This window comes from Prionailurus viverrinus, chromosome A1, assembly GCF_022837055.1.
Source record: "Prionailurus viverrinus isolate Anna chromosome A1, UM_Priviv_1.0, whole genome shotgun sequence".
In the NCBI taxonomy this organism is placed as follows: Eukaryota; Metazoa; Chordata; class Mammalia; order Carnivora; family Felidae; genus Prionailurus; species Prionailurus viverrinus.
In genome coordinates, this window is record NC_062561.1 from 72,334,811 (window position 1) to 73,488,243 (window position 1,153,433).

Genomic DNA, 1,153,433 nt, shown 5'->3' on the forward strand with positions numbered 1-1,153,433 from the left:
ATAAGTGCACAGCAATGCGGCCCTTGCTTTCTCTGTGGCTCAAGGCCCGCTCGGGTCTGCGTGCTCCTCCTCGGTTACCTGTTTGGTCCCCTTTCACTAACTCCTCCACACGGCGGGGACAGGCAGGGTCACGGAGGGAAGAAACAGGAGAATGACAGGACCTCGCAGTGGCTGTGACTCGTGAAGTCCTGGCCGCCTGTCCCCGCAGCACAGCCGGTAGGGGGGTGGGGGAGGGTCTGGACCGGGGCTCCCTCGCGTCACGTGGTCACGCAGGTGGACCCAGAGGTCTCCTCCCGCTGCGCCACAAGGGCCGAGTGGAGCACCGCCCCTGAGGGCGCCCGGAAGCAGTAGGAGCCGCTGCCAGGCGCCCCCGTGAGGCAACTCGCCGCTGCTGGGAGGAAACTGAGGCCCTGAGCTCAGGTGGGGCATCCCAACTTGTAAGACCGGCACCTGAAGGAGGAGCCCCCAAACCTCTCGCTTTCAAACCCCAGCTCCCACCTCCAGACCCCAGCCCACGTGAGGACTCACCCTGCAGCGTTAGGCGGCCTCTGCGGGTGGAAGGGCAGCTGGGCTGACACACCCGTGTCTTGGCCTTGTCCCCGCTCCAGGGCGATTTTCCCCCACGCCTGGTTTGCATCTAGGCCAGGTTTTTACTCCCGAGGCCGTGGTTTTACCTCTGGACCACATGTGTGCCTGGGTCCCTGGCTTCACATCCGGGTCCTAGCTTTATAGCGCATGCGGTTTGCATCTGGGCCTCAGTTTTGGTGGGGGGGGGTCCTCTCCTCCCCATTTGCGTTGGAGTCCAGAGGCTGTGCGGTGGGCGCTGGCCATGGGTACCTGCAGGGCTGATCCTTGCAACCCCACAGGACTGTATGTTTTTGCACACTTTATTTTTTCTATTTTTTATTATTTTTAAAAATGAATTAACTCTTAAATTTACATCCAAGTTAGTTAGCATATAGTGCAACAGTGATTTCAGGAGTAGATTCTTTAACGCCCCTTACCAATTTAGCCCATCCCCCCTCCCATAGCCTCTCCAGCAACCCTCTGTTTGTTCTCTATATTTAAGAATCTCTTATGTTTTGTCCCCTTCCCTGTTTTTATATGATTTTTGTTTCCCTTCCCTTATGTTCGTCTGTTTTGTGTCTTAAATTCCAAATCTGAGTGAAGTCATGATATTTGTCATTCTCTGACTAATTTTGCTTAGCATAATATCCTCTGGTTCCGTCCACATAGTTGCAAATGACAAGATTTCATTCTTTTTGATTGCCAAGTAGTACTCCATTGTATGTGTGTATATATATATATATATATATATATATATATATATACACACACACACACATATAGTACATGTATTTACATATATACATATATACATATTGTATGTATATATATATACATATATACATTATATATGTATATGTGTATATATATATATATACACACACCACATCTCCTTTTCCATTCATCCATAGATGGACATTTGGGCTCTTACCATACTTTGGCTGTTGTCGATAGTGCTGCTATAAACATTGGGGTGCATGTGCCCCTTCGAAACAGCACATGTGTATCCTTGGATAAATACCTAGGGGTGCAGTTGCTGGGTCATAGGGTAGTTCTATATTTAATTTTTTGAGGAACCTCCATACTGTTTTCCAGAGTGGCTGTACCAGTTTGCATTCCCACCAGCAGTGTTTTGCACGCTTTAAAAGGTGCTGCCTGAGGGGCTGGCTTCTGGCCAGCCTGAATCCAGGTGCTGACTGAGAAGGAACCTCTGGTTCACTGACGGGTCTTGGCTTGGCCTCAAATATTGGGAGCCATGAAAAATAAAATAGGCTGTGTGGACACGCACAGATCTTTGAGGACAACCGGGAGCAGAGGGAGGGTTGACTGGCAATGTTTATCTCCTAGAAGGGACTGCTCCTTCCAAACTGGGAAAGTGATTGCTTCATCTGATGCATAGAAACCAGCACAGAGAGTCCAGCAGGACGAAGAAAACACAACTGCATTGCTGTGCGGGAAACCAGCAACCCTGCATGTCCTGTGGTAAGTGCCAGACCTCACAGCCCATGCTGTCTTCTCTGCCCAGTCGCACACACCTTCAGAATCTTGCAACTCTGGATGGGCTTAAAAGTAGAACCTCCTTTTGTGTTCCGCCCAGAGCCTTTGGCTTACTCAGTGCCTTTGGCAAAGTAGATCTGTACTCCAAGACAAGTCAAAGTTCGGCCCCCAGGACATTGACTGTCTAAATCCATTGTGCAAGGCAAGGCTTTTTTTTTCCCCTGAGGACTGCTTCCTTTAGTGCTAATTATCTTGTGCTTGTCATTGAGTGTCAATGCTTTAACATGTCTAAAAAAAAAATGAATTTGTCGCTTTTTGCTGCCACAGTGGTGGAAGCGGTTAACTCTCTTCCTCACCAGGCCTCCTCATGACTTTCATGACTCTGAATTCACGGTTTAGTATGAAAGGACATAACTCAGGAACAGCCAGATGGAAGAGGTGCACTGGGGGAGGCATGGGGAAAGGGTGTCTAGCTTCCGTGCCCTCTCAGGGCACCACTCTCCTTGAATCTCCATGTGTTTACCAACCTGGAAGCTCAGAGAGGTTTCTTATTATTGCTCAGTAAATATAAATGTGTCCACCCCTTGTCACTTCTGGGTGACATATAAGAGCCAATGGAGGTTTTTCCTACATAAGTAGTGAACACTCCATAAGTGAGGGGGATGGAAAAATGATTTATCTCTGCTTATAAAGGGAAACTTTTCTTAACCCTTTTGTTATGTAAATAAAATTCCTCCAGGAACCAGGTAGCCCTGTGTGACTTGATTTTATGTCCAGAATGATAATGCTCCAATCTCCCCAACACCTTTGGAACTTACTTGGGTGCCTCTTCCAGAATGTAATGGTTTGGCCTTTGGGGAGGTAAGACAAGATTTATTAGCTTTTCTGATCTGAGCAATTAAGTAGATAATATGGCTATAGGTCTAGCTCTCATGGTACATGGAGAATCTCTGGAGGTTGGGGCCTTTCCAGGACCCCTGGAATTGTTCCTTGTCTCTGTGATGCTTGCTTGTAGTAAAGGCATCAGAGGAGACGGGGGCTGCTTTCTCCAAGTGTAGCAGTGAACATGAAATCACTACTACCAGGATGAGCGAGAGATATCTGCTGGTTGCTAGTGGGGGTGGTGGTGGTGGAGGAGAGTCCCCCTCCCTCTATTATAGCAGAAAAGCACTGTTTTATGTGCCATTTACCAACTGTCAATGTGCCAAGAACAAATAGAGTCAATGGCCAACAAATGATTATATATACCTCTCTCCTATTACTCCCTTCACCTGATGTGTTTAGGCAAATTTGTTCAGTTTATCACTTGGAAATGTGAATGGCAACAACTGTATCTATAGCAGAGAGACTTTATTCTATGACACTAGTTCAGGGGCTGGCAAAATTTTTCCCTGAAGGGCCAGATATTTTAGGCTTTGCTATCTGTATGAAGCGTCTATGCCTCATCTTCTTTGTTTATCTTATAACTGGTTAAAAAGGTAGAAACCATTCTGTGCTTGCAGGCTCTACAAAAACAGACCGGTGGCAGGATTTGACGCTCCAGGTTTTACTTTGTCTAGAACCTCTTCTCACTATGGTTGGGTGATCATATTTAAAGGAAATGTTTCAATAAAATATTTTTTGGAGGATATGATTTCAATGCATATTTTGTGCCAGTGAGTGCTAATTTACAATGATGTAATTCTCAGAGGAGAGAACACAGATCCTCTATTCCTCCCTTGTTACTGGATCAGCAGAGTGATAATAGGATCTTTGTGAATATTTCTTTCCAAATTCCATCTGACTGATGGGAAATATTTAGTTTAGCTTTGGATGAAGCTGTGTCGAATAGGTAACTTGATACCAATAGTGCATCTTTTTTGGTCTGAACACTGAGGAATCAGGTAGTGTGATCATTATTTCAACTTCCTCAAGCTGGGAATGTGGAACATGGCAAATGGAGACAGACTGGGAAAGTGGATCTGGAGCAGGAACAGGAGCATTCCCCTCCTCCCCCCCCCCCCCCCCCCCCGCCCCGCCCCAGGAGGAGATAAACCTCAAAACAAACAATAACCTCACAATAATAATAACAACATGTGGCATTAAACACCATCTGATTAGGATGGGGCATGAAGGCAGGATACAAACTGGATGACTTCTGAGCTTTCCATTGCCATGACCCTGTGATAAGCCTGTTTTGTCCACACCATATCTATAGCTTCTTAACAATATGCAGCCCAATAACTGGGCTAACAAGGTTATCAACAGCAGGCTGGGTATTAAAGATAATATTCTATTCACATTACAGCTTTTGATTTCCACCATTGAATTATAGTCTCCATTCTTATTTGTTTTTAATTGGAAGGAGTTTTACTTATGTGACTTACTTGGTTAGCCAGTAATTTTGGGGAAAAGACGACCTCATTTTCCGGCTGGCTTAGATATACAAACTTTATATTAGGAAGGCTATGGCAGTGCTGTTGGCCCGTACAGGGTAAAGTCCTCTGACATGTGCACAGGGCATGGCCACTTAGAGGGAAAAAAATATTTCTGTTACTTAAAGAGACTGTTCCCCCAGTCTGTGGGACTTTGTTATGGCAACCCAGGGAGACTAATACAAAGATCACAGGCTGATACGCACCTGGCAGGAGAGGGGAGTAGGCAAGAGTGCTCTAAACTGTACCCTTTTGGGGATATCCTGGTGATAATTTACCCAGTAGGTGGGATAGGGAAGGATCTGAGATCTGGGGGAGACTAAATGTGATAGAACAAGAGACCTGTACTTGGTAAACTATGTGGGTCCCATGCCTCCTGAATTCTCTTTGACTGGCCCAGCCTGCCTCTGCTTGCAGAAAGTGGCCAAAGCAAGCTGAACCCTTGGTCAGGGAGCAGCCTGGCAGGGGAGCAGTGTGCTCCTGCTGGTGGTCAAGGCCATAGAGGAAGAGCACTCAGGGACTGGGATCAACCCTGTAGGTCAGTTATTCCTCCTCATGGTGAGTTTGATTTTTTTTTTTTCTGAGCACTAAGTTTGAAAGTTTGGCTTTTGTTTTAATAAGATAAGTACTTTCCTTAAAAAAGGAGAGAGGGAAAAATGCTGATTCTTTAGGAATCAGGACAAAAAGAAGGACTGAAAACCATCTTTCTCATGGGTTTGCGCCCTCTCTTCTGTCTTGTCTTGCTTCAAGTGCTGCTGATGCCACTTCAGATGAGTTCTCACTGTGCACACCTCCTTCTTATCCTTATTCTTTTAAAGTTTGTTTATTTATTTTGAGAGAGGGTTGGGGAGGGGCAGAGAGAAAGAATCCCAAGCAGGCTCTGCGCTGTTAACACAGAGCCCAGTGCAGAATTGCATCCCATGAACCATGAGATCATGACCTGAGCTGAAATCAGGAGTTGGTTGCTCAACTGACTGAACCACCCAGGGGCCCCATTGTCCTTATTCTTAATGATCATCTCTCTCAATATTTGCTCAGATCCAACGGTGGTCTCCTTTTTCTTTTCTTTTTTTTTTTTTTTTAATTTTTGTTTATTTTTGAGAAAGAGAAAGAGAGACAGAGTGCGAGGGGGGAGGGGCAGAGAGAGAGGGAGACACAGAATCCAAAGCAGGCTCTAGGCTCTGAGCTGTCAGGACAGAGACTGACACAGGGCGACTTGAACTCATGAACCATGAGATCATGATCTGAGCTGAAGTCAGATGCTTTCCCGACTGAGCCATCTAGGCGCCCCAGTGGTCTCCTTTTTCATTACACTTAGGGGCTGAAGCACCTCTCAGTCTTGATGCTAAACTAAGGATATGGACACCTCTGTACTGACCCAGAAGTGGGACATGTGACAAAGGGCCAGGCTTTTGTCGTGGAAAGTTCTAGAACAGTTCTCTAAGACTCATTGGAAGATCCACAAAGGTTTCTGCGTTGCCCTACCTGCCTTTAACTGAACTGTTTCCCCTCAAATACTAGTGGCCATGGCAATTCAAGGAGGGTTTCCCTTTCCATTTTGTTTACTTATGTGTTTTATGATTGAACTTGCCACATGGGCTTTTAATTTTTCTATTCCATAAATATAATAATTATATATTCCATAAATATCCATAAACATAATAATTATAAATATCCATAAACATAATTATTATATATTCCTTTTTATAAGGAATCTGAATGCTTAGCTTGCTGACTAGCGACCTGTTGTGTTGACAAGAAATCTATCACCTCTTAAAACAACTCATTCCCTGGGCAAAGAACTCTGAAGTTAGAAGATGCTTCTGTCCTCATAAACCTTCCATTTATAGGTTTATGTGAAATTGCTGTGAGGAATATCAAACAACTGATTCCCAAAGTTGGAGAACTCAATCTGTTTGACACTTCTACAAGTTGAAAATACCTACTGCTATCGTTTAAAAAAATATATGCTGGAAACCAAAAATTATTGTAATGAATGAAAAATACCTCTCACACAGTGTCTAGCAGAGAGGAATCTGCTTTTGCTCTGAATAGAGGCTGTCCTCGGGCTGTGACCTCAGTAAGACTGAGCTGCCAAGGAAGGAAGCTGGATGGTGTATTTGTTGGCACCCTGGCAGATGTCTAGGAATGGAGGAAAACGAATACCACATAACGCCCCCACGCCCAAGACCACAATAAACAACCCCTTTGATCTGGGAACAACCCCAGATCTGACTTCCTAGACCAGCTGGGGCAGGATGAATTGTGGAGAGGAAACAGTCTCCTTCCAGAAGGTACAGGAAGAGCAGTGAGCTTGCTCTTGAGTGTCTCTGGCTGTCTGCCAGCAGGCAGCCTCTGCTTCTTGGCTCCCAGGAGGTGGCTGCACGGTCCGTCCAGGGAGGAGAACATGAACACGATAATGTTGCATATTACATGTGAAGCATATGGGCCAGGAAAAGCCCCATGATAACATGAAAGAAGAAAAACCTAGGGAACACTCCCAGTACTGGGCATTTAGTGAGGAAAATCATTCTCTAGAGTTGCTTGCTTAGCACAGAATCAGTATGAGTTGAGATGGAGAATTCTGTTGGCTGCTTGAAGCTTGTTCTATGTTATAGAGTAACCTACCTAATGACCATCAGGCACGGTGTTTTCCTTCCTGGGACTGTGCAGCATAAATACTGAAAAAGTCTAAGCCCCAATATTCCCTTTTATGGTAACATTTCTTATGAGTTAGAGAAATTTGCCATTTCAGGGTCCTGTGCTTCCTATGTGTCGTAGTTCTTTTTTTTTTTTTTTTTCAACGTTTATTTATTTTTGGGACAGAGAGAGACAGAGCATGAACGGGGGAGGGGCAGAGAGAGAGGGAGACACAGAATCGGAAACAGGCTCCAGGCTCTGAGCCATCAGCCCAGAGCCCGACGCGGGGCTCGAACTCCCGGACCGCAAGATCGTGACCTGGCTGAAGTCGGAGGCTTAACCGACTGCGCCACCCAGGCGCCCCCTATGTGTCGTAGTTCTGATGACAGCTTAATTTATCTTAGTTGCATTTTATGATGGTTACTTCTGGACACTCCAAGCCATCGGTAAATTTTCTCCCCTTCACACCATAGGATGGCTTGTTTCTGGGAATGTCTTGGGAGATGGCTAATAGTAGCCGTCATTTGCTGCTCCTAGTAATTTCTCTCTCCATTCTGGAATAACAAGTTAGCTTCCCAGCTTGTAGCATCTAACAATGGCTTACAGACTTTCTCTTTTTGACTTGTGTGTGGGTGTGTTTGTGTATGTGTTTGTTCAGTGGAGAAGAAACATGGCAAGACTCTTGTTGGTAAGATCTGATTATTTTTTTTTCTCCGTACTGATTCTACAGATTGAAAATGCTTTTAATTTTGATGGTAATTCATTGCAAATGGTATTTATGGTATTTATGTCTTTAATATAAAGTGTGTTTATTATCATATACAAGTGACTTAAATAGTGAGCCTTTCAAAATAAGGAGTTTCTTTCATTTTTGTCATTTGAGAAAAATGTGCTTTCTGGGGAATAAATTCTACAATGAATATGGTTCATTTTAATTTTTGTAATAAACCATGCCTATAGTAGAGACCTCTGAGAGTAACAACAACAGCTAATTTATTTTTGTCTGTTATTTGCAGAGAAGTGACATTTACAAATTACATGTGATTTTAATTATTTGCAAAAACCTAATAAGGCAAGATACCTTCATTTCTGCATTCTTTTATTCATTCAACAAATCACATTAATTGCTAGCAGGTGCGAGGCACATTACAAGGCACTGTTGAAACAATGGTGAACCCAGTGGATCTACTCTCAACCTCTTGGAATTTATAGTCAAGTATGAGCAGATATAATTAACATTCCTCTTATCAGAGTTCAGGTAAATTTGTTTCAGGCTGTAACACAGAATCTCTGAAACCTCATTCATATCCAACTACCCCGTCTTGTAGAGGTGAGATGGCTGGACAGCCATAGGGCATTTGTACAAGGAGGAGCTCAGAAAGTGCTAGAAGGTATGTGCAGGCCATTGGAAAACACTCCCTTCTGAACATAGATTACTTTTGAAGGGGGTGCATAAGGGATAAGACTTTATAATTCGGATTTAGTGGCTTAAGAGTATCATCCCTCTCTGGGTGTGGGACTTTCAAGGACCAGAGTTGAGGTTTTGTATCTGTATAGACCTCCAACTGAGTTTCTTTGTAGCCAGCCTTGCTCAGAGGTTTGTATTCATTCCACTGAGACGAGTGGAGGTGCACTCAGTTCAATGTCATTAATCAAGGGGGTTTTAGACAGCTGAGAGACTGCTGGTATTTACTTGGGCAGATGCCAACCTCCACCAGGTCAGGGAAGGATGGGTGTGACTGTCTAAGGATCTCCCTGTGGTATTGGTGATGATGGGGGTGACTGGCCATGGGGACAGGTTCATGTGAATTTTTAAATGCCCATGTTACTGAAATTGTATGGTTGAGGCATCCACTGTCTGGGTGCATAATCCTTTAGACGGTGGACTTGGCAGGGAGTTCCTCTTTACCCCTCCCCCACTTCCCAGGACAGCTCTTGAGAAAGGTGTGTAGGTATGGTCCATTCCCTTAGCCCCATCTTCCCATGATGGTTCTGGGGTGTCCTGGTGGAGCTTAGTAGACAACCTGGGGAGAAAAAGCTCAGCCACAGCCTACTTAGTTTAAGATTTAAAAGAATAACAAAAGCATCAAGGGTTATGAAAAGACTCCATGAGATTAAGTGGGATGGATTTACAGACTATACCCCCTCTCTACCTTTAGCCATTATATTCACCCCCAAACATGTGTTGAACATTATCGGGGGAGTGAGGTTAAAGAAAATATCCAATTTCCCCATAGCGCCATTCACACCATATTTCTGATTATTTTCCTTTGGGTCACCAGAGTTTTAGAGATTTTACCAGCTGTGTGACTCTGGGAGAATTGCTTGAACTTTCAGAATCTGTTTTGCCTCTGCAAAACGGGGGAAATCAAAGCACTTTCTTCACATGGGATTTTAGCACAGAGCTCCCTACATGGTAAGCACCTACTAGATGCTCATGAGTCCACATTTCTTACTCTCTGCTTTGTCTTTGCCAAATTTTGGTCAGAGCTCTGTCTTTCCTACAGTCAGAGCAGGGGGACTCTGTCCCCCTTATTGGTTTCTCCTGAATCAGCTGGCCACAGCCAGACCCTTTCCAGTCAGACCCCACTGGTCAGTTCTCCTTGCATGCCCAGATTCCCCTCCAAAGATTTTGCTTACAGACCTTGTGCTCAGAGTGGTCCCCTCTTGCAGTGATTCCCCTTCCCCTATTTTGATAGCCCCTTTCCATCCCTCACAATAAGCCTTTGAACAGAAGTCTCACCTCACCGAGTCCTGATAAATTTTTCTTTTGATAGTGCTTAATAAACATTAGCCAGTAACTATGAATAGTCCTTTTTTATTTTTTATTTTAAAGTTTATTTATTTCGAGAGAGAGAAAACAAGTGGAGGAGGGGCAGAGAGGAGGACAGAGGATCTGAAGCTGGCTCCACACTGACAGCAGAGAGCCTGATGTGGGGCTCTAACTCACAAACTGTGAGATCATGACCTGAGCTGAAGTCAGACGCTTAACAGACTGAGCCACCCAGGCGCCCCTGGATAGTCCTTTTGATCAGTTTTCCGGTTTTACCCAGTATCAAGATTCAATGAGAGAAAGCCAGGCAGTCCAGGGCAGACCAGCTGCCATTTGATAGTATCCAATACACTCAGAAATGGCCAATGGTTAAGTCTTTAGGTCTGAGTACCTTTCCAAAATGCCTGGCCTTCAGTCACCGTATTTTGTTTTCCACACAATAGGAAAGGGATAATATGCACTGCTTCACTCTTTTGGTCTGAGCATTCAAGTATCTACCTTGTTCGGGAAGAAAGGAGTTTCTTTCCAGATTTAAGGGTGCATGTGGCACGTGCTGTCCAGGATGGATCCATCCACAGTTCCTGAAGGGTATTGATGGGGAGTCACTGCAGGTTGGAGGCCAGCACAGAGGAGGCAGGCGGGCACAAGTCACCTGGCATATCTATCCCTTGCCAGGGGGCAAGCAAGCTATTCATTTTTGTGCTGGCCAGCTGGCCATCAAGTCAATATAAGGTCAGGATGCAGTCTGTGGTTTGCCTTTCTGGCGTGTTCCTTCTCCCTGGAATTGTTTTGTTGAATTAGGAGAAGAAGGGGAATTCTGCTTGGTAAACTACCCCACAGGAGGTGGTCTTTGGAGTTTAAGGATCCCTTGAATTTGTTTTAATAGCAAAGAAGGTGAATGAGCAAGTGAGCACTGACAGACTCCCATCATCCCTCCTGACTGCTTAGCTCCCTGCCCCGTTTTCCCCTTTTCCTTTCTTTCTCTCCTGGTCTTGGCTCCCTCTTGGGTAAATAGCACCTTCTCTTGACTAAGTCTACCTGTTTACACCTGTCTACACTGCAGAACCAAAGGGAGGCACCATGAGTTACAGACTTCTTTATGGCCTTTCATGTTCAAAGCAGCAGAAGTTTCCAAGTCGGGGGAGATTTTGTTGTCAGGGTAACTTGTGTGTAGACTATATAGCCTTGAGGGGATCACCAGCATGCTCCTTGACAACTGACAGTCTCTCTCTGTCTCTCTTTTTTTAAAGTTTATTTATTTTTGAGAGAGACAGAGAGAGAGAGAGAGTGAGAGAGAGAATGTGAGTGGGAGTGGGGGAGGGGGAGGGGCAGAGAGAGAGGGGGAGAGAGAGAATCCCAAGCAGGACACTTAACCGACTGAGCCACCCAGGCACCCTGACAGTCTCTCATTGACCAAATTTTAGAAAGGCTTCTCTGAGCCCCTTTTCCACTCGACCTTGTCCTTGAGCCTTGTCCTGTAGAGCCCAGTTGTAGAAAGAATCTTGCTAAGGTCAGCCTAGCGTGAAATCCACCCCCCCTCCCCTGCCCCGCTCCATATATGATCCACCTGGATATCTGATCAAATTTCCTCACCCTCTACCATTCCCTGGTAATCTCTGATCACCCAGGTCTGCCTTCAGCAAGAGTCCTACCAGGTCTGTTTAACTAGATCCCTTCCAGTCCCTGATGTTTCTATCTAGTACTTTTCCCTTCACTGGCCCCACTCTGCCCCTTGGCTATAAATCCTGCTTGTCCATGCTCTATTTGGAACTGAGCCAGTTCTATACTGAGTTCTCTTTTCCCCTATTGGTAGTTCCTGAATAAAATCTATTTACCGCTTTACCAGCCCCCACACCTGGTTTTCTTTAATCACCACAATAAAGGCTCTACAAACCATGTTTGAGTTGCTGATCATGATGGTTGGGAAGTTACCTTTTAAAAATTGTTTTTACTACTGCCAACTCAATTTGTCATTGTTTCTTTTTGAAAAAAATCTATCTTCCCTCTCCCCACTTAAAAAAGAAATCCCATTCAATATTTGATCACTTGGCTGAGTTTTGCATGCAAGTAAGATTTCAGAGCAACTGGGCTCCCAGAATAAAGAGGGTAGGCTGTATTTATAGTTCAAATTATTATATAGCGGTTGACAGTTCTGTTTTGATTTAAAGTCCTGTCTCTGATAATAGGAAACAGGATCACAGCTTATCTCTGGCTGTAAGGCTTTAGAATGGCCCTGTAATTCAAGGCTTATCTCTGGGAATGCATGGCTTTTAAAAGTGTAAATCTTTTTTGAGCTGTGATAGTTGCCATCTTCCTGTATGAGACAGAGCTAAGCTAAGGATAAGAATGTCAGTTTTATTTTTTGAGGTCTTGTGAGCAAATTCTACTCTGATGGCATGAATTTGACAAAATATATCTAATCTAGATTTTATGATTTAGCATAATTAACTTGATGTTCTGTTCTATTTGGATGGTTTCATTAAAAAAAAATAGATACAAAAAGAAGTGATGATATTATGCAAACACCTGCTTGTCTTGAGCTTAGTCATAAGATGTTAGGGTTAAAGAGTGAACTTGTGTTTGTGACCCTCTTACAAAGCCCCAGAGATCATATTTTTGATCACCTTCATTATGCCAGATATGTTCTAGATTGTCATTATTTGTTCATCTATGTCCAGTCCAGGAACCAAGAATACTTACTGGGTTTCCTTTTGCAGTACCTGTAAAAGTTTTCTCCTTTCTCTAAGATTCCTCATTTGTTGTAGACTGTTCAGGCTGCCGTAGTAAATCTCATGGACTTGGTAGCTTATAAACAGCAGAAATTTCTCATGGTCTACAGGCTAAGAATTTCAAGATCACCATTCCTGAAGACTGTTTGGTGAGAGCTTGCTTCCTGGTTTATATACACCCACCTTCTTGCATGGTCCTCACGTGGTGGAAGGGACAAGAGAGCTCTCTGGGTCTCAGTCCCATTTGTGAGGGCTCCACCCCATGACCTATAACTCCTCAAAGACCCCCACCTCCTAATACTATCACATTGGAGTAAGGATTTCAGCATACGGACTTGGGAGGACACAAACAGCCCATTACAGCAGATTTTTGTGTCCTAGCCTGCCAGGAAGTTCAAATCTTGACCTTTTAAAAAATTATTAAGTTTATTTATTTATTTTGAGACAGTGAGAGAGAGAGAGTGTGTGTGCTTGTGTGCATGCAAGTGGGGGGAGGGGCAGAGAAAGAGAGGGAGAGAGAGAATCCCAAGAAGGCTCCACACTGTCAGTGCAGAGACCAATGTGGGGCTCAAACTCACAAACCAAGAGTTCATGACCTGAGCTGAAGTCAGACGTTTAAGCGACCGAGCCACCCAGGTGCCCTTAGTCTTGACCTCTTTTAAGGCTGGGACTCTGTAAGCTACAGATCAGGCATTAGGGCAGTTTCCCTGGAGGATTTTGTAGGCATCATTGTCATATAGGAAGTACAATCCTTGTTCCTTAATAATGGGATGCTCATCCTCAATTAAATGGGATTTAAATGAGACATTTCTGGAATGGTTACAAATTTCATTTATCCAATTATATCATTACAGATTCTTACTGAATCTATGCAGATAACCACATTGCCATGAGAAGTAAAGGCACTCAGTGGAAGGCACCTTGATAGTTTGGATTAGTCTTGCAGGCAAAGCCAATCAATATCCAGCATTTCTACAGACTCATGACCTTAAATTCCCTTGTCAATTCAGTAGCTTATAACTTATACTAAGATTTCTCATAAAGTATTCCCCCTGAGTTCTGAAGGGGGACTTGGAGCAAGACGCCATTCAATGGGTGTTTTCTTGCAGTTTGCACAAGATTAGCCTGCTAAATTCTAGAAAGAAAAGATAGATCAGAATGAAAGAAAAGATTTTGTTTTTTCTTCTATGACCAAAGGAAAAGGGCACTTACTACAATTAAATTACCCTTTTTGGTTCCATTTAGTCCTACGCAGTTGATTCCTGTTCTTCTGAATCTTGGGCCAGCAGGTGGCTTTCAAAAGTCACCTGCTTCTGGGTTATAGGAGTCCAGGGCATTCTATCTCAGTCCTCTGGGACAGTCTGACAGGACACGATGTTGTCTGACAGTGGCATCATGAGTAGCTGGAACAGAGCTCTCCTGAGGCTGTCATTCTTTTGACATTTCTCCCAGAAAGTTCAATTCCTACTCTAGAACTTATAGCAAGGACGTAAGGGAAAAAAGGAGCCACGTTTGGTGATAGGAGTTAATGATTGCTGTTAATGATTGCAGTTAATTTATTACAGTGATGTCAAAGAAGACATCAAGGACACTTGATAATGGCAGCAAGACAACTTTTATTCAGTTGACTGCAATAGGTGACAGAGATTTCCGAATCAGCTGAGCTCATCCAACTAAGACAAAGGTGACTGAGGTCTTTAAAGGGAGAACAGAGAGGGAATGAAAGGAGGTTCTGGGGAAGGGAGGAAGGGGGAATGAGAAAGGGTCTAGGAGAGGAATGGGGGAATGGAAAATTACAGGAGAGTAAAAAGAGAATTACCGAAAATGTTCTGGCAGTGCGGGTGAGGACAATGTACATTTTGCAGTTGGGCAGCATTGTATTTTCTTGAGCAAAAACTCAGCCTGGAGTGCTGGAGTCACCTTTAGAGACATGGTGAAGTACAAGTAGAAGCCGGGATAAACTTTGGTCAGCACAGTGTTTTTGATGAGCTCCATGTGTCACATGGGAGTTCACAGTAACCAGCAATGAAAGAATGGAGTGGAGTCTTCTATTGGAGTATTTCATAGGGATTGATTATCCTGAGAGTAACAACATTTATATCATCAAGGGCACTGACAATTCTCCAGGACTTTCTAGTCTAACAGGTAAAGAATATTTTAAATACAAGGACATTTTAAATTGGGGGGGGGGGGGATCTTAAAATTTAATTTGTGAATAGGCCATTTTTTACTTTTCAATATGTGATATCTCTGACTCATCCTGATAAGTCTACAGTGGTGAAAAAAATTCATGCTAATAACCTAGATATAATTTTACTTGTACCTAGTAATATGGTGAATTGAGTCTTTCTTTTTGACTTGATAGTATCCACACTGTTGACTTGGTAAACAAGCTACCTCTACAATAGTGCTGAGTTATTTGAAAATTTGGAGGATACCAACCCTGATTGTTTTGGCATCCTTCTTCATTCCTAAGAGTGTTGGGTTCTGGTCCTCCACAAGATTCCCTGCCCTGCTGGCACTCTGTTCCTCATCCACACGCTCTGGCTCTTCCTGGGCCCTGCAGCATTCTCAGGATAGGGCTGAAGCATCTAGTTTCCAAAGATTCCAGACTATTCCTCCTTTTCCAACTCAACTTTTCACCCTCACCTTTCCCCTCGCATCCTACCCTTCTGTTTTCAGGTCAGCCAACCAAACAGCTAATTCCTGGGGGCCTGTGAGGACAGGATTAGACATTTGTATTAATCATGTCTTTTTATTTTCTGTATTTTGATGCTTAGACATCTTGAGGACTTGCTGACCCTGGAGGGACTGCCTTTTCCAGGGTTGGTTAATTCCTAGAGATAGCAAATGACTCACCTGTGAATATGCCTTTCACGTGCAAACCAACCAATCCAGAGTCCAGAGCCACCTCTTTTACTGAGTGTTTATACTCCAGACCGCTATCTACCTGTCCCAGTCACCCCAGGGTCAGGTACCAGACAGTTAGGGACAACCTCTACACCACAGAGCCTGCTGAAATTATTCAAACTAGCCAGTCCTCAACCTGCTTACCTTACCTCATGCATTGCTTCTGAAGGCTTCTGTTGGATGTATGAGGGCTGGGATCTCCTGTTCTGCCATCTTGCTGAAGAATAATGTTGTAAGTGCACCGAGAGGCCATGCTGTTCTGTGTCCATCTGGTTCTGTGAACTCTAATGAAACCCAGCTCCTCAGGGCCTTACATTTTGCCTCCATTTATAAGAATTTTGGATTAAATTATCTAATTCTTCAGATTCTATTTTTGGGGGTTTTGAAAAATTTTATCAAAATCTCATGTTTTGAGGGACAATTAGAATGTTGCAATTGTAAACAGAAACCAAACAGATGCACTATGTATTTATCTTTGCTGATAGAAAGCAACTGGCCCTGGCTCTCCAGTTTGACTTCCAGAGCACTCTTAACTCAAGGGCTTACTCTGGCCAATTCCTATTTGAATATCTATTAAAGCAGAGGTAAAGACCTTGATGATTTAATGGGAGGAAATCCTCTTAGCAGATTATCTATTCTCACTGCCCACAATCACCTTGGCCCAGAGCTTGGTGTTTCCCATCTTATACAGGAACTGCCAAATACAAAAGCCTCCAAATAACGTTCTCGCTTCTGGCCTCGCTAAGTTACCCTGTGTATTAGTTTCCTAGAAATGCCCTAGCAAAATATCGCAAATTTGGTGACTTAAAACAACAAAAATTTGTTCTCTCATAGTTCTGGAGGCTAAGAGTCTGCAATCAGGGTATCAGCAGGGCCCCGTTCTCCCTGAAACCTATAGGGAGGTGTCCTTTTCCAGCTTCTGGTGGCTCCATGTGTCCCTCAGGTGGAGGCAGCATTACTCCAATCTCTGCCTCTGTCTTCTCATGATCACCTTGCCATGTGTCTCTGTCTCCACGTGGCATTCTCTTCTTCTTCTTCTTTTTTTTTTATAAGGACACCAGTCATATTGGATCCAGGGTGCACCCTAATCCTTAATGATTTCATCTGAACTAATTGTACCTGCAAGGACCCTATTTCCAAATATGATCACATTCACAGGTACCAGGGGTTAGGGTTTCAAAATATTTTTTGGAGGGGGATATATAATTCAATTACTAATTCCCTGTTTACCATAAGGACATTAATCTTTCTGTGATACTATTGGTTTTTTTTCAATATATGAAATTTATTGTCAAATTGGTTTCCATACAACACCCAGTGCTCATCCCAAAAGGTGCCCTCCCCAATACCCATCACCCACCCTCCCCTCCCTCCTACCCCCCATCAACCCTCAGCTACTATTGTTTTTTTTTTTTAAGTCACTATTATAGAGGACAATAAGGAACAATCCTGAGGAATTTCTAGCAAGAACATGAAGAAAAGGGGGGGAACATTGTCCTCTGATAGTTAAACTATACATAGTGGATTAGTGCAGGGAGAACGTCAACCTAAAGAAATAAATCAGATTCTAACTTAAGACCCAGCTGCAACCAGATCAACATTGTGTTACCGTGTGTGTGTATGTGTGTGTGTATTTGATGATGGACGGTGGATTAGTTAGCTATAGAAGCTGAGGCAAAGGAGAGTACATTACAAATGCAGGTAAAGGAATTTTGTAAATACAGTGAAACCTTGGATTGTGAGTAACTTGTTGTGTGAGTGTTCTGCAAGATGAGCAAACATTTCTAATACATTTTAACTTGATAAACAAGTGATGTCTTGCAATATAAGTAGTACGTGACACCAAACATCACATGATAACAACTGAGCCAATGGTTCTTGAAATTTGCTTTGATATACAAGTGCTTTGGGTTATAAGTATGCTTCCAGAACAAATTATGCTCACAAACCAAGATTTTACTATTAGAATGCAGACCCATGAAGGGGAGCGTCTTCTTTATACCCCCTAGGTGTAGGTCCTGAGCCCCATGTCCTGGGAAGTGGTAACAGGGTAATTAAGATCCAGAGAGTCCCAGGTTTATGTCCTTGCTCCCTTTCTTCATAGTTGGATGACTTTAGACAATTTATTTAACCTCTTGAAGCCTCAGATAGCCTGTCTTTACAGTGGGCATGGTCAGACTTCCCTTTGGTTGATGGCGTGGATAGAGCATGTGGAGTGGCAGGTGTGTAGTAAGTGCTAGGTTATCAGAGTGCTAGCAGTTACCACAGTAATGATCATATAGCAAGTATGTGTTAGGACTCTGGGTGCAAAAGGCAGAACCAACTTAGTCAGAAGCTGGCAAGTATTGGTGACTACAATAGGGAATCAGGGTCAGGAAAGTCACCAGGACTCTGTGCCTCTGTGGATTATTTGGGACAAACTTTTATAAAATTTTATTGCCTGGGTAAGTGAAACGAAATCTTTTTCCTCAGTCTTAGGCTGGGTCAGTGAGCTTTAATCCTTCTCTCTGCATCCAGCTACCTACCCCTCTAAGAAAAAAGGGTGAGGAAAATGAATATTGCTCTGTTCACAGAAGGTTTACAGCAAGGATAACTTTAATTATTGAGAAGTTAAGATGATCTCATGCAGCTCCAGTTTTCTCAGCACCACACAACCAAAGGATCTTTATTTATATACATGATTCTCATTCATTATTTGCCTAGGTTTTGCTCTCAGTGTCCCAATTTATCACTATGTTCTGAAGCTTTCAGTCATAGTGCTTTAGATGTTCCCCTGGGCTCTGAAAACGGAATCGAGCGGTCTTCTCCTTTTGTTTCTCTGTTTACTTTACCACCCAGGGCTTTGTTTTGGACTATTAAACAGTGTATGCAATAGAACATTTCCACAGGAAAGATGAGGAAAGATAAACTACACTGGGATTTATCTGTTTTCAATTTTGCTGTGACTTCTTTTGTCTTTGCTCAATAGCATTTCTTGCTTTTGGTGAGAAATGGAGCTGGTAATAAATATAGTCTCATGGGAAAACGATATCACATTATCTAGCCCAAACCAGCAGATGCAGCTAACTTCCAAGTTACTATATGAAAAGCATTCTTAGCTTTGGTTTTCACTCCATTTGGCTTTCACTTATGGCTATATCTGGAGGAGATGGAATACTGTTCTGGAATTAGTAGACTATGAAAATTATCTGATTAATATAGTTATTTTGTTTCCTGAGAATTCTTTTCTATATATTTGTGGGATATAAAAATATCATAAACACAAATGTGATTTATAGACATAGTCACAGATGCAGATGTGAATGCAGGTTTGGTAATCAGCACTTCAATAGGTGGACCTAAGAGCATAGTGAGATGATAGTGTTTGTAACCATCATTATTCTTATACCTGTTTGGAGGTTTGCCGTATTACTATACAAAACCCATTGTGCCTGCTTTCCCCTTCTAACCATTCCGGGTTGATTATGACCCTGACAGGAGCTGTGGAGAGAGAGACATATTCACTCTTTTCTAGTCCTTTGTCTAGACCCAGGCCATTGTGAGTGGAAACTGGCTTGGGTGTAATTAGTTGGCTGCTATGTTTGCAGGCCAACAGAACGATAAGTTTTTACTCTCAGTACCAAAAAAATCCTGTTGTCTGTAGTAATTTCTAGTAGCCTCAGTCCATTCTGGAATTTAGTACTCTTAATTCACATGGGATATAATGAGATATCTTAGCATAGATTTTGATAATGCTTAGAGCTTCTGCACTTAGACACCACTGGCCATTGATGGTATCAAATGAAAAAGCAAATCTATACTTAGCAAGGAGACACTTTCTTCTAAAGGTTTGCAAGAGTGGGAGAGAAAGCTATTAGCGTCGTTAAGTGTCTCAAGAGTCAGGCAAAAAAAAAAAAAAAAAAGATTTTTCTTTTATAGGGATGAATAAATGAGGCTAGGAGGACCGGGTAAGGGAAATGGTTGGATAACAGATCAGAGACTATTTGACCCTGAGGCCAGCCTGTTCTCAGAGGGGCTGTGTGCTGCTCAGGCAGAGGGTGGGCCAAAGTTCAGGGGCCTGGAGGAAGGACTTAACCAAAGTTTGGTTGAAAAGCATTTTGTTCCTGTTCATCATTGGGCGTAAGCAGTTCAGCTAATCTTTTATGAGGCCAACAGTGGGGATTGCAGGGTGTGGGTCTGGCCTTGTCATAGGTAAACAAAGGGAACATCCATGAGTCTTATCTAAATCACATGAGGAAGGGGAGGTTCTTTGTAGGAAGTCACAAAGAGTGAGGGCATTCCTTAACCTTCAGTTTTCCAGAATCACTGGGCTCAAGTAAAATCCAATATCATCAATGGTTGTACTTATAAGTGATCTGGTATCTTTGTAAGGCCGGTTGCCAGGTTATGCTCCAACTCAACCTGGGAGAAGGTAAATGCCCACCGGCCATGGCAGAAAGACATCATGAGGGAAGTGAAGCCCAGTAGTGTTTCAACTTGGGAGAGGCTTCTGTTTAGGGAGAAAGATCGCTTTGGAAACAGAGTTTGTTTTTCCTTTCCAAAGCAATCTTTTTCCTGAAACTCGAGGAAGGAGCAGACTAAGACCTTCTGTTCTTTGCAAAAGAAGAACAAAATCATGTTAATAAGGCAATTTTAATAGAGAATTACAAGTGAGGCTTAGATGGGGAGTGGGTGGTGATTCCAAAGCTGAAATTGGGTATCATGGAAGGCAGGTTTTATTTTTGTTTTAATTTGGTCTATGTTTGGTATTGCTCATTTATGATGTCCATTTCTGGTATGCATTTGCTTGCATTTACTCGATTTCTCGTATGTACAATAAATGTGGTGGTTCTGCATGTATTCTTAGTTGTTAAAACCTGCCCTGCCCTGGCTTTGATGTATTGTAGAAACCAGCAAGAATTCATCTCACAGCTAACAAAATCAGAGCATAGTCCAGAAGACAAAATCCCCTTCTTGGATTTGCCCCATCTCTCACCTGTGACAGGAATAGCAAACCAGGTTGAGGTCAGCTTCTATCATCTATCTTAGGATTTGTGCTTCCAACATCATAAACTTCAAGTGACACATACAAATTCTAAAGATGACCTGATACAGTCCTTTCAATATATGTGTATTTCATAGACTCTGTTTCATGCAATTAAATAAGAAAATTATTTTATAAGGAGGGCTTTTAAAGCTCCAGTGTATATGTTGATTACTAAGCAAAACTTGAAAGCAAACAATAAAATTGCAAACCATCTTTTATATTTACACGCGTTGTAAGAGATTTTTATGTGCAAGATTTTTGTAAAACTGGGTGGGACCTTTATTCTGGAGTCTCTCTGTATGTGACTATCAAAGGCATCATTTTATCCTTTTTCCCTTTCTTTTTGTGTTTTGTGTTTTTTGCCTAGTACGTTTAATCTTTCATATCACCTAGCTTCAGTATACATGAATTGATGATTGAATAAATTAAGGATAAGCATACTGTTCTGTTCTTCTAAAACCTGTATTTATTGCTGTGATTTATCTAACAATTTACATAAAGTGCTAGTTAGTACAGCTGAAATTATTAATTCTTCAGAGAATGAGATGTTCAACTATTTCCACAGCTCCAGGCAGTTTTTCCACATTGAAATGCAGGAATTACACAGACCACAACTTGGTTTTTGAATTAAAATGCATCATTGATGCTAATTTTAAGGAAGTCTCTATATTGTACTCCTATTTAACCAAACATCACATTTCCTCATTAAAATATCAGCATCCATAATGAAGTACTTTGCTTTATAATTTAAAATGCCCCACTATGTTGAAGGCACATTTGAACATTTAAATGTAATTCTGCTAATGTACTGATTAATTTATGTTATTCTCTGCCACTCACGTGGCAGATTTTAATTGCAATTAGTTAGCTGCTGTTGGGTCTCAGCATGCTGAAGGCTAGGGGAAAGCCTGATCGCCGTGCAACAATTACTGGGACTTTTGAGCAGGGCTGGCATTGGTGGGGGGTGGGAGGGTGGGGTGGGGTGGTGGCGGGACAAGAAGAACCATCAAAGTTGTGAATCCTTATTCTCCTGGTAATAGCTATGCTTGGGGGGTCATAGTTTGCTCTGAGGAAAAAGCCAAATAAATGGGAATTATCTGAGCACCATAATACAATTAAGCTGTCACAACTTTGGGGACTGATCTTTTGTACACTTTCCATGTCCCTCCGGCTGCTTGGGGGTTGCTGTAGCAGGGAACGTGCTCTCACTAGCCTCCTGAGCTTTTGATGTGTGTAATGTACAGCTGTAACAAGGCATGGGGTACAACACCCGTCTTTCACTCAGTGTTGTTGAGCTACAAATTCATGTAATTAATTTTAAAAAGCCATTACTTGATCTTCATAAATATGCCCAGGATTCACATGGAAAACCTCAAGGGGAATTTTCTCAGGAGGATGATGATAGGTCCAAAATGCAGTTTCATTAGGGTCTACTACTTGTCTATAAATGAGGCACCCCCCCCACAACTTCCTCCTTTATTTTAGTGGCTGCTATTATTACCAGCTGCACTGCCATATTATGCAGAATATCTGCTTGCTTACCCCACAAACAAACTGCCTTGGTTCAATGAGTTATTTGTAATGCTGTGCTAAGCTTTGCAATATATTGCTATAATTTAGTTTAAAGTACTTTTTGGTTCTTGTGCTGGTTATGTCTTAACTATAGGGCACTGATGTTTAGCAATAAGATGAAAACATAGGAGGGAGCTCTAGGCCCCTTGAACCTGGGTTCTAGTCCTGTATAGGACCCACGTTCAAGGTCTCTCTGGACTTCTGTGTGCTCAGCTTTTGGGTGGGGATAACAAGGAATGATTCCTAGCTCAAGGTTGTTTTGTGGGGCACATTACGCATACAAGGAAAGGAGTTTTGTAGAGATTAGATTGCAGTGTTTAAGGCTTGATGTTATTGTAGTGTTTTACTTTTGTGTGTGTTTTTTATTGTTGAAGTGATTTTAACTTATAACAAAAATGCTGTCAGAAAGAAATGAAATTAGAAACCCTTTCTTCTCATTCTTTAGTACATTGTTTCTAATAACTCTAATAAATGGGGTAAAGTTAAACAGGGAGAGTTTTAAGTGGTGAAATGGTAGGGTATTCAAAAGGGATTATGGAAACTGAATTTTCCCCTTGTTCAATAAAATGCAACAAGATTGCAAGCAATTCCCAAATTTCAGTGGCTTGACAAAATGGCTTCAGTGGCTTGACGGACCCAGGCTAACGGAGACCCTATTTTTGTCGTTGCTTAAAAAAAATTGTGGCAAAATACACATAGAATGAAATTTGTCATCTTAACCACTTTTAAGTGCACAGTTCAGTGGTATTAAGTCCATTCACATTGTTGTGTTGCTCAGGGACTGTATCTGGACGTGTTTCCAAGGACACCAAGACAGGAAAAAGGGATGTGGGGAAATGTGTGCAGGCCCTCTGGTGCTTCCCCCACAAAATGATGCAAGAAACCACTGCTCATATTTCATTGGCCCCATCAAGTAATGTGGTCATGCCTGACTTCAGAGGGGGCTGGAAAGTGCATCCTCGTGTCCCCTGAAAGAGAAGAGAATTAGAAATATTTGGTGAGCAGCACTAATGTCTACTACACTCTTTCTCTGTTGAATTTAGTAAAATAGGTCTTCGGCCCCTGGGAAGCTGACTAGCTCCTTACAGCCTGGAGAGGGGTGTTAGGGCACAGCGAGGGTGGTTTTGAAGACAGGCACTGTCTTCCTAATTAAAGAGGTATCTTCATCACCACATACCTCTGCTATGCGCTTTGGTTACTTCCATTTCTCCTGCATCCTTGGCTACTCAAATTGAGCCTGACCTTAAGGTCTATTCCAGACTTTGTGTGTGTGTGAGAGGAAGTGCAGGCAACTCACTCTTTGGCTCAGAGGCTCATTCACTCACTCTCTCAAGACTTAGTGACCAAGCTGTCTGGCACTGTGCTGGGTGTTATGGTATAAGAAGAATATCATATTAAGGGGCCTTTAACCCTTGGTTTCTTCCCTGAACATTGTATAGTCTTCCTTTACTTGCCTTTTGTTCATTATCCCAGGCCTTAGTTTGCCTTATTTTGTTGTAACTGCTTCCTCCTTCTGCTTCCCCTCCTTCAGGAGTGGAAAGGAAGTTTGTTATTTGGACCCCAGCTTGGCTTCATATTTTCACATCCCAAGTTAGCCCCACTTGGCTTTGGTCCCCAGGATGCTGGGGTCTTAATGATGGTCTCTGAGAAGGGACTATGGGTTTTAGTCTTTTTTGATCCTCACTCTATTTTTATAGGCTCTGATGTTCAGACTTGGTGGCAGAAAGGACTTTCCAAAAACAATAGTCCTCCATTCAGGGAGCATAGCTTAGGTGAAGGTCCAGAGGCAAGTGAACATGCTGTGTTTGTGATATGAAAGAAATTTAAATGGTTGGTGCTGGGTGGTGTGGGGCCATTGTATATGATTGGGTGGGTTGTGCACTGAACAATCATGGGGGTGACTTTTGCACCATAGTCTTTGTGATTGCCCCTTGTACCCTGGAGTTGGGCAGTGACAGCCTGTTCAGCCACACACTGGCCCCAGGAGCTTAGACAAAAAGAGAGAGAGAGAAACAGAGAGGGAGAGAGAAAAGGAGGTAAAAATGGTGGCTGAGAGAATCAGACTTGCCAGATAATGCAGAGACTTGCAGCCATGTTAAAGAGTTTGGAATTCCTCCAAAGGAAGGTCAAGCCAATGGGAGGATGGAACTGAAGCATGAACTGGGTGTATGAAGGCTGGATTGGAGAGGAGCCACCCTAGAAGTGGGGAAACTAGTTGGGAGAGATTATGTGGCCCACCAGTCTAGAGATTATGTGGATCAGGGTCCTAATGACAATGTGGCTGGAGAGAATGAAAGACTTGAAAGACATACAGAAAGTGGTATCACTAGGACACCATAAGCCTGGCCTTGCTTGGACACATTCTCCTTTCTACAGACATTTTATTTAGTTGCTTTACATGCATGTTCTGTTTCACTAATTCCATTTCGATCATTATATAGACTGGGATTGCATGTCTAGTTTCTTGGCATACTTGAATATTTGGACTTATAAAATATTCAATAAATGTTAACTGACTCATCATCAATTCACTTGTCACCTGATCTGAACTATCATGCCAGAAACCCAGTCTCCTGTGTTTGGTTGGAAGGGATGACCAAAGGGAGGTCCCAAGGGGCCAGGTGCTTCCCTGAGACACATTTCCAAGAGGACTGATACACTGGCAGCATTTCCCTAGGCTACCAGACAGACAGTATTAAAATGATGCTTCTAGAGATTTATAGATACTGTCACTGGGGTTATTTATCTTGATGCATTTTACTCACTCACCCAAAGGGTCAGTTAATCAAACTCTGAGGACTTCTCCAAGAGAAAGGTTGTAAGGGATATAGAAATGCAAGCCATAGTCTCTGCTCTGAACACTTTATATTCTGTCAAAGCAGATTTCCTAAGGAGCAAGACAGAAGCATATGGAAGAGATAACCACATAATACCCTTATTTCTCTCACATATTGGTTTCCTGTTGCTGATGTAGCAAATTGCCACAAACTTGGTGGCACAATACACATGTATTGTCTTCTGGTTCTATAGGTCAGAAGTCTGATATGACTTAAAATCAAAATGTCAGCAGGTCTGTGTTCCTTTCTGGAGACTCTTAGGCAGAATGGTTTCTTTTCCTTCTCCAGTTTCAAAGGCTGCATGCCTTCCTTTGCCTGTGGCTTTGTCCTCCATTCTAGTGCCGGCAACTTCACATCTGTCTCCAACCCCCATTTATCGTCACATCTTTCTCTCTTCTTCCTCCCTCTTCTGCTTTCAAGGATCCTTGTGATTACATCACTCTTATTTCGATAATCCAGGATAGTCTGGGTCCATGCCAAGGTCCCTAATTTTTTATTTTATTTTATTTTATTTTATTTTATTTTATTTTATTTTATTTTATTATTTTATTTTATTTTATTTTTTTAAATATGAAATTTATTGTCAAATTTGTTTCCATACAACACTCAGTGCTCATCCCAACAGGTGCCCTCCTCAATACCCATCACCCACCCTCCCCTCCGTCCCACCCCCCATCAACCCTCAGTTTGTTCTCAGTTTTTAAGAGTCTCTTATGTTTTGGCTTCCTCCCTCTCTAACCTCTTTTTTTTTTCCCTCCCCCCCCCCATGGTCTTCTGTTAAGTTTCTCAGGATCCACATAAGAGTGAAAACATATGGTAACTGTCTTTCTCTGTATGACTTATTTCACTTAGCATAACACTCTCCAGTTCCATCCACGTTGCTACAAAAGGCCATATTTCATTCTTTCTCATTGCCATGTAGTACTCCATTGTGTATATAAACCACAATTTCTTTATCCATTCATCAGATGATGAACATTTAGGTTATTTCCATAATTTGGCTATTGTTGAAAGTGCTGCTATAAACATTGGGGTACAAGTACCCCTATGCATCAGCACTCCTGTATCTCTTGGGTAAATTCCTGGGTCATAGGGTAGATCTATTTTTAATTTTTTGAGGAACCTCCACACTGTTTTCCAGAGTGGCTGCACCAGTTTGCATTCTCACCAACAGTGAAAGAGGGTTCCCATTTCTCCACATCCTCTCCAGCATCTATAGTCTCCTGATTTGTTCATTTTGGTCACTCTGACTGGCGTGAGGTGATATCTGAGTGTGGTTTTGATTTGTATTTCCCTGATGAGGAGCGACGTTGAGCATCTTTTCATGTGCCTGTTGGCCATCTGGATGTCTTCTTTAGAGAAGTGTCCATTCATGTTTTCTGCCCATTTCTTCACTGGATTATTTGTTTTTTGGGTGTGGAGTTTGGTGAGCTCTTTATAGATTTTGGATACTAGCCCTTTATCCGATATGTCATTTGCAAATATCTTTTCCCATTCCATTGGTTGCCTTTTAGTTTTGTTGATTGTTTCCTTTGCAGTGGAAAGCTTTTTATCTTCATGAGGTCCCAATAGTTCATTTTTGCTTTTAATTCCCTTGCCTTTGGGGATGTGTCAAGTAAGAAATTGCTACGGCTGAGGTCAGAGAGGTCTTTTCCTGCTTTCTCCTCTAGGGTTTTGATGCTTTCCTGTCTCACATTTATGTCCTTTATCCATTTTGAGTTTATTTTTGTGAATGGTGTAAGAAAGTGGTCTAGTTTCAATCTTCTGCATGTTGCTGTCCAGTTCTCCCAGCACGATTTGTTAAAGACACTGTCTTTTTTCCACTGGATATTCTTTCCTGCTTTGTCAAAGATGAGTTGGCCATACTTTTGTGGGTCTAATTCTAGGGTTTCTATTCTATTCCATTGGTCTATGTGTCTGTTTTTGTGCCAATACCATGCTGTCTTGATGATTACAGCTTTGTAGTGGAGGCTAAAGTCTGGGATTGTGATGCCTCCTGCTTTGGTCTTCTTCTTCAAAATTACTTTGGTTATTCGGGGCCTTTTGTGGTTCCATATGAATTTTAGGATTGCTTATTCTAGCTTCGAGAAGAATGCTGGTGCAATTTTGGTTAGGATTGCATTGAATGTGTAGATAGCTTTGGGTAGTATTGACATTTTAACAATATTTATTCTTCCAATCCATGAGCATGGAATGCTTTTCCATTTCTTTATATCTTCTTCAATTTCCTTCATAAGCTTTCTATAGTTTTCAGTATACAGATCTTCTACATCTTTGGTTAGGTTTATTCCTAGGTATTTTATGCTTCTTGGTGCAATTGTGAAAGGGATCAGTTTCTTTATTTGTCTTTCTGTTGCTTCATTATTAGTGTATAAGAATGCAACTGATTTCTGTACATTGATTTTGTATCCTGTGACTTTGCTGAATTTATGTACCAGTTCTAGCAGACTTTTGGTGGAGTCTGTCGGGTTTTCCATGTATAATATCATGTCATCTGCAAAAAGTGAAAGCTTGGCATCATCATTGCCAACTTTGATGCCTTTGATTTCCGTTTGTTGTCTGATTGCTGATGCTAGCACTTCCAACACTATGTTAAACAACAGCGGTGAGAGTGGACATCCCTGTCGTGTTCTTGATCTCAGGGGGAAAGCTCTCAGTTTTTCCCCATTGAGGATGATATTAGCTGTGGGCTTTTCATAAATGGCTTTTATGGTGTTTAAGTGTGTTCCTTCTATCCCAACTTTCTCGAGGTTTTTATTAAGAAAGGATGCTGAATTTTGTCACATGCTTTTTCTGCATCGATAGACAGGATCATATGGTTCTTATCTTTTCTTTTATTAATGTGATGTATCACATTGATTGATTTGCGAATGTTGAACCAGCCCTGCAGCCCAGGAATGAATCCCACTTGATCATGGTGAATAATTCTTTTTCTATGCTGTTGAATTCAATTTGCTAGTATCTTATTGAGAATTTTTGCATCCCTATTCATCAGGGATATTGGCCTGTAGTTCTCTTTTTTTGCTGGGTCTCTTTCTGGTTTAGGAATCAAAGTAATGCTGACTTCATAGAATGAGTCTGAAAGTTTTCCTTGCCTTTCTATTTTTTGGAATAGCTTGAGAAGGATAGGTATTATCTCTGCTTTAAATGTCTGGTAGAATTCCCCTGGGAAGCCATCTGATCCTTGACTCTTATTTGTTGGGAGATTTTTGATAACTGATTCAATTTCTTCGCTGGTTATGGGTCTGTTCAAGTTTTCTATTTCTTCCTGTTTGAGTTTTGGAAGTGTGTGGGTGCTTAGGAATTTGTCCCTTTCTTCCAGGTTGTCCAGTTTGTTGGCATATAATTTTTCATAGTATTCCGTGATAATTGCTTGTATTTCTGAGGGATTGGTTGTAATAATTCCATTTTCATTCATGATTTTATATATTTGGGTCATCTCTCTCTCTCTCTTTTTTTTTTTTTGAGAAGCCTGGCTAGAGGTTTATCAATTTTGTTTATTTTTTCAAAAAACCAACTGTTGGTTTCATTGATCTGCTCTACAGTTTTTTTAGATTCTATATTGTTTATTTCTGCTCTGATCTTTATTATTTCTCTTCTTCTGCTGGGTTTGGGGTGTCTTTGCTGTTCTGCTTCTATTTCCTTTAGGTATGCTGTTAGATATTGTATTTGGGATTTTTCTTGTTTCTTGAGATAGGCCTGGATTGCAATGTATTTCCCTCTCAGGACTGCCTTCACAGCATCCCAAAGCAACAATCCAGGGTCCTTAATTTAACCACATCTGCAAAGTCCCTTTTGTCATGTAATCTAACACAAGCACAGGTTCGGGGGACTGGGGCCTTTGGGAGCCACTATTCTGCCTCTTATGTGGACTGACAGTGGGTCAGAGCACTTGCTCTGGACCAGAGGCTGCTCTGTGTTCTTTGTGTCGCACTCTGCCTGTCCAGTGCTGCGAGGCGGGACTGTGGTGTCCTTGTAAGCAGGTGAGGAAATCAAGGCTAAGAAAATGACTAGCAAGAAACTGTGGCAGGCTTTAAACATACCTTTTGCAGTGGAAAGAACTTAGGTTTTGGAACAGAAAAGGCAAAGGTGTGAATTCAGGTTCACATCCTGCTTACCTGTGTGATACTTGGCTCTTCTGAACTTCAGTTTTCTTACACACACTATGTCTGCCACCGGGCATGTGGCTTTCATTAAGAGAACAGTGCCAATTAAACAAAATTGTGATATATTTCCAATTAAAAAAAAACTGGAAAAAAAAGCCAAACCCAAAACAAAAACCTGAATCTACCCTCCCCCCCCACCCCCCCTAGTTCACTGGATGCTGTGCTGGAAAGAACACAGGATTTGGAGCAAGACAGACTTGGGGTTGAATCCTGGCTCTTAGCATGCAGCTGGCTCACTGCTCCTAGACTGATATGGTTTCATTAGCTAATAAATATAAGGGACCTTTTTCTTCTGTTCATTCATTAAACATGTTTACAGCAGCAAGCTGAGCCCTGGAAGGTATAAAGATGGGCATGACTTTCATCCTCATTGTCTAAAGGAGTGGGCGCCTATATTTCCTGCCAAGTCTGCACCCCCTCACATTTTTAAAGGTTGGGACTATGGACCAGAAAAGGCCACATCCTAGTTAGCTTCCATCATTTCCTTCTCCTCTCTTCAGGAGTTTTCTCTGGTGCTTGCTGTGCATGCCCCCTTTATCCTAGTTTGCAAGACCATTACTCTCCCCCTGCTCCTAGCATCTGGCCTGTGTCATTATTCCCTGTGGAGTCTACCTCGTAAATGTTTCTCCTCCTTCCCCTCCATGCCCACTGTCTTAGTTCACCATCCTCTCTTAACTGGGTGTGAATCCTCCTATGGAGTTTCCTGCCTCTGGGCCTGTCCCCTGTAGTCCATGGTCATACTTTGAAGACTGCTGGGCTCTCTAAATGAAGTGACACCCCAGTCCACCTAGAAGATGATAACAGAGTTTCTTGGTGAGGGGGATGGTGAGGAGGGTTATTTGGGTCTTATGCTCCCCCTCTTGTGTCCTAGAGATTTAGCCTCTCCATGGGATTGCCGTCAATCATGGCTGCTACCTTTCCTGGCTTTTATAGCTCTAGTTTCTTATTGCCACTTTGGGACATGGACCCTTTGTTTAATTTTCTATCTCACAGCTGAGACCAGCATTGACATGGAAGCATTTAAAAAGCCTTTTCTGCCCGTGAGAGAAACAAGGAATGACAATACAAGGAGCCATTTTGTATTTGTTATTCGGGATACCTAGTAGCCTCTTTGAGACCTGTAGTTGCTCTCTGTTGGCTTCTGCACTCCTGAACTAGGGCAGAAACCACATTTTCCCTTCAGGCAGGGAGTCCCTCCAAGCTTCCAGAATCTTCTTTCCCTTCCATCCCACAGCAAACAAACCTTTCAGACCTCAGTTTTTGCTCTGGAATCTCAGTCTTCCCAAGAGAGCTGATACAGGGGCTCTACTCCGTCCAAGGCAACTGTACCCGTCGCCTAGAAGGGCATGGCCTGTCTCTGCAGTCTCAGCATGAAAACCACATCCAAAAACGATAGTCTAAGCCCATGACCAGAGCAACACGGAAAGTAGCAGGGACACTATTTTCTTAAATCCTCCTAAAATGCAAATCCAATCAAGTCAGTTACTATTAATGATCTGTCAGTATCTCTCCATTGCCTTCTGAATAAAGTCTCATCGCTTTGATGTGACTTTCATATATTGCTAAGAGGCTTTCCAGCATTTCGCACATTCTCTATCCATATTGAAATGCTTGATGCTTCCCGAGGACATTCTGCTCTCTCACGCCGCTGTGCTTTGCATCTGCTGTTCCTTCTGCCTGAAATTCTTTCCACCTGGCAAACTCCTATATTATCTTCAAGACATAGCATGGGCATCCCCTCACTCCTCCACGAGTCTGTCCCTGACCTTTCTCCCCTCTCCTTTCATAAAATAATCGCTTTCTTCTCTCTGTTCCTAATACCTATATACAGCTCTGTAGGGAAAAAAAACAACAACAAATTTGCTCTACTTTCTCAAGTTCAGTGACTGGGGACCTGTGAATTAAATTGAAAAAAGACAGATTAATAGGAGAAAAGGCATGTGTCTCTTTACTGATGTTAGTATTTTTACATGCATGGAGGCTTCACAGGAAAGAAGTGAAAACCTAAAGAAGTGGTTAGACTTGGAAGCTTTACATACCATTTTATGTAAAGGGTAGGGTAGTACATTGGGGGAAAGTGACTGTACAAAGGAAAGCAGGGTGTGGGATGCTAGGATGGTAAATTATGGGAAGGTAAATACATGGGGAGACTAATGAAAGATAAGGGGTATCTTATTAAGGCTCATGTTATGCAGACTTACCTTGGTGCCGACTTTCCATCTTCTTCATGGCCATAAAACTCCTCTGGGAGAGTTTTCTCAGAAGTTTCTGCTTTTAGTCAAGTAAGGAAAAGCTCTGAGAAAATTTGCATGTGTGGATTCTCAGGTAACTTCAGCTCAAAATAATCCATATGCCAAAGTGGCATATTTGGGGATGGCATTTTCCTTTTCAGCTTTCTAATATGGCCTAGGTCACACTGTTTGCTAGTCTGCTTATGTGTTTCCTCCTCTGGTTGGCCATCCAGAACTCATCCAGCACCAAGCCTGTGAATTATCTATTTTGCATCCAAATACCTACTGATGCTTGAGTCTCACAATCCCAGATTCTGATGTAATTGATCTGGGATTCTGCCTGGGCACTGGGATATTTAAAAGCTCCCCAAATGATTCTAATCTGCAGGCAGGGTTGGGAACAACTGCCGCTGACTGTATTTTAGATCCTGCCATTTTCCTAGCATTCTCCCAAGCTCTTGGGGAACTTGCTCTCAAGGGGTGTCAGTGATGGAGAGGTGGATGCTGAAACCAACCTCTGGCTTTGGTTTTGTTGTAAAATCAGAGTATATGTGGGGGAGAAGGTGGGGATGCTAAGTAGAGACCTAAAATCATATGGGTGTCATAGTAGAACTACCATTGCATTTGAGGCCTCATGATGGAATGGATTTTATGGTGTTGTCTACATCAGACTTCTGGCATTTTGGGTCTGAGATACTCAGGGGTGGGGGGAGACACTCCTACTGAAAAACGACTAGATTCTAAATAACCCCCTGCCCCCCCCTTTTTTTTTTATGAATTGCTTAGCTTGAAGCATGGAGGGGATTTTTCCACCTTGCTTTCTCCAAAGGAGGAAACTATGAGTGAGGCTGGGTAATAAGTGAGCAGGGGAAAAGGTTATCCTGGGAGCAAATGCCAACAGCAGCATCTTGATTGAATGACTGGGTACTCAACTGAGGACCAGAAGCTGGAGGGCAACTAGCTTGGAGACTTGGCGCTGACTCATTGGAGCAGTGTTTACTGGCTAAAATGCACAGATTAAAGGTAGCACAGAGCCAGACATCACAAAGGGGACCTTGACCATGGGCTGTGGAGCTGTAAGCTGCATGGTTCAGAAAGAAGCACAGTAGCAATATGATGTGGCAGAACTTTGGCTTCAGCGCTGTTCTGTCAACTCCGTGTTCATGGATGAGGAAGTGCAGACCATCCCGTGGTATGGTCAGAGGGCTACAGGCCAAGCTTTGAGGCTGACTAGGATTGATTACCATATGCATTGAGCCATGGCTGGTTTCCACATTGCTTTGTAGGAGGCCAAGTCCTCTTTGAGGAGGCCAACCTTCAGGGACTCTGTCTTGGACAAGTTAACTCTTGCCACTCAGAGAGAATGGAATCACAGAGATGAATGAGTAATAGGAGACAACAGGAATGACCACAAAGGTTCAGAAAAGAGCATAATAACACCTCTAAAATGAAAACTATAATTGTTGGAATAAAAAAAAGAAAAACTGGGGCATCTGCATGGCTCAGTTGGTTGAGTCTGACTTTATCTCAGGTCATGATCTCATAGTTCATAAGTTTGGGCCCCATATTGGGCTCTCTGTTGTCAGCACATATCCTCTGTGCTAGAACCTTTGTCCCCCTCTCTCTGCCCCTCCCCCACTTGCTCTTTCTCTCTCTTTCTAAAATAAATAAGCAGAGAATAAACATTAAAAAAACCTCAGTGGGGCTAAAGAAATAGTGAATTAGATACACTTAAAGAGTGAATTATTAAAATATGTATTTAAAATCATTACAGAGTACACAGAGACAAAGGAGATGGAAAGGAGATGGCAGAAAACTTAAGAGGAAGCATGAAATGAGAAGTTATATGAAAAATCTAAGAGATTCTAGAAAAAGAGAATGAAGTGAATCCAGTGAAGCAATGTTTAGAGAGACAATTGCTGAGAATTTTGCAGCATATTGAAAGAGATGAATATATAGATTCTATACCTAGACAAAGCATAGTGAAACTTCAGATACTAAGGACAAAGAGAAAAATTTAAAGTTGCCAGAGGAAAAAAAAGATCACAAATGAAGAAAGACAATTAGAGAATAGATTTCTTAATAGCCACAATAGAAGTTATAAGACAATAGAAAAATAGCTTCATGAGAGAAAAATAAATGTCTTAGAATTCAGTACATAGCAAAATTACCTTTTATTTATTTTATTTTGTTTTTAATTTTTTTAATTTTAGAGACAGAACATGGGCCAGAGGAGGAGGTGGGCAGAGGGGAGGAGAGAGAGAATCTTAAGCAGGTTCCATGTTCAGTGTGGAACCCAAAGCAGGGCACGATCCCACAACCCTGGGATCATGACCTGAGCTGAAATCAAGAGTTGGATGCTCAACTGACTGAGCCACCCACCTGTCCCCTAGCAAAAGTATCCTTTTAAAGTATGAGAGAAATAATGGTGTTTTCAGTTAAAAACGTGGATAGGATTTACCACTACCAAATTAGCATTAAACAATCCACCGACAAGTTCATTTCAGGAAGAAGAAAACTGATCAAGATGAAGGTATAAGAGGCAAAAAGGAATGATGAGCCAATAATATGGTAAACATATACATTTAAACAAAGAGTTTCTAGACAAGAGAATAATGGCTAATTTTTGTTCTTAGAAAGACACAAAATGAAAGCACTTTTAAAATATGAGCTTGTAGGGGTGTCTTGTGGCTCAGTTGGTTAAGTGTCCAACTTTGGCTTAGTTAATGATTTTGCGGTTCGTGAGTTCAAGCCCTGCATTTGTCTCTGCACTGACAGTGTGGAGCCTGGAGCCTGCTTCAGATTCTCTGTCTTGCTCTCTCTCTGCCCCTCCCCTCTTACTCTCTCTCTCTCTCTCTCTCTCTCTCTCTCTCTCAAAAATAAACCTAAAAAATTTTTTTTAATAAACGAAAAAATATGAGCTTTTCAACTATATTAGGGAAAGGGTAGTAGCTATGTAAAAGTGCCCAATGTTTTTGTATTTTTGGTAAGAAATTTAAGATATAATCTATTATTTGACTTTGTTAAGTTAAATGTGCAATAAAAAATTGCAAAGGAATTACTAAAAGAACAGGTTTAGGATGCTTTAATTTTCCATCCAGTAAAGAGAATAAATGGAAAAATAATATGAAAACAGACAAACAAAAATCCTGTCAATTCAAAAAGAAAACCAAGAAAGAAAAAAGAGGAATAGAAAAGGAGAGACAAATAAAAATTATTTGGTAGAAGCAAGTTTAAGTGTTTCATTAATCTCAATGACAATAAATAAACTGGATTTACAATTTTAAAGAGATTACCAGAAAAAAAAACAATGAGAATGGGAGGAAAATAACAAAACTAATGCAGTGCTATGATATTTCCAAGAAACATACTTATGAGAACAGAAAGCTTGAAAGAGGATGGAAAAATATATACTGTCAAATACAATTAAAAAGAATACTGGAACAGCCAAATTATTATCAGACAAAAGTAGACTTTAGGAGAAAAAGCATTACTAAGGAATGAGAAGGTCACTTCTTAATGACAAAGATTCAATTCACCAAGAAGATTTAATATTTTAAATGTGTATGTACATAATAAAATATCTTCAAAATATATAAAGCAAAAATTTTTAGAACTAAATCGAAGAACTAATTGACAAATGCACCAGCACAGTGGGAGATTTTAACACGTCTCTCTCAATTATTGATACGCAAGCAGACTAAAATACAGTAAAGATTTGCCTAACACAATCACCATGCTTGATTTATTGAACATATGTAGAATTCTGCTTCAAGGTGCATTCTTTACAAAAACAAATGGAACATTTACAAAAATTGACCATATAACAGGTTTTAGGCAAGTCTCAACCACCTTCAAAGAACTGGTTATATTCAGACCACAGTTTTCTTTTCATAGTGCAACTAAGTTAGACATGAATATTAAGATTAAATCATAATATATCCCCACACATTTAGAAATTAAACCACATGTCTGAATAGCCCAATGGATTAAAGAGATCATAATGCAAATAAAAAAAAAAGATGACCCATAGTTGGGAATCATCCAATCCAGTCTTTTATTTTTTTTGTTTTTAAAACTTGTTTATAATGCTTATTTATTTTTGAGAGCGAGCGAGAGAGAGACAGAGTGTGAGCTGGGGAGGGGCAGAGAGAGGGAGAGACAGAATCCGAAGCCGGGCTCCAGGCTCTGAGCTGTCAGCACAGAGCTTGATGCGGGGCTCAAACTCATGAACCATGAGATCATGACCTGAGCCAAAGTTGGACACTCAACCAACTGAGCCACCCAGGCACCCTTCATCCAATCCAGTCTTATATGCCCTTGACCCATAGAACAAAGTGGGAGGGATGACAATGGCTCTAGAGCAGGATAGATACTGAAGTAAGGCAAAAGCAACCAAATTTCTAACCCGTGGTGATTTAGTTCTCTTTATTGATTGGTCAAATGGTTAAAATTTCCTAGCTTGGGTTGCTTCTTCTCTAGTTGAGGAAAACAGTGTTTCTGTGTTGTATTGCATGATGCTGGGAAAATAGCCCATTGAGCAGACCATGCAGATGTTGGAAGGATGGTCTTACCTGGCTTTTGGGATGCCTGCTGGACTCTAAGCCCCAAGAAGGCATCCATTGTTTGGTACAAGGCTGCCAACATGTAGGCAGGGACTTCTGGGCACCACAGGAGAGGGCATTTGATGCTTGGAGGCAGCTGGCTATAATTTAATTATCAAAAAGATCATCCTCCACTCAAGTGTTCAGACTCACAGCTGAAATGCCTTTGGACTGGCAAGCTAAAGGAATTGACTGTACCCTAGGCTTTTCTTACTCTCCTTCCAAATTCCACTTTTAGTTCCTGCTTACGCTGGAGGAGGGCAGGGTAGAGAAGTCCACATTTGTTTTCCTGCCTTAACAGATCACAAGGAATGAGGGGCATGTCTGTGCCAAGCACTGTGCAAACTAGCAAGTTCAGAGAGCACCTGTCATTTCAACTGTAATCTTCATATGTTGACTAGAGAAACTCAGTGCTGTTTCTGTGTTCTAACACTGACCCATTAGTAGAATACTAGAGTAGTAGCCACCAATCTAAATTCTTTTTCAACTTGCTAATATTAGAATGCAAATCTGTAGATGATAGAGAATCTTTCATTTGCTCAGTTTTCTGACTCCGATTCCTTCATATTAATGAATTGACTAATCCTAAATGATTAATCCTAAAATTATAATGGAAATAAGGTCAAATCTCCCACTTCGCAAAGGCAGCAAACTGCCATATGAGCCAAAATGGTGAGTATTTCAATCATTTGTGGATGGTGCATAAATATGAACTCCTTAACCCAAAGTTTTGTGCAGATGGGATTGGATCTAGTAAAATATCACAACTAGAAAGCCTTTTCTTGGCTTTCTTACCTGAATTTTGAAGTACAACTAAATTTCCTAGAAATGTAAACTGTGTTGTCTGCCTTTTCCAGGTGGTTAGTAGCTGGCATTTACTGCTCAATATGTAATAAATTTATGAGCAAACAAATTACATCTCTAACCAAATCTTGCAACCAAATTAGTGCAAATATGCTCTTGCTGTACATTTCATTCGCAGTGCAAAAGAGGCAGAGAAAGAGGCATCTTCCTCTCCTAAAAGGCAATTTTAAAAAATGAATTGCTTTGAATAATAATGTCTGAATAATATCAATAAAAAGAATAGCCACAGGACACCCTATAAGTAAATGGAGACGTAAGATTACCATGTGTTGTTCAAGCAATAGCTGGGTCTAGAATGAGGGTGGGAAAACACACACGCATTTCTTGAGGCAAGAAAATGATGTGAACGGAGACTATTCTTTCCTACCCCTGACAAAATTGATATTATTTCCCTGTCTATTTTCCTGCTTGCTCCTGGCCAATACTATAATTAAAAGGCCTCCCTCCAAGGAGCTCAAAGTGCTTTGAAGACATGGTCTAATTAATCCTCCTGTAATGTCCACAAGCTCCAGACCCTACTCTGCTGGGAGAACCAGGCAGCCCCATCTAGGTTCATGCAGCAGCTCTTCTTGAGAGGCTTATGGAAAGTGACAGCAGCTGTCGAAACCAGCCTCTTTCCCAGATGCTGTGAACACAGCCCCTCTTCAGTGTGAGTGCCACTGTATCAGCTGAGGGGCTACAAAGCCTGCAGCCAGCCCCTATATGTGTAATCTGCACATTCATCCTTCCACGTAAATCTCCAGTTCCAGAATTCCTTCTACCTTATGCAGACCATCTGATCATAGCCCCAATCACATAGGACTGCATCAGTCCTTTAGATGTTGCCTCGATTGTGGCTGGAGCCAAACCTGTAAAAATGTAGTGGCGTGTTTTAGAGACTTTCAGCCAATTTGTCTTCCTAAATGATCCTTTTTTGACCCTAGATGTTGCTCTGCTCCTTATTATCACTTATCTGACTTTCTCTGCTTCTTTTCCAGTTTTATCTGTTGGGAGGTTGGAGACACCATTACTGCGTTGGCCGTGTTGATGATGATTAATGGTTCTGTTTTCTGTACAGTTCTAATCCTGATAGTGTTAAATATTCTCTTGGCCATTTCAACCCTAACAACATGTTGGGGTGATGTTTTCAGCAGCACTGTCAACTACAACTCTAGATTTGCTTTCTGTCCTGGGTTGGGTGACCATTGCAGAACCCTCAAAATGCGGTCTGTCTGGTAGTGAGTATGAATACTTAATAGGTGGATTTTTGATGAATCTCATCATTAGGTTGGTTAGTTTTCTCCTAAATACTTTTTATTTTCCCATCTTCCATTTTTTTCCCTCTCTTCCATATCTTTGTCTGAGGTCTGTAAGAGTGATAAAATATTGGGACAGGCTTCTAATGAAGAGTTTCAGAGACAGTGCTTTCTAGAATCCCAAAGAATGTTTTTCATTTTATTATTTATTCTATCACTTGATAGATAGCACTTTGATACACTCAAAATGATATTTTATTTTTTAAAGTTTTTTATCTGAGAGAGAGAGAGAGAGAGAGAGAGAGAGAGAGAGAGAGAATGTGAGTGGGGGAGGGGCAGAGAGAGAGGGAAAGGGAGAATCCCAAGCAGGCTCCACACTGTCAGTACAGAGCCAGACATGGGGCTTGAACTCACAAAACTGCGAGATCATGACCTGAATCCAAATCAAGAGTCAGATGCTTAACTGACTGAGCCACCCAGGTACCCCTCAGGACGATAAAGAACACTGTGAAGAAGTACAATGGTAAGAAGCATTGGTCTCATGTCCCATAGTGAAACAAAACTCAGAGAGGTTAAATAAACTATTTTTAAGATCACAGAAATCAGATTCAGATTTGCTTCTTACAATATCAATTTTCTTTCCACTCTCATCTGTCAATATTCACTCTCTCTCCATTACCACCCATTATTTATTCAATGATTGTTTACTTTATGTCATTTTTTGGTGGCAGACACTGTGCTAGAGCCTAGATATACCAAGATGGACAAGATATTGTTACCCTAAATAATCCCATCAAATGTGGGAGTCGTTTAGGGATTGATGCAGTCCTGTGTGACTGGGGCTGTGATCAGAGGGTCTGCACAAGGTAGAAGGAATTCTGGAACTGGAAATAGAGTAATAAGCATAAAAGGGAAGAGTATATGCAAAACAGAGATGTAAACCAAGATGCAGGGTCTGAGGAACTCTAAATAGTTCAGTTTCCAGGGCTGGGTTGGGAAGCAATGGAAGAGAAAGGTGGAGTGACCTTTAGGACCACATCATGGAAGGCCTTGTATGCCATTCTAAGGAATTTGGACTTTGGTCTTCAAGGCCATGAAAAGTCATTGAAATCTTGTATGCAGGAAAGTCACATGATCAAAAATGCTGATTTGATCAAACTGTGTTCTTCTTGGAGCCTCCCCACTGGCAAAGATGGAGGAAGTTGCCCATGTTTCATGTCAGCGATGGGGCATAGACATGGAATTTCTGACAAAATGTTAGTAGAAGCATCTAGTGATGCATGATTACTGGAAAGAACTTTGGCAATATGTGCTAAAAACCTTAAAAAATTCATTCTGTTTGACTCAGTAGTTCTGCTTCTGCAAATACATTTTAGAGAAATTATCTCAAAAAATGAATATTTCAGGGCAAAGTTGTTTGGGAGACTATGTTTTCATAGCAAGACACTAGAATAACATAAAATGTCTAACAATGGGGTAGTAACTAAGAATATAATATAGGCCTCTATACTGAATCTGATTAAAAGTTTTAAATATAATGATGTAGTGGACAGCTGCCTGATGTTTTTGTTGCCCAACACCCATTCAAGCTTATTTTTATTTAATTTTAGTTTATTACTTTTTAAGCTTTTATCTAACTTCCAGTTAGTTAACCTACAGTGTAATATTAGTTTCAGGTATACAATATACATGCTTATTTTTATAAAAGAGTTTTGCTTTCTATCTGGCTCTAGGGGTAGATTATCAGGTTAAACCAGTCAGCACTCAGCACTTCATTTATGAATTAAATGAGTGAGCAGACAAAAGATTTATATGGGGGAGATTCTCCTCCTACCTTAAAACATGACTTTCCCATGTAATATACAACATTGAGAAGCTGGAACAAAATATTAAACAAGTTCCCAAAGATTCAACATTAATCCCATTGTCACACTCCAGAGTAACCTTTGTTAATTGAAATGGAAAAAAAAGTCACTTTCCTTTGAGCCTGGCTAAGCTTCAGTAACCAAAGCTCCAGGATTGTGGAATATGAAATTTAGGCAGCAAAATGTGGTCTCAGAGTATGACTTTGCTGATTTCACTTGTGTGACCTCAAGCAAAGTCTCTTAAATTTACCTCTTACCAAAGCATAGGTTGATTTCCAAATCTTAGTCACTTCAGGCTTACCATATAATGAAGAACCAACATATGTGGCACAAAATTAAGGGAATAATGTAGAAAAAATGTATTTTCCTGGGTATGCATTTCAGCCTCTATTTGCTCAGGAATATTTCGTTTGGTCATTTGGGGATATTAAGGTTGAAGGTGACTGGCACTACTCAAGGTCAACGCTGTTCCTTGCAAAACACAATAAAAGCTTGCAGGAGGCTGAGGGCTGTGTGAGAAAATTAAGTATTGATTGAAGAGTAGATATGATGTTGTGCAATGTAGTTATTAGGCTCAATTCAGTGCTGTTAATTGGAGGTCTCTCACTTTCTCAGAAGATTACATCAGTTAACAATACATTATTGAAGTCTGGGGAGCTTTCGTTCTCTGATCATTGCATCCTCTTTTCTCAGCTGTGGAAGACTATTTTACCAATCGATATGCTTTTATTGAACATAGGTGCGTATAACCACTCAGCTCAAATATGATCACTTTCAGGAGTTTGTGACACTTGGCAAAGTCAACTTTTCTTTCAAGCACTCTCTTCCTATCAAGAAACCGAGAATTCTGAACTTAATTGTTCTCATTTACAGTTCCCATGAATTATAAAGGGACCCCAGAAAAGCAGAAGAAAGAAAATTCATGCTTTTAGTGAACCTCCCTGCCCTGAGTCTATTTAGGTCAGTACCATTTCCAACAAACCTGGACTGGACAAGGTCCCTGAACATGGGAGGGGGTTTGGAGTATCGGCTGCTCAGAACAGTGGATGGAAAAAATCCTCCATAAAAATCTTAGAACTGGAAAGAGCCTTAGAAACCACCTAGTCAAGTTCTTTCATTTTACAGATGAGTAGTCCATATCCTGAATGGCTGTGACATGCTTAAACTCTGTAGCTAGTTAGTGGCAAGCCTAGGAGAGTAACTCAAGTGTCTTGACTCTGCATCTGATTCTTTCCACTGTGTATTCTGTCTGCACAATTGTCTTGATTATGGACAGGGAGGGGATCAGAGTCAACAATCCCTTTATGAACATTTACATTTATGAAAATTTAGATTTACATTAGATAACTTTCCCCCAACCCTTAAATGCCATATGCAAGTGATATATAGACTTCTGATAGACTTGTGTATGGTTTTATTGCATTTTCTAATGATTCTGTTTAATAGTGAAGCTTAAACAAATTTTTTTAAATGTTTATTTTTTTGAGAGAGAGAGAGAGAGAGAGAGAGAGAGAGAGAGAGAGAGAGCGCACTAGTGGGGAAGGGTCAGAAAGAGAGGGACACAGAATCTGAAGCAGGATCCAGGCTCTGAGCTTTCAGCACAGAGCCTGATGTAGGGCTCGAACTCATGAACTGTGAGATTATGACCTGGGCCATCTAGTCACCCCAAGAGTGAAGTTTTTAATTGTCCTCCACTCCTCTGAAGACAAAACTGAGGCCCAGAAAAGCTAAGTGGCTTATCTCGCATGGCGTAGCCATTTAGGGTAGACAGGTAGATTCTTAAGCATGAATCTTTATACTCTGAATTCGGTGCTCCTTCTTCCATTCTAGGCTGCCTCCATTGCTTACTCTAAAAGGATGCAGGTACTTTACACTTCTGTGGTTATTCTTTCCCCAAGCTGTATGCTCTGGAAGAGGCTATGTGTGCTCAGTGTTTTAGCATATACTCTGACTTAATGCTCAAGGTTGGAATTGAGGAGAGAACTATAATATTATTTCTGGCTTCTCTGGGCATGGCATATATTGTGCTGATCACCTTACTAGGTATTTGCAATTGTTTTCATTATGCTTAATATGAGCATGACTTAACAGTATATGAGTCATTTCTTAACCTCTCTGAATTTACATTTGGTAATGTTCCTCGCAGCCTGTGCAGCGAATACATCCAACCTCAGTTGTGATAGGAACCACAGTCTCTTACAAACACTGTTCCTTCCTCTGCCGTCGTCTGTGACCAGCTCTTTCCTTTCCAAGGAAAATCACTCTGGTTGACAAGGGCTTCCAATGTGGAGCTTCCTTTTGAAGTGATTGCAATTTATCTTTTCTGATCAAATGGGAACAATTTGTTCTTTCTTACAACTCCAGAGCTGCCATAAATTGGGGTAATAGATTTTTCAGTGCCTAGTAAGATAATTGCACTGGGGAGAAGATTAACGTGGAGGCTGGGAGCTGTGTGAATGCAGTGCCCCTCCATCCTGTTACATGTGGCTTCCAGGACGACCTAGAAAACAAGGCTGGAGGAAGACAGCTTTACGTTCCTCATGGTAAATTAGTTCTGAGCTGCTTCTGGGCAAAGACTGCCAACTGAACTCTGTTTTGACATTGGAAGTATTTATAATGAAACATGACGAAGTAAAATTTAAGTCCCAAATTGCCCCAACACGGCGGCACCGAAATTACAATTCTGGTTACAGTGACACCTCCAATTACTGAAATGTGAAGTAATTCTCTTTGGAAAATGACTTCACTTTGAGGAAATGAATACTGAGTAAGGGTTATGACACACACATCAGGGGCTTCAAATCCTCTCTCTGGTGCTACTGCCGACCTCAGACAAGCAAATTGGACTCGCCCTGTCTGTTTCTCCCTCTAGAGGCAAGAAAATTACCAACAAGCAGTGTTCTGGGGCTCATGTGATGGCTGTGAAGCACCGTCAAACAACTCTAGAAATGAAAGCACTGGGTACAGATGGGAGTTTTTGCAGCAATCCTAACAATTGATAGGATGTAATTTTCAAACCCCAATGCTATCTCTTCCTTTTGTAGGCAGTGCTCATTTTTGACAAAGATCCTCAGAGCCGTTGCATTGAGACTGATAGTCAAGAGCAAAGAATATTTCTGATGCAAGCTGATGGTTGCTTTATTTATTAGTGTATGAATTCATTTATCCTGTTATTCAACAAATATTTACTGCACACTTACCGGTACCTTGAGACTGAGGATGTAACAGTGAATATGGCTGATGTGGCAATTTCCCAACCAGATATTAAAGAAATACATAGTTGATTTTTGATATTCAGGGTAGTTATGTTCTGTAAAGTTACACTGAATTAGTGGATACTGAACCATTGCTCCTAGGGGAAATACAGCATTAGGTTCCTGTGAGCCTCTGGTGTCAACATTTTTGTCAACTTATCAATACATAACCTTGTTTTATGTGTGTTTCTGTTGAAAGATTGTCACTCAGGTCTGAATGAAGCTCACAAGTATTTTTTCGTAAGGCTCATTGCAACTTTCTTTCTCTTGGGAGCACTGGAGAAAAATAGCTGAGCAGAACCAATCTGACCTCCGACAGATTTCTTTGGGAAACATAACTAACTCCCTGAGACTTGTAACATCTCAAGAAACTCCTTCCTGCCACTGCTCACAGAATGACTGAGACTTGATGTCTATCCACTGTAGCAGCTTAGAGCCAAGTCGCAGTCTAATTTCCCCACTAAAAGAAAGATATCATTTCCTATGCTTTAATGTTGTAAAGCAAAATCATACTGGCTCTCTAGTGAATTGAGCAAGAATCTTGGTTTTATATATTCAGGGTTTTGTTTTTTTTATGATTATAGAATGTGTCTGCTACAGTATTTATGACATTGTATTTACTTATTTATGCTGGCATAAATGATCAGCCTTCAACTTTTCTTACAAGCCTTCTGATTACCTTAAGAGGAAATTTCCAGTTTTCAGTGGTTTTATTTTATTATGGCAAAATACACATAATGTAAAACTTGTCATTTTAACCATTTTTAAAGTGTATGATTCAGTAGCATTAAGGACATCCACAATGGTGTGCAATCATTATCACTACCTATTTCCAAAACTTCTTCATCATCTTGAATGGAAACACCACACCCATTAAACAGCAACTCACCATTTCCCCCACCCCTCTACTTCTGTCTTTCTAAATTTGACTATTCTAATGGCCTCATATAGGTAGAGTCGTACACTATTTGCCCTTTTGTGTCTGGTTTATTTCACTTAGTGTAATGTTTTCAAGGTTCATTCATGTTGTAGTATACATCAGAACTTCATTCTTTTTAAGGCTAAATAAAATTTCGTTATATGGATATACCACATTTTCTTAAATGTTTATTTTCGAGAGAGAGAGAAAGAGCACAGGGGAAGGGCAGAGAAAGAGGGAGATAGACGATCCAAAGCTCGCTCTGTGCTGACAGCAGAGAGCTCAATCTGGGACTGGCTGAAACTCATGAACCACAAGATCGTGACCTGTGCCAAAGTCGGATGCTTAACTGACTGAGCCACCCAGGGAACCCAGATATACCACATTTTTAATCCATTCATATTATATTGTATTTTTGTTCTAATCCCCTACCATACTCTGAGTCTCTAGAGGTCAGAGAAAATACATAGTGTATCTTTGTACTCCTGGTACCTAACAGAGTTGAAAAAAAGGACAGATGGTCTTTAGTGATCATTCAATGGTAGGCAAGGAGTTATAGCTCCTTTATCACTTGGAGGCACTTGAACTTGTCAGTAGACCTAGATCTATAGTCCTGAAAGATGATGCTGTCAACTTCAGCCATGTCCTCATAAGATAGCCCTCTGGGGACCAAATGCTTATCCCACTTCAGTGTCTTGGAGGAAGAGGACAGAATACAATATATTTGTTTAGTCTGGGGCTTTGACTCACACAGAGGCAAACAGGAAGGAGTTGGGGGGGCAGACGGAATTCAGCTAGAGAAGCCTCTGACTCACTGCTTGACAGTGTTAGGCAAAATGTAAGTGCATACATAGCTTTTGAAGGAAAATTTAATTTTTTGCCTCATCTTGCATTTTGCAATACCTGTTTCAATCCAGGTAATCAAATGTGACCTTTGGAACTGATCCAGTATTGAATGGAATGAAATAAAAATTGATCCTGTCAACCTAGTCAAAGATGGCCTAGTCAATCATATGCCTCAGACTTTAAAAACAGCTTAGAGAATTTCTACAAATACAGAAATAGCTAAGCTGCTGTGCTGTATGACAGAAGATATTTGCTTCAGTGCTGTAGTTCACTTGTGCTTTTTATCCTTTCCTGCCTGGGACCTGCATGTACATTTATTTCAAGTTTGACAACAGTCACATATGGCTTTATTAATGCCCAAGAAAGAAAGTCCTGGTGAAGGGAATTGAATGTGCGGACAGCGAAATCAAGAAACTTGTGAGGGAGCAGAGGCCGTGGCCCCCAGTATCTGGAGGCAGACAGACCTAGATTGGATTTTCAGCCTTCATTTTAGTAGCTGGGTAACCACAGGCAAGTTACTTTCTAAGACTGAATTCTTTCCTTGCAGGACCGATTGGGGGATTTACATATAGGTAGGAATCACACATGAAAAGTGGTTGTCATACAGTAGCTTTTAACATAACTGGTAATAATTCTTAATATAGTTTTGGGTCTGTATGATGTGGTTCTCTATTATACCAGGGAATGATGGACCTTGGAAATATGTCTGCCCTTTGGAGAGGAGGAATATGGAGCTGCCAAGATACTATAATTTAAAGAGGTTCTACGTATAGTTGCAGACCGAGCTAATAAAAATGAAGGGTGCACAATTAAATATCAACTTTAGATAAGCAACAAATAATTTTTTTAGTTTAAGTATATTCCATTCAATATTTGGAACATACTTACACTAAAAACAATTGTAGTTTATCTGAGATTCAAACTTAACTGGACATCCTCTATTTTTATCTTGGAACCCTACAGGTAAGGCACCTTTTCTAAAATATCTATTTTAGATTCATTTCTGTGGTTCTTAGAGAGTTTTTAAATTTTTTTTCTAGAGCGTTCCTTTCTTTATTTTTTTAAAGTTTATTTATTTATTTTGAGAGCGACAGAGACAGCATGAGTGGGGGAGGGGCAGAGAGAGAGGGGAGAGAGAGAGAGGGAGAGAATCCCAAGCAGGCACCATGTTGCCAACACAGAGCCTGATGCGGGGCTTGAACCCATGAAACCATGAGATCATGACCTGAGCAGAAACCAAGAGTCAGTTGCTTAACCTACTGAGCCACCCAGGCGCCCCTAGGGTGTGTCTTTATTAACGTGCCAGTTTAAATTCAACAATAGTAATAGTTTGGTGACACCTAGTTGAGAGCAGGCATTGTGAGAATGAGGCCCTATCTTTAGAACCTGTTCTGTGGCAAAGAAGAATTAAGGTTGGTAGAATTGTTTGCTCATCAGCTGACCTTAGACTAGGGGGGTTATCCTAAATTGTCCAGGAGGCCTCCACAGAGCCACGAGGGTCCCTAAAAGGGAAAGAGAAAGGTAGCAGAGGATCAGAGAGATGACAGTGGGAGAAAAACTCAGCCTGCTGTTGCTGGCTTGGAGGAGCCAGGGAGGGTGAGCAGCTTATAGAAGCTGGAAAGGACAAGGAAATGCATCCTCTCTGAGAGCTTTCAGAAAGGAAGGCAGCTCTGTCAGTGTCTCAATTTCAACCCCGCGAGACCCACTTCAACTTCAGAACCACAGAACTGTGAGATAGGAAATGTGTGTTGTCTTAGAGTGCCATATGTGTGCCACAGAGTTTGTTACAGCAGCACTAGGGAACTAATACAGGGAGAAAAGTGAGAAAAGAAGTGGCCTATGAAGTGGCTCAAAGTGGCTCTAGAATTGGGAGCCGGGGGTGTGCACAGGTGTCTTAAAAGAAAACCCTACTGGGGCACCTGTGTGGCTCAGTTGGTTGAGCATCAGACTTTGGCTCAGGTTATGATCTCACAGTGTGTGAGCTTGAGCCCTGCACTGGTATCTCTGCTGTCAGCACAGAGCCTGCTTCAGATCCTCTTCCCTGCTCCCCCTCCCCTCACCCTTCCCCACTTGCTCTCTCTCTCAAAAATAAATAAACATTAAAAAAATATTAAAAGAAAAGAAAACCCTAGTTGAGTGAATTGTCTACACCCAGAGAGTAATGGATTGAATACATATCCTGCCCACACAGAACCATCAAATAGAAGCCAAAGAGAGGTAGAGCCTGAGGGAATCCTAGAAATCCTCTAGTCTGGCCTCTTCGTTTCTCTGATGACACATCCAAGGCTCAAAGAGATAAAATTGCTGGAGTTCACAGAGTTAAGTAGGGAATGAGCCAGAATGACAATTCTGTTTTCCCGACCCTTTGGCCAGCACTCCCTACATCACATCACACTCGCAACATTATTATTTTATAGATGAATGGGTTATCTATTTAAACTTCAAAGAAATCTTTGAGAATATTTTTGAACCCTCCAGTGCTAATTAGTGAATTGACTCAGAACAGGAGAGGGGTTCTGCCTCCTAGACTCCTTATGGCTGTGTCTCTGCCCATAGGGCACTCTCCCTACTTCTTTTTAAAAAATTTTTTTTAACGTTTATTTATTTGTTAAAAAAATTTTTTTTTTTCAACGTTTATTTATTTTTGGGACAGAGAGAGACAGAGCATGAACGAGGGAGGGGCAGAGAGAGAGGGAGACACAGAATCGGAAACAGGCTCCAGGCTCTGAGCCATCAGCTCAGAGCCTGACGTGGGGCTCGAACTCACGGACCGCGAGATCGTGACCTGGCTGAAGTCGGACGCTTAACCGACTGCGCCACCCAGGCGCCCCGAACATTTATTTATTTTTGAGACAGAGAGAGACAGAGCATGAACGGGGGAGGAGCTGAGAGAGAGGGAGACACAGAATCGGAAGCACGCTCCAGAGCTGATGGCCCAGAGCCCGACGTGGGGCTTGAACTCACAGACCGTGAGATCATGACCTGAGCTGAAGTCGGACACTCAACCGACTGAGCCACCCAGGCGCCCCCACTCTCTCTACTTCTTATTTGGACCCACAACTGCGTGTGCTCAGGACTCTGCTCACCCAACTGTCACCTGCTCAAGGAAATAGAATATGGCATTAAGAGAGCATGTGTGGGTATTGGATTCAGATAGGCCTGAGTTCTCGTCTTGGTTTTGCCCCTGACATGATATCGTGTATCTCTTAGAGTAATGTGGGTAATTTCTTGGAGACTCAGCATCCTTATCTATAAAATGCAGATAATGATTGAATTTAATAGCATTAAATAAGATAACTTCTTATTGAATGGTATCTCACAGACCTGTAACTTACTTGAATTCCTCCCTGTTCTAGACCTGTGAGCAACAGAGGATCTATATTCATGGTTTCCTGTGTTTATATTTCCCAGTACCATGTACATACAGTACCTGACTTAAAATTTGACCAAAAAAAGTGCTCACATGTATTTTGTACTTATCACGTGCCACTGTTCTACATACTCCACATGTAAGAATTCATTTTATCCTCATGGTACATCTGAAATGTAGGTACTGACATACCCATTTTTTGGAAGGGGGAACAGATCTATCAGTTTTCCAGCGTTTTCTTTTATTCCCTCCTTCTGCATTTGTCAAGTTGTCTTTCAGATCGATCACTTCATCTACAGTTTCTATAGAAAGAAGCATGGCGGGGAGTGGCTGCTAAGGTTGGAGAGGCCAGTTTGCCAATACAAACTCCAGGGGGCTTATGTGCAGGCACACAGAGGCTTGAAAAATGTCTGTTGTATGGATTAATAAATGAACAACATATACATTTGATGAAAACAAAACAAACCAATCAACTAAACAAACAAAAAACAAATAACCTGGGGCAGCTTCCTTTACTACTCTAAAAATAGCTCAGTCTTTAATGTGGCCTCATTTGAAAATAAAGTACCAGTGTGAAATCTCCTAGTGTTTCTGGTTGGTCTTTCAAGCATAGCAGACAGGTAATGACTACTAATTAGTTAGCTATTGATTTTTCGGATTTGCTTTCCCAGTATGGGTAAATGAAATTCTCAGCGTGGACAGGAAGGAGGTGATGCTTGCTTTGATTTCTATAAGTTCTCTTCCAATTCTAAGAGCTTGCATGGTTTGACATTTTTATATTATACTTGTGTTTAATTGGAAATTTGCTTTCTTGCTACTACTTATATTCTATGCAGGATTAGATATTTAGTGAGGAAATATTCCTACGAGTACATGACACTTGAGGCGGGTAACTGACAGTTCCCAGTAGACTCTGGAATGGTTATTGCTACTGAATTCCCTATCAGACACACACCATAGTCCTCCAAGTGGGATAGGTATTCACATACTGTAGTTTTATGGGGAAATTTGTTTTCAAATGAACTCTGAGACTTGGAGAATATACTGATCCTTCATGAGCTAGAGAGAGTGAGATCTTAATTTTTTTTTTTTCAACGTTTATTTTATTTTTGGGACAGAGAGAGACAGAGCATGAACGGGGGAGGGGCATAGAGAGAGGGAGATACAGAATTGGAAACAGGCTCCAGGCTCTGAGCCATCAGCCCAGAGCCCGACGCAGGGCTCGAACTCACGGACCGCGAGATCGTGACCTGGCTGAAGTCGGACGCTTAACCGACTGCGCCACCCAGGCGCCCCGAGAGAGTGAGATCTTTATAGTTTTGGGCATTGCAGAGAACTCTGAAAAGAAGCACCTTCACTTCCAAGTATAAAAATTAGCTGATACCAACTAAACTCCCTTGAGTTTTCTTTTGTCTAAGATTTCTAAGTCTGAGATATGAGGGGAATTTCATTCCATCCTCAAAGTGGGAGGCTTGGGATGATTAAGCCATTGGACTTGGTTTCAGATGGAAATACAGTGAAATAACCTTGCCCTGCTCTCACTGTGTGGTTCTGGACCTCTGGTTCCAGGAGCTGCCTGGAAGGGTTTACCATCAGCTAAAAATAACTAACATGAGGGCTGTTTTAAAAACATTTGTCTACAAACTTATGAGTAGCTGGAAAGGGGTCAGAGAAGAATTACAAAAGGATTAAAATCTTGGAAAAGGAGATTTATTAGTAAGGATCTCTAATTACTCATAAGACAAGACCAAAGAGTTGAAATAATACTCCTAACGTATACTAAGAATGGTTTGGCTCACCACAGTAGATAAGTGGGCAAAGGACAGGAGACGATTTTTCTCAAAAGAACTGATGGTTACTCTACTTTATTAAAAGATAGCATAATGAGCACTAGAAGATGAAAATTAAAGAGCAAATGTGGAATCGTTTTTTATGAATCGCACTGGCAAAGATTACAAAGATTTGCTCCCACCCAGGAGGCTAGGGTGAGGGAGGGGATTCCCTTATTTTCATACATTGTAGCAGTTCATGAGAGTTTGTCTTAGTCTTCTTGGGTTGCCATAACAAAATACCACATAGACCTAGTGACTTAAACAACAGAACGTTACTTCTTACAGTCCTGGAAGCTGGGAAGTCCAAGATCAAGGTGCTGGCCAATTCAGTTCTGAGTGAGAGCTCCCTTCCTGGCTTGCAGACAGCCACCTTCTCCCTGTGTCCACACAAGCCAGAGATTCTCTCTCTCATTCTTCCTTTCTCCCTTCTTTTTTTAATGTTTATGTTTATTTTGAGAGAGAGAGAGAGAGCGAGCAGGGGAGGAGCAGAGAGGGGAAGAGAGAGAATCCCAAGCAGGCTCTTTACTGTCAGTGCAGAGTTGGAGGTGGGGCTTGATCTCATGAACCGTGAGATCATCACCTGACTGAAACCAAGAATCAGATGCTTAACCAACTGAGCCACTCAGGTGCCCCGCTCCCTCTTCTTTTAAGGGCATCAGTCCCATCAGAGTAAGGCCATGTCTTATGATCTAATCACCTCCCAAAGGCTCCACATCCTTATACTATCACTCTGGGGCTTGGGGCTTAAACAGGGCAATATGTATCAAAAATGTTAAGAAAGAGACTACTTCGTTCCAGCAATTCCAGTAATAGGAATTTATCCTAAGGGGAATTTGGACCAGTGTTCAAAAATATATCTACAGGTTGTTCTCTGCAGTGGTGCTTATCTTAGATGTTGAAGATGCCACACATATCCATTAATCTGAGATGAACCATGTGATTTATGATATATTTATACCAGAGGTCAGCACTTTTCTTAAAGTGCCAGATAAAAGTTTTAGGCTTTGGGGTCAAGAGGCAAAATTGAAGATATTATATAGGCACTAATACAATAATTTGAAATGTAACCATTTAAAAATGTAAAAATTATCTTTAGCTTGCAGGCATATAAAACCAGACAGTGAACTAGATCTCTGGTCTATACACTGGAATACCTTTTACAGCTTTATAGTATTCCAATGTATAGACCAGAGCTGTTGAAAATAATGATGTAGATCTAAATTTATTACCATGGAAAGATATGTACAATAAATTAAGGGAAATTAAGGGAAAAAAGCCTGTATAGAATGACTATGTACTATAACATGTATGTATACATACAAAATGGCACATTATAACTCTATTTTTGTGAAAATCAATTTTTGTGTACAAGTATATATGCATACAAAGTCTAAAAGGCCACAAACGAAAACATTCCTCTGTGGTTAGCTCTGGGTTGTGGATTGGGGTGATCTTTATTTCCTTCTTTAAAAATTTCTGTATTTTCTTATTTGGGGTAACCAATGGGCATATCTTAATTCTAAAATTCTTTTTTTAATTTTTATTTATTTTTTTTATCTTAGAGCACACACAAGCAGGGTTGAGGGGCAGAAGGACAGAGGAAGAGAATCTTTTATTTGTTAAGTTTACATTTATTTTGAGAGAGAGAGAGAGCACATACAGGGGAGGGCCGAGAGAGAGGGAAGGAGAGAGAATCTCAAGCAGGCTCCATGCTGTCAGCATGGAGCCTGACGGAGGTCTTAAACCCACAAACCCTGAGATCATGACCTGAGCTGAAAAGAGTCAGATGCTCACCCAGTTGCCCCTAAAATTCTAAAATAACATAGAACTATTATTATTATTATTATTTTAATGTTAATTTTTTGAGAAAGAGAGACAGAGTGTGAGTGGGGGGGGGGGGCAGAGAGAGAGAGGGAGACACAGAATCCAAAGCAGGCTCCAGGCTCTGAGCTGTCAGCCCAGAGCCCGACATGGGGCTCGAACCCATGAACTGCGAGATCATGACCTGAGCCAAAGTCGGATGCCTAACCGACTGAGCCACTGAGGCGCCCCAACATAAAACTATTATTTATGAATAAAATTAAAAAATTCATAAGCACCTCCAAGAAACAAACATAAAGTAAGAAAACAAAATGCCATTATGCAGAATATTGCTAATTGCTAAGTATTTTGCCTGAATTTGGAGGCAGGAAATAAAAAGAACTCAATCTGTTTCTCAGATGATAGATTTAAGATAATGTTTGGACATTGAGAGGATTAGGACTTTCCCCCCTGCATTTCCTAGAAAGTTATAAGTGCAAATTTGAAGAAGGGAATGGTCTGATTAAATCCTCAATACTTTTCCAAACATCTAATCATTGCTCTTGCTTATGTTAAACACAAGTTTTACAATCTACACCAAAATAAAAGTCTTGTAAGACAATCTTGGTGGGAATGGAAGACATGTTGATATTTTCTACCATAATGAAATTGGGAAAATTTTAATTTAACCATAGCTTTCAGTTTTAACATGAGAACATTGCAAAGTCAGTAAAAATACAGTTTTCTAGCCAGAATGAGAATGTGGCTAGGGAACAGAAATTTCAGAAACATGACACTTAGCTATTTAGCTAAAACCAGTAAGTAACTTATTTTTCATCTTAAATGAATTAATTTCCCAGTGCTTGCAAAATATTTCTCTTGGATACACTCTTTAAAATTAGCTTTTCAAATTTTTCTTACCACCAGTGAAAGAAATTCCCTCTATGAGTGGATTCTTTGAATTGTCGATTATCCCTAATGATGGCAGCTCATCTTGTATGGGAAATGCAGGCGTGTATGTATGCCCAATAAAAATGTACTGAATGAGTGGTGGTCTGTAACTTTGATGAGCTTTTAGTTTGGCAAGGAAATAGATGTTTAAATGTTTTGAGCTAAATAGTTCTGATATATAGCAAAGCCAAATAATGATAACCATGATAATAGCAAAAGCTTTGATTTTTCAGATACTTAATAGGCCAGGCACAATATGAGATCACAAGTCTGCTGGGACACAGGTGTTATTCTATTCTTTTTAAGATGTGGGTTAATGTTCAGAGAGGCAAAATAACTCTTTGGAGGTCACACAGCTCGTAAGTGATAGGGATGTAATTCAAACACAAACCTGATTTAATTTTATCCACTTTCTGCTATGCCCATCTGCCCACCATATACTACAAATATAAACTGTAATTGTATTATTTATTAGTATGTTATTGTTATTCTTTAGCATACCTAATGCCTTAGTCAGTTTGGGCTACTATAAAACAATACCATAGACTGGGTATTATTTGACTCAAACAATAAACATTTGTTTCTCACACTCTGGAGTCTGGAAATCTGAGATTAATTGAGTTCTTAGTGAGGATCCTCTTCTTGCTTATGTCCTCACATGGCCTTTCTTTGGCGCATCCACTTTTTATAAGGGCATTAATTCCATCAAGGGGCTTCCATCCTTAAAACCTCATTTAAACCTAATTCCCTCCAAATACCATCATATTGGGAGTTAGGGATTCAACATCAGAATTTGAAAGAGACACAATCAGTCCATAGAACATAATAATGAGTTAGTTACTTGTTTAAAACCATATCTGAGAGGAATATTATGAATCTTCTGAAACCATTAAGAAACTGTTGAATGCAGAAGGGACCCAGTCTTGATTATTAAAAGACAGCAGCCACATGCATTGCCTCAGTGAACATGTGTAGTCATCAATCCCTTTTCCTTCTCACAGAAATATGCCCTTGCCATCCTGTAGTCCTTGCTAATGGATAGCTGCTCTCAGACCCTCAGTTCTCTTATAATATGTGCTGCAGACTCAGGTCTTAGGGAAGTCACATGCTTGTGTTTCACAGACTGTGGACTCTGCAGCAACCCCTACTGCTGCCTGATATATGGTTAATTGCTTCTTAGATAATCCTTTGTTCCAAAGATATAGCATTTACAAAAAATGGACTAAAAAGAAATAGACATTTGAACATGCAGTTTCTTTTTTTTTTTTAATTTTTAATTTGAGAGAGATTGGACATGGGAGTGGGGTAGAGGGGCAGAGGGAGAGACAGAATCCTAAGTAGGTTCCATCCATGCTCAGGGTGGGACCCAACATGGGGCCCAATCTCATGATGCTGGGATTACAACCTGAGCTGAAATCAAGAGTTGGATGCTCAGTTGCTGGGCCACCCAGGCACCCTGAACATGCATGGTCAGAGGGAGGAAGAAGCCCAACAAACAGACAAACAAACAGAACTCCTCTCCTTTACGCATAAACTCTAAAATACACCCCAAATTTTGCCCTTGAGTTTTTAAAACCATTCATCTCTCATATTTCCTTGATTACTTTTCTTAGCCAGGGGCAGCATTCATTCATTTATTTGTACATTCCCTTACTTCTCTCTCATTCATTCATTCCACCATTATTTACTGAATGGCTGTTCTGGGCTAGGCATTGTCCTGGATATAGGGACAAATGAAATGGAAGAAAGCCAAATGAAAGAGGGCCCTGCCCTCCAGGAACTTTTGTTTTGTGTTATACAGTCCTAACATTTATATTGTGACTAGAAGACACTGTAACATGGATGAAAAATGGAAATTTATATGATGGTTAGCTATTAATCATCACAGTGATGCTGGGTAATATCCCACTCCCAAGCTCAATGGCTCCAAGCAATAATCATTTACTGTCACTCATGGGAGAGTGTTGGGTAGTGTGTATTAGTTTCCTAGGGCTGCCATAACAAAATACCAGAGACTGAGTGGCTTAAACAACACAAGTTTATTTTCTCACAGTTCTGATGGTGATATAAGTCCAAGATCAAGGTGTTGGCAGGTTTGGTTTCTTCTGACACCTCTCTGCTTAACTCATAGATGGCCACCTGTGTTAACTTGGTCTTCCTTCTATGCATTCACATGTCTGTGGCCTAATCTCTGATTATAAGGATATTAGTCAGATTGGAATAGGGCCCACCCATGTGAACTCATTTGGCTTTACCTCTTTGAAGGTTCTATCTCAAGATGTAGTCACATTCTGAGGTACAAGGGGTTAGGAATTTAACAATAAATTTTGGGAGGACATAATCCAGCCTATGATCAGATGGGAGTTTTAGTTGATCTAAGCTGGGTTCCAGTGGTCTTGGCAGGTCTCATGTCCCTCAATCTCCTGGAGATGTGGGTTAGCTGGGGCACATTCTTCTAGTGGCACAAGATGGAAGCTTCTAGAAAGGTGAGCAGAAACTTGCAGTGTCTCTTGAGGCCTTGGCTCAGGACTTGCACACGATCACTTCCACCCATATTCCATTAGCTGAAACAAATCCATAGTGAAATCTAACTTTAATGGGGTTGGGATTACACTTTGCCTCCAGTAGGAGGAACTGCAGAGTCACAAGACAGAGTGTGAGGACACAGGGAGAGCTGAAGAATGGGGAACAATAATGAAGTCTACCCCCAAAATGGAATGTATTAATTAATTCTGGAGTTTTCTCTACCTGACAAGAACTGAATATTTATTTTGCTTCTGAGTATTCAGCACTGAGTAGTTTCATTGAGATTTTAAAATGTGTGACAGTATGCTTGTACTGTTTGGGTAATTTGAAAATTATTTTCTGAAACAACTACATTAGCCTTCATCTTAGTTGAGTAAAAATGATTACAATCTAGTATCCAGTTGTTTCCCTCAGTAGATAGAGCACCATCCATCCAGATACAGAGCAATGGGCTGATGTCCCAGGTCTGATACACACATAACTGCTGGTTTACAGCTATAGATTGTGCTAGAAGGTTCTCCATCTGATGTATGGTGTGAGGAGAGACCAGCAGATGTTTGCTGTCATGATTGAAAACATTTCAAATTGGAGTTTCCTGATGAGGGGTCAGTAATATTTAGACAACATGAATTAGGTCATAATGTGGTATAAGTCATTCAAATACCCTGTAAGCAACCTAAGTGGAAGGAACAGTATGAAAAAAGCAGGTATCATCAGGGCATTTTCTGAGGGAGAAAATTAGAATGGCTCCTCTTATAGTTACCTAGTGGGTAGCCTTGGCTTTTTACACTCCTCAGCTCAGCCTGAGCTCCACCAGAAATAAGCAGGGAGGGATGGATAGGTGGGAAATTAGTATCTGTGGGATTTGCTATTAGGTAAGAGAGAGGGGAGTAAAACAGACTAGGCTGCTTTACAGAAGGAAAGTAAATTTATGGGAACAAAATAATTTCAGCAGCTGATGTTGAGAAAAGAAGGTAGAGAAATGAAAAAAAAGCTAGATTAAAAATGTCCCAAATGTTTTTCTGGCCCCTGGGGCTTATGGTTACATTCTCCAGGGTCCATGAGTTTTGTAAAACTGTACAATCTTTTTACTTGCATATATTTTTGTTTAATAGCAAGCTAAAGAAAAATTAACTGAAGAATATCCTGAATGACCCTTATGATTATCTTTTAACTGAGTGCTGTTGGGAAGTTTCAGGCCAGCATTTTCTGTCTGTCACTACAGAGAACTGAATTATACTGTGAACTAGGTACAGTAGACAGGGAGGAGCCTAACAAGGCTTGTTTGATTAAAGTCCTCTATGTCCCATTGTTTCTTTTAAAAATTCAATAGGCGTACATATGGGGAATCCACAGACATGGAAATTCCAAAGACAGTCAGGCAAAATGAGGTATATATGTAAGAAAGGGGTAGGGATCTGGGATTTCAGAGGAAAGGAAAGCATTTTACAGGGTGATGACAAGAGCAGCTGTTTGGTAATTAAATGTTTGCCCTACTATGCCGATGGGTCGCTCAGATAAAATTCATCTCTACCCCTTATTCTGGGAAAGACCCCCAATTTCGATTCTTCTATGTAGTTAATGGAGGGGCAAAAGTTTGTCTTGAGCCCTTGGGGTCTCAAGGTGCCTTAAGTTCAAAATTACCCATATGCCAAAGTGGCATATTCTGGGAAGGGGGAAGAGGGACTGTCCTGAACCCCTTCATACTTTCATAGGGATAATTGCCTTCTTGGTTATTTTCACAAGGGAAAAATTTCACAACTTTACTTTTGGACATCTCCAACTACAAGAAAATTCTTATTCATTCTGAAATACAGAGAAGGCCTTGCACACAGGGATACTTATCATGGCATCATTTAAATATATGAAGTGTTTGAAACAGTCTCAATAGCTAAGGATTGTGGTGGTACATCTACCACACTGTTATATAGTTACATAAATTACATTTATGAAGATTTTAATAATGTAGAAAAATTTTTTTATAATGTAAGTTATAATACAAAATTATTTACTTAGACCATGTGAAAAGTGCAAAAGACTTGAAGGTTAATATGCTAAGATATTAATAGAGGTGATCTCAGGGTTAAGGGTAATTGTGTTTCTTCTTTGTGTTTTTCTGTGCTTACTGAATTTTCTACAATCACCGTAAATTATATTAATAATTTAAAAAGGTAGATGGAAAGTATGTCATGTTATCCAATAAATATTTATTGGACACCTACTATGTGCTAGCTACTGTTCTTGGCTCAGGTAGTGAATAAGACTGAGACCTTGCCCTCATTTAATTTGTATTGTAAAATTCTTATTTTAATAATTCTATTATATTTAATAATGTTATCATTACTTAGGCATCCATGCCAAGTCATAGACACTCTTGGATTTACAGGCAACCAAAACTTTAGTGTGTTTGTGTGTGTGTGTGTGTGTGTGTGTGTGTGTGTGTGTGTTCAATGAACTGTTAAGTCAATCGTGTTCTTAGAAAGTTTTTTCATCAAATAAGCTCAGTCTCTTGAGTTGTTTTTACTTCAGGGGTTTTGATTCTGACAAAGAGTGTATCCCTTCTAGGATTGAGACATTTATATATTTTTCAAGCACATTTTCTCTGACTTTTGTAGGGGAGGAAAATCTGTCCTCTACCAATCTTAGGTTCTCTATCTGGGGCCCTTAAATTAGACCAATATAAGACAGGTTATTATTAACTAGAGAAAAGCAAACAGGTTTATTATCATGCCCACCCCACCATGTAACACGTAGGAGCAGCCAGAGATGTGTAACTCAAAGGGTTAGTTAGAACTTGAGTTTATATAGCATCTTAGTAAGGGAACAGTAAGTTTTTAGAGAAGTGACAAGACAAAGAAAAAGGACCCAGTGTTGAAGGCAAACACATGGGAAACTAATGGATCAAGGCTAGTTGTAAAGTTTGCTGTGTGGATTCCTCTGGTGCCATCTCCAGGCTGATGAGGGTCCAAAGTTGTGTCTAGTGATTAACTTTTGTCTTTCCAGGTAGAGAGGGGAAGAGGGACACCTTTGTAAATTGATATCCTGCTTTTAGCAAATATGGGGAGGATGGGAAGCTTTTCTTGTATGTGCTGCTCCTTAATTGTCCTTAGCTCAGAACAATCCTTCTGTCAAAGATGCATATTTTGGGGGTGACATATTCTGGTTTCCTTCACTTTGTTCAGCACTAGAAATAATGAAGGGACAGTACCAAATATGGAGTCAGAGCTTCCCTAAAAGTCCCATCTTTGAGTCTCTGATAGTCCCATAAATTCTAGATGTGGCTATTCAAACAGCTGGCTCATCTGCTAAATATGTCTACTAGGAAGTCATGAAATATTTTTTCCAAAAATCTTTGAGATATATTTATGGAATGCTCCTGTTAAGCCAGTTTGGAATTCAAAGAAGGATATGACGGCAGTCGGGCATATTTCATTCTTAGAGAGCCCACACCACTTCTTAGGGTCTGTGGCCTGTGTGCAAGGTATTTTCTGAATACCTACAAACCATCTGTTAAGTAATTCGTTATAGAATTTCTCAGTGACTAATATTAAGTTCATCTGTCTACGGTTTGGGAATTTGCATTTTTGTAAATCAGAACAATATTTTCCCATAATAAAGTCCTTGATGGGCTGAATGGAGAATCACAAATACCTTGATAGGTGGTCCTTGAGATGGAAAATAGTCTCTAATCCTGATTAGCCAGAAGACCGTAGAGTATCTTGGCCTCCCTTCTGTGGTCCTGAAGGTCCTCTGAGAGAGGTGAGCTCTGTTAATTAAACACTCTTCATCTAAAACAAAGCTTGCCGGCACAGGGAGATTTCAGAAGAACCATAAATGTGAATTTCATTTTGCATTTAAAAAGCCACGCTTTATGCCATTGACATGTTGGAGAAAAGATTGATAGGGGAACTTCTTAAGAACACGAGAGGGCCTGGCAATTTGCATATTAATTTATGTACCCAAAATGAATGCAGACAGCCATAAAATGCACTTGTAATAATTATACTACCATTGAACTGTGGGCTTTTAATTAAATGGAATGTTTTTATCTTGTGTTTTTCACGTTAGCCACGTTGCTATGGGTGTCAAGCTGTTCTTGCAAATCAAAGCATTGGAGATGCCTGATCCTGGGCTTTCATCGCTCTGGGCCCGCAGTGGCCTGCATTCCAGGACTGTGGCAGCTGGGTCTGGTGCTCTGGGCAAGCTCTGGGCACCTCTGCTTTATGCACACTTTAAAGAAGGGCGCTGGAGACCTAGCTCAGTCACACTGGCACAGGACAGGCATGACAAACCCGGCTTTGGAAATGAGAAAGAAAGGAGGCTTGCAACCTGTGAGCCTTTTAAATAAATCAGAAAACGAAACCATGGGTGTTCTTCTTGAGACCCTTTTGCATTATTTGTTTGTCTGTGCTCGCTATTTTGATCTCCATCTACATTGTGGGCATATCAGCGTTCAAGGCAGAAGCTGTGTTATACAAATGATCATTTTCACACTTTTCAATGCCGCAACAAGAATGCTCTTTTCTCCTCTTTTTTTTTTTTTTTTTTTTTTTCCCTTCAAAAAGCCTGTTAAGTGGAGCCACTTGTGACTGATGTAAGTGATTACCATTGTGTTTTGATGTTCTGGGCTGGACTCTGCTGAGCCCCTTGGTGTGTTTTTTTTTTTTTTTTTAAATCTGAGTTGCACTGTCCCAATCCATTATCATAATGACAACAGAAGAGCCTGGGCCTATCCCAGCCAATGACAACCAGCCTTGTTTTCCAGGAGGGCCTCGAGGGCACTTGACTTGGGGCAGGAGAATGTCTGTTGATATACAATGAGTGGCACACAGGCATTGTTCGTATGTTACAAGGAAATTCACAGTGGGAGTGACATCGTATATATGCAAGACTTTAGTGTTTGTGTGACTTTTTGTTTAAAAAAGTTTGTTTAAAACTTTTTATTTATTTATTTTGAGAGGAGTAGAGGGAGAGAGAATCCCAAGCAGGCTCCGTGCTCATATGAGGCTTGAACTCTTGAACCTTGAGATCATGACCTGAGCTGAAATCAAGAGTTGGACCCTTAACCAACTGAGTCACCCAGGTGCCTGGTTCATGTGACTTTTTGCTACAACTTACACACCTAGGACTTTTTACAACAGTTCTGTACTGTACTGGTTTCTTGGTTTCAAGTAACAAAGCAACTTAACTTTAAAAGGGGGAATTAATCATAAGGGCACAGTGTTCAATTAATTAAATAGGGGGAGGGGCATTAGACTACAGTGACTCTAATGGCTTACTAGCTACTTAAGCAAACAGAATCTAAGCCTGAAGTGCCTAAATTGAAACTTAGGGACAACTGATGGCCAATGAGGCTTTAAGCTGTAGCCAATCAATCATTTCCTGGCTTTGCGGCTGCCTTTTCTCCACCGGCTCCTGTCAGTGGAAAGCTCCTAACCACTTCTGGTTTTCTGCTGCCTGATTCAAGATGATCTTTGCTTAAACAAACTTAAAAATTTTTAAATATGCCTCAGCTTATCTTTTAACAACCAGTAGATATGTTTAATAGAACTTAAGGGCAGGGATGGGGCTGAGATTCAGAAATGATCATTATAGGAGCCAGAAATTTGGCCAAAACCCAGGGAATGTTCTGCCCATCTCTTGTCTGTGTTTCTGTCTGTTGTTAGGTCTTCATTCTTTTCTCTTGCAAGACTGGGTCTTTCTGCTGCTCTGTCTACAGGGCAAGCCAAACCAGGGACCACTGAGACCACCCAAGTGATGATCCAGCCTCAAACATATTTCTATGTCATTCTTTGTCCAGAGGAGGGGCCCTGGCCCAACCTGCTTCTAGTCTAATCATTGGAGCCAGGGGTGGGGGAGGCATGAGCAAGTGTGAGTGTGTGTGCATGTCTGCACACAGAAGCAGGCCAGGCTGACCAATATGATTGTGACTGGTGGAGTCACCAGGTGCCCTTGTCTCTCTGCCTCTGCCTTCTTTTAGTGTGACGTGCTCATTGATTCCATCTAAGGGTTTTCCTAACATGGAGGATAATGAAAAGCAGGAACCATGATGCTGAGGTTTTGGCAACTCATATCTTTTCAAAGCTAAGGGAGCTGTAAATATGTGTCTTCAAATGAATCACTTAGGGGAGCATTAGTATAACCACAGGGTGGTACCCAGAGTTGACAAGCTTAGAGGGAGCAGAAAAGGATTGTGACCTCTCAGGCTGAGTCCAAGATGCTTTTGATAGTAGACCAATGCCAACACACCATTTCTCCTACATAAAAGAAGGATTTGGTCAGAGAGCTCTCTGAAATTATGTGCATCATATACTGAGTGGTCCATATCAAGACAGTCCTTATCACAGTAATGATGAAAAGTTTGAAAGTAAGGCCACAGATTTTATCTGTGACTCCTGCCATCTTCTAAAGTTTAGTTTCTGCTTTGTCCTATTAGTATTTCAAGCTTTCTTCTTCCTCTTTTTTAGCATCCAAATTTGTGGTGACAAAGTTGCATATTCTATGGCTTCTGCACCATATTTTTCTCAAAAATAATTTTCAAAAGCTGTACACATCCTTTTTAGGCTGTGAAATTAAAAACTGGAGAAGAAAAAAGCAGCAACTGTGAAGTTCTAATTATTGCTATTATGACATGAATTATCAGGGAATAATAAAAACATAAATTTCAGTCTAACTTAAGAAACAAGGTAAAATAAGAAACCACAATGGTGCCATGATTCATTAGGGAATTGGGAGTTATTTTGTCACCCCTGTCATTATAAATCCTGAGTGACATTGTCACAGAAGGTGCATAGACATTGTCAAGGAAGCACATACCAAAAGGGGACTGATCGTGTGGTTTGGTTTCTGTGTTGGTTACACATCTGACTTTCTGTCTCTGTCCCGTAACACTTTCTATCTCTATAGTACCACAGTCTGTTGTGTACTAAAATTATGTGTGCTTGTGTCCTATGTTACAATCTTAAAGATTGTAATGTCCTTGAAGGTAGGGAATGTGTCAAATTATATAGTTTGTGACTACATAATTAGGTGTTGGCTTACCTTTTTTTCTTCTGTCTCTTCCGTTAAGACTCTGTGGGCATCTTTGAGGGAACCTATGATCCTTTTGTATGAGTCTCATATACCATCTTTTCAAGTTCATTGAATTAAATTAATTAATTAGTTCATTGTTTTAAATTCAAACCTAGAATTTTGTGCAGGTACTGTGTTAGGTGGGTGGTGCCAACTGTTCTCCTGGCCATGAAAGAGTTGACTGGTTGAGGCAGGCCAATCACTCCTGAAATGGAGGCACTTCCTTTGCCCAGAAGAATCCCTCCAAAACTTGGGGTGTAGTTAACTTGTTTCCAGTCTCATCTTGGAATAACGAATAGAAAGGCATTAAATGCATCCCAGGCTCAGTTCAAGCTTACTGCAGTCTCAGAGGACGGTAAACAATTTTCCTATTTGCTTTTGGCACCTGCCATGTATGTGAGTCAGGAAAACTGAGGCCTGATGTGACTGTCCTATTTAGGGAAGCAGTTTTTCTCTCTTCCTCATTTTACTGAATATGTTTAAAATGAATTGTTGTGGGTTGAACTATGTCCCCCCAAAAGATATATTGAAGTCCTAATCTCAGAGGTGACAGAGGCAGAGATTGGAGTGATGTGGCTGTGAGCTGAGGAAAGTGAAGAATGGATGGCCTCCACCAGAAGCTGGAAGAAGCTAGGAAGGATACTACCCTTCAGAATTTCAGAGGGAACATGGCCTTGGCAACACCTTGATTCCGGATCTCTAGTCTCCAGAACTGTATGAGAATAAATTTCTGTTGTAAGCCACGAGTTTGTGGTACTTTGCTCGGGCAACTGTAGGAAATGAATCCATAAGTATTCATGCCTGTGAAGTGATTCCTATTGCTTGGTGCCTTGAGATTCTGAAGGTCTAAACCCTCCAGATCCTCTTAACAAATCCTACTTGCAAGTCAGGAAATTCGAGAGTCAGAGTCATTAGGTGTTCTTCTCCAGAAGGTTTGTCTGAGTGCAGAGCTTGTGTGCCATCCACTCTTCATGCCTGTGTGGCTTGACCATCTGTGCTCTAGGCTCTAGTTTGACACACTTGCGTGGTGGAGACAATCTGTGTAACTGCACTGGCTTCTCCTTTAATCATGTCTTTAGTGGGTGGTTGATGCCCACACACATGTGATGTCCTTCTTCTGAGTACCCCATAGGTGAGTTGTACCTTCAAGCTTGCTTTTGTAGCAGTAGTGATGTGTGATGTCAAGTTATTCACACCAGCCAGGAATGCCATGTGCCACTATCTGCAGTGGGACCACCAAGAGGTTGTAGGCAAACACCTCGGGCTCTAGGGCAACTAAGATTCTGCTTTTTGTTTCGTAACTAAATTTTCTTAGTAAAGGACATTCTGTTCTCCAGAAGAATCCAAGGAGTAAGCCAGGTAGTTATCCAGTGCTTCTGATTTCCACCCACAAAGATAAAGGGGAGGGTTTGGTGTGGTTAAGATAGCGAGCATTTCCTTGGAGACTTTGGATGTTACACAGGACCCTCTGGTGTCATGAGGATGGACCACAGGAGGGAGAAGGCATAGTTCCTTATTCAGGCCTTTACAAACCTAGTCAGAGTGGGAGTGGAAGTAAATCCTGGCTGTTTCTTGTATTAATGTTTTCCCTGCATGTATTTGTAATGGCTGTTGTCACAAGGTATCACAGACTAAGCATAAGTGGCTCAAACAACAGAAATTTCTTTTCTTACCGTCTTGGAGGCTAGAAGTTGAGATCAAGATGTCTTCAGGGTTAGTTTCCTGTGAGACCTCACCTGGTGTGTAGATGGTCCACTTCTCCTGTCTTCACGTGGTCTTCCTTCTATGCATTTCCTTCTATGCATGTCTTCTGTGTATGCATTTTCTCTTCTTATAAGGACACTCATCATAGTGGATTAGGGTCCACCCTGATGACCTCATTTTAACTTAATTACCTTTTTAAATAAATACCTTATGTCTGAAAACATTTTTTTTAATGTTTATTCATCTTTGTGTGTGTGTGTGTGTGAGAGAGAGAGAGAGAAAGAGAGAGAGAGAGAGAGAGAGCGAGAGAGAGAGAGAGAGAGAGGAGTGGGGAGGGGCAGAGAGAGAGAGGGCAACACAGAATCTGAAGCAGGGTCCAGGCTCCAAGTTGTCAGCACAGAGCCCAACTCAGAGTTCTAATTTAACTATGAGATCATGACCTGAGCTGAAGTTGGATGCTTAACTGACTGAGTCTCTCAGGCACCCCATGTCTGAAAACATTTTGAGGTACTGAGGGTTAGAATTTCAACATGTGAATCTTAGGAGGGCAAAATTTAGCTCCTCACAGTCTCCTTGACCAGGTAGGACCCCTTGAGAGCATGGACTGGTCTTGACACATTTTGATACCTCTGGATCCTCACATAGAACCTGGCCCCAAGTCACTGCTTAACTTTTTTGCTAAGTGAATGTGTTTTGATTCTTCAGGAAGAAACAAAAATGAAAACAAATCTGGTGTTTGCTTCTGTGCTTGCTATACGTAGCCCCCAGTCCCGAACTGAATTCCACATTACTTGTTGAACATGTACATACGGGAAGAGGAAAGCCAGGAGGAAAAAGAGACAGACATGGCAGATGGGCAAGGTATGCCAGCGCATAACAATAATAATAATGGCATATGGCTTGTTGTTCTCAGTACAATACTCTTAACTGGATGAGAGTTGCAAAATGAAAATATGCCCTTGGATAAATTATGAGCTTTGTTTCGTAATCAAGATCATGAGGCGATAGAAAACAAAGAGAGAAGACATAGTCCACACCTGGGAGTTGTTGTTTTTCTCCACTATGTCCAAGCAGTGCCAGCTGGGCCCAGTTGCTCAGGGTTTTAAAAGCATCTCTCTTTTCCACCCACTCACTTGCTGGTTGTTCTAGTCCAGCCAGCTCTACAGAGTTGGTGGGCCAATCTCTGGTTATCCTATTATTAGAATAGCAAACTGCTTACACATTTGATTTCTTCCCTCCACCAAAATAGATAGAAGTAGGTGCAGACATGTTTGATAACTTATGAAAATACGGGATACCTCCATGAAAGCAATGAATCCTTCATTCATTTGACTTCTTTCCTTCCTTCATTCATTCATGCACACATGCATTTGACATATCAAGAGCCTACATTATGTGCCAAGTACAGAGTTAGGCACTATACATCTAGAAGATTTTTCCTTCTTCTAATGTACCTACTCTTCCCTTTACTTGGTTTCCTTTCTGTCCAGAAGCAGGTTATTGTAAACTGTAAGCCAATGCTTCTTATACTTTTCTGTGAATGAGATTCTCCTGGAGAGCTTAATAAAAATGCAGAGATTCTGTACAGGTTTCCAGTTTTGGAATGAATAAGTCATGGGGATGAAAGGTACAGTGTAGGGAATATAGTCAGTGGTACTGTACTAGCATGTATGGTGACAGATGGCAGCTGCACTTGTGGTGAGTACAGCATAACGTATAGAGGTGTAGACTCACTATGGTGTGCACCTGAAACCGATATGACATTGTGGGTCAACTATACTTTAATTTTTTTTAAATACAGGGATTTCCCAAATATTCTGATTCGAGGGGTCTGGTGTGGAACCTAGGAATCTGAATTTTTAACAAATACTCTGGGAGATTCCCTTACAGGTGGTCCGTGGACAAAAGCCCTTTGAGAAACTCTGCTCCAGGACTGGAAGTATAGGTTGAGGGTGTGCAGGCCTGTAGCCACAGTAACTCCCTGCTGTCAGCACTGTAGGTGGCCCCCTATGGAAGAATGTGTGTTGGGATGACACCTGTGGGGTGTGTCCAGGGGGATGGAGCATGCGTCTGTGGGCTGGAAAGGGGGCTGGGCAGGGAGAAATGAAAGGGGCCTCCCCCAGCTGAGACCCACCTTCCCCTGTCTCTGTTTCCTCTGAGAAGTCTCAGGTTCCAATGGTCGGGCCACACATTTCTTTCTTGGCTGCACTTTAGTCCATGCAGCTCACCAGAGTCCAGCATCAAATTGTTTTCTTTAGTAATGGAATTTAATTTTCAGCTTGTGAAAATATAATCAAGTTGCATGGCCCTTTGACTTGGGCCTTATAGCAGCTTCTCATCGGTTTATACTAACTTGTCAGTGAGAAGATTCGAGCTGTCTCTGGAATTTCCATGGAGAGTTTTCCTTGGCGGCCCTGAGAAGCGATCGTTTTCACACCCATTATTTCCAGTGTAATTTAAAATGTTTGTTGTGGAGGGAAATAGCCTTCGCTTAGTATGCTGGGAGGTCTTTTGCTGAGATCTGAGGCGTCTGTGTTTATAGAACGAATATTCACTCTTGGATGAATAGTTATTTTTATCCCCTTCCTATGTTGAAAACTAATGGGAGATATACCCGTGAGAACTAATAGGGAACCGCACCACCTCTGGCAACTCATTTCAGCATATAAATTTGTTTTCTTTTAACTTCAACATAAAAATCCTTTGTAAGTCTCCCTTGGTAATATCCAAAATTGCATGTCTGATCTTTTATGCGCCAATCACTGCCGAAAATATCCCTGCAATTTCAATGCTATCTGGAGCAGTTACTGTCCATATTCTACGTAAAGGTCTAATGGAGGAAGAGGAATAAATATTATGGCAATTATTACTATGAGACTTTATTTTAAGAGGCAAAGCCCAAGATTTCTATGGAGATGCAAGTATATCAAACTATATTTTTTCATGGTCACATCTAAACTGGGCAATAATAGCATATCAATAAACTTCAATTACACTCAGGAAAATACCAAAAGTGAACCTTCAGTGATGCTCGATAAAGTGTACAGGCGCATTAGAGTTATATAGAGCAGTGACATCCATCTGGTATTTCCTGTGACTTCTAGTCAATTACTGCATTTCATCATGTGTAATCCTCTTTTATCTGCACTTCCTGCTGGTGCAGTAATTCTCACTCTGCTACATCTGTGGCTTTACTGTGAATTTTTATCGCCTACGAGGCAGTGCGTCCCTTCCCGCTCCTGGATGTTGTTGAACTGTATCTGTTGAAGATTTAATTGCAAGGTGGTATAAAATATGGATTTAGAGACACATAGGAAGGCTGGAAAGCAATTGGTAACATTAGAAAATGGGCATGCTTTGAAATACAAAAATGTATTACAGGCAGAGTATGGATTCCACTGGAACAATTGGACGTGGAGTTTGCAGTGTTGTTTTTAGAGGGTGAAAAGTAAGCACAAGAGAACAGAAATAAAGAAGCAAAATCAACCCTGCCCCATGGTGGTCTTCTGGAGAAGAGATTTTGTATACATGTTATACATATGTATGTAAAGTGTTCTGTGTGTATATGGACATGTACATGCGTGCACATGTTAAATGCATATATTCTTTTGTATAATTGTTTAAGGCATATTATTTATATTTTGGAAAGTTGACTGTGTGTGTGTGTTTAGTAAACTTTAGTTTTCAGAGCAGTTTTTGGTTCACAACAAAACCAAGAGCAGGATCCAGACAACTCTCACATACCCCCGACTTCATGCCCGTATCTTCCCTCACCGTCAATAGCTCCCCCCTGGGTGGTATGTTTGTTACAATAAATGAATTTACTTGCCAGAGTTATCACCCTAAGGGTATAGTTTATTTTATCATTCACCTCTGGTGTTTTGTATTTGAAGTGTTTTGACAAATGTATAATGATGTGTTTCCACTACTATAGTATCTTATATAGAGAGTTCTCAGGGCCCTAAAACTCCTCTGTCCTCCACCTGTTCATTACTCACTGCCCCAGTGGCAAAGTTTATTTTCCTCATCCTGTGATAGTTGCTGTATCATAACACATATCCATCTCTTCTTCCTTCCCTCTCCTCTTCTCCTTTTCCCCCCCATTTTCCTTTCTTCGCCACCCCTTCCAAAGCGATTCATTATGCATCACCTAGTGCCATGTTCTCTGCTGGGCATTGCAAATGCAAAGGAGAGCAAGCTAGACACGGTCTCCGTCCTCATGGAGCTTAGAGCATGGTCAAGGACACAGATTTGAAACGGTGCTTACCAAATAAGGGCGTAGTGACATAACTTCTGGGAATGAGGAAAGGGTGTGAAGAGAGGTAACAAAGAAAAGACCCAATTTGGGGATTAGGAATAGCTTGGAGGAAGTCCCATCTCAGCTGAGATCTGAAGGAAGAATTAAGAGCTCACTAGGAACATCTCAGCAGAGGGGTCCATTCCCTCTGGATTGGGACCCACAGCCCCAAGATTTCCTTTTGTTTGTTTGCTTTGAAATAAACTTTTCAATTTAGAAATAGTTTCAGATAGTACGGATAGTTTAAAGATAGTACGGAGATAGATTTGTAAAGATAGTACAGAGAATTCCCGTGTACCCCTCATCCAGTTTCAGTAGGATGATGTTATCGTGTGACATTACTATAGTTCATTCGTCACAGATAAGGAATCAACATTGGTACGTACTCTTAAGGAAACCTCAGACTCTATTTAGATTTCACAGCCTTCCCTTAATGTCTGTGTTCTGTTTTGGGTTCCAGTCTGGAGCACCACATTGCATTTAGTCATCCTGTCTCCTGAGCCTCCTCTGGTCTGTGACAGTTTGTGACTTCCCTTGCTTTTCAGGACGTTGGCAGTTTAAGGAGTGCTAGTCAGGTAGTTTGTCATATGTCGTTTGTAGAATGTAGGTAGTTTGTAGAATGTCCCTAATTTTGACTTTTATGTTTTTATCTTAGTTAGATTAGGGTTATTGGTTTGGGGGAGAAAGACAACAGAAATCAAGTGTCCTTCTCATCACATCCTACAAGAGGATGTGTGTCATGCTACCCACGTGACTTATCACTGATGACATCACCCTTCATCACCTGGCTCAGGTAGTTTTCATCAGGATTCTCCAATGTACTTTGCTCCCCTGCTTGCCATTTGCTGCTCACTGGAACCAAGTCCCTAAGTGCAGCCCACACTCAGCTTCCTTGAGGAGGGAGTATTTACATAAATTATTTGGAATTCTTCTGTATGGGAGATTTGTCTCTTCTTCCACATTTATTTATTTAGCCAATCATTTATATTAGTATGGATTCATGCATATTTATTTTATACATTGGGTTACAATCCAGTACTTCAGTATTTATTTTGTTGCTCAAATTCTTCCAGCTTTGGCCAGTGGGAGCTCTTTCAGGCTGGCTCCTGGATCCCTTTTACTTACTTCCAATAGTTTATTTTTTTGAGCACTTCCTGACTTTCTGGCACTACAGGATGCTTGTTCTGTGTAACCTGCCCCAGCCCTAGAATGAGACATTTCTCCAAGGAGCCCTGGTTCCTTTTATTGGAGAATGGTATTAGAAACTGATTTGTGACACACCTACTGGAGTGTCATTGCTTCTAGATCTGAGAGAGCAAGGAAATATATGTGGGTATGCTAACCTGTGTATATACATGTGTCTATAAATGTTTCCATATGTATCCACCTGTCTCTGTATTATGCTGAACACAAGTTCATATTCGAGTCTCCAATTCTCATCTATCGCTACATGGATCATTTTAGCCTTCCTTTGCTTGTTTGTAACCTCCTTTCCTACCATGGAAAACCTGCTCCCACCATCTGCTATCCATTTACTTACTTGTTCAATTCTAGGATATGGATCTTCTTTGACTTCGGATGGGGTTACATCCCCATAAGCCCATTGTAAGATAAATATCATAAGTCAAAAATGCATTTAATACACCTCATCTACTGAACACCATAGCTTAGCCTACCCTACCCTAAATGTGCTCAGAGCACTTACATTAGCCTCCAATTGGGCAAAATCATGTAATACAAAGTCTGTTTTATAAGAAAATGTTTATTATCATAGAATTTATTGAATACTGTACTGAAAGCAACACACAGAAAGGTTTTATTTTGGACAGAAGGGTTGTAAGTATATTAGTTGTTCACCCCTGTGATCATGTGGCTGCTGGGAGCTGCTTGCTGCTGATCAGCACCATGAGAGAGGGTCATACTGCATATCGCTAGTCCGGGAGAAGATCCCACTTCAGAATGCGACATGTGGTTTCCACTGAACATGCATTGCTTTCTCGTCAATGTAAAGTCAAAAAATTGTAAGCTGAAACATTGTAAATGGAGGACCATCTGCACACGTATCACGGTTTCAAAATTGTTAGCCTGTTTTCCTCTGGCAAAAGCTTTCCCAGCTGAAGCACCACGCCCATGTGCGGTTCCTTCCGCCTGTAGTCTTGCAGCCTCCCCTCATTTCCAAAGTTACAAGATCAGCACCTTTCCCTCTCCCACCCCTTCGATGAAATCATTTCATACATTTGTGATAACGTTAGATTCTTTGGTCTCCATTCCATCCCAGGAAATCCTGACCTCCTAAGTAATTTTTAAATTTGTTTACGCTGAGTTTCCCTCTTTGTGCTGTAAGGTTTATGGGTTTGACAAACGCATAGATACACGATGTATCTACCACTGCTGCTCCAGGCAGGTTAGTGACATGACTTTAAAAAGTGTCCCGTTCTCCCACCAGTCAAACATTGCTGTTCAGACTCCTGGCAACCACTGATCTGTTTTCTGTCCTTAGATGTTCCCTCCTCCCCCAGAATGTCATACATGTATATACATAGCTATTCAGAGTAGTTTTTTTCACTTCACAAAATGCATTTAAGATGCATTCATGTTGTGTGAATTAATAGCTTGTTCCTTATTATCACTGAATAATATTCCATTTTATGCATGTGCCACAGTTTGTTTATCCATATCGCATATTGACAGACATCTCGTCGCTTCCAGTTTTGGCAGTTATGAATATAAAGCTGCTACAAACAATCGTGTAAATCTTAGTTCAGGCTGCTATGTAACAAAGTACCATAGGTGAGATGGTCTACAGCGATTTATATCTCACAGTCTGGAGACCGGAAGTCTGAGATCAGAGAGCCAGTATAATCAGGTTCTTGGTGAGAGCTCTCTTCTGGGGTATAGACTGTGACTTCTGTTGTGTCCTCAAACGGCAGAGTGCAGAGAGGAAAGCAAGCTTTCTTGAGACTGCTGTAAGGGCACTAATCCCATCTTGAGGATTCTACCCACATGACCTCATCTAATCCTAATTACCTGCCAAAGCTCACACCTCCTAACAGTATCACACTGGAGAAGGGTTGTGTTTCAATGTATGGATTTTGAAGGGAAATGAAGAAACTGCCAAACTGTCTTCCAAAGTGGCTGCATCATTTTGAATTTCCACCAGGAATGAGTAAGAATTTCCGTTGCTCTGCATCTTTGTTAGCATTTAATTTTGTCAGGTTTGGGATGCTAGCCATTCTACTAGATGGTAATCATTTTTACAATCTCCGTGGCCCGCATAGGGCATGCATTGTTGGAATGAATCAACGAATAACTGAGCAGAACAAGAAAATGTGATTTTATAATTTCCATCCTAGAGATTCCTCTGTTATGAAAGGGGGTGCATTTGGATAGGGATTATATTTGGGAACAGACTGCAAGCTCAAATGCTTTACAAAGTGAAACAGAATGAGTGTAAGGATGATACGGAGCATAGGGACTGTGGCATTGTGGAGACTCTAGGAGAATCCATGGATCTGGGTTTGCCAGATTTTCCAAATTTTTAGGTTCAGACAAAAAATCAAATGTATGAGAAATCTCACCATTTTTATATGTTGGTAAACAAGTAAATATCAGATTTGAACAGTGAGCTATCAGTTTTAAACCTATGTGTGTGTGGTTTTTTTAGCCTATATAAAGGGATGTGTTTAGTCCCTTATCATCAAGATAAGTGTCCACAATGACCTAAGATTTCAGTCATTATCTGATCAGTCTTTATTATTTGCAAGTAATTTTATTTGAGATAATCAAAAGGAGCTTGGGAATGTGGGCAATAGAACTGAGGAGGAGAAGAAAATCAATGTGAAGATTTCACTGTTAGAAGGGGGGCTAGAAAATGTGACTTTATGCCCAGTTTACAATTACAAGCTTATATTGAGGAGCACGATTTAATAGTTAATTATTTGAATCTTTGTGAGTATGAGAATTCTGTGTCTGGAAGTCACCTGGATCAATCACTTTTATCTTGGAATGTGAATATTTCACTTAAGCTCCTGCCTTCCAGAATTTTGAGAATCTCTTTCTTTCTCCACAGTGAGGTTTTTGGTGGAGAAAAGAATCAGGCAGTCCCCGATGTGGGACAGTCATTTTAACTACCTGTTTTGTTCATTGTCTTCCTACACTTCCCCACCTAGTGATGTATAAAATGTGAAGATATTTTATAATTTATGGGGAGAGAGAAATTATATGTCACATGCAACAATCTGGTAAATATTTATGAATTTTCTGCTTCTTAATATAAGGATGTGAAAATAATTCCTGACTGCATATTAGCAGTTACCATAAGTCTGGAGAAGACAAGAAACTCACAGTCCTAAACAGGGTCTCTGTGTTTATAAAGAAATGTTCCTGTTGAATAGTCTCTCCTTTTTGACATGCCTGACTCCCTTCTGTTCCATTACTGTTCTTTCTAATAAACCCCGAAGCTGTGTTTCAATAGAACCAATACACTGTCTAATCAGAATGATGTTATACACAGTGAAATGGTTTCTACATTCTACATGGAATGGACAACAAGCAAGTAAAATACCCCCTCTCTAATTTTAATTAGAATTAGAAGGCTCCCCAGGCTGGTTAGCTGATTTAGTGAGAGCACCCTGCAGAGGCCACGTTCTGACCCTCCCATGGGCCAGTTAATTTTGCCTAGTTCAGTAGCCACAGCTTGTGGCTCTGACTATGCAGTCATCTGGAGAACACGTCCCTTTAATCATTTAGGAAACAGAGTGCGCATGGAAGCATTGCCATTTCTGGCAAAACCACTTAAAGTGCAAGCCCTACTAATGTCTGTGGTCAGTACCATTATCTCGATAGCCAAAGAGGAGAATATTATATGGAGAGAAACCCACTTATTATCTGTGTGGTAATAGCGTTTCTTCCTTGACCTTTCAGAGCCTCTTCTTTCTTATCAGGAGGTTGGCAGTTAGGATTTAATGATATCTTGTCTGTGAACACCCTCAAAGAGCTCAATCCAAAACAGGATTGTTAACTATGGTTGCTCTCTATGGAAAAAAATCTCCACTCATGGCAGTAGCTTTAAGTGGAAAATCTGCTATTTCAAGAAATAATATGTTGATCTCATCCCAGTTCAATGGTATGAACAAGTGGAGGTGTTTAAGAGCTCACTTTGAACAGAAATCCATGCTTATGTATTAATTCTCCACCCGAGAGTTGTTCAGACCCAAGGCCCCACAGTAATTGTGGTGCAGCACCCTGTTCTGGTAGGGTAGATAAGGGTCACATGTGGCATTTCCGGCTCTCCCACCCTGCTTCACTCCAATAGGAAAGCCACACCTTCCTGTGATTTATCCACAGTGAATATTACTCACATAGTATTTTCTTTAAAAAGAGAGTTTTGTTATATTAAAAAAATCATATTTAGAAACCACCAAAGAAATTCTAAGTTATACCACGGAAATGCAAAGAGCAACATCCAGACTGTGGGAAACTCTATGAGATGAGTGATCTGGTGTTTTCAATAAATATATCCCAAGGGGGAAAAAGGAGGGGTCCATATAGACTACCTTCTCTCCATCAGTTCTTTTCTCTCTTCTGCAAAAGTTGGTTTTGATCCATTTCCTCTCAAACAGATTGTTCCCATCAATATGCAGGCATGTTATTATTTTTCCCATCTTGAAAAAAAAATTTCTCCTGGCCTGATTGAGACCATCAGTGCAATTCCTTTCTTTGCTTCCCTTTGCAGCAAAACTCTGGATGTATTGCCCATAATTGCTTCCAATCTTTCTCCTCTCATTCTTTCTAGAAAACACTCCAAATAGGGTTTTTTCTTTCATTACAATTGCTCTTATCAATGTCACCAAAGTCCAGTTGACATTACTGATTCCAGTGATCAATATCTGGTCTCATTGCACTTGAACTATCAGCAGAATTTGACAGTCTTTCCTTCTGGAAACAGTTTTTTCACCTGGCTTCTGGGACATGCCCCCATGTGATTTCCCTCCTATCATTCTGTTTTCTCAATCTTTTAAGTATTTTTCCTGGGTTCTCTTTCTCTTCCTGACCCCTAAATGTTCCCTGTCTCAAGGCTTAGTTTTTGGACCTCTTTCTGTTCTGCACTACTTGCTTTGATGAGTTCTTGTCTTTAAATACTGTCTCTGTGCGGAGAACTCCTGAATGTTTATCTCTAGCCCTGATGCCTCCCATAGCTTGGATGCATAGCAGATATCTCAAATTTCATCACACTTGGATGTATAGTGGATATTTCAAATTTAACATGTTCTGGACTCAATTCCCAATATTTCTCAATAAGACTCGCAGTAACCAGTTTTTCCCACCATTAATGGTGATCCTTATCCTTTAGTCCTTCAGATGAACCGTCTCAGTGTTATCCTTGTTAAAGAAAAAAAAATTCTGGGGTGCCTGGGTGGCTCAGTTGGTTGAACAGCCGACTCTTGATTTCGTCTCAGGTCAGGGTCTCATGATTTGTGAGTTCAAGCCCCACATCAGGCTCTGTGCTGACAATGTGGAGCCTGCTTGGAGTCTCTCTCTCTCTCTCTCTCTCTCTCTCTCTCTCTCTCCATCTCTCTCTGCCCCTTCCTGCCCCTCTCTCTCCCTTTCAAATCATATGACTTCACTCATATGAGGACTTTAAGAGACAAAACAGATGAACATAAGGGAAGTGAAACAAAAATAATATAAAAACAGAGAGGGGGACAAAACATAAGAGACTCACAAATATGGAGAACAAACTGAGGGTTCCTGGAGGGGTTGTGGGAGGGGGGATGGGCTAGATGGGTAAGGGGCATTAAGGAATCTACTCCTAAAATCATTGTTGCACTATATGCTAACTAATTTGGATGTAAATTTTAAAAAATAAAAAATAAAAATAAATAAGTAAACTTAAAAAAATTTTTGGAAATAAAAAAATGAAAAATAAATTTAAAAATAGAAAAAAATTATTTAGACCCTTGTAAAGACAGTAAGGCTGACTTTATTCATGGGGCCTACTACAGCAGTGTTTGCAGTAGGGGAGAGAGGCCAGACCCAACTCTGAATACAACAAGGAAAGTGGGAATTTATATCTAAGGAGTAGGGTGGGAATCTGTGCGTGGAAATTGCTAAGAGGAAGCATCAAGGCTAAGAGGATTCGTATTCAAGCAGTTCAACAGGGATCTTGCTAAAGGAAAGCCAGGGTGATAAGATACTGTCTTAGCTCAGCTGCTATAACAAAGTGCCATAGACTGGGTGGCTCGTGGACAACAGAAACTCATTTCTCACAATTCTGGAAGATGGATGTCTGAGATTAAGGCACCAGGATGGTTGGATTCTCATGAGAGCTCTCTTCCGGGTTGCAGATTGCCAACTTCTTCATCTTCACATGGTGGAGAGAACAGAGAGAGAGAGAGAGAGAGAGAGAGAGAGAGAGAGAGAGAGAGGAAGTAAGCTCTCTCATGACTCTTATAAGGTCACAGACCCTCTTCCTGAGGGTTCCAGCCTCATGTGTTAAACATGTCCCACCACAATGGAGATTAGATTTCAACATATGAATGTTTGGTTGTGGGGGAGGGACACAAACATTCAGTCCATACAGATGCCCAGGATGAGGTAGTTTCACTAAACAAACCCAGCAGAATTCTTGCTGAAACTGGTCTAAATGGGCCAAGGGCAGAGTCCAAGGGTGGGGCTTTGGGGGCTGAGAGGAGCCTACTAGAGTCAGGTCAAGGAAAGCATCTTTGTCCTCCCGTCTCTTCTCTTTCACTGATGCCACAATTCTGGTTTGTCAGCAAACTTGATTTTTGGCCCTATCTTTAAAATATGTCCAGAATTTGACCACTTTTCGTCACCCCTGCTACTCCTCTGATCCAAGCCACCATTATATTTCACCTGATTTTTGCAAAAGCCTTCTGCTCTTCTGCCTTTGCTTTCCTTCCTTAGATTGTCAACTGCAGTCAGAATGACCCTGCTTAAACCCAAGTCAGAGTGCTTCTCTCCTCTGATCAGGACCTTCCAATGGCTCAGAATTGACTTGGTGCAAAAGCTGAGGTCTTCACTCTGACCCACCTGGCCCCCATCACCTCCCACTGCCTTCCTGTCTCTCAGCAGCCCCCTTGCTGGCATAATCACCCACTGTCTTTATTGTCACTGTTGCCTTTCTCCTCCCACCAGAATGCAAATTCCATGAGATTATTATTCATTCTCTGCAGAATCCCTACTCTCAGGACAGTGCCTCATCCAGGGTAGGCAGGCATCGAATGTTTGCTGAATAAACAAATTAATTTTTAGTTTTGGAAAATATATTTAAAGATGCGTATTAAAAATTTAAAGGTAGTTATTTAAAGAATAGCACTAATACAGGTGATTTCCAAGTAATTAGAAAAGAAAAAGAGCATTTTGCCAACAAGAGATCAGAAAAAAAAGAGGACTAAAAACTGGGCACACTAAACAGAAAACCGAAACAGGATAGCAGAAAGGAAAAACATGTCAGGAATCACAATCTTATTTTAATGACACAGACTCTCAGATTGAATTTAAAAATCCAGTTATGAACTGTTTACAAGAGGCAAATATAAAACCAAATGATGCAGAAAGTTTGAAAATAAAGGGAAAGAAAATTATATGCCAGGCAAACGTTAATAAAAAGAAAACAGGAGTAAAAAATGTTAAAATGACAAAATATAACTCAAGGGTGAAAGCACTGAGAAGGAAAAAGGAAAGATGCATTATATTAATAAATCACCTACCAAGAAAGAAGAATCATAAAACAATTTACAATTTTCATCATTGCTTTGAAATATAAATAAAGCCAAAGAATAAATTGCAAATCTACATTCATAGTGAGAGATTTTTAACATCCCTTTCTCAGAAACTGGCAGATCAAATAGACAAAAAATGAGGACATTTGTATAGTCCGTTACAGGTTTTCTTGAGAACTGGGTGAAAATTATGGCACAATATATATCTGGAGGATCATGGGGGTTTAAAAAACAAGGAGAGATATATGAGGATGATGAAAATAATCATATGTTGTATATACATTGTCTAAACATAAAGAGTCATTTGAGAATCCCAGTCCGTTTTCTTAATCTTTTGACACATCTGGATCCTCACATGGCATGGAAGAGTGATTCTCAAAGCAGGATCCCTGGATTATCAGCATCAGCATCATGTGGGAGTTAGCTAGAAAGGCAGATCCCTGGGTCCCAGCTCCAGACCTTCTGAGTCAGCAACTCTGAAGATGAGCCCAAGTGTAACGCACACTCTGGGGGGCTCCTGATGCCAGCTCGAGTGAGAACCTCACTCACAGATCTAACTTCACAGATCTAACCTCAGAAGCCTGCCTGCTTTCCTCGGTTTGGGTATGCTCAGGGCAATAGCAAAATAAATGCTTACACATCGTTTGCATTTCTATTCCATAATTTTACTGACGGTCTGTTTCATGGTAAAGCTCTGGTCTGGGACTTCAGGTCTTAGATCATCCTGACAGTTTCCTGGGTAATTATGGCTCAAATCTTTATATTTTATTTAAGTAAAAAGAGGCAAAAAAAATAATAATAAGGAACTCTCGTGCTGTGAATATTAGAAGTGTAAAGATTTTTAAAAAAAGAAATGGAGCAAAATCAACCTGTTATGATAATATGTCATGCCTGAATTTTGTGCATGGATTAGGGACATAGTTTTCACCCTTACCCATCACTGGCTTTCCAGTGGCTGTGTCTATACTCATGGAAATCTCTATGAGGGAGAACATCAAAAAAACAGGCAAAAGTGTGAATAGAGAGAAATTAATTCCCTTGGCCCCCTTCTCTTCTCCACCCCTGAGTGGCATCCCTTCTCTGCTACCCTTCAGGTACATGCTTTCCAATTAACATGGCTGAAACTGCTCACAGGGAGCATTTGTAGGAGTAAGAAGGGCATGTTCTTTGGGGAATGTTTTTTGCAAAAACAGAACAGTATAACATAGGCAAATTTAAATTTTGCACATGGCTATATACTAGTTGTGTCCACCCTAACTCATATGTTGAAGCCCTAAGTTCAGATGTGGTGGCATTTGGAGATGGGGCCTTTGAAAGGTCCTTAGGTTTAGATGACATCATGAGGGTGGTGCATTCATGGTAGGATTAATGTCCTTATAAATGGAGATACCAGAGAGCTTTCTCTTTCTTTCTGCCACATGAGGACATTTTGAGGTGGCTGTTTACAAGACAGTAAAAGAGCTCTCAACCGAAACTGACCATTCTGGCTCCTTGATCTTAGACTTCCAGCTTCCAGAACTGTGAGAAAACAAATTTCCATTGTTTAAGCCACCCAGTCTATGGCATTTTATTATAGCAACCTGAGCTAAGACAATTTTATCCAAGATACTACCCAAGATGCATATCAAACACATCACCCTGGGCATCCTTGGAGGAGGAGATAGGAATGAGGGTTGGGGATAACACAGAAAGAAAAAAGCCCAACAAAAACAAAAGAAAGCAAGAGAGGGTCCTTGAATGAAATCACTGTTAAAATATGCTCTGAATAAAGAGGTATGATTAATTCAAGTCTATGTATCTATGTACTTAAGATCATAAAAGAATTAATGAATGGCCTCAAACAAGTCCCTCATCTGGTCCTTCAGAGACCCCACCTGAGACTTGATTTCACTGATGAGCCATTACTGTGCCTCCCCCACAGGAAGCCTACCCAGTCTTCTCTCGCTAACTATGCCCACCCTCAGTTCTCCTTATTGTTTCTGTGCTTCTGCTGCAGAATGTTGTAAAAGGTGAGGCTTTTCACCAGAATGGTCTATTTTTGCTCTCAGATGATGCAAGCTAGTGTATGTTCACTGCTGGGATCACTGACCACTTATCTTTTAGATGCCACCCATATTATTTTTCCCACTGACCCTGCATTTTCAGACATGCAATGATTCCTGTTCTCTCTTCCTTTTATACCCACCTTTCATGATAAAGTGGACTTCCAGAATTGATTTATTCACCAATTTTGAGGTTGATTCCTGGTAAATTTAAAATTCTTATCAACCGTCACAGAAAGCTATTTAAGCACTCAAGTATGTAGGACATTTTTATGAGCTGGGGATTTGAAAGGTGTAATTGGTTTACTCCTTATTAAAAACTTAGCTTATTGAAAACAAGCTGAGAAAATGTGGGACAAGAAGTTTCTTTTAGAAATAACTTTAGCTTTTGAGAATGGAATGTATATAAACTTGGAGGCTAATTGTAAGTTGACTTAAGCTATGGCCTGATATGATTTTAGGATTAAAAACAAAGACATAGCTCAGGGTTTGAGGTAGGCAGCCATGAATTTGAGTCTTCACTAAGCCACTAACTAGCTGTATTAGCACAGACTTGGTACTTAATTATTTCAAATTCACTTTTCTTATCTGAAAAACTGGGATCACTCCATTTTACAGGTTTTTTTTTGCAAGAATTAAATAGGATACCATATATAAAGAAACTAGCAGTGTGTTAGGTACAGAAAAGGTGCTATTGAGAAAGTCTGTTTCTTTCCTCTTTGGTGGAGAGACTTTTATTAGACAATAAGCATGGGATCTACACACATTACCTAGTTTTTCAGAATGTGATAATATTATTTACAAAGGAAAGTGTGGCTAGAAATGATAAAAATCATTGTGGATTGATTCATTTGATTGGAAGCTAGCTCGCTCGGTTCTTTTCACATTGAAACTTTTTTCAATGTTTCTTAAAGCTGTGGAGCATTCTTCTTGTCTAGTACAGTTGTGCAGACATGAGAGAGACAAAGCACCCTCCTCCTTTCCTCCTCTCCACCCCACCCAGCCCCAGCCCCTCTCCACTCCCCTTCATCACAGTGCACACACTTGTCTTGCTTTGCATCAATTGGGATCTGTGTTTTTGAGGCTGTTAAAAGGACTACCACTACTCTGTAATGTGACTGTGGGTGAGTCCCCTAAACATTCTTTTTTCTTTCTTTATCTTTCTTTCTTTCTTTCTTTCTTTCTTTCTTTCTTTCTTTCTTTCTTTCAGAGAGAAAGAGAGGGGCTGGGGGAGAGAGGGGAGAGAGGGGAGAGAGAGAGAGAGACAATCTTAAGCAGGCTTGATGCTCGGTGCAGAGCCCAATGCAGGGCTTGATCCCACGATTCTGGGAATATGACTTGAGCTGAAATCAAGATTCAGATGCTTAACTGACCCTCCCTTAAACATTCTTTAAACATGAAGCTTATTCTATGGGGTATCTGGGTGGCTTAGTTAGTTAAGTGTCCGACTTTAGCTCAGGTCATGATCTCAAGGCTTGTGAGTTCAAGTCCTGCATAGGGCTCTGTGCTGACAGCTCAGAGCCTGGAGTTTGCTTCAGATTCTGTGTCTCCCTCTCTCTCTGCTCCTTCCCCACCCCACTTGTGTTCTGTCTCTCAAAAATAAATAAACATTGAAAAAAATTAAAAAAAAATTTTTTAATGTTTGATTATTTATTTTTGAGAGAGAGAGACAGAGACAGAGTGTGAGCAGGGGAGGGGCAGAGAGAGGGGAGACACAGAATCCAAAGCAGCTCCAGGCTCTGAGCCGTCAGCTCAGAGCCAGACATGGGGCTCGAACCCACAAGCCATGAGATCATGACCTGAGCGAAAGTTGGATGCTCAACCAACTGAGCAACCCAGGCGCCCTCCAAAAAAATTTTTTTTAAATGAAGCTTTTTCTAGATGATTTCTTAGGTCTCATCTCACTCTTACACTTTCCAATTCTGCATTTAACAAATATTATCCTCTATCAGTCTGAAGCCTAAAGATTATTCTTTGACTGTGGAGAATTAATGTGCTACTTAACTTTGCTACTGAAAAGGTGGTCCATAGATAGGCACCATCACCATCACGTGGGAGCTGGTTAGAAATGCAGAATCCCAGGCCTCATCCAGAGTCAAAATTTTAACAGGATCTCCAAGTGATGTGGTATCCCATTAAAGTTTGAGAAGCTCTGCTGTAGAGGGCCACAACTCACTTTTATTTGTTCACGTGAATTCACTGCTTTGATCTTCAAAGTATGTCTCCAGGAACCACATCAAATCCTATCCAATTCCCATGAGGAGGCTCACATTTTTGACCATTTTTATGAAGAGAAATGGAGTTGGAGAATAAAGGGGGCTTGCTGAGGGACTGGGGATGATGCATGTCATATAGAGTATGTGACTGCAATCACATTTAGACAGCTGTCATGGGCTCCCAGCTTGTTGGATGTAATATGGGGATTCCCGTTGGAGCCACATCAGCCTTTTGATACCTGAGTTAGTTAAACAAAATAGTGTGTGTCATTTGCACAACATGATCCCCTTTGGAAGTTACCGAAGTTCCTTTGAAATGAAAGAGATGAATTTGTACACTGGTATTTTTAATACTTGATTAATGTCATTGTATTTATTTTGGCCACCCCTGCTCTTTAATAATAAAATTACATGGTTTGTAATGAGACTGTTGGCTCTCCACCTGTGCCAAGTTTAACTGAACACGTTTCTTTCTGGTCTCTTGTTGTGGCGTGGGCTTCAAAGTCAAAAGCAAACTGTCTCACTCTCAGACTCTTGATTCTCTTTGGCAGTCTTGGTTTTTTTAGAGACAAACATTGATTGCTGCAGCTGTGGCCAGCTGCTTATGCAGACATTTCAAAAGGGCCGTGGAGGGAGACAAACTTCATTTGGCCACTAGGTGAGTAGATGAGCCTGAGCTTCTTCTGTCAGGCCATTGGTTCTGCACTTCCGTTTTCCTTGGAATGTGAATTCCCCCTCTGAAAAAGGAATTACCAGTGGGCCATAAGTAGTGTGTCCACCTAAACCACCAAGAAATGCACAGGGAAAATGGAAGCTTCTGCAAATCTGATGAAGAGGTGGGAAATGCTATCGTGCAATTTTCTCTTAAAGACCTTTGCCTTATTCTTCATGTCATGTGTACTTTCCCAAGCTGACTTGTCATCATCTGGAGACTCTTATGGCTCACAGTTTTAAAGGGGTTGCCCCTGTCCCATCTTGTGTCCATCTCTGATCCCTAAGGAAACCACAATGATTTTTTGAGGTAGAAGTAATGGGAAGTAATACTTGGACAAAGTCCTTTGAAATACTTCTGGAACCAGATGGTAGTTTTTAATGATACATTTCCTGACATGGTTATGTCAGATATCTTTCTGTCCTATTTGTCTCCACTGCCCCCCACTCATCATTCTTGGGTTTATTTGAAACCAGGCCAACCCCATAATCTTTATTGTATAGATAGTTTTGGTTTTCCATTCCTAAATCTTCTAAATAAAATTTCAACATGCTTTTCAACGTTTTGTCTCTGGTGAAAATTAAATGTTGCTTAAAATCACACCATGGCAGTTTTTTGCAGAATATGAAGCTTTCACACTACTTGATCCTATTATAAATCATTCATTTTGAGTAAATGTCAAAAATGACTAGGATTTAGTAGCTTGGGTAATAATATGCTTTTTTCTCCCCACTCTTATCCAAAGAATTCTAATATAGTTTGAAGATGTTGAGAGATTAAGTTTAACTATTGTATGATGATGGAGATATTCTCTGTTTGGGAGGTCCAATATGGCAACCACTGGCTGCATATGGTCATTGAGGACTTGAAATGTGGCTAGCGCAACTGAGGAACTGAATTTTAAATTTTGTTTCATTTTAATTAATTTAAATTTAAATAGCCTCATGTCACTAGTGGCTACAATATTGGTTTATATCTGAGGTTGAGCCAAATCCAGGCTGCTGCCTGTTTTTGTAAAGAAAGTTTTATTGAAACTTAACTACACCCATTCATTTACGTGTTGTTTTTGGCTGCTTTTGAACAACAGCAGAGTTGTGTAGTTACAACAGAGACTTCTCCACAAGGCCTAAAATACTTGTTATGGAGCCGTTTGCAGAAAAAGTTTGTCAACTCTGGTCAAGACCAATGTTGAATGGAGGAGAATCTGTAGGGCATTAAGAAAAGCAGTCGTGCCAATCCAGAGATCTCTAGATCTAGGCACCAACTGTAGTCTTGAAAATTTTGAGATTGGTGATTTCTTAATTAGTATTTTTTCTGTAAATGTAGTTCATGGTTATGGTAAAATTTTAGGAAAAGAATGAAAAGAGAAGGTAAAAGTCATTTTCCATGCATAGATAAGTACATGTGTGTGCTATAGAACATATAATATCATTTTGAAAGGTAGTATCTTACAAATTTCATGTAAACCCCTTTTGACACTTTATCTTGACAGTTTAAAGACTTCAGACATTAATCTGTCCACTGATATGGCAAAAACTCACTTCAATGATTATTTCCTTTTTTTACTTTTTTACTCTCTGAGTGGGTTTTGTAGTATTTGTGTGCAAATATGAGAAAGGGAGTTTCAACCTTTTGGCTATGTTTGAAGTCTCAAGTAAAGTTTTATACCTGGATGTTTGTGTATTCCAAATTTCAAAGGTAACCGTTTGATGATATTTCTTATTAGTAAAGGTTAAATGTGAGGAAAAATTTAAATTTACTATTCGCTCCTGCATCTAAGAACAATCAAAGTAAGAAAATTGACAAGTTTATGATGAGATTTTATTTGTACCTTTGGGAAAAAAATATGCAGTCTCATTTTTCACATAGTGGAAACTAGGCTCATTGTATAAGAAAGACACTGATTTCACCAAATTCTTTAAGCACCAACTCAGTGATGGCTAGTAGGGTTATAATATAAATGGAAGATATGGTAGGGTCTTGGTTTATGGTATCTCTGAAAATGCAATCATACAAGGGTAAAAAGCAAGACAATACATAATCAGAAGTCATTTGGGTAATATAGTAAATGTTAAGGAACATCTACTGTTGCTAATTTTAATCTGTGCTATGGCACATAAACCTGAACTGGGCACTTTTATGGGAAGTTCTAGAAGAAGAAATGAATCTTGCCTTCCAGGAGGTCAACATCGATTTGATGTATGGGAAAGATGTACAGTGGAGGATAATGTACAAGAGAAAAAAAAGCGTAAAAGACTGTATGGTAGAAATGCCAGGGGGAGGTTCAAATGATAACTCTAAACATACAGAGACCATATATTGATGGGAATACTTCAAAATTTTCATTTTTCTCCATAGTCCTTTTTTCATAGAACACACACTATTGAGTTAAACTATATTGGAAGAAGAACCTTCTGAGGTTGTCTGAAATGCAACCTATTTAGGAGAGGCTAAAGAATCTGATTATGTCCAGGATAGAGAGATGAGAAAATCTGGAGGAGGCAATTAGCAGCCTATATATACTTAATGGGCTGTTTTAAAGGGTACTGGTGACGATTAGCCTGGTACTTATACTGTGCCAGAAGGAAGTCATTTAAGTTAACACCAAAGTTGCTTTGTGCAGATTTGCTATAAATAATACTTTCCTTTGGCTGGAAATGACTCAGCAATGTCCTTCCCCAACCCCATTAAGAGGTTGTCATTAAGAGGTTGTGAAGGAAACTTATTCCAGGTTCCCTGGGGACAAGGTGAGCAGGTAATGAAGACAGAGAATGCCTTTACTTGGGGACGGAAGAGCCTCATGAGCAAGATATGGCTGGCAATGTGAAGACATCAGTGTTCTGTGTTCTTGGGTTGAGTACCCACTGTGTGTTTTGGGGAAAGAATCAGAGAGGCTTGCTGAAAGGCCTAGACCCTGCTCCTGTGGCCTTGAGCAAGCTAGGCAAACTTTGTTTAGATCAGTTTCCATTTCATTTCACTGCCCCACCTACCTCACAGTCAATAAGAGGAGATGATGATAAAGAATACATTGGAAAAGTAAACAACAACAACAAAAAACCTATACAGATAAGAAGTCATCGTTATTCTACAGAAAGGTCTAAAAGTGAAGGTCAGAATTGGGTATGACCTTAGGGGAAGAAGGAGAGGGAGGTGTCACTTAAAACATGGATCTATTGTATTCCATGGCTCTATTGTATTGACCTACAGAGTGTTGACCATGAGTCTATAGAAGGTCCGCTGGAAAAGGCCCACCCTGGGCTAACTTAAAAAAGAGTCATCATCTCAGTGTGTCAGTATGAAGGTATATGCAGTGCTCTGTGAAAGATAAACATGAGTTGCTAGTTGTGGAAACAGACAAAGACCAACCTAATGAGAAAAGCGAAGGCTATTTATTCAGAGTGCTGTGATGGCAAGAGAGTCAGCCATTGCCACTTGTGTTTTGCAGAGACTCGAGAGAGCTTCATAGAGGAAATAAGGGAGGGCTCCAGGTGTGCCCTGATTGGAGGCCCTTGGCCTGGGGAAGCTGTAGGTGGGCCAAGTACGAGTGGGGTCCTATGTGATAGGTTAGGGTGTATATCTGGCTTTCAGTGGTTGGCACTAAATTGGAAGCAAGGTCAAAAATTTGGAAAACTAAAAACAAGCAAATAAACCAAAAAACCAGTTAGGAAATTTGGCATTTATTAAGTCCTGGCCATTGGGGCCAATTTTTAGGGAAGTTACTGGTTAGCTTCCTGAACTGTCACTAAAGATAGCACTCTGGCTTCCTGCAAGTCTGGCTTACAGCAGGCTGGCTTCCTGGAATGTTTATTGCAGATAGGGGATTGGTTTCCTGGGCAGGCCGCTGCAGGTTTTGGGTCTAAGGTTCATTTCTCATATATGGTCTGGCCATTGTTTATTTTATATTCAGTCTCTCATAGTTAAGCCCAAACACTGAAGAAGGTCTCCCAGTTCATGTTTTGCTATGATTTGCATGACCTTGAGCAAGTCAATTAACTTCTCTTATATAAATGAGATCAGATTACCTGCCCCAGCATAGCTCACAGGTTTGCGTGGGGGTCAAATGTGATAAACTACGCAATATGGTAGCCTGTTTTCTAGGGTGCTGAATAAATTCTAATGATGACAATGATAGAGACCACTATGGGGTAATAGCTGTCCTCTTTCCCCTTCCCTGCTCTATGATACATGAAACATATTGTTATTGATTGGAAAAGGCTAATTCATATTAACTTAGCCTTTTTTTTAAGATTGAAGTTTGTATTTATTTATTTTTTTATACATTATTTATTTTGAGAGAGACAGAGACAGCATGAGCAGGGAAAGGGCAGAGAGAGAGGGAGAGAGAATCCCAAGCAGGCTTCATTCATGCTGGCAAAGCAGAGCCTGATGCAGGGCTCAAACTGACGAAGCTGTGAGATCATGACCTGAGCTGAAACCAAGAGTCAGATGCTTAACCTTAGCACTCCTGGCACTCATTAAATTTTGAACTACTTCGCCCATGAGTCTCCCAGTTACTAAATAAGTAAGATGAATGCATTCTTTTTTATTTTATTTGTATTTTTTTGAGAGAGAGTGCAAGTGAGGGAGAGGCAGAGAGAGGGACAGAATCCCAAGCAGGCTCCACACTCAGGGCAGAGCCAGACACAGAGCTCAACATGGGGGTTGATTTCATGACTGTGACATCATGACCTGAGTCAAAATTAAGAGTCAGATGCCTAACCGACTGAGCCACTCAGGTACTCCAAATGCATGGTCTCTTAACCTGGCCTATTATTAACCACTTTTAAGATAACAGATCTTTTTGAGAATTTGATGAAAGTTATGGGTCCTCTTCTAGGAAGATACCTATATGCACAGACACCCAATTTTACATAGAATTTCAGAGGGTCCATACATGAGGAATCCATTCATATAGATGTTTTGAGGCAGAGATTCTCAACTTGGGTTGCATATTAAAAACGTCTGGGTAATTTTTTAAAACCTTGGGAATTTTTAAGCAAACTACACTCCAAGCTAATTAAATCAGAATCATGGTGGGTGTGGGATGGTGGTGAGACCCAGACATCAGTCCTTTTGAAAACTCCTCAGGTTTAAACTCTTCATCAAAGTCATTGGTTCTCAAGCTCTAATGGACATTCTAATAACCTGGAGGGCTTTTAAACCTGGTTGCCAGCCCTCACCTGTGGAGTTTCAGATTCTGTAGGTCTGGGGTGGGAAGTGGACATTTGTGGGTTAAAAAAGCTCCCGCACGTGATTCTGATGCTAATCTCTGAGATTCACAGTCCTTGTGGAGGAAGTCCAGGTCCAACCTGGGACGTGGTATTAGAGTAGCTCAAAGGTCAAACTAATGCATCAACATACCATTCTTGGCCTCGAGGGGTCAAGGCGGCATCTTGACTTCATACTCTTGGAGGAACAACTAGATGCTTGTGTCTCTCCAGGGCTCACCAGCTCAGAGGGGAGACCAGAGGATGGAAGCCACCTCCAGAGCTCAGTTCTTTTTTTTTTTTTCAATATATGAAGTTTATTGTCAAATTGGTTTCCATACAACACCCAGTGCTCATCCCAAAAGGTGCCCTCCTCAATACCTATCACCCACCCCCCATCAACCCTCAGTTTGTTCTCAGTTTTTAAGAGTCTCTTATGCTTTGGCTCTCTCCCACTCTAACCTCCTTTTTTTTTTTTTTTTCAGAGCCCAGTTCTAATGGTGGTTTGCTAGGCCTGTTCCCTCCCCTGAGCCCTTCCATTCCATGTGGCCTGTTGTCTCTCAGGCTCTGGACAGGGTGTCCATATTGCACTCTGATGGGGAAATAGAATTTAGAACAAAATCTCCCAATCCAGAAGTCCTCTCCACAAAGGTAGTAGAGAGAGAACCTGCTTTTATTATTAAGCATTAAATCAGAATGTGATGTGCATCAACGTGAACCTTAAAAAAATTTTTTTTAATGTGTATTTATTTTTGAGAGAGAGAGAGGGAGAGAGCGAGCGCAAGTGGGGCAGGGGCAGAAAGAGAGGGAGACACAGAATCTGAAACAGGCTCCAGGCTCCAAGCTGTCAGCATAGAGCCTGATGTGGGTCTTGAGCTCATGGACCGTGAGATCATGACCTGAGCCGAAGTCAGACGCTTAACCACCTGAGCCGCCCAGACGTCCCCAAGGTGAACCTTTAATATTGTAAAGACAGAAAGCAATCTCACGCTTTTATAGCCAAGCAGATCCAACTTGTTACAGATTTGTTCTCAAGATAAACAGTAACTAGTTCTCAAGTAACAGTACTTTCACATCTTTAGGACTGGAGGTAGTTGTGTAGCTCAGAGCCAGGCACCCTCAGAAATTAGGTTCCCATTCCCACCTTCCCAGGAAATGGGAATAGGGGTGCTATCCATATATACATTTGCATTTCAAAGAGTTGACTCCCAGGTCTTTGAGAAAGACATTTCTAGGTTGTAAAACTGACAAAAGACCTATCTAGTTTTCAAGAGGATTTATCTACATTTTAAAGAGAGGAAAATTACTTATAGTTTTAGGTTTTTGAAAGTAAATGCTCTAAGAAAAAGGAAGGGAGGGGGATATTTTCTATTTTCAAAAGGGAGAGGGGCGCCTGGGTGGCTCAGTCGGTTGAGTGTCTGACTTTGTGGGCTCGAGCCCCGCGTCGGGCTCTGGGCTGATGGCTCAGAGTCTGGAGCCTGCTTCCGACTCTGTGTCTCCCTCTCTCTCTGTCCCTCCCCCGTTCATGCTCTGTCTCTCTCTGTCTCATAAATAAATACTCGTTAAAAAAAATTAAAAAAAAGGGAGAAATATGGCTCTTATTTTAAATTAAATTAAATTAAATTAAATTAAATTAAATTAAATTAAATTTTTACAAGCTGTCTAGTTGTGGGCTGTCATAACAAAATTCCATAGACTGGGTGGTTTAAACAACAAATATTTATTTCTCACAGTCCTGGAGGTTGGTGAGTCCAAGCTCAAGGTGCTGGCAAATTTGGTGATTGGTAAGAACCCACTTTCCAGCTTGTAGATGACCACCTTCTCCCTGTCCTCACAGGATGGCAGGGAAAGAGAGAAAGAGACAGACAGACAGCAGAAACTCTGGTGTGTCTTGTTGTAAGGACACTAATCCTATGATTCAGGGCTCCACCCATTTACATTAATTACCTCCATATAGGCCCTATCTCCAAATACGGTCATGTTGGGGAATAAGATTTCAACATATGAATTTTGGGAGGACGCAATTCAGTCCATAGCACATGCACAGTCCAAGGGCTGTGTCCACCCCATTGTGGGAAACTTTTCAACGTACCTTTCTGTGGCATTAACACCACTGTCAGTTGGGCGAGCATCTGCCAGGCCAGATCAATCCACTGGAATTGTTCTCTCTTGCCTGTCATGTCCCTCCCTCTTCTTCTTCCTCCTCCTCCTCTTCTTTTTCCTCCTCCTCCTTGGATAGCAGTCTTTTCTGCCTTTCCTTCTCTTCATCACTTAAGGATTTTAAGGGCTTTGAGGGGACCTCAGCCAGACTTTATTTAACATCCCAGATGAATTTTGAGAGTTCTTTTTGGTCCCCACTGGAGCATCCAGTAAGAATTCACGTATGGTGCATCATGCAGCAGATTTACTTCTACAAGCCCCGCTCTTTGACATGGTACCTGGTCTCTCTGGATTAAGGGAGAGGACAGATAGGCAGTTTCTTGGGTTCTAGAACCTCAGTGGAAATGTAAGAAGATTCAAAAACTGGTCTTTACTAGAACTTCCCTCAGGGCATTTAATACTTCCGTGGGAGTAAAATTGAGACCCCCTACAGTACATACTTTAGTTACAAAAATAGGCTATAAACTTTCCTTAAAAGATGTGCTTGGTTAGCTGTAGGGAGAGTTGTTTTGCTAGTGAAGAGAACCCATCAGAGCCCCTATTCTCCTGCCTCCGAAAGCTGGTGCCCATTCTCTCTTCTGAGTAAGTGATGAACAAATATTTAAATATTTGGAGGCTTCCACATTATGTGTCTTTCCACCCCCTACCCACCGCCCCCACCCCCACCCCTGCCAAGCTTACCCATATGTCTCAGTCTGGCCCTTTACCTCTCTCTCTCCCCCTCCAAGAAGTCATCTCTCTCTCCCCCCCAAGAAGTCATCTCTCTCTCCCCCTCCAAGAAGTCATCTTTCTCTCCCCCTTTCAAGAAGTCATCTTTTTCTTGAGTTGACTGAAATCCTGTACTTTTTTAATATAAACTTTTACTATGCTTATGTTAGTAATGTCTTTAAGACTACCAAAATCATGACATATGGCAACATTCTTCAAATTCTTATTCTTTGTGTTTCTTTAGCCAGAATCTCTCTATCTATACTTTTGTTAACCTCTTGGTCATGTAGCTCAGTCCACATTCCCATCCCAGTAGGACACCAGAACTTCCAAGGTCGGGCAAGACTGAGCCTTGCCCCATGTGTTCTTAACAATATTCCTCTTCCACACATTTAAAAATGTGTAAGATAGTTGTCTTGCTACTTGACAGGAGCAAGGCAGAACCACCAGAATAGTATAAAATGGGGAAAAGAAGGCTTTAGTATATTGTTTTTTCCAGAGGTAATAATAGAAACAGAAAAATGACTAAGAGACATGAGAGTTCACTATGGGACAGCACCATACTTCACTATTCAATCTCACTTAATCCTCACTGCAGCCCTGTGAGGGGCTTACCAATGAAGGAAGCACAGTTATGACCTAGGTTTTACAGACGAGGAAGAAGAGGATTAGAAAGGTGAAGTACCACGTAAAGGTTGGGGAATGTAGAACACCAGGTGGAGGCATTACCTTGTTGAAATCTCTTTACCCCAGAGCTTGGAGTAGAGGCTAAAACAGTGCCGTCTAATACAAATATAATGAGATCCACACATGTGATTAAAAATTTCCTAGTACCACATTTTTTATTTGAGAGAGAGAGAGGGTGTGCAAGTGAGTGAGAGGAAGGGACAGAAGGAGAGAGAGAGAGAGGAGAAAGAGAGAAGCTGGGCTTACCCAAAGTGGGGCTTGTGTTCACCTGAAGGAGGGCTTGAGCTCACCCAATGCGGGGCTCGAAATCATGAACCATGAGATCATGACCTGAGCCAAAGTCAGATGCTTAACCAACTGAGCCACCCAGGTGCCTAGTACCACATTAAAAAAGGAAAAAGAAACATGTGAAATTAATTTTAATAATGTATTGAACCCAATATATAAACAATGTTACTACTTTAAGATGTCATCAATATAAAATTATACGTGAGATGTTTTTCATTTTTTTCATACTAAATTTTTGAAATCTGGTATGTATTTTATATTCACAGTGCATCTCAATTTGGATCAGCCACAGGACAAAGCACCCAATAGCCATATGTGGCTAGTGGTTACCACCTTAGGTACCATATTACATACCATATTACAGTGCAGGTCTAGAATCCAGTAGGTGATTAGAGAAGAGACAATAGTGCTCAGCAAATATTCCATGTGCTCCACTGCATTTCCCTCTTGCACATAGGAGAGCACATCATTAGTTCTAGTCAATGGGCTGTGAGCAGTAGTTACATGTGCCATTTTTGGGTCAAAGCATTTAACTGTCCGTGACCCCTATCTCCTCTTAGGTTTTTCCTTTGGTGTAGCAACTGAGGAGGCCTGTATTATGTTGGTGAAGGCACAAGTTGAGGTAGCCTGGATCTCTAAGTTGCCACATGGCAGTGGTTGCCCTAGACACACTGGACTTTGCAAGGGGGAAAAATAAACTTCAGTTGTGTTAAGATACGAAGATGTTGGAATCATTTGTTTTGACATCAGAGCCTAGCCTTATCTGACTAATGAAATGATCACAGATTTTGGTGAATTAATGAGTGAAGGGACATAATGAGAAGAAGAACCGTATTCCTCCAGGGGCCAGAAGAACAGGGAGAGTTTGGACCAACCAGCTAAGGTGACCTTAACCCAGAAATACTGGTGTAATTATAGACTGTGCTAGACCTGGTGATGTCGTCTCTGCTGGATACAATGGAGCAATCCAGAAGAGGTCCAGAACACCAGGATCCTGGCAACTTAGCACTGATGATCTCACTTGAAGAAAGTTTGTGCCCTGACATTTCCTTTTCCTGTAGCAACATTTACTCCTTTCTTGAGTATCCTGTTTGCTCGAATGTACTGTGTAAAGTATAAAAAGACGAAAGCATCAAAAAAGCCATAATGTGAAGAAAAACTCTTAGACAAGAACTTCTCTTGTAGGTGAAAAAATTCTCCACTTTTGATAGAGGAAGCTGAAGAGAAATCTGATCTCATCCAGTAAACTATAAATAACAATCCAATAAGGTACAATGTCTAGGGTTCTAAGACCTAAATGGTTTTGCAATTAAAGGCTGCCCATCTCAGTTTTTAATATCTCTTGGAAAAGTTGTAAAAATTTATTGAGTCCATTGGATCAATTTATTCCTGAAAGTATCATATTTAACTTATGAGGCTGTCAGCAGAACCATTCATAATTTATCCAAGATACCTTCAACTCATGATCACTGGTGTTTCCTTGATGTTGAGCTGCTTATAGACTACAAAGATTGATGTTTTCAGCATCCAGAGAGATTATTTTATTAATGTCATTGCCGTTTGTAGTCATGTCCTATCAAGGTCAAAGACTTGTGAAGCCATCAATCCCGAGTCACTGTTACTGAGCACTTACCGTGTGCCCAGCATTTCATGTGCAGTATCTCCTTCAGTCCTCCGAATAGCTCCATGACATAGGCATTATTATTCACATTTTACAGACGAAGAAATTGGCCCCAGAAATATGAAGTACCTTGTCCAAGATCACCCAGTGAGGAAGAAGTGGTACAACAATTCCAACCAAGCTTTGTCTGATTCCCAACACATACTTCTACCCAGGGAACCATGCTCCTCCCTAGTGTGGAAATGGGCATTGCATTAGCTTGCTGGGGCTGCTGTTATAAAGTACCACAGAATGGGTGGTTTAAACGACAGAAATTGATTGTCTCACTGTTCTGGAGGCCAGAAATCTGAAACCTAAGTGTCAACAGGGTTGGTTGCTTCTGAGGTCTTTGAGGAAAGTATGTGTCCCTGGCCTCTCTCCTTGGCTTGTAGATGGCCATCTTCTCCCTGTGTCTTCACATTGTCTTTCCTCTATACGATGTCTGTGTTCCGATATTCTCTTCTCATAGGGATGACAGTCATATTGATTAGGGCCCACCTTAATGACCTCTACAAAGACCTTATCTCCAAACATAATCACATTCTGAGGTACAAGGGTTAGTATTTCAATATGCGGGTGCTAGAAGGGACATAATTCAGCCCATAAAGATATGCAGTCAATTTGTTTTTCTAAGAAGTTATACTACTCTCTACTTTAGGGATGTGACCTTCATTTGAATCCTTATGGCTGGAATTTCAGTAGCCAAGTCAATTTGAGTTGTGTCTGATTTGTATTCATCCTTCTTAAGGCTGAACTTGGAAGTGCCACCTAGCTGTGGCATGGAGGCATGACTGTCCTTTCTTCAGTGTGCAAAGGGATACATGGAAAAGATTGACTTAGGGTATTTTGGTTTATCAACTCTTTGAGTCACTGCTTCCTCCTGCTTCAAAGGACTATTTAGAGATTAATTGAATAAAAATTGCAACATGAGTGGGTAGCTGGGACTTGGAGGCAGTGACTCATATTCTTCACAGGACCTGGTATAAATTATAAGCGAAGGCTGTATGCTTACCCTTTTGTGTCACTATCTATGTGGAGGGCACATTTGATTTTGAGTGAGTTTGAATGGAAAGAATAAAGGATTTGGAACAGGTTTTGGGGTTTGTTTGTGAATGTGTGTGTATATACGTGTGTGTGTGTGTTTGTGTATGTGTGTTTGCATGAAAGTGTTTGAGATGGGCAAGTCAAGAACACAGAGATAATGAATGACCCAAGAGGAACAACAAGCCTGAGGTGGAGCAGGGGTGGGGAAGAGGACTCATTAAAGGAACACCAAAGACCATCTCTGTTGACCCTACTGACTTTTCCAGACACAGAGGTCTAAATCTAAGTCTCTGAGAGCAGTTTTAGGTTTCCAGAAGACAGAGGTCCCAAGTTGGCTTCTTTCCTCCTTTTCCTAAAGATGGAACTTTGGAACATTCTGAGGCCTGTATTCTCTTCCGTCACTGCTTCTTTCTAGTCTGAGATTTTGCAAAACTGTAACAAGGGGCTCATCTATCTGTTTCAGAAATGGACAAGCATCCTAATGGTGGCTGTCTCAGCTCTGTGCTGCTCACTGGATAGGAGTTCTAGAAAAGTCAAGCTGTGTTATGCAGCTTACTCAGTCACCTTTTGTGTCCTCAAAACATAAGCACGTTGTGTCTGAGAGAGGTCATATAATAATCAGAGTTCTTTTGGGAGGACAGAGTTTCCTGAGTTATCCCATGGGGATGCAGTGCAAAGGAAGGAGAATTCTGTTTTATATCATTTTCAGAGTAGCCATCTTCTTGCTCTTGTTGATGGCTCACAGTGGCTCTGTGTCTGAACCATGCTTGGGGTATGGAATATGACAGAGTATGTAGAATTGTTTATTATTGTTAGGTAAAAGACATTCATTTCTCAAAAGGAAACCTTACTCTGTCTCTGTGTGATTCTGCTCTTGCATGAGAGTATCAAAGCTGTAGTCCTGTGCTCTCGTGAAGAGAAATCTTTGTTTTCTGATCTCTGGCTGAGTAGGCTGAGTTTAGCTGAGAGGAGATTCCAGCTTTTTCTTTTGTCATAGTCAAGCTTTTCAGAATGAAGCGTTAATAGATGCAGAAACACTTTTACATGGTTGGAGAATTGTTCTCATAGGAGGATGCTATGTAATGATCCCCGTAGAAGTCAGACTAGTCTTCAGGATGAAACCTGTCAACACCAAAGCTCCACACAGTGTAAACACCTACACCTTCCTCACTTGCACTCTTCCTGAGGTGCTGTCTCTTTGCAGTTCACTGTTTTCTCCTTGTTATGTATGCATGGGGTTATTTCTTTTCTTTTCTTTTCTTTTCTTTTCTTTCTTTCTTTCTTTCTTTCTTTCTTTCTTTCTCTTCCTTCCTTTCTTTCTTTCTTTCTTTCTTTCTTTCTTTCTTTCAGAACATGAACTCAATGAGTGAAAACAATGGTATCTTTCTAACATACTTGGTTTTGTGTTTACCATAGCACCATAGAAATGTACAAGCATGTTGACTGTGTATTTACCTTCATGAAAAAGTATCAGAAAGCTTCAGGGAATAGAATTTGAAACTCTGTAGACTGATCTGGCAAAACAATTAGCCATCCATCTGCTATCTGCCTTAGAAATGCTAAAAAGAACAGAAGATGGGTTTAAAATCTAATTCTGTATGAGTAAAATAGGAAAGAGTAGGACCCTAAAAATTGACCCAGGCACTGGCCACATGGTTCCACTATCCCTGGAGGCTGGACTAGCCCTGGAGTCTGGGAAGTGGCACCAGAATCTTGGTTCTGCAAGAAACAAGGAAGGGCTATGGTCACTAGTCTGCTGTGCAATGGAAGTTTCCTTGGTCAACTCCAGTCTTTCTGAAGGACAGAATAGTACTGGGCTGCCTGTTGACTAGCCTATACTGACAGCTAGAATAAGGTCAGGGCTGGAACAGTGAGAAACCTGTGTTTTGGGTATAGAAAGAGACAAGGACCACATGTATTAGTCATCTATTGCTATGTAAAAAGTTACCCCAAAATGTAGTGTCTTAAAACAACAAAAGTTTACTATATCATAATTTATATGGATGAAGCCTAGTTGGGTGTGTCTTTCTCTAGGTCTCTCTAAAAGCTGCCATCTAGGTGTCCCTTGGGGCTGCCATCTCATGTGAAAGCTTGGCTGAAGGAGAATCTGCCTTCAGGATTGCTCTCACATGGGATTGCTGGCAGGATTTCAGAGTTTCTCATGGGCTGTTGAACCAAGGACCTAGGTTTCCTGCTGGCTGTTAGCCAAAGATCTCTCTCAGTTTCTTACCACATGGGCCTCTCCATGCAGCAGCTGGTTTCCTCAGAATGAAGAAATGAGAGAGCAGTAGAGGGTGCCCAAGATGGAAGCCAGTGTTTTTGTAAACTCATCTCACAAGTGGTATCTCATAACTTGTGCCATTTCTTTTCCTTATAAGTGAGTTGGTAAGTGTAGTCAGACTCAAGGGGAGGGGATTACACAAAGATTTGTGTACCAGGAGACAGCATCATCGGGGTCTATCTTAGAGGATTCCCACCATATCAAGGCAGAACAAGATAGGAATAGCAGAGTCACATGAGAAGAAATATGGAGAATTGAAAGCCTAATAATGAAAAAAAAAAAAAACAACCCAAAAACCTCACAGGAGTTTGGGCTTTGCACAAACAGCCAAAAAGGACAGACATGAAACAATGAGATCTTACAAGCTAGAATAAATTTTGCTAAACTCATAAAAAGGGCAAAGAACATAGTCTTACACATATTCAGATTTCGCATAAGGCTAAAAAGAAAGTACAATGCCTTATAAATATTTGTTGAATGGATGAAGCAGAGAATTTTATATTTTTCCTTATAGTGCTTGATCTTTTTTGTTTCTTATAACGATTTGAAGAATTTGAGTCTCTTATAGATTAAACACAGATAGAATTAGCAGTTCTCTCATTAGTACAATGGCAAAATAATATGTTGCCCAAATATTTTGCCTACATTCACTTCTGAGAGTAAAAGGGGGTGCTATTAATGACTTGGCAAGGTCTGCTGATGTACATGTATGGCTTCCTGGAAACTAGGATATATAGTCCGTTTAGATGTTATCTAAACTCCCTCAACAAAATATCCAAGGACTTGGGACAGCCTTGCAATGACTCAAGAATCCTCTGGTTTGGGGAAGATCAAGGAATACCGGGCCAAAGAAATTCTCAGGAGGACCCTCTTCCTCTGGTCTGGGCCATGGCCACCTTGTTTGTGGAATCAGAAAAGAGTGAGACACTGTCCCTTTTCCCTTGGGAGTTGACCCTATTATGTTCTCCCTTCCTCTGGAGATTAATACAACTTTGGGGATCTCCTGGGTAACTAGCATATCAATCAACTAATGAAAGTGTGGGTGAGCATCTGCCCAGTCCAAGATCAAGTTCTGACTTTGAGACCGCTTTACTCTGATGGCTCTTGCTTTTCCTTTCCCTGTAATATTTAAAGGAAATCTCCTTGTTTGGTAAATAAAAGTAAACAGCTTATATCCTATGGTGATGGAAATAAAGACCCTAATTGTTTTAAAATATTTTGTAAATAAAACATATGGTACAAATGACAATTTACCCTCACCATTTATCACAATATTTACAAAGAGACCTAGATTCTCATCTCAAAATCAATACCTTTTGATGATCAGTCATTAAAAGCTGTGGGGTTGCTTTTTCAGACTAAGGCTGTGTCTCGTGCTAGAACTGCCTCTGATAAGGCACCGGCATCATTTGAGTAAAGCCCAGAACTAACTGAGATATTGGCAATTATAATCTTGAATGTAACATTGAGGAGAAACTACTCTCAGATGACATAAGGCTGATGCTCTGAACCATTTGATTTTCATTGGCCAGTGGCTTCTTGAATTTTCTGGAGATCTCTGAAGTTGAATCTGAATGTGTATCTTGTAAAGCATTGATCTTTTCTCCCATGTGGAGCCAACCAACCTTAACAGGAGGGGAAACACGGTCATGTACCCACCTTAGTCTTTTTCCTTAGACAGAAGTATGAAATTATGAATTGTGCTACTACTGATCTAACTCCATTGATATTTATAGGAAGAAGTTCACCTTATTTATAAAGTTGGAAGGAGATGGAAACCATGGAGAAAGACAATAGATTTTTATGGTACAGCCATGGCAAAATGACAAATTTTACACTTAATTTTGTGTAATGGAAAGAGACTCTTGAACAGAGAATCTTGAATAGAGTAATTTCTTTTAGCCCAAATTACGCACAGATAGATAAATGGTGCTTCTCTAACAAGTACAAGTAAAGTAACCATTTAACCCATACCGTTATATTCAACACTGTTGATATGAAGGTGAGAACAATGGGCTGAAAAATGCAAAGCTTCCTTAGGAAGGAGCTCTGCTGGATTTGGCCAATTTCTTTTGACATGCATCAAGAGTCGTATTTCCATGGCAGGCTCAGAATTTCACAGCTTTTGTGGCTTGTGACATTCTGATTTATGTGGAGATTAAAGAGGAACAACACACCAGACCAGAAGAGCATGATCACAGAATGAATGTGGCACAATTGAAATCGAAGATGCTTCTTTCTTTCTGAGGCTCCACAGAAATCTCTGTGGCTTATACATCATATTTGTGTCTTACCCACACGATAGGGCTTTGTCAGTGTTTTCTTGATGGACCTCAAAAAAGTCCATCCCATCTTGGAGAGTAGGCTTGCAGTGGGTACAGAGCCTGGCCTCCATTTCTTTGGAAGAGAGATTCCTGAAGGTTGGAGGCAGTGCACTGTGGTGGAGAGGGGCAAGGCATAAGCTACAGAGTTTGGGAGAAATGGGATTTAGACCCAGCCTTGAACTTTCTGGTTGTGTGAACTTGGCCAAGTCAGTTATTTCTGGAGATGGGTTTTCTTCTCTGTAAACAGGGAACAATAATTAAACCTATCCCAGACATGTGATGGAAAGTGAAAAGATTGCTTATAAACTGTGGTAATTACATGAAAGAACACATAAAAGCACAAGCACCATGGAGTCGTCATTAGCTGCTGTTATCAAAGCATTCAGGGGGCATCTTCCAGATGGTTTTGAGTTGGTCTTTTGAAGGATGAATATTTACAACGTAATAATAGTTATATCCTTGTTTCCAGACCTAAAACTTGTATCACATGAAAATGAGGGAAATTATTTTCATCAATACCTCTGATTTGTGGGGGGGGGGCAGTCGTAGGTGGAGATGAGAAACATTGAGGGAGTCTCAATGTGGATTAAAATAATGCAGAGAGTTATTGCTTACTTTGGAATTGATGCAGTGTTCTCCCAATCTGTAGGCTTCTGGAGGCTGGGCTGGGGTTGGAGATCTTCATTACTTCCTGTACTTGGGAAGTGGGGAAGTTAGTGCTGCTTCCACTGCCTCTTATAATGCTTTCTTGGTGCACCATTTCAAAAACTTTCCTCCTCCAACATGTTAAGCAATAAAAGAATTGTCCCCTCCAAAGACTGATTACTGATCTTCCTCCCTCCTAGCTCAATTCTCAGATGTCCTTCATTTATCCCGTTAGTGCTGCCTACTTCCTGAGCTAGTTCTGACCAGCAGAATGGAGATGAAGCCTCAGTTCACCAACTTCAGCCCACTGAGAGCTTCTTCCTGGACAGATCCATTCATAACATTAGGCTCTTTCATTTTTCCTGCTCATTCTCCAGTTTCTTGTGGGTACCCCTGGAGGTTGGCACCCATGCTTCCTCTGCCCCTCAGCTGCTGGAGACCCCAAAGTTACCATCTGACGTACCATATTGCATGCTGCAGGTCTGGTGAGGGTAACTACACATAGTGGCTCCTTGAGACTTGACTTAGTGATGCCTGTCTGTTCCCACTTGAGTTGGGTCTTTCCTCTTCATCTTCTGTGCCAGGCACTGAGCACTGGACAAGAGTAAGTCTTCTGTGCACCTGGTAGTTTGTTCACCTCCATCCAGCATGATCCTGGTTTCCTCTCCATTCTCTTTAAATCATAATTCTGAAGCTCTTGCGTGCCTCATGCTTGAGAATGTCCTAATGACTGGTAAAAATTAAAAAAATGAAAATTGAGTCCTGTTTCTTTAGCCAGACAAAGGTTTAGTTACCAGCGATCAACTGGAACATCAATATAGAAGCCCGAGTATAATGGAATGTATGTAAACTTTGGGTCAGACAGACTTGGGTCCAAATCCCGACTCAGCTTTGTGCCCTTGAGCAAGATACCCATTCTCTGTCAGCCAAAATTTCCTCACTTTCAGGTGACGATAAGCATACTATATTTTCAGGATTGCCATAAGGGTTAAGTGAGACAGTGCAGGTATGTAAATTAGCTGGCACTTAGTAAATACACAGCAAATGTTAGATGTTATTGTCATTACCACATTAATAACTAATTACCATTGAAAAGAATTTAGATACATAACACCACTTTGTAATACAGTTTCTAAACTGGGTTTCTAAATAATCTCGGCCAGGGGGAAGGAACACATGGAAGGTTTTCATACAGAATCAAAACATTAAGACACTGAGTAAAATTTATTAATTCTTTCTTGAAGGAGAATAGCTCTTTATTTCATTGGGGGGGGCATTGGAAACCCTTGGAATTCTCTAGTTGCAACAGGTTAACAAATTCTGATGAAAAAATGTAAGATTACAGACTATACTATGGCATCAAATGATAAATTCTGAGTAAAAGTTAACAGATGTTCAACAAATCAGTGATTCATTTAAAAGATTGTTCTATTGCTTTGTCACTATCACTCATCAAAACTCACAGTAGTCACAGAAAAAAAATCTAATGTGTGTAATTTATCTTTGAGACACTTTTGTGTCTAATAAGTACACAATGTCTGGGTCCTCAATGGTGCAGTTTGTTTTTCTTCTTACAAAGTAGACAGGTTGGTGTAATGACTACTAAAGGAATATGAGACATAAGGAGGGATGTGCACCCTACCAATCTGGTAGAAACATCTGGAAATACATAATGGAATAGGTGGGGACCATTTCCATAGCCTTATCACCTATTTCCTGAGGAGAGAACCCACCTGTCTGAGGATATGAGTATCCTTACAGCTGAACTGAATGGTTCCATTTGGCCGCTCACAGTCAGACTGTGTCAGCAAAGGAAGAGGTATTGCTTTTTGGGAAAGTCAGACATTCCATGAACTGAGAACAAAATATGAGATCATTAGAAGTTTGTAATATGTCACATATATTTGAATACCTGCTTCAGAAATATGCTTATGCTAAACTTGACTTCGCTTCTTCTAGCAAATAAAGGTAACATAGTTTACTTACACATCAAATAAACATCAATGTAAATGTGATAAAAAATACATATGTACAGATTAAAAATAATAATAACATGAATACCTGTGTACCCGTACCTTAGAAGCTTCTCTGTGAGACCTGTAGTCTGACAAAATCAGGTTCATTGGCCCCCTCCAATGAGGGAAACTACACACCAAGAATCATTAGGTTTCTCACGAAACAAAGGAAAAGAGTCTCATGAGTAGAGTGTGGAAAATGAGCTGGAAGCTGGATGGAAGGGATGGGAAGTAGCTGGAGTAGTGTGGAGCCCATTGTGGTATATCAGCAGAGCGATAAAGATGACTTGGCCAAGAGTGATGCACTGTGCCAAATAAAACAAATTCAGATAATGGAAGGAGAGACTTGACTGGAAAGGATTGTTTCAACAGGGAGAAAAGGGACTGCTTGCAGTAGGGCAAACTCTTTGGCTATTAGAACTCCAAGCATTTCCAAGGTTAGGCAGAAAAGGCTTCTCATATACAAGACGGGGTGCATAAGGCTGGGACCTACGACTGAGGTGGAACATCTATCCAGAACCAGGTCTGGGCCATGGAGTGAATAAGGAGGATGGGCTGATAGGACAGTAATACAGAGAGTAATTCACCCTGAGGTTTGCCTATTTGGGGAAGGGGCCTGTACAGAAGGGCTATATGCTGACTCAGGCTGAGTCCAAGATCAGGGACCTGGAGGAAGGAGAGAAGCTTAACTAAAGTTTGATCAAATCATATCAGTGGGCATTTTATTCTGATTGATGAGTGGGGACAGACAGTTCATCTAATTGTTTATGAAGCAAAGAACGGGAACTTGGAGAGTTTGTGTCTGGTCTCGTCACAGGTGAACAAGGGGACATCCATGAGTCTTTTCTACATCATATGGAGAAAAGGGAGTTCTTTGCAATAAACTGTGTCCTAGAAGACAAGAGGATGGGGGAGGTTGTTAATCATCAATAATACACATGAGCACAGGGTTCAAATAAAATTCAAGACTGTCAAGTGGGTTGGAAGAAGTAAGCATATCTAAGAAATAATGAGCAGTTGATTTCTTAGGATTTGCTGATAGATTGAGTGTCAGTGTAAGGAAAAGAGAAGAATTAAGAATGTCTCCCAAATTTCTGGCTTGGGATTTGGAAGAGTTATAGTGTACGAATGCTGATAGTGACAGATAAAAGCAATTCAATGTGATGGCAAGATGGAGACATTGCCCATGGGATATTTTCAATTTCTTTTCTACACATACCCTCTTGGTCATCAATTTCTTTAATATTAAGTCTTAAATACATCTTAAAGCCAACTCCTCTGCTGCTGCCTTAATTCAGATTTCCATCATATGTTACCTGTACCATTAAATTAGCTTTCTAAACAGGCTCCTTGCACCTGGGTTTTCTTCCACACTCACAAAAATGTGTTCCACGTTCCACTGGGATAATATATCCAAATAAATTATAGCATGCTACTCATGCTTTCAGTTTCCCAGTTGCACATGTCTTTGGTCCTGGAATAAATGTTCTTTCTTAGTCAATGGCAAACTTTCATTTATCATGCAAAACACTTCTTACCCTTTTGTGAAGCCCTATCTCACCATACTCCCAACTCAAGTGAGTATCTCCCTGTTTAAAAATATATCTTCACATTCTATTCTCTTAAATTATTTGTCTAGAAAAGCCCACAGCTAACATCATCCTCAATGGGGAAAAACTGAGAGCTTTCCCCCTGAGATCAGGAACACGACAGGGATGTCCACTGTCACCGCTGTTGTTTAACATAGTGTTGGAAGTGCTAGCATCAGCAATCAGACAACAAAAGGAAATCAAAGGCATCAAAATTGGCAAAGATGAAGTCAAGCTTTCACTTTTTGCAAATGACATGATACTATACATGGAAAATCCGATAGACTCCACCAAAAGTCTGCTAGAACTGATACATGAATTTAGCAAAGTTGCAGGATACAAAATCAATGTACAGAAATCAGTTGCATTCTTATACACTAACAATGAAGCAACTGAAAGACAAATAAAGAAACTGATCCCATTCACAATTGCACCAAGAAGCATAAAATACCTAGGAATAAATCTAACCAAAGATGTAAAAGATCTGTATGCTGAAAACTATATAAGCTTATGAAGGTTATTGAAGAAGATATAAAGAAATGGAAAAGCATTCCATGCTCATGGATTGGAAGAATAAATATTGTCAAAATGTCAATACTACCCAAAGCTATCTACACATTCAATGCAATCCCAATCAAAATTGCACCAGTATTCTTCTCGAAACTAGAACAAGCAATCCTAAAATTCATATGGAACCACAAAAGACCCTGATTAGCCAAAGTAATTTTGAAGAAGACCAAAGTGGGAGGCTTCATAATCCCAGACTTTAGCCTCTACTATAAAGCTGTAATCATGAAGACAGCATGGTATTGGCACAAAAACAGACACATAGACCAATGGAATAGAATAGAAACCCCAGAACTAGACCCACAAATGTATGGCCAACTAATCTTTGACAAAGCAGGAAAGAACATCCAATGGAAAAAAGACAGTCTCTTTAACAAATGGTGCTCGGAGAACTGGACAGCAACATGCAGAAGGATGAAACTAGACCACTTTCTTACACCATTCACAAAAATAAACTCAAAATGGATGAAGGACCTGAATGTGAGACAGGAAAGCATCAAAACCCTAGAGGAGAAAGCAGGAAAAGACCTCTCTGACCTCAGCCGTAGCAATCTCTTACTCGACACATCCCCAAAGGCAAGGGAATTAAAAGCAAAAATGAATTACTGGGATCTTATGAAGATAAAAAGCTTCTGCACAGCAAAGGAAACAACCAACAAAAGTAAAAGGCAACCAACGGAATGGGAAAAGATATTTGCAAATGACGTATCAGACAAAGGGCTAGTATCCAAAATCTATAAAGAGCTCACCAAACTCCACACGCGAAAAACAAATAACCCAGGGAAGAAATGGGCAGAAAACATGAATAGACACTTCTCTAAAGAAGACATCCGGATGGCCGCAGGTACATGAAAAGATGCTCAACATCGCTCCTTATCAGGGAAATACAAATCAAAACCACACTCAGATATCACCTCACGCCAGTCAGAGTGGCTAAAATGAACAAATCAGGAGACTATAGATGCTGGAGAGGATGTGGAGAAATGGGAACCCTCTTGCACTGTTGGTGGGAATGCAAATTGGTGCAGCCACTCTGGAAAACAGTGTGGAGGTTCCTCAGAAAATTAAAAATAGACCTACCCTATGATCCAGCAATAGCACTGCTAGGAATTTACCCAAGGGATACAGGAGTACTGATGCATAGGGGCACTTGTACCCCAATGTTTATAGCAGCACTCTCAACAATAGCCAAATTATGGAAAGAGCCTAAATGTCCATCAACTGATGAATGGATAAAGAAATTGTGGTTTATATACACAATGGAATACTACGTGGCAATGAGAAAAAATGAAATATGGCCTTTTGTAGCAACGTGGATGGAACTGGAGAGTGTGATGCTAAGTGAAATAAGCCATACAGAGAAAGACAGATACCATATGGTTTCACTCTTATGTGGATCCTGAGAAACTTAACAGAAACCCATGGGGGAGGGGAAGGAAAAAAAAAAAAGAGGTTAGAGTGGGAGAGAGCCAAAGCATAAGAGACTGTTAAAAACTGAGAACAAACTGAGGGTTGATGGGGGGTGGGAGGGAGGGGAGGGTGGGTGATGGGTATTGAGGAGGGCACCTTTTGGGATGAGCACTGGGTGTTGTATGGAAACCAATTTGACAATAAATTTCATATATTAAAAAAAAAAGAAAGAAATTGTGGTTTATATACACAATGGAGTACTACATGGCAATGAGAAAGAACGAAATATGGCCCTTTGTAGCAACGTGGATGGAACTGGAGAGTGTGATGCTAAGTGAAATAAGCCATACAGAGAAAGACAGATACCATATGTTTTCACTCTTATGTGGATCCTGAGAAACTTAACAGAAACCCATGGGGGAGGGGAAGGAAAAAAAAAAGAGGTTAGAGTGGAAGAGAGCCAAAGCACAAGAGACTCTTAAAAACTGAGAACAAACTGAGGGTTGATGGGGGGTGGGAGGGAGGGGAGGGTGGGTGATGGGTATTGAGGAGGGCACCTTTTGGGATGAGCACTGGGTGTTGTATGGAAACCATTTTGACAATAAATTTCATATATTGAAAAAAAATTATTTGTCTATTTCATTGGATTTTTGTTTTATTTAAGGAAGAGGTCAGTATTCTTAATCTTTGTCTCCCCAATGCTGATAGAAGTGCTTGACATATTGTAGATCCTTAATAAATGTTTGCTGAACTAGTGATTAAACTAAGTACTTGAATGGAGTCTCCTTGAAGCTGTTTCATTTGAGCTTCTTTTTTTTAATGTTTATTTAATTTTGAAAGGGAGAGAGAGAAAGCAAGTGAGTGTGTGAGTGAGCAGGGGACCAGCAGAGAGGGGGGGCGCAGAGGATAGAAGATCTGAAGCAGGCTCTGTGCTAAGAGCACAGAGCCTGATGTGGGTCTCAAACTCATAAACTGTGAGATCATGACCTGAGCTGAAGTCAGATGCTCAACTGATTGAGCCACCCAGGCATTCCTCATACCAGCTTATTAAATTCTACTTATCCAGTAAGTGAAAGCAGTCTCTCCTGTAGATTGTGATTTGTGGAGAGTTGTGAATTTCCTCACTACTTGGTATCTCCAGTGTCTCATTAGATGCTTTACTTGCTTGTTTTCATGTTTACCCTTTTCCTCTGGTCTTTCTAGAACTATCATGAAGGGGGTGAGCCATGACTCTTCTGCACCTCAGTGTGAGTGGGTTCATCTGGTGCCCTTTCTCCTCAGCAGCAGACATTACTCTGTGTTTGGGGAGTGGGTAAAGGAGCAGAAGAAGAGGTGGAGAGTGCTGAAGGCTGGCTTGATTTGAGTCGTGGTCTCTCTTGGATAGCCCTGCTTAGAAGCGTTCTTTCTTACTAGTAATTTAGTGCACTAATTATTATTATGGGCATCAGTGTTGAAGGACCAGTGTCCAAATGTGTTCTGTGGAGCCTCAGCCTTCTGTAGAGGGGCTTCTGAGACTTCAACTCTTGTTGGGTGGGGACAGCACATGACCAGTGAGTAAGGTCGTAGGCCTCTTGCCCTCATTGAACCAGCACTCTGACCTGGATTCAAGCCTGGATTTGCACCTGTCCCATCTAAACCAGTTATCCATCCATAACTGTTTTATTGTTATTATTTTTTTAAATGTTCATCTCTTTCCTGGGAGAGACAGGTCCTCCTTTTCCCTTTAACTATTTTTGCCCATGGAGTTCACAACTTATTTCAGTTAAAATAAAATGGGAAATTTTCAGTCTTCATTCTCTTTGCTTAGTCTTCCCCATTAGGCTCCTGATTCTGAAGACACTGACAGGAAAGGCCTGATTCTGTTTCCCGAGATGTATAAGGAATCAAAAGAGGCTCAAGAAATCTCAGAAGCCAACTAGAGAAATACTTCTCAAACCAGGCTCTTTTGAGATCTAGGGTATCGCAAAGGCACTTAGGGCCTCCCTGGAGGGCTGAGAGAATCCTTTGCATCTGTGTTTTGGCTGAGCAGCACTACTTTTAATCTTTTTTAATTACTGGGACTTTGTGGAATATTTCACTTGAAAACAGGGTTCTGCTGCTTAAAGGGAGTTTGAACACCACTGGTCTACAAGATTAACAGAAGCCTGTTTCAGCTAAAATATGTGCATGTTCTTTCCTATGAGGCAATGATGGAGGGGAAGTCATATTCTTTTTGTCATGTAGACCATAAACTATGGCTCACGAAGCACAGAGGTTGAGCTCTGATGGCTTTGACCCTGAACGGCAGATCCAAGTGTCTCGTACAAGAAAGAGGAGAAAGAATCTTAGTTTCTGGGAATGCATGGTGTACTCTACCAGTGTGCATTTTAATGCCAGTGTCAGGGCAGACTTCCACCAGCTGTCTAAACATTTACTGAACCAAATAATAGCATGCAAGATATGTGGGTTTCAGATATTTGCCATCTTAAAACAGCACTTAGTCATTAACTTAATCACAGCTGCTATATGCCAGCCAATGTATTTTGTTGGTAAACAATGCATTTGCTCCAGACAGCCATTGGGAGCTTTGTTATGGTAGGTATAGCAGGCTGGTTAATGCAGAGGTGAGCATTCAAACACCTGTTGGGAACAAACAGTCCCGTCTCCCAGACTGAGACCGTTGGTTCCAGGAGGGAAACAAAAACTTGCGGTGTATTCCATGTCAGGTGCTGCTGTCACAGTTTTACTCTGAACAGAATTAGACGTTCAGTTTGGAGAAACACCCTGATGTCCATGATCATGTGTTCATTTGAAATGGGACATATCCCCTAAATAGTTCACTGTTTGCCCTTTGTTATGGATGGAACGTTTGCGTCCCCTGTCCAAATTCGTATGTTGAAGCCATAACCCCCAATGTGATTGTATCTGGAGACAGGGACCATGAGGAGGTGCTAAAGGTTAAATGAGGTCGTAAGGGTGAGGCCCTCATCTGACTGGGCTCGTGCCCTTATAAGAAGAGAAAGAGGGGTGCTTGAGTGGCTCAGTCGGTTAAGTATCCAACTTGGGCTCAGGTCATGAGCTCACTGTTCGTGAGTTTGAGCCCCGCGTCGGGCTCTGTGCTGACAGCTCAGAACCTGGAGCCCGCTTCAGATTCTGTGTCTCCCTCTCTGTGCCTCACCCCCACTCATAGTCTGTCTCTCTCTCTCTCCGTCTCTAAAAATAAATAAACATCAAAAAATTAAAAAAAAAAAAGAGGAAGAGACACCAGGGCTCCCTCTCTCTCTGCCATGTGAGGACACAGTGAGAAGGCAGCTGTCTACATGCCAGGAAGAGAGCCCTTACCAAGAATCCTGTTGGCTGGTACCTTAATTTTGGGCTCCCAGCCTCCAGAACTGTGACAAAAAATACCTGTTGTTCAAGCCATTCAGTCTGTGGTATTTTGTGATGGTGGCTTGAGCCGACTAATACACCTTTATGTTTCCTTCTTTAAATTCTTCATCTAACTTGTTTCTTAATGTCGATGCATAGCTCTGGGGCTTCCAACATCTTGACTCTTGCTTCTTACCACTCATTCTCTTCCTTTGGTACAGAATGAATTTCTCAGTGTCTGCCTGAGAGAAAATACCGTGACTTCTTGTGGGTCCTGCAACATGACTTAGGCCATTTGTTCTTGCTGTCTCTTCCCAGACTAGGCCCAAGGGAGTTAGATTAATTTGTTTCCACTTTGAAGTTGTATAGCTGACACTGCTAGTTGTCTGCGAGGTATCCATCCCTCCTGTCTGGCTTGCTGAAAGAGCTCTGATTTTGCTCTGGGTGGTAATACATCATCGCGCTAAGAGGAGAAATAAAAATTGGTCGAAATCAAGATTGATAATTCTCCTTTCTGGCTTTTATTGGGGTGGCTATGTGAACTGGTTCTGGCAAAGCATAAGAAAGCCAAAAAAGAGTTGTGAAGTGGAAGTCTGATGAGAAGTGGACAGATGGGACTGGTGTTGTCCTAACCCCTTTCTCTTGCCCTGGACATGAATGTGATGTCTGGAGTTGTAGCAGCCATCTTATGACCATAAGAATGAAACTCAGGATGGTAAGGTCAGGATGGAACAGAAAGAGGGAAAGAGCCTGGGTCCCAGAGGCACCACTGAACTATTGAACAATATCAGAAACTGCCTGCTCTGGACTCCTTCTTCTCGACATAATATTTTGGAGACTTATCTACGTTGTGGGAGGGTTGATTTCCTTTTATTGTGTATATTCTATTCTGTAGATATATCCCCACAATCCATTCTCCTGTTGATGAAAATTTGAGGGTTTTTTTCCCTCCAGTTTTGGTTATTATTAATAAAGTTACCATAAATATTGGTGTACAAATCTTTTCTAGTCATCAGTTTTCAGGTTTGGTGTTGGTGGTGGTGGGGTAAATGCCTAGGAGTAGAGTAGCTGTGTTGCAAAAGAAAGTGTATATTTAATTTTATAAGAGATGGCCAAACTGGCTCTTCCATTTTCTGTTCCTATCAGCAGTGTATGAGGATTCCAGCTGCTTCACAACATCTGTCTACATTTGGTATTGTCAGGCTTAGTCATTTTAGCCTTTGTGTGGGTGCTCATTGGCATCTCATCTTCCTGTTAATTTGCATTTCCCTCATGCCTCATAATGTTAACCACTTTTTTCCCATGATCACTGGCTTTTTGTATATATATTGTGTGATGTGCCTGTTCAAGGCTTTGCCCTTCAAACTATGTTGGCCTGTTAGTCTTTCTCTTATTGAGTTGTAGGAGTTCATGATGCATTTGAGATACGAACTGTTGTTCGATGTAGGTGTTGCAAATATTTCCTCCCACTCCCACTCTATGGCTTGCTTATTCCTCTGCTCAAAAACTTTCTGTCATGCTCTAACGTCTGTGGAAAATTTTTTTTGCCATTCTCCAACATCTCTTGCCCCCATCAAGTTGGTTTCCTCTTCAGCTTTCCAAAGTGCCATGCTCGTTCCATGACTTCACTTCTTTGGACGCCTGGCTACCCCCACACCCGAGGGTCTCTCTCTTCCCTGAATGGCATCTGTACTTGTTGCTTATAGCACTTGTCTTTGCCTGCCATCAGATACCTCATTTATATTCATGCTTTAAATGTGTATGTTTTATCTTACCACTTGGATGTTAGCTCCTTGAGGGCTGGACATGCTTCTTATTTTTTCCTTACTACATATAGAACAGTGCTGTGCAAATATCCTTGGAGTCCTCTATGTGCAAATATTTCAAGGTAGAAATCCTCTAAACAGGAGGCTTTGGAGAAGATCCTTGTTCAATTTCTTTGTTCAGTGCAGTTGGCTATTTGCCAATTTCTTCCTTCCATTTTAGATGAGATGTTGAGTCAGTTTTATACATCTGCAGAATTTTTCTACCAATTCATGATGCCTTTTTATTTTATTGCTCTAAATAGTTCATTAAGTATGTGCAAATTTGGAAGTACAGATTACCTTTTATGAGACATTATACCACTATATTCTGGCTTTAGGGAATTGAACAAATTGCATACTCTCAAAATCAGAGTTTCCAGAATATCACTATAATAAATTTTTAGGAAATAATGGGAAGGAAAAAAACCCCTTTACTCATCTTTTTATTGTTAATTTAAGGTGTCTAAGGGTGCTAGGTTAGGTACTTAGAGGCCATACTGACACCTTAATCAATTAACCAGGCAAGAACGTTTGGAGGAAATGTTACTGCTTTTTTTGGGAATGGAAAATTTAAGAGTAATGTAAGATGCTCTCGCCTTCTTGGGAAACTTATAATCTACTTACTAGTCCAGAATTTTTTTTCTCTCATCCACAAAACAACAGTAATAACCAAAACCCTCTTATAAAGTGATGTATTTCTTTGGTTCCTTGGGTTTCTTTTTTTATTTTTTTAATTTTTTTTAACGTTTATTTATTATTGAGAGATAGAGGGACAGAGAGCAAGCAGGGGAGGAGCAAAGAGAGGAGGAGGCACAGAATCCGAAGCAGGCTCCAGGCTCCGAGCTGTCAGCACAGAGCCTGACGCGGGGCTCAAACCTACAAACCATAGAGATCATGACCTGAACTGAAGTCGGACGCTCAACTGACTGAGCCACCCAGGTGCCCCTGGTTCCTTGGGTTTCTTATCCTACATAGCCACATTAAGAATTCTGGGCTATGAGTGATGATCCACTGGAAGAAAGAGTGAAAAAGTTGTCAAGAATTTTTCAACTATCTATCCATTAATTTATTCAGCAAAAGTTACTCGATCATATACCATGACTGAAAAGATGAAAGCCAAAGAGAGAGTTATAGATTCATGCTATGGATGATCAGGGAGCATAGCCCTAAATGTTGGAGATCATTTCACGAAGAGCAGCTATGCTGTCCTACGAAATGTCTAAACGTTTCTTGCTTTCTCAGAAACAACTTGCTGAGATTAGTGGAGAATTTGTCCAACTAAGCACAGCATTTCCTATGTTTTTTCAAAGTGGTAAGATATGAACTGGGTTTGTATGTGCTCAGGGATGCAGAATATAGATGTGACAATTTGCTTTTAATTTCCATGATTACAGGTTCATAGAAATCAGTAACCTCATTACAGGTTACTTTCCAAGTATACATTCTGGGAGCTTTATCTACTTCCAGGAGGTAAAATACCTACATGAGTGCATAATTTCTACCCGTTCCTCTAGATCTGTTCTCCACTTAGCACATGTTCTCTGCCTTGGACAGTTGACCCATGGAAATAATATCATGGGCTTCCTTATCATCGGGCTTCCACTTGAGTTTGACCAATGGAGATGCTAGCAGGTCATTGGAAGGAGCAGGATAAAGATGTCATTTAAGAAAAATTTTTTAAGTTTGTTTGTTTATTTATTTATTTATTTATTTATTTACTTAGAGAGAAGGAGAGGGGCAGAGAGAGAGGGAGACAGAATCTCAAGCAGACTCCTCACTATTAGCACAGAGCCTGATGTAGGGCTCAAACTCACAAACCATGAAATCATGACCTGGGTGCAAGTCAGACACTTAACCCACTGAACCACCCAGGTGCCCCTAGGTCATTTTTTAAACCCATGGCTTTCTCCCTCTGAGATCATTCTAGGCTGGCTGTATCCCTTGATTAAAGGTCATTGCTCAAATCAAAGTGGACTTGAGAATCAAAGTGGATTCTCAACACATCTCTCACCTTATGAGTGCAGGTGTCTTCTTTCTCCACTCATGCCTTTGGTCTAGGTGTGGTAATAGCTCTGGGTATTAACACCATGTTACTGTACTATTCCTATGTTCCTGGCCCAGACCTTTTTTTGTAAACAGACTCCTCCTAAATAAATCTCCTCAGATTATCTTGCTATGAGTGTGCCATCTTGTTAGTATCATGGTCGATATGTCACAGTATAAAACTACATTCTATTTATAATTATTTACTTTCTTTTTTTAAAAGTTTATTTATTTTGAGAGAGAGTGAGTGCATAACAGTGGGGGAGAGGCAGAGAGAGAGGGAGAGAGAGAGAGAATCCCAAGCAGATTTGGCACTGTTGGTGTGGATCCCTTCCTGAGGCTTGATCTCATGAACTGTGAGATCATGACCTGAGCTGAAATTAAGAGTCAGATGCTTAACCACCCCGGCACCCCAGTTACTTACTTTCTTAAACATGCAACTAAACTCATTGTGTTTAACTTCTGGCATCATTCATCCCCTTTGGCCCATCCTGTAGATCCTCTAAAATGGCTTTTCAGAGTCTCTGAGGGAAGTGAGAGGTAATTAGTCACTTAACCTATACTAGAGACCTTCACGTGAAGTGGTTTCTGTTATTTTAATTCAAGAGATAAATGGGACCTTGTGGCCAGTAGGGAGGTCTGGCATAAAATAAAGGCCCGTCTTCCAACAACATATAAAGATGCTGCATAAACTAGGGCAATGGTTAAAAATATGTCCAACCATTTCACACTCATGATGGCAATTATCAAAACATGGGAAATAGATGTTAACAAGGATTCAGAATCCTTGTGCATTGCTGGTGGGAATGTAAAATGCTGCAGCTGCTATGGAAAACAGCTTGACCATTCTGCAGTGAAATGTAGAATTCCCATATGACCCAGCAATTTCATTTCTAGGTATACACCTCGAAGAATTGAAAGTGGGCACTCAAACACATACTTGTACACCTGTGTTCATAGTGATATTACTCTTAATTGCCAATGATGGAAACAATCCAGTGTTCATCAACAAACAAATAAATACAATGTGGTATACACTAATAATGGAATATTATTCAGCCATAAAAAAGAAAGAAATTCTAATAAATACTATAGCATGGATGAACCTTGAAAGCATTATGCTTAGTGAAATAAGCCAGACATAATAGAACAAATATAATTCCACCTGTATAAAGTCATTAGAATAGGCACACTTGCAGAGATAGAAAGTGGAGTAGAAATTATCAGGGGCTAGGAGGAGAGGGCAATGAGAAATTTTTGTTTAATGGGTACAGAGTTTCTGTTTGGAATAATGAAAAAGTTATGAAAATGGATAGTGATAATGGTTATATATAGAATGAGAATATACTCACTGAATATAGCCACTGAACTGTATGTTTAAAAATGGTTAAAATGGCAAATTTTGTGTTACGTATATCTTAACACACACACACACACACACACACACACACACACACACACACACACATCTCTCCCACAATGTGTGCAGCCTGAAAACAAGAAAGAGAAATCTGCAGGTGCCAATTTTTCTTTAATGTTTATTTATTGTTTTGGAAAGGGAGAGAAGGGGGAGGGAGGGGAGAGGGGAACAGAGGATCTGAAGCAGGTTCTGTACTGACAGCAGAGAGCCTGATGTGGGGCTCGAACTCACAAACTGTGAGATCATGACTTGAGGTGAAGATGGACACTTAACTGACTGAGCCACCCAGGTGCCCCTGCAGGTGCTAAAATTGAAGACAGATTAAGGAGCAGGGAGCCGGGGCTGAGTGCAAATGCCTTACGAAGGTCCTGAAGGCAAGATATCAGCTGATATTCACTGTAAGCAGTGGTGTCAACCTTGGCTGCACAGTGAAATCACCTAGAGAGCTTAATAAAGTACTGATTCCTGGGCCCGGCCCCCAGAGACTCTGATTTAATTGTCTTGAGAGTAGCCTGGGCTGCCTCTCTAACCAGGTGCTGGGCATTTCCATGGAAATGAATCTTCTCTGAATATGAATTCACAGCCCAAATTATGAATCATATGAAGAAAGGAGGGAGGGTCAGCAGACATAAAACAAAGGGAGTATTTTCCCATCCAAACAAAAGATAAAAGAACAATATAAAAGAGATTTTAAAATAAATGTACTTTAAGGGACCAAATATTTAAAGAAAGGAATAGAAATCACAGAGTAGAAACTTGATATCGTAATGGAGAACAAGTTGATTTGAAAAAGGAAACAAACAAAAATTCTAGAAAGTCAATGAGAGAGACCAAGAGATTGAAAATTTGAAAGAGAACCTATGAGGCTTGAAAGGGAACTTCCAGGTAACAAGCTCCAACATAGACCTGATAGATATTCCTGAATGACAGGATAAGAAGAATGGAGGAGTGGAGAACATTATATATTGAGGACAGATACACATTCTCAAAGTGAAGAAATACACAGTGTTAAGAGAAGAAATTTGCACCCCAGATGCATCAAAATTAAACTGTTAAAAAAACCAAAGACAAAGAGAACATCTTATACTCTCCCTGAGAAGGAGGACTGATGACTTGGAATGGACAGACTCTAGACTGAAAGATGCTTCCCACGGCAGGGGGAGGTGCCGGGAGATGGTCTTCAAGACTGAGAGAGTACATGCATCATGCCAGTCATTCAAGGGTCAAGGCAAAATTCACATTCAGATTAGACAAATTCAGATCTACAAAGGAAAAGAAAATGTATTGCCTTCAAGCCTCGTCTGAAGGAGCTGCGAGGAAGGATTCGGCAGCAGGGACATCACATAATTTTTTCAGTTCAGTTAAAGCACTATCTATCAATGCTTGTGGGCAAGCTAAAGCATATACTTAGGGAGATATTTGTAGCTTTGTATGCGCAAATTAGAAAATAAGAAAAATAGAAAAACAAAGTGTCCAAATCAAGAAAATGACCAAAAAACCCCGGAGTAAACCAAAGTAGAAGGGAAAATATAATAAAGATAGAATCAGAAATTAATGAATTAGAAAACAAAGAAATAATAGACATGATTAACAAAGTTATCTGGTTTATATAGCAGTCAAATGATTGCAGAATATCTATCTCTATAATCTATGTATCTGTGTATGTATCTGTCTCCTCCAGAAATCAGTAAAAAAGCAAGAGATAATCTAAAAGCACGAAGGTTATGAGCAAGCATTAAAAACGTAAAGCAACATATAAAGTGGTGAATCAACATGGAAAACTGCTCACCCTCACTACTAATTAGGAAAATGCCAATTAAACATTTGATGTAACATTTCACACCCATCAGACTGTCAAAAATTAAATGAAAATCTGTCAGAGCAAGTAAGGGCGTGGGGAAGCAGGAACTTGGATCCACTGCTAGTAGCCATGTAAATCGGTTTAGTGATTTTAGAGGGCAATCTGGCAGCCGTCTGCTAAAGCCGAAGGTGCACACACCCAGCGTTTCCACTGCGAGGTGAATTCCCTGATACTCACTGCAACACTGCTTTTGTTGTAGCAAAAAAGTTCAAAATTTAAATTTCCATCTCTAGAAAGGGGTAAATTATTGTTTCTAATGAACTGGAATACCATACAGTATTTAAGATGACTGACCTTGATGTGTATATATTGATATGTGTTGATTTTGAAAACATAATGTTGATTTGCTAAGTGAAATAAGCTAGTCTGAAGGACATATACTGTTTGATTCCACTTACATGAGCTTTCATGGAGGATTCATGGAGACAGAAGGTACAATGGTGGCTGTCAGAGGCTAGTGTGAGGAAGTTAATGTTTAATGGGTGCAGAGTTTCCCTTTGGGATGATGAAATGGATACTACAATAATGAATTAAAAATCTGTAATGTTGAAGAAAATAGTCTATAGAAAAATAGGTACATGTACTATTTAAAGACTTGTAAAATTGTTTATGATAACATGCATATGTATTAAAAGTATAACAAATAGACAGTATTCGCACCAACTTCAAGATGAAGGTTTCACCTAGAGAGGGAAAGTGCCGAGTGGAGGGGGGGTGCTCAATTGTATCTATGATATTTCTTTAAAGAATAAAAATTCTGAAGGAAACAACAAATGTCGACCCTTAACTCTTAGTGGTGATACATGCACATTTGAAATATTTACATTTAAAAAATACCCAGAAATACAGTTTTGGGGGGCTATTCTGATCATTTAGTTGACTATTGCCAAAATTTACAAAACAGAATGATGTTGGGGTAGAGGGGGTTGGGGGAAGGAAAATGTCAGAGTCCAGGTCGTACATATCTTTCAAACATCTGCTCACATCTTTCTTACTCCAAAGAATTTAATTACTAGACATTTCCATGTTTTGTGGTAGACCAGGGATGACAAGCATGGTGCCTGTATTTCAATAAATGAAGGCGAGCCAGTCTTTTGTGGAAGACCTTCCACACGAGGTCCTCGAGTGACGGGAAATCATCTGGCGCCTTCTGGCTGGCTGAATTGTACATGGATTCTAGCTAACTGTAAATAACCATGAACAAAGAGTATCTCAGTAGCCAATATTTTTCTCTGCTGGTATCAAATGAAATTCATTTGGTATCAGCTGGAGTTTTTATAGTGCTAATGGAAGTTATTTTCAGTTATCACGTCAGTCCATAAGTATACAAAGGCAGCAATTTCACTGGTAATCTGGAGATCAGTTTGTATGTAGGGGGTATGCTTTAGACTGTTTCTGCAGTGTAAGCTTTTATCTTAAGAAATGTGGGGGAATCATAAATAAAAAGGGAATGATGAAACAGAACATCCAACAAGGGCTAAGGTGGGGCTTGGCAACATTTCATAGCGTGAACATCTGAACTCCAAGATGTGGTGATGTCCAGGAAGCCCTGGGCACAATGGGGAGCTTGCGCATCTGAGAACTCATTCCACCAAATGTTAGTTAGTTAGCTCCCTCCCCTCATTCCACTGATAGCTCTTTAAATAGTGACGGTTCTTCCTCTGTGCAGCCGCTATTTGATCTCATTCCATGGGGTAGAGGAAGGAAGCTGGAACCATCAATTTTTGTTTTTTAATAAACTCATGTAATTTTGCCATCCTCCCACCAGGTACAAGAATGACAATAGAGCCCTGTAAATAAAAATCTGCTCTCTGCAGGATTTTAATTATTTATATTTTTTCAGCAAACAGAACCCCCATCCTTTGTGATGATAGCATATATGGAGATTGGAGGATCAAAATGCAGTGCCAAGGTTGTTAGCCCAGAGAAGGGCAATTTAATTTTTTCCCTTCTGAAAATGGACAGGCTGAATGCCTGAGATATTTGTACCAAATATCATAACTGTTAGCGTTGCATGAAAATTTTTTTGTACTAGGGACTCTGGAGCCTAAGGGATTTTTTTTTTCCTTTAAAGATCAAAGGCAGGGTCATCTCATTCCCATTACCATGCTATGTATTCAACTTCTTAGAAGAACACTGCTTTTAGAAGGAGTAAGCAAGAATTGTACACCAAAAAATGGTCTAAATGGTAAATTTTATGTTATATATATTTTACCACTGTAAAAAGAAACAGGAAAAAATGAGTAAGCAAGTGAAAAAGGGTTAATAAATATTGGTTAGGCAAACACACTATGCCAGGAATTGTAGGGGAATGGTAAAGATTCCCTACAACAGGCATGCTGCCTTAATTCCCTTTTATACCTGCTTTCCCTTACAATTCTTTGTTAGCTGTGAGTAGAGTGCCTGGCTAACAATGGGCAAACACATATTTACTGAATGAAATAAAAGATGGGCTCTGTGTTCTCAAAGAGCAGGGCAGAAAGAGTACTGTGTTTTTGTTGTTGTTAAATCTAAGAGGAATTATTTATCTATATGTATGTATTCTTTGTTTGAATGCATCTAGAAGCACGGGCTGGGTCTTAAGTTTGCACCCTCAACCCTTAGTCCAGTGCATGGGTGTGCACTGGGTGCTACTGAGACCCCACCTAGACCTCTGTCCCAAGCTGGTGCACCTGTACCCCAGCTGCTGGGATGTTTGGCACTTACATCTCATAACTTCCCTTGGCCAACTGATAGCCACCTGTCCCCCATCTGATGGCTGCATTCTTGCTTAGTTTTGTTTTTCTATCTTACTCTTCTCATTCTCCTTTGACATCTCTCACCCAATAGTGGAGCTTCTTGGTAGATGGTTGAGGTGGGTTATGGAAGTGGTCTCAACTGGAATATGCTTTTTGAGGAGTATAAGAGCCTGGAAAATTTTCAGGGAATCCGTGTTTAGATCCTTAAATTCTATAGTTCCTCTTTCCCACAACTCATTTCTGGAGCAATTGTCTGAGTTTACCACAGTCCTTTGACTGATAAACCAAAAACAGATCCCTAATCTATCCCAAATCTTACCCATGGCTTGTAAGTGTAAAGACCTCTTGGGCTTCCAACAAAGGGAGGACTTTTTAAAATGTTAACAAAGGTTCAATAAACCCATAGGGATTCTTTATTTCTCTATCTTAGTCACTATTCTATTGAGGGTGAAATTTCGTGGTTTAGACCTGGATTGGAATGTTCTGATTCAGCTATAGAAATAATGGGAGTTATGACAATTTTTGTTTATTGACTTTGTCTTTTCCTTTTGCCAAAAAGTGTAAGATTCTGTGAGAGCAAAGTAAAGCGCACTTTAAGATCTACTGAGTGGGGCACCTGGGTGGCTCAGTCGGTTAAGTGTCCGACTTTGGCTCGGGTCATGATCTCACGGTCCGTGAGTTCGAGCCCCGCGTCAGGCTCTGTGCTGACCGCTCAGAGCCTGGAGCCTGTTTCAGATTCTGTGTCTCCCTCTCTCTCTGATCCTCCCCTGTTCATGCTCTGTCTCTCTCTGTCTCAAAAATAAATAAACGTTGAAAAAAAAGAAAAGATCTACTGAGTGCTAAAAATGACCTTTCTTGTGTACTTAAGTGTAAGCGATTCTTTGTGGATATTCTTAGGACTCATCCTTAGTCTGTTTTATTAGCTAAAAAGAAGAGACCTTTAAACAGCCCAACAGTATATTAATGTTGCGGAATCTTTTCAATATAAGTGAAATGTTTCTAGAACTACTAAAATTCTTAGGATACATTACATAGGAACTTTGGGTAAAACTTTTACACAGCCTCTTTTAGATTCAAGATATGTTTGATTAGATAATTAAAAATGATTTTATCGCATCATATTATAAAATATTTAGTCTAGGTATAGTCAGTCTTTTTTAGTTTAGTTTGAGAGAGAGAGAGAGAGACGGCAGGGGAGGGAAAGAGAGAGAGGGAGAGAGAATTCCAAGCAGGTTTTGCGCTGCCAGCATGGAGCCCAATGCAGGGCTTGAACCCACGAACCTGTGAGATCATGACCTGAGCTGAAACCAAGAGTCGGGCACTCATCTAACTGAGCCCCCCAGATGCCCTTAGGTATAATCAGTCTTAATCTTACTTCATGTTATAAAATGTTTAATATTTTCAACTTCTTGTTAACATCAATTATATATAGTATAATGTATTAATTTTTAGCAAAATTGCATTAACAGATGATTAATTTCCAATAACTTTTAACAATTATCCATTATTTTTTTCAAATGTGAAATACATTTACATTTTTGATCTGTTGTTCGATAATAGTAATTTTAATGATTATACAATGTGGAGGAATTTTATTTTATTATTTATTTATTTATTTTTGTGTGTGTGTGTCTCGATTTTCTTTTTTTTTCTTCAATATATGAAGTTTATTGTCAAATTGGTTTCCATACAACACCCAGTGCTCATCCCAAAAGGTGCCCTCCTCAATACCCATCACCCACCCTCCCCTCCCTCCCACCCCCCATCAACCCTCAGTTTGTTCTCAGTTTTTAAGAGTCTCTTGTGCTTTGGCTCTCTTCCACTCTAACCTCTTTTTTTTTTCCTTCCCCTCCCCCATGGGTTTCTGTTAAGTTTCTCAGGATCCACATAAGAGTGAAACTATATGGTATCTGTCTTTCTCTGTATGGCTTATTTCACTTAGCATCACACTCTCCAGTTCCATCCACGTTGCTACAAAGGGCCATATTTCATTCTTTCTCATTGTAATGTGGAGGAATTTTAAAGACTTAGAACATTATGATCGTAGGAAATGAATCATGTTTTAAAAACTTAATTTTTATAAATATATTTTTGTTGAATAAAGAGCAATGGTATGATCAGTAAAAGATTTCCAAGCATTAAGCTCTACTACATTAGGGTACCAATCTAAAGGAAGCGTAATGGAAGTAGAAATAAAAGAGAGAAAAAGAAATTTATACATTTCTGAAAGTTTAGAAGCCTCATTCGTGTATTGTTAAATTGATAATAGCAGTGTCAAGAGCTGTGAAGATGCTATCCTTACAAGCTAGCAAGTTAGCCTGCCACAGTTTTATGGATGCTGGTATAAAACATGAAACTCTCAGGTCAGAGACAAAAGACTTAATTATTCAAGATACAGCAGGCTGCATGTGCTTCACGTCTGGACTGGCACCCCATGACCGACAAGGGCTATGGCTTTGTAATGTGCCTACTTGCCTAAGCTGAACCATGTCTCCCAGAATTCTCTATCTTGTATGTTTCTGGTTAAAGTGGGAGATTGCAGAGCTGAAGGGAAGTAACAGCCATTTTGTGTTTCATGCACATTGTTCCTGATCTACTAATTCACCCTGATGGCAGGAAGCAGTAGCTATGCCTGCAGGTATCCCACCTTGCCCTGGATCCTCTTTGGCTTCTCTGATTCCTGGGCCAGGTTTCTGTGTTCATCTCTGTGATAAAAGGCCCTGGCTTCTGCGGGGTACTTTTATCACCAGGGTCAGTAGCAACAAGAAGAGGCCACTGTCTCCCAACAGGTGGCTTTCGAACCATTATGAAACTTAGATTTCATTGCATATATTTAAAAGGATGCCATAGCTTTCATTTTTAAACTTCAGCATTTACAATGTGCTAGAAATCACATTCTTTACAATTATTTAAGCTTATGAAAAAAGAAGTTTAAATGTCAACTTCAAAGTGTGCAAGAGGGCACCTAATTTTTGAAAATAATTTCAGAAGGTGTGTTATAATTCATAATATTTAGGGCAATCAAGTTTGAGACTTTTGGTTTATAGGATGTTTTGGCTTATAGGATGGCTTTTGGGACAGCCAGATTCAAGTATGTGGATCTCTGGTGTTTCTGGTGCCCCAGGTGGCATCTGGCATCATGGTAGGGTTGGGGTCATCCTGAACTGCAATTTCCCTTTCCTAGAAACACTTCTGTTAGATGATCCTTAGAACTTTACTTTGAGAAGAAAATAATTTAATATAACGCTTTCTCATGTAAGCAAGGAAAACCAGTTTGTTGGTGATGATGATGAAAAACATTCCCCACAAAGGACATGGTTAGGAGTGTTGTTACAGAGCTTCCAGGGTGGTGAACCCATGGCAGTGTGGGGAAAGTGGCGTCTTGGAGGGGACAACACCCCTTCCCACGCGCTTTGCCCTGGGCATCTCTTCTATCTGCCTGTTTCTAAGATTTATCCTTTTATAATAAACCTGTGGTGTAGTGAGAAAAAAAATAAGTGGTGTCATAGTAACAGGACCACATAATAATTTTAAGAAGAGCAGGTGAGATGGTGACAAGTGTGCCAGCCATTTGGTTTGTCCTAATCATGTTTGTGTCTGCAGAGTCTGCTCCAGGCAACTGGACCAGGGTGCACACTGGGTCAACTGGGACAATGAGAATCTTTTGTCTGGGGAATCTCTAGCAGGGGGTGTGGAGTTAGAAGACCTGATGTGAGTTATACTTCCTTTGTGCCCATGGGCAAGTCATTTAGCCTTACCTTTCTAGCTATCTACATCTCTAAAATAGTGAAACTAACAGAGCTACTCTGAGAATTAAACCAAGAATTTGTAAAACAAAAAGAGCTGCAGAATTTAATCTGTGATTCCTACCCAAGGTCTGTATTTGTCTGCATCCTTGCTTAGGGTTTGCTAGAATATGGACTTGTGCATTTGGCCCATCTGTGACCCACAGCACAACATTTATTTTATTTTTATTTTTTTTAAATTTTTTTTTTTTCAACGTTTATTTATTTTTGGGACAGAGAGAGACAGAGCACGAACTGGGGAGGGGCAGAGAGAGAGGGAGACACAGAATCGGAAACAGGCTCCAGGCTCTGAGCCATCAGCCCAGAGCCTGACGCGGGGCTCGAACTCACGGACCGCGAGATCGTGACCTGGCTGAAGTCGGACGCTTAACCGACTGCGCCACCCAGGCGCCCCAGCACAACATTTATTAACGAAGTACAGGTGCTGATGGCCAAGCCATTGGCATGTTGATCTGTGTATAGCAATCAACTATAAGGTGTGTGGTTCTTTTCGTTTTTGTGTCCAGATTATGTTCTTAGTATGCGTGTTTCCGCGTCAACACCTGTGAACAGGTACTTGTTTTAAAGGTCTTTTCCTTGTTCTCCTGACCAGTTCCTGAAATAATTTCCCTCAGACTTCCCTCAGACTTACCAGTTCCTGAAATAATTTCCCTCAGACTTCCCTCAGACTCCCGTATGTGAGCCTGAAAAGGCACGAAGACACTTAGGTTCATTACCCTGTCAAGTGGCTGTCCCTTATGGCCTCCAGCACGAGGATAAGGAAGCACAGGTCCCCCCGCTACCTCAAACACCAGGTCTTGCCTCCTGCACTTCAATCTAGAGAACTTAAAGCAGATACCATGAATGACTTTAGCCCTGGAGGATAAACTTTGCAGGGAGAACATTTTCCTTTCGCCTGTTTCTTTGAGAACAAAGGAAAAAGAGGTAGATTCTAAGGCTCCCAGAACCTAAGCCTCCTGCTTGAATTTATAAAACAGCAAATTATTGGTTAATGCAGCTTGTAGAATGTGGATACAGGTTGAAATTCTGGGAAGATAAGCTTCCATGTTTCAGACATCTGTATTCTAGGGCTGTCCTCACAAAGACTTAGAACAACAGAAATTAATTCTTTCAGTTGGCTCCTATTGGAGGCTCTGAGCTAGGATCTGTTTTGTGCTGCTCTCCTGGCTTCTGGAGGTGCCTGGGAATCCTTGGTGTTCCTCAGCTTGTGGATAAGTGACACAAATCTCTGCTTCCATCTTCATGTGGACTTCTCCCTGTAGGTCTCTGTGTCCAAATTTCCCCTCTTCTTTTTTTTTTAATTAATTTTTTAATGTTTATTTATTATTGAGAGACAGAGAAAGACAGAGCATGAGCAAGGCAGGGACAGAGAGGGGGAGATACAGAATCCGAAGCAGGTTCCAGGCTCTGAGCTGTCAGCACAGAGCCTAATGTGGGTCTCAAACTCACAAACCGCGAGATCATGACCTGAGCTGAAGTCAGACGCTTAACAGACTGAGCCACCCAGGCGTACCCCCTCTTCTTATAAAGGCACCAGTCATATTGGGTGAAGGGCCCACCTCACTCCAGTCTGACTTCATCTTAATTTAACTAATTATATTTTAATGACCGTGTTTCCAAATAAGATCACATTCTGAGATTGCAGGTGTTAGGACTTCCACATATCATTTTTGGAGGACACGATTCAACCCACAAGAATATCTAGGTGTTTTCTGTTTGCTCAGGGCAGGGGGTGGGGTTCCATCTGTAATATTCCCAAACAGCCGAGCTTTAGGTCCGAAGTCACATGTTACTATTTCTGCCACAAACTTTCGTATTCCACAAAGCCTTCATTTTTGTTATTCCTTTATTGGGAAAAGTTAAGAAAGAATTTTTCAGTGAAGATTTAATGATATTCATTCAATTTAGTCATGATTTTTAAACTCATAAGGGAAAGCACTGATCTCATAAAACAACAAATTTTATTTTAATAATGTTTTTTAATGGAAAGATTTGGGGGTTTAAAGCTCAGTGATTATAGTCTGAGGAGATATGATTGTCTCCTGTTAATTCCTTTAGGTGAGTGAGAGAGCTCCTCTAAGACCTTGTATGATGCATTTTATTTTATTTTTTCTTCTGTAAGATTATCTCTTAAAAGCAGTTTGAGTTTGCGCTTTTTGCAAGCATCAGGATTTTTGGATTCCACACTTTAAATCTGTGACTATTGATCTCAAAGATATTTTACTTTCAAGACACATGATCATTGAGCTTTAATGTCTGGAGATTGAATTGCTGGTAAGAAATAATTTACAGAAATGTTCTTCATGTTTTTTGTTGTTTTTCAGCATGGAATAGATGAACATTAACATAACCATTTGGCTATAATTATAAATACATCAGATGTGATGCAGTTTTAATTATACAAGGCCAACTGAAAATGCAAAACATGAATATGTGATTTTAATTAAGATACATGCATAATTACAAGGGGACTTCTTACAGGGAAGAGCACGGGAAAGTTCATTTTCGCTCCTCTCTCCCCCTCTTCCTTTAAATGCTATTCTTGTTCATTAAATCCCCTAATATCCTCGGAAATGTTCTGCTCTACTTTTCCTTTATTGCTTATAGACACTAGGAGTTAAAACCCAAATGCAACTGGAAGCCAATGTGAGAGGCTGAGAGCTTCACTGTTCTAAGGAGAATGGTAAAATAGCCTTACCTTTTTCATTTGTATTGTCACCAAGGAAAATCTTGACAGAAATGGATTTCTGGCCCATCAACAGTTTACTGAAGATATTTACAGGAACATATACATAGTAGGAACTATCTTACACTATAAATTCATAAGAGCTTTATACTTAGTTTAAAGATTGAAGGTAGCCCTTGTTGTGTATATGTCTTTATTAGTTTGTGTGAGTCTCAATGTTTACATCCTCAAATAAATGCATGAACTTTGCAGACAGTGAAGAATACTGAAGGCTCCCTAAGTACTCACATACCGATAACATTTCAGTTAGAGTTACCTTTATTCCCTTCAAATTGAGTGTGATTAAATATCTGTGTACTTTGTTATTAAGTAACACGAAGGGTGTGAGTTTCTCATTATCAGCTGTAACTATCAATAATACAATTAACCTTTAACAAATATATAAAAACTTACAAACCAATGGAAGGTGGTCTCCTTCAGTGTTCTCCTTGGAGACATAGGCCAATAATGATGCCACTTCTCAAGTCAAGGGCACCCAACAGCTGGTGCCTTGAACCATGAATCTCAGCGTTTCTGGAGATGGTTCAGATTTTCTTCCCATTCTTTCTTCTTCCAGGCTGATATCAGAGCTACTTTTACCTGCAATGTTAGCATAATGCCAAGTGCAATCATTGTCTTAGATCTGATTTCTAGGCATCGTAACAATAATTATTCATATCATTAAATATTAGTCAGTGTTGAGATAAGGTTTATTTATTGCCACACAAAATTCTATTCTCATATGATTGGTTCACATATTTTGCAGCTCAAGCAAAAACTGTGATTTTTGGTGAAAAAAACAAATCAAGGGGGAACACTTTCATCACCCTGGTAAAAACCTGATTTGGGATGATTCTTGGAATTGCTTAGCAACAAAACACTTTCATTTTATAACACTGGGTGCAATTTGTCTGCTCAAAACACAATGAGATGGAAATTTTCATTCGTCCACTTAAAGATTTTCCACTGTTATTGCAGATGTTTAAGTGGATTTCTCAGAAACATGCTGGAATTAAAAATAACAGCTTCCTTTTGAATTAGTGCCTTTTTATCTTTTGGAGGCATTTTGGGGGAGAAACTTTGTTATTCAACACCATTTTAACCAATAACACAATGATCATCATGAAGATCATTTACCAAAAGCATTTATTAAAAGCATTTTCCTGGACTGAAGAGGTCTGTTGCTATATGAAAGAAGTATTTCATTAAAGACTACCTTAACACTGCAGGAGCATCTACGCAGTCTTCTGTGTTATTTTTTCAGGAGTGTCAGGAGGCATTTCGATGAGCAGGCAGGGAGGCTAGTGAAAAGTGGTTTGTAGTTAAAATCCTGCCAAATTTGACTCCCCAACATTACCTCTCTCCTTAATTACAAACCACTAAGATGATTATCCTGTGTCAGTTTGGCATACAGAAGATTCTGGGTGTGTGACTGTGGGTGTGCATAGTTCAGAGAAGGATAAAGGGGAGAATTATTGCTGTGCCCAGAAAGTGCATGGGCTTCTTCTGGGTTGTGTGAGAAACCCCAGTTTGCCACTAACTGGTATGTCTCAGAGATGCACCTGGTCTGAGTACCAGCTGTGAGATCCTTAGAGATACAATTTTTTTTAGGTTTATTTATTTATTTTGAGAGAGAGGGAGGGAGTGAGAGAGAGAATGACACAGGGAGAGAGAGAGAGAGAAGGAGAATCCTTAGCAGGCTCCATGCTGTCAGCGCAGAGCTGACCACAGGGCTCTATCTCATGGACCCTGAGATCATGACCTGAGCCAAATTCAAGAGTTGGAGGCTTAACCATCTGAGCCACCCAGGTGCCCCACAACTTTCTAACCTACATGCAATACATGCTTGTTTAAGTGGAATAGATGGGAATTGAGCACTCTGTGTAATTGCCTTTTTTTAATTAATAGGAAATTACTAAAATACTAATCTTGCCTTACTAGTTTTCAATCACTAATTTTCAAACAATTAGAAAAATATATTTAGTATTAAAATGACAGTGGACATAATCTCAAGCATCACCCCTCTGGAAAAAGCCTTCCCTGACTTTCCCACCTGGTTACATCCTGCCCCCATTTTAACCAATTTCTAATCCCAGAGTGGGTTTTGTTTTGTTTTGTTTTGTTTTGTTTTGTTTTGTTTTGTTTTTCCCCAGAGCATTTAGCACCACCAGAAAGGATCAGAAGGGTGTTGGGTTACATGCCCACTGTATTTTCTCATCTAGAAAACAAGTTCTCTGAGGACCGAGGCACTGTGCCTGTCTCGTCCACCACAGCATTCCAGCATCTGGACAAGCTCCTGGCACATAGTGGGAGCTCAGTGTACTTGTTGACTGAAGGGATAGACTTCAAAGTATCTTGGAGTAAGGGTTTCCGAACTGTGTGTCAAGGAAAATGATTTCTGTGGAATTTTAGTAAATATTTCATGATAAAGGGGACCTGAGGTAAAATAAATTTGGGAAATGATGAGGTAAACAAAGCTAAACAGATGTAGTAAACATAGGATTTCTCAGAATCTTTGCAAATCCTCATTATCTCATCACAGAGCCCTCTTTTGTTGAGGAGCATCTTAACCAACATTCAGAGCACCAGACTTTGGGAAATGTTGCTGAATAGAAAATGAAGACAGCTCTGTTACTTGGGATTAGTGGTGACTTGGAATCCATATATACATAGGAATACAGTACAGGAGGTTAGATGTGCCCCTTTAAGTGAAGTAATCCACATCAAATGGCCAGTAACGTTGGGAAGAGTGTGGGGGAAAAAGGTGGAATTGTGGTATGGGAGCCTTGGGTATGGTTGAATCATACATCTGACCAACTTGTTCATTTCTTGAGCCTAATGATTCCCTGAGAATAGCTCAAGGTCATATGGCAAAGCACGAAGACAAGAGAAGCCAGAGCAATAGTTCTGTTTTTATGTCGTGAACTTCTGTGACCTTCATGTATCAGCAGTGTATCCATTCAATAAGATGCCTTTTACTTTTTTCTATGACAGTCCCTTTTACTTTGCTTTTTAATCACAATGCTTTCTATTTAAGAACCACCTTTTGACCTTGATCTTGGGTGTACATTTGTCTCCTGGACTTTCAATAAGTTTTTTAAAATGATCTTTTGACTTCTTATGGGATTTTTTTCTTTTTTACTTTTTTCAGCTATGCATTTGATATTATTTCCCTAACCAATGCTATTATTTTACAATGGCACCTCTTCCCAAAATTGAATAATCAAATGGTTTTTCTCCCCCTGGTCATGTCCCTCCTGATATTATTATGTTAAATTTGATCCTATGGTGGGAAAATACCACAGAGTTGTTCTACCTCATATGTTCTCTGCATCATTTTTTATTGCTCAAAGCCTAGTCTAATTTATTTCTTTCTCTTTGGTGTATCAAAATTACCTATTCTATGGAATGGTAACTTACCAAAAAAAAAAAAGCTCAAGTTTTGCATTTTGTTCCTGATGGGTTATTTGGCCACCATGTAGAAACCTAAGATGGTCCTTACCACTACATGGCCTAATTTTACCTCTTTCTCAGTTTGCATAAACATGTCCTTCTAGTCTTAATGGTGGTAGGTGGTCTATGTCTGAGGTTCCTCACGTGCAGACCATGAATTCAAGTGAGTCACTGAGTGAATTACTTCCCGAGTCTGAATAGCCACTAAACATGTCTGTAAGCTGAATAACGTCTTGGATGTGTTTGGATGAGTATTTTTCAAATGTAAGTGGCACTTAAAATTAATTAAGGTATTTAAAAGCATTAATACATTCATAGGGGTTTGTTTTTTGATGTATTTTCTTAGTAAATATTATGAAGTATAAATACTATCTTATAAGAGACTAGGAAATGTTTTGGTGTTAAAAGCATCCTCCATGTGTCTTCCCTCTTCCTGTAAGATGTTTACCCTGTTACAGTACATGTTGTTGTCCCTGCACATTATGCTTCACATAATTCTACATTCCCTCCTATTCCTCTCTTGCTTTTAGATTTTATACTCAGCAGTGTATCAAATGTTTGTAAGAGTGTGGTACCCCTTTACTTTAATAATACCTGTTCATTCATTTTTCATACATTGAAAAATATGCATAGGGCTCACACTGAGTGGTTCTCACCCCTGGCTGCCTATGAGAATCACCTGCAGGGCTTGAAACACTACAGAGGACCCCCATCCACTGGATGAGCATCTCCTGGGAGGAGAGGGTAGTTGGGCACCTCTGGTTTGGGAGGTCCCCAGGAGATTCAAATGCATAGCAAGTGGGGAGAAACAACTGCCAGCTGTGGGCCAAGTGTTGTGCTTGGTGCCCAGCTTCACAGGAGTGAAAAACGTTAGACGTGGGAATCATTTTGTTTGAGAGCCTGGCCTTGTGGGAAGTCTCCCAGCAACTTCTCTTTGAGTCCAGTCAGCTTGTCCACAATTGTATTGTATTGCAAGACCCTGCGATTATTGCACAGAAATGGTTTACTTAATTAGAAAATGCCAGATAGAAGCATTTGATTCTTGGCCTTAAAAGCTCAGATACCAGACTGCCTGGCTCTAAGCTGCATGCCTGGCAAAGTGCATGCACAATGCCTGGCACATAGGCATTAATAAATACTTGTGATGAATGAACAATCGACTAAAAGAGCAATGCTTGGTATAAAGGGCTTGTTGGCCAACTTCAGAGTTTCAGTTTTTCGTTGTGGGGGAAAAGTGCCCAGAAGAAAAATTCCTGACTCCTAGAAAGTGGTCACTTACATGGAAGGCTGTTTCTATTACATATCCCAAGCCTATTAAATTTCAAGCATATGAGAGTCCTTACTGCCAAAGATTACAAATTGTCCTTAATTCCCAGCAGAATAAACTAAATTGAGGCTTCTTTCCTCTTGAAGCATTTACCAATTTTTTTTTTTTTGGTTGCTGATATTGTTCTGTTTGGTTTCCTTCCCTCCCTCCCGCCTGCCTGTCTTCCTTCCTTCCTTCCTTCCTTCCTTCCTTCCTTCCTTCCTTCCTTCCTTCCTTCCTTCCTTTCCAGGCTAAGGAGACTTTAATTCTGCTACTTGCCCACTAGATGACTTTGGGCGATCTAAGGAAGCTTTGTCCCTTGTATTTCCTCATCTGTAAAGTAGAAATAACAACATCTACCACATCCTGTTTTAGGACACTAGATAACATATAAAAACACATTTAACATGATACATAGAAAGTGCTAAATAAATGTAAATCGTATTTATGCATACTCTAATCCCCTCATTTTACAGATGAGGAAAATGAGACCCAGAGAGTTTCACCAACATGTTCAAGGTCCCTCAGCTACTTAGGACTGGATACATGCTTAGAATGTGGTGGCAGAGGTAGATGCCTTGGGGAGGACTGTACCTTGATGATAGAAAGCATCTGTAATAACAGGAAAATGGCCTAGGTAGGACTCTGTAGGAAGTATGTGTAAATCTGTAACAAAATTCCCGAGAATAGAAGTGAGGGTGATGATGAAAATAATAGAAGAGGGTGACTACAGGTAAGAGGCACATAGGGACTTTGGCCACATGAAAGGTAAGTGGAACAAGCAGGAATGGTGTATCAGGTATTTATTTCAGAATCATACTGCACAAGAAACCACTCCAAAACTCAGTGGCTTAAAATAATAAGAATTTATTGCTCACATGTTGGAGTGGTTGACTAACTGCCAGCTGATCTGGGGCGAGTGCAGCCGGGATGACCAGGGCATCTCTGCTCCGCTCCATACATGTCTTGCATCAGGCTGACCCAGGCACACTCTTCTGATGACGGCAGAGGGCAGGAGTGAGCAAGCAGTGACGCACACGTGTTTTTCACAACTGTATTTGCATTATACCTGTTAATATCTACTGGTCACAAGGTAAGGCACAAGGCCAAACGTGCTTTGGGAGTGAGGCATGTGCTTGATAGGACCTAGATTCTGCTTTCTAAGAGTGGTTCCTCAGTCTGCTGTCCCCCATAGCTCTTGTCTCTGCCTGCTGAGTTGTCCTCGGTTTTGTTTTCCTTCTTGGCTGTTTCTGAAGAGGGATTGGAAGATCTACTTTTGAAGGACTTTCTCAGCCTGCTTCTTGTGTCTTGAATAATCTTGGTTTCTTCTAAGGCATTCTTTGTGTCAAATACCAAACTCACAAATTTTTGTTAACATTTTTTATCTTTATTTTTAAAAATTATCAATTATTTTTTTAGTTTATATCCAAGTTAGTTAGCATGTAGTGCAACAATGATTTCAGAAGATCCCTTAATGCCCCTTACCCATTTAGCCCATCCCCTCCTCCCACAACCCCTCCAGCAACCCTCTGTTCTCCATATTTATGAGTCTTTTATGTTTTGTCCCCCTCCCTGTTTTTATATTATTTTTGCTTCCCTTCCCTTATGTTCATCTGTTTTGTATCCTAAATTACTCATATGAGTGAAGTCATATGATATTTGTCTCTCTCTGACTAATTTCGCGTAGCATAATATCCTCAAGTCCCATCCATGCAGTTGCAAATGGCAAGATTTCATTCTTCTTGATTGCCAAGTAATACTCCATTGTATTTATATACCACATCTTCTATATCCATTCATCCATTCATGGACATTTGGGCTCTTTCCATACTTTGGCTATTGTAGATAGTGCTGCTATAAACATTGGGGTGCATGTGCCCCTTCGAAACAGCACACCTATATCCCTTGGATAAATACCTAGTAGTGCAATTGCTGGGTTGTAGGGTAGTTCTAGTTTTAATTTTTCAAGGAACCTCCATACTGTTTTCCAGAGTGGCTGCACCAGTTTACATTCTCACCAGCAGTGCAAAAGAGCAAACCCACAATGTTTTGGAGACATGCTTCTCTCTCTATGCAATTGTTGATGTTTTCTGCATTTTATATTGCTGCAGAACAGTGCCCTTAACAATTTTGAATGCCCATTTGTTGAGTTTAGTGAGTCTGCAAGGCACCACCTTATTTATCCAAGAGGTCTTTTTTTTAAAGTGTATTTCGTTTTGAGAGAGAGCCGAGAGAGAGTGCACGCACGAGTGGGGGAGGGGCAGAGAGAGAGGAGACAGAGAATCCCAAGCAGGCTCCATGCTGTCAGTGCAGAGCCCAATGCAGGGCTCAAACTCATGAACCGTGAGATCATGACCTGAGCCAAAATTAAAAGACACTTAACCGATTGAGCCACCTACATGCCCCAATTATCCAAGAAGTCTTAACAAAAGATCTCACAGACACACCTTGATTTGTCTTTACCCATGGCCATGTCTTAATTTGAGAATCTTTTCTGGCTTGAAAGGTTGAGGATGAAAACAGTCTTATTTTCCAAGTTAGCAGAGTATGGCACATCTATATTCCAAGTTCAACTTGCAAGTTGTTCAGTTATTTTCTGGGTTCATCTCTTTCTTGTAATACTTCATTATATACAGCTAGTTCGAAACAGCTGACACAGTATTCTGCCTTAAACTTTCTTTGCTGAAGTCTAAAATTTCATCAGCAACATTTCTAACTTACATTACATAGTTTGCCACTATGATAACATGAGTCCCCAACTTGCCATTCTCTTAAAACAGTTTTCTTACCACTTTTCTAGGTTTCTACAGCAGGTTTATTTCCATTTTTCTAGACTCTACCTACCACCTGGTCAGAAAGCCAATGCCATTTACCTTGGGTTTTTGTTATAGCAGTATCTGTGCACCTGCCTACCAATTTCTGAGTCAGTTATTTATTGCTACAGTAATGGGACACAACCACCAGCCCAAATTCCCTGGCTTAAAATAATGTGTTTATTAGTTATGCCTGTAGGTTCTTGGGTGGACTTGTATATCTGGAGGTTGGTTGACTGTCAGCTGCTCTAGCTGGGATCACTGGAGCAACTTAGTCCTGCTCCATATGTCTCTTGTCTTCCAGCAGGCTAGCCTGGTGATGTTCTCATGCTGGTAGCAGTGCTGGAGAGCACGCAAGCACCACATGCAAGTGCTTTTCAAGACTCTGTGCTACACTGGCTAACATCCCATTAACCAAAGTGAGTCACATACCAAGTCCAGGGTTGGGGAATTCTACCCTGCCCACTAAAAGGTAATGATATAGGGACAGGCAAAGAATTAAGGTCATTTGTGTAACTGATACAGATAGAAAGTGAGAAAGGACGTTACCTCTAATGCTGGCCCATGAAGGACACTTGGGGTCCAAGATCTGGTGTTCAACTGGGAATCAACAACGACTTTGCAAATCAGAAGAGACAATCGACTTTTTGTATCAGAGGAGAAAATGAGGGTCTAATTCAGCAGCAGGGCACCATGACCATGATGGAGACAGGACAGACAGCAAAATGAAAGTAAGGAGGGTGTTTGATATTACAACTTTGGTAATTTGTATATTTATTTTCACAGAAAAGATCTCATCCAGTAGGTAAGGGATGTTAGGAGCAGAATCTGGTGTTCTAGGAAAAGGATTAACAAGAACTAGTAGGGGCTGAAGGCTCTAGTCATGCTAGTTAAGAGTCAAGGTTATGTTTTGTCCTATGGCACGGGGGAGATTAGAGCACTTGGCAGGGAAAGAGTGGACTCTTGAAAATGGAGTCTCATTATCAAAGAAGGGGTTAAGGATGTGGAAATTATGGGAATCTGTGTAGAAAGCATTAAGTGTGAAACTTAGAGGAGTGTGAGATTTCACCCTTCTTTACAAGTTCACAGGTCAGCCTGCCACACTTATATATATACTGACAGGAAGCAAGCGTGAGGTCCCTGGATCAGAGACTGTTTATTACTCACAGAGCCTTGTACATGGATTTCGAAGCCCCAATTCCTACAGAACTGCAGGAGAGCTACCTAGAATGTTGTAGTTAAAGCACTACAGGCCAGAGGAAATTGTTCTTCTTTCCCAGTGTGGTCACGGTAGCCCGACTGACAGAGGAGTGTGTGTGGGATTAGGGGCTTGGAGGGCAGAGGGAGGTGAAGTGGGGAAAGCAAGGATAAACTGGGATCCACGGGTACTAGCTGGGATCCAGGAGGATGGACTGCAATCTGTGTTGGTCTCTCCCTGCCTTCTAACCTCCAACTTTGGTGATGGATATGTGGACCTGCAGCAGTGGGCAGCCTTGGCAGCAGGCCTCCTGGCCTCGGAGTCACAGAGGTTGAAGCAGGGGGTTCAGCAGGGGCTAGAGTTGCTGTAGGCCAGCAAGGTGAGCAGGCAGACCAACAGTGCTTCCAGCCGTGCTCTGACCTTCAAAGCCTTGAAAGCAATGTGGCTGCTACTTCACTGCCATCTTCCAAATCGCCCGCAAAATGTCTCTTGCCCTCCCTGCAGAATTACACACACACACACCCACGTGCATGCACACACATACACACACACGTACTCACGCAGGAATTCTGGGAAATGTAGTTTGAGCTTATCTAAATTGATAGTCCTTATCCCCATGCCCTGATCTGTGTTAATTAGACTCAGGAGACACCTCTGATTCCTCCTTTCACTCTGGTCTTACATACGGGCTTTCAGACTGTTTACAAATCTTTCAGCCTTCTCTGCACTGTGCCATCCTAAGCCTCCGTCTTTTCCTTGTATTTTTGCTACTCTTGAATCATCCTCTTTCTCTTATTTGTATTCTCCTAGACTCCCCATCACTCCGTAGATGATGTGGCTGTGTGCCAGGTAGTACCCTGGCAAAGCCCCAGTGAGTCTCGGCTTATAGGAGTGAGAACCTCATGGTTCCCATGCTTTGTTCTATTTCCTTATGATTTTGAAGCTGTGTTTATGCTGAGCTAGGTGTGCATTGTGTTTCTGCAGTCAAGTGTGCCTTGTTAGGAAGCCTGTCTTCCATACAGATTTACTGAACCTGCTGCCGACTGCATGCCCTGATTGCGAGTGGGTCAGAGTGTTTTTCCTAACAAAGAAGAGCAGTATGCTTTGGCACAGCTGCTTGGTATTTTTCCTAGAATGCTAGAAGGAAGCAGACATTCATTTGGTTTTGCCAGTCTCTCTTTGTCTAAATTGTCCCATTTGGCTTAGCCTGTTGGCTTTAGTCTATTAGAATAGCGATGTAGGAAACCATTCCTCTTGGTTTATGAGCTTGAACCCAAGTGCATCAACATGTGCCTTAGCAGGACAGAGATTTACATAAATATTTCTGGGCTATCAGATCTCTGTGAGGACCATTTCCACGTTCCAGATGTAGGGTATGAATGTGCAAATCCCACGTGGAGATCACAGTTCACTAACTTGTGGATGGCCCCGCAGAGTAAAGAAGTGATTCAGTATAATGACTCTGCACGCTGTAGATGAGAGACCCAGAAACCACCGTTCTTTTGGCGCTGTTTTAAAATTTGGGCAAGGAGCCACATTTCTGAGGGAAGGAAAACTGCATTTTCCTTTTTGTAGTCATAAAAAAAAATCTTGAGTATTTCGGAATAAGCAATATTCATCTCTCAATTAGTATTAACAGCTAATCAGGGTGCAGCAGGATAGTAGAGCTCTCGTCAAACAGCAGGCAGCTTGTTTTATTTTTTCAATGCCACTTAAAGATTATTTGAAAAATCTCCTTCAGAGACCAGTGTGTGGGGAGCCATGTACCTTCAGTCAGAATTTAAAGTGATCCAAAATACAATATTAATGATTGATGCACAAGCTCACAGTTTGGTGCTGGGGTTTAATTAGATAAGCATTGCAGCTGTTTTCGGGTGCAGGCAACTTGATGGGGAGCAAAGCTGTTATGTGACTTCCCATCTACAGGGTATCTACTGAAGCGGAAACAGAAGCAAGCTACTAGGAATTATGATGATGACATTCTTTTGCAGAGCTGAAACGAGCAGACATCCAATTGTGGGGGAGGGAGAAGCATTTTGTAATTAAAAAGGTGGTCTTGGATCTTCTATTCAATTTGTTGCTGAACTGAACAGTCATAAAAAGCAGCTCGTGTAGCCAAGCCATGATCTGGCGAGACACGTGCAAAGCTCTTGCATGTGTGGCCCCCTTGGTCCATATACCACTTTGCAGCGTACAAAATCCTCTTGTCTCAAATCCATCCTTCACCTTGTAGGCATCCCAGTTGCCATCAGGTCATCTAGTGTCTCATTCATGCAGACATATACCTGCAGTAGCTGCTTTGGAATCACTCGATCTCCCTGAAGACTTGAGAAGAACTTAAACTTGGTTCAATAGTGTTTCATTTCACTGAGTCAAAGAGATTGTCAACATCTAATTACTGTAAATTTGGAGTCGTCTGTGTCTCATACTAGAAATGACTAGAAGGTGCTGGATAGTGTCTGTCTGCAACTAAGCTTCAGCAGGTGTGTGTGACCTCTATCACGTGAGACAGCTAAAGAGTACAATTTGTTGAAGCTCATTGTAAATTAAATGTGCAAGACTTCAAGAATGTGTCCCACTGGACTGAGGCTCGGAACTCTCACACTGAAAGTAGTATTGTTAAATTGATCTTTAAAACCTCTCTTTCCAACAAAAAAGGAGCCTGTCTAGTCTAGGTGTTCTATGTTGTGAAATAATTATAATAGCCACCTATGAAATAAATTCTTGATGGCTCATTGTCAATATCTACAAAATGTGTGGTTACATATGACCGCTAAGTATTTTATTTTTATTGTGTAGTGAATTTTAATGAGCCTTCTCCTGATTGTTTTAAATCAATTTATGAAAATGTAGAATGAACCTCTTTCAATGTAAGTCAGGGAGAAATGAATCTTTTGGGAGGTACATTAACTCTCTTGGGTCATTAAGCTGTCATTCCTTGAACTGAGAAGGGATATGTGCACTGCTTTGTTCCTTCTTGTTAAAGGTGTCACAAGGGGAACAACCAGGAATTAGAAAAGTTGAAAGGTCCTAGTTTGGCTATTTCCTAGCTGAGTGATCTTGGTCTGTTTGCTAAGCCTTGAGCCTCTCTTTCCTCATTTGCAGATTAGGAAGAATGACCCCTTCCCTCCTTATATTCTGGGGCAATATTGAGTATCCAATTGGATGGAACGTGTCTTTAGGTTTAGACCTGAAGCTGAGTGTTTCTAATATTCTTCAGATGCACTTGTAATCAATTAATAGTGGCTTCTGTGAGGCAGGTCTCCACAGTCCACACCATAAAGCTACTGAGAACAGATGACTGTCTCCTAAACTTTCCACTGAGAAAGGACAATGGCTGTGCTTGGATTTCCAAAGCTTTTCCTAATGGTAATACTTATACCACCTGTTGTTGGAGGGAGTTTGGAAGGAGAGTGTAAGATCATTCACACAGACACAAAGATGAGGAAAATCAGATTTTGTGCACAATTGATTAAATTATAAGTTAAAACCTGGACCCATGCCTTCTGGTTCCAAGGTGAGTGTTGTCCTCTTTCTGGTGGATTGTCTCTGCAGACAGCCTGCAGATAAATGGAAATGGAGAGGTGGACTATAGAGGAAATGTGTGTTTGACTTTGGAATTGAAGAGTGCAGAGAACAACAAAACAGTAATTCATTAGAGAAGGTCAGTAAGCTTAGCAGCAAGCTTGTCAGAAGCACACTGAGGATAACTGCCTTGTGTATGCATGACAGTTGGCTGTATGGAGGATTTTTTAAAAAGTAGAACGTACTCCACGAATATTCTTGTTCTGATTTTGTAATAATCAGGGGAGGCTAAACATTCGCTGTATTAAGACCATGCATGTGTCCCGAGATCTAGTTCTTTCCCTAGGTCTGGTTTTATCAATGCTCATGATAAACCAAGTCTGATTTATATGATGCATCTTATGTGGGAAATGTCTGTGACTCCATCTATATGATCGTCCTTGGGAAATGACAGCACAGCTGGTGAAATAACTTTTGAAGATAAACATTGCTAATTTGATGATTACCAGTTACTATTAAATGAATTGTAAAACTATTGTATTTTATTTTTTGAAAAAAGAAAAGTAGAACGTACTCCTCTTAGTGCATGAAATAATGATTGTTGAACAGTTGCAAGTGATGCTTCTATACTTGTTCCCTTGATAAAATAATTGATAAAGCTATGGTTCATTTGTGTCTCTTCTTTTTTTAAAAAAAAATTTCTTTTGAAAGAGAGAGAGAGCAAGAGGGGCAGAGGGAGAGAGAGAGAGATTGAGAATCTTAAGCAGGCTCCACTCTCAGCGCAGAGCCTGATGCAGGGCTTGATTCCACAACCCTGAGATCATGACCTGAGCCAAAATCAAGACTCAGACACTCAACTGGCTGAGCCACCCAAACGCCCCCTTTGTGTCTTTTCTAATTGATGCTGATGGAAAGGTTGACAATAGTAAGTAGTAGGAATATTGCAGTACTCCATTATAGAGATGGATTATAGTGCTTTAAACATTACCATACATCGTAAAGGCAATCAGTAAAAATTACTGATGCTGGATTGAATTGATGGACCAAACAAAGCCTGGTGGTCTACTGAGTGAAAAGTAGTCATGAATATTCTGGGTGGAATGTAAGAAGTGCTATTAAAAAGTTAATGTGTAGGTAGTAAACACAGATATTGAAATATACAAACAAGCACTTACTTGTAGAATAATAGTAATGGTGATGAATGATAATAGCAATTGCTTTTACTTGGTGCTTATTCATCTTCCAATCCTGTGAATATTTTTTCCCAGAGTTCTAGTTTAGATTCTCTTTTCTCTCTATATAAATACTCTCCTTGGGCTTCATTATCTGCCCTAAGGCTGAATTTACCATCTGGGTAGCAATGACCCAAGGCAAGCAACCTCCCATGTGCCTCAGGCATGCACACCTCTGAACACTCTGGTAGCATTTTTCACATGTCTTCTATATCAGGCAATTGCAACCATGGATCTGAATAAAATGGCCTATAGACACAAGATAAAGTAAGAAGGGTAGAAGGCCTACAATCAAGGATTAAGGAAGCCCAACATTTTAAAGGCTAAGTAAATGAGGATTTTAGAGACAGAACAAATGGGTGGCCAGAGGAGTGTAGGAACACAAACAGGAGAGGGTGGTGTGACTGTGGAAATCCAAAGGAAGAAAGTGTTTCACGACAAAGGTTGGTCAGTAGGACTGAAATGTCAAATAATATAAAGGCTGAAAATGCCAATAGGATCCAGCAACATGGAAATCACTAGTGGACTGGGCCAGACCTATTTGAGTGAAGTGCAGTGGGTGGATATTAGTTGAGGAGTGGGAGTTGAATAAAGGGAAACAAAGTACAGGCAACTATCTCACCTAGAGTTATTTTAAAATCAATGATGCCATTTTCCATTTATTCCCTCAGAGTCACAGTTAAGACAAGCTGTAAAGGATTCCATCCAGAAAGGCCTCCCATCAATCTGGAGCTAATGCTATTTCCAGCACTCAGTGAGGCTCCTGGGAACCAAACAGTCTTGTTGCCAGCCCACCTGGTCTAGGATTTCCAGGAGCAGCTGGCTTGTTCCAGAGAGGTCCAAGTCCTTCAACCCATCAGAGACCTCAATCCATCAGAGACTTACTTCCAGGCTCAGTTCTGTGGAAATTTCTAGGCCAGTTATTTTCCCCATGACTCATCCGTGTTTTTCACCCAAACTGAAAAATGCTCCTCCATTCATCATCCTCTCCAAAGTCCCAGTCCCTGTGGCTCTGTTCCCTTCTCTCTGAACCAGATGTGATTGTTTCCCTCCTAACCTTTCCCACTATACTCTTTGTAACCTTTACTTAATTGCAAATAACTTCACATTCACTCTTAATCTAGTCACAGATGCTTCATCCATTTCCTCCTGGCTCTCAGTGAAAACTTCCCTCTCAAGTGACACTCTCATTTGGGTTGAAGTTTTCCTTGCTTCCTGAGTAACTTGCAGATTTTTACTCCTCCACAGTGCTTGCTGGTCACTGCCCTCTTTTGGAGAACGTCTGGTCTCACTGTCAATCTTTTCATCTTAGGTGTGTAGAATCCACCCTTCATCCTAGGCTCTTAGCTCCTTTTCTTCCTCAGCAGACCAGGAACTTGGTAGAACCTACCATCTGAATATATCCCGAAGCTGACCGCTCCTTCTTCTGCCTTGACTGCTTCCACCTAGTCCAGGCCACCACGGTCTTTTACCTGGGCTGCTACAGCCTCATAAATCAGCTTTTCGTTTCTCCTCTTGCCTCCATAGTCATGCAAAATTGGTACTTTACTCTGTGGAGCCTTGGGCAAGTAACTGAACCTCCTAGTGCCTCAATATTCCCACCTTTGGAAAGGTGATGATATCCAAACCAGAGGGGCTGTGTTGAGGATTAAGTGAAATGAAGAACATTAAGCTCTTTGCATATGCTCTGTAAGTGTACCCCTACCTGTTAGGCCCTAGAGTTAGATGTTTATCTCTCATTAGATGGAAAGCTTTGTGTGGACAGGGGTAGGATGATGTCCTATCAATGTCATCCCCCTGGAGGGCCTAGTACAACGTTTAGTAAGCGCTTAATAAATGTTTAACATATTAAGCCTGATTTTCCGTGTTACCTACCATATTTGTTCACCTCATGGTATTCGTAGAAAGCGATATTGGTATGGAACACTGGGGTCACCTGAAGTGCCTTTGGAGGCATCAATATGGGCTTGGTGCAAATATTACATACACTTCCTTTATCTTACATAACTATGATAAGGAAAATTAAACATTTAGAAATATATGAAATATTTTGTTTGCAAAACTTTAAAATTCTATCTCTTTAAGTTACTGGACTTGGGGGATTTATAGAGGATGCTGTCAAAATAGAATTAAAAAAGAAGTCTGAGTGATTTGAAAATATTGTCAGTAACTGTAAAATATTTATACACATTAATAACTGCCAGGACACTGGTAGTCTGTTCTGGGGATCACCCAAACAGAAGATCAGCTTTAGACAATGTTTTTCCAAAGTTCCAGACTCTTTAGTAAGTAAGGAAAGTAGCCACAAGTGGTGCCCTGGTAGAAGGCCTCCTGGAGCCAGTGCAGGGGCAGGAGTGAGACGGCATGACCTGTCTGTGCCCGGGCACTGAGCCGACAATCAACAAACAACATTGCCCATTTTGACTTTCATCTGAGCCCAAGTTCCTCTGCTTTACTCTAAAAAGGAACATTTGATCAACTAATATACTTTGTTAAAATGAAGGGATAACCTGTCAAGGTCACTGATGTGTTTTTTGGGCATGGCTCATGTCTGTAACTCTGGGCTTCTGATTCTGGGTAACGTGTAGGTTGGCCTCGATTACTGTAGCATTCTGGAATGACTTTGAAGGATTCTGTTGATTCCAAGGGACCCACTGCCTGCCAAAACCATGTTCCAGGAAAAGAGATGGAAGGGAAGCAAAGAGGTACAACCTCAGGGATTGGAAAATTAGACAGACATCGCCATCTGTTCGTGCTCCCATCTAGTGCATGGGCGGCTGTTATTACAGGGCTATTTTTATAGGTGCATATTTGTGTTCTGTTTGCCCTCCACTTGTCTTTCTGGGTTCATTTTCAAGCACTTGAGGCAATGCAGGGTGCAAGCAGCAGGATGGCTCAGAGCCCTGCCTGGTAGGGGAAGATCTGTCCTAACATTCTGGTGTACTTCCACATCCAAGGATGAGAAGGGCATTTGGTGGCAGAGGTGGGAGCAAAGGCTCAATGGGGGCACCAGTTTGGTCAGATGAAAGATACTGAGCAGACATCTTGGGTTTTCTGCAAGATAATTTCAACTCCCTTATATATATGCCAGAATTAAATACTTGAGGACCATGCTAAGTCCAGCAAGGCAGAGTATCTTAAGAATAAAATGAACTCACATATACACAGGCACGTAAATGTCTCTACCTTTATAATCTGACCCTACAAGTCATAATGGGCCAAATCACCTGGGCCTCAACAAAACTTCTTTCCCAGTTACCCAGTTATGGCTTCATTTTGCTTTTGGAAGTTTCCATTCAGAGGAATGCTCAGGTTATAAAATCTCAAGAGTTCCAAGTTTCTCTGTGTCTGGCACAGATTTTTAGCATTTGTTTATGTTCTTCTTGTATTAAATGCAACGCAATTATTAAACATCTACTTTGAACCTAGCATTCTGGTAGGTGTTGGGGACATAGGGCTGGATAAAATGGCTGAATGGGGGAAACAGACACTTAAGGCCAATCCATCCAGTATGATGTGTACTATAATAAAGGCAGTGGAGTACCAAGGAAAGAGAAAAGATGGTTATGAAATCAGCCTGAGCTGTCAGAGGAGCTTCATGTAAGAGGTCGTGCTTGTGCCTGAACTGCTGTCTCCAGGAAGGAGTAAGTAAATATTAGGTGGCTGAAGGACATGCAGAGAATAGAATTGAGGTCAAAGCAGATGGAATAGCACATGCAAAGGTCCTGAGATATGAAATAGTCTGGCCCAAATAGGCAGTTTGATATGGCTAGAGAATAAGTGATGTAGAAGGAGGAATGACAAGTGAGCCAGGGGGTGTAGGTAAGTACTAGACCACCAAGGGTCTCATGTAACAAACCAAGGACTTTTTCATGAAAACAATGAGGAGCTGGAAAATAGTGTGAGTAGATAGTATCATGGTTATGATTTGAGGCAAGATGACCAAGAGATAATGAGGGCCTGAATTACGAAGGTGGTAGCAGGGATGGAGAGGAGAGGATTTTGAGAAATATTTACAGAAGGCAGTATAGATAGGAGATAATGTCTGCTTAGATCAGGGACAAGGATATGTTAAGATGACTCCAAGTTTCTATGTAGGGAAACTGGTGGGTGGTGTTATTAAGGGCGATATGAATCAATGGAAGAGGATATGGAATGGGGAGGGAGAAGAGAATTCCAATGGGGCAACTTGGATTGAAATTGCCCAATGAATATTTCTTCAATTCTACTTCCTGCATGAAGAACCCCACTGTTCACAGAGTGGGCCTGGCATTTTGCATCTTTGGGAACTGACTCCTGACCTGCTCTTCTGTTCTCTGTCCCCCTGCTCCTCCACACGAACCCACTAATCTCCTAGGGCGATCCTCATTCTTCCACCTTGTCTGTGAGTACTTTAAGGCCTATTTGAAGGCCTCATCTCTATGACTTCCCTTGATAACCAACCTAAGGTTAATATCCCCTGAGCAGCTCCATGTGAAATTACATGTTATTCTATGTCTACGTCCTACCTTCTCTGATGGAGCTGGGGGTATCTGACATGAGAGGTGGCCGTGTGTAGCTGGGGTAAACATGGTTGGCTGAATGGAAAATGGTTCATGTCAGAGGACGTCGGAGGTTGCTGAATATCTGTTTGCAACATGAGATCAAAGTAGTGATGTGGGCTGGCCTGTGCAGGTGGGGAGACTCACTCTTTTCACACTTATCCTCTTGTTCTGGCAAAGGCACTCTCAGTGCTTTGGATCTTTGCTTTTATAAGGAGTCTGGATCTTTGCTTTTGGTTTGGTATATGGCTTATGCCTGCAAAGGGAAGACCAGCAGCTGTCCTTCCTCCCCTTCCTCCCAGCTGGCTGCCCGTGACCTCATCCAAGAACATACTTCTTCACCTTGCTTTTCCTTTGCTTTCCCTCTGTAGTAAGTAGTAAGGCTGAGCAATCTGGGAAGCCTATCTTGGCCTTGGAAAATTAAGACCTCTTGGTCATCAAGTCCTCCTTCCAGTAGGGGGCAGCTCTGCACTTCCACAGTCTGACTCACACCTTGGCCTGGGTGCTCTGGCCTGCTTTCAGGGTTCTCCCATCCTCCATCAACTGGGATTTTCACTTGTGCACTTGACCTTGTTAACAACATATGAGGCTTTGGAGAGTTAATATACAAATATGTCAGGTTACATCTAATTGTAGGGTAGAGATCTTGCCGTATCCTTTTAGTACCTAGCATTTGGCATATAATAGATGCTCAATAAATGTATGCTGTTGTAAGGGTATGTGCCTAAGTAGGCTTCCTTGAAACAATCACTAATAAGAATATTTTGTATAGATACATATAAATAATACAATCCTATTTTCATTTTATTGGTTTTTTTTCAGTACTTATTGTGTGTCAGGCATTATTCCAGGCACTTTCTCTGCACTATTTCTAATCCTCAGAACACTTTCATTAAGTATGTTCATACTGTTTTAGACGTGTATTTATTGAGACTCCATGAGGTTAAGTTATCTGTCCCAGAGTCAAACAAAGTTTCCTGACATGAGGTTTAAATATAAGTTTATTTTTAGCCTCGTTCATGATCTTTCATGAGCTCATTCTTACCAGCAAATAGCTTTGACAATAAAGTCTGTATGTAACTCAGCGCCATCACATTCTCTGTTTGGCTTTATCTATGTTTCCCACCATATGCACCCACCAGCTCTGAGCACCCGCACGTGTGTACGTGCATTATGCATGTACGTGGGCACGTGTGTGTGCACACGCGCGCGCGCGCACACACACACACATATCCTTCTCTCTGCCTCTCACTCACTCATACTCTACATTCCACTGGGGATGGGATCTTCACTCATCCATGAGATGTTCAGTGCTTTATTTCCTCTGTGCTTTTTCACTTGTGCACGCTCTTCTCTCTCATTAGGGTTCTTGGTTAGTCAACAGTCTTCAGAAGAAATGCTCATTAATGTGTGAAATGTTAATAAATTGCTTTTTGCTAGAGTTAAATATTTCAGCTATTCTTTTAAATATTTATTTTTGAGAGGGAGAGACAAAGTGAGAGCAGGGGAAGGACAGAGAAAGAGGGAGACACTGAATTGGAAGCAGGCTCCAGGCTCTGAGCTGTCAGCACAGAGCCTGATGTGGGGCTTGAACTCACAGACCATGAGATCATGACCCAAGCTGAAGTCGGACGCTTAACCGACTGAGCCACCCAGGCGCCCTTAGTCCAACTATTTTTTGAAGAAAAGAATGTTGATTGTTCTCTGATACAAATCAGTTGGGTTTGCAATTTCTTTCCCTGATATGTTAGTCTTTATATTTCTCCTTCATTTTTTTTTCTCTTTAAGGCTCCCTTTCCTCAATATTTTCCTTTTGCATCTGTTGGGATGTGAATACTTAAGTCTCCTTGGAGACTTCTTACTGTAAAATACTGAGCCATTTTATCACAGGACTGGGTAAATACTGTGACTTATTGTGGTAAGACCAGTTTAATGGCAAGGAAATGCTTATGTTCCAAGACCAATAATTACAACCCATTCCTCACTGGCTTCCCTGCTTCTAGCATGGCTCCCCTGCAGTCAACCCTTTGTGTAGCTGCCAAATTCATTTTTCTGACCTGCTGCTCCGACAGTGCCACCTCTCTTGTCAAATCCCCATGGTGGCTCACTATTACCCTTTGTGTCCATCCATACCCAAAACTGTGCCCTTAGCATCAAGACCCTAACTCTCTCAGGTCTCCCATATTCTAGACCTACCCAGTGTTCTGCTGTGCATGCATTCACATTAGTCCTAGTGCCAGCCCTCCATGTGTCCCTAAGCCACTGGGGGCATGCCAATGAACTCTGAATGGATTTCTGAATGCTGCTGCCTTTGCTTTGAAATCCCTTCCAAAGACTCCCAGCCCCCAACCCCACTCTTTGTCAAGGATTATCTCCTGAAATTTCACTTCCTTCTCAAGGCCTTTTTCATCTAATAAATATATTGTGCTCTGTGTATTTCATTGTTTTAATCGTGGTAAAATACATACAAAATCACCATCTTTGACCAGTTTTAAGCGTACAGTTCACTAGTGTCAAGTAGGTTCGTATTGTCATGAGTTGAATCTCCAGAACTCTTCATCTTGCAAAACTGAAACTCTGTGCCCATTATACAACAATTCCCCATTCTTTCTCTACCCTCAACCTCCGGCAACCTCTGTTCAACTTTCTGTCTCTATGATTTTGACAATTGAAGATAGTTCATGGAAGTAGAATCATAAAGTATTTTTCCTTTTGTGCCTGGCTTATTTTACTGAGCATAATGTCCTCAAGTTTCATCCATGGTATAGAATGTGTCAGAATTTCCTCCCTTTTTAAGGCTGGATATTAGCCTAGAGGTATATGGCTAGACCACATCTTGTTTATCCATCCATCTGCCAGTGGGTATTTGGGTTGCTTCCATCTCTTGGCTATTGTGAATAGGGCTGCTGTGAACACGGGTGGACAAATATTTCTTTGAGAACCTGCTTGCAACTCTGTTGGGTATATACCCACCTGTACATCTTTAAACTTAAAAAATAGTTTTCGATATTTGCTTAAAGTGGGTTTAAGTAGAACAAGACAAAAGCAACTACTTTTAACTGAAGGGATTTGCTAATATTAAGACAGATGTCTCTGCTCCAGAGCCCAAGGGGAATAAATGAATATTTTATAATGAACTATGAGTGGCACTTTTAGAAGCAGTGGGAGGGATGCTAATCTGAAAACCTGTGGAGTGTAGTAAACCACATAAGTGACGTAAAGTAACTATACTTTAGGCTTTAAGTATTTTAGTTCTTAGTCTTTATTTTTATGTCACTTATCGTAGTTTGGTGATGTCAAAATAATATGTGTGTGGTAAAAAATTGGGAAAGCATAGAAATCTGTGTGTATAGCCAGTTTGCTAGGTGAAAAGTACACATTGCTCTCCTTGCCAAGACAACCCCCTCCCTCACCCTAGAAGAGGTGTGACTGCCTCTCCTGCCCCTCAGGGGTTGCTCCAGGTATAGAGAAAGCCCTGGGGAGCAGGGCTGGAATACTGTGAGTTACATGGAATACTTAGAGGATCTCTGCTAATGTGGCTCCTGTCCTCTCTGTTTACACCAGATTTTACCTCTGACTGTTAGTCCTCTGAGGACAAAAAGAGACTGGAAAGAGGACTCCAAGGAAAACTGAACCAAGGGCAAAGATTCTTCTCTAAGACTCCTGGCAGGGCTGGCCAATGTGCCCTTTCTCTCTTCCAGGCAGGAGGCCACTTGAGGCCATGCGTCAGAGGCAGAGGCCTTTCCATGTAGAGACCAAGTTTCCAGCATCTCCTCTGGTTGCTGTTAAGCTTCAACACTTGCACCATAGCTCTTTGTCCTTGACCTTGACTCTATTGCATGACACTACTCCCCAGGTGTGCCTGCAGGTGCATGGCCTTGGGCTTTTATCTACTCTCAGCCTGTGCCATTGCATGGGTCACGTGAATGTCTTCCTAAGCCTACAGCATTGGCCCCATATTCCCCAGTGAGGTTTGCCTGGTGTAGCTCAGATTTAAGAAAACAAAAGCACTTCACATTCAACAAGTACACTGCAATTTTGTACTTCTCTTGTCTTTCTTTAGCTCTCCTTATACAGATGCTAATATAAACCTATTTTTTGAGATGATTTTGTTATGCAAGAGAAGACCAGTATAACACATTTGAAGAAAAGTCCTCCCCACCCCCTTGCTTATTATTTCTTATATCTTCTTCTGGCTCTGATGGCAAATTCAATTGAAAAGGAGCTGATCTACCCACTTTTACTTCTAAAAGTGCCATAGAATTTCTCACAGAGCCAATCTGAAAAACCCAATCGATATGTGCTTACACAGCAAATGAGAGGCACGGTTCTCATTTGAAAGTTAAGGTCCCTGTGAGATCATATTGGAAAGCCAAGCTTCCTTCCCTTTCAGCCTACCTCCCTTCTGTCTCCAGGGGTTAGTTCTGGTCATTTCCCCTTCCTGCTTAATCCCCAGCCTCCATATGCCATCCATTCTCCTGAACTTTTTATTTGGGATCAGGATTTGGAACTGGCCCTCATCCTTACGGTTATTCACAGCAGGTCGAAGAAAATGAAAATAATAAAGGGATTCCGATTCCTTACGAGTCAGCAGTTTTGCTGAACAGACCTCTTGCTCTCTTTAATATGAGGCCAGATGTATATTGATAGGAAATTGTTGAAAAAAATATCTTCTAGGTTCTTTACAAGAATCAAGATGTGTTTTTCACTCCTATATCTTACTTTCTAGCGTAATTATTTTGGTGGCTTTTAAGTGACAGGGCTACAGCTTTTGAGATAAGCTCAGTAAACTGAATGAGGAGACCACAGAAGAGGGTCTTGGTGTGGCTGATGTTATACTGTAGCCACATTATACTGATGTATACTGTAGAGGGGGGGATCTCTGCTGCATCCTGTTTATCCTTTCAAGTATCTGAGCTCTTTATTTTAAGTGTATTTATTTATTTTGAGAGAGAGAAAGTGCACGGTGCATGCAAGCAGGGAAGGGGCAGAGAGAGAGGGAGAGAGAATCTCAAGCAGGCTCCATGCTGTCAGTACAGAGCCTGATATGGGGCTTGATCTCACAAACCATGAAATCATGGCCTGAGTCGAAATCAAGAATCAGAGGCTTAACACACTGAGCCACCCAGGTGGCCCTTGAGTATCTGAGCCTGTGAATCAATCAAACCCTGTATGGCATCTTAGTAGAAGTGACCAGTGCTCTTTCTTTGATTATCTAAAGCATCTGTGTATCCTAATGAATAGTTCAGGTACCTTTCACGTCACATCCTCCCCTAATGCCCCATTTGTAATAAAGTTCGAGCTAAGCTGGGCTGTGTGTGTGTGTGTGTGTGTGTGTGTGTGTGTATGAATACAAATAAAATCAGTTCTCACAACTACCTAGAAACTATCTATTGTTGTCCTCCTTTTATAGATATAAAAACTGAAGGTCAGAGAAGTGACATCGTTAGTGTGACAGGTCTCACAGTAAGAGACAAAGCTGGGATCTGTGCTAGGGCTCTCCATTGCAAAGCCATTGCTGTCTCCATTCACTATCATTCTGTTGTTTTCGGTTGTAAAAACAATGATTATCAATCAATCTCTCGCCCCACCATTTTCTCTCGAATAATGTGTGGCTGATAGTAGTTGCCCAACAGTTGTTAATTCCATTTCATTCTTTTCCTCCCTTTCCTATCTTGCCAATTTTCTTTGTGGAAAGCATTCACAGGCTATCAAAATTCCCCAAACAGTTCAAACAAGTTCTGTGTATGAGCAGAATATAGTATCTGTCATAATGTTGGCCACCCCCAAAATTATGTTTCTATACACTATGCTTTTCAAATTGGGGCCAATCAACTTGTCATTCATTGAAATGTTTTCAGCTGAGCATATGCTGATGCACAGGGATGCATATGTCACATTTATAGGAAAAAAATTTTAAATATCATTCCACTGGCATCAATTCATTGTTAACCAAAGACGAGGTTATTTAGATGCATTGAGTGTGGCTTTTTTGGATCACTCAGCTACTTATGGTTTTCCCCAGACTTTAAAGAAATTCTCCTACAAGAATATATTGAAAAATGGATCCTTCTGGTGAAGTAGGGAAAAATGATGAAATATACTACAGATATTAGAGAAATGATGCCATATTCAAGAAATTACAAAGCCAAAGCCAGTTTTTTAAGTTTCATCTTACACAAAGTTGCATCTTTTGCCTGAAGTTCTGTAATGGGGTCTCTGCTATATGACATCAGGCAAGGAGGTCCTTGATTAAGAATCCCTGTAGGTAAAATGCAGGATTACTGGTTATGTTTCTTGGAAATAAGGACAGTACAGATTTTTAATTGTTTTTGTAATTCTTTTTTTAATATTAATTTATTTATTTTGAGAGAGAGAGAGAAAGAGAGAAGAGGGAGCATGGGCAAGGGAGGGGCAGAGATAGAGGGAGACAATCCCAAGCAGGCTCTGCACTCACAGCTTGAACTCATGAACCGTGAGGTCATCACCTGAGTGGAAATCGAGAGTCAGACACTTAACCGACTGAGCCACCCAGGCACCCCAGGCAAGTACTGATTTTGAGGGCAACAGGAAGGTACTGAAGATTTAACCTGACTACTGTGTTTCTCATCCTGGAGAAGTCCAAGCTGTGGAAGTGGGATGGACATGAAGCTGGGATGAGCACCCGGAGTTCATGTCCTAACCAAACAGTGTCTCCTGAAGTCCAGAGTTGTAGTCCTACAGAATTGTCGACATCTCCTCCTGGGGGACATCTTTCACTTAACTTGTCTAGACTGACCTCCTGTCTCTCCTCCCCAGACCCGTCTCCTTAGTATCATTTCCCTCAGTACTTGGCAATCCCATGCTTCCAGTTACTTAATGCTACCCCTGATTCCTCTCTTTCTCTTTCTCTTACACCACATACACAACCCCTCTTTTACACCACACATTTGACCCCTCAGCATATTCTGTTGGCTTTGTCTCCACAATACATCCAGATTCTTGTCCTTGTCACCATCTCTGCTGCCAACACCTTGGTCCAGGCCATCCTCATCTCAAGCCTGGATTACCACAATAACCTTCTGCTGGCTTTCCTATTCCATCCTTGTCCTGGATAGGTTATTATCAATCTAGCAGCTTTATTAAAACCCAAAGCAGATTATTCTCCTCCTCTTTTGAAGCTGTCTACTGGCTCCTCATCTTCCTTACAGTAAAAGCCATAGTGCTTCTCATGATCTACAAGGCTCCACAGTCTCACCTTTGTTCCCCTCTGGTCTCTGTGACTGCCACCTCACTCTGCTCCAGCCCAAGATGATTCTTTACTCTTTCTCTCAGCCATAAACCCAGTGTTGGTCTGAGTCTGGATTCATTGCTGATGTTCCATCAAGTGCCCTCAACTAGTGTCTTTTGAATCTGTTCCAAAAATCATCTCAACACCTTCTGGAGAAAATGTAAGTCATCCATCCAATTTATCAGTGAGATAAATCAACTCTACTTCCAAAATATGTGTTAATGGGTTATTTTTTCATCATCTTCGCCGCCTACCAACCCTCAGCCCCCCACCAGTATTATTTATTTCTGGACTAGTGCTTTCCAGCTCTGTCTTTTCTCTCTGACTGGACTCACGTCCTAGAGATATTTATACTGCTGATTCCCTCACCTCCTTTCAAGTATTTACTCAAATGTTTTCTTCTCAAGGAAGCCTATCTTGACTACTCTATTTAAAATTATAACCAGTACATTTTTCTATTAGAGTATAAACTCCATGGAAGTGGGCATCATTTCTTTTGTTTTTAAATTGATGTATCCTAGGAGTGTAGAACAGTGTCTGACAATAGTAAGCACTCATTGCATATTAGTTTAATGAATGATTAAGCTAGAAAGTCCTGGTTTTATATCTGGATTTGATATTGTGGGACATTGGGCAAGACACTTCAATCTCCTGAAATCTGGATTTTTCACTTATGGAGAAACTATGGTATGCAACTCCTACTTCATGATTTCATGGTGATGCTCAGATTTTCACAAAAACATTTAAAAATACAGTCATCACTGTGCAGTTGTGATGTGGCTAAAGATGCAGAGGTCATGGATGGCACATTGAGTTCATGGATGGCACGGTGAGGTTATGGATGGCACGTGGGCTTATGCCCAGCCCAAGAGCTGCCCTGGCTGTTGGCCCACATGGTTCATACTGATCCCTGCAATCTTGAAAGTCACATCCCAAGTTATCATGTGCTTTGTGACCAAATCTTGTGTGAATAATTGTGCTCTGGATTTCAAAAATACTGTTACCTGGGGTTTACAATTTTAATTTTAAGTAAGTTCTTTATTAAACATACTTGTGTCAGAAACATTTGTCATTTTCTGAAACTGATGATTTGTAATTAGAGCAGGTTCACTGGTGCCTAGAATTTTAAGAATCTTGGTTTAGAGAGTTCTTGATCATTTTTAATGAGTTTCCTACCTTTGGGCATTGTGTTACATGCCTTTATTCATCCTAAGATTTGTTAGCAGCTTAAAAATAAAATTTTTAATTTTTAATGACAAAAGTAGTAGAGATTCAGCCATAAATCTAAGGGTTTTCTAGAAAGGAGAGATGATTTTGCTCATTCATCTTGGGGACTCCTAGAATTGTTTAGGGATATGTTGTAGGGTGGCTGGAATTTCTGTAATTATTGGTAGAGATGGAGGCAAAATATTTTGTTCATATTGCTTCTCTAATTTTGTTCAGAATGTTGTACTTGGGAAACACATAGTATAACACAAACAACAGCATTAAAAGACACCAACATGAAGATAGCCAACAATTAAGTGTTTTATGACTAAGGAGACCATATCATTTCATAGGTGAATGACAACTTACCGTATAGCTGTTTATAGAATAACTAAGTATTATTTTTACTCTGATCAAAAATAGGAAGTTTGGGGGGTTTGGGTGGCTTAGCTCAGTCGGTTAAGTGTCCAACTCTTGATTTTGGCTCAGATCATAATCCTACGGTTTGTGGGAGCCCCCCGTTGGGCTCTGCGCTGACAGTGTGGAGTCTGCTTGGGATTCTCTCTCTCCCTTTCTCTGTCCCTCCTCTGCTCATGTGCATGTGTGTTCTCTCTCAAATAGAGAAACTTAATCAATAGAGAGCTCAGTACATTCCCACTTAAATGTTTTCTGTGTGATGAGACTGGTATTAAACTTTCTTCTCTCCTACCCATGAGGTTTTTAAAAAAATTATTTTATTGTGTACATAGCAGAAGATTTACCATTTTAACCATTTTTAAGTGCATAATTCAGTGACATTAAGTATATTCACAGTGTTGTGCAGTTATCACCACCATCTGTCTCCAAAACTGAAACTCTGTACCCATGAAACAGCTCCTCATTTCCTCTATCCCCAGTCCTTGGTAGCCGTTATTCTACTTTCTGTCTCTATGCATTTGACTATTCTAGCTACCTCACATAAATGGAATTGTACTCTACTTGTCCTTTTGTCTGGCTTATTTTATGTAGTTTAAATATTTTTAAGATTCATCCATATGGTAGCATAAATCAGAACTGTATTCTTCTTAATGGCTGACTAATATTTTATTGTATGGATATACCAAATCTTGTTTATATATTCATATGTTAGTGGACACTTGAGTTACTTCCACCTCTTGGCTATTGCGATTAAAGCTTCTATGAATATGGGTGTATAAATATCTGTCCCTGCTTTCAATGCTCTTGGGTATATACTGAGAAGTAGATTTGCTGGAACATGCGGAAATTCTATGCTTAATTTTGTTTTTGTATTTGTTTTGAGGGACTACCATACTCTCACCAGCTTTTAAATAAAATTTCATCCTCCTCAACCTCTAAAGAGTGCTTGAGCTCTGCCTTCCCAATTCCCAGACTGATTATGAAGTAGAAGTAGGATCATGGGTTGAGAGAATTAAATGGTAGGGAAAGGGTCCCTTCATGTCTGGTGAAGCTCTCCATGTCCTATTGTGGTGGAGAATGCAGATAATGAGCCAAGACAAGTAGAAATAAAGCCAAGAACTAAGATAATCACCATAATAAGAAAGCTGGGGTAGGAGAAAGGAGGTGAATGTCAGCAACTTGGCAAGGAAGAGGCATTGGCACAATTGCACGATTGACAGAAGACAAAGAGGAAGGAAGCTTCTAAGAAGTGTTCCTGCTGTGAGTTGTGAGTTGTAACTACTAATTGTTCTTAGATAAACCTAAAGTTTGGAATCCCTCTCAAATTTTCTCTTGGCTTCTCAGTTGGGTTCCTGACATTTGATTCTCTGCAGAGACTGAGTCATATGAAGCCCATAGATACATGAGACTTACACCTGAATTGGCCAAAGTGGCTAAACTTTATGCTATTATAATAGCCAAATCTTTAATACTTAGTAAATGAAAAAAAAAAAAAAAGAAAGAAAGAAAATCACTAGGAGCACCTGGGTGGCTCAGTCATTTAAGTGTCCATTTTGGCTCAGGTCATGATCTCACCGTTTGTGAGTTTGAGCCCCGTGTTGGGCTCTGTGCTGACAGCTCAGAGCCTGGAGCCTGCTTCAGATTCTGTGTCTCCCTTTCTCTCTGCTCCTCCCCTGCTCACGCTCCATCTCTCTCTCCTTCAAAAATAAATAAACATTCAAAAAAATTACTTTTTAAAAAAAGGAAAAATATCACTCCATTAGAAGCAAAGCAACAAGGTAATAATAAAATATTAATTCTTTTTTCTTTGGCCTTCAGGCTACAACTTTTTACTTAAAATAAATGTAGCTTTGAGAAGATTATTTTTGTTGCCTGCAGCACAGCTTTTCAGCTCTGACTTTAACCAGAATTGTGCACTTGAATATTCATAAGTACAAATTGCAAACTCAAATCAGAATTATTTTTATAGGATACCAACTAGAAACAATGTCACCATTTATTTGGAAAAAACAATATGGTGAGTGGGATGGAATGAAGTTCTGGTAACAAAATTTTCCTAACCCTAAATTGGGCTGTGTTCTGACACATGGTCTGATAAGGCAAAATATTTTAAATCAGTAGAGTCCTGGAAAACCCAGGACATATGGCAGCCTTAGTTTGGGTACTAAAATAAGATCCCTTACTCAGACATGATTTTTTTCAGTAAATGAAACAGCAGTACCCCACTACATTTATGGATTTCTTGACTTATTGATTCAGTCTCTTCTTAGCAGGGTGTAGACTCTCTTCAATGTATGTTTCCAGTTTTATCTTTTGATGCTACCCTCTCTCATGGTCTACCCTCCACCCATCTGAAATTACTTAGTTTCACTGTATATGCCATGCTGTCCACGCTTTGCATGTGTTCGTTCCTCTGTATGAAATACTTTTCCCTGCACTTTTTGCCCAGATAATCTCTGCTGATTTCTCTAGTTTAAGCATATCTCCTAGGGGAAGGTGTCTTATGCCACTTTGTACCCTTATCTTTTTTTTCCTGATGCTTTCTCTATGCCTTCAAGTATTCCTGGTAAACCTCTATCACAGTGTATTGCACATCGGATGAGAAATGTTGGTTTACTTTTTGTCGTCTCCCTAGGATAGTAAGCTGTTTGAGGGTACATTCGTTTGCTAGGGCTGTCATTACAAAATAACCCAGACTGGGTGGCTTAAACAACAGAAATGCATTTTCTTACAGCTCTGGAGTTTGGAAGCCCAAGATCAAAGTGCTAATAATGTTGGCATCTCCTATGGCCTCTCTCCTTGGCTTACAGATGGCTACCTTCTTTTTGTGTCCTCACATGGCCTTCTCTCTGTGCACAACAGCATTTCTGGTATCTTTTCCTCTACTTATAAGGATACTAGTCATGTTGAATTAAAGCCCCACACTTATGACTTTATTTAACCTGAATTCCCTCTTTATAGATCCTATCTCCAAATAGCACTTTGGGGAGTATGGCTCTAACATATGAATTTTGGGGAGACAGGCACACAATTGAGTCCAGCTAATGAGGACAAAGTCCATTTCTTATTTGAATTCGTATCTCTGCTTCCTACCAAACTGCTTGATACCCAGTAAGCAACCAATCAACAAATACGTACTGAAAGATCAGTAACAAGTGGATGAATAAATGAATAAAGCAACAGAAGACTGCCTTGTCAAGGTTTGAAGGAATCGGGACTTAAGAGGAGATATTCACAGAGGCGACAGCCAGAGTTGTAGTAAAGGACATGATTATAAAGAGAGAGAGAGTTTGCAGAGAAAAAAAGAGCAATGCTGCAAATAGGGAGGGGTAAACAAGAGAAGGACACAGCAGAAGAGACAAGGCGCAGCATAGATTGAACCTGGAAGAAAAGAGTTCGTGAGGTAAGGGAGGACATCCACAATGTTAAATATTGAAGGAAGATGAGGTTACGGGATCTCATAGATAAAAATCATTGGTGCACACCCCCCCAGGATGGCTAAAATAAAAGAGATTTAAAAAAAATACCGAGTTTTGGCAAGGATATGAAACAACCAGAAACTCACACACTGCTAGTGGGATGTAAATTGTTACAACTATGACAGGAGAAGATAGGATTCAGTAGGCAGAAAGGGAAAGATTAGCACCCGAGGTCCCTGGGTGGGGAAAATCACCTATTTTGGAACAATGCTGGGAGAGTGTGTGTGACAACAGCAAACCCCCTCAGGTGTAAGTTTCCTCTTAACAAGTAACAGACCCCACCTACTACCCCTCAGGTTTCCCTTCAGGAATTTGACAAAAGACCTAAGTATGGCCATAGACCACCCCTCGTGCAATGAAAACAAGCCAATCAGGAATGGACAACCCAGCACCTAGAGCTATCCAGCTAATAAGGGTAGAATTTGAGAAGGAACAAGGGGGAAAGGAAGGGGGAGGGCTGACCAGAGCCTTATAAAACAAGGACCCTCCCCTATAGTCCTCAGGCATTCACTTTCTAATGTCCCCTTTCTGTAAGGGGAGCTTTCCTACTAGTCTTCATTTCTAATCTTATATTGTAATAAACTTTTGCCTACTGCTCATTTTGTGTCCACCTCTTCATTCTTCGAAGTGGCGAGACAACGATTCCCAGGTATTGTGGTGAAAAAAAAAATCCTGCAACACAACTGCTCTGGAAACTGGCAGTATCTATAACATTACAACTGAAGATATGAATACTCTGTGCCCCCTGCCCCGCCATTTATTTCTAAATGTATACTCAGTAGAAATGTGTGCGTGTGTTTATTGAAAGATATATACTAGGATGTTCATAGCAGCACTATTCATAAAATCTCTCAGATTGGAAGCTACTCGAATGCCCATCAAAAGTGAAATAGATAACACCTTGTAACATATCCACACAATGATAAGTTACAGGAACGAGATGGATGAACTACAACTACGCTCAACGTTATGGATAAACATATAATTCCAATGTTGGACAAAAGAAGACACATGCAAAAGAATACATATGGTATTTTTCTTTTTATAGGAAGTTTACAAACAAGCAACAGGACTGTATGGCTTCAGAAGTCAGGATAGCAGTTAACTTGTTGAGGAAAGGGGCAGTAAGTGACAGGAAGACATGAGTAGGAAGTCTGGAATTCTGCTAATGTTCTGTTTCTTGGTCTGGGTGCTGGTATATAGGTGTGTTCAGTTTGTATACATTCAATGAGCTTTTCATTTATGATTTGTCCACTTTGTGTATATTGCTCTTCAAGAAACATTTAAAAAAGCAATTAAAATTCAGTAAGTAATGAAGTGATGTAATATTCTGATGATCTGACCTAAGCAAAAAGAAGTTTTAAAGTTTTGGTGTCTAAGAAAGCATTACTGAAGAGAGGATAACTATGAAATTTTGTTGGTGGAATGAAGGAACAGATTATGAGGGTTTTTGTCTGACTTAAGACATTTGGCAGCAGGAGAAGTAAACCCAAGCTATGTAAGCATAGCTGGAGCAGAGAAAGAGATTTTACTTCATTTCGGTTTTTTCCTTTTCATTTAAAGTAGGGAAGAACCCAAGAATAGAAAGGTATTGCAGGGGAAGAAAAAATATTTTCTCTTTTCTTCTAGGTTCTTGGCAGGGGCCCCTGTAACAAAAGACAGCTTAATAAAAGAAAAACAAACAATTTTATTAACATGTATATGTCATAGATATGAGAAATAAGTGTGGTTAAAGAGATGGTTTAGAATTCAGGCTTAAATAACTATCTTCAGCTAACTCAAAGAAAGAAGGGTGTGGGGAAGGCCACTTAAGAGGAGGTGACCAGGAAAACATAGTAAACAAGGGAAAGGTTGGTTATGATTTAAGTCTTCTCCATTGATAAAGAGTCTCTTGTGACTTGGACCTATTTTCCTCTTTCTAGTACTGAAAGGGAGATACCCTTACAGATGGAGATTTCCTTTATAAATGTAAATTTCCCTTACAAAGGATAACTTATACCATTTTCAGAGCTTCTCCTGTGCCTGTTTCTCAAAAGCAAATCTTAACCGGAGAGGCATATTTGGGGTGGCATACTCTGGATTCCTATAGTATCAAGGAGGGGGAAATTTGAGGTATCACTGAGGAGGCATGTTGAAAGTAAGTCTCAGAGAAGGCATTGATGAGGGAGCGTGGGGCAAGCTGAGGGCAAAGTACAGGCTAACAGCACCCCGCCCCCCCCCCCCCCCCCCACCAGGTAGGTTATGTGTGATATTCTTCAGACACTGGTGGCTGCCCAAGAACAGGGAAAAGGAAAGAAAGCAAATGGTTGGCTGATAGAGATCACAGTCCTACAGGACAGGAGTCTCCTGCAGTTTACAGATAATTTAGTAAACTGCAAGAAAAAGGCAATCTTATCCATAGTCTAAACTCCAGAAACCTATAGACTCTGTTTCGTAGAACCCTAATACCCTCATCAAGATGGAAAGGGGTTTAAGTGCCTGCCATTGTGATGTGGGGAACTAAGGCAAATGAAAAATTAAATTCCCTTACTGCCTATGGTCCATTGAGAAGTCCTTGAAACTGACAGAGTGACCTCCCTCTGGGAGCTCAGCTGCCCTGATGATGACACTTTGCTATGGGCAAAAGGGAATCTTGGCTTTATATTTTTCCAACCCCCAGGATCTTGTAAGTCTATTTTAACATACAAAAATTCCTTTGGAAACTTCCTTTATCTCAACTTTCCCAAGATACATGCTGACAATCATACTTCAAGCTTATGGCCTCCAATATACATCTGAAGGGTCTCATGACTGAGATTTTACTAAATGGTAACAAATGGTGTTTCTATAGCAAAGGCTAGCCCCTCAAGGTCCCGGGAACCTTGCTTCCAAAATTCCTCAAAGACTACTCTATCCCTGACCCCCTCCCAACCTGAGGGTATGTAAGGAGTTATCTGTCACGACCCCAGTGCAGCTCTTCCTGCCCATAGGTCCTATCACCAGACTTTAATAAAATCACCTTTTTGCACCAAGACATCTTCAAGAATTCTTTCTTGGCCGTTGGCTCTTACCACCCTACCATCATCCCCCAAAAACATCAGCGTGAAGATGGGATTAGGGACAAAGGTAGAAAGTGTGGGTCCTTGGAAAAGGATCAAGCCCTCTTCCTTAGGTATAGGATGGCCAGGCAGCAAGGAAATTGAGGCTCCTGGGCTCCTGTAGGTGTCTGAGTCCAGTCTAGAACATTAAATGTGGGAGGTGGGTGTGAAGATGGGTCTTAAAAGAGTGCAAGATTAGCAATCATGTCAGCAGGGAACATACTGGTGAGACAAGAGAAGAATGCCTGCTTTGCATGACTCTGGAGGGATCCCATGAGCCTCCTATGCATTTTGTGGTACAATGGTGTGGAGTTCAGGGTGAAATGGAGAGACAGCGGTCAGAAGTGTTGCCCACACAATGTTGGGCATAAGTAAAGTTCTAAAAAGGTGAGCGGTTCCAGAAGGATCTTTACCAAATAGCTCTGCATGGTCTTCAGAGTTGCTGTTTGGCAGGGGTCAGTTGGAGTGTCCTGGGAGAGAGGGTCAAAGGGACTAGGGGTTGGGGAATGCGTTCAGTCCCCAGAGGGAAGGGGGGAGACGGCAGGCCAGGCCTTTTCTGGCCTCAGGAGAGATTTCTTGTCCTTCCTAAATTTCAACTCTTTCACCCCACATGCACCTCAGAGTGAGCATTTTATTGTGGTCACAACCTCTTTATATAAAGCCCCTTAATAAATGGAAACTCAGGATAAACATTTTTTTACATAAAGAGATGAATCCCTCACATTCCGTGGCAGTGGTCTTCGTGGTTGTTTACAGATGGATTCACATCTGGAGATCCTATCAGCCCCAAGAGGCCCATGACATTGTGTCCGATATTTTTTTTTAATGTTTTTATTTATTTTTGAGAGAGAGAGACAGAGTGTGAGCAGGGGAGGGGCAGAGAGAGAGAGGAAGACACAGAATCCAAAGCAGGCTCCAGGCTCTCAGCTGTCAGCACAGAGCCCGACACGGAACTCAAACTCACAGACCGCAAGATCATGACTTGAGCTGAAGTCGGACGCTTAACCAATTGAGACACCCAAGACACCCAGGTCTAATATTCTAATGTAAGAAAAGGGTCCCTAAAATGTTGGTGACTCCAAGCGAAAGGTCCCTGTGCCACGGGAGAGCTGCAGATAGAATGGATTTCTTAACCCAGAAGCCAGGTCCCTCATTTATAAATAATACCATCAGTTATGTATGCTCTTTTTGTTTTCTAAAAAGTACACTTGAAAATATACTCTTTTTACTCACAGAGCCATTAAATAGAGGCTCATTTTACCACCTGGGTTATTAGCCCTGACTAGCCTTCGACACGGAGCTAGGTTTTTATCCACATGAAACCCTCTGTCACCACCATCATTATCTGCTGCTTCTACCCCAATTTCTCATATTACACACTATCTGCCTCATTACCCCAAATTGGAGAATTTTAGGCAGAATCATCTGAGAAAATATCGGAGGTAAAAAGAAGCCATTACAGGCTGTTGATGTCTTGTTTGCTACTTTTCTGCTCATTTTACTGCTCTTAACCCCCTAAAAAAGGAACTGAATTATAATCAACTGCAATTTATCAGTGCTAATGGAGGGGAGAAGAGACACTGGTAACACAAGATTGCAAGTAATGAGAGATAAATGTAGGGAAAAGACAACATATGAATATGTGCTTTTTAGGTATTATAAATATCTGCCCTGATAACTTTGGGATTCAACTAGAATGTCTGTGGCCTGGGATGGGGAAGGTGGTGGGATAAGACTAAGTAGGGCTAACGCAAACTTGATCATTGGCAGAGGCAGGGCGAGCCGTGTGGGAGAAAACAACAAACAGAAAATTGAGAGCTGATTTGCGGCCAACTACAATGGAAAACAGACGGTATATCTGAGCCAGGTTGGCATATGCCATTCATTTTCTCGTTTGAAAAAATTGCCACATTACTTTTATTCTATGATTGGTGTTGCTATGAACCACCTGAAAGTAGACCTTTCTTGTTGGTGAACCCCAGGGAAAATTCACGTGCAGTATGGCTCTCAACTTTTATTTCTGTAGAAATGGACATACAGCGTGGTGCATGTCAGTCTGATGAAGGGGCCCCAATCTGGACTGTCCTTTGAAGCATGCACATGTGAAATTGGAAGACCGGCTGTGGCTGTCTGTGGGTAGGACAATGTATTCTTACCACGCTGACATCTCATTTCTATAGGAAGGCAGGGATCATTTTGCTGGATTCTGCACATAAGTCAAAATAAATCAAGATCTGCATTAGAACTGAAATCTCGATTACTTTTTCCATTAGATTTGCATGGGCTGTCTATGCATTAGAAGGAGAGAAGGGGCAGACACAGAGTGGCAAAGAAACCTTTATTTATAATTTATTTTTTGCATTTTAATTCTAGCCAAAAGAATCAGCCATGTCAGAACTTAGGGTTTTAATGACTGAATGTGAGACAAATCTAAGCATTCCTACAATTGTTTCCCTTTCTAAAATGTTGTTTTCTGTCTTGTCCTTAACTGTCACCTATGGGGTCATGTCAATCCATGACACATGAGACACCCTTCATCCTTGAAAGCTCATACTCCAGAGTCACAGTTTCTTAATATTTGTTTGGTTAAGTGCCACCTTTCAAGACCCAGTTATTACTGTAGCCAATTAACTAGTTCACTGGCTCATGAAAGCTGTAATGCTTCTGGAAGCAATAAAATTAAAGCTCAGAGCTCCTTTAAAAAGGCAGAGAGAATTGGCAGGGCTTTCTGTTGTTGTTGTAGGCATTGTTAGCTGTCCTTCATGTCTGAGAAGGCTGAGCTATCAAGAGTTTTACTGTATCCTTTGATGTATGAAGAATCCAATTCAGAGCTTACCCTGTGTACATTTTGCTGAGACCAAGCCAGTATTCGGGTTAGAGAGTAGGTATTAGCAAGGTCTTCACAGCGAAGTTTTTTTGCCCTAATAAATGCCTGGTTAGCTCTTTATTTCTCTTTCCTCTGAGTCCAGAATTAGATCACATTGTCCAGCCTCCTCCCCCTTGAAGTAGGAGTGTCCCTGGGATCGAGATCTGTCTGATAGAATGTGCTAGAAAAGTAATGTTCATACCTGTAGGCCTGGCTCCATGGTCTTTCTGGCATTATACAGACAAACGTGGTAACTTAGAGAATCTGGTGTTGAAGGTGATGGAGCCATGTGGTAAAAGGAGCCTGCGTCCTTGAATCATTGCTCTGAGGACAACTGTCCACTGGTTTGGAGGAATCTTTATCGAGAAAAATAGACATCTGTTCTCTGAAGCCACTGAGACTTAGGTTTTATCTGTTAAATCTTTAGTTTCTCCTTAGCTGGAACTCTAGACCGGCATATGTCTAAATTTAATGCATGTTGACATTATTTTGGCCCCCTATGACAAGCGATTTTAGATTCACTCTTGTTACATGAAGGTCTGTGTATCTGCCAGAATTAACTATTCCAAATCCTTGTAAGACAGAAGTTTTTTAAAGATCAGTTAAAATTAGCGATCAGAAAGCCTCAGTATGCAAAGCACTCTGGAAGGTGTTGGGTAGGGACAATGGCTATGGAATCAATATGATACTGTCAGAGCACACGGAAACAAGGGTGACCTCATACGGTGCACACGCTCTGTAACTGAATGTTCAGAACTCAAAAACAGTGGTTACTAGAAGGGGTGGGGGGGTCTGAGGCTACACTGAGCTGACGAACCAGTGCTTGAACTCTTGGAGCTGAGTTGGTTCGGGTTTCCTTCTGAGGCTGCCTCAGGCCCAGGGACACAGATGGAGACAGTCATAGCAAGAGTGACAGTGCTTTTCACCCACGGTCCCACCCACGAGGTTTTCTTGCACTCTTGCCAGAGATCTTTGTATTAGGCTCCCCAGACATACCTTAGCCCTTTCAGGCTGTTTTTGTGGAAATAAACAAAGACGAACCACATGAGGAAAAACATGCTGTTTATTCTGGGCTTGTTAGAGCAAGAGAGGCAGTGATGGTTGCTTGCATTTGGCAGAGATTGAAAAGCAGGCAGAGGATGGGACAGCTTCACAGAGGAAAAGGGGAAGGCTCCAGGGGTGCCCTGACTGGAGGCTGCCGGCCTCAGGAAACTAGAGGTGTGTTAACTAGAACCAGAAGACCTATGCCATTGGGTTAGGGGTGCGTATGTGGCTTTCTCTGGTTGGTCTAAGTTGGAAGTGAGGTAAAACAGTACAGAAGCTGTCAGTTATGAACTAAGACCTGGCCATTTGGGGTAGGTTAGCTTCTTGCATTGTTTCTAGAGATAGCACTCTGGCTTCCTGCAAGGCTGAGTTGCAGCAGGCCGGTTTCCTGGGCTATTTACTGCAGATAGGGGGTTGGTTCCCTGTAGATGGGGGGTAGGAGGGCAGGTTGCCATGTGTTGTGGGTCAGAGTCTATTTTTTACATATGTTTGGCCGTTGCTTGTATGTATATTCAGTCTCTTATTTGTTTATTTATTTTAACAATTTATTTTAAAACAGACCTCTTTCTTCCTTGCAGAGGACAGCTGACTGTCCCCTTCCACTGTCATATTAAAAAGCTGCCCACCCTGCTGACCATAAACCTGTCCCTGAGGTTGAATCCCAGGAAATTCAATGCCCTCCCTGCCTGGGAGCAAGTCTCCTTGTCCTTCTTGGGAACCTCTCTCAGAAAGATTTGGCAGTAAAATTTATCTCATCAGTTTTAATCTCATTGGTCCTCAAAAACTTTTTTCTATTTCTGTTTCTCCTGGGGGCTGTGGCATCCTCATGCAAGCTGGTCTGTTGGTGGCTGCTCACTGTGGCCGCTCCTGGGTGGCCAGGCAGGGCAGGCCTCCCATTGTGTTGCATTTAAAAAAAAAAAAAGAAGAGAGGAATTAATGTAAAGAGCTGTGCTAACAAGTGGGTAGTACTATTGGGTGTGTATAAATTCATGCATATTTTTCTTTTTAAGCCTATTGGTTTATTCTGTTTTTAAATCAGAAATGGATCCAGTCAAAAAGAAAAAAATAAAATAGTTTGCATTTCCTTCTCATGCTCCCCTTTTAGCGGCTCAAGGCTAATGACAGAAAACCCCCCAACCCATTTAGCATTCTCTGTGTTTAAAAGACTCTCAAGTATTAGCTCTTGGGAAGCCCAGCATTTTAAAACTTGCAAAATAGGCAGGCAGGGCAAGATGCCATGTTTCCAACTCCCTGGGACTCATTTCAGGAGTTTGATTAACTCTTTGGTTCAAAGTATCTGCTTTGAAGAAGAGGTAGGGGGCATTCAAATGAGGGATGCTGTCTGCCAAGATCAAAGCGGCATTGCACATTTTAAAGAGTCTAATTCACAGACCCTTGGATAGTTGTAGCACCAACTTGAAGCCTATTTGGTCAGAAGTGGCCACTTGAGCAGTCTTGGGGGTGGGCGAGGGCTTCTTTGTTTTGGAAAGTGCTTCCCACCCAGAGGAAGGAATGTGAAGTGAGGGAGCCCTCTTTTGGACAAAAGCTAAGGAGGAAAGTCAGGGACAGTGGGAAAGACCCAGTCAAGGCTGGGGAAGAACACATAAGCTAAGGACTCTTGGTTTGCCTTATATTGGCAGGTAGCTCCTCAGGAGAAATAGTCTGAATTCAGATCATGGGAAAGCCAACGTGCATTTTTAAGACAGAAGGTAAAGGGTATACTGCCTACAGGGAAAAATCTTCCAAATATATCTAGACTATAGGTTACAGGGTTAGAATTTTTTTCTTCTTGTTTGTTTGGCTAAGATGAGGAACTTTAAAGGTGGGAATAGGGTTGGTGGAGGTGTGTGTGTGTGTGCGTGTGTGTGTGTGTGTGTGTGTGTGTGTGTGTGTGTGTGTGTGTGTATGTGTATGTGTTTTAGGGAGCTGGCATCAGGTACTGTCTTCTGTTGGGGCATGAACATAGGAATGCCATTCAAATGTATCCCATTGTGGTCCTGGATCCACTTTCTTTGCTTTCCTCAAGACCAACTGGCACAGGTGATCCAAGTGGAGATAACCATGACTGTTTTGAGTACTAACTTTGATGAGTGTGGTCAGTGGCTTCTGATAGGGCCACCAAGGATCCCACCTCCTGGAATTCATACCTTCACTTAATGCCCTCCCCTTGAAAGTGGGCTGCATGGAGTGACTCACTTGTAATGAAAAGAACACAGAAAAGGTGTCGGGAGGTCACTTCTGGATAGGTTTATAAGAGACTGTGACTTTTATCCTGCTCACACTTCTTTCTCTCTTGTCCTCTACCTTGCTTCCCTTGTGCCACGGGGAGGCCCACATAGCAAAGCAGCCTCTGGCTAATGGCCAGTAAGGAGCTGAGGCTCTCAGTCCAACAGCCTTTGAAGTGTTGAATCCTGACAGTAACCATGCAAGTGGATCCTTTTCCTGGAAAGCCTTGAGGTGAGTCCAGTCCACTGTTCCCTTGACTTCAGTCTGTGCCAGGCTGAGAAGGAGAGGGGACAGCTACACTGTGTCTGGGTTCCTGAGCTACAGGAAATGGGACACAGCAAATGTCATTTCCACAGCAAGAGATAATGAATACATCGGGGTATTTCGCTCCGTCAATCTGCTTCTCCCTGACCCTGTCCATCCACATAGCTGCCAACTTCTGAAAGGATTTATCTTTCTTTAAAGTTTTTACCTCTTCCCCTGTCTCTGGTTTTACAGCCACAGCCCATTCCAAGGAAAGATTTAAAGTTCTTGGGGGAATTATAGGAAAATAGATTAAGAGCCCTGACATTTGCAGAATGTCCTCCAGCCACTTGTCCTCATTACCCACCCTTGGTTCTTTCGGTTCATCAAGTCTCATGTAGCTGTGCACCAATGAGATTGCCTTCGGCTGCAAGAGACATAAAATCTGGAAAAAAATATAGTGGGTTGTATGAGTAAAGGGTTTATTTTTCTCACACAACACAAAGTTTGGACTTAGGTGGTCAAGGATGTTATTTGAGCAGGGGTTGGCAAGATTTGTAAAAGACCAGAGAGTGTTTAGGCTTTGCAGGTTGTATAAGCTCTGTTGTAGCCACTCAAGTCTGCCCTTGTAATGTGGAAACAGCCATAGACGATAGGCAAATAAATAAAAGGCAAATAGATGGCAGCCATAGACAGTGTAAACAAATGAGCATGGCTGTCTACCAATAAAACTTTATTTATGGACCATAACATTGAGTGTCATATAATTTTATGTTTCATGAAATATGCTTCTTCTTTTGATCTTGTCCCAACAATTTTTTGTAAATGTGCATTTATTTTTGAGGGGGGTGGGGAGAGCGAGCAGGGGAGGGGAGGCGCAGAGAGAGAAGAGGACAGAGGATCTGAAGCAGACTCAGTGCTGTCAGCACAGAGCCTGACATGGGGCTCAAACTCATGAACTGTGAGATTATGACCTGAGCCGAAGTCGGACACCCAACCAACTGAGCCCCCGGGTGCCCCAGATCTCTTGAAGCCTGATTATGTAAAATACTTCCTCCCCATTTTTTAGCAGTAATTCATGTTATGTTATGTCAGGGCACACTGATGAGCTTCAAAAATTGGGATAAGCAAGTATTTCACAAATTTGACTCATGATTTTTATTTTTGCCCACCACGATTGCAACACACAGGCGTATCCCCAGGATCTAGTTAATGTGGGCACCTTGCAAGTCCCAATGCCGCTTTAGCTAGTATGTCAGCACGGTTCTTGCCTTGGACAGCTTGTTATGGCTCATTTTATAAAAGCAGCAACTAAAATGCTTGCTGCAGTAGTTTCTAGTTCTTTCCTACTTTGAGTCCTTAACTTTAACAGGTTCCCTCGAAATGGATTGCCAGCGGGGAATTGAAATAATTCGTTGTTGTTGTTACGTTTTATGCTGGTTCCACAGAAGTATCTGTTTTGGGAAACCTCTGGAGAGACTGACTAACCCCACAAGACAGGGGGAAGTTAGCCCTTCACTGTATGGAGGGCTACAGAAATCTCAGGGTCTCTGCCTGTTGGCAATGTCTGCATGGGCACAGAACACCAGACTCTGGGGTCTACAGCTAGGACACTTTCTAGAAAGGGGAGATCTTATGTGGCATATTAAAAGAGATGGGCCTGGCACATTTACTGGGATTTGGACATTTAAAAATAAAACCTCTGAATAAAATAGCATGACAAATGTGATACTCACTGCAATACAACCACTACCTTCTGGCTCTCTGACTAGCTGTGGCCCTTAAAACAAGTCAGTCACTTCTTCACATCTCGCTCGGTTTCCACTTCTCACAACCTGCTCCCATCTCGCTTTAAAAGGATATAAAATAATGTGTAAGATCACAGGCTTTGGCCTCAGACAGACTTGGGTTCAAGTTTTGGCTCTGCCACTTTCAGTCTGGGTGAGCTTGGACAAGTTGCTTGATCACCAGGAGCCTGAAATCCTTCTGTAAAATGGGACTAACATGATCAATTTCCTACTTTGTTTTCAGGATAAAATGGGAAAATATATGTAATACTCTTAGTGTAGTCCTTGACAGCTAGTTTGCACTCAAAAATTTGCCACATACCAGGAGTCTTTTGGTAGAATCATGTGATCCTTTTACTTACTACTTACTAAGTCCCTTTGTGTGATACACTCTCAATTTAAAACTGTATTGAAGTCTTTGTTCTGAGAGTTTACTTCATTAGACAAGCCTAGTCAGCCTGTGTGATATTTTGGAATTCCTTTTCCAAAGAATAGCTAACATTTATTGAGTGCTTATGACAATCCAGGCACAGTTTTAAGCACTTTGCATGTATTATTTTATTAAAACTCACAATAACCACATAAAGACAGGAGTGTTGTTAATTCCCACATTAGGAAGGAGGGACTGAGGCATGCTCACCTTGTCTGAAGTTATTCAGCTGGTAAATGGTAGAATGGGTAATGCCACTAGGGTCAGTGGTTCCCAACTGGTGGGGGTCAGTGGTTCCCAACCTGATCCTCCCCACGGAACATTTAGCCACATTTTCACAATTGTCCTAACAGTCAGTTGGGTGCTACTGACCACCCCAAAAAGAATTTTCTGGCACAATTGTCAATAGGGCCAAAGTCGAGAAACCTTTCCTGGGCTGTCTGATTCCTGAGTTCATGTTCTCAGCTATTTCTTTATCCAGTTTCCATATATTTTCTACAGATCACATAAGGACAACTTGAATACAAAGTGACAACTCCTGGGTCTCCTCGGGTTTTATGTGCCCTTCTGAAAAAACTTTAGGAGTAATTAAGAATGGCTATGATTTGGTTTTGCAAAACAGTTAATTGTAGAATGAATAATGTTAAACATCCAGATGTAACAGAGTACCAGAAAAAAAAATTAAAAAAAAAACATCCCCCTCCTTCAATTCAGAAAGAGCAAGTTTCTGTGAGTAACACGCTGAAGTGATGCTTCAGTGGAATTGCAGAATACTCAGGAGGTGGCCCCTTGGGCGGTGACAGTGACTCCAAGCAGAGGCTTGCCCGCCAGCTTTCTACTGAAGCCTAAAGAACTAGGCAACAGGTAACAGAATTTGTGACAGCCCTGGAAAAAAGCCACAAATACTTTTGAGGTAGAGGCATGACCACCAAAGAACGCCAGGGAGAGAGGTAAGGTCCTGCCCTCATGAGGCTTGTACTTATAGATGAGGCAGAAAATAAACAAATGAACAAGTAAATATGTACTTTGATATCTGATGCTGACAAGTGCCAGGGAGAGAATTATGGCAGAATGGGAGGGCTGGTACTGTTTTAGGCAGGGTGTCTGGGAAACCCTTTCTGTAAAGATGGCGTTTGAGTAGAAACCCAAATGAAGTGAGGGAATGAGCCACACAAGGCATAGGGACAGGTGTTCCGGAAAGCGATGCAGTCTGGGGGCAGGAAAGGCTATCTTTTTTCGCTCCAGGAAGAGCAAGAAGCCCCTCATGGCAGAGAGAAGTTGGCAAGGAGAGGCTGAGAGAGGGGGAAGGTCAGAAGGGCCAGGCCAGCAGGGCCTGCAGGTGGTAGTGAGAGCTGAGGCCTCATTCTGTGTGAGGGAGAAGGGGTAGGTGGTGGTGGGCAGGGATTTGAACGCATGTTCAAAGTGCAGTTTTCCAAAAGAATCACCTTTGCTGCTCTGAGGAGAACCAGCAGGAGGGGCCAAGAGTGGAAGCATGGTGGTTAGTAAGGGGTATTGATTGGTTACAGTTATTGTGTTGGATCCCTCTTTTGTCATTAAACGAAAAAGCATGTCAAAGATGGACTTTGGTTGCCCTTCAGTCCTGGGCCCGGATCTTGGCTCTATCATGCCACTTTGACTTCCATCTGTGTCACAGAGATAGTTATCTCACATGACTATTGAGAGAATTGATGGAGAAGTGTTATATCGAGCACCTACCGTGGTTCCTGGCATTAAATGTCATTGGTGTTTATTAAATGTTCCTTTCATTCCTGCAATGGATTGAATGTTTGTGTCCCCTCCCAAATCCATGTGTTGAAGCCCTAACCCCCAATGAGATGGTATTTGGAGATGCGGCCTTTGGAGATGATTAGGTCATGAATGAGACTGGTGCCTTTATGAAACAGACTCTACAGAGTCCCCTCACACTCTCTACCTCATGAGGACACAGCCAGAAGACCACTGTCTGCAAACCAAGACATGGCTCCTCCCCAGACACTGAATCTTGTCTTCATCTTGGACTTCCAGCTTCTAGAACTGTGAGAATTAAGTGTATGTTGCTTAAGCCATCCAGTCCATGGTATTTTTGTAATAGCAGCCTGAAAATACTGAGATAGTCATTTTGACCAAGAGGACAGCTCTAATCGCTACATAAAATGGCAACATCCCCCCCTTCTTCCCCAACACCAGGCTCCCCAAATGTCCCACACCTAACTCTGTTTCTCTGTCAGCCCCATCAGGAATGGGAGTGCCATGAAGGCAAGGGCTCTTATTTCCTTGGTCACTGCTTTCCTACCACCCACAGTGGTATTTGACATCAGTACTTATGCCTCAACTGATATCTGATGAATGAAAAAAAATGAATTTGTTTGAATATTTATTAAAATGAGGACCTTGGGCTTGGATCCCTGGCAGCTCCATATGTGGACCACATCAAAAGCCCCAACTACCATCCAGTCAGTAGTCAGGGTTGATTGGGCTAATGTGCACGATTCAGACTTATTCATTACCTTAATTATATCCTTCCCAAATCTGAATGGTTTAGCTGGGTGGATGATCTTGCCTATAGATTGTTCTTCAAACTAGAATAGACAGTAACATTTACTCTCTTTTTAGTATCTCTGAAACTGTTTTGAAGAGATATTTTAGATGAGAAAAAAAAACCCTCTCCATCCTTTACTGTCTGGTATGTGAATTTGGGCTCAGAAATTGATAATCAGAAGCCATTTCTGCCAATCAGCTTGACAAGAGAAAAGAGATACAGGAAGATGCTGAAAGTGAGATTCTTAACAGGACTTGATGATGTCACACCTCCCAGGATACCCCTATCCTCTGACAGTGATAGAAAGCAATGTTTCTTGGAGTAATTGAAAATAAGGTGACATTGGCCTGCCTGAAAAATAGGGTATTAATAACCTTGAAGGACTGAGGTTATTACATGGTTAATGATATTCTTTCCCCCCATCCCCCCCCCCCCCCCACCCTTGATAGGTCATCTTTGCCATTAGTAACTGGAACAAGAGTTAAAATGCATGTGGCATTTCTAAAATGCCATTTCTTGTTGAAAGGTTAGCACCATAATGAAGTTTCAGGGAAACTATGAGGCCATCTCTCTTGTTTTCTTATAGTATGTATAGACAAAAGGCTCGTTATCAGCCAAGCCAAAGATTATATGATTGCAAAGTTAGTAAAAGCTTGGTTTCTAAACCTTCAGTGAATTGATATCATGAATGGTTGGGGTGTTAGAAGGATGAGTTATTCTTTTTGCATGTGCATTCCAACTGTAGGGAGCTCTTATACAAGATGTATGTGGGGGGCGGTTCATGGTGATTGACATAATTCTCTTGAAACTTCAAATATATGTCAAAATATCAGAAGTCCAACACTTGAGGCATATGATACAAGTAATCTGTTCAAGAAAAATTTTGCTTGGAATAAGGGTAGTCCTTCAAATTGTTTCCTTTGACTATAAAGAACTCATTATAGAAACTATGTTTGCCAGAAACTGGAAGAAGATGAAGTTGGATTCGAAGTGTCACAAAATGACCGATAGGACCCTGTCATACCCGAATCAAAGTTCAAGGCAAGTGCTGCTTTATTTTAACCACACACCTTCACCAACAGTTATGAAGAATTAAGAAGGAGTAAAACGTATAGAATTTATGGAGTGCAGAGCAATGCAGTGGCATATGAAACGTAGATGTTTAGCACCTTTTCCTTTACAAGGTCCTTCCTATCTTTTAGCTTATTGAACACTCAAAACAACTCTCAGAGTGGCTGTTTATCTTCTGCTCATTTTACAGGTGCTCAGGGGCATTTAAGAAAAAGTATTCCAAAATAGTACTCTTAGGTGGCTGAGCCTGGGATCCCTGTGTTTTTTAACTACCACGTCATGCTGCTTATCTAAGTCTGGTAAGATTTTGCTTTGCACGGACATCAGCTGCTCAACGCTGGGTGTTGCAGATGTGTAAATGAAGATGGCAGGAAATGCTCACGTTACTGCAAGGAGGTGATAAAATAAATGTTTAAAAGATTGTCAAAGCCACTATAGGGAATGAGTCCTGCCCCAAAGGCTGAAGAACAATTGGGTATAATCATGTGCCGTTTACTTGAGCTCCTTTCTAGGCTGAAGTGGGCATATTTTGCCTACATTTTAAAAATCACTTATTCTGAAGGCAACTAAAAAACCAGGAGAGTATAAAGGGCTTGTCAGGAAAAGTAGTGGTTCCTGATCACAGTTTTCTCTGTATTCTCCTCCTGCCATAACCTCCTGATTTTTGGAGCTCGGCATTTGCATGAGTATTGCCAGCTTGCTAACCTCCACAGTCTGGGTTTTAACAGTGGTTAAGTCTCCCGTGCTTTGGACACAAATGATTAAAAACAAGAAACTGCAGTAGCTTCCTAACTGGTCTCTCTGCTCCCACCTCTGCCCCTTCTAGTCTCTTCTTTTTTAAAAAAAAATTTTTTTTTTCAACGTTTATTTATTTTTTGGGACAGAGAGAGACAGAGCATGAACGGGGGAGGGGCAGAGAGAGAGGGAGACACAGAATCGGAAACAGGCTCCAGGCTCTGAGCCATCAGCCCAGAGCCTGACGCGGGGCTCGAACTCACGGACCCTGAGATCGTGACCTGGCTGAAGTCGGACGCTTAACCGACTGCGCCACCCAGGCGCCCCTTCTAGTCTCTTCTTGATGGCACAGTCTGAGTGATCTCATTAAAGATCATGTCACCCATCTGGTCCCATTCCCTGCAGTGGCCCCCCTGTCACTGGGGGTGAAAGCCAAAGTCCTTCTAAGGGCCTGGAAAGCCAGATACAACTGCCCACCTCCCTCTACCCCACTCCCTGCCCACCTTCCAGCACTTTCTCCTTCTCATTTGCTCAGGATCAGCCAGCCTGGCCTTTTTGCTGGGCAAGAAAGCCTTTCATCAGAGGTTTATTCTTCACCAGATTCAGATCTGTCTTCAAATGACTTCTTCTCACCCAGTCTTAATATGCAATTTATTTCACAGTCCACACCCTATCCCCCTTGGCCTGTTCTTTCATTTCCCCAGTGCACATACCCCTACATAATTTCCTCAGTGGTTACCTATGATATATTATCTGTTTCCTCAAGGATGTAAAACACATGAATGTAGCTTACAATGGGAAGGCTCATTTGTTTTGTTTTCTGTCCTTGTTTGTTGATCTAGCCCGTGTACCTAGATGATGCCTGGCATTTAGCAGATACTCAGAAAACATTTGTTGAATGAATAAGTAGAAATTTCTATTCTTAAAACAATTTTTTAAAATGTTTATTTATTTTTGAAGGAGAGAGAGACAGAGCGTGAGCAGGGGAAGGGCAGAGAGAGAGGGAGACACAGAATCCAAAGCAGGCTCCGAGCTGTCAGCACAGAGCCCGACACGGAGCTTGAACTCATGAACCACAAGATCATGACCTGAGCTGAAGTCGGTCACTTAATTGACTGAGCCACCCAGGTGCCCCTAGAAATTTCTATTCTTAATGATTATATAAACATTATTTATTGAGAATTAAGGAACTTCTGATTACATTTCCTTCTCTGCGGTTCCAATGTCATTACCTCCATGCAACTTAAGGACAAATGTTCAATTGATTTTGCTTTCTTGTTCTCTTCTGAAGCAAACGCATAAAATAGAAGTAGGCATGGTCCAGATGTAAGGCAAATTGAAGGTGACATTATTTTAAGCAATTGTTCTTTTTTCATAATATCTCTCCTCTGCTCTATTGTAAAATGTCTTTAATCCAAGCTATTTTCTGACCAAGCTTGTGTACATTCCTATAACCCTTGTGACTATAGAAGGCAAGAAGTAGATGGTAAGAATATTAGCTACCTGCTTTTGGGTACCTACTGTGTGCAAGATTCTATGCGTAAACCAGCGTTCCAGCCCCTTTCATTTACTATGTGGCAGTCAAGTGTGAGCTCCTGTCCCAAATGATTGGGAAGTCACTCTCTCTCTCTCTCTGTGGTCTCTGGAGGGTCCTTGGGACTGGCTTGCATTCCACCAGCTCCCAACACCTGACTAATCCAGTTCCTGGTTTCTCTCCAGTCACCAGCAGCTTTCTCACCACACCCAGTGGTGGTGTAAGGAGATTAGACATGGAAAAGAAAGGGAAGCTCTCAGCATCATATATCATTGCATCTTGAGTCTGTACACCGTATTCCCACATGCAGTTTCTTTCATTGACTGAACCTCTTGCTGGGGCCCATTCCTGCTAAACGGACCCCTCTTCCTCATTCTCCCCCCTAGGAATTCCTGGACACTCTACTTGTGATCCTCTCTGACTTTGTGAAGTGCTTATTTCAGGCTTTTGTCCAATTTTCCATTAGTTACCTGTCTTTTTCCTTATAAGAAAGACAGGGTGAGTTATAGGGCCCACCATAACTAGCTGTTGGGGCCCCTCCAATCTAAGACAATCAACATTTATCCTGCAACTAATAGAAGAAATTAGAGGAAATACAGCAGATATTCAAAGTCTGCATTACTTCAGGTCTGTATTACTCCTAATGTTAAGCTCTGGGGAGTTAAGGTATTATAGACGTTTAGAGTTAATTGCATCGCGTCGTATATCTTAAACTAATTTGATTCTTTTTCATAAGACTGACTAGTTTTCAGCTTCATAATACTGCTTAAAATGAAACTGTCTGGAGGAACATATACAAGGCCTATCAGATAATAGCTTCATTAATAGCATCCCATAATATAAAAGTAATTTCTATTTCTGTTTACTATTCCCCCCCACCCTGAAATCAATATAAATATCATTAGTCTGCAGGAATCTACCTTCTTTGTTTTAAATATCGAAACATAGTTGCCATGCATTCCTTTTCTAAAATAAATTTTTAAAATTGAAATACAGTGTACATGTAGAAAAGCATCCATGCTATAAGCACACGGTTTGATGTGATCCATAATTTATATAAATAAATAGAACATTAGCAACCAGAAGCTCTCCTCATACTCCCTTTTAATTATTATTTTCCCAAAGATAACCACTGTCCTGATGTCTAACACCAAAGATAATTTTGCTTGTTTTTGCACTTGATATAAATGGTATCCATAGTATGTGATTCTGTGTGTATGTCTACTCTTGTTTTTGAGATCCTCAGTGTAGTTAAACACAGCCGTGTTTTCATTGCTGCATACAACTCTACTGAATGGCCGACTGGACTACAATTAAAACATTCATTCTAATATGAATGGAGATGTTTTTTGTTGCACATGTGGATACATTTCTGTTGAGCATATGTATACTTTAAGCTTCAGTAGGTACCACCTAAGAGTTATCATAGATGCCCTGACCCCCAGAATGAAATGATAGTTCTAACTGCTCTATAGTCTTGCTAATAATGTTTACTATTCTTAGTCTTTTTTAAAAAAAATTTATGTTATTTGAGAGAGAGAGAGAGCATGCGTGTGTGTGTGAGTGGAGGGGAAAAGCAGGGTAGAAGAGAGAGAGAAAGAGAGAGAATCTTAAGCTGGCCACACCCTCAGCACAGAGCTTGACTTGAGGCACTATCTCACGACCCTGGGATCATGACCTGAGCCAAAACCAAGAGTTGGATGCTCAACTGACTAAGCCACCCAGACGCCCCTATTCTTGGTCTTTAAAAATTTTACTCATTCTATCAAATGTGTGGTGGTGCCTCATTGTAGTTTTAATTTTCATTTTTCTGATGACTAGTGAGGTTGAGGACCTTTCCCTGTTTATTGCCAATTTGGATGCCTCTTTTTGTGAAGTGCCTATTTAAGTCTTATGTGCATGTTTTATTATTTATCTGGCTATCTTTGTAAGAATATTTTAAATAGACAGGATATAAGTCTTTTGCCAGTTATATATATTGTAAAATCTTCTACCTTTGTATTTTGTCTTTTCATATACTTAATGTTGATTTTTTTTCATACAGGAGTTCCTAATTTTAATAAAGTCAAGTTTATCAATATTTTCCTTTGGAATTAGTGGTGTAAGCACCTGTTAAGAACTTCTGATTACTCCATCATCATAAATATATTCTCTTATGATATCTGTAACAACTTTGAAATTTTACTTTTCAAATTTTGATCTACAGTCTAATGGGAATTGATTTTTGCTTATGGTGTGAGTTAGGGGTGAAGATTAATGTTTTCTTCTATGTGGATATCCAGTTGATCCAGTACTTAGCATAATCTGCTTGACTAATAATAGTGGATTGATAACAGTTATGATAATGAAAGTCGAGAATTTGCAGGATGATACTCAGAAAGCCATATTGCAATAAAAACAAACTAAAATAAATAAAATCCAACAAACAGCAAATACTGGGTGGTTGTCTATGAATGTAGGCCGTATTGGGGCATATAATAACATACCTTCAAATTTATTCCTCCTGTGGCTGGGAAATGAATATAGAACTTGCTTTTGAAAAATGACCTGACTTAAAATTTTATTTTGCATTTATTTATTTTTGATAGAGTGCAACAGAGCATGAGCAGTGGAGGGGCAGAGAGAGAGGGAGACACAGAATCCAAGGCAGGCTCCAGGCTCTGAGCTGTTAACACAGACCCTAACATGGGGCTCGAACCCACGAACCATGAGATCATGACCTGAGCCAAAGTCGGACACTTAACCAACTGAGCCACCCAGGCGCCCCTAACCTGACTTTTTAATTTATCACACCTGGTACCTGTGAACATGACATCTACACAGGTATTCAGAATTCCTAACCATATATAGCCTCATTCCTTCCTTCCATTATATACTTTTACATTATATATCTTTCACATTCATGTAATATGAATTATTTATTTCCAAGACTCATGTAGAATCAGATAATTTATCCTTCTTTCTATCCTATTGTGGGAGGTGAAGAAAAAAAAAAAACCTCTCATACAAAAATGCACAAAGAAAAAACTTTAAATTCTACTTGTTGATTAGTTCAAGGGAGTGCATCTATTTTCTTTTTTAATGAATTTGGAATTGCTATTGTGTAACACAGTAGCCCCCCTTTTCCAGAGAGAATACTTCTCAAGATCCCTAGTGGATTCCTGAAACTGCAGATCGTACTGAACCCTATATATATACTAGGTTTTTCTTATACGTACATACCTATGATAAAATTTAATTTACAAATTAGGCGCAGTAAAAGGTTAACAACAATAACTTACAATAAAATAGAACAGGGGCGCCTGGGTGGCTCAGTCGGTTGAGCATCCGACTTCAACTCAGGTCACGATCTCACAGTCTGTGAGTTTGAGCCCTGTGTTGGGCTCTGTGCTGACAGCTCAGAACCTGGAGCCTACTTCGGATTCTGTGTCTCCCTCTCTCTCTGCCCCTCCCCTGCTCATTCTCTGTCTCTCTCTGTCTCAAAAATAAAATAAAAACATTTTAAAAAATTAAAAAAATAAAATAGAACAATTATAACAATATACTGTAATAGAAGTTGTGTGAATGTGGCTTTTCTCATATCTTATCGTACTGCACTCTCTTTTGTGATGTTGTAAGATGATAAAATGCCCCATGTGATGAGATGAAGTGGCATGAATGACATAGGCATTGTGACGTAGCGTTAGGTTACTACTGACCTTCTGATGATTCACCAAATGGAGGTTCATCTACTTCTGGGCCACGGTTGACGCCATGGGCAATTGAAACCTTGGTAAGCGAAACTACGAATAATAGGGGTGGGGGAGTACTGTGCATTTAAATCCCCCAGCATATTATTAGAACAGTCTATTAAATTGTGCTTCTATGAGATGTATCCATCCTTTTGCATATGAATATTATGTAAAACTATGGTCATGCATTTCATTTGCTCACCACACCATGACTTGTGGGGGTACAGTTTGTCTCCTGAGCACTTAAAAACTAGTTACAGGCTGGTGGATCAGATCAGAGAACAAAACATTTGATAACTTTTACTTTTTGTTAAGGATAATAAATGTAAATGCATGTTTCAGAAGTATTAAAGAGGAGTATCTTCTTGCTTCTGTTTATCAAGGGACTAGAGGAAGCTTACATAGAATTTAAAATGAGAACTATTGACTTTATAGGAAATGTCCTTCAGGAAGTGGTGTTGGTATGTGGGTGTATGGTGCTTTGCCATGGAGTCAATGGGGCTGGGGAACCCAAGGGTGAGGATGTGGAGTTTTAGCTCCACTGTAAGTGAAGCTGAGCTAGACATAATTTAAAAAAATGCAGTTTTTGCCATCCAGTGATTCTACAGTGACTTAGGAAACCTGCCCACCTGGACAGAATTCAGGCATTCATTAACAGAAAGACCAAAAAAGGAGCTTGTAAAGGAGGTGGGAGAGTTAAACAGGAGGGAGGATCTTGTTTCTCGAGAGATTTCAGGAGATGTGTCTCTGTTGAATGGCATGTTTTGAATTTAATTCAGTTTTTTCTGCTGTCTTTGCTGGAGCAGACATCAACACAGAGTGTAAAATTGGGGATGACATCGGTCTTGGACTCGGCTCATATACACATCAACCGTAAAGTCTACCACCTACCACAGACAGAGCTCCAACTAACTAAAAGCAAATAAAAAATTAACTCTGTTCAGGAAATCTTCTCTGTAATCCATGGCCTGTAGTTTTATCTGGCCAATGAAATATTCAAGTATTTGGTTCTTTTAAAGTCCTATTTTGTGTTTGAAGTTCCTTTTACCTTTTTAAAATTCTTGCCTTGATCCCACTTCTCTTTGCAGCTGTGACTCTTTCCTAAGTTGACTTTCCAGTTCATTAAAAAAATGAAACAAACAACTCCCCCAGCAAGAGTCATATATATTCCCCAAATGTGCCATTGCTTTCTTTTTGCTTAATTTTTTATATTAAATTTATTGTCAGATTGGTTTCCATACAACACCCAGTGCTCATCCCAACAGGTGCCCTCCTCAATGCTTAATTTTAATTTGTCCTGCTTTGTAGCAGGACATACAACTCTAGGTGTGGCTAGAGTTCTATTTTCATGTAGAATTGTGAGCTGACAGATGTTTATCATAGTATTAAATTTTGCAATTGCTTTTTCAACTGTTTCTTTGCTGAATAGTATCTTCATGTGAAGCCTTGAATTCTTCTGCTAGCATTTCACATATAATTATTTTAGTTGTCTCTGAAATACTATGCCTAGAGTGAGCATCCCTTAGACTCCTGGGAAATATATACAAATATTTTTTTGAGGTCCATGTCTAATATAACTGCAGCTGTCTCTCTCTTAGAAGAAGGAAGGGCGACAGCTCTTGAGTAAGAAATATTATTACTGAGGAATAAAAATATTAAAAAATATTTGTTATCTGCATTCAAAATATGGTTATTTAGACAGAACCTTTAGACAATGTTTTGGGGGTAAAGAGAAAAAAAATTGGGAGACAGGGCTTTCTACTGCTTTCTCCCTGAATGAGATCTATGAATACATGAAAATACTTTGCAAGGACACTAACTCTGCCTGTGAGTTTCACTGGAGAGCCACCAAATCAACTGCCAGTGGGGATGTATTTAGTGATATAAATCCAATAAGGTGCAATTTGATGATTGAATGATAACAGCAGTATTTCCCCCAGGGAAGATTCAAATCAGACAATTAAAACAGAGCTCTTTAAGTTTTTGTATGTTTTTCTTTCAAGGAAAAGGGATATTAAAATTGTATTGTGTCCTTTTTCACATTCTTTGTTGTTTATACCAAAACTGTGGTCCCAAATTGGTTGACCCCCTGCCTCTAACAATATATGGAGGGTCCAGCTGTAGTGGAAACACAATGCCATTTCCCAAATGGATTTTATATTGTCCATCCAGCAGCAACTAAGTGACAGAAAGCTAGCTTACTGATGGATATTTTGGAATATTCTAAGTCCTGTTTCTCAAGGAGGGGAAAGAGAATTAGTGAAACAACAACAAAAAGCTGTAGACCTTTGTCACCTCTTTGCCTCTAATTTCTTAAGCTCTGATGATGTCTCATTGATCTCCCATGTGAAATTAGGGTGAAGCTGCTGCCCTTGGGCTCACCTTCCCAGAGCCCCCTGTGCAGACTGCTGGCTATTAGCAAGAGGGGATTTGATGTCCCTCTCATCTTGGGATGCAGGTAAGAAATTTATGAAAACACCGGGTCCTGAAGCCTAAAAGAGGAAATGATAGGTAAAAAACAAAGTAGTCTAGCTGGCTAAGGACTCTGTTCTTTGTAGGTGAGGGCTAGAAATTGTTTTTGAGGGTGGAAATGGCCGTAATACCTCCAAGGGAGGTGCCCGTGTTCCAACATGGAACTGGACATGACTGGGATTGGCTTAGGGTGAAGGAGATAGAGGACACCAGCCTGCCCAAGGAAACTTTCTCCTTGTAGAAGTTGGAATAACACACCAAACACCAGAAGGAACAACCGTCGAGGGCTGTCTTGAGACAGGAATGAGTACTGGCTGCATCCTTTTAGATATCTTATCATTTCCTCTAGGACATTATGCTTTCTCTCCCCAGATCTTTCAGTTGTGTTTTATCTTCAAATAAAAAAGAGAAACTGCTTCCAGAGCCCAGAGGGACCACTGTAACCACAGGATCACCATGACCATCTCTTTGGCCCCAGGAAAGGGCCCACTCAGATAGCATCAGACTGGATGAGGGACTTCCAAATGGAACAACATGTTGCTACTGTGTCCTGGAAGGTCCAACTGTCTCCACTTACAAGGGTCTTATGTATCTCCATAAGGTTTGGTAAGATGCCCACAATGCCTGCATTATTCTCTTCTGGCTATGAGAATTAGGAAGTTTTGCTGCGTGAATGTAAGGGTTTGTTTACGCCTCAAGTCTTACAGAGGATTAGAAACCATCATTCCTTAAAACATTTTTAAGATGTTATTTATTTTTGGGAGAGAGAGGGAGAAAGAGAGAGAGAGAGAGAGCCGGGGAGAGGCAGAAGGAGAGAGAGAGGGAGACAAGAATCTGAAGCAGGCTCCAGGCTCTGAGCTGTCAGACACTTAACCGACTGAGGTACCCAGGTGCCCCTAGAAAGCATCATTCCTAAGCACTTTTGAGGAAACCTGCTGTCCCCACTGCTTACTATTGAAGGACAAGGCGAGATGGGGACATCCTGCTGACCAGTATGAAACACAGTGAAGTTCACTGGAAGAATGGGGAACGTTCAGAAATAGGATCAATAAGAAGTGGTCGCCAATGATACAAAAGAGGGAAGAATCAAAGGTGATGTGGAGATTTGTAGCTTGCTCAAGTGAGTAAATGATGGTTCTTCCTTCTCATCAGAGGAAGACAGAGTGTGGAGTACCTTTAGCTGCTCAGTTGTGTGGATCAAACAGGCTGATGTCCAGCTGGTTTGACTGGAATGGCCATAGAGGTTATGGAATACTGAAATATTTCCATAGCAAAAATTTCCATTAAATTCCCCCCTTTCCATTCAATGCCACTGAAGCCCCGCAACCACTGTCATCTCCTCTGGGGTCCCTTGATTTGCTTACCATTTATGAATAGGCAGCTAGTGATGGCCCCACTGCTATAATTGGAATCTGTTCTGGTTGGGCAGTGCCCATGCTACAACAGTTTTAAAATGTTTTGGATATCACCCATGGGCCCAAGGGTGGGGGCATTGTGGGGAGGGTATCCATGCTTGGTCTAGGAGAAGAAAAAAAAGATTAAAAAAATTGAAATTTACGTCTTAGAAGGCTGTCAAGATATATTAGTCTGCTTGGGCTGCCATAACAAAGTCCCACAGACTAAGTGGTTTAAACAGCAGAATTTTGTTTTCTCAGAGTTTGAGAGGCTAGAAGACCCAAATCAAGGCATCAGCAGTATGGACTTCATTCTGACGTCTCTCTCTTCGGCTTGGAGATGGCTGTCTTCTTTATCTCCACGTAGTCTTCCCTCTGTGTCTGTGTTCTAATCTTCCTATAAGGACATGTCATGTTGGATTAGGGTCCACTTTAATTACCTCATTTAATCTTTATTACCTTATTTAATCTTAATTACCTCTAAAATAAAGTCACATTCTGAGGTCGTAGGGGTTAGGACTTCAACATATAAATTTAGGGGGGACAGAATTTAGCCCATAACACAAGGCAAAAGACTAGAATGTAAATTCAAACCACATTGGCAAAAATGGGTTCAAAACCAAAATGCAGCATCAGGAAAGATAAGAAGGTGGGTAGGTGGCCAGGAGGAGTTTACCAGCTAGGGTGCCACCTGGAGAGTTTTGACAGACCCTAAGTAGTTTCCCTGATTGTAGAAAATCAAGAACCATTTGAACATAGAACAACTGAGGAGCCAGGCTTGATGGCTCTGGATTCCGTTAAGGGAAAGATATCTTTAGGATTTACAGTTGGAGATTTCCAGAAAGCCGTGGGAAGTCAGAGTTTGAGCTGAGAAGGTGATGTTCCCTAGAGTGTAGATTTAGAATTCAGCCACTAGGGTGGGGGTCTGTAGGGTGGGGGTCTGTCTCAGGGAAGTGGATCACTTCTGGCTTGCTCCATGGGCTCTTGTCAGCTGCCATAAATATTATGCTTATTGGGGGCTCGTTGTCAGTCAGTTGGTGTCACCCTGAAATAACCAGCTGGGCTTCCTATGAATCAGCCATAGCCACTCAACTCAGAGATGCTGCCTGAAAGGTCTAAATTCAGAACCATTAATTAATTCCTTCCCAGTGTCCGGGGCGTGGGGAGCTCAAGCCCTTCCATTTCCTCTTATTGCTGCTGGCTGGGTAATGTCATGCAGGTCTCTCTTTTAATTTAGCAATGTCTTATTTGACAAGCATCTAGATCACCCTGACTCACCCTTATTTTCTTGAGCAAAAGAGACAAAACAGGAGATCAAGGTACTAATGCATCAGCCCTGCAGAAAAATGGCAAAGATTACAATATGTTATATTTAGATCCACAATTTACCTAAGGAAGATGATTGGGAAATTAAGTTGCCTGATTGGAAAGTCAGCAGTCCTTCTGTTTTTGTCTGGCTGTGCAGTCTCGTAAATGTTCAGAGCTTCAATACCTTCAGGCACTTTTAATTAATTTTGAAAACTGGAAGATTGTGTGTATAAACTGCCTGATTTAATGAGATAAGTCAAAAGGGGGAAAGGGAGGCGGGAGTTTCTTACGGTAATTGGTTGTTACATTTTTCACATTGCTTTTCTAATCCATTCTGTTGGGAAAAGCTAGGTTTTCAGATTGTAGAAGTCCATGGAAATAGGTACTATTTAACTTAAAGAGACAGAAGTAACCACTGCACCCAGGGAGGTCCCTGGGAGGTCAGCAGCCTCTCAGCTGGCCCTATTTTGTGGGTGAGAGAGTTTGACTCCCAGAGAACAGTTCCTGATGGCAGACCTGAAGTTCTGGAGTCACAGACTAGGGAGGAAGTCTTAATTGGAAGTTTCCAGCATTAGATTTTTCTGGGGACTCCGTTCTGCCAGCCCTTCAGCAGGGAACCAATCCTTTCTATACACAAACTAAAAAAGAAATGTCCTCTCAAATAAGGTCATCTCTGACTTTGAGAACCCTTAAGATGAAGTGTTTTAACACTTTGCAAGGGCAGCCCTAACAGTGTACCACAGTCTGGGTGGCTGCACAGAAATTCATTTCCTCATAGTTTTAGAGGCTGGAAGTCTGAGATCAAGGTGTAGGCAGAGTTAGTTTCCCTATACCTTTACGTGGTCTTTCCTCCATGGGTGTCTGTCCTAATCTCCTTGTAAGGATTAGGGCCCATCCTTGCGACCTCATTTGACCTTACTGACCTCTTTAAAGACTGTGTCTCTAATACAGTCATGTTCTGCAGTACTGGGGGTCGGGCTTCAACATCTAAATTTTGGAGGACACCATTCAGTCCATAAGAGATGTGTATCTTATTTTCCAAAATAAAATTACAGAGGCTTTCCCTCTTATTCCTTATTTCCTTTTTCATCATCTCTGCATTTCCTGTGTCAGCTTAGATAATAATTCAGATTATTAGCTGTCTCTCTCCCTCCCAGTTTTACACACACACACAAACACACGCTCACACACACACAGACACAGTCTTTCCTACCTTCAAGCCATTTTCTGATTATTGAAAGAAAAAATGCGATCTTCTTTCACATACACCTTTCTACCATTTCTGCTTGGGTGCTGTGATCAAAGGTGGGCCAAACAACTCTATTAGGTCATGTCTGAATATAGCAAAATCCCTAAGTTCCATAAAAGATCTCTTTTGTTACCTCCCTTAGGATATTTCACGGAAGAGAGGCCCTGGGGAAGGTTGTGGCTCCCGCATCAATGACAGAGGTAGCCAGGTCCCAGGTTACTGCAAGAGCCAAGTGACCGTGCAATAAGATGCTTCTGTTTCTCCTGCTTTGGAGCTGTATTAAGTTGGGGACAACAATTACCAGCTGGTCAGGTGTTTCTGATGTCACCTCAAGCCTATTCTTGCAGATACACACAGTGAGGGCTTCATAAGTTTTGCTGATGTGGAAGTGGAGGTAGCGATCAGGTGCCTGGCGGTCTGTCTGATGTACATTTTAGAGTAGTCTGTCCGTAGGTGCTACTTAAAGCATAGACATACATAAAAATTTCTCCAGGGAGAACGTTTGGAGTGAGAGGAACATCATTTCAGATTCAGAAAAGGAGCTTGCAAAACAGCCAAGAAAGCAGAAGCCAGAGAACTGGGAGGTGCCATGGAGGTCCGGAGTGGAACAAGTTTTCAAGGTGTGAGTGGCCAAGGGTGGTTGGGGCTACTGAGAAGTCATGCCTATGCTTCCTGAGTAGCCAGGCCCATGCAAGGAACTCTAGAACACTTCTTCTACTTTTCTCTGGCCTCACTCCCCAGGGACATTCCTAGGGCCTCCCCTTGGGGAGGGGCATTTCCCTTGATGCTTTTGTCTAATTGTTGGCTCATGGGGAATGATGGGCCTCTTGGCCTCATCTTGTATTTTGGCCACTGTGGGGCAACCTGCTGTGCACCAGTTCCAGCCACCTTGAAGCCTGACTGTCCTCACCACAGGCCTCCATACATGGTCCTTGCTTTGTGCCTTGGGCCTCTCCGTTGTCCCAGCCTGTGGGGGAGCCACTAGGATCTAATCAGCTGAGTCAACTCAGTGTACTGAGTGATCACCTTGTGGGGAGCCTGTGATCAGAGGGGGCTGGATGGGCAGCAGCCGACGGATAAATGCTTCCTCCCTTCTTCCCCTGGGACAAGAGCCATACAAAATTAAGCCACCAGTTGCCTACAGTGATGGCCAACTTGAACTCTAAAAACACACTGGTATGTTGAATCACCCCTTCTGTGCATTGTTTACTCTTTTCTGGGTCCTTGGATCACCCTCCCCAGTAAAGTTCTAGCACTCAGCTTTGCAGGGAAGAGGGGGGGCGGAAACTGAGGCTAAAAGAGTCAATCTGGGAAGAGCAGGATTTCTCAAGACAGACAGAAATAAGGATAACAGGTGATAAGAAGAGGGGTGATAATCCTTGGTGGGCAATAGCTTCACATTACCAGGGCTCTCACCTTAGCCTTAGCGTGGTTGAATGAGATGTGTCACACATGAAGGTGAAGCACTGACTTAGGTCAGGGGTCGGCAAACTGTAACCTATGGCTTGTTTTCCTATGGCCTGTGAGCCAAGAATGATGTTCAGATTCTTAAAGGGTATGATAAATAAAGAATATGCAATGGAAACTATGCATGTCCCACGAAGCCTAAAATATTTACTATCTTGCCTTTGCAGGCAAAGCTTGCTGATCCCCGGCTTAGGTGCTAGGGTGCTGCTTAGACAGTGAGAAAAAACAGCCACGGCAGCTAGCACATGACGCTACCAGTGGGGATGAACAATGCTCACAGAATATAAACAATATTTAGACAAGGCCACTCCGTGCTGTAGTAGAACGAAACAGAGACAAGAACACTCCAGGATTGTACAAAAACGAGATAGAGGACAAGAACACTCTACAACTCACCCCAAACAAGTAAACCTTCCTCTCTGCTCTTCCAACTAACACAAAAGATTGTTACTTCTTACTGATTGTTACCTGGTCTCTGCTTCAACCCTCCTGCCTCCTAATTAAAAATTACCAAGGCACCCAGTCACTGAATTATGCACCTATCCTGGTAGCATTTGGTCTCAAACCACTTTTGCTTCCTCTTTTGAATCCTCCAGCAGTGGCCAAATCCTAAAAGAGGCCCCTCTCAATTTTCCATCACTAAGATACCCATGCATCTGTGGAAATAAACAAAGATCACCCAAATGAGGACAAGCAGAGACTATTTATTCAGAACCCCCTATAACAAAGGAGTCAGCTGCCATCACTTGCATTTGGCAGAGTTTACGGAAGGCACAGGAGTGGAAAGCTTTATAGAGAATAAAAAGAAAGCTTCACATGTGCCTGATTGGGTCTTGGGGAAGCTATAAGTAGGCTAATTAGAAGGCATCCTATGTGATTGTTTAGGGGAGAATATTTGGCTTTCTCTGGTTGTTCCTGAGTTGGCAGTGGGGGCAAAAATCAAGGAAGCTGCTAGCCATTCATCAAGTGTTGGGTGTTCTGGGCTGATTGCTACATGGGTTGTGGTTTGGCTTCCTGGGCTGGTTGCTGCAGAGGTGTGGGTCAGGTCTGTTGTGGGTAAAACAACACCCACTAAGTTTAAGTTGATTTGTTTGACCACAACAGATCCCTGGTGGTTGTTGGTTACTGGACTTGGACAACTGGATGAGTGCATCTGGGTTTTGTTAAATTCATTGAAGCCTTAATAGAAGAAAATGATATGCTGGTATCAATCAATTGTGGAAAGGCAGAGGCCTCGGAGGCGGGGGAGCTCAAGGGACCCATGACCTTCCTCAGCCAGGGCAGCGTGGAGATCTACGATCTCCTCAGGGTGATGCTTGTCCTCCTGGAGGCCTGCCACCTATTACCATCTCCAGATCAATGACCAGGATCAGGTCTCAGGGCCCTGCAAACACAAGGACAGAGCAGATCCTGGTCACCGTTCAGTTGAGTGTTCTGTACCCTTTAAGTATGCATCAGCTACTTCCAAACAGCTGGAATTTTGCCTTTTCTTTCACTAAAGGTGATTCTTTAAAAAAAAAATGTTTACTTTATTTTTGAGAGGGGGGAGGGGCAGAGAGCGAGGAAGACACAGAATCGGAAACAGGTTCCAGGCTCTGAGCTGTCAGCACAGAGCCTGAAGCAGGGCTCAAACCCACAAACCGTGAGATCATGACCTGAGCCAAAATCAGATGCTTAACTGACTGAGCCCCCCAGGTGCCCCTCACTAAAAGTGATTCTTACAGCAGGGGGAAGCAATTTTTTTCCATAAAGGACCAGGTAGTAAATAGCTTGATCTTGGCAGGATTTGAGCTCGGTTGCCCCTCCTCAACTCTGCCACTGAGGCAGCCACAGGCAACACATCAATGAATGGCTGTGGCTGTGTTCCAATAAAACTTCAAACAAGCAGTGTCCAGATTTGGCCCACAGGCTGTGGTGTGCCAATCTCTTAGATAATCATTCTGCCTCTGAGGTTTCATTTCTCCACTGAGAGAATGAGAGTGTTGATTTCACGCAATGCTTCTCACACTGAAGCAAGCATTAGAATCATCTGGAAAGCCAGTGAAAACACAGATTCTTGCACATGACTCCCAGAGATTCTAATGCAATGAGTCCGGGGGAGAGCTGGGGATTTGCATTTTGGACAGACTCGCAGATGAGGCTGATGCTGCTGGTCCCGGGACCATGCTTGTAGCACAGGTTGGAGACCATACTTGTCATCCCTGCTGCAGAGAGGATTTTCCGTAAGAACTGATGCCTGAGACCAATTGAGTTAGAAGTAGAATCAAGTTTCTGGGCGTTTTAGAAGTCCCCCCCAAAGATTCTAATGTGTAGTCAGGGTTGAGATCCACCGGTGGAATGGGTCTCCAAAGCTCTGCACTCCAATTGTGGCTCCCCAACCAGCAGCATCAGCATCACCTGGGATTTGTCAGAAATGCAGAATCTCAGGCCCCTCCTTGACTGAATGAGTCAGAGTTTGCATTTTCACAAGATTCCCAGCTGATTCATGTACACACTGACGTTTGAGATATGAAACTCTAAAGGAAGGGACCGGCTTACATTTACAGGTTTCTTTTTTCCTGCTATGTGCCAGGCACTGGGTGGCCTCTTTACCTCACTTTCTCCTAAACTTGCCTGTATTCATTTTCCACTGCTGCCCTAACAAATTACATGGACTTAATGGCTTAAGACCATACCCCTTTATTATCACACACTTCTGTAGATCAGAAGTATTTCAGAGGCAGTTGAGCTCTTTGCTTAGGGTCTCCCAGGCCCAAATTGGGGTGTTGGTGGGGTGGGGTTGGGGAAGAAGTCACTTCCAAGCTCATCCCAGCTGTAGGCAGAATCTAGTTCCTTGTGGATGTAGGATCGTGGTCCCTATTCCCTTCTGGACTGTTGGCCAGGAGTTGTTCTCAGCTTCTTGAGACCACTCTGAGTTCCTTTGTATGTTGTCCCCTTCCTCTTGCAAGAGAGCAGCTATGCATCAAAGTCCTTCTTATGCTTCTAGTTTCTCTGATTTCCCCTCTGTTACCAGCTAGAGAAGATTCCCTACTTAAATTTAACAAACTCACATGATCAAATTAAGCTTACCTGGATGATCTCCATTTTTAGTAACTCAAAGTCAACTGATTAGTAAACTAAATAACATTTCCCACATCCCTTTTGCCACAGGCATGATATCCTATCATGAGTCACAATCCGGGGTGTTAGGGCTTAAGATCCAGGGGGTCAGTAAACAATTCTGCCTTCTACCCTGCCCAGACCACATGGCTTACAAATAACTCTTAGAGCTAGGATTTGAATCTAGGTTTGTCTGACCCCCGAACTCATAGTAACACTGTTTTGTAACTTGTCTCTCAGTGGGGAAAACAAATGTGTTGCAGAGAACTTTATAGTTAACAATGAGCATTCTCATTTATCGTATTGTTTGGCCTCATAAGAAACTCCAAATGGGGCACTGTTATTCCTTTCTGTGAATGATGAGACTGGGGATTAAGAATGCCTATTTGTTCAAGACACTATAGCCAGAAAATAGCAAATTAAGGACTGAAGAATAGCTCTCTTGATGCCAAATCCCATACTTTTACCTTTAAATCATCACAATCCCTTAATTTCTTGTTCAGATCATTCTCATTATCTAATTGAGAAACAAATTTACTGGGGCAGAATAAAGACACTAGAAGAGCACTTCCAGATTGGATGCAATGTTTGAATGATACAGTGGTTCTTGTGCAGAAAAATGGGCCCACCTGTTAGGCTAATTGAAGATGAATTCTACCCAAATGCAGAGAAATGCTCCATTCAAGTCCTAAAACTTACCGTTCTTAAAGAAGATAGTCGATGAATTCTCAGACATAATGTAGAAAACAGTCAATTCATGAAACAAAAACCTTTTACTGAAATTGCAAGCCAATCAAGTGATTGTTTGTGAGAAACAACAGGATTTTGGATACATCTCCTTAGTGATTAGGGAGTGGGCCCCTCCACAGAAAAAGCTTAAGAAGAGATCATAGAAACATCCTACTGCCAGTGACTATCTTCATTTCATTCCCTTGTTTCTAATGCAGAGAAAACAATGTAGCTTGAAAGAATGGAGCCACAATTAGAAAGCTAGGACTCTTTTGGAGGTCAGAAGGATGGTACGTGTTAAGCTTTTCCTGGCAGGGTCAACTAGGACGCAAGCCTACAGAGTATCTCTTAGCTGAGCCCCCATACACTTTAATCATTTTTTCATCTCCTCTTGGGGCAAAATTTGTATCTAGTGAGAAACTATCCTTACACTGCCAGCTCAGAAGTTATTTTATGTTAAAGAATGGCCGATCATTTGTTCAAAAAAAAAAAAAAAAAAAAAAAGAGCTAGAAATTCAATTGTATCCTGGGCCGGTTTCCTTGTCATCATTTACAGATGCAAAGAGCTTTGTTATAATCTGGGATTCAGTCTATGATTTAAACAAATTATGAAAAGAATTAGGCCTCAGTCAGGTCAATTTTATTAAAAGCCTTCAGATCTTGGAGGATCAATGAATGTAAGAGATAGGTTAACCCCAAGGGCTTCTGGTTGGTGAATAAACACATCAAAGGGAAATCACATTGTTCCCTTGGCCAACTTCTGACATTGCTCTATTCAGTTGATTTCAAGAGATGTGGAATGATAAACATGAACAGGTTACAAACATGGAACTCTTTCATTATATCCATTTAGCTGGGAGTTTTATCCCTTTATTTTTCATGAGGTGGGTTATTTTAATAGTAAATGCTGATATCAACAGTCAATATTGAATCTGTAATCTCCAATACAGTCTTTCCTAAGAGGATATTTCTAACATATTTGATAGAAAGCACTATCTGTCCATGATTTACATAGACCACTGTGGTCTCATGGGAGAAAAGGTGGATATAAGGAAGAGTTGGTAAGTCATTTTGGGCTCTTATGTTGGTATGAGAGCATTTGGTCTTTTCCAACCTTTTTTTTTTTTTGGAGGGAGAATTGGTTGTGAGAACAATGTGGATACTGATGGAGAAAATACAAGGTGGGCCAGAGTGGTGAGTATCTATGTGACAAATGGTGGTGGAGATATCATTATTTGAGAATGTGCATATTCATGCTTAGTAGTGGATATGCAAAGATAATTGAGACGTGGTCCCCTCCATCAATAATACAATACTGATGAATTAACATTCTGGAATCAATATTCTAGATTTGGTCATTTAGGGAAGGCCATATGTACCTCCAGCGCAGTCATTTAAACAAACGCACAAAGTGGGCCCTCTCTCTAGGATACTTCTGATGAAATTGCTTCTGAAGGTTGCAAATTGGTGCTCAAGACCCTGCTTAAAAAACAGTTTCGGACATTCATTCAGGAAATCAAATGCAAAAACTGTCACATTTATTTGGGTTTTATTTATAGCAGGGAGAAGAACTAATAAACTGACATAGCATTTGTTCCAAATCTAAACCTGATGTCCCATTTGGGGAAGATCTGCGTCAACTCCACTCTGATAAATCAGCAAAAACAGAGACAAACAAAAAACCAGCCCAGATACCAGCAGTGGCCCGTGAACCAGTGGCCAGTCAATATAAGAATCAGCTGGCTCTTCCTCTTCCTGGATCAGCCTTCCCCTTTCCAACCAGGGGTTTTTTGGTTTCAGTCTCCTGAGTCAATTGCTTTGGGGGAGGGGAGGTCTTCAAATTGCATTCTATGTCACTCATTTCCCTTTCATATAGATTTTTCTCTTCTCTCCCTTCCAGGCCATTGATTTTCTTCCTTGGGTTTCTGAGAAAGCTTTGCTCCCTAGGCATCTTTATCCAGCTTGCTGACCGAAGCATTATTCACACTTCTCCTGTGGCCATGAGGGTGAGACACCTGCTGCTAGGGACTCCAGGCTCCTACCTCTGAAGGACAGTGGACTAAATTTCTGACAGGGGCCATGAGACACCTTTGAGGGAAAGAGATGTAAGAGCTCTGATCTCTGAGGACATAAAGGCTCTCACAGGTGCTTGCTTTAGTTATCACTGCCTTTTAGATGGCATTTTCCTTGAGGTTCTAAATTCTTCATCATTCTTCACAGACTGGGAATGGGCTCAGAGGGGAAGTCATGCCCCCTTGTGAAGTGTACTAAGGGGTCTTCAGAAGGTCCCACCATGGCCTCCCACACAGCAAATGCATTACCTCTGTCTGTGAAGAATGGAAATGTTATGAATATCATAACATGAGGGTGAGGGTGATCTCTGAAATCCATTGTGAACATAGAACTCAATGGCCATTATCAGAGATAACAATTGTTGGCATTATTCACATGTGCTTTACGGGCCATAAAACACACTTGGCAACACATCTCATTGGATTCTCACACTCTCGATGAGAGGTAGGGAAGGCATGTATCATTCTAATCTCATTTTACAGAAGGGAAAAAAGAGGCCCCAGGAGTGAAGCAATGAGGGGGACACCTTCATTGCTATGCTCCTGGAAAATAGGGGTGCTCTAGGAGCCTCACCCTCTTGTATTCTAACAGCTGACTGAAAAGAGCCATCTTTCCCCTGTGACTTACACATGACTCACAGGTCATGTGAGTTTCCTTGTTTCCTTGTTTCCCTGTGAAAGGGCCAGACACAGACCCTCCAGATCCCTGCCTCATAAGGGATTAGGTATTTGACCAGTTGAGACAAAATACCTGCTAACTTGACTTGGTCACACTCTTACAGATTTCTCTCCTTCCTGGTTTAACCTTTGAACTTTGATCTCCTGACCTTGAGTCAGCATCGGGGTGTGGACCAGCTGCTCTCTGAGAGAGGGCTGATTTCAGGGAAAGACATTTCCTGATTAGCTATCTGATCAAGCCATCCATTCATACCACTCCCCACTCCTGGTTCTTCTAGACCAGCTTACTCCCCCCAGGAAAGAAAATTCCTTTTTGCCCAACCTTTGAGAGGATCTTAGGTCAGAGTGTTGCAACAGTCTTTTCGAGTGAAGTCCCCCTTCATCTAAGTCTTTGTATGTGATGTGGCACAGGCTAAGGATCAGAGAAAGCTTCCTGCCACCCAGTCTTGGTCACCCTCATGGTCTGACTATTGCACCTGCCAGGGTGGGTGGTTGAATTGTGGCCCTGACTCTGGGCCCTGCCTACTCCAAACTTGGTTCCCATGGCTCACTTGGGAGTCTTGCAGCATGGTGCCTTGCAAAGGTCTCTGGAATACAGCTCTTTCATGAGAACCGAGGAGCAATCTCAAAGGACATGGGTCCTCCAGGGAAGACTTATGCTGCTGTGTTTATATGGGTGTCTTACGTGAACCTGAGAATAAGTTGTATGTGTCCCATTAAGAAGTGAGTTAAAGGGAGGAATGGACAGGAATTTGGGATGGAAAAATGAGACATCTTTCCAGTGGTTATGTTTTGTTTGAGATGAATACCAGGGATGTCAGGCATTCTTATTTGGAGATGGGTTTAAAAACAATCCAAAGCAACACTGTTCTGTTCAGCTCAAAGAGCAGTGCTGGAACCACATGTGCGTCAACATGCCGTTTAGAGATGCCAGAGGTACAGAGATGGACAGACCATCCTTGCCCTCAAAGGCTTTATGGTCTCGTGGAGGATTCATACATGGCCCGGACTGGAGAAGCAAATGCATAATTACCCGCAACCTGGGCTTTGGTACTTGGTACTTGGTACTTTTTGGTACTTGGCTAATGGTCTCATAACTGTGTAGCTTGTTGGCCTGCTTTTTTTTTTTCCATGACACCAGCTATAGTGGAAGGACTTCATGTAGAAATTCTGAATTTTATTATTGTATCACTTTATAATGAGGATAATCTGTGGGCTTTGCAGCCAGTAGTTCTTTAGCTTGTTGATTCATGTGTGTGGCTACAGGTCACCACCTGTCCTGTACTCTCAAGTTTGCTCTGGAGAAAGCTTCTCTATGAGCCACCTGCAACATTACCTGCTTTTGTGGCTGGATTCCTTAAAATTCAATATATTCTGAAGGATGTGATCAATAAGCAGATGGTTCAAGCCCATACACATGCCAAGAAATGAGGCATCTAATTAGCGGTTAGACCAGGGTGTGAGGCAGTTGCAGAAGGGGGGGGTGGAACCCCTGCCTGGGCTGGGAGACCCCTGGATAAGACAATCAGGGCTGGTGGTGTGACATGTCAACACAAGGTAGTTGTTGGAAGTGAGAACACAGCCTGGACCTTCAGGCTGTGCTCATTAGGGCTTCACAGAATTCCCAATTATCTTTTGACCTGGCCCTGAGCTAGGCCCCTTTTCATTGCCCTGAAAAAGGAGTCAATGGATCAAAAAGAACACCCAATTTGAAATTCTACATTGGTTTGGCTCTGAAGCTAAGTTGGTAGAACACAGAAAAGGGGCATTGTCTGCAGCCAGTGACGGTAGCAGGAGGAGGAGAAGCAAGATGGAGGCAGAGGCAGGTGTCCGCAGTGGGGCAGTTTGGGGCCCTGCACAAAGGTAGGGAAGAGACAGTTTGGGGGAAGAAGCCAACATACCCCCTGTGATGAATCCCTGAGGGATAGATATTTCAGTTAATCTATGAGTCCCACTGAACATGTCAAGAGAGTGATGACTCCTTTCCATTCCCATCCTGTTGTCTCTTGGCTGAGACAGTAACAGATAAGGACTTTTCTCTCCTCTGCACCTGGGAGAACCCACTGCTGAGTGTCGCCTGGCACCAGAGGAGAGAGCTGAGCTCACTGTGAGCCTCTTGTGACAGGTGGAATATACTACTCCCCTGTTGCCAGCCTGATGTTCCCTAGTTGACTTTTTTGTTGTGTTTCCAGTGTTTTCCCAGGTAGAGCCTACATGATGTTTCTAACATGAAATGCAGACTCTGAAAGAGAAGAAAGTATCTGGAGTCTGGTCTATCCTATGACAACTGTCCTAAGGCTCCAATTAAGACAGAGAAGGTTAAGACTGTACCTGTGAGAAGGGATGTATCTCTCAAGTCCATTGACACAGCCTTGTGAACTAGGGTGAGCACCTTGACAACAAATAAACATATTAAAAACAATGTCAGTGCAACTTTTCTCTTTTTCAATCTGCTTTCCTTTTTTCCTTGTCATGCAAGAAGCTGAGAGAATAAAATCAACATTCTTTGGTTCTTGGGCTGGGGAAAAAAGACAATTGGTTGGATTCTGGAGGCACACAAGTGACTATATCTAAGGTTGTACTAACCAACTACAGGTAATAAAATTATATTCGTTATGATGGTTAAATTTATGTGTGTTGACTTGGCAAGGCTATAGTGCCCAGTTGTTTGGTCAAACACTAGATATTGCCATGAAGGCATTTTTTTTAGATGTGATTCACACTTAAATCATCTTTGAGGAAAGCTGATTACCCTCTATAATGTGAGTGAGCCTCATCCAATCAATTGAAGGCAAGAGTGAAGACTCAGGTTTCCAGAAGAAGGAATTCTGCCTCAAGACTATAAACATAGAAATCTTGCCTGAGTTTCTAGTTTGTAGATTTTGGAATCAACATTATGACATCAACTCTTGCTTGAATTTCTAGTTGCTGGCCTGCCATTTGGATTTTGGACTTGTCATCAACCCCACATAATCCCATGAGCCAGTTCCTTAAACTAAATCCCCCCCCCCCCGCCCCTCTATGTATATCCTATTGTCTCTATTTCTCTGGCAAACTCTGACTAATACACTCATTCTGTCTATTCCAGATGAAGTGCTCTCGCTGGCCAGACCCATTGGCTAACATTCTACTCTAGTTGCCTGCAAACATGAGATAGTACGTTCTATTTCCAAGAATGGAGTAATAGAGACTACTTTTCCCCCTCCACCTCCCTGTTCCCCTATCTTCTGTCCTTATTTTAATCTTTCCAACCTCCTCTTATGCTCCAAGAATGTTACCTACATTATACTGTTATCCCTATAAAATTAAATAAAGAATGCCTAAGAATATGCAGATAGTTCAAATCAAAAAGCTACCTTTCTTGGCCGTAATTTATGGGTACAATTCCCTTCCTTGAGATCTTTACTAAAGACTTTTCTGGAAAATGTTACCCTACTATTCCTGACAGCTCTTGGCCAAGTTGCTGATTTATTATTCTAGGTGGTTTTGACATGGCTTAGAATGTAAAAGTACCATCTTTTAATATGTGCTTATTTGCAGAGGACCCACAGGTCTTAGCCCATTTCTATACCTACAGTTGGGTTTGCTCTCATTTAAATGCTAAACATCTCAGTGGCAGTCAGGCATTGGGAACACTGTAAGGGATGATGTATCAAAACAAGGGGTTCCACTTAGTGTGATTTTGGGGTCACTATCCACATCATAGAGGAAATGGAGTGACATACCCATTTGTGGAAGGAACACAATGAAGCTATATAATTCCTCTTATAGGTTGGTTGGTTCTGTAACCAAGCCTTAAAATTGACATTGACATTGAATCACTGCCCACGAAAGGAGAATGAAAAACCACTTAAAATCTCCCTCTAACAAACCATCCATGTCTTAATTCAATGGCCAGTGATGCCAGCCCTTTAAATGTTCAAATGGGATTCTGATAGTTACTAGGCATACTACAGGGAGATTTTTAAATTAAATGAGTGGCGTACAGCATTGGGGAAAAATATAAAATATTAAATGTAAACCAAGTATATGGATCAAATACAGAAAGCAAGCAGATATGAAAGAATAAGTGCAGCATTGGAATTGTTTTGCTATTTCAGTTTGGTCATTTAGCTTTTGGGATCAGATAACAGGATATATTAATTTTTTTTTACATTTTAATTTTTGATGGAATGCATATGACATGAAATTTTCTGTTTTAACCATTTTTAAGTGTATACTTTAATAGTGTTAGGTATATTCACATTGTTGTGTAAACAATCTCCAGAACTTTTGCATCTTGCAAAACTGACACTTTATACCCATTGCACTACAATTTCTCTCCCTCAGTCCCTGGCAACCACCATTCTACTTTCTGTTTCTTTGAGTTTTACTACTTTTGATACCTCATATAAGTGGAATCTTACAGTATTTGTCTTTTTGTGACTGGTTTATTTCACTTAGCATGGTGTCCTCAGGGTTCATCATATTGTCACCTATGTCAGAATTTCCTTCCTTTTTAACACTGAGTAATATTCAATTGTATGCATGTACATTTTTTCCATCCATCCATCCATTGATGGATATCTGGGCGCTTTCACTCTTGGCTATTGTGAATAATGCTGCCATAAACTTTCTCCATATCCTTTTTATTTTCTGTTTTGTTTGTTTGGATAGCAGCCATTCTAATGAGTGTGAACTCAAAACACACTTTTTAGAGGTAGTGGTATGGGAGTGATCTTACACTGAAGTGAGTTGCTGAGCTGGGATGATTGGAGACGTTTTCTAGCTGTGAGCTTCCAGGCTGCAAACTAGGATTTAAGGTGTCAGTGTTTTTTGTGCCTGTGTCCTTCCTTCCACAAACTGATTCATAAAAGTGGACCTTCCTGAAACTCTAGAAACAAATCTTGTGTGTTTCTGCACTTCTGGAAGGGAGAATACTCAGAGTTGAGTGTCCTGGTTAGGGTTCAGGTAGATTCAGGGCTCAACATTGCTGTTCCATGAAAGGCTCTTCTACTGTGCCCCAGTACCAGGGAGACAGACTCTGTTGTGGATTGGATTGTGTCCTTTTAAAATTCATATGCTGAAGTCCTAACTCCTGGTACCCAAAACAAGACTGTATTTGGAGGTAGGACCTTTAAATGGGGGATTAAGGTAAAATGTGGTCATATGGATGCACCCTGACCCAGTAAGACTGGTGTTCTTATAATAAGAGATTAGGACACAGGCACACAGAGTAGGAAGATATCGGGAAGACACAGGAAGAAGACTGCCATCTATAAGCCAAGGAGAGAGGCCAATATTTGCTGATGCCTTGACATTGGACTTCCAGCCTCCAGAACTCAGAGAACATAAATTTTGACTATTTAAGCCCCCAGCCTGTGGTATGTTATGGCAGCTCCAGCAGACTCACACAGACCCTCAGACTTCCTCTCTTTGCTCCTCTCTTTACCTCCTTAGGTTGTCTCATCCAGTTCAGGAATTTAAATACCATCTCTATGCTGATGCTTCTGGATGTGAATCCCTCTCTGTTGACCCTCAGGTTTTTCTATTCAACCACTGAATCTACGTGTTCCCCTTGGAAGCCTAAAAGACATCTTTTTTTTTTTTAAACATTTATTTATTTTTGAGAGAAAGAGAGAGAGAGACAGCATGAGTGGGGGAGGGGCAGAGAGAGAGAGAGGGAGAAAAAGAATCCAAAGCAGGCTCCAGACTCTGAGCTGTGAGCACAGAACCCGACACAGGACTCAAACTCACGAATGGTGAGATCATGACCTGAGCCGACGTCAGATACTCAATTGACTGAGCTACCCAGGCACCCCAAGACATGTAATTGGTATATCAAACAAGCCCAGTACAGGCCATAGTTAAAGCAGATGTCACTTTTAGTTTTCTACCATCCCTTTAAAATTTATTCAGCAACCTTCCCTTGGTCCTAAATATAAACTCCAGCACCTTGCAACTTTTCTGGTCATCCTTATGTATTAGAAATGTTCAGTGGTCACCTTACATAGCAGTACAGTCTTGAATCAGAAATTAGAATGGTCCAATTTGAGCTTGATCTAATATCAGATCTTTTCTCTTCCACAGACTCAGGCCTGCTTCAAGCTGGAAACCTGAAGTGGTAGACAGAAAAAAGGCTGGCCCGACAACTGGCCAACTGAGGATTCTGGTAGGGAGGTCAGACAGCTAGTTAATGATTTAGATTATGATGCACATGTGCTCAGAGTAAGCCCACATGGCAGATTTCATGAACCTGTTAGGTAAATTAAGTGAATAAATTCACATCTCCTGCCTTTTAAATTTTATTTACTTATTTTTATTAAGTAGGCCCCATGCCCAATGAGGGGCTTGAACTCACAACCCTGAGATCAAGACCTGAGCTGAGATCAAGAGTTGGATGCTTAACTGACTGAGCCACCCAGGCACCCTTCTTTTTTCCTACCTTTTGGAAAAGTGAGAAGCTAAATTTGGGCTCAGGCAGGGTATGAAACTCATCGGAGACTAAACAAGGAATAACCAGTAGATCCAGGACTTGACATGTATGTCAAACTACAAACTCAGAATCTTTGATCTGTACTAGTGTTTTTCCAATTAGGTTCTCCTTGGAGCACTGGGATGGTCGAGGGCACCTTTGGGACTGGATTGGGTTTGGGGGTGTATTAGTTTTCTAGGGCTACTGTAACAAAATACTACAAACTGGGTGGCTTACAATGACCAATATTTATCACCTCACAGTTCCGGTTTGGAGGCTAGAAGTCCAAAATCAAGGTGTTGGTGGGGCCATGCTCCCTCTAATGCCTCTAGGGGAGTATCCTTTCTTGCCTTTTGCAGTTTCTTGTAGCCCTAGATGTTCCTTGGCTTGTGGCCACATCACTCCAACCTCTGCCCCTGTCTTCACATGGCCATCTTCCCTCTGTGTTGTGTCTTCACATGGCATTCTCCTCCCTGTGTGACTCTCTCCTCTTATAAGGACACCAGTCATATTGGATTCCGGGTCTGCCCTCCTCTAGTATTACCTCTCCTTAACTAATTACATCTGCAAAGATTCTTCCCCCAAAGGGTCACATTCACAGGGGCCAGTTGTTGGGATTTCAGTGTATCTTTTTTTTGGGGGGGGGGCACAATTCAATCACTATCAGGGGATGAGAAGAGACCATGTGAGTGGGGTTCTCATCTTCACCCCAATTTCAACTAGGGATGTTTGGCTTTTGCCTGGTTAATATTTCAGGCATTTTTGAAGGACTCTGAGAAAGAGTGCCACTGCCAAGCAGTCTATTGAAAGCCACCTATCTATAGTATGCCACTTTCTACAAAGAAGCAGGCAAACATGTCAATCAACTGGCTTTGAAAATGCTTTTGCTTAAGGCTTTATAACTGGTTTTTCTTCTACATTCCCTTATCTTATTCAGCTTGGACAGGACACAAATGGCCAGTCGCTGAAGATGGGTGTTACTCTCAAGCTACCACTGAGAATAGAGTGAATAGCACTGGTCTGGCCATTCTCTCCCTCCCTGCTCCCTTTGAGTCCCCTTGAATTGCCATATGTGCAATGCATGTGTGGTCTGTTCCCCTTGGGGGCTCTGTGTCAACTATTCTGCCCCTTATGCTTTCTGGTGTGCTTGGAACCAACAGCGTCCTTTAATTAAAGGCAGTGGGTGGCATGATGACAGGATTAGTATCAGTGTCTGGCTCCCTAAGGACCAGGGAACATTGTGGCCGAAGTTTTCCCATCTGCATAACTGGACTGTTTATATGTTGATGAAAAATCTAAGAGGGGTAGCACTTACCTTCTCGGCTTGCTGTCTGCTCTACTGGCTTCAGGAAACAGTAGAGAGGAGTCCCACAGGAACTGCTTGGCTGTCTCACTTAATTGAAAATGTAGGGTGCTATGGCTTTAAATGCATTGCTATTTGGCCCTTTGCTTCACTGCAGAATGAACAACAATGATGTTCTGCTCAACACCAGTTAACAGACGTTGTAGGAAGGGCTCAGCAGTTTTGTGAGAATGAAGCTGTATTACTCAAGTGTAATGAGCCAAAAAATAAAATCTCGTTTTCATGCAGCATGAGTACAGGCCCATGCCCCAGCCATGTAAGATCCTTTTCTGTTTTATTGTTGGCTTGGAAGGTATTCACTCAGCCTTATGGACACAAACGTGAAAGGAACATTCTGGCTTAGGAACTGAACTGAAATGAATATCAGGGACAGAGCTTTTGCCAACTAATTATAGACAGAATATTCAAATACAGAGTCTGCAAAGTGCCTGCTTCCTAATGATCCCACCCCCAAACCCCCTTCCCTCCTTCCACACACGGGGAAGGGTTTGGAAATGATCATCAACTCAGAGTAAATTCTTTTACAAAGTCAGTATTTATTTGATTTTCTTTATGTACAAAAAGTAAACTCCAACTGAACGTAAAACCAAATAAAATCCTTTTGGCTTCACTGACTTTAATTACCCATTATCCTAGAGTCACAATTAATCATGTAAACAAGAGATGGCATCACAATGTTAAGTTTGTTATACAGACAGGATTTGGCTATTTTAAGGATGTTAAAAGAGAAAATAGATTATAAAGCAACCCGGGTGTCAAAGGACTCTGAGATAATTGCTGCATTAAAAGAAATCATCTAAACAGCAAATCTCGCCAAAAATAATGTAGGTAAGGGCCTGGATGTGCTTCTACTTGGCTGACCCAGTATAAGGCCCAGGTACTGTGTAATCACTTTGCATTTTACCTTTCTCAGAGCACATGGTGTGTGGAATAAATACAGCTGAGTTGTGGGGTCCCTCAACTGTGAGTTCTAAGCACAATTCTACAAAATTACCATTATTTCCATAGGAGAATCTGGTAGGAGGGAGTCATTTTGAATTGAACATGGCACTGATGTGTTGGAATCAACTCATAATGTCTTCGCCAATTTACGGCAAAATCAACATACCCTGTGTAAAAAATGAAGCCAATGATACATCACGCACGTGATTTTTTTTTTTAATAAGCTGAATCATGTAGTTTCACTCTTTTTGCTAAACTTAGTTATTAAAAGGCCTTCACAGAAACTCAACATCTTCAGGTAACCACGTGCCTAAAGCGATCTACGTGCACGTCTGTTTTAAACTTGTTGCTCCTTGGGGCAATTTCTTAGCCTGGTCCCTGCACACACAATTCTCTAGGAAGCAGGCAACAGTTTTTATTAGAGTGACTGAGTACAGAAACTGACTTGTTATCACTCGGAATATCTTTTGCCTATTTTTAAGAATACCATGAGAAAAGGATTATACTTTTAAAAATTCAGAATCTGTAGTTTGTAAAACTACTATCATTTTAGTATGAGCTCAGTGCTGACCTTTTCAGATCAATCATAAATAATAATTTTCCCAAGGGAAGTATTTCTAGTAGAAGTGGGAAAAACAGGAACTAAGACTATAGCTACCATACCATAAATATCAGCCACTTTGGGCTTAGCACTCTTTTAGGGGGTGATAATACTGAGTAAGAGCATTTATGAATATACACCTTAGTTTACAGACAGGATATATGGAATCTTTGAGTGATCTACATCTGGTATTGGGATAGTTCTCTAATATTACAAATACAACCATTAGGCAAATTTTCTCAAAACATGGTAACAACTCCCTGTATACACAACAGCCACTGACCAAGTTTTAGGCCTTCCTACGGCAGGACAAAAAGCAACTTAAAGACCTCTTGTGACGAGATAGAATTAAATGATTATCTTAAGTATAGACTGCTCGCCATGGTCCATGTTAGACCATAGGAGGAAAATGCTAGAAAACAGTGCTCCCCATTAAACCTTGCACTGCGCTAATTCCACCTAAACGTCCAGAAGGTCATCGCTGCTTTCATCGCTCTCCACCGTCAGCTGCCGGGTCCACCACTTCTTCACCTCGGAGCCACACGACGCCGTGTCGGTCATGGGGTTCATTTTGCACACTACGGATTTCATTGTTGTGCGCCCTGCAAATCGTAAGTTGACCGAAGACACTGAGTGGCTTATTGGTTTTGGTGCTGTGGAATTGACAAAAGTCCTATGAGCAACGTGGAGCTGTTCACCCCTTTGCAAGCCATTCCTGAAAAGCTGTGATAGTCCCAGCAGTAACAAGTAAACAAGTCCCCATAAACACGTCCTATCCATAGATGTTAAGTATGAAATCCTTCCAGCTCTCGGTTCTTTATATTCATCATAGACTTTAAAATTCTGTTCAGGGACAACTAGTGATACCATTTGAAAAACTGCTACTTGCCAGTTGCACTTTGAGATAACCACAAAAACTAAATAAGATAAGATACAATAAAATAAAACATTCCAGTCTGGGCAAATATAAGTGTCATAGGAATATGGGTGAGTAGGTGTTTGTTAGTATATACAAAGAAAGAAAAACTACAAAGGAAAAGGGCAGATAGTGTCAGCAATAGCGAAGGGAGTCTGTAAATCACTTTAGGGGTAGACTTGAATTTGAAATCTGAGACCCAAAGCCCACAGGGTGTAGACACCTCTAGGACCTGAATCAATGGAGAAAGGACTTGGGGCACACACCTGAGGGCAGCCGCCACTGCCCGAACTTCCTTTGGGGTTTTCCGGGGTCTGTGGAGTCCTGCCGACTGCCCCCTCTGTCCGACAGCGTGGGGCTCAGAAGCTGCTGCTGGCTGCTGGTCTGCATGGGGGAGAATAAAGCAGTTACTGGCTCTTTGTTAACGCTGTGCTCCCCTCCTGTCCTCTGCACCAGTCTGGACCCTTATTTTATTTTATTTTTTATTTATTTATTTTTTAGAGTTCAGAGTTTATTCATTTTTTTAAATATGAAATTTATTGTCAAATTGGTTTCCATACAACACCCAGTGCTCATCCCAACAGGTGCCCTCCTCAATACCCATCACCCGCCCTCCCCTCCCTCCCACCATGGACCCTTATTTTATTTTAAGAAAGAAAGAAAACACAATAGGAAAAACAGTACTGGAGCCCCAGAGTCCACAATGGGGAAAGGAAAAGAGAAAATGGGTTCAGAGAGTCCAGGAAAGTGAGATCCACCCCTGCACGCGGTGAAGGGAGGGGGCACAATTCTCCAGGTAGCACCTCCTCCAGGTATCCCTCCAGGACTCCTCCACTCCCACAGCTACCTCCCCTCTGCACCTGGGGTGTAGCTATGGACCAGGAAGGAAGCGGGAGGCAGCAAGGACTGCCCGGTTTCCTGAAAGTATATTCTTGCCAACCTATAGGTCAGTCCTAGCGCTCCAGAAAGAGAGCTCAGCAGACAACACTCTCCAACAGCCCCAAAGGAGAATGAAGCTTATACCAGCCAAGACTAATGTCAGAGAAGAGCTGAGACTCTCCACACATTTTACTCAGTCTCTGGTGCCCCTCCCTTTCCTATCAGTGCCTCGGACCTCACATCTCTTCAGTATCCCCTCTTGGTTTTTTGGTTACCTCATGGATTTTTTGTTGTTGCTGTTGTTTTGTTTTTGGCTTTGTTTTTTTACCTGAAAGTAGACAGCTCTGCAATCATCACTTTGCCAGCCTCATCAGCCCTGCCTGGCTGGCTGTCCTGATCTTACCTTGGCCCCACACATGAAGCCTCTATGTCTCTGCCCTTTGCTGACTGTCCCTGCACAAGTCCCTGTTGTCGGTGGCAGTTGATTCCCACATGTTGGGGAGCCGACAACATGAAACCCACGCCAAACTGGGCTGTGGAACAAGGAATTCCCTTGAAGCATCTCGCTGGGCCATGGAGCCACAGGCTTCGGTATTTACTGCCAGCCCCTGACTAGGCCGCTACACATCACAAAGCCTTACTGTGCCAGGGGCTCATCTCAGAGTGCTGGATCGACTCCAGCTCATCCACAACTGCACCCTCCTAATGGGGAGGCCCCCTGCCAGCTGCTGGTCACAGAGCAAGGTTCTCCAGGGTGTCCATGCTAGGCTTTTTTATGGACACGTACATTGAGTCTGGAAATGGAAATAAGCTTTGCCCTAGTGAAGAAGGTCCTCCTGAATTCCATATGCTCTTCCAATGACCAACTAAGGGAGGACAAAGCCTCAATGAGTCTGAGTGTTTAAGGAAGGTGGTGGTCAATTACAAACATTTTCACTGATTCTACTGCAAGTTCCTGTGACCTGGTAGAAGAAAGCATTTAGGGCAGCGCTTCGGGCAAACCATGTTCTCCTAAGTCAAGTAATATCACTGGACTCTGTTAAACCTGTAGAGATGCGATATGAACTCTTTAGACAAAAATCAATAGAATTAATGCGTTCAGAGCATTAACTTTTTTTTTAGTATTCATACAACTCAGAATCAGAATCTTTTGAAATAACCCCAAAGCATTCCAAGTTGTAAAGGTCCAAAGATAATCTAGATCAATATGTTCCTTTTTTTTTTTTTTTTTTTTTTTTTTTTTTACTTAAAAACTTCCAATTAGAGATACTGTCACCTTGGGGTGCCTGGGAGGCTCAGTCGGTTAACCGACTCTCCGACTAACCGTTAAGCATCTGACTCTCGATTGTGGCTCAGGTCATGATCTCACGGTTCATAAGTTCAAGCTCCCTGTCAGGCTCTGTGCTGACAGCATGGAGGCTGCTTGGGATTCTCTGTCTCCTCTTCTCTTTCTACCCCTTTCCTGCTTGCACTTTCCCTCTCTCTCTTAAAATAAATAAATAAACATTTGGAAAAAAAAGAAATACTGTCACTTGTTTGAAATGGCTATGTGAACAGCACTGTTTTATTTTTTATTTTAAAAATGCACATGGGGCGCCTGGGTGGCTCAGTCGGTTAAGCATACGACCACTCCACTCAGGTCATGATCTTGTGGTTCGTGAGTTTGAGCCCCGCGTGGGGCTCTGTGCTGACAGCTCAGAGCCTGGAGTCTGCTTCAGATTCTGTGTCTCCCTCTCTCTCTGCCCCTCCCCCACTCACGCTCTCTGTCTCAAAAATAAATAAACACTAAAAAAAATAAATAAATGAAAAATAAAAAATAAAAAATGCACATAATATCCTTGGAGGAAGGATGCCTCATACACATACCTCAGGTTGCATATTATTATCCTGACTGTTAGCATTCATGTCCTCACTGGGCTGGGTGGTCTCGATACTGGGGGGATTGAGGAACCGGCTCAGCTCCTGCTGTTGGCTCTCCCTCAGACTGTGGATGATGCTGCATGACTGCTGCTGTTTCTATGGAAATATGATCATTCTCTCGGTAACGGAGAAATCAACCCAACATCCCCCTGTCCCCCAGCACTCAAATTGTATTTCCTTCTCTCCTCTCCAAAGAACCTGTATGCTCAGTGACCTCTTAGGAACTTCCAAATGAGGATGTTTAACTACTTCCCCTAGTTAAGTATCAGACTGCTATAAAGGCAGGCTTAGAGACCTCCCAACCCACGCTTATTTGCATAACAATGGGAATAAATATGTTCATTGATGCTAGCTCCTGTTGTATTGAAAACAGAATTTTTAAATCACTAACTTGGGTGTTCTATATTTTCCCTTCTTATTTTGCTCTGTGCTCATTCAGCCAATATGGATCGCCCTTTCTTTCTGTGTTGTTAGAGGCAGAGAGCTTTGGATAGATGAGTGAAACCCTTGCTCTTGTCTTATTCTGGATAGAGGCAGGCCTGTCTGTCTTGACACACACTTGGGAACATGGTCTGGTGCTGAGCCAGCTCCCTGTGCCTTCTTGGGGTCTGTGGGGGGGGGGGGGGAGGTTGGGTCCCCAAAGTGAACAGGGCTATGATATAACTATTGTCTTGTTATAGGAGGTTGGAGTGTTTTGTTTCCCTGGGGACATTTTCTCCTCCAACAGATATGTTTCTGCTATTGATGTTGTTCTGAGAAACAGGATTTAAAAAGTGTATTATATATAAATGTTTAGTAATTAGTGTGATTCTTTCATCTGTGTGTGAAGTGTAAGTCAAAAGCATAATTATAAAAATAATTATCTAGTAGAAATGCCTAGTGTAAACACAGTGTATGCCAACACAGTATATGTTCATTGATTTATGAGTCAGAGAATCCTATAAGCTTATAAGTCTAAAGGCAACAGACAGATCATTAAACTCCCAGGAGACGTGGCCTTTGTTAAAGACCAAACAACATTATCAATGGAATGGTGGAATTTTTAGGAGCGATTTAAAAGTACTTTTGTAAACTCGGTTGCCAGTCATCGTATAGAGATTTGGGCATTTTGAACAGTTGAGTTTGATAAATGGAGATCACAAATATTTTAATAAATATTTGTTCAGTAAACTGCTTTTTAAACATCAATGTTCTGTTATAAAAATGTGATTCCATGGCAACGCCTTATGGACTCTGCTAACGAGGGCGCAGCTGGGTCTGGATGAGAGCTCAGGTGCGAACCAGGTGGCCATCACGAGGGGATGAAGCTGACACAGTTGAGGGGCTACGAGGCTAATCACAGAGCATCTCATTCCGCTGTTCCTGAAGCTCTTTTGTCCCTCCTCCTCCTTCTCCTTTGACAGGAGGAAAGAAAAACCCGGATGCTGCCAGTTGACTCACAGCTCTGATGCGCTTTAAACACTTTTTCAGCCACATGCGGATGGTCTGTTTGGCCACCTCCTCCTCGATGGTGTACTCCAGCTGCTCCCTGGCCAGCAGCTCCTCCAGCTGCAAGCTCTTCCGGATGTCAACCGACCTGTAGGACAGCATGCTGGGGGTGGGGTGGGGGGGACACACAAGAGCATTCCAGGTCGGACTCATTTGGGACTCTGGTGGAGGTCTCAACTTTCAGAGAGGACACCACTCAGTCCAACCAAGGTACTGTTCCTGTGCCACTGGACTAGTTATGTCATCTCCTCTGTAAGATGGGGACAGTCATGGTCCCCACCTTATTAAATGACTGAGTTAATACTTGGGAGGTGCTTACAGTAGTAAGTGACATGTAAGTGTTTGTAAAACCGAAGGCCTAGGCTGGTCCCTGATCTACATTACCAGCTGCTTAAGGCTCTGGAATGTTCCCTGTAGAAGGAAGACTGCTCTGTCTGTATACTTCCTTCACCTTCAGTTCCAGGTGGGGATGGTCAGTAAGGGTTGGCTAAGGTCAGGCTTCCTGCCCCCCGCCCCTGCCATTTCCCTCTCCATCGATCCCATTTGTGCCCCTGGATCTTCCTCATTAATTCTGGTGGGTGAAAGGTCAGGGTGGAATACTCGCTCCCATTCTGCCCTAGGCGCAACAGGTTCAGGTGGGGGCAAATGAAGCCAACACAACCAATGTGTCGCCTCAGGGCCCCTGGGCAGTAAGGCAACAACTCACACTGCATCCTGGCTGAGGGGTCTACAGCCAAAGAAGAACGCAGCCCCTTCTGCCCCTGGTGCTTGCCGGTGCTGCCACAGGACCCCTGGTTGGCCCTCAGCCCCTGCCTGCCCCTCCCGTGAACTCAGTGCTGCCTCCACCTCCCACATCACAGCACGGAGGTGCTCGGGAGTCCTCCCCATGCAGCACTGGCACCCCGACCTTCTCTTCTTTGCTAGCACTCTTCCCTCCTTGGAGGAGGGAAATGTGTCTGCCCTTCCTCTCTTCCCTGCCTCCTCCAGAATCTCATCAGTGCCAAACTGTTTTCATCACTTCCTGAGCTGTAGGGATAGGGAGGGGCAATCCAGACCCCCATTGGCTTTGCTGGGGTCCATCTTATCGGATGCCTCCCTGTGTTCCAGAGAGGCCGAATGAGAACTGCTAATGACAGCGGGTGTCTACGTGTCTCCCTTCGACCTAAAAATATTTGTCACCAGGAGGAAAGATTTGGTGACATTCTGAGATGGCGTCCTCTGCTAGTCATATGTATTTTCTGCCTCTTCTTTTTCTGCCCTTTGGCATGCTCCTGGAAGAAGGGAATAGCGGGAAGTAAACTGGGAAACTTGAGAGAACTTCTCCCGGGTCCTTCCTGTTCTTATTTTCAAATTTCAGTCCCAAGCATATTTCTGTATACCTGAGTGCTTCTGAATGTGTGACACCATACCCAGCCCTTCACCAAATATTTGCCACATGATGAAAATAGCCACTTCTAGAAGAGGGCCATGACTTTTCCTGCGGACAGACCTCTTTGAGAGTGGGGCCCATGGGACTTTTCATAGAATAACATTTTAAATGCATAAAACAAAATATCTCTTATTACCAAGGAAAGCAATTATATTCAAATACAGTGCTCATATTATTTTCTTTAAAAAGGTGATGATAGAACGGATAAAGAAGATACAGTATATATGCAATGGAATATTTCTCAGCCATAAAAAAGAATGAGATCTTGCCATTTGCGACAACATGGATGGAGCTAGGGGGTATCATGCTAAGTGAAATAAGTCAGACTGAGAAAGACAAATACCATATGATTTCAATTACATGTGGAATCTAAAAAATAAAACAAAGCAGAAACAGACCCATAAATACAGAAAACAAACTGCTGGTTGCCAGAAGGGTGGAGGGGAAGAGGGTGAAAGGGAGAGGGAGGGTACAGGCTTCCAGTTTTGTAATGAATAAGTCATGGGGATGAAAAGTGCAGCATAAAGAATATAGTCAATGACGCCGTAATAGTGTTGTATGGTGACTGATGGTGTCTACTCTCGTGGTGAGCACAGCATAACATACACAGTTGTGGAATCACTATGTTGTACACCTGAAACTAATATAACATTGTATGTCAACTCTATTTTAATAAAAAAAGAAATGAAATTAATTTTAGAAATTTTTAAAAAGATGGTGACAGAGTAACGTAAGTGCTTCTTTATTAATGCATTAAATAATATCTAGCTGAGGTCAAAGGACTACTGTAATTTAGAAGCAGTGGTGAGTATAGAGGATATTGAAGATTATCGGCCATGTCAGCGATGCCATCTGAAAATATCTATGATTTCTGCTGGTGGCAGAGATGCAGGTTATTATTAACACTGTGGGGCTTGCTGCCTGCATTCATCACTGAAGAAAATGCTGCATTTCAGTGACTGATTAATGACAATAGAGATGTGATTGTTTCCAAGCCCATTGACCTCTGGATTTGATCCATGGATTCCTGTTTAAAATTTTTTTTAACGTGTTCATTTTTTGAGAAACAGAGACAGAGAGAGACGGAGCACAAGTCGGGGGGGGGGGCACAGAGAGAAGGGAGACACAGAATCTGAAGCCAGCTCCAGGCTCTGAGCAGTCAGCACAGAGCCTGACATGGGGCTCGAACTCACGAACTGTGAAATCATGACCTGTGCTGAAGTTGGAGGCTTAATTGACTGAGCCACCAAGGTCCCCCTATAGATTCCTGTTTAAAAAGCTGTTATGGATTGAATTGTTTTCCCCCTAAAAAATCTTTGTTGGAGTGATGATCCCCAGTACCTCAAAATGTGATCTTATTTTGAAATAGGTTACTACAGATGTGATTAATTAAGAAGAGATAATACTGGACTGGGGTGGGTCCCTAATCCAATACGAATGGTGTCCTTATAAAAGGGAAGATTTGGACACACATGTGTAAGCACACACGCACATGCACGCACACATGCGGGAAGAACGACACGTGAAGGTGAGGGCAGAGATTGGGGTGATGTTTCTACAAGGAAGGCGGCCAACCCCTAGGAGCTGGCAAGAGGCTGGAAGAGTCCCTCTCACAGCCTCAGAAGGAACCAGCCTTGCCGACCCCTTGAATTTAAGCTTCTAGCCTCTAGGACTGTGAGACAATACACTTGTTTCAACCACCCAGTTTATGGAATTTTGTCCTCCTTGTCCTGTGTGGGGTCTCAGTGAATGTCTGGAACGTGTGGTTTGCCAGCCAGCTGGGGGCGGAATCATGGAGCAAATGAGAAGATCTGGATTGGACTCCAGCTGGACCACCTAGTCACTAAACTCCCCCAGACCAGCTCCTCCCTCACAGAACGAGGGGAAGCTGTGCTCCCCAAAGCCCCTCACCTCTCCCATCAGGATCTCCTCAGTCATATGGGGCACCTCTGGGGATGTCAGGCCACTGCATCTACCCCCTCCTGTGTGCGGCACTCAGACACGGCCCTTACAGGACAGCGACAAAGGCCATGTGGAGCCTGAGCAGTGTGGCCTCACCTTATAATCTCAATGAGTGTGGCATCTTGGGCTGTGAGCCCACTTGTTGGTTGTATTTCACAAGGTCACAGCTTTGGTTTCTGCACTCACTCCAGCTCTGTGACCCAGGGTTGTATAAACTCCCTCGTACCTTAGGACATCATGGAAAGTGACGTCCCCGCCATTATGCAGTCTCTCCATTTCATAGCACATGTGCTTAAACAGAAGTTTGTCTTTGTCGAGATCCACCTCCAGCCTCCCCCGCAGGAGCCTCAGCAGGAACTTCACACGGAAAGTCGGAATCACCCCCTGGGGGGCAGAGCACAATAACTGGTAAATGATCTTTAGGCCATAACGATTCACTTGGGGTTCTGTTTTCACAGAAAAAAAAAATCACAAAAAAGAAAAACTACACCAGATCTTTTTCTTAAAAGATAGCATAATTAGAACTGGGAAGTAAGGAAGTTGTCTGCCTCCCTGGAGGCTGGGTCAGGAGGGTGTTTACTAGAGAAGCACCACATTGAAAGGCGAGCACTTAGATTTTCCGCTGGTGCTTCTCTGGTTCTGTGGGATCTTGTAACCTGGCAGCATTGGGAGCCTAGGAGGCTCTCTGCCTCCCTGGCCCCAGCCCTTGCTTTACCAGGGTTTTCCTCTCCTGGTCTGTTTCACTGACTCAGCCTCTGCTCATCTATTTCTCTAAAACACACGCTGAGTGGGTTGCTAATGCATTATCGCAGAAAGTACAACATTCACATGTACATGATCCTCCTCTTAGCCTGGATGCTACAAACTTGTAAACATTTTTTATAAATGGTTCTTCTAGGGAATGATCACTCCTTTTCAGGTCTTCCCAATTATTAGCACAATTACATACAAGAGAATCTGGTCAGAGCAGCTCCAGATTCTGGAATATCAAACACGTGTCGCTCCCTTACGGGCAACACGATCTACCGTGCCAGCCTGGCTCTGTCTTTGAATTAAGGCATTGGGCTAAAGGCAGGGACATGGGTAACCATGTTTTCCTGTCAGTTAGAAACACCTTAACATGTGACTCATGGTGCCATCTTTGATGTGTGCATCCAAGGAAAGCAGGTTCCCACAGGCAGTGGTCTTGGAGAGGCAGGTGGATCAAGGGGAGATAGGAGAGCTAGGCCAGATGGCCACACGTGCAGGTCACTGTCTCAGAGAAAGCCCCCCTGAGACTGGTGACTGCGGAAGTGGGGGGTGTTAGGGAGAGGGGGACAAAGGCGGTGAGGAAAGCCAGGCATTACTGTGCAGGCCTAGCTCAAGATGCCCCCTTCCTTAGCTTGTTCTGGTTCTTTGGTCTTCACGCCCTCTGTGAACTCTTCCTGCAACTGTTTTTGAACCTACCCATGGTAGATTTTCCCATGATAGAACTTCCTTGTTTTTCGGATGTCGGGTTTAACAACACCTCCCCAGCCAGACCGTCATGGCCACTCGCTAAAGTAGCCTGCCCTCCAGTACGACTGGTGTCTACCATATTACCATCTGCAAAGTGCTTATAGCTTCTTGAGATAATAATGATTATTATTATTTCACGTTATATTGTTTGTCTCCCAATATTAGAATAGAAGCTCTGTAAGCATGGGTGACTTTCCGTTGCATTCACTGCTGTATCCCCAGCACCCAGAACTAGGCCTGAGTATTTGCTAGGGATGAAGGAAGGGGAAAAGAAAGAGCAGCAGCAGCAGCTAGAGAATGAGATATTGTTGCTTTGGCTAATTCCAGGAAATCTTGGGAAAGTTTTATGGTTAAAGCATTCAAAGAATAAGTCCAAAATAATTAAAAAAATAACCTTCAGAAACCACTAAGTAGTTCCTCTGCACTTCTAATCAGGATTGCTGTGTGTGGCTGTTGGTGGCTCTGTATTATACCATCGCTCTGGTGATTTGAACTTCACTACTTCTGCTGCTCTCATCCCAGGGCTGGTTTCCTCAGAGCTTCCTTGGTTTCCTTTCCTTGATGACTTTCTGAATGTCCAAGAAGAGGGCATCCTCGGTTGGACAGGGGACCATTCTGTTCCTCTCCCTTCCTAGCATATTTTGCTGAACGGTCAATGATGGCTTTCTATAATTCATAATGGCCATTCCAAATTCAATAGATGTCTACTGGTGACAGCAAGACTACTTAAATGTCTGCAGCAGGGCAGGGAATCTCTTTGGGGGTGGGCATGAAGTAATGGCCCCCTTTCCTACCTCTCGTTTATCATCCACCATATTCCATATGATTTGAAAGTGGCGAAGATCGTTGTAACTTAGAAGCTGGTCCTCCTCCGTGGAATAAAACAAAGAGAAGTTCTCCACAATGATGGCTAAGAAAAGAAAAAAGAAAAATGGAGAAGTTAGATAATTATGCTAATCTGTCATTTTTTAGAAAAAGTAAAACATCTATTATAAATAATGGATTTTATCACCTACATCACAAGCCAAATTTTTACAGTGTTTTTTAGTGTGTTTTCCAAGTTGGCATATCTTACTTACACTTGGATTAAGCTATTTATCCAGCTCCTGCCTTTCCAAAACATGAGGGTCATGAGCATAAACACACATTCTGTGTGTGGAGATATCCATGCCAGCTGGCTTTCACTCTTAGTTGACAGTTCCAGGGCAGTATTTAAAGGTCAGATTGGGTTCTGGGTGGCCCCACACCTGGGTGAACACCATGTATCTTTCAGAAACATAACTGTGATGTTTCAAGGCCATAAAGGTAGCCCTCTCTGAGATTTCTTCAACTCAATCCATGAGAAGAGCTCTTTTGAAATTAATGATCATAATTAATAGGACAACTCTTGAAACTGCAATCAACTGTCATTTACATGCTTTTCAAAGGTCTTTTCAGCTTCTGGATCGAGAGGCAACAATTTATAATTAATGCCATGAAATACCCACCCCAAGCAATCCGGGATAATTACTTGAAAATTGTACGTAATTATCTAAGTACCTGGGTTTAAAGATATTAAAACATATTCAGTGAACATCACTTACCTACAAGCAGATTTAGCATGATGTAGGCAATGATGACATAAAATGAACAGAAATACATAAGTGCCCCAGCGTAATTTCCGCAGTCTGTTGCCCAGTATGTGAATTCATCTGGAGTACAAAAGGGAGGCTGGACCTGTGGGCGATGGGGGAGAGGGAGGAGGGGTCAGAGTGAAGAATACGAATTTGTGCACATGCTATAGTTTGTGAACTATCCCTCACCATATAAAACATAATTAACTTCAAAGTTAATCTCCCAAAAGCCACGTACATTGAGTACATCATCCGTGGCAAAAATCAAAAAGAATCTTTCCTTTATTCTACACTTCTAGTCTCAGGGAATCTCAAGTTCAGTGCCATTTTAGAAGCACAATGAAAATGAACTCCTTTCTTCCAAGAGACATTCTTTCTGCCACCTGCACTAGTCCTGAATGGTAAGTAGTTCTTGTGATGGGAGCTGCAGAAAGTCAAAAAAAGCATTTAAAAAATTTCTTTGACCTAACGAATGGGTTAAGCTTTATGAAGATTTGTTATACATAGCAAATTCACATTCAAATTGTGTAAGAAGAAACCAGTAATCTTCATTCTTGGGGCACCATTATGGGACTTTACAGAAGAGCACTAGACTCAGGTTATCAAAAGTCCCCCCACCCCGTCTTTAGTGGCCCAATAAAATGCCGGCACCTCAGAGAAACCTGGCTTCTTTCAGCCAGAGAGACTAGCTCTTTCTTCTGCAGAAGAAGCAGTTGTAGCACTCTGCTTGTTGTATATTTAGAATCTATTTAATTCTGCTTCATATTATATTTGATTTGGTAAATTCTGTCCCCATTCATTCATGCATAGAGTTCTTTAGCTCCTACTATGTGCTGGATCTATACCCAATGTTGGAGACAGACAGGTAAAGCAAGACATAGAGTCTGTCCCTCCTTCATGTTGCTGACGGTCTAAAGCTATACATGGGAGCCACGGACTGCATGTGGCTATTAAAATGTAAATGTATGTTAATGAACATCAAATACAGTTTGATGAAATTTAAAATTCAGTTGCTCAGGAGCTCTAGTCCCATTTCAAGGGCTCAGTAACCACATATGGCTACTGCATTAGACAGAGCAGATTGCCATCATGGCAGAAATTTCTTTTGGACAGTGTTGTTCTGGAGGTTGAGAGAGAGGAAATAGAGATGGAATAATCAAGCCAGTAACTCACTATAGCTGTGATACATGCTACAAAGGAGAAACACAGAGTGCTGTAGGAACATGTCACTGCAGTCTTAGTGTGGGGCAGGATTCCTGATGGAGCCGATGCCTTAAGGGAGATGTGAACACAAGGAGGAAAAGGGAGGACCCAAAGGGAGGGTGTAGCTCAGGGCCTTGCCGTAAGCACCTTGAGCATGCCTTGGAATCAGGGAACACCGAGCTCCTAGCATATGGCCCAGTATAAACCAGGCGCTCAGTGAATATCTGTTGAATAAATTCAATTAAAGAAGAGGAACTCCCCTGTTTGTACTTGACTGCCAAAGTGTTAAAGGTGGGAGGGAAAGAACAATGCCAACAGAATGCGTATCTGCCAGATGGAACCACAATAGCTCAAGCTGGGTTCACTGGATATTCTTCCTGCACATGGCCATATACTGCAATGTAAAAGGATGCAACTTTATGGACTAAATAGCCAGGATAGGTGTTTTGTACACAAAGTCTTGATGCTAACGAGGATAAGGCTGGTGATATACTGCACTGCAAAGAGTTTCATTTGGTTCTAAGTTGATGTACTGTTAGTGATGAAGAGAAGTTTACCATACAGTCATGCATAATCTTATTCCAGTCTTCGCCTGTGACGATTCGGAACAGTACGGTGATGGCTTTGCCAGCTGAGGAAAAGTTTGCATGCCTAATCAAGGAGGAAAAACCAGAATGTGGGTAATATAGTTGGTCATGAAGTAGTAAGGTGTTACCACTAAAGCAGGTAGATTTTGGAGCAGATGTGGTTGTTAAGTCACCATGTCTGAAGGTTATATCTTCTTAATTTGTTATTCACACTTGCCCTCAAGCATAGCCGTCTAACCCAACCCTAGCATGGTGCCACCATTTTGTGGCCATGCATCTTGAGTGGCTAAGGGTTCCAATTTTGACAAGTAAAAGTGATTCCTTCTTTCACATGGATTTTGCTATAAAAAGTAGAGCTGCCATGTATCAAATAAGCAATCTCTGCAACAAGACACATCTGTATATAATGTGTTGTATAATTCCTTTTAAAAAAACTATGAAGTGCTTCCCAAAATTAAAGATAATCTCTGAAAAATGCTTTTCGTATATAGTAACCATTTTGGGAGTATAGTTTCCCATGTTCTGCTTTGTTAAAAAAAAAAAAAAGAAAACCCAAAATCAGTTCAAAGTGTAATTTAAAAAAGAATATGTAGTTTTTTGGCAGTAGGTGGATAGAAATTCATCGGGAAATTACAAGTGGTTATTCTTGTGTAGTGGTAGATTTGGAATTATGGGTTCCCGTTACATTTTGGTAATATTACGGAGACAAGGTTTCTAAAGTAAATGTGTAGACTGTTTTTAATTAGAAAAATGTCATTTAAAATTTGGACATTTTGTTTTAGTTTCCAACTCATTGTTTCCCCTTCCTTCTGTCTTTGATAGACAAAAGTCATTCAGGTTTTTATTCCTGATTTCATGACTATAAAAGTTTGCTTGATAAATGAATAGAGAGAGAAATCCACACCAACCTGTTAATGTTCTCTCCATACTTCACAGTACCAAATAAAACAACTCCAGCAAAAGCATAACACAATAGCAGTAGGAACATTCCCACTATGATAAAGAAGCTTTTGTACATGCTGACGACCACCGTCAGGAGAAGCATCTTTAGTGTTACCTATATGGAGATGTGGGGAGACAGCAATGAATATTTAATTCACTTAGCTATGGGGAGCCTGGGAAGTAAGTAACAGGTAAGCAGGTGGCACGAGAGTGACCCTCATTTTAAAATTGCTTTGAATTAGTTCTTAATAAAGGGTATTAATCTAAATATTATTCAAAAAACATTAGAGAGAAATTCGACTTGTATTTCCAACTGTTCAGCCTTTTCAGCCAAATTAATAAAAGCCTCTCCCTAAAATTCCTTGCTTCTATTTTCTCTTCTCTTGTTCCCCGAGTCTCTATGATAAGGGCTATATATTTTTGGCCTATTCCACCAAGTAGGCTCAGGATTCTCCCACAAACAGATGTTCACAAAAACAAACCTAACCAATGGCAAAATACTAAATACCATCAAATAGCACGTATTGAATACGTGAATATATGGAACGTATATGAAATAGTGTCAGTAGCGAAAAAGGAAATTACATTAAAAAATGAAAAATATATGCAATATATGCAATAACAAAGAATATAAAGAAATCTGGGGTCACAGAATCATGAATCTTCACTAAAGATGATTTTTCTTTCCAATAAAGTAAGCTTATTCAGATAGAAACAATAAAAATAAAGAAATATTAAGAAAGAGCATTGGTTTTCGCTTTCATGCCTGAGATGTTGTCTTTAGTTGATGACTGAGTTAATTTAGCCAATATGAAGAAGAAATAAAAGAACAGAAATGTCAGGAGATGTATCACAAGATAACTAAGCTGCCAATTCATTTTAATATTTAATATTTGCTCATTTGGACTTAGGATGACTACCAATTTGTTAACTTCCGCCCTGAAGACCCAGATGGACAGCTGAAGTCAATCAGGCATCGCTCCTTTCTTCTGTGCATATGCAACCGTTGATAGTATCCTTTACAACATACTCACATGCTTTCCACAGATAGAGAAAAACCGGAAGACAATCACGCAGGCGCCCATCATGTAGGTATACGCGTTCTGAAATTTAAACAGAAGACAGCCACTCGCCATGTGCACAGGAGATCTTGTTACAATTCCAGTTTTCATTTTAAGTCTTCTGTGAAGTCTACTGAGTAATTAGTTTAATAAAATGTGAAAATTCTTATAAGAAATTTATCTTTAAAAGGTGCTGAAAAGGTCACTGCCAAAACTCATGAATAAATATTAGCTATAAAATCAAATCTTAAATGAAACTTCAGTCTCTGTTTTGCTCAGCTGAATTCTGTATTTTAAAACTAAAATAAGTTTTACATAAAATAGTGACCGGCTCCTTTGAGGAGCAAGAAAAACTCAGGGTAACAGTGCAACATGAGGATGTCAAGTGAGACCAAAAATGCAGGAACCCTGGCAAAGAAGGTCTAGAGTTGGAAAAGATTGCAGGAGGTCCGCTTCCTCCTCTCAGAAGGTCTCCGGAGACTTTGGAGACCAGCCGGCCACATTCGTGTAAGCTGATTGCAGAGAATGTCTGTCCAGCCCAGAAACACATCCAGCTCATTCTTCAAGTGTGCAATGGGCAGCGAGAGATGACTGGGTGCACTTTATGACTAAGAAAGCTTCATCTCGGAAACAAAGATCCCACCAGCTAGAGCTGCAATAACAACTGTGGCATTAAACTGATGCCAAAGCGTGACTTTTCTCAAGGAGTCTCGCCTCGCCAAATGACAACTGTCACATATGGGCCCCCGGGAAGGGGGTCCGCTGAATATCCTTGAGGTACAAGGAAATGAATGTGTCTGCATAGAAATAGCTTAGATGGGAACAAATACTGCATCTCCCTTCACAATAGGCCATAGAGAGTGCAAAGTAGAGTGGAGGATGAGTATTTTTCCAGGATGGAAGCTTCTTGGGAAAGAACAAAAGCAGTCGGGCAGAATAGGCAAGTTAGTCTTTCCCATGTGAGATGTCCTCTCTGGGACATCTAGGATTAGGAAGCCTGCCCTACTCTTCTTTTGGACCAAGTAGTTTTTGGCTATATTTGTCTAGGGGAAGCTAAAAACATGGACCTTGCTTCCCCTTTCTATGTTAGTTCCAGATTTGCTATAGAGGCTTTCTCACTTTGCATTCTGGAAGTGACAGCACCCCCATCCTTCACCTGGTCCTGAGAGGTCCCGTCCAGACCTTGTGCCATGTGCCCCTTGCTCCTTCTACTCCAGGCACACTATTTCCCTCCCATAGCATTCCATCACAGGGACAGCCGCCAACATACTCTCATCCTACAGGCTGAACCCAATCGTCACTTCTGCAGGGACATTTTCCAGGACCTCTCTGACGCAGCCACCTCCCACTCGTTTGTGTCATTGCAGGAATATGTGTCTTTCCTCCATCTGCCTCACTATGGCTGCAACTCTCATTGACTTGGGAGCGTTCCATGAATGCCTACTTGTCCCAAACCACACCTGCCCTCCCAGCCTCTTGGATCATGATGAAACATTCTGGTGTAAAACTTTGAAATGAAACAAAACACAAACTTTCCAGGCTGTGATGTCCATGAGAGCAATGACTGCCTTTGTTTTGATCTGTGCATTCTTCTCAATCTCCAGCATGGTGACTTACACATCTTTGGTACTCAAAACCACTCATTATTCGAGGAAATGGATCAGGGTGACTGAGAGCCCACCTAGGCTTGGCACAGCCCCTGATGCTGACGGTGACAGTTGTTTTAAGAAGGACACTCAATACCTATCTGCCTGAGCACAGAAATTTCATACTAAAGCACACCCTTTGTGAGGTACAAATGGGTTCTCTGTTTGATGGAACTTTTCTGGCATGACTGTAACACTGGGGAGGATGGAAGAACAGATAGAAGAGAGCAGGAAAATCTGATAATATTAATTTTGGCTGGCGTTGAGGAAGACTAACAAAAAAGAGAAGGTATTGATAATGTGTTGGGGTGTTGTACTTTATACAGTTAGAAAAATTTCACATGTTACGGGTGCCTGGGTGGCTCAGTTGGTTAAGTGTCCGACTTCGGCTCAGGTCATGATCTCATGGTTTGGGAGTTCAAGCCCTGCATTGGGCTCTGTGCTGACAGCTCAGAGCTTGGAGTCTGCTTCAGGTTCTGTGTCTCCTTCTCTCTCCACCCTCCCCCCTTGCACTATGTCTCTCTCTCTTAAAAATAAACATTTAAAAAAAAGAAAAATTTCACATGCTTTATCTTTATAATGCCCATGTAGAATGGATAGATTATGAATTTATATCCCCAAGTTCAGAGCAGGGAGCAAAGGATCACTGAAGACAAATAACTTGATCAAGCCTGGAAAATGGTGGAGCCCAGAGTAGGGGCTTCTAGAACTCCACTGAAAACTCCATGTGGTTACTGAACACTTGAAATGTAGTGAGTCTAGATTAGGATGTGCTGTAAATATAAAATACACATTCAATCAAAGATTTAGTACCAAAAAAAAGGATGTAACTTGTTTTCTTAATAATTTTTATATTGCTGACATATTGAAATGATAGTACGTTAGATATGGTAGTTAAAATACATTATTAAATTCATGCCATCTGTTCCTTTAAAAAAAGTATTTATTTATTTTGAGAGAGAGAGAGAGAGCCCATGCAAGTGGTGGAGGGGCAGATAGAGAGGGAAAGAGAATCCTAAGCAGGCTCCCCACTCTCAGCACAGAGCCCAATGCAGGGCTTCATCCCATGAACTGTTGAGATCATGTCCTGAGCCAAAATCAAGGGTTGGGCGCTCAACTGACTGAACCACCCAGGCACCACAACATCTGTTCCTTTTTAATTTTTTTAATGTGGCTCCTAGGCAATTTGAAATTACATCTGTGGTCACATTGTATTCCTATTGGACAACACGGCTCTAGATCTCAATCAGGCATACCCACGGGTGTAGGTTTTGAGCTGGACCTCAGACTAAATGGAAGTTGGAGAGGCTCAAGGCATTTTAGGCAAGCTAGCGAGAACTCAGGTATAAACACAAAGAACGATATGCTTTAGAGAAAAGGCTGCTGGATGTTTAGTAGAAAATAAGGCTTCTAAAGTGCCTGAGAATCCCACTGTGAAATACTGATTATAATGTAGTCGCATTGATGCTACATTTCAATTCAAAAGACTGGGTTTGAGTTTTCTGATACCAGCTTGCATGTGAATTTAGGCAGGTCTCGTAATCTCTGTTTCCATTTTTTTTTCTCTCTCTCTCTTATTTTCATCCTTTGGGAAAATGAGAGTTAAACCAGACATTTTCAAGTTTCTCCTTCTGATTTGCACACTCTAGGACTCTGAGGGGCCAGATTTTGTTTGTGTGAAGAGTGTAGGGGAATGTACATGCAAGCATGTCTGAGGGCCTATCACGGTCAAAGCTGGATGTAGGGAGGTTAATCAGACACCTGAGGGTAGGCTGACACAGAGTGAAATGAGACTGGAAACAGGGTTACCTGAACTGAAGTTATTAGCTAAAATAAACTTTTATTACAAGCATACCAGGAGGGCAAAGTGAAGTACCACCCAGACCACACCAAGCGATGTCACCAGCAGGTCGTATCGGTTTCTTCTGCTTTGCCAGAAGCCGGCAGGCGACATTGCTATGATCTTCATTGTAACCTGGGGGAAAATAATGTAGACAGTAAATAGAGGCTGAGTGTTCAACATATATTGAAATGTGTTAACTTGAGGCACATAATTTTACATCATTTAAAATTAATGTAAAATTTTGTTTAATGTTTATTTTTGAGAAAGAGAAAGGGGGGGGGGAAGAGAGAGGGAACGAGAACAGGGGAGGGGCAGAGAGAGAGAGAGGGAGAGAGGGGAGAGCTGTCCGCGCAAAGCCTGACATGGGGCTTGAACTCATGAACCATGAGATCATGACCTGAGCTGAAATCAAGAGTCTGATGCTCAACTGACTAAGCCACCAAGGCACCCCATTGAGGCACACATTTTTAGAGGATGTAGAAACCAAAGAGAGAATTTATTACTAAGAGATGACAGATGATAGGATAGATAGATAGATAGATAGATACATAGAGATACAGATATAGATTGACCCACTATCTAAATTTTAAAGTAGGATAGGTTACAAATCTGTATCTCCATGCTCTTTTCTCCTTGTTTTATGACTAGTTCTGAGAGCAAGACATTTTTCTTTCTCAAGTAAAAGACCATAGATTTTGGGAAATATCAACCAGTACGGGGTGAAATAAGAATCTGCTTGTATTTCAAAGAAGATTGTGCTGGAAAGTGATATTATGTGGACTATATATTAAAATAATCTTGTCTGGGCCAATTCCCTTCACCACCACATTGCAATTTGAGTCCCTGAATTACAGTGGTTTGTGCAGTTCGCTACAAATATTTGAACTCACATAACCAGACAGGCCAACATTCAGATACAACAATCAACAGCAGTTAGCAATTCCTGTGGTTAGAAAAATCTGAAATATAAAGTGAAATCTTTGTTCAAGTTAAGCACAACAGCCTAAAAAGGAAAATATCCTAAGAGCACGCTACCCCTCTCCCCAAAAAAGACTTCAAAAGCAATGGAACACAGAGCTGAAAGTCAGTGCTATCAAAGGAGGGCACTGTTTTACTTTACAATGTGCACCACAGCCCCCAGAGCCAGCTGGCTCATTACCGTACCTCTAGAACAAAGATGAAGGTGAAAACAACTGACATTGTTGCCAAAGGAACGGTCACTGGGTCCTCCACATCCCACTGTAAGAGAAACAGCATCCAGGTCTTTGTCCATATCCATCAGACACATAAAGACCTTCCCCTCCTTTTCTCATTTGAACATGACTATGAATTTTAATTTTTTATACTAAAGAACGTAGACTGTGAATGGATATGGCCCCTTGCAATATTCTTGGATGCAGCAATGAACGAAAAAGTCCTTCTCAGAGCTTCACTGTGAAATAAAGTACCTTGACTGACAGCAGCACTGACTGGGCCAGGACAAGCAATGCAATTGTCCTCTTAAAGAATGGATGCTGGGTAATGTCATACATCTTAGCTCTAAAACCATCATTATCTGCAAAAGAAAGGTTGAGGCAAGGGCATTTCAGACATAGGTCACATTTACTTTCTTGTCTTTCATTTCCTTTAATGCTCATTTTAAAACTCATTACCTTTTTCCCCCTATAGTTCAATCTATTGTGTAGTGTTTTGCAGGAATGGCTGGTTCTGAATATTTAAGACGACGGTGCATGACGCCGTCTGTATTGGAAGGAGAACCGCATCATTCAATTTCTGTCAGTTTAATACATTTCACTCATATGTTTAAGAGCGAAGCACAAATATATTTTATTTAAAAATTCATTTTTTCATTAGGGCTTATCCTGAGAGCACTGAAGCACAGCCTTTGGGTGGTTGATTTTAATAGCCTATGGAGAGATCTGTAGTTTGGAGCCTGTTTCTATATTAACTTATGCACAACCGCCTAGTGGCCTCACGATTATTATTTTAATTGAAATCTTAGACTCCTGGGGAATCACGAACACTGGTGCCCAACATGAATAAAATCAGAGCATCTTTGATACCCGGGCGAGGTGGGAGATGAAGAGGCTGTGCTATCTTCAGTCGGCTCTTCAGATCTTCCCATCTTCTCTGATCTACAGTCAGCAGAGCTGTCCCCTTAATAAACAAAGGAAAGCAGAAAAAGGCCTTATGTCGTCTACTCCACACCAAGGTCATTGCAAATGGGGTGGTGGTGATACCAACAGGACTAATTTGGGAGTATATGATAAAGATACTCTTCAAATATCATGGTGGTTCGATAGACATGGTCACAATTCTCAAATTTGGTCTTTAGAGGGGTCCCAAAAAGGGTGGCCACAAGCCTCAGAGAAGATCCAGCAGCCTTCAGCTGGTATCTTCGAACATGTATAAATTTCAGGTTTGGGAACATCTAAAGAAGGTTCCCCACACAATCAAATTTTCAAAAAGGGATACCCACTCTAATAGTGGTTAGTTTCCCTTCATTTTGTGGGGAAGGCTGCAGTAAAATTGTAGCTTGTCAATCTGATTGTGTCTTTAAAAAAATCATTCTGCTATACACTGTCGCAAAAATTTTATTTATTTATTTTGAGAGAGACAGAAGGTGAGTGAGGGAGGGGAAGAGACAGAGTGGGAGAGAGACAATCCCAAGCAGGTGCCACGTTGTCAGCAGAGCCCAACACGGGGCTTAATCTCACAAATTGTGAGATCATGACCTGAGCCGAGATCAAGAACCAGACATTCAACCGACTAGGCCACCCAGGTGCCTCAATTGCAAAACTATTTTTAAACAGTATGAAATCACAGAATTTGAATCTTTAAGAATTAATGCTGTGACAAATGGCTGAGTGAGATCAGATATTCTTTACCATATATATATGAGTACTTTATTAAAATGCATATAAATATATTACATGACATTTCATGTATTTATACATGAAATTATTTGTATATGTATAATGTATACAAATTATACATTATTTATACACTAATTTATAAAGGCAGAAATTTATACATTATTTATACACTAATTTATAAAGGCAGAAATATAGTTTAAGAAACTGAACCCCCACCCCACTCCCATTCTTCCCTTCTTTCGACAGAGCTGAAGACTGTCCTTTAAGGATGTATCCTCCCCACTGCTTTCAGACTTTTGCTGTTTGTGTATATATCAATACATAAGAACATATTTATTTTGAATTTTAAAAAGTGATATAAATGGTATTCAATATGGGCTTCTTAATGCAGTTAGTTGTTATCTTCATTGAACACTATGTCTTGCATACCACTAGACACCAGATCTAATTGGTTTAACTGCTCATAGAGTATCCCACTGTACAAATATATCAGAAGTTATTTGCTTTAGGTTTATGTAGTATAAAAATGCTGCAATAAGTACATGTCTACAGTCTCATGGTGAATACCTACGAGATTTCCTTAATAGCAAATCTCTAGGAGAGGAATTGCTGGGGTTTAGGAATTTACACATCTTTATGTTTACCAGATATTGTGAAGTTGCTGTCCAAAGAGAAACAACCAAGAAAATTTGCTGCTAGCCATCTCCAAGTGTTCCAATGTCCTAATATTCTTGCCAGTACTTGATATTGTTAGATATTTTAATTTGGCCATGATGGGTGGGAAATGTGTCCACTTTAGTTTTAATATCAATGAGATGAAATGTTTTTTATATGAGTAAATAGGGGTGATGATTCTTGTATCTTCCTATGTGAATTGCCTGTTCATATTCTTTGCTCATTTTTGTATTTGGATATTCACTTTTAGAGGTTTTATAGAAATTCTTAATATATTCTGGATATTAATCTTCTGTCAGTTATGTGAATTGTAAATATTTTCTCTTAGTCTTAGCTTGCTTTCTAAAAAAATTTTTTTTTTGCCTTATCAAGTCTCTTATGTCTCAGAAACTTTTTATTTTAATGTAATCTAATCTGTAAATTTCTCTCTTTATGAATTCCACTTTATGGTTAAAGTCAAGAAATCCACAACTCCTCCAGGGTCAAAAATAAATTCTACAAGGTTGAAAATGGCTTTTCACAGCTAGGTCTTTCATCCTTCTGGAATTCATTTCTGAGTATGCTGTGAGGTAGAAATCTCTGTTTAATTTCTTATATCTAGACAATGACCCCAGCACCTCTTATTGATGGTCTCACCCCCTCCACTGATTTGTCATGCTACTTCTCCTTTATATATACCTGGTCCTCCTGGGGCTTTTAGCTCTGTTCTAAATCTAACTTTCTATCTCTGTAACATTACCCATCCTGTTTGACTCACCATAGCTTGTTTACTTTCCTTTTCCATACTTTTGTTCATGCTTAGCCTTGAGAGAGGTTTGTCAATTTAATTTTTTTTAAAGAATAAGCTTTTGTCATTCTTGAATCTTTTATAATATCTTTGTTTTCTATATCATTAATTTATGTCCTTATCTTTTTTACTTTCTTCCATTTTACTTTGTTGATCTTATTATAATTTATTGATTTGGACATCTGACATATTACTAATTAATCTTTGAATTTTCTTGAACATACACTTAAAGTTACAAATTTCTCTAATTGATTTATCTATATCTTGTGAGCTTTTATATGTGATTTTTATAAATGATTTATCTGAATGTCTTAAGAGTTTCTATTCTAATTTCTTCTGTTACTCATAAATTATTTAGAATGTCTTAATATTTCCAACATCTGAGGAATCTTTTGTTATCTTTTTTTATTATTGTAGAGAATATGTTCTGTACATTACCAATATTTTGGTAACTATTTTTTATGATCTCTGGGCAGTACATTTTATACTTGAAAATTGCTGGACTCTGGGTTATTCATATGTCCAGTAGATCAAATGTTTGTATTGTGCCAAATCTCATATTTTCTTTTTTTTCTGATTTATGAGTTTCTTAGGGATATATGTTAATATCTTTCACTATGATTTTGGACTTGCTGGCTTTTTAAAATAATTTGGTTAATCTTTGCTTCATATATTTTAGGGTTCAGGAGTTCTATACTTTGTTGGTAATTCATTTCTTCTGCAATTATCTAATTACACTGTTTATTCCTAATAATGATATTTGTTTTAAACTAATTTTTCTGATATTGATATTGCTAAGCCATTTTTCTTACTATCTGCAAACAAATATTTTGGGTTCTCTGGGTGCTAGAGATATTGATATTATTTCTTTATTCTACAAAACAAAATATTTTAGAAAGTTGAGCTCTGAAATGAGCCAAAAGAATAATAAGCGTGGTGGTATCATCTGATCATTAATATCAGAAAACCTCTGGAAGTTTATTATTGTGACATTAAGTTTATTAATCAAACTGTTATCTCATAATTGAGAAATTAAATATATATATATTACTAGTATAAACTTTGAACTTTTTTAAACAAGGTTCCATTTTTCAGGGAAGACATAAATTTGCATGATTCAGAATTGTGCAAATGTTGCCCCCAAAGCTTGCCTTATGTCCTGTATCTTTATATTTCCCTATTGCCTATATATTTGGAAATCTATTTACATACTTTTGGGTTTGACCATTAGAATGTGAGCTCCATGAGGGCAGAAATCTTTATGTGTTTAGTGTTTAGTTTGTGTGTTTAGTTTTTATGTTCCCAGGTCTGGCCCCAGTCAAGTTCTCAAAGAAATCTGTTGAATGACTAAATAATAAATCAATAAATGCTGTTATACAGCAGCTCATGTGCTACCATCTGAAAAGCTTACTGGGAAAAAAAATCCCTCCTAAATGGTTCATATAACTCATAAATTTGCATTATCAATTAAATAATCAAGTTTGTCATGTTTTCTTCTACTTTTCCTCTTTCTGTAAGCACCCAGCACCCACTTGAGCTTAAGTCCGTGTTCCCCTTCTCAAGGCCAAGATGCTTCTTTCTTCCCTCAGCACATTAATACAACCAGTACTGTGAGTAGACCTCCTGATACTCGTCTTACTTCAGCCAGGCCTCCAAACTCAAGAGCTGCAATTGATTATATATTTGTCTCTGGTTGATGAACATTTTATGTTGCTGCATTTATGTCGCTGATTTGTGAGCTGCTATAGGACCTGATTCTCCTGAAAACAGGTGTCTGCTCAGAGGACCTATCATGGTGTTTTGAGCAAGCAGGGCCTAAGCTCTCTACTTGGCTGACTGGCTTCTGCTCTTGTTCAGGAATCTCCGTTGTCTGCTCCAGTGCCAAGGCTCAATGGCATCTGAAGAGACCCATCTTCCTCCTTCTGCTTGGTATCAAATTGAACACACTTTAGGGCTTAGAGACACTCATTTATGAATCTGTTATAGTAAAATAGGGGGCTGGGCAATATGATCTCTCTCTATCCTTTCTTATTCTAAAATCCCATGTTTCTGTGGGTCGGAGTAGTGTTGGGGCCCAAAGTGGAGATTTTTAAGCCACACCCTTTGAAAGCCCGCACCAAATAACATCCTCATTAGGCACACATCAATGGTGGCCATCAACTGGGTAGCTGGAACCACACATGCAGAGCCCGGGGAGTGGGAGTGTGTGTGAATGATACAGTCCCATGTGCAGCTGCCCTAGCCAGTGGGTTCGGATATGCTTGCATGCGATCCTGTCCTGGTCATGAATCACAGGAGCGTCATATCTAGCTTTAATTCAGTGCAGAGTGACATTTTTATATTCTCGGAAGAATTTCAGACTCTGCAGAGTGGGCACCGCTTCTGAATTGTGACCCCATTTTCTACACCTTAAAAGCCCCAGACAAGTCATGTCACCTCCATAAGCTCTGTGTTTTCTTCCACTGTGCATTTCAGAGTTGTGAGAACTGAAAATGGCATATGTAAACCTTAGTATGTAGTAAGTGCTCAAAAGCTGTATCCACCAGGGTACCTGGGTTAAATGTCTGACTTTGGCTCAGGTCATGATCTCACAGTTCATGAGTTTGAGCCCACCACCAAGCTCTGTGCTGACAGTTCGGAGCCTGGAGCCTGCTTTGGATTCTGTGTCTCCCTCTCTCTCTGCCCCTTCCCCCACTTGCATTCTGTCTCTCTCTCTCAAAAATAAAAAAACATAAAAAATTTTTTAAAAAGCTGTATGCACTTCAATTATGATTCCAGAAGACAGATCCTTACATACTAGAGTGCACATCAGCCACGGACAGAAGAACGACATAGAATGTTCTCTCCCAAACTCACTCTTTGACAGGAAACCACACTTGCTGTTTTCCCATTCGGGAGCTCTTATAGTGATTGTTAGAGTTGCTCTGAACTCAGCATGCTTCCCGAGTTCATAAAGTATGTAAAGTTTTTATATGAAATTAGAAAATCTTCTTTATATTCAATGAATTAGGATTTAACATTTCTACTGCACCCCAGCCCCATCAAAATTCTGAGTTCACCTATAGCGTTACAAAGAAGCATCCAATTTACATTGTGTGAAAGTAATATTACCTGCAATCAGTGCACAGTTAGTTCAGCTATTGTATTTTAATAACTTGCTGCACATCCTTTCAATTTGAACAATAGGAGATGTGCCTTTCAGTTGTCAGCGAATTAATGACACCATCACCAAAAGGGGAAATTTCGTGAGAGAACTGTGCTCTTAAATAATGTGCCTGAAAGGCAGCGATGAGGTAGCTTGTAAAATAGTTATAGAGATTATTTACACCAGTCACATTATGGTTTAATGCGACTTCATGCCGTGTGAGAAAAAGAGAGCTCAAAGCAAGTGGCTAGAAAAGAATAAACCCTGTGGTATTCAAACCAAGAATTCTTACCTTGTTTTCATTGAAATTAGCAATAACTACTCCAACAAAAAGGGTCAGTCCAATCATGCAACCCAGGAATACAAACACATGAATGTAGATCCCGTGCATCTGTATAAATGAAAAATACGGTTATTCATCAAAGCAAATGAGAGCAGCTGTTGACACATTCAAAGGATTCCGTGTGCTTGCTTACCGGCCCCACACGATGAATAATAACATCCCTCACTTCCACCCAGCCTTTCAGGGACAGAACTTCAAACAATGCCAGCATGGCATTTCCCACATTGTCAAAATTAAAATTCCGAGGATTTGCCCTGCAAGTCAGAAAGAAGAATGTTCTGTGAAATTCCGATGAGAAGCACCCTAAGGCAAATATCTGTAGTTCTTTCCAATCTTGGGTGCGGGGTGTACTTAGCATTTGGAAGGCGGGCTAGCTGGCATTCATTTGCTAAATCAGAAAAGTGCATGAATATGTTATTATTTCTTAAAATTTAATTAATTATTAGGTAATCATAGGGTGTTCTTAACGAACAACAAAACACAACAGTTCAAGTTCTGGCTCTAGAGGTTCCTTAACGTTTCTGGCTCGTCCTGATTCTATGGAGGGCTGGAAGTATGCTTTCTGGTTATAAACTGCATAGCATATTCTCACAAAGGGGTGCTGGAGTTTGGATACAAATTTTGCAATAGTTTTAAAATTGAAAACTTCTCTAAAGGATAAATTACAATTCCTGATGTTAATATAGCAAGTATAAAAAGAGTAGAATCTAGCCACTTTCTTTAATTCTGTGACATCATGGGAACATCACTTTGTAAAGTAGTGATGCATTTGGAAGTCCCTGAGCGGCCAGAGGTGTTTGCTGGTAGCCTACATGTTTCCAGATCATTCTCTCCCAGTTGGATTTTTTTCTCTCTCACTAACTCTGGGTGTTCTTAACAGAGACTTCTTGTAGACCCCAACATTGCAGTATGCTGTCTACATCCACACTTGATTGCTGGTATTTAAAACACTTTGGCTCCACTATTATTTTTTGTTTGTTTGTTTTTGTTTTCGTTTTTTTTTTTGAGGGGGCATATTGCATTTTTTGTTTTTACTAACATGTTTTTACTTTTTTCTTCCCATGAAAGGAAGTGATTTTTTTTTTAATATATTACATCTCCCTTAGTCATTATGGGTCTTGTCTAACATTTTTCTTGTCCATAGAAGATTTCACTGTTTTCCTTTTTCCTCTTATTAGACTATTTAAAATAATTACAAGACCTAGACAACTACACACTGCAAAGTCATGACTATCACTGTATTTCCTGAGTTTGATGGAGAATTGGTCCCAGGACTACTAAAAAAAGTGGCCCTATAGAAGCATGGCCAAATTATATTTTGATCATTTTTTTTCCTATTAGCTCATTTATCAAAATTTAACCTTCACAGAAGGTGATACTCTGGAGAAAATCTGGGTTAGTATTTTTCTACACCTTTTTTTTTTTTAAAGTAGGCATCGTGTACAGCACAGAGCCCAATGCGGGACTTGAACTCATGACCCTGAGATGAAGACCTGAGCTGAGATCAAGAGTCGCCCACTTAACCAACTGAGCCACCCAGGTGCCCCTCTACCACCATATATATATATAATTTTAACATCATAGAAACAATCATGCAATACACCTTTATAAGTTTTCTTTTTTAAAGCATTAAATAGATGGGGATCTAATAAGAAACCATACAACTAAACTGACTTGCTCCTAAGGTTTAAGGATGATTGGTAGAAACGTTTTCCACATAGTGCAAAAGCCCCACTCAGAAATTCCTATTTTGGGATTCTGATTTATATTTTTTACATATGAAAGTATAAGCATATTCTCTTGGATTTTTCCACCATTTCTTCCTTTGGGGTTTCAATTAAATTTAATATATTTTACAGCAGACAGAAGCTGTAAGGATTCTGCAGATGCCACAGTTTTCTTGAATAAGGATTTTTTTTAAAGCTAAGCAGGCCAGCTCTCGGATCTGATGTTGAACTTTCTTACCCATCCATTTTCTTTATGTAAAAGTGCTTTTTTAGCTGAATATGCAGCATCCCAAAGTACTTTCATGTTCCACATCCTTTAGAAGTTAGAATATGTTAAAAATACACTTTTAGGCTAAACCAAGAAAAATAAAATGGAGAATCACAGACTTAAATAGTTGGAAGAGTACATCACATTAAAAAAATAAGTATCAGTTTTAATCATCTAAGATGTTCATGCTATGTTCATGCTACTAAAATTGGAAAGTTTTAAACTTTACCTATAACTACAGAGGACTTCAATAAATCCCAAGCCTAATCCATTGTTGTAATTTTCCTGTCACCCTTCCTTGATGTGGAAGCCTGTATATAATATATAATCATATACATATAGTATAATATATAATAATATATGTATATAATGTTGTATATAATCTTTTCCAGTTAATTAAAAAAATTTAAAAATATCATACTCTTGTCCATCCAATTGAGAAAACTAAGACATTGGTTCTAACCTTACAGTTTTGTTAATCTTCTACCTCCCCGTGAAAAGCCCCCAAGATCCCAAGATTGCGATAAAGAGGGTTGTTCCTTTGGGAAGAAGGAGCCCCCAGGAGGAGAGGAGCTCAGCCTGAGCCCTTGGATGTAGAAATACAGGGGGCAACACTATCCAAAATGGCTCTTCCAAGATGCTGGAAGTAGTCATGTTTCTGTTAAACTTACAAAAGTGAGATAGATTTATATTCTTCTCCTTAAAGAGCATACTCAAATTGTTTGAGCTGTAGACTCAACAAAAATCTGATCTTCTGCCTAGAATGTATCACACTATAATTTAAAATTACCTAGAAGTCAACTCCAGGTAAGCTTCCAGTGAGCTAATTTGATTTATGTAGCATCAAAGCCTTTAGAAAATCATATTACATTATTTGTAATATTATCTCCTGTTCTCTATTACATTTCAAGCTCCTAGGGGTTGGGGGCCATAGCTTGTCCCCAGTAATAGCGTAATGTCTGGAGAATAGTAAGCACTCAATGAATATATCTATTGAAACTGAATACTTTTTTTTGATATCTCTTATGCATCCCATTTTCCTATGTCCCAGACCTCTGCTTAAAACAAAACACACAATATTTGTAATATATATATTTTATACTTTTTACCAAGGTAATTTTTATCTCATCAAGTCTGAGTGATTCAGAAGAAGATGAATGTACTCATCTGAACAGAGAATATAGAAGCCTGACTATCTCCTGAATTAGGTAGCGCATATTTATAGCCTTCCTAATTATAATTATCAAAGCATTCCCTAATGCCAGTTCTCCAGATATGTTATTTTCTTAATCATAAATTTGCCAATATAAAACTATAACATCTTGGCTGCTAACTCTTGATGAGCTTACTAACAAAGGAAAATGTAAAAATTATCATAGTTATAGCTGGTGTTTATTTGACAAAAGATTTTTATTTTACCAAAACTAACCCAAGTCATGGTATTCTGGACAAATGGACAAGCATTATTGTTATGGTGTTCAAGTGATGCCCCTCTATCAGCTTATGCTTTTAAAGTGCCATTGAACTTGAAACACCAAATAATAACTTACATGAAACATTGCATTTCAGTTAATTTGGATTTTTATGGAATAAGCTGAATGTCAGAGGGTACAACTGGCAACAGGTTTACTTTTCTCCCAACACTGCCTTCCAGTGGGTTCTAGCTCCCTTCCTGACATCTTGGAGATCCCAAAGCTTTTTTGTCACTTTCAGTTATAGGAGTCTCATTCTGAAAAGTCCACTTTGTTCTACGTCAAACCCTTGTTCCCATAACCTATTTAAGGACCCTATCCTCAGCCTCTCAGCCTGACCCATGGTTTGAGGAGGGAAGAAGAGGGCTGACCACTCTGTTCCCTCTTCCTCTTCAGGCCACCATCTGATTCTTAACAAGATGGCAGTGGGATGCAGTTGGACGTAGATAAATGAGGTTAAATTCCACATAGCTCACACTCCTGGCCACTGGCCACTGTTGCTCTGGTCATAGCAACTATTCTTTCATGGAACCCACTGCCTGCCATGTTCCTAGTTTCTGTACACTTGATACTTTAATGTCTGTCCTCCATGCATGTGTTGGACACACTTTGCTCTGGACAACCTGATAAAATGCTTGAATCACCCTGCCTTGGCCTCTTGCCTCTCTCATCACCCTCCCATCTCCTTGGAAGAGTCCTTTCTAGGGCTTGCTTTTCTTTTTTTCAAAAAAAAAATTAATGTTTATTTACCTTTGGAGAGAGAGACCGAGAGCAATTGGGGGAGGGGCAGAGAGAGAGAGAGAGAGAGAGAGAAACACACAGAATCTAAAGCAGGGTCCAGGCTCTGAGCTGTCAGCACAGAGTTCAATGCCAGGCTTGAACTCATGAACCGCGAGATCATGACCTGAGCTGAAGTTGGACACTTACCCGACTGAGCCACCCAGGAGCCCCTAGGGCTTGCTTGTCAAATACAGACCAACCAACCCAGAGTCTACAGCCCCAACTACCTCCTTTATCAGGCTTCCACCCTTTGGGTCACTATCCACCTGCCCTGATCACCAGGTAGCAGAGCACTAGGGAGAGCCCTGTGTCTCAGAGCCCATTGAAGTTACTCAACTAGCTAATCCTAAGCCTGCTTGCCCTGACTCACCCATTCCAACTCAAGGAAACCACAATAAAGGCTCTGGTCCACAGTTCCCTTTTTCCCTCTGCCTCATGACTGACCCTGGGGCTTCCCTGTGTGGCCTCCTGTGGTGTGGTTTGCCCCATAGTGGGAACTATGAGTAACAAACCAGCTCTTCAATGACAATTGTCTTTCGATCTGTTGACTTTATTATACCTCAAATTTTCTATTAATACACTAGATTCTGAAACATCCTCCAGCACGAGGGTGCCCCATTGTGTCATTCCTGCTGAGAGTAGTCTTCAGGTGACTCTCAGTTCCCATTCCTGGAAACATCCCCACAGCCTCTCCAATAGGAGCACCCCCCTCCAGCACATAGCTCTTTGGAGCAGAGTTCCATCACGATGGCTCAGATCACTGGCCCGAGGCAGTGATGATTTGGAGCCTCCAACACTGATAACTCCCCTGTCAGATGGTGAAGAGCGCTTGCCTACATGAGTGTCTCTTCTTGCCTCATCAATCTCTGATATCACGCAGTCCCCATGGGGACTCACTCAGCTGGGGAGACAAGCACCCTTGACCTCTTCCCATAGTAAAGCAGGAGCGACCACAGCACCGTCTACTGAATTCACTCAATTTCACGATGCTGTCTCTGAGGATATAGTGTTTTCTTTTCCTGGAGCTGGGTGATGGAGGTGGATAATCTTTTAGGAAGTTCAGCTGGGACTGGCAATGTTGCTTTCTTTGGAATATAATGAAATTTTATCTCTTAGTGACCTCAGCTTTGAAGCTTTTGCCAAAATTCCAAAACAGCAGGAAAAAAAAAAAACCATTTGATGTCTTGATATAAATAAATTATTTATGGTATAATAATGCGTTTTCACCTCACAAAAAATAAACTTTTTATGTTTCTTTCATATTTTATTTTAATATAAATTAGACTTCTTTTATAGTTAGCACTGGGATAAGGATATCTTTGTGTGTTATGTACTTCCTGCTCCAGCTGAAGCCACACAGTCAAATTCATCTTTTTTTTTTTCATAATTTTTTGGTATTGAAAAAAATAAAAACCCAGTATAAGTTGTACTGAATTGTTTTTAAAAGTGAATTTCACAACAGTGAAATGCCAAAGCTGGTAGCAATGGGTCCTAAGGGTGCAACTGGGTGAAATGCAATTTCTTTTAAAGAGTTTTGACATTTCCTAGAAAACATCAATTGTGACAAAAGCAGAGTCTTTGCTGTGGTTCACTTGTTATTCTAAGAGGTAAAATGAAAAAAAAAAAAGAAAACAGATGACTATTTAAAAGGACAAATGAAGTTAATAGGACACTTAGTTCATCAATGAAGCCCACTGAGAGATTTCATTCATCGCCATTAGTAAAATGGATGAAAAAGAAGGTACTAGGCACTTCTAGCTTTGATGTAAGTGCTTTGAAAACTCATTTTCAGGAAAAATGAATTTTAAAGAGAAAGTTAGATATAATCATTTGTGTTACTGATTACTCCTTTCCGGCGTTTCAATAATGGAAATCCTTCCATGTAAATGCGTTTTAAAATTGAAACAGCTTTCTGATTTGGGCTTCTATACAACTGTTATGAGGATATCAGATTCTCCCTTAAAGATATAAACTCAGGACGAGTTTGGTTTTAATTTGATAGAAAATCTTTGTCTTTTAAGCCTCACTAATTTTTAATGCCATGCGAATCGAGTTACATACTTCAAAGTATTAGAAAAATAGAGGGGTGATAATCCATTAGTTACATGAAACAACATGGGACTCAGTGTACCACTTGCTCTCTCATTTACTGTATTTTTGCATCCTGTTGTAATTCAGGGCTTTGCCTTGTATTATTTAAAATCATTTTAGCACCTCTGGCAAAATTACTTTTCATGCCAAATTTTATTGATTTAAAACCTTATACTGATAAATATCGCATTCTTCAGGATCTTTTTCTGAAATGCTTACCAAACACGGGGCACCCAAAATCCAGGCTTTTTCTCTCCAGGTCTTAATTTTAAATTTAAGTTCTTGGACACGCTTACATTAATTCTGAATATGCCGTTACAATCCTCCTAAAATAGAAGAAAACAGGTCAGAGGGAGCCTGGTCAGAAAATGAACTCCAAAAAGATAAAAGATAAGAAAGCACATTTTAACCTAGAATAACAGGTTTTTAAAAAAATATTTATTTACTTATTTTTGAGAGAGAGAGAGCAAGACAGCGTTTGCACATGAGCAGGGAATGGGCAGAGAGAGGGGAGAGAGACAGAGTCCCAAGCAGGCTCCACGTTGTCAGCAAAGAGCCTGGTGAGTGGTCCCTCCCACAAACCATGAGATGATGACCTAAGCCAAAATCAAGAGTCAGAAGCTTAACCGACTGAGCCACCTAGGCACCCTGAATAACAGAGGTTTTTATGTGATAACAGTGATGTGGGCAGCTATCCAGCAAACAGGGACAAGGACTGCAGAGATGAGTGGTAAAAATTTACGCTAGAAACATTTGCAAGTAGGCAAAGGATCTGAACAGACATTCCTTCAAGGAAGACATACAAATGGCCAATGAGAACATGAAAAGATGCTCAGTGTCATTATTCAGCCAGAAAATGCAAGTCAAAACCATGATGGGATAACACGTGCCATCCACTAAGAAGGCTATCATCAAAAATCAAATAAACTTTGACGAGGTTGTGCAGAAATTGGAATCCTCCTACTAGAACCCTTACACACTGCTGGTGTGAGTGGAAAATGCTACAGCCACTTTGGAAAACAGGTCCTCAAACAATCAAACAAAGAATTACTTGAGAACCCAGAAATTCCACCCCTAGGTATTTATCCAAGAGAAATGAACACAGATATCTACATGAAACTTGTACGTGAATGTTTATGTCATTATTATTGTAAATAGCATTAATTATAATAGCCAAAAGGTGGAAATGATCCAAATGTTCATAGTGGATGAATAAGTTACATCAATAAAATATGGTGTATCCATGCAATGGAATATTTTTCAGTCCTACAAAGGAATGAAGCACTGACCTACGCTACAGCATGGATGAACCTCGAAAACATTATGCTAAATTAAAGAAGTCAGCCACTAATGATCACATGTTAGATGATTCCATTCATATAAGAGTCAAAAACAAGGAACTCTATAAGGCAGAAAGTAGTTTTGTGGTTGTTTTGTGATGGGGGTGTCAGGAGTATAAGGGTGAAACTTAAAAGATAATGTTTCTTTTTGAGGTGATAAAAATGCTCTAAGCCTGGGGCACCTGGATGGCTCAGTCAGTTGAGCATCCAACTCTTGATTTCAGCTCAGGTCATGATCTCACGTTTCATGGGATCAAGCCCCACATCAGGCTCCACACTAGAGTGTGGAGCCTGCTTGGGATTCTCTCTCCCTCTCTCCCTGCCCCTCCCCCGTTTGTGCTGTCTCTCTCTCTCTCAAAATAAATAAACATTTAGAAAAATGTTCTAAGCCTGACAATTGTACAACTCTGGATATGCTAAAAACTATTGAATTGTACACTCCGAGTGGGTGAATTGTGCAGTATGTGAATTATATCTCCAATAACATTGTTTTTAAAAGACTTTAAAACTAAAACATGAGTAAGAAGATTTTCACTCATTTTCTGTCTTTATTCTTCTTTTTGTTTTATCTTTCTTTCTTTGCCTGTGATTGTCATGTTTTGAACCTAAACCCCTTTCCTGGGTATAATGTGTATACACTTGGGATATTTCAATGGAACTTCAAAGTCTAACCTAGTTAAAGTCACCTTCAGCCTTCAGCCTTGCGTCCTCCCAGCTTCCCGGTTTCTGTCCGTGGGCCAGCACCTTGTCGGCCCCCAGCATCAAGATGCAGAATTGTCTATGGCTTTCCCCATCCCGCTTGGGCCTCATCTCCATTCTTATTTCCACTAGTTTAGTGAATACCAATATTACTTCTCTTTGGATTGCCAGTAAAATTCCTTAGAATAAAAAGCCTTCTTACACCAATGATATCTCTTTAACTTAAAAAGCGTGGATAAACTTACCTACAATAACCCAAAGATAAACACAGTTGACATTTTGGCATATAGACTTCCAGGTTTTTTTTCCTATGCATATATGTGATCGTACAGTTTTTACTCTTCCATAGCCCACTTTTTCAGTTAAAATATATTGCAGTTAAGTTCTCATAGTAACCCTACACATTCATCTACAACATTATTCCTGTTGGCTGTGCTGTGGTGTATCAAATAGAGGCCCCATGATATATTTGGCCTCTTGGGCCTCTTCCAGTTTGTCTTTCTGAGCCCATGGGAGCCCAGCTTTGAGTGGGTGAGGCTGTCTGGCATCCTGGTGAAAAGCAAGGAATTTGGGGCCATGCTGCCTTGACATGAATCTTAGCTTCCCCATTTATTTTAGGGTGACCTTGGACAAGTTCTTTATCCTCTTTGTACTTCTATCCTTAGCCAGGTCTGGGTATGAGCAGAGAGTGTAAAATCACAATGCTCTTAAGCCGTTATTAATATACTGAGTCCTGCAAAATTCCTCGTAGGTTTCATCTTGAAATGTTGTTGTCATCTTTTCGGCCTCTATTCAGTGGGAATCTAAACTAACCCTTCTTGGCTTACCTGAGCTTGTGGATTAACACATCAGTTCTCTATTACCTCCTTCGTTAGCTAATTTGATACATCATGACCTTTATACCATGTTCCTTGTTATGTCTTCTCAGGTTTATCGAAGTTCCTGGAATGTCTGGAGACACAGGTGGTGTCTCTTCTGCTCTGCCACTTACTGAAATCCTCACTATTAACATAATTGATAATGTACTTTGATTGGGCAAAGATGCATTTTATAACCATCAGAGAATGAATAATTTTTACAGTCAGTAGCTCTGAAAATGTAGAAATTTTCATACTGATGTAAAATCTGTATTAGATAGCCATATTTGTTGGAAACATAGAAATAGGTATTATAGTTCAGCTGTATTAGGCCTTTTGAGTATGTGCGTCTTAATGGACTTAAGGCATTATTTTACCTGGATGAAAGAGGAAATGCTTTCGCTGTTTGTACGTTAGCAGTACTTGGATCACTTCATGAATCCACTTGAATATAGGGCAGAATCCTAAGGGAAGGCACACCGGATAGTGTAGCAGTGATGGCTGATTGTAACCACACTCATCCTGTTTTTCTGCAGGACACATCACTGAGCCACCTGTTGCATTCTCCCACCTGCCTCAGGAGGCCAAGCTCTTGCTGGTGAAATGTGTGTTGAAGTGAGGTGTGCTGCTTTTGGCCCTGACCGAAACCCTCAGGCATGGAGGGAGTTCTATGCTCTTCTCTGCCAGCTGAACAGAGAAGACATTGAAGACAGCAAAGGGTGGACACACAAAGAAGGAAGACAAAAGGAACTTGAGGCTCTGACAGGTCATTCAGAGGAGAGCTGTCCACCTTATTCAAGATGCAATGTATTCACTCCATTATGTTCAGCAAATGAAACCCTGGGGTCACCCAGGAGCCGGCCTCCACTTACTAACACTGACTGAAGAAAGATAAGGCAAAGGGCAGTAGCGGAGGAAGCAAGCTTGGGTCTTTGTTAGCTGTCTTATTGGGGAAGATTCTGGACTTCCCAATGAAGAGAATGATGGAGTGAGAAGTAATGAACAGTGGTATGACAGTTAAACTTTGCCTCTTGTCCTTTCTGGGGGGCTGTTTGCTGATATGTGACAGGATTAAGTTAGGGAAGTCCAAAGGGAGAGTGTCCGAGCCTCACAGCTACAAGCATCTGGAATCGTAAGTGGCTATTCCAAAGGTGTCAACAGAGGTTCCACACTGAAACAACAGAAGACAATAGAATAATCTGGAATGTGCTTTTAATCCCACAAACCTGTGCTAGCCAGAAGAAACAGACTGCCTCCTTTAAGCAGAAGGGGTTGGTGGAGAGAGAATTCTGAGTCTTACGTGGGGGTTATCAACGTAGTGTCAGCACATGTGTACCAAGGGGTGGTGAACTACTCAATTTTTTCTCCCAAAAGAAGGAAAGCAGTAACTTACCCTTCTAATAATGTTAGGATCATTGCACTTTGCCAGTTTTCCCGCAAAAAGCTGAACTCCAAAGCTTGCAAAAACAAGCATTAATGTCAGCAAAAGAATGGAGACCTGAAAAAAAAATTGGTGAGACATCATATCTCTTGGTAAAAAATTAAACAGTAGGCTTGATTTGAACAGTGATAGGGACACAACTTTTTGGAGAACATGGTATGAAATTCTTGGTCTTTTCATGATATTATTTAACTTCTCCACCACAGGTCATTCAATTAGCCTTGCTGAAATGTTAAAAGGAGGGAATTAACAACAGGTTTTGGATTTTCAGAATAAAAACATATGACTTTCATGTAGGAAAATGGGCTAAGGTATTTTTGATATGGCTTAGGGTTTTCTGATTTTGAAATCTACATTAGTGGAACAAAAGAAAAATGTTTAAATAATTATATTTCCCCTATTTTCTCAAAATGAATTCCTCTCCTTATAAGCAGAGCATAAATTAGAGACAGAGAGGTTTTGCTTTCTTGTAAGCAATGAGGGCACACAAAAGTGCTATACACAGAGGATTGAGATCATGGAGTCCTAAGAAGTAAGTCTGTTAATTGGTGCTCCCTCTGCTGGATGGTGCCTTGGTCTCAGCACAGAAGAGTGGCAAAGAGTAAAACACTGAACGAACCATTGATCTGTGCTGGTTGAATAATCTAAACATATATCTTCAATATACTAAAATGCTACAAAAACATCATCAGGAGAAAGGCACAAATAAATTCTCTGCTAAATTCTATCAGGGCTCCACGATGCATATACATTAGCTGTCAGGTGATGACATCCTTTTTTCCTTCATTTCCAGCTGTGTGAAAAGCCACCATGTTATGGCTTTAGCACAAAGAAAATGTGAGATTTCAAATATGTCTTTTAAAAATATCAACAACTCTATGCCTATGGAAACATCGCAACCTGTCTTTAAAATACCTCAGAATCAACTGTAACTACAACTGTTCTCTCCCCATAGGTGTGTTTCTAGAAAGCATGATGTAAAATAAGCTTATGTAAATTAATTCAGGATTTCCATGCATGAGCAGAACTCATCAATAATAAAAAGAACCCTTTGATCACTCCTTTGTAAGGCACAGATCCTTCTGTAACAGATTGCGAGCAATGAGCCTCCTACTCATTGCTTTTCTGCAGCCCAGTTCTTCTAAGGCCCTAAGTCAGTGCTCAACTAACAAGGTTTTCTCCTTCGATCACATTTTTAGTATTATTACTGTATCCTGAGGTTACTTAAAGTGGGGTATACCTGTATGTTACTTTTTTTTTAAGTTGTTTTATGTTAACACTCCAAAGATTAGAGACAGAGTCTACACTGTAAGAAACTAGGGACATACAAAATGAAATAATAAGCCCAAATCTATTAACTGCTAATATTTGTACAGTAGGTGGTGTTGAATCTCACCTTTAATTTCTAGATAAGGAAACTGAAACTCAGAATAAAAATTAGGGTCACGAGTTAAGAATGGAAGTATTAGCAAATTCTACCTCTGGGATTCTTGCTTTCATTATACTTTACTAAAAACGTTCATTGAATAAGTTATATCAAGAAAATATACTGACCAGTCAGAGCATCCATGGGTAAAGTTTCTGACTGTGTGTTGTGTTTTGTTAGTGCCTTTCTTGTCCTCTGGCAATGAATAAGATTGTACTTACCCTTGGCAAGCGAGGGTGTCCCCTCATTCACTACATTACAGCGTGGGGCTGTGTGAGTGGGAGGCAAAAGGGTAAATGTAACACACCAAGAAAATTTCCTTGAAGCCGCTGAAAAGTTCTCGAACAACTTTCCTCATCTGGGGCACCAGTTTGAATATCCGCAGAGGTCTCAGGCACCGAAGAACCATTAAAAGTTGAGCTCCTGATTCAGCAGGCACATTTTGAGGCATCCAACAAAGAAATATCAAACTCACCTGGGAGGGGAAAATAATCCCTAGAATTAATCCCTAGAATTGATATCTTTCACTACCTACACTTTCTGAGAGCCAACTGCATACAACTTTCCTTGAGCAGAGATTCCACATAGCATGTAGGACAAGCTTTCACTACATATATATGCAATCTCTTAACTCTGATCTCTCAACCCAATATCGACCTGTTAGTGGCCCCACAGGAAAGTCATTAGCTGTACACAGAAATGAAAAGCGGGTGTCCACACTGTGGGTGCATGTACCCCAGTGCATTCTGCACCTTATTTTAACTTACACATGGGAGGCTCAGATTGAAATTCCTTTGATCAAGGATACTAAACTTCATGCTTGACCTGATTCTCACTATTTTACTGATGATCTAAAGATACTACATGTTAACGGTCACAATTCTCCTTGTTATGTTGGAAAAGACATTGATTTTATGCCTTCTTGGACATACAGAAAAAATGAAATTTCTTTGAGTTCCCTTCCTATGGTTTCCCAATTTAGTTTAGCTGAACAGTTGAATGGTCATCTTGTCTAGGCAGATATTTTGTGTATAGGAATTGAAAGAAATTGGAATTGAAAGTGTCCAATCATACTCACATTAGGTTGCTTTTAGCAATGAGGAGCTCATCAATCAATTATATGGTGTAGATTTTTTTTCCTTATGGGAGCCACAAGATTGCAGGGTGCGAACAAGATTTCTTAGACCTTATTAATGTATGTCTTACATGTGTATTAATGTGGTTGATGTATGTGAACCATATCCATGGACATTTTTAATGCTTTTTATTTAGACTTTACATGCATGCCCTTCATTTGCCTGCAATAGATGACCTAAGAACTCAGTAATGACATCTAAACCTCTGGGACTCACGTATCTTTCTCTGGTACTGAGAAATGCAGGAGAGTTCACAAAACCATGACATCTTACATTTAGGAAATAACTGGAGACTTACAAGATATATAAATATGTCCATGACTCCACCAAAGTCCCTGATGACAGCAGTTGGAGTGAAAAATAAGCCATCTGCCATAATCTTCAGATTAAGCTCGATACTCATGAATATCACAAACACGTACTCAGCAATCTGAAATGGGCAAGAGGCAGCTGGGTCACCAACAAGGGGAAAACTGGAGCCCAGTTGTCTGCTGAGCTGTGGGCTGAGATTTGGCAGCCGTACCTGCAAAGTCGGGGCATGCATGACTCTTCGAAAGGGGGACTCAAACATCATAGAAATGCAGGAACAGATGGTTACGATGATCATGACCCAGTCCAGGTAAGTCACCAATCCCAGCAAATCACTGCCAAAGACCAAACAAAACCGAGAAACAACTGTTCTAGGGAAGGCTGTGCGAGTCAGAGATGATCCTTCTGTGATTCTATAAGCAGGACTGGCGTTTTTTAAAAAGCAAATGTTTATGTATTTATTTTTGAGAGAGAGAGAGAGAGCGAGAGAGAGAGAGCATGCGCATGCGTGTGTGCATGAGCAGGGGAGGGGCAGAGAGAGAAAGAGGGAGAGAAAATCCCAAGCAGGCTCCACACTGTAAGCACAGAGCCCGACGTGGGGCTCAGTCCCATGAACTGTGTGAGATTATGACCTAAACTGAGATCAAGAGTCAGACACTCAACTGACTGAGCTACCCAGGTGCCCCATGACTGGCATTAAAAAAAAAATCCCTAATTATCTATTTCACAGCACGATATGGCAAGAAAATACAGGTAATCTTTATATTTTTATGCAGCATAAAATAGTACATTGAAATTTCAAATGTGCACAGAAAACAGACTTTGTAATGCTTACTAAAGTTGATGGTACTTTGTATTTTTCACAGCTCCTGTGACAGGATCTGTTTTAGATCTGCAAGAGAGAACAAACACAAAATTCTGCAGCATAGCAAGCATAATTTGGCAGCATGGTATTTATAAACATCGTATCTACCTAAAATTTCTTTTATATCCTCTATAAAATTACATTATACAGGAACTGTGCCTTTGGAAGGCAGAGAGCATTAGATGAAAGAAAAAGCAGGAGGGTTTGCAGCTGATGTTTGTGAAAGTAATTGAAAATTCTCAAAATATTTGATTTTAGAATTCATGACTCCATTCAACAATTTCTTTTTTTAATGTTTGTTTATTTTTTTTGAGAGAGAGAGAGAGTGAGCGAGCAGTGGAGGGGCAGAGAGAGGGAGACAGAGAATCCCAAGAAGGCAGCACACTCTCAGTGCAGAGCCTGACATGGGGGTCTATCTTGTGAACCTCGAGATCATGACCTGAGCCGAAATTAAGAGTCAGACACTTAACCGTCTGAGCCACCTACATGCCCCTCCTCTGTTCAACAACTTTTTTTAAAATGTCTATTTATTTTTGAGAGGGAGAGAGACAGAGTGTGGGGGTGGGGTAGAGAGAGAGAGAGGGAGACACAGAATCTGAAGCAGGCTCCAGGCTCTGAGCTGTCAGCACAAAGCCCATGAACTGTGAGATCACGACCTGAGCTGAAGTCGGATGCTCAATCAACTGAGCCACCCAGGAGTCCCTCAACAATTTTTGACATGGATATTACAAAGTAGAATTTTGACTTCCATTTAAAAACACTCAGTTAAAATCTCGGCCTTAGCAGTTCAAGGATTTTCCTCATGATTATTCAATTAAATCTCCAGAAATTAAATTGAGCTCTTCCTACTGTATTTAACTGTGATCTTGTTGAGTGATTTACATAGGATTTCTTGGTGTCTCCACTTTTAAGTTTTACTTTCTAGAAGCCCATAACCAACTTCAGTGAAGTCCCAGACAGTGTGTGTGTGTGTGTGTGTGTGTGTGTGCATGTGTGTGTGTGTGTGTGTGTATGTGTGTGTGTGTGTGTGTGTGTGTGAGCTCCCGATTAACAAGTCTTTCTCAGTCCTTATCAGCTGCTGTGCTGACAAAAGGAGAGTCAGTCCACACTAAATGAAGTGGAGAATTAGCAATTAGATGTTAGCATGGAGGCAGCCAACAGGATAATTCCAGATGAAACACTCACTTGGGGAACTGATCAAATCAACTCTAAACTACTGGCTTCTTTCTTTACTTTGTGAACACTCAGGGAAGTATTTAATCATTATCATTCAGGTGCTTTAAACTGTGAGGGTCTTTCTAGAACAGCAGAGAGAACACTAGATTGGTAGTCAGAAGAGAGCCTTGCACTAGCTCACGTTCCCAAGAAAAGCCCTTAACCTCTACTGCCCTAAGTGCTCTCCTCTGTTGGAGGGGGGTGGGTACAAATGACACCAAATGGTTCCCGAGGTGCCCTCCAGCTCTGAAATATTACCACACTGCATTAGTTTCCTAGGGCTGGTGTAACAAAGTACCAGACTGAGTGGCTTAAACAACAGAAACATTTTCTCTCAGTTCGGGAGGCAAGAAGCCTGAAATGAAGGTGTGGGCAGGGTTGGTTGATTCTGGGGGCCGTGAAGCAAGGACCTGTTCTAGGTGTCTCTCCTTCGATTGTGGATGGCTGTCTTTTCCCTGTGTCTTCACATTACTCTCCTCTATAGGTAGTCTGTGTCCAAATTTGCTCCTCTTTTTTAAAAAAAAATTTTATGTTTATTCATTTTTGAGAGAGACAGACAGAGCACGAGCCGGGAAGGGGCAGATAGAGAGGGAGACACAGAATCTGAAGCAGGCTCCAGGCTCTGAGTTGTCAGCACAGAACCTGATGCGGTGCTCAAACCCATGAACTGTGAGATCATGACCTGAGCCAAAGTCCAACTGAGACACCCAGGTGCCTCCAAATTTCCCCCTTATAAGGACAGCAGTCATATTGGATTAGGGCCCACCTTAATCATTTTATTTTAATTTAATTACCTCCTTAAAGAGGCTGTTTCTAAATAAAGTCACATTCTGAGGTACTAGGGGTTAAGGCTTCAATATACAACCTTTTTTTTTTTTGCAGGAGGATACACACAATTCAGCCCATAACACATAATGATTATCATATGTTACTAATAATGGCATCAGGGAAGTTACAACCACTTAGAGGGAAAGCCTTCACACTTCCTCTGGGACTCTTAAGGTCTTCAGGGTATTTACTAAAGTTACGCAGGACAAAAATTCCATTTTATCCACTAGGCTGTCTGCTAAAATTGGCTTGGGTCCTCACAAATGCAGTGTCCTCCGTGTTGACCACACCGACAGACTCTTACACATTTCTTCCATGTGAGTAGGGACAGAGACATCAGCCAGCGGGTTTTTATCTCATAAGAGTTGGTAATGGAAGTACTTGTCAACTTTATTTCTGTTTACATTATTCTAGAAGAAACTAATTAGGGTATTTTGACAACACAGAAACTATAAGTCTAAAGGTGTGGGCAATGACCTTCCCTGTATCATTCAGCCTACCCTTTGGTTCGGTATTTCCAAAACAATATATGGAGTTAGTAACGCTGATATAAACATGAACAAATAAAAATGGCTCTTCAGAGCTTTACAAACGTGAGTTTTATATAAATGTGAACTACTTGCAACCTTTGTTTGTTTTCCACCTGGTCGGCCGCTCAGCAAAGAGGAGCAGCATGATTAATTAGCCCACAGTTTATTTTGTGACCCCATTAGGATTACATGTTCCTTCTTCCTTGTATGACAACCCCCCCTGCTGTTTGTACGACTCAGGCCAACACCTGGCTGAAATGGAGTGTACTTACGCATTGAAGCGTGCCCGGACCACCACCCGGCAGAAGTTTCTGAACCTGTGCTCCCGTCCAACTATGAACAGTGGCTTGTCGAAGTATGGATGATTCTCTCTCAGCTCCTCTTCCTGCACTTTCCTTGAAGGGGAAATTGATGTACAGTAAGGCTAAGGGAAAGGTTGCCATCCAGAAACGAGAGATAAGAAACACCGTAGGACCCCGTACCTTTTCATTTCCGCTTGTTCCTTTTTTTCCTGGATCATCTTTATTTCACTGTCTTCTCTTTGTGCATTTCTGTATCTCACTGTATTGGAATGCTAGAAATATAATAAAAGGGGCATATAAAAATGGAAGATTTTTCTGAAGGCCTGAAAATATCACCTATAAGAAACTGAAAGAAATACCTTTATTTTAACATATACATTTTTAGTGGCCACAGTCATCTTAGCAAGGGTATTTTTTTTTCCTTCTAAAGGGTATTTTTTTAAAAATAGAAATATTTATTGAGAACCTATTATGTGCCAGGCCCTGTTGTAGTGCTGGGGGTATGGCAAAAGGCAAAAATAAAGGATAAAACCCAGCTCTGTGGGGCTAATGTTCTAGTCAGGTAAGACAGATAAAAATTCAAACACAATATGGGGAGAGTTAGAAAATGTTTGGTGTTATGGTAAAAAGCAAAGGGGACAGAGAGTGCTAGGAGGCTCCAAGTTTAAATCTTTTTTTTTTTTTTTTAAAGCTTGTCCATTTATTTAGAGAAAGAGTGTGTGGGAGGGGCAGAGAGAGAGGGAGAAAGGGAATCTTGAGCAGGCTCTGCCCTGTCAGCACAGGCTCGATCTCACAAACCATGAGATCATGACCTTGAGCTGAAACCAAAAGTCAGACACTCAACAGACTTAGCCACCCTGGCGCCTCTAGAAGGCTCCAACTTTAAACAGGTCAGAGCAGACCTCAATAAAAAGACGTTATTTGAGTGTAGGCTGGAAGGATATGCAGGTCGCTGTGTATCTGCAAAAATGTGCTCTTCCAGAGGAGAGGTGGGTCTGCCTGTGTGCGGCCCAGCCAGCGTGCCGTGTGGGTGAGCGTCCACATGGTAGGAGACAATGAGGCCAGAAGGGTGGGAGAGGGCCTGGGCATGTAGGACCCTGACTCTGATTTTCACTCCCTGGGAGATGGATGGCCATTGCTCAAATAACCTGATAGATATTATCACAACTATTCCTTAGATTTAATTATCTGTATCTTCTATCATTTGGAATAAGTGAGACAACTGAAGCTCTGTTTTAAATTGCTTCTGTTATGGAGGAAATGACATCAGGGGGGATTTCTTAGGAAATTAGCAGAACTTCATAACCTTGCTGTGGAGAAGATGGGAGATGGGTTTTCATTATATGCCTGTGTAGAAAAGAGCATAAAAAGTCTTTGAAGAAGAACTAAGCCTCTGGAATTGAGACTATTCAGGGCCTTTTGTTGTGTATATTTAAACACATATTTTCAAAGCTGTGCTCTAATTTGGTTCTTAAGTAGACTATATATTTCTACTGAATCACACTGAAGGGAAGTGCTTTGAACTAGTGTTGCCTCTCTGAATTCTCTCCTAGAAATCTTCTCCATGCAACATGCCTGGTCCTCAAATTAAATGTACACAGGCCATGTGTTGGATCCGATCACAATTCCATGCAGATAATATGGTAGATCATATCAGACAGAGCTCTGCCTTAAAAATCATGGCGCTAACAGATGTGTCTGCCAATTAGAACCTTGTAAATTGGGTAATGATGGTATCAGGGGTTCTCATCACCAACGTCTTCCATTGTCAATTGTGCCTGGAACACTTAAGAGAGTTTAAGGCAGAAGTTTCTACAGATTGAAAGCAGTTGGATTATGCTGGAAACTCCAGAAAATCTTAACAATAAGAGATAAAGTGGTAAAAAAAAAAAAAAAAGACAAGCAAAACCTCAAAACCCCTAAGGCTTGCTACCTTTCTCTTTCTAGACCTCCTTTCTCAAACACCATCCTTGGCTCTGAACATTCAGGACTCTGCCAATTTAGCCAGACTCAACTTAAGACCTGTATTTTAATGAGGACTCCAGTAATGATAATTACTTAATGTATACTTTTCAAGTCTCTTTTAGAAATCGGCATGATATAGCCACTTGCGAGTCTAACCCAGAGGTTAGAGTTCTGGTTGCGTGGGTTTCCCTGGGTTTTCATGTGGCTTGTTTTTTCCCTTCGTTCGGGTCTCTGGTCTGATACAGAGGCGCCAACACTGACCATCTTCTCTAGAATTTCCTGCCCCCAAATCTCCATCTTTGGTTTCTATACATTATTTGATTTTTCTTTATAGTACAGAGCAAAACTGTCACAGCAATGAAGACATAGTGGGCAATAAGTCAAAAACACCCCCAGAAATGATTATATATTTGTTTCCTTGTTTAGTTTTTGTCTCTTTTCCTGAAATGTAAGCTTCGGGAAGGCAGAAGTTTTGTCTTCTTTCCCCACTACTCCTCATCACTTAGAACAGGGCCTGGCACGTGATAAGCACTTGGTAAATATTTTTTGAGTCCATTAATAAATAAATGAGTGACATAGTGTCGAAGAACAAAGAAAATCTTGGGAAATATTATGCAGTCTTTGACAGAAAAATTCTTCTATAAATCACATTTTATTTCTTAGTATGTAAAGCCCTGAAATTAGACACTGGCTCTAGATTCTGGAATATTTGGAAATCAGTGAATGTTTAAAGTTTATGATGCAAATCAATTCTATAAAATGCTTTAAGTGTTTTTAATGTCTGTTAAATGCAACTGACATATCACTTTTGTATTGTCATCTTTATATTTATATTTTTGAATTTTTAAAATTTTTTAAAATTTATTTTAGGTGGGGAGAGAGAGAGAGAGGGAGAGCATGAGTGGGGGAGGGGCAGAGGGAGAGCGAGTGAGACAGAGAGAGAGAGAGAGAGAGAGAGAGAGAATCTCAAGCAGCCTCCACACTCAGCATGGAGCCTGATAGGGGGCTTGATCCCATGATCCTGGGATCATGACCTAAACTGAAATTGAGAGTCAGATGCTCAACCGACTGAGCCACCCAGCCTATCTTAATGAAGACATGTGTTTTGTGGGATGTCTAGATTTTTGTACAGTTAACGGTCACTCTTCTGTACTGTCCATTGAATTTGCTTCTTGAGTTTCCTGATTCCCTCTGGCATAAAGTCTTATGGAGACAGGACAATGTGACAGAAGGACACAGGTGCTGGAATTGTCTAAACAGTCATCGAAATGAATTTTCATGATCATGCTTCCCAAATCCAAAGCATTGCTTAGAACTTACATCTTGAGTCAGGGTTTCAAGAGATTTCCCCCTGCTGATCCTCTGGCTGTTGGATCCATGTCTTAGTGATCTAAAACAACCACAACCAACAGATTGATACATCTAAGACCAAATTTTGACTTTCAAGCAATGACCATTATGAGAACAAAATAAATCAACTTTTCTGTTAATAACACACATCACAATGACACACATCACAAATACTTATTATCTCTTTTCAGCAGAAGCTTTAGTTTATTCAAATGTTTTTGATCCCATCTAGAAAATTTCAGAATTTTTCCTTCTGATCTTAAAAGCAAGAATTTGGCCATCACCAAGGAAAAGGTTTTTGCGAGATTTTTTTGAATCTTTGAAACTGATTGTGAGTTTCATCATGGTTGCCATTGGCAAACAGAACAAAGTTCCTCACCCACGCTTGTCTGCTAACCTGGGCTGCGCACAGAGAACATTTCCTGTAAAACTCCTTTCCTTGGTTTCTCTGCAGCCTTGTCTCCCAGTATATTTACCTGCGCTCTTGGCGGATATGATGCTGCACACTGAGAATTGACCTTTCCTTTGCTGGCTGCCCCTCAAATGATCCGCTCAGCATGCGCTGTCGAGTGCAAGCTCTAGGAAAAAAAAAAAAGAAGGAGCCCGAGATAAATGCATGATCTGTACACTTGGGATGAATAATACATAACTGCTCATTATTCTTATTATTTTTAAGGAAACACCAATGATAAGGCAAAACACAGCAAATGACCCATAACCGTAAAGGAAAATGGGCTTGAGGCTCTGTGTCAAGAACACTTACAAAGCAGAACTGTCAGAGCTTCGCGGTGGTGCTAGAAAATAAACAGAAATCTCCTGCCCACCACGACCTGCCTCCCCCTACCCAAGGGGAGAGGTGCCATCAGGATTCTGCTAGTGGTAGGGCCAGCCTAACCATAGGTAGGCATGATGTTGGTTTTGCATTTAGACAAGGAGGTTTCTAATAACAGCCCTCTGGGGAAGGATTTGTCCACCCAGGCCTCTGGGATGATAGAATATATGTTCCAAGGAGATTTTGCAGAACTCCAGGACAATAGGAAAGCATAAAGTTAGAGGCAAAAGTTAGTGGTAAAGAGAAGCAATTACAGCTGTGATTAATACCTAAAGAAACCTCAGTCTAAAGTCTATGGCTTACAGGTAACCAGTTACTACTTTCTCTGGAATCATGAAACTCTGATGCTTTTTTAAGGCATTCCCTCTTTAAACCATACTTAGGCTGGTATAGTTTCAGATTTGCTAATGAGGGAAGACAATGGGGTGACTCGACACTTGGGGTGTGAATGATTTGAAGAGAAAACAAAATTTCTTTTCCAGAAAGTTCTCTCCAACTGGAAATTACAACGATTCCCTTGATGTAGCAGTCAAGTGGAAAGAAAATAATACAGGGGACTCGGAGGCCTGTGTTCCACAGGCAACACGGACTAGTTGAGTGACCTTTGGGCTTAGTTTTCTTATTGGTAAAGTGAGGACATGACCCTGATCTCAAAGAAAACTCACAGACCTCCAATGCAATGATTTTATGATATGCAAATCTTATGATGCTGTATTTATTCAACACTTGAACACATAACTTCTGTCATTGCTTTACATAAAACTTTCATATTTACGTTTCCTAAAATGTGTATCTAGATTGACTTTGAATTATATCATCACTGTCTCGGAGTTAAGATCTTCAAGAAAAATATCCATTTCTGTTTAGCATACTTCTAAGCATCTCTTATGATATCATGTGTATATTCAAGTAGCTAAAAATGCTTTTGATGCCAATGAAGGTAATTATGGTAAATACCCATGAAAATCATGCAAATCCGATGAATGGAAAGGAGTTACAGGAAGCAACTCCCACCCCCTCCCCCACCCCAAATCACTCTTCTTAGTTCAATAAGCACATGGACCATTTTGAGATAAAATCCAGAGTCAAAATCTTATAAAAAACCAAGGATTTATGGCAGTGATAGACCGTGCTTAGTTCCATGACTAGAATGGTGTCGCATAGGAAGGTGCATTTATAAGTTAGGCTGAATTCACAAAGGTTTAGCACGATCTCATATTATGTATACTAAGATTTATTTTTCGGACTAAGGACTGCAAATCATGAAGCATCCTGAGCACATCCATTTGGAGAAGAGTGTTATCCTGGTATAGATCTATAGATCCCTCCTATTTGTGTAAACGTCAAGGCTTAACCTATAGCCACTGTCTTAGTAACCTTTATTTTTTGTCACAAGACTCCCCGCTAAAGCAGTTGAGCCCTTAGGCCTTAAATACAAAACACATACAACTTGATTACAGTATACAAGTTTGAGCTGGCCGTCGTCCGTGCTACGTCTGAAGTGGAAGAACTTCTCTGGTCTTGAGCTGCCTGTGATAAGGGACTGCTGGTGTCTGCCCCACAGCCCAGTGTGAGCAGGCCCAGGCATTCTTGCCGGGAAAGAGTTGGGAATGCATCTACTGACTCCAGAACCTCATGGATGTCCCAGCACCCAAGTCATCTTAACACACCCACGCCCACTGGGGTGGCTCTGTGGATCCTACTGAGACTCCCTCCTCTGACTGAACAAGACAGGAAGGTCCCAACGGAGGGTGGAGGTGTGCTCACCATTGGAAAGACTCCGAATCCCATGGGGTCTCTTCCATCCCCTCCACCAACAGCAAGGCTGAAGTGTGGTGAGAAGGCAACCCCCCTTTCCTTTCTGGCTCAAGATCAGTCCTTTCTTTCCCACTGGGGTCTATCTAGAGAATTGAGAACCTAATCGTAAAATGGGCTGGAATTTCAACCATACATGTGACATGTGAATCTTTGTTCTCTGTATGAGTCACTCATTGAGTTCAGGGTGAGGGGGACTGGTTTTTAGCTCGACTCTGCAACCAGAAAACATGTGCTTCATCAGACTAAGATAGCCACTTCTATGCATAAAATATATAAAAGCATTGGCTTCCATTTCCTCTTCCTATCACTTTCTTCTGTGTATATAACAGTGTTTGTTAGTACAATTTCAAACCAGATAGTGATGAGAAAAAGAACACTGGGTTCACCAACTCTGAGCCAGTAAAATCGCGTAACGAGTGACTTCAGAGTTCTGCTCGAGCCAAGGCTACACCTTGGTGGTTTTCATTTCCTCACTCAGGGGACTCTGCCAGAGCCTTGTGTTCTCTGAACAGAGGAATTCTTACCCACTGCCTCTTTTCCTGGAACTCCAAATGTACCCTCGTGACCTGAGCAAAGTGAAATCAGGCAGACGCAGCGATCTTTCCATGGTGTGAAGAGGTCGCCTTTGGTGCCTCAGGCTTAGTGTGACTGTCTCTGACCCCTATGCCAGCCATGCACCCCAGCACCGCTGCCATGTCTGGTCCAAAATAAAGGTCAACAACCATCTCCATTTTCTTTTAGCAGCCCTCTTGTTGAGTCTCTTCTCAGACCAAATGTTCTGATAGCTCACTCTTGCCTTTGCATATCCAGTGGTTTTTGAAGTAGGAAACTCTAGGTAAATGCTAGAGTTTCTTAGCTGAAAACTAGGGGCCACATTCATCTAGCAAATGCCTATATAAACACTTGGGTTAAGGCAATTTGCAGGGATTGAGGTTGGGCACGTGAAAGGCAGTTCATCTGAAGGCTCTTGAAGGCTTTTATTCCTCTTCTAAGGATGGTGGTGGATGTTACTTACGTTAAAATTCAAAATCCTCTTGTTCACACTGTATCCATTATAGTTAATAACTAGCTATTTGTCTATGATAATTTTCCCATAAAAACAACAGGTAATAGTATAGAAGAAACAACTTTTCTACAGATACATAAATCTGTCTAAAGGAAAACAAGGGAAAAATCTAATTACATTATACAAAAAAGCTAGCTGCCCAAAATGGGTTTCCTACGGATGAAAGGAGGAATTCATATGGAAAGACATAAATCTGGGATAGGAGAGGAGATTTAGGGAGGAAGGAAAGAAGTTGCATAATAGCTCTGCCCTGAGGACATCTGGACATTGAAGCAGGTAGAGAAAGAAGGTCATATTATGATGTTTCTGCATAAAGAAAACAGCCTGATACATAAGCCATTATCACCTTCTTTAATAATGTACAATATTTTGTTATTTTGGAAAATAACAGCCTTGGTAGAAAATTATTCACTTCAATCTGGCATGATCGAATTCCATGAAGACGTTACACATTCTCTAATACAATGTGCCAAGGTTCACACGGAAGTATGGTAGGAGTTTGTTTTATTATTTTCAAAAGGAAATACAATTTTATTATACACAAGCATATATTGTAATCCAAACTACGAACTACCAAAAAGTATTTCTGACATGTGTAATATAGTCACAAACTCAGACATAAATGAGTCCTGATAAGTAACATAAAGTGAGAAATGAATATTCACCCACAAGAGAAATGTTATATGTTCCATGTTTCTGTAGCATGTTATTAACCACACTTGTTCAACACTTATGGCATTTGGTCATCATTGGTCACCTCCCTTATTAGGCAGTGAGTTCTTTAGGGGGCCGTTTGATCACTTGTCCTCGTGTTCTAGGAAATGCGGTTGCTGGCACACCCATGAGCAGAGCCAGGGGACAGAATGGGTAAATGCAAGGCGGGGAGGTGAAGGTATAAGGAGAGCACAGGACGCTGAGGGAGGTGTGGGACTGGTTCTCGAACTTGCTAGTCTCAAGGTTCAATTAGCACATCAGGTTAGTACTTTCCTACCCAGCATCAGGGCTTGAACAGAAAGTTTTGCCTTGGACTGAAGACTAATGGAGGAGTCGATTTGAGAACACCAAGGTTTAGGACTGCGCAGTTCCGACCTCAGCCTTTGCTGGCTGTGGGACCTCTGGCAGGTGATGGGCATTCTCTGAGCCTCCGTGTCCTATATGTAAAATGGGGAACAAGAACACCTCTTCCAGCAACTTCATAGGGAGTGAGTTGGGAGGACCAACTATGATTATGAATGTGCCAGTCTTTGGAAACACTGACACTCTGTTTACATTTTAGTTGCTATTATTTACTTTTCTGTCTCGCCCCATGCCATGGTTGGTATTAAAACGTTCAACAGAGGGTGGAGGACAGAAAAGCAAATGTGATAGAGGTTCACACTGGGGGGTAAGTCTCCTCTGTTCTGACTCTGCTCAACGGCGATATATGTTACGGACTAGAGCTGCAGCTTCTTAACCTGTCTCTATGCATCCACGCTCAATAAACATGTTGCATTATTATCCCCAGCCACATGACGTCTGAAATGAACACCTGCAATGTTACTGTGTAGGTGTTTCTCAGATGGCCCTTAGTGATACCTCCTCCCTGGTTTTCATGCCCTTGTGCAACCCAGAAATGTGGGCAACTTGCTCCTCATCGATGTAAGGCAAATGGGATGGGATAGGTCACAAAAGACCTGCCCAAGCAGGCTGCCATGTCGTGAGATGTTCTGTGGAGAGATTCCCTTCTTATGGAATGAGGGTGGTCTTCCATTAACAGAGCATGAGGAATCAAAGCATTTATTTAACTGCTAGTGAGGCACTAAATCTTATTAAGAACCATGAGAGGGGTGCCGGCGTGGCTCAGTCAGTTGAGCGTCAGACTCTTGGTTTTAGCTCAGGTCATGACCTCATGGTTTCATGGGTTCGAGCCCCACATCAGGCTCCGTGCTGAACAGTGTGGAGCCTGCTTGGGATTCTGTCTCCCAATCTCTCTCCTCAACTGCCCTCAACTCCTCAACTGCCCTCCTCAGGGCAGTTGCCCTCCTCAACTCCTCAATCTGCCCCTCCTCAACTCACCCCCTCTCTGTCTCTCTCAAAATAAATAAATAAACTTAAAAAAAAAAAAAGACCGGTGACAGTGAGCTAGTTAGGGGATTCCTCCCAGGCAAGTCAAAAGGCCTGCAACCTTATGAGAGACCCAGCTAAGCCACACCCATGTTCCTCACTGAGGCTGTGAGATTAATCTGTGTTATTTCAATCACCAACCTTTGGAGTCACTTGTTACACAGCAATTGGCAACTAAGACAGTTGTCATTGTTGTCTTAAAGTCTTCAACAACCCTATTGCTCTTCAGAGTAAGACTAAGACAAGAAGCTCAGCATGACTTCAAAGTCCCATAGGACCTGCCTCATCTTTTACCATCAGGGACCCCCCCGCTCCGGCCAACCTCTTTGGTCTTTCAGTTCCTTGTGTGGGCCTCACTCCAAAAAGCTCTAAGAGAGCAGAGGTTGACTTAGTTACTGCTCACTTGTTACTTCGCCTTGTACACAGTAGGTGCTTAATAAATATTTGTGAAATGAGTAAATCGTGAAATATTGCGAAGATCAAACATTTTAATTTCTTTTTGGATCATTTCACGCTTATGAGGCACGGAAATAATCACAAATAGCACACACCGCATGTGTTTGAAATATGCTTTTCAAAGGGGAAGGTGATTTTATCTCCAGTTAGAATACTGTGCTACTCAAGAAATGGGCTGCACACCTATAACAGATGAGGCCCTGAGATAGTAATAAAAAAAAAATCAGACATTGCTTCTTGCAGGTAGAAAATTTATAAATCTTTATCTATAGTCTCTGTGACTGTGAAGGGAGACCTTCAAGCCTACATGAGGCAGAGCTGAACTCATTTCAATTTCTTAAATGGGAGATCTGATCTGTCCCTGGGAACATGGTCCCCATACACGGTGTCTTATATGAATCTACTACCGAGCTGAAATAGTAAATAAGTAAGGATTTTGAGACTTTTACAACTTTACCAATAAGAATGCACACATCATTAAAATTCCTCAGTAATAGACCTAGTCAGAAGGAAAAGTATTTGAATATTCAATTAAGTTATATTTTGCCACTTTAAATTTTTCATTAGAATTTAGATGCCTTTTGGTCTCCCCTGAAGATAAAAGAAATACATTTTCAGGATGAAAACATTCACTTATTTGTTGCCTAGAGAAAAAGCAAAGCTAATAGTATTGAAAATACACACCACGAACTTGAGGGACAGTCTAGCTTTCCTTAGGGGAAAGACCACAGAGTTGTGGTATTAGGATCTCATCATCTTCCCCATATCTCTTCATGATGGCAAGTACTAGCAAGCCAGTTTCTTAGAAACTCCATCTAGTGGTCTGATACAAAACAAATTGGTCTGCCTGCTTGTCTTCTGGAACTGGGACGCACAAGGCTTCAAGTGTCTGGTGAAAAATAATGAAGTCTTTTGTCTTGTCTGAGTGAGGAAATTCTCCATTATGCAGGCATGTGTAATCCCTTTATTCCTGCTCCCTGGAGGAGAATTACAGTGAGGCATTTTCCTTTTCCCAGTTGGGGTTAATGTTATGCCCTCTCTACCTTTGAAAGTAAAACAAGACTAGGACCCCTGACGATGATTCAAATGTGGGAATATTCTTCAGCAAACACACATTCCCAGTTGCAAAAATATTACCCCTGGTTTCTTGCCAAGCCTTTGAAAAAAACATATGAAAGATTGATTCTTTTTTTCTTCCTCTCTCTGCATTGCCTTTGTGCTGTGGAATTTCAATTGCCTCTTATATGACAGCTATATATATATATATATATATAGTCTTTTATGGAGGTGGAGGGAAGAGAATCATGTCTTAAGAAATTGTCTCTATTTTTCTTGACATTTCTCCATCACAAATATTTTTAAATTGGCCCAAAGATTATGGTTATAAGAGAGATCTTTGGAGCTTTATTAGCCTTTAAACACCACTAGTTGTTTATAGAAATAGTAGCAGGGGGTCCTCGGTTTCTTTCTTCTCTCTCTCCATATCTTCTTTCTTAATGTTCCAGAACAAGGGTGTGGGAAAAGCCTGTACATTCTGTAATGAAAGAGAGAGGCCTATGAGTCTTCAAATTATTTTCATTCATTATAGAAAAGTTAGATTGCATGAAACCATCTGGTATTAAGCGTAATTACCATCTAAAGGAACTGCAGTGTAAATCTGCAGAGCATTACATTGGAGGGATTTTACTCCAACCTTGGGCTCCACAAGTTAACACACTGCAAAGTATTATCAGATGTTGGTCAATATAATGTAATCACATCGACAGAAAACAGGAAAACAGTCCTTCTGTGGTAATTACGGAAACCGTGGCTGTAGAATGGTGTAAGAGAATGGGGGATGAGTATTTCCTGGAAAGGGCTCTCACCTGCCTCCAGGAGAGTGACAATGAGATCCTCCAAAGTGAAGACAACAGCGGACATTAACAGGTGAGCTCCTCTGTAATGGCCTCTTGCTGAGGTGAGGAAAAAGCTGCATTTTTATGGAGTGACTACCCCACTCCTTTGTGAATGGGCCCAGTCCCGAGTAAATGGATATGGCTCTTTAATAGCAACAGCAGATTTGTTCTTTCCAGTCTTGTGCTATTCATAACAATGTTGTCATAAGCACACATGTAAACATGTGGGCAACCAGAACCTTGTTGTAGACTGAAACATAAAAGAAGCCTTAGTGTCTTATCGTATGCAGGTATGATAAATAAAAAAGACAATCAGCTCGTGGGCAATCCATGCCGTTAGTGCATCTATTAAAATTCAGCAAATAGAATGTCTGAAACCCCACACCACACTAGGGTTTAAATTTGGTAATGCTCCATCTGTCTCAGAAAAACGTAAATTACAATGTAAAGATTGAACTTTTTATTATAACAAAAATGAAATTTTGCAAATGTTGCAGAAACCATATGAACCAATTTTTCTACTGAGATGAATTTTCTTATAGTACTTATTGCCAATGATAAAAGAGTAAAAGAGAAACCCTGTTAAAATAGTTTGCTGCATCTGTTGGGTAAAATTTAATAGTAGCTCTCCTGATCCATAGCACAATTATAATCACTTTGTAATAATGTACAAATCATGTGCAATCTCAACGAAATATAACATATTTTGATTACCACAAATCAGGAAACAACTAGGAAAACGTCTTTGAAATATATTACTTTACTGTGTATGATAATGGATGTTAATTAGACTTCTCGTGATAATCATTTCATAATACATACAAATCTCCTCGAATTATTATGTTGTACCCCTGAAATTAATACAGTGTTATATGTCAATTATATCTCAATGAAACTAAGAAAAGTTCAAGGAAAGTTTGATTTAATTAAAAAAAATTTTTTTTTAGTGTTTATTTTTGAGAGAAAGAGAGAGCCAGAGCATGAGCAGGGGAAGGGCAGAGAGAGAGAGGGAGACACAGAATCCGAAGCAGGCTCCAGGCTCTGAGCTGTCAGCACAGAGCCCAGCGGCCGGGGGTGGGGGGGTGGGGCGGGGCTTGAACCCGCAAACCCTGAGATCATGACCCGAGGCAAAGTCAGATGCTCAACCAACCGAGCCACCCAGGCACTCCGGAAAGTTTGATTTTAAAAAAGCAAAAATATATATATTATTTTGCTTAAATGAAGTTCTATTTGGCCTCTTTGCCTCTTTATGTTTTATACAAATGCATATACCCACAGATCTTATCTTCTCATTGCTCTCTGAATACACTTAAGTTCCATATACTTAACTTAGTCTCTGTATCTCCAAATGGTCTTTTTTTTTTAAATTTTTTTTTCAACGTTTATTTATTTTTTTTGGGACAGAGCGAGACAGAGCATGAATGGGGGAGGGGCAGAGAGAGAGGGAGACACAGAATCGGAAACAGGCTCCAGGCTCTGAGCCATCAGCCCAGAACTCACAGATCGCGAGATCGTGACCTGGCTGAAGTCGGACGCTTAACCGACTGCGCCACTCAGGCGCCCCTCCAAATGGTCTTTCAACTAGTCTACAAGAGTTTTTAAATCTCATAAATAAGAAAAACCAACAATGAAGCAGCCTTAATAGAATCACAGATAAATAGTTATGAAAATATCTAATATTTAATTACATATTTGATTAATATTCAATGTTTTGATGGTAATATATTCAATATTAATAATTAGTATTCAATACGTTAATATCTACAAATACCTTACATATGTTAACAGAATCTTTAATAAATTAGATGTTAATAATTTAATATTTTATTAATATTGAGTATATTAATACCTGATACTCTGTTTCCCAAAAACTTTGGGTGATTCTTACCAAATGTTTGCCATAAAGAGTTATTGCTCTGTCAGGAGGCTGACCAAAACTCAGCTTCATGGGTACCTGTGCTTCTTCTCACCTGCAGGGTCCTTCTAGCATCCTCTCCTGTGCTGGATCGCATTCCACTGAGCGGTTGGCAAGTCTAACGGGAAGATCTGTGAGAGGCTACAAAGCACTCAGCCCCTGCAAGCGGTGCTAGTCGGGCCCAGAATGTGGGGCTGCAGGAAACTAACATGACCTCATCCAAAGCTGCTGAATTGCTAGGCTGAATGATGAAACAAGAATTTGAAAAGGAGAGCTTGTCAGATGGGAAGGAGCACTCGCGGGGTAAGATGCTAATGCTTTGCATTATTAAGCTCCCTTAGATTTCCATTTAATTGGGCCAGCTTCAGAGAGCTGGGAGCTCTGGGTCTAGACAGCGGAGGACAGAATAAGAATGAAGAGGGCCGTTTGTCCTTTCCTCAAATTTCCCTTGTCATATAGCTAATGATGTGCACAGGAACAGGTGGCCCCTTGGAGGGCTTCACAGGGGGTTAATTTGAACTCCTTCCTCTAGAAAACTCCACCATCTCCTCAGTCTCTGTAATATCAGGTTCATCTGTCTTCCAGAGGAATGTGACCTAGATGCTTCTGTTCTAGAGGAGAGCCCAGGTGTCAGTTCATCTGTCCTGAGCCCCAGGGAGGCAGCGGTGGGAGAACAGGACCCAAAAGGCCAGAGGACAAAAACACTCTCATTCAGCCTACAGCCTATGAAAGAGGAGCCCTAGCTAAGTCCTCACCGCCTAGAAGTTGCGGGGCTCCAAAGTGATGCACACACCTAAGTTCCAGGTAGGCACTTACAACCCATGCAGAAGACAATGTCACGCTTGTCTCCACCATGGCAGTATTGTTCTTCTGCTAATGGTGCCTCTGAGGGCAGGTCTATGTTCTCTTCCAGCCATTCCTCATGCCCGAATCACCAGCCTCTCTTATCCTGCAGAGATCTTGATTTAAATCCTACTCTCACTCTTCCACCTGCCAAGTCAATCAGGCTCACCTTTACCAACACCTGTGACCATGCCCTCAACGTCCCACTCTTCCTTTTCTTTGCAACATGCTTGTCTCTACCTGTTTGGCTAGGTCTCCCAATTCTGAGATAAGACCATTTTTTTCCTGGCCCATCCAAGCAGAGCAGAGAATGTCATAGTTGCACTTGAGACATTTCAAAGACCGTGGGTCTCCATTCCCAAGACTTTCAGTCAGTTACAGGTGATGCCAACTCTGGTTGATGAGTCTATGTTATTAGTTTGGGAGTATATCCACCAAATGATGTGAACAAATGAGCTGATGATGCTTTTAATGTTAGCAAGACTAGCACAAGGGTGGAGCCAGAATGCCAACCCAGACTGGCTACTGAGCCACTGAGTAAGTGATAGACACTGCTCATTTACTCCTATGAGGTTGCTTATACCTCCACTTGAAAGGCATAAGAAATTAAGACTTTCCAAGGACTTAACCATGACTCAGAGGATTCAAAGCCAAGCATGGCTAACTGCAAAGCCTGTCCTCTTTCCACTTCTACTATACTGCCACAGCATACTCTATGTGACTATTTGGATTTGAACAAGAATGAGGTGACCTTTGTAGCTCAGAGTCAAGAAGGCCACACAATTTCAGTCCAGATATGAGCTTTCCTGAGCTGACTTATCCATCAGGGCCTAAGGTTGGAGTTGCAACAGATACCCAGCAAAAGATCTTCCATGAAGACACCTCTATTAGCCCCAGATGGCTAAAGCTGGTTCCTCTCTACCACAGGAAGTTTTATGGAGAATATGGAGGGAGAGGAATGAGATTGGAGAGGGTTATGGTCCTAAATACTTAAGCTGCCCCAGACAGCAAGGATGCCTGTAGACCACATAGTACCTTTGCATAAATTGGGAAAAGAGGCCTGTTCCTCTGGAGAGATGTAGTCCTATGCCAGGGTCACTGCCTGGCAAGGAGGGTGTGCCTTAGCAGGTACAGTGGGGGCTAGATTTCAGCTTCTAATTTCCCCTTGACCTGGCAACTCTGTATGATGCATAACATGTTTGTACACCCTGAGAAGCATTCATGAGTATGGGAAAAACAAAGGCCTTAGGGGTTGTCCATAGAGTGGATGAAAACAAAGGATCCTCTATAATTTAAAAGCACAGAGTCATAGTTAATACATGGATTTTGGAGTTACACCGACCAGGGTTTGATTCCTGGTTCTCTGGCTCCCTGATTCATTAGACAAGGTGATTTAGGCAGGTTAGCTAAGCTTCCTGAGACTTAATTTTTCCTCTCTAAAACAGAGCTAATAGTCCTTCCTTGTCTTTCAGGGTTTGCTATGAGGACCTAATGAGACAGAGGTTGTAAAATAGTACAGTGTTTAGTGCACAGTCATCTTCCAGTAAACGGGAGAGATTAGTTTCATAAGTTTTTGAGGACACATAAATATGGCTGCCTAATTGGGAAATCAGATTGTAGTTGGTATCGATGTGATACCCAAGACCATTTCTATGGTTTGTGATCTTGGGAGAAAGTACTTACCTAGTCTAAGACTCAGTTTTGTCACGCATAACATAGGGGTAATGATAGTATTTTTCCTAAATAGGTGTATTGTACAGATTGACTGAGATAATACGTGTAAGATCTTAGCATCATATGTGGGTCTTAAAAAAATATTCATTATTCATTCTTTTCCCATTTCCCTTTTCCTACTCCTCTATCTTCATGTTGGGAAGGCATTTTCATGCCATAATGTAAACATAGTTTAGGGGACAAAACACTTTATTTTATGAGACATTTTAGATAAATGATTTCAATTATTAAAGTCACTCAGTAAGGGAACCATGACTATGCTCTGTATGAATTTTCTCGTCACAGTTGTGTTCACAGAACTAGAGATATTACTGAAGACTCTTCCATCTGACTAGTGTCATAATCATGTGCTCAGGGCAAATATGAACTCTTTGAGGGAATAATCTATGTGTCCAGTATCTCGGAAAATGCCTGGTGCATAGAAGATGCAGCAGAAGTATTTCTTGAATGAGCAAGTCCTTTCCTTCCGGAAGAAAATCCAGCTAATGTCATTTGAAAATCTGTTTCTTAACAAATGTGTTCTGATTTTATTTATATTTAAGTAGTATAGCAAATGTATTTGTACAATTTGTACATTTGTACATAAAAACGATTCTCTTAGAGAAAAAATAACCCCACATATGTCATTAAATAGACTTAAAATTTTTTTGTAGTAAGTAGCATTCAACTAAAGGCTATTCCTTAGACTTTAAAGAATTATTAATATGAGTGCACGGCAAGGAAGATTTGGTTGTAGATCCAAATATCAGAATTCAAATACTATGCTAGGCTGATAATTCAAAAAAGATTATAAAGACACTTCCTAACTAGTGAATTACTGATGGAAAACCACAAAGGGATGGAATATTCTAAAGTAATATAAAATGTTTAATTATTTTATTCTGACATTTCTCTATGCATTCAGCCTAGCAGGAATGATAATGCATTTTTGCTCAATTTCAGGGCTCTGAATTAGAGAAATCTCAGTAGAGGCAGCGACGCTTTTGAAAGCACACTGCTATTTGTTTTGATATCTTCTGATGTAGTGAAAAGGTCACTGCTTTTTGAAGGAAGCTTTCTTTAGTGGAGCTGAACAGTACAGGCGAAGTCAAAACAGAGTGAATTTAACAGCAACCCTGGATTTTACAGTTTAGGTGGTGGAACATCCTCTTTCTTGCAATCCTCTCCAGATAAGTCTTGAAAATAAAGAGAGTGAGAGAGAGAGAGAGAGAGAGAGAGAGAGAGAGAGAATACAGATGCCCATTTGCGCCCAGTGAATCCCCTGCAGGCAAGCAAGGGACCATATTCTCAAGTTCTGTAAAAATGGCCCACTTCTGTCTCTTTCACAGAGTTCCCATAAATATGGAGAAGTTCCTTTCTATTTCTTACAACATAGATTAATTTTCAAAAATACTACCTAGGAGAGCACAAATGAAAAAATTAGAGATGACTATGCGGAGACGGCACTGGTGACTCCAATGATTCAAATACCTCAGACTCTGGGCCCCTTTCTCTCTGACTTTTCCCTTTGTTGGCTTGAATTTCCTGTTCATAGTAAAGGTATAGAGCATACTTTTTCCTGGAATAACGTGGATCCTGTTTCAAACGGAAACACGGATCCCCTGAGAACTGAGACCCCGCAGCCCCGCAGCTTAATTATCAGTACTAAGAACTCAGGCCTCTCCATCAATATGACTTTACTATTCACTCCAGGAATTTCCTGTCTCAGAATGTAAGGCCGTTAACCAATAAGTAATTTCATTGTTAGCTTCAGGAACTTTCTGAAAATCCATTTGTCTGAGTTATGGGCTAATGGACCAGCCCCTGTCTCTAGATAATATGTCACTCAACTGGTCAAACCAATCACCTAAAAATAATAGGTACTCATCAACACTTAGGCCAAGACCCTGCCCAGCGGGGTCCATCAACCCTAAACATTGTTTTTTTAAATGCTGTTTCTAAAAATTAGTTGTATTGGGGCGCCTGGGTAGCTCAGTTGGTTGGGCGTCCGAATTCGGCTCAGGTCATGATCTCCCAGTCTGTGAGTTTGGGCGCCACGTTGGGCTCTGTGCTGACAGCTCAGAGCCTGGAGCCTGCTTCAGATTCTGTGTCTCCCTCTCTCTCTGCCCCTCCCCCGCTCATGCTCTGTCTCTGTCTCAAAAAATAAATAAAAACATTAAAAACATAAAAAAATAAAATAAATAAAAATTAGTTGTATTTATTTTTAAAGGTAATACATGTATATGGCTAAAAATCCAAGGGTAGAATAGAATTGATTTCTGGAGTGAAGAGGACAGCAGAAACTCACCACTGATTTCTTTCTTTTCAGAAATCACCCCACATCAGGAAGGAAAGTGAAAAACAGACATGCAAACTCCACTGAACAACTGACAAATGAAAGGTGGAGCCAGAGGGGGTGGAAAGAACACTGGGGCACAGAGTGGCAAAGGGATGCCCTCTCTACTGTGCCCTCACTCCCAGTGCCGCCCTCCCCAGAAAAGTAATGGTACCTATCCATAACACGTACTTGTTACTTGTGTATCCAGGAGAGTCCTACACTCTTTTTTTTTTTTTAATTGAGGTATATCAGGGCACCTGGGTGGTTCAGTCAGTTGAGTGACTCACTCTTGATTTCTGCTCAGGTCATGATCCCAGGGTTGTGGGATTGAACCCCGTGTCAGGCTCCACGCTGAGCACACAGCCTGCTTAAGATCCTTTCTCAGGGCGCCTGGGTAGCTCAGTCGGTTAAGCATCCAACTTCAGCTCAGGTCATGATCTTACGGTTCATGAGTTCGAGCCCCAAATAGGGCTACGCACTGACAGTGCAGAGCCTGCTTGGGATTCTCTCTCTCCCTCTCTTTCTGCCCCTCCCCTGCTCGCTCTCTCTCAAAAAATAAACTTTAAAAAAGAGAAAAAAGATTCTCTCTCTCTCCCTCTGCCCCTCTCTTCCACTTGCATTCTTTCTCTAAAATAAAAAAAATAAAAATAAACGAAGTATAATTGACATATAATGTTGTATTAGCTTATAGCACACATTACAGCATTACAAAATAATGATTCGATGTTTTGTATATATTGTGAAACTGTCTAAACTCTTACATCAAGAATTCTGCCCAATATCAATCACTAACAACACTTAAACCCAAACCCCAAACCCTACAAATATCCACTCCTGACCTATCTCTTGTGAGGTATTATTAAGAGTGCTGCAGTGGGAGTCTGCCTCACTGTGATGAGTATTAAATTTTGCTCTGATTGACCAACAGATTATTCAGGTGACCATTTGGGGCAGTCTATGCTGCAAAGGCAGCAGGTAAGTGAGTGGCTTAAGGTTATGGAGGAGCAGAGCCAGATGCTGGTCCAGGCCTTCTGACACCAAGTCTAGTAGCTTACGTTAGAATTAGGTGGACCCTGAGGATCACCTCCTGCAATCTTTAAATTCCTGGAAAATCAGGGATTTAAATAATTAACCTGTTTACACAGCCTGGTCTTGAGATACCTTAGATCAGGGATTTGTTTTGTATTATTTCCCCCAAATATTTGTTATTTTTAAAAGTTATTTCTAAGACACTAATATTTCATGGTATCTTCTTAAATCACACTGGATTTAAAGTTTATGTGACTTATCTCTCTGTGCACCCAAATGCCCACCTGTTGCCAAAATCATTTGGCTGAGGTCTTCTTTCTGTGTCTTCCTATAACCTTCTGCCTACCTCCCTGAAGAGGAACCTCTTAGATGAAACTAAGGACAATAAGGCTATGAAAATAGAAGACTAGGAAAATCGAGAGTGACAGAGCACTAAAACAAGTCTCTGCTGCACTTCTTTTCTGTTGTATCAAGGCAGACCCATCCATTAAGATACAGAATCTGTACCTCCTTGTCCTTTCCTTCTTTCAAAGCCTCCTTCCAAAATGCAAAGGGTCATGGGAGTGGCCATTTTTCCCCCCAGCTTTCCTGAGGGATACTTGACAAATAACGTTGTGTAAATATAAGGTATACAACATGATTCGACGTACGTATATATTGTGAAGTGATCGCCACCAATAAAGTTAGTTAGCACATTCATCTGCTCCCATAATATAGGGTAGGCCTATTTAATTGCTTACCCTGAAGTGACTGCAAATGTTTTCCTTTTCTTTCTTTTTAATTTCTCTTGTCCCTTCTTCTTTGTTTTTCTTTCCATTTGTTGTTGTTGTTCATTGAAAAATAGCATAGAAAAATGCCCATGGACCCATAGGTATTGACCCAATCAGTTCTTGACCTTCTTACATTATAATGCAGGTATGATATATTATTATTATCATCGTCATCATCATTACTACTACTATACAATTAATGAAAAAAGGTAAATACACCCCAAGAAACTGTCAGTTTGACATCTCGCCCTTAATTCTTGCAGAGACTAATGTAGCACCAACAAGGAAAACATTTTCACAGAAAAAGAGCTAAATGGCTTTTCTAAAGATCAAATTTGTATTCTTAAAAAAGTCTTCATTTTTTTCTAATTGTAGCCTCTTATTCCTGAGATTGACTAGGTAGCAGCTCTGGGAGCCTACAGTTGCCTCTCAGTTTGTAGTATGCTGGGCTGTAGTAAAATGCTACTGGATCTGGGTGTTCCTCAAATTACACAATTATTAGGCAAGACTGAAGGCATCCCTATTCCCTAATAGTCTTAAACATTTGGCTCAGGTAACTCCACAAATATTCTCTTTTTAAAACCACTTCTGCACATTTAAAAATCAACAGCTAAATCCCTCCCTGCAATGTTATTTAGCGGTAAAGGATGTGACGTCTAGCACAATTACATCTGTGCTTTAATATGACTTTGAGAAAACACCAGAGTTCTATCCATCCAATAAATTCACTTTTATGATATTGGGCACCATGATGTTAGCTTTCATTATCAAGCAGATGAGCCAAATCTGTCAGAAAAAGTCTGACTTTATTTTTCAACTCCTATAACATATTATTATTATTATTATCATTGCTACTATATTATGAGTGAAAAAAGGTAAGTGCACCCAATGAAACTATCAGTTTGACGTATTGACCTTAATTCTTGTAACGTCTGTGTTATTTCTAAGGCCCAACCCTAAGGTAGATGAATTCTTGGAAGGAGGTTTTCCAAAAACTTGTCACCTAGATAGACAATAAGCTGTTGCCCAATGGGATCCCCTTTCTGGAGAAACTTGCGTGGGAACAGTCACTGTGTTTGGCAACCCAGATCAATATGCACCATAGCTTCACCTTCCTTGTGCATGAATTACAGTCTCACTGTGTTTGTGTGTGTGTGTGTGTGTGTGTGTGTGTTTTGTAAACTGGGAGCAGGTGAATAAGGAAAAGGTAGTGGAAAAGAAAAACTGGAAGACCAAATTTAAGAAAATTCACAGAGAGGTGAGGCTCTGGAAGTGGATGCCTGTCTGTGCTCTGAAGTCTCTGGGAGCCCCAGGGTACATTCAGGAAGGTAGTTACTCTGGGTAGGTGAGTAATGTCATTTTGGTTCCTAATTTGGTAAGTAGACTCTGAATACAGGCTCAGAGTATTACAATCCCCTCATGGGTCCTTTGGATTGGAGGCTGAATTCTCTTCCCCGTCAGTGCATGGCATGGTCTGTCTTGTGTGAACAGAGGAGCATCTTCAAGACGCTAGGGATTGATCCTGCCAGGAATTCATCTAGTATAGTAGTTACAGCTTGATAAAGACCCTGGAGTACCATGCAGCATTCAAGGCCGGCCCCCCATGACGTTATCTGATGGCAATGCCAGGATTGAGCCAATTGGACTCAAACTGAAATTGGGACGCAGGTTGTTAGAGATTTGCTGAGAAAGCTTTCCTTTCTCTATTTCAACTAGACTTTTTATGATCATCTCATCATATTTTGTGGTGATAATGCATAATAAGCCCAGAAATGATTGTTCTCCTCTCATAAAAGGCACTGCAGCACATACTCATATCTGCGCACGAACTGTCAGCAGATAAAAGACTGAATACCAGAATACTGTCTTGACTAGTTACTAGGATTGTTTTTGGCACACAAATTTCAAGTACTGTTATAAACTCAAAATAGTGTCTCAAACCATATATATTAGCCTTATTTCCTCATTACAGTCATCCAAGTTGTGATATACACTCTGGCAAAAACTCTTTAATGACCATTCCTAGAACCAAGGTAGACTAGAAGACAGTCTAACTCCTTCTTCTCAGCATAAGTTGGGAAGGGTCTTCCCAGTATAAATTCATCCATTCACCTTGTCAGCCATTCTTCTTCTAGCCTCCAGTATTTAGTTGTATTGTTACATGCGTCTGTGTAATACGTGCACCATAAATAGCATTCTGAATGCTCGTGCATTGTTATAAAGATCATGCTCTTTCACGTTATGACACAGTCTTGTAAAATACTCTTAAGTAGCTAGCCTGATTTTCCTTTCCGATACTTCATCAAGGCAGGTTTAAGAAACCACTGTTGAAATTACACATTTTCATAAGCATTTTAAAATGGATATGCTTTTGATTCTTATAGGTTTTAAATACATTTACTCTTAATAGGTTAATAAATCATAATTACTTCTAAAAAGCTTACCATTTCCCCCTTAGATTGTGATTTGTCCCTTATATATTACAAAAGAAATAAAACATGGAAGAATAAAAGTAAGTTATAGTCATCTTTTTGTAAATGTTTATACTTAATGATTTATGTGTATGGGCATGAAAAGAAAAATGCATGACTGAGCTAATAAAATATTATTTTTCCAGGAAAGATATAAATGATGTATTTGACATTATTTGTAACTACATAGTTACCCAGACCTACTTTCTAGCAGAAGGTGCATATTGATACTCAGAAAATTAGTTCATTAAAGAGAAAAGAGTTTTTTTGCTGGATATAATCCCACTAGGGTTAAATATGTATCAGTGTTTAATGGTGTTACCTTAAGATTTTAGTGACGGCAGTCTCTTTTTCTAGAAGATTCCTTGCCCTGATGCTGAAGACAGACTTGCGAAGCTGAAAAATTGTAAGTGTGGGTTATTAGTTTTGGAATGTGAAGGGATAATATAATGACAAATCATTACATACATTATATAGAGAACAGTATTAAAACATCAAACATAATTTTTTTTTTACTGACGCATCTTTATATGAGTGATTCTATTCTTTAATTTTACCTTCTATTTTTACTTTTATTTGGGCAGAAATGCAAACAAGCTTGTGGGGCCACACGTCACAACTATGGTGGTGATACATTGGCTGTGCTTGTTAGTAATAATGTCTTACATCTGAATAGGCTTTTCAGTATCCAGAGAATGTAGCATTGAGACAAATATTGGACTGCTTCTTGCTATCGTCCAGCAAACTGTTCTCTAATCCACTTTACACCTGTTTCAGGTTCTTTTATTTTTTTTAATGTTTATTTATTTTGACACACACACACACACACACACACACACGCACAGAGTGTAAACAGGGGAGGTGCAGAGAGAGAGGGAGACACAGAATCCGAAGCAGGTTTCAGGCTCCAAGCTGTCAGCACAGAGCCTGACATGGGGCTCGAACCCATGAACTGTGAGATCAGGACCTGAACCAAAGTCAGATGGTTAACTGACTGAGCCACCCAGGCATCCCCTGTTTCAGGGTCTTAGCCTGTGACTTGGTACTAATCTGAATGATGAGTTCAGGAGTTGCTTTGCCCACTGACATGGAGACAAATGAGATGAGCTTTCAAGGTTGCTTCCTAGCTGGCAATGATGAGATTATTCCAGGGAAAAGCACTAAGATAAACAAAACCCTGGAGGTTGCCTATAAACCAGAAGATTCCTCAAACTCAGCTCTGTCCTGCCTGGTAGTTGCAGAAGTCAGAGGGGTGACAGGTGCGCAGGAAACTCAAGTGGGCAATCAGAGGGCAGAGAAAGAACAGGGAAGCATGCCAACCTAGGCAGATTCATAATAACAAATAACTAGGAAGGGTAACTCCAATAGTCAGACCAGAGATAACACTTGGACAACATCCTGCTCATCTTTTTTGTTTTTTTTTCATCTTTTTAAATATTTATTTATTTTCAAGAGACAGAGAGAGACAGAGTGTGAGTTGGGGAGGGGCAGAGAGAGAGGGAGACACAGAATCCGAAGCAGGCTCCAGGCTCTGAGCTGTCAGTGCAGAACCCGACACGGGGCTCAAACCCACCAACTGTGAGATCATGATCTGAGCTGAAGTCGGACAACCAACTGACTGAGCCACCCAGGTGCCCCACGACATACTCATCTTGATCAGTAGATCAGGTTAGATTTTCTAAGCACTTAGTATGATATTAGTGACTATTAGAGATACAGCTTACCCACAAATCAGAATTGTTTACCTGAATTGAAAAGCTTAGTTACAAAGGCAAGGCTATGATGCATGAGGTTACCAGTAAAAAGTAGACCGTAAGGTGCTGGCTGCTGTGTCCAGCAGAAAAGATGAGAAGGCTGCATGACTTCGGGTGGGCACAAATAGCTGTATCTGAAATAGCAAAGATGTCACTGAAGAAGTGGACACTGCACTAGGCCTTGAAGGATGGTTCAGATTTCCATAGCAAAGGAGGCTGTGAGCAAAGGACTGCAGTTGGAAATGCACGCGTGGGGCAAAGAGATCCAGTGCAGATGATATGCTTACGTGCTGAGCTCGGTGGAAGAAACACTGTAAGGCATACTGTGTTTCCAACAGATTTGAGGGAGGAAAAAAAAATGAGCAGGAGACAGAACAACTCTGTATCCAGTAAAAACAGACTGTCTAATTTCTTTTAAACAACATAGTGACTTCAGGTACAAAGTCACAGAGCTCCATTCTACAACAAACAAGCCTATAAATAAATACTGTACTGTCGACCGACATGTCCATATGGCCACAGCTGGAGAGGAAGTGACAGGCACAAACTGGTCTTTTCAGCCACACCTGACAACCTAGATAACAACATATCCAGCAATATAATTTTTGTATTTCACAGCAGATCTGCAATAAAGGGAAAGATCATTGAACACATTGGCAATTTCCCTCATATGAAGAAAGATGGAGCACTCATATATTTTCAATAATGAAAAACTGAATTGGTTTTTTTTACTCATCAGAACTCATGGAAGAATAAGTTAATGTACACACAAGGAAATAAGGGTGGATGCCATTTTTTTCAGAAGTTACATTTTTAGGGTAGTGCACGGAAGGCTGTTTACCATGATGGATCCTAAAACTTTCTTAAATCTCCTCCCCTCCCCTTGTGAGGTGACTTTGGGCATGGATTTAACCTCCTAGAGCTGACAGCCTATCTCCCAAGGAATGTTATTTAAAGTCATTTGCAGAGACAGAAGGGTCTCATCATGGTGGTGCTTTTGCCCTTTGGTTCCTAACCACACACATTGTCATGGGAAAGGCCCGGCTACGGAGGCCCCGAGACTGCAGGTTTGGGGAGAGGTCTGGACCCCACTGCCCTTATTTCATCTCTGAAGGACACTGACATGCCTTAGTCATCTTTCCCTTAGTGAAGGTGATGGTCTGAATTCAGTCACCTACCTACTGCCCTGTAATTGAGCAGCTGACACTTAACACAGAGTTCTTCATGTTAGAAAAAAACCTTTGCAGAAACTGGGGATAATATTTATTATATTGATTCCAAAATCATTTCTGTGCCATCTAAGATCGCTAAAGGGCTGCTGGATCTCCTTTGTCCTAAACCTGAACTAGTTAAAGTGAAATACACTATTAATCTGTATGAGGAACTTCCTGAGAACTGATTTTATAACAGCAGAGGTAGCAAAAGAATAAATACTCTAAATAGAATAAATACTCTAATAGAACTTCAGATTCAGCCTCAGGATCTACTGATTGATCGATTGGCTGATTTTTTAAGTAAGCCCTATGCCCAACATAGGGCTCAAACTCATGATCCCGAGATCAAGAGTCCCATGCTGCACCCACTGAGCCAGCCAGCCAGCCAACCAGCTACCTCTAGCTTCAGGATGTTTTAAAAGAAGAAACATTGACATCTACATCTATCTGTCATCTATCTATATCTAAATATATGTGATAGCCCAAATATGTATTTAGTTATATATTTTAACGGTTCTTTTTTTCTAGTAAATAAAGAAAGCCTATAGTGATTATCTAGTACCCCTCCCCTTTTCATTATTTCTGTAGTAGAGCTTTGCACATTTTTTTTTTTTTTTTTTTCTGCAAAGGACACTGTCTGCTAGTCCCAAGTACTCAGAGCTATGCTGCTCTGCAGTGCCCTCTTCTGGCTCCAGAAGATACTGACAGTCACCTGAAATGATCAAAACAAGGAATACAGAAATCAATCAATTTCAGGATAAGTAATTTTAGACCTGAAGTTTAAATTACAGGTAAGGCAGGTGCCAGTAAATGTTTCTTCTGGATGTAAACACATCAGACATGTAGGACTTAAAGGGAAGGGTATGGATGACATTACATGGAGTCTGCACTGAAGAAAATAAAAGATTAGTTGAAAAAGCCCTTTTTGGTGATTTTCTTTTGTTTGTAAATCTAATACATCCAACTCCAGAAGACAAACATTCTCTGACTGAATTACCAAAAATACATTTAAACATTCAAACAAGAGACCCCTGGGTGGCTCAGTCAGTTGAGCATCCAACTCTTGATTTCGGCTCAGGTCACGGTCTTAGGGTTTGTGAGTTCGAGCCCCACATTGGGCTCTGCACTGCACTGATGGTGTGGAGCCTGCTTGGGATTCTCTTTTTCTCCCTCTCTTTTTCTGCCCCTCTTGTGCATGTGCTCTTTCTTTCTCTCAAAATAAATAAACTTAACAAAAATTAAATGTTCAAGCAGCACAGAGATTTTTTTTGTCTTAAAAATTTTAATTTAAAAGGCATTTCCAGGACTATGCACTTTAACGTGAAATTCAGGAAGTTCAAATTTGCAGTTATTTGTGGTTGAATAATTCGGAGCTGAAGGACACAGCAATGGATGGATCTCGCTGATTTTCTGGCAATTTCTTTAACATCTTTTAATCTACAGGTACACCTCCTGCCTGCCGCCCCCCTCCCCCAACCATATTTGAAGGACCGGGGGCATGTCACCTGGAGCTTCCAGGAGTGTGGATTTTCCCAAGTGCACATTCATGCCATAGTTCACATGCTCCTCTGTCTTCTATACCTCTTGCAAATTGGTAGTTGAACCCAGAGTCTCATCTGGCTCATACGTGATGGTTTTGGCAAGACCACAGGTGGTGGTGTAGCTTTTCATCAGAAGGTGCACAATGATTGTTCCTCTTTTTGTGATGTTAGTAGTATTGATGTCTATTGCTTAGATCATTGATTCATTCAGTTTCTAAAATTGACACTTCTTTCTCATTTATTAGTTGGAACACCTTTATAATGAAGTACTTCCTCTCATGCACTATTTGGTTACTCATTAGTACAGTTCACATAGAAAAGGCAAAGTAAATGTTGATTCTTTACTTATTCATTTTTTATGTAATTAATTGGTTTTCTATCATCCTCTGAAGGTGACCAATTAGTAGTTTCAAAATGTCATTATTGGGGCACCTGGGTGGCTCCATCGGTTAAGTGTCCAACTTCGGCTCAGGTCATGATCTCGCAGTTTTTGAGTTCGAGCCCCACATCGGGCTCTGTGCTGACAGCTCAGAGCCTGGAGCCTGCCTCAGATTCTGTGTCTCCCTTTCCCTCTGCCCCTCACGCTCTGAATCTCTCTGACTTTCAATAATAAATAAACATTAAAATATTTTTTTAAAATAAAAAAATAAAAATGTCATTATTGACTTAAGGACTTAAATATATTTGGTTTCAATCCATTACAATCATTATCCTCATGTGAAGCCAAAGAGCATTGGGAGATTTTTCAAAATGGCTCATGGGTTCTTTTGGCCTGACTTTAGTAGTCTTTGTCTAAGCTTCCTTGTTATTAGTATGGCCAGATATCCCTAGCTCATCTTGTATATGCTTCCTATTCCAAATTACCATTTTTCTCCAAAAAGCCTTGGTTTATTTATTGAGAAATGGGTTTCAAGAACACAATTTAGTGATACTCTTCGCTACTGAGTGGGTCACTGTTTCGAGGGCTTGGCCTGATTTTATTCTGATATTTTCTATTTAAATTCAGGACTCTGCGCTTTTACCTAATCTCTTCCATACGACATCTGTATCTCTTCTGTTTCTGTATCCTCCCACCCCACATCAAAACTCTTGATTATCAAATATACAGAGATAACAGACATTAGACTATCTGCCAATTACTCATTATTTTTATTTCACATTTCATAGGCACTAGTCTTAGCATTATAATACCTATTCTAACACAATACAACTAATGGATATTTTAAAAATGCATACATTCTTCCCATTTTCCTCTCATTTGTACACTTGTACTATACTCATATTAGCAGAGCAAATAGATATTGCATATTTTTCTCTTTATTTTAATCCTCATGTGGTCCTAGTTAGTCATACACAGTTTAAGAATGTTCGGGGCGCCTGGATGCCTCAGTTGGTTGAGCTTCCGACTTCGGCTCAGGTCACGATCTCGCGGTCCGTGAGTTCAAGCCCCGTGTCGGGCTCTGTGCTGACAGCTCAGAGCCTGGAGCCTGCTTCCGATCCTGTGTCTCCCGCTCTCTCTGACCCTCCCCCGTTCATGCTCTGCCTCTCTCTGTCTCAAAAATAAACATTAAAAAAAAAATTAAAAAAAAAAAAGAATGTTTGCCACCTGTTCTTATGTTAATGTCTTAGAGTCATTTTTGGAATTCATTTTGGTTGTTTGAAGCATGTTTTTTAGTAATTTCCTCAGGAAAGACTCATAGGAACAACATTACTTACATTCTTACATCTTAATAGTTAGTTGTTTTCTTTTCTCCTTTAAACTTGAGAGGTGGTTTTCCTAGACATAAGAAAGCTGGATGACATATTCTTTTCCTGGGTATCCTATATATGTGATTCTAATTTCTTCTGACATAAAACATTCCTGCCAAAAAGTCTGATGGTAATCAAATGTTCTTCCCTTTATAAGTCACTTATTCATTTTGAGCTGATACCTATTTTTGTTTTATTTTATTATTATTATTATTATTGGTTTTAAGTTTTTATTTAAGTTCCAGTTAGTTAACATGTAGTGGAATATTGGTTTCAGAAGTAGAATTTAATAATCCATCACTTACATATAACACCCAGTGCTTATTACACCCTCCTTAATGCCCATCCCCTAACCACCTCCTCTCCAGTACCCCTTAGTTCTCTATAGTTAAGAGTGATATATTAAAGATATATGTTAAACATACATATGTATATATAATTTTAAGTTATTACATTATATTATTATATTATAATTATAATACTAATTATAATATAATGTTATAAAAATATAATATATATAAATATATAATACATAAAAATATATAATATAATAATTAATATAATATAATAAAATAATATATTAAATATATATGTATATATAATTTTTTAAGTCCTGTAATTTGTCTGCAATATGTCTTATTTTTGGTCATTTGTTATTGATGTTTTCAGTTCCAATATATAGCTTCAAATCTTTTTACATTTCAGAAAAGTTTAATGCTGTTCTGTGCTATGGCTTTTGTTTTCTTCTTTCAGGATCTTTATAATACAGATCTGGGACCTTCACTGAAATTCTTTGATTTGTCAGTTTCTTTCAAATAATTTTCATTTCTTTCTTCATTTCTTTTTGATGTCTTCAAATTTCCTCTTTTTTACTTTCTAGTTTTCTAAAGGCATCATCTGATGTATGTAATCACTTTATGTTCTGCCTAGTTTAGTCTTCATTGCTTTTACTAATATAGTTGACCCTTGACCAATGCAGGGGTTAGGGGCACTGACACTCCATTCAGTTGAAAACACACACATAGCCTTTGACTCCCCCCCCCCCCCCAAACTTAACTGCTAACAGCCTACTGTTGGCTGGACACCTTACCAATAACACAGTCAACTAACACATTATTTTGTATGCCATATGTATTATATACTGTATTATTACAATAAAGCAAGCTAGACAAAAGAAAATGTTATTAAAAGCATAAGGAAAATACATTTACAGATAGTACTGTGCTGCATTTATCAAAAAATCAGCACGTAAGTGGACGTGCACAGCTCAAATTCATATTGTTGAAGAGTCAACTGTACTTCTTTCCTGAATTCTAGCACCTTATGTATGAATTTCTTACTTTTGTTGCTATTCTAGTCTTATGTAATCTGTATGTCTTTTTAAATTTTATTTATTTATTTATTTATTTATTTATTTATTTATTTATAATTTACACCCAAGTTAGTTAGCATATAGTGCAATAATGATTTCAGGAGTATATTCCAGTGATTCATCCCCTTTGTATAACGCCCAGTGCTCATCCCAACAAGTGTCCTCCCTAATGCCCCTTACCCATTTAGCCCATCCCCCCGACAGCCCTTCCAACAACCCTAAGTTAGGTCTCTGTATTGAACAGTCTTTTATGTTTTGTCCCCCTCCCTGCTTTTATATTATTTTTGCTTCCCTTCCCTTTTGTTCATCTGTTCTGTATCTTAAATTCCACATATGAGTGAAGTCATATGATATCTGTCTTTCTCTGATTGACTTATCTCGCTTAGCATAATACCCTCCAGTTCTATCCCCATCTGTCTTTTAACTCATTTTCCCATATAATGCTACAGTTTGAGCCATTGGTAGGTAGGTCTTTAGGGTAAGTTTCACTCTATTGGGACAGTATTCTGCTCCTTATTCTTTGTCTCTTACAATTCTTGTAGGGAATTTGGCTGTGATAAATTTCCATTGCTCATGCTTACACACAGTTTTCCTGAACACCTTAGTATTTCCTTCTAGCTTCAGAGTGTCTTCTTCTGTGGTTTTAACATACTGAACCATATGGCAGCCTTCTTTCTGAGATTTCCTGGCTTTGTTATAGGGAGCAGACACCACCAATTTTATCTGGATCTACTTTTCCCCTCATCACTCTTGTCACTGGCCTGTCAAGTTTGTTTCCACTTCTGGATGTTTTTCTTTGTGTGGAGCTAGGCAGGTGTGGTCCAGTCTCAAAGACATTACATGCCCTGTAACTAACTTGGCTTCCTCCCCAACAGCACCAACACTATGTCTTATACCCCAGATTCATGTGTTGAAGCTCTAGCCCCCCAGTGTGAAGATATTAGGAGAAGGGGTCTCCGAGAAGTACCTATGTTTAGAGGAGGTCATGAGGATAGCGCCCCGTGATGGCATTTGTGCCCTCATAAGAAGAGGAAGAGACCAGAGCCCTCCCTCTTTCTGTCATATGAACACGCAGCCAGAAGGCAGTCATCTGTGAACCAGGAAGAAGAACCAGACACAAATCTGCTGACACCTCGATCTTAGTTAGGCTTTCCAGCCTCCAGAGCTCTGAGGGATAAACGCTTGTTGTTGAAGTCACCCAGTCTGTGGTATGTGTTGTAGCATTCCAAACAGACCAAGTCACCTTGCAAACCATGTGGCTATTGTTTTGTCTACAGCTGCTTTTACTTGTGGTTTGTGGATTACCTAATTTTGTTGTAAATATTGTCTATGGAGTTTGGTTGTTATCTAGGTATTCTATTTACTTTCATGTTATCTAGGTATTCTATTTACTTAATTCAAGGAGATTAAGAAAACTATGCCAATGCTTCTATCATTATGCTGGAAGACTCCTTACATATTTTTTTGTTGAATTTTAATGCAAATTTATCATTTTTATTTGTCTTTTCAAAGAACAAAATGTTAGTTTTACTAATATTACTTATTGCTTCTTTTTCCCCTATTTGATTAAAATATACTTATTTTCCCCTTCCACTGTCTTAATATTTTCTTGGTTGGTATTTTTATAAATTCTTGAGTTAAAAATTTGGATGATTAGTGCCAGCCTCTATTCTTTTGCTAAATATGCACTCAAGGGTATAACTTTCCCTCTAAAAATGCCTTTGGTTGCTTCTCATAGGTTCAATCTACATAGTGTTTATTAGTTTTCAGTTCTAGAAACTTTTTATTTCCATGTGGTTTCTTCTATGCTGTCTAAATTATTTAAAAGTGATTTTTAAATTTTGAAAAGTGTTGGTGTTTTCTGGTTGTTATTTAGTTTCTAATCTTACTACACTTCCGCCAAATAATGTCTTCTCTAGCATAGTGATTTGGTTCATGTTTAGAATTCCTTTGTGGTATGTAAGTGGTCATGTTTTGTAAATCATTTAGGTGTGCCTCAATCAAAATATGTGCTCTTGGAGGGCCTGGGTGGCTCAGTCAGTTAAGTGTCCAACTTCTGCTCAGGTCATGATCTGAGCTGGTGACTTCGAGCCCCATGTCGGACTCTGTGTGGACAGCTCAGAGCCTGGAGCCTGCTTTTGATTCTGTGTCTCCCTCTCTTCTGCCATCCCCCACTCATGCTCTCTCTCTCTCTCTCTCCAAAAAAAAAAAAAAAATAGAAAATTAAAAAAAAAAAAGAACGTGTGTTCTCAAGTCGCTAAATGAAGAATTGTATAAATGCCCACTACGTGAAGCTAGTCAACTGTGTATTTCAAATATTCTAAATCCTTACTAATTTTCTTGGCTCTTTGATCATGTGCTAATGTATCTTACACATATTTGTAATTTAATTTTCAAATTAATACTCATAGGTATGTGTTATTATCTCTTTTTCACAGGTGAGAAATCTGACAATCATAGAAATCATGTTGTTTAGGTCACTCAAATTATAAATTAAAATATTATAATTAAGTCTAGATTATATAGCTCAATGTTCAAATCTCATCATTAAACCATGTGTATCTAAAATGTCACAAGGCTTAACAGTATAAAAAAAGGATTTTCCAAACTATACTGTAATACAATGCTGTTTTTTCGACATGAAAGTTTTGGTTTATACACATAACTTGCTCTTATCCCAAATCTTATGCAAGATCTAAACTAGCATGTTTTTCCTTTGTTCCGCACGTATATGCATACCTGATTTTCAGAATAATGACCCTGAAGCACTAAAGGAGATCAATAACTTTTCTCACCTATTAATACCAGTATGATAAGAGTATTTATATTTTACATTTACTGATTGCTGAAATCTGGGATCCTTCACAACTTTCAATTAAGTAGAAAATTAATTCGTTTATTCAACCACCAGGGAGTAACCCTAGACTATAAGGGAATAGTAGCTTCCTTTGGAATGCTGCTGTGCTTAGTCTGAACACTTGTATTCTCTGGTAACCTCCTTCAAAATGAAGCCATTAGTATTTAGTATTAGACAGAAAACCATAGCTATTCTAAGTATTCAGCTCACTTTTTCTGATTTACGGAGTTGTTAACAATGTATTTCTGTTTGTAACTGAGAAAAAGTTTGAGGGTCATGTTTTTCCTTTTTTCATTTTGCAAATATTAACAGGCTGACAATAAATGGAAATGCATTTATAAAAACATATGACCATAAAGCACAAAACCATGGTCCAATGAACAGGGCTTGATGAATGTCATTTCTGCTGGAAAGGTGTAGTGTAATTATTGTAATTAGCTGCTTTATTGAATAAGTCTCCCACATAAAATGTCATAATTGGAAATAAGCAATTACTTAAAATTACATAGGTTGAAGGTGGTAGGTACATCATTCAGCCGTATTTTAATTTTTCATGCACCTGTGAACTGAAAACTAATCCCATGGCACATAGGACAGATCATGTGTATGGCAGGATGTTTCTATAAAATCAACTTTTTATAAAATTGACATTATGCTTGGAAAGGAAGAATTTAAAAAGGTGATTAGTGTAGGCAGCAACAAAATTAAAATAGTCACATTACAATGTATGCAAAGGTGAGTACTGTTATAATAGCATGTTATGAAGCTTTGAAATATGCCTTAGAATGTGGATTTTGTGAAAAGGGAGTTTTAGATGATGGGTCCAGAGTTTTGATCTTGTTATTTCAACATTATAAATTCTGAACCCTGAAAAAACACCAGACATAAAAATTTAAAAATATATAAATAGGTACACACACACACACACACACACACACACACACCCTTCATAGTCGTCCTTTGGGGCCAAGGGCACCCATACCCATTGATTTCTGCTCTGTGTGTGAAACACCTTTTTATCTTTCTGTGAATTCCACCAGATCATAGGCTCCATATGGTAAGGCTGGTGGATTCTTTGTCCACTACATTTCTCTCCACTGTCCAGTACTGCCTGTAATTTGTTCTTGAAATGTATTTACAGAATGAATACATTGCTTAATATTAGAGATGACTCTTTTCTGTACTACATTTTTTTTCTTATGAAGTGAATCCTTGAAACAACAAATGTGAATCAGGTAAAAATTACAAAGGAAGCCTATTTACTTTGAAATGCACCAATTCACTTGATAGGAAAATCTTGTGAAACTAGAAACCAGATGATTGGAAACTTAATTGGCTTGACTGTTTTTGCACTAGATTGCATGACAATGCTTTAGTCACTCGAGCTTGTGGTGTTGGAGATTTGGCTGAATCTCCAACAACTTACACATCAGCTAGACCAGTGTAAGGATGCCAATGACTCAGAAGATGAGGGAGAACCAGTATCGTCAAAAACAGGTATGCTCAAAGTACGCTACCTACTGGTGGGAAACCATAATATACACTATAATATATACCTAAGCATATCACTTCATGCTTAGAGCTCATATAGACAGAAAGACAAAAACCAAAAACCTGCAGAGATTAAAAAAAAAAGAGTGGATTTATGATTCTGGGAGAAAATGCCAGATGCTTTTAATCATGCAGGTGTTTGTGAATTTAAAATCCCAGGCACTCTGGGAGCAGTGCTTGCTCTCCAATTATGATTCAATTGTATTTGAACTTTAGATCCAAATATACCAGCCCCAGCAACAACTGTAACACATTAGGATCGGTATTACACTTAACGGAAAGTAAAACTTAAGAGTAAACTATACTCAAAAGAGAAGAACATTGAGACAGGGGAGTTAAATGTAACTTTCACAGATAGGCTTAGTTGCAAAGTCAGCTCTGATCATTGCTTTGGAGACAGCACCAAAAAATTGTGGTTAAAAGCCTTCTGTATTATCTACAGATGATGCTTGATCCTAGATGCATTTACTTTTGAACTTCAGTGGGTGTACACCTAAGGAATGCAAAGTACTTATAATCCCAGACCCAAAATGATTATACCACTAAATATTCTGCAAGAAGAATCACTGACCAGGAATTTCTCTTCTTGTGTTAGCTGACGGCAGGACGTGATTTTTACCTGGACCCCAGCTCACTGTGTGCATAGAAAGAGCCTCAAGAAATAACTGAAATGAAAAGATGTGCACTCAAACTCAGCTGTACTTTGATCTCAGCACGAAAACATACTGCAAAGGCCAATCAAAATGAAAGAAAAAGTTTTCATTTATATTTTGTATCTTTTTGTTTCCTCTCCATTATTGTGAATAAATGGACAATCAATCACCTACTAATGCATTTGTAAGCTAAACACGGAAGTCCGGAAGTCCAGAGAGTTTTCACATTCTGTCTGGTGGCTTCTTCCCTCCCCCCCGACCACATGGTTTGTAACTCTGCTATCCGGCCCCTGGTGAGGTGGTGATGCCATGTAATCTCTCACTGTCCTCCTAGAGATGCGTCTTGAATAGCACCTCGGAGATGCTAAGCTATTATTTTAGAAAATCCTTTCAGAAGAGTAAAAGCCCTAAAGATGAAAATAGGCTGTTCTTCTGCACCCCCCCCCTTTTTTTTGGTGAGTAAGTGTTCATCCTGAAAATTATAGATCAGTTAACTTGCTCTGTATGTAGTTACTGGAACAAATAATCAAACACTCTATAATCACACAGAAAAATACAAAATGCTGTCTGGCAATCAACAAGGCTTTGTGAAGAGTAAATCTTTCCAGAGCAATTTAATTTACTTCTTGAGAATCTGAGACACTATGTAGGCAATGAGGGTAGTAACTGAAATATCACAAAAAATCAGACTAAAAAAAATCATATTCATGAGCAATAAGGAAAATAAATCAATAATTAATATATTGTGCTTAACTAGACTGTTAGAATTGGAGGTTAATTTGTTTATGTAAAAGTCCTTTGTCTTGACTGATGAATGTAAGTCTATTTGCTTAGTCTGAATTCATGGTATGGTTTAGTATCGGTAATCTTTTTTATCTGGTGTTAGAGCACGTGACATAAGCTATTCCAGTGCAATGCTAGGCATTTAACATATTATAATCTATTATTTAATCCTCATGACAAACACTGAAAATAAGAATTATCTCTAGAGATGAGGATCGGAACCGACATCACTTATGACGGTGACTGGTCATAATCACCATTCTACTCGGCTTCTCATGAAGTTATGTCAAGCATCTTCGGCGTCCTGTGCTTTTCCACAGGCTTCCCTCTCTGCCTGGAGCACCTTCCTCCTACAATGCTCAAGCTTCCTGCTCCTGTAAGGGATCCTGTCTCAGGTTCCTGCAACAATTTTTACCCCCCTGCATTTACACGTTTGTCCCCACGAGACTAAAAGCCTCTAAAGGGCACTGTTCACATTTTGCTCAGTGTTGAATTTTCAGGGCCCCAAAAGAGTGCCAGAGGAACAACAGGTGTTCCATAAACGTTTGCTGAATGACTGAGTGAACCTGAAGACTTATGGAAATGAAAAGGGCCAAGAAAACATAGTAATTACTTGTATCACTTCCCTCACTTTGTACATGTGTTAGCTGATAATTGTGGAGGCTTACTGTGGAACTTGCTGTATATGCTTAGCAGAAAGGAGGCAGGTAAGCAGAGGCAGATGTTGCCCTATTGTCAGAGAAATACTCTCTATTTTTTTTAACTTTATTTATTTATTTTGAGAGAGACAGAGATAGCATGAGTGGGCCAGGGGCAGAGAGAGAGAAAGGGAGAAAGAGAGAGAGAGAGAGAGAGAGAGAGAGAGAATCCCAAAGAGGCTCCATGATGCCAGCACAGAGCCCGATACAGAGCTTGAATGCACGAAACTGTGAGATCATGACCTGAGCTGAAACCAAGCTCAGGCTGATGTGAATGTGTAGTTCCCTCATGTTCTCCACATGCTGTGAGGTTTTGACCCCAGAAAGGGCACAGCAGCCAAGACAGCAGGGCAGAAGGATTGGCGAGCTCAGCTAAAGGGCAGAGAGAGTCGCCAGTTCCAGCCACAGTGCAAACCTTGACATTATGGAGACGATTCACCTGTGAATGGGCTGCTTTTATTACCAGGGCTACTGAAAAAGCACGTTCACACCTCAGTTTACTAACAAACACTCTACTAAAGAATCCCAGGGTTTAGTTTCAATAATCTGGACAAAAAAATGGGTAGAAAACCATTGCCCGATTTCCTTCTGCTTGGAAAGTACAAACCTCCTCTCAAGAGATGCAGGTTTATCCTTTAACCAGGAGAGGGAACCCCTGGCCGACGCCCCAGGTGTGGGAGAGTAGGAGGAGAAAGGAATGAGGGAATTAGCCTTGGGAATGCCATTTTCTATGGAGTCTGGAAGGGCAGCCATTCACCACAAGGGAGAGGTTGGAAAGCACTGTTTCCTGTCTTTTTTTTTTTTTTAATTTATTTATTTATTTTGAGGGGGAGAGGGGCAGAAGGGGAGAGAGAGAGAGAGAGAGAGAGAAAGAGAGAGAATCCGAGCAGGGTCCACACTGTCAGCGCAGAGCCTGATGAAGGGCTTGATCCCACAAACCGTGAGATAATGACCTGAGCTGAAATCAAGAGTCGGACACTCAACCACCTGAGCCACCCAAGTGCCCCTCTGTCTTTTTCCTTTAGGATCTGCAACAACAACTTAAAGATTTTATGTTTTTGTTTGCTTATTGTTTATGGGGAGAAGGACAGGTATTTTAAACTACATGATAAAGGTGATCAGGTCCCTGCAGCATAAGATTGCCATGGAATTATTTATGGTTGTTCAAAGCCAAGGTCATAACTCGGACAGTACCCTGCCCAGCATGTGCCTTTGTGCCTTCATGTTCCTCCAGTTGCATAACCAAAACCACCCCCACTGTTCGTTGTCGTGTTTTCTTTTTTATCCCTTAACTTATGATCTTCATGTTCCTGGGGACTCAGTATTTTCCTTGACACGAGGTCAGCTTTGCGGGACTCAGAAGTTTCTCCTTACAGGTCAGCGTTAATGGAAAAGTTTTACTTTAGTGCTCCTTTTTTTCATGTCATGGGAATCACTGTTAGACCGGCCTCACATTTTCTTTTTATTTCTTACTACTCTTTGAGGAAAAACAGCCTCAATCTGTGCCGTACCACGCTGGAGAGTTTCTTCATATAGAGAGAAAGCCCTTGCCATCCACTGGACACTGCCAGGCATTTCCAAAGGCAGCTGGGGCTGTCACAGAAATTTCCAAGTGCTCGCCAAAAAATATTTTATCACAAGCTACGAGGGGTATGGTCTCTGTTCAGGATTTTTGTCATGTGCTTATGTAATTTTATGTGGCTTTAGGGTTTTTAAGTAAAAATTTTAAAAAGGCTTGGCATGTTTACAAATACGAATACTAGACTGCTTCCTCTTCAATTTCTGCTCCCCTGGGGCATCCTCATGCTGACATTCGTTAAGCAGGCTTCTCTGTGTCGGGTTTTCTGGGCTAATGGCACTCAACACAGACAACAAATCCCAGGTACTTCTGAGGATGGCCAGGAAGCGATGGCAGCTGAAGCTGCAAACACTGGAACATCAAAGGAGGGAAGTTGACTTTCCCTGCAGCCTAAATAAAGCCAAGGCTTTAAGAAGCAACAGTAGCGTGGGTAAACCTTCTTGCTGCTGCCATGCTAGGGTAGTGGCTACTGAGATGAAGAGAAAAATATGTTCTCTACACCCCACCTTCCCAACTGGAGCATGTCTCCAGAGAATGGAGCTCACGAGGAGGTAAATAATATTCTCCCAATTGTAGATTATCCAGATATGGGCCAACGAAGCTTGACTGGGGTGAAGGATAACCTAACCATCTCTATAATTTTCCTGGTACAAGATCAGATATTGTGTGTTTGAATCAACCAAACTTATAGATTGGGGAATGCCTGTTGTCATCAAAAAATTCTAGTATCTTCTATTAATTTTTAAAAAAATTTATTTATTTATTTTGTGAAAGACAGAGAGAGCTGGGGAGGGGCAGAGAGAGAGGAAGAGAGGGAGAATTCCAAGCAGGCTCCACATGGTCAACGTGCAGAGTCCAAATTGGGGCTCGAACTCATGGAAACCGTGAGATCATGACCTGAGCCGAAATCAAGAGTCAGATGCTTAACTGGGCCACCCAGGTGCTCTAGTTCTGGTCTCTTTTACAATGCTGAGTGATTTAGACACCACTGAGGAGCAGTGCCTGTGCTAGTTCATTATATTTTAGGATATTATGAGAAAGGCACAATTGTACGATAATGGAATAAAATTGTAATTGTTATCTTACTTTCAGTTAAAAATAATATGAAATGAGAAAGTAGACAGAAGCCACAAAAATATAAGGACATTGGAGAAGTCAGAAATGGCATCTGAAATTCTCAGACAGTGATCTAGCACAGGGATCGCTAGGGGAGGGAGATGGTGGGCACCCAGAAGGGTGATAGGGTGTGCCCCCCTTGGACCTCCACACACCTGCCAAAAATCTTTATTTTTTTCCTCACCAATTTCAAAATATTTTGTTCAGAAAGTGTGAGAAATGTCGTGTTTGCTTTCAGAGAGAAAATAAATGATCAGGGACTAATTTCAATTTTGTGTTTCCACTGGAATAATGTTATTAGTGACTTAAAAGAGCATGTTGTGGATTTATGCCCACTTGGGGCATAACGGCCACCAGCTCTCGGCATTCTTTGTGGAGATGGCTGGTCACGACAACCACAGCCCAGGCTGTGTTCATTCCATACCTCTGGCTTAAAGTCTGCATTTGAAATAAAATTTAAAAATAAACATTCTGTGTTCTAGTATGTAAAACGCGATTTCACACTGAGTGGCTGAAACCAGGCCACTATCCCTCCACTTGATTGTCCACTAACACATGCAGTTCCTCGTGTATGCCCTGGACACAGTATTGAATGAAATGTAACAACTGTGGACAAGAAATGTGACAAATTTAATATTTTTAAAAAAACAGTCAAAGTCTTTAATGAGGGTTAAGAATATTGCTTGTATGTGTACACATGCATGCAAACGCACATTTTGTGGTTTTTTTTTCCATTCAAAATTTAAAGGCAAAGAAAAATCTCAGTTGAGATCAATTCAGTGGCTTGGAAGATATAGTGGAAGAAATATTTCAAAGCACAGAAGAAAAGCAGACCGACGGCAATCATGAGGGAAAAAGTAAGAGGGAAATAAAGGGCCAGATGGAAAAGTAATAATTGAACAAATAGTAAATGAAAATTTCCCTGACAAATATCTCAGTCTGCAAACTGAAAAGACTCCCCATTTGGGGCGGTTCTGATGAGAAACGACATACAAAGTATATCCTGGTAAGGCTTCTGAGCCCCAGGGATACGTAGAAAGTCTTAAAAGCTCCCCCAAACCAGAAAGCCTACCTGCCAACCACCCAACCAACCAACCACCAAAGAAAAAACTAATTATATTCATATGAAAAAAAAATGACAGTGGCATCAGACTTGTCATCTACAACGTTGGAATCTAGAAGAGAGAGAAATAGCATCTGTAGGTGACTGAAAGAAAATAAACAGGAAGAGACATCGTACAAGGAGTTCATTATTGTAACTGAGAACAAAATCACCGGGCTGCAGCACATGATGAGTGCTGGGAGAGTTAGAGGGGAGAGGTGGGGAAGGGCAGGAGAAAAGCAGCAGAGGGGAAAGGCACTCTGTGGGGAAAGGCTAATCCTCGTGGGATGGGAGAGCAGGGGAAAGAGGATGAAGGGGCTGGTATTTTATTTTCACGTGATAATGAGAAATATGTATTTGATCCTAAGCAACAGAAAAAGGGTGGCCCCAATTTAATGGAATAAAAAGTGAGCCAGGACTTTCAAAGGAAAATGCCTGCAAGTGAACCCTAATGTTTAAGATCTGTTACAAACTCTGTAACTGGTCATTGACTTTCTAACTGTGGAATCCAAGGGAAAAAATTCCCTATCAACTATTGAATGACAGATAGATCACAACATGATTAAGACAACACATAGCGATAATTGCCACCACATACTAAGCACTTAATAAGCGGTAGTTATGTTGACTGATTTTTTTTTCTAATGTTTATTTATTTTTGAGAGAGAGAGACACAGAGTGCAAGTGGGGGAGGAACAGAGAGTAGGAGACACAGAATCTGAAACAGGCTCCAGGCCCTGAGCTGTCAGAGCCTGATGCATAGCTCGAACTCATGGACGGCAAGATCATGACCTGAAACTTAGACACTTAACTGACTGAGCCACCCAGGAGCCCCTTGACTGATTTTTATAGGAACCTCCTCTGGTTTTTCTCCCTTGTGTAATAACTGGAATAAACATGGTCTCTTGAAAAAGCAACACACAAGCCACCCTTAAACCGGGCTGACCGCTGCCAATCAGAACCCTTCTGCAAGTAAGAAAATGCAGGGTTGGGACGGTCTCTACCCACCAAAGTCACAGGGCTGCTACCTGGCACGGCTCAGAAGCTGACGTGTACAAATGCAAAACTGAAATTCATAAATAATACCAATGTCAGGTTTAACAATTTCTTCTACAAATAAAATAATTTTCTTCATTATTGTCCTGAGACCTTCGATTTCAGGACCCCATAGAGCCTTGCAATTATGTAAAACATATGTGCTTAAGAAAACTTTGGTAATTTGAAGCAGTGGATTCTTACTTTTTGGTCAATGTATTTGTTGTCTTCTATTGCGGACCGTTTGGAGTGATCACAGGACGAGGAAGAGGTGGAAGGGAGGCTCCGTAACAGGCAGCAGGTGTCCTGTTGCTGGCGATCGATGAACTGCTTCATGAAACTCTCCCTTTGCAAAGGAAGTACAGACACACACATGTCAAGCATTGTTAAATAAAATGGAGCACGTGGTGGCATTTTACACCTGTGCATTTGCTTGAGCTATGATAGGGTGACAGAAGTTCAGAGAAAAAAAGACCCAGGACATTCACTTTCTAATATCCCCTCTTTGTAAAGGGAGCTTTCCTACTGTTCTTCATTCCTCATCTTATATTCTAATAAACTTTTGCCTGCTAAAAAAGAAAGAAAGAAAGAAAGAAAGAAAGAAGACACATCATGCCAAGAACAGTGTTTAAATTTAATTAGCAAAATAATTAATTTAGAGAAAGCTTCCTGAATCTTCAGTAGTTTTGTTTAAAAAAGCAATGTCCCTGAAATAACTTTTAAGCAATAATATTCAGTCATTGACGGTAGTTTTTTGAATCTCATTGTGGTAATAAGATACTTCTTTTCCGCCTCTAAGACTTAGAAGAATTAGTTCATCTCTCTGAACTTCCACTCATCGTAAGAATTATTGAGAAATAATTTTACATTTAAAGATTAAAAATAACTCAAAGAAACTTGCTTTATCTCATCTCCAAAACATGGTGAGAATGCAAATAACACCTTTCATACAACCACAAATCTTGAATCTAATATGTGGCTCTTTTATACTTCCTATTTTCTTTTTCTTTAAAATTTTTTAATATTTATTTTTGAGAGAGAAAGCGAGAGACAGAGCACGAGTGGGGGGAGGAGGGGCTGAGAGAGAGGGAGACACAGAATCCAAAGCAGGCTCCAGGCTCCAGGCTTCTCAGCACAGAGCCTGACGGGGGACTTGAACTCATGAGCCTCAAGATCATGACCTGAGCGGAAGTTGGACGCTTAACCGACTGAGCCACCCAGGTGCCCCATACTTCCTATTTTCAAGTTAAAAAAATATTTTAATCAGAAATGCAAATATATTTCCATTTGAATTTTAAATATTATGGCACCATATCCAGTCTCACATTTTTATAACCCCCCCCCCCCACAGGATTGTTTTTAGAACTAGTTACATAAAAATGTCAAATTTCATACTATTCTGGTTCTATTTGTGATTTTTGAGCTACAACTGAAATAAAATCCTTTGATTATTAAAAATAAGGGTTTGAACACATCCTTTATGCAAATGCTTAACTGAAGGGCAAAGGGGTGGAAGATAAAATTAGTGTAAGTGGGAAATGCCACATTTCTTCTTTTAAAAGAGGAAGACAAGGACCCATTAGAGCCTAAGGTGAGTGTGCTGGGCAAGCCATGTCACCAGAATTTTCCTTCTAAGGTTGTGTCCATGCTACATTAAGGACAGTTTAAAGATTTGGAGGAACGACATACCATTCTCTCCCGCAATAGTTATGTTGGTTTATGATGCATAAAGAAACAATGGCAACACACTTTTGAGCAGGTCTTTGTAATGCACTACTTGTTCTCTAAGATGCATTAAAGAATTTTTAAACTTGACAAAAGCGTGAAAGACAAATTATACTGGAATCAGACATGACGTTCTAAACAAATGCTGTCACAGCAGGACAGAAACCTGGCTGGTGGCATTTCTCTACTTACTTGAAAATAAAAGGCTTCAAGAGGTAAGTTTATCCTTATATGGTTGAAAGTCAGGGGTTGGTGTCTACCTGCAGCTGTGAGCACCCGTGCCCGTTACCTGGGGAGTTGAATCCCTGAGGAGCATCTCGGGAAGAAGCAGGGGGAAGCAGCCTAATGCCACCATCAAATGACTGCTCCGAATATATCGCTTAAAGGGGTCAATGGCTTTTAAAACAGAGGTAGAGAGAGTAGAAACATAAATAACTTAAAAATAGAAAAAAATACCCTTCTTTTAAACATGAACTTGAAAGAAGGACTGATGCAGATTCAAGATAACTCTTTGACAGTGTATTTGGCACATACGCTGAAATAAGTATATTAATACCTGATTTTAGGAACTGTAAAATCTGAAGGAAGCTTTGAGATTTTCACCATTTGCGGTCTGTTTGGAAATTTTTCAAAGATTCGAAGTCGCAAAGGGAGCTTCTCTTTGGTGTCTGCATTGGCTTCACTTTGCTTTAACTAAAGAAAAAAATAGAAAGAAGACAAGGGGGAACTTGGCTTACTGCAAGTCACGGAGTACTTGAGTTTTCGAATCAAGGAAACGGTGAGTTGGTGCACGACGGACGGTAGATGGCAGCAGAGACCCATCAAGTGCGTTACTGTCTCCCGCCATCTACCGCTCTCTCCGTGCACAAACTTGAAAACAACCCGGAAAACAAACCCAAAACTAAACCAAAGCAAAAAACTAGCCCAGAAAAAAAAAAAAAAAAAAAAAAAAAAAACAATGAGAGGAAACACTTATTGTTATTTTATTCCCAAATATTCCCGTTAATACCAAACATCACTTTTTATTGTTTACTTCTTTATTATCACTAGCATATCCAATAACCTAACAATAAAATTTGTTTTATAAATATGTGTGCTACGGCAGAAAATCAAAAGAATACAAATAAATGAAACTCCTAAGTAGTAATAGTTGTAAAGAGGGAAAATGTCAAGAAAACGCATCATTTATTCTAGCAGATTAAAAAGAAAAGCTCAAACTGGAAACAACACATTTGGTACCTACAGGAAGTTCTCTAGTTAGTTGTAAGGATAGATGCTTGAGAATGATTATATTATATGCCATAAAATATCTTTGCAAGAAATGACAAGCAAATGGTATCTATCTATCTATCATCTCTCTATCTACAAGAGGGCTTTTATATTTCTTTTTTTTTTAATTTTTTTGTAACGTTTATTTATTTTTGAGACAGAGAGACACAGAGCATGAATGGGGGAGGGGCAGAGAGAGAGGGAGACACAGAATCAGAAGCAGGCTCCAGGCTCTGAGCCATCAGCCCAGAGCCCGACGCGGGGCTCGAACTCACGGCCCGCGAGATCGTGACCTGGGCCGAAGTCGGACGCTTAACCGACTGAGCCACCCAGGCGCCCCATGAGGGCTTTTATATTTCTACAAATTAGGTCTCAGGGAGACTGAGACTTGAGGTCACAAACTGGAACCAGTGCTGAGCTAAGGAGCCGTCCTAAGGATGGATTTGGCTAGGGGAACTCTGGCCTGAAAAATGAAGTAGTGTGCTTCCTCCCCTTCTCAGAACGCACTGTCTTCCCAATCCAAGGCTGACTTCTCTTGCCAACCTGCCTTACTTCTTCTTTTTTTTTTTTATGTTTTATTTATTTTTGAGAGCAAGAGAGACAGAGCATGAGTGGGGGAGGGGCAGAGAGAGAGGGAGACACAGAACGCGAAGCAGGCTCCAGGCTCCGAGCTGTCAACACAGAGCCCCACATGGGGTTTGAACTCAGGAAACGTGAGATCATGACCTGAGCCGAAGTCAGACGCTTAACCAACTGAACCACCCAGGTGCCCCCCCTTACTTCTTTTTACTACTGCCTCCTCTCAGACCTCTCTGTAGACTGGGATGAACCTCTCTATGTCCACCCGACTCGTCCCCCTCTCCAGCCTGCATCTCGGAACGCCGATCCTGTTCAGAGTCCATCAAATTCGGGCAGCTTCTCTGCTGGGCTTAGGGAAGCATGTTTCAAAAGCCATCAGCTTCTTCTCCCTTGCTGGGTGTGCTTTTACTTTATAATTACAACCTGTCTCCAGTCTGTGGAAAGATTAGCATGGGAGGCTGAGAACAGTTTTGTAAGTCAGAGAGGTGCCAACTCTTCCCTCCTCCCTGAGTGAGGGTATCCACACTGGCCAGAGAGAACATGGGTGCTGCATTTGGGGGAACATACAATTTCAATACAATACACGGTTGTCCAATCGGCTGTGAGCTCATCGTGAGGTTATATGTCTTATTTCTAGTTCAGAAAACGTGCCTCATTTCTCATAAACTTCAGAAACTATTCCTACATTTTTGTTGTATATAATATAAATATTTTGCCATAGCCATCTGTACATCTTAGTTAATTCTGGGGCCTGTCTGTGGTTTTTCTGACGGAGGTGGTGACCTCATTTAGAAAAGGGGCCACTGTTCATGGCTTTCCTCCCCTTCTACATGGAATGCAACACAGCATGCTCTCAACCATTTGATGGTTATGATGGTGACAGTGATGAAGAATTAGCTCTCAAAGGTGCAAAGCAAACATGGCTAGCATTTCCATGAGATGCAGGGAATTAGAAAAATGGCCCCACATGTAAACACAGAAATTCACGAGGAAGAGACTCGTTTTCCAAAAATTTATTGGGACAACTGGTATAAAAATATTTGTCAGTGGTAAGTAGAGCACACAGAGAAAGAAAAGGCAGTTAATATGTTAAGTCAGACCAGAGAGAAAGGCAATTATGTAGGGCCAAAGACAGGCCAAGAAGACAGAGCAGAAACAAGGTATTTAATGCATGTATTTGCTGACTCACTTATTTATATATCAATGCAGTCACTTATAAATCAAATCCCAGAGGCCAGGTTCCATGCAAAGTTCTAGGGATATAAAAATAACTAAGACACTGTATTTGCTCTCACGGAGCCCACATTATAACCGATAGATGGTTATATAAACAGATAATGACAAATATAATAGCTCTTCTAGCTGAGATCTAAACAAGGTGCCAAGAGCTCAAGGTGAGGAGCAAAGGGAGAAGCTTTAAAAAATGACGGTGCTACTTTTATTTCCAGAAACTTCTCCTAGTATTCTGGAGGCTGGGAGACCTAAATCAAGGTATCAGCAGCATCATGCTCTCTCTGAAAGCTCTAGGGAAGACTCCTTTCCTTGACTCAGCTTCTCAGCAATCCTGGTGTTCCTTGATCTGTAGCTACATTGCTCTGTTATCTTCCTGTGAAATTATAAGGCTTCTTCCCCATGTGTTTCTGTGTCTATCTGACTCTCCTTCTCTTTTCTTACAAAGACACCGGTCATTTAAATCAAGGCCCACCCTAACGCAGTATGATCTTAATTGATCATGTCTGTAAAAATCTAAGTTCCAAACAGGTCCCATTCTGAGGCTCCAGGTGGACATGAATTTTGGAGGGACACTATTAAACCCACTACATACAGTAGTTGAAATTCTCAACCACTGTTTCTCTTTCCGCTGAGCCTGTAAATTCTAGGATGACAAGGGTCCTCAGAGGACAAGGATGTTTGCAGGGGTTGGGTGTGTTTCCTTATTTCATGTTCCGGGGCTGCCACAATATTGACACAAAGTAACCGACACAAATATATGTTGAATGAATAATTATACAATCACCAGCAGAACTAATCTCTAGCAGATAACTTGGAAATAAAAAAAAGATTGTAGGTATATCCTTAAGGGTGGAGAGATAAGCAGAAAGTATCAATTTACTGATTGAAAAATTTGTTGGTGTAGAGTGTAAGTATCCCTAGATTCACAGAATAGAATAAAATTAGACTCTGTGGCATTCAACCTGAACTTACATCTACCATCGATGAGCCCATAGATGTTTAGAGTAAGTTTAGGTGTAAAATTAAAGAAAAAGTTTTAACATTTATTCGTTTTTGAGAGACAGAGAGAGACAGAGCACAAGTAGGGGAGGGGCAGAGAGAGAAGGAGACATGGAATCTGAAGCAGGCTCCAGGCTCTGAGCTGTCAGCACAGAGCCCAACTCGGGGCCAAAATTCATGGACCATGACATCATGACCTGAACCAAAGTCAGATGCCTAACCAACTGAGCCAACCAGGTGCCCCTAGACAAAAAATTGTATAATATTTAATTAAGTACCCTAGCCTATGATGTTTGGCAAATGTAGGGTACCAGTATTGAAAAATAGTCACCTTGCCTGCATGTTTTTAAAATGGAACACACCTCATTCTACTTAGTGTTAGAGTTATTTATACTTCCCCAAACTTGTAAACTCCTCAGGGGCAAGATTCTGTGTTTTTTTACTTAAAAAAATTTTTTTTAGAGAGTGAGAGATTGTGAGAGGGGAAGAGGGGGAGAGAGAGAGAGAGAGAGAGAGAGAGAGAGAGAGAGAGAGAGAAAGAGAGAGAAAGAGAAAGAGAGAAAGAGAATATCAAGCAGGATCTATGCTCATCATGGAGACCAGCTCGGTGCTCCATCCCACGACACGGGGATCATGGCCTGAGCCCAAATCCAGAGTCAGACACTCAACCAGCTGAGCCAACTAGGCACCCCAGATTCTGTTAAAAAATATTTTTAATGTTTATTTTCTTTTTGAAAGAGAGAGAGAGAGAGAGAGAGAGAGAGAGAGACAGAGCGTGAGTGGGGGAGAGGTAGGGAGAGAGGGAGACACAGAATTTGAAGCAGGCTCCAGGCTTAGCTGTCAGCACAGATCCCGATGTGGGGCTCAAACCCACAAACTGTGAGATCATGACCTGAGCCGAAGTTGGACGCTCACCCGACTGAGCCACCCAGGCACCTCATGTTTTTAATTTACTTCTATAGCACCTTGTAGAGAGTAGAAAAATAATAACTGCTTGTGAATAAATGAATTAGAATTTAGCATGAATTGATCGTGGAACCGTAAAACTACAAATGAGAAGCTCTTTCTGATGACTCAGAAGGTTCTTCAGGATCCTACCAATCCTCTTAAATGTCAGGCATCATGGCTCCACAGAAGGGCCAGTTAAGCCAGAGAAGGGTGGGTGGTTGCATGGGGGGCAGACATATCAGATCTCACCGCAGAGGCGCTGGACAGAATCTTCTACAAGCGGGGGAGGGGCCTCTTTCTGGACAGCACCTGCCACATGCTCTGTCTGCTGTTCACAGTTAAACAGCATCAACTACAGGTGAATATACACACATCCAGCAGCTCTGCACCTACCAGAAACATGTCCACATGCACACCACAGCCACGCTCACAAGCCCGCAGCCACGCTAAACCATAAGCTCCTCAAATGCCCATCAGCAGTTGAATGGAGAAGTAAATCGTGGTTTATTTATGCATTTGAGTCAATGAACTACTTCCAAGCACAAGGATTTGGGTGAATTTTACAAACTAACGTTGAATGAAGGAATCCCGACCAATGAAACAAGTACATCCTGAACGATCCCATTTATATAAAGTTAAAGAGCAGGTGACGCTACTCTATCTGGCTGAGCATCTGCTGAGTAGTTACCCCGGGATGGGGTGAAGCATCATGACTAAGAGGACATGTGGGGAGGGGCTTCTAAGGACAGCTGCTCTTGGTCTGGGTGCTGGGTGTGCTCGGTTTGGAAAAGTTCAGCAAAATCATCTAATCCTTACTCCACTGCTATTAATCTCCAAAACCTGGACCATTTCTCCTTCCTCAGTCCGTGATGTTGGTCAAGATACAAAATGAGGAAGAAATACAAGAGGACGATGGGACCAGCTTGCCTACCGAGGGGTGCAGGGTGGGATGAAGGTGAGGCAGCCAGAGCAAAGAGAAACACTGCATGGTACTTGGAAACCACAGTCAAGTTTCCTGACACACAATAAACCCTATTCTACCTTTTATCCAAATTCTTCCCCCTTCTTGCATTTAAGGACAGATTTCCCCAAGGTTAAACTTACTTTGATGCAAATGGGTGAGTAATATGGATTACACTGAAAATACGGGATGATAATAGAAGATCCTTATACTATACCACAAAAGCAGACCTTCTAACGTACAGTAATTGTAATTGTAAATGTTCGCTTGGAAATAATTTCAAAGATTATAACTCTTGGATGGAAGGAAGAGAATGCAGAATGCAGAGAACACAAGATTTCAGTCTTTATGTTGGAAAATCTAATGTAGGGGCACCTGGGTGGCTCAGTGGGTTAAGCGTCCGACTTTGGATCAGGTCATGTTCTCGTGGTTCGTGAGTTCGAGCCCCACGTCAGGCTCTGTGCTGACCGCTTGGAGCCTGGAGTCCGCTTCAGATTCTGTGTCTCCTTCACTCTCTGCCCCACCCCCACTTGCACTCTGTCTCTCTCTCTCTCAAAAAGAAATAAACATTAAAAAAAATTAAAGAAAAGAAAAATCTGATATAAAGAACAGTAACAAAGGAAAGAATTCATAATGGCTTCGACTGAGCATGACGTGTGGCTGTAACAAACAGATCAGATGATAGATTTGTAACAGACTCACATGGTTTTAAAAAAACACATTTGCAAAGAATAAATTAGAATAAAAGAGAAAGATTCAAACCTTGAGCTTTAAAGTATATAAATCATCGAAGCTCAGGGCTATTCTATGGCTCAGCATCTGTCTTGTGGAGATATCATTACACGTCGGGCGGCTGAAAGCCTTTTGCTTTCTGTGTGCTTCTCAAGAGACTTGGGTGTAATCGCTCTGCATGACACATACCCTGTTCTGCCTCATCGCTTACATCTTCTGTATTCCAGCCTGTGCTTTCTTCTGTTAAAATATTCAAACATTATTCAGTTTCGGTTCCTTTCTAAATGCTGTGACAAATAACTGAATTGAAGGATTATGTTAAATAAAAATTTTTGTAATTTTTGGTGTGATTTTTCTAAAAGAAAACAACTTAAAAAGTATTCAGACTTGGGAACGATTCTCATTTTAAAATCTAGTTCATGCTAGTTTGAAAAATGCGCACAGACCTGTAGGTCAGTGTAGCTGAGGAGTATTTTTCTGGCAGTTCAGTATGTGAAAAACGGCCACATTATGCTCAATCTGGAGAAGGAAGTTTGTCTACGTTATCTGAGTAAATTAAGGCCGAGTTCTCTTTTCTTCTTTAGACAATGGGTTTGGCTGGTTTTCCTAGATCTATACATGACGCAGCAATTCAGAAGTGAGACTCTTCCTAAAGCATAAACTGTTATTTTTCAAGCAAGTTTCTCTTGCTATTTTGCATCTGTGATTTTTACAACCCAAACTGCACGGCTTCTGGGTTAAAACAGATGGGATATCTGGAGTAATGATCAAACATGTTGGTCTCTGTTAATATCTCTGTGTCCCAGTGTTACTATAAAACCTTGATATAAAATATAAAGAATATCCTTCACTAGGCTGTTGAGTCCAATAAGGAGTTTCTTAGAAGGGAGAATATTTTCTTTCTTTCTTTCTTTTTTTTTTTTTTTTTTTGCCCTGGGCAATGGGCTTTCAGCCACATGATTGAATATAAAACAGCACTACCGTATGCTTTTAAAAATGCTTCCCTTAAAAAGTGTTTAAGTCACCTACTCTCCTCCGTTTTACAAAAAATCTGGAATACATCCAGAACTTCCAAGGTCAAATTGGGGTTTTATTGATACAAACCGGAGGGGCTCTATTTCTTGGCTTCTGGGCCATAAATGAGACATTTTAATATGACAGCTGGCACCTCCAAATGTTCAAAGTAGTTTTATAACATCAGTTGATTCATGGCACTTGGTGTTTCCTTTCCTACATCTCTCAACAGACTCTGAGGGGTTCCTTATTCCTCCTTACAGCATGGCCCTGAAGAAAATGGGGAGCCGAGGTGTGTTCTCGGAGGAGCTGGTGCACTGGGGAGTTAAGTGGCTTCTGCACTTCCTGGTTTGGGAGGCCCAGCAGAGCACTTCGGAAGCACTCTGACATTTATATCGTCTTGTGCCATCCCTTGGATGTACACAGCACTGAACCTAAGATCGTACCGGCTTTAAGTGTCCTTCAGAAGGTGACTTTGTGAAGCAGTGTGAAAAACAGTTGCAACAAGGCGAGGCTAGCAGAAAATGCTAACAAGTTAGTAAGATGAAAATAAAAAAAAAAACTATTCAAAACTAGAATGCTGAATTATGTCGAATGGGTAAGTTTTCCTCATATGATTGTCCCCTGAAATGCCATGAATGGAATTAATGATTTCTTTGAGACAGAAGTAACGAACAGTTTGCTTTCCCATGTTTTCTCTTCTAGGTCCCAAACACCTCTATTTTACATTCTATTTCTCTTGTGTTATTCAAGCGAGACGCAGTTGTTTCCATTAGGAAACTTACTGAGTCATAGAAACATGTTCATTATGATAAAAAATGCGTTTTTTTGCTCCACTTCAGATGAAATTATATTAGAATTCTATGTAAACTAGATAGTTGATTCTTGTTAAGAGATGAATATTCAGTAAGTAATAGGATAAAGCCCACAACAAAGGGAATTCAGAATATATATATATATATATATCTCCACACGTATATATATTACACTCACATAATTGTCCTCCCTGGTTTGATTTAGAAAACACAGGAGGGGGCGCCTGAGTGGCTCGGTCGGTTAAGCGCCCGAGTTCAGCTCAGGTCACGATCTCGCGGTCCGTGAGTTCGAGCCCCGCGTCGGGCTCTGGGCTGATGGCTCAGAGCCTGGAGCCTGTTTCTGATTCTGTGTCTCCTTCTCTCTCTGCCCCTCCCCCGTTCATGCTCTGTCTCTCTCTGTCCCAAAAATAAATAAAAAAAGTTGAAAAAAAAATTAAAAAAAAAAAAAAAGAAAACACAGGAGAAAACACAGTCTAAGTAAAAACAGTAAAAAAAAAAAGTAAGAAGATGTGGATTTAAAATTTTGTTCGGTTTTATAATCCCTTAAGCACTTTGGATTTCAATGTTCTCAAATGAAAAATGAGGATCTTCCCTCCTTTATATAAATGCCAGATATATAAGTGAGATAGCATATTGTCTGTAATTTGAATTACTCAAGGGAAATGTGCTATAAAAACCAAAGCTATCACTATGCCACAGTAACTGCTAGTTCTGCCTGAAAATGCTCTCATCTCAGCGAGTGGGGATAAATTCTGAGGACGCTCACATGCTGTGCTGTCCAAACCCTCCCCTCCATCCACGCTCCAACTTCTGCCCCTTTGATTGACTGATTTTCTCAAGACCCTTGATTTTAAAAATGAAAATGAAAAGAGTGGTGAACATTTCTCCTGATCCGATTCCTTTCCCTTTTCAAACTTCCTTCTCCAAAGTGTCGTCTATACTTGCTATACATGCGGCTTACCTGCACTAACTTCCTCGCATCTTCCACCCTCGCTGTCTCAGGTCTCTCCCCAGCACCTCAGGGCTGCTCTTAGCAGCCACCAACATTTCCCATGCTGCTGAAGCCAGCAGCCACTCAGGCATCCTGGTTTTACCTCACTGCCTCTACTAACCCACCTGCCCCCCAACTGGGTTTCCATCTTTGTCTTGCCCCTTGAAGCCCATTTTTATTTATAGAACACCTGAAAAAGAAACACCATTGTGTTCCTGGTCTTTAAAGTAATTCAAGGATGTTCATTTGTATATAGAAGAAATTAGAATCTTCTAAGATGGCATAAACGACCCTTCGGTGCCTTGCACCTTATATTCCAATGATAGTGGTTTGTGGGTCCTTCCCACAGTCTTACTTCATGTATTTGTGCCTCTGAACATACTCCCTACTGCCGCCCCCTCCCCCCCCCCCCATCGCTTGCAACACACTTTCCTTCTACACTCAGTTAACTCCCTCAAAAATCATCTCCTCTAGGAAGATTTCTTAGAATAACAATAATTGGTAAGTTGAAGTAGTAAACATGAGTGCTAGACTCTATGCTGAACACTTGGCATTGCTAATATTACTTAATCCGGTTTAGCCCATGAGGTAGCTCCATGCTCTAGCATGTTACAGATGAGGAAACTGAGGTCACAAGAGCTTAAGTCAGCCATCCAAGGTCACACGGCTGGAAGTCATAGTACTGGCATGTGAAATCTTTCTGATTCCACAGCTTGAGCTCCTAAACACTGTTTTATATTGCCTCATTGAAACAACATTTTCAAGCAGTAGATGGGTTTTTACTTCTGCAATTTTGTACCTGCTATTTCTTTAACATGGAACGTCTTCTCCTATTTTGCTAACAACATTCCGGGTCATCGTTTCTAGATACATCTTCCCCACCTGCCTGCAATCCGAGTTAGATATATGTTCTCCTATGTTCCTTCTTCAACCTTAGTGCTCAGGTCTTTATGCCATAACTTCCTAATTATGTGTATCTTCCCCCCACTAAGATGACACATTTTAAATTAAGTGTGGGACTCTTAGTGCCCCATGGCCTCATACCATACGTTTACATTCACAGGACAAAGATAACACAATGATGATGAGATGGAGAATAAAACAGGCAGACTCAATGTGGTCTCATAAACAGGTGAAGTGACCCCTTTGTGGTATTTGTCAGCATTTTGTTATCCTTTTCTTAGGTTTTTTACAATGTGGAAGCAGCTATATTAACCAGCACAAACAAGTCTCCCGGTTTCAGAATGAGTTATTTTACTGATTAAAGATGAAGAGAAATGACAAGTCTCATCAGATTTTCTATTAGAAACAAAACCATAAAAAGCATTTGGCTCCTGATGACATGTATGCTCTCAACTTCTTAAGATCAGAAAAGCATAATGAACTATAAATTCTATACAACGTATTCATGGTATAAAGCTTCGCAGATGTACGTGTCTTTGAACAAGGCCACATAGCAGCCAATTTATATGTTGTGTTATTGGACTTTACCATAGGAAATTCTTATCCCATTTTTAAAAAAACAACACTTTATTTTGAAATCATTTTAAACTTACATAAGAATTGCAAAGATAGTACAGAGAGTTCCTGTATGCCCTTGACCCAGCTTTTTCTTATGTTAGCATCTTACATAACCATAGAACATCTATCAAAACTAAGAAATTAACCTTGGTCGAAATACTTTTAACTAAAGCACAGACACTGTTTTTTTAAAAAAAAATTTTTTTTTAACGTTTATTTGTTTTTGAGACCGAGAGAGACAGAGCATGAACGGGGGAGGGTCAGAGAAAGAGAGCGACACAGAATCTGAAACAAGCTCCAGGCTCTGAGCTGTCAGCACAGAGCCCGACGCGGGGCTTGAACTCACTGACCGTGAGATCATGACCTGAGCCGAAGTCGGCCGCTTAACTGACTGAGCCACCCAGGCGCCCCAGACACTGGTTTTTGTATCAGTGTCTTTTTCTGTTTCAAGATCCAGTCCAGGTGCCACACTGTATTTCGTTATCATGTCTTTTTAGGCTCCTCTAGAGCGTGTGACAGTTTCTCGTACCTTCCTTGTTTTTAAAAGACCTTGGCAGTTTTAAGGCATACTGGGCAGGTAACTTGCAGAATGGCCCTCAGTATGGGGTTGTCCAATGCTTTCTCAGGATTTGGCTGACGTTGTGGATTTGGGGGGGAGAGTATTATGGAGACGCGAGGCTTATCTCATCATATCAGGGGGAACATGACACCAATGTGCCTTCATGTTGGTGACGGCGACTGTCATTACTGGGGTAAGGTGTCTTCCAGGTTTCTGTAACTGTAACGTTACAGTCTCTGTTTCCTTACACTACCAGGTATAAGTAAATCACCAATTCCTGCCCATAGTTAAGAAGAGAAGACTTAGGCTTCACCTCCAAGGAGGGGGAAGTATCAAAGAATTTGCAGACATATATTAAAAACCATCAGAATAATTAAAAAAAAAGTTTTGAAGGAAGAAACTTTGAGGTCACGTAAATATCTATTTCTCCTTAGAGCCTCATATTGATTTTAGCACGCAGCAGTAGGTCCTGCTTATAAATATAATGTTCTAATGGCGATTTTCTATTTCCCTCATTTATTATTCTATTATTTCTATTTCTCTATATTGCCTCTATATTCACTCGGGATTATTCTGTAAGGAACAGTTGTCACTTCTCCACTTTTAAATTCGATAATTTATGTGTAAGTATGGCTTTTTGGCTGTTTATTTTATTCTTTGGGTTATAATCTAAGACCCTTATTATTTATTTGATTGCTCAATTTGTCATCGGGGGCTCTTTCAGGTGGCTTCTTACTCTTCCAGTATACCCTTTTCTTTTTCTTTTCTTCTCCTTTCTTTTTAAAAAGTACTTCCTTACTTTCTGGGCTCCACAAAATACTTAAGTCTTATCTTCTATTTCCCCCGACTCAGCTTGAGAATCAGCCGTTCCTCCAAAGAGCGCTGATTTGCTTTACTGGAGAATGGTATTTAGAAATGAAAATCTTAGGGGCGCCTGGGTGGCTGGCTCAATCAGTTGAGCGTCTGACTTCAACTCAGGTCATGATCTCCCCATCCGCGAGTTCGAGCCCTACATCAGGCTCTGTGCTGACAGCTCAGAACCTGGAGCCTGCTTTGAATCCTGTGTCTCCCTCTCTCTCTGCCCCTCCCCTGTGCATGCTCTGTCTCTCTCACTCTAAAAAATAAATAAACACTAAAAAATTAAAAGAAATGAAAATCTTAGCACCAGGTTTGCTTGTTGTTATTGACAGGTCACTGCTTCTAGGCTCACTCAGAGGAAATAATGTATGTATATAAAACAATGTATATATGCGTACCTATATTTAACACCTGTGTATGGATGGATAAGTCTTATGTAACCTTAGATTATATATATGTATCCATCCATGTATCTGTGTATCTGTCTATGTATCTATCTTCTATCTTAAAATAAACTGAGCTTATACTAATACTCCTACTCCAATCTGGTGCCATAGGGTTAATTCTGGCATCTCCCCTTCGCGTATTTGTAACTTCTTTCTCTGACAGTGTGACATTATCTACAGTAAGTTTTCTTATCTGTTCCAGCTTAGTGTACATATAACTAGTATCAGTGAAGGTATTTACCGCAAAACAAACACCACACTTTAAACTGGAGGTATGGAAGACACATATTTCGCAGTCCCCACACTGGCCTTGAACCTCAGCCGTGTTCTGTCTCCTTAAGTAATTCCTTTTCAGGAAATAAGCATGCATTTTCCAAGTACCATTCCTGAGTATGCTTATGGTAGATTGTAGAGTTGTTCAATTTTGCAGACTTTGATAAAAACGGCTTATTAGATGCACTATGAAGATTCACATTAATCAACATATTTTATGCAAAGCAAAATGGAAATAGGAATAACATCAAAACGAAATAGCATGCATGTACATTTCTCGTTTCCTAGAAATAACCTCAGTCACTCTTTTGTTCATACCAGAGTAGGAACTATTCGCTAGTCATACGGCTGTGTGTGAGAATGTCAGTCTCACCCCATCTCCCACTATGCCTACTGTTGAGCAAGCACCCGGAGTAGAATATAAGGAAAGGCCAATGATGAACTCATTAACTCTCGAGTACAAGGAAGCAGAATTATTAATAAAGAGAAAGAAGACTGGTTATTTTGATAAAGTCCATAACTCTCTGGCCACCTTTTATTAAAAAATCATTTCAGTTCAATCCAGTCTCCTACGTGATTCAAACCTTCCCCAAGCCCCTACCTCATAGGGCTACAAGTGTGACTTCAGGTCTGGAACTGGGGAGGGGACATGCTCCCTTCCTTCACTGCTCCACATTTCCTTCTTTAGGGTCTAGCTTCTTGAGAGCAGAGGCCAAGGTGGAGGGTTAGGAGAAGAAAGGATTGTCTTAGGAAACCAGCCACATTTCAGGGTGGCCCCCTTTGTGTTTTGGTCTGGATCTAGACCTGTTGAAAGCTGATGACTTTCTGTAGGGATGACCAACATTGTAAGCAGTCATAGACATGAAATTCTGGCCTAAAAGGAGTGAGGTTGACTAGCTGGGCCAATCAGATCTTCTCTTGTTGGGAGTTTGAATTTGAGACAGAGTGTTGATTATTTGTAACAAAACCAAAAGTCAAAACTTACATGGAGAAAAATGAGATTATTTGTGTTGCCTTAAGGGTAAAGCACTTGGAGTTACTAAACATTTTTCTTCAACGTTCTAGTAGGTCTTTTCTTTCCATTCTGTATAATCTCATCCAGATTTACAACTTCCAGTATTATGTCCGTATAGAAAACCTCACTAGGACTGAAGAATCAAAGAGGGAGAGGAGTTTTGTCTGGTTTCTTCCCTGACTTACCCCATGTGCCTAGGACAGTGCCTGGCACATGGTAGGCACAGGCTAAGTGAAGATTACCTTGAACATCCATATTTGTATCTCTATCCAGCCAGCCAGCCCTCACCCCTGAACTCTAGATGTACACATGCAGCTGTTAGGGGTCTCCACTAAGTCCCAAACTCATCACAGTCACAACATGCCCAAGACTGAATTGTTGATCTTTTCCCTCCAATAGGTTCCATGCTAATGTTTCCTGGCTCAGTGGATGTTACCATCGTCTATTCAAGGAATTGAACCTGAAACCAAGAGTCATCCTTGAGACTCTTCCCTTTCTGCCCTTAAATCCAACCCCTCACCACGTCCCTGCTGATTTCACTTGCCAAACAGCTCTCCAATTTACCACTGCCTCCCATCTTCAAGTCTTCTGTGGCTTCCCATGTTCTTAGGTAAAACATAAAATTCTTGGCTTCTCGAAGTGCTGCGTGGTCTATGCCCAGCTTGCTTGTCTACACTCACTTTATACCACTTGGCCCTGGGCTTTCTGGTCACTGTTGCTCATCCTTCAGAACTTAGCTCCAGTGTTTCTTTCTCCTCCCTCACTGCCCTTATCTCCACGTGGGTCAGAGTCTTCTATGAACTTCTCACTCAGAAAAATGTTATTATTTAAAAAAAATTTTTTTTAACGTTTTTTAAAATTTATTTTTGAGACAGAGAGAGACAGAGCATGAACGGGGGAGGGGCAGAAAGAGAGGAAGACACAGAATCGGAAGCAGGCTCCAGGCTCTGAGCCATCAGCCCAGAGCCCGACGTGGGGCTCGAACTCACGGACCGCAAGATCGTGACCTGAGCTGAAGTCGGACGCTTAACCGACTGAGCCACCCAGGCGCCCCAGAAAAATGTTATTTTCTAAAGGAAGTTCATCTTGGTTTGTAAACATTTATTCATTGGTTTGGATATTTGATTTATGTCCAATTTTTCCACTAGACCATAAAGTCCATGGAACAGAGAATTTTATTGTTTATTCTTGTTTCTTTAGTGCCTGGCCCAGTGTCTTACACACAGTAGGGACTCAAAGATTTGAGAAACAAATGAACAATCAGATAGTAAAAATGCTTTGGGAAGAATGAAAAGATATATGGACTGAGACTCAGAACAAGCAACAGATGGGCTTTGTAAATGCATTGACGTTCGCGTTTAGGTACACACGGGGTAACACTGATTATAATCTTAACTCCTTATAGTCTTAACAGTTACGAAGGAGTCTTTTTGCAACGCAATGACTGTGAGACACTGAATAAAACTGAAAACCAGTTGTCATGCTTTTCCCTTAGAACCATAACAATCTACTTTCCCATTGCCTGTGAAAGGATCTAAAGGAAAAAAAATGCTGTTCACTTAAAAAAATTTTCTTCTCTTGATTTCAGAAAGCAAATGAGATAGAGTCCCCACAGCTCAGCAGTAGGCACAGGGCTGGGAATGTGGAGTTGAGGCAGAGCTGAAGGGAGAGCTTCTTCCCCAGTTAGGGCATGTTTTCCCTATGTACCTTCTCATTTTTTTAAAATTGAGGGGTTGCCTTACAAAGTGCTGTGGGAAAAAACGTAATGAAAGTAATTCTGAATTAGCACAATTGTAGAATGATACAACCAACAACTGATCAATGTAAACTTGAACAGTCTTAGGCAAGTCATTTTATGTTTGTTCAAAGGCAAGAGAGACTTCAGGTAATTTATAAAAAGTCCCAAGTGCCAGTGGAATGAGGCAAAGAACAAGGTTTCTGAAAACGAATCCTCTAAAAGTGATCTGGTTTGGGTCACTCATTCATGGAATGAAAATTTGAAAGGGCTTAGAGGAAACCCTTCTTCCAAGAGAGTCTCAAACTTATAAAACTCACTTTTTATGGGACTTATGAGATTAAGGGTGAAGGTAAATGATTCCACCTGCTGAGAAAGCTGCTCTTGGTCGATGACAGTTGGTCTGCATCCTGAGTTGCACCTGTTGTCCCCCACTGGACCACGATCTCAGTGCCAAAAGGGAAGCACTTCTTCTTGAGGCCAAAGAACATGACTCTGGAGGTTGTGTTCATTTGTGAGGGCACTGGGTAGCTTAAAACAACAGAAATTTATTGTCTTACAGTTCTGGAGGCTGGCAGTCCAAAATCAAGGTGTCTTTGGGCTTGGTGCCCTCTGGGGGCTCTGAGGGAAGGTCTGTTCCATGCCTCTCTCTTACCTTCTGGTGATGGTCGGCAATTCTTGGTGCTCCTAAGCTTGTAGACACCTCACAGTCTCTGCCTCTGTCATCAGATGGTGTTCTTGTATATCTGTCTGTCTGTCTCTTCTTTTCATATAAGGACACCAGCCTAAGCGGATTAAGGTTCACCCTAAAGATCTCATCTTAACTTGATTATATTTGCAAATACCTCATTTCCAAATAAGGTCACCTTCAGAAGTATTAGGGATCAGGGCTTCAATATATCTTTTGGGGGGACACAATTTAATGCACAACCAAAGGACATAAATTCCAAAAGGTACCTCCTCTGCTTGATGACTATCACCGGTTTAACTCCGAAATTCAGGTGGGCTGTTTCCCTTTTGGCACTGACTTCTAGATTTCTAGGCCATATCTAATGCTGATAATTGATATCCCCAAACTCTGAGTCTCTGTTGTAACCTATCGTCTTGAATCTTGATCTGAATTGTTTTCTGCCTCAGTCACTTCATCTCTTAGAACTGATCTTATTGCAGTCCGTGTCTTTATTGACATAAGCATGTATTAAGCAGAAGTCTAACAATGAAGCAATTTCAGAAATAGTAGAGCAAATCTTATATAAGATGACCTTCTGAGATTTAAATTATGGAAAATTATGGGTATTAATATGTGAATTGACAACTGAAGAGTCATTTCTGACTAAAAGATGGAGAGTGGCTTCAAGTGGAGTTGAGTAACATCAAAGGCTTCCAGTAAATACCACTTCCCAAACCCCAGTTGCTAATGATTTGTAGTTTCTTTAGGGTATTGAGGCTCTGGCCCCTGGGCAGCTCAGTGTTTCCTGGAGCAGCAGGAATCCTGGATCTCATGACTCCAACTGCCTGAGATTCCCAGCTGTTGATCCAATGTGTTGTGCAAACATCACTCTCTAACATGCCACAATGGGAAAAAAGGTTGGGTAGTCCTATAGTAAATAGTGGTGACATACTTAAAAACATTAAGAATCATCCAGTAACTAGTGGTCTGTCTGGAAGCTTAGAATATGATAAATCTAAGAAGAAAGGATCGGCAATTCATCCTCACTTCTTTAGCTGTCATTCACTGCTCATGTCTTAGAACCCAACTTCCACCCGAGTGCCTGAGCCCTACTGTCATCACCATCACTTACCACCTCCTTAATGCTAATATCATCACCATTTTTTTATTTTTAAAGTTTATTTATTTATTTTGAGAGAGAGAGAAACAGAACGCATGAGGGGGGAGGGATAGAGAGAGAGGAAGAGAGAATTCCAAGCAGGCTCCACACTGTCAATGGAGAGCCCAACACGGGGCTCGAGCTCATGAAACCATGAGATCATGACCTGAGCTTAACTGACTGAGCCACCCAGGTAATCCTACCATTTTTTCATTAAAAACTTTTTTTTTAAGTTGTGGTAAAAAATACATAACATAAAATGTACCATCTTACTCATTTTTAAGGTACAGTTCAGCAGTGTTAACTACATTCACTTGTTGTGCAAAAGATCTCTAGGACTTTTTCATCTTGCATAATTATAACTCTATAGCCATTGAATGACAACTACCCTCTGCCCCCTCCCCCTGGCTCCTTGCAACCACTAGTCTGCTTTCTGTTTCTATGAACAAGTCTACTCCAGGAACCTCACAGAAGTGGAATCATACAGTATTTCTCTTTTTGTCACTGGCTTAAGTCACTGAGCCTAATGTTTTCAACGTTCATCCATGTGTAACATGTGTCAGAATTTCCTTCCTTTTTTAAAGCTGAATAATATTCCACTGTATGTGGAATATACATTTTCATTATTCATTCATCTGCTAATGGGCATTTGAGTTGCTTCCACCTCTTGGCTATTGTGAATAACACTGCAGTAAACATGGACTTGCAAATATCTCTTCAAGACCCTGCTTTTGATTCTTTTGGATATATACCCAGAAGTGGTATTCCTGGATCATATCTATTTTAATTTTTTGAAGGACTTCATACTGTTTTCCACAGTGGGTACACATTCTCAGCAATAGGGTATATGTGTTCCAATTGCTCCATTTCCTTGCCAATGTTTTTTTTTATTTTCCAGCTTTTTAATAGGGCCATCTTAATGGGTGTGAGGTGGAATCTCATTGTGGTTTTGATGATTAGTGATGCTAAGAATCTTTTCATATGGTTTGTGGACATTCTTATATGTTCTTTGGAGAAATGTCTATCCAAATACTTTGCTACTTGTTTTGTTGTTGAGTTGTAGAATTCTTTATATATGTGGATATTAACCCCTTTTCAAATACATGATTTGCACATATTTTCTACCATTCCAGACAGTGCCTTTTCACTATGTTGATTATTTCCTTTGATTCACAATTGTTTTTAAGTTTGATGAAGCCCCGTTTGTCTATTTTTGCTTTTATTATGTGTACTTTTGATGTCATATCCAAGAAATCATTGCCAGTTTCAATGTCATGAAACTTTTTTGCAATGTTGTCTTCCAGGAGTTTTATAGTTGTAGGTCTTACATTAAGTTCTTTAATCAATTTTGAGTCAATTTTTGTATATAGTGGAAAGTAAGGATCCAGTTTGCATGTGGACATCCAGTTTTCCTCATTGTGTGGCTTTGACATCCTTGTTGAAGATCATTTGACCATAGATATGAAGGTTTATTTCTGGACTGTCTTTCTTCTGTTCCACTAATCTACGTGTCTGTCATTATGTTAGTACCAGGTTGTTTGATTACTGTAGCTTGGTCATATATTTTGAGATTAAGGAACATGAGGCCTCAATTTAGTTTGTCTTGTTTGGGGACCTTTGAGGTTCCACAGGAATTTTAGGATTTTGTTTTTCTGTTTCTGCAAAAAAGTACATTGGGATTTTGATAAGGATCGCACTGAATTTGTGGATAACTTTGGGTGGTATGAACATTTTAATAATATTCAATCTTCCAATCCATGAACACAGATGTTTTTCAATTATTTGTATTTTCTGTAATTTCTTTCAGCAATTGTTTTGTCATTTTCAGTGTAGAAATCTTTTACCTCCTTGGTTAAGTTTATTCCTCAGTATTTTATTCTTCCTGATGTTATTATAAGTAGGAGTGTTTTCTATAATGACAACTTTTGACCTCTCTGAAGTCTTTCACATTGTTAACCATGACCTCTTTCTTGAAACACTTTTACCTTTGGATTTGACAACAAATAGATTCTGGATTTTGCTCCTATGTTTTGGGCTGTGACTTCTTGTTCATATTTTAGGCTCTTCCTCCTTGGCTTATATGACTCATTTGTTGTTCCTCAGGAGACTTTCTTCCCCTGGTAAACTCAGAACTTCTAAAGGCTTAAATTACCACTTGCATGTTGACTCTTGCTCCTACCCAATACCTATTTCAGTCCCAATATTCTATCTAAGCTTTAAACCTTCTAGCTACTCATAGAAATTGTCTCATAAATATCTCCTAGGCATCTCATGGAAAATATGACCAGCCTCTGTCCTCCAAAATAAAACAAACAAAACCCCATTTCTTCCTTCTACTGTGATCTCTGTCTTGGCACACCTTGGACAATCTAGAAACCTGAGTGACACCCTGGTCTCCTGCCTTTGCTCTGCTCTTACTTCGACTGGTCACCAAATCCTACCCACTGTATTTTCTCCTCTGTATTCCACCACCTCTGTATGTTCCCTGGTCTCAGTTTCATTTAGTTGAGGCCACGATCACTGTCTGACTCAGCAATGGTGCTCTTATCATTAGGTCCCTTCAGTCTATTCCCCATGCTGATGCTGGAATGTAGGGAACATTATGTCACTCTTGGGCTTAAATGCCCTCAGGATAATACCTAAATGCTCAGCACCGCTCACAACTTTTCACCTGCAATTTCCTGCTTACTTTTCCAGCTTACCATTTCTCCCTTGATCAACACTTGAGTCAGTGAACACAGTGAACTTCAAGTGACTTCCAAAAAAACACTGTGCTTTTTCTTGCCAAAAGAAAAAGCCTGCTGTTCTTTTGGTCCTGAGTGCCCTTCCTCATGCCACTTTCTCCTAACCCCCTTCACCTGGATAGGCATTACTTGACCATCAGAGTTTAGTCTACACCATACTTGTGAGAAAATGTCTCTGATCTCATCATCAAAATTGGGCATGGCTCCTATGTGCTCCCCAATTCCCTCATAACATCTATTTACATGTCACTTTCTCCCACCACCTCACAAGTGACTTAAGGCAGGAACAGTATCTTGGTCATCATTATGTTCCTTGACCCTAACATAATGTTTGAAGCATAATAGGTGAGTACTCAGATCTCCAGATTACGAAGTAAGTAGATACAGTCTCTGAGCAGTAACATCCTATCTATAAAAGGGATACCTCATACAACCTTAGCCTGATGCCATTACATATTTGAATCACACAGCCCTCCTCCCTCACCACCCCCCCATACCGATTCCTGGCTTATTATGCTATGTTCTGATTATGATTTGACCTTCAGTGTATACACCCACAGTGAGAGAATATGCTAATCCATAGATGTAAGTACATCATCTAACCCACTTTCTAGACTCACATCTCATAATGAATGAATGAACTGCTTCTCTGAGCAGGCATCATGACGTCCTTTGGTGAGGACATTGGATTAGAGTGAGAGAGCCCAGGTCTTTTCCACTTACAAACTGTATGAAATTAGGCAAGAAATATACTCCTTTGAGTGTTAGTTTCTGTGTCTGTAATCTCCAGCATAAAATGCAATAATTTAACATGCAGTACCTTGCACGAGGTAGTTTTCAGTACGTGATATTTACCAGCACAGCAGTTATGTCTCTCTTTTATGTTACACTTGTTTAAACAAATTTACTCATGGACCCAAAACCAGGAAGACTGAAGGCCTGACCCAGATCAGGAGACAGCAACCAGTGCTGAGCCGAATCGCACACTCCCCAATACCCTGTCTCCATGCAACTGCCCTCCATCTGGAAGGACCTCAGTATGGACACAAGGCAGACATGAAAATGAAAGCGCCCAGGTACGGCTAACGAGAAACATGACCCCAGAGCTCACATTTAAAGAGAATAAGTTTTTTTTTTTTTAAATCACACTTATACGAGAGAAAAGCTCCTCTACACGTCCATCCCCACTATGCAGTGGACATCACCAAAGACCAAACAGCATCAAGTTTGAACCAGAATTCAAATGAGACTTGATACCACACTGGGGAAACAGTTTTGATTTCAGAGGATGGAATTTTATCTAAATAGACTATCTATACTTCCCCTTCCAATGATTCTTTCCCTGAGGCTTCTCTGTGGGTTTTTTCCCCCCCTCATAGTTGAATGAATTTTATACTGCTTGAAAGAAAGCCCTTTATATCTGTCTTGCACTGAATTTGCAAAAATCATTAAAGCTGTGAGGAGCCTCCCCATTTTCAAAGTTTGCAAAAACACCTACAACCTCTAGTGTCTTTGCTGCACCACCAAGGATCAAAGTCATCGTCTCCTGGAACTACTGTTCAGAGGACAGCATTGGGTCAAGGAGATTTTTAGTTTCTATGCAAACTGATTTGGCTTCTCAGCAGCCCAATTACACATTCATGGACAACCCCATTTCTAGTCAATTTTCTGGTCTTATATAGAAAACCATTACATGTCTATATCTTTATTTATATCTATACCTGTATCTGTATCTGTATCTGTATCTGCATCTATATCTATCTCCATCTCCAGGGTCTGGGCTGGGGTTCAGGGTGGTGATAAGAAAAGCATGGTCTCTATTTAATTAGGTATGGGAGCTATGAAAGGATCATTACTGCTATATTGCTTCCAGGAATCGGTTGAGTCTTATATGCAACACACAGGGAAAGCAAAAAATGAGTTTCATATGGAGCATCACTGTCATGACTTTTTAGAACATTATTTATTTTGAAGAGGGAAAAAATAAAGCTACCTTAGTGGCTATCAAGGCACAATGTTGGTGATACCGTGGAGAGGAGGTGTGGTGGGAATGGGTACTTACATTAGAGCCTGTCCAAATGTGTCCCCAAGGGGCCCTTTTAGTATATTGCTCTGAATTCTACTAAAAAAAAGACACTTTTCTGTTTCAAAATACCTTTATTAAGTAATAAATAATTCAATGCTTTCTCCTTTCCCTTAAAAGAAGGCATATAGGGGGGACACCTGGGTGGCTCAGTCAGTTGAGCATCCAACTCTTGATTTTGACTCAGGTCATGATCTCATGGCTCATAAGATCAAGTCCCAAGTCGGGTTCTGCACTGACAGTGTGGAGCCTGCTTGGGATTCTCTCTCTCCCTCTCTGTCCCTTCCCCTTCTCAAAATAAATAAATAAACTTAAAAAAAATGAAGGCATGTATGAAGAGACTTCAGAGCATTAGCATTAGGGAAGCTTCACTGCCACCTAGAATTTGATTTGCAGATTTCCAACTAAAAGTATTAAAGTTGGCATTTGAGTTAGCACATCTGGTCTTACATTGGGTGCACACACAACTCTCTCTCGGCTTCCTCAAGTGTTAAAAATGGTGGCTGGCTCCATACTTTCTCCTGAAGAGTTCTCCTCCTGAAGATGGTCCCTAAGTGGAAGCCACTGTCTCAAAGTCCAAGGAGGTGACCAGAAAGTCATGGGGAAAAGAGATCTAGGATGCTTGTACTTGAGAAGAATGTGATTCCAGGATTCCACCAACAGTTGGTTGTGTTGACTTGCCTTCCCTGAGCTTCTCCCCGAAGGGTTCTGGTGTCCTTTGCCATCTGGCAATTTGACTTTATCACTTTCCTAACTCAGGGTTTGGCCCCATTGCTCCCCCTTCATCCCTGTGTTATATTCATAATCTGTGTTCTTTCCTTTGATTTCATATCTTGAATGATTTTCTAGCACCTTACTTTACTTCTTCCTTCTTCTCTTCTGTTCTAGTTTCTTCACCGTACCTTTTAGCTTTCTCCTACCCTGTCCACCTTCAAGGTCATATTTCCTCTCCCAAGCATGAGAACAGATTTTCTCTTTCTAATAGCTTTGTCTAGTGTTTCATATTTAGCCTCTGTGTGTTAAAGGTGACTCACACTTGTTTCTATTACTCTTGAAAAATGTCTAGGAACCAGCATTTACATTTTAACACAATTGTTTTTTGACCACAATCAGAATAAAACACATTAAAAATCTCTAGAGGCATTGCTGAAATGTAATATGCTGCAAGCACACTGTGTCTGTGTCTAAAGAGGATCGCTACTCCAGAAGGTCACCGAGAGAAGAGGTGCCTTGGGCAGAGTCTGACGTCGCGTGTACCGAGTGGTAAGCCTCTGAGCTCTTACCTGCTGCAAAAGTCCTAACTCCTGTGGCTCTGATTAGATTGTCTGCTTTCCCAGGGAACACAAAGAATTATTTTGGATAGTTTTAATGACTGGGTTGCTTGATTCACTTCCGTTCCTCAGAAAACTGCCCCTCACACCAAGTTATTTCATGAATATATATTGATGTTTCTGCCATCTAAAACATGATTATTTATAGACGAGTAATTAACATTCCACAACAGGCATGACTCATGTTTGGCATTGATACAGCTTTCCTGTGACTCAGTCATGGAGCCTGGGCTTTAGGTCTGAATTGCCTGGGTTCAAATCCTAACTCTGCCATTTATTCGCTGTGTGACCTTAGGCAAGTTACTTAACTTCTCTGTGCCTTAGTTTCCCCATCTGTAAGATGGATATATTAATAATACCTACATCACATGGTTGCCATGAAACTTCAATAAATGAACATACACAGCACCTGGAACTGAAAGTGTCCGACAAATGTTACTATAGCTATAGGAACCTACAGATTAGTGGCAGAAAGGATAAATGATGAAAAAAGGTTTGTACTGAACAAAGGCAGATTATGGAGTATGTATGCTTTCTGGAACTTAAAACATTAAGAAAATCAAACATTTTTTACAGATTCCCCATTCTATTCTCTATCTGGGAATACTAAAAATAGAGTATAGGAATTTAAACCCTTGAAGGCTGAGGCTACACACAGAAAACGAAATCGGGATTTCAGGGAACATTTGTAATGGAGTTCTGTAAGAAGCTTGGAAAAACAGGCTACCATTTCAGGTATTCACATAATTACATGCACGTGTGTGTGAAAGTACATACAAGTGTGTGTACATTGGGGGGGGGTGTGTGGGTGTACGTGAGTGTATTCTTGAAACTATGTAAATAAGCCTCATCTCAAAGACCAAGATGACTGGAAATAAGGGGGGGGGGCGTATAAAAATGATGTAATTTGTAGAAAGTAATGAAACACAAATATTCTTATACAAAATGGAAGAAAACAGTAAACATTTTAGTTTAGTGCGATAATCTTTGGTCCACAGCAATTAGTGTACGAATTAATTGATAAATTTAATAGGTATGTAGTGTTAGTCCAGTCATGGCCAAAGAACAATGTGAAAAGTACTAATGAAAATGAGTTTGCCGTTTTGTTTATGGTTAGGATTTTCAATGCTCGAATATCTCTAAATATTCAAAGAAGATACTTCAAATTGTAGGCTGGTTCAATCCGATAATTAGCTCTGATGTATAGGATTTCCAGAAATACAGAGCATTACTAATATATAGCAAGTGATTAAACAAAAACCATTTTATAACTAATGATAGATCCTAAAGCAAAGCCCCGTGTAGTTTACTAAAACTGTATAAACTAAGAAGAAAGTCAGATGTCAGTTAAAATCCTGGTTTTTTTATTGTTGTTCACTTGGGGTCAGATAAAATGTGTGTGTATATATATATATTACACAAAAATATTAGTAGGTTTGAATTTTACTGCAAAAATATTAGTAGGATTGAATTCACAAACTTGAAAAGAAATTGCCTACAGATTTATTTTACTTCTTTCTAGTAAAAAATGTGGGCTGGAATTATATGGCATTTTAATTGGCCAATGGTTATTTAAAACCATATTGAACCTGGCTGTAGCACCAATTTGAAGAAAATAGAATAGTTTTCATTTTATCTATAGACTACACATATTTATGTCGTCAGAAAGAGGACATTAAAAATCTATGTATAGTAAGCAACGTACACAGGAAAATCCACATCTAAATACCAGATTTGTAAAGCAAGGACTGAGGTGGCTATCCAACAGCAGATTTTCACTGGTTATGTCTAATGATATGGGTCAGTTTTCACTTTTGAACTCACTAATTACATGTTTTTTCAATAACTAGAAGCTGCGTAAAGCATTTGCATCAGTGGCAGAAGAGAAGTTCCCAACTCTCATTTGAATAATCTGTCACTGTTGCTGCAAACTGAAAAGATCTGGAAGAAATCATTTCCACTATGCCCAGAGGGCCATTTTGCTTGTGTAGCTGAAGCACAGGAAAACACTTAAATCCTTCCTTGGTATGCTCACAGTGGGCATCCTTTCTATCAAATATATATATTTTTTTTCTTTTGTTGACTACCCTTGGTTAGAAGCACAGACTTTGGAGATAAACAAAAGTAAAAGGATGAAATGCCTAAAGTGATTTTAGGATATGCAAATGACAAGGAAACCTTTTAAATAGGTTCTGTCTTTGCTTTTGTTAAATAAAAAATAAAACCCAGGGCACCTGGGTGGCTCAGTCGACAAGTGTCTGACTTCGGCTCAGGTCATGATCTCGCGGTTTGTGGGTTTGAGCCCGGTGTCGGGCTCTGTGCTGACAGCTTGGAGCCTGGAGCCTGCTTCCGATTCTGTGTCTCCTTCTCTCCCTGCCCCTCCCCTGCTTGTGCTCTGTCTCTCTCTCTCTCTCAAAAATAAACATTAAAAATTAAAAAAAAAAGACAAGTCAGATGCAATTTGAAAATTCTGAATGTATAGGGCCTTCTTATAATTCCAGGTAAGACTTGTTTTCTAGCCTTAGTTTTTCATTAACATCTCAATTATTATTCTTGCAGTGCTGGGGAGTGTGATCCAAGAATATCTTACCTCCCTCCTCAGGCAAGGAAAAGAAGAGCAAAGATAAACTATTGGACTGCATCAAACTAAAAAGTTTCTGCATGGCAAAAGGAATCATCAACAAAATGAAAAGGCAACCTACTGAATGGGAGAAGATATTTGCAAATGATCCATCCAATAAGGGGTTAAACATAAAATATATAAAGAACTTCTACAACTCAACATCCCCTAAAACCGAACAATCTGGTTAAAAAATGGCCAGAGAAACTGAATAGACATTTTTCCAAAGAAGACATCTAGGTGGCCAGCTCATGAAAAGATGCTGCACATCACTCATCATCAAGGACATGCACAATGAGATACCACTTCACACCTGTCAGAATGGTTAACGTAAAAAAAAAAACACAAGAAGCAACAAAGTTGGAAAAAATGAACCCTTATGTACTGTTTTTGGGAATGCAAACTGGTGCGGCCACTCTGGAAAACAGTATGGAGGTTCCTCAAGAAACTGAAAATAGAATTACCATATGATCCAGTAATTCCACTACTGGGTATTTTCCCAAAGAAAACACAAACACTAATTTGAAAAGATGTACGTACCCCTATGGTTACTGCAGCACTATTTACAAGAGCTAAAATATGGGAACAATCCAACTGTTCATCGATACATGAATGGATACAGAAGAGGTGGTATATATATACAATGGAATATTACTCAGGTACAAAAATGGATGAGATCTTGCCATTTGTGACAATATGGATGCAGCTAGAGGGTATTATGCTAAGTGAAATAAGTCATACAGGGAAAGACAAATACCATATGATTTCACTTATACGCAGAAGCTAAAAAAGAAAACAAATGAACAAACAAAAAAACCCCAGAAATAGATTCATAAATACAGAGAACAAACTGGTGGTTGCTGGGGCGGGGGGGAGGAGAAGTTAATAAAGGAGATTTAGAGGTACAAACTTCCTGTTATAAAATAAATAAGCCATGAAGATAAAAGTAGAGCATAGGGAATATGTTCAATAATATTGTAATAACTTTGTATGGTGACAGATGGTAACTACACTTGTGGTGAGCATTGCATAATATATAGAATTGTTGAACCACTTTGTTGCACACCTGAAATGAATACAACATTGTATGCCAACTATATTGCAATAAAAAGAATATCTTATCCACTGACCTTCACTCACACCAACTCTACTTTTCAAAGGGTCTCTACTTTTTGATAGAACCATATATGTATGCCAAGCATCTTCCATGTAACAGAAACTATGAGAATGGTCCATCATGCCTGTCATCTTTCTGCCATCAGCCATATAACCTTCACACATTTTCATTTACGTTTTTGGGGTATGATTATCAATGCCATAACATCCAATCTGTTTTCATACATAACTGGGCACACAGTTGATCATTTATTCTATTCCATTTCTTATAATGACTATGGGCACCAAGACTAAATTCTCTTTTAGTGTCTAGAGGTCAGGCAAGTTGATGCTTAATATTTTTATGATGATGTTCAAGAGTATTACACACAATTATGCAAAATGGCAATCTGGCCCTGAAGCATTTCATTCTCAAACAACCTTTATGTAATGACAGAAGGGGGACAGTCACCAGTCCAATTTCCTATACTATGTGCATCTTAGTTTTACTCAAAAGAGTAATTTAAAAATATTCCTAGGATATTTCTAGAGCCAAGAAAACTTTTTTTTTGTGGATAATGGATAAAAGTCAAACACAAGAAAATTCTGCCAACATAGACTGCCTTAATTTATTAAACTATTTTTCTTACTTTGAAGCTAGCTCTATTGATAACATTATCTGTAAGCACATATTTTACCCTTATTTTTTTAAATTCAGAGTTAAAGAATTCCCCATACATTACTTACTTGTTTAAGCTTCTTAAGATCTTCATCAAGTTCTAAGTTGTCCAAAATAACGGCAACAAACAAACTCAGGAGGATCTATAAAATGGTTAAATAACAATGAAAAAACCCACATGCCGTAAGTATCAAAATACTATATATATATATATATATATATATGCTATAGAATTTCTGCCTAAAAAATACCCTATATAGAATGCATTAAATGAAAAATGAACATGTAGTTGTGAAGCACTGCATAAGAATTTTAAGGTATTTATCATGAATATGTTAAAGGCAATGCATATGCTAACTGAAATAATATAAAATATTATTTTGTTTTATGAAACCAATTTAAAATGGAAATTAAGAAATATTTTTTTATAACTCAACAGTCCCACTTCTGAGACTATATCCAAGGAAATAATTTGTAGTATTAATAAAAAGCTTTATATACAAAGGTGCTTGACAGACAGATAATACAATGATACAGGTCTCTATTACAAAAATCACACAACCATTAAAAATTCCCATTGTGGTAGCTGGTCTCTAAGAGGACCCCCTGGTGTTCACACTCTTGTGAGCCTCCTCCCAAGCTGAATATGGTTGGTCTATTGAATATGTTACGGAAATGATTGTGTGCGATTTATTAATAAGACCAGGTGATGAAAGACATTGTGGGTTTCAGTTTACTCTTTGTTGGATCACTCACTCTGGTGGAAGCCAGGTACCATGTTATGAGGACACACAAGCAGCCTAAAGAGAGGTTCATGTGGTGATAAACTGAAGCCTCCCACCATGTGAGTGATCCATCTTGGAAACTGGTCCTCCAGCTCTTGTCAAGTTGTTGTTCAACTGCAGCCCCATCAACATCTTGACTCCAAACTCATGAGACTTTCCGAGCTAGAATCACTCAGTTCAGCCTGTTCCAGATTCCTGACCCATAGAAAAAGTGAGAAATAAATGTTTGTTGCTGTAAGCTCTTAAATTGTTCATAACTTATTATACAGCAATAAATAACTAATGCACTCATAAATTTTAATAGTATTGAAAAAATGCTCACATTACAACACTAAATAACAGTATACATGGTAGAAGTGCAACAAGAAACAAAGAAGAAGAATAGAGAAAATGCTAGAAGGAGGCACTTTAGAGATGTTAATGATGCCTGCTTTTGTGAAAAACAGTCTTTCCCCTTTTCTTTGTATTTCACCACATTTCACAAACTTAAAAAAAAAAGCATATGCTTCTTTTTTGGAATGGGTAATTAAAGTAAAAGAAAGCAACAAAAAAGTAGAATTTTTAAAAATATTTAATATTTAGTCCCTTTTCAAGTTTGAATTCTCTAAAGTTCCACATTCATTTGATAATCTTTTTCATCCCTAATTTATGTTCCTCCTTTCAATTTCCCTCTTAAGAAATTATTCCCATCTGTTAATACTGGAGGGTTAAGCAAGAAGGTAAAAAAGTTAAGGCAATTCAGTCATGACTTTTAAGTACCAGAGAGATTTATTATGCAAAATTTAATAGCTAGCTCTTTTCCAAGTTCCATGGGTATATAACAAGGAGAAAAAAGGTTCCAAATATTATTAAATTTTGACAGTGTATGCTTGGCTTGGGAGAAGTGCCAATATATTTCTGTTTAAAAGCCATGTCCTTTGGGATCCTACCAGAACTTAAAGAAGATACAGAATCATCTAGATGACAGATTTTTACTGATGTCACCATGTCTGCCACACCATAGGCATCTGGGCACAGATATATTAGTCTTTCTCTAACCAGACATTATTCTCAACAGGACCATTCATAGTTCCCTTGAAGTGTAGTCCCCTTGCCTGACCTTGATATTCTCATCAACAGCAATATCAGAGGAGGAATCTACCTTCCCCTACAATCTCACTCCAAATTCAGAGATGTCCACCAGAGGGTCTCCTGACTCGAGGAAGTGCCATCCTTCACCATTTCTATTTCTCATCGGGCACTTAGGCAGGCGCTGCTGTGTCTAATTTAACCAGTTTTCCTATCTCCCCACTAAAGGACAAACGCGAATCTAAAAAGAAAAAAAATTTCCTCCATGATAAAAGTGACTGCTCTCCTTCCTTTTCTTAGAGCATTTCCTTTAGAAAACATGACTTTGTAGATTCTTCGCCTCCCCCTTTGATGTATACACAGCACTTATTTTACAACCCAAGAATGGTTTTCTTGGGAAGGGGGTGACCTCTTTGATATATAAACACTAGCCAAACAGCACCCTATCTATCATTCCCTTCTCCCTTCTTCTGGGGCAGGGCAGGGGGGTGGGGCGGGGAGCGATGGGAGTGTCACTTAGCAACCTGGCTCCACATTCCAAAAGTACCTACTTGTCTTGAAGAGATGAGAAGTTTTCTTTTTCTTCTAGATAAAGGTAATTAGCTACCACAGATGGCCACCCCAATTACCAGGTGAATTTAGGGGGAACTCTATTTAATAAATGATCCTGTCAAGTCTTCTTATGTGAGGCCTAGCTATTTTCGTCTTGAGAACACAGATGTAATATATATACAAGGTGAAATTGCTTTGTCTTTGTGGTCTCTTTAGTGGGTTGCCTGTGATGCCCACTGCTGTCTGGCATAGTGATTATTCAATAATAAAACTGTTTTCTTTCTCGTCTACCTTGATGGAGATGTTTTCTGGGTTGGCAGGATATTTTATTTTTAATGATTTTCCTAACACCAGACAGATGGCAGGCTACTTAAGGACAGTGAGGTTATGTTATTCGATTAAATTCGACAAGCAGTTGATTGGGCTCCATCGATGTGTCAGACACTGCCTGGTCAGGAATATAAATATGATATTGAGCTCACTGCTATGAGGTTCACAGTTCAACTGGGTTGCTGTAGGTGGGTGGCCTGGGAGAAAGAGCACTGTGGTGGGAGACCTCAGTTAGCGACCAGACACTGAGTTTCAGGGCCCTTGTCTGTGAAATATTATGGATAAAACAACAAAAGCTCAACGAATTGCAGCTATCGCTTTTCCTGTTTAATCTTCTCCCAACAATCCTGTGGTTTGGTGCAGCCTGTATGAAAATATACAGTCATAAACTTAGATATGCAAAAACTAAAATAATTTTCTTGATATTTCTACACATGAATTGAATTTAGTCCATAAACCCTCCATTTGTGCTGATGGCTGAAAGCTACATCTTGCTATATCAATTCAATTTAGTCTTTCAAAACTCAGTTACATTTGAATAAATATTCCTTTTGTTGGTCGAAGGTCAATGATGTGCTTCTCATCAGGTCTGGTCCACTGTGGCCATGTGGCCTGTCCTCTGTCCACCTTTGGGGACAGTGATAGTGCTTGTTTTGGGGGCCTCTGCTGAATTGGTCACCACCTCAGCTCCTGCAGCTCCTACTAAGATCTGATTCTCAGTGACACCCCTTGTGTTAGTTTCCTAGGGCTGCTGTAATGAGTTGTACAAGCTTAGTGGCTGGAAACAACATAAGTGTATTCTATGATTGTTCTGGAGGCCATTGTCCAAAATCAGGTTGTCAGCAGGAACACGCTCCCTCTAGAGACTCCAGGGGAGGGTGAACCTTGCCTTCCATCTTCCAGTGGTGCCAGGTGCTAGTTAGCTTGTGATGGCATCGCGCCAGCCTCCACCTCTGTCTTCATGTGGTCTTCTCTTTCTTCCTGTGTCTTGTCCTTATTTTGTTTCTCGTAGGGACACTTGTCATTGGATTTAGGACTCACCTGGATAATCTAGGATGTCTCATGTCAATAACCTTAATTTAATTACATCTGCAAAGGCCCTTTTTCCAAATAAGGCCAAACTCACAGGTCTGGGAGTCAGGATGTGGATGTATCTTTTTGGGGGTCTCCATTTATGCCCTTCTACTCTCCATCTAGTCTCCAGCTTGGGACATTGCTCTTATACTAATGCTGTTCCTATGCACTGGCTCTCAACTCTCAGGAAAGCTGAGAAGTTCTTCCATTCCAGGTGGGAACAGAGAGAGATTTGTTTCTGAGGTTCTCTCAGGCCTCCCCTCTCTTCCCAGAACTTCCCAGACCTCCAACTCTGTGCGGGCCACCCCCTGTCCATGCAGGGCCTCCAGCAAGGCTACCTCTTGCCAAGTTCTGGTGAGAAGTGGGGGCCAAGTCATGGATGCTGAACACGCCCAGGTTGGCACCACTACTGCTGCTGCCCCTGAGTGTGGCCGCCGCCCTCTGCTGCACCCCCCTGCTTCCCTCAAGCTCCATCCTGGAAAATGTCATTCCTTGTGAGAAAGGAGGAATGTGAAGCAAAGTTGGAGCAGGGGTTGAGAGTGAGGCTCATACCAATGTGAAGACTGACGACCAGAAACTAAGCCCAATCAGAGTATCACACATTTAGTTCTGTGCCATCTGAGCATTTAGATTTCTGAGAGCTGATCTGGGACAATAGGCCTCAGTGTGTCTTCTGAGTGCTACTTATTTAAGATTGTGAGGCACTGATAGGGTCCAATCCTGTGCTACTATCAAGATACTAAGGAGAAAAGATGATTTTCGCAGGAAGAGAATTATGAGAACGGATTTCCAGGTGGCATGAGCAAAGACAAGGCCTTGGGAACATGTGGCTTATTAGGGGCCAGGTGAGCAGTTAAGTATCACAGAGCACTGCCACCAGAGGCCAGAGAGGTAGGATGGAGGGGTGGCAGTTGGCCCAAATGCCACCAAGGGAGGCTGGGAGGTTGGCAGGTATGAGAGGGAGGTTGTAATAATCACTAAGCGATGACATTTGCTTCCTCTCTGTTAAATTTGTCCTCCCAAATGTAATTTTTAATGCATAATGTAGTTATTTTAAATTGGTTCACTGAAACAGTAACTACACAGCATGAAGTACAGTTTGACAAAGGGCTATTAAATATATAAGGTTTTGGAGCGCCTGGGTGGCTCAGTCGGTTGGGTGTCCGACTTTGGCTCAGGTCATGATCTCATGGTTTGTGGGTTCAAGCCCCGCATCGGGCTCTGTGCTGACAGCTCGGAGCCTAGAGCCTGCTTCGGATTCTGTGTCTCCCTCTCTCTCTGCCCCTCCCCCACTTGGGCTCTGTCTCTCTCTCGCTCTCTCAAAAATAAGTAAAATGTAAAAAAAAAAAAAAGTTAAATATATAAGGTTTCCCATGTAGCTGGGTGTTTGGCTTTCAAGGTAGAGAGAAGGCAAGACTCCAAAAGGAAAAGGTTTGGCTTTGCTAGCAAACTCGATGAAAGGGCTCTGAGGATTGAAAGGCCCACACCCACAGGACGAAGCAGCTGGGAGGGGTTTGGACAACAAATTCAAGAATAATGTAAAAGAAAGTTGAAAGCTTGCTTTCAACTGTCATTAAACCTAAATTCATTCAACAAATATCTCTGTTTAGGTGTTGCTGCTTAATTAACCTGACAACATGATGGCACATGCAGAATCTGTATTGAAAAATCTGTGTGGAGCTCTCATTTCCTCCCAAAACTCCATTTGGATACGGACTTTTAGCCTGGTCCTTGTTGCCAAGCACTGTGATAAGGTGGCACCTTGGCACTTAGAGTGAGAGGTGACCGACGACGTCTGGCTTTGATTGCCTGTTTGGAATGGAAACAGAAGGTGCAGGAGAGGCAGGGCTGAGCTGTGGCCGATTGCAAGGAGGTGAGAATTACTTTGTGGTTCTTTTCTCAGACTCGACTAAGGTGGCAATAACCACTGTGATAAAGAAATAGAAGTGAAGGGAGGGTGGCAGCTCGGCTCCTGTTTTATTTAATTCACGTTGTCAGTGAGACACTCTTCTCCTACAGACCCGGTGCTGTGCACAGGTGGGCTGAGTGGGACGCTGATCTGGTGTAGGCTATTCCAAAACCCCAACCCCTCCACCACCCTGACAAAGTCATAGGAATGGGGGACAAATCCTAGTTCTGAAAGCAAGAACAGTTCCCAGTTCTCCCAGTTTCCTTTTGCACTTTTTTGTTCTGTTTTTATAGAAAGCTGAGGTGATGCTTATCGGAATGTGAACCCATTACATTGACGTCTGAATCTTATTTTCAGTCAGTGTTTACCCACAGGCGCCACATGTGTGTGCCAAAGGGTTTTCCGTAGCCAATATGTGTGATTCACAGGTGTATATTAAAATGTTATTGCTAGAATAAATAGGTTTTTTACAGGGACTCACCACATTGATTCACAAGAGCTTCCTCATTTCCATGGAACGCTTTTACCTTTACACTTGGCCAGTTCTAAATTATGCAATTAACCTGCTCTGCTTTATTTACTTTTTTTTTTAATATTTGGATTTACATAATACTTGGATTTATAATGTGGCACAGAATACTACATCACAATTTTTCTGAATGATGTACTTTCAGGGGCAAAAGAGGCTAATGGTCTATCCTTTCATTTTCTCTTGAGCTTTGTTAGGGCACACATATACTTTCAACACAGTGGTATTTAATTTGTTCAATGCTTTAGAAAAAGAAGTTCATCTGTATATTTTTGGGCATTGGCTACTAGTCACTTTTTAAGAGAGCTATATAACTTTCCATTATATTAGTAAGCAACACAAGTATTTGTTCTACTATGTAATATACAACTGATGTAATACATGTACCTCCTTATTTTTGAGCAATACTGATACACTACAAATCACCAATTTCAATGAAAAAGTGTAGAATAACTATTAAAATATCACAGGTACCAAATTCTTCTAGTTTGCTCAAGATATTTTTAGCATTGACAATACATTTAGTGGGGAAAATGCCATATTAAATCTCTGGGGGGCCATCCAATCTCGTTCCTAGAATTTTTATGAATGACATACCAACATACTAGTGAGATTTTTGACCTTCTAGCTTAGTGGATTTCAAAGCATCCATTTCTGGGTTCAATATGGCTCCTGTCCCAGTGTCTTAACAGGTGTTCAGCTACCATTAAATCCTATGGCCTCTCTATCCTCCTCTAACTGCTGTTCTCACTCCTTACATTGTACTGAAAAAGCCAGATTCTCCTGAGCTAAGGGTTTGCTAGGTATTTGCTATGTTTTAAGTTTTGTACATTCAACCGTAGACAATCTGTTTTCCTTCCTTTTACCCAGAACACATTTTAGCACAATTTGACAAATTACGGAAGCAGGTGTGTTCCCCAGTATCATTATTGCCTCCAGTTTTCTTGTGACAAGACCATTTTGCCCAGCACAAGAAGGTTCTCCTCTACCGAAGACTCAACTTTTGGGGCAGCATGACTCAGACTACTGAAAGTCATGGTTTATCTTGAAAGAGGGTGGCCTTACCATTTTTTGAGTGGGTTTTCTTGGCTGAGAATGTCTACCTCTATTTTGCATTCTCTCTAACTCTGCATATAGTCTTGTCCTTGTCCTCCAAATCTTCCCCGTTCCCTTCCCACTTCTTCAAAGTGAACTTGTACTACTTTCTTTTCCCTCTGATGCAGCTTAACAATAGCCCATTAGCTGAAATGTCACCTTTAGTTTTATTTCTCTCTCTACAATGAGCTTTATTAATAATTCCTTTTTAAAAATTATTTTCAAGCATACAACAGGAGCACAGCAGGCACCTGGTCAACACCCCATAATCCCGTGTTTTTCTTTTTCCTTTTCACCATTTAGAATCACACTATCCTAAGTTGTCTCACAAGCTGTGTTGGAAACAATCTCGTTTTTTACACAGGTCAACAAAAAGTCAAATGCAATCAGAGCAATGTAAAATGGGGTATGTTCAACACAGATGCACTTTTAAATGAATTCTATAAAATCAAGTTATTTAATTTACACTTTGGAATGCCATTTTTGTCAGCAAAATATGACTATTCTCAGAAAACTGCCACTACAGAAGCAAAATCAAGAGATTGCTGTGTTAATTTAAGCACTTCAAAGGTAACAAAAAGACTATCCACAATGAACGCTTAATTACATTTTCTCTCTTTCAGTATTCACATCACAGGGCTTTCCTTTGAAACAATAATAAAGGGAAAAACACTGAGCAAAAAAAAAAAAATAGAGTCTTTCAACTGGGTAAGTCTTCAATAGCCCTTATCGCCTAATCATTGGCAAAAGTGGGGGGTGGGGGGGGGGAGACGAATTTCACAAGCACTGGGCAAACCGCAATCAGTCAGGACAGAAATACAGAATAAATACCTGGTGGATGAGAGAGACATTTTAAAGAGACAATAGATAATGGTTATGAATATGCATTTGCTATACACTTAAGCTTGATTTTCATTGTGGGCTGACAAATTGGTGCCCCCAGGGGGCGATGGAATAGCCTGCTGTTTTTTATTCCAGAACAAACTGCAGCCAAACATTTTTTTTTTTCTTATTTTGCTGCCTGGCATATGCCTGTCCTTGAAAAGACTAAATCAGGGACTCCCTGGCTTGTGCAGCACGACTTGGCCAGTGTGGATAAAAAACAAATCAGAGCTTGTATATTTATGTGGACTTTTTTTTTTTTCATTTGGATTAAAATGCTTTGTAGTATTTTGCAAAAAGAAGCATACAATTTAAGAAAAATGCTCATTTTAATTAAGTTCAAGCCTAAAGACAGGCTTATGGAATGGAGATTTTAACTTGTGTTCGGATTTTAAGGGGATGTGATGCATATTTAACACAGGCCTAGGGCCTCCATCCACATATTTTATCTGTCAATCCACAGACTGTCTCCAGCTGTTTTACTGCCAATATTTTAACTATTTCAGATCAGGTAGGGCTGGAATGAGCGGGAATCAGAAGTATTATGTGGGCCCTAATAGAAGGCAAGCTACAGCCTTTTATCACTTGCGTCAGTAGGTCTTAAATCACAGGTTTTATTTGTTTGTTGGTTGGCTGGTTGGTCTGTGTTTACTTGTCCTACTTCTGTACTAGGTACAGACTCAAAAAGGGGAGGGATTGAGCTCTTTGCCAAGCTGGCCAGGATGTAGGCTAGTACTTAGACATAGCAGTTGAGATTCAGGAAAACTGGGCTAAATCAGATTGGGCTAACATTGTAGAGCCTGTCATAGCGACTGTGGGTTGGAGGATGTCCAGAAAAGCAGAGCAACTGCTGATCACGTTTTAGGCAAAATCTCAAGTGAACTGGCAAAGTGACTTTGGTCCCAAGACTTTTTGGGTAGTATAGTATGAAAGGGACACTCAGATTTCATGTCTTGTGGAGTGCCTTCTTTCAGTGAATTAATTAGGTCTCATTAAAAAACAAATCATTTATAGGGGCGCCTGGGAGGCTTGGTCGGTTTTGGTTTTGGCCAGATCATGATCTTGTGGTTCATGGGTTCGAGCTCCACACTGGACTCCATGCTGGCAGTGCAGAGTCTGCTTGGGATTCTCTCTCTCTTTCTCTGTCTCTGTCTCTCTATCTTGCTCTGTCTCTCTCAAGATAAATAAATAAACTTAAAAAAATTAAAAACATTAAAAAATCATTTATAAATTTAAAAAATCTGAGTAGTTGTCCTTTTGGCTTTAGATTTCATAATCAGAGAACCCAACCAAATATCTCAAAGCTTAAAACACTTCACATAAGTCTGGTTAAGAAAAACCTTTGAGTTTTCTTGCAGCAGTGTATTTTATCTGGCTCACACTATATACAAGCAGTACGTTAAGATTCCTTAAAGACCAGAAATTTAAAACAATTAGAAGACAGAGGAGAATATTTTTCCCACATCAGGGTGGGAAAGAATTTCCTAAGCATGAATCCAGAATAAATATTGACCGTAAGTGAAAAACGGATGGTTTTGACCATGTCAAAATATAATGTCAAAAGCCATCAGAGGCAAATTGAAATAACAAAATGCTGCCTAACAGAGGAAATTTGCAACTCCTACAGCAGTCACGGGACTACTATCCCACAGGATATGTAGTACTCCGACAAATGCATTGTAAAAAGACCAACTAGCTTTTAGAAAAACAGGTAAAGCTTACAATATGGTTGGGTGGGTCACAAAGATGGCCAGTAAGCATATGAAGAAGTGCTCCCTTATCAACAACTACTGAAATGCAAAAATGCAAGCTAAAGGCCAAGTGATACTACCATCCAACTCATCAGACTGTCATAATCTTAAGCCTAACCACGTCAACTATACATGAGGAAGGAAGAACATGGGGTTCTCAACTGCGGCACTTGGGAGGGTGAGCTAGTATAGCTTGCCCATTGAACAGGGCTCAGCAAGTGTCAGGTCCCTACAGTGAATATTTTAGGTTTTGAGGGCCGAGAGGCAACACTGATGATGTTCTATGCGTACTTATATAGTAATTTTAAAATGCACAAACCACTCCTGTGCATTGCTCAAGGGCTGTATAAATAAGCCTGTGGACCAGATTTGATACATGGGCTTGCAGACCCATGCTATAGAGCCATCTGGGCAGGATCCAGGATCTGGAGTTCTACTTTCTGGCATATAACCTAGAGAAACACTCACACAAGTGGACACAATGTATACATGTATTAGTTGCAACATTGTGAGGGCAAAACATTGGAATACAACTTAAATATCCACCAGGAAGGACTGATAAACAAATATGACAGTCAGTCACATTCCATATATTCATGATTATATATACTAATGAACTTTATGTACATTAGGATAAAAAGATTTCAAAAACAGTATTTGGGGAATGTGTGTGGAGTTTGATCCCATTTACCCTGAAAATTGCTGCTACTAATGATCTTAAGGAGAGAAACAATGATCAAATATGACTTGGCCTCAGCATGCTGTGTGGCCATAGCAGTGAGAAAAGTGTACAGGGACATGCCTCCCAGGGACAGCCATCAGGGCACTGGAGCATAGCTTCTCAACTGGAAAATTAATATAAATCTTAAAAACTAATGGTATAAACTGTTTGTAGGTTATAACTTTAAATTTAAAACATTACATATTTTTGATGGATACATATATATGTGGGAAACTACTTCATTTCATGGATTTTTAGACACACGTTTATTTTTACATTTCAACAGTCTAAAACTGGCATGCAACTTATCTATGTGTGTTTGGTTTAATTGTTGTTTCTTGTTAATGTTAGCCAAAATAAGAGTCTTCCTATAGTTAATAGCATGTTAAATTCAGTAAAATATGATTTAAAACTGGACGATAGATTCATACCAAATACATCCCAGTCATTATCTGGGAGACATGGTACGGGCGGAAGAAGGAAACATTAAGGCAGAGAAGGACTCGGTCTAGGAATGGGCATCAATGATGCTTTAAATTGATCAGTACTACTTTACTTCTATAAATTAAAAGCATCTGAACATATTAAATGTTTAGCCTTTATTAATGTATAGCTTTAAATGCACACAACATCTTATTTAAACTCAGTGTTGGTGGTAGCTGTGATCACCCTCTTATCCCATGGCTAAAACATCCCCCAAAATACAGCTCCCATGTAGATGGCATCTTGGAAAGTAGGTATGTGGGGCATCGTTACCCTCATTTTCAGATACAACGCAACAGAGAGGTTGCGTTGGTTTGGTATAAACAGTTTACTAGGCCGAATCATTTTTCTTCTTGCTTTCGTATTGCGTGAGACTTTCACTAAAGGATCAAATTTGTGTGAAACATCTGCCATGAGGATAGCAAACAAATATATTGTTTTAATAGAAGAACAATTTGATTATTACTATACATAGATGATTTCAATCATATCTATCCTACCTTTAACTATGATCAATAGTCTCCAAGCTATTCCATAGTTATAAAGGAACTTAAACAGAGTAGGTACTTAATAAATATTAGTTGAATTGACAAATGGGTGTGTGGATGGATGAATGAATGGATGGATGGATGAATGAGATAGACTTAAAGGTCCCAGAAGACAGGATGCAAAGCCCTCAGGGCCAATGTCATGAGGCGCAGGTGGATTTGGCTCTGGAAACCAGGCCTCCATTCCTTCTGCAGAAGGTTCTCTCCTTTTGTGCATATTTTAAAAGTCACCCCACGTAAAAAATGCCAAAACTATTTCTATGTGGTTCTACGGTTTGAACCTAAAACGTTACACCATGTAACAATGTATCCCTATACACTTTTTGACCTATGTGCTCCCTTTCGAAAGAAAGGTTCTGCCTATAGCAAATGCAACCTTGAACACATCTAGTTTCTGAAGCACCTATTTAGTTCACATTTAGAATTGGAAGGAATCTTAGTGCCCATTTGTAATTTGTCTTATTTTAGTGACTCTTGGAGAGAGGTTTGATTCCAGGAAGACATTTTCAGTGATAATGCTAAACTTCACAATCTTAGGAAATAACAACGTAGCTGCCTGACCACAGGCTATGAGACCAGGAAGACATGGGAACGTCCTGGGTCTAGCATTTACACTGTACATGATGTTGGGTGTGTTTCATCATCTGTAAGCCTCAGTTTCATCATCTGTAAAGTGGGAACACTGCCTACCTTGGTTGTTCCAAATAATAGGAATGAAATTATGAAACGTTCTGCTTTTTAGCAACAGCAGGGCTTTTTGTTTTTTGTTTTTTTAATTTCATGTGTTTCTGATAAAGGATAACATTTTGGGTCCTTACACTAGAACTTTTAACATAATAGAGCTTAAGTTTGCTTCTTAAATATACACACATTTATTATAAGGGGATGTACTTTGGCCATTAGAAAGATCTGAGAATTACATCCCTTACTATGTCAAGGCCATATTTCACAACCTTTTTCTTTCTGTTTAATGCACATGCATTGAAAAGAAAATTCTCCTTGTGTGATAGAAGTCAATTTTTCCCGGGTTTTGGTATTTTGTTTTCATGATGCTTTTTGCAATATTTGTGACTCTGTGTTTTAATCTTTTCCCATGTGTTTCTTTCAGCCACACAGCCCAGAAACACAGAGCTGACTTCTAACTGCACCCTAGAGTCAAGGTCTTCAGTTTAATCTCAGCTTTGGAATGGAAGCAGTGAAACTGAAGAGTGTGTCCCCACCTTATAAATAACAATAATAGCAGCAGCAATAATAATGACATAGTTCTGGGAACACTTAGAGATGGTTAACCATGTACTTGAATATGGGATTTCATTATGTTTTATCTCGTGTTCCCTCAGGCAGACATTGGAGTATAGGATGGAGCCCTCCTCTTAGTCAAATTTGGAATCTAGTTCCTCAAGCAGTTGGAGTCATAGAAATTTAGACTGGAAGAAACCTCATGTGCCCGGACTACTCTACACTGGTTCTCTGACTCTCGTTTTGACATTGAAAAGAGGCCACAGAAACCGGTTGATGCTTACCCCACTACGGTACTAAGATATAATTGACAAGAAATGCTAAACTCACCAGAGTGGCAAAGAGGTGATAGAGAATGAAATAGATGGCTACCACAGGTGCCCACATGTGTCCCACAGCATTTAGGGTTTGGTCCATTACGTCTACCCATCCTTCCTGGGTGAGGATCTGGAACATGGACATAAACGCCTATGGAGGAAGAGAATGGAGGCATTAAACACCAGTTCAGACTTGCATGCAGTTTAAAACTAGTTTGTGGTGTTTGAGGACTTCGATCTCAATATTATTGATTTTTATCTGATTGATTGGGAGAACAGCCTTAATTCCACAGAGGGGAAAGAGCTGAGAATTAAAGATCCTTAAGGCTGATATCTAACTATTCAGTGTGGAAAACTAAAATAATCACCCTGAATTATTATTAATAATAATTACCCTGAATTAATATTAGCCTTGTTGGTGGTAAATACTGTTGAGAAAATAAAATAAAATAAAAAGACATCTTTTTATTTGACTTTCTTTTTTTTCCTCGAAGCAAGCTAATGAGTTGCTTAACATTTCCTACAAATAACTGTATTTTTTTTCTGTTGCTAAGTGCAACTTATTTTTATAGCGAATTGCATTTGATTGTCTACAGGCATATGAGAATAATAGCCTTGATTTTACTTTTATAGTACCCATCCATCAAATTATTTCAGTTATATTAAAAACACAAGACTCATTAAAAAAGAAACATTTCTAAATGGTATTACCATACCAAGAGACTTAATAAAGACAAACATATTTTCATGATTTTATTTATTATTTTCAGGGTGCATACTCAAGACCATGAAAGAGGCCAAGACCTAAATAAATAAATAAATAAATGAATAAATAAATAAAATAGAGCATTCCCACAAAATCTAGCCAAGCTAAAAGACTCATACTTTCTCTGCAAAGACTTTGGCTAGTTCTGTTCTTACAAGTTTTTCTTATTAAATATATGATTACATGTACATCTCTGACTCGTGTATCTTACATACATTAGTGAACAATAAATGCTTCTTAATGAGGATTTATTATGACGATGATGTCTGGAGAAAGTGACAATTGTAATCCAGTGACTCTTTAAAAATGTCTTTATAGGCTTTAGTACAATGAAGATGTAAATTGGATTCTCAGATTCCAAGAAATAAGGTCCAGGATAATACAGAGATGGACAGGCCCAAGATAAAAAGCCCTGTTACACTGATAGGATCTTAGAGACAAAATGAACCCTACAGAAAATCTACTCTGCCCTTTTTTTTTTAGAAGATAAGGAAAATGAGGCTTAAAGATGATTGGTGATTAGCTCAAAGTCACTCTATTAATGTGTGGCAGTAACAAGTACCACTGAGTCATTATGACTCCAAAGTAAGTTCTTTTCCAAGCACTGCAGTCCATGTTCAGTGAAGTCTTGAATCTACTAGTTTCCAGGCTGCACCCCACACAGTACACACTCTTAGCAGTTTCCTTTCCTAGGGACACTTAAATTTTAACTGTTTTAGAAGTACGACATTCAATCCCAGCACAAAGCGGACCCATTTGAACAAAGGAGCAATTAATTGGTAAGTGATTCTTTTACTAGGAGATAAGTTTTTCCACCTATCCTTTGTCTATGTGTGAAACACTTAACATCTCCTTGAGTTAATTTTTTATAACCTCATTACCTACAACGTGTTTTGTTCATGTAAGCATGAAGTAGGCTGTTATTGATGCTTGAACTCAGCATCGCCAAGGACAGACAATATAATACTTTCTTTGCCAGGGCGTCTAAGAGAATATTAGTCCTAACTCATCCGAAAAATGCTTCAGATTTTGCAATGCGTCATTTAACTTCTTAAGAATGCCAAAACTTATTGAGGACATTACTTTTTCCCTCTGTGTATGTTTCTGTCACATATTTATTACATCCAAAGACAAGGAACACAAATTTCAAAGACAATTCACATAAAAATATCAGACTGCTGTATTTTCTTCAATGAAGACGTCACCAATGTGAAAGTGTGTGTACATCCTCAAGACTCAACAGCACAAGGGGAAGAGTCAACACATCTACCAGTATAAACAGAATTTCACCCGACATGAATTCCTTTCCCCCAAAATGACAGGCCAGCTTGTGATTAAATCCAACATTTATTCTTGGTACCTAGAGACCAAAAAATGTAGGTGTACCTTTCAACTGCCTTGGGGACCAACCAAATTAATTTGTTTTCATCCACTGCATTAGCTTTCATGAATACTCAGCTATTATACATTCAGTAAATGTTAGGGAACATGGAGCAATGGGATTGTAACCTGTTGCTGGCAGATAAGCAATGTGGGCAAGAACACAGGGGTTATCTTCCACTCTTTTCAGAGTCTCAGAAGAAAAAAAAATCTCCTTTCTGCACAGCTCAGCCACCTGAAAGTGCATGTTGTAAGATGCTGTGAATTATATTTGAGAGCAATGCTTTGTTACAATGCGATTCATGTGTTTCCAGCTGCTTCCTTGAATAAACCAACAAAAAGTAGCGCCATGAAATATTTCAATCACGGGCTGAAAATTAATTTGTGCCTGGCATGAAGGCTGCTATGTCAGTTTTGTTGAAATCTTATCCAGAAATTAAATCCCAACGACTGGGAGATGTGACTCAAGTACACTTACTTATATTTATATTGTCAATGGAATCTGTGTCCCTTGAAGAGCCTGCTTAGTGTATTTATTTAAATGTGGGTTATTGGTGGTTACTGAAGGCTTGATGTGTTGGGGACTGAGATGAGGAAGACACAGTTTCTTCTACTGAGAAATTTATAATCAAGATTAGAGAAAAAGATGAAAATGACCAACTGTAAGAAAAGGCAAAAGGGAAAACATGGTATATAAGAGAATTGTGGTAAAGCTATCATGAGCCAGTTAGAAGTATCAACGTACTCCTCTTGGGTGAGGCAAGAACTGTTTGGGGAAAATGATGGCAAGTGATTGTCATGATGAAAATGAGAAGGACTTAAATGGGGAAGAAGGGGGCCAGGAACAAAGGGCTGGAGGAAGTTGTTTTCTCTGAGCTCCTTGTCTCTACTTAACGTCATTTTCCTATCCTGTTGACCTCTTGTCCCTCTTTAATGGCTTCTACCAGCTCTTTATAAATTAAGAAAATGGATCTTTTATCTGTTATATATGTTTAAAGTATTTTCCTCAATCCATTTGTGGTATTTTTGTGAACATAAATTTTACATTTCTATGTGGTCTAATTTGCTATTCTTTTATCTAAGGTAAAAAACTTCTCTCACTGGATGATTGGACGTAAATGTACCCATACTTTTATGAAGTAGTTTTAGTTTATTATGTTTAGCATGCTTAACCAGAAGTCACATTTAAATCAGTTTGTATCTGGAATTTATTTTGGTATAAGAAGTGAGATAAGAATTAATCTTATTTTTTCTTTTAATAGATGATCAGCTGACTCAGCACATATATTTGAAAAAAATTTATCTTTTCTTCACTAATCTGAAATACCTCTTACCATAAACGGAATACTCAGACAATTTCAGCTCTATTTCTAAATTTTTATTCTTTTCCATCAATCTATCTCACTCCAAATTGCCTAACAACTGTACATTCACTTTAATAATGATTAAAACGAATTAATAATTTGATTAATGAATTTAAAACATCGTAATGAATTTAAAAAGCTAGGGTTCCTAGCTGTTCCCCATAAACTTCTGTTTTCAGAATTCTTTTATTTACTTTTATGTATTAACTCCTCAAAACATTCTCTTGTTTTATTTGTTGAGATTACATTAATCTAAGAAAAACTAATATTCTCCAATCTCATAGAAATGTTTACCTTTCAATTTATTAACTTTTTATTCACGATTCTGAGAAAATATTTCTACTTATATAGTTTCCACACACTTCTTGTTAAGCTAATTAATATTACCTTTCAAAAGCTTAATCAAGGTGATGTCATGTCATTAAAATACTGTATAGTAAAGAAACCTGATGATGAGTTTCTTAATGGGTGATAAACTGCAGACTACAGCTATATGCCTAAGCACACTTCTTAGTCCTAACTGGTCTTTCATGCTTGCCAGTACATTTATAATCAACAGATTGATAAACTATAAGTTGACTATAAAAATATTGTTCACTGTTGAGTCGGGTAATGCTCTCAGATCTTACTTCCTTCTCCAGGGCTCCAGTATTATGAGGTATACGGTACCAGAAGGTCAATGCTCCAGGTAAATGCTCCCTTTCTCACTTTCCACTAATTGTTCAGAATCTGATTTAGTTTCATGCATTTTATTTGAATCTTGCTTTCTTACACAATTTTCAGTTAAGTTTAGTTTTGCTTGGTTGAGATTTTCTGATTGGTTTTGACAGATTTTGTTGGAAAAAGAAATACATACCTCCCCCCCCTTCTATTTCCTATACTTTCCAAATTCTCATGAATTTTATCTATTGTTTGGAATAAATTCCACTCTTATGCTGCTGTAGATGTTCTTCCCAAAACCTTCTGTTACTCCAAAACCATTGGATTCTTGCTCTCGGATATTTTTCTTGGAGTCTTCTTATCACCTGTTTTAATGTGGACTAATTGCTTTCTAGATTTGCTCCATGGTGGTCAGAATCTTTGCTTTGAACTTTCTTCTTATTCTTTTTAAAATATAATTTATTGTCAAAATGGCTAACATACACTGTGTAAAGTGTGTTCTTGGTTTTTGGGGGTCAGTTTCCATGGTTCATTGCTTACATACAACACCCAGTGCTCATCCCAACAAGTGCCCTCCTCAATGCCCATCACCCATTTTCCCCTCTCCCCTACCCCCCATCCACCCTGTTTGTTCTCTATATTTAAGAGTCTCTTACGGTTTGCCTTCCTCCCTCTCTGTTTGAAATTATTTCTCTTCCCTTCCTCCATGGTCTTCTGTTAAGTTTCTCAAGATCCACATATGAGTGAAAACATATGATATCTGTCCTTCTGAAATACAATTAACTTTGTCTAGATCTTTTGTTCTATTACGGTGTCAGAAAGTGACCCCAAATCTCAGGCCTGGTTGTGAGTCCTGTTTCACTGTCAGCTGGGTTTTCTTCTCTCTGCTTTGCTGTCTCAGTATGAGAAGAGGGGTTTGCAGGGACAGAAGTATTAGCTACGCTATGGGAAGTCATGCTCGAAAGATCAGGCTTCAGGTATTTCTTCAGTTCAGTTATTCAGAAATCCTTATTGCTGCCAGAGCCCGTCAGTCTCTGGTGTTCGCATCCTCAGATCATGGGCTCTTCCAGACCTCACTCTCCCAGCACTGGCTCCAGGGGAGGACAGACAGGCTGATTCTGCCATTTTGGGTTCTCTGTGAGGAGAAAGAATACAAGAGGGGCTCTTGCTCCCAGGGCCGCCTGTCCCCTTGTGGCTTCTGTTTTCTTCTTTTCTCCTCATACTCTCACTATGCTAAATTTTTGTGTATCATGGGAGACAATTCGTTTCTGGAAATCATGATTATTTTGCTTTCACTCTCAAGCTTTCTTTCTGTCTTGGAAAAATAAAATGGTGAGATCTAGCAGTTTCTTTTGCCTCTTGTAAAAGGGCTGGAACAAGTCACTTCTACACTGGGGGGTTTCTCGTCTTTTTTCAGGCTTGTGCATGCTTCCATGGTCAAGTCTCCTCAAACAGAAGGAGAGGAGGATGTGTTTTAAGATTTGCTTTTCCAATTTATTTTCTTCTCAATGTCTGGAAAACAGGCTTAACGCATGAGCTTCAAGAGTGAATCCTCCCTCTTTGACTCTCTCTCTCTTTCTCCCAGCTTTCCTCCCTCCTTAGTAGCTGCTATTCAAAGATAATGGTATGAAACTGTGGCTTTGCCTTTGTGTGGTTGTTGCTGTATAATTTTTTCAGGCTGATAATTAACTGTTTCATTTGTTTCCTTAGGTTTTAGGGACAGAGGGTCTGTGGTTTTGCGATTTTACTCCTCAAGTCCAAACCTACAGATGTAAATAGGGGTAAACAACTTTGTTTACAAGTCCTCTTACTTTTTTTTTTTTTTTAAATGACACAATCACATGTTAAACACCACTATACAGGTCAGGCCCTGTTCACACTGAAGGTGCCTGGAGGTACTAACTGGATCAGGGATGAGCAGTTAACTAAAGAATGGCCTTTGAGGTGATCAGGAACAAACAACTCTGCTCCATCAGGGAAGAACTAAACCAATCAAAAACATCTCTAATGAACCTCTAGCGGAAGGTACAGAGAAAAATCACAATACTGGCAGTAGCATCTGGAGGTGAACAACTGAAGACAAGCTGTGCAGGTCAGTAGGAACAAGAGGGATCGTTAAAAAGTCAGAGTTATGAGTATGTTGATAAAACAAGGAAGCAAACGTCTCCGAATGAACAGGAATTAAGAGGGAAAGAAAACACACTGAGTAGACATGGCAATGATATTCACCAAGTGGAGAAGGAAGGTCTTGAAAATCACCAGCTCAGTGACCACCTTTTTCTAATTGGAGTGCATCACATCCCTCAGGTGTGTGGGAATAAAACAAAGGGTGGGACCAGAGCAGGGGGAGAAAGCCACAAGGCAGGATTGTGATGAGGAGAGCTGTTCCAGGGGTGATGCAGGAGAAAACACGTCTAAGCATAGAGAACAGGGTCCTGGAGTCACTGAATGTCCTGAGCACTGCAGGAGAGAGACACAAAGTTCACCATCAGCCCTTCTCAGTCTCCTTTGTTGGCATCTTCTCACGTAATCTCTAAATGCTGCAGAGCCTCAGGGCTCAGTCCTCAGATCTCTTTTGTGCCTCTCAACACTTACTAACTAGTTCAACTCACTCATCCCAATGCTTTAAATACCATCTATATACTGATGGCTTCAGCCTCACATCCGGAATCGACTCTGCTTCTCCACTTGAATGTCTATCAGACAGGAGTCTCAAGCATTAGATGTTCCACATCAAACCCTTCATGCTCTATTCCCCAAATCTGTTCCCTCTGTCTCCTTCCCATCTCAGGAAATATCAGCTCATTCTCCAAGTTACTCAGGCCAATGACCTCACAGACATTTTCGGTTTCTGCATCCAACCTGTGAGGAAATCCCGCTAAATCTCACCGTGGTTCTTGGTCTCAGTTCCACATTTATTCTCAATATTCCCGGATATTACTACTAACACAGCTAATAGTTTCCCTGTAAGTAGCCCTACATTTTGGAGCTATACTTTCCTGTCATAAACTGAGACTGGGGAACTTGAATAAAAATAAGACCAAAGAGGGAGGAATAAGAAAGTATTTTTATAACTTCTCTTTTGTTCCAAATAATGCCCTTGAATGTCAATCACAGATGGGGTGAACAATGTCTCCTAGACCAGCTGCCACCAGGGCCACCAAAGGCCCATGCCACACTGTTGGTGGCAGAGATAGGTTTATCAATGACAAGACATCCTTTTCTCTCTCAAGGTCCCAGGGATCCCTTGATCTTTCTTTTTTTTTTTTAATTTTTTTTTTTAATGTTTATTTATTTTTGAGACAGAGAGAGACAGAGCATGAATGGGGGAGGGTCAGAGAGAGAAGGAGACACAGAATCCGAAGCAGGCTCCAGGCTCTGAGCTGTCAGCACAGAGCCCGACGCGGGGCTCGAACCCACGGAGTGCGAGATCATGACCTGAGCCGAAGTGGGACACTTAACCGACTGAGCCACCCAGTCGCCCCTCCCTTGATCTTTCTGACAGACCTACCTAGACTTAGGTGAGACAGCAAAGCAAGGATCACCCTATGCTGAAATAAACAGGCTACAAGTCTTTGTCCGGGCCTTGCAAAGCAGTTCATAACCCTTTCAAAAGCATATCGTGGATGCCCTTTGATAACTTGATGCCCCAGTGCATGTTTTGGGTTTTGAGTAGGTGTGAATATAAATTTAGGTCAAACAATATTTAAATATTTTTAAAAAGTAGGATGGGTAAACACCTCAGGTTTTAGTCAACACATATCGAGCAGAATATACAGTATGATCCCATTTGTAATATACAAACTAGATGTGTTCTTGTGGGCCTCAAAATGCTTGAAAGCCTATAAAATAAACTTGGTACTCTGAGGACTGGAATGTAGAGGACAGAATGCGGAGGAAGTGGGGGGGATAGATACTCAATTTGAACTTCTTAAAGTAATAGCTTTACTGAGATATATTATATTTTGTGTACCATAAAATTCATCTTTTAAAGTCTACAATTAAGTGTTTTTAGTTTATTCACAGAGTTGTATGACATTACCCCTAGTTTAAGAACAGTTCATTACCTCCCCCTCCCCTCAAAAACTATGTGCCCATGAGCAATCACTCCCCATTTCTCCCTCCTGCAGCCTTCAGAAACCACTATACTTTCTGTCTCTCTGGATTTGCCGGTTCTCAACATCTCCATCATACAATCCGTGGTCAGGGTTCATGCATGTTGTAGTATGCATCAGCACTGTATTCCCTTTATTGCCAATTGATATTTCATTATAAGGACATACCACAGTTTATCTATTCATTAGTTGATGTATATTTGGGTTGTTTCCACCTTTCTGGCCATTATGAATAATGCTGCTGTGAACATCCTCATACAGGTTTTTGTGTGGACAGAAAAATTGCTTTTCACTTAACATGCCTTTTATCTTTTGTATTCAAATACATGTAAAACAGATATTCATCTTTTTAAAAATAGACACTTAAAAAAATTTTAAATGTGGTGAAGAATACAACCCATATTGACATACAGCTTTCATTTTACAATATAATTTGCATCTACTTTCTCTAGCTCTAGCTGGTTTCGGGAACTCTTTCTCTACAATAGATGTGCTTTCAAAATGAAATCCACTTGACAACTTATATAGTGGCTCAACCTTCTTATTGAGAGTGTCCCTGCTGTGTCTTACTACCAGTCAGCCCTAAAATAGAAGACTTGGCTTGATGTATTCACTGAGTACAAAAGTGACACCTCCTTTGGTTTTAATTGCCTTAATTAGTCACCTACTCAATCTCCTTGTTTCTTTTTTCCCCACTCAAATAGCAGTAATAGGTAGAGGAGTTTTATCCTCTAAAAAATCTACTAGCATCATGATCCTTTAATACTTTGTGGTATAGTTCTTTTATTTAAAACTTAACTACTCAAAACTTTAATATTTAAAATGACTTCAATCAATAGCAAATGTTGGACTTATCTCATGTTGGCTGGCAAAATCATGACTGTCAAGATCGAGGTCTTATGGAGAGTTCGGTGGGGGGTGGAAAAAAACAATAAGATGACATTAAATGTACTTAAAAACCTAGAGTAAATTAAAGTTCTAAGAGCCACCACTTACTGTGGCTATACTAAGCTGTCCATAACTCCAAACTGTGGGTTTGAAATCTGGAGTAAAAACATAGCGCTGTGACGTTAAAGCCACTGGCGGCAGCCATTTCTTTACTTCCAATTCCTCTTTAATGGTTTAGATGGAATTCGATGGTCCATCAATTCAGTTACACTTTTTCCAGTTCTCCAAACTCCGATTGTCTTTTTTGGCAAACTCTCAGGAAAAATGCCTACTCCTAGGTGAATCTGACGTTTCATGGCTGCGCTTACCCCTCCATGTGCTCTGAAGACGGGGCTTATAGCAGAGGAAGACAGGCTCCCTTGTCCCAGGCCTCCAAAGGGGCCTCAACACTGTCTGGCAAGCCCCTTCCATGTTTTTGGTGAGTCCATTACCAGACACAAGCTTTCCCAAACTTTTTGTCATCTGTCACCTGACTAACGACATCCACTTCATCTCTGCCCTCACCCTCAAGAGATGACCTTCCTAGATGGGGGAGCTAAGAGTGCTTTTTAAATTGGAGTTGCATGAACTGAGTATAAAGACCTTGACCTTCTGTGAGCGGCAGAGCAGTGAGGCAAAGAACACCTAGCGGTCCTGATACCCATCTTCCCCAAATGCATGATAGCAGCACTCTGAAGACTGTTTTGAGAATCAAACTAAATTAAGTATGTGTGAGTACTTTATAAACATGAAAGCACCATACAAGAAATATTAATAAAAATGAAAAAATCTCTTTCAAGGAAAAACTTCAATTACCCTCATTTAAATTTCAGAGTTTCTATACGGTTTCTATGACTTAAAACTCTTTATGCCATACACAGTATGATTCCATTTTTATAAAGCTTAATATTATATTGGATAAACCATTCATATTTTTTTTAGAAGATATTTCCTTTTTGGGGTGCCTGGGTGGCTCAATTGGTTAAGCGACTGACTTCAGCTCAGGTCATGATCTCACAGTTTGTGAGTTCAAGCCCCGCATCAGGCTCTGTGCTGACAGCTCAGAGCCTGGAGCCTACTTCAGATTCTGTGTCTCCCCCTCTCTCTACCCCTCCCCTGCTCACGCTCTGTGTCTCTCTGTCTCTCAATAATAAATAAATGTGAAAGAAAAAAAAATTTAAATAAAGAAAAAGAAGATATTTCCTTTTAGATATATGATTTTGAAAGTGTGGTTATTTTTGATGGCATCATTTTGTTTCATCTTTGAACTAAATGATTCCCTAGAGAACCTCTATAGCTCTAAGTGTCTCTATTTTATGATCTATTAATTGGTACTAGCAGTCAATTGGAGAACTTTGTTTTCATACAGTAAATTTTCCAGCCCATTTTCCCAGACTATCTCTTACCTATAAATTACAGGAAAAGGCTGCAGTAAATGTTTTGTTCCTAATAGATCCGATAAATTACCTTCTGGTGCTGTCGATTCATCTGAGTATTTGTTGAATAAACAGTAAAAATCCTGGTGTTAGCAAATGGACTGATAATAGAGAGCTAAATAAAATAGGTGCTGTGCTCAATGTTATCACATACACTGGGATCTGAAAACAAAATGGAACAGTGGCTGGATTTTGTTGTAGGGCCCTGGTCTGGAGAGTTTAGTCGCTAGCGACCTTTAAATGGTAAAGGTTTTGAAGGCATGTCTCTCTCTCAATATATGAACTTTTTGGAATTTGAGATCTGTTGAAATCAATTCCCTTTGTTGTTAATACGAAACGAAACATTTAAAACATTAATCTCTCTGTAAAATGATTATGCCTTATACCTTGTCATTTAGAAAGAAATAAAGTTGAAACCAGGGGTTTCAATTCTGTGACTGCCTTTTATACTGTCCCAAAAGACCAAGCAGTTCTTTGTTTTTTTTTTTCCAAAATGAACCCACATTATTTATTTCATTTCTATAATTCCTAAAATGTGCTTGTTGCCAAGCATTCCATTTAAATGAATAAAAAGAGAGAGAGGGAAAAGCCTGTTTACTGGTCAAATTTTAGACCACTATGGAAGAGCCTTACTGAATCGAGACTAAAGTAATTGGGCTTAAATGTCAAAATGAGCTTGAATGTAATTAGAAGCAGAGCAGACATCAGAACCTGATGCCTACGCCAGCAGCAAATTACTTTCGGTAGAGCCTACACTTAAATATAATTTCAGGAGTAAAAGGAAAGATGGCAGAAACTCATTTGCAAAAGCCAATGAATCCTTTTCTAGTCCTGAAAGTGTCTGGAGGTGTATCCAAACATCTCTTTTCTTTCAAATGGCCATGCTTGGGTTCACTTTTACATATAACACCGTAAGTGACAATACAGACAAAAATCATGGATTTGTACAGTGTCCTAGGATTTCTTTCAGGGTAATTGTCCTTAAAATGACATAAGGAGAGATACTGAGTCATGACTAGCATTTTACATGGTGCTTTACAACCCCTGAAGCATTTAATTGTCCATTATGCAGAGGAACTTGAACAATAACCCCGCGAATTACTACTGTACATATTATACTCCGTACGGAAGTGCAGAGGCCTTACATGATTAATCAAGGCCTGCAGGAAAGCAAATGGTGGGGCCAGGTATCTAGGCTGGTCTTAAAATTCCTGCTGTCCTTTTGAATATTGCAGGTAGTATAAATCTGAAGAACTAGTAATTGCCGACTTCTTTTCACAATCTAAATTAGTAAAACAAACAGTATAATATTCAACTTTTATAAATTTTGAAAATTTTGTAGTATTTAAAATTTTTACCTTCTTTGTCTTACATAGTATCGGGTACGTATCAAGAACCGCAGGTTAAGCTCAACTGATTAATGGAAAATAGGTATCTGTAGTATTTTCTCCTCTTTGCTAAAATAAACTCCACTCATTAACATTTTTCCACATGGAAAGGACATAATGTTTTCATTTTCATGAGAATCTAAAATTACAGAATTTTAATAATAAAAATACGTTAATCATTTATGACTTAAATGTTAAAGTGCCCATGTTGGAAACATTTATCTTAAGGGAAAAAAAAAATCAACATGAACTGACTGAACTTAAATTTTTCCCCTAACAGTCTTTCTTGAGGAGCATGATATTTTTAGTTGAAAGGTATACTTCCCACCGATTATGTTAAAATAATTTTGAAATGCAGCCATCTCGCTGACAGAACAAACAGCTGTGAAAATGAGACCTGGAGGTTTATGCAAATAGGAAACTTCTGAATTAATTTTCTTCATAGAACAGACTGTCAAGTTTCTGGGAGTATTTATGCCCTATTTCTTAATTAGTGATTTTGCTAATGTCAGTCATATTAAATTTTCATGATGTAAATGATGCATTTCATTGGCAAATATGCGCTATAAAATTGCAGATGAAAGTTGACGTTCTACTTTTGGTGCAATAAAGATCTTGTAACATATACAGAAGAAACAGTGCTCCTGAAAACACAGCTGTGTGTCCTGTTGTTAAACAAGCAGAGGATTTATTAAGAAAACTTCTGTAACTAAAGTACCATGGAGTCTACCTAGGAAATTTCAGTGTTTCCTGACTATCGGTTTGTAAAACAATGCTTAAGAATGAGGTTTTTCAGGGCACCTAGGTGGCTCAGTTGGTTAAGCATCTGATGTCAGCTCAGGTCATGATCTCGCAGTTCATGAGTTCTAGCCCCATGTGAGCTTTGTGCTGACAGCTCAGTCTGGAGTCTGCTTTAGATTCTGTCTCTCTCTCTCTCTCTCTCTCTCTCTGCCCCTCCCCTGCTCACACTCTGTCTGTCTGTCTGTCTGTTTCTCTCTCTCTCTCTCAAGAATAAACAAACATTAAAAAAAATTATATATATAAAAGAACCAGATTTTTCTATTTGGTTTCAAACAGAAAGCAACTCTGGTCAGAAAAAGCTTAGAGGTTTGCATTAAAAAACCAACCAAACAAACAATAACCCTACATGTTAGAAATGGAGTGTGCCACTATTTGCTCTCTTCGAATGGGATTTGATGCTCATCTTTCTTCACTAAGTCCACAAAAAATGAGCTAGCTTTACCGCAAATTATATTGTCTACTCTTCTATCACACACATAAATTTCCAAGTTTTGCTTCTAATCTGATAGTGCTTATTTAGTTCTCTAATACCTTGAAAATAGATTTGATAGTTGTTTACAAATAAATATTTAATTGAAATGATTTGACGTTAATAAAGCTGATTTTACAAGTCATGAATTAAAATTAGTCTTATTATATGACTAAAATTAGTCCTGTAGAATTTTTTATTTCTCAGGTAAGAGTAGATATATAAAGGGAAGCATTATATTCTACCATTCTTTTCTGGGTGTATATATGTATTTGAAATAAAACTGAACTCAGTTACAAATATAGTTTCTATTATGCTTTTTTAATATTTTATCATCACAATTAGTGTCGCCCATGGCTTACCTCATAAGTTAGGCTGTAAAAATACAGTTTTGATGACTGTATGATATGCCACCACATTTAAAATTTATTTAGACTTTCCAGATGGTTGGACATTAAAGTTGTCTCAAAATTTTCACATTAAATAATGCCACAAAGAGCATTTTTTGAAGATCAGTCTTTGTATGCATCTCTGGTTATTTTCTTGGAGTAGATTTCTAGAAATGCAACCATTAGATCAAAGAGTAAAAATGCTTTTTAGTGTCTTCATATATAATGAAAAACGGATTTCCAGAAAAGTTACACAAATGTTCACCGCCACACGCAATGTGTGAGAGGGCTTTCTGCCAGCAGTGCACATGACCATTAGCCAAAAAATAAAAATAACAAATAAATCTTGTCCATTCAACACTTTCTTCCTGACATGCATTATAAATTAAGGTTGTATCTTCATGTTTTCCTTTGATCTGAAAAATTATTTATAGTGGTTATTTTCGACTTTTTTGAAAAGTCAAGCGTGTTCTGCTTTTAGGCCTAGAAATTTCTTGATCATCAAGAAAGATGAAAGATGATATTTTCTTTTTGTTTTCTACATTTTCACACTTCACATTTCCTTGCTCTAACTCATCAGGAAGATATTTCGATACATAGTATGAGGAAACTCTGGTATCGCCCATATTGCTTGTTTGAGAACAATTTGTCTTGTAATTGTGATGCTTTCTTTGCCAAATGTTTTTTAATGCATGTTTGTCTGTTCATCTATATGTTAACCCTAAATCACATTCTATTATTGTAGCCTTGTACATTTTCTTGTTAGTTCTTATCAATTTTTGGTGATGTTCCTTACTGCTTTTTTTTAAACAACATCTATAATGTGGGGAAAATACTTCCTTAATAGGTTGTTTTGGGAATTACATTAGATATATGTGGATATCTATGTGTGTATGTATATATCTCTCTTTTTCCCTATGAAAAGTTCTTGTTCTGAGGGCCTCACATGTAAAAAGTCTCATATATAGTAATTATTATTATTATTGATAAATGATCCCTGGGGAAACGTCTTTCTTGACTTAGTTAGGAATAATTATGCTTCTCTAGGAAAATAGTTCATTTTCATCTCATAATCATCTTTCATCTATCTAAGTCTACTTTTGCTAGAAAAACTGGAGTCACACTTGTGCCTGAACTCCAGCAGATATGGATGTCCTCATGATTCACTTTTGTGATTTGAATTTCGTTTTTGCATTCATTGTAATTTCAATTTTGTTTTCCCTTTAGATTAAATCTCTTAAATTTTGATTAAATTGGATAAGGATTATAGCCAGGTCAAATAAAAAGGTCTTCCTCAAAAGAGTGCCCTTCTGGGACTCAGGCTTGGACTCTAAGGATGTTTTACTCAAGGAATAGTTCTGGTAACTGCAGTTCAGTGGACCAGTGATGGTAATACACAACAGGAAAAGACAGCTGTCTGTGAGTGATTCATACTGCATTAAAACTGCCCTTTAAAAAGAAGCGCACCAGATATAATTTTATCATTATGCCAATGATGAATCGCCACACAAAGAAATTCAGCTAGAAGCAAAAACAAACAAAAAAATCCCAACAACAACAATAAAAACAAAGAAACTCAAAAACCAAAAAACAAGCCATCTGATTTTATAGCAGGAAGAAAATAAAATTAATTTTAAAACTTTTTTGGGGGGGAGATGGTGACATTAAGCTATGTCACTAAATTACTCTGGATTTTAAAACAAGGTGCTAGTTTCTATCACAGCGCCAGGTCCAGACATGGATGAAGGCCTTGGATGGCCTAAAGCCTTTGATGGGACCAACTTTAAGAGACTGTAGAAGATATGACACAGTAATGGCCACACAGAAAAAATGAAACTTACCTCCCTTCCTGCCCTGATGCTGCTGCAATTCCTCAATCATAAATTTTTGTCTTTGGTCAATAAAAATGAAATTTTGTTCAGTGAAAATACCTCCTCAGAGAAATAACATTTCTTCCAGTGTAACTAACCTCCCTTAAAATAGCTCATCTGCTCTTCTCCAGGAAGAAAATAAGAAAGAGTGAAATCTTCAACAGCTTCCCTCTGTCACGATCCCAACCTCTGAAAACACCCTGTTGTCTGGCTCCAGACCAACACTGCAGTTCCTTTTTCATCCATCCCTCCATGCCAGTGATTCTCCATGTCTCTGATTTACTCATTCTGTCTTCCTGAAATGGGATATTCTCATCTAATGCCGTTGCCCAAATTCTGATCTGTGGAAACCACATGCACCCCTGAAGACCACTCTTCAGAAAGCTTTGGAAGCAGACCCTTCCTCTTATTAAAACAAGTGATTTTTGGAAGCTCTGTGCTTAGCACATAGTAGGCTCCCAGAATTTTAAAATATTCTCCAGATAATCTTTGATGTCATATTTCACCTTTTGGCTTATTTGAGTTCTTTCTTATGTGTCTACTATGGGATAAATTGACTTCTTCCTTATGCTCTTGACTATGTTACAAGTTAAAGAGGGCAGTTGGTATGTTTGTTCATGTGTGTATGCCTCATGGTTCCATTATATAGAGAATGTGGGCTAAATTACAAACAGCAACAAAACACATACACAATTTAGTTAGTCTTCATTGTGAATGGATGTATCTGGTATTTTGTGGAAAATGGATTTCAATGGTGTAGCAGATTAGGGGGACACAAAATGAGATTGTGAGAATCAATAACTAAATTGCAACCGAATGCAAACAAATATGAGGCTTCAGATGGTGGCCTAGCCTCAGGGTGTATCTGTAGAAAAAAAAAAGAAACCTATCCATCTGAAAGATAGTCACTAGAGTGGGTTTTTTTAATTCTCAAAAATATATTAGTGAGCCTTAGTATCTGATCATATATGGAAAAAAAAACCTGATTAGCCCTCCCTCCCCAAATTCTGTATAAAATGCAACAAGCATCCTTTTAAAGGCCTACTTAAGATCCCAAGACAATAACTGAAGCCCTAGTACCAAAAACTAATATGCAGCTTGGGTCAAAAAAAGACAATCTTAGAGGATTTACAGTCTGTGGCAGACTTAGGTTTTTCATGTACTGTCAGGCATAAGGGGCAAAGTCACAGGCCCTGGAAAGATGGAGGTTGCTAACTGAGATCCTTGAGTAAGGCTGGATATTCACTGGACTTCACCAGAGATTGACAAAAAAAAAAAAAAAAAAAAAAAAAAAAAAAAATTCCATCACAAAAGGAGATGATGGAAAGGAGCTTGTGTGTCTTGAGCAGGGTACACACATGTGGAATCCTATTACGACACAGCCAGCACAGCAGAACCATGGGGAATGGATAGACTAGTCAATAAATGGTACTGTGACAATGGGTTATCCAATGGAAATAAAATAAGATTGCTCCCTATCTCACAGAAACCACAAAAATCAATTCAGGTTAAATGAAGAGCTAAATGTTGAAAGTAACACACAGCCTGACAAGACCAAGTATGGCTGAGTTGTGAAGCAGAGAACATTCCTATGTCCTGCTGATAGCATATACACTGGGGAAATTGCGTTGGAATGCAATGCAAGTTTATCAATACCTGCTGAAGTTGGAGGTATCTTTATTCTAAGACTCAGCAATTCTATTCCTAGCTACATACCCCCCCAAATGTTCACATGTGCACAAGCTAATTTGCAATGTTGAGATTAGCATTATTTGGAATTATAAAATATTAGAAACAAACATCCAAAACCTGCATGCATTCATTTTCTATTTCTGTGTTACAAATCATTACAAACTTAGCACCTTAAAACAATATTTATTTCTTATTTGTAGTTTCTGTAGGTTAGAGATGTGGGCACAGTATAACTGGGTTCTCTGCTCAGGATCTCAGAGGCTGAAATAAAAGTGTGGGCTGGGCCGTGGTCTCATTTGGAGCCTCATTCAGATTGTTACCAGAATTCAGTTCCTATGGCTGTAGGACTGAGGATCCTGTCTTCTTGAGGCACACAGTCCCTAAAGGCCACCCACAGGTCCTAACCACATGACCCTTTAACATGACAACTTATTTCTTCAAAGCCAACAAGAGACTCTTGCTTTAAATGCCTCTTCAGAAGAGCCCAGTCCCTCCGAATAGGTCAGGCACACCCAAGATAATCTCCTTTTTGATGGATTCCAAATTAACTGATTAGTAGCCTATTCACAGATGTGAAATTCCATCCTATTTGTGAGTCCTGCCCAAACCCATGAGGAATTCACTTACCATGCAGGAGAATGGGAAAACAAATTGTCAAGTGTTTATATAAATAGTGCATTATAAATATAATGCAATATATAGTTGCATATTATACTGCAAGGAAAATAAATTTTATTTTTTTTTTTAAATTTTTTTTTTCAACATTTATTTATTTTTGGGACAGAGAGAGACAGAGCATGAACGGGGGAGGGGCAGAGAGAGAGGGAGACACAGAATGGGAAACAGGCTCCAGGCTCTGAGCCATCAGCCCAGAGCCCGATGCGGGGCTCGAACTCACGGGCCGTGAGATCGTGACCTGGCTGAAGTCGGACGCTTAACCGACTGCGCCACCCAGGCGCCCCAAGGAAAATAAATTTTTAAAAATTACATGTACTCATCGATAAATCTCACAAACATAGCAAAAAAAGCAATTAGCAGAAGAAACAGTATAATGTGAGACCATATAAGGCAGGTTTAAATTATGCAAAAAGATATGTGATTTTCAGTTGATGCTTCTTTATGCATTAAAGCATAAAGGAATGCACTAAAAGCCTAAACACAAAATTCAGAAAAGTGTTTCTCTATGAGCAAGAAGGGAGTGATGAAGAAGAGGCATTCAAGGCCTTCAGATGTGCTCTAATGTGCTTGTCAAGCTGTGTATGGCTACAGAAGAATACATTTTATTATTCTTTGCATGTCTGAAGCATTTCATGAGAAAATAAAGTCTGAACTAATAATTCTACTTTTGAAGATAAAATGTACCTTGACTTGAGGCACCTGGGTGGTTCAGTCAGTTAAGTGTCCGACTCTTGGTTGCAGCTCAGGTCATGATTTCATGCTTGGTGAGATCAAACCCCATGTCAGACTCCACGCTGTCAATATGGAGCCTGCTTCAGATTCTCTCTCTCCCTGTCTCTCTTTGCCCCTCCTCTGCACACTTGTGCTCTCTCTTTCTCTCAGATAAATAAACTTTATATATATATATATATATATACACACACATATATATATACACACATACACACATATATACATATATATACACATAAACATATATATGTGTATATACATGTATATATGTGTGTATGTGTGTATATATATATACATATATACCTTGACTTTATTAGAAATGTTAATCAGACTCTCTTAACTACATCTGGCAAAAAATGCAAAAAAATTAAGGAGCAAGTTGTTTCTTTACATTTCTCAGTAATTCTTTCAGTACAGTTAAAAGCCATTTTGGTGGCGAGAGAGGGAAATTAATTTGTAATTAAGTGTTTTATCTCATTTACTGCTTATATTGTGTAACTGCATTGGATATGGTTTTATAAGTGAAAACTCAACAGAGCAAGTCATTTGCATTTAGAGAATGCAAATTAAGAAAACATACGAAATACATAATATTAAAATACAAGTACCTGCTCTCGTGGAGGGTAGTTTATTGCTTCTGAATAAAAACTCCCCATTGGAGGAACTGAGGAGCAAATGAGGCCCATGGATTATGACTTTAGTGAGAGTTTACAAGGAATAAAGATACTGAATTGGTGAAAGATGTACAGTGGATATTTACTGCATGTGTTTTAGTAACTTAGAGGCAATTTGTTTTGTACAATAAGTGGAGAGATAAACTGAACAAAGCCTTAGTGAAACTGCGCGCATAAGCTTTTGTCAGGCAGCTATGGGAAACACACAATTTGTTTTTGTTTTTGTTGAAGAAAGACTGGTGGCTCTTTCCTGTGCCAACCGGTGGTCCTTAGGACCTGCACAGGCTGTTCCATCATGAATCTAATTGTCCTCCTTCTAACGTAAGTTATTAGTCCCAACAATAGTCCAGAACTACAGGATCCTGCCTCACAGCAGGACTTGATCTTCCTTGGGAATTCTACTTAGCAGTGAAGTGTCTGTTTGGTCCAAATTAGAAGAGAAAGTTATTGGTTGAGATGACAAAATGGTTTTATTAAATTCTATCAATATATCTTCCTCCCCCCCCCCCCCCATTAACAAATGTCAAGCTTCTCTTCTCCATCTCATGGGACTGTATGCTGAGGCTCCACTGGTTGTTTCCGCCCTGACCCTCCCAATGACTTGGATCCCAAGGCATTGGCATCAGCATCGTGGTACATGCTTTGGGAGAAGAGAGCACGGTGCTGCTACCCTCAAGATACTTGAGGTCTAGCAGAGGCAACAGGAGCTTGCACAAATATTGATGGTGTGTCACAGAAAGTGACAACTGCCATAAACAGAGGGGGAGCAGGAATCCACTCTGTGCCAGGCCTTGTGCTGGCTTCTCTGCAGGTACTATTTGGACATCTTGGGAAGGAGCTGAAGCCCAGGTGCTTCAGGTGAGAGAAATTAAACACCAGTCCTCCTCCTACCACGTGTCTATTTACATGCCCACAGGGTATATCAAAGCTTTAGAGATGAGAGATGCGAGAGAGAAACCTTGTCCAAACTCTGGGTCTGACCGCTGTAGTATTGTGGTGTTTCTCCAATAGTCATCTCTTCCCACATGACTCATCTAAGCCAATCCTCTTGGCTCAGCCATCTTGTGAATGATTCGTTTAGGAACAACCAAGTTACCCAATCCTGCCAATGAACAGTGACAGCAAGTGTGCTGGGGGAAGTAGAAAATGGTACCAGGAAAAAGTGTCCTTGCTCCTTGAAGATGACCCTCTTCTTCCTCAAGATTTTATCACAAATTCTGGAAATATTGCATCCATTTTGCTAACACACTAAGACAACACATGGAGAAAATAACTGCAGTAGTTTTCTTGGGCTGCTGTAACAAAGTACCAAAAACTAAGTGTCTTAAAGCAAGGGAATTTATTATCTCACAGCTCAGCAGTCTGAAATCAATGTGTTGGCAGGACCATGCTCCCTCTTAAGGATTCTCCCAACGTTTTCTAGCTTCAGGTGTTTTCCAGCAATCCTTGGAGGTCCTTGGTTTGTAGTTGCCACTCCAGTCACAGGGCTGTCTTCTCCACATGTGTTTTCATATCATTTCCCCTCTGTGTGTGTCTGTGTCTGTGTCCAAATCTCTTCTTTTTATAGAATATCAGTCATATTGGATTAGGGCCCAATGTAATGACCTCATGTTAACTTAATCACCTCTATTTCCAAATAAGGTAATACTTTGGGTTACTTAGACATATATTTTTGGGGCACATAATTCAGCCCACAACAGAATTTCAGTGAAAGATTCAGAGTCTTGGCTTTCTGGTTTACCTAATCTCAAGTTTTGTGAGAAATTTCCTAATTGTTCAAGTTGATTGGGGTCAAGATTTCTGCTACTTCCTGCCAAAGCATTCTGATAGAATTATGCAGACATTTCAGATGGGATAAGGGTTAGGGAGATGGAGAGTAAAGGGGTTCCCAGAGGAAGGGGACAGCAGTGGAAGAAAGAATCTGGGATGTTGAGCCTGATACAGTGTGGAAGGATCACAGAAGTTTTCTTTGGTCTAGCATTGTTATTCATTCCTCAGTGAAAACCTATTCACTGGGAAGTGTTATGCGAAGCATGGAGGATTTAATGAGCAAGATAGATGCCCTCTCTGCCTTTGGAAGATGTGATGGGGGAAATCCAGAAATATGAGCCCAGAGAGGTAACTGGCGATAGAGAAGAGAAGATACTGAAAACTCTAGCAAAATGTGTGGTATCGTGAGGGAAAGGAAGACCTTGAAACATTTTAAACAGGAGAGTTCCAGGAAACAGTTTAAATTTTGCTACAAATGGAGATGGGTCGAGAAGTGGCCAACTGAGGCAGAGACCCATTAGGGAACTTGTGGAATAACACAAGTGAAAATCCTTTAGGACCTCTCTGCCTTCAAGTGTTTCAGGAAGTAGCTGGGGTCCTTCAGTGTGGCTGGAGCTCTGTCAGAGGGTCAATGCAGTGGGCAATCACTTTGTGTGCCCAGGCTGCTGTTTTAGGAATTCACATGTTCCTGTTAGGTCCTCTTAGAGGGTTTCACAGTGGGCTGCTGGGCCCAAGATACAAATCCAATCAAACAGTGTTTAATTTCATAATCAGTCCTATTTCCTTAGAGAGAATATGCCACCCAGATGTCTGGGTCAAAATCTGGTTCACGAAAGAGCCACAGAAAAACTCTTTGCCAGGCACAAAGACTGAGGCTGCTTTGCCAAGTCAGGCTGGCTCTGCCTCTGTTGGATTCCTTCAAGATGGGTGTTCTCCCAGCATCTCTCATGGGCGCACATAGTTTATTCTGCATTCCATAGCTCTAAGTACATATAAGAAAAATCACATGATGCATCCCAAAGTAAAACAGGAACTTGAAGACTCAGCACTTGTTTTTATTATCTTTACTTGACTCCCACCATCTCGGAGGCTGGTGCCCGCTAACCATATCTTGTGCACTTTGGCTAACACCATAATTAACCAACCTACCACAACACCCAACCCGTGGATAATGAGGGAGATGCTCTATAAGAAGGGAACGGAGTAAGACCCATGGATGAGTGTCTGAACAGAAATCTACCATCGACTATCATGTGTTTTTAACCATCTTTTCTGATGATTTCCTGTCAGGCAAGTGGCACCAATGGATGATGCTTTATGTGACTGGGAATGATAATGACTACTTTTTGTAGCTGCAATGTTTTCAACATTTCTTGCAAAATTTGATTATTTTTTCAGGGATTTAATGCATAATGCGTTCATGTGCAAGGAAAATTCTACTCCTAGTCATTTCACACATTTAGGCTGTCAACCCCGTCAGCTGCGGAATCACTGATTAGGGGGCCCCATAGCTGCCTGGCTGCTTTCATTAAGATGGTCAAAGTAATCAGGCAGAAAGGCACAATTGAGTAATTGGAGACCTGAAAACGTAATGCTACTTGATTACTATTATGGCTGGAAAATAGAGCAAATCCCAAGGGGCTAAGTCGGGTGGCTCTGAAGCAGCCTGATCTTTTATACAGAATCTAATATACCGACTTCAAATATATTGTATTATATAGAATAAAACATTTAAAAATGCTTCTAAGAGTTGGACTTTGTATATTTTGTATGTATGGTATATTATTAAATCCACATAATGGTATGAGGAAAATGCTATTGTTACCTACACTTTAGATGTGAGAAAATAAAAGCTTAATGACTAATTTGTCTAGTATCATATAGCTAAGAAGTGAGGGAGCAGTGATAAGGAATCAGATCTGTATGACAAGAAGTGCAAACTCTTATCTGTGATGCCTTCTTATTATATTCAAAAATTCTTGAAAATACCTAAAATTTCTCTTTCTTTTTTTTTTTTCTTCTTCTTCTTCTTCTTCTTTTTTTTTTTTTTTTTTTGGTAGCTCATTTAGTGGCAGAAAGTCAATCTGACCTAAGACTTATTTATTGTCCTTATTTATTCTTCTTTGCCCAAAGGCTGATGTTTTGCTAAAGAAACATTTGTGTATTGATTACAGAGTGCTGACTCAAACAAATTAAACCAAGAAGGGAGTGATATCACCCTTGTAATATCTAGAATATTCTGAACTCCAAAAGCCATCTGGCTCCAAGAGGCTTTGGCTAAGAAATATAAAATCGGTGATGTGAGATTAGAGGAGACAGTAAAAGATGAAGATAAGATTTGACGTTAAGAGAAGACTGTGTACATAAAGAAGGGGACGGGGGGCGGTTTTCTTTTTAGGATCCCCTGTTCCTAGAACAATGGCTGGCCCTAAGTGGGCCTTCAATACTGTGTGCTGAATTAACCTGGGCTCAGAGATGGACTGTGACAATGACAGTCTCAGTGTCATTCTGAACGATGGCGCTCTGCAATTTTCATTTCCCCAGTGACGGGGCACACAAAGAGAAGGTGGGCTTAGTGACATCACTGTCATCTTTGCTTGCATGCCCCCAACCCTGAAGAAGAGCTGAGCCTCTTGTTGAAGAGTCTGGCTCCAGGACAATAGCATCCTATGTGGCCTGACCCCAGGCACCGGAGAGGCTCTGCCCCACAAGCTCGCAGGGTGGGCTGCCATCCCCACACCACATTTGGTGCACAGTCTGTCTCTGGAGGGAGATTCAGGCAGAAACTCGGCACCCCCCACTTCAGGTGGCCATGCTCTTAGGAACAGCCACATTCCTAGCTTGGGTGCTTCTGTTCTGAGAGTCACATCAAGAGGCCTCAGCTGAGGCACTTTTCCCTATTCTTCCTGCCACAATACACTCACCCATCTGACACTCACCCAGTGCTGTTCAGTGTGGAAAATGGAATGTTGGGAGCCAGTGGCTTGTACTGTGGTAGTAGGAAAATAAAGACTGGCTGTGACTCTCAGTTTGGCTTGCTGTCCTACATCACCACCTCCACGCAGGACGTGTCAACACTTGTCTAAGAGCAATCCTTGTGCCTATGCTCTGGATACCCTCTTCAAGAACCCTTTGCTATTGTCCTCTGTGTCTCCTACATCTTCAACCTCACCTTCTACTTGCTTGTTCTCAATGAACATTTAAATACAACCACACTTTCATCCAACTTAACCCTTCCTTGGTCTTGTATCCTCCTCTTACCATTGGCCTTGCTTTCTCCTTTACCTTCTGGAACAAGAAAGGCTCACCGCAGACCTTTAGCATATTCTGACCCCAAACCCAGGACACTGTGTTCCTCCACTTTGATTGTCTATGTACAACTGCTCTTTAGTGACTGTTCCAAGAAGACTATTTGGACGTTTCCATTCCTGGTTACAGATCTTAGTTCTGGGTTCTCAGAGCACCTCGTGCCTGCCTCTATCATGCTTTGCATTTACTTACTTGGCACGCCCTTCAACTGAGAATTTCCTGAAGACTGGGGATATAGTTGTGTTTCTGCCCTAAGATCACCAAAATTGCCTGGCTCTTTATACACACTCAACAAATGCTTGGTGATGCATAACAAATTTAGCACGAGGTTAAAAAAAATAATAACCAGCCTATATAAGACTACCATTTTGAGTACAGACACTTTTGCCTTCAAAGCTTAGTTTTTTTAATATTTATTTCATTTTTGAGGGAATGAGCATGAGCAGAGGATGGGCAGAGAGACAGGGGGACAGAGGATCTGAAGTGGGTTCTGTGCTGACAGCAGCGAGCCCAATGCAGGCTCGAAATTGCAAACCATGAGATGGTGACCTGAGCTGAAGTCTGACACTCAACGGACTGAGCCATATAGGTGTCCCACAAAGCTTATCTTAAAAAAATGAATTAGGGGAGCCTGGGTGGCTCAGGTGGTTAAATGTCTGACTTTGGCTCAGGTCATGATCTCACCATGCGTGAGTTCGAGCCCTGCGTCGGGCTCTGTGCTGACAGCTCAGAGCCTGGAGCCTGCTTCGGATTCTGTGTCTCCCTCTCTCTCTGACCCTTCCTCGTTTATGCTCTGTCTCTCTCTGTCTCAAAAATAAATAAAACATTAAAAAATTAAAAAAAAATGAATTATATACTGTTGTTACCCCAAGATAATTCTTCCCATATAAATGGGTATTTCAGCTTATGGTGAAAAAATACATATTTTTTTGTCTTGGTCATTACATTTTTTCATGTTTTTAATTCCACATGGAGTTAAATTTCAGAATCCTTGGTTAGGGGTTGTATTTTCTATATGAATTCTGTTTATGATTGATTTTTGACTTCCTTTTTTAGCCTAAGTGAATTCCTGATGATAATGCAGAGGCATGAACTAGAGAATTTTCCAAAGACATTTCAAATCTGAAGAGTTTATAAATTTTCTTACATTGAAAATCAAAAACTTCCTTCTAGATTATGCTTGACATTAAAATCTATGAACTGTAGGGGCGCCTGGGTGGCTCAGTTGGTTAAGCGTCTGACTTTGGCTCAGGTCATGATCTCACAGTTCCTGGGTTTGAGCCATAAGGCTCTGTGCTGACAGACAGCTCAGAGGCTGGAGCCTGCTTCAGATTCTGTGTCTCCCTCTCTGTATGCCCCTCCCCCGTTATCATTCTGTGTGTGTGTGTGTGTGTGTGTGTGTGTGTGTGTGTGTGTCTGTGAGTGTCTGTGTGTGTCTGTGTGTGTCTGTGTGTCTCTCTCTCAAAAATAAATAATAAATATTAAAAAAAATTAAAAAATAATATATGAACTGTGAAACAGATTTTGAAATGTCAACTTTCACAGACACAAAAAACAAATTTTATTTTAAGATTCTGCTAGGGGCACCTGGGTGGCTCAGTCAGTTAAGTGTCTTGACTCTTGGTTTCAGCTCAGGTCATGATCTCACAATTTCATGAGTTTGAGCCCCATGTCAGGCTCTACACTGCCAGTGTGGAGCCTGCTCGGGATTCTCTCTTTCTCCTTCTCTCTCTGCCCCTCCCCACTTGTGCTCTCTGTCTCTCCCAAAATAAATTAATAAACTTAAAAAAAATACTCTGCTATAATTTCATCTATAGGTACTAAGAACTCTAGCTTTCAACTGGGCTGGTTTTAGCATCTCATTTTATCAGACTATTTCCAGAATTTTACAATTGAGGTATAATCTAACAGTGTTGAAAACGGGCTCAAGTGCCTACACCCTGCAAAAGAGACCATTTTAAATATTAAAACTGAATTATTCCAAGTTATCAAAAATATGCCAGTATTTTTGATCCACTGTTAAAGGGATATTATTTTGATGTTAACCATTATTGCTAAAATGGGAATGATGGATTAAATTGACTGCAGTTTTTATCCTTACCCTTGGAAACGTTGTAAACCTGTCCAGTTCTTCAACAAAGCAGAACATCTGAAGACTAATTGCTGACATAACAATCAAGAGGCTGGCAGTAAATACGACCAAACTCCCAAGCTTTTTTCCAGGACCAAATATCTTGTACACAAAGTCTTCTAATGCAGGTGAAATCTTAATAAGTCGAACTACCCGAAGAACCTGTTGTGGGAGAGGAAAACATATGTACTTGATCATTTACTCACACTGAATCTTAAACAAGTTCACACTAAAACCTCATTTTTCACAGTACTTCATAAAATCACACTTTTCCATGTGAGTAGCTACAGACAAAAAGTAACACTACAATAACTAAGATCTTGGTGTATCTCAGTGCCTGCCTTTCTGCCTTTTAGCCAGAGCTCAATAAATCCTGAATGAATGAAGGAAAATGGTGGTAACAAAAACTTTTTTACATATAATGTGATAATTCAAAGTGCTATTACATTTTCTTTCTTTCTTTCTTTCTTTCTTTCTTTCTTTCTTTCTTTTTAGAGAAAGAGAGAGGGCATGCGAGCTGGGGAGGGGCAGAGAGAGAGAATCCCAAGCAGGCTCCGTGCTGTCAGCACAGAGCCCAATATGGGGCTTGATCTTACAAACTGTGAAATCATAACCTGAGATGAGATTAAGAGTCACATGCTTAATCGACTGAGCCACCCAGGCACCCATCAAAGTGCTATTAACTAATACATATTGTTGAAATACAATTGATATTTTTCTTATGTTCAAATGTAGATGAAAGGCTTAATCCAAGATTAGCTATATGTCTCATAAAACAAAGCTTCCTATATAGTATTGTACATATAGACTTTTTTTTTAAAAAATCTACTATCAAAGAGTCCTTACTTATGCCTGAGAGTGATGCCATAATATCCATTCTATCCTCTCTTTAAATAATAGAACTATCAGAAGTTTAGCCTAACAAGTGGCTAGCAAGGACTATAGACTACATTTTCCAGCCCCACTTATAGCTAGGTGTGGCCAGTCGACTAAGTTCAGATGTAAGGAACATGAAAAGAAGTAATTTTTGCAACTTTTGGCACATTTAATTAAATAAACTTGCCCTGGATACTCTTTATGCTTTCCTCTGGCAGGGAAATTGAAATGAATGGAGTAGCCCCTTTGGACCAGAAATGGAAGCCTTGTATGGAAGCTAACAGATTCAATCCACCTCAACAGGCAGGCTTCCTGCATGACTGTGTGGAGCAGAGCCACCTACTTTCCCTGGACACCCACCAACTACTGGAGAGAAACAAACTTCTGTCTTATGTAAGACTTGCATTTTTAGATCTTTGTTATATCTAAATACACACACATATTTAGATGTTTTGCGTATATATAAAGGCAACTCTCCATAGCTTACTGATTAATAAATTCACTTGCTCTTCACTTTAACAAATACTGATTAATTATTATGTGCCAAACATTGTGTTGGAAAAATAAGATTCAATGTTTATAAATTACAGAGGGAGTATAATATAAAGGCAAAGCTCCTAAGGGCATATTTATAAGATTAAAAGTATAATTTAGTATGTAATTCAAGGTTGAAATATAAAACATGGAAAAGTAGCAATTTTTCATTAAGTCTGAGATGTCAACATTTTTATATGTGCCTCTGAAAAATAAAAAGTGCTCCCAATTAAAGAATGGCATACCACTGATTATAAGACAGATTCCAGGTTTAGAGATAGGAAATAGGAAAACAGGAAAACTATGGTCTTGGCACAAATAAACTATGGTAAGTGGAAAGGTTGTCCAAGATGGTTTGATGAGAGCTTAAGGTGACTGTGAATGCTTTTTAGTAGCAGAAAATAAATACTCTTCAACAGAGTAAGAGCAGGAAATGCTTTTAAAACCTAGTTTTTAGGGGTGCCTGGGTGGCTCAGTTGGTTGAGTGTCTGACTTCGGCTCGGGTCATGATCTCACAGTTAGTGGGTTCGAGCCCAGTGTCAGGCTCTGTGCTGACAGCTCAGAGCCCAGAACCCGCTTTGGATTCTGTATCTCATTCTCTCTTCACCTCCCCCGCTCATTCCCTCCTTCTCTCTCTCTCTCTCTCTCAAAAATAAACATTAAAAAATTTTTAACCTAGATTTAATTTTTACACATATAAAATAACATATGTTTGGATTTTTCCAGCATCCCTAGCTTCCTACTGTTCCTGATTTTCTTTTGGCAAATCATTTCTGCTCCACTCTTGGTCCATGAGGACCAGAAGAGACTCTGTGATGTCCACGATCCAGGCCGGGAGGGAGTATTCACAATGACCTGAGTCATCCTCAAAACTTTTGTTGGACCTGTAAGAGGTGTGCCATTTTTCATTCCCAATTCACATTACTGTGAGCACCACAGAAATCTTGAGCTCTGGGAGCCATCTTTGCCACTACATGGAGCAAAGCTAGCTTAGGAATAACTGACACAGAAGAAAAGTGAGTGAGGAAATAGACTGAGCCCCTGCGATACCATTTTAGCCTCTGCATCATGCCATACTTGAAGCCACTTTTACTTCCTTAGACTTTGAATTAACAGAATATATTGTGGTGAAATAATAGGAATGTCTACAGAATCCAAATGCAGCCACATGACTAGTAAACTAAATGGACACACATGTAAAGAAGTTGAGAAAATGTATATTTTCTTGTTGCTAATTTTAATTCCTCCCTGCAATACTGAAAAAAGAAAATTTATGTGAAAAATCATGTTGTTCCGAGTAAACATTATGCTATATACATGGTTAAGCTACCAGTTTTCTGTTTGAATTTATATATATTCCCAAATCAGAACATATTACACTCAGGTCATCTTTCCAAGTAATAAGCAAATAGCTTTATCATAAGAACTATTAAAATATTCGCATTCATATTAATATCCTGAATAATTATATGGAAGGATTTCACATTCTTATCAGATTTGTTATTCTCAGATATAAATGATTCAGTATCTAATTGTTAATAGCTAAAATGAGCAAGTTTACAGGAACAATTTAACTGGCTTATAGCTCAACTTTCAATACAGTGTGTTTTCTCCACTTGTACTAAAATCATATTTAAAAGATTGTCTAGGGGCGCCTGGGTGGCTCAGTTGGTTAAGTGTCTGATTTCAGCTCAGGTCATGATACCGCAGCTCGTGAGTTCAAGCCCCACGTCCGGCTCTGTGCTGACAGCTTGGAGCCTGGAGCCTGCTTCGGATTCTGTGTCTCCCTTCTCTCTCTGCCCCTCCCCTGCTCATGCTCTGTCTCTGTCAAAAATGAATAAACTTAAAAAAAAAAAAAAAAGAAGATTGCCTAAGTAATTTTGAGCCCTATCCCAAATTCTAATAAAACATCCTATGCACATCTGTGCAATTTTGATAAATTAAAATTTCATTAGTTGGAAGAAGCAGAACTTAACATGATTCCTACATGGCCGATTTGATCAGCATTTTCAAAGGGGAAAGGCTGCATCCTTGCAAAGGCAAAGTCCTTATCAGTGACTCTAGTTACGCCTTTTCATCTATTTGGGGATAAATATGCTTTTCACTCTGTTTACCCAATAAAGCCTTTTGATTTGGTGCTTCTGCAGACAGGAAATAAAGTAAACCATACTCTCAAAGATAAGCACTGCAGAACATTTTGTGGTTATTTCCAAAGGATATTTTCCTGGTCACATTTCTAAGTCTGTCTCTTCAAGATCACTCTGCTAATTACAAGTGAGATACTTCAGAAATTGTATGGCCAAGAATATGGACTATGAAATTAAATTTCTTAGTAATGCGTTTCCATCACTTGTTTGTTATGTGGTCTTGAGCAAGTTATCACGTGTCTTAGCACTTCAGCTTGCATGCATGCTCTCTGTCTCCCAGGATTGTGGTGCCTAACCAATAATAGCATGATGCTCTCAGCCCAGTGCCCAGCACATAGTAAATGCACAATAAATCCCAGCTGATATCATCATAATTATCCGGTACATCAGAGCTGTAGCATTTTGTAACACTTTATTTCTTCCTACAGGACAATGGTGCCCTATGCTCATTCCAGTCCAGCCATGCTGGCCTTTGTGCTATTCTTCGAACACAGCAAGCATGTTTCTACCTCAGGACAGTTGCCCTGTGGTTCTCTTGGCTTGCCATTTCATTTCACTCAGTCGCTGCTCAAAAGCAACTTCTTCAGAGAGGGCTGCCATGAGCAACCTATCTAAAATAGCTCCTCACCCTCAATCTCCATCCTTTTCACCCTTGTTTCTCCTTTACTGAATTTCCAGAACTTTATTCCACTTTCTTTTGTATCCTTGTTTGTGAACTATTTGCCCTCTAGAATGTAAGTTTACTGAGCTAGGGCTCTTCCCTGAATATTTACCTCTGTCCTCCATTTCTGGAACAGTGCCTGGCACATAGTAGGTGCTCAGTAAATACCATTTGAATAAATAGATGAAGAACACCAATGATTGCTCTCAGAGATAACTGATGTTATAAAGGGAGTCATTTTGTACTAAACTGTTGACTTCACTTAAATACGAAAATGTGAAATTCACTAATGGAAGCCAGGCCGCCAACACAATGAGGAAAGGCCATGTCAGATGAGAAATGTGAGGACCCACAAGGGAGATTAAAGTGGACCCACGAAGAGCCAATCTGCTCAAGACAGTCAGTTCTTATATGTGAATGAGCAAAAATCCTTGTGACACTTAAGCTTCTCCACAAAACAATCCAGGCAGTGTTTAATTATTTCATTAGGGAAATATAAACATGGTCAAACAGAGAGAGATACAAATGAAAATCACTTAACCATTAACATAAATTAAACTGTTATCGATTATAATCCAGAATCAAAGATAACATTAAAGTTGCAGACTGGGGGCACCTGGGTGGCTCAGTTGGTTAAGCATTCTGTCTCTTGATTTCAGCTCAGATCATGAAATCACAGTTTGTGAGTTCAAGGCCCACATCGGGCTCTGTGCTGACAGTGTGGAGCCTGCTTAGGATTCTCGCTTTCTCCCTCTCTCTCTGTCCCTCCCCTACTCTCTCTCTCTCTCAAAAAATAAACTAAAAGAAAGTTGCAAACTCACTGAGTTGCGTACTATGTCTATATATATATAAAACTATTAGAACCTTGCACACTAATTTTAGGTATTTTGGGAAAAATTGACTAATATAAAAAAACTAGACATAATGACTTAATAATCTGTAATAATTTGGTTTATTTCTTTCCTGTCATTTTTCCATTTATAGGTATTTTACATATAAATATATAGCTATAGATATACATACATATAACATATATATGTTATATAATTTTATACTGCTTTGTGTGTAAATAAAATATAATCATATTATTTTAATCATGTCTCTGAGTAATTACAAATTCATCATTGTCATTATTTTTGTGGTCAAATTCGCATATGACTTGCTAAGCTATTCCTCAAATGTTTACCATTTTAAAAGTTCTCATTTTTTTTAATCTCGTAAACAATTCTCAAATAAATATCTTTAGATTCAAAGATTACTCTATTTCTAACTTTTCACTAAAAAATTATCTGTGAGAAAGTATAGAAATTTTAAAACCATGAATGTATTTTGTATATGTATCCTTGCTGAAATAGGGACCAATATATTTTTTTAAATTTTTAAAATGTTTTTATTTATTTTTGAGACAGAGAGAGACAGAGCATGAATGGGGGAGGGTCAGAGAGAGAGGGAGACACAGAATCTGAAACAGGCTTCAGGCTCTGAGCTGTCAGCACAGAGCCCAACACGGGGCTTGAACTCACAGAGTGAGAGATCATGACCTGAGCCAAAGTCAGAAGCTCAACTGACTGAGCCACCCAGGTGCCCCGGGACCAATATTTTTCTTAATTTGGTTAACTTAATAGGTCTATAAAATATATTTTGTTGTTTTGATTATCAAGCATATTTCCTATAATTATCAAACATATATATTAAATACTCATGTTGATTTTGTGAATCTAGACAGCAATGCCCAAGAGCATACAAAGGCATGATTGGGAAGTACATTTTGTACCAAGAGTTTTAAACATGTATATATCTCTTGCCCTACTCATCTCACTTATTATAACCAAGCCTAAGGATATAACCCAACAAATGACAAAGGGCTTATGTCCAAAGATGTTGATGTACTGAAAGCTTGAACCATATATCCTTTGTGATTTCAGTATGTTTGGCAATGATTATTAGAGGCCTAGCTTTTAACCCATGTGTTTACAGGATATTTGTTATCATTTCTGTGAATTATATTTTCATGTCCTTTCCCTAGGTATCAGAGGTATAGAGTTTCAGGTTGCAGTCTGGCAGCTGAAGTTAAAACTGCTCTGAAAATAACAGCTTTGGAATCTCTAATAAATAAAGTCAGTGAAGTTGGAATGCATCTTTTTTCATCTTAGGAGAAAATTTCATCTAAAATATCTCCACTGTGAATTTTCAGAAGTTTTAAAAACAATGTTATAATTTATGAATGCACTATTTTTGGCACTGAAGATGTCGCCGGGCCTATCTCAAGTTTGTGTTTATTATATAATAATTGTATATAACCATTTAATATAATTATGTATAGTTATTATTACATAACTGGTATTTCCTCTGGAAAGAAACAAATTCTACTGACAAATAGACATTATTCATATTACCTGAAAGTATGTGAACTGAGAATGATAAAGATCTGGATATACATGAAGAGTAGTTCCAATTACTAGCAGTAGCTCAAATTTGTGGAGAGATGAGCTAATATATCCAGTAAATCCCAAACACCATATCTTCAGAAGTGCTTCCAAATCAAAAAGTACTGTAAAAGCCACCTGGAGGAACAAAGAGACAGGGAAATTGGAACGTAAAACTGTAATTTATTTCAAAATGCCTCATACATTTGTTAGTGTGTAAATCTCAGCTGCTGTTATATAAAATGAAAAGCCCACAACAATCTACAATGACATGTTATAAAAAAAATGGTTTTGAAAAACACCAACTAGAACACAGAAGACCAAAAACATCTAAAGCAATCAGTAAAACGTGTTAAAATGTTAAATGTTTCTAAGTGGTATTATTTCTTTATTATTCACTATCTGATATTATTTAAAAGTCATCGTCATTTATTAAATTCTGTATACACAGAAAGTCTGCATTTTCCATACTTTATATTTTCTAAAGATAGTTTCTATAATGCATATGGCATATTGTAAAATGACTTGCATCTTACTAAGCATCATCAAACTAAAATAAAAAAGTGTAGATCTAATTTATGTTTTGGGCCACATAAACAAGCAAAGAAATATGGATTCTATATCAAGCATTATGTGTGTGTATATGCACACATAAATTAATATATTAATATGATTTATGCCTAGAATATTAAGAAAATTAACAATGCATATTACTGTATTAATAAATTAGTATAACCATTTAATCTATCACATTAATTCTATGAATTTGCTATTACTAATACCAATATTATAAAAAGTACTCATAAACACAGCATGTTATTTTTCCTTTACTTGTCCAATGGGTAAAAAAACTCATTTTATAAAAAAGTTTGCAACTGGAATGAAAGTGTGTAATATAAAATTAACTTATAATTAAAGAGCACAAGAGTGGGTGTTGGAATTAGTCAAACATACCCTCTGAGAAGATACCAGAATATTTACTGGAAAATAGGAGTAGTGGAGAGCTCCCTTCTCTTATTCTTGGCCAACACAGAGTATCAGAAGGGATTTTTTTCTTACTCATATTACATAATAAAGCCATATGTGAAAAACCTACAGCTAACATCATATCCAAAGTTGAAAAGTGGAAAGTCTCCCCCTAAGATCAGGAACAAAACAAGGATGTCTGCTCTCACCACTTTTATTCAACATAGTACTGGAAGTCCAAGCCACAGCAATAAGGCAAGAAAAAGAAATAAAAGGCATCCAAATTGGTAAGGAAGAAGTATAAGAACTAGAACAAACAACCTTAAAATTTTTATGGAACCCAAAAAATCTTGAATAGCCAAAGCAATCTTGAAAAAGAAAAAAATAGGAGGCATCACAGTCCCAGATTATAAGATAGACTACAAAGAGGTAGTAATCAAGATAGCATCATACTGGCACAAAAATAAACACATAGATCAACAGAACAGAATAGAGAGCCCAGAAATAAACCCATGATTACATGGTCAACTAATCTATGACAAAAGAGGCAAGAATATGCAGTGGGAAAAATACAGTCTCTTTTCAACAGTCTCAATTGTGTCAGAAACTTGGATAGCTTCCATGTTGGATACATAAATATCTACGATTGTTATATCTTCTTGTTGGATTGTTCCCTTTATGATTCTATAGTGTCCTTCTTTGTCTTGTTATAGTCTTTGTTTTAAAGTCTATTTTGTCTGATATAAGTACTGCTACCCTAGCTTTCTTTTCACTTCTATTTTCATGATAAATGCTTTTCCATCCCTTTACTTTCAACGTCCATACGTCTTTAGGTCGGAAATGAGTCTCTTATAGGCAACATACAGATGGGTCTTGCTTTTTTATCCATTCTGTCACCCTGTGTCTTTTGATTGGAACATTTAGTCTATTTACATTCAGAGTAATTATTGATAGGTATGTACTTACTGCCATTTTGTGACTTGTCTTATGGTTGTTTTTGTAGTTATTCTCTGTTCCTTTCTTCTCTTGTATCTTCTCTCAGTTTGCTGGCTTTCTTTAGTGACATGTGTGGACTCCCTTCTCTTTATTTTTCACATAGCTATTACTGGTTTTTGGTTTTTGGTTATCATTATGTTTGTATCTAAAATCTTATGCACATAGCAGTCTATATTAAGTTGATGGTTGTTTAAGTTTGAACCCATTCTTTACTCTGCTCCCTTACACATTTTTATGTGTATGGTGTTGTACTTTACATCCTTTTATGAATCCCTTGACCAATTTGTATAGATATACTTAATTTTACTGCTTTTGTTCTCCCTAATTTTTTAAAAAAGTTTTTAACATTTATTTATTTTTGAGAGACAGAGAGAGGCAGATCATGAGCAGGGGAAGGGGAGAGAGAGAGAGAGAGAGAGAGAGAGAGAGAGAGAGAGAGAGAATCTGAAGCAGGCTCCAGGCTATGAGCTGTTTTGTTAACACAGAGCCTGACGTGGGGCTTGAACTCATGAACTGCGAGAGCATGACCTGAGCTGAAGTCAGACCTCAACGACTGAGCCACCCACCCAGGCACCCCTGTTCTCCCTACTTTTATTACTCCTACTTAGGGTCTTATTTTTCACTCAAAGAATCCTTTTTAACATATCTTGTAGAGCTGGTTTAGTGATCATTAATTCCTTTAATTTTTGTTTGTTTAGGAAACTCTATCTATCCTTCTACTCTGAATGATAGGTTTATTGGATATAGTATTCTTGGCTACAGGTTTTTTCTTTCAGCACTTTAAAGCTATTAGGACACTCCCTTCTGGCTGAAAAGTTTCTGCTGAAAAATCATCTGATATCCTTATGTGGTTTCCCTTCTTTGTAATGGTTTTCTTTCACTGATTTTATAGAGTTCTTTATTTGTCACTACTTTTTTGCCATTTTAATTATTATGTGTCTTAATGTGGACCTCCTTGGTTGATTTTATTTAGGGCTCTCTACCTCCTGGATCTGTATTTCTGTTTCCTCCTCCAAATTTTCAGCTATTTTTTTCTTCAAGTAAATTTTCTGCCCCCCTTTCTCTCTCTTCTTCTGGGATCCTTATAATGCAAATGTTATTACGTTTGATGGTGTCATTGAGTTCCCTAAGTCTATTTTAATTTATTATTATTTTTTCTCTCTCCTGTTCAGCTTGATTGCTTTACACTCCTGTCTTTCAGGTCGCTGATCCATTCTTCTGCTTCCTCTAGTCTACTTATTCCATTTAGTGTATTTTTAACTTTATTTATTGAGTTTGTTATCTCTGATTGGTTCTTTTTATGTTTTCTTTCTCTTTGTTAGGGATCTCCTCACTGAAGTCTTCCATGCTTTTCTTAATTCTAGTGAGTATCTTTATGACTATAAATTCTTTATTAGGCATATTCCTTATCTCCATTTCATTTAACTCTCTTGCTGTAATTTTGTCCTGTTCTTTCATTTGGAACATATTCCTCTGAATCCTCATTTTGTCTAACTCTCTGGGTCTGCTTCTATGTGTTAGGAAAGTCAGCTACATCTCTCTTGGAAGTAGTGGCCTCATGAAGAGTTCCTGTAGTGCCCTGCTGTGCAATGTCCCCTGCTCACCAGAACTTGGTGCTTCAAGGGTATCTCCTATTATGTTGTGTATGCCCTTGTGTTATGGCTGAGTCTTTTTTGCCTTCAGTCTAGTCATCTCCAATTGCTATTTTTGCCTGTTTTGGGCAGGGTTGGGTCCCTGTGTTGTTAGTGGGCTGGGCTGGGGCCGCCTTGGACTTGAGTTGAGTCAGACCAGGTTTTGACAGAAATGCAGTAGCACCAAACTGTAGGGTCCTTCCCCTGTCTTGTACCCCTTAAAGTTTTCATTGATGGGTAGGACCAGCAGTCAGAGAAGATGTCTGCCCCTAACCCAGTGCTGGTGCCACAGGCAGACTGGTGTGTGTAGTTATCTTCCCCTCTCCCCAGGGTAGGAGTCACCTTGGGGTGGTGCTGGCCCCTGTTGGGGCTGTTTACATACTGCCAGGCTTGTGGCACTGCTTTGGTTGGGCTCCAGTCAAGAGTGTATTGAAGGGGGTAGGTCTACAAAAGAAGCATGGGTGGGGCACACTGTTAACAAATTAGGTAGAGAGTGTTGTCCCACAGGTATACAAATGCCTAAACTAGGGGGTGGGGGAAGGAATTGGTGTCTGCCAGCTCTTTTGTTCTTGAAGTCTCCTAAAGACCCCTGCCCCTCTAGCACATGGTCTGAGATTAGTAAACAAATGTCCCTTCCATAAATCCCAGATGTTTTTCAAACTGCTGCTTCTATGCTGTATCTCCCTGGGGCTGTTTGTTGTGTTGTCCTTTTAAGGGTAGGGAGTCATTTTCCTATTGCCTTCCAGGCCCTCCCAGAGTGGGGCCTATTGACTTTTAAAGTTTCAATCCTTACACCCTACTGATTGTAAGAATTACTGAAATTAGGCCCCTCTGGTTCCCAAAGTCAAATTACAAAGATTCCTCTTCCTATGCAGGCTCCCTGTACCTGGGATGCCCGGTGTGAGGGTCTGTTACTCTTTGCTTTCCATGCCCAGGCATCCCTCCCTCCCATGGACAGTTCTCAAGGTCATTTAGCTCTTGACCATGTCTCTACCCTTCCTACTCTCTTCAATATGGCCTCTTTTTTACATTTAGTTGTGGGGACTCTGTTCTGCCAGTCCTCAGGTTGTTTTCTGGATTATTTACACTGATGTGTGTGTTATCTAGTTGTATCTGTGGGATCAGGTGAGCCTAGGGTCCTCCTACTGTGCCATCTTACCCAGAAATCTTCAGTGTTTACTTAATTCAACATTTTCCTTACTGATTTATTGAAGGGTGGTACTTCCTTGATAAGGAATCATCAGGAAAAATGGTTAAGCACTTTGCTATTTCTAAAACAAGACTGCACTAACTATCCTTATGCAATACCAGTATTTTATTGGGCTTTTATGTCTATGAATAGATTCTCAAAGCTGGCATTGCTGGGGCAAAGGACAGGTTTGCATATTTGATATTTTAGAAAATATTAAGGGATTATTTTTAAAATGCTATAGTAAGTCTTTTGCCTTCCAGCAAGGTAGGAAAGGGTTTCTTGTCCTAAATCTGAAGAATCACCAGATGTAATCAAACTTAATCAAACCTTTGCTTATCTGTTCATATATGTATTGATCATTTGGATTTTTCTTTTTAAAACAATTTTCCTGTTCATAACCTTGCCAATTTTCTATGGTGGTGTTTTGTCTTATCAGTTTTTGGAGTTGCCGATATTAAGGACATTAATCTTTGCCCACTATATGAACTGCAAATATTTTTTCTCTAGTCATTAGTTTGATTTTTAACTTTGGTGGCATTAGTTCTACAAGCACTTTAGATTGTATATGGTCACATATATCTATATTTATCTTTTTAAATTTTTTCTTTACCTTTTAAAACAAAAATGGACTTCAGAAGGATTACTATCGAGGCTTCATATCCAAGAACACACTGTTTTCTATTCATTTGGACTGTGTTCTTTGATAAATCTGTGTTCTTAATTTCCCCCACAAAGATGTTATTGTTTGCTTGTGAAATTTATTTCTATGAATTTAATATTCCAATAACTAATTCAAATGTGTTTTTTTTTTACCTTTTTTACTTTTTATTTTTTTTACCATTTCCACCTAGTTGTTCCAGTGGAGAAAAAAGATACTGATTTATCTATATTGATTTTCTATACCTGCCATACTAGATTCTTCTATTAATTCTAATATTTTAAATATTATCTCCTGGATTTTACAAAAATATGTACATTTTATCTGCAAATGAAGATAAGATTTGTTTTTCAAGACTTATTCTGGAGTTTGCATTAATTCATTAGCTATAATGGTACAGCTGTACAGTTATACACTACCCAATGAAGTGGCAAAAAGAATCTATAATGTGCTCCTATTTTCAAAGAAAGTTTTCCAGCATTCATATATAATGGTTGCAGTGGGTTTTGGTAATTAATTGCTACCATGTTTAAGGACTTCCATTCACTTCCTGTTCTACTTACAGGATTTTAGCTTTTAATTCATTGAGGCAATGGGATATATCACACAAGTCCTTGATGTTGACCATTTATGTATTCCTGGAATAAATCTTAGATGGTAATGCTAACCTGCTGGACTTTATTGAATAACACTTTATTTATAATATTTGTAGCTATTGTTATATATGAAATTCGTCTATAATTTTACCTGCCTTACCATTATCAGGATTTGGTTAAGCTTATGGTAGCTTTATCAGACTTAGTGTGGAGTTTTCCATCTTTTGCATGATTGATAATTTCTTAAATAAAATAAGAATGATCTCATCTTTGAAAGTAGGTACAACCCATGGGAACTCCAACTCCATGTGAGGGCAGGCTTGTGCTGACTCATTTACAGTGAAGCTTATTCTTTTTTCTATCCATCTGGAGTCAATGTCAAGATTGAAGTTTTCCTCATCACATCCTTCTGAGGATGGACTTCATCCTTTTTTCATTGAAGCACAGACTCCATGTGTCCTATGTTATGTGGGGGTCTCTGTTCTGGCACCTCATGTTCACAGCCTCTTCTTCTACACTGGTTATAGCTCTTAAAATGGCAAGTTTTAGGTGACAAGGATATGCAAATGCCTAGAGGGTAGCCACTGGCATTAGTGTCCATCTCATGTTCCACACTCAAATCACACATAAGTTTTTGGCCTTGAGAATATTCCTTAATCTTTTGCATGTTCTGCTAAGCATTTACAATGTTTTAATATTTTAGATGTCACTTTTACTTGTTTCATAGAGACATGATTCTCAGCCACCTTTTAGGGCCACCTTGTATGTGTTTCCTATTATCAATATACTATCTGAGTTTGTGTTTAAGCTTTATTGGATTTTCTATGTCTTTTGATAAGAAAATTCAACCTGTACACATTTAATGTATCAAAATTAAACTTGGTCTTCTTCCAGTTTTTTTGTAAGTCATTGCTATTTCATCTTTTAACTTTTTCTTGTCTTTTCTGACCTGGTCAAACTGTTGCTGATTTCTTTCTCCCCATTGTTAATTTGGACATTCTACACTGCTTTTCTAATCCCACGGTTCAATTCCCAACTGTCAGAAATCAATCTATCTTTTTTTATTATCGCATTAATATGAAATAATTATAAGCTCCTCTCTCTCCCACATAAATCTGCTTGCTCACCCATCCCTCACACCCCCACCCATCCACAAATTTCATAGCATGCTTCTATCACCCCACGCTCCATGGGTGTCATGCCCCTTCCTAAATCCTGCTTTTGCTGAGATTGTTTACACATTTACTTTTAGTTTCTTGAACCATCATTATTTCTTTTTTTTCCCTCAAAATTCTTATTTGGCATATTTTTAAAAATCATCTTTCATTTGGATCTAATACCTACCTCTTTTCTTTCCTTGTCAGCTTCTCTGATCTACCTTTCCTTTTCTATTTCTCTGATACACTTGGGATTAGCATACTTGGGAGTAGTTTGGTCAGATAAATATCACAGGTTGCATACTCTCTTAAACCTTCTCTATCCAAAATGCGTTTTTAACACGGACATGGCAATTCTGGCTGCATACAAATTCTTTCCTCTTAACGGTCTATACAAATATTGTTTCACTGCCTTCTATGTTCCAATATTATAGATGAATCATCTGATGCAGTGTATTTATCTTGTTTTCACATGTTACTTAAACTTGTTCAGAGGCTTAAAAAATTTTTTGTTTAATGTTTGCAACCAAGGAAGGTCACCAGCATATGTCTAGGAATGTTATCTTTTTTTTTTTTTTCATTTCATCACCCTGAGATTTAGTGACTCTTTTTGGTCTACTGATTTATGCTTTTCCTCAATTGAGGAACATTTTTCTATGTCATTTATTATTGCTTTTCTTCTATCCATTCTCTTTTTCCTCCAGGGGCTAGTATATTAGTCACATTGAAGTGTCTCGTCTCTTTTGCTTTTTCCCCCTCATGATTTTTGCCATTTCCTTGATTGTTCTCCCCCCACTTGATCTCCTGTATAACTCATTCTTTTTTGGGGCACCTGGGTGGCTCAATTGGTTGAGCATCAGGCTCTGGCTCAGGTTATGATCTCACGGTTCATGGGTTCAAGCCCCATGTCAGGCTCTGTGCTGAAAGGTCAGAGCCTGGAGACTGCTTTGGATTCTGTGTCTCCCTCTCTCTCTGCCCACCTCCTGCTCACATTCTGTCTCTCTCTCTCAAAAATAAATATTTAAAAAATTAAAAAAATAATTCTTTCTCAACATCAGCCACGCCCTTTTTCAGTTCATTTTTTGAAAATTTTAGCCAAAGTGTCAGAAAATTCGTTTTGTGCCTCAACTGCAAGTGCTTGAAACATTTAAAAAACAAAACAAAACAAAACCCTGCTATGTCTTCCATCAATTGTACTTGATTGGGAGACTCTTGTACTGATTCATCTTGGATTTCTGAGTTTCATCTTCAGTTTCTGGGTCCCTTTTATGAGAATAATTTTTCTTTGCTTGTTCATGACTACATGTTTGGCCTTTATGCTTTCTTGAGCAATGATAAATGAGGAGTAGTAGGGGGCACTGCGGTTTTTGTGGTAAGTGACTTAACAACCCATGGCCCCTCTGATGGGCATCAAGGAGGGAGCTGCCCCATGTCAGGACTCTCATGGGCTGGTGGAATCCATTTCAAACCCCCTCTACCTGGAAGTAATACAACTTCTAGCAAGGCTCCTTTTCTGGCTCATCAAAGTCAGTGGCATTCTTCTGGCTCTCTCTGGACAAGTGACTACAGTGGGCAGGTATAACTTCTTCACAGGGTCAGGCCCAGGCAACAGAGGACCCAAATCTCTGAAATAAGTCCTAATAAATGGACGAGTCTTTTCCAGCCCAGGCTTGTAACAATATGAAAAAGTCCTCCAGACACTCGGGGGATCCCTGGAGAAACTGAAACACAGCCAACGTGCAGCCTGACCTGGCTGTCGTATTAGCAGAGTGAGCTAAAGGTCCAACGTGCAGCCTGACCTGGCTGTCGTATTAGCAGAGTGAGCAGTGACAGGCACCCACACATCCATCTCTAAGCTTCACCTGCATTTTCAGAGTTTCATTCCAAAGGAAAGAATGAAATCCATATCAAAGTGTTTTTTTTTAAAGTAGGCAACTAGTAATAAATACCTGAAATATGTCCAAATAGATAATCAAATTATATATAAACACAATTAATCACTTTAGTAACTTTGCATTTGCTATCAAAAAGACAGATGATATGATCTCTTTAAAAGATCATAATTCATAATTAAATATACACCCGGATCCATTTGGATTATTATTTGCTTAGTGGGGAAACTTATATGCTTTTCAAACCTACTAAGAGCCACTAGAAAAAGATTTAGCAAATTGTTATGTGATTATATGTAAGTACTATATTCCCACTAATTTTCCTACTAGAGTTCCTGATTTCAATACTCACAGGATCAATACCTCATTTTTAACATAATTTGTTAATTATTATAATCTAACATTCTAGTTCTGAAAAACAGTAATCCCAAAGTGGTAAATTTTTGTGAAAAATATGATAAATGAAAATATATGTAACTTGTAACTATGGGTTATTCTGGTATAGGGAAGAACTACGTCAGGAACTAAAAGAGGGGTTTAGAAAAATTAAATTAGCTTACATGCTCATTGGCTATTTTAGCTAGAGGGTTTAGTGCCAAGATTTCACTTCAGAGGAATGTAACAGTTTAGTAGTATCAGAGGCAGGGGAAAGCTATAGCAACCCTTCTCAGTGGATGGCACAAGCTTGTGTTGGTGAACTGAGCCTTGACAATAGCCGGACAGGGGAGGAACTTGCCAGGGTCATGCTGTTGGCCATACAAAAGGGCTTTCTGCAGAACCCAACTACTTGGAAGAACTGCCCATAAGAATCATCTAGAAATGCGTCCAGTCTCGGACTTTCTATAAATCCCAGGCAGTCAGCACTGCAACCCATGGAAGGGTGGGCCCCCGCTTGCCATTCCTGGCCAGGGGATGCACTCACTGTTGCTGTGGCACCTCGCTCTGCAGCCCCCACATGGACAGGGCACCCTGGGACCCTTCCTCTGGCTCTCATCTTTGCAGTACATTACACAATGTGTGAGTGCTTACAAGTTGAAACTCACCTTCTTTTTTAAGAGGGAAGGTAAGACTTGTTAAGAGTGTGATAAACTCTCCATAAACATTCTTGTCAAATTACTTGAAACAACTTGGAAATAATGCATGAAGAAAACAAAATATTTCTTTCTCCTTATAATTTTTTTAAATCAGTGTTTTTCAATCTTTTTTTCTAATCACCCCCTACTCCCCAACCAGGAGTCATTTTAGATATTTTCTTCCCAATCACCACCCCATATGGAATTTTAATATCAAAGATATATATACATATATATGTATATATATATATGCATATACATATGCATATATATATATATATATATATACATATATATATACACACACACATGCCATGTACCTATATCTGCTCTATAAATAGAAAATTAAGAATTTTGGGCCTCTCTAAGAACCAATTTTTACCTCTTTAGAGGTGTTTTCACCCCTGTTGAAAATGCATACTCTATAGATATATCTGGTTTGATGTCACCATGGCAGAGTTTAACTAACATTTTCAGGAATGCAGGTTATATGAGTTCTTTAAGCATCACATTCCATCACTTCTCCAAATTTTCATTTTGTAATAATACTTATGGAATTTAATATGTACTGTAACAAACCCTCTTGTCCTAATGAATATTACCAATAATGGAGTTCAGATTTAAAAATTAAAAGAGTTGTTTTAAGAAACAGTATTACATTTGTTTCCAGGAAATATTTTTTTCGGGTGAAAAGTAGGAGAAATTAATTTAAAATGCTTGTTTTCTAAAAGAAGTTGTAATTGGATTTGTGAGACTAGCAGGTAAAACAGGAAGATGACTGCCAAATTTCTGAAGCTGAGGAGAAAAATAACCACGTGGAAAATGACATGCATAATATAAATGCAACAATAGAAATCGTTTTGCCCTTTTAATTCGATGAATAATGTATGACCATTTATAGGTGACAAATTATAAATGAGCTGATGGTACCGTACAGGTCTGAGAAGATAAAATGGTAGAGATACCACCCACATATAGGAAAGATATTTGAAATATATCATCCAAGATTTCTGTTGTGGTCTCTATTTCATACTTTCAAAGAAACATAACGGATATTATGAGAAAATGAAGGCAAATTTGTCACAAAAAAAGATTATAGGACAAAAATGAGAAATTCAATTCCGGTAACCTATTCTCCTAAATGAAATACAGATTAAATAACACCAAAATAAAGGATTATTTGCATCATTCTACAGGTGTCTGTAAATCACCTGCTCTTAGTCTACAGTGTTCTTTCAGTATTCTATATAATTAAAGAGCAAACTTTTGAAAAGTCACTGAATAGTAGAAAATGTCATTATTATATGATTTTTCACCTAAAAGTGTACTTACTGTCCATGTCCATTGGAAAAAAGGACCACAGAAGTTATTGCCAGCAGAAAGTTATTTAATGAAGTTTCCAAAAAGGAAATTAAACTTCACGATAATCTGAAATCATAACTGCTGTTATGGCAATGAGTTACTTTCTTAATTTGGTCATTTCTTGTGATTAATGAGCTGAAATATGAGTGTCAGATTTTGTTGGAACTAAAACAAATGGCTCTTTCATTTAATGTCATTTTAACAAATATCATAAAGCCAGATGTCCTCAGAGGGACACAGAATTACTTTTCTAGAAAGTGTGAGTCCACACTTTACAAAAGCCTTTCTGCTTCAAGCACACGGCTGTCATAGGAAAACAGAAAACCGAAGAGATATCCCGGAGTTCTAAACAAGGCAAACGTCTCTCCTGAACAGAAATGGCAACAGAGACTTCACTGCTCACTTCATTGTGCTTGCTCTCCCATCAGTTGGTGACTTTATTAAGAGAGGAATTTTGTTAAAATTGTTAATCTTCTATGCATAACATTGTGCTGATAAATTTCTATTAATGGTACAGCCTAATGGATATGCAGATATGTTTATGTATTTTTACATAACGAGGAAAGTATTGTTCAAGTTTTATTACTTGATGAGAATATCCAATTTAAAATATAATTACGTTTATTATAAAAATGTGATTTTACATATAATATGTATTGTGTTTGGTCAGAATTAAAAATGAAAACTCTTGGGGCGCCTGGGTGGCGCAGTCGGTTAAGCGTCCGACTTCAGCCAGGTCACGATCTCGCGGTCCGTGAGTTCGAGCCCCGCGTCAGGCTCTGGGCTGATGGCTCAGAGCCTGGAGCCTGTTTCCGATTCTGTGTCTCCCTCTCTCTCTGCCCCTCCCCCGTTCATGCTCTGTCTCTCTCTGTCCCAAAAATAAATAAAAACGTTAAAAAAAAAATGAAAACTCTTACAGAAGAGAGTAAATTTACCTTTTTATGTTATACATAGCCTAACAAAGAAAGAGACTTTTTTCCTATTTCTTAACTAATTTTAAATTTAGGCTAACTGGTCCAAAGTAGCAAAACTGGTATCCAGCTATAGAATGGAAGCTGAGGAGCTTAATGTATGCTTAAAAGATATTTTGTAGACTGAAAGTTGACTTTCATGGGTACAATGGTTTCTTTTTGGATTTTGGAAATTATCCTGGATTATATGGGAACTTGAGAAATTATTTCTCTGAAAGCTCAGGGCCTTTTCTGATCTATTTTAAAAACAAACTTTCCAACACATTACATAATGCTATTGCCTTAAGTACTGGATCACTATAAGTTCATAAACTTGAATTTCTGTTATTATAGCTATTTTAAGAATCAAATGGGATAATGAATTCCTTTAAAACAGCAACATAATAGAATCTCCCTGAAAATAGCGGCTATTATTGTTGTTAGTATATTTAAATTTAACACATAAAGATGTCAGTTGACATACTGTTTCTATAGCTTAAATGAAGACTGAGACCACTGATTATTTTTGTAAATACAGTTTTGTTTTGTTTTGTTTTTCTCAGAACACTACCATTCTGAGCCCACACTCACTTTTGTACAATAATGGTAGAGTTGAGTAGTTGAGACAATGTGTGGCCTGAAAAGCCTACAGTGGTTACTATCTGGCTCTTCAAGAAAAAGTTTGCTGACCCGGACTTAAAGCCCCAACGGTCCTTGTAAACTTTTTAAAAAAAGAGTATTTTATTAAAAAAGAAAGTAATTTTGATTAAAATAACTTATGAACACTCGTTTGAAACAAATGACTTTGATTCATGTAGAGGTTTCTGATATAAGAAGAGATACTACAATTTGAATAAAGGCCAAACATGCTTTGGGGAAGTTCAGATACCCAAAATCAGTCAGTAGAAGTGGAACAAATTCTGAATGCTTCAAGTTCAGGAATAAAGCAATGTCCACATGGTTTTAAAGTGAACTAAGTCACCACTACCTAGTTTACCAAAATCAAATTTATTTTCAGTGGTTTGGGAAGGGGGCAACAATTTGTAGACATATAACAAACAGATTCTGATGTAGAATCCTACCCAGCTGGGTTTTTTCTTAAATACTATATATTTTCTTAAATACTATATATTTTCTTTAATACTATATACAAAAAGCAAATGACAAGGATTTACCAACTAGACCTAGGCTCTCCCAATGCACTTAAATAGTATCAGTGAACTCTATATTAAATTATTTGAAATTTTGTTGGCATTTCATGATCATAAATTAGCTAACACACATAAATACATTAGGGAAGAGATCAAATTTATATGTGGAAAAATTAGGTAAAATTTACCAGAGGATTCTGTTCTATTCCTATGTTCCCAGGGGATGGCCTAGGTGTTTATCCTACGGGGCTGATTTAGTGACCAAGTTCCAACCCTGGGCTACACAAGAAATGTTAATGTAATCTCCAATATCCAGGACTTCTTCACCAGCAGATACAACTCACTCCAGAATGATTAGCATAGTCCCAATCACCAGTAGCCATTTCTGTTCGGATTTCCAGGCATTTTGTCATCAGCCTTTTAACCTCTGGTTCTAAGACTATTGTGTAGTTCTTCCACCTCACTTATCTTCCTACCTCTCTCCAGCCAGAGCCTTTAATTAACCTTTGGGTCTCATTCTATGTTAAGCAATTTCTTCTACATTCTCTTATCCCCTTTCACTGAATTCACTGAATCTGCTTCCTATGTCCTTGCCTCAGCTGGTTCTGTTACAAATGTATGGCTTTCTCCACAACCCTTTCCAGAAGAGGATGCTCATGCTCCAATATCCCATACAGCCCAGGTAAGATAGCATATGGATGATGAAGAGATGCCCAATCCATTACCCTTCAACACTCCTTTGAGGTGTATTCCAACAGGTTAAGATGTCCTCTCACCTGACTCTCCCTGTGGCTGCTGTCCATTAATTTCTCCATCAGTCCCTTCTACATGCCCCTGCCTACACTCCTTCCCCAAGAACTGGTCTCACACTGAATGACTTCAATGTCATTGTGAAGATTCAGCCGACACCTTAGTTTGATAGCTCCCTGCCATCTTGCCTTAACTCCATCATTATGTTTGAGTCACTCATACCCATATAACACTCCATATTTTGTATTTAGTTTTCCAGGATTATTCTGAAATCCTAAATCTTGGATCCCACTCTATGATCACAACCATACCTTCGGGCTCTCTCAGTTCCACCAGCCTGAAAAAATTCCAAAGCTGGCTCAGGCTGAGTGTTGCCTTTCTCCCCTCTATGCAAGACCTTAAAAAGGGACAAATCTGTCTATATTGGCATCATTATGAATTTGTAGCCTCAAAATTCAGCTGGGTCTTCAGCACTGCAATTGATGTATCTTTAATTTACTTTTCTTTTTTTTGTATTCTCCACAGTATCCACTTCCTCTTTTTTTCCTCCATGACCTTCCCATTTTATAGTCTTGTTATAAGGCTGGACACAGACCTTGCTTCCTACTTCAGACAGAAGTCACTTCGTTGGGATTCCTTCAATGTTCGATCCTTGTGTTACAAATTCACCTGCAAATATTATTATTGGTCCATGTTTCCCTGTGCTTTTAATGACAATCCAATCTTTGTGTGCTGGATATGCAGCAAAATTATACCAATTTTTCAGGTGTCAGGCTGGATATCATTTCTTCATGCACCTCTGTCATTGGTACTCCACAGCATAAAACAGTTACTGCTTATTGTCTATATTTCTTGCTAAACTGTAAGCTCCATATTCCACACAGCAATTAGGCAGCATCAAACCACAGTGAAAGTTTAATACAAATGATATTTTGTTACAGGCAACAAACCTCCATGAAGAGGGAAATTCATAAGTGACTCCTTAAATGTTTCTTGATACCCAAACAGATATTACCATTCAATAGGTATACGCCATCAATTTTTTCTGAAAAGTTTACGTGTGGGGGGGATTGAATTTGTATTAACAAAATCCATTTTTAAATGTTCTGGGAGAATTCTGGATATCTTAGAGAACTCAGCATATGGCAAATTGATTTTTTACATGGAAAATTCTTTTATAATAAAAATAATCAAATTACTATTTTTCTGCTTTTTAACTTTACTTTTTCATATACTGGATTTCTTGAAGTGTAGTTCAGGTGTATATAAATACCTCACTTAAAAAGACACATGGATTCTAAAGAGTTATACATCAATCAATTTTTCCAAAAATAGGTAATCATTCAACTCTGAGATGTATTTTAGAAATAATTTTTCATAATAAAAAAGTAGTCTGTGGACATCATTAAAATGTATTAAAATATTAACAAAGTTACTCAGTCAATAAGAAGTACTATTACAGGGGCAGCTGAGTGGCTCAGTCGGTTAAGTGGCCGGCTTCAGCTCAGGTCATGATCTTGCACTTTGGTGAGTTCGAGCCCCTCATTGGGCTTTGCGCTAACAGCTCAGAGCCTGGAGCCTGCTTTGAATTCTGTGTCTTCCTCTCTCTCTGTCCCTCTCCTGCCTGTGCTCTGTCTCTCTCTCAAAAATAAATAAGTATTAAAAAAAAAAGAAAAGAAGTACTATTCCAAAACTCTAGTGTATGTAGTATGTAGGGTGCTAGAAAATGCTTATTTAATCACTAAACCTACCTGCTCCTGGCTTGACATCATTAGTGCAAGTGGGGACTCCTCAGTTTCTACAAAAGTTATCTGTGTTATCAGAATTTCCCTCCTGCCCTCTCCTAGGTATTGTTGAGCTGACTTGCTTATTTACAGTCTTCTGAATCTGTGCTTGCTTACACTGAGTAGGGAACAGACTAACACAACTTGAGAAAGGGAGTGACAATGAGAGGTGGATATGAAAACAGCAAGTTCCAGAGAGTAAGACACAGGGCAAAGGGGTTACCTCGGCAATGTGAAACTGTGAGCAAGATTACTCGGTCTGAGGGCAACACAAAATGAGTCAGGCAGCATGGTGACCAAAGAAACACGAAGAACACAGTGAATCAGCTTTGGCCAAAGTCAAGTAATTCACAAATGGCTTTTCCTTTTCAGATTTATAAAAAGTGCTATCTGAGATTCACCTTTACCTTGAAAAGTCATCTGCGTCCAAGTGAGCCACTTACCTCTGCGAGATAGAACTCGTCGTACTGCCTCCTGAAGCTTTCCCCTTTGTGGTAGTTGCTGGCAGCAACTATCACATCCACCGTCACCATGCTCAGAATGAACATGTGGAAAACTGATGACCGCATCATTTGCTGAGGAGGCAAAACAGATAAACTCTTAACAAGGAAAGCAACCGCTCTAGGAAGTCGCCTCAGTTTTATAGATTAGAAAATCGAGGCTCAGTGAAGTTAAATAACTTTCCCACTGTCACACAGTATTGCAGGTGGTGCCGTGATGTGGACCCAAGTCTACTGCCTACACTGAGATGAAATAATTAGGCATTCAAAGCTAATGACTGTTATGATAATGACTGTCATGAATTGAACGCTTACTATGTTCCAGGCCATACTAGAAGCGTGTTATTTACTTTATCTCTTTTGATCTCCACCATAGCCCTACACAGCAGGATATATTACTTGCTTTTCCCAGTGATTTCAGACAGAAAAAGTCATTTGTCCAAGATCACACAGCAAGTACACAGTAGAAGTGGGCTCCCTATCCAATCAAGTCTATGTAAAGTCCATTCTGGGACCCACTGCCCCCAGTGGGGTAGATGATATATGAAAGGAGAGAGTACAGGCCGAAGGCCTTGGGCAACAAAAAAGGAGAGAGAAGCTGGCCTGTGGAAAGGACCTGAGTGCAAAACAACAAACCACTAAATCCCATTCCTTGGTGCCAAATGCCAGAGACGAGCACCACCATGTGTTAAGGCCTTGTTGCTTCCTGGCATGTTAGGGACACAGATTCTTACATTCGACCCGACTTGAAAAGTCTTCAATCTTTGCAACTAAAATAACCTAACCAGAGCAGAGCCTGGAGATGGGAAAGGAGAAACAGGACTCAGGACTGCTTCCTCTGAGTACTGTGAGTCCAGCTGCTGTCTTATGCATCCATATATGTGACCGTACACGGCCTTTGTCACCCTATGCTTGTCTATAAGGACATGGGCTCCCAGCCAAACTGCACACAGTGGAAATTCCACCACTTATAAGTTCTGTTGCCATTGGCAAGTTAGCTAAGCCTCTCTGTGCCTCAGTTTTCTTATTAGTCAAGTGGAGATAACAGTGGCCAGTCGAAAGGTTGTTACCGTTTTAAAGGAGTCAATGTTGGTAAAGTGCTTAGAGCAAGTGCTAGCATATTATAAGTGTTCCATAAAGACTTATAATAAAAATAAATGCAGTTCTGTGAATCAGGCATTTTTCTGTCCAGGAATGGGAAATTAATTGTCTAAAGTCAAAGAATTAACTATGTTGTGTATTTGACTGAGTCCAGAACCAAGAAAGATAAACAAGAGTGATAAGATCTATTAATTTGAGAGATGTCAGAGCCACGGGAAAAGCAGATATTTCGTAAGGTTTTGTGTCCCCATGACTTTGGAGGCATTCTTACATCCATGTGACTTTGACTTTATCTTATAGGCAATACAAAATCAAATTCCAGAACTGACAACCAACATATGTAAGTGCACATCAATTTGCTTGCAGGAACTCCTGACCTTCATAACACAGATAAGCAAATCACTTGGCAAGTTTCTATTCTCACCAGTATTTTTATTGTTATTTTGTCTTTCTTGAATTGTGAGACTTAAATTCCATAACTATTATTCCTTTTCTATATTCTTTTCAACATAATGTTCTATTAAAAACATTTCAACGGATTTCTATTTTATCCGCATGACAGAAAAGCCACAACTCTCTCTTTCTATTTTCCTTAGCTATGGATTTGTGTCTTAAGTAAACTGTTATTACTGAAAGATCCAAACAAAGCTTTTAGCCATGGCTGTCAAAAAACTTTTAAATTGGTTTTGTAACTGTCACAGCTTCACTTTGGTGCTGTCATTATAATTAGGTTGTTTTTTGTCTGAGTGTCTACGTGTCCCTGTTGGTACAGAGTCATTAAAATAATCACTTACAATGGATTTTGATACACTATAATCACCATTGCTTAGCTGACTTTCTCCAAAGTAATGACTTTCAAATATTAAATAAGAATTAAGGTGATCTGTATGTGCGGTAGCTAAATCTGAGTATTAGAACCAGCGGCTCTAGCTTTGAAGTGAGGGCTGGTGACACGGTCCACTTCAGCTCAATTCAATCCAACCAGCGTTTGAAACTGGCTGTCACTTTCCTTAATGCAGAGGACCGGAAACATCACATTTAGACTCAATACTTATATCTATAGGACACTCCAAATTTATGCTCTTCATTTTTTTTTCTTTTTTTAAAAAATATTTATTTTGGAGAGGGAGAGCACAAGTGGGGAAGAGGCAGAGAGAGAGGGGACAGAGGATCTGAAGCAGGCTCTGCACTGACAGCAGAGAGCCCAACACAGGGCTTGAACCCACAGACTGCAAGATCATGACCTGAGTCAAAGTCTGACACTTAACTACTGAGCCACCAAGGCACCCCAATTTTTTATTTTCTTATAAAAATTAACGTAAAGGGAAATGTTAAAGTTGAGTCAGAGCCACAACATATTATGTAACTTGAAAATTTTCAGAATTATTTAATATGGATGTGGGTATATATACATATATAAACACACATATACATGTGTGTATATGTTTCTATACATGTATGTATGTATTTTTATATATAATAAAAGACTCTTTGGATCATGCATACACATTCAATTTTTTAAAGTTCTCTTCAATTGCAATGTCACCTTGGTTTATATTTTTAAAAAATCATACAGGTTTTCCATATATTCTTAGCTTGGCTTTGATCCAAGAAATACAATTTCTGTATGCAACAATTGGAATTACCAAAATACAAGTAAGAGACTATAGTAAAACCGTCCCCAAGGCAGCAGTATCTGGCAGTAACACTCAGGAGTCTTACTACCCAGACTGTGGTCCCTGAACCAGGGGCTTCCTGGGAGCATATTAGAAATGCAGGTTCTCAGGCCCATCGCAGACCTGCTGAATCAGAATCTGCATTTTTAACAAGGTCGCCAATGATTAATGTGTGTATCGAAGTGTGAGAGGTTCTGTTGTAGAGGATCTCCTTGAGCAGCAGTTTAAACTGGGTGACCTATAATTTTTTTTTTTTTTTACAAATTTACAATTTCATGACTCTAAAAAGTCTATAATCACTGATTAGAATAGAACTCATACTGGCTGGAACATTATGGTAATATGTTAGGATACACCATCACATCCCCCCTCTCCAACCCCAAGATCAAAAACCAACTAAACCAGGTTCATGAAGACAAAAGTATGTGTTGACTTTTCAACGATTTGTGGGGAGTATTATGAAGACACCATCACAGACTCATAAAGTCTAGGAATGCAAGTGGTGTCTAGAGTCTGGAAAAGGCAAGAAAGTGCTTTCTTCCTTGTATCTCCAGAAGTAATGCAGCCTTCCTGACACCTTCATTTTAGCCAGCTGAAACGTACTTTGGAGTTCTGACCTATAGAACTGTAAATAATGTGTTGGTTTAAGTCAATAAATTTGTGGTTATTTGTTACAGCAGAATAGGAATCTAATGCAAATATTGTTCATGACTTTGACATACACCAGTTCAAATTGTCTCCTATGGCATCTGATTGTAGAGAACACCAGTGCTACAAAACTCTACTGCACCAAGGAGTTGCACCCAAGGAGATATGCCAGTAGGGGTCTCTGTAAAATTCATTACTACAGATTTAAACTCATCATGGCAATCAAAGTTTACGTTTTGTTTGTAACGCGTTTCAGAAACACGGAATGAGACAATGGGTCTGCAGCAATGATACTGAGTCACGCCTCAAGTGGAAGGACAAGAAAGGTCACTTTAAATTATTAGTTCTGAGTCCTACCGTGAAAGGAATGTTCTCAAGAGACTGAAGTCTACCTCGAATATGAATAGGGATCCGCACTCAACCAACAAGATGTATTAACAAGGGCTACCATTTGGGTGCTTGGTTAGTGGCAAGTTTTGGTGCAAGCATATTGCACACCTCAATGCACTGCATGTAAAAATTTCATTTAATCCACAACCCTGTGCAGTAGGTGTTTCGTTATCCCCTTTCACATACAGAGAAAGGATAAGGGAAAGATAAGTAGGCTTCCACATTTCTAGAGGTAGAAGGTAGTCTCAGATGTTTTGAGCCCAAAGTAGGTGCTCTCTTGCCTTCTAACAGGCAGTCACAATGCCTCCGACGCGGCTCTACATACTCCAGAAGAAAGAACAGCAGCTCTCCCGCTAAGTGTTTGTGATTAAATAGAGGGAACAAGTTTGTGAACCTTATATTTGAAAGCTGAAGATGATCTGTTCCTTACAGAAGGGTGTAAGATCGCCAGTGTGGGAAAAAATGTTGGTTTTGCAGACAGGCTGAGCTGAGTTTGCATCTGGGCTCTGTGCATGAGTAAACCTCTCTGTGACTCAGTTTTCTTACATGAGAAATAGATGTCAGAGCACCTACATCTCCAGGTTATAACATGACTCTAAGAGAGACTATTTAGTATAGAGTCTAGCCTGAAGCAGGCATCTTGCACTCAGGATTCTTGTTATTTGTAACTGTATTTGAAAACACTGGAAGGATCTAAAGGTAGAGATACAATTAATCGCTTGTGGTGAAAGTGAGAAGGTACAACATGAGAAATCAAGTGGGGGAGAGAACTAATCTTCAGAGGAAACATGGATGTGTATAGACTTTCGAAAAGGTCTTATGCTATCCCAGTTTTTGGCTTGACTACTTCATAGGAGCTATTTCTATTAATTTGTTCAGGAATTTTGCTTATAAAATAGTGCCATAAAGATTCTGAAGACTGTGCAGGCAAACATCCAACAAATCAAAACTGTGGCCTTTGAGGCCGCAATAAGGATAAATTAGGATAATGAATAGTACAGCTCAGAAATCAAATCTTTCTTTAAATTGCTGCTTGAGAGAATAAAATATACTACTTGGTAAACACATTTCAGGCACTGAACATTGCATCAGCCATGTACTAAAAACTGTGTTTTAATTAGATTTCAAAGTAAACATATTTGGAGAACAATGCAATTACCAGATGAAATTCTCAGAAACCATCCTGCATATGCAGCCATGAGCATATGAACAAGAACATAACGTAAAAGACCAAGTGCATAATACATCTCTCCTGTGCGTGCGGTACATTTTTTGCTTCCTGTATTTAGAAGACATCTGGATATATGTTACTTCTATCAACAATATACAAAATAATGCTGTCCGATATAAAGAATTTGTATTTAAAAAGCAAATATATTTATATCAAGACTGAAAACAGACCCAGCAGATGTCCTTAGAAACTCTGCCTTTCCCATCTGCCTGCCCCTGGCATGTCCCTGGAGAGCCAGATGATAGAAGGAAATCCACTAGTGACTTCTCTCAAAGGTACTAAACATCTGTGATACCTGTGAATACAGGTCAAGTCCTGACTGGGCTGCTTTCTTTCCTGGACAGTAAGCTGGGTAAGAGAAGCTCAAATACGGAAGCCAAATTGTGGAAAGAAGGAAGAGTTTAGTTTTCATCTCTTGGCCAGCATGAGTATAGCTTTCCCTCTACCCTGTAAGAGTAAGGTTAGATGTTAAATCACTAATTGCCACACAAATATCTATTACTGTTACTGACATTTTTCAAATGCCAACTCCAGGCTGTATAACCCAAACCAGATTTTGACGAGAACAAATACATGCCCACTAGAAAAGGAATGCCACTAAGAGGAACTATAATGCTAAGCCAGTGACTGAAATTTCTTTTAGCCTGTGTGGCAAAGCCTGAAGTTGAACCTACCTCCTGCATCCACAGCCTTGGTAGCGCCCTCCCACTCTGACTCTGGACTTAGGCATGTGACTTGGTTTGTTAGTAGGACAACAGCAAAGGTGACATGAACAGAGACTTAGAAAATAGCTGTGGGTTGAGACTTACTCTCGCAGCTCCTCACGCTCTCCAGGCAGGCCTGTTGCATGGTGGTCATGGGCCCTGTCTTCCCCTTTGCCCCAAAAGTCTGCTGCGCCCCAGAAGCAGAGATGCTAGCTCATGAGTTAGCTGGGGGTGCTGGCTGACTGCAGACACAAGATGAACCTGGCTTTGACCAGCCGAGAGCTCAGACTAGCAGCTGAGCCACAAATTTGTGAGCAAAAATTAGTGTCTGTTTTATAAGCCATTAAGTTTTAGGGGTGGCTTGTTGTTTAGCAAAAGCCAACTAATACACCCATCAAGCCTGTTGCCTCAGGCACAGAGCTAGTGACATTACTTAGTCTATTAGCATCGAAGTGGGGCCAATACGAGTGGTTCTCATTGCTGGAATAGAAATGTGTCATTTTGAAAAGGGCAATCAAGAAAGCGTGTGGCTTCTTCAAACTCTCTCTGTCTTCCCCCCTATAGTGACCTTGGAAACTAGGTGCTTCAGATGGGATTACCAAAAATTTTACCATATATATATGTATTTATATCACATATATATTATATATATATATAATATATATATATATATATATATATATATATATATATATATCAATGTCATGTTGTTAATTTGAAATTGGACATAGTGGGAACAGGTAACACCATGGAAACTAGCGAATGCTACCAATCCGGACTCTCCCACTTCAAGATGCCTGTTAAACATTTTAAACATTTGCAAGCACACCACTGCCCCTACGCCAAGCTGCCCGAGCCCTCTGGCACCTCCTCATTGCTCTAGGCTGGAAGGGATATATATTGTGTCATTTTGATACCTAGAGACCCAGCATGACCCATAATGCCAAGGGCACTCACATATACCCTCTCACTCTTGATCCTATTAAGATGTGTCAATGCAAGGTAAGTAAAACAAATTAGGACACTTAAGTTCAAGTAATATAATCTTGTTTCAAGTAATACAATTGTCTATTTGCATATTCCAAGGAGCTGCACCATTCTCTCCTGGGCACAACAGGACCCGGGGTAATGACCGGCTGGGGAGGTACCGCACATATTCCAGCAATAAGCCTCCATCAGTGATGGTCACCTGGGCCATTCCTTCCTCACAGTCCTCTGATTCTGACTCGCAGCCAATTGTAAGTGCAATGCCAGAGTGCAGAAACTAACATTTTCTAATTTCTCACGAGTGCTACACAGGCCATATAGTTACTACACAAGTCTCACCAGATGTGACAAAAGGTGCTTAGCCATCAGTAGGGTTGTGAATTTCTCTTTGTCTTCATGAGTACTCTAGTGAGAAGTTAGGAAGGTCCACAACAGGGCCGCTAGATAGGGGACACTTAAACTATGTCAATTTTAAGTTCTTTGGGCACTTTCATTGACATTCCCATAACTAATTAAAATGTCTATATGTAGAATCACTTGAAATTTACTTGTGTATGTTTACTTTTATTTTTAGTATTAAATGGTGGGTAAATGAACATAAAACTTTTGTTTTAAATTCAAAATGGAAACCACAAGGGGCTCCTGGGTGGCTCAGTTGGTTAAGCATCTGACTTTGGCTCAGGTCATGATCTCGCGGTCCGTGAGTTCGAACCCCGCGTCAGGCTCTGTGCTGACAGCTCAGAGCCTGGAGCCTGTTTCAGATTCTTTGTCTCCCTCTCTCTCTGACCCTCCCTCATTCAAGCTCTGTCTCTCTCTGTCTCAAAAATAAAAATAAACGTTAAAAAAAAATGGAAACCACAAATTCAACAATGAATTTAAATAGTGGTCATGTTAAATAAACTGCAGATTTAACACAGTGAAGGGCTTAGGTTGGTACATTTGATGAATGCAGAATTAAACAAATATTTTTGAGCTATATAGTATCTTGAAGTGGGAGATTCATTTTGAGATATCTAAATTATTTAGGGAAGAGAGCAAAACAAATTTGAGGGATTGAAAAAATACTAAAGAATTATACCAACTATGAAATGACAAGTTTTTTTTACTCTGTCCAAACCTGTCGCCAGCTGTAGGGTAAAGAAGGATCACAGGGCTCCTTCAAACCCTTCAACTGCACTCATTGTGCTGAACACTGAGAAAATGCATAGCAATTTAAAATCCCAACTGAAGACCTTATGGACAGGACTGGACGGTTGCTTATTTAACCCCAGAAATCAAGACTCAGAAGAAGAACAACGTATCCTTCATTTCTTCTAAAAGTGACAATGTAACAAATATATGATGGAAAATTGTCTCTAAAGACTGTATTATGAATGCCTGGCATAAGTTAGTAAAGGTCTCCCGATTAATATAAATGTAAATACCGAAGAATCATGGGACTTATTCAAACTGGAAGATGAAAATATACAACAATATAGGAATTTAGTTTGGAATAATCTGAAACACAAATAATTTTAAAGATGTTTTGAATATTTCTTTCTTCCAGTGAGGCTCAAAAATCAAAGAGGCAAAACCATTTGGTCAACAGAAGGTAAATAAGTAAAAATAGTATTAATGATTTTATCTTATTTTTTATTATGTCTGGTCTCTATTCTGGATATGATTATTATTTGAAGTACATCTATAGTCTATTTATGTATGTAAATATTAGGATATCTACTTAAATATATATAAAATATTTAGAATTGAAAATCTGCACAATTGCCTCCCCTCTTTAGTTAATTTGGCTATAACTGATTTCAAGACTATAATCAGACTCTCAATTAAATTCTTTAAATGTTTTATTTATTTTGAGAGAGAGAAGGAGAGGGAGCAAGCAGCAGAGGGGCAGAGAGAGTGGGAGGGGGAATCATAGGCAGGTCACACACTGTCAATGCAGAGCCTGATGCAGGGCTTGGTCCCACGAACCATGAGATCATGACCTGAGCCGAGATCAAGAGTCTCAACCCAATGGGCCACTCAGGCACCCCTCTCTCAATTAACTTCTGAGCTACCTTCTTTTACCTTTTGTTTGTGCTGTTTTGCCTTTAGCTATTTTATTCTCCCTATTTTAATTCTCATTCCAGGTTCTCAAAGAATAATTTTTTATTCCCTTCTTTCTCCCAAAACTTGCCTTCCAAGCCCGGTGTTTTATGTTCTCCTGTTAGAACTGAAGGTGATCCTGTGTGTGCACATGCCAGGATTTGGGAGAGATGCCACTGGCATCTGCCTAATGGGGGAGTAAGAATATGTAAGGCCGTGTAGCTCTGTGCATGAAAGCACCTCTATTTGTACACTCACATATAATCCCCCAAATATGTGCCTAACGCTTATCATGTGAGAGCTGTGCTGGAGGAAGCTGGAAGTCGAGAAGAAAGTGACCAAACTTTAATTGAGGAGTCAGAGATCACTGCATTGAGGAAGTCTTGTTTGACCTGATTTTGAAGGTAGGGGCATTCGATTGGGGTGGAGGGGATGATTCAAAGAAATTCAAAAGACGGAATCAATGATAGATTGAAGATAAGTTGGATTTGGGGAGGATGATGAGGGTGCATCACAAGTTCTGGAGATGCAAGAAAAGTCCCGCTTATAGGTGGGAATGGGTCAGGGCGTGGTGTGTTTGGTTTTTCAAAATGAGAGGGGTAATGTGCTCATGAGAATAAGCAGGGGCATGTCCATTGGGCTCTCAGAGTTCACTCCTAAGATGCAGACACCGGGCTGGAGCAAGGCTGTGAAGGCACTGGCTTGCAGGTGTGCATGAGAACAGGCTGCCCGGAAGTGCACAGAGCGTGCTCACAGCAATGACAGTCATTTCTACGACCTTGTGACCACTGCATCCCACACACTGGCTAGGCACTTTACGTACGACATTTGTAATTCTTATAAAACCCTCAGAGCTGGTATTAGCCCCATTTTTCAGGTCAGGGAGTGAAGGCTCCGGGAGATGCAGTAAACTGCCCCAGGTTCCCCCCGGGCCTGTCTCAGCAGGACACACTGTCTTGTCACCTTGGTCTATAAGTAGAGCAGAGGTTTGCTTGTGGATGAAAGCTACATTCTCCTGGGTTCAATCATTCTTGAGATTGTCTGCCAGTTTCCAGGAAGGTTCATTAAGAAGACAGACATCTGAGAAGTGCCTAGGATGTCACTTCATCACTTGAAATACACACATCACATGGTCTACCCTCTCCCCCCACACTCTCTGCCTTCAATGGAAATTTTCTCAAAAAGAATTAAAACACTAGAGTAATAATTTTGCCACCATTTGACCTACTTATGGTAAGACCTATTATCTCTGTTCTTTACGGATGGAGGCACACGATGCTACCAGAGAGAAAGTGAGCTTGAGCATGTCAGGTCTCATGCATACTTTCATGTTCTTGTCAGTGACTTCCTTCATGGGAATAGATCACTGGGTGTGTTTTGGAAGATGGCTCAACTGTGCAGCCACATCTGTCAAATTGTCAGGAGATGAAAAACCCTACCTGAGAGGCAGGGGAAAAATGGCTTGTCAGTGCAGAAGCTGAGGACTGAGGCTCCAATTTAACAGAACTTTTAATCATGCATTAGAGTGACCCCTTCATGCAGCTGTTGCCTATGCTAGAATGGAATTTAAACAGCTAAGCGACTGGCTGATGTTAAAAGGTCTATTAAAAGTTTTCACTTTTCTGAGATGCACCATTAAGGACACACTGAAGAAACTTTCTAAATGGTTTTAGTAATAACCACGTAATGAAACTGCACTATTGCCTGAAGAGGGTGAGAGGTGTGCATTCACAGGCAAGCCCTAATATTTTAGCTGTATCTTTCTAACATTTCAATGTCTTCTCAGAAGTGATGCAGAATTGCACAGAATTCCTGGGAATCACTTGAAAAAAAAAAAGCAACAAACAAATGGGCATATCTACCAGATGAATAAGAAATCAACACAAAATATTAGTAGCCTATGACTATATATAAAAAACGCTCTGGGCACCTGGGTGGCTCAGTTGGTTAGGCATCCGGCTTGTGTTCAGGTCATGATCTCGCAGTTCCTGGGCTCGAGCTCCACGTTGGGCTCTGTGCTGACAGCTCAGAGCCTGGAGTCTGCTTTGGATTCTGTGTCTCTTTCTCCCTCTCTGCCCCTCCCCCGCTCATGCTCTGTCCCTCTCTTTCTCAAAAATTAATACACATTAGGGGCGCCTGGGTGGCGCAGTCGGTTAAGCGTCCAACTTCAGCCAGGTCACGATCTCGCGGTCCGGGAGTTCGAGCCCCGCGTCAGGTTCTGGGCTGATGGCTCAGAGCCTGGAGGCTGTTTCCGATTCTGTGTCTCCCTCTCTCTCTGCCCCTCCCCCGTTCATGCTCTGTCTCTCTCTGTCCCAAAAAAAATAAACGTTGAAAAAAAAAATTAAAAAAAAATTAATACACATTAAAAAATTGTAAAAAATGCTCAACATTCACAGGCTGTAATTAGGGAGATCTAAATTTAATGTTCTATCTTCACACCATCAGGTGTAAAAGTCCAGTAACATCAATTGTAGACAAGGATGCAAAATGAGATTTCTGACAAGTTGCTGATAGGAGTAAAAAGTGGCACTAGAATCCAGGGGGCCATGAGGCAATATCTCATAAAGCCTAAGGTTCTTCCTTTACTCCAGCAACTGCTCTCCTAACTATGTACACTCAGATACTTCTTACCTATGTGCACAAAAAGTCATAGATAGGCAGTGAACTAGAATGTGTGCAAGAGAAAAACAGTGAAAAATGTCCATCAATAGGAGAATGAATGAATGGATGAATGAACAAATTGCAGTGTATTTTTATAGCAGGATAATTCCCCATGTGAAAATGAAGTGGTTAAAAATATGACATAGATTGTGCAGGACAAAGTCCCTGGTCAGCAACCAGCTATGTGGCTTGCACCAAATGACTTAAGCTTTCTGCACCTCGATGTCATTTGTTCAATAGATGTCATGATAGTACCTACCTCTGTGGCATTGTTTTGAGCATGAAATAATTTCACGCCTCAAACACACAGCATGGCTGACACATAGGGAGTGGTCCATAAACGAGAGTTGTTATTATTTCTAATGGTGGATACTTAACTATTCTTCCTATCTGTGTTTTTATATGACTTCATAATAATTTTTATGCAAGGAAGTGATTGAGTATGGTATTACGAAATGGTTCCAATTCACAAATTATTCACTTGCAAATACATGGAACCCAGGTGGTGTTTCTTCAAAGAAACTATCTTATACAGAGTGATTTGAACATCAGGTCAGACCGTTAACAATCTATTTAGCCCTTAAATTACTTCTCAAATCCTGTAAGGCTTAAACGTTTACTAGTGAAACTACCTCTGGTAATACTACCAGGTAGGTAAACTACCTCTGAGGTCAAGTCCTACTACTCACATGGCCAAAAAGACAGGTCCCTTCTCCACCAGCTCCATGAAGCTCACGGTGGTAATGAATAGTGGCTCTTGTAGGTGGAGGTGAGACAAGGTTTTCAGAGGGAATGAAGGAGGGAAAATTACTTTGGGTTCCTACTGTGGGAAAACTTGGCTTAAGTGGACTTGCTGCTTTCATTCCATTCCCATGACCTACTGCCTCTGGCCAATTGCCCATTTTGGGTGGCCAACTAGGAAACGAAGGTCTCCCTGCTTCATGTTCATCTTTGGATGTTTTCCAGTGAGTCTCTTCAGGGCTCTTGAGTGAGAAGTCACCAAACTCAGCTGTAAGCAGCCAAATTTTGGCACTGTGCAAGAAACAGAATAAAACCAGTCTTCGGGGAGAAAACAGGCAGGATGCACAGACAGAAGCAAAGATGCAAAACTGTGTGGCCTCCAACAGAGAGTGAGAGAAAGACAAAGAAAGCACAGCTGCCTGGGGGGCCTGATTATATGCAAATGCCCCCTGTGAGCATCACGTCTGTTCCTTGCAACTAAACAATTCTTGAGTAGGACATAAATAGTCACTTAATCCTCATGACTGAGGAAGGAGACACTATCCCTATTTTATAGAAATATGCCCCAGGTCATACTAATAAATAGCATAGCTGAAATAGGTCTGTCTCCAGAGCCTACTCTCTAAGAGGTATAACAGGGTGATTTGTTCTCCTTTAGGAACAAGGCTGTACTGGGTATTGCTTCATGGATTACCTGGGAAGGCAGGTGTGAGAGGGAAGGGAGTCAGGAGCCATGTGCTGGAGGCAGGTGTAGCACAAAAAGAAAAGGAAACCAGGTCTAAGTCTTGGCTCATCCTTATTCTCAGGCTTTTCTTTGTCATTTCCAGCCATCTTGTTCCCATCATAAGAACCAATAGCAGGAAGATGTGGGACCTCAGATGACTAGCAAGGCAGCAGTGCCCAGGGAAGTAGAGAAAGAAGCAGAAAGACATTCCAGGCAGCACCAGGGTGCAGAGAGGGAGTGTTTCAGGGGCTACAGGAGGTTCGCTTATTTGTCCTTCACTTAGGAAAGAATTTATAAGGAATTTCAGGTTTCCTATGGCTAAGTTCCTTATTAAACGTGGTATGAATTTCATTAATAAGTGGCTAAAAATGAAAAATGTCCTAGGAAAATTAAGTTAATTAAGTTAGCACTAAGTTAATCCATTGAAAATTTCAACAAGTGTTATCACAGAGCTCACCACACATAACCTAGCAGGTTTTGCTCTGAACTTGTGGTTTTGCAATTAAATTTAAGAGCATATATGCATTTTCGTTTATTATAAAAGCAGAAAAGACCACCCTAAGGGTGCCAAATTGAATCCTTTCCCTGTATGCCTGGATATGACTCTCATTATGGTTATAATTATAGCTACGATTACACTTAAAATTTGTGTCTCACAACATAGAGTGGAATTTCTAAGTTTCTAATTGCAGATCAAAGGTGCCTATTTTTTTCCTCTACAACTGGCTCTTTAAAGCCCATTATTCTTTAGAAGAGTAAGAAGAACTCTGAGTTTCCTAACTCATTTGAAAGCACCATAATCAATATATGGAAAGAGGAAGCAGGGATACCATAATGATTGCAATGAATATGAGGTAAAATATGTATGTGTGTACATAGTAATGTAGGAAAACAATAAAAAAAAACTCTGTTCCTATTGCTCAGATCCCATCACTGCTCAATGGAATATATAAAATCTTAATAGATTTATTTCTGCAATGTAAAAACAAATGTATGTATAGATATACAGATGCATATATTGTATGCATATATATGCATGCATGCAGGTATATACACATATTATGTTGTATGTATATACATATACATAAATACGCACATATTTTTTTACATTGCAGGAATACATATGCACATATACACACACATATATCTTTTAGATACATACATACATACATACATACAAAGAGACAAACTATTACACATCAAACACCCAGAATCACAGAAGGATCAGTCTACTATGTATTTAGTTGAACAGTAGTAGGGAAGATTAAGCCAAATCAATCAATCTTATTTTATTAAATTATTTAATTACTTATGGTTAGCAGTAAATACACATAGATGTTCATACCAATAAAGTAGACTAGCATATGGAAAACAGAATAGAAAATAAAAATATAGGGAATAATACCAATGAAGAAAGTAGGCAAACCCAAAGCTATGTCACAGGAAACAAGGACGGATATGGTTTTTATTTTATTTTATTTTATTTTAAATATATGAAATTTATTGTCAAATTGGTTTCCATACAACACCCAGTGCTCATCCCAAAAGGTGCCCTCCTCAATACCCATCACCCACCCTCCCCTCCCTCCCACCCCCCCTCAACCCTCAGTTTGTTCTCAGTTTTCAACAGTCTCTTATGCGGATATGGTTTTTAAATATCCTTCACTTATAAAGGCATTCAAGCCAGTCTCCATTTATGTGGTAGGTGGTTTTAAAATTTTGAATATTTGAAAACAGAATTTATGGAAAGGCTGTTTTGGAATAATTGAAATTTATGCATTACTTACTATTATGCCATCTATGTGAACTAAAATCCTATTACTATAACTTATTTCATTAGTTATCTATTTTATCAAAGCAGTAGGATATATGGGTTTCTGGGTAAAATATTTTGTGTTTTGAACTTGGAATCAGGGGCACCTGGGTGACTCAGTCGGTTAAGCACCTGACTCTTGATTTTGTCTCAGGTCATGATCTCGCGGTTCCTGAGTTTGAGCCCCACATCAGGCTTGGGCTGACAGTGCAGAGCCTGCCTGAGATTCAGTCTCTTTCTCTATCTGTGCCCCTTCCCTGCTCACTTGCTCTCTCTATCTCTCAAAATAAATAAACATTCCAAAAAAAAACCTGGAGTCAAAGTTTCAAACAAAGTTCCACCCGCAGGACAAAATCCATGGTTTCTTCAATACTCAAATAGGAACTCTGGGTGACCAGTCTGCCATCTCTCAAATACTTATCCACACCTAATTTTTCTGATTTATTTTAATGATGGCCAAATTACTAATTCAAATTAATTACAGCTGTTCATATTTTTTATTCCAATAAATTCTACTTTTTTGTTAAGATAGGAATGGTTTTGGTTTTTTACAACTATGTTATTCCTGAGTAAGAGTACATTTCTTTTTGTTTTTGTTTTTGGTTTTGGTTTTTTTGTTTGTTTGTTTTGACTTACATCCAAGTTAGTTAGCATGTAATGCTATAATGATTTCAGGAGTAGATTCCAGTGATTCATCTCCTACGTATAACACCCAGTGCTCATCCCAACAAGGAGACTACATTTCTAATCTTAGACCCATTTATTTCACATGCTGAAGAAGATAAAAACTCCTGGAAGCCATAGGAAATAATCAAAGTCATGGCTAGGTCCTGCTGACTGCCACCATGTTTGAGAAGAGACACACTGGCAAAAGCATCCAACATTATCCAACTTTGAAAGATGCCTTCAACCAACTCCCAAAGTATTGTTTGTTTTACACTTAAAAATAAATTATTGTATAGAAATAATGTTATTGGCATCATCCACTCAATTTCTGGTTCCTAGAAATAAGACCAAGAGAACAAATAGAGCTTCTTGTAGGTGAGAAGTCAAATGAATACTTGCACAAGCCAAGAAGGTTCTAGATCCTAGAAGGTTCTAGATCTAGATCTAGTTGATTGTTCTCTTGTTTGGTAAACACCAATTGAGCCTTTTCCCTGTATCAGGGAATCGCTCTGGCAGTGACCATGATCATTATGGTCCCCACTGCTATGGAGTTATCTCTGGTTGGAGAAACAGACTTTAAGTAATGAATGATACCATTTTAATTTATTTTACTAAAATCATGACAAACCCATAACATGTGGAAGTATACAACCAGGGCACCTATGTATTCTTTGAGGATGAGGAAGGCTTCCTTAAGGAAGTGACTTTTGAGGTGAATTCTAAGTGGGAGAGAAGAGTGTTCTAGAAAGAGGAAACAATGAAAATGACAGAGCCTCATGGAAGCAGAAATGCTATTTTATAAGAGATATAAAGTGTAAAGGCAGGAGTAGAAAAACTGGCTTTCTTGGTAACCTCTAGGCTACCTCTGGAAAGGGATGATGGAGGATAAGCTGGAAGGAATTAAAGCAAATACTTATTCTTCAATGTCATTCCTATAGTTTAAAATATGCTTTAGGAGAATGTAATGTCACATTTTGCCCATTTTAAAAATGAAAAGAAGTGATATATTCTACTGTTTGTCCTTGAGGGTGAGAGATCATTATGATTCCAGGCAGGAGTGAGTAGATGATTCCAATGAAAATTTTCTTGTTACCTAGTTTTTAGATGGCATTAGTCATTAATAAAAAGCCAATGAGTATTTCATGGCCATTTTATTTTAAATATTTTTTTCTTTACTTGATTCTTTTCTTTCTTTCTCTTTTAATTAAATGATGAATGGTTAATCTATTTTCCACTCAGACCCATCGATCCCTTGGCTATCCCACTTTTCATTTGTACTCTTTCAGGTACACTCTTCTGGAAAGCTTGATTTTGGACCAAACATGTAAAGCTGAGCTCAGTGGAACTTTCTTCATATTGAAATGTCAGAATTTATTCACCTTCACTTCAAACCATATGTGTCATTATTCATAAAACCTATCAAACATGCCACCATATTCACAAAGATGTCTAATATGCAGGTGTCTTGGATCCAACATCGACATACTTCTAGCCTAACATTTACCCACCCCTTCACTGACCTTTATTTTCCTATATCCATGCACAGTGCTGTTCTTTCATTACACTCTCCTGGCCATTTATCTCTTGCCATCTCAAATTTCTGTGATAAGGAGGCTAATAACTTGCTTTCTCAATCCAGACTGCAACCTTGACGCATCTACTCAACAAGCATTTAATACATTTTAAGCAGAGTATTCAGGGCCCCTGTAAGACTTTGATTTGGTACTCATGGCTGGCCTGATAGTTTATTTCTATTACAAACTTACATTTCCTTGGCATATTTTTCTCCACTGGATACAGCATGGAGCTAGGAGCCAGAAGACCCAGGAGCTAGGAGCCAGAAGACCCAGGTGTACCCAGGGCCTCTCCGTTTGGTAGAGGTGCAAGTTTAGGAGCTCACCCAGGCCCTCTGGGTCCTCACATCCTCATCTACAAAGGCTGAGGGAGCAAGGCAGTCTTTTTCCATCACTGGGCTATACCGAGTGAGGGCCTTCCTTGACCTCTCAGAGGAGGAGTGAGGACTCCAAAATGTAGATTGCCATAGCATCCTGCTTTACTTCTTTAAAATCCTCATTGCTTATGAGAAAGAATGAACTATGGCCCTTTGTAGCAACGTGGATGGAACTGGAGAGTGTGATGCTAAGTGAAATAAGCCATACAGAGAAAGACAGATACCATATGGTTTCACTCTTTTGTGGATACTGAGAAACTTAACAGAAGACCATGGGGGAGGGGAAGGGAAAAAAAAGAGGTTAGAGTGGGAGAGAGCCAAAGCATAAGAAACTCTTAAAAACTGAGAACAAACTGAGGGTTGATGGGGGGTGGGAGGGAGCCGGGAGGGTGGGTGGTGGGTATTGAGGAGGGCACCTTTTGGGATGAGCACTGGGTGTCGTATGGAAACCAATTTGACAATAAATTTCATATATTGAAAAATAAATAAATAAAATCCTCATTGTTCTTGTAATTGCTCTTTAGACGCTGGTTTTTCTCCACCCACCCGGAAGTAATCTCCAGGAAAGCAGGACTATCTTAGTGCCACTAATTATCAGCTGATGACTGATTACTGAGTAACTTTTTAGGCAAGAAGCTACCACTACCATGCTGTCATTGCCATTACTGTCAGTAGCAATGGCAGTACCAGACACAGTCGTAGGAGTTCAATTATTAGCACCATCCAATATACAACAGAAAGAAGCCACAAAATAATATTAGGTCTTATCAATACTCCTTACAAATGTTTCCTCTTTTCCTCTTCATTCTTTTAACTGATAGAAACAAATAACTATATGGTTAAACGCCACAGCAATGGTCCAAAGTACAATACTTTGCTTATGTTATGTATCAATCTTTGAAGTGTATCAATCCCTCACCCCCACCTAGAGTATGATCCAAAAGAAAGCAAAGCATGTTCTTATCCTGAAGAGATGAAAAACCCTTCCCCGATTTATGGGGACGGATGTAAAGAACTACAAAAGCAGCCCCTTGTAAGAAAAGGATTTGTAACTGAAAACAAAAGACAGTGAAGAGAATCAAATTCCACAGGAGGAAGAATCAATTCCCTCTCCCCGGGATGATGTGGCTTGACTCTTCACCCTTAAAGAGTAAGGAAATGGACTAAGTGAAAATGCAGTGGGGTGGTAAGGATGCCACTTTTGGAAAGGTGATATGTTTTGAACACGAATTACTGATATTTGGAGGGAGAGAGGGAGAACAAAGCAAGAGAAGATGCCAGGACAGTCCACCAAGGAAAAGGAGTTTATTGGGCTTTATGAAGAGATCAGCGTAGAGGATAAGTCCAAAACATCCACAGACCAGAAACCCGATGGGACGTCCCCTGATGGCTTCCCAAGGCCCTAGGATCCACCCGCCATCCTATAGCCTTGTCTGCAGCAGGTGCAGTTTGTTAAGGAAGCGCCTTTATTATGTCCCATTGCTCAGACAGCTTGCAGATGCAGAATAAGCCACCTATTAAAAATATTCCTTCCCAGTTCCTTGGGAAGGTACTCAGTTAAGTGGATTGTGATTGTGACCACCCTCATGTAAACAATTCAGGCCTTTGCAGAAGAATATTTTTACATCATTTAATATGATAACAGAATATTTCACTGATTTAATACTGTTGGAATGCTAGCACTACCTGTGTGCATTCATTTGCTTGAAATTTACCAAATCCTTGCTGTGTATCTTAGGAAAAAAATAGGTAGATCCTGGGAAAATACTGTCCAGGATGGAGCAAAATACTGTCCCTGACTCCAGGACCATAAATTTGGACAGACATAGAGTTCGGAGAGCCGGGGATTTCCTTGGATAAAAGTCAAAGAACTCTGCTGCATGAGTTTAAAAATGGTATTTACTGCACCTGGAGGCAGGCTGGGGCGCGTCCCTGGGGCTTGTTGACATCCACGGCTACCAGCTGCCATCCACCAGCAGCGTCTTCATGGAACATCTTCAAGACAAAGAAGGAGATGAGTCAGAGACACTTAATATGGAACATCGAGAACTCCTACTTTATGTCTCCAGCGCTTACATTTTTTATGTTATCAAAGATGTGTCTTTTTATGGATTTATATTTAGAACATGAGTCATTCCAATTATGTTCATTTGAACACTGAAAACTTAAGTGAATAATAATCATAATGAGAATGATGGTAATCGCTAGCCTGAATTTATTGAGCCCTTGCTATGCATCAGGTCCTTTCTGCTTTATACATCCTTGGCATATAATTGCCCAAATATTCTTCTTGACTAGACTTTAAAGTAGGCATTTTATCCCCATTATTGGTTATCGATTATTACATATTAGACCTGGAAGAAAATGAAAATGAGAATTCCCAAGCATTATGTCCGGTATGATTTTTACTAGGAGTTGTAAATTTTTATCTTTATTTAGTGGACATTTCTCACTGAGCCAACAGAAAAATATTCTCTGGATAAATAATATAAGAAGTATGCATGTGGCACAGGGAATAAGGCTGGTGTTATTTTAATGGTAGGAGACTGACATATCACTTAGACTCTGTGAAATTATTTTAACTAGGCCAAATTAATCTGCTCAGCAGAATTTTATGTACATATTTATGAAGGGAAAAGTAGTTTCTTTTGCCTTAAAATACATAAGTGATGAAATCCAGAATGGTACAGGATACTAAAATCTGATATTTATTGGATTTGATATCTGGATTGTTGGCTGCCTAGTTTATTATCTTACTGCACATTCTAGTACCTCAAAAATTAGTCATCCATCAATATTACAGCCAGTGGGAAGACACTGCCCACTATTTCCCCACTAGTATATTTTCTTTCCAATTCCTTATGGGTTTGTGTGTAGCGGGAGGGGTGTGGTTGGCAGTGAGGTAAGTTGGGATTAACGATTTTTATTTTTCTAAGACACTAACTATAAGCTAGTTTTTTTTTTCCTGCCCAAGGCCATAGTTTCACACATGTAAGTAGACATTTCCTTTGCCATACTTATTCATGTCCTTGTGTTAGTCTGTGTTCAAAAGGGTAATTATCGATGGAAATATTAGCCTATGCAAAGGTCCTATACCTAAGATTCCTGGGAGCAGATCATTTGCAGAAAGACAACTTTCCCTCTATAAAATAAGTGACATAGTCAGGGACAAGTGCCAAAATTCACAGACCATATATGTATTTACCAGAAAACAGTTTTTCTAGGGGTGCCTGGGTGGTTCAGTTGGTTAAGCGTCCAACTTGGGCTCAGGTCCTGATCTCACGGTACATGGGTTCAAGCCCCACATCAGGGTCTGTGCTGACAGCTTGGAGCCTGGAGCCTGTTTTGAATTCTGTGTCTCCTTCTTTCTCTGCCCCTTCCCCGCTCACACTCTGTCTCTCTCCCTCTCTCTTAAAAATAGATAAACATTACAAATATTTTTTAAAAAAAGAAAACTTTTTTTAATCGTTGAATTGACAATTCTCTACAATGCCAACCTGCAACTCAGGAAAACGGTGTATCAGTTGTTTATGTCCTAGAATCAATACTTTTCAAAGACTGCATGGGGGGCTTTTTGCCAAGTATGCTACTTATTTTGAACTTCAAAACATATACAGAGAGCACCTTTCGTAGGACATCCTACAAAATATTGTTCCACATATGCTCAATTTAATTATCCCTTGAAACAGTACCCTGATTTATTTTTACATTATGCTATGTTCACCCCAAGGATAGCTACCATCTGTCTATATGCCACATGTGTATTTTTAAGTGACAAGATGGGGGTGCACATTTACCCAAAGATTCTTTGATCAAAGATGGAAGTTACAAATTACTTTGCTCAGGTGTCCGTGTACAGGATTCTGATTCCCTTTAGAATGAATTTTGAAAGGTATTCTTAGTGGTAGAAGCAAGCACATCCCCATGAATAGGCTCATTCTGAGACTACATACATTGGTTGAAATGCAAACCTTTTACGGTGTCTTTTAAAGTTCCCGTCAAAATTCTGGGTGTCTCCTTTTAAGGAGAAAAGACAAAAGCAATCCTGTCAGTCACTAGCTAAAAATCTTCTGTATGTGCAGCCTACGGTCTCTTATCATGACACAAAGGATCCCTGGGGCATAGATTTGCTTTGATCAGTAGCAGACTAGTTTTCTCTGTTAAATTATTTTTTTTCCAGCTGACCAAAATCAAATGAATCAATTTAATTGTTAGTAAAAGTGTTCTCTCAAGGTCACCCCTTTGTATAAAATGAAGTGAAGGAAATTCAGACATGTCCAAGGTTCCATTTGTCTTTAGTCCCCTGAATTATAAAACAACATTTAGATTGGTTAATGTGACAGCTATGTGAGGTAGACAACAGGACATCCCAAGCCAGGAACCCTCAGGGCTCGAGTCCTGAGCTGCCAGTTGTCCCTCCATATCCCTCAGTATGACCCTAGGGAACTATAATTTGTACATAAAGGTTAGGTACACGTTAATTGCCAGAGCCTAGCTCGAGTGTTTTTTGAGCACACATAACACAAATGTAGCCTTGTGTGGCCTTCAAGCTTAACAGTTTCGTTCTCCTCCAGGCAAAGTGAAACAAGCTTATCTCCACCATGAATCAGCGTAATCGGAAGACCACATGACTGGTGACTGGTGACAGGTGCTGAGGTGAAGCAGCTAAGGCATGAGAACAGAGGCCTGGGATGGAGAGCGGCTAAGCTCAGGATGTTTCCTACTAGCACTCTGTGCATCCCAGCGTCCAGCTCTGGGACGATACACCCACACTACTGTGGACCTATGCACGTGCTGTTTTATCACAGACCTATGGGTTTCCTGACCTTTAACCCAACACACAGCTGAGCATGGGGCAACCGTGACCCACGGCTAATAATTGTGCAGGTATGAAAGCCATCATCTCCATCAGAGCTCAGACAAACTAATGATTACTCCTCTGAAATTTTCCACATCATTTTCTCTTTGTTTTCCTGTGACATGTTATATTATGGTCCCTCCACAAGTCCTTTGGCATTATTTTTTTCTGTAATTTGTTTCTATGCTGTGAGTCGAAAGCAGACTGCTTTGTTAATAAAAACAATAACAACAACAACAACAACAACAACACAAACCCATTCAGTTCTCATCACCTGGTTCTCTTTTGCCTCTGTACGGTCCACATCAGAGGCAAGTCCTCTTGAACTAAGATATCAGAAAGCCCCTTCCTCATCCCATTAATATGTATAATTTTCTTTCTCAACACCAATGCTCCTGAAAAGTCAAGGGACCCAAAGACACCAACAGGTGCACTAAGCCTGAGATCCTCTTAGCCCTTCTGTGAGGATAAGTTACACAGAACCACTGCTTATGTTCCACATACTAGAGAATGGCAGGAAGTGGCTCCAGTTCCGCAAAGCTGTGTGCTTTGCAAAACAATAGTCATCTTTGTTTTATTCTCTTAATGCCTGTCTGTTTTATTAGAATTATAAACTAATGATGTAGTTAAAAAAATTTTTTTTAATGTTTTATTTTTTTGATAGAGAGAGAGCCAGAGCATGAGTGGAGGAGCGGCAGAGAGAGAGAGACAGAGAGAGAGAAACACAGTCTGAAGCAGGCTCCAGGCCCTGAGCTGTCAGCACAGAGCCCGACGCGGGGGTCGAACGCACAGATCAGATATCATGACCTGAGCTGAGGTCGGACACTCAACCGACCGAGCCACGCAGGCGCCCCAGTGATTTAGTTTTTACAACTATTCCACGTGAAGTCCTTGTGCACAGAGTTCTGCCAGATTTTGCAAATGTAACAGAATCGCAGGAAATGATGTCCCTCCTCTCCTCAGACACAAAAGCATCTGAGCCACTTGCCTCCTGGCTGGTGAGGGGCTGGGCGGGGCCTGCAGCCTGTTGCCAGGCAGCCCAAGTGATGTTTCCTGAGGCTGCTGCAGGAGCTCTGGTTGCCTAGCAACCGGGTCCTCAGCCACAGCATTTCTCTTAATGAAGGTTTTTCAGGATTCTCTGTGTGATTACCTCTGCTGAATACCTAGACGCATTACCTCTGAATTACCAATTTATTCCTCCTGATTAGGTATAATTTTGCATCAAAACCATTTTGCACAACTTTGTTCAAAGTCCCTTCCCATTTCACTTTCTATTAGAACTGCTAGCTGATTTGGTGGAGCTTCCAAACACGACTTTTCCAGCTGTGGCTTTATAAATAAGAGTTACTTAATAAGCATAATGTGGTTTTAAAGTCATTTTATTTTAGGTCATCTCTTAGGAACACTGAATGTAAATTCTGCGCTGAGTTCTTAGCTTTATGCTCTATTTAGTTCTCAACGTCTTATAGCAGAAAACACACCTTCCAGACGTTGTCACCTGACTTAAAAGACAAGCCAGAGTGGACCTTGAACTTTATTATATTTCATAGTTCCCTAGAAGAGATGACAGAAGAAATAAAAACTAGATGTGCTTTTTTTTTTACATCTGTGATATAACCTATATAACGTTAAAAAAATCTTTCATAAAAGTTTGAATAGTTGTTTGCCAAAATTGAATAGTATTAATACTATTTCATCTATAATGAATTGGCTAGTCAGTTCAAACCTTAACAACACCGTAAAGATGTTGCTTAAGGCTTTTCCAAATAATAGCATGTTTAATAGCATTTTAGCATGTAATTCATAAAAGCTCAATTTGAAGCTTTTCAAAGCCAGATTTGTACCTTGGAGGTTTCACAAATACCTTTGTCCACAGACTTGTATAATGATTTACAACGTTACATTAAATTTATCTTACAATTTAATATTAAAATAGTAGTCATGAGCATCAAAATAATTTCATGCTTGATTCAGGAATTTTTATTTTCTTTCTCTTATATAAAGATTCAAACTAGACTAAGACATATAATCTTCCCTTCCTTTTTCTTTTTTTTAAGTTTATTTATTTATTTTGAGAGAGAGAAAGAGTGACAGAGAGTGTGTGAGTGAGTGGGTCAGAGGCAGAGAAAGAGGGAGAGAGAGAATCCCAAGCAGGCCCCGCACTGTCAGCACAGAGCCTGATGCAGAGCTCGGTCTCACAAATGTGAGCTCATGACGTGAGCTGAAATCAAGAGTTGGATGCTGAACCGACTGAGCCACCCAGGTATCCCATCCCTTCCTCTTTCTAAACACACAAAAAAGAACCCCCCCCCCTCCAAATCCACACACAAAACAAAGCCAAAATTAAAAACAAAGACATAGGATCTGGACTACCCTCCTAGTTAATAACTGCCCTGAAGCTTTTAACCAAATTCTAGGGCACTCCCAATTTCTTGGGAGCATAGGGCTCCCCTTCTGAATATGTAGTGATTCCTCAAAAATCAGATATGCATTATGAGGTCTTCTTCATAATTTACTGTACTGTGATTGGATCGGTCTGAATGAAACATATTTCCTGTTCCAAAAAAAATTCTAATCCCATATATAAAGGCCATCATATTGGTTTTCGATCACATGAATAAATATTTTTAAAAACAGGAAATTCTACCATTTCCACTTTTATCTGCAAGTTCTCTGAAGACTTGTAATGACTGAATGAAATCAAAGGTATATAGTAAATGTGGGTTTTGTGCCAAACCCACCCACGGAGCTGATGAAACCATAGGTACCCTCACCCTATCACCCAGAAAAGCTGATGTGGTTGCTCTGGGTTTGGGCCTGTGCACTGGCATTGCTGAATAGCTCCCTCGGTGGGTCTGACTGCAGAAGGCACTTATCCCAGGGCTTTCCCACGTTCCCTCAGGGCCCACTGAGGGTGTGCCTGCGTTCCAGCGGGGAAAGGACATCACCCCCCATGGGTACCTGTGTGGTGGCCGTTGAAGTGGTGCTGCTTCTCGATCCCCACATCTGCTGAAACTGTACCCTGATTTCTGCAAATGTTTCAATGATGACAGCAATGAACACGTTCTGAAAGAAAATCCCGACCCGGATGAGAAAGTGTAGGGCAACGAAAAGCAAACAAAACATCATCAGAGGCTGTGGGGGGCGGGGGGGCAGACAGATTCCACTGGGGCCAGTTTCTATGGTACCTTCACAAGCCAGGCCAGGAAGAATATGAGCGTGATGAAGTAGAAGTAGGACCGCCAGCGGGGGAAGCTGTCAATGGCTCTGTACATGAGGAATACCCAGCCCTCCTGGGATGCAGCCTCATAGACGGTGAATATGCTGGTGCCTGTGGGGACACAGGAGAGCGCACCGACTTACAACGGGCTTTGGAAATGGGGAAACGCTTTTGAGAAAAAACAATCGATATTTATCCACACTCATTTTCTCAATGACAAAAGCTCTTCTAAAGGGACTCAAATAGCATGCAGTTTATTTTATTGTTCTTATTCTTAGGATTTTGACAAAGTTGTTTTTGACTTCGGGCCAGGGCCCTTTCATTAGCAATAAAATAACTTTATGTTATATCTGTCCCTGTTAAATGCATCTAAGAGCGTGGAAAAGGAAAGGAACCCTCAAACCAAGTAAGCTATAATAAAAAATAATGTGTGCAGTACAAGCTTGCCATTTGGGGCTTAACACTTTCAGTGTGCTGAAAGCACTTGTTATGGTTTTAGCCAAAATGAAATAAATTTGAGAACTGGGTTTCATCTGAAGTCACTTTCCCACAGGGACACTAAAGTACCTTAGGCTCCAAAAATTAATGTGACGGAGCCTGTCTTTGGATTCCATTGTGTTTACTGAACACCGAAATGTAAGGCAATAAATCATCAAATAGCACTCTGTATCTCCACTTCTGGGAGAATTGTCTCATTGAAAATACTATTGATGATGGGAAGAAAGAGGAGCGAACAATATGCAGGCAGATTTTTGCTGTAGTGAAGAGAACCTAAAATGCCATTCAGGGGAAAGACAGTGTTTGCCTTTCATGACATTATGAGGGATGTGTTATTATTTCCCCACTTTATAGATGGGAAAACTAAGGCACAGAAAGAGTAAGTGATTTATCTAAGGGTGCACAAATAATAATAGGGGAACTTGAATTAATGCAGTCATTCTGGAAAGAGGCTCTGTGATGATACCAACTGTGATGGTATCTTGCCTGCTGACATCTTTTCTGTGGTTTGTTTTCCCCATCTGTAAAATGCATAAATAATAGCTCCTAGTGTGGTGAAGATAATTTCATTTCTGTAAAACACTGACACACAGTGGATATGTAATAAATTTTAGGTACTATTATTGTAAACATTGAAAATAGTTGCTTAATAGTATTTTGTGAGAAAACACATAAGTAAAAAGTACTGTACTGAGTTAAAGTTGTTTGTAAAACACACATGATGCATATTGTTACTCACAAAACTGGTGAACATTTGCACCCCAATAAATGCCATTGTTATAAATATTATGGGATATAAAACCAATCCACCCATCTATGTTCTAATCGCACAGAAATTTAAAACTAGACTCTTTATACAATCAGATGTCCAAACTAAGAAGGGGGTTACTAAAGTTGGCTGATGGCCAGCTGCCTCTCTGAGCCTGTGAATGAGGGAAGAATAATTAGAGCATCAATGGACCAAAGCATGCAGGACAACAGAAAGCCTTGTGGTAAATGGAGACAAATGGGACATATGCAGCCTTGAAAGAAAAGCTGAGAGAAAGAAGGAAAGCAAATACTCATTGAGAGAATGCCTATTATGCTAAGTACTGTATATAAAATATAACGTCATAGAATCATATTTTGTGCATTGGAAAGTTGTTGCCATAACAACTAGTATTTGTAAATCCTACTTCGTTTTAAGGTTCTTTTACCTATTTAAATGCTCAGGAAAACCTCTGTCTAATTAGGCAGGTAGATGGGTAGGTGTGTGTAAGAGCTGGTATTATCCATCACATCCTTTTACAGAAAAGGAAACTGAAGGTCACTGGATAATGAATTTGCCTGGGGTAGAAAATGACAGAACCAGAAACTGAGGCCACACCATCAGTTACCAAGCCTTTTAAACTCTTTTCATCTTTACTATCTTACTTATATTTTCTCTTGCTCAAGACTGGGACTTTCCAAAGAGCATATTTTCTCCTACCAACCTTAATTTGAATGAAGTCCATTTTTTTTCCTGAGGGACTATGGTGGCTAAGGTTGTAACATACTGAGAAAATCATACAGGCAGATGATTTTTAAGGGTAAGATTCAGGGAAGAAAAGCATGCACAAAAAAATAAAATGCCAATAGAAAAACAGAAATGATTCTTTTCATTAATGATTCATACATACTAAAAATGTCCAAAATATTTGCTTTTGTGGACTGCATACGAAAGACAATTTTCACATAAAACAAGTAATTTATGTTCCTTATTTTCTTCTAGTTATTTGAACTACAACAGAAATGTGGCTACAAGAAATCCATTATGAGTAACTAGTAAAGCCTAATAGTTTTACCAATTGAGATTTATAGGTAAAATATGAGGACTGTCAATGTAAGACTACATTTGAGAGGAACACTGAATTATCCTTCTTCTATTTGTCCAGGTCCTTCAATATTAAATCTACAGGGAAGATGCTATTTGAAAGTAAGTAAAAATAACAGTATGTTCTTATCTCAAAGAGTTTCCTTCATTTTTTCTAATTTGACACACGCACAAAGGGAAAGAAGTAGAAACCCACCATGCGGCTCAAAGAGCAGCATTTGTTGATACAAAGAGATCAGACATTTGTGAAAATGTAGCTAAAACACTTCCCAGAACAATGCTGACTGTTGAGGAAGTGAACTCCCCTGGGTCAAAGGCTGGGAGGATGCACCTATCAGTTGTAGAAGCGAAGGCATTTGGATAGGACCTTCCTCATCACTTTTCTGCTGCTGACTTTGCAAAGTGTACGAAAAGAAAATCCATTGGAAAGATTTTCCGATTGTTCAACATTTAAACGGACAAAAATGGAGTTTATGAACATCTTATTTTCTCTGGGAAGTGAACAATGCTGGGGAAGAAGCCAAAGGTACCTAGCTCACACATGCTGCTCTCTGGTGCCTCCTGGTGCTTGTCTCTGGTGTGCTTAGCGGAGTCCAGTGCAGCTCTTATCCAGCCCAGCTCACCTCCATTGCCTTCAGGCCACACTGGGTTCTCAGGTCTCCCAAGGAGTCCTCCGTGCACCTGTGTCTCCTATCACACTTACTCCTGCTGCCTAGTTTATCTCCCTCACTAGCATTGACTAGCTGACTAACTTGGCGAGCACTCTAAGTTAAAACTATCTTTCACTTCTGTACCTGGCATTGATGAGCACTCAATTGTTGATAAATGAAGCCATTATCATGGTATTAAGACACAAAGGCTTTTCTCAAATATTTGCTTTTTTAAAAAAATTAATTCTTCCTCACTGTGATTATTGCACAATTTGGAAGCAAAGGGGATAATTTTATGATTGACTTTATGTTTTGCTGACTTTCAAAATTCACTTAAAACACATACACGTATGCAAATTTCAAAGTCCACACTACATATAAACAAGAAAGTCTTCCTGTATTGTTTGTGCCACCATGGAAAATTTCTAGAAAATACTGTATTTTATATATACAAAATATTTTCTAGATATATTCCAGAATACATTAAGTCCATTTTAACTATAGAACTAAACTTGCTACCTGAAAAGACCACATTTTGTTAAATGAATAATGATTCTACAATAGCATGTGGGGATAGAATGCATTCTCTTACTGGAGAACATTGTGGCCTGCTCCAAAAATATCTCTGTGAAGCTATTGGAATTGTACCACTTTCTTAGACTCCAAATTCTCAAAGCATAAATTCAAGTTGTATAAGAAACAAGATCACAACGACACTCAGCTCATCAATCCTCCTAATTTCATGCACCTTTCCTGACCTCTTTCACTGATGGTTTGAATTTAGTGGATAAGAAGACCTATTAGTCTATATTTGGAAAATAAGTTCCTGGGAACTTGCTATAGGCTATATATATTGAGACATAGCAGTGGATTTTTTTTTCTAGTTCTGAACAAAATTATATTTCCTTTGTTTTGACTATCTTTAATATTACATTTATTGCTTGGCTGTCTTCTGCTGACTCTTTTTCCATTAAAAAAAAGTGATGAATTGACTGTCTCCTGGGAATATTGACTATTGTTTATTCTAGTCATAGGTTACAAAATACCATGGAGTCATTCAACTTTCAAAGAACAGGGCCACAAAACTGTGGTGACAACTAATAATAAGCTACTAACCTGGGGTCCCACCATTAGACTCCTCTTCAAACCCAAAATATATGTGATGCTATTCTAATGATGGTGATACCCAATCCATTGTGAAAATAAAAGGTGGGGGGGAGTTAGAGTTGGTGATGTAAGCTTGAGACAGTTGAATAAGTAAATACATCAGGCTTTAGTCTGGACAATAACCTTTACCTTCATACTCAAAATTCCCAATAGAACCCAGAAAGTTCCTTTTAGGACCATCCATTCCATCCTCTCTCTCACTGTTCAAGGATCCTTGGGGAAATGTTCCTGAATTTTAATCCCTCCAGTGATAGAGAACACAGAACCTCTTGAGGCAGCCCCATTCCAGGTCTGACAACCCATCCCATTGGATGTTGGCTCTGGCTCGTTCCCTCTGGAATGTGCTCTCGGTTTTGCAAACCATAGCAAGCTACAGGAGTCTGGAAGTGGTCCCTTCACTTCCAGAGTGAATCATCCCTCCTTCTACAATCCTGCTACAGATACTTATTTTCTTATCTGGTCCTTTAATGTTCTCGACCTGCTGTACTTTTGATAAAATTGACCTGATTGTCTGGCTTCATTTCCCACCAGGCTCAGACTCTCACTTTTGGAGGGCACAGTGATAGTATTTTTGTTATTCAAGAACATCAGTTTCCTTCAAACTTATTCTAAGTTGCTCTTTCTGTTCCTCTGGCTGCCTTTGATAGGATCTCACTCTTTGAACATCAGCTGATTGAGTTTTCCTCTACTATAATCCAATTTGAGCATCCCCTTCAGTTGGAAGGGAAAAGAAAGTTACATGCTTCTCTACCACTACATTTGAATGTTTGTGATCAAAAAGTGCCTCAATAATCTGCTCTTAACAAGTATATTTAACTGTGGAAAGGTAGAATCACCATCCTAGACCCCAAAATGATGCTTATTTGATCAACTACAGTTGCAATGACTAAATATACAGTCCTGGAATGTGGTCCAATAAGTAAACACACATAAAGAGCTTGATCTTTGCATGTTTCCATTACTAAAAATACAACTCGTTCAAGATGGATTGTGCTCATTGGTGCTCATTTGTTTTGTCGTGTTTGCATTCATATAACTTGCTCTCCAATTAAATTGTTTTTTTAAACTCTAGAATTGCTCCATAGTATGATATTCTTAATAAACCACAAAAGTAATAGAAAAGAAGGGCTTTGCATAGCTTAAGGGGGGAATTGACTGAAGTCACTCAAAGGTAAGTTGTCCTGTCAGTTTGAACTGAGGTAGAATTCACTGGGTTTTTGTTTGTTTGTTTGTTTGTTTTGTTTTTTTGTTTGTTTTAATTCCTGAAGTGTCACTCACTGGCTTAGTTGACACTCTCACCCAGGGTTCCTCAACTTTGGCACCAGTGACATTTGGGGCTAAATAATTTGGGGGCCTGTTCTGTGCACTATAGCATCCTGACCTCTACCCACTAGATTCCAAAAGCACTACCAACCCCCAAGTTGTGAAACCAGAAATGCTTTCAGACATTGCCCAGTAGCCCTCGGTGGGCTGAATCGCCCCTGGTTGAGAACAACTCTTCTAACTTGACAGTCTTTTTGATTCTGTAGCTTTGCCCTACAGTGTCTAGCTCTGGGCCTTGCATATGATTTGTATTTATTAAGTATTTTGAATTGAATTGAAGTTCTTCTCTTGACACAGGGAAAAATGGAACACTTGTGAGGTTTCTCAAATTTCTCCTTGGCTTATTATGAATGGTTTGGAGGTTAAACAATTTGAGGCCAAAGGAGAGACCTAAAAATGCATTTCTGGACTATATTTACAATAGTCTACATTTGAATTTGACATTTTCTTCATCTCTACAGATTTCTGAAGGCTAAAAGCCTAGATCCTAAGACATCATTTGTTTATATAAAGTATTTGCCACACGGTGGATAGCTCAATAGTACCAGTACATTAATATTTATGAGTTTTCTGTTGGAAGAAAATCTTTTTTTTTTTTTGATTTCCTGCAATTTTATAAGATGACTGTACACACATGTAACCTGGGGGGGGGATATTTTAGTTTGCAGAATGAGATATTACCAGTGCATATTAATTACATTTTATAAAGAAAAATCACATATTTTGAATGAAATAAATGGCACAAAATCTTCCTCGCCAAAGATTATAGTGGCCCTTCCTGAATTATTCCAAAACAAACCACAAACACACATGTTTTACACGTTTTTCAGATTTTACGTCTGAAGAAGGCATTCGTTATATTCACAGACACAGAAGAAAACGGACACATCTGTAGTCTATGTTCACGACTCTGGGCTGTGGGGACCATGAAGCAGGGTGTCAAACACAAGGCTGCTAACCAGCACGTGACATGTGTGGGTAGGTCTCAACAGTGGGATCTAAGCAGCCACGACCGAATTTCAAACCAAACGGTGGCTTCTCTAATTCAACTGCAACTTGTAGCTTGGGGTCACCTTTGACCACAGAATCTACTCTGAAATCCTTTATGAGATTTCCAAATTCTTTATGAGAGCTCCACATACATGACACGTGAATCAAGTCAGCAGACCAGCATTAGCAAGAAAGGTCCATCCTGAATTACAGATGTTTATTGCACAATAAACCAGCTAGAATTAAATTACCTGGAATGATGTCACTTTTCTGAAGAATAAAACCTTTATGAACAATGTTTTATATTCCTTGGGATCATGTTTAATTTTACTAAGATATATATGCAAAATAGTTAATTCAAGTGTTTTACCTGATAGAGAGTGATGTGACCTTATGATTATAACAATCTGCACAGAACTCATCCAATGCTCGTCTAAGGATCCATACACACATTCAGGCTGGGAATTGCCATGTGGCCATCAAAACAGCAAAACAAAACAACACTTCTTATTTGCTATTCCAGAACAGGGAGCAAACACAAAAAGGACTTCTTTTATTCTAAATGTTTTAAAATGTATTTATAAACCCTATTTGGGGGTAAATGTTAGCTTAGTTTTGTTTTGTTTTTATAGTTAAGCACTTCTTGGGAACTACATTGCCTCACTGCTGAAATCACTTTATCTATTACCTTAAAACCTCACTCAGAGCACTAAACTGCAATCAGATCAAAGGCCATATAGAAAAAAACATGTATATGTTTCTATACATTTTCTAACTTAAACCTTTTAAGTAAGTAATAAAGATTCTTACTTGAAATGTATTTCTTCAGATGTAGAGAATTTCTACACTTCCAAGTTCTAAATGTAAAACACTTCTAGAAAAGGAGAGGTGAAAGCTTTAATACTATGGTATTCACAAATGGAAAAAGAAGTGTTGACAAGGCCGGATGCTGACATTGGCAGGAAAGTTCGGGTATTAAAGTAGAACAGTTCCAAGAGCGCTTAGTCCATGTGCCAATGAAAACACTCCCTGCCTCTGGGGCTGGGCCATTTCCATGTAGGCTGGGAATGAAAGCAGCAGAGGAGAGGTCATGACAGGTACTGGTTACCTTCTGCCTTTGAGGAGATTTGACTTCAGATCGAAAGAACTTCTTTAAAGTTATTTCCTGTTAGTTAACTTAAAAATACTACACTTAGCCACAATTAGCTTTTAGTTATCTTCCATAACATTCAAATTGTCCACTACGTCTTATCTACTGACACAGTATCAGCCAGTTAACCATTCTGGGCCTCAGCTCCCTATAAATAGAATATAATAATGATGATACGTGTTGGTCACCACTAACGCACTAAATAAATGTCATTTAGTAACCTTTTAATTTTCTCAAAAAGGAAGCAATACATACATGCCAAAAATATGATTTCTTTTAGAGTGTTGTAGCTTCATCACCAATCTTTGAAAATTTATTGGAAATGACAGTCAAAAGAAATGAAGGCAAAAAGGCCAGAATTTCATGTAAGTTTTGGTGAGTTAATAGTTTTGACATTAGAATTTCATAATAATCCAAAATTAGAATCAAGTACAGTATTTGGAAAAAGGACCAAGACTTTCTTGTCTTCATATTCTGGGACACATATAGTTCACATCTCTGTATCACCATGCATAAGCAATGAAAAATAAGAATTAACTCTAAGGTAAACCTGGTCCATCTACCTCAGAATGGCCACAACAGCGAAAATTGGTTTCAATTTTAATAGGAAGGCTGACTGACTTATAAAGTAAGCATAAGATCAAAAGATCAGCCAAAATTAGAAATAAATAATTTGACATTTTTGCTCATAAAGGCATGTTAAAATTGAGTCAGGTCTACTGCAAAGGAAGTAAGATATCTGAGTGATATTAAACAAATATAATTTACAATAAATATGATATATGAAATACAAATAACATATGGCTTTAACTAAGAATAAAGTTTTTATCTGTGCTATGATAAATATAAAATTTCCCTGATTTATAATAAAAAAAAACTTAAAAAGTTATATGGTAATATAAAACTAAGTATAAGAAGATGTTGGCGAATTCTTACAAACATTTAAAGAATACCTATTCTTCTGAAACTATCCTGTTTTTTTTCTTCTGAAACCATTCTAAAAAATAGAAAAGAAAGGAGGCATCTGGTTGTCTCAGTCGGTTAAGTGTCTGAATTAGGCTTAGGTCATGATCTCCCAGCTCGTGAGGTCGAGCTCCGTGTCAGGCTCTGTGCTGACCTGCTTCAGATTCTGTGTCTCCCTCTGTCTCTGCCCCTCCCCTGCTCACTCTCTCTCTCTCTCTCTCTCTCAAAAATAAAGATTAAAAAATGTTTAAAAAAATAGAAAAGAAAGGAAAACTTCCAAATTTATTCTATGAGGCCGACATTACACTCACACCAAAATGATATAAGGACACCACCAAAAAAGAGAACTACAAGTCACTATCTCTGATGAACATAGATGCAAAAATCCTCAACAAAATACTAGCAAACTGAATTCAGCAATACTTTTAAAAAAATCATTCACCAAATCAAATGGGATTTATTCCTGGGATGCAAGGGTGATTCAATATTCACAAATCGATCAACGTGATACATCACAGCAATAAAAAAAAGGATAAGTACCATTTGATCATTTCAATAGAAGCAGAAAAAGCTTTTGACAAAGTACAACATCCATTCATGATAAAAACTCTCCACAAAGTAGGTCTAGAGGAAACATACCTCAACATAATAAAGGCCATATGTAAAAAACCCACAACTAACATCATCCTTAATGGGGAAAAACTGAGAGCTTTTCCCATAAGGTCAGGAACAAGACAAGGATATTCACTCTCACAACTTTTATTCAATATAGTACTGGAAATCCTAGCCACAGCAGTCAGACAACAAAAAGAAATAAAAGGCATCCAAGTTGATAAGGAAGAAGTAAAACTTCACTATCTGCAGATGACATGATACTATATATAGAAAACTCAAAAGACTCCATCAAAAAAAACTGCTAGAACCAATAACCAAATTCAGTAAAGTCATAGGATATAAAATCGATGTACAGAAATCTGTTGCATTTATGTACACTAGTAAGAAAACAGCAGAAAGAGAAATTAAGGAAACAATCTCATTTACAACTTCACAAATAATAAGATCCCTAGGAGTAAGCCTAACAAAAGAGGTGAAAGATCTGTGCTCTGAAAACTATAAAACACTGATGAAAACACTGAAGACAACAGAAAGAAATGGAAAGACATCCCATGCTCATAGATTGACAGAAAAATATTGTTAAAAATATCTATACTACCCAAAGCAATCTGCACATTCAATGCCACCCCTATCAAAATACCAAGAGCATTTTTCACAGAACTAGAACAAATAATCCTAAAATTTGGAACCACAAAAGATCCTGAAGAGCCAAACCAATATTGAAAAAGAAAAGCAAAGCTGGAGGCATCACAATTCCAGACTTCAAGTTAGATTACAAAGATGTAATAATCAAAACAGTATGATACTGGCACAGAAACAGACACACAGATCAATAGAGCAGAATAGAAAACCTGTAAATAAACCCAAAATTATAGGTCAATTAATCTTCAACAAAACAGGAAAGAATACCCAGTATGAGAAAGGCAGTCTCTTTAATGAATGGTGCTGGGAAAACTGGACAGCAACATGCAAAAGAATGAAACTAGACCACTTTCTTACACTGTACACAAAAATAAAATTGATCAGAGACCTAAATGTGAGACCTGAAACCCATAAAACTCCTAGAACAGAGCACAGGCAGTAACTTCTCTGACATTGGCTGTAGCAACTTTTTTTCTAAATAGTTCCCCTGAGGCAAGTGAAACAAAAGCAACAGTAAACTATAGGGACTACATCAAAATAAAAAGGTTCTGCACAGCAAAGGAAACAACCAACAAAACTAAAAGGCAACCAATGGAATGGGAAAAGACATCTTCAAATGACATAGTCAATAAAGGGTTAGTATCCAAAATATATAAAGAACTTATAAAACTCAACACCCAAAAAACAAATAATTCAATTAAAAATGGACAGAAGACGGGGCGCCTGGGTGGCGCAGTCGGTTAAGCCTCCGACTTCAGCCAGGTCACGATCTCGCGGTCCGTGAGTTCGAGCCCCGCGTCAGGCTCTGGGCTGATGGCTCAGAGCCTGGAGCCTGTTTCCGATTCTGTGTCTCCCTCTCTCTCTGCCCCTCCCCCGTTCATGCTCTCTCTCTGTCCCAAAAATAAATAAAAACGTTAAAAAAAAAATTAAAAAAAAATGGACAGAAGACATAAACAGACATTTCTCCAAAGAATACATACAGATGGCCTACACACATATAAAAAGATGCTCATCATCACTTATCATCAGGGAAATGCAATCAAAACCACAATGAGATATCACCGCACACTTGTCAGAATGGCTAAAATCAACAACAAGAAACAACAGGTGTTGGTGAGGATCTGGAGAGTGCACCCTTAGTGGAAATGAAAACTGGTACATCCACTCTGGAAAACAATAGGGAGGTTCCTCGAAAAGTTAAAAATAGAACTACCTTATGATCCAGAAGTTGCACTACTCGATATTTATCCAAAGAATATAAAAACACTAATTCAAAGGAATACATGCACTCCTGTGCTTATAACAGCGTTATTTACAATAGCCAATAGCCAATAGCCAAGACATGTAAACAGCCCAAGTGTCCATCAATTCATAAATGGATAAAGAAGTGGCATATATATATATACATATATATGTGTGTGTGTAATATATATATTACACACACACACACACACACACACACACACACACACACTGGAATATTCAGCCATAAAAAAGAATAAAATCCTGCCATTTGCAACAGCATGGATGGAGCTAGAGAGTACAATGTTAAGAGAGAGAGAGAGAGTGAGACAGAGAGGAAGAGAGGCGAAGACATAGATGTTAATTATAGAGAACAAACTGATGGTTACAAGAAGGGGAGGTGGGTGGGGGATAGATAAAATAAGTGATGGAGATTAAGGAGTGCATTTTCGTGATGAGCATGGGGGATGTACAAAAGTGTTGAATCATACACCTGAAACTAATATAACACTATATGCTAACTTTACTGGAATTAAAATAAAATGAAAAAAAACCAAGATGTTTTAACATCATCCATACTAATACTACAGCTGAATAGTTACAACTTTAATAGGAAATATTAACGAATTATGAAAAATTTAAAACTATACATGGAGAATTTTTTGCCATATATCTTCACATTTATAAACGTGTACAAAAATGTTCACAAAATTTTTCCTATATTTGCTGTCTACTTTCTTCCATAAACTTTTAAGCCCAAAAACATATTTATGGTTAAAAATGAAGTTTTCCAACTGGGTTAGGTTTATTATTTGGATGTGTCATAGATTCAATGATAGATTTATTAAGATTATACAAAGATGAGAAAAATGTTCATGCATTAAATGCTGTGTTACTAAAGAAGCAAGATACTGTTATTCCTACGTGGCCAGCATTTCCAATGTAAACCACAACTCTACTAAGTGAGATAAGGATGTGAAGAAATAGTAATAAATTAACTTAAAAATATAATAGACTTCACTTACTTATAGCAGTTTTAGATTTACTTAAAAATTGAGCAGATAACATAGAGAATTCCCATTTGCCCCCTCTCTCTCTCTGCACACTATCCCCTGTTATTAACATCTTGCATTAGTGGGGTACATTTGTTACAACTGACGAATTAATGTTAGTATATTATTATTAACTCAAGTCCATTCTTTGTGTTTTAAAGTTAGATGGATCTTGAAAACTACACAATATTATCTACCCACCATTACAGAATCATACAGGTTAGCCTCACCAATTTAAAAATCCATTAAGCTCTACCTATTTGACCCTCACTCCTCTCCTCTGAGCTCCTGGCAACCACTGATCTCTTTACTATCTCTACAGTTTTGTCTTTTCCAAAATGCAATATAGTTGGACTCATACAGCCTTTCAGAGTGGCTTCTTTCATTTAAAAATATGCATTTACTACTCCTCTGTGTCTCTTGGTGGTGTGATAACTCACTTATTTTTATTGCTGAATAATATTCCATTGTATGGATGGACCACAGTTTATCTCAAGCTGTGCCCCATGGAGGGGCATCTTGGTTGCTTCCAATTTTTATCAATTACATATAAATCTTGAATTTGAGTAGTGTCAGCCCTCTGACTGTGTCCTTCTTCAGTGCTGTGTTGACTATTCTATTCTGGGTCTTTTGCCTTTCCATATAAACTTCAGAAACAGTTTGTTGATATCCACACTACAACATGCTAGAAGTTTGACTGGGATTGTGTTTAATCTATCCCTCAAGTTGGGAAGAACTAATATCTTTAATGCTCTGTTGATAGGTACATACACGTTAAGGATCGTTTCCTTGGAAATCGACCCCTATATAATTATGTAATGCCCCTCTTTCTCCCTGATAGTCAGCTTTGTCTTAAATTGATATGGCTACTTCTTTTTTTTCCCTAGTGTTATCATGGTATATCTTTCCCCACCTCTTTACTTTTAATTCATCTGGGTCTTTACAGTCAATGTGGGTTTCTTGTAGATAGCATATGGTTGAGTATTTTTTCTTGACTATCTTAGTTTCTGTCTGTTAATTGGTATATTTATACCATTAACATTTAAAGTAATTATTGATATACATCAATTAATATATAACATATTTATAACTGTTTTCTTTCAATGGTACCTTTTCATTTCTTGTCTTCTCTCTTTTTGCCTTCTCTGGTTTTAATTAGGCACTCTATGTGAGTCCATTTTTACTCCTCTCTTACTAGATTAATTACATTTCTTTAAAAATATTAGTGGTTGCCTTATAGTTTACAATATACATTTACAACTAATCTAAGTCCACTTTCAAATAAAACTGTCTTACTTCACAGACAGTGTAGGTTCCCTCTTCCTTTCTCCTCTCCATTGTGGTTATTCACCTCACTTACCTATAATCCATATCCATCTAATAAATTGTAACTATTATTATTTTCAACAAACAAGTATCTATTGGGTCAGTTAAGAATAAAAAAATAAAATATTTTATTTACTTCCATTTACTCCTTTTCCAATATTCTTCTTTATGTAGATCTGAGTATTTGATCTGTACCATTTTCCTTCTCTAAAGAACTTTTATCATTTCTTGCAAAGCAGTTCTACTGACAGAAAATTCTCTGATTTTGTTTCACTGAGGAAGTTTTTTATCTGGATAATACCTCTGGATATAAAATTCTAGGTTTTTTTTTTTCTTTCAACACTTTAAATATTTCACTTTACTCCCCTCTCACTTGCATAGCTTCTGAAAAGAGGTCCAATATAATTCTTATTCTTATTCTTCTACAGGTAAGGTGTTTATTTTCCCTTTGGTTTCTTTCAATATTTTATCTTTTCTATTGGTTATTCACAGTTTGAATATGATATACCCAGGTGTAGATATTTTTGTGCTTACTCTGCTTGTGTTATCTGAGCTTCCTTGGTCTGTGATTTTGTGTCCAACATTAATTTTAGAAAATTCTCAGCCATTATTACTTCAAATATTTCTTCAGGCCCTTTTTCTCTTTCTTCTCCTTCTGGTATTCCCATTACATGTATGTGAGACCTTTTGTAATTGTCCTACAGTTCTCTGTCATTCTGTTTCATGATTTTCATTCTTTTTTCTCTTCCCATTTCACTTTGTGAGGTTCCTGTTGACATCGTTTATCTCATTGTTTCTTGACTCAGTTGTGTCTAGTCTACCAATGAGCCTATGAAAGGCATTCTTCATTTCTGCTACAGTGTTTTTTATCTTTAGCATTTCCTTTTGAATCTTTCTTAGGATGTCCATCTCTCTGCTTATATTTCCCATTTGTTCTTGCATGCTGTCCACTTTTTCTATCACAGCACTCAGCAAATTAATTAAAGTGTTTTAAATTCCAAATTATTTAGAAGCTACTAAGTCCCTGTCATACCTGAGTCTGGTTCTAATTTGTCTTGCTTGCTCTTGTCTCTTCAGATTGCATTTTTATTGCACTTTTATCATGCATTGTAATTTTTTTTGAAAGCTGGACATGATGTATTAGGTAACAGTAACTTAGAGAGATAGGCCTTTTGTGTGAAATTTTATGTTAATCTGGCTGAGGGCTAGGCCATGTTTAATGTATGCTGCATCTGTAGGTGTTAGAGGCTTCAATTTCCTCTAGTGTCCTGGTTTCTGTCTTTCTTGCTGTTTTTAGGTTTCCCTAGAAATACCTCCTAAATAGAATATGTGTCTTGCAGCTGAGTTGGAAGCCAGTTATTATTTTGCTGCCATTAATGTGATGATAAGGTATTGGGGAAGAAAAATATTCTATAACTGTATAATTAAATCTCAGTGTTCTTTTTTTTTAAGTTTATTTTTATTTATTTTGAGAGAGATAGAGAACAAGAGATAGAGAGATAGAGAGAGGGAGACAGAATCCCAAGCAGGCTCCACACAGCCAGTGCAGAGCCTGATATGGGGCTAGAACTCACAAACCATGAGATCATGACCTAAGCTGAAACCAAGAGTCGGATGCTTAACCGACTGTGCCACCTAGAGCCCCAAATCTCAGTTTTCTTAGACCAAGTCATAGGCTGTGGCCTTCAGAAAGTTTCTTCACCTATTTTTCTCAGCTTATGTGATACAGGAAGGCCAGAGAGGGGCTCCACTCATCTACCTGCACTCTCCTTAGTTCAGACGAGGCTCTGGGAAAGTCGATATCCTCAAGGGCATGGCTTTATTATAGAGAACAGAAGGCTCTGGGTTTACTTCAGAAGGATCACTGCCTCTCCCCTGTGGGAAGCATGCGGGAATTTTTCTCTGATCTTCACCATAAGAACTTGGCAGGGCTTCTGATGGTAAAAGTCATGAAAGTGTGCCCCCACCCCTAAGACTGGAGGGATTTTTAACTCAAGCTCGTCCATGCCCAGCCTTCAGCAATTACCCAATTACAGTGTAAGTGCCTCTGGCTCTAGTGGCTTCTGCTCCTGGGGAGATATGATTTTCTGTATTTGACATCCCAACAATTTTCAAGGCAGTGCTTTGCTCTGTGACCCCAATTCTCTGTTGGACCTGAGAAGCATTGTTGACTTTTTTCAGGATTGTTGATTTTTAGTTTGTTTAGTTTGTTTTCTTCAGAAAACAAGATTGACAAATTCCAAGTTATTTACATGTTGGAGCAGAAATCAGAAGCTGTTAACTAACTTCTTTTTGATTTAAGATATGGGCCAGAAATAACATGGGTAAATGAGCATGTTTGATTAAAAAGAATTCTAGGGGCACCTGGATGGCTCAGTCAGTTAAGTGTCTGACTTCAACTCAGGTCATGAACTCATGGTTCATGAGTTTGAGCCCCGTATCGGGCTTTATGCTGACAGCTTAGAGCTTGGAGCCTACTTTGGATTCTCTCTCTCTCTCTCTCTCTCTCTCTCTCTCTCTGTTCCTTTCCAACTTGTACTCTGTCTCTCTCCCTCAAAAATAAATAAAGGTTAAAATAAGAATTCTTAAATTAATGTGTGCAGAGGCATGATTCCGTGCTCCTATGTAAGTTAGTCTGCTTGGTCACAACTTGGCCCACATTCTAGTACAGCATAGGAATGACAGGCCATCATTAGTACAAAGTAAGACTAGGTTGTGATAGTGAAGCCTATCCTGGATGGCCCCAAGTCACTGTGTCAGAATCTTACTGGGCCACGTGTCATTTCCCCCACTAATAGCTGTTTCTCTTACACCTTAATATCTGCCTGTTTTTCTGCTTGATTTGAACAACAAACTCTAAGGCAACATTAAACACAGACAACATAGTAATAATAAGACTGTGGAGAAGGAGGAAGGAAAAAACACTCATTTGTGGGATATGGTTCAAGTATCCATTATATAATGGCACAACAAACTTAACCAAAGCCAAAAAGCTTTGGGCAGCTGTGATCTGGCCTGCTTATGCTTGGAATGAAGTCTTTCTATGCTCTCATGAGGCACACTGGCAAGACAGAGTTCCTATGGCCAGCAATCATTCCTTTCTAGCAAGTATCTGGGCTCAGGACATTAAAAGAGCAATCAGACATTTGCACTGTGGCTGATGAAGTGATCCTAACTTTTCATCCCTGGTAAGCAGAACTGCAGAAAAATCATCCCTGGAAATAGCACCTAGTATCCAATACCCAGAGAAATATGTCTGGAATATGAAGTGATTATTTAAAGCTTTAACAGTCTTTCAACTCATTACGTAGCAGGTATATAAGCACACTCTTCCATCAGTCATTTATTATTATTATTATTATTATTGTTTGTTGATGCAACCCACATTGTACAATTGATGGAGGGGTTTAATGAACATCCATCAAGGATTTATTCAACAACCCTGGATGTTTTATCTAAGTCTTTTATCTGACTCATACCGTGACTCATTCCATCAGTGGTGTTTATTTATGAATTGGGAATAAGCATCTACCTATGTGAGCTGTATTTTATACTTCTCTTAAACTTGAATAAATTTACTATTGTCTTCATGGACTAATATCACATTTCTAGCACAAATTACTAAAGCTTAAAGAAGTACAAGGACTTCTATCAATGGCATAGCTACTTTAGTGAAAAGGCTCTTTCATTTGGCCCATTTAATTTTTCTAGCCTTTTAACCCCTGTATTTTGACCTAGAATTCTTGAATATCTCTTACTTTAAAAAGAGGCAGCAGTCAAAAGATTGATCTTCAAGGTTAAATCATATTTGCATGAAAAATTCACACCCAACAATCTCTTGCTTTTTTCTTCCCCAAAGCTCTGCTTTTCAGGTATGCACTAATCAATCCTCTGTGATGTAGGACACACCACTATTTATCTTATTCTATGGGTAGAGTATAGTCTTTTTAAAAGTTTCTCCAAGTTTTAAGGTTTAACATTTACTTTCCCTCCCCCTGTGGACTGCAAGAACCACAAGAGTAATGACTTTGTCTTGCTCACCATCATGTTACTAGAGTGCGTGCCTGGCACATAAGGTAAACATGAGGGTAACAGAGCAGAGAGTGGGTTAGGTCAGGAAGAGGGGCTGGTGGAAACAAAGAGAAAATGGGCACAAGAGGGCAGGGTGTGTTGGACGGTGAGAAGAGTAGCAATTACAAAAGTCAGCAGACTTTGAGAGCTGACCAGGCTGCTCATCAGCCATCTTGGAGGGGATCCAGGTGTGGACTATCGGCATTAATTTCTATGAGGAGACGCTGCCTTGGGCCAACTGGTGACCCACACCAGCCACCAGGGCTCCCAAGGCTGGGATAGCAAACTTGTTCTGCCTCTTGAAGGATGCTCCATGGCCCTCATTTTACCATAGTTGCTGTCGATTCCCAACTCCCCACCCCCCAATCCCTCAAGCATCAGTCTAGCTTAGTGGCTTTACTTCTCCCCTGCAAGATCTTCATTCTATTGTCTCATTTGACCTTCCCCAATAAGAGTCCTCCCTGAGGTGCATGAATCCATTGTCCTTCTCTCCACGTTGGTAAATCCTTGAGTCCAGTAGTGCTGATGCTCACAGATCTGCATCCTCCACCTTGGATTCTGAACACTGTAATATGTCTCTATTCACTGATGTGGCTGAGCCCTGTGATGAGTTGGCAGAGACCAAGCTTCAGCTCATTTATTCCTCACAGCCTTTTCTAGTACTATTAATCCCGTTTTATAGATGAAGAAACTGGGGACAGAGAAGAATTAAGTTTTCTGTCCAAAGTTGTGTGGCAAGGACGTGACAGAGGTGGGATTTGTACATGTGATCTTTTGAATGTCCTTTTAACCACGTGGCGCCTGACTTGATCTACACAAATGCTGCCATCACATCCATTTTTTTGACCTTTAAGAACCCAGGCTGCACCTGCCTGCTTGGGATTCTCTCTCTCCCCCTCTCTCTGCCCCTACCCGACTTATTATGTCTCTGTCTCTCTCAAAATAAATAAATAAATGTTAGAAAAAAAAAAAAGAACCTAGGCTGCCCCCTGATATTTTTGAGGTAAAAGGTGGGCTTTTGAAGAGATATCTCCAGTTGCTGGAAGAGTTAAGTATGCAGACCATGAACAAAACTTGCATAAATATCAGTGTCAATAAGAAGAAGTGAGTAGCTTCTTCTGGGCCATCACTGCCACGAACTTCTCAGTCAGAACAGGGTCTCAGCTCCATTTTCTTGTGCCATCACAGAGATCTCTGGTTGCCCAGCTCCTCTTTGTCTCATGGGGAAAAACCCATTGGGTCAGGAAGGTTAGGTTCCCAGCAGAACGATGGTAGGGTGGACTGCATGGGACAGCTCCTGCCCAGGGAAATCATGGATGACGCCTGGCCACAAAGCCAGAGGGACAATAACCCTGAGCCTCCGGGAATTTCACAGACTTACACAGATGGAAAGAACCGTCCTGTTATATGCAAGGCTCTTTGTATGCAAGGCTCTATTCATATACTACCATGGTCATTCTTACTGTTCGCATTTTATAAATGGGGAGACTGCAACTCAGTGAGGCTAAGAAACTTGCCCAAGGTCCCCCAGAAGTGACTGCCTGAAGCTGTATTCCCATGCTTTCCTCCAACTGTGTTCTTTCCACTCTGCCACGCATGTCTGAACTTTCTGAAAGTTCTCTTGGCTTGGTTTTGAGGAATTTGAACAAATTCCTGTCTGGTATACTTTGCGAAAGCAAAATTCTGCTTTTAAAATTAAACAGACTAGCCCAAGGAAAGGGCAGGGAGGGAGGTGAAAATTCCTCCCTGTGTCTTTGGATTAGGAGTGGTTCTCTGTGTTTGTTCGGGGTGAGGAAAGAACGTTCATCTGCCATTTCTCCACCCCCACTAAGTTCCTCACATTATTGTCTGGCAAGAGTAAATGGAGATAGTTTCTAACTCCAGCTTAAACACCGAAAATACAACAAAGTTGTAATTACTTTCACTTATGGGGAGAATCTATTCGATAAATCAGGACACACACAAAATTTAAAAGCGACTCATGTAGTTTTGGGGTGTACCTGCTGGTCATTTAGCTGGACGACCTGAAATTCTGTAACTTTGTTCTGTGATGCAAATATAATCCTTTGAGAAGTAGAGCAGAAAACAGAGAAACGATTTACATAAAAAATAGATCTGTTTTTTACTTCCACTAAATGGGTAATTTTAGAAGATATTTATAATTGACTGGGCATTTTGTCCCTTGCGTAGTTAAGCCTGTGGCAGATCCTGTTGTCATTCCTCCAGACTCATTTTCCCCCCAGGCTGCTCAGCTGGAGAATATATTTCCTGGAATTTCCTGCAAGGAGGTGTGGCCCTGTGACAAAGTTCTCCCTGATGTGGGCAACTTCTAAGCCATCCACAAAGGCTTTCACTGGATTCATTTTTCCCTTCTCTCCCGCCAGCTAGAAATAGAGAAGCCACGGGAAAATGTGGAACGTGTGTGTTGAGGATGGCAAGGCTGCCCCACGTGCTGTCTTTTGGGATGACCTCGTGGGCCAGGGCTCACCCATCAGCCACCCAAGACTATGACTTCAGAAAGAAATAAACTTGTATTTTACTTGCACTATTGCAATTTTGGGTTCTTTCTCTCGTAAGTTTACTTTACCCCAACTATTACACAGCCTAAAATTCAAAGTAGCTTGTTCCATGACCACTGTTGTCAGAATGGCTGGTGTCCGGAAGAATGTCCATCTAGAAAAATATGGTATCTGAAACTTTACCTACAGACATTTTATGATCTCATACAAATATGTGAAACAGATTTGATAGTTCAGGAAAATAAAACAAGGCAAAGTTCAAAAAGGCTTTCCATAAAACAGCTCTATTTTCCCCCACAAAAACCACTCTATTAACCTTGCCCTGAGTTACTGGCATGCTGAACCACAGGAATCCATACTCTACACATACTCCTAGCCCAAGAATGAATTCTAACCACAGCTCTTAAATAAAAGGTAAAATTAACAATTTAACGTCACATAAAGACTTGCTTAAGATTCTTTGAAATGTTCAAAGGAGGTACTTTAAACATGAAATTGTTACTTTTTTAAATATAGGGTTTTGGTTTCATGGCTAAATGGTATGATTCAACAATATGAAGCGATCCATTATTTCTCAAGAATAAGAATTGTACTTTAATTTATCTCATTTCAATGCTCTAAAAACTTGCCAAACGAGTGTTATTTCTCGCTGAAAGATGTTAAGATATCGGCAAAGTCTGAAGAATAATACACATACACACACACACACACTGCAACATTTCTAAAGTCAGTCACACCCACAGAAACTCACTTACTTGAAAGGACTACTACCAGTCTGAACCTTGTTAATCTAGGCAAAGAAATATGACAAATTTTTAGTACTGGAGTACGATGTTTTTGGCAAACCATCAAATGTACTTTGAACTCATTGGGGAGTCTGGGTGGCTCAGGAGGTGCCTGGGTGGCTTAGTAGGTTAAGCGTCCGACTTCAGCTCAGGTCACAATCTCACAGGTTTTGAGTTCGAGCCCTGCATTGGGCTCTGGGCTGACAGCTCAGAGCCTGGAGCTTGCTTCCGATTCTGTGTCTCCCTCTCTGTCCCTCCCCTGCTGGCACTCTGTCTTCCTCTCTCTCAAAAATAAATAAAAACATTAAAAAATTTTTTTGAAAACAGTACTTTGAACTCACAAGTGATGAGAGTAATGATGGCCATATCAGTGAGATATAAATCTGACTGTATGTAGTTTGACAAAATGTAGGGATGCATTGCCTTAACTGTCAATCAAAACATACTCATTGGCTACTTCCGCACATCAACCAACCTACATTCATTTTATCATTAGCAAAAATTCCTAAGGCAGTGTGTTTGATGACTTTCAGCAAGACTTCAGAATAATGTCGCATAGAGTAAGTGGAATTTGAATCATGCAGCCAAACTTTTGCAAATCTGATCGTTTTATTTTATAGGGAATATGCTCATCTCAGCCACTGTTGACTTTGCTTATTTGACCAAAATTGAACAAGTCTCACTGACCCACTGTAGAGTCAAGGACTTGAGTTTTTACAATCTAATCAGGTGTACTTTTCACTATTCAGTCAAGGCTTCTGCTTCAAAACAAAAAAAGGTAAATGAAGAAATTCCACCAGCTACAGCATTACCTGCACAAATCCCTCACACTTAACATGTAAAAAAGCTGAAGTCCTCATCTTTCCCCACAAACACCGTTCTTCCAGAAGCCAACAGCAACTCTATGTAATCACTCAGGCCAAAAACCTTGGAGTGATCTTTCTCTTGTACTCAACCTGCACAGCATACCCAGAGTGCCCCCCCCATCCCCACTGCTACTATGCAAATCCAGATGACCACCTCTCCCTTGCATTATCACAACAGTCCCCCACTGTCCCTTCAACTCAGTAAGCAGGGCATTTCTGATCAGCTTCAGTTTCTCCTCTGTTCAAAATCACTCCCATGGCTCCCCATCTCACGTAAGAGTAAAAACCAAACACACTGCATTGACCTGTGCGGCTCTATACCATCTACCCTTGTTGATTTTCTGTTCCCCCTTTACTCTCAAGACATGAGCCTCCTCATATCAAGAGAGAATAGGAGCACACTCCCTTTTGGGGGCCTTTGCCCTGAATGCACCATCTGCTTTGTACAATCCTCCCCGCGAGAGCCACGTGGTGCGTCCCCTCCCATCTATCACATTTTTATTCGAAGGCAGCCTTTGTGGTCACCCTATCCAAAACTGCAACCCCGGAACACAGTATCCCCTCTCCCCCTCCTCATCCCCTCGCCCCCTCACCTCTGCTTTTCCTTTTCTTCCTGTCACCATTTAACGCACCACTTATTTTACTTGTTTGTCCTGATTATTTCCTGTTTCTTCATGTAGAATTTGTAGGCTCAACAAAGGCAAGGACTTCTTGTCTCTTTTGTTCCCTATATCATAGCAGGTCCCCAATAAAAACTGTTGAATGCTGAATAAATAAAAAGATTTTCTCAAATAATTGATTGGCCAGGAAGGGAACTCAGAAAAATAGTAAAAAACACATGCACATCTACTGGCAAGAAAATAAGATCAGGATTGAATCAAGTAATAGAATATGGAATGTGTAAAAATCTCGTTAGTTATTAGCTAGGGGCATGAATCAGAGAAATAGCAAAAACAAAAACAAAAACAAAGAAAAAAAGGAGAAAGAAAGAAAAGAAAAAAAAAAGCCCAACAAACCATGGGAGTACATGTGAAACTGTGAGGCAGGGGCCAGACTAATGTAGGAACAGGTGGCATTTTCCTAATGTGTTCCCTCTATGGCAGATGGTGTCTATAGTTTATAGCCCACATATTTCTATCACTGTGAGTTCTCTAGTCACTAGTAAAATACAACCACACCCAGGGGACAGCCACACTACAGCACATCTTTCTCCTCCATCACCCACATATGCCCAGGAATCATTCTGTTCTCTATTCTCTCCATTTGAACAAATGCACAGAAAAAAATTTTCAACGGAATACTAATCACAAATCATACTGATCAAAGTGAATTTCATACATCACAGATATACTAACGTGGTGGAGACCCATCAACTAAGTTCCATGAACACCTCAACAGGATCCCATACAAAGGCAGGTGAGCGGAACTTTGCATTCAGTGTGTCACTTGGATGCTCGTGAGATCTGGTGGGTTGTCTGTCCTTATGAGCTTATCCCAAGGCACACCTGTTAGTCACTCACACTTCTCACTGGTGGGCAGGGAACAACACAATGAAGGTCCAAAACCTATGCTTCCTAGAAATCATCTCAACTGAAAACCTAAGGAAGAGATTTTCAAATGGAGAGAAAAACTTTTCAAATGAAAAGGGCACAGGGAGAAAGACAGAGAGGGGCTTCAAGGAGTGACTCTTAGTCAATACAAAAACAAATGATCCCAGTAAAGAGGCTGAAGAAATTGCTAAAGAAACCCAGTTGACTACCGTGAGACTCTCTGAGGAGCTCATATTTCATGAACAAGAGGTACAAAAGGCATAAGGCTGGATATGTAACCAAAAAAAAAAGCATTAGGTTGGTAAATGAGGTTGAAATTCATAAAATGTCTAACAAATAATGATTGCTGGCAATGTGGAGCATGAGGATAAAAAAGGGAGTGACTGAACTATTGCATTGAGGAAGATAATCATTAACTAACCTGGACAGGACACAATCAAGAGGAAAAAGCTTAAAAAAAAAAAAAGGAACAGCTGATGAAGGGACATGATGGAAAGAAAAAGTGGGTAAGGTATCCTAACCACATGAATCTAAGAGCACCATGTAATGGTTATCAAGTAAATTAGCAGTAATTAAATAAGTTGTAATCCTTAACAAATTGATAAACCTGAGAAGTATTCTGAAATTAGCAAAAAGCCAATGAGGCCTTGACTTTGAGAAAGAAAAATGGTCAATAGTATAAAATAACCATTACTCCTAGGAAGTCTAGACACTGCAGAGCTTTCTAAAGAGAAAGGGGAACCTGCCAAGGGCCAACAAACTCACCAAGAGGCCATTGATTCCAATCTGGTTTACTTTCCTTTTTAAAGCTCTATTTAGCTGTATTTTTTAGTTGTATTTAAAGCTGTATTTGAAAGATTAATTGATTATTGATAGGATTATTAGAAGAATAGATCTGGTGGCACCTAATTTCAAAATGTCATTTCACAGTTTATCCTTCAGAAAATACCAAGAAATCATCTTGAATGATAATAGGGCTAGGTGAATTCACAGCTGACCAAACAATATTTTCTATACTAAATTTCTATGTAGAAATTAAATAAGAACTTTTATGTTAGGATATAACAGGATATATAGGATATAATTGTTTATATAACATAAACAATATGTTTCCTCATCAGAGGAAAACTGCCCTAATAAGAATTTACATAGCACCCCCTAAAAATACAACTTTTCAAAAAAGCTATTAAAATTAATTTACCCTTTTAAATTGATTTCTAGTGATAATGATTCATCAGGAATAATAATTAATACCAAGTAATCACTAATATCAATTAATCTAATGATAATGTTTTTCAAATATAATAAACACAGGGATTAGAAAGAATATAGTTAGAAATTGCAAAGCAGATTTTAAGAGGGGAAAAATTAAGAATCCTTGCTGAGGTGTGTGCTAAGAGTTGGCAAGACTTGACTCCTCCTTTTAAAGCTGCTTTCCTTCTTATCTCCTATGCTCCTGATATAACCTAAGTCCTAGCACCTACCCTGAAATAACTGATGGACACACAGGGTTTATTACCTTCTTCCTTCCTTCTTAGGGACATAACCTAAGCCACCCAATACTCATACTCAGCCATAGCTCTGACACTAAAGAAATGAATTAAACTTGTTGAGTCGATACAGTGAGGATATTTAGACTATGTGTGGGAAGGCACTCTGTAAAATGCAATTGCTACCCAATCATTTTCCTCTCATCAGAATGTACATATCCCATTCTGTTCCTCTCATACACAGCAGTAGATGACAATGGTCAAATTCATCATACCAATTAGCAAGTAGATCAAATTGTATACTATCCCTCTAAGTTCGAATGACCCCTAATCTAATTGAACTACATAAAGTCCCTCCAGGAGCTCCTAGGGAAATACCCTGTCATTTCATTTAAACATGTGAGAGAAACACTTTGATTAGAGAGTCTTCCAAGGACTCCAGATTTACTCCCCATCTACACATCTAATTGAACAGATACATCTTTGTGATTTCTCAAGATTACCTGTTTATGCCATGTTGTCAAGAACATCTTATTTCCACATTCATTTTTCCTGACTTTCAGTAGACACTGAAAATATTATGTGAAGTCCAGCAAAGAAATTTTCCATTTTCTGAAGTTCAAGCACTGAATTTTTCTTGGATGGAAGTTTAAGCCATCTGTCAGCATTATGGTTTCTTGTAAAGAATATACCCTTTTATACCTGTACCCTGGAAAATTCTTGTTTTAGTTTTTTGCAGGTATCACAAGAGAAAAAACAAATAACATTCAGTTTATATGTTCCCTTTCTAAAATTCTTAAGGGTTGGGACAAAATGACCACGATAGTCTCTAATAATATTTTTAAAATATGTCATTCTGTAGATTACCACAGAATACATTTATGATAAAAATTGCATCACTGACAGATGCAGATAATTAAGTAATCTTATGCTTGCTGCTAAATATGAAATATTTGATGTAATTTTAGTTATGCCTTTTCATTTTTAAAATGAATTATTACAACTACCTAGCATAATTAACCTAAATGTTTCTAGTTATTCTTAAACTCTTAATTAAAGTGCACAATATTCAATACACTTCCTCCTGGTATGCTCATTTGAAGGCTTTCTATTAATTCCCAAAGTGAAATGTAGTTTGGGTGAACTTAAGCGGCTTTCTATTACCTCCTGAAATTGTTTAGTCCAGTATTTAGAAAGTTCTTCTGGAACTGTTCAATTTGTGTCCACTTATTTTAATTTACAAAAGTCTTTTTTTTTTTTTTTTTTTTAATTTTTTTTTCAACGTTTATTTATTTTTGGGACAGAGAGAGACAGAGCATGAACGGGGGAGGGGCAGAGAGAGAGGGAGACACAGAATCGGAAACAGGCTCCAAGCTCTGAGCCATCAGCCCAGAGCCCGACACGGGGCTCAAACTCACGGACCGCGAGATCGTGACCTGGCTGAAGTCGGACGCTTAACCGACTGCGCCACCCAGGCGCCCCTACAAAAGTCTTTTTAAGAAAATGTAATTATTGATACAAATAATACTGTTTGGTATTTCTAAGTAAGGATGCACTAAGGACAATTTTATGAGATGAAGGCAAGAAATGTTAAGCATGAATTAAATAACCTCTGGAAATGCTACAGAATCAGTGAAGTTAAGAATTTTGACCTGATTCAGCCTGGTTAGGAACTGCCTTACTAATCTACATGTGAAAAATGAAGACCAGGGCCATTTTCCAGAAGACCTGACCTCTCCCATGGTAATGTCCTTGATTTAAACTCAGAGGAAATGGTCCAGTTAGCTTTGGTAACCAGTGGCTGCTTCCTGATTAATTTACTATTTCACTACTCAGCATGGGCCTCCATGTCTGCCTGGCTGGCCTGTCACATCCTCCTGTATCACTCGAGATTTCCTATGATAACACTGACCAAACCAATCACTTAGAGTGTCCCGCACTGTCATTTCTGTCGTGGTGTGATTCCCAACACATGGAAGGTGCTTAATTCCCTTTTGATCGTTCACTCTTTTTCCAGGAACAGTAACCTCTACAGGGGCCAGGGGCCACCCTAGGAACCTCAGGGTTTTAGGAAGGGTGTATTTTAAGTTGGTTGATGGGCTAACCAGTGAGTGTTTATTTTTAGTTATGCTTACATAACTCACATATATGTTACTTATGTTGACTGTTTTCATACATACATATGTATATACATATGTATATACACATATAACATATACATATACATACATGTATACATATATATACATATGCATGTATATATATACACACACAAATATATACATATATAATGAAAATGAATTATCCCATTATTTTTTTTTAAAAAGCTAAAAAAAATCTCTATTCCCTTTTTAGATACTAAAAAGTCAATTCTTCTGGGATGATGCTGTGATAGTGAAGGGGAAAAAATGCTACTTTCTTTGTGTTTTTGTAGCAGAAAGAAGTACATTATTTACAAAGCTATCAGCCCAAGTAGCTTGCAAATTCTTTCATCTGATCTATCCCATCCTCCACCCTTTCCCCATCCCTAGCCATGCATGCAGTGCTCAGTCTGTGTCTAATAAATGGAAGTGATGAAAAGATCGCATCTCCAGACAGACTATACCTCAAGAGCAAGATGAGATTACGTTGGTATCAATAGAAATCATCCTCTTGCTCCATTTAGTCTTTCTAAAGAAGTTAAGAACCCGTTAGTACTGTGTTAGAACACAGTGAAGCTGGTTCATCTGGCATTTTCTACTATCCCCAGAGAATAAGATTTCCGGTTAGGGAAATCTAATTATGTGATGAAGCATCTAGCATTCTCAGGGAGATCTATCTGACATCAATTTTTTTTTAACTTTTTAATTTATTTTTGAGAGACAGAGTGCAAGCAGGGGAGGGACAGAGAGAGAGGGACACAGAATCCGAAGCAGGCTCCAGGCTCTGTGCTGTCAGCACAAAGCCTGACATGGGGCTTGAACTCACAGACGGCGAGATCATGACCTGAGACGAAGTTGGAAGCTCAACCGACTGAGCCACTCAGGCGCCCCCCCCCCGACATCAATTTTTTAAAAATGACTTGACTCCTAAGCAGAAAAATATAATTAAATCCAGGATCTGTGTATTTGATGTCCCTATTACCCATAACGGGATAGAAACAAGAATTACATGGAACTAAGGAAATCCAGACCAGAGAACTCCTCAAGAAAACACTACACTTTTCAGTAACTTACCAATAAGAGATCCCTAAAATTCAAAACTAATGTTTAAAATTAAAACAAAAAAAGTTTTGTGGGTACAACTAAACATAACCCATTTGTAGAATAAGTAGGACACAGGACAAAATTGTTGTCACATTCTCAAAGCTGACAAAAGACCTACAAAACCAGAAATCCCCAACTACCCTTCCAACTCAATAAACCTGAACTGAAGTTAAGAACCCAATGAACGCCTGACTGTGGGTAAAGTGCGACCAAATGTGAGCATGAGTGGTAGACTGGGAATCATAACCTGGGCACAGGTAGAGGGAAGTCCCTGCAGACTGAGTGCACCTAAAGCTGGACATGAATGGGAAATCACAAAGCTGGGGGGGGGGGGTGTCTCTTAGCAGGCAGGTGGAGGCAGCCCCCAGGGTGCAGCCAGATACATCAAGTGTTCAGAAACTCTTTTCTCACTTGGCAATTGGGCTTTTTCACTCCTAACCTGCAATAGACAGCAAACCTCATCATAAGGATCTTCCAGGTCCTCTAACCTCTCCCGTGTTTTTCTTGGCCCCTGTGGTTGGACGCTGGCTTCACCCTGTGCCAGACCAGTGATATTAGGACTCATTTGACTCAATCATACAGTCCTGCCAGATGAGAGATACATGTTTGAAAGATGAAACATTCTGCTTTAAATGATGAAATGCTCAGAAAGTATATTACCCTCTGAATCAAGGAGATTTAATCGTGTTCAGAATGTTGGACTAAAATATATTTTATTTCATTTTCGGAAAATATATGAACCGTGCTTTCAAAGTGCCTTTTTCTGTTAATACACTTTTACATTTTCAAATATTCCTAGAATGCATTTGTTATAGCCTTGTAATGAGACAAATATTTTAATTCAAGAAGTCATGTGTATTTTCTGTACACACTAGGACTCATTTAATTAGAAAATACCCATGTATTGTGTAGAAGAAGGATTTTCTTGTATATGTAGGAAGCAAACAAGACTGAATTTATATGCCTTTTATTTTTTATTATTTTTTTAAATTTTTGTAATGTTTATTTATTTTTTGAGAGAGAGAGACAGAGCACGAGCAAGGGAGGGGCAGAGACAGAGGGAGACACACAATCCAAAGCAGGCTCCAGGCTCTGAGCTGTCAGCACAGAGCGTGATGCGAGGCTCTAACTTGTGAACCATGAGATCATGACCTGAGCCGAAGTCAGACACTTAACCAACTGAGCCACCCAGGTACCCCCAGATGCCTTTTAAAATGTGGACTCAATTAATATCAGGAAATGTATCTGGTTATAATTTTACTTTTATATGAAGTTGATAGTCCACTGCTATGAAAATTTATTAATATAGGGGGTGCTTGGGTGGCTCAGTTGATTAAGCCCCTGACTCTTGGTTTCAACTCAGGTGATGATCTCCCAGTTGATGAGTTTGAGCCCTGTGTTGGGGTTTGTGCTGACAGCTTGGAGCTTGCTTGGGATTCTCTCTCTCTCTCTCTCTCAGTACAAAATATACAATTTTTTAAGTTTATTTATTTATTTTGAGAGAGACAAAGACAGTGTGAGTGGGGGAGGGGCAGAGAGATGGAGACAGAGAATCCCAAGCAGGTTCTACACTGTCAGCACAAAGCCCACGTGGGGCTCCACCTCATAAAACTGCAAGATGGGGACCTGAGCTGAAACCAAGAGTCAGATGCTTAACCAACTGAGCCACTCAGGCACTCCCATAATATACAATTTCTTAAAAATAGTGATATATTCCCTAAGCATTTGTGGATTTGTAAACAAGCATTTTTCTTTTGCAAGCGATCTCAAATACATAATCTCTAAAATCAAATATTTTTTATATTTTCCATAATAATCATTGGTTCCTATTATTCCCGCCTATCTCATTTCTCACTCCTGGGTGATGAGAACTTTTATTGGCATCCTGTAAGCCCTATTTTCCATCGTTTTCAGCTTGTTTGTACTGCGTATACACTAGGTTATTCAGTGTACTCCAGCATTTAGTTTATAACATCAACAAAGCAAGTCTTGCATGTGTGTGGCAAATTCTAAACTATGAAGACCTTTACAAGACTTGCCCAGTTTCCTCAAATTAAAATTCACTGAAATTAATAGGAAGTGAGGAAATTATGAGTCCTCAACATTTTTAAATAAAATACATGTCAGAAAATGTCTGGCTGTCATTTTAGGTTCGGTTTCAGATTAAGGTTGGTTCTTTCCCCCTGCTGTATTTCTCTTTTAAAAGTAAAATCACAAAATCTGGGACATTTTCTGTGCTGAAGTCATTTGGTTTTTACCTTGTACCTTTTAGACACTTGAGATGCTCAATAATGCCACATAGCATAGTTCTTGCTGTGTGCTATTATTTCCTGCCACATAAAGTTGGCTTTTCATAGGAGAATATTAAGGTGGGGGAAGAAAAAAAAGGTTTTTTTATATCCCATTAGATAGTTTATTGCCTTTTAAGACATTGATGGTAAGGAATGGCCCATTACCAGTCTTTCAGGTTCTTGAATCTGTCTCAAAGACTTTTTGTTACTGATGGCAGTCAGCTTTCAGAGCTTCATCCTTGTTCCTGACAGACTCCCAAGATGAGCTTATCCATTATTATTTTTGTTTTCTATTCTATCAAATCTGCCTCTCTTACTACATCTATTTCTCCCCCCTTTTTTTTTAATTCTAACATCCTCCTAACACAATCCTTTGTCACATAACTTTTCCCACTCTGGTAATACTTTCCCGGGGTAGAAAAGTAATGAAGGGTAATGAGATCTGCCAACCTACCGAGCAGCCCTGTTAATTTCTCTATCACAATACAGGTGATAATATCATTCTATGGTGCCCATGTTGTGACAAAGTCATTCCTGATTCTGTGTTGCCCATTTGTGCTAAGTCCTTTATCTATGATACCCCACACTCTCTTCTCTCCTTTCTTCCCACAAGCCAAACCCTTATTTAGAACAAGACTTCTGCTTAGAATCCCTTAAACATTTCTGTGTTCCAGGCTTCTGGCGTTTTGTACTTTCATAACTGTAAAATACTGTAGCCTGAAAACAAATAATATATGAAAGTCAAGTGTCCAGAACATATATAAGAATAGAGCAAACAACCCAAGAGAAAAATGGGCAAAGAATATAAACTGGAAATTTATAGAAGAAAAAAAGTCTGAATGGCCCATAAAGATATGAGAAGATGCTTACTGATAAAAACCTCGCCAGTTACTAGAAAGGTACAGAAATACCTTTTCATGGCCATTTGATAGCTAAAATTTTAAAGTTTGATATCATCAATATCAAAAATTGACATGGAAAGCATACTCATAACACTAATGGGAATAGAGAGGAACAATTTAGGAATATCTATTAAAAATAAAAATGTGCATACTCAGCACTTCTATTTCCACATATCTTTTATAGAGAACCATTCACACTATGCACAAGGAAACTCATGCACAAATATTTAATTCGCCAATGTATTAATCACACACAAAAGAAAAAGTCATCTCTCAGTTATAGAATGACCAAACAAAATGTTTGATAGAATAAAAGATTACATAGGTGCTAAACTAAATGAAGAAAATACATATTTATTCATGAGAATAATATTGAAACAACACTATGTATATCATATGCAAACATACTTATGCATATACAGATGAGTTTAAAGTCTGAAAGGGTATATATAGTTTGAACTCATAATAATGTTATCTTGGAAATAAATGCTGGAGAGGTAACCAAAACTGGACACAGTCATCAAAAAAGACTGCTGTGGGTTTTTTTGTTTGTTTGTTTGTTTTAATTTTATTTTTTTAAATTTACATCCAAATTAGCATATAGTACAACAATGATTTCAGGAGTAGATACCTTAGTGCCCCTTACCCATTTAGCCCATCCCCCCTCCCACAACCCCTCCAGTAACTCTCAGTTTGTTCTCCATATTTATGAGTCTCTTCTGTTTTGTCCCCCTCCCTGTTTTTATATTATTTTTGTTTCCCTTCCCTTAATGTTCATCTGTTTTGTCTCTTAAAGTCCTCATATGAGTGAAGTCATATGATTTTTGTGTTTCTCTGACTAATTTCACTTAGCATAATATCCTCCAGTTCCATCCACATAGTTGCAAATGGCAAGATTTCATTCTTTTTGATTGCTGAGTAATACTCCATTGTATATATATACCACCTCTTCTTTATCCATTCAACCATCGATGGATATTTGGGCTCTTTCCATACTTTGGCTATTGTTGATAGTGCTGCTATAAACATGGGGGTGCATGTGTCCCTTTGAAACAGCACACCTGTATCCCTTGGATAAACACCTAGTAGTGCAACTGCTGGGTAGTTCTATTTTTAGTTTTTTGAGGAACCTCCATACTGTTTTCCAGAGTGGCTGCACCAGCTTGCATTCACACCAGCAATGCATAAGAGATCCTCTTTCTCCGCATCCTCGCCAACATCTGTTGTTGACTGAGTTGTTAATGTTAGCCATTCTGACAGGTGTAAGGTGGTATCTCATGGTGGTTTTGATATTTATTTCCCTGATTATGAGTGATGTTGAGCGTTTTTTCATGTGTCTGTTAGCCATCTGGATGTCTTCTTTGGAGAAGTGTCTATTCATGTCTTTTGCCCATTTCTTCCCTGGATTATTTGTTTTTTGGGTGTTGAACTTGATAAGTTCTTTATAGATTTTTGATACTAACCCTTTATCTGATGTGTCATTTGCAAATATCTTCTCCCATTCTGTCAGTTGCCTTTTAGTTTTGCTGATTGTTTCCTTCACTGTTCAGAAGCTTTTTATTTTGATGAGGTCCTAGTAGTTCATTTTTGCTTTTGTTTCCCTTGCCTCCAGAGATATGTTGAGTGAGAAGTTGCTATGGCCAAGATCAAAGAGGTTTTTGCCTGTTTTCTCCTTGAGGATTTTGATGGCTTCCTATCTTATAGGTCTTTCATCCATTTTGAGCTTATTTTTGTGTATGGTGTAAGAAAGTGGTCCAGGTTCATTCTTCTGCATGTCGCTGTCCAGTTTTCCCAGCACCACTTGCTGAAGAGACTGTCTTTATTCCATTGGATATTCTTTCCTGCTTTGCCAAAGATTAGTTGGCTATACGTTTGTGGGGCCATTTCTGATTCTCTATTCTGTTCCATTGATCAGACTGTCTGTTTTTATGACAGTACCATACTGTCTTGATGATTACAGCTTTGTAGTATAGCTTGAAGTCCAGGATTGTGATGCCTCCAGCTTAGGTTTTCTTTTTCAAGACTGCTTTGGCTATTGGGGTCTTTTCTGGTTTCATACAAATTTTAGGATTATTTGTTCTAGCTCTGTGAAGAATGCTGGTGTTATTTTGATAGGAATTGCATTGAATATGTAGACTGCTTTGGGGAATATCGACATTTTAACATTTGTTCTTCCTATCCAGGAGCATGGAATCTTTTTTCCATTTTTTTGTGTCTTCTTCAATTTTTTTCAGAGGCTTTCTATAGTTTTAAGTGTATAGGTTTTTCACCTCTTTGGTTAGATTTATTCCTAGGTATTTTATGGTTTTTGGTGCAACTGTAAATGGGATCGATTCCTTGATTTTTCTTTCTGTTGCTTCATTGTTGGTGTATAGGAATGCGACTGATCTCTGTGCATTGATTTTATATCCTGCAACTTTGCTGATTTCATGAATCAGTTCTAGCAGTTTTTGGTAGAAACCTTAGGGTTTTCCATACAGAATATCATGTCATCTGCGAAGAGTGAAAGTTTGACCTCCCCCTGGCCGATTAAGATGCCTTTTATTTCTTTGTGTTGTCTCATTGCAGAGGCTAAGACTTCCAATACTATGTTGATTAACAGTGGTGAGAGTGGACATCCTTGTCTTGTTCCTGTCCTTAGGGGGAAAGCTCTCAGTTTTTCCCCATTGAGGATATTAGCATTGGGTCATTCATATATGGCTTTTATGATCTCAAGGTATGCTCCTTCTATCCCTACTTTCTTGAGGGTTTTTATCAAGAAAGGATGCTGTATTTTATCAAATGCTTTCTCTGCATCTATTGAGAGGATCATATGGTTCTTGTCCTTTCTTTTATTGATGTGATGAATCATGTTAATTGTTTTGTGGATATTGAACCAGCCCTGCATCCCAGGTATAAATCCCAGTTGGTCGTGGTGAACAATTTTTTTAGTGTATTGTTGGAGCCAGTTGGCTAATATCTTGTTGAGGATTTTTGCACCCATGTTCATCAGGGAAATTGGTCTATAGTTCTCCTTTTTAGTGGGGTCTCTATCTGGTTTTGGAATCAAGGTAATGCTGGCTTCATAGAATAAGTTTGGAAGTTTTCCCCCCATTTCTACTTTTTGGAACAGCTTCAAGAGAATAGGTATTAACTCTTCTTTAAATGTTGGGTAGAATTCCCCTGGAAAGCCATCTGGCCCTGGACTCTTGTTTTTTGGCAGATTTTTAATTACTAATTCGATTTCCTTGCTGGTTATGGGTCTGTTAAAATTTTCTATTTCTTCCTGTTTCAGTTTTGGTGGTATATATGTTTCTAGGAATTTGTCCATTTCTTCCAGATTGCCCATTTTATTGGTATGTAATTGCTCATAACATTCTCTTATTATTGTTTTCATTTCTGCTGTGTTGGTTGTGATCTCGCCTCTTCCATTCTTGATTTTATTTATTTGAGTCCTTTCCTTTTTCTTTTTGATCAAACTGGCTATTGGTTTATCAATTTTGTTAATTCTTTCAAACAACCAGCTTCTGGTTTCACTGATCTGTTCTACTGTTTTTTTGGTTTCGATAGCATTAATTTCTGCTCTAGTCTTTATTATTTCCTGTCTTTTGTTGGTTTGGGGTTTTTTGCTGTTCTTTTTCCAGCTCTTTAAGGCATAAGGTTAGGTTGTGTATCTGAGATCTTTTTTCCTTCTTTAGGAAGGCCTGGATTGCTATATACTTTCCTCTTATGACCGCCTTTGCTGCATCCCAGAGGTTTTGAGTTGTGGTGTTATCATTTTCATTGGCTTCCATATACTTTTTAATTTCCTCTTTAACTGCTTGGTTAGCCCATTCATTCTTTAGTAGGATGTTCTTCAGTCTCCAAGTATTTGTTACCTTTCCAAATTTTTTCTTGTGGTTGATTTAGAGTTTCATAGCATTGTGGTCTGAAAATATGCATGGTATGATCTCAATCTTTTTGTACTTGCTAAGGCTGGTTTGTGTCCCAGTATGTGGTCTATTCCGGAGAATGTTCCATGTGCACTGGAGAAGAATGTATATTCTGCTGCTTTAGGATGAAATATTCTCAATATATGTTAAATCCATGTGGTCCAGTGTGTCATTCAAAGCCATTGTTTCCTTGTTGATTTTTTGATTAGATGATGTGTCCATTGCTGTGAGTGGGGTGTTGAAGTCTCCTACTATTATGGTATTACTATCGATGAGTTTCTTTATTTTTGTGATTAATTGATTTATATATTCGGGTGCTACCACATTTGGCACATGAATGCTTACAATCATTAGGTCTTCTTGGTAGAAAGACCCCTTGATTATGATATAATGCTCTTCTGCATCTCTTGATACAGTCTTTATTTTAAAGTCTAGATTGTCTGATGTAAGTATGGTGACTCCAGCTTTCTAAAAAAGACTGGTGTTTTAACTTTTCAACATAAGAATGAAATTATTTCTTAGGTAATTGAATTTTTTAATTAAAGAAACATACAGATTGTGAGTCAGACACTAAAATTTTACATAACCCCTGTACTTTACAAGTCAAACACACTGAAAAAATACAATATCTATTCATAGATTATAATTCACTATTAGGGAAAACTATATGCCTATAGGATTTTTTTCCAGTGAATTTATCTTTTAAGTGATACTGCTTTTGTATCTATTACTTGACTCAAGTTTCAGGGAGTGTGTATGTAACACATATGAATGTACGATTGCATGTGGGATATAGGGAATCCACACAAATGGATTTATAATTATATACTTTGATTCTCATTATTATGCAAATAAATTGATAATGCACAAATATATATTATACAAAGTAAAAGAGTGCAGATGATAAAAATGTGCAAATGATCGTGTGTAAATTATTTGACAAGGTACACAATACATTACAGCATGTAACATATACAAATGCAAGGCTCACAAGTATATAACTTCATCAGTATCAGCATAAAATTCTTTACTTTGATGTATGGTTTTGTACCATCCTCAAAGAACGATAATTTAAAAAATATTTTCAGCCCATTAATTCAGTATGTTTAAATGGACTATCAAAGAAAACATCTGTTCAATGTCTTATGTGCCTTTTACTTAAGTCTATGTCCTAGCAGAATATTAGAATTGATCTAAATATGATATAACATATATAGTTTCATCCCTCATGTGTATCATTTGTGATTTATGCTAAAATCATTTGTTTAAACTGCTATAAAATTATTGAACATAACTTAGTTAAACATCTCTGAGTGTACACATTTTAAAAGATACCTCTTTTTTGTTGAATGAGTCTTTAAAAATTCTAAAACTGCGTTCCAACAAAATAACAATCATGATTCACCATTTTTATTAACCATTCCTTATAACTTCATAACATTGTGATTTCATTTCATATATGCTTACTTAACATGAAACAGCTTACCGCTAATTGGATCAATGTAACAAACATGAGCCAACTAATAATTAATTCGTGTAGTAGGCAGTACATCAAGAATATAAATAATGAACTTGCCGACTTTCTTAGCAGAATGCAAGGCTTAAATAACTCGTATTTTTATGAGTCACTTGTCTCAGCCACTTAACTAGATTAAATCTCCCTGAGTTGCCAAGAGCTCATAAACAAATTACAAATTTAATGGTAGAATCTGTTGACATCACCAACTGATCTGTACTCAACGAATCTGGATGGGAACATCTAGTGCAACATTACTAATTCAGCAAAATTTCCTGGATTCTATTTCCACGGTCCCCCTGTTATTACCCCATCTTTCAAAATTTATTTTTAAGACTGTAAAGTCAACAATTTTTAAAATAAAATTTTTAAGTGTATTTATTTATTTTGAGAGAGACAGTGTGAGCTCTAGTCAGGGAGGGGGAGAGAAAGAATCCCAAGCAGGCTCCATGTTGTCAGTGTGGAGCCAGATGTGGGGCTTGAACCCACAAACTGTGAGATCTTGACCTGAGCAGAAATCAAGAGTTGGACACTTAACAGACTGAGCCACCCAGGCACCCCAATAATTTGTTTTTTAAATAGCACCTATAACTAACCTTATGTGGTAATCATTTGGCAATATATACATGTAACAAATCACGTTCACACACCTTAAACTTACACAATGTTATATGTCAATAAAGCTGGAGAAAAAACTAAAGACTAAAAAATACATCTAAAAGTATTAAGTTAAGGGGTGCCTGGGTGGCTCAGTTGGTTAAGCAGCCAACTTTGGCTCAGGCCATGATCTAACGGTTCATGAGTTTGAGCCCCATGTCAGGTTCCGTGCTGACAGCTCAGAGCCTGGACCCTGCCTCAGATTCTGTGTCTCCTTTTCTGTCTGCCTGTCCCCTGCTCTCTCTCTCTCACTCTCTCTCTCTCAAAAAGAAATAAACATTAACAAAATAATGAAAGTATTAGCTTAAACGGTAGAACATAAAGTCTCACATGTAAATCTTATTATCTGCCAATAGCCTCAACAAGATCAGTTCAATTATTGGTTAGAATGCATAACCTGTACAAACAGAGCTTTTATAATGGGGTCTAGATGGGAAGGAAAAATAGGTCCCATGACTTGCCATGAATTTGGGAGGGATACATGAGGGCGGTAGTTACATGTTCTGACATGCAACTCATATATCTGCTCTCTCATGTGATCCTTTTCCTCAGATGCTCACTTTGTGTATGGCCTCTCTATATACTGTCTGAAGACCTGTGTTTGGTAAAACATGGTATTTTCCCAAATCCTTAACTTTGTGTTCTGCCATTTTGCTGTAGGTGGCAAAGGAGGTGCTGAGACAGGGTCCTGTATCATACAAAGGCACGTGTCTTCACTGAATAAACAGCATAGCGCTGAGTTCATTGAAGTGCCCCATCACCCAGCAATCCAAGGGAAATGAAACTTAACCTGTTAATAACTTCATATGACACTAATATTGGGAAAATATACATTTTCAATATAACTGTATTTAGCTACACAACCAGAGGGTTAAGATGTTACCATCAGGGATAAAATGGCTTACATCCCTCATAATTCTCTAACTTCTGGTTACCATCAGTTCAGATATATCGAGTACTCATAGCACTTCTCAACCAGCTTGCAGAGGAGTAAATGATGATTACATAACTCATACTACTGCACAGCAAATATTCAGCTCAGTAAATTAAAAATAATAGCAATAAGTAACATTTCAGCAGCTTCCATTAAAACTTAGTAACACCAGAATTTAAACTATTTTATCAGGTTACGTGGTAAATACGTTTTCAATACATTTTCTTCTCCAGCAGCTTCTTTTTTTCCCCTGACAATCACCATACTTGCTATGCTTTTCCTCCAAGGATTAAACTCATGGTGCCTGGCATCTGTATCAGATTGACCGACCTGGAATACTATCAAAAGGCACACATCTTCCACTGGACAGACTACAGGTAAGAAATGGACGATCAGGTTGCTTTTATGAAATGTCTCGAACAAACATATAAACACAGATGGCCAAAGGCACTTAAACCTGCCAGGCTACACTTGACCCAAAGGAGCTAACACACCGATGGGCTGCTTTGCACACCAGGTTAGCTGACGAGATGGAAGTACCTCTCATAGTGCTTGGCACGGTGTAGGCACCGAAACAACGCTCACTTCTCTTCCCTTAGTAGCATAGATCATGGTCACTGTATGACACAACCCATAAGTCCTCTTGAATGTCGCCCCTCACACAAAACAGACAGCTGCTGCCCCTTGATCCCAGGCTGTCTGCCATCAAAACTTTCCTCCCAGGTTCCATTTCCGGGGGCCTAGGGCCTCTCAACCCCTCTGCAAAGGTCTCAGCCAAATGTGTGTTTCCCCACCAGCTGCTCCTTTTTCCTTTGTTCATCTTCCAGGCCAGTACTAGCGGCTTTCTTGTGGCTCATTTTCTTTTTAGTCTTTGCAGACTAATCGCAGACAGCTGCCAGCTAATGAGCCCCTCCAGGTGTCTGCCCCCAGGTTAAAACGTGGCACGGTCAGGACCTAAGCCGGTTAGAATTTGTACGACGTGTCATCCACTATTTTGACTCCATTTTGGTGCATTCTGGATTCATTTTAGACAGCTTTATAAAACTCAACTCACCGGCATCAACAAAAATGAACACAAGGCATTCCCTTTAAACTGATTAAAAGAAGAAAATAGTTTCATTTTTGAAATCTGCTTGAGACTTTGAGACTTTACCAAACTCTGCCAATGCCTAAATAATCTTATTTCATGAAATAACATAGTTTAGATGTTATTTATTTATTTTATATTATATATATTTATTTTATTAATAAAAAAATCATTTTGTTTGTTTAAATAGCTTCATGCCCAGCACATAGCCCAGCATGGGGCTCAAACTCACGACCCTGAGATCACAACCTGAGCTGAGGTCAAGAGTCGGATGCTTAACCAACTGAGACACTCAGACACCCTGATTTTATTTTATATTTTGTTTTGGCCTACATGTTTCTTTTTGAAAAAAAAATTAAATGGCAAATCCTGTTTGACAATTTATTTCTTGAAAGCTAGCACTATACTTAGGCTAGCCCAAAAAATTAAGTACACAATTAGAGTCCCAAAGTCTAATGAAAGAAATCATTTCTTAATAAGGAAATTAACTTATAAGCAAGAATGAATTTTTAATAAAATGAAAATATAATGCCATCCATCTGTGGTTCTGTATCAGCACTTACTTCGTGCCTTAAAGTACTAAACATAGTGCCTAACATGTAGCAGGTTCTTGATAAATATTTGCTGAGTGAATGAATAAGCGAATGCATGGCCCTTAGAAGACTATCTACAATCCTCACTTGAACCATTGCTCAGAGATGGTGACTGTTCCTGTCAAGTCTTGCAGAACATTCCTGATTTTTTTTCTTCCAAGATTTTACTTAATTCAAGTTAGTTAACATATAGTGCAGTATTGATTTCAGGAATAGAATTTAGTGATTGATAATTTACATATCATACCCTGTGCTCATCACAACAAGTGCCCAACACCCATCCAACCCAGCCCCTGCTCACCTCCTCTCTAGCAACCTGCAATTTGTTCTCATAGTTGAGAGTCTCTCATGGTTTGCTTCCCTCCCTGTTTTTATATTATTTTATTTTTCCTTCCCTTCCCCTACATTCATCTGTTTTGTTTCTTAAATTCCACACTGAGTGAAATCATATGGTATCTGTCTTTCTCTGACTGACTTACGCTGCCTAGCATAATACACTCTAGCTTCATCCATGTCATTGCAATGGCAAGATTCCATTCTTTTTGATGGAGGAATAATAGTCCATTTCACATATACTACATCTTCTTTATCCATTCATCAGTCAATAGACATTTGGCCTCTTTCCATAATTTGGCTATTACTGATAGTGCTGCTATAAACATTAGGGTGCATGTGCCCCTTCGAAACAGCACACCTGTATCCCTTGGATAAATACCTAGTAGTGCAATTGCTGGGTCATAGGGTAGCAGAACATTCCTGATTTTTAAAGTCCCAATAAGTGCAACATAGCAGCGAGCAAATTACATCTCCCAGACAAACTCTATCTTCATAAATGATTTTTTTTACTGATCTTTTGTAAATATAATCTTTTCCCCCTTTTGTACTCATTTTAAGTAATTTTTTCTGGCTAACATGAGGCACTCAGGGATAAGAGTATTTTGGTTCTGACTTTAAAAAAAATTTTTTTTTAATGTTTATTTCTGAGACAGAGAGAGACAAAGCATGAGTGGGGGAGGGGCAGAGAGAGAGGCAGACATAGAATCTGAAGCAGGCTCCAGGCTCTGAGCTGTCAGCACAAAGCCCGACACGGGCTCGAACTCACAGACCGCGAGATCATGACCTGAGCCAAAGCTGGATGCTCAACTGACTGAGCCACCCAGGTGCCCCCTGACTTTCTTTTTTAAAATGCTTATTTATTTATTTTGAAAAAGAGAGAGGGAGAGAGAGAGACAGAGCAGGAGGAGGGGCAGAGACATAGGAGAGAGAGAATCCCAAGCAGGCTCCACACTGTCAGTGCAGAGCCCAGAGTAGGGCTTGATCTCACAAATGGTGAGCTCATGACCTGAGCCAAAATCAAGAGTTGGCCATTTAACCAACTGAGCCACCCAGGCACCCCTGATTCTGATTTTCTAAGCAGGTTTTTTAACCATTGAGACTTATCCCCATACTAAAGAATACCCATTTAGTTAAACCTAATTAAGATTCACTGGAGTCTATGTCTAGCATATCACCCATTCTTCAAAAATTCCTTGCGTCACATCAATCACAGATTCAGTAGCCTTTGTATTTATGAGACACAGGAGGAGGAAACTTTCAGGGTTGTATATATCCAGGATACCCTTTCTTTGCAAATCTCATGTTTAGAGTTTAAGGAATTTTGACTCAGGGAAGGAGGGCCAGCATTGGACTCTCATGAACCTAGACAAAAATCACAGATGTGTTGTGGTCTCTGGCTTTCTAGGTCCAAGGGATGTAAGAAGAGGTGAGTGTAAAAATCATCAAGGAGGCTAGGTTCCTGTGAGGATGTAATAAAAAAGAAACACGGGATGAGCACTTTTTCCTACCTTGATTCTAATGGAACGATTGGCAAACTTTTCTCTGTAAAGGATCAGACGGTAAATATCGTACATTCTGCGGGCCATAGGATTTCTGTTGGAACTACAGAAATCTGCTGTAGCATCAGAAAGCAGCCATGAACCATAGATAAACAAATAGCCATGGAGTTGCAGCAAACTTTATTTACCAAGTCAGGCAGTAAGCAGGATTTAGCCCACCAGCCATGGTTTGCTGATTCCTGCTCTAGTCAATTGTAAACATACAACTTCAGCTTTGCTTTAACCCTTTAGAAGCCCAGCAAAGACAAAGCATCTTAGCCTAGAAATGGCTTTGCTGGCAGCATCTCAATGCAGGAGATAAGAAAATATTAACATTTTATTCCCAGTGCAAATGTATATGGACTAAAGGATATACCAGTAAATGCAGCATATACTAGCACAGTAAAATGTGAGTATATTGTTAAGTTATGTTGTATGATCCTGAGTGGTTTGCCAAGACTAAAAGAATGATGACTTGGAAAGAATATTGATATTGGAAGAGTTTACTTTCACATTCTAACTGTGTGACCTTAGAACACTGTGCTCTGTAATTCATTCATTCATTTACTTGATAATTATATACCTAATAAAATGATAATTAAAACCATAGTTAAATTTTACTGAGGATTATTTTTTTAAGTTTATTTTTATTTATTTTGAGAGAAACATAGAAAGCAAGTGGGGGCAGGCAGAGAGAGAGGGAGAGAGAGAATCCAAGTAGGGACATGGGGCTTGAACTCACGAACTGTGAGATCAGGACCTGAGCTGAGACAAGAGTCGAATGCTTAACCAACTGAGTCACCCAGGTGCCCCAAATTTTACTGAGGACTCTTAGACATAAGAGTGAGAATAGTCTAATCTTCCTACCAGTCTATGAGACATGTACAATTTTTACCCTGATTTTACAGGCAGAGAAACGTTAAGTAACTTGTTCTATGTCACTCACAACTGAGCTATGGAGTGCATGCCGAAACCAAGTCCTTCTCTTATCTGGACCTGAGCACTCACAACATGCCCACTTCTACACTGGAGACACTGGGAATACAATCACCACTAAGACCTGATGCTGTCCCCCAGAGCTTCTTTCCTTCTCTGAATCTTGGATGGTTAGGTGGGGTTAATGCCATGCACATGATGATATATGAGGAAATTACATTCCTTACCTAGATGCTTAGCTTCAAATAGTCTTTGTTTGAAAGTCTCCTTCAGTTCAACTTCGATGTGGTGACAAAGTCTGTAGTCACTAGCAGCTTATTTATTTATTTATTTATTTAACATTTATTTTTTTGAGAGACAGAGAGAGAAAGAGAGAGAGAGAGAGAGAGAGAGAGAGAGAGAATGAGCGGGGAGGGGCAGAGAGAGAGGGAGACACAGAAACCAAAGCAGGCTCCAGGCTCTGAGCTGTCAGCACAGAGCCTGATGCGGGGCTTGAACTCACGAACCACGAGATCCTGACCTGAGCCGAAGTCGGATGCTCAACCGACTGAGCCACCCAGGCGCCCCTGGTTTTAAAATACAGTAATATAGGGGCGTCTGGGTGGCTCAGTCGGTTAAGCATCCAACTTCAGCTCAGGTCATGATCTCAAGGTTTGTGGGTTCAAGCCTCGCGTTGGGCTCTGTGCTGACAACTCTTCGGATTCTGTATCTCCCTCTCTCTGTGCCCCTCCCCCCCCCTCAAAAATAAACAAACAGTAAAAAAATAAAAATAAAAAAATAAAGTAATATAACTCCCTGGTAAAATATAGTATATCTTTTATTAGACACATGAGAGTAAGAATTGGCTAAGAACCTTTACTTGCTTTATAGTTAGGTGATTCCTGATTAGACTTTTTATTTTCATTTTATGTTTTTGCTTACTTGCTAAAGCACTTATGTGGTGGAAGAAATCATGTGAATATTTGCTGCAATTAATATTAAGAAGATTAGGGACCCAAATCTCAATCCATCAGGATTTATTCTCTCGGTGCTGTCACTGCTATTGCCTGTCTGCAGCGCCCCCCGCCCCGCCCCCATAGGTTTTTGTCTTCAAGCAAAGTAACTGCTGAGGGATAGTTTTACCAGGCTGCACAGAGGTTGGTGTAATAATTCAGTAGCATAGTAATAAAGATGATACTGATATGGGATTTTGTAAAAATAAAACTTCCTGTAAATATATACTTACCAAATATTAAGAATTAATGCTAAAAATGCATAAAATATATTTTTGAATGTAAAATAAATGTGTGATCATATCAGAGGAAGAAAAACCACATCATTGTAATGAAATTATATATATATATATATATGTGCGTGTGTGTGTATATATATATATATATATATATATATATATATACACATATATATACACTGGTGCTCTTGGGGTGCATCTGAACACAGGAACAGAAGCAGACACTGAGCTGAGGTGTGTCTGCAGAGCTGGAAGTTCCACAAAGGTCACTCTGCATTTTAAATTTTTTTTTTTTTCAACGTTTATTTATTTTTGGGACAGAGAGAGACAGAGCATGAATGGGGGAGGGGCAGAGAGAGAGGGAGACACAGAATCGGAAACAGGCTCCAGGCTCTGAGCCATCAGCCCAGAGCCTGACGCGGGGCTCGAACTCCCGGACCGCGAGATCGTGACCTGGCTGAAGTCGGACACTTAACCGACTGCGCCACCCAGGCGCCCCTGGTCACTCTGCATTTTAAATGGAGACCGGAAGAATGCTGCCCTCTGGACCAGGCAAGCAGAAAGTTGCTTGACTTCCATCCAGATCCATGTGGGGGCCTAAGACTCTCCTATGAGAAACCAGAACCCCAAATGTGGGCCAACCAAAGTTCTTCGTCCAAATTTACACTGTCCTCTACAACTCCAATGGCTCAAGGTTCTCTCCTCCCACAAGCCACAAAGGTAACATAAGGATTAGTCCAGGATTAGTTACTATCCCTGGGATTCCAGCAACACTGACAGAAAGAAACCCTCACTGGAATTGAGCTCATAGCCGAACATTACAAACCATAGGAAAAAATGAACTATTATAACGGAGAATTAGAAGATATGGAAGAATCAGAAAGAGATTCTAAAATAAGCATGTTTAGAATGTTTAATGAGATAAAGAAAGGGTTAGAAAGAAAATGGTAAGAACAGGGCTATGACATAAAAAGAACAGACAGATTTGGAACAGTTAAATAGAAATTCTAGATAAGCAGATCGTAGATGCTGGGATAAAAAACTCCATGAATAAGATGGAGAGCAGACTGGACACACTGAGGGAGAAAATTATACAGAGTTCAGCAAAGAAGCTAAAGAAGAAAATACACAAACCACTTTACGAGACATGTAAATACTACAAGAAGATGCACCAGGCATCTAATGGCAGGGTCCAGAGGGCAAATGCAGCGAGCAGAGAGAAGTTAGAAAGCAAGATCTACCAGCATGGAAAATGGAAGAAGCAGTTTTAACAAAGCTTTAATCAGTATTCCAGAAAATAAATAATAGAGAATGGAGAACACATATGGATTTGTAAAGATAATATCTAAAACTCTCCCAGAAAAAGGCATGAGCCTCTTATGCAAAAACAAAAAAACAAAACAAAACAAAAATCCTACTAGATAAAAAAAAAAAATAGATCCATGCCTAGACATATTATAGTTAAGACTATAACATTGCAAAGACAAACAGCAAATCTTAAAAACCATCAATGAAAAACCAGATATGTTTAAAAAAAACAAGCAACATAAAAACAAAAACATAAAAGCACTACAATTAGACTCAAAGGAGGGGTGGTCATTGGCAAAAACAGATTCCAAAATACAGTGGAATGATTTTAAACCTTGAGGGGAATCTAAATACCAATTAAGAATTCTGTACTCAGTCCAAACATTACTCAAAAAAAAAAAAAAGAAAAAAAAGATAAAGAGATTCTCAGAAAAGTACCTAAGAAGCAGACATATTTGACCAGGGGAAAAAAAAAAAAAGGAAGGTGGCACTCTTAATCGATGTCATTCAATAACTTTTTAACAAAAGCTAAAGTAAAAATATAATTCTCAAGCCAGCATTTTCGATGATCAGACAGAACAAAAGCATTTGTCTCAGAGGTTAGACAGATTGTATAAATGTGAGAAATGCTGAATACAAGGCAAGTGGGAGGATATAGGACTTGTAGCAAATTGGAGTATTCATGGTCGGTTTGCTTGTACTCATACTCAAAAAAGTTTTAAAGGGATGTGTGGGCACACACACACTGGGGCATGAGCTCCTTCCTGTACCTGGCCCATAGCTGCAAAACTTACCCCAGTTAAGGATCAGCCCTTTTTTCTGACTTTACTTCACCTTCATTTATTTTATTTTAACATCTCCGTTTGGGGGAAGGAACTTGGTTACATTGACTTACCTCATTTTATTTCAGGCCCTGAATGCCTGGCATAGAGTAAACATATAACAAATATTTGTTGAGTACATTATTTATGAAAACATCTTTTTGCTATTTAAATAAGAACGTTACCCCTATTATCTAAAAATTCTCATACTTTCATGAAAATGGGAATTTTTTCATGAAAAAAAATTTTACTTTTCCTTATTATCTAGAAATAAATCTGATCAATAATAACCTTTGTAATACTAATTGTGGCAGTTATCTTTGTTTTAATACTGGCCACTGATATTTATTAGGCATTTGCAACTTATGTTAGTATATTTGTTTCATTCTCATTTGGTATCCTTTATCTTAGCATATTTACTATGTGTTAGTATCTTCAGTATAATCCCGGAATTGCAAGGCCTATGCGTGTGGGAGCTGAGGGGTCCAGGAGCATAAAGGGGAAGAGAGGGAAGAGACTCCTTGTCTCCACAGTCCAGTGCCCCCTTCAGGGTGGATGCCATCTTCTTTCTCACAGCCCTGTGTGGCTCAGGTTAGAAGTCCATTTTCGAGGGCCAGAGAGCTTTCTCCTCCTCCGAGGAGGCCATGCTCCTTGTCAGCACAGTTTTGCTAAGCAGGGCTCATGTATTAGAACATGCAACCTCAAGGGAGGTAGGAGTCGGCTTTCCTATGGCCTCATTGGCCTTGAGGGAAGAGCTGCATGGTGCTTCCCTACAAGACATTATTCCTTTTTGGTCCAACTGATTAGTTGGTGAGATTAATTTAATTTCACAGAATGTCAAGGGAATTATGTTCCACTGACTGCTGTTACCAGCAGAGAGAGTTTCCTTGACCGTCAACACAAGACTTCTGTGCTAGTCTGTTCACATTTGTTTCATGTGAATACCTGCCATAAGGCAGACACCATTTAATTTCAAACAGAGAATGAACTTAAAAGGCAAGAGTTGTATCTGAATTTTATTTAAATTTTCCCTCATGAAGTTTCCACGGAATAATGATTTAAAAAGGCAATGTATCTAATATAAAATTCTCCCACATGCGATCAACCAGTCTTCAAGTATATAAGGAGCTCACTGAGAGTTAGAAAACGCATCATGAGAAGCGCAGGAAGCTTTGTTCCTACTCGAGGCACCTGGGATCTAATGAGCTCATTGGGAAGAAGAGGATAAAACGCACGCAGACACACAGATACACACACACATACATGTACATCAGACAGTGGGAACCAAACAGAAAGAAGCATTAACTTTCACAGACCAGCTCTGTCACAGTTCAGACAGAAGGCGACAAGGGTGCTGTATGGGAAACCACATGAACTGAGGCCCTAGAGAGTGGGTCAGGTATTGGTAGGAGGAGGCATGCCAGGGAAAAGGGGAGGAAGGAATGCGAGGAAAAGGAAATGGGCTGCTGGTGTTCAGAAGAGCACAAAATACAATGTGGTCTCTGTTATATATTTTTTTTTACTTCAGTATCTTTGCATATCAAAAGAGAATACCTTATACTTTCTAAAATTCACTCTCACACAAAAAAAGCAGGACGATGAATTCTTAAAATCTTTTTGAGAAACACAACATTATTTATTTATTATGTTAAAAAATGTGCATACCCTTCAACCTAGAAATCGTCCTAGGAATCTATTTTAAAGAATACTGCACACACACACACAAGATATATGTGTGTATGTGTGCGTGAGCATTTATTCAACACAAAATTACTTACTGTAGTCAATGACTGAGAACAGCTTAAATGTCTGTTAGCAGGGAAACAGTTAAAAGAATTTTACTAAATACCACAAAACTGATAAAGATGAAAGAAGGCAGGAAGAAAGGAAAGAAGAAAGGAAGGGAGGGATTTACATATGGCAGAATTCATTACTTTCTTTAAACCTCGTATGCTATTTGAAGTATGATTTTTATAATCTAAAAATAGTTTTTATTTTTTAAATTTTTATTTATTGTTGAGACTGAGAGGGAGACAGAATCCAAAGCAGGCTCCAGACTCTTAGCTGTCAGCACAGAGCCCGATGCGGGCTTGAACCCACGGACCGTGAGATCATGATGGGAGCCGAAGTCAGATGCTTAACCAACTGAGCCACCCAGGTGTCCCTATAATCTATAAATATTTAAAATGTAACTATGAACATGCTAATTTCTTGGAAACCACTAGATATTGCCAAGGAGTATTGTCTTCTATTTATAATATGAAAAAAAATCATTTATGCCCTCAAAATCCACTTTTAAAATTCCTTCTTTCACTGTCAAATGGCAAGTCACTCCAGCAGCTGTTTTTTCTAATCCATTCAACAAGAACTCCCCAACACCTGCTAGACACCAGGAAGTGCATAATCTTCTTCCTTCCTTCCTTCCTTCCTTCCTTCCTTCCTTCCTTCCTTCCTTCCCCTCTTTCTTTTCTTTCTTTCTTTCTTTCTTTCTTTCTTTCTTTCTTTCTTTCTTTCTTTCTTTCTCCTTTCTTTCTTTCTTTCTTTCTTTCTTTCTTTCTTTCTTTCTTTCTTTCTTTCTTTTGAGGGAAATAGAGAAAGCAGGAGAGGGGCAGAGGAAGATAGAGCATCCCAAACAAGGTCTGCATTCAGCGTGGAACGGGATGCAGGGCTCAATCCCAGGACTCTGGGAACATAACCTGAGCTGAAATCAGGAGTCTGAAGCTCAACCGCCTGAGTCCCCCAGGCGCCCCTAGTGGATATCCTTTTTAAAAATCACTCTGCATTTGCTACCTTTAGACTCCCAGTTTTCCTAATATTCTGAATAATATCTGCGTATCTAATTTCAGTTTAAGTAAGTTTGTGACCCTGTTTGAGAATCTAATGAAGCCCAAAGACTTATTGCCTTTAGAAACCCTCAGGCACACACTTCTACGTGCAACCTGAGGGCGTTTGCTGATGCCTGGACCCAGGGATGAAGCCCCTGTATTTGACCAAAGGTTTTCACAACTATTCTCCTTGTTGAAGCCTCATGATCTTTTCCTCTATTTAACAAAAATACAGTCAGGACTTCCTTGTCCCATGACAAAGGAATTCCTTCAAAGAGCAAGTCTAGAATTGGCATAGACTCGGGTAAGCACTTGTGGTCGAATGCTGTTGCCCTAGTTCTCTCTTCTCTATGTGTTTTCATAAAAATCGATAAGTAATTCCGGGAGCAATGCTGAACACAAAGATTAATGCAGGGAAAATAAGCCTTCCGTGCTTTTCCACAAAGTATTATAAATCTCAATTACATATTTTACAAATTAGTCTTTATGGTGGCTTTTTTGCAACTGCAATAAAAATGTACATTCTGCAATAAATCACAGTTATAGATACATAATAACTTCCTATTTTCTACTCATTTGTAAAGTTTCCTTCTGACACCACATGCTGCAACATGAAATACAGTTTAACATCGTTTAAACCTATGAATCAATTTTTAATAACGTCATCAGCAAAGTTCAATTTACATCTACTGTGATTTGAGTGAAAGTAATTTTCTTTCATCTTATTTTATGGACATATTTAATATCAGATGCAATAGAAGACAAATTATAAAAGTAATAGAATGCCAATAGAAAAAAAACATAGGGGGAATTTTAAAGTAAAGCAAATCCTGTATTAGAACTGAAACATTAGACCTGTGTAGGTGGCTTTATGGGCAATTCCATTTCAGCAAGATATGGGGTAGTTTCGAGCACGGAACACTACCAGTGATGAAAATAACCACTGATGCTGTTTCTCATCAATACTAAATAAAACTGATATGACTCATGCAGGGTGCTGAGCCTGTATAGTATAGTCAATACCACCCAAAGTCAAATAAGGAAAATACCACATAGTGGGTAACGGCTAAAATGTATTTCCCATTGGAAAAAAAATACCAGTCTCCAATTCCAGTACCCATAATAGCCTTCTTTAGAAGTGACTCGGGAGTATATGAGAATCTGGCAGGTGATAGCCACCCTGCTTTAATTTTCTTCATTTTCTCTAAAGGTTCATTAATTTATTATCAAAAAATTTTTCAAAGATAATAAGTCATCACCTTAAATTTATATATGTATCCCAAATTTACATCTTAACTTCCGTGATGCTGATGACCTATAGTTTTCATACCTAATATTGTAAGGAAGGCATATAAGTTTTATGATTTTATTAACAGAAAGGTTTAATAAGGTAAATGCTTCTTATGTCATATATCTAATAAAGGAATTAATTAATATGCATCTACAAAATCACCTTAAAGAAACCTGTTGGTTAATTTGTAGTACGTAGAAAGCAAAATTAAATATCTGTATCTCAAAGGGAAAGAGAAAGTATATTCACATATGCAGAAGAAATTAATGCACGTAGCTATAAATTACATATACTACGCACATAAATCACAATGTGGTCAAATTTTGAATTTCCCTCAGATCAGTGTGAACCTCATGGCCATATACCAAATAACATATTTTTGCTTGGTTTCAGTGTTCTCTCCCACATCTCTAGCCTAAATGTCTACTATCTCTTTTTGTATCAAAAGCATATTTACTGATTTTTGCTGCCATTGCTTTGAATCCTTGCACAAATGTTGATAGCTCAATAAATTATCTTGTAAAACGGCACTGCCTCCCACGTATATTCTTTCATACTTTAATTCTTACATAAAACTCACACTTATCATGCACTGACCCTGTCATAAAGTATGCAGGAGGCTAGATGCAAAGTCAGAGACCAGCCCTGAGTGGCCCTGTTTCCAGTGGACATCACCGTCAGCCTCCTTCACCTTTGTCCCTCTGTCCCAAAGACATGGTGGTGGGAGGAGAAGGCAGAATGTCTGGTGGGTTGTTGCCCTGGAGGACATGTCCCCTCCTTTATCATCATGAGACCCTCTGATGAGCCAGCTGTCCTGACAAGCCACGGGGAATGGTGGTTACCCATGGCCAACTTCACAGCTAACTCAGAGTCTGAAGTTCCAGAACACAGGCTTTGACCTCAGCACATGGGCAGCAAGACTTGGCTCCCAACTGTGGCCTGCAGGTGACTTTGGGCGAATCAGTTCTTTCTCATCTCATTCTCCTCACTTATCAATTGGGCATAATGACACCTTATGGATTTATTGGGAGGATGAAAAACACAATGAATAGAAAATCTTTTACCTAGTGCTAGAGATACATAAGTAATTGATAAATGAGTACTTGTGATAAGTAATGACAGTAATTGCAATAATGAAGATTGTGGGCAGCTAGTCACATAAGACCACAGTGTGTGCTTTATTGTACAGAAGGCGTAGGGGAAGCAGTCACCTCATGCAGTCCAGGTAGCATTAAAAGCATGTATAATTCAAATGTTTTTTTCTATTATTTTCAGAACATTCGGTTTATAGCCTGATCTTGCTTATGGACTTCCTCTGTCTGATATAAACTGTCTCAATCAAGTTTAGTTTATCCTGGATTTTTACAAATTTGGGCTTTTGTGTTTTGTTCTTATGATTTTGAAGGCTAATGACAACAACAAAAAATGCCTGATATCTATTTACTACCTAAATGACTTGTCAAGGTGAATTTTATATGTCATTTACTGGGTTCTTCTATCATAGCTACCCAGGTTTTGGTCGCTTTGGTGCATATAAACATTGAATTATAAAGCTGGATCCCTTCAAATTTACATAATAAAAAATTAAAATAAATAAATAAGTTAAAGTGGACAACTTCTCTTCCCTTTTGGAAGCCAGACATCATGTAAATAGTCTGATCAGAACTTCATTCCAATTATGAGAAAACATCAGGTAGAACCAAACTGGGAAACATTCTACAAAATGACTGACCAGTGCTTCTGAAAAGTGTCAAGACTGTAAAGGCAAAGCTGACAAATTTACAGATTAGGAGAGATTAGAGAGTTAATGACTAAGTACGATGTGGCGTCCTGGGTAGGATTTTGAGATAGAAGAAGATCATCAGTGGATCAACTATGAAAGGTAATGGGATGTGCACCATAGTTAATAGCATTGTGTTATGCTAAAGTCTTAGCAGTGATAATGTAATACAGTTGTATAAGAAGTTACCATTCTGGGAACCTGGTGATGTGTCTATAGGAACTCTCTGTACTATTTTGTAACTTTTTTTTTTATGTGAGTCTAAAATTAGTTCAAAGAACATTAGTTCAAAAAATTAAAGTAATAAGTAAAAATATATTTAAAAAAACACAACAAAAAATTCTGAACATGTTTTGTTTTTACCTGACTGTACAATGAATGGAGAGTTCAAACCTGAATAGATCTGTACTCATCTGCTATACCCAATTTCTTACATCTTTTGAAAGATCATGACAAGTAAATTGCCAGTTTAATGGCATTTGCTGTGATTTCCTTCCCACGTGTGATAGATTTGCTGTTGCTTTTTTCCCAACTGGCATATCACATCTGTTTGAATAGTTACCTTCTGTACCAGCATCCTACCAAAGGTGAGTGATACTAAACTTCTACTATAATACTAAGAATATAACTAAGCTTTGCAAGGTTTTTTTTTTCAGTTTTATTCTTAATGAAATACTGATCTGCAATGTAAAAAGTTTGAGGGATAAAGTAAGTTTTAGTGGGAGTATGTGAGTCACAAGAAGTGAGACTCTCCCTGTTTCAACGGGGAATTCTCTAGAACTCTGACCTTATTCACTCTGAGGCTCAGTTGCCCTCTCTGTAAAACTGTGTGGGTGAACCAAATGACTACTATCTTTTCCAGCTCAAAATTCCTCTAGTTTCATTTTCAGTGCCATTACAGAAAACCACAGTGTCTCAGATTGAATCCCCACATGTTGACAAGCATGTGGTAACACAGAGGAACAGAGAGGCTGAAGGTGGGGCGAACACTCGGAACATGGAAGCAGGGCACATTTCCCAAACAGGGTAAGCTGATGTGGTGTTTTGGTTTCACCTCTACGGTAGAGTTTTTGGGTGTCACCTGTCCCCAAACCTTTTCACCGTGTGCTGGCTCCCGACTTCCCCACACTCACTGCAATCACAAAATGTGAATGTTTGCTAAACAGATTCTGTGACCTCTAACTATGTCCTTCCAGGGGCGCCTGCGTGGCTCAGTTGGTCAAGTGTTCGACTTTGGCTCAGGTCATGATCTCACAGTTTGTGGGTTTGAGCCCTGCACTGGGGCTCTGTGCTGACAGCTCGGAGCCTGGAGCCTGCTTCGGATTCTGGGTCTCCCTCTCTCTCTGCCCCTCTCCTGCTTGTGCTGTCTCTCTCTGTCTCTAAAAAATAAATAAACATTTAAAAAATAAATAAATATGTCCTTCCAATAATGTATATTCCTCAATAGGTCTGGAATGTGGGGAGTATGTGATGTCTCAAGTGCCTAGGTTAACATCCTACAGACGATGTACTAGTTGAGGGTTCTAAGAATGGGTTGTAAAAAAGGGACCCAGAAATAAAGATGGAAGGGTATTTGAATGAAAAAAAGGGACAGAAAAACCACCACCATTTCAGTCACCATTGGTACAGGGATTTATGGGAGGACAGAAAGTAAACCACTGAGTGCTGGGGACCATGCAGGAAATAGCATGGCTGTGGCTTCTGGCTCAGGGAGCCAAAGGATGCTTTTTTGAGGTCTATGGAAGGAGGGCCTGTTGGCACTCTGCTAAAGGACAGGGAGTGGCCCAGTCCAGGGTCACAAATTCAAATGCATAGGGATAAATAAAACTATAGGTGTAAGGCGTAATGAAACTATAGAAAATTCAAATGGCCTAGGCTAAATATGGATAAGTTCCTAAAGAGGAAGCACAAAGGAAGGATATTTCTGAGGATAACAAGAGAATAATTGATTAATGAAGACCAAACGCCATCAAAACTTGGCCCTCTGGAATTTTGTACATTGATTAGAGAGAGAGAAAATGCACGATATCAGTTAACAGGGACATAGTGCAAGGTGAACACTAGTCTCCCCACTTGCTCTAAAATCCTGAACAATCTGAATAGCAAACTACTACAGGCAGAAGGGAGTAATATAAACCACGGCTGTGTTAATCTGAAAGCATTGTGTTCTCCCCTCTCTTATTAAAGCTGCCTTTTTTGGGGTGCCTGGGTGGCTCAGTCGGTTAAGCAACCAACTCTTGATTTCGGCTCAGGTCATGATCTCATGGTTCATGAGACTGACCCCCATGTCAGGCTCTGCACTGAGAGTGTGGAGCCTGGTTGGGACTCTCTGTCTCTGTCTCTGTCTCTCTTTCTGCCCCTCCTCTGCTCACTCATTTTCTCTCAAAATAAATAAATAAACACGTTGCCTTTTTTTCTCAAATACCACAGAGGTGCATTCCTGTTTTGCCAATGCAGCTCTAATTTCTGGCTCACTCTGTGCTAAGTGTTCTAAGTGCTGTGTTTCAGTCCCTTCTCACATCAACGCTGTAAGGGAGGTCTATCCTTTATCCCACCTTACAGATGGGGATATTGAGGCACGAAGAGGTTAATTACTTCTCCAAGGTCACCATACTAGTATGTAGTAGAGCTGTGATCCAAACCCCAGGGCCATTATTTTGATTGTGAATTTTTTTCTAAAGTAGTTATTTTTTACTTTGTAATTCATTCTTGTTCAACTACACATATACCTCCATTACATAAGTCATATGTAGCATAAGACAATATATTTCTTATTGCTGAGTATGAGGACACTAACATCACTACACTGCCTCCCTGGATTTTCTTCTCATCTCTTCTACACAGCCATAATTTGTAATATTTATATATTCTGTAAATCCTGAAGTTGTATTAGCTTTGTTTTTACACTGAGTAGATACTAGAGACTAGGCTCACGACCTGTCATTCTTGATTGGCCGAATGTCTGCAAGAAGGACTAATGGAAAATGCAGTCTCTGAGTTCTTGTTTCTTCAATGGTAACCGAAACCAGTTTGACACGTTCTTTCTCTGAGGACTTTGTAAGCCCTGTGTCCTTGTATCCTGGACTTGAATCCTGACAAAGTTTCAGTTCTCAACGATGGCTTCCCTTAGAACTGACTGGAGGCCCTGGGTTCCTCCCAGAGCTACACTTGTTTGAGTATTGCTTGGGAAAAAAAGAAAAAGAACTGACTTGATCATTTTTTTCTGGATGCGCATGGGATGCTTTCTTTAGCTCTGAATTCCAGCAACTTTAGTAAGAAATGCCTCAGCGTTGATTGTTCTATGATCATTTACTGCGACAGCTGTACCCTTTAAATCCATATATTTAGGTCGCCTTTTTCTGCAATTTTTAAAAATTATATCTCTTGGATTTTTTTTTTTCAGTTTTACACACACCTAAATGTGCATTTTTATAGATATGGTCCTCATTCTTTTCGACCGTTCCTCATCTGTGAAATCACTTTCAGAGGATCAGGTATTTGTCAGGCAGGAGAGAAAGGAAGTTTTTTCCAAGACAGGTGTGTGTGGGTGTATCAGTGCTGCTTCAGTCCAAGTGTTCACAACGGTACATGAACATTTAGAACACACGCCGAGCTTCTAAAAACCATCTATGCCTTGGATCATCCCAAGGTTTTCATTTAACTGGGCTGAGAGTGGTGCTTGAGAAGTGTTATGTTTTAAAAGCCTCCCCATGTCATCTTAAGGGATAGCCAGATTGGGCCCTTGTCTTCATCGACACGGAGCAGCACCATCGGGCCCCTCCCCCAGACTGAGGATCTCGTCTTCTTTATTTCTCTACTAAATGCTTGCAGGAACGAGAGCCTCCACTTTGAGATGTCACATGGAGTCCCAGAAAGTTCCCATGGTCAGCCACACACTGATGTCCTGAATCAAACAGAGAACTACTCTGCTCCTCTGGGAATAGTCTTTATTTGAGAATGTCAGCATTCTGCTGGCTCTGCCTGAGATCCTCAGTTGCCAGAATCCTTTCAGGAAGTAATCTGTTAGACACCTGGTCTTCTGATGTGTGGTTTATTAGTGCCAGGTTTTCAGAGTCCTTAAATATGGAAACTGCATTTCTATTTCTCAGTCTTCTTGATATTTGATGACTTTAGAGATGCAAGGGTGTCTTTACAATTTTACAGTTGAAGCTCTTTATAAATTTTCTACTTTAATGACTGGCTTTTCATGTATTTTAAAAAGTGAGTTTTTCAACATCATCAATTTTAACGAGACATAAAGCTACTTATAAATGAAATGTTATAAATGAGTTGAAATTCAATGTATTATATGACAATTTGATTAGTAAGAAGAGGAAATGTGCTCCTTTTTAATTAATCATGCTTACTTACATATAAAGTACATTGACCAAATTTATATGCACAATAAATCACTAATTGTTTTAAATTCAACTGCATGCAAAAAGAGATGATCATGTGTGCCTAGTAAAATAATTTCTTTTCCTCATTTTGGAAGAAAATTTTATTTTGTTCCCGTAAAACCTTTGAGATGATCTAAAATATCACAATTTGTGTATCTACAAAGATGCATAATATCAGAAAGTTAGTTAGCAATTTCAGTCCAAGGTATAGCGACCATTTTAAACTTTTTGGGTTACAGTAAAAAGTCAACATTTCATTATGTAACCATTAGTCATACAGTGGTGTTGAACTCAAGCATCATTTGAGAAAAAGAAGCAAACAGACCAAATTAAGCTTGTATAGAAAAGCAAGTCATGAGGAATAATGAATACTGCCAACAAAAGCAGACAAAACCAGGGGAAAGAACAACAAGAAAACAATTTAATTCTCTATTATGGCTCTATATCCTAACACAAACATGACTGGTTACCATCAAATTCAAAAGGACATATACTTTGTTCAGTCCATTAGTAAATATTTATAGAGCTCGGCCTTGTGCCAGGCCCTGAAGGCATGGAGATGAAAAGATGTACTTCCTGTTTTCAAGGAGCTTAAATCCTTGGGAGATAAATGTGCAAATAAACAGTAAGATTATTGCCTTAGTGGAGGCCTGCTGCCCCCGGGGCAGTTCTCTCCTAGAATCAGGCTTCTGAAGCCAATACGCTCTGTGAGAAAACTTGCCTTCTCAAAGAGAGTACTGCACAGTGGTTGAAGTCATTGTAAGTCACAGCGAAAAAAGCTGAATCAGCTTGACTATAATTCAGTATTCTGAGTTTAGGCACAATTGCTGCATTCAAAATGGCCAGGAAGTGATTTGATTTAGCAATATGATTCTATAGGAATAGAGATTTTTGTGCAAGGAGAGTCTAACTACTGAATGCTGGCCACCCTCCATCAAGACACAGGCACACCCAGTTAGCCCTTTAAAGAGTTAGAGGCTCTGATGAGCCCATTCTAGCTGTGCCCAAGGGGTCAGGATTCCTGGAACTTGGTCCACGCGGCTTACCCAAAATATACGTCCCATCTCCCAAACCACACCTGTGATTTCCTGCTCATCCCTGAAAGTCATCAGCATAATCTGTAAAAGTCCTTATATCCAGGGGAAGGGTATAAGATTGATTCCAAAGCCAGATAAGTTGAAGAGAGTACAGCAAATCGAAATGCCTTCACAGCTGCTGGCTTCTAAATTTGGTGACGTAGGAAAGTGTACCATTGGCCAAAGGGGTGAACGATTACCCATCTAAACACAATGCTGGAAATACACTCTGAGGGCATATTAAAAACATAAGAATACAAATTTAGGAACGTTATTTGCAAAACTCACTGGGGTTTTTTTTGTTTTTTTTTTTTTAATTTTTTTTTCAACGTTTATTTATTTTTGGGACAGAGAGAGACAGAGCATGAACGGGGGAGGGGCAGAGAGAGAGGGAGACACAGAATCAGAAACAGGCTCCAGGCTCCGAGCCATCAGCCCAGAGCCCGACGCGGGGCTCGAACTCACTGACCGCGAGATCGTGACCTGGCTGAAGTCGGACGCTTAACCAACTGCGCCACCCAGGCGCCCCTAAAACTCACTGTTTTAAAACTACCAACTATTTGTGGCTTTCAGCCCAAGTTCACTATTATACTCTATCTAAAGGCTTTAGCCTTGTGGTTTTTAGTTCAGACAGCAGAAGAGTATTCCTCAATCAGTGCAAGATCTTCACATATTCTCTCTGAAATTCCAGCACCCAGCCCAGAGTTCATTACGCCATCCCGCATAACACCATCTGTGGGCTGCTGTGATGGAACACCAGGGTGAGAGGAAGATTTATCAGCTACTTTTCCTGATGTATAAAGACTGATTGGCTGTGTCTATAGCAGTGGCAATCCAGGGTTGACAGGAGCTCACGCTCTCTTGCCTGGCCATGACACCCCGCATTGTACAGCTGCTCGCGGAGTTATGAAACCGCACCAAAAGTCAGGAAGTAGATTTGGCTTCCAAAGAAGCACAACCACCACACTGTTAAACACTGAGATTCTCTTAGGTCCTGGGTAAAAGTGTCTAGAACTCTCTTAAATGCACCTGGGCCTTGAAACTTGAAGGGAAAATTGTTGTTGTTGTTGTTGTTGTTGTTGTTGTTGTTGTTGTTGTTATTGTTTCCAAATGATTCTGATAACCATTCCCTTACGGACTGAACGTTTGTGTTGCTTCCACCCCAAATTCATATGCTGAAGTCCTAACCCCCACTGCGATGGGATGGTGTTAGGAGATGGGGCCTTTGGAAAGTTAATTCAATTTAGATGAGATCATGAGGGTGGGGCTCTCATGATGGGATTTTTTCCCTTACAAGAAGAGGTCAGAGAGCTTTCTCCCTCTCCCTCTTCTTCCTTTCTTCCTACTCACTGTCTCTTTCTCTCTCTCTTTCCCTATCCTCACCACCAAATAAGAATACAGCGAGAAGACACCCATGTGTGAACCAAAGAGAGGGGCTTCACCAGAACTGACCATGCTGGCACCCTGACCTTGGACTTCCAGGCTCCAGACTAGAGGGAAATGGAGAAATGAAGTGATGTTATTTATGCTACCCAGTCTATGGTATTTTGTCATGGCAGCCTGAGCTAAGACAAGTTCTCAAAGCATAAAATAATTGTTTAGAATGCCTAGGTTTTTGTTTGTCTCAATAATGAAACATGCACCCCTTGCATGAAATGGTAATAAATGCAATGATATAAACTAAATGGCAGATGTTAAGTAATTTCATTACTCTATACAATGGCACATTTCAGGACTTAACAGCACAAGCCACAGATAAATGTATACATTTGAGCATATCATCATTTCCCATATGTCTGTTATATAGTTGATGCATATTCATTAAGTATTTCATTAGCTATCTTCCATTCCAGGATTACTTTCCAGTTTTCATGCACTCATCAATGACTACTACTTTAGTTATTTAAGACTTACCTTGCCTACTGGTTCACAGTTACAAGTGGAACAAAACCCAACCCTGCTTATCTTTCAGTCAACAAGCCCTGAACCTTGTTCAACAAACAGTTTTAAGTGCTGTAATTAGGAATCAAAATACTCTAAAATAAGGGATACTGAACCCTCTACAGACACTGATGAATATCCATATAAGCAGACTGTCTTTACAGACTGTAAGGCAGACTGTATCACAACCCAAGAAGAGCATTAAAATCTGTAGTTGTGTTTCTTAAATGCTATAGCCAGTCTCAACAGCAAACATCAGTTAAACAAGTATTCTCTCCATTTCATAAACATTTTAAAACAGAAACTGAAAATGTGTTTTAGTGGTAAGACAGACCTATCTCATTAAAGCCACTGTAGCCCAGCTCTTGCCTGCTAAGTCCCAGGTCTTCGAGGTCCATGCATTTAAATCCCGGGGGGCACTGGTAGCCTTCCTCCAGCTCTGGTGAGCAATGTGTATCTGGGATAGCTAAGCTATTCCAGGTTACATTTCTGTGAACAAATTATGAAAAGGTTAGCCAATTTGGACAATTGTAAATGTTGATTAAAATGAATAATGTAATCACCCTTCACTATTAGCTGTTATATAGGGACCCAGATGTAAGATTCATGATTCATGAAGGGTGTTCATAGCATTAATGACATAGTGAGACATTCTCAAATGATCCCTGATTTGTCCTCACAATAGCTCTATATAAGAATACTATTACTATTATTGTTTTGGTCATTAAGGACCAAGACCCAGATAAGCAAAGGAAAGAAATCTGCTGTGAATTTTCAAGGAATGTTAACCTGCTTGGGGCTTCCTTGTTGTTCACCAAATACTTACCCTACTGTGGGCATAAATTTTACTTGCCTACTTCTAACCAAACAGTAAATGATGACGATCATAGGATGTCATCCTATGAGTCGCATAAATGACACTCAGTCTTCTTCTGTGTTGGCAGATGTGCAGTTGAGAAAGGAATCCAGACAAATAACGTGGGATTGAAGGAACCAATGGAATGGTGTTGGGAAGAGAGAGATTATAGGGTGATTTGATGATAGCTCCAGGAACATGAAGGTCTTTTAGGTGGATGGTAATACATCCCTGTTTCATTGTTCTGGAGGGCAAGGTGGAGATTAAATTGATGTATGAGGATTTAGATAAGTAATAGCTTTCTTGGGAGCAAGTATGGGTCATCACTGGAATGGTGATTGTGGAGTCTCATTCTGGGCTGACCTTTAAAATAGGCCCTGGATAGCTGCTCTCTGAGACAATTCACATGGCTTGTGCCCTGGCCAAAGTTTAGGCTAGACGATTTCACAAGCCTTCTAAATCCATGATTTTATTACAAGTCATTTCCCACTACCTCGATGTTTGTAAGCATTTCCTAAGTGGGGATGGACCTCAGGACAGTCTTAGCCCTCAGCTTATAGCCAAATTGAGGCAGATGTTTTGGGTCATATTTCTTCTTTAATACCTTCTTATATTCAATTGGCTGGTTCCCTCCCTGTGTATAATGCGTTTTCTCTAGAGTCTGACACTCAACACTCTGCAATCCCTTCCCTGCTTGAGGTCACTGTGCACACACACAATTCACAGGTTTGCACATACATACCTGAGACCTGCTGACACCTCACCAGCTCTGTCTCAGTTGTAAACAAAGCTCTAAAATCCTCACCTGCATTTCAGACACCCCAAGTGCATTCCTTCAGGATTCTATTAGCTGCCAGGAGATAATCTGTCCACTGTCAGGGAATAAGTGTTGAAATAATTGTGCCCTCTGGTATATGGTATGGGCTCCTTTGAACCCCACACAGAAAACCCAAGGGAAAGTTCTCATTGTGGAAATTACTACTTGGTTATGTCTGAGAGATATGATTTTGGGTAGACATATCACTTACTTCACCCTATTTCATATTTTTATATGTAGACCAACTATTCATCCTTGCTTAAGTCTGACCTGACTATGTTTCTGATGTGGACACCACACATTAGAGCTAAGTGTTAAGGGGACTTAAGTTTCAGAGTAGGTTTTCTGGGTTTGATCCCAAGGTCTCCCAATTATTAGTTGTGTGACTTGAATAAAGTTCTAAATGTTTCTAAGCTCAGTTTGTTCATCTGTCAGCTAGGGAGAGTAGCCATAATTAAAAGCAAAGCCTGTGTGAAGGTTAAGTAAACCAAGGAATGCACTCAACTTAGCACCTAGCATGTCACAATAAATAAATGCTCAACAATAATAATAATGCTCAATAAATGCTTATTATAAATATTTAGTAATCATTACAATAATAAAATGTAGCAAACAAAACATATGTAAAAACATAATAAAGATTTGTTAAAAGAGGGGCATCTGGGTGGCTCAGTTGGCTAAGTGTCCGACTTCGGCTCAGGTCATGATCTCGCGGTTCGTGAGTTCGTGCCCCACGTCGGGCTCTGTGCTGACAGCTCAGAGCCTGGAGTCTGTTTCAGATTCTGTGTCTCCCTCTCTTTCTCTGACCCTCCCCCGTTCATGCTCTGTCTCTCTCTGTCTCAAAAGTAAATAAACGTTAAAAGACTTGTCAAAAGAACAGAAGGAATTCAGGCACGTGATACTGACAGCACTGGGCAGCTGAAACAAACTGCATAGATCACCTAATTCCTAACTTAAGGAAGGTTAAGGTGAGTTCAGAGAGGGAAGCCCATCGAAATTAATAATTTACCTATCTGTGCCTCAGTTTCTTCCTCAGGAGATGGCAGGGAGATGCCTATCTCACAGGGCTGTGGCAAAAATGTAATGACTTAGTCTGTAAGGTACTTAAAACAGGTACTTGGTAGACAGTAAGTGTTAGCTGTTCTCGATTGCTATTGATAGCCTGATTGGATTGGACAAGATTAGAGTGGAACCCTAGTCTTGTTGTGTGCTGCCTCAGTTTCCATATTTGTAAAACAGGGATAGCGTTCACACCAACTGGTGGGAGCGTCTTATGTTTCAACGAGCTAATATTCAACTCCCAGAATAGCACTGGGAATCAGTTACTCACCCAATAACTGTTAACTATTACTGATTTATAAGTATTAGAGCAGTTTTCTCCTTTTGTATTCCATTTATTTTTTTCTTTCATATTAACACTGATTCTCATTTCAAGCACAACCCTCACCAGCCCAGATATTATGTTGAAATCTTTTGGCTTCAGAGGCAGCAGATTTGAAACACATTATTTTTGCCAACATCAAGCTATTAGCAAATGCTTGTTAGAGACACATTTATTAGATGATTAATTGCCCTGGAACTCATGTATCTAAAACCACATGATAATTACTCTTTTTAAAAGTGGAAATAAACATTGGGAGTTTCAGAATGTATAGTTGTTTCATTGTCACCGTTAGCAAGAATCTTCTAAGTTTTATTTTTATTTGTTAACGTTAATTATTTCCTTGTTCATTTTCCATCAGATATTCACGATACAAAAAGAGGCTTTCTGGAATTAGGGAGGGTAGAATTCTTGCTACAACCAGCCAAACTCTAAATATAGACAATGAGTCTTCCAGTCCTAATAAATATTCACTCATGCTTAAGTGGGTTTCAAGACCTGCATTTCTTATTCACAGTTGGATTTCTTGAAAAAAAATTATCAATTTATAAGCCCCCTAATTTAATTTTTTAGCCTATTTTGCATGATCCTGAATCCACTAGACTTGCTCTTGTTTATTTCCATGTGTTACATCCAGCTGGACCATTTTCAGTTTCTCTCTCCTGCGGCTTCTGATAGCACTGCACATACTTGTTTTGATGGTGGGCAGAACAACGTCCCCCTCAAGGTGTGCACATTCTTATGTCCAGAACACGTGAATATGTTGGGTTACATGGCAAATGGAATTAAGGTTACAGATGTGAACAAGGCTAAAAAGCTTGAATTCGGTTGTTATCCTGGATTATCTGGGTGAGCCTGACCTAATCACATGAGTCCTTAAAAAGAGAAAAACTTTCCCAGTTGTGGTTAGTGGGGGGGGGGGGGGGGGGCGGGGAGAGAGAGAGATGCAACAGTTGCTGACTTGGACGATGTTACTTTTTTCCCTGTCTCTCAGGTCATTCTCCTCCTGGAACTGGCCCTCAGTTCTGAGTTGCTCTGAGCTCGGTCTTTGGCCTCCTCTCTTTTTTTATGATAGTCTCTCCCTGTGCAGACAAATCCATTCTCATAGTTGCAGTTCTCTCATCCTAGGTGTCTTGTAGACTCTCAGAGTTACATGTCCAACTACCTATTAGATGTCTCCACCTGGCTACGCCTCAAGTGCCTCCAACTCTACTCCCCTTACTGAGCCCAGACTCCTTTGCCAACATCCCTTCATGACAAGCAGCACCATGAGACCTTCATCCACAGTGCTGAGCAAGCTTGAGAGTGCGCAATCTCCTTGATGTCTACTTTTCCTCTAACTCCCATAACTAATCATCATGTGGCCCTAAATATCTGCCAAAATATCTTTTGAGCTCATTCAACTCTCACCATCTTCACCTCTACCTGCACCACCATCTAGTCCCCGAACTGGTCATCCTGCAGCACTCTTAACCCTTCCAATCCGTTAGCCACAGAACATACAGACAGGCTTTTCATAATCTTGGTCTTACCTGAAGCCTGTCCATGGCAAATCTCATCTAGAAGATCCAAGGGATCTGGCTTCTCCCCTTTCAAACGGCCCAGTACCCAACATGGTAGTCTTATCTCAGCTCTTGGTGTGCTCCTTCTACTTTAGGACTTTTTCCTCTGCTTGGAAACCTCTCCTCCCATCTCTGCTTGGTTAACCCATTTTTCACTTTTTAGGCCCCAGCCTGAATGTCACTTTCTCAGGGGAGCCTCTTCAAGTCCCTCAGGCTGGGTTAGGCTTCTCTGCTATAATTTCTCAAAGTACCCACACTTTTCATTTCTGGCACGTGGGAAGTGTGTAATTCATGTTTGAGTGGTCAGCTGTTCGTTGGGTGTCTCCCAAACTTGACTGTTCCCCAGTATAACCTCCAAGCCCACACAGTTCCTGACATGTAGTCTGATGGTTAAATTTATGAGTGAATTTGGCTACACTACGGTGCCCAGTTGTTTGGTCAAACACCGTCTAGAGGTTGCTGTGAAGGTATTTTTTAAGATGCAATTAACATTTAAATCAGTAGACTCTGAGTAGAGCAGATTATCCAACATAATATGGGTGGGTCTCATCTAATCAGTTAAAGGCCTTAAGGAAAAATACTGAGATCCTCTGAAAAGAATTCAGCCTCCAAACTACTTTTGGACTCAAGACCATAACAACAGCTCATTCTGAAATTTCCAGCTTGCTGGCTTGCTCTGAAATGTGGGTCTTGCTAGTCGCCATAATCACATATGCCAATTCTTTAAAATAAATCTCATTGCTTCCTATATAAACATCCTATTGGTTCTATTTCTCTGAAGAATCTTAACTAATGCATAGTAAATGTGTAATAATTATTTTTTTACTAAGTGAAGAAATGTGTCTTTCTACAATTATTTAAATTTATGACAAATCTACTAATGTGTTTGTTTATTTGTTTGCTTGTAAAGTAACCACAGAAGAAATTCTTCAGCAATTGGATCCTGTTGTTTTTATGCAATTTGTAAGTGTGATATCCAAAAATTGGCATGGATTTTCCATTTTTTTAAATTCTGGCTTCAGTAGTTTCCATGTTTCAAAATGAATACTAGAATTCCTTGGAGTAGTTAATTGTTTTTCAAAAGACATTAATTATCTGCCTGGCATATGCTTTTTAAAAAAATTCTTAACAAAATATCCTATTTACATATAACATTATGTAGGAGTTTGAAATCTAAGAAAATGTGTTCTGAACTTGTTGCTAAAACTGTTTACAACAGCCTCAAATAATACTTAAGTATTTAAGAGTTTTACGGTCTTTTAAAAAAATTTTTAATGTTTATTTATTTTTGAGAGAGAGAGAGAGACACAGAGTGTGAGCAGGGGAGGGGCAGAGAGAAAGGGAGACACAGAATCCGAAGCAGGCTCCAAGCTCTGAGCCATCAGTACAGATCCTGATGCGGGGCTCAAACCTACGAGATCATGACCTGAGCCGAAGTCGGACACCCAACTGACTGAGCCACCCAGGCACCCCAAGAGTTTTATGGTCTTAAGTTAATTATTACTCCTGATGGTACAGAGCACTGATAGAGCTATACATTGGAACACAAGGATATCATTCAGTTTAGTGATTAACCAACTTAATTACCATGGGCAATTCACTTTGACCATCTGAGCCTCAGTGTCCTCATCTGTAAGATGAGAAACTTTTCAGCTATTATTAAAAACAACTATTCCCAGAATGACCTCATCACATTTTCATTTAAAGAAAAAAAAAAAGGTAATAACTAGAGCAAATCACATGCCCATTGTGTTCTGTTCTCCTCTGTCCATAGGACTCAACAATGCCAAATGCAATCGCTCAAGATTTTGTGTTCAAATTCTCCTCGTTACTCACAATCTCATCTTTCTCTACCGATATCAAACTGCTGTCACTGCTGGTTGTAATGCATTTAGTGTTGGCATTTTGTGGTTACTCTCACTTAAGAACATAACTATTCTTATTATTATTTAGCCCCTTTTCAGAAATTGTTTTTCCCCTATTCTTAGTGAGGTCACTTTACTGCATTTGTCTATTCACTCATTCAAAATGATTATATTTGAATGGCCCATTCTGTGCCACACAACATGCTAGGAACAGAGATGACCAAGAAGGTATTTCCAAATCAGAGGCTTTACTACCTAGCAAAGTCATGACCACAGTAGAACATGGCAAATGCTTTGAGAGCCAGCTATATGTTGCTAGAGTTACAGGCTCACAAAGCAGAAACATCACATTTGACTGCAGGTAGTAGATGGTGAGCATTGGGAAGACCTTCCAATGGGGTTGTTGCTTGGAGTGACTACTTAAGGATCAACAAATGCTAGGTCTAAGGCAGATCTAGGGCATCCTGGAAAGAGAAAATGCCAGAGCCTCTGTGTGCACAGGAGAGAGAGAACAAGAAAGGTCAGGGAGAGAAAGAGAACAACGTTTCACCCTTTCATTGCTGGTGTGGCTATTCTCGGCTTTTTCTCAGGGATTATAAACAAGCACTTGTTACCATAGCAACCAATTTTTAAACTACATTCTCAGAGATTTTGCATATTGGGGAAAAAAGACAAAAATCTGTGCTTCCCCCAAACTGACACAGTGTGTCTGATACACTTTGAGCTTACTTACACCCTGTCCCTCATTTGTGAGAATGGCCAAAAGGTCAAAGACACTAATTGACAGAAGAAGTTATTACTTATTTGCAAGATTTTCATGAACTATACCTACAATGGGAATTTATAGATAGCTATTTTGTTTATATTTTTCTTACATTTTTTTCCCCTGAAGAACTGCACATAAGCAGAAAAACACTGAGTTCTTGTAGCCAAATTTGGTCCATTTGCTGTAAAAAAAAAAAACATTCACAGAGGCTTGGCTACAACGAACGTGTTTCTGAGGTTTGCATTCCACGATGAAATTGTCAGTGATGCAAAAAAGGAAGTACATGGCACAACAAATCCATATGCAACAGACAACACTATATACTTGAAAAGCATTTTGTTATTTATTGCATCCATAGGTTTCTCTTCTATTTATATTGTATGTTCTAGAGAGAAGTCAAAAATAAATAGGAGAATACATTTCTGGTTAAACCCATGGAGTGAACACACACACACACACACACACACACACACACACACACACACAGTCTTTGCACCTGGAAGGACAGTGAATGTGCCCTTTGATACATTAGGGCATTGCTTGCCTCACTCTTAATGGCAGGCAGACAACAAGGGTTTTTTTCTTGCTCAAAACTTAGACCTGCATTTACAGGTTGTCCCACTTAGACCTGCATTTACAGGTTGTCCCTTTCCTTTGCTGACAATGGACTCGCTCTGGCTGCTACCCGCATTTTGGGTTCATTCCAGAGAATCATCTGGCTTCGTTTTCATTCCTATTTGGCCTCCTCTTCCAGGGTTAATTAAAAACTCTTATGAATTGGCCTGGCTACTTCCAATGCTGGATGTTTTGGAACATTTACCCCACCCTGGAATTTGCAGAGAAGAGACTATTTATTGATTTTGAAAACTTTTAATTGCCCTACCTGGACTTTTAGAGGGACTACAAAATAAGACAAATAGTCTGAGGTAGGAAATAATATTGACATCACCCACATTTTATAAACAAGCAAAACTGGCACATTTTGTAAGTAATTAGGGAATAAATTTCCCCTCACTGTTTGGCTGAGAGTATTTTAATGATCTTCCATTCCTTAATCCATTCCTGAATGGGTAGATAGACAACGCCACAAAGTGCTAAATTCATCATGCATCAAAATGGCAAAATTAAATACTTTTTTCAAATAGTGAATGTAATTTAAATGACAAAACATTATTTTCTTTTGAAACAAGTATTTTAAATCACCATTGTACCTTGTTATATCTGAATAGTTCTTTTAATTATATATTTTCCCCAACTGTACTCCCTTAATTCTATCACTCACTACTTTGCTGATATAGATAAGTGACAACACAGGTGACAGGGACCAGGAAATGGGCATCTGAACAAGGATTAGACAATGAGAGGTATCTGAATGTATTCAAAGAGTATCAGTAAAGTATCAGGACACAGAGTTTGCATTGATCAGCTCCAAACTGGAAATGTGAAAACTGATTTGAGGTCATAAGACAAAGTACACTACCCTTGACACCTTTTTTTTTTTTTTGAGAGAGAGAGAGAGAGAAAGAGAGAGAGAGAGAGAATATGCAGGAGGGGCAAGCAGAGGGAGAGAGAGAATCCCAAACAAGCTCCGCACTATCAACACAAGAGTCCAATGTGGGGCTCAAACTCACGACAAACCGTGAGTTCATGACCTGATCTGAAACCAAGAGTGGGATGCTTAACTGACTGAGGCATCCATGTGCCCCTACCCTTGACATTTTGAATCTGGACCAAGGGCTCCTCAAGCAGTAACTCTTCTTCCTTTGCTTAAGAAGCTACAAGATCCCAGGGTGAGGAGTCAGCTGGCAAGGCGGAAAATGGCCACCAGAATTTGGGACAAAGATTATAGGTCTTCAATCGGTGATTCTATCAATTAATTAATGTGTGGCAAGGAGCTACTTCCTCTCCTCTCTCATGAGGATCCTAATGCCCAACATATGAGATCACCTTATGAATTAGCAATTAGGAATACAAAGTGCCTCATACCTATTAGAAGCTCCGAATATATTTATGTTTACCGGCTGTGGTTTGGCTGAATTGTACAGCTGGGGAACAGCCATACTCCCCACTCTGACAGGGTGCTATTGTTTGCGGTTAAATGATGTGAGAGTTCCACAGTGCTAAGAATGTGTAACTACCAACCACAAAGTATACCTGCCCCACTCAACTGCTAGATCTAAGACAGGTGAGTCACTAAATAAACAAAATTTATTTTATTTCTAGAGTTCCCAGAACACATGGGCAACCTGCTTCTTTGGAAGAATGACAAGAAGCTCTCATCACCTCTGGTGCTTCTTAAATATTTTTTTTAATTTAAAAAATAAAGAAAAAAAATATTTATTTTTTAGAGAGACAGAGACCGCATGAACAGGGGAGGGGTAGAGAGAGAGGGAGACAGAGACAATCCCAAGCAGACTCCCAACTGTCAGTGCAGAGTCCGACGCGGGGCTCCAACTGACGAAACTGCAAGATCATGGCTTGAGCCAAAGTGAAGGTCTTGTGCTTAACTGACTGAGCCACCCAGGCGCTGCTGACATTTCTAAGGACACAGTCTGAAGGGTCCAGGAAACTCAAGTTCCCCACAGGTGGAAGCATAGTAGCTAAAAGCTTAGCATTTCTTTGAAGATTCCAGATTTATCTTTGAAGAAGCCATGCAAAATTTGCCTTCTACTCTTAACACATCTTTGGGAGTTTTAATTGTAGAACCAAGGGTTTAAGTCACTGATTTCTAACCCAACCAATTCTGAGAGTCTTACCCCTGCCAACAGATAGGAATCCATGGATATGGCTCAGAGTTTGTATTTTTACAAAGTTGGCCAGGTGATTTTCTCTATCAAAGAGATCCCACCCTAGAGATGAATTCCCAACAGGTCCTCCTGGTGCTGCTATGGTCACTGCACGTGAGGGTGCTTTCTATCGGGAGGAATGCAAGCTGGTCTGATTGAACCTGAGATACCAAAATGATGCTCGGTAATGATTTCTACACAGACAACTACAGTGAATGCGATCTGTGAGGGGCTGAACTGTCAAGGCCCCTCATTTCCCATTCACACAGTAGGTTCAGGAGTGCATCATGACAGAATTTTGAGTCCTAATATAGGCGATCTCAACCAGGTACCCATCTGCCCATTCAGAGTTTGTCTCCTAAGCATGTGCTCCTTGCAACCAAAGGGAAACTAAACATTTTATTCAAACATGGACACACACACATGTTGAAGATCATCTCACTTACGGACCATGGTACAACATGAATCTTTAAAAGCCTAGAAATCAGTGTTGGGGAGAACTGGGTTTCAACTCTGCTTCTGCCAGTTACACACTGTTCCATCTTGGATATCTTATTTAACCTCACTAAGGTTCAATCTCCTTGGCTGTAATACAGAGTATAAAAATAGAACATGACGCACGTAGAAAGCTGTTACGGGTATTGAATGAGAAGATAACAGCTATCAATTGTTCAATAAATATTTACCACTAATAGCAAGAGTTTTATAACCTATGTCATGACATTCTCTTCTTTCTGGGAAGTAAGATCAAAAGAAGTGCTATATTATAATTGATGAAAAAAAAATCACTTGATTACTTTTAGACCCTTTTTCAAAGTGTAGGATTTTCTTTTTTTATATTGAAGACTCACGAATGTTTTTGCTGTTCTGGTGAAAATCACTTTGGTATTAATTTTCATATGGGAATTCAAGTTATTCTGAAATATTTACTCACATTTAATCTTTTAAAATTAGTAACAGATAAAAGGTGGATTTAACTGGTGGTTCGAATGGGCCACATCTTTGAGATGGATATGCACAATTTTAGAAGGAATCGATGGACTCATACAAATATATTGTGTGTCGCTATTTTATGGGCTTGGATGAACCAGAACCCCCGGAACACACCATCTCCGTGGTGGTAGAAAGAAACCAGAGGTCAGGTAGACTTTACTTTTCTCTATGCCATATAAAGAGTGTATCATACAGATGTGCGTCTGCATGTGTCTACAGGTTAACAAATATGGGATCCTAACAAGGTAGAAGTTGCTCAAATGGGAGAACAAGCAGGGGCTTGGAAGCCAGACTTGAGTTCAAATCCTGACGCTCTCACTTACCGGACCAACATATTATTTATGTTGGGACTGTGCCTTCATCTGCAAAATGGGGGAAATAATTCCTTTCAGGTTGTTCTAAAAATTAGTTATAGAAGCAGAATACATGAGGTAGAACAGGTGCTCCATAAATGTGGCTGTTAATTTAGTTAGAAATTTACATGCACCCATCAGAGTATTTTCATTTCTTCTTTAAATATTTTAAAGAAAAATCTCTCCAATATGCATTTATCCAAACTTGTTCTTATATCGCCCACCCAGCAGACGTCTCTGCGTGAGTCCTTCAAGTTAAACTGAACAGTGTGTCTTCATCCTTCAAAAGAAGTTTAAATATAAATCAAGAAGACTTCAAAGACCTTTGCATGAATTTGAGGCATTACGATTTTACATATTCTACAAAATTCCCTCTTGATAAAGTCCATAGAAATTAAAAATTAACATTTTAAGTTCCACCACGTTTCTATCTTTAATTCTTCTGACTTTTCCATTTAAAAAACTCATTATTTTGTGAACAGAATTTATAAGATAATAATTCATTTATTTTCCCAAGTACCCTAAAGGGTAAACTTAAATATTATTTGGGGCCAGTAATAAAAAACCCAAATCCAACTTTACCTTATCTCTAGGCTATGTGTCAGTGATATTTTATAAAATACCACCAAGTCCTACAAGCTACCTTGGGGTGGGGTGGCCATCCTGAGATTTCCCTGAGATGGAAAAGAAAGCTATTAGTAATTACTCTGCCACAGCAAGGATACTCTAGGAATGTCCTGGGCATCTGTGATGTGCGGTTCCCTACCTCTGGGTCTCAAAACTAATGGCTCAGCCATTATAAGTATTTACTTGAATTCCTGGTGGAATCAACTTTTATATACTTAATATTCACATTTGCTTTCTTTAGGGTTTTTCTAATTATCTCACTCTTGGGAAGAAGATTTCATTATTTGATACTCAGCTAGAAATAAATTTCTCTCCTTTCTCAGGAATGGTAATAAGGTGGCAGATAAGTCTTCATCTTTTCTATTTCACCTACCAGCTCATTTTTACGTGATCATCTTGTAGCTTCAGGGAGATTTCTGCCAACACATTTGGCATTTTGTAACACCTGTTTCTGCCACAGGCCATCGCTTTTCTCAAATTTCTGTAGGATATGAACTGCTTTGCTGAGTCAAATCCCATTACCTGTGCCATAACTGCCTTAGGTCGCCCTTCATTATCAGAGGAGAATAAAGCTTTACTAGTAATGCTACTGAGGACAAAGCTAAGATTCCCTTCTCTCTGCTTTAAAAGAAATCAGCTTCACCTAAAAGCAAAACTGGGTGTATTGAGTTGCTTCCTTATTTATCCTGTTTGCCTCACAGGCTACACATAATCAATTCCAGAGGTCAGCCTGGAAACGCAGGATATACAGGTTTCTGAACAGACACAGCTCTGCCTGAAGACTCTCCCATTATTAGGCTGTTGTGCATGCAAAACAATTAAGCAGAAATCGGAAGGATTGTTAAAGGACAATAAATAAGAGAAATGAGGTCATGCCAGTGACTGGCAACACTGATCGCTGGAAATACAACCATCAGGATGTAGCTTAATATCTGACTCAGATGTGTTGATGAGAAATTCCTAGTTCAGAAGAAAAGGAAACAAAAAGGTTGGAATTTTTTTAATTGGGATTTTTTATGTGTTTTATTTTGACTTTGGACAGTTTTTTGAGTCTCTAAAAATAAATTAATGTCTGGCTGGAACTAATGGTAAAATGGCATCAATAATTTTTCTGCTTATGAGTGAAACTAAAACCCAGTTAAAACTGAACTGAAAATTAAAACAAAAAATGGCATAAATGATCGGTCCTTCAAATGAATCATCAAACTTACGAAAGAAAGCTGTTATTGTAGCAATATTACTATCCTGCGGGTAGTTACATATTTTCTTCTCAGAGAGTAAACTGTCACATAAAAGGAAGGCAAGATATATGTGTATGGACATAAAGCTAATGGGCAGATTTTATAAATACTTGGAAGAGAGAAAATGCAGACATTCTTCCATAACTGCTGTGTCTAGAGTAACCAAAAACTCTGCCAAAATGTATGAAATTCTTCATAGGGAATTCCATTTTTAGGATTAAGTAATGAGCTGGAGCTAATATTAAGAATACAAGAGGTCCTTTAATGGCTTTTTTTGTTTGCTGTTTTGTTTTTTGTTTTGTTTTGTTTTGTTTTGTTTCTTTGCCATTCATGTCCTAGTACTGCATATGGTAAGGAGATGGTGAAGAGCACTTTCTGCAGTGATGCAAGGGCCCTGAGGTCAGAGGTGCTCCTATCCCTCTTCACCATTTGTATTGTACTTTATGTGTCAAAATTAGGTTTGCCAGCAGGATGTCTGATCTTCCAAGTAGTTTTACAATTCTAACATGCTTTAGAAGTCTCGCATTCTGACTTGATTTTTAATAAAATGGAAACTTTAAATCAGCTTCCTGTGCTCACTGCTATTAGAACACAGAGGCTTTCTTATCCGGAAGCTTTCTCTGTTCAACTCTATTCTATTGTTTCCCACCCACACAATATCTTTTTCCCACCTCCATATTCATTCATGGAACAATCTAGACATATTTTACAGCCTACATACACTTAAAAAAAACTACTTACAGGTTTTCTTCCACACATTTGTCTCTTCCCTCACCCACACAGACAGCCCCCTTACTCACTTCTTCCTTCAACTTCCTCACCATATTTGTGCTAGTTCACTGCCTGTCTCCACTTTCAACAGTGCTTTTCTACTTTTTAACTATTTCTCCTTTGTCCTATTTAGAAACTTGCTTTTATTCCTCTGTTTTAAATTTCCTCCTCTATATCAACTTGTCACAATGTTATTATTATCTGTGTAAATATAATGTATTGTGCACCATGCCTTCAATAGACAGTTACTAAGTACTTACTCTGCGCTAGACTACTAAGTACCAGACATAAGATGAATGTTCTCCACCCTTCTCCCTTTGTGTCCTCAAGGACTTCACAAGGTAATGAGAAAAATTGGGGGGAAAAATAGCTATGAGTGCCAGAGGGTAGTTCTGGCAAACTGAGCTGTATTAAATTCAACTCTTTCCATTACAAACAAGTAGACCTGTTGGATAAATGGTAACATTTAAAGATGCCTATCTGGGCTTTCAAGAAAGAAAAATACATTCCAAAAGGTCAAAAGGTAAGAGGGAACTAAAAACTAGAGAGAGGGAAATACATGCATTGAAAAATGGTATGAATGGGGCGTTAAGTGTCCAGGAGCCAAGAGCTTGGATTTTAATGCCCACAAGATGCAGATAATAGGGTTCTGAGCTTGTGTAAGGCTGGAAGCTGGAAACAGACCCCATGTATGTAACCATGTTAGAATTTAAACAAATTCTAGAGTGTAATATGGGTGAAGGGGTAGTTAAACAGGGGTAGTCAATCAAGCACAACAGAGTCCATAGGTACAAACCCAGTATAAACAGGGAATTAGTAAATGAGAAAAGACGTTAAATTCAGTGGGTAACAGCACAAAATAAAGAGTGCTGAATCAACTGTCTAACTGTATGAAGAAATTTAGATTTCTGCTTTACACTAAAACATTTCTATACCATTTTAGTAAAATATACCTGACATAGAATAAATTGCACATATTAAAATATACAGACGGGGGGGCTCGGTTGGTTGGGCATCCAATTCTTAATTTCGACTCAGGTCATGATCTCATGGTTGTAAGATCGAGCCCCACATGGGCTCCATGATGGGCACGGAGCCTGCTTAAGATTCTCTCTCTCCCTCTCTCTGCCCTTGCCTCAGTCTTTCTCTCTCTCAATAAATATTTTTAAAACATGTACAGCTTTGATAAATTTTAAGTGCACAGAACCATGATCAAGATAATGAACATGTCAATCAACCTCAAAGGTTTCCTAATGCCCCTTGGTAACCCCTACTTTTATCCCCATCCTTACTCCCAGGCCGTCACCGATTTCCTTTTTGTCATTACAGACAAGCTTGCATTTTTTAGAATTTTGAATTCATGGAATCACAGAATATGTAATTTTTTTCATCTGGCTTCATTCGCTCAGCATAATTATTTTGAGATTCATCCAAGATGTTGTATATATCAATTCCTCATACTTTTTTTTTATTGCTAAATACTATTCATCATATGGATATAACCAAAATTTGTTTATTCATCAACCTGTTGGTATAAATTTGGGTTCTTAGAAGTTTGGGCTATTATAAATACAGTCACTAGGTAGAAGTCTTTTTTTTTTTTAATTTTTTTTTCAACGTTTATTTATTTTTGGGACAGAGAGAGACAGAGCATGAACGGGGGAGGGGCAGAGAGAGAGGGAGACACAGAATCAGAATCAGGCTCCAGGCTCCGAGCCATCAGCCCAGAGCCTGGCGCGGGGCTCGAACTCACTGACCGCGAGAGCGTGACCTGGCTGAAGTCGGACGCTTAACCGACTGCGCCACCCAGGCGCCCCGGTAGAAGTCTTTTTTTATGGATATATGTTTTCATTGCCCCTGGTAAGATACCTAGAATGGAATAAATGGAATATATGGTACGTGTCTGTTTAACTTTCTAAGAAACTGCCCAACTGTTTTTCCAAGTAGTTACACCACTTCTCATTTCCATCTTATTTAAATAAGAGATGAAAATACTCAGATGGTATTATGGCAGCACGCTCCTCTTTCTGTCACTCCGAGGAAAACCTCCAAATGCACACTTGGAATCTGCTTAGTCTTCCTGCCCACAGGCTTACATTTTTCAGTCTGGCTTGTCTTGAATACTTATGTTAAAAAATCAGACAAAAAAATTTTGAGGAAGCAGAGAATATAGAACAGAGCCCATAAATACTGTTTTGTTCAGTTTAGACACAGATTTTTCTCATAAGAATTGCAGAAACTTTCTTGTTAATCACCTAGATTAAAATGCAGTTAGTAGATACACTTACCCTGGTTTCGTGTCATTTACTACACAGTGATAGGTAAATGTTCCAAACATCTGAACTCCTAAAATTCCATAAAGAAGTAGAAAGAAAAGTAGGAAAATCGAAACGCTCCATATTTGTTCTCCTGATCGCCTAGGAGGGGGGGGGGAAAGTAGGTAAAACTTACAAAAATGTCATAGACTTTCCTCCTTAACATCTATAAAAACAGTGCTTACTTTAAAATGTTTGTAATTCTGGTCCTTGGTAGTTCGAATCGGAAATAAATCCGGAATGCCCGAATCATAATTAGCGGCCGTGGGATCCGTAACATGCCCCAAGGTGACATCTGGTCAACTATATCAGCAATTTCAAATACCTGTAAATTAAGAGGTCAATAAACAAGCTCAGGGCTTCCCTTAGCATTGTCTGCAGTCACAGCAAACACAGATGGTATCAGGAGGTTCACCCAGCACTCTGGGCTTGGCCCTGCATTTTCTTCCACTGAAATGGATTTTCTTTTGAGTGCACCTGGAAGCTACAGCTACCTCTAGAGCAAATGAATACATAAACTAATGTAAATGCCACTGCTCTTAGTAATTTCCCATGTAATTCATCAAAGCACAGTTTTTATTACAAAAACAAATGCCAACTTAGGATACAGAGCAAGTACGCTAAGTCGTCTTCACTAATAATAATAAACGTTCTTTGGTGGAACTTTTAAAATATCTAGAACATGAAGTAGTGGAGAAAGGGTTAAAATTACTATAAAAAATAAAAAGGAATTGTACCATTTACTAAACAGAGGCAAAATGATAATTAGAGAACGTCTGTCAATCACAGAATAGCTATTACATGGAAAAGAACACATTAATATGCAGGATGAAATCAGACTGTTGGAGAGGTGAGCTTTACAAAAATAAGGAGAGATCTTCAATAAGCGTTATGATGACTTTGCGGGATGGATGTGAATTTGTGTTATTCTAAATTTTTTGATGAAGAATATGGTAACTTGCATTGAATTAAATGCAAAATCAAGCCTGAATGAATGCATGGAAATGAATTCTATTATCTGGCAAAGTCCCACCTTTAGGCCTTTTTAATATATGTTCCCCATTTCTCATAGTAAGGCATTTTCTATTTGGAATACAGTATTTTATGTTCATCCCAATGTATCTACACTTTTCAGCCATTTTTAGTGAGGATTCAGTCACATAAAAGACGGATTTTGAATTTTTAAATTCAATGTCCTTTATTTCAATAAATATATTTTTACACCTTTTTAGTAAGAAGTAATTTGCTGTCATATTGATGTTCATTACTGATTAAAGTCATTCACAGATGTGACAGACAATGATTAAAATGTTATGGTTTTTTTTCTCATAAACATTTAAAATAACATAATGTTGTAGTAAGTTACACTATGACATTTGACATATATTTGTTACTATTTTTGTTGAGAATTTCAATGCAAAACAATGCACATTTTGGAAAATACCCCCTTGTAATTTAAAAGTTTTAATTACCTGCAATACCAATGAAACCCAAAGGCAGAAGACCATAAATCCATCAAAAACACACCAGCGATCTTTCACATAGGAACTATCCCCCTAAAAATAAATTGCATGTGGAGTTATCACACAAAATTAATAACTTCAAAAAAAATCTGTGGAAAGAAGGGCCAAATGTTAATTTGGTATAAGCTATCCATAATTTTTGTTTCATAGCTGAACACACTTTCCAAAGGAATACCTTTAGCATTTTAAATGAAGCATTTTTATATAAAGAAAATAATTTATAAAACACAAGTTACTGCAGCGTGAGACATGGAAAATTTCAAGTTCACACAAATGGAAATCATCATCATTTTTTCTCTTAGCCACACAGATTCTACCATTTGAGAAACCAGAGGCCATCCTACTCAGTAGGCAGCTTAAGCCCCCAACCAGCTCTCTTCCTACAAGAACTAAGAGCCACAGGGATCAGCATGAAGGCCTTTCAGACTGTGGACCAACCACCATCAGTAGGAAATCAACCACGAATTCACCGTGAGCTACATTAAAAGTGAAGAATACACTTGCCTTCAGTAGTAAATATATCAAATACATATTGATTTCAACTGTAATTGGAATCATATGTGATAAAAAAGACACACTACTTTCATCTTTCAATAATCAATCTACTCTGACACTAGAATGCATATTTTTTAAAAAATAGGAATTAAAAAAAAATTTCCCTTTCAAATAACAAACCAGAGAACTCCATTAGTTGAGAATTGGAACCTTAAATAGAAAGGCCTTTTCTTTCTTAGAACTGTCCCATTAAGTCACTAGTTTCATCACAATATATGAGACTCAATTCTGAATTCAGTGACATCTATTATTACCAATTCTGACTGAACCTGCTTAGAAAATAAAAATAGGAACAGAATGCCAAGATTTTTTTTTTAATGATGAAATGTGTTATAGGATATTTGTACATAATTTCCAGAACCATCCACCCTTAGTAATAAATAAGTAATCAAAAAAGATTCCTTGAGAAGTTTCCAGGAATAATTTTTATTATTCACCAAACTAAGCCACTTAGTAAAAGTTATCTGACTCAGAGATGAAGTATAAATTCAGCTTAGTAACACGGAGGAATCATCTACTTTACACAGAGGATGTATAACACTGGGGTGCCTGGGTGGCTCAATTGATTAAGCATCTGACTTTGACTCAGGTCATGATCTTGCAGTTCATGAGTTCGAGCCCTGTGTCAGGTTCTGTGCTGACAGCTCAGAGCCTGGAGCCTGCTTCGGATTCTCTTTGAAATGTCTCCCTCTCTTTCTGCCCCATCCTTGCATGCACTCTGTCTCTGTCTCTGTCTGTCTCTCTCTCTCTCTCTCTCTCTCTCACAAAAATAAATAAACATTAAAAATTTTTTTAAAAAGAGGAGGTATAATGCCAACTAAAACACAAACACACATACACACAAAACAATCTTGCATAGAAAAGTGTATATGTACACACCCAGCTAATGCGTAAGATAGAATAACTTACAATAAACTTATAAACATAGTGGGGAAGACAGGAAAATTAATTCTATGGAGAGTTTAAAGAAAACAATGCTAGTTCCCAAACGCCTAAATAATTTTATCAGTGGTGAGAGAATCCACCAAATTTGGTAACTCATGTACTTGAGAAGATTCACAAAAGAGGTATGAAAGTAAACCCTGAGTCTTGGGGTCTGGGTCATGAGGAGGACAATGACCTGTTAAGTGTTATGATCATTATATGATGATTTAAACCTGAAGAAGAGAAAAATAGCACCTCAGAGAGCCACTGGTTCTGAGTATGTGCGTGCACACACGCTCACACACACACACACACATCACATACAGAAGAAATAATTTAAGAATATGAGGGGGCGCCTGGGTGGCGCAGTCGGTTAAGCGTCCGACTTCAGCCAGGTCACGATCTCGCGGTCCGTGAGTTCGAGCCCCGCGTCAGGCTCTGGGCTGATGGCTCAGAGCCTGGAGCCCGTTTCCGATTCTGTGTCTCCCTCTCTCTCTGCCCCTCCCCCGTTCATGCTCTGTCTCTCTCTGTCCCCAAAATAAATAAACTTTGATAAAATATTTGAAAAAAAAAAAAGAATATGATAGTTGCCCTCAAAACCTTACAAAACATCTTTCATTATAAGAGTCATGTTTGCCTGGTATATTGCATAGTTAGCTGAAAATATGAATTAATTATAATCTAAATGTAGACAATATAGCCAATATAAAATTGAATTTTCTCTGAGCCTAATTTCAGTTGACATCCAAAAGGATGACAAAATACAAATTACTTAAAGTTGCACTTTGAAGATTCCCTTGAGTTTCTTAATATACTAAGCAAATTTATTGTTCATTCATTCACTCAATGTATAGAATATCTTCATGATCTAGACAGTGTTTAAGGCTGTAATGAAAGGAGTGAAAAAAAAAACAAAACTCCTACCCTTATGTGATTTACATTCTCAGTTTTAAAAAATGTTGAATATACAGGGGTCCCTGGGTGGCTCAGTCGGTTAAGTGTCTGACTTCAGCTCAGGTCATGATCTCATAGTTCGTGAGTCCGAGCCCCACGTCAGGCTCTGTGCTGACAGCTCAGTCTGGAGCCTGCTTCAGATTCTGTGTCCCTCTCTCTCTGCCTCTCCCCTGTTCATGCTCTCTCTCAAAAAAAAATATTAAAAAATTTTTAGAAAAAAAGGTTAAATATACAATATATGTTGATATATCCTAAGAAGAAAAATAAAAGTGCACATTTTCAAATTGACTTTTATTAAACAAATGTACTTTTTACTGGAATGTTGGCAGAAAGAGACAAAAATATCACTTGATCTTTATTTTAAGAATGAGGCATAGTTGTGATTGTTTAAAAAAAAACACAAAAAATTCCAAAAATGAAAACTGAAATTTTATGGGATGCAACAGAGAACTATTTTAAGCTAGTTCTTAACTTTTAACTTAGGCTAGTTTTAACTTTATAAGGAACCTCCATACTATTTTCCACAGTGGCTTCACCAGTTTGCATTCCTACTAACAGTGTTAGAGGGCTCCACTTTCTCCACATCCTTCGATCTAGCAATTATACTACTAGGTATTTACCCAAAGAAGACAAAAATATGAATTTGCAGGGATACATGCACCCTGATGTTTATAGCAATATCTACAATAGCCAAATTATGGAAAGAGCCCAAATGTCCACTGACTGATGAATGGATACAGAAGATGTGGTATATTGGTATGGTGGTGAAATAGTCCACTAGGCATAAGTTTTATGTATTATTTTTTGGCTTAGGTTACCAAGAGGCATTTAATATATATAAAAACCTTTAATAGGCAGTACAGTGAGCTGGGATACTCAGACCTCAACACTCAGACCTCAACACTCAGACCTCACCCCCCACCTCATAAGTTTTGCTCTTTTCGTGTTCATTATTCATGCTGTCCTATCTTCCTGAAAAATCCTCCCAAGTCTGTGCCAACTTTTTCCTTCAGATTCTGATCTGACCACAGCCCACCCTGATCAATGCTTTAGCTCACACATAATGCAGCAAGCAGCGTTTCAGCCTATACGTGTAAAAAACGTTCATATTGTCTAACTTCCAGAATCGTCCTTTGTAATTCCCACCTGGTTGTTTAATGAATTACAATTTACTCCCTCCTGTTAATCAGTTCCTGTTTATCAGTTTTGAAGTTTGAGTTTTCCACTTAAATCTTTTCTAAACATATTCCCTGGTGTTGCATTAAAAAATAGTTTCTCCTCATTGCAAATGAGTCTTTTCTGAAGATTAGTAACACCTTGTGACTGGACAATTTCGGGCACCTTGCACAGAGTGTGACAACCAGAAGATATCAAATGAATTAGATAAGTGTATATATGATGTCTTGCAGAGTTTCTGCAGATTACAATGCATACAGTAAGAAGTCCATTCATATGCCTCATGAATGCATCCATTTAAGCATCTATTCACTGAAATTAGTATTGTTCCTTAACAGGAATGATTCTTTGACTTCTGGCAAAGAGAGAAAGATGTATTATTATCTTTCAAGTTAATATCTAAAAGTTACGACTTTTTTCCTATATGATCATGAAAGACCACAGATGAAATTATAAGATAGCTTTTGGGTATTTCCTGGATGCATACAGTTTGACTGAAGAGAGGCTACAGGCCATGCAAATGGGAATCGGGTCAATGTGCATATACTTTGTGCACTATAATGTAGTTGCAAATATGACTGAACAGAAATTGATATCATGTTAATCACTATTGATAATCACTAAGGCTTCATAAGCTTAAAACAACTTTTTAAAAATATTTATTTTTGAGAGAAAAAGAGGTAATGTGAGCTGGGAAGGGGTAGAGAAAGAGGGGGGGCGGGACACAGCATCCAAAGCAGGTTCTTTGCTGAGATAAGACAGCCCAACTTGGGGCTTGAACTCACAAAATGTGAGATCATGACCTGAGCTCAGGGTAGATGCTTAACTGACTGAGCCACCCAGGTGCCCTTAAAACAACTTTTAATACATAGACTTTGAACCTGATGCTTTGAAATGTAATCTCATAATACATTTTGTGTCTGACACATTTACCAAATTGTCTCTTTTTTCATTTGTATTGTCAAAGACCTTTAATCATAATTGGTTATGTCCATATCCTTTTAAAATCCTCTTGTATTTTTAAATTTTTTTTTTACATTTTACTTATTTTTGAGAGAGAGAGAGACAGAGAGAGAGAGAGAGAGAGAGAGAGAGAGAGACAGAGCACAAGTGGGGGAGGGGCAGAGATAGAGGGAGACACAGAACCCGAGGCAGGCTCCAGGCTCTGAGCTATCAGCACAGAGCTGGATGAGGGGCCCGAACCCATGAACCGCGAGATCATGACCTGAACCGAAGTCAGTTGCTTAACTGACTGAGCCACCCAGGCGCACCCCAAAAAATCCTCCTGTATTAACACCCAAGTTATAATATTCACAAGTTATAAGCTGTCCCTTTTCCCTACCTCCAGAATATGTAACCAGAGCTTAACATACAGTTACTCAAGAAATGTTAACACCTCAAATATGGCAGAAAGGTTTTAATTTGCCTGTTCCATCCACAAAAATGGACAGCAGACAATGCTGAGGCAGAAATCTGCATGCTGGTGGCTGAGGAGTTATTCAAGAGTTGTCTGTCAATTTTTACAAAGGTAAATACTAAGAGGCTGCCAATCAATTATACAGTATAAGAGAGGAACCTAAATTGCCATGCAAGTATTTAATAAGCAGAGAAACCAAACACATTTATCTGAAGACATTTCTAAGGATACAGTTTGCCTTTGCAAAAATGATAGGCACTGGTCTAGCTTCCTGAGCACATGATTTATTGTTCCCAGTTCCCAGGGCCCATCTGTCACTGTGTCTTAGCCTTATTATTTATCACTTCAACAGTGCTCAGAGCATGCATGTTACTTTTACCTATGTTTATTGCCACATGAAAAATAGACAAACGAGGATTGTCTGAAGAATTCGCAGTCTGCAATACATGGAATGTTCTGCAACAACACAAACATCTATCACCCAAATGGTTTATTTCTGCCTCCAGGGATTTGGTGAGCTAGACTGCTTCTCAGAATAGGGATTAGTGGTGAGGCAATTAGAAACAAATTATTGGGAAGTGGCAATGAATTGGCAGACCTTCAAGCATGATGAACATTATAAAAGCCGTGAAATCCTTAAAATAATACATACCTCAAACAAAAATTTTTGAAGACATTTCTTGCCAGAAGGATTTCCTGCCTCAGTTTCTCCTTCAGTGCACGGAGCATGTCACCTCTGGAGTGAACCACTCAAATCCAAAGCAGATCAGGTCACTCTCGGAGTTGAGTCCCCCGTGTACCTTTACTGACCCTTTACTTCCATCCCCCAACACCCCTGCCACAGACCACATTTACTCGGGACACTGGCTTCACGTTCCTCTTTCTTCAAGACTTCTCCAATATCCCCAAGAAAACTTTTTCACTATTTCTTGTGCCTTCTCTCCCCATATCTTTTACAAAATACCATTACAGCATTTTTGCAAAACTACAAAGGTGTGTCTCTCAATCTGAATTCTCACTATTTATATTTGCAAAAATATTTGTCCCCAGATCACTATGTTACTAGAAAATCTCTATAATGAATCAGCATGTGTGCCAGTGGAAACATTGAAGCTGCCCATAAATCCTTCAAGAAGGTCTTGGTACAATGTAGGTACAGCTCTGTTGCTCTTTTGGGCTAAATCTTGTCCTGGTATTGATCATCTACTTCACAAATAAGGGTCAAGTGCACCATAATCTTCCTCTGCCCATCTTCCCTCAGAGGGTTAGGTTTTCACAGGACCTGGGACTAAAGTCTACGAACTCAGGTCATTTGATCTTGCTTCATCAATTTTAAGACATCTTATCCCCCCACTCCATCCCAACATAGTTTAACATTTCTAAATTTAGGATGTATCTTGTAATCAATTGCATCAATTGATTGCATTCATTACAATCTTACATCTTACAATCAAAGTGTAATTAGAAGCACTTTTTCTTTCCTAGGGACTATAACGTGATGCCTCACCTTACAACGGATGACCTCACGGATTCAATCAAATGTGATAGATAGTCCTTTTGCATATTATTTCTTTGCTTATTTACATAAGAGCACATGACCCCACTCTTGTTTGGTGCATACAAAACATCCACTCCTGAATTCCTTAAGTACAAATAACTGAGCGATAGGTGTTTTAGATGTTGTTCATTATACAGAAATGTGTGGGGGAATTATACAGTGTTAGAGAACAATTTAGTGATATTTGGAGAAGTTGGTTGGGGTTTCTGTAATACATTATTAATTTTCCATTTAAACTTACGGAACACAAGCACCTGTTTTCTGCAAATATGCTGAAATATATTTGCAGGAATAGGTTAGATGCAGAAACTCAGAGGTGCTCAAAAGTGGTTTACAAGTCAGATCCACAAAGTGGAGTTCTGCTCTTTGTCTCTTCTCCTAGGGCAGTGGTGATATCATTACAAGTGGTCCAATCAACGTCTGCCAACTGATTAAATGGAAACTTGGAAACAGTACTTGGGATTAACAATATAACTCTCTCTTATATTTATATTATACTTCTATCTTAAGCACCTTAAAATTTTAGGATCTTGAATATATATTTATGCATAGTTTAACATATGAGGCAAAACATTAGGTCAATAAAACTAGTGACCAATACTAGGAAGCCACAGTGTCAGTACTTTTGTTTCAAAAACTAAAGTTTCTGGATTTGGCTTGCTGCAGGTGATTCTATAAACTAGGTGATTAGTGGATCACATTCTCTTAAGCATTAGGTGGGAATTTTAGGTGTACCATAACATTGCCAAAGCAGGCTAGGTATAATTTTAGAGCATTGTATATGATGATGAGCACAGCACACTGGTTTGCTTCTATAAATATTTTATATGGACGAATATAGTTCTACCCATGGAAAACACTCTTCCAAAAATAAAAGACCAGAATTCCCCAAATCCCTGACATATGTGTACACCAACTCACTCATACTCTTCCAACAGAAGACACATGACATATTGGTGTTAATCACTTAATAACTAAATCTGACTGCTCCTCAGAAATATCGTGGTGAAATCAGTGCATATGGTACAATTTCCAACCAAAATATTTGTACAGCTCTGTTACAAAAAATGTAAAATCTTATTAACAAAAGTATAACCTGATGCTTAAAATAGAATATGAGATGCACATATACATTCATAATGATCCTGTATACGTGCGGAAAAAACACAAGCGTTAAACCCTATAAGTGAACAAACACAGCACGTGTTTGCAAATTTTCTGGGTAAAGTCACTAAAAAATCGGGAGGTAACTGTAGTGCTATTGGCCAATGAATTAAGGTAGAGAGAGCACGGAAATATTTTATGAAAACACAAGTTTTTTAGCAGACAGGTGTTTAATAAAAGTTTAAAAAATATAGCAGGGTTAATTAATGAGAGCACAGTAATTCAAACTTGAGCTCCTCTGGAAAATGATCATACAGCCCCTATATGGGCTGATGTATTTTTTTATGGACTAATTTAAATACTTACATCTTTCTCCCTCAACTGTAAAACCAAAACAAATTTATAAATACAAAAATACAAGGCCAATAAAATTTAAATTGACAACATAAATTTACTGTAACCTGATATTTTGTTAAAATTAAGTGTTTTTTTTAAAGTTCATTTATTTATTTTGAGAGAGAGAGGCAGATCATGAGCAGGGAGGGGCAGAGAGAGAGGGAGACAGAGGATCCGAAGTGGGCTCTGTGTTGACAGCAGAGAGCTCCATGCAGGGCTTGAACCCACGAACATGGGATGCTAACCTGAGCTAAAATCAAGAGTCAGATGCTCAATCAACTGAGCCACCCAGGACCCCGCTAAAACTAAGTCTTATGAAAAGTCTGAGATTTGTTCCCAGCTTTAGCATATAATCCAAAAATTTCAAGTTGTATATACTTAAGGTGTACAACTTAGTTGTTGACATATGTTTATAACTCAATAGGAAAACAAATAACCTGATTTTAAAAGGGAAAAGGACAAGAATAGACGTTTCTCTAAAAAAGACATACACATGGCCAACAGGTATATGAAAAGGCACTCAACTTCACTAATAATCAGGAGAATTAAAATCAAAACATAATAAAATATTATTGCATATATGTTAGGATTTACCAAAAAGACAAGAGATAACGAGTGTTGGGAGGGCGTGGAGAAAAAAGAACCCTGTGTACTGTTGCAGGGAATGTCAATTGGTATAGCCATTATAAAAAAAATATGGAGATTCCTAAAAAAAATTAAAAACAGAAATACTTTATAATACAGCAATCCCACTTCTGAGTATATGTCCAAAGGAAGGTAAGTTAAGTTTCAAATACAAGAATGTAATCTCAAGTCCAATATACTCTTTGGTCTGTATCTGTCATAACATGCATGTTTGCAGAAATCCATGTTACAAAAATGATAATAAAGTCATGGCTTTCTGCAGTGGGGGGTACAAGGGTGAAAATTCAGTGAGATGATAAATTTAAAGCTTGGTTCAGGAACATCAAACTTCCTATTTAACTACATTTAACCAAAATGTCAGCTAGCACTTAAATACTGAACACCAGTTTTAATGAGATATGAAGCTGTAACGATTACTTCAAGATAATGTTAGCAATGCAGCATTACTAAAATCTGCATTATATTTGTGTTTAATCCATATATTCCTAAATGAAAAATAGAAATCTGTGTTTGATGTTAATTTTCAATTTTTAATTCTTACAGAATGAAAATTAAAAAAACATTTTTAGTTTTAGTCAATAGCTCATCATCCAAATATTGATGGAAGTCAGAAAACACTGGACATGACTCAATAACAGCATTTTGAAAACAAACTGGTCATAAAGCAAATATTTTATTTAACGACTGCTTTGACTTTTAATATTTGAACTATTAAAACCTCTGTTCATTCAGCGCTCTGTTCACTTGGCATGAATATATTAAGTCCACCTCTGTTCTTCTTGTCATTAGACTGTGACAGTGAAATGTCTGTCATTTTCATGATGTGAAATCCAAGGCTTAATTTATTAAATAACTTAAGAAACAAAACTTTTACTCTAGGAAATGTCATGCTTTTGTTTGTTCAAATTGGAATCTCAAATAAATCAACACATGGTGATTTTAATCCCAAAGTACTCCATCCAGAATATTCAGAGATTGTCATTGCCTGAATAGCCAACATACACAAGTGCCAGCATCATCTGAGGCCCTCTGGGGAATCACAGAATTAAAAACAGGGCTAGGCTGTGCTGGGCATGAAGTTACAGTGGCATAAAAAATTCCTCCACCCTCACAAGACCACTTTTCCTCCAAGTTGACCTCCTGGCTCAGCTACCAATTTTGAGTACCTTGACATATCTAAACCTAATGTTTAAAATAACTGGCCTAGCAAGTTTGTGAAAAACCTAGACAATCTTCAAATCATTCTGAAATCCACTGGTTGAGGTATGGCAGGTGCCCACTGCTCCCATGAACCAGCACTTTTCCCGGTGGGCTGTGGGTCACATATTAGAGCCTTGTTGCCTTTTCTGGGGGCCATGCTTACTATACTCACAATAGGCTCTTGGTGATTCTCTGAGTTTACTGGTTTCTTGGTAAATGCAGTGGTGGTAGATTGCGGTGGCTTTGAGGATTCCTTTCAAGTTCAATTCTTGAACTTAAAACTGAATTTCTCTTTTACATGTGTACCCCAATTTTCTGTGAGTTTCCACAGAACTCAGAAGTTTCCACAAACTCTGTGAAGTTTCCACAAACTTCAGGAAACTCTTTTCAAAGCTTCTTACAATATCTAACAATAGCAAGCAGCTGCCTGGTCAAGTGGCTAGCTGAAACTAATTCTGCAGTGAGTTGAACAGTGTGCCCCCCAAAGCCATACCCACTCAGAACCTCAGAATGTGACCTTATCTGGAAAGAACGTCTTTCAAAAATGTAATTAGTTAAGATGAGGTCATATGGAATTAGAGTGAGCCCTAAATCCAATGACTAGTGTCCTTAAAAGAAGAGGCGAGGACGCACAGAGACACGTGGAGGGAAGAAATCCACATGAAGACAGGAGCAGAGATTGGAGTAATGCAGCTAGCTACAAGCTGAGGAATCTCAAAAACTGCCGGAGCCACCCAAAGTGAGGAAGAGCAAGGTGGGGTTATTCCCTAGAACCTTCAGAAGGATCGTGGCCCTGCTGACATTCTGATTTTGGACTTGTGTCCTCACAGAACTGTGAGACAATAGATTTCTGTTGTTTTCAGCCATCAAATTTGTGTCATTAGTTATAGAAGAAGTAGGAAACTACTAAAAATTCCAAAGTACTTGTGAGCTCTTTGGAGTTTAATTCTTTGAAGGCCACTATGACTATGTAATCAAAGGTGGGAAGTCAGGCAATAACAAACGCTTTGAGAGCAGTGTTCAGGGAATTAATCAATGTATCTTTAGACAAGCTTCCAGCTTCACTCTTGTCCTTTTTGTCTCCACTATCAGGTGCATCAGACTGCATTTCCCCCGTGACTTCTCCTCCAAACCCTAATATAACCTGGCCAATCAGATATTCACTCTCACAATTGTGAACCTTGACTTCTGAGGACAAAGACAGAGAGAACCTGGGGCAATGTTCACAAAGTCAGCAGTGGTGGCATGTGGACCAGATTGCTGCGATGTGTGACCTGAGCTGAGCTCATTGCTGCCCTGAGTGCAGAGCTCCCTGGAGTGTACTGTGTAAGCTCGATATTCCAGTGCCAAATTCACTCAATATGCTCAAGAGACCTCCCACCACTTCCTTTAAAAAAAAAAAAAAGACAGCCAGAATTTGCTTCTTTGGTCATAGAGTAAGCAGCTGTGTCCAACACAAAGTATATGCTAAATAAACTGCTTTAAAGGTTAAGCAGTTGACTTCAATTGGGGTAAGATCATAATGGTAGTTCTTTGAATCTCCCAAATTTCCTAAGAAATGAAAGCAAGTAAGATAGCATAGAAAAAAATATTCATGGACATAATCTTGAATAAAGCTATGTGACAATGCATTCCAAAATAAAGACCAAAACTATTGACAGTATCAACACCTACTCAAGATCGCAGCTTGGGGAGGCTATAGAAGGAAAGCATGCAGGGAAGTTATGGCTGATCCAAGAATTTCATACTGAAACTACTAACAAATACTAGTGAAATATTCAGAGAAAGCCTCACTAAGTGAATCTGGGAATACATAGCAAAATTCCTAGAAATGTAAATAGAGCACTCTACAAATTGGAGGTGAATATAACATAAAAGAACAAAACAAAAATAAGTAATAAAAACAGAGTGCCCACCAAAGGGTTGCAGAAAGATCAGAGGTAACAGAATATCCTAATCTCCCAAATGTACCTAATAAAAACTCCTTACAGGGAGACCAGAGACCCAAGCTAAATAAAATCTCCTGGAGTAGAATCCAAAGTGGGTAGGGCAGGGACATGAGGGACAAAAGATAGAAAGGATTAGACAAGAGGACCAGCAGTTCAGAGGAGGTAGAGATATGACCTGGGATGGTCACCACACAGAGAAGCTATATATTTTCTACTTCATGGTAACAACGGGATAGGGAATCCTCAACCTGATAACGTATGGAAGCTACTCTACCCATCTCACAAGAGCAACAACAACAAAGATAATAGAACAAAAGGATTATGACCAAGTCCTTATGAATATATTATAATCATATATTAGATTATATAATACTACATATATGATCATAGTCCTTATAAATATGTAAAATGATGTATGTTTTACATATAAATATGTAAAATAATGTATAAAATATAAGAAACACAAAAAATAAACATATAAAACAGATAAAAACTCCAGTAGTATATAACACAATGATCAAAAGAAATTAAGAAAAATAAATGCTGCAAAAGCACCACAAAACTGGAAACAGGGAAGTACAGAAATGATGTCTAAATAATAGGACACTATGAAAAAAAAGACAGGAAAGTGTTCAGGAAATAATTAGAATTAGAAAGAAATGGAAAAAAAATTTTAGAAAGGGAAATAAACTTGAAGGAGCACAAGATGGGGAGTACAGTAAAGAAAACAGAATTTAAAAAAAGATAAAAATGAAATAAATGAAACAAAACACATGGAAAGAAAATGATGGAAATAAATGACCAAAACGTGATCCTGGAGTAATTAGAATACAAAAGAAATCCTGAAGAACAACAAGACAGGATGGAATAAAATAAATATCATGTGATATACCTATATCCATAATAGTCAACAAAAGATGTATTCTCATAGAGCTACTGGCTTTACTAAAAAAGGAAAGACTCTCAGTATTCAAAAGAAAAGATTACACAGAAGGAAAAAGCAGTCTCATAGTCACATTTATACCAGAGGCAATCAAGTACCATATTTAAAAATCTCAAGAAATGACAATGTAAAACATCTTCAAAAATCTAGGAATAGACCAAAAAAGTAAACCAAAAAAGCAAAAAATAAATAAATTAATTAATAAATAAAGGCAAAAGTAAAAATTGAGTTAGAATGATTAAGCTAATTCTAAGTAAAGCAATTGGCTAATCTAAAACAAAATGAAACAAAACAAAACAAATAATACTAGCCAATATAACCTAAAGAAACTCTAACAAAAGATTCAAAATTCAGAGAAAGTACTAGTCAAAGAGAGAAAATTAAAATTATTTAAACAATCTTATGTTAACAAATTAAACTAAATAGTGGATAATTTCCTAAAAGAGTAACTTCACCAAACAGACCCCAATAGACCACACAAGTCTAGACAGAACAATTTCCATAAAAGAAACAGAAATAGAAAGGAGCTCCACCAAAAAAAAAAAAAAAAAAAAAAAAAAAGCACTAGGACCAGATGGTTTCATAGATTTGTACCAAACTCATGAAGTTAAAACAATTTCAAGATAGAGCATAGGAGTGCATGTGCACCCCTCCCCCCACACACGGAAAATCTAATATCAAATCCTGACAAAGATCAGACAAAATTAAAAGAAGGAAAATAATAGCAAGTATAATAAATTGCACATTAAACCAGAATTAAACTGTGCCATGACCCCACTCAGGTTTTTCCAGAAATGTAAGGATGGCTCAATACTAGGAAATCTACCCTATTACAAGAGCTAAAGAGAAAAATAATCATTCAACAAAATTTAAAAACTATTCATGATACAACAGTCAAAAACTGTAATTGATGTTTATTCACCTAATCTGATAAGATATACATACTTCAAACTCCAATCCTTCCAATTATTTAATGAGGAAACATTAGAGATGTTCTAAAGAAGCCAGGGGTTAAGCAACTACGTTCACCACCTCTAATACTTTTTTTAAATTGGGCTGACTCAATTAAGTAAGCAAAAGCAATTAGAAGCATATGCATTGGAAATAAAAAGACAAAACTGTCTTTATTTTTATAGGATTTGATGATATGGAAATGCCAAAAGAAACAATGGAAAAGCAGAATTCAGTAAATTTAGTAAAGTAGCAGGAAATAATATTAACATATAAAATAACAGCCTTCATTTAAAAGAACAATAGCAAGTTGCAACAGCTAATAGAAGATAAGACCCCATACTGATAGGAAAAAGATGAAATAACACACCAAAGCATAAATATAACAAAAAATGTGCAAAACGTATATAAGGAGAAGTATAAAACACTCCTGTAAGACACAAGGGCAGACTTGGTAGAATGGAAAGACAGCACGTGATTTGGGATAGGAAGAAATGTGTGTGGCTTGAAAAACCATGAGCAAAGATAATGATAACTGGGGACAAGTAAATACAATTTACATCACAAAGGGCTAATATTCCTAACACAATGAGTACCAAAATTTGAATGAAAAATAATCACAACTTGAAAATGGCCTTTGCATATAATCAGACTCAACCTCACTCTCAAAACGGAAATGCAAATTAAAACTACACTGTGTTTCCATATCTCACCCATCAGATTGGCAAATATCCATAAGTTTTACAAAATACTTTGTGATGACCACTCGGGGAAAGAGGCGCCCATGTACATCGTTGTCTACAAAGTCAAAATGGTTCTGGGAATACGGAATATAGAGAAACTAATAATGGAACCACTAGGAAGCAATTCACCATTTATCTAGAATGTAGAACTTTCTACAGAAGACTCATTTTCCCAATGGATCCATGATATGAAAAAAAAATTTTTTTTGCAAGGTTTGTGGAGTTGAGAACTAATGGGCTTAAAGAGACTTAAATGAGATTTAAAACTATAACAAATATCCTTTGTGGAGCCTGTGTGAGACCTGATTCAAAGAAGCTATCTTATTATAAAAGGAAATATTTTAGACAATTGGGAAAAATATGAATGTGAATTGGTACTGGCCTACATTAATAAATTATTGTTAATTCTGCTAGATGCAATAATAGCACAATGGTAATGGTTTAAACATTTTATCAGCAATGCATATGGAGTTACATCTGAAATGACCTGATTTCTCAGATTTGCTTTAAAATGAATAGTCTGGCAAATATTGATAATTGTTGATATTGAGTTATAGGGATTCACTACAACTCTAATCTTCACTTTTGTGTAAACTTAAAATTTTCCATAAGAAAAAGATTTTCAAAAAGTTAAAAATGAAAAGAGTAATGCATTGACTGTGATCCCTCTCTTTTAGGACAACGCACAATGAATTATGTACAAAGAGAAGCAGTGACCCGTAACTTCATGTTATGCATCATCTCATTAGATTCTTAAAATCCTTGTACAAAATAAGGCCCTTTTCTACCAAAATTATGTAACTGGAGATGCTGGTACAGCCAGTAAAGGAAAGAGCTAAGGTTTGAGTCAAATCTGTCACTCACAGACCCTTACTTGTCCATTCTGCAATTTCATCACACCACTGTCTCCCTACATAGCACAATTTCAAATACTTTAGAGACGTCATCTACATAGTTTTATCCTCTGTGTGAAGGTCAGTGGTATAGAAGGGATATCTTCAGACAGAACTTTCCTTCCTTTGCTTTTTCTTTCTTTTTCTTTTTATTTATTTTTTGTCTCCCAATGGTGCCAATTGCATGCCACAACTTCCTTTTATTATACTCTTGCTTTCCATCTCATGTCCTTTCTCTTCACCGCTTTGTATCTTCAGGACACCTCGGACTAAAGACATTCTGAATACCATCACACTGTGACTTCATCATGTAACATTTATTCTGCATCCTGTAAATCCATAGGAACCACACGTGGGCTGGTCACTGCATCAGGCCACGGGTTTACCTGCATGTGGCAGAATCAACCCTACTCTGGCCATGAAGCCAGTAGTCAGACCATCTAGCTCCTTCCTGGATAACCCAAGGCTTTGCATCTTACACAATTTATTTCACTTTTTAAATATTCTTAGGCATCATATTTTCACTGACCCCTGGAGTTATGCCCAATTTTTAAAAACTTCAGTATGGATAAAGAGATGTTTTTATTTTACTGAGACGAAAAGGAAAATATTATTAAACTACTTCAGATTCTCCATGCATTTTGGTTAGAAAACACTCACCTTGACAATATCCCGGATATGCATTTTTGCTATCATCTCCGCGGAGATTCTCAGTGCATTTTGGTTAGAAAACACTCACCTTGACAATACCCCGGATGTGCATTTTTGCTATCATCTCCGCGGTGTAGAGAAACATCAACAAAGTATCCAGAGTGAAAGTCACATACTGAAGAGGGGGGTAGTGTTCGAATGTCATGGGCGTGTTCATACAGACAGAGATAACGCTGATGATGGCACAGATGCGTAGCAAGGAGTGAACCCACTGCAAAAATGGTCCAAAGTTACCACATGACACCATAAAACGCTATCTTCAACTTGTGCTCTAAGCCACACTATTTGGAAACCACGATACTGAGATTAAAATATTTCACCAGCATGGTGAAGACAAAGAAGGAAACTAATGTCTGTTAAGTACATACAATGTGCTAAATATTTTCACATACTTTACATCATTTAATGCTGAAAGCAGCCTCCGGTCCACATGAACACACTAGGACTGAAAGTTTAAGAGACTCTTCTGTGGTCATGTAGTTCAGCCTTTAACGAAGCAGGAGGATTTGACTCATCAGAGGCTGGGAAAGGCCTCGAGGCAGGGAAACCATGTGAACTGGCCGGATATCTCGGAGGAACAGGAAGACAATGATGAGGCTCAAGTGGACAGTGTGCACATCCAGGAAGGAACAGTTGCTGGGCTCTTAGAGCCAGAATATAAAGAGTCTTCAATGTAACACTAATGCGTTTTAATTTGCAATGCAGGTAATAGGGATGTTTCAATGACTGTAAGGCAAAAGGGCAATGTGAACAGAAATGGAAATGTAGGGAGAAATCTGAGCATGTCAGACACGTAGTCTGGAGGGCAGCTTAGACGAAGACGACCAGAAAGTGGGGGGAGACAGGGCAGATGATACCTACCCAGGTGGGGGGAAAGACAATCACTGCCAGTGTAACAGTTCATTCCCTTCCTTCTGCCTCTGCTGTGAGTTCACTAATACAGTGGAGCTTACTCTGGGTGGTAGAGATGAGCTTTGAAGACCCGGGAACATGCCACTCTACCTTCTGGCTGCTACACTATCTAGTCCAGTGACATTGTACCAAATGTTCCCCTCAAGTTTTCATCACCTTAATTAGGCAAAAAAGGTGACAAAATTCTTCAGAGGCACTATGCACTATCTCATTAACCTTTACTTCTACTCAAAACTTGTAACTCAGAAGACAACTTTTAATTCCAAACATTTGATTATCCCCTCACAGATTCATGCACACTGAGAACCATGAGTAAAGGGAGTCTGATAGAACAGATTACTCATCTGGGGCTCCGGCTTTGGATCGGACTGAGAAGTGGCGTTATCGCTACGCTGAGGACAGCATGATGGAGTGGGGAGAGGCGGGAGCAGGCTACCCAGAAGACTTTCCTATGTGAATAACTCGCAGCGGCACCTCTTTATTCCGTCTGAATTGTTCTCAACTTCCAGACTCTGAGACTCATCCATATTCTACTACAGCTCAAACAGTCATTTCAAAGCCAAAGGTACATGATTTTTGAATTATATGAATCAAATTTCCTTTTCAATCAGCATGTGCTTCTCCATTCTTCAAAAAAGAAACTTACTGGCTTGTTAATCCAGAGTATGTCAGCGTTGTCTGACAGAGATTCATCCGGACCAAAGTCAGCAACTGGCTGGGCCTCCACCCTGGAGCTCTGCTTCCTTTTGAGCATGCTGGAGTTAGCTCTCGTGAGCAAGTACAAAACTGCAGTCTGGAAGAAGAGAGACAGTTATGTTAGTCACCTAAACCATCTTGACCGCGATCACTTCCAAAGCAGAGTCCCCCGTGTAATCATATGCATACATTAATTATACACAGGATCGATTATATTGTGTATGATAAGCACATGCAAAAAGAAAAAGAGATTTTAAAAGCATGAGATAAAACATCAATCCAAGTTTGAATTTCTTCTTCTCTCTCAACACGACAGATCATCCTGTGCACTTCATAAACAATTTGCATGCCAGTTTAGAGAGCACTAGTCTAGGTGAACTGGGGTAGATTAGTTTTGCCCTTTAGGACACACGCATTACTAGGAACTTTTTTGAGGTCTATGTTCATATACCCAGAGCTGTCCCCACTTAAAGGCGGTCTGTGCTAGAGCACAGGTGACCAATCCAGATGAAATATTCAGATCTTTGGCAGGATTTCCCCCCAGGTTAATTGAATGTGACATTCACAAACATCTATCTCCAATGGTAGTTCCAAACTGAGTTCCCAGCTGTCCTTGACACAGAGGATGTGGGGCAGACAGACTTGGGCAGAACCTACTCTAATTTTTTCTGTCTTTTACGAAGACTGTGACTGCATCAATCCTTCCAGTTATCTTGAAGTAAATCCAAATCACACTGAAGACTGAGAGGAGATGTCCGCTTGCCTCTTCAGTCGCCACAGTTCCAAGGCATCCACATCTTGCTATATGTGTCACCTCCTTCTAGCCATTGGCTATCACTTTCTACAGTCCAGCAGCCATTGAAGGAGGGCCTATTCTATGCCAGGCCCTCAGGACACGAACAGCAAACAAGTACAATATAATCTGAGAAGAGACACAAAGGCAGGCGGTGCCTGGTTACCCTGAGTCCACAGACTTCTCATTTGATTAACACCTAGACTGAATCCTTTTTTTTTTTTAAGTTTGTTTCTGAGAGAGAGAGAGAGAGAGAGAGAGAGAGAGAGAGAGAGAAAGCTGGGGAGGGGCAGAGAGAGAGGAAGACCGAGGATCCGAAGCAGGCTCCGTACTGCCAGCAGAGAGCTCTCCATGGGGCTCAAACTCACCAACTGTGAGAGCATGACCTGAGCCGAAGTTGTATGCTTAACCCACTGAGCCACCCAGGCGTCCCAACACCTGGACTGAGTCTTAAAGGAAGAGGCAAAGCTAACATTTTTTGGATATATACTATGTTTTGCACACTTGGCAATAATCTTTTACTTCATCTTTACAACTGACAATAGAAAGGAAGTATTTGTCTTTTCATGCAAGCATGAGATATGCTAGCCTCAGGGCGGTTAATAACTTGACTGAGGCCCCATCCAAGCAAACTTGAAATGTAAAAGATGTTCGTCTGACTACAAAGCCTAAGTGCTTGCCGTGGTCTGAACTGATGCTGAGGACTGATCAGGATTTTGAAAGGCAGGTAAGAGAGGAAAAAGGTCCAGGCGGCGAACAGCCATGGAAATGTCGAGTCAGGAAAACACAGTAGTTTTAACACCAGGAAGGGGCACTGGCTCTCCTATCTGCTAGATGACGAACTCTAACTAAAGGGACAACGAGGGCCACTCAATTCTCGGGGGAGCATGAGAATAACAAGAAATGTGTCTGCAGTCTCTGTAAATATATGCCATGGCGATTTTCACTGGGAAAGAGAACAAACCACAGCAGCTCAGGACAAATCAGCTTTGACTTTGATTCTCTGTGTCTGGGTACCTCCTTCTATGCCCATGCTCTCCTGGATGCACCAGGTAGGTGTGTCTGCCCAGCCCTTGGATTCCCAGAAGAAATAAAGCTAATTGGCTTTAAGATGTGCTAGGTATTTCCAGGCTGTCTTGCCCTGAATATTGGATTTGAATATGGGCTTTGCAGTAGGCTGCACTAATTAATTTTATTTTACATAATTGGAGTTAGGGACTCTTGACATCGATATGTAAATATATGCAGAATATTCAAATTATGCTTGCTCTCTGATTTACTATGGAGGCAAACATCTGGTGGCCTCAATTTGGGATGCTTCTTGAATGACAGGCTCCTATGTACCCAAAAACAGGATACTGAATCTTTAAGAAATCCTTCAAGATTACACAACACAAAGGAAATAAAGAGTGGTTTTACAAAGTTGTTTGAAGACGATACAAGAACATTTTATAGACCTAGCCACTAATCATAATACCTTTTTCACTGAGTCAGTGGAGATTTATGAATGGCCATTTATTGCTCTTATGATCTGACCATAAGTTACAGTCTGAAAAACTTTTGATGTATAAATGTGATACCTTCGCATATGAATTTCATGCACCTTTTATTATAAATATACCATCTGAAGCAAAGCCGATTTTTTCATTATGGATTTCTTTTTCTAAAGAACTAGACATCCAAGATTATTTATTTTTTAATCTCTATGCTGGTTACATTTGGCCCATCAAAACCGTGCACCTATAATGAATGATATTAGTTGTCATACACTTTGTCCCAAACTTTACCTACTGCAAAAATGCCACCAAATTGAACAGGGCCCAAGAAAACCATCTGTTCAAACTCTCATAGAACCTGGTTAATCCACAAATACATTTAGAACTCAACAACTAGCTCCTGCATCACTGAGGTTTTGGCTAATTTAACAATATTAAATATTAGGTAAAGCACGCAAGTAGTAAAACGAATTAACGTTACAAACATATGAAGAGTCCAAAATTAATTTGAGGCGATTGATTATAAAAACTTTTGTTTCTGCACAGCAATTACGATTTTACACATTCATTCATGCTGAAACAATATAACCAAGTACAGCAAACCCATTACTCCACAATAAAGACCAGCAGGTATGTTTAAGTATCCAAGGTAAGCTGATTATTTTGATAGGAAATCGTTTCTGTGTATCTTAGCCTTATCACTATTATGTATTTATAATGCTTTTTTTTTTTCTGTTTAAAGAAGTGCCCTTCATAAGGCAGAGCACTAAATTTAAAAGAAGGATTCTGGTAGCTGTTCTGCCCTTATTAAAAGTGGTTGGTATTTAAATAGTTCAATAGCAGGAGAAGGCTGCACAGTTACAATATGTTCGTTGATAAATCTTTCATTCGGAAACAACTAATGGCAATTCAGGGAGAAAACCTATTTGGGTTCATTGCTCTCTTTTAAATGGTTAAAATCCAGTTTTGTATTCTGTAATATGAACATTATACTTTTATTGGCATACACTTTGCTTAGGACATTGCAGCTCTCTCTTGACCAAACTGCAATTGATACATCCAGTTTTCTTTTAACTGCAAAGTGCTTACAACACTATGGTTCAATTCTTCTCCTTGTAACTCTCTTGGGCTTGCATTAAACTCTTTTGAATCTTCCATATTCTAAATGACAGTTTACAGTATGTCCTTCACCTGTCGTCCCCTGTGTCTGTCCTCTGTACTTAACCCCTTAAATGAGCATCTGTTCTTAGAGTTTCCATCACCGTCTGTTGGTGTCTGGATCCTGAGTCCTGGATCTACTCTGCTGCTTTGCAGGCCAGACACAGGCCATACCAACACCGTCACCACTTAAAAATCACCGGGACAGGTCCATATCAGTCCCACATGCTCGTGCTTCACTCTTTCTTCTCAATTCCCAGATCTTCCTACTCCGAGCTCTTCGGGTCCTCGTATGTGCAGAAGGACTACACAGATTCTCCGTTCTGGTGCACATGGCCTCCTTCACATTTGCCCCATTACTAGAGTCCTTGCTTGGCCGTGGGCTTCAGGTCTGGACTACCACCGACATCAGCTTTTCAGCCTTTCTATTATGTCCTGTTCTTTATAATAGAAACCAACTTCCCAACACACTTAACGGTCTCTCCTGTAACCCAGAAAACCTCAGCCTATCCCCTTATTTCTCATTCATCCATCCATTCATTCACTCATTCACACAGAAAAGACTGCACATTCACCATGATATCAGGCACTGTGGCTCGTGCAGGGAACAGCAAAGGCGTTCAGAGCTTACGGACTGCCTGCCTTAATGAACTGTAGGTTGTAAGGACGCTTAGTTCCACTGAGCTTTACCTGCACTTCTGGTCATGCTCACATCCACAGGCTCCACTCGAATTGGCCAAGCGTCTCATCACTCCCATCCCCATCCTCCAACCTCCAATCTTTGTCAGTGATCTCAGCTCCTTTGTTCCAGCTGGGTTCTCTTAGTGATCTATTGTCAGTCCCACATCAATCCTTCGTATTCCCTAACTCAACTCATGCAGGGTTTTTAAAAGGAAATGAAGAAAATAAAATGTTCAATGATATCTCTCAGACTTCTTACCCCACGCTTTAGTGTTATGTCTTTGGAAAATCAGCCTTCATTGCTAGCAGAAGCTTCTCATTCGTTCATGCTTGCATATATTTAAAAAAAATTATCCAGGAGTGCCTGGGTGGCTCAGTCGGTTAAGTGTCCAACTTTGGCTCAGGTCATGATCTCCTGGTTCGTGAGTTCAAGCCCTGCATCGGGCTCTGTGCAGACAGCTCAGAGCCTAGAGCCTGCTTTGGATTCTGGGTCTCCCTCTCTCTCTGTCCCTCCCCTGCTCTCTCTCTCTCTGTCTCGAAAATAAACATTAAAAAATTTTTTATCCCAACCATTGTGTTAGGTGATGTGAATTTAGCACTAACAAAGCACACTTGGTCTCTTTCCTGCTAGAATCCCAATGCCCCGTGCTCCTGACACAGGCGACACGTTTAATTAAAGGAGAGCATGTCACCAGTGCATACTGACTCTTCAACCTCCACCTAATGATACTCTTATGTTTTCACTACCTTATTGCTGGCTCCACACTACATCCCTGGGCAAGGGATATTTGTTGAACAGTTGATTCCCAACATGCACCTGGATCTGTGCTAACGAGATTCAGTTGACAAGTCAGGACATCTGACTACTGGTCCCTGCCTAGACCTCACATACCTACATCTTAAGTTAAAGGAAAAGAAATGCATTTTATTTTTATTCTACTTTCATTACACAAACAATGCAGCCTTGTTGCAGGATAATTAGAAAAAAATACAAACAAAATGAGAGACAAAGTGAAAACCATCAGGAATTGCACTCAATTGTTTTTGCAAAGTAGCTGCTGAGTGGACGCATTGTGCCAGCCCCTGGGCAAAACAGAACAATAGTCAAATACACTCCCTCTCCTCATGACACTTCTTTTAGCTGGGACACTTACTCTCCAATGGCATATGGATTGTATCTCTACTGTTTTCTTTTCCATATATATTTTCCCATGCATGTATTTTTTTAAATGGCTGCTTAAACACTGCCTTGTAACCAGCTGTGTTTTTTTCATTTGCGGTATCTTGTGAACATCTTTCTCTGTCAATAAATATGCATGCACAGAAAATCCTAACTGTAAATAAACACCACCTTCAAACATCTGCCTTTCCATGTCTCTCTTGTCTCCTAACCTCATTTACATCCTCATATGTGCGAGCCCCTGCCAGGTAAACAGGTAAAAGCACATCTTTCTAGATTAAGTATCAATGTAGGTGAGAAAGGTATCAACACGTATTTTGGGAGACAACTTAAATTGGTGTTATCAATTTTTTTGAGCAATACAATCTTAATTCTTAATTCAAGTATTCCTATTTCTCCCTCTTTTTTTGGTGTTGTTATTTTTTTTAAATGGCCACAGAACCCAAAACAACCACTGATATCCGTATTTGAACAAGTTTGCTGCATCCTTCCATATGCACATTTAAATCTTCCATTGTACTTCAGCACATCACAATAACAGTTTGAAGACAAAGGTGATGTTTATTCCTGATGCTGGAACTGCCAAACGTCATTGTCTTTGTAAAGTCAGACTGCCCATTTTGGCTGGCCAGATTTCTTTCCCAATAGACGATATGTCCATTCAGAACAAATGAATATATTGGGGCGCCCGGTTCACGCAGTTAGTTAAGTGCCCGACTCGATCTCAGCTCAGGTCTCTGAGTTCGAGTCCTGAATGGGGCTCTGTGCTGATGGTGCAGAGCCTGCTTGGGATTCTGTCTCTCCTTCTCTCTGCCCCTCCCCTGCTTGTGGGCAGGCGCACACACTCGCTCTCTCAAATAATAAATAACTTCTGCCCCTCACCCGTTCATGCTCTGTCTCTCTCTGTCCCAAAAATAAATAAACATTGAAAAAAAAATTTAAAAAAAAATAAATAAACTTAAAAAAAACAACAAATGAATATAGCATCACATATTTTATGTCTTCCTTGTAAATTAGGGGGGAAACCCCACTATTTTTGTCTATTACCTGTGATCCAAAATCTTTCTGCCCTGCCTCATGCTCCCCTGCCCCCTCATCCTTCCTCCTATTTCCAGGATACGGCGGAGCCTCAGAGCTCTTGATAACTGCACCTCCTCTTCAGCTGACGGTCCTCTTACTCCATCCTGAGTGCCTGACACTCCTTCCTGGTTCTGCAAGCCCAGATCACCTCAGTTCTTTGCTACAGGCACCAGGGACTGGTGTCCTGTGCTGTCTCAGCAATGCACAGCTGCTTCCGTGAGCTCACTTCCTGCAGCCTCTACAGCCTGGCACACAGCACTTCCCCACCTGTACTCCACCACCCAGCAACTCCTTCTTAGTGGTGCTCAATAACTGTCTTTGATCTTAATAATCAAAACTGCTTAAGGAAAAGCATTACAGACAGAATTTGATACGGAGCTGAATATATATTCCCCAGTCTGAGTGCTTTATAAAAAGGGTAACAATCCTCAAACACACACACACACACACACACACACACACACACACACACACCCCTGTAGAAATTCATCAGGAAGCATGATGAATGCTTTGGAAGATAAGGAAGTTGCCAGGGTAAAACTGTGAGCTCATTAGTTGACTCCCTCTCAAGATCGGTCAACTGCCATGTAAAAACAGACTCCTTCCAACAACGTTTACTGAGGCCTTGTCATGTGTCAAGCTTTGTCCTAAGCATGTCATGTATCATGTCATTCCATTCTTATAAGGACCTTTTCACAGATGAGGGAGTTTAGGCACAGAGATGAGTCAGGATATGAACCAAGACAATATGGTTTACAGCACTATTAAAATTAACTATGGGGGAGCCTGGGTGGATCAGTTGATTGAGCATACGACATTGGTTCAGGTCATGATCTCATGGTTTGTGGGTTCGAGCCCCGCAACAGGCTCTGTGCTGATCGCTCAGAACCTGCAGACTGCTTCGGATTCTGTGTCTCCCTCTCTCTCTGCCCCTCCCCTGCTTGCACGCTGTCTCTCTCTCTCTCCCAAAAATAAACATTAAGAAAATTAAAATTAACTATGCTACGACTTAGAGTTAATTAAAAAAAAAACCCTACTTTTCAACATAGTCTAATCAGACAACCTGATTATAAACTCTTGGCATCGATTATTTTTTGTGAAAATAGTGCAGACATTTCTCATTTCTTAAAATTGAATTTATTTGTTTATATGATTCATTTTATGGTTATTCCTGCCACATGTTTTTAAAAATGTGTCTTTTTAAAAAAATTTTTTTTCTGGAAAGAAATCATCAAATGTCTCATAGAATCTATCTAAATGTCACTTTCCAGTTTCTGAAGTCGTCATTCATTATCTAGTCTTTTTCCTCGAGGGTGAATTCTAGAAATGTTCTATTATGTTTCTATTACCTTTTCTCTACAATTTTGAAAAAAAAAGGAAAGAAAAGCATTTACTAACTCTCACCTGATAATCTTAACATCGTATAGTGGAGACGGCCATCTCAATTTCCTACAGATGACAGATTTCTTATTTTCCCAGAGTCTGTTTTAGTTTCATAAATTCTTGACTGAATATGCAGAGAATGTGAACTTAGAAAATAGATCCCACTGATGACACCTGGGCAAAAGAAGGTATGCTTTCTGCAGAGAATATACCAGGGCAGGAAGAAAGGGTTTATTGAAAGAAGTCCTTCTGCCATTCTCAAAATCCACAGCTTGGTGGGGCGCCTGGGTGGCGCAGTCGGTTAAGCGTCCGACTTCAGCCAGGTCATGATCTCACGGTCCGTGAGTTCAAGCCCCGTGTCGGGCTCTGGGCTGATGGCTCAGAGCCTGGAGCCTGTTTCCGATTCTGTGTCTCCTTCTCTCTCTGCCCCTCCCCTGTTCATGCTCTGTCTCTCTCTGTCCCAAAAATAAATAAATGTTGAAAAAAAAATTAAAAAAAAAAAATCCACAGCTTGGAACATGGTCAAGGTTGTGATTTTATTTTGGAATGGCTGTTCTTCAGTCAAGGAAAATCCGAACTAAATGGAAGCTATCAATCAGAGGTTAGCAAGCGGTAGCTGTTTAATCTAAAATATCCCAATAATAAATAATGCACTGGGCCATGCTGAGAGGTGGGCCGGCTACCTTCTGAACATTCTAAGAGAATGACTACACATTGTGGAGTTTGCAGACAGGACTTCTCCATCTACATTTTGCAATCCATTACATCCCAAGAAACTTCCAATGATAAAAAATCTATTATCACACTCTTGAAGCTGCTCTTTTTTTTTTTTTTTGCATTTTATCAATTCTTATGGTAGGGTGATGGTCCATAAACTACTATACATAATTTTAGAAAAGAATAAAGCTTAAGCATTATGTATTCTTTCTCCCCCAACACACACTTGAAAGAGGAAAGCAAACATGTATGGAAAGTTGGCTCTGTGCCAGGCTCTATGCCAAGGCCTTTACATGTCTCTGAAGTTGTTTTTAGTATTATCCCCATTTTACAGATTACAAGTCTCTTGCCCAAATCCACAAGAGTTGGAAACAACTGTAGAATCCAGGAAGTCTGAACTTCAAGAACTTTTGCAAACTTCAAATGTTTTGCAACAGTGATAAAATTCATTTGTGAAAATGTCTTTAAAACAAATAAAATATGAAAATAATTAGTTGTGAAGCTTACACAAATGACACCTAACATTTGCTGAGAGTTTATGATGTGTGAAGCTAAGAGCTTTGCACGGATGACCTCACATCCTTCTTGCCATGCCCCAGTTTGGCAGGTGTTGTTACTCCTATTTTATAGGTGAAACTGACATTGAGAGATGGTAAGTGCCCTGCCCAAGGTCACTTCCTGATCTTTGCCCCCATGATATTCAGTTGTCTATGTCTTTCAGTCTAACCATTCCGAAGCTTGGTGACTAGAATCTTCTTTCCCAGGTATCAGGGACAGAGATTCTCCAAATCTTGCCTCTCCCATGTCTAAGGAGTAAAACCCAATTCGTGCATGACTGCCCCTAGTGCTGCATTGCGAGTCCTTCCTAGCCACTCTCAAGCAAGCCTGTCATCAGTCCCCTTTGCTCATGAATTTTTATGGGCCAGATGCCTCTTTCCCTCTAATTGCTTGCAGAAAACGCAGGTGGCTGTGTTGTTTTCTCTCTCAAAGCAGCCTGGAACTTAATAAACTTTAAAGAAAGGGGGTGCCCAGTGGGTTCAGTCAGTTAAGCATCCGTCTCTTGATTTTGCCTCAGGTCATGATCTCACGGTCGTGAGACTGAGCCCCAATCCCTGGGATTCTCTCTCTCCTTCTCCTTCTGACCCTACCATGCTCAAGCTCTCTAAATAAATAAGTAAATAAATAAATAAATGTTTAAAAAAAAAAAAGAAGCAGCCTGAGTCTTATGTCTGCCTCAGCGATCAGCAGAACACATCATTTTAGCAGGAAAACTAAGACATCATTGAAATGTTGACCCCTGGGATCACAGCAGCAAGATCTGACTCTCTCTCCAAACGCACTTTTCTTTTGGGTGCTTAGTCATCTACATCTTGGCCCTTGCCGAATCAGGATGCAATGATGCAAAAACAGACTGTTACACGTATGGTCCAGTCTCAGCTGACTACGGGGGCCACCCAAGGCGGGCCACCAAGCAGAGGAAGCCAGACATCTCAAAGGGCCACCCCCTAGGCCAGCTCCTCCTTTCTCTGCCCCTTTTGTCAGCAACACTGATCAAAAACAGAAAATGGTCCCCGCTCTTTAGACTGATTCTACTTCCCAAATCCCGAAGGAAAACCACATATTATTTTTTTCTGGTTCCTTCTACAAATGCCTCAAAACTGTCCTCACTTCACTAAGAATTCTGTTTTGTTTCAGTTTTAATTGTGAAAATTGAATTTTCTCTCATTTGAAAAATCACTGGATTTGGAAAGGAATCCAGGATAGACTAGGATGGCTTTAACACTCCTTTGTTGTTATACCCTGCTTCCCAAACCAAACTGGCCCATCAACAGGAGAGGGCACCGGGCTGTATTTGTGCCACTTAATCATTGTATCGATTACAAATTGGGGCAATCAGCCTCTCTCTATCCCCTAGTCCGAAAATCCAATCGATCCTTTGAACAAGCCCCTGCCATTCACTCTGAGTTTGGGAAGGATATACATTTATAATTTTGTGACTTATTCCGGGTACGGTGCAGGTGTAAGAACATTTTAAGAAAAGAATGTCAGAGATAAAAATCACCAGAAGGTTACATTTCTTAATCTTAATAGCCTGAAAAGGTCCTCCCTCTCTCCACACACAGCAGAGCCTCCAGGGGTGTTCATCTCCCAAGAGTTCAGTGACAGGCATTTTATCTTGATAAACTGCTACTCTCATTTAAACATTACGAAAAATCAGAAAAGAAGATTATCTATTTTTATTGTGGTTGCTTAATCTTGTAATGAATCTGCAAAGGACAAAGAAGATGGATGGTTTAAAATAGTGGTTGGCAAAACTTTAGCATACGGTCCTTAAATGGGATGGAAATTCAAAAGGAGTTACTTATTTCTTTTTCTGTGATCGTTTAATTTTGTAATAGGGATCCATAAAGTTGGGACAAAGAAGGTGAAAAGTTTCCAAATGGTAGTTTCTAATGACTACTGAATCTTTGCATCATCCAGGGAGATATTTTTTTAAAAAATTTTAAATGTTTTATTTATTTTTGAGATAGAGAGAGAGAAAGACAGAATGTGAGCAGAGGGGCAGAGAGAGGGGAGACACAGCATCTGAAGCAGGCTCCAGGCTCTGAGCTGACCTCACAGAGCCAGACATCGGGCTAGAACCCACAAACTGTGAGATCATGACCTGTGCCAAAGTCAGATCTTAACTAGCTGAGCCACGCAGGCGTCCCCACCCAGGGAGATTCTTAAACATTCTCAACCCCAGGCATCCTTCAAGTCAAACATACTAAGTCAGAACCTTCTGGGATGGAGTATTGGAAGCTGTATTTAAAAAAACCCTCACCAGGCAATTCTAACACACTCTCCCAGAAGTGGTCCCAATTAGTGATGAGGTCACTGATATAGATGCTCAGAAGAGCATTTTAACAACTCCAGAGTTTATACTTCAGAGTCAAGACTGGTTTTTGGAGGGGTGGGGGGAATACGAGAGACTAGTTATAAACAACTGAGACAAAACAGAATCTGAGACAAAATAGAAATCTGATTTATAAGTGTATGTACATGCAGTATATTCTATTCTTAAGTCTTCCTCAGAGAACTTCAGAATTTACTAAAAAAAAAAAAAAAGAACTAAATGGAATATACTTTATATACAAGAATAAGATTTTGGTTTTTGTCTTATGAAAAAGTAAGAAATCTTTTACTTGGGTTTTCTACTATAACTTTTCAGTCTAGAATATACCTTGAAAATGGCTATTCATTTCTTGAAGTGAATAAAGCAAAAACAAATCGTGTAGTTCCACTAATTATTTTTTAATATTGCTTTAATTTTTACTTAATAAAAAGGAGAAAATTGTTTTGAGGTTCCCCAGAGTTTAATATTTTTTTCTCCATAAAGTATTGATATATCAAACTGAGGGAAATGGAAATAATAATTCAAGGAAAGGGGTTTCCAAACCCAACAAGCTCTATTTCTAAAAATTTAAAGCCCTTATTCACAATATTCACTTTAATCTCTGTGTTTTAGCTCCTGGGAGGAATAGTTAAGGAAGTTTCCATACTTGAGAGATTCTCACTCCAGTTTTACATCATCCAGGATTTTTAAAATCTCCACTTTTATAATATATATTTATTGGTTTCTTAAGCTATCACCGACTTGTATCTTGCCTGATAACATATATGTATCTTGTCTCATATAGGCTTCCATAATATGTCCTTTTTAGAAATAGTAAGTAACTTTTAAAATTCCTTCCTCTACTCCAGAAATGATCTGTGAAACCTATGGATTTCATAATGACAACAGAGAACAGAGAGAGAAAATAATGAAGCAAATGGCAAATGGTTTCATCTATAGATACCGTTGCCTGAAAGATGAAGAAATCATTAGTCGTTTTGTCTAGGCATAGCAAATATGAACAAAAACACCCACCATCACCCGAGCTTGAAGTCCTGGATTTATTTTCCACTATGCCCTCTCTTTCCTTCTGCTGGTTTGAACACCAGGATCTGTTAGCCTTTGTTCTGTTGATAAATCAACTACCCACTTCTCTGCTTCCATGATGAAAATCTGATTCCAGTTACTCATTCTCAAGACTGCACACCCAATTTCTCCAACATCTTCCTTCACTGACCCCCATTTTTATTTTTTTCCTTCTTCTTGACCTCATTCCTCAGCTCTTGGCATCACGTGTGGATGGCTATTATTAATATGCCTTAAACACTGAAATGTGATGGCTCTTAGCTTTTTTCTATCATGTCTAAAGCTTTCCCATTTTATAATGAATTCATGCATGATTTTAAATATCATGCTCTTTCTTGCCCTCTCTGGTTCTGTTGTGTTGTTTCCTTTACTTCCTAGACATGCAATGCTATCTCACTGTAGTTTGCGGAATCCTTTGAGAAATTACTGCATCTGTGGACCATATCTCCTAAAATAGACACACAAAACTACTTTTGGCTAAAAATATTATATTGCTGTGATAGCTGGCATTGCTAGAAGGCTCGTAATGATAACTTTATTAAAGATAGTAACTTTCATTTCTTTAAGGTCCATTTTTTTCTCAATCATGTTTCAAACAGCTGTTCTATTATTTACATACTTCACCTTTTCTTTGACTTGCCTAATATGGATTTCCTTATCTTTTTTTCTATTTCATTTTGTTTCCAACATCAGTATCATGCAAGAATTGCCTTCTGGTATTTTGCAGAATTACACATTTTCAGAATAGTATTTTACTGCTTGCTGATATTTAATTTTGTATATGAAGGCAGTTAAAGGCAGTCAAAATGTTCCCTTTGTAGACATATAAACATTTTTTTCTCTTTTCCTTTCTTTTCTTTTCTTTTCTTTTCTTTTCTTTTCTTTTCTTTTCTTTTCTTTTCTTTACGAACACCACCATAAGTCTGGTTAATATCCATCACCATAGCTCTTCACGATGTTTGTCCTGTGATGAGAACTTTTAAGATCTACTTTCTTAGCAACTTTCAAATATACAACACAGTATAATTAACAGGCATCATCATGCCATGCATTATTACATCCATGACTTGTTTGTTTTATAACTGCAAGTTTACACTTTTGACCCCCTTTACCCACCTTGCCCACCCAGAAACATTTTTTAACTTGATCATGATACTGATGGGATACTTTTCCCTTTCCAGTTTTTCAGATGCAAAGTGTTCACTGGGCTATAAGACATTAGCTACTTTCTGTTAATATTTCCTGGTCCATTATAAGCCACCTCCCTCTGCATATTTGGATTATATGTTTTCATCTAAAAGAAAACAGGGATCACATTTCACTTCGAAGGAGGCTTCTGCTCCCTTGCTCTGATCTCCCCGTCAGGAAGAGCACTCCTTTGTGTGTGTGTGTTGGCTGCCTTCCAGACATATCACCCTGCTCCAAACAAAGTCTCTCCTCTCTTTCCTTTGCATAATTGGAGAGAAGTCCCACTCTCAGTCTCTGCAGACACTCTCCCTTTGGCCATGGTGTGCCGATCTTTGGTCTTCTCACCTCCTGACTCCCTCCACGGAAGCCCCAGTCCTATGCCCCTCTCTGCACCCAGGGGTAAGTCCCTGTCCTTGGAGCACATTCCAGCTGGTATGGCTGTGCCTGCCCCGGGGTCTCATGGAGAAACTGCTTCAGAAGTCAACTTTAGACTTCACCCCTTCCAACGAAGGAGTTCTTCCTGGAGGTCTGTTCCTGGTTTTTTTGTACAAGTTGCAAGGGAACTGTGGCCTGAACCTTAGTTTTGCCCATCCGTTCCATCTGTCCAATTCCGTCTGTGCCAAAACTACCAGAAATGCCTCGGAGTCCACACCCCACTGCCTTCCCCTCCCTGTGCCTGTGGGGTACAGGTTTCTCACTGTATAAAGTCCTTTGATCATTCTTTTCAAGTTTGAATAGGAAGTAGAAACCAGAATTAGACTCCTGAGCTCAAACATCATCATTCATAAAAGACCTTGCATTTACTTACTATTTCCCACCCCACCCCAACTTACCACTACTGTAACATTATTATTTTGGTTTTACACTAACAAGTGTATTTTATTATCTTGATTTTAGATGAATTTGTTAAAGGGGTGCCTGGGTAGCTTAGTCAGTTAAGCATCTGACTTTGGCTCAGGTCATGATCTCATGGTTTGTGGGTTTGAGTCCTGCGTCGGGCTCTGTGCTAACAGCTCAGAGCCTGGAGTCTGCTTCAGATTGTGTGTCTCCCTCTCTCTCTGCCCCTCCCCCGCTTGAATTCTGCCTCTCTCTCTTAAAATAAATAAACATAATAAAAAAATAGATGAATGTTAAAGATCAACTCTACATAGTGAAAAGGTCATATATCCAAGATATTGTCTTATCTTCTTTAATTCCTGTAAAAAGAGGGTAGATGATCCACAAATACTAAAAACAAGGCAGACTTACTGCAGATAGCATATTAAACATCTTATCCAAATTTATATCTCTAGGAAAACAACTTGAAGATACATATACAGTATATCCATAATATATATTATGTATCTCCATAATAAATTTGATAATCCATTTAATTTTGATTATCAAATACCTTTGATAATCCAGGAATATCATTGTTTGGAACTTATTATGAATAAAAGACATCAATAAAAATAAATCCCTACACCCTACCTACCAGGACACTATAATGATGAAAACTGGAAATAACAAACTTCCAATGACAGAGGTATGGCCATAGAAGTGAGGCTATATTCATGGGGCATAGTCTTATACAGCTAGTTAGAATTTTTTTAGTAAGAAACTGTATAGAGTGAAAAAAATGCTTGTGCTGAATATTAAGTGGAAAAGCCAGTATAAAAATTATACAATGCCCTTATTCCACTACACAAAGTCATGTAGTTTTAAAAAGGCATAGATAATAGATAAAATAGATAAAAAGACATAAGAAGTACATAGATATTATAATCACTTGTGTTCATTTGTTAGACTGTGGATGCTTATTCTCTTTTGTCTCCCATGTCTGTCATTTCCATCATGTCTGATTACCTTAAAATTCAAAGGATAAATTTAAAAATGTTTAATGACACAAAGACTGTTGAAGGTATAAAGGCTTCTTGCATTGGTCTTTGAAGAAGATAAAATCATATAACATGTATAGTTAACCTTTAAAGTGTCGTTGGGGCGTTGGGGTCCCTGGGGGGGCTGAGTCGGTTAAGCTTCTCACCCTTAATTTCAGCTTGGGTCATGACCTCCCAGCTCCTGAGTTTGAGCCCTGCATTGAGCTCTGCCCTGACAGTGCAGAGCCTGCTTGGGATTCTCTCTCTCTCCCTCTGACCGCCCCCCTCCCCCACCTCTCTCTCTCTCTCTCTCTCAAAATAAATAAAGCTTAAAAAAAAATGTTGTTACCAATTTTGGGAGACAATTCATCATTTTTTTAAGCTCTGGCTCATAGTTTCCAAACCCAAACTAGCAAATAGGACATCTCCCTATCTGTCCACTTGATTACATGGTTGCCTTTCCTGACAGATTTTAGGGTTCCTCACTGAACTCCCTGCTCCTGGCTGACCGCTCGGCTTATAAGTAGGATATAATGTTGTGGGGAAATGTGTTTTTTTTTTCTTCACAAACTGGAAATCCACTTGTGACTCTTCCCCTGAGATAATTTATATAGCATGAAAATTCTGAAATTATCCCAGCATCACTGATAAAGGATAAAAACAAATATGTACATGCATGCCCAGGTATGTGTACACACACACACACACACACACACACACACACACACACACACAAAATGTATGCTGGAAAGAGACACAAATGGAACACATTTCAAAGAAAGGCCATAAGCAAATAAGAAAATGCCACTCAAACTTTTGTCTCTAAACTGCAAAGAAATTATACAATTTTGAGTATTTCTTTTTTCTTTTAAAAGTATTTTTCGTCTCTTGAATACCTTGCAAGCCATATCTAAAGTTATAACTGCACTACCACCACTTCACATGACCTGACTCATCTTCGTTTTTTTTTAATGTTTATTTATTCTTGAGAGAGAGAGAGAGAGAGAGACAGAGAGAGAGACAGAGAGAGAGGAAGCGGGGGAGGGGCAGAGAGAGAGAGGGAGACACAGAATCCGAAGCAGGTTCTAGGTTCTGAGCTGTCAGTGCAGACCCCAATGCTGCGGGGCTGGAACCCATAAGCCGTGAGATCATGACCCGAAGCAAAGTTGAATACTTAACCGACTGAGCCACCCATGAGCCCCTCATCTTCAGTTTTTATACAGGTTCTAGCACTGTCCTTATTAGGGACCCCACATCTCTTCTGCCAAGATGTCACATCTTCTATGAACAGAAAAGGGGTCCAATGAGCCTGTTCACTTTTTAATTTTCCTCTCAAGCCTGATTTTTCCTTCACTTTATCTGGCCTTAGCAATAGTTGGGTGAAAATATACCACAGAAGAATAAAAATCCAACCTAGAAAGGCCCACAGAATAAAACCCAATCAATTAGGAAGTCGATTTTTGTTGGAGAGGTTTGAGAAGCCATGATTCTTATTTAGAACAGTTGAAACTTAATCTTTTTAAAAAATTTTCTTTTTAATGTTTATTCACTTTTGAGAAAGAGAGAGACAGAGTATGAGCGGGGGAGGGGCAGAGAGAGAGGAGACACAGAATCCCAAGCAGGCTCCAGGCTCTGAGCTGTCAGCACAGAGCCCCATTCAGGGCTGGAACTCTGAGATCATGACCTGAGCAGAAGTTGGACGCTTAACCCGCTGAGCCACCCAGGTGCCCTGAAACTTAATCTTTGAATGTAAAAAGCCACTGTTGCCATATACCAGCCTGGGGAATAACTGTCATAGAGCACCCTGTCCTTTCCTACTTAATATCGAATCAAATCATAGTCGTAGCTATAAAAATGTGAAGCATAAACTGTAAAAGAATAGCCTCCTGTTAATTTCCTATCCCTATTAAAGGTCTTCTCCTCCGACCTTGGCCTCCATATACAGCACAGTCAATCACTGGTACCCACCAGCAGGGAAATCTGGCCTATCTGATGGATACACAAACACGAGATTAAGACTACAACCTTAGGAGGCCTGAACCTGCACGTGTACGAATACAAGTCCTTGATAATTTATCCTATGATGCTTCAAGAATGTATAAAGACCTGAATTCAGAGTTATCAACCATCCTTAAAGAGGAAAATTCCGAGTCAGAGGGGCAGCCCCTTCCTTGTTCAGTATTCTGGGGGCCCTCTTAAGATTCCAGCCAGTCTCTTAAGGACTAAGGGACAAAACGCTGTTGCTTAGGCAGGACCCTGTGGCCACCCTAAGGACAGCTGCTCAACAGGACCAATTAATAAAATGAGGACTCTGAAGCTCCCAGCAAGCCGCAGGAGCAGGGAGCAGGGTGGGGTGGGCAAGGCCCCGGCCCCTTTCGTTAACCTGCTGGAGCTGGGTTGTCCCCTTCACCCCACAGCGCGCTCGCCCTCAGGTGCCGAGGGGTCGCCGTGGGCCGCGACCGCCGCGGCCCGCGCCACCTGCCCCTGGGGCGCCTGGCGGGGCAGGCCTGGATCTGGCGGCCCTGGCTCCCCGCGCCCACCGGAGCTCAGGCGGGGCGGGGAAGGCGCATCCCCCCGCAGGGGCAGGGAGGCGCCTCACGGCTGCCCGCACCCCCTCCCCGAAGAGGCTGGGGCGCCTTTTCTCCCCTTCCCCCCCAGCTCCGGGCCTTCGCCCCCCGCCCACCCGGCCCCGCCCGGCGAGGGCCACCGGCGCGCGCCCGGGGTCTCGGGCGGCCGTGACCAACCTGTAACCCCAGTGCTCGCAGCGGTCATGGTGCCGCGGGCGCGGCGGCGGCGGCGGCGGCGGCGGCGGCGGCGGCGGCGGCGGGCCAGGCGCGGCGCCCACCCCGCGGGGACGCGGTCCCTCACCTCCCGCGCTCCGTCGGCGCGCGCCACCCGGCCGGGGCCGCGGCTCGGCGCTCGGCGTGCAGGCGCGCGCTGCTGCCACCCGAGCCCCGGGCCTGCGGGCAAGGGGGTGGGGGTGGGGGGGTCCGGGCTTTTTGCTCTCGGCCTTTTTTTCTTTTCTTTTCTTTTCTTTTCTTTTCTTTTTTTTTTTTTTTTTTTTTTTTTTTATCAGAGTTGTCTTTGCCGCAGGGGCTGCGACGACGCCACGGGCTGGAGGGAGGAAGCGGGAGAGAAGTCTGCACTGCAGTTGGTGGGGAGCAGGAGTGTCGGTGCTAGCAGGTTCCTTCTCGCTGGCTGCCACAGGCAGTCAGTCTCACAGCAATAGCGGGGTTCTCCTCTACCGGCTCCTCTCATGCAATCGGCCCGTGCATGGCCGCATGGCCTTGTGCACCGGAGAGGGGCACACGCGGCGCACATGCAAGGACATTGCACAGAGCCGAGCAGGGCCCGCGTGCGTGCGTGTGTGAGCGTGTGTGTGACTCTGAGTGATCTGGTCGTTCAGGACACAGTTTCTGAGGACGTGGACTAGTTTCACCCTTGAGGAAATTGCTAAAGGAATGCCTGGGTGACACAGTCTTCTAAACATGTGAACATTTCCCCTTAAAATTAAAATACTTTGCTATCTGGATGAGGTGGGATGACCAGTCAAGTATTGACGGTTACCTCCATGTACTTTAAATTAGGAGGACAAGAGGCAGCATCTGATACCCTGCGGCTTCTAGTTGACCAGGTTTAGGGAAATCTTGGAATCTTGAACACCATACTCAGGCCCAGAGGACATCTTCTCTCGGCTGCACTCTTTAAAAGCTCAATCAGAGACTGGCATCTTGCCTTGTAGTCAGATATTAAACCCACCAAGGAACCCTGGAGAAGTGATTGACATCATACACACAGGCACATAAATAACAGAGAGAAAACTGAATGAAGCTTCCTCTAAAAGAGAAATCGGAACTCCAACAGAGAACAATCAATCCCCTGTCAGAAAATATTATAGACCAAGAGATGGAAGTAAAGTCAGAAGTCATATTTTTAAAATGTATTTTCTGTTTATGTATATTTAATTAGGTTACATCTACAAAAGAAACCTGTGCACAATCCATTCACTTTAAGACAATATTAGCACTTTTTTATTTTTTTAAGGCAATTTACAAATAATGGGCATTTCATGAAATTCAAATCCATGTGGGATATTTATTTTCAAATATCTGAAAATTTCAGAAGACCAACTCTATAAAAAGCTAAGTTTCAGACAAAGCAGGAAACCATGTGGAAACATTCTTCACAGCACAACATGGAAAGTAATTTAAACAATAATAAATCTATAAACCATTTGTTTAGAAAAACTATTTACCAATTTGTTTAATCATCTTAAAACACTGCTCTCAATGGTTTGATTTAAATGATAGTTTATTTCCATTTGTATCTCTAAAACATATAGCTGTGCATATTTTTTTTAGAATTTGACAAGTCAGAATAATCAGTTATAAGATCTTATTAATGAAATAATTAAAGACCAAGATGTACAAATTTTGTCAATGAGGTGATAAAGGCAGCAAGTGTACTAAATCTCAGCACCACTCCCCACCAATCAGGCATTTCAGACCCTTCTCCAGTCCTGATTGAATTATGGCTGTGTAAGTATCTATAATTCACGTTTAGGAGCCAAACAGTTCCATGAATTATGGAATAAGTCTTGAGAAACCCATCGATGTTAATGAAGCAGTCATGGAAAGGATCAAAGCATGCATTCTGGAATCTGTAGGAACTCAGCATATATGGGAGTAGACAATCATCATAAAAGGCAGATACCTATGCGCCAAATATCACTCTATCCCTTCTATCTGCTCCTCATCCCTGGTGCTTTCTTAGCAGTAAAATTAGGGAGGTCCAACAGGCTCTGAGGCTATATTTATTGCTATAATTCAATGACAGTGCATTGCTATTCTATGGGTTCAATATAATTCACAGGTGTGTGTTTGACTTGCAAACATTTTTGACAAATTAAAATCAATTACCAAGATTGAAAAACATGAGATTTTTAGTGTATTGCAGAAAACAGAAGATCCAGCCAGGTCAGATGTGCATTTCCACATGGCAAAGAGCAGCTGGAGGTGCATATTCTTCCCATTTGCTCCTACCCCCAAGCCTGCTTCCATGCCTGGCCCCAGGGAGGCATTTAAGTGTGAGAGCCTGTACAGTTAAATCTGTATTCAACAGGGGCGCCTGAGTGGCTCCGTAGGTTGAGCGTCCGACTTCAGCTCAGGTCATGATCTCGCAGTTTGTGAGTTCGAGCCCGGCGTTGGGCTCTGTGCTGACAGCTCAGAGCCTGGAGCCTGCTTCGGATCCTGTTTCTCCCTCTCTCTCTGACCCTCCCCCACTCACACTGTCTCTGTCTCTGTCTCTCTCTCCTTCAAAAATAAATAAACATTAAAAAAATTAAATAAATAAATTAATTAATTAATTAATAAATAAATAAATCTGTATTCAACAGTATGTGATCAGGAAGGGGCCCTGTCAAACAGAGAGGAGACTGTCAAATACAGGGAACTTTATAATAGGATGAACCCAGGGCAATGTACGACTAAGACAGTAGACTATGAATTGGAGAAAATTTCGTTCATGGTCTGGCAAGCACTTTGGAAGGGAAGTAGCTATGAAACTCTCAAGATAGTAAGAATTTAATGAAAATGAGATATTTCTTCTCACTAACTCATCTGTCCTTACTGCTTACTTCCACCTAAAATTAGTATCCTACTTGACACCATAGTGAGTAGCTGAGAAAACACTAACAATTGCTGGAAGAGAAATTTAAATATCCATGGGGGGAACGCCATGTGCTTTACGGGAACATTGGAACCTATTCAACTCCAAAATTCTGTTACATTAGATTTATGGGGAGATGACACTAAGGTTAAGATTGGTTTTAATGTGCACAAAAACGTTTCTATTGTGTGTTTTGAGGGCTCACATATGGCTCACTTGCCACTCAATATTGGTATGGTTGAATTTTCTCTGATGGAGATACTTTGGGCAGGGAAACCAGAGGTCCAGAAGACCCACTTTGAAAATAGAAATAGGTGGTGCGCCTGGGTAGCTCAGTCTGTTAAACCTCCGACTTTGGCTCAGGTCATGATCTCAAAGTTGGTGGGGTTCGAGCCCTGCATGGGACTCTGTGCTGTCAGCGCAGAACCTGCTTCGGATCCTCTGTCTCCCTCTCTGTCTACCACTCCTGAGCTCTCTCTCGTCTCTCTCTCTCAAAAATAAATAACAGTAAAAAATATTTCATGAAAAAAAAATAAAATAAATATAGAAACAGGCTCACCAGGGGGCATCTACTCACAGATTCGCACGTTCAGAATTGAGTCTATGCAGAATAGATGCATTTTGATGATGGGGAGCCCAGGGGAGGCTTACCACAGTTTGTTTCCTAGATATCCCAGCAGGAAGCATGATATTGGGTGTCTCTGGAGTGTTCTTATCTTCTCATAAATCAGCTTTCCAGACAACCAGGAAACATTCATTCACCACTTAAATATTACAAGGTTTTGGAAGGCACCTCACATGTTACCTTTTCCTTAAGGCAACGATTCCTAAACTTTCTTCATCATAAGGATCATGGGGGTGATCTTAAACATTTCCATGGAGATTCTGATTAAGTATCTCTGGATACTTAACTATGCAACTATGGAGACTCTGTCTTAGTAAAACAAGTATTCCTGTGAGCATGGTTGTTCCAGAAATTGGCACTAGTCATGATTATTTCTTTCCTAATAGACCAGAGTGGACTTGCCCACTGTCTTCTGTCTCCTGTAAGTCCCGTGCACCTCCAACATCGTATGAACACTGATCCAGTTCTGGAATCCCAACAGACCCTGAACTTATGTTGTAGTTGTGTTATCTGAAGCACTGAAAACATATGAGTGCAACTAGGTGGTCAAAGACCCTCTGCTGAGTCATATCTGAGGTCTTCCCAAGGTCATATGACCAGTTAATGTTTCAAGAAGTTTTTACATTCAAATCAGTCTTAGATAGATAGGCTTATCGCACCTTTCAAAAGCAAATAAAAGAAAGGGAGATCGTATTAAACCTCAGACAGAAGCTATGACTCTTAAAATAGGCAGAAATATGTTGGAGCAATCGATTTCTCTTACAGAAAAATAAACTGTGTAATGATGGAGGTGGGATTCCAGAGGACAACCTGGACTGACATCAAAGTGAGTGTGGTCCTCACACTGTGCTTACTTTACAGGTTAATTTAAAAATAATTCATAGATCACCATTTTATTCTGCTTTAGATTAAGTTTTCAGAGGAAAGACTGGGAAATCAGGAATAAATAATAATATCAGTGAAACACTTGCACTGGGAGCAGACCACAGGTCTCATCGTATCAAGCCAGAGCTGAGCTAGTGGCCCAGAGAAACTTGTGGACTTCTGAAAACAAAGGTCATGTTTCAAGAGAATCACTCAGTAATAAAATGATGTATGTTTGGACTATTTAATAATAAAAGCTGCTACCAGATAGAAGTAAATGTGTCAGTTCTGAAAATAACCCTGAAAATCTCATTTATTGTAGAATATACCTTGTAAGCTCCTCATAACCAAGGTCTCAGACCCCTCAAGGCTGATGGGCTAGGGCACTTCACAAGGCAAGCACCCAAAGGTGCTAGTGCAGAGATGACAGATCTGGAAGAGGTGATGGAGAAGAGAGCTGACAGGCATCACTTATGAACTTGGGGTCAGCTAGAGCATTAGGGGCTGCCCATCTCTCTAATTCTCCTCTTGTAAATTGTCCAGGAATTGGGACCAATCACAATCCCGGAGAAACTGCGCCTGGATGGAATAAACAATGCACAATGTGAGAAGCAAATAGATCTGAATAGCACTGAGAAGGCGAGGGTGGAAGGCATTGGAAACTGTTGATGCCACACTCAAGCCTCTCTAACAGGCCAGGGTACCCATCCCCAGATGCCGTTAGGGTTAGTGTTAACTGCTCATAACTGTCTCCTTCTTCAGAGAATGTATAATGTCTTATATTATATACTTGTTTGGGCTATTGTAAAAACATATAATTTAAGAAGATAAAGTCAGATTTATGCTACTTTCTGAAACCAATGAATCTTGGGCTAACAGATTTCTTGATATTCTGTAGCCCTTCTTTTCATGGAAGATATCTACAGAGAGAAAGATAAATGAGAATATGTATCATCAGCAGGGGGCAGGGAATGACAAAGCCATTTGGAACCATATCAAATAAATAAGATTCTTTAAGAAATGTGCATTATGGTTTATCTACAAAGCTATTCAACCTCACTAACCCCAATGGTGACCTGCAAAGTTGGTTTTGAGATGTTTCCAGATGGAATCTATCAAAATAACAAGCATTTCTTAAAGAGTACAAGCAGTTGGGGAAAATTTCTGAAAGACAGAGGAAATATACTCACCTTATATTATTATACATTAATGTTTTCCAATGAATAAAATTGACCCTATTCTTCTTTCCATACAGTGTTTCCATACTGTGTGTGTGCAAAGCCTTCAGTGGCCATTGGATTCAGCATCCACATCTAGGCAGGATGATAACTAAATTATACCAAAAATACTGTTGCTTTCTTATATAAGACTCTTTTTGGAAAAAAAAACTGTAAACTTTTATCTGTAAGTTTTCCCTATGGTATACAGAAAAATAAAAATTATGGACATGATCTGTTTGTTGTGTTCATATTACACCAAGCCATGGGTGTAATGGGTCTTTGTAACTAAATTTGTAAATGATAATAATTTATGAACACATATCTTCTAATTTAGATTTTTAAAGCCCTTAAAGAAAGTAATCTAAGCTTATAAGCCTTTGCATTCTATTTCCCCTTGTCTAGTACTTTTTTTTTTTTTTTACCTAGTATGGTACCTCATCAGTATTTGTTTAATGAATTAACAAAATGCCAGTTAGTCCACAAATTCAATTGTTTAAGATTTAAATGCTTTATGTGAATAATTTCACTTTGATGCAGTAGGTATTTTTAGTGAGGCAGTCAAATATTTTATATTAGGAACTGAAAATTTTCCATTCCCTGACCAGAAACCAATCTCAAAACACAGCCATGATAATGTCTAATTACTAAACCACCAGGGAACTGAAGCTTCCTATTTTAGAGTGAAAATAAAATAGAGAATGATGTTGAATAAGTATGTCCTCATTAGTCTTCAAAGCATTCTCACATTGTGAGACTGGAGAAAGCCTTCAGTGGCCATTGGATTCAGCATCCATATCTAGGCAGGATGATAACTAAATTATACCAAAAATACTGTTGCTTTCTTATATAAGAATTGTCTTGGAAAAAAAAAACTATATACTTTTATCTGTAAGTTTTCCCTATGGTATACAGCAAAATAAAAATTATGGACATGATCTGTTTGTTGTGTTCATATTTTGGGGGGGCGGTGAGAATCCACTGTATTCTGTATTAGACCACATCTAAGTGACGTGTTCACTTTTAAAGGGATGTAATAAACAGCAACCAACCAAGATGGTGAGGAGACTTGAACCCCTGGGTAATGAGGAAAAGTTGAAGAATTCATGAGTGGTAGAAGAACCATGTTGAAATACCTGAAAGGCTACTGAATGAAAAGGAAATTAAACTCATCCTGGGGCTGCCCCAAGACTAGAACTGATGATTAGGAGCTTTAGAAACACATGTTTTAGTTCGGAATATGGAAGAAGTCTTGTAATAGATTGTCTTAGAATGTAGCAATCTCCATCCACATCCATCACTAGAAGCATACAAAATGCACATGGTGGCTGGACTATATAATGTTCAAGGTGCCTCTCATTCTTGCTTTGACATTCACTTAGACACCATAAAAAGAGGAAAAACAATATAACGCACCTCATTAGTTGATTGAGAAGCACTTAGCACACAGTTATAAGTAATAGCACTCACTAAAAGTCAGCTGCTAATAACATCGATGAAGTTCTAAGATTTAGTCTTTATAAATTTATCAGTGGGAGATTATTTAAGTCTTGTGTTTATAGATCACTTTTTTTGGCATTATCATTATTATCCTGAATGGTGGTTTGGGTATCACTTAAGCAACTTTAGGATATCCCGATGCAACTAAAACTTATTTAGTAGCATCTGGGGAGCAATCTTGTGAATTCTACACTGTCAGGATCTTACAAGTTGAATTGTAGCACTATGCTGCGATTCCAGAGGCAAACGATATGATAAGATAATGTGGGGTGACTGTAGGAAGGGTGAAGAAAATAAACTTAATAAAATCTGGCAGACCGAGAGAACGCCAGCAGCACAGCTTTGTGTTAATTGTTGAAAAGCAACAGCAGCTGAGGTCAGCCTTACGTTTCACATACAAGACACAGAGGAAATGGCTCATCTTGAGCAAAAGGTGTCACGAAGTCCACCTGAGAGAGCTGGGTACAGAGACAAAGACAAGCCAACCAGTGATCTGATTACCTGCTTACCCTGGGAAGGTAGTTCTGTAAAAACGTTGCTATGTCATGGAGAATAAGGCTGGCCTCAGCAGCATCTTCAACAAAAAGAAAACATGTGTGACTGCTAAGAAGGACAATGAAGTTGTCTTAGCATCACACTTATTTAATTCCTCTTCGTTCCTCCAACCCCAAAGGGAAAATGGAAAGGAGGCAGTACATCTGTAGAGCAGGACAAAGCTGGGACTAGATGAGTGACTAGAGCCAATGGCTTTACCTCTCCAGGCCTCAGTTTTCCCATCTGTGGAATGGAAATAATCTGTTGTGTTCATATTTACCAAGCCATGGGTGTAATGGATCTTTGTAACTAAATTTGTGGACTCAAGCAATGGTTATCAAAAGACTTCCCAAAATCCAGTGATCCAAGAGTGTATCCATTTTTCCAAATAAGTCATCAGAAATCATCTTCTTTGATTCAAACCTGTTTCTTCTCGTAGTGGATATAAAATGGTTGCTCAACATGAATTCTGCCATGCATTTGTGTATATGCCTATATATTATTATTATTGTGTGTATATGATTTTTTTTAATGTACAGAGGTATTTGCTGAAGTTAGCCTAATCTACTTTTTCTCCAAATTAAGTAATTCATTTCTTCTTGATCAATCATTCAATATGGAACCACAATTCTTAAATCACTGGAAATGACTATCCTTATTGGTCATAAACAATTGAATAACAGTAACGGTTTATGGTTTAAACTAATATATTCCACATAAAGTTAGGCGCTACATATAGTGCACAGAAAATATATATGTTATTTTAGTTTGAATTTCTCAGAAGCAGACACAGGAATGAATATTTATGTGCCATTAATTTTAAAACAAGTGCTCCCAGAGGAAATTAACTTGGAAGTAGAGGAAGCAGGACAGGGAGAGGAAGAAGATACAGGCAACTGTGTAATTTTAGACACAAGACCCACAGAGAATAAGGTTTATCATGATTATGCAGAGGAATGCGGGATTTTAACTTTTGCCTCACTGTTGCCTAAATCTAGGCAAATTTGCTGGGCTTTCACCCAACAGTCAATCAACAGATTGTTTAATGGTTTCAGGAAGGTAAGCAAGGTTGTGGCAAGGGACATGCTCAGGGAATAAAACTAAACATCCACTCCCTTCTGACTGTCTGCACCTGTTGACAAGGTGGCTCCAACAGTCTGACAAGGTGGCCAGAAGAAGATATGCAAGTGCTGGTCTTTGAAAGTACACTAAATGGGCTCCATCCACCCAAAGAGAAATTTTGAATCTGAGGGGACCTAGGCAGGGAAGGTCTGCTACCTATGGTAGCCACCTTTAAGATGTTGAGAAAATACAACGAACGTATATAAGACAGTTAAAGTATAATGTAAAAATTAGTTCAATAACTGTCACTATTTTTTACATGGGCTGAAGGAGACTGAACAGACTTGTTTATAGAAGGCATTGAACGCAAGTGTAGGTTTCCTAAAAGGGAGAAGATTTAAATGAATGGAGGAGAAGAGAGGGCCTTTTCAAGTGGATGTAAAAGCAAAATTTTGCAGATTAGAAAGCACATGGTGAGAAGGCAGGTGAAGTACAGAAGTTTTGGGGGGGAGTAACACCTGGGAAAAGGGAAGGCAGGAAGCCATCAGACTACTCTGTTGACCTGGCATTGCTCCGTGCTCGTCCATGGGAAGCTCTTGTGTAGTGATTGCCCCCCGGAGCAGACTGTGAGGGGCAGAAATAGCTGGACTTCATAATCTGGCCTTATCCAGTCAGTGATGGGATATTCCAACAAAAGCATGACCTTCGCTAGAAAGCTGAGGTCATCTCTGAAGAGGCCAACAGCTGGTGGCTTTCAGCTGACCATGCTCCTCCCAGTGGGTTAACTAGTCCTTCCTTGAAGAGAGTTCTAAGCAACATTTCTGCATTTCTGCACTCATGACTAAATGCAAAGTGTGAGAAATTATGGAGGTCTGTGACACAATGTCCTTGACTGTAGGAATGGAATAGGAACCGCTTTCGTAATCATGCAAAATATTAGAAATTGTGAGAAATATTCCTTGGGTCTGTCCTCCTTGTGGATACATGTTCTTGTATCTCAACCCTGGTTTCATTCTTGTTGGCACTTATTAGATGCACACTTTATGTTTTTTGAATGAACAACTGAATGATTGCAAGCAGTAAATGTTGCTAAAGCAAGGGTATGGAATGATCTAATGTTCAAGGTGATCAAAGAATACTGAGTTACCTATGGACAAGTGGCAGGGAAAGAGGAGTAGCTGAAATGGAGAATGGAGGACTATGGGACAAATGTCACCTTCTTCATCATTTGACCTAAGACCAATTCTGTTCCAAAAGAAGCAACTGACTTTATGCACATATTCCTTATCCATCATTTACTAACATTATCATCTTGGTTTATTTGCCTGACTTTTGTGAGCAACATGTTTCTACCTCATGAAGTTGTTGTAAGAATCAAGTAAGATAAAATATCAATCTTGTCGATTCTCAGAGGCAAATGTTTTTTTCACATTAAAAAGAAAATCTGAAACCAGATCAATGGTAACTGATGGAACCTTGCAATTGATGTTGGCCAAGACAATCATGATGATGCATGCATGTTCAAAGCTCTAATCTCAAAGTTTGCAAATGTGGTGTCAGCCTCTTGGAATAAAATCCCAGAGATAGTAGCAGAGCAATCTTGGAAACCAGATGGGTGTGGTGACCAGGTGTAGACCATGAGGATTCAGATGAGCTTAGCAAGATTCTAGACGTTGCAACCAAAATTTGGCTAGCTGTACAAATATGCTAATAACTCAGCACCAAAAGGGTTTGATTTCTTTTATAGATTGTTTTAAGTAGAACTGCATAGTCAACACTTAATGACACAGAGGATGATATGGTATGAAAAATAGTCATAAAATTCTAAGTTGAATAGTGAATAGTTAGATTTTGCAGAGAAGTTTTAGGAATAAATATCTCAACCAATTTGTTTCACTTGTGTTTTCCCTTTTATTTATAGAATACAGAGATATGATAAAAATAAATGCACTTCTACATAATCCTAAAAGATCTCTTTCAATAAGTATAAAATAAAACAGCTAACTGATAAGAACACATGTCACAGTTCAGTTGGCCATGTTTTTTTCTTTCTGAATTGCACATGAAACAATGATGAATCCTAAACGGATGGCATAAAACGTGATTGATATATCATAGGCTCTCAGTGCAAGTGAGCGGACTTGAGATTTCAATTATTTGTTACGTCGCCAATCTTAAAGAACTTAGTTATTTAAGCCATTGCAATAAAGCTTTGGAAGAACCAACACAATGAAAAATACACAAGCCAAATCATTTAATTAAGACTTTCTTGCTCCATTTTATAGTTTTATCATTAACTGAAAGAAGTCTAAGCTACCTCTCTTTCTATCCACAGTTATACCCAATCAATAGTAAATAGTCTTAGGAAGAGAGTTAATTAATAATATGATAATTATAAAACCATGAACTCAATTTTCCCATTGTGTTTAATATTCTTTCAGTACACCAGAAACTATTAAAGACATCTAGGTTTTCAGTTGTTGAATATCAAGCTTCATTTGACTGTACAATGCCAAAGCAACTGATGTAGGGGCAGAATTAACTAAAGGAATAAGTTGCTTGACCATTTCAGCCAGAGCTTGAAAGGCAAGTGTAATTGATAGTGTTGCTGTAGACAAGGGGAAAGCAGAAAGTGGGAGGAAAAATGGTAACTGAGTTACTCAGACAAGATAATGAGCTGCTCTCTTCACAAACTGCCTTTATCGTTCTAGTTCTTACTCAGCTACTCAGTTTTTCTTCTTTTTAGTTACTGGCCTCATTTACCCCCTCTCCTTTTTCCTGAAGCAATTTAATTGGTATTTACAGGAATTTATCTGCATTGATTACCAGGCTTATACCAAATGAAATGTATAATATTGAAATTCTTCATTGTTCATGAGACTACAAAGTTTTGCTGACAATTGTCTTCACAATGAGAAAATGTTTGCAAGTTTCTTAGTCAAACAAATTACATCCGAGTCCACATAGTGCTTTTTTGACCCCTATAATTTCAGTTTATAAGTTGCATGTTATTGGGGGAAATACTCAGCTCTGGTATGGGATCTTGTATCGCTGTTATAATTGCCACAGTGCTTATCACTCTCTCAGATGATACACTCAGGACAAGACTTTCTACCCAGGCTCCAGCATGCAACCAGCCAGGCATCTCTCTCCACCTAGATAATCTCCTAGATGATGTCCCTTCAGTCTGTTTATTTTTTCCGGATTTATGTAGAATGGGTCCTACTGATGTTGGAATGATAGTGCAAATAATGGAAGCAGTAGTATAATAAAATTAAAAAAAATTTTTTTACCATTTATTTATTTTTGAGAGACAGAGGAAGACAGAGCAGGAGCAGGGGAGGGGCAGAGAGAGAGGGAGGCACAAAATCCAAAACAGGTTCCAGGCTCAGAGCTGTCAGCACAGAGCCCGACACAGGGCTTGAACTCACAAACCAAGAGATCATGACCTGAGCCAAAGTAGGACTGTTAACTGACTGAGCCACCCATGCGTCCCTGGATAAAAATTTTAAAACGGGGTCACCTGTGGTATACACTGCAGAAAACCCCTGAGTAGTGCTGCAGCGAGGAGGAAACCAGGTGGTTCTCGCTACTGAGCAGCTTTGTAAACCAGTCCACGGAGTGCAAAAAGTCTCTGGTACAGAGCGCAAATAAAACTACACATAAATGAACTACTTTTAACTTCTGGAAACTTACGCTGTATAAACCAGCTCTATATAAAACCCCATTTACCAGAAAACTAAGTACTAATTTCCATCATTTCCATCTCTAAGATATGTATATATGTAAGCAGATATATAAATATAATGTATAAATATTCATATAATACTATGCAGAATTTGTATTATTTATATTTTATTTATAGAATATATTATTATATTATGTAAATATAAAATTTATATAATAACATATATTTGCTTATATGTATACATACATACATACATATTCCTAGTCCTCTTTATACCTGGAAGGTTTTGGACAAATATAGAAAGAAAATACAGTCACAGAAATTTAGAATTGAAGAAAACCAACATTCCCTTCAACCATGACATTTTGGAAACTGAAATTCACCTGGCTAAGGAAACCAGCCAAGATCAGGAACTTTTGGATGAAAATGTCAGCATCACAAACCCTTCTCTGAACAAAATAGTCCAGTGTTCTACTTGTCCACTCCCGATTATAACCTTCTAGTTATTATTAATTGATTAACAGCTAAGCATGGCTTGAAGAATTAAGAGTTTATTCATTGGGATTAAATACTATTGAAGAGAGAAATCCCTTTTCCCCTGAAGTCAATGAAAACAACTTTCTAGATGTTTTTCTTTCCCCTAAAATTTCCCTTCAGCATCAACTAGAACTGCAAAAATACTCAGAAGACTGAAAGATTATTTCTTATCCCAAAGGTTCCTAATATTTCCAGGTGTTTTTACTACGTGGGAGGAAAAAAAAATGCCTCTGGTTCTGCACTAATGTCTGGAAAAGATGTTAACTAAACACCTTTTTGTTCCACAGCTCTGCCCTGGCTGAAAAGTTCTTTTTTTCTTGGAAATTTAAACTTATTTTTATTGCTGCCCGGGAATACTTAGCCTTCCTGAAAGCTTTGGTGTGCCTTTTACCATTCGAAAACCTGGAAGCCTCCTTTTGGCTGAAAACACTATCCAAGTGGGTTTTGAGTAAAAATAATTATTTTTCACTTCAAATTTGACTCTAAGGGATTGAACTATTAGCTTGCCACACATGTATGGAGAGCTCAGTAGGAGCTGTTCATTTTCTGACTCTAGATTAGCATTCTTGATTTTTTTCAGGACACATATAATTTTCTTGCTGATTTTTATATTTTAGTTGCCTAAACTCATCTCTTAACATATTAATTCTTTCCTTTCGTTAAACTTGAAATTCTCTCCTTTAGTTCAAATTGTTTAATTTAATCAAGGTGTATTAAACTTTTAAAACTCACTAATTCATGGGGTGACTGGGTGGCTCAGTTAGGCGTCCAGTTCTTGATTTCAGCTCAGATCATGATCTCATGGTTCATGAGTTCAAGCCCCACATGGAGCTCTGCACAGACATTGTGGAGCCTTCTTGGGATTCTCTCTCTCCCTCTCTCTCTGCCCCTCCCCAGTTTGTGCTCTTTCTCTCTCTCTCAAAATAAATAAATAACTCTAAAATAATAAAATAAAATAAAATAAAATAAAATAAAATAAAATAAAACAAAACATTTATTCATTCAATCATTTTCTAAGCAAATATTTGTTAAGATTCTACTCTGTACCAGGAACTGGAGTTATAGCAAAGGACAAGAGAGCAAAGATCCTCATTCTTATGGAAATTGCATTTAAACAGGGAGCAGTAGGGGTGCCTGGGTGGCTCAGTTGGTTAAGCATCTGACTTTGGATCAGGTCAGGATCTCACAGTTCATGGTTTCAAGCCCCACATGGGACTCTTTGCTGACAGCTCAGAGCCTGGAGCTTGCTTCAGATTATATATATATATCTCTCTCTGCCCCTCCCCTGCTCACACACACTCTCTCTCTCATAAAAATAAATAAACATTAAAAAAAGTTTTAATGGGGGTGTAGTAGCTTTTACATGGTGGCTAAATAAATGGAAAAGCGTAATGTTAGACTCCGCCAAGAAAATAAAACAGAACAGAGTGCTTGGTCAGGGAGAGCAGGTGTAAGGGTATCAAGATTGTTGCAAGTGGGAATTAGGAGACTGTCTTGTATCTGAGTGATCAGCCTGAGTGAAGGCTGTTCCGGAAGCATCCGGCAACTCCCAGTGAGGGGGCAGCTGTGAACTATCAGCTGAGGATACTGAATCAGCGAGGGATGGGTGCATGGATCCTGGAGAGGGCATCTGGGTTGAGCATCCACTATGGAGATAGTCAGAGTCCAAACATAAAGTGTCTTGTGTGAAATTATTGAGTGCTTAAGCTTTGTGCTGTAAACAATGGAGAACCATTAAAATATTTTTCAATAAGAAATAGAGGTGATAAAATTTGTATGTTAGAAGAATCTCCTAAGGGCATTGGCTAAGGGTAGACACAAAAGGATGAGACTGGAGAGGCCAGCTGGGAGGCTATGGCCACGTTATACAAGATAAAAGCAAAAATAAAGGTAAAGATGTTGAAGGAGGAGGTTAGATTACTAAGAAGCAGAATCAACACGATTCAGCGGCTTACTGGATAATCCACATGAATTGTAGAGAGGAATCAAAGTAACTCTCTGAACTATGGCTATAGGAATTAGGTAAAAACTGGTATAATTAATAAACCTAGGCACATATGAAAAGGACCTGGTGTTATTCAGATTCATGTTGTACCTGTCTGATGGCAGGAGTTCACAAATGTCATCTGACAGCTGATCCAGAGTCCACTATATCCCCAGCATCATTGCTGACTCATAGATCTAGTTCACATGTTTTGCGTCTTTTAATTTGTGTATACCTCCCATAGGTATTGAGTGTATAACATGTCTTGGGCACAGTTTTTGGTGCTGGCAGAAAAGGTATGGAAAACCCCAGTTTTCCCTAGTAAACTAACTGATGGGATCTGTCATAATATTTTTGTGAACAAAACAAAGACATGGGCTGATTCCAGACAACTCAGTACACTAACAAGAGGTTAGATTGCCTGTCCAAATATATTTCAGTTAGGGCACTGCCATCGTCTTGAAGAAAGGTCTCACCTACGTTTGGTCCTTCACCCATTTTTTTCAACTACGTTAGTAATTATGTGGATGAAGATGGGGGAAGTATGCTCATCATACTTACTTTTAAAAAGGTGAGAGAAATATGAAAACATCAGCCATAATGACTTTGGATAAAATCTCCATGAAAGAGCTATGCCCAGGTAAAATTTAATAAAGTAAACATCAACTTATATTTGGAAGAAAATACACTTGTACAAGCACATGATTGGAATGATGAGATAGTGAAGAAGTTAATCTTCAGTTCATTAGTAGAAATATAGCATATGAAGTAAGGATGTTGAAAGCACCAATCTGTTCCTGTTGGAAAAGGTCATGGAGAGGACATGACTGCCGGTAGACCCACAAGCCGGGTGCATAAAATCAAATGCTTGTCACCCCCTCTCCTGTCCTTGGAATGTACATTTTGTCCACTGTTCCCACAGTAGGAATCGTTTTCAAGGACACAGACTCGAGAGAGCAATGTGTTGGTGAGACCATCTGGATGGCATACGTGACTGAACACAGTTAAGGCCTCTGTATAAACACTTAAGATTGTGGCAGGTGGGTGTGGAGTTCTACTTGTCCCATGGCTCCCCAAGATAAGCCTTGTAAGTAAGTTCTTTTGCTTATCACACCTGCCACCTGCCAACGTGGAGTGGCCTTCTTCTTTCTCTGTCTCTCCTTGCTCTCTGTGTTTGGGGGCCGTTTTATGAAACAGAAGTTCCGCACACGTCAGACTACACCTACCTTATGGTCACACTTTACAGAAGCATCCACACCAGATACAGTAAAAGCACTCAGGAAATCAGGCTATGGAGGGCTTGAAGTTGTAACATGGGAGGAAGAGGTGATGGAAGCGAGAATGTTGATCTTGAGAAGCGTAGAATTATTTGGGGTGTATGTAGACAGGTGGTGGGACTTCAGAACACACACATTAGATCTTAAACTGTTTTGTAGCAAGGCTTATGGCCAGGATGTTATTTTGTAAAAAATTTTTAATGTTTGTGTATTTTTGAAGGAGACAGAGCATGAGCAGGGGTGGGGGGAGCTGGCAGAGAGATAGAGGGAGACACAGAATCTGAAACAGGCTCCAGGCTCTGAGCTGTCAGCACAGAGCCCAACTCGGGGCTCGAACCCACAAACCGTGAGCTCATGACCCGAGCCAAAGTCAGACTCTTAACAGACCGAGCCATATAGGCACCCCCCAGGATATTATTTTAAATGACCTCTTGGAGTAGATTTGAAAGCAAAGGTTGAGAACGTCAGAGCTGAAATCAGAGGGAGATGCGTTCCCTTTAACTTTTGTTTTCTTCTGAGTCTATCCGATCATTTGCCACGTGTTGTACATCATCAAAAAATTAATTTTGAACCATCCTGTCTTTAAAAAAAATGCTTGAACCCTGAGATTCTATGATTTTGTGACCTGAGGACTCAAGGACTCTGTTCAAGGACTAATACATTTTCAGTCCCTTTGAACTGGGTTCCAGGTGCAAGGAGTTCTCCCAGCATCCAACTCAGGCACCCTCCACTGTGCATCCAAACCACCACTTTTCCCCTAGCACTGCCCCAAGGTCTGCAAGGTCAGCGAGAAACTCAAGGCCCTGCAGGCAGGAATTGGGCAATACAGCTGCCCCCATTAGGATGAATGTTGTTGAGGTTTCTGCAAACAGGGAGAAGGGAAAAGTAGACATTTCCAAGGCATTTATAACTTCAGCAGAAAAAAACACAAGTTTACTAGAGGGAGAAATTTTTAAGTTATTCTTTTTATTTTGCCAGAGTTTCTGTGGGCCCAAGGTTTTCTACTGAGTCACTAAGGCAGCCACGATGTAACTATTTCAACTTGTTGGGAGTATTATTTCTGAGTCACAGTAATATAATGATCTGAACATTTAAATGCTTTCTGTCACCTAGCACCTCCGATCTTCATGGCTGCACACTCTTAACGATGATATTCCTCACTGCACACCACACTGTATGAAAATACCACAGGGTAAAAGAATTGCCCTAATTCATGAACGAAATGTTCAAACATCAGGTCCATATTTCACAGTGATTCTTCTTTTCCCTCTCAGAAAAGACGCAGAAAGTAACACATGACTCATTTGTTACAAGTTCCATGTTTTCACTGCAAATTCCTAGTCAGGCTTTGGAATTGATGCTTCTCTTCTACTCTTCCCATATTCTCTGAGTCACCAAGGTTTTTAGATGTTGGCAGGAGAGCCTGTTCCTACATCCTCATAGTGTTCCACGTGGCTGAGAGGGGATACAATTCTGGAAGTGGAACCAGGAGTGAGTGTAAATCCACCCTTAGATCTAGGCATCCATGGCCCCAGCCCTGGGCCCTGAGCTTTGCAAGCCTTCTCAGATAAATTTATCAGAATATTTTTAAAGGCACCCTGTGATTCAGTAGGTCTGGGGTTGGGCCTGAGAACTTGCATTTCTAACAAGTTCCCAGGTGCTGCCGATGCTGCTGGTTCACAGATCATACTTTGAGAATGGCTTGTTTAGTGACTCCTTCCAAAGGAAGGATTTTAGTGTCTCTTGTTTAGTGTCTCTCCTCCAAATGCAACCCTTCACCCCCCACCCCCAGGATAAGTAGTTCATGTGACCCAGGGAACTTACCAACCTATAGCCTATGTCACTCCCTCTTAACCACACTCTTAGTACCCAGGACTCCAGAATTCCCTGTCTAGACCACTTTCTGACCCATGTACACCCTACCCCAGTGCGTCCTCCTGATGGCAGATCCCCTCACCAGTGTGCACGTGCCTGGGCTTAAGGGTTGACAAAGGGTCAGCCATTTGGAGAAGGCTTAGCTGTGTGGGTTACGGTTGTGGCCCAGACCCCTCCTGGTGAGAGAGAGATTGGGGAGACAGGAGAAAAGGGGTAAGCTCTCAACGGAGGAACTTCTTTGCCTTCTTGCCTCAGAAAGCAAATGCTGGGGGTAGTCTTATGTCTGTTCATGTAAATAACAGGAAGATATCCCATCCTGTTACAGCTTATCTGGATGTTGAGGCCACACAACAGTAGCTTGGATGGTTCTAGTTGGTGAGGAGCCACTGCCTCTGAAGTGCTCTGCTTGGACCTAAGAAAGAACATTTTCTACCCTTTCATGCCACCCTCCACTACATTCCCCAGGTGACCACACAGTGTAGAGGACAGTGTATGGGCTTTGAGTTCCCAGATTTCAGCTGGAGCCCCCACTATAACTTCCTGTAGGAATCTGAGCAAGTCAGTCACTTTTGAGCAAGAGGTCATTTTTTGCTCTTGGTTTCTTGAGCTTGATTATGGTGATAAGAACGCTTCTCCCCCTCTTCCACCCCTTCCCCATTCCCACCCAATTTTCTTCTCTTCAGCCCTCATCCTTTAGCTCAAATTCCACCATCTTGATTAGGTCAGGCACCTCCAGCTACTCTGGAAGGAACTGCACTCTTTTTTCATTGCACTTTGTCTTTTATATTTGCTTTTGTTTGATTAATGTCCACTGGCCCACTGGATTCCAAGCACAGGGATCATGCTTCTTTAATTCTCTAGTTGTGTCCGTTCCATCTGGCACGGAGCCTGGTACCTGATACATGCTGAACCTGGGCTTGCCAAATGAGTATACGAATGAGTGGTTATTGTTGACATTGGAGATAAAATATACTAAGGGACTGGCGCATAGTAGGTGCTTCATAAGTGACACTGATGATATTTCAATGCAGTTGATGCCAGAATCTCACATTTTATTTTGTTTCTTCCTACTTGGTGCAGGGGGAGAGGGGGAGAAATGGGGTGAATTTGGGACGACTAAGATCTGAACCGTCCAAGACAAGAAAAAATGTGGTGTGATAAGCTACTGGCCCAAACACCCAGAATCATGACATACTTGTTAAAGGCTTAAGAAATGAAAAACCCATCACTTAAAACAAAGAGTAAAAAGTACAAGAAAAAGTTATATTCATCCATTGCGCTGGCCCCCTAGAACTCATACCCCAAATAACACACCTTCTGAAAAAGCCCTTGGGGGAAATAATTCCCTACTAAGTGCTCACGCTGACGTCACTAGCCCTCCCCTTCCCCCCTTTCACATCCAAGGAACTATTTTATCTGTGCCTTGAATACCAACCAGCCCAAATACTCCGCATCTCTGGGGCCTGCACTGAAGAAAGAAATGATTTTCCTAAATCTGTGACAGGACAGTTTTTTTTTTTTTTAATGTCAAAATAAACCATCTGCTTGTACAACTGTTTCTAATTACTCCTCTGCCTAGACTCCGCACTTGAGGGGTTTGGTACCAGCACCCCGCCCAGAGCGGTGCCGCTGCCCAAATCCTCACAGGCAGGCAGCTCATCAAGGCACTCGCCCCTCCTGGTAGAGGCCCGACCCGCCCGTCCCGGTGTCTGGTGTCTGTGTGTCCGTCTGCGGGACGGTCTGCGCCGGTGGCACCTCTCCCCACCCCCCGCCCCCCGCCCCGAGAGCCCCCCCCCCAGCCCCCCACACACCGGGAGCCCCACCCTGCAGGAGCGCAGCTCGCCTGCACAGCCCCGGAGCTCAGCATGCGTCCTGCAGCCATCAGGAACTTCTTGCTGCTGGCCTCCTCCCTTCTCTTCGCGGGGCTGTCAGCTGTTCCTCAGAGCTTCTCGCCATCTCTGAGGTAAGTTTGGTTTGTTGTTCTTTGAGACCGACCTGCCTTGCTTTGTGTGGCAGGGCTTCGAGTTTGCAGGATGGCTGCCCAAAGCCAAGAGCAGTTAGAAAGTTGGCCACGGGGTAAACTCTTTCCAACCTGTTCTTATTCCTTATATGTCTGCACTGTGTGTTGCTTCGCGTCTGTCCTTTTACTTTTCCTTCGGAAAAATACAGTGAATAAATATAGATATATAATCTCCTCCTAGTTTAGTACATAGCAGGAGGAACTTCTGCCATGAGATTGAGGAAATCCTGTGTACCTACCTGTGTGTGCTCATAGCCTATAAGGCAGAATTATTTCACAGGGTCTGCATTACATTATTGTATTGCCTTTTGAAAGGATCTTTGAGGCACATGATAATAACTAAACTTTTTTAAAGTTTATAAGCACTGCTTAATGCAACTAGGAAAATATGTCCTACACTATCATAACATTTATAGCTCTTCCTACATATCCCTCTCTTCTTTTTCATAAAAGGCTGCTCCTGGCCATCAGATAGCAATGGGACTTTTTCTTTTATTTATTTATTACAATTTCTTTTAATGTTTATGTATTTTTGAGAGAGAGAGAGAGAGAGAGAGAGAGAGCAAGTGGGGAGGGGCAGAGAGAGCCAGAGACACAGAATCTGAAGCCGGCTCCAGGCTCTGAACTGTCAGCACAGAGCCGGGCGAGGGTTCCAACCCACAAGCGGTGAGATCATGACCTGAGCTGAAGTCTGACACTTAACCCACTGCGCCACCCAGGTGTCCCAGCAATGGGACTTTTTAAAGTGTACTGAAAAGTCAGCCAAATGTCATGCTTTGCATTCATTTGCATTTAATCAAAATGTGCATATAAGATTCTGTGCCAAGCCATCAAGAGGCAGGGCTGGACCACCTCTCTCCACTTGGAAGGCGGTCCTATTCCTAGGTGTGCAGGTTACCCCTCAACGTTTGGCTCATTCTCTTGTGATGGCCCATGGCTGGTGTTCGCTTGGCCCCGGAGAAATGTGGAACCTCAGACTTCCTTTCTGTGAAGTTGAACGTCGCCAAAAGGGTGGTTGGGGGGAACGTGGGCTCAGAGCAGAAGGGGCTGTGTCTGCTCTTGACCATGGCCCTGCTGTGGTTTGTCGCCCTTGCAGAATTGGGCCGGCTGCCGCGTGCAGGCTGTCCCGGGCCGAATCGGAGCGCCGGTGCCGCGCGCCCGGGCAGCCCCCAGGGGGCGCTCTGTGCCATGGCCGCGGCCGGTGCGACTGTGGGGTCTGCATCTGTCACGTGAGCGAGCCCGGCGTGTTCTTCGGGCCCCTGTGCGAGTGCCACGAGTGGGTGTGCGAGACGTACGACGGGAGCACTTGCGCAGGTAAGGGGGGGGGCGGCTTACCGCGGGCGCCGGGGGCGCACTCCCCGCAGGGGTTTCTGCCACTTTTCGGGGAGAGCCGGCGGGAGGGGGCCCCTAAGACAGCTTTCCAGGAGGTGACTGACTTCGCGCGCGCGGGTCCTCCTAACGCTCCTCCACTCTGGAATCACGTGTCTCAATACTTTCCTCCGCCTCAGGGTCCAAACTTAAGTAGAACTAATATTGGTAAGATTCACTCGCTTGATTATAACTCTAGCTTGCCTCTATTTTAGTTCCTTATTACACACTTAAATCTCCAAACTTCCTCACCAACGGAGTTAAGCTGGTGGGTTCCTCTACCCCAATCCCGTTTGTTAATCATATTTGCAGAACATAAACCGGTATTTTATTTTTACCAAGGAAACGCAGGGGGAATATTACCTTCCTAAAATCCAGCCGCGGTAGGTTGTGTCTTTGAACTCTGATTTGCCTTCTTCCTCTTAGGGTATAGTTCCCAGAGGGAAGTGCATATCAGAAGACTGTAACAAGGGAAAAAATAAGCAGACCCAAATCTACTTAGAAGCGATTGCTTTTGTGTTGTTTTAGCCGCTTGGGTTTTTCAGCTGCAGTGAAGCTTGGTATTTTGGAAGGAGTGGAGTCAAAATAAATTCATTGCTCTTGTACATTTTTAAGGAGTGATTCAGGTTGTGATATTGGAATGGGTCAAGCTATCTCTTCATAGAGAACCCCCCCCACCCCCCCCAGCCTATACCACTTTCACATTTACTTAGGGCCATTCATTGACTTAGGACCAGAACTTCTGTTGGGTGGCTGTGAATGATACAGATGCTCCTCTGTTAGTAAAAGGACAACACAATGGGTTCTAACCAGGGTTTGGCAAGTTTGTGGGGGAAAAAAATCACAACGTATTTTACCCACAATGTAGTGAAGAGTCCAACACTAACAGTGATGAAGAGTGAGTTTATAGCAAAATGGTTTTTTGCTTGGCACCTGGGCCCAGAAGTGCATAGTGAGAATACTTAAGATGCACAATGGAAAAGTAGTCATGTAAGTCATTTGGAGGGGAACAGGTGCTTCTATGTGGCTTTGTTTACCCTGTGAAGGCTGTGGCTCAGCCCTTCAAAGGTACTGAATGCCACAGGTTGTTACTCTAACTTTGTCAGTTCCACAAGCTGCTGTATTATTGAGGACAGCCCTTTGGAATGAAAGCTAAGTATTGTCTAATATTTCGTTCCAAATTCCACTGTTACCTGACTTCTCTGGCTTGTATTGCCTCTGGCAAGGCCTCTTCAATATCATGGGTTCTGAACACATTTTTTCGTTGGAAATGTAAGAAGAAAGATGCAGTCTTGAACGGGTGAAACTAGTTACAGGTGTCGTCAGATAAAAGTTCCCTATTGAAGAAGCTTATCTGGGTCCTTTCTGCAAAACTATGCAGAGGGAATGCTATGGTATGTAGTGTTCTTGTTGATCTCCCGTGGAAAGTGATGTGTTGTTTCCTTATAACATCTCACTGCATTCTTTCCTCCCTGATACGAACAGCACTGAATCATGCATGGTTTTGTTTGCATACGTGTGTGTTCCCCTGGAGGCAAAATGCTTCTCTTTATTTCAAGGCTGAATGAGATAACTGTGTTCATTTGCAGTTCTCACCTTTGTGACTGATGCCCATCGAGGCCTGCTCTCCTGGGCCTGGTGAGAATCTGTGCCCGCAAATGCTCTGAATACATCTCCCAGGCGAATGAGATTTTTACACACAACACCTTCGAGGTGCTCACCAGCTTGCGTCCCTTGTTCTGTGCTTCAAATTGAGCTTTTCAATTCCGTCTTCAAGAACAAGTTCCTATATTATAGCGAGTAAGATAGAAACATAGCAAGTTGCCTTTTATGTTTTTATGTGCACCTGGGCCTTTACCTCTATGGTGCTTTCCAGAAATAGAGTAGCCCCAACCCCTTTGAAGAAAAGAAAATCCTGCTCCTGGTAGTATATCACTGAGTCATTAATACTCTGGGCTCTGGGGGAAAGAGTTCAGGAGGCCTATCCCAGCCCCACCACTTAATAGCTGTGTGAACTTTGGCAATTCCTTACACTTTCTGAGCTTTGATTTCTTCATCTGCGAAATGAGAATGATAACATTACCTATTTTACAGGATTGTTGTGAGCATTAACACATGTAAAATACTTAGAATAGTGTTTTGCACAAAGTGCTCAGTACATATAAATGTGTGTGGATGTCTATAACGTAATATTATTATAGTGACGCACAAAATGTGAACTCGTATGGATAGATAGATGCATAGGTAGATGGGTAGCTAGATAGCCTGGCTTTGTCTTTGTTGGACATTTGATGCAGTGAGAGCAGTTTGGTTTTTGTCATGTAGCCTGGGCCTGTTATTGATCCAAAGCTCAAAAGGTCGAGCAAGGATAGCTATTTTGGCCAAGCCTCAGAGCAGCTGTATTAGATACACCATGCCCTTTGAAAGTTAAGTCCTTTGGGATTTTTATACTGTGAATCATAAGAAAGATACTTATTTTAGTTTGAGCCTGCTTGAAAGTGATTATGTGTATACTGTCATAAGTGGTTTATTTCTTCCAGTTTCCACTTGTTCGTGGCCCATGAATCTTCCTTGGACTTCTGTAGTGTAAAGGTCTGGCTCAGAAGTTGTTCCTGTGTGTGTCACAGTCAAATGAGAAGTAAACTAATTTGGGTGGGCTATTTCTTTGAGAAGAGTAAAATGTTTGATTTTATAAAAACAAACTTTCAGCTAGTATTTGAGAGCATCTCTGAACAATCCCCTGAACAAGTATGATTACACTTAAATAAAATATTGGTTTTTTTAAGTTTATTTATTTATTTTGAGAGAGAGAGAGAGAGAGAGAGAGAGAGAGAGAGAGAGAGCAAGCAGGGGAGGGGCAGAGAGAGAGGGAAAGGGAGAATCCCAAGCAGGCTCTGTGCTGTCTGTATGGAGCTCAGTCTCAGGAACTATGAGATCATGACCTGTGCCCAAATCAGGAGTTGGAAGCTTAACCAACTGAGCCACCCAGACAGACCTAAAATATTGTTGTTGTTTTTTTTTTAATCTATTCAAATCATTTTTGAAATGTATCACTTAAATGAGTTTCAGTTTTAGTAACTGGGAAGAACTAATTGAATTGAATTTAGCAAATACTTATGGAGTGCTGTATATTTACTAGATCCTCTGCTGTTGAAGGGGGTATAAAGATGTGGAAAAGAGGGGCTCGGTTGGTTAAGCGTCTGACTTTGGCTCAAGTCATGATCTCGCAGTCTGTGAGTTGGAGCCCCGCATTGGGCTCTGTGCTGACAGCTCAGAGCTGGAGCTGCTTCAGATTCTGTGTTTCCCTCTCTCTCTCTGCCCCTCCCCCACTCACACTGTGTCTGTCTCTTAAAAATAAATAAACATTAAAAAAAAAGTTGACACAAATGCTTAGAACAGCGTTATTCATCATAGCAAAAAAAAAAAAAGATGTGGAAAATATGACAACTTCCCATTGAATATGGAGATGAAAAGAAATACCAAATACCTGTAATGCAATGCAGAATATACTTTCTATAAATTTCTGTGAGAGTTCTATTGAGACAGGAATTAAATATTGTGGTTAAAACACTTGAGAAACAGGTAGCTTTTGACATAAATCTTTGTGTACAGGGAGGTTTTTAGTCCAAAAGGTGGACTATTGGAATTCTCAGGGAAGAAAAATTCAAGCAGTGGTTTGGAGGCATAAAAGCATGTGGGTGTGCTTGGGAACTAGTGAGGTATCCAGGTTTGGCTTTGGCTGGATCTTAGGGCTGTGGGGGAACTACTGGAAGATATTTTGAGTTACAGTAGGACATACCGTTTGAGAGCTCTGAACCTGAATGTGAAGTCTGTGCTTAATTAAGCTGCATATAGGAGCCATGATGTGGTTTGAACATGGGAGCAATGGTTAGTACTCTGACCCATGAAAATTAACAGGCTGTCTGAGGGCATGGCAAGTTGGGGTAGACACTTGATGGGGAGAAACTCCATTTAGATACTATTTAAACTGTAGCCCGGGGGGGGGGGGGGGATAAGAACTATGATGATTTTTAAAAAATTTTTCTTATTAAATTAAAAAAAATTTTTTTAACCTTTATTTATTATTGAAAGACAGAGAGAGACAGAGAGTGAGCAGGGGAGGGGCAAAGAGAGAGGGAGACACAGAATCTGAAGCAGGCTCCAGACTCTGAGCTGTCAGCACAGAGCCCGACGCGGGGCTTGAACTCACAAACCGCGAGATCGTGATCTAAGCCGAAGTCGAATGCTTCACTGACTGAGCCACCCAGACGCCCCCAAACTATGATGAATTTTAAAGACTATTGAAGGTACAGTCAACATGCTTTAGTACCCACGGATGAGTAAAATGATAAATCAGTGACTGGAAGTGTGATAGAACTGGTGGAATGAGGGTCAGGAAAAAGAACCAGATGACTCCTAATCAATGGCTAAAAATCTTTATTAGAGAAAAAACACTTCTTTGAAATCTGAAATTGCTGTAAAAATGAAGAATTATAGCTACCCGAATGAATTTGGACTTTATTGGTGGTGGAGCTAGGACTAGATGGATCATGTCTGAACTGTTAACTTGGGTTAAATTGTTTGTATCCTTAACCTTGAGCCAGCCATCTGATTTCTCTGAAATTTAGATTCTTTTTTTGGAACATCTTTATGGATATAAAGAACCTTGCATCCTGAATTGTATTATTCAGAATAATTTTTATATTTATGTATAAATGTATTTAATACCCACATAATTATGCATTTATACACTAATTCATACTATGTATAAAACATTCTTATAAACATTGATTCATGTATATAAACTGAATATAAAAGTAATTAAAATACATGGAAATACCCCTATTATATAAATAGTAGCATTTTTTTCTCGCAGATATTTCTTTTACATTGCTAAATAAATAGTATGAGATTTTTTTTAGTTGATTTATTTATTTTGGGAGAGAGACAGAAAGAGAGAACAAGCATCTCAAGCAGGCTTTGCACTGTCTGGGGCTCGAACTCATGAGCTGTGAGATCATGACCTGAGCCGAAATCAAGAGTCAGACACTCAACCAACTGAGCCACCCGAGTGCCCCAAATAGTGTGAGAATTGTATATGATTACTCATGAGAACTGGACTTCCTGGCTCTTTCAAGTCAGTCTTAGGACTCTTTGATCTGCTTTTCCTCACAGTTGTGTTTTTCTTGGATAGTTGTGTAATTCCCTCCAAGCCTATTTTGTGGAATAGGCTCTTTGGTTTTTCCTTTCTTAGTCATTTTCCATTTTCCACCTTCTCTTCCTTTCTTCAAACCACATTCTGTCTTCCTTGCCCACTCCTTTGACTGTGTCTGCCTCTCCACCTTGGTATTTGCCATCATGGTTGCTTCTTTATATTCCCTCTGTGCCCCCGCATGGGGCACCAAGCGCGTAAGACCATTGCCTCTTCTTTACCACCCCATTGAGTAAACGATTGTGTTGAACAGACAGACCCCACTTTCCGCATCACCTCCTTTCTTGTGTTTTCATCATGGTCTTAACATGTCCTTAGTTTTGGAGAACACATTCAGGAGTTTCCCACCACTAGCTCACTCACTTCATGCAAGCCTCTTGGTTTTTTTAGTTCTCCTCTCTTAGGTTCATCCATGTTGGATAAGTACATCCTGTCTTGCCTCAAGGGACACATAAAAATGAAAGATTTTCATCTTCACTTTCTCCCATCTGTACTGCTTTATTTGTAGAGTACTCTGCAATTCAATGATAGAGACTGAAATACCTTGTCGTGGGACCAGGTCATCCCCACACCTTGATAATCTAGAAGAGTGTATTTATGACATGATGGTGTTTAGATCAAGTAGTGTCAATGTGAGAAGTTCCATGGTTATTTTTCAAGTAGAATTTCCCCAGAAAGAGAAGGGGACATACGGGAGTGAGTTTATTTATATTACAAAATTTAAATTTTCAAAGTAAAAACCTCCTTCATAGGGCTCTCAGAAGCCTCCCATATACTTTGAGACATGATGCTAAAATGGACAGCCCATGTCTCTTAATATCTTAATCCCCAAAGCTTCTCAGCTCTCTGGGACTCAGACATAGATTGTCGAATCTGACCTTGTGATTCCTGATGCTCAAGGTTTGGAGGCACGTGATTAATTCCATAGCAGCAGAGATTTTGGATAGTGTTCTCTGTCCAAAGAATTTTGAGGAGTTATGAAGTAAGACATTTTCCTCAATTCCATCTCCTGTCATTGTATTCATTTTCTGTTGCCCTTATAACAAATTACCACAAACCTTGTGGCTTAAACGACACACACGTATTTTCTTATAGTTTTGTATGTCAGAAGTCCCACAGGGTCTCCAGGGCTAAGCTGGTGGCAAGTCTGTTACCCTCTGGAGACTCTTAGAAAGAATCCATTTCTTGGTCATTCAGCATTGAAAGAGTTTAGTTTTATGTGGTTGTAGGACTGAGGTCACGTTTCTTTGCTGGCTGTCAGCTGGGGGTCTTCCTGAGCTCCTAGAGGCCTCTCTTGGGTCTTTGCATGTACACTTCTACATCTCAGAACCAGCAACGAGGTGTCAGATCCTTCTCGTGATGTCGTCTTTCTGAGTTTCTTCCATTGTCACATCCTCAAGATCCATAATTTTAATCACATTGGCATGATCCCTTTTGCCATGTAAGCTATTGATGGGTTCCAGGAACAAGGATGTGAGCACCTTTGGGGGTCCTGGGATGTGCACAAGGAGGAATGCTGTAATGTGTGGATGGCAAGAGAGAGAAGTTCCAACTCCATTAGTACCTGGCTGTTCTTGTGCTGCATCTAGGATGCCAGTGCTGCATCTTTTCCTTCCTTTCAGTGCTTATCTTCATGATTTAATTTCCCTGGCCCCAGTCTTTCCCACACCACTGCTGATAAGAAACACCACGCTTCTGGTCCAGATCATAAAAAGTGACTTATAGCCCAGCAATTACCTACATTCGATGCCTGACACTATCACTTGCCAACTGTGGGCAAGTTACTCAAACGTTTGCAACTTCTGTTTCCTTATCTAGAAACAGCGACAATAATATTATCAATGGGGGATAATAATATTATTTGCCTAGCTAAATGCAGGAGTGATTAGTGAGTCAATGGAGTTAGGATGCTTACTTATGTCAGATGTCCCTCTTCTACCCTCGCTTGATACTCAGTCAAACGATATTGACTCCCAAAGAAGTGATTTTCCTCCCATGTTGTATCTTCTTCCGGATTTAAGTCTATGTTCACCTTTCCTCCTTTGACTGTCAGTGAGTTTTTGGAACTATCTCAGCTCAGTCAGCATGCCTTCTCCATCGTGTCCAGGCTAGGTTGAGCACTCAGCCCTGGCCATCTCCAGCCTGAGACTTACTGGGTAACATTCCAGCTCACTGGATGTCTAAGTTTTTGACCCTGGTTTCTATCTTTGTCCCAGGAGGTTGACTTTTGTGTTCCTGTCCCTGCAAACTTCACCCTGATTTATGGTTCTGGAACTTTCCTGTCCCTGCAGTCTTCACCCTGATTTATGGTTCTAGAGCCATGCCCTAAATAGTGTGTGGTTAGTCTTTGAATCTGGAATTTTTTTTTTTTGTCATTTTCTTTACTGGAAACCCTAAGATTTCTGCAAATTTGCAGAGTTTACACTCAGTGCATTGCTGCTTCTGACCCTCACCTCCACTGAGATTTCTGAGTTTCTGGCCGTTCCTTCATCTCCTCTGAAGCATTGATCTCAGGTGGGTTGAACCCAGAACCCATTCCTTTATCTTACAAAAATGGGAGAAGCAACACAATACAAAACAAAGTCAAAACAACTTACTTTCACAGAGTTTTTGAGTATTTAGTGAACATCGCTGAATGTTCTGGAGACACTGGAGATGGGCTTGTTGAATCTGAGGAACATAAATAACTTAAGATTGAATAGTAATCACTCTGGTTCTTAAAACTCCCACTTTTTCAATGAGTCCCCTTTCTGAAAGCTAAGTGTGGACGTGTGATGGAATTCTGGTGGAAGAGATGTAAACAGAGACATTGTGGGGGCTCCCAAAGGGAGCCGACTTGCAGGGAGGTGTTTGTTTTGCCCATATACCCTCCTTCCTGCCTTGAGTGCACCTAGTCGCAGCGGCCCCTTGCATCGAGAGATGAATATGGCGGCCACCTATGAGGATGGCTCACCTCCAAGACAGGAGTCCTGACTTCTGGAGACAATGTGGAGCTGCCACACTAGTCCTGAACTGCCTGCCTCTGCACTGTGTTTTACACATAAAAATAATTAATTTTGTTTCAGCCCCTGTCATTTTGGGGTTTTCTGGCAGCTAAAAAATATAATCCTATCAGAAGCAGTGGTTTTATTCAAAAAGCTCAAGTCTGTTAAAACAGGGCCATGGGGGCATTTGTATAGTGGTTGAGAACTTGTACTGGTGACAATGGTAGGGCTGGGTTCCACCCCAGTTTACCTGCTGTGTGGATTCCAGAAGTTTGGGTGAATTCTGTAAGACTCAGTTTGCTCATCTCTGAAATGGGATATTGTTAATACTCTGAGGAGAGTTATTGCAAAATTTAAGTGAGAAAATACACATGAAGCATCTAATAAAACAGCCGATGTAATTGTCATTCTAAATGGGAGCTATTATTATCATTATTAAACCTAGAATCTCTAAGGAGATTATGCTAAGGCAAAAGGGAGTATGTCTTCGCTTTAAGTGTATTTACTAGTAATCGAGTGGCCAGTTATGAATGTATATTCCCTGTACCTGTTTATATATTCAACATATACTGCTTTTTTTGCCTAGCTATTTTTATGGGGTTATTATTTCTATGCAAAGATGTAATTTTTCAAAATCTGGTTGCCAGAAATTAAATTACCAGAGAGAATACAAGCATTGTTTATGTATTTAAATGTTTTTTAAGTTTCCCATCTATTTAGTTATCTCTGTATTTAAAATTGATTAAAACACAACACATGTCTGCTACAAAAAGTCAAACAATACATAAATGCATGGATAAAACTCAGTGCAGTGGGGTTGAATTTTATTCAGGAAACAGATTCTACATCAGCACAAAATCAGACAGTTGAAGTTTAAACATTCCCCTGACAAATCTCCAAGGAAGGCCCTGTGTTTGAGTTGATTACACCGTCTCTCAGTCTAGCACAGTAAACACTAGTAAATGAGTGTTTACTCCATGGCTGTTTCTGTGTTTACTCCATTTTTGGTTTTTGGCTGGATATCAGAGGAGTATTAGCTGGATTGTTCATTTGGGGACCCTTAGCTGGGTGGGATGCTCACAGTAGAGACATATACCAAGGACATCAGCCCAGGGAAACACCATCTCTTTCACACTCCCCTCTTGTCCCCACTTGGGACCTCCACTCACTGGATGGAATAACAGAATCTCTATACTATTTAAGTTATGATTTCACTTTCCTTTACTGCCAAGTATTTACCTCAACACTGAAACACATACAATCGATGTCAGGTAAGCTAAATATGTGTGTGCTGTGACTCCTCTTTAGTCTGTTCTTCAGCATAACCTCTGGCATTAATCAATATTAAATTTAGGGCATATACTTCCCTGTTTTCCCATGCTTGTATACACGCCCATGTTATAAATGTGCATACACACTCACAGCCCTGTTTCTCTCCCTCTCTCTTGTTTTTTTCTCCTTAAGAATATATCACAGCTCTGATTCTAGCTTAATAATATATGTGGTGGAGAATTGGAGTGCCTGGCGTGCCTGGGTGGCTCCGTGGGTTAAGCGTCTGACTCTTAATTTCAGCATAGGTCATAATCTCATGGTTTGTGGGATTAAGTCCCATGTTGGACTCTGTGCTGAGCATGGAGCTTGCTTGGGATTCTCTCTCTCTCCCTCTCTCTCTGCCCCTCTTCCCCCTGCCTCTCTCTCAAATTAAAAAAAAAAGAATTTTAATAGGTGTATAATATCCTATGGTAGGGATATATTGCTTTATTAATAAACAATTTGCCTATTAGTGAAAATTCTGGTTGCTTCTGGTTTTTGTTATTGTTTTATTCGTTGATGTAGGAGGATGTTTTATTTGTTGATGTTTTATTTGTTGATGTATGTACACATACGTGCGCACAGCTCCCTAGCTCCCTTATTCTTGCATGTACACACAGACATTTCCACCAGGATGACTGAGTCCCAAGACACATGTGAGGGAGTGGTCAGCCAAGAGAACTATTAATGGAAGTGTCTTCACACATTGCTGATCTTGGCGGAGGAGAACTTCAAATCAGGTGGAACTAGGAGATCCGAAACCTTTGTCCTGAGGGAAATTTAAATTCCAAGCCTGGTGTGGGATTCAAGGTCAAGAGACATATCTGAAGGGGAGAAATATCATACAGCAGCGACCGAGAGTACCAGGGGGATTTACCAGGGCATTTTTAGGCCCCCTGCATGGGTACATTCTCAAGCTATTTTCCATTAACTCTTAAATTGGTAAAGACAGAGAGCTGCAAGATGGTTGCAAATCTCATTTTCTTTGGAAAGGAGTGCTTTGTCTTTTCAAGGATCACATTTCCTGGCAAATAAGAAACTATATTTTGTAATAAAACTCATTCTTCTGTCTACTCTAAATCATCTTACTTAAGGCTGGGTGGAAAAATGATAGCTTTATAAAGGGAAAAGAAAAATAAGACCTTTAGAAGGATGCTCATTGGCTTGACCTTGAGTCACCTCGCTGCTGACTTATGCCGGAAGACAAGTTTCTCTGCCAAGAGCCCTAGCCTCCTAATTGTATATAGTCACTAGTTCAAGCATCAAATTATTCCAAGTGAATAGTAACCCACTCTAGTTTTCTGTTTTACTATTTTATCTGGATACTTTCTGAGGAAGGCAGGCCAAAAAAAGTTGTTGTTGTTGTTGTTTTTTAAAGAGGTCGATGAGTTTTGGTATTGCTTAGAAACTTCTCCTGTGGCAGGGCCTTAACGGCAAATTCATGATTTAGTCAATGGGAGAGAGTAAGGAGGCAAAATCAGAAAATCAAAACATGGTAAATGTATTTCCTAATTGGCCATTACTGCTCTTTGAAAGCTATCATTTTCTGCTGTGCAAAATACTTAGACGAAACTAGTTATTTTTCTAAACAAAATGACTTGGCCACTTAAGCCTTTTCCTCTCCAAAATACAAAAGGCAAGTTATGGACTTTTTTTTTCTTTCTTGGTCAACATCATTAGTTATATAAGCTCCAAGAGTCGTCCTGACATGAAATAATTCATTTGTTTTAAGAAGAAAAACATTTGATTTCTAGCTGTGTCCTGGATAGACTTCAATTGCCTGCTTGGATGGATTTGAGCCTTAAAATTAATGCTGTGTTAGTAATACAAAGGAGTAATGGGAAAATATCTATTTCTATTTGAGTATGCTTTGCTGGAAAATATTTTCATACATTTGAACTCTCATTCAATTCTCATATAACTTTTAAGTGGTAGTCAAAATTGTTGTTTTCCTGCTATCATATTAAGGAATCCTAAGAAAAATTTGCCCCCCAAATCCATAGGTGGCTTCTTCTTGAACATACTACAGTTGTTCTGAAACCACATATTTAGGGTAAATATTTTCATGAACTTGGAGTCCTGAAATAACATAATTTTGAAGTACCTCATTTTTGTATTTAAAAAATATATCTTCTGTTGATTTTTTTTTTCTTGGAAGAGCAGATTTTCATTCTCATTTCTGCCTTATGCCAGAGGTAGCAGGTGTAAAAGTTCCAATACTGGGCAGAAGAATACCTTATTCATTTAGTATCAAAAGAAGTCTGGATAGCAGAAAGCATTGGGACTAAATGTCATACCAACAAAGAGCATTTCTCTCAGCTGTAATTGATATTCTCAGAGAGATTGCGTTTAGCACCGACTCTTATCAAAATAAAGGTTCTCCAGAATCAGCAATGAGAGAAACTTTTCTATAACCTTTGATTTTCAGGGTCTATAAGAGTGAAAGAACATAGGAGAGTTGAATATATATTTGTTACTTTCATGGACATTAACTAGTTTTATTTTGACTAAGAAGAATAAATCACATTCGAGAGAATCTTTTGCTCTTATAAAATTATTCATAATGTGAAATCCAGAAATTAAAATACATGCCATTTTTAATATATGTATAGCCTTTTTGAGAACAAAGCAATGGGAATCAGCAGAAATGCACAGTGAGAGAAGATAAGTGTCTATAGAAAAGTGAACAATTTTGACTGGGTCATCATGAGGGTGTACTCTTTGGAGGTGGGTATGTCACTCCTCAAGCTGCCTAGGATTCTTGAAATTCTAATCCTTCTATATTTCATCCCTGCTAATATGCCAGGTATAGAATTTTAAGAGTTAGGAGTGGCAGTGCACTAATCTGTTGTTAATATAGTCTCTCGTGACGTTAGTAATCTTTCCTTTGGGAAAGCTAAGGGAGCAGGTTTGGATAGGATGGAAATGTAGAGGCACACTGCTCTGGAAAGTGCCTGCGAATTGGAATTAAAAAGCAAAACAAACAGTTCGTTTTCCACTCTTGTTACTTTCTGTGTGACCTTGCTTGAGTCACTTGCTTTCTCTCAGCTTCAGTTAGGTTAAATTCAACAAGCATTTATTAAACACCTACAAAGAGGTAACTAGCAGAGGACAGAACATGGGTGGGTGGGAGATTGGAGCCATCAGAAAGCAGCAGGTGCTGAAATCCAGTGACCGCTGGTTCAGGAAAGGGGTGGAAAGATTTTCATGTCGGATAGTTGACCACTGCAGAGAGAAGGCCTATTGCCTTCAGCTTGCCTTGAAAGCTTTACTTTCTGAGAATTTTTAGAATTCTCATAACTTAATAGTTAATGAGTGCCCAATGGCATACCTGCATGGCATTCTACTACAGACATTAACATTCTATAAAGTAGACTTGGCATTTGTTAAATTCCCAACTGTCGGCACACAGCCTATGAGAATACAATAAAAGAATATCTGTGCACATCTTGAAATTTGCCCACAAAATAGATATCAAAAGCCATATCAGAATCATAATAGTCATATCAAAAACCACAACAGCCTCTGCTGCCCTCTACATGGAAGAGAACTAGTCAACCTGGGGAGAATGCCTAGCATGAGTTAGAAGAACATGCAGTGAGTGATGTGTGCAGGATTATTTGCAGGAAATAGTGACAGTATAGAAAACAATTCCTTTCAAAAAGGGCAACGTTTTATGGGATACACTCTAGAGAGGGAGAGACAGGGAGGGAAGGAGAGTCCCAAGCAGGCTCCATGCTATCAGCACAGAGCCGGATGCAGGGCTTGATCTCATGAGCCCGTGAGGTCATGCATGACCTGAGCTGAAATCAAGAGTCAGATGCTCAACCGATCAAGCCACCCAGCCACCTCTGTATGGGATATACTTTAAAAAACATCTGTTTAATTATAATAACATATCTTACAGTGTTATTATGGAATTGAAATAAGGTAATGATGATAGTTAATATTTATTTAGGATTTGCTCTATGCCTCTTGTGTTAAATTCTCACAGTAAACCTACTGGGTGGGTCATCTTGCCATTCTAAAGAGAAAGAGCTGGGCCTGAGAAAGATTAAATGGTATGTTCAAGATCATATTTCATCTGACACCAAAAGCTGTGCAGTCACTCTTGTGTTGACTTACCCTGTTTTGCATAATGCCACCAGGTAACAGATGCCCAAGAATGTTTAAATTCCTTTTCTGCAATTTCCAGGGCAGGAGTAAATGTTCTCTAACATTCTCTCTTAGGACTTTATTGCTATTGCTTCAAGAATTGCTGCAGGGGTGCCTGGGTGGCTCAGTTGGTTAAGCATCTGGCTCTTGACTTTGGCTCAGGTCATGATCTCACGGTTTGTGAGTTCGGGCCCTGCATTGGGCTCTGCACTGACAGCATGGAGCCTGCTTGGGATTCTCTCTCTCTCTCCCTCTCTCTCTGCCCTTCCCCTGCTCCTGCTGTCTCTCTCTCTCTCTCTCTCTCAAAATAAGTAAATAAACATTAAAAACAAAAGAATTGCTGCATTACAAACTACCCCAAAATTCAGTGGCTTACCAAAAACCACCAAAAACAAATCTATTTCCCACTCTTGGGTGGGTAGTTCAGCCACGATTCAGCTGGGCCGGACTGGATTCCAGAGAGCGGGCTGAGCTCCCTGTCGGGGTGTGCTTTTGTCATGGTGGGTCACAGGAGGGCTAGAGGGTAAGAGGAAATGCTCAGTGGTCCTTAACGCTTTGAGTCACCTGCCCATCGTGTCCATGTACTGTTGGGCAAAGGGAGTCACATGGTCAAGCCCCATATCTGTGCTCTGCCTTCTCCTCCACATGGCAATGTGACATGGCAGGAAAGAGCTGAGCTGTTGACAGCAATTATTCTATCAGCCACAAGATTTAACATAGGTATTCCAATATCGTGGCTCCTCAGTGAAATTAGTTGATTGATGTGATTATAAATATCTGATATTTAAATTTAATTTGGAGGTAAATATGTTTCAGCTTTAAATGTAACCATATTAATTATACAGTAAATTATATTGATTTTTATGAAGGGGTAAGAAAATTAAAAAGAGAAGAGCAAAAATATATACAGAAGCTAGTATTTGATGAGGGAATTCATCCCAATCTCATAAAAATGAGTTCTGTAAATATAGACTTAATGTCCTGTGAGTCAAAGGGGAAGTGTTTCTTTCCACTGTACTTAAATATACCCAGTCTGTCATTTTTCTGACATCTTTCAATGGGTCTTTGCAGAAATGCGTGTTCCAAATGCTATAAAATACGGTGGTTTGATGAAAACCAGAATACTGACATATGTCATGAGGCAGATTCAATGGTTGTCTGTTTTCATGTGCACATTTAGTAAGCCATTGATCTACTTTTTGCTAAATTACACGTTTTAATTTTCACACATTTTCCACCTCAAAAGAATATTTTATGTAGGATAATGTGTTAGGTGACTTGAATTAGCTATTTTTGGAATTTTTTTTTTATCTTCTGAGAACTTCAAAAAGGCAATGGAATCAGTCAACATATTTGGTAGTATTCAGATTTCTCATTTTCAGATTTTAAACAACAGCAGAATTCAATTTATTTAAGACTCAAGAACTGGGGTACCTGGGTGGCTCCGTCAGTTGGGCGTCTGGCTTCGGCTCAGGTCATGATCTCCCAGTTTGTGAGTTCGGGCCCTGCGTTGGCCTCTGTGCTGCAGCTTAGAGCCTGGAGCCTGCTTCCGATTCTGTGTCTCCCTCTCTCTCTGTCTGCCCTTCCCCCGCTCATGCTCTGTCTCTTTCTCAAAAATAAATGAACATTAAAGAAAAAAAAAGACTCAAGAACCTAAGCAGTTTTAAATTGTGTGAGCTGTCCCACAACCATTGATTGGTCAGGCAGACGTTGTAAACTGCAACACTGTTAGGTAGGTCATTAACTTAATAGAGAACGTATTTCTTATTTCTAATGAGGAGCCGTAGGTCCCTTAGGGACTAATTTTCCATAAACCTTGATTTTGAAACTCAAAGTACTTACAGTTTTATTCGAAGTCCATATGAGTACAAATGTTTTTGAGAAAAATATGTGTGTAATTATGAAAAACTGTGCCCGTATAAGTTAATCACTATCTTTAAGAGTTGAAACTCTGAAAATGGACTGCTTTATCATATATAAAGATCCAAGAATTTATATAAAGATAGATATAAAACAGAAGAAATACATATTGGTGTTGTATGTATATAATTACCAGATATTTTTTAAGCAACTACCATGAATTAAACTCTACATTGGTAGCTGTATGGGGCTATAAAGATTAAAAGATATGAGTCTTGGGGCAACCTCAATGGCTCAGTTGGTTGAGTGTCTGACTCCTGACTTTGGCTCCGGTCGTGATCCCAGGATCCTGAGATCCAGCCCAGTCTCAGGCTCTGTGCTGAGTGTGGAGCCTGCTTAAGAGTCTCTCTCTCTCTCCCCTTGCCCCTCCCCCACTCACATGCTTGCTCTCTCTCTCTCTCTCTCTCTCTCAAAAATAAATAAAAAAGATACGATTCTTTTTTCTTAGGAAATGTAGTGGTAGGTTTGAAATATAGGGCAATGTAGTATTAATTGCAAAGTGCGTTGCATAGGAGGAGTTTGAGCTGTTTTGAAAATAAGTAAGAGATTAACTAGTGGGTTTGTAAGGAACTGGGTTCTAGCCGGAGGGAGAAAATAAGCAAAATCTGGAGATGGGACATCATGTTCACTAGTCCTGCTCTCTGAGGTCAGTGGGTGCTTTCCGAGGGGTTATCAGGGAAAAGTCTGCAGAGAACTGCGAGCAGCTCATAGGCAGCCTTTCAATACCAAAAAGAAAGGAAAAAGGACTGTGGACAGCCCTTGGCAGGCAATGGTGAGCAGAGAATTGGCTTTTCCAGATAGAAATTTCGGGACATAGATCTTGGGATAAATGGAAAGAGAAAAGCCTTTAAATGGACAGAACAATGAGAAAGCTATTTTAACAGCCAATAGTGAAAACTAAGACTATTCTGAGTGTGGTGGTGGCCGTAGAAAGAAAAGGGAAAGGAGGATGCTGGGTACATTGTTATATGCATGATGGAATTGGCAGGAATCAAGGATGGGGCTGGGGAGGTAGGGGCCAGACTTATTTGCTAAATATAAATTGTTGTGGTCACACTGGTTTTTAGATACTTCAAGTCCTGGAACCTCCAGGGACACCTGGCTTCTTCATAATTGGAAATTAAAGGGCTAAGTCTCTGCCAACTAGGGAACGACTGCCTGGCTTTGGTGCTAAGCAGTGGTACTTCTTCCTCCTTGCTGGTTAGATACCTTACCTATATGCCACCTGGGAGGGTAGAAGGGGCAACTTTGGGGCCGTAAACAGGAAGTTGAGAAGATAATGGTTTTGAGGGCAAAGGGAGCAGGATCCATTGTTCCTAAAACAGCCATCTGAGGGTGGTGAGTGGTGACCAAGGGACACATTGGCTCCCAAAGACTGCAGTTCATCCCATAATGAATGGGTACCAGAACCGAGAAGACAAAAAATTCAGTGACTCCTGCACAAAATGTCACATCCAGATAAGTTTCTAAAAAATTTTTTTAACGTTTATTCATTTTTGAGAGATGGAGATAGTGCACAAGCAGGGGAGGGGCAGGGAGAGAGGGAGACACAGATCCAAAGCAGACTCCAGGCTCTGAGCTGTCAGCACAGAGCCCAATGCTGGGCTCGAACTCACGAACTGCAAGATCATGACCTGAGCCAAAGTTGGATGCTTAACTGGACTGAGCCACCCAGGCGCCCCTATAAGTTTCTAGTTACTTAAACACGTATTTTTATTTTGGGTGTCTGGGGCACTTTGACTCTTTAGATATAGATAACTATTTCTCATTAGAATTGCCAAAGATGAAGGAGAAATGAAACTATAGGTTGTATGTTAAACACTAGTTGCGACTCTTAAGTATAGTGTTTTTTACTATATCCAAAGTAAAACAAGACCTGTGTTGGTAATTACATTCATTATGTAAAAATAGCTTCAATTTCATTCCATCGAAATAAAATTCCATGTGAAAATATCAGAAACTTTCTGTTATACAGAAAAGAAGTCTAAGTATTAATTTTTTGTGTGTGTACCTCTAGTATTTGATTACAAGATGCTGAAATTTAACTGAAGTAGGTAAAACCCTTAAATATACTATGAAATGTATGTTATTCTGTGTAATAATTGCCTCGTGAGTTTCCTTCATATGCTTTTCATGTATGAACTCCAACATGGAATAATTCAGGCTTATTTGGGGGCCAGCTTCCATATACTCATAGGTATTTCAGGTAGGACATCTTTTTGGGGTCCAAGTAATTGAAAACCCAACCCAAACATGCATAAGAAAAAAATTACAGGGGTATCTAGGTGGCTCAGGTGGTTAAGCGTCCGATTCTTGGTTTCAGCTCAGGTCGTGATCTCACGGTTTTGTGAGTTCAAGTCCTGCATTAGGCTCCCTGCTGACAGTGCAGAGCCTTCTTGGAATTCTTGGTCTCTATCTCTCTTTCTGCCCCTCTCCTGCTTGTGCTGTCTCTTCTCTTTCAAAATAAATAAATAAACTTAATTTTTAAAATTACAATTTATCAGCCCACTTAAATGAAATACTTAGGACAGTGTTTCTCAAGGTGTGTTCTTGAGAACAGCATCAACTAGGTACTTTTTAGAAATGTGAATTCTGAGTCCCCCTCCCCTACAGTTTACTGAATCAGAAACTCTCGAAGGATACCACCAGGATCTACCTGTGGGCTTTGCCTCCCCTGGGACCCATTTCCAGACTCCACATTGTGGCCAGTGACAGCTTTAACTACCCATCATCACAACACCTTGTCCAGTAGACAAGAGAAATGGTTTCACCTCGAACTGAGCCTTTAATACCAGATAGAAATCTGGATAGTAACTACATGTATCAATATATATGGTATATTTTTATTTTATTCAGATCTCTTTAAAAGAGATAGTCAGAGGGGTAAGCATTTGACTACAGAGAATACCAGACAAAAAGGGACGAGACATTAGAGAAAAGCAGGAGATTAGGTGACTGGGATGATAAAGACTATGTGAGAAATGAGAGAAAATGGTAAATAGTATATAGATCGGCAACATGGGTTTTAATATTTTAAAAATCTAGACCTCTTGCAGCTTTAAAACTACATAAGCTATTTAAATATCATGTTTAATATCATAATCGTAATCATTCACGCTAATTGCTGTTCTCTATGGCTATATTACTGTTCATTTATTTAATCAGTGCATGTGTAACACTGTAAGGGACATACACACACAGCCATTATTCACATCTTATTTTGGTGAATTTTACACAAAAAATGGTCAGCTTTTTAGTTTTTTTTAATGCTTTCTAAATTGCATCAACCAAAAGGGGAAGACTATATAAAAATACATAAAGAACTACCAAAATGCATTCTTAAGGTCAATATTTTACAAGAAAATACTCTTTATAATATCTTTTCATAATATTTCTTGCTTCAAGGTACTCCCACTGATTTTGGTAACCCATCTTATTTTTTGTGACTGTATCGACTATATCTTTAATAGATAAAAATGTGCAGGTTTACCTGAACACATTAAATTTCAAAAGAGAAATGTGTAGTTATAGCTCGAGGGCAGGTGTTGTGATCCTGTCAGATTGCTCAAGCTAATTTTGAGCCATGTCAGGTCAGTTGCTGGGATACGTTTGAGCAGCACAGGAAATTATATGGAGCCTGTTGATAACAGCTTTTCCTTATACTGTGACCTAAAATAATACCAAACCTGCCACATTACCAACACTTTTGTTAAAATAGAAGTCCCGTATTGGTGGTTTGCACCAACCTCACTAAAAAGAGGAAACTAGAAGGATTTAAAAATACGGTTGCAATTGTTGACATGTTGACAGGGAAAATAAAGTTGGCAATTATCATTATGTTGGCAAGAAATTCCTTTAAAAATGTACTTGATGTATAGTTAAATGATTTCAGTTGTGTTTTCCAAGCTTGGGTGACCCTAAGTATTCACTGTGGTGTTTTTCTGTTGTCGGTTCCTAAATCCTTCTTCTGGAGAAGTGCATTTCGTAAATGTGTCTGTCTAGCCAGTGTTCCAAGTAATGGTCATGCTCAGATGTAGCGGCAAAGCACTGGCCTGAAGTATGGGATTTGTATAGTTTTCAAGGAAGTGAATGTGGGGAACTTCTAGAAATATTTCCAACCTCAGCTTATACGTTTTATTTCCTTACAGTTCATTCCGTTTGGAAAGAAGGGTTAACCTCCCTAACTCAAATGGTGCCTGGGAAGAAAGAGGAGTGGTCAGCTCGGTTTATGGTCTGTGTGCAGTTGACGTAGGAGGGGCTGCATACAGCCACGCAGAAAGCTGGAGGCCAAGGAGGTGGTGACAATAGACCTCTTGGGTTTGGCTGGGATAGGAGAGTGTTTACCGAGGAGGAAATTGGTGGGGGTCCCCAGTAAATGGAGATACTGATATTTTCCAAAGGATGTTTGGGTGACACAAGCCAGGTCTGTCAGACCTGGGAGCCAGCCTTGCGTTTGGCACTCAGGGGAGTGTGTAATTCCAAATGAGGCTGAAGTCAAATGAGCAATAGCTTTCTGTATTAGAAGGCATGGTCTTTTCAGAGCAATCTGCTCTCTCTCTCTCTCTCTCTCTCTCTCTCTCTCTCTTTTTTTTTTGGTAATTTTAAAAGGAGTATAGGTTTTAGTCTGATATATACTCAACAGACTCTATATCTTAATTTAAAAGAGCAGATGGCATTTCAGAGTTCATCCCTTTACTTTAAGTGGGTTAAGGACATATACCTGCTTAATTTTCCCATGTCCGTTGTAAAATTGAGATGCCTTCAGGAACTGACACTGAAGATTCCAGGTTATAGGCTTTGTAACCAGGAAGACTTAAGTTGACTCTTACCTCTATCTTGTAAGAGCTGTGTCAGGATGTAAAAGTTTCTGAACCTGCCCCATGGCTGTCCTTGTCTTTAGAAGAGTAGGCAATTTTTTTAAATGTTTATTTATTTTTGAGAGAGAGAGAGAGAGAGAGAGAGAGAGAGAGAGAGAGAGAGTGCAAGTGAGCATGTGTGGGGGAGGGGCAGAAGAGAGGGAGACAGAATCTGCAGCAGGGTCCAGGCTCTGAGCCGTTAGCCCAGAGCCTGACACGGGCCTCGAACTCACGAATTGCGAGATCATGACCTGAGCTGAAGTCAGACACTTAACCAACTGAGCCACCCAGACACGCTGAGTAGGACTTTTTTTTTACTAAAATTTTTAAAATTTATTTATTTATTCTGAGAGAGACAGAGACAGCATGAGTGGGGCAAGGGGCAGAGAGAGGAAGAAAGAGAGAATTCCAGTCAGGCTCAGCCACAAAGTCTAGTGTGGGGCTCGAACCCACAAACCATGAGATCATGATCTGAGCCAAAAGCAGGAGTCAACACTTAACCAACTGAGCCACCCAGGCGCCATAAGGCATTTTTGAAAAAAAAATTTTTTTTTTTTTTTGAGAGAGGAGTATGAGCAGGGGAGGGGCAGAGAGAGAGGGGGGTACAAAGGATTGGAAGCGGGCTCCTGACTGATAGCAGCGAGCCCAGAGGGGGCTGGAACTCATAAACTATGAGATCCTGACCTGAGCTGAAGTTGAATGCTCAACCAACTGAGCCACCCAGGCGCCTCAAGAGTAGGACATTTTAATTGAAAGTGCTATTCACTGAGCATATACCGTGTGCCCAGACATCATGCTGGGCATCCTATATACTGTTCATGAAACTCCCAGTCAACCTTGTGAGAGAAGCATTCTTGTGTCCTGACAACAGCAATAACAGTACTCCTTACAGGATTTTTGGCAATCATTAATGTCACTAACGCAAACAAACAAAAATCGTGTTCCAAAAAAGGGATCAAATTCTACTTCTTTTTGACATAAACTGTGTACAGCTTTGAAATGACAGGGTTTCTCCTGCCCCAACTTCCACCCATTAAATTTTTATGGAACTGTTCCTCATCGATTAACACATGGCATATAAGAGGTGCTTAGTATATTTCAGTCCCCTTTCGATGTTTTGGTGTGTGACTTGGAAAACCCAGATGGTGTTGTTGAATATCTATGGGCTTCAGGGTTAGAAGAATACTGGGTACATAGAATCTTATCGATCTTGGATTGGCTGGGCGACACTGAGGGGTTCTTTTACCTCTTGTAAGCCTATTTCTCTTGGGAAGAATGGAAATCATCTCACAGTGTTCTTAGGAAGATTCAGTGAAATAATGTAAGCTCACCTATCACAGGGATTGACAAATATTGGATAATATTTTAAATGTAATACACTTGAATGACAACGTGCAGAATAATTGTTTATAAATGCAAGTCTACATCCTGTAGCAGGAAGATTAGTTTTCTGAAAGGTGTGAATGTAAATAATGTTAGAGGACTATGCTTTTGAGTGATGTTTGGTAAGATCCATTTTTTTAAATGTTTATTTATTTGTTTTTGAGAGTGCAAGAGAAAGAGATCGTGAGGGAGGGAGGGGCAGAGAGAGAAGGAGACAGAGAATCACATGCATGTTCTGCATTGTCAGCACAGAGTCCGATGCGGGGCTCGACCTCATGACCTCGAGATCATGACCTGAGCTGAAATCAAGGGTCAAACACTCAACCGATTGAGCCACCCAGGTGCCCCTGGTAAGATCCAATTTGAACCGAGGGAGCTGGTGAAGTTTTGTTTTATTTTTTCACACTAAAGGAAGAAAGCCTGACTGTACTGCTGGGACTGAGGTCAGTGGCATGAAAGAACACTGAAATACTGATGCACACTGCTAAAATAACATTCAGTTTGTCTGACTCTGGTGAAGAAAGAGAAACCAGTGAGAGGTAGACTAAAGATCTTGGTGTATGGATTGCTAGCTTTTAGAACAGGTGAAAAACCAATGTTTTCATTTTTGATTTTTGTCTCAAGCCCTTATTTAAGGTGATACCAGCATTTAATGAGGTAACTGTGTCTCATTCAATTTAGTTAGCTTTCTGTTATGGCTTGAAAGTTTGAAATTCATGTTGAAACCCCAACCCCCTGTATGATGGTATTAGGAGGTGAGGCCTTTGGAAGGTGAGTAGGTGATGAGGGGGGGGGGTCCCCCATGACGGCATTGGTGTTCTTGTAAGAAGGGGAAGAGATGCCAGAGCTCTCTTTCTCTACCATCTGGGGATATGGTGAGAAGTGAGTTATTTCCAAGCCAGGAAGAGGCCCTTCCCTAAAAGCCAAAGCTGCCAAATCCTTGATCTTGGACTTGCCAGCCTCTGAACTGTGGGAAATAAATTTCTTTTGTTTAAGCTGCCCAGGCTATCATATTTTGGTATACCAGCCCAAGCTGACTAAGACACACTTAAGGAGCTGCTGTTAGGCACAGAGTCCTCTTAAGCAAGAGGCAACAGTCCAACCTTAAAGCCGGTGAAACCAAGATGGATTAAAATGATGCTGTAAATAGAGGTGTGAGGAATTTGCTGTTCATGTATTGATTCTGCCTGGGATTATCGTGCAAGAGTACCATTTGGGTAGATCTTGAAGAATGAGAGGGATTTGTATCTCTGGGGTGTGATAGCTTCAGAGGGGTAGGAACTTGCAAATGAGTGCAGAGAAGAGGCTCCCCTACAAACAAATGCATTGACAAAACACGACGAACCTAGAACTGTAGGGCAAGTCAAATGCCGTAGCTCTGGCTCTGTATTATCTTCTTGCTTCAGCTTTTAGTCTGACAGATTTACAGAGAAAGGGAGCAGCGTTTCTTGGTCATCAGAGAAATCATCATCGAATAACATGTTTTTGTGTTGATAAGCCGGAATCTCCTAGTGTTCCCAGCATCAGCATTGCCCAAAAGCCAAAGACATTTATTGACATTTAGTAAAGACCTTTCTAGTTTCTTTTCATACTGACTCCATTGTTCGTGTGTGGTATAGTAGCATATTGCACGTGTAGGATCTTTCTCGGTTTGGGGCTGAAAAGTCTGTAGGAATGATTTTTTCTAAAGTTCTAATGACTTTTCTTGCTCATTTGTATGCGCTCATATATCTTCAACTTCCAACTATGTAAATCGCTATGAGTTAAATGTGTTTGCATTTTGTCGTTAATAAATCTCTGTCTGATTCTCTGTCTCTAATGAAACAATGTAAATAAAACGCATTGGGCTCCTTCACAGCCTTCTCCTCTTCCAGGAGAGCAGGATGGTGGAGGTCTTTGGGGCCAAGTTGAGCATCATCTCTCGTCTTCTTAGACCATTTTACTTTCCCTGTCACAGCAACTACTTACCTTATAAAGCTGAGAGCATCCAATTGACTCACTCTTTGTTTTGTTTTTGCTTTTTCATCATGAGGAGTTTTATATAAGCAGATTATAAGCTGTGAAGTTTTGTTCAGATCGTTGCATTTGAAGGGATCTTAACCTTAGACAAACTAGTAGGGGGTCCTGTCTGGACACTCATTCTAACTTCCCCCCATTGTCCATTGCCATTTTCTTAGGCCACATGTGCCTTTGATGCTTTTCAGTATTTCACTTTGTTTTACACTGATTTATAAGATGACAAATTCTGAGTCACCTGAATGAATGGTTTTCTTATAGAAGAATCTGGAATGTATACAGTGCCTTCTTTTTGAAGCTCAGCTGCTTCAAGTGCATGACTGTATTTGTGGTCATGCCTAGCAGTTATTCATTTAGGAGATGATTTTGCTATTTTTGGAGCAAAGGGAAATGGAATAAATGGAGTTGCTTGGGAAGTCTAGAAATCCACTTGACTTGATGGAGCTGACACACTTTACTGCGGTTTTTAGGGCCTCTTTGTAATTTACAGTGGATACTAATTTTCTTGCTCAGGTTTCCTTCGGCAGTGTCTGCTGAGTCTGAGAGGAGACTGGCAGGTTTATGTGGAACAACATCCTGAGAAGGGTGCTCAGGATTTGCTCTGTGGTTCTACTTCCTCTACCTTCCCTTCTCTGGTCTCCCTTTTCTGTGCCTTTCTTTTCCCAGAATTCCTCAGAGCTTGAAAGGATGAGATTGTCTTTTACTTCCCCTTCCTATGCTTCTGGGAAATCCGTTATCTGAAACACTAGGATTAAATCACCAGCCTTAGCCGTTGATAGGTTAAAAAGTGACCACCAAGAGAATGTAGAAAATTCTTCAGAGCTCGGCTCTCAAGCATGTTATCTAACCATGTAGTTTTCTTTTGAATTTCGGAAGCTAAATATTAATTCCTTCTTTTCTCTTCTCTAATAATCCTAAAATTCCTTACTTTCACCCTCCAAATTCAAATGTAGAAGCCTTAGGCTGCCTAATGATAAATGCAATGATGAAGAAAACAATAATGGCTCTCTACACAGGCCTTCGCTGGGAGTAAATCCCAGGGTTTCTGGGAGTAAATCCTTTGTTAAGCACATAGTAGGTGACCTATAAAGTTTATTGCACAAATAAGTGGATAAATAAATATGTGAATGAACGAGTGGTGGGAGAGGTGGAAATGATGGATTTTGTGGAATGAACAGGTTTTAAACCGTCCTTGGAATTTTCAAAATTTGGCTCACAGGAGTTGATATTGTGAGCTAAGAAAACAACTAGCGGTTTATAAATAAAGGGCCATTTGAATTCTCTTCCTTACTGGGTAAAAATGGAGCTCCTGCCATTTGATATTTTTCCCACTGTCCAATGATTTGATAAAGGGTGGTGAACCTAATGAAGGCTGGGAAACTTTAAGAAGATGCCGAGTTTCACCTTCTTTTTGGGAAAAACAACAACAAAAAAACACAAAACTTTAAGCTATATCTCATTAAATCATTTGACTACGCCTTGTGTCATGTGCTCTGTCATGATTCCTGACGCTGCAGTCAGTTGTGTTTGGTGAGTGACTAAAACTTCCATTTAGCGTTCGCTTATGTAGTGTGGAGTGATTCTGACGTGGGTGGGGATGTGACGTCAGCCGCCCTCCTCTGTCCAGGATAGGCTTCAACTGCACAGCACTCTTGCTGAGTGATATGTGAGCTGGGCCTTCATCACCTACTTCTCCTGCCAATATATTTTCCACTTCTGTCCTCTTAGTCACTTGAAGATTTATACTACATGCCTGATGGCAAAATGTCCTTGCACCTGGGGGACAGAAACCCGTAGAACATCGATCTCATCTTCTTCCTTTGACACAAGTCCATTAGCGTCATCTGTCTTGAGGACAATCCCGGCTCAGAGCCTATCTGATTTTACTTCTTTGGGGACCTTTCAAAATTTCAAGGTTATAGAGAAATTGGCTTTGTGTGAAGCATGTTACCATCTGTTGCTGGTTTCTAATCTCAGATCCATTTAAGAGATTTGCCAGGCTCGATTTATATAGATGTTTTAACTAATTATGTTTCTTTCTGTTTAACCCAAGAGCACATATTTAGATTTGTCTTTTCAGTATCATTTACCTAGATATCTCACCATTCAGCTCTTTTGGGAGGGGGGATGCAGTGTTTATGTGCCATTTGTGGTGAGAAGATGTAACATACAACCTGTGTGTATTTGGTAGTTATAAAATAAGAATGCACATGAATAGAGAGCCAGAAAGAAAACAGGGGATTTAGAGATTCCTCTTTCGTTTTGTTTGGCTTGTTCTGTTTCAAATGAGAAAATTGAAACCCAGAGATCTTATGTGGCTTCCCATCAAAGTCTCACATGAAGTTTGCCTTCAATTTCTAAATCAGCTATAGCACTGAAGTGTTGGTGACCGTTCATTTATTCCTCAAATTTTGCCTTATTCCTTGATGTATAAGTGATTATTTAAAAAGTTATGAACATTATTTTTTAGTAAAGATATGAGAGGGGCCAAAATATAATGCTATAGTCAGAATGTATAACTATGTAATTATGTAACTGTATAACCATATAACTATATAACTATAACTCTCCATATTCACATCTCTATATAGATATACACATGCCTCTATACAAATAAATATATTTACATGTTTGTATTTTGCTTTGTGTTATTATATTACATATGCTTCATATATACTGTCCCACATACAAAGTTCTAACCTTAGAGCCAAACAAAACAAAACAAAACAAAACACAACAAAAAACCACCTCTCTTCTGGGAATTTATCCTAAGGAAATAATCCAGAGGAGGGAAAATGCTGATACATGAAGACACTTAATGAATCAATGCCTATAATAGTGAAAGTTGTGGGCAAATTGTTTATCCAATAATATAAAATAAATTATAGCACATTACCTTAGTGTGATAATTTATAGTCATTAAAATGATATGTGTAAGGTTTTGTATGTGTACATATGAAATCAAGTTTAAAAAACTCAAACCACTATTGTAAATCCACTCTGCTCTCAACTATGGGAAAGGTATGTATGCATACATACAAACGTAGAAAGTTCTGTGAAATACTAACCGGATGGGGTTGGTCAAATTATAAGTGGCTTCTTGCTACTTTTAAATTTTTCTGCAACTTAATATTGGTTTATAATGAAGCACGATTACAACAGTATGATGCGTACCCTCAAGAAATGGGAACATGTTCATTGGAGAGGGATAACAATGACAGAAGACAAGTGCTGTACTTCTCTAGCATCCATGACAACATTCCTAGCTGGTCAGGGAGGGTTTTGAACCCTCAGTTGAGGCTTTGGGTCCATAAATTGATCAAGGAAGCATGGAAGGTTCTGACTATTTTAAATTCTCAACTATATATTTCAAATATATTAAGTTTTTAGGAAGATTGTTGACTTTAAAGGGACTCCAAAATATATAAGTAGCAGGAATTATGGCTGAGATAAAACCCCCTGCTGGTGTCCATTCCCTAGAAGTGTGTGATATTGAAGTGATGGGCCTGGTGGGGACTGAGTAAACTATCAGCATCACCGTGGAATAGCCCACATTTGTTTCTAGTCCCCACACAGGTAATGCCCTATGTCTATGCTCAGAGAGGTGAGTACCAGAGGGAAGATCTTTTTCAAGCAAATGACTTTTAGTACTTCTCACATCAGGGAGGTGGAAGAGGCTTAGAAGGGTCTTTACTTGGAGTTACCAGAGATTGTGGGATTTCATGGTCTCTTTTGGGACATGATTGGGAAGAAGATTTCCTATTGGGGTAGTGAAACTTATATAGTTTCCATAACTGGCATAATTTTCCTTTATCCTTAGACAGTGACTCTAGGTAAAACGAATTCATTGAGCTAACGGTTAATATACTTTATCTTACAGTGTGTATTTTGTAACAGAGGAGGACATTTTCAAAAGCTTTATTTTTTTATGGTGTTTTTCTTAATGCTCTTTAATTTTCCCACCAGACTGTTTCCAGAATTTACCTACATGCATATACCCTTGCCCTAAATCTATTATTTCCCAGTCTGTATTACTCCAGAGTTACTATTTCTCCCAGAACATTTCTACTGGAATGATTTACTAATATCTGAAAATTAACGTGTTGGAGTCAGGGGTCAAAACCTATTTCTGTTGTGAAATAACAGTACTCATTATGAAATTACACACTCTCAACAAATCCCATTTGCTTCAAAGGTAGGGTGGTGGCCAACATGGGATGGATTTTAGGCTGGGGTTCCTTCTGCCTGAGCACTGCTATAGGAGCCAGCAAATCATTTAACTTTTCACACTTCAAATTCCCTGTCTGGGAAAGGAGTGGCTTGACCTATGTGATGTCAAAAGCTTCTTCACGCTTAAAAATCGTGTTTCTATGATTTTAATATTGAACAATACACATAATTGTGCTTATGCTGCATGATAATTAGCCATGAATGATAATCACCATGAATGGCGATGATTAGTTATAACCTACGGAGTGGAAATGTACTTTTACGTCTCTCCTTTTCTTATTTTATTGGGTTTTCCAATGTCAATAATCAGTGTCAGTGTCAATTTCCCTTGACATCTTACATCCTCAACTTCTTTCCCTCCATCGTTTTCTGAGTCTATGTTAGGCGGTCCTCTCCTATGCCCTTACTCCCCTCCCATGAAGATACTTTAGTGGAAGCTTCCTGCCCAGTCCTGAACAAAGGTTTCCTTAAAAAACTGGAGAGGAACATGGAGGAATTAAGGAAACAGGATCTATGCAATGAGAGTGGACACTCTCGGGAAGTTGGAGCCTTGAGCATGTGGGTCACATGGCCACAGGGGTCCAGAAAGCCGAGGCAGCCTCCAGCAGCATGACAGAAGGTAACGACCACAGTAGGAAAGAGTCTGGAACCTGCCTTCCCAATGGGAGTTCTGATGCAGTGGGAAAAAAGAGGAAAACAGCCTTATAGGATAGAAGAATCTAGGAATGAGGCCATCAACAGTAAATTTACCTGACAAGATCATATTCATTATTATAACTAACATTAATTGGCCACCACAAAGATGCAGGGGACTAAGGTAAGTACGTTAAAGGATTATTTTATTTCTCACAGTATTTCTTTTAGGTAAAGTCTTTTTAAAATTTTTTTTTGATGTTTATTTATTTGAGGGAGAGAGAGAGTGCAAGCAGGTGAGGTGCAGAGAGAGATAGGGAGACACAGAATCTGAAGCAGGATCCAGGCTCTGAGCTGTCAGCACAGAGATTGACTTGGGGTTCAAACCCACAAACCACGAGATCATGATCTGAGCCAAAGTTGGATGCCCAACCAACTGAGCCACCCAGGTGTCCCTTAGGTAAAGTCTTTTTTAACTCCTAAATCATAGGTCAAGAATCTAGGGACTAGAGTGTTTAGGAAACTAAGTTATGGGCTCCTAGGTAGCAGGTGACAGAGCCAACTTTAGGAAATGCATGTTTTTGGCACAAGGAGAAGACAGTTTCTTTCCCCTTCTGCTTTCCTCACATTACCTACTCCATCCCCAAAGGGTATAACTGCCATGTCAATTTTTCCTAATGAGGTGGGCCAGAACCTTAAACCAGGAAGGCACTGAGACTCTGAAAGTTCTGTGTAGTTGAGAAAACTAGTCCTAGAGCGAAGCTGGAAATGAAAGAAAAGCTTTGATTCTGCTTGGTGCATTTTCAGTGAAATTGGCCACATGGAAGTCCTGTGCAAAGGTACTCTGTGTGCCACATGGCCGTGCCTTTGTCTTCCTGAGCTGGGAGCACGCGATGTCCCTGTTTACCCTTGTGACCATGTAGCTCCCCTTAAGGGCAGTCCCTCGGATGATGACTGAGTGGTCTCTAGAGAAATTATCTGGAAATTGATTCTGATGTTAAGGAGTCCTTGAGAGAAATAGCGTTCCTCTCTTTTTTCAAAGTAATTCAGCTGAGATGGATTTTCCTTTCAGACTGCTGCAAAATTCCACGCCATTGGCCCCAGAGATGAGGGTTCCTGATGTAGGGTTTAATACTTGGACAGTTTCAGTAGAGATGGGGGCGATTTTGATGCCAGCCTCGGATTGGAATGTTTTTCCAACAGTAGCATCTGGTTCTGATGTAGGATTTCTCATCCGTAAGGTTTTCCGTTTAGTCATACGATCTGGTACTGCTGATATTCACATCCTAATTTAATTTATCGGACCCATCGCTTAAAATTTTTGTTGTACTTCTTGTCATTTAGTACCAAAAGAAAAACGTCCTCTACCTGAGACCTCATATGACTTCTATTGGGAACGGTCTCCACTTTCAACTTAAATTTCCTTTGAAATTCCACTGGCTGGCCTTAGTTTCCACATGTGCTGATGAGAATTCTCTTGTATAAAGGTGGCATTATATTTGCTTTGCAGATGTAAGCGTGCTTTTTTTAAACGTCTCAAATAGGATGCATAGCCAAAACTGTTAAAATATGATGTAAAGTGTGTCTTAGGGTGGAAATATAGGGTATATCTTTATATAAAGATAAACATTACAGCTATTCTTTTGCATATCATGTAAGACTTGTGAAATGCTTTACTACATTGGTTTGCTTCCCCAGGACATTTGGGATGTGGTACTATTTGTGTTGGTTTATGTCTAGAGATCTGCAGTGAAGTATTCAGTGAGATACATTTAGGATTCAAGTAATTTGGTTCACTAAGAATTTAGGATTTTACAAAACTAAAGGAATTAATTAAGAAGAGGTGAAACATCATCCTCTTTAGAAATATACAGGTGATCTAAAATATTCATATGTGTACATGTCTGCATGGCTATGATATAGGAGTCAGCTTTCTGAACTACCAATCCTACCTCCTTGAGCCCCAGATGGGGGTTCGCCTAGGTTCCCAAATGTCCATTGCTGGCTATGGCACCTTTGGTTCCTACTGTTTTCTTAACCCTCTCCCATGTCTTTACATCAGCAATTACACAGAGGCACCTGATGTAAAATTTATTGTACCGACAGCATAGATGGGGCCATAATAAGTGCTTTACAGTGGAAGGCTGCCCAGTGTTTTTGTTTTGTTTTGTTTTTTGTTTTATCTGGGGAAAGAAAGAAGACTGTTTACTAGCACTGAAATATTCTTCTCTTTATGTTCTTTATGTTCCTATTTTCCCCTTTGCTTTCATTATAGAATGCTTTGACCAAATTTTGGAATTAAATCAGAGAGAACAAGGGCAATCATCTAGAGTTGCCACTCCTGGCTTGGACAGGAGATTTCTCGTGTTGTCCCCATCCCCTTAATGTGAATCATACATAAATGAACAGTCTTTGGTAGTTGATTTTTCTGCTTGTAATCAGATGCTCCCATAGGGATCATTAATGGATGATCCTAAAAAAAAAACTCTGTGTGCTTGGAATTTTTCATAAGAGTGATTGGGGAAAAGAGAGGTGGATCAGGGTTTGGGTGTCTGTATTTTAATTTGCTTCTCAGATGGAGCTTTGTGCCTGGTACACACTCCCACTTTCTGCTGTTTCAGCCATTGTCTCTGAGACCTCCTTCCCCTCACTTTGGCTATCCCAGTGACCTCCTTGTCACTACTCTCTACCCCTGATGCCATCTCTGGGCTACAGCAGCACCCAATTTCACTCAGCAGAAGTGACCCACTAGGCACTCAAATTCTCTGTGGTCTCTCAGGATATAACCAGTAGGATAAAGACAGTAGTAAATTCAAAATAGCCTTTATTTGTTTTGTCATGGTTAGCATAATTTTTCACCATTGCCTGCAGGCTTGCACTAACTAGCATAAAGTTCAATAAAATGTATCATGAAGTATCTCTTTATAAATTGTTTCCTTGAATAGTTATGAACAGAGCTCTTTGGATTCTTATTTATAACAGTGTGTTTAATGTAGCGAATTTCCTGCTGACCAATATTGGAAATGAAAGTTTCACTTATAAGGATGCAATTAAATAAAACATTGCCAAGTTAAAAATGTCACGTTGCTCTTTGTCAATCAGATTCATTATGCTGTATTATTATATTTGTATGAATCTTTTCTTCTAGGGACCTTAATGTTCCCTGAATATTAATTGCCACGAAATTCTTGTGAGGTTATTATTATTCCAGATTCCATAAAATTTACAAATCATTTACTAATTAATCCTTCGGCATCTCTCACAAGTAGAGAGAACTCAAGCAGATTTACCCACTGGAAAAGGAGGTCCCCTTTCCAATGTTGAGTTAGACAGAACCTCCCCCACACTTACCTTTCATTTCAATCAGTTGTAGATGCAGAAGAGGCGTCCTGATGGGGAATAGCATTTTACAGTCTTAAACAGCTTTTTCCAAACAAATAATAATCAGAACTACTTGGGCACATGTATATAGGTTGTCTAAGAGAGGGATTTGAATAGACTCCAATATCTTGCCTGGAAATGCCTTAGAATTGTTTAAGATAAAAGCAAATAAAGCTTGGAATCCTACCCCAGGTCATTACCCAGTTGAAATCCCTCACAATTTAACTTAATTGCTCTTCCTGCTTCCTTTTGACAGTAAGTTATTTTTAAACACCAAAGTGGTATATATCTCAGTGGTTATACTGTGATTATTACCAGGTGCCTCTGGTTCTGTTTCATGGAAGAGATGGAGTTTGGTTTGACTTGAGTTCACCTCTTGGCTCCTGCCATTTGGCTTGATGTCTTCAGCCTGTCCTGCCTCGCTTACATGGTAAGTCCTGGAATCTGTTCCAGGCAGGATTCAAGTAGCCTGGATCCGATTACTCTTCTGGAGGGAAAGTGGGTGAAACAGGGAGATGGTAGGAAGTCCTTCCAGAATGCCTGGTCTTTTGTGGCAGCCCAGCCTTCTGTAAACTCCTTCATGCATTTCTTTACTGAGCACTCACAGCAGGGGTTGACCATGGTGTAGTGAGTGGTCAGGCTGTCCCTGCCATCTACTGTTAGCCCTGCCAACCATACTTGGCCACCTCACCCTCTGGGTCTCAGGGTCCTGATGGATGTGACTCTGTGGCATGCAGTGCCCTTCCATTCTTCTAGTGACTTAGTTTCTAGGCAGAACCAAGGAAGAGCTTTCCCATTGGGAGTCCAGCTGTCTGACAGTGAAATCTCACTTGAAATACATTGATCTTAGGAGACTAAAATGGAATCTTGTGCAAAGACAAATGACAGATACTACCCAGCAATAAAACCACATTGGTACGGAGAATCGTAACACCCCACAATGGCCCCTAAAGTCATTCCCCACTTAGTTTCTGGTTGAAAGATCTGTAAGTGCTGTATGTCCTTAGGCCCTACCTTCCAGTGGGATCAGTTCCATTCATAAAATATGTTGTACTGTTCACTGTTGGGCCTCCATGAGGTCAAGATTTGTCCAGGGTCTGTCCCATGGACAAGTTTTTGGGCCAGTGGTTAGCAGACTGCAGCTCAAGGAGACGTATATTGCCTAATCAGCTTCCCCAAGTGGGTCATGATCTAATTTTTGGAAATCCTTTATCATAAAGATGAAAAAACTGAGGACCTAGGATCACATATAAACCAGTTACATTCTGCTTACTCTGCATATATCCCTTTTCTCAAGAGCTCCAGTGATCTGCCTGAACAGAAAGGACTACTTGGATTAGTCCCATTAGTGGAATCAAGTAGATGAGGGCAAAATAAAGTGACATTGTGGATTGGGCCCCAAAAGGACACCTTAATGTAAGGATTGATTGGATTTCATAAGTACACACTTAAAAAAAATCGCTGCTCTTTGACAGATGGCCTTATGTAAAGTAAGTACTTAAAACTTTTAACAGTCTTTAATTTTTATGTAAATTAGTATTTTTATTCTCCAATTTAAAACATTGTGTTGTTAAATAAAACAAAGATTAAGAAAATCTCACAAAACCATGTATGACATAATGCGATATCAGAAGGTTCAACTCTTGGAGCATCCAGGTGGCTCAGGTGGTTAAGTGTCTGACTCTTGGTTTCAGCTTCGGTCATGATCTCACAGTTTGTGAGTTCAAGCCCTGTGTCAGACTCTGTGCTGACAGCATGGAGCTTGCTTGGGACTCTGGCTCTCTCTCACTCTTGCTCTCTCTCTCTGGCCCTCCCCCATTCACTCTCTCTCTCTCTCTTTCTCAAAATAAGTAAACTTGCATTTTTAAAAAAATAGTATAAAGTTAAAAAGAAGGTTCAACTCTTAGGCTAAAAAATTGAAGTCTGAAGCCACACCAGAATCTATGTGCCCCATCCCAAATTTGATCTCATGCTCTTGCTTCAAAAGTAATCAATGTCTTGGTAGCCCATTCCTTCATTCATTTATTCATGATCTGGCAAGCATTTGTAGGGTACCTGGCATTCATCAGCTTTTTATCTTCCATTTGAAACATTTGGAATGGCATTTTAGGTTTCCAAGACGTAGTTGTAAATATATTTGATTCTCCTGACCTAGAAACTCCTTCTTAAGAACTGCTACTTATTATTCTGGCATAGATAGGCTAGTTAATATATTTACTAATTAAATATATTTTTGTTGGTAACTTTTAATATTCAATGCCTTGTGTTGGCATTTATGAGAGACAAATATGAATAAATCAAATTTTTTTTCCCACAGTACTTATACTGTAAGGCCAGAAGACATAATGCAAAGGGAATGTTACTAGTAAAAATGTCACAGGCTCTTTTCCCCCTAAATTCTCATATGCATGGTTATAGCATTTGAGACAGAAGGAAAAACAAAAATGATTTGGGATGTTTCTTTTCTCCGCCAGCCATTCCCTGGGAGAGAAGAGAGAATGAGGTAAAATGAATTGGATTGTTCCTCAGTCTTTTTCCATTATACCTCTCCATCTACAGATTATATTCTTTAACAATTTCCTTCCTCTGATTTAAATGCAGTGCTCCTGGGAACTTATTTTATGTGTACCCAATAAAACAGCATTAATCTGATAGTAGTTTGTTCAAACTGGCACAAAATTTGCAGCAAGTGTTATTTTCCATGTGCCAGATGTCATATTTGGTCAAAGAAATATGGGAGAGTCAATTTTAAAGTCTCTAGGGTTTGACTATATTGTAAAATTTAGGGAAGTAAAAATCAGGATACCGGCAGAAGGATCCAGAACACCAGAGGAAATAAAGTAGTGTTCTTAATGGAGCTAAGAGCACTTTTCCCCCCTAAATACGTGAACCCACTATTTTTAGGACTTTGTAGTGAGGGTTGGGGGGTAGGCTTTCATCTGTATGACCACTTCAGACACTGGGATATAATAGCGATTCACCAGCTACCTGCTTCCCAGAAGGGCCTCTTGGACCTGTGAGAAAATGGTGACAGGAATTTGAGCTGAGAGTCTACCCTCAAGGGATGGGAAGTAATATTCTGAAATAATGAAGGGAAGTAAACCATGTTCCTACCATGGGGTCTGGGACCAAGAAAAAACTCAAAGTGAGTTGGGAACCCACCCTTTACCTGGATGGAGGCACCATGTCTATTCATGATGAGCAGAGAGCATGTCTTTGAATGTGACACAGTTGGGCAGCTCTGAAATGACTTCTAACATGGCCCCAGGGGGATGCACCTCAAATTTACCAAAATTTGAGGAACCACTAGGAACAGAGAACTGGTATCTTTTGGGGTGCTTAGTTCCTGGTGGGCAAAAGTCTTCCCTTAGCTTCTATAGCTAAAACCATGGGAAGGTGACCAATGACAGTGCTGAGACTTTTGCTGTTAAAGGTGACAGAATAGAGTCTTTGGGTATCGGAACAACCAGTAATTAAACAGCAGCACGTGGTGGATGGTCACTGGGAAGAGGGAGAAGTATTCAAGTCTGGCTCTCTGTAAATCTTGAACTTATTGTTCTAACCTTGATGGCCATCTTAGCCTCATGTGACATGGAAAAGCAAGGATTTTGTGAAGAAACTTTGTAGTTAAAATATGGGCATGGCTTCAATCTTTAAAAGATACAGCCAATTAACAAAATTTATTGTAAAAGAAAACATTTTTTGATGAATGTTGGAATAATCCTTAAAAATATTTTGCTTTATAAATATGTATTCCCAGGACAGCTGTCAAAAGCACTATGGTTAGGATAGATCCATTAAAAAAATGAAAAGATCTATTTTTGTTATAAAACTTTTCATCCCTTCAGTACTTGACATGAGCTGCTGGAGACATAAAGCAGATGGAAAGGAATCATCGCTTCTCATAGAGTAAGTCAAATCTCAGTGAGGGGTTTGAACGTGACAGTCTGACTCCCAAGCCCAGTCTCTTAACTACTATTTTTGTATTAAGTCTCAGGGTTGTTTCAAGATTAAATAAGGTAACAAGAGTGCATTGTAATGTCATACGCAAGTAAAATACCATGAACTAATAAAGTGAATGTTTTGTGCATTTCCTTGAAAAGTATATTAAAGTATTCATCCAGAACATCAGACTGCTAATCACTAGTGTTTACAAATCAACATTTTCACAAATTTGTTTTAGAAATGCAAATCTCAGCATGTCCTGCATATACATTTTACGTGAGAGGAGAGTATTAACAAAACACTGAAATCACAAATGGTGCTTGATCATTCCACCTTTGCCAGAAGCCTCTTCTACCTATTTTGCAGGAAGAGAATTTGAAGAAGCCCAAGTGGTATATGGCAAATAAGAACTGGCTGGCTGACTCATTGCTTTAACTTGTTTGGTACGTGCTGCTCCTATCTTGTCTGTGTTTAAGGGGAAAATATACCCAGCACATTGCTCTAATGTGCACTTTGCTATACTTGTAGAAAATCACATATTCACAAAATGTCAAAGAAAAAACAGCATCACGCAGCATTTTTGTACAATTAGGGATAATTCCACGTAAGTGGAAGAAGGTGAGGGCAAAACAGAACGTTCAGCGGGGCACCTCTCCATGCAGTGTTTAATACTGAGACATTCTGGGTTTCCATGCTGTGCCTTACGCTGTTACCAACTCGCAAGCCTGCCTACTTATTTATTATAAACATTCAGAGCTGAGACCTTCACAAAAGGCCACAATTAACAGTGAGTGCATTCACACAAAGAAAATGTATTTGAATGAGATGTCTCTACTGTTAGATAGACTGTCGGTAGAATTGTCTAAAAGCGTATTTATACTTCCTTCCCCAGTCATTTGTCTTTGACAGTCAAGAACATGAAGATTCCTGTGGTGGATCCATGCACATAAATGGCATTTTTATCAGTTTAGTGAATAATTTTTGAGTGCCTACTATGTACTAGGTGTGTATGTCTTTGAAGAGCTCATAGTCTAGCAGAAGATATAAACAAGAGAACAGATGTTTAGGGTACAATGTGATGAAACATTTGAGAGAAAGAAATACTCTTTGGGCCTTGGGGACCTTATGTGAGTTGTAGCTAACTCTGCCTGGAGGATTTAGAAGAATAATAATGATTAAAATAATGCATATTAAAAATATTCTAATATCATTATTTTATTCAGTCTTTACTGAATGCTTTACTATATGTCAGGCACTGTATTTGGTGCTGGAAACACACTGGTGACAAATGTAACAGTGTCAAGAATGGAAAGGACCTGAGGTTTTTGCTTCCTTGAAAGTTAACAAGTTAGCCTGGCAGTGTCATGGGTGCTGACAGAAGATAGGAGTTTCCTGGGTCTGAGACAAAGGATTTTTTTTTAATAAGAAATTTATTGTCAAATTGGTTTCCATACAACACCCAGTGCTCATCCCCAAAGGTGCCCTCCTCAATACCCATCATCCACCCTCCCCTCCCTCCCATCCCCCATCAAACCTCAGTCTGTTCTCAGTTTTTAAGAGTCTCTTATGCTTGAGACAAAGGATTTTTATTATTACTCATGTCAAAGCAGGGAGGCATAAATTCCATGTTGATATAAGTTCCTCTTGCTCCCCAGATCTTATGGGGAATTGCAGTGTGGGTCCAGGTTGATACTGAGCACGCTCAAGTATGAATTCAGTATTTTCTGCTTCCTAAGTAAATCCTATGAATTTATACTTTATCTCAAAATTACTTGTTACATTGAAATATTCAAATTGTGTTACCACTGAATTACTGTATAGCTCTTTATTACCGGTAAAAATGTTTTGATCTGCATTTACTTTTTTCTTTTCAACAATAATTTTATTTCATATGATCTTAGTTGTTTTTTCATCATAAATATCTGAGTTTTACTTTTCCTTTGGTTAGATTTTAAATAACATGTTATTGAACGTATTGATAAATTTTACTAACTTTAACCAACTTATTTTCTTTCTATTTATATTTTCTTCTGCTTTTATTAAGCCTTTGTGTTATCTTTTTATTTTTAAATTTAGAGCTTAGTTGTTTCTATTCTTTTAATTCATAATTGTTTAACACCACGGATCTCATTGTATACTGATTTGTTAGCATGTATATTAGGCCACAAGGTTTATATAAAACATCTTGCAGACCTTTATGTACTCAAATAGAGACATATAAACCTCTGAGTGCTTGGAATGGCATTTCTATCCTGCCTTTTGCCCTGATGAGTAGGCTTTTGTGATCAGGGAAATGGCCTGTTTCTTTGGATGTAATAAATTGAAAAATATGTACCGAATGAAATAAATTTATTTTTGTACAGATCTTCCTCAACTTATGATGGAGTTACGTCCTGATAAATCCATCATAAGTTGAAAATTCATTTAATACCAAACATCATAGCTGAACCTGGCCTACCTCACAGCACACAGGCATAAATTTCAGTTTCTCTTGCTCCCCAGATCTTATGGGGAATTGCAGTGTAAGTCCAGGTTGGTGCTGAGCACACACAAGTATGAATTCAATGTTACATATTAAATGCATTTAATACCAAACATCATAGCTGAGCCTACCTCAGAAGGTCTGAAGAACTGTCCTAGCTAGCTTTACCATCCTCTCCCTGCTTGCTGACACTCGAAGAAGCCAGGATACCACTGTTCTGTTCCACCGCGGAGCATGTGGACAAGGGCACTTTCAGGAGGCAGCAGTTCAGTTCTTCAGAAATGATTAAATTGATGGCAGAAGAAACTGGGCTTGCTGAGACTCGGTCTGCTGATTTCAAAGTTGTTTCTGTGGGCCAGTGTCTGAATTCCCTTCCCTGGCTGCTGCCAGCCCCAGGATGACAGTACAACAGGGACATGAGAGAGATCTGTTGCCAAAAGGCTCAGTGACTTCTGAAGAGGTGGGTTTTCCTACCAAGTGAATATTCTTTTGATGATGGGCCTACTGCAATGTGCTCGATGTGGAACTAACCGAAGGACATCTGAGAATACTTCAGATGTCCTGAAATGTGATAATGCACTGCTGAGCTAAACAAGACATTCCTGATGTGTTGCATTCTACTCCTCAGTTTGGTTCAGGACAAAATAACAGGAGGCACGTCTTTCTACTTTTGTATAACGTCTGTGACATTGAAGATAGAAAAAAAAAGTTGATTGTTAAAGACAAACTAAAAAAGGTCAACTACAATGCCCTATTTTCTTCATTTTGCTTATTTTGGGATAAATTTCTGGAGTCATATGTGTCCGAATAGCAATGAGATTTTCATGGTAGGCCTTTTTTACCATAGCAACTGTGAAGGACCACAGGCAGCAGGGTATTGCTATACTTGGAAGATGTGCCAAATATTCAGAGTGAAGTAGCAGGTGCGTAAGCAGGCAAACAGGGCACATTCACATAGGCAGTGCTGATGTGTCCCTGTTCCGTCTCCACTGTCTGTCTCAGGCTTCACAGAACATCTCCAAACCAGAAAACACAAGACACTCTTTTACTATGACACAGTTTGCCTTGGGTTCAAGGTCTCCTTTTTTTTGGCCTATGACTTGCTTTTGGTTTCTGATTCCCTTTGACTTGTGTGATATGTAGGATTCTTGTCTCCTGAGACCTCTCATGACTCTGAACTGATCACCCGTGTGACTTGAAAAAACGATCGGCTTTCCATTTCCAAGGACTGTGGATTTTAAAGAGAGTCGTTGGTTTGCTCGGTAGACATCATGGGTTTGAACGTGTAACTGGGAGAACGAAGCTTTTCTTTATGAGGAAAGGAAGTATAAAAACCCTGGAGGAGGTCTGGGAGAGGAAAGGACTGCCTGGTTTGGAGAAGAGGGAGTGAAGGAAGCCCGGTGGCTAAAGAAGACGTTTGAAGTCTGTGCCCTCTTTGTGCCCTGGTTGGCTTTCCACATAGTGGACAGAGTAAACCCTTCTCCTCCTGATTTCATGAAATCTTTAGGAAGACACTGGTTTCTCATCAATCTGATATGAAGTCAGGGCTATTTGTTTTCTGCTGGCCCCACCAGAAGTTCAACGAAGGGAGGCCAGTTTATTCTGGTCTCTGCTTCAACCCCAACACCAAGCACTGTGCTTGGCACAGAATGGACACCCAGAAAATACTTGTTGAACAAATAAATGCCTTATTTATATGGAACAGATAAACTATTTTTTTCTTGATTTATCATCCCACTTCAAGTAATATGTTTCTAGTACATGCACTTTTCAAGCCTTTGCTTAGGATAAAAAATATAAAAATCCTTTAATATTTTTAAAATACAGACAAAAATGTGAGGCAGGGAAAGCACAATTTACATCTACCTTGGGAAACCACTAGTTCTTTGGCCTATGTCTTTCTAGTCATCTTTGTGTATGTTTTTATACAGATGATGTTAACTATAGCATCATTCTCACACTTAACTCCAGTGCTTTAAGGAGATATGGATATAGAAAGCTCACAGAAGCATTGACACAACTAAGCTTTCAGAAGAAAGCTTCCTGTTGATCCTATTGTTTTTCTTTTTTTTTTCTTTTTTTTTTAATTTTTTTCAACGTTTTTATTTATTTTTGGGACAGAGAGAGACAGAGCATGAACGGGGAAGGGGCAGAGAGAGAGGGAGACACAGAATCGGAAACAGGCTCCAGGCTCTGAGCCATCAGCCCAGAGCCTGACGCGGGGCTCGAACTCACGGACCGCGAGATCGTGACCTGGCCGAAGTCGGGCGCTCAACCGACTGCGCCACCCAGGCACCCCGATCCTATTGTTTTTCTAATCTGCTTCATAACAGGCTCATGTGTGAGGCATTGCTTGCAAGGGAGTCTGGGAAGTGTAGTTTTTAACACACCAAACTCTTACCTGTCTATTGGTCTTTGTAATTCTATTTCATTTGTCTAAAACCCTCTTCCTACTACTATTCACAAAACTGACCCATATTGACATATTTCAAGTCTTAATTCAAAATCACCCTCACAGAGAGACCTCATCTGCCCAGTGAATCAATCACACGGGATCCCACCACCCAGTTCATTTTCTTTCTAGCATTTCTGACAATCTAATTATTCACTTGTGTCTCTTGGCTTTCTCCTCCAACAGAATGTAATCTCTGTGAGGGCAGGGACTTTGTTTCATTCACTATTGTATCCACAGTACCTAGCACTCTGTCAGGGCTTTAACACATTAAAAAAAATTTTTTGGGGCGGGGGGGGGGCGCCTGGGTGGCTCAGTCGGTTAAGCGTCTGACTTCGGCTCAGGTCATGATCTCGCGGTCCGTGGGTTCAAGCCCTGCGTCGGGCTCTGTGCTGACAGCTCAGAGCCTGGAGCCTGTTTCAGATTCTGTGTCTCCCTCTTTCTCTGACCCTCCCCTGTTCATGCTCTCTCTCTCTCTCTGTCTCAAAAATAAATGTTAAAAAAAATGTTTTTTTAATAAAAAAAATTTTAATAAAAAATTTTTTCTTAATGTTTATTTTTGAGACAAAGAGAGAGAGGGAGAGGGAGAGAGGAGTGGGGAAGGTGCGGGGCAGGGCACAAAATCCGAAGCAGGCTCCAGGCTCTGAGATGTCAGTGCAGAGTCCGATGTGGGGCTCAAACCCACAAACTGTGAGATCATGACCTGAGCCGAAGTCAGATGCTTAACTGACTGAGCCCTCCGGGTGCCCCAGGGCTTTAACATATTTTATATGTCTATTATATTATATAACATATAATATATATATACTATAAATTATATAATATACATTATACATTATATAATAAAACAATATATAATATATAACTTAAATATATATAATATATATATTATTATGTTAACATTTTATATGTCTATTACATAACACTTGTTATGTAATAGATTCACCCAAAGTTGTACCTTTAGTTTCTTTCCAGTTTACTACCATATGAACTGCAATGATACATGTCTTTGCACAAAACCTTTGTCTAGCTTTCTGACAATTTCCTTGGGTCAGTTAATAAAAAGGAGAGATAGGATGGTCAAGTCTGGAACATTGTACATTTGCCAAACTACTTTATAGGAATACTATTTCAGTTCACTTTCCGGTCAACGATGTGTAAGAGCTTTCATTTTATCACTTCACCACTGGAGCTAGGTATTTTCATGCTTAAACCTTTTCTAGTCTTTTACCACTGAATTTTAGAGTTTTTTTCCTTATAACTATTTATCAAGTCTTAGTATATTTTGGATATTCATTATTGGTCATATTTTTTGTAATAAAATTTACATTGTTGTATTCTATGCTAGAGGTTTTTAATGTCTGTGTAGTTGAACTGATTGATTCTTTAGTGATTTCTTCCATTATTACAGTTTTTGTCTAGAGACAATATGAACATTCTATTTTTAATTCATTGATGTCTTCAGTATTTCAATTCTTTCCGATACTTCCTTTTTTTTTTTTTTTTTTTTTTTTTTTTTTTTACAAACTACATTTTGGGGGCTTTTAAAATTATCTTCTTTATCAAATTTGAAAGTGACTTATATTAGTAGGTAAGAGAAAACATTACAGGCAAAAAGAAAGACCATTAAATATGGTTTTTATCTTATGTATTTATCTATTTTTGTACCTGTAGAAAACAAGTACGAAAATCACATTCAAGTACCCATCCCTTGTTTTAACTTTGTTCACATATATAATTGTGCTCTTGTTTTAAATGGAATGATGCCATCAAACCTAGTTTGTTTAGCACGATGTTGTGATTTTTTTCAATATTAATTATTATTAAATAATAATATTATTATCAGTTGGTAAAGTTTGTACATGGACCTGATTGTAGGTTTGAAACTGATCATTTGACTTCCCATAGGCTAGGAGGGATGGAGGGGAATTTGATTTTCATGATGCAGGAAGCCAGTCGTCCTTAGTGTTTGACACCAGAGTGGATAGAAGTAACATGCAGTTCTGTATTTCCTTCAAAATACAAACATATCCCTTAGCTGAAGCCCTTAGACTAATCTCTTTGAAAAGTACTCTTCTCAAATTTCCTGTTCAGGTGACAATTAAATGACCAATGTTTTGTAACTGTGATTTGTTACTATAATAATTGAATTTAACAATATGCCTGCCTAGACATAGATGATGCAGTGACCTGGAAAGAACAAAGAATATTAGAGAAATCGAATCTGCCCTATTCTGATTTCTTAGTCTTCCTCATTTTTTGCCCCTTCCTTTTTTTTTTAATAGTCATTCTCTTCTACTTTAATTTGAAAAACAACAACAACAACAACAACAAACAAAAAACAAAACAAAACTCCAGGAATGGAATGAATGGGAGATTATTTTAATTTTCAGAAACTATGGGTTTACATCTTTGGGTATTACAAATGAGAACTCTGGAGGAAAGTGTAAAGGAAGAGTGAGTGAGTGTAAAGTAGTGTGGCAGACAAACCCTGAGGGAATCCTGATGATTCACACCTTTGCACAATCCATTTCCCTTGAATGGAGCCTGGGAGTTGCCTTTAACTGGTAGAATATTGCAAAGGTGATGTCACTTTAATGATTATGTTAATGTATGTGGCAAAGATTCTGTTGATGTATTTGTTCCCATTCTGTTGTCTTTGAGATTGTACTAAGGAAGATTGTACTAAATAGAACTGAATTAATCAAGTTAGTCCTTTAAAAGAAGGTCCAGGCCTTCTAGGAAGTTAGAGTTTTGAAGCAGCAAAACTTCCCTCCTCCTTTGCTGGCTTTGAAGAAGCAGCTGTTATAAATCCAACAGCCACAGTAGAATAAATTTCACCAACAACCTGAGGGAGCTTGAGGGTGGACTCTTCCCTATCTGAGCCACCAGATGAGAACACAGCCTTCATGCCAGCCTTCTGAAATTGGAATAGGAGAATTCAGCATAGTTGCCTCCACTCTGATCTATAGAAACTGGAGAAATGGGTGTTGTGGGTTTTTTTAAATGTTTATTTATTTTGAGAGAGAGAGCAGGGGAGGGGCAAGGAGTGGGGGAGAGAAAGAGAATCCCAAGCAGGCCCTGCGCTGGCAGCACAGAGCCTGATACAGGGGTTGAACTCATAAACTGTGAGATCATCACCTGAGCTGACATCAAGAGTCAGATGCTTAACTGTTGGAGCCACCCAGGCTCCCTGAAATGGGTGTTGTTTTAAGTCTTTCTGTGCAAATTTGTTATGCTGTAACAGAAAATTAAGGCAAAGAGACTCCTTGATGGCATTAGCCAAAGGAAGGAGAATTCCTTCTCTCAGACACAAAAATGGGCAATTCCTGTCTCAGTTTTCAGGTTAATTTGAAATTTTGTCCATGCCTGAAGAACTGGTCTGGTACTACTTCTTTCTTTGTAGACTCTTTTTTATTAAGGGATGCTGATGAAAACAGCAAAGAGTATTCTTGACTTAATCCCCCTCTGATTAATGCCAGCACTTATTCCTCTGAGTTTTGAGTTTCCCTACAGTTTAATTTAATTTAATTTTGAACTAGATGACTTTTAAGCCCTTGAGCCCTGAGGTTCTATGGTTTTGTGACCTCAGATTCAAGGACCTACATTTAAGGATGAAGATGTTTTCAGTTTTGTGCTCAACGAGTGATTCTGCATCTCCCCACTTCACTTCTACCTGGTCAGCATGGTCATTTCAGCCACCCTGTGTTCCTCTTTCCATTCCCGTTCTGGATCCACTCCAGATCTCTGTGTCTTCCCTATGCCACTCAACATCCAAGACATTTTTATCTCTTTTTCTCCTTAAGATTTACCTCCATTTAAGAATTTCTATTTTCTGCTTGACAGGTTTCAAATTTAAAAATGTGGAGCTAGGCCCATTCCTTTGTGAAATTCATGGTTTCCTGTTTATTTTCCTTGAGAGGAGGTGAACAAATGCGCACGCAGCTTTGAGTGACTGTGAAGTTTGCCTCCTGATTGGATGTGGATCTTGGAAACATCCTGCCTGAGCTCTAGAACTGTGGGACAATTATTCAAAGGCTGTGAGTGAGTGGGAAGACCATTCCTAGTGGATGTGCCATCTTTTAAGAGCCACCAGCATTGCAGGGAGAGGTGGTTATTCTTTGACCAGAGGACATCTGCTATAGACTGAATGTCTGTGTCCCCCCAGATTCACACGTTGAAAGCCTAAACCCCAACATGATAGTATTTGGAGGGAGGGCCCTTGGGAGGTTATTATGTCATGAGGGTAGAACCCCCATGATGGGGTTAGTGCCCCTAAAAGAGATCCTGGAGGGGCTCCTGGGTGGCTCAGTTGGTTAAGCATCTGACTTCGGCTCAATCATGATCTCATGTTCTGTGAGTTTGAGCCCCATGTTGGGCTCCGTGCTGACAGCTCAGAGCCTGGAGCCTGCTTTGGATTCTGTGTCTCCCTCTCTCTCTGCCTCTCCCCAGTTTGTGCTCTCTCTCTCTCAAAAAGTAAATAAACATTAAAAATTAAAAAATGAAAGTGATCCCAGAAGGCAAGCTTGCTCTGTCTACCACATGAGGACACAACAAAATGACAGGCATGTATGAACCAGGAAGTGGGCCCTTACTAGATACCAAATATGCTGGCACATTGATCTCAGACTTTCCAACCTCTAGAACTAAAAAAAATTAAAAAAAATTAATTTTTGTTATTTATAAGCTACTCAGTCTGTAGCTACTTAGTGGTGTTCTGTTATAGCAGCCTAAATAGACTAAGACAACCTCTTTTCTGCTACGAATGCTCTGGATATGTGGCTTCTCATCTATGATGACCTTCCCTTAAGTTGATCTGCATGCCAAGGTCTCTCCTAGTCCCCGCATCTGTGCCTCATTGTCTGAAGCTAAGATTCAGAATATATTATAACTGAATATATTATAAGAATTGCTTGGGTGTTTCCTGCACCAGGATATAGCAGTGGCTTGGTGCTCTGCCCATTGGTGTGGCAGGAAATACTTTCATTTGTGCTGGTGAATTTATTTTGTCTGGGATTTCTTCCTTCACTAAAAATCTTGCATTCTTTGACTTAACAAACAAGTAGTGAGTAATTACAGTATTCCGGGGAGTGTTCAGAGGGCTATGGAAGGTATAAAGATTAAAAAGAGCTGCCTTTCTCCTGCCAGCTGTAACAAATGTGAAATACATTGGGAAGGTGACACTGATGTCTGGTGGGTATACATCTGCTGCGGCAGAAGGCTGGTGCATTGTAAGACTCGCTAAATGAGAGCTTCTGGGTATGGAGTCTGGAGACCCCAAAAGCCTCCAGTGTGATTCTTGTGTATACTAAATTGTAAGACCCTTATTACCTGGTATCCAAATAATGTCATTGTTGATGATGATAAGATAAAATACCAAAAAGTCCCCCAAGTTTTTATTATGTCTTTAAGAAAATATTATCATTTCAATTAAAGGGACATCATATACTCCTTAAAATTATTTTTATTAACCAAAATTAACATTTGGTTGAGGGCTAGAATTCCTGTGTCTTTCTAATTCTCTTGTACTTGTAAGCCTAAGGCTTTTAAAATGGTCTTTCACAATTATACTTCAGCTTAATGGAGAACCATTGACCCTGTGAAATCAAGTTCTGAAATTGACCTACAAGTAATGAATTTTTAATCAGGATATATTATTCACATCTGCAGTAATTATTTTGGACTAATAATATTCTAGATTAAAATGATCTTGGAAAATGTCTCACATGCGATACTTCCTGATCTCAAAGCACAACTTTCTAATGAATAATGTACAGTTACCTTTATTTTCCTGCAGTGCCTGGGGATGAGGTACTGCTCTGAGCATATGTAGAAGTACATTTTCAACATTCATTTGTTTGTTTGAATTGAATCAAATGAAATTAATACCCTAAACTGTAATACTGTCTGCATCATTAATTATTGCTCTGTATCATGAGATTTTAAACATTTCTAATGCTTAATAGATGTCCTGTGTTTTCATGTGCTGGTATATAAAAGGGGACCCTTCTAAAATTAGAAGCAAAATAGCCTGTATCTAAATTTTCCTTCCTACATACCTCCATCTTTCTGCATTATATACAGCAACGTGCTGATTGCTTTATGTAAGTTTAATAATTAAGTATACATTTATTTCTGGATTGAAGATAAAGGGAAATATGTGCATCTGAAGGTGGCCAAAACATTGTTGACATCTCTTAAAAACTTGCTAAGTTTCATCATTGAAATGACTTAATATGCTCCAGTGTATAAACGTCTCCTCTGGAAAAAAGTAATCACTTTTGGAAGTGCATTAATTCTTCCAGGTCACCAAGGTGCTCCTTAATGAATCACCTCTAATCATTAGTATTATCTTTTTAGTTATGAGCCATTTTTAAGAGTTAATTTCCTAAAGACTCTCATTTCTTCTTTTGGTGTCATTTGTGCAGTGAGAGATAAATATTTACAAGTTATGATAAATATAAATTAATTATAACTATTAATATTATGATATCCTCAATTTTTTCTTTGTAGCTGTCATCGAAATCACCTGCATTCAATATTTGAAGTTCAGTTTTTCCGATATCCTTTTCATATGAAAGTCTAACTCTGAGTCTGAAACAACCACTGAAAATACTGTCTTCAAAACATGAAGATGTGAGCACACTCTTACTTACCTGAACTTGGGTGACTTCAAACTTTGCTCAAATGCCCCAGGCTAGAGGAATCTGGGTTGTACTAAGGAGCCCATTAATATTGGCCACCAGAGGGCTCCCATATTCCTTCCAAGTATAAAAATACAAAATGCAACTAACATAAAGTTCATCATCAAATAAAAAGTCTTGCAGGAATTTATGATATAGTATCTATAGAGGAGAAATGTCCCCAAACCACTGTGTACTTATGCAAAATTATGCTAATGAACAAACTTGAGAAACTAAGCACTTTCTGTAGAACAAAGTGATTAAATTGTGTGGTTGATATTGGTTTTGTTTCTGGAGACTGTGGTGCAGACTTAAAATACTTAATATTGACAATAGGAAAATTGGGTACAAACCTATTATGTGTTTATGAATGATGTAAAGTGTAGCTGATTCTAGTTACCGGAGTACAGTTTTTGATCACACACTAGCTATATAGATTATCCTGTTTTTTGTTAGCCCAGTTTTTGACATTACACAAAACTTTATTGAACCAATGGTTGGGTTTTTTTGGGTGGGCATTGGTGGTAAGAGGAATAATGTCATGAACTATGGACATTTCCACTGGGGAGGGAGAAAAGGATTGCTTCTCCTGAGGGCTCTTCCACTAGTTCTTGTTGAGTTGTTTCAGCTGAGAACCAGTCCCGGGAGCTGAAGCTCCACAGGATAAGTCTCTGGGTTTCTGGAAGCAGCAGAAGCATTTGTCATGTGTCTCTTTTGCTATGGTCGTTTCTGGCTCTGACAACCCAGGTGTTGTCCATAGAGTCTATGCAGGCAGGCGCATCGCTGCATTAAATACAGAGTAGAGTGAGCAGTTAATGGCAATGTTATAATCCACAGCAGAACAAACTTTGAAAACAGCATCTTTAGGAACTCTTTGAATGCCGGTGAAGCACTTCAAATGAGTCATCAGATTGGTCTTCTCTGTGATGTTTTTAAACCACAATTCATTTATCATCAGTAGCTGAAGATGCTGTTTAGCCATATTCTACCTCTTTCAATTCCTTTTTTTTCTAGAATACATTAGTTATTGCTGCACTTAAATGTGCATCAAAGAGAATAGCAACGTGGAAGGCCTGATTAGCTCAATTATACACCCACACCTAGATGCTGTCTTTTTGACTGTAAGACTGAAATATTGTTGCAGAAGAAAATAAAACAGTCTGTTCCCCCCTTTATTTTCCATTATGTTCTTCTGGTCTAAGAATTATTTTGTGTTTTCTTTAGAGAAAGAGAATTAAAAAATAGAGCTAATTTTGGTTTATCTTGTACTTCTTGAAATAGTTTAGACCAGTTTTATGAATTCTGTTTCAATCTGGGATTTTTGATGCTATTTCTCCAAGCAAGCTTTCGCTGAATCCCCCTCTCTTATCCGTTGCCTTCCCTCCATAAGACCATGGTGATTAAAAAAAACACTCTACTCCTCAGGCTTAGATTACCATGTCTAAATGAGACATAGATATGAAATTATCAGAGTGTAGAGTCTATTTTAGAAATTCAAGTGGAGTTGGTGTTATTTACAACCACGTAGTAACCAATCTAGTCCAGCACTTCTCTGTGATTCACCGGATTTGGATTTGACTCCATTTATGTTCCAGGAAACCCACAATATTGCAGCTGGTAATTAACTTCGTTTTAAGACCATTGCTAATCTTGAAGATCAGTTGCTAAGTTCAGACTATGCATGAGCAAAAGAAAAGATGAAATTTTTTTTGATAGTGACTGGGTATCACAATAACCCATGAGCTAATTATACTGTATTTCATGTTTGTCATAGAAGTCTTTGAATTAAAAATCAAGGACATTTTTCTGGGTCAGATACATAGATTTTGTTCAGTAAGGTCTTTGCTAATTGCCATACTAGTTCTAAGTTTCTATTTTTTAGGAATAAAAATATCTGGAAACATTTTAATTAAAATGTCCAAACTATTTCACATACACCAACTGGTTCCTAGGTTTCTTGAATAACCACTTAAATTATGAAATTCAGCATGTATAGATACTACTCCAATTATAGGTATTTACCTTTTAGAAAGAAAGTTTGTTCCTATCTAGACTTTGTGAAGTCGAATTGGCATAAAATGAACTTTGGCTCAAAAGCTTCTCCTGACATTTATTTGCAAAAGTTTCTATGGCCAGTATTCCTGTAGCTGAGGTGACATTAAGCTTTGTTGGTCACCAGGGAGGAATGTGGCTTTTCTCTTCACTCATTCTGGGTGTGAGAAGAAAGGAACTACTAGTGGATATGCCAATCTCGATATGCCTCTTTCTGCCCCTAGCAATACTTGATATTTACATTTCAGGCAAAAGATGAGAAAACTGAATTCCCAGCATAGGGACACAGTGATCAGAGAGAGAACCTGCCTTGCCCAGCTCTTAAAACCTGCATAAGCAGCTCTTTTTAAAGCCACTAATGATACCTAGAGGGCTTCTAATCTCAAGATGTTGATATATGTACTTATTTTCCCAAGATTTGGTGATGTCTTTAACAAAAAAAATATATATATATAAACATTACCTTAAGACACTGGTGCTCAGTCTTGTCTGCTCATGACAGTCATCTGGGAGTGCTTCTAATTCCTAAGGCTCAGGCTGCATCACAGACCAGCTAAATGATAATGTCTGTGGTTAGAACGAGGCATCAGGTTTGTAAACCTTCCCCAGGTGACTACAGTATGGAGCCAAGTTCGAAAATCACTGCCTTACAAACCAGTATCCCTAAATGATATTGTAATCATACATCTGAACATGTGTAGTGGACAAGGATCTCAGTCTCCAAGCTCAGATGTTCCAGAAACACTCGTTATTTTCTTACAGCCTAATTGAATTTTGATTATGAGTTGCATGCCAACTTCTATAATTCAACCAGTGTGGTGGAGGATTGATATCGGCCCATTTAGGATTCTTTCTTTCCCTGGGATTGCAAGTGGCTTACATGGTACTGAAATGTTTGTGGGCAGGACTGGAGAGGGCTGTGTTCTGCATTGCTACTGAAACGCACACCAGCACTGTCCCACAGTGGATCGGTGGTCCACCGAGTTTCCACAGGATGGCCCCTCCACCCTGTTCCAACCCTTTCCTTCTCCCGTGTCACATCCTGGTGTGAGGCACTGAGGTGAGCTGCCTTAAAACACCATCAACACTTTCTCCTTCCCCATCTCCCCACCCTTGGGGAAAAGGCTAAGCATTTGCTGTTTCTAAGAGACTGAGTGTGATGTTGAGGGAAGATGTTAAGAAAGGAACCAGTATTAAACTGCAGCTTCTGGTCGGCAAAACCAGTGTCTCCCCTTCTTTAGGCAAAAGCCTATACATTTCTTTTTAGTTTATCAAGAACCATGAAATGATGCTTCTTGTCTTGAAGCAACTTTTTAAACATGGATTTTTTGGTTAAAAATTATCATTAACAAGTATATTCACATAAACATTCAACTCCAAGTTATTTTGCCAGATAAATCTAATTTGTCTCTGTCTTCCTCAGGTAATTTTGTCATCTGTCTACACAGTATGAATCACCTTTAAAATTGTATCAACTGGTGCCACCGCCCTAGCACAGGGCAAACTTGTCTTAATCCTATCAGTGCTACCTCTCTTGTCATTCAGAACCTCTCCTTAATTATTGGTTTATATTAATTACTTCAATGTACTGAACACTTGAAGCCAATTCAAGGGGAGAAGGACAGGTTATTGATGGGTACATGACTGAGTACATATTCTCAGTTTGTCTGATTTAGGAAACCTCCAGATGTGTATCACCTTGGTCCTAAGAAAATATGATTCTTGGAGTGCCTGGGTGGCTCAATGGGTTAAGTATCTGACTCTTGTTTTTGGCTCAGGTTATGATCTTGCAGTTCCTGAGATAGAGTCCCACATCGGGCTCTGTGCTGACAGAATCCCCCTTCTTGGGATTCTGTCTTCATCTCTCTTGGTCTCTCCCCTTCCTCAAAATAAATAAATAAACTTAAAAAAAAAAAAAAGAAAATATGATTGTCTCTTACAAAGTCCAAGTCAAATACTCATAGATAGAATTTGTATTACCATCACTGTAACAACAACATCCATACCATGTTTATACCTAATAGAAATTGTCTTGTCTAATTTGACAGTCTTCATTTTACAGATTAGGAAACTGCTCAACCCACTTGTTCAGGTTCACTCAGCTAGTTAATTGTAGTTATGACTTGCTTCATCCACCCTCTTAACCAGTATACTTAGACATACAAATTGAAGACAATTCTTTTTTTTTAGCTTTTAAGTATTAATCCCAGTATAGTCAACATAGAGTGTTATAGTAGTTTCAGTTGTACAATATAGTGATTCAGCAATTCTATACATTATGAAGACAGTTCTTGATGTCCAGAACTGACTATTATAGTCTCCTCTCTCATGCACACATGATAAAACACTCCTTTTCCTAGAACGTAATAAACTTAGAAAATAAAATTAGTGACATCCACTAAAAATAAATATGTTCAAATTCATGATGGAATATCAGGCAGGAGAAGCTTGGAAATATTTTGGGAGGAAACCTTTCAAAGGGAATATGATAGATGCTATCCAGGCCACCACAAAAGTATCTTGATACCCGCATGTCAGATAGAGGGTACTGTCCTCAGGGGACCATGGCCTAACCCAGTGCTGCCTGATAAAAAATATATGCAATGATGGTTATTTATTAGCACTGTCCAATATGGTGTGCAGTTAACCTCTCTCTCTTTCTTTCACGCTTTTCTTTCTTTTTATTTCCTTTCTTCTCTTCTCTTCTTTTCTTTTCTTTTTTTCCTTCCTTCCTTCCTTTTTTCAAATAAAGGGAATAAATACAAGCTTTGGAGTAGACACATGAAAGTTTAATTTCTAGTAAGAATATGAGCAAATAACTGATTCTTTCCTTCCTAAGTGTGCACAGTAAGTAATAGCATTTACTAATATGGTTATTTTATGATTGATGGGACGATCCATGTAAAGTTTCTAATGGTGATCCTGTTGTAAATCATCTCTTGATGATTTGGTTATGATGATGGTCGTACTGATGCTAATAGTGTGTCCATTTAGCAAAAGAGATGAAAGTGTCATCTGTGTCTCATGTGCTACGCTGTATATTTCCTCATTGATATAGGAATATCTCACGTGCTGTTAATAATGTCATGTGTGTAAACAGTGGCTTGTGAACATGGAGGAGTTTGTCATCCATCAACATGTACATGTGCATTTTGAGGTAAGAGTTGAAATATTAGGCATATTAGCAAGAGAAGGATTTGCTGCAGATCACATGGGACCTGCACTCAAATTTCCATCTTCTGTTTTCATCTGCTTTCCTCTCTGCACTATCATATTGCCTCTTAACACATAATATGGAAGAGTCTAATGCTCACTGAAAAATAGAAATGTTTATGGGACTTCACTAAAACTCTCTGATATGAAAGAAGGACAATAATTTGTTAGAATCAGTGCTTCAGTGTGATCAAAAATTTCAGACAAAATGATTTTTCAGAAACATCTTCTGTTTTTTGAACAGACCATTAGCAGTGTTTTTCAGAGGGAAGCTTTATTTTGTTTTGATCTTACAATTGGAAAGTTTCAGGCCAAGCCCTTAAAATAAGCAAAATAGTGGCAAATGGTAGACAAAATCCAGTGTTCTTCAGGGATAAAACTTAAAGACGCAGTCTTTGGGCCAGGAAACACGCCAAGTCACGGGTCCACTTCCATCTTGCACCATTGTCATAGCTCCGTGGAGGAGACAGCGTCTAATCGTGTTCTTAAAGGGTAATCACTGTCCTGTTCAGGATGTCCTGCTGACTCCACGGGGATGCTAGCAGGATGTGAGAGACATCACAAGGCTGACTCACTGAAACCGAGGGATTTAGCAAATGCAGGAAAGGAAAGCAAGTTTAAGCTGAGAATGTAAGTGATTTGCTGAGAAGCCAGAGCAACAGAGAAAACCTTTCTTCACAAGGGTGCCCGGCGCATTTAAAACAGCTCTAGCTATTAGAATTTTTCTTTCTTTTATTAAGCTGAAATATGTTCATGTGGTGGGGCTCTTAGGTGGTTCACTGATGGGGGTTTATTCAGTCAGCAAACATTGAGTGTCTACTCTGTGCTAGTATCTACTGTATCCTGTCTGCACAGTTCTGGGTCTCAGGAGCAAGTCGGGGGTCTTTGCGCTCATGATAGTTACATTTAGTGAAAATAACAAAAAAAGTCAGATTTGAGAAGCTTTAAATGCAGACACAGGAAGACATTGTTTGATCTAGGCAGACAGGTGGCAAAGAACAGAAGCAAAGAGGAGCAGGAACATAAGGTCTTAGGAAAATGAAGCAACATCTTCAAAGGAAAAGAAAGCATTTGGTTGTCCAGCTGCAGGCAAAATAATGCTAATGGACAGACATCTCGATACACGTTCATTTCTCATCCAAAGATTTCATGCAGAGCTTCCCCCCCCCCTTTTGTGTAAACTAAATGGAAATAATGCTGCTTTATGAAAATCGACTCTTTAACTACCTTTCCCAGAGCATAACTGTTCTGTGAAACAAAAGCAATTGCTCACCCTAGATCCTTTGTCCTTGAAATAAATATTTGGTCCTACATCCAAGATTTTTTAGGAAATTGATTTAAGTGCTGGAACTGTTTCAGTAATCTGTGAATGACCCTAAATTACCTATTCATAGGAAGAGAAGGCCAGGGCTGGATGGCAAACAAAGTAGCCTTTTCATTCCTCCCATGACTTCCTCTCCTTGGCAAACCATCCCGTTCTCTTCGCAGGAGCCCGGCTCCCTGCCTCTCTGGCCCACGACGCTGGTTCAGAAGATGGCCTGGAGCGCATGGCATGCCACCCACTATATTGGAAGCTGAAAGTGTTTTTGCTAGCTGAATGTCAAATCAATGAGGTTTTACTATCTAGATAGCATGTATTGACAAAAATACCATGTACCTTTACTGACAGTGAACCTCCTGTTCTGGATTAATGCTAATCCAAGGTTGCTTGTTTTTCATATTAGAAAACCATGGCCTGTCATTAGCGCAGGTGACTTCTCAAATGTCAGAAATGAAACGCTTTGTTTATTCACGGAAGGAGTGTGTGTTGTTCATGTTCAAGGTCACTTATTTTTATTTTCTTAACGGCACTTTGAACTTAAAACAGATGTGCACCGGGCAGCTCTTAGAGCATCTGTGGCTGTAAAAGAAAATAATGCCATGTGCTCCTGGGTAGCTCCATTATAGAGATCCTCAGTTTTGTCCCTGCACCCGTCTGCGTCACTCGCAGTGATTCAGGACCAACTTGTGGGAGGGACAGCCATTCCGCACTGCCGTGAGCAATTGCTGCAGACTATGATGGCTTTCCCCAGAGCTTTCCTCACTGCTTCTCAGACTGGTCTGCGTGGTGGAGGCAAAACTCGAGGGCTGAGAATTACAGACTGTGGCCAAATGAGTTGTCACTCCCTGGTCCAATGTGGGCGAGAGCGGGGAGAAGGTGACAGAACCATTTTTACTGCAGTTAAGTGTGATTAATCGATGCCTTTCTAATGAGATTAAGGGGGGAAAATCTTTTTTTCTTTCTTTTTTTTTTTTTTTTTTTTTTTTTTTGCCAGCTCTCCTCTACTCTGGGAGTTAATTTAATGCATTCAGCAGAAGCTATATGGCAGGGAACAATTGCTCCCTTGCTGGAAATTCTCCCAATTAAGCATAGACTATCTTAAACAACAACAACAACAATACTATTGATGATATGCTTTAAATCATATATAAATATGATCATTTCACATTGCCTCATCATGATTTACTTTTTTAAAGAGGAAATAATTCCATTTTTTTATTGGTGAGAGATTGAGATAGATTGTAAGAGTCAGTGTTTTCTCACTCATTCTTTTTGTAATTATTGTTCAATCAAAACTTAAAATATGACACTAGAGCTTGATACCCAGAGTAGGGAATGTCAAAAAAATGAAGCCATCTCATGTCTGGGAAAGATATTGATGGTCATTAGACAAACTGATTATTTGTATAGTTATCACCATTGATGTAATTTTACATGTGTTTGTGTAATTACTTGATTGCTAACTGTCTTCTCTACCAAAGTATGAGGTCTATGAAGACAGGACTCATAGATGTATGGGCTCATCACCTCTTTCAGAGCATCGAACACAGCCCTTGGTATAGAGTTGGCACTCTGCTTTAATGTCTGTTGAATTAAAAGAATGAATGAATGAACCTAATACCTATGATTAGAGCTTTACAGAGTTTCTTTTAAAAATGCTTGTCTAAACTTTTTTGAACACCTCTAGCAACAGAGAAGACCTTTGTTCACAAGGGGACCCAATGCATTTTAAACAGTTTTGGCCGTTAGAAAGTTTTTTTCTTTGGTTAAACTGAAATATATTCACGTATAGACTTTACTATTCAAAAATAGAATCTGATATTGTGTAGAGTAGCATGAGTAGTCATCAGAGACCATCTTCTTTATGTCATTTATGTCCAGATCCATTTGCTTTTATTGTTTGTTATTCCTTCACGTCATTTAAGCACTGTTCACAAAGCTCGTTTAGTTATTAATTACAATTAGCTAAAACTGTTTTTTAAATTTTTTTTTACATTTTATTTATTTTTGATAGAGAGACAGAGGACAGGTGGGGGAGGGGCAGAGAGAGACAGAGACAAAGAATCCGAAGCAGGCTCCAGGCCTGAGCTGTCAGCACAGAGCCCAACGCAGGACTTGAACTCACAAACCGTGAAATCATGACCCGAGCCGAAGTCGGATGCTCAACCGACTGAGCCATCCAGACGACCCAGCTAAAACTGTTTTAAGAAAGGATTTTGTTGGGGAAAAAATATGGGTACTATATAAAAGTCATTCGTAATTAAAATGAAATTGGCTCAAAGCTACGTTTTCTTAAGCTCTTTTTCCTGCCTGTTTTCCTGGCCACCTTATTTTGTCCATAGGCTACTCTGCCAATACAGTGGTTCCTATTTTAATATCTGGGAAAAAATTAGGTCTCTTACTCTTCCATCATTCCAAGTGTATTTAAGTTCTGTTTTATTTTCAAAGCATTAAGTATTCTGAAGAATATATGTCAGTTCTTTAGAAGGCAGAAATGGCTTCAATTATATTATTTCTGTTTGCTGTTTATTAAGACAGGTGATATGTGCACATATGAAAACATTCTCACTATCTGACATTAAAACTTTACAGATAAAGCTAAAGACCTCTTTAAACAGTAATACCTCATTCTGTTTTCCATCCCAGAAATAAACTAGCATCAATTTCATGTTTAGTCTTCCAGTTATTTATATATAATTTAAGTATGTAATTTATAGAAATTAAAGATGTTATATATACATTATAAATGATATATAAATTATATAAATATAGTATGTAAAATATATATACTATATAATTGATTTATGGATTATTTTATATTATGTATATATTTCACATGCATACATGCCCACACATATACATATGTACATATATACACACAAACACACGCACACCTACTTGTAAGCAATAGAAACCAACTCTTGTTTTCTTTTAATTTTTTAAAAATCTTTGTATTTTTGAGAGATGGAGAGGGAGAGACAGAGTATGAGCGGGGGAGGAATAGAGAGAGAGGGAGACACAGAATCTGAAGCAGGCTTCAGGCTGTCATCACAGAGCCTGATGCGGGGCTCAAACTCATGAACTGTGAGATCATGACCTGAGCCAAAGTTGGACACTTAACTGACTGAGCCACTCAGGTGCCCCAGAAACCAACTCTTTCTAATGAAATTCACTAATCAACTAAATTTATTGAGGCATATCATGTACTAGGCACTGTTGTAGGGACAAGAATATGGCAATGAATCAAGTGCCTGCTCTCATCAAGCTTATATTTTAGATTAGGAGGGCAAAGACATAAGCAAATAAAGTAATTTCAGAGAATGACTCTTCAGAGAGTGATACCTATGAGAAATTTCACGACAGAGATGTGACCGTGGCAAGAAGAGCTACTTCTGAGTGGATGATCAGGGCAGGTTTCTCTGAAGTGACACTATTTTTATTGGGAAGTAAATTGTGACAATGAGCTGGGCCTGCTAATGTCTGTGGAAGGAGTAGTTCAGGCAAAAAGAACAGCAAAATAGGAGACCCTGATGCACGCATAACTTGGAATGTTGAAGGCATAGAAAGGACAGTAGGGCAGGAGCAAAGGAGAGTTAGGATAGGAAATCAGAGAACCCATCAGAGTCTGTTTGCCTCCATCTAGACAGGAAATTTTTGTCACAAGAGTAATGGGAGGCTATTAAAGGATTTTAAGCAAGAGTGTGTTGTTACAGGATCTGATTTGCTTTAAATTTATCACTCTGGCTTTAGTGTAGAGATAAGAATGAATTTTTCTTGCTTATTTGTCAGAAATCAATTGACCATGTATTTGTGGGTTTATTTCAGGACTTTATTCTCTTCCAGTGATCTGTGTTTCTTTCTTTTTGCCAACCCCACACTGTTTTGGTTAAGGTAACTTTATAGTAAACACTGAAATTATATTATGTAATTTCTCCTGGTGGTATTTTGCAATTTTTACTGTACATGCATTTAGCATTTGGATACTATTCTAAATGGATTGTATTATTGATTTCATTTTTCAGTACATTGTTGGTAGTATATGGAAATGTATTCAATTTCTGTGCATTGGCCATTATCCTGCATATGTGCTACATTCACTGAGTTTTAGGAGCTTTTTTTTTTTTTTTTTGAATTGAAGATTCCTTAGGCTGTGACAACCTGAACAATCACGTTGTTTGCAGAAAGACAGTTTTCATTTTTACTTTCTTATCTGGATGCTTTTTAATCCTTTTTCTTGCCTCATTACATTGGCTAGGACCCCAGCATAATGTTGAACTGAAGTGGTGAATAGATATCCTTGCCTTGTTCTCTATCTTAGGAACTCTTCACCATGATGCATAATGTTAGCTTCAGGTTTTTGTAGGTGATCTTTATCAGGTTTAGGAAGTTCCCTTCTGTTACTGTGATCTTGAGAGTTTTTGTCATGATTAAGTGTTGAATTTTTGTCAAATGATCTTTCTGCATGTTTTGTGTTGGTATGTGGCTTCTTTATTCTGACAACTTGGTAAATTATCTAGTTTTATTTTTGAATTTTAAGGCCAGTTGAATTCCTGGGATAAACCTCAGTTTATCATGATATATTATTCTTTAAAAATATGTATGGATTCAATCTGGTAATCTTTTTTCATGAAAAATCAGTCTGCAGTTTTTTGTTCTTGTATCTTTGGTATTTTTTTATCAGTGTTGCTGGCCTCATGAAATCAGTTGGTAAGTATGTCTTCCTTCTCTATAAATCAGAGAGTTTACACGGGAGTCATATTTCTTAAATTTTTGATAGAATTCACCAGTGAAGCCATTTGGTCTGGTGTTTTCTTCATGCAAAATACTTCATTATAAATTTCTGTTTTTACCAGGGCTATTAAGATTTTTCCTCTTTTGTCAGATTTTGTTGTTTCTATCTTTCAATGAACTTATCCATTTCATCTGCTTTTTAATTTATTGACATCAAGCTGTTCATAATATTGTCTTATTTTCCTTTTCGGCATTCAAAGAATCTCTAATTGTGCCCACTCTAATTCCTGAGATTCTAATTTGGGTATTCTTTGTGGTTTTTTTCTTAATGTTTATTTATTTGAGAGAGAGAGAGAGAGAGAAAGAAAGAGAAAGTGAGTGGGGAGGGGCAGAGAGAGAGAGGATGACAGAGGATCTGAAGCAGTGTCCAGGCTCTGAGCTGTCGGCCCCGAAGTGGGGCTCGAACCCATGAACTGTGAGATCATGACCGAAGCTGAAACCAAAACCATGACCAAGCTTAACCATCTGAGACACCAGGTACCTCTTCTTCAAGTTTTTAACAGTGTACATTGTTACTTAACTTCATTGATCTTTCCAAAAAACTCGCTTTTGGTTTCATTAATTTTCCTTATAGTTTTTTATTTCATTTATTTTAGCTCTTATATTTATTAATTTCTCTGTGCTACTTTGCACTCTTCCTAGCTTCCTAAGGGAAACATCTATTATATCATTGATTTTAGAATTTTCTTATTCTGTTTTGTTATTATTTTACTTCATATATTTCTAATTTGGTTTCTTTAGAATGCTTATTTTCTAGATATTAAATTTATATCATGAACATTTTCTGATATCATTAAGTAGTTTTTAAAATGAAAACCACAGAAGAGGGATCTCTGTGAAGGTAGCAAAGATATTCTGAACTTAAAAGTTATGTAAAGAGTAATTTTATATTAAAATTGAGACCAAATTTCCTCATAAGATATTGTAGGACAAAGGAGAATAAAGAGAAAAATAACATCCTTAGATGTTATTAAGAACAGGTCAGTTGGACCAGACAAAAATTGTAACTTTGTATTTCAAGGTTAAGACATTAAGAAAATAATGCAAGACATGGAATGACATCATAAAACAATTAGGAAACCAAGAAATTAGGTACTAGGACATGGAAAAATAGAAATGAAAAAATATATTTCAGAAATGAAGACTAAGTTAGTAGTACCACAGGAGCAAATAAAAACTTAGACAATGCCTTAAGAGAAACTGAAGGTGAAAATTAGGAAAATTTTGAAAATGAGAAATAAATGGAGAGATAGAAGAATTTGAGAGAAAGTAATATGTACTGAAGAAAGGTAAATAAGTTCTGAAATATGGGTGACAGGAATCCCTAAAGAAGAAAATGAAAGCAAGGGACAGAACAGATTGTAAAAAGTATAATTTGAGGAGAAGTTCCTGCATTGAAAAAAAGAAAGAAAAGATTTAAAATACATATTGAAAGAACATACCAAGTATCTGAGATTATTGATCCAAATGAACCAAGACCAAGATATGTTTTAATATAATTACTGAACTGCTGAAGAAAAAGAAACTTCTTTGGGCGTCTAGGAAAAACAGTGACATAAGGAAATGAAAATATGATTATCATCAGAATTTTGACAGCTGTGTCTTATTCTAGAAGAGAATAAGGTAATATATTAAGATAATCAAAAAGAAAACATGTCAACCAAGAATTTTATACTTAGCAAAACTGACTTTCAAATATCAAAGGCACAAATTGTTCTGTATATGCGAGAACACAGAGAATAATGTTCTCATGAATACTTCTTGAGTAATCTAATAAAGAATGAATCTCAGACAACCAAAATGACAAGAAAGAAAATTGATAGGTGGAAAACTTTAAATTTATTGTTACCTATGTTGAATAAGTCTTATTGCCATACTAAGACTAGATTAGAATGAGCCCTAGTATAGAAGTATGAATAAATGAGGTTCGAAGGAAAAGGGTATGGTGTGTAATGGCTATATATTTATACAATGCATTACTAGAGAATCAAATGACATTTGTAATTCCTTTTGTGTATGTGTGTGTGTGTGTGTGTGTGTGTGTGTGTGTGTGTGTTTAATATTATATAGTAATGACTACAAGTAGATCTTATACTTCTTAAAGAGCAATTTCAATGATACTGGTAATTATATTCTTGCTTTTGCTTTTTGGAATTACCTTCCAAGCATAAAGGAATTCCAGGTATCAGGGTGATCTTTCTTTCCACACCCCTATTTCTGCACAGGTTTTCATTTAGATAGTTTCTCCCCTAAGATTGTTTTTGCCATTATTTCCTAGCTCCCAGAACCTTCCCTTTTGATGGTGGACCTCCAAAACCAGGCTGAAAGTAAAATTTGTTTATACTAGTGTGTATTCCTAGGGCCTTTTCGTTGTAATAGAAATTAATATTATTTTTGTTTCACATGCTGATATTTTTAATATTTAACATTGTTTGTATATGTTTGGTAATTTCATATATAGCTCTCAGTTTCCAAAAAGTTAACACAAGAATGGAATCTAATTTACTTTCTAAATTTCATATAATCTGTAACTCAGCATATATGATGGATATTCATGACAATCTGAATGATTTCACTAATGCTGTTGAGCAGTTCTTCAGAAAGTTAGGCATGGATCTGTGGAATATACTGATGAGATTTTGACCCATTATGGTGGTTATTGATCTAAAAACACATTTCTGGGACATGTTGTATGTGAGTAACAATAGTTTCCAGTGAGCTGGTCTTGGGCTGACCATCTGTTCCAAGTTCTTATAGGGCAAACCACACATATGGTGGTGTTTAGTTGGGCCTGGGCTCATGTCAAAATAATGACTAAGAAAAGTCAAATCGCATGTTTGAAAGCATCCTGAAGATTGTTTTTTCCCTTCCCTCTCTCTCACTCTTTCTTTGTCTCATTTTTTTTCAGTATTGAAACTGCTAGAGGAGTTCCAATTCATTCTATAAAGATATATTATAGGAAAATTATGTTGATTTTCAAAACTTTTGGATGTATATGAGATAAAATATAAATGATAGCCAAGTTCATGAAATTCAACTGAAATATCTAAATTATATACTTAGCTTCAATTGTTAGTTAAAAAAAATCTTATAGTAGTTTGTTTAAATCAGAGCTCTTCAATATTACTTCATATCATTAAAAATTGACTAAAAACCTCAGTATCACTTCATGAAATTAAAAAGTGACTAAAAGAGTTTAGAAAACAAATAATTGTTTACATGGTAAGACTTCAGGGCTTGCTATTTCTACTAGGCCACTACTGGACTGAAATTCCTTCTTGTATCTTACTTTCAGTGTTAGCTTTCCACAGTCATTACTGTTCATTCACTTATTCAGTTGCCAAGTATGTATCCAGGTCTTCCTATTTTTTTGGGGGTAGATACCATGTTTCTTTTTTCATTTTATTGAGCTATAATTGACATATAATGTGATTATCAGTTTCAGGTGTGAAACGTGATTCAGTATATGTATATATTGAAAAATGATGTCCATAATCAGTTTAGTTAACAGATACTGTGCTGTTTTAAAGTATACTGAAAGGGATACACATTAACCATCAACATTATCTTGGGAAGGCAAGCTCCTCGGGTGGGTTTTCACGGAATTGGAAGGGTGATGTGTACTGAAAACAGGGATTGTTGGTGTCTGCAATTTACTTCATAGTTTTGTTGAGAATGTACCTTAATCTATTAAGTAATTTAGGCACTTCATTAGTGATTTGGACTTTTCTTGAAAGTTTTATACTTTTTAATTTGCTCTCAAAGATTCAAGACATGTAAAGTGTACATCTGAAAATAAGGTATACACCTCTATTTAAAGAACTAATCTTTTCAAATTATCCCCTGGAAGTAAGCTGTTTATTTGAAGAGATGTTAATTTTTAAAAAAGGATTTGAGTACCATTAAGTACAGTTTTAAAAACCAAAGGTAAATAAGTACAAAAAAATCACTTGCAATAATTCTCTACTTATCTAAGAAGCTAATTTCTATTTTAAGAACATACAGAGTAAATATTCCATGTGTTATTTGACAAGTGGTGTGTTTATTCATGGCAAATTAAAAATCATCAAGTTCACAATTGTTCTGCTTAATAGATACTTAAGTATATTTTAACAGATTCCAAATATAGGTTAATGTACATTTTTGGAATTCTGTGTCAGTATATTTTATGCTAATTGCATATTAACCTTCCTTTCTTTCTAAATTGTCAGCTCCATAGATTACAGACAGCATTCCTGTTGCAGATTTTCTAACTAGTGTTCTCCTTAGAAAGTCCTCTTCACTCCCTGGCACTTAAGATTGGAAAGAGGAAACGAAAGTTGTTGAATGTATGAAATTCTTCCCTGAATATGAAGTTATAAAGTGAGAATGTATTGATGCAGAACAATTTTAAACTGTTACCTTGCAAAATGCTTTGTTTTCTATCACACTGTTTTAATAAGGTGGAAAGATTGATCAAAGTAATGAATCTAAATAATAGTGTTATCATAAAGATGATTATAGTTATTGGTGGGAATCTAGAAATATTAGGTCCTAACTCTTAGCATTAGGTCCAATTTTTATTGCATGGTTATTTGAAGACATATAATTAAAGTAACCTACAATAATTTGGAACAGAAAATAATAAAAAAACCTCCTCTTAAAAGCAGTATTAACAATACAAAATTGAGGTACCATATTCAATGGATATGTGTTACTGTCAACATTCAGCTGAGTTTAACCCAAAGTTGAATACCGTCATCACTGAACAAGCTTCTAGAATGACAAGAATCAATCTGAAAATTGACTAATTAAAATCAAAATGACACCAATTTTAATTATTAAAAGTTTTAGTGGTCAAATTTGAAAAGACATCCTGTTCACATTAGTTTAGTTTGAACTTTTAGCCCCTTTCCAAACATCCTTGAAGCCCTATGAAAATCATGACTGGAGAAAGTTTTCTCTACTTCTTTGACTGCCAGAATCTAGGCTAACTCAGTGTGTGTCTCTGTGGAAACCATTTACACTCTGTCTGGGTCTAGACTCATTCCTTAAGGATATGACAGTTCTCCTGAGTACATGACATCTATTCAGAACTAAAACAAGTTGACACACATTGCCATAATCTTCACAAACAACAGCAACTACAACAACAATAAAAACAAAATATGTCTCAGGATGTCCTTAATCTCTTTGGAGACAATTTGGTTTCTCAAAACTTAAGTAGAGAGAATTACAAAAACATTTTCCTTGCAACATTTCTCAATTCAAAGCCCTTCTTCACAATCATGCTACTAAAAGTTCAAGCTGAATCGTTTTATATGAGTCTTAGGAGCTATAAATCAAATATCAACAGTAGGCATAATTTGTGTTGGGACAGAGTTTCTGGAGTATGTTTTTCCTGGTGAGTTCTGTGTTTTAGCTTCTTGACATTGATTTTGCATTTGGCCTTCAGTTTATTCCCTTGTAGTTAAATGTGGATACCTGGGGAAGGTTGGTGATCCTAAATTTATAAAGATTCTGCCTTAGCAAATAATTGGAAGATAAAGCTATAATTTTTTCCTCTAAGTTCAATGTTAACTGCCCTTCTTTTCCCAAAGTCAGGATTACTACTAGAACAAGGTTGCATTTTTTTAAAATATCTAGAACCATGCAGTTTCCAGAAAAAGAAATACATAAAATGATGTCCATTTTCTCTAACAAAGCAATCAAGGTAAGATTAAATAAAACAATTTCTCAACAGACATAATTTTAAGTACCCACCCATGGCAGTGTGTGCATTCCTGAAAGTTATGTTGGAAAGAGGCAAAATTGATAGTGATCGTTGAAGGAAGTGTGGTAGGAAAGACAAGATAATGGATATTGGGTTTGAATCAAATTTTATGACTTGAGACAAGCCATTTGCTCTCCCTGAGCCTGCATGTTGGCGTTCTCTTTCTCAACTCATAAGGTTGTAAATAATTCATTGTGCTGACCAATGGGTAGGATCTACTATAGCCCCTGGCATATAATAGGTACTCAGTGAAAGTTAGCTTCCTCCTTTCTTCCTTTCTTACCCTTGTTTTTTTTTTTACCTTATCTACCTCATGAAAATTTCTAAATAAATTGATGGAAGCCCTGTATTATTTTCCTATATGGTCATTCACTAGCTAATATCATCTTAAACACAGAGGGTGATTTCTGGTCAAATTAACTTATTTTAATCTCTTGTTAATCATTGTTCCCTGAAAAACGTTTAGGACAGATGATATTTGTGCATATTCAAGAAACGAATGACACTTAATAAACTTGTAATATATAAGCCTTTCTTTATTTATTGCTACCACCTATGAACATAATTGGATATTGTTATCTATGATTCACATAATCTGCATTTTCAATAAATTATTTCCTAAACCTATTCTAGTATCCAGTGTTTCTCTCCCTAACTGTGATCATACATATTACTAGGGTGGTGTGTATATAGAGGTGACAATGTTAAAGTGGTACCTCCTTGTTGCATTCCATGATCAGTTTCCTGAAACATGTGACATTCATAATATTCTAATAAACTTGACTACAAACAGCCCTGACTATAGAAAAATTGTATCAGCTCTGACCATTGGAAAGCACATTTTGGAAGTCAAAGACTTGCTATCTGGGATATTCTATTTGAAAACAATAAGAATTAAAATTTTGACAAAGTAACTTAGCTAATATTTAAAATATTTAAAATATTTAAAACCAGGAATAGAACTATATTAGATTAAAATAATTTTGTATACAACTTAGTCTTTGGAGATCTATAACATTTCAAAGAAAAGCTTTGAGTTCAACCATTAGGACTAACAATATATGGCAGTTTGGGGTGTTGTTGCCCATGGTGTGACTTTGGCAAAAATTATGTTGAAATGGAAGTATAAATTTTGACAACTGGGCAGTTTACTTCATTCAACATGCAGTAATATGATAATCTCACTGAATTTCCTGGATTCAAGGTTGATTCAATGATACTAATTAGACAGTAAAATTAAATTTTACTCATATTTATCTATAGTTGCCTAGTTGGCTAGATAAAACTATTGATTTTAAAACACACATATCTTTTCTTTTTTTTTTTTTTTTTTTTTAATTTTTTTTTTTTTTCAACGTTTATTTATTTTTGGGACAGAGAGAGACAGAGCATGAACGGGGGAGGGGCAGAGAGAGAGGGAGACACAGAATCGGAAACTGGCTCCAGGCTCTGAGCCATCAGCCCAGAGCCTGACGCGGGGCTCGAACTCCCGGACCGCGAGATCGTGACCTGGCTGAAGTCGGACGCTTAACCGACTGCGCCACCCAGGCGCCCCCACACATATCTTTTCATATAAAGCAGTAATATTCCTCTGCTTTCTGAGAGAATTAAAGTTGTCATATGGATCACCAACTATTAACTTAGTATAACCAATCCCAGGCATTTTATCATAGAATTGACTCTAAATGTAGTCTGTATCTTCATTTGAAGAAGAAATAAGAGGTTCTATAAGATTGTTTGCATGAGGAGCAATTGAATTTTACTCAAAATTATCTAGAGTTGGCTAGTTGCAGCTTAATCAAAAAAGAATTATGCAGTACTTTCTCGAGGGTTTATTAATTCCATGTCAAACTTTGGTTACACAGGTAGAAACTATATTTGAACCAAGCTGTAAAATCTCATAAATTAAAGCTTATTATTAATATCTATGCAAACCATATACCATAATTTTATCAGTGTTTGGATGAATAAGGGTCATTTATAAGAGTCATGTGAAAGATAATTATGCTTTCAAGTATGTAAAACAGATTTTGACCTAGACTCGCGTCCTTTAATTTCTATTGATATAACGTAGGAAAGTTATAGTGAAAAAGAACATGATTTGTATGGGAAAAACTGGATTCAGATTCTACTTTTACTGTTTACAAGCGGTGTGAACCTGGACAGTAATTTTATGCAACCTTTGCCATTCATGTATTTATCAAGTATTTTGTAGGGGCAATTACTATATTCCAGAAAATTGGGTGGGAACCAAGGATATAAAATTAAGATGACAGAGTCCCAGTTCTAAAGAAGATAATAGTTTAGCGGGGAGAGAGCCACGTAAAGAGATAATTATGGGTTAGTGAAGTAATAGATATGTAGTTGGTATAATGGGAGCCTGGAACAGGTTCCTCTCCCACTTGAGATTCACAGATCTTTTCCAGCAGAAGGAAACCATGCACAATGCAGGGCAAGAAGAAACACTGAGTTAGAACTGTTGGCAGAAACAAAAGTCACGTACACCATTTTAGAAAACATTATGGCCATATCTATTCAACTTACATATTCATGTAACATCTAGTTCATCAAATTTACCTTTAGAAATTAATAATCAAATATTTACACACAAGTGCAAAGAAATATTCATAGAAAAAGTTCACTTATCCAGTTCCTTTCCACATTATCCTTCCAAAAATGAATGTTCCAGAAAAAATCTCTCTCAGTGATGAATAATAATTGAGAAATGAGCATGAGAATTGTGAAAAGGATAATGCAAGAAATAAATACAGAACATGAATATAACAAACTAAACAGATAGTCAATACCTGAAAGATGATCATACTATGGAGCTGATAAAAAGATATGAACAATTTTCATGTTATGAAATTAAAAAGAAAGAGTTCTGTATAAAAGTAGCTAATGTCTATATTGCTTCTAGGCAACAGGAGCTCAGAGGGAAGATGCAAGTATTCAAGGATAAAATTACAATAAAACAGAGAATTGTAAGGATTTAACAAATACTCTTATAGTGTTTTATTATGTGACAGGCACTGTCTTTAGCACTTTACAATTGTCTACCGAGTTATTCTGTATAATAACCCTATGTGGCAATTATTGTTATTGTTCCCATTTTACAGCTGAATATTCTGAGATACATAGATTTAGTAACTGGTTCAAGTTCACACAGTAGTTACTTGTACACCAGCAATACAGTTACAGAGTTTGTGACTTTAAGTTTTCTGCCCTGCTGCCTCTGAAAAAGTAAAAGGAGCTGATGGTGTGTGTATGTGGGAGGATACAGGAAGAAGAAACAACACAGGAAGGAATACAGAGAAAAAAAGAAGAGACGCTTCTCAGGCCAATCAGGAACAAAGAAAATTAAGAAAAAAATGAAAAATAACCAGTATTATACCAATGATCAGAGAGGAAATAGCATATTAAAAGGGCAAAAGGGGATCCAGCATAATTGATGTACCTATAGAAGAGAAAAAACATGAAATTGAATGATTTTCAATAATATAATTCAGGATTACTTTGTTGAGACTATGGGTGTGCACGTTAATCTGAGGTAAGAGAACAACATATCCTAGAAAGAAATACAGATCATCCAGCAGCAAAATATAATATTGGTGAAGTTGTTGAGTTGAAAGATAAAGAATCCTGGGGGGAAACCAGGCTAAATACAAATAAGCAAACAAAAATCAACTTGTTCAGGGACATTTATGTAATCAAAATTGTTCAGATATGTATACAAAAGACAGATATTTTCAAACACGTAAGAAATGAGAGAATATATGCTCATAGCATTTTTTGAAGAAACCATCAGAGGGAAAAATTCTGTCAAGGAGTAGACAAGAATCTTTAAGAAACATCTTTCCTCAGCACTGTAGATACAGCAGTGAACAAGATAAAACTTTCTTGGTTTTCATTGAGCCACCATTTTAGTATATGATGGTATAGAGAAAAATAATCCAAGAAGAGGAATTCTACAGTATATTCAAGAATGTTTGTAGTCAGGGCGATATTCAACTAATCCGTGCTGATGAGATTATAACAATTGTTAATATTGAAATACTTCTCTAGCAGTTGATAAAAAGATGTGGCCCCGAGTTTCCTAAAATCCTCTGCCTTTTTGTCCACTGCAGGCCTTCCCCTGGAATTTCTCTATGATCTCAGATCTGTCTGTGCTCCAACAACTGAGGTGTTAAGGCAGAAGCTAGCAGGGAGCTTTTGGGTTGGCCTGTGTTCTGATGGGTTATTCTAGTGGTTAAAAATTTCAAATATTTCACCTGTTTTAGTGACATTATTGGGATTGACAACCACTGGAAACAAACCCAAAGTCCAAAAGCATATGAAAGCATAATTTAAAAAATAATCATGTAATGAAGTATATAAAATGAAAAGAGTGAAACACAGTCACATATGACAACATGGATGACTCTCACAAACATAATATTGAGTAAAAAGTATGTTATAAAATTAAATATAACATTAAGTGACAAAATTGATACAGTATTCATTTATAAAAATCAGAAAATATTTGAAGTTAAACCATTGTTTATGCATGTATACAATGCAATAAAATTACAAAGAAAAGCAATCATAAACAAAATTCAAAGTAGTTGGTGCAATTGTAGTAGGGCATAAGAGGTTCAGTACTCACTATCATCTTATTCTTCTTTATCTGGGTGGTGGGTACAAAACTTTTATTTCATTGATAGATGTTAAACCCTATGTAAGTCTTATACCCTTTTTTGTTTATGAGATTGCTTAACAAAACAATTCACATAGCAAAAAATGAAACCAACAGAAACAAGCTGAGAACATTTTAAGTGCCCAAAGTTAAAGTAAGAAATACAACAAAAGAATAAAATAAAAAAAGCAAAAGAAAAAGGTAATGAAATAGAAAACAAAAATAGAATAAGGGTGCCTGGGTAGCTCAGTTGGTTAAGCATCCAACTCTTGATACCTGGTCAGGTCACTATCCCGCAGGTTCGTGGGTTTAAGCCCTGCATTAGGCTCTACACTGACAGTATAGAGCCTGCTTGGGATTCTCTCTCTCCCTGTCTCTTTGCCCCTCCCCTCTTGCCTGCATGCCCATGTGTGCTCTCTCTCCCTCTCAAAATAAATAAATAAACTTAAGAAATTAAAAAAAATAGTAGAATAAAGAAAGCCCAATATTAAGTTTTTGAAACTAGACAGTCCTTTTTTTAAAAGTTTATTTATTTATTTTGAGAGACAGATCATGAATAGGGTAGGGGCAGAGAGAGAGGGAGAGAGAATTTCAAGCAGGCTCTGTGCTGTCAGTGCAGAGCCTGATGCAGGGCCTGAACTCAGGAACCGTGTGATCATGACCTGAGCTGGTATCAACAGTTGGACACTTAACAGACTGAGCCATCCAGGTGCCCTGAAAACTAGACAGTCTTACTTATTGCACACCTGATCAGGGAAAAAAAAAAAGCCGAACTAGTAACAAAACAAACAAAATGAAAAACAACAAAAAAACAAAACACAAAAAAGAAAAATATGTTATGGATGAAAATGCATACATTAAGTATAGAATTAACATAGTTTTAAAAACATAGTGAACAATGTTTTTCCAGTAAGATTGCAAATTTAGATGAATCTATCAATTTCTAGAAATAAAGTTTATCAATCTGATTTAAAAAAAATAGGAAATTGATCTCTATCAGGAATGAGAGGAGGATGTTCACAACATAACTCTAATCAGTATTTTAAGGTGCCAGCAAGTGATATAAAAAAAATAGTATTAAAATTTGAAACAGGGGCACCTGGGCGGCTCAGTCAATTAAACGTTCTACACTTGATTTCAACTCAGGTCATTATCTCATGGTTGTGAGATTGAGCCCTGCTTTAGACTCTGTACTAGTGTGGAGCCTGCTTGGGATTTTCTCTCTCCCTGTCTGCCCCTCACCCGCTCGTGCTCCCTCTCTCAAAATAAATAAATAAACTTAAAAAATTTTTGAAAGAAAAATAATTCAGAAATATTATAGTCAGTTCTCTATAATTTTAAAAATAAAAATCAATCTAAAGCAAATAAAACACAAAGCAAGACCTTACTGACTATAAGTGTTAAAAATATCTCTTGAAAATTTTTCAAAAAAGGAAAATAAACCCAAACTTTAGACTACCAAGACTAATAATCAAAATACTCAATATTAGAATTTTGCGTATATATAACCTATCTATGTATCTTTTATGTACTAATTCAGTTATTTATTTACTTTTCTCAGAATTTGTTGCTAATTTTTCCTTTTTCCTTATGTATTTTGTGAGCATCTATCTTGCATATTTTTGTATTTATCATGATGGCTAATGGCTTTGCCTTTTTACCAGCTATTAATTAGCTCACTTGTTTGTGTGACTATTTTCTAATTTATTAATTCTGCTTTCATCTTAATGGTCCCTTCCTTATTCTTTCCTAAGGATTGTTATTTTATGACTTACTTTTTAAAGTAAAAGCTTGATTTATTTGTGTTTTTTTGTTGCTTAGTATTAAAGATATTCAAGGAGTTAAGTTTTCCCCTTATCATTTCTTTACATATATACAAAAGGATCTGATAATGTAAAACAAAATAATATCTGTCCATATAAATTTTAAAGCCTAGATGAACAAAATAACTAAATACATGAAAAATAGTTATTTTTATTTAATTTAATTCAAATCTTATATATCTAAAACCAAACAAGACAAAATAACCATCTGAAAAAAATAATTCTTGTAAGTAATGAGTAATAAGTAATCAATTACCTGAAATTGGCATTCCTTTTTTATATTATATATTAGTGTATATCTGTGAATTTATCCTAAGTTGACCTTAAGTGTAATTAGCTCCTCTCTCCAAAAAAAATAATTTTCTTTATAAAAAAAAATAATTTATAAACCAACAAAAAGGTTGAACTTCATCCACAGTTAACACATACCAACAAAAATGTCCATTATAATTTTTAATGCTCAGATTGATACAGGTTATTTGATAATATTCTGTGTTATGTGTTGGCAAGTGTATCCTCACACATTGTTAGTGATAATGTATTTAATATAGTTTGGAAACAAATCTTTCCATATCTATTAAAATTTTAATGGTATGCAATACTATTTCATCTATAAACTCCACCTATAATGATTTATCCTATGATATATTCATACTTCTGCACAAAGATACATGCATAAGTAAAAATGCTTATGATGACTTTGTTTATAGTGCCAAATGATCAAAACTAGCTGAATGCACACCAATAAAGGATAGCTAAATTATTGTGGCTACATACAATCGAACATTATGCAAAGAGTAAAGAGTTAGAAAGAGTAAAGTAGATTTATATGGGCTAAGATACTAATATCAATAGCTGTTGGGAGATAATTCTCCATGGATCTCTTCTATTTCTGTACTTTTTAGCAACAGAGGCACGGATTATTTTTATTATAAAGTGTCTTTTCATGGATATTTGTACAGAGAGCAGGCTTGGAAGATAGACTTAGTGTCTCCCTCTGGAGCAAAGAAAACTTTGTAGCTTAGTATAATAAAATAATGTCTCCTTCTGGGGCAAGTTCAGGTGTACTTATGGCCCATTATAAAAGAGTCATGGTCCCTGTCTCTTCCATTGTTCGCCTCCTGTAACAGAACCCACTGAATGTGCAAGCATCATATGACCCTCACTGTGTTGTCCTGTGGGAACTGGCATTTGATAAGTGACTCAAACTGATATTTAAGTTACTGCTATTGATGTGAGTAATAAAGTCCTTTGACTCTGACCCAAGAGTCTCATGTCTTCTGCCAGAAACTGTGAAACTCTAGCAGGTTAATTTGTTAGTTTCAAATAGGGTAAAATTGAATCTAGCCCCACTTCAAATTTCTTGACAGAAATTCTCCAAGATGTGTTTTAGACTTAAAAAGAATTAAGACTTAGAACAATGTAAATGTTTTATTGCTAATTTTAAGAAAACTGATAAGTGTGTATATGTGGCAGATTTAACTTTACATTATTTATCTTGCACCTTGGGTATATGGATATGCAAAAGAAATATTGCTTGTAATTCCTTTTTAATTTTCTCTGTTATTCCTTATGAGCCTTCCTCCTATTTTCCAACTGCTCCCTGAATGACAGGGGAAAAAAAATAAAACATAGTTCAAGCTTGCTTAAAACCTAGTATGATTCAGAAATGTAAAGACTATCAGGTTTAATGAAGTCTCTTCAGAATAAATGTGCCAGAGTTTTTTATTCCTCTTATTTACCTTACCTTTTCTCAGATGCATTGGGGAATATGGATTTTACTGATGCTATATCTTTAGGCATGATGGAGGGGGACAAGGAGGCAGAGAAGGACATGGCAAAGAATACATCAAAGAATAGAGAAGGAACAGATAAGATAAAGACTTAAATGTCAATTGATTTAAGGAATAAAAAGCTTAGTAGTCATCTTAGACAAATGTCAGTATGATGGTGGGATTGAAATCTGATTATGGAGAAAAAGTGAGACTAGGAGAGAAAACTACCTTTTTGGAGATTGGAATCAGAAAGGAAAAATGAACAGGAATAGAGATTAAAATTAGAGACACACGTTTAATAGAGGCAGTCTTGATTACATTTTGTAAAGAAAGAACAGGACACACTTGCTCAGTTTTATGGTATAAAGGGAAGGCGCTAATTAATGAAGCTGAGGCTGAAATAAAGGAGAGAGAGGGACTATGCCTCCAAAGAACCAGAAGGCAAAGCAGTCAAGGCTTCTTGAAAGGAATGGACAGACCTTAATGTGGCCTCCGGGGCTGGAGAGAAGGAGACAAGTGGATGAGGCAGGTGGGAGGAGGGAGGACAGGAAGTCTGGGGATTTCACTCTTGCTCCTGAGTCTCAGGGTACATGAGCTGAGTGGGAGACTTGAATGCTCATTAAAAATTTGGAGGAATCATTTACAGACATGAACCAAAGATTTCCCCTTCTGTAAGTGAGGTTGGTAATACTTGTTTTCTATTTTTTCATGCCATTTTGATAATAAAATAAAATAATATGAAGTAAAGTGATATGTCATTCAGGAGTTTAGTATATATTTGTTATTTTATGTGTCATAGTATACCTTGGTAAAGCTATTTTCCAAAGTAAATAAATATCTGTTTGCCAGTCCCAAAAGGAAGACGAGACACATTATCTAGAATGATTAAAAAGGGACACTTTGTAAATTTAATGATAGGTGAAGCTTATCTACCATACATTATGATAGCTGTAGACTTTCAGAATGGGGAATGACATAGCTCATGAGTCAAGAACAGGGAGGGCATTCTGGACTGGAGTGGGTCAGTTTTGAACTGATCATATTTTCACATGAAGATATTCCCTTTGTTTGGAGCCATGGCCACCACTGTTGTCACACTGTTTTTGTACTTCTCCAGATGGTTTGGCTTTAAAGGTTTCAAAATAAACGGAGTGAACTGGCTGTTATAGCTACCTTGCCTTTCCTTTTGATCACCAAAATGCACACCTCAGTACAATCTGCCTTTCCTCCTCCAGCATACATGATTTTTAGAAGAGTTCTACTTGCCAGAAGAGCTGTGTCTAGTTTTTACTCCTAAGGAAATGAGGTAGGGGTATCCTAACAGAGCAACAGAGTATTATATCCTAAAAAAAAAAAATTCTTACCCAATGGCTTTATTCACAATTTAATTTTTTTGTCTACTGATCTAGATTTTTAAAAAAAATTTTTAAAGGAAATGTAAAATGACAACTCATTTTTAAGTATTCGTACCTTGTCCATCAATTGCTTTTTAAATTTTATAAAATACTTCTTGAGTTACTGAAGAGTTTTAAAAATGAATAGTAATGAGCTCAATTTAGTCTCCATGCCAGCTACTGATAAATATTTTTCTGATGACTGATCTTTATATTGTACAAAATGCATGATTTAATGTCCTTTACCTGCTTGAAGAGAAAGTTTTCGTTTTTTTTCCCAATCAAGTCAACCAAATTGTCAACAACTTTTATTAACTACCTACTTTATAAAAGCTTAGAGCAGAAGTATTGTACCCTAGGGAGTTACTGAGTTAATAGAAAAGGAAATCATTGCAATTAGCAGATTTATAATAAAGTTAACTGAACATACAATGTTTGTTAATTTTTGAACTGAGAAGGAAATAAAAAAATAAATTGTTGCCATCTGCTCCTTTTTAGTTGTATGAGGAAAAAATAACATTCCAGAGAATTGCTTGATCATAACATTTGAGGATTATGAGGTGATCATAGATAATCTGTGATTTTAGCCCTGGCACTGACTTATTTAAGGAGCAATAAAAGAGTTCTTTATTAAAAAATAGATTTTATAAAAAGTAGACTTTACAAACACTCTTTATAAAAGTTCAGACTTTTTATAAAAAGTCTACTTCTTGGGCATAGCTTGGAACCTTTATATGGGGGACAATTTGCACAACCCACAGGAATTTAGTAATGCAGTTGGGCCAGAAGGAGAGGTGTGGTATTCTTTTCACGTGAAGGAAGTGGTTTTATTTTCTAGGAAACATGATTTGGGGAATGGAGGAATTTTAAGTAGAATGAACAGAGATATACACCATAAAGAATCATTTGGCCTGTTTCTCGTGATTGCCTAGGGAGTGTGTTTCATTAGAGGGGGGATTTCTACTAAATTGTTTTCCTATCTCCTTTGGACACAAGTTAATGGAGAGCAATATATACTGTTGTTCAGAGATGGCCTTGGCCTCAGCCATTATTTATGGAGTCATCTCTGAAGCATATGGATTAAAATTACTTTTCCAAGCCACAAACTCAGACGTGTAAAATGATAAGCCTTTATTTTTCTGTAATTCTTTGAAATCATTCCTTGAGCTCTCCTATATTACTCTGTTAGGACTGCTATAACCAAGTACCAAAACCAGATGGTTTAAATTACAGACATTTTTGTCCCTCATTTCTGGGGGCTAAAAGTCTCAGATCAAGGTATCAGCAGGGTTATGTTATGAAGGAAATTTTGTTTTATGTCTCTCTCCTGGGCTTCTGGTGGTTTGCGGTGAGCACTGAGGTCTAGAGAAGTTAGGTGACTAGGGCCTGAATTCTTTTATCTACCAACTTTAGCATTATCTAATTTTAAAGAGTAAAGTCTGATAACCTTACTGTTAGGAGTTCTTTCACCAAGGATTATCAATAATCCAGTTCGGGGCCTGTGAGTTCCAAAAGGAAACGGCAATAAGTAGACCAGTGCTGTCAAGCCACCAATCCATGGCTTTTACGGACACCACCTTTGCTAGAACAAAAAGGGTCCTTTCAAGTCTGTTGCGGTGAAACTAAACAGATAATGTTGGCTGTAATGGAAAAAACACAGCTTTTCAGCTTGTAAACTATGTGACCTTCAGCAAGCTAATTATACTTTAGTCCTCTTCTTTGTAAAACTGGGAAACAAAATCTCACTGGCTCCTTATGAAAATAAAGCAGACTAGCCTGTATAAAGTACTTATGGTACCTGGAAGCTAATAATTACTGTTGTTCTTTTCCTCTCTTCTAATTTCCTGATCAGGGTCACGTGTCTGATTAATGTCAAGGCAGGACTAGAGCTCAGACCTTTTATTTTCTAGGGCAAAGCTCTCTGTTACACAGAATTTTTCCATTGTTCTCTGGAATGGGAAGCAGAAGTATCTAAGAAGTCATGTTTTGTTGGCCTGAGAAGCAAGTCAGAGACTGGTGCCCCTGTCCTGAAAAGGGTCAAGATTCTATCGCAAACCATGAAATAATTATAATATTCAATAAGGGATCCTTTCACAATCTTTTGTTAAATTCTAGGTGTGGCATAGTAAGTTCTTTTGTTTCTTATACCTAGAGAAGGCTGGGGAACGTATAGTGGCTCCGAAAGAATAGAAGAAAATTTGAGCCTATTAAGTGAGCTTGTTTGAATATTCTGGAAAGTAGGACGCAGGTCATGGGAATTTGCCTATTTGACCAACACAAATAGATTTGCAGGGCCAACTGAGTGCCTAAATTAAGATAATCTCTTTTGAGGTTACCATGAGGTTCTAGAGTGGTATACCTAGCTTATTTAACCCCCAGAGAGAGTCAGTTTTTAACATCTAAATGTTAAAATCTAAATGATAAAGTTTTTGCTAGTAGTATTCATGAGATAATAATTAATAATCAGGATTTCCCCAGTTTTGTTGCAATGTAATTGATAGGTGACACTGTGCAAGTTTCAGGTGCATGATGACATGACTTACGCGGGTTGGGAAATGATGACCACAGCAAGTGTAATTAACATCCATCGTCTCATACAGGTACACAGACAATGCTTCCTTGTATCCTAGTCCTCATGTTGTACATTGTATACCGAGTACTCCTTCTAACTAAATTTGTACCTTTTGACCACCTTCCTCCAACTTTCCTCCCTGACCCTCTGCCTCTGGAAGCCACAAACCAGATCTCTTTTTTCCATGTGCTTGGGTTTTCTTGCTTGTTGGTTGGTTGGTTGGGTTTTTGTTTTTTGTTTTTTTGCTTTTTTTAGATTTCTCCATATAAGTGAGATCATACAGTGATTGTCTTTCTCTTTTGGATTTAACATAATGCCCTCAAGAACCATGCTTGTTGTTCTAAACAATAGGATGTCCTTCTTTCCCATGACTGAGTAACATTTCATGTATGTATTTTTATCCATTCATCTTATACCTATACCTACCTATATGTACATCTATGTATGTAGGTATCATCTATCTATCTATCTATCTATCTATCATCTATCTATCTATTTTTCTCCTTTTGAGACTTGAAACCACAGATATATGGCTAATCTGATAGGCAAATTAGTTTCAGCAGTTTATTTTTACCCAAAATATCAGTAGACTTGGAAGAGAGTTCATTGCTATCTTCTTTGTCTCTATTATTATTTTTTAATTTGGAAAAGGTGGGTACAATTCTTTTTCATTGGTATATACAAATGGCTAATAGATTTTTTTTAAGTTCTTCAATCCTGGCAAAGTCTTTATTTCCATTTGCAGTTTGTTTTAATTTAAACATCAAAAGCAACCACTTCTGCATTGCTCACTAATGTAACCAATTCGTCACCACTGCCCCTGGCATAAGTTAGGCTTCCCAAGGTAAAAGTGATCCAGAAGTAATGGTGGAGCTGCTGATGCGTGTTAGAGAATCACAAAAGCAACTTTATTCTGTCTTTGCTGGGGTGGTTTCCTTTATCAGTGGAGATTGAGGCAAGGCTTAGCTCACCTCAGGGAAGCACTAGAGAAAACAGGCCAGGCCTCCACATTCTTACCTGAATACGATGCTAAACTACTGGATTTTACCCTCCACTATGGCTTGTCTGTCCTTTCCAGCAACTGGCTACTCAACTGCCAACCTGGAAACAGCAAGAATGGCCTTTTACTTTTTCTTCCTTGTTACTTTGGCAGGAGCTGTTTTGGCGTTTCTGTGACATACTTGTTTTGTGTGTGTGTTTTCTCCTGACTCCTTGGGAACTTATTTGAAGGGCAACAGACATATTGCCAAGCATCTTGGATTGTTCATTTTAAGACCACATTTTCTAAGGGTTCTCTGGAGAAGAAACAGACCTCGAGAGGCCTACACAGCCAGAACGGTGAATGCTCTGGTGGTTAGGATTTCAGATGGCTGGCAAAGACCACTCTTCAACCTTGGACAATAAGAGCCCTCTTCTGGGCCTTAAGATACAGGGGTTTTGCTTTGATTTTCCTGGGCCATCATTCCCAGCGGATAAATTATTTTGAAAAATGGAATGTTTTTGAATCCATATTGTTGATGCTGTAATGGAGATGACCTATAATATAAGTACAATAAGATAGCAACCCTATTCCCTGGGGTCTGCTCAAGAAATTATTAACCAGAGAGAAAGAGTAAAAATGGTCTGAAGATTTTCTGTCTTAAAGAAATTATATATTTACCTCCAAATTAGGTCATGCAGGGTATTACTTGATAATTCTCGACAGTGAAAAAAATTGATTTCTACTCACTTTCCTAAAAGGGAAAAAGTGAATCAAGGACACCTTTACTGGGTATAAAGTTTAGAAACAATATAAAGGCATATGACCCTGTCCTACATTGACTATCTTCTTCACCTCTTATCAGATGCTAAATGAAAAGTTGAAAGCACATTATCTAATAGAGTGTTGCTATAAGTGTGGTCTAGGAAATTTATGTGCTTCATGAGAAAAAGAGGCATCTTAGTAAAAAAATATTATGTATTCTGAGTGAAAGTTAAATAGCTTTTTTATGACAGGACATTAAGAAGCTTCAGTGTGCTGATTTATATCATGACATACTAAATATATAGTGGGACTCTTTCCCATGTTTATTTTATCACAGAACCTTTTATGGAAGAAATTTCTGAACCTGGGCCTCCATGAGCTAACTTTGGGGTGTAAACACCCTAGAATATTGCTCCCCCTAATGCTTCTTTGGGTCAGTTTGAGATGGAGGGTCCTTTCCTATCATCTGTACATTTTCCTTAGTTTCCCTATATTTTTACAATCTCCCACCTTTAAAAAATCTGTAACCTTTGGCCTACCCAACCACCACCCATCTCTGTTATATATACCGTTGGTTAGGATCCGAAATGTCCCATCCCAAAGAAACATTGAGTATTCTTTTATTCCAGATTCAGCAAATCATTGCTACTGCATTTCATTATCTTCTAAATCATTTCTATTTTCTTTGCTGTTTAGATAAAGCCGTTTTATTGAGATGAACCATTAGAAATAGCTGGTATTAAACTAATAATCGTGGTGATCTCATGTGGTTCAACCTAATACGCTAATATTATAAAAGAGTAATTACAGTTACCGAGATACTTCTTTGCAAAAAGAGACTTAGCCACTTCAAGAATTTGGCTTAATACTTTTATAAATAGACTGGATGGTTGGCAGGAGAGATCACTTATGCTTGTAAATGATACCAAGTTGGCCGAGATTGACAATATCGTGTAGGGCCAGACAGGAATGCAAAATGATACAATCAATTTGACAGTAATGTGCACTGGATAAAATGAATTACAATTAGGGTGCATGCAAGGTTTTGTTTGCAAAATAGAATAATTAATTTGAAAAATGCAACAGGAATAGAAACATTTACATGGACTGGGCAACATTCAGAGGAGTTTTAAAGTCACAACCAATCATAGATTCAGGCTCTGCTGAACATGCCCAAATGGGACACCTCCGAGTCATTCATTCTGACTGGCCATCTGGACCTCATCATGTGGATTTTGGCTGCCACACTGAATGACTGCTGGCACTAGATCAATGATTCCATTCCACTCTGGTCTATGAATTTCAGGCTTTGGGACATAGCATTATTATTTTGAGTAATGTAAGAATATTCTCCCTGCAGCCCATTCAAACTCTGCTCACCTTTCAAGGCTCATTTAAAGGTCAAGGAAGTTCACAGAATCTCTCTCCTGTTATTTCTATAGGAGACTATATTGCTCAACTTAACACAAGGTCTGACAAATATTTCTGGCTGAAGATAACCCCATCTTTGTTTTTTTTTTTAAGTTACTTTTTAAGTTACTTGAGGACAAGAGCCATGTATTGTACATGTATTACACTTGGATCTGACTAGTGTGTAGTCAATATAAACATTGGTAGGATTCATTAACCAAGACTTAATAAAGTTAATTATCATAAGAATAAAAATAGCACAATGTTGACTCAAGAACATGAAAAGTTGAGAAACTTCTGTGGAGGTAGATGACTATGGCTCTTAACCCTTTTGATTCTTGAACCATATTTTCTTATTAAGAAACAAAGTATGTGCTTCTTTTTCATGTCAATCTTATCCCAAGGTGGTATTTAATATGTCCATTAAACTTTATTACATGCTAAATGCCAATAAATCAAAGGCCAGTGTTTAGTTTAGCGGAGTTTCATGTAAGACTTGTTACTCAGAGTGGTGGCTTTAAGTGTTATAAAATGCAGTTAAATGGAAATAATTTTTATTGGGCTTTTTTGTCTTAAATGTGGAGGTACTAGATGTATCTTTGTTTTTTAGTGTTAAATTTTCTGACAGAAATTATACACTAGAAGTGTATAATTAAACTTCTAGTTTATGATCTAGTGTCTCTACAAATTAATTAATGGTTTAAGAGTGATTTATCAACTTTGGTTATAGAAATAAAATCCACATATTCCATTATACTGTATGCATTAGCATTACCCCTCGGCCTCCATAATGTACATGTTTTTGAATTCATTGTAACTCAGTCCTGAACCAACATCACCCTTAAGACTTTCAGTTACAATAATGGGTTTCTCTGAAAAACAATTTGAGTCTGACTGGATGTTGTTAAATCCTCAGGCCATGGTAAGTGTGACTGTGGCAAGTGCAAATGTGACGAAGGATGGTTTGGGGATGCCTGCCAATACCCAGCTCACTGTGACCTGACAAAGAAAAAGAGTAACCAAATGTGCAAGAATTCTCAAGATGTCATCTGCTCTAATGCAGGTAAGAAATCTATGAAAATCCTTAAATAATCAAATTTGGGTTTTAATGGAAATATGTAGGCGTCAAGAAATGTGGAACCTCTGAGAGAGAATGCTTTTGAGTATATATTTTTGAAATGAAATTCAGATAAATCAATAGGGAAAAAATGTCATCTTGCTGAGACTGGCAAGTTTGATGCTCTCCAGCTGTTCCAAATGCCTTCTTCAAGCAGGATATTCACAGGAAACAACACCCCAACAACATTTTATGTAAATTGTGAGCTATGATTTTGAATGCTGGATTAAATCTTTTTAAAAGGATTTATATAAACTGATTTAATTATTTTCTATTACAGGTCAAGGGTGCTTTGAATTTATACCTTAGTATCAAATAGAAGCAAATCTTTTTAATTTGATAGAAGCTTTAGATGCACATAGAAGAATAGAGTGACATCATGATTTTACATTTGGCTAAAATATTTTTGCATCTCACAGAAGTCATTTAAAAACATTTTTTAGAAAGTAATAGTGAAGCTGTTAAAATTAATTACCAAAACCATATAAAACAAAACAACTGGGGGCGCCTGGGTGGCGCAGTCAGTTAAGCGTCCGACTTCAGCCAGGTCACCATCTCGCGGTCCATGAGTTCGAGCCCCGCGTCAGGCTCTGGGCTGATGGCTCGGAGCCTGGAGCCTGTTTCTGATTCTGTGTCTCCCTCTCTCTCTGCCCCGCCCCTGTTCATGCTCTGTCTCTCTCTGTCCCAAAAATAAATAAACGTTGAAAAAACAAAACAAAACAAAACAACTGGTTTTGGTTTCAAGAATACTAGGATGGTATTACTATAATTTAATACTCTTTTCATACTTGGGCGCATGGAGCCTCAAAAGTCAGCTTTTCTCAAAGCTGGCTGAACTTGAGAATGCTCCCTTAACAATGCTAGAGGCTTTATTTCAGTTGTTTTGGTGGGTATGGTCTGGCCTGAGGTGGGTTTTTAAAGCTCTCCAGGTAATTCTTATGGAGATCAATGGGCATGAGCCATTGTTTTGTGTGCTAAAGACAAGTATTTGACTAGAGAATCTTCCCTCCTGAAGTTCCTCCCCTTCTTGGTAGAGTCCTTCTATATTCAGAGCTAGAATCTTTCTACAGTCTTAGATTGCAGTGAATTGCTCTGTGTAGATTAAATGCAGTAAGAGGGTTTTGCTAGTAGAAATCAAGGCCATACCCAAAGCAAGGTGTGAGTGGATCAGTCAAGGACCATGATAAATGTCCTTAACAGTCAGGTCACTTTTTGTGTTCACTGATATTCTCCTTCTCTCCAGCACATCAGTCTTTTCTGTCTAATCAGGAGGATTTTTCTACCTCCGGTTCCTAACATCCACCCCTCCCAACACCCACACACACTTACCACGGAACCTCTTCATTTTGAAAACGTCCAGCTTTCCAAACTTCTTTCAGTAGTAAGACTTGAATTCTGTTTTGTTTGTTTGTCCTTTATTTTTGGATTTATTTAGTTTTTATTGTTTATTTTTCAAATAAAATCTAGGTTTTTTTCTTTGTAATAATACATTATAACTGAATAGGGGTTAGACTAGGAATCCCAGTGTTTCAACATTATGGGAAAAAACATGTGATTTGCTACATTAGCATACCTTACAGGAGAAAATTTACAGAATTGTTTCAGTAGATGATAAAACATATTTGGTAAGATATAGAATGCAGTTTTAAGATATCTGAGTCTCTTTCTTTTTTTTGTAAAAGTGATGAAATTCTTTTATGTAATCTACCGTCCATATTCCAGTTTCGTTTATTGGCCCAACAATGTCCTTTATAGCATTTCCCTGCCTCTGTAGGATCCAGTCTAGGGCAGAGTTATCTTTAGCTGTTATCTCTTGTTAGCCTCCTTTAATCTGGACCATTTCCACAGACGATGGTATTATAGCATTGAAAATTTTGAAGAAAATTGTCTCCATCCTTTTTTTTTTTTAAAAAAAGAATGTTACTCATTTTGGCTTTGTCTGATGTGTCCTCATGATTAGATTCATGTCATACATTCTTAGCTGAATTGAAAGATAGATTATTTTGTGTCTCAGGATGTGTCATCTGGAAATCTATGTTACCCATCTGCTCTCAGTGGTGAGGTTAATTTTGATCACCCGGTCAAGGTGTTGTCTGATGTCTCAGCTCTGTAATTACTGATTTTGCCTTTGTAACAAATGAGCAGTCTGTGGGGAAACACTTAGAAATTATAAGATATCACATCCTTGTCAAAATTACCCCTGATTTACCATCCATTGATGACTTTCACCTAACCCAGTATTTACACTGCTGATTGAAATATGATGATTGCCAAACTCCAACATTCCTTCCATATTTACCAGTTGGTACTGAACATTCTACCACAATTAAGAGTCTTCTCTCATCAACCAGTTATTTGGTATTTCATTTACTTAGTGATTTATTATCACTCCAGTATCATAATTCCCAGTATTTCAATGGTTTATTATTCATTATTGCACTCAATTATTCTGGTGCTCAGATTGTCTCAGATTAGGCAATTGGAACCCCTTCAAGATAGCTTCTCAGTCTTTGTGATGTGCCTCCGTTGTTGTGTTTTATTTTGTTTCAGCAAATCTTTCCTTTCTGACATAACAAGATATTCCAGAATCATATTGTATCTGGCTTGCCACAGCTTTGGAATCAACCATTTCTCTAAAGAACCTTGGTTTCTTTAGGTTAAGAATGGTATTAGAATAAAAATTGTGAGCACTAGGGATGTTTATTTCTACTGGGGTGAATTTGCTTGTTGGCCCTTTCTGCAAACAGGCTAGTAAACATGCATGAATATATATATATATATGTATATATATATGTATATATATATGTACACATTCATATGTACATGCACATGTATATGCATATACGTACACATACATATTTTAGAAATCATGAATTCACACCAATACATCCAACTTTAGTCCACCCCCCAACAGGGTTACTTCCTATTTTTTCCCCTTCCATATTTGCATGTCTCATTTTTCATGGTGAGAGGACTCTGGCTTCCAACATCATGGCTATATTTGGTCATTTGTTCAGTCTTATGCTACACCTAAAATTGTTTTTAAAATTGCTTCATGCATACCACTGTACAAAGCAAATCTACCAAAAACTTTTAGGATTTGTTGGCAATTGATCTCCTCTCCCACCTCCACCCCATGCCAGTCATGCTCCAGATTGGGATACTTAGTTAATTGCTGTGTTCATAAGTTACTTGGATTTCTTTCTTTTTCTCTCCCTTTAGTGTAGTGATTGTACTGGTTTGAAATACATTGAGATTGTTTACTTCAGATGGCTTTCAGTTTTAGAGTTTTTCCCCTCCCTTCCATCCTCACTGATTTTGTTTTGCAATATGTAGAACATGAACATGCTTCCAAAAGTCAAAACTATATTAAAAAAGCCTTCTTAATTAATCATCACTCTCTTTCTAAACCTTCCCTCCTGCTTCTTTTCGTACCTGATAGGTAACCAGCTTTACTGCATTCTGCTTTATCTGTGTATGTGTTTATTTTTTCTAAAGATAAATAGATGTATTTGTTATTATATTTTTAGTTTCTCATTCATTCCCTACACAAAAAAATAGCATGCCATATATGTTCTTTTGCACTCTGGCTTTGCCACTCAGCATCTCCTAGAATTCACTCCACATCAGTACACAGAAATCTTCCTCATTCTTTTTTTGGATGTATAGGACTCAGCTCTATACAGGTGACATAATTTATTCACTCAATCTCCTATGTTTGGGCATTTAGACACTTTCCAATATATTGAAATTACAAATATTAATGCAGAGAATAAATTGGTGTGTGTGTTTTCATATTTTTAGAGGCATACCTTCAGGATAAACAACTAGATGTGAGATTCTACACCAAAAGGTTATTCATATTCAGTGTTACATTTAATCTTTTCTCTCTTACTGTCTATTCAGTATAGAAGCCTTTCAAGTTGACTTTAGCAGGCTGTGTCGTACATGGCTTCTTTTTTTTTTTTTCTTTTTTAAAAAAAAATTTTTTTTTTCAATGTTTATTTATTTTTGGGACAGAGAGAGACAGAGCATGAACGGGGGAGGGGCAGAGAGAGAGGGAGACACAGAATCGGAAACAGGCTCCAGGCTCTGAGCCATCAGCCCAGAGCCCAACGCGAGGCTCAAACTCACGGACGGCGAGATCGTGACCTGGTTGAAGTCGGACGTTTAACCGACTGCGCCACCCAGGCGCCCCTTGGCTTCTTTTTTTAATGTCTATTTCTACCAGCCTAGTTCTGGACCACTCCCCTACAACTGCATTAGGCTCTGAGTTCTCTCTACTAATATTTCCCCTTATATTATGATGTGGTTTCTGGAAGCAGCTTGGAGCAGAAAGGGAAGAGGAGGTACCTGACTGGCTGGAAGACCACAGGGCAGGATGAGATGGAACTGGGTCTAACGGCATTCCAGAAGCTGACTCTATAAGGGTGCGGAAGGCAAGGCACAGTCTGCAAAGTGGGGCTCCAGCACCATCACACAGGAGTATGGATGGTGGTCAAGAGAGGGAAGTCCTCCTAGAGAGAGTTCAGCTGTATTAGTCAGAATGAAAAGTCAGAGCAAAAATAATCTAGCATAAATCAGAAGACCAATCCCAGAGCCCGAGCTCACTGGCAACCAAGAAAAAGAAGCAGTATGACATAACATGAACACAGGAGTCTGTCACTTTTGCCTGGGCTTCCATATGCCATATCTTGGAGCCTCAGTTGTGAATTCTACTTGGTGGGTGAGAGAGGAAGTCTCTGAGCTGTTGTAAATGTCCCACATTAGCCAGGAATGGTTCAGATGTGTGGATGGGAGGGAGCCTGCCTGTTGGGGTGTCAGTGAGATATAGAATTCAGAGGTAGAGGCTGTTCCTTCCTGTCTTTCCTGAAAACAGCTTACTGTGTACGCTGTTCTGACAAGGTCACACCTTGCTCCCAAACCATGAGAGGCTCCTGGTATTCCGACAGAGAAATTCTAAAATCCTTAGCCAATATTCTTGATCCTCTACTCTCTGCCTTAAACTGACCCTCTTCTCCAAACTCAAGCCAGACTCTGCCCTGTTCTTAAATTCCACATCCTTTTTCCTTAGCCGAGCCTCCTTCCTCAATATCACAAGCCTTTTCTCCATCTCCACGTGTTGAAATTCTATCCATACATCAAGTGTCAACTCAAGAACTTGCTCCTTTACTGTGCCTTTCCTCCTTTGCAGAGCCAGACTGAGGTTTATACTTTCTATATAGCATCTGTCACAAATCTGTTGCAAAGGCCCTTGTGTCATCTGGTCCCATATGTATGTGTAAAAATTATTGGTCTTCTAACTCTATCTTCCTGCTCTATGATTTACTTAGTTTCAACTTTATGCATCTTAATATCTCCTATAGCACCTGGTACTTTGTTAACAATATAATCGGCAGCAAGAAAATTTAATGAAAGGATATGTGGATGGTTGAAAGATAGCATGAATAAACGTGAAAATGAAAAGGAAGGGTGATAATTAGAGAGAAAATGCGATGAGACAATATCATGCATTACAGAATTTGATTTGAAATGAACTTTTATAAATTAGTTTTCAGGGAAAAAAACAAAGAAAGTGAAATTTAATAAATGTAAAATTCATATGAGTATTCTCAGGGAAGAAAAATAATTAGCTCAAATTCTGCAAAATCACTGTTTCTATGTAGCTGTGAGAGAAAAATCTCTTAAATATAATATCTAATTGCAAGGGACCCAGGTGACAGAATCACATGGAGCATATGGAGACAGGACGTTGTGGGGCCCATCAATATAAAGTGAGTCTGGAGGAAATGTTTGGAAACACGACTCTTATACTCAGTATCTTCATGGAAGAAGATGAAGATCTCAATGTTTTCTGGAAGCTTATGGCATAACTGGACACAATATTGTTTTCAGAAAGATGGCTGGGTGATACACTTACCACTGGGTTCTCATAACTGCTCTATGGAGCAGATGTTATTTGCAGATAAGGAATTTGAGAGTTAGAGATGAACATAACAGCCTCAGAAATGTGTAGCTATTGATTATTAAAACCTGGATTTGGATACAAATCCCCTTTATCCATGTGTTTTGGGGCACACCACATACAGACTTGCGAATACCCAGTAGCTCAGTTCAAATATCAGTATCATCTTTGGTTCCTCCTGATTCTTCACCACATACACTCAATCACTGAGTCATCTGTTCTTTCCCCTGAAGGTACCCCCAAGAGTATTTGCCTCTTTCTAACTCACTGCTGTCACCCTCTTCTGCCTCTGTCTTCTTTCCTGCAGACAAATGTAATAACATGTCCTCATGTCCACTGTGCCTCATTTCAGTTCATTCCTCATGTATTAACTAGAGTAATCTGGTAAAAATGCATGTCTGATCACATGACCCCCTGGTAGAGAATATTTCTGTGGCTTCTCATTCTTCCTGTATTAAGGTTGGAAATCTTTAACATGACCTTATAATAAGACTTCCATAAATGGCACCTTTAGTCACCTTATTCATTTTATGCCTCTTTCCACATCATTTTCTATGTTCCAGCCATCTTTGACTTTTTCTTCTTATTTCCTCTTTTATCACAGAGCCTTTGCTATAGTCTCTTGTGGGAAGTGGGCCTCTCCACCATCTCACTTCTCTTGCCTATTATTTTTACTTTGCTCTCAGTTCCTTATTTAGGAGCTACTTCCCCAGGGACTCTGTCTGACCACCATGTCACAGTCAAATCCCCTGCTAAGCTCTTCTGCAACATTTTGCACTTTTCCATTTATTTTATCATATTGGTTTACTCATATAAAACTCTGAGAGGAGGATTATGGCTGACTTGGTCTCCCATTGCATTTCCAAAGTCTAGGAGGCTATCTGGTGAGTGGTCAGGTCTCAATGCATGTATGTTGATGGCTATGATTATAAATTACAGATGGAAAAATAAGTATTAAAAAGGGAGTTCCTTAAATGGAAATTCTATTTTTCAATATCATTTTAATGCTGTTTTACTGTCAGTGAAATCACTCTCGAGGGTTGTAGTCAAATCCACATACACACCACACACACACACACACACACACACACACACACATATATATATGGCATATATATATATATATCTATATATAGATATATATAGATATATATAGATATGATAAGTGCTAGACCAGATGATTCCAGAGCCTCTGTGTCATCCTGAGCTGCCCTGAGGTTTTGGTGAGGTTCCAGAACTCTATACCTATGAAAACTTGCCCTGGTCCTATTGTCATAAGGATGTATGTATCAGTTTTAACACTGTGCAAGTGAAATTACTAGGAGATTCTAAGTTTTTAATTTATGCATTTGTTAATGAATTCCACAAATATTTATTAATAAATGTTATGCTCAAATATTGTGCAAAGCATTGAATAAATACTGGTGAGGAAGATAAGCGATGCTACTTCCCTTACAATGCTTAGAATTTTCTGCTTTAGTTCACTTCAGACCCAGGTGTAATCAGAAGATAGTCATTCATGCATTGATTGGATGGCCATGTATAAAGTAGCTCTGCACTTGGGAAGGTCATATTTACATTAATGAATAAATACATCATACATTAATGAAACTATTAGAGGTCAATCATAATAGTTATGTGTCATAAAATATAATTTCTGTACTATAATCACCAAGAAAGAACTTTGTTATCTATCTCATCATACCCACAGTAATACACAATTGAAAATTAAATTGATTTGAATTGTCTCTGTCTTTGAAAGAGATAGATTAAAAAAAAAAACCGTTGGTTTTTTCAGTTTTTTCAGTTTGTGTAATAGTACATGCTAATGAGTAAAAAAAAATAGTACATGCTAATGAGTAAAAAAATATAGTACATGCTAATGAGTAAAAAAAAAACCGTTGGTTTTTTCAGTTTTTTCAGTTTGTGTAATAGTACATGCTAATGAGTAAAACAGGCATTTTATTAATAAAACCTTGGTTCTTTTATACAAACTATATATCATTATCTTCATTCTATAAAGCCACTGTTAACTACTTCTCTCAAATTGCACTTTCTGGTGAAAAGTTAAAATTTTTAAGGAAAAAAATGATACAAATTTCAGTGGTCAAAGTTTTATCATTGTGTTCATAGAGCAATTTTTTTCAGTGTATTTTGCAGGAAAATCTTTGAATAAGACTTTAACCACAACCAAAAGGAATAACCTTCTCCTCCCTCCCCCCAACTACAAAAATGTTTGGCAACTTTGTGTTTACATTTAAAGATCATTTGCACCTTTACAAGGAAAAGAACTAAGTATTTGGTAAACAGTTGTTTACATGTATCATTTATGCTTTTTTCTAGCATGTATAACTTTTTTAAATAAAGGTAGTATTTACCATAAAACAAAACAAAAAAAAAAAAATACGACTCCTGATCTCAGCTCAGGTCTTGATCCCAGGATCATGAGTTCAAGCCCCGTGTTGGGCTCGGCACTGGGCGTGAAGCTTACTTAAAAAAATTCATTATCATTTATATGAACCTAACAAATAATTTTTGTTTTGTTTTCATGGTTTAGGTACATGTCACTGTGGCAGGTGTAAGTGTGATAATCCAGATGGAAATGGCCTTGTTTATGGTAAATTTTGTGAGTGTGATGATAGAGAATGCATAGATGATGAAACGGAAGAAATATGTGGAGGTAGGTACACTATGCAGAAATTAGTAAAAGTAACTTGATTTTTGATCTGTTTTCTTATACTTTTATCTCTCTATAAAGGTTCTGCACTAAGTTTACTCATTTAATCTGAATTTGTGTTTATTTGGAAAACACTTCATATGAGGCATTTAGGGTAGACTAGTACTTCGTAAATGCAAAATCAGACTGCTTCCAGGGGAGAGCCAGATCATTATGACAATAGGCAACTGTGTGGTCCTGAAGTGGTCCTACTGGTACTTTATCTTCTCTGCTTACCACGGCCACTTTTATTCTGTCTCTGCTCTCCCAGTCTCTCAATTGCGTGTTTTAACTTCATTCCATTTCCCTTTCTAAATCATCAGCCTTTGAGTAGTCTCATGTCCTATTGGAGACATTGGAGGCCAATAGAATTATTAGCCTAGAATCTCTCCCTCCCCACCACATACCTAGATAACATTTTTCATGATCTTTTCTATGTTCCTATGGCATTTCTACGAACAGCACTCAATCCAGTTTTCTGTTGTACCAGTTATTATATGTGCCACGCTTGCTAGTGCCCAGCACTGTAATAAGTTCTTCCCATTCACTAGGTAATGTACCCAGGGTCATTCCAGCAATTGTATAGTGTCTGATACCGAAGACTGTGCTCTTGACCCCTCCCCATGGAGAATTGCATCAGGGCCCTGGAGTTTGGAGCTCCATGAGAAGAGCCCCTCCTTATCACCCAAAGTGTCTTCTTCTGCTTACCTGTCTGCCAGCCTGTTCCCAGAGTTTACATTTGCAACTATGGGTAGCACAGGAGAGGAGAGGAGAGAGCAATGAGCATCCCTTCAGTTTACATAAACTCATCTCTGCTGTTTGTTAAGAGTTTTAGCCTGGTTACCCCTGGCCTCATCTCTTCATTAATAAGCAATTACTTATTTCATTTATCTCTGGCAAGATTCCAATCCATGGAATCCTATTCTGCCTGCAGAATGAGTGATTTCAGAAGAGCATTTTCTGTGGAAGGATCAGGGGCCAGTGGGCCAGGGGGAATGAGAGAGCCATAGGGAAAGTGTCACTGACTTAGGACAAGCAGTCCCTCTGTGTGTAAAAAAAAATGCAGCTTCAATTCTTGTGATCATTCAGATACTCTTATTTTAGGTCTGTTTGGCTCTCTCTGGCTTCCTTGCTGTACAACCCACCAAAATAAAATAGACAAACACAAAAATTTACATTTTTCAAGGCAGTGACCTAAGCTAGATGCTGCTCAGACAATTCTGCTAATGGACTCAATCCAAAATAATTAGAACAATTAGGTAAATCCACCCACAAATATTATGCATTTATCCTCCTCCTGATGTTTCATTTCCAATTATTATGGACCAGAAACAAAGAGGAAGGGAACATGCTTGGGGCCATTGTGTTCTGATACACATCACCAGAGCAAAGTCTATTTGCATGTGTAAATATAAACATTTAACATGAAGTCACCCAACAGGAAATGTTTAACTCCCAACCTTGCCATTTACTATTTCCATTTGTTTGAGGCTTAAGCAATTTCATGGCGCAAAGTTTCAGAACATAGACACCAGCACTTCGGTAAATATCCTCTGGGAGTGACTTTGACTGGGATTGTAGATCTTTCCACATGTCATTCATTCGCATGAAACCAATCTGTTAAGAGGTGATTCTACAGCCCATCGGTAAAACAATTTAAAAGGAGATTTTCTTGCTCCATCAGTTTACAGAAAGCAAGAATGATATTTATTGTCAGGAATGTGTGTTGCCCAAAGCTTGTATTTTATCTCCATTATCCAAATGTGTCCTGTTAACAGTATTTTCATTTGGGTTGTGAGGATATCTGCTTAATTTTTCTGATCTACATCCAAGTGTAATTTCACATGATTCTTCTTTCCTTATTCACCTATATCTCAATGATTTTTTAGTAAGACCCTGATTCAATTATGAATTTTATAAATATACAAATAATTTCGATGTAAAGAACATAGATTTGGGATTATTTGTTAATGTCATGGTAATCCTTACATATGTGGCACCTTATATAAATTTCCTGAAATTACAGAGGAAATAAATTCTAGTTTAAAAGTTAATCAAGTCTTGAAAAAACCAACTTCTAGAAAAGCTTTTAGCACACAGTTGTCTTGCTATTTTCGAGTGTAATCCTCAAGTTTCTGAGGACATAGCACTGGGATGTGATATTTTGTATGGGTACCTGAGAGATAGATACTGTTGAGTTCATAAATAAAAGGTATAGCTTTTATATTTTATCACTGATGAAATAATTTAATATCCTTTACATTTGCTTAAGTGAACAAATTAAAATTTGTTGTAGAAATGATCATTGACTATTCAGTTAATAAGAGGTTTTCCATGGACATCCAAATTACAGCTCACTTAGGTAGAAAACATGGCATCGTGAGCTTGGTTCCCCGTGTCTTTCTTATATCTCACTGTAGCACTGTTTCTCTCGCTCTGTCCCTTTGTCTCTCTCATGTGTGTCTGCTTTTTTTCATCAACAAGAATAGGGTAAGAGACAAGAATATTCTATTGTACATTCCCCTTTCTTATGTGAGTTCTGCAGGCCCTACTGACACTTTTGCCATGAGCCAGAAATGCCATAGTGTTTAGGAAGAAAAAATAGCCTCACATTCAGTTGCCCATGGGCCCTGTGAAATTATGGCTGCAGGAGAAGAGAGAGGGAAGAACAACGACTTTAGCTACAGACTCTGATAAAACATAATTCTATGAAATGGAAAGAATAGACTAAGCAAAATCCAGCATGACCCTCGTTTTCATCATATTTACAAGAACAAACACACATTCATGGTTGGGTGAATACATAACTATACTCCTAGGAATTTACATAACCACAAAAAGGGAGGATCTAAGAAGTAACTTGAGGTAAATAGAATTACCATCTTTTGGGAACTTGTAGGATTGCTAGATATGGATGCAGAAAGCGATGATGTGACAGTTCAATAGGGGTTGCTTGAATGTAAGTACAAACAAGCCGGGTAAAATTTAAAACGAGGCAGGAGTTGAAGGGGTGTGGTGGCATCAGAACACAAAATGATGGGTCATCCTGTTCCCTTGACGAATAGGAGGGGCTTTGATTGTGAGGCCAGGGGTCCATGCTATTTTATTGGCCTAAAGGAGTAATAAACACTGGTTTAACTGAAAACCTCTTTTCTACGTGGTGGAACACAACAGCTTGTGGGACACAGTTGAACGAAAAGGTGAAATATCTCCTCTGGTTTAGGAAGCATTCAGTCATTAATGATGTGCTTCCAAGTAAATATGTACCACTGGTTTCTCAATGGTTGATTTCAAATGAAATCCTTGGATGACTAATTCAAGAAATGCCTTTAGCATGAATGCTTACATACATTTGACTCTGATGCGTGCATTTGAGATTGGAGGGTAGTAGACCAGCCTGTCTCGTTCTTTCATGTCATTTCTTCAAATTTCTTTCATTTTCACCAGCTACCTGGCTAGGACAAGTTACAAGACACTTGCTCTTGATTTTTGTGTACGATTATGGAGGTATATGCGCAACCATGGTGTGCAGGGGACAGATCTATAACTTGATTGTTTTAAGGCAAGGATTGTAGAGCTGGTATATTATTTCAAAAGGCAAAAATGATCACAAAGAGGTAGAAAGTTAATTTTGCTTTTAAAAGTTGCTTCCCCGCCCCCCCTCACTCTATAAAATTCATTTTGGGTAAAGGCCATGGAAAGTGTTACTGTGGAAACTGTTACTGCGAGGCTGGTTGGCATGGCGATAAATGTGAATTCCAGTGTGATATCACCCCCTGGGAGAGCAAGCGAAGATGCACATCTCCAGATGGCCAAATCTGCAGTAACAGAGGTGGGTCATTCATCCACGTTACTATGAATTGGGAGGAAAACAAAGCTCTTCATCATTAACCCTCCTTTTCCTTGTATTTCCTTGGGTGTGGGGGGAAGTCGTCTTTTATAGTGTTTGACTTCGATGTAAGTCAACATTTACAATGCCAACAGTCTTCTCTTTCTTATTTTTTATTGAGTAACAAAGCAGAAAGATAAGAAAGTTGCTGTAGTTATTTAAGCTTCACTGAACAAATAGTTAACATAGGGACTGTAATTTCTTTGGCGGCCATCCAGAAATAGCATAGTACAGCTAAAAGGCAATTCTTGTAGATACTTCTGTTAAATGTCTCTTGACTAACAGAACCATCTACAGCATGAGCATCTAATTATCTAGAGAACATTCAAGAAACCCTTTTGTCTTAATTATGAGTAAATCGAAGGCTTGGTTGTAATACTGAATTGATCTGGAGTCACTTTTATCTGCAATAATAAAAATGATATAGAACAGGTATAGAAACTATGTGTCAGACAACCAGATAAAATTTAGATTGACTTTTGATATGAATTTTAAGAATATGTTGGTATTGCTAAAATGTCCTTTAAAGTGAGTTAACTAACTGTTGATATCAAATCAAATTAGTTTTATTTAAATGGTTTTTAAAACTCCTTGAAAACACATGGGATCTGGGTGACTCAGTTAGTTAAGCATCTGACTCTTGATTTTGGCTCAGGTCATGAGCTCACAGTTCATGGGTTTGAGCCCCACGTCGGGATTTGCACTGACAGCATGAAGCCTTCTTGGGAGTCTTTCTCTCCCTGTCTCTCTCTGCCCCTCCCCTGCTCTCTCTTTCAAAAATAAATAAATAAACATTTTTTTTTTTTTAGAAATCCTTGAAATTACTTGCCATTTTCCCCTTATTAGCTGTACTGGCAGATAAAAGAGAACTATGCTGGACCATTTGTTGCCTGCCTGAAGGTATATATGAGTGGCCATATTTCCTTCTTTTTTTTTTAAATTTTTTTTAGTGTTTTTATTTATTTTTGAAGGAGAGAGAGAGAGAGAGACAGAGCATGAGCAGGGGAGGAGCAGAGACAGGGAGACACAGAATTGGAAGCAGGCTCCAGGCTCTGAGCTGTCAGCACAGAGCCTGACACGGGGCTCGAACTCACAAACTATAAGATCATGACCTGAGCCGAAGCCGGATGCTCAACCGAGCCACCCAGGCGCCCCCATATTTCCTTCTTTTAATATTATAAAAGTCTGGAAAGTTGGAAAATTATATTTTTTAATTTCTGTAAATGAATGGTGCTTTTTATCAGGTAATGCTTATGTGGGAAACCTTAACATACAACCAATTTTCTCTTTTCAAAAAATGGTGTAAGAAATTAATGCAGAAGAGTAAAATGGGCCAAATTTCTATACATAGGGAAAGGAAAGCAAAAGGCCTGAAGTTGGAAGAAAAATTATAAAGAAAAGTCCTCTTTTTAATGTATGCATAATAGGTCTGACTATATATCCCACTAATTCATGTTATGTTTTCCTTTTCTATATAAGGACGTGTTTCTGTCTGCGTCCTTCTTATTCAGTAGGTCCAGTCATCACTGTCATGATGTCAGTATAGGAATCTTGGGCTGTGCTCCCGTGAGATGTTGAAAGGAAAGAGGAGAAAAATGGCAATGGTTGGGCTGTGGATCAGGGCCGGTTCTGCAGCAGGGATATGTGGGCTCTGAGAGAGACACACACTACTCGCCAACCCCTGAGGTCTCACCTTCTGCCTGTCCTTTCCTGCACTTGGAGCTGTCTGATTTGGAGATCTGGCAGAGCAGACTGGGAGGCAGCATGCTCAAATGAGGCTGGGTAGCAGTGAGATTTCGGGGGTTCCTGAAGGCAAGTCGGGAGGAGGCACAGCAATATGTTTTTTTTTCTCAGAAGGAACCATCCGCATCTCCCCTGGCACTCTTCCTCATTATTGCTTCCGGGGCAGGGGGTAGGTGGGGGGCGGGAGAGAGACACCAATCCCTGCACAGGCTTACCTCCTTTTCCTTGTTAGTCCATCTCCAAGGACCAGAAAACCTTTGTTGTAGACACAGCTAATCAGGGATAGAACAAGTGTCCTGTATTGCCTAAATCGTTTATTCAGTGTCAGGTTGGACTCACCTTAGCATATACCTATCCTTATCCCCTGCACCCACATCAGTTATACTATTATGAAAGCCAAGGGTATTCGTTTTTTAAAATATAGATACAGATATTTATTTATTTTTATTTTTTTAAATGTTTATTTTATTTTTGAGAGAAAGAGAGAGTATTTGAGCATGGGAGGAGCAGAGAGAGGGAGACAAAGGGTCTGAAGCAGGCTTTGCACTGACAGCAGAGAGCCCGATGCAGGGCTCAAGCTCATGAACTGTGAGATTGCGACCTGAGCCAAAGTCGGACGTTCCACCGACTGAGCCACCCAGGTGCCCCCAGATACAGATACTTTAAAAAATCCAGGCACAACCACCTTTTACATTTTGGTACATGACCCTACAGTCATCCAGTAGCTTTCTTTTGTCAGATAGGTTGCAGATTTCTTGAGGGCTAGGATTCTAACTCGTATTCATTGTTTTGATGCTGTTTTGGAAAGAAACCACTACTGTGCTAAGGGCACATCCCACAACCCACACAATAATAGACACAGAAAATAACTTTTGTCTATTAAAGAATCTCTGCTGTCCACATTAGATGGTGTTTTTCCTTTGTAGAATGTTTTTATCCAATATATGTATTTTCCAAATACACAGTAAGCAAAAGATTTTAAAAAGCAACACGTAAGATGCTTTCTTTCATGGTGTTTCTTCGCTAAAACCATATACAATTGTTTTCTCATCTAGGGACTTGTGTGTGTGGTGAATGTTCTTGCCACGATGTTGACCCAACTGGAGACTGGGGAGATATTCACGGGGACACCTGTGAGTGTGATGAAAGGGACTGTAGGGCCGTCTATGACAGATACTCTGATGACTTCTGTTCAGGTATGTGCTCTCCTCGCTCACTTTTTTAAATTAAAAAAAATTCATTTCCCTATTTTCAAGCTTCTTTCTGATTCTCACAAAAACTGTAAGAGAACTGAATCTGTGCATGGAAAACGTTTGATATTCACAGTGCTCCTATTGGTGCCTTGGAAAGTCTTCAGAGAATTTACACATTGGGCCAAGACAAGGGATGAAAGGGCTCACTTTCCTAAAATTAGTCTAACTCCTCCCCCCAAGGAGAGCCATCTGCTATTGATATGGGTTGCTCATCTCTAGGCCTACGAAACCAGCAGTCCAGGTGACAGTGTCCAGGATGGAGACCGTGAGAACAGCTGCAGTCATATATTACAAAACTTCAGATAATATGGTTCTCATGGGTATTTTATTTTTTAATGTTTATTTATTTTTGAGAGAGAGACAGAGTGTGAGTGTGGGAGGGCAGAGAGAGAGGGAGACACAAAATCTGAAGCAGGCTCCAGGCTCTGAGCTGTCAGCAAAGAGCCCGATGCAGGGCTTGAACCCATGAACCATGAGATCATGACCTGAGCCGAAGTCGGACGCTCCACTGATGGAGTCACCTTGGAGGTGCCCCTCTCAAGGATATTTTAATGAATTAATTCCTTAGTATAATTTATATATTAAAATTATTCCGCAGATTAGGGTAGGATTAAATATCAATAATTGGATTCCAGAATTTTATTCTATAAACATTTATAGAGCGGACACCGTTTACCAGGGTCTGAACTGCATCTGGGCTCCTGGCTCTGGCAGTGAAGGAGACAAACATGACCTCTGACTTTACAGAGCTTGCAGCCTGAGTGCAAAGGCCAAAACACACTCTGCCAGAACTTCTAACGGTGCAAAGGAAAAAAAGAAAGTGGTTGGGTTTGTTTGAAAAAGTGTCACTGAGCAAAAATGGAGTTATGGATTTTCAGTCCAGTCATATTTGACAATCCAGAAGACAGAGACATATATACATACATCTTTTTAAGCCTGACTGCTTGATTGGTGTGTAAGTAGATAGGAAACTCCACTGTCTCCTGGAAGTTTGCCAGCAAAAGGGAAATGAAAGAGCTGCCCTATTTAATCACGTTTCCACAGCCGCAGAGGCTTGTCTGGCCTGGCTGAGGGGAGCCTGCTGCTAACACTGTGCTCCCAGAAGGGTTTCCCTGTTCTGATGATCCCTGATGCTCGGGAGAGTCTCCTGAACATTTTGTCAACACTATTCTTTGGGGGAAATGCCCTTTTCAGATTTTTCTCTGTTATTCATTATATACGAGTGTTCTTTATTATCCCCATCATCTGCACGATGGAAATGAGACAGCTGGCATCTCTTGGGTAGGTCTCTATGCCAGACACTGTGCTAAGCACTTTCCAGGTCGTTGCACTTATTTTTCTTAAAAGTCGATGAGGTAGGGATATTTTCTCATTTTACTATTGGGGTTATGGAGGTTCGAGGAAGTTCCATAACTTGCGGAAGGCCTCACAGTTAAGAGACAGAATCAAAATGTTAAAGAGGTCTGTGAATCTGAAGAAATGTAAAGGTTCTTTCCTTACTGAGAAAAGTCTTCGTTTAAACTTGAATTTAATATGACAAACATTTATGGAGAGCCAACTATGCTGGAGGCACTATGTGAGATATTATGGTACAAAAATGCAAACACAAAAAATCGTAGCTTCTACCTGCAAGAAATTTACTGTTTAGCAAAATACGAAACAAAAAAAAAAACCAATAATGACATGGGGTGTCTGGGTGGTTCAGTCGGCTAAGCATCCAACTTCGGCTCAGGTCATGATCTCATGGTTCATGGGTTTGAGCCCTGCATCAGGCTCTGTGCCGACAGCTCGGAGCCTGGAGCCTGCTTTGGATTCTGTGTCTCCCTCTCTCTCTGTCTCTCCCCCACTCACACTCTGTCTCTGTCTCTCTCAAAAATAAACATTAAATTTTTTTTAAAAAACAATAATGACAAAACTGCCACATAAACATGTAATTTTAATACACGGTGCTATGGGAGATTTGCTTGGTCATGCATTTGTTACTCATTTGGCCATAATGCTGGGGATATAGCAACAAACACAACAGATAAAATCCCCCCTGTCATGGAATTTACATCCCAGTGGGCTGGAGATGCAACAAATAAACTGAATAAGTGAGATATGTAGAGAAAGTTGGGCGTGGGCTTATTTGACACTTTACTTAGGGTGATGAGGCTCTTCGCAGAGGTGGTGACATATGACTCATGCGTTGCTGACATTTTTGTATCCCCATGCACATGTCTACCCCTACCCTACCTCAAAGGTAGGCTTGCAAGTAAAAAGAAATGAGAGAAACATGTCCTAGGCAAAGAGAGTAGAGGTGTGTGATCTGTGCAGGGGGCTAGAATCATTTTATTTACTCCCAGAATGCCCAAGTGACAGAAGGGAAGGCTGGCGAGACACAGAACTGGTCGTCTTTTTACCTTGCTGTGGAACTGGACCCTATTCCAAAGGCAATGGGGAGCTAATGATGGGTTTAGGCAGCAAAGTGCTACAGTCACAGGTGCCTAGTCTGGTTGTCTGGATAAGTGTTGTTGCCATTTACTGAAATGGGGAACATAGCAGGAAGTTGTCAAGTTCATTTCTAGATATATTGAGCATAAGGGACCAATGGTGACCCAAAGTTGATATATTTTTTTTTCAGCCTGTTGAGTGTGTGAGCCTGAAGGGTCAGGGCTAAATGTGAGGTTGGAGTCATACACATGGAGTGGGTAATTAAAACTAGACTGGGGTTCAGGAAGTGCCATGTAAGAATGCTGCCTTGAGATTGTCTGTGAGATAAAACATGAATTCATACAATTTTATTTTTTTTTTATTTTAAAAAAAAAATTTTTTTTTCAATGTTTATTTATTTTTGGGACAGAGAGAGACAGAGCATGAACGGGGGAGGGGCAGAGAGAGAGGGAGACACAGAATCAGAAACAGGCTCCAGGCTCTGAGCCATCAGCCCAGAGCCCAACGCGGGGCTTGAACTCACGGACTGCGAGATCGTGACCTGGCTGAAGTCGGACGCTTAACCGACTGCGCCACCTAGGCGCCCCGAATTCATACAATTTTAAATGGGGAAATGAAGGAGATAATCAGGCTATCTATAGAAAGTTATAAAGTTTGGGACTTTCTGATAGAATGTTTTTGTTTTTGTTTTTGCATAGGGGATGTTCATCCTTGATCAACCCATGACCTTGCTTTTGGAGTAGGGTTGAAAAATTCAGAATTGCTACATTATAGTGACTGCTCAGGGTCCCATGTGCTGTTCTGTTTCACTATGAGGGAGGGGGCTCACAGGGTGAAGATGGACAATGACACTTCAGTGGACACTTTAGTCCTTTTATAAGAGCACAATTCCCTACTGAGTGTCATTTGGGCTCAGTTACCCCAGTAGGTTGGGCAGGTGAAGGTCATCAGGAGGCCTCCTTGGAACCTGAAATTTTCCCCTTCGTTTCTTCCTTCCCTCCTTATTCTGCCCGATTTTCCTCTTTCTCACATTTTCCAATCCTCCCTATCCGTGGAGATTTCAGGGACAGTGAAGCAGTTGGGCAGTGATGGCTGTGGTTGGTCAGGTTTGTCATGGGAGGAGCTGAGGAGGAGTGCTTAGCCCTTTACACGGGGTCTCCATGCTGCAAGGGTAGACCCATGGGTGTGGGAAGGGGGGCTGGTTCAGACATCAGTCTGCAATCATGACTTTATCATTCTTTTGTTGAAGTGAACTGAGCATGGCCAATGCCCACAGCCAGCCTCCCACATTTAAAAGGAGGAATTTCGATGGGGTGCCTGGGTGGCTCAGTCGGTTGGGTGTCTGAAGTCGGTTGACTTCGAGCTCTGCATTGGGCTCTGTGCTGACAGCTCAGAGCCTGGAGCCTGCTTCACATTCTGTCTCCATCTCTTTGCCCTTCCCCTGCTCGCGCTCTGTCTCTCTCTCTCTCAAAAACAAACAAACAAACAAACAAACAAACAAACAAAAAAAAACTTTAAAAAATTTTAAAAAACAAAGGAGGAATTTGGGGCTCCTGGATGACTCAGTGGGTTGAGCATCTGGCTCTTGCTCTCGGTTGGTGAGGTAGAGCCCCGAGTCTGGCTCAGCGCTGATAGCGTGGAGTCTTCTTGGGATTCTCTCTCTCCACACCTCCCCCTGGCCCTCCCCCATTCTTGCTCACTCTCCCTCTCTCTCAAAATAAATAAATAAACGTTTTTGTAAAAAAGGAATTTAGGGAAGAAGAAATTTGCTTTGAGACTCCACACTTTTAGTCCGTTTCACACACCTTATTCCATTTTACCTTCACCCTAATTCAGAGGGGGAGACATTGTTATCTGCATTTTAACAGGAGAGGAAACAGGTTCAGAAAGATTAACTTGACAGAGTTCACGTGGCCATTAAGTGTCATCGGGAAACACATTCAGAGCCTAAGTATTCGTGTAATTTAATCTCCAAGTGATGCAAACAAAATTCTTCAATTTTACTCCGGATGCTCAAATTCTTATAAAACCAAGCTTCTCTGCATGTCATTATGATGTGAGGCAGGTATCCACCCCCAGTATTTTTTCATTCTCATTAAATCTGTTGAATTCTGTACATTCTGTTTAGCGAATTATTAGTCTCCACAATTTTCCTAATTGCCCGTCTGAGTTGCACCACAGAAAGGGTGCCACGTTGGTGCCTCTGTGTTAGGAGACAGAAGTAACCCAACTATGTCAATGTTCTCTAGTGATTTATGTTAGGCTGGAAGGTAATAAGGCTCAGCTGAAATGCAGCTTTATTTTTAGCTCCCATTGTTACCATCCTGACAGTGTTCGTCTTATTTAAGTCCCAGGGATTCTCCTGGTGGGTTGCTCTTTTAATTGACATTCTCATTGTATTCATTCATTTCCACCTGTCCATTCATCTATTCAGTAATACAATGAAATGTGAATATTTTGTGCCTACTACATCTGCTACATCATGGATACAGAAGATAGTATTTTAAAACCTGCTCCCTGCTCCAAATAAATCAGTTTTATTTATTTCTTCTTTCTTTCTTTCTTTTTTAATGCGTATTTATTCTTGATGGTTATGCGGTGGGACAGACAGAATCCAAGGCAGGCTCCAGGCTCTGAGCTGTCAGCACAGAGCCTGATGCAGGGCTCAAACCCATGAACTGCAAGATCATGACCTGAGCCGAAGTTGGACCCTTAACCCACTGAGCCACCCAGGCGCCCCTCTTCTTTCATTTCTATTTGTTGCTTATCATCCACATAGTGTGTGTGTGTGTGTGTGTGTGTGTGTACGTGTGTGTGTGTGTACCAATTCCTTCATACACAGATATAATTCATGCACACACTCGTGTACACACACATCCACAACAACTCAGAGATGTTACTGTTAACAGGATTTGAATGTCACTAAAATGACCAGGGCATGACCAGCCATCCTGAAGTGTGCCAACTGTTTGTTTTGTTAGTTATATAAGCTGCTGCCCCCCAGAATTTACTTCCTGATTCTGAAATAACTTTTATTCCCGATAGCTGTTTACACTCTGGTCTATTTCCCCAAATCCCATAATTGTTAAAATATGTTGCTGTGTGACCTTAAACTTGATCTTTCAACTTGTCTCCTCTACCCGAAAAAGTGCTGGCTTACAGTTCCATTAATTTGGAAAGTGGAATCATTTGAAAGAACTGTATTATGTGAGGAAATTTATCATTGTGGATTACCAAAGCATTATGGAAAGAAACTGAAGGAAATGATTAAATATATTCAGTTTGCATTATCTTGAAAGAAAAATCAAATATATCAAATGTAGCAAGTACTAGTTACATCTAATTTATTCCCCCAAACTTTTCCTATTGATGATCCTCATATTGCTTTGTAAGAAGCTACCTGAAAAAGTCAGATTCCAGTTCATGAGCAGTCTTGATCATTATAAAAGAAAGAAATGTCCTGTACAGCAAAAGAACATTTGTCTGGAATGGATGCAACTACATTTGCCGTGGATTGATATTTCTGAAATGGCTTCACTCAAAAGAGCACAGTGATTACAAAGGAAAAAACAAGTTTCAGTGTCAACACCCTCTCCTGTAATGGCCCGAGAGCCTTTCCAGCTCCTACACGCTCAATGTGGCCATGGTGCCACGTAGCGTCTAGCCATGCTGCCCACTGCCTGACCATGTGGTACAGATGGGGCCACCATCCCACTTACCAATGCTAGGCACTGTGTTGTTCTTCCATTGCTGTGTGTGTGTGTGTGTGTGTGTGTGTGTGTGTGTGTGTATTTAATGCAGGTCATAGGTCTTCTGAGAGCTATTCCCTAATGTGAATTCTTCACATGTTTTGTATCAAGGATAAACAACAACATTCTGTATTTGTTGATCCTCTGTTTACCGAGTTTCAGAGTTTAGAGGAATACTGTTTAGAAGCCATGAAATTAACTCCTGGAAGCCATATGTATCTACCTATCGATCGATCAATCAACCTATATATTTAAAAAACTAACACAGAAGTATGAAATTTCAGTTTGGTAAAATTCACTTCTAATTTTTTCATTTGAAAGATAAAAGGAGATAAGGGCCAGGAGGTGGACTAGTGACATATTTAGATTAAAAACACAGATATAATTTTTTCTTTTATGCATCTTCCACTATTTAGAAAAGATTTGTTGTAGTATATTATGGCAGTCTAAAGGGTTTTCATGCTAAACAAATAATCATTTCTAAACTCTTTTTTATATGTCAAAACCAAGCATTTTCATCTTTTTCATTTTATCCCATAAAATAATTCATTCTCTCCATCTTTGGCATAAGTTTTATGCTGCACTTGAGAAACTAGTAACTCCAGGAGAGAAATTACTATTTCATTTTACGATTTCCTGTCTCCTCTGAAAGGCTCAATACCGGCTTCAGAATCTGATATCAATACCATGCATTTTTAAGTGATTTCCTAATTCTACTGATGAAATATCATAAAGGATTTTATAGAAAAGGTACAATTTCATTTAAAGTGAGATCCATAATATTCTGAAATATATTTGGACAGCACATGATTTGGAATTGTTGAAAGATGTAGGACATAATCTTCATTACTGTGAAAGTAAAAGTTAGGTTGATGCTTTAACTTAATCACTAATAAACATTTAGATTCACAATACTGCTGTCAGTACTATTTTTCATCATATTAGACTAGAATTATTTAAACCTTGCTTTAGTACTTCCACATTTGCTTCTCTGTGATCCTCACTGGGATATTTGATTTAGGTGTTTCTACTTTCCCCAAACAATGGAACCTTTAAGAAACGGTCTATATCCCTGCTATCACCATTTAGAGCCATTGCCGTACATTTTCTGACTCTCAGTAATTTCATTCATTATGGATGGTTGAAATATGAAAAATATTTAAATATGAAATATGATTCATATTTTAATAACTCTTATTTCCTCAGCCCAAACTTGTTCAATTGATATTGACTTCAGATGGCATAGTGTAGAGAAGACTCATAAGTGGGTGATTTGGGGAGGAGCTATGGCCATCCTGAACTGGATAATATTCCCCACTGTGATACTTTCCTATTTAAAGGCAAAAGCTTTCCATCTGCAACCAATCACAGTAGTGATACTGTCTCATTAATTCATTCCAGTGCATAAGCAATAGACTACAGTGGCGTTCCTGAGGGTCAATAACCCTCAATAACACTCGATGACTGGGTGAAGGCTGAGGCTGGGGAAGCCTCCAGAAGTTAGATAGGGCTCATCACACAAGTGGCAAAAGTGAGGACACATTGTATGTGTTCTTCCCAGTTTTGCTTGGAGTTGGTGATGCCTGGGGGTGATGCATAAATTTATAGGACTCATTCTTGAGAAAGTTCATGATGCTGCTTTAAATGCACAGGAAATAGAGATATAGGACCACATAGGCTGCTCACCCACCCACTCCCACCCCCAGTGATTGTATTAGAGCACAGATATAGCAAAGGGATAGAAAAATCGCATAACATTAGGGAGGAAAGTGTAGAGATTAAACACTGAGTGAGGAAAACAATAAGAGAACACAAGTGAATTTGGAGCATAAAGGTGAAAGAGTTTCAGAGATTTCATCTTCTAGGTCTAGAGCAGCCGCGTTGTTTTTTTTTTTTTCAAACTGTGTCACTGCATTCATAGTTCATCTGACTTCTTTTGATCTTCATTGGACCAGATCTTAACTCTAAAAACCTCTTATTCATAACTTCTGACCATCTTCATGAATTTTTTATTCCGCCACCAATTTTGTTTGAAATGTTGACATGTGAACAAACCTGAGATAGAAAACAGTGGCTGCTCTGAAGGCTGTATTCCAGCTACAGAACTTGAGAAGGGTCTGTCCTCGGTCACTGCTTTCCCTCCACACAGGCTCCTGCTTCGTTCCACGCCTGGGGACCAGGCCTGCCCACCAGGTGTGTGAGGGCATTCTCCTGGGTAGTTAGGGATTGCCTGGCATCCTTGCCTACTGGGTGTTTTTTTCTAACATTCCCAGCTACTTCAGACTTTTAAGAGTAAAGCTTTTTTCCTCTTTCACCATAACCCTGTTGTTCACTGTTATTGTTAAAGTGTCAGCTCGTCTCTCACAAATGGCAGTGTGTTCTGTTCTTTGTTCAATATCCTCATGACAGATCTGACTGTCCTCAAAATGAGACCTCTTGTCTCCAAGAATTTGGCTTCTATAAAAAGCAGGATTCGTTGTACTTCAAATGTTAAAATCTGTTTTAGCATTGTTATTTATCTATGTTTTTGCAATGTGGCTCTGTTTAGAAATTTGGCTTTAAATTACATGAGGGTTGAGAAGAAGGGTAAGGACTTCTAGGATAATAACAAAGAGCCACAAAGTCCAACAATCTCTAGAATATAACTGCCAATAAGTTAAACTAGTACAATAGAAACTCTGATATTTGAAGGTTTAAGTGATCCCATTGACATGTGATACATATTTATTAGCAATCTTAATTTTCGTTTCCTATAAAATGATGATCTCAAAGGCAGAGTACTAAGGACAACAGCAATTTGTTGTTTAGAGTCTGTTACATAGTGAGTGATCAATAAATGTATGTTGAATTGGATGTAGCATTGAATGCAAAATTTGGATTCAGTGATCCCTAAGATCTCATTCCACTTTGACCTATGATTTTATGATTCGTTCCATGACGAACCAGGTTAATAGGTGGTGAAAAGCTTCCAGATATGTGGATTGTCCAATTCTTCCAACTCAAATGATAGATATCTGCCCACACACCTCACAGACTATTGAGAAAACACACTAGTCTTCACTGAAGGACAATTTCCTTATTGTATGGTTTATATTAATATCAGATGCCAAAAACGAAAGAGCATGGAATTTCATTCATTAGTATTATCTTTGATTTACTTAAAAAAAAGTACAATTCCACTTCCTTTAAAATCTTTCATGAATTTTTTGCAGCAATTATAGAAATCCACAGTGTTCTGCATCTGTAATAATGAATATCTGAATGCTGATTAGGAGTTAAGGAAAGCTCAACTCTGTTGCTTTCCTTTCTATTCCTACTTGTTTACATATGTGGACTCAAATGAATAAAAATAACAATAGCTCATTTTTATGTAGCATTTTAAGATATACTATGTACTTCCTGATAAATGTGGATAATGTATTATTATCTTCTTTTAAAATGAAGAAACTAGGGTCGCCTCGGCACCTCCTTTGGTTAAGAGTCCAGTTTCGGCTCAGGTTATGATCTCACACACGGTTCATGAGTTTGAGCCCTGCAATGCAGAGCCTGCCTAGAATTCTCTCTTTGCCTTTCCTCTGCTCATGCGCAGTCTCTCAACATAAATAAGTAAACTTCAAAAAAACATGAAGAAGCTAAATCTCAGAGAAGTTGACATTTGACCAGCCCTACTCTATAGATAGCAGGACCAGGATTTAGATCCACTTATTTGATTGATAACGTAGGCCATTTTTTGTTTGTTTGTTTTTTTGCTTTACCACGCCACTGCTCATCACAATTCTTTACAGGCTCTGTGACCATGTGTAAAGAACTTTAATATCTTTCCTGACCTCTTTTGTGTATACTACATTGATCTTCAGGGAATGTGAACTCCACAGACGTTACTTGTTTTAGACTAAGCGTCTCTAGGCTAAGCATGTCGTGTGTAGAAAAATGCTAATGAAAATAAAGTGTGGGGGCCTCTACAAGATAAGACCTGTTTCAAAAGCAAATTGTTTTCAATTTCCTATGGCTCTCCTCCACATGAATTAATTACCAAATCCATCACATACTCCATTTAGGCCCCAGCAGACCAATGCAATCGCAAGCACCTGGATTTTGTGGATTCAAGTTTATAGCCCTACAAACCCATCTATCTTATAGGGAATTGTTGCTTTTCTTTACTCCTCATGATCAATCAATGTAAACCAGGTATTAAAGAACTTGAGAAAAATGTGCCTTTGCTTTAATGTTTAATATGATGTTAACGAAGATCCTGGCTATTTGTGATATTTACTGTTGAAAAGAAAACATTCATTTCTGACTTCTGACTTCATTGTCTATTTTTTCGTATTTTTTATACTCTCATTGTGAAGGTCACGGACAGTGTAATTGTGGAAGATGTGACTGCAAAGTAGGCTGGTACGGGAAAAAGTGTGAGCACCCACGTTCCTGCCCACTGTCAGCAGAGGAGAGCATCAGAAGGTGCCAAGGAAGCTCGGATCTACCTTGCTCTGGAAGGGGTAAGTGAGGGCTCTCAGGCCTGTTACCACCTCCTATGAGTCAAATGCACTCCATTCATATATATCTTATTTAACAGATAGCTGAGATCCCTGAATATGGAAAGGTTAGTCTTTTCAGAACTAATAATACATCCAGTTTGCATGACTGAAAGTACACGGAGAAATATAATCTCTCTCTTTTTCCCTCTCTGTTGTATGCGTGCAGGTGCAAACACATGCCCACACCTACGTGCTCTTACACGATCAGTTTAGCTTTGAGGTCTGTTCAATTTCAGTTCAGTTTAGTTCAGTGCTACATTAAAAACAACAACAGCAACAACAATAACAAAAAAACAGTTTTTCCCAGGAAACAAAACAAGCAAAACAGAAAAGTAACCTACTGAAAGGAAGAGGAAGAAGATATTTGCAAATGATCTATCCATGAGGGGTTAGTATCCAAAGTACATAAAGAACTTGCACTCTCAACACCAAAAAAACCCCAAACAAATAATTTGACTTGAAAAAGGCCAGAGTATCTGAACAGACATTTTTCCAAAAAGACATACAGATGGCCAACAGACACATGAAAAGATGTTCAACATCCCTCGTCATCAGGGGAATACAAATCAAAACCACAATGAGATATTATCTCACACCTAGCTGAATGGCTACAATAAAAAAGACAAGAAATAACAAGTGTAGGTGAGGATGTGGGAAAAAAAGGGAACCTTTGTGCACTGTTGATGGGAATGCAGATTGGTACAGCCACTGTGGAAAATAGAAATTTAATTAAAAATGTAAAAAATTAAAAATGAAATTATCATATGATACAGTATTTCCACTACTGTATATTTACCCAAAGGAAATGAAAACACTAATTCAAAAAGATATATGCACCACTGTTTATTGTGGCATTATTTACAATAGCCAAGATATGGAAGCAACCTATCAATGGATGAATGGATAAAGAAATGGTATGTATGTATGTATGTATGTCTGTATGTATGTATATAATGGAATTTTACTCAGCCATAAAAAAGAATGAGATCTTGCCATTTGCAACAACAGGGATGGACCTGTAGGGTATTATACTAAATGAAATAAGGCAGACAGATAAAGACAAATAGCATATGATTTCACTCATGTGGAATTTAAGAAACAAAACAAATGAGCAAATTAAAAAAGAGAGAGAGAGAGAGAGAGAAATACTAACTCTTACAGAGAATAAACTGATGATTGCCAGAGGGGTGGGGTCAGGGATGAGCAAAATAGATAAACGAGATTAAGAGTACACTTCCTAAAAAAAAAAGTTTGGATATTTGCTCAAAACTTTCTGAATGAGACATTTAATTGTCCACTGACATTTCTGAAACTCATTAACATTACACTGAGGAAGTTGTTGGCTTTTGAGAAAGCATTGTGTAAATAGATGGCTGAATACTCTGATGCTGTTTTAGAAGGCACATAGCCTCAGGTGTGGTCTTGGTTCCAGATCGGGGCACACTGGAAGAGGAGAAAAGCAGCTAGAGGAAAGCTGGTTCCATTATTTTCATTTATCAAAATAAGAAATAACAATTTCACCTCTCACATGAACATGGCAAAGTTAATATGCAATATGCCTTTGGAAGAACTAGTCATTGAGATTATTACAGATTTTGTTCATGAAAGAGGAAAATGAGAAATACTTTCTTTTACCTGAACGCTAGAAATTTCATTTTGTTTTGCAGTTTTGTTTTTGGAGAAATGAATTTTTTTATTGAGATATAATTCAAATACCATAAAATCCACTCTTTTAAAGCATACAACTTAGTGGGTTTTAGTATATTTGTTTATTTTAAGTTTGTTTATTTTGAGAGAGAGAGAGAGAGAGAGAGAGAGAGAGAGTGAGAGAGAGCCAGTAATCCTGAGCAGAAACCAAGGGTTGGCTGCTTAACCAACTGAGCCCCCCAGGTACCCCTGTTTTCAGTATATTTATAAAATTATGCAATCGTCACCACTACCTCATTCCAGAGCATTTTCATCACCACTAAAAGAAATCCCGTCCTGTGCCTCCTCACCAGTCACTCCCCATTCTCCTTTCTGTTCAATCCCTAGAAACCACGGATCTACTTCCTGTCCCGAGGGATTTGCCTAATCTGGGTATTTCAAAATATGTGATCTGTTTGTCTTTGGTTTTCTTTGACTTAGCATAATGTTGTCAGGGTTTATCCATGTACGTCATTTCTTTTGCTGGCTGGATAATATTCACTTGTGTGGATTTCCACGTTTATTTATCCATCCATCTCTTAGTGGACATTTGGGTCATTTCTACTTTTTGACCATCATGAATACTGTTCTATGAACATTCACAAATAAATTTTTGTGCGGGTATGTGTTTAAATTTCTCTTGGACATACAGGTCAAAGTGGAATTGCTGAGTCATATGGTAGCTCTGTTTAACTTTTTGAGGTACAGCTAAACTGTCTTTCAAGTGGTGACACCATTTTACATTTCCACCAGCAGTGCCTGAGGGTTGCAGTTTCCTTACATCCTTCCCATTCTTTATAATCATTTGTCTTTTTGACTACTTAGAGTTTTCTTTATGTAGAAGACAAAGTCCTTAAGATTATTTGCTCTGTAGGTATTTTCCCATACTCTGATATGTATCCCTAATGGTTATAAGTCGAAGGTTAGGGCATGGGTAGAAGGAAATTTTCATTTCAGAGATTTTATTTCTGACTTGCCCCATTTTCACCAGTAACCCCAGAGGGGAACTACTGTTCTGTCTGCATTAATAAAATATCATCAGGGTGCCTGAGTGACTCAGTTGATTGAGCATCCAGACTCTTGATGTCAGCTTGGGTCATGATCTAACGGTTCATGGGTTCAAGCCCTACACTGGGCTCTGTGCTGACAGTGCAGAGCCTGCTTGGGATTCTCTTTCCCTCTCTCTCTGCCCTCCCCCACACTCTCTCTCTTTCTCACAAAACAACAACAACAACAACAACAAAACACTTTAAAATATTGTCATTAGAAAGCTTGAGTAAGCCTGTCATGCTTTTAAAGGAACAACGATTAAAAATTAATGTCCCTCACACTACTGTCATCCATTCATTCATTGTTAAAAGTAACAAATTATATGATAGAAAAATAAGAAAAGCATATAAGGTATCTCTCACACATAGAACATCACTTGTTTTTCATTTGTCTCTAAATTTTTTAATGCAGTGTTAGTGCAAGAAAAGTCCTGTGGATTTTAATTATTGTGAATGTCAGTCTTCGATAACTCTGACAAACACGTATTTGTCTCTTACCTTCCTAGACAGTCACTAATGTATCAGTTACATATTTATAGCACATATTTAAAGTTTATTTTATTAAAAAGGAGTTGAATAAATGTATAGAATTATGATACTTTTTATTTCATTTAAGCTTTTTAGAGTACTTTAGAGATCAATAATAAGCTTCCCTAGTGTCCTTGCAGGGAAAGGAAGGTATTGATGAGTGGAGTGATTTCCCAGGGAACCATCACAAAATATGAGGATTCTGAGAATGAAGACCAAGGATTTAGGAGAGCCAGTCCAATGCTCAGACCAGTGATCAGAGACCCTTCTTTTCTCACAGCTGCATCTGCAAACTCATTGGCATTGGATGCTGTAAAGCAAATGCCCAATCTGAAAACTTTTAAAGGATTAGTTTTGCCATTTATGAATGACAACTGCAGCTGTGGTTACATGAGTGAAGAAAGCAATTACAGGGCCCAGCAGTTCTCAAGACGGAGAGCCTCAGCAGCTTGCTTGCTGGGGCCAAGGAAAAAAAAAATTCTCCCAGCAGAATGTATTGATGCTCCTCAGTGTAGTCCACCTGAGGGGCTAGGTGAAGGCATTTGTGCACCAGAAATTAAATTAGATCACTTGCTTCTGCTGGGGATGACTAAGTGTGATCATTACATCTTGAAAATAGGGGAATAATTTAGATAATCTCTTAAACTCTCTATTAATCCTGTTACTCCTTGATTTCTTTTTTTTTAAGTGTATTTATTTTTGAGAGAGACAGAGTGCAAGCGGGGGAGGGGCAGAGAGGGAGGGAAAGAGACCATCCCAAGCAGACTCCGCAGAGCCAGACGTGAGATCATGACCTGAGCTGAAATGAACAGACACTCAACTGACTGAGCCACCCAGGCACCCTTATTACTCCTTGATTTCGATTCCTTATTGCCTATATATATCTTTGTTTAGAGGACTCTCGTCTAGTCGATTTGGATACACAGTTACTCATCCTAATTTCTGCTCCCAGGGACTGGAGCTAGGAGATAACTTTCTCTAGTCTTCTACCAGCGTTCTGCTCAAAAACTTGAAATGGCTTCTGATAGACTACACATTACTTTTAAATTCTCCTTGACCTAAGAATAAATTTTTATTTTTATTGAGGTTCTCCTTCTGAGTAGGTGTCTGGCTTTGGCCAAAACGTGTGAGCAAAATTGATGTGTGTCACTCCAGAGCAGAAGTTTGAGAGGCAGTGAGAGATTTGCCATCCCTCCTGTCCCCGTGTGGGGACTTGCAGTGTTTGAGATGGTCGCTGATCGGGAGGCGGGGTCTCTGAATGAGGATTGAAGAGACCTCTGCTGACCCCTGAAGAACTGTACCACAAATGCTGTCTTAAGCAGCTGAGATATTACAGTTTTTTGTTACTGCAACAGAACTCCTGACTCATACTCTTGCACATCCAAAATTTAGCGAATGAAGTTAAAACAAACAAGCAAACACAAAAAATCATGCTTAAACTCCAAGAGATCAGGAGAAAAAACAGTTGAGGTTTATAACCATATGCATATCTTATCACTATCAATAAGCATGTGTATATTTTACAAATGATGTATTTATGCCATTCTGTGAACAGCATTCATGTGTACTTCTTCAACAGGGAAAATGGTAAGAACATTGAATATATTGTCATTTGTTAATATCCCCCAAACACAATGAAGTAGGATGTATAATTATTCTTCTTTTTACAGAAAAAGAAACTGGAAATTTGAATAGTTTGCCATCTTACATAGTAAGTGCCAGAGTTGCAAGTTTTTATACAGACTTTTATTACAAGCCGTCCAACTTCAGAACTGTTGTTTTAGATCGTGTATTCGTTCTTTTAACATGCCAATTGGTTGAGCAATATGTAATGACTACATTTCCTTGTTGAAAACATTTTTATGCAAAATCGTTGATGTTGCTGCATCGTATTCCCTAGCATAGTTGTAGTATAGTATCTATAGCATAGTATAAGATAGGATAGTATATAGTAGTAATATAGTATAGCATTTATACTATAGATTTATACTATAGATTCCCTAATATAGTTTAGTGTAGTATCTGTAGTATAGTATCTACAGTATAGATATCTTAGTATAGTTGTAGTATAATATCTATAATATAGTATCGTATAGTATAATCAATTCCCTAGTATAGTTGCAGTATAGTAGCTATAGTATATTATACTATGGTATCTACAGTATAGTATAGTATCGTATGCTATCTATAGATTCCCTAGTATAGTACAAGTATATCTACAGCATAGTAAAATATAATATAGTATAGTATAGATTCCCTTGTATAGTTGTAGTATAGTATCTATAGCATAGTAAGATATAGTATAGTACAGTATAGCATAGCATAGTATAGTATAGTATACTATCTATAGTATAGATTCCCTAGTATAGTTGTAGTATAGTACCTATAGCATAGTATGGTATAGAATAGTATAGCAGTATAATATAGTATAGTGTAGTCTTTATAGTATAGATTACTTAGTATAGTTCCCTAGTATAGTTGTAGTATAGTATCTATGGCATAGTAAGGTATGGTCTGGTATGGTATGGTCTGGTATGGTATGGTATGGTATAGTATCTATAGTATAGATTGCCTAGTAATAGTTGTAGCAAACAAATCTAATCATTCCTCCTCTATTAGATAATCTAAATCATCTCTTACTTTGTTCAAGTTCTAAATGCTGTAATTTACATTCTTGTAGCAGAAAATTTGCACAATTTTTTCTTAGATGTAGAATGTACATCTAAATGTATACCAATATAATAAATATTTTCAATAAAAAAATTACCCAAACAAATCATTTTCTCTAGAAAAAGTGGACTAGTATACCCTCCTACCAGGAACATAGCAAAGGTTCCCTTCACTCACCAATGGTGACAACTGCAATACTAAGCTGTTCTTAATACATTTTGCTCTTAGTTTTATGGGCTCACCATTTATCAAACTCCTTTCATTGACTTCTGTAATCATCAAACAAATGATGTATCTACAGACATTATTATTCAGAAGCTTGTGTTTGCTGTATTTGCCTTTTTGGATCATCATTTGTCCTTGTGTCTAAGTCATCTTTTTGTTTGGTCTGTTCTCACATGTTTTTACTTGTCCTCTCTGCCCTTTGGTTTTCTTTCATCAGACTTGTTCTAAGAGGTTTTGCGTATGTTTTAGTCCTTAAACACACATAAGCATTTATTCCCACAAGGGAAAGTGGGAAGTAGAGGAAGAATGATAAATTAAAGCTAATTATTTAATATTGTAGCTTTTAGAAAATAGAAACTATGTCCTCATTTTTATCAATTAGTACATTTTAATTAATGAATTAAGCAAGTTGGTTCAATTCCCTTAGCTAGAAACATACTTTCAAAGAATAATAGCATGCCAAATTCCCACCATCTGGAGATTTTTCAATTTGAGAGATAATTTATCTCTTTTACTGGCAAAAGACATCTTTAAATTTTCTTTTTATTTTATCAGAGAAGTTTCCCTTTAGGCATGTATTTTTTTTAACCTATGTGATTTTTACTCTGATTTTTTGACAACTGAATCATAATTTTTCTCATTCATGTGCGCAGAGATGTTTTTTGGAACAGACAAGGAAAGTCCTCCAATGAACGTATTTTAAAGACTTTGTTTGGCAGGGTGGATCTTTGTATATTTTTACTAAATTATTTTGTAGTTTTATTGAAGTATAAATGATAAACCGAAAGATAGCACATATTTAATGTAAACAATTTATTGAGTTTGGACGTATGTATACACCCATGATGTCATCACCACAATCAAGGTCATAAATATATCTATGCCTCCAAATACAGTAAAACCTTGGTTTGTGAGCTAATTCGTTCTGGAAACATGCTTTTAATCCAAAACACTCATATATCAAAGTGAATTCCAAGAACTATTGGCTCAGTTGTGATCATGTGATGTTGGGCATCACATACTACTGGTATTTGCAAGTCATCGCTCGTTGGTCAAGTTAAAATTTATGAGAAATGTTTGCTCATCTTGTGGAATACTCACAGATTAAATTGCTCACAATCCAAGATTATGTCCTTGTGTCCCTTTGTATTTGTGTATTTGTATTGTGTGTACATGCATGTGTGTATGTGTGTGTGTGTGCGTGCATTCGGGATACTTAACATGAGAGAGATGTCTACAATAATCAAACTTATAGGAGCAGAAAATAGAGTGGTTGTTGCCAGAGGGGGAAATGGGGACTTGTTTAATGGGTATAAAATTACAGCAACACAAGACGAGTAAGTTCTAGAGATTTGCTGTACTGCATAGTGCCTATAGCAAACAATACAGTATTATGGATGTACAAATTTGTTAAGAGAGTAGACCTCCAAACATTTAAATTAAGCACCACACCACCTATTGTGATTTTTGATTCTATTTTAAAAATTCTCAGTGGCGTAATTAAGTATCTTATTATAAGTTAGCTGCAGTGAGAAATGCCCAGTTTTCAAGAGACAAGGGAACCCAGTGTGTTCTTCCCGCAGTATTTCAAGACAGCATGCAGGATTCAGATTTACTCTGTTCTAAGTGTTTAGATGGATTGATCACTACATCATCTGGTGCTCGAGGAATAGTCATGGTAAATTATAGCATTTCAAGCATAGTTGTTAAGGACCGCAGCCAAAGGAGAAGAAGAAATAACCCTGTAACATTAACGTCTTACTCTTCCTTATCCAGAAGGAAAGGAGCTGCTTTTAGAGATGTACCAAATGGGGAAAATATCAGTGAATTGGTAAATCATGCCAGAAACAAGGCTGTATTTTGTCATATTAAATGATGACAAATCAGTCTGTGGATCCTCAGGCAGTCTTCCGTGGATCTCTGAGCACATTGTGCTATCTACTATGGCTTTTAGTTCTATTGTCATGGAATGACCCATAATAGTAGGATGGTACCTAGGAGGAGAAAAGCATGTTCATTATTTCCTTTTTTTGTACTTAGGCACACTTACTGGAATGTCTGAAATTGTATATGCATCCTATATTTCACAAAACCTCAGGAATGTAAATGTTATTTATATGACTTTTTATAAGATAGTGCAGAGACAGAAAGTTTGGGATACAGAGAGAAGTAAAAATGATGCTTCCAGCATTCTTTCTCTGTGTTCCCATGAGGTGCCGGGACTTCTGTGTGTTGGGTCATTTTCTATCCTCAAGGAGGCCAAAGACGCAGGTGCCCAGAACTGGTGGCTTCCTGGAAGGCCCTGATTAAATCCAGTGTTAAATCTCTCATTTATATGAAAAAGCAGCTTTCACTAAAGGCGTAATTTGCATATATTGAAGTGAATTGCTAAAAAGAATTTAAAAGAACCAAATTTCATAGAAATGACAATCTCATACAAGGTGATTGTTTAAGGACTCCTTTTTCCAGTGGGTAAATAATTATCCTTGTTCCTTATTCCCCCTTCTTTATTTTATCTTGCCTTTCTTCTTGCTATTTTTATATTCAACAGAACCTAGAGGAGAGGAAGAAATTCAGAAGTTGAAGTTAATAATTTTGAGTTTTTAAAAGATGGTAGAAGATATTTCAATGGAAAATTACATAGTATTTTTTTAATTACCTGAGATTTTTCTAATCTGTAGTCCAGAATACTGTATCACTTCCAAGATAGAGTGAATATTTTTTGTGTGTTCCAGTCAACGATCTTGTTTAAATGTTTTATCTATGGCAACAGAGCATATTGTGTCAAAGATAGGAATAGATCCAAATAAATAGACAATTTTTATTACATTTTGCATAATTTTTATGTGATAAATTGAAAACCAGTGAAATTCTTTGGCAAAGAAAACTTCCTCATAAGGCCTGCAACAAATATTGTCAAAATCTATTTGAAATGAAAATAGAAAATTGAACACGAATTCAATCCCAATTTCTTTAAGTGAGCTTAAAATGAGATGTGTGACAACTATGACTATTTTGTTACTACAGTTATTTATTTGTTTCTATTAAAACACTAAACACATAGTGAAAGAGGTAGTGTGGTGCTCTAGCAATTATTTACTTAATTTTATTCAATATAAAAATGCAAACCAGATGTTTTAATAAGAAACAATCTGGTCTGGCTATCAGCCATAATCTTCACGGAACCATATACTCTACAGATTTTCTTTTTAAATTTTTTTTTAATGTTTATTTTTGAGAGAGAGAGAGAGAGAGAGAGAGAGAGAGAGAGAGAGAGAGAGACAGAGCATGAGCGGGGGAGGGGCAGAGAGTGAGAGAGACACAGAATCTGAAACAGGCTCAAGGCTCTAAGCTGTCAGCACAGAGCCCGATGCAGGGCTCGAACTTACGAACTGCGGTATCATGACCTGAGCCAAAGTCGGATGCTTAGCCAAGTGAGCCACCCAGGTGCCCCTAGATTTTCTTTTTAATAGAAAGTCAATGAGCCAGAATTTCATCATTTTGTCTAGGCTTTAAGATCATACAGCTGATCAGAACCCTACGATTTTCCTCTTGGACACATAAGATATTATTAAAAATTGATAGGACTGGCCCTTGTGCAATATTTGCATAATGGATATATTCAATATATAATCATATGATAGCACATAGCTAACCCATGCATCCTATTTTCATTAGTGATGTTGTTTATAAGATTTAATCAACCTGATTTTTACTGACCACCCTACATTGTATTTCTATGCTAACCCAGAGGCCAGGAAACTAGGACCAGGAGGCCTGCATTCTGTGTTTACAGATAAAGTTTTATTAGAACATAGACAAGCTCATTTGTATGCATATGGCTGCTTTCTTGTTATAATGGCAGAGTTAAATAGCTGCCACAGAGAATGTATGGCACACATAGCCTAAAATGTTCACTATTTAGCCCTTTGTAGGAAAAGTTTGCTGCTCCCTACACCAAGTATTTGTGGTAAATGTGACAAAATGTGGTGGGAAAGGGATTGAGTATCTTGAGAGTAAGAGGAGGAAGATACTCTTTTCCAAATAAATTTGGGTGCAGATATGGTTCATGCAGTGAGTGAAGCTGGAATTGAGTCTGTAGGGATGAGTAGCCTCAGACAGATAATGATTTTGAAAAAAGTGTGTCCCAGGTAGAGGGAACCACATGAAGAGAAACACTGAAACACTGAGATAACAAGAGAGTAAATTTTGCAGGGAACAAGAAGAAAATTCACTTTTGATGATAAATAAAGAAAAAGAAAATAGTGGGTGACAGCCTAGGGGCAAATGTCATCCTCCCTCCCCCTCTTCTCCCCATGTTGTGATAGGTTTGAGACAGAAAAATCAACTTCTTTGCAGAGCTCTTGTTCTCATAATTTTCTTAGGAGGTTAATTGTTAGTAAGAAAGACACACATTGTAAACACAGATTGTAAATATGCTAAAATGATGTCATAGAAATGCCAGGTTAACCTTGCTTAGTGCCCACTCCACCATGTCATTGCTGAAATGCCAAGTTTAACATAACTACAGTTACCAAGATTCGGATCTTTCCGTGAATGAGACAAATATGTTAGTGTCTCTCCGTGAATGAGACAAATATGTTAGTGTCTCTCATGTATCTTTCTCTCTCCTTCCTGCCGCTCAAATCAGGTTTACTTATTTACTGACAGAATAGGAAAACACAAGCACAAATCAAAAGTGGATGTTTTATTAAAAGTCATTCATGATAGCAAAGTAGTAACATGACAGGATTTTAGCAACCAGATTAGTATCTTGAGGGACACATTACCTGTACTGGATATTTATACACATACCCATGTGTTTTATTTTTAAAATATTTTTTTCTTGAGTTTTTATTTAAATTCCAGTTAGTTAACATACAGTGTAATATTAGTTTCAGGTGTAGAGCTTAGTGATTCCACACTTGCATGCAACACCCAGTGCTCATCAGGACAAGTTCACTCCTTAATCCCCATCACATATTCCACCCAGCTTCCCTTCCTCTCCCCTCTGATAACCATCAGTGTGTTCTCTACAGTTCTCTCTGAGTCTGTTGTCTCTCGGTGTCTTTGTTTTTTCCCCCATGCTTGTTTATTTTGTTTCTTAAATTCCACGTATGAGTGAAATCATATGGTATTTGTCTTTCTCTGACTGACTTATTTTGCTTAGCATAATACCTTCTAGTTCCATCCACGTTGTTGCAAATGGTGATATATCATTCTTTTTTATGGTTAAGTAATATTCCATTGGAGATAGCTATATATAGGAGATATCTATCTATCTATCTATCTATCATCTATCTAGATATATCACATCTTCTTTATCCATTCGTCACACCCATGTGTTTTAAATGGCAAAGGGTCATCATGTCATGAAGCAAGATAGTAGGTTATTGGTATGGAGGTAGGTGACTCTAAGTGTGGGCCCTGCTACCAGCTAGGTATCTGAGCTAGCAAGTCACAGGCTAAAGTGGCAGCAAAACCCTGATGGTGACTGTGGACTTAACTTCTTTAGGCTACTTTTCTGACTCATTTGGATGCTTACATTTTCTGTCTGTTCTCATGGGCTCCATGCCTTTATTTTCTGAATCACCTTCACAACAGACTCTCTGGTTTTGCATAGCTAACTGGATAGACAGAGCTGACTATTCCTCACGAGAATCAGGTGACTAGCCAAGTATTCTTCTAGGCTCTGCTTTCTGCAGAGTAACTGTTTGGGGTACGAAGTAATGTATTCTTCACTTATGGCATCCTTTCATTTGGAATATAACAGTTAAGATGGATGAGATATTGGTTCTCCATAAATATTTTTTTCTCATGTGATGCCTTTTATTTGGATAAAGGAGGAAAGGCGGGATTCTTTGGCTTCTTATTTAAGTTTCTAAATAATTCTGGCCTCTATGCTGCTGAAAATATCCATGCCATGTGGATGCTTGTAAATAGTACCAAATGGTCTGGCATAGTACAGTTGTGAGCCATTTAAGGTTTGAATGGTCTCAAGGATGAAATAGCAAATATTTGAGGTCATATGTAAAGTGCTTTATAAGGACATTAAATTCTTTGCTAGGATGTCTTTCTCTGGATTTCTTCCTAAGGCCCTATATTGTACAATAGTTAACCGAAGGAGTTTAAAATAAATATGAGTTATATATATACATATATATATGTATGAGTCATATATATATGAGTCATATATATACATATTACATATATTTATATGTAATATGTATATATAACAGACTCTTAGCTTAAAAATGCAAGCAGATATGAAGTATATGGTGACTGGAAAGTCTCTTATACTGCTTCATTTGATTAATTTGCCAGAAGTCTGGGTATGATTAATGTTACTATTCAATTATAGTCACAGTGGTGAGACAGACTTGCATAACTTTATGCTCTTGAGTGTAGTTTAATTATGAAAGAGTCAGTAGCAAAACCCAAGTAGCATAATTCATGTTTGAGTCTAGATGCACTCTTCTGGATGCTCCTACTACATAAAGAGAAAAATCCAGAGGGATCACTGGTAAATGAGATCTTAGTTTTGCTGGGAAGCCTGAGGTCTTGTGACTACACAAGGGTGGGAAGAGGGTTGCTACAAGCTGACATTGTTCCACCCGGTTCCCAAACGTTACTAGGAACAGGCATCGGTTTCTACTTGTTTGGGTAGAGAGGCTCACACACACTGCCACCGTTGTGCTTCCTCTCTGTATCTATAGCCTTTCGCAGCCGGCTACCTTCCTTGTGAGGACATGTGCCTCTGTAGGGGCAACAATTAGGGAGATGGCCTTATGGCTCATGACACCTTCACAGTGAAGATGTGTTCGTGCCATTTGTTGTTTGTGTGCCCCTGGAACATTTTTTTATAGCTTTATGGACGCTCAGTTATGTTAGCTATAAAATTAGTGTTATAACTTCTCTGTTTCCTCTAAAATGTTGTTGTGAGGAGCAATTAAGATAGTGCATATGAGATTGTTTTGTTAACTTTAATATGCCATTGTAAGGGATTACAAGGGTTTAACTAGACATAGTAGATGAACTCAAGGACACAGAATTTAATAGAGAAAACAAGATCAATATTTACTCACTCATTCATTCATTAATTCATTCACGCATTCAACATTTACTTATTGGCATCCTGTTATGTGCCTAGAACCAGTCTAGGTGCTGAGGAAAGAATAATAAATAAGACAATTAATGTCAGGGCCCTCAGCATTTCCAGTGAGTTTGGCTGGAGAAGTTAAATAAGAAAACAATTTCCATTAGAGCCGGAAGAAGGAAGTCAAGATAATACATTGAGTATCTGATGTAGAGTTTGGGATAAGGTGGTCAGGGACCTTCTCTGAGGGGGTCCTGTGTGGCCAGACCTGAGTATTGAAAGGGAGCCAAATGAGAACAGAGGGAAGGTGGCCAGAAAACAGGAAAACAATGGTTTATACAACATTTCAGACGCAGATGATGGTCTCCTGGAAGAGATCCAAGTCAGGTGGGCTTTGTCCTTAAAGAATCCACATAAGAGACTGAGAGCTTGTTGAAGAAGAATTTTTAAAATGCCACTGCGAGCTCCTACCTAATTTAATTTGTTCGTGATGTACCCCGGACATCAGGGATTTTAAAAGCTCCCTGGTGATTCTACTATGCAGTCACATTAAGAATCGCAGTTCTGCAGAGTGTATAATGGACAGTCCTGCAGCAAAGGATGGGCTCTTTTGCTTTTGCCCTACTTCCCACAGAGCAAATAGGACTTCAGGGAGTGCTAGGAATTGCAGAAAAATTACTGTCATGTGGGGTCTTCTCCTGATTTCTGTTGAATAGGTGGGAAGGCAATGAGGCAGAGGTAGAGGGGCTCTCGGAGAAGGGGGGAAAATACTGGAAATCACCTCAGGAGACACAGAAAGATGAAAGAATATGGTATGTTTGTTCAAGGACTTGCTCCATCCCAGATTTTGTATATCTGCATTTTTAAATAGATCTCCAGTGTAATTTTGAAGCACTTGGGTATGAATGCTGGGTTATATCTTTTTCACAAAAAATGTCCTTCCGTGGTCCTCAATTACTCAGAACCCTTAGAGCTGCTTTCAAACTTCATAGATTGTTTTCTGAGAACTAATCTGTGGTGCTTCCCTGACCTGAATAATTTGTATTGTGATGAAGGATTTTTGCAATTCTCTATCAAGGGATTCTTAAGCTGGGATTCATGCAACTCTGAAGGTTTATGGCTGAGTATCAGGGCAATACGAACCTCTTAAAATAACACAAATATGTTGTGTGTACCTTTTTATATTTTTATGAAGAGAGGGTCCACAGTTTCTTTTACCAGATTCTAGACGGACTGCCTATTGTCAGTAAGGGTGGCAGTGATTTAGAAACCACTGGGTACAACCAAACAAACCCTTTTAGAGAGAGATCACAGATTATTGAGGAACATATTTTGAGCTGGCTGTGCCTTAGCTATACACTTATAGCTTAATAATTAAATCAGTAAATTATATTTCTAGCAATCAAATATAGAAATGCTTTGTGGTATCTAGTTGTATATGGAACTTATGATTTGGCTTATTTAAAAAAATGTGTTCATAAGATTTAAATTTGGAATAAAAAGTGGACCAAACCCAAAACCATTTTATTCTACGTCATGAGAATTTATCCACTGAAGCTTCTCATTAGGATAACTGGGAACACAGCCAGAAGTTCAAGCAGAGAAAAAAAACTTCCATTGCTGTTTTTCTCTCAGAACAGAATGTCATTGCTTCGATAATGCTTTAGATTTTAATCTCTACCCATGAGAGATGCCCATTCTGATTAGTAAATGTTTTAAGTATTGGATGCTTATAAGAGTACAACCTGGCATTCTAGGAATAACAGGAGTATGTGAATAAGAACAGAAGGAAATTTAATTTATATGCTAATCAGTTTCATTAGGAATTGTTTTATGGAGACCCATCTCATTATGTAAAAATAAAGTCTTTTATTAACAAATATAAAAATTTAATAAAGAAATATAATTGGTGTTTTCCTACATGACTCCAAAGGAAGACTTAATGAGTCTATAAACTTATTTCCAGTTAACATTCAGCCATATTATTATTGCTTTAACTTCGGCTAGTTAATGTGTATGAATGTCTGTGAATCTTGGGAACGTGCGGGATAGAGCTAAATTATCAGAGAAAATTCCAAGCAGTGTGACAGAGCATATAACCTGAGGAAAGAGTGGAGCAGACAGATGGATAGGTCATAAAACAGCAAAAACCATTGGTTGTTAATATTGAATGATCCAGGGCTTACTTCCTGGGCTTATAACTATTCATCTTATATCCATTCATATATTCATTTATTCATTCAATGCGCTTACTTACAGTGGCAATATAAAATGACAAGGAAGGTTTCCCTAATATTTACCTTGATGACGTAATTTGGGTAGCTGTCATTTTACTTCTGATGTTGCTTTTAGCTTCTGGTTGAATCCAAAGGCTTTATTTTTATGTTATAAACTGGCTACACTAGGGAAAAGATGTTTAATGAGAATATTTGCTTTTGTTTAATGTAAGCGATAAATGTGGAAGGTGTTCAAGAAACTGTAGCTGATACCGTAGATCAAAGATTGCCAGTAACAAAAAGGTGTGTAGCATTGTTGCCTCCAGATCAAGTGCCAGTTTTAAATATCTTAAGAGTTGTTTGGGTTTTGCATCCTAAAAGAAGTCTAGATTTCCTGATTATGTTTTTAATTCCTTTGTCATTAATTACAGCACTGAAGATACAACAAAATTACACAGCACCTATTTTGATTAAGAGTCTTTTGCGTACAAAGGACAGAATCTTAATTCCGTCAGCAACAAACAAATGAGTTATGTGCTCACATAACCAAGAAGGACAGGGATAAAGATGACCCTCAGGATGGATGGAAATGGGACTCAGACAACCTCTCATTGGCCTCTCTTTCTCTCTCTTTCTGCCCCCTCACCCACCAGTCCACACATTTCTGCTTCTGCCAGGTGTTTGTTTTAATCTTGCCTACTGCAGATAGATGATATATAGCATGTTTTCAGATTTCAAAGGACAGCACCACATTATGAGGCAATTCATTAATGGTTGTGGTACACCGAAGAAGGGTCCACAGAGACATTCATGTCCTGGTCTGTGGGACCTGTGAATATGTTATATTACATGGCTGAGGAAGAAAGCTGCATTTGGAACTAAGATTGCTAATCTGGAGATTGTAGTGGATTATCTGGGTGGGCCCAGGATAATAACAAGGGTCCTTACACGTGGCAAAGCAGACAGAAAAAGACTCAGAGGCAGAGTGATTCAACCTGAGAAGGACCTAACCTTCTATTGCTGACTTGGAAGATAGGAGAATGGGGCCAAGAGCCAGGGACTGTGGTCAGCCTCTAGGAGTGAAAACACAGGGGAATATTTGCCCCTAGAGCCTGCAGAAGGAATGCAATTCCTTGATTTCAGCTTAGTGAAATCCATTTAGACTTCCAATCTCCAGAGCTATCAGATAACAACTTGGTGTCATTTTGAGCCACAAAGTTTGTGGTAATTTGTTATAGCAGCTGTGGAAATAATACAGTGATCTGTGGAAATATTCTTTGCTATAGTTAATAGAGTATACATCAGAATCTTTTCTGAGTGAAGTATTCCTGCGAATTGTTTTAAACTTTTTAGAGACAATCCGAGAAAGAATAATATTAAAAATATTATTTCTTTTACTGCTAGTACTTCATCTGTCAGCATAAACATAAAAAGATTAGCTAAGATATAATTTCCTTGTTGAATTTTCTCTTGCATTATTTTAAAATAATGGAAATTAGTTTTAAAGTAATGGAAATTAGTTTTAAAATAATGGAAATTAAATACAACTTTTCTGCACTTGATGAGAGCTTACAGATTACTCCTTGTTGTAATATAATGTGGATACATTGTTCTAATTGCTGTATACTGTGTTAAGGTATTTTGAGCAAGCATAATATACATCTTTATTCCCTTATTTAATCCATTATTCTACTTAAATGGCCCATGAACACAATTACAAGATTTTAATATTATGGCCTGAAATTTTTTTCTATTTCTGCATTGTAATTCAACGTTGTAATTCTGGATGTACATCATTATCCAAAATAAATAAGTAGATCCAAGTTTTGCAGGACCTAAATTTTGGGAGCCTTTCATAATAAAATGAATGCAAACTTACAAGTAAAAAATTAGTTAAGGTGAGTATTTATTTAGGATGAAAAGGAAATCAATATACACTTTTTTTTTAAGAGAGAGAGAGAGAGAGAGAGAGAGAGTCTGTTCGCTCATGCAGGAGAGTAAGGGGGGGTGGAGGGAGAGGGAGAGGGAGAATCTTAAACAGTGTCCACACCCAGTACAGAGACCATCGCAGGGCTCGATCTCACAATAGTGAGATCATGTGTCCAATGCTTAACCTACTGAGCCACCCAGGTGCCCTCAACATACACTTTTAAAAGCAGATAAATACCACAAACATTATGAAATCCAGAATATTATGTAATTAGAATTTTATGTGTCTGTTGTAAATGGCTCTGTGTATTTCAAAACCTGTTTCTTTTCAACTTCCCAAGTGTGGGTTGGGCTTCATAGAAAACATTCAATATTATGACTTGGTTTCCGGTCTCACATTGTCATGAGCCAGTATTTACTTCAGGAGTATTCTAGAAGCCATTCCTATACAGCCAAAAAGCCATAAAAGTGGCTATACCCCACTAATCCAAAAGTAAACGTATCCTCAATTCAACTTCTGTCTGGCCAGATCCCCAAGATGCCCAGAGCTATTCCATTGTCACTTGACATGAGCAGAAGTATGGCTAAGTGGAGGCTGGAACAGAGGGTGTAGTCTTCATTAAGTTAAAATTTCTTATTTTGGGAAATTTTCCAAAATATCTATCACCTATTGCCAGGGTGCTCCCTAGAACTGTGGAAGGGACCCCCACAAATAAAAAAATTTGTGGATTAATTGCCACTCAACTCCATGGCCAACGTGCCTCTGACTCTTGATGGTCAACACTGAAGAACTATACTTGGGGTTGTAGCCAAAGTAGAAAACAGTGAGTTTCTACATCCTCTCATTCATTTTGTGTGCTTTCCTCTCCAAAAGAATGATAAGCAGATCATTTGCTAAGGTGGCACACTGGCTGTGGCTTCAGCCTTTCTCCAGATCACTATCAAGGCAAAATCTGTTGTAACTATTTATGATGCTTCCCCCAAGGATGCTTGGCACTTTGTGGCCTGGCAGCTGTCTGATTCATGATGTTGATACGAACATTCTTCTGAACTATCAGCAGGGAAGTATCTGCTTAGATAGACAGTTCTGTGTATGTGAGTGCCTCCCGCCCAGGCATCTTTCCATTCTCTGGGCATGTGTGGAATTAGAAGTATTTGTCACATTATCAGCTTCCAAATACATTAAAAAAAAACCAACAAAAAAACAAAAAACAAAAACCTGGAAGTGGATAGCCTGGGGCCTCAGTGTTTCTATTTCTGTTTGTCATCCAGAATACGTCACTTCTCACCTGAACCCCTTGCATACATCAAATGCAAAATGTAATAATTTAATCATGACCTTGAGCCCTAGTTTCATACTCCATAAAGAGCTAGATTTTGTGTGATAGAAATTGAGAGTCAGAGCCCTCCTGACTATTTTTTCCTCACTTAAAAAGAGATAAGGAAGCCAATCCACCCCAGATTGATGCTAAGCCTAAAATGAGCTTTGCATACTCATTGAAAAGTGTTCCCACACTGTACAGTCTTTATTCCATCCTTTTAAATGTGCTTGTCCATCTCTTCACAAGACTTTGGAGACGGGGGATTTTCAGAGTCTTAATGATGATATGAAGATGAACAAAAAGAAAGCTTTCTCAGAACTTTTTTTACCCTCTGCGACATCTCTCCGGGAAAAAGCAGACCTTTAGTTTAGTCAAAAGGGAATAAGACTGTTGGCAATGACAAATTAAGGTTTCAGGAGATAATTGAAACAAGGAAGTGGGAAAGTTGGGTGGACTATCCCTAAAGCTAGAATCAGACAAGGAAATAAAGCAGAGACAGCACAGATTTAAGTGAAGATGTGCGCTCTCAGGTCAAGCGCCTACGCCGGTTGGGAGCAAAGAGATAGAATAAAAAGAAATGAGGGGAAATTCTTTAATAGATTGAAGACAGTGGTGTGTATATATATGCAGGGCTTTTGCAAGCTGAGGATATGCTTTTTATTTCTTTTGCCGGCACAGAGCCCAGGAATGTACTAGAGGCTTATGTGTTGAGTGAATTAACCTTTCCCCATATGAGAAAATCTGTATGATTAAGCTTTGGTTCTTATGCAGTGCTTCTAACACTAGATTGGAGATTTAGTGGGCGACAGTAGTTAACATTTAATAAATATTTTATATGTGTGAGGTACTGTGCTAAGTAATATATCTCATTTAATATTCTCATGACCTCGTGTGTAACGGTGGTATCACGATTATCTCTACACCGCTAAACAGCATCTGTCTCTCTTTCTCTGTCTATATAAATTCTCTTGTTTCTGTTCTCATGGATATTATTCTAGTCCAAGTTCTTGGGTGTGTCCTCTCTGCCGAGGACATCCACCGACACATTGTAAGCTAGGGTAAATCAAACCTCACATGTAGATGTAGTTACATTTTTTGTGTCACATCTACACCTGTGTACACATTCATTTCTGCATTTACACTACCGTAATATAATTTTTTGTTTATGTTCTCTTCTGTTGTTGGCTCCAGGAGTAGTGGTGTTTTTCTTTGTATTTCTAGAATCTAGCATCAATCAAGTACCTGACTGAGCATAAAGAGCAGTGATTAACTGTGCAGTACATGACTAAATGAGTGCCCCAGATGAATCCACTGTTTCTTCTTCTAAGTAAATGATCATGTGCAACCAATTAAAGAACTGATTCTTAGCATGGTTCCTAGGTACCTATAGACCTAGGAGGGGAAAACCTTTATTTCAGTGGATAGAGAACCTCCTTCCCGTGGGTCTAGTTTTGAATTCTGTCACAGTGATCTGGAAGGGAAAAGGAAAACTGAGTCCAGAATGAGGTTGGGGTGTGTGTATATGTGTGTGTATTTTCCTGTACTGGTGATCAGTTGGTGATCATATGGGAATCAGTGATAATATGGGAATTTTCTACTATTTATGCTTTTTATTCTCTAATTGGGAGATTATATTTTTACAGAGAGATGAACAAAATTTTAATCCATTAATAATATGTAATTTCCATAAATCACTGACATTTGATAACATTAATGAAGATGGGATTTTATTCTCCATTTAAATTGTGCGTTTTAATCTTTTCTGTTAAAAATAATTCACCACAAATTTGAAGAAAACTTTAAATATGAAAACAGTAATGCAACCTATTATTTATTACCTTAGCTTGATCCTGTGATAGAGTGATCCAATATTTAGTATATGATCAGCAACCTGTAAGAAATTTTTAGAGGTTACATCTTCTGTTTTTCTAGGGAGATAACTTTTCTCTATAAGGCAAAAAGTTTGTTAAATGAATCAAGTCTCATATTTTCTTATTCTGAAATGATTTTCTTATTTCAATGCAAATCCCTAATATGTAATTCTTTTTTATTTCTCATTCCACATAGAGAAACACTATGTCATTATCTTAAGAAGAGGCATATAAATACATTTAGTTACTCCTACGTGTATGGTTCTGTATAAATTCCTGACAAAATTATAAAACCCAGGTCTCCAGCTGACTTTCATCTGAGGACAGATAATGAAGTTCATCCATGAGTCACCGTAGTTCCAAAGATGTAAAGAAATCTCTTGCAATCACATGTAACCTTCATATAGTATGGACTTAAGGGGAAATGCAAGATTTAAAAATGGACAGTTAACAGAAGAACCTTCTCTTTCACCTTGGATGAGATCATCAGGGCAGTCTGGCTAATAGTCTTTTGATAGAGCATTTTAAAAGAATGAAATAGTGTTTTCTGAATATACACTTTAGCCTTTTGAGCCTGCTTTAAATCTCATTTCAAAATACCCCATAAAATAAAGGAACAAATTTATAACTATTCTATTAGACTGGTTAAACATGCCCCTCTGCAGTCTGGTTAGAAGAGCAATGTATACAGGCCCTTGCTTTCGTTCAGAGTAGTGATTTGTGCAGGGTGTTCTGGGACCCCGGGGTTCTTAGGTCACTTTGGAGAGAGAAAAATCCGGGTCTGTTGCACTTTGCTCACCGCTACCCCTTGCTTTTGCCAGACAGATTTCACTTTTTAAAAAAAATTTTTAACGTTTATTTATTATTGAGAGACTGAGACACACAGAGTGTGAGCAGGGGAGGGTAGAGAGAGATGGGGAGACACAGAATCTGAAGCAGGCTCCAGGCTCTGAGCTGTCAGCACAGAGCCTGACGCGGTGCTCGAACTCACAGACCACGAGATCATGACCTGAGGCAAAGTCGGACGCTCAACCGACTGAGCCACCCAGGCACCCCCACGTTTCACTTATTTATGTTTTATTTAGCAAGGATCTTTTCATGATTTCATTTGGAATACAATGTTTCTGCTGGTTGCTTGTTGTTATTGTGGTTCAAATGTGAAAACCTTTGCTTTCGTGAAAAGCAAGCACCATTGCTTCCAGAGTCACATCTTCCCTCTGAGCAAACATTTATATTCTATGCTCCAATAACTACAACACTTTTAATTTTCCCTGCTCTGAGACTTTAAGTGTCCACCTGAAAGCATTTAAAAATAGCCTGTCACTCCAAAAGGAAGTAAGTGTCCGAGGCAGGGAGGTGGGTTCAGGCAGGGTTCAGGATCCCAGGTTTACCTGTGGTTGGTCATAGATGGAGAACAACAGAAAAGCCGAGGTAGAATAACACCAAAGGGAGAAGAATCAGCAGTTATACCTTCTCTTTGTCCAGTGCTGACACCTGGCTCACAGACACTCTGCATTTTATTCCTGTTACATCATTGACTTCACTGAGAACTAGGCGGGAGAGCTGAGCATCAAGGATTTCCTCTCGCCTCAGATCCTGGTTGCTACTAAGAGCTGGAACCACCCACAGATTCCCTTTGTTGATAAGTGGTTCAGGAAGGTAAGGGAAACCCTCCCCATCAGTAGGCTGCAAATGAACGGAACTGCAGCCCCGTTTACAATGTGTCTAACATTTACCCTCGCTTTTGCAGGGGGTGGAAAAGGTATTTTTTCTAGTAATAAAGTGCAATCTGTGAATCCTGCCATGTACCAAATTAAAAGAGCTTCTGCGGGTACAGCAGTCCGGGGAGAGAAGAAGCAGGTAATTATTCAGAGATAACGCTTCTGCAACAGAATATTGTCACCGCATAATGGTCCCCTGCTGATAGATAAATGTAGAGGCAAAGGCAGTGTACTTATTTTTTAAAGCAAGAGACATTTTTTCGGTGACACAATTGCAGCCCTTGTGATTACCTTTCCTGTTTTACCAAATGAATAGTTGTAGGGTTTAATCATCATGCTTCACGGAGGGCTGGTGTCACAAAGTGACAGTGGTGAGCCCAGTGACAATAACCTGCTGTGTGCAGATTGACTTGGTAAACACTCTTGGCACAGACTTTAGCTGCCGAAGAGCTACTTTGTTATAAATGGGTAGATTCCTGATTATTAGTTATATTCCTGCCAGTTAAGACTTAATATGTCTTTCCTTTGTCAATGAAATGTCAGCTAGCCTGTAACATACAAGATGATAGTTTTAATTTGATTTCGGGGAATGACTTTGTTTCACCTGTAGGTTGAAGGTTCCATGTAGTGGCTAGATAGTTCTAAAACTGCCCCGTAACGTTCATCTGGTTCAACTGTGTATTTTATATCCAGTGATAGTAATAGCCAGTTTTTATTGAGCAGTTAAAATATGTTAAACACTATCCTAGGAATTTCACATAATTTTTACATTACTCCTGTAACATTTACAAATCTGTGAAGTATTTTTTTTAAGTTTGTTTATTTTGAGAGAGAGAGAGCGCCTGCGTGAGCACATGAGCAGAGGGGGTGGAAAGAGGGAGAAAGAGAGAATCCCAAGCAGGCTCTGTGTTGTCAGCTCAGAGCTGACATGGGGCTCGAGCCCACAAACCATGAGATCATGACCTGAGCCCAAACCAACAGTCAGACATTTAACCAGCCAAGCCACCCAAGCACCCCCAAATCTGTGTTGTATTTTATTCAGGTCAGACATAGGAGAGGGTTGGTGATGTGGTCAGAGATGGGATAGGAAGTAGGTGCTGCTAGGTCTTGTTAAGGATTTTTCGCTTTTACTTTGAGTTACCTGAGAAGTCATTTAAAGGTTGAGAGCGTAAGTGCTCTGAATAATTAGTTCTAGCAGACCCTTCTGGCAATTGTGTAGACAAAACACAAAAGTGGTCAAGGGAGGAGAAAGTTGTAAATCAGGAATCATGCAGTATTCCAGGCCACAGATGACTGTGGCTTGAACTAAGTTTGTGGCATTTTGGGTGAAGAGAGTGTGTCGGGTTCTAGATTTTTCTTCTGAAAATAATAGGATTTCCTGACAGAACATATAGGGAATATGAAATAAAGAAAGAGATCACAAATGGATCAATATTTCAATCTAAGGCCTTAAGCAAATGGAAAATGGAGTTGTAATTAACTGAAAAAACAAGAAACCCCCAAAACATGCAGTAATTATTCTCGTTTTACCCAGGAAGAAATTAGAACTCAGGGGAATCCGTTTTCCATTGCGGGGATAGTATTTCAACTCATCCTTTTGAACAGACCTTGAAGAAACATAATATTGCATGGTTTCAGATATCATACACTGAAAGCAGCGAGTGTTAAGCCTGTAAAATAAGCCTAATTATTTTTGTATTTCTTAATATTACTTTTATTGTTAACTTTAATTATTTGAACACTCGGTAGAAATGAAACTGATCTATCAGGCTCTATGACGCTTGTCAACTTTAATATCACTATCCTAACAAAGTAAATCTGAGCTGGAGTATTCAGTGAAATAACCACAAACTGAAACTTTGAAAACAGGTAGAAATGAATGGATATCAATTTCTGATGACAGTTGTCTAGAAAGGGAGTGTGGAGGTCATAGCGTGCCCACATGCCTGGCATAAGCAGTTTCCTAGAATTGAGACATTCAGTGATGATTGGCAGTAGTTGGATAACAGGTTCCAGGTAAAAACACTATATAAAATGTCCACATTAAAAAAAATTCAAAATAGCAAATATCTATCAATTTATTATATGCAAAAAAATAAATTTCATCTAAACCTTCTTCATAAACAGTGTCCACAAATTGTTCAGAAACTTTTTTTTTGCTGTTTTTAAATATGCGTCACTATGACCCATACAATTTTATGACCTTTCCCATAATCCTTAATCTCTTAAGCATTTGGAAAATGGCACTATAATTTCATGGCCCAGGAAAAGATTAGCAGAGTTCTGGGGGCATTTCAATTAAAAAAAATGTAATTATAAATGAATAACAATTTTCTCCAAAATAAGCAGCTTACCATAAAAGTTAATTCACATTGATTGGTGTTAGTACCTGCTTCACAGTTCTTTTGAAGAATCAGTCACATCTCTCACCCAGCTTAAAAAGTACCATCTACTCCAGGAAACTTGCAACTTTTCTCCTGACTTTGACTGCATTGATTTTTGCTTCGCCTGATAGTCTTTTGCAGGTACCATAACTTTCTTGTGTTTCATTGCTTCGTAAAGACATTTTAAACACAAATGAAGGATTTGAATTTAAATTAAAATCCAACTGCACACATTCTTAATGAAGTTACTAATCCAGTTAGGAAGATCTTAATCAGTAGGCATTTTCCATTGATGTCCACTTGCCGATTCTCCAGCAATGAAAATACATCATTTTTCTTTTAAGAAACCATTTTAAGACTCATCCTACATGCTAATTTCAGAAACCTTAAAATATGAAAAAAAATTTTTTAGAATCAAGTAGGGCTTGGCTACTTAAATGCTTTCCAATTATCATCTCAGTTATTCGATAGAAAGCACATGGAGTATCTTGAAAATCATCCTGGAATAGGAGACAAGATCTGGGTTGAGGCCCTGCTTTGGCCATGTTTAGGCTGTGTGACTTTGCAGAGGTCACTGATCCTTTCTGAATCTCCTTTATCTTGTCTCCAAATAAGGATAAAAGTCTTACTAGGATTAAATGAGGCTGAAGTGGTGGAGTTTTCTCTTCTGTTTCACTAATCTCTCTGACAGGTTGTATGTTTTACTTTCTCGAGCTTCTCAAAGTCTAGTCTGAATTGTAGGAATTCTCTTTCATTTCCGTTTGGCTTTGTTCATTTCTTCTAGCTTTATGGTATTATGATCACAGAATAGAGCTTATAGAAACCCTGTTTGGGAATATTCCACTGATTTTTATGTGATGTAGTATAATGAGATATATATAACCAGTTTGGGTAAACATTCTATGGATGGTTTAAATTCTATTTAATGTTTATTTATTTTTGAGAGAGAGACAGAGACAGAGCACAAGCAGGGGAGGGGCAGAGAGAGAGGGAGGACCAGAATCTGAAACAGACTCCAGGCTCTGAGCTGTCAGCACAGAGCCTGACGAGGGGGTCAAACCCATGGATCATGAGATCATGACCTGAGCCTAAGTCAGACACTCAGGTGGTTGAGCCACCCAGGCACCCCCTATGGATACTTTAAAGAAAAGTAAGATATTTAATAAATTAGCCCTATTGATTATTTTGTCCAGATCTTATTTGATCCTATTTAATCTACCCAACATGGAAATAAAAATACTAAAAGTTCCCATACCAATAATCAATTTCTCATTTTGTTTCTAGCAGCTTTTATGTCACATGTATTGGTAATGAATGACATGGACCAAAAATTCATGGCTTTACAGTAATCATGAACGTTGAAACGTTAAAAGAAGAAAATCATGATCTTCTTGTTTAGTTGTTTTGTATTAAATTCTACTGGGTCTGAATTATATTTTACCATCTGCCATTTTTCCTATGTACTTGGTAAATGTTTGCCAATGCTTTTCCTTGTATTCTTCATTCTTTTGAGTCAGATTTGCCCCTTGCGAGCATCACACTCTTGGATTAATTATTTTGTTTTTTTAAATCTAATATGTAAGTCTCCTCAATAGGAGGGTGGAATTAAGCTATCTGAGTTAATTATCCTCACTGGTACATTTGATTTGAATCCTGTCAACTTGTTTTATCTTTTCTTCATGTCAGTTTTTAGTTTCTGTGTTTTGTTTCCATTCCTGTATGAAACACACTTTATAGGTTTCAGTTTCAATGCTTTGCAAGTAACTAGACTTGTTTTTATTTCTCCTAATGGTTATTTTCTATTAATTTAGAAACATTGTCAGTGTTAATTCTGATAAGGGTCTCAAATTAAATGGCATCATTTGTCCATCTATTCAAAATGGAAAATTTAGAATCTTTTTATTTTCCTCTTGTCTTTACTCTCTAGAAATTATTAATGTACCTTTGGATTTTAGAACTAGGTAAATAAAATTAAATTATTAGCGTATAGAAATGCAACTGATGTCTCTATACTGATTTTGTACCCTATGACTACTGAGTTCATTTAGCAGTTCTAGTAGTTTTTCGGTAGAGTCTTTAGGGTTTTCTATATATAGTATCAGGTCATCTGCAAATAGTGAAAGTTTTACTTCTTCCTTACCAATTTGGATACCCTTCCTTCCTTCCTTCCTTCCTTCCTTCCTTCCTTCCTTCCTTCCTTTGTCTGATTGCTGTGGCTAGGATTTCCAGTACGATGTTGAATAAAAGTGATGAGAAAGGACAACCTTGTCTTGTTCTGATCTTAGGGGGAAAGCTTTCAATTTTTCACGACTGAGTATGATGTCACCTATGGGTTTTTCATATATGGCCTTTATTATATTCAGTTATGTTCCCTCTAAACCTACTTTGTTGAGGATTTTTATCATGAATGGATGTTGTACTTTGTTAAATGCTTTCTCTGCATCTATTGAAATGACCACATGGTTTTTATCCTTTCTCTTGTTGATGTGATGTATCATGTTGATTAATTTGCGAATGTTGAACCACCTTTGCATCCCAGGAATAAATCCCACTTGATTTGGTTTGCTAATATTTTGTTGAGGATTTTTGCATCTGTGTTCATCAGATATTGGCCTGTAGTTCCTTCTTCTTCTTCTTCTTCTTCTTTTTTTTTTTGTATTTGTCTCTATCTGGTTTTTGATATCAGGGTAATGCTGGCCTCTTGGAATGAATTAGGTTTCCTTCCTCATCTATTTTTGGGAATAGTTTGATGAGAATAGGTACTAAAAATTCTTTAAATGTAGAATTCACCTGTGAAGCCATCTGGTCCTGGACTTTTGTTTGTTGGGCGTTTTTTTGATTACTGATTCAATTTCATTGCCAATCTAAGATTATTTTTTCTGTTGCTCCAAACCTGGAGATTAGTTTACCTTTGTTAATCAATATCTTGAATGATAATATTTCATCTCTAAATATATTATTTTATTTTCATGTATTAGTTGTAAAATACCTGATCCTTTGTAGGTGATCTTCATTTATTTCCCATCTATATATTTAAATTCTTCCATTATGTGAATCTCTTTTAAGTGGTCTTTCCATGGATCATGGTAAATGGGTCTTAGCTTCATCTTGAGACCCAGTTTTAAATTCAGTCTGTGTTTTTCAGTGATTTCTTCAATTGCACTTCTGGTACTGCTGTGCCTGACTATTCCTGGGGAAGACCCATGCTTGTTGGACGGGTACTTCTACATTTAGCAGAATTTAGTATCACAAAGATGTTTTACCTTCTTTCCTTCACTGCCTTTCTCAACCTGTTGCCTGCCTCTTAATCTCATTTGGCTTTCCTGTGTGGCTTTTCTTTTTGTAATTGAAGCTGTATCTTTTTTTTGCCATCAATGAAGACAAAACATCTCCTTTTAGGGCTAAAACGCTATTTAGAAGCATGTGTTTTCTTGATTTGATTTGTCACTTTGCTTGTTTTGTGGTTATTCTTCCCTCCCTACATTGATTACTCTGTCTTCTTCTTAGAAATACCCAATGCCCAGGGCTCCAGGGTGGCTCAGCGGGTTAAGCATCTGACTTCAGTTCAGGACAGCTCAGAGCCTGGAGCTTGCTTCAGATTCTGTGTCTCCCTCTTTCTCTCCCCCTTCCTCTCTCTCTCTCTCTCTCTCTCTCTCTCTCTCTCTCTCTCAAAAATGAATTAGAAAACGTTAAAAAAACTTAAAAGAAAAAGAAATACCCAATGCTCATCAGGTTGTTAAAGTCACTAATGCAATTCCATAGTAGGAAAACTCTTTCACTCTGCCTAACCCAACATCTCCTAAAATTAACTGATCCTGGAACTTTCTTTCATGAAACAGTTCACAGAGTTAGTGTTTCATGAAATTATAGTTGACCACAAACAGCTACAGATATGCCATTTTATAATTTGCAAATATTATGAGAAATCCTGTGGCCACTATAATTACCCACCACTACTCATTTCCCTGCAAGGACAATTCATTATAATTTTATATTTAGTTATGATTTCTTTACAAATGAAAATAAACGGTGATGCGCAGCTTCTCATTGTTTTTTTCTTATTGTGTGAAAATAATATGTAGATGTTAAGTATGTATCTTAGAATTCATTTAATGAGGTTTTTACAGACACATTTCAGACACCCACATAGAGAAACCGCTAAAGAAAATTGCAAGCATTTATCACGCGTGTTGTATTATCATAAGTCACATTGAAATATTGCAAGGGAGTGCTAAAAGGTGTCAAAATTAACTGATTTCAGGCTGTGAACTCATGGTTGTGCCTATATTTGTCAGTCAAACAACTCTGTATGTGGAGAGGGAGTGTTGCAAAGTGTCAGTTGACTTAATTTGTGTGTATCAAAAAACACGCTGTATTATTTTGTAACTACATACACTATGAAAGAGGTTTACGCAAAAACAAATAAAAAATAAGAGTGAAGAGAGTCTCCACAACTGCAGCTAGTCATCATGGCAAGCTAATGAGGACAGGACGCCTTTTCAACAAATGATACTAGAACAATGGAATAAATGTGCGAAAAAGAATGAATGGACCCCTGCTATGCAGTGTACATAACCAAATGTAAAACAACAGAGTTTCTAGATAAAAACTGTAGAAAATATTCTTGTGACCTTGGGTGAAATGGAGATTTTTACAGGAGACACAGGAAGCACAAACCATAAAATAAATGTTGATAAAATGAGCTGCTTCATAATAAAAGCAATGAATTCTAATTATCAAAAGACACTATTAATAAAATGAAAAGAAAGTCACACATAAAATATTCTCAATACATATATATATCTGACAATAACTTACTTATACTTAAAATATATAAGCAACTTTTATTACTCAGTAATAAAAACAAAAAGAACCCAATTACCTAGGAAGAAGACTTGCCTTGACCTCAAAAGAAGACACATGCTTGGCATAACCATATGGAAAGGTGCTCGGTGACATAACCAGGGAAATATAAATGAAAACCCCAGTGAGTTACTCCTGCACAACCAATAGAATGGATAAAATGAAAGATACTAAAACACCAGGTGTTGAAGGTATGAAGCCTGGGACTCTCATACATTGCTGTTGGGAGTATTAAAATAGAACCCGTCCATTGGAAAAGGGATGCTCTATTCTATGACCCAGCAATGACACTCAGGTGTTATCTCAAGAGAAATGTCTGCAAAAAAATACTAATAGGTACATAAATGATGGTAATGTATAAAATGAAATGTAACTAAGCAGTAAAGGGGAATACACAATACACCCCAAAATATGGATCCTGTGGAAGATGAACACAAGTAATATGCATCCATATACACAGCTTTTATTTCATCTCTCCTCATCAAAAATAATTTTGGGAGGAAGAGATATTTTTTTTCTTTATCTGAGATTTTCTTAATAGACACTATCAGGCTTTCAAGTTTGGAGGTAAGAATGCTGCTGTTGGAAAATCATCGATTCAGAAGAGGGGAATTCCTGAATCACAAAGTTCAGCCTTTAGTTTAATTTTACCTGGTAGTGTAATGTTTTTATCTGATAATTGCTGTTAATGACAAACCAGTGGTTCTCAAATTATACTGTACCTCAGAATCACCTGGAGTTTCAGATTTAGCAGGTCTGAGGAGGGGCCTGAGAATTTTTTCTTTTTTTAAGTTTATTTATTTATTTTAAGAGAGAGAGCCTGAATTGGGGAGGGGTGGAGAGACAGAGACAAAGAGAATCCCAAGCAGGCTCTGTGCTCTCAGCACAGAGCATGACACGAGGCTCGATCTCACAAACCATGAGATCATGACCTAGGCAGAAACCAAGAGCCGGTCACAACCAACTGAGCCACCCATGTGCCCCAAGAATTTTAATTTCTAACAAGTTCCCAGATGAGGCTGAGACTGCTGGTCTCAGAACTGCTGGATAACGGGCTCTGGGGATAATGGGTGAAGAATTCAGAATCATTAACTTTCAACTTTGTATTTCAAAGAAGACACAAATACCAGAGTATGGTGGGGGCATCTGCTGAGTCCTGGCCTTTAAGATGTATCACTGATCTGACTACTGAGTCAGTTCTTATAAACTGCTTAAGGCACACTCATAATGAATGTATCTGCTTTTGGTCAAATTTTACTTTTTTCATCTCTACTTGATCTGAGAAGAAGCAATTGTGAAATGTTATTAAGCCATGTCATTGATTTATTGAAGGGGGTGGGATGGTGTGGTAGATTTCATTACTGTATCCAATTCTTCCTTCCATGCTTGCTGCTGTGTGACTTACACATTGCTGGATGAGGGTGAGGTACCTGGGAAAGGAAATGTTCTCACCTGACAAGCTTAGTCATGTGAGTTGTCTTGGCCAACGAAAAGCGAGTGGAATGTCCAGTTCTGAGTATGTTTGAGAATCCTCCTGTGATCTTTCAACTGTCCCCCCACACCTGCCAAAAGAATGGCATATCATCACAGATAGTGTCTGCTCCTTTGGCCAGAGTGAGAAAAATACACGCAGGAGAGTTGCAGCCAACATGGAACCTGAGCAAGAAATAGATATGAGCAAGAGATAAATATCTGTTAGTGTATGTAAGTGAGATTTGGGAGCTATTATTATAGCGAAATCTAGAGAAAATCATTGAATACTCCATACCTCATACTTGATGTCAGGTGTTGTCATCAAGTATGTTATTTTAGTTTTAGTTACCACAATAATCCTATTAGTTAGATGTTCTTCCTCAAATTGTAGGGAAGAAATTAAAGTTTACAAAGACTATTCTAATTCTGGTAAGAGATTTCTTTCAGTTATACCATGGTGTGGTAATGCGTAAAATGGTGAAATAGAAGTAAATAAGATGATGTACAAAGACAGTAAAGTTTAGAGAGTATTAAGAAATATTATTTAACCTTTCTCATCCCAATATCTTAGTCAATGGGCAGCATTAATGCAGCTACAGAAAATAACAGAACTGGGGCGCCTGCGTGGCTCAGTTGGTTAACCGTCCGACTTCGGCTCAGGTCATGATCTCGCGGTCCGTGAGTTCAAGCCCCGCGTCAGGCTCTGTGCTGACAGCTCAGAGCCTGGAGCCTGTTTTGGATTCTGTGTCGCCCTCTCTCTGACCCTCCCCTGTTCATGCTCTGTCTCTCCCTGTCTCAAAAATAAATAAAACGTTAAAAAAATTTAAAAAAAAGAAAATAACAGAACCTCATCCATTGGAATTGGTTTTTCCATTCAAAGTTGTTGAAATATGTTTTTAAACCCTCAAATCGAAACCTCCAGTTAAAAACATTCACTCTTCAAAACTCTGACTATAATTTAATTGTTTTTTGGGGGGAAAGTAGAGCAGTCAAGATTTTGATGTTTGAAAATGGAAGGTAGACCCCAAAAAGGTGAATGAATGGAGAGACATTAGCCTATTAAAGACACATTTATTTGAATAAATAAACGTAACTTGATAGACCATTGAAAGATTGATTGTTAGTGAGGTAATAAATGAGAAATGAAAAGGAGAGATGATAAAGACCCTGGAGAAATCTGAGTTTGTGCTTAGTAGGTCTGTGTAAACAAAGAGTCTAAGCTTAAAGATATACAAGGCAATGTATTTACCCCTAAGATGGGAAAGACTGCGATAAAGATATTTTATGAGGAAAGATTAAAGAATCGACTGGATAGTCATATGGGACTAGCTTTTTCAAATGTTTCATTTATTCATTCTTTAAATAGTGTTTATGCTGCACCTGCTTTTTACCAAATGTGCTAGGTGTGGATTGTACACAGTAAACAGGAAATAAACCTGCTCTCACAGATCTCTTACATTCCAGTAAGGGAAACAAAGAAACAGAAGGACTAATCTTTTGGAAATCATAAATTCAGTGGGGAAAATGATAAAGGAAGAGAAGACTGAGTGCGAATATTTGCAGGAGGAAGAGAGGCAGTTGGGGCGAGGAGAAAACGACTTTGATGAGAACCTGATGCTTGAAGTTCCACTAGACAAAGGTCTAGGGGAAGAGTGATCCTGGGCGGTACCAGAAGGGACATGCCTAAAGGCAGCAACCAGGTCCTCAGTTTCTATAGCACGAAGGCAATGTTTTCTACATTGAAAAGCATATATAGATGTAGTATCTATATATATAGATATAGAATCTCTATATAGATATAGATTGGTTTTTTTTTATTTTTTAACGTTTTTATTTTATTTTTGAGACAGAGAGAGACAGAGCACGAACGGGGGAGGGTCAGAGAGAGGAAGACACAGAATCTGAAACAGGCTCCAGGCTCTGAGCTGTCAGCACACAGCCTGACACGGGGCTCGAACTCGCAGACCGCGAAATCATGACCCAAGCCGAAGTCGGCTGCCCAACCGACTGAGCCACCCAGGCGCCCCATAGATTGTTTTGAATACAAGGATGTGTGTGTATCTGTTGTTGGGCTTCTTTAAAATAACTAGTTTTATAAGCAAGTATGCTCAATTTCTATTTTAATTTCCTTTTTTTCTTTTTCTTTTTTAGCTTCATGGGCATGTCTTCACTCTTACAGCTATATTGGGAACATGTTAAATTGTATATTATATAGTCAAAAAGAAAATGAGAATGTACAATTATCTGGGAAGTTTCATATCACTCATATAAACTTTTGAAAAATAATTTTAGTTGCCTAAATTATCTGTGCTGCCTCTGCAAATAAGAGTTTCTCAAGCTTTTATGGCACAAAATATTCTATGGAGCAAAAGATTTAGTCACTGGGCTATTTCTACCCCTGATCCCCTTAAAAAAAACTCAAACTTCCCCAAAAAACAAAACAAAAAACCTCCCTCAAACCAAAGAAAATAAAACACATGTTAAGTATCTATATAAATAAGCCAATAAAAGAACCAAAATTAATGTCTGTTTCAATAGACTGAATATGAATATTGTCTCTTTGAAATAAAGTCCAATTTAGTCCTAAGCAAATTATATTAGTCACAACAATATTATTCCATGTCATATAGTTGTATGCAGAAAAAACATCTGTCTCAAAGCTTATTAAAGGAAGTGTAATTGTGTTATATGTTTAAAGGGTTAGAAATACATAAAACCTGGCCCCATTTCAATTAGTGCCATTGTATAAATACTTTGCTAGTGCCTGTGGTATGGACAGAAGACGCATTCCTTAATCGAAATGCACTCAGGTAGAGAAAATTAAATGTGCAGCCCTTTGTGTATTTTGATTAGCTCCAATAACTAATGTAAACCTGAACTATATAGAATATAGTGATTGTATATGAATGAAGATGAGCATATTCAGCTTTTCCAAATACTTTAAATAGTCCCTGGGTTAATTTTCCATTTTGATATGAGGATATGAACTGAAGACAATCCAGACTATAAAATGCTTCACTATTTTTATTTATCATAGCTTAATTTTGGCGTAATTCTGTCAGTATCAAAAAAAAATGAGGAAATAATTATTGTTGATCTAACCGCCAACACCAAAAAGAAAAAACCATGAAGATATTAAGTGACATATTTTCCAAAGAACTATTAGAAAATATAGAGTATATAGAACTCTAAAAATTTATTTACTCAATGATGAGATTGAACATTTTTTTCCAATGGTTAAGAGAGTGCATTTTTGATGCTTTTCCTTCCATTTTATTCTTTTCTGTAATACATTTAAAACTTTCAAACTGTGTTTCCTTTTCAGTTTGCCCCCAGTGTTAGCCAAGAGATTCTCAATAGCAATTCAAAACAGAAGAACATTTAAATCTAGACATAGTTTGGGCATCAGAACCTTTTGCAGATGCTTTTTGGGAAGAAAGGCTATTTTCTAATTAGCCAGTGGCAAGTTCACCTGCTCTTCTATCATCTGACATATATCTGTTTAGTGGGAAAGTTATCTTGGGTTTATTATCATCTGATCTTATGACTCATTTTCAAGCTGAATGCGTCAGAAACTTGTGTGACCTGTTGTTTAATGAAGGACTAACCAGAGAAACTATAGTACCCTCCATAAATAGATTTTCTGTATTTGATTAGAAGCCTCTTCAAACATTTATAGAGCACAGGCTTGTAAATATATTACTTATATCTCCTCAGTATTTTTTATAACAAGAAACTCTTTAAAAATTAATTGGAACCTTTTCATTGACTTTCTTTGGAGACACTGAGTTCTAATCCTAGATTAGCAGAGTATTTTTAAGTGCATTGAGCTACTTAAAAATAACTTCAGCTTGTGCTCTGCAGAGGTGGGAAGGAGAGGCTATAGCAGATCATTATTCCTCCCTTTCAGTGTGTAATAAATGGTCATGATGGTTTTTAATACCTCAGAGTGCTCTAGGACTTCAGAAGGTACTGGAAATATCATGCCATAGTATTTGTTTGGATGCCAAAGGTTCAGTCTACTGCTTTGCTAAATTTTGTCCTAGCTCATTACATCAAATATGTTTTATGAGGGAATTTAATTGGAGTAATTTTATATGTGATGTGATTAAATAATCATATCCAACTTAATTCTGAAATTAACTCCTTACTGAGGCTAAGGTTTGAATCTGCTAAATTTAGACAATTCCATGGGCACTAATGAGAAGATTTCCTTTTCACAGTCGTAAAGAGTTTTTTTCTATTGATTACCAAAAATAACAACACGAGAAAATGTACCAGAAGTGGTTCAGAGCAGCCTTTACTAAACCTGGCTTCTCAGTACACGCTGGCATTATCAGTGACTTACCAATGATGTTTTCAAGTAAAATCAATTTAGACCTTCAATTCAATATGTATTGTATGCATACATAAATATATGTATATATGTATATATATGTGTGGGGGCATACATTTGGCTTTGAAGTCAACTCAATGATGGGGGAAGCAAAGTCAAAATGACTGGGACAGTTTTAAGACCATCAATTATTGTTATAGGGGCTGCATCACGCAAACAGAAATACTCCCAGTAGTATATGCTAAGTACTTCTCTTATCCTTAATTTACACGGAAATCCCATATCTAAGTATGCAGAAATACATTTCCTAGGAACTGGTAGTACACTTTCCCATTGTCCAACACCACTAGCACTTAAATTAATCTGATACCATTTAGCAGCTTGTGGCTGAGCTGAGTTGATTTTGTTCAGTAAAGCTTAGTTCCATAACAACAACAAATCTTCGATTACTTGTCCCATTTAATTATTATTGAATGAAAACTTATTTAAGTTGCTATTTAAATAATTTATTTAAATAAATCCCATTAAAAGGAATATTTCTTGGGTGCCTGGGTGGCTCAGTTGGTTAAGTTTCCGACTCTTAATTGCGGCCCCGGTCATTATCTCACAGTTTGTGAGATTGAGCCCTGCATCAGGCTCTGCTGACAGTGTGGAGCCTGCTTGGGATGCACGCGCCTGCTCTCTCTCTCTTTCAAAATAAATATTTATAAATAAATAAATAAATAAATAAATAGGATATTCCCAGTATAATTATTTATATTTTTATATAAATATATTACCAAATATATATAAATATATTATATTACCAAAAAGATATAAATATATTATAATTACCAAAATATATTACCAAATACTAATGTAGATTTAGAAGAAAGGAAAGATCTATAATGAAACAATATATCAGAAAAGGTTTTCACCTGTCATTGTACACAATTTCAGGGTGTTTTGAGAGGTTCTGATGAAAGTGTATTGCTCATCTTTGGAAGCTCAACTCCCTCTCTTCAAAGAAAGTCAGTGGCATTATTTTATAGGTTATTTGATAGGAATGAAATGTAATTTAAAGCCACATAAAAGCAAAAGCATAATATTTGCAATTACTCCATAGTGTGTACATTACAGCTGCTGCAGCCCTTAAAGGAAAGCATTTGAATTACAAAGGGAAGAGAACACTGTGTTACATCTTAGTGTGATGTGAGGATTCAGTGAACTAGCACACAGCTTGGGTGCATTTAGTTTTCAATATCTGCAATTGCAAAATAATATTTTCTCTAAAAAGTCCGCCATGGTTTGGAATAATTATCATGAAATGCAAAATGAGCCAAACTGAAAATCTTTCACAATAATTTCTTTTGGAGTAAAAAAATAATTTTGTTTTTTAATAATGAACAGTCCTCGTATGGCGTGTTTTACTTAATTGTTTGCACACATTAACAGTTTTTGAAGCATTACGAAGACTAACCGACTAGGAAAAGAGAGAAGGGAAGTGAACGCAGTGCTATATGCAACTAGATGATTCGGTTCACAGCGTATGGCTCTCACTCTGAGGGTCCAGCCTGTATCCCATCTGGGAGACCCACCACTGGGAGCCCACATCTCAAGATCAAGCCCTCCTTCCCTAAGTCAATACCTAAAATAGCTGTTTACACTTGGAAGATAGTCTTCTAAGTATCTGTTACACCTGATCCTGAAATGAAAAAAAAGAAACTTTTTTTTAAGTTCAGACATCTCATAAATTTTTATACCATGTTTTCCACTGATGGCCAGTGTCCCCCTAAGACAAAATTTTCTTTTGTTCTGCGATTCATGGGGTAAAACTGCTTGAACAAGTGCTAATTTGAAGGTACTGATTAATGTTTCACAAGAAGCAAAAATGCACGTATTTCATTGTCACTGGGAGTTGGATGAGTCATCTTCACATTATTTAATATGAAATATGATCAAGTCAGTTACTTCAACTACAGCCTACAGACGTTCCTAAAATTTCTATCCTATGTTTTAACAGGAATTAAATCTTTACTTTTAATATTTATTCTAAAACAAAATTTTATTACATTGAAGACATGCAAGATTTCAATTTGGATTTTTAGGTATGAGGAGGGTTTTTTCTCCCTGGATTTTTAAGTTCTATATAGTATATCTTAGAATATTTGTCTGCATTTCATGCACAGTCTTTGTGCATTTCTGATTATGAGACATCGTTTTGTTGGATTCTTTCAGTCTTTTACAGCATTTTGTTTTTGTTTTTGTGTTTGAAATATGTTGTGGTTGCCTCTCCTCTAAAATGCATTAATGCAATTTCACTTAAACTTCAGATCATCCAATTATCAGAATAGCACTATGTAGACAACACATGAAGAAATGAGTCATTCACCCATTTCCCGTCTTTTGTTTCCTTTCCTGATTGAGGGGCTCAATAAAGTGCTTCGGCTCATAATGACTATGAAAGTTACATACTATTTTTATCCATTCAGCTGGATTTTAAATGCAGCATTTGGACCCATCATTCTGTCATGGGCAGAAGCTCTAGAAATTCTTGACAGCTTATAATCTTCCTTGTTCATATTCACAAGTGAAAATGATTATACTTAAAAGCAGGAACTTTACACACTAATTTCTGAATCAACTTTCAGAAAAGCAACCGCCCTATAAAGATCAGTGCTCTCTACTGCTTTGGGGAAAGTTCTTAATCGTGGAGAACAAAGCATTCAGGATTTAGGAATTAAGTTTATTACTTGTTTGTTATAATTTAAAGAACAAAATATATGAAATCTAATTATCTCTGATAATGCTTGCTTAACTTATGTGTAAATGTTCTAAGATTAAAGCTGAGTCAAACATTTGGGAGTCTATTTGGTAGCAGACATTATTTCCACGTTAGGAGAAGAATAAAAAATCCCAGCCCACTCAACCTAACTTGCACCAGGCCCTCTCACTGTTTATTCTCTACCCTGGTGTGTGTGTGTGTGTGTGTGTGTGTGTGTGTGTGTGTGTGTATAATTTTTTTAATGTTTATTTATTTTAGAGAGAGACAGACAGAACATGACCAGGGGAGGGGCAGAGAAAGAGGGAGACACAGAATCCTAAGCAGGCTCCAGGCTCTGAGCTGTCAGCACAGAGCCCAATGTGGGGCTTGAACCCACGAACCTTGAGATCATGACCTGAAGTAGGACACTTAACTCACTGAGCCACCCACGTTCCCCGCTGTCTTGAAATTCTTATACTTTTTGAAGTATTTCCTTGGGCTTCATATTTCCATTTTGCACCAGGGCCTGCAAATTATGCAGTCTGTCCTTTGGCAGGGTGTTTTAAAGATTAATTTTAATGAACTTTAATAATATTATATTACAAAGTATTTAGAATAATATTTCATTAACAATGAATTCTCTTTTCACTTATTTCCCTCTTCATTTCCTAAAATGTATAGATTTGTGTATTTCTATAGAATATTCAATAATTCAATGACCAATAGTTGTGGACTATATATAATACTTTCCTCAATGATTTGGAAAGCTTTCAATGTGGGAAGACAGCAGTCTTCTACAATTCAGTTAGGCACTTAGAGTTTTGCAAAGGGCTGATTATTTCCTATTGTTTATTATTGAAGGAATTGCAGAGAAACAGTATTCAAATTTCCTTTCTTAGGATGATGGCTAGTCTTAACCTTTCTCATTGAACCATTTCTTTCTGTTTTCTATTTCTGTATTCATATCCTGTATTAAACAAAGTTATATAATTATATATTATATATTTAAAAATGCATATAAAATAAATGGCTGATGTAATATGATACTACAAAAACAACCAATAATACCCAAGTGTCTCTTTTTCATGTTAAAATAACATAAAATGGAAATAAATATAAATAATATAGTTTAAATTAAGCAAACCTAGACAAAGTCTTAAAAGAGCATAATTACAAACTAAGTGATAAGTATAAAGAAATAAAACCAAAACTTTCAACTCTATACTAGTGTGTAATGAATAAAATAGAACAAACAAATATAATAAAAATAAATCCAAACTAAGGAATATGAAGTGTCAATAACATAAGTAAGTAATCTGAAATCTGTTAAAATCCCGGAGAGCTTTGCTCTTGTAGTGTAGTGAACAACAACTTCTGTCGGAGCCGAGCAAATTCCAAGGCTTCACACAGTCTGTTCAGGACATCTGAGCCCAGGGCTTCAGTTGTCTTGTGGACTTTGGACTTGATCGGCTGCTCCTGCCTTCAGAGTTTGGCCAATGGTTCCTAAGAGCCGCACTCTTCCCTGTGTGTGGCTCAGGGTGTGGGATGTTAGTGGCCCTTGCGTTCTCCCTCAGGAATCAGTGAAAAGTGTGGCAGTGAAGGGGTGTAATTTCTTGGTAAACACCAACTTTTTTTTTCTCCTCTTCCTGAGGTTGTAACCCAGTGATCATCCAGATAGGCCCATGCAATGTAAGCTTGATTTCAAAATTGGGATCATCATCTAGAGTTCTGGGAACTCTCGAAAAAGCAGATCTGGCACAGTTGGCTCAGATCCCTGACTGGCCACATCACTTCAGCCAAGAATGGCTGTATGGAAGGTTACGTGCCTTCCCCTCTGGCCCTGATCGTCCATGCTGCTTCCTCACCTGAACCTTGATAGCAGCTGCCCTTTGTCTTCATACTTGCTTACAGTCGAGAGGATGAGGAGCTCCCGGGCGGCTCAGTCGGCTAAGCATCTGACTTCAGTTCAGGTCACGGTCTCACATGTCGGTGAGTTCAAGCCCCACTTTGGGCTCTCTGCTCTCAGAATAAAACACACACACATTTAATAAGTTAAAAAATAAGAGTAAAATATTTACTGTGCACATTCACTTAATTCATAGGCTTGGTCATTGTACATATCTGAGTTTGTCCTTTCCCCACCACAGTGCAAAATAGTGGAATTTTATGTGTAAACTACAGGGAGATGGTTAGGTTTAATTCTATTCATTTTGTAGCATTTGGAGGCTGAATGATGTTCATGGAGAGAACAAGGAGATTAAATAATAGAAGTAGTGTCTAATAATTACTACAGACAATAGTAATAGCAAACACTTGTGATATATATAGATACTGATGTAGCATTAAAGTATTAAGTAAAATATTCTCAGATTTCTAACTACCCTATACTATAATGAGATTACATCTGAAAAATAAAATTTACCAGCTTGCACTGAAAAGACCATTTTAACCTCAAATCTGACATAAAAAAGATTCAAATTTGTCTTTTAGGGATTCAGCAGTCACTTAGAAATCAAAGTCATGTTTGTATGTAAATCAGTCATAGTGGGCATAGTGGGGAAATACAACCTTATAGTTTATGAAGGACTCAGTTACTATTATATCTTCTGGATATCTTCCCAATTATAACACCAATTTATTCTCCATGTTTTTCCCCATTCCTGAAATAACCATGCCTCAGATTTTCTGTTTAATAAAAATCCAGTAACCATTTTCAGATGAGTAGTCAGTATTTACTCATTTATGTAAATAAGCAATTGACAATAAAGGAACAAATTAGATGAAATAAAGTACCTGATGAAAATATTAGACAGCACAAGTAAGAAGGATTTCTGAATTATGTGATACCTTAAGCACTAGATTCTAGGAGAGAATATTTGAATATTAAATAGAACAAAAAACATAATCAAGATGGAGAGGATGCAGAGAAAAACAGAGATGAGGTTGTTAAGTGAGTATTTGGAAAATTGCATCGGTCAGGAATAATGTTTGGCTGTGATTAACAGATGTCCTTCCTCCCAATCAAGTGGTAGTTTAACCAGATGTGGGGGAGGTCTCATTTTAAAGAAGTCTGGGAAGACCTGGATGGTTCAGTTGGTTAAGTGTCCGTCTTGGGCTCAGGTCACGATCTTGCCGTTCGTGAGCTGGAGCCCCATGTTGGGCTCTGTGCTGACAGCTCAGAGCCTGGAGCCTGCTTTGAATTCTGTGTCTCCCTATGTTTCTGCCCCTCCCCCACCTGTGTTCTGTTTCTCTCTCTCAAAAATATAAAAATATTAAAAAATAAATTAAAAAAAATGAAGGAGTCCGAAGGTAGGCAGTTGGGATAGTATGACAACTCTACAATGTCATCAGAGGCCCCAGGCTTGCTTTGGTTCTGAGATTCTTAGGGTAGGACCACCCTTGCCCTCGTGCTCTTAGGGTATCTATTGAAACTCTGGAAATCATGTCTGTGTCTCAGGATGGAGTCTAAATGCCAAGGGAAACAAAGTTGCTTGCCAGCTTAACTTCTTTAAAGGAGCTATCTCAGGAGCCTACCCAGCTTGTTTTGCTTGTGTATCATTCTGTTATATCTCATTGGCTTGTATCTCTTTAGAAAGGATGTTAGCCTTGCCTAACCATGGGTGAGCCTTGGAATAGAGCTTTTTATTTAGACGTCTTGCAAACATGAATAAAATAGGAGTTTTGTCAATAAGAAATGTTTAGGGCATCATGTCACATTTCTCTCAGGGTGATTATATAGTACCTTGATGCATAGGTCGAGTCTTCAGGCTCTTTGCAAGAACTTTATCCTGAGCCTGGTGGGAGCCGTGGGAATGACTCAGAACATTGAGACACAGGCCCTTTAAAGAGAAAGCTCAGGAATGGGCTGTAGCATGGCCACCACATGATACAGACCCTGGGACTGCCTCACACAGGAGGGACACATGATCTTTTCTGACACTTGTATAAGGATGTTGAATTTTGAAAAGTGAGTTTTGCTAGTGGATCTTTCATTTTTTATTTTTTTTTTTGAAATTTACATGGGAGAAAAGTTTATTATGTAGCTTTTGATGGTAAGGTTTTCTCTTTTCCTCCGACTGAACCTCTCTTCCACCTGACTCCAGGGGCAGAATCTCATTTTGCTGTAGGAGCAACATAATGCTGTTCTCTCCTAATGAAAGCAGGTAATCATGATTAATGCCTGTGAGTGTGTGCTCAGTGGGAAGAACAGAACTGCTGGATACTGTCCTCAGCTGTCCATTAGATTGATGTGTTTCCATTGGCTTTAACCCTCCACTTCCTTACGTCCACAGCAGTGTGAACTTTAAACACTGTATTGACAATAACTTGCCTTTTGTTGGAAGGCACCAAGTAACATGTATTCTACCACTCCACTGAGTTTTTCGATGAACAAAACACTCTTAGGGTAATTGGTATAATTACTTTCCTGGTGGGAGTTGAGTAGAAAAAAATGTTATTCTTAATATGAAAAAAAACCTAAATTTTGTGTGAAAAATACAAATTACATGAAAAAGTGTGGTCAAAGAGCTTAAACAACTTACCTAAAGGAAAACGTAAACTTAATTAAAAGTGTATGAGTCAAAGTTCTTTTGAATTGGTAATTTGAACTTTTTGACATGTAAATTAGGAGTGTTTTTTCATGATATCCAGTGTTGCTAAGGCTTCACTATGAGAACATGCCTTGGCTTAAAGGCTCTTAGGGTAATTTGCCAATGTGCATTAAAGAGCCTTAAAAATCTATACCTAGTTTTATTCAAACTATTTACCTTTGACCGTAGTTTTATTTCAAAGTATTTACCTACGCAAATACCCCCAAATGCAAAGATGCATATATGTGAAAATACTCTTTAGAGTTTTATTTCAATGGTGGAAAAAAGAAAACCTAAATATCGAATAATAGAATTAAATGGTCAAGTGCAGTAGAATTCAGAGCCACAGTAAAAAATTAGTTTTCAAAGAATACTTGAAAGACATGAACAATGGTCATGGTATAAATAAAATAAGCAAGATTTAAAATACATTCTTAAGTTTTATAATATATATCAAATATAATCTGTTTAAAAGAATAGAAACAAATAAAGAATAGAAACAAATAGACCAAAAATTTCAAAGGGATCCATTCTGAGTGGTAGACTTATAAGTTATTATTTTTGGTGGGGGAGAGAGGGAGAGAGAGAGAGAGAGAGAGAGAGAAAGAATATTAAGCAAGTTCTGTGTTTAGCGCACAGTCTGATTTGGGGCTCTATCTCACGACCCTGGGATTATGACCTGACCCAAAATCAAGAGACAGACGCTTAACAGACTGAGCCACGCAGGCACCCCAGTTATTACTATTTTTATTTTTCAAATTTATATTCATTTAGTAATTACAATATGATGAAATATCTTGGTTAGCATGTTTTTTATTCATTGAAATATTACAAGGCAATTTCTAGAACAAGTGATAGCAAAAATATCACACGATTATGAGAACTAGGAGGGGTTTTAAACCTCTATTTGCCAAAGTTATGGAAATCAATGAATGCCAAGCTTGTGTTTCAGTAGCAATAGAAATTGTTACCTCTTTTAATATTTTCCATTTTCAAAATCTTCTGTGATGAAACAAAGTCATGTTTGCCTACAATTAACTTGTAATGAAGTATAAGATTTCATGCGGCAAAAATTCACTGTAAATATTTTAAAAATTAATAGTTTTATTTCTCACTGTGATGGAATCATTTTAATAGACCAATGCCATGGCCAAAGATAACAGGAAAAGCTGGATAAATCTGTCTGCAGGAATTGGGATGCTATTGAGACAACCAGGGTTCAAAGAGTCGAGATCTCAAAGAGAAGAGAAGAAAAGCTAATTTAGATGTGAACCTGGTATTCTTTTTTGCTGATTTTTGCCTTGTACAGGGAAGGAGGGTGAGAAGCCAGCAGACTGTATAAAAATACAGAACTTCCTGGAATCTTAAAAGCGTGGATACACAATACTTAATGTTGAAGCTGCTGAGACCACCAGGACCTGAGGGGTCAAATCTTGGAGATAAGGGAGGTGCAGAGAAGTAACCCAAGTACTCCACCCTAGTTTTCTTTCCAAGGCACTTGCCAGTTTATGGGCAGTAAAAGATTATAGACTAAGAAGCCAAGAAGAAAGTGACTAACAAGCTGACTAACAGCTTTAGGGAATCATGGTGCTTAGGAGACAAACATTGAAATTTCAGGACCCACTGGGAACATGGATCCCACATCCTCATAGAACCTGGAGAAGGGGAGCACCTGGGTGGCTCAGTTGGTTAAGCATCTGACTTTGGCTCGGGTCATGATCTTGCAGTTCGTGGGTTTGAGCCCCACATCAGGCTCTGTGCTGACAGTGTAGAGCTTGCTTGGTATTCTGTCTCTCTCTCCTTCTCTCTCTGGTCCTCCCTGACTTGTGCTTTCTCTCTCTCTTTCTCTCAAAATAAATAAGTAGAAAGAAAGAAAGAAAGAAAGAAAGAAAGACCTAGAGAACTGTTTGCGAATCAGAGACAGATCAACAAATCGAACTTGCGAAGATTACAATTAATTGGACTCAGCTCAGTTGGTGAATTGGGTAGGATCTATCTCTAACATTGAAACCTGCTAGAGAATAAGATAATTTATCTCAGGAGAAATATTACACTGTTCAGAGCCTCTTTAGCATCCTGCACACTCAGTAAAAATGTGTCCACACAAACAACACAGACAAACAACAACCAGCTGGGAACATTTGGGAACATAGACAGTAGAAACAGACCCATAGGGGACACTGGAATATAAGGTATATGTGATCTGTGTTTGCAAAAAGAAAGGACAAGATGTAGAATTTCAACATATATTTAGAATCAGTATGGGAATATAGTCACTGACAGCAAGAGCTCAAATGGACTTAACAGCAAATTGAGCATAACCGAAGAGAGAATTGGTCAAAAAGAATGAAAAACATGTATTTAATGGTGAAATGTTGAAGACTTACCCCCCAACATTAGGAACAAGACAAAGATGCCTGATCGTACTACTGCTATTCATCATTGCTGTTTTTTTTTATAAAAAAGCATAAGGGATGGAAAAGAAAAAATAAAGCCATCATTGTTCACCATGAAATGAATATGAATGTATGTGGCTGTATCTGTATCTATCCAAAGGAATTTCAGGCAAACCATTAAAACTATTAAATTTGGAAAGTTCTGAGAAAACAAGAATATTAGAAAAAACATCAAGTGTATAAGTTTATTCCAGCCACAGTGCTAGACACAAAAGAATATATCCCATATGATCCATTTACACAAATCTCAAAAAAATTGATCAATAGTAATGGACGCTAGATTAGTGGATGTGTTTGGGGGCCGATGAGGGAGGCAGAAGAGGGATGTTTGGAAGTGTAGGTGATGTTTTATTGCTTCATTTGGGTATGACATGGATATGTTCACCTCATTTATTGGGTCACACATTGATGATTTGTGCACCTCCCTGTATGTGTATTATAATGATTCTGGGATTAATATGCCACAAATATGAGACACCTACATGAAATCTTGAAGTTTGAAAAGAAGAGCCATAATTAAAATTATGCTTAACACATTTTCCCCTCTTAATAAAAAGGAGTATCCATTAGAATCAAAAAAAGGATAATTTTAGTTTTAGAATCTTATTGGCTTTTGAACATCTGCTCACTTTTGTCATTCACAGGTTTTTAATGTTTATTGAAATTCAAATGTGAAAACACATCTGTTTCTCTGATTCATATTTTATGGTGAATTCTGAAATGAGGCAATTGTTGTGAACCAAGAAACCATTCAAAACACAAGTACATGTCTTCATATTATTTATGGGAAAGAAGTGTACAATAAAGTCCTGAAATCAGCAACTTGTATGTTGGCTTGTTTACATGAGAATTTATATTAAATATGTACTTTTCTACTCACATATTTATTTTTCATTTAGAGTATAAGACCAATGTAAGTAGGGTCCCTAAATAAAAGTGAAAAAAAAAGGAAGCATCAAGAGCTGGGTTATCTTTTGAATTAGAAGTAGATTTTTTAATAGTGTAATATATTGGCCTTGTGGATGATAATATTGCTTGTGGGAATTTTATACTTCTTTGTACATTCTCCTTTCGAGTCAAATGAAGAAATGTCTGATCCCCTGCACGCTGCTGTCATAACCTTAACGTGGACCTTAACATAACCTTAACATCATCTCTCAGTGTGTTGCTCTAAGAACCTGTCACCCCGCGGGGCACCTGGGTGGCTCAGTGGGTTAAGTGCCGTCCAACTTCGGCTCAGGTCGTGATCTCACAGTTCATGAGTTCGAGCCCCACGTTGGGCTCTGTGCTGACAGCTCAGAGCCTGGATCCTGCTTCAGATTCTGTCTCTGTCTCTGTCTCTGTGTCTCTGTCTGTGTCTGTCTCTGTTTCCTTCCCGTCCCCCACTCATACTCTGTTTGTTTCTCCAAAACTAAATAAACATTAAAAACAAATAAGAAAAAGAAAAAGAACCTGTCACCTGGTTCCTCTGTTACTTGTCTTGTGCACTTTGATTTATGTGTTCTCCATACTGCTGTCAAGGCATTCTTCCCAGAATCCAAGTTTAATTTTCGAATTTTCCAGCTTAAAGTGCATTAAGCCTTCAGGAAAAGTCTAGACTCCTTTCCTCTCCCACACCCACTTAGGTGGGCTCCAGGACTCACTACAGGTGCCACCTTTTCCAAGAAACTGGCCAGATCCCTGTTCCCCCAGCTGCTTTTGCCACATTCTTACCATATTTTGCTGTAACAAGTAGGCTTCTTTGTCTGCTTAGCCCAATAAAGTGGGAGGTGCCTGAGGAGTCGAGAGAGGAGAATGGGAAAGAGAGAGACTGGGAGACACAGTTGGAAGTTTTCCGAAAAATGCATGACTCTCTTGGGTTCACAGTGCTAGTGGGCCTCAGTTTTGTCATCAAATCCTCAAATGCCCAGGAGATTTGTGACTAAGATAAATACAATTGATACCCCATGCCATGGTTTTATATTTTGTCAGATATATACTCATAACATTAGAGGTGTGCCTTATTTTCTTTCCTTTAAGAAGAAGCAATAGTGTTGGTAGAAGGATGGGTGAAATAGGTAAAGGGAATTAAGAGGCACAAACTTCCGGTTATAAAATAAATAAGTCTTGGAGATAAATACAGTGTAGGGAATATAGTCATGAATAATGTAATAACATTGTGTAGTGACAGATGGTGACTGCACTTAATGTGCTGAGCAGTAAATAGTGCAAAGAATTGTCGAGTCAGTGTGTTGTATACCTGAAACTAATACCACATCTCATGCTCTTAGACTTCAATAATAATAATAATAATAATAATAATAATAAAAGTGTAGGGTCAATAGGTTAGTTTGTGTGTAAAATGAGCAAACTGGTTTGTGAATATGTTTGTAAGGACAATGGAATAAAGTTTATTTCTCCTATACTTGATAGTAGATACTTGGATGTTTCATTAGATATTTCCCCAGTGCCTCTCTTTGCATTGAGAGTGACTTTTATAGCATGACCCTTATTTCATTTTGAAAAGCAAGAAATACATTTTATGCTGTTACTATTAATTACTTATTTGGTGGATGAAGGACTTAATGTGAGACAGGAAACCATCAAAACCCTAGAGGAGAAAGCAGGAAAAAACCTCTCTGACCTCAGCCGCAGCAATTTCATACTCGACACATCTCCAAAGACAAGGGAATTAAAAGCAAAAATGAACTATTGGGACCTCATCAAGATAAAAAGCTTCTGCACTGCAAAGGAAACAATCAACAAAACTAAAAGGCAACCGACAGAATGGGAAAAGATATTTACAAATGACATATCAGATAAGGGGCTAGTATCCAAAATCTATAAATATCTCACCAAACTCCACACCTGAAAAACAAATAATCCAGTGAAGAAATGGGCAGAAGACATGAATAGACACTTCTCTAAAGAAGACATCCAGATGGCCAACAGACACATGAAATGATGCTCAACATCACTCATCATCAGGGAAATACAAATCAAAACCACACTGAGATACCACCTCACGCCAGTCAGAGTGGCTAAAATGAACAAATCAGGAGACTGTAGATGCTGGCGAGGATGTGGAGAAATGGGAACCCTCTTGCACTGTTGGTGGGAATGCAAACCGGTGTAGCCGCTCTGGAAAACAGTGTGGAGATTCCTCAAAAAATTAAAAATAGATCTACCCTATGACCCAGCAATAGCACTGCCAGGAATTTACCCAAGGGATACAGGAGTGTTGATGCATAGGGGCACTTGTACCCCAATGTTTACAGCAGCACTTTCAAAAATAGCCAAATTATGGAAAGAGCCTAAATGTCCATCAACTGATGAATGGATAAAGAAATTGTGGTTTATATACACAATGGAATACTACTTGGCAATAAGAAAGAATGAAATATGGCCTTTGTAGCAACGTGGATGGAACTGGAGAGTGTTATGCTAAGTGAAATAAGTCATACAGAGAAAGACAGATACCATATGTTTTCACTCATATGTGGATCCTGAGAAACTTAACAGAAGACCATGGGGGAGGGAAAAGGGGAAAAAAAGTTACAAAGAAGGAGGGAGGCAAACCATAAGAGACTCTTAAATACTGAGAACAAACTGAGGGTTGATGGGGGGTGGGGAGAGAGGAAAGTGGGTGATGGGCATTGAGGAGGGCACCTGTTGGGATGAGCACTGGGTGTTGTATGGAAACCAATTTGACAATAAATTATATTTAATATAAAAAATATACTTAAAAAATTACTTATTTGGGGCATTTGTCCAAAATAAAGAATAGGTATAATCTAGTTCTTTAAAATATACATTTTAAAATATACATATATAAAATGTACATTAAGCCAGATAGTTGATTGAATCCTGGCTCCACTATTTACTGACTGAGTGACTGAGTAAATTACCTAAACTTTATAAGTCATGTGTCTCATCTGCAAAAAAGGGACAAAATCAAGGCCTTATTCCATGAGGTCTTGGTCGAAGAGAAACAGCGGCATAGAGTATTTAGTTCAACGCCAGGAAACTGGTCAAATGGGCATAGTCACATCACTCCCTCAGTGTAGAACTATTTTCTTGCAGACAGTTAACTTCAGGACATGTTCAGCAATTTCAGTCCCAGCCACTGATATGTGGAAAACATGTGGAAAAAAATAAACCATTTGTTTAACATCAGTGAAGGTCTCAGTGAATGTCCACTCCCTTACAAGTGCTTTGTTATAGTTATTTAAACATATCGGCTTCTAGAATGGAAAAAAAGTGAGAGAAGGTTCAGGAAGTGTTCCTTCGGAAACACAAAACTTATAAGAAGGAAATGGGCTTTCCAAAATTGCCACTTTGATAACATAGATAGGTGTTTGGTTTATCTAATCTGTTTTCTTATGTGGGAGGAATGGACATATTGCAAAAAGCAGTTGTTAGACATGCATATTTAAATGTAATAAAAAGCGAGGTGGTAGACGAGATAAATTTAGTCAAATTAATGCACTAATAATTTATCCTCAGAAAATGCAAATCCTCTTTATAGTTCTCCTCCTGCTCTACAAATGTGATTAAAGCATTGATAAAACAGAAAAGTCACAGAACTGGAATTGAGAGAAATCTGGTGTATAAGAGAAAGAAGCATTGACAATTTTAAGTTCCTCTCTTCTCTGTTTCTTAATTAATATCTCTTTATCTGTAGACCCAATTTTCACTTTCCCTTTCTGTGAAATGAATCAGTAGATCTTATCTCTGTCCCTACATTTAAAACATCCAGTATTACTTCTAAATTCATTTGCTTCTCCTTTGTCAAATCAGATGGTCACATCTTACAACTGATGGGCCACAATGTAATGCATGAGCTGACTGGTTTAGTGGCAGTTTTGTTACCATGGCCACGCCTTTCCCCATTGAGTGCCACAAGTGGTAATTGGTAATGCCCTTAAAATAAGCAATTGGAAACCTTATTATCCAGAAAATGTGACGCATCTTCATAGGGGAGCTTAAGGATCACCTTACTTAAAAAAAATGTTTATTTATTTTGAGGGGGTGGGGAAGGGCAGAGAGAGACTTCCAAGCAGGCTCCACACTGTCAGTACAGAACCCAATGCAGGGCTCAATCTCACAAACCATTAGATCATGACCTGAGCTGAAATCAAGAGTAGGACGCTTAACCGACTGAGCCAACTAGTTGTCCCAATACTCTACTTTTTAAAAGGTACTCATATTCTAATTTGTCTGCAATAGTTGACATTATTTCCCTCTCCTTTATGGAGAACTAGCCCTCGACCTTACTGAATATGCTCTTTGAGTAGTATAATATTTTTATTGCAGTTCCAAGTCTATGTAATATATTTTCACATCCTCCTCTTTTACTCCCCCCTTTTTGTCACTAAAATACATCTTAAACATATATTCGAGCTACTTTTTAGCTCAAATAGTGTTATGTTTATTAAAATATGTTTCTAGTACCACCACTGATAGAAAACCACCCCAAATGCAGAAAGAAAAGCACCTTGTCCTGGCCGTACACATAACGAAGCTGATATAGTGACCATTGAATTTGAACTTTGCATATGAATATAATTGCTGTATTTTTATTGTTTGAAACCAGTGAACTTTTAAAATTATGGGGGCGCCTGGGTGGCTCAGTCGGTTGGGCGTCCGACTTTGGCTCAGGTCGTGATCTCGCAGTCTGTGAGTTCGAGCCCCGCATCGGGCTCTGTGCTGATAGCTCAGAGCCTGGAGCCTGCTTTCGATTCTGTGTCTCCCTTTCTCTGTGCCCCTCCCCCGCTCATGCTCTGTCTCTCTCACTCTCAAAAATGAATAAATGTTAAAAATTTTTTAAAATTATGCTTAGTCTGGTTTGTCTTCAGTTTTTAATTCAAATTGCATGAAAATTTATCATTTTGTCTCTTAATAAAATTATTATTAACATTTCATTTAATTCATTGTTTTAGGCCATTATCAAGTGTGACCCCTGTCTGCTGATCTGATGATATACTGACCCTGGGTAAACAGTCTAGTTGAACACATATACCAAGTCTACAAACAAAGTCTAACACATACACCAAGAGTATGATTCTACCTTTGTTCTGAACTGCTCTTCACACAAAAAATAAACATTGTAAAAAAGCATCTTATGATACATTCTTATCCCCATTCTGCATGTTACTATGGGTCCCTTTCTTTGACTTTGATGTATTTTATCATATGGAACTCCCCTTACACATTAGCTAAGCTTACCCAAACTATAGTAGTGGTTTCCTTTACAGTTAATAATATTTTCAGGTCCATTTAGTTTCTGCAAAAATTGGAATTCATACTGGAGTGTCTCTTTCGCCTCCTTGAGGCCATCAGTCTTTGTAGACTTGTTGGTTTGATTTAGAATTTGGACATTTTCTCCCCATGTTCTGTATGGTACCTAGAATGCTTTCCACATGTTTGAATATTAATGATTGCCTTTACAGATAATAAAGCAGAGTTCTCTATTAACTAATCTACATTAGAACAGTCCTGAGTGAAGGGAGTGTAAAGTTCCTCCAGATCCCCACATCTCTTCTTATCCCTTGGGTAGCACCAAGACAAACCTCATTTATGAGAGTCCATGGGCAATTTTAAAAAAGTAATGTAGAAAGATGATTTTCTTTTTTCTTAGAGATGGCCTACTTACTGATTTAAGTGACTAAATCAGCGGTATCTCTCCACTGGGAGTAAATGGCCAATTAGTTAAGCTTTAAGTAAATTAATCTACACTTGAAATTCTGTCAGGGGGAATTCAAATGTGTGCAGCAGAAGCTTTGGCTGGTACTAGGTATATCTGCGCCTTTAAAAAAAATAAAACCATATTTTGGGATTAAGTCCAAGCACAGCTTAGGTTGTGAAACGGCTCCTGGAAGAATGAGCTTAATTAAAATGAATAACTTTCAAAGTGTTCCTAACTAAAATATTTATGTTATAATTTAAGATAAAATTATGTTGCATTGTTTACTCACATATGTAAAAAGAGGTGTAGATGAAAGACTGGAAGGAAATTCATTGCAGCATTAACTGTAATCACCCCCGAGTTGAAAGGGAATTTTACTGCCTTCTATGTAGGTATTTTCTCTTCATTTACATTGACCTTGTATTGACTTATGATTATGTATTGTTTTGATAATAATATGTTTTATATCATTTGAATTCTAACTTATAAAATAAAAGGCACTCAGTATTCTAGTGCATTTATATGTGTGTATATATAATATTTTCAAAATATTTCAAATATTTTCTTGATTTGAAACTAGGGAAGAGATTTTTTTTAATAGATGGATAAGGGGAGTATACATTAAATAACATAATGAATGGGAGTCTTATTAGGGGCATAGAAGTGATAATGACTTGCAAAAGCCCTGCATTCAAGATGCAAATAAGCAGCTGAGATTAAAAATTATAAAACAGACTTTAACACCATGCAGCACATTTTAGAACCATATCTGTTAGACTAGAGCCTTGCCAAAGTTCTATTTTAAACATTTTAGTGATACCTAAGTCAAGCCTAAAGTAGTGATCAAATGCAGTGTTGAGGGAATGGCAGGCAGTGCTTCTTAGAGGAGGTAAAAACCATTGGTCATAAAGGATAAGTGTAGACTTGGGTGAAGTAATTTTCAGGTGAGATATGACATATCTGTCATATGTATGTGTGTGCATGATGCCAGTGTGTTTGCACTTCTTGGAGGGGAGCAGTAAACAAGGGATAATGAACCCAGCCTTAGGTGAGCTCTGTTGCTAACTAAATTAAGGAGATGTGTCCTCACTTTTTTTAGCAGCCCAGCAAACATTTTGAACTGGACAGTTCTTTGTTATGGGGGCTGTCCTGTGCTTTGTAGGATGTTTAACAGCATCCCTGGCCTCTACCCACTAAGATGCCAGTGGCACCTCCAACCCGTTGTCATACCCAAAAATGTCTCCAGACACTTGTTGCCTGGGATGAGAGGCTGTGCTCTGTCTGGTTATCAGAGGTTAACTATTTCTAGGAAAAGACTATCACCCAGAAGCTCTGTAATCTTTTCATATATAGTTTATGACATTCAACCGAAGAAATAGGAAACAGGACTAAGGAAATGAACAACAGGCAACAGAAATGGATGCATAAATGTCTCCTAGTTATTGGGATTATCAGATACAGATATTGGAATAACTATAACAAATATATTTACAAAGAATATGTCAAGATGAGTAGTTGACAATATCCAGTTTGTAGCAGAGAGCTAAAAAAGGTTAGTTTTTATTTACTTTCACTCATGGTGGTTTGTTTCCTTGTGCATGCTTGTATTTCAGTCATGTATTTATACATACTTAATCTTAGTTTCTGGAAAATCTTGAAGCCTATTTTCAGGACACTTTTCTTCTGCAAAGATTTGTGTTTGTTTCTCACAGGATACAACTGATCTTGGGTCTCTTTATTCCTCTTTATCCCTCTTTTCATGGTCCCTAGATAACTTGAGGAATCTCAGGTTCAACTTCTCTACTTTTACTGCTTAAAGTGCTCATACCTGCCTTGGGGTTTCTTAGAGAATTATGTATCTTGTGTACTTCATTGTAATGTATCCTTTGTAATACTATTTCAAAAAGTGAAAATTAATTTTAAAAAATCACATTTAAAATCACGTGTCCCCACCAAAACAATAAATAAAGTTGAAAATAAGTGGAGCAAAAAGAAGAAACTAGATTTGGAAAAATTTTAGTTTAGAATGTTTTGTTTTTAAAGTTTATTTATTTGGGGGGGGGCGCAGAGAGAGTTTATTTATTTATTTTGAGAGAAAGTGGGAGAGAGAAATTCCCAAGCAGGCTACACACTGTCAGCACAGAGCCAACATGGGCTTACAAACCATGAGAGCAGGACCTGAGCTGAAATCAAGAGTTGAATGCTTAACAGACTGCGCCACCCAGGCACCCCAAGTTTTAGTTTAGAATGTTTATTAACTATACTTCCCACAAAGCAGTTGTCATTTTCTTGCCGAAAAAAAAAAGGGAATGTGCAAATTAAAATTGCCAGTGGAATTAATGCAATATCTCTTTACATAACACATCATGAGCAAGCAATCAATCCCTTGGACTCTCAGTCAATCAGATATATTTAAGCCAAAGATGATTCAAGATAAAAGTAATCAGGGTTCCTCCAACACTGCTTTTTGTGTGATGTATTATTGTTTAAAACATCTAATCGCTTAGCCTTTATTTGTTTTCTTTTATTACCTCATTTCATTCCCTGAATAGCTTTAGCAGTAGTGATGTTAACTATTATTGCTGGGACTGATTGAATAGTCTCTTTCTTTTGATACATCAGGTGAAAGCAAAAGTCATTTCACTGTGGAGCTGATACTGCAATTTCCTGTTACTTCAAAGAAGACGTTGCTTTCAAACAATGGCATGAATGTTTTTGACAATTAGCAATTACATGTGATTTTGTTTTGTTTTGTTTTTATTATCCCGTATTCACTTCTTTGATTTTATTGAAGATTTGGATGAGAGACACTTATAAGCACAGTTTAACTCATAATATAAAGGGACTCAAAGTAAGCTTAGTTTCTATTTCAAACAAATGATATTTATCCTACATTTTCTATAGTCAGGGAGATGTGAAGGCTTGCATGAAGGACCAGCATTGCAAATGCCTTTATTTCCTGACATTTTTTCCATTGCCAATATAGAGTGTTCTTTTTTTTCCCCAACACTCTCCTTCTCTTCCTGTTCTCTTAATTGAAAGAATATTTCCCTCTCTCCCTCCACTCCTATCTGTAAAGTACCCTTTTGATATTCTTATCAAAATTGAATGTTTCCACTTATTTGGTAGAATCCTAGGAATGTAGAACACCCTGATTTATCTGGTCATCATGCAGGTTTTCTAGGCAGCCAAGTTTAGCCGTGGACGTCTTTGTGGTCTCTCCTCTAAGTATTTAATTATCTTGAAAGTGAAAAAGATGCCAAGCAGTTTTGTTCTCATGTTTTCCCACAGTCTCTGAACTGTTTCCATGAGTTTTAGCCACGGTTTTTTTTTTTTTGCCTTTACTGGCAATAATCATTAGGACATAATTTGAGAATTTATATATTTCCATAAATGTGGATCACTTATGGCCCCAGTAAGTTCCATCGTTTGGAATTGTATTTCTGTTTAACTACTTTTACTTCATAGCCAATGGCAGGAAGTCTTTCTCTATCTTAGTTTATCTAGAAAAGAAATTGGGAATCACAAGCAGTTGGCTTTCTATTCGTGATGAAAGGCAACAATTTTAATATCTAAATATAGGTTGAATAAATTCATATGATTTTTATATGTGCATTGCATAGTAATATTCTTAGAGGAGAATATTGCAAGTAATACCATAGTAGCTGCCATTAGAGTCTAACAAATTATCCAACCTGGTCAGACATATTTGGAACATTTAACTAGAAAACAGAACTGGTAGCTATAACTGATGCATGTTTGTGAATGAAATGCTATAGCTACACGAGACACTTTAGAGATCATTTAGTCTAATGACTAAAGATCATTAGTCATTAGACTAATGACTAAATTAGACTAGACTAAAGATCATTTAGTCTTTGCATAGAGAACAGGAAACTGAATCTGTGAAAAGTGAAAGTGACTAGTCCAGGCTAGATAAAACCATTTATTGAAAAATAAACCTTTCTCAACTGTAATGTGATGTCACCTCTGTCATAAGTCAACTGGCCTTATACTGTATAGGTCTTCTTCCAGTGTTTTCATTTTGTTCCATTTGTCTATTTGTCTGGTATTTTATCAGTAATATATTCTTAAATACTGTAGCTTTATAGGAAGTCTAGTATTGTAATCTCTTCACCCATTTGTCTTCCATAACAATACTCTGGCTATTTTCATCCCTTTGCATTTACATACTATTAATAACTGAATACTTAGGGATGCATTAAATCTATACAACAATTGTTGGAGAATTAACACTATTAAGGTCCTAATTAATTAACATAGCATACCCTTGCTCCTACTTATATGTTCTTTAATTTCACTTAGTAGTTTATAGCTTTCTACATAGGAGACTTAACATCTTTCACAAGTATTCCCATTTTATGTTTTTTATGCTATTAAAAATTAAACTTTTAAAGAAATTTCATGTTTATGCTATGTTAAAATGCAACTAAATTTTAAAATATTAACCACTTGTGTCTTATGACCTTGCGAAATTTACTTCTTAATTTTAATGGTTTATATGTAGTGTTTTTTTCCTACTAGTATAGTCACTCCATAGGTGAATAATGACAGTATTATTTTGTCCTTTTTTATGCTTTTTAGTTCTTTTTCTTGCCTTAGAATACTCTATAAGACATCTGTATGATATTGATTAGAAATAGAGATAGTGGACATTCTTGTCTTGCTCCCAATCTTTGGTAAAATGTTTTCAGTATTTTGCTTCTAACTATGATGTTTGCTATAGATTTATTTTAGACCATAATCAAAATAAGGAAGATAATAAAGTTATCTTTTATTCTTTAATTTTTTTGCATGAAGGAGCTTTGAATATTGTCAAATATATAATATGCACCTATTTAGATGATGATATTTTTTTCTGTTAATGTGATGAAATATTTTGATTGATTTTTAAATGCTAAACCAGCTCTTTAATCCTGGACTAAACCCATTTGGATATGAATCTTTTTAAAAATGGCTGGATTCCATTCTTCACAGAGCTAGAATGAACAATCCTAAAATTTGTATGGAACTGAAAAAGACCCCGAACAGCCAAAGCAATCTTGAAAAAGGAAACCAAAGCTGGAGACATCACAATCCTAGACCTCAAACTATACTACAAAGCTGTAATCATTAAGGCAGTATGGTACTGGCACAAAAATAGACATTCAGATCAACGGAACAGAATAGAGAAACCAGAAATGGACCCACAGATATATGGCCAACTAATCTTTGACAAAGCAGGAAGGAATATCCAATGGAATAAAGACAGTCTCTTTAGCAAATGGTGCTGGGAAAACTGGACAGCGACATGCAGAAGAATGAACCTGGACCACTTGCTTACACCATACACAAAAATAAACTCAAAATGGATGAAAGACCTAAACGTACAACAAAAAGTCACCAAAATCCTGGAGGAGAAAACAAGCAACAACCTCTTTGACCTCAGCCACAGCAACTTCTTAATTGACATGTCTCCAGAGGCAAGGGAAACAAAAGCAAAAATGAACTGTTGGGACCTCATCAAGATAAAAATCTTCTGCACAATGAAGAAACAATCAGCCAAACTAAAAGGCAACTGACAGAATAGGAGAAAATATTTGCAAATGACATATCAGATAAAGAGTTAGTATACAAAATCTATAAAGAACTTATCAAACTCAACACCCCAAGACAAATAATCCAATGAAGAAATGAGCAAAAGACATGAATAGACACTTTTCCAAAGAAGACATCCAGATGGCTAACAGGCACATGAAAAAAATGTTCAACATCACTCATGATCAGGGAAATATAAATCAAAACCACAGTGAGATACCAGCTCACACCTGTCAGAATGGCTGAAATTAACAACTCAGGAAACAATAGATGTTGGTGAGGATGCAGAGAAAGAGGAACCCTTCTGCACTGCTGGTAGGGATGCAAACTAGTGCAGCCACTCTGGAAAACAGTATGGAGATCCCTCAAAAAATTAAAAATAGAGCTATCCTAAGACCCAGCAATTGCAATACTAGGTATGTATCCAAAGGATACGGAGTGCTGATTCAAAGGGGCACATGCACCCCAATGTTAATAGTCACACTATCAACAATAGTCAAAGTATGAAAGAGCCCAATGTCCATTGACTGATGAAAGGATAAAGAAGATGTGGTAGATTTACACACACACACACACACACACACACACACACACACACACACACACAATGGAATATTACACAGTGATCAAAAATAATGAAATCTTGCCATTTGCCACAATGTGGATGGAGTTAGAGTGTATTATGCTAAGCAAAATAAGTCAGAGAAAGACAAATTTCATATGATTTCACTCATATGTGGAATTTAAGATACAAAACAGATAAACATAAGGGAAGGGAAGCAAAAATAATATAAAAACAGACAGAGAGAGAGAGAGGGAAACCATAAGAGACTCTTAAATACAGAGAACAAACTGAAGGTTGCTAGAGGGGTGTTTGGTGGGGGGATGGGCTAAATGGACAAGGGGCATTAAGGAGGACACTTGTTGGCATGAGTAAGTGATGAATCACTGGGTTCTACTCGTGAAATCATTATTACACCATATATTAACTAACTTGGATTCATTTTTAAAAATAAATAAATAAGTAAAAGAAAATGGCTGGATTCAAAGTTTGTGAGAGATTGACTTGGAACATCTGTTTTCTATGATGTCCTTGTGTGATTTTGTTGTCAAGGTTATTATACCATCATGAAATTTAAATTCTAGCCTTTGACTTTTATAAGAAATTATTTTGATTCTATAGACATTTTTCATTTATATTTTCCCCTATATTTTGGGCTTTATTTTTCATTATTTTAGTGTTTATATTTTGGATCATTTTCATAGTGTGTGAGAAACTTTTCTTTAGTATTTTTTCTGATAAGGCTCTTCTGGTCATCGCTTCTTTTAGTTTTTGTTTGTCTGGGGGTGTTTTCATTTTGTAATCAAATTGGAAGGATATTTTTGTTAGGTATAGAACTGTAATTTGACAGTTTCTTTCAGAATTTTAAATGTCATTCCATTGCTGTCTGGCATAAGCATTTTTTTGATTATTCAGTTGTCAGTGTTCTTGATTTTTTTTCTTTGAAGGTAATGCATCTTTTTATCTCTGACTACTTTTAAGACTTTCTCTTTGTCTTTCACCAATTGACTATGCTGTGTCTCACCTAAGATTTGTGGTTTTCTATATATTTATTCTCCTTAAGCTTCATGAAGCTTCTCGAATCTATAGTTCAAATTTTTTGGCACTTGTTTTAGTTTACTAGGGCTGCCATACTAAACTACTACCAAGTGCGTGGCTTAAATAATAGAAATTTATTTCCTCACAGTCCTAGAAGCTGTAAGTCCAAGATCAAATGTGATCAAGGTTGATTTTTTCTGAGGGTCTCTCTCCTTGGCTTGTACATGACCATATTCTCTCTGTGTCTTCACATGATCTTCCCTTGATGTGTCTATGTTTTAATCTTCTCTTTTATAAAATCACCAGGTTTGAGTCTCCCTTGAATGGCCTATTTTAACCTTAATTACCTCTTTAGAGATCCTATCTCCAGATATAGTCACATTCTGAGGTACTGGGGATTAGGAATTCAACAGATGATTTTTTTGGGGGGGAGGGCACAATTCAGCCCATATTAGAAATGTTTTCTCCATTATCTCTTAAAATATTACTTCTGCCTCATTCTATCTTTTATTTCTCGGAACAATGCATGACATATTGTTTCATGTCCAGTAGGTCTTTTATGCTCTCTTCCCCTCATTCTTTTTGTTTTCTATGCTCCAGTCTAGGTATTTTCTACCAACCTACTTACACTTTACTGATCGTCTCTTCTGTGTCTAATCTACCATTGTATCTCTTATTCAGTTTTAATTTCATTTACTGTATTTTTTAACTCAGAATTTCCATTTAATTTTTTTACATATAATTCTCTGGTGAATTTCTCCATTTAGTAACATAGTTTCTTGAATATATTAATCATAGTTATTCTAAAATCCATTACTGATAATTCCAGTTTAGTCATCTGTATCATTTTTGCATCTCTTTTTATTGCCTATTTTTTCTTTTTCATTTTTGGTCACTCTATCCTATCTTTTGACATATGTGGGGGTTTTTTTTATTAAGCATAAACACAGTTTAATAAAATTGGTAGAATTTTGTAAGTTATGCTATCTTTCTTGAAGAGATTTTTTTTTCTAGAAGACATGTGTGAAAGAAGATAGATAATATTAATCCAATTAGGATTTGGAATGATTTCTAAAGTGAAAACCTGGGATGTTTATATGATGTCTGTCAATGCCCTCTTTTTCAAAGTTTCCTGAATTCCAATTGCTATTTTTCTAGTTAGATGAAGTCAAAGCTCTGTTTAGTTTATTCACCTGTTAGATGTTGCTTTTTCCTTGCCCTAAAAAGTTTCAGATTTCACAATACAGGAAGAGGATTATTTGCAGAGAAGGTGGAACTTACATCCCTCTGGTTTCTTTTTCTTTAGGTTGTTGGCCACTTAAATCCAGGCTGCCTTGGGAGCCTTTGACTTAATCTTATAGCTGGATTTTTGCTAGTCAAAAATGATTATTGAAGCTAGAGACAAAATGGAGACAGGAATTTCAGGTGCAATAGGATTTTGTTGAAAAATAATGCCATTATAAAATCCCTTTTAAAGAAATAGCATTATTTAATATAGAGACCATGAGTTATCTGAAAGATATTGTTGGCAGAGGAAAAAAAAAGAAATTGGAAGTTCATACAGAGGTAGAAGCATATTAGGCTCTGAAAAATGGAATACTACTTCCAATTATATAAGAAATATAAAAAATTATTATATATGTGGATCTATTTAGGGAAGCTTTTTACTCTTTAAGTTACATGTTTATTTAATTTTGAAATGTTAAATACTGTGCCACAAACCAACATCATAGTGGTACTTAAGAAACCCAAATGAATACTTAAAAATAGATTTTTATTTCGGTATTTTTAGAGGTACTTATTAAGTAGGTATTCCCAATTTTGAAAATTTTTAAATTGATAGATTAAGTTATTCCCTAGGTTATTAAGCATATAAGTAGTCAGTATTAAATTCTGTCTTGGGTCTTCCTGAGTTAAGAACACAAACTCTTAACTCTTATCAAAGATTCCCTTCTTAGGGAGCTAACCCCTGTCATGGCAGTGCCTTCCATTAGGGAATACTCTGACAAGTAGGATGTTATTTATTACAGTATACTAAGCTCTGCTTCCTTATTACTCTAACCTATTAATTCTGAATATGGTAACTGTGCTGTAAAATACTGAAGTTCAATAAGTTTTCTATATTTATAAATTTTAAGTTTATTGAATTTCTAACATTTTTGGCTGTGCAATTCCCAGGCTCTGCATATGTTTGACACTGCATTATTGAAAAAATTGGCTTAAATCCTGAATATGATGTTAAAGAATATTTCCCAAAACTGAATGTAAAATGCGTGGGTCAGTATATGCATAATTATTGATAAGACTTTATTTTTTAAGAAAATTTAGCTACTTAGATACATTATGTCTAGAGTTTTACTTACATATGTTTAAATTTTAAAATATTTTTATTTTTAAACAATTTCAAACTTAGAAGACCTAAGAATAGTGTAAAGAGCTTTTTTACATGAACCATTTGAGGATAAATTGCTCACATGGAGTTCTGTCACCTTCAAATTTAAATGTACTTGTATATATACATTCTCATATTATGTATACACTTATATATATACACAATGTTTTTTCTAATGTTTTATGATTTGGTGAAATCAGTATTAGGAACCAAAAATAGTACAAAAAAGGCTATCATTAGGAAATATTGCTTTTTGGTTAATTTTTTCTAATTTTAAAAGCCTACCTTGTCATTCATGGAAAATGTATTATTTATTGTGACATAGATTTCATTGTTCAATTTGTTAAATAAATTTCCTAATTATCTCTGATGTGGGGAGAAAGTTCACAATTATTTCAAATCAATTTAATTACCACTGAAATGTGTATTGAGGAAGTGATATATTCACTCACACTTTGGAATTTTTTTTTAAGTGACAAAACCCAAGGATTTAATAGTGACTAGGGCCTGATTCCACACTACCCTTCCATTGCCCAAATAAAGTTTATTTTCAAGAAACTTTCTGTAAAAACATTTCTTTGATTCTATCAAACACAGCACTCTCACTGGTGAATGGCAGTTGTTGCCTATGACTACCCTATGGCATTTGTCCCATAGAGTCTTTCATGGTGAATTACAGTTGTATGTGTTTATTTATGACCTAGAATGGGATAATTAAAGTCAATACCAAGAAAAGGCCCAGATATGATAGGATTTATGTTTGCAGAATCTCCAGATCTTGTTTCTGAAACAAGGTACTATTCATTGTCCAGCTAATGGGTTCACCCACTCGGAAGAAGGAGATTCTTATTTTAACTGATACTGGGCACTCCATGATGGGCCACACTCATCAATTACTTAAGCTCCATATTTTTTAACCTCAGTCATTCACTGACTTTTCAAACCTTCGACCTGCTGCAGAAGGTTTCTGACTTACGTTGACAAATGAGTGTGATATTTCTCCCTAATTTATAAATGTCTTTGTTAGAAAAAAAATGAATCTCGAGTAATTGTTATTTTAGAAACTATCTTAAGGTTGAAATAGTGCCATAATCTAATTTAGAAGCCTAATGGATGTCCTCAGTGATGCTTTGTTTGATACATTGGAAAATATTTAGGGAAAAGTGAGACCTGGTACACCAATTTCCCATTTTCAGTTTTAGGCACTTTAGGGCAGGCAACAGAAAATTGTATTAGTTCTACGTTTGCTTAAATGTCTCATTTCCTCACATATTTCATGATTGATTACTCTAATCCTCGTGTACTAAGACAGTACAAACAGAAGAATTGACATTTATCCATATTTTTAAAAGTCATGAGCAACTCTTCCTTGGCTGATAATTGTGATGTCAATGTGGCTTGAATTATGAGAACTCTCACCTCCCATTTTGGGAGGTGAAATGTTCTTCTTCCCTTTCAAATGTCTGATGGGAGATTACTTCATTCTCACACACAAAATATTTGTACTCAGATGAAATGGTACAGAATATTATAGTTCTCAAGTGTTTAATTCCATCTCATAGAAATTTCAGGAGAACTTAGGATGCATTTGGCAGGAGTTTTTCTAGTGCAATCAGGTTGCTATGGTAAACCTATTATTTTAGGCAAAGGAGGACTGTGTTAGTAAAGTGCTAATCTCTTTTCTGTTTTATGTGAGCCTCTAATTACTATCTAGCTATTGAGCGTGTACTGCAAGTGTGGTTTTTACCATTTTAAAAAGTGAAAGAAAATAAGGTCATAGAGAGTGTGCCTGCTGTTACTGCACTAACAGGTGCATTTGAGAATATAGTGCTCTTCCTAGTTAATCTCATTCTGGATCAGGAAATACAGGTGTTTGTTTGTTTGTTTGTTTGTTTGTTTAGAGAAATGGAATAGGAAAGGAATGGATTTTATGTGAGTAATTGAGATGCAAGCCTCCCAACATGTTTTCTATTGTAAAAATGTAAGTAACATCTATTGTTTATTGAGCATTTACCTTGTGTCAGGCCTTGTCTTATGTACTTTATATGCACTACAACGTTTAGCATTTACAATAACATTGTTACCAGTTTTATTATTATTCCCATCACACGACCACAATAAATTAGGTTTAACTGATTCTTCCAAGGAATTACATTTAATGGTGGACATGCCAAGATAAGAATCTAAATTTATTTAATGTCGGATCCCATGCTTTTAGTTGTATATGGGCCACAAAATGTATCTCCCTTTCTCTTTACCTTACTGACATTTAACAAACACTTTGAGACTTATTGCCACATCCAGGTCACCTTTATCAGAAACTTTTTCTAACCTTGTCAGGTGTGTGTGTGTGCTTGTATATTTCACCTTTAGTCCCTCCACTAATGAAAGTTTTTAAATGTTCTCCTTTATTTTGTATCTTCCGTATCTAGCATAATACTTAACCCATAGTTGATATTCAAAATGTGTTTGTTGGATGAATGAATGAGGGAGTGATCAAATTGGTACAGACATTCAAGGTTGATGAGCCCAGTTGAATCTATTCTTGAGCACGAACATGTTTTCTATGCGGTATAGTTTGAAGGAAGTGAGAATCATTCTCCACCTAAACACCTCAAATGTCAGCATATAAGGTAGAAATAATTTGTGTGTTTGGTTGTGTGTTGTGTTTTCAGTTATGGTCTCTGCAGATGTTTTCAGTCTTTGTTATTCAGGTCCATATATCTAACATGCGGTGTCTGAAAATTCCAGATTATAATCCTGCACAAATGCACAAGCATATTATTGGCAGTAATGGAGAAGATTCAGTTGGTCATTAGCATCTAATGCAGTATGGGTTTACCCAATTAGTTTATGAAGGGACTCTTTCTTAACTGTTAATACATGAGATGAGGGATTAGTGTCTATCTTGCTTATCTTTGTATCTCCTCATCTAGCATATAGTAACTAGTCACTGATGGTTTGAAAGCTGTGCCCTGTGGAGATGAGGCCTTAAAAAGAGAAGTTTGAAAAGAGTGAAGGTTAGGAGAAGGCAGAGTCTAAAGATTTAGAGATTTGTCATGGTTAAGATTGTATAAGAAGAGGAATCCAAGAAGAAAAGAAGTTCCTGGAGGAAAGAGGGAGGGAACAAACATGTGTGTGTGTGTGTGTGTGTGTGTGTGTGTGTGTGTGTGTAGAGAGAGAGAGAGAGAGAGAGAGAGAGAGATATGGAAGAGGTTCGTTGGGGGACAAAGAAGGGAGTAGAGGATGAAGAGGAGGAATAGGAGGTAAAGGAAGAAGAGATATATAGTCTAAAAAATAAATGTCACCTTCACAGTTTCACATTGTTAGCTTTCTATCAGTTTTGGGAAATCAGCTTCTAGCAGAGATAAACACCTTTTCTTCAGACAATGCTTGTAGATCTCTCTCCATTCTCATTTGGAAAGAGTCACCCAAACATCCCTAACTATTAAAAAGGACAACCAACAATAGTTCTATAAACAATTGAGGAATAAGTGTTGACCTTTCCATCCTTCACACACTCTGTGACCTTGAGAGATAACCTTTTCACCCTGTGTCCTTGAGAAAGTAACATATTATCTCATTCTCAGAGACTCATTTTCCTTATCTGTAAATTGTAGGGCTAGTTGGACTTGATCATCCTCCATGATTTTCTATCTCTAACAATCTCCAATTTTATGAAATAATTAAACGAATATTTCTACCATAGCTGTGCTCTGGTAGTTAATAAGGATGAAAACTAGTGAGATTAATAAATAAGGAGTATTTTTTAGTTTTAAATTTTTATTTAAATTCTTGTTAACATATAGTATAATATTAGTTTCAGGTATAGAATTTAGGGATTCATCACTTACATACAACACCCAGTGCTCATCACAACAAGTGCCCTCCTTAATACCCATCACCCATTTAGCCCATCTCCCGCCCACCTCCTCCCTGGTAACCATCAGTTTGTTCTCTATAGATAAGAGTCTATTTCTTGACTTGTCTCTTTTTTCCCCATGTTCATTTGTTTTGTTTCTTAAATTCTCCACAGGAGTGAAATCATAAGGTATCTGTCTTTCTCTGACTGACTTATTTCGTTTAGCATAATACACTCTAGCTCCATGCACATCATCACATATGGCAAGATTTCATTCTTTTTGATGGCTGAGTAACATCCATTGTGTGTGTGTGTGTGTGTGTGTGTGTGTGTGTGTACTCACACCAATTCTTCTTTATCCATTCTTCAGTAGATGGACACTTGGACTCTTTCCATAATTTGGCTATAATTGATAATGCTGCTATAAACATATTTATAAATAAATAAAGTTTTAATCTTTTAATTTCTAAAAATGTAAATGAGGCAATCTACCTTTTATAAAGGTATCAAGCTGCTCTTTTATTTCATCTTATAATGTAATGGTACGTAGTTATCCTATAGGTAGAAAGAAAGTCTTATTTTCTCTTTCTACTTCGGTATTAAAATAAAGGTATTTTATTTGTCTATTCCTTGAAGCATCTTGTGGGTAAAATCTAAAACACCGTAAATTAGGGTTTCTCCGGGCTATATCAGGTAAAATCTTATTAACTTGAAACTTTCGGAGCTTTCAAATATTTTAATGAACCAGGTGACTTCCCTTCAAAGTATAATTATTTTAAATTTGCAGCTTATTTCCATGAGATTTACTAAGAGATATAAATAATTTATGTTCATACTGATCATCATGTAGTATTTCTATTTTGAATGATCCATTTTGTCCTTAGTCTGTTTTTCTCATGGGTGTGCATTATTGGTAATTTATATATGAGCTCATATGTATGGTCATTTTTTTTGAGAGAGATAGAGAGAGCATGCGCTTGGGGGAGGAGCAGAGAGAGAAAGGTAGAAAGAGAAATCCCAAGCAGGCTCCACACTGACACCACAGAGCCCAACACAGGACTCAAACCCACAAACCATGAGATCATGACCTGAACTGAAACCAAGAGTCAGACGCTTAACCAACTGAGCCACCCAGGTGCCCCATATAGTTATTTTTTATTATGTTTTATTTGTGCAAATATTTTGTCTCCGTTTATTGTTTATGTGTCAGTCTTATGTTATTGTTGTTTTAAATATTGTTTATGGTAAAACTTGTCAGTTTTTTAGTGTTTCTGGTTTGTTGTCATGTTTTGGATAGTCTTTCCCACCCGAGGGTTATGAAAACTCCCCCCTATATTCCTGTCCAGGATTTTATGTGTTAAACTTCTACATTTAAATGTTGAATACGTTGGGAATTTATTTAGTTGCAGTGAATGAGTTAAGTAAAGGGTCTGATCTTTTTGCAACATAGCTCACTGGTTGTAGGAGACTTGTTTGGTAAATAATCCATGATGCCCAAGAAAATATATAGCATATTAACTTATAACATTATGAATCGTTACAAAGTAGTAACATACAAAACCTTGACCTGGGTGCAAAAATAGAATAATTCCAGGATCCCAAGAGCTCCCACCCACCCCTCCTCAATTACTACCAACACCCTCCTCTGCAAAGATGACCATTATTCTCACTTTTAAGGTGTTCTATGCCTTTCTTTAAAAAAAATTATTTTAGAGAGAGTTGGGGAGAGGGGCAGAGGGAGAGAGAGAGAAACAGAAAGACAGAGAGACAGAGAATCTTAAGCAAGCTCCACGTGGAGCCTGACATGGGGCTTGATCCCAGGACCCTGGGATCATGACTTGAGCTGAAATCAAGAATCAGACACTCAACTGACTGAGCCCCCCAGGAGACCCTCTATGCCTCTCTTTAAAGTTTGCCTCCTAAATATATATCCCCAAACACTATGAAGTTTAGACTTGCTTGTTGTGTTGTGAAATATTTCAAACAATATATGTCATTTCGCGGCTGACTTCTTGCACTCTACATTATGTGTTGAAGATTCAAGCATGAGGTGGCAAGTAGCAGTGTCTCCTTCACTCCAATTGTTGTACAGTGATCCCCTTAAGAATATAACTGACACTTATATATTCTGTCACTGATGGATATTTGAGTCTCCTTTGAGACTATTAGGAATAGTGTTGCTATGATTGTTCTGGAACATCTCCTGGTACAAATGAGTATAATTTTCTCCAGTGAATATGACCAAGAATTGAGTTGCTGGTTCATAGGTTATGCATATTGACTTTACTAGATAATGCTTAGCAGTATTCCAGAATATTCTGCCAATTTATAACTGTACCAGCTGTAAAAATATGCCCTGTGTTTCCACGCCATTTTCAAAACTTGTCACAGTCAGTTCTTAAATGTTTGCTCATGTGGTTGGTTTGGGATAGAATTTCAATATGGTTTTACTTTGCATTTCCCATATGATTTAGAAGGGAGTATCTTTTCAAATGTCTACAGACCGTATGAATTTTCTATTAAAACAAATATTAAAAATGTTGCCCATTCAGTTTTGTAATTATAATAGTAAATTTTGTCAATAATACTCAAACCAAGTGTGTAACATTTGGAAATATCATTCTCCAACACTGTTATTTGGAGTTAATACCTTGTGAAATGAAATAGGATATAGAAGGATAGCAGAAATTACAGACTTACATATCCCTTGTTTAGAATTATACTCCCATATCTGATTAGGTGCTTCACACAAAACAGATCCTTCATATTTGCTGAATTTCAGATGTGAAACAGTTTGGAATCTGTCAGTTTGGAATAAGTGCATGAGGGTTTTAAATTTTAACATAGTACTTACAGAAAAGTATACTCCAAGGCCAACATATGCACGTGTTTAGTTCTTTTAGTGAGTGTAAGAAAACTTAAAGATGATATTAAAGTGAGGTGTATTTTAGTTGTTAAAATGACTAGTTGTGCATAGCAGTATGAATTGCGTTTTGTCAGTCTTGGAGTGTTTCTTTGTTGCATGGAAGTGTCAAATTAGAAATGTTTAAGTAAAATCTTTTTAAATCAGAACTTCTAGATACCTGCATTAGGTCATTACTCTTTTCTAATGTATGAGCCTTAAAATACAGTACATAAGGATTGCCATACCATGTATCATTGGACTGACTTTTTGTGTGCTCGTAAAGGTTATCTGCTTTTTTAAAATGTAATAGGAATGGACAGACTCAGTGTAAAGTTCACGTAAGTTTTGGTTGGATGATATTGATGATGTTGGCTGAATTAGTTTCTTCTCAGATGGTTATTTCTGTCCTTTCCATCTGTTCTTGAATTATCTTTTCAAAAATTACTCGGCTTATTTGTATTTCTTTGAGTGTATCTTTCTTTAGATTCTCATCCCAATTTGTTATACAAAATGGCACTTATTAGTGCTAGACGTACAAACTTCCACTATCCTTCATTCTTACTTATGTGAATACTGATAGTCATTTGAGAAGCTACATTTATATCTCCACAACACTAAAACAGCCATTGAAATAATATCATTTAGCAAATAAAGGAAGGAGATTGGATTCAGTCTCTTATTGAAAAAGTGAAAGACAATAAATCTGTCAGTGTTTCCTACTCCATCAACAGAGAACTTTGGTGGCTGCCAATAGGTTATTAATCTCACTGTCAGCCTGGACCACAGAGAGTTCAGTATTTGTGGTCGATTCAAGCATGTGCTTATCTAGTATAAAGTTTACATTCAGTGATCTGCTAGGGGTGTGTACAGATTACTGTGGGATCAGAGAGAAAGAACAACTCATTGAGGTAACCCAACAGGGATGGCGAGGAAAGTTTCATAGAGGAGAGGAGATCTGAGTTGGCTGTTCAACATTGGATTGGAAGGTATAGAGAAAGTGGTAGAGTGCACAACAGGGAGAATAAGTGGAGCAAAAATCAGTCTCTGAACATGAGTGTACTGTGAACACTGGATGTGTACTGGGAAAGGTGAGTTGGACCAGGGGTGGAGAGCTCTGTTGAGGAATTTGATCTCTGCCTTGAAGGTCCCGTGGGACCATTAATTGAAAAAGGGTTACATAATCATAGACATGTTTTAAGAAAGTGGATCTGGGGCGCTTGGGTGGCTCAGTAGGTTGATCCTTGATTTGGGCTCAGGTCATGATCTCATGATCCATGAGATCAAGTCCCACATCGGGCTCCACACTGACAGCATGGAGCCTACTTGGGAATCTCTCTCTCCTTCTCTCTTTGCCCCTTCCCTGCTCATATATATATGTATATCAAATATATAAGATTTGGTGACAGATCAAATGATGGTGACCTTCTCCTGATAACAGGATACAGGAAGAGAAGTAGGTTTGTGAATAAAGGTGATGGGCTTGCTGTGGGACATATTTCATTGATGTAACTGTGGGAAGCACAAATGAAGTTTTTCTGGCCAATTGGAAAGGCATATTTATTCTGGAGAAGACATTCTAAATTTAAGTTCTATCATTAAAGCTCATGTGTTGTGGGAATATTACTAAACTGTTTACATGCAGTGATTGTTTAGTGCATCTGTTCAGTAAGTATCGATTCAAACATCATAAGGACACACAAGAAGGCAGTTGATTCTGCTGTATTTGTGAAGGTACATGAGTAGCAGGGTGCAAGTATCGTGGATTTGGTGACATTGGATATTGAAAGATGAGCAGAAATTTAACTGGCAAGTATATGCCTTGGTTGGGACTGGACTGAAGCTGTGAACTAAGACAGCAAAATAAGGCACTTTAATATGTGGACTGTATGAACAACTGACTCTTCATTAATTTTCTGTAATAAATTAGCCTGTCTTGATTTATGATATTTTGCCTTTCCATATGAAGTTTCTATAGCCTATGAACTGTATTACAGCTGTAGCTATAAAGTAAGTCAGCTAACAGTTGGCTTAATATAGCTTTTTAAAACCCCAACAGATTCATGACCAAAAAAAAAACCCAAAAAACAAAAAAACACACCAAGAAATGCAGAGTGGCTAATTATTCTCCAATATTTGAAAAAGGATACCTGAATTATAATCTGCTGGGGAAAAAAATGAACCTAGGGCTGAGTATGAACACTTTTCAGTGTAACTTTATAGAAGAAATACAAGACAGAAACTGTCCATAATGAAATAAATGAAACGTTGATATCCGAATCCATATGCCAGCATTTCTATCATCCTTTCCAGAGAGGCACAGAAGCCAATAATGCATATCCGGGAAACTTCCCGAATGCCTTAAAATGTTAATAAATTATCACCACAAATACATATGCCCTCAAACTTAAAAATTGATGTTGATGTGATAACTGGACTGCATTCCCTCTCAGGAATAATGTGGTGGAAGGTTCCCATATCTGTCCATGCAGGACTAGTTAACAGTATGTGGTTGTGCTGCTGATGGTTCTGTGGTTAGTCTCTTTGTCCCCACAGTCAAAAAAATGGCATTTTTTTGTCATTCGCACACACACACACACACACACACACACACACACACCCATGATGAGGGCGGATGTGTTTATGTACACCAGAAGGTAACTGGGGCTCAGGAAATCTGGGTTCCGGCACCAACCTTGCTAATGTCTACTTTGCTGGCCTTGGATAAATCATTTAGCCTCTGCTTGCATGGGCTTCCTCATCTATTAAGTACACTGCAGAAAGTCATGGATCCTCTTGACATTTTATAAAAAAAAAATGAGTGCTGGTGTATTTTTCCAAGGAGAAATCTGGGGTCTACCAGTTAGAGTTCTTGTCTGTGGACAACAGGAACCAACCTCATTAACTGGGATGGAAAAGGATTTTATTAGAAGGGTTTAGGTGCAGAGTGCAAGCTTGGACAACCAGTTCATGCAACAGCCCAGGGAAGCAAGGCCCTGCCGAGAACTAGCCCCTGCTGCCATCACTTTGGAACTGGGTGCCGAGTTCCTCCACTCGTGGACACTCATTTCTGTGCTGTTGCTCTTGCAACCTCTGCCACAGACCCTGTGCCTTTTCTTCCACCCTCAAGAACCAAAGCCCTGGCCAAGACTGTCTGGTGTGTCCCTCTTCTGTCCACCAGTGCGTAGGAAGAGGGAGTATCCCTGGGGAAGGGGAAGAGCTCTGCCTCCTGCTGAACCTGGACCCATCTCTAAGTAGGAAGAGAGACAGGTTGAAGGGCAGCCAGAACAACACTATCTCTTGCAATATCTTCCACCAGATTCTCAAAGGGACAGTGACCCCCACCTCTGCTGCCAGAAAAGATTATGAATAACTGCATTAGATTATCTTTAATTACAGCTCTGAAATTATATGATTCGAAATACTAATTTTCCTTTCTTCCATCATCTACCAACTCAGAATTTCTTTAACAAGATACAAACGCAGCAACAGAATGACTAACAACATTGCAGGGTCAGCCCCGAAGCATCTTATGATCATTTCAGTGGGTGTGTAATTATGATGGTTGGGCTAATGACAGAGAGGAACAGATGTCTTGGAGTAGTCACCCAGCTGAATTTCTGCCAAACCAGCACCGATTCCTCAGACAAAGGGAAATTTTCTTTCTCGTATAGCCTCCCGGTGCTGCGTTGAGTATATTAAAATGCAGTCTGGCTTCATGGCTAAGTGTGCAAATTTTAAGGTTAATAAGAATGGATATAAATTTTGAATCTCTTCCTTATGAGCTGGTTCACCGGGGAAGGGAACTTGGCGTCAGTACGTGTCTGTTTCCTGTTTAGTAAAATGATAGTAATAATGCTGGTCAGTGTGTGGTATGGTGAAAACAAAATGATGGAATTCAAAGAATTGCAGTATTTGACACATAGTTACAGCTCAAGAAATAATGATGAAAGCCATAACGATAGTAGTTAAGGAATTCCCAAACTTTGAATCCAACTCATTGCAAAGACCGCTTATACTTTAACATTTCAAGTCAAGAATAATACTGGTATTAAGGTCGTGCACTTTGATACGTGGTCCCTGTTAAAATGAGTTCTATGAATTACAAAATTGATGCCCAATTGTCAAAAAACATCACCTCGAAATGTACCTATGAACATCATTTGCTTATGTGGCCGATAGAGCCCCAGTAACAATGCATACAATATTTTTTTTTAATGACAACGTTATCCTAAGTTATGTCAAAATATGTATGATTTGGTATCATCAGACTAAGTGGAAGATGAAACGCCCAGAGGGTTTAATAAGAGAATTCGTCTTGAAAACCGAACAAAACAAAAGCGTCACTCCAGCTCCCGGCCTCCTCGGCACTTGGTCTTGGTCTTGCCGGAGGCGGGTAAGAAAATTATCTGTGGAACTATTTCCAGGCGCAGCAGGAACAGGCTTCATGGTGTGTTAGTTGTTTGTATCCTTTGGAAGCCTGGCTGATTCCGTGACCCTCCTAACAAGTGTGCCCTCCCTGTGCGTTTTGCAGGTAAATGCGAATGTGGCAAGTGCACCTGCTACCCTCCGGGAGACCCCAGGGTGTACGGCAAGACGTGTGAATGCGACGGCCGCCGCTGTGAAGGCCTGGACGGCACGGTCTGTGGGGGTAAGCGCTTCTCACAGCTTCGCGGCCAGCTTTGCCTCCCTTTCTTACCCTACTTCTTCTTCTTCTTCTTTTTTTTTAACAAAAGGAAACTCTGTTAAAAAAGAAGATAAGATAACCTGAAGGCAATATACAAGTAGACCTAAAAGCATTACACAATTCGGTTTGTAATGATCTTTATTTTCTTGGACTCTTGACTTAGGGATATATGAAAATACGCAGCCCGCTGGTCACAAAAGGTTGTTGAGATTATGCTAAATCTTGTGAAGATAGTGACAGGTTTTGCTGCACCTGCTCAGTTAGAAATGACGTTTCTTGCTCTGCTAATAAAAACTGGTAGGGGAAGCATGTATTACCTGCAAACGTGGGGGTAAAATCACACTCTACTTACAAAAGCACAGAAGATAGACATTCCATTTCCATGATGGCTGGGAGACCCAACAGGAGCTCACCGAAGGTAATAATCTTCAGAGCAAGGGGGACCCAGGGAGAGGCCAGGCAGCAGAGGGAGTGCAGCACAAATGAGGTCCTTGAGGGCGAACGTGACAGTGTCTACCCAAGCTTCATGCAGCCAAGGGGATGGGGCCAACCCTCATTGTCCTGTTTCAGTCTTGCAAAACTTCATGTTGTAGAGATGATGCCTGCAGACTGCAGCTCCGTGCAGGTGTCCAGAACCAGCAGATAATGATTGTAATGTGATTGGGTGCTATTATCACGGAAAAACCAAAATGCACGGACAGCTCACTGAAGGCGGGGACGCCATCTACCTGGCATCCCTGTGTGTCTGTCTCTCTGTTCTCTCGCTGACCAACTATAACACACTGGCGATTTGAACAAACATCCTTTGTTCTTTCCTTTCTCTGTGAGCCAAGGGAAGAGGCCCTTGCACAGCCCCAAGAGATCGCTCCTACTTTCTGCAGTTCACAGATGCGACAGGGAGTGAGGTTGGAGGTGTCAGTGTCCCAAAACTAAAAAGTGGCAGAACCCAGGATGTGGGCTCTGACGTTCAGTTCACAGATCTTTCTCGATACCACAGTTTTCCCCAGGGTGACATCAGACTGTTTGGACTTTTTGGCAATATTATTTTTAGTTTAGATTTTTTTTTTCTTCATTGGTAACAGTTACCAGAAATATCTAAATCGATTATAGTCTTTTTATTTTTCTGATAAGTGCTCTATGTTTACTAACTCATTTAATAATTTTTTTAAGAATCTTTATTTATTTTTGAGAGAGAGAGGGAGACAGGATCCCAACCAGGCTCTGAGCTGTCAGAGAAGGGCCCGACATGGGGCCTGATCATGAACTGTGAGATCATGACCTGAACCGAAATCAGGAGTTGGACACTTAACCGATTGAGCCACCCAAGGGCTCCCTAACTCATGTAGATCTTACAATGGTATCTAAAGCCCCTACAAAGAACCACATACACATCTTTGCTCGTATTATTAGCACTGTCATATCTCTGACATGGAGCGTCTATCTCACATGGGTCTCCCTGCCCATCTGCCTCAGTAACTTGGTTGAAATGGTTGATATTGTAGAAACCTATTACACCTACATACCCATAAATTATAGACACCCCTCCCCCCAGTGCATCTCTTCTACAACTTTGGGGAGGAAATCAAAGATGGCAACAAATCTATATAACTCCCTGCTAGATGAAATCAAACATGTGTTAGGTAAGTGAGAGAACATCTCACGAAGTAATTTTTTACACTAATCCTTGACTCTGCTTGTCTATACTCTCTGTATTTTGTCCATCTACCCAGAGTTATCTGTGCCCCCGGGAAAACTGATTTTCACTAGCTAAACTAGTAAAACACCAATGTATAAACCAGGATACCAGTTACTTGACATCCAACGAGAAATATAATTGTGCTGGAGACTAGAACACTTTGTAGGGGAACTCTGTGGGAAGTAAGATTCAGAGATAAGGATTTGAATGCAAGGGATGTATTGAAAAGGTGAAGGGTACATTGTAGGAGAGTGGGTAAGGGAAGGCAGTCAGTTACGATGGTGTTATCAATCCAGTTACCACGACGGTCAACTGTAGCTTCATCCAAGGACAGGAGATGAACCTCTGGGAGCCCAAGTGAAGCACACAGCTCTGATTTTTCCATCAGTCATTGGTCGAGGACTGCTTCTAGGAGCCATGAGCTCGCCTGCCACATCCAGCATGCCTCAAAGGTACACGCATGATCTCAGAGCAGTCTTCTCTGGCTAGAGACACCCTTGGGGCCTAGAACCCCAGGTGGCACCGGGTGGAAGTCCCCAGAACAGTAAGGATGATATTGGTGGGCCCAGCTGCGGCTGCCAAAATACATCTGCCAAAGGAACAGACCACTCATGCCGGGTGGCCTGAGTGTCTTCTCTGGATAGTGCAGCAGACAAACCAGCACAGTCTTATTCTTCAATACTGGTTAGATTCTGCCAACCATCCCATCCAGCCTTTCTTGATACAGGATGTAACGCAGTAGATTAGACAATAGCTGTAGACATGCTAACACCCCTTATCTTCCTGCTATAGCCTTGATTACAACTTGGAAGATCCTTACTCACACAGTGAGAAATTAATTCTTAGGTGGTTGATCTCACCGAATAGAGATGGTATCATGGAACTTAATTATCAGAGGACAAAGGCATTTTTGAGTTTGGACAGAACTTTGCTGCTGCTCCCTTGTGCTCAAAAGAAGAGCACAGCCCAGCCAGCAGCAGGCACGTAGCAGCCAGATATGCATAGTATCTCTGATCACTATAATCTATAATTGGATGCATCATCTCAGTGCTTTTTTCTTAAATTGTAAAAACCAGATCTAAAAAAAATCACCTATGCATTTAATTTCATGTTTTAAATCTTATTAAAGACACTTTATCGACCAAAGATTTCCGAATACCTTTCAAGTATGTAAAGGAAAACAATTCTTGGACATTTTCCTTGAAAATATTGTATGTTATTCATAATTTCACTTTCATATGTGAATAATGTCCTTGAGAGATTTAGGGTTGGGTAATACTGGTATTTTAAAAGATTGTCTTTAGGTAACAATGACTTGTTTTTCCTTCCTTCTTCTGCTTCATCAAAGCTCCTTGAGCTGACCAGCCTAGGTGACAGTGTGGGACATTAAATTTTGCCACCATTTCTTCCCTAGGACTTATGCATGCATCTTTATACATACAAGTCAGTGTGTTTTCTGCTTTTCTTGTCATTTACTTGAGTCTTTACTCTGGATGGTCAATCCTATTGTTCGGAGAGGGATAGTTCCAGGACGGAGAGGGAGAGATTTCCCCATCAATGGCCTACTCATGTTTATCCTAAGTAACATACAGCTAGAAAAGCTACATATAACTCACAGCCCACACACACACTCTGTTTAGTATTCCCCAACAAGGCACTGTCTGGTCTTCTCATTCATGGTAGCTATAGTCTATCAAGTTTCCGTGAACACTGAATTAGCAAATACTGAATCATTGCTCCTAAGAAAAATACGGGGCCAACTGTATTGACCAGGCCAACCTGCGTCTGGTCAGAGGCTTTTTCATCAACAGATCAATACATACCATTGTATTATGTTTATTTCTGTTTAAAGACCTTGTATAATGCATACTTGATTCATTAATATGGAACTCATGGCCAACAGCCTTATGACTCACGTCTGAGCGGAGATTATGTGACAGGTGTTTTCTCCGTAAGGCGCATTACAGCCTTTTTGCCCTTAGGTACACGAGGCATTTCAGCACTATACTTAGGGGCCATCTCAAACATCAAAATTATCAACAAAAAGCATGAAAATGTGAAAAGCATAGCCCTAAATACACTGCAGAAAGGACACTTCTTTACAGTGTAAGAGTTAACACAAGAGGCAGAGCGTGATCTTCTTTGGCCTTAGCTGAGAATGTGAACCATTCTGCCTGTGTGCTTAAATGACCTGGAAAACTTTAATGAGTATTGATTTCAGGGATACAAATACATTTCAGTGAGTAAGCAAATTCTCAAATACAGAATTTTCAAATAATGAGAATCAGCTGTAATTCATGTTCTCACTGGGAATATTACCTCCCACCGCAGCTTTGCGCGTGGGCTCAAAGTGGGATTTCTTTAGGACAGCTAATAAAGGTACTGTGATTTTAATTCTTTTATTTTCAGAGCACTGCTTTAGGGGAGGAATTACTTGAGCCTTGGTTATCATAGTCTTGAATTTCATCTCTGTCTCCGCTCTTCTCTGGAAAGAAAATACAAGAGACAAGACATTAATTGACATGTTTGAACCTATGGTAACTTTGGTACTAAAGTATACAGCATACTAAACCAGTTGATGAGGTGATCACAAGTTCCTGTGTTTTTCATGCAAATGCAAATGTACTTGAATATTAAGAAATATAAATGGCAATACGGTGAAGCAGTCAAGACTACAGATGGGAGCATTTTTCCCCAGCCCTGGCTCTGCCACTTACAAACAATATTACTTGAGACGGTTTACATAACCTCTACTTCTCACCTATAAAGTGATCATCATAATATACCTCTTTTGTAGAGTTACCATAAGATTAGTAGAGTTAATGCAGATAAAGTAGCCAGCATATAAGTGTATATATGTATGGCATACACTTACATATGCACACATCATGTATTATTATTACTGGTATTAGATACATATAAAGAGAATGGCACACATAACAAACTCAGGCAGAAGTTTCTGCAGTGGACTACGGTTAACCCTAAGGGATGTGTAACAGGGCTCCACGTTTGCTTATTAATGCCTTTTGTAAGAACAGTTTATTATTCAGAACTGTGACTTTCTGGTGTTCCATTTTAGACAGAATGAATGTTTTCTCCTGTCTACTTTTTGCATAAAGCCGTCTTTCTCCTCACACTTGACACTGAGCTACCAAATCAAAGTGGCCGCCATATTTCTAGTGGCTCTCACTCAGCAGTGCAGCTTCTGTGGGGGAGCTTCTCATAGATTTTCCCAAGCATGGAAGAGCATAATTAACAAGACACTGGCCATTGGGGTTCCTCGGGTCACAGTATGCATTACCAAAGTTTCTGTATTTCTCAGTCTATCTAAAAATATCCATTATCCTAGTGAAACCCCTCTTATCATGTATATAGCACATCACAGTAATTGAGTCAGCAGATACTCATTGCATGCTTATTCCCTGTAAAGCCCTGCTCTGCCCTTCAAACCCACACATGCCCTTAAATAATTTTATCTCCTTGATACCATTCCCTCTGGCCTCTAAACTTATAGCATTCCTCTTGGTTCAGTGTTAAACCCATGTAAACTTGGTCTATCCTCAACGATTCCACATAACTGACTCTCCCTAAGGTTATGATAAGTCCTAGTCACGCACATCCTTGGTGATTTTCAGTTCTCCAGCATGTGACCAAGTTTAAACACAGAGTTGTGGGTACTCTAAAGCCCCTATGAAATGGTCTCCCCTCTGAGCCTCGGAGACCCCTGTCCTACCCATTTCTTCTCCCACTTCTCTTATAACCACTTTATTTCTTTCTCTTGTTCTTCTCCCAGAGCCTACCAATAAATCTTATATTTCCCTTGAAATGGCTCCTGGATGTCTTTCTACTTGCTGTGTGTTGCCCTTGAGCGATCTCAGCATCTCCCACGTTCATGTTCAGGACAGTCTCTCCAGGTGATTTCTTAGCTCCATTCTCCTCAGCTTCAGACTCTTCTTTTCAAATTCTAATTAAATGTTTTCATATGGAAATTCTTCCAACCTCTGCCTGGTTGAAGCTGAAGTTATCATTTATTTCTTCATTAATTCATCAAATATTTATTGAGCCTCCACTATTTGCCAGCACTGGAGATTCGGTGGTGAGTCTGCTGGGGCTTACAATTAAATTTGAAGGGCAGACATTGACAAAGGAATGACAATGAATTGGGTCCTGCTGAAAGGAGAACCATGGGTTCAGTGGGAATATACGTAATCGGGGGGTGTAACATAGACTCTAATGCCTCCATATCTGGGTAACACTATATGGTGCACAGTATGTGCTTCACATGTATTAATCAGCTGAATGTGACAACCACCATACTTATGATAGGCTGCATACAACTTAGCCAGGTGCTGGCGGCAGGTGTGACACAGTCACAGAGAACAGCACGTGTGGGGCATCTGTGGATAAAGCGAGAGTGACGTATTCCAGGAACATTTGAGAACCAGAGAGAAACCCTGGCTGGTTGGAGATTGGAATGCAAAGGGGGGAAGGGTGCAACACGTTTTGAAAACCATATTAATGATTTGAGGCTTCCATCAAAGGATGATAGGAAGCCATCGAAGAGGTTTAAACAAGGCAGTAACATGACTCCTGCAGTGAAAAAGTACCTCTAGCTGCGGGGTGAAGTGTGGATCGCTGGGAGGAGTTTGTTCGCAAAAGCTGGTGGGTGGAGATGTTTCCGAGAAGAGACCTGGAGAGAGGTGAAGGCGGTTCAGCCAGACAGGGGACAGTACAGATGGAAAAACTTGCTATTACTGGCGACAGTATTAGATGTGGACAGCAGGCTGCCGAAACCCTTACTTTGCTACAAGAGACGCTGACCCTCAAGCTCCTGGCTTGGGTTCCCTGGAAACAGATGAAGATGGTGTGTGCCAGGGTTACCAGAAAACACTTCTCACGGCAATAGTGACCTACAATTAATAAATTTCAACCAATTTGGGAGGGATTATGACTCAACTATGAATGTCTGATGGGGATGCCGTGCCTTCGTGGGATTTCTGGGAGCTTATGCCCAAGGAATCATTAGGAGAGGTTTTGGCTCCTCTGGGACATAAGGCTTCCTCTAAGTCAGGGAAGCCTCAGCACCTGTGCAGTATGGATCTCGTCTCTGGGCATCTGGGCTGTGTTATCCGAAGAGAAGGAAATCCCCACACCACTATATTGAGCTGTCACCCTCATGAATTGCTCAAGGACTGGCATGGAGAGGAAAGCCTGGTACCGTCCTGCTGCCAGGATGGGGTTCCTGACCCATTTCCTTCCTGGGAGATTGGTGCTGAGTGTCAGCCAAATGCTTAGACAGACCTCCACTGCCCAAGGAGTCCGAGCAGCATTTACAGAAACCCATGATTAAAGGATGTGAGTGAGAGCGGGGTAGGTTCAAGGATGAATCCCAAGTATGAATCCCAAGTTTCTGATTCGAGTAATTGGATGGGGGGGAGGAGACAACGCTTTTGTGGCACCAATTGTCTCCATCTTGTTTTAAAACAATGATTTCTTCATGGAGGTCCATGGAGATGGAGAAATTTGGATGTGTTATGACTTTGTCCCTTTTACCTGACATCATATTCCTTATCTTTGCTTCTTCTGGAACAACTCCTCGCCATTTTTCTATTCTTCCATCAGTCTTCCAAATTATCTCCTTTAGAGAACCTTTCTGAAATTATTCTAGACTTCCTCCATACTGCAATACCTTCATTATTATAACATCATGACATGTCATTGTAAGTGTGCTTATGTGTCTTTTCTTCAAATGTGTACACTTCCCATGGGTGTAATGAAAGTCTCTCTCTCTCTGTCTCTCTCTCTCTCTCTCTCTCTCTCTGTCTGTCTCTAATTATTGTATCCTCAAGCTTAGGATTAAGATCTCAAAAAGTTTTTTTTTCTTTGAATAAATTAGAAATTAAGAGAACCACAAATAAGGGAGGGAGTGGGGGGCAGGGAGAGAGAGAGAGAGAAAGACAGAGAGAGAGACAGAGAGATCTCAGTTTGAAATCAGAGAATTCTTCAAGTTGGAATGAACATATGACTGGGGCCTTGAACAGCAGATATTTAGATGTATGAAGCTTGGGTGTGAAGAACATTTTGGGTCTGGGAAAGCTAAGTGAAGGCACAGAGATGAAAAAATATTTGACATGTGGAAGAAATATACTGTTTCATTTTCTTACATCAGAACTCTTCTCCACTGCTCTTTAATCCATCCTTGGGAAGGATTTTTTCAAACTACTCATTTATCATTTATGGTATAAATTACTTCACTTTGTTTATTTTATTTTGCTCATCTTTAGATGTTAAGACATTATTAAATATTTCACTTTGCTTTTTTTATTTTTCAACCTTTAAAAAAGACTAAAATATAAAGGACAAAATAAAAATCACTCATAAATCCATCCTTCGAAAATGATATCTGGGAATCTTTTGTTGTATTTCTACATTTTTTTTGGAGGGAAAGAACTTTTTAAAAAATCTTGGTTTATGAATCTTCTGTGGGTATTTTGATATTTTGTCTGGAGAAAGTCCACAATCTATGGTGTGTGTGCGTGCACTCTGCTGCATTTTTTCAAGGAAAATTTAAGTGAAAGAGGTCACCATTTTCTTGGAAGCTAAGTGAGCAGTGCCACACAGCAAGCTGAATGTGAACTTCATACTCGACCGACCAGGAATTGGATTCTGGCTCCATTTCCTACTAGTTGTAGTAACTTGGACAGGTTATTTGGTCTCTCTGCCTTGGTACACTCATGTGTATGGTAAGGATTATAATGCCCACCTATTAGTTTTATGATGAGAAGGGGACATAAAGAATGAAACGTGACTGGTATTACATGCCAAGAAGGCATCAATGCACGCCCTGGGTACTAGGTGGAGAGTGAAAGATTGAAACGTCCGTCTTCAGAACAGGAGAAAACAATATGTCTGTCTTGGCTATCGTAAAGCATTAGCTACGGAGGTTTTGGAAGGAAGTTGGCATCATTTGAATCAGCAGTCCTGTGCCTCCGAGGAGTGAAGGCTATGTGTTCAAAGCTACGGAGGTTTTGGAAGGAAGTTGGCATCATTTGAATCAGCAGTCCTGTGCCTCCGAGGAGTGAAGGCTATGTGTTCAAAGCTTTAACTTCCCCATGCTGTGGCAGCCAGTGGTTGACAAATATTACTACCATGAGTACGTGAAACTCCTTAACATCATCCTTCTGGTGTGGCTTCAGAGGAGAATGAAGCAGAATCACTAATTCAGGTCATTTTCTCAGTGCACTACCAGACACAGACACGGTCTTTCACGGGGAAGAATGAACTAGAACCCTGTGCAGCCATTGTGTCGCCAGAGAGCAAAGCAGGGACTGCCTGAGTATTTTAGCAAACAAGGAATAAGTAAAATCAAACACATCCGTAAACCTACCTCATCAGCATGCACCTGAGAAATAATAACTAACACTGTTTATCCCCTCCTAACAATAACGCTGGAGATGATTAAACCAGTTCTGGTAGGCTGCGGTAAATTAGCAATTGTACCTGAAGGTGAATGTAAGTAATTACATAATTTTAAGCGGTTCCGTTTTGATTACACCAAAATCACGACCTGAAAATGACTGGCAAGCAGAAAATCAGTATGAAGTAAGACCATTCTTCATTTAACTAAATTATTGGTTAGTCATGTTCAATGATCATAGACCACATGTGGACCTTCTCAAAACATCTTTATTAACAATAAAAATTGTGTGTGATCTGTAAATGCATGGATTTTTTTTAATCAAATAAGTCACTGCTGAAAACAAAAACAAAAATGCTGAGTCCAGGGTGATAGTCCCTAAGTATTGCTCACTTTTTAGTGGATTATGATTTTAGGATTTCATAAACAAAATATATCCACGCGTTGACTCAGGTGTGTCTAATTGTCTTAGCCGAGCATAAGCTTAATCAGAGACCTCCCTCCTATCCTCCATTTACCCAGGATGAGAATAAGAAATGGACTGCTTATTGCTTTCCTTCTTTGCTCTGTGCTCCTGGAATAAATGCTGCCCATGAGTCCAGTTGAAGAACAAGAAGGGGTAATGAAGAGCCACCTCTTAATTACACAATCAGTTCACATTTCTCCTGGGAGTTGTTTAGTTCAGAGCTGCAAATTAGAGAGCATACCGCCGAGAATATGAACGTGGCGACCCCCAGGCGCTGCTGGGTTGCTCACATTGGCAAAGGCCTCCACCCACTGACTCAAGCCAAGCCTTTCATAGCTAGGGTCGCAGTGCGATTGCCTCCAGTTTGCATCTTAAGTTACTGCAGAGATAGATAAGGAGGTGACTACCCGAAAGCCATCAATGTCCCACACACCTTCTGTATTCACTTCTGCCCTTCCAGTGTGACTTTTATTGTCATGCTCAGAGAAAGCCTCCGGTGTGTCTATCAACTAGGGAAAGAAAAAAGGGAGAGAGAAAAGGGCAAAGAGCAAAGGACACATACATGCTGGCTGTGTCCCATCTGGTTTTCTTTGGAGGATAGCAGCTATCCTAGAAACTAGGAAGAGATTTTCTCTTGTATCTCACTTATTAGAGGTAGGTCCTAGGTCAAAAGGAGCCTGGGTAATCAAACATTTTCAGATGGGCATATTATCACCTCCCTGAAAAAAAATGAGTGTCCTCCTAATATTAACAAGGGGAAAAGCATGTGAGGCAGGCAATATGTAGTATTTGATGCAAAGAGATCCACTCCTGGGTCCGCTTCCTAATTGAGAAACATCATTGCCGTGGTTTAAGGAAATGTATCTCAGAGCCAATGGATTTCACTGGGAAAGGTCGTTGTCTAGAGCAGCACTGTCCGATAGAATTTTCAAAGCTAATGGGAATGTTCTGTATCTGTGTCATTCAACACAGGAGCCACTGGCCACATGTGGCTACCAAGCACTTGAAATGTGACTTATGTACCTGTGAAACTGAATTTTAAATTTTACTTTAATAAACTCAGTCATGTGTGACTAGTGACTACTATACTGGGCGACACAGGTCTAGAGCATCCTTGGTGAGAGAAGGGAAGAGAATAGGAAGAAGAAGCAAGGATGAGGATACCAGATGCAAGGAGGTAAGCATCTGGGAGAGGTGAATGGCTCTCAAAGTGAAAGTCCAATGGAAAATTACTCACCTATGTGAAGACTTGAGAAGTCAAGTGGAGGCCAATTTAGTGTACTTCATATGGTTTATTAGGCTGGATCTTTCTAAGGTTCATTCTAGAATGACCCACTATACATTTATTATACGAAGATAACTTACCACTATGGATTCTGCCACCCGGCAGGCATGTTCTTACTGAAAGGTATGCACGATACTCCAGTACATCTGCCACCGCTAGGTGTTGCATTCACAGGCCTAAGCGACAGCGTGGTACAGTTGGTCTGGCAAAATCTGACTGAAACTACTATTACGGTCTTTTTTTTTTAGCTCTCAGTTTTCAGGAACATTGCACTCAGTAGGCCTCCTTTATGGAATACTTTCCTTTGTCATTTTATAAAATCATCTCGTTTTCCTCCTTCTTTCCTAGATGTTCCTACTTGTCTGACTTCACCTCCTCTACCCTAGCCCTAAATATGGGAGTTTCCCAAGATTTATTTCTTCCTAGATGGGTTCATGAACTTTCAGAGCGTTAAGTGCCATCTACATTTGGCAGGTCCAGAATGTATAAGCTTAGCCCTAACCTGTCCTCTGAGTACCAGATTTGCGTCATCTGATTACTTGACCTCTCTACATGGTTGTCTTCAGAGTATCTCAGACACACAAGATTCAAAACAGAACGGATTTTCTGCTCCCAACCTCTCCGTCCTGCAGTTTCCATTTCTAATAGCATCATTGTTTATAATATTTCTCTAGCTAGAAAACTAGTTCTTTCTTTCTCACCCGCCACGTCCAATCCAATAGGCACCTGCCACCAAAGTGGATCTCTGTCTACCTCTCTCCATTAGTACTGACACCACCTCTGTCACCTTTCACTTGGACCACTTCAACATCCTCTCGCTTTCCCCACACTCCGTGCCTCCCAACACACCTTAATCTCTCCCACACAGCTGCCAAATTGAATTTGCAGATTGTGAGTTATATCATATCACTCTCTCGCATAGCACCCTTCTATGATTTCTCATCCCTCTTAGAATTGAAACTTTTTACCAAGAACAAATAATTTCCTATGCTCTCATTCCTGAACATTTCTCCAGCTTTGCTATTTATTCCATTTTTTCTTACTCAATTTTCTTTGAACACGTTGACCTTTTTTTCACTGCCTATAACATGCCAAGCTCTTTCTTATTCCAAGAACTTTCCATTAGCTTTCCTAGAACATTAGCTTTCCTCTCTGGCTTTGTGTCATCCCTTGGGTGTCACAGAGCTCTTCTCTGACTACTCCAGTTAACAGTGTTCTCACTGTTGAATACAGTAGTGTCCTTTTTAGTTGTCCCATAGCTCCAATGCATTTGTTTGTTGGTCCTTGTTTTCTACCCTTGTGGACTATAGGAACCATGAGAGTGGAGCTAGTATGATGCCTGGTACCCAGTAGTTTCTTGAATGGATGCCTATGTTATTAAAGCTTATTAAAAATTTTTTTATTGAAAGATTTTTAAAATTTTTAAGTAAAGAGAAGCCATGTAAATGGCAAAGCAAAACATGTGAATACCAGTGCATTCTGACCATTGTCTGGGCTAGATGCCAACTTAATTTTGCAGAAGGATGTGATGAATGGGCTAATAAATGAAAAACAAGCTTCTATTTCCTTGAATATAAATTTTACATTAAATTACTTGCTGTGAGGAGCCATTTAGTTATTCTCAGTGATATCCTAAGTTAAAGGGAAAATGGCTTTCTCTGCAATAGAGATTAAATGATTCCAATTATGTCCAATTGATGGTAATTCCTACTAGCCCAGGATCAGTAAGAAACAAGAGCATTTGGAAAGTCCATAGCTTGATGTCCCTGGTCCACAGAAGCTCTTTCTCAATTTTTTGTATCCCAGGTTATCTGCCTCCAAAGATGGACAATTTTTTTTAACATCTTAAATAGATGTCACTTTAAGCAGACTTTTGTTTTATTGGTGAAGTCAAGATATAATCAATTTAGTAACTATTTTTTGTGTATGTAGCTCCTAGGGGGCACCAATTCTCTAACTTCACTCCACCCTACTGAACACAAGAGTAGAACAGCCAGCCATCCAAAAACTGTCCATTGTCCTTCAGTGGCCTATAATCATGTCCTGGATTCAGTTTATAGTTCTAAATTGGGATTTGGGGGTGGAGGTGAGGGAATGAGAAGGAGATTTAAAAAAAAAACATTATTTCAATCTAGAAGGTCTTTTTGTTTGTTTGTTTGTTTGTTTGTTTTTTGAGGATCCACTATGTCTAAGGCAGCGTGCTTGGACTCTGAAGGATTGCAGTGATGAATCAGAAGTGATTCCTATTCTCAAGGAATTCACAGTCAAGTAATGGGTTTATTTGATACATAACTGGGTATTGCAAAGTGGAAGACACTGTTCCACAATAGAAGCGAAAAATAAAGTAGTATAGAAATTCAGAGGAGAAGATGAACTTTACTTGGTGACCTTAGAAAAATCTTCACAATGGTGTAGTCACCTTCCCTGAGCTTTGAAATTTATCAGGAGCAGGCTGTGTCAGGTTGGAAGAATGGATTCCCATCTCGACAAATGCAAGAAGTCAGAAAAGCCCAGGAAATGTACAAGGACGATAAGCAGATCAGTTCAAATGGTGAAGTGCATGAAAGGGGAGAAGAGGAGAGAGAGAGTGAGGTTGGAAAAGTTGGGTGTGTTTCAGGAACCTCAAACATAAGCAAGACTAAAGTAGGTGACCTTCATCCCACAAGCATTAGGAAGCTGCATGGGGCTGGTTCTCAAGGCTGTATGTGAGTAGAGTCGTGCTGTGGGGAGCGGGGAGCACAAATGTTGGAGAGTGACCTGATAGAAGGTACTCTCAAAGGTTGATGATGGTGACATGGTGGACATTTTGGAAGGTAGTTTCAACAGGTTCTGGCAACTCTTTAGAAGAGGGGAGTAAGAGAGATTCAAATGTGATTCAAAACGTTTCGAACTGGGTAACTGGAAGCAGGGTTGTGCCACTGAAAGAAATACGCAAAACAGAAGAGCAGGTGTGGGAAAGAAAATTCCATATGCAAGTCTAGAAGTATCAGTTTGGATACTAGTGGAATACAGAGTAAGAATCACGGGAGTGGCCTTTAGGAGGAATTTAGAGGCTGGAGATATAGCCCAGTAATTATCGCAGTTATCTGACAGCCTGTGATTTATAACTTTTTCAAAAGAGAGATCAGAGAGGGAGAAAAGAAGGTTAAGAATAGACAGTCGGGGTGCCTGGGTGGCTCGGTTAAGCATCCGACTCTTGGTTTTGGCTCCATTCGTGATCTCACAATTTGTCAGTTCAAGCCCCATGTTGGGCTCTACACTGGTAGCGTGGAGCCTGCTTGGGATACTCTGTCTCCCTCTCTCTCTGCCCTCCTCCACTCACTTTGTTTCTGTGTCTCAAAAAGTAAATAAATGAAAATAAAAATTTAATTTAATTTAATTTAATTTAATAAAATTAAAATAAATAGAAGAGACAATCAGGGAACACCCACATCAGCGGGATTAGGGGGAAAATGTGGAAAAATTGGCAAAAGAGAAGTGTTGGAAGGAGAAGGGGGCGTCTAATGTCATGAAAACCACTCTAGGAGAGACTTTTTAAGAAGAAAGTGCCCATGAATGCCAAGCGTATACCTTAAACTGTGTAGCAGTTCAAACTACCTGTCATCACTGCCATGCTTGGTTTGGTATGCCCTGGTACCTAGCAAAATGCTCCGTTCATAATCAGTAAAATTTTGCCAGATAGTTTTTTGGTGGTTCTGTTTGGAGATCTGGCTGTAAGGTGCTGTGCATATCGGTAAAAGAATAAAGCATTGGTTGGAAATAAGAAATTAAAAGGGGACGATGTGACAGTGTAATGGGGGTGTTGGCGGCCATTAGACAGACTTCTATGCCGGTGTATGACTGTCATAAATACGGTGTTGTATACACAGCCAAAGACAAACATCCCCAGAACTGGGACCCAATGACAAAAACAAGTGGAAAAAATTCCCAGACAGGAGTCAAAGCCTCAGGCTGTTTTTAACATCTGTACCATAAATCTACTTACACTAACATCTGTTCTTCTTAGTAAGGGGAGAGGTACACAGAGTAATATGATGGCCGTAAGCCATTCCCCTGGAAGTTAACCTTTTGTTTTTTATTAGTAAACAATAGGAAAGCAGTCAATAAATGCAGCAAGCGATGGTGACGTGACCAGCCTTGCAAGCTGGTCTGGACATCCCTGGTGTGTACAATTAGGAAACACACTGAGACGTCGTACTGACAAAAATGCAAATGAGGAAGCATTTGGTACCAAGAAAGGTTGATGAAACTCCATTTTAAATTGTCTCAAGGTTTCTTTCTTTCTCGGTCCATCTCCTATGCTGCATTCAAATGTAGTACGTTAATCCGGAACTCCGTTGTGGAGTTCTTTTCAACAATGACATGCCAAATTGAGTCTGTATAAAGGAAAGCACGTTCGCTTGACAGGAAATGAGGTCCTATGGTTTGCCTATTTCTTTCTTAAAAACTGTGATTCAGCTGGATATTTACCCACCTCCCCCTCTCACCACCCCTCCCCCACCCCGCGATTGCTTCGCAGGCCACGGCACGTGTTCCTGTGGTCGCTGCGTGTGTGACAGAGGCTGGTTCGGGACGCTCTGCCAGCACCCGCGGAAGTGTAACATGACGGACGAACAAAGCAAGAGTTTGTGTGAATCAGCAGATGGCATATTGTGCTCGGGGAAGGGTGAGTATCTCCTGCCGGAGCTTGGACTGGGTCCCTGTTCTGACACATGGTCTGTACAGCGGCACGTACAACCTTTTACACGCCTGCGGTTTGCAGGAATGAAAACCACTCTTGCTTGTACCAGACTTCAGACTTGAAAGGTAACCGCAGGAAGTTTGGGATCTAAGAAAATGAAACGCGTGGGAAGGTTTTCCTGCAAAAAGGGCCTCAGGCGCTTGTATATATCCTCATTGCTGAGTGACACAGAACTAATAATTGCATAAAGAAGAAAAGGCAACAAGATACAATGAACAATGAATGGAGTGAAAAAAAGGCAAAAGGGTAATTGTTGAGTTCACCTGCGACGTAGCACAGCCCAGAACTCGGAAAAGCCATCACAAGTACCTGAAATGCCAACAAGCACGACTTTGGGAACTTCAGAAGCTAGATTAGGTTAGATGGGTGTGTGGAGGAGGGGAGGCTTGAGGGTGGGAGAAAGACACAAAGAGAAATAAATATTTTGTTTCATGAAAAAAAGGAAAAGAAGTGTATATGTATCCCCAAATTCTAGTGTCATTTTCTTTGGCCTAAAAATCATTAATATTCCAACCAAACATGTATATATGTGTGTGTGTGTGTATACATATATATGTATATATATGTATAGTATATATATATGTATAGTATATTTATATGTATAGTATATATAATATATATGTGTATATATATACACATGTATATATGTATATATGTATAGTATGTATATATATATATTTATATATGTGTGTGTGTATATATGTATAGTATGTATATATATATTTATATATGTGTGTGTGTATATATGTATAGTATATATCAAATTAAGCTTGCATGGAAGTTGTAATTTGCAAGTCAATTGAAAAGGAGCCACCAGCTCAAACATTTATCAGAGAAACAAATTCGAGAAGTCTCACCCATTGCCCCCACCCCACCCACCCCACTGCCCGAGAAAAGCAGAACAGATTTTTTTTCTGAGACAGAATATGAATAAATTCCATTTCAGATACCTTGATGTTGATGTTTCTGTATAAATTCTGGAAAGGACTTTAAAAATCCTCCTCTCATAGTGCATATGGGCCTGTCTAGGAGGCTGTCACGTTCCTCCCTGCCAGTGCCTAGAAAAACACCAGGAAGGCTCTGGAAGCTTGCCTGATTCTCAGTAATGTTCCAGAGCTGCCCTCCGTGGAACTAGATGGCATGGAGCGGACCAGCTTCTTCAATGCAGCGGCCTCCTCGCAGAACAGACAGCCCCCTCCCTCTCCTTTTCTGACAAGGCGCTATTGGACATGAAACGCCTACCCTGGGTCTGGATTAGCACGTAAATATCTTTCTGAAGGAGACAGAGTCAAGCAAAGAGAATGGCTGAATAGGAGGTAGGGGTTTCTGAAGCAGGAGGTGCTGTGGGGCTATGCCCGTGGACAGTGTTCCTTTACCCATCACCAAAGGCCAACACTATCAGGTGCAAAGAGGCTTTTTGGCATAACTCCAGAGATAAAATCAGATGGAATGCTGTGACCACATGTGGTTCCTGGAGGAAGGCTGAAAATTGGAACAGGCTCAATTTTAATAGACAGCCATGCTTGCCCTTGGTTCCCAGGAACGCTGTGTTTGAGACCTTGTGCTTGCTGTGGTCTGCCAAGGAGGCCATGCCTTCAACCTAATGCAGTGACAGCCATCAGGTGACAACCCAATGGGTTTAAAGCAACCTCTTTCTTCCCCGGTTATTCTCTTAACAAATTCATTCTCATTCCAACTCCCTGAGGAATCTAGCACCAGTTTGGCTCTCGGGGGAGGAGGGGTTTTCAGCTCCTGGAAACACTTGCTTTAGGTTCGAGCTCTGTTGGGAAAAGCAAAAGTGAGGGAAGGAATGGTGGAGAAGGAGATTGACAAATAAAACAGGAAAGGAGGTGGGATGGAATTAGCCTTCGAGGTTGGAAGCAGGAGGGAAGAAAAGAAATGTTACCAGATCAGAAGGTAGTGTCCTGCATATAACAAAGCAGTGAGAATGATCAACCTGAGTGAGATTTCTTCTTTCTTTTTTTTTTTTAATGTTTATTCATTTTTTTTGAGAGAGAGAAACACACACAGAGTGTGAGTGGGGGAGGGGCAGGGAGAGAAGAAGACAGAGACTCTGAAGCAAGCTCTAGGCTCCAAGCTCTGAGCTGTCAGCACACAGCCGGACATGGGGCTCAAATTCACAGAAGCGTGAGATCAGGACCTGAGCCGAAATCGGATGCTTAACCAACTGAGCCATCCAGGCTCCCCTAAATTTTTTCTTTCTGAGTACAGCTCCAAACACAGAGCCCTAAAGCTTAGAATTTTTTAGTTGGTCTTCCATAATGGCATTATCATTGGAATTCAGATATTAATTTTTTATAGAAATTGTACAGAATGAGGATGCCCATCTGCATTGAAACATTCATATGCTTGGGGCACCTGGGGGGCTCAGTCAGTTCAGTGTCTGACTTCAGCTCAGGTCATAATCTCACGGTTTGTGAATTTGAGCCCCGCGTCAGGCTGTGTGCTGACGGCTCAGAGCCTGGAGCCTGCTTCAGATTCTGTGTCTCCCTGTCTCTCTGCCCCTCCCCCGCACACGCTCTGTCTCTCTTGCAAAAATAAACATTAAAAAAATTTAAAAAGAAAACATTAGTATGCTTGTTTATATTTGTTGACTTCAAAAATCAGCGACTTTGTGTGTGTCTGTGTGTGTTTTACTAGATACGCTATTGAATCATCAATATTGTCCACGAGCAGGCCTTGGCTAAGTCATATCTAGCTACAGGTACAGGAAGAAAACACAAAGCCAAACATCAGTAGCAGTCTGTCATTCCTAAACTGCATTTCATACAAAGAGGAGTAGTTTCTTTTGAAGAAATGAACATCCTTTTTAAAGCCATTACTTTCTGAGCAGGGTCTTACTTTCCAATATCATAAATGTAGAAAGTGCAAAACAAACAAACAAACAAACAAACAAAAAACGTTGACTATATATTGACCCAAAGGCATCTCCTCAAAACAAAACACAACAAAACAATACAAGGAAATCTCTCTGTGCTTGATGCCTTTTCAAATTGTTTGCTTTGGGTGATGGAAATATATCCAGAGATCAATGAAGGGTTGAAAGTATATTTGTCTAAACTGTTTATCCTTCAGTGAGTGGAGAGGTTTAGAGTCATTAAACTAGAAGGGGAATGTACAAGCTGCCTGGAGGGTGTACTTTTTGAGGCTGGTGTTAGTGTTGATGGCGGACGTGTGTACTGTAGGCAGCAGCTGACTGTGGGCATCTTTCTCTCCTCCTGTTCTGGAACCATCAGATTATAGAGGAAGGGTTATGGAGGAAGAGGGGTCAAAACCAAGATCATGAAACCGTAGGCACAGAGGAGAGTGGGGCTACAGGAGTTTTTCCTGTCCCACGAAGGATGCCATCCCATCTCCACCCCAACAACCACAGGAGAATTAGTGCAGGAGATAGACTAACATAACAGCCTTCTAACATGGTGGCAAAAATGAGAAGGCTGTTCCAAGGTACTTGACTGGGGCCATGTATTTCTCAATCTCATGGACTTACCAGAAGTGTATGTACTTTTTCTCAAATTTGTAAATGAAACCCCCTCACCCTGATTATCACAGAGGAAATTGGAGCCCTTCTTTACGTCCGCTTATGATGGGACAGAGGCACGGGGTAAGCCTGAGGTCACAAGGCTGCCAGCTCACAGCTCAGAGCCAGCCGGGTGTGTCCACCAGAAAGACAAGTCCAGAACGTGTGCTTCCCGTGAGCTGTGAATAAAGTTGTCACCCCCGGAGACGATGAAGAAATAGCGTTTATTTCTTTACAAATTGATAGCCAAGACAATAAATCACTCCATAGAAAAATTTAAAACAAGATACATTGTTGTGACCTTCATAACAGATGGAGTAGTTAGTACAATAGTGAAAACTGCCTGCGGGGATGTCTGGTTGCAGCATTTTGTCAGGCTTGATGAACGGAAAAGAAAATCCAACTTTATTAATGGGGCAGCTAACAAAGGTGCCTTGCCCTTAGACTCAAGTTGTTTCTGTGAATGACCGAGGGATGAGCTTAGAGCCAGGTCTCCCCTGAGTTTAGCCACCTTTGCAGAATATGTGACATAATTCATAGGCTCTTTGGGGATTTATTTATTTGGATCCAGGAGTACACAGTAACCTTTTTATGTTCATAACTTCAAGCTAGATACAGGCTGTAGCCTGTAGTACCCTTAAAGATGCTGTTGTGTGACAATGAGTGTAATTGCAGATCATCGACTGTCTCCCCCAGCTCTCCAGAGGTACATGCTGAGTCCCACATCAGCCCTGGAAGTCCACGGTGCTCACGCCCACCCACCTGTCCCACCATCTACCCCACCCCTGCTCATCCTCTACCACCAGGAAAGGGAAAGGGTACCATGGCGCTTCAAAACCCACCTTGGGCTGGTTGCCTCACCCAATGTGGCTGTCTCGTCAGAGCCGAGAACACACAACTCGTTTTCATGAAATGACATGAAAGTTTTTCCTGTGAGAGGCATTACGGATAGATAGGTAGATGGGTACAAAAAAGACCGAATCAGATTGAAATCTTGGGATAACTATTGTTTCTGGGCCATGTGGTCATGAGAAATCCTCTTCTCCTTCCTGTACTTCCATTTTCTCATCTTTGAAGAAGGCAGAAGAATTTGATTTCCTTCTCCTTCTTAAGTCCTAAGGATGTTATGAAGACAAATGAGAAAATGTGGCTGGTTACCCAGGAATGGAAGCCAGTAAGAAGCACAGAAGGGAGATTGGAGCTTTCTTGGGGGCCTTACACAGAGAAGGAAAATAAATGGGTTAGTGATGTTGTGGTCCTGAGGTAACTACCTGAGAGTCCTACCAAAATGGGCTGGCTGCACCCTGTGGCTGGACTGGTCTGATGGGTGTGAGTGGGTGCTGGCCAGCTGAGCTCAACACTTGATCACCTCTTGGCAGTCAGGTGGCCTATGTCCGTCTGACAGAATCTTCTCCCTAAGTTTTTCCCTTTGCAAAGACAGGCAATTTGACCTCTAGCTATTGGTGAAACCAGCCAGAGCACTCCACAGCAAAGGCTATAAGAGGTTCTGATAACTATCCCACTGCGTATTTATTATTACATGCTAGGTTATGCCTAGTCTCACCAGCCGTAGAAGAATTTCCAGCCTCTAAGTCGCACTGAGAATTGATAAACGGGAAGGAACAGCACAGCTGGGGATGATGCTGACTGAGAAAAGCTAGTTTTCAGAGAACACACAGAAATCAATGCCCATTTTTCATTCTAAGTATTTCAGTAACTAGTAGACGTTGGGAACTGAAATTTACTTGTCAAACAATCTATCAATGTCTACTATATTGACTTTAGCTGAGCTTTCCAGTTAGGAAAATACTTTGATATGGCTGGAAGCTAAGTATTTCAGCAGCTATAGCAGTAATTAGAAGAGTTCCAGAATCAAGGGAAAAGTTTGAAAATGAAATGTGAGATCTTCTCATGAATTGTGACCAAAAAAAAAAAAAAAAAAGATATACTAGGTGTGATACATGAATATCATGGACATACAAAGTCATTTGCTTCTGCTGCTTTGTAGAAATAATTTTGCAATGTAAAGGAGGTACTATTTTAGAAACAACTAAAAACAGTAAAATTCTTCAAATAATTGAGCTTCCTCTACTCGTGGAAGTAAGGCACTAAATATGGTGCCTTCTGAAGAAATTGCAATGAAAAGTCAATGGCATGCCCCAAGTTTTCTTTGTTGCAGATAGATCGCTAACCATGTGCTAAATGAGCAGTTGAATGTTGAACATTTCCGTGCCTAAGAAAATTGAAAAAAAGTCTTTAAAATGAAGATAGATTTCTAAAGTAAGGAAACACTGTACCTTGACATGACCAGGAAGGAGCCACCCTCCCTCACAGACGGACCAGCAGGCTCAGTGACTGGCAGCAGCCTGCCAGTCACTCATCAGAAATGACAGTTGTCTGGATTGTACTGAAGACTGTGTAGATCAACCCAGACCCTCAGGAAAACAGTCTAGACTAAATGAAATCATGCTGTGGTTAGGCAAGAAGTTAATCAGTGTAAACACAGTTGTCAGCGTATCACTAATTCTGACTACTCCCTTACCTTGAGAAGTGTGACAGGGAATGTCACACATTTAATTTGGCCATTGGGGATTCTTGTAGCTAAATGCATATGCCAGTTTCCACGTGAAATATCACAAAGTGCCTAAGGCCTGGGACACGTTTATACAAATCCTTTGATGATATCTGTGACAAATGCAAATTCTTTTCTGTAACCGCTTTATCCTCCAGCTTGCTAACTCATTTTGCAATCACTAATGTTTCACGGAGGCACTAATTCGTGATTGGTCCCAGTACATTTTGAACTGAGCAATATGGAATTTTGTTAAATATATCAAAATACTTCTTCTCCTTCACATTTTCCTAAGTGATTTTTGATCTGAAAAATTTAGTGACACCCTTCATTTAGTAAAAGGAAATCACACTGGGAAAGAAAAACCAATCCAAGGAAACAGAAGAAAAGGGGAGGTCCTTTTTATATGTGCTTCTGTTTTAATTTTAAAGTTCTTTACTGCTGCTATGGAAGTAATTTTGCCGTGTGAGGGTTTTTTAGCCTGTCGTGTAAAGACGTGCAGACCAAGAGAGCTTTCTTCTCTTTGTGACATCATTTAATTCATGTATATTCTTTTCTTTTAAATAACCATTCATAAAATTGTTTTCCAGTAGGTCAAAATAGTTTTAATAACAGAAGAGGATGTTTTTCATTAGGGAGGAAGGACAAAGGGGAAATGGGTGAAGTAATGAGAAAGTTGGTTAGACCCAGAACCTCGGAGGAGATGAACATTCTGGGAGGATCATATGTCTCCTCGATCATGGCGGGAGGCCCCGAGGGTGAGATCCGATAAGTCACATGAACACAAGTGAGCGTGTGTACGTTTTGAGCACTTTTCTGAGCAACCCTGTGCAGCACTTTTACGAGCCACCCTAAGAAAAGCATGCAGGCAAAAATCCAAAAGGAGCAGCACAATAATTTAGTGGTACTTTTAATTATAAAATGCATCCTTATTTAATGGACCTTAGCATTCAGTTCCTTTGAAGAGCAGACACTTTTAAAACATGATTCAATTAAGGAGGGAAAAAAAGAAGAAAAGAGGGAAAAAATCATCTATTTTTGAACACCTTTTCGGAAGGCCATCTCTAAGAATCAGCACATTCTGCTCTTATTGACATTTCAACCAGCCCGGGCCATGGAACATTTGCTCAAGGCTAATTGCAACTGTCTAGATCCATAATGAAGCCTTTCCCGGATGACCTTTATGAATGACGGTAAGTAAAGCTCCCCTCTGAGCAACAGGCTCTTCGATAAACTTTTACCTTTGGAAGGTGGGTTATTAGAAGCCCGTTGTCTGTGTGTTGCCGATGTTCTATTCTAGTCAGAAACCCTTAGTGATGATGCCCTTTGTGATTTCAGGTTCTTGCCACTGTGGGAAGTGCATCTGCTCTGCTGAAGAGTGGTACATTTCTGGAGAGCTCTGTGACTGTGACGACAGGGACTGTGACAAGCACGACGGCCTCATTTGCACAGGTGCAGTGTGACCTGCTTGGTTTGCTCCACACTCCCGGTTTGTGAGAAAGACAAACCGCCTCCCACCCCACGGTGCTGCCCGTGGCTGTGTGTGTGGTAGATACTGCTGTCCTAATTACCAAGTCCTGATAGATGGTTAGATACGTGTGCTAGATAAGTTAAAGGCGAAGTGGGGACGTAGAGAAAGTTCAGCCGGAGTGATACAAGATGGTCACTGCTGAATGGATACTGCATAGTTGGTGCTACCAAGTAGGTGCTATTAATCGTTTGAAGGATCAGAGGTCCCATAGCTATTTAATAAGTTAATAGCAACATGGCCGTGCAGTAAAATCTGCAGAGGATGAATGAAATGGTTTTGGTTAGGAACGGTTATGGTTTATAGTAACATACATGAACTTGGTGCGTGGTTTATAGTAACACACTCGAACTTGGTGCCTTTCGGTCATGATGATGACCCCCCCCCCCCTGTATTTTATTGCAGGGAATGGAATATGTAGCTGTGGAAATTGTGAATGCTGGCGCGGATGGAATGGAAATGCGTGTGAGATCTGGCTCGGCACAGACTATCCTTAACGACCCCGTGGGACAGGACTGCATTCTTATGTTTGTAGACCATTAGGACACATAAACGCAAAGGAAACCATGTATAATCACCACTAGGACAGGTCAAATAGACTATTGCATGTTTTTCTATTTCTGAATGCCTGAGTGAAGGCTGGGCACCCATTAAAAAACAAGTTAGGCAAAAATCTGATGTAAATAAGGCCAGAAAGAATTTTTCCTCCAGAATTTATACCTGTGGTTCTCAACAAGGGTGACTTTGCCACCCCAGAAAACATTTGGTGACATCTGCAGATAATTTCGATTGTCACACTGGGTGGGCAGGCAGGGCATGCTACCAGCCTCTAGTGCGTGGAGGACACAGATGCTTCTACGAACATCCCACGGGGCACAGGACAGCCCCATGACAAAAAGTTCTCTGACTCCAAATGTCAATAGTGCCGGAGTTGAGAAACACTGAATTACATGGTTGTTAGGCCACAAAAAAAGTGGTCACAAAAAAACCCCACATTTGAATCTAAGGAAAAGATATATCCTCACATAAATCCATCCATCATATTTTTTCAGATTCCTTACCACTCAGCATTTCCATTTGGAGTCAGTAAAGACAAACGGGCACAAGGGCTAGTGTCAGGGGTGCTAAAGGCTGGATCACCAGTGCTTTTTAAAGAAAAAGACTGATCAGGTTGAGCCAGTAAGTCATGCATCTGGTCTCACTTTAAATTCACAAAAGAAGATTCCCTTATGAAAGAAGTATGAAAAGTGTACAATTTAACATTTTTAATAAATAGTGACGTTAAGTTGCTTACAATCTGTGTCAATATATATTTACCTACTGATGATTAACAACAACAAAAAAAATGAATTGGTATTCAGGGGCACCTTCTGTTACTAGATCATTTTGTAAACTGGGCAGGGAGGGGTTAGGTGTAAAAGGAATTTGATTTCTCACTATTTTAAATTGCGCCATGGTAACTTGCCTTTTAGAAAGAATATTTAATTGGACATAGGATGGGCCTGAAATATGCATTCATTTCCCTTAAAATATTCTTATTTCTAAGCATACATTATTTACTGAAAAAGCATCATGCAAAGAAGTCAAGAAGAGATACTGTGATCAAATGGCACCAGTCTCAAAGCTCAGAGGATAAAAAAAAAATCTAGAAATGTCTTAAGTAGAAATTACAAATATTCACTCAGCGATAGGAACAAAATGTTTATTTTCTTAATGGTGAAATTTTGCTCTGTATGAAATTCACATTGAATTATGAAAATGTACAATAATTAGGACTTCCCTTACATATTTACAGTTAAATCTACTTACACACATTAGTTTAGGCAACCTTTAATTATTTGGAGCTAAAAAAACCCACTTTTTTTCTAAATGTGAATTATATTTTGTAAAATCCTAGAGTAATGTAACAAAATCATTTCCGCATTGTTTAAGATGAAAATTTTTACTTGGAAATTTTACTTGATGATGTAAATATCCTAGAGTCATGGCTTGGACTTTATTAAGTCAAATCACCAAAAAATAAGGAAAATATGCATTTGCCGAGTTACTTAAAAATTTAATATTGAAAGTTATTTAAGAGAAAATTTATCTGATGCTGACTTTGATAGTACTAATAGTGTTCTCATACTTTAATAGATTTATAAAATTGTTATCTCTATCCTGAGATGATGGAAGTGCAACCATATTAGTTGTATCTCTATTATTGAGTATGTCCGTTGATATATCAGTTTTGTAAAACGAGGGAAATATAAGCAGTTCAGAAAGCATATAGATGATATTCTTTCCTCCTCTCTATCTAATCATTTTTAGCCTCAAACAAACATATTGTAATTATTCAGTAGCAGTTTTGATGACCGGACGATGTGCAATCATCAGAATTCACTACATCATGCAGCTTCCCACACTGCAGAACTCTGCTTTCCATAAAGGACCAGTTAGTCAATACTTTAGATTCTGTGGGCCACTGACCTCTCTGTTGCGTGTTCTTCTCTGTTTGTTTTTAACACTTTAGAACTATAAAAGGAAAAACAGAACACTCATTCTGAGCTCCTGGGCCATACAAAAACAGACCGCATGCTGGATGTGGCTCCCAGCTGAGCAGTAAGTAGTTTGCCAGCCATGTTCTACTGGAGATGCCCTTAATTCATTCCCTTTGTCTTATCCTGTATTCCTGGGTGCGTCTTAGTTTTCTCCTAACTCCCTCTGTTTGTTATCCCTTTGTATTAACTAAAATGAAAGGGCTTCAATTTTTATGTTTTCATATAAGGAAAATGTCCTCATCATGTATGGGTTTTTTTTTTTTTTTGAGAAAAGGTTTCAATATGGAGAAATTATTATACTATGAAGATTGAAATGTGATTTGTCCAAATTTTTTGACAAGGCTGAAAATACAGTCAGCTATATTCCGGGTTCATTTAGCTACAAATTATTGAACCAAAACTGAGTGATAGCCTAAGTCACATGGTACCTAATCTCTAAGGAATATTTTTCTTTTAAAACAGAAATATTTTCTTTTTACTTCTTTCTGTCTGCTATATTTCATATGTGTGTATGTGATTTTGACTCTAGCAATGCAAACATCAATAGATATATTAAGAAGTTATTTAATTTACATGTTTAAATTGGAAAAAATAAAATATAGTTACATGTAAAGACGTAAATCCTACCCTTCTTCAATGTGATTTTGTATTTTGACTTTCAATCCCGTTACTAAGATAAAAACTCCCTCTTTCAAACAAAGGCAGGGCAGGAACCAACTTGTAACAGGTGAAAGGGGAAATGTGCGAATCTCTTCGGCTTGTTCGAGTTCCTGTGACAGGGAGATTAACATCAGTTGGGAAGGGATGTGACAGGACACGTTTGCTGCTGCTGTTGGCACGCGCCATGCTTGTTGGCAAACCATCACCGAGGAATTCTTCCCCAAGGACTTTTCAATATAATTCGAATTGGGTCCTAAGACCCAAGAGGACATTTTACCCCATTTTCTCCCTGCACCCTTCAGCTAATCCAAATGCCTGCAGCACCTTGAAAGGAATGGCCTCCACCACGTCAAATACAAACACAATCTCTGCCAGCAAACATTGGGATTAGACCGAATGATACAGAAAACTGAGAACAAATCAAAACAAATCACAACTCAGCCTTTGTTTGCAGACTCCCTGTCAAAACTTTGAAGCCCTACTCAGTATCCAAGGGTCCACGGGCCCTGTGTAACCCCCTTGTAAGCTAAGAAACTTAAGCTGGGAATTGTATTTTTCTCCAAAGCGATACAGTTCTCATCTGGATGTTGGTATATCGGCATTGAGCCAATTGCTTTCCCTGGAAATAGTCTTGTTCTGAAATAAAATTGGAAATAGTTTTCAATTATTTTCTTTCTTTCGAAAACGGAACTCTTAGTCAATCTGGTCTCTCCCTGAAGCATTAGTTCTCTCTGTAATATTAGGACTAAAACCTTAAGTGAAGCGATACGCACGTTCTAACTTAAGGAACAGGAAGTTTTCGTTGTTTGTTTTGGTTTGGTTTGTAAAATAAAACCAAATCTAACATTGGTCATCTCGAAAACATCTGACTGTTTTAATGCTTTAGGCATTAATTGAGCAACTGGGCAGGTGTGCTAAAACTACTCTGCTCACTCTCCAGGAGGTAAATAATGAGAAGGATTCACCAGGAGGTAAATAATGAGAAGGACTGCAGGAGTCTTGCAGGCCCCGTGTGGAGCTCCTAATGCCACCTCCTACCCCAAAACCCTCCGGGCGAGCACACGTTTAGAGCAAGGATCTCTAACGTCTGCAGGATTTTAAGGACATGGTGCTCGGTACCATTTTACTCTTTACATAGGGTGCACCACCTGCATCGCTTCTGCAGTTTTTCCAAGTAAGGTTGTAGCAAAACATTGTAGAAAGCAAACTTAAAACCGGTGTCGCCTGGAATATCAAAACAATTAACATTCCCGAGCATTGCTGAGGGATGGGTGAAGCCATCAGCTACCATAACAGATCAGTAGAAATAACCCTCCCCTACCAGATATGCATGCAAAAGGAATGTGACATTAGAGAGACTCGATGCAATTGACATATGTACATGGAGGTACAAAACACACAGTCTGTAGATACAAATAAATTCCATCGGATTTACTATACAGAACATTGATAATGACAGACTGCACTTAATAACAGCAAACTTAATTTTTGAGGGGAAAACTGGTGGAGTCTTATCCCAGAAAAATAGCAAGAGAGGTATCATCAAAGAGCTAAAATTTTCTTTGGCATGGTAAAGGGGGAAATTGAGTGTACCAACTTATTTACATGATATTTCTCTATACTTGTGGGTGAAGCGATGCCATTTTGTTACATAAAGTTGTTTGATGTTTTGTAATATGCCTTCATATCAATATTTTATTCAGTATGTTGTATGTGTGAATACAACAAATGGTATTAAACACAGAAACTGTACAATGCAGACAAACTCTTTGTATGTAAATTGAATAATACATACCACAGTTCTTGATACGTAGGTCCTACTACATGCAGTTCACCAGTGCTGTCCTTGTCCCATGCAACAGGTGAGACCAGACACAGAGGAAACGGTCTAATTTACAAATAACAAGGACCCGTCTGCAATATGTCTAAACATATATTAGAAGAAAGTATTTGACATCCATTCATAGGGATAAATGCCCTTAGAGACAACTCATATAAAAAACAAAACAGAGATGCACATTTACATAAGTCTCAGTCATTTACAAAAATAAATCTTGTCTTAATTTTAACCAATTAACAGGCTTGCAGTGGGAAAAAACCAGCAAGTAGGGCTGATTACCAAAAACAAATAGGTGGGGTTGTTTGGTGTGTGTGTGTGTGTGTGTGTGTGTGTGAGTTGGGGCGAGCGGTGTGTATAAGCCCATCTAATTGGAATGTCAAGTTAAATAATTCATAGTTTGCCACATATTATAGAATATATGTCTTCCCTAAATAGTTGGTTAATGAAACTCATCTAACATATTTTAACTCATCCTGTTGAAAACGATAGGCCTTAAGATGGTGTAACAGGAAATCAAGAATAGTCAAAGGAATGATTTTGTTATGTTCGTACTTTAGCATTATTGGCAATAAATCTACCCAAACGTTATGCTAACTTTTTATTTATTAAAATGAAATCCAATATGAAAATGAAGTAAGCATAAACAGTTAAATTTATACTAAATCTTTAATCAGCTAAGCAGGCCAAAATTTTTAAATGCCGGGCAAGGGCTGTCATGGAGACTTAGGAAAGCAGTGACAAAATAATTTCCAAGAAAATACAGTGCAGATGGGGGGAAATGGCGACTGGGTCAGCCTTCCACGTGGAAATAATAACAAGAGGCCAGTACATAATCCCACATAGAGTTTTCTATAAATGAGGTTCAGTTTGGTCTCAGTTAACTCTTCGGAGGAGAAAACATTGAATTTTATTAAGTATACACAGAGCTAACAAATATATTTCCAAACAGTTTCGTATCAGACATTTTGAAACTCTTTATATCCAATACCGAACGTTTTGCTTGGTTTCTTCCTTGTGCCGTCAACTATATTCATGGCCTTTCTTAGCAGTTGTCTTCCCTAAGCTCAGAATTATGCAAAAGGAAATTAAGAAAGCAAGATAAAACAAATGCAAATCAACTGAATGGACGGAAAACTGATGTGTGAACGTGTTGGTTTGCCTTGAATTTTATCCAGAATAGTTCAACAGACTGCATTCTGAGATCATGGCAAGGCACCTCTACCCCAGCCACTGGGCAACTGGGGCCCCAAGAAGCTGAGTTACAGGTTTGGAGTGGCGAAATACACAGTACCTGACTCAGCATGCTGAGCTAAAAAAAATATTTTTTCCTAATAATATGTCCAGTTTTAAAAACTTGTCATTAAACACCAAAAATATTAAAGTCTAATTTATAACTAACGTTTGCATTGCTGCTGCAGAAAAAGAACACAACAGCCGCCTTGCCCATGCTCTGCTGAGTATGAGTGGAACGCAGCCAAAACTGGGGATGGCATTCAGTTCGGTTCATTAAAAACAGGTAGGATTATATCTGAAATGGATTTAGGTAGCGCAATTCTTGTAGGTTGTAATTATTGAATTTTCTTTTTCTTTTTTTTTTCCCAAATAATGAGGATTAGTAGATGAAAAAATGAACCTTAATCAGGCCTACAAGGCCTACAGAGTTCTTTGGACCCACTTTCTCAAAAACCAGTGGGTCTTGCTCGCTGGGCAAGGCAAATGTTACCATTAACCAGTAAGCTTGTGATATGTATAAAACACACACACACACAAAGGAACTATAGGGGGATGTCAAACACATATCTTTAGAGAGCTTCCCCTGGACTGTGTTTGACCCGTTTCTCACCCCGGCCACGCCGACCAGAGGAGCACAGTATCTGCTACTGGACAGAGCATATATGTGTGTTTAATTGAGAGTGGGAGCCGGAGACAACACTCTTAATCTTTATAGATGCAATTTGTACTAATAGGTTGAGAAGGCTTCCTGATTCCCTGATCGCTCTCCGAACTAAGCCAACTGCAACATTTAAGATTTAGAGGAATACAATCCCCGCAAAAGGTCACGGACAGTGGAGCGGGCAGCCCTGTAAAAACGGGGGGAAGAGAAATCCATAATAGCACAGGTTTACAGCGTCTAACTAGAAATTACTCAATAGTATTTGTGTGCTACAAAATTGAACTTAAACACATGGATTTCGCTGAAACAGGACTCAAAAAGGATTATGGGTAGCTGTCAGCAGGCAAGGTATCGAGTGTACTTGTGAAGTATGTCATTCACATGAAGTGTCACAGTCACAGAAAAGATATTAAAAAGGCATTCCATATCTGGTAGGGCATTCCATGGTCTGAGTTGAGCTGGTTGTCCAGGTGTCTTCTTGTTCTGGGGGTGCAACAGGTTGAAGATTTATCCACTTGCAATCAAGAAGTTCGAGACAGCAAAGAGCAAGCATTGGCTTACTTCCGGCCGCTCCTCAGCCGCGGGAGCAGGAATGTCTGGCAAGGATAAATCACTCAACTGTGCTCAGGACGAATAAGTCACAACACCTGTGAGGATCTGGCTATGTTGTCTTACTTTTGTTGACTGGTTTGCCTCCATTCATTATTGCCGACGCACTTGTGCTTTTACTTGGCGTCACCCCGGCCTTCGGGACCGTTTCTCCCACGTCGTGCAAAGATGGTTCTCGGTACATGGCAACTGGGGATGGGCGGCGGGTCGTGAAGAAGGGAGGAAAGGAGACATTAGGGCGGTTAGGTTCAAGAGTGGCCAGGCCTGACACACCGGAAGTAATGCAACCCCTCGTAGAGGGGACTTCCTGTGTTAAAGCAGTAATTTCCTGCCCCAGAACGGAAGACAGTACTTCCTCCACATTCTCCAGCTTGTGTAACTAATATGTGCACTTGAGTGAGTGTGGGTTTTTGTCTAGGAGAGAGGGTTTAAATAGGAGCAGTGGCCTCTTTGTGGGGCTCAGATATAAAGTACACACACACACACACACACACACACCAATGGCAAGCACTTAGATAACATATCTGCATATCTCCTTTAGGGAGGGCACAAACCTGGTTCTCTTTGTCCAGTCAGGAAGACTCACACTTCCCTTCCACTGCACCCTGATGTCAACACTGAAACCCCTCACTCCCATTCATCTTTTCGAGTCCTGGTATTTACCCTCTAGATCATCACATTATTTTCCACTCAAGTGGTTCAAAAGCAACATAATCATACTCACGTCAACTTCAAAAGCTATCCAAAGCAATAATAACTCACTTTCCTTACACCAGGGACTGTGGGAGATCATTCTTTAGATTTCCTCTCCCACCATCATGGAAAGAGACCCTTAAAAATCTGAAGGCATGTGTGGGGCATTTTGTATTTTTATGTCTCATTCTGATATGTTATTAAAAACCTAATAATTGATGTCATATAAGGCAGAAGCACAGAATGGCAAGAGTGCATGTGGGATGGATGCCCGAGTAAGTTCTGAGCAATTGCTTGAATAGTGTCCAGTGGCTCAGTTAATCACAGCAGTTCATGTGGGTTTTTGGAAAATAGTTCTAGGGAATCCTGCAGAAGGACATTTCAGGGGGACTGATGCTTGGGGGAAATTAGCTGAGTTAAAATCATCTGCCATCAGAAATACTCAGGAATTAGAGCTGTCTAACCTGCTTTTTAGGCTTTGGAAAGGGTCTGATATTTTATGAAGAGACTCTATGTTTGGTCAGGATGGACCACCATATGCGTTCTCCATGCTCAAGGTGGTACAACCTCTTTTGCATCAATGCAGCATGTGGATTTTCAGCAGCACACACATTTCAGACCTGCCTGAAATGACTTGGCAAGGTAGTAAAAGGGATTAATCCATATCCTTGAAGCACTGTCCGATTTCTCCTCTCTCACTACTAATTCAATTAGGAGACAATAACGGCAGAGCATTAACCTTGATTGTCTATGTGGTGAAGTTGTGTAAGAGATAGGAATGCCCCAGAGCATCAATAATTAATCAAGTACCTAATTTGCCATAAACATTTCCAATCATATAATTTACATCCTGTAGGGGTTTTGAAATTAATTCTCCTCTATAACTTACACTACGTGATAACCTCTGTCATTATAATTAATACCCCCTTAATTGTTCTTAGAGTACCTCTGTCTGCTAATTATTTGAAAATACTGTTCCTCTTTGCGTGAAAAATACATAAATGCACAACACACACACACGCACACACACACACACACACACACACACACTCAACTCTTCAGTGTATGATTCAAATACCAAGTGATATTATTACACCTCATCTCAGTCTCCGATATTTCCTGCTAGATATACAAAAATAGCAGGTCTCCAGATTTTGCTTCAGTTAAGAGACATAAAGTCCCTTTTGATTTTCATTACATTTATGTAGCTAAAAGATAAGATTTTAGAAATTTGGTTAATTCTCATCTGTTCATATTCAACACGAAAGTTAATATAAAGAGACAAAGCGAGGTGGCAAATAAACCAAGATTTTTCTAGAACGGCTACAGACTTAGTTTTTTAATTTTTCACTTGCATTTGAATATTGGTGAGTCTGATGGTCTCAAAATTCATCAACAAACATAAGGCCAAATCATAGAGGTGTTACTCTGGAAGAATAGCCAAACTCTCTCATTTCTTATTTCTACTCTAATTGCCTTATGATCTATCATATAATGAGAATAATTCACTCATATTTCAGATTCTGGCATAATTCTTCCTTTCCTAGATGGGCCATGGTGGCTAACCAGTTAGGTTTCAATGGCTTGTTCTGTAGGCAAATTGAGTTAAGGGGACAGTAAGCCATTATTTATGAAATCTTACAGATGGTATTAACCAGTAAGAGTGGTTTTCCAAACTTAGGTGAACTGAAAGCTGAATTATGCATTCACAGATAATTAATAATTAACCTTTAATATTCCAAATTATCTCATTCCTACATAAGGAATATGGATTATAAAAAACCAGTGTACATTTTCTCTTGATGGCTAAACCTTTCTTCTGGGAACAAAAAAACAAAAGGAAAATCAAACTAAATTAGATGAAAGTGTTTATTTAGTTACTGTAGATCTTCTTTTTTGTCAAAGGTAAGCAAAAGTATTTGAATAGACAACACTTTTGAAATGCCTCCATGTCAATTTTTTTTGTAGTTCTCAAAAATTATGTAGATAAGGTAAATGGAACTTTTGGCAGAATCCTTAATAAGAAAGGCACAGATGCTTCTGATTAATTATCAACACTTCGTGGTCTGCTCTCTGTGAATCTGATCAAAGTAAATGCCAAGGCTTCATTGTTTTCAAGTGAATATATAAGAAGGTGGTACCAAAGTTTACTAAACAATTTCATAGTTGGAAGGGAGATCTGTGATATCGACACTCTCTCAAGGCCAAGTGATTAACCCTTCATTTTCTGTAATTACAATAATTCACAAGTATGTGATTACTTTCAGCTAAATACCATCAAAATGGGCAAATACTTGTATTCCATAATTTTCAAAACTGTGTATGTATATATGTACATATATATGCATATATTTTTATAAACCCCATAAATATTTATATCTATGTTTATGATCTATGTGTATGTGTATATATATACATCATACACGCACATATGTACAGTAAAGTGTACAAACCTTAGATTCATGGCTAAAGTAGATATCTGTGTGATTACCACCCAGATCCAGGTACAGAAAATCTCCAGCATTCCATGAAGTTCCTTGCGGCCAATGTAGAGTTAGCAATGGGGAAAATAAATGTGTGGTAAACTGAGAAGGATAATGTACACAAAACACTCACCTTCCAATGGCTTGGGTAGAAAATGAGCTGCTGGTTTGGTTTTCTTTACTCTGTTTCCTTTCATGACTTGCCCTTCCTTATTCAATCCCAAAAACCAGGCTCTACCAGATTCCTGTTGTCTATACAGCATAGATGAGTAGATGACATAATAGTTTTCAAAAACAGATTCTTTAAACTTGCATTCAGGGGTAAACAGTTCCTGTTGAGACAAGAGGAAGAAAAGACCATTAGAGGAAGGAATGGAAGCCTCCCCAAAATTTGTCTTTATTCCTCCAGAAATTTGTGTGCCCGGGATGAATGAGCCAACCCTTGGGCAGAGATGACCAGCCTCACCTCGTCCTCACGTACTATTTGCACACTTTTTAAATATGCAGTGAATAGAGAAGAATCTGCTACTATTGGGAACATATGCAGAGGCAAGAGTATGGATGTCCTTTTGCGAGAAAATAGGAGACACGCACAAACTCAGAACAGTCTCAGTGAAACAGTGTACAATTCAGCCAGAGTACAACCAGAAAAAGCACAATACTCACAATATGCTAAACAAAAATAAGATTTATACTTATGGAATTTGTTCATCTATTTTCACTATTTCCATAGGAATAATTATATGCTCCCCTAGTAGCTGCTAGCCATGCATTAGATCACTGATATGATAGGGTGTTATGTTTTACCTACAAAGAGACCCAAAACTCAAAGGAAAACCATGACAATCAGCTGGCACACAAGCCAGCCACGGGAGTTGAGGATGGGTGTTGTGTCAGCTGCTCATAGAGATGGGAGCTGGAAATAATGACCTAATTCCATGCTTTGGAGCCCCACTGGATTTATTATTTTTTTTTAAAAATTTTTAAATGTTTATTTATTTTTGAGAGAAAGAGACAGGGCACGAGTCAGGGAGGGGCAGAGAGAGAGGGAGACACAGAATCCGAAGCAGGCTCCAGGCTCTGAGCTGTCAGCACACAGCCCGATGCGGGGCTCAAACTTGTGAACTGTAAGATCACAACCTGAGCCAAAGTCAGATGCTCAACCAAATGAGCTGACCAGGCGCTGCACACCAGCTAGAATTTTTGAAGAGAAACATTAAAAGCTGCCCTGACTGCAATCCACCTGGCTTTTCTGGAAGGGGTAAAGAGACTCAAGTGCCCTGAGTCTCACTGCCATGATCTCCACCAATGACCAGCCCAAAGCTCCCTACTATATGATTATCATTAATGACATAAATATTCATAGATGACTTTTACACATTTCTTTTTTTTTAATTTTTAAAAAAAGTTTATTTATTTTTGAGAGAGAGAGAGAGAGTGTGTGTGTGAGCTGAAGAGGGGCAGAGAGAGAGGGAGACACAGAATCCAAAACAGGCTCCAGGCTCTGAGCTGTCAGCACAGAGCCCAAAGCAGGGCTTGAACCCAAGGACTCTGAGATCATGACCTGAGCCGAAGTCGGATGTTTAACCAACTGAGCCACCCAGGAGCCCCATACACACTTCTAAACTTTAATCAAGAAAGGCATTTCTGACAGACTTCTATTAAAAGTAATTTAAAACTTCAAGCTTCCTAGTTATACACACAGAAATGACTTAACTAGTCTTTGTGGCTATTTTAAATAGTTCAACACTGTGCTATTATATATATATATATATATATATATATATGAAATATAGATGCAAAATAGAGGTTTCTTGTCATTGACCTTTTAAAAAATATCACTGTACTTGAAAAAATTTTCACCTGAATAGATTTTTATGACTGCAGAAAATAACTTGTTTCTTTTTTTATACATTGTTTTCTTTATGCATTCTGAAAAACACGTCCTTTAGGGACCAAAAATTAAACCTGTAAGAGTTAAAGTTATGCCAGCTATAATAAGGAATGTGACATTACTGCCTGTGGAAAGGTTCTTTCAATATTTCCCACGAGAGTGTGAATTATCAAATGGTGTCCCTTGCAGGATACAATTAATTCAGAGTGCCCCATAACTTTAATTCGCTGAAAGCTAATAGTTTTCCAAGGGGAACAGGTTTTGTTAATGGCAGACGTTTTTCATGACAAAGATAACAGATCCAAAAGGTGATTAATTTGAGGAGATGAAAGTAGCCAAAAGGTGGGCTTAGCCCCTCCCAAAGGAATTTCGGTAGGTCTTCATTTCTTCTATATGATGCCAGCTCAGGTTTGAATGAGATCCCACCCAAATAAATATTCTGGCCTTCTACAATATCTTATTTTTCCAAATATCCTCCCATTAGTTCTCTTGCTAATAAATGACAGTCTCTGAGTTAATCAGGCCATGCTGTAGAGGGAGGACTGACTAAAGGATGCATGCTCACACATTTGTGGTGGGGAAAAATAAAGTGGAATGCTGTAAATCTGGCTTGCCCTCAAAAGACTAATGAATACAACAAACTATTTGAATGTGCACCTTCTATGACAAACAAATTAGACTCTGTGTGTCGCTGGCCTTTTATTGAGACATCCGGTTTTACCTGTTAAAACCTGTCTCAAAACCAGCTGGGAGGAGGGTGGAGAAGAGCTGACCTGGGAGGCCACTCCGGGGTCACAGGAACTGGCACCTGCCATCTGGGATAGCCAGTCTCTGCCCAGAGCCTGGCTCACCTTATTGACAGGATTACTGACTGGCCTTTCCCTAGAGACACCGGGGCCTCCAGTGTTGGAAAAGCAGTTACACAGAGTAGTCAACCCCTATCCCCATCTGATCCCCATTGCTCAGAGGACATTACCAATAGCAAATTAGGAACGTGTCACATGGTCTCTACCCTAAATTATATATGAAAGAGAATGAAGATCCTAGATGTGGAAGAAATCATTTGTTCTTAGAGTATACTTCAGGACCTCGGACACTAGGTCTTTCTCTTTTTTTACTTTAAAAAAATTAATTAATTAATTATTTTTAACATTTATTCATTTTGAGAGAGAGAGAACAAGTGGGGGAGGGCAGAGAGAGGGAGACAGAGGATCCAAATCAGGCTCTGCTCTGTAATCACAGAGCCCAGTGTGGGACTTGAACCCAGGACCATGAGATCATAACCTGAGCTGAAATCAAGAGTCGGCTGCTTAACCAACTGAGCCACCCGGGTGCCCCTGACACTAAGTCTTTTTAGATAAAATGTTTGCCTCTGGCAACTCTGAGGAAGTCATTCCGCATCCCCCTTCTGTGAGGTGGGCCAGTGACTTCACAGATATGTGGATAGGAAGGTAGATTAGGGAAATGTGAAGGGTTTTGGACACTTTGATAATTACTTAGATTCCTTATGAGCAAGAGGTAGATATGCAGACAGCCCTTCCTGAATAAGCAAGGGAATAATGATTTAGTCCGGTATTTTGCAGACACATATCTGTTGTCAGTGTGGAGGATGGTTCTGAGACACTTATACTCTGATGTGTTGAAGCCCAGTCTCTTGCAAAATGGACTTGAAGATTGTACATGCATATATGTGCGTTCACCTTAGTAATCAGTGTTGATATCATGATCAGAGACACACAAAGTAAGAAGAGAAATAGCACCGGAATTGTGACACATTGTTAAATTGAGTTATGAACTTCCTTGCAGCCCAGACGAACAGAGAAAGGCTCTATGTTCTAAAAATTATTGAAGACAGAAACCCTTTTCTTTTTCTTGGTCCTACCTTCTAAAAGGTATTTCCTTGCAAGGGAAAACTGGCATTGACCAAATGAATAAAACATAACCCATAAACATACCTGCTGTTGATAACAACTATGCAATTAACATGGCCACAGTGTTGTGTCTGAGTCCCACAACATGCTTTAGGAGGACAGATGGAGTGAATAGTCCCACAGGTGGACATTGTTGCTGATGAGATCCCTAGGGGACATGTAGCCAGCAGGGGTCACAAACTTGGTGCCTCTACTGACCAGGTAGACACAAGAGTGAAGCTGGCTGTTGGAACCCTGGCACCATTATGAGGCTAAATGCCCCCCAACTCAGGCTCAGTGTTGAAGAGACAGAGTGGTGGAAAGAATGATAAAAAAGAACAGCTGTTCCTCACACGGTTCTCATGTGAAAATAGAAACCTTAGAGCTTTAGTAAGCCCGGTTTTCCAAAGGAAATAAGACATCAGGTTTCTAGATACAATTTCCTTTTAATAGTAGCAACTATTTCTTAATTCTTGTTTTTGTTTTTCAGTATCAGATAGACCCAGGGTCAGAGATGGGCCCATGAGCCTGTAGTTTGAGACCTCCAATGTAGAGGAGCAGTAACACTAAATGAAGAAGGGAGCCCAGGTGGCTTAGCAGCACAGCCCTAACCTATCGTATGGTTTTTATACGTTTGAGTAATACGATGATTGTGCCAGTGAACTGCTCTAAAACCGGCAGTGATAAAATGAGAATGCTTATTTAGATGTAAGCTTAAATAGAAACTCTCCGAAACTGCCAAAATGAAACAGATAAGGAGTTTGATGTGTCTTTTTCTCATCTTGCCTGCCTATATTTAGAACCACCGATACCAAAACATCAACAACAATGGTTGAGTTCCAGCAGAGGCTTAAATATTAATTTGTATCATTGCCAAACTAAATCGTCAACTCATAGAATAGAAAAACAGAACAATTAGACAAAAACTTCCTATCTCCTTTTATGCTGTGGTTGTTCTGAATTGAAAGCACCATCTGTGGTGCACTTATTATCTTAACAGTAGGGGCAGAATCCCTCTTCTCAGGGAAATGCCTTTGTTTAGGAAAATACCCCGATAAGCCATTTGCATATACTAAGGGAGGCTTCTGGGTTCTGGATGAAAGAAGAGGGTGGAGGGAAAGGAAGGCCCATGTTCTGTATTTCATAACTAATGAAGAGCTACGAACCCAGATAATTAAGGAAAACCATAACCAAAGTGCTGAAAGTGACCGTGAGGCTCTAAGTCAGTGGTCCAGCAAGCTATAGCCCAAGGGACAAATGCAGCTACCATCTCTTCTTGTAGCCCACATTCCGAAGTTCAGGAGTGAATTGTTGAGACAGATTGTATGGACCGCGAAGCCTACAATGTTTACTGTATGGTGATTTGCCAAAAAGCTTTACCAACTCTGATCTGAGGACTTCCCAACCTAGATAAATGTGGAGGGGTTGTTCATTAAAATTCAAATTACTAAGGAGCTAAGTATTGCCAAATTGAACTTGGATTCTACCTATTTTCACATATACAAGTGTAAACAATTTCAATCAGTTTCATGAGTTTGTCCCTGGAAAAGCCCATACGGTGTGTTGTGAGCTTGGGTTTCTGGCTAGGAGACACAAGTAGTTAGCTCACAAATTCCTTCAGTCGCTGCATCAACTAGGAGAAACGCAAATTTGCATTTGGTTAATATCTACAAGTTTGCCTACCACCAGCATCACCATCACCTCCGCTGTTTCAAAGGAAAATATATAAACAGGCATTCCAGATAAATGTACAGCATCTATTACAAGATAAGGCAAATCTAAAATAGATTAAAAAGAGAGGGTAGAGAAATGATATTAGATAGACACTAGCAAATAGCACATGATAAATGCACAATAAATAATACCTGTTAATATTATGTTAACTTCTATATTTTCAGAGTCATCAAAAAGCCCAGTCTTCTCTCATCAATATCTCAGTAATGACCCTGACCCTGAACTTTGGAGTGTTTCTCCCCAGACTTAAACAGAGAAGGAGGGAGCCAGACTCCAAGTTCTTCCTCGGAGAACAGTAACAAATCATAAAGGTTTCTTGCAAACCTCAAATAAGATAATAGAAGTGCAAAATAATTGGTAAAGTGTACACTGCGTTGTAAACTATAGGCATATTTATATTTATATTGGTAATTATATAATATATAGAACTCCAATGTTCACTGTTACTATGGCCAGGGAAGTAGTGACTTAATTATTCTTCGCAGCTTTCAGTACAATAGACATTTCTACATACAGGAATCCCAAAGATCCACATGACCTGAATTCTCAGGGGTTTTTTTCTTCCTTTTCTACTCCTCAGAGATATCACATACTAGAATTTATCCTGAGATCAGTAGAGATCTACCTGTTCTCCTTCACCTTCTATGGTTTCAAAATCCATGGTTTGCATTAATGATACTGTTCTGATGCTACTCAGCTCTTTAAAAAGAAATTGTGGGTACCCTGAAGACTACATTTAAGGAAAGAATATTCTGACCTTTTAGAAGAGTTTACAGTTGTGAATCTGGGGACAAGACAGAACTTGTAGTTAACACTCAAAAACAGACAACTGAGGTGACTAATGTAGTTATCTGAAACTCTACATAATCAAATATTCATAATATTAGACCATGACTAATACCCACAGGAAGAAAAAAAATAGGCAATTGTTTGTGCATGTACTTCAGAATAAAGCATAATTACATTTGTGTTTAGGAGACAGCTTTTATTTGATTGTAAGACCCAGTGGTTTGAAGTATATTGTTCCCAACAAAGCAGGCTCTCCAGTACTCATATTTATACATCCAAAAGCTCTTCCTGAAGTAGTTTCTAGAGAAAAAAAATTGCAAATGAAGACCCTTTCTTTCTTTCTGTCTTTCTTCTTTCTTTTGCCAGGAAAGACACTATTTGACATTTAGAGATGTTATTATATAAACACAGATTTATCTTTAGACATATTGATTTATTCATTAAATATATTTTTAACTTATTATATTGAATAAATATTTTCTTTTTATGACTTATTGACATATTTGTTTGGAACTGTGGCAAGAATGTAATTTGTTTATTATACTAAATAATTGAGTTAGTTAATTTATTTATTTATACACCTATGTACTTTTATGTATGTTCACGCATGTTATATATACACATATATAAAATCTTTAACTATCCATAGGAGAATATATATATCTGCTTGCTATTCAGGGACAAAATAGCAACTTTTTCACCTGGGAACTTGTCAGAGATGCCAAATCCTGGGCTCCACTGCAGATCTACCAAGTCAGAATTTGCATTTTAACAAGACTCCAGATGATCTGTATGACTATTAGAGCTTGGTAAATATTGGAATATGTTCCTATTACCATTAGTAAATTAATAAATGATCAGAAAATTTTAGGAAATATCAATTAAACTGGTATTATTCATAAGCTTACTACTATTTCTTAACATTAGTATAACATTTATTGAAGCAAGAAAATGGAAACAAATAAGAAAGTAAAGTTTAAGATTAAATAAAAATATATGCCAACTGGTTCTAGAATGTTAAATCTGTTTTCTCTAGAATATAAACATGGCTAAATCCCTAAAATAATAATGCTTGTAACATGAACAGATGGTATCAGTGCTATAAATATTAGCAAAAAAATTACAAAATAAATATGCTTAAGAAACTGCGGATCCAACTGTACACCATCCTCACACATTTTTCAGTGCTCAACAGTGAAATCTTTACCACAATAATGATGATAATAATACTAATGTTAACAACTTTTACTCTTACTTAAATTATGTATACTCTGCATCAGGCACTGTGTTAAGCACTTTACATAATCAATGATTTTAATCTTCACTATCATTCTACAGGATTGGTGCTATTATCTTCATTTTAGAATGGAAGATATTGATCATGGAGAGTTTAGTAACTTGCCCAAATACATTTATTTTCATCAAGATAAATACATCTAACTATTCCTACTCATTTATCATAGCATTTAGCTGAAAATATCTCTTCTTTTAGGTATGCAATCAATTGCCAAAATGGCCCAAATGCTTCACCCTCCCCTGAACAATGCTCTTAGCACGTAATTTGACACGTCCTCCCACCATGAGTCAAGGTGAAGAAAGTAGAGGTCTGATGACCTCCTGCACAGTCTCTCCTCCTCCTGCACAGTCATGATAGCATGCCTGGCTAGCCTGCTTGAGGAGAGACATCGGTGGAGTAGAGCCAGCTGTTCCAACCTAGGCTGGCCCATTCCCAGACACACAGTCAAGTCCTGCCCGAGATCTACAGAGTTGCTTAGCCAAGCTCCACCTGGCCCCCACGTGTACAAGCTGTATGCACTTAACAGTTACGTGCCACATCAGCTCTTGTGGTTGTACACGGTGTCATAAAGGCATTTGATAACTGATACAGATAATTACTTTATCCTTCAGCTAAAACACAGAAAATATGTATCTTATCTGCTGATCTTTATATCTATACCTGCATGCAAAAGAAAATATAGATGGAAAACAGTAATGAGTGATACATGCTATTATATTGACAGAGGTGACTCATCTCTCTATGTTATTGTACAGAGGGAAAGAAAGCAAATTCTTAAGAGAGTGTAAAAAAAAAGAAACAAGAAAACATACGGGTACTCAAAATGAATCCCTTCTCCCCTTCGCCCAACCTGTATACAACATTTCTCCCCATTGATCAGTTAAAGAAACATTGAACAAAACAGAAATTGGGTTGGCTGCCATCTGTTGCCAACCATCCCCCCAGAAAAACACAGTCCATGGCTGTCATAAATTCCCGAGGAAAGGGCTGGAATCGGATGAGGGTGTCATAGTGGATGATGTTGTGAGTAAAAACTGAGCTCTCAGATCAAATGTGTTCTGGTGTTTTATCACACATCAGCTTCCCAACGGTATACTTCTCCAACATATGTAGGGTCATATGCTAACTGTACTGAACTTTGCTAAAAGAGAAATGTAAAACCGACAGTGCATTATGTGAAGGGAATCACACTGAATATATGTAAGCAAATCCAGAAAAAGTGCTGCTACGAGTTTTAAAATCTTTTCTGGACGATCTAAGTGAATGATGTCAACAGATAACATATGCACACAGTGATATGCAAGCTTCTTGGTCTGACAAATACAGGCTTCATCAAAGCAGAGATTCGTGGCGTCTCAATGTCAGATTATTAGCATTGCCTCATCCTCCATTTTAAGGATTTTACAGATTCAGTTAGTGATTGGTACTTTTGTTACAGCAGAAATATCAAGTGAAGTAGAAGTTGTAGATAAACCAATCATGACAGCGTCAGGGAATATTTTAGAACATTTTAGAAATAGGGTCATTTCATTCAAAAGGTAAATGACAGAATATATTACATAGTCTCCATCATAGGACTACTTAAAGTTTGGTTCAGGGACCTGTGCCCGGCTACAAATTATTTATTCCCTGTCTGCAATGAAACAAGTACAGAAATTGAGCAAAAGCATTTATAAACTTCTGTAGCAATTTAAGAGTATTTGTTGAATGTAAAATTAAAAATGCTGCCCTTTTATTTGTATTTTTAAAAATAATTTTTTAGTGATTTAAAGTTCTTATATTTTATGGAAGTACCTCTGCAAAAGATTAAAAATTAAAAAGATAAATACTGCTGTCTACCACAGATGTCTAGGGAACACTGATCTATTATAGACTGGGTCAAATGTGAGTGTAAATAATTAAAGGAGAACCAAAAACCATCTTAGTAATAATTAACATGTTTTCATTTATCAGTATAAGTTGGTCACAAAGCTAAATGCTTTACATGTATGATCTCATTTTATTCCTTTTAGCAAACTTTGGCATTAAAGTTAAGCCTCTGGGTAAGAGTTTGTGCAGAGCAGGGTTTGATCCTCAGCTGTCTGACTCTATGGCCTGGGCTCTAAATCACTAGTTATATCATTGGTCAACCCAGTGTAGTTCTAAAAGGGAATCTAAGAGAGGAATGTGACTTGATAACAACTAGGGCGACCACAAACCCAAGTTAAGAGAGTTCCAGAACAAATGTTCTCCTTCAATTGAATGACCCTCAGGAAAGGACTGGAAAAGATTATTAAGTAAATTTGGATAAAGTATTTAAAAATTATCGGCCTTGGGGTACCTGGGTGGCTCAGTCAGTTAAGCATCAGACTCTTGATTTCGGCTCAGGTCATGATCTCATGGTTTGTGGGATTGAACCCCACTTGGGGCTTTGCGCTGAGTGTGAAGCCTGCTTGGCATTCTGTCTCTCTCTCTCTCTCTCTCTCTCTCTCTTTCTCCCTCTGCTCCTCCCAAGATTGTGAACACATGCACTCTCTTTCTCTCTCTCAAAAATACATAAATAAATAAATAAATAAATTAATTAATTAATTAAAAAAATTATCAGCCTTAGCACTTGTTTTATTCTTAATTTATTACTCGTCCCTAATGTCTCAGGAGTGTTGGGTTTGGAAAGGAACTTGTATCTGCTCTGGTCCTGTCAGGTGTCATATTTACCTGAGAGAGAATAAAGAAATACAGGGAGTTAGCATTTAAGAAATAAGATGACACAATTAAGGGCTTCCAAAATAACTGGAGGGGAAAACAACAACAAAAGCCTGTGTTCCCAGAGTCTGGTGCCTCTGGCCATGGTGAGGGTGTGGGTGGGGGAGGGGTACAGCAGAGACATTCCTGAATGGGACAAAGGCCGCTGCGGAAGATATTCATCTCTTTTACACCCAACAAGACAAAGGCATTACCACTGACGGTAGCAAACATTTTTGGTAGCAAACATTTTCAAATCATTGCACTAGAATTTTTGTTAGCCCAAACAAGCAAAATTTGCTTTGCAAAAATAATAATAATAATAATAATGATTAATTTTTAAGTTAACATAGTTAGAATAGAGGTATTCAGTATCTCGTCATGCCCTAGCAAACCCAGTCCAGTTGCTTATTCTTTCTTTATTGTGTTCTTTCAAAAGGTACTTTTGAATGTACTTGCTAGCCCATTCTGTCTTGACTGAGTATAAAATGTCAAATACTTAGCTGTGACTGTTATTCTGCCGAATTCTATGAGTGAGTATGTCCTTGTTTTCTTCCACTTACCTCCTTGAACTGCATTTTAATACTATTTCTATGACTGTTCATGTTTCTTTCTTTAGACTAATTTCAACACTCACCTGCAAGCTTTTTCTTTTTCCTTTTTTTCTTTTTCTACTTTCCTTTCTTTAAACCCCATTTAAACATTTTTATTAATTTTTAAAAATGTTTATTTATTTTTGAGAGAGAGAGACAGAGTGCTAGCAGGGGAGGGTGAGAGAGAGACAGAGAGAGAGAGAGAGAGAGAGAGAGAGAGAGAGAGAGAGAGAATCCAAAACAGGCTCCAGGCTCTGAGCTGTCAGCAGAGAGCCCCATGCGGGGCTTGAACTCATGAACCATGAGATCATGACCAGAGCTGAAGTCAGATGCTTAACCCACTAAGCCACCCAGGTGCCCCTAAACTCTAAATTAGACCTTTCCATTAAACTTCTATTTGGTATTAAGTGCATGTGTTGTCGATGTTTCCTAATAATACATACCTAGTCAGAACCACTTACCTATATAAATAAAAAGCAAACGAAAGCAAACAATCAAAAGTACCAGTTTATCCAACCTTTAAAATGCAAGCTTCCATAGAAAAATGAATGAACTATAAGCAGGTTCTACAATACTTCTAAAATGCTGTATTTACTGAATAACATTAATTTATATTGAGCCCTAGGATTTTCAAAGATTATTCACACATATTTTGTTTGAACCAAACAAATGGAAAAGATGTTCTTATTTCTATCCATTTGACATTTTACATATATCATACTGCTACTTAGCAAATATTTGTTCGTAATAACAATGTTAAAAGTATGGAGTAATTTGAAGGGGCTTAATTTTTTCCCAGAGTATCCAATAAATCACCTTGCTGGACTAAGAAGTCAGGGTCTGATAAGAATGACCAACAGTGAATGTGTGAAATACAGAGGAAGCCCACATCACACTAAGATGAAAACCTGAGGATTATCTTCTCTTGATTTTGCTTTATTAGCTAATAAGACATTGGGCATGATTTCCCAGATTCTGAAACAACTTGTTTGATGATTCCAAAGGTTAACACACAAGGACAGAGTCCAGACAAGTATGAAGAGAGACAATACCTTCCAGGGAAGCAGAACAACCAAGGAGAGAAAAATGTCAACCTATGGCTAACTCTTAACTAGGTGAAGCCAAGGCCACTGAAGCTGGCCTCCTATGGATTCGATTCTGTCTAAATTTGCACTGAATTATTTTCATATAATATCATGAAATTTTATAGGCATTAATGAGTTGCATTATCTTACTTTCCAGGTTGTTGGTTGAGAATATGACACTATGAAATGGAAAGAATTATATATGGAAAGAAAGAAAGAAAGAAAGAAAGAAAGAAAGAAAGAAAGAAGTCTACCATGACAAATACTAAGTTTCCTGTTTCAGATATGATATAATACATTTGAAAATCTGAGTACTTTGACCACATGGAAACAAATTTGCAAAATTCTATACTTAATGATATGTAAAAGTCATGCATTCATTGATCCATAAAAAAAAAATCAGTGAGTTTCTAGTACCTGCCAATCACCTTTCTAGCTCTTGAGACATTACAATGAGCAAAAATTGATACAGGCTGTCCTCTTTTGGAGTATACAGTCTAGTGGACAACAGATATTTACACTAATGATTATATCATCATAAAATAAGTTCTTACAAGAAAAGGAATGATTTGTCTGAGAATATACAACAAACAAATCTGATCTAGCCTGGGTTGGTAAGGAAAAACATTAAACTCTGAGCTGAAATCTGAAACATCATCAGGAGTTAACTAGGTTTAGAGCGAGGTGAAGAATATTCCTGGGAAGGGCAATATCATGTGCACAGCCCTGGGGCAGGAGCAGAGACAGATCATTTGAGGGATAAAATGAAAACAGTGAAGGAGGCAGCAGGGAAAGTTATGATGTGGAGGCTAGACATGAGCCGAAGCAGGTGGTCATGTTCAAGGTTTTAGTCTTTCCCCCAAACAAGGGGAAGATTTTCCCCCAAACGAGTTTAATGCAAGAGCATGTTGCAGTCGGTTAGGCATTTGAAAAGACCACTCTGGCTGAAGTGTGAAGACTGGGAAAGAAGTGAGTCGCTTTGGATACAAGAATGCTGATTTGTCTACTGCAGTGCCAGAACAGACTATTGGCAGTGGCTGGACAGAAAAGGTCAGGCTTGAGAAGTTTTTAGGAGGTCAAATAGCCCGTACTCTGTGATCCTACGTGGTAATGAAGGGTGAGGAAGTGTCAAACACAATGTGCATGCTTCTTGCTTGTGGAAATGGCTGACATTTGGCGTGTGTTCCTTGCTGTTTCTGAAAGGTCAGACATCCCAGTTTTGTATTCTTGAGCAAAATTAAGTTTACGTGTGTAACAGAAGTTTACATAGTACTTTCTGTCCTTTTATAGACTATTAATTCTAATATCTATAGAGTACATTTCCACAATGTTGTGTTTTTTCATTTTTTTCTTAAGTTGTGTGTGTGTGTGTGTGTGTGTGTGTGTGTTTTCAATTCCCAATTACTTGATAAAACTGAATGCATTCCTAAAACAAAGACAAATCGCAGTTGAGGAACTATTAATAGTTGCAGAGCAAATGGAATTGGAAGAGAAAGGACTGGAATTTAGTGGGGGGCGGTTCCTTTAATTTCTTATAGTTGTACTTCTTTTAAAAGAAGTCTCAGTCAACAAGCAAAATGACTCCCAAATCACCACTAAAACATAAAAGCATGACGGCCATTATAGACTTCTGGGTTGAGGGCAGAAACGTTTGCGAAAGGTTTGCCTCATAAGTTTACTATGGCAGGAAACTATTCTATTCCCAGTCTGTGAATTAGTTAAAAACATAAGAATGACCCTGAAATTGCCAAAGGAAGTTACATTTGTGACTTTTTCAGAATACTACAAAACACAATTATTCTTACTAATGTCAGGGCAAGAGGTTAGCAGTAGGCTCCAAGATACTTGTTTCTTTAATAGTTGTTATTTATCATTACTCATGAACTCACCTAACTCTTTTAAAAATGATTTTCATTTTTATGTGGTAATACAGTAAAACAACAACACAAATTCCATCAGTACATCCCTCTGCCTCCATTAATCTATACACTTGACCCTACACTTGCCACGTTTATCTTTCCAGATTGAACTGCGTAAGCTTTTAGGTCTCGTTTCATAGATCAGCTCTTCCATTCACTCTTTCAGTCCAATTTGCTGTCACAACTAAAAAGGCCGAGCAAACAGTAGGCCCTCTGAGGAGGCAAATTGAAAATAAATTAACAAGTATCACCACACCTTGTTACAAAGCTCTCATGAGCCTGCCCCTGAGGGACAGTGTGCTCTCAGAGTCACTACACTTTTAAGGACAATATAAACATGCAAAGAAAGACAACTCAATCAGTTGAGAGGTCGAGAAGTGGTTCGAAACAGATCAATAAATTTGAATGAGACGCATTGAAGTCATCAGGAGAGAAAAGTACAGATGACAGTCCAGTGATCATTGTGTATCTCCCCATCCCCAAGCACAGTGCAGGGGTTAAGTTTGAATATTTGGAAACTAAATAGATCTTTGTACTTACTCTGGCCTCTTAATTAAGAATGATCTTGGAGAAGTCACTGAACCTGCAAAACAAAATACCTCTCTAGAGGCCAATGTTTCAGTGCAGGTGGCTGGAGACACCGAGGCGAACCACATATGTGCGCCTCCCCTGCCTCATGGTAGCCATGTGTCAAAGAAGCTTGGCTTCTTGTTGCCAAGCATTCTAACAGAGTTCTGTCCAGAGGGTATCCTTTCTTGTTGCCCTCTAATTATTAGCGTTTTTAATGCTTTGGAGCCACATAGAGTACACCTTTAATAAAGATTAAAATTAAGTTGCCTTAAAAAAAAATCTGACATTGCCCATGATTTCCACTTTATAAATGGAGAAACTGACAATCCCAAATGCCACTAATAATGATAAAGGGGAAGATGATAGCTCTTGCACCTGGTGAAAAATCAGTAACTAGTTCTCCTCATTGAACTATAAAGTAGACTTAAGATATGCAGTGGGATGCACTTGCCCAGACAAATGGACGTGAAGGTAAAGTATATAGACAGGAAGATGGATACGCCACATCAGCACTGTTGGAAGAAAACCTGGAAAAATGAATGTCTAAGTATATACATATAAACCTATACAAATACCACAGAAACATAACTACTTACAGAAATCATAAAAATGCCTGGAAGCAGAAGTGGTTGAAATTATTTCTGAGTTTTGTCCATAAAGAATGCAGAGGAGGGGTGCCTGGGTGGCTCAGTCGGTTAAAAGTCCGACTCTTGGTTTCCGCTCAGGTCGTGATCTCACGGTGTGTGAGTTTGAGCCCCGCAGCGGGCTCTGTGTTGACAGCGCAGAGCCTGCTTGGGATTCTCTCTCTCTCCCTCTCTCTCTGCCCCTCCCCCACTCACTCTCTCTGTCTCTCTCTCAAAAATAAATAAATAAAACTTAAAAAAATTTTTTTTTAAAAAGAATGCAGAGGAGACATTTCAGTAAATATTTGGAAAAGCTGTCATTTCTGGGACGCCTGGGTGGCTCAGTCGGTTGGGCAGCCGACTTCAGCTCAGGTCATGGTCTCGCGGTCCCTGAGTTGGAGCCCCGAGTTGGGATCTGTGCTGACAGCTCGGAGCCTGGAGCCTGCTTCTGTTTCTGTGTCTCCCTCTCTCTCTGCCCCTCCCCCATTCACGCTCTGTCTCTCTCTGCCTTTCAAAAATGAATAAATGTTAAAAATTAAAAAAAAAAGAAAAGCTGTAATTTCTACGTTTTCTCACAATGATGAATGAGGCAAAAACTAAACGAGATAATCACCCACACTATCCATCCACCCTGCTTACCCTCACAGTCTCTTCCAGTAGCTTTCTGTATGCCTGCCAGCCCCTTAAACTTCACCTTAAAAAGGAAGAGTCCAAACAGTTGGCTGAAAATAAATAAATGAAGCCCTAAACTTTCAAGGAGTTCAGAAAAAGTTGGGGCAATCTCATCTTCAAGTGGGGAGAGAATTGAAGACCCTCTCTGATTGGTTGCTCTCCGTGTGCACAGGAAACGTCAGATCTTAGCAGGGGACAACAGACAGGGGTGTGTGTTAGTCATACAGTTCAGCCACGGTTCACCATTGGAAGGAATGTTTGAGGCAACCATCATGAAGTGATTCAATGACATGTTCCTTTTCCAATTCTAATTCGCAAAGAAGAGTTTAACTCCCCATCATCCGCAAGCTGGCGCAGTTGCAAGACTGCACACTTATGCATAACCCCACAAAGCTGTCAGGAGGGTTTTCTATTGTTTGAAAATGGAAGTTGTTTAATTAATGGAAAAATACCTGATCTTAGACATAGCAGTAAATGTTCACAGGTTAAAAAATGCATTAACTGGAGAGAATTGTAAAAGTTATTGGAATAGTTCACACCCATTCTGTATGAAAACACACGCAATTGTACATGGATACTATTTTAGTATGAAAGGACAGCAGGCTTATTTTTCTGGAATAAAGTTTTCAGTTCAGGCTGTGATCTGTTCCCTGAAGAATATAATAATGATAAAACCACCCATCCTTCAAAGAAAGACTACCTTCTTTCCAAAGGCAATCTCTCCTTGTGACCTTAGATGAAAGTTAAGAATTAATTGAGACTAACTCATGCCACAGAAAAACTTTCTTCGTATTTTAGTAGTTATGCATTCCATACGACAGTGTTTTTCTGGTTTATGGAGGTGGATAAAAATGAAAACCATTTGTATCTAAAAGCCCTGGCTAATTACTGTGGTCTTCTTTTACATGAGGTTAATTGATTTTCTTGTTGGTAAAACAGCTATCCAGTGTTCTAGAAACATTCTTTACAATAATCTGAAAAAAGAGGAAAAGAGTACAACCGACGTGTTTTAATTCAGTTGGCACTATCCCATGCCAAGCTTTTTTTTCCTGTTAAAATTATTAAAAATCAAGGTAGAAAAAAATCATGTTAGTAAATCAAGCATCCAGAATACATAAATATCATTTGAATTCACAGTGTTGAAAGTTTTGAGTTAATTTTACATGCTACAAAGAGATATTTATTAAGATGGTTTTTAAAATCACATTGAACTCTGGTGTCTAATTGAGAGATTTTTTAGCAGAGTTACTAGTATAACATTTGCAAATATATTACTTCCTAAATCTAAACTGTGGAAGGGAACCTAAATCTGGTGTTCAATATTAACCTCTTAGGGTTGGATCTGAACTGCACTCCTTGATCATGGCCTGAACATTCTGATTGTGCCTTTCCTTGTTCTTTGGTATCTAGAGAAAATACTGGTCTCATTTTTAAATTGCTACATGGAACTTAACAAAATCCTCCGGCCTCTTTTGTTCTATTTTGTTTCTAAAAAACAAAGACATGGTTGTCTTTTCTCATATGTTCATTTATGTTTTTGTTTTTGTTTTTTTCTGAGGGTGGGGAAGAGAGGGTATTTGAGAAGCAGAATTAAAACAGATAAGAATTTTAAAATTGAGGCATGCATTTATGAGTAAAGAATTTGCCCTGCGATCCAAACCGAATGTAAGCAATGGCTCAGTTCTAAATGTTCCCAGCAAACTACTGGGTTGTTTAGAAATGGGCAGCTATTCAGGTCTGAGTCAGCCTGAAGTGGTGCCTTGGGCCTCTCTCTCACTTTGAATAAACAGCAGCACAAATCTAATGCTGAGGAAGCTGCTGAGGACACCCTGCGTTTATCTGCGCCCTGCCTTAGATAAAGGTCACCCTCTAGTGGGGTTGACACGTATTTCAATCTCAATCCTCACTGTTGGAAATGTCACTTGCCATGAATTTGAGTCACAAAATGAGGCATTTTGAAAATCGAATGCAAGTCCAGAATCAGGGATTTTTATCTGGGTGAAATAGATAAAGAGGTAGAGATTATGGTATTTAGCCCTAAGAAACCCTGGGATTAAGAAATTGAAAGACCCACTAAGCCTTGTCAATGCCATGTTGAAGTCATCTGTGAAGAAGTCTTGAAATGGCTTTAAATGACAGTAGAAAAATGGACAGGCTGGTCCTCATTTTAAAAATGGGAAATAAAAAAAACCTCATTTTTCTTGTCAAGTGCTACAGCTTTACAACATCCAGATCCCTTCATAACCTTTACATGTGACTTCTAACGTGACTGCTTATATAGGCCACCTATGGATTCACTGGAAATCAAGCGATTAGAACCTTGGAGCAACATCAAAAAATTAAATATAGACTCTTGGATACTTTTCCTGTGTATCAAATCCTTTCTTTAGGCAAAGTGATTTTTTGCACATTAGCTTAGTTTTACAACAATAGAAAATAATGTAGGATATTATTATTAAAGGATAACAATGACATATAAATTATTATTTTTATAGCATGGATAAGGAAGCTTAGAGGAGCCACTCTCAAACTTTGGTGTGCATCAGAATCACTTAGAAAGCTAGCTGAAACAGAAGTCTGGGGAGAATTTACATCACATCAGGGGATGCTGCTGATGCTTGCCTGGGGACCATACTTTGCAAATCTAAAGTCGTGACAGCTAAATAACATAATAAACTCTTAAGAGCCAAGTTGGCATGCACGTGTGACTTTTGGCATAGAAATTTCTTCTGCACAGATGTATGATGAGTGCATAGTGAGAACTTAATATACTTTATATTTTAAGTTTTTCTGTCCTTGCAAAGCAGAAAGACATAGTTGCTATAAGAAGATAGTAATTACAAAGACAGTAACTAATCACAGGGACTTGGCACCCAGGAATCCAAAGCTAAAACTTTCCCCCATTTCTGGAACTAGTTACAGAACTTTCTAGTTCTCTATGTGATTGACAAGTCAGAGGAGTTAGTGAAAGGATGTAACACCTTACCAACACATAGATATTGGGCCCTGAGTAAATGAATGGTTCTCAAAATTCAGTATTTAGACCCCACAGATTTTTATTCTACAGTTCTAGGTTGGGATAAGGTATTCGCTTTAATAAGTATGCAGATGATTCTTATGCAGGCAGTATCTTCTAACACGCTTTGAGAAACTCTAGCTTATAGGCTTAACAGGTGTCTGGTTGCTTCTGAATGAGAAAAACAATAACAGTGACAGTAGTCACGAAAGCACCGTTCCTGTCAGGGCTGCACTTCTGAGCCAGTCTTGGTTCAGGCTGCCCGGGCACGCCCTTCCCACGCCCCGTGACTACTTTCCATGTCTAGTGCAAAACAGAGGTACTTGCAGAAGTCTACAGAGCTTCACTGTGTCCTTGTTGTTGTAACTACTCCAAATTTGAAGAGAATCTCAAGATAGGCGAAGGGAAGGGACTCACCTTCTCACCACTCCACCCACCTCCCTGTCCCCTTCTCCCTGCCCTCGCCACTAAGTCATCACATATGAGCTATGGTGGCCAGTTGGATACCCTCACATAGAATTCTGAATACGGAGGGAATGAAGCACAGGCCCAGTGTACTGGGAGGCAGGGTGGAGTAGAGACCGTGGTGGTGAGTCAGAGAGTGATCGCGGTGGCTAAGGACCATCATGGCATCAGTGCACAGTCAATGGTCAGTGGAAATGGCATCAATGGCACATCCTTATATGCAGACTGCTCCTGGTTGGATTCAGGGCTTGGTTATCTCAAGGTGTTCGACACCCTGCCAAACCTCTGATCCCTAGGCTGTGAGGCAGGTGTTTTTCATTTAGTGAACAATTTGTCTGACTTATTTTAATTTTACAAGAGACCTTTCTACGTGCGTTACTTTCAGGGAAATAATTTAATCTTTTACTCGGCTGTAAACTTGAGAGGAAGGACTTGATGATGTCTAAGACACTTCCCAATCCTCAAGATCCCATCCTATTTGGTCTTAGAATAAATTCCCTTGGGTGGGAGCTATCACCGTGGAGGAGAGAGGATCAGATTTATTACCTAGCTCTTTTCTGTAGAAGCAGAAATGGAATTTAGATAAGTGGAAGGATCAGCCTAGAACTTTCAGAGGCTGCTTCCACCTCTTCTTTTGGGCTAAACTTAGTGGCTGCTAAATAACCTAATAAAATCCTAATGGGGAAAAGGATTTCCCAACTGCCAGGGAAATCTCATGTCTCTTCATCTAATACCAAAATAGGGGTGATGTGAATGGTTTTTTTTGCACAGACTATGGCACCAGCAGCTCAGGGGAAAATCTACTTCTTTAGTCAAGGTAGGGTGACAAAGTGTCCTTGGATGAAACTATTTTTGACAGAGATAAATCTGAGTGAAATATGAACCAGTACCTAGAATGAAAGGCAAGACTATGCCAATTAAATTCTTTGGAACCATTTCAGTCCCTGGAGTCTGGAAAATAAAATACATCTCTTTGGGGCTTATTCTATGTTCACTGCTCGTCTCTCTTTTACCTTTGCTTAAAAAGGCTTTTGTCTAAGACTTCGGATTGTCTGATGACTTAATATTCTCTCTATCAACACCTATTGTCAAAGGTTGCCTATTCACATGACAATTTTCATAAACAGTATCACAGGAATATTTAAAGTGCTAAGAAAATCTATGAGAAGTAAGCATAAAGTGTATCTTTAAAATGGCTTTCCAATGCTTTGGGTGCTCAAAGCACTGTTCCTGCTGTTCCCTTGATCAAAAGCCATCAGTGGCTCCCGCACCTTCAAGCACAAACTCTAAATTTCTTTTGACATACAATACACAGAAACTGCCTTAACCAACCATCTCATCCATCCGTGTAGTCATTAAAACGCTAACAGGTACTTATGGAGCATCTATTGTATGCTAATTGCCTGCTAAGATTATTTTTCTTTGATTTCTTCTACCTCACCCCTGCCAGGACATGGCACTTTCTCATTACCATGTTTCCTTCCACCAGAAAGTTCTTACCTTCAACAACCACAATGTTTCAAGCCTCACATCATGCCACCTGCTCCACAAATCCCTCTACAATGTCTCAACTATATTGAAAAATTCTCTGAGTTTTCCTGATAATGGTCTTATAATTGTATTATAATAATAATGGCCATGTTCTGAGTTCTGTCATATTTATTATTACATATGTTTTATCTCTAAACCTGAATTACACACTCTTGGTTTACAAAAAGAATATCTAGTACCTGTAAATGGTAGTTTGCACAATCAATTTCACTGCTGGGTATCTTGAAAAATCATTTTATTGAGGCTAAGGTAGGAATTACGTAAATTGTAGCCCTATAACTAATTTTATAATATTTCTCTATCTTAATTTCCTCGATGTATACAATAAAGCCTTATCTTCTGATTTTTCATCTTCTATTAAAATGAAGGGATGGAGCCTCTGGGTGACTAAGTCAGTTAAGCATCCAACTCTTGGTTTCAGCTCAGGTCATGATCTCAGGGTTCGTGGTTTTGAGCCCCACATTGGACTCTGCACTGACAGCATGGAGCTCGCTTGGGATTCTCTCTCTCCCTCTTTCTGCCCCTCCCCTGCTCACTCACTCTCTCTCTCTCAAAATAAATAAATAATCATTAAAAAATAATAAAGAGGGTGTTGGAATTATAGTCCCAATTCCAAAAAATTTATGTTAAAAAGTTATGACTGCCCTCTAGAAAATGACCAATCACACTCACTGTTCAAAAAGAAGTCTAAAAAAATCAGGGCCATAGAAAGCCAAGGCCCTACTACTTTAATTTTTTCTTAAAACAATTGCTTGAACAAACTCTAGGACTTCCCTGAAAAATTCTAATACCGTTAAATGGCAAGTGACAATATTATGTTACATTTCATTTACTATTTTAATGACAAGATTTCTAGTTTCCTATTGTTAAATTTTGAAGGTCACCTGGGGAACAAAATGAATTCCAACAAATACTAGTGTTTAACTATTAATAGTTTTCTGTTTTATCGGAAAAACAACTCACACACCATCCCTGGTCTTTGTAGATCTGTGGAAATCAATAGTAACACTGGAAAATCAAGACAGTTCTACATTTCAAAATAAGAAAAAATGGATCCTTTAACTATATGCTAGTTATGTCATTGTATGGTCTGAGCAAAAAATCTAGAATTGATTATCGAAAGGTATGGTTTGTGAATAAATGAAAACTGTCAATATCCATAAAACCTAGAAATGTACAACAGAAGAAATTACTTCAGACGCTCCTAATTTCTTTCAAGAGGATTGCCAGACTGTGGCATATGAAGGCATCCATGAGGTATATGAAGTACAGCACATGAGACCTGTGACTAGGGAATTTACCTGCTGGAAGTGAACAATATCTTGCATGATCTCATCTAAAGATCTTGAATCTGTATCAACGTGAGCAGGGCTGATAGTAGCCAGACATAAAGTTCCATCTTGTATCCAATCCACTTTAACACTTTTCCTAGTGAACATGAGATATTAAGCAAATTGAAGATATCATGAGGCTAAGAGTCTTGGTAAATATATCGAATGATAGAATCTAGATCTAAAAAGATTCTAAGAAGTTGGAGTGATAGGTTAGATATAATGAGATTCACAGAGAATAAAAATGAAGTCCTGGCCCTGGGTCCAAGTTCACTCTTCACAAGTCCCTGATGGGATACTCATAGAGAAGAGAATCTGAAACACATCAGAGGTGTGTAGCTGATGGTAGGCTCAGTGACTCAACAGAGGGATATACAACTGCCCAGCCTAGAATATACAACCTTAGTTAGGCTCTACTTGTAACAACTACTGTTAAGACAGCACTTCTCTGAGCACTCACTAACTAGATGGCCTACTTGGAAAGTAGATTGGCAGTTGTAATGTTTGCTGAGCCTGCCTATCTGAGAAATTTCTTCTAAATAACACCTAAAGTTGTTTTTAACTCAACTCATGACTTCATAAGGATATGACACAGGTCAATGACAAGAATGAAACATGTATTTGTAATTAAGACTCTTTGTGTCCTAATGGATAATTTAATCTCTATGTATCTTACCTGCCTTTCAGCCTATGTGAAAAGGATAACTCCATTTATTCTTCACAAATCAATCCAGTCTACATCTATCCTTAAACCTTCAGGTCTTGGTTCCTCACTCTGAGATGTTAGATGATGCGAAAATAACACAGGTATTAGAGAGAAGATAACATTCTCAGTTTATATAGTTCCATACAGCTTCAACAGCAAGGGCCAGCAAATAAAACTTACATAAGAAAGTATTTTCTGTCAGCTGTCTGAGATGTAACATAGAAGTTCATGATCAGAAGGGAGAAAACCATGTGTCATTAATGTGGTAGGAAAGAGAGGTCAAGCATTTGATGAATGGTCATTGTAGGTGGTATATGGACTGGATGTTCATGCCTCCTCCAGTTAATATGTTGAAGCCCTAATTTCCAGTGTGATGTGACTTGGAGATGAAGCCGTTGGAAGGTAATGGGGTTTAGGTGAGCACATCCCCTCAGGATGGGATTGGTGTCCTTCAAAGAGGAGGAAGAGACCTGAGAGCATGCTCCATGCACTCGTACTGAGGAAAGGTCATGGGAGAACACCATGAAAAGGGAGCCATCTGCCAGCCAGGAAGAGAGGTCTCACCAGAAACTGACCATGCTGGCACCCTGGTTTTGGAATTCCAGCCTCAAGAACTCTGAGAAATAAATATCTGTAGTTTAAACCACATAGTCTGTGATGTTTTATTATAGTAGCCTGAGCTAAGATGGGTGGCTCTCTTCTGACTATTGTATCATTTTAATACTTCTCTATGGGCCTTTGTATTTGCTATTTCCTTTATATATAGCATTACTCTGAATGCTCTTCCACTCATACCCACAAGACCCACCCTACTCCATGTTCTTCATGTCTCTGCTCAAATATCTCCTGCTTAGTCTTTCAGAATCACCCTTTATAAAATATACCCCTCCTGTCATCCCTCACATGACCTATCTTGTTTACATTGCTTTCTTTTTCTCTTGTCAATCCTCACTGTGTGTGTTTCTTTCAACTTGTTTGTTGTTTGCCTCTTTTCACTAGAATTTCAACTTTAGGATAGCAGTGATTTTATTTATTCACTGGTATCCTAAGCATCTACAATGGTCTTTAACTAGTATTTGAAGAGCATTTGTTGAATAAATTAAAAGGCGTTACAAAAAATTCAAAGTCAGCACATTTGGTACTTTGTAGAATTAATTATTGTCTTGAAAGAGAAAAAAAATTGCATTACTTCACTCAACCCTCTATTGAGAATTTATGCCTTACAATTCTAATATAGTAATCTTACCTCTCAGACCAAAATATAAATTAGGTACATTCCTTTTCTAATATTATTTATTAACAAAGACTTTTAAAGCCGGAGGCCTTAAATCAGTGACGTTTGTTATATAAAAACAACAAAATAATGCTGTATATTTGTGTGTTTAATTTGTACTAAAAATAAATTAATTTTTTTTGTAATGTTTTATTTGTTTTTCAGAGAGAGAGACAGAATATGAATGGGGGAGGGGCAGACAGAGGGAGACACAGAATCTGAGGCAGGCTCCAGGCTCTGAGCTGTCAGCACAGAGCCCAAGGTGGGGCTCAAACTCACAAACCGTAAGATCATGACCTGAGCCAAAGTCAGATGCCCAACTGACTGAGCCACTCAGGCACTATCAAAAATAACGTTTAACTGAAATAAATACATTTTGTGAATCTCCAAATAAATCACAGAACTTGTAGGGGGAAAACATAAACCAAACTCTCCATTCTAGTTTATATAATGTTTAAAAATGAGGGGGAAAAAACAACACAAGATAATGACATATACAGAAATTTTCTAGCTAGTTGAAAAAAGATAAAGAGATATTCATACCACAATCTCTGTTGTACTTTGGCATATTTTAAAGACCCAAGTGACTACTGTCTGTCACTTGGCCAGCCAAGGAAAAGATCAAGGTTTGGAACCTACCTAACCATGGGTTCCTTCTATCAAGAGCCATTCAGTGTTCTGAGCGCTACAGGAAAGCCAATGGCAGACACATGCTTATTTAGGTTTCTTGGTCAAGTACACAGCAATGAAGAGCCTTTCTATTCTAATAGAATAGAATTCTATTTCTATGCATTTCTCTGCAAATATTTAATTCACAACCCAATGGCTTGAAATCACAGTTAAAATCTCCCATCTCTGGGGAAATACCCCAACAGAAGAGTCACTGAGACAAACTGACAAAGAGTTAGCATTGGGGAGAAATCTACTAACTCTTGTCATTTTGACTCTGCTGATTGCAGGTGACAATGAGCACAAAATGGTATGTATTCTTGATCTGTGTAGGAAGCAATATGACGTACCGTATCGTACTGTAGATAAAGCATTCTAGGTTGTTCCATAGCTACGAGATTTGAATAAACTCAAGGAAGCTGAAACCCAAATGGTAGGGTCATTTTGTCTGATTCCTAATAGCACTCTTAAAAAGGTTTTGAAAAAGCTTAGAGATGTGTGTTTACCTTGAGAGGGTCAAGTTTCAGAGTACTGCATTAAATCTCACCCAGTAATAAAAATGTTTTGAAATAGCATGCCTTAAATAGGAAATTAGTGATATTTGCCTTCAGCTGGGTAAAATCTTCAATGAACTCTTCAAATCCCATTGTGTAAAGTCTAGACTTTCTGAGTGAGTTTGAGATTGCAAACAATAAATTCACTAATTTGTCATAACAAAATAGCTTTTGGTAGAAGCATTATACTCAAGTATAGTATAAGGCAGGCATCATTGTGCTTTTCACTCCACACGTTTTAATCTAACCATTCAAAGACTAACAAGAAATATAACTTTAGGTAACACGTATAAATAGAATGCCAACTGAGTCAGCTGGTGTTCATCTGTGTGGTTACGGGTAACATGGCTGAAGCCATTTTATTCATGTTTGTTTGTTTGTTTGTTTTGAGTGAGGGGGGAGAAAGGGAGGGTCGGGGAGGCACATACATACACACACACACACACACACACACACAGGTCCAGAGAAAGAGAGAAAATCCCAAGCAGGCTCTAGGCTGTCAGCACAGAGCCCGACAAATCCCGATCCCATGAACTGTGAGATCATAACCTGAGCCGTGTTCAAGAGTCAACTTGTGCTTGAACAACTGAGTTCAGTGCTTAACCAACTGAGCCACCCAGGTGCCCCTGAAGACATTCTGGAAATGGCAAGATCTAAACAACTTGACCCATAAGACACTGTTGTAAATGCTCTCCTAGTTAGATGGAGTTAATCATAGTGTAATCAACACAACTGAACGCTTTTTTTACACTTCAATACCTGTTGGGAGTCTGCAATGTGCCAGTTTCCATTGAACTGCACAGCATTAGCAATTGTCACATTTCATTTTCCCAAATCTGTATCACATCAAATCCTACCTCCTGCCTTGTCATATTTTTCCTCTTTCCCTGAGGAATATTTTCATGCTAGTCAACGAGTTGTACTTTGGCAGGCTGCTGACACAGCCATGGGGAATATCTCTTAGAGCTGCACCAAACGCACAGCCTGAATCCAGCCGCTAGCCTTCTGTCCCTTCGTGAAAAGGTCAGAGGTTGTCTCTCAGACTACCAACTGCCATTTCTCCTTCTCATCACAAGGGGAGTCAACATAGGACAATGGGGTCTGGTGGAAGTTTGTAAAATGCACAGAAGTGAGAACACTTGGCCTAGAGAGCTTGGTGGAGCTGGAATGTGAAAAAGCAATGATCGGGGACATGAAAGGCACAGCACAGGGACCTGTGATCATAGTTATAACACACTATTTTACCTGTGACAAAACAGAAGACCTGTAATGTTTCCCAGCCAGTCGTCCCCAGCTGTGGCAAAGCCAACAGAAAGTCAGGAAGAGATTTCGGTATCACTGATTGGAGTAAAAAAGATTGGTTGACTCAACTGGACCCGATGTACCACTATTAATATGTAATCTGCCCAACCTATTGGATTTTAAGGACCTACTTCTTTCCATAAAATAGCATAATACTTCAGTTATAAGCTTTAGACTGGAATAGTGCAGGAGCTTGTGTGTAGAGACTTGAGATGTGAGATTTGGTCCTACATCAATGCATTCCTAATGCCTCTCCAGTTTCATTTAGGGTTGACATACTTACCCTCCTAAAGTAGTGATGGACCAAGGTAGGAGGGCTGGTAAGAGGTCTGTCTCATTGGAAAAAGTGTTTCCTCCCTGACATTGTTTAGATGTTGCTGTTGCCAGAGCCCAGGGACTACTTCCACTGACCTGCTTCCTCCCTTTAGCGGGTCTCAAAGCTGTTCCAAGCTTCAGTGTTCCAATTTGCATGTGGCAATTTTAGTACCTGTCCCCACAACCTCCCAGAATCGTGAAGATGAATGTATAATGGCGAGAAAGTGTTTGTTAATTGTCAAGCAAATTGGAGCAGTTAAGCTCTTGATTATCTCGAGGTGTGGAGCAGAGTGAAAGAGAAGGAAAATGGTAGCTCACCAGTGAGGTCCCAACCCTATCTTTGCCCCTGGTTTAGAAGAGTCCCCCAAACCGTGAGTAACAATGCATGAGATTGACAAGCCTGGGGGCCAGCTTCCTCATTCTCTGTGCTTATTCTAAAGCAGAGGATCTCAGCTTTGGCACCACTGACATTTTGGACCAGATAGTTCTTTGCTGTGGGGCTTGTCCTCTGCACTGAAAGATGTTTAGCAGCATTCCTGGCCTCTACCCATGAGATGCCATCTGTATCTCTGTCCTGAGTTGTGTTAATCAAAGGTGTCTCCAAGTATTGCCTAACGTCCCCCCAGGGCCGTGCCAGAAGCCTAGCTATCCAACCAGCCTGATGGCAGGGCCCAGGTGGTGGACGGATCGGGACTACAGGGCGGCCAACCAACAGTGAAGCTTCTTGTACTCCCGCTTTTATGTAATTTGGCCTTAATAAAAGTACCTGGGGAGTTGCCTGTTGAGGAATTGCCCTCAACAAGCCCCCTGGGAAAAGAACTATTGGGGAAAGAAAATAAGGTTCTGCAAGGAAATTGTGCGGCCCTATATTTAGCCCTTGCCACCCCCTATAAAGACTCCTCTACCTAAAGGAAGGATAGCCTCATACATTTGCCAGCAAAGGAGGAATAAATGGATTTAAAAGCCCCACTCCGGCAACAAAGGAGTGTATCTATGGGCACAAGTTACTCCAACCCCTAGGCCCACGTGGCCCCCAGGAGGCATTCCAGATGATGATTGAACCTAGTTGGTTAAAGTACAGAACAGTTCATTAGTTCCTAGGTGCATTGTCTCTCTGAGAATGTATAAGGCGTGGGCTCCTAAAGCCCTCTTGGCCCCCTTCTAGCACCTCGGACCGAGGCGAACACTTTTGTTCCTCAAGCCACAAGTGGTTCAGGGAAACAACTAAGAGGTCATGTCCCTGTAACTGTTCCACTTGAGGTGTTGAGGGATAGGTGACCTTTCATGAAAACAGCAAAGCAAATGCTTTATAGATTATAGATAAATGTAGATACATAATGAAAATAATGAAAATAATATGAAGAAATTAATCAATAAGCAAAAGGCAGGGGGGAACGTTATGAGAAAATAACCATGTTATTCCTTAAAGGGTGTTTACACATAGGAACATTTTTAGAATTAGGTAATGCCAGAAAACATAGATGACGTACATTTCAAGGAAATTGCTAACAAATATAATGCCACGTTTGCCACAATAAAGCGGCCAGTTCAACACACTGCTGTTGTCTGTATCCATTTTTATTTATTTATTTATTTATTTATTTTTCCACTTTTTCGCTGACACCGTTCATCCTTCGGGAACCCCTGGACCTGCCAGAGCTGGACTCCGGCAGGGCGGGGGTTGCAAAATCATCCCAGGTTAATAACTGCTCTAAAGTAATGTCACTGTTTAGAAACAAGATGGACAAAATTGAACTAAGAGAATCTGGAAAATTTTCAAAGTATTTATTTCCAAATAACCTCAAATGTACTTTTTTTAGGTGAATAATTCCAAATTTTTAAACTGCTTATGTGGAGTTTAATTTGACCTTGAGTGAGAATTAGCATTTTAATATGCCAAAGTGATAGCCATACCTCAGGGTTCAATATAAGCACTCCTAGACAGTAATTTCCCCCATCTAGATTCTCCCTGTATCTGCCATAAAGTGATGCTTCGTCCATACAATATATAATTGGCATTTTGTGAGTCAACAGCTCTCATTGTTCCATTTTGGTTTGGTTCATACATTTTACAATATATATGAAAGCAGTGGCTACCAGAAAACTCAGACAAAAGAAAAAACCCAGAAAAATAGCTTGAAAACCTCCTGTATATGACAATTTTGTGCAAAATCCTACTTGGCCAAAGGCTGTAAATCCATGAAGCCTCTAAATGGCATGATCCAACAACTGAAGATGTTAGTCACTTATACCATTGCCATAGATTAGGATAATAGTAGTAAAATGATGCTTTGCTCTCAACCCTCAAAATGTTTTAGAAGATAAGGGAAGCTTCTATTACCTGCTATATGTTCCCACTCTTTCCCTGATAGAATCTCTATCTGCCAAGTCAATGTTTTACCCTACAGATTCCTAAGTTATGGAATGGACAATCACATAGATGGATCAGCATATAAAACAAAGCTTACTGAACACACATAGAAGCCTTTTACTTCTTAAATAAATCTATGGAGAATATGTTTCCAAAAGTCATGAGGTTCAGGAATTTGAAAAACAGGTCTCACTAGCCATTGACTTGAATCTACATTTGTATAACTAGACACTGTACTAGATAGCACACTATATTTCAAGTATAAGATATTTGACATGGGTAACGAATACCAATATCAAAAAAAATATTTGCAAGAGGCTCACCAAGGGAAGGTACGCTGATGTTTCCTGATGATGTTCCCTGTGGGGCAGGCTTATACCTTGTGCTGTATGCAAGTGAGTGACCACACATTCTTCTCTCTCTCTCTTTCTCTCTCCCTCTCCCTTTCTTCCAGTGCTTACCAAAAACTTGCATGAACCAGCACAGGTGCTAGATGTTCACAGACAAACCTGAATAAGCCATTCCCACCTGCTCTCAAGGATTTCACAAACCATGGGAGAAAAAGGTATATAACGGACTTTTGCAGTGTGTTGTTAGCGGCATTATGACAGAAGAAAGCAAAAGATGCAAAATATACACAGAAGACATGTGTGGGAGAATTAGGAAAAGTGTTGAACAACATCAAAAGCTACAGAGAAGGCAAGTAATATGAGGGCTCAACAGCGTCCTCCCAAAATTCATGTCCACTTGGAATTTCACAATGGGACGTGATTTGGATGCAGGGTCTTTGCAGATGTAATTAATTAAGTTGAATTCAGGTCACACTGGATTAGGGTGGGCCCCCAATACAACTGACATCCTTATAAGGGAAGGACACATGAAGACATAGACACACACAGAGGGGAAGCCATGTGAAGATGGAGACAGAGATTGGGAAGCTGGATCCACAAGCCAACGAATGCCCAGGATGGCCAGCAACCACTAGAAGCCAGGAGAAAGGCATGAGGCCGATTCTTCCTAAAGCCTCCAGAAAGAACCAAGCACACAGACACCTGGATTTCAGATATCTGGCCTCCAGAACTGTGAGGAAATAAATTCCAGGTGCTTTAAGCTCTTCCATGTGTGTGGTATTATTTTATAGCAGCCTAAGGAAACCAACACCAGGACTGAGGGGAGCATGCTCTCTAGTAGCCTATGTTAGGCATATCCTCAATAAAAAAGGAGAATTTTCCTATCTCCAACATGACAGTCCTTACTTTACTGAGCTAGAAATGCAATTTATCACTCTGCTGGAATTTTTGTCTGTTTATCCTCTCCATTTACATCGACAAGGGATAAAACGAGAGCTCTTCCCAAGTGCCCTAATTCATTGCAGGCTTTACATCTCTCTCCTGTTGTTCTAAATTTTTTTCTGGACACCTATGTGATGATGAATTAATAGAGACTATGATTAATACTTGTAAGGAAGCCGCCTGTTCTATTGTATGGTGCCACGGTTGGCCACCATCACTGCATTTGAGAATCACCCGGAGAACTGTTTTAAATACTGAGACCAGAATGCTGGCACCTGGAGATTCCGATTTAATTGGTCTGGTGTGATACTAGGTCATACTTTTTTTCTTTTTTTTTTTTAAGGCTCCCCAGGGTTTCTGAAGTGCAGCCCCCAGTTAAGAACTACGAATATAAAGCAAGGCTTTCTATACTAGAAGCAGATAGGCTGAAGCAAAGAATGTTAAATGATTGTCTGAAGGCACTAAATTGAAAATACAAATCATATCCAAGAATAAGCTCTAAATTCACTGAATCTCTGTTACACACTCATGCAGTATGATTGCATTGTTTTACCCCAATATGACTTCAATCCAAATGGGGGGAAATAGAAGATCATGGAATGAGATCTGGATCAAAGTTAGCAATATCATTGATTTGGGGCCACAGTTGGGGGTAGAGAGACTTTGTCCTTCCAGACTAGTGGAAATAAGGGGGTGAGGGTTTAAAGACAATAATAAAATCACTATCATCATGCTGCCCTTTGGAGACCCTTTGAGGACAAGCCTCTCCAGATTAACCAACCAAACAGAAAAGGAAAATAGTCACTTTCGTTACCAAATGCGTTCTTCTAGAAAAGAAGAACTTTTTTTACATTTTTTACATTTTTACATTTTTACATTTTTACATTTTTACATTTTTAAGTGTGGATTTAAATTTAAGTATCTTGTTATACAAATGAGGTACTTTTACATACAAAATTGAGAATATATCCTCATGGTCTAAAATATCTTTTTCATTTCCTCTTTGATGCCCACATTTATATTTTATTGCTTTTGCAATTTAGAAGAAAAACACTGTTGTTTCTAAAATGAACATAAAAGGAAACCATAAAAGTCAACAATATGTAGACATTTTGGTGTGAGCAGGGAGGTCTCTAACTGCACATAAGATAAAATATCTGTTATTTTTAGAACCATGCATCCTTAAAAAACATTTTACTCCAAATAGGGTGCATCGAGCATTTAAAAATGTGACAAATATCCACATAGAAAGAAAATGTTTTTATAAAGTACATTTTTATTTTTATTATTTTTTTTAAATTTTTTTTTTCAACATTTATTTATTTTTGGGACAGAGAGAGACAGAGCATGAACGGCGGAGGGGCAGAGAGAGAGGGAGACACAGAATCGGAAACAGGCTCCAGGCTCTGAGCCATCAGCCCAGAGCCCGACGCGGGGCTCGAACTCGCGGACTGTGAGATCGTGACCCGGCTGAAGTCGGACGCTTAACCGACTGCGCCACCCAGGCGCCCCTAAAGTACATTTTTAAAGATTATTTATTTATTGAGAGAGAGAGAGGGTGGGGGGACAGAGAGAGAGAATGTGAGTGAGGGAAGGTCAGAGAGGGAGACACAGAATCCCAAATAGGCTTTGCGCCCAACTGAGGGCCCAAACCCGTGAACCATGAGAACATGACCTGAGCTGAAATCAAGAGCTGGATGCTTAACCAACTGAGTCACTCAGGCGCCCCTAAGAGTACATTTGTATTGAGGTTTTTATTCCTGTGAATTTTCCTACATTCAAGATGGTAGAATCCTTTATGAATGGTTGAATCTGACCAGAACTTTTGTCCAAACTATTCACTAGTTGGCCTATGTGTGTTGATATATTCAGAATACATGATATCAGTAATTTTGTCATCTTTGCCATTTATTTGTTTAATTTCTTCTTTTTTAATGTTTATTTTTGAGAGAAAGAGAGAGAGAGAGAGCAGAGCAAAGAGAGAGAGGGACAGGACCGAAGCAGGCTCTGAGCTGACAGCAGCAAGCCCGATGTGGGGCTCGAACTCACAACCATGAGGTCATGACCTTAGCTGAAGTTGGATGCTCAACCGACGGAGCCATCCAGGTGCCCCAGCCATATGTTTGCATATCCATCTCATCACAGTGCATATTAGTAAAACTTAAAGGTATTCAAGTATTTTAACTGGAATATTAAGTATTATCTTATAAGTGGGTCTTATTGAAACAAACATTTGAATAGTATGTGACAAGTTAAATTGTATTCGATCATTAAAAAGTTAAATACTACACTGTAAAAAGAAATAGCCTGAAATATTTGTGTTAGTCCTATTGTCTAACCTCAGAGTTGAGAAGAGTTAAATTATTAATTAGACAAAACATTCCCCTCTAATTATTTTCTTGTATGAAGTTTCCGTAACTACAAGAAACCATGTATATTCTATACTGGTAAGTAATTACTATTAAATTGCATAGTCTAAAATACCAAGTAAGAAGCTTAAAAAACCTACAATGACTTAATGTGATGATTAGATATCAACCATGATACTTTAAAATCTTTTCTGTTGATTTGAAAAACGTGGATAGAATACACTGCATTTCTAAACAACCCATTTGATAGTACTCAAATATTGCACTGTGCCAGGAACATTATTTGAAATCAGATAGTGACATAGAACTGACTATCAAGGAACTTACTGGGGAAATACACAACAAACAATAAGAAATAGAAACAGATCTGAAACGAAATGAAAATAAAAGCAATGCACCAAAAGCATTTTTAAACTGCCAATATACAGGTTTCCCCTAGTATCTGAAAGCAGAGCGTTTTTATGAAAACTTTTGTATGTTGAAATGGTGTAAAGTGAAGAAACAATTACCATTAACGTATACGGAAAATTTTTTGAGCATTCCCAGACCCAAAATGTCACCTCTCTTAGGTTTTCTGATACCTTAGAATACATCTTGCTAACAGATGCACAAAATAAATCGACATAAAGCCCAGATGCTCACAGACACAGTAAAAGCTCTGGTGGTCTGATCTTGAGATGCGGAGTGTGGTTCTTGGGGAAGAAACTTGGCGGGGTTACTCTCGCTGCTTGGGATGCCCGCTGCCTCTACAATGGCTTGCTGCGAAACCAACGCTGAATGCTATTTCCATTTTTTGCTGTTTTTTCATGAAAGTGAAAATTCTCCTCATATTTGTTTCAGTTAGAAAAAACATGTACTAAGTTAAGTCTTCCATAAAAGTGAAGCTGTGTAACAAGAACTTTTGAAAAGTGGGGGATATTGCAATACATGTTGGGTCTAAGGAATTTTAGAGAATGCTTAGAAGTGCATAAACATCTTAACATGGCTGTAGTGCTGAAAGATGTTTTGGTGCAATCGTTGTGGATCTACATATTTCCCCAACAGGTTGAAAGAGTTTTCACAATAGGCTCATCTTTAGTTGGTATGTCATTAGTATCATGTTAGCATTCTATTGCCACATGCACATTTCACAAAGAGGGTTTAAGGAAGCCTCAGTAAATACATTGAGTGTAGTAAGACACACGATGAAAGGTTAATGCCATGTGCTGCAAAGTTTTAATTATTTAATATGATAAATAGCCCTTTATTTTTTTCAAGTATTGACCGGAGAGAAAAGATTTCTTCTCGTTATGGCTAGGCTAAAAATCAACACAAGAGCATTAGTAGATAATTACTGTTTATGTAGAGCAATGTTACTAAACAAGAAGTCCGTTCACGGGAGCCAAATGAAAACTTTGAACACGACATAGAGAACTTCAGTGAAATTATATTCACTCTGAATTGTGGACATTAGACACACATCTTTTTACTCAATCAGGGATGTTGCAATACTGAGTATTTACTTGGTACCCCATATATAACATATAGTCATGTTCTCTGATCTATGAAGTTAAGGCATGGCTTGACAAACTTTTTCAGATAAAACTGTCAAGTTTTCATCTTGAGTTTTGTAAACTCTAGGTTTTGCACATATTTGGTCTTTACTTCTTTTTTTAAAACATATTGTTATGACTTTCAAAATAAAAATATAAAAAATTAGGGTGCTGGGTGGCTCAGTTGGTTAAGCGTCTGAGTCTTGGTTTTGGCTCAGGTCATGATCTCATGGATTGTGAGTTTGGGCCCTACATCGGGCTCCATGCTGGCAGCGGGCTCCAAGCTAACAGCTTGGGATTCTCTCTACTCTCCTCTGTTCCTCCCCTGCTCTCTCTCTCTCTCTCTCTCAAAACAAACAAATAAATAATTTAAAAATATATACAAAATAACTTAAAGGTAACCAACTTTTAAGAAATTCTTAAATTGTTAAGTATTTGTACCATTTTGATTTGCATATACATTAAAAAATAATGCTATCAAAAAGATGTTATTTGATGCCTGCCTTTGATAGATTTCAATAAAATAAATAAAGAGATAATATATTAAAATATGGCAGCATCTACATTCACAGGAAAAGAGGTGTTGTTGAAAGAGGGAAGGATTATTGTGTCGATGAAGACATGGGTCGCTCCCCAGACCAGACAGTTGACTGCATCATGGGAAACCTTCATAGAACTAAGAACTGTAGAGTGACAGAAGAAGGTTTTAACCGCAAAATCTAAAAGCTGATTCACTGTTATTTGTTAATTAATCCACCACAGTTTCATATAATTAACACGAACTCATCTTTGAATGGAGATATAAAAGTTTTCCAATACTGTTCTCACAGATGTGCTTTCTGAACAGGCTGTCTTTAAACCACTGTATCAGGACAGAACTTTCCATGCAGAGAAGAGTGGGGTGAGTGTTTTCTTTTCTCTTCTCTCAGGATAGAAAGGCTTTGGTTGCTATAATTACTTCCCATTTATCCTTAGTTGAAAGTGGGTGAAATTGCCTATTAATTAAATTTGAATTCTCTCAAATTGGCAAGTTTAAGACAATGACAGGAATAAATTGTACCACATATTGCAATCAAAACAAGGTTGATGTAGAACAGATACATTATGTGACTTAATGAAGCAATATTAAGAAAAGAGAATCCACAAATTACTCAAGTTAAAAGCATAAATAAATTGTAGCATTAGATAAGTTAGAAAACAAGAATTCCCTTTTATTGGGCACATTTTTGAAAGGAGCCTGGCAAGGGTGCTGCTTGTAGAATCAAAGATAATTTTCTTGTATAGAAGAAGAAAAGGAGACTCACTAAAGACCCAAGTGACAGACTATTCCTAAATAAAGAATTTGGCTTAGTTCTTTATAACCAGTCTAGTCATTGTTGGTGTCTAAACATTAAAAAAAATACATAGCAGAAGGGTCTACTGGCGCATCATGAAGTCCTTGTCTTAGATTAAGGCACATTCTGACTGGGGCGCCTGGGTGGCGCAGTCGGTTAAGCGTCCGACTTCAACCAGGTCACGATCTCGTGGTCTGTGAGTTCGAGCCCCGCGTCAGGCTCTGGGCTGATGGCTTGGAGCCTGGAGCCTGTTTCCGATTCTGTGTCTCCCTCTCTCTCTGCCCCTCCCCCGTTCATGCTCTGTCTCTCTCTGTCCCAAAAAAAAATAAATAAATAAATAAACGTTGAAAAAAAAAGGCACATTCTGACAACTGTTCCACTTTAACTGGCCAGATTAAGGCACATTCTGACAACTGTTCCACTTTAACTGGCCATTTTGTATGGCTTTTGGACCAGTATTTATTGATTCGCTTCTTTCCATTAGTGTAGGGGGAGGTGATGCCCATTGGTTTATACCAGTGTATGTCCTGCATTTCATTCTCTCCACATTCCAGAGAAAAGGATTTTCAAACTCAGCATAATCCTTTAAAACATATTGGATCATAAAACTTTCAATGTATGGAAATCCCTTTGAAATTCTCTAGCCCTGTTTCTTCATTTCACAGATATGCAGTCAGATGCCCTGGAAGAGGATGATATCTGCCCATGGTCACTTAGCTAAGATATTGGAAAACAAATTCACAACCAGTGACAAACGTATGCTCTTCTGTTCACGCCAAACACTTGTGGACATCCTTTGCCAGTGATATAGGTGAACAAATTTCATAAAACTTGCAGATGAATGAGAGGAAGAACAAATATGTTAGAGATGATCAAATAAGAGTTTGAGGGAATGTTGGCAGGTTGGAGCAACGGGAGAAAATGGTAAAAAAAAAAAATTGAGGAACTCGGATGTGCCATTTTCCTCTAAGTTGACCGTACAGATGTGGACTATGCACCGTTCTACAGCTGCAGAATGGAGAAGGTCAAGCTTAAGAAAAGCTCATGCCAGAACAACTGATTTCCAGAAAGACTAGTTTAATTGGACATAAATACAAGTGAATGTCTACTTGGTGACAGGAGTGGTTCCTAACACATTTGTTTTGAAGGCAGAAGACTTGTGCTAAAGTTCTAACTCTGTCACACTTATGACTATTATCTGAGCATCATCTCTAATGATTTTTTAATCATTTGCTATCTCCACTAGATTATAAGAGCCACAGGGGCAACATCGTATTTGTTTTATTCCCTCCAGCATTCCAGAATTTTGCACTGTGCTTGGCACATAGTAGACACTCAATCAGTCTCTGCTGAGTCAATTAGTAAGGTATGTGACTTACCCACTCTGTGCCTGGGCTTCTCATGTAAATTTAAGAACCTATAGTTGCTTGTGTGAGTGTAAAATAAGAAAGTATGTGGAAGGGCTTTGGAAACTCCAAAGAAATGACTACTATTGTCAATAAATACTACCAGTGAGGCATAAGTAAACAAACAATTTTAAAAACCTGAGATTAGTGAAATATTATAGTTGTCTCTAATAATTTGCAGAAGTATTGTACTAACCAGAGATTGGACCCACTTTGTGTACTGCTCCAGAGGGGCAGGTCAGGGGTCAACTGGCCAGGCAGATATGTCTTAATGTAAGGGCAAACTGTAATTAGAATGCAGTCTATAATTCTGTGTCAGCAAAAATCAGTTGAGAGGGGCGCCTGGGTGGCGCAGTCGGTTAAGTGTCCGACTTCAGCCAGGTCACGATCTCGCGGTCCGTGAGTTCGAGCCCCGTGTCGGGCTCTGGTCTGATGGCTCAGAGCCTGGAGCCTGTTTCCGATTCTGTGTCTCCCTTTCTCTCTGCCCCTCCCCCATTCACTCTGTCTCTCTCTGTCCCAAAAATAAATAAACGTTGAAAAGAAAAAAAAATTAAAAAAAAAAAATCAGTTGAGACTCCAGAGTTTCTCAATATAGGGACTTAAAGGTAGAGCAACCTGGTGGTAGGGTGGAGTAGGGGGTGAGAGATCCATCTGGAAGCAAGCCCAGTACATCATGTCATAAGTACAATCTTTTACTTAGCTTTGTATGCATTTATCATGGCCAGAGGGGCTGAAGGAAATTATGTTGGTTCTGAAGTCCTGCCTACCCACTGCTTCCACTCCTGTCTCTGGCCTCACTTTGACATCATTATGGGTGAAAATGTTTAAACAGAGGCCAATATGGATGACAGAGTGAATCTTGCATGGGACAAGCATAGACCTTTGAACTTCAAGCTCAAGTCCAACTGTAAGTCTCTGGATACAAGCCAGAGAACCTAAAAAATTTGTATTTGGTAGGAATAAAAGAGTCTTAAAAGAACTGGAAAATAAGGGATATAAACTCCTTTTTTTTTGCTTCCTTGTAATAGAGAAAACAGAGTTTAAGCAACAATTTATATTGGTTACACCTCCCACCTTCCTGCAAAAAATCACTGTATAAAATTCTATATAAGAAATAATGTAATTTTGTATTAATATATAAACATGATTCTTTGTACATATAATACATAAACATGTAAAACCAAACACATATAACTCAATAACATAGACGGTTCTCTAATTCACATATTTACTTTTGGCATTTATGTGAATCTTTGTACATATAATACATATAACCAAACACATATAACACAATAACATAGACGGTTCTCTAATTCACATATTTACTTTTGGCATTTATGTGAACTTAGCTGTCAAGTATATTAACACACAGAAAACTCTTGAGCAATTTGATGAACCTTGAATCCACTGAGAATCTGTCTTCTCAAAAAAAAAAGTAAAAAAAAAGAGTGTATGTTTTTAGAAAACCATTTGGCCCAAAGATAATATAAGGGGAAGCTTTTTCCCATTTAAATAGCTGCTATTTTTATAAATGGAACCAAATCAACTTCTCCATAAGGAAAAAAACACATTCTTATGAAGAGCTGAGAAATTCTGAGATGTGGGGAGAGGGGGTGTTAGAGTTGCCAAGGAGTTTTCTCTTACGTTTCAGCAACGTATCTTAGGGGAAAAGAGAGGCACTTAGACTTATTTCCTTGCCTCTGTGTAGATTAGTGTAGCAAAGAGTGAAGTCTTAAGGGAGGAAGGGGATACTGGGGCAAGTGCCTGAAGGGTCTCACCAAAGTTGGCCAGTAATGTGAAATGAAATTGGAAAGGTCGTTCCCCTCGATGCCAGCATACGCTTTCCTTTGATATTAATAGTCACTGAGCCAGGGAGGAAAAGCATCTTTATCCTTTACAATTATTAATTGCTACCAATGGTAGGCACTGGCTAGAATGCTCAAGCCACATACACACACATCTCCATTGGAAACACTGCTATTTCCTTTAAATTTTTTTTTTAACGTTGTATTTATTTTTGAGAGAGAGACAGAGAGAGAGAGAGAGAGGGAGAACACAAGTGGGGGAGGGGCAGAGAGAGAGGGAGACACAGAATCTGAAGCAGGCTCCAGGCTCTGAGCTGTCAGCACAGAGCCTGATGCGACGCTGAACCCATGAACCATGAGATCATGACCAGTGCTGAAGTCGGACACTCAGCCGACTGAGCCACCCAGGTGCCCCTGAAACACTGCTATTTCTAAGAGTAATTCTAGAATATGTCACATGACAACATTTTTCCAGGACAAAGAAATTCATGAAAGCATTATACAACTCTCCCAGTTTAAAAAACCAGCCCAGTCAACAGGGACTGCTTGCTGAAGTTCCATTCTCATATTCACACGACACATTCAGTAGGCACATTAACATAGATGGAAATTACACACAGGTATCGGAGGAAAAGATGTCTCAGCCCTCAGCGCTTCCCGTGATTATCAGTGGGAGTGTCGAGGGCAGTTTTCCCTCTGCATTATTTCTCTTTCTGAGTGAAAGCTTGTTATTTAACTGTATCTGTCAGTCAGTCAGTCAGTCAGAACGTGAAGATATTAACATTCAGGCCTGGGCTCCAGAAAGGTAGCTGTTCCGTGAAACACCAAAATGAAATTTGCCTGGTGTAATTACGGCCATCTTAACTTGAAACCATAATTATCAGGACGCGTTTCTCAAGGGCAGTGTCCAGAGAGCGCACAGATAATAATGAGAGTTGATTTTCTCCTGAAACTTGCCGTTCAGGGACTCCGATTTCAGTTCAGGGATATTACACTAAATCCCCTCCCAATTTCTACAGATCAGTGTCAGATCTCAACTGGCAAAAGGCGGCTTTCAAGCTGACCTCTTCAAAATGCAGAAGGCCACCGCTCCAGACACAGTCACTGAAAGCTGAGAAGCGCTGAAGGAAATCCTAGCCACGGAACAAAACGCACACTTCAAAGCACAAGCCCATGCTGAGTTCTGCTCACCCTCGACGTGTTCTAAAGTGATGCTTCTGGGTCCCCCCAATACTTCCTGTGCTATAGAAAGCCTTGAAACCTGCAACACTCCTCCTATTAAAACTTCTGTAATTAGAGGCCAAAGAACAAGGGCTACTGTCTACCGACAAAACAGCAGGCTCCAATTTCTTTCCCGGCCAGCTCAATGTCCAGGCCATTGCAGACTTTAAACAACATTTCCATGAGTCCAACTGATGCCCAGAGGAGGTGTGAGAGCAAACACAGCTTTTCCTATCTACAGACGGGCATGGGAGGTTAGCTACACATGGAAAAAAAGTGACGGAAAGAATGAGAAAAGCATGCTTTGGTTCATGAGTTCCTATACTCCACAGTTTATTTAAAACAAGCAGGGGGCACCTGGGTGGCTCAGTTGGCTAAGCTTCTGATTTTGGCTCAGGTCACGATCTCACCATTCTCGGGTTTGAGCCCTTGGGCTCACAGTGTTGGGCTCTGTGCTGACGGCTCACAGCGTTGGGCTCTGTGCTGACAGCTCAGAGCCTGGAGCCTGCTTCGGATTCTGTGTCTCCCTCTCTCTCTGCCCCTTCCCCCCTCACACTGTGTCTCTCTGTCTCTCTCAAAAATTAAGTAACATTAACAAAATTAAAAAAAAATAAAACAACAAGTTAGAAAGGTGATTCTGATGATCTACAGCAGAATAAAGCAAACAGCTTTATTTCTGAAAGGAGAGTCCTGATGTGGTGAGCTCTTTGGATGTCACACTTACACCACAAACTCTCTTTTTCCTGGTATTTGTCTTATCTCCTCATCTAATGTCTAACTTCCTGGAGCCGAGCCTCCCTGTCCTGTGGCCCCTCTTCCACTGAGATGTCTCTAAATGAGAGTCAGTGGAAACCTGCTTTGTTACCAAAAGGATTTGTTCTGTCCTCGTGAACCAAGGAGGAATGGTCGTGAAGGCTGGTCATTTGTTAAGCTGCTGGTCTTTGTTACGCGTTCTTTGTAGTATCGTAATTGGCAAAACTCAGAAATTGATGTGAGACCTAGCGTAACCATGTTACACTCCAGGGCTGTCACCCAAGAACCAGGTTGACATCTGAATTTAACTGACACCGTTTGCTGGCTCTGAGGCTGCCTTCCCATTGTGTCTGTGGCTGCAGATGACAACGGCTCCCTGGGAGAAACCTTTGGGATCACAAATGCATAAACATCTGGGATTCAAATCTCTTTCAATTACATTAATGATCTACTATGTGCAGGAGAAAGTTTTGAGTCTAAAATAACATTAATTCAATCTCAAGGTTAGAGGGAGAGATTTCAAACTTCTTCTAAGCCCCAAATGCCCTTTGAAGCCCCAGAGGGGAAACATCTACATGCACTCCTGTAATGAAACAGTGATTAGGCCCTGTGAAGGGAAGCGTATCCTCGAGCTTCTCGGTGACAGTAGCTGATAAATCAAATGGCTGCGATCCATAAATCAGTCAAAGGACAGTCTAGGCTGCCAAATTATTTACTTAAGAGGCGGTCATAATATGTCATTCAACCCTATAACAATTGTTTTTCTACCCTGGCCTTGTGCTCCAATACAGTTCAATTCTGATGCCTTTTCTTTGAAATTTTTTTGAGCAAACGATGTCCATTGCCATCAGCCAAGCCAACCTCTTGCCCACCTTTTGCCAATACCTCCCACACCATGTGACTGTCATGGTACCACTTCCAGCAGTCCCTTCTTAAGTAAACGGTCCACCTATCAGAGCAAGCTTAGACCTTACTCAACCAGCCTCATCCTGCAGCCAACGCTCCTTCACACCACCGTGCAGGCAGCCAGCCCTCCTTGCTGACCCCTTGACGCTGACATGCAATAAACCCATTGACTCGTGTTTCTGCACCTACCTACGCCCCAGCTCACCGACCACCATGCCCTTCTTGTTCTCCCCGGGTCCCCATTATCCGATGCTCGTCCTTCTCAAAGCCTCCTTCATGCTCTACTCCATCGATGATCCCAGGCTTTTTTGATTCACACAAACTCTCCCCTTCTCTGTAAAGTGTTTACAGACTTAACGTAGGGTTTAAGTGTGGTTGTACATGTTTGTGAACATGTGTAAACATATGCATATTTATAGAGAGACACAGATTGTCATTTCTGAAAGGACGCAACTTCTTTTGTTTCTTCCTGAATATCTAGAACCAATGTGTGCACTCCTCTGTCTTCATAAAATAAGCCTGACAACCATGGGTTATATTCTACTACGAATTAGCAGAAATAAATGACTACAAACGTCATAGAAGAAGTCAAAGCACCATCCCTTCTTCCCCTGGCCTCCTATTCCTGCCGCCTGCCTTAGTTTCCTCACCCCTTTATATGATAGTAAAGGATCCTTTCAAAAATCCAGTGATGGAAGCTGGGGCCAAAATGTCAGGTAGACAACAGCATCATTTGTACAGAGCTTCCTTCCCAATTTAGAAGCCAGAACATGGGCTCACTACAATAAAAAAAAAATAACAAAACTAACTGAAAAAAAGTTTCAAGCTGTCAGTGTTTTAATCTGTTTCAGGGACTAATACAACTTTCAAAGAAATAACAATCGAGGGGAAACTGTGCCTTGCAGTATCCTTAGACAGCAAACTGTGCTTAAATTAATATTAATACCATTTTTAAATATTCTCCAAGTGTTTCTTATATATGTAAAAAACCCTGAACATAAAAGGCATGCAAATCAGAGAATTTGCATGTGTCTAATACAAAGTTATTAAATATTTGGGTTTAAACTTTGATCTGAATATTCTATGGAAAAAACTCCTGTCATTATTAGTTTAATATGCTAATTTAATATTTATTTTAATATGGTGTTCGGCTTATTTAATATGCTTTAATGGTAGTTTGATTTGACTATTATATTTACAGTAAGAAAAACTAGCACCTTCTTCTCTAGGAAATAATAATGCTATGGAGGAGAAATGAGATAAACTATATGGGCCATGTGCTTCTCCAATAAAATATTTGGAGGGGGGAATTTAAAGTAACATCTCTTTATTTTCAATAAGTATATTACCCTGGATGGGGTGCCTGGTTGGCTCAGATGGTTGAGCATCCAACTCTTAATTTCTGCTCAGGTCATGATCCCACGGTTGTGGGATTGAGCCCCGTGTCAGGCTCCAACCTGAGCATGGAGCCTGCTTGAGACTGTCTCTCTCTTTCCCTCTGCCCCTCTCCTTTACTTGCTCTCTCTCTCTCTCTCTCTCTCTCTCTAAAAGATAAATAAATAAATAAGTATAATCCCCTGGAAAACCTCCCCACCTACTATTCTGTGTGAAATATCAAGGAAACGGACTCTGGATGAGCTTGAATTCAAGTTTTGGTTCAGCTCCTTACTAACTGATTGGCATTGGACAATTCACTTAATATCCCAGAGCATCTGTTTTCATATCTGGAATAAATAAGGTGGCAGTGTTTCCAGACTTACTATTTAAAGTTAAGATAAACCTAAGATAAGTGATCACTAAGAAGTTGTCCTAGTCAATTGATGTATAGAATTACCATTAGTAGCTAAAGGGATACCACCGCCAAATTCCCCAACTGTGTGCAGCTATAAAGGCATCCTCGTTTCCTTTGTTATCCTGTATCTTTTAAAAGTTGTTGTCACAGTATCTCAGCAGCCAGAAATATTGCTGCTGATTTTGTGGTTTTCCAGCAGGCACTTGTGAAGCAACATATGCTCTAATTTTTTCTAAGAATTTCCTGCAACATTAAAAAAAAATAGATTTGTTATGTGAACACCAATCTACAACTTAAAGTCTTTGCTACTTTTGTTCTTAAACATGAAGCCAAATTCTTTTTATTCATCATTAAATTAATTCTAATGACTGGTGTCTTCGTCTAAATAGTAAAGCTGTGTGTAGTGATGTAGAGTGGGCTTTTTTTTTCTGTTATAATTGTATATTTGAAGTAGGGTAAGGAAAAGGTGTGGCACCCTGGAAATTTGTTTGTTTGTTTGTTTTTTATAGAAAAAAACAAGCCTTCCTAAAGCCTTTAAAATAGCATTTTTTCCCCCTCCCTTCAGACTTGGAAGGATCTTGGCTGCAGTTCAGCAAGAACAGAACTCACAGCATAGCACTGATACACAGGCTCCAGGGTAGGGAAAGAAATAAGAGGTTTAGAGAAGCACATCATAGAGGTTTATTAAGTATTTCTTTAACTGAATTTAGAAACTCTAACTTCCCTCCAAGGCAGATGGTGTTATTCCCTTGCCCTAAAATCCCTAATGGCTTCCTATCACTCTTAGCAAAAATGCAAACTCCTTCGGGCTCAGACAGCCTACGTGATCTTCCCCTGATGACAGGTCTGACCTCCACCCCTTGGCCATGCCATCCCAGCCACAAGGACCTGCACTCTCGCTATTTCTCACACCTGCCACCCAGCACAACCTCATGGACCATGCTTCTCTCCCCAGTCATCTTGCCATAGATGGTGTTCTCTCTCATTTCAATCTTGTGTCCCTTAAGCATCGCATCAAAAATACAGACACCCCACGCAAATCTCATCATTCTCTTAGGCTGTCTCATTTTACTTCAGAGAGTTTATCACTGCCTGAAGTTACAGTATACATTTTTTTTTTCAGTTTACTTGTTTATTTTTTCTTTCTTCCACTAGTCTATGAACCTCAAGAAGACTACACTCTGTTTCTTTCTCTGATGGATCCTCCACATCTGGACCATGCCTGATCAAGATAAGAACTCAAAGACTAACTGAATAAATGCATGGATGGGTGTTATATACAAATATCAATCACTGGCCTTGTAATGCTGCATTTCCTAAGAAAGTAGTAAAGAATCAGAAAGTAACACTGCATTACCACATTTAATTTCTTGTATTAAAAAGAAAACATTGTGGAGTATCTTTTGTCCTCATTTTATAGCTGAAGCCTCATATTTTAGAATTTACAAAACTTGCCCAAGTACATATACTTAGCAAATGACTGTCATGATTTGAATCTTAGTTTATAGATTCCAAACAATTTTGGAATTATTCCAGATAATTTGGTCTATATGTGACACAGATGTAAAAATAAGTTCTAAAGATGCTTAAAGAGCTTGATAGAATTCATTAATTTTTAGTTTAATGGTTAGTATTACAAGGAAACTTTGATTTGGAAGCTGGGATGAGAAAGAAAGAAGTAAATGAATGTTTATACAAGCAAAAAAAACAAGCAGCAAGGGAATTAATAAAACCTAGTATTTTTCATTCTTCTCTAGGTCTCCTTTCCAATTTCCCTTGAATATCTGTATCTTTTAAAATTTAACATGTGTTCTTTTACATCTATAGTCTTCCCTTAGAGAACTCATCCTTTTTATGGCTTCATAACCTTAATTCTGCATTTCTAAGACTGACCTTCCATTTAAACTCCAGTTCTGTCTCCTAATATCTAGTGAACATTCTCACTTGTGGTTCTACCATCATGTCCCCAAAGCCAGTATTTCTACATGTCCCCAGCTGGCTCAATGCTCTGAATTTTATCTACCAATGGTATCATAGTCTAGTCACTAAGGATTAGCCTTATTTAACTATGTAACCAAAAAGTGGTCATACTTTATCAATTCTTATTTAAATCATGTCTATGCCTTGTGTTCATCTCATCTTTACTATTCTCACTGATGATATCATATTTCAAAGTCACGTGTATTCACTGGGATTATTAGTTTCTTAATTGATCTCTGTTTCCTGTGTCTCCTTATTAGAGTTTATCCTGTACATCACTGCCAAATTATATCCCTTAAAGTTTTCTCAAAAAGTCATTGCTTTCAGTTCAAAGTCTGTATTGTGTGCCTTAGAAGTAGCCATCAACTATGTGGTCTGTGGGGGATAAGCTTAGGAATCCCCCAGGTTTACACCAATGGGTTAACAAGGCATAAAGAAATACAGAGACATAAAATGCTCACATTCGAGTTTGGGTACACCAGATTGGCACCCTAAGAATAGGGGGGTGCAAAGGCACCCAGAGAATAGGGAGGCACAATGGTGCCAGGAATAGGGAGGTGCAAAGGCACCCCAAAATAGAGAGGGGGTGCAGAGCTCCCAGAATAGAGAGGGAGAGGCAAAGGCCTAAAATAGGAATAGCGCAAAGATGCCCAATACATAGATATATGAAATAAACAAGATTAGATATTCAGGGTGGAAGCACCTCCAATTTAGTACTATAGCAGAAAAGCTGCTTTCACAGGAGGATAGGGCCAGGTTAGGTAAATTGGTGAATTGGACTTTGGACCACTACGCTGCAGGCAAAGCAGCCCAGAGTGGAGATGGTCAACAAAAGAAAAGGTGCCTTGTTAACTGTGAGATTATTTCCTCTATCTGCCTTATCCCCTAGGTAAGATAAACAGAGGTGCTGCCTCATGTCTGCCTTTAACAACCATCTACCCATCTGCCCGGGGCCAGGATTTTGTTTTATATTGACCCAAACCCCAAACACTCTATATCTTCAAAAACCCCTTTCTCACTCATGTCCCCAAGTTAATGTTCACAGTTTCTTTGTCTCTTTATACATGCCTATCACGTTTGTAAGCCTTCTGATCTGAATAAATATGGGGCAAGGACCCTTATTTGGGACTCTTGCATTTTCCTGGACATTAGCCATCTCTCACTTTAATCCTGTGTCTACTCTTTTGCTGGCCAAAAAAGAACTTTAGACTTAGAGTCTATGACAGTGGTCCCAATTTGCCTTTTCTCCCTATTTCTTACTATTTCTTAATATCTTCCCAGTTAAAAAGGTCTTACAAATATTGTCTGTTCATATTTGTTGTCCAGAATTTTCCCACACTCTGGCCACTTCTAGGAGTAGAGTCCCTTCTTCTCTCCATTTATTCAGATCCCTCAGGAGCACCTATGACCCATCATCATGAAGACTTTTCTGATTGGGTTGCCATATGACTTGACTCCAGGAGATACATTAACATATATGTGTCCTAGGATGCTCATTTCTTTTTCACTGTTGGATATTAGCACCTCTTCCTTTTAGCCTTTAATCTTATGGAATGCTTCACTGATGTCATTCTGACAATTCTTAAATCATTTCAGTGTTTTTATTATACCACATCCTGAACAGATCTCCCCAGTCCCCATCTCTTTGTTCAGTCTATCCAATCTTTCTCTTCTTCTATTTGTCAATTCCTGCCCTCACTTTTGGGATGGGTACATATTTATTAAACACCTGCTGCTTACCTTGGATTGTTTAAGGCAATGGAGATACAGCATTGAACAAATCAGACTGATCTTTGCTTTGAAGTGAAAAAAAAAGCATCACTCATATCATTATTCATTAGTACACTATTCATTAGCAGTCTACAGGACCAGGTGCTGAGAGGGAGAAGTACCCAAAGCTAGAGAAGCTGAGCAGTAAGCTGACATGGCCATGAAAGCTTTAGGCTGGGTTTTAGCCATCTATTTCAGGAATAGCTCTCAGGATCACCTCTGGCTTTCTTCATACTGTTCCCTCTAAAGAGGGAACAGTAAACTACACATTTGCAAAACATATCCATTTTCCCTAATTGCCCCCTAGATTCTCTTTCTATTTGAGCAGATAAGAAGTACAATCATTACACCCTCCACATAAAATTACACCTCTCTCCAATATACAAATGGAATGTGCACATGGATGTAACCTTGACATATCCTTAATTTTCAATTTTTTGAATTATATATAGATCTGTAAACTACTGAAAGGCAAGGAGAATAACTTCTTTCTGCTTTGGAAGACACATTTGCAAGGGGGGTCAGCAACCCCAGCTGATGGGGACAGCCTCTGTTTAAATATCCAAAGTTTCAAAGGCCAGCTTCCCTTGCAGGCTAAAAGAGAGAAAACTAAGTCAGTAAAAAATGTAAAGTAAAACAATACTATTTCTGAGTGGTGAGCAACTTGACTTATAAGTTTTTGTGGCTTTAAATGTCATTTTAAGCCATTCTTAGCATTAGCTTAGTAATTAGGCACTGTGATTAGACACATCTATCTTTAAACTAAAATGTATTGTATACTACAACCTTATCCCATTACCAAGGCACCCGGCTTGATAGCAATATATGTGTAGAATTCCTTCTCCTTTTTTTTCTTAAATTGTTTCTGGGTCTTTTCTGGTGGTAGAAACAATCAAGTATAAGTGGTATTAAAGATTAAGTTAATTTATAGTGTTTTGGGGGGGTTTTTTGGCTATCAACATATTCCTAATGTTCTAAACAGTAACACCATGAGAATTCTACTGCCCATGCTTGAGAATATAGACCATTCACAACGCTTTGCTGAAGGTTCACTATTATCGACCATAGAACTCTAATGGACATAAAATTAATCAGTGCTTCCAAAGACCCTGGCTGTTTCTTCCATCTGGCAGACTCCATGAGCCAGTTTCCAGGAGCCTAGCTGATATAACCAGCTGCTGGATTACACCCACTAGACAGGACTGGCTGATGTTACCTGCCCATCACTGTCCTGATATTCCAGTACCAAGGCCTTGGCTCCTGGCCCAAATATGCATTTTACCCCAATTCACACAATTATGAAAGCACTATTATTCACTAAGTCTCATGAACTGTCTATCCATGTTTGGTTTATCCATTTATCTACAAGAATAGGGATTTTACTTAGTCATTGACTATTTGAATATGAAGGGTTCCATTGATTCTAACTATGAAGAGAAAATACTTCCTGTATTAGTTTGGTAGAGCTACCTTAACACAGTACCACAGAGTAGGTGGCTTAACCAACAGAAATTTATTTACCCACAGTCCTGGAAGCTTGAAGTGTAGATGAGGTTGATTTTGTTTGAAACTTCTGTCCTTGGCTCTCTTCTCCCTATGTCTTCCTATAATCTTCCCTCTTGTGTTCCTATGTCTTAATCTTCTCTTTTTATAAAGATACCTATTGTATTGGATTAGGGCTTTTCTCAGTGACCTCATTTTAACTTAAATACTTCTTTAAAGGCCATGTCTTGAGATATAGTCACATTCTGAGGTAGTGGGGGTTAGGGTTTCAACAAATGAATTTAAGTGAAGACAAAATTCAGCATAACATTTTTCTTTTTCCAGTTTATCTGATTCTTGGGTTTCCTACTATGGTTGCTAACTATTAAGCCAAATAGCATTTATATATGTTGTTAGAAGGTTAATGGTATGCCTTTTAAGAAACTTAAAAAACATCAACTGTCTCCATCATGGATTTTATGACATACCTGCCAGGGAGGACAACACTGATAAGTCACGTTGCCATTTAATCCTGACCCACTGACTGCCAATGTGCAATCTGTTTTATCTTTCCAATTATACTATGTTATGTGCTATCTAAAAGCCAGAATCCAAGACTAATTCTGGATTTTATCCTCTAAGTGGATATTCCAAACATAGAATAAACACTGAACTATAATTCAGAAAATGTGACATCATCCACATTACTAATTAATGGTGTATCCTTCAACATATTGTTCAAGAGTATACTGCAGGGGTGCCTTAGTAGCTCAGTCAGCTGAGGGTCTGTTGACTCTTTGTTTCCACTCAGGTCATGATTCCAGGATTGTGGAATCAAGTCCCATGTTGGGGGCTCAATGGGGAGCCTACTTAAGATTCTCTCTCCTCCCATGCATCCCCCGTCAGATTCTCTCTCTCCCTCTGTTCCTTTCCTAAACCAGCTCTCTCTGTGTCAAAAAATTAATTAATTTTTAAAAAGAGTATATTGCAAAACTAAGCCAATAGTACTTTCCTTAGCTTTCTAATACAGTTTTAAAAAAGAAAATTAGAATCTATAGGAAAGTCTCTTAAAAGCCATAACATATTGGATAGCTATTATTATCCCTTTTTGTGATTCTTACTGTGAGTGAATGGATGACCCACTATTTTTATGCATCAAACTCAGTCATTTCACGCCCCCCCCATGTATTTCCATAACACTCTCCCTTAACTTTATTATAATTTTCATTATCCTATGGGTTTTTTGTTTTGTTTTGTTTTAAGTAGGCTGCATGCCCAGTATGGAACCAAATGTGGGGCTTGAACTCATGACCCCAAGATCAAGACTTGAACTGAGATCAAGAATCTGATGCTCAACCGATTGAGACATCCAGAAGCCCCTCATTATATTATGTTTTAATTGTGAATTCACTCATCTTTTTTCCCACTGGATTATAAGCCCTTGAGGAAAAGGATCATGTGTATGTTAAGTTCTGCTTCCTCAATGCATAACCCTACATGGTTTCCAGTAGAAACTCGCTGTGTTTTCTGGTTACTGACTGCATCTCCTCAGAGCACGTCAGCTGGATTTTCATTCTGGGTGGCAAACATCCTGTCCTCTTTCCATCCTCCTCCCCAGACAGCTCACAGCCTCCATCCATGAGCAGTGGCTGTCTAGGCACACTTCCAACCCTCTTATACTGTCACCTCAAAGTGTGTAGGATTGTAATTGGGCTTGGTGTTTGTTTTCACCCCGTGCTCACCTCTGCCCACTGAGAAGATTAAATCACACATAAATGTCTGGCTGTTCCCAATTACCTTTGTTTTTCTTTTTTCTAAAATCACCAGGGTAGTTCTGCTGGTATGCAGAACATGCAGAATGCAGGCACACTAGCGTTGGGTGCCTCAATGATTTGGGAAAACCACACAGCTAATTTGAGGTTGCTGAGATGTCTGCCTTCTGATTTCCCTATCCAGGCTGCCACTGTCAATTTAGAGCAATTAACTGGTAATTACGATTCTGAACAGGAAAATTAATTTGGGGGACTGTAATCACCGTCCTCCCTCCAGGAAATCTACACGTGTGTGTACGCACTGAAAAAAATTCTGAAATATTTGTCAGTGTAATGAAAAGCAGTAGCCTTGAGACAGAATACTTGGTTAATGAATTTATCATGAATCCAAAGCCTGTAATTATCAGAGAGACCTAATCGATTCTTTTAATGTGACTTGGACATTACATGCTTGCCTTCTTTGCTCACTTTGAATGTGATCAAGTTCAAAACCAAATGCAAGAAGGAGAAGATGCCGACATTTAATTGGATTTTTCAGAGTGTGTTTTCCAAGTAATTCCCCATTTTGGGGTTAGTAATATCAACCAGAAGGATTTGCTTTTCAGTTCTATAAGTATCAATAGCCTCACCTGTCTAAGGTTTTGGATATTTCTTCACCTTTTTTTGACCTCCAGGATGCTCCCTATTTAAGGGAAATCCTACCCTTTCATTATTCTTTGTGTCTTTTTGTCTGAACATTTTTAATGAAAAAAAATAATGTTTGTTTGCTTTTGAGAGAGAGAGAGAGAGAGAGAGAGAGAGAGACATAGAGTGACCAGGGGAGGGGCAAAGAGAGAGGGAGACATGGAATTCAAAGCAGGCTCCAGGCTCTGAGTTGTCAGCACAGAACCCGACACGGGGCTCAACTCACAAACCGTAAGATCATGACCTGAGCTGAGCTTGGACCCTTAACCAACTGAGCCACCCAAGGCCCCTGTCTATACATTTTTAAAATCTACATATTCATTGTAGGATCTTCTTTCCCCCATAGAAGGACCCATGATTTGGTTTGCTCTCTCCACTATACATACACTGCTTTAGGGGTTTATTCACTAGCACCTTTCCAGTCACATGACTCACAAATTATGTCTGATTTCAGACCTTCCTACCTCTCCTTCCCTGTGCTGAACATATCCAGAACTTTTTCCATTTCAGTGTTTCAATGGCCAGGATTGTGTCTGGAGTGGAATTCTCTCCTTTAAGATATCACTTCTCCTATTTTTTATGCTTCCCATCCCTCACATTGTTCTTTTATGTCCCCAAGCTTAGACTTCTGGAATCCACTGGGAATTCTTTCTCCCTGGCTTACTCTTGACCCTCAACAGGCACCAACTACCAAATATTATTTTCTTTCAATTTCCAACATTATAAGCTTTTTAGAGTTTTGCAAGTGCCTTCATGCCCCAGTTTCTGATCTCTGTGTTGGTTTTGTAAAGACTGTCTTCACTTCCCACCTCAAATTGTAATTTGTGACCCACTTAGAACATCACATTCTTTACTCTCCATCCAATTGGATCTGTTCTTCAAATCTTCCACAGATTTCCTGGACATCATGAAATCTCTTCATATATGTATTCTGAACTCTTCTCTAGTCATTTGGATAACTACAAAATTTAAGCATCGATTCCTATTCATTTGAGATTCTTGTGTTCTCCAATTTTAGAAGATTCCAGTAAAATTCTGAGGATCATAGGAGCCCAAGATACTATGGAAAACTGGAGTGAAAAGAATACTTTTTCGGAATAAACATATAAAAGCCCTTTTAGATATTATTAGTTTCATAGGATGGAACAATAAAGAGTACATTAAATTAAAATAATATGTGACATTTTATACACTTCAAATTAACAATGCAATTGCTCTGTATTAAAAGGCACTTACCATTCTTTGACTCCTGTCTTTAATGTTTCAATGATTTTTTTTTTGCTCTATTGCAAATAACACACTTCTAGGGGCTCACCTTCCCTGCTTTTAGCCTTCAAGCAGATGTTAAATGTCATTCTGATGCCATGACCCTTACATTTTGCCTCCTGGCCCCATTTCTTCATCTAAAGTATTTCAGCTTCCATGGATGAAGGTCTAATTCTAACATTTTCCCAATCATTTCCCTTTTTAGGTTTACCTCTCATTTTTACAGAGCTTTGTTTTATTTTTCACAATAACCTCTTTTCACAATAAACTCTGCTGTCTGCTCTACCTCTCTTGTTTTCTTTGTAATTCAGGAGTCCCCTCCTTTTTCTCATTATATCCTGCAGAAGTTCCAGCAATAAATGTGTAAGCACTAATCTCCTCATGTCTAGATAGGACAGTCAATTGGGTGAGGTGGACCAGAACATGGGTAGTGTTATCGGTTGACTTTATTTGTTCTCTTGTAAATATCTACATTTGTTCCAGAATTTATTCCAGTACAAATTCCTCCTAACACATGAAACACCTAAACGCCAGAAGCTAGCTGTATTTCTCAGGCCTCAGTGTGCTTCACTGTACCTTTTGGATAATTGGACCCACCACAGGGATGGTGGTTAAATAGTTTTGGGCTTATGCTCGTGAATAAATATATTAAATAAGGATCCAAAGTGATTTTGACGCAACTTGACTTTGGATCATATTACGATGAACACCAATGGAGGACAGAAAAGAACAACTAGTTGTACATCTTAAGAGTATTGGCAACCTGTCATACTTGTATCATTATATTTATATATCATTTCATTTCACATCTATATTGTGGATTTTGGTATGGATGTTTTGTACCCCAAATTCCCAAGTTCTTTGCATCTGAGAGCACTCGCTCAGTCAATAAGCCAAATGAAGTGAGGGTTAGTCGTGTTGATGGAAAATATTTTCTGTGACTAACACACAGGTTAGCTATTCCAGATGGTGGCTGTGAAGGAACCTCAGGTAGCAAAGAAATCCTGTCCTCTTTCCTGGCCTTCTTCCCAGTTGGGTGACCTTTGATAAACATAGAATCTTTCAAAACTTGCTTCCCCTATGAGTGTAATATGGGAATGTCACCATTTACTTCAAAGTGTTGTTTTAAGGATTAAATGAGAATGTGCTATGAGGTGCTGTGAACAGAAAACAAGCCTTAGGGAGCATTAATATGTCAGGTGTGAAGCATCGGAAGATGCAATATAGTATGAGATGCTCTGGCTTTCTGAAACTGACAATTTTACCCTCGTCTTCATACAATTCCTCTTCCCCTTTAAATTATATATTTTTTGTAAGTTCAGAAAACTCATCTTACTCCTCAGGAGCTCTCTGAAAAATAGAAGTCTGTAGAGAATAAATGTTTCAAGTGAGTAATTTTACAAGCATACCTACTCTTCAGTAAATATCATTTGCTAATGGTAATGCTATATTCAACTCCTTTATCCAATATCTCCTTACCAGAAAGGGGATTCTTTTTAATGAGTCTATCACAAACTCTTGCAATAGCTCAGACACAATAAGATGGCAGATTTCTAGAAGCCTAGGCTCCAGTCAAAAGCCTTGATGTTGCTATCCTACATTATACCCATTTATGTAAAATTTTAACATTTTTATGGCCAGTTTCATGTGAAAGTTAATAAATGTGCACTGAAACCCACAGCGTAAAAAGGTGTCCAAAATTTAGGATTTGCTTGCTTTAAGGAAATATTCAACTGAATATAACTCAGCCATTTGGAAAGTAAAGTTCTCTGGATGTCCAAGAACAAGCTGGATATGTTTATAAATTGGCATTTAAAAATAAAATTAACACAATATTAACTCTTTCTGAGGAATGAGTGTAATTCATTACAGCACCCAATAAAGGTAAATAGAAAATATTTTTTAAGCTTTGCTTGGTTTTTTCTTATCTGGCCTTTATGATAAATGAGAAAATAAACAGTCAATTGAAATGGTTACTGAAAAAGATCTGGAATTGTCACAGGGAATAATAGTATTGAAACCAAAAGCCATCTTACTAACAATGCAGAGTTTAAGAAGAATTCAGGTAGAATAAGTAAAAAGAAAGAAAAACAGAAAAGAGAATCGGCAAGGGTTATCTAAAGATGAACAATTAGAGTGAACGTAAGCTACTTTCCCGTTGTCAGAGGAAATCTTTACGTCAGATGTAAAGAGCCCTGATTCACACATAGATACCACCATCACTTTGGATCTCTGAAACAACAGGAAATAAAGGAAAGAGGTTTCTGCTAAAAAATGACAGCTTTTCATTTTAGTGTCATCTGGGTTGACAATTGTTACACAGGACACATGTCAAAACTCATCATTGCTTATCTTGCAGATATGGGCCTTGGAAGTTTCCAGCAAAAAATGAAAACTCTGAACAACACAGTGAAATCCTATTTCATGAGATGAGCTCAGACCAAGGTGATTTTAGTGAAGGAAAAAAAATTATAGAAAATAGTTATTGATTTATGGCTCAGACTGCCATCATAAGAGGGCCATCAAAATTCAGGCTTGTTGTTAGTTGTAAATCCAACATCCTAAAACAAAGCTCATGCACAAATATTTTCTTTGCCCCATATTGTTTTTTTAACCAATAGACTCATGTTTGAAAAGCAGAACTCACATAAAATTGAGTTTTCTAACTTTGAAAAATCTGATTTAGCAACACAAGCCCTATACATATGCACCTTTGACACACAATCAGAAGAAGCTGAACAGGAAGCTGTGTCTCTCTCTTGCCACCAATGCCTATTGCTTCCTCCTCCAAGACTGATTTTCTCATTTGCCTGCCTGAGCTCTTAGACACTTGAGTGTGAGATCCTTTGCTAAACCCTAAATAGGGATGTTTTGTGATTAATGGCCTCTACATTTTATTATGAAAATGATCAATTAGCTATACTTATTAGTGGAACTCTAATGTTAGCAGCTCTGTTGATTTCAGGTAATCAAGCTTATTGCAAGGACACATGGAGATACAGGATAGGTAAACACACTGAGAACCATATGACTCCCTCTGTCACACACACACCCACACACACACACACACACACACACACACACCCCTCCAGTGTTGTATCAGCAATTGGAAATGTGTGTAGTCTGCCTCTGACCACCTTTACCATCATTCTTGTGACTTAACCTCTTTCTTTGCTTTACTGTTTCTACTTTATTTGCTCTTCCTTCCCATCCTTTATCTAGCTCTCCCCCCCCCCCCCCAGTATTTCCCTTTTCTGCTAACAACACCCAGGACTCTCTATAAGTCTCTGGTCATTCCTGACATTTTGTAGTCTGTCCTTTTTCCCTCTAGCTTTCAACTCTCCAGGGGAAGTACTGCTTTGGCCAGCAGTCATATGGGATGCAGTGTAGAATGCTCCCATGGGCAGAGTTCTCATAGATTCTGCTGGGGAGCCTGAGATGCTATTAAGTAGCTCAGCTACCAATTCCTGGTCCCAATCAGAAGTGACTAAGATAGATGGCCACACAGTGCAAAGCATGCAAATTTAGGCACAAGGAACTGCCTGTGGCTCCTTTCTCCTTATTCCAAGTAGCAAGCATTTTGACACATGTCCATTTAATATATGGATAATGTTTCTCTGTTTTATCAGCAGCTCAAAGCTTCAAATTTCTTTTATTGTTACCATGTTTGAGACCCTGGGAACTTCCTAGCAGCAGGAAAGTAAAAAGTAAAACAAAACTATGATTCATTTAACTGGATATTCTGTTTTTTTTTTTAATTTCAGCTTTACTGAGGTATAATGGACAAATAAAATTGTACGATAATTTAAAGTGCACATTGGTGATGTGATATACGTATACACTAAAAGGATTCTTTCCCATCTGGTTAATTCACAATCCATTACCCCTCTTATCTATTTATTTAGTTAGTTAGTTAGTTAGTTACTTGGTGAGGACATTTTATTTCTATTCTCATAAATTTCAGTGATATAATACAACATCATCAACTATAGTCACCAAGTTTTGCATTAGATCCTCAGACCTTATTCATCTTATTTATGAAAATTTGTACCCTTTTACCAACCTTTCCATATTTTCTGCACCCCCCAAGCCCCTGGCAACCACTTTTCTACTCTGTTAATTTTTTCAAGATATCACATATAAGTGATACCATAAAGTGTTTTTGCCTTTTCTCTCTCTGCCTTATCTCACTCAGCATAATGCCCTCAAGGTCCATCATGTTGTCACAAATGGCAGGATTTCCTTCTTTTTCATGGCTGAATAAAGTTCCATTGTATGTATATACCACATATTCTTTATCCATTCCTTCATCCACGGACATTTAGGTTGTTTCCACCTCTTGATTAATGTTTGTTATTTCACTCCTCAGCAAATGGTGTGGAAGTGTTTCCTGGGAATTGGAATAACAAACATAAACAAAGGGCAGGTTTCTAGTACAATCTCTACAAAATATACTGTGAGGCTGGGGAGTGGGAAATGGATGCAACAAAAGCTGATTGCACAAATATTTATTGATCGATGACTCATGAAGATGGAGCCCATCACATCTGCAGGCTGACCAAGCTTGCATTTCAGCCTTTGCTTTTTAACGTTGTGCACCTGCTTTGAGAATAAATTACACTCCACTTCTTCACTGTAAAACTTTGTTATCTGACCAAACACAATGATGATTATCAACCTCAGGGATAAGCTGAAGTAATTGTTACTAATTGGGGTGTGTGTGTGTGTGTGTGTGTGTGTGTTCACACTCAGTAGAAATACAGATGTTTAAAGTCAGTAAGGAAAAAATATCTTGGAAATGATAAGTCTCAAAAAAAAAACCACAAAGTAATCTTTTCATTGTCTTGAAGTTGTTTCAAAAAGTAGTCTTTTCTTCAAAGACAAAATAACTATAAGGAAAGGCTGAATTAAGAAAATTCATAATGGTTATCAGTAGATGGTAAGATTTTCTAAAACTATGAAAGTGTGTGCTAACAGCATTTCCTATCCTTAGATAATCTCTGGTGTGAAATTTCTTCACTTTTATTTCCTCTCAGTGCTTTGGAAAGTCTTCCTTCCTTCCTCCCTCCCTTCTTTCTTTTCTTTTTTTCTTTCTTTTTTTTTTCTTTCTTTCTTTCTTTCTTTGGTTAGTTACTTGGTGAGGACGATTTGGTTATTAAGGATCTCTAGATTGTCATGAAAAGGAAGCCTTGACTTGAATAGCTATTTTTTTCCTAGAGCAACAATTAAAAAAAAATACTAAGAAAATGAAGCACACAGTTTAATTCCACACAGATGTTTTGTTGTGTTGTAAAATCAACAAATAGGGGAATAGGGAATAAGATTAGTTTAATGATGTATGCTCTAGAACAGCTCTGGTAAATTTTTTGGTTTTTATCTGAAAAAAATATCCCATGATAAAATCATTTGACATAAAAAGAACTCAATTGGGGCACCTAGCCGGCTGTTAGTAGAGTGTGCAAATCTTGATCTTGGGGTCATGAGTTTGAGCCCCCGAGCTGGTTGTAGAGATTACTTAATAAAACTCTTTTTTAAAAAGAACACAATTATGTTGATTCGTAAACGACTGATTTTATTGACATTGTAAGTCATATGACAACTTGTTCAGAAAATAATAGATGATAAAAAATCTAAGCTGAAGTTTGAATAACACTATTCCACATCTCAGGTGTCTAACTGGTCTCTGGGGAGGAAATGGTGGTCAAAATTGAAAATGCCGATGCAGGGCATATGGGTGGCTCAGTCGGTTAAACGTTCAGCTTTTGGTTTCGGCTCAGGTCATGATCTTGTGGTCCGTGAGTTCGAGCCCCCCATTGAGCCCCGCATCAAGCCCCACATCATGCTCTATACCGGCAGTGCAGAGCCTGCTTGGGTTTCTCTGTCTGCCTCTCACTCTCTCTGCCCCTCCCCTGCTTGTGCGTACCCTCTCTCTCAAAACAAATACAAATTTTTAAAAATTTAATATGCCTATAGACCAATGAACAATATTGCTATGAATAGGCTAATACAAATTTTAAGTCATACACATCCTGCAAGTTGTCATTTTAAGTGCTGTGTGGGAACATAGGTTCTGGTCCTCTGTATCTAAGGGAAGGCAGTTCAGCTATGTATCTAATATAAATAACTAAAATATGGGATTAGATAGAGGTGTGTGTGTGTGCATTACATTTATGATTGTGTGGTTTGGAGTGGATGGAGAGAAAGTCAGCATAAGCAATGACACTGGCATGACATTTGTAAAATTTTGAGTTAACTTCAGTTTTAAAGTATTGTTTCCTAAAACTAGTTACAGTATTCTGCTATTAGATAGAGGTATGGTTAATTAGAACATTAATCACTTGGCAATGAGTTGATCTGAGGTAAAGATCATCTTGTACAGATAGGGTAAACACAAAATAACTATTTTCTGCATATGAAAGACACCAGTCAATTTTAAATGCTATGTGAGTGTGCAGAATTGGTACGCATCTACTCAAATCTCAATGTTATTTGGCTTTTTACTGAACTCAAGTCCATTTGGGGATGGAAAGTTGGAGACATTTTTTTCCCTGTCTGATCCTTCTCATTTCACATTCAAGCTGTTCCCTCTGATATCCCTTTTGTCTTTCAAATCTGAAGTTTCTTAGAATATATAAGCCCAAAGGATAGAGAAGTCACGTCAATGCCTTGGTGTGACATTGACGTGATGTCTTATAAGCCTTTCTTCTCTCCTTTCCAGACTCAGCTATTCTCTTGATAAGCAAGGGAGTGCCTGCAAGCAGTGAAGGAAAATGCACTGCTGAGGCAATTTGCTATAGCAAAGATCTCTTTTCATAGTTAGTGCTGGGGAAAAAAAAGATTTAGAGCAGAGAAACATGGCTTAAGGTCAATCTGAATAATATGTGGCACTGCCAGACACACTAAGCAGTCAAATGTTTGTGGGGGGAATTAATACATATATGGTGTGTATGTATTATTTTGTAATTGTCATTACTTTTTCTCACCATGTTTATTTCAGAATTTTGATTCTGTTCTACCTGGGAGACACTCATTTCCCACTCCCTTCCCAAAGTGAGCTATTTTTTTTTAAGTTTATTTATTTATTTTGGGAGAGGGAAAGAGAGAGAGAGAGAGAGAGAGAGAGAGAGAGAGAGTGAGCAGGGGGAGGGCCAGAGAGAGAAGAGAGAGAGAATCACAAGCAGGCTCTGCATTGTCACAGCTCAGCCTGACATGGGGCTTGAGCGCACAAATGGTGAGATCATGACCTGAGCCGAAATCAAGAGTCAGATGCTTAACCAATTGAGCCACCCAGGTACCCCATATTCTTAAGCTAATAGAAAGACTATGTAAGAACAGTGAGAGAACAGTAGTATAATAAAGCATTAAAAATAAGGCCTTTATGAAAATGCTTAAAGACAATAATTCAAGGAGAAGACAACTAAACATTGTTTTCAGAATTGTCAACAGTAATCATTTCATAGAAGCTACATGGGGATTATAAGATAGCATATATAGGAAGCATGCATATGGGCACCATCAGCCTTAGCAGCTAGTGGGGGCAAGGAAATTGCCTTTAGGTAAACTTTAAATAGAATTTCTATTTTTTAGGACATTCTCTGCCTAGTCCTCCACAAAGACTTTGAAACAGTGCCATGACATAATAAGCTTTTACTTTAATGAGGTAGTACTTTAGAATTTTCAGACACGAAGGGTGTCTTGAATAAAAATTGAGTATCTCAAAAATCACCATTAGCTGCATGTCAGCTACAAATGTCTTTTACTTTCCTACAAGATGGCCTTCTCTTTTACTATTACATGGTTTTCAAAATGATTTATAACTCAAAGATTATTTCAACTCCCCAAAAGTGATTCAGAAGTATGAAATGTAAACACTAATGACAATTGCTACCTATTCTTCAAATTTAACTGCTTAATATAATAATCATAAATTTATATATATAATATACATCAGCATATATTATAATAAAGTATATCCAAACCTAAAGACACTTATTCAACTGTTGGTTAAAACAGTGTAAATACTAGTGTAAAAATCTGGTCCTCAGTTGTCCCTGAAAATATAAAAAATGTTTCCATCTATAAAATAGATGCCTGCTTCACCAAAATGAAATAAAATTTATTGGCAATTTTAATATTCTGTGTGCCTGTGCACTTCCAACTGGCATATTTTGGTGAAGTAGCTGGCAAGATAATTTGACAAAGTACAGCTTAGCTGTATCATGTGTAAGCTTCTACCTCCTTCTAGAGAGCTTTATTCGGAATTAGCATCTTAGTAGAACATCTCTTACAACTTTAATCAAAAGATAGAACATGTTGGATCTTTACAAATATTTACTTAATGACAAAACTGCCTGGAGGATGGTCCATTAAACTGCTTTAGAAAATCTGACATAATACCCTGGCTTAATTCCCTTAAAAGGAACATCAAAACTGGGTGTCAATGCACTTCTGAGTGAGGGACAGTGTCTCAGTCCTTTAGGGTTGCTATAACAGAATCCCATAGCCTGGGTGGCTTATTAACAACAGACATTTATTTCTCTCACTTTTGGAGGCTGGGAAGTCCAAGGTGAAGGCACTGGCATATTTGGTCTCTACTGAGTGCCTGCTCCCTGGTTCACAGATGGACACCTTCTTGCTGTGTCCTCACATAGCAGAGGGGTGAGGGGACTCTCTGGTGTCTTTTCTATAAGGGCACTGATCTTTATTCATGAGCTCTCCACCTAATGACCTAATCACCTCCCAAAGACCATAACTCTAAATATCATCACATTGTGCATTAGGATGTAACATGAATTTCTTTTGTGGGGGTTGGGGGAATGTAAACATTCAGTCTACAGCAAACAGAAGTTGTCCCCAAAAGAGCACACATCTGAAAGCTACTTCAAATAACTCTTTTGGGGGCTCTGTTATCACTGATGCTAAATGCATAATAGTTTTCCTTGCATGATTGAGTTTTGAACAGTACACAAAGTCTGAACTGAACACGAGGTCTTTGTCTAAGAAAAATTATAAAGACCATGTAGAGTCCAGGCAGCAGGGAGGCCTATGTTGTCTTCAGAGCACAGAACACACAATAATTCATTAAATATTTATTGTATATTTAATATTTACTGAATGTAGAGGTCAGCAAACTATTTTTTTACTAAAGAGATGGTAAATATTTTAGGCTTTGCAGGACATACAGTCTCTTTTACAACTGCTCAATTCTGATGCTGTAACATGAAAGCAGCCATGGATAATACATAAACAAATGAGTGAGGTTGTTTTCTATTATTTCTTTATTTATAAAACCTGGGGACTTTCTAAATTTGGCCCAAGGGTCGTATCTTACAGACCTTGCTCTAATGTATCAAAGAAATAGGAAGGACAATATTATGAGATTTGGATGTCTTGCAAGCTTGCTCTGACTAACCTGTTTAGAGCACCTGAGAAAACAGTTAAGGACTAATTTGCAGTAGAGACTCCATCAAGGGCAGAGGCTGATTTGGACAGGCTACCTTGCTGATGGTGGAAATGGAGAAGAGTTGATAGATTTAAGAGCTATGTAGGTGGTAAAATATACAGAACTTGGTTACCAGTAGACTATATGATCTGGGAGAGGTGTTCTGGATGGCACCCAGGCTTCTGGCACGAGGAATTGGGCAGATGTTGCTGCATTTACTGAGCCAGGAAACACTGGAAGAAGCCAGGTTTGGGGCAGAAGAACATGAATTCGGTCTAAAGCATACTGCATTTCAGATGCAGATGAGGCATTGGTGTGGAACTTTAGAGTAGGCAGTTGAATTAATATACAAGTTTGGAGCTCAGAAGAGAGGTCTAAACTATAAATGTAAGTATAGAAGCCAATGACATTGAGATGGAAATTTCAACTATGGAGGTAGATGAATAATATTGGAAGGAGCCTAAGAGTAAGCCCTAAGGAACCACAATAGCTGAAGTTTAACTGGAAGACGAGCCAGCAAAAAAGTCAGAAATGAGGGAGATGCATAGAGAGGCATGATGCTGTGGGGGTCATCAAAGTGGCTCAGGTGGAGAATGAATGATCTTGTGTCTCAGGCAGTTGAAAAGTCAAAGATGATGAACACTCAGCAACTTGCAGTCTGCAGGAAGCTTTGTGAGAATAGTTTCCAAACTGCTCTTTACATTCAAGCTGGGTAGGCGAGTAGACAGTGGAAGTCAGATTCAAGTGGGTGGTGGAGTAGATAGAAGGTGATAAAATTAAGTAGAGGAAGAAACATTCATGACAGCGGTAATTCAGGAGGAGTGCAATGCGTCCCAGAGGCATTTTGGAAATTTATTGGTGCACAGAGGTTAAGTGCTACTTGCATTTAGCGTGTAGGAGTCACGAATGCTGTGCCCCACAGTGGGTGAGGTGGTTCCACACGACAAGAGGGATTACTCTGCATCCTACACAACTGTTCAATGTCTTACAGGACATCCGTGCAGATGAAAACCTATTTATAAATATCTGTCTATAAATCACAGCTCCATTTCACACACACATACTCACACATATTCACCTCTTCAGAGTGATTTATTTTCCTTTTTCTAGAATAAAATACCAGTTATAGCTTCCATGAGAGCTTCTATCCAGCCTAACATAGCCTCCTAAATTCAGAAGGAGCAAGAGGCAGAGAAGATTACAAAGAAAAGAATAATAGGAGGAATGGCACAAGGAAAAGAGTTGAGGAAGGGCCTTACTCTAAGTTCACTCCAGACAGCACATCACTTTTAGTGGAGTGGCCTCTAATGCTGAACATACAATTATATTTTTCATCAGTCCCTGGGACATAACCACTACTCATTCCCATTGCAATTATTGAGGAAACTAGCAATGCATTTTACCTTATTTCTTGAGCAAACCCATAAACTGATAAATGCCCCCCAGCTGTAAACCCTGCTGAGCAGAATCACTTTCTATGTTAGTAAAGAAAGTTAGTAGGCTCCACGGCTTCATAACATTCTGATTTTTCTTAGAATTAGATGACGATTACTTGCTTTAAATGTTCTCTCTGAAAGCTAACAGGTATCAAAGCAATAGAATTCACATACTCACGTACTACCTTCTAATAAGCAGGCTTCTTTTTTTTTCTTTTTGGTTCTAGCATTTTTCTGTGTGGGCTTTGAACTAAAGCATCGTGTATTTCCTCTAGTATTTTATAATTTGGAACAAAATACAAGAAGAAGAATGTGCTGTGAGTAGGCACATAAGACTAATGGGCTAGAGAAAATAATTGCTGAATACCCATAATCTTTGAAACTGGAAAAGTATACTTATTTTACATCACCTGCAAACAAAAGAGTGGAAAGGTAGTAGTTGGGATCACAGATTTAAATGTGTGTGTGTGTGGGGGGGGGGACTTGGAGAGATTGTTACTTGTTGCCAAGTAAAGGGGATATTTCAATTATTTTGAGCTCACCATTTTGTCTTTTGTAACTTTCACAGTAATATATCATGGAAGTAAGAAAAATGGTAGACTCCTAGGCCCTGAGCTGGGTGTTATCTGGTACAGTAATAATATTATTCTGCACAATGCTGGTAGAGCCCAGGAAAAATATATGTCTGGTAATCTATTATTAGTGGGGAATATAATGGTTTAAAGGTTGGAGCAATTAAAAAGCTGCAAATAGTCCCTTATGCTTAAAAACTGAGAACAAACAGGGTTGATGGAGGGTGGGGGTGGGTGGGTGATGGGTATTGAGGAGGGCACCTTTTGGGATTAGCACTGGGTGTTGTATGGAAACCAATTTGACAATAAATTTCATATTTAAAAATAAATAAATAAAATACTATTTGAAATTTCTCAAAAAAATAAACGTTAAAAAAATAATAAAAAGCTGCAAATAATGGATAATGAGCAAGAAATATGCTTTGTATTGTTCTCCACAGAGTTTACTGCTGTGCTTTCCATCTAGCAGGTACAATATATATTAATGGAATAAGTGAAATAAATTAATGAATAAGGTTTTCAAAATAGCAACTCATAGCTCAAATGATTTGCGATGTATTATAAGTAATTAAATAAGAGAACACCATTTATTGTAACTTGCAGGTATGTGTGAATCTCTAAATATATTTCTATCTTTCTTTACCTCTCATCTCTAGTCCTTCCATTGTTCTCTTTTCCTTTTCTTCCGTATTTTTCTTTTTTATGTGCTTCTTTACTTATAACACTTCTACTTTAATTAATCATTATTTGGAAACAAGGTGGTTCATTAACTATTTTTAATCTAATAAAAACTTTGCAAACTCACACTTAATTTTACAAAACTATTAATTTAATGTTTCCTATATCTTTAAAATTACAGTGAAAATTCATTTGAGATTCCTTAGTATATTATAAAAAGTATTATCTTCACTACTGTCCCACATGAGCAGGGGAGAGAGGCAGAGGGAGGGAGAGAGAGAATCTGAAGCAAGCTCCATGCTCTGTGCAGAGTCCCACACAGGACTCAATCCCATGACCCTGGAATCATGATCTGAGCCAAAATCAAGAGCTGGATGCTCAACAGAACGAGCCTCCCAGGGGCCCCTTATTACTCCATTATTAATATGGGGAAACCACACTGATAAGATAGAGTAATTTAGTCTATGATATAATTCACAATTTCTTCTTTTCCGATATCATGTGAAAATTACATTTTGGGTCCTTGCATACAATCTTGGATAGTCTGCTATCAATTCATCTTACTCTCTTCTACTCTTAGTAATTACGAGAATGGACACAACATTTGAGTGCAAGTTTTACAACCCTCTGGCAAATTGGGGAACTGGTCCAGTGCTATTTCACTTGTGTACTTGTCCTATATTAAAAGTATGACAGTGACACCTATATTTTCACAATTTAGGTAAAAATTTTCACCCATTTCATGTTATAGTGAAATTATATGTTAAGATGAATTGATGATAGTATACACAATTAGAAAAACACTTCATGTAGAAAATAGAGCTTAGTGTAGATTTCAGGATTTTATTTTTATTTTCAGAAAATATGATTAAAAATCCTTAACCATGTACTTTTTGACTGATGGCCAATAACCATCACAGCAGTCAATGGCCATGTCACACAGACACCTAGCTGTCCCAGGTCCAGGCTCTGAAGGGCTTATCATAAAATCTAAGCACAATAAAACCCACAACAGTGAAACAGGATTTCATTTGCCTTCTCTAATTCACAGTTATATTATCTTACAAATGAACACAGAAGGCTGTCCTCAGTTGGAATGACCCAAACTGGTAAAATTAAACAGGTTAAAGGGACTTATAGCAAAGCAGCAACAACACATGACAATTTCACACTCTGGATCTAGGGTAAAAGATTCATCTAAGGTGCATGATAGACTAAGGGATTTTAATACAAGAGCGTGAAAAGTTCATTCAGCGTTCTAGGACTCTAAGCTTTGCAGTTCCTTAAATGCAGACTAACTCTTGGCTAAATGGGTCATGGTGTCCATCAAGAGCTGCAATCCAACAAATGGGGCTTGCTGTCCAATAACTCATGTCGGCCTTATCAAAGCCTTATACGCTGTTTCCATTATAATCCATATTTTGTAGAGGAAGAAACTTCCTAGGGCCACACACTAGTTTATCATTTAGTGAATTGGCAGAGTCTGTATTTGAATCAAGAGTTTGACCTCTTAACTAGTTTAGATCGTAAGTTTCTTGAAAACAGAATCCATATGCGATTCATTTTTTTATTTCCATAGTATTTACAAATTATTTGGCCCCTGGTCATTGTATATACATTGGCAATTGTAATAAGATACAACTTCAAAAATACCACTTTGTCACTGCCTCCCAAATGTCCATATTATAACAGTCACAGCTTCATCCTTCCCCAAATTTATTTCAGGTGCACGACACCGTCATTCGCATTACATGCTGAGCAATCTAAGGACACAGAGGTGCGCACTGTTCCTCCCCTACCCTGTGGCTTAGGAACCTCTGCTCTGCCAGGCAGGGTCACTCTCTTCTTACCAGGTGTCCACACCACTGCAGCTCTCTCATCCTGACTTGATTCAGGCTCTGCCTTACAGATTCCTCCCTCCCATTCCAAACCTGCTCAGACTTCTTGTACATCACTAACCAACCCTCAAGGGGCTCTTTCTTTAGGTTAGTTCACAATCTGCTCCTACAGACATTGGGCTTATTTTATAGTTGCCAAGCTATCCTGTTCTCAAATATTTCTGTTTATAGAGACATCTCTGAATCTTGTCCTTTCTGTGACAAGACGATGATGGACAAAATCAGAAGAGCCTGGGCCATCTTCTAACTATGTAACCTTGGGCATGACACTTTATAAACCTCACTTTTTCAGCCACAAAATGAAAGGCGTGGCCTAAATATTTCTGCTTATCTTTCGGGTCTACAGTTTGAAGGTCTCTAACAAGTATTTTTTTTTAATATTTGAATAATACAGAGAAAGATAACAAATTCCAGTTATTTAATTTCCTAAATTGAAAAATGATATAAAAAAGAGTTCCAGAGATGTTCAGGTCTAGTTCCAAAGGATTTATCACTAACCAGCTATAGGACTTCTGCTACACTGCTTCAGGTTTATCTAAATTCCCTCATCTACAGTAAAAGAGATGAAAAGACATTCTATTTTCCCGGTAGGCTTGTTCTCTGGAAAATATGTGAAAGCATTCTAAATTATTTAACCATGTTACATGGTTGGAAACTCTTTAAATTATTACTCAAATCATCATCAGTCAATTGCTACATTTTAGATGCTGGAGAGCTTCCAGGGAAAATGTTCTTAATCCAGGACCACAGACTCCCAAGCAGTGAGCAAGCAGAATTCAGAGGGTTCACAAACCAAAGTGCAAAATAATGCATCTTTGTTTCCATTAGCTTTTTACTGAGTTTTAGCATTTTCTTCCACTGTAAACACAAGCAGTAAACCACAGTGGTATTGTCAATACCTAACATTTTGTTATTAATAGAAATTACAGGTATTTTATTTTTATATTTAGTTGCAGAGATTTCAAAGTATGTATGTTCATCACTACTTAGGCTTCCTAATAGATCTTATTTAATATGTTATTTTGAAAAATCACACATATTGCTACATCATTTTTTTATACTTTGAAAACTGTATTTCAATTTAATTGTTTTCCTTACCAATCCTATTGACTTTTATTTTGTGCATTTAAAAATGCTTTTCTTAGGAGGGGCTTAAAGACTTCGGCAGAGTGCCAAAGGGGAGAGGTCCAGGGCAGAAACATTTCTAGTGTACAGGTAAAGAGAGATGTGATGCCATCCTCACCGAAAACAGCATAACCTCTACCTGCACCCAGATCTCCTGAATCAGAGTGGTGCTCTTTGTGCCATGCCAAGCCTTTCCTCTAAGTCCCCATTACAATGCCCTGGGTCTATGAACCCTAAATGCTATTTGGTCAAGAAAAAAAGAATTTCAAATTGACTCTGTATAAAGTTCCTAGAAGCAGATGTGTTTAAAGTTAAAATCAAGGTTTCAGGTATTTGAATTATATTACCTCTAATGGAAACGTGTAATAGGTGAACTTCTCCTTCAGAACTGTGTTCTCAGAGACACTTGTTCCTAAAAGTCTTAACAACGGGTTTTTGATGAGGAATCGGAGGAACTAAAATGATCTTCAGTTTAATTTCAATGGCCAAGGAAAGCAGTACAAGGCTGCAACAAATATTTTAAAGGTCAAAGGACCTAGTACTAATATAGCTAAAGAACTTAGTCATCAGATAGGTTCTTCCCATCTGGTAAGTTGTCATTCTGCTATCATGGAAATCGAGTAACCCCTACAGGCCAAGCAAGTGGAGAAACAACTAAACGCTCCCTCTAAAAATGTGGTCCCCAGACCACAAGCATGGCCATCTCCTGGGAGCTTGTAGAAAGGCAGAATCTCAGCTTCCACCCCAGAACCCTGAACCAGATTTGCATTTTAGCAAGATCCTCAGGTGAGTTGTGTGCACATGAAAGTTCAGGAAAGATTGTCCAAGGAACACTGGACTGAGGGGGGAAGAAAAGGTGGGGGGTGATATTTAAGTGAAAAAAATACAAAATGCAACTATGCAGAAGCATAGTTTTGAAGGACTTCAAAGAGATACAATTTTAACTGCTTTATTGAAGCAGAATTGATAGGATAGAGTTTACCCTTTAAGAGTGCAATTCAATGAATGTTAGTAAATTTAAACAATCATGCAATGATAACCACAATTTAGTTTTAGAATACCTTCCATCATCCCCATAAGTTCCTCATACCTCTTTGCAATTAATCCTCTCTGCCTCTGGATAACTTCTGATATGCTTTCAGTGGCTATCAATTTGTCTTTTGTAGAAATTTCATATAAGTGGAATCATATATTACTTAGAAGTTTTTTGTCTGACTTCTTTCACCTAGCATGATATTGTCACGGTTCACCTAGGAATCAGTAATATGTTCCTTTTTATTGTATATCCTTGCATGAATATACCACATCCATTCACCAGTTGATGGTTGTTTTCAGTTCAGGGCTTGCTATGAATAATAATAATGCAATGAACATTTGCACATGAGTCTTTACGTCTCCACAGTGTTTTTTTATAACTATCAGTGAGCAATCCAATATACAAGTGATGAGCAAGTAAAAAAGATGATAGATAGATAGATAGATAGATAGATAGATAGATAGATATCCAGACTTGTTAGTCTCTTTGACAGTTATTCTTACAATACCCATTTGGGCAGCAAAGTGGACATCTCCTAATCCAGACAGAGTCGATGATGTCAAGTGAAGAAAAGAATAATGTCATGTTGTGTAATTCTAGAAAAGGATTAGAGAAAGGTTGCCTTTACTACCAGATATGGAAACTAATATTTGGGCTGGTGTAAAGGAGGCAAAAAATAGTCTATATTAAGAAGCCATATTTGTGGGAAAGTCCATAATTGGATTGATGTGTTAAGGAGGTGAAAGGGTGAAGTGATCACAAGTCTGGGAAACAAATGACAGATATTTGTGAAAGGCAGCAAAAGAAAGGTTTCAGGAGGTCATTGTGAGATGAAAGGTAGGTTTACTAAGAGTGTCCAAGCCCTGTGTCTTTAAAGAATGCTCATTGAGTGAACAATATGGCACCCCCAAGAAGCTAATCATGGAGAACCTCCATTGGCTCACTGATGCTCACCTGGGATTCTTTTGGGACACTGCAGCTACCAGGGATGTGACTCAAGGTACTCGAGGCTTCCATTAATATTTTCAGAAGCACTGGACACAGGGGAAGAACCAATTGGAGATAATGGCAGGAGCAGATGATGAAGCCAATGAAGGACATCACATTGTTAGTTCCCTCCCCTACTGATTTAAAAAGGATGTGTCTGTTAGGCAGCTCACCCAAGATGCTAACCAGTTGCAGCTTGAAGAAGAGGATAATGGAGTCATTGGGGTAGTGCTCCTTTATATAGCTTTCCCCTAAGCACTTTTCCAAGAAAAACTAGGTGTTAGCTGGGATGAGAAGGTTGCTGGTGCCTGCGTGTTAAAGTCAAGGAAGACATGAGAAACTATGCAGTGTAGTGCTAACAGGCGGGTGGTGGGTTATCAGCAGAAGGGATAAACTCTCTCAGCCACAAACAAAAACAATTGCTTCAAATTTTACACAGGTGAATTCAAATCCTGATTATTCTGTCACAAATGTGAAGACTATTAAAAAGTTGGCTTACCTGAAACATAATAGGAGGTTTAGAGTTTACAAGTTTTGTTTGACATTTGCCTCTTTGACTTTTAGAACTTCTTGCTCTCCCTTCCCTTCCTGACGTGGTGAAAGAGAGGCATTAAAAATCCACATAAGAGAGAAATAACATAATTGACCAGCAAATAACATAATATCAATTTGTTCCCTGAGATATAATTACCTGGGTCACCGTTTTGATCTAAGCCATGTACTAAAACAAAATTATGTAAAAGCCCTACAGCTACAGAGATCTGCAAAAAATTACAGAGCATACACAGTACTTTAGTTTGACTGGATTGAAAAAATCAGTTTATCTCAGCATGATTTTTGCATATTTTAATAAGGAAAAATATGCAATTTTTGTTCTTCATTAACCTTCTTATACCCTCATGCATAAGTGTCATTCTATTGTATAGATGTCTCATTACAAAACTCTGGGTTAGAACATAGGGGAAACCAACATGGTGTTAGAAAATAAGTCATACCTATTCAAACACACACACACACACACACATATAAATTTTTTAATGTTTATTTTTTATTTTTTTTTAATTTTTTTTCAACGTTTTTTATTTTATTTTTGGGACAGAGAGAGACAGAGCATGAACGGGGGAGGGGCAGAGAGAGAGGGAGACACAGAATCGGAAACAGGCTCCAGGCTCTGAGCCATCAGCCCAGAGCCTGACGCGGGGCTCGAACTCCCGGACCGCGAGATCGTGACCTGGCTGAAGTCGGACACTTAACCGACTGCACCACCCAGGCGCCCCAATGTTTATTTTTTGAGAGAGAGAGAGAGAGAGAGAGAGAGAGAGAGAGAGAGAGAGCAGGGGAGGGGCAGAGAGAAGGAGACACAGAATCCGAAGCAGGCTCCAGCTCTGAGCTGTCAGTACAGAGCTCAAACCCAAGCAGAGCTCAAACCCATGAACCGCGAGATCATGACCTGAGCTGAAGTCAGACTCTCAACCGACTGAGCCATCCAGGCACCCCTAGAAAGCATATTTTTAAATGATACTTATTCCTACAACATAAAGATAACCACTTTTAACAAGTGGTAAAATTCCTCCACTGTGATGTTAAGCATAATTGTTACTTTGCTAAACTTAACTTCTTTATCAATTTTGACTAAATGGGCCAGTTTTAGAAACAATGTAAGGTCATTTTATCTTCTTTCAAAAGAAACATGTTTAAGGCCACATCTCACCTGCCTCTACCTCTCATCTCTAAAGAATTTTGTAAGAGGATGAACAGAACTTTCTTGTTAGATTTTTTGGAGAACTTAAATAAATGGCTATTTCCAAAAATGTACGTGGGTTAGCCTGTGGTAGTAATCTTCTGTCAGGATCACAGGGCCTGGATTCTGTGAACATCTGGAATACCAACAACATTCAGGCCACATTCACTTCATGTAATGATGAAGTTCCTCTGCCTCCACCAGCCTATCTTTCTAGTTTCTTACCTTTAATAAATGGATGTGAAGTTTGTCAGCCAATTAATTAATTAACAAAAGAATAAAGTGCTTGAAACATAAAGAAGGAAAAAACACTAAATAAACTTTAAATACAAAATGTTCTCTGAAATATAAGCCTTGGCTATTTATTTTGGTTTCCTCGAAACATAAAAAGACAAATGACATGTTATCAGAAGAGCAAGTCACAGTCAGTCAGTCTGTGCTCACACCTTCTGTCCATTGTATCTTTTGGGTACACAATTTCATCATTACAAATGCTACTACTTGGTTTGGCAGTATCTTCTTTGAAGAGGCCCTGAAATTAATATTTTATTTTTCATTTTAATTCATTTTTTCCCCTTTTACTGGCAGGGAATTGGAGAAATAAGTGGTTCAGTCCAACCTCTGAAGTTCTGGGTAAGGGTATTCTATGAAGTTCCACTGCCTGCCTTTCTTCCTGGAAACATCACCAGAATCCTGGATGCTATCAGGATCCAGCTGCTACGTGAGCAGGAGTTTATATAAAATAGAGAAAATGAGTAAAATTTGCCTCGCAAACCTAATAGTCTGAGAAACATCTTTTCTCTCTGATCTAATAGAGTACTGTCAGCTATGGTTTTGGTGATGAAAGCAACAAGACAGAGAACCAGACATTGTAAAGATATTAGTCCCCACACACAAGCGTACAAAACGTAGATGACCTAAATGTAGTCATCCTCCTCACTCTTCACTCACTTGCTCATTCATTCACCCAGTCAAGATGCATTTACTAAGTGCTTGTTATACATTAGGAACCACATGCAAAGCTCTTGGAAAGTCAAGGTTACCAAGACATGAACCATGAATTGAAGATGCTCTTGCTTTTAGCTTCAAGCAAAAGCCTTTTGTCTTGGGGAACATACTTGCTGACACATGAAACCTTCAAAAACTCAATGAAGCCTGAATCCACTAAGAATACTGTCAGTCTATCAGGAGTGAAATCTTAGTTTTTTTCTTCTTTTGTTATTTAAAAAAAAAAACTTCTTTAGATTTAAAGATTCTTGGACCAAACCCAAACTCAGCAATTCTGATAAAGAAATCATTCTCAACCAAACTATTCATTTCTCCATCAGCTTTGGTTCCTTCAAAGGACTTGAGCTTAGAAGCCTGCCAAGGCAGATCCTCCCTCTGTTTTACAGGATATTTTGGATAATGCACTACATTCTAGATTCTATTAATCCTCCAGCTTTCTTATAATGGTGAGTTCATTGAAAAAAATGTATGTGTGTGTGCTACTGTCAACTCAAGTAAAAAGGAAACCAATGTGGAATCCCTGCTACAACCATAACATAAATTTAGAATACTCTTGGATGTTTGGGGGGTATTATAACTATACTCTTGAATGCTTGGTTTGGAGAATTTAATCAATACTTACTAATGAGTGTCTTAGGCAGAATTATAATCCACCAATAACATTTCCCAATAAATTATATTGCTAACCATTCCAGAACAGTTTATAAACTTTGAGAGAATAACACAACTTAATCAACTTAAGAAAAACAAAGGTCTATTTTAGCAGAGGCAGCACAACATGAACCTTTAAAATATAAGGATGCCTATGAAGAGCTAAGCCTACCAATTTGTTCTTATTTAATAGGATTTCCAATCTACCTATCTTTCCTAGCCCTGGCTTGTCTGGGCACTACCCTTCTATTACTCCAAAAATAACTTCTTTATTCATTTCTCCAGCTCCCTTCCTGTGAGGCTTACCCCAAGTCATCTTGAGCAGCTATCAATTAAAAAAAATATGATATAGTCATTTATTGAGCACTTACCTCACGCCAAGTATTTTGTACCCATTTATTCCTCCTAATAAGCCTATAAGGTTGAAAGTATTTATCCCAAATTGAGAGGAGAGAAAACCAAAGCTCAGCTAGCTTAAGAAACTCTTCTAGTACTACAGAGCCCTTACATTAATTGAGGTCTTAAATTAATGGGAGACAAATTAAAATTTAGAGAAGAACAAGAAAAAGGTGGAGGGAAATAATGGAGAGAGAGACAGCCAAGACCCTTCATTTATAGTCAGTTAGTTTTCTTATGAAAAATAAAATAAACTTAATCAAAAGACCCTGGGGCGCCTGGGTGGTGCAGTCGGTTAAGCGTCCGACTTCAGCCAGGTCACGATCTCGCGGTCCGTGAGTTGGAGCCCCGCGTCAGGCTCTGGGCTGATGGCTCAGAGCCTGGAGCCTGTTTCCGATTCTGTGTCTCCCTCTCTCTCTGCCCCTCCCCCGTTCATGCTCTGTCTCTCTCTGTCCCAAAAATAAATAAATGTTGAAAAAAAATTAAAAAAAAAAGACCCAGAAGTGGCATAAATTAATGCAGAAGTCTGCTATGAAAGCCATGTACAGCAGTGGGAAGGCTCACATCAAAACTGGGTTCAAAGATTATAGGTGAAGAGGAGAGAAATCCATGTTTTGTAAGGAAATAACTATCTTCCTATCATTATATTCTACCTATCAATAACTTGAAAAGTGATCTAAATTGCAGGTAAATAGGAAAAGAATATTATGGTGTAATTCTGATGCTCAAAATAAGAATGCGAAATTGAATCTTTCAAGTAATAACTGCACCACCCATGATCAGCTGAATTTAAATTCTAGCACCAAAAACGATGCTGGCATCTGTATCTTTTCTAGTATTGCCCCCCACTCATTCCCCCAAATCATCATAATAATGAATTTTTAGAATTTTCATGAAGATACATGATAGATCAACCACAGGTCTTATGACTAGACAGAAAACATGCTGGGGCACCTGGGTGGCTCTGTGGGTTGAGCGACGGACTTTAACTCAGGTCATGATGTCGCGGTCTGTGAGTTTGAGCCCCGCGTCGGGCTCTGCGCTGACAGATCAGGGCCTGGAGCCTGCTTTGGATTCTGTGTCTCCCTCTCTCTCTGCCCCTCCCCCACTCATGCTCTATCTCTCTCTGTCAAAAATAAATAAGCATTAAAAAAATTTTAAAGAAAACATGCCTTTACGTCTTCTATTTTGGGACATGAACCCCTCACTTTGGTAACATTCCCCTCTCCCTCTGATGCGGAGGCCCTCATTGATGTGGGTGACTGACAGTGATGCTGGGCAGGGCACGGGCTGTATAATTAGAAAAAAAGGACACTACTTGAGTCTCAAGTGTACACTCATCATTTTTGTCATCAAAGAGCCGCAAGCTTTGGAGAAATCAGCTTTTCCTAGCTAGTTCTTGGCTGACAGCAGGTGAAAAGATTTACGATGAGAATTAATTACACTGATACAAAGCTACCGAGGGACATGCCAATGAGAGATGCTCATTGGCCCCAAAGGATATCAATGTCAGAGAAACAGCAGTGGCAATATATCAGCAAACGGATGTTTCTGATGCTTGACAAAACACATTATATCAATAAAAGATGTGTGTTCTGTAATGAGATTGTGTAAGAAAAGAAACCAGCACCACTTTTTTAACAGATATACTATTTAAGACAAAAAGGTTTCTTCATGGATAGGACAATGGTGAATAGATGAGTCCTATATAATTTTAATATTTTTGCTATTAGAAATGAGGGAAAATAGATTAAAATTTAAAAAGCATTGAATAATAACAAAGTTAAGATTATAAAACATAAGCAAAATTAATATGTCCAAGGGGAAGGTTAAGACTTCAGGTTTAGTTGGTGCTTCTGAGTTGGCCTATTACAACAAAGTCCCAGTTAACACATAAGAAGAAAGCTTAAAGCTGAATTTTGAAAAAATAAACTGTATCTCCCATACCAAAAGCTTATCAAAATACAGTCATGACATTTTTTCCATGTAACTGGAAAACGAATTTATGGCAATGCAAGAATGATTGTGAAAAGAAGCACTGAAGGTGATTTGGAAGCCACACTTATGCTCTCTTTTCTCTGTTCTATTGAGGTATGCCTGCATGTATTAGAGCATCCAAATATGAAATCTGCATCTACAGCTATGTTATACACATACACACATGCAACACACACACACACACACACACACACACACAGGTGTCCGATCAAGATATAAGGCACTTATAGCACCTCACTTGTACTCCTCCTAATTAATAATCTCTCCTCAAAGGTAACCACCATGCTGACCTCTATCATGAGACTGGATTTGCCTGTTTTTGAATTTCATATATATTAAATCATTCAGCATGTACCCTTGAGTACCCAGCTTCTTTTTCTCCTTTTATATCTATAAAATCACACATATTTTAGTGTGTTGAGTTTCATTGCTGTGTGGTATTCTATGACATAAATATATGGCACTTTATCCATTCTACTATCAATGGATGTTTTGGTTGTACCAGATTGAGGCTATTATTAATAATGCTATTAACATTCTCATACATGATTTTTTTTACTAGAAATAAACATACATTTTTCTTGCTATATAGCCAGAAGTGTCAATGCTATTCTTTAAGATATATTTATACATATTTATTTAACATGAGTAGACCTTCTCAAAAAGTTTTCCTAAATGGTTGTACCAATTGGCACACCAGAAGCAATATATGAAAGTTTGTTTTGTTCTGTTCTACATAATTGCCAACACTGGATATTCTCAATAATGTTCACTTTATCCATTCTGATCAGAACCTAGAGGCTCCTCTTTGTCATTTTAATTTACATTGTTCTGATGAGCAATGATGCTGAGAGCCTATTCATAAACTTTTTGGCTATTTCGATACCCTCTTTCATGAAATGCTCTTCATTTCATTTGCCCATTTTTAAGTAAAAGATGGCATCTTTTAAAGAGAGGTTTTGTATAGCACTAGAAAATGTCCTTCTTTACATTTAAAATGCACATGGTTTGGTATTGATGACAAAACAGTCACCAGAGGTAATACGAACAACAAAAATTCAACTCTTAATTAATGAAGAATAATAAAAAGTTATATCAACCTCCAACTGTGCCAGTAATTTGGCATTCCAACTTAAACATTTTTACATTTTAAAATATATTGTATAATTCTTATTAATAGCCATCTAAGACCTGCTTTCTATAAAGTCTCTTACAAGCGCTTTCTATACTTTTATTCATCTCCAGAAAGAGTAAAGATCTTTATAAGACATATTTATATATATATGAAACCCATGATTCCAATTATGTTTGTGTAGTTTATTTATAAAAACAGGTTGGACACTGAAAACAGTATAATTTAGCCCAGGCTATTTTATGATCCAGATTGTCTATCAGTTTAAGACTATTCATGGTAACCATAATTATGAAATACAAAAAACGATCACTGCTCACTTACTGGTAATAAAACCAAGGTACAATGTTTCACTTTATTTTCATTGCCTGAATCAAGCCAATATAGATCTTTACTACTATAAGCACCTTCAACTGCTTAGAGACATGAACTTGAAGCATTGTAGGTAAACTTAAGTCATTCTCCTGCTAGTCAGGGTAATTACGAAAAACAAAGAAAGAAACAAACAAACACGTGGCACTGTGGCATGTTGACTCTAGGAATGTCGAGTTACATATTTTAGTGTCATGTCTGAATTATTATGCAGTCAACTCCTTTATTTTCCTATCCCAAGTATAGCTCATTCAAATAAATTATTTATACATTACAAATTAAAGCCATACACAGATATACATCAGCATGTGCACGTAGATCCCATATGTGTATATTATCCTGACTACGTTTACAAGGATAAAAGCTGCGATGAGATGATATGTGGTTGTTTTCATGCAGTAGATGCATTCCCTACTACATGCCCATTTGCAAACCTCAATGTGTCCAAAATGCCAATAGTTTCGCTTCTATGTGGCTGACTCCCACACAGCACAGTAAATACTGTCCATCAGACTGACTTGGAAGTGGTTCACTGAGAATGCAATATCCTCACTGGACCCTCCAAGCCGCTTAACACGAACATACTCATTGCTGATAGCTGCTTCTGTCACCACACGCTCATTAACTGTGGAACAATTCCTAGAGCTAATTCAAAGATTTTTAAAAATAAAACAGACGGTTTTGGGAGCGGCGAGGATCTGAGGGAAAGCACTCTTCGTAATAACCATTCCTGAGTTCACCTGGTGATCAGTGTTATCATGAAGTTTCCACATGGAGGGCTAAGAGGATGGCTCATATCTTTAGTATTCAGCACAGCACGCTGAGTTCCACATGGCCAACACTGATGTTTAGATTGGATCCATAATAACCGGGCTATCCCAAATGGATGGGTTTAATCCACGGATTAATTCAATTCCTTACATGCTCTAATTTTATTCCAATTATGCTTGCTGGGTTGAAATAAAAATATCTCTGATTTCAAAAAAGGAGGAACACATTTTAAAGAAATTGCTACTGATTGGCTTTTGATGTGTTTATTTTTCTATACACACTCAGAAAGGGAAAGCAGTGTGGGATCTCACGCTGGTTCTCTCACACCTTTCCTGCCCTCCCATTAGAAACCAGTGTCACACTGGCCAGTAGAAACTCCTGATGACAAACTAAGTCAAGGGGAAGGAAACCCGTTGGTGGTCTCTGCCCATCAGGGTCTACAATGCTGTGTTCCTGGTGTTTCCACATTCAAACCTTTGCTATTTATCCCTGGGCTGAGACAGATCTAATCGCAGGTGAGCATTGACAACCAGGGAAAAGAAGGAGAATCAAGGAATAATATTATTCCCATACAAAGTCTTCACAGAAAGTTCAAATGAAGTAAGTTGCAAAACAAACAAACCAACAAACAAACAACAACGACAACAACAACAAAAACAGCTAGCTCGTAGCCAGCCTGGTCTTTAAACATCCCTGTGAGGGAAGCACGTGTAAAATGCAGGTGAGGTATTACAGAGCAGAGAGATATCAACTTTGACTGAATCTGTGTGAAATCACTTCTACACAATGCTGTAAGCTGTCATCACACGGTTCTCCTGTGTTCAATTTATAATGAAATGTCAGCCACAATAAAGGAAAGAATAGAAATTATATAATTACAAATAACAAAAGCCTGAAAACAAAGGTTTATATATACTGGTTTAAGAGGTAGTGAATCACATTCCTTGGACCAATTCAGAGGACATTAACCAGTCAGCATTGCCAAACAGTTGTCAAACTGTTCTATTCTTCAATTGTTCTGGAGGTATTAGGACCAAATGAACATCTGTCTTATTTAAACCCATTTCCAGCATCATTAAAAAAAAAATCCATGGTTCATTACAGGAACGGATGACACAAGGCTGAAGCAAACACCAGGATTGCTTTTGGTTGGGAGAATTTCATAAATAACTGAACGACCCCATCACTAACCCACAGTAGACTCATCCTCTAGAGGATAAGATTTCAAAAGTTATTAACATCCAGTTAACTTCTAATATGAGGCAAGATTTTTTATCACATTATCCTATATAATTCTTATAACAAACATGTGAGGTGGGATCTTTATTTCCAGTCTGTCTTTAAATGAGGCTTTAAAAAGATGATGTGATGTTTCCATGATCTTTTGCTAATAAGTACTAAGACTTAGAATCAAACCAGCCTACAGACTTCAAAACCTTTGTCATTTTTATTGTATCCCAAGGCGCTGGATGAGGAAAACAGGTGTCCCTGTGACCACCTCACACCCCTGGAGGATCTGAGGCAAGCTACTGAGTCTCCCTGAGCCTCAGTTCTCTCCCATGTAGTCTATAAATTAAGGACCATCTCTGCCTACTGCATAGAGTCATGGTGCCTGAAATAAAATACTGGCTATAGTTGAAACGTGAGAAAGCAAAAATGAGCTTCTAAGAAATATAGTCTTACCATTTAATTTTTCTTCCACATCATTACAATAATTTTGGAAGAGGCTCTTATAGGTATTTAGGGAGTAGGGAGAAGCAAGCAGTAAGAATGAAACCACCATGGTGAAGGATAGAAGGGGAAGAGGAGCAGAGATTTTATGTCAGAATCACCAGCTAGAGGTAGATGCCCTATCATTTGCCAGGTTCCCTGGGAGGTCAAGGTCTGTGGTGTGCCTCAATCTTTCCTGGCTCACAGCTTCTAAAACTCTTGGGATTTCCTAAGTGCTGAGAGTGATAACGGGTCTTTTGCTGTATTAATGAAGGTGATTATCAGGTTCCACACAAGGGTGGGTGCCAGTGGCCAGAAAACCCAACTGTACTTGTAGAGGTTTAGAATGTTTAGTCCCACCTCCTCCCAACACCCAACTCCAGGGAGAAGAGAGGGCTGGAGGCTGAATCACCTGGTGATTTAATCATAACTGTGTCAATAAGCCTCCATAAAAATCCAAAAGGATTGAGTTCAGAGAACTCATGGGTTGGTGAACACGTGGAGGTGCCATGACAGCAGTGGCCCAGAGAAGTCCTGGAAGCCTGGGCCCTTTCCTCATGCTTTACCGTATGTTATTCTTCATTTGGTTGTTGATTTGGATCCTTTACCATCTCCCTTAGTAAACTAGCAAGTGTTCCCCTGAGTTCTGTGAGCCGCTCTAGCAAATTAAAGGAACCTAAGGAGGAGGTCATTGAAATCTGTAGCTGGTGAGTCAGAAGCACAGGTAACAGTCTGGGACATGTGTCTGGGGTCTGAATTGGAGGGTGGAGGGGCAGTCTTGAAGGATTGGGCCCTTAACCTAAGGAATCTAACGCCATCTCCAGGTGCCTAGTATCAGAATTGCTTGGTCTTGTGGTGGGTGTGTGGGGGGAACCCTCACAAGAGTGGAATTTAGGTTGCAAGAACCCTAAAGAGTTGGTATCAGTAGAGAGCCACAATCGTTCCCGAGGGAAGATTGTAAAAGTAGTGGGATGAGTTTATATCACAAAAATTAAGATGAGGAAAGGCTGTGACCATGAAAGGGTTTGGAATTTATGTGAAAACTTCTCAATGTTGCTGTTATCCTGAGGTTTTCTCACAAATTCTGGTCAGTTATATGTAAGTAAAAGAATTATCACTTTGCCTGATCTCATTGCCACCACTGCCAGAAAGCACCAGAAAAGCAGTCGTTCACTGTCCTGGAAGTCGAGGTTTAGCCTGGAAACCTGGGTTCACTCTCCTGGGAATAGGGGTCTAGCCCGGTAACCTGGTCTCACTGTCCTGGTAGTAGGGGTCTAGCTTGGTAACCCAGATCTGAGGTTGTTTTCCAATCCTTGCTATCGCTGAGGATGGCTGTGTCAGGCCAGTTTGGGGAAGAGGTAGAACGCTTACACGTAGTATACAAACCCCTTTTACATCTTTCCAAAGAGGCATGGCATTAAAAGCTTATTTGCTTTTAAAGTATAAAGGCAATCATGATTCTAAACTACTTTTATATGAAAATACTTTTCAGAACTGCAAGCTTTTGTGTGGTAAGTGGCTATAAAAGACAGATATTTAGTAAGTACATTGCTCTTTTATATCCAGTTTTCCTTTTAACTTGTGAGGGAAATGAAGCAGGATTCCCACTTAAGAAACATTTTCAACTGTATTGACTGAATAGTTACTATGGGCATAAACTACCCAATGCTTGGGGGATAAAGAAATGAGGAGGTTAGGCTTCTTACTCTCCTGAAAGAAAAAAAAATTACAGAAATGTAAATTTAATTAATTTATAACTTGAAGACTGGAAGACAGTCTCTTGCAAGTTGCTCAAGTTGCAAGTTGTTGCATTTTTAAAAGTACTTGCATTTTTAGAAGGACTATATAGAAATTATAGCTATGTATCTATACAGGGAGAGATATCTCAGTAGAGAAAACCATAGACTATTTGCTTTATGTTGGTTAGTCCGCACACAATTTAACTCTGTAAGTAATTCATCAACTCCGCTGGTTTAATTACAATTCAGCATCCTGCCAATTGCCATTAAAATTCAAAGCCTGTTGTTGTGTCTTGTTGCTTAATTGTAGACCTCGGCTAACTAAACTTAATGCTGAAGGCAGAAGTTAGCAAACCTCCTAAGCTGATAAATGCACTTTGTTATAGTCTGACATATATCCAAGAAATCAAAGGATTGTTCTACCCAAACAAGATCATAGTCCTAATTCATACATAGTGCTATTCAAAAGAGAACACCATAGCTACTTTATTTCTTAAACCAATAATATATTCCCCTAGTGATCAAACAATTGCCTCCAAGTGAGAGTATGGAATAGGTAGAAAGATGTAAAACATCAGAACTTGAGCTGAAACGCTAGAGTGTCCCTAGAAAATTTTGATCTGTGGGTAGCATATCTTTACTTGATACCCAATCTCTCTGATTTTACAAAATTCATTCATCCTATTTAGCAATGGTCTGTTAACATATCATAGAGTTTAATCTCCAGGTACTTGCCACATTCTCATGAAAGCATTGTTATAGTCTAGGCATTTGGGAATGTGGGTACCCAGAAGATGTCTCCTTTCACAGAAAGTGAGACATTCCAAATCAGTAAGCAAAGAAATGGCAAATATGTGGTGGTCCATGGCTATACATAGGCACTACCTGAAAAAAGATCCACGCTTTTCATTGATTCAGGATTGCTTCATTAAATGAAGTCAAAAGTTTTCCAAACACCCATTTATATGTACTAAGTGGCAAGTAGCATGCATTGTTATTTTCAGCACTCACATAATAATACTGACTATCCTTCATGTTAAAGTAGGACTTCAAAGAAAGATCCAAGAAAAGAACTGAGTACTTTTCATTCTCTATTCTCAACAGAACACATGGGATATAGTTCTTTCTTTTCATTACAGACAATTCAAGACAAAACAGGAAACATTGTAGAAGGCAGTCAGTCACTGACAACATCCTAGAGGTCAATGATGGTAAGCCCCAAAATGATTATATATTTTTACAAAGCACAAGAGTCATATATGAAGACTGCGTTAGGCACCTAAATATATTGGTTAAGATATCATGGCACCATAACTTTCTTGCTAATCTTGATCAAGCCCAAGTAAATATGTAACATTTCCATAACTAGTTCTCATATTTATAAGCCATACATGGACTATAGAGAAAAAAATATTTGTTGCTGCTTCCACAGGGAGATTCAAAGTTGAACTACAATGCATATAGACATTTGAATAGAGAAAGAATAGGCATAGAGAAAGCATTTCGTTAATTGTGACAAAGAATTACACTTGAAATCATGATAAATCTACATTCAGTTTCTCTTACTTATTTCAAAATAAGAAAGCCTCAATCTGTTTTTCAAGTGGATGCACAGGGATGAGCAATAAACTTTTCTGAAGATAAATGGAGAACATTGAATCTACTCAGCTTTCCTAGGGGTGTGTGTGTGCGTGCGCGTGCGCGGGCGCGTGCGCGGGCGAGTGCGCGCGTGATTTGCTTTTTTCTTTTTCAATATCCTCAGTGTTTAAACAAACTACTTCTAAATTAACCCAGTCAGATCAGTTTAGATAACAAAGTTTTTGGCCAAGAGAATCATAAAGCATTGTGAAACCAAATATGACTTCATAGAGACCATATAAAGTTTTCCAAATTTGTTTAAAAAATATAGAATTAAACTATAAAAGGACTAAAAAATGTAGAACATTATTCCAGCATGTCATAAATCAGCTGCATTGATGATAAACTGTACAGCTTCAATTCCAACCTTCCTTTGGATTGGTATCTCTCCCCCTCCCTGTATGCACACACAACACTACACATATCTATGGGGTCATGAGGATAATGATGTATCCCTATTCTGGTCACCACTGTACCCTCAAAACTAGGAAAAGTGTCTGACACATAGTAATTATATAAGTATATAAAATATAAGTAAGTATTTGGTGAATAAATGAGGGAATACATTTCTCTGTATAAAGTCATAAATTTGAACATGCAAATTACACATGTTAGAGATAAAGGTTTCATTTGTGTTGACTCCATAAAAGAGGCAATAACTTATCTGGACTTGTTTAACTCCCTGTGACATAGGCGAATCCTGAAAGTTTTTATATTTTTCTTTTTTTTCCCTTTGGTATACAATTAATGGTATACGTTTGACTTTTTAAAAACTATATTCAAGTGAATGTTGACTGTCTAAATAGTCATTTATGAACATAATGGATTAATCCTAATCATGCATCCATTAGGCAAAATATTTAAAATCTATTTCTCCCTCTTCTCTTTCTGTCCTTCTCTCCCTCTCTCCCTCCCTCCGTTCCTCTTTCTCCCTCTCTGGCTGTCTCTGTCTGTCATCTTAATGCAGGCAATTCTGAAGATACTCACCCAGTCCTGTCCTCTGTCTGAACTTCCATTCCACATTCTCACTGCTTATGGGAGAAAGTAGTGCTAAGCTACTGCGTTCTAAATATAAGCATTACCAAAATAAAATGTATTGTGGAAATCCTATGAATACTTATGGTTAGTCAAATACAGGTTATTCACAAACTGAACTCAGTCTTAATTATCAACTAAGTTAAAATTTCTACAGCAGGTAACCAAGTTCTTACTCTATTTATTCTATGTCTATATATCTATATGTTTGTTCTGATTGAATAGATCAAGTATATCAGATAGGTCTTATGTAAAATACTGAAAGATTGCACTCATGGGCACTATATGAACTTTTATATGTTTCATAACAGAGGAATCTTCTTGAACATGAAGACCCCGTAAAGCTCCAACAAACCTTCTATTGTTGGTTCATCAATTTCTTTAAGCTAAGATAAAACATCTGAGCTTACATTCTTTATCAATAAAAAAATCACACCACATATGAAAAAAACATGCAGTGAAAGTCAATCCAGGCTTCGATGAGCATACTATAAACCACCACAGTAATTAGTGATCTAAGGAATATTCCCCAGTTATTGCCAGCTGGGACCAAAAACATCTTTTAGGTTCCAAACATGTAACAGCCTTACATTTAGGAAAAAATTGCAGCAAAATGTTAAGCTATAGTCTGCCAGAATTCTTTGTGAAAATAAAGCACTTTTGCTCTTTACCATATCTTAAAAAGAGATTATTTCATCATTACATGATTCAAAACAAACAGTAAAACTATATAAAACCTAACACAAACTATTGCACTTAACCATCCTTCCTCCCCCTCCCAGTAATATGTATTTTAATAGGAATTGTTTTAAAACACCAGGTGCTTCCAAAATATTCTTCTAACTGTTTTCTCAACTATAACAATAACCAATTGCAGAAAGGTAGATGAAGAAGGAATAAAAAAAAAATTTCCTCTTACTCAAAGAACCACACACACACACACACACACACACACACACTACTTTAAAAAAAAAAAAGGAAACATGGAAAGAAATGCAAAATTCCTAATGCTGGATCAAGGATTCATACTAAATTCTCTCAACTGCCAAATTTCTTCATTTTCCTGAATTATTTAATTACTGTAAACTAGAGAATCAAGGAACACACTTTGGGTGCCTTCTACATATAAATTCTGTGTTGGGACACAAATAACGTGTTGGACATACCTAAGTGAAAAACCACAGATTCTGAAATGGAAATGACCTTGTAAATGAAAGTTCTTAATTTTGTAAGCATACAACCATACCTAAACTTTGCATAGTACTTTACAAAGTACACAGTACTAGCATGTATTTATTGCCTTACTCAAATCACAACTCTAAGAGACAGATATTAAAAACCACCATTTCACATATGAAGAAAGCTCAGGTGAGAAGCCTACCCAAGGCTAGACAGTAGTTGTTTGACTTGGACTTTCTGAGATCGTTTAAGGAGACTACCTCTACATCACAGAAGTTGATTAAATACTGCCAAGCTATTTAGTGGCATATGTAAAATTTCAAAACACGTATGCTCTATCATATTACCCTAAGCCAAATTGAAAGGTAAGCAGCAAAAATAATGCCTGCTATATGCCTGAACCTACACATACTGAATAAACACAGATGGTGGTTAAATAAGAAAAAAAATAGCACCATAAGTATTTATACCCAAAATATAGGAATCATGGAAGCAAGGACAAAATAGTCTAAAACCAGAGTCAAATTTTTCACAGGAAAACCAGTGGTTACCAACTTTTTGTGTGTATTTGTATCTGACATGCTTCCTAAAATGCAAAATACAGGGGCGCCTGGGTGGCTCAGTTGGTTGAGCCCCCAACTTCGGCTCAGGTCATGATGTCACGGTTAGTGGGTTCAAGCCCTGCATCAGGCTCTCTGCTGTCAGGGCAACAGCCTGGTTTGGATTCTCTGTTTCACTCTGTTTGCACTTCCCCCACTCATGCTCTCATCACTCTCTCAAAAATAAACATTAAAAAAAATACAATCTACAGGATTACACACTCATCTCGGAAATCTGATTTAATAAATTGGGTAAGACATAACTCAGTGGTCCCCAAGTTTTGTTGTATGTGAGAATTACTTGGTTGCTTTCTTTTTAAAAAAAAATTTTAATGTGTATTTATTTTTGAGAGAGAGACAGAGCGTGAGTCGGGGAGGGTCAGAGAGAGAAGGAGACACAGAATCGGAAGCAGGCTCCAGGCTCTGAGCTGTCAGCACAGAGCCTGACACGGGGCTCGAACTCACAAACTGCAAGATCATGACCTGAGCCGAAGTCAGATGCTTAACTGACTGAACCACCCAGGCACCCCAAGAAGTACCTGGTTGCTTTTAAAGATCCAATGCCCAGACTGTACTCCAGGGTGACTAAATCAGAATGTCAAGGGGTAGGAACCACACATCGGTATTTTGAAAGTATTTTTCTCAGGGGTTAACTGAGTGTTAGTATTTAAATGTTTCAATTTGAACAAAAATGGGAAAACTTTATTCCAAAATATATTCTAATTGTCCTCAACGGGAATTTCACCCTAACCCTGTTGTTCACATTCCCCCGCATGAGGCATCTTTGTGACATAACAGCTTTTCTCAATGCGCGGGAGTTTTGTTCGATTATGTTCTACTTCTCTGAAGAGACCTGGAGCCGGAGGGCTCCCCAGTGATTCCTGTCACTCCTCTCATTGCTCTGTTCCATCCTTGACAAAGATTCTGCTCCAGGCACAGTGATTCATCCTGAAGCCTGAAGCCAAAATGTGCATGGAAATCATTTTCCGAAGATTAAAATTCATATTTGAAAGAGAAATGGCGGTAGAAATGACGAGGGCTTATGCAAAGAATTTTGGTTGCTTGGCAATCACAGCACCTTCAAAAGAACCCTTCAGAGGTCAAAGAACTTTTTACCCTTTGCTCTTGTGAGGATCTAAAGTAAACAAACAAAAGGTTGTGGTGCTATGCAAAGCAGACCCCAAATAAAGTCCTGTCATAAATACACTTTGGTACAACATGTGCTTTCTTTTTTTTTTAAATATAATTTATTGTCAAATTGGCTTACATACAGCATCCAGTGCTCATCCCAACAAGTGCCATCCTCAATGCCCATCACCCATTTTTGCCTCTCCCCCACGCCCCCATCCACCCTCAGTTTGCTCTCTGTATTTAAGAGTCTCTTGGGGTTTGCCGCCCTCTCTCTCTGTTTGTATCTATTTTTCCCCCTCCCTTCCCCCATGGTCTTCTGTTAAGTTTCTCAAGATCCACATATGAGTGAAAACATATGATATCTGTCCTTCTCTGACTGACTTATTTCACTCAGCCTAATACCTTCCAGTTCCATCCACGTTGCTGCAAATGGCATGATTTCATTCTTTCTCATCGCCGAGTAGTATTCCATTGTATATATAAACCCAGCAATAGCACCACTAGGAATTTACCCAAGGGATACAGGAGTGCTAATGCATAGGGGCACATGTACTCCAATGTGTATAGCAGCACTTTCAACATGAGCTTTAACGAAGCAAGCAACTCAGGGACAACACAGTTACTCAGAAGGAGAAGTAGCAGCAGGTTGCAAATGATTTCTGCCTTGTTAGCACCCCCACAGCATTCCCCCCCAAAATGAAGAAGTTGATAAAGAATGCCCAGGAAGAAGTTCCAACGGACATGTATGATTGATGGGTCACAAACTTCTGTTTTCCAACTGTTCTCAAAGAAGTGTTTTGGGTTTTGTTTTGTGTTTTAACTTGTCTACTCTTAGAGCCAGAGGCAGACACTATTAGGATACCTATGGAGCTTTTGAAATGATCAGCACAGATGTTCATACCCCTTCTCAGACCAGTTATATCATATTCTCAGGTGATGCAACCAGACAATGATATATTTTTAAAGTTACCCGAGAGACACCAAGGCTGAAATTCAGTTTTAGATTAACCTGAAAGATATAATACTAATAATGGTATATATCCAGAAGATGTTAACACTTATCTGTTTATCTGTCCTGTGCATTGTCTGAGGAAATATACAATTTTAAAACAGTATTTCAAAAGCTTTTTACGAACTTTAAATTGAATGCAAAGTTAGGTTCTCTTTGGTTCATTCTAGCAATAATGGCCTTTGAAATACTACGTGAAATTTAATTTGTAGCCCATATACAAATGTGATCCTGAGAAAAGCTTAGGTTTTTCAATTTAAAGGAAAAATTTCAGGGGCACCTGGGTGGCTTAGTCACTTAAGCACCCAACTCTTGATCTCTGCTCAGGTCATGATTTCACAGTTCATGGGTACGAGCTCCACATCAGGGTCTGTGCTGATGGTGCAGAACCTGCTTGGGATTCTGTCTCTCCTTCTCTCAGCTGCTCCCCTGCTTGCTCTCTCTCTCTCTCTCTCTCTCTCAAAATATATGAATAAACTTAAAAAAAAAATAAAAAGCTTCAGTATATGGAGAGGATATTTAGAAACAAAGAGAAAGATCAAATGAAGACTCTCATAAAAAGGTAAGATTAAAGTAAAATGCAACTATCAGTGCTAGCTACCAGCTGGATAAAGGCCACCGCAAACTGAAAGGTGAGTTCAGGATAGTCTCGAGAAAGAAAATTTGAATTCAAAGCTTCATCATAGGTTTTGTCTACTGTGTCTTCCCATTGGCTCTCTTCTTGTTTAAACTGAATTCTAGATCCTGCAGTATTAAAGAAAGCCCTAAGTAAATGGCACATCATTTAGAATATCACTCCCTGTGTACAAACTCAAAATGAAGAAATGTATATATTCACTGTAGGGATGCGTTTACATAGAGGAGTAAGACAAGAACCCGTTTTCCTGGACAGGGCCGGGAGAAGTCAGTTCTACTCAGGAACAACGGCTGATAATGCTTTTCTATCCCCTTAACACTAGTAGTTTAATACGTACTTGTGAGTCAGTAAAGACATTTTTGAGCGAAGCCCACACCTCAGTCTCTCTGGCTAATGAGAAATAAATGTTTGGAAATGTAAATACCAGCTGAATTAACACCCGTGTAAAGTGGGTACCTGCTATTGCAAATCTGCTTTTATAGAAGAAATAATTACTATATCTGTTTTTAAAAGATGCTAAATTTATTTTAAATTGTGGAATAATTTACAGTTCCTCTAGCTTATTCTTCAATTCATAAAACTTAATGTGGTCATTTTATATATGTCTTTTAAAAGACATATGGAAGGTATTATGCTGAGTGAAAGAAGTCAGAGAAGGACAGATATCATATGTTTTCACTCACATGTGGATCTTGAGAAACTTAACAGAAGACCATGGGGGAAGGAAGGGGAGGAAATAGATACAAACAGAGAGGGAGGGAGGCAAACCATAAGAGACTCTTAAATACAGAGAGCAAACTGAGGGTGGACAGGGCAGGGGTGGGGGAGAGCGGAAAATGGGTGATGGGCATTGAGGATGGAATTTGTTGGGATGAGCACTGGGTGTTGTATGTAAGCGATGAACCACAGGAATCTACCCCAAAAACCAAGAGCACACTTTCTACACTGTATGTTACCGATTTGACAATAAATTATATTTTAAAAAAATTTAAAAAAATACATATGGAGAAGCAATTCCTAATTTCTGATATCTCATTTTTGTACTTGAAGGCAACTTTTCCTTATTTCTTAGTTACTTAAAAGAGGTATCCTAAGTGTCAATTATTTAATTTCTGTCACAATGTACAAGTATTTGTGAGTGTCTGTTCAGTGATGTGCAATAACCCCTATCCACTGATACAATGACGTACCTCCTAGTAAGGTGACCAGATCCCTGATGTAAATAAAGATGTACATTCATAAATTTGTAGTTAAAAGATGCACAGAAGGATATTACTGAAGTAATACTGAAAGAAATTACGGGTTTAAGTCAAAGAATTTGACACTTATATTTAAATATTTCATGCAAAGTAGCAAACTCAGTGTTTTACACATGTGTAGCAACCAAATAGATAAAACACACAGGTAATAACATACATACAACAGATAATTTTTTTCTTTTTTTAAAAAATGTTTATTTATTTATTTTGAGAGAGAGAAATAGATAACGAGCGGGGAAGGAGCAGAGAGAGAGGAAAACAGAGAATCCCCAAGCAGGCTCTGAGCTGTCAGTGCAAGGGCCCAATGTGGGGCTTGAACTCACAAAACGTGAGACCATGACCTGAGTGAAACCAAGAGTCAGACACTTAACTGACTAAGCAACCCAGGTGCCCCAATAGAGCATTTCTTTTTCTTTTTTTTTTTTTTTTAATTTTTTTTTTCAACGTTTATTTATTTTTGGGACAGAGAGAGACAGAGCATGAACGGGGGAGGGGCAGAGAGAGAGGGAGACACAGAATCGGAAACAGGCTCCAGGCTCTGAGCCATCAGCCCAGAGCCCCACGCGGGGCTCGAACTCACGGACCGCGAGATCGTGACCTGGCTGAAGTCGGACGCTTAGCCGACTGCGCCACCCAGGCGCCCCGAGCATTTCTTTTTCTAAAGTGTCTTCTACATTTTTGTTGTTGTTGTTGTAACCTTAACTATTCAAACCTATCTATATACAGAAACAATCAAGAATGTGTGCTTTTATGCTTTAATACACATTCTAACCATAGTTTAGTAGTTTAAAGTTTTTTATCTCTAGATAAAAGATGGACTGACACAAAGATATCATTAACAGGGCAACTGTCACCTGGATCTCCTTGTAATAAGGAGTTTATGCTTGCAAGTGTGGAACTGTTTACAATTTCAAGTGTGGGGCTCAAACAGAAAAGTCCTCCTGGGTAAATATAATGAATTAACTACATTTTCCAGTATGGACACAATGCATCCCATTGGTGTTTGCTATTTCTGCCATTAGTAATAGTTATCCTTTGATTTAAAACAAAACAGAACAGGGGCACCTGGGTGGCTCAGTTGGTTAAGTGTCTGACTCTTGATTTTGGCTCAGGTCATGCCCTGAATTGGGTTCCACGCTCACAGTGTGGAGCCTGCTTAGGATACTCTCTCTCTCCCTCTCTCTCTCTCTCTCTCTCTCTCTCTGCCCCTCCTCTGCTCTTGCATGCATGCATGTGCACTCTCTCTCTCTCTCTCAAAATAAATAAGTAAACATTAAAACAAAACAAAAGTCTTATATGGCATATACAATAAGCACTGTTAACAAAATAACCTTTATGTTATTTTATTTTATTTTTGTCCCTTTGCATGATGTCATTCACTCAAAATACAATGGGAGCATGGGCCACGGGGATAGTGGTTTACCAGGAAATACCCCAACAGGCTATTGATTGAACTGAATAAGATAATCTCATATATTCTTATACTACTTTCAAATAATCAAAGCTCTGTGTGGATTTTGTTTTCAGAATCTAAGGTGCTTCCCAACTCAAAGAGATTATAAGTAAGCCCACGTTAAGTTACATTTTTAGCTGGTAGATTTGTTTTCCAATGTGACTTACTATTAAATGTACATACTATTTACTTTTAAGCATACACAATGCAAAATCCCATCACGTTAAACCCAAACAAATAAGAGTGTTTTCCCACGAAGTCATGAAACCTAGGACTAGTAGCAGATGGGTATTCAGAGAGGGAAAGCTGGGTCCAGTGTTCATTGAGCCTTGGAATGGTAAACTATGTTCCTAGAATTAGTAGGTGGAAAATCAATAGTGACCCTGTAGAAACCGCAGGGGGGCCAGCTTCTCAGGACTCCTGCTCCTGTAGGACACACAGACTGCCATTTCTGCCAATTCTCTGAATCATGCCTCATACCTTCTCTTGGACCAGTGAATATTTTGATCATCTGAGGGCCCCTGAATCACAAATGCAAGAATTCCTGCTCCAGAACAACTCTGCCTCTCCTACAACAGACTCCAGAAATGTACTTTTTTGCAGGGGGAAAGAATATTCACTGTAGCCATTTATGTGAACCACCTGATTACTAGCTAGGATATACCCAAGTGTGCATATAACTAAATATATACCAATTTTTAAATATTTCAAGTTTTCTTTCATGACGTTAGGATGTGTCTGTGGCAACACAGCTACAGTTTATTGCTTATTTGGTGTAGTTTAGGTTTATATCTAAACTTCCCTAGGAACCTCAGATGCAAAGGGGAAAAAAGCAAGCAAGCTCTGTAGGGCGCCAAATTTCCCCTGCCCTCCCGTCCCATATTCCTCTCTGCCCTCAGCAAACAGGCCTCCGTGATTATCCCACCATTCCCCTCTCATCTTTGTGTATCCTCTTTCTACTCTCCATCTTAATAACATATCCGGGACTTCGTCTCCCTTCTTGCTTATCAGTGCATTATTACCTATTCTTTTATAAGGGATCCTTTTACAAGGTTAAGCTTCACTTGCCAATGTTATTACCTGTGAAATATTAGTTTTACAAATGGCAAATGGAGCTATAAAGATGCTTCTGGACACAGAACCCCGCAGGGAAGGAATACCGATAGCCCCAGTAGGTCATGCAGGCCCAGAATTGACGGTGGGCGAATAAATGTCAGAACACATCCAGGAAGCCCCAGGGTAAGTGCTACTGGATGACTGGGTAGATGTCCAAAGCGCTTAAAGTGGAAAGAAAAGTGCTGTAAAGGAGTGTTATCTCAGCATGAACAGTAATGGTGCTCATCTCTACACCACGTAAGGAAAAGGAGGGAGCTGACAAGAGGGAGAGGATGGCAGGCAAGTGGGCACGTCTTGACCAATGTGGCTTGAAGTGCAATGAGCTTCACTAGGCAGGTCCTACCACATCTTTTGACCAAAGTTTTACTTATCCCTATTGCATCATGTGTGCCAATACTCAAGTTAATTACAGAAACAATTTGAAATATAATCATACTGAGGGTGACTGCATAATATCCTCTAAACTGGGACACCTTTAAGAATGAAAGTGGCGCTATTCATGTTTACACCAAAACCACTTGTGTGAACCAGAGCTGTCCCACTCAGACTAAGACAAATGGCTCTCCTAATTACTATTCTTCACTATGGATGCGTACAATTGAGGCTTTTAGTAACACATCTGTATTCCATACCTCTCATATGCTGGATGTGCAACAGACTTGAATCTAAAATGAGAAGTGTTCAGGTTTTAAAATTAGCAAGTAAGGCAGAACTTAAATTTAATCAAAATTATTCTTAAGCACTTTTTAGGGCTATACCAATTTTGGAGATTAATATAGCATTTCTATATATTCAACAGAGGCAGTTTTCCTCCAGCATTAGAACCAGTCACTCTAGGGCACCTGGGTGGCTCAGTCGGTTAAGAGGCCAACTCTTGATTTCGGCTCAGTTCATGATCACACAGTTCATGATATTGAGCCCTGCATCGGGCTCTGCGCTGACAGCATGGAGCCTGCTTGGGATTCTCTCCTCCCTCTCTCTTTGCCCCTCCCCTGCTCATTTTCAATCTCTCTCTCTCTGTCTCTGAAATAAATAAACATTAAAAAAATAAAATAAAGCCGGTCACTCTGGTTTTACCTCCTCATTGGGCCTCAGGAGGCTTGCATTTAGGGGCCAAAGTATATTAAAGTTTCCCATTGTTACATATATTGTACAGGGAATTAGAGTCACTGGACAGATACTCACAATATGAGTGCTCACAGAGCTGAATCTGACAAAAGGAAAGCAGACAAACGTCTCCCATCTACATTCAGTCTGAGCACATGCTCAAATGTCCCCATGCCACTTGTTAGGATTCCAAGTCCACACGTATGGTGGCCTTTGCTTCAGTTATGTCTACCGTGGTACTACTCACAAAGTTGAATAACATACACTTGAGTAGTGCAGCTCTAGTTTTAGGAGGAGATAGCACGGTTAAACAAATCTTCATGATAAAATATAATAAGGAACAAAAGGATTATGTGTCTCGATATAGGGAAAAACTAATTACTTGCTTCTGCAAGTTCAGGGAAGAGGCCCTTTGTCCTAGTCCATGACCAACGAATGGAAGTCTTCCTGACAGAGAGAATGAATGGCAGCTTGGGGAGGGGAAGGGGTGATACTGAAAGAGTAAATTTATATAAAAAGGAGATCTCTCAAACTCTGTGAGACTTAAAATAAAAGCATGGGACATAAAAATGAAACAAATAATGTCAGTTGTCAACATAATTTTAAAATTATGAGAAAGAAAGAGCCTTCACATGAGACTTAAAAAATTAACGTATAGTGTCCTATTGTAAAAGCCTGTAATGGATGAGATAGGAAAATAATTTAAAATAAATGAGTGTATAGGAACAGTGAATTTCAGAGGTATAGCCATTTCAATTATGAAAAACACTCTGTATGTCCCTTTAAGTCTATCCACTACCATTGGTAGTGGACTTTAAGTCTATCCACTACCATTGGTAGTGGACTTTAAGTCTATCCACTACAAATTGAAGCCATTAAAATAAAACACTTTTTTTTCTTTTTCTTTCTTTCTTTCTTTCTTTCTTTCTTTCTTTCTTTCTTTCTTAGAGAGAGAGAGAAGTTGGCACATGTGCAGAGGAGAGGCAGAGGAAGAGAAAGAATCTTAAGCAGGCTTTATGCTCAGGGTGGAGCCCGACACAGGGCTCGATCTCACAACTGTGAGGTCACAACCTCAGCCAAAATCAAGAGTCAGAAGTCCTACCAACTGAGCCACCCAGGCGCCCCTAAAATAAAACATTCTTAAAATCATGACAAATAAGCGATAGAAAGAAGATTCTTGCATGGCTGATGATTATAGATATTTGCTAAAACCAGCAAGACCAGATACATAGAAAGACTGATGTCATCAGTGATTTTGACGTTACATCTACATAGACTCACTGTCTCCAAAATAGTGTCCTCTGCATTCTCATTCTCACTAAAAGACATCATTCCTTGAAACTGGCTTGAAGAATATGCATGAGAACACTGTCTTCTCTAAGAACCTTTTTTGCTTTAGAAGCCTAGTGAATAAAGGACATATATTTAAAGCCCATTTTATCATTGTAGCCACATATTCACAGGCTCTAAGCCTTTTGTTCAACACATTTCACAGTTCTCTTACCATATGGTTAAGTTACTTTTGTTTTTGAATCTTTGCCTTTGACAGAACAGAATTGCCCATTTAAAAATGTATGGTACTCTAGACTTAGCATAGGTAGCGCCATTAGGAGTCTCCTCTTTTATAATTTCCAAACATTCAGTGATAAAATGCAATCGCTGCATACATTCTCAATGTACATTCTCATTGACTTTTGCTCTAGGAAGAATGTAGTTTCCCTAAATCGCATGCAGCTATTTGCTTGGGAGATATTTCCACGGAGTTGTACAAATGTACTTGAACACACCTTGGCAAGTCCAACAATGAACTCCGAGCATGGAGTTATGATGTTGGAAATCTGCGAGATTGTGCTGTAAGTGCCAGGAGACCAATTTTCCAACTCCACTGACATTGCAGAAATTAACGGGAATGGATTTAGATCCAGAAGATCTTTCATTTGGGTTGGTTCTCTCTGCATTTGGTACAATAATGGCAAATCCCCATGATCTACTTAAAATGCGAACTTCTAGCCTGGAAGGACTTGTCAGATGAGGTACTTATCACCATACATCATCTAGTACTTTGTAAATGCCATGTAAGGACAGCAATGCAGAAAACAGTCAGCAAATGAAGAAGTGCATTTACAAAGAAAATCCTTATGCAATAACAAATATGATATTTTAGAGTTTAGTGATATTTTTAAATATCTGTGATATGAAAATTCACTATGGCACTTGGAACTAACACAACCTTAACTGGTGAAAGCAAAGTATCTTTAAAAATGTAATGTTGGTCAAAACTTAGACGTTTGTGAGATTTTTCAATAATCATCTTTCAACAGCTTTTCTGGCTTTTTGCATGTAGGAAGCATTTTTAATCCAAGACCTTAAATGTTTGCTGAATAAATAGTTATGCGCATACAACTTGCAAAACAACAAATAATGGCTCTAATGTGATATAAAAACTTGGGGAGCCAGGGGCACCTGGTTGGCTCAGTTGGATAAGCATCCAGTTTGGCCCAGGTCATGATCTCATGGTTCATGAGTTCGAGCCTCACATCAGGCTCTCTGCTGTCAGCACAGAGCCTCCTTCGGATCCTCTCTCTTTCACTCTCTCTGCTTTTCCCCTGCTCACTCTCACAAAAATAATAAATAATTTTTTTTAAACTTGGGGAGCCATTCCTCAAATTATAATAGCTGGGTAGGGTGAATTGTTCCTGGTGTGGAAGAGAATAGACTTCTAATGTGACCATTTATAAAGATACATGTAAAGGGGAATGGTTAACTTGAAAATATCCAGTGGCAGAAACTAATTATAACTTGAAGGTAGTGGTGAAGGTCACACTGTAGAGACAGGGAGACAGGAACTACAGTGCAGGCATCCTGAGAAAGACAGGGACAAATCAAGGATGAGAAAGAAAGAGGTGATTATGGAAAAGGGTAACAAGGAAGAATCTGAGGCTTATAAACAAATGTCTACAAGCAAAGGAAGAATGGCATCAGAACTATTAATGAGGTATGAGTCACATACCTCTGGGATGCTTCCTCTGTGATGTGGTAGGGATAAGGGCAATAGATCAGGGAAGACTTCACAGGGTATGTTGGCAGAAAGCTTTGTGTTCTTGGGAAGGAATCCTGAGTGTGGCAGAGATCTGAGTATAATTATAATAGTATGACTAGTGAATATATCTGGTCAATGTGCCAACAATCTGGTCAGCATGCAACTATGTGCATAATTCCGACATTTCCTCCTACTGCTCTGTGCCGCTCCTTTGAAATCCTGTGGACAGTAGCTTTACCTAATAGGACTTGTGTCTAACTTATTTGCCGAGTGTACACAATTCATTAGCAATGCTATCATGATATCTATACAAGCTTAGACGTACAAGCTTCGACGTACAAGCTTAAAAAAAGAATACTAGAAACAAACTAGGTGGTCCAAGAAGAATGATATAAAACTATACAATCTGAAGTAGTGCCTCATTTCTCCTGTGAATACCATATTATGTTGACCATGTATCATCAAGTGAAAAATCACTAATAGAAGATTATAAGTAAAAATCTGCACAAAGATTAAGTGCATAACAAGTACTAACCTCATGAAGGGTCTTGGAAGGAAGGAAAATGGAAATGGATTAAAATGTTATTATCTGGGTTCCATCCCCTTTTAACTTGTAGGAAGTTTAGCTGAACTAACTAGGAAATTTTCCCCTTAATATTTTTCCATGTCTTTTACACACACAAAAAAACTAACACTTCATTGATTCCGACAATCTGAATATCCAGAAAATTTCCTGATTATTTCATATGCTGAATAGGCTGAAAGTAATTATACACTCCTTCATTATGACAGAATTACAAGCTTTAAATGGGAAATATACTGAAACCCTGAGCGCAGCTAAATATGGATAAAGTACTTTTCTCATAATACATATACATCAGTGACTTGAATACTAGTATATTCTTCACAACATCATTATTTCTTTTATGCAAATATAAATAGAAATGTGGTAAACTTTTTAGTAGATGATCACTGTCAGGGAGACCCAGAGATGTATCATAATTAAGAATCATATTTTCAAAATCATCAATGTCATAAAAATACATTTATCTCTCTAAGATAAATTGGTTGTTTCCAAATGACATAAGATACCTATCGCCACAAGTTGAAATAAAAGTTTTACTGAAATTACCATCAAAATGAAGTCAAAGTCTACCTTTAAAATATTAAAAGCCACAGAATAAATGGATTTAATTGGTTTTAAAGTCAATAAACTTAAAAAGCAATAACAAGTTCCCTTTAGAATCATGAACACGCTTTTTAGCTTTTTCATGTATTTATTTCTACTATCTTGACATTTTATCTGGCTTCAGGACATAAATTCATGGCAAGGAATGTTATTTTATGGGATCTACTTTCACAGGAATTTTTCTAGGTCACTTCAGTGACAGAGGGAAAGCCATCTGACATTCACAGAAAGGTATTATAACAGTTGCAGGCACGAGATAAAGAAACCCTGAGGTCTACTAGTGAAGGGAACTGAGTTGTAAATCTTGCCAAAAAAAAGAAAAAAAAAATAAAGATTTTGACCCCAAAGCTCCAGAATTTCTTTCTTATGGGCTAATTGCTTTAACAATGGGAATACTACACAAGCAAGGCTATTTCATTTCTCTTGAAAACTCATTAGACTTTTATGAAACTTAGAAAATGTAGAAAACCATTACATCTGCAGCTCTCTTACAAGTATTCAAACCTATGTGATCATTCATGTGAAGGACCACGTATTTGAACGTAATCTTTACTCTGTTGGAGACTATAACAAGTATGTATATATGCTCACAGATAAATATAAATACCCTTTGCAATTATAATTTTAGTCTTCCTAAATTCTGAGGAGGGATCTTAGGATAGACAAATAGTGGACAAATAGAATCCTCTCATTTCCTGCTGCCCTGCCCCAGTGTTTCAACTCTGTGGCAGAAGAAGTGTCAGAGAGATTACCACCACTGGCACTGTGCCCACCAGGCCAACTGCACAGCTGGGAAAATTCTGACTTGTTCTTAATGTGTATATGATAGGCATGGCGATGTTTGCTGACCTAATGTAATTAATTGCCATCATTCTGCCAGAACATAATCATAATATCAGAAGATTAAAGAAAACATAATTGAGTGTTTCATCTATTCCTTGGAAAGCATTTCAAATGTCATCATCACGTTATAAAAAGTCATTCAGAATCCTCAAGGTCACTCCAAGTGTCCAAATGCTTAAATTAGTGCTGGTGGCATTGCCAGACTTCATCTAGTCTTCTGAGCTGGCTATTTTCCCCTCGCACTGTACTTGTCCACTTCTCAATCCCACTCTGTTGTCCATCTACGAAACAGACTGTATAAAGCATTTTCCTTTGGAGAATTAAAAATAACAGGAGCTGGGAATTATAGATCTTATACAATGTCCCTAAAGGTGGATTTTATTTTCATAGTACTTCACAAATGAATAGGCAGAAAAAAAATGCCTAGGCGATAATGAAGAGAAAAACAGGTGCATGTACATATCAGGATACTAGTTTCTATCTGTGTGCCATTTTCATTGGGTGGGAAAGAGTACATCATAGTAGTTATGATTATAGAATAATCATACATGAATACACACACCACACAGAGCACCTAGTAAAATAAATATTTTTCCCCAGTGGTAACATAATTCAGATTACTCAATTACCCTCAACAAACTCACTTGGAAGTGGGAATGCCCAAGAATAACTCATTAGTACCTTAAAATGACTCAGCTTTGCACACCCTACATTCACAAACTTCGGCATTATGTTTCTTCGCCATTGTATTGCTATTATCACCACTGTCTCTTAAATGTAAAATCACAAGTAGCCGATTTCACAATTTACCACTTTTTCCACAGTAAAAAGTTATCTTCAAGCACCAATTGCTTCTTGGTAGAACACTGACATCAATAGAAAATGCAATTAGGTATTGAACAGAATGGTTAAGGTAATTTTAGCATGCTACTATTGGATCAATTAGTAGCCAGTAATTTCCAAAATATGCAGAGCTTTAGCAGACCCTTAGGCAAGTCTCTTGTTAAGAAAATGATTGGTATATTAGATAATTGAAATTAACTACTGCAACGTGCCACATTTCATAGTGAAATTAACTACAGCAACGTGCCACATTTCATAGTTTTCCCCAGTCATATTAGAGACACAATGTATAATGAAGTTGTTATTCATAAAAAATTTAAATAAATGATAGTTAGGTCCTGCTAGTTAATGGTGTAATGAGTCTGAGGAATTTCCAACTGGTCCCAAAGACTGCCCATCAGGAATAAAATAAAGTTGAGGCTGGATTTTGTGACTCAGAAAATGAAAGTATTATTGAACATCCTGTGCTTCTTAAACAATGAGCTATTGCTGACACGGTTTCTTTCTTTCCTTCTTTTTTTAGTTATTGTTTTTCCATGAATGATGCATAAAAATTAATAAGAATTTTGTCTGCATTCAAATTCCTACAAGGTGTTATTTGATTTTTTTTACATAAACACAAGGGAACTATTGCCCAAGGCCATTCTTCCCATTTCAATGTGCGAGCCTTCTCATGTAATGTAATTTTAAATTAAATAAAGGTTCACTGCTATTTCTCCTGGGTATATATTTGGCTTTGCTTCGTCTATAAAACAGTCTTTCAAAAGCCTCCCACTGCATTAGGAAAATAGCTAACCCATTGATGGTACCTGTGGACCAATTTCTTCCTACTTTCCTCCTTTATTTTAATATGATATTGCACATTAGAGTTTATTTCTCCATGGACATTAAGAGAATGCCTCTTACCTTGTCTCTAAGTAAAAGTTGTCTAGAGAACTTCTGAACAGTTTAAAAGTTGAGTCTTCTGTTACTGATATTGCTAGTAATATAGAATTCTAACTGATATTGGAATAAAAACAATGTAGGAGTTAGGTATACTGGCCACCATTCAATGGTATGTAAAGTTATCCAAGTTGCAAATTCTTGATAAAAAAATAATTTCCTATTGTTTCTGTTGATAACCTTAACTGATGGTTAGAGGATAGAAAGCAAAATGTTACATGAAAATATTTAAAAAATAATGCAGTAGATGCTCTGATTTCTTCCAAAGTTACTTAACTTTTAAATCATCATTTTACCATTTAACACAATAGCAAAAATGAGTAATAAGTCTTGATTATAGAGGAGGTGCTTGTAAATTAATTTGCATCATTGCCTTGTGGGCATTTAATGTCATTTTTAAGAAAAAACAATGTTTCCCATACCTCAATAAATAGGCAACTCTCAAGGTAACATATCTTCATGTCATAATTTTACTCTTTATTACCTACGAGTAAGAAAGAAAATTGTTTTTTTTCAAAGCTGTGTCTGCGTACAGCCCAGGAAACCAAAACTCTTGAACCATAGCAGAGGATTGCTCACCATAGAAAATAAGTGGCCGTGACAAGGATCTCGGGTACTGAGTCTAAGGTTTATATAGTAGAAAGAAAGCTTTAAAGGGCTCATGACTGAGAGACAGATGAGTTAATTGGAGAAGTTTACGTTAATGGAGAGTCATTGAGAATCAACCCCTTTTCCTTATCACCTGGTGAAGGGCATTCAGAGTTAATTTATTAAATAGCATGAGTAAACGCTTCTCTCATGACATAAATCAATACTCATCATTTGTCTGATTAGTACCGTTATGTATTATTTGTACCAGCTTAAAAGTAGAATGTTTCCTGCTTACCCACATAACCATTTCTGCTAAACAGTGGCCTAGATCTAGGATTAATAACCAAATAAAATATTTCCACCTTGTTAAACATGCAACACTTCCAAAAATATCTTGTTCCCATTCAGTCTCTACCTCTATAGGGACAGCGAACAGCACCCAATCATGATGCTTTTGCATGGCTAGGACATGTCAATAAAAGTGACTTATGTCTCTTCATTTCATAAAGTCATTAGACCTTAAAAGCAATAAATATCTAACTCCAAGCGAAACTCTTTTTTTTTTTTTTTTAATTTTTTTTTTTTCAACATTTATTTATTTTTGGGACAGAGAGAGACAGAGCATGAACGGGGGAGGGGCAGAGAGAGAGGGAGACACAGAATCGGAAGCAGGCTCCAGGCTCCGAGCCATCAGCCCAGAGCCTGACGCGGGGCTCGAACTCACGGACCGCGAGATCGTGACCTGGCCGAAGTCGGACGCTTAACCGACTGCACCACCCAGGCGCCCCCAAGCGAAACTCTTAAGATCTACTAAGTCCTTGCTCAAGAAGTGCATCATGTACCTTTCCATAAACTTGCATTCCAAACTGAATACATTACTTTAGGACAAACAGACAATGTTCAGTGAAACCCTAAGTAGCTCAGAGCACGTAACACACTTCCAGAATCTAAACAAATCATTCAAAGTGAAAATGCACTGTGTATGGACCTTACATTTATAGAGACTGTAAGTTCCATGAGGCCAGGGGTTGTGTCTGCCTTTTTCATTAGGTTCAGGAATGTGTTGCATCAATATTGGTCAACAAGTAATATCAGAATGGAAATATGGCCCATATTTTCAGTCAAATAACTGGTCATCAATCTTTCAATAAAACTATAAGTCTAAAACCAGTGGAAACAAAAGACATAAAGAAGAGGTAACAAGGAAAATTATCACCAAAGGAGTGATTCTTATCAGTTGTTTGCATATAACATGTGGGGAGGAACAGCCAGTTAGGCTTTTCAAAAAAAAAGTTGCTTTAGTTCTTTCTCAATAGAAAAGAAAAAGAGAGTAGTTTTCATATTGTTGTGAATTATTTCATAAATTATTTTTCATTTTTATTCCCAAGTGAATAAAAACTTGGATGTAAATGATTGGAGCTGCATTGAGGAAACTGAAAGAAACACCCAACTCATGGTCATGAATTCTCAGAGTCCCCAGCAGGTAGCTCACACGCAAGAAGTAGGAAGAGTAAGAATCCTCCAAAGGTAAAAAAATCAGAAAGAAAACTCATCCACTCAACTTGGATGGGTGATGTGTATCAATTTCAATCACGAGTCTCCCACATATGCAAACAATTTTTTTTTGCAAACAATTTTTAAGGAAGCAGAATTTGGCCCCAAATTTTAATAGCTATTAACTATTGCTTTACTATTAGAGCTGGTTTGCCATTCACTGTATGGTATATTGGCCTTGGTGTGTATATAGTTTTTGTATAATTTTTTTTCATGATGTGGAAAATGAAAGCAAAGAGATAGTTCATTCTCAAATATTGTTTATCTATCATTTTAGGTAGGTATTGTTTATCTATCATTTTGAGGTAGTCTTTAAAACTCCTTACATGCAAATATTTCTTTCATTATCTCCCACCTATCATCTACCCTCTACAAATACAAATTTTGAAAAAGTAAAACATTTCAATCAAACATAAATTTTGTTACTCTTTAGAGTATTTCATTTTGCTCTAGAGAAGAATCAAGATAAAATGGCAAACTTCAATGGTATTTTTTTTCTTTGACACTAAAAGGAAATAAAAAACCAAAGTATTTGATGTCATTTCATGGACATCTGTAAATAATAAAATCCTTTCTCTAATTATGATTATCCATGTGCGTGTTTTAGAATTTTTTTAATGTTTGTTTATTTTTGAAGGAGAGAGAGGCAGAATGTGAGCAGGGGAGTAGCAGAGAGCAAGGGAGACATAGAATCCAAAGCAGGCTCCAGGCTCTGAGCTGTCAGCACAGAGCCTGACGTGGGGCTCGAACTCACAAACTGTCAGATCATGACCTGAGCTGAAGTCAGACACTTAACCGATTGAGCCACCTAGGTGCCCCCCATGTGCTTGCTTTAAAATGTTCAAGTTCAAGTGCTAGCAAGATTTACCAGGAGTTGGGGCGCCTGGGTGGCGCAGTCGGTTAAGCGTCCGACTTCAGCCAGGTCACGATCTCGCGGTCCGGGAGTTGGAGCCCCGCGTCAGGCTCTGGGCTGATGGCTCAGAGCCTGGAGCCTGTTTCCGATTCTGTGTCTCCCTCTCTCTCTGCCCCTCCCCCGTTCATGCTCTGTCTCTCTCTGTCCCAAAAATAAATAAACGTTGAAAAAAAAAATTAAAAAAAAGATTTACCAGGAGTCAGGTTTTATTTTCTTGCTCCAAGATTCTCTCATAAGGTGAAGACATTACCACTCACTGTATTAATGCAAATATAACCATGTTGGAGTGCAGACATAGCATATCCAGTTCTGTCTCGGTGGGTTTGTCATGCTCTTTCAGGAAAAGAATGGGTAAATAGTGCTTTTCTGCAATTCTAGCTTGAGAAATAAACAGGCTCCTATATTCTTTGCTGATGCTTAATGTTTTCCAGTGGGGAAAAAGATAAATGACATTCATAATAAATATCATGAACAGGAGGGCACTTGAGGAATAAATTAATAAAATCTACCGGTGACATTTATTCCACCTTAGCAATAATCAATCAAAAGCTACAAATTAAAGACCTCCTACATATCCATCACTATTGAAAGAGTGATAAGAAATGTATAGATACAATCATGGAATCATAGAGTCTGAAAAAAGATAGGAGCCTTAAAATTCACCTCATCAAGATGTACATCCTATCCATTGGATGCTCAGGGGGTTTTTGTTGTTTCTAATTCAGCCCCATCTGATTATCTCTGAAGCTCCAGCACATACAGCGCATTAGCTGTCAGTGGAAAGCATCCGAAAGTGTTTCTTGAATGAGTGAATAAATAAATTCATGATTATAGGCATCCCCACCAAGTGCTTGATTCTTCAGCCCATATTTAAGTGCTAAGTAATTATATTGAGTAGAAGTAGTTTTCCCTATATTTCTTGAAGACCCTTTTGTAATTAGACATAGGTGTTTAATTTTTGTGAGGTAGGTATTATGGGATTTGTGTAGTTAAGAAATCTGTATAATGATGGGTCCACACGGGATTAACTCGCTCTCTGTACTGGACCTGGAAAAGGAGTTCAAAGGTAGATCAAGCACAGGGACCTGCCGCTCACCTAAGAGGGAGGAGGAAGTCTCTTTAGTCCAGAAATGAGACTTGTGTGGAAAGACCCTGCTTAGAGGAAAAAAAAATGTCTCGGAGGAAATAGGGGTTTAGGAAAAATAAACAATTTATTAAATAAAAATATTTACTTCATTAGTAAATTTTTTTAATCTTAAAAGAGTTCATTTCTGAAGGAACCTAGGTTTGTTGTCTCTAGCAGCCTGCTCTGACAGGATGCCCTTGGCCTGAATTGGCCCTCCAATTCAACAGGTGCCCTGTGGCCCCCAGCTGACTGTCTCAGGCTGATTTCTCCCCTGAGCTTTCGGTGATGGAGACCACTTCTCCTTTTCAGGACTATAAACCAGCTGCCATTGGTTTGAAATTCAGTGTCTTTGTTTCTATTTTCTCAAGTCTCAGCAAAATAACACCTGTCCTTCCACATATTATCTTGATGCTCAAGGACACATTTCTTGTCCTATTCTTCCCCAGACTGAGTGGAGCAATCACAGACAAGGCTTTTCTCTTTGTGTATCCTCACAGGCCAGCTTACCTGGTCAACAGGAAAGGTGAGCACTACTTATGACCATGTCTTTCTGCTTACTGCAGGGGCCTGAACCAGGCCATGAACTTGTAAACATCAACATCATCATCATCATCATCATCATCATCATCAATGGTAAATATAAAATCATTTCATCTCAATGCCCTCGTTCCTGAGACACTGATGTAGACCCATGTTTATCAAAGTGTGCTCCTTCAGACATCTGCACTAGAAATGCCTGGGATACATATTCAAAATTCTGATTCTGGAGACGCACTGGATTCACTGAATTGGAATCTTTCAGGCTAATGTTCTGGGATCTGGTTATCTGCACTGCTCTCTGAGTAAGTCTTATGTATCTTATGTTGAGGGTTGTGAACCACTGTGAGAATATCTGAAGGCCTGATATTTCCCTCCCATATCTTTAGCATCATTTTTATACAGGTTAGGAATTTAACTCAGTTAGTCCTCTGCTTTACTATCCACCGTCCAAAATTGCCTGTACAGATGCTGTATACTTGGGAATTAATTAAAATACATTAGTAAGCTTTCTCAAGAAGTGTGTTATTTTATAAAGTTCTTTCTAACATCTAACTTCACTTATGCTGATGTCATTCACCTCATCTCTTCATTCTCTGTCTCACATTTGGGAGGAAAAGGAAAATTATCACCATCCATCATAGAACATTCTTTCTCTATCTGCACGTCATTCTTAAAGACAGCCCTGAGACATGATTATTCCAGAATAAAGAAGCTTTGTCATCATCCAGTAGTCAACCAATAGGATTATAACCCACCTGCATATTCCGGGGACAAACCGAACACATCCCGAACTGAATGCAGCAGGTTCGCCACCGAAGTATCCCCCTCCTTCTGGTTTTGTCCTCAGTGAGGAGTACCACCGAGCACCAGGTTCTGAGCCAGTCCTCCCAGAGCGAGCCCACCCTGATACCCAGACCACCACAGACTTCTTTCCATATCTCCTCAGACAACGCTCAAAATATCTCTCATCCGTTCCAATCCCTTAATCCAGAGGTTGCCAACACCACCATCTCCAGGTCCAGAAACAAAGTCAACATGTGCAGCATCTTCCTTTATGAAATTAAGGAGAAGTTGTCACTGTGGCTAAATAGTAGACTGAAGAGTGCATTCCCCGCCCCAGATCGTGTGTGCACTTAATGCTGTCCAAACAGAACAAACATTTGTAGTTTGCAAGCTCTATTTGGTTTCTATCTTTTTTTTATCTCTCCCCACCTGCTCCCCCACCTCCCTGACCCTGGTAACCACTGCTCAAGTCTTACGTCTATGTGTTTGATTTGTTTAGATTCCACAAGTAACGTCATGCAAGTGTTTTCTTTATGTGTCTGGCGTATTTTACTTCTCCGTGTTGTTGCAAATGACAGGATCTCCCTTCTTAAGGCCGAATATTATCCCTCTGTATGTCCTCAGCATCCCTCACCTGGCCTGTTGCAGTGCTTGTCACACCATCACTAGCCTCTTTCCACTAATCCTCACCATCACAGGCATAATCCTGTGGAAACCAAGTATGGCCACACTGTTTCCTTGCCTAGAGAATAATCAAGCACAGCCAGCATTCTGGAAAGGGGGCTAAGGGAAGGGAAATAGGTAAAAGTGGTCATGGGGCTGAAGCAGACAAGGTATTTTGGGTGTGGTCTGAAAGCCTAGACTAGGCTTCACCAGGGAGGGTCTTGTTTTCTCCACCCCAGAATGGTGGGAGTCAGGGAGTCCCAGAAAGGTGATGGAGTGAGCACAAGACATGGTCCTCCCTCTCTCCTTTCCTGGTAACATAACTTCCCTGCTTCCTTCCCTTTGCTATCTGCTCCTCTTTCTTTTCTCCACTCTTTCCCTAACGCTGCCTAGTGTATCTCCCCACTGCTGGTTTGTGATCTCCTTTCCATTTTCCTTTTCCCCCTCTTCTTCCTCTTAAGCTTCAGTGTCTTCTCTTCCTCAACCCCAGCTCCTGCCTTCACACTCCTTAAAATGGCACTGGAACTTGGATAGCTTAAAAATACATTTAATTCTTTGTATAGCCTACTATCAACCTAACATAGGGTGTTTCGTATCTTTCTTTTGCCCAAAAGGCTGCTTAAAATTAGTTACATGTAGTTACCATTTGCATTTGTTCCTCAATTGCTTTTTCCTTCTGGCAAGTGACCCTAAGTAGAATGACAGCATCCTTGCCTTTGTCATTATCAATTACTCTGTGCATCAGTGTTCAGTGTCGTGGGAATTACATGAGCACTGGAGTGAAATTAACTAATGTGCCATACTTGATTCCTTGTTACTATAAATTATCTTAGCCAAAATACCAAGAAAGGATAATAGCCATTTTCAAATTGGGCAATATATCCAACTGAGTCATAATGCAACAGGAACCATAGGGAAACTTAATGAAAAAAGAAATATTTTTTAAGCATAGCAAGTAAAGCTTTAAAATATGTGCAAATTTGAAAACTATTATTTAACATTTCATAAAAAGAAATAAAAACACTCTGACCAAAAGTATAATCATGTGAATAAATGTGTGCATAATTTAAGCACAATACCTAATTCCAATGAAACACACAAATATATATGTATATATATACATTTATATATATATATATATATTTATGTATAGTCTCAAAAGGTGTTAGATATTTTTTGTGCAGAAGACCATTCATATCAAGTCAGATTGTTTGAAAATCAGAGATATTAATAATCATTTCAAATTTAATACACTTTTTAAAATAAAGAAACTGACCCATTCAGAGAGATCAACACTGAAGGATGAAAGGTGAAAACACTTCCATTCTGAAAAGGGCATCTCTGTGTATCCTGATGAACTTAGACTCCTGCTTGGTTTAGTTTTGCCTCCCTACTCCCAGGGGGCAGAGTATGAAAGGCTGATCTCCAAGGTGAGCAGTTTTCAGATGCTACTGAGGCCCTTGGTTTAGGGACAAAGGATATTGATGGCCATTGATGGTAGATGTAGCTCAGATTACTTGATTAACCCCTGCCTAGAGCCTAAATTAAAAAAAAAAAAAGCCAGGAGGCAGGGACAAAGTACCTTAGCAACACTGGGATACGTAGTGAGCCATTTTCTGAGAACGAATGTCCATAGATGCTAGAGACAGGATGGGTATCAAGGATGGCCAAAAAACTCACACAACACCCCAAAGCATAGAAATATGGGTGAATGATTGTGTGTACCGTATATGAGTAACTCTCAGGAAAGAATAGAGAAGCTGGAGGGAAACTGGGCACCACACTGTGAAAAAACAAGTCAGTTCCATTTCTAAACCCCAAACCTGAGTGATGAACAGAAGAACAATGTCAAGAGGAAAATAACGTTGTTCCATCCAATTTTATGAGAGCGATGCACTCTGCAAGAAGATGTATGATTGATGGGAAATGAGGCAGAGATTCTGAGGCTTTCCTGTCTGGGATGCTTTGGGACATTGAAGCAACACAAATCACCATATGTAAGAGACGCCTGCTGGCACAGAGGTAGGGAAGCAAAACCACCTTCTCAGAAGAGGCTCATGAAAATATTTCTGAAGGATGGGAGTACAATATTAGAAAACTACCTCATGTATAATAGATAAGATTTTGAGGTCCTTAAACATGTTTTTGCAGAATATATGGCGTTTACCTTATTTTCCTGAATTAAAGACCATTTCATACCCCCTCCTTCCACATTCATTGTCTATCGATAGTTGGGTTGCTAATTTAGTGAAGAAGAGGACAGAACTGCTTCACATTTCTGCAAACTTCAAATTAGAGGCAAAGGAAGTCAGGAAAACCAAATATTTTATTCTACTCAGTGTCGGGCTCTGCACCTAGGTACCTGCCTACCAACTCTACTCTTACTACCTTAACCCAAAGCCACCATCATTTCCCCCACCAGCCATTTCAAAAATAATTGCTATATGGTTGTTGATGGTTGAGCTACCAGCTTTTGACTCACCCACTAGTGGGTGGACGGGGGATCCTTATTAATATAGACTCCTGGGACTCCTACTAAACCCACTGAATTGAAACATTGGGAGTCTGACCCAAAGAATCTACCTTTTCTCCCTCTTTCCAGGTGATTCTTATGAGCCCAAATATTTACAAATCACAGTAGCAGTGTTACTTTTTTTGATTCATTTAACAAATCTACATGAAAAAGGATTGTCTTCCTCTCCAGTTGTATCACTTGGTTAAGAAACTGAGAGCAAATATTAATCTCAGGAGAGCCCCAGGGCTTACTGCCTCCCCAGATGCCTGCATTTGGGTAACAGAAATATTTATATTACCCTTTGGAATATGATATTCTCATAAATGTCAGCCTGTGATAAGATAGCAATAATGAGTCTTTATACATTTTATGTATGTTGCTTATGTCATCATTCAGAAAAATCAAACAGACTAAAACCAGAATTTTAAAACCCCCAAATTAACTTAAGTATCCAGGGAAACATTTTAATTGTATAGATGAGAAGCTTGAGAGGCAAAGACTGGGGCATGAATGACAACATGGGCCTCGGCTGGATCCGGGGTCCAGGTGTCCTGAGAAAGCCCATGGTTCTACTCACCATCAGTGTGTTTTCCTTCCTCCCCCCTCCCCCTTTTCCTCTTCTCATATCAGAAACACATTCTGACTTCCACTCTTCTCTATCTGTGCCCCAGTGATGAACAATCCTTTCCTTCATTCTGAGTTCTTCAGTATTCAGAATTTACCTTCAAACCATGTCTCTCTACAGAGGATTTTCTTAGTCTTTCAAAGCTACAGATTGCTTGAAAAAAAATTGTTCCTCATGGTGCTATAGACAGTTTATAGTTGTTCAAAATACATGTATTTCCCAAAGTCATATTAAACTAATTCTTTAATGTAAATATTCCCTTGTCAGTTTCTGTTCTACCATCTTGCAGCTTGTCTTCTACCTTTGAGAAAATTGTTCATATCTGACATTAAATCTCTTGATATACATCTCTGAGGAACATATTATAATCATCATGACCACAAAAGAGATGACTATTGTCATATAAAAGGAAAGATTCCACAGGGAACATGTGCCTTCAGCATCAGAAATGTGTTTATTTTCATTTAGTACTTTTTTTTTGTCCCACCTCCCCCACCGGAGGTGAAATTATCTGACAAATTGAATATCTTTATTTGGATGGCGGGGGCTCATGAGAGTTACTTCCTGAAATGCAAATAGAGAAATATGCATCTCAAATCAAAACTCTAATGTGATTTTCATTCAACAGAATTTATTTTGAATGATCTGTGTGTTTTATTGCCTAGCTTCTAAATCTATGGATCCTCAGTAAAATTGGTCCCATATTGGGCACTAGTTTTCACTGTGCAAACATTAAGTTGATCTTTTTAAAGTGGGCACAAGCTTAAAACAGATTCCTTCATTTCCAAGACTTTAATCTTTATTACTTTTTTCTTTAAACCTGAGGTTGACTGGAGTTTTCCTTTTAAAGCATTTACTCAACTTAACTTCAAAACCTCTTAGCTGAGTTAGCCATGTGTGGCATGGCTTTTTAAAAAACTTTTTTTAATGTTTATTTTTGAAAGAGAGACAGACAGATTGTGAGTGGGGGAGGGTCAGAGAGAGAGGGAGACACAGAATCTGAAGCAGGCTCCAGACTCCAAGCTGTCAGCACAGAACCGGATTCGGGGCTCCAACCCATGGACCATGAGATCATGATCAACTGGGGCTGAAGTCGGAGGCTTACCTGACTGAGCCAACCAGGCGCCCCTGGTATAGTTTTTTTAAATTTAAATTTCAAAAGTTACATGTAATAAATTTTAAGAATATTAAATGCTTAGTACATAATATCAACTTTTTCCCAGAGAGATGCAATTTTCTATGATTTCTTTTTTAAGTTTGAGAATCTCCAAAGGAAAAGGATCATGTTTCAAATTACACTTCTTAATAATTGAAATGAAATCTGTTCCCTAGGTAGCAAATCCCTAAAGGTTTTCCTTACATCATCATGTGTTTATAACTTCTTGTTAGATAGAATAGGTGCCAGACCATATGATGAAAAATGTCTAGCACATAGAAGCATTATAGTGAAACAGTTAAAATGTAAGCTAATGAGTCAGACTATTAATGCTCAAATCCTGTCTTCTCTATTTACTACCTGGGTGACTGCACAGATTCTTAAACTCTCTGTGCATCAGTATCACCATTTTAAAAGTATTTGCTCAATACTGGCCAGTGCTTAGAACAGTGTTGGGCAGAGTTTACTATATAAATACTAGCTTTACTATATTATTATTACTATAGAAGTAGATCTATTGTTATTATATAGTATAGCAATTGTTATATTGTGTTGTGCTATATTATTAACCTAGTGAGTACTCACTACTTATGAAATAGAGGACTATGGAAATATATTCTTTTAATATTTATGAATGTTTATTTATTTTTGAGAAAGAGAGAGACAGAGTACGAGCAGGGGAGGGACAGAAAGAGAGGGAGATACAGAATCCAAAGCAGGCTCCAGGCTCCGAGCTGTCAGCACAGGGCCCGACGCAGGGCTCGAATTCACAAACCATGAGATAACGACCTGAGTCAAAGCCAGCCGCCCAACTGACTGAGCCACCCATGTGCCCTGGAAATATATTCTTTTTACTGAAATATTTTAAGTTCACATTTCATTACATTGAAAAAAATAGCACTTTAGCTATGGAGTAATAGTAAAGATTGGAAGTTGCATTTGATTTGCATTGGAGTCCTTTTCCTGAAAGACGGCTGAGGATTATAAGGGCCTGGCCTATGCAGTGGAGATCTCACAGGGTGGGGGATGGACAGATAGAATATCTTTTACCAGCTCCTGGATTCAAAGCAAAGAGTCAAGATAGGAAGAGAAGAAAGGCAACATCTGTAAGTCAAGAATCAAGGCACCAAAAGGAAGGCACAGATGCCAAGGAACTGGAGAACCAGGGACATTGAGAACAGAAAATAATGGGTAAACAATAAACCTGAAGTTGTCACTGAAACAGATTGGGGCAGATGCTGTCACCCATAGCTAGCCTTATGAGACCTGATTCCTGGGCAGGAGGCCGTATGGACCAGCCATTAGTCCCTTCATCACTTCTATTACTGCTGCACTGCTTTCCACCAAACACAACCTGAACTTGCATTTTCGGCAAAGACACACACTCAAGATGATATTCATTACCTTAAAAAATGGTATTCGTGTTCAACTTCATCACAAAAGAAATAGAAAGCACCTCCCTCAGTAGCAAAAAGATAAAATAAACATTCACGTGTCCCTCTGACATCAACACATGTATCAGAGCACAACAAACAACATGATAAAATCATCAACAGAAACAGAGACCTATAAGTTATGGCAGATACTGCAACTAATAATTTTTAGGTATGTCAAAGATTACCTGGGGGGAAAGAAAGAAACAAAAATAACAGAACAAATGTCAAATTCATAAAATTGACTTGTATCTGAAAGAAGGCATCTCCAGAAAGTGATCTTTATCTGAATCATACTTCTCTGAAAGGGGAGGATAGGGAATTCTAGCTTGATCTTGCTCTCAGTCTGTTGAATATTCATTTTGGGCAACAGAACGCAATTTACATCATGTGAGGCCCAGGTCTGTGTGCAGGAACACCCTTTAGGGAACTCAGATGAAGCTTCTAAAATAACAAGAACATTTTCCAGTTCACCGCAGAGGGAATCCGCAGCTCGAATTTCATTTTCTTTGACAGGTTTTTCCAGATTTGCTCAAGAAAATGCCCCAGAGAATGATTCTGCTTAAGTTTTACGTGCGTGTGTGTGTGTGTGTGCGTGCGGGCGTGTGCGTGGGTAATGTCTGTATACATGTTTACATGTAGTTTTTTGATGATAATATTTAGCAATAACAGAGTTTTAAAGAATTTAAATGAACATGACATGCAAACCCAAATAAGAGCATTTTTGTTTGAGGTACCATGAATTTAACCTGTCAACTTTTGCTCAAAGGAGAAAAGAAATACTTTCATCTAAGTCTCTATTGTTTGGTCCTATGGCAGAAATTAATTCTGACTCCACTATAATGTATGGATGCAGCACATCTGAATGAGACTTATGTGTAAATAATAATATGCAGAAGAAGTCATATGGCTAAAAAGGTGCTCAACTTCTAGGATACGTTAACACAAAACAGAAATACCTGCTTAGATTTAAATTCGATACACGTTTTATAAGTATTTTTGCCTGCAAAACATTGACACAATTTGAATTCCTGGTTTCAAAAGAACTACTCTTTTTAAATTTTATTTTTTAGAATTCATAATAATTCTGTTTCTCTTTATAAAATAATCTTTTACAGGAAACTCTTTAAGACAAGTACATTTCTAAATAGAAATAAAATATTATATTAACCTCAACCCTTTCAAAATTATTCAATTTTCTACAAACTAGCTCATTTTTTAAAATACGCAAATGCACAATTTTAAGAGGTAATATTACTCTTCCACTTGACATATATACTGATATTATCAGACAGTGATGAATAATAAAGAAACAGCCCTTACAGCACTGTAGTAAAGATCAAATATTAAAGCAAAGATGGCAGAGTCAATAGACACAGATCCTTCTCATTTTTGTTGTTGCTACTACCGTTTTGGTTTTTTTTTTTTTTTTTGCAAACATTGAATGAATGGCCAACACCTTTGGCATGTTACTTACTGATGGGTAGAGGTAACCTTCTCCATTCATGGCTATATACAATCCTGTCTTCACTCCCTGGATGGCAACAACGCGCAGTCCCACTGGTATGAGGTTGAACAGTGCTGTAAAGATAAACATGGCCTGTCACAAATGGGCAGGGGAAGCAAAGCTTTGCCATCACTTTTCTGTCTTTCATTTCTTTTATTGAAAAAAAAATCATCTATGTTACATACAACCTTCTGAGAAGTTCCAATTAATTAAATTTTATTTCTCTTTCTAATGAAGACGTATCTTCAATGGGTAAAATCAGCCCTTGAGCTTCAACGGATAGATATCAGCAGTCCACCTATAGCATTGCAAAGAATTGGTGGACCAATCCACAGACTCAAGCCTGTAATCATGATTCCAGTATCACAGTCTCTGACATCGTTTGATGCCAAAAGAAATCAGCTGTGAAGATTCTCAAAGAGTGGAATCAAAAAAGTCCAAGTTGAATGCTTAGTCTGGTCTTTCAAACAGAAAGCATGTTTTATCACTGCAGTGTAGGACAGGCTAGAAGTTTAAAAGGTAATTTCAAAACTAAATTAGTCTTGCTGAACCAACATGAGATGCCAGCAGAGCCCAGAAAAGGTGTGTACCTGCCAATGTGCTCAATTTAGAAAGAACGAATCATACTGAACGGCATGCACATTTTAAAGAGAGACATTTTTTTTTACTAATATCTTATAAAACTGTGAGTGATAACTAAAATAAAAGAGGGGAAAGTGTTCAATTTTACCCATCTGTGAGATAAAAACTCATTTATGTTTCCATGTATCATTTCTTCCCTTATTGACCAGAAAAGTATTTTTCTATTATTTTACATAGTACAGATAGCAATGTTATCACTGAGTTTTAAAAAAAAGTCTTAACATTCCTTTAACACATTGTCATCCTGGGGTTACATGTTGACTCTTTTGTGGTTATTCCAGCACCATCCTCAGTATTAACTGCTTCATGATTTGGGGGACCTTAACGTAAATACATTTTTAAGAGAGCTATTAATTATCCACAGTGCTGTTATCTGCTCCCACTCAAGGTCTTAATTCAAGAGTAGTTCCAACTAACTGGATCAGGCCAGAACAGGCAATGACAACCCTGAAATGTTGAAGTAAACATGTAAACAAAATACCTGAGGTTTAGGTTTGCAAATATATTCCACAAAAGACAAATAATTTGAAAAGTGTGGGTAATTTTGGCTTCAATCTATGGGTCTACTCAGTATATAATTAAAAATGTACTTTATAAATTAATTTCTATTTAATTCTGAGGCATCACATTTTTTCTCTGAAGGGTGGGGGAAATTTATACCTTCTTTTCCAAGTATTACATATTACTGATCCCAAGATGTAAAGATGCCTGTGATGAAAGGAACATGGCAGGCCATGGTCATAGATAATCATCCCTAAAGGAATACTCAGGGGCAAAATGATTAAGTGGATACTAGCTTTCATGATTCAAGCTATCTTTGGACTCTTTTCCATAGGATTCTAGAGGCTTATGTTATAAAAGAATGAGGCTTATGCTTGCTCACTTCTATTACTTAATAGTAAACATGAGTGGGAGTCATTGAACAGTACATGGTACTTGTGTCATTGTAACTCAGTATTTCTTCTTTGTGGGACAGGACCATTGGCTAATTTCACTCTTAGCTAGAACACCTAAACTCTCCTATCTCCCTTATATTTTGAAAGGATGGGTACCATAGAACAATTCCTGATTTAGGTGTAAAAGTTCTGGAGAAAAAAAACATAGTTGGATGCCTGTCCTTGAAAACTATTCTAACTTAACCCATTCAAACTTAATCATTCTAATCTTTATACACTCCTAATGGTATTTGTAGGTGCCATATATTTGATAGAGTCCAGATGGTATAATTCTAGAAAGTAAGTACATCATGAACTCATCAAAATAATATGGTATAGGAAAGAGAAAAATTATAGATGATAGCCTAAAATGACCTTACCAAAAAATAGGTTTTTTCCCTAGGATTTTGGTTGGGACCTGAATTCCAAAATGTCAGTTATTATCATTTACAGAAAGACAAATCAAAGTTAATCCATGTAACCACTGTCATGTGGAAGCCCATTCAGAGCTGATCATGATGAATCCATGGTGCTAATTAAAACTACAGATACCCATGTTAATTGAGACATCATTATATTTTCCATTCCTTTTGTATTTTATATAATTATAAAGCAATGTCAGAAAGCCTAGGGGAGTTCAGAATAATAAGATGTTCATGCTACCCTATTTATTCTGTGGAACATTCTAGTTTTCCGTACAGTAGTGATTTTCAACCCTGGCTATACTTTAAAATTAGCTGTATTCATAAAGCAGGATATCCATGCCCAACCACAGACTAATTAAATTAAATAAGAATCTCTGGAAGTGGGTTTAGGGTTTAGGGCATAAGGAAATTTTTTAAAAAGCTCCTCAAATGACGCTAAAGTACAGCCAAGATGGGAACAGCCATCCCAAGGCCTGTAGCATGGTGGTAGCTGTGAGTGATGGGCAATTTTTACACATCAAATTATCAGGTTGGGAATTTCTAAGATGAGAGGGGTGCTTGTAGCATTTATTAAATCTGGTGATGGGAGCAATTACGTTTAAGAGCACAGGAAAACCTCAGGACATCCCCAAAAGCAAACTAGGGGAAAAGAAAACTACACCCTAATCAAATGCCATAGTTCATGGTAAGGCTAATGTTTAGTAGATAGATGGGCAGCTCTAAGAATTTTAAATGAATATACCCTGAAAATGAGTGTGTGATGAAGTAACCTGTGTACTCATTTCTTTCTGTGAAAGATCTCTCCAGGGCACATAGATGCCAATAGTAAGCAGTCAAGTTGCTACAGTATCTTCTCTATTAGGACCAATCACCCATCATCAGTCACTGTCATGCCACTTTCCTTCCTGGAGATTTCTAGATCTCGGGCTGGAAAACCCAGGGAGGATGTTAGGATCAGGCTCACTGTCTGCTGGCCTTTCTCTCTCTTCTCAACTCACCTAAAAATCTCGACAAAGGCAGCTTAGTAGGGTCGTTCTGACTGTACCTAGTTCTAAATAAGCTCATGTTCAGTTGTGGGGATATGTGTCCAACTCAAATCATGAAGATTTGAAGGCTCAAGCCTCAGTTTTGTCATATAGTAACTTTCAAGGTGGCAGCATGGTGACCTTTAGATTATTTCTCCTTATTTTTCCTACTTACAGATTACTAGTCTTTGGTTTGGATTCAGAGGATTATCAAAAATCTGGAATGCATTTGTGAATTCTTACATCACACCCTTCATCAAACCAAAAGGGCAGTGCTGCCAGGACCCGCCTGCCAGCATCTCTAGTGCTCACCCTCATGTTTATAGAATACTTTTCATGGCTTATGATTTTCTGAAGATTAATAAGACTACTGTAATGAACCAGAGAAAAGAAAATAATCTTAAAATTCCATCTAAAAAAATGTGCTTTTCAACTACAAAAGTGATGACACACAAAAGTAGAGTGAATCAGTAATTCCCACAGCTTTTATAAAACTACCGCAGTCCTGCCATGTTTTATTAAGTTTTATGGTCGTATAATTTTTAATGGTCTTTTGAGGAGAGAACCTGTATCTCACCCTGTTTCTCTCTATTCTGCTATGTTTTGGAAAATGTTGAAATGGTAACAAAACTAACCCAACTGGCCAAAAGGGCACATAAAATGGAACAGAAGGTGTGGGACAGCTCTTTGCACAGGAATTCAAGCCCCTTGAGTGTGGGCACTAGAACTTGGTTCTGTGGCTTCTCTACAGGAGATCCTGTCCCTTCTTTATTGTTTAAATTGTTCCTCGACAGTATTAGGGGGGTTAGAGAGGACTGTAAGTGCTGCCAGACTCTTGTTCCTTCAAGTGTGGTTACACAGTAGGAGAAAACAAGCCCCACACATTTAGAGAACAGAAGGTTGTGTGTCTTTTGGTGTCTAGTCTCAGATTTCCAGTTTGGTGTTTAATACTGTTTGCGTAACCAGATACAATTATGTGTGTGTGTGTGTGTGTGTGTGTGTGTGTGTGTGTGCAGATAATGTATAAATCTGCACTTTCACAGTTTAGAAAATATTGTGCTCCTTATTCAATTCTGAAGCAATACGCTTTTAAAAGATAGTGTCTACCTAACACACCTTAATTTGATATTGATTCCCATCGTTAAAAATAACCAACTTGTTTGGCATTACAAAAACCAAAGAAGAAGGTAGGGGAAAAATACATAAAACCTGTGAAGAGAATTATTTTTCTGAGAAACTAAGCAGCATTTTCATATAGCTATGGTTTGTTTCCTTTCTTAAAAACTTTGGCATAAGGGATGGCCTCAAACTCTAAGTCAGAATGTCATAGTTTTTGTAGTAATCAGAGTTATGGAAAACTATTCCTCATGCTCCACTGGATTTTGGTCAAAGGAAATCAGAAAACATTGAAGACATCAGAACTTAACAAATCTTGAGAGTCCATGACTCCCACAAGTATAAGACATAAGAAAAAAAGAATGCCTTTTGTCAAAGAATGGGTAAGGAGATAAAGATAGGGAGAAGAAAATGAACAGACACACATGTATTAGTTTGAACCAGAAGAAACTGGCATCTTTCATAGGTCAAAGATGGTCAAGTCCTTACAATTTTAAAAAGTTCAATCCAATATCAAAATCCCAACAAGTAAACAATGGTTGACATCAGTCTTAAGAATAAAAATGTTTTCTCTTTCTTCCTTGTGTTTGAATTGCTTTACCTTCTCTTTTCTCTAAATCAAAGAAGGAAATAAACCACTTGACAAAAAAAATCAATGAACAAATACAATAGGGAAAAGTTTAAAAGGACAAAAGGACAACATAATAGACACAAAGAGAGAAAAAGATTAGAGATTGAAAAGGAAGAAAATGCAGGTAAACAGAACATTTTTAGGTTGAAAAAAAATTTAAATGATGCAAGGTCCAAATTATAAAAGGTAAACACAATGGCTAGAAAAATATTGACACTTCACATAGTGACATCAAATTCAAAAACAATCTGCTTTATATTATTAGATGATCTTAGGGCTACTAAAAATTGGATTACTAGAACTTAAAACAGAAAGTGCCTATAATTTGGTTATATGTATTCAAATCCTCCCTTCTTCTCATGGAATGATGTTCTATAAATGAAGGGCTAATGTTAAATGGAGGTAAAGATTCATATGCACTCCTGATCCACTGTTAATATGTGAATAAATATTTCCAATAAAATCAGTTTTTGCTTTTCATTCATTTTTCCGAGCATTGGAAAGGGTCTATTTTAAAACTGCTGTGCCAAATTAAAAGGACTTCTATGCCAGAATAAACAGAAAATGGGAAGGGAAAACACAGACAATTGAGTAAGAAGAGACACCAGAATGAAAACACAAATAAGAATTATATATTAAAAAATAGTAAAGTGAAGGCAGACACTAATACAATGGAGGGTCAATGGCTTTTCAACTAAAGAAAAATCATCACAGACCCAAATATATAATGTAAACATTTTGTACAATGTATTTAAAGGTACAGAACTTTCGCATCCTCTCTACAAAAAAGATACTATCTTTTCTGGTTGAATGCAAAGAATTTGAAAAATTCCATTTCCATTATTTGAAACAACTAATCCTTACAGCTCTTGAATTTCCACAATTATCATTAAAAAGCTACAAGCCTGATAAAAACAGTATTTCCAAAGTAAACATGGATTCAACTTTTATCTGGATGCACTGGTGTCCTTATTTCACTTTTAGGATAATGAAGATTAAAAGTAACAATAATGCTGGATGTAACAATCATTTTGAAAAAAAGAGAAAGAGAGAAAATAACCTCTAATTATCTTAAAATGATAGCTTTCTTTTGTTGCTGTTAATGTTTTCATCCATGTGGTCCAAGCACAATGGTAAATGGCATTCTAGTGTGTAACATTTGTAAAAATGAACCAACACAACAAGTATTTGTAAATGTATTTTAAGAAGTCATTTAAGCAGCAGCGTAGCTTCTACCAACTGTGTTAACGGGTGGCCTGAGGTTGTCACTTACTAGAATTAGTGCTGTCATCCTTGGTTCCATCGAGAGCTCCATCGGGATGCATTTGCAAGTAGTAGCCTTGCCTGCAATATAACCTGGTCACTATACCCTTGAGCTGGGGATCTGAAAGGCAAACATAGTTATCATAAGCCTCACAATGTGTCAGAATAGAGTTTCTTTTTTTCTTTTTCTGATTCTTTTCTTTCTTTTTCAGAAGAGGGCATTGGATAGAAGTAGCACCTTTCACTCTCTATCTCCCAGATTCCTCTGTCTGAATCAAACTTAGAGCATATTGATCAGTAAAGGTGAGGAAAAAGCAGTCATACGTTGCATGTGTCAGCAGCAGAAAATAGGTCCTTTTATGAAACTAATGTGTGGATTTAAATTATTAATTAACACAGTTGAGCTACTTAATAATCTATTCGTTTAATTATTAGCTAAGTCCTAAACTAATTAGTCTAATAGTCTAATATCATTCAGGATGGTAGTACAAGAGTTGTGCAAACTTCTGCTTCTAAGAAGCCTTATTAAAGGCTTTTTAATGGATTTTTCTTTTTACTTAATTTGACAAGTAATCCCAAAAGGTGAAAAGCCTATAATAAAAAAAATCATACTAACATTTTGATATGCATTCTTAGAAAAAGCCCCATTATGGAGAATGCCTCTTTGATGTCTAAAGGGTCAGCCTGACTGGCATGGAAGCATCTAGTACTCATGCATGACCCATAGAAAAATGGGAGAGTCGATTTCTGAGCTCAGGGTGAGGCACCATAACAAACCTATGCTGTCAGGTCAGCTCTGTGGCCATAATCTGGACGAATTAGACAGTTTACACACATTTATAACTCAAAAATAGAGTGAAATTATATAACGTGGATTTTGATTCTTAGCCAAAAGAGCCAAGGATAGAGGACAGTGGAAGTTTATTAAAGCAAAACGGGAAATCATATGGTAACAGACTTCTCATTTGATGATTCATTGAAAAGAAAACCATTCAAGTGACCCAGGCTTCACAAAGAGCCAGCTGTACCTTTGAAAATAAATATTTACATGTGGCTTTTCAAAGGCCATCCTTGTTTTATGACTAGATATGATGTTGGACATCATATTCATCACCATGGCAACTGGCAACTCTCCACAATCGCTGAATGGGACATGCAAATACGATCATGCTATCAAACAGTAGAATGGCACAGAACGATGAAGGCTGCCATCTTGCAATTGACAGAAAATTTGTGGATTTGTCAACAGGTGAAGACAAACAAAAAAACACACATGTCAAAAAAAAAAGGCTCTTCCAAACCAGAATACCCTTAGTCTTTTGTTTAGTCCTCAAGAAACTAAAGACAATGTCAATATATATTATTATGGACACATAATATAACTAACAATTTGAGAAATGACTTTTTGGTACTTAGATTTTCTTCAAAGATCATATGATAGTGAAGAAAATCTGGGGGGAATACTGCATGAACACCACAGCATCACATCAGTGTAACTAAATATAATAGATGCTTCTAGAAGACTAGGATTAAAAAACAATCTAAGTGATTATTGGGATTGTGTGACATATATTCCTTATTCTGTAGTATATACCTTTAAAAATCACACAATTCTAAGAAGTGCATTAGTGGGAAAAATTACTCTTGCACCTTAGTCTGCCATTCGCTCAGTAAAATTTGACTGGGTTATTGACCCTCTACGTATTGAGGACTTCTTTTCTTATTTATGCTGCATTGTATTTATGCTCATCACTGCAAATAAATGGCATGGAAAAGAAGAGAACAAAGGTAAAAAGTCAGGTTTTTAATTGCCATGAGGACATACAAGGAATTTCAGAGATTGATAATCCTCTGTAAAAGCTTTATGTTTTGAATCACTTAGTGTTAATAATTCTACATTTTAGCTACTACTTGAATTAAGTAGGTCAGGCAAGGCAGTAAAAGACACATAACCCCCACAAGCTCCCTCACACTTAAAGAGAACACTTCTTCCTCTTCTTTTTTTGTTGCTTTTCCTATTATCAAAAAGACAAGAGATAACAAGTATTGGTGAGAATGTGGAGAAAGTGGAATCCTTGTGTACTGTCGGTGGGAATACAAATTGATGCAGCCACTGTGGAATACAGTATGGAGGTTCCTTAAAAAATTAAAAATTAAACAACCAATCCGCTTGTTACCGCAATCCCACTTCTGGGTACACAGCCACAGGAAATGAAATCGGGGTCTCAAAGAGATCTACAGCTCCATGTCCACTACAGCATTATTCACAATAGCCAAGATATGGAAACAACCTAAGTGTGCATCAGCAAGTGAATGGATAAAGAAAATATGGTATAAGTGCACAACAGAATATTTTTCAGCCTTTAAAAAGAAGGAAATTGTGCCATTTGTGACAACATGGATGGGACTGGAGGACATAAGTCTGAGCAAAGTGTGAGCAAAGAACAAAACCATAGTTTTGAGTTCTCACTCAATATCAAAGAAACGAAACCAAATTGATTTCTATGCATCTAGTTTCACATTATTTGATGTTCTCTTTTTGAGGAACCATAATAACACTGACTGTGCTCTTCCCAGGCGCCAGGCACTGTGGTAAGTACGTTACAGGATTAACTCATTGAACAAACCACAACTTACTTATTAGAAAGCCCACTTTGAAGATGAGAAGGTGGAGTCAGAATGATGGAGTAATTGACAAAGAACACAAAACTGACAAGTGCTCCACTGGGGTTTGAACATGATCTACATTTTAACCACTAAACTGTGTGGCCTCTGGAAGTTGAACAATTGGCCCGAACCATCTTAAGAATCTAAACTAAAATGCAAACCAATCTTGTTTTCTTTTTTTTAAACTAGATTTTAAAGATTAACCACAGCTGTATATAAACCCAAACCCTGCATACTTAGGGCCAAATCAGTGATTAGAACAATCACATGAAGTTAGAAAGAATCAAAGTGCTTGAAAATCTCTTCTATGATCCACCCCACTTTCCCATTGGCCACATTCCCAATAAATTTCCACTCATGAAACCCTCACCAAAGTTGCAGATTTAACACTGTAGGTTTAAACTCATCTGTGTCATTCTCCCTCCTCCACCAACTCCAGTTGGAAGGTACTTGTATCGCTGACTCATCAACTCATGTGAAAGGTCTCAACACTGTGCCTGCCTTTGTCATTCCGGCTAAAGAATTGCTCGGTTTTTGCAGATGCTGTCTTCAAGATCTCCCTCACTTGCTCCTTGTTCTATTTGCACTGCCAGCAGTTCTTCAGACCCCTCATTGCCTCTCCTGGGAGTTCGTTGCACCTGCAGTGGGCCCATTCCATCCAGCAGATCAGTAAACATGCAGGGACTCTGGCCACTCACTGAACTACTCACATGCCCTGCATTGTCTTCTACTACTCCACTCCATCCCCTGTATAGCCCAGCCCAGGTCACTGTGGGCTGCCTACAAATATCCCATAATTTTCCACATTTTTCCTGTCCCCTTAACCTTCCCTGTCTCTACATAAAGATGCCCCCTTGCACATCTGTGTGCACATACCCACATGCACACATCTTTGAGTATTTAACTTCTTTTTCTCCTTCTGAAGTTCAGCTCCATCAATTCTTCTTCTGGGGCACTTTCCTGATACCTCAAGTGAGTTCATATTCCTTCTTTAAACACTTCCATGGCAGCATTCTTCATGGGCATTACTTATTTTTAAAAAACTACAGCATTATTCACATTAGCCAAACATCAAAACTACTTCATTTTGAAATGTTTTTAATATATTAAAAGGTACAGGAAATAATACAACCTAAATCTGTGTTAACCATGGAGGTTAATAAATGTTACTATTTTGCTTTATAATTCGTTATTTGAATTTCACATTTATTTGTGCAATTATGTGATTGATGTCTATCTCCAAACTGTACTCTAAGTTTCACAAAGAAAACTGAGATGTATGATATGCTTGCTCACTGTTACATTTCCAGGGTCTAGACAAATAGGAACTGGGCAACATAGATTTCTTAAATGAATGCTGACTGGGTAATTATCTAGTCATTTCATATATTGCTAATAAGAGTGAAAATTGTAATAACATGAACTCCAGGATGGCAGTAAAGCCTAAAAAATGACCAAAAGTTTTGACCAGGCAATTGTATTTTCCAGACTTCTAACTTAAAACTAAATCCCCAGTATTATAAACTTTTGTGTAATGACATATGTGTATATAATATGAGCATGACCACATAAGAAATACTATCCATAGGGAAAATGCATGGGAAACAACACACAAAAATGTGAAATATAAATATATTTTGCTGGTTCCTATATGTTTTTCAACACTTTATTATTTAAAAAATCTCCTATAATTTTATAATGAAAATGGAGATTTTTTAATAAAACATATTAATGTCTTTTGACAAAGGATGTGTAACGATAACATTTCATACATGCTTGCAAATAATACTGAAATACATGCATGCAAATAACCTAAATGCATATTACTGTTGTAGATTAACTGGTTGCCCCAAATTTTCTGGAGTCCACTTATTAGTTTCTCTTTGTGCTTAGCCACATGTCCATAAAACACTCACTATGATCCTCACTAATAAAACTAGCCATAGTGCAATATCACCGTTTATAGCATGAGGTCACTCTTTCAAATAATTAAAACAGAAGGAAACAAGCTTTTTCCTCAAAGGCCAAAAGTATGAAGCCAAATATCTGTGACAAACACAAAAGAAAACAAAACAACTTTCCTGAGAAAGCAAATCACAGCAGCTATATGTGGTCTGGCAACGGCATGACTAAATTTCTCGATCTACCATGTAGAGGACAACATAACCCTCCATATGAGTCTCTATAGCAAGACTATAGCAGTTGAGTCTCTCTATAGCAAGACTCAACTTCAGCCTAATACGTGCTGGACAGCTCACTTATACGTATTATTTCATGATTCTGTGAGGGAAACATTGACAGGAAAGACCAAAAGTATCTCACATGACTTCCAGAATGGCCAAGAACCAGTCTGGGCAGCTGCAACAGGAGTACAAGTCTCTAAAAAAGAGCATCCATCACAGGCTGCCTCCCTCCCAAAAAGAAAGGAAAGGCAATGCAATGTAGCCTGTGAAGACCCAGTATTAGAACTTCCTGTTTGATTGTCATCCCCAAAACTGAGAAAGAAATTAAGCTTTGCTAATAGTTTACATGGATTGACTTTGGAGTCTTCAGGTTCACATGTCATATGAGGTCCTTGAAGTACCTGAGGCAGGTTCAGGGCATTCTCTAGTTCTGAGGGACTGGCACAGTGTCCTGGCTGTCAGTCATTGTTCCCAATAAGTGCTCTGCAAAATGCAGAAGTTTATGTCTTCTTGGTTAGGTAGACTTATAAGTTCTGTTATCTAGTTTAATTAAAGTTAAGATATTTTAGGGAAAAAATCTGACAGAGATAATATGGATTAATAGTGATACTCAAAGAAAAAAAATCTAATGCCAAGAAAACAGCAAAGATGACAATTTCTTCACAAGGATTATGTGGTTGAAAACAAGTCCACAAATGAGTAACGGAGCAATGACGACCTACCTATTCATATCTAACATGAAGTCAGTCAAAAGTACTTGAAAACGTTAAGAATACATCTACTATGATAAAAACAGAACATCACCCCAAATTAATAGTATGCTTGAATATAAAACAGTGAAAATATTACATGTGTTAAACAAGCTCATATTGATGAACATTCTCATTTGTTTTTCATAAAAATAATAGGATAAGAAGGTTTGGTGACATTCTTCTAGTGAATGTTAAAAATAAGCCCTACAAGAATGAGGATTTTGTTTTCAGTACTGATATATCTGAAACCCCTACAAACTCGACTCTCAATTAATAATTGAAGGAAAATAAATATCTGAAATCCCACACTTACATTTTAGCTAGCCATGTAAAAAATGCAAAAACAGTTTTCAATTCATAAGACTGTTAGAGTTCTTTATTGTCTTCTAAGATACACATTCAGAATATTTACTCTGCTTAGGAAAATATGAAAACTTTGTTTTAATTATCCTTTTTCCTTCTGTTTTCTTTTTTAAATACTGACTGTGCTTGCACATCTTACTAAAAATGTTTTGAGGATACTCCTTGTTTGAAACTCTGTACTAACTATGCTCTCTGACATTAATTAAAGTAGAAATAATGAAAGCTAATGTGCATATATTTCAAAAAAATGTTTCATAATATATTAGCCTCAATACTCAGAACTGAGAGAAATGCAAAGCAGTTCAAGTGCCTTCAGATACAGGAAAAAAAAAATACCCAACATTTTAAATGAAAACAATCACTCTCTCAGAAGTGAGTTCATTTAAATCAATCACTGTCACAAAAATTGTTTTCACGCAATGTGCAGACTGACAAAAGAGAAATCAGGATAATCCTTAGAATGATGGATATATTTGTAATCATTATTTAAATTGAAAAATGCACAATATGGCATGTGTTTTTACATAGAAAATATAAAAATGTATATACATCACACATACCATGTTTGTTTACACATAAATTTTGGTACTAGTTGGTTTTCAGTGCAGGTTCTTAAATGTCACTTCTCTATTAGCTATGGAAAAATCACATGTTTTTTATAGGGTAAAAAGCAACTTTTGGAATAGACATTTTTGTGGCAGATCTAATTAGATTTTGGCACTCTTAGTAGCAGAAAATAGCATTGTGAATAATTTACCCAAAGCCATAAATTATCATATAATTCAGCCATAAAAATAAACCATGTTCAAGAGCTCTTCCAAAGGGCTGAGGGAAAAAGGTGCGGTAGGGACATTAGGAAAGTGATAAATAAACTAAAGGTATGTGAAAACCTGCTATGTTTTTGATAATTCCTTAGATTGGCATTCAATCAATTTCCTCTGGAAATTGCCCCCATGCTACCCCCGGGGCCCAGCCTCTAAGAATCCTGTGTCAGCTACTTCCGAATGGTTGCCTGATCACCACCCCAATTCAATGCATTACTATGTCTGTTCAATTTTAACTGCTGATTCTACAGCCTATAACAGGCTCTCCACCTCTGCCTACCAGAATCTTATGCCTGCAGGCACTAGAGATAGAACCTTGCATAAAAAAAAAATAGTTCTTGCCCTCAAAGAGCTTGCTGTCTACTGAGGGGGGTAAGGGAAATGTATAATATGGTTCCATGCCAATTAGTCATGTGTGAAATTATTGGGTTTATATGTCTTCCTGTCCTGCAAGTACATTATAAACACCTTGATAATTTGTATCATCTGTTATTCAAAGTAGCCTATCACTATTCTTTGCACAGAGTAGCTGTTCAACAAATATTTAATGACTGAATTTATTTCATTCGTCTTTAAAAAGAATCTATATATAAACCCTAAATGGCATTCGAGGCAAGATGCATTTTTTATATCTTAGTTAAGAATTGAAGGAGCAGAGCATGCTTGAGATAAATGTGGGTTTTGAAATGGAAATTCTAATAATTAAAAAAAAAATTCCAAAACAATTTGAGCCAAAAAAAAAAAATCCCTCTTAGTAGTGTACATTAAGGAAACAACAGTGGGTAGAGCATCTTCTTGGGGAAGACACTTGAGAAGATGACTAAAGGGAAGGCAGGCCATAATATCTTGCTTAATATGTGACCCTCAACTCCAAGGAGCATACAGAAATAAGAATAATTCTTGGGATTCCTAATGCAGGGTTGAACTATCACTAGCTTTGTGAATATCCAGTGTCTACAAGCTCCAAAAGGGAACACATCTCTGGATCTCAGTTAAAAGTATCCTCTTCCAATACTATTTTCCATTGAAGTTCTCTAATTGCAAGATTCTAACATATTAGAAACACACTGGAGGTCCTATGACCCCAACATAATTCGGAATTGAACAATAAAATGGCCAAACATTGAATCTACTGTTTCCCTTTATTTATTCATCACTTACAAAGGTAAATAATGATAAAATACGTGTGTTTTGGTTTGCTAACATATTCCTTATAAATTTTAATTATATATTTAAAAATAAATTATGTAATTGCAAAAGTTAATATAATAGAGTTAATTATGTAATTGCAAAAGATAATATAAAAAATTCTTGTACATATTTAAGAACGAAAAACGTGTGTCCTTCAGTGACAACAAGTAGGGTTCAAGTCAATCATTATTATTGTTACATCTAAAGAAAGCTTTGCTGATAATATATTCTGTCAAGGATTCCTAATTTATCAATTATTTCATTTCCTCCTGGCCAGAAAACATACACGCAAATGCAAAGAAGTGTTATGCTCTGTCTCGTTCAGTGTTGATGTGTCACTCTGTGTGGAGTCTGAAACACTTACAAATATGAACACATCATTCATGTTCAGATTCTTCATCAATGACATCAAATACTAAAAGAAACTTAACAATATTTTGACGATATTTTATAGCAACTTCCTTACATTAGCCTAGGTATCAGAAATGACCATGCTGCTGGCTTACTGAGGACATAATATTTCCTAGATTGCCAAGCAAATAACTAAGCATTTTACTTAAAATTTCAAATGCTATTGTCATAGGAAGAGTGGAATCTGAGATATTTAAGGTTAGTTGCTACCTAAATAATATTTATTTTTTTAACTCTATACATTTTGGTATTTGTGTTCTTTCTGCTGCTTTCAGACAAGTATCTCAAAGGAGTGTTCAAAATCTTAGCAATATATTTTCAATAAGCACACAATACTATGTATTTCTAGTTAAATTACTAGAATATTTCATGCTTATTCAACCAGACTCTAAATGTTCAATGATAACTCTTCTTTCCATTTCTTCATTACAGGATTTTTTAAATTAAGAAAACCACTATTGGCAATAACTACTACAAACCTCTTTGGAATTCTGAAAGGAAGCTGTGCCATCTTGAAATACTCACAATTTGGAAATTAAACTTGTGATACTTTTTTTTCACAGTGTGGCATGCACACACACACACACACACACACACAAATAGCAAAGTGTGGGACCACTTTGCCACTTAAAAGTGATCAAAATGACATTCTTTGACTTTGATAATCTTTTCACTTCTTGCAGCTCATCCAAAAAGCCTTTTTATACTTATTATAAGATAAAATATAATCGCATATTATAAATATTAATCATGCCTCTCTTTATGTCCTTCATAAAGTTTGAGGTTAATCAAATATAACTGAATGGCTTGAGTAACAAGAGTAGTATTAACACTTGCTAATATTTTATATTCAAATACTATTACAATAAACAAATTTTGGTGCTGGAAATATGAGTGAAAAAGAATGTGAATGTTACATGAACTATATGGCATAATCTGAGAGAGTTTCATAATTATGCAGACTTTCTTTAAAAAGTGATTTCTACATCTAACCAAGATACAGTAACAGGGACCAGGAGTACTCTTTCACAGGAAACAATAAAAAGTCACAAATTGAATTTTGCAAGACACTGGACATCAGGAAATGAAAAACAGTAGTCCCTGAGTGATGGTAAAGAAACAAGGTGAGTCCTACTATTTCCTGAGAGAGATTCCAGGGCATAGAGAAGGGCAGGGAGCCCAGTGGGCTTCCTAAATTGAGGAAATTGAACTTAAAGTCCAGAGAGACCAAAGTAGATGGCATACAGTAGATTGGGAAAGAGAGAGCTGCTGAAAGAGAGAACATCTGAGATCTGCAGAGGGTTCCTGTGAGTATTCAGCTTTGCACTGATCTACAGTTTATGTGGGGAAACCATCCCTAATTGGGGAAAACCATCTGAGAGGATTAGAGGTAAAACTGCCTCAAAAACACACAGGACTGTAAACACTACCTGTTCCCACTAGTCAGACCGGAAAAATTCATAATTCATGGGGATTGAGCAGAGTATAAATAGGGTCTTACTTCAATAGGGAGAAAAATTAACCGTAGTCTGAGTCCTGCATTAGTCTCACCTAAAAAATCCTAAAAACAAGTACGAAAGAGTATACCATTTCAAAGGAAATTAACTGCATCCCAGAATAAGCTCAAGAATATTTATAGGAATATAAAAATTTTGAGCAGTCAATAAATTAAAATTAAAAATATTTGGAATCCAATAAAAAATTACCAAGCATGAAAAGAAACACAGAGATTTCACCTGTAACAAGGGGAAAAATCAATATATCAAACTGAACTAGAACATCCTCAGATGTTAGAATATTAGAAAAGGACATGAGGTCATTATAACTGTATTGCATAATTCAAAAATTAAGTAGAGACACAGAAGACACAAAAAGGGCCCCAAATGAACTTCTATAGATGAAAGGCACAAGTTGTGAAATGAAAAACAAAAACAGAAACATTGGTTGTGTTTAATTGTGGATTCGGAATTGCAGAAATAAAAGGGTAAACTTGAAGACATAGAAATAAAAATGGTTCCAAATGAAACCCACAGAGAAAAAATAATTAAACAAATAAACAGAGCCTTAGTTGTGTGATAACTTGAAGCGACAAGAGGCATGTTTAACTGAAGTCTCTAGAAGAGATTATCAACAGGACAAGAAGGAAAAAGATTTGAAGAAATAATGGCTGAAAAACTTCCAAATTGGTAAAATGTATCCAATATCCAAATAGCTTAACAAATTCTAAAGACAGGAAATATGACAAAAACTACATCAAGACACATCTTACTGGCAGTACTGAAAACCAGTGATAGAGAAACAATCTCTCCCCGCCCCCCCCCCCCCCCCGTAAGGAAAAACACATCACATAGAGAAATAAAGACAAGAAAGACAGCGGATATTTTGTTTGTAACAATTCAAGCAAGAAAACAATGTAGCAACATCTTTAATGCACTGAGAGAAATACTTTAAAACTCTAAAATAGTGAACATATCTTTAAAAGAAAGGTAAAATAAAGAAATTTTTAGACACACGGAAAAGAAAGAGTATACCATCAGAAGGATTCCATTACAAGAAATGTTGAGGGAAGGTACTCAGAGACAATGAAAATGATATCAGAGAGCAATATGTATCTAATCTAAGATAATGAGCACTGGTGATAGTAAATACACAGGTCAAGACATACATTTTTTGTTATTTATATCTCTTTAAATGATAATTGACCATTTAGGCAAAAATCATAATGCAATGTGGGGTTTATAATGTGTAAAAGTGAAACATAAGATGGCAATAGTATAAATACCAGGAAAGGAGAAATGGAAATATGCTACACACACTTAAATATATACCATATATGCTATTAGAAAGGCCCCACATTTGGTTTAATGTTCTGATGATACCATCTTGAAATTATTAATAGTTTTTTTTTTTTTTAACAATAGGCCTTGCATTTTCATTTCGCCCTGAGCTCCTTGAATGATATACCCTGTCCTGGCCTTAGAGACAACACCAAAAGCATGATCCACTGAAGAAAACATTGATAAGCTGAACTGTATAAAAATTCAAAAACTTCCACTCCAAAATAAACTGCTAAAAGACTTTAGGACAAGTCGCAGACTGGGTGAAAATATTTACATGGTTTGTACCTCAATAAAGGCTTGTATCCACTAATACATAAAGACTTAAAACTCAATAATAAGAAAACAAGATTCCAATAAATCAAATGCACAAAACTATAGAGAATTTTATCAGAATATTTGTAGATGAAAACAAAGTTCATGAAAAGATGCACAACATCAGTAGTCATTGGGGAAATGAAAATTAAAGCCATAGCGGGTTACAGTTGCACATATTACAAGATTAAAATTAAAAAGAGTACCAGACAAATTGTTGGCAAGGATGTGGATAAACTGGAACTCACCTACACTAATGGGAGGAATAGAAATTACTCCACTGACTTTAGAAAGCTGTTTGCAGATTCTTAAAATGTTCAACATAAACCTGCCTACATAATTCAGTCATTGCACTTGTAGATATTCACTCAATAGAAATAAAAGCTTATGTCCATTCAAACCATGTATGTGAATAGTTATTTGTAATTAATTGTAATAGCCCCAAACTGGAAACAACCCAAATGTCTGTTTAACAGATGAATGGATTAAAAAAAAACAACACCAAAAAAAACAAACAAAAAAACCCCCTGTGGAATAGCCATACAATGGAATACCACTCAGCAAAAAAAAAAAAAAAAAAAAAAAAAAAGGAATGAGCGATTGATAAATGCAACAAAATGGATGGATGCCAAAATAATTGTGTTGACTAAAAGTCATATAATAATAATAAAAAAAATGGGGGCGCCTGGGTGGCTCAGTTGGTTGAGTGCCCAACTGTTGATTTTGGCTCAGGTTATGATTCCAGACTCATGGGGTCACCACGGCGAGCCAGGCATGGAGCCTGCTTAAGATTCTCAGTCTCTCTCCCTCTGCCCCTCTCCCGCCTGTGCTATCTCTCTCTGGAAAAAAAAATTAGGAGCACAAAGAGGCATAAGGAAATTTTGGGGTGATGGACATATTCATAATGTTGAGTGTGATTGTGGTTTCTTTTTTTTCTTTTAAGTTTATTTATTTATTTTGAGAGAGACAGAGCATGAGCAGGGGAGGGGCAGAGAGACAGAGGGAGAGAGGAAGAGAGGGAATCTCAAGCAGGTTCAGCACTGTCAGTTCAAAGCCTGACCTGGGACTCGAACTCACAAACGGTGAGGTCATAGCCTGAGCCAAAACTAAGAGTCAGACACTCAACTGACTGAGCCACCCAGGTGCCCCATGATTATAGTTTCTTATGTCAAACTCATAGAATTGTACACTTTAAATACGGAGAGATTATTTTACAACAATTACACCTTAGTAGAGCGATTAAAACAAAAAAACAAAAAGATAAAAATATATATTAATAAGGATGAAAGAGATCTCAAGGTAAAGAATCTTACAGTGGATAAAGAGGGATTATTTCATAATGATTAAGGAGTCAGTTAATTAAGAATACATTGGGGCGCCTGGGTGGCGCAGTCGGTTAAGCGTCCGACTTCAGCCAGGTCACGATCTCGCGCCTGTGAGTTCGAGCCCCGCGTCGGCTCTGGGCTGATGGCTCAGAGCCTGGAGCCTGTTTCTGATTCTGTGTCTCCCTCTCTCTCTGGCCCTCCCCCGTTCATGCTCTGTCTCTCTCTGTCCCCAAAAAAATAAACGTTTAAAAAAAAAATAAGAATACATTAAAAATCCTGAATGTTTATGCACGTACTGACAGTTTCAACTACATGAAGCAAAAATCAATGTAACTTCAAGGAGAAACAAAAAAGTATAAAATTACAGTCAGAAATTTCAACTCTGTTCTCAAAAAATTATGCAACAAATACACAGAAAATCAGTAAGGATATAGAGGAAAAAAGCCTAAGGCTTAGAGTGTTATCTGTGAAATTTAATATACTCTGTTAAATCACTACAAGGTATGATCCACTTCTCTGAGAAACTAGAAATGGGATTTCCTAAACGTAAGAAACGTGAAAACTAGTATTTGATTCATTCATAGAATTTTCACAGCCAGTCAGACCTATAGCAGGTTGTATGAATTTGCTTCCCAGCTGTGATCACATTATCTAAAATTGAGGATTAGCAGGACAAAAAGTATGATGTTTAAGAATCAAGAGCATGGGGCGCCTGGGTGGCTCAGTCGGTTGAGCGTCCGACTTCAGCTTAGGTCATGATCTCGCCGTCCGTGAGTTCGAGCCCCACGTCGGGCTCTGTGCTGACAGCTCGGAGTCCGGAGCCTGTTTCAGATTCTGTGTCTCCCTCTCTCTCTGCCCCTCCCCTGCTCATGCTCTGTCTCTCTCTGTCTCAAAAATAAATAAAAACATTTTAAAAAATTAAAAAAAAATCAAGAGCATCTGTCAAAATTAAAGTATCTAAAGGCTTCCAGTGAAAGTTATGTTGCAAACAATATAAAGTGTTGCATTAACCATGTAAACAACATTCACGTTAGATGCATAGTTTTCTTAGCTTTCTTAAGAGAAATTGTAGAGGAAGAAACTGGGAACTTTACATGAAAAAAAGTGTTTTTGTCTTTTGAGCACACATTTGCTTCAGGGTCTGGACGCACTTTCCTAAGTGTACTATGCCAAGAAAATAATCAGGACCATAGGTGAATTTAAGAAAATCACCACATAACAAGGGCTGATCAATGCCTTCGCCAGAGCTGAGGCTCACACATTTGAGAAATAGTATTTCAAAGCAGGTATAATCTCATTTTGCCTGTTCACTTCTAGGGCTACAGAGAGATCTCCACCCAATGGTCAGAGCTGGCTGTAATGAACTTGTGGAAAGTGGTACTGATAATCCCATAAGGCTGCTTCTGTTTAGGGGAGGTACAGACATCTGAGCTCTCTTCCCTTCAAAGTTTCTGCTTCAGGAGCCTCTGGGTGGCTCAATCAGTTGAGCGTCCAACTTTGGCTCAGGTCCTGATCTCATGGTTTGTGGGGTGAGCCCCGTGTCAGGCTCTGTGCTGACAGCTCAGAGCCTGGAGCCTGCTTCAGAATCTGTGTCTCTCTCTTTCTTCCCTTCTGCTCATGCTCTCTCTCTCTCTCTCTCTCTCTGTCTCAAAAATAAATAAACATAAAATTTTTTTTAAAAGTGTGTGCTTCAGACATTTGTCTTCCAGCTGCTTCTAGGAGGAGATGAGAGTCATAAACTCTTTTGTGAACCAAGGCTACTCCCTCCAGAACCTCTAAAGCAGCAGGGGAGGGAGGAGGAAGGAGAAGGTATTGAAAGGTACCTATTCATCACAATTGACAGGGACACTTCCAACTAGAGAGGTAAAACATTTAAACCAAAGGTCATGAAAGCAAAACAAAACAAAACAAAACTGGAAATCAATGTGGAAGTTCCATAAAGGATGATGCAGAATTTAGTCTTGGTTTTAGAGTTCAATTGTGATGAGGTATATGTATGTTGAAAGCCGAAAACTTCTGCATAATTTATCAGGAAGTGGTGCCTCTTATCATTTTTATTTATTACACTTAAATGACATTTCATAACAATTTCTTCAAAGAATCCTTAATGGTGCATCCATCACTGAAACTCCATATAGTATAGCTCCAGGAATAGATCGATTCATCTTGGAAAACAAGAGAAGAAATCCTCACCATGTTCTGTTTAAGTGCATTGCAAAAAGCCAAGATATTTAACTGGCTCACTCAAACAACTACTCTGTTCCAGGCTCTCTGTTAGGAGCTGAGAGGAATTTACAGTCAAAGCAGATTGCTGTCCATTATTCCCAGCATCAGCAAGCCAACATATGAAGTGGGTCCTGAAATAATGAGGCTGGGCAAACAGAAAGTTTCAACGCTAAATGTAACAGTAGAAAGAATGACAGCTGTCATCTCCTGAGCCCATACTCTGGGCTGGAAACTACGCTAAGTGCTTCTTCCATATTGAGTCATGAATCCTACAGCAAACTTTTGAAGTAGGTGGCATTATTATCCTCACATTACACATAAGCAGACTGAGGCTAAGAGGGGTATGTGCCTTGCCCAAGATAACACAAGAAGGGAATGATGGAGCTGGCATCAGAGCCTCTGGGGTCTGGCCTCCTGCCTATCCGCATTCCATTGAGCCGGGCTTTGGCTGAGGACACTAGTGTATTCGGAGCACCCAGAGGTCACAGTGATTCACTGAAAGCACACAATGAGAGCACTGACAGATTAGAGGACAATGACTGACATGGCGGGCCCTGGCAAAACTGTATTAGAGAACGTTTAATCTGAAGAAGTGGAATTTCATTGTTTTCCAAAATTTATGGGGTTGTCACGAAGACAGATAGTGGATTATTTAGTCTTGCCCTGGATGACAGAAATAAGACATAAGTAGAGTGACGTCAAGATTGAACTTATGTGAAGGTGGTGGTGTTATCTCTGTGATAATTACTATGTTCCAGGGACCTAGAAGGGTGTCTGTCATATACTAGGTGCTCAATAAATAATGACTAGCTGAATAAATGAATTAATAAGGGGGGAGAAATGCAGCTGTCCAGTGAAAGAAAGAGTGAACTCTCCCACGAGGTCACGGCTTCCCCTGCACTGAAGCTTTCAAGAAGTGATTAGATGGTTATCTATCCAGGGAACTGGGGAAAGCATTGCTACTTCGCATGCCCTAATTTCAGGCCTGCTTTAAAAACAAAACATTTATCTGAAGATACAAGACAAATATGAGAAAAGGACAACTTTATTTTAAAAAGTGGAAGCCATCATCATGGGCAAAGGACCACTTTAGGACCATGGTCCCTCCCCTCGCACACAGGCACAAGAATGGCAAGCTTCACCCCTTTCCTCTCCTAGGGGGTTGGACTGCTCACAATTAGGAAGTGAGGCAGAGTGGACACCAGTGAGGAGACTGGAGTGAGGGGGGCTGGGGGGCAATTTCTTACTAAGCTGTTAAAGGAAAACAGACAGATCTTGCTTATTAGAGCAAAGTTTAGAAGATGGAAATCTATAGCAGGTGAAAGATTGAGAGTATGTTGATCTGTCATAAGGTGAACCATGGGGTGCTGAGCTGTAGGCGAGCCAGGCATATTTCTACAGGCGTGAGACCTTCTCAAGTCTGGGAGGAAATGTGCAGGAGATTTTGTATTCAATTTAACTTTTTTTTTTTTTTTTAGTATTTCAAGTTTCTTTAACTTTTACTTTAGTTCACAAATATAGTTGCATGGTTACAGCATGTTTACTCAATAACCAGTCCCATGATTTGGATACATTTTCAGGGTGCAGTGTAGGCAGGAGGAAGAGAAGTGGCAGCTGGGTGAGGGTCTGATCCTCCTGCCCTCCCTACCCCTCCCCTCCTGAATGTACACTGAAGTCCTAAGCCTCAATTTTAAGTCCTTTGCTTAAATTGGATTTATGGTTTGTAGCTTTGGCATCAGATCCATATGTTTAACATCTAAAAGAGAAAAACAATGCTGAGAAAGGCACCACTCAGGGAGCCCTGCTCCTTTCAGTGTGTGAAGTTCCTCTTTGCCCAAAAGCCTTTCTGACCTGTAACTGAGCCGGAATGGGCCCCTGAAAAAAGTCACAGTGTCCTAGAGAAGAGCCAGAGAGGCTGGCGTAGCTGAAACCTCAAAGGAGAATGAGATCTGGAAGGTTTGCAGTTACGCCTCAGTGAGGCTAGTTGCAGATGACAAATAGCACGAGCAAAAAAAAAAAGGAAAAGCAAAACTTTAAAACACTACAGTCAGAAACACCACTTAACCACGTCCATGCTCATGTCTGTTATTTGCTCTTTTCTTTGACAATATAACTTCTTAGGGAACACAAATCCCAACATTTTTACTAATTTTTAAATCCTGGTTCAGTCCTTGAACACAGATGTATGGAAGCAGATTTAAAACTCCTCCTTCAATTCTAACTCCATACAAAAGCCTGAAATCCTAGTGGATTTTGGTTTGAAGGTGTTTTATTTTTTAAGGAATTTACAACTTTATGTGGTCTTCAAGTTGGATAGGATAAAAAACAGATCAACAATAATAAAAGACTTAAGCGTTCATTCAGAGAATACCACCAACCAAAGAAGAGGGACATCTTTTGTAATGAACTGAAACGTGTGGTATAGACATAACTACTAAGGGCTGGTTATTCTAGCCTAGGTGGTTAGTGGAAAGCCTTGGAGAGAGTGTGAGGTGTGAACAGAGTCACAGATGGCCAGGATGTGGAAGGTGGATTGAGAGAAGGGTTTTCCAGGTAATGGGAATATCCTCTTGGGGAAAATTATTTCTGAAGACATGTTGTTGGACAGGATGGGGTTAGAGGACTTTGGGATAATGGCACACCAGGGTGACCACAGTCTTCAGGCAGCTCTGGGACATATGAAACACAACCTGAACAGTTGGCACATTAAACAGTGCAGAGATAAGAAGGTGTTGTGTCTGGTTTTGCTTAATTGAGAAATGATCTATGTTGTGACATTTTAGAGAACATATTCAACTACAGACTACTACTCTACACACAATGAATCCTCAGTAAAATAAATTTTAAAAATGTAATGTGAGAAGTGCATTTGGTTTGGTTCTAAATTTCCAAATTCAAAATTCTAAGCTTTGCTGTAGAGAATGTTAGTAATGTGTGTGTGTGTGTGTGTGTGTGTGTGTGTGTGCACGCGTGTGTGTGTGCGCACATGTAATAAAATTTAAAGACTGGTTTTGTTAAATGCTATGACTTTGGGTCTTTAAGTCATTCAAGATTGTTCCCACTGACATTTCTGCAGGGGATTAATTTAAATAATACTTTAAGCAAGAATGCTCTTGCTTCATGAAGACAGGCTATGTAATAAGATCATTAATAGAAAAGCAACAACAAAAAAGCCTTAAATTCTTATCAGTATTTCTCTGAAATACTTGTAGCTAACCAAATTGCTGTAGTATCTCCCTAATCAACTCAAAAGCAGACAACTTTAAAAGGCCACATATTCTTTTTGAGATAACCTTCTGATGAAAGACAACAACAAAATACTTCTAAAAAGATATATTTCTACTTATGTACAACCGTGAGAAAGATTCAAAGGGAATATCAATTAAAAACAAAGTTTAAGTATCATGATAATTGATTTAGTGTAAATACAGATGAGAAAAATCTGAGCTGCAATTTTCACCTCCCTGGATAGCTGTTGTCTTTATTCATGTACTAAAATATTTGAAGAAATGAATTTGCTGTAAATTTTGTGCCACAACATCAGGACTGTAATATATCTTCTAGAGCTTAATATTTAAAGAAATTTTAAAATTATTCTATGTGACCAAATCTAATCATGGGATGCAGAAATAAAGAGACAAGACACAAAACTGAATACGTTTACAAAACCACACTTGGAGAAATTCCTCCATTTCCTTGCTGGGAAACAAACCATAAACACTGATCAAAAGCAAAATGTCAAAATGATGTTTCATCAGATAAAAGGGTAATAGAGCTTTACTATATGCTTATCTGACCTAGAAATTTGAATGCACATTATCTATTTCAATCTTTAGCCCATAGTTTTTGGGGTACAGTGTATAACATGTATTACCCATGTTATATATGAAGAAAACTTGGATCTAAGAACATACATCATTTGCCTATTATTGTTCAGTTAGTAAGAGATGGCATTGGTTCGTTTTTTTAAGTTTTATTTACTTATTTTCAGAGAGAGAGAGAGAGAGAGAGAGAGAGAGAGAGAGAGAGAATTCCAAGCAGGCTCCATGCTCAGCACAGAGCCCAAGATGGGGTTTGATCCCATGACCCTGGAAAATGACCTGAACCAAATCAAAACTCAGATGCTCAACTGACTGAGCCACCCAGGTGCCCCAAGATGGCATTGGTTCTAAATCTGACATGTGTTGGGCTTTGAAAGTGCCTTTGCTTTGTGGGGCTGTTATGCTTACACATCCAAATGTTCATTATACACATATATGTATTCAAACTAGCTCCAGTGCCTCTGCACCTGTCAAAATACTGCCCTGTATTAAGGCCTTGTCTGGACATCCCATTATGAAATGGTCTCTTTTCCTCCAAGGGGAGAAACAGTCTTTCTTTCCTTGGTTTGGATATTTTATGAAACCATCCTTGTTGAGTCTTAAAACTCAATTTATTTATACAAAACAAGACAAAACATAGTTTCTCTATAGTGAAAGTGTTACAGTTAAGTTCTTTTTTTTATTATTTACTTATTTTCCCAGTTAACTTCTGATATAAATCTTGACTTATGCCAAAGCCTGAACAAGGTAAGAAGTGTTTATGTGCAGATCCAAGCCTTTCTTGGGAGGAAGTTTTGGTGTTCTCGTTTCTGTCCTCACCAGCTCACATCTGTAGAATACCAAGAAGTTCCATTTGCAAAGATCACTTCCTGGCTCACCTGAGAAAACATTGATCTTGTGAAACAGGCTAATTCCAACTTCTCCGGACTCCTTTATGAAAGCTTTATGTCTGCTTTGCTCTGCAGTGTACCAGGGAGAGCCATTTGGTGACTGCTGTTCATTTAAATCCCTCCATTAAAATGAGATCTGTAGTTCATAAGGTCATCCCAGAAAGACAAAGCTTTAAATAAAATTGGAACTAAAAAAAGAACCCTCAAATCTCAGAGAGGACAGAATAAAATAGGTTTATAACAATATGGGTTGTAACAATGCTCTACTCCCACACAGCCTACGTGCTGGAACAAAATGTTTCCCAGGCGGAGAAGAGGATTTATGCCTCTGTACATTCATGAAAGCAGACAAGATCAATGGGAACCCTGTAACCACCCTGGTGATGCCACACACAGCAAAACATCCAGCCAGAAAGGCGCATGTGCTGCCGACAGCCCTCTGCTCAGACGTCTGCAGGACTGACTCCAGATAGTATGGGATTTGGGGTGAAGGGTAAAGCCTGGATTTGTGGCAAAGGTGGAGCCAGTTACCCTCTCTCCAGATTGGTGAGTTGGATAAGTGCCTAACCTTTCAAAGCCCATTTTCTCACCTGCATGGACATGAGTGAGATCACGTCTACCCATCACAGTAGGACCACTAATGAGATCAGGTGTATATAGATTTGAGAACTATAGCTGGCATTTAGGAGAGATTAAATGGGGTTACATTTCCCCCATCTTCTACCATTTATTGTCACTGCTCCTGTTACAGGAATTTAAATTGGAATACCTAATATCCAAGTCTTTGGTGAAATTGGAAACAATAATACAGCAAGATAGGTAGTTCGTAGAGAGACCATCTACCATATCCTCTGCTCCTTTTCCCCCCACAGGACTCCTACCCCCCAGTCACCATACTCTTGATGCATGGACCCTCACAATACCCTTGTCCATCCCTCTGCTCCACGTATGAAAAGTCACCTGACTCTAGATGCTCCCCAAATGGTGCCCTGTCTCTGCATTCAGATAAGATCATCCCAGAAGAACTTTTCAGAGCTGCCTCTTTCCAGAAAGCTCCCTCCTGCTTAGAGATACCAGGATGCACCCTTGTCCCTCTCCACTCTCTGTGTTTCCACACAGAGGGCAAGTCTCATGTTCTGCTCCGTATCTGCCGACAGGGAATAGTAGTGGTGATGGTAATGGTAGTAACTATAATAATGATAACCATCATTTACTTATTACTCAGTATGTGCCAAGCACAATACTCAGAATTGGATAAACATGACTTAACTACTTAACATGATCCTTAGAAAACCATACAAATCAATTATTATCACTCAAATTTTATTTACTTAAATACATATGTATAATGTGAGACTTAAGCAGATAAGGAATTTGACAATGTTCAGATAGTACTTTGTAAATCTAGGTTTTGATCCCTGTTTGCAAAGCTATTGGATGTAGTAGTAAATAATTATAGAGTTTTCATGTATTCCATGCCAGTCACAGAGCAATCTTATGATCTAGACTTCCGGTGGAGGCAAAGGAGAGATGAGGGAGAAGATTCAGATGAGAGCTTTACATGTAAGCAAAGAGCACGAGAATGTGTATGTCATAGGTAGAGACTGAGCCATAGACAAAGAAAAGTCATCCAGTCATTTGATAGAAGTTATAGTGTCATTGTTAATTGTATCAATGGCTAAGGTTTAAGATATCTAGAGTTTACAGAGCAGGCCAAAGAAAAGAAGGAAATGGACATCTCAACTGTCAATACAAAGATGCAAAAGAAACAGCTTCTGTTTTAGATTTATTTGCTTTTTAAAAAAATGTATCCTTATTCAAACTCATCACTTACCCCTAAGGAAAAGCACCATGTATTACAGAAATACTTTTGATATGAAGATTTCCATATCAGTTCTCTTCGTATATTCTTTAAAACGTGTTTTAGAAACAAAGGAAAGTGGTCCTCACCCTAATTGTTTACCATTTACCCACATATATTATTTGGGCATCAGAATAGGCTTAGTAAAAGCTAATTAAGATCAAGACATTCTTAACTTGATAATTCTCTTAACAGCAGAGAGGAAGTGCTATGCTTTGCAATTACGTGGGCCATTGAACACATGAAGTAAAAGGGATTAAACTTGTTATGACTCATGAACATGCCCCCAAATTACCCCAATCCCAGTGTTATCTGGTTTAAGGGAAAATGAATTTGCAGAAAACAAAGAGGTACTTTGTCCTCGAATCCCTGAGATCTTCAACAACAAAATCTGCAGTTTGACAGTGCACTGGCCTGACCACAGTGCAGTGGGAAGAACTCTGGGGGCTCAGCCATTTGTTGCCTGTATGGTGAAGTCATAAGTCATAGGCTCCCAAATCTCTCTGTGAAGTGGACATAAAAGTACTTGGCCAACCAACGTCACAGAATGCTATATGAATCTCACACATTATTTTAAAGAAGTAAGAAGCAAAATCACGAACTGAGGCTGAAATGGTGGGTAAGTGTCCAAATCCTGAGAGGTGTAGCTAATTATGCCAAAAATGCGTTTTGTTCTGAGAATATGTAGTTCAATAAATTAAAGCAGGCAAGTGACAAGATACTATGGAGATGCTTAAAGTGTTGCCCTGGTCACTAGACTGTCGGATGTGAGGCATGCAGTTGAAATACCATCCCTGTGGACCATGCCATAGGTGGCAGGGCCTTTTTCTGAAATGGCAGCAGCAGGACGGTGACCAATGCACAGATGTGAGAACTGTGGAGGAGGAAGAAATGATAGGATGAATTCTAATAGTGGCTTACTTTCTGCACTGGCTGCCTGCAGCTTAAAGCTGGCCTCTGCATCTTTTCCATTGTCTGTTTCCTGTTCACCGTCATCACCTCTCCATCCAGAACGTCCTTTCACAGGTGTTTCCTGGCCCCTGCACCCAGAGCCACATGAAGTCAGCTCGCCTTATGCTCTCACAACACCTTTTCGCCAAGTGCTGCATTGGCCAGTGTTACATTACATTGTTGCATTAACAGTGTTGCATTGACAGTGTTGCATTTTGCCTACCTGTCCGTGGGATTGTCTTGCTCTGACTGACAGCGTAACGGTTCCCCAAAGATGTCCACATTCTATTCCCTGAAACTTGTGAACATGTTACCTTATATGGCAAAAGGCCCTTTGCATGAAGGGTTATGTTAAAAACCTTACCATAGTGAGATTACCCTGGATAATATAGGTGGGTCCAGTGTAATTACAAGGGTGTTTGTAAGAAAAGTAAAAGGGCGATATGACTATGGAATAATCATCAGACAGATGTAGTGTTGAGGACTTTGAGGCTGGAGGAATGGCCATATGCCAAGGAACCCAGATAGCCTCTAGATGTTGGAAAAGGCAAAGAAATGGATCCTTCTCTAGAACATCCAGAAAGGAATGTAGCTCTACCAACACCTGGATGTTAGCCCTATGAGACCCAGGTCAGAATTCTAACCTACAGAATCATCATGTAATACATTTGTGTTGTTTTAAGCCACAGAATTTGTGCTAATTTGTTATGGTAGTAATACTAAGTGATGATACTTGCACCAGACCGTTAGCATCTCAAGGGGAAGGACTACATCTTTGATCTCCTGAAGCATTCCATACATAGGCCCTTTGTGTTTGTGATATCACTTTCATTGAATACCACAGCCTCCCCCTACCTTTCCTGCCCTTTTAAAAATCATTTTCTCCCTTGTAGAGATATGGAAAAATAATTAAAGAAGTGTGTTGATAAACACAGTCTTTGGTTTCCTTTGCATTTGGAATGGCCTTGCAGCATTTTAAAGGTGATTTCACCTTTAAATCCTCAATGGAAGATTAATTAATTAATTAAATCCTCAATGGAGATTTACTATCTCCAGCTAAGAGTGGACTTTATCCACATTATGATTAAAATAATGTACAAATAGGGGCACCTGGGTGACTCAGCATCTGATTTCGGCTCAGGTCATTCTCTCCTGATTCTTGAGTTTGGGCTTGCTGCTGTCAGTCTGTCAGCACAGAGCCTGCTTCAGATCCTCTGTCCCCCTCTTTCTGCTCCTCCCCTGCTTGTGCTCTCCCAAAAATAAATAAATAAAAAAAAATAATAATGTACAAATAGGGCAGAGAATGTAAAAAATGGAAACAGTTGTGTTGCATGAGAAAGTAAAGCTTTAAATTTGTTTTTGTGTGGGGGCCACCTGGGTGGCTCATTGGTTGAGCATCCAACTCCTGATTTCCGCTCAGGTCATGGTACCACTGGTCGTGAGACTGAGCCCTGAGTAGGGCTCTGTGCTGACTGTGTGGAGCCTGCTTAGGATTCTTTCTCTCCCTCTCTCTCAAAATAAATAAATAAACATTAAAAAAAATAAATTTGCTTTTGTGTGGTTACTGTAACAATACTTTGTCTTGTAGCCAGTACTGCTGCTGAAGGAACACCTTCATGGGCCCTTGGTTTATAAAACACTTGCAGTGGACAGTATCTTAGGGGTTATCTACTACTGCAGTGAACCCCCCAACTTTAAAAGGAACTGAGACCCATCTTTGTCTGCAGTAAAAGAAAGCAGGATCAGAAAGTCCTGCCTCACACCCAAGGCTAGTGGTCTGAAGCTACAAGTAGGAAATGTCAACTCTCATTTACTGCCTGTGCCAAGATGCTCTTTATAACTTTATACGGCCTGCCATATACCTGTTGACAGATGCTGCCATTAGTTAACTTAGAGTGGGTATTGGTTGGGAAATTGAGCTTCTCAAACTTCCTATAATGGTTTTGGATATTTAGATATTAATGGTATTTGGATATTTAGATATTAATAGTATTTGGATATTAATGGTTTTGGATAAGTTCTCCCTTCACTTTAAGATAAAAAAAAAAAAAAGAAGACGAGGAGGGATTCTACTCAGTAACAATGGCGGCAGTCACAAAGACTCAAATACATTTGCATATTTAATCTTGCCTTTTGGCACTATTCACATTTGCGTCATTGAGACCCTCTTCTGGAAAAAGAAAAAACATATAATTTCTAATGTAACCTAAGACAACAAAGTAAAAGAGATGACAAAACATTTTTTTCCCATTTAAGGGCCTCATAAAGGATATTCATTTATCCACCATATAATTTTTTTCCAAATCACTAAATCTGAGACTTTTAAAATGAATTATATTTTAAAATACACTTTTGATATTTCGACGTTAGAGACTCAGTTAATATTAATATCCATCTCTGGATTTCCTTAGATTAAGGTCTATGCATACTTCCTTTTGTCAGAGATTTGATGTGGGTATATACTTCAGAGATTTTACACACCATTAATCTTCTAATGACTGCTTTTGAAGGATAATTTTATTTTTTCCAGTGTATACTAAGTCATATTTTTAAAGAAGCCATTGGATTTTCAATGATTTTTGAGGTCTGATAATTTCCTTTCCTTTCCAATGCCTTGAATCCTTTATAAATACAAAGTGAAGGTCATCAATTTCAGTACATAATTCCATCAGGTGAAGGGCTTCATACACTTCTCTACTTCCCCCTTTATTTTCTCCCCCTGTTTATTCATTCAAAGTTGGTTTTTCATAGTACAAATGCTTGTTCTTATCCTGGATATGAATATCATGCATTCTTTCACATTAGGCAAAGAACCATTCAAATATATGAAACCTTTTAAAGGCAGATGAAAAATAATTATGCTCATTTGAAGGGGCACTGAGGTACAAACACAGTTGTCCAAGAGAAGTAACTTCAGCAAATTAAAATGTAGAAGGTAAGAATGTATCAATATGCAAAGAAGCAACTTTCTATACTTTTTATTGGGAATTAGAAAGGGCAACATCTGATGTTTGATAGTCAAAAGGCCAAAAAGTAAAGGGAGGGATTTGTGAGAATTATCTAAGGTGCCTAGGCATATTTTACACCACAAATTCTCCAGTGATTCTCAAATATTAAGTACTTTCAGTGGTAGAGAAAAGTAAGTAATCATGTTTACTGGTGAGTCTGTGGGATATCGTCTCAAATAGCACCTCATTAGTAGGAGTTCCTTTGGAATCTTGATTCTACTCAAATTCGTTAAAATTTGAATTTTGAAATTTTTATTCTAAATTTTAATGTGATATAAAATATTTTAAAATACTTACCACAGCTAAAATTGATATTGCACAAAGATATACTTATGGTTTCTCATACCCCCATATACTGCTCTGTTTCCAAGGGTATCCATACACATTTGCAAAAAATGCTTGCCTCCAGAAAACACTTGTCTGCTATTGAGGCAGAAAAATAATGTCCTCTGAACATTTTTATCATTTTGAGTTCACGTCACCAGGTCAGTCTCATCTACATATTTTGCCTTCTATTTTCTAAATCAATCCTCCCTCCACACCCAATGCAAAATTTAAACCTATCACTCACACTAAGGTGTTGTATCTTTTCTTTTCATACTTGCCTACATTGTAGAGTTCCCTTTTCATTTTCAATGTCCTATGCATTTTGCCTCTGATTATCTAGCATCACTCTCCAGGCATTACATCATTCCTTAAATCTGTACAGACCCTATTCACAAACTTTGGGTTCTGTCAGATTTTTCTCATAATGTGACTCCACCATGGAGAAAAATAGGTTAGCTGAGAGGCAACAAAAAATTCCAACAAGAAGATACTAATGCCTCACCAGAGAGACATATGAATGCAAAAGAAATCCACATTGAAGTAGAGAAAGGGATGAGAAATGAAGTCAGATCTTTTAACACAGCTTGAGGAAAGTTATTTTTTTTTCATGTGTGTATGTGGGTGCACACAGGCAGACATATGTGTGAATCTCTGCATGTTTTATCCAAAATGGTACGATGTTGTGCCATATTCATAGCACATCAACACTATGAATTAGGAGAATCCTTTCTCATATGACTCTGGCCATGACGAACCCTGAGACCATAATAGGAGAATTCATATGCTGAGGTATTTGTGGTTTAGCTATAAAATAAGATGACTGAACTGGATGACTTTTAAAATTTCTTCTAGGCAAGACAGAAAAATACACTAAAGCACAAATAAAGATAAGAAATAATGAAGTAAATAGCCAAAAACCTTTCTTTACCTTTTCCTCCCACTCTAGATGTTCAAACTGACTTCTGTTGATATTCCTAAGAATAAAATTAGAAACATGGTATGCTGGGAGATGCGTTGTTATGTGTGTAGAAGAGAAGGGCTCTAATCAAATAGATATGCTGAACGTTTTTACCCAGGTCCAGGGTTTGCCCCTCATTGTGTGCATGGAGTGTGGTAATTTACAAAGCACTGTCATATGTATTATCTCATTTGAGGCCAGCAAAATAGACATAGTGACATTAATTTATATGACCAATAAGGACTAAAGATTAGAATGACCAAGTCATTGATTCAGAAGTACACAACTCTAAGCCAAAGGAGCTCTGCAAAGTTTAGGCAGTTTGGATGGGGCCTCTGTTAATGCTGGCATCAAAATGTGCCATAGAATTCATTAGGAGTACTCTGATTTCTTGTCAAGACTATCCTAGCCTCTCCAGAGTATTTGTTAATAAGAATAAACCTTGGGGCGCCTGGGTGGCGCAGTCGGCTAAGCGTCCGACTTCAGCCAGGTCACAATCTCGCGGTCCGTGAGTTCGAGCCCCGCGTCGGGCTCTGGGCTGATGGCTCGGAGCCTGGAGCCTGTTTCTGACTCTGTGTCTCCCTCTCTCTCTGCCCCTCCCCCATTCATGCTCTGTCTCTCTCTGTCCCAAAAATAAATAAACGTTGAAAAAAAAGAATAAACCTGTTGCAGAGTAATCATAGCAGCATGGAGCATGGGCTTCTCCATTTCATCTTTCTCATAGACTTTTAGAGCTAAGCCAAAAATAGGACACATACAAATCTTTATTACTCTTTGTGAGGTAAACCTTCGTGTTTTTAATATTATAGCAGGTGTTTTGATAATCTACAATTTGTTGCTGTTAGCAACTGTCAGGGAATGAATATGGAGAATGAAAGAATAACCCAATTTTTACAATAGAATACAAAAGGCTTAAAATAATCCCAGCTGGCAGTATTAGCAGTATAATACCATGGCACATATAATATACAAAGATGTATATCTAGAAACAACTATTGACAAAAATATCCATCTTTGTCCCAGATTTTATTAGAAATTGGAACTTAAAATGAGTTTTAGTCAGTAATGTTTCAAAAAATCAAATCAGATCAAATCAAATCAAATCAAAACTGGTCAAGAATTTTCTCTTAACAGGGGTACCGGGGTGGTTCCAGGGGCACCTGAGTTAAGCATCTGGCTCTTGATTTGGTCCCAGGTCATGATCTCAGGGTTCATGAAATCAAGCCCTGCATCGGGCTCCATGTGTTGACAATGCAGAGCCTGCTTGGGATTCTCTCTCTCCTTCTCTCTCTGCCCCTCCACTGCTCCTGTTGCCTTCTCTCTCATAATAAATACATAAAATTTAAAAATTTTAAAAAAAGAATTTTTTTCAAATAATTTCTTCCAAAAGGCAAAAAAGTTGCGAAAAAATGGTTGGAACTGATGATTTGATCATACTTATAAATCATAAGAGTTCTCTCAAATTTGGTCAAGATACTGATTTATTTTTCTATATTCAGGATATGTTGATTTAAAAAGAATATAATATTTTCTAATTGCCAGTTTCTCTGACAGCTAGGATTTAAAATTTGGAAAGCAATTTCACTGCTAGTTATGACCAACTAACCAGTATAAAATCAACTCTCTTACCAAATATGAAAGCTAGGTACTTTAAAAAAGAAAAGAAATGAATTTGATTAAAAGTACTATAAAGCTTCCTACACAATTAGGACTTGAGGGGTCAACATCTCAAAGAAAAGGAAAACACATGGAGGTGAGCACATTATTATATATCATTCATCCTCTTAAGAATTTGCTGTTTCAGAAGTAGAGAAAGGCAAAAGGCTGAAAATCAGAGCAAAGCTTTTGGCAGTCCACAATGCTGAAGACAAAAATTGGAGACAAAATTGGAGATTAAATTGGAACTCTAGTGTGCCAATGAGTAGTGCCCTTGGTAAACATCCAGGATTTCAATTGGAACCCCTAGAAAGCTATCCCTTAGCCAAAAAGCAAGCTAGAAATAGACACGCTAACACACACACACACACACACACAACCACACACACACACACATATACAGGAAAAACAACTTCAAATATATTTCATGCTAGGATAAATTGGGATTTTGTCTCTACTGTAATTACCTACACACACACACACACACACACACACACACACACAAAAATCTCCTTTCCAAGGAAGATACAATCATAGACAATCTCTATGGATTTCTACCTAAAATGTTCAATACTCAAAAGTTGCCAAAATTTTTTTACATGCCAAAATTACAAAAAGAAATACAAAAATATCCAAGAGAAAAACAGAAAATAGAAACAGATGCTTAAGTCATCCAGATAGACATTAAAAAGCATTAATATGTTTAAGAAAATAGAAGACATGATGGAGATCTAAACAGGGAACTAAAATAATCAAATGTAACTTTCAAGATTAAAAAAATATATAATAAAAAGGAAAAAAATCTGCAGATGAGTTAACAGCAAAAGGAGAGAGGACTAAATAACTGGAAAACATCTCATTTGAAAATATCTAGACTAAAGCACAAATACATAAAATCTAGAAAATAGAGTAAGAATATGGGAGACATAATGAAAATTACTGACATAAATGTAATTGAAGTCCCAGAAAGACAAATGATAATGGTGAGGAAATATTTTAAATATGTTAATATAATAAAAAGATTCTGAAGCTTCCATAAAATCCCACATCCCAGACTCAGAACATGCTGCAAACCTCTTGAAAGATAAATACAAACAAAGCAACACCTTGGCAAATCATGATAAAATTACTGATATAAAAAACAAGAGAAAAATCTTAGAAGCAGCCAGAGGGAAATGAGTACATATGCCTTTCAAATGAGAAATGATAAGATTACCATGGAATTTTCAATAGGAAATAATGGAAGCCAAGAGACAATAGAATGATGGGGGGGGAAAAACCCTCCAATCTAGAATTCCACACCCAGTAAGTATGCCACTCAAAGATGAACTACGAAATGTTCACTCAAACAACACTGACAGAATTCATAAATAGTGGACTGCACTAAAATAATAACCATTATAATAATAAAAGAGATGTTTAGGTTGCAAAGAAAAGTGTTTCCCAGGTAGAACCCTAAAAATGTAGAAAAGAATAAAGAGCAAGGACTAATACTTTAATACATATTGAGTCTATTACATAATAAAAATAATTTTATTATGTTTTATATACACATGGAAATAAAAGCATGACAATAAGAAATAAATAAATAACAAAAACTACAGAGACTAAGTGATAAACCATTGTATTAAATGTGATAGGTATTCAAATGTGTATCATACTCTATTAAGTCAACATTAAATGTGGTAATATCCAAGGTAATCACTAAAATATATTGTAATGGATTTATAAGCCTCAGACTAATAATGGTGGAAAATTCAACAATAAATAATATTCCTGACATATTAAAAGAATGTAAGAAAATGAAGAAACAGGTAAATAGAATAGACTGGATGCTAGAGAAGATGTGGAGAAACGGGAACCTTCTTGCACTGTTGGTGTGAATGCAAACTGGTGCAGCTGCTCTGGAAAACAGTGTGGAGGTTCCTCAAAAAGTTAAAAATAGACCTACCCTATGACCCAGCATAGCACTGCTAGGAATTTACCCAAGGGATAGAGGAGTGCGGATGCATAGGGGCACTTGTACCCCAATGTTTACAGCAGCACTTTCAACAATAGCCAAATTATGGAAAGAGCCTAAATGTCCATCGACTGATGAATGGATAAAGAAATTGTGGTTTATATACACAATGGAATACTATGTGGCAATGAGAAAGAATGAAATATGGCCTTTTGTAGCAACGTGGATGGAACTGGAGAGTGTTATGCTAAGTGAAATAAGTCATACAGAGAAAGACAGATACCAGATACCATATGTTTTCACTCTTATGTGGATCCTGAGAAACTTAACAGAAGACCATGGGGGAGGGGAAGGAAAAGAAAATGTTAGAGAGGGAGGGAGGCAAACCACAAGAGATTCTTAAAAACTGAGAACAAACTGAGGGTTGATGGGTGGTGGGAGGGAGGGGAAAGTGGGTGATGGGCATTGAGGAGGGCACCTGTTGGGAAGAGGACTGGGTGTTGTATGGAAACCAATTTGACAATAAATTTCATATTAAAAAAATTAAAATAAAAAATAAAAATAAAAAAATAAAAAATAGAATATATCAAATAGAAAACAAATGGTAAAACTGGTATACCATTAATTTCATTAAATGTAAATAGACTGGATATTCTAATTAAAAGGCAGAGATTGTCAGAGTGTAACTAAAGCAAAAATTAAATCAAAATAAAAATAAAGTCATGCTTACAAGATGCCCACCTTAATTATAAGGATATAGACAAGTTAAAGGTATGAAAAATAGCCCCTACACAAACACTAAACTAGATAAAGCTGATGTAGTTATACTAATAGCAAACGAAGTAAATATTAGAGCAAAAAGCAAGATGTTATGATAAAAGGGAATGTCCACCAGTGAGATATAATCATTTCCTATTATCCTATAAAGAAGGCAAAAACTGACATATCTAAAGTAGATACAGAAAAATTCATATTCATAATGGGAGATTTTTAACATAGCTGTCTCAGTAACTGACAAAAGTGGAGACATACATGAAAATCAATTTTTAAAAGAAAATTTGAACTACACTTAACAAATTTAATATAGTTGGGTGTGCATAAATTGTTTCATCTGGCTACTGAAAAAAAATGTATTTTCAATCTTCATATGTCATTTGTTCTCAGATTATGGTGGGTTTAGCCTACAGATCTAGTAATTTATTTTTATGAAAAAAGATAACTAGACAATTCCTAAGTATTTGAAAATTAAGTGAGAGCTTCTAAATAATCATGAGTAAAAGAATAAGTCACAATGGGGATTAGAAAATATTTATCAAATGCAAATTAAAACATAACCCAACACAATTCATGCAATGCAGCTAAAGGGAAATGCTTGGGGTGTCATGATTACAGATAAATTTACAGCATAAAATCAAATGTATGCTTAATGGTCTACAATTAATAAGCTTGCAATTTGTACACTCAAGAAGTTAAAACAAACCAGTAAATTTAATCTAAATAAAATAGAATGAAATAATAGTTAAGAACAGAATTAATAATGTGGTGTATCACATTGATTGATTTGTGAATATTGAACCAGTTCTGCAGCCCAGGAATGAACTCCACTTGAACATGGTGAATAATTCTTTTAATGTACTGTTGAATTTGATTTTCTAGCATCTTGTTGAGAATTCTTGCATGCAAATTCAGGGATACTGGCCTGTAATTCTCCTTTTTAGTGGCTTCTTGGATAGAGAAGATGTGAAATACTCAGTGATGAAAAAGAATGAAATCTTGCCATTTACAACAATGTGAATGGAACTAGAGGGTATTATGCTAAGTGAAATAAGTCAGAGAAAGACAGATTTCATATGATTTCACTCATGTGGAATTTGAGAAACTCAACAGATGAACATAGGGAAGGGAAGGAAAAATAAGATAAAAACAGAGAGGGAGGCAAACCATAAGAGACTCTTAAATACAGAGAACAAACTGAGGTTTTCTAGGTGGCGGGGACAGGGGGTTAAAAGGGGATGGCCATCAAGGATGGCATTTTCAGGATGAGCACTGGGTGTTTTATGTAAGTGATGAATCACTGGGTTCTACTCCTGAAGTCAAGACTATACTGTATGTTAACTAACTTGAATTTAAATTAAAAAAAAAAGGAATAGAATTAATAAAACACAAAAACAGAAAATAGAAAAAAAACTGAGCCAAAAGCGGCTTCTTAAAGAAAGGTGAATAAAATTTAATACATGTTAACAAAACTGTTTGAGAAAAAAAGGAAAAAGGAAAAAATTATCAATATCAGGAAAAAGGGAGGATATCACTATAGATGTGATGAAAAATTCCCAGAGATAACAGTCATGAATCTCCAAACACTGTTAAGTTAAAGAAGCCGGACTCAAAAAGCACATGCTAAATGGTATCATATATGAAGTTCTGAAACGAACAAAACTAATATATTGTGTTAGTAGTCAAAACAGCAGCCACCTGTAAGGTTCATTGTTTGGAAAGCCCTGGGAGTGGGATTTCCGGGGCACTGTTCTGCTCCTGTTCCAGGTAGTCTCTATGTCAGTGTATTCTGCTTGTGAAAATTCATTAAGTTGTATGTGATGTGTGCACTTTTCAATGTGTGTGTTATAGTTCAATGAAGTACCTATTTTAAAATAGAGATTGTGTTGTGAACTTAATAAAACTAATATAAAGTTTATGAAATAGACACACGTCATCTTCAAGATATGGGTCACTGATAAACCTGCTGAGTGTTCGTGCCAGAAATGTTTTACTCCTTCAGCTGTAGTCTTGCATGAGAAACACTAGATGATTTTCTGATCAACAGAAAAACAGTGTCTTAAAAAAGGAAAGCTAGGGACGGACAAAAAGAAGAATGATAACATTTCCCAAAAGCTGGGGAAGAACACTTAATCTGTTAGATTGTCTCCTGGATTTTACAGTCTTGCAAATTTTATGAACAATAAACATGAACAAAGTCCTTTTTAAAAAATGGAGTGAAATTGTTTGTAATTAAATTGAAGCATGTATAGGAAAGAGGACGTGGGACCAGATAAACTAGAACTGTAATTCTTAGCATCTCCCTCCCACTTCCCAGGGTGACTTCCAACCCTGATTGGAAAGAATGTTCTCAAAACTTGCAGCTTGTTCCCTACCTGGAAAGAGTGTTCTCTACACATTTTTCCTATTCATTATCAAGAAGACTTCAAGGAAGATGGTAGTTGTATCATAAAGGAACAGCCCTCATGCTAGATATCCAAAAATATAGGGTTGTAATCTTATTACATACCCTGATCATACAGACTATAAGACCCAGGAAAAATTACTACTATCTGTAAGTTTCCATTCTTTTATTTATAAAATAGGCATAATGTTGCCTATGTTAAAGAGTTTTTGTGAAGCTCAATGTGGATGACGACGGTCAAGTTTGATGAGCTAAGAAATGTGTTGCCTTATATTTACTCGCAACAGTAGGAATATCTCAGGTTTATCAGTTTAGCAACCCCTTTAGATTATTCAAGGTAACAGATACTTAAACAGAAGCAGATACATACAACCACTTTGCCAGGGGAATACCTACAAAGTCTCAGCATTAAGACTTCTGCTTGTTGGGCACCTGCATGGCTCAGTCAGTTAAATGTCCGGCTTTGGCTCAGGTCATGATCTCATGATTCATGGGTTCAAGCTCCACATCAGGCTCTGTGCTGACAGCTCAGAGCCTGGAGCCTGCTTCAGATTCTGTGTCTCCCTCTCCCTCTGCCCCATCCCCTACTTGCACTCTGTCTTGCTCTGTCTCTTTCTCTCTCACTCACTCTCTCAAAAATAAAACATTTAAAAAAAAGAATAAACCCAACATACAAGTATCAAAAATTCCTTTTTGTGTTATATAGTTTCTCAACTGCAGTTTGAAATCCCATATCAGGATACGCAGTATATGGTTCATCCACATTTTCCCTCATGAAACAAGATGCTTGCCGCCAATATTGATACCACAGCCATGAAACCAGGATGTTTAATCAAATCACTTGTGTGTAATGCACTCTTTAAATGGAATCACCTTGGATACAGTACCAATAACCACAGAATAACCAACTCCCTGAAGCATAAAGGAATCCTCTTAGCTTATAATTATTTTCTTCACTAGGAAAATTACTATTTGCTGAGATTTTAACAAACGAATGTTTTTCCTGTTCCAAACTTTGTCATAGTTTTTGAGGCTCTGAAGTTTCATTAGCTCGTCACTAATTAGAAGCACCTCAGCCTGGCCTACTTTCAAAACCAGCACTTTTGATACAAATCCGATTGCTTTATTCCTATGTTTGATAAACTCAACTTCTTAAAATTGAGAACCTCATTTCTTTGGTGCTTTTCTTTCTCTTCCAAAGCAAACTTGCTGTTGCTGTCAATTCTAATTGGTTAATATCCAACGGTTTTATTTTTCTTGTCCATCCAATGCTGCCACCTAGATTACTTCTTATTTTTTTTGTTTGATTTCCTTTCCTTTATTGCTCTCTTTAAATACATGCTGGTTGCTATTTAAGGGCATGAGATGCTGTTCTTTAAGAATATGTTCAATATTACTTAACAGAACTTAAAATGGAAGATTGAAATTCCTATGCACACCTTAACATTTATTTGTGTCACAGATCATGCTTGTGGAGATGATGATTGTGGCAGGTATGTGTGTGTGTGTGTGTGTGTGTGTGTGTGTGTGTGTTCATTTTGTTATACCTTTCTTTCTAGACTTGTCACTGTTTCTATATTTCCTCATTGAAGCTTTAATTCCTTTCAAATGGGTTTTAGCTTACTTGTTAGTACGACTGGGTCTTATGTGTTAAACCTGTAAAAAAAAAAATTCTGTGCAGATGCCAACTCCAGAAAAGTTAATGAGGTTTGTTAAGATAAAACAAATCAAGTTATCTGAAAGAACTGAGTTCTAGATGTACTGGGAGGCATTAAACTGACATTTACTAGAGACCTGAGCAGTCTTCTTTTTTTTTTTTTATTTCCTGTGTTAGTATTCACACCAGTGCATCTAGGAGAATAGTAGCTTTTATCTGCCAAAGGACAGAGTGAAATAATTACAGGGGTGGGGATGGGAAGCTGAGCCACCAATTTTTAAAAATATATATATTTGGAATTAAACATGCTTAGTTCTTTGTTTTTATGCTTCAGGTTGTGTCTGTATCACACAGCATTTTTCACACTAATTTTCTTATTTACACACATGTACAACATACTTTTTCACTCGCAAACACACACACACAGTGAGAGAGGATTCTTAAATGCAATTGTTTCAAACTTAACAACAGACAAGATTGTTGGATTGTAAATCTTAAGAGGCAGAATAAATATAGTATACAGAAATAATTAGCCAACTGTTTTCAGGCTGTAATTAGTAAACAGCCAAGAGGAAGCATGGAACCAAAGTAAATCAGAAGGCACAGGGCTGAGGAAGAACTGAGGAGATGGGATTCTGGGGCAGGGGAATCGGGCAACAGACACTGAGAACAGACCATTGAGAGGATTGGTTCTGTTCCATAGATGGCGTTTTAATGTAAGCACAAACCCGTGAAAAGGAACCTGTCTCTGCCTTGATTTTTTAAGGCTCAGCCCATGTGGGCTTCTAAACAAGTGAGAAAAAGAATTTAAAGCTAAATGATATCTCCCAAATCATCTTGTCTGAGCTGCTGGTTGCATAGAAGTCCCTGTACATTCACAGACTCCTCTGAGTTGCTCAGCCAGTAGAAGGCAGAGGGAGGCCTTCTGTCTGGTGCCAGAGTCCACCCTCTTCCCATTAAGACCAGGGCATCACAGAGCCACTGTGCGTAGGGAGGGCTGGGCTGTACAGGGATCGTGGGAAATAATAGTGGCTAGAGGCAGTGCAGATGAGATTGGGGTATATTTCGTTGCATTCACTTTTTAAGAAAAAAATCAACGAGCCTACCTCAGAAGACAATGACAGGCATCGTGTAGGGGGGGAAACAAGGAAGAACAAACAGGATGAAGCCAGACAAGAACGATAACATTTCAGTTCATGTTAAACGGCTGTGATGTCACAAAGTGCTGTGTTTCCTTTTTCAAAAAGTGAACAAATAGGAATATTTATGCTCTAAACTAATGAATGTAGGGACATGGTGCTAAAGTAATCTCTTGCTACTGTCATGGGGCAAAAGAAAAACCCACACAGATATGAAAATTTTACCTTTAGGCTGATTTAGTGGCATAGACCTTGCAAAAAAGTGCTTAATATTGTACCATGAGTCTGTTTCACTTGACCACACGACAATAAAGCATCCGGAAAGTAAAATGAAAACAGTCATGGGAGCATTTGGATACCAGGGACATTTCTAATGATTAAAAATTGTGTTAGCTCAGCAGCAGTAGCAGAGGAAGAGGAAAACTTTGCTTATTAATTCCATATTCTCGAAACTTCAGCAGCTTTTATTACTTTCACAATTTTCCAAAATGCAAAGGCCTGGGGATGAAGAATGTCAAAATTGATAAACATAAAATATTCCAAACCTTATAGGAAAACTTCAGCATTGCCACGCAGTCTGTGGTGGCTCAACTCCAAAAAGAAAATCTAAGAGACTACAGACTACGGAATGAATGTGTCTGAGCTCTGCTGTTCTCTACAATGTGTTGACCTGGTGTCCCAAGCATCATATGGAAATGGAAAGTAGAGGCAGAGCCAAAGACACACTTCTGTGGGAGGTGGTTATCATGGGTGTGACAACACTGGCCCTGGCAGCCACTGGAGCACCCATGTTCCCCCATCTGTAACCTGTAAGAATGAACAGAGGAAAACCTTGTGGTTGACATTCTAGCCCATCCAGGGGATAAATCTAGGAAGACACTGGGATATAATGCTGAAAACTATTATCATCTAAGATCTGCTGGGTCAATTCTAAAAATATACACCCTATATCAGTTAGACCTGAACTGCATTCAAATACTACTTCTGCCAAATACAAGTCTCTGGAAAAATTACTTCATTTCCTCTCATCCATGAAAATGAAAATAATACCACCTATTTCCTATCACTGGGAGAAGTAAGAGATGTGGGATATAATGCTTCTAATCCTAGCAGATGCAGGAAAGATGTTTGATTACTTTCCCTGCTTTTTCCTTTAATTGGTCAGGCATGAAGCCAAGACAAATACTTCTGTCTTGTGTAGACTTGTCCAATTTCCTCATCCCTCCATTCAAGGCAGAACCCGGCCCCAGAGAGAAGGGAAATGGAAGATGCCATCTTCTCCGCACCAAGGCTGGCCTCAGCATGAAATTCTCTTCATGAAAACAGCTTCCATGTCATTTGCTGGCATAAGGATGAGGTAATTATTGAACAGTGTAAGCCACAGAAATGATTAAGGTGCTCGTGGCATTTACTTATGCAGAGAGATTAATAGAGTTAAACAATTGTAAGTTGGCCAAATGGTAAGGAGGATAAAAAGCCATGAACAAATATTTAAAGGGCATAATGTAGCTAGGGCTAGGCAGAAATTATTTACATAAATTTAAAGAGATAAAATGAGGCATGTGAAGGAATAAAAAGACATCAAGCGATGAAATTCTGACTATTTTAAAGATGTTTTCAAAAAGGAGAAAATCATTAGATTCTGAAGAAAATGAACAATTGCCCATCAGATATTCAAGAGTTTCCTGAGAAAAGACACTGTATTCACGTCGTAGTTACTGAACTCGGTGGTACATCTTGCCTTGGATAATCTAACAAGAGGAAATAATAGAACTCTATGAATTTACTCCCTGATTCTAATTGCCAGCACTTTGCACTTCTCCTATCTCAAAAGCTGTTTGTCATTCCAACAGGGGATTTTTTTAATCAAAAATGCAAATGTAACAAAGTAACCTTAACTTTGTCACCAGATCACATAACTGTGTATCTACATACAATAGGTAGATACGTAAGAGAACCCATTAACATTACTTAAAACTGAATATGTCAGTGAAAGCATTTCATATACAGGAAATGAACTGTTAAATGGCTCTTCTTACATTTATAACTATTTCTTTCTGTATAATGCTTGAATATGAGTGATATTTATCATTAAGCAAATTAACCAAATATTTTAATTTTCCAATCACTACTGGCTATGCTAGTAATTCAAGATTTTGTAAAACAGTGGTTACTTAATCACAAATCTATTATATTTGAATGCAAAGACAAAAAAGGAAAGACTAACTCTTAGATGATTCAAATTCTCTGTTTTATGAAGACAGGTCGCTCGGGCCCAATACAAATATATGTGACGAAAATAATGTTCTTCCCAAGTAAGGAAACATTAAGCATTGCCTTCTAATGAATGTACCTGAGTGTCAACTGAGTACTAATAGGGTTTGGCAGGGTGTCATGTTGTATGATCGCAATAGTTAACATGTTATCATAATTGTAAATACAGACCTATCATAACTGGGAAGAGATGATCAGCACAAATGGTTTTCATGGGGTAAATGATATGTTAAAAGTATTTTGATGCTGACTTTACCTAATTGTAGTAAAAACTACAAGTTTATTATGAAAAGTTGACTTTCAAGTGCTGTACAAATAGGATTAAGGGCTAAAAGATTAAACCCTTGGGTCTGACCACTTGTAGGTTGTTGGAGACCTTAAGAAGAACAGCTTATCGGTGGGAGCAAAAACCTGATTTAGAAAGGGCTCAAGAGAGAACAGAAGAAGACAAATTGGAGATCTATTTTTCAAGAAGTTTTGCTGACAAAAGACAATTGGTTTAATAGCTAGAGAAGAATGAATAATCATGAGGAGATTACTTTTTAAGATGGGATATGTCACAGCATATTTATATTTTGATGAGAATTATATTGTAAGATATGAAGATTATATGATGCAGAAGAGAGAGGGGCACTATTGCACTGGTGTCCCTGAGAAGGAGAAAGGATCTATCCCTCAATTTGACGAGGTCTTAATTTTAAATAGGAGTATTAAGAGTTCATCTCCAAGTTCAGGAAGAAAAAGGAGTAAATGGTTAGATACGCAGATCAGCAGTAGTGAAGTGTGTGAAAATTTATTTTTCATTATTTCTATTTTCTCAGAGAAATATAGAAGTAAGAGCATAGTTGAGAGGGGTATGGGGGAGGAAGTACAAGAGACAGGGAAGAGAGAAGGTATGAAAATCATCTGGTTAAGTAGAAAGTGATTTTTTGTTAAATGTACCAAGGGCCCACTTGATGTAATTGACTCCGAACTTAAAGTAGGAACAACCCATGTGTATGCATGTTTTCTCTTCAGCCGAAACCATCTGTGTATGTGCAGACACAAAGTAGGTTCACAGTTGGATTAACCAATTCGTTTCACCATGTAAGTAAGGTAAACAAGAAAATAAAAGCCATATAAGTCAATAAAATATCCAAATAACATATGACTAGATTTGTAAGTTTGTTTCAGAGATAAATATTCACCCATGTGCAATTTTTATAAAGCGAATAATACAATTTACACACAAATTAGACTTGACTACCTTATGTTCTTCTGGCATCAGTATTAAGAACAAGATCTGAGAACTCATTAGAAAATACATATGAACCATTGTGTTAATTCAAAAGCAGCATACAACACACAGTATCTAGGTTTCTAACAGTCTGAAATTTTCATGATTAATTTGTGACTCTGTAACCTTAGTGGTTTGCTTTAGTTTATCATGTACAATGAGACCAATAAGGAATGTAACCAATAAACATCTCATTAGAAATGAGAAATGTCTAAAATATATAATCTAGGAAAATTAATGAAAAATTAATGAAAGACTTAACATGAAATTCATTATATGCTAATGAAAGCACTCCAAATTAATCCTTTTCAGAGGTTCAGGTCAATGTTATAATTCACCAAGGAGACAACATCAACGAGTGTCTCATCCAAACACTTGTTGGGAAATCAAAGCTACATCCCTATGTTAAAAACATCATGGCAAAATTGCCAAAACCCACAAATGTCTCCACTTCCAGGCAAGCTTTCTTACACCCTCAATTTTAAAAAGTTAATAATATACTATTCCTTGAATCCAATCAACAGATATATACATTGAATGTCTACTACATGCCTTAAAGTTAGGTGTCTTTCATTAATTATGAGTTCACAACATTATGAAGAATGGGAAGGGTAAAGTAGGGGGAGAATAGAGGATTTAGGGACAGGCAGATTTGTTTTTGAAATCTGTTTGTGTTCTTTGCTCGGTGTTAAGTCTTTTGGCAAAATGCAAATTCCTTGAGCCTCAGTTTCCTTTGTGCTGCAAAATGGTGAAGTATCTCACCTAATTGAGATAAGAAATAAAATATGTGACAATTGAGAACTGGGATTTGTTAGGAGCAGGGACTCTGGTGTCAGCCTGGCAACCTGGGTTTCAATCTTAGCTCCACTCTTTGAAGATATATGAACTTGGGCAATTTACTCAAACATTTTTTGTTTGTTTCAGATTCCTCATTTATAAAATGGATGGGTAGATAGTATTAGTGTATCATCCATTAATAGGTAATTTAGGGTATCAATGGATAGATAATGTAATGTACCTACCACATAGATTTGTTGTAAGGATGAGATAGTACTCAGTGTGAGAGTGCCTGACACAGAGTGCCATACAGGCAGGTGATAAATGTATTAATAAATGTCCAGTCAATGATAACCATTGCTATGTGGGCAGTGATTTCAACAGTCACTCTATGTTACATGTATATCCTGAGAAATAATACAATTTTTCATTCATTCAATGAATTCTTGTGCAATGTTATTTATATGCCAGGCACTGGTAAGACACTGACTTTTAAGTGGCTATACCCCATCCTACATATGATCCTGTCATACCATAAGGGTCCCCATTAAACCTGATAGCCAGGAACCATGAGAGTGAAGGTTGAAACACACACAAAAATATTTCACACAATACAGCTTTATGAAAAGAGTCTTTTATCTGAATGACAAAGTAATAACTATCATAAAATGTTTTGATAAGGTGTCTAGATTCCTACTACCACTCCCTACTGCTATCCTTCCAGTAAACACTAAATAGTAACATAGCCACATAATCTGAGTTTCTTAAAATGAACATTGGAATCTTTATAGGTAAAATTTCTAAATTAGTTGTTTCTAGTCATGCTAACACACTGTGATTGACTTTAAATTGCATCAATCTTGCTAAAATTACCTTTTATATGTTTGAGTTTACCATTATGCTTTTGTTTTTGTGTTTTTCCACTTGAATGCTAGTGACAACATTTAAAACATCATATACAAATTTTTGTTATTGAAATATCATAGTCTGTTTTGGCTAAAGTTTCTCACTATTGGGGGAGAAATTAATACAAAATATACCTAGAAAGAAACCTAGATTCACAAAACTAAATAGATTAATCAGACTGAAAAATGTCATCTACCTTTTCCTTTGAATTCCTGCCATTATTTTGAAGCTAAGCAAATAAAATCTAAAAGACATCATTTTACACTGAAGAGAGGGGAGGAGAGGTTCATGTCTACCTGAAAACAATTTTCTTATGGTAACATTATATAGACTAAAATTATTATGAAAATAATAAAATTTGTGGGCTAAACGTAGAACTACACTAATAATTCTAGTAATTTGAAATGTAAAGTGAAACCGGTAATTAATAATGGTAACCTGGTGGGGAATTTAGGGGGACTGGTGCTCCTGAAATCTTTTATTACAAAATGTCAAAGCGTTTCTTCACTACTAAACAGTGTTATTTTCTCAATACACGTAAACTCAATCTATGAATCTAACTCAACCCAAAGCAAATCATCTTACCTAAACTTACTCACATCTTACCTAAGCTACTATGCTATCTTACACTTCACTCACTGCATCATTTCTTAATTTATTGCACCACTATGGTATTGACCATTTTCAGACACCTAGTGAAAATGTGCAAGGTTGAAATTACAACAATTAAGAGAAATGCATAAGCAAGCAAGGTCAACTTTTTAAAAATTCTCAAACATTGTTTTGTTTATCAATTCAGCAATATTCCCATAAGATCTCTCATTTAGGAAATGTAGAGAAAACTCTACATTTGACAAAATATCCTTGTTAAAAAATTAGACGTCTCAATTTAGAAAAAAAACTATGATTTTGTCTTACCTTAATGCAGCTAACAAATAATAAAATTCTGATTGTCAACACGTTAGCAACAGGTATTATCAAAAGACAAGTAGGAAGATTCCCATGTACATGGCCTTAGGAAACTAAAAAAATACACTTCCCAAAGAAAAGAAGGATGATACGTAGGGGGGGAAATATTCTTTTGTTTTATTTTGACCTAAACAGCCGACGTAAGCAGGTGGTCTGTACTTTCACGGGGTAATGGCTCTGAAGCAGTAGCACAAAGAACAATGGTCTTTTGATTGATTACTCTTTGCTATTGATTATTTCCTGAGAAGGTGGTCACACCTTCCCTTACATAACATTTGGTAAGAAGACCACTTTTATAACTGATGGGTTTCACTATCCCACTAGAGCAAAGCAGGTTTGTTGATGTAGGTGTACAAATATTTCTGCTTTTTACATTACAGAATAACTTGAAAACAAATTTTAAGTAGCTCCTTTTCACTTCTTGTTGCTTAAGACATACTGTAATTTATTTTAGGTAAAATGTGTTAGTAAGAAACCCACACAACTACTGATTAAACTATACATGACACATGATACCATGGCTCCTATGACGGTAGCCAAAAAAAAAGTAGATTTCAAGAAACAATTGTATTAGCCACACTAAAAAAATTTGAAAGCGTATTGCCTTACAAGAATAAAGTTTCTTGTTTTGGTTTAAAAATTAAAAACAAAAATATAGAACTTTTAGGATAAAGTGTTCATTATATATCATTGCTTGTAGTTTCTATTTGAATTTTCACTTTCAATTAAAAAAAAGTTAAGATTCTAAACAAAACTATTTATAAATTATTGGTTTCCTTGTGTCCTCTTCTTTCTTTAGCTAAATTAATAGATATCATAAATGTCTATTTTCATAAATTAGTTAAGCCTTAAAGTGAGGTTGGTCATATTCTTGGATTTTTGAGAATAACTCACAAATATGTAATCACCCTAGTCCCTTAAAAAAGGAGATAAGTTGTGTGTGTGTGTGTGTGTGTGTGTGTGTATACGTGTATATACATATATACATGTGTATATATATATATAATATATATGTATATATATATATATATATATAGAGAGAGAGAGAGAGAGAGAGAGAAGAGAGGGAGAGAGAATGTGAAATATATACTTGAAAATATATACTTTTAAAATGGTCTATTTAGAGCACTGTGGTTCAGTGACATTCTTTTATCTTTGGATCTGGTACCTTCCTTATTTCACTTCAATTCAAGGGCAATGCCAAGTACCTAGGACATGGCAGACACTCAATCAAGATTTGAGAGTCTATGAAAGTGCAGAAAACACAGACTTTGCTCTGAATGACAATCAATCACATCTTGGGATGTGGCACAATTAATTATTTTCAGGCATAAACAATGGCAGTGAGGTATAAAATGCCACAAGAGGAGTATTCTTACTTCACCACAATGAGGGAAGACTTCTTAGAGGTGATGGCATTTTCTCTAAGCTTTAAGAAATGGAGACAATTTCAACAGGTGAAAATAGAAGACAGACGATTCTATACACAGAGTAAAGCACAAACAAAAGAACAGGGATTCGAAAGCATGTGGCTAATTTTGGGAACTTTGAAAGGTGTTTGGAGTCTATGGAGGTAAGGAAGGTAGAGAGATAGATTTGGAAAGGTGGGGTACTCAGGGTTCCCACACAATCACCAAAGCCATCTTGTAAATTCCTGTCCTTTACAAGAGGACAAAATGGTACAACAGGTACTCAATTGGTACAAAAATGACCCTTCCATGGTGGGGGGGCGGGCGGGGGGGGGGGAGATGATCAGAGTGGGGGATAGAGCTAAAATAAAAACACATAAGTAAATATAAGCCATATCATTATATTAAATAAATTCCTAATTTAAAAAGCATGAAAAGGGAAAAAAGGCCCTACATTTAAGATATATATGTCTATTACTCTTCTCAAAACACAAAATGTGGAGCAATTTTTTATTCTGTTTGCCAACATGTCAAACGTATTTGAATTTACCTGTCGAAATGTAAACTTCAGCCAAAATGGCCTACAATACAAGATGACAGTGTACTTAGTGTCTATACCTCCTCTGCTTCTCTCGAAGCCTCAACTCAGTGGCTTCCATTGTTCTTCTCAGATGTCAGCTCTCAACCTGGAGTTCTCAGTGTGGCCCACCCTGCATACTTGATCTAATCAAGTTTCTCTCCACCTCCCTTGCCCCTGAAGCCTCCACCTCAGCCCTCTTTGTTCTTTATAGGACATTCAGTTTCCTAATTTCTTATTAATTTGTTCCTTTCCATATGCAATGACTTTCTACCCCATATTTGTAACCTCCATGATGGAAGGGACTTCATTTGTTCTACTCATTGCTCTATACAGAACACCTAGAACAGAACCTGACATATTAAGAAGATTCAATAACTCTTTGTCAGATCAATGACATTTCAGTATGAAGATATATGAAATTGTTGTACCTAAAAGTGGTATCTTTAAATGAACAAATCAGATTTTTAAAATTTCCTGAGGGCAATTCTTACTCAAAGAGTGAGTTTGGAGGTAAAGGTAACTTTGCTTAAAAATATTTTCTTAAAGATCATTTAATTAAATAATGAAACAAATATATATATATGTATATACATATATATACATATATATATACACACACACACACATACACATATATAGTTATGGTTATATGTAATATAAAATCATATAATTATATATCAATATATAATTTATATAATATAAAGTTTTAATATTGATTTTGCTTAAATTAGTAATAACAAATTAATGTTTGATGTTCCAGGAATATATCTATATTTTTCTTCACAAGAGAATATATTTCTTTATATATGAGAAATATAAAGAGAATAAAAGGAAAGGTCTTGATCACATTTCTTTTTAGCCTATCTCCTGTTCCATTTTCCCATGGAAAATAAGAGAGCAAAAGTGACCTCAAATATGTTTTTCTTACAGATCATTGATGCACGCATATCATTTTGAACTCATGAATACCAAGAGAGCAGTCAGGGTTGAAATGGTATAACAGACCATTAGGAAACTCAGATATCTTCCCATACCTGGAAAAAAAGTATATCCCCATCTTATAACACAGAAGCGTAAAGCACACCCTCCTTCATTACTATGACAAAACATGTATTGTCCATATTTATAAAATTGTCTGCTGGTTGTATATTTAAAGAAGACACAGTAAGTTTTAATCATTGTTTATATCAGAGCAATCTTATTTAGAAGAGAATAGGTTTATTTACTTCAAGTAGATGGCATATTTGGAGCTCTACCTGGTGAAAACTGTTCTAAAACATAATCTGATTTAAAAAGGGGGGGAAAGCAAACACTCTAAGTCATGATAATGTGACCCTTCATGGATCAACAATGTTTAGAACAACTGAGTTGCTCTTATAATACAAAGGTTTGCTGGATAAGGCTCTAGGCTAAAGTGGAAAATTAAAACCCATTTTTCTTAATAGCTTTTACACTCATTTGAAAATATGGTCCCCAAATACTTCATTAAGTCATATTATATTTATGCAATTAGGTATTATATCTGTATAATTTTATCTCCCTTAGAACTGCCATTCTAATTTTCCTCCAATGTTTGCCTTTTAAGTTTGATTCTAAGAGCAAATAATCTCCAATTTCCAATGTCATGATAAGCTCTTGTCCTTTAAAACCATATAGCTATGGCCTTAAAAAAAAAAAAAAAAGAAAGAAAAACAAACAAGCATTAAAACTTTTGGTCATAAATTTGCAAATGTGTAGAACACACACACTCACATGGATACACATGTAAAACATATGCTTCTGTCCCCTGTGTTTGGAACAACAGGGTATTTAAAACAAATACAGCTGGGCACCAAGAATATAACGTGCTGGGCAAACATATACTCCTATTAATGTAAATATATTCTTCGATGTTTCCTGCCAAGCCCCCTTAGTTATGAAAAGCAAGCAAGCCCCATTTCTCCCACAGAACACCCCACATAGTCTCAAAACAATCGCCCTTAGCAACTGGATGTGGAAGCAAGCAGAGATGAACAAAAGCCGCGGGGCTCCGGCTCCTAAGTTGCCTTCTCAGACCCTGACATTTTACAGCAGCAAAAGCAGGTCATGCTGGGCACTAGTTGTTTCTCGAAAAAAAAAAAAAAAAAAAAAAAAAAGATGTATAGTAAGGCAACTATTCTAGTCATCTGTATGTAGTAACTGCTTGTTTTGCCTCATGTAATTCGTGAGTCCTTGAATTTAAACTGAAACATGTTAGGGATGTGTGTACCTCGCCAACCCCCCTCCCCAATTCGGGCTCATTCTTCCTCACGCTGCGCCCCTCTCCGCATCCCAAGATGTGACCTCAGGCTTCAGCGCGCTCAGTGCTGCCCGCTTAGCAGCGTTTGGGTAAATCTCAATTGAACCAGCCCTTAGTTCACACACACCCTCTACTCACTTCTCAGACACCGGCCCCTGCGGAGGGCGCGGTGGAGATCGCCACATTTCGCCAAGGTCTGGGACCCTAGGATGTTTCCAGGAGAGCTGGGAGGCCAAGTGAGGCCAGACACACAAATTCATGACCCCTCGGATCAGACTGGAAGCAGCCAGCGAGACCCCGAGATGCTGCGGAGATCTTTCCCTAGCATTCTAGACTCAGACGCTATATCTCCGGGGGAAGCCAAGCCCCCCAGAGTAGAAAGATTTTCCCTGGAAGCCAGCCCACATGAGACTCGGGGAGCAAGAGGCAGCCGGCGAAGAGCGGGCCAACTTGCCGGCTCCTGGCGGGGTTTTCAGTGGCTACAGGTTGCCTGAGAGCAGGTTCCCAGCTCCCACGGGCAGGCGGAAGGCGCTCGGAGCGCTCGGAAGGGGACTTAGGGGGTGTGGGGCACTGAGAGACGGAGGGAGGGAAGGGGGAGCCCGAAGAGGCCCCAGGCAGGTGGGGAGATGGGAGAGATCCGGGGGCGCACCTCCCAACAGTGACCCACACAGACCTTGGCGCCGCAACCTGCGCTTCTTGAGGCCGAAGATGCGCACTTTGGAGAAGATATCCACCAGGTTGCCGTTGCAGAGCCCGCGGTTCTTGCTGGGGCTGCTCCGCCTCCTGCTGGCAGACGGCCGGTCCCAGTGCTGCTCCCGCGCCTGCCGCTTCTGGCGGATCAAGCCGCTGGCGATGGCCGCGGCCATGGTGGCCCCGGGAATGGGTCCGGGGAGGGAGGGGACCGAGGGAAGGGGAGCTGGGGACACGGGAGAGGGAAAGGGCGGCGCAGACGGCGGCTCGCCCTGGACGAGGCGGGGGGAAGAGGCCCGAGGGGCTGGGGAGAGGGGTAGGGGCGCTCAGTCCCGACTCGGACCCATCGCCCTCTCCGCGGAGCGCCGGGCCGGGCGCGCAGGTGCTCCCGGGACGCGGCGGGGCGAGCCCCGGGAGCCGAGGTCGTGTCGGCCGCCTCCCGGCCGCGTCGGAGCCGGGAGTGGGGCCGGGGCTGCGGGCACCGCCTCTCACCGCGCGCCGCCGGAGCCCTCTCGGGGGCCGCCACTGCCACTCGCACTGCCTTCTTGCCTCGCCCCCCTCCCGGGCTGGAGGTAGAGCCCGCTGCCTTCTTCCAGGGCACGGGATGGAGGGCAGGTCCCGGCCGGGTCTCGGCGCGTGCGTCCGTCTAGGGCAGGCTAGGCAGGACTCAGCGCCGGGCTTGCGCTGCCCCCCGGCCGGTGCCGCCGGTGCCGCCGCCGCCGCCCGCTCTCGGGCTCTGCCGGTGATTGTCAAGTGCTTTGGAAATCAGCATCTGGGGAGAGCAATCTTCTCCCCGGAGATCTCTAATCAAAGCGCTTCGTTCCCACCCCACTACACCTCCCTCCCGTTCCCCTCCTATGTCTTTCTTCAGAAAGAAAAATATATATAGTAATGATTTAAAATAATAATAATAATAATAATAATAATAATAATAATAATAGAAAGCTAAAATGGATTCCAGGGAGTGGGGTGCTAAGAGGCTGAGCCAGAGCAGGTGGGGTTGAAGGAATATCGGTGCGCTTTTTCTTAGATGAAACTCGCAGGTTTCCGACGCTTCCGCGGCTTGGCCAGGGCTTCTGAATCTTAACGTGTCTCCTGGTCCCCAGAAACTCTGGGCTGCGGTTGGAGGGCGAGGTGGTTTCCGCCCTCCCTGCTAATCCCTTCAGCACCGAAACCCCTCCACCCCAGGAAGGAGGGGGAGGAAGCAGGGAGGAGAGTGTGTCCCGAGGAGGGAGGCGCCTCCACTCCTTATCCAGTCTACCCAAACTTGCTGGACTCTCCCTCTTGCTGTCATTTTGAGACCATAACACCGAGCAAAAAGGAGGGGGGTGGGGAAGGTGAGAAGCTATGCTAAGGTTGTACGTATGGAAAGACCCCTTTCCCAAATTTGCTCTCTAGCACTCAGATATGCCAGCCAGCCGCTGTAGCTGCTACAAAGCAGCAGCTGGAGAGGATAATTGCCCGATAGCACACTGAAGAAGTCACCGCAGAAATATTAAGGGTGGGGGACGGTGCCACAGTATTCCAGGGACAACAAAAAGCAGCCAGACTGAGGAACACTCCAATTTGAGCTGTTGTCTTTGGCGTCCCCGGGTAGAGAAGCTCTGTCAGGGAGCGAAGCCATATGAACTGTGTCTGAAATTCAAATACAACAGCTGCTGCCTCCTCCCCTTGACTTCCTGTCTGTGTCCTGGCGGTGTTCTGTCTTGGATAACTGAAAATATAAAGGTCCAAGAGGAAGGGAGCAAGTGGAGGGCACCCTAGGAAGGAAGGTTGAGAGAGAAACACTTCATGCTTGGATGAATACAGATCTGTGGTTTCTAGGATACACTCGGAGTGACAGAGCCAAGTGTAGAATTTGCTCCTGTGGTTTAGTACCTTTCCTCTTCCCTTTAAGCTGTTTGGCTTTGTCATTACAGGAAGGTAAAGAAAAGAAATGCAAAAACTAGACTTCTCACAATCCAGTGTTAGGAAGGATGGAAGAAAGAAGATTCATCTGGTAATCAAGAGACTTTTAACATATCACTTCGGTGGTGACTGTTTAGAGCTGGAGAGAGGAGAGGCACACTCTGGAAGCAGTCCTAGGAACAGTTCTGGACCAACACACACGTTCTCTTTGTCTCAGGAATAGGCAGTTAAGTCCCACAAAGACTTGCAACCAGGCAAGTGGGAGAAGCTCATCCGAGGGTTGATTACAGACTAGACACCTTCTGCTCTATAGAACTTATCCACAACCTCTCCATGTAAGCAATTAGTTCTCATCTGTTACTCATTGCATTTACTCCACATTAACTAGTAAGTTTCTTTGGTGGAAGAAAATTTAAAGGAAGTGTGTAGATTTGGGTCCAATGCAATTATCATTGGCTTTAGGATGATGTATATTATATTTAACATTTAAGAACGTACTCTGTAAGCTCATTTTCAAAACCTTGCTGTGTTATATCTACAAAACAACCACAATTATTAAAAGGAATAAGCAGAAGTAATTTTGCCAGAAATTTGTAAACCGTAATAACCCATGAGATAGTAAAAGTAAAGAGGTGTTTTAACTATTTTGCTCTGTCTCTACCACTTCGTTTTCCGTTTTAGTGTCTGCATTCTTATATTTTCACTAAGTGTGTATTTATGTTGTTTTGCCATGTTCCTGCTAAAAAAGGAAGGGTCATTCTGCAAAGAATGGCTATTTAAGTGTGTCTTCTTAAAAATTCACTGAAATAAATACCAATGAACATAAAGAGTAGGTACTCCTGCCTTACATTATTGAAGAAAGGTCATTTGGACATTTCAGACCTTATAGATTGGACTTTCCAAATGACTTTACAATTAAAATAAACATATTTAAGTGGTGAGTTTTTCAAAGAAGCAAAACGTTAAGTACAGTGACCTCTTACATCTAGTACAACATAATCTAGTTTGCCTTGAAAGGTTTTTTTACCCTATGACATATGTGTCTGCTATATTAATTTGGACAGATTAAGATTAAGCTTCTTCTTATTATATCTGTGTTAATGATTTCCTTTCCAGGCATTTTCTTATAATGCAGTCTTTTCCCCAGCTCTTTGGATTGGGTAATTAATTGGGAGGTCGGTTTTTTGGCTCCTTCAGACCCCTCCTTTCACTGTTCAGTACCCTCCGGATAAAGCTGCGATTCAGCACCGCGGACAGAGATCCTGACCCGGCCCTGGGGTAGCTCTCTTAGCAAAAGCAAGTTCCTTTGAGTGAGGAGCGCTGGCTGGCTAGGAGAATCTCTGATACTCTCCTCTCTTAAAAGCAGCTTTCCACCTTTTTTTTTTTTTTTCAAGGTGGAAAGGAAATTAATCCTCACAGCTTCCACTAACATTAATAACACCCCTCGTACCATCAAGCCTTTCAGCTCTTTGATAACGAGAAATACTCTTTCTTTCCTGATGCTTTCCGCCCTGGCACAGCGTGGGGGACCGCAGGGTCCTCAGACTCAGGGCGTCTATGCAGACTGTGAATTTCACAAGCCTTGTGTGTGTGTGTGTGTGTGTGTGTGTGTGTGTGTGTGTGTGGTCTCCTGTTTTAAGGGAGCTTGGGGTGGAGGCAACATTGGGATAATCAAGGTCCTTTAGCTTAATCCCTGTGTTTTTCTTTTACCTCCCCAAAACGCTGTTTAGTTGTTTACAGATCTAGGAGGTAAGGGAAAGAAAACGCAAGAGAGCCATCTGCTGTTTTAAGCTGTGATAAAAGTGTGTGCAAAGCTAGGGTGAAAACCCTTTCTGGGAGGGTGAATACAAATTCATATCTTGCTCTAATTCAGGAAATGATTTCTCATTCATGAGAACCACCCTCCCCCCCACCCCCGAGTTATTAATTTCACCTTTGACTTTGTAAAAACAAACAAAAGTACCTTCTAGGTAGAGTGGCTTCTGACCAGGCTGTCAGGAGTCTAAAGTCTGATTTCACAGTCTTGGTTCATTTCCTAACTCTGCTACTTCCCGGCTGTATAATGACCTCTAGTATGTTGCCTTAGTCTCTCTCAGCCTCAGTTTCTTCATCTCAAAAATTGAAATGATAATAGAATCTCCTTTTAAACTCTTGTGAGATCAAAGTTAGTAAATGAATGTAAAGATCCTAGTACAGTGTCTGACACTGTTAAGGTGCTCAAAAATGATAACTCTTTTTATCATTATTATTTTCCAGATCACTCATTCCTATCTTGTAAATTATTTTCCAATTTCCATGCTTTTTTCAATATAAAATTATATGTATTTTCGATTGTATTTCTTCATGTCCTAAATGGGTTCATAATAAGATTTAAAGTATTCAGTGTATATATGTGTGTGTGTGTGTGTGTGTGTGTGTATATATATATATATATATATATATACTGTATGTGTGTATATATATATATATATATATATATATATATATATATATATATTTTGGAGAGAGAAGTGTGAGTTCAAATCTTAGTGTGTAATTGACCAAATTTGTGAACTTGGCCCTATAAAGCTATTTCCCCACCCAATGAATACTGATAATAAAATCATTTCCCGTCCTCATAGAGATTAATGTGTGGCTATGAGAACACAATTCCAAAGCTGGAAAGAATTATGAAGCAGTCATTCATGAGAAGGTAATTATTCAAATATCTTCCCTGTGATTGGAGGTCTCCTGAAGATCTCATGCTCCCTTTGACCTCTCTACATTGCATACATTGTTCCCTCTACCTAGAATATAATATGAAACAGTTGCTAAAATCACAGTTGGAATAAGGCAATCATAGGCTTGACTGTGTGTCCTTGAGCAACTCATTTAAGCCTCTCTAAGTGTCACTTCCCTCTTCTGTCATAATAACACAATAAGGTTATTATGAGAATTCAATGGCAACATTATGTAAGACACTTAGAGTGTGCCTGTCACACAGGAAAGTCAACATATAGTAGCTATTGGTAATAACTCTTCATCACTCCCTTCTTCACTTTTTCCATCTTTAATAAGAGGTCTCACAGGCATCTCATGCTTAATGAGGCCAAGATTAAACTCTTAGTCTTCCTTCTCAAACGTGTTCTTCTCCAATCTTCCCTATCTGTGGAATGACAACTCCATTCTTCTTGTTCCACAAGTCAAAAATGTTGGCATCATACCAATATAATTTCTTTCTTTCATATGCCATATGTAATTGCTCAGAAAAATCTACTCAGTCTATTTTCAAAATACATTCAAAATATCGTCACTTCTCCTTTCCTACCACTGTCTCCACTACTACCTACCACCATCATCTTTTGGATTATTATAAAAGCAACCTAACTGGTCTCCTAGGATCCACTTTTGCTCTTCTTTGATATGCCCTCAACACTGTGGCCAAAGTGTTGAAAATATAAGTAAGATTTTATCACATCGTTGTTCAAAATCTTACACCTCAACAGAAACCAAAGACCTCATGGTGCCTACAATATCCCATATGATTTGTTTCCACATCTGCCTTCACTTGTTCTCTGACATAATTTCTTCTTCACTTTCTTCATTCACCAGTTCCTGTTCCTCACACCACCTGGCATGCTCCTATCCTATAGCAGGACTTTTATACTTTTTCTTCCATCTGACTTTTTCAACCCCCTCAATTCTTTGCTCACATAGTATCTTTTCACATGAGCTCTTCTCTTACAAATCTATGTAAAATAACACAGTCCATCTCTTCCTTTCTCCGTTTTATGGCCTACACAGCATTTATACCTTTTTAAAATTCTATATATTTCCTTGTTAATTTGGACTGTCTTGTTACTTTGAAATATATGAAGGAACATATTTTGTTTCTTTTGTCTACTGTCACATTATCTAGCGCTTAAGATGGTACCAGAGTAGGCACTCAGTAAATATTTGTTTATTGAAAGAATTAAGGAGTTGGATACATAGATAGGTATTACCAAATAAGAGGAATAGGAATCATGCTTATCCTAGGCTGTCAGGGATGAATTACTCTGTGGTACTTGATCTCTTTAAGCACCAAGGTATCTAAAATTCTATCTGGATTACACATAATCTCAACACCATAAAAAGGATACACAGTGAGTACTTTAGCTTTTGCTTGATGACTTAGACTCAATCTATGATGACATGTAGTTTGAATTCTGAATTCTAACAGGGATACCCTTGTGCTTTACTGAAAGATATGAGACTGATTCTACTTGAACTGGAGAGAACTGTTCTAGTGATCTTTTTTTTAATCCAGTATTATTAACATAGAGTGTTATCTTTCAGGTGTACAATATAGTGATTTAACAATTCTGTAAATCACAGTAAGTATACTCTTCATCCCCTTCATCGATTTCACTTATCCTTCCACCCACCTCCTTTCTGGCAGCCACCATTTTGTTCCCTATGTTTAAGAGTCTGTTTTTTTGTGTGTCTTTCTTTTTTCTTTGTTTTTTTTTCTTAAATTCCACATATGAGTGAAATCATATGGTATTTTTCTTTCTCTGACTGACTTATTTCAGTTGGCATATTACCCTCTAGATCCAGCTATGTTACCCCAAATGACAAACACACTAATTTGAAAAAATATATGCACTCCTGTTTTTATTTCAGCATTATTTACAATAGCTAATATATGGAAGCAACCCAAGTGCCCATCCAGAGAGGAATAGATAAAGACAATGTGGTATATATACACAATGGAATATTACTCAGCCTTAAATAAGAATGTGCTACTGATCTTTGTGACTCATCCTCCCATACCCAATTTCCTTCCTCACTTTCACATTTCCAGTTGACAATATGCACCTTTTCAAACTTGATACATGTAATCCATTGTAAATTAGAAACATTTATGGATGTATTTATCAGAAGTATCTGTAAATATAAAAGTAAATGAATTTTAATGGAGGAAAGTATATAAACAAGAAAATAAACAAGAAAATTAGTCTTATTAATATTAATTTCATTAGCAATGGTGCTTTTTCCTCCTGACTTCCGAGTTTTTGCTAAGCTCTAGGTGACTTTGTTGCATAGGCTGCTTATGTTCCAATGGTTTACTTAAAAAACGGTACATAATTTTCGAGTTTGTTTCAACTTTAAATAAACAGAAAAGGCCAAAGAATATATTTTGTGACCTTGATATCTATATTAGATGCTATTTTTCATGAAGTAAATTTTTTGTTTTACTTTTGTTTCTGCCATTGCTACAGCCACTGTTCCAACTTAACCAAATCCATCAAATCTGCAAAACCATTGATTTTAGGATGCATTATTATTTTAAATATGACAATAAAAGACAGAGCTTTACTGAAATATACCATGCCATACATGATAAGATGTATACCAGTTTCAGAGATGTTTATACATATAGTGTATTTGCATTTTATAATCAGTGACGTATGGTATAATGGCACCATATAACTCTATAAATGAGAATTGTACTCTTATAACCCTGTTGTATTCCATATTTTGCTTAGACATCACGCATCTTCTGTTTAAAACAGACTGTGCTTCAGAGCACCTGTAGTCTAAAACATCTTTGGTTTTATTGTTGTTGTTCTTCTTGTAATTTCTTTTTTTCTCAGTGTGTCTGAATTGGAGGGATAGGTAGGGTGGAAAAATATTCTCCAAATATTTCCTGTTTACTTATTTGATCATCTGTATACAGTGAGTGACACATTCCATTTTGTCATATGGTTTCCCTTGTGAGTCAATCACTTGTGGACATTTTAAATATCTCCTAAATTAAGGATTAAAATATGAGGACCCAACATTTTTTCACAAATAAATTATTGCAAAATAATTTGAGATGAGCTAAAGTGGAGTTAAAAAGGATATATTGGCATCTATGTTTTTATCCTTTTTTTCTGGATAAATGGGTTCTATTTGAAAATGTATAAGATAATTCTGATAATATAGTCAATACTGATGTCCCTCTTCCTTTTTTACTCATTTGGAAGAACATCAAAAAGTAATGTTAAGATGCACTTGGGACACATTTCCAGCTAGTTAATTAAGATTGAATACCTACCCACTAATTAAAGTTCAAATTCAAAATCATATTTTTTTCTGTGACAGTATTATTGACTTTTATTTTAGATTCAAAGAATAATCTAAGTGGTTATTAAAGTATCTTAAATTAATTTTCAAGAAATAACTGATTGCATTAATGTTAGAACAATCTTACTGATGCATTTTGCTGGATACATTTATCTCTAGTAAGCAACAGATTTTCATCTTCTAAAAAAACCTGGAAGGAATTTTATTGTCACTTAATATTTTGATTCAATAAAGAAAAAGTGAAAACTATTGGTACCAAAAACTTGTGAACATTCTTTCCTATAGAAGCAATACCAGATTGATACTAGCAGATGGTTTAACTTTACAAATCTAGCGTATTTTTTTAAATCTGACTAATACATTGGAAAAATGTTCTCAGTGGCTTCCAGCCTTCTACATTAAATTAAACCCAAAATGTGCATAGCATTCATTTCAGAGTTGTAAATATGGACATATTTTTCCTTACTCTAAATAAGTAGTGGGAGATGATAATAACACTAATTTTAGTAATGTATCGGTTAGTTTTTTTAAAAGACAAATATCTTAAAAGAAAAAAATATGTCCAAAAAATTGAGAAATAAACATGAATTTATAATCTCAGTGCAAAGATTCTGTGTGCACATATATATAATCTTACCTATAGTTGACATGGTAAACAATATCTGTGCAATGATTCTTAGAATGGCCACTTTGACAGCAATTAATTGCTCTAGACTGATTTTGTTCTTTGTATTTAGTATATGCAGGCTAAACACATACATAAGCATGTGTGTCTGCACACACATGTATACATGTACACACACATGCACACAAGCATGTGTTCAAAAACACATAACTCGATTCCTCACTCTGGCAAAAAGAATTATGAAGCAATTATTTTCCAAAGGAAAATGACTTGCAAACTCTAAGAATCAACTTCAAGACTCTTAGAAAACTAGTTTCATTACCACGTTAAGAGTGGGCAATATCTGGGGCACCTGGGTGGTGCAGTCGGTTAAGCGTCCGACTTCAGCCAGGTCACGATCTCGCGGTCGTGAGTTCGAGCCCCGCGTCGGGCTCTGGACTGATGGCTCAGAGCCTGGAGCCTGTTTCCGATTCTGTGTCTCCCTCTCTCTCTGCCCCTCCCCCGTTCATGCTCTGTCTCTCTCTGTCCCAAAAATAAATAAAAAACGTGGAAAAAAAAAATTAAAAAAAAAAAAAAGAGTGGGCAATATCTCTCTAAATTTACTTTTGAATTATTTTTGATAATGGTTGAGTGGAAATTAAGGATATATTTATAGATTTTAGTCATAATCCTTTAAATGTAAATTAAGACTACATCTCTCTCAATTCTTAAAACACCGAAATAATATTTGCAGTATAGTCTGTGAAGAGCTTTACTATGTATTGAAGTAGGTATCCCGATCTCCATTTAGTAGAAGAGGAAGGTAAGCCCCTGACGTGTTAAATGAGTCCTGTGTTTAAGCCGGTAGGAAGTGGAGGAGTCAGATCTTAAGCTCCTGCTTTTTCTACCACACTATGTCCACCCAGCACTCAGCTATTGACAGCGTAAGTCTCTGTCACAGCACCAAGTCTAGTAATGGGGACTCATATGGGATCTGAGGACTTTCAGCAGTTTCATGCATGGATTTTGTATTATCTGTGATTCCCCTGAATTTATACTAAAAGGAAAATGATGGTATGCAAGTGGACTTTGTGCCCACTGGCTCACAGTGTTCATCCAATTCTTTTTTAAAAATATTTTTAATGTTTATTTATTTTTGAGAGAAAGAGAGGGGGGCGGGTAGGGGCAGAGATAGAGGGAGACACAGAATCCGAAGCAGGCTCCAGGCTCTGAGCTGTCAGCACAGAACCTGATGCAGGGCTCGAATTCACGAATGGCGAGATCATGACCCGAGCTGAAGTTGGACACTTAACCGACTGAGCCACCCAGGAGCCCCAGTGTTCATCCAGTTCTTAAGGAGACCTCGTCTAAAGCAAGAATAAGAACCACAAGTGTAGAAGGAGGCAATAATAATAGTAATAATAATATAACAGAATGGGCACATAATACCCATTAATAGGTTTTCTGACTATAAAAGTTATACATGCTCATTGAGAAATAATTGCAACATAAAAACAAATGGTAAATAAAAACCAACTCTGATCCCAACATGAAAACTTTTAAGTGTATTTTTTTCTGTTTTTTTTTTTTTTAAATCATTACATGAAAATTTGCTACCCTATTTTTGGCACAGGTTAGTGACTGAGAAGACATAATTGAGTAAAAGCCAGTGTATCAAAGCATACATTTTAACTTTTTAAAAAAATGTTTTTATTTTATTTTTGAGAGAGAGAGAGACAGAGCACAAGCAGGGGAGGGGCAGAGAGAGAGGAAGACACAGAATTCAAAGAAGGCTCCAGGCTCTGAGCTTTCAGCACAGAGCCTGAAGGGGCCCAAACATGAACTGTGAGATCATGACCTGAGCTGAAGTCGGCCACTTAATCGACTGAGCCACCCAGGCGCCCCTCAAAGCATACACTTTAATCATATGAACTGTAAGTCCATCAGAAACTACCATACTCTAAACACCGGCAAAAACCTCTTACAACTCAGAAATCACTTTCTTCTAAGTTTTGCTGTACATGTTCTGAACTCTGGGACCAGTTCTCATCTTAGTGTTCAGAGTTTTAGAAAGTCTAGCTAAACATCTTAAGCCTTAGGTTTCTAGAAAAGTTTACATGAATCCTCTTCTGATCTTATAATCTACCTCCTAAGATGACACATGTGAAAATAATTTCCAAAGTACAATGCACCTACAAAATGTTACAAATCGATGCCATATTCTTGAGCCTCGTCCTATTTAGTATGTAAGAACTAAAAATTTAGATCCTTAAATTATTCCCTTGAATCTTCCTCAATAACCTATACGTTTCCTATTGTTTCCGTAACAAATTACCATAAAGTCAGTTACTCAAAACAACACACATTTATTCTCTCCCAGGTCTAGAGTTAGGAAGTCTTTAATCAGTCTCATTGGGTTTAAGATGTCTACAGAACTGGTTCCTTATGGAAGCTCTGAGAAAAGAGTCTGACTGCTGGCTTTTTTTTTTGTTTTGTTTTCTAGAGGTGAACTTCATTCCACTGTTCACAGTCCTTCCTTGTTTCTGCTGTCACGTCTCCTACTATTGATTCTGATTCCCCTGCCTCCCTCTCACGAAGATGACATTGGGCCCACCCAGGTGATTTGGGATAATCTGTCTCAAAATCTTTAGTTTAACAACATTGCAAAGTCCCTTTTACTATATAAATTAGCATAACCACCAGTTACATAAATTAGGACTTAGACACATTTGGGGGCTATTATTCAGTCTACAAAACCTACCCTGTGTCTAAAGCACATGGAAATAGAGCCCTGCCTACCACTTGACAATCACCCACCCAGCCCCAGTACCACAGACAGGATAACTGCTCCAGAATGACAGATTTTAAATTACAGTCCTGTAAAGACATATATATATATATATATATATATATATATATATACACATATATACATATATATATACATATATACATATATATTTCATATATATACATATATTTATATATATTTCATATATATTCATATATATTTCATATATATATGAATATATATGTAATATATATATACACTTAATATCAACTGTTTGCTTGATTGAATCTCTGACTACCGTCTGCTTCTGTATCTCAGTTGCTTTATTCCCTGCTCAGGATGATGTCTTGTCATTGGCCATGCCTCTCTGATACCACCTGCTTACCTGAATTTCTTATGACTTTAATTATTGCATCTCTCAGGGAAAAAAAAAATGTTGTTGAAACAGAGCCACTGTGCTCCCCTGTGGGTTATGAGGATGCATTTTCTGAGTCCCACATAAATCCATGAAAAATTTAATTTCTTGAGTTTAAGTCAAGACTTTCATGAGATTTAGGGCCATGGAATTGAGCTGAATAAAACTAAGGCCAGACATGTGATGCTCTGCAGGATGAGGTTTGGAGCCTAAGGCTATCACCAAATGAAGGAAATAGATTCTGAAAGCCTTTTTTTTCCCTATTCCATTTTCATTTGTATGTGGCTGTAGGGGTAATAGATAATTGCTGTTTCCTTGTAGAAATTTAGACTGGCTCCTTAGGTAAGAATTTGCTTTAACTGTATATTTGACACTAACTACAAACGAAAGGTAACCTTCAAGTCAAAGATTTTTAAAGGAATCAAATATTTCCCTGAGCTTGATGTGGACAGGGAAAAAGGAATCTCAGAAAAAGAACTCAGGCAGAACACAATGGAGAATTTTGCATAAGCAAAGTTTTGGGCCCTGGTCTCTAAATTTCTCTCTGCCTGCTCCTTCATCCCTGTTGCCCTTTCTGTGAGTCTCTCTGAGCTTTGAAACTGGTTTCCAGAGATGAGGTGTGCAATGGTTGCAAGAAGTTTTTGGCTGTGCGTCAAAACCAGTAGATACACTGCTTTGCAGGTTTCATATTTTTATGCCTAATTGGCAACACCAAGACATATCAGCAAATGGATCTCTCCCCGATGGGCAGGGATGAACCGTTCAAACAATTATTTTTTCCCTGGATGCAGTCAGCTGGGCTAAGGAGAAGACAGCTCAGGCCACACTCACAGGCCAGTGCTCATTCCTCCATAAAATAGGCTTAGAGATCCTCTCAAGAGATTTCGTTGTAGCAGGAAAAGTCACAGCTTAGTTCGTGCCAGACATCTTGGACTATAGACAGGAGACAGCAATTTAACAATGTTTATACTACAAAATTTCCATTTTAGCCCTTGGTGCCTTACTGAAAGAGTCAGACAGATATTCAAATGCTGCTTTCTGCTTTTTAGGTATGCTTTGGCAGAAATAAACCAGGTATCCTCATTCTCTGACATTTGTTGTAGCTTTTGTTTCATGACTGTAAAGTGCCCCTTGACATGCCCCTTTGAAAGGGGCATTTGACCTTCCCTCAGTGAATTCATGCCCCCTGGTCATGGGGATAAAAGGTAGAGAATCTAGTGAAGGGTACTGTGATAGCGTTGTCTGGAGACAGATGGTGGCTACACTTGTGGGCACAGCATAGCGTTTAAACTTGTCAAATTACTGTGCTCTGCACTTGAAACTACCATAACACTGTGTGTCAAATATACTTCAATAGGAAAAACAAAAGTTTCTGCCCACCGACTCCAAGCTTTTCAACCTCCAGGGATGATCTCTTGGATCCTTAGCACTCCCAGCCATCCCAATGCAGAGTTCCTGACTTCAGAGCCTCGAACATGCCCACACAACACAGGTGCTGGATCAGTGTTAGTCAAAGGGAGGAAGAGAATAAGAAAGGAATAGCCTTGGGTTCCAGGCTTTTGCTCTCATTTCCCCACTCCCACCATCTCATGGCAGATGACATGGAAACTTTCTAAAAACAATATCTTCTCTAAAGGAAGCTACTCTTACTCTTGGAGCACGAAAAGAAGAATGAGGCATGGAGACGTCCTCAGATCTCTGAATTTTTGCTAATCTCAACAGACATGGAAAATCACTATATGTGCATCAGAATTACATCCTGTTTCTCAGTGCTGATTATTTATGGATTTGAACTAAAATCTTAACTTGTTAGGTTATATCCCTCTTTTCCATCTTTAAAAGTTAGAATAAGGAGTAACACTAGAGATGATTGAATTTAATAACCCCATTTTACTAATCAATAAACTCAGGCCAAAGGAAATTAATTAATTTAGTAAGTTAAATAAGAGTTAATTAGGAAGCTAACTGGCCTGGACGCCATGGCTCCTGATGTCTTGTGCAAGGGCCTTTCTTTGCACCCTGCTACTTCTTCCAAGAGCTTGGCTTCACTGGAGAAAAGTACCCACCACACTGTCTCCCTTGCACTTCTGGAACACAACTAGCCTCTCTCCCTTCTTGCTAAGAAACAGACCATTACTTTTTTCTGTCTAGATCCTCACGTGATTCTTAAATAACCTGAGTTGTCTATGGATTACAGTTGATCCTTGCACAGCATGGGGGTTATGGCTGTTAACTCCGCACACAGACAAAAATCTGTGTTTAACTTTTGACTCTCCCCAAACTTTACTAATAGCCTATTATTGATGGGAAGCCTTACCGATAACACAGTCAATTAACACACACTTTGTATGTCATATGTATTATATGCTGTATTCTTATAATAGCATAAGCTGGAGGAAAGAAAATGTTATTAGTAACACCATAAAGAAGAAATACATTTACAGTTCTGTATTGTATGTATCAAAAAAAATCTACTTATAGGTGGACCCATGTACTTTGAACTCATGTCGTTCAAGGGTCAATGCACTGTTATTTGACATTTGCACATAAGCTCCTGTAGGTCAATATATTCTTAAAAGAGATAATTTTTATAAAAATATATATTTGTTTACACGATCAATCTACATTTGTGCATCCATTCATTAATTCACTCAATTAACAAATCTATTGAGTACTAATTTTCCACCACTATGCTTGACCCTGTATTCTAGATATTAGTAAAAAGTGCATCTACACTCGAGCAGCTCAGAATATAGGGGAAGATGGCTGCATATGTGTGTGAGACCAAGTGTTACAGATGCTGTGTGTAAGGTCTTTGCAAGAAGAGTGGAGAGAAAAGTCAATTCTACCTGTGTGGGCCAGGAAGGGTCTCCTGAAAACAGTAACACTTCAAGCTGAGTTTTAAAGTATGGGAGGGGCTCCTGGGTGGTTCAGTGGGTTGAGTGGCTTCAGCTCAGGTCATGATCTCGCAGGTGATGAGTTCAAGCCCTATGTTGGGATCTGTGCTGACAGCTCAGAGCCTGGAGCCTGCTTCAGATTCTGTGTCTCCATATCTCTCTGTCTTTCTCTGTCTGTCTCTGTCTCTCTCAATCTCAAAAGTAAACAAACATTAAAATATGGGAGTTATTCACCAGATGGATGAAGGGGACATAGGGATTCCAGAGAAAAGATGTCAAATGAAGGAAATGTCAAGTTAAGACACCTTAATGTGTGAAGGCAGGTGAAAAAGCTCTGTGCACCCTAACCATCTAGTCTGTGTTGGGAGAGGGATACAAAGAACCTCAGCTGGTGGCCAAATTGGGAGTCATCCATCATTTGGAGAAATTTCCACCAGCTGTAGAACCAGCTGAACAAATAAATATTATAGACTGAGTCACAGAGAAATGCTCTTCCGTATAGATTTGTAACATGACCCATGAATTTACTGTGTATTTTCATGTCCTCTTGCTATATTCACCCTGTGCTTTCCCCATACTTTCCTGTTAATCTGAGCGGCAGGGTCGTTGGAGTTAAAATGTGCACAACATAGGATATATGTGTGATATGTGTCGCTCAACACATATATAAACACACATAAAAATAGACTGAAATGTTTATCAATGTGTGGTGGGTTAGCACTATTTATTGATTTTTATTCTTTGTACTTCCTCCCCAGCTTTTCACAAGGAGCCTGTGCTACCTTCATAATCATAAAAGGCTAACATTTTTAACAGAGATGTTTGTTTAGAATAAATAGGAGGACAACACATACATAAAGAAGAAAACCTTTACGTTGAGCTGAGGAACAAGCTGTGGACAGCCATCATATGATTAGATTATTCTTCTAAATTTCATACAAACTTATAAATCCTTTCAATGTGAGAGCATCTTCTATTTTTGTGGTATCTAAAGCCTTGCATTTAGAATTCTTAAACGTCAACATTCTTCCCTTTCCTTTCCTGCTTTCAAAGATGTAAAATATTATCGTTCCAATAAGATTTTTTGAAACAAATAAAAAGCCAAGAAAAACAATAACATATTTTTCCTTGAAAAATCAAGATTGCAATCTGTAAGACAGCCTTCAATATGGCTTTTTAGAATCTGAGTAACATTATTTATGGGTTGCGAGTATTTACAAGGTCTGGTGTCATAAACAGCAAATTTAATTTCCTGTAATAAAGTATTGCTCTCTTTAGGGCCACACCTTGGCTCCTTGATACACAGACCTGATTTTATTTATAGCACACTCATGTCCCCGTATTCCAGTATTAACATATACTGATAAACACAAATATAATCTCTGTCACTGGGACACTCGGGTCTCATGATGCCTTCTGTGTGGTTATACAATCACACAGGTTCTTTTTATTTTACGTAAGAGGGATGTAGTCACTTGCAAACGTTTCTCTGCCAACTTTCCTGGTTAGTTGGTATCAACAGTTCAATTTTATTTTCTTTACAGAAGTAAATTATTCTATACTGTGACAGTCCTTGCACATTCAGTTTAGATTCACGTGCGTGCGCGCGCACACACACACACACACACACACACACACACACGTAAATAAATATTGTTAAACACTCTGGGTCTGTCAAGAAAAATAAAAATAACTGCTTCCACATAGAGTTCCAGAGACTTGATTGTTAAATTCATATTTACTCTTCTGCTCAGAATTTCCTAGGAAGAAACCTTATCATCATCTAGTCCTATTTTGTTCTCACAATCCTTTTAAGAGGTCATCTGATTTCCATTTGAACTCTCCAATGACTTAGGATCCAACAGTTCAAGAATTCTCTCCTTTTTCACATGCCTTGAATTTTAGAAAGCTCCTCTCAGGATTGAGCCCAAAGCCTGATTTTGTATTGCCCACTGGAATGAAATACGATTCCTTCTTCCACATGACCGTCTTTAAGCATTTTATCACAACACAAACCGTCTGTATTTCTGTCCCTCTAGTTTTAGTGCATACATTGAAATAACACTGACCCACCCATGAGAGCTATCGCCAAGGTCACACAAACCTACAGATGTTTTTCTGCTGGTCTCTAGAGTTCAAACAAACCCTTTCACTCTTGTCTTCTCTTCTTCCTTGTGTTTGGCTTCCTAAGTCCTTATACCTCCCCCCACATTGTCTCAGTTTCAAGACTTAACACGCATTTTTTTCTCTAGGCCTTTCAGGGACATTTTAGTTAGTAGTATACACTCACTTTCCTTGGCACTTCAGAATATACATTTGGATATTCTCTTTAGTTGCAAACACTGAGACCTCAAAATGAAGCTGCATACATCTTAATTTTCTTAAAAACACTGAACTGGCTGTTCACCTCTCTCCTCCTCCATTATGTTTGAAAGATGAGGGAGATTCTTAGCTTCCCTCAGTCTTGTCTGTTTTGTTCACTGCTCATACAATGTGCCCCCAGAGCCTGGCATCATGCTTGGCTCACAATGACTCAGTGACTGGTTGTTGCATAATTTTGGAATATTTATTTCCTCTGGGTGAGCTGGACAGGGTGCTGATGGCCACAGTAAACCCTCAGGTCAGAGACAAGTGGGGTAAAGACTGCAGCGGGTATGCACCCATCACTGTGTCCAGTGGCTGAAGGAAATGGTTGATCCACCCTGAACCTTCCCCATGCATCCATAGTCTTTTTCATATCACTTGTTGTTATACATTTATTATTTTAGTCCAGTAGAGCTTACAGCTGCTGTTTGTGAGAATAACATAAGAAACACATCAAACTAACCTCTGGGGATGGGTGGTCCCCAAGCATAAAAACCTTCTCTAAAAGCTCTCTGAGATCAATATTAAATTCTATGATATTATGTAAATGATCAGAATATTTCATTCAAATTAAGGGCACATTTTTTTCAAAGGTTTTGTGAAAACATATTTCTTTCATGTGCTGACCTGTAACCTTGCTCTGTAATTTTTCTCTTAGCATATGGAAAACAAAGTTCTTTAATGGAAGACAGTCTGACACTTATTTTGAACCCACTGGAAATGTGCACGCTGTTCTTTTCATCATTTTTTATATAGGAAATCATAATGTAAAATAAAAAAATATCAAACACAATTTCATCAGAATAGTTCTGGGGAAATTTTGATTCTTGGGTCTCACGTAATGAGTGGCTGAGTTGAATTAATTCAAGCTATGGGCAAACTTCCTAGAATAAAGCATTTTTTTTAAATAATAAAGTTTTTGTCAGTCAGTTGTCCTTGCCCACTTTTGCTAAGTCTCTCCATTTTTTTTTATTTACAGGAAGTTAAATTTAAAAAAATAAAGCACTTAGGAAAATTTCTAAGGGCAAGAAGCATGTTCTAAAATTCTAGGCCAAGACATTTTTGTCTCAGTTTTTAACACAAGGGACAAATTTAGAGGGAAGATAAGACTCCAAAAAGATGATTTTTGTGGTCAAATTTGGTGAAGTGGATGTTAGAATCCAAGGGTGAAACAGGACCAGCTAGCCAGCTATAAGTGACAACCTGAAGTACTGTTTTCTGTCATGTGTTTATTTTTCCTTTCTTAAAACAATGTTTTTTTTAACCTTAATTTTTCAGTCCATCCATCTCTGTCTCTCCTAATTGCTTCTTCAAAACACAACAGAAGGAAACAACACAAATGTCCATCAATAGGAAAATGGAAAAGAAACTGTGATATATTCATAGAATATAGTACATTAAAAAAAATACCAAATCACTGCAGTACACAATAACAGAATAAGTCTCAAAAAAAACCCACATTATTTTGAGAAGTTAAAGAAGGTAGACAGAAACAAGTAAAATTGTGACTCCATTGAAAAAGTGCACCTGCTATCTGTAGACATTAAGAGTCTCTGAGGTAGGGGGGCCCCTAGGGGGCTCAGTCAGTTGAGCGTCCCACTTCAGCTCAGGTCATGATCGCACAGCTTGTGGGTTCGAGCCCCACATCGGGCTCTGTGCTGATAGCTCAGAGCCTGGAGCCTGCTTCAGATTCTGTGTCTGCCTCTCTCTCTGCCCCTAACCCACTTGCATTCTGTCTCTGTCTCTCTCAAAAATAAATAAAACATTAAAAAAAAAAATTAAGAGTCTTTGAGGTAGGGATTGGCTGGAAAGGGGTAGGGGGCTTTCTGGGCCACTAGAAATACTCTCTCTTAATTTGGGTAATGGTTATAGGGATGCATACATTTGCCAAAATTCATTAAGCTGTATACCTAAAATATTAGCATTTTTATTTGTGTATGTTATACTTCTATAAAGTCTTATTAGAACAAAATTAAAAAAAAACAGCAAAAGCAACCACTCAGAGGAACTGGTAGCTCTGAGCACAATTACAGCATATGGAGTCTCTCTGAAAGTCCACATTGCCTCACTCTACACCATTATCTCCATTCAAGATCCTCTGACTGTGGGCAGAGATGGGGGACGGGGAAGGTGCAATGCCCCCCTGCCACAGACAGACCCCAGGTGGTTGGGTAATTCCATAGTCCAAAAAGTTACAGAGGAAGCCCAAATCTAGCTTTTGTATTAGACTCATGAAGCTACAAAAGCACATTATAGAACTGTAGATCCAGTACATTGAAATCAAAGAGAAGGAAAGAAAAGGCAATTATTCCCAAGAATACATTTTAATAAAACATTTCCTGCTGAAGTTGAAAGCAGGAAGCTCATCACTTTCTATAAGTGGGTTTAGGCAAATTGTGACTGAGTTGACATAAGACAATTATGCTCCTTCCAACCCCTTCAGGGCTGCCTCCAGCAGCTCCTTGGTCTCCCGACATCCACTTTTGAGTGCCTACTGTCCAGGCAAAGTTGACCCCTCACATCCCACTAAGGGACTGGCCAGGTGCTTTCTGGTCTTCATGCCCGAACTGCCTCCAATCACAACCCCAGCATGCACACATTTACACAAAACCCAAAACGCACACCGATGTCGGTCCAGCAAATTGTTCCTTTCCCCCAAAGGGCTTCTTAGTTATCATCTAGTTATTGTGGTCGGTTCATCTGAGAATGCATGAAATGCATTCCCTTTTCCTGCTCAGGTAACGTGTTTTAATTTTTAAAAAAAGATCTTTAAATGGTGCATAAAATCTCAAAAGAGTAACATATTGGTAGTCAATGAAGGAAAAGATTTTGAAGGCTGGAGGGTGATGATTGAAAGAGTCCTGCCATGATCCCAAGTATCCTGCACAAACTAATATTTATTGAGTGCCAGGCACCAACAGGAGCGGACCCTTAACATATATCATCTCTTTTAATCCTTGAGACAACCTTAAAAGGAATGATCCTCCCTTCCATTCCCTAGATGGGGAAGCAAGGATACTGCAAGGTCACAGCATCTGTACTTTCTTGAGGCCAGAACAAAACTGCTTTGTAATGCCCAAACCATGAAGGTTATGGGCATTTATGTGGCAAAGGAATAAAAAGAACTTCACAGTATATTTGTTTGGAAGGATACTTCTAGTAGGGATTATTGAAAAGAACTGAGTTTTGAGGGATGCACTAATTTGCCACTTGCCCCCAGGGGTTCCTAAAGTCATGTTTGAGGCCATATCTGTTCCCAGACACAGCTGTCACCCAGGTCAGGGACACAAATCATCCATTTCATCCTTCTAAATATAAGGGGCAGATCATTGTGGATAGCCAAACATTGGCATCTCAGGGGCATGTTAACTGTTTGTGGAAACCATGGGGTAGATTATTTTAGTGTCTGACACAAAAGATCTAGAATCTAGGGCCACATGCCCAGAAATCAGCATCAGAAATCTATCCTCAGGAGCTTAGCTGCTCTCTTCCTATAGTTCCATTTCTCCTGTTTTTCAGAGCAGAATGAGTCATGTTGTCTGCCACTGTCTCCCCAATGCCCAGTACATACAGAGTGTCCATAGTATTTGTTGGAAGAATAAATGAAAGATTGAATGAATGAGAGAACACACCCATAACCCTGATTTAATTAGTTGTTCCAAAGCCTTAATCTACGCTCCATGAGATGTTTGCAAATGCATGTTCTTTCTCTAGACATGACAATTAGTGAGTATACAGGGGTAAATCAGCTCAGCAAAGTCAGATAAAAGGGGTTGGATAAGGGTTACTGGAACCAGCAGAATGAACTGTTTTTATACAACTCATATCTCTGTGAAACACACATAAACACAGCACCTCCAAGCCTGCCTCAGCCCTGAATAATGTGGTTTGAGACTATTTTAAATCCACTGTCACTGTGGATAAGATTCTGTCTCTGCATCTATCTCCTTGTATGGGTTAATGGAACTAATTAGAGATTATGAATATATTAGAATAACTTCCCATTTATACGACATTAACATGCAAGCTGTTTGTTACAGCTGGAATTTATATGTTGAAGTCCTCACCCCCACTACTCCCAAATGAGGCTATATTTGGAGCTAGGACTTTTAAAGAGGTGATTAAGTTAAAATAAGGCCCTTAGTGTGGACTTCAGTCCAATTTGACTGGATATTTAGACACAAAGAGAGACACCAAAAGCACACACGGAAGTAAGGCCACTTGAGGACACAGGGAGAAGGTGGCCATCTGCAAGCTGAGGGGAGAAAGCTCCAAAGAAATCAACCTGGCAGACATCTTGGCATTGGACTCCCCACCTCCAGAACTGTAAGAAAACTACTTTCTGTGATTGCAGCCACCCAGTCTGTGGTGCTGTGTTAAGGAAGCCCTAGCAAACTAATAATATACTATGTGAAAACAAACTCACTCTTGGCAAAGGAAAAACTCTGAAGTCAGGAAGGCCAGCCTTCACTGCTTAGATCCGTGATTGCTTTTTACAGGCTCTCCTCCAAGGTGCCCCTGAGGCTGGGCCCCGCACGGGGCCTAGCAATGCACTGCTGTGCCAACATCCATGGCTGCAAGAACATGCAACTAACTCATCAAGTTTTCATTTGTGACATCACAGTTCAGTCTTGGAATATAAATCTGTTTGTGGCTATAAAGCACCACCCCCATGCATCCAGAGACCACTTTCAGCTATTTGCTGAATGCGCAATAATGAATTTCATTGGCATACAGTGTATTTACCAGAAATGATTTTTCTTAATCAAGCACTGCGACAACTAATTATGATGAACATCTGATGAAGAATGTCTTTATGAAATTAATGTTTACCATGATTCCTTCTGCTCTTATCTCTTGGGTTGATACTAGATATAAACAGAGGAAGAACATTTATTTAGTCCCTAATAAAAATTGCTACTAAAAATGACACCATGGCATGTTTATCCTGATTTAACCCAGGCAGAAAAGAAAACCTCACCAAAATAAAACTAGCATAGTTTTCTCTGCTATCAGTCAATACGAATTACATAACTTGTTTCCCTTCTAAATGTGTGTCCTTGGAATATCAAAGTTAAATTTATTCTTTGACTATACTTGCTACCTTCAGCCTTACACATCTAGGATGGAGTGCAGAAGACTAGTTGAAAAGAATGGTTGGGAGGTGAGACGAGGTCACCTGTCCCTCTGGCAGTAAGGAGGGAAGCCATGTTTAAGGAGAGAGGAAGGGAGGCACAGGCATTTAGGGAAGCCATGATTCTCCACTGGGAAATAAATGAGAACAGTGCTCCCTGCACTCACCTGTCCCTTCAAGGTGAAAAGGAAAACAGTACAGGGAGATAGAGTGGCCTACTTTCTATTCTTTCAACACACAAAGCTTGAGGCTTTGGCACAAATTGCTCTTTTCTTTCTGAAATACTTGGTAGAACCCATCTTTTCCTGTCATTTAGGCTTCCACTCTGGTATCGCCTCCTCACAGAGATCTTCCCTGCCCAGCCAATCTAAGTAACTGTCTGCCCTCTTTAGATGTCATCTTACTTTCCTTGTCTGCAGAGATCTTTTCTCAGAGTGATAGCTTGTCTCGAATTTTTGTCTTTATGCACTCGTGATTTTTCTCCCTCCATGAGAACAGAGGCCTCGTAGGTCTTGTTTGTTGCTCTGTTCCCAGGCCCTGGCACAGAAGAAATTTCAATAAATATTTGTTGAATGAATAAATGCTTCAGAGATGCTGCAAATAAAGTGTGCTTGTGGGAAGATCTGGAAGATAGAAAAGGGAAACAGAATATGGTAAGTTCCTAGGGAGATAATACTCCCAGTGGGTGATGCCTGTAAGATGTAGAAAGGGGATGAAGTTTGATTTTGCTGGTCAAGTGACACCTGAAGAGTCAAGAAAGAAGAGCCTCATGAATTGAAAGCAGCAAAATCGTGCAGAGATTGATATTATTAGCCTGCTCAGTTCTGGTGCCTACAGGCCAACAGCTTCAAATCTCAAAAACTGAGATTTACCACAAAGCAAGAACAGAGGAACAGGGACTGAGTTGCAACATTTCCATATAATTTAACAATCTTCATCAATGTGCATCGTCTTCACCTAAGGCTTTATGGTCCCTTTTATAGCTGTAGCTACCCAATCTTGAAGCTGATAAATACTGAAATTCTATAGTAGCTGTTAACTAGCTAAATGAGATTTCTTTCACTAGAATAAACGGCTATTTGTTGATTTCCATAAACTATACCAGCATAAGACGGTTTATCCATGCATCCCAATGCTTTTTCTTCCTACAGCAAAATCAAAGCAAAACAAAAACAAAACAAAAACAAAAACCCACCTCTAGCTTTCACTATATACAAGTACACATTTTAAGAAGAAATTTAAAAGAAGAGCAAATGTCTGTCCTCGGTTTCAGCAAGTCTCCTGATAGGTAAAATTTGCTGGGCCCTCTGCTGCCTGTTTTTGGCATTGAAACCCATGAAGCCTCTCTAAAACTAGAAATCTTGGAAGAGAAGCCATCTCTAGTTAGGCTTTTATCCAACTGCCCAGTTAAATAGATTATATTCTTAGATTACAAAATGTGCTTCAGAGATTTAACAAGATAAATTGTCCTTTAATATTTTGAACAAATTAATGGGAAAAAATCTCATTTCAGTAGTCTTCTCCTCCTCCTCTTCCAAATCTACGATGAATGTACTAAAAAGGATAAATCCAGGTACATTTTTGGTGAATTATTGTTTGAAATGATCAAAAAAAATCCACCATAAAATTTTAGTTGACTCTGCTTATTGAACAACACTATGTGTAATCTTTCTTGGATAAAATTATATTTTCTACTTTCTTAATACATTAAACTTCAATTATCTTAAAATAATGGTTACTCTGTCGTATTCTTAGATTTATAGAGTCAAGTCATCAATCGATTATTGAAGTAATATAATGCTAATCAAAAAAACCCACAGAGGTATCCTTTCAGAATATATGCCTTGAAGCTCTTATGTGAAATTGCATCCTGGTAAAGGTAAAATATTCCTTACATATAGGAACTGTACAAAGTGCAGTGTACAAAGTGTGGTGCAATTATATGATTCGCCAGTAGTGGGCAGTGTTACTCTAGTTATCACCACAGAGTGACTAGGGAAAACCCTGCTAAAATCTCAGAAAGTGCCTACTCTATTTCTTTAAATAGATCAGAGTCTGTAACATCGGTGACTATTCTGAAAAAATAATAAAATAAATTTGAGAAAAAGATGTCAGTGTTGTTCTTGGACACCTGAAGACTATTAAGAAATAAATGTTTACATTTAAAAATAAAGTTCTCATTTGATTTTGTCTTTTAATTTATAGGATATATCTATTAGCTGCCGATAACCCAGTAATTATCATTCCCAAGTATGCCTCATGCATCTAGAAAAGATTTCCATCCAAGAAAATGTTGACGATAGGGAAGAAACACACTTAACTGGCCCCAGCCAAAGCTTCAGTTCTGGGCTCCCGCAAACTAGTTTTGAAACCCTAAACAGATCGTCAGGCTCTCTGATCCTCGTCATCTCCTGTCTATAAAGGAAGTGCCTAAACTAGGAAATCACCAAAAACTCCTACCTCAACGTCTGTGTTTCTGTGAGTCTCAGGACAGACTCGAGCAAAAAGCTTTTGCTACAATTGTGCAATCAGGTAAGGTGTTATGTATTTAATTCCCATCCCCCCCCCCCCTACAATATTCTTATAGAGCAGCTATTCCTTCTGCAGTGAGCCTAGAAACATAAACTCCAGCCCTCAGGGCAAGTATAATGAAAATCAAACTGCAGAGCTAATGAAAATCAAGCAATGGGCTCAAAATAGAAGCCACTTTCTACCTTGCACGGCAGAAAAGTATAATTTGCCATGATCAGGGAATTTACCTTGTGCCAAACAGGTATTATTAGTATGCCCATTTTATAGATGAGGAAACTGAGGCACAGAAAATTAATATCTAGTCCATGGAGAATAGCTAATAAGTGCTGGCTCTGAATTTTGAATCTAGACAATCTAGTTGTAAAACCTATGCTTCTAAAACCACTGCGTTGTGCTCTTTTTAAGTTCCATACTGACTTTTGGCACAATACTCTACATATGTCTTCTGCCGCGTACCAGATTGGGAATCGCTTGAGGATAGGAAAGAGAGCAGCACGGTGGAAAGACACAGACCAGGGGTTCTCAACTCTGTGTGACATCACCCTCCCCTCAAGGGACATTGGTGATATCTGGAGACATTTTTGGTTGTTGCAATGCAGGGAGAAGTGTTACTGGCATCCAGTGGGTAGGAGTTAGGGATGCTGCTACACATTGTATAATGTTCAGGACAGCCCCCGCAACAAGAATTGCCCAGTCAAATTGTCAAGGATACTGAGGTTGGGAAACACTGCTTTGTAAGAGAAGCTGGGTTTGAATTCTGGCTCTGTCACTTACCAGTTGAGTGAACTTGTGCTCTTTATGAACTTGATCCCTGAACCTCTCAGTCTCTTCCCTTAAAAATGGATATAAAACAAAACAAAATAAAATAAACAATAAAATAAATCTATATCTATATTATCTGTCTGACAACTATTGTTGTGGGAAGGACTGATCGCTTTTTTTAAAATGTTTATTTATTTTGAGAGAGAGCGTGGGTAAGGGGCAGAGGGAGAGGGAGAGAGAGAGAGAGAGAGAGAGAGAGAATCCTAAGCAGGCCCCGCACTGTTAGCACAGAGCCCCCGATGAGGGGCTCAGTCTCACAAACTGTGAGATCATGACCTGAGCCAAAATCAAGAGTCTGGACGCTTACCCAACTGAGCCACTCAGGTGCCCTGGACTGAGTGCTTCTTAACTATGAAGTTATTTATATGATTTTTTCAAAGATAGTGCCACAGAGTCTGAAGAGCAGAGGTTTTGGGGTCAAAGAGGCATGAGTTCCCAAACCTTCCAAGCCAGTTTCCTTCATCTGCTAAAAAAATAAAATAAAATAAAAAGGTGGATTTCTCCTGACAGTTTTCTCAGCATTAAATGAGCTGATGCAAAGAGCCTTCATAGTTTAACTCTACTCTCCACAGACCGCAGGCCTTCCTTCCCAAACCCAATCCAGTTTTGTTTAGGTATCAACCTTAGCTCAGGCAACCAAGTGCCTCAGGAAAAAAAAACCACCCCTAAAATTCAGAAATCAACCTCCATTGAACTGATGCAATATCAATCCAGTGCAGTTCTTAAGTGACAGAATCAGTGAACTCAGGGGACTAGAGAAAGTGGTTTTCATTCCTAGGAAGTAGGCCCAGAAAGAGACAACCTCACTTTCCCCCTAGATGTTACTTCTGTTTACGGTGCCAAGAACTGCTGTAGTCACTCTGCTACCAGGCTGAGGAGGAAACCAAGCCCACCGATGGCAGGAAAGGGAAATGGGCAGATCTGCCCGATGCACTTTGAGAGTAGAGTTGAAGTACGTGCCAGCCACATAAACTGGGTTCCCTTTGGACTTGCTGCAATGTTTAAGAATAAATGTCCTTGTCGTTGAAGCCAATTTGATTCAGAGTTTTTGTTAGCCGAAGTCAAAAACATCCAAACTGGTACAGGGGGAGCCTAGGACCTCGCCTCTGTCCAAGTCACCGGCACTACTCTTGGGGAATAGGTTCCCTCCATTTCCTGCGACAAATGTGTACACCCAACTAGCCTAACAGTCATAAAACAGAATTGGAATAGAGCAGTAGTGAGGGGCCTTTGGCCCTTTTATTCAATATTTTAAAAATTATGGTAAAATATACATATGATAAAATTTACCACTTAACCATCTTTAAGTGTACAGTTCAAGGGCATTCAGTACATTCACACAGTCCAAACATCACTACAATCCATCTCTAGAATTTTTTCTACTAGCAAGACTGAAACTCTGTGCCTATTAAGCATTACATCCATATTCCTCCTCCCCCAGCCCCTGGCAACCACCTGTCTGCTTTTGGTCTCTGTGAATCTGACCACCCTTGGCACCTCGTTTAAGTGGAATTATACAGTATTTGTCCTTTCCAAATACTTTTCCAAATGCTTTGGAATTTGGAATTCCAAATGCTTTTCTCACTTAGCATAGTGTTGTCAAGGTTCATTCATGGTGTAGGATGTCACAGTCTCCTTCCTTTTTAAGACTGAATAATATTCCATCGTATGTCTACACTACTTTTGTGCATCCACTGATGGACACTTGAGTTGTTTCCACTCTTTGGTTATTGTGAGTACCGCTGCTATACCCGTAGCTACAAACAGCAAGTTTTGATATGGCAATCAATTTTTAATCTTTAATGCATAGTTAACAGTCTAAATCTGGGGTTGTCAAACCATGGCCCTTAAATGAAATCTGGCCGGCCTGATAATTGTTTTTATAAATAAAGTTTTATTGGAACACAATCAAGCCCATTTGTTTACATATCATCTAAGGTAGCTTTCCCCCTTTCAGCACAAAATGGAATAGTTATGACAGAGACCGTACGGACCATGAAGTCTAACATATTTACTATGAGCACTTTTACACAAAACTTTGCTGACCCCTGGTCTAAATGGTATTTGATGAACCAGACTGCTAGCTGATCCTCTGCCTCCCGTATTGCTCACCTATCCCTCCTACCCCCAGTTCACCACCTGTAAGACTATCAGAGTAAGTTTTCTAAAATGCAAATTCTACTCTATTAATCTGCTTTAAGAACTTCACTCGGGTCCAGCCATTGGCAAAGCTGGAGCCACAGCTCCTTGGGACACCATCTGTAACGCCCATGAGCCCACCCTAGCCACTTCTCTCTGCGTCAGTGCGACTTGACTCCATCTCGAGTGTATCATTCCCTCTAAAAAAGATTTTCCTTAATCCTCAAGAACCTTGCCTTGCACAAAGTATTTGCGCAGCCAAGGTTTATTGGAATAAACGAGTGGATTCATAATTTTTACCATAAGATAGCTGATTCTTGGAGAGGCTGGTGTTTTGTTTTTACCTTTTTATTACTTTGGTATTTTTTAAGTTTATTTATTCTGACAGAGAGAGAGAGAGAGAGAGAGAGAGAGAGAGAAAGCGAGTGCATGCAAGTTGGGGAAGGGCAGAGAGAGGGAGAGAGACAATCCCAGGCAGGCTCCATGCTGTCAGCACAGAGTCCATTGCAGGGCTCAAACTCACAAGCCATGACTGACCAGAGGTCGGACGCTTACCCGACTGAGCCACCCAGGCTCCCCTTACTTTGGGGTTTGAATGATTGTCCAAGCCTGCTGAACATGCCAAACAGAAAGTGCACAAAAAAGACCAGGGGCACTGCTAATGGGCTTCATCATCCTTAAGGTCCTTAAAAATCAGAGTGGTCACTTAGAATGAATCTTTCAGAGATGGTTGGATGATATATGTTTGATAATTACCTTACATTTAAATGTTTGTGTTTTAGGGGCGCCTGGGTGGCTCAGTCGGTTAAGCATCCGATTTTGGCTCAGGCCATTTTCTCATGGTTCGTGAGTTCGAGCCCCACATCTGCCTCTGTGCTGACAACCCAGAGCCTGGAGCCTGCTTCATATTTCCCTCTCTCTGACCCTCCCCCACTCACGCTCTGTGTCTCTCTTTCTCTCAAGAATAAATGAACATTAAAAAAATTTTTTAAATAAATGTTTGTGTTTTAAAATTATATTTTCTCAATACAAGTAATAAGTATTACTCAAGTGTTTGTTCTACTTTGAATTCCATTCTTTGCCCTGAAAAGCAAACTGCTGCATAATATTAGGATTTAATACCATATCATGTCAACATAGCTGCACACCCATGAAATGCACCTGATAAAAATCTATGTTGTGCATCACTTCAAACTATAACATATTGTTTGTTATTTATGGCTGTTAAAATACTATTATATTATCCAGAGAGTTAACTTAAAAAAAATTTTTTTTAATGTTTCTATTTTTGAGAGAGAGAGAGAGAGCACAAGCAGGGGAGGGGCAGAGAGAGAGGGAGACACAGAATCTGAAGCAGGCTCCAGGCTCTGAGCTGTCAGCCCAGAGCCCAATGCATGGCTCAAACTCATGAACCGTGAGATCATGCCCTGAGCCAAAGTCAGAAGCTTAACTGAATGAGCCACCCAGGTGCCCCCAGAGAGTTAACTTTTACAAGTTTTTAACATTTATTTATTATTTTTGAAAGAGAACACGGGGAAGGGATGAGAGAGAGGGAGGGACAGAGGATCTGAAGCAAACTCTGTGCTGACAGCAGAGAGCCCAATGTGGGGGTTGAACTCAGACCATGACCTGAGCCAAAGTCCAATGCTTAACTGACTAAGCCACCCCGGTGCCTGACAAATATTTTTTATGTTGAACCTAGTAATGTTATTATCTGTTATTTCTAGAGTAAGAACTCTTTAGTTCCCAGAATTTTTAATCACTTAATGCTGAGATTTTTTTTAAGAAAGTAGGTTTTCTTTAGCATGAGTTGCCTCCAAATACATAAAAGGAATAATCCAAGGGTGCTGGGTGGCTCAGTCAGTTGAGTGTCCAACTCTTGATTTCAACTCAGGTCATGATCCCAGGGTTGTGGGATCAAGTCCCACATTGGGCTTTACACTGAGCATGGAGCCTGCTTGGAATTCTCTTCCTCCCTCTGCCTCTTGCCCCTTCTCTCTCTCTCTCTTTCTAAATTAAAAAAAAAAAAAAAAAGCAATAATCCAACAATTTAATGGTGGGAAAAAAAGACAGTTTAAAATAGGACAGTTCTTTCAGGGCAATTAAAGAGTATTAATTCAAATAAAACTTTAAAACTTTTGGAGTGTCTGGGGAGCTCAATTGGTTAAGCATCTGACTCTTGATTTTGGCTCAGGTCATGATCTCACAGTTTGTGGGTTCAAGCCCTGTGTCAGGCTCTGCACTGACTGTGTGGAGTCTGCTTGGAATTCTCTCTCTCCCTCTCTTTCTGCCCCTCTCCTGCTCTTGTGTGCTATCAATCAATCAATCAATCATCAATCTTCACTTTTAAGGAAAGGAAAAGTTTGTTGAGAAGCATTTATGTCCAAGTAGGCCATTTGCATGCATTTCCAATACAATTTTGTCTTTTGTCAACTCTGAGAGTTGTATTCAAGAGTTCCTTCCAACTTTGCTAAAATTGAGCAATGACTTATAGTAAAAGTCAAGATGAAGCAAAGACATATGGTCATATATGGAGAAGGCATATTATGAAACAGTGTTGGAGTAGTTATTAGTCATCAAAATGACTACATTGCCCAAGGTATAGCATAACAAATGCACATTGAGAATTAGTGTTGTCAAACAAGTATATAGGGATGATTGAGAGAGAAAAAAAGGAGAGAGAGAGAAAGCTGCACTGTCAAAGGGGCAGATTCTAGATTCTTCTAATGATGTCAGCTTAATTACAAACACTGATATTAAAATGACTTCTTTAGCAATGATATTAACTAAGTCCCCAACAAACAAGCCTTGTTAATGACAAAGAAGCAAGAGTTACAGAGATTTTCTTTTTTAAAAAAAGAAGAAATTAAAGGAATTTGACACACAGATTTCACATTTGCATAAGTTTTTATAATTAATACAATCACGAAACATTCATAGAATAGGACACATACCAGCTCTAATTTTCCCTGAAATTTTAAGATACAAACATCATCTTTCTCCAACTTTGCAACAGGTTTTTTGTTTTTTGACTCAGTGTTCCATGCATTAAATCCAATTCAAGTGACTATGATGATCTCATTTGCAAGAATTTGAAGACATGTAAAAAAGATTAAAATTGATTTCCTTTCTCTTTTCATTGTGTGTGGGGGAGGGTAGTGGGGGGGGAAGTTACAAGAATTATGTGATGGACTAGAATATAAGAACACTGTTCCTACCTCATCAGTGATTTTATTAGCTTACATTTAAATTAAGATTTCAGTGCCTCAGTTTCTCTTCTTTGAAATGATCCATGGACTTTCTGTGGAGGAGATTGAATTTTGGCCATCAATTGAGAACACAGGCCAACATTTCTCTCTGCCAGGAAACTTCTGTCCTAATCCTGAATGCAATCACTCCACAGTGTGTATGTCCATGATGTTATGGTCTGATGAGTTGGCAATCTTACGTATCTACAGTTTCTTTAATATTCTTCCCCAGTGCTCAACTGTAGGCCAGCAGAAACCTGAGGGACCTTGCTCATAGCTCTATGGGGCCCCTGGGGTACTATTTAGCAAATGAATGCCATTTACAGATACTATTAATTTGGTAAAGTGCTGAAAAGTAAACAGAAAACAAATCCAATAAAGTCACATTGGTGCTTAGAAATGCATGCCTTTTTGTTATTGTACCATGGGGATTTAATTCATGCACTTCCCCAAACACCTCAATTTTCCCCCAGAAAGATGTTAATTTCAAAAGGTTTTGAATTGCTTGGTGTGGGAGACACAAAGTTTTCACCTAAGAGTATCCCACCCATTTTTGTTAAAAGAATCCTGATTTTATTCACTGTACAATATGCTCAGCCCCAAAGAATGAAACAGAGTGGCTCTAAGCCAGCTATGGCCAGCCCACTTCTTTCTTTGGAGAAGTGAGCAGCTATGGGACCCAATTCATTTTTAGATGCATGTTGTAGAACATAGTTACACTAGTAAAGAGGTATTGTTACCAATATGGAGCACAAGTTAAGAGGCTTTACCAGTTTGAGGAGAGACAATGAAAGTCCAAGCATAGACCATAGCAGTGGATATAGAAAGAGAGAAAATTTAAGCTCCTTTGCTCAGTTTTCTCAGTACCTAATTGTAATCTATAAATTGAACAATTTCAGAAATCATTTTAATAAACAAATCATTGTTTGTGTGTTAAATGGAGTCTCAGAGCTTGGAAACATTAAGGAATCAAATAGCAGAATTAGACCCAACATATATTTTCCCAAGAAAATGAATATCTTGTTTCTTTAAAAGAGATGAATTTCAACATTTAAAGATGCTCTTAAGAATGCTCACACTTGGTGGTTTTCAAACCATTCCCTGGTGAACACTAATCTCTGGGTGAGCCGGGAAGGCTTACTGTTTAGTCACACTACTCCAGGCTTGGCGGCTGAGAGGGAATATACACATCAGATTTCACCAATATACAATTTGACATCATCCTCAAAAAAATCAGGATTTTAATAAGAACTTTCTGATTTGGGATTTAGCTGATAACTATGTGACCTTGTTCTCACAGCAGTTTGGTGAGTCATCATCATTATTCATTTATCATTATTGTTGTTACTAATAACATTAATAACCCAGACTATTTTAATGCTTTCAATTATTCTTAAAGTCTTTAATATCTGAAGGAGAATAATGTATCGTATTAAATTTGTTAAATCATCTATTTAATATTTGACAATGGCCAATATATCAGATCTACTATGAGTTTTCCGATTATATCAATAAAACTGCTCTAACTTTGTTTGATATAACTTGTGTTTCATAAAGTTGGTACAACTTATTTATTTAAATCCAGCCAACATTTATGAGATGCCTACAATGTTAAACAATGGATGATATTTTGTGTATATTTTTTCTTTTCCTTAAAATAAGCATACAAACTCTGTATTATTACTCTACTTCATAGATAAGAAAATTACAATAACTTATCCATAATCTTATAATAATCAAGAGCTGGCTTCCTAGTCATTTCACTGCAAATTCAATGTTGGTTTATTTGCCATACTACATGGTCATCAAATATTTCCCTTTGTGTTACCCCATGAAGCCAGCTTTGAATGACAGGGCTTCTCTACATCCATCTATAATGCATTTTTCCCCCTGTCCTCATAACTTCTCCTTTATCCCTTTTATCATTTTCCATTCTTTTCTGCCTCCATTGTCTGAAAAGAAAAAGTCCCAAGCAAAAAATAAACTACATTCTAGATTCATTTAATCTATGGTATGAGAACAATAAATTTGAAGGATGAAGTGACATAATTGCCAAAAATAATTCCCATGGTTCTTTCTACAGATAGTTAAGGGCGTTATACTGAGAACCTGCCTCCACATAGCTCTGGCTGTCTTTTATTTTCTGACATGTGATAGAACACTCCAGTTCCTGGGAGCAGTCAGAAGTACACAGCCTCCCCTAGATTTTTAGTCCCTGTACTTCGTATAATATAAGGAGTAGGTAGAATAACTTAATTAACACATGCAGGAAAGTCATGTAAAGGAAAGTCATTGTAAAGGTATTTGATCATGGTTTAGAATTCAACAAAACAGCCACCATTTTTATTTACCTCATTATTTGTATATTCTATAACATTGACCCTATAACATGTCCATATTTAAAAATCTATGCTTTTCAAAAAGAAAAAAGCATAGTTCTATATACATCACCCATGACTGTGTATGGAGTGTGTATATTCCCTCTCAGCCGCCAAGCCTGGAGTAGTGTGACTAAACAGTAAGCTTTCCTGGCTCACCCAGAGATTAGTGTTCACCAGGGAATGGCCCTCTGCATCACTGTCATCAAAGGGAATAAGCACCTCTCCATAAATCCAATCTTATTAAATGATGGCAAATGACTACCACCAAGGAAACCTGGCACTGAAATAAACTGTACCTAGACTATTCATGAACCGATTTCTGATGAATGGGGCAAAATAAAATTTTAAAAAATATCTTGGAAACTTGTGCAGATAATCCATTTGTAATCTTCTGGTATGACTTGGCCAGTGTCAATAGCCTTCTATATCATTTTGAGAAGTTTGTCATCATCTCAGACTTCCTTTTCTTATCTTTATCTGTTATGTTTCTGTAGATGGAAAATTATCATTCTTCAGATTCATATGTGCACAGTTTTATATTCTCTTGACTTTTTACTTTTTGATTCATTCCACTACTTACACATCTCTCTATTCAAGCAGGATGGTGAACTCAGCATTCTGAGTGTCTCCAGGGTTGTCCTGATCCAGCAGAGATGAATGAACTTGATAGCAAAGTGACAGATGACCCCACTCTTGAATTTCAACTAGGTAATGTCACATTCACTTCTGGATCCCCCCTTGTCTAAAGGCTCCACTCACTACTCTAGATGCCATGAGATGTTGCTTGGCCAACTGCTATCTTGATAGATTTCATCTATATGTTACTATGCATTTCAGTTCACGACATCCATCATCCTCCATCTGTGTCTCAACCAGAAAAGACTAATTGAATTTGGGTGAATAACTAAAGATTGCTCTGATAGTTTTTACTTGTTAGAAGACAGACATCCTCTAACTTCTTGAATAAGCAGGTAAAAGCAAGACTGGATTAGGTTTTACTGCTAAGTATTTAGAGTGGAGAGCCTTCCTATAGAACTGAATGTGTCATCTAATCATTAGAAAAGCAGATAGTGTCAGATACAATCTACTCATATCAAGGAAAACCTGACCTGGCTTGACCTTGAGTTGTTCAGCTCAGTAAAATTAGTTGCTCTATAAATATTTATTGGAAGTAGGAACAATTTCAAGTTATAATTTATGCTTTCAAGAAATTGTAAATGAGGATATGAAACACGTTAATGGTGTCGATACTTATCTATAGACCACTTTCTTCAATAAAAGGTTAGGGGAGCTCCCAATATATAAACAGAGATAAACTGAGCTATGTTCCCATGGCCCCTATAGGGGACTAAGCAGAACAGTTTAGAATTCACTGCAAGTGTGCATGTACATATGCACGGGTATATTTGTACATGCATAGTCCATAAGATAAGCACATATTACATGTAACAAAACAGTGGTACAAATGCTAATGGCTGTAGAAGCTCAGAGGATAAAGAAAAATTATTGTATTGAAAGCAACTAGGGGCACCCAGGTGACTCAATTGGTTAAGCATTGGACTTTGCCTCAGGTTAGGATCTCATGGCTCATGAATTTAAGCCCTGCATAGGGCTCTGTGCTGACAGCTCAGAGCCTGGAGTCTACTTCAGATTCTGTGTTTCCCTCTTTCTCTCTGTCCTTTCCCCACTCGTACTCTCTGTCTGTCTGTCCGTCTCTCTCTCTCTCAAAAATAAATGAAACATTAAAAAAAATAAAAGAAAAGAAAGTGACTATCAGGCTTCTCAGCTTCATGACATTTGGCCTGAGTCTGGAAATTCATTCAGGATTTGAATAGATTTAGCTTTGGAGGAGAGTGTTTTAGGTAGGAGGAACAGAGTTAGATACTTTGGTCTCTATTGACTAATCACCCAACTCCCCAAATTAAATGTGAAATGAGGACTGTTTCCAAAATAAACATATTACAGACAATCTTGCTGTGGCTTTTACCAACTGTTGGCTAACATTCCTCATTTCCTTCCTTTGAACAAAACTGAGCTCTTGAATAGTGTTGGTTGAGGCAACCCCAGTGGGAAGCCAGAATTAGCAATCTCAGATATGATGGAGTCCTATCACTCTTGTTTTAGATATCTGAAATTGCAGCAACACTCTAAAGTTGTTCTCCTCATGGAACTCACTTTTTGGGGGAAATTCTTGAGCCAGTAAGAAACCGCCAAGAAATTAGTCTACACTGCAGATGGTTTGGCTTCTAAAAGGAGAACCTAACATGGCTTCAGTAATCCTCATAGCCAGTGGGTCCACAGCCTTCAAGGCTGTGGCTAGGCTCGATGGCTTGCTGTCTCAGCCATAGATAGCTGGCTCTTTGTGAAACTACAAAGGGATACAAATCTCGAGGCAAGGAAACAAATCCATTCAGACATAGGAATTAGCTTTCAAAAGGATTCATTCTACTGCTTCAGGTCAATAAAATGGGAAAGGACTTAAAATAGCATAAAATGCATATGTATTTAGATGTCAAAGTTGTATGGGCTTTAATGATGGACAGTGTTGAAAGTGCATTACACACCACCCTCAAATTCAAGACCCTTGAAAAGAAGGATGAGACATAGTGGCCAATATTGAGCAGAAATTATGTGGACAACCCATTTTATGGTATTTTCTATAGTAAAAATTCTTACAACGGCATAGGCATTTCTGATATGATTTCTTCAAAATCAAGATTTTTTTTTTGCTCCAAAATAATAGGAAGCCACATTTGATTTATAAACACTTGTATGGATATTTGATAGAGCTATTTGCCATCAAAGTTAACTTCTATCCAAAAACTGAATTTTTACACAAAATTAAACCTCACATTAACACATTTAAACCAAAGCTAGCTACTGCCTAGCATGACTCATACAAAGCATAAAGTAAAGAAGCAACTCTCATATTTTTATTTTTATTTTTCATTCAGATACCTGGCAAATAGATTCATTGGTGAAGATACAGGGAAAATATATGGAAGAAATTAAGTATAGCCTGTAATAATATTATAACTTCATCATCTCAAACCACCTCATCTGTCCTTTGTAACCCCTGCAACTCCCTAAGAAAACAAGTCAATTTTACTAGTCTCCCACACAAAAAAGAACTATGGCATGAAAAGTCTCTACCCAGGTAAAGCAAGTGGTCCATTGGTTCACAAATTCACATGATATATTATATTGTTAACATGGATATTGAATCTCCGATAGATACAGATCTTATTATCTCTTAACATCTCTTTATACACACACACACACACACACACACACACACACACCACACACACACACACATTTCTATGGCATTTCATAATATTGTGTAACTCCTGGGGCACCTGGGGGGTTCAGCTGGTTAAGCATCCAACTCTTGATTTCAGCTGAGATCATGATCTCACCATCATGAAATTGAGCCCTACATCTGGCTTTGCATTGACAGCATGGAGCCTGCTTGGGATTGTCTCTCTCCCTCTCTTTCTTCCCCTTCCTTGCTCATGCTATCTCTCTCTCAATAAATGAATAAACATTTAAAAAATATTATGTAGCTCCTCTCCAAGTTTAGATTATAAAATTATATTATAGTAGTAATGTTGTTTTAGAGTAGTGAATACTTTTTAAAGCAAATAGAGGAAATTTGAATTTGTCCAATAGTTTTATTAGCAAGCAATCACGCCATGCGGCAGAATGTATGAGGCTTGAGATTTATTGGGAGACTAGCAGTTTATTGCTGGTTTCCCCACTCACCAGCTAGATTATCTCAAGGAATTTACCTTAGTTTTGAGCTTCAGTTCTCTATAAAACATAAACAACAATGAGGTCCAACCTATATATCTCCTAGAGTTGATGAGATAAAAAACATAACAACCACATGCTACTGAAATAGTGAAATCTCCTGTAGTGAAATCTCTACTCCTGTAGAGTAACAATTGTGACTATTATTTGATTTGCAAATGGAGCGACAGTGGGTGGTCTTTAAATGAAAAGATCCCTGATACACTTCACTAATTATTCAGTTTGTAGGAATGAGAGAGAGAGAGAGAGAGAGAGAGAGAGAGAGAGAGAGAGAGAGAAAGGAAAGGCCAAGTATTTTTAACGCCAATCTTCAAGACTATAAAGAAATAGGCGGCTAAGAGGCTCTCACAAAAGAAGAAAAAGAGATAAAATATTCTTCCTCTGTTCTTATTCTTTCTCTCTCTGTGTTATAGATTTCATTATTTCATTTTAGACATAGAAAAATTAAAGTCTTGCTACAATGGCATACTTGATTGTGAGACTAATGAGACCATAGCTAAATGTAATCAATATTCAAGAGAAGCAAGATAATATGTAGGAATATAATAAACAATCTGCTTCATGAATGCAGATGGGTTCCAAGCTACAAAGAAGATATGAACCCCAAGAAGCACCTATATGCCCAGTGTTTCTTTCCAGGTATTCAAATTTGCATTTAGATGTGAGAATTGGAATACAAAACAAAATATAAAGAAAAGAGATATGAATCGATATACCTTGAATGCTGTATTTGTCTTGTCTAATTTTAAAACTTAGGTCTGCTTTTTAGATGAAATACACAAGTCACTGGGTTCACTAAGGTTATCCTTTGTGAGCAAAGAAAGCAGAGTTGAGAGTGGAAGAAGGGAGAAAAGAGAGACCATATGTGTCACACAAGCAGGGGAAATGAAAAACAAAATATAGAACCTTAGGAAAAACTGAATGAGAGCTAATAAGGTATTTGACAGTCAACAAATTAAGTAAGTGCAAAGACAAACTGAGCCTTGCCACTCTTAGTGTGGTCTCCAGACTGGCAGTGTCCCATCACTAACAAGTTAGAAACACAGCAGCTCACCTTATAAAATGTATCTAATCAGAATTCACATTTTGAGATCTCCAGAGGACTCATATGCAGGTTCACATTCGAGAAGCTCTAGATCAGAGCATCTTTTTTGCCTGTTATGATTTAGAACCCAACCTTTCCCTCTTTCCCATTGTTTCATAACCAGATAATCATTCCCCATAGGCAATCTTTATGCATTTACACAGGCCTATGATTGTTTATATGCAAGTGCATATGAGGCTCCCTTCTAAAGTAGGATGTGTGGCATGGCTTAAGGAAATTATTTTCACTCCTTGATCCATATCATCTATGAGTACTTTTATGTTCACAGAGGGTCATTTCCTCCACCCATCTGACCATGACAAGAAAAAAAAATTGTCAAGAACATAGACTGGACATAGACTAGAAGTTCCAACTTCTCCAAAATCCAATGGCCCAATGAGTTAAAACATAATAAATAAAACCATGCCTGTGGCAAACCTGTTAACATCCCCAAACAACTCTCACCTGACTACGTATTAATTGGGAGCATTGCCTTCTTCCTACCAGTTTTAGGGAAATTAAAACTTCTCTAAAACATGTTCTTCATCTGTGAAGCTTGGCAGTCTTTTAAATAAGGTGTTTCTATCGCTTCAGAATCAATGTTCAGAATGAACTTCGAAGAGAGGGGTTAACCAAAAGTGAGTCAGGATCAGCAGCTCCTAGTGTTTGTGGGGATTTTAGGATGTCAAGTGTGTAGGAGTGCTGCAAGTCACTGGCCCAATTGTGAATTATTCCATCACACTCTTTGCCTCTCCTTCTTCCTGTCCTGCTTCAGAGTCCAAGGTCCTGTGGATCTTCCTAGACTCCAATGGGCTTGTACATTTGGTCTGACTTGGTCTTATTTCCTAGGTGGACTATTGCTACATTCTCTCCATACCTCACTGGGAGATCTCCAAGGCAAAATGCAGTCAGGAGGTACTAATCCTTAGCTCTCAAGTTTTCCATCATCCTCTCTACCTGCAGAATGTTGTTTTAAGTATGGACAAAGGAAAAAAGAGGATCACCAACACTTAGAAGCTAGCCTGGCACTTAGAGCAAGGCCATGGTAGTCCCTTGTGCATAAGGAATCTTACAGAAAAACCACCTCAGATAAAGGTTACTCTGGGACCATAATACAGTGAGACAAAGCAAGTGTACTTCATAGTTTTGTCTAAGAACTGACAAAAACAAGGCCACTGTTCTGCCCAAAAAAATACCAAACAGCACCTGTTGTGGTCAAAATGAGCACCTGCTGCTGCTTTCCCAGTTGCATTCCCATCTCCATTCAAGATTCCCCTCCCTAATTGATAAGACTTAGTGAGCAGCCAGCCATAGACCTGCCCCCACTTCCTGACAGCATCCAACCCACATCACATCCTCAATGGCTTACACTTTGCCTCATGTCACCCAACCAAAGCCCAAATCCTATAATGGTTTCCTTCCTATGGAGATGCTCCCATAGTCCCGCATGGAGTATGTCCTTCCTCAATGCCACATGCAATAATACAACTTTTTCATCTATAGGTGTGTTTCTGGGCATCTTTGGCTGAAGGACATCGATGATGAATGATTCCCTGGCTTAGTTTTACAGTGCTCTTCGGTCTCACATCCATCTTATTAGACTACTTGTGTTTCCCTCAACATGCGCTATATTTTTGCATCTCTCTTTGTGCTGAGCTCTTATTTCAACTTGGAGTTTCCTTTCCCTAACTCCTAACTATCAAAACCTTGTTTAGTTGTCAAAGCTCAGGTTAAACTCTACAAGCACGTTTCTCTACGTTTCCAGTCAAAACCTATCACTTTCTCCTCAGTGTTTCGTGCATATTTCATTTTTGACATTTACTCTATCTTGCACTTTAGTTATTTATCTACTTTTTTTCTCCTTCACTAGGTTTGGAAGCTCCTGGAGAATTCCAATCATGCCTTATCCATCTCTCTTTTCCCTAGGGATTTCCCATCTCTCCACCTGGTGTATAATACAATCATAATAAGTATTTGCTGAACTGGATTTGTAATTGAAGTTTTAGATATCTGAGTTAAAGTTGAGAATTCTGAAAGATAGATATGAATTCATGTAAGATTCTCAGCTGCTATCCTTATAAGAAAGGGAAATTGGAGCACAGAGACAGATGTGCACTCAAGCAGAACATTATATGTAGATGAAGGCAGAGATTGGGTGGTGATTTACAAGACAAGGGATGCCAAAGGTTTCCAGGGATCAACTGTTACCTCCAGAAACTACCTCCCAAAGAGGAAGGGGTTCTTCCATTCAGGAAGGAGAATAGACCTACAAATGCCTTGATTTGGGATTTCTGGCCTCTTGAACTGTGAGAGAATAAGTTTTTGTTGTTTAAACCACCAATCTGTGATACTTTGTTAGGGAAGCCCTAGAAAATGCATACACAAAGATTATGAGACAGTTGGTTATTATTTGCAAATTGCATCAGGAATCCTGGTCAGATAAGGGACTTAAGAACTCAAAGAAATAAAGAGAAGAATGGTGGTTGCCAGGGGCTCAGGGGTAGGAGAAATGGGGAGATACTGGGTACAAACTTCTAGCTATAAGGTGAATAAGTTCTGCGGATCTAATGCATATCTTGGTGACTATAATAAATAATATTGTATTTTATACTGAGGTTGTGTAGAGACTAGATCTCTTCTTTCCTCCAGCTTTACTGAGGTATGATTGACAAAGTTGTAAGATATGCAAAGTGTACAACATGGATGCACATATACATTGTGAAAGGATTCTCTCCATGGAGTTAATTAGACATTCATCACCTCACATATTTACCTTTTTATGTGTGTTTTTGGTGAGAACATTTAAGCTTTATTCTCTTAGCAAATTTCAATTACACAATACAGTTTTTATCAACTATAATCACCATGTTTTACATTAGATCCTCAGACCTTATTTTTCGTATAATTGAAAATTTATACCCTTTTACCAACCTCTTTATATCCCCCCCTTCTAAACCCTGACAGTCACTTGTTTACTCTGTTTCTATGAGTTTGATTTTTTTTTTTTTAGATTCTCTATACAAGTGATATCACGCAGTATTTGTATTTCTGTGTCTGGCTTATTTCACTTAGCATAGTGCCCTCCAGATCCATCTGTGCTATTGCAAATGGCAGGATTTCTTTCTTTTTAAAAGGCTGAATACTATTCCATTATATATATATCACATTTATCAGTGGGCACTTAGGCTGTTACTATATGTTGGCTATTGTGAATAATACTTCAATGAACGTAAGAATACAGATAATCTCTTTGAGACAATGGTTTCATTTTCTTTGGATGTACACCCAGAAGTGGAATTGATTATTCAAGAGATTATATCACCACCTCTCCCCACAATGGTAATTATATGAAGGGCTGGAGGTGTTAACTAACCTTACTGTGGTAATCACTTAGCAACACATACATGTACCCAATCATCATACTGTACACCTTAAGCTTACATATGTTATATGCCAATAATGAAGTCAGAAAAAAGAACACAATAAAATTTTAAAAAGGAAAAGAGACTCGAAGGGATGCTTAAGAAAATTATTCTAGGGGCTCCTCGGTGGCTTGGTCGGTTAAGCGTCCGACTTTGGCTCAGGGCATGATCTCACGGTCCGTGAGTTCGAGCCCCGCGTTGGGGTCTGTGCTGACAGCTCAGAGCCTGGAGCCTGTTTCAGATTCTGTGTCTCCCTTACTCTCTGACCCTCCCCCATTCATGCTCTGTCTCTCTCTGTCTCAAAAATAAATAAACGTTAAAAAAATTTTAAAAAAAGAAAATTATTCTAGAAATGTAAGTTTGCCCAATCAGTTTAAACTCACATCAATAGTTCATTAACCCAGTCATAATAAGAACCAAGCATCAACAAAATACTATAATGTTTAGTTATTCAAAAAATAGCACCAAGCTAGCATTTCCATGACATTCATTAGGTTTTTCTATAGCAGAACATCTCTGCCTGTGGCCAGTTGGCTTCCTGCATCAAAGTCACATGGAATGAAGCTTAACATTCATATTTCCAAAGTGATTCCAAGACCTACTGAATCATAAAGAAAACCTGAGAGTGGGGTGTCCTCTTCTATTGAATAAAAATTTATGGGGTGGGGTATTCTATTGAATCAGAACATCTGAAGATATGTTTAATTACTCTTAGGTAATCATTGTGCACGTTAAGTTTGAGAACCACTTTTCTATATTTTTCTTGACTGTTTCTATGTTTCCCTTCTTACGACACTAAAGCTTAATTGTGTGCCAGTATCAGTTTCTGAAGAACAGGCAAAGCATGATCATTTCAAGGTCATAAGATGGGAAATTTTATGTTGTGTGGGAGGAACCTCCTATTCTTTCTCACAAATAACTCAAACTGCAAGAAAAACAATGGAAACACTAGAAATTATAAGCAAGCAAATACATTCTTTAAATACATTCTTCTTTCATAGCTTCTTCTAAATCGTAGCTTTTCTTCTTCAAAGACTCTGCACATGCACCTGTGTTTTCCCTTCTCTAGGATACTGTCTTCATGAGCAGGGACCATGTCTTAGCTTGTGATGCCTTCACATCACTTTTGAATCCTTCACAAAATCTATCACATGCCTTAGACACACACATTAAGAGCCCAATAAATACCTACTGCCTAACTGGCAGGAGGAAATCTGATAAACTAATACTATTGGAGCAAAGTGGGGTGATGGTTCAGACACACTGGTAACAGAAGATGACACTATTGTTTTCCGAATTTAAAGCTCACCTATGACTGTAGTGAAGATGAGTCACTGGGTCAATGGTTATATTGTGAATTTTTAGCTCTCTGCCAACATTTCCAGATGATTTGTACAACAATCTTCTGCATTTTATTAGCTCAGATTGATGACTTAGAAGGGAAACTATAATTGATGACATACCACAGCCAACCTCTGTTACTCAATCAAGTGAAAGTGCAGCAATAAGTAGATAAATATTATCTCAGAAATGAAGATAAGTGAATAGAAATGAATGAAGGTGAAATTGTGATGTAACGGTGATGCCTCATTTATTAAGAGAATTGTCATAAATCCAACAAGAAGTCTGAAAAATATTACCAAAAGGTAACATATCATTCCGACTGTTGGCTGTAGAAAATCCTGTTTTCTTATAACAGCTATTGGACACATTTTATTTTTAAGATTAAAAAAAAATAAAGAAAACATTTATCAAGATTGGAAGACCCCACTTCTCAAGATTTCTAATATTTACTATTTCAGAATACCCCATTGGCAGAAGAGTCAGAGCACATAGCTGTTAACCTAAGTTTTCCTTACTGCTCCTTTGCTTCTCTCTTCATTCATTCTTGAACCATTCATTCATTCCATCAACAGACTTTTTTTTTAATCTGGGCATTTCTTGAGTTGAACAGAGCTGGGAGTTTGAAAGTCAAGAGGGTACTTTCAGTGAAATGGATTTCTATAACTAGGTTGCTTTCCATCCAAAATTTCAACTTAGGAGCCCCTAAGAAGAGAAGGACATGCCTGGAGTGAAGCTATCAAAGAACTCATCAGTTGACAGATACAAAAACTGCTCAGGGAAGAAAGGGTGGGCAACATTTGGCTCATGGGCTACATGTTTGGAGACATTCATGGAGCTTCCTTTGCAAAGGGATAGACTTCCCAGGTCTTCTTAGCTACCTTTCCAAATACCTAGTGTATAGCTGACACTTATACTATGTTGGTAAGTTGCTAAATTAAGCTGGATGACATACAAAAATTCATCTGGTCTCATGACTCTGGCTGAAGGGGAAGACATAGAATAGCCTACTGCTTCTGGCTGCCCTCATTGGGACAGTCCTAGGTAAATATCCTGCCATTGAAGTTCCCTGGTTCCTTGTACACATTCTGTTTCAAGGCAGCCAAAGGATGAGAGTTCAAATCAATTATGTGTGGAATGCAACAGGCTTCGGTTAGCCCCCTTTATTCCTTACATCACTATCTGCACAAAGCCCACATGACTGTTTTATTATGATTTTTCACTCCAGATTAAACTCAAAACTGGCATATTTCCACCTATTTAAAATTTTGGCTTATGTTAATTTTTATATGAAAGATTTGCTGCCTAAAGTAGAAAAGCAGTATCCAATTTGGCACACAGGAAAAAAAAAAGGATTCCTTACTTGATAGGGCACTGGGTGTGATGACTGGCAATGAGTAGGAGTTGGGCAGAGGTTGTTCTTTGTTCTAGTGCACAAAACATACTATATCCCAACAAAGCCTCACCTCAAAGGGCCACAATGGAGTGTTCTTTTTTTCCCATTATTCATGCATGCAACAAACATTTATTGTTTATGGGTCAGGACATTTGGATGCTTTTTGTCTGGTTTTATCATTAGTTTGCTTCATAACAATCTCTTACTCGCTCTTGACTCTCTTTTATTCTACTCAAAATGAATACCATAGAGCTTTCTAATTGGCTGCATTGGCTGTCAGTTATGGGGGACCACATTTGGGTCTCATATGTTGAAGATGAGGGCACTGAGGTTCACAGAAGATACTTATTTGTCAATGCTTATGAAGACAATATATGGGATACCTAGACCTTGAAATCACATCCTTTCTTTCTTGTTTCTATGTTCAGTACAGCCAGGAAACATTTCTTGAACTCAATTTATTCTCAGTATGTGTTTGAAAGTACATCTCCCTACACACCATATACTTTACTCTTTGCATATGGCCCCTTGTACAAAAACACTTTTATATTCTCTTGTAATTTGCCTGCTTAGAGGATCTGAGTGACATTTAAGGACTTCAGAGTAATCAAATATGCAGATACTGGAATCCTGGATGAGAGAATTGCAAAACATTGATTTTATAGCTTTCTGTGGCAATGTCTCCACTTATCCAATGGGCCACACAGAAATTGTCTATGCAAAATTAAAGTTTAGTTCAGTTAAGTGTTTTTTTTTAACTGTATAGCACTTTTAGGCTGGGAGGAAATGTTTTATCAAGTAATTCTAACACAAAATCATAGTTCAATTATAGTGGCTTCTCTAGTGAAAGCATGTAAGTGATAATATGTTGCAGCAAATACATAGCCTTTGAAATTTTATAGTGCAAGCAAATAGATAAACATGTGTATTCTATACAGCAGGGGCAAGGGCCACATTTCCTACCTTTGCATTTTCCGTGGAGATGGGGATCCTATGTGGGAGTTTGAGCTGAGGAACCTAAGGGGTTGGGAAGCGAGTGCCATTCTCCCAGCAACGTTAATCGGCAAATTCCCTGATGAATCAATCAGACTCAATACGTAACAGGTGAGTATGATTATTCACTTCAAATATAAGCAAGTGTGTTTCAGTAGTGCTCTGTTCTTTCATGGGTGCGGTGCATAGATTTCCTCCATTTGGTCTCACTCACACTCCAAACATCAAGGCAAGTTGGTGGCACAGTAGCAGCTATGCATGGGGCCCCATGAACACCTACCTGACTCAGGCTGTTTCAAAGCCACCAACTGGAAACATTAAAGCAAACTCAAAGGTCTCGTTATCTAGTTATGTGAGGATTGGCAACAAATTTCATGCCATTGTTTTTGCCTGGGGCTGAAATATTTTGACATAAAGAAGGCAGAACTTGGAAGCCAGGATGTGACTGCCTCACCTCTAGGATTGACTCCCTTCAAAATTCTAATTTCAGGATGTTTCAGAGTGAAAATGCCCTGAGAGGTCACAAAATCCAGCTTTCCCTTTTCACAATCCCAAAAGAAAAAGAAAAGAGATTCTTCTTTCACCCTTATCACTCATTGCAATCTTCTTGACAGAGTCTTTCTTTCAAGGTATTTTGGGGTTGTTTTTTGGAGGGAGGGGTAAGCCAAGCCCAAGAATAATGGCGTAAGAATTCCTTTGCTGGAGGAGAGGTTCAGTTGTGATTAGAAAGAGTAGATGTGTCGGATAAGCTTTGGCAAAGAAAATAACAAAGAAGAAATCTGGGATTTATATTCAGAAATACCGGTGATGTGCTCGGTGGGTGGGACAAATAACCCTTTAGCATTGCAGTTTTTCTCCCTGTAAAAAGGGAAAACTTTCTCCACCTTCCTCATACACACTTTTCCTAGCTGATAGAACACTTCAGAAAGCACACTTCATTTTACTTTATTTCTGTTTTGAAAGTTCTTGAGAAAGCATTTAACCAGCTGGTTTGGTACATAATGTGAACTGAATGATACACATGCATGTTTAAAAAAAGTTATACCCGTCCTCCGGAGGTCATTGTCATAGAAACCTTGTAATACCTTTAAATAAAATACAGCCGTTCTTTGAAAGGAAAACTTTAACATCATTTACAAAGATAAATACTTTTTGAAATAATGCAGGTTGGCTTGAAGATATTCTTTGTCACAGTAACTATTTTGCCTTCCATTGTAAACTTGGTAAAGGAGTCTCATTTTGGTGGTGGTCGTTGTTCAGTTTGGCTAATTACTCTTCTAGTTGCTTCCTTAGATATTCCTTTCAAGGTCTGAATTTTTATTATCAGCATAAAAAATCGCATTCAATATCATTCATTATAACCACTGAATGCTGTACTCTAGATGACCCTGAAGTATAGTTTATAAATGATATGTGTCTTATTTGCCCATTTTGATATGTTATAGCATCCGTGGTCTAGTTGGGAGAGAATGTGTCTATCCCAGGACTCTATAGGAATACTCTCAGGACTCAGATATGGTTCCTAATCTTCATAAGAACTTTCAGAATTATGTATTACTTTCTCCATTTTTCAGAAGAGGATGTTGAGGCTCAGAAAGGTTAAGTAACTTGTTCAAGGTCACCCAGCTAGCAAGTGGCAGAGCAGAACTACCCAGGACTGACTCCAAGGTTTACTATGCAGCATGTTTCTCATAGTAGATTGCAATCAAATACACCAAGCATTTAACGTGTATTAGTATAAACTAGCTTCAGTGACTGGGGAATTCACATAAGAAAATACAATGCTGGGGTGCCTGGGTGGCTCAGTCAGTTAAGTGACTGACTATTGATTTCAGCTCAGGTCATGATCTCATGGTTTGTGAGTTTGAGTCCGCATCAGGCTCTGCCCTGACAATGCAGAACCTGCTTGGGATTTTCTCTCTCCCTCTCTCTCTCTACCCCTCTCCTGCTCACACTCTGTCTCTCTCAAAACAAATACATAAACATTAAAAAAAAGAGAGAGAGAAAAGAAGAAAATGCAATGCTGCATACAATATTTGTAAATACCAATTACCCTAAAACAATATAGCTCAGGTATCTGAAATAGAGCTGCCACACTGCACAATTCTGGGGCATCATTTACATCATATTCCATAGGAATGACCCCTCTTGGAGTCATGGACTCCAGACCCTGCATAATGCCCATGACAATCCTGATGATAAAGTCTTCCTGACTAACTGGTTAAAAAATAGTCCCATGAGCATCAGGGGAAAAAAGAGAATAACAAATAGTACCACACAAATCATTTATTTTTGATAATTCTTAAGTCAAAGACCCAAACAATTTATTTTACAGATGTTCAATAAATTCCTGTTGAATGAATGTGTATGTCCATGCTCTGACCAGAAATAAGAGATTTCTCACTGAAGGTGATGGATAAATAGGCCAAATTTCTTGCAGTAAAAGCAGTGAAATGTAAGAGAAGGTGTCAGGGACACAAGCCCAGGTGCAGAAAAAGCGAGAGCAAGAGCAGGCAGGAAAGGAAATGGGCATAATGAAAAGCATAAAGTTTGAGAGAGGACAAAGTGACGAGTTCTTTAATATGTCCCCGGTTTCCTGTATGCCTTTTCTGGGTATTCCCTCCACAAGACTGAAACCTCCCCAGCTCTGTTGTAAATCCTCAACTACAAAATTAAACCCAACCTCCAGAAAATAATAATTAACATCTACCCCATCTGGCTCTGGTCGTATTAACAGCCCCAGGTCAAGTTGCTCTGTTCCGCCTTCCCACCGCCTTCCCACCACCTTCCAGCATCAATGATGCACATCTGGGCTGCTTCCTCCATGTGGGCCTGGCTTGCCTGTCATATCTGCCCTTCCTCAGCTGTGAGCCCTTGCTAAGTCTCTTCCCTTCCCCTCAAGAGGCTTCAACTCCACCTTTGCCTGGTGAGGTCCACTTCCACCTCAAACCCCACCATGAGCACCATCTATCCCAAGGAGGGTTCTCTGTTGGGATCAGTCATCCTTTTTCTTCTCTGTTCTCATCACACTTAAAATCTGCATACAACCACCCTCCACTTACAGCCTTAATTATTTAACGAGGCCCAGATCCCTTTATTGCATCTTTTTAGCATCTTAAAGACAGATTCAAACCATTTGAATCATGGTTTTAGCTTCCAGAGGATTGAGCATAGATCAGACACAGGGTAGCTATATTATAAATACTTGCACTGACAGTTTCTTAAGTGTCTGTCCCATGCCAGTCTTCTTGCAAAGTCACATTGAAACATGGGCCTTCTTGGCCTCCTTCTACCATAACGATACTGAGTTTCAGAGAGGTAACTTAGTAAAACCAAAAGGTGAGTGCTAGAACTGGAATCCTAGTATAAGCCTATCAAAAGCCCATGACCCTCCCATTCCTTTATCCTGTTTTTCTGACAAAGGGAAACAAAAGCTTAATATCAGCCTAAAATATATACATGTCAACAGCCCCCCAAAGCCATTTTGGGGTCCTTTGAGCTACAATGTCTAGCCTGGTTCCATGGTGAAGCATCTGCAACTTGTGCTAAAGTCAGAAGTAAGGTTTGGTATTCGAATGATGAACCTGGGTTAGTATAAAAAATATTTCATCTGTTAAATATGCTCTACTTTACAAGGCTGGGAATTTTATATCACAGATCTTAGTTCATTAATTTCTTGACCAGATTGGACAGCAGTCAAACAATGGAAGCCAGTCTCCCAATCCAAAAATAGCATAATCCAGTGATTCCCAAACTCCCAAATGTCTTAGGTAGGTATCTTGGTAGCCTTTTCACTATCCTCTAGGCCTAAAGAGAAACCTAACAGTCACGTTTATTAACAGCACATAATTAGGTCCAAATATCTTAATTAGCATTGATGTCCTAACAATTTCATATCAAAGTAAAAAATAATAATACAATCATATTTTTATTTTATTCTTTGATAGTCATAACTACTAACAGGATATGTGTCTCCTATTAGGCACTGCACGACTTCATAAACCTTGGAATCAGACTGTACACCATGTCCCCTCCATTTCCTATATCTCATTGATTTTTTCATGCAGTGTTTGATTTTTATCAAAGCAACTTTCAACAAACCAGACTTTCAAAGACAGCATATCATCACAATGAAGATAGCATGTTCTACTGCAAAAGTTCTAGACTACTCCAAGTTGGTAGTTTACAGTGTTCAGTAGATGTGGCATTTTCTGGGTATCATTCAAAATTTTAAAATTGCCCATGGCAGCAAACAAACAAACAAACAAAACAAAATAAAATAGTCCATGGCATCAGTATGGATTTTCTGTGGCATACTGGGGTGTCTCAGTGCATTTAGAACCTTGGTATAGTCATTGTATTTTATGTAAGTTATTTTATATAAGTAACTTTACAATCTGTTCTATTCCAAGTTAATGTTTCTATTTAATCTATTTACAAAAACCTAGTTAATACAGCAAGGTATAAAAATCATAAACATACAGCTAAATGAATTTTCAAAAATGAGTATATCCATGTAACCTCTACCCAGAGGAAGGGATAGGATTAACAACACTCCATGAGAGTCCCTCATGCCCATATCCTGCCCCTTCTCCCTAAAGGTTATCACTATCCTGACTTGTAACAATGTAACTGAGATTTGCCTATTTATGAATACAAAGTACTTTTTTGAAATATAGCCATTTTTGAATCTCAGCCAAGAATACGGTTACTTCTCAATAGTTTTCCCCACCCTTTCCCCATGGCAAAGCAGCTATGAAGATTAATCCCAAATTGGTCTAATGGCTCAGGAATAGACTTTTTATCTAAACCAAAACCAATGACCTAATCTCACTGGGTGGCTGACCAAGGTGAGCAAGTGATCTAAGATGACCCAATCAAAGAAAGGTCCCAGAATTTCCCTCCCTTCTTCTTCCTTCCTTTCCTTTTCTTTCTTTTTTTTCTTTAATATGACACTTTCTCTGTTAAGCTGAACAAGAAAGTAGGTGACCTCAGGAAATTTTAACAGAAATCTTACGATTGGAAACCAAGCTTGCCTTTAAACAGAGTCAAAATCACAGAAGGCAGATTGGAGAAAAAAACAAACAAACAAATCCACAAAAACAAAACACCTTCCCTGGTATGATTTTAGAGTCAGTGGGTCACAACTGGACTTTACATGTATGTGAGCCAATAGATTCTTATGTTGTATAAGTCCATTTGAGTTTGCGTTTTCTTTAACTTACATGCTTAACAAATCATAACATCAGCTAGATATCAGCTAATTGGAAATTTCACTAATGTTAAAACAACCCAGTTCCCAATGTAGACAACTTAGAATATAATTTTTTTCAACAGGAAAAAAAATGCTAGTGAACTAAAATTCTCATTTGAGACAAAAATCAGCTTAGGAGGTTTTTGCTATAATTACTTTATCTTTCTAGGGCTCAGTGATTAACCCTCATCCCTCTTGCAAAGGAGGGAGATTTAAAATGATCCACAAAAATTAGGGTACTTTTTGATGGGTTTAATTATTCTATTTAGGACAACCTTCTGGCTGCAATAAACAAATCTTCTCTTTTACCAAAGTTACATTTTCAGAGCAAAAACCCCTCGCTGTATTTATCTTGCTAATGAAGTTTTCCATTTACCTATAATCTGTATAGAATGGGGATATTTGATGTGGCATTTTCTTGACATTCCTATCCTATTGCAATCACACTCTTTAATTGTGTCTGCCTTGTCTGCATAGTAGAAATGACACCTCATCCTAGTTTCTGATTTTAATCATAATTCCATGGAGCCAGAACTGTCACCAATAACATTCAGAAACCACTGTTATCAAGGACATTTTCCCAGTGCTTTACAAGGTCAAAGCAAACTATAATTTTCTAAAAAAAAAAAAATATGCCATTTGCATGTGTGGCAAAAGAATAATGGCTCTTAAATTAAATACCATATAGGCTTGCTAAGCATTAAAATAGGTACCTGTCAAAACAGGCTAGGATGCATCTCTTAAATTATGGGGCTGGTAACATCATCTGAATTCATTAGGTATTTGTGACAACAATGATAATTCTAGTAAATGCCAGATCTACTTTAAGAATATCTCTGTTGAATAGATAGCTTCTGTCAGGCCACTAAGAAATACTATGATCCTAAGCAAAATGATACCTCTAATGGATGAGCCCTCCCTTGCGGAGGACAATTCATTTCCTTTCACTCTCCAAAGGCCAGCTGTTGCTAGACTTTACAGCACACCTGCCACAAAATGATGCAAAGACTTCCTAGGATAAATGGTCAATATGTGATAGAATTCTAAATGGAAGAAACAGAGCCAAATGATGCAGGACAGGACTACTGGTCAAGTAAGTGGCCATGGGAAGAAATACATACAAGAAAACATGTCACCTTAAACCCAGTTCTCTTGAGCAGGGAATAAAGAAAAGGCATGAGCCTCAGGGAGGGGGTCATGATGTGATTGGGACTATGACCTTGGAGGCCAGGATCTTCTACCCCAAATCCCACTTGGGGCCATCACTAGCTTCAACATGATGTTTAACTGCTGTGTGGTTCAGTTTTCTCAAGCATAAAAATAGGAAAATTGACAGAACCTATTTCTTAAAGGAGCTATAAGAATTGAATAAGCTAATATTTAGAAAGTACTTCTAACACAATTAAGTTTTATATATGTGTTTGGTAAATACATAAATTGGGAAGTAGGACTAACATTTCTGTGGCTTTTTTTTAACGTTTATTTATTTTTGAGACAGGGAGAGACAGAGCATGAACAGGGGAGGGTCAGAGAGAGGGAGACACAGAATCTGAAACATGCTCCAGGCTCTGAGGTGTCAGCACAAAGCCGGATGAGGGGCTGGAACTCACGGACTGTGAGATCATGACCTGAGCCGAAGTCAGCAGCTCAACCGACTGAGCCACCCCGGCGCCCCTCTGTGGCTTTTTATGGCAGCTTTACCCTTTTAATTGCCCCCACAAAGGGGAAAGAATGAATATGTGTTGAATTTATTCAGTAAGACATATTTTACTTCCTCTGTCTGATTAAATTCCTCTTAACACATTTCAAAATAGGTATTATTATTCTTATTTTACAGAAGAGAAAAATGAGGAATAGAGAGTTTAAACAACTCTCTCCAGCACAGTATGATTTTCATCCAAGACTCCATGGCTCTAAAACCTGACGTGTTGTTTTCCGCTGCAGAACCTTAATTCTGGAAGCTAGGGTAGCATGGGGAAGGCCTGAAACTGAAATACAAAAAAAGGATAAACAAAGTGAAGCAGATTAAGACAAATACTAAATAGGCTGAAGACAAAAGAGGATGGTCTGTCGATTCTATTGCCACGATCCACACTAGCATGCCCCATGGAAGAACGAAGAAAACACCTTTTTGTAGAATGGCTTAATGATGAAAAGAAGATGCCAAAAAGAAATTGAGGCAAGAACAATATGGGAATTCACGTTAAAGACAGTGCAGAACCATGTGCTACAAGCAAAAGGCAAAGTAGAACCAGTGAAACATCAGAAGTACAGAGACCTTCAGATTCTCATCTAAACTGTCTGTCAACATTGAATTGTTGACTGAAGAGAAAGCAGCTGACCACCATCAATAGTAAGTCAATGCCATTTTAAAGGACTTCACACTACAGAGAAGTGCCAAGACTCATGGTGTTATTGCTACTATTTATAAAGAATAAAAGGATTAATTATCTACGAGTAATGCCAGCTTATTACTTCTGGCATCCTGTAGGGGGAAAAAACACCTTGATGTTTCATAAACAGATAAATGTGCAATAAAGTCTGATTTAATTAAGGAAAATTGCAAAAGGGCAGATAGCTATTTCCAATAATTTCAGTTACCTAAACAAAAAGTATAGATAAAATAAAAGGTAGGATATTCATTCTGACTTATGGGGGTTTAGGAGTTAGTTTTATAATATTACTCGTTAGAACAAAAATGACAAAGAGAAGCAAGATATTTTAAGGTTTTCTACTATGGGAATGATTTGAAAGTCTCTGCATATATGAGAATGTAAAGTCTACCAAAAGTGGGAAATGATAATATTGAAACTAGAGCATCCTAATGATTTTTGATAAACTCTGCCATTAGAAAGCGTTGGTAAGGGAATAACTTCCAAGTGTGGATCTATATTTGATTTGTTTAAAAAAATTCAGGGTCTTAGGAGAAAAGGCTATCTTCTCAAATATATCTCTCTTCCAGACTTTAAAATATTCAAATACATTTGTGGCAGTGGATCATGTCAGTATCTACAAAAAACATCCCTCCCCTATCAAATGCCACCATACCACCAGGGAGCATTACCACACTCATGTGTAAGCCCTAATGTCACACCTAAGTTCCACAGCACCAGGCAGGACTCAGAATGAATGGGAATCAAGACAAAGATGCTTTGGGAACAAACTTATTCAGGACATGGGACAGATACAGAAAATTCAGGTGAAGTCTAACCAACAGCCTAGTAAAGCAAACACTGCAAGGACTTTAGGTTTATAAAAGATGAGAGGATAAAAGCCACAGGAAAGAAAGTAATGAAAAAGATAAACTCAAAATTCTGTTAGGGTGGGGAGAGGAAACATAAACCACTGATTCTCAAGTTTAATTCAAGTTAAGGTCTTCAGGGGTCCACTGAAGATTAGGAAGACTCCTCAAAAAGAAACACAGACTCCTCAGACCCTCGGCCAAATGGATAAGAGATGGAACAAATCAGCCCCTCCACCTGCCATAGTAGGGAGAGGGATGCTGGTGAAATGCATCAGGCCAAGTTAGCAAGGTCAACCTTTGCGGGAGCCCATCTTGAGTTCCACAGACTTAGTGACCATGGTTAAGTCCTATTTGTGGGATCTCAGGGAAGAAAAATGGTCAGGAAGGAGGCAGAGGGGCTTCAGAAATGGACAAGCCTCCTCATTGCCCGATGTAGTCATTGGATAACATATGGGTGGCAACCAGTGAATTCCTCTAATTTTACCAGTTAGTAGGATGATCATCAAACTTGACATTCAGGGAGAACCCTTTTGAGAAGTGTTGCTGATACACTTATGGTGGGAATCAGGGGTATTAAACAAACTGGACTCACTTCTAATTTCAAAGCTTATTTGATCCAGTTTGCTCCATTGTAGTTACAGAACACATAAATACATATTTCTAATTGACAAGTAGTTTTCAATTATGTCTTTCCCTTTTACACAGCAGGTTTTGATGTAAAAGTATTTGTTCTCAAAATTAAATTCATCCTAAAAATATTAAGATTTGGCACCATGATCTCTTTAAAAATGTGCTATAAGCTAAGACACAATCACAAAAGATATCTCCAACGAGGCTTTGAATACTAGAATACTCTGGAATAATGGTGTATGCATACTGCTATTGCAAAGTGATGGGTTAAGAGACAATATCTTTTATATGGATGTCTACCTTGTAGAATACTCTCTAAAAAAGTGGATCACAACAATTCATATATTATCTAAAGTGCAAATTTTCATTTTAAATTTGGGAGCTAGACATGCTGAATCTCACAGAAACGTAAGGAATATGTTATAGAGACAAAACACCCTATTATTCATGTTATTTGAGATACTCTGTGAATATAGGTGACCTTCCCTGTCCTGGAAAACAGAAAGAAAAATGACAAAATGAAACCTATTTATTGTCTGATCTAATTTCCTATCTTTGTAAGTCTGAAGACATTTCTCTTAAGTTATTTTACCCAAGCCAATCCCCGGTAAGCAGATGGAAAAGCTGGAAAGAATATTTTCCTGTATAAACCCATGTTACTTAAGAGACATGATATACCTGAGCTGTTCAGATGCAGTAATACTGTGGAGTAGCCCCTCTATGAACGTTCTACCTAAAAGTTATGGGCATAATCAAGCCAGATGCCCACCCAAAATCATACCAACTGATTACCATCAACTAGTGATAGTTATTGTTTGTATTACAGTGTCTCTTCAGAGTTATAAATAAATGAATTGATAAAAAGCCTTTCAGATCTAACTTGTTAGGATGCAAATAAACTTTGTACAGATGCTTATTACACAGAATCATTCATAGTCCCATTTCCCCCAAAACCAGCACTATTATTCCAGTATTCTTGACAAAGGAATTAACATATATAGGATAATTCCTTTTCTGTAATTCCTTCTACATTTCCTACTTCTATATCTCTATACCAGAATTATAAAAGATTCCACTAAATATTGAACTATCTGTGTGATTCATTACATTCTTTTACCATTAAAATATTTCCCAAGCTGTGCCATTATAATTCAAGACTCGGGCTAGTTTTCAAAAACTAGTTGAAAGCTAATATTAATAAAAAGTAAATATGGTATCCTTATTAAAAATAGGATAAAATAATCAGTAATAAATTCAAACCAAAAAAAAAAAAAGAAAAATATTTTCATGTCTTTGACTATTAGCCCTGGATCCACTCAATAAGGTAGAAATTCGGACCCCATTAACTGCATTTTCTGTGGGCAATTTATAGTTTTCCTGGCCTTAGATTCCTCATTGGTTAGAACACATTATTTCTGTGACCCCAGGAGTTAACCCCCATATTTTCCCCAAGTGTCCATGAGGAAGCATTGACAGAAGAAATATTTCAAAAAACTTGAACCCAGAGGGGTACTAAGCCATTTCTGGGTAGACATCAATTACGGGCTTGGATAAGGATTGGGCCCTCCATTGTCCACCTGTCACACACTCTTGTGAAGCAACTCACAGGCTGAGTTGTCCATAAGAGGAGAGTTTAACAGCAAGTGGCCATACAGGTGATGGTGTTTCCCCATGATCTGGGTCCACTGCTTGGTCATGATTGTCCGTCTATACTTTGGAGTCAGTGGCATCTGAATTCATTTATTATTATCACGTCTTATTCTTGCGAACTCAGATAAATTACTTAGCTTCTCTTTTAGTCTATTTATCCACCCAAATAATGGAGATAATATCTTCCTCCTGAAGGCATTGTGTGGGAATCAAACAAGATAATGCATGTAAAGTAACAGGCCCTCAAAAATATGACGGTCTTTTATACTGATTTCATAAAAGTCCTAGTAAATAAATCCCAAGATTGGCATTGTGATGCTTTTCAGTTTTGTATTTTTCCCGTAAGCATTTCACACCCAAAGCGTGGGGGAAAATATTGCATCTAAAAGCCATTTTTGCAGTCATACATTTTCTAAGAACCGAGCTGAATACAATCTATCATCTGTCACCATGAACTTGAAAAACTATAGATAAATCAAGTTAAAAAACTCCTTCTCTTTATCTATCTAGTACCTGCTTTATACAGTCTCCTCAATCAGATAGGGGTAAGCTCATGGAATTATATTCTTTGAAATACATATAAACATATATATTCAAAATATATATTCAAATGTAAATGAATAAAATGGATTCAGTTGAACTCATTTTCAACTGTAAGGTTTAAGAATACTTGAAAAAGAGATTCATTCAAATCTACATTATTCAACTAATGCTAACCAAAGTTATATTTTTAGGCTATCAAAAATCACCAACTCCTCTAAAATGTAGTACTGTCATAGGCGGGAGCTCCACTTTAGGGACAATCAGAATCTCTATTCCCCAAAGACACACAGAAATTGAAAAACAGCTCATGACAACTACATTATATTAAAAACATATGTTCATAAAAATTTAAGAAAAGTAGCATTTTGGGGAAACAGGCCTGAGTTGTTATAATTAAATATTATAATTAAATTAAATTAAATTAAAATTAAATATTATAATTAAACATATGCAGACAGCATCATAGACTCTGGAAAATCTATAATAAAAGCATAAAAATATTTTTAAAAATATGAAGTTTTATAAAAATCATTTGAGCTATGGATCAGACTCTGTCACTTTACTATTAGGAAAGATAAACATTTAAAATGTTTATAAAAAATAAATGTTATAAAATATAACTATATCAATCAGCCTTTTCAATAGTTCTGTGTGTCTAAGAACTAATCATGAATTCAAGATTTTCAGCACAACAAAATTATCTCAGAAATATGTTTTAGTAAACAGTTTTCCTAGTTTCTATATAAGCAGACATCACTTCTAAAAGGACTTACCCATGAATGGATGCCTAGCCTATGGAGGGAGTTCCCAATATACTAGCAATTTTTAAGTTAGCTTAAGTAAAATGGTTGAATTCCCATATGTGTGTGTGGTTTCTGTTTAGAAAAAGAGGAGTTAAATTTCTTTGTGTTTTATTATTTTAATAGAATTCATTCTCATGTTAAATAACTTCTAGATAATTACAGCTTTGTAGTAGAGGCTAAAGTCTGGGATTGTGATGCCTCCTGCTTTGGTCTTCTTCTTCAAAATTACTTTGGCTATTTGGGGCCTTTTGTGGTTCCATATGAATTTTAGGATTGCTTGTTCTAGTTTCGAGAAGAATGCTGGCGCAATTTTGATTGGGATTGCATTGAATGTGTAGATAGCTTTGGGTAGTATTGACATCTTGACAATATTTATTCTTCCAATCCATGAGCAGGGAATGTCTTTCCATTTCTTTAAATCTTCTTCAATTTCCTTCATAAGCTTTCTATAGTTTTCAGCATATAGATCCTTTACATCTTTGGTTAGATTTATTCCTAGGTATTTTATGCTTCTTGGTGCAATTGTGAATGGGATCAGTTTCTTTATTTGTCTTTCTGTTGCTTCATTGTTAGTGTATAAGAATGCAACTGATTTCTGTACATTGATTTTGTATCCTGCAACTTTGCTGAATTCATGTATCAGTTCTAGCAGACTTTTGGTGGAGTCTATCGGATTTTCCATGTATAATATCATGTCATCTGCAAAAAGCGAAAGCTTGACTTCATCTTTGCCAATTTTGATGCCTTTGATTTCCTTTTGTTGTCTGATTGCTGATGCTAGAACTTCCAGCACTATGTTAAACAACAGTAGTGAGAGTGGGCATCCCTGTCGTGTTCCTGATCTCAGGGAAAAAGCTGTCAGTTTTTCCCCATTGAGGATGATGTTAGCTGTGGGCTTTTCATAAATGGCTTTTATGATCTTTAAGTATGTTCCTTCTATCCTGACTTTCTCAAGGGTTTTTATTAAGAAAGGGTGCTGGATTTTGTCAAAGGCCTTTTCTGCATCGATTGACAGGATCATATGGTTCTTCTCTTTTTTTTTTGTTAATGTGATGTATCACGTTGATTGATTTGCGAATGTTGAACCAGCCCTGCATCCCAGGAATGAATCCCACTTGATCATGGTGAATAATTCTTTTTATATGCCGTTGAATTCGATTTGCTAGTATCTTATTGAGAATTTTTGCATCCATATTCATCAGGGATATTGGCCTGTAGTTCTCTTTTTTTACTGGGTCTCTGTCTGGTTTAGGAATCAAAGTAATACTGGCTTCATAGAATGAGTCTGGAAGTTTTCCTTCCCTTTCTATTTCTGGTATTGGCACAAAAACAGACACATAGACCAATAGAATAGAATAGAAACCCCAGAACTAGACCCACAAACGTATGGCCAACTCATCTTTGACAAAGCAGGAAAGAACATCCAATGGAAAAAAGACAGTCTCTTTAACAAATGGTGCTGGGAAAACTGGACAGCAACATGCAGAAGGTTGAAACTAGACCACTTTCTCACACCATTCACAAAAATAAACTCAAAATGGATAAAGGACCTGAATATGAGACAGGAAACCATCAAAACCTTAGAGGAGAAAGCAGGAAAAGACCTCTCTGACCTCAGCCATAGCAATCTCTTACTCGACACATCCCCAAAGGCAAGGGAATTAAAAGCAAAAGTGAATTACTGGGACCTTATGAAGATAAAAAGCTTCTGCACAGCAAAGGAAACAACCAACAAAACTAAAAGGCAACCAACGGAATGGGAAAAGATATTCGCAAATGACATATCAGACAAAGGGCTAGTATCCAAAATCTATAAAGAGCTCACCAAACTCCACACCCGAAAAACAAATAACCCAGTGAAGAAATGGGCAGAAAACATGAATAGACACTTCTCTAAAGAAGACATCCGGATGGCCAACAGGCACATGAAAAGATGTTCAGCGTCGCTCCTTATCAGGGAAATACAAATCAAAACCACACTCATGTATCACCTCACGCCAGTCAGAGTGGCCAAAATGAACAAATCAGGAGACTATAGATGCTGGAGAGGATGTGGAGAAACGGGAACCCTCTTGCACTGTTGGTGGGAATGCAAACTGGTGCAGCCACTCTGGAAAGCAGTGTGGAGGTTCCTCAGAAAATTAAAAATAGACCTACCCTATGACCCAGCAATAGCACTGCTAGGAATTTATCCAAGGGATACAGGAGTACTGATGCATAGGGGCACTTGTACCCCAATGTTCATAGCAGCACTCTCAACAATAGCCAAGTTATGGAAAGAGCCTAAATGTCCATCAACTGATGAATGGATAAAGAAATTGTGGTTTATATACACAATGGAATACTACGTGGCAATGAGAAAAAATGAAATATGGCCTTTTGTAGCAACGTGGATGGAACTGGAGAGTGTGATGCTAAGTGAAATAAGCCATACAGAGAAAGACAGATACCATATGGTTTCACTCTTATGTGGACCCTGAGAAACTTAACAGGAACCCATGGGGGAGGGGAAGGAAAAATAAAAGAGGTTAGAGTGGGAGAGAGCCAAAGCATAAGAGACTGTTAAAAACTGAGAACAAACTGAGGGTTGATGGGGGGTGGGAGGGAGGAGAGGGTGGGTGATGGGTATTGAGGAGGGCACCTTTTGGGATGAGCACTGGGTGTTGTATGGAAACCAATTTGACAATAAATTTCATATAAAAAATAACTTCTAGAAATAAAAAAAAATTAACACACCCATAAAAATATCCCATGGACCATGTGTTAAGATGATTGCATTTCTAAAATGCAGAAAAATCCCATTATTTCAGTATCTTGCTGTGTTTCCTGAATCATCAGCATTAATCATAGATGACACATTCCTAATGCATTAGTGCTGTCCTTCATGGTGTGAGAACATCTTCCATGGAAATAGCTTTTTCTTTTTGAAAAAAAAAATCTATGGTTCAAATGAAGGAACCTGAAAATATGTGTTTTTCATCTTTATCTCTGGCTCTTTTTGTAGCTCCAAATGGCATTCTGTAAAATGCTATGCTTAGATTTTTGAGGTTATTACTATTCAGTTCACAATAAAAATTACTCAAAGTATAAGCTGAATAAGCACAGAGACTTTGATGCAGCTTAAATATTTTAAATTAGAATAAAATGGTATGCCAAGTTCCCATTTCCTCCCAAATTTTGTCCAAATAGCTAGTTCTTAAGATCTGTAATGTTCAACATTCCTGCCACATCTGCAAGGTTTCAGAAGACCTTCAACTTCCACCCAAGCCTGGGGTTACATCCATGATTCTTATGCACACAGAAGACTGATGAAGCAGAGAAAATCCAATTTCAAGGTTAAGAAATTAATTTTGCATCCCCCTCCCTTCCCTGACTCCAATCTGTCAGGAAATTCTGTGAGCTCTACCTTCGTAATATATCTAGGATTTAAGAATTGCCCATTACTTCAACTGCTACCACCGTACTCCAAGACCTTACCACGTCTGGTTTGGATGATTGTGAAAGACCCCTAACTGGTGACCCTAATTCCACTCTTGTCACCTACAGGCTGCAACCTGATCTCCACATACTATCTTTAAGAACATAATTCAGATGGCACACTCCTCTATGAAAGATCCTTTCATATTCACCCATTCCACTCAGGGTAAAATCCCACATTCTTGCCCTGAGTACCATTTTGACCCTGTCTCCTACCTGCCTTCTAGTTACAGCTTGTCACCTCTTGCCCTTCAACTCCCCGGAGGATCCGACTCAAACGTCACCTTGTCAGAGACAGTATAGCTGACCACTATATATTTTATTTCTTCTTATTTTTAAAGTGTATGTATGTATGTATGTATGTATTTAGAGAGTGTGTGCACACGTGAGGGAGAGGCAGAGAAAGAGAGACAGAGACAGAGAGAGAATCCCAAGCAGGCTCCGCACTGTCAGCACAGAGCCTGTCATGGGACTCGATTTCACAAACCGCGAGATCATCACCTGAGCCAAAATCAAGAGCCATATATTTTAAAAGTCTTTATCTCTTCACTCTCTTCCTCCTTCCCTGCTTTAATTTTCATTCACGGCAACATTTAGCCCTTAATTTTACAGATTTATCTTTTTATTAGTTATTATTTTCATTTTTCCTCTATAAAAACGTTAGATCCATGAAAGCATGATTTCATCTCCTTTTTCTTTTTCAGTTATCCTCAGTACGTAGAACAACACTTAGCATGTGGGTGCTGAATTACCCACTGTGAACGCAATATTTAATATATTTTTGTAAAGAAGTATCTAGGGAGTCTTTTAAATCTGTTTCATTAGGATTTTTAAAGGCAAAGTCACAGTAAACGTTACCTGAGTCACTGATTAAATGATCATCTCTCTCCATTAGAGTACAAGATCCAAAAGGACGGGAATAGATTTTATCCTGCTTGTTGATATATCACCAGTGACTACAACTGATTGTGGCACATTTGTTAAATGTTGAGTGAATAGCTGTGATTTATTTTCATTCTTATCCTAGAGTCATCAATGAAATGCTTACAAAACAATATTTTTTTTGCACAAAAAGTCATAAGTAAATCTCTCAGAGATGCTTCCATTTAAATGGGAAATGACAATAATTCAGATTTGGGAAGATGAGACAAATCCTGAGTCATTAGCAAAGAAAGAGGATGAATCAGGGTCTTAGACGGTTGTAGCAGAAATGGAAACAAATGGTGATCGGATCAGCAAAAGTTAGCCTGGTGTTGAATAACAAAACAAGAGGACAGTTTAACTGCAGAGATGGTGACCACAGCCCAGGAGACTTGCGTAGAAGCTGGCCAGTGGGAACACAAGCTAGAGGCTGGGCAGTAAAAATAGCCCAGAAAGAAGAAATGAAGACAGGGTAACTAACTAATGTCATGGATAGTGCTAAACAAACCGAACTTATCCAATATGTTCAATCCCACACAAATAAATGCTTTTTATCAGCAGAGAGACAGCGTGTACCTGAAGACTATCCCCTGAGATAAAGTTTCATTGCTTTCAAAGCATCTGAGTGTATCACATCGAGTCTGACTCCCCAATGTCAGGAAAAGCCTGAATTTCACTGATTGCTTGAGAAATGCCTTGTAGATCACACTTACCAGTCTTCCTCAGTCCTACAAGTCTTCTGATGCTACAGTGATTTAAAAAGAATCTTTTGATAATCGCTTACTTCACTTCAAATGTACTTTTTCCAAAACAGCTATATATGCTTACAGAGTTAACAGGCTTTACAGTAATCAGGAAATTTAGTATTATCTCTGGTTGTTTGTAAATTTCACTGTGTTAAATGTATGCGAAGTTGAAAATTTTAGTTTATAATTATTAAAAGCTCCAACTCACAAATAAAATCTGTCAGGTGGATTTTTGTGCCTTTCATCTTCACCTCCTACCTACAAAACAATTACCCATGAGTTTTTGCTTTTCTGAAAGACTATAGGAAATTCCCTACAGATTTTAAAGAAGGGTGTTGTACTTTTGGCTTCCTACATCACAACATGTTTCCTTCTACTTCATCAATACTGGATGATTCTTAGTCAATTTCATAATGGCTATTTTCTAAAGCCACTAGACAGGAATAATTAACTGATTGGTGATCTTCTACAGCTAATCCTTCAATAAATGAAGCTTGCATAGACCATGCAATATATGCATGTGTATGTATTTTTGTGTATGTAAATATATAATTATTGGTTTGACTTACAGACACGTCACTTTGGATCATTTTTCATAGGTTCAGTGATATTTTTTAATTAATAGATATGTTTTAGTCTTAAACTGTTTGGTAAACAAGTAAGCATAAAAATTTCCCCCTACAACCATTTATGAGTTTTAAATGGGTTTTCTAGCATGGAGCTTCCTGTAAAAGGTAATCAGATATCTCACTGCACCTATTGTTTTTCATCCTTTTGGACATCATCCAGAAGTTCTTTCACTAAGAAATTCTAACTATAATCTCTTGCCAACTTCTCCCTATTATTCATTCTAAACATAAGCCAGATTTATCAGAAGATTAATAAATTAGCTCTAAGAAAGCTCTGTCTCAGTTTCTTCCAAGTATTTTTTGTCGATTTTTTTATTTGAGAGTAACTTTTCAAAATCACATGAGCTGTAGTGCCCATAAAATATTATGAGCCCAAGCTCAGAACACAAACAAGAAACACTCCAGTTGAATCTATGTCTACATTTCACAATTGGTGGCCTCGCTCAGAGTTAGGGCTGGCGCATATAGGGTTTGAGTGCTGCCTCTTCCTAATCAGCAGACATGGTCCATGAATGGTAAACCCGTTCTGGCCTCACATTCCTTCTTCACACAGAACCACCGGCAGCTGTTAGAGATTGATTGGATGGATTTGCACATGAGGTGACTCCTTCTCGCTCTCCCTGAGCTAGCACCTTGATTCAGAGCTTAGTGATATTACCCTATGTGGTTAAGAGAAGACATGATTTTCAACAATAATTTAGGATAGGTGGGTATCAAAACTCTTTTATATGTGTACTCTAGATTTTGTTCTAATTAAATGTCTGTTCAGATTTATGCCAAATTCTGTACTTATGTCTCAGTTTATTGCCCACCTCAAAGCCATTTTGTACCTAGGAGTGATTGTAGTTCAGGTATGACATGATTATGAGTCCAAAAGGCGCCAGTCCTTGGCACTGCCTTAGTGTGGGGCTGTGGGTGCCCCTACTGGACTGGCTGTGCATAGGTCTCAGGGAATGCTGACTTAGACAAGTAGGATTGCAGCAGTGGGAGAGAGACAGCACCATAAATTAACAACAAATAACATTATAATCTGAGAAAATGGTTAAAATCAATCCCAGCTCATCAGGAGACACACGATCTTAATTATACTATTTTTAGCCTCTCAGTTTTTCACATGTAGCATTAAGATAATAAAACACTTCACAAAGTAGTTATAATAATCAAGAAAGATAGCTTAAGTAAAATCAGCAGAGATCCTAGCACAAGTGAATCTAAATTTGAGGGAAAAGAAGTGATAGTAATGCACGTATATTAATGCTAATGCACTTCTTTAACTATGCAATCACAATACTTTGTTTTGTATCTTTCATAGAAGGTTAATTAATCAAGATTAATCACATACCATCAATACATACCTTTCTAAAAAATTATTTATGTTTATTTTTCAGAGAGAGAGAGAGAGAGAGAGACAGAGTATGAGTGGGGGAGGGGCAGACAGAGCGGGAGACACAGAATCTGAGGCAGGCTCCAGGCTCTGAGCTCTCAGCACAGAGCCCGATGCAGGGCTCAAACTCACAAACTGTGAGATCATGGCCTGAGCTTATATCGGACACTCAACCAACTGAGCCACCCAGGCAGCCCTCCAATACATACTTTATGAAAGAACTTTATTGAGACACAATCTACTCACCATAAAATTCACCCAAAGTGTACAAATCAATGGCTATTAGCAAGTCACAGACTTGTATAACCATCGCTACCCAAAATGCAATATATTCTTGAATTTCCTTTGCAATATCACTAAAGGATGTCCTTACCATGAGGAAACAATCTGAGAAAATCATAATGTAAAACTTGTACAATGCAATTGGCGATGACATTTTTAAAGAACTTTGAGTTCAATTGAATAGTTTCTAGATTAAGGTGGCTACATGGGCATAATAACACTGATTGGTTCCTTGGTCACACATAGAAAAGTTTCTAATCTGACATACAATATACTTAAAAAAATGTCATTCCCACCCTCACAATAAGAAAAAGTTGAAGAAACTGATAATCAACAACCCTTCATAGATTCATCCAAGAATTGAGATCACAAGGCAAACTGCTTCCCTGAGAACTGGAAAAAACAGGTGTGTACAGAGAATCATATATTTTGAGAAGCAGAAGCCCAGGACCAGAAGTCCATAGATGGGGCCAGTATGGATAGGAACACTTAAACTGTAGTTGATGAATTGCTGGAGGCTCTGTGTGGACTAGTGTAAGACTTAAACACTCTAGGAAGTAGGGGACATAATTTCCTGAGTTTTACCTCCAGAAGTTGCACCTGGTTCTCAGAGAAAAAAAATTCACTTGGACTTTAAGGGGGGAAGTAACAATTCTGAAATATATCCAGAACTCTCTGTGCTCCTTTACAATGTCTGCCCTCAAAGTAAATTATTTTACCAGAGGCTAACCAATTTTGGTTTTACCAAATAACCCGAGTGGAGAAAGGGAAATACCCAACTCCTGTCCCTTCAACCCTTCCCGTGTCACCTATGTGGGAAGGGGAGTTGAAAAGTACTTATAAATATGATAAGCCAGGGGAACAGTTTCACTAAACACAAAGTTCTAACCATAAGACTGTATAGAATGCTTCTCCTCCCTCTATACCTTACCACCACATTAATAGGGCTCCTATATAGAAAGAAGGGATTAAAGCTGAAAGAACCGCAACCTACATAAGAAGAAGTCTCTAGGGAAGTGCAATGACATCAGGGGAGAGAGGACAGTAGAAGAAAAGTTAATCCCTGACACCATAGCTATAGCAAAAAGGACACACAGCCTAAATTCTAGGCCGATAAATAGAAAAACCCACACCAAAGGGCCCTCTAATTCAGTTCCTTCCACTTGATGCATCATGTCTGGTTTCAACAAAAAATTACAAAGCATGCTAAAAGGCAGTCTGAAGAGACAAAGCATCAGAATAAGACTCAGATGTGGCAGAGAATTTTAAATGACCAGATGGCACACCTGGGTGGCTCAGTTGGTTGAACATCTGACCCTTGATTTTGGTTTTTTTTTTAACTTTTTTTAACGTTTATTTATTTTTGAGACAGAGAGAGACAGAGCATGAATGGGGAGGGTCAGAGAGAGGGAGACACAGAATCTGAAACAGACTCCAGGCTTTGAGCTGTCAGCACAGAGCCCGACGCGGGGCTCGAACTCACGGACCACGAGATCATGACCTGAGCCAAAGTTGGCCGCTTCACTGACTGAGCCACCCAGGCGCCCCCTAACCCTTGATTTTGGCTGAGGTCACGTCCCAGGGTGGTAGGATTGAGCCCTGTATTGAGCTGCAGACTCACCATGGAACCTGCTGAAGACTCTCTCTCTCCCTCAGCCCCTATCCCCACTCATGCTCTCTCTTTCTCTCTCAAAATAAATAAATACATAAAATAGAATGACCAGAAGTGAAATTTAAAGTATCTTATTAATATGCAGGGCATCTGGGTGGCTCAGTCAGTTAAGCACCTGATTCTTGATCTCAGCTCAGGTCACTGTCTAACGATTTGTGAGTTCAAGCCCCATATTGGGCTCTGTGATGATGACATGAAGCCTGCTTGAGATTCTGTCTCTCCTTCTCTCTGCCTCTGTCTTCCTTGTGCACTCTCTCTCTCTCTCTCAAAATAAATAAATAAACATCAAAAAATTTTAAAAAATGCATTAACTATAAATGTATATTACAAACTGTGGGCAACCACAAACATTTGTAAAACAAAAGTCTAATTGATAATCAAAGAGAAGAGAGAAGCTGGGATCACATACAATGCTCAGTTAAAACCTGAGAAGGCAGTAAGAGTCAAAGAAGAAAAAAGATAAAGAAAAGAAAATCTCTGAAAGAAATGTTTGGAACAGTTGGGAAATATGAGTATAGGCTGGGTATTGTTTTATGCCATTTCTTACATGTGATATGGTATTGTGGTTACATGGGAATGAGGTCTTATTCTGATAAGATGCACAGTGATGTATTTAGAAATGAAATGCCATAATGATGTCTGAAACTCACTCTCAAATGACTCACAAGTATGTGTGTGTGTTTATACACAAAGAAAGAGATAAAGAAAAAGAGAAAATTCTGATAATTATTGAATATAGGTAATGGTTAGGTAGTAGTTCCTTCAACTTTCCTTTGTATTCAAAATGACTAAAAATCATTTAATAAATTAAAAAATGAATGAAGGAAATAATAGCAATATATACCTCTTGTTTTTGTTCTAGGGTTGGCTGTACAGCAAAGATGTTGATAAAAATCTACATTTTTAACTTTTATGATATCCTTGAAGAATCTAAGGCAGAGAGAATTTATTGTTAGTGAGCTTGATGAATTCTGTTCTTTAAATTTACAAATATCAAGATCTTTTGTGTGTGATGCTGTGGCTCATTTTTACTCTTAATTTCCAGAGAAATTGGTTTGGGCCACAAGAGATTATCAAATCATTAGCTACAGGTCACTTAAACCCATAAATCACAAGTTGTGCAATTTTCATTTTACTTCCTAAGTAATATAATATAATTGTATAATGAGAAGTAATCTGAGGTTTATAGGAACTGTAGGAAATAAAATTAGTAGCATGTGAAATTAAAAATGAGCTAATAAACATATTTTGCTAAATTTACAATTATATCATGCTACTCCTCATGGAAAAACTTAGTGCCTCCTGAGTCAATTGCCTAGTTATTTGAAAGATGCTTTGCAATTCTATAGTACATTCTCACCATGATTAAAAGACCAGTAACAGCACCATCATGAATTGTTATGTAATTAGGCATGACACATTAATATATGGCTAATACAACTACAAGACCATCATAAACACCTATCTTTCTCCTTTAAATTCTTTGTACTAGTATCTTAACCACAAGATGAAAAATAATCATAGCAATTTGAAGAGAACATCTGCTAGTTAAAGGAACATAATATCTGTTATCAACTGTCATGTATAAGTGGTCAAAAAATCTGAAGGGCAGTAATTTTCTAAAAAATGCATTGAAAGCTTCATTTAGTTTTTTGCTTTTCCATCATTTTTGAAAGAAATTCATTGCATGCATGTTTTGTGTATATGCTATTCAATATAAAATGGATATGGGAGGAATTTCTCTAAGCAGCATGACCCTAAACCAAGAAGAATCATATTTTAAGAGAAAGAAAAAAGTTCTTGGTAAATAGAACTTCAGAAATATGAACGTAATGTTCAGGAAAAAGAAAATTGTTTTCCAGCCTCAGTGGAATAAAAGTGTGGCAGTACATCAAATATTCTGCTACAGGAAGAGCTAAATCATGTTTTTATTTTATAACATATAGCACACCAACTTCTAATACTTAATTAAATTCAAGTTAACAAGTACTTACATGTGTAACACTGTGCTAAGATTTGGAGTGATAGAAAAATGACTAAAACTAGTTGTTCACTCTAAAATAAGTCATAATGTAATTAGGATAACATATAAATCAACACCGAACTGTACTACAAAACTAAATACTAAATAGAAGAAAAACCAACTTGCCTCAGTAGAACAGAGAATACCCTCTTTTAGTTGGGAAATCAGGGAATCCTGCATGGAGGAGCTGGCATTTGAAACATACCCTGAATTTAAAAAGGAATTTTGAAAACTGGGTGAGAAAAGGATGGCTTATTTGGGTTTTGAACTGGTATAAGTTGTAGAACAGATGGGAAATGAGAGTGAAAATTAGTTTGAGGCCAATTATAGAAGGTCTTGACTTTGGGAGTGAAAAGATTGGACCTGAGCATTGTGTCAATGTAGAAACTTTCTGAAGAGGATTGTGACTAACACCCATGTTTTTGGACTCCAATTGTAGTGGGTGATGAGCTGGAGTGGACAGAGACTGGAGGCAGGGACATGAGTTAGGGGGCTATTAGAACAACACAGGTGAAAATGATGAGAGAAAAAAGAGAGGACATAGTCACAGAAACATCCAGGGGATATAGCTGATGAACTTGCGTGTCAGACTGGAGGGGAAAAGAGAAAGAAAAGAAACAAGATCAAAGATAACTCAGGGTGCTGGTGTGATGGAACTCTTGCCCTGAAATGGAGCACAGAGATCTGAGAATAGAGAACTGGGCTTTATGAATTCATGCTACAGCCAGCAGCCACCCCCCAAATCCAGTTTGCAAATAGCTTAGGGATCAGCTGCTAGTAAATAAAAGGCACTCCTGATGCTCTACACTGTCTCTTCCTGGGTTTCTTTTGTTCTTATTTCCAAAATTATGAGTGTCCCCCCCCCAAAAAAAGCTGTTTTTACAAAATAACTGTTGCATGGGTCTATCTTTTCCACCTTGCAAACACAGACCTACTTACAGAACCCACCAGCATCTAATTGCAAAACAATGCAGGAAGAGCCTGATGCCTCCAGGCCTTTGTATCTGCAGTGCCCTCTGCCAGGGACACCAGCAGGACTGAAGGGTTGACATGGGGCATCTGTAAGCCAGCTGAATCAGCAGTCATCCCCCACCCCAGCCACTCTGCATCCTGTGACCCAGCTTCACAGAGCCTGATAGGACCTCACAGCACTGGTCTTGACACTATATGCTACTAAACATGGATGTATTTGATCTGCGTTTGTTGCCTGTTTTCCCCCAATAGGAAAAAAAATAAGAAGAAAAAAACACCCCTGCTCTATGAGTGTAGGGCCTTTGGTTTGGCCCAAAACTGTATCATCTTCTAGAATGGGGCCCGCTATGCAGTAGGTCCCAAATAGAAATTAATTGAAGGAATGTTGCTTTTATTATGGTCTTGGAGCTATCAGACCTCCTAGTGTCAAGAGTCCTCAAGATGATTAATTACCACTTGTGCAAGTCTCAATCACCTGCACATATCATAAGGCAGCTATGTTCTTTTTTATTTACTCAATTTAAATACAATTATGTTGCATGCATAATACTATTTTTCTCCTAGAGACTGCCAATTTGACAGTTTCTTGGCATTACAGCAGTGGCTTTCAGACCTGAGCGTGCTTCATGGTCCCAGTCCTAGAGATTGTGATTAAGTGGGTCTGGGATGGGTCCAACAAGCTCCCAAGGGATGTTGATGTTGCTGGCTGGGGGACCACTCTTTAACAACCACTGCCATTACCAACTGTAACATAATTTCAGCCGAAGCAAAGTCTGGGAGTTGAGATGTTTCAATATTTTGGGAATGGAAGAGTGGGTCACAAAGGGGAAGAGATCACTGCTCCCCTGTTTGCAAGGCTTGCAGCTTTCTAACCTACTTTAAAAATACCTCGAAAGCCTTTTGGTTTTCCTAACTGGATTAAAATGTTACACTCCATTTCATTCAATTGCATTACACTGCTCAAAAGAACTAAATTCACATTAAAAAGCATTGAGGGTGTAGCAGAAACTAATGAAAGTCATTGTTAGAAGGAGAATGCCCCATATGACTTCTAGTTACTATCAAGACAAGAAGGACAACATCAAAGACTGTCAGATGTCCTGATGCAATTATGCCTTGGGATTTAATGTCATCTCTTGGGCCCTTGTTGATTTCTGACCTAGGACCATACAGATTTTCATAATTGATGACCAGTATAAATAGAAAAATCACATTATTTATCACAGAAACCAGGGCACTTTGGAGAAAATAGTGAGCTATTAATTTCACTGGGTTCATAGCTATCAAACAGGACTATGGCAGGGGATACAATCATCCTAAATACAAAAGGAAATTATACTAGAGGAAAATTGGATCATAAAAATTCATTTGTTGTTTACTGGTTGGTTTTTGTTTTATCATTCTGAAGGATTTTTGAAATTCATTTACAACTGCTATGACTTTCAGAACCTCTTCTCCTCCACCCTCACACACTGCAAATCTTCAGACATGCATAAAAGTTGGACCATCCCATTGCCATATGCATATGATCATGGTGCAACAGAAAGAACTTTGGAGTAAAGTAAAACATAGTTTACATCCCAGCTCTGCCGTATGGCCTTGAACCTCTCTCCACCAGGGTTTAAGTGATGGACAATGATACCTACCCCACAGAATTACTTATGTCAACAAGCATGAATCACCTAGATTCGTGGCTGTTTATACATCATGCTTAGCAAACTTCATTTATTTTTTTCCCCAAGATGTACATAAGGCAAAATTTAATCTTACTATCCTAAGAGATGCATATAATTTCTTAACTCCAGGGTGACATTTCAACTGTGCATCTGAGGATATCTGAGCACAAGGGATAGGATGGGGTGAGGTAGATAGAGGCATAATTTAGAAAGTAGCAAATGAGAAAACCTCAACTTTGTTATTTAATCATCTGCAGTGTTTATTTTCTAATTTGAGATTTTATTAATGGAGAATATAAGTTTTTAAAAATCAAAACCCATTTTTATTGAAGTATAATTAGCATACAATATTATATTAGTTTCATGTATGCAAAAACTGAGTTTCTGGATATGTTTCATAAAATATGAAGAGAATCTACAAATATGTATAGAGTCATTTAGAGGCCAAGGAGCCACAGTGTGATAAGCAGGTCACCTACAGTATCATGTAACATAAGCTGGTTCTGATTTTTATATCTTCTCTATTCCATTATCATCTCGCCATTCTCTAAAATCACCAAACTAATGTTCAAAGTGGATTCTTTTGGTAGAAACACCTGCCTGACAAAGATGGGGGTTGGGAGGACAGCAGAATTCATTAATGGGTGGGGTTTTGTAAGCGGGACAATTTTTATCCTCATTCCAGGACCTTCGCCTCAAGTTTCATATCTCTGGGCTTCCATAAGAATTCCAAATATTCTTTATGCATTATCCTCAGTCACATAGAATTTTAAAAGGCCAGAGCTGAAGGCATCTAACAGGTAAACTAACCCAAGATTCTAATTTTATAGATAAAGAAAACCAGTCCAGAGATGTACAGTCCCTTATCCAAAGTCAGATAGATGATGAGTAAAGTGCCAGGCTTGGAAGCCCGTATCTGGTTCTTTTCAGTGGCTCACACTCCCTCTCTACCTTAGCCATTAAAGACCAACTCAAAAGGGCTCTCTCCGTGGGTCACTCAAATGGGTCCTTGGATTTCATGAAAGTCTCTCTTAAATGACCTAGACTTCCAACAATAAGAAATGTGCTAACTAAATCATGTAAACCTATATGCTGAACCAGTTTACACACAAAAAATTATATTCTACACTATTTCATAGCATATGAAGACATTTATGATATATTGTTTAAGAACGTTACAAAAAGCAGTTAGTTATGTTATGATTCAAATGTTTGTAAACATAAAAGAGGAAGTATGATAGGTTACACACAAAAATACTAACAACCATTAATTCTAGATGTTCATATTGTAGGTAAATTTGTAGTTTGCTATGATTTCCATATGTTTTTCAAAAGTATGTATTATTTTTGTAACTATAAGGGAGGAAATAACAACTGGATGGCAAGTAAATACATCTTCAAGTAAATATTCTGAGGCTTTATTGATCCTTTGTTATTGGCTTTCTCCCTTTTTCCTTGACCCTGATCTCTCCCCAGATTTTCATCCCTGAGACCTCTTATAACTGCTTTCCATATTTCTGAATACAAATGCTTATACCAATCTTCAGTTTAGCTATATACTACACTTGTAATCTCAGAGGAGCACAGCGCTCCATTATGTATTCTTATAATCTGACTATGCTAGGACATTCCAATGGAAATGTCCCGGAATAAAGTGAAACTATGAGTGAGAAGCTAGGGCTGAAGATGAAGACTGGAAGGTCACCTATGTGCAGAGAAGGAGAAGTCAAGAGAGAAAAGCCAAGGAATTCCTTAGAAGGCTAAGAGACTAGAACAGATATTCAAGGCTAGACTTTAGGGAGAGAGACACCATTGGGGTTGAGATGAAGAATTAAATCAGGAAACAAAGAGAAAAACAGCAAAAAGTGTTCTTATGGAAACCAAGAAGAAAGATGAACAGTACTGAAAACTGTTTATTTACATATAGTGGCAGAATAGGGACAATTAAAAATTAATTTGAAAACATTTAAAAGGAATGATGGCCCAAACATTGTTTTGATCATTTAAGAACATAGAAAAAAAAAAAACTCCAAAGAAAATAAAACACTGAAAAAATTCTTTATGTTGTCTTTTATGATTAGAAATGAGGAACATTACCCTAAACATAATACCTGATTCCAGAAACCAGAAAAAGGATAAAATCCAGGACAGAAATTCTGTCTGTCATGGGTGCTCATCAAGGAAGCCTTATGACAGGAAAACCAGCAAGCATTAGGCTTGGAGATTCTACTGACAAACATTTCATTGTAAAGAAGAGTCTTAAGGGTAATAGGAGACTATGGAAATACAATGCTAAGCTAAGAACATTCATATTTTGAGATCATGGACCACAATGACATCAAAGATGTCATAACCAAGTGGCTGCTTTCGGTGCAAAAAAAGTTGGCTTGTTGTTGTTGTTGTTGTTAATGTGGGCATGGGAACAATTGGAAGCATGGTTACTATTAGAACCTGGAAAACACTCTAGCACTAAGAAACACCTGAAGGAGAAATGCATGACCTTTCCTGTGCCAGCTCTCTTTCTTCTGATTTCAAAAATGGTAACCTCTAGCTGAGACCAATGGATTTGTCAAACGTTTCTAATGCCCACTTGTAGGGGCAAAATAGACATTAAACTCAACAAAGAAACTGAAGTCACCATCCTGTTAATGATCATAGTGGAGTACAGAGCTCAGCCCTTCAATTCACTGTCTGGTGTTTTTGTTGTCCCCTCTGCTTCACTGTTCCTCTCCCTAGAGAGGTAAACTGTGTGTTACCCCACTGACAGAAAACCACCAAGTTGAATCAAGCAGCGTGAGTCTCAGATCTCATCAGGGGATTTGGAGCCCATACTTCTGCATTGACTGGCATTATTCGAGCAAAGGTGTATATGTAACATATTTGCTCATCAGGTTGGGAGGTAAGGCATCCAGTGCCTTCAGCAGGGGGAAAAGGAATTCTGTATAGGCTTATACTTGAAAAGGAACTACATCTATTCCAGACATTTCCTATGAGTCTGGTTATGTTTGGGGAAAGAAAAGAGATGAGTCACTTTAGAATGTTATGTTTATGTGATTCAACACAGGAGTAAAAAAAAGTTGCTTCATCAGGTCAGATGTGAATACATCAAGTTTGCTAATGTATAGACTAAGTCCGGGCATAAACAGATGTTTGACCTGGAACCTCCTTTTGGAAGCAGTGAGCCTTTGGTCAAAGCACACCCTAATCTCCATCTGAAGGCCTGTCAACTACAGCAGTGTTCTCCCTCCTTGACAAAGTATCTATCTGTGTTCACGGCCCTTCCAGGCATTGATCTGCCTTTGGAGAAACAAGCATTTATGTAGAAGCATCAATTCCTTTCCAGAGAAGATACTGCATTAGAACGTCAGGCAATGAATGATGTTTTGGTATTTTGGACATTTGATTTCATTTATTCCTGGGATTTATTCTAAGGAAGCAATCCAAAATTAAATGCAAATGGTGCTCGTTTTGCTTTACAATCTATTTTCCACGGAGAGGACTTCTTTTTAGTTCTTATATCCATTTAGGGACTCTGTTATAAAAATCTCCACATAGATACATAATCAAATGCAAATAAGCCTAAGAAATGATGATTTTGCTTTTGAATTACAGCGTTCTCTATGCAAATAGTAGCATTTAAACTCACACAGAGCTTTCTCTGTTCAATGCTGACACCATACAAAATACCTTAATGTGGCCTCGGCTTCAAGATTTCTTTCTTTTCATCTTTTTCTTTACACACAACAGGAACAATATCAGCCTGCTGATCTTTCCAATATGCTATGTGTGTTTTTTCTGATTGGTTTTTGAAGGGCAGTGCACATCAGCATATGCTCTATCCTGGTGACGTGGCTAATGACAATATTTACAAAGATGACTCCTAAATAAGAGTTCTAAAGCCCGCTGAAAAAAGACATTAGGTGGCACACATTCAATGGCTTCTCATTACTAACCAAACTTGAAAAAATTTTATGATGTGAATTAATCTTAAAAACTAACTTGTAAAATGTGTTATGCAGATACCACATACGAGATAAATGTCAATCTTTCCTGACAGATTATTCCTGCTATAACTTGTATGTAATCAATTTGGAGAAATGAACAAACTTCTAGCTCTCTCAACGTTTTAGGTAAAACCTTTGCATACTAAAGCCACCATTATAATCACCTAGAAAATAAGTGATAGAGTGTCCCTGGACTTGCCATTCTATTAGGTAGGTGCTGTGTTGTATTTGTAATAATTACAACAACCACTCTTGTTTATTTATAAAATACGAATCAGCTAAAATGTGCTTCTCCGATTGTCCATCTACCCTCCATTACTGAAATCCAATGAGTAAGTAAAAGGTACAAGTACTTAGTGCTAAGAGGGGTTTGAGAAATTAATGAGGCATATTCTATCGACAGAACTGGGGACAATGCAATGAGAAACGCTAAAGAACGGGCACACATGAGCTCTCTGCACGGTCTCTGCAACTTTTGGGTAAAACTGAACTTTTTCTTAAATAAGAAGTTTATTAAAAAACATCTTACTGGGGAGGGGCACCTGGGTGGCTCAGTTGGTTGAGCGTCTGACTTTTGGTTTTGGCTCAGGTCATGATCTCACGTTTCATGGGTTCGAGTCCCACATCAGGCTTCACACTGATAGTGTGGAGCCTGCTTGGGAGTCTCTCTCTCGCTCTTTCTCTCTCTCTCTCTCTCTCTCTCTCTCTCTCTTTCTCTCTCTCTCTACCTCTCCCCTGCTTTCCCTCTCTTTCAAAATAAGTAAATAAACTTAAAAAAAAAACTAATTGGGCAAATAAAATACTGATTTTACCACTCCCTGAAAGTAGAGCATTCCTATGAAACCTTTTGTAAGCCAAAGTCGTGTGAAGTGAAGAAGCAATTACCATTTTGGAAAAGCAAAAATCCTCTTTGGATTTCTTCTGGTTAACCAAGACCAGTACCAATGTAGGTCTTTCATAAAAGCAAAGTGGCCTAATGTGAACTTTTGAAAAGAAAATTGTTACATGCAGTTATAATGAGTTAGGATATAAAGACCGATGAGGAAGGTAAATAGAAGGTGGCTGTATTTCACTGATTAATCAAGAACATCAGCAGTGAGTGATTTGTATTGTTAGATTAGATTATTTTATTACTAGATTTTAATGATAACTTTTTATTTAACAATAAGTTCAGGTTTACAGAAAAGCTTCAAAACTTCACCACGTGAGGGCATCTATTTTTAATCCATTATAATTACGCTGTGAAACTCTGATAGAAAAACGATTTTATAAATACCACAAGTTGTTATAAAAATCTGATAGGAAATTCTCCACCTTTTATAAAAGGTAGTTCCCCCTTATCCTACCTAAGTGCAGAAACAAACCAACCAAAAGTAACCAAGCTGAATTTTGCAGTTTATAGGCCTTTTGATATCTGATATCAGGCCAAATAAACAACCAAAAACCTTGGAAAATACCAAGGTCTGAAATATAAGTCACAAAATCGTACTTCTGAGAGGTGGACAAATACCATTAGGTTAAATAGAAATTAATTTCCTAAAAAACTGAGGATATGACACTTAAAGAGTGTTTAACTGATATCCCCAGTGCAGTTATTTCAGCTAGCAAAACTGTGTGAATTTGTTTTAGAGGAAATAAAAAACAGAAAAGGAAGAAGGGCTCTCATGAATAATGATGAACTCAGGTTTCACTCTTTCTGAATCCCAAAATGGCCAAAACTGGTTAAAATGCACAGGGTCCAGTGTATGTGTTCAAGTACCTCTGAGGCAAATGTTCCCACTGATCCAAGAGTCATGAATGTGTTTATAACACAATATAGATGTAAGAAATGGGATGAAGATAAGGGCGGGCCAACTGCAAAACTGTGAGCATGTTTCTGAACTGGTAGTGAGTGAACAATAAGGCACCTATCACAGCTGGATGGGGAGAGGTGAGTCCCATCACTACTCTAAAGCTATCCAACAGATAGGGACATTCAATGACTCAGTGAATCTATTTCTTTATCTGTCAAACAGGGTTGATCAAACTCTTCCCATCAATCAAGCTGTGCAGCAGTGAAATGCCAAAGAGTTCACCTCTGTGAGGGTGTGGGGGGCACACTACAGAGATAGGACGTTGGAAAATGCCTATGATTTTATGATTCTTTTCATAATAACAACAGGTGGTTATTGATCTTTTTACTCTGTATTGTTATTTTCCAAGGACGTGATCCTCCTGGTGATGTACCTAAGTTAATGTAATACTGAGAGAGCTATAATGAGATCCTATTGTACTTCTAAGACAACTTGTTATCTGTTAGAATAAACTGGGGCAGAAGAAGAAAGAAGAAGTGAGAGAAGCAGGATATAAAGTGATGATTAGCCTTGGATCCCACTGAGGGTCAAGTTAGAGAGGAGACCAGACTATAGACTACAAGTGAGTCATCCGATCTCACTGCAATTGTGCTTGTAATTTATGTGAAAATTACCACAAAAATAAAGAAATCAATTGTATAGAAGTTTAGACATCCTCTAATTCCATCTTATGAGACAATATTTTCATGATCACCAATAGAAAATTACAAGAAAATAGTATTACCAATTATCATCTAATTGGTAGTAATTGGTATGTGCTGGGTATACACCAGCTCCTGGGGACTCTAGTGAAAATCAGTTAAAGCTATGGAATGGTCTTCTGATCTATTTCTCTTGAAAACATGTTGATCCATTCTTCACTGCCCACAGTTACTGAACTTCTTCTTATTTCTCAAGTTAGGGTAGGGCTCTCTAAATCATTCTATCGTTATTAAAATCATTTCTGTGAATGTCCATTTAATGAACAGACTTCAGTACTTAATGGTGCTATTTATGCACTTCCTAAGGTATTTTTTCATTTTATTTTGCCATTAAAGAAGTCTTACCATTAATCAATACATATTTTAGGAAAGGGGTAATGGAAAGACCTGCCATATTACACTGGGAAAATACAACAATGCTAACGCTTAATCATGTAAATGTCCTATTGCCTTTAGGTCACATACTAGGACAACAGACTGCCTTTAAATAGCAAGACGGATGGTATATTTCTCAGTCCTTTCCATATGACGGATGATTCAATTGCTCTGTTGACCAAAGAAAGTATGTATCTGGATACATAGTAAGTATGTATCTGGATGTAAATGTTAGTGTTTGGTAGAATGTGGAAAAATGTTCTCTTGAACTTGTTATGGGAACTCACCTATATAACATAATTTAAACACGTGTTCAGTAGGGAGATTTGAGACCAGTGAAACTGATATGCAATATCACAACCTAATTCATTTATGGAATTAGGTGGAAAAGATTGAGAGTCATTTGTCAGTTATCTCTGGTCTAGGGCTTAATTTTATAAATTCTAGATCTATATTATATCATCAATGAGTATCAGATATATCCACCCTGATTTACAGAAAAGTAATTGAAAATTTAGACAAATTTGAATATTTATTGGTTCTGAGGGTAAAACTACCAAAAAAAAGTCCTCCCTTAATAAAAAAAACCCTCCCTTAATACAAATGCCATCTGTGTTCTTTGAAATAAAAATGGAAAGGAAAGTTTAATGAGAAAGAAACCATAGTTCCATATATATTACATTTTTAACACCTGATATATTATTTCATACCTTTACCACATATAGTTGTGTTTGTATAAATAAGATCATATTGAATATTATATGCTAACTCCCCTTTAATAATATATTTTAAGTATCTTTCCATGTAAAAGACTCAGCTAGCTAGCTAGTTAGCTAGCTAAATAGATAGACAGATGATAGATAGATAGATAGATAGATAGATAGATAGATAGATAGATAGATGATAGATAGATACAACATCATTTTTTTTTGGCTAAATAGCATACTATTCTATTGGTTAATTTTCTAACCAATTTCCTTTTGTCAATTGAAGTTTATTCTTTGAGTTTAATGTTCATGAGTTTGTGGTTTCGTTGGGCATTGCAGTAAACATTTGTACTTATAACTGTATACATGTTTCAAGTTATTTCTTTAGGATATGATTTAGAAACATATTTTGGTCAAAATAGATGTTCTTTTAAATATTTTTATAGAGACCTTCAAAATTTTCCACCAATTTTACACATCTATTATTAGTATAAGAGCTTTAAAAATGAGTTATATCTTGCTTTAACATTCTGATGCATTAATAATTTTAATAAAAGATTCAACTTATTTATAATTATGTGTACTGTAGACTGATAATCAGATTCCTAAGGGGAGTGATCTAAACAAATAAGTACCTTGTCTTCTCTTTTCCTCTCCTTCCCTAAACACATACACTACAGTAAGATAAAGCTTATAAGTTTTCCAAAGCTAGACAGAGAAGATACAAAGAACATGGTCCTTTCCAATTCTGTATAGAAATGCTGCCAAAGTTGAGCACAAAATTTCATAATCTAAAAGCTCTCAAATTTTGAGTGATTAAAAAATATACCTGGATTGAAGTGGAGGAAAGAGTCAAGTCATTCTAAAATTAAGCGGTATTAGAGTAGAGAAAAAGAAAACGGTGTGGCTGCTACCTCAGGGCCCTATTTAGTTACTTTCACACTTTAAACGAACCATCTCTCTTTACTAAATACATTGTTGAAATAGCATAACTCCTCACTTCATTTTAGAAACAGAACATTCTCTCACAGTGGGTTTATATTATATAACAGGTTTGAAACAAAATAAAATTGATGTGAAGCCATTAAACCAAACAGTGAAAATGGCAGCAGATGGCACCAGGCATGAAGGCAGGGGCCATTTCTCCAAAGAGAGAAGGAGTTTCAAAGACAACTTCAGCCTGGTAAGGTCTACATTTCAGCACACACAGATGTACCTATTGCCGCAGAGAGAACACAGCTGGGTCTAATCAACAAGTGTTCTGTCCAGAATTTACTTCTTCTCAGGTGTAAATTCAGAGAAGAAAAGAAGCTTGTGCTTATCTTTTACAAAAAAAAGGGGGGGGGGTTAATTCATTTATTTATGTATGCAATAAGCATTTACTAAACACTTTTTAATGTTTGCAGTGAAGAAGGAGATCCTGAGGAAGCAACACATCTCAGTATGTGGAAGAAGCTGGGTTTTAAAATTAAGAGACTTAAGTCCCAAACTTGGTTCTACCACTTACCAACCAGTGCTTGCATATGTTAACTTCTCTCAATTTCAGCTTTCTCTTTTGCAAAATAAAGGTGATAATAACATTGCTTTCCTTGCAGAGTCACTGTATTAAAAATAATGCATCCAACACAGGGTACAATAGTGAAAGGAAATAATGAGATGGCGTATCAGAGTGACAACCATTTGCTGAATTTCCATCATCTGTGGGCAGGGAGGAAGGATAAGAAAATGTGGAGAAAAGCACACTTAAGAAAATCAAAGTGGGTTTTTGTTCTCTTAACATTGCATATATAAATCAGAATATGCTAAATTTAAGAAATGAATATACTTAGACTAGGTTTTCTATTTTAATAATGTCATTCTTCATTTTCGTGTATTATTTTGGTGATGTGCCCTTTACAAGAAGCTGAAAGTCCCATCTCCATGGGAACACAGTTTAAAAACTTGAAGACATCATCTTAATTACAGTGCATTCTTTTGGAAATCACTTAGAATGGCATTATTATAAAAACTTTTTATTAATTGCTTAATTGTTCATTATATTCTCTAAATACTATATGGCTATACTATATTAGCTTAGACACAGAACTTAAGGAACAGCCCAAACACGGGCAAGAATTCTGCAGAATGCTTAAAAGATGTTTCGCTCTCCAGATAGTGGGAATCATAAAACAATGTTTCTGGAAAGACCATAGGAGTGCAAAGTCTTCAATTTCCCAGCTTACAGAGCATTTTCTGAGGTGATATGGTGGGGCACACTGATCCTATAAGTAATCACCTCCAGTCCACCATCTGCTAAGGAAGTATATTTCCTGCACCTGAGTTAAATGGAGAACAGCCTCCCTAAAAAATGGATGGAGCAAATCATCTATCTTCAGCTGTCACTCACAACTTTGTTCCAATGAATGGTAATTCATGGCAATGTATTTACTTCTTTTTTGCCACCAAAAATAAATATTGTTTGTTGAGATTTTTCTGGGTTTAACTTGGAGATGAAATCAGGAACAGAGGTAAAATAGTAATGATAGCTTATGCTGCTGTAGGGGAGCAAAATTTGTCACCCCGTAACATGTCTTTTTGGCATGTGGATTATTTTAAGCTAATTATTTTTAATCAAGAACTTTTTCTTTTTGACTCCCCCACAACTGCCTAAAAGAATTTAGATTTAGACCTGTTTCAGGAAGGGAGCTATAACCATAGATAACTATAGCATAAAATGAATGAGGTGTGGTAGACAGGGAGGAATTTAGCAAAGTCTCTGTGTTAAAATTCCTGTCTATGTCCTGTTGGTTTTGGATGGCCCAGAAAACATTCGTTTACCAAACATTTACTTTTCCCATTCTTCCTATAAATTGCCTTCCTTCCCATTGTAGCCCCAGACCCCTCCCCCTTCTCCTTAGTCCAGAAGGGCATATATACCTTATTCTGCCTGTCTTTGGAATCTCTCTTCTTTATCTGGACTCCTTACACATATGTAATTAAATGTGATTTTCTGTTGTTAATCTATCTCATGTCAGTTAAATTCTTCAATGAGCCACAAGAACCTTAAAGGGAAAACAAAAAATTCTCCTCCACAACACTGCCACTATAAGAAATATTACATTAAGCCTTGAACAATTTCTAACCATTTAATGTAAATCAAACTCATCAGTTTGCCTATCTAGTGATCTGACAATGCCCTATGGAACTAGATAAAAGACAGGGATGGAAAGATAAAGAAAAGACCATGGCCTCAGCTACACAGTGCCATGAATATTATCAAAATTAAAATGTTACTATAATCATATTATTTCTCACTCTTTGTATTTGAGTGTAGAAAGAGAAACTGAGGTCTTTGATGTTAATGAGACAAGTAGCTACTCTCATAATAATTTAGATCTCTTTGTAGGGCATTGCTATTTCTGGGATGCTGGGAAACTTTTTTCTAGATTATTTTATCTGCACGTGGAAGGTTCATACACACCCTTCTGCCAAAGCTAGTGATCCAGAGAAGCAGCTGTGGTCATCAGGATATAATAAGACAAATAGGAAATAGTTGATTAAAGACAGACAAGACATAATATCACATTGTTTCACAGTATATCGTTATTCGCAGTGAAATAAAATTGTCTTAAGAGCAAAGTAAATAAAACAAGTTAAATAGATTAAAAACAAAGTCATGTGGTAACATAATAGCCTGGGTTTGCAGAACTGAACAAAGTTAAGATGGTAAGAGAAAAAAGAGGAAGGGGTTTGTGAAGACGAAGAGAAGCTTATCTGTGCCACCATCTCCCTTTCAATTTCCAGCCTCTCCATCCAGGGCCCCTGTTCTGTCTCCTGCATGAAACCTGCCTCTTCTGGGTGCCCCATCCCACGCAGTAACCCCTCTCTGCTTATTCTCTCAGGGTGATGCCAAGTAATTAACTACTGATGTCATAGAAGTTGACGTGCCAATGGTGTGATGAATCACTCTTTCAAAGTATCTTATCATCCCCTTCAGAGGAAGAATACAGATATTAAAACAGAATCACTTGAAAACACATCCACCCCAAAACCTGCATGTGGATCTGTAGCAACTTTATTCATAACTGCCATAACCTGGAAGCAACTAAGATGTCCTTCAGTAGGCAAATGGAAAAACTATGGTACATTCAGACAATGGGATATTATTCAATGTTAAGATTAAGTGAGCTATTGTGGAAGGAACTTTAAATGCAGATTACTAAGTGAAAGAAGCCAATTATAAAAGCCTACATACTATACAATTCCAACTATACCAAAATGTGAAAGACAAAATTATGGATATAGTAAAAAGATCAGTGGTTTCCAGGGATTCCCAGGGAGGGAAGAAGAATCGATGGAGCATAGGATTTTTACGGCAGTGAAAATACTCCATACGATACCATAATGATGAACACATGTCATTAAACATTCATTCAAATTCACAGGATATGCAACACCAAGAGTGAACCCTAATGCAAATTATGGACTTTGGATGATTATATGTGTCAATGTGGGCTCATCAATTGTAACAAATGTACTATTGCAGTGAGTGATGCTGATAATGAAGGAAGCGATACATATATGGGGGCAGAGGATGTATGAGAAATCTTTGTACGTTCTGCTCAATTTTGCTGTGAACCTAAAACTGCTCCAAAAAAAGAAAAAATCTTAATAAAAACTTAAAAATAAAAACAGAATCATAAGCATGGAGAAGAAGGAGGAGGAGGACAAGGAAAGAAAAGCAAGAAGAAGAAAAAAATATTGAAAGTTTTATTAGCCCTACATTCCTAGAATTTCCAACTTAGCTGTGCTAAACTTTAATCTTTACAGATTGGCTAATCATAAGCTTTTCTGAGAAAACTATTGGAAAAAATGTCAAAAATACAGATACTTCAATAACGATTGCTAATTGGACCTATTGATGTTTTTCTAAGGATCATCTTCTTGGAAAGAAATGCTCTCAAATGGTACTTTAAGTTTCTATCATAAATTTTGACTTGCTCACAAATTCTCTGCTATTCTGCTATGGAGCTGTTTGAAATTTTCCATTGAAACACGAATTTATAAATAAACAGATTCTTAAACCCAAAGGAATTGTGCAATTCTTGAATTACAGATTCCACCAACTACATAATTTGACAACTTAAATGCAATGAGCTTAGATTTAGCCATCTTCCCTCTTAATCCTACAGGAGAAATGCAAATTTGCTTGGAAGGATTTATTTTTGACATTTTTTTGTTTCATACATTTCTTCACCTTTTGTTCCCTACTACACACCAAGCACTGTTGTATATTCCATTTTATTTTGTCCTTAAAACAATTGTATCTGGTCAAAATGTGACAAGACTTGCTTAGAGTCTAATAGCTTAATCAGGTTTACAGAAAATGTCTCCCAACAAAAAGAACAAAAAGGAAGATCAATAGCTAACATTTATTGAGTGTCTTCTATATATCAAGTACTTTTAATGTAATAATAATTTTAATCTTCACAACAATTTTATTAAGCTCTATAAAAGTTCCATTGTAGGGGCGCCTGGGTGGCTCAGTCGGTTGAGTGTCCAACTTCAGCTCAGGTCATAATCTCGCGGTTTGTGGATTTGAGCCCCACATTGGGCTCTGTGCTGACAGCTCAGAGCCTGGAGCTTGCTTCAGATTCAGTGTCTCTCCATCTCTCGGCCCCTCCCCTGCTCATGCTCTGTGTCTCTCTGTCTCTTAATAATAAATAAATATGAAAAAAAGTTTTTAAAGTTCCATTGTAAATGTGAATAAATGTGGCACAGAGTAGTTAAGAATGTATCTAAGGTCAAAGAGCTAGATGGTGGAGCCTGGATTTGAACTGTGGCAGTGTGACTCCAGAATCACCACACATACTACACATGCTGTCCGAACACATGAATGGAGAAAAAAAAACACAAGTCAATAGCAAACATTTAAATAAACTGTGCTGATTTCAAAGCTTTCTCATTATCTTTTCTTCTCTAACTTTTTTGGGGGGTGGGGGGTGTTGTTGACTGACATAAGTAGAATGCAAAAGGCAACTTTTAATTTTTCACGAGTTTAACAACTTTATAAACTGTACTGTAATCTTAGGTATACATTGATAATCCCAATAATGCATGTAAAAAATTTGAAACTCCTAGGAAAGAGTCCTTTCTAGCACTGCAAGGAATCAAGAGGAGAGGAGTTGTCCAATTCAGTGGCAAGACATGCTCTTCGTAAATATGTCTTGTGAGGTGGAAAGTGCTGTGTTCCAGTACAAGGGCTTGTAAGCTGGATGCCCTTATAAACCCTATGTTCTTCTCTAAGCATGAATGTTACAGTCTACAAAGTGGGAATAATAATTTCATAAGACTGTTCAGAGAACAAAATGAGAACATATACTCAAATGCACTTCAAAAACTGTTGTATACAACAAAAATATGAAGCGTTGCTATACACATTAAGGTGTTCTCCTAAAATATCTTCAGTATTCTCACCAGCCCTAACAGAGAAGCTCATAACTATTCTCTCCATCAAAGTTGTTGTGTTAGACCAGAAATTCAGGTTAGACGTTGTAAATATGGTTACATTGTCTATTCCAGGTATTAAACTCTAAATAAATAACGGATTAAGGAGAAAATGTATAAACAGAAAAATCTATAATTTATACAAAAATATGTAACACTTAATCACTGAAAATGTGATCAGATAATGCTTTAAACAAAAATAGGTCAACCTCTATAAATTACAAGAGTTTTCAAACTCTTTAGTATGTGAATATGCATTGTGAATCAGAATGGAGTGAGAAGAGAAAGAAGGAATGAGAGGAGGAGGAGAAGAGAAAAGGAGTGGGGTGGCAAGATAAGAGAAACTGATAAGGTGTACAGATTTCCCCAAACTTTAACATCATGGTCCCTCAAAAAAACACGTCCCTTCATTAGCAATGAACATTCTGAAGGAGCATTATATCTAAGTGGCTAAGTATAAAAAGTAACCAAAAATTCATGAAGAATGTGTCTATATATCTATATCTATATCTATATCTATATCTATATCTATATCTATATCTATATCTGTATCTATAATCTATCTACACACACTTACAGAGAGAGAGAGAGAGAGAGAGAGAGAGAGAGAGAGAGAGAGAGAGAGCGAGCTTGACAGATAGATATCATGGCAAATGCATTGACCTGAATCCCAGGTCAACTAAACCAAACAAAAATAATGAACAATTCAGAGGGGCTGGTCATCAAAAAGTAATTTGTATATAGTTAAACCAAAACTACATTCTTAATCTCTTTGCTCAGTCCATAAATTAGTAATTTGAATTTTAAAAATACATACAATGCCTATTGATGATTCAAAAATGTAAGCCTTCATTTTCTCTTGTATGATAATTCATTTTACAAGGTTATGATTATATCATAATAAAGAACAGGCAAAGAACACAATAAATAAAATATCACAATCTTGGGGTTTTTATTGCAATTGCCATGATTCTTTGTAGCAAAATATGGAAACAAGTCACAATTAAGAAAAGCCATCATGTGTAAAATATGGTTGAAGTGTAGATCCACTAAAAAAAATAATAACTACTTTTTTCATACTAAACTTCACAGTGAGGAACACCAGCAAAATTTGGTCTTTGTTTACATTTCAAACCACTTTTATTCATCAAATATTTATTCATTCCCTACATTGTGCTAAACAGTAAGGATTTCTTCCTTGGTATTATTATAAGAATTTTTGTAACGCATAAATTTACATCAATCATCACAGGCCCCATAATTACAAACACTTGGATTCTAGAAGACTCACAGTGGAATAGGAATAAGTTTAAAAAATTATCTTTAAGCCTAGCAATAAAAATATGTTCTATCAATTATATATGAATAGGTCTTCTTTGTCATGGTTCTCATGCAGAGAAAGTCTTCAAAATACATTATTTTGAAGGGGACTTGTGATAGGCTGTTTTTAAGTGTTTTGTCCCTGGATATGGCATATAGGCCGGTTATCACAAATTTCTTCATGCACATCAAACATGGAAGCAATCTACGTCCAGACTGTAAACATCCTGTGATGTCAGGGCATGGAGGATGATGTGATAGGAATACCACCACCTACTTCTGTGCTATTTTCCAAAGAATGTGAAGCAGCATTCTTAATAAAATTAAAGCTCACTGCATGCTGTTATCCGAATGAAAACAAATTTGGCTAAGAAACACAATTTGCATTTCTCCCCACAAAGACTCTGAAAATAGTCTTAGTTCAAGTTTATTTTTTTCAGCTTCAATAGAAATCTCAGCAAGAAATGTACTATATTTTCAAAAAATCCACCAAAACAAATAGAAATATTCTTTCAAATTTGATACTTCATTAGTGCTCAACACTGAGCTGTTAGCATATAGCCCATCATTCCAAAGCTCCCTCTGGAAGACAGGTATAAGGATTTTGGCATAAATAATATCTTTTATCAATAAAAAAAATGAAATCCATTACTGTCATGAATAACAACTAGCATTTGAGTGGCCTAGATAGTCAAGGCAGCATTTTAAGTATTTAAATGGGTGAGCTCATTTAATCATAAAAATGACACTATGAGGTAGTTCAGTTTTAATCTCCATGGTTCCCAGTTTACAGGTGACAAAAGTGAGGTATAGGGAGGATAAGAAAAACTCTGTATTTTTTTCTCCCACATTGTAATGTGTATGACAACACCTACTCAGAAATTTTAACTAACCTACTCTTAGGATAATTTGAAAAGGCTTTGAAATTTTGAACATAATGCAGAATAAACACTTTAAAACTGATAAATTGAACAAGGCCACAAAAAAACAGAGAACCATGTCAGAGAACTGAGATTAGTTATTGCCACAGCTGGTTTTCCTAGGAGTTTCATTGTTCCCAACATCTATACAAATACATAGGCCTAAATAACAGCATGATCTGTAGTGCACAGGTTCTAGAACCAGATAAAATATGGCAAATATGGCAGCTCTTTGTAAAGGTGGTACATCTGAATCAGTTGTAGAATACACAGAATTACAGACTCCCAAGTTCCTATTCTAGATGTGCTGAATCAGAACTGCCAAGTATGGGACTTAAGCATGTACATTTTACAAATATCCAAAATGACCTTTATCTTCAAAGCAGAGAACATGTATCATTATAATTGCCACATTCCAGTGCTTCCTTATGTACCAATCCTCTATAAATGCAAGATGCTAAGAGAATAGCACTAGGTTCTGGCTCAATGAAGACATTTTGCAGGGCATTGTAACAATATGCTTAGCTCTGGGGTGAGCCAACCTGACACAGCCATGACTTCAAGAATATAATTAGTGGGGTCAAGCTCTCTCCTCATATTCTAACCCCTCCCAGGTCTTCATCTTGAGCTTCAAGTGAATTAGAGGCAACCCAACCTTCCTCAGGAGAGAACATCAGTAATTCTTGCCCTTACCACCCAGGAGGGTTTATGAATCACTTCTGTTGCTCCATGAACTTTAAAAATATGGTTCTGCCCATACTACTTCCAGGCATGACCACTGCATTCCATGTGCCTAACCATCTGCCTTCTTCTGATGTTCAAGGCTTTCAGGATCCTGGGTTCCTTTTCATAGAGTCTTTCATGCCAGCCTTGTGCCCGTCTCCCTGATTCCCATGAGAGATAAGCTTTCCATCTTTCCCTGATGGCCCTGCCGCTCAACTGGAGAAGTTCTAACTTGCTTAAAGTCTTGTAAGGAATAAATTATAGAGCAGGTATGCAAACTCAGGTCTCTGATTCTCAAGGTCGTACTCTTTTAACTTTTATACCATTCTGATTAGATATTTATCTCAAAAATGAGATGTTTTAATAAAGTCTTTGACAGGTGGTGAATCTCAGGACATTTATAATTAAATTTTCTCTGTGTTGTGCTTCTATTTCAGGTATGCTTTTTTGTTTGTTTATGTAAGAACTGCACACTTTAAATGCCAGAGCTGGGAGAGGCAGATTGTCCTGTTATAAGAGGATAAGACCTGGATTTGTATTCTTCCCCAGAATAAGGGTCATCTCATTTTAGCACAGGTCTTGATATTGCAGATATCTTCAGTTAAAGATGATATTTATTTTAAAAAAAAAAATATTTTTAACGTTTATTTATTTTTGGGACAGAGAGAGACAGAGCATGAACGGGGGAGGGGCAGAGAGAGAGGGAGACACAGAATTGGAAACAGGCTCCAGGCTCTGAGCCATCAGCCCAGAGCCCGATGCGGGGCTCGAACTCACGGACCGCGAGATCGTGACCTGGCTGAAGTCGGACGCTTAACCGACTGCGCCACCCAGGCGCCCCTAAAGATGATATTTAGCTTAAAAAGGAAGAATAATTTTATTTTTGCCAGGTACTTGCTTACAGCAAAACAAATAAAAGCATGAAAGACTATACTATGTAAAAAATATTTAGAGAAGACATATATTTTAATCTTATTAATTTATAGAAAGTACCTCTGATGATCATAATGCTAGTGATTATGAACAATATAAAATACACAGTAGTGTAAGTTTTTTGAGAAAAGGATGGAATTTGGAGGATGTATAGAGGGAATGGCCTTGTTGGAGGGAATATGTTCAGTGGTAAAAAGTTGAGAGCACTTATTTTTTGAGTTTTCTCTAGGAACCAGGAGAGTTTAACAGAGAATAGTGGAAATGTCAGACATTTAAATAGTAGAAAAGTATAATAACTAGATAAATGAAGCAGGATTTTGGGTATTGATGAAGGTGCAGTCAAGGTTGGTCATAATGAATTTATATTTTCCAATGTTCATGACTTTCTCTACTAGCATTTGGCATTTAGTTCCTGGAATGCAGCAACACTGAAAATGGACCATTGGGGTGTTCCACTGTTGCGAGTGTTGCCTGACAAGGACAACAAGTATTCAGTAGCAAGTGTGTTTAGGGCATTGCACCAGAATAATTGAAATGGTATATAGGAGAAGTATAAGAAGATGAGGTGTCAATGAACATGGAAATTCTAATAAGGTGAAAGAATGGTCTCAGGGGAGAATATAAACAAAAACTGGAGGGAGAGTATTGTGGTCAACCCATGATATTTGAAGTAGTGGTTTTGAAAGTGGGTAGTCTTAATGATCATAATGCTTGGTTATGACCACTGGGTGTGTGTAGTTTAAGTGGAATGAAAAAGATACTAGGAATGAGGGATTTGAAGAACTAAAGACCAAGAGTATGATATATTATTTACCATTAAAGATGAAGAAGAACTTTGAATTAAGAAGACCATGAGTCTGATGCCAAAGTATTGGGTAATTGAAAAGCAGAAAATGGATAGTCTGTAGGTCTGGGGAAAGAAGAGGAGAATAATGACATGTTTATACTGCAACGATCTTGAAGGAGAAGAGGGTTTTAAAAGAGAATGAAGTGGTAACGGTCTCGTGATGGGACGTTCAAAGTGGATATCAATTCACCTCCTGATCTGGAAAGAATGTGATGGGGAGAGAAAGAGCCCTTGAGAGATCTGCAGAGGAACTCAGCTTTTCTAAATCTCATCCCTCTGTGATTCAGTCCTTTTGTGAATAGCTCTACACTGTGTTTCACTCAACAGCAACCCTGAGTCACAGAACACAGACAGCGGACACCCTGGCATAATTGAAGCCAAGGGAGGGACAATCCATAGAAAAGGTAGAAAACTGGTGTGCTCTAGACCAAGCAGGGGAAACTGTTGATCAATCAAATTCAACAGATATTTACCAAAAAATTACCCTGGCAAAGAATCTGCAGATGGGACAATTCATATCCACTTCCCAAAATGCTGAAGTGTTTCCCTGAGTCTACCGTCCTCAGAGTCCAATGCAATCATCTGATATACAAGGCAGTGTGTTTTCTTAGATTCTACAGAGGGAGGGACCAGGAGCTGTGACTCCCATCATTGGTTCTTCTACTAATAGATCTTGAGCACTTAGATTTCCTGAACCCCTGGCTCCTCACCTACAAAATGAGTGATAATTGACTAGATAATCACTAATTACCTTTCGAGTTCTCAGAACCAATGACGCCATTCATGATTCACTGGGAATCCCAAGATTGAGCAGCCACATGTACTTGACTTCCACTTTGGCAACTACCCTGGCTGACTTCTACCCCAGTCCACAGTTCCCTTCCCACAAACATTCAGAGTCCCATTGGCTGGGGCCGTCCTCATGTAGTGGTCTTTCTGCACAGTCCAGTAGAGCCTGCCTTTGTGTTATGGGCTAGGGAAACCCCTCTATTATTTAGAGGACAAAGCAGGCTACTGCTCATGGCACTCTAAAAATTGACAAACGTGCAACACACATTTCTAGTGTCAGAAATAATCTCCTCAAATAAAAAGAAGAGGAGAAGGGAGAAAAGTCAAGCAGTTGGGAGATTTCCCAATAGGCCTTAAAAATCCCACAAAAATAGGTGGTCTTTTCAGATCATAAGAGCAAGTAGGCCCCCCAAACCAAGAAGAGGAGCTAAACTCTCTCAAATAGATTGTTAATAATATCAATATCTTTTTGTTGCTGTTTTTCCCCCCTGACTCCATCTGCTCAGAGGAACCATATCTTCCTCTTGGATTGGCATGGAGATGCTAGATAATTAAAAATAAATGGGAGGGAATTCAGGGGAGATAAATAGGTGAACAACATGGTCTAGGATAGCCAATAATTTTGCCTTTACTCAATGTAACCCCCAAAGGGAAGGCAAAGAAGTCTTTCATTTAATATATCTGAAATGCCACAAAATGCTAAGTATAACATAGTAGGGGTGCCTGCGTGGCTCATTTGGTTGAGCATCTGACTTCACTCAGGTCATGATCTCACAGTTTGTGAGTTTGAGCCCTGCATCAGGCTCAGTGCTGATAGCGCAAAGCTTGCTTCAGATCCTCTGTCCTCCTCTCTCTGCCCCTCCCCACTTGTGCTCTCCCTTTCTCTCAAAAATAAAAATAAAACGTTTTTTAAAAAGTATATCATAGTAAAATAGTATTAAAATAAAATATATTCTAAACTCCATTTTAAAATAGAAAAAAAATCTTTGAATAAAAATTTGGATATTAACTCTGGATTCTATATAAGTGCTTTAAATATCACTTTTCACAATGTACATCCAAAATGTCCTTGTTTCCATCAAAGGATTCTAAGCAAATTTCTCATCTGTTGACAAATCAGAGCAACCATCTTGTGTGAAACCCTGTGCTGGTCCCCCTAGAGAATAGGAAAGAGCACAAGGTAGGGCTTCTGATCTAAAGTAATTTACACTCCAGTAAGAAAACTGTGCATATGTAGTAAAATGTTTTCAAACATGCACATATACACATGCCCATGCAAAATCAAGTAACAGGTTGCCAGGTAGTGCTTAACTGATTGCCGGATGGCTAGTGAAGAAAGCAATAGTGATATTTCAGAGATGGGATAGAGGAAATTGGTGTGAAAAGGTCTCAGAGAAAGATTTCAAATAATTATACAAATTAACCAATTACCTTTTTTATTTAGTAGCCACTATGTACCAAGAACTAAAATAGATAATAGATAATAGATAGATAGATAGATAGATAGATAGATAGATAGATAGATAATAGACAGGCAGGTTGATATATAGATGAATTCTAATTTACTCTAAATATTAGCCTTCCAAAACTCATTTGATTGAATAAGTAAATTAATTCTCCAGGTTGTATACTTGGTAAGAAGCAAACCAATATTTGAACTTAAAGTCAAATTTGATCTTCTTTTCACTGTACTGTGTTTCCAACCTAACTTTGTACAATGAAAAGGACTTGCTTTTCATTACTAATATATATATTAGTATTAGGATATAGGGTTCTTAATAAAATATTATAATTTTTATAATAGTTTTTTGATATATAACTCACATTTTTAAAAATTGCCTTTTTAAAGTACAATTCAGTGACCTTGAGTATATTCAGAGCTGTGAAACCATGACCACTCTCTGATTTTACATAATTTGCATCACTACAAAAAGAAACCTCATACTCATTAGCAGTCACTCCCTACACCATGCTTTCCTTAGTCCCTGAGAGGCACTCATCCACCTCCTTTCTCTATGAATTTGCCAATAAACTAATATGCATGATATTCAAAGAAGGTTGTATCTTTGGTCTGCTTCCCTTGTCAATTCCAAAATCAAGATTGGGTCTAAAGTCACACTTTCAAATAAGAGTAACCCAGTAAATCAACTCTGTAATTCATGTTAATTCATTCTTATTAATATAAGAAATAAAATGAATACTCACACAGATACACTTACGACATACGTATATTACATACATACACATGCATGCTTATAAAATAGGATAAAGTATGACATACATATAGCTATTAGAGTCCAGCAGGGGAATATGTTTTCCTTTTTAAGCTTAAACCACAAACATTCTTTTTCTTTTAGAATAAATGGAGAGTAAATGAGGAGAAAAGGAGATATGTAAGCAAATTTCCTCTAATCTATGTCTTTGCTAATATCCTAAGTAGCTAGCAGGAAAAATCATTCTAATGATACTTTGCACATTCACCATCTTCCAAAGGCTACAAGGATCTTAAATGTCCCCAATTTTCCTATTCTATACATGAAAAGTAAAAATGGCAGGTGAAATGTCCTAAATCTATGAAAAATGTCAAATCTATATTAGAAGCTTAGATACTCTTTAGCATACAGCTATCTCATGTTTTGAACTATCCATCCTTGGGGCACCTGGGTGACTCAGTCGATTAAGCATCCAACTTTGTCTCAGGTCATGATCTCATGGTCCAGGGGCCTGAGCACCTGTCAGGTTCTGTGCTGACAGCTCAGAGCCTGGAGCCCGCTTCAGATTCTGTGTCTCCCTCTCTCTCTGACCCTCCCCTGCTCTCCACCCCCCTCTCTCTCTCTCAAAAATAAACATTAAACAAATAAAAATAAACTATCCATCCTTGCTTGACTTAGTATAACCTGATTTACCAGTTACAGCTTTTTAGAGAAGAGTTTAGATACACATAGAATTCAGGTGTGTGTGTGCACATGTGTTTGAGTTAGGGTATTGGGTCACTCCTTCAAAACTCACATTTATTTATCATAGGCCAAGCTATAGATATTTCTATAGCAACATCTTTCGATGGTTATCATATTTTGTGTCACCAAAGAAGGTGACAATCTTAGGTAGAGAAACAAATAGAAGCAGTTATGTTTTCTGATTATTCATCACTCTTTATTTGGAAAAAAAGTTCTGGGTTTTTATTTAGTATCACTTGATCCCAGGCATACCTACATTTCTCTCCTACTTATTCACAACTCACAACTCACTACAATACACTACTTACAAGACAATTCTGTCAACTGTTACTAGTTGGTCATTCCCAGAAGAGGAAGGATAAGGGAGGAAGGAAAGTGAAGTGTATCTTTCAAAACAGCTATGTCAATGCTTTTTCTTCCTTCCTTCCTTCCTTCCTTCCTTCCTTCCTTCCTTCCTTCCTTCTTTTCTCCCTCCAGTATTTATCAGATGCTTACTATGTAAAAGTAAATGCTCCGTGCATTGAGGAAAGCATGAGAAAAATAGCCATTTCCCTGACCATTGAGTCTTGACAGTAGGGTTTTCTCTTTTTTAAGCTTTAAATAAAACAGAAGTCCTTATTTTAGAATAATTGCAGATTTAATGAGGAGAAATATGAAGATGTAAACAAATCTCATCTAATGAACCATTTTACCTAAAACCCTCTCAGACTGTTAATCCTGTGCACAGCATCCAGGTCTCCCAGGCTTTGTGAGTCTCTTGCTTTGTTGGATCTAGGTTCTATGAGACAAGAAGGAGCTTTCTCTCCCCACAGGAGAAGGAGCACTCAGCTGGAGACAAGCCTCAGCAGAATGCACTCCCTGAACATGCTAGAAATCCACAGCTCATCAGTGCAGAAATCAAACATGTCTGATTTATATACAAACAATGGTGACATGATTGTCACAGCACACATGGTGACTTCACTGGCTTGGGAAATTATCCAAAAATCAACTAACAAGCACTTCAAAGAGAGGGGCAGAGTAGGATTCTTTTGTTGTCTGCCATTAGTGTCTTTCTTCAAAGTCAAGTAGCTAGATCTAATCTGAACAGATGTTCCTATGTCTAAAAAGGTATATTTGCTTAATTCAGTGCTATTATGCACATCAGATATACTTCTTTTTATAATAGTATAACTTAGGATACAAAATTCCCTTAATCTCACCCTCATTAACTAGATCCTCTATCTAGTTCCCTCTGTCCATGGTCAATATGTTGCAGAATAAATCTGTAAAATGACACAAACATTCATTATGAGGTCTTGTAGAGCCCAATTGATTTTTGAAACATTTGGATCCAGCAGATATAGAGTTTGGTTGCTATGTATTCTGAAAAGCTCTGGGGCATAGGAGGAAGGTAATCAGTTTAAAACATTAACTTCATCCAATCTTATGATCATTATAAATTTCTGGAAGTGAAAAAGAAATATTGTCTATTTTAAAATTTATCTTGAAAAACTGAGTAAAGAAGCAACACAGAAAGAAGACCTCATCTATTGATCAAATAGTTATGTCATAAATATTTTATTTTACACTAGATAAGATAAAATCTACTGTACTTGACACAATATCTCTTTCTTGCCTCTAAAAAGAACATTTTGTGTGTGTGTGTGTGTGTGTGTGTGTGTGTGTGTAGTTTGATCTAATCAAATGAACAAACTATTTCAAAATAATTACATTTGATAAATGAAGCAACCAGAGTCATTATAACATCATGTATGTAGACTGACACAAATTGTGTCATTACAAATAACTCTGAGTTCAGCAACATTAATCATCTCTAATGCCCATTGAGGCACTTCATTCTATGATATAAAAAACCTAGTCCAGAGTAGAAACCTACAGAAACATTTGACTTTGAGATTTTATAAGAGGAAAAGAATTATAAATCTTTTTTTAATTTTTTTTTTATTTTTTAAAGTTTTTATTTAAACTCCAGTTAACCTACAATGTAATATTAATTTTAGGTGTACAATTTAGTGACTCAACACCTCCATACAACACCCAATGTTCATCACAAGTGCACTCCTTTTCCAAACAACATCTGGTATATGAGTAGTGACTTTTCTTGTAAACTAATAACAAGGCTGCATCTATATAAATCTTTCAAATAGTGTGATGAGTCAGTCACTCTATTTCTCTTTCCACTCTCATCAATTATCCACATAGAACAATGGCCAAAATGGAAATAGCACAACTATTTAATATTAATGATGGGAAAAGGCTCTAGATTGTTTAGTTCATTAGATTATTTACCATATATTAAGCCTCCACTATGTCCTAGGCTCGATGATATATTCTAGGAATATAGGAGTAAACAAAAGAAAAATTATTTTTTTTTGGTTCCCATAGAGCTTATATAAGATCTTGTGTGGGAGAGTCAATAAACAAGGTAACTAACATATATATTCATCATGAACTCTCTTCCTGTTAGAAGGCATAAAGAGGTTATTATGTGCTAAGTACACAGTATAATTGTTTAAATATTTTTTACATTTATTTATTTTTGAGAGACAGAGTGAGACAGAACACAGGGGAGGAGGGGCAGAGACAGAAGGAGACACAGAATCTGAAGCAAGCTCCAGGCTCTGAGCTGTCAGCACAGAGCGCAATGCGGGGCTCAAACCCATGAACCATGAGATCATGGCCTGAGCCAAAGTCGGACACTTACCACTGAGCCACCCAGGCATCCCCACAGTATAATTGTTTAAAACACTATATCAACTATGTTAGAGATTTCCATTCATATTACCATTAATTATCGAGGCCCCAAAGAAGAATAAGAATAAATAATACACTTTAATAAAAGGAATATATCTTTGTCTACAGGTAATTTGTTTTCAGACAAACTTATTAGAAGTGAAAACAAAAGGTATACCCTGACTTTGTAAAGTCTACTCGATGGTAAAAGTTAATGTGCTAATTTAAGTGATCCGCCCAGTTTCCAAAGATCAATGTTCCAAGCAGGACATACCACCACATCCCTTCAAAGATGAAGCAAGGAGAACAGGGGGTGGTTTGTGCAGACACAACATTGTTGAGAAACAGCTGTAACCAAGCAACCAATCTTCAACAGAAAGGGCTGCCAAGACCCCAGGGAGAGAGGTTAGCTAGGGAAGGTCACCAGGCAGCGAGAGAGGGCTGAAGTAAAGGTATTCAGGGGAAAGGTTAATATAAACGTTGTGGTTCCAGACCAGAAAGGGTCTTTGGGGTAGTTTCTGACCCTTTTCTATGTAACATTTTGAACTGTAAGAATCCATTTCAAGAAGAGCTCATTCTCTGTCTTGCCAATGTCACAGGTCAGCCTGAGTACTGCGTCAGGACTCTGGAGCAGCCTGGAGGAAAAGTGACCGGGTGGAAGCAGATACAAAAGTCCCCACAGCTCCCCTACCCATTTCCCTCCTGTCCCAGTAACGGTCTTGCCCCTGCTCCCATAACAATCCAGGCTCATGAAGTGATTCTCAGTTGAAAATATGTTTTAAATGAATACCCAGTGTGAATTTCAATGGGATCACATCACAATTCTGTTCTTACAGGGGAAAATTAAGATCCTCATTGCACAGAAATGCACTAGACATTACTATCTCCATGTGAAGCATGACTTAAGCTCAGGGTGTTTGGCAACAGCTTTATAACAGAAGTCAAAATAAAATTGGTTTCCATGCCTCCCATATAGTTACATAAAAATCATAAGTAGCAAAAATGTTCATGCTTTACATTTATGGCTTACCAAGCCTTTGTGCATTGTCTTATTATGTAACCACCCACAAAGAATATATAAACTGGTTAATTTTCTCCCCTTCTATATACTCCTTTGCATCTTTTATAACTGGGACCGGATTGTGATAAAGAACCAAGCACAGAATATTTTCTGTAGTGAAAAATGAAATTTAAGCTGTGCTTTGTTGGAATGAGGTAGATTTTGACTTACAGTTAACAATGCATTGCACACCCTTTACTGCTCACGATGAGATAGGTATTATTCACTGATGATACTTGAGGCTCAGAAATGCTAAATACTTAGCCCACATTTGTATAACTAGTTCTGGGATTAGAATTCAGATCTGAGTCACCATGAAACCTCTTCACTAAAAGTTAGTTCTTATTCCTAATTTATTAATAGTTTTCCAAGTTTGGCGTGTTAATCTCTTGTTATGAAATTAGAAATGTAAATACTCCTCCAGATGAAAGACTGGGAAAAAAATCTGTATTGTCTTATTTGATTGGATTAGGGCTAAAATTCCAATAGAGATACAATGAAAGCATAAAACAGGCAAAGAAAAGTACAACAATATCAACATTCTCCATTTGGGACCTTTGAACGGCTTTGAGTCCATAAATGAGTACCAAAAGACCTTAAGAATTCCTTAAGCCTAAAAGAGTGTGTAGAGCCCATAACAAATATCTATGGCTAAAATCTATTCACATAAATATTTAATAAAACATTTTATAATGAAATGAAACATTAATTTAAAGAATCATGATGGTGAGGTTTCCATTTATTCATCAAGGTTTTTTAAGGGTAACAATAAAATTAACATAGTTTGCTGTATGTCTCTAAAATTACAAATCTGTTAATTAGCTTCCTAAAAACAGAATCATGAAAATGATGTGGGATGGGAGCTTGAATTCATAACATCAGTATAAACGTATTATACATCTGCTACTTTTGATAATCTATACAAAGACAATGAGCACGGGACTCCACAGCTCCCTCCACATTCCCTTCACACCAAGTAGCTCGCAACACAATTTTCCTGCCCACCGGGAGCTCATATTAAAATGGAATAAAAATGTCATCAGCCTTTCCTGTCCCCTGCCCACTAGATAAGATTTCTGTGTAGCTCTATTCAGTTTGTTCCTTCTCTTCCCTTTCAAGAAGGGTCCTGGCTCGTGTGCCTGGTTGCTGCGCTCTGTGACTGAATCACAAAGAAACAGGAAGAAAATGGAGAACAGGATGGGTAAAAGGATGCGGCTGGTGGAATTTTACAGAAAAAGAAAAAAAAAACCTGGAAAAAAAAAAGAGAGCAGCCACAGTGCATGAAGGCAGTTGATGGGAGAGAAAAGACCTTAAGATATTTTGAGAAACTATGCATTCATTCCCTTTATAGTATTTGAGAGATTCCAGTATAGATCTTGAGTCATTTTGGAATATGTTTTGTTTGCATCTGCTGTATTCTTTAATGCTTATACCCCCCTAAAGCTGCACTACATGAGTCGCTGGTACATGTGTTGTGCAGGTTGAGCTGTGGGGAACCAGGAGTGGGGACAGACACTGTATGATGTTCTGCTTCTCTCCAGGAGCGGCACTGCCCCTCAGAGTTGCTTTGTCACAGCCATATCATGATGACATCATAGTGAGCCATCATCGACTAGGAAAGTCCCAAGGGAAGACATCAGCACTCCCGGATGTGTCCTACTCAAGCCCCTCCTGCACATTCCACTCCCACCAGACAGGGTTAATTTCCTGAGAGTGTCCTTTATGAAATCTCCCTGAGAAGGAACAGTGACTAATTGCTTAGCCGGCAACTTTGGTCCAAGACTCTTCAGAAGAATAAACCTAGGGACAACATTCAAGACCTCACTTGACCCAAACTATGGATTTACTTTCTGGAATTTCCTCCTACCATTAAAAATGCCTTGCAATAAAAAAAAATCCTTGATTACTCTACTCACAGACTAAAATTTGGACTCTCTTTCCATGAAAACACACACTATTAGTCTCATGGCATGTTCATGATCAATGTTACATTTTCATTGCATGTCAAACATTCTCTGGTTTATGGTACATTTGAATCATGTGTGATGATAACTAACCATATAAAACCATAAAGTGTGCAAGGTCACATAACAGAAGCAAGAGTAGCAAGGTCACATAACAGAACACAAGTGAAATAAAATAGTTCTATAATAGGATCATCAAGAAGAAGTGACTGGTTAGTGGAGCACTTAACAAGAAAAGGTTTAGGTTGGACCAAATCCTGGGAGAAAAGGTTGCTTTATATATTTTAACAGAATACTCAGTTTAACAGACTCATCCAAATCAATGTTTCAGCCTATCTACACACACACACATACACACACACACACACACACACACACACACACACGCACAAAGCCACCATACCATTCAAAGGGGACTTAAAAGGCTTATGCACTTAGGCTTGTCACATTGGCATTACTCCCTCTTAGTAAAGCCCCTTTCAAAACAAGATCTGAGCTACCCATGCTGAAATACATGCTCAAGAAAGGGGAGGAGGTACGTGGGCTGTATTAAGATGCAGTGTCTATTCAACAAGAATCTTCACTGGTTTTAAGGCATTTATACCAGTGTTAAGGTTTATATGCAAAGAATCATTTGGTTTCAGCAAAAACACAGACTGAAACAATCTCACAATTGCAATTCAATGCACTTGAAACCAAGACATCCTATTGACTGTTCACCCATGTGGAGATGTACCTTATGGAGATGTGGGGCCCATATATTGCAGACTATCAGTATGCTGTCTGCCTGGAAAGCAAGATGTTGCATCTCTGGAGAGTGAGTCTATGACAATGAGGCCCCACATCAGAGGAAAATGCAAGCTTTGTTTTTGCCTTGATTTCAACAGCTGCTCCTCCCTTCATTCTGGGATCGATGCACTCTTTTATCTAACAGCAGGAAAGGAGACGATTGTGTAACGTGGCAGCAGATACAAAAAAAGAGAATGTTAATGCAAGGCTACAACTCAACTCCCCTAGAGACTGTACCTTCCAGGAGCCCAGGACTCCAGCATCCGACAGAATGAGATAGAGCTGGCTCAATCGAGCATGACAAGTCATTGCATTACAAGTCAGCTGGAGCCCCTAATGGAGTGACAGTATTTTCTGGTTGCTAGGGAGAGGACAGTGAATGAGAAAGCTCTTCAGAGTTAGAAGTGTAGCTATGAGGCCGGTGATTTGTACAGACAACTCCTTCATAACATGCTGGCTGTTGAGGCAATCAAAGGGCGACGGCAGCAGCATTAGTCACTGCATCGGAACTTTCCGTCTGAAATAAGGAAAACACCCTTTCTCTTGTCTATCCCTCTGACCAGGGCAGGATGAGGCTGAGGCAAGTGAGGTATTAGGCTTGGGCACAACATTTAAGGGTAACCAGAACACTCAGGATCAAGGTAATATTCCAGTACAATGTTTTAAATGTAAATTAATGCAGAAATATCCATGATGAACAAAATATGACAACTTTAATTAAAAACAGGCTACAACCAAAGAAGAAGGAGGAGGAGGAGGAAGAGGAGGAGGAGGAGAAGGAGGGGGGGAGGAGGGGGAGGAGGGGGAGGAGGGAGAGGAGGGCAAGGAGGAGAGAAGGAGGAATAGGAGCACCTGGGTGGCTCAGTTGGTTAAGTGTCTGACTTCGGCTCAGGTCATGATCTCATGGTTTGTGGGTTTGAGCCCCGCACCAGGCTCTGTGCTGACAGCTCAGAGCCTAGAGCCTGTTTCAGATTCTGTGTCTCTCTCTGTCCCTCCCCTGCTTAACTCTGTCTATCTCTCTCTCAAAAATAGATAAACATTAAAAAAAAAGGCTACAACTCTGTTTGTGTACCCTTCAGCTCACCTGGCCCACCATCGACCTGGTTGTGTTCTTCAGAGGGATGTTGGGAGTATTAAACAAAGGGTATGCCAGAAAGTTCTGTAGGAAAGATTACTATTACCCTTGAGCACCTATTAAGGTCTGTGCAGGAGACTACTAGGCTTTTTATAAAAAAAGTATCCCATTTCATCCTTGTAAACTTTTGAAGTCACCTTTATTGTTCCATTTGACAGGTGGTGATAATAAGGTTCTCATAAGTCAAGTATCTGAGCGAGCGCTTCACCCTGGGTGTCAAACTCCATCTCCTGTGCTCTTTCCACCCATCATGCATTATCCACCAATAATGAAACTTGTATTGAAACTTATTTGATGCATTCTAAATCCTTGAAATATTCCAGAGAGGCCAGGTGGGAGTTCTCTGATACATGAGCTGATAGTTAAACAATTGAGTGCTCTCCACCTTCCTCCAAAAGAGTCCGTGTGCCATTAAATGAGCCGGTCAGCAAAATCGTGGTCAGAAATAAGACTCTAAGGAGACTTAAGGGTGAAATCTGATTTGGGTACAGGTAAAGAAGGTAGAAAATAACATGGGGCTCCTTTTTCATGTTTGTTTACTTATATTTTTTTCTTTTGCCACGATGTGTCTGGATGAAGATTGGTACAAAGAAAGAAGGTAGAATTTATGTAAATGTGAATCTTCCAGGAAGGCACTCTCATCCCTTGCCCCATCTGTCCTGTCCTGAAATGCTTTCTAATACATTCAGCAATTTCTGATCTAGTTCTCCACTGGGCTAGCTTTGGGTTTTAGACTACATGTGGGTAAAGAGGCCCCTGTGGCTGGGTAACATCTGTGAGCACTACTACCCAAGAGGTGGCCGGTCTTATTGCCAGTGTTCTGAGGGCCACTGTGCTAGGTCCTGCAGCTGATTCAGGGCAGTCAGTAAATCAGAAAGCTGACCCTGGATCTGTGCCTAACATTTTCATATGCATGGCATTGCTAGCTTTCATTTCTCACTGCCAGAACTATTCTTAGCCTCTCCTAGTCTCACGGAGAAAGAAGCTAGGTTTTTTGCAATAACATTTTAACATTTTTTAGCACTTTATAATCATTTAAATTCTTTCAGTCCACTATCTTTCTGTTGAGTCAGAGAATGAATATTCCTCACCCCATCTGTGTCCTAGGTGAAAAGACAGTTGCTCTACACGTGGAAATTTGTGACATCTGACCTGAGAGTCACCAATGGTCTTTCTAGCTCTGAAGTTCTGTATCTACATATCTAGGAAGATATACAGAGGACAGAGACAGCAGAAGCAAAAATTGGAGCACATAAAGGGGAAATGAATCAGAAATAACAGCCTGGGGGGGGGGGGAGGGAGAAATCACTCCCTATGTCATAAATTAAGGGAAGAAGGATTAATTAATTTTTAACAGGAGAAGAATAGCCAGCTGCCCTGTAACCTGGGCTGGGGTGGAGGTGGTGGCAGTTATGTAGATGAAAGAGAGAGACTATTTTAGATATTACAGACACAAGTAACATGTTTTAACAAGCCCTTCAGATGAGTATCATGCCTGCTGAAGTTTGAAAAACACTGGGCTAAAGCATAGAGCCCATGCCTTCTTAGAAGACATTTCCATAAAAGTATATGTGCCAATATCAAAGTGATTATCAGGGAAGTCAGCGGGCTCTACGAAAAGGTAAGAGTGTGGTTAGAGTTCCTGGCAAATGGGGATGTGACAACTGGTCTGCATACCCGTTTCACAGATATCTCTAGGAATGTGGTAAGCATGATACTCCTCCCACCATCTTGAGGTTAGATGAGCAACTACTGATCTGTCCTAAGATGGTGACACTGTAACCAATAGGAAAGATAAAGTTGACCTCTCACTGCCTAGGGCATCTCTAAAAGCCAGAGGAAGGAAAGCAGCTCAGGCTCAGTCTAGGTTGGCTGTGATGAGGAAAAGCAATTTTGAAAACAACATCCTCCAATGCTACCACTGGCACCGACTGATGTTGTATTTGTTGTAACTTATGAATTTATCTTAAATTCCTGAAGAGATGAAGAAACAATAACAAATTAAAAGTTTGGATTAAATAAAAGAAAGAAAATGAGAAGTAAACTATGTTCTCCTGATTCCCTACTGAACAAGTATAAAAACATATCATGCCTTGAATCAAAGTTATGAACTTCTACATTCAGCTTCTGAGAAACACAAAATGCCATGTCGCAAACATGTTTGAAAGCAATGAAGAATGTTAATTTGAAAAAAAGGAAAAAGAATGCCAATGTTTGCTCTTATTTTTTAATAATCTTGGGAAGATGAGATTGAGAAAGAAAGGAGACACCCTTCCCTCTTACTAATCAGAAAATCTGAGAGCGGCCACATGAAAATACACAGAGAAGCAAATTTCCAGAAGGGCTTCTGGTCTGAATTCTATACGCTCTTCATTCTAATGAGTAACTATGTTGATCAGGTAGGCATTTTGGAAAAACCATCTCTTGAGTCTGTGAGAGTTTATTAGTAATTTATTATTATTATGGATCAAAACAAAAACTATAACTTTCTACTAGTTTTCATTATTAAACTACGTCCTGCAGCCTTACTCTATTGCATTCATTTCCTGTTGTTGCTGTAAAGAAATTACCACAAACTTAGTGTCTTGAAACAACATGAATTTTTTTAACTCATAGTTCTGTATGTCCAAATCCTGATGGAGGTCTCACTGAGCTTAAATCAAGATGTGGGAAGGTCTATGCTACTTTCTGGAAGCTTAACAGGAGATTCTGTTTCCTTGTGCTTTTCAGCTTCTTACGTCTGCCCACATTCTTTGACTCATGTCTGCTTCCTCTATCTTCAAAGACAGATACATTGCATCTTTCTGTGCCTTTCTTCCAAAGTCACACCTCCCTCTCTGACCCTTCTTGGGAAAGGTCATCCACTTGCAAGGACCCATATGATTAGACTGAGCCACCTGAATAATCCAGGATAATCTCTTTATATCAAAGTTCTCAACTTAATTACATCTGTAAAATCCTCTTTGCCTTGGGAAGTATCATATTCAGAGGTTATTGGGTCCCAGGTATTAGGACATGGATATCTTTGCAGATGGGGCAGGGAGGAAGAAGCACATTATTCAGCTGACCACATAGGCCTGCTTTTATTTGTAATAGATGACATATTTAGTTAACTACTATTTCTAATGAGTATAATGTTTTAAAACCCTATCCCCAAATGCTTAAAATTATGAGTTCCTAAATAATTCTACCCTGAAATAAAATATTGGAAGATTGAAGACAGAACATTCATCAAGTGGTAGGAGAAAATAAGAGAATGGGGAAAAGATCGTAATTAACTACAACTACCAACACTGAATAAGTAGTTAGTGTATGCTAGATTGTCTGTGAGTCAAAAGTCAGTGTTTTGATTCAGTCAGTGATTTAGAAAAAAGACATGTTCTAAACTGGTTACATAAAAACCTACTAAAGATCAGTGGCATGTTGTAAACCAGCATCCAATGAATTGTGCTTCCCAATGAATTCATGTCCTTGAATCAGTGCTTGATTTGCATTCATGGTCATCCCCACAGAGTGAGTAACTCCATGACTAAGAGAAGGATCTCTTATATCAAACACTTACTGTTCCTCCATGTTTTACCTCCAATATGAACAAGTAAGCAACAAAGGAGAGATAATGCAAATGAGGCAGAAACATGAGTAAACCTGATTTCCTGCACCAGTCAAAGACAAGTGAGGGGTAGAGGGACATAATCTAGAATCTGAGATGACTGAGAAGCCACCTGAAGCTTTCTAGGCTGGGGACCCACAGCACACTGTCATCATTTTGCATGAAATGTTGCAATATTCAAGTTCAGGAATGCCCCTATTGAACTGCATGCTCACAAATTCATATGAAAGCCAAATACCAATGGTTTTGGGTTGGTCACCATTGAAAGTATCCCAACTTCTTTGATTCCAAAATGGAAAAGGAATAATACTACTCGATGTTGTAAAGTTTGTTTCAGAATACATGTGATTAGTAAGCACAGCCATTTCAAGAAATCATTACATTGCTCTACACTAGAATCATGCAATCAAAACTAGAGCATCTTGATGGAACCTCCATTCCTAGTTCATGAAAACCTGGAAAAATCAACATAAAGGGCATTTTTCACGAGCAGTTGAAACATGAACAGTTATATTAGCTCTTTAGTTTTCTTAATGCTTTAAGTTCCCAATTATTACAATGTGAACCATAAATTTCCATTTCATTCATCACAGATAACATGTATTCAACAAATTTATTGAGTTGGGACTTGTGTTCCCAGGAATGCAAGTGATTTCTTCTTATTTTTGCTTTATTCTTTATCCTACTAATCTTTAGCTGATTATGTTTGATATGTGCACTAGTTTTTTACCCCTGCATAGGAGTGACTGAAAGGCAGATCCACAGGCCTTCCTGTGTTATACAGAGAGTAAAGGCACTATCTGTTAACACAGTATGAAATTTCCAATATTATATATCCAAATGATTAAGAGAGATGTACATTTTATTACAATTTTATCTATTATTACTTTTTCTTAGGAAACGAAGTGCTTTTAAAAAATATTACCTTAGGGGAGCCTGGGTGGCTCAGTTGGTTAAGCATCCAACTCTTGATTTCAGTTCAGGTCATGATCTCACAGTTGGTGAGTTCGAGTCCCATGTTGGGCTCTGTGCTCAGTGTGGATCCTGCTTGGGATTCTCTCTTTCCCTCACTCTCTGCCCCTTCTCTCTCTCTCTCTCTCTCTCTCTCTCTCTCTCTCTCTCTCTCAAAATAAATAAATAAGCTTAAAAAAATTATTACATTAGCAGAAGCCTGATTATAATGTCTTTATAAACATTGCTTTAAATTTTAAAGTCATTTCTCTTTCTGTCAGTATAATGTATCTTACACAGAACATTCAAATGAACTAATTCATGTTCATGTAAACCCTTTCACCCTGGTATTTACAGCATTAAAACAAACAAACCAGCAAGGATAGACTAGTTATCTTTCTCAAAGAGTGATCACCAGACCAGAAGCAAGATCTCCTGGGAGATGTGAGAACGTAAACTTCCAGTCCTTGAGGCATCTCTATTAAATCAGTGATCAGTCACTAAGGCCAACACCTAGCGCTTCATTATTTTATTCATACTTTTGGGACTAACTTATCTTTTTTTAATATTTATTTATTTTTGGGAGAGTGCAAGCAGGGAAGGGGCAGAGAGAGGGACAGAGAGGGGGACAGATGATCCAAAGCGAGCTCTGCACTCACAGGCTGACAGCAGTGACCCCAATGTGGGGCTTAAACCCACAAACTGCAAGGTCATGCCTGAGCCGAAGTCGGACACTCAGCCAACTGAGCCACCCAGGTACCCTTAACTTATCTTTATCTGATAGTGTGTGTGTCAGTGATCCGTGAACCTATGGTAACATCAGAGTCGCCAGGTGGTTTTGTGCAGACACAGAGTGTGGGGCCAACCTCCAGAGTTCCTTCTGGATTAGGCAGGGAGCTCTGGGTCAAGTAGGTTCTGTGTGTACAGTAAGTGACAGGTCCCCTCTTCTAGATCCTTCCCCCTCTTCTTCTCACTGCGGGATCCCAAACCATCATGACATTACTATTACTGTCTTATCACTGTGGTCTTAGAAGTTGCTTTAGAAGCTTCTCCTGCAGCTTGGACCTGGTACCCTGTTTGGCTGTATGTGCCTGCAGGGTTTTTTAGCCTAAAGGCAGAAACCATAGAGAATCTGAAGACACTACGCTTTTCTACGCCTTTCTGTAGATGGAAATGATTAAAGGCAGAGAAAACTTCCTTACAATGTGGCCCAAACTCCCAGAATGTAGCTAGATGAGAAGTAAGTTTCACGGAAGTGACCCATGCAACTCAAAATATCAAAAAGCATGTGCACACCAGGACAAACTCAAGCACAGCCAGCATGATTGAGGAGGATCATATTATGGGCAGAGGGACAGAACCAAAAGTAGTTATTTTTCCCCAAAGAACAGGTTTACCAAAACTGTTTGGAGCCTCTGATGAACACTTCCATATAAAGAATTTCTCATGTCTAAACTGCCCCATCTATAAAGAATTACTTACTCATCCCCAAACTGCCCATCTACACTTGAAGAAACACATCCAATTAGGAATCGTTTCACACACAAAGCCACAGGACTGAGGAGGCTGAGCTCAGATTTGGGCTCCTGAGTTCCAGGTACAGTGGAGAAGGGGAGGCCTAACCCAGGACCTAACCGTGCACAAATCCTGCTCACTATAAAGAGTGTATCTCCTCTAATAGCATACTTTTATTTATGCATTACCAATGGTGAGTGTCCACAGATCAGATCAGCCAGACCAGGAGGAGTGACTGGCAACAGATGGGAACCCTCATAAGGGGGTGAAAGGCAGAATTCCATCAACAATGGAAACTCATCACCTGCCCTTGCCACTGCCAGAACCACAATGGACTGTGACCAGGTAGAAAAGGAAACATAAGGAGACAGAGAACTAGAGCAATTACTCGTAAGAGGCGATGCCTCACCCTGGTGTTCAGACTTCATATATATATTTTAATGTTTATTTATTTTTGACAGAGACAGAACAAGCAGGGGAGGGGCAGAGACAGGGAGACAGAATCTGAGGCCGGCTCCAGGCTCTGAGCTGTCAGCCCAGAACCCTACCTGGGGTTCGAACTCTTGAACTGTGAGATCATGACCTGAGCCGAAGTCTACTGTTTAGCTGCCTGGGCCACCCAGGCGCCCCAGACTTTAAATCAAACCTGCCAGAATTTGTATGTCTGTCTCCTAGCTAGTCTTTCAAGGCCCTGTACCTTTCACAGGGGCTTCTAGGAGATCCTTTCTTGTCTTATAAATAGTGCTTCTGCTCAAGAAATGCTACCATAAGCACTGCTGGGTCACAACTGTTGTGTACCCCACATCAGGTGCTGTGCTTCTATTTACGTGGACCACCTGCTTTTGTGCGCACAGCGGCAACTGACACAGGGCCAATTATCTTTACTATTCAACAGGGAAGGGACCCGAGACAAGGTAAAGGACACAGATGGGTCTCTTACATGGTACGGTAGCAAAGCTGGAACTTGAATTCAAGTCCATCTGATTTCAAAGTCCATCCTCTGACCCTCACACTATGATACTTTCACTGTTTTGGGTGCTCTCATTAAGGAAGCAAAGCTTTCTGTCACTCTGATTCTTCCTCCAGTTCTCCTGTTTCAAAGAAATGTGCCTTTCCTTTCACAAGGCAGAAAAAAAGACCAAACCCATGGAAGTTTGGGACCAAACCCAATAGTTTAACCTGGGAAGAGAAGATGCCCATGAGTACCATTTTGGTCTCCTAGGACTGCTGTAAGGAAGTGTCACTGACTGCATGGCTTAGAGCAAACGAAACTTAGCCCATGGTTCTGGCAGTTGGAAGCTTGAAATCAGGGCCTAAGCCAGGCTGGTTCCTCCTAGAGGCTCTGAGGGAAGATCAGCCCCATCCCTCTCTCCTGGCTTCAGGTACTTCCTCAGTGTGTGGAACCTCACTCCAGTCTCTGCCTCTGCCCCCATGGTGTTCTCAGTGTCTGTGTCCAATTTCCCCTCTTCTTTTAAGGACACTGGTCATATTGCTTTAGGGCCCACCAGTACAACTTCATCTTAGCCTGACGACATCTGCAAAGACCTGATATCCTAAGGTCACTTTCATAGACACCAAAGGTTAGGATGTCAACATATCTTTTGAAGGGACAAAATTCAACCCATAACATTTTCTTACTCCCTGGAAAGAGAATGAAGTTCTATTCGGTTTTACTACTTTTGGTGGCTTCACCAGCCACAGAAAAGCATCCTTTGCAAAGACTCTAGAATTCTAGACGTCACTCTGCCGTTCAAAGCCTTCATCCGTGATCTTTTCCGTTTCTGGAAAATCTCTTATTCTAGGATTTCCAAAGTCAAACCAAACTACTGCCCTCTCTGAAAATTTCATGTGTGATTTGTTTCCTCAGTCTTGTCAAAATCCTGTGCATGTTTACAGCTCTTTTAAAATTGTGATCTTTTCTTATCCTAAAATTTTCTCTCTTGCCTCTCCACTTCCTGGTGTATTGTTTTCTCTGGGAGGTTGAGCTTTTTCTGTTCTGCCCTACAATTTCTGTGATCAAGTCTTTCTTCCTTATCATCTTATGTCTTTCTTAAACTCATAACAGAGATGAGCATTCACATCTGTCTTTGTATCTTTTACAATTCCTAATGCACAATACCTTTCCCGTAGTGGGTGCTGATTAACTGTTGGACAAGTTGACAGATATACTGTCAAGAATTTCAGAAAATTTTCCATTTCCACAAAGATAGTTGCTATTGAGAGAATAATGAAGAATCTAATGTCACAGTATGGCTTTGAACCCTGACTTTCAAATCCTTAAAATATAGATAACAAAATCCACTCCACACTGAGGTGACAAATATCAAGTGAAATAACAGTAAAATTTCCTCCTAGAATACATTGCACGTGGTAGGTATTGAACAAATATTCGTTAGCTGTCAATGTGTTGGTTCCTGATTCTGTTACAGTTTGTTAAAGCACTGAAAATTCTTTAAAAAAATTTTTTTAATATTTATTTATATTTGAGAGAGAAGGAAAGAAACAGAGAATGATGAGTGGGGGAGGGACAGAGAGAGGAAGACACAGAACCCGAAGCAGGCTCCAGGCTCTCAGCTGTCAGCACAGAGCCTGACGCAGGGCTCAAACCCACCAACCGTGAGATCATGACCTGAGCCAAAGTCAGACACCTAACTGACTGAGGCATCCAGGAGCCCCAGGCTTTGAAAATTCTTGAGTCTTGACAGAGGCATATCAATGAAAAGGTACAGAATGCATTGTGACTACTTTATCTTCTTTCTAGGCAATCAGGCCAGTTGGACTTAGAAAAAAAAAATCATAATTCTTGCCCATTGTTTCTGTAGGATTAAATGGCTTTTCATTTTATTATCCCTGATATCCAGATAAAGTCACTTTCATAGGCACCAGAGGTTAGGTTTACTATCTGATTCATTTCATAAAGTCTGTGACGTGGCTGGCTACCCATTGAGATTTAAGGCCAGCCACCACCCTTTATCTCCTATTAGGAGGTAATATAACTTCCCATGCCAGACCAGGTTGCTTGCTGAGGGCAGAGGTAGTGTTTATTTAGCCATACTACTGCACCCAGCAGACACTCAGTAAGTGATGGACAGAACTGAATCTGTGGTTCCTCTCTAGCAGCCCCAGTGCCTTGTTTTAAAAAACAAATATTGGGGCACCTGGGTGGCTCGGTCGGTTGAGCGGCCGACTTCGGCTCAGGTCATGATCTCATGGTCCGTGAGTTTGAGCCCCGCGTCGGGCTCTGTGCTGACAGCTCAGAGCCTGGAGCCTGCTTCGGATTCTGTGTCTCCCTCTCTCTCTGCCCCTCCCCCACTCATGCTCTGTCTCTCTCTGTCTCAAAAATAAATAAATGTTTTAAAAAAATTGGGGGCACCTGGGTGGCTCCATCGGTTAAGCCTCCGACTTCAACTCAGGTCATGATCTCATGGTTCCTAAATTCGAAAGGAGCATCGGGCTCTGTGCTGACACCTCAGAGGCTGGAGCCTGCTTCGGATTCTGTGTCTCCCTCTCTCTCTCTCTCCGCTCCTCCCCTGCTTGCGCTCTGTCTCTCTCTCTCAAAAATAAAAATAAAGATTAAAAAAAATTTTAATGATAAACCAAATATTTTATATTGTATCTATTTGCTGACCTGAAGTAAAATTCATAGAACTTTCCCTCACACACAATTTTTTAATTCAATATAATGCTATAAATAGAATATAAAGGAGCAAGAGAAGGATAATTATTTTAAATGAAGCCAGATGTATCTCAGTATATAAATGATTAAGTATGACTATTCTAGAAGAATAATAAAGAATCTGATACCTCTTAAACTACACGTTCTGAAGTCACAGAATTGAATTTAGAAACTTGGGGGGGAGGGAGTCACATTGGAGGCCTCAGATCTATGTGGAGAATCCCTGTGATGGTGACAGTCATGAATTCAAGCTGCTACACTTATCTTTAATGAATGCTGCTATTCATAATATGATTTTCCAAAATGGTGAACAACTCTTCATAAAGTTCTCAACAAAAAGATAATGATCTTTGGGGTGCCTGGGTGGCTCAGTCAGTTAAGTGTCTGACTCCTGATTTCAGCTCAGGTCATGATCTCAAGGTCATGAGATTGAGCTCCGCATTGGGCTCCGCACTGGGCATGGAGCCTGCTTGGGATTCTCTCTCCCTCCCCCTCTCCCTCTCCCCTGCTTACGATCTCTGTCTTAATAAAATAAAATAAAATAAAATAAAATAAAATAAAATAAAATAAAATAGGTATGATCTTCTGATGTACATGGCAGGGTGTTCCTGAAAATTTCAGCTACTGTTAAAACCATCAAATAATTACTTAGTGTTTATAGTTTGTTTAAAAAAAAAGAGTTAGGCACAGACAACCTGATTTTAAAAATGGGCTGACGACCTTAACAAATACCTCACCCAAGGAGATGTGTGGATGGCAAATCAGCGCATGAAAAGATGCTCTATCTCATATGTCATCAGGGTAATGCCAACTAAAACAACAATAAGATACCACCAACCACCTACTAGAATGACAAAAATCCAGAACACCAACAACACCAAGTGCTGGTGAGGATACAGGGCAACAGCAACCCTCTTTCACTGCAGGTGGGAATGCCAAATAGTACATGCACTTTGGAAGACAGGCAAGTTCTTACAAAACCAAAATCATCTTACCATGATCCAGCAATCTTGTTCCTTGGTATTTACCCAAAGGGGTTAAAAATTTACATGTATACAAAAACCTGCCCAAAGATGTTTATAAAAGGTTTCTTCATAATTGCCAAAACTTGGAAGCAACTAAGATATTCTTTAGTAGGTGAATGGATCAATAACTGTGGTACATCCAAACAATGGAATATCATTCATCAATAAAAAGAAACAAGTTATCAAGACATGAAAAGACAGGGAGGAACCCTAACTGCATATCTGGAAAAGGTAAAGCTATAGAGACAGTAGAAAGAGCAGTGGTTTCCAGAGGTGAGGGAGGAGGAAGGGGTGAGCAGGATGAGCGCAAAGGGTGTTGAGGGCAGTGAAGCTATTCTGTATGAGACCACAATGGTGAATACATTTGTTTAAATTCATAGAATGTACAACACCAAGAGTGAACCCCAATTTAAACTATGGACTTTGAAGGTTATGACATGTCAATGGAGGTTCATACATTGTGACAAATATACTACTTTGGTGGTAATGCTCATAGTGGGGGAGGCTAGCCATGCATGGGGGCAGGGGATATTTGGGAAATCTCTGGACCTCCCTCTTATTTTTCCTGTGAACCTAAAACTGCTCTAAAAAAGTAGAGTATAGGGGCACCTGGGTGGCTCAGTTGGTTGAACGTCCAACTTCAGCTCAGGTCATGATCTCACAGTTCGTGAGTTTGAGCCTTGCGCCGGGCTCTGTGCTGACAGCTTGGAGCCTGGAGCCTGGAGCCTGCTTCAGATTCTGTGTCTCCCTCTCTCTGCCCCTTCCCTGCTCATGCTCTCTCTTTGTCTCTCAAAAATGAATAAACATTTAAAAAAATGTAAAAAAAAATAAAAAAGCAATGTATTTTTTAAAAAGAGTTGGGTTGATTACTATTAACAAGTGTTTTCCCCCATTTGAAGTATAATAGGAAACTTGACAGTCAGAATATGCAGAGCAATTAATTCTTCAGTGTATAGGATTGTCCTCCACTTTAAAGACAGTTTGGTGGGGAAGCTCTTAACATTGTCAGAAGTCCTTCTCATGCTTCCTCTCAAGTGTCCAGCCCTCCCCTGGGACGGTAGTGCCCCCATAGAGAATCACTGGCCAAGTTCCTTCTGACACTTGCTTTCTGCATGATTTCCCAACCTTTCATCCCTATCCAAGTGCAAATGACTTATTTCCTTCCCATTTCTTCCAAAGTCCTATTACTTGAGGATACATATCCTAACACCCTCACAGGCCAACCAACCCTCAACGAAACTTATCTTGGTATCCAACACAACAAAATTTATGACCAAAAATTGGACATACTTAAGAAAACTTCTCTTCTTGAGTCATTTCCTTTTGCATAAAATAATTTTCCAAACCACGGAATCAATTTTCACATATGAGAGCTGGCTCACACACTATCTAGCACACGGTAGGACCCATATGTAAAATAAAGGATGACAGTGAGTTTGTTCACATTTGCATGACAGCTGTTTTATGGTATGCAAATAAAAATATGATATCAGTAAGACAGGTGCATCCATGTGTGATGCAAAACTACTAAATGTGTGGTAATTAATCTCACTGCCAATGAATTAGTGCAAAGTACTATTTTTCTCTTACTCGTTAGTCACTGTGGTCTATCTAGCTCAGTGAATTGAGAACATCAAAATTATTGTTTGTGACCTTGTCTATTCTCACCCCTTGATATTCACTCCAAGGGGCATAGTAAAAACACTCCATCCACTGGAATAAATTCCCATAGGACAAAGTTTTTGGTCATTTCATTATGTTCCAGAATCTAGAAAGAATCTGACATATGATAGATGCTCAAAAAATTGTTTTGGATGAATGATGAATGAAGAAGTGGATATTGTGACTAGCATGTGTGAGGTACTGCGATAAAGAAAAAGTACAAAAACACAACAAAAAGTCTCTGCCCTCATGGAACCACCTGTCACCTGGGGAGATAGATGCTAATACTAGTGATGTACATGCTGATATGTATTGTGTATATTCCTAGGATAATATCAAGAACAGAGAACTGATACTTCCTATGGGTCAAGAGACAACTAACAAAAATTTATTTATACTAAAGCAGGCTATCTTATGCTCAGCATGATTTATATTTGGGGCTGGATAATCTTTGTTGCAGGAGGCTATTTTGTGGACTAAAGAATGTTTTGTGTCATCTCTTGCCTCTACCCAGCAGACGCCGGTAGTGGGTCCCCCAAAATATCCAGAAACCAGAGAAGAAACACTGCTTTAAAGAGTATGAGTTTACCTCACAGAGAAAAGGAAAAGGAGAAAAATCATGAACTTCTGGATGACAAGGCCTGCACTGTATGTATCTTTGCCTTCTACCAAATAGCTTTGGGTTGATAATAAAAAGAAATAATAAATGCCTTGTACTTATATTGCTTTTATAGTATGTGAAGTCCATTCATGTACATGTGATTCTTACAAACAACCTGGTAAGAAAACAGGGTGGATCTTTCTTTCTTTATAAAATGAAAACACAGTCCAGATAAGTCAAATGAGGCACCCAAGGTCAATCTTAGATTTTAGTGGTCTTTGTCCTTTTCAAAATTTTCCTTCAATATTTATTGCATTTTGAGCCACACTGACCACTCAGATTACTTATTCTTCCAGGCTGTGTCTGTCTGCATTAAATCACAATTGTTTAATAACTTCAACCAATAGACTGCTTCTATCCCACATGTTGACTCTATGCCAGACACTTTGCTACATGCTGCAGCTAAAACTCTGAGCACTAGGTTCCTGTTAGAATGGCAAATCTTTGATGTTGTGTTGAAAATGGGGGCATTTTCCCCGCAAGGACACAGCATAGGGAATATAGTCAATGTTATCGTAGTATTGTTGCAAGGTGGCAGACCATAGCTACACTTGTGGTGAAGCACAGTATCTACACACAGACTTATGGAATCACTATATTGTATGCCTGAAACTACCGTAACATTGTTATGTCAACTATGCTTTAAAAAATTGTGACCCAAAAGAGGAAGGTCTTATAACTCTAAAATCAGGTTTGGAGGAGAAATAAAAAAGAGAAGAAATGTAGTCTGGCACATGAACACTGAGCTACTTCTCAAATCTGGCCAGAGAGTGCAAAGCAGGATAGAAACAAGTACCTGACCAAGAATGACCCATGCAAGAGATGGGGGGCTTGATGAGGGACCCAGAAACCTGGCTTCTCCTCCAGCTGCTTCACTGTCTAAGTTGTTGATCTTAAGCAAGTCATTTGTCCTTTTCAGGTGTCATTCCAGATTATCTAGACCCTTACCTCTCAGGCAGTTTAATTGACATGGGATTGTCATTTCAGTGCAATTTCCACGTGCTACCTGGCTGCTGGGCTGTTGTCACTGCTGCTGTATTGTCCTTGTCCAGTGAGGCAACTGGAAGGAACTCCAAGCTCACAGTTTCAAGTTCTGTTTAGCTTTGACTCGGGGATGTTAGAAATGGGTTGCACAGAAATGACACTGTAATGTGAAAGCCGACATTCAACACAGAGTGGCTCCAGCCAGCTGTGCTAATTGATCTTGAAACCTATTTGCACAGGCTACACCTTCAGAACAATTGTGCTTCCCTGACTGAGTCTCACCTGAGGTCAAGATCAGGATGGCCAACTGATATCCTTGTGACTCTACAGGGAGTATTTTCTAATTGGATTCTCCACTTACACAGCCACTCTCCTCTTCCTGGCAGGCTCTGCCTTAATTGCCAATTATCCAAGAGAAGATTTCCTTGTTTTTGCTACCTCCCCATCCCAACTGCAAAAAGAGATTGAAACTCTGAAAGCTGCTTTTATTAATTACATGAATGTTCTATTTTGGGGAAGAAGGAAATATGTAAATAAACTAATATGTCCATACAAACATACTCTATGTATTTATTGCAGAATGGAAATTATTTTTTAGATCATTGATCCTGTTGAGAAATGGATAAAACAAAGACACCTCTCCCCCCACCCCAAAAAAGGCATATGCATCACTATGTGTTACTTCTAGGTGATATAACTATACTCTGAAACTTTGATTTAATCCAGTTTTGAAAGTGCTGCCTTGGCTATTGTAAAGAATGCTGCCAAGATATGGGAGCAATTCAAGTGTCCATGGATAGATAAATGGGATATAAAGTATGTATGTGTGTGTGTGTGTGTATATATATATATATATATATATATATATATATACACCATATGTACTATTTCATTATATATACTATATACATACATTGTAATATATGTAAATGTCACATTGTATATCCTATATATATATATATATATATATATATATATATATATACTATGTGGACACATAGCCATGAAAAATTATTAGATCTTGCCATTTATGACAACATGGATGGACCTTGAGGGTATTATGGTAAGTGAAATAAGTGAGACAGAGAAAGAGAAATACCATATGATTATACAGTTTTTTGGAACCTAAAAAATAAAGCAAATGGACAAACAAAATAGAAACTGACTCCTAGATAAAGGAAACAAACTGTTGGTTACCAGAGTGGGAGGGATTGGGAGGGGGGCAGGCAAAATATTTGATGGGTATTAGGAAGTAAACATTGCCAGTTATGAAATAAATAAATCATGGAGATGTAATGTATAGCATGGGGAATATAGCCAATAACATTGTAATAACCTTGTATGGTGATGGTAACAGGACTTACCATGGGGATCATTTTATAGGGTATAAAAATATCAAATCAGTATGATGTACACCTGAAACTAATAGGATATTGTATGTCAATTATACTTCAATATAAGTAAATAAATAGAAAGAAAAGGAGAAGTGCTGTCTTGAAGTGACTACAATGTTCATTATTTCTAAACTCACGCTCCCTCAAAGCTGTTTCACTGTTGCACAAGTCACCTCAGACTACTCTCCACTGTTTAGGAGCAGAGAAATATATTGTTAGCCCTCTACAACTCTCCCACATCAAATCACAAACACACTATCTGACCAGATACATGCAGATCACTTTTAGTTTAATGCAAATATGGATAAAATGTGTCAAGCAAAACGTTCCAGATTTATTGGAGACACACTACTGATGCACTCTGACTCCCCACAGTGGCCTGCAAATCGGGATATTTTCTTATCATCATGCTTCACAAGAACAGAATAGCAATGGTGATGAAAACATGTGGCGGTACCTCACTGACATTCCACATCCGTGTCAGTGAAGAAGCTGTCTTCAGAGTCTGAGGTTATCAATGGCTTTTGCTCATCTGATCATTGTTCTGTTCCATTTGAGTAGTTGAAATGTCCTCTGGGGGGCGGGGGGGTGGTGGTGGTGAAGCTCCAAGAACTGTCTCAGATGCTTCAAAGCACCCAGGTGAGGACATAGGTAGACTAAGAACATCACAACATCAGCTAAATGTGCATCCTTCAGGAATGATTTACAGGGAAATTCCTGTGCAGATAAAGGAAAGCTGTAACCCAGACCAGAATACATGTCAATACACACAGAAGTTTTAATCTCGCAGAACTCCTGTAACAGGAATGTTTGATCTCTTCCACAAACGTCAAGTTTTTAGAACTTCACAGTGATGAAAATATGCAAAGTGGCACAAGGAGGACTCCATTAAGATAAAAAGAGACCTTTAGCATAACTCATTTTCCTGATTACTATGCACCACTGTAGTATCTATCATGTTACCCATCACGCAAATTTCTTAACAAGTTGGAAAATAATAGAAAGGAGCATGCAGGTGCAGGATAATGGGGCTTAGAACACAATACTGTATATTGTTCATAGGGAACTCCTAAAAGGAAGAACCACACATTTCATGTATCTGATTAGCAAGCACACTGATCCCTGATGTAATTCGGAGAAGTGCAATGTGTATGTACATCTTTTTCCCCTTGAATCTGGTTGTATGTTTTAAATTGGACAAATAAATCGCATGATTCAAGTATCTTAATGCAGTCTGAAAAATCTTGCTCCTTGAACTCTAGATAACCTCACTGGTAGCCACATGGAGGCTACTGGAGCATGAAGACAGTCATTCAGGCAGAGGGGTCCAGAGTCTGACAATCACGTGGAATAAGGGTAAAAACAGCTGAACACCATGGTTCCTCGCCAATGTGTCCTCACAAGTGTGATCACTTAATAATCACTAAGTAATTACTGTCTTCTCCCTTCCCACTGAGGGACTCTGTTGATATGTCTACATCACCTCTGTAACCTCCACTCAACCTACAAGAATGAAAAAGGTGCCTTCTACCCTTGAACCGATCAAGACACCCTGATTGTCCAGCCATCCACCCCCTGACCCCTTTTTCCAAAGCCTGTCTGTGGTCTCTAGCTGATTGCTAGAATGATATTCAGAATAAAATTATCGTAAAAAAGATACATCCATATAATATAATTACAAACACAAATGGATTGTGTTTAGCTGTATCCACAAACAAACTTTATTAATGTTAAAATTTGTCCACAATGACTAGGAAAAGTTAATGCATATATCCAGGAAATATATTTGAGTTTCATTAATACAAAGAACACCAATATAACAGCTTTCACAGTTATTAGTATTTTATAGGAAAATGAATCAAATATGAAGAACTACAAGGGTAGTAGTATGATAATACAGCAGATATGAAAAGTAAGCATAGATGCTCAGGCCTAAATTTAGGGACTTAGTCATCAAGCTTTATTTGACAGTTTAACTCATTGTTGTGTCCAACTACCATTTCACTCAAATGGCACAGTGAACAAATTGTGAGTACTCTCTTTGATAACCAAAGAGAGTTGCAAAGCACAAGATAGCGTTGTTAGATTGAAAGACTTAATTTATTTTCTACCATCAAAAAGCAGGAAATAAAAAAAATAAACATAAATGCACAGATTTGCTTGAATGGAAGCATGATTTTCACATTGATAAATTAGTTCAGAATAAATGTTGCTATCCCACTAATTCAGTTCTCTCCATGACCACCACTGCCTGCCATATTTAATTTGGAAAAAAAAATCAATTGGGCCACCAAACCATCTTATCAGATGGATCTTTTTGGGTAGGTATCAGGTTAGTGTTACATTTTAGCATTAAACTATTAAGAGTATGTTACTTTATAGCATCCAAAGAACCAAACCCATGCAACTGTAGAGATGAATTAGAGAACTATATTCAGAATGCAAAATTTGCATATCAAAATAGATAAATATTACATATATTATTCTTTTGCTTGTAGTCTCCATAAGAAGTTAATGCTAAGACATTTAAAGGAGAAATTTAAAAGTGAAATGCATCCGGATAGCACGAAAGACCATCCAAAGGCTATTTTGGCTTTTATTAAACAAAATTAGCCAGTTCACGCCCCTCCACTCCTCTCTCTCTCTCTCTGACACACACACACACACACACACACACACACACACACACACGTATCTTGGCAGTTTTTAACTTGTGGTTTATTTTAGGAATATTTTAGGTGACAGTGCAAGCCTGAAAGCTTTTCATTGTAATCATTTCTTCTCTTGAGAGATTTGTCAAGATACCCACTTTTTATCACTGCCTTCTTGAGGGCAAGAAGAATAAGGACTGGAATGTTTTAAACATCTGCGTCTTTACAAGTATTTTTTTGTTAACATTATAAAGCAAAATAAACCCATTCTCTTTATGCCTTCTATTTAGAAGTGAAAAAATATTTTCATAAGAAAAGAGAATGGGGGCACCTGCGTGGCTCAGTTGGTTGAGCATCTGACTTCAACTCAGGTCGTGGTCTCATGGTTTGTGGCTTTGAGCCCTGTGTGGGGCTCTGTGGGGACAGCTCAGAACCTGGAGCCTGATTCCGATTCTATGTCTCCCTCTCTCCCTGCCCCTCCCCTGCTCATGCTCTGTCTTTCTCTCCCAAGAATAAATAAACATTTAAAAAATTAAGAAGAAAAAAAGAAAAGAGAATGGATGTCTGTAGTTTGTATGGTGACATTCCTTTGAGATGAGATTTTCTTAAGGCCGGTTTATTATTTTGTCAGTTAAAAGAAGTGGTAACTGATATAAACTTTTTCTTTTTTTAAATTTTATCTATCTATCTATCTATCTATCTATCTATCTATCTATCTAAATTCAAGTCAGTTAACATACTGTGGAGTATTGGTTCCAGGAGTAGAGCCTAGTGCTTCATCACTTACACACAACACCCAGTGCTCCTCCCAATAAGTGCACACCCCACACCCACCTCCCCTCCAGCAGCCCTCAGTTTATTCTCTGTATTTAAGAATCTCTTATGGTTTGCCTCCCTCTCTGTTTTTATTCTATTTTTTCCTTCCCTTCCCCTGTGTTCATCTGTTTTATTTCTTAAATTCCACATCTTGACTGATGAATGGATAAAAAAAGATGGCGATCAACAAAAAGGAAATCTTGCCATTTGCAACAACATGGACGGAACTAGACTATCTGAGGCTAAGCGAAATAAGTCAGTGAGAGAAAGGCAAATGTCATATGATTGCATTCCTATGTGGAATTTAAGAAATAGTTTTTCTTCTTTGTTTTTTAAATGTTTATTTGTTTATTTTGAGAGAGACAGAGAGTGAGTGGGGAAGGGGCAGAGAGAGGGAGAGAGAGAATCCCAAGCAGGCTTCATGCTGTCTGCACAGAGTCAGATCTGGGGCAAGAACACATGAACTATGAAATCATGACCTGGGCCAAAACTTCCAGTTGGACACTTAACCAACTAAGCCACCCAGACTCCCCTAAAGTTTTTCTTTTTAACCAAAGTTTACCTTAAAGAGATTAGGAAAGCTTCTAGTCTATGAAATGACTTACTCTAGGCTCATATAAACAGATTTTTTTTCCCCCAGAATGTCCTGGAACACGCTGTTTAATGATATGTAATAGTGGGAAAAAAACAAGGCTTTAATAACAAACTCTGGGCATGCCACTTATAAGCTGTTGTGACCTTAGGAAAACTATTCAGTCTCATTTTTCTCTTCTGAAAAATGGGGTAATAATAAATATCTACACTGCATGGTCACTGTGAAATCTTATGGGATAATGAGTATGTGTAAAATAAGTACCAGAATGCCTGATATATTGTAGATTACTATATGGTAACTGTTAGGATGTCCTTGGAACCACAGTAGAGGGGACGGCCGTCTTGCCAGCGCAACCCAATGAAAAGCCCCTAGTAGCTGCCAGAACGAATTGGAGGTCAACCAATCACCGAGCGACAGCACGACCTGACGCAAAAAAGGCCCACCCGGACCTAAACCCGGAACAGCTGCAGCTTAAAAACCCCACCCCACCACACCTGGGGGACTTCCCTGACTCCTCTCTCTCTCTCCCGGAGTCACGAACCTCGCCGGAGACCTTAGTTCCCAAATAAAGCCTTTGACTGCTAAAATTTTTTAGCCTCTGACTCCTATCTTTACCCTGCCTCATGCCTGACCCTAACAGTAACTACCGCTGTTTTATCCCAGTATGGTTTCCCATGTTTTATGCTCACAGCATCACTAGGAGATTGATTATAATCTCCATTTTAAAACTCAGAACTTAGAGGTTCAGTGACTTTCCTATTGTCTCATAAAATTCCTCTGCAAGTCTTTGGATTCTAGATCCAGAATCTATTTTCCCTGACTCATCCTGCATGGACTATGCCTTATACCAGGTATGTGTTAGCCAGGGACAATGATGTGCCTCTGTGTGACAAAGAAGCTGGCCCATGTTATTTGGCAACTAATTTCATGGAAAGACACCAATGAGGCATTGGCCATTGGGAACCCACAGTAGCCAGAGCTGAAGTCCAACTACAGACCTAGGTTGTCCTTGCTAGGCACATTTATAATATTAAGTGGTCTTTGCTTTACTAGCTATGGAGGAAAAGTAGGTTCATTACTCTGGATTCCAACTTTTATTCCTCAGATGCTGTCACACTAATCATTTAAATCTGAATAACTTGCTGCCCTAAAACAGCAGTGTTTGGCATTTTTGTCTCTCTGCTGATAATGAGAGAAAAAACTTGGATTCGAAGGAAAGGCAAAAAAAAAAATTATGATACAAAATTTAAAAAATAAACCTGTGTCTCCTGAGAAAACAACACGAAGAGCAACTCCAGTCAATCACACAAGAATATTTTAGGAGACAAACGCAATCCATACAAATCTGAGAAAATATTAATCTTGAAATTGCCAGAAAATCGTTATAGGCCATAAATAATTTATAACAAAAGGCACAAACATTGACTTGCACAATCCAATGCTCTTTCCTTTACCTCCACATTCTTGAGTTTAATGAATCAATAAATGTGTTCTTTCTCCATCTAAACAAATCACAAAATCCAATTCCTTTTTACTCTAAAATCACTGTTCCAGGACAGAGCACCCAGACTAGACACATTGTCATGGAACTTTGCTGTCACTGTGAGCCCTTCTTATTTCTTTGGATGGGCTTCATAATTTTGAGTCTTCTAACAATTTGTTCAGTTCCAAACAAAAGGCTATTTAGAGACATAAATCAGTTTTTAAATAGTCCAATCCTCATAAACAACTGTTGTTTGCCTGCCTGCGTGTTGGGGTTGGAATTGTGACCCCACCAAGATTCATGCATGTATGGAAATCCTTATCTGCAACTCCAGAATGTGACCTTAATTGGAAACTGGAGTGCTGCACATGGATATTGGAGGCTGGTAGACCCCTCATCCAGTATGACTGGTGTCCTTGTAGAAGGGAGAAATTTGGATGCACATACACAGGTAGAAGGAATACCATGTGAACATGCATTCAGAGATCTTGGAGAGGCATCTGTAAGTCAAAGGACATGGAAAATTGACAGAAATCCACCAGAAGCTTGGGGAAAAGCATAAAACATATTCTCCTTCACAGCCTCAGACAGAGACAACCCCTCTGACGCATTGGTCTTGGACTTCCAGCCTCCAGCACTATGAGACAACAGGTTTCTGTTGTTTAAAACCCCAATCTATGGTACTTTGTATATGACAGCCCTCCTTGTAAACTAATACATGAAAAGTTGTCTTGGTCACAGGCTGTTGGGACTTGGTGTTCTGTTTTCCAGTTTAAAAAACTTAGGATATACATGGAAAACCAAGACAAAGTCCAATGTAGCTTATTTCCTTTCAGGTCTACGTAGATGATACAAACGTGTTAAGAGGAAAATCAATGGGAAATTCCTGGGATGTATTTATTCTTCCTCTGTATCAGGAGCCAGTATAAGTCAATAGATTAATAAACTCATATACTAAACACTTTCTGGATCATATGCATCAAACCATCTTGCAAGTTGAGGGAAGCTCTCATAGTAAAGAAACAAAACAATGTAATTTGAGAACCATACTTCACTTGATTATACTGCAATCATATAACCACTGACTTTTACAGATCACTGTAAACCTTGTAAAAATGCACCCACACCTAGCACACTATAGACACTCAACAAACTGATATCCATTAGTGTACCTATATCTATTTTAGAAATAGATTGATATTTTTACTGATAATGGCGACTGGAAAATAAAACTGGTTGATAAATCCACTTAGTCTGTATCTTAAGAGGCAATATATTATACAGATCATGAAATTAAATGAAAATGAATTAATCTGTAAGCAACATATCATATTTTTTCAAAAAGGTATCATATGAAATGCTTCTTTTAAAGGTTAATTATAGAGTATTTTGAAAATTTTCTAGTCAAAACTTGGTTCAAATATTTTATCAATAGGTATCTGGTTCTCTTAAAAGTGAATAATTATTCAAAAATGAAATTTGGTGAATGATTATTTAAAAATCAAGTATACTCAAAGATGAAGCCATATGTTGTGATAGTTTAGATGACAGATCATCCCACAACCTGTGACATTAACTATTTTCCAATCAACGCTTATTTTTTTTTAAGTTTATTTGGAGAGAGAGAGAGAGAGAGAGCACATGAGCAGGTGAGGGACAGAGAGAGGGAGAGAGAGACTCCCAAGCAGGTTCAGTGCTGTCAGCACAGAGCCCGATGCAGGGCTCGATCCTACCAACTGTAAGATCAGAACCTGAGCCAAAATCAAGAGTCAGAAGCTTGATCGACTGAGCTACCCAGGCGCCCTGCAGCCCTTACTTTGATTGACAATGCTTTCAAGGAAACTTAGCACCTTGATGCTTCCTTTTTTACTTTCTATTAAACTATGGATAGTAAGACTCCAGTCTCATATTAGAAATTTTAACCCCCATTTGCTTTTGTACAACATAAGACTAAACAAACAAAAAACAGCTTTCAAAATTCATTTGTTTGGAAGGGTTATTTGTGGTACATAAATATGTAACTGCCAGAATAGTACTTGCCAGGATCACCCTACATCTTTCTAAAAGTTTCACAATCCTATATCTACAATCAAAATCCTAAAATATCTGAAAACCAAAAGTTTTTTATTTTTTTAAACTTATATTCCAGTTAGTTAACATACAGTGTAGTCTTGGCCTCAGGAATAGAACTCAGTGATTCATCTCTTACATATGACATCCAGTGCTCATCCAGAAAAGTGCCCTCCTTAATGCCCGTCACCCATTTTGCCCATTCCCCACATACCCCCACCTCCAACAACCCTCAGTTTGTTCTCTGTATTTAAGAGCCTCTTCTGGTTTGCCTCCCTCTCTGTCTGGTGGCAAAATCTGACCTGAACAGATGTGTTGCTCTTTACAGATCTTACTTATTCCACTTAGCACGAGCAATTATAGTTTTCCTGCGCATATATTAAAGTGTTGGGTTTGGGGGCGCTGACCAGATCCCACTAGTTATATTTGGTCTATGGTACACTATCCGTAGTATATGGCAATATTTAGATACGATATGACAGGTACATATTTTTTTAATCTTAATTTTAAAACATACCTTTCTGCCCCACGGTTTTTGGGTAAGAGACTATGAATTTCATATTCTTTTAACACTGTCCTCCTCCCCCCAATAAAATAATCAAATTCTTATTGGGTATCTATTTTGTACTAGATTCTTCAAATAAGACAGTCTTAATTTATTAACAGTTTACAATGTAATCGAGGTAATAAGACATAAAACCACTAAAAGAAAAGCTATGCTATAACAAATGTCATAGATTGTCCTCGACTAACTACCAAACCAGAGATATAAAATCTGTTTTTCTGTTCCTCGTCCCTGGCAGCCATCATTCTTCCCTCTGAGAGAGAATTGCCAGAAAATACTCCTAAACTAGGCAATCTCACTTTGCACATAAGAAGAACCTATCTGTCACCCTTAGACAAATAAATGTAGAAAATAAGTTTATCAATTCAAAACACAATAAATGTATTAGGCTGACCTAAGTTTAACCAAGACCCATAAAGGTCCTATAGTGCTCAGCACAAGCTTCCCCCACTCTGCCTCTCTCCCCGTGAAGCAATATTTATTCTAACATTTTCTAAGTGCCAGTTACTTGCTCAGTGCCTTATAAATGTTATATCATTTTAATCATAGATATAAATTATATTCATTTCCCAGAGGATAAATTTCAGAGAAATTAAACGTCGCATGCAAATGGCCTACAACTTGTTATCTGTAGAGTTGGGATTTGGAAATGTATTGATACATCTGGCTGAGAAGTTTATACTCTGTCTGCCAATTTCCTCCATAGATGACAGTCAAAGTGTATTACAGGGAAAAAGATGGAAAAGGTCCACCTTACATAATTATACTTTGAAACTCAGATCTTAAATTTACCCCACTTTACAACATCTCCCCTACTGTGACTTTACTCAATAATTGTATCTTTACCTACATAAGTAAATAGAATTTCAGTTCTGTTTTTTGGTGCGTTCCATTTCCTTTGTTTTTACTAGATTGCAAATCACATGAGAACAGAGGCTCCCCAACACTGAACACAGTGCCTGGCACACAGTACTCATTCAACAAGTTTTAAATGAATGAATGAAGGAGGTTTCAGAGCTCAGGACCACAGACATGTGGACAACATGAACTTGGTGGCTGATGCCTATGTATCCACAGCTATGGACATTTACTCATGCTTTTTGCAGCATCCTTGGGAACAAGGCAAGACAAAATGAACTAAATTTAAAGCAGAAAAAGCCAATCTGTTGTCACTTATGCAAGAGAATACTGAGTTACTTTTTTAAAATGTTAACTTGAAGTGTAAGATTTTGAGAAATAACAGTTAACTGTATTAGAGGTCTGCCAACCTTGACCACACGTTCATGGTATGAGCCATCATACTAGTAAGAATAATGCTTATTCTTACAAAAATAAAGTTTTAAAGATCGGTATACTTAGAGATTTTCCCCTCCTGGGATTTTAGCATCCCGTTTATAATGGGCATCGTTTGTAGACTATACATTTAAACTACACTTAACTAAACACCAGCCATTTTGTAATGTGCAGGAGAGGCTGATGTATCTGTGCTTGACCGACTCCCCTGTCACATAAAGGATGAGACAAAGTGAGCTGCAAAATTACTCCCAGGATTAGAAAGTGTTCAGTTGCTTAATCTCCTCCCCTCAGATCATCCCTCATCGGTTAGTTTTAACCAGACATCTGTTCTTTGTCCTCTTCTTTGTCTTCTATCTTTGCCTGGATTTTCTCAGCCTCTTTGACGACATTAGCTGCTATCACTTCTGATGATTCCCCCAAATTTCTACATCCTTATCTTCAGTATCCTTCAGGACACTGAACCTGCAAGACAGCCACCACTATCACCAGATGCCACGTCCGGTATCCAAACCATTAGCTGCCATATTTCTCTCCACTTCCCACCACGGAACAAGGTGTCGCTCCTTCTACATTCCCTACATAGTTATCGGAGCCATGCCTCCTTTTAACACATGCCCAGCATGAAACCAGCCAAATAATAAACCGAAAAATGAGACCTGGCCTTAACCACTGAAAGGCACTGCCAATCCCGATTTGCTTCTCACAGTCCAGTGCCCCAGATGTAGCATAGACCAGAGGGTTTTCTCATATGATCTCCTCCCTTGCACACATGGAAGCTTTTTCTAGCCATTTTGAATTTTTTTAATCATCTCTAATATTTGCTAGGCCTTTGCACATACTTTTCCCTGTGCCAGCAACACCTCTCCCTGCGTCAATGTCTGGCAAAATCCAACATATCCTTTGTGACCCAGATCACGTGTCATCTACTCTGAAAAGCTTATTGATTTCCCCTGGAAGAGCTAATCTCTATTCTTTTTTTTTTTTCATTCTGTGCTTTCACAGGACTTCATTTATTCCCTGAACGGCAGTCAGTGGGATCACTCTGAAACATAACTAAGATTATAACACATTCCTGTTGACACTCTGCAATGGCTCTTTAGCCTACCTAGAATCAAATCTAAACTCCTTTCCTTGCCCTACTGGAGAGCCTCCCTTAGAACTAGGCAGTGGGGCCTCTGCCCTGGCTCCACCATTCAGCACATCAAAAACATGCTCGTGGTTCATTTATCAAGGGACACATGGGTGCCTCTGTCACTTGGATCTGGAGTCAGTGATGGCATAGCAGCCAATCCATTCATTTACATATTGTCAAAGCTGCTTTTGTACTACAACCACAGCAGTAACTAACTGGTACAAATTGTATGGCTCAAAAAGCCAAAAATATTTGGCACTTTACAGAAAAATTTGTCACCACCTGGTGCGGTCTGTAACCCTGTGACTACCAACCTGCAGGCCCACAGAAACACTTCTCAGCTTCTGTTTACCTCTGCCCTCAAACGAAGGCTACTTTTTGTCCAAGTGGTGCAAAGAGCTGTAGGCTATGTGGCCACCATCATCAGCGATGAGCACTTCTTTGGGGACCAGAGAGGATTTGAGTGCTTTGGAGAGAAGCCTCATTCATTATCCTATCAGATCCTTCCTCTAAGAGAATACAGATACAATAGATACTATTATATTATTTCCCCAAAGTGCTAAGTGTCCATTTACTTAACTTCTCTTCATGTTCTCATTTGTGATTCCAGAGGCACTCACGATTTGGCACATCATATGCAGCAGTCATACATGGCAGCCAAGAAACATTTTGTAATATTGAAGCATTCATTTTTGTCTTAAATTTATATATAAGTTGGCTCAGATGTAACATGCATGAAACATGATCCTGATTCTTACTCTCACAGCCTTTCAACAGTGCATACCAGCATTGTATTATAATTATAAAAAATTATAAACATATTATAAAACTAAAATGAACATAATTTATATTTGTATAAAATATAATTACATTTTAAATAAATAATTTTGCTACACATGTATCATTATAATTAGTATTTTCCCCTTTCTTATAATAGGTAATTCTGAATATTTTAGAAAAACATTTTTAAAAATATATATAAACATTTTTCAACTTTTTAAATTTGCCTCGACTTGTATTTTTGGTGACATATTTAAATTTTGTACAGTTTGAATACAATTATATTTTATTTTTAATTTTTCAGATGATTGCTGCCAATAAAATATGTTATGTGACTGTTTTTTGTCTAAGCTTGCTTAATTAGTGATTCTGCTAAAATGAAAGCAAGAAAGATAAAATCTAAGGAACAACAATATAATTGCTTAGAAATTAGGAATGTTTTTATTATCTTATGAAAACAAGATCACTGACTCATTTACAGAACATCCAAAAATAATTAATAGTAATGAAATTTCATCATCTTGAATCTTTTGCTAATACTTAGTCTTATGAATCTTATAGTTTTAGGAATATTTTAATATTTGTCTTTGTGAAGGCATATATGCCAAGGTAGAAGAGGAGAACAGTTCAGTCAACAGTTTGTGAGTCTGACCTGTAACATTGGCTCTTCAGACCTACAGCATGTGGGTCTCCATTTGTGCTCCTGGGCTGAACCCCATAGTTAGATGGGACTGGCCTGCCTCTGGGGCTCAGTGTGGCCCCTGATCACCTTTCACCCTTCTTCCTAGGTTCCTGTCACACTCCTAGCAGTTTCCACCTTGGAGCATTTGCACCACTGTCCCCTCTACTGGAGGGGTAGATATTCAGGAGGCTGGCCTTGTTTGATATTCAGACTCCAGGTTAAGAGTCAGCCTCAGTTTTCTGGAACAAAAGGGAGTTCCCTAGACTCCATATCATATGTCTGTCTTATTTTCCTCACAGCACCCATGGCAATCTGATATTTCCTTATTAATTTGTTAACTTAAAGTCTGCTTCCTCCAGATGGAACACAACAGGTATGAGAACAGGGATCTTATCTGTCTTGCCAAACTGTATTCACAGTAACCAATGCCGTATTTGAAATATACAAAGCATGTAATAAATATTTGTTGAGTAAATACTTATTTATAGCATGAAAACATAATTATCTGCGTCCATGAATTTCTCTTGATCGACACCAACTTCTGTCACTGACAACAACTCAGCATAATGCAGTGATGACTCAGAAATATGTCTTGAATGAATAAAGGAGTAAATAAATGGACTAATTATTGAATGGATTCATGAATTTGAAGGAGTATATTCCCAATTCAATTAAAGGAGCATTTTAGACTTGGGTTAATTCTTTCATCACCATAGTTTCTCCATGTGTTGAATCTCGGAATCATTCTCTCCAATCACCAAACATGTTTTTAACTTCATTTGTGCAAGCCCATGAAACTCCTCCACTGATAATCATATAACTTTATTATTGTTGTGTCTCAGCCACCAGCTCAGAACATGTCATTTGCCAAGAACATGTTCAAAGCAGATGGACGTGAAATCTGTGAAGCTTCTATTATTTTTATTCACACTTGTTATAAAGGACACGAGCCGGTGTAATCAAACATTGCTACAGAGAGGCTGTGGCTCCCTGACAGACGCAGCCACACCAACTCCCTGCCTGACTTTGGTTGCTACTCTCACAAGCAGAGAGTTTAGTTGAGTGCAGAAAAATAAGGACTATTCTATGAACAATTTCTTGGCTTTCTAAGAACTTCCTTGCCATGCATGTGGAAATTGTATAACATGAAAATAAAATCTAGAGACACTTAGAATTCATTGGTACTGATTTTCTCGGTAACTCTGACTCCTTTTCTATCAGATAATAGACCAAAGGTTTACACATCCTTCATCCTTCTTAGAGGAAAATTAGCTACTTAACTTTGCATCAAGAGGTTTCACATAATCCCACAAAGCTAAGAAAATAAATTCTTTCTTTTAAAAAATAACATCAATAGCTTATTATTTAAAAAGTAGTATATGTGCAATATAGAAGATGGACAGATACGGAAAACGTACAAACTGAAATTAACACCTTCTCTCCATTTGGAGATTGCCACTATCACGTCTCAGGGTATGATTCCCCATAAACACACAAGGGTGTATGTAGTTTGCTTTTTTTTTTTCAAAATAAGATAATACAGTACATTGATTTTGTAATTTTTTTTCAGTTAAGGAAGTTGATATCTCCTTTTCATAAATTCTCACATCATCTAATACTAAGCCTTTTTTAAAAAACTTTCAATTTACTCCTAAATTTCTGCTAGTGCTCATTTGTTTGAATCAGGATCCAATGCAGGAACACGCTTCCTTTCTAGTTGTCATGTCTGTTAAGTGCTTTTAAATCTACAATAGTCACATTTCTTATGCTATTCAATTGCTAAGGAGACCAGAAATTTTTCCTCTCTTAACTCAGAAGAAAGTAGGGGATTATTAAGATAGATAACTATTTGACCACAAGCAGATAACTCCATCCCATCAAATTCCTGATGAAACAATCAACAGGATTTCCCAAAATGGAGATGAGGGCTCTATCTGTTCTGAAAACTTAATGATGAATGCTACATTCCATGCAAGATACAATAAAGAAGGTCTTCTAGACATAATGTGGATTGAATGGGATCAAAAGAAGGCATGCCTGGCAAAAGTCTAGTATGTCTAGGAGGTAAACAGAAGATACTGTGGCCCCATAACCCTTTGGAGCTAGACACGGGAACAGTCCTCAGTATAGTAGGGCTCCCTGTTTGGCATCTCTTTTGTCTCTGTAGACCAGTAGCCTGTAGAGTACACTCGTCCCACTGGAGAACAGAGGACTCACTTCTGCTGTGAGTGCCCACATCAGGCAGAGGATAAGCCATGAATCTCTGAAAGGAAAATACCATGGCTCAAAAGCTACCCCAAAACTCAGTTATTGTAGAGCAATGCAGAGAGCAACAATAAACACTCATGCAACACTTAGAAAATGCACCACCTAGGAATGCTTCCTAAATAATCCAAGTGATGATCCATGCCAGAATAATAAGAAATAAAGTCAAGTCAGTAAAGGAAGAAACAACAAATAAAGCTATGGAGGAGTCATAGGGAGCATGAAACAGTTTAGTGTAAAGAAACAAATCCTAACAAATGTCCTAAATGGTGTTACAAAACTAATGTTTCACAATGTTTTGACAGAGATCATTATTTTTAAAAAAGTTTCTATCACTCTATATTAAATTAATGCAAAATGAGAAATGAGCAAAAAAATCAGGGAAAACCCCTAATCTTCCAAACAGGAGACAAAAAATTTAGTGGGTTTTAGTCACTTTTATAGATGGGTAATATATGTTTAAGAACTTTTCTTTAACCATTAGTTATTATCTAATGCCTATCGTGGCAGATAACATTTTCCAAAAATGGTCACAACAATATATTTCCTATCCCACATGCGCTTCTAGAACCTGGTGGGCCTTTTACTGCCTCAGCTAAAAGAATAAGATGAAAGTGACCCTAAGTGACTTCCAATGCTAGGTCACAAAAGGCAACACTCCCTCGTTCGTCCTGCACTTGTTCTTGGACCCAGGCACCGTTCTGTGAAAAAGCCCAGGGCACAAAGAGAGGTCAGGCAGGTGTCTGGGCTGAAAGCCCTGATGTGGCCCAGCTAACATCCAGTATCAACTGCCAGAGAATGAGAGAAGAAACACTTGAGAACTCTCTAGCCTCAGCCACTATCTGACTGCAGCCTCCTGAATACCCAGAACAATAGCCACCTGGCTGAGAGAGTCAGCCCCTAGGATCATGAGGCATAACGATAATCAGCAACTGCTTTGTTTCATTCCACTCTGTTTGTAGTGGTTTGTTATGCGGCAATAAATAATTGTATAACAGCTAACAAAGAGTCTGTATATAAAATAAAATGGATAAGAAGCAACAGAGAATCTAAAGTACAGAAAGCATAAAAACTATAAGCCAAGACCCAACTAAATACAGTTTTTTTAATAAATGCAAATAGTATAAATATTCTTATCAATCAGAAAAGATACTCAGACTGAGTTAAAATAGGAAATCCACTTATCAGATGCTGTTAACCTGCCTCCCCAAAAAAGATAAAAAATTATAAAATAAGGGCATTTGGCTGGCTCAGTCAGTAGAGCGTGCAAATCTTGATCTCAAAGTCATGAATTCAAGCCCCATATTGAGGGTAGAATTTACTTAAAATACTACTACTACTACTACTACTACTACTAAAATATGTATTAAACTCAAGAAGAAATAATTTGGGCTTTTGTTATTGAACTGAAGAACTTCTGAGTCTATAATAAAATAATGTACATTATGAATGTATAGAAACCTGTGTCTTCCAAAACTTACTATAAAATGCTTTGCTTGCAGAATATTATCAATGTGTTATAAAACAGTGGAATGAAGGACCGTAGGGCACAGTTTAGAAAATACTACTATAAACCAATTTTACTTTGATTTATATACTTTGAACTTAGATACAAAATATGTCAAATTCAAGAAGTTAACATTAAGGGCCGCCTGGGTGGCTCAATCAGTTAAGTGACCAACTTCGGCTCAGGTCATGATCTCGTGATTCCTGGGTTCGAGCCCCACCTTGGGCTCTGCACTGACGGCGTGGAGCCTGCTTGGGATTCTCTCTCTTCCTCTCTCTCTGACCCTCCCCTACTTGCTCTCTCTCAAAATAAATAAATAAACTTAAAAAAAATTTTATGTTGATACATCCTATTCATAACATCTAAAAATTATACCAGAAATAGATACTTCTCTTATAAACTGGCAACATCACTCTTAGTGCTAAAACATTACACACAATACCATTAAAATCATAAACAAAATAAGGATGTCTATTATCACTAACATTTTATTTTGATCTAGAGATCAAGGTAATGTAAGATTAGTAGATTATTAGAAAAGAGGGATAAACTGAACAGAATTTGCAGGTGATACATCTATATACTTCCCCCAAAGCAAGAAAATCAACTGAAAAATAGGGTAACGATATCGTGCCAACGATGAAGTTGGCATATCCATGTGACAGGCTACTATGCAGCCACTAGAAATAATGTTTTTGACATTCTCATTTAAGTGGGAAAAAAAGATTAGGAAACTATAATTGCTTAATTACAAGTTTCTTTTTCAAAGACAAATTAAAAAATCAAGGAAAATAAAATAGTGATGTCAAGTTCATGAAGTTATAGGTGATTTTAATTTTATTATTTATACTTTTCTGTATTTTTCATATTTTCTAAAGAATACACTACTAGTATAATCCATTTCTTAATTTTTATTAAAACAAATATTTTAATTTGGCTCTTTATTATATCCAGTAACCCCTTAAGTGTAGTGCCATCTATGGATCTTTTCTTGATGTTCTATTTATCTCACTGTATGTATTAGGTGGCCTTTTTCAAATCCATAACTTCAACTACCCCATATCTACTGATGATCTACATCCAAATATACTTAACTACTTTTCAAACATCTTCACTTAGTTAATGTGGATATAAAAATAATGTATGTCCAAAATGGAAATAATTTTTCTTCTAGAAGCCATTCTTCTTTTCTAAAGTTAACTATTTCAGCAAAGGACATTTAGTTTACCTAGACACTCAGGCTAGCAAAAGGATGTTGGGAAATCACTATATTATTTGAATGAAAGATGGCTTTAGAGAAGAAATGACAGATCTGAAAAAATGACTAAGGTACCACCAGGTATAAAAGTGGGACATGATTTGCTCATGAAAAAAAATGCTACACCTCATCAGAGGCCAAAGTAAAAACTGAAGCGAGGCATGAAGATAAAGCATCTTTAATTTGCGGTATCTAGAAGCAGAGATGATTGGCTTCAGATGAGTTGCTACTTAGAGTATATTAAGCCAATCACCAACATCACTGAAAAATTACTGCTTATGCTCTTGAGACACAGTGCAAAGTGAGCTCCTGCTGAGAGTGACCTGAAGACATCCTAAGCCTCACCTTTTCTTTCAGAGGTCTGAAGACCATGTGCTCCATGCAAAGACTGAGAAGGGGCTTAAATATCCCTTGAAATCTCAAAGGAGATGTATTGCTTAGGCTGATTTCAAGACGATTATACATGAACACTTGGATTCTGATATCAGAAAATATTCATCTTATATTGCCTTTGCTTGTATCACATTTAATACAAATTGAGGACCCTCTTCCAGACAGTTTTTAAGCAGGTCAAAAGAAAAAAATCTATTACCTCTATTATGCAAATTTCAAGAAACAAATATCATTATTATTGAAACAATTAATCAGCTTCAGCTCAGTCTACAGATTCATCATCACCTATTAGGTCTGGACAGACTTCATGTGAAGGAGAAAGAAGATTGGATTTCTAGATGTTTCTAGCATAGAAATACCCTTTCTTCTATCTATCTATCTATCTATCTATCTATCTATCTATCTATCTATCTATCACTTTGAAGGTTTACAGTGTCCAACTCACAGGTCAAGGGAAATCATTGGTATTTAACAGATAATGTTCTGTCACTAGAGACTGAAGTCAAATGCAGCCCAGTACCCTTGGCTCCTCCTATCATAACCTATTTCTTTCTTTTTTTATAAATGTTTATTTATTTATTTTGAGAGAGAGAGAGAGCAAGCGGGGAAGGAGCAGAGAGAGAGAGGGAGGGAGAGAATCCCAAGCAGGCTCCATACTGTCTAGGCAGAACCTGATGAGGGGGCTTGGCCCCAAGAATCCTGAGATCATGACCTGAGCTGGAATCAAGAGCCAGTCACTTAACAGACTGAGCCATCCAGGTGCCCCCATAACTTATTTCAATCAACAGGGAGTTCTGAATATGTAGCAGCATAGCTTAAAACACTCCTCTAAAAGATTTCTTCTACATTAGCTCCTCTTCAATTATAAAAATTCATTACAAAGATAACAGAGCTTATTTTAAAACACATGAAAGAGCAATAAATAACACATTCCTGGATAAAAATAAATATACATAATAAAAGGGCCACTCTGATTTGACCAGGAATTTACCAAATCATCAAGTAACTTAATAACAAACTATCAATCATCTTAAATACTTATGTATGGATATCTAATCTAATAAAAGAGTACTCAGGTGGTTCTGTGTTCAACACATTAAAAATCATTTTCCTGATGAAGATTTTGAGTAGAGGAATGTAGCTCTTGGCTCTATCTAACTATATATTAGATGTAGCTAGTTAGGAAAGCCAGTGCACAAGAATACACTTAAATAATACATTAATAATAACATTTGGCTTAAAATACACTCTAATTTTAAGCAGGGGATTATTAATGTATTATGAATCCATACTAATTATCATGGTAGAATGCCTAGAATTTTAAATAGGAGGCCAATTCATAATAGTAATTTTTATTTTTTTAAAAATTAAGCTTAGTTCAATGTCTAATAAGTACCTCACCATGTACTTAATGTTCATTATCATTGTTACTGTAGCACATGATTTGAGAACATCTTAAGAAGCTACTGCTTATTCTGACATCTAATTTGCATCAGGTTCTTAATATTCAACTGGAAACCAATTAGGCACTCAAAAACAGAAGAACCAGTGAAATTATCAGCAATGATGCTATTTTACCAAAGACAGTAAGCAGTAGACACCAATAGGCATGAGTTTTCCACCATCAAATACACTTTACTCTTATAAGTTTGTGTTTACAAATCTCCCACCAAAAAGCTTATGGAGCCAAAACAAACAAACAAACAAACAAACAAACAAACAAACAAACAAAAATGCTTATTCCCTCAATATGCTTCTGAATTTCAAGAAGAAACATTCAAGCTGTGTTTCCAAAGTTTCCAGAGGGAAATATTTCTCTTCACACACATTTTTCTCCATATTCTATGAGTCCTAAGTCTCAGTGTCTTTCTCTAATTATAGTCTAATTATTATTGAGTCCTAACTGTGCTGCCATTAAAATCTCTCTTGAATCTGCAGAAAACCTTGCAGAAAGCACTTGGTCCAAGCTCCTATTACTTTGTACCTAGGCTATTGCAGGGACCTCCAGACCCCTGCTCCTGTCTTGTTCCTCCTCAACCACACCATCCCTTGGTTCATGCCTGGATCATGAAATACGCCTGCTCAAACTCTGCATGGATCCCCATGGCTTTCAGGGAGAATATGTACACTCAACGCTGTCCGTGGTCTGACACATACTTGCCTTCTGACCATATCTCCTACTGACTCCCTCTTCAATCTTTGAAGCCATGCCTCCAGAACCTATCTTGGCTTCTTCTGAAGCCACAGGCTTCTTCGGGCCTCTAACAGAAATTTGTTCAATATGTATGTGAAGTTTGGTTTTATTCCAAGTCATAGGATCATCACATTTCCACCTTGAAAAGCCCATATGAAATTGTCTGGTTCAATTCTCTCATTTTATAAATATGAAGACTGAACTGCAGTGTAAGATATGAAGTAACTTGTATATGGACACCCAGCCAGATATTGATAAATCAGACTCAGAATTCTGCCTTCCAGATAACTACCTTTTTTGGTTATTACATATCATGTGAAAGATTTAGAAACATTGCTAATGGTGATGGTTAAGACGTAATGACATGCTTTCACTGCCCATAGGAAAGTTGTTAAGACATTCTTATCTCAACTCTCAATCACTAAATTTGAGCTATTACACAGAAAATGTTTCCACTTACACTGTAGAAACAATATTTTGACAGAGGAATTGTATTATACCAGTGAGTTTTCATGGAATATAAGACAACTATAAGGCATAAATTTAAACACAACATGTTTTTTAAATAGGATTTAATTTTTGCTCTGTGGTACATGATACAAAGACCTATTTTCATACCCTGTCTTCATGAATAATGCTATAAAGTCAAAACCTCATACAAATGTTAACTACAGTTGGTAACTGATTCTGTAAGAACTGCAAACTTATTAGCCTTGGGGGGGGGGTGGTTGAAGATCAATGGAAAATTCTTTCAGCAAATCTGAGGAGAAAAGCACATGGATCAAATAACTTCCAACTGTAAAGCCAAAATTAGTAAGAGATCACACTAACAACAAATACAGTCAGCCTCATTCCTATCTAAGTCATAGGGAAACAATCACAGGAGGAGAAAAAGAAATCAAAAGGCAGGAGTTATTTCCTGCCCTTGGAAGCTTTTGTGTGTAGACACTAAGTGGCAAAATAACAGCAAAACAACAGCAAGGAAACAAAACAAAACAAAATAAAATAAGAGAGAGAATAGGATCAAGATGGCAGGGGTAGGTTTAAATATAGTGTCTTTGTAGATAAGTGAAGAAAAACTACCAAAGCAATTCTTCCATGACTCACATAAATCATAGTAAAATGTGTTTCAGGGAAGTTTGGGGTTGATGATCTGGTGCTCCAGTTATCTTCAGGAGATACTCAGTTTTAAATTAATGGCAGTAATTTATCTGATATATGACTTGCCTCCTTTTTACTTTCTCCTGGTCTCCCTCCGCTTACTATGCATCCCACTTTTCCTCTGTCTTTGTAATATTTTGTAGAAGCATCATGTCAAGAGTCAACTGCAAAACACTCTCTCAAAAGCAACAGTAAACTGAGATTCATCATTGTCTTCCTTGTGTCGATCTGTATGCACAGTTTTCTCAGATGTAATAAAAAAGGATCAATTTATTTTCCCCCTTTCTGCATCCCATCTTTGCATACCAATGGTAGGTCACTAGTTACAGATCCACCCTATCCACCCCTATTCTTTATCCCTCCTTAGACAGTACCTACTGGTATAATACAGTGGCATAGTTTCCATTTTTTATCATTGAAGGGACAACTGGAATTCAAGAGATAGGAACAATAGGGAGAGAAAGAAGTCCAAGTTAGTCCTGAAAAATAACAATAAATGAAGGAGGTGTGGCAATGGCATGCTTGTAACAGACTTACTATTGGAAAAACATAATGGGGGTAAATCTACTCCCCTCTACATACACAATGGAAATAGAAAATATAAATACAATGGTCACCATGCAAGCTAGGAGAAAATCCTGAAAACTGAGAGACAGAGCCCACTGCTGTGATACAGCCCTCTCATAAGGATGCAAGTAAATATAGTCTTTTGGAAAGAAGAACAGAAATCCATAAAGCAAGCAAAGGTGTACAATAAAGGCATTATAATAAGAAGCAGAGATCAGTGGTGAAGAGAGGGTTGAATTTCATGACACAGAATTGCCATCCTCGTTGAAGGCAGAAAAGAGTAGCATTAACCCTTGGGGCAAATTGAATCACTGATATAGAGGACAACCCACAGAACTATTCCTAGAAGTTACAGGAAAGAGAAATTGATTTGTGAACAATACAGCAGAAGGGGTTGAAAAAATAAAGGATGGAGAGCAGAATCTCACCCTCAGGATTTTAGGATTACTCAGTATCATCAAGAACAGAAGCAATAAGTTAAAGCCTAATGAAAGAAGTGTTTCCTAACTGATAGAAGTCCTTTGTATACAGGATTCTACGAGTTCTGAACAGAATTAATAACACTCCCCTCCCCAAATCCTTCCAGCATTGTCAACCAACTAATATGGAACAATGGAGCTTCGAGGCAAAGCTTTTACAACTCAGTAATCTTACACACAGTTGAGTTGCTTTACTGTGTGAGGAAAACAGAAAGACATTTTTAGATAAGCAAGAACTGGACAGAATATCACTCATTTACACTTCTGGAAAAGATTACCTGAAACCTCACTCTGATGATAGAAATATAGAAACAAGACACTTATGGAATAGGGAAATAAAGTTGTAAATTGAGGTTTCAAAAGCAAATGTCTTACTGGAAGAGGGCCAGTAATATAAATGTGCAAATTGGCTGTTGCAAAGCTGAAGAAGTAGTGATATTTAGGCACACTGGAAATCTCATGCCCCACCTAAAGTCATGAAATGCTAATGCTGAAAATACACCCACTGCGTTTTTCTAGTCAGAAGGGCATCATTGTTTGACCTCTGGTATGAAGACACAATGGAGTTTTCCCTCTGTGGGTCCCATTACTGAATGCAGTGGTCAGCCTGGATCATCTGGAGGATGTTTAAGGTCACCAGCAACCTTTGGCCCTGAAGCATTTCCTGTTTGCCCCAGTTCACCATCCACCCCTCACTCACCATCTGGTGTGCAGTTGAAGAAGACTTTAGTACCACCTTTGATGATGGTTAAAATAATCACAGGTTTTGCTCTATTCCAGTACTAGCTAATAAAGCCCACCATTTATACATGATTGGGACACTCAGTCAGGAAATTTAAAGATACCTGACAAAACATATTGCCCCCTTTTAAAGCTGCATAGAGAGACACTATTGCCAATAACTGCAGAAAATTTTTGCAATACATTTAAAATCAGTGATTCATTGGTTCCTTAAAGCTGATATTGATTGGCTAATTCTTTTATGCTAATTGGGACAAGCAGTAATGATCAAGCAGAAGATCTCTCTGGTTGTATAATATCTTATACCAAAGGCCTGACTGTACCTGCATTAATCATGTTTAAAAACCTATATTAACAATTAAACTCGAGCTATGTAAAAATTAATGGAAAAAGAAAGACTAAGAAAATATAGCAAAGTATCTATTTTATAAGATTCTGGGTTATTTTCTATATTAGTATTTCTGTGTTCAAAATTTCCCACATATGTGTTTTATGTATAAGACAAATTAACATTTTTAAGTTAATCTTAATTAACAGTCAACGTGTGACTGTTCAAAATTCTTTTCTTTTTTTTTAACAATTATTTATTTTTGAGAATGAAAGAGAATGAGCAGGGTAGGGGAAAAGAGAGGGGAAGAGAGAATCCCAATCAGGCTACAGATTTCCAGCACAGAGACTGATGCGGGGCCAAAACCCACAAAATGTGAGATCATGACCTGAGCCAAAATCAAGAGTCGGTGCTTCAACTGAGCCACCTAGACACCCCTCACAATTATTTTCTGAAACACCACCAGTGGAAAAGAAATGGTGAGGCATTGCCTCAAGCCTTTTGTGAAAATAAATTCTTTTTTTTTTAATTTTTTTTTCAACGTTTTATTTATTTTGGGGACAGAGAGAGACAGAGCATGAATGGGGGAGGGGCAGAGAGAGAGGGAGACACAGAATCGGAAACAGGCTCCAGGCTCCAAGCCATCAGCCCAGAGCCTGACGCAGGGCTCGAACTCACGGACCGCGAGATCGTGACCTGGCTGAAGTCGGACGCTTAACCGACTGCGCCACCCAGGCGCCCCATAAATTCTTAATTGTGAAAAAGTTAAGTGTTAAATTAATGTATATAAGAAAAGGTGAATTGGTAAATATATGTATGTGACCACATTACACATTCTAAGTGTAAACCAAAGGAAAAGGACAGAGAGTGAAATATCAACATCAGATGTGACAAATTTTGCTATCATTGTTAGATAAAAGTCTTTAAAGATCCTTAAGATATATATCACAATAGGAAAGCATACAAAAGACATAAAAACAAATTCAGATAGGCACCAGCTCAAGATTCAAATTAAACATCAATACAATGCCCTTTTAAACAGTGTTTTGCCTAGAATATTGGCAAAAGAATTTTAAAATCTTAATATTTTATTCTGGTAAGTACACAGAGAGTTTGATCAGTGTCTATTCTACTGATACAGAGTAAATTGTTATTTTATGAAAGCAACCTGGTGTGAAGAGTCTCAGATTCTCTTTATAGCTTCGGATGAGTAATTCTATATCAGGGAACTCATACTAAGGATACAGTCAGATCTGTACCTCTATTGCTATCTCTATCTCTCTCTCTATGAAAGAATGTTTATTGCAGCTTTTCATTTTGATATTTTAAAACAGTATATAGGCATCCAAATGTTTTCAAAATAATTGACTAATGATCATGGGAAAATCTTCATAATAAAATGTTAAGAAAAAAGGTGTATGTTTTTAATTACATAAGCAAATACACCAAAATTTCCATCATGGTTATCTCTAGGGAATGATTTGCTAGGAAATTTTTATTGTTTTTTTTATATCCTTAAATATTCTATGATGAGCATCCCCAAGGTCTATAATTGTAGGCTGTGTGTGTGTGTGTGTGTGTGTGTGTGTGTGTGTGTAGGGTAGATCTTTCATTCATTCATTCATTCATTCATTCACTTTATAAATAGTGTCTGAATGCTGGGTAGAACTTAAGTTTTAGTAGTTTTAAATTTTAAAATTTGTGCTTAGCCATGGAAGATGCTTACTAACAGAATCCCAGGGCTCATAAAAATGACCAGGAAAACAGTTCCAGAGGATCTGGAAATAGATGAATCACATAGCTCTCCTCCTAGTCTTTTCTTCCATTAGATAAACTATCGTAAAATACATGAAATACTGCAGAGAGGTGAGAACATCTTTTCCAAATGCAGATTTGCTGGCTTTGCCTTGGTGAACCTTCAGGACACAGGGAAGCAATGCCTTAGGCCCTTGCCCTGCTCTTGGTCCAGATGTGCTGGCCCAGATCAGGGCTTAGAAAGTAAACAGTGGTGGGCATATGGGAAGCCACAGGAGAAACTTTGGGTCTACTTCCCAGAGTGAGAATTTTACTCAGATATAAATAATTTTAGGGTATTTTAGAGTCATACCAAAATGGATATATTATAAAGTATAATTCAAAATTCATGCATGTTATTAGAATAGAATATAAGTTTTCAGGTACCACTTGGACTCTCTATCCTGATCCTGAAAAAATGAACAAACATTTCTTTCCTTTGCATCAGCCACTGGGGACCTTTGCAGAGGAAAAGGTATGAATCATACCCTCCGCAAGAAGGTGTCATCTATGATATGAGGGAACCCAAAGCCCTACCCACCACAATGTGATGTTCTGAATGGGGTACAGGGTCACTCTGGGGAAGCTACATGGGGTTGGCTCAGGTGCCCAAGCCAGCTGCAGGTCTCAGACTTTGTATGTGTGCAGGTGGTCTCAGACTTTGTGTGTGTGTGTGTGTGTGTGTGTGTGTGTGTGTGTGTGCGCGCGCGCGCGCACACGCACATGCCTGTTAATGTGCTGTGTGTGTGCCACATAGAAGCACTTTAACCAACAGCCTTTGCCAGTGGCAGTTTAGAGACTGCCAAATGATAAGGTTAGAGATCTTCCCAGGCACAACCAATTTCCCTTCTCCTTGATACTTGGCTTTCTGGAAACAAAAGGTCTGCCTGCTAGGGTTCAACAATGTGGCACACAAATGTAGCATGACTAAGACTGCTTTTGGGAGTGGGCACCAATTTATTAGACATGGTAGCTCTTAGCACTTAAGAGTGTTTCAATGGATTTATTTTCCTCCTTGAAAAAATTACCATTTTTTTAAATCTCTCTTGAAATTTATTTCTTTATTTTGAGAGAAAGAGAGTAAGAGAAAGAAAGAGAGAGAGGGCGGGGGGGTCAAGGGCAGAGAGAGGGAGAGAGAATCCCAAGTGGGCTCCTCAATGTCAGAGCAGAGCCCAATGTAGGGCTTGAACTCACGAATCAGGAGATCATGCCCTGAACTGATATCAAGAGTCAGATGCTTAAAGGACTGAGCCACCCAGGCACCCCAAATTACAATGTTTTACCTTATTAGAGAACATCAAAATTGCAACATATTTCAAAATTTAGGCAGCTGATTTTATGTAATTTTGACAAGTCAGTCACAACTCTGACAACTACAACCTTCTTACTGCAAGTTGCGTATTAGGGAGTTTTGGTGAAGTATCAGCAGTGCAGCAGAAGGAAGACACGAGGTCCTTCTTGTGCACCCTTCATTCTTGTGGGTGTGTGGCCTACATGTGAGTCAGGAACTTTGAAGCCTTACACAGCATCACCCAAGGGACTGGTGTGACTTCATCTTTTGGGTTTCTCTTGACTACTCCAGGCCAGTGCCTGTATGCACTCACATTGTAAGTTGTATCTACCCCAGTAAGATGGCTAGATAAAATACAGGATGCCGGGGAAGATTTGGATAACAGATAAACAATGAATCATTCTCAGTGTAAGTATATCTCAAATGGTGTCCTGGTAACCCTATCAAGTGGCATCATCAAGACTGTAGAGGCATCACCAAGACTTCTCTTGCTGGTGAGAAGAATCACTGGTCCTCAGATCTGCAGGAAGAAGCCCACGTCTGAATTCTACCAGGTAGAATGTAGATGGAGTGCTTGGTATTGCAGGAAGCCGCCGTGGGTAGTGGATCCAGGACTATACCAACTCCTTGCTCACCTCCAGCCCCTGTAAAAATATGAATGGCCCAGAGGATAGGCAGAAGACCCAGCCTCTCTGAGCACTGCCATTGGTCAGTGGGGCACAGGACCAACCTCTTTGCACATGAATCAGCTGTACCTTGCCAGTAGAGCTAGATGCTGACACACTGAAGAAATTGGGACTATGCTGTGGCTCTGAACAGGAATGGGGCAATATTCAGGGCAGTTAGCAAGGAGAGGCAAAGATGTTGGGAATGGGAAACTCAGAAAATGATAATCAAGTTGTTCTCTTGGTGTCCATTCAAGCCTGTGAATCTTCCCTGTGGGCTGCAGAGCAGGGAGCTAAGAGTTTTGAATAAAAAGCCAAGTGACTCTCCACTTGCCCACCCTCAACCTCATCCACTGTCCATCTCTGTTCTTCCTGCTCTTCCCTCTGCCCACATAATATACGCAGAGATCCCTGTGGATTGCAGCACCTGGGCTTCCTTGGCCTCTGACTTCTAGCTTGGCTTGGCCATTGGCAGGCAGTTGAAGAAGACCAGAGTACAACAGGAGGGAAGACTAGGCTATTTCCTGCTCTGCTTTCTCCTGGCCATGGTCTTGGTAGAGGATGCTCTCCTCCAAGGCCTTTGCTTCTACAAATGGGCCTTCTGCACAGCTCAGGCTCTCACCAGCCCCTGGTCATGGGGCTGAACTCAGACACAAAGGCTCTTTACTTTGCTGATTCCAGGGTGTTGGTCATCCCCTGCATGGAAGTTCCCTCAGCACCTCCACACCTCTGCAGACAGGATCTTCATCAGTGAACTTTGAAGTCCCAGCTGAGTGGGCTTCTGTTCCCTGTTCGGGGCATGAGCGATACACCATCCTGGTTGAGGCCTTGATCTGAAGGGGATGGAAGGTCTTCCAGAGTCAAGGAAAGACCCTGGTGAGAACTGTCTCCAAGGAAGGATGAATATTTGTATCCCTGTTTCATTTATCCTCCTTTCTGTTCCCCCAACAAGATTCAGGACAAAATTTCCCCAGAGAAGAGTCATTCTCTATTGGCCCCAAGTCTACAAATTTGTTTCCAACAGGGGGAAGTCTTATTTTTTTTACCCATCTCCCTACCTGGTGATATTCTCCTAGACTGTGAATTGCAGAGATTGACATGTGGGGAAACAAAATCATTCATTCAAGTCTTAAACACCTAATATGTGGAAAGCATTGTATTAAGCACTGGAAACAACTGTAAATAAGGCAAACTGAGTCCACACCTTCAAGAAACAGAGTACAGAGGAAACACCAAAATGTAAACATGCAATTATAATACCGGGTGATCTGTGCCCTCTGCATTGTAATGTATGATGCTAATGGACTCATAAAGACATCCAGCTCAGCTGAGTTTGTATTATGGAAGGTGTCTGATAACTTCAGATCAATGTTCTGAGAGAATATGGATCACCTGGAGAATGTGAAAGGCTCGAAGGACAGTGAGCCATGAAATTAGAAACCCCTGTAAAATGTATTAAGAACTTGAACTTTATTCTCAGGTTACAGGGGGAGCTCTGAGTTGTAACCAAGGACATGATCTCATCACATTCACATTTTAGGAAGAGTTCTTCAGCCCTGGTAACAAGGAAGTGAAGCAAATTTGAAATTTTGGAAATCTGGTGGTGAGAACCTAGACAAGAGATCTCATGGACAATGAGAAGTAACAGGGAGGACAAAAAAAAATGAGAAAGGCCACAGAGAAGTAAACCTGACAGACTCAGAGCTTCTCATGACATCACTGGATCTGAGTGGTGGTCAGAGCTGTCCCTGCCCTTCTCCTGATCTGAAGCATTTGCTGACAGTCGCCGGGAGTGCTCTTGGGTAGCTCATCTCAGTGTTCTTTCCCCAGAGACAGACAGGGACTCCGCCACTGGCTCTTGTCTGTCATGCTCCCTCTTCTGTTAAAATTTCCCTTCATCAGCACTTATGGTCTCTCAAAAGTCACTGTTTATCATTTATGGTTTTTTGGCAGAATAAAATACAATTCAGTCTGAAACTTTCAAGGATCAATAGAAAGAGGGAATTAACATGTTTTCATTCCCAGAGAGAATCATATTAAAGATGAAAGTAAGTTATTTATTGATCTATTCAATAAATAATTATTAAGAGTCTATTGTTTGCAAGGCTCTGTTCTCAGTGCTGGAGCACAGCAGTGAACAAAACAGAAAGAATTTGCTCCCATGGAGCTTCCATTCTCTAGAAGAGAAACAGACAATATAAATATGTGTGCATATGTAATATGTATACATGTATAATTGTGTATATGTAATATGCCAATATATAATGTGCCAGGTGGTGATAAGACAGGAAGTGTTGCTATAGAGAGCCAGAGAAAACCTGACTGTGAAGGTGACCTTTGAACAGAGACCTGAAGGAAGTGACAGCAGAAACACACAGATATCTGGGAGAAAAATAGTCTAGAAGCAGGATCAATAAAAGGTAGCCTGCCTGGCATGTGTGAAAAATGACCAGAGGATCATTACAGCTGGAGCTGAGTGAGCAAGAGGGACAAGGCCAGGAGATGAATTTAGCAAGGCGGTGGATAGGGTGGAGAGAGAGTTGATCATAAGGACTTTGGCTCTTGTTCTTATGGACTTGGGAAGCCATTGGAATGTTTTGAACAGAGACGTGATGCCATCTGAATTGGGTTTTAACAGGCTCCATCTGCTTTCTGGACAGAGAATAGATTATGGAAAGACAAGGGTGGAGGCAGAAAGACCAGCTGGGAAGCTTTTGCAATAATCCAGGGGAAGATGGTGGCTTGAGCAAGAGTTCTCATGATGGTGGCAGTCAGAAATTGTCACAATCTGAATATGTTCTGAAGTGTTCACAGATGTTGCTGAAAAAGCCAAGGTGGGGTATAAGAGAGGGGAGTCAGGGATGATACCAAAGCTTGGTGCTGTAGTCATCTCACATAAGTCTTTATACAAGTATGCTAGGGCCTTCCTCATGTCCTCCAAACCTGCTTTCTCATCCTGTGACTGCTGGTCCCCTACTCACCATTTTCCCCCTCTTTTAAGACTAGCAAATTTGAACACCATTCTCTCAATTATCTATCCCATCTTCTTCCAAAAATCAATGTCTACCATTCCAAATGCACACAATGTTTGGGAAGGCTAAGCTATCTTTAAAAGTATTATAATTGAATAAGACCTAAAAGGATAAACGTTGATGTTTCATCTGAAACGTCATCTGAACAAACATCTGAAATGTTTCCTCCCTCCAGAACTAATTCTCACTGTAGAGACAACAGAATAAGGAATAGCTTGGCTCCAGAGGAGTTTATCATGTTCTAAAGGTAAGGATCTAATTTACCCATATTTTTTTAAAAGTTAATTTATTAGATACATCATGTTGTGCCATCAAATCAAAGACCAGATCAAATAGAACTTGCCTCCCAGCAAAAATCTAGGAAAGCAGAAAGCATCAGAAGACCACCTGACGGAACGCACAAAGCAATCAAAGTCAGAGAGGACCTGGTTGTCCTTCCATCTCAGAGGCAATGACCCCTTCCTTTGGATGAGGATGCTCTGATGAATTTATTCTGCCTGAAACCTTCTTCTCTTCAGGACCATTAAAAACATTTTAAAGAGCAGACTAAAGTAGCAGGAGGGAAAATGGTAAAAAACAAACCATTGAAACAAAACCCTGAATTAATGTACATGAGGATGAGAAAGATCCCTCATGCTATTTAGCCAAAATTCAGGTGTTCTTTCTCTCCCATCATTCAGCCAAACATAACCCTTCAACTAGGCAAAAAAGAGAATTGATTTTCGGTACCTTTAGAGGTCCACAGATTCCTTGAAGCTCTTAGTAGAGGCCTTATATGCTTTAAGTATGTATCAAAGGCTTCAGAGAAAGCAATGAAACTCTGATTACAGAATTTAGTCATCAACCAATATGGGAGATTTCTAGGGGATCCCAAGGAATGTCCAAGACATTTTACATTTTACTTTGCTTTCACTCAGATTGCAATGTTTTACTCAGATCAACTCAACATTATTCAGCTCTGTGCAACTGCTCATCCCAGTGACCCCACTAACATTTGCTGAAATATTCCCATTGATATTTCCTACCACCTTTCACAACCTTTGATCAAATGCAACCTTGCATCCTTTTAATCCTTGTCCATTACAACCTAATTATTAATTTGAATAGATGCTCATGTTCCAACATTTATGATTATAGCAGCATCACACAGTTATCATTTAAGTATCATACAAATTTTTTCTTACTTAAATTACTATGAATACAGTCCTTGACTTCCTTGTGAATCCACAAATTTTTAATATGGAGGGACAATATCTGATTGCTAATATGTGTCAAAACTGAGGTAGTGTTATATAGATCTACATATTAATTGCAAACAGGAATGGTAAAAATTGCAAAAGCAAAAACTAGAATGAGTCTCCAAGTGTAAAATTATAATGTTTTGGACTTAGTATCTATAAATGTAATCCTATAGCAATGCTGTGTTTCAACTGAAATCTCTAAAATAACAATTGCTTTTTAAATTAGCTATAATTGTTCAGGCAAACAAAACAAACAAGGAAACCAGATATTCCATTGAAAAGGTTTGAATTTACTCATTCTGTTATTACTATACAGGGACCACAATTAAAATTATGGTATGAATCTAAAATGGAAAAAGGAAGAAACAAAATTAAGACCATCACATCTTGTCAACAGCATTCTAAAGAGATCATGATACAGATAAATGTGAAAAATTATTGTGAAATGCTATTGTCTGATAGCAGGGACTTAAAAAAAAACACTAATAAAGTATACTTCAGTTCAGTTGGAATTCAGCAAGACCTGATACAAAGCTAACCCTTAGTGTTATTAAAAACAAAACAAAACAAAACAAAACAAAAACCACACACACAAAACCCAGAACCCACGTCTTCTCTTGTTGGCTTGTGTTCATTGCAGAAGAGAAAGCTGTGATAAGAGACAAAATAGAACTGGAATTTGCCAAATGACTGTTATCCATCTTCCCAAAGAACAGTTCCCGTTCATTTGAGGAACGGAATCACAACCAGAATATCAACAACAGAATCAAAACTCAATAAACAGCTACTTAAATGATGGGCTCCGAACCCTGTTCAATCCAAAACTGAGAGATGGGGAAACATTAAATACAAAAACTTATGTGTAAATTCTTGTGCCTTGATAAGTAAAATATTCTAAACTCAAATTACTAGTTAATTTCTTGGAATACTCCCCAGCAATTTAGGTAATAATTTACGTGAACCCATTTTCCTATAAATTCACTGGATGCATCAGTTCCTTTATCCAGTTTCAATAACCTTCCATGTATGGAAGCCAAGAAACCTGGATTCAACCTTGATGACTTCTTATCTCTCAACACTTACACCTAATGCATCAACAATTTTGTCTACTCTACCCTCAAATATATCAGAACTACTTAATCATCACCCTCGTGGCTACCCCTCTGGTCCTAACTTCCACCGTCTTTGATCTGGATTGCTAAAGAAGGTTTCTATTTTCACCTTATTCTCCTTTAGTCTTTTTTCCACCCTGCAGCCTTTCAACAGTTGAGAAGATTGTCAGTCTTTTGTTGGAAACCATGAAATGGACAAAATAGTTTTCTATTTCACTCAGTGTAAAAGCCAGTTCCTATAATGGCCTTAAAGGCTTCTTAAGATCAGTGTGTCCTACTCTCATAGTTCAAATCCTACTTTTCTACCTCTCTTTTCTCCAGTAATGGTACTCACTGTTTATATAACTCATATCACATCTTGAAGCCATTGCTCAGAACATTCTCTCATTCAAGACTGTTCCTTCCACTTACCCACAAGGTGAACTCCTTCATGACTTTCAAATGTTCACTCAAATATCATCTTCCCAGTGAGGCTTACCATATTGAAAACTGCAACTTTCCCACACATTCCCCAACTGCTTGCTCTGTCCCATTCTTTTCCCTTTCCACTCATCATCTTCAAATATATTCTATACTTTTCTTATTTATTGTGAGTGTTCTTGCCCCATTAGACTATAAACTCCATGTTGATAGGATTTTTTGGTCTACTTGGGTTCACAGATATATCTTTAGCACCAAGAATTATTTGTCAGGAAGTGTTTGCTGACAAAAAAAATTAGTAAGTGAAGGAATATCGTTTTTCTTTCTTTTTTCCATTTAACTTTCCTACTAACAAGCATTTTTAGTTTCATACTTTCATGTTCTAATAGGCATTCAGGAAGAAAAAAATTATAGACTAGTAATTAAAATGACTTGTGTTACCTGCTGATTATTTCAAGAGAGGGCATGAAATTAAGGCTGGCTCAAACACGGAGTGGAAAATATCATCATAATAATGGTGTGAGTTATATATAGTCAAAAGAAGCAGGAAGTTTTTGAGGCAATCACAGAAAGAAAAATGGCACAGGAAGGGCTTTGAAGATGTATTCCCCAGATAGCCTACAATCAAAATCAGCACAAGAGAAATGCATTCTGAAGGAGAGCCTCCTTGCCCAGGTGTGAATTCTCTCATTAGCATGTTAGTTGGATTGCTTTTTAAGTGAAATGATTATGACAGTCCTTACTACATACAAAGAGCTGGGCTTTCAGAAATGGCTTCCCAAAACATTCATTGACATTGATTCCCGATGCCTCCTACTATAACAATTTCTGGCCTTAATTCTTTAAGTGGAAAGTTCCCACAAATCTCCCAACATTTATCCTTTAACTGCATTTGAAATTCTTACGGGAAATACCACTGACCGAATATGAGACAAAAACAAAGTTAAACATAAGAAGTAGTGTGATTGGCCTTGTTTAACCTCCCCTGCCTTTTCCACAGCACACCTTGTCATGCACTCTCTATACATTTTTTAATCAGGTAAATGAATTCTATTTGAATTAAAGCTAAGTTTCTCTCTCTCTTCCCCCCCCCATCCTCCCCACCCCACACACGTGTTTGTGTATGCTTGTGTGTGTGAGTCTGTGTGTGTGTGTGTGTGTGTGTTTGTGTGTTTGTGTGTTTAGTGTATGTGATCTAGCAAGGTAGACCTGAGCTACCATTTGTCAACCTCATTGTATGTATAGGAATCATACTTAATCCAAGTTTACTTCATCTGAAAATAATCCTAAAACAGAGGTTCCTTTGGCCATAATCCTTCAACTGATAAGTGCTGGAGAAGTTGTTTGGTCTGTTTTCCAATTTACAATTTTATGTGATTTTTCTAAACCACCTTACTGTTTTGTTTAAAACAAAAGGGGTGATACGAGTCTATTTGCTTGTTAATTATTAAGAAGACAACTCTGAGGGAATAAACAGTGACTATGACAATATGTAGGGATGGAAGACATGGGCAGAATAATTGATCTCCAGGACAATAAAAGTGAGTTCACTAGTTTCCTTGACAATGTATATTCCTAGGGAGCTAACTTATATTTATTAAGGTGAGAGTAAATGTCATCAGGTGGGTAGAACAGCTTGGGCATCCAGTGTGTAATGAAACCAACAGCCTATCTTCTTTGGCCATTGGAAGATCAGAGGTGCTACAATAGACTTTTTTCAACTGAACCTTAAGATAGTTGTAGGTTGAAATTTTTGAATGAAAAATCACTCTACCTCATATAGAGGGGAGAAGCCAAAGACACAGTAAAAACAGAGATAAGAAAGCACTTTTAATTTCTAGTCCCGGAATTCTATTTTAGGACCTGTCTCCATAATTGAGCCTCTGATATTTTCACAGCTCTGTTAACTCAAAGCTAAAAACAAATGGTAGTTTCATATGCGTTTACTATCCAAGGTCCCTCGAGCAGTTAGGACAGGCTACTGTTTGGAAACCCCACATAGAGATTAATCAATAGTCAGAAGGGCTCTGACTACTGAGCTGTGCTGAATGATAAGTCTTGATTAAACCTTAAAGAAAATGCTTTTCTTAAACTTAATTTTAATGGGCTGTGGTTGATCTTAACTTTAAATGCAATTTGCTAGTTAATTTCAACTCAAATTAAATATAATGTCTTAGGAGTTGAGAGGTACCTCAGGCCTTATTTTATCAAATCTCTTTATTTTACAATGAGGATGTAAATAATTTTTTAAGGAAAATTACAAAACAACAACAAAAAATAAGCAAATATGTATTTTTCAAAATCAGACTTGGAAGATCACAAATGCTAGGATTTTTGGATATTAGGTAAAGAATTGGTTCCTTCATTTCTTCCTTTTCTGGTTCCAGGTCAAATAATCTACCCAATTTGGTTGAAATTCAACAAGTACAACTGTAACCATCTTTGAAGATGGGTTGACATACATAATTCTGTGCATTATGTTTTTTTTTTATTTTTTATTGTTTTTTAGTTTTTATTTTTGAGAGAGAGAGAGAGAGAGAGAGAGAGAGAGAGAGAGAGAGAACATGAGCAGGGGAAGAGAAGAGAGAGAGGGAGACACAGAATTTGAAAAAGGTTCCAGACTCTGAGCTATCAGCACAGAGCCTGATGCAGGGCTCAAACTTGTGAACCATAAGATCATGACCTCAGTCGAAGTCAGACACTCAGCCAACTGAACCACCCAAGAAGCCCTCTGTGCATTAAGTTTTTAAGACTTTCCAGAGTTATTTAGGCTGAACAAAGGCCTAGACAGGAGGTAGTCTAATGATGTGGGGTGAGTTGTCAGCCAGAGCAACCCCAGAGGTTACTGCTGCTGACCTTCTGCATTACCTGGAAACTCCTCTACAAGCCAGACTTATAACATCTAAGGCAGAAGGAACCAGTCTTTAGGAAACAGATGTGTCATTTGTCAGGAGCACATGCATTCAAAAATAGCCCTGCCATAATTTAGTTCATGGGAGTAGCTGGATCAGGAAATAGGACACAGGACCAGCAAAAGTTAACAGGATTGGAATTACAGAAGGTCAGGGTGCATTTCTAGCAATGATTTACTGGGTGGGTCCTGAGGTGTAAAGATGGGTGCAACCCAGGGGCACCTGGGTGGCTCAGTCAGTTGAGCCTCCGACTTCGGCTCATGTCATGATCCCCTGGTTCACGAGTTCGAGCTCTGCATTGGGCTCTGTGCTGACAGCTCAGAACCTGGAGCCTGCTTAAAATTCTGTGTATTTCCCTCTCTCTCTGCCCCTTCCCCACTCTCTCTCTCTCTCTCTTTCTCTCTCTCTCAAAACTAATTTAAAAAAAAAGGATAGATGCAACCCAAAGTAGATGCAGTGCTGAGAAGGTGACACTCCAAAGGAAGAAAAGAACTCAAACAAGGAGGGCTTCCCAGCAGCGTGAACTGGGGCAAGTCTCCACATGTTGACCTTGCCCAAATGTAATGAGAATTAAAGATTGTAAAGGTTGTAACTCTGAGCACAGGGCCTGGCACAAAGCAGGCAGGTTGTGAAAACCACATTAGAAGGTGTCGGGTTTTTGCACCTTCTCTGCTCCAGACACAACACTAAGCATTTTGCACACAACTCATTTACGACAACAACCATCTTACAGATGGAAATGTAAATTTCCGAAACAAGTATAGAAGACAATATTTATACAGATGTTTGCCTGATTCAAAACTTCGTGGCTTTACTACTTCTCCATATGTGTGTACAAATAGTATTGAGAATTAACTTACACTATGCACTTACTTTGCCTTAGATCTCTCTAACACCTCTAACTGATAACTTTGAAACTATTATTTCCATTTTACATAGGAGAAACTAAGGTGTGCAGAGGCTGGGTCACATGCCCAAAGTCACAATTTAGTGAGTGGGTTAGTTTTCCATTCTTATTTGGGTTCATTTCTCCATGACATTCAGCTAACACAGGTATCAAACTGTCAACCTGAAATGAGCCAGACACCAAGTTTCTCCTCATATTTTGTCAAGTTTTATAAATGTTATATTTTAATAAAAGCTCCTTTAAGAACAATCACCTCTGAGTGGGGAGATTTAATGGTAAACATTAAACACACATGGTAAATTTAATAATCAGAGAGATTCCTTTATTTAGTATTAATAAAAATGGATGTCAAGTGTAGCATATGTATGTACCATGAATTAAAAAAAAGTTGGTGGTAAAATGTACAATGTACAATACTAAGAAGTTTAATGAAATTAAGTCACCAATGGAGTGTTCTTTTATTCCTCAAAGTACAAAGCGCCACTTGTAAGTGTTGTATATTGTCAAGCTTTATGATAAAGATGCTCTACTGTAATATATCCTTCTTGAGAAATTAGTCAGTCCATAAGATAGTTGATATATACAAATTGGAAAATATAAATATGGCTTAATCGGACACATCTAAAGATTTGAAATCCTGTAACATTTAGAAACACACATATCTTAATTAAAATGATTGTTTTCATATTTGAACACTTAATATTAAAAGACAAACCTGTTTATGTCATAAAACTCTTATCATAGCAGACATGGTAGAAAAATGCTTACCATAGGTCAAGTACAAAGATAAACACTTCATGCATATATACATTTAATCCTCATAATTACCATTTAAAGTAGATAAGGTTTTTTATTTATATTTCCAGCCTAAGAAACTAAGATCCTAAACCAGAAAGTGGATACAAGTCAGTATGATGTGAAAGGTTGTGTTTCCATAAAAAGCCAATGGTCAAACCTCTTTTGATTCAACGCTCGCTATGTATATTTGAAATATTTGTTCACATTTGTTTGAGCATAATGGGTAGAGTGTACCTTGTATGCTCACAACAAAACCAAATTATATTCTCTTATCAAGTATTTCCACTTTCAGAGGTGAAGAAGAAATTGTTTAGTCCATATGTAAAAACAGCAGATAATTTCTGTAAATGTATTATATTCTATCCAGAAGAGGGCACTGGCAGACATTCAACCCAATATCTGATATTTCAGAGAGAGGAAAGCAAAGCTCAAATAAAATAAGTGCCTATTTCAGCAAGATGTGCATACTTTTATGCCCTGCAATGCGACTGTAAGGAACATTAATACATCTGGGTAAAATGATGTTTTGAAAACCGACGCTAGTATTTTTAGCGGCAAGTTAATTTTAACAGCCAGCAAAACAGTGTGATTCTAGCCAGTGTTACTGCCTAAGGGTTCCACATTTTCCCCAAGCTTTACTTTCCAGGAAGTTTACATTTAGCATTCAGTTACAAAAGTCCTTTCTATTCATAACAACACAGTATTATGTAAGGTAGCTATAATAAAATGTTCATCATGATATCAAGGCTTCAGAAATGATTCTGCTTCATCAAAGCTTAGAAGACACAGAAACAGAAAACAATGGTAGTTTTCATAGGTCTGATTTCCTGAGTGGCTGAGACAAGTGATTTATCAATCACATAATTGCCTCAGTTCATTTTAATTAATGCCTTTGTCTTCTAAGTAATTCTTTTCTGTGCTGTATAGAGATGAAAGAACTCATTATTTTATGTCCAAGGTTTATACTTGGAAACTCTCTGGGAATAACTGTCATTTTTAGGGCCTTGTCTCTTTTTCTCTTGCATTGCAAAATTCCACTTGCCATATGTGAGGTTCATATGAGGGGAGACCATATTAAAAGTGTCTTCTAGTGTTGGGTGGTTAGCTTTACTAGGTATGTCTGGCCTTTTAGAAAAGTTAGAGAGCTAATTCACTGAAGGTCAAAATGGATCAACTTGAAAACTATCATCATGACAAACATTTTTAACAATATATTAATATATATTCAACATAAAATAAAACTTTGGATTGCAAGTAACTTGTTCTGTGAGTGTTCTGCAAGACAAGCAAACATTTCTAATAAATTTTAACTTGATAAACGAGCGAGATCTTGCAATGTGAGTAGTATGTGATGCCAAATGTCACATGTTCACAACTGAGCCAATGGTTCTTCTCCCTCTCTCTCTCTCTTTTTCTCTGCAGGATTGTGGGTGATCACCTCCCATGCTCGGATGCTTGGTCCCAGGCTGCAGTGTTTGGCAGAAAGCAGTGATTTTTCAGAACGTTGGAAGGTGCCCACAACTGGCCCACATAGTGTATTTTTTGTCCCTTCAAAGCACCTATGGACAGTCCTTTGCTTTTCAGTACAAGAGTGGGCTTAGGAATGCTTTGCTTCATTCTAGGTCAGGCTGCCTGCAGATACAGACCCTTTCTTCTGCCTTATTGCCAGTTACATTCAATACAGTCTATGACTAGAGTTTATTAATACTGTAGACAACATCCACTTCAGTGTAAACAATGGCCCCCATGCAGGGAAGATTCCACTGAGCCAAGAGACAGCAGTGATTCCATTAGTGATAGTGAAAGTTGTCCTATACAATAACCCTCTTCTCTCCTGTCTCCCTCACGACAGCCACGAAGGATTTCAAAGGTAAGTACAGGTTAATTTGTTTATTTTTCTTTATATTTTGTATTTTCTTTATTACTTTATATTATATGACAGTATTGTAATCATTTTTATATGAATTTTTTGGGGTTGTGGAATGAATTATCTGAGTTTCCATTATTTCTTATGGGGAAATTCACTTTGATATATAAGTGCTTTGGATTATAAGTGTGTTTCCAGAATGAATTATGCTCGCAAACTAAGGTTTTACTGTATATCTACTGAGATTCTTATATGTACCAGGCATTTATATTATGGGTTTACTGCATCTTTCAGTTGAATAGTGTCAACTAATCTGTCAAGTAATTATACTGTTTGCAAAAATAACCCTCACATATAGCTAGTTTGTGTCTTGTGTTAGACTTGGGAGGCAGAGTGGAAAGGGGTTATAAGTTCTAAGAAAAAGTCAGAGTGGAGCTGGGTTCTCTCACTTACTAGCTGTGCAGTCTTAGGCAAGCCCCAAGGCCTCTGCAGTCAATTACCACATCTATAAAATGGACATGATATTTCTTTCTTAGAAATTGTTGTGGGTAAACATGCTGTGTGTGTGACCCCTACCATAGTATTAACCGCTGTCAAAGCTCAACAATTGTTAGCTATTGTTATTAGATACAGTTTTCCTAAGAAGCCCAGGCCCTGACTTCAATGAGCACTCAGAATACTGTCACTGAAATAGCAGAGGTGGGAGCAGTGGAGAATGTCACTTCCCCCACGTGCCCTCATAGCATTGAAAAGTAGCACTGAAAAGCTAAGGACAACCAGGATGATGGCTAGGATTCCCATTCCCGTTAACACATGCCCACTCCAAAAAACAAAAGAAAAAGAAAAAGAAAAAGATCAGTGTATGGGAACTGGGAGCTAGTGTGTTCAGTGTGATGAGAATCTAAAAGCATGTGAAGTCCTTCTCATATCCAAGCCTTGTAGCTGAGATCAGATGGCACCGTCACTCTGAGTTGGCGAGGAGCCAACAGTCTAAACTCTAAATGTGTATTATACCATCTGAACCAAGATGAGGGGGTGTCAATACTGCCAGAGTCAATAGCCATTTTTTCCAACAAATAGTTATAATGTCTCCTTTGTTACCTGAAATGAAATTATTAACTCACTCTAAACATAACTTTAAATCAAGTTAATGGGCTTATTGTAATATAAAAGAATAAGAAACTGGGGCGCCTAGATGGCTCAGTCAGTTAAGCATTCGGCTTCGGCTCGGGTCATGATCTGACGGTTCGAGCCCCACGTCAGGCTCTGTGCTGACAGCTCAGAGACTGGAGCCTACTTCAGATTCTGTGTCTCCCTCTCCCTCTGACCCTCCCCTGCTCTCTCTCTCTCTGTCTCTCTCTCAAGAATAAATAAACATTTTTTAAAAATAAAAAAAAAAAGAAACTAACACATGAAAGTTTAGTATATATGTAATATGCAAATGCCTAGCTACAATGATACTAGGTGATGGGGTTATGAGTAAGTCTAGATTTAGGAAATGTATGCCAATAGCCATACGTGCCAATTGTTCACTCGTTGTCTCTCAGCTCCGATGTTCCTCTCCCGTCCTCTGCTTCCCGAGGCACAGCCTGGAACCCTGCAAACCACATTTCTGCCTTTGCCCAGTGTTTCCCTGCCAGGATCTGCCACTAGAGGCGCTGCCGGAGGACGAAGCAACCGGCTCCTTCCCATCTACCTCCGGAGCCTCTTGGCCTCTCGCGGCTCCTGTGAGCATCACCCCACGATGCTTCATCACCCCAGAAGCAGCGGATCCTTCTCGTGGCAGCTCCTGAGCACAGTTCCGGGTTTTGTGCGACACTTGGAGAAGCAGCTTCATCGGCCCCACCTCCCTCAGACACCAGGGCGCCTTTGCTCAGCCATCAGGATCCCAGCTCTGAGGCCCCTCCTTTGAGCTCAGACACACCAGCACCAGCCCAGCAGCCCTACCCCCGAGGGGTCTGTGTTTAAGATTCAGGAGGTCATGCTTCCAAGTTTCTAAGTTTTTCCCTTTCCCCCTCAACTTTAGTAGTGGTAGCTGCTTCCTGAAACTGCTACTTGCATGATACCTTCGAGTTTCTTTTTTACCTTTTAAATTACCAGCTGACAGCTTTTTAGCAATTAAGAATTCTTTGTATTACATTTCATCTGTTCAAATAACTGGTGTCATTTCTCTCTCCTGTGGCCAGACCGTGACTGCCACATCTACTGAAGACTGTCAAGATTATTTCTTTTTACTTGAACATTTGAAATAAACACCAACAAGTATGTTTATACGTACACATAAAATGATCGTAAATACCAAGTGCAACCCACGTGGACTGATACGGGGGTGACACGCTGGCGATTGATAAGCCACTGGCAGCACTGGCATTGACACTGCCTCTTTCAAAGGTGACGGAGGGCTCTTGACAATGTACTGAACCAATCTCCCCGATCACAGTGAACTTTCATTCCGGGGAAATTGAGCACATTTATTAAAACAGTGAAAAAATGCTTTGTATTTACATGTAAAACACAGTCATGTGAGATACGGGCAAATTCGTTGTGCGGGACAGTCATGAACTGCTCTGCATCTGTAACGATTCTGACTCTGGGACACTGAGCGCCGGAGTACTCCCAGCCGTGAGTGACCATCGTGGTCCCCACAACCTCTGGAAACACCCCTAGGAGTAAGACCACATCTGCTGAGAATCCAAATGGCAATAAGAGGCAGGTGAGAAAATCCCCTTTATGAACTGACTTGCGGGGCAACTCACCCCAAAGTCCCTCCACAAGGACAGATGCCCTCTTATGTTTCTTTCCATGTGACAAGAGTCTGAAAGTGTGACTTAAAATGAAGTTGTTTTTCTAGGAGGGATAACATACTAAAATAAATCATTAGCTATCTATAAACAATTTAAAAATCATTTCTCACGTGTTAATTTCAATAGGAGAGAAATGAAACTACTACCAAAATACAATATTAATAATATCGCGTTAATATTATTATGAATGTAGTATTGGTAATATGAATGAATATTTGTGTTAATGCATAATAACAGAATAATATGCAAATACTTCGGCACAACTACATCCAATCCTGAGAGTGAATATGCGGATCAATGTAGCTGTCCTGGAGGGCAGGTCACAGGACACCAGAACGGTACTGATGGTTTGAGAAGGGAAAGGAAAAAGACAAATAATAATACTTTACAACCGTGGCAAAAACTATGATTACACAGCCAAAGTGTTATGCATAGGAGGCAACATGGAAGCATACAGTTGGGTTAGGGGCCCTAAAAATGAAGGTCGAGTTGAGTGAGAGCACATACATGCGTGTGTATATCAATATATGTGTGTAGTTTAACTCTGGAAATCTAATGCGGACACAGATATATACATGTCGAATACAAATTGCACACATACCTTTACTTCTCTGGCATACACAGGATTTCAGTTTTTGTATCTTATTCAAAATTGTCAGAGTTGGGATATAACATTTTGTATATCCAGTATATTAAATACATGAAAGAAGAGTTATTAGGGCAGAAAAGAAATAAAGATGGGTTTTAGCAAAGCCCAGATCATGAAATATTTGTAAAATCAGGAATAAATGACAAGTTATAGATGGATGGTAGTGAAATGAAAAGAAACAAAATTGTGAATGCTGAGGTTCGAGTCAAACTGCTGCCCAGATGATCAGCAAGAGATAGTTAATGGTGAAGCGCTAATCTCACTTAGACACTAGAATTGGAGTTTAGACTCCATGAAGAATGGTGACCAATCTTCTGGTATGCCAAGGACAATGCTGATTTATGCCTGTCCTCCTGATATCTATTAATTTTTTTCTAAAACAAAACAATACAAAACCAAAAAAACCCTGAAAGATGGACTCCCTTGCTTGAAAACTTAAGTTTAACACAAACAAGTAACATTCACTGAAAACCTAAGATGAGCCAGGGACTATACTTTCAGGTTTTCACCTGTGATCTTATTTACTCATTGGTACAACCAAGCCAGGAGGGGTGCTTTACCCTGTTTTACATCTCAGGACCCTGAGAGACTCAGAGAGGGTAGCCGACTTTTCCAAGGAGTAGTTTCCAACTATGAGAGGCAGGGTTCCAACCCACAGCCATTGGACTCCAAGCTGCCACTTGATGTGCCTGGATTATTCTTTCTGCACAAAGGGTGGGTGCCAAAGACAACTGACCAAGAAATGCAGACTTTTAGGTGGGCAGAAAGGCAAGAAACTGAACCTCAAGAGTGAATGTGCTTATTAATCTAGTTGTCTTGCAGGGCTTACCATAGGACACCAGAAAGGTAGTTACGATTTGAGAAGAGAAAGAGAAAAACCAAGACCTTGTTTGAATAATGACAAATTAAAAAAAAAAATTAGGAAATCATCCATGAGATACATTTTAAGCCAGGCTACTTTATGCCACTGCCAGCACCCGTAATCCCCTATTTATATTCATAGCTCCCCCTCATCCGTGGAAGATATGTTCCAAGACCCAGTGAATGCCTGAAACCCCAGATAGTACCAAACCCTATACAGACATTTTCCTATACATACATACCTATGATAACAATTTATAAATTAGGTACAGTAGGAGATTAACAATAACAATAAAATAGAATAATTACAACAACATACTGTAATAAAACTTCTGGGAATGCGGTCTCTTTCTCTCTCTCAAAATATCTAATTGTAGGATACTCACCCTTCTCCCTGTGATGACGTGAGATGATAAAATGCCTATGTGAGGAGCTGAAGTGGGGGAATGATGTCAGCACTGTGACCCACCTTCCGGCTACAATTCACATTCCAAGATTGGCCAGGAGGATCATCTGCTTCTGACCCCTGCTGAGGGCAGACAACTGAACCCCAGAAAGGGGAACCAGGGAGGGGGACTCCAGTACAGGCAAGTGCATATGAGTACAGGAGTACCTAGAGTACATACTTGTAGTAAAACGGCTTCTGTCTGCCTCAGGCAAACAACCAGAGAGCATAATGTTTTCACTTTCATGGGATTGGGTCATAAAAACAAAAAAAGCTATGTTCTTGAATGTTCTTCCCAGGTAGAACTCCAAAATCCCAGAAAGTTGCAACAAAATGCCTATGACAACTTCCATTGCTTTGCAGTTTTGACTCTGTCAAACTCGTAGGTGGTTGGCATGTTCCTTTCAAAATACAGTCATGCATTGCCTGTTCTAAAATGGCCAATGCTTTTCAAGCAGAAAGATTCAGAATCAAGCATTTTCCCAAATCTCCATATAGTAACAGACAAGTGTTGGAAATCTACTATCATTTGGTGAATCTGTTTAGGAGAAATAGTTTTCCAATAAGCTTCTGACAAATTTATGGTGAGTTTAATGAATGCTTTTGTCTACTTGATCAAAGTGACAAATCAGATATATTTACCATGTCTCCTTTTAGTAAGCAGCAAAACAGATGTGGCTGACACTGGGCCATATTCTTTATGATACAAGTTACTCCAAGCCCAATATCTTAGACCAAACCAATAGCACTCAGATGCACAGAAGCAACTTTGGAGCCTAGGGCCAAACTGTTGACATCAAAAACTCCCTGGGATATAAAATGATTGAAAGAGCTGGCCACCTTCCCCTTTCCAAATTACCAACCTCACCTCCTTCACAGGAGAACTGTTTCTGTCCCAGAGCACATCTGTCAAACATTTCCCCACGGAATGTTTGAAGCCACTCGGTGTGAGACGAGCAGAAGCCAGTGGAAAAGATGGACTGCTGGTGTGTAAAGCTCACTACTGACTGAAGTCAGTGTCCAAACCGTGAGCTAAGAGCCCTGCCTCCACTCGTCACCATGAGCAACCAACCGAAAGAAAGCCCAAGTCTGGGAGACCAGCCGCTTACTGGAAAGCTTTACCGTTCCCAACACAGCCCAAGCTGCATCTTTAGAGTCATGTGTTGCTCTCTCCCTCTTCAGGTGAGGACTGAGTCCCATCCCCAGCATGACCTGGGCTTTTCTGCACATTTTTAAAAAATGCTTATTACTTTTATTTTTGAGAAAGAGAGAACACAAGTGGGGGAGAGACACAGAGAGAGAGGGAGACACAGAATCTGAAGTGGGCTCTAGGCTCGGAGCTGTCAGCACAGAGCCTGATGTGGGGCTCACACTCATGAACCATGAGATAGTGACCTGAACCGAAGTGCGACACTTAGCCAACTGAGCCACCCAGGTGCCCCCCTGACTCTGCACATTTAATGAAAGTGCCTTGAAACCTAACTAGCTAGCTCTGTGTACCATCATCAGGAACAAGTAAGAACTTCCTTCTTTCTGCCTCACACACCTTGAGTATGCAGAAAACAAGCAGGCAGTCTGTCACCAGTTTGCTTTTTTTATTTAATATCCTATTTCCAAAAAGGCATGTCCTTGGACATTCATACTTAGCATGAAAATATGGTTGATATCTAGGTAACACCTAGATAATCTTCTAAGATTTGTTTCTCACAAAGGAGATACTGGGTTTTTTTTCTGAGCAAATTGCAGAATTATGTGTGGACTTTTTCAGCAATTTACATATAACTTTCATGTTCTTATGCTGAGGAGGTATGTGACAGTTCAGAAATATGTTCCATTTATAGTAATTAATAATTTACCCTTGCTACATTTATTGCAATATTTATACAAATACGTTGTGCATAATTATTTTGATTAGGTTTAGATATTGAACTGTGAAACAAGCAAGAATGTATTCAGAAAGCAGGAGATGTTAAAAATGTTGCTGTTATTAAAAATGATTCAAACTGGTAGAAGTCAGAAGCAGCATATGAGCTGAATGCTGTGGTCTGAGTGCTCAAGGCAGGCCCTTCACCCCTGCATTCGAGCTGACCTATCATTGGACATCAATTAGCATGCTTTTAGGACAGAAAAGACTACCTTGATGCCCAGGTGACCTCCAATAGAGCAGATGTGCCTAAAATTATTTCACCAAGGGCAAGGCCTTTTATACCAAATTAAACTAGACTTCAAAATATAAATAACCTGAGAAGAAGAAACATACTGACTTGAATCCACATTAAGATGTAAAGGGCAAAAACCAAAAATCGTTTCCTTCAGTTCTTTTTAATATTTTTTAAAGTTTATGAATTTTTTTTTGAGACAGAGGAACAGAGACAGAGGGAGAGAGAGAATCCTAAGCAGGCTCCACACCACCATCAGCACAGAGCCTGATGTGGGGCTTGATCTCAGAAACCTGTGAGATCATGACCTGAGCCAAAGCAAAGAATCTGTTGCTTAACTCACTGAGCCACCCAGGTGCCCCATCTTCTCCCTCAGTTTTGATTGAATTAGGGTGGAAAGTATAAGCTACCGACTATAAACCTGGTAGAAAGGGGGCCTCTAGAAAAAGATAAGAACACAACACTAAGGGGCAAGACTCCTCAGAGCAGAGAAGCAGCCACCTCAGAGTTTAGCCAAGGAGTAAGGGATTCAAACTCAGCTTTCTCTAGCTCCAAAGCCAAAGTTCTTTCCCATCTGTCGTACATACTTCCATGATCCAATCTTTTATTTGTTAATAAAATGTCCTATTTGCTATTAAATCATTTGTTAAATACAGTGGGATATTACTCAGCCATCAAAAAGAATGAAATCTTGCCATTTGCAATGACATGGATGAATCATACACTTATGATTTTACTCATGTGTGGAATTTAAGAAACAGAACAAACCAGTAAAGGGGAAAAGAGAGAGGGAGTCAAACCAAGAAACAGACTCAACTACAGAGAACAAACTGATGGTTACCAGAGGGAAGGGTGGGCAGGGTGGGGGGGAGGGTGGCGGGAATGGGCGAAATAGGTGATGGGGACTCAGGAGGGCACTTGCCATGATCAGCACCAGGTGTTGTGTAGACGTGTTGAATTGCTACATTGTACACCTGAAACTAATATAACACTGTATATTAACTGGAATTAAAATAAAAAGTTTAAAAAGAGATTTAAAAAATTATTTGTTAATAAATGCATGTGTTTATTAGTCTTTCATTTGCTGATAAGTTGTTCAATAAATAATATTTGTTTATAAAAGTATCAACAAAATTGATAATGATGATGATGACAATAGATGTAATTATTTGTCATAGGATCCTACTGGTGTGAGATTTGATATTCAGATATGTGCAGGTAAATTCCTCTGCCTAGAATATTTATTCATATCCACAGATTTATATAGAAGCTGAGGAGCCTTTTGAAGAAAGAAAAACTGTAACTCATATCTTTAATTGAAGCTTAGGTGTACATAGACATGCTTGATGTATCGAGATGAGCAAGGTTTTACATATCCTGGGGAAAATAATTCATCCTAAGATAAAAGCATGGTATGATAAGTCAGATGCAACAACCAGAGCCTAAGAATCAAAGGAAGTGGTGAGTAAGGTAGAAAATGGTAGATGCCATGCACCACCCATGACCAAGTCATGAAGGCAAGTTGTGTATCCCAGGAGACAAAGGATTCTATGTGCAAACTAAAAGCCTGTCTTTCTAAAATCTGCATATTGGGTCACAAGCAATGCTGCTGTGGGACCCTCCCTTCAACAGGGTAATACAAGGGTAGAGCCATTTCTTTCCCAACCTTCAACACACTGTCAAGCCACCCCCTTCGCCCACCATGTTGTAGAAAAGATGCTTGATTGCTCTAGGCCACAGCAGATCTCTGGCTTTGTAGAGCTGAAGGTGGTGCTTCCAAACTTACCATCCAGCTAACATTGTCAAGTGGAGAGAGACGGCTTATCAGTGGTAGCAATGATATCAGAGACCCAAGATGAGCCCTAAGTGTCTGAGCACAAGGAGCTCACTACTCAGGAAGTCCAATATTTTGGACTCAACAAGAGACAAATTGGGTCTTGGAGCCCCAACAATTTAGCTTCCAGTTTAGAGAGTCTTCCTCTATACCTCACAGGAGGTGCTACACTGGATTATGTACGTACATTAGCTCATTAAATTATGCAACAATATTTTAATGACATCAGATCATCCATATCTTGAGTAAGCTGCAGCTGAAGAAGATAAATTGACTTGCCTAAATTCACACAGCTTGTCCTCTTATTGCTGTTATCATATGACCTCCCATGACCCTGCCACTTAGACCCTGACCTTCTAGCAATAACCTTTTATACAGAAAACTATTATTTGGGATCATGTCCTTTCCCTATAATTATATTTGAAATCAATAGAATATAATATGGTAAATAGAAAACCAAAGGTCAAGATGAGCAAACAGACACATCATGGATACACTGACAAAAGGGAATGGAGCACAAACTCACTATTTACATCCTTTTTAACTGCCAAATATGAGAATGGTGGCATAGTTTTCGGGCGCCTGGATGGCTCAGTTGGTTAAGTGCCTGACTCTTGCTTTTGGCTCAGGTCATGATCTCACAGTTTTGTGGGTTCGAACCCTGAGTCTCTCCCTCTCTCTCTATGCCCCTCCCCTTCTCACCCTGTCTCTGTTTCTCTCAAAATAAATAAGTAAACTTAAAAATTTTTTAAATAGTTTTTTTAAGTTTTTTAAACATTTTTTTAAAAATCATCTTTGAGAGACAGAGAGACAGCACGAGTTGGGGAGGGACAGAAAGCGAGGGAGACACAGAATTCGAAGCAGGCTCCAGGCTCTGAGCTGTCAGCACAGAGCCCAACATGGGACTGGGACACATGAACCCTGAGATCATGACCTGAGCTGAAGTCGGATGTTTTAATGACTGAGCCACCCAGGCACTCAAAAAATTTTTTCAAAAACAGGATTACGGTAGAGTTTTAGAAAGACAATAGGGCATGCTCACTCTTAATCTCAGACAAGCTTTGTGTTTTTTCCAAAGAAAAGTGCACTTCCAGGGGCACCCGGGTGGCTCAGTTGGTTGAGCGTCTGACTTCGGCTCAGGTCATGATCTCACGGTTTGTGAGTTCAAGCTCCACGTCGGGCTCTGTGCTGACAGCTCAGAGCCTAGAGCCTGCTTCGGATTCTGTGTCTCCCTCCCTCTGCCCCTAACCCACTCACATTCTGTCTCTGTCTCTCTCCAAGATAAATAAACATTAAAAAAATTTTAAAGAAAAGTGCACTTCCAGACAGTATGAAAATTGTAGATGAATAAGAATCAGGTGTACAAAACACATTCGTTAGGAACAGTAACTATGACATTCTTCCAGTTTCCTTTGTGAAAGACAACCGCCAACAGAATTAAGTTGTCAAATACTTATTGTACAGAGAGCATCCTTTCAAAGGACAAAAGACAAACTCTACTGAAAACTGAGCTCATAAGCTGGGCGGGAGTGATTGATTTTGCACAAACGATAACGTATGTTTCAGCTATTTCCTAAGTGCTCCCAGTTAAACCATTTTAAGGGAACTCTAGACCAATAGTAGCAGAACAAGTGTAAAGAAGAAATGGCAGGAAAGTGTTTTCTGCCCAAAGCCTTCAAGACATTTAATGGAGTTAGAAGTGTCCTCCTTACCTTCTGGATGGCTGCCAGGCTGACACCTGACAAACTACCCACGGTATCTGACAAGCACTGGTAATGGAGGTGCTCTTTGTCAGGAGCCAGATCAGCTTGGTCCTCAAGGTAGGGAAACGTTGTGCTTATTTGCGTGAAGAAGCACGGTTAGGGGGAGCTTTTTTCTCAGGGGTTGGGGACAGAGGCCAGCTTGCAACCTTGCAAGTCCTCATTCTAGTGCACTGGCAGGAGGAAAGAGATGCAGGAAAAGAGCTAAATCACAGGGGACTCGCTTTGAAGTCTTGCCAGGCAAACTGTCATTTCTGCAAAAAGTCCATTTTTCAGAGATGATACTGAAGGTCTATTTGCCATCCTTAAAAATCAGGTGCATTTTGCTGAGGGGGGGAAGGAACAGTGAGGCGGTGGCAGTTAAAGAGTCCCCGATTCCACTCTCTGTAAAGGATCCACGCGAGAGACTGAATAGCGATGGTGAATCATGGGCTCACAATTCAAGAACTGCTAAAAATATCTCTTCTCTGAAAGAAAATGAAAGTTCTTGAAGCAAAGAAACGTCAACTTTCTCACGGCGTAATGCAAATAACCGCATCGTCTTAGATCACAAGCCTCACAGGGTAGAAGGGAAAAGCTTACCCGATGACAGACGCGTAAGTATTTTGACTATTTACATGAGACCAACAGGCTGGCACTCTAACGCTCTGTGAGGACATTTGTAAGGTTTTATTTGTTACGAACTGAATCCATACTCTTTTTGACTCAAGAGCCTCCATTTACGAGTAAAAACATGTTTCTGTACCCTCCCAGATTTGATTGGCTTCTGTTAACAAATCCTCAGTGTTTTAGGGGTGGCTGCCACTCAGAGTGTGGTCCTCATCAGCATCACCTAGGAACTGGCTAGAAATGCCAATCATAGGCCCCCACCCAGACCTGCTCAATGAGAATTTGCATGTTAAACATCTTCAGGTGGTCTGGATGCACCTTACATTGGAAACACACTGTTTCAGAGATCCTTTACCTGGGTAGGCAGGTCCTCACCTGCCTTGCTGGAGACTTCCCCATTGTCAGTCATGGCATAATGCAGAAGTCACCACCCATCTAGGAATCAAGGATTACTAGCTATGCAAAAGTCCTTCTGCATTATCAGGGTCCAGGGACATTTACCCTGACCGTACAGAAAGTTAGTGATAGAGGGGGAAGTTCACTCTTAGTTCTCTAGCTCCCTAATTCAGGGATCTTCCCATTTATCACTTCATTGTTTGCCCTTTCTGTAATACCCATCCCCCCACTACTGTTTCATAGCCCAAACTGTAAAACAGTACATTTATTTTCAGTATACTCAAGGTTTAAGGATCCTTCTGGTACCATTCTTTCCCTAAACCAGTCATCAGCGCCATTGTCACGATCCTGCTCACCAACAAGATTCTATCAAGCTGTGAAGAAGTTCCAGTAAGAATGAAACTAAGAGCAACCAACATCTAGTAAACACAGTGTTTGTCCTGGCACTCACTGAGTTAAGCTCCTTCCTGACTTAATCCTCATGATATCTCCATTAATGAGTGCTCACAAACAGTTAATTATCTCATTATATTTTATAGGTGGGAAAACTGAAGTTAAAAAACTAAAGTCACTTGCACTAGGTCACACAATCAGTGACATTTATTCATTTATCCCTAGCTGGAAGTGACTGGTAATTTAGGTGCTCTCTCCCAAAGGCATTTGCACTTGAACAACATTAAAAACCTTAACAGAAATGTTGAGACTCCAGCAGCTACCAGCAAGAGGACCTTCTTTTACCCCTGACGTCACAAGCCCTACAACAGGGCCTGAAGTACAAACACAAAGGGAATGAATCAAGAATAAAACCCATTTCCCAGCAAGGATTGTGTCCAAAACCCACCTCCAGGGTGTATGGCAAGAGAGAACGTATGCAGGGAAAATATCAATTTTCCAATCTAAGGAGGTACTGCTCTACCACAACACCATTGCCACGTGGCTTTGCTTGAGAGGACATTTGCTAAGGAGCTCAGAAAAAACAAGGCAAGTGGCTCATTTCTCATTGTCGGTAAACTAATGATTATGTCCTGAAGGCAGTCCGTGTATGATGACCTGCTGCTGGAAGTGAGAATTCTACATTTTGACTGAGAAAGGAGTATTTTTCCATTGTTTCAGGCAGTCTTTATTCTTTTTCCAAGAGAAAAGAAGAAAATTGCTGCCAGTATTAAGTAGGTCTAGAGGAATAATTAGGTATTTCCCCTGATCATTTAATTGACCATGGTTGACCTCTATTGGAGCCAATTAAATTTCTTTCATGAGGAACCACTGACCTATTTTATCCCATTTTCATGTATCCCAATATTTGACAAGATGGTGAAAAAGTCTGATTTGTTTCTAAATGTTTATTAATCTTTAATTGCTAGAAATTCTAATACATCTCTAGGCATTTTTATCATTGATAATCACTAGCTTCGATGGAGAGTTTTCTGCATTATTGGAGAGTAGGTTTCTAAAAGCATGAAATATTACAATGTTAAATATAGCTAACTGGGACATTTATTTTGTTTTTCCAACAGGGCTTGGCTGACACATTGTTCTTACAGTACACTCGGCGATCCAGAACCAGTAGTTTTTTAAGTGGAAAAAATTAAATGGGAAGTGCTCATCATTTTGCAAACTCAATTTTCAGAGCATTTCAGTGCACTCAACCAGATGTGTTAGGTGGTCAGAATATCATGGGCTATTGGATTAAACACAGAATGTGTTTAATTTGAAATGATCAATGTCATCATTTATTAAGAATGCTCAAGTGCCAACATATATTGCCATATATGATAATTAATATTTTGCATATTCAATGAACATTCCCTGAAGATGGTGATGAATCCCAGATTGTAGTAAATACATTGATTACAGGGCCTATACCGATATCATGTTACATTCAAACAGATCAGTGGCTTTTTGCATTGGATCACAGAACTACTGCTGAGAAGCACTTTAAAAAATGGTTCCACTTCAAAAAACTTTTCTAGAGAAATAAAAACCTCCTTTACATAAAAACACTTAACCTGAATATTTTTATTCAGTGAACCCATGTAGTACAGAGTGATTGATGCCAAGATACACAAACAGCTAAGAATTAAAAAAAAAAGATCTAATGTTAAGTCACTCTTAATAACTGAAAAGGCTTTACCCCTAAAGAAAATGATCACAAGGTAAATAGCTGTGTGCAAATATTTCTATTTGTGTTTATAAATAGAAGCCTTACATATTTCCAACAGGGCTGGCTTAAGAGAAAATATGCTTACATGCTTTCTAAAAACATAGGGGAAATACATTATGCTTTTGGTTAATAAATAAAATAGTTACTTGCATGTTCAGTTTATCTTTATTTATACAAAAATCATATACCATTAAAGTACATATTAGTTGTGAGTCAGAAAAATAATTCAGGTGGTCGATGCCTATACTGAAGATGATCTGAATAGCTTGTAGAACCATTTTTTAAAAATGCATCCATGGTGTGGACCATTCCAGAACATAAGCAAGACAACAACAACAAAAGAATATAAGCAAGACACAATATTCTGTTCCTTTCTCTCTTGATTAGGCCTTGTAACAAATAATTTGAAACTTTGGCAGATTTTACCCTCTCTTGAACTTCATTTTGATAACTACTAGTTGTATTTTGCATAAGAGACACAATTTAGGGACAACATTCATAAAAACTGGTCTGAAACAAAGTTGGATATAGAACTTTATCAAAGTCCTAGGTGCTGACCCTTTTGAAATCTGGTTCCCTGGTATTGTTGAAAAGTTGTCGTAAAATTTACGTAAATGGCACCATATTTAAGTTTCAGGTCAAAATTGATAAAATCATGATGAAAAAGTAGGCTTGAATTCTACGGAAAAATAGCTGGAAATTTGCCAACTCTCTTTGGTTTGATTTACGCAATTGCATCTTGACAGGAACATTTTTAATAGTGAGAAAATTCAGGGGCGCCTGGGTGGCGCAGTCGGTTAAGCGTCCGACTTCAGCCAGGTCACGATCTCGCGGTCCGTGAGTTCGAGCCCCGCATCAGGCTCTGGGCTGATGGCTCGGAGCCTGGAGCCTGTTTCCGATTCTGTGTCTCCCTCTCTCTCTGCCCCTCCCCCGTTCATGCTCTGTCTCTCTCTGTCCCAAAAATAAATAAACGTTGAAAAAAAAAAAATTTAAAAAAAAAATAGTGAGAAAATTCAATTCAATACACATTTTAAGCACTGTGGGGTATTCAAAGATGAGGAAAGCACAATGACCGATCTCTAAGAAAGAGAATAAGAGAATGAAGCTAAGGAAAATGCTATATTTATTGAGCACTTACTATGCCTTAGACACTTCCAAACACTTGTTCTGATTTAATGCATAAAAAGAGATGTAATGAGTGCCTGGGTGGCTCAGTGAGTTAAGTGTCTGACTCCTGATCATGGCTCACATCATGATCTCACAGTTTGTGGGATCAAGCACCAAGTCAGGATCTGTGCTGACAGTGCAGAGCCTGCTTGGGATTCTTACTCTCCCTCCCTCTCTCTCTGCTCCTCCCTTCCTTGTTCTCTCTCTCTCCCTCTCTTTCTCCACCCCCCCAAAATAAATAAATAAACTTTAAAAAAGAGAGAAGTAACTGTTGACAAATGTTTGTATATAGCTGGTGCAAGAGGAAAGGAACACTGATGTCTTACGAAGTAGCTAGTATTTAGACTTACTTTAAAGATGAGGTGTGATTTCAGAAGTAGAGAAAAGGATGGCATTCCAGGAGACTAAAACTACATGAGTAAAGGCGTATACACAGCAAAAATTACAGAACATACTTAGGAAACAGTCTTCTGGTTTGACTGTGTGGTTGGCATGCTGGGGCAAAGAGAGAATTTTTGCCTTCCTTACCACCATAGAGTTATGGTGTGTACTAAACAAAAAGATATCTCATTTGGGAATTCAGTATATATAAAATATTCCCAATGACTTTAATAGATTAAGTGAATACATTTTATAGCATTTCTTTGGGATATTTATAAGTTATTTAGACTAAATAATGATAAAAAGTTGAATTACATTAATAGTAATGCATTATTCAAAATGAATTCATTAAATATGAATTACAGTTTATGTGATGATCTCTGAAAATGATCAAAGTGGTTTTTGGGCTCTAAATTGATTTTCTTTTTAATTTTACCTATCGCATCAATTTGGGGGAAAGCCAATATGCTTTTCCCTATTTTCTTTTCATACCCTAAACTTTGTGTTATGCATATAATTTCCTTCTTTATGAACCACCCAAATGTTCCTACTTTCATACAACAGGAGATGTGGTTTGTCTACTATTCAGTTGTCATCTGTTTGCTTCTGAGTAGTTTGCCCCAGAAAACTGTGTCTCACACATATTTGTATTCCTAACACTGTATCTGGAAGACACAGAACTTTGTAGTAGTAGATCCTGGCCAAAAGAGCAAAGGATTAGAAATATTTTCCGGATAGGAAATATTTGCTAAGAAGAGAATTGTGTTCAAAAAGCCAAATCTGGGATCAGATTGGCTGAACCATGCTAAGACACCATATCAGCTCAGCACATACATGTCTATTCTGTTCTCTCGTCCACCATGTTTAAGTTTCTCAGAGCAGAAATTGCATCGTATGCCGCTTCACATCCTCAAATCTTAGCACAGTGCTTTGGGCAGAGTTAAGTGGGAAATATATATTTTACTTGTGGTGAATATTAACAATAATAATAGCAATTATTGAATACTTAACTATACACCAAGACTGTATAACAGAGAATGGATTTCATAGGCTCAACAAAAAAACAATTAAAACAAAACCAAACAAACAGAAAAATACCCAAATCTCCAGAAGTTTATCGTCAGTCAGTTGGGAACATAAAAGTAACCATAAATTAAATTGAAACCAGTATGAAGAGATATATCAACAGGCTCAAAATGCTTTGGACTTCATGTTTTGAGAAGAAAGAATGAGCGATCAGAGTGAGATGAATTTAGTCAGCACAGATTTCTGTGGAAAAAGCAAAAAGGGTGAGCAACATGGATTGGGGAGAAATTAAATGAAAACATCCTTAGTAAAAAGGGGTGGGTGGATTCCAATGAACCCCCATATCAAGAAGGAATGGTCAACCACTAATTGCATCAGTCAGTGTGTCCTTACCAAAACCTTACCTCTGCATAAACCAAAATGTGTGAAATCACAATGTATTATGCATTTTATCATCTACTTCATCTCCCAGGTCTACAGAGCCCTGCCTTACCTCAAACAATGGCTTGGACCATTTCCCTTGGAATCGTCACCTCAGCCCCCAGGCAACACCTCATGGTTCCAAGCGCCTAAATTTGATACCAGGAATGTTCAACCCAGCTTTGCAATAGAATCCTTGGGGAGCTTTTAAACATACTAAGGGTAGAAATCTACTTCGCAGATATAGTTCTAAAAGCAATGTGAAGAACAGTATATGTCATTTTTTGTAAAAATGGAGAATTTTGACTTTAAGTCATGTAGAGGTATTATACATCTTCAAGATATAAATTGTAATAAATGACAATAACCCAAATTGGTAACTAATCACAAGAGAAAATAATTATTTCAAGTGACTTTTTAACACAGAAGTCTGAACATATATTCAAGACAAAAGAAAACCTAGTGTGAAATTTTAACGTTTTTATTGTTAGTAGTAACACTGAAATTGCAATTTTGAAATTACAGTATTTATACTTAATATAAAGAATATATATATTTATATATGGAATAATTATGTAAGTATCTTGTTATTAGGAACCAAGATTATAAATATTAAAAAGAGAGAAAGTTAAGAAAAAAACTTGTAGTATTAAAGTATCAACTTTTTATTTAAAAATAAAGTTTTCTAACCTGACAACTAAACGGGCCTAGATGATTAGGATTTAAACATGTAGTAGTTTCATGAGTAGTAGTATCATGAGTAGTTTTATGGGGAGGAGATCTATCAGAGGAATTCAGGAGCTGGAATTCAGGGGAACGGAGAGAAAAAGTGGATATACTTAGTCCAATAACAGTGCTTTCACCAGAAGAAAAAATAATTTTGGAAGTAGCACAGATGCATGGTGTGTGTTTCCAGATAATCTTCTGCCTCAACCACATCCCACAAAGGCTTCGTCCAGAACCCTGGTGAAATGAGGCTTCTCAAATAATTGGTTAATCGCTCAAAACCCATAAAAGATTGGACAGTGCCACATGGTGTTGCCTTATGGCTTATGTACCATAGAGAAGTGATCTTTAAATTATGGGATGTGTACCCCGGGGCATACACAAACACTTCTTAAGTTACTCCGGGCATGGATGGTGTAAGGAAATCAGATTCTAAATCCTTAGCCGCCACAGGAACGCTTTTCTAAAATTCTCTGCCTGAGACAGCACCTGCCTTAGAGGTCTCACACTATTCTTCAACTGCTTGCCCACTGCCCCCTCCCACGAATGGGCTTCCCCCACTGCACAGAGGAGAAGCACATCTTTCCCTGACCAGGAGCCTTCTGTGGCACATCACCTAGAGGTAAAACTCTGGTCAAGGTGCAATTCAACATAGCGGTGTTCTCCAAGTTTCTTTCACCATTTCCACACCCTCCATCCTAGGAAAATCCGCATACCTAAAACTTTCAGGTTTTCTATTTAGTAATTACCAATTTTTTTAATTAAAAAAAAAGACTCAATTTTGAGTCATTATTTATTATTAATAATTGTAATGGGAACTCAGTACAGATGGTTTAATCTGTGGAACCTTATTTCCCAATAAAATGTTTAAATTCAGTTGTCATTCGTAATCATATTTTGTTGCTCAGAACTGTATGCTATAGGCTGTTAAGTATTTGGGTGGGAATGTTTGCTTACATTAATCTATACACCCTTGTATTTTACCCTGAAAATATTCTTAATTAAGTGTATAAATTGTGCATACCCAAATACTCCTCAGAATTTGTTAGATTCAGAAATGCCTTTGATTTGACAGTGGGAATGTAATGGGACCACTTTTGCTTTATAAAGCGTATTGAGAACATAGCTAATGGGGTGTCAGTATCATTGAGGTCCTAATCAAAGGTCTGTCTTGTCTGGCTTAAAGGCAACTAAATATCAAATTGGAGACATCTAACGTAAGCAAAACTAACGGGGGGGGGGGGGGGAGGCAAAGAAAATTGTTCTCTGCCAAGGGAACCTTATTTTGGTATTTAAGAGTTATGTTTCAATTGGGAGAAGTGAAATGTAAATTGACCAGGACAGAATGAGAAGTCACTAATGACTGAAATATTGTTCGTAGTCACAACAAATCCACAGGCTGTATTAGAGTCACGAGTTTTGTTCTGCTGGGCTGTTTTTTTGCATTTAAAAACAACAGATTAAAAAGCAACTTATTTTATTCACAAGCTTACCAGAGCAAAATGTCATCCAACATGGTGAGGATGTCTAAATATTCTGGAATTTTTTTAGTTTTCCAGTATTCTATCAGCCTGCTATTTCTATATCAGCTCACACTGACATGTGTAGTAGGATTTCTTTTTTTTTTATGTTTGTTTATTTATTTTTGAGAGAGAGAGAGAGAGTGAGAGAGGGAGTGAGAGAGCACAAGTAGGGGAGGGACAGAGAGAGAGGGAGACAGAGAATCCCAAGCAGGTTCTAGGCTGTCAGCGCAGAGCCTGATGTGGGATTCGAACTCACAAAGGGTGAGATTATGACCTGAGCCAAAATCAAGAGTCAGATGCTTAATCGACTGAGCCAGCCACGTGACCCTAGGATTTCTGGTCTTTGCTGGCATCGCTCTTATTATCCTTTACACCTCTTCCACCTTTCCTCCCCTCACCACCCGGACCTTCAGACTCTCAACAGTCACCTTCACCTTCTACCTCATGACTTCCTGACATTAAGCCCCCAGAATTCATTTGTCCACATCTACCACTTCCTCATCTACAGATACAATGATAGCACGAGCCCCTCACTATAAACGGTGATTCTTTTCCTAGGTTTCCTGGGAAAACCCCTTTTAATGTCTTAAGAGACCACCCCTCCAAGGTTTGCAGTCTTTACCTTAGTGTGAAATCCAGTGGATATTTTTCAGTCTGTATGAACCCTGATTATTTGGTAGCATCTCATACTGCTAAAAATCAAAATGCAACTTCTTATAAGCATTCTGATCATTATGGAAAGGTTTAGTTATTTCCCCTAGATTGTATCTATTCTGGCAGGAAAGTGAACAATTTGGTTTTTGAAAGATTATTGAAAATAATTTTGCAATAAATATTTTCAACAAAATAATAATAATAATAATAATAATAATAATAATGGCAAATATTAAGGACTTAAATGTCCCAAGGCACATTTTTAAAAAATATTTATGTATTTATTTGGAGAGAAAGAGAGAGTAGGGGAGGGGCAGGGAGAGAGAGAATCCCAAGCAGGCTCCATGTTGTCGGCACAGAACCTGATGCCGGGCTCGATCTCACGATGATGAGATTATGACCTGAGCAGAAATCAAGAGTCAGACACTTAACCAATTGAGCCACCCAGGTGCCCCTCAAGGCCTATTTTAAATGCTTCATATTTAATAATGCATTTGATCCCAAAATAACTCTATGAGATAGGTCCTCATATTTTCTCCATTTCACAGGAGCTAAAGAGAAATCTTAATTAAATTGCTCAAGGCCATAGAAGTGGCATGTATATGAACTCAAACTGCCTGACTCCAGAACCTGCTCTCCCTCCCACCAAATGATGTTGTAACCAATAAAATTCCCTTGACCAGATGCCTCATGCCCAAGAAAGCACATTAATTGGGATTTGGTTATAAGGTATAGCATCTAAAAAACTGACATAAAGACAATGATGAAGAGAAAGGAGGAGGAGGAGGAGAGGAGGAAAAAGAGAGAAGGGAGGAAGGAAGGAAGGAAGGAAGGAAGGAAGGAAGGAAGGAAGGAAGCTTGGTAACAATGAGCTAATAAAGAAGCACCTCCATGTCAGGTAGCTTCCAGTAAGTAGAGCAAAACCAAAGCACAGAAAGAGTAAAGAATTTGTTCAAGGTCATAAAATTAAGTCTGCAACAGAGTTTTCTAGGTCATATGCAGCCGACCATGCCTGCTACCTAGATTGAGAAGAACCAACATTTTCTTTTAAGCACATTGCTAAGTAAAATTACAAAGATGGTAGAAGGAAAAATGAAAAGTTAATCAATAATTTGATTAAGTTAGAAAATGAACTTTTGCTTAAGAATAAGATGCTTGAGAAAAGCATTAGGGCAATTAATTAAAATGCATATAATGTTGCTGCTATAGGAATTTAGCTCAGAGAGGAGGATTAAGTAAAAATAGATTTTTCTTCACAGACAGAACATCGAGGGAGTACACAACAAAGAAATGGTAATAATTTTTTTTAAAACCAGATGATCAAAGTTTTGCTCAATTTTCCAAATTCAAACAATGGGCAGGTTTCAAAGTCCCTACGCAAGGTCCTTCCGTTTTCACATGGTCCCCATTACTTTTCTTTCATATTACTCTACATCTTTAAAGCAGCTTTTGCATCATGTGGCTGATGTCACCAACCGTTTTAAAGGTGAATGATCTTTGTTGAATCTCATTCTCCTACCCCCACCCCCAACCAGATTTTAAGCTCTTTACATGCTGAGACTCGGTTTGGATTCATTTTCAAAGACCTACTGCAAGGCTCTGCACCAAATAGGCAAGAAACAAGAAGGGCAACAGTCCTTTGTATGAATTTAATATTTTAAAGTGGAAGTGTTTGGACCTAGAAATAAGTGACCTTAGTTCATGGAAACACTGCCATGCTTCAGATCATTCATCATTTCTCTAGAATGCAAAGTACATTTTAGACACAGATAGTACCAATGAGACACAGCTTTACATAGGGATAAAGGATACTCTCCAGCCTATTCTCTAAAACCCAGGGAGTAGCAGTAGGGCAGGGATAAGAAAGAATGGTGACCAAAAAAGGATCTGAAGGTAAAAAGCAAGAATGAAAGCTGTTCATGGCCAGGTAAATTCTGGGGAACAAGGTCTGTGCTATAAAAGGAGAGAAGAATAGAAAGTAGTATTAATTAACAGCGACTAAAAATTAAAAAGCTGCCCCATTTGAAAGTATTAACTGGGTTACTAAAAGAAACCTGGAAAAATTACTGTGGGCTGTGAAGTGTGGATCTGGGACAACAGAGAGTATAGGAAAATGCAATTTATAGAGTGGAAAGCTAGATGGGATTTTTTAAAAAGAACATTCAGTTTGACCACCATGATGGAGATATTTATGCTCTCAGGAAGAGAGAAATGCTGAGGTATAGCCATGTTGGGGTTCTGTCACAGCAAAAGTAGAAGACAATGGAATATTCAGCAGTTAAATTAGGGGAGAAAGGCCCATTTTCTTTACCAACAGATTTATTTGATATTTACTGAAATTAAAGAGATTTAAAGCAAAAGGGAAATCAGGCTCCTCTTACACTTACGTATGGAATCAGATCTAGAGATACTCTGTACTGCTCATCTGCTCAAACCTCTAATATGCTGGGCAGATTTTGCTTCTTCTCACCCAAGAGCAGGAGGATTGGTACCTTCCTTACTTATACTAATCTGATGTTTCCAGTATTTCCTTTTGTTTTTTCTACCACGACTAGCTTTCTCTTGAGTCTACTTCCTTTTGGTCCATTTTCTATGTTTATGTCTGTTCATCAAAAAGTCCTTTTTAAGAATGAAAAGCTTATGCTGGTAAATAATAATGTTATCTTTAGCTTCCTTTTATCTATATTTAAAAATAATAATTCCTTTACCCTTTACACTTAGAAATAGTACTTTACTACTTTAATGTCGAGAACATGTCTCAATTTCTCCACATTGTTTCTGAAGGTCAGCAAACCATATGAAATTCCAATAATTCAATGTAAAATGTAATAACCATATAGTTCCATAGATGTTGTTATTGTTTTTAGTTTATCTCTTTATTGGAATTATAAAACACTGCCTACTTCTTTTACTAAATAAAACCTTCAGATATTACTGTTTAATATGTAAACTTGATCAAATTTGCCCCATATTATTGCATCTCATCGATAACTTTTTTTTCCTAAGCTTGTCAAGCTAGTTCTCCAATTCACTAGTCAATTAGAATTCTTTGTTGTTGCCAAATTGGAAAGTTTTATCAACTTTTCTTATTATGTATGTGTTTATATTATAAAACACAACATACTCATAGATATAAAAGTATTAAAAGTCACTTATAGTGCCTTAACCTATAGATAGCCAGTGTTGATATTCTGCTGGGCATCACGTAGAATCATAGCGTTACTTCACAAAGACTAATAAACAAAACACTTGCTGATATACGAAGACCAGTCCATGAATTAGGAAGATGTTGGTTCATGGTAACTGTTGATGCAAGTGTATCTTGACCAGCCATTGGATACTAACCACTCTGGCTTGGGATATCTTCCCTCAGGAAGATGGCAAGACGAGAAAGCCATTTTGCAGTTGGCTTTTTTGACCAATAAAGCAATAAACACTTGAAAAACTATTTGTGGGGCGCCTGGGTGGCTCAGTCGGTTAAGTGTCCGACTTCAGCGCAGGTCATGATCTCATAGTTCATGGGTTCGAGCCCTGTGTCAGGGCCTGTGTTGACAGCTCAGAGTCTAGAGCCTGCTTTGGATTCTGTGTCTCCCTCTCTCTCTACCCCTTTCCTGCCTGTGTGTGTCTCTCTCTCCTTCTCTCGAAAATAGATAAACATTTAAGAAAAATTTAAAAAAAAAGAAAAACTATTTGCTTGTTTGCTCTTAGTTTTTATTATAGATCGCAATGGATTGGAATTATTTCTTTTTAGAATAGATTTTGCATAATATAACATGGTATAATACACCAAAAAGTATTTCAACAGCTATTTACTGTCTAACTTTCCTTTGGGCAACTGTTGATGTGGCTATGAAATGGGTTAATATAAAAGTTTTACCTTATTATCAAGAGCTTAGAAGTTATGAGATTTCATTACTGTTCTCAGCTCTCTGGGGAAAGCTTGTGTGGGGATTAGGCTGTTGGTTTTTCACCCAAACTTGCTCTTCTCCCTCAATTCCCACCTGGATTGTTAGCACCACCATTCAGATGGTGACCCAAGCCAGAGAGGTTTTGACATTTTCTTCTCCCTCATTCTGACATCTGTCTCATGCACTTGCTTCACATCTTTAGATCATATCCACTTCTCTCTTACAATGTCTGCGCACTGTGTTTGAGTGACAATCATCTCTCACCCAAAAGTCCTCACTGCTGCCTCTCTGTCTCACTCTGTTCTTTCTCCAAAAAAGTATCCAGAAACAAATTTTATGATCTGCACCCACTCTGATCATGTCACTGTGGCTTAATGCTTGTCACTGATTCCTCATTCTTTGCTCTGTTCAAGATAAATTCCCAACTCCTTAGCAAGACACCCTGGGCCTTTTAATATGTGACCTCTGTTCACCCCCCACGTTTTTCTCCTTCTACCCTCTAGCCTTGCCTGTCATGCTCCAGCCTTACTAAACAAGCTTGGGTCCTTGGAATGCAGGCTTTTGTTCATGATGTTGCCTCTGCCTTAAGCACTTCCCCTTTCTTCATGGCCCCCCTCTCTCCATGTGTGTCCTGCTTTGCTTTGCTTTGCTAATTCAGTATCAACCTCAAGCTCTGTATTTAGACATCATTCCTCTGGGAAGGCTGCTCTGATTCCCCACCACCACCACCACCACTGTAACCTGGAGACCTGTGCCCTCATAGTCCCCTGACTCTGTCCCTACTGCTATTTACCTGACCATCTCCTCCCAGAAGGAGCTCCCTGGAAACACAGAGAGAAATGTTACCTCCCTGTGTCCTTTCACCCAGCACAATGTTGTGCTAATAGTAAGAGCTTAATACGTATAAATTAGTTAATTAAAATTATTGCATTTCAATCCAATACCACTTTCATTATTAATCAGGATCACAATCCCATATCCTGATTCGTATCAACCAGCAGTCATTTCAGGGGGATGCAAAAGAGATGGGTTTTGTGGTCAAAAACACAGCTCTTCCATCACCATGCTGAGTGATTAATGGCTCATTACTCAACCTCTCCAAATTGCATTTTCTGTAAAATGGAGGAAACTAATACCTACCTCATAGGACCAGCTGGCAAATCAGACAGTGAAGTAGAGCCCCCACTTCTGGTCTGGATTATTATTTAGACACAAACTATATTGTCCACAGCACCCCCACCCCCACCCCAGTCATGTGCATCCATGGGATGAAAATCTGCCATTTCTTCAGTCAAATGCTCTACCCCTGGGCTATACCTCCAAGAATCTGCTGCTTCTGAGTGTTAGATGGTTGGTGTTTATTATTCTACTTTCTATAGTTTTCTGTATATTTGAAGTTTTCAGTAAATAAAATAAATAGGTTTTTTTTAAACTGAAAAAATGAAATGGTAACAATTCTTCCTTTCCGCTGATGAGATTGAAAATAAAACCACCAACACTGAGCCTGTTAGGTCAAACATACAGTTGAAGTCTTTGTCCTACCATGTTAAGTGTAGTTTCTGTGCCCTTCATGCACTAATATTTTTCAGAGATTAAAACAGAATAAACAAGCAGCTGGATTAATATATTCTATATTTGTATCAATTTAAATAAAATAGGTATTGAAAGTTCTAGTACATGCTAGGTAGTGGTATAGGAATGACTTTTGTGATATACCTTTATATTTCACATATTGTATATTTCATGATATATTGTCATGATTTCATTTAAATCAAAGATAAATGTCTTAGAATATTCATATATCTTAATATAATCCATTTTTAATATATTATCACTCTTATTTTATTGTAGTAAGATACATAGAATATACAAGTTGCCACTTAAACCATTTTTAAGTGTACAATTCAGTGGTATTAATTACATCTAAATATCATGCAATCATCACCACTATCTATTTTCAAAATGTTTTCATCATCTCAAATATAAGCTCTGTACCCATTAAACTCCCAATCCCTCTCTCCTGTCTGGCCCTGGTAACTAACCTCTCATCTGCTTGAGGTCTCTATGACTCTCCTATGCTAGTGACCTCATCTATGTATGGAATCATAAAATATTCGCCCTTTTGTGTCTGGCTAAGGTTTATGCACGTTGTAGCCTGTGTATTTTTACTTCATATATTTTTACTTTACCTCACTTTTTTACAACTTGGATAAAATTCCATTGTACATACATAACACATTTTCTTTGTCCACTCATCTGCTGGTGGACACTTGTTTCCATCTTTTGGCTGTTGTGAACAATTCTGCAGTGAACTCTGGCATACCAGTATCTGCTCAAGTCTTTGGGTATACGCCTCAGAGTGGAATTGCAGATCGTATGGTAATTCTATACTTAATTTCTTGAGGAACTGTCAAACTGTTATCAAGCATATTCACAACCATATTCCAATTTTATGTGATAACCAATTTAATAATAGTAGTAGCAACACAAATCATGTTACTAAAAATGCCAAACTTTTATAGAGCACCTCCTCTATGCCAGCATTGCATCTAATTTTTTCAACAACTCTGTATTATAGTTATTAGGAATAACCCCATTTTACCATTGTTATTAGGATTAAGCCCATTTTACCAAAGAGGGAACGGGGTTAACAAATGAAGCCATTTGTTTACATGGTGCTGAAGATGGAATGAAATCTCCTTCTCTATGAAACCCCTAAAGAAGATCTGACTGTTGATATCATGTGGGTAGACTCAGAGCCCCAGTGACTAGAACAACCTGCTCAAGGTCACAAGCTGAGTACTGCAGGGTCTACACTATGACTCACCGATCGATGACCTGTCCAGTGCTTTCCATTGCACCTGGCTGCCTGCCCCAAACTCCTCAAATGTATAACATTATCATCCTTTTATATCTATAAATTTATATTCTCTTTTAAATGAAGCTCTGTGTGTCTCATCAGGAGAAAATAAGGACCAAATTTAATAAAATAACAAATACCTATTTATTGAGCAATGTCTTTGTACTAAGCATTAGACCAAGTTTTTCACACCTATTTTCTCATTTTAACTTCACAACAAACCTATGAGCGGTGTATCATCAATTTTTACTTTTCAGGTAACATGTAAACTAAGTCTCAGAAAAGTCAAAGAACTTTCCCAAGGTCACACAGCTACTAAACTGTAAAGCAAGACTTTGACTCCTGGTTTGCTTAAATTCGAAGTCCATTATGTTAACTCTTATTCTGTAATACCTCTCCATCATAAAGAAAATCAGATCAAGCATCATGAGTATAAATCTTTACATTCAGAACAAGAAACCATGAATCAGAACCACCAATGCTTATGGCTTTATTATTAAAAATCACTTGATTTCTTAAAGTTCTACTCTTTTTGTTACAATTGTCAAATTCGTGGAATGTTGGTTGATCCTAGATTCCTTCTGGGCAAGGCAAAATGGGAGAAATTTCCACATCACTGAGCAGTGCCAATGACTTGCATGAAGGACAGACTAAAGAAACAAACGAACGAGGTTTACAATAAGATTGTTAACAGAGCTACAGGTAAATAGTAATAACTATTTTCCTGTCCTGTTATATTAAATGGTCTCCGTTTTCAGCTGTCATGTGTCTATCACTGTAAGTGACAGAACAAACAAGCATGGCTAAGCTGTTAGCTGTTCTAGTGCTTTATTCTTCTATCCCCCCTCTTGCAATGAACTTGCTTCCCTCACCAAGACAGAAGGACCATTTTGGGAACACTGCCCACCTTAGCTGTCCTAGAGAGGCCATGTAGTGATCAATAGTGTGGTTGTTACTTCACACCGCCCAATATCAAATCCTGGCTCCATTGCTTACTAACAAGTGAAACTAGACAAGTTGCTTGACTTCTCTGTGCCTTGGTTTCCTCATCTGTAAAAAGGATAATTATAGGATTGCTTAACTCATCTAGTTGTTAAGGGGGAGATCTTTGGGGGGATGCCTCGGTGGCCCACTCTGTTTAGTGTCTGACTTCAGCTCAGGTCATGATCTCACGGTTCATGAGTTTGAGCCCAGCATTGGGCTCTGTGCTGACAACACAGAGCCAGCTTGGGATTCTCTGTCTCTGTCTCTGTCTCTGTCTCTCTGTCCCTCCCCTGCTCGTGCTCTTTCTCTCTATATATCCCATAAATTAAATAAATAAATAAATAAACAAACAAACAAACATTAAAAATAAAGAGGGAGATCCTTGGAAGAGTAGCCTATACTAGGAGCTCAATAGTTGTAAGCTATTATTACTATTATTATTATTATTATTATTATTATTACTATTACTATTATCCCTTACTACCTTACAGAGAAAAATCAGTCTTTCCTGAACTTTGGCTTCTGTGAGAAGCTGGCCAAATATGACCATGTCTGACAAGAAGGTTGGCCAAGTAGGAGGCAGAAGGCCCCTTAGTCCCCAGAGCTTGCTGTTAACAGAAAACTAAGCAGGAATTCTATAATCCCCATTTGACTCTGAACATAAGTTCCACAGAAAGGAAGTTTGAATTAGTTCTAGTAAATCAAACTTACTAGATTTATTAACAAAGATGGGCCACATGGCTCACTGTAATGTGACTGTTGATTTGGTAAAAGCCCATTCTCACCCTCCCATAAACATTTGTTAACACCTCCATGTCACAGAGCTGAAGGCAAAAACAGGAAATTTGAATCTCATTCTCAGGATCACTGGTCAATGCGTGGGGGGTCAATGCGTGGTCAATAGGTGCTTATTTCTAAAGAGAAGTGGCTTAGGGTGGGAGATATTAATGGCATTCTCCCGGCCATAGGCAGGCTTTTATTAATGCTGAGTTCTCTTACAATTTGAAAATTACAACTCTCCTTTAAGGAATCTGTTCAATCTGTATTGAACCAATTTCTGAATACTGAGGTTCATTAATAATGTCATTGTGATATAGTTTTGTATCTACTTAGAAGAACTCCACAGAGTTGGGAAACTATTGACCAGGTGTAAATTCGTCTAATTTTACCAAAACATGGAGGAATCCCATCACAAGTAGAATAGATTTCTATTTGTTACCAATCAAGAATTGTATATTACATGAATATTTCCATTCCCCAATTCCTTATAATATATACATGCTAACCGTTCTTTTTGGGAAGACAACAGCACAATGAGTATAGTAACACATTACTCTTACTATGAGTTCTTACTAACAAAGGATTAAAGGACAAACTGGCAAACTGAAGTTTCCGATTTCAGATCTATTCTATTGGGTTATAACACATGATTTCTTTGACCTCCCCAAAAGCAATAAAGTATTATATTAGTTTTCTGTTCCTCCTGTACCAAATTACCACAAACACAGCAGCTTGAAACCACACAAATTTATTACCTTATAGTTCTGGAGGGAAGAAATACAAAATAGGTCTCATTGAATATTGTCAGGGTATCAGTAGAGCTGTGTTCATTTTGGTGCTCTAGAAAAGAATGGGTGTCCTTGGCTTTTCGAGCTTCTAGAAGCTGCCTGAATTCTTTGGCTTTTAGCCCCTCCTCTATCTTAATCAGAAATGATGAGCTGAATTGTGTATACATCACATCACTCTGACCTCCTCCTCTGCCTCTGTCTCCCACTTTCAGGACACTTGTGATTACTTCAGGCCCACCTAGATAACCCAGAATAATTTCCCTATTTTAACGTCAGCAGGTTAGCAACTTTAATTCTATCTGCATATTTAATCCCCCTTTTGCCATATAGTATTACATAGTTATAGGTTTGGGGGAATTAGGATGAGGACATATTTGGAAACATTACTCTATGTACTACCAGTATAAAGGAAATTGGAAGTGAATACAGGGGAAAATAAAATGCCCTTAAATGACACTTGCAAACATCCCATCCACCTGTCTTGATCTAAACTGTTAAAGCACACAAAAAGCTGAGTGCATGATATGCTCTTAAACTTCTTAAGGGAAGGTCACGCTCTGGTTAGCCTCAAGGATGAAATCCACTATACCTGCAAACTATAATTACAGAGCAAATGCTTAGGGACTTTACTCGGAAAGGTTGTGGAAAAGGTCAATGTTGTCCCAGAACAATGAAACATGTTCGCCCCTGCTTCCTGCTTACTTAGATAGAATTTACACAAAATGAATACATGCATAACAATACTAGGTGCATTCTTGCATTGTGGAGAGTCAACACATTCAAAGAGAGCAATTTAGAAATAATTTAAATTAAAAGCAAAAATCTCTAACTGATGTGTTTCTGATGGCCTCATTTAGACATGCATTCCTTCCTTTGCCCTCTTACGTTTCTGCCTAGAAGGCTAAGTCCTCTCTGCAAGTGAGCAGTTGACAAATTGGTGTATGTTTCTGGTGTCCTTGCCACTTGTAAAACATCCCCCTTGTCTTTGCAAACCGTGGAGGAAAAGCTAATTTTTATTAATTCAATGCCCTCACGTGAAGAAACCACGATAGCTTCCACCGTTTAACAAACGTAGTTGAAAACAAAGCTTTCAGTTCCCTCAATCACATGGCTTCTTCCATCCTGCTTCAGGTTCTCTCCTGCTGCCTTCTACCCTGGTCCTTTTCTCTCCCTGGTCTGTCTGCTCACCTTTCCACACACACTCACCTCATCCTCACCTCCTTGATCTCGCTAATGTTATCTGGCCTGTAATTGGTTCCTTTTCTCAAAACCATTGCAACATCCAGACTTCAATTACTTTAATCAAATAATACAACACAGATTAATCTCATATTCTGAAACCCAAAGTAGTTAAAGACATCGAGATTCCTAATTTGTTTCTATGTATTTTCGCTGATCTTCAAGCATGTCCTAGGTTTAATTACATTACATCCCACATCTTGTTTTATATTTCTCCCAGTACTTAAGACAGAACTAAATGCTCTAACTCATTACTAGTCACAGAACCACAAATTACAACAGTGAAAAATAATGACACATTAGATTCATCAAAATAATAGAAGTTAGAAAAGTTGATAGTATCAACTATAGATATGAAGAGTCTAGAACGCTTATGCCTGTGTGGATATAAAGTTGCACAGCCATTTGGGCAACCAAATTGGCAGGATGTATGAAATTAAGAATTTGTTTGCTTTAAGGTACGTCAATCCTACTCCTGGGTGTGTATTCCAGAGATCCCACAAATGTCATCAGGGACACAGATGAAAATATTTGCCATGGACTTTAAAGTGGGAATGGGGAGCTGCAGGTGGCCCTGAGGTCCATCGTGAGGGGGCTGAACAATAGGCTGTACTGAAAACATACTTTATAATAGTATGTAGCATAGAGAAGCAATATGGCAAGATAGTAAACACATAACGTTGCAGCAGAGGGGGTGGCAAAACCTTACAGCATAATGTGGTAGAGCCCCTCCCTAATGAATATGGTGGAGGCCTTCTCAGAACAAAGGAAGGCAACGAGCAACGTGGCCCAATCAATCCTATACACGTATGTATAACTGTGACACAACTCTGTAACTTGGACCGTGTCCAATCAGACTATATGTGTCACATATGTGGGAGACAAAGAAGTAGAAATTGCATAAAGGGCTACACCCCGCTGCACTCGGGGCTCAGCCTTTTGGGGTCATAGCCTGCTGAGCCCGTGTGGGCACGAATAGAGCTGCTTCCTGGATAGAAGAGCTTCAGTGTCCTCTCTGTGCGAGAATCCTGCTATAATAACATTACTCCTTTAAATTTAAAACATATGCACACTTATGCTAGGCAAAATAAGTTAGAGAAAGACAAATATCATATGATTTCACTCATATGTAGAATTGAAGAAACAAAATGTAGATGAAGGGAAGGAAACATAAGATAAAAACAGAGAGGGAGGCAAACCATAAGAGACTCTTAAATACAGAGAACAAACCGAGGGTTGCTGGAGGGGAGGTAGGTGGGGGGATGGGTTAGATGGGTGAGTGGCATTAAGGAGGGCACTTGTGATGAGCACTGGGTGTTGTATGTAAGTGATGGATCACTGGGTTCTACTCTTGAAACCAATACTACACTGTATGTTAACTAACTTAAATTTAAATAAATAGTTTTTAAAAAATCAGAAAAAAAAAATATACACACCAAAACATTACCTATTGGTATATTTAAAGACAATGAATGTGCGCATTAGGAGAAAATAATAAGTAAGCAGATAGATGGTGCTGGATCAGATAAATAAGATAGATGAGTGACCTTGCAAAGACAATTTTTAATATACAGCTATCAAGCTCGGGCATGATTAACTAAATCTGAGATCAGAACTAAAAAAGCAGATGAGACACAGACAGGTGCAGATACACAGACTCCAGAAATCCTTTATTTAAAAGTTACAAGCGGTTTTCTGTCTTTTAGAGGGTTTATTTTTGGCCAAAGGTACCATTATTTACCCTTCATATAAATCTAAAAGTGACCAATGAAACATTTTGTAGAACTGTTAAAAAAAGGCTTTCAGGTGTTTTGTTGACCTAAATATATTTCCATTTGAGCAGCTGCATTAACTTCTGAAAACATAGCCAGCAGGGAGCTTTGAAGCATCTGCTATCAAAACCATCAGAACAGAAGGCCTTTCTCTTCTATCTCCTACAATTACATTGAAATGAATTCCTGACCATTATTTCCTACCTTCAACATATTTAAGTTTCATCAATAGTCTCCTGCAAGTATAGCGCCATAATATTTTAATGGAAGTGTTATTTTAAAATAATTATTTTTAACTGCAATTCTATGTCTGCACTGCTTTTAATCCAACAAACTGTTACAAATAGCTCCTTGTTCATAGTTATTATGCAAAATTTAGAGTAACATGACCAGTATGGAATTGCTTCTCTTAATTAAACAAGTGTGCAGAGAAAAGGGGCATAGGAAGGTTTGCTTATACTTTAATAAAAAAGAATCGTGGACTTACAAAAGTCTTATCAAAATGGACTATAATTTAGGCCAGGCCAAATCGGTTCTCTGTAATATTTATCTATCTATCTATCTATCTATCTATCTATATATATCAGTTCTCTATAATATTTATATGTATTATATTTTTTCTCCCAATGCAGTGTTGATTACATTAATATATATATTATTTATATATATTATATATTATACTCCTAAAATATATATATATAGCACTATATATCTATATGCCTACATTTACTATAGAAGACTATGTATATGTTAGAAGACTTCTCTATAGAATAATATATAAATTAAACGAAACACAAGAAATGGAAATTGAGAAGGCAGCATTTCCCAAGGAAAATTCATTCTAATCTACCAATCATGATTCACTGATTTCAAAATCTCATGACAACAGTCCTGACATTTTTTGAGGAGTTAACTGACAACTGTTGTAAACAGGAGGCCGGGTTAACTAGTTACAAGTTTGACTTGGTTTCACTGAAAGTACATTTTTAGTTCTGTTTGTCACACAGCAGTGTTGGCCAGGGGCTGCCTTGTTTGGAACTCCCTGATTTCTGCATGTGGGGGTTATATCCACATCATGTGCATGGGGAATAGGCTGTGTACATGTTTCTTAACTAGTATGAGAAATCGGACACACTTCACTTTCCTTGATTTCTTTCTGAAAAAAAGCACAAATTGAGCAAATGTCTGAAGCTTCAAAAAACAAAAGCCACGAACAATAAATTTCAGTTTCTTTTGTCAACTTTTTTCTCCCAATGCAGTGTTGATTACATTAAAACACTCCATTGTCTGTGCTCTTGAACAAGGCACTGGGCTAGACATTGTGTATCAAACACAAATAAGATACAGCCCTGCCTGGGGAAGATTAAAATCTCATCAGAAAAATGCAAATCTGATGCATTCCAGAGAGGGCCATGCAGAGAGGAGGCTGTATACAGGAAGGGCGTTAAGTCAAGCTCTGGATTGTTTCAGTCTTGTCTTGCATGCCTCCTTAGTCTTTCCAGTGCTTAGGAAAGAAGATCCCCAACCAGCATCATCTGACCAGATCTGTAAGCGTTTCCTGAATGTGCTCAATGGCACAGGCATACATCTGCCACTTCAAGAAAATCAAGTCTAGTGGGTGGAAAACAGTACTTATGACTGGCATCTCCATAAGGCACACATCTATGTTCCATAGTACTCAGTGATTAAAGTAATTATGGGCATCAGATATTATTTAGCCTGTTTAGGACTTATGCCTTTGCACACAGCATAGTTAATAATCTTAATCACTTTAGAGTAGAAATTGTGAGAACCCACTAACAGTATAAGCTGGCAAAGAGGTCTCTTCTCCAGGGACAAGTGGGCTAATTGGTGGTGGCTGTTTGGAGCACCATGCTGAAACTCAACAATATAAAGTCATGAATGTTCCTTAATAATGATTGAAATGGCATCTGAAATGGAGTAACTCAAAATCAACAATTTGTGGTTAGCCTTTACGAAGTTGCTTCAATTAAGAATTTTTAACATTAGAGGCACCTGAGTGGCCCAGTCAGTTAAGTGCCCGACTCTTGATTTCGGTTCCAGTCATGATCTCACAGTTTGTGAGATTGAGCCCTGCATTGATCGAGCCCTAACAGAGCGGAGCCTGCTTGGAATTCTGTCTCTCTCTCTCTCTGTCTCTCTCTGTCTCTCTCTGTCTCTCTCTCTCTCTCTCTCTCTCTCTCTCTCCCTCTCTCTCTCTCTCTGCCCTTCCCATGTCTCTCTCTTTCTCTCAGAATAAACTTTTTAAAAAAGTATTTTTAACATAAGTAAAACAAATGTCTCTGTTGGTACAAATGTTTCCTGGCCATATCTAAATCCTTAAACTCAAACCTCTTCAATGTATCCTTAGGCCAGTTTCTCTGAACTAACAAATCACAGAAGAAAATTCCTAGAAACTGAACATATGCTAAAAACAACAACAACAACAACAACAACAACAAAACGATAGTTGTCTCCTCTTAGATTCCTCGTTCCCATCTGACCCAAGTGAGATCTGGTATTAAGTCACTCATTTAAAACTAAGTCCACTTGCACCACGAAAAAGCTCAACAACATTTAGTTTCTACATGTCACATGGACACAGATCACATTTGAAGGGAAGTGATTACAAGAACACTTTATCTGAGCTATATTCTGAATTCTCTTAAAAAACCCCTTTAACTGGCTGTTTTTATTACAAGTAGCATAAAGAGAAATAAAAATGAGTAAGATACTAGGGCTTTGGATGGCAGCTCTATAATGGAGTCTAGGATATTTGGAAAACTGCCTGTAAACAGTACTTTTCTACATGTGGGATTTGAAGCTCAATTTCAGTGGAATTTTAAATAAGACTAGCTATAATTCTTTTCTCTTATTTCACATGTCTCAATGCATTTGCATTGCAGAGCTGTGTTCCTCCCAAAAAATAGGATCTCCAAAAGTGAAATAGATCTTAACCTAGAACTCTTTAGTCAACGATAGTCTTTTTTTTTTTAATTCAACACTCCATCCCATATCATTTTACATCTTATCAACAAATATTACTCATCTGGAATGCAAACACTGGTAACTGATATTTATCATGTATTGATTAGACTTGAAACATTGCATTAACCATTATATGTCTTTCATAACATGCAATCCTCCCAGCAATCCTATGAAGTAGGTATTACCATCACTATCATGATGTCTATTTTATAGATGAGGAAACTGAGAAACAGAAAGTTCAAGTAGCATGTCTGCGATCATTATGTGGCAGGACTGAAGGCTGAATTCAGGTAGTCTCATTACAAGTTTGAGCTCGTGACTGTTACATATTAATCACAATGACAAAAATTCACAAAAATAATCGGTTCCAATACACCCACAGCATTGCTTTGAAAACAGACCCCCCTCCCTTATTCAAAAAGCTTTAATTGCTAAAAGCACTATAGCAACCAGAGTGGTCCCGCGGGAAGAATTAGTTCCCCCAGGATCAATATAGTCAGCAAGTCTAACTCTAAGGCAGCCCACAGATTAAATAAATAAATTCTAAGAAAATAAGCTGAGACTCATAAAGTGAGTTCACAGACTTGAACACATGAAATAATCCCAAGAAGGATGACTGATATTAATATGAAAATTTACTGTGTCCAGTGAGCGACTCCCCCATACATAAAAAATACCCAAAAAGTAACTTAGTTTTCTCCATGATTGTTATCTTAACTAGCTCATATATATTTGATTTATTCTAGATAAAAATAAAGTAATAATCCAATGACATTCTCTTCTTGTCTCCCATACTTGGCAAATAGACCGGCGGCTGTGGAGTCTTTATCAAGGCAAGGATAAATGCATGGACATTAGATTCCAGTGCCCCCCCCCACTCCCTCACCAATGGGGATATGTTCCAAGACCCCCAGGGGATGCCCAAAACTGCAACCAGTACTGCACCCTACATATGCTCTTTGTTCCTGTACACACACACCTCTGCTAAAGTTTCTTTTAAAGAGATTAATAACTAATAATAAAATAGGGCAATTATAACAATATACCATAATAAAAGTTATGTGAATGTGATCTCCCACTCTCAAAATACCTTATTGCACTGTACTCTCCATCTTCTTGTGATGAGGTGAGATGATCAAATGCCTATGTGAGGAGATGAAGTAAAGTGAATAATGTAGAAATTGTGACATAGCGTTAGCTTACTATTGACTTTCTGATAGGTCAGAAGGGGGATCATCTGATTCCAGACCATGAAAAGTGAAACCACAGATAAGAGGAAGTACTATACCTATGCAGACAATATTTATAAAATTTGTGACAATGAGAAGAACCTGAAACTAGGCCACTCTCCCCATTATATTTTAGAAACAGCAATGAGGTCACTTCTAAACTCTGCTAGGTTTTGGATGCTAATATGGTGCCCTTGCTTCACTGTGTGGTTTATACAGCCATACAATCATTCCTTCAGTATCTGCTCTCTGTCTGCCACTTTTTAATAAACTTAATTTTTAATTGTTTTTCCAGTGGTTGCCATGTATTTGTGTTGAAGGCAACTCATCTCAGACATCTACTTCTCTTAACAACCAAATCAAAATAATTGACAAATGTTAAAAGCCAAATTTTACAACCAAGTAATGCTTACTATCTTCACAAATTAACTAAACTTTATCCTCTGAAAATATAGTCTGCATAAATAAAATTATTTGAGCAAGAAAATCTGGAGGCTGCAATTAGACTTTGGATTATTCCATCATAATAAAATAATATGCAGCCAAAATATTTGTTCATATGTTTGATGTGTCCTGGATAAGACTGGACTCCAGTATTTTTTAATACTGGATGAGGAGTTCTTCGGAAGGAACTGCTTTAGGCTTGGTGCAACCCAGTTTTCTGGACTGGCACCCCAAATCTGTAGGCTGATGCATACATCCCAGTTTTTGTTTGCTGTCCTGGCATAGCTAGTAATATCCCTCATTTCACTCTCAAACGTCTTGATTTGGGGGATAAATTGTATAGTCATCATACATCAGTGCCCTACAGATCTGATAACCAAACTTTGACAATTGTACAGATGTTGTACTATTGTTTTTTGTCTTAGTAAAGCCAGAGGTCAGGTCCCATCCATCAGGTGGAGTGAGACTGTCTGAAAGGAATGGACGGTCTCATTGTCCATCAATGAAAGGTGTGAGTCCTGGGATAAGATGGGGTCTCATTGTCCATCAATGAAAGGTGTGAGTCCTGGGATAAGATGGGGTGGCACAGGAGGTGAGCCTTAGGCTAGGGTGACAAGGGAGAAAAGTACCAGACCTAGAATTGAGACTTCAGCCTGGCTGGACACCAAAGTACTGGGAACCTCTTATGGTAGAAAGTGGACTACCATGTGGAATAAGTCCCAAGTTGAGAATGGAGGCATGGCAAGACAAAAGCTGTGCATTATTCCTTTGGTGATCCTTCTGTCCCTATTATCAAGAGACTCTTCCGTAATTTCTCATTGTTGGTTTCAATGTGGGAATTCAGGAAAAAGCCTAGATATTTACATGGAAAACCATGTTAAGGTGGATGCCTGCCACCCACGGCTAGAGCAGCAACGGTGGGAATGGTCACCAATTCTGGGTACATCAATGCCACCAGCAGCTCATTAACTGAGGCAGCCCTCCAGTGGCAGGACACAGGAGAAGGATGCCAGACATTAGTTCCTGAATACAGTGGCAGGCACACTTCAAAGGCAGCTAATTTCTAGCAATAAATCCAAGTCTCTTGCTCCCTTAATCAGTTCTACTTTCAGAAACTCCAGGGGAGGATTCCAGTTGGTTTGGCTTGGTTTAGATAAAAAGCCCATTTATGCACCAATCAACTTTGGCCATGTAAGAAAATGGACATCTCCAATGAAGGCAGCGAAATTTCAGGAAGAGAAAAAAGAACTGGGCATTAATCCAGTAGAAGTCTACGAGAGCCATGAGGCCAGGATCTACTGCTATCTGGGTATTTTCTATCAGAGTCAATTCTTGCTATGTTAAACAAGACCGTTTCTTTTTTCATCTAGTTCTTTAAGGGTACTCATCAATACAAAAATAAGAAACAATTTATGGCCTAATGCATCAATTTAAAGAGTTTTCATAAAGTGGATTTTAAAACAAGAAAATGCATTTGTGAAAAATGTGCTTGCTTTTTTTTCAAAGAATCACAGCATTTTGCTGGACAAATGGATCATAAAAATCATAAGGAAATAGACTTTTGTGATCTAAGAACTTCCTCTGGCCAGACGAGTGGTGGGTTTATTTTTTAAATATGTACTTTTGATACATTTTAAAAACATATCAAGCTCAGTCACATAAGATTTTTCTCTAAGTATGTGTATGGGTTAACATTATTATTTAGCTGTTTGGATGCTGAATCATTATGCACCGAAAGGAAGAAAAAAAAGCTTTCTCCAACTTCTTGCATAAATTTGTGTATCCACCACTAGAGGGCACAAATAAGGCTGCTTTCTGGGGAAAAAAAGGTTTTGAAAATGACAAAATTCCAAATTTGGAACAGTGACTGAGTAAGATATAAAGATATTGCATGTTTTCTTTAAATCTGAGAAGAAAAATCAAAACATACTCACATTTAAACATAGACCATTTAGTTCTGTTCTCTCCCTCTCTTTCTCAAAAAAAAAAGTATTTATATGTGAAGAGAGTAAGAAATATCAATGGCTCACAAAAATATAGACATCCATAAAATTATTGAATTGAAATGGCTATCAAAAAATAGACTAAGATATAAAATTACTGCTACAGCAATATGGCAAAATGCCACAAATTGACAAAAGTACTCATATTTGTCTAAACCACACTTTGAACCTTTGGGGTAATTCTCTCCTAAAATCATCAAGCACAATACAGTTCACAAAACTGATTCTAAACCTTATAAATATCAGGTATACATTGCATGTCTTCTTAGGAAACATGATACGGTGGTAAAAATAGGGTATGATTTGTTTGCTGTCTTCACACAATAATGTGCTTGAGTCATGCTTGTAGAATACCTCCATCTTCAACAGCTGTTTTACTCCTTTAAAAAAAAGGAGGAAAAAAAACAAACAAAAAACAAAACCCAGCCTCACCAGAAAAAAGCAAACACTCCCTAATCTTGTCACCCTAGATGTTTGACAAGTACTAATCACTATGGTTAGATATGATGTCTCTCTTGATTTGTTTTCAGGTATTTTGAAGAAAATCTTTCTAGAACCAGTGATTCTACTGGAAATAAAAGAAAAGGAAAGTTTGCTGAGATGCCTTTAGGTGGAGAGAGGGTGGTGAGGTGAACGGCACAATGATTTGACCTTAGTGACAAAAGTGAAAATGCTCCAGTGTTTTGGATAAAAGTGATGGGTGGGCAGTTTCTATGCCTTTTACATCTTGAATTTCCACCTGATACATTTCAAATCACTAATTTTCAGATAGCATCAAGAATGTATCAAAATACAGGTTACCTTCGCTTGATTTAAATTTCTCTAAAACACAAAATTTTAAACATTATAAACAATGACTTATTGATTTTCATGAAATTGCTCAGCTTAGTCTCTCCCAATGTCCTTTTTAAAAACCACACTTTTAATTACTTTTTTAAAGGTCCCATTCCACAAGCAACAAATCCAATACCTTCTTCAAATGTTTTCCTCTGCTCAAACCCTGCTTCCTTTCCTATAGGAGGACACAAACTAAATACACACACACACACACACACACACACACACACACACACACACACGTATACATACACACTAGAAGACACATTTTATACACACACACACACACACACACACTCACAATAATGTTAATAATAATGTGTTATATATACATGACATATATGTTAGCATATATTAGTAAGTTATATATAAGTAGGTGTGTGTATATATATGTATATATATACACACATACAAAGGCAGTGGGGCAGCATGGTTTCCTCTAGACCCTTAAGTATCTAGCCTGAAGGATGTTTGTACTTCCTGTCTTTACTGTCAAACCTGGAGTATCTAAGTTTATGTATCCCATAGGATTACCTAGGTCTTATAAGATAACTATAATTATTATTAAATAGTTTCCTACAAAGTAGTAGTGGGTCAGATTATCAGGAAAATGCCCTCAAGTCTTAAAACCAAGACATTATGCATCATGCATTTTATGATTAAGGAACAAAATAATCATATGTTACAATTTAGTTTCTGATAGGGTCTATTGTATCCATCATTACCCATGATTTTGTTCCTAAAACACACTTGGTTAAATCAATATATATAAATATAAGTGTAAGTATAAGTATAAATATAAATATAAATATACAACCACTATATATGTGTGTGTGTATATATGTATGTATATATATGTATATGTATATATGTATGTATACATATGTATATATGTGTATATACACACACACACACACACACACACACACACACACATATAGTGTTTATTCAAAGGAAAACATAAGTAGAGATCCAGGAAATAAAATTATTAAAGTGGTGTTTGATTAATATAAATTAATTTTGTGTATACATACTTATGATGGCTCTTTACAGAATAAGTAAATTAAAACAGGATCCATATTTACAAGAAAATTTTAAATACCTACAGTTTTCCTTATGTCTATTCCTCTAGTTTATTTCTGGATTGTACCTTAGTCGTAGAGAGTCAGAAAAAAACCCTGAATTATTCAAGTAAGTGCTTGTAAATGGCAATAGTTTTTTTTTTTCTTTAGCAGTTTGCCTTATAATTGGAAAATTCTTCAATTATACTGATCCAGGGGCCTCTCAGAAGAATATTGAGAAATGTTCTGTCTAAAAATTGAATCATTACAGTGTCTATCATCTAGTGTAATTCCGTATCATCTGCTATGGCGTGAATGTTTGTGTCACCGCAAAACTTATGTTGAAGCCCTAACCTCTGACACAATGGTATTTCAAGGCTTTGGGGAAGCAATTAGGATTAGGTGAAGTCATGAGGGTGAGGCTCTCATGATGGGATTAGTGACCTTATAAGAAGAGGCACCAGAAGCTCTTGTTCCCATGCTCACTCTCTCTTTCTCCCTCTCTTCCTCTTTCTCTCTCCTCACCATGTGAGCACACAGCAAGAAGTTGGCCATGTACAAGCAGGAAAAGAGCCCTCACCAGAACCCAACCACACTGGTTCCCTGACATCAGACTTCCAGCCTCCAAAACTGTGAGAAAATAAGTTTCTGGTGTTGAAGCCACTCAGTCTATGGTGTTTTGTCATAGAAGCCCCAGGAGACTACTACATCACCATTAACACAAAAGACTACTAGTACTCAACACCTTAACTAAGCACATAGCCACAAAAATTACAACAGTTCCATGATGTATGCATGGGTATGTGCATGGGCTATGACACAGAGTGCCTAAGGCTTGCCTGGCATCCGATTAAGCAAGGTACACATAAATTGTAGTAGCAAACTGTACCATTTTACACACATGACAAGGGGAAGCCCAAATGAAGAAAAGTGAGACCAGTGTAAACTCACAACTTTTGCAATTAATACCAGTACAAGAAAATCAATTATATGCAGTTATGTCTGAAGTCATGTATTAATAGGTTTGCTCACCAAAATAATTTAACCGGCAGCATGAGCTGATGGTCTCCAGCATGTTACCATTTGATATATTATACATTACTGTGTGGCATTTATTATGGTTTTAAATATATTTTAAGATGTGCTTCAAAATAAGTTCAAATACAGTGTTAGCAGAATCTCTGAAGCATTTCTTCAGAATTGTATTACTATTTTTTTTTTATTTTTTTTTCAACGTTTATTTATTTTGGGGACAGAGAGAGACAGAGCATGAACGGGGGAGGGGCAGAGAGAGAGGGAGACACAGAATCGGAAACAGGCTCCAGGCTCTGAGCCATCAGCCCAGAGCCTGACGCGGGGCTCGAACTCACGGACCGCGAGATCGTGACCTGGCTGAAGTCGGACGCCTAACCGACTGCGCCACCCAGGCGCCCCAGAATTGTATTATTTTTTGAAGTACAATTTGAAAACCCCTCAGTGAGATGATAAGTGTGGTCTTTCATGGCCATCGGATGGTCAACATGGAATGATACCAATTTCTATTTCCATTATTCTCTGTCCACTCAGGCCCCCTAGGTGAACCACATGTATTCATAAGTACAGTATTCATCAGTAAGTCCCAATAACACTTTCTAACTTAAATTCCTTACCCAATCCAGCATACTTTGTCCTCTACTCTCGATCTTATGCAACTCAAAGCTTAAGTCACCAATACCAAAGATACAGGTGCTTTAAACATTTTTCATCTGAATGAGCATCATGCAAACAAAGAAGGAAAAAGGATCCTAAAATTATTACCTAAATCAGAAAAAGTTAAATCATTTGAGCAATGAATATCTATCATCTACCTGTCTATTCAAATGAATACATAACTACAAAGTAATTTTCCAGTAATATCTTATACAAAAATTCCAAAATAAACATTTCTGGATTTTGTTATGCTATTTGACCAGTGAGACAGATGATCTTGATTGCCAAGAGCTACTGTGACCTTTTTTCAGTTCTAACAGAACCTCAATTTTGGTCAAGGTATTGTGAATAAGGATACGAATTGTGCCACTCGGAGGAGACTGAACCCCTTTTTAGTGCTATTATGTGAATTATGACTAAGTTAAGGCAATGACTGATTTAGGAATTGGCTTAGGACCCACTTCTGATGAATGAGCTATGTGAGAAGCTCTACTGGGGATGGAGGGTGTTAGGTGATGACATCAGGGGATGCTGCATCCATCCTGCAGTCATGAGGGGAGAAGCCAACCCACCCATGTAACCGAGTAGCAAGATGGAAAAAATAGATCCTAGTGAGTGTCATTTTGCTGCTGAATTAACTAATTCCAGAACTTCCCTACCTCCTGACTTCTTATTTATATTTAAGCAAATTTTAATTGGGTTTTCTAATTTTTCATTTTGAAAATACATTAAGTCATACGACCCACATCTATTGTACATATGTACTCCCTTCAATGGACAGTTAAAATGGCTACTAACAGTCTTTATTCTCCAAAGTTACTGTAGTGTGCATGGTACTCATGAATAGCAGATGTGATAAACTTCTCCCCAGAGCTACATAGGCCCCAAAATCACCTCAGGAATTACTGCCACATTAATAAAATTAACCATTATGCTTTTACCCTAATACATTTTTGGAACAGAAAATCCTGCCAAAAGGGAGAAAGAGTATTTAGAGAAGTATATAAACATTATTTTATTTGAGTACAAGAGATATGAAATCCATTTATTGCAAAAGAAACACACAAGAAAACATACTTGCAAAATCATTCCTATTTATTTTTCAGAAATGTTCTACTTAGGCTCCAAAGATTGTGCATCAGGGAAAAACAGCAAGTATGTCATAAAAGACCAAGTCCAACCTAACACTTCCAAAAGCAAAGCAAATTACTGAATTCAATTACACCAGAGCTTTTATATTCTGCAAGCCTTGTTCTTGTGAGTCATAAAAGTCTTCCTGGTTGCATATCCAAAGTCACTTCATGTTGACTATCAATGTCAATGGGGGAAAGGGGGTTCTGTTCTGTTTTATTTTATCCTTTACAGTGCAACACGTAATTTATATGCAGCACATGGTAGTTTAGATTGATTCTAGTAGCTCTTGATGGGGCCTTGAAGCATTAACTAGCTAATGAAGGGGATTTTGGTGGTTAACAAGGCATTTTGTGGGATGGCCACCAAAGTCATATTAGTTCTAACAGAAGCATGAATAGGGCATGAGAGCACTATTTTCCCACTAGCACATTTTAAAAGGTGGCCCTTTGTCTCTGTTTGACATGTGATAGAGAACCCATATACAGAAATGTTTCATTAATTCCCTAATTCATTCAATGAATATTTTGAAATTGCCTCTATGACAGGACTATAGAGGGAAAAAATATGCTAGTTAGAAAATACTCTTTTCCAAGTCCATTATAAGTGGGAAAATGGAGGCCCAATGAGGTGAAGTAATTTACATCAGTAACATCAATACAGCTATTTAGTGGCAGCATCAGGACTGGATTCTAGATCTCTTACCTCCCAGGCCACTGTTCTTTCAACCACACCATGCTGCTTAATCAATAATAAAAATCCTTCAAATGGTGGTCTATGCTCAACTACAATGAAGAAAAACATGAGCTTCGAAGAAAAAGAATAAAATATTTTTTTTCAAACTGGTCCTAATGACCTGATTCATTCATTAAGAATGTTAATGAAAATGAATTGTAGAAGGCACAGGGAAGACCATCACATAAAATAACAGTGGCCGGAAGGGAAAAGAGCAATATCCAAAGTGCTGATGGAAACTTAATTCTCACTCCTTGCTTCCGTTTTCACTTCTGCCAGTGGGTTGTGGCTTAATCTCTGACACCACAAGAGTTACCAATGATGCTCATTGACCAAAGCCGAGTGATGAATAAATAGCATCCATTGCGACCTCCAAGAATGAATTACCTAAGCTATAAAGTATTTTGTTGAATTATTTTAGATCACATTTAGACAAATATTTATTGTAAAGCATCTTCCTCATGTCTAGTCAAGACTTTATTAGCAGATGGAGAAAATGAGAATCAGAGTGAAGCAACTGACCCAAAGTGAGCCAAGAAGTAGACTACAGAATTCCAGTTTGGGTTTTCTGATTTCCAAGTTCACATTTCCTTCTGTCCTGTGTTTGAACAGGTAAGATTCATGGGCTTATTGCAAAGGCAGGCCAGGCCTTATCAAAATATGCAGGGATGTACATTTACAGCGCAAACCATTTATCCTGCGTTTCCATGTGCCAGACATTCACTCCTCAGGGCATGTGATATAAGGAGGAATAAAGCACAGTGTACTTTCAAGGAGCTTATGTGACAGAAAGGAAAAGAGACATATAAACAGGCACTTCGTTATCATGTGATAAACATTACAACAGTGGAGCTAAAAGATTATCGAAAGGACAACTTTTAAAAGCCACCTGTCCTGCACATGTCAAAAATATTATCATCAAAAATATCACTCTTTTGTACTAATCATTGGCATACACATGGAGACCTTTAAAATGCAAATAGTCCTGGGGCATCTGGGTGGCTTAGTCAGTTAAGCCTCTAACTTCACTCAGGTCAGGATCTTACAATTCTCATGAGTTCGAGCCCCGCTTTGGGCTCTCTGCTGTCAGCACAGAGCCTGCTTCAGATCCTTTGTCCCCCTCTTCCTCTGCCCCTCCCTTGCTCATGGATTCTCTCTCTCTCTCTCTCTCAAAAATAACTAAACATTAAAAATAAAATAAAATAAAATAAATAAAATAAAATAAAAACAATATAAAATAAAATACTCTGCATAGAGCCCAGAGTCTTTGGGGCTGAGGGTGGCTGGTCTGCCTGGCTCCCTGGAAAAGCAGGAGTCAGGAAAAGGCAGAAAGGAATAAGGGAGTCAAAGGTCACTTAATTCACCTTTCTGTCTGATCTCACACTTTCCTTGTGGAAAAGCTGTACGTGTCAAAACTGGTTCTCTTGTTTAATTTTAGAGGGAAAAAACATGTGGGTTTTAGTCTATTTTGTATGCCACACCATGCTTTTCAAGAATTGCTGTGCTCACACACAATGTAAGTAATAATCACTCTTCAAAATTTGGCAAATGCCCAAAACATAACAATTCTCACAGACTGGAAGGTGTGTGATTGTTAGCAAAATCTTTATCTAATAAATTGGAATTAAAATGTTTTGTCAAACGTAGCACCTTCAAGGCTATGATGGATAATGTGTCAATGGTCCCTGCAACGAAAATGTAAGTTTCACCGTACATAAAAATGTTCATTTATCTTCCATTCAGTTACTTTCTAAAATCTTAGGTTAAGATTCAACATAATTTCTGGAGAAGAACAAGTTATTTCAGAACTTCCAAATGAGAATTTGGTTGAATGATCATAATTATTTTTTTAAAAAAATACATACATATATATATATATACATATATATATACACACACACACATATATATATATATAATCACATTAGTTCTCTTATTGACTTGCACACAAGAATTTTTGAATCTGATTTTTTCAATTATACTTTCTTATGTGTTTTTAATTTGATTATAATTTGGGCCAATATTGCTCTTTATAAAAAATAATGAAAAAATTATAATGACATGTAGAGTGGGGACTCAAGTATGTGTTAGGAATAGAGTTTTTAAGAAAAGTGTCACAAGACGCAATTTGCTTTGTATGCCCTCCATTCCATTTTCATGATAATATTTTGAACAAATAAATATTTACTGGTTATCTGGACTAGATTCTAAACCGGAATCTAGATGGAGGTGTTCTTGGTGGCACTAACCAGCATATACCTTGAATATGTGGTTGGTATTGCACAATCACAAGCAAAGTGAGCATGTGCATGCACGCACATACACACACACACACACACACACACACACACACACACTAGGATGTGATAAATTGATCATGGAAATAGAGAAAGCTGCAGTATTATAAGTAATATTTCACATTCTTCAAGTACCAACTCCATGTCAGGTTGGGTGCTAAGTCCTTGTCCTGGATTATCTCATTCCTTATAAGAATGTAATTTGGTCAAAATAAAAGTTCTAAGGTCACATGTCACTAATAAAAATAATTGATTTCCAAATGGATGTTTGAAACATTTATTGACATAAAATGATGTCTCCTCGGTTAGATCCTGTGAAACACTAGTTTCTTTGACTACTACTAAATGTGACTTAAAAAAAATGTTGTGATGGTTAATTTTATGTGTCAACTTGACTGGGCTAAGAGAAGCCCACATAGCTGGTAAAACATTATTTCTGGGGGTGTCTGTGAGGGTGTTTCTGGAAGAGATTAGCATTCAAATCAGTAGATTGAATAAAGAAGATCCACCCTCACCAATGTGAGCAAGCATTATCCAAAATCCATTGAGGGCCCAAATAGAACAAATAAACAGAAGGATGAATTCTCTCTCTCTCTCTCTCTCTCTCTCTCTCTCTCTCTCTCTCTCTTTCTTGGGTTGGACCTTGCTTCTTCTCATGTTTCTGGACATCAGATTTCCTAGTTCCCAGATCTTTGGACTCCAGGACTTAAACCAGGGGTCACCTCCCTCCCCATGCCACACCATCCACGCCCCTGGTTCTCAAGTCTTCTGACTCAGATTAAATTACACCACCAGCTTTCCTGGTTCTTCAGCTTGTAGACAGCATATGGTAAAATCTCTCAGCGTCCATAATCACATGGGCCAATTCCCATAAAAAGTCTGGTCCCCTATATATCTATATACTTACAGATATACCTAATATATATATATATATATATATATATATATATATACACACATACACACATATATATAGTATATATATTGTATATCTTCATATCTATATCTATAGATATAGAGAGATATCCTAATGGTTCCATTCCTCTGAAGAACTCTGGCTAATACAGATGGCAAATAAGTTTGACAAAAAAATAAGGTAAAGCAAGTCAGAGACTGCTCTGTACCATAGCACTTCTTAAAGCCTTTATTATACAACTGCATATGGAATTCTATGGGGGAGAAGGACTGCACACTCTGATGTGCACACTCACGCCAAGGTACATACTCCATCGCAGAGCATATCTCCAACCTAGTGCCACAGAGCACACTTTTGGGAAACATTAATACACAAACTCAAAATGTAATATCGTGTCAGTGTCCAATGGGCAGGGCATGTTCAGGAAGGAGATTAAATATGCAATCTGTTTGAAAGGAGACGTTCAGTCTGATTGATGGAAGGAAAGGGGAATGACAAGGACAAAGGCACAATGGCGGGCAGGACAAGGCAGATAAATGGAGGTAAGACAGCAAAAGCAGACCAGGTCAGATCCAGCAAGCCCTTATAAATCAAATTAAGGAGTGAAGTAATAAAGAAATCCTATTCTTATACACTCCTTCAAACCATCTCCTTTCCTTTACTGGAGACAACAGAAAATTACAGGACCCTGTTCAGCGGTCTCTATTCAGTTGTGACAAAAAGCACAGGACTTTTAATCGAAAAGTTTATAAGCCAACTCAGAGACAAAAATCGCCATTGATTTATACACTTACAGAAGAACCACTGTTGTTGAATTGCAGGTGCTGCCATTACCTTAGAATGGGAATTGAAGGGAAAGGCTAACTTAGTTTAAACAGTATAAGATGGCAGAAAGAGCATCGACCAGGAATGGAGAAATTTGCTGTGGTCATCTGGGTGACCCCCCAGCAAGTCCCTTCATCACTCACAGGCCTCACCAAAAAAGGCAGAGATTGTGGCTGGATGGTCTACAGTTTGATGATGTCCAAATAGTCTATGCTTCCTAGAGCTTGTTTTGTTTATTTTTTAAAAAGCAGCAGTGTTATGATATGAAATGAGAAAGATAATACCTACCTGGAAGAAGTGTTACAAGTGCTATTTAATGTAGAAGATGAAAACCATCATGTAATTTGCTCCATTATTTCTTTAAGGCAATCAACTTTTGCTTTGGCTTTTCCATGTACCTGCCACATGCCACTTACAGACACCCAAGTCACAAATCTCCCTCCATGCCTTGGGGTCACACCTGCCCCATCTGTCCCCATTCCTCTTGCCTCCTTTAAACATGACAAGTTGAGGAATAAGGCATTAGGGAAGAGAGACAGCACTGGATGGAGAGGGCAACTAAAGGGGCAAATACAGAGTGTTTCTCATCTTGGAATTAGCCTGTTCTTCTCTAGGATTCCTCAAAGCATCATTTCCTTGATCGAGCCCAATGGTTCTCAATTGTGGGTGATTTTTTTCCCTCCAGGGGACATTTGGCAATGTCTGCAGACATTTTTGGTTGTCACAGCAGTGAGGGGGGGGGGCGGGTGTTCTAGTACTTGTGGGTGGAGACAAGGGATGCTGCTAAACACCCTGCAAAGCACAGAACCACCCCCACACCTGGGCACCTGGGTGGCTCAGTAAGTTAAGCATCCAACCCTTGGTTTCAGCTCAGGTCATGATCTCACAGGTCATGAGTTTGAGCCCCATGTTGGGCTCTGTGCTGACAGCGCAGAGCCTGCTTAGGATTCTCTCTCTTCCCCTCTTTTTCTCTCCTCTCTCTCCCTCTCTCTCTGCCCCTCCCCTTCACATGCTCTCTCTCGTGCTCTCTCTCTCTCTCAAAGAATAAATAAATAAACTTTAAAAAACAAAAACAAAAAAGGAACTGTCCGGCCCCCAAAGCAGCAAAGCCAAAGCTGAGAAATTCTGCCTAGTTGAAGTGAGTTCAGCAAAGCAAAGACTGTGTTGAGGATGTAAAGGAAACGGAAACACTAGCAGTAGGTAGCAGACTTGTGAGGAGGATACCTTTTTTATTCTACTTAGCTCTTTTACACTTTAAAAAGTTTTTTCATGAGCTCATTTTAATTTTTTCCCTTCCTATATGGTGGAGCAGAGAAAGAAATACTGTTCAAAAGTTTCATGCCTTTTGTGATTTTTATGTTCGAGCACCAGGAGACAGATCACCAGACACTGATTTTCAAACTCTTTCATTCTTTTCCACTGTAATGAGCTATAATCCATGGAATAACCTCTAACTCCAAATGGAAGTGGTAGCTGCAGGCCATGTTGATTATGTGATGTGGAGGGGGGAAGCCCAGCACATCTGGAGCGAGGTTGTGAACCCCATGTTCTCTCACATTTGCTGGGACCTTCCCACCATCTTAAGCCTCTCTTAAAAAGTTAAAAAAAAAAAGAGATGAGAGAATGTAACATCCATACTAACGCTAAATCATATGCTGAAGATAAGCTGAGTTTCAGATGCCTCCAGTTCTACTTTCACTGTAAAGCAAAGGGTCCACGTGAAATAATGACTCACATTATTATATAACACTTATATAACATTTACATTTATATAACTTTATCATTTACATGGTGCAGTTTTCATAGCCATTAGCTCACTTATTTCTCACAACAGCCTTACAATACATTATTAGCCCATATTCCTAAGGAGAAAACATCTAGGAAGTTCAAGCTCACACAGCTCACGGGGTCTGTAAGCAAATCCTGATTCCCAAGGAAGTGGCTACTTTTTCACACTGCCCAACATAAAGCACAGACGGGCTGATACATATGATATTCTATCACACTCCACACTCAGGGACACAAATTGGTGTTCTACCCTGGAAAATGGGTAGAAATTCTGATTTTCTAACCTTGAAAATGAAAATGGTGGTTTTCTTCACCAAAGCTAGGTGAGTGCTACTGCTAACAAGCTTTCATCTCACGTCACTGAAATTTAAGACCTAGAAAAACTCCAAAACACCATGACCAAGGCTTCTGGTCATTAGCTGCCTTAGTTTGCTGGGACTCCCATAACAAAGTATCACAACTAGGGGCCTTAAAGAACAGAAATTTATTTCTCACAGTTCCCGAGGCTGGAAGTCCAAGATCAAGGTGTTGGCAGATTTGGTTTCTCCTAAGACCTCCCTCCTTGGCTTGTAAATGGCCATATTCTTCCTATGTCTTTACATCATCTTCCCTCTGTGTGTGCCTGTGTCTTCTTCTCTTCTTAGAAGGACACCAATCATATTGGATTAGGGTTGAAGCCAATGACCTCATTTTAACTCAATTATCTTTTTAAAAATTCTCTCTCCAATACAGTCACACTCTGAGTCACTGGGGGTTAGGACTTCAACATATGAATGTGCCAGGGACACAAATCTTCCTGTAACACTGGTGTCAGAAGATTTTTTAGAGCTCAGATCTGGGTCCCATGCATGAATAGCTAAAACCTCAATTCCAAAATAGAAAGATCTTTTTAGAATTATGCCATGTTCTGCTTTTACCTATAATTTTTTTAATCTGTTAAAAAATACCTAAACAGTGCATTTTATTCTTAGAGCTTAGCTTTGTGCAGTGATGTAGAAAATGTATTGACATGTTAATCTACTAATGTTTCAAGTTCTGCTGAACATTTAATTTTAAAAGATGTGAGGGGGTTGTTCAAGAGGTCTGTTTTTGGCTGGTGGGAAACCACTTTTGACTTTCTATGTGACTTCTCTCTCCCTCCTACATCTATCTACACCGTGGCAGCCCTGGGTCCTTGCTAAAGTCAGGAAGTGCATAGCTTCAGTGGGAGCTGCTGGAAGCAGAGAGGTTCCTGCTCTCCTTTCTTCTAGGTACATTAACCGAGGTTCTCCTACATAATTCAGAATTATCTCAAATAAAACAAAGCTTTTCTAAACACACCTGACATTTTCCCAAATTTTGGGAGGCTGGAGGAGAGAGAAAGAACATCACAGAAAAGGGTTAGGGCTGAGGTTAGGGCTGCTCTATTGATGGAGAATGAAAAAGAACTAGAATTTTATATGTATATATCTCCTGATATACACATGAATGTGTCTATGAACTAAAGATGGTAATTGATCTATAGAATAACTGTAGAATAACAGCATAGAATAACAGTAATTGTAGAAATAGAAGGAACTTAATTTGTGGATCATAAAGTCTGAATTATATCCCCAAATCTGCCATTTGTTTCTTTCATGCCCTTGGGCAAATTACTATCCCTCTTTGAGGTTTGCTTTTTCATATACAATTGAGTGGGTAATAATCTCAGTACTGCCTATTTTATTGGTTTCATATGGATCAAATGAGGTACAGTATGTGAAATGCTAATGCAAACTATCACCACTTTAAGAATGTTAGTTAGCAATGTATTTCTGGAAAGAGTAAATTCATTTTCTACAGCTTTTTCTCATTTTCTTGAAGACAAATTCTGTCTTAAGTAGCTAAACATAAACCGTAAGATTTTAAGCATAAGCTCAACCCCAAATGTAGGGTAGAGTTTAAATGAAGCTTGTGTTTTCAAAATAGAATGGTAGGAATATTTGGTGCTCTTTTAAGGAACAAATTTACCACTACGGAGATTAGGGTTTTCAATCTTGCAATGGCTTCCATTTTTCTTTTCAACTGCGGGTACTGGGAGTGTGGCAGAGGGGGAAGGGCATTAACACAAGGTTGCACACCAAGCACACCAATGAACTTACTTCTTCTTCCTCTAGTTGGAAATCCATAAAATCTCAAAGAATGAGAGAAAAGAAGGAATTATATATACTCTTAAAAGAGATTATAACAACTGATACTTTATAACTTCTTACTATGTCCAAGCACTGTATTAAGCAATTTATAAACATTGTCTTATCTAATCCTCACAAAAATCTTTTGAGGTAGGCATTGCTCTTCTTTTCTAGCTCTGAGGAAACTAAACTGATGTTTAAAGAGGTAACAAACACAGATCTGTCGACCTCAGCATCCCTGCTTTTAGATCCTACTAAAAGTAGATGTCCATGAAGAATGACACCTTTGAGAATGTAAACATAGTTAAACCTTTGAAATCAAACAGTGACTCTATTTTAAGGATTCCAATATGGATGTGAGGATCTACAAATTGATTTATAACTTTATATTCTGAGTCAGAGTGAATACAAATGGAAACTACAATAAATTATTTAATACCAATCAAAATTGTATTTTTCCCATTATTAACAAAATCCAAACTCACATTTGTTTCCATATGACATGTAAAACACTAGCCACAATAGAATGTGGCAAATTTAATAATTAGTGATATGAACAAAATATTATAAAGGCAAAGAGAAGGCATTAATTGAATCTGACACTGTCAAGAAAAAATTCATAGTAGTGGCATTTTGAGGCCCTCAAAGGAGAAATAGGTCTTCTCCAAATGGGGAAAGGGTACAGTAGCAAGAAATTAACATCAGTTCAGAGTACAGAACTAAGAGATGGATGGCATAATTCCTTATTAATTATAGCTTAAATTGTTCCCCAAAGAAGATAACAGCTATTCTCCATTATTCTTCAGTGGGTTTGCAGGAAATCATGTCTACAATGGAATCTTAGATCTTCTATCAGCAATAAAATCAGGGATACATCTCATTGTTCACTTGTTATAGTACCCATCAAACTGTAGCATAATTATGTGCTTACTGCTTTATGAGATCCTGTCCTATTTATATTTGTATGCCAAGCACCCTGCATGGTACCTGACCCACAGTGGAATTTAACATACATTTGATTAATTAAGTGTCAATTGCAATCTACAGTCAATATTGGCTGAATTTCTCTTCAGGCTTTACTTTCTCTTTTGAATTTTTACTGTAAAACATCTTACAATTAAAAGCTTTCTCTGTCAGATACCAAGAAAATTAGCATCTGCCACCAGTTTACTGAAGTGCCTCATCTCAATGAGGTATACCCTTGAGTTTTGTATTTTCCTAATTAATATTACTAGAAATGCAGTGTCAACCCTCCTTCTGTGCTGGGCAGAGTATTCAGTTATTAAAACTTCATCCAGGTAAGTTTAAAACTTCAGTGTCCTTGATTCAAAGTTTTCCCTCCCCCTGAGCAGGACCACTGTGCTCTTGGCATACCTACTTCCTCTTCAGTTTTCTAGGCTTCACTGCTGAGACTCCAAAAAGGGAAGGAAGAATGGCACACATTGGGTCCTTTTTTTGTTGGTCCTTGCAGGCAAGAGAAGGCAATGCATGTGCAAGCTCTTCTGAGAGGCCCCCCTGTACAGTTCCTGGATGTGGGAGGTGTGGTGTATCCCCACTCTGAAGCCTCCACCATGTAGGGTCCACCCACTGTTTCTCTCCTCCCATGGAGAGTTCCCTAGATAGTCTCATAGTGAGATTGTTCTAGCCCAGCTACAGTCCACACCATCCAGCTCACGCCCAGGAGACTCAGCATCCTTGCCATGCCACATGTAGCAGGAGAGAGCTGGCTTCACCATACAGCCTATGCCTGTGCTCCTCACATCCAGCTTTCTTCCCACCACTCCCTACTTCAGGGAGATATAGGGCTACATGAACTGGTCTCTGCTTGAGCTGATGTCCAACTAGGGAAAGAGATATCTCTCCTTTCTGGCAGATGTCCTATACTTCACAAGGGCTTCTCTTGGAACCCCTCTAACCTAGCTTTGGGAAGATGAAAACATGCCCCTCCAAGGATGGGAGTTACTTCCCTTTCTTTAGAAACACAAACAATCCCCTCAAGATCAACAACCCCAAAGTCACTAGAATAGAAGAAAGGAGAATTCTAGACAGCGCGGGGATTGGAGAAGAATCCTAAGGCTCACTGTCAGGCATGGCGAGGATGTGATTTAGAGCACACGAACGCCACAGTGCGTATCTATTTTTGGTGTCAAAAAAAAGTGGTTATAAGGTGGTAAAACAGCTGGTGAAGAGCCTCTTCCAACCTTTACATCCAGCTGTAGCTCAAAGTGTGTTGTTAAATTATGACTCAACAGAGGAACTTAAAACTAAGCTTCAGTGCTTCAGCTGGACGATCTTCAAAACCACATCGGATCATGTATGCATTCTGCTCAGAGGACATTAAAAGTAATACTGATAATTACAATTATCATTGAAAAATTAAGAGAGGAAGATAAACAGAGGGTATTCCCGAGAGAGAGAGAGAGAGAGAGAGAGAGAGAGAGAGAGAGAAAAGCAGAATGTAAAGGAGAAACTGTTCTTCAAAATTCAAGTGCATAATTAATACAAGAATGTCTTCTACAACTTACTAGGCATTAGGTAAATGTTTTGAAGAAATAAATGCATGAGTAAAATAAAAATAAACATAGAAAGGATGAAAGAAGGGAGGAAAAGAAGAGCCGTTGCCAGAATTCCACATCTAGTTTTCCACGGAAGATTCTCCTCACTCTAAACGAGGAAGTACTACCATTCTCAGGGGAAAATTGAGCCTCTTTCCACTCGTGTAACTGACTGTCTTGTCACCACTGTATCCCTGGTGTCCATCTAGCTAAACAGATGGGAGAGCAGCAAATACACCCTTCCGGGGAGAAATGCTACAGTGACACAGTCAATATCGTCGTGTCTTCACGAATGAAGGAAAACCATCAGGGGGAAGCTTTTCAGGAAGTCCTTTATATTTAATAATATTTTAGCTGTAAATATCAATATGTATGCAACCAACTTTCTGTTAGTCATATCATCCCAAGGAAAAGAATACGGATAATAGAAAATTGTTTAAGAATTCCTCAGCAAAGCTGTAAGCTCTGTGACAGCAGGGACTGTTTAATTAACCCCTATATTACTAGCATGGTGCACCTAGGAGATACTAAAAAAATATATGTTTGGAGAGTTAATGAATTCATGAATGATATTGCTCACTCTAGACATTGACTTTAATCTTCTTATTAGACAAATCATAATTTTTCATTTTCCTTCATCCTGAAGGTAAATTTTGGTGGCTCAAAGCATGCCTCTATGAGCATTTCTGCTTTCTATGCCTCTACAACGTAATCTAAATGTAAAAACTAAATGGAACAACAAAAACCTAACACAAGGAAGACATCTTCATTATAAGCATTTTTAAGTATGCTTATTTCTCGTTTTTTTAAGAGATACTAAGAGAAGGAATTAGAATGAGTTGCAGGTTTCTTCACGTGGAACTAAGTGAAAGCTAGTTAGTAGCTTTCAAACAATGCTGTTTTAAATCGCAACTAAAGTTTCAGCGAACACAGAATCTCTGGGTGAGAGGAGGAACAAGGCTTCTATTTTAGGCATTTTGTGATAAATTATAAGAATGGATCACATGAATAAATTTACTGGAAAGCAATTGAAGAGAAAGCTTTTAGAAAAACAGATTTTTGGCAAAAGCAGCCATGAGCTATTCTGGTCTTTGGCATTATGAAGCCCATAGAGCAAATTTCCAAAGTAATTAATATAAGTGAACATTACATTTTAAGAAATCAATGCTTTTATATGAAATCCAAGGATATAGAGCCTATAATCTAGACTTACAAATGAGCACTTTGCATCATTAAAAGTATCACAAAGATTTGAACCAAAGGAGCCAATCAAGTTTATAATATTAGTAATACTGCAAGCATTACTGGACAGATGCCCTAATTTTCAAAAATAACCAGTAAAGTTTCTGGCATTTCCCAATGTAACATGAGACTCTGTTATGTGTTAATTGAGAGTCAACTTTGATTTAAAGATTGAAATAATAGAGACAGTAAATTATCCGGGGAGCCAACTATGGTTCCCTGGGTCTCTCTTATGAGAGAGAGAAGGCTGTCAAAAATGTGCCCCCATATGAACTATGTTTGTGCTCCAGCTTTGTGCGTGAGAAGGTGTCCAGCTTCTTTCTATTGTAAGTTCAGTAAAGACTTTTCTGGGGAGATGTTTTAAGTGTGTAACTCTATCTCTGGTCAGTCACAGTGGCTAGTGGTGTTTCTCTCATTTGTATGTAGGTTGGTGGTAAAGACAATAAAGGATAATGTGAGTGGCATTTACAATTCTTAATTTTTTTAACATTTTTTTTATTTTTGAGAGACAGAGAGAGGCAGAGCATGAGCAGGGGAGGGGGGAGACAGAGAGAGATCAGAATCTGAAGCAGGCTCCAGGCTCTGAGCTGTTTGTCAGCACAGAGCTCGATGAGGGGCTCAAACTCACAAACTGCGAGACCATGACCCGATCTGAAGTCAGACGCTCAACCGACTGAGCCACCCAGGTGCCCCGTGACATTTCCAGTTCTTAGAGAAACACACTTGCTTTGAAAATGTCTCTAAGTAAATAACTATGCTGTAAACATACATCCACATATTTCTTATGGAGGGATTCATAAAAATTTCCTGGAATATGTGAAACATTTGATTTCCCTTTTCAAAAAAGCTCATCATGTTGCCAAAGTGCATAGCCTGGACTTCCAGTAAATGTAAATACTTTGAAAAACTTTCTCCCCAGTTCTATTAATGACCTTTCATAGCTAAGTTATATCCGTGGTGACAAATAAAGGCATGCTGGATAGTTTATGGGTATCATACCAATTTTGCTTTAATTTTATAAATTATCCTCTTGCAAAGAGATGTTGTACACCAGGTGCATAATCTTGCGTAATATGTCATGTTTTACCAGATAAGAAATTTTTGCCATCCATCTTCCAGAGAGGAAGTATATATGAAGCATCTGCTGTGACACACACCATACTAGGTGCTAAGCTTACAATATGAGTAAATTAGTGTCAAGGCTATGTGGCTAAGGGGCTTTAGAGCAATTGGAAGAACAGCTATGTAAACACATGAAGAAATGCTATAGTTTCAGAAACGCTATAACAAGAGGTAGGTACTATGTCTTACAGAAACAACAGTGAGGGTTCAATTCTCTCTATAGAGCTGCTGGCAGTAATTCCCAAGAAGTCATTTTGGGATAGGTCTCTGCAGGATGGTTATTGGGCATTGGTATTCTAGTAGGTGATCTGGCCCATTCCAAAGTCAGGCGATCCAGGGACATAAAACCATGGGGTATACAGGTGCAAACATGACCAAGGGGAAGCTGGATTATGAAGATTCACAAGTACTGTGCTTAGGAGTTTAGAGTTTTCATAGAGGAAATGGGGAACCTTCCAAGGCTTTTATGCAGGGTGATGAAATGATCAGATTTGCATCCCTGCAAAACATTCTGGAGGCTACTTAAAGAAGAGTCTGGAGCAGGGAGAGATTAAGAGAGATGGATTAATGAAGCTATTCCAGAATTAAAGGGGAAATAGTGAAAGCTTAATTTAAAAATCTGATTTTTGTTGTAGATTATGTTATTTTTCACCAACTCTTCTAATGTTCTCCATGCAGGAGGGTCATACATTCCCTCTCTGTTAACCCAGCAGTGGAATGTCACTTACAGGCACAGGTTTTATGAGGCTGATCAATCAGCAAAGACCCTGGATAGAGTTATAGCCAGGTCACAATGAGGGTAGGGCATTAGCAAGAAATGAATCTTTGCACACTGCTGAGATCTGGGGGTGTTTATGTTCCTAGCCTACCCTGACTTCCACAAACCCCAAATAGCATACATTTTATTTTTATTTTCTTGTGCTGCAAAGCATTGCTGACAATCATTCAGTAAATATCTGTTGGATATCTACTTGGTATTCGACAACATTTTTACTGCTGACCATTTTTCACCTTTAGAGACTTTGCAGTCATGTTAGGAAGAGACGACATTAAATAAACCAGTATCTGTGGGAATCCGAAAGCATACAAATCCCTTCCATCTGGATGGGGTGGGCCATGGGTGGTTTCCCTCATGGTGGAATGTGAACAGGGAGAAATAAAAATGGTAGGCAATAAAGACCAAGATGGGGAAAAGAGAGACAATGAAGTTATAGAGGTAAAGGCAAGAAAGAAGAAATGTGTGAGTCACCTTTGGGATAGAACGGACAGTCCATTCTTAGTAGGCAGTTAATGTCTGTGGCAAACAATATGTTGGCTGGTGCCAGAGTCCGACTTAGTGATTCCTCAGTCACACTAGCATGGTTCAAGTGCTCAACAGTCTGAGGTAGCTAGTGCAGGCAGATACAGAACATTTCCGTCATCACAAAAAGTTCTAGCGGACAGCACTGGTCTGTAGGAGAATAGAGCTATTGGATATTCTTTCCTGCTTTGTCAAAGATTAGTTGGCCATACTTTTGTGGGTCCAATTCTGAAGTCTCTAGCCTATTCCACTGGTCTATGTGTCTGGTTTTCTGCCAATACCATGCTGTCTTGAGGATTACAGCTTTGTAGTAGAGGCTAAAGTCTGGGATTGTGATGCCTCCCGCTTTGGTCTTCTTCTTCAATATTACTTTGGCTATTCAGGATCTTGAAATAAGTCATACAGAGAAAGACAGATACTATATGTTTTCACTCTTGTGTGGATCCTGAAAAACTTAACAGAAGACCATGGGGAAGGGGAAGGAAGGAAAAAAAACAGAGAGGGAGGGAGCCAAACCATAAGAGACTCTTAAAAACTGAGAATAAACTGAGGGTTGATGGGGGGTGGCAGGGAGGGGAAAGTGGGTGATGGGCATTGAGGAGGGCACCTGTTGGTATGAGCACTGGGTGTTGTATGGAAACCAATTTGACAATAAATTTCATATTATAAATAAATAAATAAATAAATAAATAAATAAATAAATAACAGAAAAAAAATAAATAAAAGTAATTGAAAAGATTAGTGATAGTGAGAAGGGGGAATAAACAAGAGACAAGGCTGTTGAGGGAGAAGAATGAGACTTTTTTTTGCAGTGAAACTGGAACTGAGTGACAGGGATCTAAATCAGAATGGTAATGGTAAGAATAGGAAAAAAAAAAAAAGGAATACAGTCGATTCTCATTATTTGAAGATCTTGTGTTTGCAGATTTACCCAGTGATTGAAATTTATGTGTAACCACCAAATCAATACTTGACTGAAATTTATTTGTAACCAGCAAATCAATACTTGCTATACTTGCATGGCAAGCATACACCAACTGGTGCAGAGTGGAGAAAAATTAAATCGCTCGGTGGCTGTGCACATTTCCAGCTGAGGTTGAACAAAGTGACATTCTGCCTTCTCGTTTCAGCTCATACTGTAAACAAGTGTCCTTTTTGTGGCCTATTTAGTGGCATATTTTCCGCATTTTTGTGCTTTTTGATGGTGATTTCACTGTTCAAAATGGCTCCCAAGTATGGTGCTGCAGTGCTGTCGGGGGTCCCTAAGCACAAGAAGGCTGTGATGTCCCTTATAAAGAAAATACATGTGTTGGATAAGCTCCAGCCAGGCTGTTGGTCATGAGTTCAATGTTAATTAACCTATATATTGGAAATAAGGCATCTTTGAACAGAAATACAAGTAACACCAGGTTATATATTGATCGGTTGATGAAAATGTTGAGACCAGAGGCTCACAGGAACCTACGCTTGTATTTCCCCTAGAAACAATGGTTCCATGTTCATGAATTCCATGTTCACAGTGACTCTGTAGACACTGTGAATACTAGGAACTGTGTGGAAGGGATTGTGACAGAAGCTGGGCACTAGGAGGCTGACAAAGAGCAAATGAATGGACACCTCAGGTTGTACCCATTGAAGCAACATGGCACCATGTCCAGACCAGAATTTTCTTTCAAGTAAAGTGTAAGATATTCTCACACTCACTGGAAAGAAGCCACTCATGACCGACTTTTTTGGCATGCATACTCAGACTATTCTTTAAATTTACTACTACTGACAATGCAGACAATACTTTTAATAGTTCACCTTTTAAACTTAAATAAAAATTGGATTGGGGACTTCTAATTTCTAAGTCTCTATGTGAATCATTCAACCTGTCTTAATTTTTACACTATTTCTCTGAGTAGTTAGCAAATAAAAAGTTCGAAAAGTAAATGAAACACTGAACCCACTGAGCTAACAAGAATATACATGTGGGACTTTAGTTCCAAAAAGCTTTGAAAAATCTGTAAGAGAATCCTCATTAAAATATTAGAAAATATCTGAAATACCAGATCTTTTTTTTTTTTCAAAATATGGCTTGGAAGATGCTGAACATATTTAAGGAGGAATCAATTTGTAAGAGAAACAAAGGCCATAAATTGTAATCCTTCAGGTGATGAATCAATAAAATTAAATAAATGTTAAGAACTGGGTTATTCTGCACCAAAAAGAATCTGTAATTCAATTTTCTTGCCTTTATTCCATAGCTTGTTAGTGTATATGGCCACTGAATCCCTTTCAATAAAATTATAGTTTCAAAACCCTGAACCAAAATTTAAGTTTCTTTGCAGAAATATGAGTAAAAATATGAAGCAAATCACTGCCTACCCTTAAACATCCCCACTGCTTTTCATTAAAGATGAAAGTTTATGTTTGCATAGTGTTGCTAATTTTCATATCAATAGAAATATATGCTTCTACAGTGTAAACAATTCCTGGAGAATGAAGAAAAAAAAGCATGGGGTACAGAGGGGCAGAGGTTACAAATCCCCAGTGTCTCATCAAACTCCAATCATTCTTCAGTATCTGTGTGAGTCCCAACACCTTGTCAACTGGCCCATCACAATGTCATTCATAGCTCCCTGGGATCACCCTTCAAGATTCTCATGACTACTTGAAATTTTACAGTTGTGCACCTGTGTAATTAGTGATTCTCTCCCCAGTAGACTGCCAGGAGAGCTGTTTTGCTCACCACTGCGTTCTCAGCATTGAGCTGAATATCTGCACACAGTAGGTGCTTGCTCAAGGAAATTTTGTTCAGTGAATGAATGAGTCCATGAATCAGTGAATCTCTGTACTCTTTATGTAATCTCCGCTCCTCCCGTAGGCTCTCATATGGGAAACAAAATAACACAGAAGGAAAGAGCATGCCTCATACGATCAGACTTACAAAAAAGCAGGGTTGAAATGTATGCTTGCTTTGTGTGACCTCTTCTGCCCAACTCAGAGCTAAGTGCACAGATCTCAGTAAATGGTGCAGACATTCTTATGTATAATAGTTGTTTCCTGGAACTCTGATGAACATGCATATTCAAAACTGCCCTAACTTTCTGAGTTTGGTTTCCATCCCTCACACCCAAGAATAGACTTTTTAGTTGAAGCTTGCTTTTTTTTAGTGTTTATTTATTTATTTTGAAAGAGAGATAGAGAGTGAGCAGGGGAGGGGCAGAGAGAGAGGAGAGAGTGAATCCCAAGCAGGCTCCACACTGTCAGCATGAAGCCCAACGAAGGGCTCAAACCCACGAACCATGAGATAATGACTTGACCTGAAAGCAAGAGTAGGATGCTTAACCGACTGAGCCACTCAGGTGCCCCTTCCCTCTTTTCCCCTGAAAAGAAAATATGGTTTTTAATTACTCGGGAGCATGAAGCTAACTAATGTGGCAAAAGAGTCAAGCAAAATTGGGAAAATGATGCATTGTAGTCACTTAGAGCTAAGAGGCTTGTTCCTCTGTCAGGCTGGAAGTACTCAAGATTGGCGTTTGGGTCTCAACGGAGAAAAGTCAACATAGATCATGAGGTCACACTCAAAATGCACAGCAGCCACACATTTAATTCCTCAAATGCTAACAGTCTTCTATACATCGTATTTTTTTTTTTGAGAGAGAGAAACAGTGCTAGCAGGAGAGGGGCAAAGAAAGAGAGAGAGAATTTTAAGCAGGCTCCACACTCAACAAAGAGCCTGATGTGGGGCTAATCCCACAACTCTGGGATCATGACCTGAGCCAAAATCCAGAGTTGGATGCTCAACTGCCAGAGCAACCCAGACACCCCTCTACACATCATCTTAAAAGGAAAATTATCTGTCACTTATCCTAGAAATGGTCTTGTGAATTTAAGGACACATGCCACATTTCCAAGTGCACGGGACCAGATAATTTGAGATATAAATAGCATTGACCTCTTACTCAGCTATTAGCACGCACAATGAGGATTATGCTCATCCTTTTCTTCCTCCATTGAAATTCTCAAGGAATTGCCGTTCGTCTGTCCTTACCTTTGACATTTTTGCTCATTCTGACACAGTTTGGATATGCTGGGAGGAGAGATAAGGCTTTTCTCTTGCTCTCTCTCTCTCTCTTTTTAATGTGACCCAAATTTCCACAGCCTACTATTTTTCCTTTTGTGGAACCGTGCCTTTAAATGTTGAATTAGAGGCTTCAGCTCTGCTAATCAATATTGTTCTCTCCTTCGTGAATAGCACTGCCAACGAAGGACTGTGCACCCAGAGGAACTTGTGCAAAAAGGACTCTGAAAATCTGCGTGTTAATGTGGCAGCGGAAACATTCATAACCGAAAATCAACCTGAATAATAAACAGTTATCGCCCCACTGCTGAACTAAGATAGGCCAGATGAGTGACAGAAACAAAGGAAAATGAGATATATTTTGTTTCATGAGAAAAAGCAGCTGCCTTCTTTATCATGCTAAAAAAAAAGAAAGAAAGAAAAGAGAAACAAAAATTGTGGAAAGGGAGCCAGACGCTGCTTTCATTTTATTATTTTTAGAAGTAATGAGCACAGTTGTGATAAGTCCTGTGAAGTGGGGGTGGGGGGGGGGGGACATGGCACCAATGCCATTAATTCTTTCCGTGGGGCTGCATCAGTACAGACTACGAAGCAGAGCTCCCCTTTGGTTAATGTGGTGAAACAGTCTGTATGAACTGGAAAACACTTTAAGAAAGCTTTGTGCGAATCCAGTGCGCAGAGCGTGGTAATCATTTTGGATTTCTTACAGAGGATCTTGAGCTCTTTTTCCCAGGGACCTGAAGCTTTCAGAATATGCTCTCTTGACTTCTCACTGTGGCTGATTGCATCAACAAGACGCACATTTGCTGAAGGCAGGCCCTTGCTACCCACAGCTGAGCCAGGGTATCAGGGCTTCTGGATGAGCAGAGGGAGGCTGACCAAACCCAGTGAATATGCTGCAGAGATTCTCAGGGGTGGGGGGTGGGGGGGCAGTGGGAATTGTGGCGATTCCTAGGAGAGAATAACCCCTGGACCGATGTCTACTCCCTTTCTGAACTGCTTCAGTCAACAAACACACACTTGAAGATCAGGCCTGTGCTAAGTATAAGCTGCTGATTTTTAGCTTAAGATACTACATTATAGTGAAGAAAATAACAGAATTAGAGGCAGATGCTCAACTGCATCTGGAACAATGCAGAGAGTGAAGAAAAATACACGCCCACAGCCTACTCCTTCCCTTCTCTGAGACAGAGATACTGCTCTGTCATTCATCCTGGTTCCTCCCTTTGGGTTTAGTCTGTAATGTGCAATCTTTAGACAACAAGATTATGCCAAGGGGTCTCTGCCTTTAAGCCAGCAAGTCTGCTCTCGCTCACAGCCTCAGCTCTTTCACAGACTCGCTGATGGAGCTATTTTGCCCTCAGTTTTGCTTCACCACATTTTCCTGACATCCTCAGTCCAAGAGCTCTCGCTTCCTGCTGCCTCCAATCTCCCACCCAACACCTGTCGTCCCTCCCAGCCTCCCTGAGACACTTGTCCTTAGTGCCGATGCCAGTGTCACTGAGGCCACTGAGGACAGGATGCAGATCCGATCATCAGACCAAGTTTTGCGTGTTTCTTAACTGAACCAAGTGCAAAGGAATTAAGCCCCAAATGGGAAGTTATAAAAGGAGAGGCAATCATTATTAAGCATCATCCCTGTAAGATATCCCAGAAAGCAAAACTAATGACAAAGGCCTCTCTGCAGGGAAAAGAAATCACCCAGTTCTCTCAGTTTATATGACCATATTTGCAAATTCACACTGCTGCTTAAAGATGTGCAAATAAAAAAAATAGTTTTCCTGTTTCTTATTATGGATCTAACCCTGCTTAAAAGCCTTAACCGAAAGTAATCTAATTGGATGACCTTTCAGGAACTCAGCTTCCCCATGAAAGCTTGAGACCAGCAGAGCCCAATAGACCTTCTGTGATGAAGGAAATGTGATGATAGATCTGCAGCGTCCAACAGAGAAACCACCAGCCACACATGGCTACTGATCACTTGAGAAGTGGCTAGTGAGACTGAATTCCTAAAATTAATTTAAATTTTTAGAGCCACATGGGACAGAGATACACATTTTAGAGTCATCAGGATATAGATGATATTAAAACAATGAAGAAACACCCACAGGTTTGATTTAGTCAAGGGGTTCTGTGAAAAGTTAGGTGCTTTGAGAGACCCCTTCACTATCCTGTTGATCTGACACCACAATAATGGAGCATTTGTTCAGGAAAACAAAAATCAATGAATTAATTAATACAGCCATGTGTGGCTACCGGCTGCCAAATGACCAACATGGCTGTAGAACATAAATGCGGTGCTATGGGTGTGTGGCTGACACAATGTCATGGAGCCTTGTCCTAGAACAGTGGGCTGGACCAGAGCAGGCAGCTAGGGCCTTCCATCCCTCCTTTGGCATATCCTCTCTCACTGAGAATTGGGTAAAACTGCGTGATAGAGTTGTCTATATCACACAGGAGGTATGGTTACAGGAAGAGGTAAAGTAATTGAGATCATACTTTTTTTTAATGTTTATTTATTTTTGAGAGAGAGAGAGACAGAGTGGTGGGGGAGGGGCAGAGAGAGAGCAACACACAGAATCCGAAGCAGGCTCCAGGCTCTGAGGTGTCAGCACAGACCCCGACATGGGGCTCGAACCTACGAGCCATGAGATCATGACCTGAGCCGAAGTTGGATGCTTAACTAACTGAGTCACCCAGGCGCCCCTAGATTATACTTTTCTTTTTTTTTTTTTTTCAACGTTTATTTATTTGTGGGACAGAGAGAGACAGAGCATGAACGGGGGAGGGGCAGAGAGAGAGGGAGACACAGAATCGGAAACAGGCTCCAGGCTCCGAGCCATCAGCCCAGAGCCGGACGCGGGGCTCGAACTCACGGACCGCGAGATCGTGACCTGGCTGAAGTCGGACGCTTAACCGACTGCGCCACCCAGGCGCCCCTATACTTTTCTTTTTTGATAGATCCTGCTATCATGTCTGTTATCTTGACAAGAACACAAAACTCCTATTATAGGATATCAGCTCTTCTTTTAATCTCTCTTATTTTTTTTTATTGAGGCCTAATTAACATTTAACACATTAGTTTCTTTTTTTTTTTAACGTTTATTTATCTTTGAGACAGAGAGAGACAGAGCATGAACGGGGAAGGGTCAGAGAGAGGGAGACACAGGATCTGAAACAGGCTCCAGGCTCTGAGCTGTCAGCACAGAACCCAACGCGGGGCTCGAACTCAGGGACCGCGAGATCACAACCTGAGCCGAAGTCGGATGCTTAACCGACTGAGCCACCCAGGCGCCCCAACACATTAGTTTCAAGTGTACAACATAGTGATTCGATATTTGTACACACTGTGAAACGATCATTATAGCAAGTCTAGTTACCATCCATTACCATATGAAGTTACAGGGTTGTTTTTTTTTTCTTTTGAGGAAACTTTTAAGATTACTCCCAGCAATTTTTAAATATGCACACAATACTATTGACTCCCCACGTATCTACCACTCTCCCCTCCTCCATCTCTTTCTCCTCCCTTCCCTCTCCTTCCCCATGCTCCTTTCCTGCTCCTCCCACTTTTAAAGCAAAGATACTACTTCTGTCCTCAGCCCAAGCAGATGGCTGTCCTGGTCTAACTTACGGAGAGAGCCGTTTATAGACAAATTCGGCAGAAGACGCATGGTATGGTATCTCTGAACACATCTTCTGCCACAATAGCATCTATTCTACAACCGGTTCATTGTTGCATTTCGGTGAAAGACCTCTGACGACCAAGACTAACAAAGCAGATTTTGTTATCATAAAACGATATGGGTAAGTCAGAATGTTCCTTAGCAATTGTTTGTTTTTAAAACAAAACAAAGCAAGAAGGCTTCAGTGAAATTCTGCTACCCAGCATTATATTCTTTCAGACTATACAAACCAAACAAAGGTAAACCTTTGTCATGGCAAAGGGTATGGACTGTTGAGCTTAAAGCACTAAAATTATTCAGAAATGACAAGTGGTAACATTGCTTTTAACATCAGACTCTTCATCAGAGTGCAGAAGGAAGTTTCTTCCTTTGACTTAATGTTTCCTTGATTGGAAAATCTTTTCAGGAAGAGACAAAGCGTCTATCCTTTTTAAGTATATGAATAAACAAAATAAAAATTGCAAGTCTTAATGTCTCTTATTTCTCATTTTAATCTTGCTTAAAAATATTTAATTTGTATAAAAAAGAATGAATAAAATCACTGCAAGTGGCAAATAGTTCTTCAAAAGAAAGTTTCTTTTCCTTAATTCAAAAAATAATTATATGTGTTACTGAATTTAAAGAAATCCATATTGGAAAAGGCTTACATTGCCCATCAATAAAACATTTTTAATGCCACTTTTTATTTTTTTTTAAATTTTTTTTTCAACGTTTATTTATTTTTGGGACAGAGAGAGACAGAGCATGAACGGGCGAGGGGCAGAGAGAGAGGGAGACACAGAATTGGAAACAGGCTCCAGGCTCTGAGCCATCAGCCCAGAGCCCGACGCGGGGCTCGAACTCACGGACCGCGAGATCGTGACCTGGCTGAAGTCGGACGCTTAACCGACTGCGCCACCCAGGCGCCCCTTAATGCCACTTTTTAAATAAGATTTACTATTCTCTTAAGAAGCACATCAAGATAGCCCCCATGTATTGATGACTGGACACGCCCACCCTCAAATTATTCTTCAGTAAATAAAATTTTAAAAATCTTTCAGTTTTCTGTTTTGTTGCTGCACTGTATATTTTATGAGATTTCAAAATAAATTTTGAAAAAATGTATAAGTATATTTACCTTTTAAAGTTAAATGTACGTGTTTCTAAGTCATTATCATAAAATATTTCTATTTAACTTTAGGAAGAAGAACATGTCAATATTAAATCAATTCCTACTAGTTATTTAAAATAAGCATTTCTACTCAAATAATCCAGCCTCTCCCCTACACTAGTTTGGAATGATCTTCCTTTACTACTGTATTTTTAGACTGCCCTGGTACCTGAATTGGAATCAGCCAGAGAAATTTGGTCAGTCATTCTGGAAAAATGTTCCAAAGTCTCCTAATATGACTTTGCTTAGTCTTTTGGACACTTGTCCCCCTGAATGAACTCATCCTTTCGGGATGCACTGTAGCTGTTGCCCTGCCCACTTGTCACAGTTCCTTGCAAATTGTTCAGCCTACAATTAAAGAGTGTGAGTCTGAAAGGCCCTTGTTTGTTCACATAAGATAGACATTTTCTCCATCAATACCACTTGTACTTTTTGCCTGAAGATCATCTTGCTAACAGGAGGCAAAATCAGAGAGGCTCTGAAACCCAGGTGCACGCCCGGGTACCTAGCAGGTAATCTGGGAGTACGATTCAGCAAGCATCATCAAGTATCACTGGCGGGGCACTTGTGTGGCTCAGTCGGTTAAGTGTCCAACTTTGGCTCAGGTCATGATCTCATGATCCATGAGTTGGAGCCCTGCATAGGGCTCTGTGCTGACAGCTCAGAGCCTGGAGCCTGCTTTGGATTCTGTGTCTCCCTCTCTCTCTGCCCTTCCCTCACTTGTTCTCTCTCTCTCTCTCTCAAAAATAAATATATCAATCAACATTTAAAAAATGGTTTAAAGTACCCTTGGCCTTTGTTATGTCAGTTACCAAGCACAAGGGACACTCAATATTCTCACCAGCACATAGACACAGAAACCAGTCAGTTTTTGCTGCTGTGAGTGGCCAAACTGGGGCATATCAGCTACAGACCAACATTGGACAATACTTTCTCTACTTGGATTTCCCTATTCCAAAGCATCCTATAGCTTAAAAACAAGCATAAACTGGAATAAAAAAATGTATCATATTTGAGGCATTGTGGACGTGAATATTTTTTAAAATACTTCCACAAATCTAAATGTATTCGTTGTCCCCACATTTTGCATGCTCACCATGTGCTGTTGCTGTGTCAGTTTTAAAAAAGGAAAAGTCATCTGTGAGCAAAGCGTTCACTGCTGCATCAGAACAGTACTGAATTGATGGATGAATGACTATGTGGCAAAGCATGCACAAGTACTTGGAGCTACTTAGCTCAAATCCAAAGCACACCATTGATTCTTAGCAAGGGACTGGTCCAGTGGGAACTCTGTCCTTCTGGAGCTTAGAGTTCAACAGTAAAAACAAACTGATTTGAAAGATTAAAACTTTCTAGAAAATTGATATTCTTTTTTTCTTCATTTATAGGGTACAGAAGACAGCCAGACCTTGAGTCTACAGCTGGATCCCTCAAGAAATCTGATTGGAATCAAGCTAAATTCAAATGATGCCCAATGGTTATGATCCTAGTGTCCTTTCTACTGGTTCATGATGTGCCTGACATTCTCCGGAGTGCAGGCTCCTTGTTTTACTGAAAGAATAATGGTCAGTGCTCCTTTCCTTTTTTCAAGGAAAATCATTAGCTTTTTTAGTCAATATGGGACATGGTGACTATTACTTTTCAGAAATACCATCCTTTTCTGCATTGCCTCTTCTTCCCGATTTTGCATCTGCTGATGTCTGTGTACTGAATCTATCCTAAACTGTTTTGTCAGCAAGTTATTTCCAGAAAAAAAAAATGCAAAACTCTCAAAGGGTATTTGAGTGATTTCTCAGGAACCTATGGCTCATTGAAATCCTATATTCATGCAAAGGGGAGTCCATTACTAAGAGCTATTCAAAGGCAAGTGTGACACTGAAGAATTTATAAAGAAAACGAACTCCCATGTTAGAACAAAAGTGCCCTTCATTTCATAATTTCATAATGCCTTATACCACCACACTCCTTTAAATCTATTATTAAAGAAAATAGACAAATTTTAAATCATATCCCCAATTAGCATAAATGACAATAACACAAGCCATGGTATTGGCTCATCACTTGAACACATAGCACCTGTGTCTCTCAGCTCATGCCCCGTGCCTCCCCTGAGGTGAAACATAACACCTCACATGAGCATCCTAAACCAGCAATCTCCAAACATCACACCCTCATCCCCAGCACAAATATAGGGCCAAAGCCTCCTTGACCATCTTCCCCAGCACCTTGACTGACCTATCCCCTTTCCTTGTCCAGAGTCTTGACTTCCAGAATGCGTAAAGTCCAGTGCCCCTGCTCTGCTTCAGTAGCTTGACAAAAGATAAAGTAGGGACTGTGGAAAGCTAAGAAATTGCCATTGGGGGTTGAAGAAACACCATTATGGCCGATAAGGTTGGAAAATGAAAACTCTGCAAACTGAATCATAATCCTCCCATTGTGTAAAACAAGGACCCGACAGCTGCTAAAAAGCAGCTGTTGATTTAAGTCACCAATTTTACTCAAATTCCCCAGTTCTCCAATATAACTATGAATACTCATGCATTTGTTATTTAACTTTAATTTTAAATTAAATGTATCATTATAAATTAAACTCAAATTTAAAATTTTATCTAATTCCCTTTGATCATGGAGGTACATATCCTCTGGGAAATGGGTATCACGGAAACAGTCAGTGATGAGGAAGAGATGCCAAGAAAATCACATTATGGAAGGACAGAAAAAAGAAAAAAGAGGAGGAATTAAAGCTGAAAGAAACCCAAGGGTTACCTGCAGGATGGAATTCAGTAGGGCAGCCTATGGCAATAGTGTAACCACATATCAAATAGGATAAAAGTGTGTCTATAACATGACGTCCTCACTCTCTCTTGAGCGTCCTACAGCATGTGGTGAAGAAATGGAGATGCCATGGAGAAATAGCCAGTTTAACCCAATAATCAGTGTCATCTGTGTAACTGCAGAGGATGGCCCAATCTCTGCCTCCTCCACCATCCAGAATGCTTCTGGTCCCCATAACAGTCCTAGCAACCACTTGATGTGATTAAGGTTACGGACTGTTATGGGGTTGAATCATGTCTCCAAAAAGAGACATTGAAGTCCTCATCCCCATTATCTGTCAATGTGACATTACTTGGACATAGAGTCTTTGCAGGTGTAATCAAGTTAGGATGAGGCCTTTAAGATGGGCTCTTAATCCAAGATGACTAATATCCTTATACGAATCCCGAAGAGACAGAGACACAGGAGGGGAGAAGGCCATGTGATGACAGAAGTAGAGAGTGTAGTGATGCACCTGCAAGCCAAGAAATTCCATGGATTGACAGCCCCCACCAGAAGCTAGTAAGAGGCCAGGGAGAATTCTACCTAAAGTCTTAGAGGGAGCATGGCCTGCTAACATCTTCATTTTGCATTTACAGTTTCAAGAGCTGAGAGAGTAAATTTTTGTTGTTTAAAGCCACCCACCTTGTGGCACTTTGTTAGGTCAGCCCTAGGAAACTAAGTCACTGGGCTTCAGATGGGAAGATTGTCCTGGATCACCTAAGTGGGCCCAACATAATCACATGGACCCCTTAAAGGTGGAGAACCTTTCCAGGCCATGGTAAGAAGGAGAAATGTGATGGTGAAAGCAGAATTAGAGAGACAGCACATTGCTGGCCTTGGAGATGGAAGAAGGTGGCCATGAGCGAGGAACACAGGAGGCTTCCCAACTGGGAAAGGCAAGGAGGCACACTCTATACCAGGGTCTCCAGGAGGAACGTGGCCCTGCCAGCACCTCAGCCTTAGCCCTAAAGAGATCCATGTTGGACTTCTGCTCTCCAGAACAGTAAGATAATACATTTGCATTGTTGAAGCCACCAAGTATGTGATAGTTTTTATGTTTTGTGACAGAAAACTAATACAATGGCCTATATTACAAAACAGTGTACTCAGTGATCATTATTATTGTTATTATTTGAATTTCATCACATTTTGTGGAAATCTGTCTTCTCTCTTGTTATGTAAGTACCTGTTTAATGGCCTCAATTTTCCATCTTGGCCCACAAAGCCTAAAATGTTCTCCAGCTGGCTCTTTACACACAAAGTTTGATGACCCCCCATTTTTGATTGTTAGCAAATTTCAGGTTAGTTAAAAGGAAAATACTTAAAAAACATAAATTTTTAATTTCTCAATATTTCTTGCTGAATAGTTTCCGGAAGTTCAGATTTGAGAAGCAGATTTATTGTAAAGAGCTGTATAATTATAGCTTCCAGAAAAATCAAAACAAATGTACTCACTCTTACTATAACTATATTTATTCATTTTTTAAAGCCACTGGGGCTGTTTGTGATGTGCCACCACAGTGCCCTTGGAATGGCAAACATGTGAGTCAAGAGTCAGAAGAAGGTTCTAGACAACATGCAATGAAGAGGAGGACCGACTTCTATTTCCAGAGACCTGTGCAAGCCCACTTATGCCAGACAGATGGAGAAGATGCCATTTCTACCCACAGGTGGCTTTGTAGCACTGGGCGTAGGCTAGCTCTATATAAAAGCCAAGTATTTGATAAGAGCGCGCAAGACTGAGGAAATAATAAAAACTTTCCAACTTGAAAAATGAGATCTACCTATAATATGTTCAGAGTTCATTCCCCTAAGGATTCTTCAGAACTCAGAAATTCCAAATGAGATGGTAAGTAAGTTAAATACAACGCTGTTCTCGCTTATTAATCATCTGTTCAAAGAGTTCAAAACTTATTCATCTTAATCACACCATTTGGAGTTTGGTAGCCTCATTTGGAAGAACTGGAATTTAAGAAGGTGTAAATGGATTGCTGAAGACAGACTGGGTCATTCATTAAGAAAAGTGATTAGCATTGCCAGATTGTCTCTGCCCCACAGACCAGTTAACCCTGTTCTTGTTTGAGAGAAGATGGTAGCTTAATGAAAAGCATCTTTTATTCAGTAATAACAAATAGCTGTTTAGTGTCTACCATGTGCTGGGAACAGGAAAGCCAGACTTGCCCCCGCTCCTCAGTGAACTCCGTCTTCTGCTGTCAGAACAGAGGATGTGTTTAACATTTGCCTCCCTCACACCTCACCACATCCGACCCCTCCTCACATGTGTCAGTCTGTGTGCCACATTAGCAGACAACAGGCACAAGCAGAAATATCTCCACCCATGGCCAGAGAGCTCAATAAATCCAACAGAGAGGCCATACATGTTCTTCAGAGTCAGACTTCAGTTCAAATCCACTCTCTCTATTGGCAAGGTGACAGTGGGAAAATAGTCTAATGGGTAGGCAGCAGTTTTCAGAACTCACACATAAAAGAAAGAGAATAGCATGTCTTTCATGGTGAGCTATGAAAACACAGAAGTTCACCCAGCTGGCTACCATAGAAGGTCATCAGTAAAATTTAGCCACCATGAATGATTTTGAAAGAGATAAAGTAAATGTAAAGAACACTTAGACTTCTTTGAATAGTTCCGTAGGACTCTTGTTTGCTAACTCGGTTTCTGTCTCAAAGGCGACTCAGTAAAGGAGCCCCTGATATATGCATAGGCACCTCCCACATAGACATGACAGAAACATCCTGGGACAGTGAAAATGTGCCAAGAAAGGGCAGAATGGCACATTAGACAACTCAGAACAAAGGCAATGTGTTGACCATTATCTCCAGAGACACACATAAGCCTACCAATCCCAGTACAATACAAGCATGTCAACAACTTTAAATTGAGAAGAAACCAAAATAGTGAAAGATGCATGGAAGGAAGGGAGAGAAAAGCAACAGGGTGAAAGGGCCACACAGGGACACAGGAGGCAGGCAGGTACACATCTCTAATTATGTAGAGCACATGGTACGATACCTCCATCCATCTGCACTCACGTGTATAGTGAATGGGCAACAGTCACATGTTTGGGGAGTGGGCGACCACCCTCACTCTGCCTCTGAAGCTCTGTGATTGAGAAGATTCTATTCTTTGGAACTAGAGAAGTGATAAATGATGATGGAGAGGTAAGAAGGCAATTTAGACAGTTTTCAAAATAAGATAAATGGCTAGTAAATGTGAGCAAAACAAATGATCCATATTTTTTTAATAATGCAAATTCAGTCAGTGTGATGCAATGTTCACCTATCAAATGAACCAAGAATTAAAAAGCAGATGAGGGCAGAGTGAAACAGAGGCATTGAGACATTGCTGGAGGAAATGTAAATTGATGTTAAGAGTTTGAAAAGTAATTTGGTGATATTTACCAAAATAATTTGGAATGTTCATACCTTTGACTTATTAATTATTCTTAGAAACAATCATAACATATTTATAAGGAGATACACCAAAATGCTCACAAAAAGTTCTGTACAGAAGTGCCATACAACCGAGAAAATTGGAAATCCCCCAAAGTGTTCAATACTAACAGGATGCTTTAAAAAGCCAGAGCATATCCATATGCTGGGATACTCTGTAGCTATTAAAAATAAAGGCTTTTCAATAACACAGGGAAATTTAATAACATTAAAAATGTCAAGTAAAGAAAGCATATGTTCTCACATAAGCTAAAATGTATTGAGAAAAATACACCAAGAAATTAATATTGCTAGAATTATGAACACACATTTCCTGATTCCTCATATTGTTTTTCAAATTTTCTAAAAGCACATGTCGTTATCCTTAAGTTCAGGAAGGACATAAAGCTAAAATAATTACCATAATAAGAAAAAAGATCAAAGGAAACTGTTCTTGTCTGTTTTCTTTCATTGTTCTGAGGTCTTGTGTCCATTGGAAAATAAGAAAATGACTATCGGGAAAAGAATTTTATTTATTGGCTTCAGAAAGGCCATGAGACAGTAAGAAGAGAAGTGAACAGGTGGCCACATAAATTCTTAAAGAGGGAGCTGCTCCTAAGAGAGCAAATTTTCTAAACCTCTCTTCAAAATATATGCTACGTAATGTGGCATTTTTCATTTCCATTTTCCAGACTTATTTTGATTGAAAAGTTATGCAATAGGGCTAAAGCTTTAGAATATACCTAGGCTATGCTCTCTTCCTAAATGTATTCTAAAGTCATTTCACCTCTAATACATTTCTTATAAGTTAGGGAAAGAAAAAGTTTCTGGCATTCAACTATGATATCCTGGGGTCCCTCAACTCTGACAGCAGAGACCTTTTAAAAAATTTATTTACTCCTATTTTCTTCCTCTATCGCTTGACTTTTGTATTTTAATCTGAGTTAAAGGATCTGTCATATAGTACTGTGTTTTACCTAAATTCTTTTTGGTAATCACCATATATACATACATAGACACAAACAGAGCATATATGATTACATATATAATTTGTTACATACCATATAATGTTATATGTAATATATATATATATATATATATATATAGCGACAACAATAATAATAATAAACTATATCAGGTGCAGAATAAGAACTTTTCTTGTAAAGATATCCATATGAGTTAATATCACACCTTCCCTTTAAAATTCCATTTCTATCCAAAAATTAGTTTAAATGTTATCTATAGAAACCACATGATAAAGTAAAAGGAGTCTGAAGCTGAAGCCCACAGACCTGTATTCAGAGCTAGATCCCCCAAGTTTATTATAGGGACAAATCACTCAATGCCTTGGCCCACACATTTGTCATCTGCTGAGTGGAAATGATACAGTCCTCACAGCATAACTGTGACATGAGATAATACATGTAGGAGTGAGTATGAATTGTAAAGCTATTATTTTAACTCCTTCACACCAAAACAGGGGTAGGAAGCCTTTTACAGGACTTCTCCACTCAATTAACATGCTATATTTATTCAAATGGAGAAAAGATCCAAAAAAAAATTTTATTGACCCACTCTGGAAGACGTTCTTAGCCTGGACTCATTATCTTGAATGCAGACACAAGAATTTACCAGTATTAACATGGTGTAACTTTTTCCAGATAAAAGAAAATAAGTAAATATGTCGATAAGTAAAGCTGACAATTTACAAAACAGAGATGAAGCTATAGTAATAGTGAATGAAATTTTGCCAATAATAAGCTTAATATTTCTCTGGGTAACATAACCATTATTTTCTTACATTTGCTCATTGGATTAACAGATTAGGACTTGCATGCACTGCAGAATAGAATGGTATAGTGTTTTTCATACTTAAGTAATGAAAAGATCTTTAAAGGAAAAGATCTTCTCACTAACTGCAAATGTTGACAAATCATGTTCATAACAATATTAATATATAAAACTTGGTATAATCTGTCTGCTCTATCCATATGACTTGTTTACAAGTATAAAACTAAAAATTGATAAATGGAAAGCAAACAAAACTACAAAAAACAGTATGAAAAACAATAGCATTAATGTGAAATACTATATTGTTTGCTAAAACTAAACAACCATTCTCAATGTGAGTATAATAATACACACACACACACACACACACACACACACACACATTCACACACACATTTAAAGTCTGACATGTCTCTATATGCAATGTTCCTAACATTTTTCTCTGTCCAAACTTCTATGACATCTCCACTGGGACGGTACATGCCTGAGTTACACATGCAGTGTTCAGATGGGCACACACCTGGGTTGCTCATGTAAGGTGCATGGGAAGCACATAGAGGCACACACTTGAATCACACATGCAATATACATAAGAAGCATGTGCAGACACATGACTGAGCTACACGTGGAGGACAACTCCAGTCTTTCCCCATTAACCTAGGATAAATAAGTAGCACTCCTCAAGCTATAGTCATATGATCAACCCAACTGAAAATATGGGTAATAAAATTGCATGACCAAACTCCATTAGGAGTAATCTGACACATGTTCATACTATTTTTTTTAGACTATAATCCACATGAAAGTACAAATTAGTCATTTTCTTGAGAAACACGCAAGCACTGGGAAAACGTTTATACATTCCTGTTTGAGGAATTCTAGTATCTATATCATAACTTAAATCTAAATATTTTGAAAAGTTTTTTATTAAATAGAATCACAGAATTACTGACTTGAATAGAATTGCCGAGGTGCCAAAATCTGCCAGATCTGACATTGATTTTTGTTGCTGACTCAGACCAACGACATCAGCAACAGCATCCCTGGGTTGGGAGCTAATTGAGTCTAGTCTCCATCCTTGCCAACTATCTTCTTTCTTAGTTTCTCTCTTTGCTACCTTAGTGTCCTATCCTTGCTCTTTGTAAATAACACTCATTTGGGACAAGCAAAACAGACACACCATTGAA

At 39.0% G+C, this 1,153,433-nt stretch overlaps 3 protein-coding genes, 1 long non-coding RNA gene and 1 other non-coding gene across 15 annotated transcripts in view; 3 read left to right on the forward strand and 2 right to left on the reverse strand.

Moving 5' to 3' along the window:
* The first annotated feature begins 313 nt into the window (after nt 1-313).
* LOC125170297 (uncharacterized) lies at nt 314-193,786 on the forward strand. Of its 4 annotated transcripts, XR_007153963.1 has the most exons (7): nt 314-420; nt 1,915-2,049; nt 164,302-164,429; nt 178,625-178,726; nt 179,113-179,346; nt 189,119-189,180; nt 189,887-193,786. It is a non-coding gene; the product is annotated as an uncharacterized LOC125170297 (long non-coding RNA). The 4 variants fall into 4 exon arrangements; XR_007153966.1 differs by lacking the exon at nt 164,302-164,429; XR_007153965.1 differs by lacking the exons at nt 314-420; nt 1,915-2,049 and adding an exon at nt 159,635-159,645 and having other exon boundaries at nt 161,809-164,429.
* On the forward strand, nt 137,087-137,215 carry LOC125147461 (small nucleolar RNA SNORA72). The gene has a single exon (XR_007145202.1). It is a non-coding gene; the product is annotated as a small nucleolar RNA SNORA72 (small nucleolar RNA).
* Nucleotides 193,787-199,069: 5,283 nt separating the features above from the next.
* On the reverse strand, nt 199,070-499,417 carry NALCN (sodium leak channel, non-selective). 3 transcript variants are annotated; one of them, XM_047871050.1, is made up of 44 exons: nt 499,310-499,417; nt 497,780-497,962; nt 481,582-481,665; nt 480,295-480,434; nt 480,083-480,211; nt 464,111-464,265; nt 404,375-404,517; nt 404,148-404,252; nt 398,237-398,323; nt 378,897-379,028; nt 362,266-362,433; nt 355,622-355,813; nt 329,113-329,250; nt 315,885-315,959; nt 288,044-288,180; nt 285,967-286,108; nt 267,081-267,154; nt 255,650-255,736; nt 247,986-248,087; nt 247,480-247,549; nt 244,375-244,466; nt 244,165-244,287; nt 241,290-241,346; nt 240,669-240,789; nt 240,444-240,575; nt 239,317-239,484; nt 237,536-237,640; nt 233,466-233,572; nt 227,042-227,162; nt 226,858-226,956; nt 221,146-221,239; nt 220,531-220,637; nt 220,247-220,321; nt 219,095-219,214; nt 215,567-215,635; nt 214,499-214,647; nt 213,561-213,654; nt 211,771-211,903; nt 210,982-211,097; nt 208,917-209,074; nt 205,252-205,402; nt 203,758-203,907; nt 201,279-201,396; nt 199,070-200,749 (listed from the first exon to the last, which is right to left on the reverse strand). In XM_047871050.1, the coding sequence occupies exons 1-44, from the start codon at nt 499,415-499,417 to the stop codon at nt 200,556-200,558; spliced, it is 5,304 nt and encodes a 1,767-aa protein (XP_047727006.1). In that variant the 3' UTR covers nt 199,070-200,555. The 3 variants fall into 3 exon arrangements, with proteins under 3 accessions (XP_047727006.1, XP_047726995.1, XP_047726986.1); XM_047871039.1 differs by lacking the exon at nt 255,650-255,736 and having other exon boundaries at nt 199,070-200,698; XM_047871030.1 differs by lacking the exon at nt 255,650-255,736.
* Nucleotides 499,418-537,301: 37,884 nt separating this feature from the next.
* Nucleotides 537,302-744,427, forward strand: ITGBL1 (integrin subunit beta like 1). Its single transcript, XM_047871253.1, has 11 exons — nt 537,302-537,645; nt 538,799-539,016; nt 620,152-620,298; nt 628,875-628,997; nt 632,725-632,865; nt 635,721-635,861; nt 646,453-646,599; nt 719,351-719,467; nt 734,887-735,033; nt 742,560-742,673; nt 743,155-744,427. Exons 1-11 carry the CDS (start codon nt 537,548-537,550, stop codon nt 743,244-743,246), a joined length of 1,485 nt encoding a protein of 494 aa, XP_047727209.1. The 5' UTR covers nt 537,302-537,547; the 3' UTR covers nt 743,247-744,427.
* Nucleotides 744,428-748,493: 4,066 nt separating this feature from the next.
* Nucleotides 748,494-1,153,433, reverse strand: part of FGF14 (fibroblast growth factor 14) — a 617,709-nt gene continuing 212,769 nt past the window's right edge. For 2 of the 6 annotated variants that reach the window (XM_047871263.1, XM_047871296.1), the window contains 4 exons: nt 873,358-873,468; nt 867,281-867,384; nt 753,602-753,800; nt 748,494-750,481 (listed from right to left, as the gene is read on the reverse strand). In XM_047871263.1, the coding sequence (XP_047727219.1) occupies nt 750,345-750,481; nt 753,602-753,800; nt 867,281-867,384; nt 873,358-873,468 (551 nt within the window). In that variant the 3' untranslated portion in view covers nt 748,494-750,344. Of the gene's footprint in view, nt 750,482-753,601; nt 753,801-867,280; nt 867,385-873,357; nt 873,469-895,934; nt 896,027-920,989; nt 921,183-1,113,052; nt 1,113,107-1,153,433 lie in introns of those variants that run through there. The other 4 variants (XM_047871288.1, XM_047871274.1, XM_047871304.1 and 1 more) reach the window with 4 other exon arrangements.

Coding starts and splice junctions, on each gene's coding strand:
- NALCN (XM_047871050.1), bottom strand. CDS start 499,417: ATGCTCAAAAGGAAGCAGAGCTCCAGGGTGGAGGCCCAGCCAGTTGCT. Junction 240,576..240,668: donor TGCATGCCCCGACTTTGCAG/GTACGGCTGCCA, acceptor TGCCCATTTCAG/ATTGCTGAGTACGTGTTTGT. Junction 213,655..214,498: donor TATGGAGAGAACATTAACAG/GTTGGTGTGGAT, acceptor CTCCTTGATTAG/GCATGCAAACTTTTCCTCAG.
- ITGBL1 (XM_047871253.1), top strand. CDS start 537,548: ATGCGTCCTGCAGCCATCAGGAACTTCTTGCTGCTGGCCTCCTCCCTT. Junction 537,646..538,798: donor AGCTTCTCGCCATCTCTGAG/GTAAGTTTGGTT, acceptor TCGCCCTTGCAG/AATTGGGCCGGCTGCCGCGT. Junction 539,017..620,151: donor CGACGGGAGCACTTGCGCAG/GTAAGGGGGGGG, acceptor TTAAATCCTCAG/GCCATGGTAAGTGTGACTGT.